The sequence below is a fragment of the Gopherus evgoodei genome, chromosome 8, assembly GCF_007399415.2.
Source record: "Gopherus evgoodei ecotype Sinaloan lineage chromosome 8, rGopEvg1_v1.p, whole genome shotgun sequence".
NCBI lineage: Eukaryota > Metazoa > Chordata > Testudines > Testudinidae > Gopherus > Gopherus evgoodei.
In genome coordinates, this window is record NC_044329.1 from 31862478 (window position 1) to 32941807 (window position 1079330).

General features: G+C 42.5%; 4 protein-coding genes across 8 annotated transcripts; 3 read left to right on the forward strand and 1 right to left on the reverse strand.

Annotated features, from left to right (window-relative positions):
- Nucleotides 1–92196: 92196 nt before the first annotated feature.
- On the forward strand, nt 92197–926011 carry KCNIP1 (potassium voltage-gated channel interacting protein 1). 5 transcript variants are annotated; one of them, XM_030572376.1, is made up of 9 exons: nt 92197–92234; nt 94999–95079; nt 877720–877844; nt 903205–903274; nt 905148–905218; nt 906617–906724; nt 913888–913992; nt 914205–914267; nt 921443–926011. In XM_030572376.1, the coding sequence occupies exons 2-9, from the start codon at nt 95025–95027 to the stop codon at nt 921488–921490; spliced, it is 645 nt and encodes a 214-aa protein (XP_030428236.1). In that variant the 5' UTR covers nt 92197–92234; nt 94999–95024; the 3' UTR covers nt 921491–926011. The 5 variants fall into 5 exon arrangements, with proteins under 5 accessions (XP_030428236.1, XP_030428233.1, XP_030428234.1 ...); XM_030572373.1 differs by lacking the exons at nt 92197–92234; nt 94999–95079 and adding exons at nt 348056–348475; nt 859866–859898; XM_030572374.1 differs by lacking the exons at nt 92197–92234; nt 94999–95079 and adding an exon at nt 348056–348475.
- KCNMB1 (potassium calcium-activated channel subfamily M regulatory beta subunit 1) lies at nt 131168–145694 on the reverse strand. Its single transcript, XM_030572378.1, has 4 exons — nt 145513–145694; nt 140106–140275; nt 137460–137655; nt 131168–132733 (listed from the first exon to the last, which is right to left on the reverse strand). The coding sequence occupies exons 2-4, from the start codon at nt 140240–140242 to the stop codon at nt 132449–132451; spliced, it is 618 nt and encodes a 205-aa protein (XP_030428238.1). The 5' UTR covers nt 140243–140275; nt 145513–145694; the 3' UTR covers nt 131168–132448.
- A 58768-nt stretch (nt 926012–984779) lies between the features above and the next one.
- GABRP (gamma-aminobutyric acid type A receptor pi subunit) lies at nt 984780–1011354 on the forward strand. The gene is made up of 9 exons (XM_030572895.1): nt 984780–984835; nt 993045–993157; nt 997203–997270; nt 1000478–1000695; nt 1001518–1001600; nt 1005135–1005272; nt 1009162–1009314; nt 1010040–1010233; nt 1011052–1011354. The coding sequence occupies exons 1-9, from the start codon at nt 984780–984782 to the stop codon at nt 1011352–1011354; spliced, it is 1326 nt and encodes a 441-aa protein (XP_030428755.1).
- Nucleotides 1011355–1049366: 38012 nt separating this feature from the next.
- Nucleotides 1049367–1066764, forward strand: LOC115656154 (kazal-type serine protease inhibitor domain-containing protein 1-like). Its single transcript, XM_030572492.1, has 4 exons — nt 1049367–1049826; nt 1058467–1058627; nt 1060539–1060683; nt 1066634–1066764. Exons 1-4 carry the CDS (start codon nt 1049367–1049369, stop codon nt 1066762–1066764), a joined length of 897 nt encoding a protein of 298 aa, XP_030428352.1.
- The last annotated feature ends 12566 nt before the right edge of the window (nt 1066765–1079330 follow it).

The following is a 1079330-nucleotide window of genomic DNA, read 5'->3' on the forward strand; positions in this document are numbered from 1 at the left end:
CTAGCAGCTTCAAACGTTTAACATTAAAAAAAGAGAACTTGACAAACTTTGTCCTCCCTCCCCCCAAAATTAACATGGAATTGACCTCCCGCCCCTGGAAATTATACTGATGGATAATATTCAGTTCTGGTTCAGAGACAAGGATAAAGTTTACTAGTTTGTGGACTTTCTAGGTTAGAAATAATAGTTCTATACCACTAGAAAGGGGAGTTTCCCATGTTTCCAATGTGATATACAGTCCCTGTAGATTTTAGTCCTGTTTTAGAGGTCATTAATATAGATACTGTATGGCACTGATTATTAATTATTCTTTATTTGTTTGATAGATCCCATGATCATGACAAAATATGGACCATGATGATGTCTCACACTAGAGTAAGGTGTTACTATAACTCCATAGTATGCAGAGACAAGGTGGGTGAGGTAATATCTTTTGTTGGACCAACTTCTGATGGGGAGAGAGAGAGTTTTCAAGCTTACACAGAGCTCTTCTTCAGGTCTGGAAAAGAAAGAAGGGGAGGCAGCTATGGGAAGTGTTGTTAGTGGTTTACAGCTGGTTGTAATAAACCATAAATCCAGAGTCTTTATTCAGATTTTTAGGCTTTGTCTACACTATCAATTTGTGTTGACAAAAGTGGTGTTGACACCCGAAATAATCACAATTTCACGTTCACCATCATCAACAGTGTGATCAATGCACTGTGGGTACCTGTTCCACAGTCCTTCTGTCACAAGGTGTTGTGGGAAGGCGGAGCGAATAGCAGCACATCTTGGGATCGGACTCAATGTCCCATAATGCATTGCTTTCTGTCCCAGCACTCCACAGGCTTCCGGCTTTCCTTCGTGGAATTTTTTAATGACCCTTCTTTGCTATGCACCCTGGCATCTTTGTGAGAAGGGATGTACCCCACCTTATGCTCTGTTAACTATAATGAAGACATCATGATTAATTGCACTGCCAGCTGCGAAGTTCCTAACTGAGGAAGACTTGCAGGTACCTGACATTCTGCGTGATATGGATAGGAGCAACTTTAGATTGGCATTCACAGAGCAGCTGCCTAGGGTATCCTGTCTCTTTTGGACTCGGGGAAACAAGCACTGAATGGTGGGATCATATCGTCATGCAGTTGTGGGATGACTAGCAGTGGCTACAAAACTTTCGGATGAGGAAAGCCACCTTTCTGGAACTGTGTGCAGTGCTCGCTCTAGACCTGCAGTGCAAAGATGCTAGAATGAGAGCTGCCCTCTTGGTAGAGAAACATGAGGCAATTGCTGTGTGGAAGCTAGCAACTCCAGACTACTACTGGTCGGACGTGAATCAGTATGGAGCAGGGATAGGCAACCTATGGCACATGTGCCGAAGGCAGCATGCGAGCTGATTTTCAGCAGCACTCACACTGCCCAGGTCCTGGCCACAGGTCCCGGGGGGCTCTGCATTTTAATTTAATTTTAAATGAAGCTTTTTAAACATTTTAAAAACCTTATTTACTTTACATACAACAATAGTTTAATTATATATTATAGACTTATAGAAAGAGACCTTTTAAAAATGTTAAAATTTATTATTGGCACACGAAACCTTCAATTAGAGTGAATAGATGAAGACTAGGCACACCACTTCTGAAAGATTGCCAACCTCTGGTATGGAGTGATGAAGTTAACCATTGGGACTGCATTAATGCAAGTGTGAAGGGCAATAAATCGCATCCTGCTATGAAGACCTGTGACTCTGGGAAATGTGCGTGAAATAGTGGATGGCTTTGCAGAAATGGGTTTCTCTTACTGTGGAGGGGTGATAGATGGCACACACATTCCAATTTTGGCACCAGACCCCCTTGCAACAGAATACATCAATAGGAAGGGATACTTCTCCATGCTGTTGCAGGTGCTTGTGGATCACCATGGGCATTTCACTGATATCAGCACAGAGTGGTCTGGGAACGTGCATGAATCTTCAGAAACACTGGCCTGTGCAGAAACCTGCAAGTGGGGACTTTCTTTCCTAACCAGAAGATTACAGTGGGGGATGATGGGGACCCTGCCTACCCCTTACAGCTGTGGCTCATGAAACCTGGACAGCAGTAAGGAGTGGTTCAACAACATGGTCAGTAGGTGCCAGATGACAGTTGAATGTGCCTTTGGCAGATTAAAGGCATGTTAGCGATGCCTTTATGGCTGGCTGGACCTCACTGAGGATAATATTCCTATGGTCATAGTCATGTGCTGTACATTGAATAATCTCTGTGAAGCTAAGGGTGGCAAGTTTGCTCAAGGGTGGAGTGCTGAGGAAGACCGGTTGGTCACTGATGTTGAGCAGACAGATACCAGGGCTGTCAGAGGAGCCAAGAGGGGAGGTATTTAAACCAGGGAGGCTTTGAGGCAACACTTTGACAATGAGCACCAGTAACATACATCTCCTTCCTAGTTGCTTCAATGTTCCATGACATAGTTTTCCTAGGAGGAAATTATGATGTTTGAGACCTTATATTCCTGTAATAAATGCCTGTGCATGTATTGGCAGTGCCTGCAATCTCACTTTGTAGAAAAAAAATGATTTACCATTGTAAAACTTGGCTCTTATTGCACAAGAAACAGCACACACAGACATACAGATGCTTGGCGGGAAAGGAGGAATCAGGGAAGGACAGACTTTCACAATGATAGCTGGACCTATATGCAGTTGTGAAAGTTGTCTGAGGGAGTGAGTGAAGGGTAAACCGAGAAATCCTGGAAAGTGAAGAGGAATGTGCAGGCAGAGCTTGGAGGGGCACAAAAAAGAGTTCTGAATGTGCTGCAGTGGAGGTTGAGTACTGATCTACTGAGTTTGCAATGTTATTAAGGACTTCAGCATCTGTGTTTGCTCCTCCATTACTTTAATGATCTGCTCAGTTATGTCCTTAACAAACATGTGATTCTCTTTTCTGTCCTGCCGTCCGGCTTCCCAGCACTCCTTGCATTCCCTTTTTTCTGCATTGGAGCACTGTAGGACCTCCAGGAATAATGTCATCTTTGCTGCATCTTGGGTGCTTTCTTATCTGGTGGAGATGCTCAGCCACTGTGCATGGGGTGTTCCTGAAGGCCACATCTGATGAAGCACAGGGGACAATGCACAGAAGCGGGATTGTTAAATTCACGCACCACATTGAAACATTTCTGTTAAATACACCTTTTGCAACGTTAACATGTTTTCACTGACTAGGCACTCATCTCTGCAAACACCCAAAGCCTGGTGAGTGTTGGCGGGGGTGGGGGGCGCTCCATATGAGGGAAAAGAGCACACATTCTTTGCAAGGGTCATGGTGCAGCATTCTAGGGGACAAATACTAAAATTCTCCCATACTTTTCCACAGGTGAGGGTAATTCTAGCAGACATCTCACTGCTAAGGGTAAGCAGGGAAACAAGGGTACATCTACTCCATGCTTGTGGCTTCCACCCTACTCCCTATGCTGCTCACCTATGTGCCGATTTGGTCCCATAACAAGTGATTGCGAAATGGCATGGGAAAATTTCCTTCAATGGGTGAAGGAACAAAGCTTTTCTGCCACGGAACCTTTGGCAGAGGATTAGCAAGTACCTCCGGGAAACTTTCCTGGAGATCTCTGGAGGATCGGCATGCATTAACACCCTGTTCCTCCGTACTGATTAGCTACACAGAAAAATGTCCAACTCACAGAAACACAGCCAGCCTCCCACATTTCTATGCCCTGAACCCACCGCCACACTACACAAGCCACAGCCACTTACCAGGTGTCTCATCTCCTGCTTCTTGCTCGCTGCTCAGACTGGCTAGACACCTCTGGGGTGGAGAACAGTTCTTGGCTGCCTGACCCACCAGGAGCTGCACATCATCTTCTAACTCCACCTCTTCATCAATAACTTGGTCCTCTTTCTGCCACCTCTGTACCCCCTGAACTATCCATGGGGCTCTTTGCAATGGAGATGGGGTCACCACTGAGGATAGCATCCAGCTAATAACCAGCAGGTCTTAGGTGAAGCACCTGAGCAATGGTTTGCCTCCCTTGCCTTACGGTACACCTGCCTCAGCTCCTTTATCTTCACTCTGCACTACAGAGTGTCCTGATCATCCCCTTTTCACATAAGCCTTGAGAAATCTTCCCATAGGTATCCCAGTTCCTACAGCTCAAGTGCAGCTGGGACTGCAAAGCCTCCTCTCCCCATATACTCATCAGATCCAACAGCTCTGCAGTGGTCCAAGTGGGAGAGTGTTTACTGTGATAACCCACCATGGTTAGCTGGGAAGATGGGATCAGACTGCTCCACGCCAAGCTAGCAGGAGATAGAATTTCAAAAATTCCTGGGCTTCTAAGAGGGAGGGGCAGATAGTTGTTTACCTGGCTGCAGGGCAGTGGAGTTCAAACTGCTGACCAGAAAGGTCAAGATGGACATTGTGGGACACCTGCTGGAGGCCAATTAAAGTGATGAAATCAAGCGTGGTGTCTACACTGGCACTTTGTTGACAAAGATGTAGAGGAAAAAGACGTAAATCTCTCATGAAGGTGGCTGTGTTTTGTCGCCAAAACCGGGCATTCCCCAACAAAAGTCACCTTGTAGTGTGTACAAACTCACTGTTACGATAACACAGGTACAACAACACTGTATACAGCTATAGCATGCTCACATGTACACTTCATGTTTTTTGCAGTATCCCTGCTGCGGTTAAAGACATCTGAAGTTTTCCTGTGATTAGGAGTGTTTGTGATAGGTGAATAGCAACTTGTAGCCAAGTAAAGGCAGCTGGACTGGAAAAACATAAGTCCTTCATTTGAATATTCATCCATATTTTTGTATCAATGCAACTGATTTGCATTTAATTTTCTTTCTCTGTGTGTGTGTGTGTGTGTGTGTGTGTGTTTTTGGTTTTGGTTTTTTTAAGAATCAGTGGAAAATGTTGATCACCCACTCCAATAGCATGCAGAGTACTGTCATCTGAAAGGTGGTCACATACACACATCTCTCATCTGTAATGTGGGAGAAAGCCCACGCTGCACAAGCCAAGGCCCCTGACATAAAGGGACATTATTTTTCCTTTATTACCACTCCTAGAATTCAACCACATTCTCCTTCAATTCTCCATTTTCAGTCACCTCGTTGCTTAATCTGTTCCCTTTTCTCCTTAGTCACTGTTACCTACAGTCAGTGGTGAAATAACCACTGGGCCAATGGGGCCCATGCCCAGGGGTCCGGGCCAATGGGCACACCCACACCCCGACCTGCTACCCGGTAGGTGCACCAGGTGGGTGGAGTGGGGCAAACCCCTGTGTCCTGACTCCTTTTCCCTGGCAGGAGTGCCGGGGTGGGCAGGGGAGAACTGCAGGCAGAAGGGGTCGGGAGAGGCCTCTACTTGCTCTGGCCCAGGCCCCACAAAACCATAATCCACCTCTGCCTACAGTAGTGACCCTTCTCTTCCAATCATTCCTCATCTTCCCAACCTGCCCCGTACCTTTCAGCATCCTTAGTGGAGAAGGGAGCAGACCAAGTCCAGTCCCAGTTAGCAGGAGAGAAGCGTTGAAGACCACTGGAAGGGGGAACTGAGTTGGTAAGACATGACCTCAAACCCCACCCAAATTGTGGGTGTCCCACAAAATGAAGTACACTGTGTATGCCTACTGCATTGGATTATGCTGCTAAAGGTACAGTCCGTGAAATCAGTGGAGCTATGTTTATCTGAATGTGTGGTGTTCCCCGTGCATGTAGTGTTGTGCCTGTTTTGTGTTACACAGATTAAAGGAACATTCTGCGAGGACCATGCTCAGAGTGAGTCTGTGAATTAGGTAGAATTTAGTTACATGTCTCACTAGATTTCTTCAAAAAAGTTGTGATGGGCTGGACAAGAAGTGTGCACTGAGATGCATCAGAAAAGGGTTCGTTGTCCAGCCTGGAGACAGAAGCTTATATCAGCCCTTCCCCACAACACCGGCCAGTCATGTTAAACCAGGAGGGAGGCATCTCCACCTGGCATTCTGCAATCAGGAGGGAACGGGTTATAAAAGGAAGGAGGCAGGACTCTAAAGTGGCTGTTTAGGAGCATCTGTTCCTCTTTCCAGGGCCATGGTTCCCCAGACTTGGTGACTACAGCTAGCTGGTGAGAGGAGGGCCTTACTTTGGGAAGGAAGGGCTCAATTTAACAGACTGTCTGATCACTATGTGAATGGGAGAGAAGAGCCAGATCTCCGTGAGCAAAGAAAGGCCTAGATGTGAACTAGATTTTGTTTTTATTCTTTCTGGAGCTTACCCCAGCCTATGCCCAGTTTGGGCAAGGATATTCTATTGACTGATTGTATCTTTTCAATAAAGGCAATACCACCTGGAAATGCATCCATTTTGGCTTCTCTGTGCCCAGTGGACATTTTAATGAGGGATAACTGCATACATGTCAAAGGTGCTAGGTCCTACTTAAGGCTGAGCACCTGGTATTATACTTTTCTATATGTGGGAGGAGCTATTGGACACTTTCAGATCTAAATAACCTCCATCTTAAACTATGAGAATAAAAAACAAAACAGTCTTCATGAGAGGGCAGCACCAGATACATCTCCTTCATAACACACAGTGTTGCATTAGCTCTGCCTCACAAAATGGCAGATGAAGACCAGCAGACCCTAGAAATGTGGTACACAGAAGATGGAATCATAACTGTTCTCAGATGTACACACCATGCTTTGTAACTTTTTTTTAAAGAACAGATTCTGGTGCAGCTGATATCTCTACTTCACATTAAAGTGTGACTCTTTACGCACTTGAAAATAAGGGCCAACAATAAAACTGTCTTCTCAATTTGTAACTTCGGTGTGGTCAATATTACTCGAGACTTACAGTTTGGGAGCTGACAGTTTAGAAAGGAAGCACATGCTGCCCACACACTCCAGGGTTAAAGGAGCAGCAACACCTTCCACCCTCTCTTAGCAGCAGACAATTCCATCCACTGTGCCACCTTCTGTGTGGGAGAAAGGAGTCATTTCTAACTGCTTTCAGCATGATTTTTTTTTCTCATAGTAGCTTGCTTTTCATTTCCACTTTCCTAGGTCCATGTGCATTACAGTGCAAAACAAAGTTTGTAGAATCGTGGAAACAATCTGAATTTTGTTTTGAAGCCTCTTCCCTTCTTCCATCACTCCTCCTGTGGAGTATTCTGATACTATTCCTTCTTAATTTCATCCTTTTACTCCTAGCTATCCAGCTGCATACCACATTAAAGAATCTTTGGTATTTACACCTTTCAAGTAGCTGTACACTGTTCTGATATACGTTTGCCCATCCCTTAATAATCATTAAGTCACTCTTTGTTCATATGCCACTGCATTCAACTTTCCTTATTTGTGAATCTGTTCAGCATTCCAGTCTCTTGTGTTGGTCCCTTCTGAGCTCTGCTGTTTCTTGATACTTTTCTGGTAATGTGAAACCCAGAGTTGAATACAAAATATCAAGGAGCCCAAACAAACCAGCAGTTGGGTCATGCAGTTCCCATTGACTTCAGTGTGCACAGATGACAGGCTAATTAAGTTCCAGGTGAGACATAGATGGTGAATGGGGGTCTACATTTTCTACATTGTATATGCTGACCTCTATCAAGCTTCACTGTAGATTGTGATTTTATATTTTGCTGCAGTTCCATACACAGCCTTCAGTAAAACAATAGAGATCTGCAGTGCAGATATCAGTGAGACTTTTGCTTGCTTTCCTTTTTGGGAAAAGGATTGTATCCTCCATTTACAGATGGGGAACTGGACAAAAAGAGACTATATGGCTTGCCTAAAGCTACACAGGAAATCTGTGGCAGAGCAAGGAACTGAAACCAGGTCTTCTGTGGCCAAAGATAATACTCTAACTACTGGACCATTCTTCACTTTAGCATCAACATTCAGTTTCATTTGAAATGTGAAAATTCCTCCTTTCACAAAACTTTGAAGGTAAAGTAGCCATGTCATTGAAATTGTAAATCAAACAACATTTTCAGCAACTGTGAGGTTGCACAAAATACTAGTCTGAGTCCCAGACAAGTCTAAAAACAGAGTTTCATAGAGCTTTACTGGAGGGGTAGGGAGTGGCTTACACTCCACCTGGTGGCCAAGGTAAGTAGCAGCCTGCCACGAAACAAGAAAACCGTTACTATTATTTTGAAGTGCATAGCTGCCACACTGGATTTTATTTGAGCATATGTAGGTTTTAACATGTGTAAGGTTGGTGTGTAGCACCTTCACAGATAATGTCAGTGCTATGCACAACAGAAAAAGCATAATCTCCACTGCACAAGAAGATAATGGTTAGAATTAATTTGGTATATTAGATATTGACTTCATAGTCTACTTTGCAAAGAATTCTGCAGCTTGTTTAGTGTTTAAATGCAACAGAAACAAAGATACACAGACCTCAAGAAGCAAATTTTTCATTGCCAGTGATTTAGATTAGAACCATTAATTTTAAAGCAATTTTAAATCTGAAGTTGCTAAAGAGTGATTTATAGTACACACTTCATGCTGGATGAAGACAAATTGGTGAAAGGATAAAAAAGATTACTTACAATTGATGATACTGTATGTACAGATAGAAAACAGCAAATACAACTGTGACACATGGCTAGAAAGGGTTAAACATCCTGCAAAATAAATAACCTTCAAAAGACATGTGGGGAGATAATTTTTGTGTATTTACATATGTGTGAGTAGGGTCGACAATGTAATCAACAGTCCCTGTTTATGCTGTATTCTCATAATTCAGAGATCAAAAGAACATCCTAGCATTTAAATGAATTGTAAACATGGGATATTTCTGTATTCATCTCTCTTTGAGATGTATAGAAAATAATCTGTGAATGGTGGAGGAATAAGCAAATTGCCTCTATAGCTAAATACTGGTGATGGACCTCCATCAAAGTCAAGCTAATTTCCTTTTGAACTCCAACTTGTCAAAAAGGATGTTAAATTGGATAAAAGATCCTTGAGTCCTGATTCTGTTATCTCAGATCTGCTTAGGCTTCATCGGGGGAAGTTTGAGTCGCAAGACTGAGGTCCCAGTTATGCTGGTACGCACTGAATATGATATTTGGACGTTGGACTATAACATATGAACTATTTCTAGAAGAACTCTTTACAAATACAAAGTTCACCATCTCTGCTATGAATCTGAATCTAAAGAATTGAACTCATGTCTGTATGTATAGTGACCCTTTAACCATACTTTCTTATTTTTTTAATAAATTTGAGTGTAGTTAATGAGAATAGGCTGTAGTGTGTATTTGGGTAAGATCTGGAATATTCAATAACTTGGGAGTTAATGTGTCCAATCCTTTGGGATTGGTAGAACCTTTTCTTTTATATGATGTAATAATATTTTCAGAAATCATCATATTTGACTTAGGTATCGGGATGACGACCTGAGGCTGGATCACTTTAAGGGAACTGTATCGTTTGGACTTTTGAGTAACCAGTAAGGTAATAAAGCAGCTGTTTTATGCTGGCTTGGTAAATCTAAATATTGGAATATCCATCAGCTTTTTGCGGGTTGTCTGCCCCATTCTTTGCAGTTCACCCTAACTGAGTGACCACAGCTAGCTCCCCACTAGGACCCCGGTCACAACAACTTACAGATCATATTGCTGAAAGAGTTAAAGGACTAGGCTTTCCCAATATGGGATGGGGTAGTGGTGGTTCTTAATGCCAATTTATAATATTCATTATTTATTTGTATTATGATAATTCCTAGGAGCTCTGGTCATGAACTGGGACCCCATTGTGCTAGGCACTGTACAAACAGAACAAAAAGAGGGTCTCTGCCCCAAAGAGTTTTTATTCTAACTATAACTAAGCGAACTTTCTGCTTTCAGCCACATGAGACACATTTTAGATGCAACATGGTATCTTTTCATCTTAATTGTAAAGATCTATTATTAATTGGAGCAGCTCTGCAAACCCATAGAGCAGTGGGACACAATAGGCACTAATACTAGTATTCTTGCACTGGGGTTGGAGGTGATTTAAGATGTAGTTTTTGATCCAAAATGTTGAAAATGAATGGTTGATTTTTGGCAGGATGTGACACAGGCCGTCCTCTGTAAGCAAATGTTCTGCCTAGGGTGACCAGACAGCAAGTGTGAAAAATCGGGACGGGAGTGGGAGGTAATAGGACCCTATATAAGAAAAAGACCCAAAAATCGAGACTATCCCTATAAAATCGGGACATCTGGTCACCCTAGTTCTGCCTCTTCCCAAATACAAGAAAGCCTAGCTCAAATGAAAGAATTGAGGGGTAGGAATCTGGGGTCTTAAAACAGAAATGCTAAAATATTCAGTTTATGACCACTAGAGGGCCCCTGAACTCTATTCGGTGAACAGTGGCCCAAATAACTATTTGAAATAGCAAATATTATGTCCCTCTCTCTCTCGCTCTCTTACTCTTTTTTACACACACACACACACACACACACACACACACACACACACACACACACACACACACACACACACACACACACACAAAATCAGTTGGAATACAAACATATAAGGAAAGATGCAGAGGAGAATAGAGGGCTCAGGAATAATCCCCCAGGAATTATTTCTCTGCCTGACAGTTCTGTTACTTACTCTTTTTTCTGTGGAAATATTTTAACTTTGAATACACTTACGGTCATAGAATACCTTGCCATTTCTTTGTATTTTATTATTAATTATTATGATGATTAGTTACAAAACTCCTATTACCTTCAGCACATTTTATTCCCTGAATTATGGCAGAATATGGCATATAGGGTTAATTTCTTTCTCTGTCTGAAATTTAAGATTTACAAATAGGAAGGAAAGAAACCCTCCTGCTTTTATGTGCATTATCAAAAAGGTTTGGTGTGCTCTTCCATGGACATTTTTCTCACACAATTACAGTAAGTGTTAGTAAAAATCAGGAGACAGTGCACACAAGAAACTAGGCCTGGTCTACACTATGATTTTAGGTTGAATTTAGCAGCATTACCTCAATTTAAGCCTGGACCTGTCCACATGACGAGGCCCTTTTCTTTTGACTTAAAGGGCTCTTAAAATCAATTTCTTTACTCTGCCTCCGATGAGAGGATTAGCGCTGAAATCGGCCTTGCCGGGTCTAATTGGGGTAGTGTGGACACAATTCAACAGTATTGGTCTCCTAGAGCTGTGCCAGAGTGCTCCATTGTGACAGCTCTGGACAGCCCTCTCAACTCAGATGCACTGGCCAGGTAGACAGGAAAAGGCCCGTGAACTTTTGAATTTAATTTTCTGTTTGGACAGCGTGGCGAGCTGATCATCACAGGTGACCATGCAGAGCTCATGCAGAGCTCATCAGCATGATGGGCACATTGCCGGGTCAATTTCTTGTTTTGATCCAGTCCATCTATCTTTTACATCTTAGGGCTGGCAGCAGATGGTGCAGTATGACTGCTAGCCATCGTCATCTCCTGGGTGCTCAGCAGAAGATGCTACATTATGATTGCTAGCCATTGTCATCTCCTGGGTGCTCGGCAGAAGATGGGAATGACCTGGCTGAGTCACTCCCATGCCCAGGTGCCCCTGATCAACCTCACCGAGGTGCTAAAAGAGAACCCAGGAGTACAACAATGATGGCTATCAATTGTAATGCACCATCTGCTGCCAAAAGGCATTGAGCTGCTGCTGTGTAGCAATGCAGTCCCATGTCTGCCAGCACCCAGGAGACGTACGGTGATGGTCAGCTGTGCGGGCTCCATGCTTGCCGTGGTATGGCATCTGCTCAGGTAACCCAGGAAAAAAGGTGCAAAACCATTGTCTGCCATTGCATTCACGGAGGGAGGGAGGGAGGGAGAGAGAGGGGGACCTGATGTCATGTACCCAGAGCCACCCGCAACACTGTTTTTGCCCCAACAGGCACTGAGATCTCAACCCAGAACTCCAATGGGCAGTGGAGACTGTGGGGAACTGTGGGATAGCTACCCACAGCTACTCACAGTGCAATACTCCGGAAGTTGACGCTAGCCTCGGTACCGTGGATGCAGTCCGCTGACTTAATGCACTTAGAACATTTTATGTGGGGACACACACAATCGACTGTACAAAAACGATTTCTAAATGACTTCTATAAATTCAACCTAATTTCATAGTGTAGACATACCCCTAGTTACACACTCAACTGGCCATTAGCTTACGCAGTTACCCAGTTAGTATGTGCAAGCACAATAAACTGCATGAACATATTAGGTCCACTTTTGCACTTTAAAAGCCTACTTAACTGTTGTGAAACTTAAACCCGCATGATTTCAACAGCTTCCACCCCACCATCAACCTCAGCCTGGACCAATCTACACGGGAGGTCCACTTCCTAGACACCACGGTGCAAATAAGTGATAGTCACATTAACACCACCCTATACCGAAAACCTACCGACCGCTATGCCTACCTTCATGCCTCCAGCTTCCATCCCGGGCACATCACACGATCCATTGTCTACAGCCAAGCACTGAGGTACAACCGCAACTGCTCTAACTCCTCAGACAGAGACCAACACCTACAAAATCTCCACCAAACATTCTCAAAACTACAATACCCGCACGAGGAAATAAGAAAACAGATCAACAGAGCCAGATGTGTACCCAGAAGCATCCTGCAAGACAAACCCAAGAAAGAAACCAACAGGACTCCACTGGCCATCACATACAGTCCCCAGCTAAAATCTCTCCAACGCATCATCAGGGACCTACAACCCATCCTGGACAATGATCCCACACTCTCACAGGCCTTGGGTGGCAGACCAGTCCTTGCCCACAGGCAACCTGCCAACCTGAAACATATTCTCACCAGTAACTGCACACCGCACCATAGTAACTCTAGCTCAGGAACCAATCCATGCAACAAACCTTGATGCCAACTCTGCCCACATATCTACACCAGTGACACCATCACAGAACCTAACCAGATCAGCCACACCATCCCTGGTTCATTCACCTGCACATCCACCAATGTAATATATGCCATCATATGCCAGCAATGCCCCTCTGCTATGTACATCGGCCAAACTGGACAGTTGCTACGGAAAAGGATAAACGGACACAAATCAGATATTAGGAATGGCAATATACAAAAACCTGTAGGAGAACACTTCAACCTCCCTGGCCACACTATAGCAGACCTTAAGGTGGCCATCCTGCAGCAAAAAAACTTCAGGACCAGACTTCAAAGAGAAACTGCTGAGCTTCAGTTCATCTGCAAATTTGACACCATCAGCTCAGGATTAAACAAAGACTGTGAATGGCTTGCCAATTACAGAACCAGTTTCTCCTCCCTTGGTTTTCACACCTCAACTGCTAGAACAGGGCCTCATCCTCCCTGTTTGAACTACCTCATTATCTCTAGCTTGCCTGCATATATATGCCTGCCTCTGGACATTTCCACTACATGCATCTGACGAAGTGGGTATTCACCCACGAAAGCTCATGTTCCAAAATGTCTGTTAGTCTATAAGGTGCCACAGGACTCTTTGCTGCTAATGCCAGATAAATTCCCCATACAGGCGAGCCCTATCCAGTCACAGCTACACACTCTAAATGCAAGCCAGTCTTCAAAATGGTGGGTACTGTGTCAAGGGAAGGTCACAATTTGTTACAGGTTTGTACAGACGTATACCAATCTATCACACCTCATTCTCTTAAAATGGAAGCAAATTAAAGCTTCTTCAATTGCTGAGCAATTTGACTACAAAAGAAAAATCGCTGAGCTGAATAAAACTGTCTTCTTGCTTGGATCATAAATACAGAGTTTTAAAAATAATTGTCACCCTTTCCTTGGGCTATGAAAACACCTTGTACAGCTACATGGAGTTGCCTTTTAATTATGTAAAACATTGTGCAGTGTTGGACTCTTTTCATTGCTCTCTTACTCCATAAACGCCTCCAGTTATTCCTACCTGACAGAATACTATGCATCACTATTCCTTTCTAAAGTTATTGCCATGCACTTGTGATCATTTGTGATGGGTTGTTCTGCTTTGTTGTATAACAATTTGTGACTTTCATCCTGGTGGAAAGAGCTAGATGGCCCTGAGGGATACTGTGCTATACCTGTTCTGTGGAGGGTGGAGAAGCAGTGGCAGCATAAGATTCTGAACACTGAACTGCCAGTATATATTAACCTTAATTGGGTTGGGAATCAGCCAGGGCCAGTGCAACCATTTAGGTGACCTAGGTGGTCGCCTTGGGCACTAGCACTTGGGGGGCACCATTTTCTTCGGCACTGACCATGGCGGCCGGATCTTCAGCTGCCTTGGTTGCCACCAGCATTTAGGTGGAGGGAGCTGGGTCAGGGGCAGCATTGGGAGGGCTGTCTGCAGCAAGTAAGGAGGGAGGCAGCACGCAGGGGAACTCCCCGCCCCAGCTCACCACTGCCCCCCCCTCCCCCAGCAACCGTGTCTGCTTCACTTCTCCCACCTCCCAGGCTTGCAGCGCCTAAGCTGATTGGCGCCGCAAGCCTGGGAGGCAGGAGAAATGAAGTGACGATGGTGTGCTTGGGGAGGAGGCAGGGCAGGGGTGAGCCACTTCACTTCTCCCGCCACCCAGGCTTGTGGTGCCAATCATCTTAGGTGCCGCAAGCCTGGGAGGTGGGAGAAGTGAAGCAGCAATGGCATGCTGGGGGTGAAGATGGAGCAGGGTGAGTTGGGTTGGGGGGGGTACCTCAGGGTGGGGGGTGGGGAGCTGCTGCAAGGGGGGCACCTCAGCGTGGTGGGTGGAGCGCCTCAGGGTGGGAGCGCAGGGGGGTGTGGAGTGCGCAAGATGGAAATTTTGCCTCAGGCGTGAAACATCCTTGCACTGGCCCTGGAATCAGCTATAAGGTGATGAGGTAGGTTAGTCTCCACACTGACTCCATCCTTAATTTCTCTTCTGCTACTGCCAGTTAGGATGGGATTTGTGGTATGGACACACTTGTCTCCTCTGGAAATTGACTGAAGCCACTAATCTCTTTAGAACTTGCAAGAAAGCAACACATTTTTTTTCATTTGTTTGAATTTGATTCTCCTCAAATTTCTGACCAATAGTTCCTCTGTCACAGAGCCTTTTAGACCCCCTCCCCCACTATTAGACCAAACCACAAAGATGCAGGGGCAAGCTAAACTGATGGATGTGAGGTGGGGATTTAGATTAGAAGGAGATGTTATGAGGCAGGCCTGGGGTACATTAGGAGATTTCTGTGTTTAGGGGAAAAGAGTCACCCAAAACTGCTGAAGGTCTGGTTAAAACCTTCTCTCCAACTTTCCCTTTTGCCCTCCATTTAACCCCCCTACTGCCAATGTCTTTTATAATAAAATTCTTACCCCAGTACCAACTTAACCTGCACAACTCTGCATAGAAATGCTGCATGCTGAAGGTGCAGATGCCCCTCTTCCCTCGTGCACATTAGAGAGTGGGAAAGCAGACCTCCTCACATCACAGTAACAGCTCTGTCACAGTTGTCCTCATATCACAAACACACCTGTACCAAGCAGGCCCAGCTACTACATCCACCAGTTAGTGTAGGCCCACCTAACACACTGATCACATCTGAAGTGTACCCAAATTACTCCTGTTGGCTACTGCCAACACTAGAGGAACAAAAGGAAGGTGTCATGAACAACCATTTGTTTTCTGTTTGTTTGGCTGAGTTTTTTTGCTTTGTGCCCTTTAACTGTGTTAGATAGAATCCTGTGGGAGAGAGTGGATGTGCTATAAAGGGAGGTGATGAGCTTGTACATGCCAACAATGGTGGGGTTCACAGAGAAGATGCGTGTTAATAGGCATAGGGCCATTGCTGAAATAAGGCAGAATTAAGGTTGCATGGGCAGCCTTTACTCTGCGTTTCCTGGTTTTCAGAACTTTGAGTTTTGCTCAACTCAGCATTCTGCAAGGGGACGACCTACCACCAAGCAACCTTAACTCTGCATTAACACAATTTTTTGCCAATGAATATATTATAGCAACTACCAGGAGCTAATGCTCAATCTTTGCCTTATGTGGAGCTCAGACTTCCTCCTTCCAGCTTTTTTTCCCTACCCTGTCCCCTGCTGGAATGGATAGGGATAGCTGATTAACTGGTGTCTAATGCAGGGGTCAGCAACCTTTCAGAAGTGGTGTGCCGAGTCTTCATTTATTCACTCTCTTTTAAGGTCTCACGTGCCAGTAATACATTTTAACATTTTAGAATGTCTCTTTCTGTAAGTCTATAATATATAACTAAACTATTGTTGTATGTAAAGTAAATAAGGTTTTTAAAATGTTTAAGAAGCTTCATTTAAAATTAAATTAAAATACAGAGCCTCTCAGACTGGTGGCCAGGACTCGGGTAGTATGAGTGCCACTGAAAATCAACTCGCGTGCTGCCTTCAGCACCCGTGCCATAGGTTGCCTACCCCTGGTCTAATGGCATGTATCCAATGAGTCCCCTCTCTTTGGTCCCAGCATTCCCCAGTAAATATCACGGTACTCAGTCCTACCCCAAAATTACCCATGTCTTAGTTACTCATCTACTAATTCCCCCACCTCCAAAATTAAGGTGTCTTCCTTCTCCAATAATGGGTTGTTTGTTCTAGTTTGGGCAAAAACAGAATGTTAATTCCAAAGCCCTCTGCACTGACAGCCAGAGTCTGGCCAGTGCTACTGCCCTAAACAAGTAGCTGAGGATTACCCTGGGATGGAGGAGCCACCTCCTCTGCAACTTCTCAATGTAGCGCACATGCTGGGTCATACTCATGGAGGGAATGGGGTCAGTCTGGAGCATATTATGCTCCAGTGATTGCCTAGGTGGTTTATGGCCCTGGAGGCTGTTACAAATTGGCATAAATCACAACAATCCTGGGGCTGCTGTAATATATACAAGGAGCTACCTCAATAGCACACAAATGGCTCACAGCCACTTTCCCCTTCCACACCACATCCTGCATTAAACAGAACTCAGCTGGCTTTGAAAAAAGAAGCCAGATTGGGGTGTTCCTTTGCTCTAAGGCTACATGTACAGCATGAGCTAGGAGTGTGTTTCTCCTGCTCATATACACATATTCACGCCATCTCTCATTGAGCTAGCTCAAGTAGAAATAGCAGCGTAGCTGTGGTAGCACGGGTAACAACAGCAACACCAGTTTCAGAAGGGTTTGTACATAACTTGGCTGGGCTGTAACTCAGCTGCTGCTACCCGTGTTACGCTGCTCTTTATCCTTGTGCTAGCATGAGCATGTGTATGCCAGCAGGCAGGGCCGGTGCAAGGATGTTTCGCGCCCTAGGCAAAATTTCCACCTTGTGCCCTCCTCCCCCCCACACCCCCGCCCTGAGGCGCTCCCGCCCTCTGCCCTGAGGCACCCCCCCCGCAGCAGCTCCCCCCTCCATCCTGAGGCGCCCCCCTTACGGCAGCTCCCCACCCTCTACCGAGGCACCCCTCCGCCCCAGCTCACCCCTGCTCCGTCTCCACCCCAAGCACACCGTCGCTGCTTCACTTCTCCCACCTCCTCCCCGAGCATGCCGTCCCTGCGTCACTTCTCCTGCCTCCCAGGCTTGCGGCACCAATCAGCGTAGGCGCCGCAAGCCTGGAAGGTGGGAGAAGTGAAGCAGCCATGGTGTGCTCGGGGAGGAGGCGGGGCAGGGGTGAGCTGGGGTGGGGAGTTCCCCTGCGTGCCGCCCTCCCCCCCTTACTTGCTGTAGGTGGCCCTCCCCACACTTCCCTGCCCCAGCTCCCTCTGCCTAAATGCCAGCAGTGACCGTGGCGGCTGAAGATCCAGCCACTGCGGTCGCTGCCAAAGAAAATGGCACCCCCCAGATCCTAGCGCGGTCACCTAAATGGTTGCACCGGCCCTGCTAGTAGGGGAATCACACTCTTAGCTCATAGCATAGACATAGTTTAAGTGAGGTAGATTAACATTAAACCTCCTATGAACAAATTAGGACCTGCCATGATAAAAAGACCTGGGACTGTCCCATGTAGGGCCACAGAGCCACTCTGGATCAGAGCAATTTGTTCACATTCTTCCATGGTATGAGGATAATTACTTGAGGAGAGTCTGGCTCAAAGAATTTGGAGATTTTATGCTTCTTTGCTGTTCAGTTAATTCTGAAACAAACATTTAAGATTCCATTTGGATACTTTAGAAACAAACAGGAGATTGACAGCTTCAGTTCATTACTTGTTCCTAGAAATAATGAAGAAAATACTTTATCACTGTAATTTGGAATGCAGCCATTATGGACCCGAGCAACCTATCCCTCGAAGGTCTTGGATTTTTTTCCATGTGCCTAAGTGCTTGGAAGAAAACAGGATGTAAAGATTATTTCAAGAGAACAGAATGGGGCAGATTCTGACCTCCGTCGCCCTAAAAAAGCATTCACTCTACAGGTACTCCTGATTTACACTGAAGTTACTGAGATCAGAATATGGCCCAATGTAAGCAAGTCATCATTACTGAGGTAAACAGGATGAAGTTCAATAAAGATAAATGCAAAGTGCTCCACCTAGGAACGAACAATCAGCTTCACACATACAGAATGGGAAGAGACTGTCTAGGAAGGAGTATGGCAGAAAGAGATCTAGGGGTCATAGTAGACCACAAGCTTAATATGAGTCAACAGTGTGATACTGTTGCAAAAAAAGCAAACGTGATTCTGGGATGCATTAACAGATGTGTTGTAAACAAGACACGAGAAGTCATTCTTCCGCTTTACTCTGCGCTGGTTAGGCCTCAACTGGAGTATTGTGTCCAGTTCTGGGCACCGCATTTCAAGAAAGATGTGGAGAAATTGGAGAGGGTCCAGAGAAGAGCAACAAGAATGATTAAAGGTCTTGAGAACATGACCTATGAAGGAAGGCTGAATGAATTGGGTTTGTTTAGTTTGGAAAAGAGAAGACTGAGAGGGAACATGATAGCAGTTTTCAGGAATCTAAAAGGGTGTCATCAGGAGGAGGGAGAAAACTTGTTCACCTTAGCCTCCAATGATAGAACAAGAAGCAATGGGCTTAAACTGCAGCAAGGGAGATTTAGGTTGGACATTAGGAAAAAGTTCCTAACCGTCAGGGTAGTTAAACACTGGAATAGATTGCCTAGGGAAGTTGTGGAATCTCCATCTCTGGAGATATTTAAGAATAGGTTAGATAAATGTCTACTAGGGATGGTCTAGACAGTATTTGGTCCTGCCATGAGGGCAGGGGACTGGACTCGATGACCTCTCGAGGTCCCTTCCAGTCCTAGAGTCTATGAGTCTATGAGTCTATTACTATGGAACTTCATTTTTATTTATTATCATCCCAGGATATCGTAAAAGGAACAACAGATCTCAGTTTTATATACAATATAGGTGACTGCAGGGGTCTGATTAAATCACACACCATGAGTGTGCTGCAAGAGTGTCTGTTTCCCAATGATTAAATTAGATTGATTATATTGGAGTGTTGGAGGTAGGTCGCGCATCAAAAATCCATTAGACATTGCTAACTGAGGCCATGATTCTGCAATTAGCCATGCAGGTGCACCCATGTACTCTCGTGGAATCCCCCCTCCATGGATAGAATAGCAGTGTCAGGCCCTGGAGCCAAAGCAAAGCAACCAATAATCATGAAACTCCTGGTTTAAGAGCTGGTTATGGAATCAAACTACTTTTACCAATAGCAAGAAAGCTTTCTAGTAAGTGCAGTTAACAAATTTGACCAATGTGTGGCTTCGGGTTAAAATCATGAAAAATTCAGTTTTGCTGTGAATTTTAGATTTTTCTAAAACTTCAAAATGAAAAGGGAAATGTGGGGTTTCAAATACAAGTGTAAAGAAAGTTAACAAATGTTTGCATGAACCACTGTGATGTTTCATATATCTGTAATGCTCACTTCCATTTGTAACAAGGAAAAGGTTTTGAGTGTGACTGCTTTAAGACCACTAGATGGGGCTAAACTCCAATGAATATTTCTATTTGTTTTATTTTTTTTTCCTCTTGGATGTCAGTACACAAAAGAAAAGTGCAAGGAATGTTAATATTCAGCTGAGCTGGCTGAATAATGAGAAACATATTTATGAAAAAAGTATTTGGATAGAATATTTTTATTTAATAAATAATATGCTTAATATTATCCAGCCATCTATATAGCTGAATTAATGAGGTCAAAACTATTTGCCAATAATTAATTTTTTAAAAATGCGAAAATGTGCCTAATGAATTCTTCATGCCAAAAAAATTGATCAGGTCTGGTGATGACTATTAGAGGGTTTCTTGTTTAATACCAATAGATGGAGAGGATTATTTTCTTATGTAAACAGCCTTCCATGATATTGTGGCACTGTTTAAGTTCTGTGCAGTTGACTGATGTCAGATGCTGAACATTCTACAATTGACATGAAGGAGTTTGTAACAGCCACTAACTCTCCACAGTTTTGCAGCTGTGGACAAGAAGGAAGAAAACAGTTTCAACTGCAGCCAAATTTGAAGTCTCTTCAGCTGTCTCAGTGCTTCAAATGCACACTAGCCTGTCTGTGCATTAGGGAACAGGGATTACTGTCCTAGCATAGTTTCAATTCTCTAACTCTTTAAAGAGCTTGCTCAGCAATACAAAAACTTTAATGATTTTGCAATGCTGCAAAAAAAATTACTCAACTAGCTTACAAAAAATACTTTGTATCTGACACCTGTGCATTCTGGAGTCTTATGGAAATCCCCTGTTACCAGCCTTAAAGTCTCCACCAGTCAACTGGCAATTCATCTCACTTGAAATGTGGTACCCACAAGAGTGCTTTGAGCAGAATAGTAATGTTTCAGCATCTTAGTTACTACATCAGAAGACACTGGCTTTAAGACGTCTGAAAGCAGCTAGAGTCCTTAGTGCAGCCCATTCCCGCAGCCTTCCCTACCTGGCACAGTCAGAGCTCACCCTTAGGGAGAAGAGGATAACTGGGATTAAGATGACTTGTCTCTCTCTCTCTTCTCTCCCCCACACTGCAACAAATTAATAGTTGAAATAAGTAGGATCCCCCATCATTTGGTGTCTTCGTTGACTGGGCTTCGGTTAAACAGGGTTATGGTGTCTGTAGAAAACAGCAATATTGTCTGTTGCCAAGTGCTACCATCAGACTACTTGTGGTTCTCCAGACACTCATGCAACCATGACACAAATAGCAGCAAGAGGAAACACAGCTCTTGGGGAAAGTTTTCAGTGCTGAAAGGGGTCTAGAAGGAGACCTTGTGGTGGCCTGGGAATAAGGAGTGCCCACTTCCTTGTTTTTATTTGGGGACCATTAAAGGAATAGTCCTCACAGTACTTGAACCCCAGCAGTTTGAGAGGTGGCCTGATAAAGCATAGCCACATCTTGCTTTTCAAGGGCTCCAAATCATCCTCTGCTACTCCAGAGGCACTTCAGGAACTCAGGTGATTCAGGGCAGAAAGGTAAGTAGCAAATGAGGTCCAGGAATCTAGGTGGAGAGGCTCCTGGTGAGAAGATGGGCTCCTGTGAATGTGGTGCCACCTCCTCACTTGTAGATCTGCTGATGGGTCCAAAATGCACAGATGTCCAGAAGAAACAAAGAACCACAGCTGACAAAGGGCCCACCAACGATGAGGCATAAAAAATTAGTTGGAGCCATTCATTGTATCTGTTTGATGAGTTTACTAGGTGGTAGCTACTCCTTGAGCTTACCAGAGTGGTGCAGGCCAACACGCTATTTAGGATGTTTTATTTTTCATGTTCTTCTCCTGTGATTAGCTAAGGCTTTCCAGAGAGGTGACTGAATAGATACTATTGCTTGTCAATATTGTCTGGTAACTTCCTTTGCTGATCTAGTGGCACCAAATAAGAAGTAGGAGTTTCTCCTTCTTAATGGGCTCTTTTCACTGATTTTGGACCTGTGTACATTTAATAGCATATTACTGTACATATAAATGACTCCTTTTAATCTTATGGCTAATTAGTTTTGACCTATGTGGTCACTTTCACTTAATTACCAGATTGGAATAGACATCATCAGGTGGTTGTCTCACTCCAAGCTATATTATAAGACAACAAAGAGGAACTCTTGTAGATTACTTCCCCTCTTCTCCCCCCAGCCTTCCAAGAACGACTTGACTTTGAGCCTGAAGCTACATGCTGCTGCTATCAGCTGGCATTTGGAGGCAAGCAAAATGCAGGATCAGCCCCTTTAAGAGGAAAGCCTTTACAACTGGAACTTCAGTTTTCCCACTGCAGTACAGTGAAGCAATTTGGGGCTTTCTTTTGCTTCCTTTCAAAAGCAGTTTCCATTGGGCCAAGCAGTTCTTCCTACAAACACGTGAATCCCTTTCATTTTAACAGTGGGGGTAGCCTCATTCTTATACTTCTAGCCCTCAACAAATCATTAACCCTCTTGTTTCAGCCAATGCAGTCTACCGATATGTCTCATTCATAATTTACATTTAACATGTTTTAAACAAGTGGGTAAAATTTTCAGAAGTGCCTGAGCGGCTTCAGCACTTAGGAGTCTGAGTGTTCCTGAAAAGTCTGTTAAGTGCTTTAGAAAATTTTACTCATTCTCTTTAACTTACAAGGGGCAGAACTTAAACCTCAGTTATTGGTAACCATTAAAGTCAATTTTATTATTAACAATGAAGAAGACTGAAGGCATATGCTCAAATTACTGAGCTGTGGCTGTTCCTTCTTACCCCAGCTCTGTCAGAGCTGAAAAGTTCCTACTTAATATCCATCTGATCTGCGTCTTTTCCACAGAGTCTCTAGTTGTTTCACATCCCCAAACATAGCCTTTTTATTCCTAATTTAATTTGCACACAAGACATCTGCCTCTACATTTCATCCTGGGCTGCTTGCACTGGTCCTGTAGGTATCCACTGCTAAAGGACCTCCCCTCAGCCTAAAGGAGTATCCACAGGTCCGTGATACGAAATAATTATGGGAGACAACTAATGAGATAACAGGAACAGGAGTGAGGTCACAGAGCTAAACAAAGGGAACCTGACGGTAACATCGAGCAGAGAACCCCGGACAGAGCCCATTGCTCCTCAAAGACATCAAGGGAGCCAGTGGACACCACCCAGAGGAACTCTGCCCGGATGCGTGAATGGACAGAGGAACGGAAATAGGCCCCACAGTCGCAGGAAACCCCATCGGCCAACCTCCTCTTCCTGGTTTTGTAGATGGCTATTTTGGCCATGGCTAGGAGGAGGTTGACAAGGAAGTCCCACGACTTTGTGGGGCCATGGATGGGGAGTGCGTAGATGAACAGGTGAGGGGAAAAGTGCAACCAAAAACATAATATATACAAGAGGATCCAAAATAGGGCTTGCAACCTGGCACATTCCAGATATGTGTGCCAGGATCTCCTTCACGCTGCAAAAGGGGCAGGCGTCCAGGAGGGGAATGAACCACGCCAAGTATATGCCCGTGCTCACAGCTCCATGAAGGATCCACCAGCTGATGTCCTCGGTGAGCCTTGGGACCAGGGTGGACTATAAGCTGGCTCAACGGGCTCCTTACCCTCCAGAGATAGCATAAGATCCCGCCACTTCGTGACAGAGTGGGACGTGAGGGTGAGGACATGAAGGGTGTGGAGCATGAGTGTGTACAAATGTTTTCATGGTGCAGCGTGGAACTGGACCAGCTGCAACTTGTTCAGCTGGCTCGGTAAAGGGGTGGGGTGACCTGATAGGTCCATGGGGAAGAGGCCCAATGAAAAGGTCAGGAGGGCCTGGGGTGGAGGGTGGGCGGGACATGCCCTCTTGCAGGACCCGGTCAAGGAAGACCTGAGCAGTGGGCAGTGAAGCAGTCCTCACCTCCTGAAGTACGTGCTGGGAAGTACGAGCGAGCATCAGGGGATTCAGCCAGTCTCCCCGGTCATCGTCTAGGAGGTCTCCAACTCTGGGGATGTCTGCCAGGACCAACCTCTGGCGCACCGAGAGGGACTCCGCCACCTTCATGTGGAGCTGGGGGTTGTGTAGCAGAGGCTCTGCCAGGAGATCCACCCCCTCGGCATCTGCCACAGACCTGGTAGAAGACCGGGACAGAACGGCAAACAACAGACCATCCCCTACATTCAAGCTCTAAGAGATCCCGGACCAAGTAGAGATTATCAAAGATGGTACAGCCCAGGATGGTGTCTGTCTGGTCTGGATGGACTGTGTCTGCCAGCACGGACTCCAGCCACAGTGAGATGGCCTTCGTTATGACTTTATAGTTCGCTCTGAGGAGTAAGACAGGATGCCAGTTATGAATGTTGTGGAGATCCCCCTTCTTTGGGAGCAAGGCAAGCCTGGCTCACCTGCATGACAGGGGGAGTACCCCGCTCTCCAAAGGCTTGGCCCAGATGGTGACAAGGTCTGGGCGTCCCAAACATGTGTTAGAACTTCATGGTCAACCCGTTCATGGAGATTCATTGGTGGGCATGCAGCAGAGGGCTTCCAAGAACTTAGCCAGAGTGAGAGGCAGCTCTAGCCAGTCTCGGTCACCCAGGCTGACTGTTGGGAGTCCGTTCCAGAGCACTTTGCAAGTGTCAGAATCAGTTGGATCCGGGGAGAAAAGGCCTGCATAGAAGGCCCTGGCCCTCCTGCACATCTCCGCTGGATCCGTGAAGGAGGTGCCGTCCTCTGCCAGCAGGCAGGTAACGTGCTTCATGGACCCCTCTTTTTCTCTAGGGTGTAGAAGTGGGAACCATGATCCATCTCCCAAAGGAGGTGGATGCGGATCGAACAAAGGCATCCCAGGCCTGATGGTCCTCAAGAGCCTGGAGCTCCTCCCACTTCCCCCGGCATGCTCCACTGAGGAATGGATCCTCGGGGCTGGCAGCCAGATGCCTTTCCAGCTCTAAGACCTCCCATTCCAACTGCTCTTGTCAAAACCTAGTCCCAGATTTGGACCTTAGCGTCCAAAATATGGGGGTTAGCATGAAAACCTCCAAGCTTAGTTACCAGCTTGGACCTGGTACTGCTGCCACCACCCAAAAAATTAGAGTATTTTGGGGCACTCTGGTCCCCCCAAACCTTCCCTGGGGACCCCAAGACCCAAACCCTTGAGTCTCACAACAAAGGGAAAGAAATTTTTTCCCTTCCCCCCTCCAGGTGCTCCTGGAGAGATACACAGAAGCAACCTCCGTGAATCTAAGCAGAGGGACTCCACCCTCCCTGTTTCCAGTCCTGGAGAACAGAATTACCTCCCTCTTCACCCAGAGGGAATGCAAAATCAAGCTAGTAAATTTAACACACACAGAGTTCCCTCTGACTTCTTCCTCCCACCAATTCCCTGGTGAGTACAGACTCAATTCCCTGGAATTTCCCACTAAAGAAAAACTCCAACAGGTCTTAAAAAGAAAGCTTTATATAAAAAGAAAGAAAAATACATAAAAATGGTCTCTCTGTATTAAGGTGACAAATACAGGGTCAATTGCTTAAAAGAATATTGAATAAACAGCCTTATTCAAAAAGAATACAATTCAAAGCACTCCAGCAACTATATTCATGTAAATCCAAAAAACCATATAAATCCTATCTGATCTTTTTGTACTTACAACTGGGAAACAGAAGATTAGAAAGCAGGAAATAGAAATCACTCCTCATCTGAGAGAGCATACAGGCAGACAGACAAAGAACTCAGACACACAATTCCCTCCACCCAGAGTTGAAAAAAATCCTGTTTCCTGACTGGTCCTTTGGTCAGGTGGTTCAGATTACTTCTTTCCAGATGAAAGAGATGTTAACCCTTAGCTATCTGTTTATGACACGCCCCTCAAATTGCAGACAGTGGGGAAGCTTACTGGTGGCGATTTTCTTCTAGAACTTTGAAAATAAACAGATTAATACAACACATGCACCTTTACATATACCACTAAGTATATAACTAACAGACTTTTACATTTTAAGAACACTTTTTAACTACTGAATTTTGGGAAACTCTCACGGGAGAGTGCATCAGCTACTTTGTTAGAAGCTTCTGAGATGTGCTGAATATTAAAATTAAAATTTTGGAGAGCTAAACTCCAACGAAGAAGTTTCTTGTTGTTCCCCTTGGCAGTATGAAGCCACTTTAGTGCAGCATGGTTAGTTTGTAGCTGGAACCGCCGTCCCCAAACATATGGGCGTAGCTTTCCCAGGGCGTACACAATGGCGTAGCATTCCTTTTCACTGACTGACCAGTGACTTTCCCTCTCAGTCAGTTTCTTGCTGAGAAACACGACAGGATGGAAGTTGTGATCTGTTGCTTTCTGCATGAGCACTGCTTCTATACCATGCTTAGATGCATCTGTGGTTACTAGGAATGGCTTGTCAAAGTCCGGGGCCCTGAGCACAGGGTCAGACATGAGCGTTGCCTTAAGTTGGGTAAAGGCCTTTTGACACTCATCAGTCCACTTAACTGCATTTGGCTGGGTCTTTTTGGTCAGGTCAGTCAGTGGGGCAGCGATTTGGCTGTAGTGTGGTACAAATCGCCTATAGTACCCAGCCAAGCCTAAGAAGGATTGGACCTGCTTCTTGGACCTTGGGACAGGCCACTTTTGGATAGCATCCACTTTGGCCTGTAGGGGGTTTATGGTTTCTCGACCCACCTGGTGCCCCAGGTAAGTCACTTTGTTTTGGCCTATTTGACACTTTTTGGCCTTAACAGTTAGTCCAGCCTGCCTGATGTGCTCAAAGACCTTTTCCAGGTGTAGTAGGTGTTTGGGCCAGGAGTCCGAAAAAATGGCCACATCATCGAGGTAGGCAACTGCATAATCTCCCAGTCCTGCTAGTAGACCATCTACCAGCCTCTGGAAGGTGGCGGGTGCATTTTGAAGGCCGAAAGGAAGGACATTAAATTCATACACCCCCGCATGGGTGACGAATGCTGACCTCTCCTTGGCAGGTTTATCTAGCGGTACTTGCCAGTACCCCTTGGTTAAGTCTATTGTAGAGATGAACTGGGCCTGTCCCAACTTTTCCAGTAGCTGATCGGTGCGTGGCATTGGATAGTTGTCCAGACGAGTTACCGCATTTAGCTTACAGTAGTCCACGCAAAAGCGTATTTTCCCATCTGGTTTGGGTACCAGAACCACTGGAGATGCCCATGCACTGGTAGATGTGCGGATTATACCCATCTGTAGCATGTTTTGGATCTCCCGTTTTATGGCAGCTTGGGCATGAGGAGACACCCGGTAGGGTGGGGTTCTGATTGGGTGAGCATTACCTGTGTCAATGGAGTGGTATGCCCGTTCAGTCCATCCTGGGGTGGCTGAGAACAATGGGGCGAAGCTAGTGCACAGCTCCTTGATTTGTTGCCGCTGCAGACGTTCCAGGGTGGTTGAGAGGTTCACCTCTTCCACGCCACCGTCTTTTTTCCCGTTGTAGTAGACACCGTCAGGCCACTTAGCATCATCTTCTTGGACTGTAAACTGACAAACCTGTAAGTCTCTGGAATAGAAAGGCTTGAGAGAATTAACATGGTACACTCTGGGCTTTAGAGAGGAATTGGGAAATGCTATGAGGTAGTTTACAGTTCCCAGGTGCTCTTGGACCGTGAATGGCCCTTCCCATGATGCTTCCATTTTATGGGCCTGTTGCGCTTTTAAGACCATAACTTGGTCTTCTACCTTGAAGGAACGTTCTCTGGCATATTTGTCATACCAGGCCTTTTGCTCTTTCTGAGCATTCTTTAGGTTTTCTTTAGCAAGGGCTAAAGAGTGTCGGAGGGTGCTTTGTAGGTTCCTTACAAAGTCCAGAATGTTAGTCCCTGGAGAAGGGGTAAACCCTTCCCATTGCTGCTTCACCAACTGTAATGGCCCCTTAACCTCGTGGCCATACAAAAGTTCAAATGGTGAAAACCCTAAACTGGGATGTGGTACAGCCCTGTAGGCAAAGAGCAACTGCTGCAACACTAGGTCCCAATTATTGGAGTATTCGTTGACGAATTTACGTATCATGGCCCCCAAAGTTTCATTAAACCTTTTCACCAGGCCATTGGTTTGATGGTGGTACGGGGTGGCAACCAAGTGGTTTACCCCATGCGTGTCCCAGAGTTTTTGCATGGTCCCTGCCAGGAAATTAGATCCTGAATCTGTAAGGATGTCGGAGGGCCAACCTACCCTGGCAAAAATGTCTGTTAGGGCCAGGCACACAGTGTTAGCCCTGGTGTTGCCTAGAGCTACTGCTTCCGGCCATCGGGCAGCAAAGTCCATGAAAGTCAATACGTACTGCTTTTCTTTGGGAGTCTTTTTTGGGAAAGGACCCAGAATATCCACAGCTACTTGCTGAAATGGGACCTCAATTATGGGGAGTGGCTGGAGAGGGGCCTTGACCTGGTCTTGAGGCTTACCTACTCTTTGGCACACCTCACAAGACCGAACATAATTGGCAACGTCCTTGCCCATCCCCTCCCAGTGGGAGGACTTTCCCAACCGGTCCTTGGTTCTGTTCACCCCAGCATCGCCACTGGGATGATCATGGGCTAAGCTTAAGAGCTTCCCCCGGTACTTAGTTGGAACCACCAACTGTTTTTGCGGCTGCCATTCTTCCCAGTGTCCACCAGAAAGAATCTCCTTGTATAAAAGTCCTTGGTCTATAACAAACCGGGATCGATTAGAAGAGCTGAGAGGCGGTGGGGTGCTTCGTGCCACCGCCCAAGCTTTCTGAAGGCTGTCATCTGCTTCCTGCTCAGTCTGGAACTGTTCCCTTGAGGCTGGGGTCACCAGTTCTTCCTCAGACTGTGGACTTGGGCTTGGTCCCTCTGGAAGCGATGTAGGTGATGGGGTTGTTTCCGTTGCTGGTGAACCGCTCTCCGCTGGTGCACCTGAGGTTATTTCAGGCTCTGGTTGAGCCTTTTGGGTATGGCTGTCTGTTGCTTTTACCAGTTCTGGCTTGCTGGCGCCCACTGGAGTTGAGTTTGAAGATGTGGTTGCAATTGCTGGTTCTGGTTGCTGTTCCAGTTCCGGGTCTGGGACTGGAGGTGCTGTGGCTGTTTCAGTGGTTGGCATGGAACCCGGGTTCACTACCTCTGTCTGGGTCTTTGGTAACACAGACGGGGCATCTGTGGATGGCTCAGGAACAGGAATGGGTCTGGAAGCCTGCCTGGTTTGGCTACGTGTAACCATTCCCACTCGCTTGGCCCGCTTTACCTGGTTGGCCAAGTCTTCCCCCAGTAGCATGGGGATAGGATAATTGTCATAGACTGCAAAAGTCCACATTCCTGACCAGCCTTTGTACTGGACAGGCAGTTTAGATGTAGGTAAGTCTACCGCTTGTGACATGAAGGGGTAAATTGTCACTTGGTCCTTTGGGTTGATGAATTTGGGGTCTACGAAGGATTGGTGGATAGCTGACACTTGTGCCCCCATGTTTCTTCACGCAGTAACCTTCTTTCCACCCACTCTCAAATTTTCCCTTCGCTTCAAGGGTATTTGAGAGGCATTTGGGCCTGGGGATTTTTGTTGTGATGGTGATGTAATGAATTGCACTCGCATGGTGTTTTTTGGACAGTTGGCCTTGATATGTCTCAGTTTATTACACTTAAAGCATTTTCCATCTGATGGATCACTGGGCCGAGGTGAGTTACTGGAGATTGGTGAGGTGGAAGAATAGAGTGTCTGTGGCTTTACTTGGGTTGTAGGTGGGGTTTTTGGCTGCCCTCGGTTGTAGGGTTTATGGTCGGTGTGCCCCCTGGGGTATTCGTTCCCCTTGACCGTAGCTTTTTTGCTTTCTGCCACTTCCATCCATTTGGCTCCAATCTCCCCCGCCTCAGCGAGATTTTGGGGTTTTCCATTTTGTATGTACCGTGTTATGTTCTTAGGAACACCATTCAAGAACTGCTCCAGTTGTATGAGGAGGTGCAGTTCTTCCAAGGTTTTAACATTGTGTCCTGATATCCAGGCCTCATAATTTTTCCCAGCGTAGTAGGCATGTTTGGGAAATGACACATTTGGTTTCCACTTTTGGGTTCTGAAATGCCGACGGGCATGATCCGGGGTTATCCCCATTCTGTATCTGGCCTTGGTTTGAAAAAGTTTATAGTCGTTCATGTTCTCCTTAGGCATTTCAGCTGCCACCTCTGCTAAAGGTCCACTGAGCTGTGGCCTCAATTCTACCATGTACTGGTCTTCAGGGATGCTGTACCCAAGACAGGCTCTTTCAAAATTTTCCAAGAAGGCCTCGGTGTCATCACCTGCCTTGTAGGTGGGAAATTTCCTGGGATGGGGAACTATAATTGGCGAAGGGTTGTTAGGATTGGCTGGCGCATGCAGCCCAGCTTGCGCTAAGTCCAGTTCATGTTTTTTTTGTTTTTCCTTCTCTTTACTTTTTTTTTGTTGTTTTTTCATTTCTCGGTGGTGGGTCATGTCTTCTTCTTCTTGTTTCCTTCGGTGTGCCACCTCTTCTTCTTCATGTTTCCTTCTGTGGGCCACCTCTTCTTCTTCGTGTTTCCTCCTGTGGGCCACCTCTTCTTCTTCTAGTTTTCTTTTGTGGGCTGCCTCTTTGGCTGCCTGTTCTCTTTTGTAGGTTGCCAGTTTGATGCTTTCTTCCTTTTCTTTTAGCTTCACCTTTTTTTGTCTTTTTTTTAGTTCCTGTTTGTTTTTTTTCATTTTTCGCCTGTGCTCGGCGTCTTTGATTTGTTTTTCGGCCTCCATTTTTGCCTTAGAAGTCATGGTTCCTGTTTTTTTGTGTTGGGGTGCCCTCCGGTGTTTATTGTCTGAACTGCAGGCTCTGTTGCCTCCTGGGGTCTGCCTAGCAACAGTGCCTTTTTCCCTTTCTTCCTAGCTAAATTTTTTTAATGTAAAGTAAACCTGAAAAACCACTTTATTTGCATGTATATAGTGCTGGTACTTGCCTCCTAATGGGAGGGCTATTGTCTGACAAAAGACCCGAAATAGTCTCTTTAATGGTTGCTTGCTTAATATGCAAGCGACAGCTGCCAGAGAGAGCAGAAAAAAAAATTCTCTCTGGTTCCCTTTTAAAACCAAACTGTTTCTCTCTGCTAAAAAGCCCCTAGCAGAGAAAAGAAAAATATAATATTCCTACTGGCTTCTGGATTCTATCTCACCACTGCCACTCATTTCAAAACCTAGTCCCAGATTTGGACCTTAGCGTCCAAAATATGGGGGTTAGCATGAAAACCTCCAAGCTTAGTTACCAGCTTGGACCTGGTACTGCTGCCACCACCCAAAAAATTAGAGTGTTTTGGGGCACTCTGGTCCCCCCAAACCTTCCCTGGGGACCCCAAGACCCAAACCCTTGAGTCTCACAACAAAGGGAAAGAAATTTTTTCCCTTCCCCCCTCCAGGTGCTCCTGGAGAGATACACAGAAGCAACCTCCGTGAATCTAAGCAGAGGGACTCCACCCTCCCTGTTTCCAGTCCTGGAGAACAGAATTACCTCCCTCTTCACCCAGAGGGAATGCAAAATCAAGCTAGTAAATTTAACACACACAGAGTTCCCTCTGACTTCTTCCTCCCACCAATTCCCTGGTGAGTACAGACTCAATTCCCTGGAATTTCCCACTAAAGAAAAACTCCAACAGGTCTTAAAAAGAAAGCTTTATATAAAAAGAAAGAAAAATACATAAAAATGGTCTCTCTGTATTAAGGTGACAAATACAGGGTCAATTGCTTAAAAGAATATTGAATAAACAGCCTTATTCAAAAAGAATACAATTCAAAGCACTCCAGCAACTATATTCATGTAAATCCAAAAAACCATATAAATCCTATCTGATCTTTTTGTACTTACAACTGGGAAACAGAAGATTAGAAAGCAGGAAATAGAAATCACTCCTCATCTGAGAGAGCATACAGGCAGACAGACAAAGAACTCAGACACACAATTCCCTCCACCCAGAGTTGAAAAAAATCCTGTTTCCTGACTGGTCCTCTGGTCAGGTGGTTCAGATTACTTCTTTCCAAGTGAAAGAAACGTTAACCCTTAGCTATCTGTTTATGACTGCTCTATTGTCACATCCCTCCGTTGGCTGGTGCCCCGAGTGTAGTTGTGGCAAAAGAGCCGGATGCACCCCTTCCTCACGTCCCACCACCACCGTGTTGAGGGAAAGGCGCTCCTCTGTCCTCGCCAGGCCAGCCAAAACTCTCAGAGGGACACCACAAAGCCCACATCCTCCAACAAGCTGATACTAAAGTGCCAATAGGCCAGCCCTGGCCTCTCCATGCAGAAAGAAGCCGTCACGGTCACAAGGTGGTGATCCGAGAAGGGGGCCAGCTGGATGCTGGAGGAGTAGGCCTGTGAAAGGTGACAGCGAGAGAGGTAAATGTGATCCAGCCAGGAGTGGTGCTACCGATGGGCCTTCACCTGGAAGAAGGTGAACGTCAAGACGTTGTCCAGGTGGTGGTCATGCCAGACGTCCACCAGAGAGTGATGGTCAACGATCTCCTGGAGAACGTCCGCAGTGGCCAGGCACTTCTCGGTTCCTCGAGGGTGATATTAAAGTCCCTGATGCTTGCACTGGTGAGGGGCTCTTCCTCTGGCTATGTGAAGTAATAGATCTGTTCCTGTTTGTACTTCTAGCTTCCTGCTGTAGCAAGAATCCACAGTTAGTGATTAAAGTCATTGCTGTGGATAATTGTTTCTTTTTTCACCTCATTACCAATCTTCTCCCTCCTTGCAAGTCTGTGGCTTGTTCTGATTAAATTGGGGCTTTTCCAGTATTTATCCTGAGAGCTTTAATTAAGAGAGACAATTAAAATCCCACTCCTCTATGTCTGTTGGCTCCCCCGGTGGCAGCACCATCTTATTGCATGCTCACTTTTCCCACAGTTCAGTCCTATACGTAAGAGCTCTGTGCTCTTTATTTCTCACAATATAGTGCTCTGTGTGATTATTTTCTCTCCCTGTTCTTTACATTCATGTTCAGAGCACACTAGTGGGTCCTTCAGTATACCCATGATGCTTTTTGCACAGTGGGAAATGCCTGAACTTGTCAAAAGGACCAAAAACCGTTCCATAGATGAGAATTTACTACCTCTACCGATATGTCTGCAGGGAAACTTGCTGACTGACAGTACTGAGAAGTTAACTTACCTGTTGTTTCCAGTTGGAGTGGGAGTATTTCTCTTGGTGTTAATCTCTCTGGCCAGATTGAGTTCCTTGGGGTTAAAGAGCTCTTATCTTTCAAAAGCACTTAACATGCAATAAATATTAGCAGCTCTACACCATCTCACTAGGCATCTCTGCTCTCCACAGCAGTTCATAATGAAACTGTGTTAGTCCCAAGTTCCTCAGTTGAACGTCATTAGTGGCGTTTGTCCTGTTCACTGTGGCATGCAGGCCTGAATTGGCTGATGTATCTTTCATTACTGGGTTTTTATTCTTTGTTTCAGCTCTCTCTGACTGTGATTTGGAGAAGCTGGCAGGGCCTGAAAATGTAGTTTTATTAGTTTGAGATTGACTTAACAGCAGCTGCTGGCCAACACTTCCTGTTCTGTTGGCAGATTCCTTCCTTTATTCTATTTTCACACTTTAACAATGCTGTTAGGCTAGTAGATTCACATCTTTTCTTGTAATATGCATCCCATCAACTCCTTTTCTAGATCACAGAAATTTAGGGCTGGAAGAGACGGACTTTGTCCAGTCCCCTATAAACCTAGACCATCCTGGACAGGTATTTGTCTAATCTTTTCTTAAAAGCCCTCAGTGTCGGGGATTCCACAACCTCCCTCGGAAGCCTATTCCAGTGCTTAAATATCTGTAGATTTAGAAAGTTTTATCCTAATGTCTAATCTAAATATTCCTTGCTGCAGATTAAGCCCATTACTATTTGTCCTACTTCAGTGGATATGGAGAACAACTGGTCAGTCTTCTTTATAACAGCCCTTCAACATATTTAAAAACTGTTGTCGGTATCAGTCGTCTTTTCTTAAGACTAACTATGCCCCGTTTTTTTTAACCTTTCCTCAGAGGTCAGGTTTTCCGAATTTTATGATTTTTCTTGCTCTCCCCTGACTCTCTAATTTGTCCACATCTTTCCAGAAGTTTGGCACTCAGAACTGGACACAGTAGTCCAGCTGATGTCTCCTCAGTGCCAAGTAGAGTGGGACAATTAACCTCCAGTGTCTTACATATGATATTCCTGTTAATACACTCCAGAATGGTATTAGCCTCTTTCACAGCTACATCACATTATTGACTTATGTTCAATTTGTGATCCATATAACCCCCAGCTCCTTTCAAGCAATATTATCACCTACCCAGTTATTCCTCAGTTTGTAGTTATGCATTTGATTTTTTCCTTCCTAAGTGTCAAAGTTAGTTTGAATTCTAATACTGTCCTCCAAGGTGCTAGTAACCCATCCCAGCTTGGTGTTCTGTGCAAATTTTATAAGCATACTCATCACTTCGTTATCCAAGTCATTAATTAAAATATTGAATAATATTGGAACTAGTACAGACCCCTCAGAAACTCCACTAAGTATGCCCTCCCAGTCTGACACTGCATCATTGATAACAACTCTGAGTAGGGTATTTCAAGCAGTTCTGCACTCACATTCTAGTAATTTCTTCTAGACTATATTTCTTAGTTTGTTTATTATGATGTCATGTGGGACTGTCAAAAGCCTGCTAAGATAAGAAATATCACACGTATTGTTTCTTCCCTATCCACTGGGCCAGAATTAGATTGGTCTGGTGTGATTTGTTCTTGATAAACGATGTTGGGTTATAACGATGTTGATGTTGATAACGATGTTATCATCGTATTATCTCCTAATCCCCTTGATTACTTAATAATTTGTTCCAGTATCTTTCCAGATAGCGAAGTTAGGATGATTCCTCAAGTCCTCTTTGTTTCCCTTCCTAAAGATGAGTAATGATGTCAACAGAAGAGATGTTTCCATAGCTGTAGTTAATTTATCTCTCCAACTGGTGGTAGCTGGGCATAACTAATTTTGTGCCTTAGCCATCTGATTTTGTCCTTACGCATTCTCGTAATAGAGATACTTGCTAGAATAACAAATTCCTTTGTAGACTTGAATGTAAAAATCTTGAAGATTGGGGAAAAAATTCTAAGATTTGCTCAGGATCTCCAACTCCAGTTCAAGGGTGGGGGAATTGCAGGTGCTCACGACATGTCAGCTTTTGGCCCTAAGAGGAGAATGATTTAAGAATCCCAGTGAGGTCAGAAATTGGGGTGTAAGATTAGCAAATGAACTTCCCTGTTATGAATTTCCCATCCCCACTTCAATTTTTCTGCTTCCTTTCTGTTTTTCTCTCACCTGTGATACATATTTAGAAACTCCTCCCAAGTTGGGGGCTGTTCATTTTTGCTTCTGCTACAATGTGCAGAGAATGAAGGAATAAGACATCTTTCTTTTTTAATTTTATTTTTGCCATGTATTAAATAGTGTGCATAGGAGTATAGTCTCCATTTGATTAGCATTACAATGGGAGTAACAAATAAAAATATTCAGAGGAGACTACACCTCTTCATGTTAGTTGAACTAAGTCCTTTATTTAGTACTTCTGCCCACTTTTTTCCACTCTCCATGGAAAGGGAATTCTGTTTCTCTGAGTGAAAAGCTCCCGGTGCCAGAACCATTTCATATCCCTTTCTCAAAGTCTCAAACAGACTTTGAGAAAGGGGTATGAAATGGTTCTGGCACCGGGAGCTTTTCACTCAGAGAAACAGAATTCCCTTTCCATGGAGATCTGTGCTATTAAACTTGTGACCAAGGTTCGATGTCGCTTTCTGTGCACTTCAAGGAACTGTACTTTTTCTCTTCACTTGTTGATAAAGTAATGGGACTGAACCTCAGCTGGGATAAAATACTGTGCGGAAGCAGATGGTGCTACATCAGCTGAGGATCTGGACTAATGAGTATCATTTGCCAGTTTATTAAGTGTCACTACCTCAGTTTCTAGTGGGATAAAGGTATATGGAGCATTGTTTGCCAGCACTTCTGTAGCATGTTTCCATTTCTTGTATAAATGAGGGCATGCAGTGTACATACACCATCATGCATGTTGCTTTTAGTGAATTTAGGAGGTGATTCTTCAAGCAAATGTTTGAACATTTGTAGCCTTCTCCTGCACACAAATTAATGCGCATATATTGTCTCTTGGCTGTTGAGCGCATTCCCATCTATAAGAATGGCTGCTTATAAACTGACATTATTCGCAGCCTAATGCATCAGGCCCCAGCAATAATGGATCTAGCTAAGCAGTTTGCTAATATTACAAATGTGCTTCCTTCTACCAGATGTCTTTCCCCTGTACCAATAATGAAGGATTAGCATCACGTCTCGCCTTAGACTTGATAATACTGTTCACACTTGCATGTCCCCAAAAGAGGAACTGAAACGTGGAAGATATTCCAGTTTACAGGTATTGTCAATGATTGGCCTAAGACTTGTCTGCATCTCGGAAACCCTATCCCAAGGTAAGAGGCACAAAGGCAAACCCACAGCAGACAAGGCAACCCAGAAAAAATCTATCTCCTAAAGGTGGTGAGGGAATGCCCAACAGACCCAAATCAGGATTGAGTTCCTGTTTTGTCCAAATACATAGGAAGACAGGAGCCCTTGGGTTTACAGTCTACAAAAGCAAGTGGTCAAGTTGATGATCAATAAGCCTTGGGTATTTGTGGGAGGACACTTTATGGGGAAAGTCACCCTCTCTTAGTTGTTTTGTGTGCATTTGCTACGCTTGGCTTCCTCTTCCTCAATCTTTTGTATGTGATTATTTTTGGTGGTGAGATAGGGCTCCTTTCAAGGGCTAAGGGATGTCTCCTGAGGCAAGTTCCCGTTTATTTGGGCAGGCTTGGTCCCAGTGACTAATTGAGAATGCTTGGGAGTTTTCTGAGTGAGAAGCCTTACTCATGAAATGAGACAACAATCCAAAAAGAGCAACCATTCTCTGGTCTGAGAACTACAGATCCTCAAATCCTCTCCTTTTTTATTTTATAAATAAGGCTTCACAGCTATAGAACTAGATGCTGCTCTGAGTACAGCTGTGAACCAAAGTCACTGTTGCATAGGTGTCATTCAGAGCAGAATTTGGCCCATTGTTTTTTGACCCTTAGCAATAGCTTGAATTATTTCTGTCAAAGACTGCACACTTTCAGTTCAAGTGAAACAAACTCTGACTTCTCTCTGTGTGTCTTCTCTCTTCTCACTCTGCATTTTAGAGTATGAATGCAGTCCCCTCAAAGTCAAATTGCTTGATGAGAATTTGGCTTCAGATGACTTGCTCTGCCCTAAGCCAACCAAGACTGTGTTGATTAACACAAGGAGAGTGGGCTCCTACCTTTTGGAGGCTGATTTGGTTAGGAATCTTGGATTCATTCGACCCCGTCCCCTAGAGATCTCATTCTAAGGCAAATTATTTCTGTTCAGGTGGGATGTGGGTACAAGTGGAAGGTCTTCCTTAGGTTCAGTTCAGGTTATGAGCCATTAAACTGCACAGCCACCTTAGCTGGGTACATATGTGCAGCAAAAGCAGAGAGGTGGAGGCAGCTGGCACATGCTGACTTAGCTGAGAACTTGTGTATCCTATACACACCAGCTAAGCTCCAAGCCTGTTCTTTTCATGGATATACACCATTGACTATTCATGATTGCTTTAGTATAGGTAACACATTTCTTATGCGTTTTGCTATCTTTACTAGCAAATGTTTTAGGCAGGAAAATTCATTTGCTCAAATGAACTCAAGTTTCCATTCACTCACACCACCAAGTCATGCCACATCAATACATCAATCCCTTTAAAAGTGAATATATAACCACACTTTCCCTCCATAAGAGACTGCATTAATTATACATTATAGTAATAATAATTTCAGTCTTCCCTGGGTCCTTCAGAGTTCAGGCTACAATTTTTTAACTAACAATTTATCAAAGTGCTTCTTCACAGGAGCTGCAGATTAGTAAAATAAAAGCAATCGACTCTAATTGTTTGGTAAGCATATTGCTGTGCACACTCAGGCGCTGGTATTAGAGCACAAATAAATGCTCCCTCTATCCATATGTGAAAGGAACCCTCTACGTGAAACTCTCCCAACCCTGTGCAGCAGAGAGATGGGGGACAGATATCAGCAGGCATGGCCGAGGAGTGGGTGAGCAGGCTGGGGGTGAACAACACACATCATCTTCTTGTCCAGCATTGTGGAGCCTAGAAAAAAGATAATACAGCGTGGACTATTGCTAAAGACAGCTATGGCCAGAGGGGGATCCTAGCAGTGCAGCTTCAATTAAGCTGTTTTGCCAGGGCTGGGGTGGGAGTAGACAAGCCTAGGTAGGAGTCACAGGTATTCTCCATAAATGAACCTTACCTGCCTATTATCCCTAGGCTTCCCTGGTGTTTGCAGACAGGCCTATGGGCTCTTTTGCTGTGGTGGGAGACAAATCCCTCCCTAAATGAATGTGAGTGAAGGAACTCTGTACGGGGGCAGAGGAGGTGGATGTGGGGGATGGGCTCTCAATGATTTCCCCTCCCATAAGCTATCAGAGGGATAAATACCAGGGAGGGGGGAAAGTTATTTAACTGGAGTTAACCAATGTTGGCACCAGAACAAAAGGATATAAACTGTCCCTCAACAAGTTTAGACTTGAAATTAGATTATGGTTTCTAAACTCTGGAAGAGTGAAATGCTGGAACAGCCTTCTAAGAGGAGCAGTGAGGGCAAAAAACCTAACTTGTTTTGAGAATGAGTTTGTTAAGTTTATGGAGGGGGTGGTATGATGAGACTGTTTATGCTGGCATGTAGCCTATCTGCGACTGATTGCAGCAAATATCTCCAATAGCCGGTGATGGAACACTAAATGGGGAGGGCTCTGAGTTACTACAGAGAATTCTTTCCCAGGTATCTGGCTGAGGGGTCTTGCCAAAATGATCAGGGTCTAACTGATCACCATATTTGGCGTCAGGAAGGAATTTTCCCCAGGGTCAGATTGGCAGAGACCCTTGGATTTTTTTGTCTTCCTCTGCAGTGTGGGGCAGGGGTTAGTTGCAGGTTTAAACTAGTATAAATGGTGGATTCTCTGTAAACTGAAATCTTTAAATCATGGTTTGAGGACTTCAGTAATTCAGCCAGAGGCTAGGGGTCTATTTCAGGAGTGGGTGGGTGAGGTTCTGTGGCCTGTAATGTGAAGGTCAGCCTAGATCAGGGATTGGCAACCTTTGGCACATGGCCCATCAGGGAAATCCACTGGTGGGCAGGGATGGTTTGTTAACCTGCAGTGTCCGCAGGTTCGGCTGATTGCAGGACCCACTGGCTGTGGTTCACTGTTCCAGGCTAATGGGAGCTGTGGAAAGCGGCGCAGGACGAGGGATGTGCTGGCTGCCGATTCCTGCAGCCCCCATTGTCCTGGAATGGCAAACCGCGGCCAGTGGGAGCTGCGATCGGCCAAACCTGCGGACGCTGCAGGTAAACAAACTGTCTTGGCCCGCCAGTGGATTTCCCTGATGGGCCATGTGCCAAAGGTTGCCAATCCCTGGACTAGATGATCATGATAGACTCATAGACTTTAAGGTCAGAAAAGACCATGAATCTGTGCTGCAGGCTCTACTACATGAGGAGATCATTCAGGGCAAAGCACAGGCTTTGACAAACTCCAGGGAAATGCAATTTGCTGGAAAACACTCACTAAGAAAGTGTTAGAAATAACAACTTTGTATGGAAAATAGAATGAACTTTATGCTATCCTCTGCCATCTAAGGCCTGCTTTAAATTATTGAGCTAGACAGGCCAAATGACAGCTCATAGAGCCAAGAGTACTAGAGCACTGTTGAGGCAGAGAGTCAAAGGGCTGCAGGTGGATGGGGTGGACAGATATGGTATGCAGTGCTGTACTGCTGTACCCAACTGATTTTTCAAAGCCCAGCTCTAGGTTTCAGCTTAATATTTTCACGACGACTCTGAAAACTACTTCCACATTGATTTTAGCAATTATACTTTCACCTTGCTTACCTGATTCCCTCATTTGTTGGTCTTTCCATGAAAGAGACTAAGGACCTGATCTAGAGCCGCTGGACTGAATAGAAACAGTCCTATTGAGTTAAATGGCCTTTGGAGCAGGCCCTGAGCAACTATTGTTTTCTCAAAAGGAATTAAAAAGCCTAACGGTCTGGAAGAAGGAGTAAATTGCCTCTCACTTTCATGTGTCCAGTGGTGGTTAAACTCCCTCTGCCAAACTGGTCTGGTGGAGGGATGTTTGCGGGAAGGACTTGCAAGGAGCTGATTGTAGGTGATAGACAGATGAGCAGCAAGGTGCCTCCCAAATCCATGAGTGAAGGGCATGTATTTAGTTGGAGAAGACAAAGGGACAAAGCCATTGACATTATTGTGCTGATGAGAATCAGCCACACCTACAGCAGGAATATAGAGAGAGTAAGGCAGGTTGTGAGATAAAGGAGCCTGCTAGTCTATTGGTTTCCCTTTCACTGAGCTCTTCCTGGAGAGGAAGAGATGGTTTTAAATGGTTCTTTAAGTTGTAAAGACACTGGCTGATGGAAAACAACATTACATTGTAGGCAGTGTAATATCATTGGCTAGGAAGTCTGACAGAAAGCTGTTAATCCTTGTGATTTATAGGGGAGCAATTTCATCCTAACTAGTAAATTTCAAAATAAATTTGTGAAAAAATAGTAAACAAGCTATAGATTTGTGAGGTGAACCAAAAACAAATCAAATTGTAATTTCAGGAAATGCTGCTGCATACACAGTTAGTTACATTCCTGTCTTCACACCTTCCAGCTTCTGGTTTTAGAAAGAGCTCAGAGACCCAAAGGGAAAAGCTGAATATTAAAGGGGGAAAAGATACCCATAATGAAGGGGAACAAATAGTGCAATTGCTCAGTTCCATTTCCCCTCAGGCTGCCCATTGTTCACTCAGTCCCAGTAGTTAATATTCATAAAGTACTTTGGAGATATAAATTGCTACACAAATTCTAAATTATATTGTCCATCTAACTAACTAATGGTAAATTACTTCCCTGATTTTCAAGCAATCAAAGTCTGAGAGGATCTGATCTACAATATTTTCTCGCTCTCATTTACAGACTCCTGTTTGTTAGGCCAATATTGTGCTTGAATTAAAACAGGTTTGATTAATGAGCTGGCTCAGTATATGTATACCTAGTTTCCATTAAACATACTGTACTCACCACAGCTTCAAAAAGCAAGTTGTTGAGAACAAGGCTTATATAATACAATGTGTATATAGTCCCTGAATTAGTTCTGAAATGCAGCATGTTGCATTTTCTCCAAGGATCCTACTTGCAGAGAAAGCAAATTGCTGAGATTATTGCTAGTCAAAGGTCAAGCTACACTAAACTTTACAGGGAGAGGGTGTATGCAGCTCAGTGCTCTCTTCACATAAACAATGTTCTTCATTACATTACTTCCGAGCTCTGCATTATGGATGGAGGATGTACATCTAAAGATAAGAGGAGTCTGTCTTGTTCCAGCTAGCACTGAAGAGGACTTCAAATTACTATTCTTACTATTTATGTTTCAATACTGCTTTGATGTCTCACCCAAGATCAAAGCTCATTCGGGTAGGTGCTGCACAAACAGTAAAAGCTAGCTCTTCCGGGCGAAAACTTAGTGTCTAAAAAGACTAGGCACCTGAAGGAAGGATATATTCTTACTCCCATTTTACAAATGAGGGACTGAGTTCTAGTCCCAGGCTATGGATTGAGCTTTCATAGGAATTAAGGACCATTGCAAACGTCACCACCTTCCACTTTCAGTGCAAGGTGCATTTCTTTGACCTCGCCCTTCTCTAATGTAAAGATGCAGCTGTGTGTGTGTATTTATTTAAAAAAAAAACCCAAACAAAACATTTTATTTTACACACTTCCCTTGCTCTGAGGACGCCTGATCAAGCACATGTTAAATATTCATCGCATTTCTTAATGTGCTACTGAAGGTGCTCAGATGCTACAATGATGAACACAGGACAAGAACCTATATAGAACAGAACTTGCCCAAGGTCTCACAAGAAGTATGTGGTGGAGCAAGTTTCCAGTTATCCTGAGTTGCCGTCCAGCACATTAACCATCAGGCCATCCTTTCTCTTTGGTTGTCTTTATTGCTGTCCTGTGAGTTCTATTTATTTGTCAATAAAAGTACGGCAAACCTCTTCTGTTCCTTGAACAGTGGTTCTTGTGGGGACCAGGACCACTATGATTTGCCAGTAGTTATCCAGGAGAGGGAAGAGGGTGATGAGCTGTGCCTGTTCTGTCTTTTGCCTCTTTCAGAAGAGAATTTGCTCAGTCACTTGCCCATGTGGATTCACAAAAGGATTAGACATTCATATGGAGAAAAAGACCATGCAAACCTCGTTAACAGGGATCCTAGAAATCTGTTTGCCATGGAAAAATGGGGAAAAAACACTGATTTTGTGTTTTTACAGAGAATCTTTAGTTTTTACATTGTGTGAAAAAATAAAAACATATTAACTATTCACTAAATTTTACTGAAAGCACCAGGGTCACTTATTCCCTCCTGTGCTTGATTTTAGAATGTGTTTTACATTTACAGTGGAACCCCCGTTTACCCAATCTGATTGGGACCAAGGCCAGATGGGATAATCAAAAATTTGGATAATCAGGAGAACTGGCAAAAGAGCTTTTGATCCCTTATTTTAAGATGGGGTGGAGGCTTGCGCAGTAAGTCCATGGCGGTGGGGGCTCAGGCAGCCAATCCCTGGTGGGGCTGACTGCTGGAGCCCCAGCCACTGTCAGCTGCAGGCGGCTGCTGGTTTGGTTGATACAGTGAGTTGGACAATGGCTAAACCTGGTTCTACTGTAGCTCAATAAAACATTGTGTTCAGCTGATACCTATATATGTTGTGGCTAGGGAAACTGAAGTTCAGCCTTTCATTTCAATTGTGGAAAATACAGATTTTAAATCATGAAAAACTAGGATCCCTGCTCATTAGAAAGAATGGAAAATTACAAGTGAGATACACCTAGTTCATAGAACTGGAAGGGACCCTGAAAGGTCATTGAGTCCAGCCCCTTGCCTTTACTAGAAGGACCAAGATTCCTAAGTTGCCCCCTTGAGAATTGAAGTTATAGCCCTGGATTTAGCAGGCCAATGTGCAAACCACTGAACTATCCCTCCCCTCAAAGTGCTAGAAATACTTTGTGCTTCAAAGTATAAATCAATGACTAGTTGGCTGGGATTAGGATGAAGCCTCCCACATTAGCAGTTTATTACATAATTCTCCTTTTTGGGAGTTTTACGAGTTCTTATGAAGAATCCACTGCTGGTACCCATCAGACAGGACCACAGCCTACATGGACTAATCCATTGCATTTGCTAAAGTGGCTTCTTTTGCAGCAGGACCCGAAAACCTCTTTGAAGTTCCATTCAAGCAAATGTAGAGGATTCTGGGGTGCACCCCTGGATCATCTGGAAATAACTCAGTGAGGGTATTACAGTATTAAAGCACAAAGAATCCTGGTCTGAGCACAAAGGACAAATTCATAGTCAAACATGATTTAGGCACCTGTGAGAGATAAAAATAAGCACATTAAAGTAAAAAAGTGATCCTGAGAATGCAAAGAGATGTAATGTGAAAGTTAGAGACAGAATAAGGTTGAATAATACTAGTATACAATAGCTATTTGTATTCTATCAGAAACCCACCCTAGGAAAATATAATAGTAAACACAGGAGCAGCAATTGATCTAGTTAACTAAACAAAAACACTAGCTATCTTCTTGTCATGGGACACTCTGTGCCAGTGGTGGGAACCAGCTGCTGGGGCGCTGCACGTGGCCCATCAGGATAATCTGCTGGCGGGTCGCGAGACAGTTTGTTTACATTGACCATCCGCAAGCACAGCTGCCTGCAGCACCCAATGGCTGCGGTTCACCATTCCAAGCCAAAGGGAGCTGCAGGAAGTGTTGGCCAGCACATCCCTGCGGCCCGCGCCACTTCCCGCAGCTCCCATTGTTTCAGGAACAGTGAACCGCGGACACTGGGACTGCGGGTGGCCGTGCCTGCAGATGGTCAGTTTAAACAAACTGTCTTGTGGCTCACCAGTGGGTTACCCTGAAGGACCGTGTGCGGTGCCGCGGGCCGCAGATTGCACACCACTGCTCTAAGCCCAGCTTCCTTGGGATAGTCTTAGCTCTCAGTGGTTTCTCTGAGGTCATGGTTAAGTCAAGTTTTTGTCCCAGTTTTGGTACATGAGGAATGGGCTGCAGTTGGGATCCTCTACTCTACTCTGGAGTGGGCAGGTCTAACAACTGTAGAGGTTAGGTCAGTAAACTGTGTGTGCATATTTTAGTCTGGTAACATTCAAATGAATTTTTAAGCTGTGGTTCATCCCAGGATGGAAATAAGGCTGAAGGGTGTATCTAATTATTTGAGTCCGAGCCGGGGAGGAGCTAAGCTGAAATCAATAAGAGGTAAGGGGACTCTGTGCATCCCAGCATGCTGCATGATAAGACCCCCAAGGTCCATGGAAGTTAAGGGTGCTCAGTACTTTGCAGGACCAGACCCTTGATAACCACCTTCCCCGCCTTCCACCCCAAAGGCCTTATGTATGTCTATGGTCTCTGGTTTTTGAAGAACATACTCTGCATTCAAATTGGTGGAGAAATGGCAGGTCTTCAGTCAGATTGCTAATACATGCTTTATTGTTTGCTGTGCTTCATTCTGGATTGCTGTTTAGTTTTCTTGTCCTTCCCACTTCCTCATCTTGGTGAAATGAAGGATCCATGCGCTACAGTACATTGAATAATGTATCTCCACTAATTAAATAGCTTTATTATTGAGCTTGTCATGACTGTTTATTTATTTCTGAAACACAAAGGGCCAGATCCTCATCCGGTGCACAGCTGTGTAATTCCATTGACATTACACCAGCAGGGGATATACACCATAGTTGGATTTTGAACATGGAAGTGTCTTCTGATAGGTCAGGTTTAAAAGGAGTTCAAATGACATATCATTCACCTACATTTAGCTTTCACCTTCACAAAAGAACAATTCTGTAAAGCAAAATATGCTAAGAAATTGAATTAGGTGTCCTGTTGCTGGAAGCTTATGAACTGCCGCCCTAATGTACTGTAAGCCTGCTAATGAGAATGGAGTGCAATACTAGTGAGGCCTTGACATTAAATGGGGAAAACAAATGATTCTGCAAGACGGCTGGTGTTGTGAACAAATGATCTATATTCAAAAGAAAGCATAGAGCAAACATTAAACTTTAATGGAATAATCTCACGGGGGAGGTTATTTTCATGCAGCCGAAAATTTTTCTTATTAACATAACACATGGTCACTTTTGCAACATACATAATATGCTGTTCATTATCCAGTTGTTTTCTGTAAAGGTTAAACCTGTTTGGAAGGGTAATCAAGTCAGTCAGGTGTACTGTTCACTTTAGGGTGAAATCTGCCCATGGGCAGAGGGCCGGCTTAAGGTCTATGAATCACTTAAATCCCATTTTAGGCCACAAATGATATTTCTAAAGATTCCGAAAATAAAAAGCAGCCTTAATGTTTTGCATTAGCAGCATGTGTTTGGGGATCTCAGAGTTCTTCATGTATATTCCAGAATTAAACACCATAATTCCCTATGAGCTAAGGAGGAATTCTCATTCCATTTTACACACCGGAAAACATGAGACAGAGAGAGGTTTAGGCCCAACATTCCAAACTTTGCTGCCTCAGGACAGGCACCTCAGTCCATCGATAGAAGTCCAGATGTTCTGAAGTCAGAGGGTGCTGTGCATGCTCAACTCCTCTGAAAATCAGATCATTGCTAGTAGTTGCCTCGCTGTAACTTGGGATGCCGCTTGTGTTTCCCAAACTTGGGATGCCGCTTGTGTAGGGAAATCCCCTGGTGGGCCGGGCCGGTTTGTTTACCTGCCGCCTCCGCAGGTTCGGCCGATCGCGGTTCCCACTGGCTGCGGTTCGCTGCTTCAGGCCGATGGGAGCTGCTGGAAGCTGTGCAGGCCGAGGGACGTACTGGCCGCCGCTTCCAGCAGCTCCCATCAGCCTGGAGCAGCGAACCGCGGCCAGTGAGAGCCGAGATCGGCCGAACCTGTGGACGTGGCAGGTAAACAAACCAGCCCAGCCCGCCAGGGGCTTTCCCTGCACAAGCGGCAGAAAAAGTTTGGGAAACACTGACCTAAGGGTTTGGCCATGTCAGACAGGGACAGACTATGATCCTACCATGAGCTACGAGCAAGGGTGTTTTGCTGTTCCAGAAGCAGATGAGGACCATTGTGACTGAATCACAACATGATCCCTTGGTTCTCCCTTTATTCCAGAGAGAAGTAATCTGACCCAGCCCCTTACTTAGTGCAGGTTACTGCCATCTCTGCACTGGGTTAGCCGTGCTTCTGGCACACTAGGGCAGAGTTGAGGCTCCACCTGCCCCTTGTCTCTGCCCATCTACGTGAGATGGCAAGTAGTGGCCTGTCATAAACAGATAGTTAAGGGTTAATGTCTCTTTTATCTGTAAAAGGTTAACAAGCTCAGTGAACCTGGCTGACACCTGACCAAAGGACCAATCGAGGGACAAGATACTTTCAAATCTTGGTGGAGGGAAGTCTTTGTTTGTGCTTTTTGGGTTGTTCTTTGTTCTCTCTTGGGATTAAGAGGAGCCAGTCATGCAACCAGTTGTTTCCAATCTTTCTGAAACAGTCTCTCGTGTTCAAAATAGTAAAAAATAGCTAGAAGGCGGAATAGTCTTTTTGTTAGTTTTCTTTATTTGCAAATGTGTGTTTTGCTGGAAGGATATTTTACCTCTGTTTGCTGTAACTTATGCTTAGGCTAGGGGGGAGGGAGTCCCTCTGGTCTATGTAAAGCTGAGACTCTGTAAACATTTTCCATCTTGATTTTACAGAGATAATTTTTATTTTTTCTTTCTTTAATTAAAAACTTTTCTTTTTAAGAATCTGACTGATTTTTTTTCCTTGTGTAAGACCCAAGGGGATTGGGTCTGAACTCAGCAGGGATAGGTGGGGGGGAAGGGGAGGGAAGTTTAATTCCTCTCTGTTTTAAGATTCAAGGAGTTGAATCACAGTGATCTCTCAGGGTAACCCAGGGAGGTGAAAATCTGGGAGAGGGGAAGGAGGGGGAATGGTTTATTCCTCTTTGTTTTAAGACCCAAGGGATTTGGGTCTTGGGTTCCCCAGGGAAGGTTTTTGGGGGACAGAAAGTGTACCAAAACACTATATTTTTGGCTGGTGGCAGCATTATCAGATCTAAGCTAGGAATTGAGCTTAGAGGGGTACATGCAGGTCCCCACTTTCTGGACACTAAAGTTCAAAGTGAGAATAAGACCTTGACATGGTGTGCAGCATTGGGAAGTCTAGGACCCAAGAGCCAGTGAGGTTTTTTTTTCTTCTCTTTTCTAACTGCTTGGAAAGCAGTCTGAGAGGGGGTTGAGTTTAAAAGCAATAGCCAGTAGGATTTTTTTTTCTCTCCCTGCTAGCTGCTTGAAAGCAGGCTGAGAGGAGTGGGTTTTAAAACTAAAGCCGGTGAATTTTTTTTCTTCTTCTCTCCTTTCTGGCTGAGGAAGGTAGCCTGAAGGCATAGGTGTTAAGTTCTTTAACAAAGGTCTTTGTTAAAAAGGCGGCAAGCTGGGAGCCAGCAGACACCAGCAAAGCGCATTTGCAAATGAATTGTTTTTTTTCTTTCTAACTCTTCGGGCATAGATAGTTAGGAAGGTTCTGTAATCAAGCAACCCTGAGCTGCAGCATTCCAGGCAATAAGCTGCAGAGGGCACAGCCAACACAAGAAAGCAGGAACAATGAGTTCCAAGGAATGGGCAAGACAGGATGCAGAAGAACAAGCCAAAGAAGCAGATCACAGGAGAGATATGGAGAGGAAACAAAAAGAGATAGAAATGAGCAAAAAAGAGATGGAGCTGAGAGAAAGAGAAGAAAAAGCCAAAGAGGCTGCCCACAGGAGAGAGATAGAGAGGCAACAAAAAGAGCTGGAGCTTCAAAGGGAGGCCCACCAGCAGGCCATGGAATTAGCAAAGACTAAGCCAGATGTTCCAGCCAACCCTAACAACCCTTCTCCAGGTACTGTTCCCCATCCCAGGAAATTTCCCACCTACAAGGCAGGTGATGACATTGAGGACTTCTTCGAAAATTTTGAAAGGACCTGCCATGGGTACAACATCTCTGAAGACCAGTACATGATAGAGCTGAGGCCACAGCTCAGTGGACCCTTAGCAGAGGTGGCGGCTGAAATGCCTAAGGAACACATGAACAACTATAAACTTTTTCAAACCAAGGCCAGAGTCAGAATGGGGCTAACTCCTGAGCATGCCCGTCGGTGGTTCAGAGCCCTAAGGTGGAAACCAGATGTGTCATTCACCTGACACGCCTACCAGATTGGAAAGAATTATGATGCCTGGATATCAGGAGCAAATGTTAAATCTCTGGACAAGCTGTCCCTCCGAATACAACTGGAGCAGTTCTTAGAGGATGTTCCTGAGGAAATAGAAAGGTACATCCTAGATGGGAAGCCCAAAACTGTAACCGAGGCGGGGGAGATTGGAGCCAGATGGGTGGAAGTGGCAGAAAAGAAAAAAGCTACTAGCAAGGGGAATGAATATCCCAGGGGGCACACAGACAATAAACTCTATCACCGAGGGCAACCCAAGACCCCACCTACAACCCAAAGAAAGCCCCAGACTCCCTATTCTCCCACCTCACCAGTCTCCAGCAACCCACCTTGGCCCAGTGACCAGTCAGCTGGGCGATGCTTTAAATGTAATGACCTGGGACATATAAAGGCCAACTGCCCCAAGAACCCCAGCCGAGTGCAGTTCATTACACCATCATCACACCAAAGATCCCCAGGCCCAGATGCCTCTCAAATACCCTTGGAGCGAACGGAAATTTTGAGAGTGGGTGGAAAGAAGGTTATCGCATGGAGAGACACGGGGGCACAAGTGTCAGCTATCCACCAATCCTTAGTGGACCCCAAATTCATCGACCCAGAGGCCCAAGTGACAATTTACCCCTTCATGTCAAAATCTGTAGTCTTGCCTAGAGCTGAACTGCCTGTCCAGTACAAAGGCTGGTCAGGAATGTGGACTTTTGCAGTCTATGACAATTATCCCATCCCTATGCTACTGGGGGAAGACTTGGCCAACCAGGTGAAGCAGGCCAAGAGAGTGGGAATGATTACACGCAGCCAAGCGAGGCAAGCTTCCAGACTCATCCCTGTTCCTGAGCCGTCCACAAGGGCCCTGTCTGTGTTACCAGAGACCAAGACAGAGGCGGTGGACCCGGATCCCCTGCCAACAACGGCAACAGCCAGAGTGCCTCCAGTCCCAGAACCGGAACTGGAAAAGCAACCAGCACCAGAACCGTTGCCAGAGGGCGCCAGCGAGCCTGAACTGGCAGAAGCAGCAGACAACCATACCCAAGAGGCTCAGCCAGAGCCTGAAATACCACCTGGTGCACCAACGGGGAGCAGTTCACCAGCAACGAAAATAACCCCATCACCTACATTGCTTCCAGAGGAACCAAGCCCAAGTCCATAGTCTAAGGAGGAACTGGTGTCTCCAGCCTCAAGGGAACAGTTCCAGACTGAGCAGGAAGCAGATGACAGCCTTCAAAAAGCTTGGGCGGCGGCATGAAGCACCCCGTCGCCTCTCAGCTCTTCTAACCGATCCCAGTTTGTTGTAGAACAAGGACTTTTATATAAGGAGACTCTTTCTGGTGGACACCAGGAAGACTGGCATCCTCAAAAACAGTTGATGGTTCCAACTAAGTACTGAGGGAAGCTCTTAAGCTTAGCCCATGATCATCCCAGTGGCCATGCTGGGGTGAACAGAACCAAAGACAGGTTGGGGAAGTCCTTCCACTGGGAGGGGATGGGCAAGGACATTGCCAATTATGTTCGGTCTTGTGAGGTGTGCCAAAGAGTAGGAAAACCCCAAGACCAGGTCAAGGCCCCTCTCCAGCCACTCCCCATAACTGAGGTCCCATTTCAGCGAGTAGCTGTGGATATTCTGGGTCCTTTCCCAAACAGACCCCCAGAGGAAAGCAGTACATACTGACTTTCGTGGACTTTGCTACTCGATGGCCGGAAGCAGTAGCTCTAAGCAACACCAGGGCTAAAACTGTGTGCTAGGCCTTAACAGACATTTTTGCCAGGGTAGGTTGGCCCTCCGACATCCTTACAGATTCAGGAACTAATTTTCTAGCAGGGACCATGAAAGATCTGTGGGAAGCTCATGGGGTGAATCACTTGGTTGCCACCCTTTACCATCATCAAACCAATGGCCTGGTGGAGAGGTTTAATGGAACTTTGGGGGCCATGATATGTAAATTCGTCAATGAACACTCCAATGATTGGGACCTAGTGTTACAGCAGTTGCTTTTTGCCTACAGGTCTGTACCACATCCCAGTTTAGGGTTTTCACTATTTGAACTTGTGTATGGCCACGAGGTTAAGGGGCCATTACAGTTGGTGAAGCAGCAATGGGAGGGGTTTATGCCTTCTCCAGAAACTAACATTCTAGACTTTATAAGCAACCTACAAAGCACCCTCCGACACTCTTTAGCCCTTGCTAAAGAAAACCTAAAGGATGCTCAGAAAGAGCAAAAGGCCTGGTATGATAGACATACCAGAGAACGTTCCATCAAGGTAGGAGACCAGGTTATGGTCTTGAAGGTGCAACAGGCCCATAAGATGGAAGGGTCATGGGAAAGGCCATTCACAGTCCAAGAGCACCTGGGAGCTATTAACTACCTCATAGCATTTCCCAGTTCCTCCCTAAAGTGTACCATGTTAATTCTCTCAAGCCCTTCTATTCCAGAGACTTAAAGGTTTGTCAGTTTAAAGCCCAGGGAGAAGATGATCTGAGTGCCTGAAGGTGTCTACTATGAAGGAAAGAGTGACAGTGGCATGGAAGATATGACCCTCTCCACCACCTTGGAACGTCTGCAGCGGCAACATATCAAGGAGCTGTGCACTAGCTTCGCCCCATTGTTCTCAGCCACCCCAGGATGGACTGAATTTGGGTCTTGGGTTCCCCAGGGAAGGTTTTTGGGGGACAGAAAGTGTACCAAAACACTATATTTTTGGCTGGTGATAGCGTTATCAGATCTAAGCTAGGAATTGAGCTTAGAAGGGTACATGCTGGTCACCACTTTCTGGACGCTAAAGTTCAAAGTGGGAATAAGACCTTGACATGGCCCCACAAGGCTGATTCCTTGTTACACTATGCCTTGCCACACAGGTGGTCCGTACAGAGGAATTCAGTTGGTCACAGGTAAGTAGCATATGGAATAAGAAATCAGCAGGTCTGCTGCTCTGACCACTAGGGGCTAGAAGTCAGCATACCTCCATTATACCAGTGTAAACAGGTGAATGGTCCTGCTACTGTGGAGAACTCTCCTGTCTTCTGCACTACCCCAATGAAATGGGCTAGCGGAAGGATCTGAGTCCTCACTGCCACTTCCTTTACCCAGAAGCCTCCCTGCCCTCGAGGACTCCCCTTCCACTCTCCACTGTCTGGCACAGTTCTCATAACCCCAACAAGGCTGGGCTCAGGATTCATGGAGGGCTCAACCCCCAACCTTGCTGTGGTCACTTAGGAGAGGGGCTAAGGTGTCCCACACCGGGGTGCTCTCTCTGCACTGGATAATTCCCTGACCCACTGATCATTACATACGATTTAAAGCAAATACAATTTATTTAATCAGCAATTAATTTAAAAAAGAATAAGGAAAAATGGGAAAGGTTAAAGGAAAGCACATGACCTTGCTCTGTGGCAGGGAACATTATAAACTGTGTCTCTGGAATGTCAGAGCTGTTCACAGTCTGTTCCTTGTAGGTCCCAGGCCTCCTTTTCAGGCCCTGGCTGTGCTGTAGGGATGCTGCGGGTTGGACACTTGCTCTGGTGGTGGCCACACACTTCCAGGCTTTGAGTGGTGGAACCCTTCTTCCCAGCCTCAGTCCCCATCAGGTTAAGATCCCCCTCTCAGCCTGGCCTGCAAGGACCCTTGGCTGGTGGTGTCTTTCTGTGCTGGGCCCTTTGCCCAGGGTCCCCCCTTGGTTGGCCTCAGTTGCTCACCACACGTGGCTCCAGACTGCTCCAGCCCCAGCTCCACTGTTGTAACTCCGGCTCACTCAGCCTCAGCAATGCTGCTGCTGCTCTGCCTCCAGTCCCCTGGGCTGCTTCTCTGGCCCCTCTAACTCTGTGGCTGTAGCCCTGCTCCCAGCACAGGATCTGCTCTCCCTGGGCTGTCTCTCTGGCTGCAGCCCTGCTCCAGCACAGGATCTGCTCTCCCTGGGCTGTGTCTCTGACTCTGTGGCTGCAGCCCTTCTCCCAGCACAGGATCTGCTCCCTGGGCTGTTTTTCTGGCCCTTCTGGCTCTGGCAGGGCTCTGCTTCCTGGTTCAGTTCAGGACCCTGCTTTATCCTTAGCTCAGCCCCACTCGGGGGCAATTCCAGCTCACATGGAGGATGGGACCCCCTGGCCTCCTGACTCCCTCATTAGACTGCCTGCCCTGTCAGTCAGGCTGACCTGGAGCATTGGTCTCTCCCCATTGTTCCTGGGGACCGTCAGTCTCAGGGTCCTGATTGCCCATTGACCCTTCCCCTTTCTTTTGCTGCTGGGAGCTAGCAACCAAAACACTCCCACTGAATTTTAGTAAGGGGACAACAGTCCCCCTTACACCAGCAGAGGATTGGTCCAAGATAATTGCCCTCTAAAAGCCAAATATTTGTGGCTGTCACGTTTTTTTTAAAAATATCCTTTTGCTCACCCCACTATTCTCAGCTATATGCTTCCAGATTTTAAAACATGTTTTATTAAAAGCTAGAATGTGTGAGCTGTTACTTTGCACATGATCAACAAACCCAGTCCTTCCATTTCCTTTCATTTTCCTCTCAATCACTCATCCCTGTGAGTGACAAAGCTCCTGACCTGTATTGAATCCACACATGACCTTGCCACCCTCTGTCTTCACTTCCTCCTGCAATCATAACTGCTTTTTCTTTATTAATATTAAAATAAACCTGACCACTCACACTGGGAATGCAGTTCGAATGCTAGATTTATGCTTCCTCCCTCTTTCTCTCCACAAGCACTTGCGGTTTTTAAATAGGTGTTTCAAAGTGCTGGTTTCAGTCTTTTAATGCTGATTTCATACTTCCCTTATTACTTCCTTCTCTGTCACTCATGCACGCACCTAGGGTGACCAGATATCCCAATAATATTGGGATTGTCCCAATATTAGGGACTTTGTCCAATGTATGTAACTATATCCTCCCCCTGCCCCCACTCCAAAAAGTCTGAATTTTTCACACTTGCTATCTGTCACCCTACATGCAGCACAGTTTGTCCTCAAAAGCCACAAATCAAACTTACACAGGATGGTCATCTGAGCACAGGAGTGATAGGGATATATTCTGCAAGGAGCTGAACATCACCAGCACCTGCTCAAGTCCAGTGGGGTCTCTGGTTTTGGAAGCTACTCAACCCCTCCCAGAAGGCCTGAGAACCTTGTAGGATCTGGGTTTTAATTAATGAAATGTGCTATATGAGTACACAACACTTCACTGTTGTTCATTATGCAATATAATATATTTTCATTGCTGAAATAGGCTGTCGCTAGCACATTTGTAGCTTTCCTGCTTTATGTCTGGAAATAACAGATGGTAAGTACATTTTTTGTCAAAACAGTTTTCTGTGAAAAATACTATTTCAGAGAAACTGAATTTTTTCAAAAAATTGTATCAATTTGATGAAATTTTGCTTCATAAAAACTGGAAGGATTGTTAATCTTGTTTTTATACTTTTGGTATGAAAAGTTTGAATCTTTTACTTTTAGATGACTTTGTGCTTACAAATTTATTTTATATTTTTTAAAAAATTAAAAAATAAAAAGGGTTGAGCTCAAAATGAAACATTTTGAATATAAGAAATGAAATTATTTGATTGACTTGAAGTGATTTTTTCTGAATTCCTTTTTGCAAAAAATTGAATTATTGTCTTTTTCATTATGAGGCAAGGATGAAAATAATTTCAAAACTCCATTATCTGATCAGCTCTACTGGTAATGCTATAGCAAGAGTTTAATTTTGTGCAATAAAAAGACCCACGGGATGGGATTTGCAAATGTGCATAAAGCTCCAGCTCCTGGAGTCCAGTGATTTCAATTTCAGCTTTCCTTATTTATTCAGGGGATTTAATTGATTTTTCATAAAGAAACAGGCAATGAAAAGTACAAAACCCCTCACTTCATGGGCTCACTAATAGAATTATGGAATTATGGAATTTTACATCTTATCAAAGCTTAAAGACCCGACAGTACAAAACCAGACAGTACTACATAGACATAACATGTTGGGATGGGGGTGACAGTAATAAAATAGGAGAAAACATAGCTGAATAAGGAGAGGAGAGGATTAAAGTTGTAACCCTCAAGGCTGAAGAGAAAAGCACAAAGTTAGCTTAGGCTCTAATTCGACAAATCACTTAAACACATGATTAAAATTAAGCACTTGGTTAATTACTTTGCTTAATAGTGGCCTCCTTAGCCACCTCTGAGGATTCATCTCAGTGTGTGTGATCTGAGTTTAGCCTTTACTTAAGTGCAGAGTGATTTCTTGCTGTCTGAGACAATGAGAGGTTTTCCTTCCAATCCTGTATGAGAAATGAGACTCTAAAAATTGAAAATGCCAAGCGACTGATTGTCTCCCCGTAGTTAGTATGGTATCTCTTTCTTTTAGCTATGTCATTAAATGAAACCATTACAAGCCGAGGAATGTTTTATAACATCATCATTCTTCTGATGGAGGTGCACATTCAGAACACTGTGAAAACAAACTGAACAGCAGCCGTAGATCTCGCCAAACCCCGATCCTGCAGCTATTCATTCACAGAGAAGTTACATGCACTTTGACTCAGTTTCTATTTTAGCTGCACAGAAAAATCAATTGTGTTGGGTCAGATTCTTGGCTAGAATAAATCTAAGTAGCTCTATCAATGACACTTAGGCTTTGTCTACCCATAAAATGTAATAACATAGTTAAATTGGTGAAACTTTTTGGGATAACTAACAAAACCTTAGTTGTTCCATCAGTGGTGCTAGGTTCATATACACCAGATGAGAATCTGGTCTATTGTATGGCCATCTGTTTAACCTGAATGAGAATGGAGTTTATAGCACACAATAGGAAACTCATGCTTGGAGGCATGTCACAAGGCAGGGTTCCCTCATCCTGGATTCTTACTGTAAACAGTCCTCTGCACACCAGTGGCAAGTGCAACACTAAGTCCTTTATTTACAGTGTGCTTTATAAATGTTCCCCCCCCCGCCACAGCATATGATTTTTCCCCAAGTCTTCACCTACTACCGAGGCACAAGGCAGATGGGAAAGTGAAGAGATCTCCTCTCTCTGAGATCAAGTGCTTCTCTGGTCCTTCCTTCCAGTCTTTCTCCTCTCCCATCTCTTCCTATCTCTCTTTTAACCATCCTCAGCTGAGGAGTTGAAGCCCTCTGTTGATTTGTCAGTCACCTGGTACATAATTATCTCATCACTTTGGCTCACGCGGGGACACTTATTAAACACACAGAATGGGGAGTCGGATGTAGGCTACTCACGCTCTGTCACAAGGCACAATGTTAAAAATAAGAGCAGAAAGGAAGCTCAGCTAGTCAGTGGTCTCTAAGCAAATGTTCTTTTAAAGATGAGACGCTTCATGAATATGTAAAGGTGAATTTCATGTGAGCTTTGAAACAAAGTTTAGATTTTTATGTTCTGTTCAGGTTAAATGAAACTAACAGAGAGGAACAGTTTGTGACATGTACTGGCTTTAAGTAGAGAATTAAAAATTTCCCTACCGTATTTAGAACACAGTCCTATAGAAAGGTTGGCATACTCTTGACTTTTAAAGCATGGATTATTTGCCAGTTTTAAAATGTGGTTTATTAGGGCTTGTCTACTGTATGTGGTGTTTAGCTGGGCTTGTGATTATTAGAACTAGGAGCAGTGGCTGTTGGGAGTCTGAAAGGACAGGAAACAGGAAGGAGGGGGAGGAGTTGAGGAGGCAGTGTGAGAGTTACAGAGGGTGCAGCAGCAGCTTGGTACAGAGGTTTCCACTGTAAAAATAAAGTCCTGTTGAAGTTGTTAGTAACTTGCCTGGTTGATACAACACTGTGATGCAGCTGCAAATGCAGCTGCTGTCGTCCTTGAATGTAGACACTACCTACGCCGACAGGAGGAATTCTCACATCCGCGTAGGTAATCCACCTCCTGAGAGTGGGAGCTAGGTTGATGGAAGACAGCTGAACACTGTCTACACTGGGGGACTAAGTTCTCTTGACTGTCACTCAGAGTTGTGGATTTTTCCACACCCGGAGTGACATAGCTGGGTTGACCTAAATTTTGAGTGAAGACCAGGCCTTAGTCTGTACAATAGTGGTACAAGCCACATTGCTAACAGTGTATAAAACTAGACTGGACAAACCATTTATCCAGTCCTGTTCTGTCCATCCTGCACTGGCAGTGTGATGAACTTTCCCATCTCTAATTTCTATGATCCTCCAAGATACTAAAAAGGACCTGATCCTCCAGGTCACTAGGTCAAATGTGGCCTATATCAGTGGTAGTAAAAAGTAATTACAGGAATGTGTCTGGTTTAATGGCCTACGTGAAATTTTCTGGATGGGTCTCCGTGAACTCATAGACTTTTAGGTCAGAAGGGACCATTATGATCATCTAGTCTGACCTCTTGCACAATGCAGGCCACAGAATCTCATCCATCCACTTCAGTAACAAACCTCTAACCCATGTCTGAGTTACTGAAGTCCTCAAATTGTGGTTTGAAGACCTCAAGGTGCAGAGAATCCTTCAGCAAGTGACCCGTGCCCCATGCTGCAGAGGAAGGCGAAAAATCTCCAGGGCCTCTGCCAATCTCCCCGGAGGAAAATTCCTTTCCAACCCCAAATATGGTGATCAGTTAACTCACTAGTTCTCTTACAGCTCTCTAATATCTTGTAACAAAGATAAAAATAACACACTGAATAACTGGCAAGTGCAAATTGCAAAATGAAATTAGATTTGCAAAAAATTAAAATGGGTAAATGAGTTTCCTCATCAAATTTACTGATTCCTAATTATACTCCCAGCAAGAGAGTAACAAGTTAGATCCAGCTGGCGTTTTTTAGCTAATGAAAATTACTAACCCAAGTTTCTGTGAAAGGAACTCAGAAAGTGGGATAGGTAAAATGACATCCTAAAATTTACTTCATACTTCAAATACAATATTGGAAGAAGAATGTTTGTCCTTAATATACACCTCTTCCTCTGAGTGACCTTACTATGACATTGAGTGAAGGCAACTTGGTGTGTTCTGTCAAGTCATCTTGAATGTCAGCGACTGTCCTCATCTGATCAGATTAGCATGGATTCAGTTTAGTCTTCTGAATTTCTTAAGCACATTTATTTATTTTATTGATAGCATACACTCTAAATCAGTGTTTCCCAAACTTGGACACCGTTTGTGTAGGGAAAGCCCCTGGCAGGCCTGGCCGGTTTGTTTACCTGCCACGTCTGCAGGTCTGGGTGATCGCGGCTCCCACTGGGCACCAGAGGGGTTTGTTGGAGAAAAGTTCACTGGTGCCGAAGACTACCAGGAGCCACCAAGACTCACCACTGGACTGGAACTTTGCTCAGGCCTCCTGAACTCTGTGTGCTAACACGTTGCTCAGTGTCTCCCCTTCCAGACTGTGCTACCACTGGGCCTGTGGGGCTTTGGTTTGAATGCAGCCCTGTTTTACTGCTCCCCCTAGATTTCCCCTTGTTGTTTTTCTCCTCTCATCCTTCTGTAAATATCCATTTGTTATATCCATTGTACTTTCCCTGCAGGTGTGTATGTTCACTCTGCGGGGTTTGGAACAGCTGCCCCTGGGGTGGAAGATATTTCTCCTGCTGCATTCCTGCGCATGCTTTCTCTTGGCCAGAGCTGCCCGCAGAGCAGACTCCATCTTGGCCATGAGGGCGCTAAAGTTACATCAGTATAACGACATTGCTCAGGAGTGTTTATTTTTCACACTCATGAGCAACGTAGTTATACCAATTAGACCTACCTAACAAAGTTAGGTTGGGAGCTGATTCAGACTCTGCCTTGCCCAGGATCAGGATAGCAAAAAGGTATCTTTAGACTCTCCTTTCCGCCTTGCCTCCTCACCACAGCTACAGGACAGTAAACTCTGTGCAGCTGGGGATTCAGCTCTGTGCTTCCTACAATAAAGCAGGATTGACTGTTGTGATGATGTGAGAGTTGTGTCTTGTAGGGAGACTATCAAGTATTTTTATTCATAGATTAACAGTTTCTGGTTTTTCACCTTCTCTTTCTTTGTAGCAACCCCTTAGATGATTGGAAGCAGCAATTTCGTTCGGGAGTTTCTCCTTTTCCATTGAACAAAAAAGAGATTGGGAGTCTGGACATCTGTGCTTTTATTTTGGCCTCTGTCACTGACCGTGTGCAATCTGGGTAAGTCTCTTTGCTTCCCTACCTCTGTTTACTCATCTATAACGTTTACCTTGGTTCAGTTAATCTTTGCAAAGCATTTTGCAATACTTGGACACATTATACTATTGATAGTGGTCTCAGTTGTGCATTTCTCACTTAGTCCTGCTCACAAAGGCAAAATTCCCCCTATGTCTCAATTGTAATACAGAAATAGGTTAATAACAATGTTATAACTAGAGCATTACAAAGGATAGAAATTTTGTTTCATGAAGGAATTTGAGATTGAGGAATTTGTTTTTGTTTTGATTCTGAATGACATCCAGAAAATATTTTTAAAAAATTGGTTTGGGATTGATCTAAACTGTCATTTTAAAATGAAAAATCAAAATATTTCATTTTGGAGGACATGCTTCTTGTCGTCTCATGTTCTCCCACTTCCACCCCATGAGTAACACAAAGCAAAATGAAAGCAGACAAAATGCAGAACACAGACTAACACTCTGTGTGACAAGCAGCCTGAAAGAGCCATCCTCTAATGGGGTCACTTTCAGGGCCAGCACTGTTAACCCTAGATCTGGGGCCATTTTTCAAAATCCTGCATTTTGCAAATATCAAAACAGGACATTTAAGCCTTGTTTGGACTTTGTTCCTGGTTTTGCTGCTAAACAAAACTTCAGTGAAATCAACATGCTTTCATGAAGCATTTCAGTTTCAAGGGAATGCATTTTCTGATAGGGAAAATACTTCTATCAAAGTTTTCCCAACCAGCTCTAGTTATAGGGGTTTGCAATAACCTCTTAGAACATTCAGAGTGTTAAAGCTAGCATTTCATATCCCTTCTAGTTTGTCCCCTTTCCATTTGACAAACATATCTTCACCGATGTATTTCTAACAAGCCCATGTGCTTTGACTGCCTTATTATTGTATCTATAAGTCATTAGGTCAGCTCAGTTCTGGGAAGTTGGACTTGTTGGTTAACATGCACTCTCTTTGCCAACTGGATAGCTCCTTCTGCATCAGCAGAACCACGGCTGGAGAGTAAGATATTAATAGCCAAATGCTAGAAGTGCGGATCACTCATTCCCCTACCCCCCGTCAGCTAATGCAGTGTTTCTCAAACTGGGGTCGCTGCTTGTGTAGGGAAAGCCCCTGGTGCGCCTGGCCGGTTTATTTACCTGCCCCGTCCACAGGTCTGGCCAATCGTGGCTTCCACTGACTGCGGTTCGCTGCCGGAAGTGGTGTGGGCTGAGGGACTTATTGGCTCCTACTTCCCGCAGCCCCCATTGGCCTGCAGTGGCGAACCACTGCCAGAGGGAGCCGCGATTGACCAGACCTGCAGATGGGGCAGGTAAACAAACTGGTCCGGCCTGCCAGGGCTTTCCCTACACAAGTGGCAACCCCAGTTTGAGAAACACTGAGCTAATGGTTAATGGGAGTTGCAAGTACTCAGGAGGTGCTCTGTAACTAAAATTTGACCCTAACAATGGCTATTAGGTTTTAAATTTTTCATTTCTTGGTGACCCTACAGCTTAACATGATCCATATTTATAATGAAATAAGGTACCACTTCAAAAATCTGTCATAGTGCCTTAACTATCGTCCCTTCAATGAGAAATTTCTGGTCACAGGACATGTGATAGACATCCAAAGTTCACCCATGCTGTTCTGTCACTCACAAGTAATGCAGTCATTTTAAACTCATGTCAAAACCACCCTTATAACTAGAGTTGGTGAATAACTAATTTTCAGTTTGGTGATAGTTCTGAAAATTTGAAAAAAAATGGTTTGGATAGAACTGAATCCAAAAATACCAAAAAAAATATGAGGAATTGAAAATGAAAATGAAATATTTTATTTGGGTATTTTTGAAGGCATTCTAGATTAACAAAATGGCTGGAGAAAGAGGAGTGGTGCCCAGCTTATAACTTTTGATCCAGTGGTTAGGGCATTCATCTGGGATGTGGGAGACCCAGGTTCAAATTCTTCCCCTCTCTAACCACTGGCCTATAGGATGTTCTGGGGTGGGACTTAGCTGTTCCACTTTGTATAAGTGACTAAATATTCACTGGAGTAGAGCCTTGAACTTCGGTGTCCCCTCCTTGCAGATGAGTGCCATAACCAAGATGCTAATGAGTCATTCTCTTTTTCTCCTCCTGGTCCCATGACTATTTAATTCTTATCTACAGGATGGGGTAAGATCTAGATGTGGGGATTTGATTTGGAGGGGATCGTATGGTAGTTGACATGTTAATTGTCAGAACTTTGTAGTGATCACTTTTTAAAATGTTGTCTAGTGCCAACAGTCTGAGATGGGTGCTATAACACTGAAATAAATAGACTTTTGGCTAACCCATCAATATTAGTAATCGTGGCTTCTGCTCTGCTCTCTCTCTTATACCTTCAGCTTTTTATCAGCATCAAGTATCCCATGAGATTTAATATTAGAACCATCAATCATAACATAACATTGTATTTCCCTCTATTGCTCTATGTCTAGAATGCTATATGCACATAAGATGCATAATGAATAAAATCTGGCTCCACTGAAGTCAGTGGGACTTGTGGAATGAGAATTCATTGTTAATTAACAAATAGGGAAGTCTCAACAACCAGGAATCCAAATAGCAATATGAGTGAATGTATATCTGGGCTGTTTTCCCTGCCGTGAATTTGGATCTAGTATTACACAGATATAATGTTGCATTTCATACTACCCAGCAAGTGGAATTATCTCAAGGTTTTACTGTATTTATAATTATAAAGATTTTATGCAGGATCAAGTGGTTTTCCACTGTCTTGTGTTAGGGTTACCTTCCATAATAGAGCTTTGTAGATGCATGTCATTAAACTCAGCCAATCACTTGTTTTATTGGCACTGGATGCAGTGAAAATATTTTAGCTACTGAAACACTGAAATTCAAGACAGAATGGAAGTGAATAATTGATGGGATGGCATGCTGGTGTACGTTCAGCCACAGAGACTGCATATTCCTAAACCCTCTTCAGCTCTGAAGAATGCAGTGTGTTTCTGAAAGTTTATGTCAAGTGCAATTTATATGTTGAAGGAACAGCACTCATCCGGAAGGACTGTAAAGTGCTTCACCAGCTAACGTACCTACTGTACACAAGAGATCACTCTGGAGCTGTAAATGGCCAACTAAAAGGGAAGAGGATCTGGTGTTCTCCCCAGAACATTTTCAAAGAGGAAGGATGATCTTAAGAGGACTGGACTGGGACTCAGGAGAACTGGTCTTAGGTCCTGGCTTGGCCACCAACTTATTAGGTGACCCTAGACAAGACACAAATGCCTGGTCTACACGTACACTTTTCCCAATATACCAATTTTGGTCACAGCCATGGGTGCTGGTTTTCTTTCAAGCCCCAGTGTGAATGCAGTTACACTGGTATAAAGATGTCTTATACCCACAGAGTTTATTCTCCTTCCTGAACGGAATAAGTTATACCCATATAAGCACCTTTTATAGTGGTACAACAGTGTCCAAATGGGGCGGGGGGGCGAGGGAATTGGTGCTTTTATATCAGTATAGTTAAAGCAGCAAAACTTTCTAGTGTAGACAAGACCTTGGTCTATTTTAGGGCAAACTCCCACTGAGCTGCATGTATGCTGCAATAGTTAATGCAGTGCAACTTTCTACTGCAGAGAGGCCCTTAAGGGTGAAATTCTTGTTCCATTGAAGTCAATGGAAATTTTACTATTGGTTTAAATGGAGGCAAGATTTCACCCTTAATCTCACTTTACTTCCGTTTCCCAATAATTCTTCCTTGTCTCGCCAATTTAGACTCCAATTCTGCAGGCTTATTCACACAGGTAGAGTCCTGTGGACTTCAGTGGGACTCTGTGTTGGCGCAAGGATCTGCCCCATGTAGGAGCCTGCAGGATTGGAGGCCTAGATGGTAAGCTCTTGGAGGCAAAGACGGTCTTTTACTGAGAATTTGTCCAGTACTAGGATGGTGCTTCTAGGTATAAACAGTGCTAATAATAATAATAATAATAATAATAATAATAAACAATTCTGAAATGGAAGATGCAGTTTCCTGCCTCTTAAATTATTTAAAATGGGAACAAAAAATGTTACACCAAGGAAAGGAAGACCATTCTGGGAATCCCTTCCTGTAGTCCATCGCTTCTCCACAACCAAATCTTCCAAGCCTTTTTAATACTGTGTCATGAAGTCATGTCGAGGTTCAGTCTTAGGATTTTGGAGGCCCAGTTTCAAGGAAAGAGTTTGAGGCTCATAACAAAGCATCAACATTATAAACATGCGGAGATCATATATTATCACAATGAGCTAGCAGCAGTGCAAAAATGCATCAAACACTCTTTACTAAGACAGGTTATTCCCTTTGCTCTCATCCACAGTGCTCATTCCATCACAAAGCAGTACAGAATAGAGCTAGGCAAAATTTTTTGACTGTATCTTTTTTTTTTGTGAAAAAATAAAATAAAATAAAATGCAGATTTGGGTCACTCAAACCATTTTATGAATTTGTGTCAATTTGGGCATTCTATCCAAGCTCATGCTGTAGCTCACAGCATCCTCCTGAAGCTTGCTTGTTTTGACAAAAATCAGTATTTAATTCAGCATCTTTCAACATAATTGAGTATGAAAGCTCATCAAATCATGGAATCATAGCATTAGAAGGGTCCACAAGAGTCATCTAGTCTAATTTCCTGCCAAAATGCAGGATTTGCATCTCTTGCCATGACCTTCATTCTATGCTATGATGTTACAGTTAACTGTGTGCAAGGTGGAGTCAATAAAAATCCCCCATGTAACCTGTCACACACACAAAAAAATATTGTTAATATGGTCAAATTAGGTTCAGCTGCAGCCAGGGCTATACTGAAGGGAGCAGTGCCCCAGGAATGCCCCAGCACTGTCTCCTTCTCAGACCGCACCACTCATTTTTAGCACTATTTTGATCAGCTCTAGGCTTCCTCCAGCTTGTAGTGGAATGGGAATAATAAGTGTCTTGAACCCACGAATATGTCCTCTCCACTTGCAAGAAGCATGTTTCTCTGTTCCCCTTCACCCTCTATTGTCACTTACACCAGAGTGTACCACATCATTACCAGTCTGATTTAATGGTGTTCTATGACCGCTTGGCAGTGGGGTAAGTGACTATACAAGGTGCAGTGCAAAATAGAATCCATCCCACATACTTTAGACTAACTTCTTGCCACTAGTGGGAGTAGAGTGTGGTCTTGGGTTATGCCAGCCAAAGCCCTCTGTAATATCATTGGCGGAATCACACCAGTAAAGTTCTTTTCAACAAGTCTCATTTGGAGCAACTACAATAACAATCTAGCTGAGAGTTCTCCAGTGTTTCTCACTGATTTGGTCCATGCAAGCTTAACGTTGCCTATTGAGCATCAATTCACGTTTACTTTTTTAAGCCCCAAACTATCACATGCTGCAGCGCTGAAAAAGGGCTGATGTAGAAGGGAACAGCCTACAGAGACTGAAAATCCAAATGGGATGGCACAATGTCAGTACTTTCATTAGGTTTCTCTCTACATTCTGTTAGGTTTGGGGATTTTTTTTTCTTTTCAGAGTCGATGACAGCTCTCATATTTTACCCCCAACTGATTCTTCCAGCTGGTCAGAAAGTCTTGACTCTTGTATTAGGAGTAACATGAAAAGAAACTTCCACAGTCTCTTTCTAATTGGATTTTACTGCCAAAACCCTGATGTTCAGGCATGTTTTCCAGACTACTTTTTACTGAGGAATAGCTGCAGTCCAGTAGATTGAACAACAGGGTAGAGGTTGGAAGACCCAATTCTATTCTTGTCTCAGTGTGTGATCTTCTCTGTGTCTTAGTTTTAAAAAGCTTAAAAAAGAACAGTGTTTATATACTTGGAAAGTATTACTAGTGAGTCTCTGTGTTCAGATGAGTTCCTGAAAGTGTGACGCTCAAGGTTTAGTATATGTACTGTGAAGCAATGAGGTCAGGGAAACTACTTGTCCTGGCATAGTTTTGTAATGTACAAATGCAATGCCTCATGGCTATTGATTGGCTCTGGACATTAAGAGGTTTCAAGGCTGATGTCTGCTAAAGGAAGGAGAAAACCAGTGGTCAACCTATGACTCATGGTTTGGGCAGAATTTCATGTTTGGATTTGGTATCTCACTGCCCAAAGCCATCCACAAGCCTGACTTTCTGGTTCTTAGATTTTGAGAAGTGAGGTTGTTCTTTCCAGTGATGGCTCCTAAACCCCAGCTGAGAGGGCTGGGGTGGGCCAACTGGGAAATCTTTTTCCTCTCTCATTCTATTAAGACAAGAAGAGGAAGCAGTCAGAACAGTGATTTGGTTCCTTCTGCCTCCCTATGTGGCTGGGAATGCAGCCTTGATATCCTGAAAGCAACTGCCAGTTGCTGAAGCAAACAATGGCCTTAGGGCCAGCTGTGAACACAAATTTAGAAGACATAAAAAAGCTGGAACAGAAGATGGACTCAGATGCGCTTCATCTGAATCATCAGAAGGGCATTTTGGGAAAACTGATGTATCTGTTAGGCAGCTGTCTGACAAACTGCAGGGTTTTCAGCTAGAATTAGAAAGCACTAAAAGCCATCATGCAGCACATGTGAAGGACACTGGATACCACCATAGGAAAATTGGGGAGACCAATCAAAAAATAGTAAGCAAATGCTACAAGATGATGAGGACACCAAGGAACTCAGCCTACTGAAGCATGGCCAGCCATTTTTTAACATAAAATAAATAAAGTGGATTTTCCTCCCTTCCTCCCTCCTCCCTGCTCACTCAATTTATATCAAAAGTTTTCTGAATCCCTCTGAAATTTTGCACTAATCTAATTAGTGCAAAATAGGGTGTAGCTCCCCCATCCCAAACAGTTGCTATTCTAACTGGTGCTGGAATTGACAATGAAACCATGGCACTGGTAGGTACTTTCACTGGCCTTTGACAATCTGTGTCATTTCTTGCCTCTCTGATAAATCTCAACAGCTATAATTCATTTTAAAAATAGAAATTTCAAAAATAGGATGAAAACAAAAATACAGCACCCCATGCTTCCTCTGTTAATCACTGACTTTCACTCAAAGAGCTGCCAGCAGCAGTGATTGCTATAACAATACACAGAGGAATGTATGTGGATTGAGTCCTATAATTTACCAAGGGAGGAGATGGATTATCTGTCACTCAAAATTTTAAATAAAAATGGGATGTCTTTATAAATTATGCTTCATCAAGTCCACAAATTATTTGACTGGATGGAGAAATCAGTGGATGAAATTCTGTGGTCTGTCTTAGGTAGATGATTGCTGGGATCCCATTTGGCCTTAAAAACCTATGCAAGTCTTTTCAGTGCCATCAATACAACTCCTCATATGAGCAAGGGCCATAGCATTAGATCCCTGACAGGAATGTTTTACTTCTCTTTGCCCAGTCTTTGCCACTTGCATGCTTCTTTGAGCACTACAGAGGGCCATAGGGATTCTCATACTGAATCACTCAGTGGTTCATCTGAGCCAGAATCCTGTCTCCAATAGAGGCCAATACTTCAGATGAGTCTGAGGAATGTGCAAGCTGCCTGCAGTAGGCATCTCTAGGATAATCTCCCCAACAGGGAAAGATTTAATCTGCCCTCTTTAGCTAGAAGTTGGTTTAGGCCTCCTGGCTTCTATCCCCCTTGAGGTCCATTGCTATCTCCTTTCCAGGTAAAGGCCAGTAAAAACAGCCATACGTGCTATACATAAGGAAAGACTTTATCCAAGGAGCCTTTGTAAATGAAAAAAGAAAGCTTTCAAAATTTCAGTTAGATCTGCTGAGCTTCCCCTACACAAGGAAGGAATTCAGCATGGTGGTTGTGGTCAGATGGGTCCAGATGGGATATTGCTATATGCTGTCATTTGTTTTGCAGGTCCTCCATACTTCCTAAGATGCAACTGGAGGAAGGAGATGTTGGAAAGAAAAGATGACCACTAGTGACTTGTGCAGAAGTGCATGGCATAGGCATGTGGATAAATTATTATATATTCAGAATTAGGAAGGCTACATATACACAATGAGCTAGTGGTGTGATTCACCTGCTCACGCTAGCTGGATGAGAGGTGGCATGATTATAGATAACAGTGTAGCCATGGTAGCATGGGTGGGACCCCCAGAGGTATGGCTGGTTTGCACTGAGTAGATATTGCAGCTACCCTGCTACTTATACTCACATTAGCCTGATGAGGCCTAGTGCAAGTTTGTATCCATGAGAAGGAGAATCACACCCCAAGGTCAATGTTTTGTCCCTTGGAACCATTATTTAAGGCTGTAAAGTGAAATTTCAGCAAAATTCAGATCTCAGATGCAAGAACTCTTTGGCCTTGCAAGAGCAGAGCTCCGTGACAGAAGACTGCCTTCCTAGACTTCTTTGAGCACACTACCCAGATTGTACGTGTATCAATGAGGCACTAATACTGATGGGGTTTGAGAATATGGGGGCACCATGCAATACAAGTGATTAGTTGAACAAATTGCAAAAAGCAAAGCTTGTCTAGCTGGGAGGACACCTCAATAGAGACAAAACAGATTACCTGTGTCACTTTTTAAATGTATAGTTAGGTTGTAGTGACTATGGATAGCACCTCAAGACACAAGAGGGTGTGTTTATTACTCCACTAATAGCTGCCTGGGGTGTGCTGTGAAGTAATTTGGACAATTACTTCTTCCCAGCAATTCATTAATCAGAAGAATCACTACAGATTGGATCTAATTCATCAGCCTTAGAAAGCCTTCAGCCTAACCCGATAGGTATGTGCACACAGTCTGCAGCAGCGAGCCTCTCAGCCCAGGTCTACCAACCCAGATTAGCAGGGCTCACACTAGCACTCTAAAAATAGCTGTGTAGACAGCGCTGTTAATGTGTAGCTTGGCTCTGAAGCCTATGGAGAGGGTGTCTATACAACTATTTTTCACATGCTAGCATGAGTCCCGCTAGCCCAACTCTGTTGACCCAGTCTGGAAGGTTCACTGCTGTGGGCTGTGCAGACATAGCCATAGGGACCTGAGGAGAGGGCTTGCTTGGTCGTGAGGCCATGTGGTCTAATGGTCCTGGACTGGGAGTTAGGAGGCCTTCATTTCCCTTCTTGCTACGTGACCTTGGACAAGTTGCTTTGGCCCAGATCTTCAAAGGTATCTAGGTGCCTAATTCTCATTGGTTTCAATAGGTGTTAGGACCCTAAATAGCTAACAATCTGAGCCTTCATTCTCAGTGCCTCCTGCTTCTCTCCTACAATGGATCTTTCTTATCAAGCATTGCCTATAACATCTAGGATGATGGGGCTCAATCTCATTTGGAACCTTCAGCGAACAATGCATAGTAAAAGTCTTTAGTAGTGATGAGTGAATAGCTGAGAATGATCAAAGCATATTTTCTATCAGTTAGGAGATGTAAATAATGTCCACTGATGTTCCTTTTGTTTTCCAAATCCACTTCTGGAGACTCTAAAAGAGCTAGTGACACCTGCCTGAAGGGTAAGCTCTCCCTGTTTCTCGCTCCAAACCTTTCACAAGCTTAAAAGAGTTTAAATAAAATCAGTGGAGAGATCTTGGAGGAACAAAGGAAGCTCTTAACAGTATTATTATTTTGGGCTCAGAGTCCCTTTCCTTGTCTGGTTACATTCACTCTGACCTGTGTAGTTCATGACAATGCTGATGAGCCTGCATGACACACTCCATTCATACTATACTTCAAATAGGCTTTATTCAGTTAGCCTAGAAACAAAACAAACAAACAAATCCCCCCAGTAATTTTCTGACCACAAACAGCATTCCCTCAGCATACCACCCTGACTGAGGTGGTTCTAAAACCAAACACTATCTTGCTTTGGGTTCAAATGTTTGTTATATTCTTTGTAAATGTTCTCGTGAGCAGAGTTGAGTGTATTCTCACACTGTGCTAATCTAATCATTCCGATGGGGAGGCAGAGTGATACATCTTTGGGCTGGTCCAGACTGGGGGGGGGGAAATCGATCTTAGATACTCAGCTTGTGGTACAAGGCTTTCGATCTTGCTCAACATCAGTGCAGGAGTACCACTGAAAAGGGTACTGTGTGAGTCTCTCACTCTTTGGGGTTACACTGTATTTGCATTAGCAAAGACAGCAGTGTGCAAAAATCTTCCTTATTATTGCTAAGTGAGTGCACTCTAAGAGAAAGCCAGTCAAGCTTCCTCCTAAAAGAAATAGAGCTTCATTCTTCTATCAAGCACCTCTCTGTTTCTTTCTCTGAGCATATTTATTGGTAGATCTGAGAACCCATTTGAGGTGAGATTTCCTTGCTCCAAAATCACATAGGCATTCTTGAAAATCTCACCCTTGCCCGAGAGGTGAGGTCAGAGTGTATTTAAAGTGTATGCAGGAAATTTAAATGATTACAAAACAAAATGTAAATGCACATTAGAAAAAGAAAATGCATAATGCTCTGGCCCAGCGCACATACCACATTGCTGCAGCGTTTAGAAGGGGACCATCAGCTTCACTAACCTGGAAAAGGGACATCTGCTTTTCTAAATTTATTAAATTAATTTTCCAGTGTTAATTTTAAGCAATTTAATGAAGTTTTATGTAGAATTCCAAAAAATCAGGGGAGTTTTGAGTCTTTCACTTTGTGTATATTGTAATAAGTATCACATATTATACACATTACTCATTACAGCAATAAATACTGTAATGAGAAATTTCTTTGTAAATGTTCCCTAGTGCACTTTAACGTAGTATTGTTTCAAAGAGTACTACATTAAAGTGCACTAGGAAACCCCTAGTGAGTAGCAGCAGGTTCTACATAGACCAATTAATGCGTAACACCTTAGTGCGCTTTGGAAATTACACTCCTATAGGCCGCATTACTACTCCACGGAGGCAAGCCTTTTGATACAAATAACCATTTCTGGTGTTTATTGGATAAACACTAATTTCATTTTTTTTTCTTACTAGGGATACTTTTCAGTTAAAACAGAAACTCAGAAGCCCTACCTGGAAATTACTAGCAAGCCATGTCCCAACATCTGATTCCCAGGAGCTGTGATTAAAGTGCCCACCATTAACAGTGAGGATGGTCAAATAAACCATGAAACAAGCTTCACACTAAAAAATTACATTACTTCTGAGGCTTTGATCATATACAATGAAGGTTCTCATAAACCAGTACTTTCACTACAAAGGGAGCAGGTCCAGCAGATAAAGCACATGACTGAGAGATTCAATAACATGCCTTTTAGTTCCATCTCTATCACTCAGTGGGTCCTGGGACAGGTGAATTTACTTCTTTGGGCCACAGCTTCCTCATCTATAGAATGGGAACAAAAATACCTACCTTAACGGAGCGTTGGCCGAGGCCTAACTTCTTAATGTTTGTGAAGGATGTACTTTGAGATACTTGGTGTATTTCCAGTGATTTCAGGGGGAGAGATGTGTTGATTTACACCAAAAGAGGAACTGGCTCAAATTTTCAAAAACAATAAATAATTTTGGGAGCCCAACTTGAAGCACCTGCAATGGGCCTGATTTTCAGAAAGTGCTGAACACCCAGGGCCAGATCATCAACACATTGTGGCACCGAACTCTTACAATTGGAGTTAAGTGACTAAATACCTTTGAAGATCTGGGTACCATCCTCTGACACCTTAAGCTGTCTCTAGTTTCCCACAAAATTCAAAAGCTGCTTTTGAAAATGCAGGTTACAATGCATAATGGATATATCATCACCCAATTATGCTGAGCCAGATGGGGTGCTCTTGAGCTTTCTGAGATGCACCAATAGCAGCTTGCTTGACAGAGACTGAAAGGCTGTATCAGAGATGACCACAGTGAACTGATTTGCCACTTTGGTTTGGGGGAAACAATACTGTTCTGAGGTTGGGCCTACACACAATTTTTACACTAATGCAAAACGGTAGACAAGTCGTGAGACACAATATATCTGTACAGAACTCCCAGTCAGGATTCAAGCTCATTGAAAAGACTTCTCAAAATGAACCAATTTTTCATTTTTCAAAATTTTCTGTGGAAATCAAAATTGCACAAGAGTTTCAGAATTTAGTTTGTGACTGAGGGAAAAAGAATTAATGGTGGGGGAAAAAAATAGTCAAGAAAGATGACTCATGCTGCCACATCCTGTTTTACTGCACTTCTGCAAGTCCTCTTGTCTTGACCAGAATTTATTTTCAGAAATAGAAGTACAAGTTATTGGAGCCTATTCAGATGAATAAGTGGATAGTTCTCTCACTGCGTTCAATGGAGCTTGATCTTTGTCTTGTAAATTAACACACTGCCACCTCACGAATGGATGAAATGCAAAATAGAGTGTGAAGATTAGTGAATATCAGCCAGAGGTGAGGAACATTGGTGCGGGACGTTCACTTAATCATAGTGCATATGACTAATATGAAAGTAGCTCACCATAGACTAGTCATATGCCAAATCATAATCCTGTTTTATTAGAGTAAATGGGTTCTAGGGATGCAAAAAAACCCACTGTAAAACAGTTACATGTTATTAACATGGATCCCACAGATCAATTTCATTTAGATAAAAACAGATGGAAAGAAAATATTCGACCAAGTTTGTTGATAATTATGGCAGTTTAAAAAAGAAATACTTTGTATAATCAAGACATATATCAGGCTCTCTAGACAGCCACATTATTGGATAATGTATAGAGCTACTGAAACACAACTGACATATTATCCATTCTCTCTTTCCTGCTTCACTCACGGGCAGCTAAAGCTACCAAACATACATCACTGTTATTAGTTGTAAGTAAAATATATATGTGTAGATGCAGATCTATCTATAAAAATAGGCAAATACAGGAAACAGGGTGGTGTCCTGGGGAAAAGTGTGTGCTTGGGGAAAATCTGTACTACTCTTCCTTTAAGGGCCTGGGATCTTCTGGAGAGGGCAGGACAAGGCTTCCCTCTCCCCTAGATAAGCAGGAACATCTCTGGGAACAGGGGCTATGTGAATTCTGCCTCCTCCCTTAGACCAGGGACTAGACACCAGCAGGGAAAGTTGTTGCCTGCTGAGATCTCCCAGCGTAGGGAGAAAAGTACTAAAGTAAAGATGGACCAACTGGGGAGAAGGTTGGAGGCCACAGCTAGCCTGAGTTAATGAGCACAAGAGGGAAAAGCCTGACAGGAAATTCCCTGAGCCCTACAAAGGAGAATTGGGAAGCCCCCTTCATCTAAAGGTGAACTATTTTGTGGGAGAAGCTGCTTAAACAAAACAAATTAGACCCCAGCATCAGGGGAGGAAATTGTTTAAATACTTTGGTGGCAAGTGGCTTATTTCTGAATCCCAGAAGAGGCAGCAGAGGTGAGTGGGCCTGCAGGGCCATATTGTGCTACAAGAGGGTGTGCTGGAGGGTGGTGCTTTGCCACAATATGTTATACTATGGATTGGAAACCTTTGGCATGCAGCCCGTCAGGGAAATCCGCTGGCGGGCCAGGACAGTTTGTTTACCTGTAGTGTCCGCAGGTTCAGCCCATCGCAGCTCTCACTGGCCATGGTTTGCCGCTCCAGGCCAATGGTGGTGGTGGGAAGTGGTGGCCAGCACGCCCCTCAGCCCATGCCACTTACCGCAGCCCCCATTGGCCTGGAATGGCGAACTGTGGCCAGGCGGAGCTGCGATTGGCCGAATCCGTGGACGCTGCAGGTAAACAAACTGGCCCGGCCTGCCAAGGGATTTCCCTGATGGGACGTGTGCCAAAGGTTGCTGATCCCTGTGCTATACACACACACACACCATGTTAAAACATTGTTAATGTTACACAGTCAAGCCTACAAAAGTTAGGGAATGCCAGAATTCAGGTTAAAGTGCAACATTAATTCACCCCCTTGTGCATACACATTATGATATAGTCTTTAATTACATGATCACATACTATTTTTTCCACAAGTGTCCTGCCTCTTTTGCTGCATAGGATGGATGGTACTCACTGAATGAGCAGCTATTCAGTATTTTTCTTCTCATTGTTTAATGTGTGGCCCCAGGCCTTATCTACTGCACATTATTCAAACCCTTTTATGAAGACAGAATTAATAATTTCCTTCTGGGTTTCTCTCTGGTGCTCATCACTATGGCATCGGAGTGTTTCACAAATATTAATGAACCTATTTTCACAAAACTCCTGTGAGAGGAAGGGGTGAAATTATTCCAATTTTACAAATGGGGATCTGAGTCACAGAAATTAAGGTAAATATCATAGAATCATAGGAGTGGAAGAGATCTTGACCTAATCTCAGTCCCCTGCACTCATGGCAGGACTCAGTATTATCTAGACCATCCCTGACAGGTGTTTATCTAACCTACTCTTAAAAATCTCCAATGATGGAGATTCCACAACCTCCCTAGGCAATTTATTCCAGTGTTTAATCACCATGACAGGAATTTTTTTCTAATGTCCAACCTAAACCTTCCTTGCTGCAATTTAAGCCCATAGCTTCTTGTCCTATCCTCAGAGGTTAAGAAGAACAATTTTTCTTCCTCCTCCTTATAACAACCTTTTATGTACTTGAAAACTGTTATCGTGTCCCCTCTCAGTCTTCTCTTTTCCAAACTAAACAAACCCAATTTTTTCAATCTTCCTCATAGGTCATGTTTTCTAGACCTTTAATAATTTTTGTTGCTCTTCTCTGGACTTTCTCCAATTTGTCCATGTTTCCTGAAATGTGGCACCCAGAAATGGACACAATACTCCAGTTGAGGCCTAATCAGTGCAGAGTAGAGTGGAAGAATTATTTCTCATGTCTTGCTTACAACACTCCTGCTAATACATCCCAGAATGATGTTTGCTTTTTTGGCAACAGTGTGTTACTGTTGACTCATTTAACTTGTGGTCCTCTATGACCTCCAGATCCCTTTCCACAGTACTCCTTCCTAGGCAGTCATTTCCCATGTGTCTACTAATTTTGCATGGACAATTGCAGATGCGTAGGCCCTGATTTTTCAGAGTTCTTAGCCTTTGGACTAGACCAGTTTGCCTCAAATAGAAGATTTTTTCTGGGGCAGACTCCCCCATTTCCCTCTGATTCTTCTGCAAGGTCAAGATCATCACCCCCAACTCTCCATTGCCAAGATGATCATGATCACTGTACTCAGAATGCTTTCCATCAACAAACTATCAACATTTTCAGTATGTGCAGCTTAATATATGTTTACCCAGTAGTGTCTCTGTCCTTGGTTGTGCTGAGGAGATGAGTGTTCTAGTTCCTCTCTCTCCTCTCTGCAGCACACCCACTGCCTCGGACAAGGGCTTATCATTGGCCAAGGGGGAATATTATTGTGTGAACATGTTAAAATATCTGCAGTACTACAGTGGTGCAAGTGTTAGTTGGGTTTGAATTTAATGTGCAGGTTGCTGAGTTGCCATATAGTGGATATATTTGCTTCCCTCTTGAACATTCCTTCAGAGACTCTGCGCTGCTCTGCTTATCCTGTTACTTTTAATCTCCTGCTGACACGTGTGTATGTGATTAGGATAGACATAATGGCAGTGAGGATATACCACCAGGGCATTGCCAGGCTCTCACAGCCAAGAGCTGTGAAGCTGAGACTGGTGTTTATTTGTATTTATGGTCTCATTCTTCAGGATAGGAGCTGAGCTATGAAACATTCAGGTTTTAGACCTCAGGTTGGTTCAATTCCATCCTGAGGTCGCAAGTCAGGAAGAGTCTGATGTTCTCATTCTAATCTGAATTACAAAATTGCCCGTATAGTTTGGCAAGACTTGCAAGTTTTTCTCAAGAGAAGCCCAGGATTGTGTGTCTGAACTTTGACCAAGTTGTGTGTGGGAAGCTTGCACGGTAAGTACCTCCAAATGCTATGCTTGCCTCAAGAAAAGAGAGAGACTATTTAGGCACTGATCCTTCATTCTGCTCCACGTGGACAAACACTTTGGTGGGAAGTTGAAGGGGTTCTGAAGAGGCATAGGTCTACCTGATAGAGGGATGTCCAGTGTTGGGATTTTGGTCAGTCATACAGAAATTTACTGCATTTGATGTACAACATTTATGTGTGTGTTTTAGATCTGGAGGCTTTGCTCACAAACCCTGGCTTCTCTTGATTTATCATCTCTGGTTTAAAATTCTATTTTTGGCTATTAATATAAATATTTCCCCATGTGCTCTTTCGTTCCCTAGACTTCTGTACAAACAACTGCAGTCATATATGACATACGTGACAGGCAGGTTATTACAAAAAGACCATCCAATGAATGCATACAGCTTGAACAAAAGACTGATAAATAGCAATCCACACATGCCTCTTAGCTGAGGAACATTGTCCAAGACCAAAGATAACTGTTGTGCTGTAAAAAACAAATGCAGTAATGCAAAGAAGGCTCTTCTTAATGTTCAGATGAGTCCAGCTGAACATTCTGAATAGAATGATAGATTGATTGATTGAAAATGCAGCATGTCCATTATTTATCTACCTGTCTAGGCTGCTTATACCATGTTCATGACACTATGCAGCACTGCCCTCTCCCCCAATCTCTGGCAGCATGGCTGCAATGGAGCTGCATTAGTAGTGCTTCCCCTGCCTCAGGGACTGTCCTTAAAGGGGGCATGAATTCCTTCACATGCAAAGGGGGCTGCAGAAAAGCATGCAAGTTCACAGCCTGGTTCACCCATCCCTAACTCTGAGCTTACTCTCTAAGGAATCTGCTCTGTAGTTTAAATTGCAGGGATCAAATTCTGTCCTGATATAAGCATGCTCAGCTATTCTAGAAATAAATAGCAAAGAATCCTGTGGCACCTTATAGACTAACAGACGTTTTGGAGCATGAGCTTTCGTGGGTGAATACCCACTTCCTCAGATGCATGGGAACGAAAGAGCACATGGGGAAATATTTATATTAATAGCCAAAAATAGAATTTTAAACCAGAGATGATAAATCAAGAGAAGCCAGGGTTTGTGAGCAAAGCCTCCAGATCTAAAACACACACATAAATGTTGTACATCAAATGCATCTGAGGAAGTGGGTATTCACCCACGAAAGCTCATGCTCCAAAACGTCTGTTAGTCTATAAGGTGCCACAGGATTCTTTGCTGCTTTTACAGATCCAGACTGACACGGCTACCCTCTGATACTAGAAATAAATAGAAATTGTAGCTGCTTAGGCCAAGGTTGAATTGAGCCTGAATTCAGTGAGTCTTTTATATATCCACAGAGCCCTTCCTTTCCTCCTGCGACCTCACCATGATCCTTATGAGCAGTTTGGGAATGTACAGTTTTCTACACATTACAACTGTTTTATGTTTCCTTGCAATTAACATTGATATAGGGCCCTGAGATTTTAAATGTAGAAAACTAAACTAAGCATGTTTGTGTGTTAAATAGTTATATCCAAGAATGCTGTGTCACTGTACTACATTCTGTTATTAAGCATGTGGAAAATCAATGTAAAGAAAGTAAAAGGATTTATTCTCAGTATTCCCTTGGTGGTTATTACATCAAAGCCATCAGGGAAAAATACCCTCTTTTATACCGTAAACTTGCCTTTAAATGTCCTTTCATCTCATACTGACCTCCTTAAGCCTCTGATCAAATAAGGAAATGTACAGTGTCCATATTTGGCTTATCAGTAATGGAGTATTGCAAAAAGTCCAGTAGGAAGATAAGGCCTTCGTTTCCTGGAGATATTGATAGCTGATTTTTGGAAGACTCTTATCCTCTATATTTGAATGGAGCACTGCACACAAGCAGCATGAGCCACCAGGAGCCGATGAAGTGCCTGCATCTGTACTGTACCATTCCTATTGTGGTGCTTCACCAGTAAAATCAGTGGAACAGCTGAGGAATTCAAGGCCCTACTCCCCCACCTCCCCGTACCTATCATTTCTCATTCACTACAATGACATTGACTCCTGCCCCCAACTGGCCATTGCTACCAGCCTTCATCATCCACTTGATACATTTTCAAACACGTAGCCTTTCTTCTTGCTCTCATGCTGCTCCTAGCACCTAGGAGGAACATCTGAAAAACTACCTCAAATCTTCAGCCTCCTTAAAAATCTCCTTTGCTGTGATGCCTACAAAACCACTGGACAACAGGACTGTTGAGAACACTGCTTACTATGCTGACCAATACTGTCAGATTGTTTCCTTGTGCTCCCCTGTCTGTCTCTGTATCCACTATTGTCTCTTGCTTTATGCTTAGATTGTAAGTGTTTTGAGGCAAGTGCTTTTTGTTCTGAGTTTGTACAGCATCTAGGGTCCTGACCTGGGACTAGAGTTCCTAGGTGCTGCGGCAATACAAATCATACTAATTCCCTTTGCAATGGGGAATGCTCAGTGGGAACAGAGCCTGTTTAGCAGCTCTGCACCACCTGCCTCTCAGCCCCATATGGAGGGAGCGTGCCTGGGGAAAAAGGGAGCCTGACTGGAGGAGCATTCTTATGTTCTGGATATTGCTACTATGTGCCCTTTGGCCCATGGGCAATGGGGCATATGTTTAGAGGACATCTAGGCTGCTGTACCTTGTGCTGGGAGCCTGTTTAGTCCCCACCTGGCCCCCAGAATTGTGGAGCTGCAAAGATGAAATAAAGCCACCCCTCTCACCCCATCCTAGGTCCTGAGACAAGGGCAGCTCTTGCATCCACAGGAGCCTACTGGTCATGGGGGACCCAGTGTTAGAATGTAATTGACTCCTTAGGATCCACTCTCCCTGCACAGTGTGGAGCATCAGATGCTCAATGCAGATATCTCTGAGATGATACTTTTTGCCCTCTAAGGAATTGGGACATCTCAGTGTCTATAATGGCTCTGGCTTGGGGCATGCTGCAGATTCCTTCCTCTTCAGGTTTCACGGGAAATTTCAATGCACTGTTCCCCTAGCCATGCACTCCAGTTCTGGGTATGCTCCATTATCCCAATCCCGCCTCTCAGCTGGCATGGCTTTGGAGATAGCAGTGGGATGGGGGAGCAAATTGCACATGAGTGTTTTGCCTGGTAGCTATAGTGGAATCCCAAATTAATGGCTTTCTAAGCAGACCCAGATTTGCTCAGCCCAGCCCTGAAGTTAACACTGGATGCACAATGACACACTTTGATTTGTTTTAAAAGTACATTGACATATTGGATGCACCATCACGATTAACATGATATCGTCTCTTGATGTAAGTGAAGGGCTGGTCTTTCACAGCAACTGGCTTTGGCCAAGATGCTAGCTCTGGTATCATAATACAGCACCTTCTTTTCGAAATTAAGCCTGAGAAATTGTATCACAATCTACATAAATGCAATTAAACATGCAATACAGCTGCGATACAGAAATAGGCTAATTAACGACCTGCTGATTCCTTGATTTCCCTGTTGTGGTTTTATTGCTTTATTACAGCTTTTCTCTTCTATTGTTTTTATTTTGATGAATTACAGGTTTGCTCTTCAGCCCTTCAAGCAGATTGCTGCTATGAAGCAATCGCTGGGTTATGGCAGGGAACAGGAGCCAGGAGATATGGCTTGTAATCCTGACTGCGTTAAAAACTCACTACGCCTCCTTCATATAATCCCTTAGGCCTATACTTTGAAAGGCTTCCACTAATTTTTGCTGCCTTGGTTTGTGGGTAGGGTAGAGGATGTTGTAGAGGATGGGGTCTAGCCTGGAGTTTGGGATATTGATTTTTGAATCTTGCTTTGCATGGACTTTCTGTGTGAATTTGGGCAAGTTATTTAATCTCTGTGCCTCAGTTTCCCATCTGTAAAATGTGGATAATAGCACTTCATTACCGCACAGTAGTGTAGTGAGGATAACTATATAATAGATTCTATGATGATGGGGGCCCTACAAGTATTCTAGATAGCTAGAGAGAACCTGATTTTGGGGGCTATGAGCTGCCACAGCTGCCATTAGAGATGATTTGTGCACGTGTGTTAGAGACCAGGTGAGGGCATAGAGAAACCTTTACCTCACCCCAATGCACCCAAAGAGTGAAGTCTGGCTAGCACTGTCAGTAGATCTTATTAGTCCAGGGGATATATCTGGGTAGTCTGAAGATGTTCTGTGTATTGGACAGCACTGGGCTGCTACTCAGCACACTACCTCCTGCCAATGCCTCCCTGCAATGAAAGAGCAATTTGCCTTTTGTGTACCTTGGGCCAGACTGCGCTAGGGTTAGGGTCACACCAGGAATAATCCCACTGAGGTCAGTGGAGCCACATGTGGAATCAAGTGCAAGTCATGTGATTAGGGTAGCTCAGTGGGGGTTTGGTAGGATTCCCTCCGGCACAGCTGAAACACTATAGGTGCTTCTCTCACTCAAGTACTCCAGGGGCACATATCTCCCTAAGTTGCCTGTCACTGAAATACAGCTGTTTCTGACATGGAATGCATCACTCACTAAACAGAACAGCATTCCAGGACTGGAAGTGAAGTGATCAAGTTGATCCTACAGATTAATTTTAAATAGAATGCAATTTCCCAAGTCAGAATATGAAGGGGAGGGACATGGGACTGAACAGCCCTACACAGGGGATAGAATAATGATGACATTGTGACTACTTATGGTGTTATTAAACAGTAGTATGCTTGGTTGTAAGTATTTGCAAGATTGGGCGCTTAGCCAATTGCAAGACTGTTGAGGCCATTGTGATCTCTGAATTAAAGACACTGTATAAATGTCAGTATCAATATTTCCTTGAGGGAAAATCCAGTCCATCTGCTAGACACTTCAGTTTAAATATATATATATATATATATATATATATATATTAAATATAGGCACTTATATTGAAGGGAGAGATTTTTTATGTGAGAGAAATTACTTTGCTGGCTTCATCTGTGTTGTGTAAAGTGTAATGGAGGAAAGAGCGGGTTCTTTGCTGAAATATTGTGTGGAATTTGTCTGAAATGTTGAATGTAAATTCTTACATAGTCATAGACGTGGATTTGTTTATTATTTGCAACATCAGAGGCAATGATCTCTAAAGAACATTCAAATGCAACTGAAATATGTGACATTAATAGGAAAGATCATCATTGTTTGGGGAAAGCAATCAGTACCTGGCAAATAGAAATAGAAAGGAGAATGGACTCTTTGAGCACTAATGGAAGAGCAAGTGTTTTACATAACATTAACTCCACTATCTAAAAAAGAGACAGTTTATTATTATTTTATTATCACTTATCAGATTTCCATTTCGAATGCACCTCCATCTTTTTGCATTTCCCTGAAACCTTGTTAGTGCTGCTAAAAGGAGCAAGCCTGACTGTGCTCAAGAAGTCTCATCAGACAAGTGCATCAGAAACACAGTCCCCCTGTCCATTTATTCTCCTCCTCCAGGAGCCCCACTTCTAGAACTAAGAGAAAAGCTCAGTTTCTATTCCTACACAGAACTTAGCCTCTCTGTTGACACTGCTAGCTAGGGCCATGATCCAGCAAGATACTCTGCACAGTTGTGTCCAGATCCACAAAGGGACTTAGGTACTTACCTCCAAAATGTAGGTGCAACTGAGATCCTCACAACCCCCATTCAGCTGCCACTTAATAAAAGTCCCATGGCTACTTAAATTTCTGCTGCTGGGCATGCATACGATGCCTAAAACTAGGCACCTGGGAGTCTAGCTTATGCATAAACCCCAGTAGGATCCTCAAACTAGGTTAATATAGATGTTCCCCTACCTATCTTACATGCAAGACATGAGCTGCTAGATAGTCTCAAAGCATAGACTCATAGACTTTAAGGTCAGAAGGGACCAATGTGATCATCTAGTCTGCTTGGCTTGGCTCCACACAAATTCAGGGGAGGAGATTTTCCTTTTGCTCCAGTGGTTAAGGAACTCACCCAACGTGGAGAAGACCCTGGTTCAATACCCCACTCTGCTTGACAAGGAGAGGGGATTTGAACAGGGTTTTTCTACCGCTCTCTCTGTCTCTACTGGGCTGTAGAGTCATTCTCTCTTTCTCTATGGCCCAATGCATATTTAATTATATATACAAAGTGGAATGGCTTTAACAGGAGAGTTGAGAGAGACCCATATCAGACTGTCCCAGGGGTCAGCAGTGAGGATCTACTGAAGGAGATCAGTGATTATGATGCAAGGATTACTTGGTGGGCTTGTGCTAAAATAATAACAGCAGTTTGTAAGACCCTAACTGCTCTGTTGTCTTTCTAACTAGGGTGTTTAAAATAGGGATTATTAAAAAAAAATCTCAGAATTTAAAAAAAACCACCTCTGATGCAGACCACTGAATAGCCATCAAATGGTAATAACTTGTAGTTCCTCGTAGTCAGGCATGTCTTTGAGCTAATGACCTAGAACTAAAAGTTTCTACTCTCCACTGTGAACCTAGCCTCAAACCTAATATACTTCCTATGTCCTTAATCATAGTGCTCCCTTCTGGTGGGGTAAACCTAGCTTGCATCTATTCAGGCAAGGAAGGGTTCAGTGCAATGGGTAGAGAGGAGAGACCGAGCTGCCAATCCTGGAGAGGGAGGACCCTTCAGCTGGACCTCAGTAAGGAGCAGGGACAAAGGAACAAGTCAGAGGGAGGCTGGAATTTCAAGTGAAGCAAGTACAGACTCTTGCTCTTTCCTGAAGCAAAGATGAACAAGTTGGTCATGTCCTGAATTCTACCGGAAAGGGAATTTCCACTACACTGCAAAGCCATTTAATGTTCCCTGAGTAAGAGGGATTATCTTTATTCCCTGCAGTGAGGAGCCATCTTTACATTTATTTCCTGGCGAGAATGTAAGAGTATGTTGTTTGATAGTTGCAGGCAAAGGTTTGCTTTCAGGTAGATTCCCTGAAAGAAAGGGATAATTTCATTATCCCAAGTGGAAGAAGCTGAGTGGGAGCAAGTGGCTAAGGCAGTACTCTGTATAACACCCACTCACCCACCCCTGGAGATAAGAAGACACTCTTAGTTTCTTAAGCTAGCAGGAGGGTTTAAGCATTAAATAAACCATAATGATGCTTGAGACTAAAGTGCCCTGGTGGGTTCTGAGCTGCTGAACTGTGCCACCTCTGGACACAAAACCTGTTTTTCCCTAAGTATTTCAGACATATCAGAAATAATTGGTTGATTCAAGGGAAGCAACCAAAGGAAGTGGCTCTTGCTGATGAATATACCTGCCATTCAGATAAGTAGGAGGCTTGCTAAGAAGGAGTGGAGTTATATGCTAAAGATAATACATAGCTCTAAAATGCCAATATCCTATGCAGAGTTCTAGCAGGGAGCAGTTTAATCTCTGGGAAGCTGGTGGTCACACCGTTGCATTTTGAATAGTTGGCAACCTGAGTAACGTTTAGATAGGCAGAAGAAAATCTGCCTAGAGACTTTCCTGGGTGCACTGTTGCTTTATTATTTATAGCAAGTTCAATAAGGTAATCTCCACTCTCCTGAAACTCATGCACAGCAGAGTCCAAACCTCTCAGCTTTGGTGTATGGGTGGGTTATCTGAAAGGAGCTGTACCTGGCTCTGACAAAAATAAAGTCAATAAACTTGCATGAGATTAACACAAGAAAGAGAGAGCAAGCAAAAAGAGATGCACTTTAAATAGCAGCCTTTTTGTGCAGCAGTCACCACCCTTATGACTCCAGTATTAATTGCTGCATTACCACTGCCCTGTAAGACAGGCAGCAAAGCCTAGTAAAGCAAACTCCTCCTCTCTCTTGCTCTTTAGTGAGGTTTGCTGGGTGCCTGTGCTTATCAAGTTCCAACAGGGTACACAGATTCACAGGGCATAAAGTATATGCACATGCAGGGAAGAAGCTGAAGGGAAGACCTATACCTTTAACAAAGGCAATACACTGCTTCCTCCTGTAATCATCCTTGAAAGCTTCATAGAAGCAAATCTCAATTCAGAGGCTGTGGTTCTGTGTCTGAGCCTAACACCAGAGTTTTGTGTATTGCACAACGTGCCATCTAAGTTATAAAGGATTCTGCATTTTTGTGTTCCTGGACTTTGCAAGAGATAAGATCCTTCCTCCACATTTGAACCATGAGTGGCTGTTCAAAAAGATGTAAGCATGGGATTGTTAAATTTGCCCAGACCATCTTTAAGATCATCACAGGCACTCTCAACAAAGGTAAGGAAAGCAATTTCCATTCACTTTGTTCTGCTTTGCTGTCAGCTGTGAAGGATGATTTCTTTTGCATATTAGGAGATTTGTTGTTGAGATTATTGGGATGTTCTGCTTCATTTCTGAGAGGCAATTGCTTTTAAGGAATTGTGTGCAGTGAGCAATGTAGTGATGCTGTGTAGCCTGATGTAATTGTTTCCAACTTCTGAAATTTAATTTATAGTCTGTTTCTGTATTGGTACTGCCAGACTACTGCATTCTAGTATGTTGTCAGTGTATCTTTTTCTAAAAGCAATTTTGTGCAGTTTCAAGAAGCTAATGGTAGACAGTATTTATAAATAACAGGCTTCATGGCTAGATGGGTCAGTCTCTCACATGTCTAGTCATTTTCTGCTTGGATGTTTATAATATGCTTGTCCCATAAGCATTTAAATAAGTTCTGTGGTTCAAAATCTAGGTCACTGCATATCTCACACTTTTTAACATCTTTAGCTTAAACATCTTTACTTATCTTCTTTACACACCTGATCATATGTAAGTGGAGCGCTAATAAAGCTATACTGTCATTTTTTTTAAAATGGCCAAATTCATCCCAGGTGTAACTCCAATAACTTCTAAGGTGTTGCATTGGTCAGAGTTATGATCTGGCCCCTATGGGGATATTTCTCCCACTGCTCCCCTTCACTTATTTAAATTAACCATAGTCGTAGGTTATTTATACTTTTTAACTATTCATATAGGATTTCTGCTTATGCTTTGCTTGCTATGTATATCTTCCGTAACTTGGACATACACCTTAAAAGCACAGTTCATGACTTCTCTAAAGCTTTTTTGCATTGGGATAGCAAGTTTAGACCCATTTTAAAATCAGGTATGCTTGTAATTTGGTGATTCTAGTATTAAGAATCTGTACAGTTATCTGTTTTTCTGTATAAATGTCTGAAGCTCTTTTTGATCTCTTAAATAGACATGGAACAGGGACATTATAAAAGAAGCACTCATTTAGTTTTCAGATAATTTTAGAAACCCTCAGAAGTGTCACATGGTTTTGGTTTTGTTTGGAAAAATGTGCTCCTGGATAAATATTTATATTTCAGTTTTTATTAGGAGAAAATGCACAGTATTAGATGTTTTTTTTAATTAGTGTGTGTCAAACTGAGCTACTGCCACAGCTTTGTTTAGTAGGGGCTAGGGAATTTAGTCATTCTGCTCTTTATGTCTATGACAAACAGATACAAAAATGTAATAACTTTATCAAATTAAATTACTGTCTTTAGAAAGCAATCTGCACAAAACAGTGCTCTGTTTCAACACCATAACATGCAGTGTATTGCTGTTTAGAATCCGTTCAGCTGAAGTTTACCTCTCTCCTTTGCCCTCCTGCCACTTACCTATTTTCCTAAGTCTGAAGATTGTTGAGCATCAAATTTCAGAGACAAGAGATTTAAAAAAAAGGAAGTCTGTCACAAATAGCTGTCAGACATCAGCTGTAACTCCTGATTGCTGTCAAGGTGCCCTTATAGAAAAGATTCTTGAAAAGTTTGTGGAAGAAGGGATGTGGTCAGAAAAGTCGCATGTTAACGTTCCTAATGCTGAGAGAGATGTGATTGTACAACACTTGAGTGAGCTTTCTCCAACTAATGAATTAAAACATCTGGGTTTACAGTTACTTTCTAATCTGTATTTCTGTTGAGGTAAAGGAGGTTTCCATATGGGTCTCAAAGTCTTGCAGCATAAGCCATTGACACTGGCCGGTTGTAGTCACCAAACTTTGTGTTATTCACCTTGAGCTGTCTTTCCTCAGGACAGCAGGGGTGAGAGATGATGAAACAGAAGCGTTGCTCTGATAGCATGTTTCCTAGCAGCTGATCTGGTGCAGCTTATCTAATGGGAACATCTCTAACAGCCCCTGTGCTTTTACTGCCTGCACAGTTTTGGCAAATGAGTGAATCAACATTAGTGAGCAAAACAACATGCCCCCTAAACAAATGGGACAAATAACAGTAGAAAAAGTAGGATTTTTTTTCTAAAAACCAGCAGCATTACTATAACTCTGCTTTTCTCTAGTGTAAAATGATGGTAATGCATGTTCTGTTTTACCCACTTCTTTCCTATAGCAATGGCTCATTTCAAAGCTTCTCAGACTAGATATTAATGATCCCTGAGTATTCAAAGAATTAAAAAACTTGAATCACATATTTTCTTTGCTGCTGCTGCTGCTGCATGAGTTTGTGATTGGAAGATGTAGGCTCAGGAAGGAATAAACAGCGTGAACAAGTTACTTTACATGGGTCTCAGAGATCTGGTATAATTAAAGCTGCACATTTCCATATCATAAGCTAGAAAACTCCAACTAAAAAGAAAATGATTATGAAACTGGTTCAAAAGTTTTGATTGTCTATGTCAGCACTTAAAAAGCAAAAAGAAATCTTGGAAGAAAAACACAGTATTCCTACCAACCGAATCCGGTCATGTAAGTAGAACCTAAAATGCATTTTCTCAGCTTCCTGATTTTAGTCCTGCATTTTCTCCTATTCAAGAAAAGCATCCTGTGTTCTTCCCTGCTTACCTTCACATTGTTTTAATATTTTATTTTTTCTCAACAGCTTGTACAAGGAAGTGCTCAGTGATGCTGTATAATCATTCTTTCCTTCCCACACATACTTGCCCCACAGGAGCATTCTCTAGGCAATTGAGAGGGCAGAGAACATTACAGGGCTCATAAGCTGCATCAGTGGGATTCAGCCCCTAGCTATCTGTCACTTCTGTTGTTGGTTTTGGTAGTAAGATTCTTTTCCTGACTGTCTGTGTTGAGAAATGCTGCCTGAACAGCCGCTATACAAGCTTGTAACCCTTCCCCTGGCAATACGACCCAATGGGATTGCAGCAACACCTGGGATTGTGGTTTTTTTTACATTCACAGTAAGGAAACAGGCATGTTTATTGCTGTTGTGTTCAGGTCTGATTAAAAAGGTAGTTCGTCAGCGTAGCCCAGCCCAACCTGCTTTGGTTTTGGTCCATGACTACGAACTTTTAAACTCCGAGCAGTCTCCAGTCAGTTGGAGCTGATAACTCTGAAGAGCAAGGGTAATGGGTCCTCTGTCTGTCACCTAGGTAGAGGGTTCTTGTAGGGAGGGGTACTACTGACACCAAGCTTCCCAGCAGATGGCTGTGTTGGCAGGGAGGGCCTTCTTGAACCTCAGCAGAGAGTTTTGGGTGTGGGGACCCATGGGTTCAAGTAAGGGGACTGTGTGTGTGTGTGTGTGGAAGGGGGGAGGGAAGCATGTCCCCTGCCCCGTTCATCATCTGAAAACAGAGGGAGAACTCCGTGTTCTCTCCCTGGCATGGTACCATAGCAACCTTTGTGGAATTGGTCTCACGATGGAAGAGGCACCAGGAAGCCAGTCTGCTTGCGTGTGGCTTGAATGCCAGAGTCACTTGTAGCACTTCTGTAAATAGTTGTATTGACAAAGAGCCACTTCAGTTTTAGAAACATGGAGTCCTCTCATGCTCTCACCCAGCACACTGTTCTTGAAATAGTGTGAGACCCCTCTCCATCTGCTTCAGTCCTTGATGGGCGTGAGGAGATTGCGTCATGGGGGCCCATTTCCACCAGCAGGTCTGGCTCTAGGCACCAGCAAAGCAAGCACGTGCTTGGGGCGGCACAATTCCAAGGGTGGCATTCTGGCCATTTTCCCCCCCCTGCTTGGGGCAGCAAAAAACCTAGAGCCGGCCCTGCCTACCAGAAACCCCTGCCTGGGTCATGATGTCACTGTCTCTTTCCCTTCTTCCCTAGAGCTGTTTGCTGGAGTGATCAGGAGCTCCCCTTTTGTCCCCTCTCCCAACTCTGCCCAAGCCCTCTTTTTTTTTTTTTTTTTACAGTAGCAGCAACCGTCACAATCTGCATGTAATCTGGAGGGAGAAGCCTGGGTTGCAGGAGGAAAGAGCATGAAGGAGGCACCAGGTGATCAGGCTGTGTGTACGTGGCTAGGAATGCTAAGCTCTATGCTTCTAGACCCCCTGGAAATTGTTTTGTTTTTAAATTATACAGTTTAATTCAATGAGAATTGAGTCATTACATGTTATTACCCAGCATGTCATGTGTGAAACAGTGGCCAGGACTCACCCTGTCTTGGGTCACTTGAGGATGGTGGTGTATGGTTCTTGTAGCCCAGCGTCCCTGCTGAGAGCAAGGACTGGATCCCTGAAGGGTTTCCTGTGGAGTGGAAGGCCTGTGCAACAAATGTCCCGCTCCATGTCTGTTCCACTGGCTGTACATGAAGACATCACTGACATCACTTGGCCCAGTCGCAGATGTGTGCTGTTGAGTGGCCTAAAATGAGGCTGAAGCCAAACTGGGGGCTCTGGGATTTCTATTAGAGTGCTCTAATTCTTCTCACACAAGATGTGAGATTGTTTTAATGCCTGACGCGTCCAAGATTTTCCTTTGTAAAAGTAGATGAACTACTGTATACTATCCCCCCTTCAACCCTCACTCCCTGATTTCTCTTGTTTGAGCCTTGCTAAAGGCTCTCATTTTTGTTTTCTTTTCCCATCTCCATTCTGCAGTGTAATTCATCTGGATCTGGTAATTTGTCCATTTTTCATAGTTTTAATTGGAGCAGATAATATGGCAGTGCGACAATAAAGTCTTCAAACATCTTGCTTTCCCTGCAGACTCCCCCCACCAAGCAAATGCATTCTGAGAAATTCACTATCACAGTGTATGCATGCACAGTAAACATTTTCATCATATGGTGTGTTTAGTTTCCCCTCTCATATCCAGGTAGTGGTGGTTCTTCTGAGAGGATGTGAGGTGGCAGGCAGGGCACAAGGTGCCCTACACCAATGGTGAGCAACTTGCCATCACTGCCCTACACACATGTACCCACCACAGGAGCCAGTCACAGTTATGGTGGGGGACACAGATATTTTGTAAGGTTAAGCCTTAGAAATTGTAAGCTGTCACTTTAAATACGCAGAGGGGTTTCCTGGTCCTGCTTTCAGGCAGGAGGCCCTGTAGGGAAACATGCAATCTAGGGCTAGCAGTAGTCAGTTTGCAGACAGACAGCCTAGAGTAAAGGGAGGAGGGCAACTTGAGCTTCTTTCTTTTAAAGAGCAGCCTGTTTTGTTCTCTCTATTTTTGGATTCTTGTGTGCTATCATTATGAATGCTAAGAAAGAAAGTAATATTACATTGCAACCTTCTAACATGAGTATTTTGTTTTTATCGAACTTCTATGTGTATGTGCTATAAAGATAACACTTCTGATCTCTGAAAAAGGGGGTTAGCTATCGTAGAGGCTTGGGATGGCATGCGGGAGATTGCACACTGCACCTGTTCAAAGTGTGACAGAGCTCCAGAACCACTGGAGGAATTCTGTCTGCCTCAGCAGAGTTCTCTGCACTGCTGTTGCTGACCCCACCCTCTGCCCCTCACTGTGGTTTAAAGCTGCAATCTGGCCCTTGAAATAAGGTTACACTATTTAATATGTGATATCCAAACTATGTCCAAGCCCAGTTAAATGCAGTCGCTTCAGAGCTTGCTTATCTACATAGTTCTATGGAAATCCTCTTCCTCCCTTATTCAGCATTTCTACATCTACAGAGAGGAGATCTTTCAGTTTATTGTTGGTTAGCTGTTTGTGATGGACTACCCAGTGTTTCTATGCTGCCCTGGAGCTGAGAGGGAGTGTGAATCCCATGGGTTAAGGAAATAAGTTTTTGAGAAAGATCAACAAAAAATGAGTGTGGGATAGGAAAGAAGGAAAAACAAATTGTTAGTGCCCCTGTCCCGTAGCAGAGCCAAAACACTTACGTAGAAGCAGCCTGTGCTTCAGAGAGCAATAGTAAACACTCTATTTTGTGTCTTCTCACTCACATTAATGCTGCACTTTTTAACCCCCTTTGTTCTTCAAAATCCTTACAGAAGGAAAGTGGATCCAGAGATCTTATGAATAAAACGCATCCCAGATGAATATTACTAGAAATGTATGGACAGGATTTAACAGTCCTGAGAAATAAACAATCTATTTCTAAAAAAGAATAGTTCAGTGATTCCTGTATGTGATCAGAAGGCAATGAATGCTAATATTTGAGAAGCGCTCTCAGTGAGAGGGAGAATGCATGCATGTAGTACTGTATGTTAAGGAGTTCAATACTTGTCCATGACTTGTGCAGGCTTCATTGCAGCTGTGACTGAGCCTAGGTCTACCCTAGAAAGCTCTTCATAAATAGATGGGGCTTGATTCCATCCATCCAGTTGGTAGAAAACCCTACTCAGCCTCTTTCATCTACTGAATGTGGGGACTGGGTGGAACACGTCTCCACCTACAATCAGTCAACAAATTGTTTGAAATGCCAAAATTTGATCATAAGCCTCACTGCAAAACAATATGAAAGCAGTGTCTCCTTCCTGTGGTTGACTAGTAGGCATGGTGACCACACAACGCTCCCACTCACTTGTTCCTCACCGTGTGACACGTATCCTGATAATCGGTTCTATTTGTTTCCTTGCAGTTTTTTCTTAGCATTTGGGAAGCTTGTGCCTTATGTCCACAGTGCAAATAACAGTTCAGCTTCCCCATATTCCTAATGTTGACAAACATGCTGAGCCTGGGACTAAGAGTTACAAATTAGGGCTGCAATTTAAATATGAAGCAAATGAACAGAGAAGAGTAGTGTGGTGGGAGTTTTAATTTCACCTTTGTCAGTTAAATTACTTACTCTGAAAAGATGCTATGGTATAAATAAAGTCTAGTTTAACTTGAAATTGTTTGCCAGTTAAGAAAAGGTGCTGATCTTTGTGTAACTGACAAGTTTATCCACAGATACTCTAATAGAAAACAAAAACTTGAATACAAACAATAAAACAGTTCTAACTGTCCTACGTTCTATAGTTTGGTGCCAATCTACTGTGAATATTCAATGTCCTAGAGACCTTTTTTAAACAGTGGGCTACAGTGCATAGCACACTGCTTCCATGTGGGCTTCGTGTTCTGCAAGGAATTTTTTTTTATTTGTTTACCCAAAAGCCATCTGTATTGATGTGTTAATTTTTCTTTTAATCTGTTTTACATCTGGTATGCTTAAAGTGGGGCATAGATGATATTGAACATGCTACAGTTTAAGTGGGGCTATGGTTACTAAAAGGAGGTACCCATCTGGTGAATGGCTGCAGGTACAAGTGGATGACATTTTAAAAAGTTACTTGCATTAACTGGGTAGTGTAGTGAATACACTTTAAAAATTAAAAGAAACCTACCAAAAAAAATTAAAACTACCCACTGTAATTTACCTGTAGAGAGAACTGTAGCTTTAGTTATAACACAATATTTAATTCTAAAACTCTATTGCAAACTTAAGGAAATTTACTTCTCCACTGATAGATGGCTTTTCCCAGTGGAAGGGCATGCCAAGAGAGCACCTGGGTAGAAGACTTTGCATGAAATAAGGTGACTGTAAAGTTGTGAGTCTCTAGAATTGCAATGCATTGCTACAGTAAAGCTACAGTAAAATGTGCAGCAGCCTCTCTCCTGTTCATAAAGATTGCAGAACAGAAAGTACATTTCTAAAACGTATTTGTTGTCTGAAACTGTACATGCCTTTCTTTAGTAAATTATCTTTGTGCTGCAAATTGTTTGCAGTTTGTTGCAAAATATAGTAGAACTTTGATTTTATGAATACCATTCTTATGAATGACCAATTATCCAAACCATTTTTCCCAATGACAAAGAAATCACACTACAAAAGTGATGTTGATGATGAAGAACAAAGCAACATCCCTTCATATTCCAATGCCTTCAATGCATTGGAAAACGCCTTTCCGTGGTCTGAAGGACAGGATGCAGTGCACCATGCTGCACTTATGCACTGTGCCAGCTGTAATTTTCAGTTGCTCAATTTTATGAAAGTTTCACTTTTTATTAACTCAGTCCCCAGTTAGTTCATAAAATAGGGGTTCTACTACATTCCCAGTGTATGGTGTTAGTTGCCAAAGTCATGTGGTGATGGTTCTGATCCATGATTGCATGACTTACATAATTAACCAATGTGGCGTGACCTGTGAATACTGTGGATATGCAACTGAAATTCTCTCTTGGTGCATATGTGAGTTTAAAGTTAACATTAACAGAGTTCACCCACCCTAATGATAGGAGAAAGTGGATGTAGAAGGATCACAAATACTGTGGAATCCAAACTCATGATCTAATTGGAATGAATATTCTTGTACAACTTCTTCCAGTATTTGTCCAGCATTAATAAAATCCAATAGCATGCATATAAAATTGTGGATAAGTCTCCAGAATTTGACTTTCATTCCTCAGTTGATTTTAACTTCTAATTTAATTCTGTGTAATGACTGTTTCCCAACATTTCCTTTTCAGGGCATGTGGGAGGAATACCTTTAATGCTGATAACTAGGAGTTAAGTAATCTGAAGTTTAAAATAAAAGTGATTAATAGGGCTTTTCTAAATGGGAGATACGGTATAATAGCCTTATTACAGAGAGAGAGAGAGAGAGAGAGAGAGAGAGAGAGAGAGAGAGAGAGAGAGAGAGAGAGAATCTGTACCACAGTCGTCTTGAGGTGCTAATCTTGTAAAGCCAAGCCAGAGATGCAAGAGCATAAAAATAAAACGTTATGTGATTTACATAATTGCAACTAGGAGAAGTTAATAACATTTTCAACTATTGCCATTTAAAATCTGTTGAGGAGTTATAGAACTTCCAATATGTTTGAAACTTTGAAGATCTCCTTCAGCTGCTGTGCAAAGTTGTTTGGCAAAAGTAGAAAAGTGGCGCCGTGTTGTCTAATACTTTCTCTCAGTGGTCTTTGTTTTCTCCTCCCTCATTCACACACAGTTATATTAATTTATACACTCACTTGATTCCACATATTTTCAGTAAGACTTCAGTTTAAATTAAATAATTCAACAAACAAAGAACAAATATAAAGTTTCCATGAAAAAGCACATTGTGTGTGACACTTATTGTATCAGCAACCTCTTTACAATGAGGCTGCTCTCTTTGAATGAGGGCATAACAGAAGAAAGACTGCTTAAAATTACTGTTTCCCCTTCGGTTGTGTTACATCACTACATACTCCATGACTTTTAGTTTTGGCTGGAATAATTTTACTCAGCCTTTCCAAGCTTCCTCTGTGGGAATTGGATTCTCCTGAATGATTCAAGAAGTTACTTTGCTCTTCTAATTGACTTCAGTAACCATGTAGTCCTGCCTTTGTTTGATCTATTGGCAGCACTGGATTCTATCTTTCTCAGTTTGGTTCACTTATTTCTTGTTTTCCTGACTGAATTTGATTTTTGTCATTGTAAAGGCTATAGAAAACAGATATGCCTTGAATGAGTAATAACTGTTAATTCCTCCTGACTCTCAAAAATTAGAAAAACTGTCCATCTCTGTGTATCTCAAACGGGATGTAAAGTCAATATGAACATGGTTCACATCCTGTGAAATGCCTTGTCTAAGCACGAATGTGGTCTTGTTTGAAGAGGACTGTTAGTGTGCACTAGGGCCTTTAAGTTTGCACCTGCAGCGTCCATGTAGGGGAGATACAGCGCAGCACCTTGGTGTATGCTGCAGTTCACAGCCCCATAGCCCACGTCCAGACTACCCCGCCGTATCGGCGGGTTAAAATCGATTGCTCGGGGATCAATATATCGCGTCTAGTCTAGACGCGATATATCGATCCCCGAGCGCACTTACATCGATTCCGGAACTCCATCAACCCGAACGGAGTTCCGGAATCGACACGGAGAGCCGCGGACATCGATCCCGCGCCGTCTGGACGGGTGAGTAATTCGATCTTAGATATTCGACTTCAGCTACGTTATTCACGTAGCTGAAGTTGCGTATCTAAGATCGATTTTCCTCCCCTAGTCTGGACGAGGCCATAGACTGAAACTTGATGCAGTGTAAATGTGCCCTAAAACTCAAATAGGGCAAATTCCCTGTTATCCCAAGAAATCCCACATGTTTTCACAACAAATTATAAGCTATACATTTGTTTGCCTTATAAATCAACTATATCATGAATAATCAGTATGTCCTTCCTCACGAATTAGAAGCTACACATTTGTTTGTCTTGTGAGTCAACTCTATATCTCTATATCTCTCAGTATGTGAATAGTGCCTTGTATAAGGTTGCAAGCCCTAAATAATATGAAATTCTCATGTACAATCAGAAAATGTATGAAGTATGGTCATTAGATTTGGAAGATTATCAGGGATTTTGTTGGTTTTTAATTATAAATAATTGCACTGTGGAAGTAATATAAATTGTATGGCACATGAAAAAAAATAAACCGGAGTATAAATTTGGATTATTAAAAGAAATTTCGTAAAAAGGGGTATCCCAATTAATAATATGGGCTAATATTGAAAGACAGTCCTTGAAATTAATCAGACATAAAAAGCTTCCGATAAGAAAAGGACTGAAGAAATCTGTTATACACTGGTGCCATCTACTGGATACCAATGGAAGCACCAGAGAAACAGTGATCTGAAATCTGAGCACTCTGGCATGTGTCGAGTAGAAATCAGCAAGTGGCCCGCTCCAACAAGTCCTCTAATCAGGATATATAAAACTGAGGTCACCAATTGGATGGCAGGAGAGAGATCACTTGATCATTACCTATTAGGTTCACTCCCTCTGGGGCACCTCCTGGTGTTGGCCACTGTTGGAATACAGGATTCTGGGCTGGATGGACCTTTGCTCTGACCCAGTATGGCCGTTCTTATATTTATATGTTCTTAATTTGGACCCCAGAGTTGACTGAACTCACAAGGAAGCTGCAGAATCCCCAGTGCATTTGATACCTGGACCAACTGTGGGAAGAGTACTCTCCCCACATCCCACAGTTAAAAGGATAAAACAAAGCTATAAGATTTAATTTCAAATATTATTTCTCCCTCTGTTCTTTAATAGCAAAATAACCTTCAGTTATTTACAAGTCTACATTCTAGCAATGCCTTGAGTAACCACAGTAGAGATTTTTAACTAATCATGCTCTCCTTTACATAAGTCATTTTATATTCATGCTCTCTTTTATATAAGTCGAAGTAAATTGGCGTAAGAGAGATTTGAACCATAATTTTAAGCAATTGCTTTTGATAGTCTAAACTTGTCCCTTTTGGACCAATCCACTCCAATAGCTATCACCAGACTCTTAAAAGGTCCTTAAAGACCAGTATATCCTTACCCCTTAGAGAAATACTGGATGGATGAACAACATGTTAGGTACTAAAGAACTGATGAGTATAAGAAAAGGCAATAAATCTTGGTGATTTGCATTGGTCATTGGTGTAAATCAATGGTGGGCAACCTGCAGGCCACATATGGCCCATCAAGGTAATCCACTGGCGGGCCGCAAGACAGTTTGTTTACATTGGCATGGCCATCTGCTGCTCCCAGTGGCTGTGGTTTGCTGTTCCTGGCCAATGGGAGCTGCGGGAAGCAGCTCAGGCAGCAGGGATGTACTGGCTGTCGCTTTCCACGGCTCCCAGTGGCCAGAAATGGCAAACCACAGCCACTGGGAGCTGTAGGTGGCCATACCAATGTAAACAAACTGTCTGGTGGCCCACCAGCAGATTACCTTGATGGGCGGCAGGTTGCCCACCAATGGTGTAACTGCTGAGCCTCAACCCTAGTCTTTCACAATTTCTGGTAAGACTATATTGATGTTTGCTGTACATACCTAGAACATTGGTTGTATCTACATTTGAATGGTGCACTATTGATTGTATATTGATGTGGTTCTGGATAAATTACAAAATTGATTGGTTAAGAATAATCAAGTCTCCTGATTTGAGAAATACCGTTCAAGTTAAAAGTAACCTGAAAATAACCTAGCGTTAAATTAGTAAACTAGTGCTCCCTGGACTAAATAAAAACAGGTAATCCTATAGATTTCATTCTAATATTGGCTATAACAGTAATCAAATTGCAGTTCTAATTTTAGATTTGAGCTCTAAAATCTAACTGGCACCTCAGCAACTTCACAAAATTGACCCCCTTTTATGCTTACATCACCACTGATGATCTTCTATGTTTAAAACAGATTGTTTTGACTATCTGAATGTATTCCATGTCTATCACCTGGTGTACAGTTAAAATATAAGAGTTGAAAGTAACCTCATATACCAGGATCCAAACTAAAAATAGAAATATGCATGTGATTTGCCGAGGATGCAATTTCTAGTATGCATGTGAGGACTGGAATGATCATTTGCTTGGCCTAATTTTTGTTGTTGTATATTGTCTGCATATTAAATCAAGATGTAATGATGGAAGATGTTGTTTGGGGTTATTATTGTTAGGTGTTAATCCTTAAATAGCTCTCCTGCTTCTATTGATTCCCCTACTGCAATTCTGAAAGATGCTGTCTGCTCCTGATCTGTGTGTGCAACTTGTCTTGACCTCAGCAGGACTTGGGCTTGAGGACTGAAGGTAGCATGTTCGTGTCATTATTGCTGATGTCAGATACTCTTGTAGCGTCACAAAATCTCTAAGCCTTATCTCTGGTCAAATAATAACCCCTTGCTTTTTAATTTCAGACATAATTATCCTCTGATCATAAGAAATGGAAGGCAGCAGGAAGGCACACTGTCGTTACCTCACTAGCAAGAAATTGGGTGGTAACGTGTATTTATTTTCTCTTCTCACTATATATTTAACTGAACATTGCTAGTTTTTTTACCCTTTTCTCTTTCAATCAAAACTCCAGGAGGTTATCCATGAAATCCCATTTTGCTATCACATGCTAGGCTAATGCGGTTATCCAGTGGCTGTCTTCCATATTCTACCTACAGTGGTCCAAGAGTGGCACTGGCTTCCAATCAAAGATAATTGAATTAAAATAACTTTTTTTGTTTGATTAGATATCGGTATTTACGTGGGGCCGTAAGTACACACAGGAATAGAGAGCTTAGCCTAATACATATAAAATATGGATCTAATCGTATAATTCTTTGTGTTGAAGGTATTGGGAATTGAGTTTGAATAAGGTCCATAGCCTTGTTTAGCCCATACTAAGGGAAAGAGAAGTGTTTTTATACTGACAAAACTGGAAGGAAAGAATTTATATGATACTATTCAGTAGGTTTCATCACTTCTTTTCTTGTGTCTTGTGAGTGTTCTTTGAGTACTCTTGTGATACTCTGGGTGGCTCTTCCATGATTTGCCATGTTCTTTACAAAACAGGAGGTGTCTCTTTCATTAGGATACAGCTATTGCTTAATTTGTACTAGGACTTGTCAGGTTGAGCCCTGTCTCTTCTAGGCTTGGCAGTTCATAGCCCTGGCACCTGTGGGTGACTTGTGAGTCCCTTTTGAAAGTAAAAACATTGCTTGAGCCTCGGCATCTAATTGTTTGTGCCCCGGGAACCTCTTTCATTACAAATTAAGCACTGGGTCCACGTCTCGAAGAAACTCTTGTGTGAATGGCAGGGAACTTGGAATTTCAGTTTTGAAAACCAAGTTAGAAAGAGCTGAATCTCGCTTTTTAACTCTTGGTTTGTCTGTCAGTGTCCATGCTCAAAAGGGGTTTTATTTGACGAGATTTATGTCAAAACCTTGAGAATCACTGCATGAAAGGCACTATAAACATAATCCACAATGCAGATCTGGTAATTCAGGATGCTGTGCTGATTCCAATCAGCAATATGGCGAGCTAAGATAACAAAAGTCGTTTTTATGTTCAAAAGGCCAGGTGCATGGAGTCGTGGTGATTCTAATCATCCCTGCAAAGGCGAGGGAAGAAATGCTGCTTGCATCGAGAACACACTCTTGCCTCCTGGTAAATGCTGTGCTTATCAGGCAGTTCCTGAATTCTTTTCCTGTTTTTATTTTTTACAAATAGAAACACTTGCAAAATTAATGCTGCCTCTGCAAAAGCCTCAGCCCAAAATTGTTGTAGCTTAGGCATTAAGTGGAGGAATAAACTTCAGGATCACGTGAAGTCACAATTATCTGCTTGTGCCATTATAATTAGAGAGATAGGCCCCACTGCTGATCAGAATTAGTTGCTGCAGAGATAACTGTGATTCCACACAAAAAAGTGCATCTAATGTCAGATGAGTAATAAATGGCACGAATGGCTGAACTTCAGTAGCAAAGAGCTTGTTTACTGAAATGTCCTTAGTGATGGCAATAAAAGAGGGTAGACCATAGAGAGAAAACCCTTTCTCCGAACCCCTCATCTCCCTCCCCCTCCACAGAACAATCATCAGATTGGTTTCTAAGTGTTTTTATTTTGATTGTCATTATAGCCTGTAAACACAACAGAACACAATTCACTTGTATGGATAATTGTCTATTCATGCTGTAAATATCACTGCAAGGAAACTGCCTTTAAATGTTAACCATTTTCTGCTTGCCTCCACAAGTAGCCTTATGAGAGGGAGTGCAGCAGATGAGGGTTAAAAAGCATGTGAATGGCTCCTGATATTGGTCTCCCGGAACACATTCTGTATGATCAGTGTGCTGTGATTAGGATGAGCCAGGGGGAGCAGGACCCAGGTGGAGTTGCTGTGGGCCAGATTTTCAGAGATGTTCAGCACTCTGCTCTTGTGATGAAATTTTTAGCCAGACTTTTCAAAGAGCTGAGCCCCCAATGTGCAGAACTCTTCTGAAAACCTGGCTCTTGTTGTAATGCTTTAATTGGAGCAGAGCTCATGAAAATCAAGCCCTGTGTGTAGTCTGCTATTCTGGCAACTTCTGCATTAGATTTGACTGAATTGGGCATATGATGGGTGGCTGCCCCCGAGCAGTTACAGTCTCTGTCTGTCTTATCCCCTAATGCATGAATGGACAGGGAAAGATAACGGGTGGCTGTACGAATGTAGAGCCATTTTGCTACACGGAGATATGGATATGGAAGGAATGTAATGCTTTCTCATGTAGAAGAGCTTGGGCTTTGTACACCTCTGCCCTGATATAATGCGACCCGATATAACATGAATTTGGATATAACGCGGTAAAGCAGTGCTCTGGGGGGCGGGGCTGCATGCTCCGGCTGATCAAAGCAGTTCGTTATAACGCAGTTTCACCTATAATGTGGTAAGGTGGTTTTTTTGGCTCCTGAGGACAGCGTTATATCAGAGTAGAGGTGTAGGTTCTCAGTGCATCTTCGCACGGTCCTGCAGTGTTGGTAACCCCACAAAGCTGCAAAAGTTTGGTTGTCAAGTTCTGCTGTTCCAGTAGGCTTATCTACAAGAAAAACGCATGGGACCTAGTTTATAACTGAGCATCTACAGTATAATACCACAAACTGAACTACCCAGTGTTCTCACTTTTGCTTGTATTTGATGTAGTTAATTTTGAAACTGCCTGTTCATGCATGGAGCTGTACAAGGTATTTTAGAACAGTCATTTCAGAAGCTCTTTGTTTTGACAATGACAGTGAGACTTCATTAAATCCTATCGAATGTTAAATATTGGGGAATAAATCCTTTATGCTGAATAGAACAGATTACTCTTTCTGCCATTTTCAAATTGACAATTTTTCCAATACCCAGAAATACAGTGCACTTACTGCTTGAGCAAGTTAAGGACAAAAAATCTGACCTGCAGCAAAAAATAAAAAAAACCATATGCATGATACTAGCATAAACACAAACATTCTGCTAGATAAAACCATCTCATAATCAACAGTGGTTCTCATTGCTTTGCATATATACATTGTTTCCATTTTTTGCTTCTTGTGCTTTATTTACAGTCCTATGAACTAAATTTCTAAGACTTTTATATTTTAGCATAGGTAAGTCAGGTGTACTTTAAAAAAAAAAAGGCGTATGTATTTTTTTATTGACAACTTAAACCTATGTGACCAATTCATCCCTAATGTAAGCCTTTTGACTTCAGAGGAGTTAAACCAGCAATGAATTTGGCCCATGGTATCTGTTTGTTTATTTCTATTACTTCTAGTATTTGCTTTATCTTAAAATATACACTGTGCAAAACCTCTTTGATATGTTTCACTTTGGTAGTAAATGGCATTAGAAAATCTTGCATAATGACTTGCCAATAGTCATGGCACGAGGAGTTGGAACTATTTTTTTGTCTCATCACAAAATGTATCAATACCACTAAAATGGACCTATTCCCCCACCAGAAAATATGAACCGTGACGTAACGTTTCTCTGACAATGACCTAATGAGCCATTTCTTTGTATGAAACACAATAATTTCTATAAAGACCACTTTTATAACGTACTGAGAGTTTCTATAGCCAGAGAGATAATTCTGCTTATTATGGCCCTTATGTAGTTTATTTAACTCCACTCCACTTAATGGTAACTGTGTATTGAAACAGTAGAAGTCAAAATGTAGAACAATGGTACAATCTAAGCTTCTCTTCCTCAATTCTTCAATCTTCTTCAGACACACTCAGGCAGCGTATTTTTTCTTTTGTCCCTCAGACGGCTGAACTTAGGGACTGGGTAACACATTACATTAAGTATCTATTCCAAAAAGGAATCAGGTTTTGAATAATTTGGCATTTTAGATCCAAGTACATTTCTTCTAGACAGTTATTGACTCTTCATTTCTTCTCATGTTTTCTGGAGCAAGCTGATTATTGGACCATCGATCCATCTGAGTTCTAAACTAATAACCTCTTACTCTGTAAACCCTCAAACAATTTTTGCTGCAAATGGGCTAGATCCTCAGCTGAAGTAAATTGGATAGACAGTGATAGACACACTCCCTCCTCAAATGGAGAATGTGGCCCAATTATTTTTTACACTCTTCTTTTGATGTGACTAGCATTCTTTCTGTCAATGTCATTGGAGTTGACTTCTTACAACCTTCATTAGCTCTTTTAGGATTGCTTTAGTCTAGCATCCAAAATCATGGGTTGTCTTTGAAAACCTTAGCCTAGAGGAGGCGGAAGGGGTAAAAAAAAAAATCTGAGACATGCCAGAGGAACTTCTAGGAGACCATGTGATTCAAACTTTTGTCATACAAAATATAATCATGAAGTGTATTCATTAAAGGTTTCATCAAATCTGGTGGGAACTTTTGATTCAGTCCAGTACATGAATTTATACAAAATTTTGTATGTTAATGTGAAAATCATTAGCATGTGTGATGTTATATCAAGAAATTCTAATGTTTCAGTGACTGTCTCTAAAGTATGTAAACAAAAGAAAAATCTTCTTCCTCGGTGTTCTGGTGCTCAAATATACTGTATGGATTTGTGTTCCATGCTGATCTCTGGAGTGTTCTGATTCCCAAGATAAATTAGACTGATGAGTTCTACTTGAAAATGATACGGCCAACTCAATTGTCCTACAGAGTTCATGACTCTCTGAATCTGCTCAAATGTTTCAAATTAAAAGCAGTTGAAAATAGTCCAGCTCACAAACAGAGTGGGAATCTGCAGAGTCGGATGCTTCTGAGTGATGCTCATCATGGGCAAGACAAATCTTATAAACAAAACAGTTAAATCTTCCCTTTCTGGTTTGAAAAAGTTCTTTTAGATAAAGCCGAAAGGATCCTGTCCCTCTAACCATCTGGCCCCAAGACCTACATGTGCTTCCCTTATTAGGGATCAGTTGATTCAAGTATAGTAAATGTCCCGTATGTAAAATAAATCCCTTGTGCTGAGAAACAAAAATGGCAAAGGGTCTGGAAAGTAAATTTAGTTGGTAAAATCTGCACTGTATAGGATCTTAGTAGATACATAGTCCCTCTTCCATCTATGTAGGAGGCATTCATAACTTGAGTGCTTTTGTTCTTAGAGTGAGAGACTGGGGAAGCCAATCAGAGTTGCTTACAACACACTACTCCAAGGGGCATGTCTGGCTGACGAGGGGGAACAACCAAGGCCCTGTTCTCCTGCACACCAGCCAGCATCAGCTAGTCTGCATGAGAGAAGAATTGGTCATGTTCCTCTCTGAAGGTATACCTAGCTGCTACTCTTCCTTCCCCAGTGCACAGTGTACTTTGTGTTCTCCATTATCATAATGCTTCCTTCCACAGTGCTCAGGTACTGAATGTGTACCAACACCTCCCTTCTATTCACCCCTTCCTCCCCCAAATATTACCCCATTCCTCCAGTTGTTGAGCAGTAATTTAGCCCCTGGAATTCTAACTTTGTCTATTCTCTAAATGAAACACAATCAGATGCTGAGAAATATACTTTTTTTTCTCCCCTGCATGTCTCACTCAAAAATGGCAGCATCCGTTCAGCTCAGATTTAAACTAAATGGTCTCTTCTGGGCCAAGACTAAATGTGGAAAGGTGTAGCCTGAAAGGAAATTGAATGAAACTATTAATAAGCAACTGGCAAAAAGCAGTTAGAATCAAAGCTGGAAATCCAGGCTGACTTTCAGTGTGTTCTACCTATAGATGCTATTATGACTCCATCTAATATTTTATTCCTAAGGTTTCTAGAGTGTGCTGCAGATTCTCTTTTCTTCCTATTAAAAAGTTGCATTAAATTCAGAAATATTAATTTAAAACTGTCAATTAAAATGGGCCCATTCATGAAATCCTTATTTACTCAAAACACCTTTTCATGTTATACAATCTAGTATTCATATGAGTTTGTCACGTGCAGTAGTACAAAACTGTTTGATTGTAGACCATTGACTACGAACCTGAGAGTTGTGTGTAATCAGGGAACTTGTGCAGTGTGCTGTTTGTGTGGTCTAGCTGCATTGTGGCATCTGATTGTAAGAAAAGCTCAGCATCCAACATGATCTCTCTTGAAAATCTGGCTACTTGGTGCCTAAGTGGAGCTGAATTTACTTGAAAATCTGGTGCACAGAACATAGCACTAGTGATAAAGGCCAATTTTTTGGAAGCTCAGAGTCCTGGGCTGTCTGTCCTTGTGTCTGTTTATGGGCTAAAGATGCATTAAGTTGATCCACAACTGTTGTATTTGGAGGCCTGGGAAATCAAAGGGCTCAGGACAAGTTTTATCTAGATGTGTGTGGATTCTCTCCATAGGATTTGTTTCTCTTGTTTTTTATCTTTTATGCTTGGGCAGACAGTGTTCATTATAGTCCCACTGATGTCTCTGATGTTACTGTAGTGCAGGACTGTTCTCTGCACTTCCATTTAGTATCCAGTAGGGAGCTCTAGGTGTCTTAGTCATTCCCTGTGCATTACCATGTGTGGATTTTTTTTTAAGTTAATGTGAAAAGGCTAAGTAAATCTGCATCATCTCTCTATTAAAAAACTTGAGAACAGCCAACGGACAAGGACCGGTAGTGTCAGGATTCCTGTACATGTTTTGAGTACTGTTGTATTATATCTGATTAGCTGGTACTCAAACAAACTGATTGTTTCAGAAACACCCACAACTCAAACTTTGGTCAATTAATTCTTCCTTCAGTATCAACACTTCTGATTGGAATTCAATACAGTAAAAAAAATCATGCACTATTTTGACATTGGTTAATGTCATCATAGGAATGCATGGTGCTGTGCAAATAGAACAGAAGAGGTCCCTTGGACAAAGAGCTTGAAAACTAAGTGAGCTACAACAGGCAACGTTAAAAGGAAGACACTGAACACAGGGGAAAGGAAAGGTATCTTTACTTCTGAAGCTTATCCAAGGCTACTCAGGACCTCAAATCCTGGACTATTCAGCCTTATTGCTGAATTCAAGACCTTAGGACAGGAAAATAGATTATAGGCTTGTGACTGACTCTGCTGGCCACCAGAAGAAATAAAATTAAGACTGAAGAACGTGACAGTAACACATTCTCTCATAAAGATGGCTTTGTGTTTGCAGCCAGAGAACAATTTGTACTAAAATCCCTTTTACCTATACAAGTGTTTGGCATTAGTGCATGGTTTGCATTCTCAGGGGATTAGGCTAAATCAAATTTCAGCCATCACAGTAACATAATGGAGACCATGCAGACATGGATCTCAGTGTAAATCTTAGGTACCATTGTTCAAAAGTGGCAAAGCCACTTGGGTGCCTAAGTCTCTATGAAAGTCAATAGGCCTTAGGAGCGTAAGTGCCTCTTTGGAAAATGGAGCTCAGGCTTGTTTACATGGTGTGCCAGAGGGGGGCAAATTCTCGTCTGCACTAGCATGTTGCACACTAACTGACACATGTGGCCCAGGCTAGCAGAAGCTCAAAGATCCCTAGTGTGCATAAAGTTGGTACTATTTGAAATGAGACTGCATTAACTAGGGAACTATAATGCACACTAGCACGGCCAGTCACATCCCTCTGGTGCTGACAAAGCACCATGTAAACAAGCCCTAAGTCACTTAAGGCATTTTTGAACATTGTACCCTTTATCAGAATAGTCATAAAGTGAGAGCCTTATTAGGCACAGTGTATCCAAGCTCACATGAGCTGCTCAGGCTGAGGAATCTGTCTGCATGAATTAGTAAATCTGCAAGCATTTTATTGAGTTAAAAACCCGATATAACCAAAAGAATAGTCACTCAATTTATTCCTCATTTTCAAACTCTTTTCAGACAAAGATAGTGATTCCCTAGCCATTTCCCTCATAGGTGAGTGTGGGCACAGTCATTCACTTTCTCATTACTATCCCTCCTTGGCATTTAAATTGCAAAACCTCATCTTTTATCTAAAACGAAGGACTCATATTAGCCTATTTGCATATTTTCTTTTCTAAATTCATTAGTTAGGTCTTTAATTTTGTTCTTGCTGAGTTTCCAGTAAAATAGCTTGAGAAAATAAGAAGTTGTGGGCTAGAGTCATTTGTTTAAATGAATTCGTATTAATGCCACCAGACCCATGCTTAGAATTTCCCTGGTGAGAAGCTTCTAGACTCAGAGGGAAACTTGCGCCATCCCATGAGGCAAGATTTACTTGTAATGAATATGAAGGGGGTTCGGGGGGGCTTATTGAGGCCACAGGATACAGACTGTAGTTCTCTCTGGCTCTCTAGGTCCCAGACTAAGGGTATGTCTGCATTACGGGATTATTCCGATTTTACAGAAACTGGTTTTTGGAAACAGATTGTATAAAATCAAGGGCACGCGGCCACACTAAGCACATTAATTCTGCGGCATGCGTCCATGTACTAAGGCTAGCGTCAACTTCCGGAGTGTTGCATTGTGAGTAGCTATCTCATAGTTCCTACAGTCTCCCCTACCCACTAGAATTCTGGGTTGACATCCCAGTGCTTGATGGGGCCAAAAATTTGTCACGGGTGGTTATGGGTAAATGTCATCAGTCAATCCTCCCTCCGTGAAAGCAATGGCAGACAATCATTTTGTGCCCTTTTCCCTGGATTGCCCGGGCAGACGCCATAGCATGGCAACCATGGAGTCCGTTCAGCCTTTTTTCACTGTCACCGTATGTCTACTGGATGCTGCTGACAGATGCGGTACTGCAGCGCTACGCAGCCGCATCCCCTTGCCTTTTGCAAGTTAGCAAAGACGGTTACCAGTCATACTGTACCGTCTGCTGCTGTCATGGGTGCTCCTGGCTGGCCTTTGCTGAGGTCGGTCGGGAGCGCCTGGACAAAAATGGGAATGACTCCCCAGGTCATTCTCTTCTTTAAGTTCTGATAGAACAGATTAATCTCCCCATACAGAGATCAGATTCAATATCTCCTGTGCGGTCCATGCCGGAGCTCTTTTTTGATTCTGGGACTACATGGTCACCTGTGCTCATCAGCTCTCCAAGCTGGGCAAACAGGAAATACAATTCAAAAGTTTGTGGGGCTTTTCTGCCTACCTGGCCAGTGCATCCGAATTCAGATTCCTGTCCAGAACGGTCACAATGGTGCACTATGGGATAGCTCTCGGAGGCCAATACTGTCAAATTGCGGCCACACTAACCCTAATTCGAAATGGCAATACTGATTTCAGCACTACTCCCCTCGTCGGAGAGGTGTACAGATATCGATATTAAGAGCCCTTTATATCGAAATAAAGGGCTTCGTTGTGTGGACGGGTGCAGGATTAATTCGGTTTAACGCAGATAAATTCGAGATAACTGAACAGCCTGTTCTATCTAGACTCACCACACAGGATATCCCTAAGTCCTGGTCTTGACTAAGCAGTACTGGAAGGACCTGCTCATTTATGCTAGACAGCCATGAGCAGAATGGCCATTGTTAGAAGTGTGCACAATTTAAGATGTCCCTAACCTATGAGCTTTCTTCCCTGCACATACCAGAATAAAATATCAAATGCCTATGACAACTGTTGGCCTTTGGCATTATTTTATGTTTATGTACCCAGCAGATGTGCTTGTGGAAGAGACATCAGTATCAGGTAGAGTCGATGTTCATTGTATATTCATTTTCTTTCGAGAAGTGGTATGTGGGTAAATGGCATCCAGTTCATGACTTCCCCCTACCCATTTGCAGTATCCCTGTGTTGTTATGCTAGCTGATGATATAATACATGAGCAGCCAGGTGATGTCACACTGGATACTGCTCTGTTTGTTTTGACATCGTTCTCTGGGTGAAATTCACCCCAGGGCAGAGGGCCTATTTTGAGGGCTTATGTGGATCTTTAAGTGGTGGGTTGGCTCTGTGCTGGTTCTCTGTGTAGAGAGTGAAATTCACCCTCTGCAGAGCTGGCGGTGAGTGAGGTCTCCACACTTGTCCTTCTGCATTAAGAATTCACTTCTGAGATTTCTACTCCAGTTCTGACCAGCGTATCAGACCAGCACTTCGCTGGGGATTAACATGACATGAGAAACAAATTTACAAGAAGGTCTTGACCCTATGTGTTGTGACTCCCTAGGCAAAGTCCAGCAACCTTCCAACTCCCTTCTCACCTATGATGACCAACTCTTTCCACCAACACATACTTGTGCCCTGTCTGTGACCTCTCTCTCCAGCTCTGGCAATTCCCTGCCAAGTTGCTTGCAAAACTCTGTGTGTGTCTGGTGAGCTGCAGTCCTCAAAGCTGGATCAGGAATCAGGCAATGCAGCCTTCCTAGTGCGGGGAGGGTCATTAGTGAATTCATCTTCATTTGGTCCTGGCCCACTGTCACTGGAATTGCACAGAGACTAAGGGATAGCTATCTGGCTAGAGGGTGAGGTATGTGCATACGATATGGGGTTTCTGAGAGTATGTGATCCTAAGGCCATCACTATAGGCACAGCGAAAGCCGACACATTGTAATGGGCTAGCCTTCCCCGTTAGCTGGGCTGCAGGTGGGAGTAGTTTGAGAGAGCAACTGACAGATAAGCATTGAAAGAGAGTCTTTTGTCACGGAGTGTCAGACCTCTGACTGCACTTGGATGTTTAGACAATGTGGTTGCGTCTCCTTCCTTCGGATATCCCTAATGTTACAATATGAAATGGGGTACCTATAATATAATTTACCTCCAATTTCTCTTTTTTCCTTGGCTGTTCCAAGCAGAAACATACACTCCACCGATGCATTATTATGTTCCTCATTATAATTTTGCTGCAGAGGTTGTGGTGATTTGTGGGGTTTGGCATCCCACTCAGTTTTATGCTTGTAGCATGCCTGGCTTCACTAAGGTGCATATTCATGCACCATGGAGTGTTCCATTTCCTACTGTGTTATGTTGCATGAGACGTTTATCCTTCTGTGGTGTTCTCTTTTCCATGAGGCCTTGAATGAGTTAAAGTAAAACTGCTTCTTTAGCCCAGCTCACTAATTGCTCAAACAACAAAAACGCTTCTTGGCAAAAACAAATTTTGTGCTGTATTTGAAGATTAAAGTTCAAAATGACAGGGAAGAAAAATAATGCTATCATCAACCCTTTTATTTTCTTCCTCTAAAGCTTTACCTTCAAATGTCTTTCACAGTCCGCTCAGGCTGAGAAGTGTTTCTTACATTTTGAACTCCGACTGTTGAGCTCAGGAAAAATTGTTCGCTTTTTCTTTAAATAATCTGAGAAATATTGGAGCGAATTTATACGTCACAGATGAAAATGCGATGTTTGTCTCTGCTGTAATCCATAAATTGGTTTATGGATCCAAAGTCCTTCAGGGAATGTCACAAATCCAAATGATGTGCTGGAGTGTTAGATTTTGCATTTAGATCTGAGTTAGCTCAATGATGTCTTTTGAAAAAAATTATATATATATGCATAGCCAGGCTGTTCAACACCGGCTATACATCTGAGGCAAATTAACAGTTGCAGTTATTCCATCTAGACTAGTGTATAGAATAAATTATACTCAGGACATTTGCTGCAGACATGCCTGTTTTAAATAGCAGAATAGAGATGTTGTGATGCAGCTACAGTCAACTTGACCCTGAAAAAGATTTAGGGGTTGTTGTGGATAATCAGCCAATCATGCACTCCCAGTATAGCATTTCGGCCCAAAGAGCTAATGTGATCCTGGGATGCATAAACAGGAGAATCGCAAGTACGAGTAGAAAAGTTATTGTACTTCTATATTTGGCACCGATTTACCTGCTGTTGAAATAACATGTCTAGTTCTGGTGCCCACAGTTAAAAAAGGATGTTGATAAATTGGAGAGGGTTCAGAGAAGAGCAATGAGAATGATTAAGGATTAGACAACATGCCTTATAGCAGGGATCAGCAACCTTTGGCACGTGGCCTTCCAGGGTAAGCCCCCTGGTTGGCCAGGCTGGTTTGTTTAGCTGCCGCGTCTGCAGGTTTGGCCGAACGTGGGTCCCACTGGCCGCGATTTGCCGCCCCAGGTCAATGGGGGCAGCAGGAAGTGGCAGCCAGAACATCCCTCAGTCCGCACCGCTTCCCGCAGCCCCCATTGGCCTGGGATAGCGAGCAGTGGCCAGTGGGAACTGCAATCAGCCGAACTTGCGGACATGGCAGGTAAACAAACCGGCTTGGCCCACCAGGGTGCTTCCCCCGGCGGGCTCCATGCCAAAGGTTGCCAATCCCTGCCTTATAGCGATAGACTAAAAGAGCTCAGTCAATGTACCTTAACAAAGAGAAGGTTAAGGGATGAACTGATTACAGTCTAAGTCTCTAGATTGGGAACAATTATATAATAATGAGCTCTTAAATGTTTGTTTGTTTAAAGAGCAAGGTATAACATGATCCAGCGGCTGAAAGTTGAAGCTAGACACATTCAGAACAGAAATAAGGTGAATATTTTTATCTGTGAGCGTAATAAATTGGAACAATTTTCCCAGGGTCATGGTGGATTCTCCATCACTGACCATTGTTAAATCACAATGGGATTTTTTTATAAAAGATATGCCATAGGAATTATTTTGGGGAAAGTTTTATGCCCCATGTTATACAGGAGTCAGAGTAGATGATCACAATTTTCCCTTCTGGTATTGGAATCTTCAAATCTTCTTGAATCTGTGGGCCAGATTCCTTACTACACTGCTCCAGTTTTACATTAGTGTGCCTCAGTTGATTTCAGGGGCATTATATCAGTATAAAACTGGAGTGTCACACCCATAGGATGCATGCATGTGGCGATGCACATTTTTTTTTGAGGACTGCAGAACTACAGGCATTAGAGGGGCTGACAACACCTGCTTGACTGAAATACGCAGTCACTATGTAATTCCGGATCAGATGTAGAATTGGGATGACAGGCACTGAGAACTTGCTATAATTACAATAGTTGTGAGATTCAAATATTTACTGTTGAAATAAATGTTTTTTTACTTAGATTGTAAGTTCTTTTGGGCAGGGACCATATTTATGTTCTGTTTGTACAGCACCTAGCACAATAGGGTCCTGGCACATGACTGGGGTTTCTAGGAACTACTGCATATAAATAAATAATAAGAATTACATTGAACCGCTAATACTCTTTGGGGCAACAACCAGATAATGCGTGATATGGTCATTCTCCATTTTAGGAATACACCTTTAAATAGCACCATACTGATACTGATACTGACTCTGACTCTGGGGGGGAGGGATAGCTCAGTGGTTTGAGTATTGGCCTGCTAAACCCAGGGTTGTGAGTTCAATCCTTGAGGGGGCCACTTAGGGATTTGGGGATTGGTCCTGCTTTGAGCAGGGGGTTGGACTAGATGATCTCTTGAGGTCCCTTCCAACCCTAATAATCTAAAAAAAAGAGAATGGCATGCAGATGAGTCTTTCAGAGATATTCTAACCTTTAAACATCAAGTCTAGCAACACTCTCCACAGCACAGACCACGCAGGCAGTCAGCTAGGGTTTTTTGTTTTTAATTGGCACCCCAAACCCAGCCACTCCCCTTCCCACTTCCCTGGCTGCCCCATATCATAGAGAATCATAGACTTTAAGGTCAGAAGGGACCAATATGATGATCTAGTCTGACCTCCTGCACAATGCAGGCCACAGAATCTCACCCACCCACTCCTGTATCAAACCTGTGTCTGGGCCACTGAAGTCCTCAAATCACGGTTTAAAGACTTCAAGGTGCAGAGAATCTTCCAGCAAGTGACCCGTGCCCCACGCTGCAGCTGCAGAGAAAGGAGACCACCCCCCCACCCCACCAGGCTTCTGCCAATCTGCCCTGGAGGAAAATTCCTTCCCGACCCTAAATATGGTGATCAGCTAAATCCTGAGCATGTGGGCAAGACTCACCAGCCAGACACCCAGGAAAGAATTCTCTGTGGTAACTCAGATCCCACCCCATCTAACATCCTATCACACACCATTGGGCATATTTACCACTAGTAGTCAAAGACGAATTAATTGCCAAAATTAGGCTATCCCATTATACCATCCGCTCCATAAACTTATCAAGCTTAGTCTTGAAGCCAGATATGTCTTTTGCCCCTACTGCTCGCCTTGGAAGGCTGTTCCAGAACTGCACTCCTTTGATGGTTAGAAACCTTCATCTAATTTCAAGTCTAAACTTCCTGATAGCCACTTTATATGCATTTGTTCTTGTGTCCACATTGGTAGTGAGCTTAAATAATTCCTCTCCCTGCCTGATATTTATCCCTCTGATATATTTATAAAGAGTAATCATATCCCCCCTCATCCTTCTTTTGGTTAGGCTAAACAAGCCATGGCTTTGGGGTGAGGGGAGGTTTGTTTATTTCTTCCAGTATTCCCCAAACCGAGGCCAGGTGCTGCTGCCAGGGTATAGCATTCCGGGGTCCTTCCCTTTTATAGCTTCCCATACTAATAGCAGAGGCTGAAAGCCAGTGCATCTCTGTCCACCTATTGATCTGCTCAAGCCCAATAACTGCTAGAGTAGGAAAACTTCTTGCACCAGTCCTGACTCTTGGATAGGATACATGTTCTCCTTGCTATTCTAACATCGTGCATTGAGTGCAAAAAGGAGGCAATAGCATTTATATTAAAAAAAAAATCCTTTTATGATTATACAAATAGTAAATATTTACATTATCCAGGTCAATGAATGTATCTTAATCTGCCCATTAAGCAGTATTTACTTTTTTTTGGTGTATTATACGTCTTTATGGGTTCTATTTTGGAAGACTCAAAGCCCTCTGGGGAAAAAAAACATGATTTTTCAGATCTCCAACTGACTTTAAGCCATTATGTTCACATCATGCCCACCCCCATATCAAGGCGAGCTTTCATTCAAATGTACAATTTTAATATATATTGTGCAGCAGCAGTGTTTTTATAAGGCTGGATTGTGTGTAGTTCATTGAACCTTTACAATATTGATGGTGAAATCTTGATGTGTAGGAGGCATTGAAGTACAATTGAGTGGTGCATGTGCTGTGCAGAGCACTCGTAAATACATGTCAAGACAGCTGATTACACACCACCTTTCCAAATAAATTAAAAAGTAAATTGTTGAGGATGCCAGACAGCAAGAATTGTCTAGATTAATGGCTGGGCTTTTTATTGTTTGGCTTTGTAAAGAATCAATGTGCTTATCTATTAGATGACATTGGGTTGGGATGCAGCTTTCAGTGAGGGAGACTGAGTACTGTCTGAATGATATCTCTGCTCCAGACCTCAGGAAGGGCCTGACTGATCAGCTTTGTTAGCCGTTTATTCGATTAACAATAAATGTCTTCTTCCAGTTTAAGGTAATTGTTTTTTTTTTGTTTTTTTTGCAATGCCTGTATGTGGATAGAGAGAGCTGCAGGCCCTTAACTTCCCTAATCAATCTAACTAAGAGTAAGAGTTGAAATCCTGTCTTTGGATGCAGAATAGATCAGGCTATGACCAGAATCTCTCTCCACTGGCAGCAGTAGGGTGACCACATGTTCCGAACTGGGCAAGACAGTTTTGAAAGGCAAAGTTCAACTCCTGGTCCCGGGCTGAATGATTCTGGGACAGTATATTTGTCTTGGATTCCCTGCGGCTCCGCTCCATCCCTGTCTGAGGCTCGGGTGGCACCAGCCTCTTCCCGGTGGGGGAGGGGAAAGGTGGGCCTTAGCCCCCTTTGCCATGAGATCCTCACCCCTGCTCCTTCTCCTCTGCCCTGAGGACACACTCCTGGCCTGACCAGGCCAGAAGCTGGACCCTGAACCTACCCTGGATGTATGGGCCAAAGGTTTTCTCTCAGGTACCCCAGCCCCACGCCCAGGGCAGGTGGAGGATCCAGGGTTCCACACAACAGCTGGGTTCCCTGGGTGGTTCTTACCAAAACCTGGTTTGGCTTTTGGTCTGGTTTGAGGGAGGTGGAGCTCCTGCATGTGACCCACTTTTGCCTTTTGAAAAGGATGGTCACCTTAGGCAGTAGAACAGTTAAAATCATATAAATAGCCAAGATTAAAATCTGGGATAAATTTGCAGGGACGCCACACTTAGATCAGGCATAACACAAACTGAATGTAGAACCAAGACATGCTCCAGATGGAAATGAAGGGTCCAGTCTTTCACCACTTGAGTAGTCCTTTTGACTAAGGGATTATCCAGGGGCTTCAAGTTAATCATGTTCTTAAACGCTTTGCTTGACTGGGATTCCAATCCTTTAGGCGCTCCAAGGACAGAACTGCCTTGGAAGTCAATGGAAGCTCTGCAGCTGGGCGCCTGAAGCATTCAAGTAGCATGTGTGTAGGGTGACCAGATGTCCAGCTTTTATAGGGACAGTCCTGATATTTGGGGCTTTTTCTTATATTTGCCTATTAACCCCTCCCCCATCCTGATTTTTCACACTTGCTGTCTGGTCACCCTACATGTATGATGCATATGATCTATGAACTTTAAAAAAACTTTAATAGTGCACATGCAGCACTGACTGCTATAGTTAAGGGTGCAGAAGAGTTTCCATTCTGGACTGCAGCTCAGCAAAATGTTATAGGCCTGCTGCAGGGATCACTTGGTGAAGTTTTCTGGCCCATGTTATGCAGGAGACCAGACTAGGTGATCACAGTGGTTCTATTTAGCCTTAATATCAATGAACTCCCTGTTCAGTCATGTGGTAACTTTTTGAAACTTTCAGGTTTTGAGGATGAACATTTTTATGATGCATCTGTGTCTGAATGTTTTGTTTTGTTTGTCTGTTCGTTTCAGTACAATGGTTCAGCAATCTTTGCCTATGAAGAGTGTGTGGATGTGCACGTATGTGTATCTGGGGAGGTACTTCACTAAATATTTAAATACACATACACACAACTTCATGTCACTTTGAATAGCTGTATAGCAGAAAAGGTCAGGGTTGGAAGTTGAATTTTAACATGAAAATAGCTCAGACAGAAAAGTGCCTATGCTTGTTCCAGTGAAAGTTGGTTTTCAGTTTGCCAGTTTTATGCGTCTTTGATGGTTATGTACTAAGCAGGGACAATAGGTTTTTTTTCCCCCTGCATTTACCAAAATTTAATAATCTTGTCAGATGATACGAGTTGGTATCCAGGCATTCTGGTAGCTGCTGCAACATGAATGGATGCATAAAGAACTGAAGAATTATGGAACTGTCTGGCAGTGACTCCATTGGTTTGCATCCTAAAATGGTCTTGAAATGGGGTGGGCTTTCTTGTCTTTCCCTCTTTTTGTTTTTTATTTGTTTTTTAAAATGTGACTAATGAGTGAAAAGTTTCATGACATTTAATTTTTATACCCTTTGAATTTACTGTTTAGGTTTTTTTTGTTTTTGTTTTTCTCTTTATAAATTTGCAAAAGGAAGTATTTGAATTTGGGCTGTTGCTGAAATTTTTCCACAGCAGCTTTACTTTCCATCATTGACTGGTACCTGTCCCATCATCTAGCTACACAAAACTTGGTAAGGAGGTGCATTCTGATTTGGTGCAACAGGTATGAGTTATTAAATTGGATGTAAGGTCATCTTTTGCTGTTATTCATCATAAGTGAAAGCTTATATACTTTGCCCCAAAATCTGATTGATTGGAACTGAATGCACATGAAATATTTTCCATCAGGAGCTACACTTTTGCATCAGATTTTATCCTAATATGGGAAAAGGTGCATGTGTAACACCTGATAGATGTAATCTTCTCTGACATCAGCTTCACTTCTAACTTCTGCCTTTCTCTAACACCCCCACATCTGCTTAAGCATTAATTTTTGGTTTTTTTGTGTGCAGCATTTGGCTTGCTACATGCACACCACATTTAACACATATTCCTCACATTCAAAAAAATAAAAGTTAAGTTATCTAACAACTTATCCCTTCTACTCCACCAGCCACAAGCACACAGCTACTTTTACCCCAACTATCGTACAACACAGATTTTGCGCCACAACCTTAACTTAACCTCTGTAGGGATACCAGCCTTCCACATTAGCCTCTTTAGCCGTTCTTCTGCACCTGCCTCTTCACTAAACTACGTCTTCTTACATGACCAACTAGTGTACCAAACATTCTCAAAATTACTAGTGCTATGAGTAAGATCTTGTGGATGGATGTGGGATGAAGGGGCAGAGTTAAGTATTCTATAGCTTTCTGGTGAGTGGAAAACAGCAAAGAAATTAGAAAGTGTGTGTGTGGGAAACAGCAAACTAACTCATAATAACTCCACAAAACCAAAAGTGAGAGAAAATAGAATAAATGGAAAGAGGAAAACATGCAGAAAGTGATTGTGCCCCTTATTTAGGAAAAGGAGAGACTCCATGCATGTTTCTGCCAGGGCTGCATTTAAACAGCAAAAATCCAAACAGTTTTATGACTCTGTCACTGTGCAGGACATGTTTTCCATTTCGAAGGAGAAATCAACATTAATTCTCGATCTCCTATACTGTGCCTAAGCCAAACAGCAATGAAAGCACTGGGGAGAAAATAAACTCAAATTAAAGCCAATCAAATACACATTACCACACATCTGGGTCTTCTGCTGGGAATGTAGATTATTTTTTCCCCATGTCTAGTTGCTGTGTTACCTTTCTGTGTTTGTATTCAATACCTGGTCTCACTTCACTATATGTCAGATATTTTCGCCAAGGGGAAAGATTACCATTCAAACAAAACCATTGACTTGTGTTATCTGCTGAATATACTCTAACAGTTGCTTAACCCACTTGGCTCTACAGCAGTACTTTCATGTGTAGTGTATGTATATTCTGTTGCAGGTGCTGATGAGAGTACCAATTTGCATATATAGAATGTCACAATAGCTGCCTACCAGTGTTAAGTGTGAGAATAACCATTAAGAACTGATAATTAAAGGTGAATTGTCAATGAAGAGTTAAACTTGTTGACTAGAAAATGTTTATGAGGATCTCTAATCAGTAAAAAGAACAGGAGTACTTGTGGCACCTTACAGACTAACACATTTATTTCAGCATAAGCTTTCGTGGGCTACAGCTCACTTCTTCAGATGCATAGAATGGAACAATGTGTTTTTGTGGATAAAGACTAACACAGCTGCTATTCTGAAATCTAATCAGTAACAAGCTCAGACTCAACAAGCAATTATTAAACATTTCTTTATCATGTAGAAATGTAGTGAAACTGTTTAATTTCTCATGGTAACCATGCCCCTCACATTCTGTTTTGCTGGATTGCAGAATCTATGGAATTTTTTAATGGTCTTCATTACATTCCTTCTAATTTATTCTTTTTGGCCATATGTCTTTGAGAACATCTGCTCCATTTGGCTTCAGCAAATGAAGCAAAGTTTTGGCTTGCGCATGACTGGATTTGTTTAAAAAAAATGTATGACTACTACTTACTCTTAGTGGAATGTGCAGGGTGGAAGGTCCTTGGATGTGCTGGATAATATTTCTAGTTATAGAGGTTATGAACAGGAGTGAAATGAATATCACTAGGTATTGCCAATTTGCATAATTACAAAACAGGACCAAGACTCTTGGAACAATGTTTTATAAAGTTTCATTTAACAAACATGTCAATTTCTAATGCCACATAGAAATGCCTGATTTATTCAGTGCTAAGACAGGGAATATATAAAGGCAAACATGAAGCAAAACTGTGGGCAGCATTTGATTAACTGATCGGTAAAATAAATACTATAAGGGATGAATTCTTTTCACAACAAACACAAATGAAATAATCCAGGAGAAAGCGCAACTAGGCTTTAGGTCTTTACCCTGAAATTGTATCTCAAAATGTGGAATATTGTGGAATATTAAGTGATCAAAATCAAAACTTGGTCCAGCTCTGATACTGGTGGTCATATCTAAAAGGTGGCAAAATGGCCTTCTCTTCTGCCTCTAGTAGGAGGTGGAAGTTACATTGGTGAGTTTTCCATTGAGTTTTTCTCAGGACTACTCTCCCTCTTTCCTTATTGTTTGTATTCTGATACCACTCGGAGGTGCCAGTCAGGCATCAGGACATCATCATTATATTAGGCTCTGTGTGTGTACACACATACACAGGGAAGTGAATGTGAATTGCTTTTCCTTATCAGACTATACCTGTTTTCTCTCTGCACTTCAAGGCACATTCCTCCTCAACCCCTGATTATTAATTGTGGATACATTTGCTATATCATGCTAGTGAAATTTTTGGTGGTTGTCATAGATTGTCTGTTACCAATACTTCAGCAGGGACTGAGTGCGGGGCTCGCTATAGGTCAGCCAGGCTAGTCTGGAGTTGATGGACATGCAGTATTTTGGCGTTGTAGCCAAAGGCTTGGTGTTCATGATGTGGAAAGTAAATTGGCAGGAGTTACCATAAGAGCACTTCACAGGAGCATAATTTTTCATTTGTTCTGCTATAGTTATACAAGAGTGCTTAGAGGGATGTCTGTTAGTCTATAAGGTACCACAGGACTCTTTGTTGCTTTCTAGAGGGATTAAAGGAAGAGCTCCAACATTACATCTGCACATTACTGACATACCTTTGTTTCTGTTTTGGTGCTTTACAGACACTTTATATATTGTTCAGCAGTGTCACAGTTCCATGCTTGTCGTGAATTTAACCCGTATGGTTTTTGATCTTCCTTGAAGACTCTATTTTCTCCATTCGCTGTTTGCTGCCAGCTAGATGGAGCATATGGTGGATTTTGTTTTAAACGGCACCACTGTCAGCCAAGTAAATTGTCAGGCTTTTGTTTTTAATGTTTGCCGGTTCTCTGCAAACCTTCCTCCTAAATGAGGCAAGAGCATGGCCTCCCTCCATGGGTGGATTCTAAGAGCCTTGTTTCTATCTGTAATGGTGAGAGAGGCTGTCATGGTCTCAAATTGAATTTGACACATCAGCCCTTAATTAGCCCTGTTTGTAAGGGGGAGGATGATTTAGTCCTGAAAGAGGCAGTTGGGAAACCAAGGAATCAGCAACCACGTTTTGTTGTTGTCAGCTTCATCCTTGGTAGCTGACTGGAATCTAAACCCACTAGTTCAGTATTGTGGCTGGTGCTGACAGATGCCATATCTCTCTCTAAGGGTATGTCTACACTTACCGTGCATGGAAGCTGCAGTGATCGATCCATGAGAGGTCGATATAGTGTAGGGGTAGGCAACCTATGGCACGGGTGCTGAAGGTGGCACGTGAGCTGATTTTCAGTGGTGCTCACACTGCCTGGGTCCTGGCCACCAGTGCGGGGGGCTCTGCATTTTAATTTAATTTTAAATGAAGCTTCTTAAACATTTAAAAAACCTTATTTACTTTACATACAACAATAGTTTAGTTTTATATTATAGACTTATAGAAAGAGACTTTCTAAAAATGTTAAAATGTATTACTGGCACGTGAGACCTTAAATTAGAGTGAATAAATGAAGACTCGGCACAGCACTTCTGAAAGGTTGCCGACACCTGATTTAGTGGATCTAAATCGACTACAGATTGCTCTCTCCTGACTCTGGCACTCCACCGGAAAAAGAAGTGTAAGATAAGCCGATGGGAGAGTTTCTCCTGTCGACCCAGCGCTATGTAGACACCGCAGTAAATTGACCTAAGCTATGTCGACTCCAGCTACATTATTCACATAGCTGGAGTTGCGTAACTTAGGTCGACTTAACGCCGTAGTGTGGACCTGCCCTTGGCAGAGTGAGGTGGTGTTGGAAAGAGAGGGTGACACAGACGTGTAAGGAAGTGCAGCAAACACAGGATTGCACCTCGCATCTATTTCTCTTGCCTTAAATTCATTTTGCTGCTGTCCCTGGACATACAGTTTTATCGGTGTATTCATAAGTCCATTACTGTAAATGAATACTTTGTTTTGATCTGAGATCAGGAAGTGCTATCAACTAGATGCTTTGAATTTAATTTCCTCTTGTCATGCTGCCTCCTTTTCTATTCTTAACATTTTAAAGCCACATAAAATATGTGCTACAGGCATTGAATGAGAAACTCAAATGTCTTGAGGGATGATTTGCTGCATTTCTACGTAGATACATTCTTCATGAGTGCAAAGATAATCTGTGCTGATTTTCAGAGTGTAAAATAACTGAAGAATCACATTGTTAATCATACCCTAGAACTGCACTTTTGGCATTTTACTTAAAATTTGGGGAGGAAAAAACTTCCTCTCAGCAAAATGAATGATCCATCCAGTGCATTGGACTTTGCTTTTTGGTATATGCAGCAAGCTTTCCAGAACAGCTGTTTGAGAGTTTAAAAGAACGCCTAACTCCTCAGGCCTAAACTTTCAGAAGTGACCAGCAGCTTTGAATACCTCATTTATTGGATACTTAGCTTTCAGGACACCTGATTTTTAGAGCGTGCTTTCTAAATATCAGACCCCTTAGATGTCTTCAACTGAGGACCCCAAACCATTAGTCACTATGAAAAATTTAAGCCCTGATTGCCTTTGTGATTTGTGTCTTATGCTTCTTGCCATCATGATTTATGTGTGCAGTAAGCCTTTTATACTGGGGCCAAGATGTTGACTTTATACTGAAGTCCATCAGTGAACGTGTTCCCTGGCAGAGTCACCAATCTCAACCAGTAGGCTAAGGATCTGAGCAGGCAGAGCTACTGAACTGCTTTCTTTAGTGGTGGGTTTTGACTGTGTACAACACACCTTCCGCTCAAGCTGAGTAAATAATTGATTTTTTTTCAGCTTGGTAGCTCAGCAAAAAAATAAAGACATATGCAGTTTCTTTTGAACTGAAACTGATTGTTTTTGAGCTTTCTTAACAAAACAAAAAAAATTGCTCTGACGAAATGTTTTATCATTTCCTAGGGTTTTTTCAGGGTTTTTTTGGATGTAATTGTTCACTGAATTCGATGGAATTTGCAAATAGATTTGGTACTCCAAAACTTTACTATTTGCTGAAAACAATTTACTCAACTAGAGCTGTGTACAGAGGAGGAGGGTACTGGTAAACTACAAGTCTCTGCCCCAGGGAACTTAGGCACAGTTCATGTAGCAAGTGAGCAAGAAAACAAAGGGTTAATGGAGTAAAATAAAGTAAAACAATTCTGTGTTTTCACTTTGCCTTTCCTTCACAACAGGAAGCACATGCAGGAGTGTTTTGAATGATGCAATTGAAATGGATAAGACCAAATGATTTTTTTATGTCCTGTTGTCCTGATTTAATCTGTCCTTCTTCTCATGCAGAAACTGATGTTGAGATATAGGTGGACACAGTGTCAGAAAAGGTCAGATATCACCTTCCCTGATTTGCCTGACTCGTCCATTACGTCTGTTTTGTAACACACAGTAACTTTGTGGTGTGCCTAGGATGAGACTGAACATCATACAGGAGGGCTTTAATTTTGGTGGTTTTGGCGCTTACAATGTGGTCTTAAATTTTAGTTGAATGTTAATACAGAAGTTACTGCTATTTATTATTTGTATTATGGTAGCACCGCTGTGTGCTAAGCACTGTCCACACATCAAAGAAGACCCATGTTCCTGCCCTGAAGAGCTCAGAAGCTATTACTAGAACTTGAATATAGCCTAACACAGTTACCCCTCTGATACTCATCTTCCAGGACTCTTCCTCAACTCTGATTTGGACGTGGGGGAGAGGGTGTGGTCAACCTTATGGGTACAAGGTGAGATCAGTCCTTGTCCTCTCTGCTAAGACTGCCAACAGGGTGACACTACCTTTTGGGATGTGTACGCAGAGAACACTAGCTCACTGCACCTTCTCTACTGAATAGCTGTGAGAGCCTTCCACCCAACCTTCCTTTTTTTGACATGCCCAATATCTCACACCATGAGTTAGACCAATATTATGCTGTGTCCATATCTAAAGGTTATCCTCTCATTTTTGGAAAAAAAAAACACATAAATGAGTTGCTCTTCATAATCTGAGGCTTGAAATGTGTGCTCATTAACTTTAAAGTTTGACCAGCTGGGGGAATATTTATTAACCCACAAGTTTTTGTTACATTTTGTCATCTTTTAAAAAATAAACAGTTTAATTGTTTTAAAGAAAACTTCTTAGGCCTAGAGATCCTATCATTTATCTGCTACTCTACAGCTTGCAAATGACAATAGCTGTTGCTTCCAAGCCCAAAGGCAACATAGACCATCATAGTGTATGTCCTTATATTTATGCTCATTCTTATATCCATTCTTATTATATAAGAATCCATAGGCAAAGCTTCATATCCCATGTGTCTCCTTATATCTGAATTATGAGAGAAGAACCAGGGAATTATCATTGGTATTCTTCAACTCTCCCGCCCCCTGTAAAATCCCATTCCATGAGGTGTTTCCCCCATACCAGCTCAGTACAGTCAGTACAGTCTCTCTTGTGTTTAGCTTTCAGTGGGCTACATATTTTTGTATTTCTAAGTAGATTGTGGGCGTGTTTGGGTACAGAGGAGCAGCAAGCCGAGTTTGACAGCTGGCCAGGAAACAATCGAGGTTTTGATAGCTAGGAAGCCCTGGAGGGTGGTTTTGTGTTTTGGAGCCCAAGAAACACGAGGATTTTGGCACTGAGTAGGTAGGTGCAATGGTGACTTTGAATTAGTGATGGAGGTGTTTTGAATCCCTTGACTCCCACCTCAGCAACCCTTGACAGAAATGAACTGCCCTCCAGCACCCCTGCCCTATATGTGCCACTTCATCTATCAACAGTAGGCAAATACAATAGACGATGTGATGCTGCTTCTGAAATTCAGCAATGGAACAGTTGACGGTGTTAATTTTTTTTTAAAGTGCTGTCACTGGGTTTCAGCATTAATACCATGCTGAAGAAAGTGGGGGTACTGATGCCTCTCAGCACTGTTTCAGGATGTTTGCAGACTGTGGCAGACAGCATTGCACCATTTTATATTTCATTCACTTCAGAACCATGAGGGCAGAGAATTAATTTCCCATCTGTCTCCAGTGACAGAACCACTCTCTAATATGCTTTGCTACAGTAGGACTTCAGCTCTCTCTACAGTGACGTTAAAATGGCCTGTAATTAAAATGCAGGCTTGAGTACACATCCTGAGCTGTATTTATGCAACAAATGCGCAAGTGCCCCTTGGACTAGCAGTTTTATGACTACAGAGCCAGCGTCTACAAATTGCTATTTTAATGCTAAGTGAGATTTTCCTGAGACTTGCTGGCAGCATGGTGCTGGGAGAGACTTCTTGGTGCAGAGTTAATCCAGCCACCAGTCTCCAACCCAATATTTCTGAATGTACTGTACAGAGGTCCTATCCCGTTTAGTTCTTCAGATCTTTGGTACACATTGATGACAATGGAAGTTCAGTCCCCTCCTTGAGGTACTCAGCACCTTGCAGGACTGGGCCTATAGTTTGTGAAGCACTTTGTGGTGGAAAGGTGTCATGTAACTGTGAAATTACAGTAGCATCCAGAGACCTCTTAACCAAAATCAAGACCCACTGTGCTAAGTACTGTACAGACTCCTAGTGCAGGACAGTCCCTGCCCTGACAATCATGAAATCTAAATAGACAAGACAAGTGAAGGGTGGGAGAGGGAACAAAGTTAGAGAGGGGAAGTTATTTGCCCGAAGGCACCCATCAGGTTAGGGACAGAGTCCTATACAGTGCTTTGTCCACTGGACCATGCTGCCTCACAAAGGATAATGCCAGCTAGCTCTTTGCTCAGGCTGGAGTGTATTTTGCTTTGCATTGTGCATTCCACTGTTCCTGGGAGGTGAAAACAAAGGCAGAGCCCACTTCATCAATTATTTATTCCTGAAAGCTCTGCTCAGGAGCAGCCTCTGAGTTCTCACTCTTTACTCAGTTTTTCAGCTAGGATGTCTGACTCGCCAGGAGGTCAAGTGCCTGAACTGAGGTTACAGTATGAGGATGAATCATCTAAGATTTGAACTGAAAATCCTTCCGACACTGTCTGACCTTTCCTCTGCCTTTGTAGACCTCCTGGCTCCCTTATTCTGTTTCTGTCAGCATTCACTTTGTGTTTCCTATGCTGAGATTCCATGTCTCAGCTTTATTAACTAATTATCTTGGCTTATTTTAATACTTTTATTCTGAAAGAACACACCATTTAATTTCATTAAACTGGCACCCACTGTCCCTCTTTGGCCTGCAAGAAATGACAGATGCTAAGGCGCATCTTCATCACTTTATTCAGCTGCTCTTTGATATTCAGCTGGCATCTATATTTCATGCTGGTGAAACGGTCTACAAATGTATCATAATAAGCTTTAAGTGTGGTTGAAGATGGACTGGAGGTTCAAACTTAGTTAAGGTGCCATGTTTGCCAGGGAAGGAATTGCAAGAGAGAAGGGGAGAAATCTAGAAAGTAAGAGGAGTGTGTGTAACAGCACTAGGGTATATTTTAGCTTTATATCCACTGCTATAGTTCAGATTCTGACAGCCTTTCCATTGTATGCCTCAATGCTGAGTGATTTATAATGGCCTTATAATTGTTCTGTGCTGTAACTTTATAAACAAGTTCACAACGTAGACGCATACACAACAGCAACAAGGAAAAAGAACAAAATACACCCTGGCTGATTCTTCCTTTGTTGCGTTAATATAATTAAGTTCTGCTGATAGATTATTTAGGCGCTTCTGTGGGTAACTCACAACCAACTTCGTTCTGCAAAATTACCCTTTGGTGGCAAAATATGCAGCATTCTTGGCCCATCTGGTATCTTTAAAATAGTGATAATCTTGATAGTTTTTGTATTACACCTGTTTTAAAAAGGCTTTTGAACATGTTTTTGGATCAGCGCGCTGTATTTTTAATGGTTCCCCTTAGTCCAGAGTTTCTCATTGTGGTTTCAATGGAGTTGTTACAATCTGTCTGGTAAATATACATCTGCATAATATTTAAAAAAAAACAGGCTATAAAGCTAAATCCTCTTCCCTACGCCAAGCCCAAGAAATCAGATCTGGCACAGTGGGGTAGAGTTATGCAGAGGCCGGGGGAAAGGAATCTTTATTCCCAGACTTTGTGCAACTGCTATCACAGTGGCCAGTGGATCCTCTTTCTCACCCTGGCTCATCTCTGCCCTGCATTCTGAGCATGGCTTTCCAAGGCACGCCGGGAATCTCTGAAGATCTTTGCTTTGCATATATGGCACCTGCAACTTCTGCAGAAGTGCACTGGTTCTGCTACCTTTGTGGTTCACATCAGGCCCACGTAGGGTTGCCAAGTTTTGTTGGAGGTATTCTGGGAGGTTTCATCACATAACATAATCTTTAATTAAAGATTATGTTTTTAATTCCTGGACACTCCAGGAGGATTGGCAACCCTATGCCTAGGGGAAGGAGAGAGGATTTGCCTGTGGTGTATGTGATGGGTTAGGAGGGCAGCTTTGAATACCAGGCTGCAAAATATTTCAAAATTACATAAAAGTCAAAAGTGAGAGAGGTTAGTTGCTGGGTTGCAGCTCCAGGAAAGACCCGTAATTTGTTTAATGCATGCTCACTCTGTGTGTATCCATCAAGCCAGCATGTTTATTTAGGAAAAAAAGCATACTATCTTTGTATAGTGCTATAAACCTTCTTAAGCACTGCTAAGTGCTGAGATCTTCTCTTTCTCTGCTGACAGCCTGAAATAGCATAGCTTCTTAACCCTGTCCCACCAATGTGCTTCAATCATGTCCCGAAGATGCCACCTATGGAGGAAGAGGGGAATTCATCCTCTGTGCCTGTTCAGTCATTGGGCGTTTTTGCTAAGGTTGCCATCATACATGCTAATTGTCAAGGAGCAATTGTCCACTAGAAATGGGACTGAGGCCACTGATTCACTTCATGCAGCTAGTAGATAGTAACTGCTGAACTAGGCATATTTGAACCAGTGACTAGAGAGGATATTAGTCATATCACTGCACCAATCTTCCAAGACTGGCAGTTCCCTTGATCCTGTGATGTTTACACAGGTACCAGTGATATCAAGAATGGATTTCAAATTTAAAGCAAGATTTTTGCAAACAGGCCCATTGATATTTGACCTACCTACACAGAGATCGCTCCAACAGAAGAATAAATTTTAACAATGGGATGCTTTAGCAAAACAGCCATGAAACAATGTACTCATCCAACATCTGTTTCTTTCCAAACATTTGCATTGCAACTGCTTTTGAGACATTCCTTTGGTACCTTGTGCAGTCTTATTGGGCTTCTAAAGTACTTGTATGAAATTATTTTTTAAAGACTAAGCAACACATTCAGAGCTGCCAAATAACTCTCATAAATTTGATTGCATTTAGCAGTTCTGATTATTCAATAACAACCTGTGTTTTAACATTATTTATGTGATATGATTCATATATAAAAGACTTGAACATTTACAAGCAAAAGTAATTTTTTAAGGATTTGTTACTGTGCTTATCTTGTCTTTCATTTGTTTGCTAACACTGAGATGCTTCCAGGCCACATTTTCAAGTCCTTACTCCCCACAGTTGGCACCAGGTTTCAGAATAGTACAGCACTCAACATGCTGAGCCCTTCTGAAAATCTAGGCTAGATTGTGGCTGCTGAATGCTTGAAAGTGTGGTCTTTTAATATTCAGTATCACAGATACAGCCATGGAAGAAAGTAATTTGGATTAAAAGTATTCCTGTTTCTTTACTTTTGTGCCCAAGATTCTGCGAATGTGCCAGTACATTGGCATTCCTGTTGAAGGGTTTATTTTTTTAAACCTGGTAAATGATATTTATCCAGAAAGATATAGATAAACAAAAAGAGCTGTACTTCTGGTCTTTGTCTGACAGCATAATGAATATCCTTACCCATAGAGTAACATGGTTTCTTTGACAGTTGTCTCAAGACATTTTCACAGGAAGAAAGTAACATTTGAAAAGTGGTACATTACCTTGTGTTGTCATTTAAGGAGTCTGGTTATTTGTATTTATTCACGAATATGTAAGACTTTTTCTTAGGAATGTGGGAAAGAGCAATTTGTCAATCACTTGACTTTCAATGATCCATTGTCTCAGATTGAACTCAAATTTTCTTAATTGAGGAATCTTCATGTAGAGCATAATAGAAAATGAAGTCTTTTCCCCTTCAGTCTGTGTTGTTTTTCTTGACCATTCCTCTTCAGGGAAATGAAATGCAGTCCCCCTTAAATATTATGATTCCTGCCTTTTTCCCTTTTGAACCCTTTTTGTGTGTTTGTTTTCAGAAATTCTAAAAAGGACACCTTTGTATGTTGTAACTACCCCTAACATGACTTCAGTACAACAAAAGTTAGCATAATTTAAGTATAGCCACATAATGCAAGACAACCCTGTGGTAGGCTGGGTCACAGGGACCCCCTTGAGACTGCCACCTGATGTGCTGAGACTACCTCTGAGCCTGTTTTCCCTGGCAGCTTGGGACTTCAGTACCCTGTCTCGTTGAACCAGACATGCTAGCCTGCTACAAACATAGATCCAGGTCTGAAACACATCCCCCACAAGCTGCAGCCTTAACTGAAAACGGCTTAGAAAGTGCTTCTGTCTGTAGCACCCATACATCCAGTTCCCAACGGGATCCAAACCCAAAAGAAATCTGTCTTGCTTTATATAAAATTGATACAGGATAAACTCATAAATTATCCACCCTCTATAACACTGATAGAGAGAGATGCACAGCTGTTTGCTCCCCCAGGTATTAATACTTGCTCTGGGTTAATTAATAAGCAAAAGGTGATTTTATTAAATATAAAAAGCAGGCTTTAAGTAGTTCCAAGTAATAACAGACAGAACAAAATAAATTACCAAACAAAATAAAACAAAAAACATGCAAGTCTAAGCCTAATACAGTAGGAAACTGATTACAGATGAAACCTCACCCTCAGAGATATTCCAAAAAGCTTCTTTCACAGACTAGACTGCCTTCTAGTCTGGGCCTAATCCTTTCCCGCTCAGGTGATAGCTAGGGGATTTCTCATGACTGCAGCCCCCTTTGTTCTATTCAACCCCCTTATATACCTTTGGCACAAGGCGTGAATCTGTTCTCTTTGGGTTCCCACCCTTCCTTCTAAATGGAAAAGCACCAGGTTTAAGATGGATTCCACTACCAAGTGACTGGTCACATGTCCTGTGAGACCCCAAGCCTTCATTCTTCCCGGCCTGAGTCACAGGAAGGCTTGCAAGTAAACAGAGCCATCTACAGTCAATTGTCCTAGTTGATGGGAGCCATCAAGATTCTAAACCACCATTAATGGCCCACACTTTGCACAACTACAACAGGACCTCAGAGTTATATTTTATATTCCTAGTTTCAGTTACAAGAATGATACATTCATACAAATAGGATGAACAAACTCAGTAAATTATAAGCTTTGTAATGATACCTTACAAGAGACCTTTTGAATGAAGCATATTCCAGTTACATTATATTCACACTCATTAGCATATTTTCATAAAATCATATGGAGTGCAACATCATGAAGCCGCTGCCAACAACCCAAGCAACTCAAAGGCCTCACATTCTTACAGTTCATCTCTGTTTATAAATGCTTCTCGGAGAGTACATGTGGGAGATAGATTTGTATTGCAGTGATCCCTGAAGGTCCTTGGATGCTCATCTTGTACCCTGGTCCTCAGCTTCTGGGTAACTTCCTCTGTGCCCTTCACCATGGGTTGCTACCCGAGAACAGCTGCTTCCCTTGTAGATCAATCTGTATTCCCCTGTGTGAATTCTGTGTCTAGTCTGTTTCACTCCAGCACACCACTACCCTACCCACCAAATTCCTATCCTTTAATACCACATGTGGTATTTTCTGTCCATCCCCTTTATCTCCTCCAGGCTGGCTGCTTTTAGTAGCTGGCCGTTAGATAACACCTACTGGTAAGATTTTTAAGTCTGTGGTAGAGGCAGTCACTGGCAGTGTGCTGGTCCCTTCATAGCTGGCTTCCTACTAGTATCGCCAAGTTTCCCACAAAGAAGGCAGCACTGTTGCTTTTTCCATATTGCAGGATGGTATGCTGAGTTAAAATGGAGCAGAGTACTAAATATTTTGTATCCAAAAAGCATTTGTCATGGTTACAGGATGAGCTGTGCTTTAGACCCCTTCTCAAATGCCCTTTTGTCCTGGATCTCTGGGCTGCAGCCCTCCCATTTTCCAACCATTTAACCACGACAGGCCCAACTGTATGTGGTACATGCCAGAGAACTTATCTTTGGGAATCTATGACAGTGGTTGATTTAATGTGACTCAAAAAAGTTTAAACAAACTTACTGTTTATTCCCGCAAAGGAACATTACAAGCTGAGAAAAGGGTTAAAACAACAAAGGCCTGTACACCAGGATCTTAGCTAAACCTTATCCTTTCTTTGCAAGTGTTTGGTAGGTTTCACTCAGTCCAGGATCCCTACTTCTGGACTGAGAGAAATAGATTGGGCTGCTTCTATTTATCAGAGTCTCTGGCAGCCTCACCCTCACTCTTCTTTGCCCCCTGTCTCTCTAGGCAGAGTTTTTGAGCAGTTTAGTGTCCCTTTGACCCAAAGCTCTGGGATTAGGAAAATAAATATGTTAACCTGGCTGGAGCCAGGCAGGTAGGCATTTTCCTGGTTAATATCCTCCATTATTCTTGGGATTTTCTCTTAGAGGTATGTTATTTCTCTTAGTTTTGTTTCCTGCTTGTTCTCCCTAACGGTTTCCTTTGATTTAACTCCATGCAGTCAGGCAGAGCAATATCACAGGTGTCAGCACATGATATTCATATGAATAATAGATGCCCATCTTACTCTCCACCACATTAATCAAGCTCATTTGAGATTTTCTTTTAACAATGAATGTGAATCAATACGTATCATGCAATTGGTTCAGGTTTTTGCCATTATGCTCCTGCTGTTTTGCTAAACAGCTTTTCTTTGCACTTACAGCATGTTGGTTTTTCTAGTTAGCACTTCCCACTTTGAATTCATTTTCCCAGCTGAACTGTGAATTATTCACTAGTCATTAAGAGACAGTGAGGAGAGGTGCCTTTGTAAGCAGGCTGCACATAGAAAATATCAATGCACAGCATCTTATTCACTGCTGGCTCTATCAGGGCTAGAACATTGATTGCTAAACAGATCTTTCTAGGGATTAATTCTGTGGGGCTGTCTTTTGCAGAAACCTTAAAACAGAGAGGTCCCATCTTCTCTATATGGAAAACTTCAGACTACATGTTCCCTTGGTCAAAGTGTTCCCTCTCCCCACTCTTATGCACTGTCCTGTGTCAGCTATTGAACTGTATCTCCCATTGTTGTGTGCAGTGTTGTTGTAGCGGTGTCCTTCCCAGGATATTAGTGAGACACGGTGGGTGAGGTAATTTCTTTTATTAGACCAACTTCTGTTGGTGAGAGAGAGAGAAAAGCTGTCTCTCCCAGACGATACAGCCTGGGAGTGGCTATGTTTCAGTGCTGCTATGTGTAGACAATAGAATTGGACAAAGTTTGTTCAAAAGCCTGCTGATATGCTCAGCCCAAATAAGCTGCTTTACCAGGCTCCTGGGGAAAAGTGGGGCCTGTTACATTAACACAGTTGGGAAACAAAGCGGCTGCCTCCCAAAGACCCAGTCCAAGAATGGTTGAACCACAGGAGAGCGCTCAAGAGGGACTGAAGCACAGTTCGCACTGTGAGCATGACAGTATTACTCACAACATTATCAGCCTTACTCCATGGCTTGTAGTTTTCTCATTACTATGCACATTCCTTGAGAGGTGCATAGATTATAAAGCCAGAAAGGACCATTCTGATCATCTAGTCTGACCTCCTGTGTGGCACAGGCCATAGCACTTGCCTGAGATCAAGGGGAAGGAATTTCTTCATTGTCATATCGGGGCTTGCTGCCACTCATCTCTTTTCTGTTTCAAAGCCCTGGTGTCTTTCAGAAATGTAACAAGCTATGAGAGACTTGTCTCCTTCCCAAATGCTAATCGTATAACAGCAATGCAAAACAATACCTGTTCATGTGAACTTGAAATGTGGAGTTTTGGTTACCGAATTGGTGACCGTGGCCCATATTTATACCAAAACCTCAAATCAGGCAGGTCTCAACTGGTGCTGGCTTCTGTTATGAAGTTTCTCCCGTCCCTGCTATGTAATCTATTTTCTGGATATACCGCCCATTGTGTTTCTGCTCCTGTCACGGAACGGTTTATCTTGCCGCATTAGCGTCCAGAAATACATACTTTAATAATGAAATGACAGATATATGATTAAACTAAAAAATATCCTTGATAGAGAATTTATCATCTGTAGTTTTAACTAGTGTATGACTGACTTATTCTTGCATAACTGCCTCCCAGGAACTAAAGATGAGATTATGTGCCTATTCCAAATTTTCCTCTTCCTTCTACTTCTATGCATTGTATATCTTCCCTGTGGTGTTTTGTTCTGCAATGATTGCCTCTGTATGTGGTTATCCTCTTTATGTCCTCTCTTCGCCAATCCTGTCACCTCATTTTTAGTCTTAACAGTTTCTTTTAACATGCAAAACAGATTGTTTCGTGCTCATTTATAAGTTGAATTCGCTCGCTTGTGCAGGGTGTCAGAGCCGTTGGCAAGCTCCACTGTGTGATGTAAAACACACTTACTTGTATTGATTTTGGGCTAATTCCTAATACCAGTCTGATGACATGAGAGCATTCTTGTTGTGAATACTTCCTTCCCTTTTTAGTGAGAGGTCTCAGTGTAATAGTAAATGCAGAATTATCATTCAAAGGCTCTGTCTCTAACAGGGTCCCGTGGGGATTACTTCTTGGCCTTATTCTATTTAATATTTTTATCAGTGACCTGGAAGAAAACATAAAATCACCACTGCTATCATTCGTAGAGGGAAAAAAAATGTAGGAGTGGCACATAATAAAGTGGAGAGATCAGTGATACAGAGTAGTGTGGACTACTTGGTAAGCTGAACACAAACAGACTCTATTTTAGAATGGCCAAATATAATGTTATACATCTAGGAACAAAGAATGTACACAATGCCAATAGGCTGGGGTCTCTGCAAAAGACTTGGGTGGATGATCAGCTGAACATGAGTTCACAGTGAGATGGTGTGGCCAAAAGGGTTAATGTAATCTTTGAATGTATACACAGAAATATTGCGTAGGAGTAGAAAGGCTTATTATCTCTGTATTTGGCACTGGTGTGACTGTTCCGAGAATATTGTGTCCAGATTTGGTTCCCACAATTCAAGAAGGATGTTGATAATTTAGGGTTCAGAGAATTTAGGGTTCAGAGAAGGGCCAAAAGAATGAGATAAAAACTGGAAAATATGCTCTCAAATGACTCAGGGAGCTCAATCAATTCAGTTAACAAAGAAAAGGCTAAGAAGTGACAAATTCAGAATGGAAATAAGGCACATTTTTAATAGTGAAGGTGATTGGAACAATTTACGAAGGTTTATGGTGGATTCTCCATCACTGGCAATTTTCAAATCAAGATTGGATGTTTTCCTAAAAGATATGCTGCAGGTCAAAGTGGAATTAATTCAGGGGAGTTCTATGGTCTGTGCATAGAATCATAGGGTTAGAAGGGACAGCAAGGGTCATCTAGTCTAGCCCCGTCCCAAGGATGCCAGCCAAGGGTGTTAATGGCAAAGGTGTCTTTTGTGAACACTTGTACACATGGACTTGAACTAAGATCCCAACTCATGGGATACATGAATAAAGAGTTGATGGTACTGACTTGTATTCAGCTGATCTGGTTTTGAAGCAGTGTCCTAGAGATTAAAGCAGGGGGTCGGCAACCTTTCAGAAGTGGTGTGAGGAGTCTTCATTTAATCACTCTAATTTAAGGTTTTGCGTGCCAGTAATACATTAGTGTTTTTAGAAGATCTCTTTCTGTAAGTGTATAATATATAACTAAACTATTGTTTTATATAAAATAAAGTTTTTAATTTTAAATAAAGCTTCTTAAATATTTTAAATTAAAATGCAGAGCCCCTCAGAAAGGTGGCCAGGACCTGGGCAGTGTGAGTGCCACTGAAAATCAGCTCGTGTGCTGCGTTTGGCACGCGTGCCATAGGTTGCATACCCCTAGATTAAAGTCTTGTATGTAGTCTTTGCTTCCTGACAGTGTACTTGTCACTGATCTACCAAGAACTTCAGAATAGACATTGACAGGCAATAATGTGTGGAGATTTTTTTTTATTGTTTCAGCATGCACCTTGTACAGCAAACAGTAAGGAACTTTACATTTGAGTGAGAGTGGGATTATTTTTTCCACTGGTGCTTGACGGTCTTAAAATCTGCAGCCTAGTTCTGATTTTTTTTTCTTTTCTTATGATGCTGATACATCTGTTCACAAAATACATGATGAAAGGACAGATGCTTAGGTTTGCCAGGCATCCAGTTTTTGACCGGAATGCCCGGTCAAAAAGGGACCCTGGCTGCTCCAGTTAGCACCACTGACTGGGCTGTTTAAAAGTCCGGTGCGCAGCAGGCCCTGGCTCCACACAGTTCCCCAGAAGCGGCTGGCATGTTGCCCCCTAGATGCAGGAGAGGTCAGGGAAGCTCCATATGCTACCCCTCCCCCCCAGTGCCACCTCCACAACTCCCATTGGCAGGGAACCAGAGCCAGTGGGAGCGGTGCCTGCAGACGCAGGCAGCGTGCATAGCACAGAGCAGCCTGGCTGCGCGTCCACCTAGGGGCCGGCCATTTCCGGGAGCAGTGCAGAGCCAGGGCATGCAGGGAGCCTGCCTTAGCCCTGCTGCGCCACAGACCGGGAGTCACCTGAGGTAAGCGGCTGCCTGGCGGGAGCCCGCACCCCAACCCCTTGCCCCAGGTCAGCACCCACTCCCACCCCGTAACTCCCTCCCAGAACCCCCACCTGCATCCAATCCCCACCCGCATCCAACCCCCTGTGGGAACCTTCTCCTGAACCTAAACTTCCTTCCAGAGCCTGCACCCCAGCCCTGAGCCCCATCCCGGAGCTCACGCCCCAAGCCCCCTGCCCCAGGTCAAAACCCCCTCCTGCACCGTAACTGCCTCCCAGACCCTCCACCGCACCTAGCCCCCTGCCCTAAGTCAGAACCCCTTCCCGCACACTAATTCCGTTCCAGAGCCTGCATCCCCTTTTGCACTCCAACCCCAGCTCTGAGCCCCCTCCTGGAGCTCACACCCCGCAACCTCTCCCAGTGCAACCCCCTTCCCCAGCCCCGAGCCCCCTCCTGTACCCTGAACTCCTTATTTCTGGCCTCACCCCAGAGCCCGCACCCCCAGCTGAAGCCCTCACCCCCTCCCTTACACCAACCCCCGCCCTAGCCAATGTAAGTGAGGGTGGGAGAGAACGAGTGACAGAGGGAGGGGGCTGGAGTGAGTGGGAGGCAGGGCCTTAGAGAAGGGGCAGAAGAAGAGCCTTGTGGAAGGGGTGGGGCAAGGGTGTTCGGTTTTGTGCAGTTAGAAAGTTGGCAATGCTACCTGTGCTATCCATATCAGGAGAGCTAGTCAAACACAATACACATGGAGTACTTTGGATTCCCATTGTATACTGCAGTGAATTGGAAACTGAGTGGAGAGCAACAGTCATTTTCAGAGAACAGACCATCAGTGTACGCATCAGAGCAGTCCCAAAAGCCTGGATTCTAGTTCCTAGACCTTTCTTTGCTGACGCAAATGTCTTTGCAAGATGTGCTCTCTCTCTCCCCACTCCCACAAATCTCTTAAGCTCACATGAATTCACTGAACTCCTTCTCTACAGCACCATGGGTCACACCACTTGCTGATTGTTTTAAGTACACAATCTTTACACATTTTTATCTTCTTTGGTGTGACTTTTTAATATTATATGTCAGATACAGGAGGAAAGAGAGCACTTTAAAAGGCAGACCTGGCATCTACTTCAAAAACTAAACCAAAGCAGAGACATAACTCCAAAAGCTAGTCTTTACAAAAATCCTGCACCTTTAAAAAGTACATATATTGTTTGTGGAGTGTTTAGAATCCTATAAAGTAAATGCTAATGGCTTGATTTTTCAGAAGGGTGACAGGGTTCATGCACATTTCTGCACATATCTTTGTGTACTGTGTGCAATCAGCTCTTCTTCAAACTCAAGTAAAGGATGCTGCCGTGTATGTACATAGTTCCAGTAATTATGTAGGTGAAGTTGTTACAGAAGGATGTATTTAGATGTCTGGCCTCGACTTTCTGAAAATCAAACCCCAAATGTGCAATGTGCTCTTTGTCAGAAATCTTGAATGCTGAATTTTTAACCTACTTTCTGTAAAACAAAAACCATTCAAACCCCTCAAGAAATTGACTGATGTATGAAAACAAACAAAACAAAAAAATACCACCAAAAAAGCTTTGAATAGTTCTCATGCAATCCCTGGGATCCCACAGACTTGTCTTATTTTATATCTAACTCATCGTAATCCATGGTATATAAACTCAGACAACATATCTCTTCTCTCGAACTCTGACCACTGATCATGGTACATTTTAAGAATTGCAAAGTACAGACTAAGAAGGCAGAGTGTGGGGAAAAGAAACTTCAGCTTGTTTTTTGTGGAGCATTTATATGTTTGTTTTGTATTGCCAAGCAGAAAGTACAGAAACATATTGACTGACTTTCACCATGATGATAATCAGAACTCCACCAGTCAACATAAGGGAAGGCCAGAGGAAAGCGAAGAAAAGGCCCTTTGGAGGATATAGCCTTATTAAAATGACACTTGTCTTTCTTCGTTCTGGGTCGTAATAACAAGGGAAAGTCTGATGCTTTCGGAAATTTTCTGCTGCAGTTTCTATTAGCATTTTAACTTCTTTGTCGTTCTTCAAGTTTCGTGGAATATAAGAGCACTAAAATGAGAAATCAAGATACTTGTTAGAGCAATTGTTCTACTGCAGGATGTGCAGTGATGTGAGACCTTTCTGAAAACATCACTTAACTAGTTCAAACAAAAGATTATATGCACATCTGAGAGTATCTCTAAATATTGTCTTATTACCTTGTCCATCCCCCACCTATTTGTTGTTGTTTCCTGTCATACACTGAGCCCCCAATCCTGCAAAGGGTTACACACATGTGTAAATTGATGCATGTGAATAGCGATTTGGAGTTGGGGTGGAATTTCCCCCAAAGTCAGATTGGCAGGAACCTTTTTTTGCTTTATTCTGAAGCATGGGATGTGGGTTGCCTGATAGGATCATCTGGACATATCTCACCTAATCAACTCTCTACCATTGCAGAAGCATCGGGCATTGGGAACACCTCAGTCCCTCCTGTTCTCTGCCTACGGCACACAAATAGTTCAGTGTCCTGAGGACTGAAATGCTTTCATCTAACTAAAGACAGTGGGTTCAATATGAGGGGTAGCTGGGTGAAATTTAGTGGCCTGTGGAGGTCAGACTAATGATCTGATCTAAAGGTATATTCTGGCCTCAAGCTCTATGAATCTCTGAAAAGGTTTTATTGGAGCCAATGGGACAGCTCCTGCTCTTGGAGTGAAGCCCATGCATAATTTTTTTACAACGCTCAGGGCCTTAGATTTTAAACATAGAGACAAGGGTATACTTTTTCTGTGTGTGTACAACACCTAGCTCTATGGGCCCTGATCCCTGACTGGGGCTTCTGGCACTACCACGGTACAGATACCTTAGTTATACAGAAATTCCTAAATAGGCTGGGCTGGAAGGGCAGAGACGGTGGAACAAAGGTATTTCACTGCTGATAGTGCTTTCACAGTCAAGAGTTAGGTGCTCCATGGCAGCAGTGGTAGACTATCTTGGGATGCTGGAGCAGGCTAAATTCCAATTATCCAAGAGTACACGGCCAGTATTTGAGTTACTTCAGTGTGAGCCTCTCTCTGTAATTAGCGAAAGACGATGACCTACTTTTCCACTGAGGGAGAGAGTATTTTTAATTGGTTACACTGTGAAACAACTTTGTAGCTCTCTAGTGCAAGAAATAGATAGTGATCAATGTTATTTTATTTGTATTAATGTAGCACCTATGGGTTCTAGCTTAATTAGTACCTTAGTACCCCATTATGATAGGTAATAAATGCACACACACCCAGTGAAGGATAATCCCTGTGTTGCAGAGCTTGCAGTCTAACTAGATGAGACAGAAAGGAGCGGAGAGGGGAAATGAAGTCAGAGAGGTGCATTTGCTTTCTTATTATAACACAGGAGTTCACTGGCAGAGTAGGGAGCAGAGCCCCATTCTTCTGAGTGTCTATCTATGTTCCTAATCATTGGGCTCACACTGCCTTTCAGAGTAAAGGTGTTGCTGGATTCTTAATTCAGCTGTCTGCTGATAGCCATTCTTTGCCTCTGTAACTGGCTAACTTAATGGACAAGGGGCGAAAGCAGAGATCTGCTATCCTGGTGTACCTTCCTCATGGACAAGCAACGGGCTTTCAAATGTAATTGAAAGTCTATTTAAAGAGGCATAAAATCCATTCATTGCTCTTAGAAGACAGGTTGGCAAAAACTGTGCTGACAGGCTTAATTTATTGAAGAAATTATACATTGGTTCAGGTTCACAATGTTTATTGCACCATTTCATTAGCACCCATTAAAGTGGGCTGGCTAAAATAAGAGCCCTTTACCCAAATCCCAGCTATGAGTTTTGAATGCTGACATTAAATTGCTGGAAATGCTAATTATTTTGGAGCATTAATCCACAGGCCATTTTGAGGTTCTCGCATTACTACTTTTTTCCATTTCTGTCATCTTGTTTTCACCTCTTGAGCTGTTAGTGTTTGTTGATCAGTTTAGTCTAACCTGGCAGTAATTTTAAAATTTCAGCTGTAGAAATGCAGAAGCTTTATCCCAAAACCAATAACCTAAACAAATATAAGGTAAACAAAATGAGATTTTCCTCAAGCCAACAGTGACTACAAGACATTGAAAACCTGAAAGAAAATCCTCTACGTGCAAAAGTAAAATTGGCCCCATAAAACAATAACATTTATCTCGCTGCAAATTAGATGTTTCAGGACTGCCCTTTAATAGAGCAAGGCCTGAAGAGGAATTCCAAGTTAGTGTAGACAGGCTGAAACTAACCCCTGTGCAGAAATTCACCTTAAAGTCTATGTACCATTAAAAGTCCAGGTAAGTCTCATAATAGGGCTTAACTGGGGTTTCTCTGGTGCATAAGGACTTGTTCTGGCCTCCTACAGAGGGATGAGTATAACCCACTATGCTGAATATTGGACCCTAAGAGTCAACCACTGCCCTTGAACTTGCTCTCACAGCCTGCCTTATGGAAAGGAGAGTATTGAGTGCACTGTCCCTAAACATCTGAGATTCTCTATAGCTGGAGTTTCACAAGGAGCAGAGAAATTTTTTCCCCAAAGCTAAAGGTTTTGTATGTTTACTTGATTTTAAATCTTGACATCTTAAATCCACCTCAAATCTGTGAGAAACATTTTAATATAAAAGCTAAATTGGCCACGTTTTCAAGGAAGCATTGGCCAAGCCTCTACATATAAACACATTTTTTTCTTGCTATCACTGGTGTGCGCAGCCCCTGTAATTGTGCCTGCAAGTAGCAATTCTGTACAACGAGATACTACATGTAGCTTTTCTACAACACTGATCTTAAAATTGCCATATGTTTGAACTACATAGGAATATAGACCTTGTATTTGCAAAGCTTGCAACAGCCTCTGAAGATTGACACTCTGCATTTCCAAACTCCAAACTCTCTGCATGTTTAAATCCCATCATGCTTCATATTGTTTAATTTATATTCTTCAGTCTTGAAGTGGACTTTGAAGTGATGATTGACCCAAGCTGCTAAATTAAGGTATAGAATCTCCCAGTCTTGGAAGGGTCAAGGGCACCTGGCATTTTGGTTTGGGTCCTTTTCTTATTTTGATGATATGCCAAGGAAATAAAAATCTCCTAAACTGATCCATTCTGTTTTTCTAATGTGCACTCTGTCGTAATTCTGTGCTTTTAACATTCAAAACTCACTCTACTCACAACACTCTTTTTCTTACTCAAAAGCAAGTACAAGACAGCATAATGGACTGAAGGCATATCTACAGCAATCCTACACTTTCTCCCCACATCTCACTTTAAACCATTCTGCAATGTATGAAATGTCAGTCTTTCCATGAAACTGGCAGCTCATTCACATACGGTACATTCAGACACAGGCATTCTCACGCACACACATTTTTTGCTTCCCATCTTATTCTCGGATGGAATTGTATATTCCCTCTTAAAGCTAGCTTGCTGAGTGAGATTATGAAATTTCACTTCACATACAAGAAATATTTCAGTGAATGTTCAGGAACTCGCTACAGGATGATATTTTGCTGTTTCTGTGGTTGAAAAGGTTTCCTCCCCCTTCACTGAAAATGGTGTAATTCTGGAGGTTTGGTTCAACTTGCTGTAAAGATGGGGACAAATTGCAGAATTCAGGCCTATATTCTGGTTTGGGTTTTGAACATCCTAAAGTTCAGGGGTGCTTGGATCTGAACATTTTGGTTTGCACCTGCCCTTGAGAGTTGAGAGCTTGTTTTTGTGAAAAAAAGCAGCCACCGAAATCTTCCCCTTGTTCAGGAACCAAATTCAACCCTCATCATCTTCGCTGTTCTGAAATGGTTTCTTCGCTTCCAGTGGCAGGCTGGGGGTCCAGACCTTGCCATGATAAAACACTACAAGAGAGTTGATTCCAGACGGGTGCACAAGTGGAGGTATTGGAAATAACATGAGGACATGTTTCTTTGACTGCCATCCCAGGTTTGACCTGCCAAGTTATTCAAGACTTTGGACACTCCCTTGAAGTGAAGCGGAACTCCCAGCTGTCGTGGTTCCCACCGTCCTTACTGGAATGGAGCTCCACCACAATATACGATGCAACCTCTGCACAGGTTTTGTTTCAGTAACACTCCCATCTATTCCAGGGTATTTCCAAGCTCAAGTTTCTGTTGTGACAGTGGGTAGAAACAGTTGCAGATTACACCAAGAACAAACCTAGCTGCTGGATTGGGTGACCACATTCCCAGTTTATTGGCTTCCACCTGATGTTTACCAAACCCACTGGTGGTTCACGTTCCCCAAAGCTCTGGGACTCCACCTTTTCCCCCTTCTACCTCCCACCTTATTTCCTGCAGTCCCCAAATGGGAGTGAACTTTGGGGCTCTGTGTTTTTAATCAGGGCCACATTTAACCTCAACCTACCCCAGGGTGGTTCAACAAATGCTTGGGCAAACCACACATGTTGATCTATTCTTCTGAATTGTTCTTCAGCTTGTAGAGATTTATGTATATTTTATGCTTATAAATGTTTAATAGTTATTTTTGGTTGATGTAATTTCTTCTCAAATATTACCTTAAATATGTCTGATACCGCATTTATAATACATGCCAGATAATGTCCTCACTCTGAATTTTTGAACATTTGCCTTGGTCTAATCATAAGCATTGCCATGAAGAAAGACTAAGAAGTCTGTGCTCTACTTTCAGTTAATTCACTAGTGCTTTGCATGGTTATAAAAATAACCTGCTGAACCATATGTGACAAATATGGACAGGGATTCTGATGAATACATTTAAATCCTAGTACCTTGGGATTTCTTTCCTGTGTTTCTTCATTATGATAGAGCATAACTTCTTGTCCTGAGAAGTTCAAATCAACCAACACCTCTAGACAAGGATACTGGAAAATGTTTTCGTCATCTGCACCGTTGTTGAACGAGCATTGGACTTTGTCCTTGATGTTGGTTTTGAGCAGTTTGCACGTAGTTTCTTTGGTCCAAACGCTATAAAACAAATCACACTGTTTTTAAATGCTTTGTTTACAGCTTTTTCACAGTGTGACTCTGTTCAACGCTGTAGATAAATTTTCCGCCATGGTGGTGTTTCATATGTCATTAAGTCGTCAGCAGTGTGGTGGGCTGGGGGTGTGGATGGAGCATGTATGCAAGTGCTCTGAGCCAAACCCAAACAGACAGACAGAGCATTGGTTGGGGTTAGAGGCACTGCAGGGAAGATATGGATTTTGACTCATGCATTAGCCATTCATTGGATGGATTTAGAGGTAGATTTTAACTCCCATGCTTGGATGTGTTGGAAGTTGCCGTCTCCCCCCCCCGCCCCCCCAAAAAACAACAACAGAAAAACTAGGGTGGGTTTGTGTGAATTCTAGTATTTGTTGGTAAATATTTTAAAAGTGGATGCATGTGTTTTTATCTATGCACTTCCAGAAACCTGAATGAAAATTTGACCTATGTTCTGAAATACAGTTTAGCGTATTAGAGCTTTAGATCAGAGATTGGCAAACTTTTTGGCCTGAGGACCACATCTGGATATGGAAATTGTATGGCGGGCCATGAATGCTCATGAAATTCGGGGTTGGAATGTGGTCAGGGGTGAGATCAGAAATGAGGAGTTCAGGGTAGGGGAGAGGGCTCCGGGCTAGGGAAAGGGGTTGGGGTGCAGGGGGGAGGGTGAGGGTTCCAGATAGGGGTGTGAGCTCTGGGATGGGGCTGGGGATGAGGGATTTGGAGTGCAGGAGGGTGGTCTGGGCTGGGACCAAGGGGTTCAGAGAGCCGAAGGGGGATCAGGGCTAGGGCAGGGGGTCCAGGTTCTGGGCGGTGCTTACCTCAAGCAGCTTACAGAAGCAGTGGTATGTTGCCTCTCCAGCTCCTATGCGGAGGCCCTCCCAGGTGGCTCTGCGTGCTGCTCCATCCGCAGGTGCCACCCCTGCAGCTCCCATTGGCCACCGTTCCTGGCCAATGGGAGCTGGACGGGGGCGCACTTGGGGTGGGGTTAGCATGTGGAGTCCCCTGGCAGCCCCTATGTGTAGGAGCCAGAATGAGGACATGCTGCTGCTTCCAGAAGCCGCGCAGAGCCATGTGCGGAGTAGGGCAAGCCCTGAACCCTGCTCCCCGGCAGGAGCTTGAGGGCCAGATTAAAACATCCAAAGGGCTGGATGTGGCCTTCGGGCCGTAGTTTGCCCACCCCTGCTTTAGATGCTTCAGAAAAATAAAAAAAACCTTTGACTAATGTTGTCTGGTAACTCTCAAATCCTATATTTACTGGGGGGGTTACTTCTTTGTCTTTCTATTATAAGGGTCATTTGCATGACTGAATACACAGGAACTTTGCACGAGGCTTTCAGCAGCTTTTTTACTAAGCATTATCACTGAATGTTGTTAACAGCTGTGGCAAGCTAGGAACTTCATGGCTATCATTATGCTGCACTTCATGGCCACTCAGATCTTCACGGTGACAGCAAGGATAAAACATTATCAGCCTGATCCAAAAGCCCAAGCCCCCTACACTGGGCACTAAAAGAGGATTCTAGCAACAAAGGACTTTGTGTGTGTGTGTGTGTGTGTGTGTGTGTGTGTGTGTGTGTATATAAATCCACTTACACAGAGAAGTCTGTCCACAAAAAAATCAAAAATACACATGCTTACTGGTATGACAGATATCAAATTAGGAATTGAACTGGGGACCTCTAGACCCTAGCAGGGACTGCAACAAACATGTATGCTTTGCAGATTGATTGGACATTTTCCCCTGGTATGTATGTGGGAACAGAACCTGTAATTAGTTCTGATGGGTGGGCTACACTAGTTTATTACAAAATGCTTCCAGTCATTAAAGAGTTAAAGCTCAGGGCTGTGGACCTGGCTTATTTGCCAAAGGTCATATATTCTTGCTAGGGCTGGTTTGAATATTTTCTTCTGAACTTTTTTTAAAAAAGGAAATATGGCTTTTGGATACCACACAACTATTGTATCTATTTTTGTTGAAGATTGGCAGTCTTTTTTGGTTAAACTGGAAAAAATATTTTGGAAAAAATGTTTGTTTTCAAAACCAAAAGCCAAAATGTTCTCAGTGAAAACCCTGAAAAATTCCATGAGAAACACTGACCAAAATAAGTTTTGTTTTTTTTTTTTTCATTTTTTTTTCTAAACTTTTCACAGAAAATTAAAATGCATTTCTGGACCCGCTGTGATTCTAATCCTGAAAGGATGTCTTGCTGTGTCAGGTGCTTCCCCATAATTCTATTAACTATTCATGATTAACAGTTTCCCTCTCCACTTCATGCTATCTAAAATCAGCTTGTAAGCTCTTTACGGCAGTATCCTTTGATTTGTTCTGTAAAGCACCTAAGCACGTTTGGGCTTCACAAAAATAATAACCGACAGCAGAAAAACACAGGCTGACATTTATAACAAAAAAAAGGAACTGATGTTACCTGTTCGTGTAGGATGGCATAACTGTGATCCCAATAAAAAAGTACATCATCACTGAGCATGCAACCATTCCTAGTCCCAGGCATAATGCCCTGGTCTCCCCTCGCTTCTGTGAGGTCACCAATTTTTTCCCCAACATGATTTAGTGTTACGGATTCTGAAATTTCTCGTTCTGGAGTGAAACATAAAAACAGGGGAAAATGCAACCAGATTCATCATAGAGTTAGTATTAGATTTAATATAAACTCTTAAGAGGCTTTGATTCAAGATATTGCAAATTGTGAGGAGTTTAGTGAAACCTGATCCATTACATTCTTACTCTCATTAAAATTTACAAGGCAGTTACGTAAGTCCAGTTGTCATGGTATAATTCCCCACTCTGAACCTTAGCATCCAAAAGATGGGGTACCATCATGAATTCATCTAAGCTTAATTACCAGCTTAGAACCTGTAGCGCTGCCACCAACCAGGAATTCCAGTGCCTGGTACACTCTGGTGCCCCCAAGACCTTGCCCGGGGAACCCGAAGACCCAGACCCTTTGGATCTTACCACAAGGAAAGTAAACCCTTTCCCCCACCGTTCCCCTCCCTGGGTTACCCTGGAAGATCACTGTTATTCAAACTCCTTGAATCTTAAACAGAGAGGAAAATTCACCTTCCCCCTCCTTCTCTCTCCCCCTCCCAGATTCTCCCTGAGAGAGACAGTAATCCTAACACAGAGAGAAAATAACCTTTCTCTCCCCCTTCCCTCCTTTCTCCCCACCAATTCCCTGGTGAATCTAGTTCTTAAACAAGAAACTTTTAATTAAAGAGAGAAAAACAGTAAAAATTATCTTTGTAAATTTAAAATGGAATAGGTACAGGGTCTTTCAGCTATAGACACTGGGAACACCCTCCCAGTCTAAGTATACAAGTACAAATTAGAATCTGTTCAGCAAAACACCAATTTGAACTCCTTTCAGCCAAATGCACATTTGAACTCCTTCCAACCAAATACACATTTGCAAATAAAGAAAACAACCATAAGCCTAACTCACTTTATCTACCTAGTACTCACTATTCTGAACTTATAAGAGTCTGTATCGGAGAGATTGGAGAGAAACCTGGTTGCACGTCTGGTCCCTCTGAGCCCCCAGAGTGAACAACAACCAAAAACTAACAGCGCACACACACAACTTCCTTCCCTCAAGATTTGAAAGTATCCTGTCCCCTGATAGGTCCTCTGGTCAGGTGACAGCCAGGCTCACTGATTTTGTTAACCCTTTACAGGCAAAAGAGATACGAAGTACTTCTGTTCTATTAACTCTTACTTATCTGTTTATGACACCAGTAAAAGAAAATACTGACTCCAAGTTTTTTTTAAAAAAGACTCCAGGGGTGATTCCGGCAATTACAAGCGAATAAGCCTAACTTTAGTACCAGGCAAATTGGTTGAGACTGTAGTAAAGAACAGAATTATCAGACTTATAGATGAACACAGTTTGTTGGAGACGAGTCAACATGGTTTTTGTACAGGGAAATCATGCCTCACAATCTACTAGAATGCTTTGAGGGGGTCAACAAGCATGTGGACAAGGATGATCCAGTGGCTATAGTGTATTTACATTTTGAGAGAGCGTTTCACAAGTTCCCTCACCAAAAGCTCTTACACAAAGTAAGCTGTCCTGGGATAAGAGGAAAGGTCCTCTCATGGATCAGTAATTGGTTAAAACATAGGAAACAAAGGGTAGGAATAAATGATCAGATTTCAGAAAGGAGAGAGGTAAATAGTTGTTTCTCCCAGGGGTCTCTATTGGCACCAGTACTGTTCAACATATTCATAAATGATTTGGGAAAATGGGGAAACAGTGAGGTGGCAAAATTTGCAGATGATACAAAACTATTCAAGATAGTTAAGTCCCCAAAACAAACAAATTATAAATTGTGCAAGGAATGTTAACAGGAAAGACTCACCTAAAAATATCAGACAGCACTGCTACAAACACCATGTGATGGGCCAGATCCCCAGGAGCATTAACCAGAGTAGCTCCATTGACTCTTGTGTTGCTTTCACCTGTTTATACCAGCTGAGAATCTGGTCCCTAAAACTGAAAATTCCTTTGCCCTTTTTTTATGCTTGTAAATTGAGTGAGAGGATGAAGCAGTGATGTAGCAAAAATTGTAAAACCACAGTTAGCATGTATATGACCCCTCCTGAAGAAAAGTTGGGAATGTAAGACAGGACAGTAAACTTCAGTGAAATTGACCTAATATACTTTTTTTTTTTAAACCCTTATGTATACAAATAATCATTCAGATGTTTTACTAGTTCTTGTTAATGATAAAAACCCTCCATTTTCTGGTTTGGAAGACAAATGAAGGTGCTCTCTTTGTACACAAGTGTGTATAACTGTGATATTACATAATATAAATTTTCCCCCAGTCTCCAAAGAGTTAACTATGGCACATCATAAACTCGGATTCATGTTTGTGTTCCTTATTTTATTCTGATCTGTTATATCAGGAGCAACATCAAAAAAGGCTCATTTCTAAGTGTTTCCTCTACCAAAGTTAGTAAATATTTGGCAAATGAAATATTATGAAAAATTTAATTGGCCTGGGAAGCGTTACTGTTTTAAATCTCGAGACACTGAAGTGGGGGGCACACGTGGATTTAAATCCTGCTTCAAATATTAATCTCAGTTTAGCCATAATTCTGAACCTGCTAGGGTGCCTCCATAACTAATAGGAAAATATAAACTACAAATCTTTTCATAATCCCCCCCCCAATCTTTTTGTTAAGTCTAGTTAAATTATACAGTAGGTTCACTGTACAATTTCAGTGTATAATCACCACATTGACAGCTGCTGCTGATAATACTAGGGATGGGTTTGGAGCTGAATACCCAAATTTGATTAGTAGACTTTTTATCCTTGATGGGGAGATTTCCACCCCCCGCTTCCCTTTTTCTTCAAGGACCTTTTGTTGCCGTGACCTTCGTTGGTTAAGGATGAAACTCCCTTCATGGTTAATCCATGGTGCTCCTAGATTTGATGGAGAAGCCACTAGTGATAAGAGTCCACAGCACTCACAGATGCCTGTCAGAGCAGAGAAGGAGAGATTGATCTCCCACTCCCATGGTGAAGCCTCTTTAGTGTGGAACTGAGGTTGGCAGTAAATATTAAGAGTTAATCATTAATAGAGGCAGATCCAGCTCCAGGCACCAGCCGAGCAGGCTCATGCTTGGGGCAGCAGATTCTAAAGGGCGGCATTCCCTTGAATCCTTTTTTATTTTTTTCCCTTTTTGCTTCGTCGTTTTGGCCGCTGCAGGTTTTTTCTTTTTTCTTTTTGGTTCACCACTCCAGCCGCCCTGTAGAGGGCGGCGGCGCTGAGAAGGGGAGCACCCTGCTGGGAGAGGACTGCACCCTCCATCTGCCCCAGCTGGTGCCAGGTCTGTAGCAAGCCCAGCAGGGCAGCTCACATCCTTTCCTCCCCACTGACAGGCACGGAGCCCTCCCGGCAGGCAGTGCGGCAGAAGCCCGGACTGCCCCCTTCTCTCTCCCATCCCCGCTCCTGCCCCCTCCCCCCTGCTGTCTGCAGTGCCAGGAATCCCCCTGCACCTGTGCTCTGGCCACCCTGCGTGGTTTTTTTTTGCTCTGCCGCTCCAGCCGCCCTGCAGGTTTTTGTTTGTTTGTTTGCTTGAAGGGGCAAAAAAGCCAGAGCCGGCCCTGAATAGAGGAACCCTATCCTGCACCATTCGGTGAATTTCCTATAAGCATTTAGCTTTCAAAGGAACAGCGGCAGTGGATGTTATGTTGCATTACACCAATGTGTGTAGTGGTCATTTGGATTATGATGATTAACTAATAATATTCTAAATAGGCCCTGACCAAATAGCCTCTAATTCCCCTGAATTACACAGCACTCTGTGAGTTTGAACTTAATCAAAAAGCCATTTTGAGAGCAGTTTGTAAATAGCCATCTATTTATTATCTAAAATGTTAACTCTTTAACAGCCATCTGGTTTTATAGCCCTTGGAGTACTCTATTCTGGCCTGCATTAAAAAGACAAGTGCCACTTTCCCTGGCCTCCTAGGAAGAGGGCTCCATTTAGTGACCTCAGAGAGATTATTGCCAGTTTATTAGTAATGCAGTTCATGCATAGAATAAATAACAGGTAAATAAGGAGAGACAATCTGTATAGAGTCAGAGCCATACTTTCAGGTAGTTCGGGGGGTGGGGGAGGGAGTTAACTCTTGACAGCAAAGCTACAGGAGCCTGTACAGTCACCAGCATCTTGAAATGGAATTATGGACCCATAATTCAAAATTTGCTGGCTTGTTTTTAGTTTATAGATTTTTAAACCAGTTTGGATCCTTTCTCTTCCAGGTACTCCTCTGACCTCCTACCCTGCTTTCCACCTCATGTCCTGTGCAGCTTCATGTGGTGTGTCCTGGCTTGGGTTTTTGGACTGATGTTCAAATTTTCCTTTCCCTATTTTTGCATCTCCAAGCCCTCTTTTGCTTACTAGTCACTGTTAGGCAGTTTTGCCCATAATATGAGAGTCACAACAATCCCCATTCCTGAGAGACCCAGTTATGACCCCTTGAAATCGAAAGTAAAAATATTACAAGAAAGAAAATGAAGTTTCTGATCTCATTCTGTGTATCTGGTATTTACAGTAAAGAGTGATGCTGAACCAAAGGAGAAAAAAGATAAAGTTTTACATCTCACCACCATATAGGGCTCCTATCCAGAGACCTGGGTAGCTATACCACTACTAGTTTATATCACGTTTGACATACATGGGGTGTAAATTTGATCATGTGATTAAAGCATTGTTTATATAACAAAACAAGATTGGAGGAAAAAGTGGGATATTTCTTATGTCAGAAACTGCAAAGAAGGAGTGAGATGTTGGAGTAGAAACTGGGTAGCTTTGGTTTCTAACGCTTTATATAATAATTGAACAACTGCTCTTATTCAGTCTGGTATCTCTAATATATTTCTACAGTACTTCTTCTGAACACTCCCTAATATGATACTGCACTCTATTTGGCCATTTGAGACTGGGATTTTTAAAAAGTCTGAGAGAGGTGCTCAGCTCCCTTTAAGGCACCCAGCTCCCTTAAACTCTTTGAAAAGCCCAGTCACAGTGCTCTTGAAGCTAAGGACGTTTGCTAATAAGTACTGGCCCTGAAAGAGCAGCAGTTTCCCCACATTTTGTTATTTATAAGCTATTAGCATCATGCATATTGAAATATTCAAGTATATCTGAGAGAAGAAAACTAGATAACGACTTCCCCCTACCTTAAAAGTTAGCTGTGTGTCTAGAAGTGTTCCTGTATATTTATAAAAGCTGTTTCTTCTCAAAAGACAAAACTGTCCCAGACATTCCTAAGGCAAAACTTTCTCACAGTGATACTTACAGTCACTGGTGAATGCTGCTCTTTCGGCGTCTTTAGCTCATGACATAGTTTCTGTTGTTTAACTGATCCTAGTAGGTGAAAACCTTTCCACACCAATGATAAAACAGCAAAACCCAGAGTTAAAAACTTTCCTTTCCAGAACTCCTCTGGGTTTGTTTTGCTGTGGCTGAACTCTGAGCTTATTTCCTTATTATGAAGATTCCTGTTGCCATAAATGGTAAGGTATGAACGGATGCAGTCCTCTTAAGATTAATTGCTGAAAAGTAGAAAGCCACAATATTCAGAGGCTTGACTCTCCTTTCCACTACAGCTCCTTTCTTGTGCTCTGGAACTGTAAAGGTAATTCAAAGTAGGTCTGCTTAAGTTCTCTTTACACTGCCAGGGCACTAGAAATTAACTTTAGTGTAAAAGAGAACCAGGCCCTTTCTGTTCAATCTAAAAGCAATGACTTGCTACCAACGACAGTTTAAAAAAAAAAAAAAAGATACATTACATCCGTGGGCAAGAAAAGTAAAGTAAAGTAACGACCATGAATTTAAAACCTTATCTGAACTTATATTCACTATTCTGAAGTTAGCTAACTGCATTTAAGTTTTACTTTTGGAGTTAAAGGAGCCTGACCTTTTCTAAAGATCAAAATTTCAGGGTGGTATATAAAAACTGAGCATGTGATTACCATTGCATATGCAATCTATGCTCCATAGGTAGATGTCTATCTGGATCTCTACATGCACATATGTAGATGTAGAATTGCAGTACGTGTGTGTTTAATATGCCACACAGTCATACTTAGCCTCCTGATATTTTGAAAATCAGGCCTTCAGAGAATTTAGACAAGTATTAAGTAACAAATTAATACAGAATGAAACTAGTTCTACACAGAACCAGCATAACGCAAACAGCAGTAAAACCAGCATTCCCTTCCAATGTGCCTGAGTCTTAACATTGAACAGTCATGCTGAGTTGAAATTTTTAGGAAAAGTGCTCTGGTGGCAATAGTGGAGGAAATATTCTTTTTTATGTTGATACCTTATTGCCAGTAGGTCTTGAGTTAAGTCTTACCGTTCCTTCCATATAGGCCACAGAAAAGCCACCAGATGTTAATTGTTTTTTGTTTCCATTGATTTTGGTCAGAGTTGAGCTAATGGACAATGGAATTGCAGCAGAGTAAATCAGAACAGAGTTCAGCAAAATCAATTTTTTCGTGTAATGATTTTATCTAGATCCCAGTGTGATGCTATAATTTAAAGGACGAAACTGAGCCTTGGAAATATAAGCAGGGGAATATTAAGTATATATAGCTTCACTGAGACGATTACTGGATTACTGTGTGTAGTTTAGGTGTCCAAAAAATGTTGAAAAAATTGGTTTAGCAAAAAGCTTTAAAGAATGAGGTCTGGAAAACATGCTTTCTAGTGAGAGACTAAAGAAGCTCAAACTATTTACTTTATCCAAGAGAAGCTTAAGAGGTGACTTGATGATGGTCTACAAGTATCTACATGGAGAGGAGATTTCTGATGGTAAACCACTCTTTAATATAGCAGGAAAAGTCATAACCTGCTTCATAAAGTAACAATCCAGTGGGTTGGAAACTGAAGTTATACAATTTGGACTATCAGTGAGGTGCAAATCTTTAATAGTGAGGATAAAACCATTAGGAGAAACTTACTTAGAAAGATAGTGGATTCTTTATTATTTACCTCTTCATATCAAGACTGGATATCTTTCTAAAATACATTGTATAGCTCAAATAGAAGTTAAGGGCTTGATGCAGAAAAACACTGGGTGAGTTTTTTTTTCCCAGTGTTATGCAGGAGGTCAGAGTAGATAATCACAATGGTCTCTACAGCCTTAAAATGGATGAATCTTCACTTCTTGCTGTCTTTTCTCCTCATTCCAATCTCATCATGTCCACAAACTAATGCACTCAGGTTGATTTTAGTTGAAGCATAGATTCACAGATTCCAAGGCCAGAAGGGCCCATAGAACAGAATATCAGGGCTGGAAGGGATGTCAGGAGGTCATCTAGTCCAGCCCCCTGCTCAGAGCAGGACCAATCCCCAGGCAGCTTTTTGCCCCAGATCGCTAGATGGCCCCTCAACGATTGGACTCACAACCCTGGGTTTAGCAGGCCAATGCTTAAACCACTGAGTTATCATGTAGTCTGATTTTTTGTATAACACAGACTGTAGAATTTCCCAAAAAATATTTCTAGCGCAGATCTTTTAAGGGGAAAAAATTCAACCTGTACATGAAGACGGTTCACTGCAAAAGCAATGGCAAAACTTGTGCACTTCCCAGGCAATATACTGCTAGAGTGAAAACCCAAGATTCCACTAAGTGTAGCTGGGAATAGATACTCTTAGCATTTGACCGTGTAGCATCAGACTGCTGTGGCCATGGTTAAAGTGAACACCTTAGACTTGGACTATGCTGATGCTCTAGTTCCAGTGTTAAAGGCTCCCTGTCTCCTCTTGCTCATATGTCTGTAGTTGTTACGCGCACATTCATGTATAGTACAGTCACACACATATACATACATTTTCCTATCTCGGTAGTACTGTATTTAAGTACAAGTAGGCATTGGAGACAGTATTGGAGAAGAGAAAATAAATCAATACAGGAGAGCTGGAAGATGTGACGGGATCAGAGATTCATGTCTGATAAACATTCCAAAGTTGGAATGCTTCTCTGAGACTTTATGGGGACTATGCACATGGGCAGACTTCTGTATCTGTGTGGAGCCCCATTGCCTTCAGTTGTGCTCCTGGCAGGCACAGCCAGATCAAGCTTTTATCAAATCTGATCTGAACCTTTTTGGGTCTCCAGAATTGGACTGGAAATCTTATGAGATTTTTGTAAACAACTGCCTCTGAGCTGGCTAGAAATACTGCATGAGGCCATTCCTGAGGCTTACTGACACTTTTACTTCTGGTCCTGGCTGTAACTTGGTAGTGTTGAGGCAGCAAAAATAACCAAACAATGGGAAGAAGAGTTGTCCAAACTTTCCTGAACTTCCAATGTTCATTTTGGGTTCAGCTCAAGACTCTTGCCAAGCTTCAGCTCAATTCTTGTTTTATCCCAGTTAATTTATCCCCTTCTAGCTGGAACAGAAAATGGGAGAAACTGGATGAGCTTTGATTGTTGTGAATTTTTCTAAAAAAAGATGACAACTCCAGCTGGAATGAGAAAACCATAAACCCTTAAGATGTTGAGGGATCTGAATTGAGAAGTCACCAGCTCCGGAACCTTAATTAGTTAACTGTCTAGTAAAAGAGCATTAGGTTAAAGATTGTATGGGGAATTATTTTCACTACACTGCCATGCTTGGAAGTTTAAAAGCTGTTCAAGGAGAAAAGCAGTAGAAGAGAGGAAGTGTGGGTGTTTGGATCAAAATTAGAGGAAGGAGGAAGCCCGTAAACATTAGCATGAAGGGATTTGTGACATGTAAATAATGATATGATGATTGGTTTTCTAAGTCTTTCCTGGCCAAAGGAGGAAGTGGCAGAGATAGGGAAAATAGTAATATAAAAACTTGCTTTGCCAATATTAACAGTTTTTTGCAGAGAGCAAACACACAAAGCCTTAAAGTTTACTGCCTTTGATCCAAATGCTGACTTCCCATTGTCACCAGTGGGAATTCCCTGTTCCTGTCAAAGGTGCTATGTGGCTCAGAAAACTATGCTAAGATAAGGTGGATGTGGCCTGATCTTGTGGGATGAGGCATGATCCTGTGGGATGCTGAGTGTATGAATCTTTACCTCTCTTTAGTGCCCATATATTACAGTTATAATTACATAAGCAATACAGGGGAGGTAGGCATTTTAGCTGACACTTATTTGCATTTTCTTTTGATCCCTTAATATCTAAATAAGCTAGTTGAACTATTCATTTTGGATTTTATGCATTAGGAATGGAGCTGCTCATATAGTGTGTCAGTCTATCTGAAGCTAATCTTTTCTTTTGATTTTTATTTGTGTTTGCTGAGCTGTTCTGTGGAATAACTTTCAGCTCAGTGGTTGCCTGCCAAGTGTTGCTTTCATTACTTGTGGTGTGTGATTGATCACTTGTCACATGGCATTGGTTCTGCTCACCTGCAGAATGACTGAAACTTTTAATGCAGAAAAATAATTAATATCTGGTTTAAATTTTCATATGAACAAAAATACTTGTGGTTAAAATGAATTAAACTTTTGTGATTCATTAATGTTTTGATGGAGAAAATTATTATGACTCCATTAGTCACAGTGAACCAGAGCTGGCACGGTTATCTGCAAATATATACACACGTTGGTATTCCTATTATATGGTCAGCTTTAGCATGTCTGTCATGCCAACCTCATCTCTTAACACTTTCCTCATTTTATTTTACATGTGATCATAATCACACACTTGTTGATGTATATATTGCACCATCACACGCACTATTTACATTTCACCTGGTTTAAAAGGAAGCATAAGAGGAAGTGCTGAGTAACTAATTTCTTTTTGTTTTTCTTTTGTCTACGATACCAAGGCCTGCATGGAATTTTTTTGCATGAGGGGGAGGGGTATAAGTGATGGCAAAATTTTTCAGTGTAGTGAGTCTTAGGGAAGAGTTCATTGCTGAGTGAAATATATTGTATGCCTTGTCTTGGGCCTCATCAAGTGACCTAGTATACTATACAAATACATTATCATAAATTAGTGTGCAGTGCCGGCTGTTAGTCCTGGTAGAAGTACATAACTAGGGTCTAAGGACCTACATAAATGAGATAGGTGTTCCATAAATAGTAAATGAAGTCAAGTATCTCTTGCCATACAATCAAGAGAATAGTACTCAGAAGTAAAGAAATGGCTCAAGTTGATAAGAACTGCCCATTCGTCCAAGCTGACCTTCCTAAAGAATTGTTTTTACACTAAACTGTAGGAACAGCTAATGTCTGTGTGGCAAAGACTTTTTAGTAAGTGTTGTAGTTTATTTATGGGAATTCTCCTAATGCCACTGAAGAGTCAGTGAGCTGTGAAATGAGAACAGTTGTTCAGAGCTTCATGAAGCCCTGTAAAGTTATTAGCTTTCCCCCTCCTAACTGAAACAGGTTAATAGACTGGATAAAGAAAAGGAAAAATCTATGGCAGTTGTCCAAGGAACATTCAGGCAACTTGAAAATGATCACTTAGTTGCTGGAGGGGGAAAGAGTTACCTTATGCACAGTCATATCTCGATCAACTGTAGTAGGCCAACATTTCTAACCCAGGCACGTCATGTTAAGCATCTAAATAAGTGAGTTGGCTTTCAGAGTTGTTGAGCACCCATAATTTCCCTGGGTTCTGTGTGGTGCTCTGCACTTCTGAAAATCAAGCCACATTTATGTGCATAAATATAGATTCAGGTGCTTATCACTTGGGGTCAAAGTTTGGAAATTTTGGCTCCAGTATTTTGATGATAATTCATGTAAAGGTAAGAAGATAACTTTGTAGTGATGATCTTACTCTGTGTAGATTTTGCACTTAGAAGAATGATATTCACTCACTAAGAAGTCACTTCTGTGTGAGAGGGGTGCTGGAACAATTTTTATAGTGGGGGTGCTGAGAGTCATTTAACTGAACTGTAAACCCTGCATATAATGGAAACCACTTCAAGCCAGGGATGTGGTAGCACTCCTAGCTCCAGAAACGCTGTGTGATCATCTAAAATTTGCTGTACTGAAACAGCTGGAGGTACTCACTTTCTTTCAGGATCCAGGCCCACCCTGAATGTACATCACACCTCAAATCACAAATAAAGTGCACACTAGAGCATATACTGGGGTCTGACTCCTCTCTTTGTTTGTACACCAATGTTATAGAATGTTATATTACCCGTGGACTTCAGTAGCATTACTCCTCATTACACTGGTATGAGTGCGAAGATAATCAGGCCCTCTACATACTACTTTTAATACCTAGCTTTTATAGTACTTCTCACCTGTAGATCTCAAAGCATTTTACAAAGAAAGTCAATATACCCCTATTACAGGTGGGAACCCAGGGGCAGGTACAGAGAGGTGAAGTGTCTTCCCCAAGGTCACTCAGCAAACCAGTGTCAGAATCCAGGAATAGAACCCAGGTTTCCCGAGTTTCTGTACTGCTTTGTCTACTTTGTGGGGAGGCAATTGCTCTTTGAGCTCATGGGTCTGTCTGGATTGATGCTTTGTGGCTTTCACCATTATACCTACTCGTACCTGGGCAAGGGTATTGCCACACCTTGGCACAATATGTCCTTTCTCATCCCCAAATGGCACAAATTTCATGCCTCTTTCGCTACCATATTCCCAGCTGCACTGACAGTAACACAGTCGGTCTTTGTAATAAATTCTTAACACAAAGACAGGAATAAAGATAATGTTGCTTTGGTTTGAAAGTTGCAGTGTATCTTAGGCATACAACATACATTTAGATATATCAGAATGCATCAAACTAAACTGAAGGGCATATGCTGAACTTTTACTGATGTTGGTGAGAATTTTGTACAAAGACTGAAAGCAGCAAAAGGCTCCAAATAAGCAAAAAGCTACAAAGAAACTACAGTGTTCATATGACTTCAGCTTTTCACACACAGAGCTACTGGGATATTACTTGCTGAATACAAAATTCAGCAAAACACTCTAAGGAATTTAGTGTGCGGCTGCAAGGTTCACGCAGACACTTAGCACATTGCAGGCTAGTGCTGGGTAAATTTAGACCCCAGTTTGCCGTGAACTAAGTGTTTGTGTAGACAAACCCTAAGACTGTGTTTGTTTCTGTGGTTTTTGGTTTGTTTTTGTGTTGGGATTATGACCAGTTTAATAAAGAGGAGAAGAACTTGTTATGGACTGATTCATTATAACTCGGCCTTCGGTGCAGAAACATTATGAATGTTTGGTTCTATTTTCTGCCTGCTAAAAAAAATTGTTGCACCTGACCTTTCAGAAAGGAAAGGGTTAGAACTGTTTGTGTTATGAGGCAAATAGGAATTCGTGATTTACCTTGTCTATCTCTTACTATATTACCAACAGGCAGTCTCCATGAAACTCCCCGGTACTGCAAGATGTGATGTGACTTTCCCCTCTGATTTCAAAGGAATAGTTGACCTTGTGTGATGTTGGAGGAGGTACTGCTGAAAGTGGCCTCTTTTGGATGAGAAATAAAACCATAGTCCTGACAATCAATAGTCATTAAAGACTTCATGGTGGGACTTGCAAGAGGACATAGGGCCCTATCGCCAATATTCTGTGTCAGCCATCGTCATATTGACAATTATATATTGACCCTACTGTTTCAAACTGGATGTAGCATTAATCTGCCCTTCCTGTTCTAAACTGTAGTGTATCTGGGGTAGGCCCAGCACAGCACATACATAATTTCTTTTCTTTATAAATAGCTTTAATTTTGAAATAAAATTAGAAACTGGGCAGGGAGGGGTTTGGGGTGAATGTATGCAGAAAGCTGTGTGCTGTTAAACAGCTGCGGTATTCAGTTCCAGAAGTGTCATAACATTATGTTGGTGGGTGAGTTATGGGGCCTCATTCATGCCTGTATGTGTTGATTCAGTAATCCTGGACCTGATTTTTCATTTTTTATTATTTTATGGGCCTCTCACCTTGTTGCCCACATTTTTGAAGACACTAATAAGGTGTATTTTTATGGCATCTTTTTTGTTGTGTTGGTATACTGCCCAGGGTCGGCTCTAGCCATTTCGCTGCCCCAAGCACGGCGGCACGCCGCAGGGGGCGCTCTGCTGCTCACTGGTCCTGCGACTCCAGTGGACTTCCCGCAGGCATCCCTGCGGAGGGTCCGCTGGTCCCGCGGCTCCGGTGGAGCATTCACAGGCATGCCTGCGGATGCTCCACCGGAGCCGCAGGACCAGCGGACCCTCTGCAAGCATGCCTGTGGGAGGTCCACTGGAGCTGCCTGCCGCCCTCCCGGCAACCGGCAGAGTGCCCCCCGCAGCATGCCGCCCCAACCGCGCGCTGGGGCCTGGAACCAGCCCTGATACTGCCTAGTTCTCATCAATGACTGGACCTTCCAGGCACTAACACAATACAAATAATAAATAATAGTAATGGAGCTTTTACTGCAGCGGTTTAGCTAGAGAGGAAGGATGGTCCTGCAGATGAAGCATTTTATCAGAAGGTCTGAGTTCTATTCCTGGCTCTTTCACAAACTTCCCAGGTAATCTTGTGCTCATAACTTAATTTCTCTATGGCTCAGTTCCACATCTGTAAAATGGAGGTGGTAAGTCTCCCTTTCCTCGTAGAGTATTTGTGAGGACAGATCCGTTAACCAAATGTAATATGTTAATGTGGGTTTCTCAGATGACTTGATGAACAGCTCCACAGCCCAGCCAATAAATAATGGCTTGCTTTCACATACTGGGCAGCTAAACAGGTAAGTGCTATAAAATGTATTTGCAAAAACACAAGCAGGAAACAGAGGCTAGTTTGAGATTTTTGGGGAAATCATTACTTCCAGAAGTAAGAGTATGATGTTAGTAATGTTATTTCTGATCAATGGAGCAGACTGCTTTCCTTTGAATTATGTAACAGAAAAGATTAGAGCGTTATAAATTAGCTTGATGCCTCTTTGGTTAAATACAAGTTCAATACCATGTTTCACAGTTGTGACAACAAAGTGTGTTACACACAGGGAGAAACATCATCTAATTCTCCAGGAAAATTCTACTCTGGGGTAGCATTTGTTCCTAGTCCAGTGCCAAGTTCCTCCAAGACGAGGGCTGAAAACGTTGACAAAAATATAGCATAGGGCACTCTTTGTTCTGCTTGTTCAGTAGATCAAAGGCCACAATGTTTTGTATTTCCTGTCTTTCATCAGCACTTAAATTGTTGAAAGAAATTCAAAGGATATCCTTTTAACAAAAAGGTTCCTTTTTCACACAAGTTAATGAAAATATATGATTGTCATTCATAAATAATAACATTGATCTTGCATTCCCTGAAGCAATAAAGTGACTTTCAATGTGAAACCTCATTGTACATGCTTTTTAACTGCCTTATTACACACGTCTCATAAAATTAATAAGCTTTCTTTGAGCTGTCTCTTCACCACTGGGAGTTGAAATCCACTACAAAGACAACTTTGCCCAAAAAGTTAACTGCTGAGTTCTTTTGGAGCTTATGATAACTTCCAATGTGACTGCAAACTGGAATGCTCTTGATGAAACAGTCAACGAAGGTGATTCATTTCACTCCTGTGTGGATGGCCAAATAAGGCCTAAGACAACAATTATACCATGTGTTGAGGCTGCAGGTGGGGCCCACCAGTAAGCAGTCATGTCTTTTACTCCTTCGCTCCCACATCCCATTGATTGGGTCCCTGTGTTAGTCCACATAGGGCAGTGCTGGGTGGCAGCCCAGGAAGAAGCCTTGTGCTCCACATTTATGCAGATACACTGGCCCTAAGTCACAGTGAAAAGGTTGCAGAGGGACAGTGGCTGCTTTTATTCAAGGTCATAAGATAGAGAAGTAACCATGTCTTAGGCTGCTGATAATAGAAAAGAGGGTCAGTCACCTATGAGACACTGATCCAAGTCCAGTCCCAGTTGGCACTGACCAAAGGTGGCTTTTTGGTTTAATTCCAAGGATGGTGTCTTTGTTACGTGATTGTACAGTACCTAGCACCATGAGGTCCTGATCTCTAGGTGTGGCTATAATACAAATAATAACTCCTGTTCCTAGTAGAAACCTGTTTTGTATTACAAGAACACAAAACAATTGTTAATAGCTGGCCACCCTTGTTGGTTGCCTTGGTGAAGAAGACAAGGATCAACAGTGGCTGGGCACAAACTTGAATCATCCTCTCACCATAGAGCTGGGTCCTCCAAGCAAGTTTTCAGCCTCTGTCCCCTGGAAGCATCAAGACAACACTCCATCCTTAGCACTCAAGCGAACACTATGGCAATGTCTGGGGAACCAGTTTACAGTACTGTCCAGTGGACTTGGATCATGGAGGAGGCATGGTCTGTTGTCTAGATGGCATATTCAAATTCCACACTTGGGGAGTACATTTGCTGTCAATATTAGCCCATGCTGCTACTTCTATGGCAAGAGAAAATTGAACCCAGCAAGTTGCCCCTATCCCACACCTGCAGCCTGCTTTGAGCCATCTTGCCTTCAAACTGCAGGATGGCTGTTGTCCCAGACATGTAAACAAAACTGCTCTGCTCCTCACTCCCGGGTTTTCCAATAAGACTACAACGTTCAACTATATTTAGTCCCTGTTGCAGAAGGAAGCGTGTCATCCTTGTGCAGAACTCTTATGGACATCGGTAGGAGTTGCGTGCCCATGCATGGAGAGAGTGCAGAATACTCCATAGAGAGTTGCCCTGTAGAGTGGAGACATTTTGTCATGTATTTAATTTCATTATCCCTGTATAATAATGTAAAACAATGGTGAAGGTGGGGTATTAGGGTTTTTGCTCAGTGTTTAAAGGAGTCTTTTGCTGGTAAGCAGAATGAAAAGATGCTTAATTCAGGAAAAATATTTTTGTCATTCTCCCAATTTAAAATGTGGAAGAATGAAAGATGTACCCAACTTTTGGTTTTACCACATCTTAAAAGTTTAGGCATGGTCCTTGTTTCATAAATGGATGTTTGTAAGCATAGAACTTCAGAGAGAATGTTTAAGGTGGATTGAATAGCTTTGCCCAGCTGTACTGTGCTTCTAACCATGGACGTGAGAATAAGCGTGGATAATATAAAGACATCCTGCTGTGTAAGACCAGACTGAACCTTAGTTCAGGTTCAGAAAGTTCTGGTAAACATTTGTATTCTTGTGAATCTTTTCTTTACCTGTGAAAACAGCAGCAAATACTCGGAAGAAAGATTTTTCATAGGTGTATTTCTACTTGATCAAAAGCAGGAAGTTACTAGAAATCTCATGAGTGTTTGAACTTGTGGATGGAGCTATTCAGAAAAATAAAGAAAAAAAATCATTTCAGGTTGACCTGAAATTAATTTTGTTTGAAATTTTTGGTGAAACAAAATAACAAATTTCATTTCATGTCAACCAAACTGCTTTAGCTGACTAGGAACAAAATCTTTCTTTTCAATTTTGAGGGTTTAAAGAGGTTTTTTTTTTAAAAAAAGATAATTGAATGAAATTGAGGGAAATTCCAAAAGAAACCATTTTGATATTTCAGAATATTTTTTACTGAAACACAAAATCAACTCAAATTTGTGAATTGTTTCAGCTGACACATATATGCATTTTTTTCAGTGAAAAAGAACTTTCATTAAAAGTTTTGCCAAGCTGTATTCATGAGATTTCTAGCCCAATTTGACCAATAAAGTCCCTGATTCTGCAAGCTGCTCCATAAGGGAGAGGACCAATGTGCCCATGCAGGGCCCATTTGAAATCAGTGAGACATCATAACATGAGTAAAGCCTGAGCTTTGCATAAGCCTTAGGAGAATCGGGGCATAAAAGCCTGTTCCTTCCATGGAGGTTTTTAGGAGTTTTGCCAACCTAAGGAGGGAGATAAGATCAGGGTGACCAGATAGCAAGTGTGAAAAATGTGGACACTTTTTTTGGGGGGTGGGGGGAAGGGGCGTATATAGATGTGTGTGTATAGAAAAAAGCCCCTAATATCAGGGCATCTCATACCCATAGATGAGGTGTTGAATATTTAATGTTATTTCTTCTTAACTGTCTTACTGTCTACTGGATCACATGTAGAGGATGCTTGGGAATGAGCTGTATTTCCAGCAGCTTTTTTAGAAGGTAACGTGTAAATTGTAAGTTTTCCTTTTTCTACAGAAGAGCTCTCAGTGCAAAGTTGTTCTTTTTAAAAGGAGCATGTGAAATATCCAACATTTAGTGCTGCATTTTTAGTGATCCCAGGACAGGCTCTATTCAAGATGAACTTAAAAATCCTTCCCTTAATTTTAATAGTTTTACTAATGGCATTTATGTATTTCACCAGAAGCTGGTATGAGATTGTTTTTTAAGTCTCCTGGTGAAACTCCATGGCTCACTATATTAGGGCATTTTAGTGGTGAGAAAACTATTTAATCTTCATCTCTCCTTGTACTTGTGTAGAGGTTCTGAACTCCTTCTTGAGTTCTTTATGTTCTCAGCAACATTATTTTATCCCCCTCGAGTTTCTTCAGTCCGCTGTTGTTTTTTTAAAATTTAATTTCTTCAATGAAAAGTTATTTTCCAACTGAATGGAAGAACACTGTGAAGGATGAAAAGCACTCTCTTAAACCCCTGAATAATGCATATACACGATGAATTATGGTGAATAGCAGTGGATAGAAAGCTGGCTAGATTGTCGGGCTCAATGGGTAGTGATCAATGGCTCCATGTCTAGTTGGCAGTCAATATCAAGTGGAGTGCCCCAAGGGTCGGTCCTGGGGCTGGTTTTGTTCAGTATCTTCATTAATGATCTGGAGGATGGCATGGACTGCACCCTCAGCAAGTTTGCAGATGACACAAAACTGGGAGGAGTGGTAGATACGCTGGAGGGTAGGGATAGGATACAGAGGGACCTAGACAAATTAGATGATTGAGCCAAAAGAAATCTGATGAGGTTCAACAAGGACAAGTGCTGAGTGCTGCACTTATGATGGAAGAATCCCATGCACTGCTACAGACTAGAGACTGAATGTCTAGGCAGCAGTTCTGCAGAAAAGGATCTAGGGCTTACAGTGGATGAGAAGCTGGATCTGAGCCAACAGTGTGCCCTTGCTGCCAAGAAGGCTAACAGCATTTTGGGCTGTATAAGTAGGGACATTGTCAGCAAACTGAGGGATGTAATCATTCCCCTCTATTTGGCATTGATGAGGCCTCATCTGGAGTAATGTGCCCAGTTTTGGGCCCCACACTACAAGAAGGATGTGGAAAAATTGGAAAGAGTCCAATGGAAGGCTACAAAAATGATTAGGGGCTGGAGCACATGACTTAGGAGTAAAGGCTGACTGGACTGTGATTATATAGTCTGCAGAAGGGAAGAATGAGGGGGGATTTGATAGCTGCTTTCAACTAACTGAAAGGGGGTTCCAAAGAGGATGGATCTAGACTGTTCTCAGTGGTACCAGATGGCAGAACAAGGAGTAATGGTCTCAAGTTGCAGTGGGGGAGGTTTACGCTGGATATTAGGAAAAAAAATTTCACTAGGAGAGTGGTGAAGCACTGGAATGGGTTACCTAGGGAGATGATGGAATCTTCTTCCTTAGAGGTTTTTAAGGTCAGGCTTGATGAAGCCCTGTCTGGGATGATTTAGTTGGGGACTGGTCCTGCTTTGAGCAGGGAGTTGACTAGATGACCTCCTGAGGTCCCTTCCAACTCTGATATTCTATGATTCACACAGGACTGGGAATTTTTGGAAGTTTTCAGTGAACTTTGGCTCAGGTCCTTGGGGAGCTATCTCAATTTTTAGAATTTCCTGTGATATTGAAGGACAGTTGGATTTCATGGTAGTTCTAGGGGACAGGTGAAGAGATGCAGGCAAAAGGCCAGATTCTGCTCCCACTGATCTCTCCAAGATAGGACTTTTGGCATTTACCGAACTGCGTACATTACTGATGTGATTAGTCCGGTTGCATGTGCTTATTTTGAGAAGGCAAGCAGGATTTGGCTCAAAAGAGGAATCTAAGAGTCCATCGCCTGTTACAGCACTGGTTTAACTGAAAGTTAAACAGAATGGGAAAGAAAATTCAGGCACTTACGTTACAAAGCCATAAAACAGGTCATACAGATCAATTACTATAGTAGCTCTTCTTTGACTGGCAGGTGTGTGAGTAGCTTTTGTCTGTGTGACAGTAACCAAAGGCAAAATTAGAGCAAATGGACCACATTCTGCTCATTTACACCAGTCTGACTCCACTGTATGTAAGCAGAACTTGTAACCGCTGACCCAATGCATACATATATGCCAATGTATAACGTGAGAGACAAGGTGAGTAAGGTAATATCTTTGGGCCAACTTCTGTTGGTGAAAGCAACAAGCTGTCGAGCTACACAGAGATCTTTTGTTATTTCCAATAACTAATGAGATTAACCTTGTATTTCTTCTGTCCTCTCTGGATAAGAAACACCCTCTGCAGATGGCATCCTATGACATGCTCTCACTGTTTTAACAAGAGCTATACATTTGCAATCTATTTCACAGAAAAAAATTACTTAAAATGCCATTTTCTGTGCTGCCATAGCATCTTTCTTTTGCATTCGTAACATCATAGTTTTTAAGGCCAAAGGGACCATTATGATTCTGTAGTCTGACCATATGCATATCACAGGCCACAGAACTTCACCTGGAGATCCCTGCATCAAGCCCATAGCTTCTGGTTGAGGTGGAATGTCTCTCTTAAAAAGACATTTAATCTAGATTTAAAGACGTCAAGTGACGAAGAATTTGCCACTTCTCTAGCTAAGTTGTTGTTTTCTTCTCCGATACCAGCTTGAGCCACCCAGCCTAAAGCTGCATCACTCTCTGATTCTTTTCCTGATTCTGAGAAGACAATGCAGCAATATGCATTGGTTCAAGAAATAAGTGGGTCATGTATTTAATAGAAAACTTGATGAAGGCAGCAGATTTCTGTAATTTCTGTAATCACTTGAAATTTGTCTCTTGTTGGGCTCCAATATTTTACCTGCAACTTAGGACTGGTCACAAGGACTGGACACACAAATTGCACCAATTTAACTAAAGTTATATAGTAAATCAGAAAAATTGATTTAGTTCAATAGTATGTCTGTGAGAATAGACTGCGCCTAAATTAGTATGAAATGCTTTCACTTTGAAGCAGGGTAGCTGAAGTGAGTGGAGTAAAAGGGAAATATGTGGATGATGCATAGATCTTGGAGGGAGGAACATAGGGTGCAGTACAGAAGAGTCTGGTGGAGACTCAAGGAAGCCTGTCTGTGTGCATGTGGCTAGAACATAAGATACAGCATCTCTGTAACTACTTCTCTTAATAAAGATTCAGTTTAGTTTTAGAAATATGGAGTCCTCTCATGTTATTACCCAGCACAAAGTACAGGAAACAGATGGGATTTAGGAGGAAAACAAGGAGGTTTTGGAGACAAGAGTGATGGATCAGTACCTATCTCTTTGCTCGTGAATAAGGGTCTCTGGAGGCAGATGTACTGGCAAAGTAATTTTGACACTTGCATCTTCTCTTTTTGTGGGCATGCTGCATGGCTTGTACCTTCTCATTATGGTAAGCTGTGTTACTGGGTTCTCGGTTTTCAGAATCCACTGTTTCTTTTATATATGTCATATTTTCTCCTTTCATTTATTTTAGTGCAGCTGATCCATTTGTGGCTGAAATTGACACCTTTTATGGGGATTCTTTTCATAGACACATAACTCTGGATTTAGTTCCTATCTTTAGGGAATAGAAACAAAGATGCATGTCATACTACGTGTCAAAACCCTACAAGTTATGGCGGCACACTGTTCATGACTGTAAATGATAATATTATAATGGGAGGGCAGCAGAGTTAGGGTTGCTTGTTGGTATATAATTCTCCTAAGAACATTGAGTTGAGCAAAACTCAAAACTTGTGAAAACCAACAAATGCAGAGATAGGGTTGGCCATGCAACCTTAACTCTGCCCTCTTCCAGAAATGCTCCAATATGCTCCATTAACGTACATACCTTTACTCTGCCAATTCCACACTTGGTGAAATATACAAGCACTTCACCTCCTCTTATAACCCATTCACACTCACCCACAGGATTCCATCTAACAGTGCTAGTAAAGGAGCCCCCCAAAAAAGGGGTTGCCCATGCCAAGTTCCTTTGAGGACATGAGACCTATTGCTGGTTCATTATTATATGTCATTAACTTTTGTCAGGCCTGACATACTAAGTGTGTCCCAGATTATACTCTGCTTCTAAAAGGTTTGTTTTAATATATCACTGGAAGACTAATAACTCTCTGATCATTAATATTCATGTGTGATGTGTGTATCTTTGCAGTGTTCTAGAACTGTGAGTTATGATATGAAGAGGTCTGTGTTTTGCACCCTCCAAAGTGTGTGAGCAATAGGCAGAGCAGCATCTCTGCCTTCAGGGTCTAGTACACATAATTTCAGTGCAGATCTATGCACGTTGTATAATTAGCAGGACACAGGAGTTTTATTACAAAGGGTATTATCAGTAGGAGCTGGAATATGAGAGCAGCCTAAGTATGTGTTATCTGCATGCACTCCAGGTACAGTGAGCGAGGGAAGTGTCAGGTGTAGTTGTACTGAATAGTGGAGGCAGGAGTTGGGCCTGCTAGGTAAAGGTGTGTTTGTGACATGACAATGTGTGTGGACTGCTTTGAGATGTGTGACAGAGCTGCTGTTGTGATGTGAAGAGATCCATTTCTGCCTCTCTAATGTGCATGAGGAAAGGGTGGAGGGGCATCCGTACCTTTAGAATGCCATTTCAGTGCAGAATTGGCTGGGTTATGTCAGTAGCAGAGCGTGGGGCTTTTATTACAAAGGATGTTGTCAGCAGTGAGGCGGAATATGAGCAGATTCTAATATTTTAATGATGTAGACATATAGCTTGAGTTGGTATCCTGTGAGTTAGTGTAGGGGAGTTCTAAAAGGCACTGAAGTGATTCTTAAATTGTATATGTTGTGGTGTTCCTCCTGGGGAGCAGGCTAACTGTGAGTGTACACATCAGGATCTTGAACTCCCTGAACCTTGCAGTGCTAGGGCTTCTGTGAGTATGTACTATGTGCCCATTGAGACATTGCTCAAAGAGTGGCATGGACAAACTTTTTGGGGGTCCTTTTATTAGTGTTGGAATCCTGTGGGTGAGTGTGAATGGGTTGTAAAAGGAGGTGAAGAGCTTGTACATGTCAGCAGCTGTAGGGTTGGCAAAGCAAAGGTGTGTGTATTAACATAGTATACTGGGGGCACTGCCTGGGCAACCTTAACTCTGCATTTCCTGACTTTCAGAAGTCTGAGTTTTGCTCAACTCTGCACTTGAAAGGGAATAAAATACCACCAAGCCAGCTTAACTCTGCATTAAAGTAGTTTTTTGCCATTGAATTTACCATGTACTGTGCATTGAGAATAAAAAGCTCATGGGTCAAGTCCATTCTCCATGTCTCATGTGACTACATTGAAACTGATTGGAGTCTTAATGGGTGAACTTAGCTCAGTGATGCATTTATATATCTGTTTTCAAACAGAAGAGTCCCAGACTCTTTACGGACCAGGCTGGTGTTATGGCAACATTCACTGAGATACTACTTACTATGTATCTTCTTGTAAGTTTTCATACTTACTATATTGCTAATTAACACTTCGCAAGAGCATTTCATACCAACTCTTAATTTTTGGCATGAAAATGTTTTTGCTGTTGATGTGTTTCCAGCAAAAACAACTATGGATGGTGATAGCAGTTGCATATGGGAACCTCTCCACAATTTATTCTGGGCAGTATGATGGGGGGTGGGAAATAGATAAAAACATGCTAATTCACTCCTCTAAGTATCCTTCAAAACCTGCACAGCTTGGCAGGCACTGTACCTTTAGGAATAGAGAAAACATTTTGGCAGGATTCTACAGACTTTGCAACCCCTTCCTGTACAATTGTGCAGAGATATAGGGGTGAGTGAGACTTGGAGGAGTGTGATGGGCTAGTGGATTGACATATGACCATTATGACTTAGCAGTGATGATCTGGGCATAAAATCCTGAATATACAGCAGTTGGCTGTACTTGGAGTTTGCCCCATAAGCCCCCTCTAGAATGCAGATAAGAAAATTACATGATTTCATGATGTCCTGTGGCTTCCTTTCACAACCCAACAAGGTAACATGTCTAGAGTTTTAAAAAAATCTGGACACAAATTGCAAGTGCTCATGGGAACAATATTAAAGAACCTGGATAGAATGAGGGACTGGAACTCTGGCTCTTTATATACTGATATTATGTGCTCTTATGGTATCAGCGCCAACTTCTTGAACATATTGCCTGAGATGCCAGAACTATGCTATCACTAGATGAAATATGGCCTTTTCCAGTCTCCTTATGCTCTGTTTATAACAGTGATGCTGAGACCATATTGTGTCCCCTCAGCAGGTGCTGCTAAAAGGGAGCGTTTGCCATACCTATTGAGCCCTCCTCTTTCTTCTGAGCATTAGTACGGAGACTCCTACTCGATGTAGTTACACATCTCATTCTCCACAATTGTGCCTCATTTTCTTTTGCCAAACTAATAATATGATAGTTACGACTATGAACTTGTCTACATAATCATTCAGTTTGCTGCAAGCTGGGGTGGAGAGATGGAAAGAAACTGCCATGTGTCACTCACAGCCTCATCCTCCTCTATCATCCCAGTGACTGTTCCAGAGGTCATCAGTTTGGGTCTTTGGTGACTCTCCACTAAGAGTGATTGATGATAGCTGCTAATGCTGGTCATAGGAAATTGGTGACAGCTGGGGTTCCAGGAAGCTTATGTCCAGCCCACATCTCTCTCTGTGCCTATTCTATTCACTGAACTTTTGAATTCCTTTCAGAAGTGGAAGCTTTCCAACTGGTTGTCCCTCCCAGTTGATAGGCATTACACTTAAATCACTCATCAGGATGTGAATAATTGTCATATCACAGTTTGCTTGAGTGAGGTCATGTGCTCCAGGACGTGGCTGATTTCCCAGGTCTTCTCCTGCCACCAATTTGCTGCAGCTCTAAAGCATATGGAGCATGTTGACACTGGATTGATCAACCCTTGGAATGCAAGTGAAGCATGTTTACTCTCTCCTCTGCAGTTGGATAGAATAGCTGTGGGAACTGTGTAGGTTCTGGAACTGTACTGCTTGCAGTTTAGCCCCTCTCACTTCTGTTGCTCTAAGGGACCCCTCCAAATAGAGATTCTGTGAAGTTGTGGCCTGTGGCTCCCTTATCTGCCTCAGAGGGACATGAGATTCTAGTGGGCACTGGCACTCTACTGATGTAGAAGTAAAAAGGTTCCATTTAAAGAGTGGTGGTCTGAGTAAGGTGAAAACCCAGTGGAAATGAGACCCACATCCTCTGCCTGTACCTGAAAAGTCAGTACATTTGTCATTGTGGAAGAGCTTCTCTTGTATGTATGCTGGTGACATGAGGGGCCTACTTGATTAACATGCCCCTAAAAGCAAATGGTTTATAAGACTTGGATCATTCTTAAAACACGGCAATGTTGCTGACTGCTAGTGCTCTCTGGGGCATCTCCGTGCATAGTGTAGTTACAAGGCTGCAGCAGGATGAAGAGGAGTCTTCCTCACTGATTTAGGAAGGGCATGTGCTATTGGGAAATGGATAAATTGAGTCTATCTTTCCTAGAAGATGCTCAGGGTTTAGGAGGAGGAGACCTAATGGCAGACCTCAAATGGGCAGTATAAGCCACACAGCTGACCCCAGAAGATGAGTGAGGAGAGAAATAAGAGCAGCACAGGGCCTTCTCCCACTCCAAAGACTGTTAAGTAAAGGACCTATAGGGGATAATTTCTGTGCTTCAAAGCTGCTCTTTTCCTTTGTTAGCAGAAATATGCAGCAGGGCTCTTTCAGATCAATTAACTCTTCAGTTAATCAGCAATGCTCACAAAATACTCCAATTAGCACCAACAGAACTAGCAGTCAGAACTAGAGTGGGTTGATTTTTGGGGGTGGAGGGGGAGGAGGGTGCTTTTATGTAGCAAATAGCATTCTTCAGAAACAAAAAATGCTGCAAAAAATGACCTGTTGAAACATTGCATTTTTTTTGCTAAATATTTATTTTTTATAAAATCCACTGTTCAGTAAATGAAGTTGTATAAGATTTTAATTTTTAAAAAGTAAATTGTTTGATACCTGCTTCAAACTCATCAAAATGGAAATTGCTTCAGAATTTTTAGATGAATGACTTCTTTTTTTTAAACCAGCTCTAACAAAAACTGTGTTGCTTACTGTGCAATGCATTGTATACACTATGATACGGATGAGGCCCCTGGATGGCAATGTTAATTATATGGGCCCTCATCATACCAGTCTACTCACATGGACTTCCATGATTTTTCTTCTTTATTGCCCATGACCTGTCTGACTTTTACTGAAAATATCCATGACAAAATTTAGCTTTAGTTATGCTGGGTAGATTAGATTTTACAGGAATGTTGCACCACAGAATAATATCACTTTCACCCAAGGTGCCTGATAATGTCTGACTGAGGCAGCACAGTGCTCCGGGGGGGGGGGGGGTAGGTGGCTATCCCCATTTTAGAGAATACTACTTGCCTGGGATCATAGAATGAGTAGGTGGCTGGGCTGGGAGTAGAACCCAGGAGTTCTGTTTCCTAGTAACCAGCTGCACCTCCTATCTCCCACCTGGTCCCCCCCACAAGTGCACTGCATATTTGTAGAAATACACAGGGACACTTTCAGAAAGAAACATGTTGGGCCTGTCTCAGCTCTGCAGTCAGCACCAAGTCAGAGCCCTTCCATGCCTATCTGCTGCTGTGCTGCACAGGGGTCACTTTCACTCTAGCCCCTGATTCCATGAGTGCAGGGGCTTCCCACAGCATAATGGACGGTGTGTCCTGGATGGGGCTCACACTGCATTAGCCCCATAGGATAGGAATGAGACCTGAGATCCACCATTGAATGATCTCCCATCCTCATTCCTGTGGTGAGACATGTTGGGAATCATTAGGCTGGGACAGATGGCACAGAAAAACTCCACGATCTTGGGTATAGATTCCTTTGCCTCCCTTCCTCACCTTTGTGCCCCTCTTTCCTCCTCCACCCCCCAACCCCAGCTTCTCAGGCCATTTGCTATTGTGACAAAGTTCCTCCTCTACCTTGATGGGTCCTGTGCTTATTGGCAGATTTGCTCACCTCAGTGATCTTCCCCTCTGGTGGGGCCCACAGTCTGGGTTAACTCCTCCTGTATCTGATCAGGAGTTGGGAGGTTTGGGGGGAACCCAGGCCCACCCTCTACTCCGGGTTCCAGCCCAGGGCCCTGTGGATTGCAGCTGTCTATAGTGCCTCCTGTAACAGCTGTGTGACAGTTACAACTCCCTGGGCTACTTCCCCATGGCCTCCTCCAAACACCTTCTTTATCCTCATCACAGGACCTTCCTCCTAGTGTCTGATAATGCTTGTACTCCTCAATCCTCCAGCAGTTCACTCTCAGTTCCTTGCACCTCTTGCTCTCAGCTTCTCACACGTGAATCTCACTGACTAACTGGGAGGCTTTTAACTAGTTCCAGCCAGCCCTTGATTGCCTTCAGGTGTCCCAATCAATGTAGCTATCTCCACTTCCTTCTAGAAAGATCTTAATTGGCCCCAGGTGTCTTGATTAACCTGGAGCAACTGCCATTTGGTTACCATGGTACTAGGGATTTGTTTAGCCTGGGGCTAACGTACCTGTTCCTCACTACTTTACTGTAGCCATCTGGCCTTGCCCCATCACACAATGTACAAGATTTTAATCATTTTGCAAACCAGTTTCCCAGTGCAAACCGCCTTCTCAGTGAGGGTAAAAGCCATTCTGATTATAGCCTGATGATTCATTTACTTACTGTTTCATTGTCTCAAATGTGGTAAAAAGTCACATTTTCCAGATTCATACAGACAAATGTACATACAGATTTAATGCTCTTCCTTGGAATCTACCTCTTTGCACTGGAGAGGACTGGGTAAACACAGAGAGGCTGGTAAAGTTCTGCAAGTTAAGCTTTTTAAAAACAACATCTGAAAAAATTCCAAAACAGAGCCTGCAGGGATTTGGCCCTTTAATCTATACTCATTTTCTTTAAACCTCAGCAGCCCTTTTAAGTAGTGTCATATATTTTTATGTTCGGAAGAAGAATCTGACTGCCAACTATGGGTCAAAAGCCTTGCTCATGAAAAATGCATGATTAAAATTAATCTGATTTTTTTCCCAATATTACACTGTCTGTCATGCATGTTGGAGCTTAACAGAGAAATTCTGGCAGCATTTTTACCTTAGTTGTTTTGTTTGCTTTTCCAGCTCCCAACTTCCACTGCCTTGGCTACATGTTAGTGAAATTTATTGGCAGTAATGGGTGGTTTCTGCCTCCATAATGCAGCATCTTTGGAGTTCAGCACTTCCCCCCACCCCCATCAGAATAGATTTCTGCCTCATTCTCAGAGATGCTGAACATCTGCAACACTCATTGACTCCCAGTGGGAGTGGTAGATACCACTGACAATTGGATTGCATCTTTCCTATTTATTCTCTGGTTTTCCATATTAGAATATTTTCACCTTTGCACAGGCTGAATATTTAACAAATTTTGGAGTTGGTGCATGGACACTCTCTAACTGGGTCACTCAATGTGATGTTTGTATGAGGGAATAGTTCATCCAGTTCCTCTCCTATTCACTCACCAGAGCTTGGGCTCATGTGATGCTGATATTTCAGGGTAACTGAGGATGAAGAAAGTTTACACTGCTGACATACCAGACCATATCAGGGACTAAATTGGCTCACTGATTACTGGCCTTGAAAAATCAAAGGCTCTATCTTTTTGGCAGCAGTTTAGGCTTTCAAAGAGAAATGTGGGCATCTTTATAAGGGCTATAACAAAATACTTGAAATGAGCTTATCATAAAAAGGGGGAAATTGCCATACTGAGTTCATTTACTTGGAGATTGGCTAACTAATTTGAAAATTTAAAAGGTTTAGGGTTTTTGAAATCTGAACCCAGTGCTGCACTTGTATTTTGCAAATGCATTTTTTATAATGGGGATTACTCAAAATACCAGATTTGCGGACTGTTGAATTTGAGTATTTCTAATTTGAAACTTGTAAATTTGGGCTTTATGTATAACTTTAATATGCTATTGGGAGATGAGGAAGAATACTCAAATGGTGGTGCAAAAACTCCAAATGCTCTTAATAGCTGGCACAATATTAATCTTAAAAATCTTTTTATGGTGTCCATAGGTTTGTGGGAAAAATGCAAACATTGATGAGGTTCTTGATAATATCAAATATACTGAAACTGCACTAGTAACCATGCAAATGATACCAACATTTTAAATCCCACTGCTGCATGGTATTGAAAATTGCTATTAACTTTTCTTCACCTTAGCTGGCATCTAAAAGAGACTTTCCAAGGAGATGCTATCCAATGGCTTTCAGAATTACAAGATTTAATTTGAGACACTTCCTGCTTCTAAGGAATATTTATTATCAATTGTTGATGAGCAAAAGAACTGGAATAAGCCCATTTGGATTTAGGTGTATTTGTTAATTTTCCTACAGTACATATGCTAAGCTGCACCTGCTGTCCAATGCTAGTATCTTCAAACAAGTGAAGAAGAAAGATCAGCTACAATTTGTAAAGAGAGATGTGGGTGTTAAATTCAATAGTGATAACAAAGGATCAAGCAGGAACTGGAAGAGTCCCAGCTGTATGGGGAAATGGAATAATCAGCTGTAATACATTGCATATAATGAATTGTATTCTAGTATCTTCAGGGCAAGTTCACAGAGTGCTTAGTGGTGGCCAATAGAGAGCTGTCTGGTCACATGATGCTGGCTCTACTGCCTTGCTTCCAGCTGCTATGTTACATTAAATACTGTTAAAAACATATTAATATTTTCTTAATATTACTTTGCCACCTGAGCAAGTGCTGTAGTTCTCACCAAGATGCCATGTGATTGTGAATGGATGGAGAGGCGTTAAGGGATTCTCACAGATGGGGCCTCTGTTAAAAACACTAGCACCTCCCATATGTGCCTATCCTATTCCTATCCCCATGCTAGTACAATGACACTTATTTCACCTGTTTTCAGATGCAGTGGTGCTTCTAATGAGAGAGACAGTTACTGTATAATTGTGGAAGAACATCTCTCAATCTCCTTATTTGGGGAATAGAGGGGAGTGTTGTGTACTAAGTCTACCAAGCATGTTTACAAACTGCCTCATTTTGTTAAGGGTTCAGCTAAATGCTCTTTCATAAACCCAGTTATCAACTGGAAGAATCTAAATCATACTGATGAGTTTTAAAAAACACAACAATCTGAACACTGCAAGCAGTGAAGGAGGACAATGAAATTTGTGTATGTATGTGCCTATCAAAAGGAAATAATACCAAGAGGATAAGCTTTGCTTTGAGAGCTCCCCAAGACTTGTTCAAGCAAGGATAACCTTCCACTGAGATATTCTTTGAGATGCTTTACTTGTTACTTGTTTGCTCTAATGCTGATAACTAGGATGCTTCTTCTATAGTATTGATTTCTTTTTTCAAATGTGTTCACTGTACGATTCTCAAATTCTAAGTGCACTGCAAAATTTAGCTGTCTTAATAAAATATTAAAATATGTGATGTTAGACATGAAAAGGTATTAAATAAGGCGGACAGAAATCCTGTGTCCAATTACCTTGACAAGTATGAAATGTGTGGGGGAAAAAAATGCCTTGGTATCATCTCTCTGATCCTTCTCCATCACTTTTTTGAAGTGCCACTAGGACCAATCAGGTATCTAAACCAACATCTTTTCGTCTTTGTTTTTCTGCCTGTCTTGTATTTCTGTGTATTCTCTATCCTGTTGCAATTTCTTTGCTCTGCTGCTTAGGCCTTAGCTGGAGTATTGTGTCCAGTTCTAGGTACTATATTTCAGGAAAGAAATGAACAACTTGGAGAAAGTCCACAGAAGCACAACAGAAATGATTAAACATGTAGAAAACATGACCTCTGAGGGAAGATTGAAAAAAAATGGGTTTGTTTAGTCTGGAGAAGAGAAGGCTGAGAGGGGACATAACAGTTTTCAAGTACATAAAAGGTTGTTACAAGGAGGAGGGAGAAATATTGTTCTCCTTAACCTCTAAGGATAGGATAAGCAGCAATGGGCTTAAATTGTAGCAGGGGATGTTTAGGTTGGACATTAGGAAAAGCTTTCTAACTGTCAGGGTAGTTAAGCACTGGAACAAATTGCCCAGTGAGATTGTGGAATCTCCATCATACTGGGTCAGATCAAAGGTCCGTCTAGCCCAATATCCTGTCTTCTGACAGTGGTCAATGTCAGGTACCCTAGAGGAAGGAAAAGAACAGCTAATCATTAGGTGATCCATCCCATTGCCCAAACCCAGCTTCTGGCAAACAGACTAGCCATTGATGGACCTATCCTCCATGAACTTATATAGTTCTTTTCTGAACCTGTTATAGTCAACCCTGTTATAGTCATCACTGGAGATTTTTAAGAACAGGTTAGACAAACACCTGTCAGGGATGGTCTAGTTAATACTTAGTCCTGCTACGAGTGCAGGGGACTGGACTGGACGAGATGATCTTTTGAGGTCCCTTCCAGTCTTGTGATCGTATGAATATCTTTGAATACCAAATAGCTGCCTTAATGTAATTTGACAAGAAAATCTTAGCAAGCTCCAGGCAATATTTTAAAAATTGTTTAAGACCAGTTACTTGAATTTTCTTCACATTATTCAGTCTAAGTTCTGAGTGCTGCATATAGATTGCAAAGAATCAGCGGGGAGAAAACCTCTTGCCAGGTCAAAAAGGATCTGTTGTTCCACAGGGTACTGTGCGTATCACTGTATGTCCATCTTACTGTTAGTATCATCTTACCATGTGTACTTCTTTTACACTGCTCTTTGGTGCCATTGAAGTACACTCTCCATAGAGAGAGAGAGTTTGTGGTGAACTCAGCACTAAACAGGCAAGCCTGAAAGCCACCATTCAGGAAAGTGTTCATCATGCACTTCTATCCAATGCTATTCAGCAAAACACTTAAAGATAAGAACATGCTTAAGGATGTGCTTAAGTTCCAATGACTTAAGGCCCTTCAAGCTAAGTATGTTTTTAAGTGTGTTTGCTGAACAGGGATTCTTTGCTGGACATCGGATTGACACTCTAGTCTTACCCACAGCTAGCAAATTTATTTCTATTTTCTCTTCCCTTTTATTTGGAGCAAAGGCGAATTATTCAGTCTTTAATTCACCAGATTTTTCCATGAAGCCAATACTGAGTTAAGAATCACAGGATTTGGCTTACAGGCTTTAGGGACATAGAGGAATCACACACTGATTATCACAAATGGCCCTTCTTGTATGTGATCTCAGCAGAGGCCAGGCATTCAGTGGAAAATGAAGGAAGTGTTCCCTTCTTCAATCCCATGCAGGTGATCCTTTCCAAAACAGGACTGATGCACACTACAGGAACAATGTGTGGGAAGACTGCTGTTGCCAGTGCTAGATAGAAGCAGAGAATGGCCGGTTTTCCACACACATGCAGCTATAGTAATTCAGTCAGAGACATGCACAACAAAGAGTGAGCAAGTCTGATGTGAGTATTCTTCCTGTGTAGCACGTGAGGCAGACTGAATTTTTTAGTCTGGTGGCAGTTCTGAAGAAAAGAATTGGAATCTGAAAATGTTTGGAATGTTCAGTGAATTGCATAAAGTCCATTTGAGGTTTGTTCCAGAGTAGAGTTTCAAACCTGTGACTCTGACATCCTGGTTGAGTGCCCTAACCACTGGCCTAAAGTTTAAAAGCATGTGGGAGATGGGGGAGCAGCAACAGCATGTACACCACACTTTCCTCCTCCTCTGGCCATTTTGTGACTGGCCAAAACTATTCATATCAACTTCACAGTCTCAAGTCAACTCAAAAGGCATTTGATTGTCAAATAAAATATTTCTAGTAGCAGGCTCTGTCTAATCACAAAGGGACAGGTGCCTCTGCACCCAAGACAGGGCTTCACCATGTAAGGGTGAAGTACCCAGAAAACAAGCCATAACCGATAACAGCTGTGGCAGTCGTAGGGTTGCTAACTGTCCATTTTTTGCCTGGAATGCCCGATGGAAAAGGGCGGCTCCGGTCAGCACCTCTGCCTGGGCTGTTAAAAGTCCGGTCAGCCATGCTGCAGCACAAAGGCAGGCTAGTACCTACCTGTCCTGTTGTGCCCTGGAAGCGGCCAGCAGGTCCAGCTCCTAGGTGGGAGGGTCAGGGGGCTTCATGCACTGTCCTCGCCGCAAGCACCAGCTCTGCACTCACAGTGGCCAGGAACTGCAGCCAATGGGAGATGTGGGGGCGGTGCCGGTGGGCGAGAGCAGTGCATGGAGCCTCCTGGAACCCCTGCCTACAAGCCAGATCTGCCCGCTGCTTCTGAGGCACAGTGCAGAGGGAAGACAGGTAGGGACTAGCCTGCCTTAGCCCTGTTGCGCCACTGACAGGGAGCTGCCTGGGATAAGCCCGTGCCTCAACCCTGAGCCCCAACTTTATGCCTGAGCCCCCTGCCCCTCCTGCACCTCAACCCACAGCCCCCTCCCATACTCTTAACCCCTTGGCCCACCCCTAGCCTGGAGCCCCCTCCTATACCCCATAACCCCTCATCCCTGAACCCACCAGAGAGCCCTCACCTCTCCCACATCTCAACCCCCACCTCAGTTCACAGTCCCCTCCCACAGTCTGAATGCCTCAGCCCCAGCCTAGAGCCCTTTCCAAACCGTCTCATCCCCAGCCCCACACCAGAGCCCGCACCCTCAGCCAGAGCCATTACCCCCTCCCACACTTTAACTCCCAGCCCAGAGCCCCTTTCTGCACCCTGAACCCATCATTTCTGCCCCCACCCCAGAGCCCAATACCCCAGTTAGAGCCCTCACCCCAACTCCCTGACACAGCCCAGTGAAAGTGAGTGAGGGGAAATGTAATGAGCAGGGGGTGGGGCCTTGGGGAAGGAGCAGGGCAGAGGGTAGGGGCAGGGCTAGGGTGTTCGGTTTTGTGTGAGTAGAAAGTGGGCAACCTTAGACAGTGGGATATATCTGCACCAACTCCAGTTTATATTGTGCCTTTCCTAGAAACATAGATTACAGTTAAACACCACTTGGTTTTAACCAGAACTTCAGAGTACAGAAATATACACGACTTAAGCAGCCAAACTTTTACTGAATTTTACAGCTGAACATTGCAGATATTCAGGCTCTGTCACTGGAACCAAAATAATGAACTAGAGTTATAAAGTCTCAAGAAATGACATTCTATTGAAATGAGAGTGGGAAGGGCCTCAAGAGGATTAAGTTAGAATTCACTGAAGTGTCTGCTGCACTACACGCTGTGCAATTTAAACACATAGGTGTGCTGCACAACTGCATTGCAGCAGGAGAGAGGCATTCTGATCCCTTTTAATCTCACTTTGAATATTGCCTCTGGGTTCCATGTCACATAAGAGAGGCAACAAATTCAATCATACCAATACTTTTGCTGATGGATATTATTTTATATGAATTCTGACCCCCTTGTGCCAGGCATGGCCTGAACATACTTTGTTCCCACAATTGAGGATGGACAAAGAGTGGGGGGCACCAAGGGATAAAGTCATCTCCCAAAGTTGACACAAGTTCAAGCAAAGCAGGGAATAGGTCCCCAGTCTTGTGGGTCTCTGTGCAGTGCCCTATCTGCTAGACCATGCCACTGCTTGGTTAATAGGCCTCCTCATCCCATGATCCAAAATTACAATTGAGGATGGACAAAGAGTGGGGGGCACCAAGGGATAAAGTCATCTCCCAAAGTTGACACAAGTTCAAGCAAAGCAGGGAATAGGTTCCCAGTCTTGTGGGTCTCTGTGCAGTGCTCTATCTGCTAGACCATGCCACTGCCTGGTTAATAGGCCTCCTCATCCCATGATCCAAAATTACAATCGTATTTGAGAGCCTCTTTTTCTCCCCACTCTCTTGCTACGTTGTTTCATTGTTAAATTAAGCCCGAAAATATAACCTCTGCCCCAATGTGATTTTCTCCCTTTATACATATCTATAACTCATAATAATTGTGGTTGTGGCCCAGCTCATTAGTGAAAAAATTCCCATAATGATGCTGGTTATCTGACCATGCAGTGAAGTCTTTACAAAGGCATGAGTCAGCTATAGATTCATTTGCAGAAACAGAAAAAATGTCTAATGTCACAAAATCCCTTTAGTGATCTGAGTTTTGTCATCCTGTGACTTCACCCATCTGCTCGGATGTGTTAATGTCTGAAATTCATTGCTTTGAAGTTATGAACATCTCTGAAAGTTTTCTTTAAACCACTCCCCCCCAAGCCATGAACTTTAAAATTATGCTTTTAAAAGATGCTGAAATAACAGTGCTGGTACTCAAATTGTTCTGTTTATCTGCAGAATAAATATGGCAGAAGCAGTGGCTGTGTTACTAAAAGTATAGCCAATTGATTTTGACTACACTTCCAGTTCAATACTGACAATGTTCAAAAGACCGAATTACCAAGTTCTGCCATATGTAATGTCTCTAGACAAAACAGGTTGGTACAGGAAAGACAAAGTAACACATCACGAATGTGTCTGGAAGTGAGCTGTTACAGCATGTTCAGTTCACCTTGCACCAAAGGAATGCCCCCTAAATACGACACCATACCCACTTGTGTCTATAGCAGGGGTTCTCAATCTGCAGTCTGCTTTCTGCATGTGTGACCCAATCAGCACACAGCTGCAGCCCATGTGATATCCTCAGGGCCATACTGGTAGTATATATATTGTGTGGATGTGGCCCACATGACACAGAGAGAGCTGCTTATGAGAACAACTGATTTCTAGCATAGTTGCTTACTAGTTAGACAGGACTTTATATGTAACCTCAGATGCAACATACCAGCTTGTACCAGTTCCTTAACTTCTTGTTCTAAACCTTTCCTTATCTCTAGTTTAGATACTATGTTTTAAATCAGTTGTGTGTGTTGGTGTTAGACATTAGGATATGAATGAATATCTTGCTTTTGACAGGCTTTATATTCACAAAGGCCAAAAGCTACATTTAGCTTTGCAGAATATTGAGGGATATATTTCCCTTGACATGAGTGAGCATAATCAATTTAAAGTTACGCTAATATAATGTATATAATGTTAATGTGATGTGTAATTCAGATTAATCTGGTGTGCAATATAACACACACATTGGCTGACAGCCAGACCATCCCCCAGCCTGCCAACATACATCAACCATGTTTTTGAAGGGCCATTTCTTAGCCTTTCTGCTGAGAATGACAATTTGTGTGGTGCCGACACCAGTCTGCCAGGAAATGGACTGAGACCATGAATTCACTTCACATAGTTCATCAGCTGGCTGTTAGATGGATGATGAATTTTGGTCACTACTGACTGAGGCCTCGATCCATGCTGGCAGATCATAAGACCCACATACACTCTCACTTAAGTTAGCAGTACTCCATGTGGGTTATGGATCTGTCTCTGCAGATTGGGGCCTAAGGCTTCATTTGAACTAGTTTCTTATAGATTAAAGACACCATCTACAACAGGCAATCCTGGGAGTCAGCGCCCTACCAGAACTTTGTCAAATGTGCAACTGATAGAACTGTCTCTTTGGCTTGACACACCATTCTGTTTAGTAAGCCAAAACCTTTCTTCGTGTGAAGACCAGCTTTGCTTTTGCAATTAACCATCTGTGAAGCCATTACGCTTAATCCATCATTAGTTCACAGATTTACGAAGGTTCTAAAATGATGCCACAGTTTCTAAATAGCACTAACTTCAGAGCTGAGTGGGAACATAGGCCCTCCCATATTAGAATAGATCCAGAGTCTGTCTAGACTGTACTTTAACAATGCTTTTCTAGGAGGAGCCATCCTCCACCCCACCCTGGGCAGAGAGCACCGACTAGTGAATGAGGCACTGGAGTAGGGGTTGTTAAACTTGTTTTCTATTCCTGGCTCTACTACTGACCTGCTGTCTGAGTTGTCATCACTTCCCCTCACTGTGCCTCCACTTCCCCATCTTAAAATGGGGATATTGCTACTTGTCTTCTTTTGTAAAGGGCTTTCAGCCCGATGGGTGAAAGGGGCTATATTAGAGCTGAGTGTTAGTGTTATTGCAGATTTTGGCAAAGCAAAGTGGATGTTGGGGATATAATGGTTTCTGTACAGTTAGTGTCTTCTTACATTTCAGAATGCATTTTAAAAAATAGTTTTGCAATGAAATTAAGAAAAAAATAGTGCTCGTCGAACTTCTCCAAAGGTTTCCCTACATTTACATTCTGATGTCAGGCTGAGCTTGGGATAAAAATCCAATCTCTACATTCCTCGTGGGTCTGCAAAACTGGGTCTTCTAAGAACAGACTCAACAATATAGCAAAGGCACAGCTGATCACTGGTCCACTTGTTAGAAGTTAGTTCAGTGTCCGTGCCCTATTTGCCTTTATGGAGGTATGGCCTATCTAGGCAAAAAAAAGAGAGGTGTGTTACCCAAATTTGTCCAAGCTTTTATCTAACATTTTACACACACAGATCTAGGGCACCAATGTGCTAAGTTACTGCTTTGGGAACAGAGAGGTATTTTTTTAAAGACGTGTAGGGAATAAAGTAAACTAGCTCCTCCATTTGCTGAATCTGTTTAGAAGTGTCTTTGCCATCTCTAAGTAATGCTTTTAGTAGAACTGGAAAAGAAAGAATTCCAAAGACATAGTAGTTAAGTGGTAGTTTGCAAGAGCTGCAGTGGAAACGACAACCTACTACCAAGTAAAGTTCTAAATTCAAAAAGCCCATGCGGTTCCCGCAGCTTCCTTAAAGCTATGTGTATACTAACCTTGGTACCTCACTAATCACCACCACTGTGTTACACCCCCCCGCCACACACACACACTGAGCAAATCTCCTGCCTAGCAGCATTACCTCTTCCTTAGTCAGGTTAAATCCAGTCACACCTTTTACATCCCCATAGTTATTTTTCTCAAGCTGTCCGACAATAATGATGCTGCCTGAATGCGACTTGAAGTCAGACCTCAGCATGTAAAGGCTTCAGTACGTAAAGATTTGTGCACTGACTGCTGGTGCTTCTCTCAGTTTCCCTTAGGGAGCCGCAGGCTCACCATGTGCTTTTTAAAAATTGCTATTATTATTCCTGGGCAACCTCTGCTGAAGTTACCTATTGATGCTCTGCAAGTTTCCTGGAGAGGGAGAGATGGAGAGAGAAGCACGGTGTGGCTGTGGCTGTGGCTGCTGTCTAGTGGTCTGCCCTTCGCTTTACTTTCCTTCCTTTTTGTTTGGCCAGAGCTACAAACTTCTCACACCCCAGGGAAATAGGGGAGCAACAGGCAGAGAAGACTTCCACTGTGGCCTACTTCTGCTCAATGGGTCTCTGCTTCTGGTCTGACTTCAGCCCATAACGTCTGATGCAGTGATGCCTGACATCAGTGACCTGAACTATATGTGGTGAAACACTTAATCTAATCAGAAAGCACTTCCCAATTAATTCTGAGCCCACAGGGAGTGCTTGTGAGTGACTAATTCATCTGAACATTGAATGGGGTGAACCTCTGTGTTGCTGGAGCTGTTTGTTCCTAGCCAGCCAGTAATACATAAAGTAATTAATAACTTTCTTCTTAGGACAGTTAAAAATCATTCCTCCGCCCATAGTTTCTTCAGCACTTCTTTGGAAGTACAACTTGACTGAGTAGTTTGAAAGCCTAACCCTAAGGCTTTTGGAAGCTAGGAAGGTATGAACAGAAGTTAGGTTCTTATTTTATACCTGAGAAACTGCTTGATTTTGCCTAAGTCCAGCTGAGCTTAGGTGCAGATTCATCTTGCAGCATAAGGGCTGGTCTACACTACAAGGGGGGTGATCTAAGTTATGCAACTTCAGCTACGTGAATAACGTAGCTGAAGTCGATGTACTTAGGTCTACTTACTGTGGTGTCTTCACTGCAGTGTGTCAGCAGGAGACGCTCTTCTGTCGATTCCCCTTGTGCTTCTTGAGGGGCTGATCCCTGACTGGGGCCTGCAATACAAGTAATTAATAGTTTTGCTTTATCTTTTTTCTCTGGCACAGATTCCCCAGTGAAATCGCAATCATGGCCCAGACTTGCTGGTGTGTCTTGGCTTCTTTGCACCACTTCTCCAATCCCATTCATCTATAAAAATGGTTTTGCCAGCCAATTAAGTCAGGTTTATGGCTGCTTTCTATTACCTTAGTGGCACACAGTAGCCAGAAGTGCACTGGTGAAATTAGCTTCACAGAAGCAGGAGACAGTAAGTCCAGCTGGGTGTTACTCAGCCTAATTGGTGAATTACTGATCAAGTATTGGTTTATTGGGTTGTGTAATATGCAGATTGTTCATGGATATAGAGCTTAGATGAAGGCATTTAAAAACGTATACAAATGACTAAAGCGAGCACTGGATAAAGGTCTTAAATTGTATCCACTCTGTAAAAAGCCCAATTTAAATAGATCAGACCCTACCTATTCGCATCCAATGAAGAACATTAGTCTTACAGTGACACTGGCTTATCTTTGTTTTGAGCAAAATCCAATTCTGGTGCCAGGAAGGTTTGTAGGATTAGATTATGATATAAGGGGTGTGCCCATGTGGCAAGGGTCAACTAGTGGTTGTGTGTCTCAGTATATTATCTGCAGGGTTGTTGTAGCCATGTTGGTCAAATGATATTAGAAAGACAAAATGGGTGAGGTAATATTTTACTGGACCAACTTCAAAAGCTTGGAGGTATATTATGGTCCCCATTCCATAATAGGGCTAGTTCAAAATGGGTTAAGGCCACAAATAGACAGCAAAGAATACTTCTCTGTGTACTAGGTGTTATTTTAAGCAAATCAGGTGCCCTCCCCCGACCCTTGGGTTCTTTTGCCCATTTTGAAGAACTGAAAAGGAGAACAAATGGGTTAAGATGCATCATCTACTAATCCTCTGCTGAGTGATTAGAAGTCTTGATATTTATGCTCTCATGCTTAATACCATTTTATAGCTATTGCTTTTTGTGTATGAATATTTTATATATCCAAATTGCATTCTGTATTGGTGTGTGGAAGCAGGAAGCCAAATGTCAAATAAATAGACTCTGTTCAGAGACGTTAATGCTGAGGTTCAAGTTAAAAAAAAAAGAGTGAGTTTGTGTTTTAAAATATTGTCTGTTGATCAGTCTTGTCCTGAATAACATAACTACTGGAGTGTGTGGCTGGTATGCCTTCAGTTGATAGGCACTATTGTCAGTTTGTAGGGTCAAACTCCCCTTAAACAAGGTTTAACTGCCAGATCTACACCCACATAAGACTAGCATGTCTTATAAATACCTTGCAATAAAGTGTACAACCATTTATATCCTAATTTTAACTGTCAACTTCATTCAAAATTTCATATTGGGCAATATCAGGTGAATATCTCGGATTCTCAAGCTGTGGCTGAAATTTCATATGCACAAGCTTTTGTGCACAAAGATTGGTGAGATGAATTTTTTTAGAGTGCCTAAATGTGTGTGTGTATATATATAGATAGATAGATATATTTGCTATCCACACAAATAAACTTGCACATAAAACTCCTGGGTTAAAACCCCACAAGTGTACAGAAGTATGTATGGGAAATTACAAATGCAATTTTAGAGGCTGCTTTTAAAATGTCTTTTTGTATTTAGTTTTTTTTGTGAGGGGGAAACCAGAGCGCCTTCTACTATCATGTGACCATTCTTATTACTGCACTGGAAGAGATAACAAAAATGATGTTCATGCAGTCTTGTGTGAAGAGAGCTCGATCAGCTTCCCAATTTAGCATGTATTAACACATGGAGTAGTAACTAAACTGCCGAATTTCAATTCAGCGAATCATTCTGAAGAGGATACCTGATTACTTAGCTTATTGCATAAACAAAAAGATACAGTAATGCTCAAATATTCCTTTGATTCCATCTCACAATGTGCTCTTCGCTGGTGTAATATAGGGGGGTTTGCTCATTTCATGGACATGCAAAACTGGCTCTTCTAAAACTTTCTTCCTGCGTTTGTTTATTTACATTTCTCTGAAAATGTTACTGGTGTCTGTAGTTTTACCATGCCAGCAGCACAGTAAAATTAAAAGCAAACAGATCAATGTCTAGGAACGAATAGATCAAAGGGAGTCACTTTAACGATCAACTGCATAATTTTGCAATAAGCCCAGATTTCAGTGCTGAATGGCCCTGCTCACCTGGCAGCAAGAAGCTTTCACTGTGGAAATAGCTCTGAACTATCATTACTTTGTTTCTGCTTCTATGAAATCCTCTTCATGCTTCCTGGTTCACCGTATGTGCTCTATATATTGAAACGAATAACTCAGGAGGTGCAGGGGTGGCACTTGGATATCTAATGCTTTAGACTAACAAAATGTTCAGAACTGTTTTCGGGTGCTAACTAACCCAAATTCTGTGCTCTCAATACACCTTTCTCTATAGCACAAACCAAGCCCAGAGACTGGTAGAATTGCTGGCCAGGTATCTCTCAGAAATGCTGAGGGATTACAGGCAAAGATTGAGATGCATTGGAAGAGGCACAGGGAGTGGGGCAGCTGAAATGGAATTTGCCAGTGAAGCTGACCATTTCATTTGCTAATAAAGCTGCCAATCAAAGCCTTCCCCTTTATTTAAAAAAAGAAAAGGGAGGGCAGGGAGTTCCAGATGGTGGCTGGCTTTTGTGAAGGTGCATGGAACGCAAGATGAGTAGTGCAAGGAGCCATCACCCCATGGGAGGGCTGGTTACAGTTGCTTTCCCAACACTCTTAAACACAACAACTTCACCCTGATAGAACCACAGCTCAGCTCCCACAGGGAGTGGGGAGGAGACAAAGCCACAGACCTCCACTTTCCTATCTTCACTACCAGCAAATATGATTGGACACCGGGGGGGATGCCCACACACCCTCCCTAGTAGCTGCGACATATGCCTGTGCCCAAATAGGCACATTCTTTCCTGTAACTCTCTGATTTGGCTTTGAGTGAAATTCTCCCACTGCAGCTCCACTGTGTGGGCAGAGGTAGGCTGTGGAGCAGGCATGAAAGAAGCTTCATTAATTTTATATATGGTGGCACCAGACTCTGCATCGGTTCTGCATATAGCCCAGCACAGTAGGGCAGGGGGCTTTGGGACAGGCCCAGGGAGGAGATGAGTGAGGTCAATAGGTCTGCAATTATAGTAATACCAAGCATTTATAAAGTGCTTTTCATCCATAGATCCCAAAGCTCTTTACAAAGGAGATAAATGCCATTAGCACCATTTTACAGATGAGGAAATAGAGGCACAAGGAGGTGAAGTGACTTGCCTAAGGTTACCCAGCAGGCCAGTGACAGAGCGGGGGATAGAATCTAGATCTCCTAAATCCCAGCCTTGTGCTCCTGTCTTGCTAGGCCATGCTGATTCCCCTAGTTATACACATTCAGGGCCACAAATCTATGGGCACAGGAGGGATAGAGGAGTGGCCCCAGAGAGACTGTGGAGCTGTCTTGTGGCTTGCTGGTGAATCTGAAGCTGGCTTGTGTCCTTCTGTGATTGTGTTAAGACAAGAGCTCCTTTATTAAAGTTTTGTGTAGGTGAACATGTGTGGATTTCATTCAGAATAAAAGTGCTCATTAAAAGCAATAACAATGACTTCCTCAATAACTCGCATCTGAACGAGAGACAGTTAGAAGGAAATAGACTATTACACTGTATAAGCACTTCCTGGTTTTAACATACCAGCAGGAATATCATGATCATAAAGTTAGATGCTGTAGTTAAAAAACATCCTCAACTAAATTTACTTCCTGCTCTTCTGCCATGACCCATCAATTATCCTTGCAAGGCTACAATAACAACAGATTTCAATTTTACAAACTGATCTCATATAGACGAACTCTGATTAAGCTATTGGGGAAACATCCAGAACATTCTACATACTGAGGGAGAGAAAGTAGCAGGGCAGCCTAGCTGAACTGTCCTGTGTGTTTCTCACTGGAAATTTACAGTACAGTTGGTTCTGTACTTCAAGGCTTGCTCCTTCTAGAGATCTAAATTCTCTCTTCAGTAAAACGTTTTTCAGCTCTTCATGCTGTTTTAGGCTGGGGAATTAAATAAACTTTTTGCTATTGTAATTTTCTCCTCCCCAAAACGAAAAACTTAGACACAATCAATAGCCAGTTATATTGTATCTCAGGAATTGGATTTGTGTTGCCCTAGGTACAAGGGACCAAACACAACAACATGCACTCTAAACATAAAAACAGCAAGCCTCAGCCCATTGCACCAGGGATGGTTTGATTGATTTTTGCAATGCAGTACACTGAATCATTTGCTATTGGGCTAAGAAAAAATAAATTTCCTGACTGTAGCAGACCTGTCAGAGAACCCAGTGGGCCACTGACCTCTGTAATGTGGTTAGGAAGTTAAGATGTATAGGATTTAGTATTATTAATGTGCTAATTCCTCACAGCCATTCTAAGGAATGTTATCCACAGTAAGATTTTTCTTTTTCTCTAAAGAACAGCTGAGTGATTTCAAGGTAGACGAGTTTGAAGGCCATTTCATTCTAATGTTATCTTTGGATTGAAAGTCTTTTACTGAAAATGTCAGGGAAAAACTCACTCTAGGTTTGATCCAGTTGGAGTTTGCTTCTGTTGCTGCTAGTCTCTGGGATCTATCTAGGCCTAGATGAGAGGGTCATCACAATCACAAAAGTGGAAACCCCTCCTCTAGAGGCTGCATTAGGTATTCTGTGCTGTTCACTTGTTAGAGGCTGAGAGCTTGACGGTAGCAAGCTCAGTTCTCCTTGAAAATGATAGGGGTTACAATGAATATGTTCAACCAGTGCTCTGCCATTCTAACAGAAATTAGCTGCAGAAAGCTATCCTTAACTGCAGACATGGAGTGAGACAGCCTCTAGCTATTCTCTCTATACCTCTATATTTTCAAGCTAATAGACGGTGGCTGTTGTTTGTTTGGCATTTTAAAAGCACTTAACAAATGTTCACAACTCCTCATGAGGATGGGTAAACTAAACCATAGTGGTCAAGTGAACTGTCCAAGGCTTCACAGTTGGCACCAGAGCTGGAAGTCAACTTCCTCAATGCCCTGTCCTGTGCTCTAATCACTAAACTATTTTGCAACCCTACTAATGTGAGGGCAGAAGGCATATATAAAGAGACAGGTTCTCTTCCTGATGTTACAAGGAACAACTGGTTTAGGTACTTCTTGTTGAGGACATCAGAAATGTGTAACATTGAACACTCAATTCAGGCAGGGTGTTTTCTGGGTAATATTGTTATGATCATCTAGAGTATTTGTTAGTTTCTAGTTTTTCCTTTGGGTAAGTAATCAATATATTAATGTTGCTGTAAGGAGCAGCCATATGAATAAATGTCATGTTCTTTCTATTTTTCCGTTAGTCCTGGAAACTATAGATCAGGGGTAGGCAAACGATGGCACGCGTGCCGAAGGCGGCATGCAAGCTAATTTTCAGTGGCACTCACACTACCCGGGTCCTGGCCATCCGTCCGGGGAGCTCTGCATTTTAATTTAATTTTAAATGAAGCTTCTTAAACATTTTAAAAACCTTATTTACTTTACATACAACAATAGTTTAGTTATATATTATAGACTTATAGAAAGAGACCTTCTAAAACATTAAAATGTATTACTGGCATGCGAAACCTTAAATTAGAGTGATTAAATGAAGACTTGGCACACCACTTCTGAAAGGTTGTCAACCCCTGCTATAGATTATATGAGGTATCGGCAACCTTTGGCAAGTGGGCCACCAGGGTAAGCACCCTGGTGGGCCGGGCCGGTTTGTTTACCTGCTGTGTCTACAGGTTGGTCTAATCATGGCTTCCACTGGCCACAGTTCACCACTCCAGGCCAATGGGGGCTGTGTGAATCAGCGGCCAGCACATCCTTTAGCCCGCACTGCTTCCCACAGCCCCCATTGGCCTAAAGCGGCGAACCATGGCCAGTGAGAACTGCGATTGAACGACCCTACAGACGCGGCATGTAAACAAACTTGCCCAGCCGCCAGGGTGCTTTCCCTGGCGGGCCGCATGCCAGAGGTTGCAGATCCCTGGATTATATTTATACAGGTATTTGCTCTCACCTTCAAAGTGAAAAATTTGTTTAAAATTAATACAATGTTTAATTCCCTGACTATTCAAGTAATATGTAATTGAGTTATTTTGTAGCAAAGTTCCTCAGTCTGTATTTCGTTAGAGTAATTTTTAAATATATTAGTAGAAAACAATTGCTTTTGCTAAATTTAAAAAAAAAAAACCTACAAACAAAAAGTACTTTCAGATGGGATTTTCCAAAGTGCTCAGTATTTGTCCAACTCTCTCAGTGGTAGAACTCCTATTAATTTCAGTGAGAATGGAATTAGGCTAATGCTGAATAAGTGTGAAAATCTCACACTTAGAGTATGACTTCTGTATCTGAAATATTTCTGTGAAGTCCTAAAGCTTATAGAAATGGAGTCTGTGCAAGAAATATAAATGTAAATATAAATCTGTGTCCATGAGGATATACACAAATGCACATGTAAATCTTGTTAGTGTACATAAAGAACTAGCTAGGGAAATGTGCAAATGATTATCACTTGAATCAGTTACTAAAATTCCCAGTAATGTGCCACAGCTGTCCATGTACATGTGTACAGTATATACAGTATATATTGATAAATTCATGGTGTTTAAGTCCATTAATGGCTGTTAGCCAGCATGGATAGGGAATGGTGTCCCTAGCCTCTGTTTGTCACAGGATGGAAGTGGATGGCAAGAGAGAGATCACTTGATCATTGCCTGTTAGATTCACTCTCTCTGGGGCACCTGGCATTGGCCACTGTTGGTAGACAGGATACTTGGCTAGATGGACCTTAGGTCTTACCCAGTACGGCTATTCTTAAGTTCTTATTCTTACTAACCCATGAGGATTCCACCAATGTCCTTGAGAGATTATCCCGTAGTTTGAGACTTCATCGGTAGAATATAATAAATTGTTCTCTCTACTTTCATCCAAATACTTCTGGTTATCCTCCAGTTAACACTGTAAAATAACCTCACCACAACCCAGAGAAACCTTCTTTCCTACTCTATCAGGTAGTAGAAATCTAGGATAGAAGGGTACTTTAGAGTGGTTAACACTCTTGAAATGTTGGCTATCATAGCCTTCCACAATGGTTGGTTGTACTAGATATTTAGTTCTTTATTTCCCTTCTAGTTATGATTAATATGATCCCAGGTTATAAAAGGCTTAAGGAAATGTAATTGATGACACACTTACAGGTTAAAATGTTTTATTTTTTGGTTTGGCAATGCTTGGAAATGAACTGACGGTAATAGGCAAGCACAGGGTTGGATTATGACATTCTGAGCTATGTCAAGTGTAAAAGGCCCCATACCACTAAAAAAAAGTATTTATTATTTTCACAGAAAGGGCATTGTAAACAACGCAATATAAACATACAAAATAAAAAACCCACAGTAAATAAAACAATTTCTTCTTTGAGCAGTGTCCCTGTGCGTGCTCAGTTGTAGGTGTACGTGCGCCCTGGTGCCTCTAATCGGAGATTTTTGGTTGCAGTGTCCCTTGAGCCTGCGCATGTGCTCTCCTTCATTTGTGGTCTGCCTCAAGGCTATCTAGCATTGTGCAGAACTACTCACTTTCTTCTCAAACGCCTTTCCTCTCTGTCATTTGCATAAGTGGTAGTTATTTTTGTTTCTTTTGTTCTCCGTAATAGTTAGTTTCCTTTTTTTTTTAAACTCCTTGGGATTAAAAAAAAAAGAGAGAGAGAGAAAGAAAATGAACTTTAGTTTCCTACCCTGTCTGGGGGCTTTCCCCCCTCCCCCAGGCATTGAGTAGACTCTCTAAGTGTTTTCAGTTTTTAAAGAAAAGGGAAAAGAGGAGTAAAGGTGTTTTTTTTTTCTGCATTCTTCACTGCTAAAGGTGTCGTTCCCCCCACATGCCTGGCTCTCCCTGCTCCAAGGGCTACCTGCCTGGCTCTCCCTCTCCTGCAAGGAGTAGATTCCTGTAAGAGCCAGACACACTCACTGTGCCTGGGGGAGCTTCATAGAAGTTCTTCACCTGCCCCAGCTAAAAGGGAGAGCTGAAGTTAAAATTCCTTATGGAGAAGACACTTCAGTCTCCAGGGGACTCAGGTGCTGACCCAGAGCCTTTAACTTCAAAAGGGGGGTAGAGTGGTGGAAAAACCCAGCAGACTCCCCCGAAAAGGCTCATAAAAAGGGCTCTGAGTAGTTGGCCAGCCAGAGGGGTTCCCCAGTGCAGCCATCTCAGTACCGAGGGCACCAGCAGCTCTGAAGCATGGTACCCAGAAGGTAGCCTCTGCTGTGAGTTCCACTCTGTGGCCTGGAGAAGCCAGGGGCTCCCTCAGTCAGGCTCTGAGACAAGACTGTCCCTATGGAGACAGACAATTACCATACCGTTTCTAAAAGAGCAGCACAGAGAACCCTTTGGTACCAGGTGCGACAAAACTCCCATCTAGGGAGTGTTCTGCGCCTTCCCAACCATGGGTTCTGACAAATACCACAGACACTCCTCTGCAGTACCAAATGAGCCCATGGTACCACATGAGCTCTGGGACCTTGGAGACCTCTGGCCCTGGTACCCAGGGAAAGACAATCACTGTACATCTCTAAAAACCAACAAAACTTCCTGTCCTGCAACTGGAATCACTCTTGGCACCGGACCATGTACCGCCAATAACTCAGTCAGTGCAGCCCTTACCCAGTGATGAGTTTGACAGTGGCCATGAGGAGGTCATTTCCCTGGTCCCTCAGCCTTTGCTCGCCTTCCCCGCCTCCATGGCTCTATTGCAATCCATGGGCAATGTAGACACACATGTCGCAGCTGTCCAGTGTCTCTCAGAGAGAGTTCACCAGACAGCCTCCTACAGCCTGGCTGTCCAGAGTCCCTGAACCGGGGTGGAGGAAACTTTTTCAGAACAGGAGGAAGGACTTGAAGGGGAAGCTACCCCTCCATGCACTTCTCCTTATCTTCAACAGATGAGACTGTACTGCCTCTCCTCGCATCATCACTAGGTGACGGTTTTAAGAACTTTCTGAATCTTTCCAAGATGGTGGCAGATGAGCTGCAAATTTCCCTACAGGAGGTGGCAGATACACATCACAGGTTGGTGGATATTCTGCACACTTCCTCCTCATCCAGAACTATCCTCCCAATTAATGAGGTGATTCTAGATCCTACCAAAGTCATCTGGCAGACAGCAGCCTTCATAGCACCAACCAGCAACAGAGCCAAAAATAAAAATAATTAAAAAAATACTACATCCCTCCCGAAGAAGCAGACTTTGTTTCAACATCTGCAGCCCAACTCCATCATAGTGGATGTGGTTAATGCATGGAGCAAGCAACATAATGCAAACTTGACCCCATACAATTGGGTTTAACAAGATGGCGTACTTGTTGGCAAAATTACTGTTTAGAATCACAAATTACCAAATGGTCATGACCAAATACAATTTATTAATTATGGGAAACTGAGTATATTTCTAGAATATTTATTGGAGACACAAAATGAGCAGTTTCAAACCATTTCTAGAGAGGGTCAGTTAATAGCCAGACTGGTGCTAGGGAGAGCACTGGATGTAGCTGATACAGCTGCCTGTCCAGTCTCCAGGACAGTGGTAACCGAGGCAGGCTTCTTGATTACACCTTTCTGGATTGCCCAAAGAGCTGCAGAAAACTTCCAGTTTGAAGGGCCCAAACTCTTCTCGAAGAAGACAGATTCTTCTCTCCACATCCTGAAGGATTCCCAGACCACATTACACTCCTTGGGAATCTACACTGTGGGACAGAAGAGAACATATACCTCTCAGCCACAGCACAGGTCACAATCTCCTCAATACCCACTATCTCAGTGCTGTTACAAGCCATGGCGTAAGAGAACCAGGGATCAAAAATGGAAGTAGTCCACACCGCAGTCTGCAACCTCTCAAACTGTCTCTTCTAAGCACTTTTGATGTGTTGGTCAAGGGCCTGAACAATTATACCTTGCAATATCAGCTGCCACCTACACACCTGTCACACCCCTTCAGAAATCACCTGGCCCTACTTCACAGCAGTTTGGAGACTATCACCTCTGACAGATGTGTCCTGGAGATAATTTTGAAGAGTTACACCACTTAATTGTACATGTATCTGACAAAGTGGGTATTCACCCACGAAAGCTCATGCTCCAATACTTTTGTTAGTCTATAAGGTGCCACAGAACTCTTTGCCACCATTCAATTAGTGTCCCTCCCCCATTTCAACCCTCCTTCTTTGCCCCCCTTCAGGGACCCTTCTCATGAGAACCTACTTCATCAGGAAATATCTCATTTGCTATTCCTAGGGGCCATTGAACCAGTCCCGGTGCAACTCAGGAGCAAGAGGTTTTACTCTCATTATTTTCTGATCCCCAAGGCAAAGGGAGGTTGGAGGCCCATTCTAGATCTAAGGGCATTAAACAAATATGGGAAGGTTCAGACATTCAAGATGGTCCCACTAGCAGCCATTATTCCAGCTCTAGAGCAAGGAGATTGATTTTCAGCCCTCAACCTGCAAGATGTCTACTTCCATAACTCAATACAACCATCATGCAGGAGATTTCCTATGGTTTACCTTTGCGGCAGGACCATTATCTGTACAGACTGCTCCACCCAGGGTATTCTCCAAGGTTCTCTTCATTGTAGCAGCATGCTAACCCCGGTACAGCAACTGGAGTTTATCAGTCCCAACCTTGATGCAGTACAAGTGAGAGCATTCCTCCCGCTACACAGACTCACCTCCCTAATAGGCTGGGGAGCTCACATACACAATCACAAGGTACAGGGCAAATAGCCTTCCACAGAGATGACCTTCCATATCACTGTTTGGGAGCTAGGGGATGTCAGGAATGCCTGTGCACACTTTCTTCCTTTCATCAAGATTACTCACACAAAATTCATGATGGACTTAATATGACCTCTATGTTCTACATAAATCATGAAGGGGGTGCCAGATCTGCCTCCCTCTGCAACGAAGCACTCAAACTTTGGAATTGGTGCATCTATCACAATGTGCTCATCTCAGCTGTCTATCTCCCAGGGATACAGCATGTGACAACCGACAGTCTGTTGGAATTTTTGTCACAACCATGCGTTGGTACTGAACTCAGCGGTGCTTCAAGATATATTCGCCTTTTGGGGAACCCTGACCATGGATCTCTTTGCTACTTAACGGAACAAGAAATGTCCTTGTTACTGCACCAGGGCCAGCCTGGGGAAACATTCACTGGAAAACACCCTTATCCTGCCATGTGAAGGGGCCCACTTATATGCCTTTTACCAGTTTCCTCTTATATCCACAGTCCTGTTGAAAATTCAGTGAGACAAAGCACAAGTTATTCTGATTGCCCTTCCTGGCCGTGAGAGGTCTGGCTCCCTTACCTGACACACATGGCAATATACTCTCCTCTTCCTCTTTGGTCCATTCCTAATGAATGACATAGTAGAAATGTTAGAATGACATCGTATATACATGACATAGTAAAACTATTAGTAGAATTATATATACATATGACATAGTAGAACATGATATAGTAGACTGTTAGAATGACATAGTATATACATTTCAGTATACTTGTCAGATGTAAGAGTGGTGCAGTCCAAGAACAGAAATCTGTCATCCCTGTGGTGTATCCTTTATTAGAAACCAGCAGACAGTTTACAGGAAGGGGAATAATAGATCATGGAGAGAGATTATGTGAAGTATACCACCAAATAAATGGTTCAATAAAGCACTAAAACGGTTTATCTGAGAGTACACCTCAAGTGTTGTCTGAATCCATTTGGGTATGGATACCAAGCTATTTGGATCCAATCCCATAACAATCTTGGCAGCCTATATGCACCAGAAGTTTCATGTTTTTCTAGACTTAGAATCACTTTGGGGATAAAACAGTCCTTTAACAAGTTTGAATTAATTTGAATTTAAATCTTGACACATATCATGTAATAGTTAAAAAACAAAAGGGCTGATTCTCAGCAGGTGTGTATTGGCACGGCTCCACTGGCTTCAATGGAGCTACAGTGATTTAGACCAGCGGATGGCCTGGCCCATCATTTGTAAATGGTGGATATTAAAAGACATTTGAACTGGAGATTGTCCATTGCTGTCAAACTCTCATCTGGAACTGGATTAAGAACATGCTAAACATGAACATGGGTGTGCTTTTGAATGCAGGCTTTTAGTTTAGGTCTCTACAAAATCTCAATAATTTTGGTCAATTTATGAAGCCTATTGTTCCTTGGTCAATATTTTTTTCAATGTAATGTCTTCTAATTTGCATATGGAATAAAATAACTCATGTTGCAGACTATTTCAGCTCTATATGTGGCTTAATTGTATATACTAATGAAAGTTGAAACATCTTGAAAGTTTTCTCTTTTTCTGTTCCCTTAAATGAGTGGAACCTCCTACTTCCCCTCCCATAATGTTATCTGGTATAGATTATGTCAGAAGTATGATAAATGCAGGATTTTCACACTAAATTTCTTAGTTGGTTTGTATTTTCTTTGGGGTCAATTCTAGATGCCTGAAAAACAAAAGCTTACATGGAATATGAAAGAAATTCAATTCAGAAGCTGGATTTTTTCCTCCTTTCACCCATTTCAAAACCAGTAATATTTGCAGAATTTTTGTCAGTGATTTACTGCAGGTTGAATGAAAATGTTCATAATGCTTTTAAAATGAACCTGTTTTATTGCTTCATTTCTCTGTAGGCATTCCCCCCACCTCTTGATCTCTCAAGGTCAAGTGTTTTTTTGTTTGAAAAGCAATAATGCTTTTTTATGCCAACCAGTTTAGCATAATTAACAATGCTACTTGTTTTCATTATGTATGAACAGGAGAAAATGTAACTGGATTAGATTGAAATCTATAGGATTACCCACATGAGCAAAATTACATGTCTGCCAAATTATCTGCTTAGCTACACCTATTCAATCCAGTACTTCAGATTATGCCCTCCATGACACCTGTGAAACTCCAATGTCTTCAGATTATGCCCCTGCTGACATCTGTGCAAAGCTATGTAAAACTCATTAGATTGCAGAGACTGCACTGAGGCAAAGAAATAAAGTTAGATTAGTATGCAGTCATGTTGCTGAGGTACTCCAGGGTGATGAGAATTCCTAGATGCCAACTACTGAACCAACCTTTGAAAGACAATCATAGTAAAAAGCTTCGAAGGCTGAAAAGCATAATGGTTTGAACCAACGATCTTCTTGCTTTCATGTTTTCAGTCTCTGAAGTAAGGGAGGAAAAATGAATAGGAGCACAGATAAATATCAAATAGAACTTTTAAAGAAATCTCTAATGAATTAAACACTCTCATCCAATCACATGGATTACTGGAAACAGGAAATAGTTTGGAAGAGATTGCTGAAGATTACCTTATTTGTAGAGTATTAAGTAGCTTTCCAGCAGAGAACGATGCTAAAAATATCACCAAAAAGTAGACTATGGGAGAACTGATTGATTTAGAAGATTGGTAAAAGGGGGCCCCAATTTAACAAATACATTAAGCATGTGCTTAGATTTAAGCATGAACTTAAACTGTTTAGATGAATCAAGGCCACAGTCTTTAAACTATAGGTCACCAGTTTGATTTACAGTTGCTTGGCTAGAGACTATGTATTAGAAATTGACATGCTAGTCATTAAAGCAAGCACATAAAATAGATCTGGAGGTAAGTGAGTAAATAACCTCCTGGGAGAGGCAGCAGGCACTTAGAAAAATATTCATTTGTAATTTGCAGGATGGAAGAGATGCTTTTGTAGGCAGTTGTCTGGATCTTTTTCATGAAACATTTCTGGGTGCCTTTTGGTAGCAGGGGTTTGCAGTAAAAGCCAGCTCCACAAATAGATTAAATTAAAGTGACAAATCCAAAATTGATGTCTCTGCTTTCTCTCTCTTTTTGCTGTTTTTCAATTTCTTAAGCACCTTCCTCTGTCTTTGTCTCCATTTCCCACCATCTCATCAAATTTTCTTCACTTCTCCCTATTTTTCCAATTATCCTCTTTCCTTTCTCTTCTTTCTCCAAAAAGCAGTATCTCCTTTCCCCTCTTTCATGTTCTATCCCCCTGTGACAGTGCACGACTCACTGCTGCGGCACCTCCTCCTGGTCGTCTCAGGGAATTAGCATTTCTAGCCTCCAGAGCACCCTCTGCAGACTAGCGTCCTGCTGCCGCTGGCTCCCCTGTCCCTCCCAGGACCCAGTGCTGCCCCCTGGCAATATCCCCACAGTCTCAGGATCTCCCTACCCAGGGGAACCTCCAGTCCTCTATCTCCACTTTGCCTCAGTCATGGGCTACTGCCAGTCACCATTTAGCCCCCGCTCACTGGGGCAGACTGTAGTGTAAAAGCCACTCATCATAGGCAAAGGGAGTTTGGACTTGCTGCCTTCCTCTGCCTCCCAGTACCTCGGACCAGGCCCTGCAGTCTGGCGAGTTGCCATCCTGGAGCGCTCCTGCTCCTCTGGCTCTCCCCAGCCCTGCTTCACTCCCAATACCCTTTCTACAGGCAGCCAGGCCCTGCTCTCTCCCAGCCTGAAGAGAGACTCCTCTTGGCTTCTGGCCCCAGTCCTTTTATAAGGGCCAGCTGGGCCTTCATTAAGCAGCTGTGGCTGCTTTCCAATCAGCCTTGCCTTTCCCTTGCCACAACCCTCTCCCAGGGCTGTTTTAAGCCCTTCAGGGCAGGAGCAGGGTAACCACTCCACTACACCACCATTTTTAACTGCCCATGCCCTTTGCTCTCGTGCTATCTATTGCATCTTCTGACTTGATCACCATCTACTCTTGCATCCTCAGAGCTCACCTCATTGTCACTTGCTTTGATCTCACCTTATCCTCTTCAGCCTCTCTTTTTCTTTGCCACTCCTGTGGGGCTCCCACCCCTCTTATCTGTTTTTTGCTGGGACTCCCAACTCCCCTTTTTTAATCTTCTTTGTGATGACCTGCTCCCCTCTTTCCCCTGCACATGCAACCTCTTGTGCATGCATGTTCTCCCACTTGTACACTCTCTCTATCTCGCGCATGCGCTCCTGTAGAGATTGTATGAGGATAGTGAGAGCAAGAGAGACAGGGCAGGACTCCGAAAAGGCGGAGAGGAGGTCAGAGCTGTGAGGTGTGCAATGGCTGAGGACAGGGAATGAATGAGGTAGAGGGGGAGGGAATGAGAGATACTGTTAGTAGGATATAAATTTGAGCTCAGAAGGAATTTGTTTCACACACAGATGAGGTGGCCCTCTGGTCTCCACCCTTTCACTTTTCCTCCCTGGGGCCCAAGAAAAGGGAGTCTTAGTTGTAATTAATGCAATGGTGGCCCCGTTCTTTTCATAATTTTTAACAAGTGCATTTCTTCTGCCCACAGAACACTTTCTTTTCAGTTCAGTGCTATCTATTGACCATGGCAAAGAATGGTAATAAGACAGGAGACCAGACCTTGTGGACAAAATAAGGTGTCCATTTACAGCTGGTGTCAAAGATGCAAGGTTCGGAGGGAAAAGTCTCAGCAGAATTTTTTCCAAGTGGGATTGGGCCATTTCAGCTTGGTCTCTCCCTTCTCCAGCTTCACAACTCCTCTCTGACAATGGATTCATCAGGAACCTATGTATTGACATCCAGGGACACAACAAGGTCTTTCTAGTCTAGTGTCCTTTATCAGAGAGTGCTGATATCAGGATTGATGACACTAGTGACTCCTAGAAGCCACAGATGATATTCTAATTGAGAGAAATCTCTTATTGTCCCCATCAAATTCAATAAGCTATTTGCTGGCGGGTTTTTTTCTGGCTCATAAGGACTGGATGGCTCAGGGAACAGAAGTAATAGCAGTATTCTCTCTTTTCACCATCTACCTGTACTCCAAGCCTCCTATTTGAGACTTGGGTCTGACAGAGGGCTAGATATCTTGACCATCTTCTGGATCATGGTTGAAATTTAGAATGGGAAATGGAGATTTATCTGCCATTAGCAATCAGCTGTGTGTGTTGCTCTGATGGACATCCTGCTACTAATTGCAACTTGTCTTGTTCTTCAGCTCAATTGTTTCCGCAGTTCACAATAATACAAGCTTGCTGGAAAGCAAATTCCACTCTCATTATAACCAATTAATCATTGCCTTTTTCCAAATAGATTCCTACTGGATTTTTCTCAAAGCACTAAATAGAGCTATTGTCCAGCTGCAGACCAAATGTCAAGCTATGAAAGAGAGCCATATGTGTAGGGCACAAATAATTCTGCAGATCCAAGCACTTTCCTCATATTTTACACTCATCAAGATTTCACGTTTTTCTCTCACTCTCATTCATAATAGCCAAATTTACTTCTAAGCCTCAGGGGGCTGCTTCTGCTACCATTGAAGGTATGGGAATTTGTCTTTGACTTCAATGAGAACACAAAACCATCATGGTTTTTAAACTGACTCATGAAGAATTTTCCAGGGATTTCTGTTCAGGACGTGTTTTATCCTAAGGTGATGTGACCCTCTGTTATCACATTTATCTGGATAGTTTGCTAGAATAGATGAATGAGGTGTAGGGGGTAATATCTTTTATTGGATCAATGTCTGTTGGTCAGAGAGATAAGCTTTCGATCTTACACAAAGCTCTTCTTCAGGTCTGGGAAACTCTGTGTACATTTTCTTGGTCTTACATTTGGTAAAAATATATGTTACTGTTCCCAAATTCTAGGCCATATTATATTTGCCAGTGTCACTTAAACAGATAATGTGATCATTGCATTGGAAGAATGGTTTCATAGGTACTCATGCTGTATATTTTTTCTCTTAATAATAATAAATAATAACAACAACACATTGACTGTGAGCTCAACGCTCTGAAAGACACAGACGGAAGACACAGTACTTGCCCCAAGGAGCTTCCAATCCATGTTGTAGTGTATGAGTTTGACCGTCAGTATTGACTGACACATTAAAACAAGTGAAAAATGATTGTGATGAGAAACCTTAATCATCTTGTTCCTTTTGCATATTGCTGCTGTTCATTTTAAGGGTCTTTCTGCCACCCTTACTCATGTTATGTAGAAATTTACTCTGTGTGTAGCTACTTTAAAATCAATTGGATTGTTGGGGATTAAGGTATTACTCCACTGTTCTCTGCTTTGTGTAATCATTTACACCAGTAGAAAGTGGGTGTAAAATGACAATAGTTTATACTAGTGTAAATGACTTTGCTACAGGGCAATGGAATACAAAACTCAGCATGAGAAAGGATGGCAGAAATTGGTTCTCTCCATCTTACAAAGTTACTGTGTTCTATATTCTCTAAACTTCTGAGATTGTGGGTCGTATTTAGCAGATTTAGAGTGCAGTATTGTGACAGCTGTCTAGAAGATGTAGTCCCTTCGCTTTCTGTACACAACAGTTGTATGCCTGGGTTTCCCCGTATCACATAAAAAGTTAATTATTTGATTCAAACACACTGTAATTGATGTGGGCTTAGCACAGAACTAGATTTTTAGTTCAGAGAAGGCTTCATGTTAAACTTCTAAAATGTAGTCTGTTATGAGCCGGGAGAGTTGGATGGGCAGTGAATATATGTTGATGGTTTGAATTCCCTGACTGTAGTGTATTTGCACTTCTTTCTTGCACCAAGTTCTTAGCAATTTAATATCTGCTGTTCTGCCATCCCTTCAGAAGTTTCACACTGTAACCATACTTCCTTTCTAAAGGGCATGGACAGACAGACAGCGCTGATATAGTTATTCTTGTCTTTTAATTCCTGGCACAAGAGGACATTTACTTTTGGAAGATTGCAATCTCGGACTCCACAGACAGCATTTTGTATGATTAATGGTTCTCTGGAAGAAGTACCAAATAGATGCTGGGAAGGGCAAAACCCAGTTAGTCTTTCTAATCTGGTGTCTGTTCTAAGCAGAGCCTTTCCTGTGCCTCTCTGAACTATCTTATCTTTGAATTTGTTCCCTGATTGTATTCTCTTAGGTTATTCTGTCATCTGAAGACAGGCATACTTTCTGTGGAGAGGGTTGAGGGGTGTTTTATGCATAAGTTAGGGAGCTGGTTGCCAAATTTACTGAAATATATTCTGGAGAAGAGCAGACTAGGTAAGCCAAAGGGGTAGTCATGATTGTTTATGGTGATGTAAATTCAGGGATGTACTTATGCTATTTGTCTCACAAAGGCTTTTACTATTCCTTAGGGGATGTTGTGACTTGTACAAGCACTAGAACTTAAAATTATTACTAAAAATAATATTACAAAGAAAATCACAACCAAAATCAGGCAATAAAAGAGAGTGAGCTCATCTACAATCTTGTCTGTTCTGTGCCTCTTGTACACAGTTCCCAACAGACCTTCTGCAGCAGTAGTGGAAATGCTATATAAGTGAGAACACTGTCTGGCCCAGTGGTAAAACTCCAAGCATCCATCAAGACACACATCACCAATGGTATCCCTATTGTAGAACTTAATCTAACATTGTTTGAAGTCAATTCCCAACCACTCTTCACCACACAGACACCATTATTGCTGTATGACTGATTCCAGAATGGGCATGTTTATCCAAAAAACATGGGTCATCTTCTTTATGGAGAAGTCATCTAGAATGTGATGGCTATCAAGCCAGTCATTTGTTAGAATAATTATAGATTTTTATAGAAGTTTTTCTATATACATGTATAATCAACAGAGGATGACGTTTTTAAAGCTTTTTTGAACCATGCTGTGTAATTCTATAGCAAGAATACAATCTCTAATAAATAGTATAGGAATTTTCAAAATGTCGGTGGAAAGGTTACAGAGACACGATGGGTCAGGTAATAGCTTCTATTGGACCAACTGCTGTTCGTGAAAGACACAAGCTTTTGAACTTACACAGCTCTTCTTCAGGACTGGGAAAGGTACTCAGAGTGTCACTGCTAAATACAAAATGGAACAGATTGTTTAGCATAAGTAGTTAATGCATATTGTAAGAGATCATTCTAGATGACGTGACCAGTTAACACCTCTGTTTTCATAGGACAAAAAGTGGGGATTAGTGGATTACAGATTGTTTTAATACACCATAAATCCAATGTCTTTATTAAGTTCCTGATTTTTAGTGTCTAGAAAAAACTATAACTTTAAGCTACGGGCTTGTCTTTTGAAGGTTGTGTGGAGTTTATATTGAGGATGAGGATTGAGACATCAGATTGGAAGCAATCACTTTGTGAAAAGCATTTGCCCTGGATGATATAGTGTTTTTGTCATTTATCAATTTTCTACATGAGTTCGTTCAAGAGCAAAGTGATTGTCTCATTTCACCCACATAGTTGTTTCTGGGGCATTCAGTGCACTGGATGAGGTACATCATGCGTTGTGATTGACATGTGGAGGATCCATAGATCTGGAAAGGTGAGTTGTGGGGGATGTTGATCATCATAGCAGTGGAGATATGTCTACAGAGTTTGCTTCTGAGCTTAGTAAGATGAGGGGTTGATTAAAGGCCAGAAGAGGAGATTTGAGAAAGCATTCTTTCAGGATGTGGTCCCCATTGAGTATGGGCAGTAATTGTGTAATAATACTCCATAAAGGATTCTAGTGCAGGGTGGTAGGTCTGTGTTTGGTTGGAGGGTTGTGTGTTGGTGGGATTTTTTTTTCTGTATTGAAGCAGGTTCTTTAGAGGATATTTAGATGGCTTGTTCCATGATGAAATCTACTTCTATGGTGGAGCCAGGGGCTCCAGAATGGGATCTGTGTGATGCCATCACTTAAAAAAGTGGGAGAGCTATGCCCTCTGACTTTTTACTGGCTGTAAGGGCGAGCAACAGGAGGAGAGGGGGTGGAGAGGAGCAAGCTGGGGACAGGTGGTGAGGGAGTGGGGCCTGGGGGAGAAGAGGTAGTGCAGGAGGCAGGGTCAAGGTTCAGGTGCCAGTGGCCTCCCCCACTTTGGGGTGCTTCTGCTGCTCCTGGGTGGAGCATCCTTGTTTGATTAAGGCAATTTTAAGTGCATAAAGGTGTGTATTCCAGACTTTCTTCTCAAAGCATTTTCTGTGGTATGTGAGTGCATGGCTGTAGATAACAGATTTTGGGGTGTGTTTGGGATGGTTACTAGATCAGTGACAGTAAGTGTGGTGATCCACGGTTTTCTTGTGTATATTTTTCTGTAGGGTTCCATTGTTGAATCTAATCATGGTGTCCTGGAAGCCGATGCTGGTGCATGAGTGTTTTAGAGAGAATTTTGTGGATGGATGATGATTTTGAAGTTGTGGTGGAAATCTCTGAGGGAGTTTAGGTCATCTGTCCAGATAATGAAAATATCATCTATGTATCTTATATGATTGGTTTCATAGTGCACTAGTCCAGAATGTTTCCTTAAGGTGGCCCATTGAAAGGTTATTATTTTCTGTTTAATTGTATGGAACTGTTAACTTGAGATCTTTGACCAGAATATCTAGTATTACAATTCATAAAAGTAGAGGGTAATTTAGAAGTTAGCAAAACTCCATAGTGAATTAAGCAGGGGGGTTGCTCATTTAGCTCTGCACTGCCTTTACACATTATCAAAAAGGTTGCTTGAGTTACAATTCTTTCTTTGGTGTCATGATAAACATCACTACTTCATCTTTGTCACATTTTACTGCAGTATTTTCCAAAATGAAACAAGAAAACATATAACATAATGATTGTGGGCTGGATTCTGGCAATTCTAGAAGCTACTCCAATAGCATATAGGGATCATAAAGGAGACAAAATGGGCTAAGGGAGAATCCCCTGGCATAGGTGCAGCATTAGTGGCTCATGTTACTGCTTTGCAGTCGGCAGTATAAGGGGAGTATTGGGATGGAGGGAGGTTGAGGAGATGTGGTGGTGTGCTTGTAGGCTAGCTCCTGGCGCTATGGGAGTTCTGGACTGCAGAACGGACCATATGTTACATGGAGGGGTGTTTCAGCTCCTACAGCAGCCCATAATCTGTATGACATACAGGTGACACAAGTCCTATGCCTCCTCTTCCTGGACTGCACCATCCTTGCTGGGTGTCTTAGAAGATGCAGCACAAGTATCTAGCCTTGGTTATAAAAATCTTCTGCCCATGAGTGAATGCTGCATGTGCAACTGATCAAAAGGGAGTAAAAAACACCATTGAGTTAATACAAATCTAGGCTTCTTGAAATGAAGCCCAATACTTTAATAATATTAGGTTGTTAAATAATCTTGGGTTCAAGTAGATCACTATTAACCAGCGATTAAAATTTTACAGGGCATTTTCAGTGCTAAGTAATCTATTGATTTTCTGTAGGATGAATGATACAGTCAGAGACCATCTTCAGTGCATTCCTCCACTTGCTGCTGTATATATGCACCTTATTTATAGCCCTTCTTGCAAGCAGAGATTCTTTCAGAGGCAAATAATATAATTAAAAGGCAATATACTAAAATCTGATGATGTGGTAGAGCGAGGGTGACCACATGTCCCGATTTTATAGGGACAGTCCCAATATTTGGGGCTTTTTTTTTAATGTGGGCTCCTATTACCCCCCACCCCATCCCGATTTTTCACATTTGCTATCTGGTCACTCTAGGAAGAGCTGAAAGTTAAGGTTGCTGGGCTTATTACAATTTAGGGTCAGTTTACCCCTAAACAGAGGCTGCAATAACTTGAGATTAAAAAAAAAATTACTGCAGTGGTTTTCAGTACAACAGCAAGATGTAACTACAGTTTTTCATAACATAACTGGAACTTATAAGAAAGTGGTTGCAAATATATTGGTCTCCAGAATGTGGCACTCATTTCACTCCTGTTGTTTTCAGTGAGAAAACTGTGAAATGCAGTGAGTAGTCATGTACAGCTTTACAGGAGAGAGGTCTATAAAATGCGCAGGATACTAGCATGAGAAGGGAGATTCACTGGTCCCATCTATGCTTTTCTTAGAACTGTTCCCTGAAGTGGTTATAAACATGGCATAGGGTATTTAACATGCTTATATAGGAAATCATTGGTTCTCCCCTCCCCTGGCTCATCCTTTATACCCCCTAGAGAGGCACCACTACACTTTGGGAAATGCTGTTCAGTAGGATTTGATAGAGATGAGTCTAATAATGTCCCATAGAGAGAGTTCTGAAAAGCTGTTAGATGATGTGAAGGTAAGATAGGAAGTGTAGTGGGGCAGTTACCCCGCTCCTGAAAGAAGAGGCTAGGCTGATTGGGGAAGCAGCCACAGATGGGGCATGGCCACAATCAGGCCACAGCGGCCCTTTAAAAAGGCTGTGAGCCAGGAGCTAAGTCAGTCTCTCTCTAGCAGTGGAGGGACAAGGACCTAGCTGTGTGGAAGCAAGGTACTAGAGGTAGAGAAGTGCTGGGGAAACGTAAGAGGATCTGGGGAGCTCCAGCATGGCAACTTCCCAGGCTGCAGGCCTTGTTCAAGGCCTAAAGAGGAGTACTGGATGCAGGGAAAGGCTGCAGGTCCAACCCCCACCCCCCTTGCCAGTGATGATTGTTTTGTAGACTACAGTCTGCCTCAGTGAGCGGGGGCTAGATGATAACTGGCAGTAGCCACTGAGGTAAGGTGGGAATAGAGGGTTGGGGGTTCCCCTGGGAGTGGAGACCCAGAAAGTGGGGGCACTGCCAGGGGCAGCACCCCATGGTAAAGGGGCACCAGGGTCCAGGAGGGACCTGGAGGCCAGTGGCAGTCGAGATGCCGGCCAGGAGGAAGCACTCCATATGCTGGAGAGCTAATTCCCAGGATGACTAGCAAGAGGTGCTGCACCAGTGAGTCATCACTTCGCTACAGGAAGCATAGCAAGAGGCCATCATGGTTCCATCAGGAGCTCTTTAGGTACCTGACAATCAAGAAGGAATCAAACAAAAAGTGGAAATATTGACAGATTTCTTAGGATGAATAAAAAAGAATAGCACATGCATATAGAGGCCAAATCAGAAAGCCCCTGGCACAAGATGAGCTAAATCTAGCAAGGGACATCAAAGGCAATAAGAGTGCCTATAAATACATGAGGAGCAAGAGAAAGATGAAGGAAAGTGTAGATCCACTACTTAGTGAGGAAGGAGAGCTAATAACAGATGACATCAAGGAGGCTGTGGTGTTTAATGTCTATTTTGTTTCAGTCTTCACTCAGGAAAACTATGCCCAGATACTTAACAATTAGTATTAACAACAAAGGGGAAGGTACACAAGCCAGAATAGGGAAAGCACAGGTTAAAGAATATTTAGATAAATTAGCTGTATTCAAGTAAACCAGGCCTGATGAAATTCATTCCAGGGTACTTAAGGCAGTAGCTGAAGCAATCTTGGAACCATTAGCAATTATCTGAGAGAACTCATGGAGGATGAGTGAGGTCTCAGAGGACTGGAGAAGGACAAAGATAGTACCTGTCTTTTAAAAGGGGAACAAAGAGAAGGTGGGGGTTTATATATGCCAGTCAGTCTAACTTTGATACCCAGAAAGATAATGGAACAAATCCATGTGTAAGTACCTAGAGGACAATAGGGTTCCTGGGTTGCAATGACCTCTCAGTGTGCCTTCCAGCCCTACATTTCAGTGATTATATGAGCGTGTGAAGGGGAGGAGGATTCTACAGGTTTTTTGAAACCATCACTTAGAATTTTGCTGTAACAATTTTAACAAGGGGCTCCCATAATTTTTTGTCCTTTAGCCTGTGACAAATCCAGTTCTCAAAGGGTTGGGCCAGCACTATACAGACAGGAGGCTGAAAGCAGAAGAGGTCTGCAAGGGAAGGAGTCTGAAGTCACTCCTTGGGAGAAGGGAGGCCTCTAGGAAGAAGAAGGAAGTCCAGATGAAGAGTATGCATTGGGATCCTGCCCTGGAGTCTGGCAAGAGGCTAGGAAGGGTGAAGTAGCCATGGGGTGTAGAGTGATCGCCAGTGGCAGACACAGGAACAGGCAACAGAAGACAGAAAGGCTGGATAAGAAATAGCCCAGGGAAACAACCATAGGGGCAAAGCCTCAACAGAACTGCACTGCTGGTTGTAGGATCCCTGGGCTGGAATCTGGAGTTGCAGGTAGGCCTGGGTTTCTCTGCAAACCACTGGTATATGAGCACAAAGCCCAGAGCAGGGGCTGAATATTGCCCAGAGAAGGCATTGGACAGTGATCCTGCAGTACTTGATAAGCCTGGAAGAGGTGGACCAGCTGGTGACCTGGCTGGAGGGTCAAGTTACCAAAAGGGAGGCTATCACAGAGTGAGCAGAGAGTAGAAGGGGGCACTAGATGCCACTCTTTTCCTAGATCTACAAATGAGGAGGCGCACTAGCGGTGAGAGGGAGCCCTGTTACAGTTCCATATTTTGGAAATGTTCATATTTTGCCTTTGAAATCTATAAGGAGAATATTAACAGCAGAGCACAGTGTTTGCTGTGTCATTGGATGGGAGCTGTGATAAGTGAGGTGAAGACTTTCCATGAGCTACAAGCATTTCGTTTTTTGGAAAATACCTGCCATTTGGTGCTGACTTCTCCACAGCACAGGTCAATGTGCGGGACAAGGGATACAATTTTCAAAAGTGATTTAGGGAGCCTAAATCTCATTGGAAATCAATGGGCGTTAGACTGCTAAGTATGTAAGGGTCAGAGATTTCCAGAGACAGGCATGAAAAGATGTATATAGACATGGAGTATGAACTGGAAAAGCACCTAAGCAAGTTAGGTGCCTGCCTTAGGTGCCTAACCGGCTAAGGTTCTTTTGGAAATCCCAGTAAGTATCTAGCTGAATCTTTAGGTGCCTAAATATATTTGAAAATCTGCCCCTACCCTACTTTTGAAAATGAGGTTTTAGGTTTGTAAGTCACCCTCAATTTTCAGCTGGTGTGAATTGGCATAGACCCTTTAGCATAAACAGGGATATGCCAATTTTCTCCAGCTGAAGATTTGACTCTGCAATAAGGAAGAGGTTGTCTCTGTAAGACATGGCTGAATTCAGAGAGGAGTAAATGCCTTCAAAGACTGGGAAGTTTTACCCCAACCTTTTTCAATTTAGTGATGAATCTTTAACAAGATGCTTTCAGAAATGCCAAATTCCTTCTTCGCATGCTTAGAGTAGCTACAACTCAAACTCCATTGGGGCTGACACCGATCTAGTAACTAAGAGGAGGTGCATTTACATTAATAACTATATCTGGGAAGAAAGGAAGGGACTCTCCTTTGAGATCTGAGGCTGCTGAGAAGAATGTCTCAGAAAGTTGCTATAGAAAATTACAGTACTGTACTTAAAAAAAGATGGGAAAGGAGCTTCTCCACATTCTCAGTGCTTAACAGAAACACAGCTTGATATTTCTGTGAACACTTTCCTATTGCAGTTTGCTATAAGAAGGATGTGCTATTACGACAAAGGATTTTTTGTCTAATGCAGCCTTGAGGATCTCTCTCCACCCCCGTCTGTATTTTCTAAGGCTTACAATAAGCTGAACAGTATATTGGGACAGAGAAAATAATGATTATAACCCTATTAAAATAACAAATCCCTTCAGCTTCCCAGTGGAGTTGACTAGTCAGTTTAAATATTGGTTTGGAAAAACTGAAAGAAGTGCTGAGGTAGCAAAGTTCCAGGCATGCTGCATGCTCTGTTAAGTGTCCCCCGCTCAGCCCCCAGATTAAGGAAAGTAAGTGAGACCTCTAGAAATGTGTAGTCAGAATGAATAGACTGTGGCTGTATTTTCACTGCGGCTGTTACTTTTTTAATTAACCTGCATGTTTGCTAATCACCAGACTGGAATGGAACTAGTAGGTGAAAATGTAATGTCCCCTTGGATGTCAGTGTCCCCATCTCAAGGCAGTCTTCATGTGGAGACATTCAACTTGATCAGAGTTTCAGTGCTCAGGATGTTGACGAAGAAACAACCTCCTAACACCCAGCCTCTCACTGCTGGAAACTTTCATGATGACGACTTGAACATTTTGCTTCATCAAATAACCATTGACTAGAGGTACAAGGAGCCATTTTGCACATTTAGGCTGAGATTTTCAAATACACCAATGGGATTTGGACACCCAGTGTGGGATTTTCAAAAGTGTCTAAGTGATTTGGAGATGAGTCCTAAGGTGAGATTTTCAAAGGCACAAATTGCAGTTAGATGCATAACCCCCATTGACAGTCAGTATGTGCTCTGTATGCCTTTGAAAATCTACCACTGACTTTCAATGGGACTTGTGTGCCAAAGTCACTTAGATGTTTTTGAAAATCTCAACCCCTAATTCCCATTGAAATTCTTGGGACCTGAGTATCCAAATACCCTACGTGGCTTTGAAAATATCAGCCCTAAAGCCTGATTCGGCTAAAGCTACATCCACAGAGAAATATTGGATTGATCCTGTCTCTACACCAGGCAAGACCCAAGTCAAACCTCTTTAACATTTAGGCCATTTGTGTTCTTTTGTCTTTCTGCAGCACATCTTTGTGATACTGGAGGTGAGTTCACACTATGCTGGGCTAAGAGATCCTGATCGTGCTAGATCCTGAATCCTTATTCCATTCCCATTTAGAAATGTTGGGTGTTGGGGGCTTCCTGTACCTCTGAAGAGCCTGATCCATCACTTGAAACTGATGCAGGTGTCAGCAGAAAGACCATTGTCAGGTCTAGGCAGTGGGCTTTGTGCCTTTTCCCTGTTCAGCTTTGAACCAGGCTGCCCTTGATTGTCTCTTTTCCAAACTGAAAAGTCCTAGTCTTTTTAATCTCTCCTCATACTGCAGCCGTTCCATATCCCTAATCATTTTTGTTGCCCTTTTCTGAAACTTTTCCGATTCCAATATATCTGTTTTAAGATGGGGTGACCACATCTGCATGCAGTGTTCAAGATGTGGGCATACCATGGATTTATATAGAAGCAATATGATATTTTCTGTCTTATTTATCCCTTTCTTAATGATTCCCAACATTTTGTTTGCTTTTTTGACTGACGTTGCACATTGTGTGGATGTTTTCAGAGAACTATCCACAATGGCTCCAAGATCTCTTTCTTGAGTTGTAATAGCTAATTTAGACCTCATCATTTTATATGTATAGCTGGGATTTTGTTTTCCAATGTGCATTACTTTGCATTTATCAATATTTAATCTGCCATTTTGTTTCCCTGTCACCCAGTTTTGAGAGATCCTTTTGTTGCTCTTCGCAGTCTGCCTATGACTTAACTATCTTGAGTAGTTTTGTATCATCTGCAAATGTTGCCACCTCACTGTTTACCCCTTTTTCCACAGGGATCTCTCTCCATTTTGAAAACTGACCATTTATTCCTGTCCTTTGTTTCCTATCTTTTAAACAATTACCAATCCATGAGAGAACCATCCTTCTCATCCCATGACTGCTTACTTTGCTTAAGAGCCTTTGGTGAGGGACGTTGCCAAAGGATTTCTGAAAATCTAAATACACTATATCCACTGGATCTAACTTGTTCACGTGCTTGTTGACCCCCTCAAAGAATTCTAGTAAATTGGTGAGGTATGGTTTCCCTTTACAAAAACCGTGTTGCCTATTCCCCAACAAATTATGTTCATCTATGTGTCTGACAATTTTGTTCTTTACTATAGTTTCAAGCAGTTTGCCCGGTACTGAAGTCAGGTTTACCAGCCTGTAATTGCCAGGATCTCCTCTGGAGCCCTTTCAAAAAATTGGCATCACATTAGCTATCATCCAATCATTTGATACAGAAGCTAATTTAAATGATTGGTTACAAATTACACTTAGTAGTTCTGCAATTTCACATTTGAGTTCCTTCAGAACTCTTAGGTGAATACTATCTGGTCCTGGTGACTTATTGCTATTTAGTTTATCAATTTGTTCCGAAACCTCCTTTAATGACACCTCAATCTGGAACAGTTCCTCAGATTTGTCACTTACCCAAACGTGAGCAATTCTTTTTATCTCCCTCATATCCTCAATCGTAAAGACCAATGCAAAGAATTCATTTAGTTTCTCCTCAATAGCCTTATCATCCTTGAGTGCGTCTTTATCATCTCGATCATCCAGTGGCCCCACTGGTTGTCTAGCAGGCTTCCTGCTTTTGATGTACTTAAAAAAATGTTTGCTATTACTTTTTGAGTCTTTGGCTAGCTGTTCTTCAAATTCTTTTTTGGCCTTCCCAATTATATTTTTACACTTCATTTGCCAGAGTTTATGCTCCTATTTTCCTCATTAGGATTTAACTTCTACTTCTTAAAGGATGTCAAGTGTCAGAGGGATAGCCGTGTTAGTCTGGATCTGTAAAAGTAACAAAGAGTACTATGGCACCTTATAGACTAACAGACGTTCTGGAGCATGAGCATGCATCCGATGAAGTGGGTATTCACCCATGAAAGCTCATGCTCCAAAACGTCTTGTTAGTCTATAAGGTGCCACAGGACTCTTTGCTTCTTAAAGGATGCCTTTTTGCCTCTCACTGCTTCTTTTACATTGTTGTTTAGCCACGATGGCTCTTTTTTGGTTCTCTTATATTTTTTTCTAATTTGGGATATACATTTAAGTTGAGCCCCTACTATGGGTCTTTAAAAAGTTTCCGTGCAGCTTGCAGGGATTTTACTTTTGGTGCTGTACCTTTTATTTTCTGTTGAACTAACCTCCTCATTTTTGTGGTGTTCCCGTTTCTGAAATTAATTGCAACAGTGTTGGGCCACTGTCATGTTTTTCCCACCACAGGGATGTTAAATTTAGTTAGTCACTATTACCAAGGGTTCTAACTATATTCGCCTCTTAGACCCGATCCTGTGCTCCACTTAGGACTAAATCAAGAATTGCCTCTCCTCTTGTGGGTTCCGGGACTAGCTGCTCCAAGAAGCAATCATTTAAGGTGTCAAGAAACTTTATCTCTGCATCTCATCCTGAGGTGTCATGTACCCAGTCAATATGGGGATAGTTGAAATCTCCCATTATTATTGAGTTTTTTATTTTAATAGCCTCTCTAATCTCCTTGAGCATTTCACAGTCACTATCACCATCCTGGTCAGGTGGTCGGTAATACATCCCTACTGCTATATTCTTATTATTTAAGCATGAAATTACTATCCTTAGAGATTTTGTGGTACAGTTTGGTTCATTTAAGATTTTTACTTCATTTGATTTTATGCTTTCTTTCACACAGAGTGTCACTCCACCACCAGTACGAGCTGTTCTGTCCTTCCAATGTGTTTTGTACCCTGGTATTACTGTGTCTTTGATTATCTTCATTCCACCAAGTTTCTGTGATGCCTATTATATCAATATCCCCATTTAATATGAGGTACTCTAGTTCACCCATCCTATTATTTATGTGTCTAGCATTGGTATATAAGCACTTTAAAACTTGTCACTTTTTAGCTGCCTGCCATTATATGATGTAATTGAATGGGACTTTTTTTCATTTGACTGTTTCTCATCAGATCTTACTTGCTTTTTATCATCTTCCATCCTCTCCTTCTTATTAGAACATAGGGAATCTCCATTTATAGATCCTCCTCTAAGGGATGTCCAAACCGCATGGTCCTCTGCACCTGTCAGCTTTCCCCCAGCCCTTAATTTAAAAACTGCTCTATGATCTTTTTAATTTTAAGCACCAGCAATCTGGTTCAATTTTGGTTTAGGTGGAGCCCATCCTTCCTGTATAGGCTCCCCCTTTCCCAAAAGTTTACTCAGTTCCTAATAAATTTAAACCCCTCCTCCGTACACCATCGTCTTATCCACACATTGAGACCCAGCAATTCTGCCTATCTAACTGGCCCTGCATGTGGAACTGGAATCATTTCAGAGACTGCTACCATGGAGGTCCTGGACTTCAATCTCTTACCTTTCAGCCTAATTTTGGCCTGCAGGACCTCTCTTCTGTCTTCCCCTATGTCATTGCTACCTACATGTACCATGACCACTGACTCCTTCCCAGCACTACACATAAGCCTATCTTGATGTCTCGCAAGAGATCTGCAACCTTTGCACCAGGCAGGCAAGTCACCATTCAGTTCTCCCAGTCATCACAAACCCAGCTATCTATGTTTCCAATGATTGACTCGTCCATTACTAATACTTGTCTCTTCCTAATAACTGGAGTTCCCTCCCCCGGAGAGGTATTCACAACATCATCTGGAAGGAGGGTCCCAACTATGGGATCATTTCTCTTTGCTCCAGTTGGATGTTCTCCTTCCCTGAGGCTTTCATCCTCCTCAACAGCACAGAGCCTGTCAGACTGGGGTGGGACCATTCTACTTTGTCCTGGAAAGTCTCATCTGTGTACCTCTCTGTCTCCGTTAGCTCCTCCAGCTCAGCCACCCTGCTCTTCAAAGCCCATACACAGTCTCTGAGGGACAGGAGCTCCTTGCACTGAATGTATACATATGCTACCTGCCCATAGGGCAGGTAATCATATATGCTGCATTGGGTTCAATAAACTGATGAACAGTCCCATTTACGTCTATGGGATTTCTTTCTTGCATAAAGTTAAACATGTGCTTAACCCCTGGCTGAATGGAGTTCCTGGACAGCACCTCCCATTAGGTGCTGCAGAGAGAATAAACCATGAAGGAACCAGAATCAACAGTACCAAGCTCTCATTGACCTCAAATAGTGTTCAGCATGAGCAGCATCTCTGAATTTGGTCCTGTGAGTTAAACCCTCAGCTGGTGTTAATCAGCACTGGCATACATTGAATCTCAGTGATTTACACCCGTGGAAGGACTGGCCCATGATTGTGGTGGAGCAGAACATTGTTAAAGTGCTTACGTCAGAACTGGCAACCACATTGATTCTTTTTTTCTCTAAAGAAGCAAAATTGAGATCTTTTCAGCAGTCACAGTAGGCTGTTGCTGTGCATTCTCTGTTTGTTAATTTAATGTATGGGTGGCTAATGAACAAAACAATAGTGAACAAGCAAGCAAAAAGCAAAATTCTCTGTTTCATGCTGAGATATCAGTATTGGCATCACAGCAGTTAGCAACTTTCTTAGGCTATGGGTACAGTAGAGAGCTTTCAGTGGGTGCACTCCTGCTGACATAGTGCTGTCCATGTGGCTGCTTAGGTTCATGTAACTTATGTTGCTCCAGGGAGTGGCTTATTCACACTCCTGAATGACATAAGTTATACTGAGATAAGTGTAGACATAGCCCTTCAAGGCTCTGTAAGTGAACATTGTAGACATCTGCCTGGGATCAGGCATGGGGCAGAGTTTGTTCTGAGACAAGGAGGATGGAGGAAGAAACATCTTCTTTGTTACCAAATGCAGATTTTTCCAGATAGATTCAGTGTATGTTTACATTGCAGTCAGAGGGGTGACTGCAGTATCTGTAGACATACCCACCTAGCTTCGATCTAGCTAGCTCATGTACCGATAGCAGTGAAGTCATGGCAGCACAGATTTTAGCATGGGCTAGCTTCTTGAGTACATACCCAGGCTCTCTGGCAGGCTTGTTTCAGGTGGCTATCTCACCCTGCCATGACTTCACTTGCATTGGTACCTCAGCTAGCTAGGTCAAAGCTAGCTTGGGTAGGCCTACATGTGCTGTAGTCACGTGTCCAGCTGCAATATAGGCATATACCAAGTGACTGATTTTTGTAAAGCATAAATGCTGTCATGGAAGTCACCAGGAAGAGAGGTTGCCGTGAATTGAACTATGCTTTACACTATCTGAATACATTAAAAGGTGATCGGAGCACTACCTCCAGCTCTGACAATCCATTAGCCAGTTGAAATTCATATAGCAAATAAGCAGCACACTCCAGTGGAGCAAGTATGCAGCTCTCCAGAGGCACAGTACACAAACTCCCACCAGAAAAAGGTGTCTTAGTTTCCTCTTCTCCTCCCGCCCCCCACCCTCACCCTACAACCCGCCCAGTAGCAGTTATTTGTCTGCCTTACAGAGAGATTTGCTTCTGTCTTTTTCAATATTATTTAAGTCTCAAATAAGATTAATGGAGTAAGATTCTCAGCTCTCTGTTCCCTTTGCCTTCCAATGACATTTGGCTTTCATGTACATCTAAACTTTTTTTCAGTTGTGGTTGCTGATGTTTATTCCTTTTTACTCACCTACACTATGAATGCAGAGACAAAGAGTTGGGATAGAGGAGGAAACATGAGACAAAGATCCTTTCCCATTTATTTCAAACTGTAGATGAGGCCACACTGCTAAAGTTCAAGCCTCACTCATTAATAATATTTTGAGCTGGTATTTTGACTTGGTCCATTACAAAGACATGGAGCTGCCACGATCTGCTGATCCCCAGACTCCTATGGTGTTGCTTATGGATCTTCTTTATGTTATGAGGGAGACCTTGATCTAAGGATAAACTATGCCTATTTTTCAGACACAGAGGTTTGAATGAGTTCAGCTGAACTTTAAATGGACTTTTAGATGCTTATCTGCAACGCACCAAGAATTCTGATGTCTGGCCATCAATAGTTCTCATTTGGAATGATATTCCCTCTAATATTTATTTCTAAAACAGGCATATTAACACTGTCTTCCAGGTCTTCAGTTATCAAAAGCCACAGGCAGCCTTCCATTTCTGTGATCTCTGCAGCTACTTGGCTTACTGAACTAGAAATATGTCTGGATTTTCTTTAAAAATTAAGTTGACCCCTGTAAATTGATCCCCTAACACCTCTCTAGCCACTCCTCTGAGCATAATGTGGACAATGCTGAAAAGCTCTATATAACCAACACACTGTGAAAGTGTAACTTGTCCCTATGTTGAGGTATATTATTATTATTTATATTATGGTACCCTTATGAGCCCCGGTCATGGACCAGGACCTCATCATGCCAGATGCTGTACATATGCGGAATAGTAAGATTGTCCCTGCCCCCCAAACTGCTTACAGACTAAGTCCTATGTTGATAAGATGCTTAAGAGTGGATAGGAGATGCTGCAGTTTGACATCAGCCTTCTGAGTGTGAGGTTTCTGAAATAAACTGCACAGCAAATTATGGGGGAAGAGGGTTCCAAAATATTAAATTCAGATTATTTGGAAGACTCAGAAGCACTTTAGCTCTTATTTTAAGGATTTGTAGTTTATAATTAGTAAGGCACAAAGGACAGGGCCCACAACAAAGATAGAGCCATAAGTTGATCCTTTGACCAGTAAAGTGGGGCTGGAAGTGTGGTGAGTTATATTCACTGCAATCCAGGCCTGGAACGGAAATGGTCCATCCTATACCCTCAACGCTTCTTGGTATCCTGCTCTGCCTGAAGCATTAGAGTGGGAAATGGACTCTCCAAACTGTGCCTCTCTGTATGCTGTGCCCATATGCCTGCACCTCAGGAAGGCCGAGGCATTGCTGCAGAAAGGGGGGACTGTGATGTGACAGCACAGTGAACATCACTCCACACTGTGTGGGAGGCTGGAGTGGGAGAAGAATCAGAGAGGTGGGGAATCAAGATCTTTCTTTAACTGTCTGAATACATAATACACCAGTCATTATGGAACCTAGGACCATTTCCCTCCTCTGAGGTTTTGTAACATACATATTCTGTGGAGACAGAGATCTTTGGAAGGAAGAAAACTCAAAACCCTGTATGCTTCTTGAGGGAGCTTACGTTGGGAAGAACAAAACCCTCAGCATCTTTTCCTGTGCTTTCAGCAAGGGGAGACATGAGCTCATCTCTTGAGCCAAGAAATGTCAGTTGACCACCTTATCCATAGCTCCCAAGAGCTTTTTCCTGGGTACTGCCAGTATATTGTCCCCATTAAAACAACGAGGAGTCCGGTGGCACCTTAAGTACTAACAGATTTATTTGGGCATAAGCTTTCATGGGTAAAAAAACTACTCCTTCAGATGCATGGAGTGAAAATTACAGATGCAGGCATAAATATACTGATACATGAAGAGAAGGGAGTTTCCTTACTAGTGGGGAATCAGTGTTGACAGGACCAATTCAATCAGGATGAATGTGGTCCACTCCCAATAATTGATGAGGAGGTGTGGGCCTTCAGGTAGTTTGGCTCTTGTCTGCTGACTGCTTAGATGAAGGGGACCAGTGTCTTAAACTTCATCTGGCATTCAGTGGGAAGCCAATGCAGTGAGCAGAGCACTGATGTGATCAGTTCTCTCTTCTACCCAGGAGATGGCCTGTTTTGCATTGAGCTAACTGGGGAAGTGGGAACCCTAAAGGAGGATAGACAGACCAAGGAGCATGGAAACAGCTGATAGACCATGAGGGAAATGGCCAGGAGGGAGGAATGGACAAGAGGAGATACTTAGCAAGGTGAAGGAGGTACCAAGGGAGACCTAAACTGAGGGAGAGAGGAGAAGAAGGAAGGATGAAGAGAGCAGACATGAGGGCAGAAAAGAGTAAAACCAAAGAGAAGAGAAATCAGACCAGATGTTATCACTGTAGAGATTGCTCTACATGTCTGCAGCTACCTCTCTTCCCCACATCCTATATCTGCCTATACTCAGAGCCTGATCCCTATATACTCTCAGTTCGCTTTACATCACCCTTGTTATATAAAGGGTCCTTAAAATAGAAGAAAACAGCCCTCTGAGAATAGCTCTTGTGCAGGTCCTGTCTTGGGCCGGCAAAAAATTGTGATTAGGTTTCTGTTCTGGCTCTGCTCCCAACCCCAGCATAAGGATCATAATGGGCTTTGGAAAGTAGACCATATGTTAGAGCAATCCTGATGCTGCTTTAAACTTACACTGGGAACCTGGCAGGCTAGTGGCTGCTCTGGAATACACAGCCACCTTCTCCCCACTATGGCCCCATCCCCTGCAGGGATGTAGTAACAGAGAATTGGGGCCTAAGCTTCTAATGGCTATGGAAATCCTATAAAAGCATGAGCTACTAGTAACTTTGCTCACTGACTGCTCAGCAAGATTTCACTGTCTTCCCCAGAATCCTTCGCCATGATTTGTGTTGGAAATGTCCTCAAAACCTGGCATATATATTTAATGGTAACCACAGTTTGTGATTTTGATGTATGTGATTTGCAAGAGATAATCTATTAAAGCTTGAACATCTGGATTTACACAGGACATAAGCCTTCACCCTAAAAGATACTGAAACCAGCCGTCGTCAAGATATGAGGGAAAGCTCCTGCATGTGGCTTCACTCTTCTCTTCTTGTCTAATGGTGATAGTGGAATTTGCATAGTTAAATAACCCTTTTAGTGGAGGGTAGGAGCCTCACTACGATGGACCAAGAGTAAATGTTGTCCCTGGGTTATTTAGTGTGAATTTAATTAGAAAGGACTGTATGTAAAATTGGCAAGGTGCCATGGAATATCATTTCCAATAGATGACACTGATTACTTAACTCAGCCATTTTTCATCATTAAAATTCAATGTACTCTAAGGGGATAGGTTTGTAGACAAATCATAATTGGTTCAAATGTGGATGTGGAGCTAGAACCCACATTCAGAACAGATGCAGCTTATTCCTGCTCTAGTGTGGAGTAGAAGCAAACGCACTTGGAGTGGGTATTAGCTTGGTAGGCCAAACTCTGGACAAAAATGGCTAGATTCTGGAAATGAGAATATGTAATAGCCTAAGGTTTTGTCTACACTAGCACTTTGGACATAAGTTTTACCAATGAAAGCACCAGTGTGGACAGTGCTATGTTGGTGGGAGAGCTTCTCTGCCGACATAGCTACGGCCGCACATTGGCGTGGTTTAATTATGCTGACAGGAGAACTCTCTCCTGCCGTATATAGCCACTGTATAGAGTGGCTACACAGGAGACCCTGCAGCAGTACAGCTATGCCTCTGTAAGGTCCATAGTGTAGACGTAGCCTAAGGCTAACTAGTAGGTTTAGCATTTGAGGGGGAGGAGTAAGAAACTACCAAAGAGATTTAAATTATACCTTTTTTGTTAGCCCAAATTTTGAAATATGGCCTCAATTTTACTCAGGCAAAACTTTCTCTCTGAGTCTGAGACAGTTTTGGCTGTGAAATGAGTGTGATTCAGGATCTGGCCTTCTATGAATTAAGTGAATTTAGTACTGGCTTGATGACGATAGTGACTGAAGTGCTCTTCTTGATCCAGAACAAGCAGAGCACAGGCAGCAGTAGCAACACATAAGCCTCCTATGTATTTCATCTCTACCCTCATCCGCTCCTTGGCCTCCATGTGAATATTGTCACTTAGTAACAACTGGGGATGTGGACCACCCGACGCCCTAGGAACTCACTCTCAAACTTGTTGTACAAAGGCCACTGAACCTCGGAGATCCCAATGGTTTTAACTCAGCAATCTGGAGGTGACAGGCTACCTTTCCCTTGTTGGTCCCTTGAGCCATCGCCTCCTCTACATATGTACGTTTTTTAAATAGCTGTTGTAAGTGCTCAGCCAAAATCCCATTCACAAGTGAAAAAATACACCCGCTCACTGGGGCCTCAGAATTTCTGTTTGTGTGCAGTGACTGTGGGATCATTACAGCCTTGTTTTAGCCCTCGGTTCTTGGTTGCAGAGAGCCCCCCAGAATATCACCTGGAAGTGAACCAATGCTAAAGCAAGGCTAGGCAGAGCTGTCATGGCAATGGCAAAATCATTTAAATATAAATCTTTCGAGATTCCTTATTGTGGAAAAGATTGGCCGTCCTAACAGACACCAGCACATTAGTACTGACTCTAATACTCATCTTAGTGAAATCCCATTAAAACTCCTCGTAGGCATTATTGTTGAAACCCCTTGGCTGCTTTTTATAGATTTATAGGTGGAAAGTTGCTCCAGCTGAGATCATCATCATAAACATTTCTAAAGCAACACCAGTCCACAAAGCACTTTACAAGCTGGTACATGTGCGATCACATTTACCCCGGTATGGGTGACTCTAGTCTATGATGGGGCTAACACCCTAATTCAGGAAAGCAGTTACATGTGAAGCATGCTCGCAAGCCCCACTGATATCCATGGGGCTTCACCTTGTATATTAAAAATTAAGCCCATGTTTGACTGCTTTCCTGAATCAGGGACACAATTTACGGTTGGGATTTTTATCCAAACATCAGCCATCATCTTTAGTAAATTGGCCTTTGGTCCTCTGAGCCATTAGTCTCCATTGCAAAGAATAATTTTAACACTTCCATTTGCCCTGTGCTGCAAACCACTAATTTGATTTAAGGCAAGGCAGCCATCTGTTGCATTTGAATGTGCGTGATGATTTGCGATAATCTTGCTGCAAGCATAGGTCCGTTCTCAACGGCAATTGAGCTCCACATTGTTGATTTATTAAGAGTTTACTCAGCTTGAATAGTCTTGATAAATAGAAGGTAAATTAAAAAGTGATTAATTTGTAACACTAACATCAGCCATGGTAAAAATAATTATTAAAGAAAAAAAAACACCCACTCATTTCTGGCAGCTTGGCGGTATCATTAATTGCAATAAATCAACATGGATGCTAAATCATGGATTTACTTTTGGGGGCTGGAAATAGGGCTAAAATGCTCTCTCTCTTTTTTTTTAAAGTAATATCTTTGGGAGTTACATGGAGCTAAAACATGATTTTGCAACATCATGGCTTAGAGACAAAGGGATTTTGCTGAAACTGTGTTGTTCAAATAAAAAAAATAGAGTATAATGACTAAAGTAATTAATAGTAATTAATTAAACTTTTGAAATCTAAATAATGTTGATTGGGAAATTCACATTCAACTCTTAAAAGTAATATGGGGAGCTTCTGGACACTGATTTAGTTGGAGTTGGTCCTGATTTAGTTGGCGTTGGTCTTGCTTTGAGCAGGGGTTGGACTAGATGACTTTCTGAGGTCTCTTCTAAATCTATGATTCTATGACTGGTGCATCCTGAAGGGCCTTATCTTGTACCCCAGTGAAATTAGGAGGGAGAGTAAAGATATCTGGGCTCTCCTTTCCCACAAGGAAGACCACACTTTCCATACTAGCTTCTTTACCCTCCCAGAAGGGGAGCCAGGATCTGGTGGAGCAATTTCCCTACTATGCTGGAGGAAGTAGATTTGAATCCCAGCTGTCAGGCAGGAGGGAAGTCATCTAATTCAGTCATCAAAAGAGGTAGGGAAGGAGAAGCTGCAGAGTTTGCTTGGGGGTACTTCCCTCTTGTACCCCCTTTATAGGGATATGTCCATCAGAGAGAGAGAGAGAGTATGTTGAGGGAGTGGATGGAAGTTTGCCACAAAACACTGTCACAAAACTCCAGCTATTCATGCCAGATAGTAGATAGTCACATGTTAGACCCCCTACAGGCAGGATTTGACTTTTACGGTCTCCAGAACTGTAACTTAGGGGGGGTCTGAAAAGGACACCTTGCCCTCTCACTATCCTCAAGGTTGCTCCAAGATCAGGTCTGTGGTCCCTGGTTCAGCACATAATATTCATAGTTCAGTGTGAGACACATATAGGGCCTTGTCTACACTGCTCTTTCCCCCCCTTGTGTTTCCCAATGCTGCTACCACTGGTGCTGCTCCTCTTGTAACAGTAGGCATGGAAGCACTAGAATAACAAGCCCCAGCAGCCGCTGCCACCCATGTTTTAACCTGCTCTGAACTGAGTTAGAAGACCCAGGGCTTAGGAACACCACTGAGGATCTAGACTCTGTCTCCCCTCGCATTCCCATGGGTGGAGGCACTGGATGTAGAACTGATGTGCTGCATTAGGGTGAAGAAACTAGATTATTCAGTTTGTAGTGTGTTCATTTCAGTATGCAACATGTGTGATACATGCATTTCTGTGCAGAAGGTTTTGAATAATGTTCCCAACTGCCCCTTGTCCTTTAATGTCTGCTACAATACAAGTCTCTACTCTTGTGGTAATGTAGCCTATCTATTTACCCTAATTGTGAGCGCAACTGTAAGAAGCGCATGTATATTTATAAGATGTCACGATAACCTATAACAGCAGATATTGATGGGAAAAGGTGCGAAAGGGAGGCAGACTGAATTAGTCCAAATAAAAAGTCCCCTGATATAACTCAAGACTGGGCTGAGATCATGACTGGTAATGTGAGACCAAAAGTCAATGAACTAAAATTGGTATGTCTGATATTAAGCCTAATTGGTGGACTCAGTAATGAGGGGGTGGGCTGTTCTGCACGTTGCTCCCTTTTGGAACCCTTAAAGAAAGAGATTTTGGGAGGAGGCTGCAGGAATGAGTTTTACCATCACTGCTGCAACCCTCACCATCTTCTGGCACCCTGCACCTTGTGTAACACTGTTTCATGTTTGACAGTGACTGGGTTATGTGAGCACTCTTAGACCACATATTCCATCTAACTTAATACAACCCTACTCACAAGGCGTGCCAAAATAAATTAAAATTCCTGAACCAAATTTTCTTCTCAGTGATGCCAGTGTACGTGCAAAGTAACTTGACTGTAGGGAATGGATTATTTCACGTATATACTATTGTCACTGAACACAATTTGGCTGGGCTCTCTATTTGCATTCATATATGGTTATGGTATTTTATACCAGGGATCAATTGTATGCTATTGTATGCATGCTAAAGGCGGCACACAAGCTGATTTTCAGTGGCACTCTGCTGCTGGTCTGGGGTCCCAGCTGCTGGCCCTCTGCCAGCCAGGGTCCTGGCCGCTGATGTGGGATACCAGCCACCAGCCTGGGACCCTGGGTGCATTCTGAGGTACAGTGAGTCACAACTGCATTAGCAAGAGACCTATTGGTGTTTTCTTTTCATGACTCCCTTCCTTGCAGTCTCAGTAGAAAAGCCAAAGGTAGCCAAAGGGGCTTCAAGGCTGGACTGTCCTCTCCCACTCTGCAGGCCAGCATCAAGGCCCAGGAGTGTGAAAAGCTTTCTCCAGGATGCTCTGCTGTACCTATTCTTTGGATTAAAAAAAAAAACACGAAGAGTCTGACCTCCAGATCTGTCAGTCTATCACTTTGCAAGAGCACAACCTTCTTTTCATAACATTTTTAAGACCAATAACTATAGTGATGTAAAGAAAATGCCAAAAAATTGATTGCATGTGCCGTTTAAACTGACATTAAAAGCTGATGGTTTGGTCTAGCCTAGTCAACTTACTTCCAAGCAACTTGCGCACATGGCTACAATCCGTGGTAACAGGTGAGTGGCAGACATCTGTGCTGTCTTGAGGGAAGTAAATCTAGGTGCACATGTTGAGAAGTAACATGGCATAGTCATGACATATTTTGGCCAATTTTCTGTCCTGTTGGGATCTATTTAGCTTTTTGATGTTTTTTGTCTGCCCAGAGGTTATAGATGATGGTGTTTAGTCTGTGACTTAACTATTGCTTCCTTCAACCATGCATGCAGATGGATGTATCCTGCTGTGCCAAGTTATATAAATTTTTAATTGTCACAGTAAAAATATTTGCTTTGAGTGGCTTTGAATGAGCTCCAGCCTCTGGGAAAGTGCCACTCTTCATTCTAATGAGGAAAGAAATCATCTGATTAAATCAAGCTCCCTATAGCGTGCGACCACTTCAATAAATGTTTCACGTTGACTGCATGATGCTTTTAAAATGTAACAGCTGCTTATGTAACCATTACTTGGGAAATAAATAACCTCGGTTATTTATGACCATCAACATATAATTATTTCTTGCATTTTTATTACGAAAGATTCCATAAAAGTCACTTCTCGTTCCCCATGTATATGTTTGGAAAGAGTTGGAGGCCATGTATGCAGTGGGAAATTTAGAGCAGTCTGAATCCATTCAGAACTATTTTATATCCAGAGATGTGCAGGCTGCTTGTGAATTTTTTATGGACAATTGTGAACAGACTCCTCCATGTGAATATTCCAACTCCTTTTTGGTTTTGATCCCAGATCATAAGTTCCTTCAATGTGGGGAATGCAGTTAATTACAAAGTAAAGGGATTTTTTTATACTTCAACCATGAGGCTGCATTAAAGGAAACAGTGCTGATATTATTGATACAAAAAAAAACAACACCACCTTAGATGAGAGAATTATAAAGCAGTAATAAAAATATATGTCGCTGATCCACTGATATGAATTGTGAAGTGATGTAATTTCTGGGGACTAGCAATTAAATGATAATTCCAACAGGAAACACAAATTAGCTAATGTCTCAAGAGATTTATACATTGCTCATTATAGTGCTATCTTAGCATGTTTCCCATGAGGAAGCCATACAGTACAGTGTAAATGTGGAGATCTAGGTTCTAGTCCCAGCTTTGCCACAGACTTGCTTTTTGACATTGGGCTGGTCACTTAACCTCTCTGTGCCTTTGATTCCCTATCTGTAAAATGGGGATAATGCGCCTCTTCCTTTGTAAAAAGCTTTGAGAGTTATAGATGCAAAGGGCTATGTAATACTTGTGGTGTTATTAGAGCTACTCAAAAATGCTCCCCTCCCCAATTTTTGCTGGAAATGTGGAGCACTTTTAGTTTTTTTTGTTTTAAACTATTTTTTCTGTTGTTCACCAAAAATTGAAACCAAACCAAATCGCAACCAACTGCAGTTTTTGAGAATAATTTCTAATCAAAGTTTTCAGTATAGATGCCTTATGCTTCATAAAGTCCCCTAATGGGCAAACATTTATGCATATATTCATCAGTGCGACTCCTCGTGGTAGTGAAGTTAAGCACATGCAGGATTAGGGCCAAAGGCATATCTGATTCCCAGTCCTTGGGCCCTCAGATCCCTTCTTTCCAAAGCGATGATGTGGGAACCCAAGCACTGAACTCTCCTATAAAGTGTTTCCCTTCTCTGGGTTTTTAAGGGAAGGATGGCTTAATGCTTACATCAGAACTTTTTTTCTAGAACACGGCCCGAGACCAGTTAGGCTAGTTGTGGTAGAATCGTCCAAGGCTGAGCGAGGAAGGGCTGAGCCTGCGTGCTGCTTAAACAACTCCTACCCTGGTAATTGAGTGGTTGGATTGTCATAGTGGTAGATTCACTGATGCCGCATTCATTCCGCCCCTCTGCAGGTACTAGCTGCATGCCATGAGTTCTGCAGCTTGCAAGAGGTTTGCACTACCTCTGTGGGCTCAACAGACCCCCCCCCTCTTTGCACAGCAGAACTGCACTACAAGAGCAATCTGAGTGGCTGCAGGAAAAGAATGGGATTTAGATCATAAAACTCTTTTTGGATAAGATTTTAAAGCTGCTGCTTAAATAAGTGGTAAAACTTCTCTTAACTTCAATAGGAGCAGTTAGACCAAAACACAGCACTTCAAAAATTCCATCTTCTGTTTCTCCCATTGCGGTTAACTTCTGTCTGCAACACTGTTGGTGTTTTATATCATTGCAATCAGCCTAGAAAAAAGAAACTAAGATTAGTGGATACAGTCACAATCCCACTCTTTCTTCAGACATCACCATCTCCTAGTGTGAATAGTACTGCTATCTGTAGAGGAAAGTAAATATTGTCCTGGAGTGATTTCAGTATGAAAGACTTAAAACTGTGCTAACAGCCAGTAACCCTACATGGCATGGATTCACCTGATGTGTTATGTTGCAGTTTTGTGAAAATCATTTGACATGCTGGCACAGAGTGCTAAAGCTATAAATGTTAGCAGACTTCACTAATAGAGTTTTTAGGATTTACCCTTTATTCTAGATAATATGCTGCCACCTATGAAAATTTTCAAGTACTCTTATAAAGCTGCTTAAGGCAGATAAAAAAAAAAGTCATAATTGCTTCTGGTTTTACAGGAACATTTTCCTCTGCAATGTCTCTGTTAGTCACTAAGTGATATGAGCATTTTCCCCTGAGCAAAACAGACTGACTATGTTGACTCAGGTTTTAAAAGTCTCAGAGCTAGTCAGTCACTGGCTAATCAGGTCAAAACATTTTATCTGAAGGCAGGTCACAAGAACACACTCTTAATTGTTAACTACAAGGGCTCTGACTAACTATAAATATAAGAAATCTTTAATATTAACCTTTGTAACATTTAATGTATTTTAGGGTTGTAAAAGGTACCAGATCTGACAGACGTCTAGCCACAGGACAGTCACAGAGGCCATACACGCCACCCAACCTGTGCATTCAGCACTCAGCTGATGCCCATGTTCATGATTAGGAGCCTCTGACCTTGCTGGAAGTTTTTCCATCTCTATTACCCAGCACAGTGAAATAATAACAACAGTACCACCTAGCTCTTTTTTTATCTGTAGCTGACAAGTAGTTCAGCATCATTTTACAGAAGGGGAAACAAGTCCAAGGTCATACACTGGTGGCAGAGTTAGAAATAGAACCCAGGGCCCATGACAGCCAGCATGTTGCCTAGTCCCCGGGTCATACTGTTTCCTGAATAACAAAAGACCCTGCTTTTGTTATTGGTCATACTGTTTCCTGAATAACAAAAGACCCTGCCAAAAGATGTCTGCTAGCCAGGGCTCATCACCCTCTTTATGGCCCAGCTATCATAGAATCATAGACTTTAAGGTCAGAAAGGACCCTTATGATCATCTAGTCTGACCTCCTGCACAACGCAGGCCACAGAATCTCACCCACCGACTCCTGTATCAAACCTGTATCTGAACCACTGAAGTCCTCAAATCATGGTTTAAAGACTTCAAGATGCAGAGAATCTTCCAGCAAATGACCCATGATGCAGAGGAAGGCGAAACCTCCCACCCCTACCCCCCGGCCCAGGGCCTTTGCCAATCTGCCCTGGAGGAAAATTCCTTCCCGACCCTAAACATGGCAGTCAGCTAAACCCTGACCATGTGGGCAAGACTCACCAGTCAGACATCCAGGAAAGAATTCTCTGTAGTAACTCAGATCCCACCCCATCTAACATCCCATCATAAGCCATTGGGCATATTTACCGCTAGTAGTCAAAGACGAATTAATTGCCAAAATTAGGCTATCCCATTATACCATCCCCTCCATAAACTTGTCAAGCTTAGTCTTGAAGCCAGATATGTCTTTTGCCCCACTACTCCCCTTTGAAGGCTGTTCCAGAACTTCACTCCTCTGATGGTTAGAAAACGTCATCTAATTTCAAGTCTAAACTTCCTGATGGTCAGTTTATATCCATTTGTTCTTGTGTCCACATTGGTAGTGAGCTTAAATAATTCCTCTCCCTCCCTGGTATTTATTTCTCTGATATATTTATAGAGGGCAATCATATCTCCCCTCAGCCTTCTTTTAGTTAGGCTAAACAAGCCAAGCTCTTTGAGTCTCCTTTCATAAGACAGGTTTTCCATTCATCGCATCATCCTAGTAGCCCTTCTCTGTACCTGTTCCAGTTTGAATTCATCCTTCTTAAACATGAGAGACCAGAACTGCACATGGTATTCCAGATGAGGTCTCACCAGTGCCTTGTATAATGGTACTAACACCTCCTTATATTTACTGAAAATACCTCGCTTGATGCATCCCACAAGCACATTAGCTTTTTTCAGGGCTATATCACATTGGCGGCTCATAGTCATCCTGTGATCAACCAATACTCTGAGGTCTGCTCTTCTGTTACTTCCAACTGATGCATCCCCATCTTATAACAAAAATTCTTGTTATTAATCTCTAAATGAATAACCTTGCACGTTTCACTATTAAATTTCATCCTATTACTATTATTCCAGTTTACAAGGTCATCCAGATCTTCCTCTATGATATCCAGGTCCTTCTCTGTATTGGCAATATATCCTAGCTTCATGTCACCTGCAAACTTTATTAGCACATTCCCACTTTTTGTGCCAAGGTCAGTAATAAAAAGATTAAATAAGTTTGGTCCCAAAACCGATCCCTGAGGAACTCCACTAGTAACCTAGCCTGACAGTTCACCTTTCAGTACAACCCATTGTAGTCTCCCCTTTAACCAGTTCCTTATCCACCTTTCAATTTTCATATTGATCCCCATCTTTTCCAGTTTAGCTAATAATTCCCCATGTGGAACCATATCAAATGCCTTATTGAAATCAAGGTAAATTTAGATCCACCGTGTTTCCTTTGTTTAAAAAATCTGTTACCTTCTCAAAGAAGATCAGGTTGGTTTGGCATGATCTACCTTTTGTAAAACGATGTTGTATTTTGTCCCAATTACCATTGACCTCAATGTCCTTAACTATTTTCTCCTTCAAAATTTTTTCTAAGACCTTGCATACTACAGATGTCAAACTAATAGGACTGTAGTTGCCCAGATCACCTTTTTCCCCCCTTTCTCAAAGATAGGAACTATGTTAGCAATTCTCCAGTCATACGGTAGAACACCTGAGTTTACAGATTCATTAAAAATTTTTGCTAATGGGGTTGCAATTTCATGTATCAGTTCCTTTAATATTCTTGGATGAAGATTATCTGGGCCCCCTGATTTAGTCCCATTAAGCGGTTCAAGTTTGGCTTCTACCTCGGATGTGGTAATATCTACCTGCATATCCTCATTCCCATTTGTCATCCTACCATTATCCCTAAGCTCCTCATTAGCTTAGACTGAGGCAAAGTATTGTTTAGATATTGAGCCATGCCTAGATTATCCTTAACCTCCACTCCATCCTCAGTGTTTAGTAGTTCCACTTCTTTCTTTGTTTTCTTCTTATTTATATGGCTATAGAACCTTTAACTATTGGTTTTAATTCCCTTTTCAAGGTCCAACTCTGCATGGCTTTTGGCCTTTCTCACTTTATCCCTACATGTTCTGACCTCAGTAAAGTAGCTTTCCTTGCTGATCACTCTCATCTTCCACTCCTTGTAGGCTTTCTGCTTTTTCTTAATCATCTCTCTGAGATGCTTGCTTACCCAGCTTGGTCTCCAACTCCTACGTATATTTTTTTCCCCCTTCCTTGGGATGCAGGCTTCTGATAGTTTCTACAACTTTGACTTGAAGTAATGCCAGACCTCCTCCACCTTTAGATCCCCAAGTTCTTCTGTCCAATCCACTTCCCTAATTAATTTCCTTAATTTTTTAAAGTTAGCCCTTCTGAAATCAAAAACCCTAGTCACAGATCAATTTTTGTTTAGCCTTCCATTTAGTTTAAACTGAATTAGCTCATGATCACTTGAACTAAGGTTGTCCCCTACAACCATTTCTTCTATGAGATCCTTACTACTCACCAAAACCAAATCTAAAATGGCATCCCCTCTTATTGGTTCAGCAACTACTTGGTGAAGGAATCCCATCAGCCATCGCATCTAGGAAAATCTGAGCCCTATTACTATTACAGACTGGAGGACAAGTGCTAGTATCTGGAAGTTAAAGTCTTGTATGATCATACAATTCCCATTAGTATTTGCTTCATTAAAAACATTTAAAATGTCTCTATCCATATCCAAATCAGATCCCGGAGGTCTATAGCACACCCCAAGCACTCTCTCAGGGGAGGCTCTAGTAGCTTTCTTCTCTAATGTGATTTTTGCCCAGACAGACTCTGTCTTATCCATTCCATCCCTTTTTATTTCTTTACAATCTACCTCATCATTGATATACAATGCTACTCCATCACCTTTGCCTTTATTTCTGTCTTTCCTAAACAGCACATACGCTTCAATACCTATACTCCAGTCATAACATCAACATGGTGGAATAGTAGTCATCCTTATAATATCCCATTTTACTTCCTGCACCATAACTCTAGTTCCTCCATTTTGTTACCTAGGCTCCTTGCATTGTTTTGCAAACATCTTAATTCTTGCTGTTTGGCTTCGCTCACATCCTTTACCCAATTAGGCCCAGACATTCTACCACCAGTATCACCTATTAGAATGGTATCTACACTATCCTTCCTCCATATATCCATTCTCCTGCCCATGGCTGTATCCTTACTTACTTCATTTTCTTCCCTCTCAGTGTTAAAATCCGGAGTGGAGATTACCTGGACATCTCCCAACCATCTCCCCCCAATTCCTAGTTTAAATCTCTCTTAATCAGTTGTACCAGCCTCCATCCTAGAAGTCTATTTCCCTCCCTACTCAGGTGAAGTCCATCCCAAGAGAACAGTCTTCAGTCTATGAATGCCTCCCAGTGGCCATACATCCCAAAGCCCTTCTTATAGCACCACTGCCCGAGCCATCTGTTGATTGTCATAATCTTGTCACACCTTTGTTGCGTTTCTCTAGGAACAGGCAGAATCCCACTGAAGATCACCTGGGCCTCGATTTCCTTAAGCGTCTTCCCCAGCAGGGCATAGTCTCCCTAGATACATTCCAGCGAGAATCTAGCTGTATCATTTGTTCCCACATGAAGGACAATCAGTGGATTCTTTCCCACTCCCATTAGGATCCTCTTCAGCCTCAGGTCCACATCCCGTACCTTAGCACCCGGCAGACAGCACACCCTTCTGTTCTCTGGATAAGCTCTGGTTACAGCCCTGTCTATTCGTCTCAGTAAGGAGTCCCCAATCACAGAGACCTGCCTTTTCCTGGTGACGGTGCGATTCTCCCTGCGCCCTCTGGCTGCAAGTCCTCTTGATTCCTATTCACCCTTGCAATCCTCCGCAACCCATCCCGTATCCTCCTGGGACTCATATTTGTTGTTATCTCCATTGACTCTTCCCCTCTTCCTATAGGACTAGCTGCTCTTCTCTTCGTCCTTGCCCTCTTACCTTCAGCAACCACCTGCTGTGCCCCTTCTTCATTTTCCAACTCTGTAAACCTGTTTCTGAGCTCTATTTCTCCTTCACTAGCCCATCTTTTCCTCTGCCTGCTTCTCTTAGTCACATGCTTCCTCCGTCCACTTTCCTCACCCAGCAGTTTTCCCTCAGAGTTCTTTGATCCTGCTTCCATCTGCAAGTCTGAGCTTTTCCATTCAGCCTCCTCATATCTTTGCTCCATCATCCACTTGAACCCCCTTCTAAACTCAACCAGAGTTTCCACCTGCATCTCCAGTCCTTGGATCTTTTCTTCCATCAGCTCTATCAGGCGGCACTTCATGCAGATGAAACTTATCAGGTACCCCCTTCAGGATCATGTACATGCCGCTGCTTCCACATCCAGTCATCTTCATTGTGTCTTCCACTGCTTGGGTCACTACAACTGCTGCCTCTGTGTCTGTCATAGGATTCCCACCTAAATCCTGTAAATCTGGGAAACAAGCCAAACCAAAACACTACCACCCACAGCAAAACAACCCCCCAACAAGCGCCAAAACACTGCTAGAACACCGCACACTCCCTGCAGTAGCCTGTCTGTTCCTCTGCCTGCCTCTCTTAGTCTTCTCCCAAACTCCCCCAGTAGACTTCCACTCAAACTCCGCTGTTTACAGCTCTGTTTACTGGCTCCTTTGCTGCTGCAGCTGTCTATGCTGCTGCTTGACTGAATGGCTACCTTTATAGGACCCCTAAGCAGAGAAGCCCTGACCCCTAATCAGGGCTCAGCTTCTCTCTCAGCACACTGCCTCTACCAGCCTCCACACACACAACTACAAATAGCTACAAATACCTTCTCCTCCAACACTCAAACTCCCCTGCACTAGGGGAAGACAAAGCACCAAAGTGAGTGAGTGTGGGTTAGACTAATAACAATGATGATAACCATAACAACAACAACACAGAAGTCAGATTTTAAACAGTAAGAGTTCTGGAGTTGAATATATTGCTTTGGAACTGAATTTGCCTTTGAGCAGTAGAACAGTTGAACATGGATGCTTATTATCTGCTTGGGTTTTGTTTATTATCCTTTTTCTGCTAACCTCCTCCCCCCACACACACACAAAGAAGAAGCTTGAAAGAAAAGCAATATAATTAATAATCACTCTCACCGTTAGGCATGGCAGTCATTCAAGAGTATTATTAATTTACTCCCTTCACATGAGCAGCAATGTAGCTGCGCTTGTGTGATGCCACATCTTTGAGTTAATTATTGGACCTCTAAATGGAAAGCTCAGGTTTGTTATTGGTAAGCCCAAGTGGTGGAATGTTCTGACACTGACCTTCTAGAGTTGTATAATTTTTACAGGCAATGGCTGAGACTATAAATGAGCATAAAAGTTTATAATGTGCTCAGCAATGCAGTTTTGATATTGCTTAAAAACAAAACACAAGAAAAGCCTGCAGTACATGATTATTTCCTTGTTTATTCTCTCTCCCTTTTATGCTGAAGAGCAGGTGTGCCACAAGTGCTAAGCAATAATGGTGGGGTCTTTTTATGCTCTCGTACTTATACAGAATATTGCTTTCTCAGGATGCTCATTGGTCAGCTTGGGGAGGCCAAGAATTAATAAAAAAATCCTTAGCCCACCCTGTCTGAGCCTGCAAAACTGAATAACATTTTCAAAGCTTTGGGGTTAGGATATTCATCTACTCTTTCACCTCTGACATTCAATAAATCTATCTATCTAAAGTATTTATATGCCCTCCATTACTATGTTATCTGAATGTCTCACTATCTTCAGTTATTTAACCTCACAACATCCCTGAGAGCTGGGAAAGTGAAGATCTAACCTTCCTCAAAGAAGAAAGGCAGGGGAGAAGAACAATAGCTCAGTGGTTTGAGCATTGACCTGCTAAACCCAGGGCTGTGAGTTCAATCCTTGAGGGGGCCACCTAGGGATCTGGGGCAAAATCAGTACTTGGTCCTGCTAGTGAAGGCAGGGGGCTGGACTCAATGACCTTTTGGGGTCCCTTCCAGTTCTATGAGATAGGTATATCTCCATATTAAAAAAAAACAACAACAAAAATTGAGCACTCATTCAGCAGAAATCTTGGTAGTGGGAGATTTCCTTCTCCATTTGAAGGTCAATTTTCAGAAGTGACCTGACATATATCTTTAAAGGTGTCATATAAACCTCGATACTGTCTCACATGACCTTCTCGTAAACAAACTAGGGAAATGCAACCTAGATGGAGCTATTATAACGGGTGTAAAAAAATGGTTGGAAAACCATTCCCAGGAAGGACATAATGAGTGGGGTCCTGCAGGGATCAGTTCTGGATCCACTTCTGTTCAATATCTTCATCAGTGATTTAGATAATGGCATGGAGAGTACACTTATAAAGTTTGTGGACAATACCAAGCTTGGAGGGGTTGCAAGTGCTTTGGAAGATAGGAGAAAAATTGTTTTACTTAACCTCTGAGGCGAGAACAAGAATCAATGGGATTAAATTGCAGCAAGGGAGGTTCAGGTTGGACAGTAGGAAAATCTTCCTAACTGTCAGGGTGGTTAAGTACTAGAATAAATTGCCCAGAGAGGTTGTAGAATCTCCATCTTTGGAGATTTTTAAGAGCAGGTTGGACAAATACCTGTCAGGGATGATCTAGATAATACTTAGTCCTGCCGTGAGTGCAGGGGAGTGGGCTAGACCAGTGGCTCTCAAACTTCTCAAACAGCCGCTGCTTGCTCAGGGAAAGCCCCTGGCAGACTGGGCTGGTTAGTTTAACTGCAGCATCTGCAGATTCAGCTGATCATGTCTCCCACTGCCTGCAGTTTGCCACTCCAGGCCAATGGGGGCTTCAGGAAGGGCGGCCAGCACATCCCTCAGCCCATGCCGCTTCCTGCAGCCCCCATTGGCTTTCCCTAAACAAGCGGCAGCCCAAGGTTGAGAACCACTGGGCTAGATGACCTCTCAAGGTCCCTTCCAGTCTTATGATTGCTATTGTATCAGTGCAGATCTCATGAAAGAAGAAATGCCAATTGCAGTGTCTAAGGAACAAGAACTCTGGCTCTTGGCAGATTTGCCGGGTATGACAGAAGGAACTCCCCTGAGCTAAAAGACTAAGGCTGGGATTTTCAGTGGGGCCTTATGGGAGTTAGAAATCATATAATCATAGCAACCACTGGTGAGAAAAAGCTGTTTTCTGTTTTGTTCCCCCCTCTGTCACTGCATGATTGCTCCCTGCAGTTTATTTTCAGGTGCTTTGTCTAGTCAACTTTTAGATGTCTCGAGTAACAGGCCTTCCATTGCTTCCCTGGGGAAACTTTTCCATAGTTTTAATAGATCTTTTTTCTTTTCATCTTGGTCTGTAGGGAATGTGCTCTTTGGAAAAAAAAGATCAGCAAAACAAAAATGTATCCTGGGCCTGGTCTCTCTCTGGGCTAAAGGCCATTTCTTCTGGTGGAGTTTTAAATAGTTGAGCTGTGGAAGAAATGCCACTTTGATCCTGGATGAGTTTGTGCTGGTATTCCCTTTGGATTCCATTGATGTGGGATCCACACCTATGTGATTTGAGTTCTGGCCTTGAATAGCTTGGACATCTCAAAATGATGCTCAGTTTGATCTGGTTTTGCAGTGATGCCATGCAGGGCTGCACATTTCAAATTATTTTGTGGCAGGGCAGCTGGGAAAGGAACTCAGGTTGTTAACTGTTGGTCAAGTTCTCTCACATTTCTTTTAGGGCATTCTTTACCTATTGTGAGCTGATAAGTCAACTTGTACCACCTAGCACCTGCTTAAGATTTTGGACATTAACAGAGCTCCAGTTCACTCTGACTTTTAACAGGTTCTCACTCCACAGGAGCAGACACCTGCTGAAAAATGGAGTAGCTTACTAAAGAACTAATTTTGACACCTCCAAAATGTGAACCCAGAAGAATGTTTGTGTTGCTCAGTTTAGGATTTTGGTGCTCTGCAGGGAAGCTCCATGTCCAATTTCTGTGCTGCCTAGATGATGGCAGCATTAGGAGAGGTTCTTTTACCAGAGGAATTGCACAGGTACTCCAAGTTTTATTGATGTAGCTAACTATTCCTTGATAAATCTAGAGTTAGGGCTATGTGGACATAAGAACCTCCCTGAGACTTTGTCCACTGATAGAACTGAACTAGCTAGAGCTGATCCCAACACTTAAACAAATATTTTGCCTCAGTTTTTAATGAGGCTTGAGAAGAGCTTTGGGGTAGTGAGGTAGAAATTACCACAGACGAGATGGAAGACAAACTCTAGCAGCTTAATGGGACTAAATCAAGTGGCCTGGAAAATCTCCGTTCAAGAATATTAAAGGAATTGGCACATAAAATTGCAAGCCCAATAGCAAGGATCTTTAATGAATCTGTAAACTCGGGGGTCATACTATATCACAGGAGACTTGCTAATATAGTTCCTATTTTTAAGAGAGGGGGAAAAAGTCATCCAGGAAACTACAGAGCAGTTAGTTTGATCTCAATTGCATGCAAGGTCTTGGAACAAATTTTGAAAGATTAAAAATAGTTAAGGATAGATGTGAATGGTAACTGGGATAAAATACAACATGGTTTTACGAAAGGTAGAGGGTGCTTGGCCAACCTGATCTCCTTCCTTGAGCAGATAATGGCTTTTTTAGGAAATTCAGTTGTTCGAATCTACCTGGATTTCAGTAAGGCATTTGACACAGTTCCACATGGGAAATTATTAGTTAAATTGGAGAAGATGGGGCTTAATATGAGAATTGAAAGGTGAATAAGGAACTGGTTAAAGGAGAGACTACAATGGGTCATACTGAAAGGTGAACTGTCGGCTGGAGGGAGGTTACTAGTGGAGTTCCTCAGGGATCAGTCTTTGGAACAATCTTATTTAACATTTTTGTTACTGACGTTGGCATGAAAAGTGAAAATGTGCTAATAAAATTTGCAGTTGACACAAAGCTGGGAGGTATTGCCAGTATGGAGAAGGACTGGAATATCATACAAATAGGGCTGGTGCAAGGATGTTTTGCACCCTAAGCAAAACTTCCACCTTGCGCCCTTTCCCCTCCCCCGTGCCCCTACCCTGAGGCGCCCCACGGCAGCACCCCCTCGCGGCAGCACCCCCCTCCACCCTGAGGTGCCCCCCCTTGTGGCAGCTCCCCACCCTAAAGCACCCCCCCACGCCAGCTCACCCCTGCTCCGCCTCTACCCCAAGCATGCCGTGGCTGCTTTACTTCTCCCACCTCCCAGGTTTGCGGTGCCTAAGCTGATTGGTGCCGCAAGCCTGGGAGGCGGGAGAAGTGAAGCAGCCATGGTGTGCTCAGGGAGGAGGTGAGGCAGGGGTGAGCTGCGGCGAGGAGTTCCCCTGCATGCCCCCCCTTACTTGCTGCAGGTGGCCCTCCATGCACTCCCCTGTCCTAGCTCCCTCCACCTAAATGCCGGCAGCGACCGGAGCGGCTCAAGATCCGGCTGCCACAGTCGCTGCCAAAGAAAATGGCGCCCCCCAAATCCTAGCGCCCTAGGCGATCGCCTAGGTCACCTAAATGGTTGCACTGGCCCTGCATACAAGAAGATCTGGATGACCTTGTAAACTGGAGTAATAGAAACAAGATGAAATTTTTAATAGTGCAAAGTGCAAGGTCATGCATTTAGGGACTAACAGCAAGAATTTTTGCTGTAAACTGGGGATTTATCAGTTAGAAGTGACAGAAAAGAAAGATCACAGGATGACTGAGCCGTCAATGTAATGTGGCTGTGAAAAAGGTTAACACAGTCCTATGGTGCATCAGGCAAGGTATTTCCAGTCTAGATAGGGAAGTGTTAGTACCATTAAACAAGGCACTGGTGAGACCTCATCTAGAATACTGTGGGCAGTTCTGTTCTACCATGTTTAAGAAAGATGAATTCAAACTGGAACAAGTGCAAAGAAGGGCTATTAGGATGATCTGAGGAATGGAAAACCTATCTTATGAGAGGAGACTCAAAGAGCTTGGCTTGTTTAGCCTAACCAAAAGAAGGTTGAGGGGAGATATGATTGCTCTCTATAAATACATCACAGGGATACATGCCAGGGAGAGAGATGTGTTTAAGTTAAAGGCCAATGTGGAGACAAGAACAAATGGATATAAAACTGGCCATCAACAAGTTTAGGCTTGAAATTAGGTGAAGGTTTCTAACCATCAGAGGAGTGAAGTTCTGGAACAGCCTTTCAAGGGGAGCAGTGGGGACAAAAATCCTAACTAGCTTCAAGACTGAGGCCATGTCTACATCTAAAATTTTGCAGCGCTGGTTGTTACAGCTGTATTAGTACAGCTGTATAGGGCCAGCGCTGCAGAGTGGCCACACTTACAGCAACCAGCGCTGCAAGTGGTGTTAGATGTGGCCACACTGCAGCGCTGTTGGGCGGCTTCAAGGGGGGTTCGGGGAACGCGAGAGCAAACCGGGAAAGGAGACCAGCTTCGCCGCGGTTTGCTCTCGCGTTCCCCGAACCACCCTGCAAACCGCAGGGAAGGAGACCTGCTTGCTCGGGGGTTCGGGGAACAAGAGAGCAAACCGGGAAAGGAGACCAGCTTCGCCGCGGTTTGCTCTCGCGTTCCCCGAACCACCCTGCAAACCGCAGGGAAGGAGACCTGCTTGCTCGGGGGTTCGGGGAACGAGAGAGCAAACCGGGAAAGGAGACCAGCTTCGCCGCGGTTTGCTCTCGCGTTCCCCGAACCACCCAGCAAACCTCAGGGAAGGAGACCTGCTTGCTCGGGGTTCGGGGAACGCGAGAGCAAGCCGGGGAAGGAGACCAGCTTGATTACCAGAGGCTTCCTCAGGTATGCTGGGATACCTGCTTATTCCACGGAGGTCAAGAAAAGCGCTGGTAAGTGTCTATACTTGATTACCAGCGCTGGATCACCAGCGCTGGATCCTCTACACCCGAGACAAAACGGGAGTACGGCCAGCGCTGCAAACAGGGAGTTGCAGCGCTGGTGGTGCCCTGCAGATGTGTACACCTCCTAAGTTGCAGCGCTGTAACTCCCTCACCAGCGCTGCAACTTTCTGATGTAGACAAGCCCTGAGATTGATAAACATATGGAGGGATGGTATGATGGGACTGCCTACGATGGCATGTGGGGTCCGTTGCTGACTGCCAGAAGCAAAAATCCCCAACTACTAGAGGAGAGACACTAGCTGGGGAGGGCTCTGAGTTACTACAGAGAATTCTTTCCCGACGTATGCCTGGTGGGTCTTGCTCACATGCTCAGGGTCTAACTGATCACCATATTTGGAGTTGGGAAGGAATTTTCCCCCATCAGATTTGCAGAGATCCTGGGTTTTTTTGCCTTCCTCTGCACATGGGGCAGGGGTCACTTACAGGTTTAAATTAATGTAAATGGTGGATTTTCTATAACTTGAAATCTTTACACTATGACTTCAGTAGCTCAGCCAGAAGTTAGGAGTCTAGCACAGGAGGGGTGGGTGAGGTTCTTTGTCCTGTGGTGTGCAGGAGGTCAGTCCTAGATGACAGCTGTGAGCCCTTCTCACCTTAAAGTCTATGAGACCTCTCTTTCACCTCTGGTTTCTAGTCAGCACAGAACTGCTGAAGTCCCCCAGGGAAGTCTATCTTTGAAGTATTTCCAAGAAGGATTGAAAACAGAAGTGTCAAGTCTTGCCTTAAAAAAAATTAAAAGGTTCCCCCTGGATTTCCAGCCGTACCTTGCACACTCTAAAGGGGCAGAGAGCTCATACAAGCTTTAGTGAGATAGCTGATTTTTTGGAGGATTATCTGAACCTTTTCAGGTTCACTCATCTCTTTTGGGCTCTACTGTGCCTTTCACAAACAAGGAGAAAGGAGACCAGGTGGATTATTGGACTAATAACCAGAGGCAGTGTATATGCTACTCTAAGGTGGGGAGAATGCCTGAAGGGAATGCTCTCTGAGGTGGCTTCCACACCTCTGATTTGGAGGTACAACCTGCACATTTCCCTCTCCTCCTTGCTCTCCCCATTCGCCATCCCTTTTCGGTATCTAGCGCTAAGACTCCTGGGATTCTTGCAGTGCAGGAGTCCTAAGGCTTGGATCAAGCCTGCCACTTGTGCAGATGGGCAAAGGAAGAAGGCTCTTTGTGTCTGAGCTTTAACCCTCACATGCAGTCGTGCAGGGCTAGACAGCACCTTGTTCTTGAAGGGGATTGCAGTCATTATTATCAGTTCCCTGTATGTTCGGTTTGATAACTGTAAGAAACTTTTAAAAAAAAAATCTATAGTTATAAGCCAGATAACACTGCACTCTGCTGTCCATACATTGCACTTGTAGGGTTATGATAAAAATCTGACATATGTCCAAAACGAAAGTGGTCTCTGCAGGTGAACAGGAAGGAAACTTGTGCAAAAATATGAGGCACCCAAAATTAGCAGACATGTGAAAGACAAGGTCAGAGGATGCACTTTAGCAGCTGTTACTTTATAGTCCTGTTAGGGCAAATCTTGAGCACCAGACTCAGTTTTTATTCAGTCCTCACCCAAACACACTCAATTTCTCCCTCAGAATCTTCTGAGAATTAAATACCTGGGCCAGCTCATTTTTTGAAGTGAATAGGAAGCTAAATGCAACACAGGAAAAACTTTAACAAAAGAAGAGTAAACATACAAGTGAAGCAAAATATGTCAGTATAGTGTAATAAATAAGCAAGCCATTTAAAATATTCAATCAGTAACCATGTAAAGAAGAACTCAAAACTTTTTAAAAAATATATAACTGCATTTCAATAAGGGAAAATACTAGTGTCTCAAAATCTAATAATCTCACAATTTGGTGAGTCAGTTTATCAGTAAAATATACAATGTAGCTCTGGCTACCCCAGAGCTACATTGTTGATACACTGCCCTTGATGGCCGCTTGAAATGTGACAACAGCAGCAAAGATGGAACTCAGAGCTGCTGCTCCAAAACCACAGGCTTCTGCCTCTTGAGCTAAAACAAAATCCCTAATTTTATGATATGAAAATGATATGAAAGCAAAGCAGTTTGGAATTCACCCAGTAGAGGGTAGTAGCATATATATTTGTACCCCTTTCATCAGTGTGTATTACAAGGCCCGGTCTGTGCCTGATTCACAGAGGATGCAAGTCTGTTACAGCACCTGCTAAAGAGCCTAACTTTTTAGCTCAAGCTCTAGAGATTTATGGTTTCAATTTTGGATGTTCGTGGTTCAATCCCTAGCATTTCAACCAAGAGGGCAACCATTACATATATGCATTAGCCATTCATTTTAATATCTTTTCCAGGCTTTGCGTAAACCCTGAGAAGGTCTCAGAGACTTCTCACATAATCCTCTGCTTTGATAACATGTTACTAAAAGTCTCAATTGTAGCACGTCACTCACAAAAGGCAAAGTTTCGGTTACTAAAACTAACTATGCAATTGAGCCTTCAGGGTGATTGAATTGGTGTGAAGAACTCCAATCTTTAGTAGGGTATCTGGACAAGATCTAAGCTGATATATAATGGACACCATCCTTTCTGCTCGAGAGAGTACCTTGTTGTATACTACAGTACAATAAGAACAGCAATTTGTAAAGGTTTTTTTTGTAACTTGTCAAACATGTTCCCCTCAAGTTACAAAGTAAACAGAAGGAAAAAAATGCGCCTGCTACTTCTGGCAAATCTTGTGAGTAATGATGTATTTCAAACCCAGTTGTAGAGGGCAAGAACTGTAGAACAAATATATTTGTATTCAGAGGAGAACCTGGGTGTGTTGTGTTGTTCGTTCATTCAGCCCCACAGCACCTTGTTCTCCCTCACTTTTGACTCTCCACAAAAGTCTGGAATCCATGCAGGGATGGTGGAGTGGAGACTGAGTGACCAGAAAGGAGGACTTGGTGGGGTGGAGGTGGGGCCCCGGACACACACATTCCCCATCTAGCTCTGTGGAAACTAGTGACAAAGACAATACAGCCCTAGAGTGTGTCCTCTTTTCTACATAGCCCTTTCCCTTAATCTCCTCCCGCAGGATTTAGGTTGCAGCTGCAGTCAGGGAAAAGCTCTGGGACTATGACTCCCATGGCAGCCATGCTATTGCCTCACTTTGGACCAAGCTGGCATTGAGGCATAGTTACCATGTGGATGATACTTGCTTCTCTGCAATCTGTCACATTTGGACGTTTTATAAGCTGGATGGCAAACTCCTCTCCATCTCACCCCCAAGCAGGGCTGCCCAGCAGGGAGGGAGGCAAGTGGGGCACTTTGCCTCAGGCCTTGGGCCCCACAGGGCCCCCCAGAAGAATATAGTATTCTATAGTATTGCAACTTTTTTTTTTATGGAAGAAGCCCCCAAAATTGCTTTGCCCCAGAACCCCTGAATCCTCTGGGCAGCCCTGCCCCCAAGGCAGGCTTAGTAGAGAAGAAATTTGTGGGTGATTCCTTAAAGGTCTCCTCAGAGTTCCCTTCCACTCTCTAGCCTCTGGGACAGGGTGACCTAGACTATTCAGGAAGGAAATTCCTTACTTTAGTACATATTTAAAACTGTTGTTCCTATGAATGAACAAAACCAGCCTCCTTCAGTCATCAGTGATGCCGTGAGGCAGCTTGAACTTCTTCAGCTTTCTCATCTCCACTAATATGCCTGGGTCTGTCCTGCAGTATCTTAGGGCTGCAGCAACCTCCACCGGCTCAGTGCAGGGAGAGGGGACTGGGATGTGTTAAAGGCTATGACGGGCATAGAGTGGTCATTTGCACAGGCTGAATGATTCTGCATCCTGCTCCTGTGGGGTGAAGGTGGATCCTCCCTGTTGTCAGTAAAAGCACGTTCAAATGTCCTCAGCATTGAGTGTATTGCCACATTTAAGCCCATTAGTGCTGCTTAAGCCAGGTTCAGGATTTACACCATCTTGGTCACTGCGGTCAGTTGACACAGGGGTGTGTTTTCCCCATATGCTCTGTGAGGTAGCTGGTGCAGCAGATGTCAGTAAAACTACCTAGAAACACCACAGACTTGGTTCAGTGGTGAAGGTACTAAGCATTGTTCTAACACCCCCTAGATTCTCCAGGTACACTAACGCATGCTTGTGACAGGGGAGTCAGTTCAGTCCACAGTGGGACTTTCTGCTGCCCCCTCCGCTGGACAGAGGTGCCCCTCCTATGATTTCTCATATACATTGAAACAAGCAAGTTATGTATCACGCTCCTGACGCGGTTAGTTGCCAAACCTGCACCTTGTGCCAGCTGTTTCAAACAAAACATCCCCATCCATTATTCTGTCCTCCCATCCTTGCTTTACTCAGGATCGGTGTGTTCCTGTACCATTTCCCAGGAATGTGTTTACATGCCTATCCAGTACCTAGTACTTAGAAGTGCCTGTGTTTTAGCAACGCTTGCCGTACCTTTGCCAAGTTCATGTACTGGACAGTGAACTTGTAAGCAAGCATCTGCTTTATGATAGGACCTGACTTTGCAGACTGTGGTTCAGACCACAGGCCTTGCACCAGGCCCAGTGCTTCTATCTGTCTCTCTCTCTCTACTACAGTCAGCAGTGCACTTTGCCTACATTTCAAACTTCCATGGACCTGTAAATTCTTGTAACATACGTGTTTTACACACCTTTGCCATTTCACTGAGCAATCATTCCAGGGTACAAAATATATTGGAAGGACAGAATCGGTCATGTGATGGGGAAGGATGGTGGGGGAGAAGAGAGGGAGTGCACTATATGTAAAAGAAAATGTAGAATCAAATGAAGTAAAAATCTTAAATGAATCCATAGATAGAGTTTCTATGGATAGTAATTCCATGCTCTAATAAGAATATAACAGTAGGGATATGTTATTGACCACCTGACCAGGACAGTGATAGTGACAATGAAATGCTAAGGGAAATTAGAGAGGCTATCAAAATAAAGAACTTAATAACAGTAGGGGATTTCAATTATCCCCATATTGACTGGGTACATGTCACCTCAGGACAAAATGCAGAGACAAAATTTCTCAATACTTTAAATGACTGCTTCTTGGAGCAGCTGGTACAGGAACCCACAAGGGGAGAGGCAATTCTTGATTTAGTCCTGAGTGGAGCACAGGATCTGGTCCAAGAGGTAACTATAACAGGACTGCTTGGAAATAGTAACCATAATATAATAACAATTAACATTCTTGTGGTGGGAAGAACACCTCAACAGTCCAACACTGTGGCATTTAATTTCAGAAAGGGGAACTATGCAAAAATGAGGAGGTTAGTTAAACAGAAATTAAAAGGTACAGAGACTAGAGCGAAATCCCGGCAAGCTGCATGGACACTTTTAAAAGACATCATAAATGAGGCCCAACTTAAATGTATACCTCAAATTAAAAAACACAGTAAAAGAACTAAAAAAGAGCCACCATGGTTAACAACCGTGTAAAGGAAGCAGTGAGGGATAAAAAGGCATATTTTAAAAAGTGGAAATCAAATCCTAGTGAGGTAAATGGAAAGGAGCATAAACACTGTCAAATTAAGTGTAAAAATGTAATAAGAAAAGCCAAAAAGGAGTCTGAAGAACAGCTAGCCAAAAACTCAAAAGGTAACAACAAAATGTTTAAGTACATCAGAAGCAGGAAGCCTACTAAACAACCAGTGGGGTTCCTGGATGATCAAGATATAAAAGGAGCACTAAAAGATGATAAAGTCATTGAGGAGAAACTAAATGAGTTCTTTGCTTTAGTTTTCACAGCTGAGAATGTTAGGGAGATTCCCAAACCTGAACTGTCCTTTGTAGGTGACAAATCTGAGGAATTGTCACAGATTGAAGTGTCACTAGAGGAGGTTTTGGAATTAATTGATAAACATAACATTAACAAGTCACCGGGACCAGATGGTATTCACCCAAGAGTTCTGAAAGAATTCAAATGGGAAATTGCGGAACTATAAATTGTGATTTATAACCTGTCCTTTAAATCAGCTTCTGTACGCAATGACTGGAAGATAGCTAATGCCAATATTTAAAAAGGATTCTAGAGGTGATCCCTGCACCAGGAAAATTAGTTGAAACAATAGTAAAGAATAAAATTGTCAGAGACATAGAAGATGATAAATTGTTGGGCAAAAGTCAGCATGGTTTCTGTAAAGGGAAATCATGTCTTACTAATCTATTAGAGTTTTTTGAAGGGGTCAAACAAGCATGTGGACAAGGGGGATCCGGTGGACATAGTGTACTTACATTTCCAGAAAGTCTTTGACAAGATCCCTCACCAAAGACTCTCATGTAAATTAAGTTGTCATGGGATAAGAGGGAAGATCCTTTCATGGATTGAGAACTAGTTAAAAGACCGGGAACAAAGGGTAGGAATAAATGGTAAATTCTCAGAATGGAGAGTGGTAACTAGTGGGGCTACCACTACCCAAAGGTCAGTCCTAGGACCAATCTTATTCAACTTATTCATAAATGATGTGGAGAAAGGGGTAGAGTGAGGTGGCAAAGTTTGCAGACAATACTAAACTGCACAAAATATTAAAACCAAAGCAGACTGTGAAGAACTTCAGAGAGATCTCACAAAACTAAGTGATTGGGCAACAAAATGACAAATGAAATTTAATGTGGATAAATGTAAGGATTGCACATTGGAAAAAATAACCCCAACTATACATATACAATGGAGGCTAATTTAACTACAACTAATCAGGAAAGAGATCTTGGAGTCATCGTGGATAGTTCTCTGAAGATATCAATGCAATGTGCAGTGGCAGTCAAAAAAGCAAACAGGATGTTAGGAATCATTAAAAAAGGGATGGAGAATATGATTGCCCTTATATAAATCGATGGTACACCCGCATCTTGAATACTGCATACAGATGTGGTCTTCTCATCTCAAAAAAGATATACTGGCACTAGAAAAGGTTCAAAGAAGGGCAACTAAAATGATTAGGGGTTTGGAATGGGTCCCATATGAGGAGAGATTAAAGAGGCTAGGACTTTTCAGCTTGGAAAAGAGGAGACTAAGGGGGGATATGATAGAGGTATATAAAAACATGAGTGGTGTGGAGAAAGTAGATAAGGGAAAGTTATTTACTTATTCCCATAATACAAGAACTAGGGGTCACCAAATGAAATTAATGGGCAGCAGGTTTAAAACAAATAAAAGGAAGTAGTTCTTCACACAGCACACAGTCAACTTGTGGAACTCCTTGCCTGAGGAGGTTGTGAAGGCTAGGTCTATAACAGTGTTTAAAAGAGAACTGGATAAATTCATGGAGATTAAGTCCATTAATGGCTGTTAGCCAGGATGGGTAAGGAATGGTGTCCCTAGCCTCTGTTTGTCAGAGGGTGGAGATGGATGGCAGGAGAGAGATCACTTGATCATTACTTGTTAGGTTAACTCCCTCTGGAGCACCTGGCATTGGCCACTGTCAGTAGACAGGATACTGGGTTGGATAGACCTTTGGTCTGACTCAGTATGGCCTTTCTTATGTCCTTATGTTCTCATACTTTTACTGTGAGACAGATATAACATGTTATCCTTTTAAATCACTACAACAGTACGGAGATGCCTTTCAATATAATACAGACCACACATTCACTGATAGAATCTCTGTGGCACCTATAATGAAACAATCTTCCCTATAATCAAATTTTGTTTTGTAAACAATTGGTTTATTCTTAGTTGAAAACATTCTACAAACAGCTTCACCTTAAATACACACAATCTCCTAGATGGACAAGATAAGATCTGCATGATCCATGGAGCAAAAACTAATTGAAATTAAACATGTAATTAATGTCTTCCATGATTTAGCCCTCTCTAGTGATTTGCTCTGAACAATACTATAGGCACACAGCAGAGTGCAGCAGAGTTTCATGTGTACAATGTGATTTCTGGCTCCTACCCAATAGAATGCAGTACAGCATTTATCTGCCAAGTCTCAGGATAGAATATACACAAAGAAGTCAGACGGGCAAAATAATAACACTTCTCAAGAGGCAAGGCTATTTATTGTAACTGGCAAAAGCATCCACATTGGCAATTGGCCTTTGGAGACCTGGTAATCACTTCCAGATGGTTAAAGTTCAGAGTCTCATGAACATCCTTCACTGACTTCCATGAGATAGACCCTTGCACCATAAGGATCAGAATTTGGTCCTTCATTTGATCACTAGAGGAAACTGACCTTGCCAAAGGCTTAGGGAAGTGGTATTATTGAAAGATGACACCTACATTTGCAGTTCATTTAAAAAAAGAAAATCCAACCAGTCTGATAATGTTTATAACTTAGGGACGGAGAGAGAACATTCTGCATATTGAAGCCTGCCTGAGTTTTCCTAGTTAATGTGTGAGCTTCAAAATGTTTTAACGGGTCAATGTGAATAAGGTGTCCAATGTGCCCATTCTCATCCTGTGTCTTTTCTCCATGCTCCATCCATACCTCTTCCTTCTCTGAACACAAATCCACTCTCTCCTTTTGTCTCAAATCCTTCTCTTTCCTGCCACTACTCTGTGCTGGATACAAACAGTCACTCCCTCACTCTCCACTTCCCTTCACCCACCTTTGGCCCCTTTTCTACATAGCCCTCACTTTATCCCCCCCTCACTCCACTCTGATCTAGTTTCAACTGAGGCCAGGAGAAAGCCCTGGTAGCATAACTCAGTTGAAGTGACCTCATTTGGTCACATTCTGTCAGAAGATGTGGGGTCAGCAAGGGATTTTCCACCCCAGTACCCCATGGTAGAACACTTATGCTTCACAATGTGCAGGGTTTTGTTTCTTTTTGCACCTTTCCTCTGAAACATCAGGCATTAGCCACTGCCTGAGGCAATATGTCTGACTAAACAGACACAATTTGATTCTGTGTGGCAAATCATATGTTTGACAAGGATTTGGCTTGGTTCTTAGTTTATCCAGACCACTTAACCCATCCCCATGTAAACTGCTCCTGTCTAATCTCCAAAGCTGCTAGTTTATTATCAGGGGGCACCCTAGCTATCAGCAAGCTAGACATCGGAGTATGGTGCCAGGTCGCAACTCACATTTGACTCAGCTACCCCCCAGTTATGCAGGCAGAGAAGGGACTTCGCTGTTATGCCACTTAGCTCCAATCAGAGATTAAGAAGGGGGAGTTGGCCCCTCTGCCCTCCCCCTATTTTGCCCCTGCCAAGTTCAGATTCTCAAAAATGAGGGGCCTGGCTCACCATTTAAAAAATGTTGGGGCCATTCCAAGGGAAATCCTTCTGAGCCCTCAAAGCTCTGGGTTGGAGCATGCTCAGGTACTTTATGGAAATGGGGCAAATGTAGGGAGACCAGATATCCTGATAATATCAGGATTGTCCTGATATTAGAGGTTTTGTCTTATATGCAACTATTCCCCCTGTGGTGGGGCGATGACTCACCTCCTGCTGGGTCGTCTCGGGAATTAGCTTTTTTCAGCCCAGAGCACCCTCTGCAGTCCAGTGGCTTGCCTGCCGCTGGCCCCCTTGCCTCCCAGACCCTGCTGCCCTTCTACTTCATGGTTCTGCCTCCAGCAGCAACCCACTGTCTCTAGGTCTCCCCTTCTGGGGGAACCCACAGCCCTCTATCTCCACCTTGCCTCAGAGGCTATTGCCAGTCATCATCTAGCCCTCACTCCCTCAGGTGGACAGCAGTCTTTAAACCACTCATCATTGGAAGGGGGTTAGGACCTGCTGCCTTTGCCAATCTGTGGGCTGCCTCTCTGCAGCCCCAGTACCCTTTTGTAGGCCTTTAACAAGGCCTGCAGCCTGGGGTTTTGCTAGGCTGGAGCTCCTCAGTTCCCTCTTCCCTTCCCCAGTACTGCTCCACCCTAGGTACCCTTCTCAGCTCCCAGGCAGTCAGGTACTTCTCTCTCAAAAAGTTAGAGAGAGAATCTCCTCCAGTCTCTGGCCCTCAGCCCTCTTATAGGGCCAGCTGTGGCCTGATTGGGGCGTGGCCCCACCTGTGGCTTCTTTCCCTCAATCAGCCTAGCTTCTCCCCTGCCCCATGCCTCTGCCAAGGCTGTTTTAAGCCCTTCAGGGCAGGAGTGGGGTGACCACTCTGCTACCACCCCCCAAAAAAACAGCTCTGCCCCAATGTGCCATGCTTGCTATCTGGTCACCCTAGCTATTTGCAGTCTTGTCACATATATGAGCTGTGAGGGGATGGAGCGTCCTCAATGAGGACAGAATCTTCAAAAATTTAAACTGAAGATCTAGCATGTCTGTACTGAGTATATGCAAACCGGCCAGATTTGGGCAGATTTTCCTGGGGCTGACACAAAGCATATCCCCATACACAAAGGCCAGCCCCTGCCAAATTTCATGTCCCTGCTCCAAAGTACACAGGCACTAGAGTTTTCCAAAAATGCCACCAGAAATTTTTAACATGGGCAAAACAATATATTTTTCCCTATCCTCATTCTTGGAAATGGCTGAACAGTTTTGCTGAATGTTTGCCTAAAGCTTCAGCCTGAGCCCACGTCCACACTACAGGGTAAAATCGATGTTATTAAAATCGATTTTATAAAGCAGGCTTTATAAAATCGATTTTGCGCGTCCACACTAGGGCTACTTACATCGATGTTGAGCGTCCATGTTCCCTGGCGTCCATGTTTTCCCTGAGCGTTGCACTCTGGGTACCTATCCCACAGTTCCTGCACGGGTCCCTGCCCTTTGGAATTATGGGTTACTAGCCCAGTGCATGATGGGATCAAAGTCCCCGTCCTGGGTGGTTCTGGGTACAGCCCCCCCCCCTTCCTGTAAACGGCACACAGTCAGTTCGCGCTGTTTTTACTGGCTGCAGTGAGGGAAACGCCATTTTGCAGCAAGCATGGATCCAGGTCTGCTCTTGTCCTTGATCGCGAATGCTGTAAATAATTCACGCATTCTCGTTCTATCACTGCTGACCCATGATGCAGAAGTGCAAGAGAGAATGCTTGAATGTGGGGACGACAGCGATGACGAACTGGAGAACGAGTTTTCTGACACCCCGGGCCCCTGCACGTTGGAGCTCCTGACGGTTATGGGTGAGGTTCTACCCGTTCCGCGCCACTTTTGGGCACGGGAAACAAGCACTGACTGGTGGGACCGCATAGTCCTGCAGGTGTGGGACGATTCGCAGTGGCTGCGGAACTTTCGCATGCGTAAGAGCACTTTCTTTGAACTTTGTGACTCGCTTTCTCCTGTCCTGAAGCGGCATAACACCAGGATGAGACCAGCCCTCACAGTGGAAAAGCGAGTGGCAATAGCCATATGGAAGCTTGCAACGCCAGACAGCTACCGGTCAGTCGGGAATCAATTTGGAGTGGGCAAATCTACTGTTGGGGCTGCTGTGCTGGAAGTATCCAAAGCAATCATTAAGCTGCTGCTTCGAAAGGTTGTGACTCTGGGAAACGTGCAGGCCATTGTGGATGGCTTTGCTGCAATGGGATTCCCTAACTGTGGGGGGGCCATAGATGGAACCCACATCCCTATTTTGGCACCGGAACACCAGGGTGCCCAGTACATTAACCGCAAGGGGTACTTTTCGATGGTTCTGCAAGCCCTGGTGGATCACAAGGGACGTTTCACCAACATCCACGTGGGATGGCCAGGAAGGGTTCACGACGCACGTGTCTTCAGGAGCACTACACTGTTTAAACGGCTGCAGCAAGGGACCTACTTCCCTGATCAGAGAATAACAGTTGGAGATGTCCAAATGCCTATAGTTATCCTTGGGGACCCAGCCTACCCCTTGATGCCCTGGCTAATGAAGCCATACACAGGCAGCCTTGACAGTGCTCAGGAGTTGTTTAATTACAGGCTGAGCAAGTGCAGAATGGTGGTAGAATGTGCATTTGGCAGGCTTAAGGCGAGATGGCGAACGCTTCTCACTCGCTCAGATCTTAGCCAAACCAATATCCCCTTTGTCATTGCTGCTTGCTGTGTGCTCCACAATCTCTGTGAGAGCAAGGGGGAGGCCTTTATAGCGGGGTGGGAGACTGAGGTAAACCACCTGGCCGCTGATTATGCGCAGCCGGACACCAGGGCAATTAGAAGATCTCACCAGGATGCTGTGCGCATCAGAGAAGCACTGAAAAGTAGCTTCCTCATGGGCCAGGGTACAGTTTGACTGCTGATTTTCCTTTCAATTGATTGCTGCCCTCCCCGTCTATGCGGTGTTGCTGCTGCAAGATACTTTGCCTGCAGCATTCCTCAATTGCTTGCTTAGTTTACTTGCGAGAGCTGTCCATTGGAAAACATATAATTCTGTATTTCCCAATTATTACCTACCTCCACCATTAGCTGCTTCCGTCTGCTGCTAGGCACAGGACCTGCAACCTTCCTTAACTGCTTTTTTATTGAAAATAAAGTTATTACTATGTGTTACAAGAATTGTGTTCTTTATTTAAAAACAGATCGTTTCATCAATCAAGCATCATGCTTGTTGTTACAATACTGTGCTTGAAATTTCATAACTCAGCGCTCTATGGGGGACGGAGCGAGGGAGGTTTGGAGGAAGGGGGAGGGAGGTTTGAAAGAAGAAAGTGCATCAGAGTAGACAGAACAAGAATTCTCATGGACCAGGGTACGGTATGGCTGCTTTCTTTGTTTTCCCTTTATTACCCATATCCCCAATTGTCAAATCCTGATGCTGATAACTAGCTTCCGTGCAGCTTTCCAAAGCTGCTTGCTTCAGTTCATTACCAAACTACAGTCACACTTCCTTAATAGCATGACCTGAGAGTAAAAATAGGCAAAGGTGCCATGGGAGAAGTTTGGATCATTAGAGGAGGGAAAAAACAGGACACAAAGGGCTTTTCAATCTAATGAAAGCCTTCTGGTTGGAGTGTCCGCAGCAGTGGAGGGGGCTGGTGTAGAGAGCCTTCCCCCACGCGTTCTTACATGCCTGGTTCTGGAAGGTGTGGGACAGGGTGAGTACTGAGGGAGGTTATACACGGGCTGTAGGGGCATTCTGAAACCACGGAGCTCTTGCAGCATATCACGGAGGATGTCAGTCTGATCACGAAGAAGATCCAGAGTTGCTGCTCGCCAGCGCTGATCTTCCTGCCACCTGACATCATTTTTGGCGTCCCTCCTGTCTTCGCGTTGGTCCCTCCTGTCTTCGCGTTGACTGGCAGCCTCCCTGTACTTTGCGACCAATTGCTTCCAGTCTCCCTGCTGAGCTCTCTCTGTACGGGTCACTGCCATAATTTCGGTGAACATGTCCTCACGCGTCCTCCTTTTCCTCAATCTTCTTATGATACCCCCCCCACGTGGATGAGAAGCGAGAGGGAGGCTGGAGAAATGTGCAGCTGTGTGGTGGGGGGTGGGGTTTGGAAAGAGTGATAAAAGAATCATGAGACACATTTCACACAACCATTCATACAGTCTTTCTCCTCACTGACCTGTGCCTGTTACCGAACCTTGAACATTTTACTTTACCACAAGGTCACCTTAGGATTCCTTTAATACTTATTGCTTGTGGCTGAGGACAGAGAGTTCTGCTCAGACGCAGGTCAGGGAAGCACACAGACCTTGTCCGGAGAAAATGGGAAGTTAATAATGGCTAGTAATCCCTGTAGTAGATTGTACTGGTAATCAAGCTGCTCTCCTTCCCTGCTTTGCTCTCGCCTTCCCTGAACAAGCAGGTCTCCTTGCCTGCGGTTTGCTGGGTGGTTCGTGGAACGGGAGAGCAAACCGCGGCAAGGCTGCTCTCCTTCCCTGCTTTGCTCTCGCCTTCCCCGAACAAGCAGGTCTCCTTGCCTTTCGGTTTGCTGGGTGGTTCGTGGAACGGGAGAGCAAACCGCGGCAAGGCTGCTCTCCTTCCCTGCTTTGCTCTCGCCTTCCCCGAACAAGCAGGTCTCCTTGCCTGCGGTTTGCTGGGTGGTTCGTGGAACGGGAGAGCAAACCGCGGCAAGGCTGCTCTCCTTCCCTGCTTTGCTCTCGCCTTCCCCGAACAAGCAGGTCTCCTTGCCTGCGGTTTGCTGGGTGGTTCGTGGAACGGGAGAGCAAACCGCGGCAAGGCTGCTCTCCTTCCCTGCTTTGCTCTCGCCTTCCCCGAACAAGCAGGTCTCCTTGCCTGCGGTTTGCTGGGTGGTTCGTGGAACGGGAGAGCAAACCGCGGCAAGGCTGCTCTCCTTCCCTGCTTTGCTCTCGCATTCCCCGAACAAGCAGGATGGAGACTTTTCTAAAAACCACCTCATGGGTCAGTGTTTTAGGAAACGTAAGAAAAATTACACTCACCAGAGGACGGTCCCTCAGCTTCATTTTCTGGAGTACTGCCTTGAGATGGCTGGCAGGGAACCTCAGTAAGGGTGAGGAAAAGATCCTGGCTGTTTGGGGGGATAAAATGCTCTGTGCTCTCTGCTGGAGCCTCCTCCTCTTGGTCCTCATCATCCTGATCATCGCCATCAAATAAATCTTCTGTAGTTGCAGGAATCACGACGCCCACCTCTGAATCAACAGACAAGGGGGGGTTCGTCGTTGCGCTGTTCCCCAATATTGCGTTAAGCTCGTCGTAGAACCGGCATGTTTTGGGGGCAGAGCCTGACCTGCCCTTTGCTGCTTTGGTCTTCTGATACGCCTGTCTGAGCTCTTTCACTTTCACTCGGCACTGTAACGAGTCCCTGGTATGTCCCCTCTCCCGCATGGCATTAGAAATTTTTTCAAAGGTTTTCTCATTTCTTCTGCTCGAGCGCAGTTCTGAAAGCACCGACTCTTCTCCCCATACAGCTATCAGATCCTGTAACTCCTGTGTGCTCCATGCTGGAGCTCTTTTCCTATTTTCAGGAGACTGCATTGTTCTCTCTGCTGCTGAGAGCTCCACGCTGTGCAAGCAGGAAATGGAATTTCAAAGTTCCCGGGGCTTTTCCTGTTTACCTGGCCAGCAGAAGAGTACCTTTACCTGTGTAGAGCGGCCACTAGAGCACTGTGGGATACGTCCCGGAGGCCATTAACTTCGATGGCCGTCCACACTATCATAAAATCGATTTTAAAAAATCGATTTTGGGGTTACTCCTCTCGTTTTGATGGAGTTCCAAAATCGATTTTAGGGACCCTTAAAATCGATTTTATGCACTCTGTAGTGTGGACGGTTACAGCTTAAAATCGATTTAAAGCTCTTAAAATCGATTTAAAGCTCTAGTCTGGACCTGGCCTGAGGCAGACCCCTGGCATGCATGATTTCAGTCCAAACAATTAAAGTGTGGCAAAGTTATAAGCAGCAGAAAACAAAGTCTTAAGATAGGAAGAGTCAAGTAACCTTAATAATAGTGCTAATAACCTCAGTAGAGGATGATTTAGTGCTATGTGGTAAATTGTAGCTGCGGGGTTTAAATTTACTACATGTCTGGTACACTACCCACGTGGAGGTGTTGGTGTTTATGTGGTAAATTGTGATACTATAAGTTGCAATTTTTATGCACCTTTGACTGCCTCACCCACCCTTTGCTCACTCCAACATCTCTTCTGGGAGTACTTTTAATATTCCAAGACTCTGAGCATCTTCAAACAACTGCCAGCTGAAAAAAAAATTGACCTGTTGGAAAAATGTTTCCATCTCTTTCCTCAAAGGTGGATTCATCCACCCCAAATTTCCCTTTGAACAATATTCAGTGCTCGACAAATAAGAGGTCTGGTACCACGGGTGCCATGGCACCCACGGGGGCATTTAAATGTCCCCGCATCCTGGCCGGCGGTCGAGCATCCGCCAAAATGCCACCGAAATTCAGTGGCATTTCGGTGGCGACGCCTCTGGATGAGGCGGCTTGCCACCGACAAGCATCATCATCCAGAGGCGTCGCCGCTGAAATGCTGCCAAATTTCAGCGGTATTTCGGCGGATGCTCGACTGCTGCCATGGTCCTTTCCAGACGAAAAAGGCTGGGGACCACTGTGGTAGACTGTAACTTAGCTGTGCTACAAACAGTAGGTTTGTGACATTAGAAAGTGGAAATTGACAAGGGGCTCTAAGTTCAGTAGCTGAAACGTGTCAAATTTCATGTTCTTATCTTTAAAGAAACTGAGATTTATTTTCTTTCAATATAAATTAGCATTTTACTATTATTAAAGAGTTTATTTATCATTTTGACTCATTACTATAGAAGGATTTGCTCCATAATAGAGCAAAAACTAGTGCCGGTCAACGCAGCAGCATCATACGCAACAGCCTGCACCTCTCTCACACTTACCTGTGTGTGTGTGTGTGTGTGTGTGTGTGTTTATATGTACACACCATAACAGTGTCAGTTTAACATCAACAGCCAAAGTTCCGTGTATGTGTCTGAAGTCTAATATCTCAAATTTATTAATGAATTGACAATGCCATGATTCTGAGTATAAAATTCCTTCCTGACAAAACTCCATAATCTGAAATCATCTCCAAATACCTTGTAATTTAGTAGGAAATGTATATATCAAAATGATGCTATATTTAGCAGCATGTGTCTCAGAAGATTAAAACACTAGGTTTTGATGTAACAAATTCATCTGTCATGAATTGAGTTCTGGAACTGAACTGGAATGAATTTCCATGAATACTCCTGCAAGTATGGGTTTGCAAATATGCTCATACTATAAACTTTGTTCATGAAATTTGTTTCTTCATCATCAGTTAGTGTCTTTGCTTATCGTCATATATTATTTAAAATCAATCCATGAAATTGTATTTAGATTCTTTGATCCATCAGGGGAACTATATTGCCTTAGAGTACCCATGTATTGGAGAGTTTTAAAATAATCTGTGGATGCTTTGCAAATCAAAAGAATTATTAATACCCCAGTGTCCAACTCAAGTGGAAATTCTACAAGGTGAGACTTTTTGAGAGCTTGGATTAATCTATTTAGGAAATGGTATTGCTAAAAGTAGAACTTTGTTTTTATCCATGAAAAATAATTGTGAAAAATTGATATGAAAAAGTTACCACATTGATTTAATCCGAGAGAGCATGATTTCCCCCTGTGCTGAGGATATGAAATAGCTGCAGTATCTCAGGTACCACAGATTTTTATTTGCTTAATTTACATCCCAATTGAGAGACAGGTGAATAAGCACCTTTTGTCTGACAGAAAACCTGTCAGACCTTAATAAAGACTCTAAGAACAAGTTTTCATTATGCATAACTTCTTACATAGTATCTCTACATGCATTTCACAATGACATTGCATACCGTTGTGACCCTGACTGACTTTCATTTAAGACCTCACATGGCATTCTTGGGTGAAACAGAATGTACATACTAGAATCAGGATATTCTGGTAACCCCTTTGCCAGATGGCATTAACGTGTTCTTGGGTAACATTCCCTCCCTTGATTTTCTGAGGCAGGATCAGTGGCATGAGCCTTATGCTTCTCAGTAGCCCTTTAGGAGCAGCATTATATTTTCTTTGAGTACTTTCTTCCCGATAAAAGAGAAAAAGATGGACAGACAGGGAAACAGAGTGTGACGGGTTGGATCACAGGATGCCCCTTGGGAGCTGCCACCTGATGTGCCAAGACTACTACTACCCTTGCTTTCCCTCCCAGCTTAGGACTCCAGACACTCCCATCTGCTCCAACAAAGACCTAGGGTCTGACTTACTTGCCCCAAAACTACAGGTTTACCTGAAAGCAGCTAACAGAAGTGTTCCTGTCTTTAACTCCCAGATGTCCAACTCCCAATGGAGTCTAAACCCAAATAAATCCATTTTACCCTGTATAAAGCTTGTGCAGGGTAAACTCATAAATTGGTTGCCCTCTATAACACTGATAGAGAGAGATGCATGGCTGTTTGCTCCCCCAGGTATTAATGCATACTCTGGGTCAATTAAAAGTAAAAAGTGATTTTATTAAATACAGAAAGTAGGATTTAAGTGGTTCCAAGTAGTAACAGACAGAACAAAGTAAGTCACCAAGCAGAATAAAATAAAATGCACAAATCTATGTCTAATCAAACTGAATACTGATAATCTCACCCTTAGAGATGCTTCAGTACACTTTTACCTCAGACTGGAAACCTTCCAGGCCTAGGCACAATTCTTTCCCATGGTACAGCTCTTGTTCCAGCTCAGGTGGTAGCTAGGGGACTCTTCATGATGGCTCCTCATTCCTCTTTGTTCTGTTCCACCCACTTATCTGTCTTTTGCATAAGGCAGGAATCCTTTGTCTCTCTGGGTTTCCACCCCCTCCTTCTCAATTTGAAAGCACCAGGTTAAAGATGGATTCCAGTTCAGATGACATGATCACGTTTCACTGCAAGACTTCATTGCCCACTTGCTAGCACACATGTATACAGGGAGACTTACAGGTAAAACACACCCATCTGCAGACAATTGTACTGGTTAATGGGAGTCATCAGGATTCCAAACCACCATTAATGGCCCACACTTTGCATAATTACAATAGGCCCTCAGAGTTATATATCATATTTCTAGTTTCAGATACAAGAGTGGTACATTTATACAAATAGGATGATCACACTCAATAGATTATAAGCTTTAATGGTACCTTACAAGAGACCTTTTGCATGGAGCATATTCCAGTTACATTATATTCACTCATTATCAATTTTTTATAAAATCATATAGACTGCAACATCAAACAGAGCTACCTGCCCTCTGCCTCTCAAAGAAAATATATTCATTGTAGCAGAGAAGGGAAGTTCTATTCTGTGACTGACATCTTCTCTGTTATGGGTATGGCACCTGACAGTGACATTTTATATTCATTGCCATATAGGCTCATGTATATGATTACTGTATGTATAAGAATTGCTTGAAAAAAAAATTCTCTAGCAGCTTGCAGAGATCTCATATACAGGTTAGTGAATTATGCATTGGTCTCTCTCTCTGTTCCACCCAGGCACTGGCCTATTGGGCAGCAAGTGCCATTACCATCTTCTTGCCCACTGACAGACCAAAACAGAAACCATGAGACCCACCTGAGGGACAGGAAAGACCTTGCTCAGAGGGAGCAGATTGTTTGTGTCAGCTGTCATGAGTACTGGGATAATCAAAGTGTGAAGAACAAACTATGAACTGCAAGCAGTATATAAGATTTTACTCTTTAGATTTCTTATATTCTTTGAGAGAGACCATGTCTTTTTATTTGTCCATAAAGCACATGGTATGCAGTAATCTACTGGTCATTAAAGATCCCAAGCCACTTTTTCTAAGATTTAGGGTGATAGTCCAGTGTCCAGGTCAAGTTCCAACTTGGCTGATCTATTTTGCCCCTCTAAATTCCTGCTGCATTTCAATTGGATATGGAATTCTTCAGTTCTGCTTGTGTACTTCTTTTGGAGAATTGCTGTGTGCTGTTAAACAGTTATTGCATTGCACAACAGATGTTGGGTGCATTTCAGTGCCGGATGGAGAGATTAAAATGTAGTTTCTATTTAAATTCCCAGATATATTGTGGTCTGTTTTTTCTTTTCCCCCAGAGGGTCAAAAAGCCAATGAGAGCAGCAAATGCTCAACAAGTCTAAAAAATAAGGCCACTTGTTTGTTAATTTTGGTGTGAACTCTAGGTACTTTCAACTGAAAGTCTGTACCTAGGTTAACGCATGCTAAAGTTGCACTTAAAATAACAGCATTAGAAAACATCAGCAGCAGTATTAACTTGGGTTGACTGCGTGCACCTATATTTTATGGTGTATTTTTTATGCCAATTGAAGAACACAATTCAATAAATGCCATTGGAAGAGAGAGAGAATATTATTGTATATGGGTCACTGAACCCAGCAGTGGGATTGTTCCTAAAATGCTGGCAAGAATTGGTACTAATAAAGTTTATGAAATGTAATGAAGAAAGATATGGGCTCTCTTCACAGCAAGGTCTGCACAACCCCCCTAGGTAGTTAAATGCAGATTAACCTTCTCCACCCACTTGGGCCTTGGAGAAAGGAGCCAGCCAGAGGGCAGGGGCAGAAGCAGCCAAAGGAGGGAATTCTGGATATTCAGAGAACTTGCTATAGTTTTGACTGGACTTTCTATGCCCTGTGCTGATGGGCTGTTTACTTCCCCTTCCTTTTCTTTCCATTTAACTGATCCCTTCTTAAACAAACCCAAAAAACATTGTGGAACTAACATGACTACTGACTGGCCTTTAGACACTACTGTAATAAGCATGTGGGGGGAAAGAGAGATTAGGAGGTGCAGCATTCAGTGGGCAACAGGAATGCAATTCAGTGGTGGACATCCCCCATTTAAGATATCACTTCCAGTGCTACCACCTCACTCGGAGAATGTGTGTAACCTTAAAGAACTTCAATTTCACAATTATATTCTCCAAAGGGCCTGATCCAGCTCCCGCTGAAATGAATGGGCAGAGTCCCATTGACTTCAGGGGAAGCTCAGTCAGGTTCTAAATCCAGAACATTTAGAAATGTCTTTTCAAAAAGTTCTTTTTCTCTGCTCTTCTGAGTGGTAAAAGCCAGAAAGATCATTAACCAAGTCAGCCACGGTCACCTCTGAGCATGAAGCAATTTACATAGCTGTGTCTCTGGGGATTTACCAGTAATATAAGTGCATGGTCTCAGCTTAAAGATGAAAGGAAAATCTGTGAAGAGGCTGCAGGTGGAAGTACAATAGAAATTTGCAAGTTCTGGATGACCTCATTGCATGAGATTTTGATTAATGTAATAGTTCTGCACTATTCTCAATAAGTAGTTGCATAAAATAACTCTGCTGTTCTTTGAGATGTGAGATTGGGCTAGAAAATATTTCCAGTTAACTTCTTTTGACAGTTCAATTTCTACTGTATTTACCTTTGGGTACACTGAAAAATTATTTTTTATTTGCCTTTGTCAAGTATCCTTTTAGGATTTGATTTTTAACCTATTTACAAGTGCAGTTGCACCCTAGGAAGATATATGCCAGGCAGCTGTGTGCTTTGTTTGCATGTGAAATATATCACCATTATATGTAAAAATATGCTAAGTTCATGTGCAGTTGAAGTTATTGTGCACATGAATGAGCCTGACATGCATTGCTTGATAATCATTGTACTTGTTCGATAACTAAGCCCTTGAAGTGGATTTTCTTGCATGTAGTTATAGATGTAGCTCTGCATATAGTTAGATTTGCTGCACAGAATAGACATTCTCTTAATAAGTGAACTGTTATAACAAGTATTCAGCAGTCATGATTAAGCCTTTCATTGTTTTAGGACCATATGATGTTGTTGACAAAATGCCAGCTGCATCTTGTGTTGGGATGATATCTTACAGAACAAAAAGCCTTGTTTCGAAAGTACTTGAATAGCTTTCCAAACCATTAAGTGCATAAGAGCATATGGAAATATAAAATTAATTAATTTTAATGAGTCCCTATTGAGCATGTACAAGATGAGATTTTTTAGAAGCTTATAACTTAGTGAAATTTCTGTGTGTTTTCATGGGAACAGCAAAAGTCACATCTCTGACACAAAACACTCCCTGACAAATTTCAAAGATGCTGCTATGAAGTATGGAGGTTCTGGAGCTTCTCAATGAAATGGTTGAGAAGACTATTTTTTTAACATGGCCAAAACAATATATTTTTCTTCAGCCTCATTCTTAGAAACAGCTAGACCATTTTGGCTGGAAAATTCTAAATAAATTAGTAAATGAATCAGACTGAGTCAGACACCTGGTATGGAAAATTCTAGGTCAAATGGTTAAAGTTTGGAAAAGTTTATAAGCAACAGAAAACAGAGTCTTATAATAAGAGATGATTGGCAACCATAAGTACAGGTGGCACTACCAGTTTTGCCAATAATGGCATACATCAGCTGTCCCCAACCTTTTCATCTGGCGGGTGCCAGATGAAGGACTGTGGCAGAAGTCGAGCATCTGCTGAAATGCCATTGAATTTTGGTGGCATTTCGGCGGCGGCGTCTCTCGATGATGTCGCTTGGCGGCAAGCGGTGTCATCGAGAGGCGTCGCCGCCGAATTTTGGCAGCATTTCGGCAGATGCTCGACCACCGGCCAGGATGCAGGCAGCGCCCGCGGGCACTGCATTGGGGACCCCTGGCATACATAGAAAACAGATAATTTATTATAATATATGTAATATTATAAGATGCTATTTGTAATATATGTAATATTATAAGATGCTATTCGTAATATAAGTATATTTGTTGGAGGGAGGGGAACCACCAACTCCCTACCCCATCTATGTTCCTTTAATGTTTAGTTTTTGACATTACACTGGGATTTTTCAAATAAACCTAATGCCATACCCTGAGCGAGGGAATTTTGTTCCCTAGGGCATGCCTACACTACAATCTTACACTACAAATTTGATCTATGTTAGGTTAACTTAGAGTCACTGTAGTAATTAGTACTAGCTCCTTCTGTTGGTGGTGTGTATCCTCACTCAGAGCGCTTCCACTGACTTAAGAGGGCAGGGGGGAGGGGGCTGAGAGCCAGGGCACTCAGCTCCATGCAGCTCCCCACTGAGAGCCCAGCGGCCCCCTAACTCCCTGCTCCCAGATGGGATACCAGAGGGCAGCAGGGCTTCCAGTGGGGAGCCCAGGTGACAGCCTGGCTTTGAGCGGAGACCAGACAGCAGCCTGGCTGGGGAGCTGGGAACCACTTTCTTGTCAATTTGACAGCTCTAGCAGAGCCATGAAATTGACAATACAGCCAAAAACCAATGTAAGGTACACAGCCAATGTCTGTGTAGACACTGTCACCCTACCTACACCTTCGTAAGCCCTATGCCTCTCATGGAGGTGGAGTAGTTATGTCTGTGTAGTAGGGCACTTACATCGGCGGGGGCAAGGCTGTAGTATAGACACTGACATAGTTAGGTCAACAATTTCCATTCACGTCCGCTAAAACCTCATCATTGTCCTTCTCTTAAGATATTTCCTGTTCATGTAGCTTTTGCCTCTGCGCCATACCATCAATTACATACAGCGGTATCACACTGTATAATGCCATACCATGATGTAGTCAGATGTGCTGTGATAAAACTAGGAAGGATTCGCTCTGAAGAGTGACTCATGCCAAATAATAAAATGGCATCACTACTGGGTTGTATATCCTGAGGAAATTCCCTTTCCCTTTTAGTAGCTGTGTGTAAAAGGAATAAAGTGTGTTTTTTGAAGAGTATTTACTATAGTGGTAACTGATGCTGCAGTTGTTAGGCAAAATCCCAGAGAAGTAGAATGCCAAAATTCCCTTATTTATGTTCCCTTCAGTAATTAAAAATAATTTGATTTTTTTAAAAAATCTGTTTACTATTTCCTTATTTGTTCTGTAAACAGCTGGTTTAGTTTTTCTTTTCTCTCAGTTTGGACAGTGAAAACAGACTACTCAGTTTCACTGAAAAAGCTAGCATGAGGCCATATTGTTGAGTTGCAAACACTGCAGAGGAATGGTTGCTGAAAATAAATTCCCACTGGAATTTTAATAGAAACAGCATCAAGACACTTCTGTTAGATTTAGGTTTTATAAATGTTTATTTTCACACCATCTTAAATGTTGCCCTTTTTTGACCTGACAGGTCCATTAGCTGTATAACTGCAAGGCAGCTATTCTATGTACTGTATCTTCCTCTGTCTAGTGAGCATTTTAGCCTATCTTTAAGGGCTGTCCCTGTGAGTTCAAGAAGGCTTAAGCAGAAGAACGAATCTCACATCCTATGCTCTCTTTTGGGCGCTGTCTACACTATGAAAAGTTGCTAAAAAATTCCCATTGGATCTAATCCACTTTGAACTCAACCGGCATTAGCAACATTGAAAACTCTCACATAGATAGACTGCCCTGGCCATTTTTAACAGAGTATTGATTAGACCTGCTCTGCGCAGAGCTGTATGACATGGTGTTCAGAACACCTGGTAGAGCTGAGTGATGGGAAGAAGGTGGTGGTAACAAAAATAGGAAATTTCCCAATTCAAAGAGACAAAGTCTTGAAGACTTTATATTTGTTGTTGTTTTTTTTCTTGTTTCCTTTACTATAAAAGCCTTTTAGACTGAATTACCTTTATTCTTTATCCATAGGAAAATATAATAGTAAGTCTGGGTGGCCCTGATTCAGCAAAGCCCTTAAACTGGAGCTTTGTTGACTTGGTATAGGTAACTCAAATGCTGAATGTTGATGAGATGAAATGTTTTGCTCAAGCAGGGCCTGTGGGTTTACATAAGTCTCTAAGACACAGAACTGTGCAAGAAGGTGGAGGAAGGAGAAGTAATGCTATAGTGAAGGTGAATGGAGACATATCTCTCCAGGCAACCTGGAGGAAATGCAGTGAAATTTGTAACCAGTAGTCTCTGCTTGCCACAAAAAGGAATTTGTGGATGGAGGGGGACAGGGAAGTGCAGCCAAGCATGTGCTGTCTGCTTCCTGCTAAGATGAGGAGATCCTGGCAATTACAGACCAGTGAGCCTAACTTCAGCACCGGGCAAATTGGTAGAAACAATAGTAAAGGACAAAATTATCAGGCTCATAGAGAAAAACAATTTGTTGGGGAAGAGTCAACATGGCTTTTGTAAAGGAAATTCATTCTTCAACAACCAGTTAAAATTCTCTGAGGGAGTCAACAAGCTTGTGGAGAAGCGTGATCCAGCTGATATAGTGTATTTGGCTTTTCAGAAAGTCTTTAGACACTGTGGTCCGCCACCACAAGGTCTTAAGGAAACTCAGCAGCTATAGGATAAGAGGTAAGGTTCTCTCATGGATCAGTAACTGGTTGAAAGACAGGAAACAAAGGTAGCAATAAATAATCAGTTTTCATAATGAAGAAAGGTGAACAGTGGGGTCCGCTCAGGATCAGTACTGGGAGCTTGGCTATTCAATATATTCATAAATGATCTGGAAAAGGAAGCGAGCAGTGAAGTGGCAAAGTTTGCAGACAAACAAAATTATTCAAGTGAGTTAACTCCAAAGCAGACTGTAAGGAGTTAGAGAGAGATCTCACAAAACTGGGTGATTGGGCAACAAAATGTCCGATGAAATTCAATGCTGATAAATTCCAAGTAAGGCACTGTGGAAAAAATAATGTGGAACCCATTATTGTATATGTATAATTGTGATTAGTTGTTATCACCCAAGAAAGAGATCTTGACTTCACCATGGTTAGTTCTCTGAAAACTTCCACTCAGTCCAGAGCAATGGTTAAAAAGGCAAAGAGTATGTTAGGAACTATAAGGGAAGGAATAGAAAATAAGACAGAAAATGTCATAAAGCGACTATATAATTCCCTGATCCACCCATATCTTGAATACCATGTCCACTTCTTGTCACTCCATCTCAGAAAGGATGTAGTGGAACTGGAAAAGGGCAACAAGGATGATCAAGGCCTTGTCCTAGTGGAGTTCCAGCAGCCAGCCACACACCATACACTCTCCTCCACTTCAGGCAAGTACTGGATAAGTTCCTGGAGGATAGGTCCATCAATGGCTGTTAGCTAAGATGGTCAAGGACGCCACCCCATGCTTGGGGTGACCCTATACTGAGTGGCAGCTAGGCCAAATCTGCCACCTAGGCCTGTGAGGAGTGGGGTGTCATGCTGAAGTTTTGACTAGGGCGGCAGATTGCCTTGAGTTGACTCTGGAGATAATTTACAGCATCAGGGAGGGTCTGACCCTATAACTGCAAGCCCTAATCAAGCCATAAATGGCCACATTTATTCGTGGAGTTTAATTGACACTTGGCTTGTTGCAGGAGACAATAGATATATTTTAAAACTGAGAGTAGGACAGATAAAAATGGCAATACCCCTTCACGTTCTTTTCAGCATTCCAGCCATATCCAAAGAGAACTCAAGGGACTGACACTTTGAGATAGGGGATAGATATAAAACAATGTCAGTCTTCCTCGTTTATTTTTAAGCATTTTTTAATTTTTATCAATTTAAATGTTCATAGTTGTGCAAAATTTTACGAGTCAAACAGTTATTTAATGATAGTAGACAGTGAGATTCAAAAATTTCAAACTTTGTAAACGGTTAAATCACAAATTGTCAACATCACTTCAAAATATACAAAGTAAATATTCTTGAATCAACAAAGCATGCTTGTTCTTACTATTCATTCACTGGTCCATTTGTAGCAGGCCTAATTCAAAAGTCTAAATCACTGGATTTTGACATTAATAAATTCTCAAGCAGCATTTTTCTTCCTTTGTCTATCTGTACATTTTTATTATTATCAATGGAAATACTCTGTGTGTGTATATGTATATGTATGTATACAGTGAAATCTACATTTACCAATTTATAAAAAACCTTAATACTTCCAAGGCTACCTACAAAGGGCCAAACCAAAGCCCAAAATTCAAACTTCACTGAATGTCTTGGATGTGGTTTTGTGTCTCTTTTTTCCAAGTGGGAGATAGGGAAGGATGTCAAATTTTGAATCAATTTTTTGTGGTTCTGGCCCCTTTCTAGTTACTATATCAGTTGCAATGTTTGATGTGCAGACTGTACAGGCAACAGAGTTCAGACTCTAGAATGTAGGTAAGCATTTTGAATTGCACTTTATTACAGAGGATTAAAATGCTTCCCTTCTTCTACACCAGACCTGACGCTTTCTCCCTGGGTTTTCACCAGTTCATTTTGAATGATTATTACACACAGGAGAATGTCCATATTCATGACATTATGAATGAATGAACAATGTCTCGCAAAGAAGCATGAGAACCACTGTACTGACACTTTGGTGTAGAAATGCACACTTAGGAAAGATTCCCTGCTTGGACTAGTGGCCTAATTGCAAGACTATAGGAAATGAGAGTTTCTAGTTCTAGTCCTACTTCTTTGACTGACTAGCTTTAAGAATATGTTGCACTCATATAGCACTTGTTAGAAATGTTGTCATTAGAGCTGAGTGAAAATCCATTGGGAAATCCCAATATTTCAAGAGTTTTCATCCCAAATTGGGATGGAAAATTGAAATATTACATTTTTTCCTGGATTGAAATATTTAAAAAAATTGATTAGGAAATGACACATTTATTTTTTGCTATATCTGACCAAAACAAAACATTTCAGTATTTCCACTTTGAAATGTTTTGTTTTGTCTTGTTGAATAGACACAAAGTGCTTCATTTTAAGTTATCAAGTTTAACTGCATTTCCCTATGGCTGCACATTGCCTCATGACATTTGTAGCTGGGGAGCCTGAGGCCCCTGTTATGCTCCCTGGCTGGGCTTCATCTCCAAGGATGCACCTGCAATCATGCAATTTCCATGATGCATCACACACCTCGGTCAGAGAGGAGTCTGTGTTGCATCATAGGAGAGACAGGGGTACTGAGAGGTAATGAGCCATAGTTTAGTGGAAAGGCAGTTTAATGGGTGCTGCTCAACTACCTGTTCCGACACCACGCTGCGTCCCGGAAGCAGCCAGCAGCGGGTCCAGCTTCTAGGCAAGGGGTCACAGGGCTCCAGGTGCTGCTCCTGCCCCAAGCACTGGCTCTGCATGGCCAATGGGAGCTGGGGCGGTACCTGCGGGTGAGAGCCATGCAGAGCCGCTTGTGTGCCTCCACCTAGGAGCTGGACCTGCTGCTGGCTGCTTCAGGCATAGTGCAGTCCATGGTGCCAGGACAGGCGGGAAGCTTGCCTCTGCATCCTGGCTGCACCGCTGAATGGCAGCCGCCGGAAGTAAGTCTGCACCCCAACCCTTCACCCCAATCCCTTGCCCCAGCCCAGAGCGTCCCCCAAAGCTGGAACCCCTTCCTGCACCCTCAGACCTCATTACTGGTCCAACTCCAGAGCCTGCACCCCCCAGCCAAAAGCCCTGAACCCCTTCACACCCCAACCCCCTGACCCAGCCCTGAGCCCCCTCCAAACCCAGATCCCGTCCTGCACCTGAAACCCCTCACCCTACCCCCACCCAAGAGCGTGCACCCCAAGCCCAGAGCCTTGACCTTCTCCTGCACCCCAACCCTCTGCCCCAGCCCTGAACCCCCTCCCACACCCTGATCTCCTCATTCCCAGCCCCACCCCACAGCCCTCAGCCCCACATCCCATACCTCTGCTCCAGCCCTGAGTCCCTCGCAGACCCCAACCCCCTGACCCAGCCCTGAGCCCCCTCCAAACCCAGATCCCTTCCTGCACCCCAAACCCCTCATCCTACCCCCACCCCAGAGCTTGCAACTCCAGCCTCGAGCCCTGACCCACTTCTGCACCCCAACCCCCTGCCCCAGCCCTGAACCCCTCACCTCCAGCCCCACCCCACAGCCCTCACCCCCACACTCCAACCCTCTGCCCCAGCCCTGAGTCCCTCCCACACCCCAAACCCCTCATTCCCAGCTCCGTTGGGTCACAGGCATCAACAGTTTTTTTCAAAAGTTTTAAAACCCCTGCACTAGACTGTACCATCCCTTAAGACAAGAGAGGGGTGCAATGTTTCTGGGCCTCACTTTCCAAATCTTTAAATTGGGATGCATGGTAACAGTAGGTGAAATCCCAAAGCATAAGGGGTGAGAGCCTGTACTGTGACTCTTGGAGGTGCAGCCTGGAACTCACTGCCACCCTTGCACCCTCTCTGTTCTGGGCTCTTGGGAGCTGAAATGACACCTCCAAGAATCCCTGGAGCATTATAGAGCCACCCGTGGCATGTCCCAAAGTGGCTCCTATCCTAGGGTCTGAGTGGGCCTATGTTGGGCTGTATATGGCTGTGGTGCAGAATGCTGCACCAGAGGTATTCTCCCCAGCCTAACTACAGGGCTTTTATGTTCCCATATGTTTGCACTGGAGACAGGAGACATTCCCCTGCTATCCAGCTTTCCTGACCCTTGTCTCTGTTGTCATTGCCTGGTCCCTGAATTAGTCTGGCACTCCTGCAGTGGTCTGTCTGTGCCTGGCTTAGGAAATGCTATCCTAGTAACAGAACTGTGAGCTGTATTGCTTTTGACCATTATTGCATAATGGTATGACACAGCATGCCAATGGTATGACAATACAAGTATGTATTGTCAAAAGCAATGCATACTTTATGCCATGATCCTTAAGCTAGGGAATGATCCAAGCAGCCCTTTACAACATTCACTTTCATTTCCCTATCCTTTCCCTTTAGTCCTTATCTGCAGGGAATAAAGTATCTGGGAGTAACAAATAATGTCCTTCCCAGCTAGCTGAAAGCTTACTACCTCCTCGTCAGCGGAGGTTGTCATAGTTACGCTTGGACAGCGAGTGAGAGTGTCTGACTGGAAAAGGGGGGAAAGATTAGCCATCCATCCATAACAAATGCTGGGGTCGGGGGAGATCAAAGAAATAAAGAGGATCATAAGGGGACAGCAGGCCTTAGTGGAGAGACAGCTGTCTCCTGTATTAACTGCTGGAGGAAGTCTACCAGCTGCATATGAAGAGTGACTTGACTTACTGCAGACTCGTACCTCTGTTGTGATTAAACACGGGGTTTTAGAACCAAGTACTACTCAAAGGGGACAGCTCAGGACTGTGTGGGGGCTGGGTATTGTTGGAAGAATAGTACATGCCATGTATACAAGCCTTAGAGTTGTGTCACAATGGATGGATGTCCACTGTATATATTTCTTTTGCACCAAATCAGTATAATATATAATTAATTAAAAAGTTCCTCTGCTGTCATCTCCTTGTGTATTTTCTGCACTGTCCTTTTGTCATAAACAGATAGTTAAGGGTTAATGCCTCTTTTACCTGTACAGGGTTAAGAAGTTCACCTATCCTAGCTGACACCTGACCAGAGGAACCAATGGCGGAACAAGATGTTTCAAAAGGAAGGAGGGAAGTTTTCCTTTGTTTAGTCAGTTTCAGTTTCAGCCGGAGTGAAAAAGATCAAGGAACCAGCCTCTTATCAGAATAGTAAGTTTTAGAAAGGGATAAATAGTTTATGTTTATTTTCTTTGTAACTTGTCTTGGTACCATTAAGGGAATTATCAAATTTGGGTATTCTTGTGTGTATTAAGATTTTTGCCCAGGGGAACATCCTCTGTGTTTGGAATCTGTTGTCTGTGAGAGTAGCTGGTATGCTAATCTCTCCCAGAGTTTTCTTTTACCTTTCTTTTCTTTAATTAAAAGCTTTTTTCTTAATACCTGATTGATTTTTTTCTTTGTTTTTTAGATCCAAGGGGGTTGGATCTGGATCCACCAGGAGTTGGTGGGAGAAAGGAGGGGAGATGGTTAATTTCTCCTTGTTTCAAGATCCAAGGTGTTTGGATCTGTGTTCACCAGGAAATTGATGAAGTCTCTCAAGGCTACCCAGGGAAGAATAGTAGTGTATGGGGGTGGTGGCAGCGATACCAGATCTAAACTGGTAATTAAGCTTAGAAGTGTCCATGCAGGTCCCCACATCTGTACCCTAAAGTTCAGAGTGGGGAAGGACCTTGACACCTTCCTTCTTGGGGTAGGACTGAGTGAATTGTTCTTCAAGGGCAGGTTCAAAATATGAGTATGGTAGTTGTTTAAAAATGTAGCCTGTGTGGCCATGGAGTAATGTGGCTGGATGTAAACAAGGCCATATTTTGAAAAGGAAATCTGCCCCCCCAGAATTAGTGTGGTGCAAACATGTAATTGCATGTGCAAAACACGTTTGTGTATACAAACAGGCACTGAAGCTGTGGCACTGCTGGGACAGACGTAGCATGAGGAGAAATAAGAGACAAGGTCTGATTGCTAGATAGGTGTGGAGTCATTAAGGTCCTTATAGGTGAGGATAAATAATTTAAACAGGATACAGTGAGAAACACAAAGCCAATGTAGAACTCCCAATGGAGGGGTGGTGGAGACATGGTCAGATAGGGCAGGGAAGATAGTTTTAGCAGCTGTGGTTTGGTGGACCAGGAGTGTGTGTTTGTCTGTGTGGGAGATGATACAGTCATCAGGTAAACCAGAAAGGACAGGCTGTAGTATCAAGACAATATATGACTAGGGAATAGACAAGTATTGAAGCCACTTGAATAGGGAAGGAGGGTTGGATTTTCCAATACATTGTGGATGAAGTGGCAAGGAGGAGGAAGAGTATTTGCCATATTCCATGAAAAAATTTGTATTATTTCCTCTATTTGATGTCAAGGAGGTAAGGGAATGAGCGTTCAGATTCAGTTGAGTATTCTAGGGATCCTGCAGTTTGGGACACAATTGAAAATAATCTGTCTGTAACCGATAGGTGAAGCATTTATTAGTTTGAACAGGTAACAGACTGAAGTGTCTTGTGTACTGATTGCACTGTTTGTCACTGACCATCCCACCCCTGCTGAGGAGATTTAGCATTCGGATCTGTGAACAAGTTGTTGCAAGGCAATACCTGCACTATTCTGGTTGATTGGCTGAGAGCAGAAGTCCGAAGAAACCAAACAAACCAGTCAGAAACAGCTGGGGTAGCTTACGAGGGAAAAAGAGGTGAACCATGAATAGTTGTTGATGGTTTGGAGTTTTGCCAGATTTTGTGTGTGGAAGCAGTTTTGGGAGAGTAGGAACTGTGTGAGCCAGGGCCGGCTCTACCACTTTTGCCATGCCAAGGGAAAAAAAACCCCACCCAGACTGTGCTGCCCCAAGAATGGACAGAATGCCGCCCCTTAGCATGTGCCGCCCCAGGCACATGCTTCCTTCGCTGGGGCCTGGAGCCAGCTCTGGTCTGAATGGCAGGCGAGATAGTGCTCTGCCTTGTGCTCCCTGGGAACTTGGCATACATAGGCTGAGATTCTTGTGCATGCTCTTTGACAACCTCATTTCAGAACTGGCGTATATATGTAAATAAAGTACATTACAATTTGAATATGCCCAGAATCTGCAGTACTAATTTCTCCTCTGTTGAGAAGCCGTCTTGAAAGACCCTGAATATTGGCTGCCCCATGGCAGAGTAGCAAAACTGGTGTAAGAATGGGACGCAGGTGCTATAGGAAGGGACATCAACATTATCTAAGGTACTAGTATGGCTCCCACTACTCTGATATTTGTGCACCTCAAGTTCTATAATGTATTTATCCTCACAACAAGCCTGGGAGGTAAGGCAATGCTATTACCCCCATTTTACAAATGAGGAACTGAGGTATAAACAAATCAAGCTTATGTCTAATCTGGGGTGCTACAACAGCACAGACACAGTGGTATACTGCTGTAGTGCTCTAGTGTAGACACTTCCTATAACAACAAAGGGTTTTTTTCTGTAGCTGCAGGAACTCCACCTCCTGAGTGACAGTAACTAGGTCAACGAAAGCATTCTTCTATCCACCTGGCTAGTGCCTATGCTATGTGCCTTACGTCTCTGAGCTCCATAATTATTTTGACCTAACTTTTAAGTATAGACCAAGCCTTAGTGCCCAAGGTCACACAGGAAGTCTGTGGCTGGACCGGGCTTTTGTCCTAACCCCTGGACCAACCTTCTCCTTTAGGATGGATGGTCCCTCTGACTATCTATTGCCCTTGTTGAATGTGGTTGGTGTCATTGCTATTTGCCATTTGGCTCTCCTTAATTACTTACTAGCATGATAATTCCATTATCGCGGTAATGGATCCTTTACCTTGGGTATGAATTGCTATTCCCATCCCTTCATCAGTACAGTATTTATCTCTTACCCTTGAAAATGTTTTCCTCCTAAAGATGGTGCTATATTAAAGGTGAAAAGTTGGCACAATAATGGTGAAGACTAAGTGAGTATTTCTCACAGGTTACTGAAGAATGCATTTACTTAGTCACATGATTATTTTGGGGGCACTGCATTTCTTCAGGATTTCCCTAATAAGAATAAACAATAAGCTAATGAAAAAAGAACCACACAGTTTATTTCCATTAAGCCAGACATTACCCATGAGCTAAAAGAGAAAATGGGTTAATTCTCCCCCCACCCTCCCGGTAAACCACTTTGCTTTTCAGGTCTCTATTTTGAAAAAAAAAAAGTTACCCCACCAACAAGTACGGTATTTAAATATTCTCCTCTTTCTTTGATTAGGTTCACATTTTAAACTTTTCAATATAGGAACAATCTCCTAATGTTCCCATTCTGTGCTGTGATGCTGATTTGTGGGTGTGAGATTTGTTATAGCAATTTAATATATAATCTGCTATTTGCAGTATTTGGACCTTAAATGGCAAACTTACAATGTAAATAAGACTACGTGGTAATAGGGAACTCAAAGAGAATTGCCTTGAATATATTAGGTAACTATCCAGCAAAGGCACTTACTTTTTTCCTTTTAGTTGTGGGATTACTTTTTTATAATTAAAATGTAGACCTTAGCCAGATATGAGACCTTACCCATGGTACCTTGCACTATGCACTTTTGGGACTGGAATTCTATAGAGTTTTCACCTAGAATTCACTGGCTTGTGCATAACCTATACACACACACATATGCATCTGCTCATGGCACTTTTTGCACAATACCTAGGAAGGCTGTTGCTAGTACCTAAGACCTTCACATACAGGAGTTGCTGCAGGAACTATACATGTTAGTACAACTGTGCATAGCTTATGTGGAGCTGATGGTCTGAAAATCAGTCCCTTTGGGTGTAACAGTTGGGCACAGAATAAACATTCCCATCAATTTTGTAGAGGAACTGTACCAAATGTGGAAGGTGGTGCCTACTATTGTGGTTTCTTTTATAATTAATTATATTTTTAAATATATACACTGCAGTTTCTGACTAAGAAATTAAAAATGAGTCATATCCACAGATGATTTTATCTTGTCCTCTGTCACACAAGACCCAGGTTTGTAATGGGAGCATCTTGATAGGATGTTCATATCTCTCATGTGGATGTTAACGCTGGCATTCAGACATGTAAAATGGACATTTAGCAGCCATTTAGCTGGCTTCTGTAGTTGGATGTTTGGATTCTGTATTTGAAGCCCAGGTTTAAAAATGAGACTCTCAACATGTGTTACTTCAGATCTGGAGGTTCTCTGGTAAATTAAATGAGCAAGATGTTTAAATTATCACAGGCACATAAGATTATTCCTCCCTCTCTCAGGGAGTTAAATGTGCATTACGACTCTCTCCAGAAGAAGGCTTAGTCTTATGCTGAGTAAACTCTACCAAATATGAGCAAAATGTGGATAAATAAAACCAATGGGAAATAGATGGAATGCTTCTCTTCTTCACCCTTCTTGGGGGGAAAAATATCCAGCTGCATGGCCAGCAGCTTTAATGTTCAATGCTAAATAATAAGACTATGTCATTGCCATCTATATCATATCCCTTATATATACAGTATTGTAAACAGTATTATGTTTTCCCTGTCTTTTTCACTCTAGTCTAGACATTCTTAGTTCCATTAAGTTCTCATACACACAGTTAATGTCATATTCCAAATCATTTTTTTGCTCTCCTATGAACTCAGCTAACTTCTGTTCTCAAGTTTTTCCAAGATCAGGGCATCATCAGCCAGTCATTTTAATTCCCACCTGCTCTGTTGGAGGTTTGAGCAGTGCAAAGCTTTAGCTACAAATTCCCAGAAGCCATGGGAAGCTCACCTGGTTTGGGATTTTGTTCGACTCCAAATTCAGATTTGTTTAAAGACTGAGAACTGTACCTATTCATTGCATCCATGGGAAACTTGATAGCTGAATCAATTTAAAACTAAGTTTTGCTCTGACTTTTTGGAATGTGTTTTCTAACCCCAACTGAATTAAAACCAGAGCAAAATTAGAACAAACACCTTTAAATTATTGTTATTATTCAATTGCACTTACAATAATATGCATGCATGCATTTTAAAGACCATCAAAATCTCTAAGGAGAGCAATTAAAATCTCCTCCTCTTGATTTTAAAGATAATCGCCCTACAGAAATTCAAAGTGGGTGGCTTCTGACAGGTACAACATTGCTTCAATGCTTCTGCTGTTAAAAGCCTTGGATTTACATATAGCTCATGGTCTTCCCCATTGTCAACAAGCATAGAATGTCCTTTGGTGGTGAGCCATTGGGATTCTAGACTGCTGTTCCCACAAATGAGTAGAGTGTTGAATTAGTGGCAGCAAGACTTGACCTATCCTGGGAATACCATTGAAGGAAAATGATTTAATTATGGATCAAATTCAGCACTAAACTGCACTGGTGAAAATCTAGATGGTGTGGTATCAGTGGATTTATTACATAGTTACACATACATAACTGAAACCAGGATTTGACCTTATAACTTTAGACCAAATATTCAAAATTGGTTCATGCTTGGCATTGCATTTGAGCATCCAGTTTCCAGCATGTTGGCCCCAATTCAGGAAAGCACTTCATTATATACCTAACATAAAACTTGGGTGGGATTTCTATTGATTTTAAAGTTAAGCAGATGCTTAAGTACTTTCCTGAATTAATAGGAGTCCTAACAGCCTGTCACCTAGTTTTCAGGGTACCAAATTTTCTGGGAATCCAAATATTTGACGTGTGTGCAGCAACTGTATTTGCATGCTCTGATCAAGCTGAAAGACTCACCCATTTTTTAATGCACAAATGTGATTTGGGGGCAGCTCCAGAAAGTGAAGAAACTAAAACTGAGGCCCCAAAATTACAGATTGCTTTCAAAATTGTAATGGCAGATAACACATTTCAGACTCATACTCTCAGTCAAGCAAGGCCAAAAGTTTCCTGCTTGAAGAGAATATGCCCTTTGGTTTAGGATTAGATTTACAGAATTGAATTTTTTCAATAATTTTATGGGAGAATCTAGTGTTTGGTTCTGTTTCTCTTCTGAACACAATGCATTCATGGCCTGATACTGCGAAGTGTCAAGGAACCTCAAATTTTGCTAAAGTCAATATGGTGATATGTGCATTGGAAATGCCTCAAGACTGTTACATAGAAGCAGCTTTATTTGTGCTGCATTTCTACTTCCGTGGTTTTTTATTTCCCTCGTTTTTCAGTATTTCTGGCAGCAACTGAACAAGAATACAAAAGCTGATACAATGCTGATCCCGTCTCATGATCACTCTTGCAAAAGCATCTATGTCTGTGTCCCAGCGGAAAGGATTCGATTTTGTAGCTATCACCACATGGCAAACACAAAACTATACTGAATAGTGTTTGCCATCTCTTAATATGCTATTGGGTAAATTTGACTTCTTACAATGCATTCCATATTTTGCTGTAACTTTTTTATTATTTTGTTTCATTTTCAGAAAATAGAGGGACCATTATGTTGTCAGTTATTTATATGAGCAATTTGGTGATGAAATTGTGAATATAATTGAATTTCTTGGAAACCAATTCAATTCAAATGAGGGAACAATAGAAGGAGCAGAGTGATTAAGGAATTGGGATTCATTTGTTGTACATCATTACAGCAGAGGCTTTGTTGCTGGATTCCATGCAGATGGAGTCACTGAACTATGCTTATATTTCAGAAAATGAAAGGGGACAAATATTAAAAAGCAATAATACAAATTAGGAGATTTCTTGAGGGACAGGATTATTACAGACTTGACTATATTTTGTATTGTATATGTTCCAAAACTCTTGCAGTTTAGATTGCACATCCATGCAGACAGTTTTTACTGGTATCAAAATCTTTATTATTTCACTGTTGTTATCACATTCCCTTTCAACTTCCAAATTGGCAATTTAGAAGATGGTGATTTCTCATTTTATTTTAATAAGGAGTTTTAAAAAAACCTTACTGTGATAAGGTAGTCCTACCTGGAGTGCCCTCCTGCGGTACGGTGTGGCAGGCCATGTGCACCTGCCTCAGTTTCCCCTTTCAGATATCCCATGGCTCCATGACAGACTCTCCTGCCTCAGTAGTACCCATTCTAAGGACGTTTATTACAAGAACATCATAGAAATACAGATACAAATCATGGAGACTGGGGCAAGTTGCTGTGGATGGTAGGAGTGGGAAGTGAGTGGATGAGGAGCCTAGGAAGGGATACCAGTACCGGGAGCTAGGGAATGGCCAGGGAGAGAGAGATTGAACAAAAAGCTTAATAATATTGTTCTAACAAAGTTAAACATATATCAGTCAAGGGCTGGCCTTTTCTGTTCCATAGTGGATGATTTGAAGGTCAGGTTGCCTTTTTTTGGTGAGAGGGTGGGAAATCCTATTTGCATATCTGGAGCCATTCCATTCTTAAAGGGAAGGCTATATTAGAATGAGTGGAGCACAGAAGTGAGGAGTCACTGCTTTTCAACAGAGTTACATTAGTGTTAATCCATAGCAATCTGACTTGGTTTATAAAACCGTCTCAAGGCTCCATGGTGCTGTTGGTAAAGAAATGCCAATCTTTGCAACCTTCTTGGAATTACCATTCCCCTACCCTGTGGCAAAGAGAATATTGGACTGCATGTTTGGGATCTCAATACATTAGCCTCTCTGTCAGTGGTATGAAAACACTGGCTGAACCGTAGCAGGAAAGGAACTGGCCAGTGGAGCACAGGAGTTTATGGAAATGCTCTTTGTTATATGTCTGAATGACTCCAGAGCGCAAGAAACCTGAGTACATGTGAAGCACAGGCAAACAAAGGAGCACCAGTCACTGAATTCTGATAACCATCTTCCACTCATTTGAAGTGGTCATTTGGAAAGTCATTGTTGTCGCACATCTAAACATAAAATGAGTTCTGCTCCTCTGATATGAGAGCCTCCTGTCTGAACCATTGGAAAACGCATTAGAAAGCAGAAAAAAATGCTGGCTCAGGGTTGAATCAAATGACACAGGAAAATAAGAACATTTAAAAAAATATTTTGTAAAAGTATGTGTGAGAGGGAGTGTGAGAGATTTTGCTAGCAGAATGCAAATGATAATGCCATCTTTGGGCCAAATTAATCTCTGACCTTACTCTTTAAGTCAGGGGAGGTACAATAGGCTTCAAGTTAGCCCAATGTATGATACTGGCCTATTTTGCCAATCTATCTCAGTAAACACATTGCCGGAGTGAGACCCAATTGTCGCATCCAAAACTAAGGCAAAATGATTGCAGCCAAACTTTGTCAAATTTATTACAGGTATTTCATTTTTAAACTTCATGTGAATATTGCGCTGGTGAAAGGTGCTGGCTGGCTGGTTTTAGAGACAGAGGTGGTCTCCTCTTTAGCACAGTGTGCTGGTAGCATGGTAAATGCAGGGAATTCTCCCTGTGGCAGACAGAGCTGGACAATTTTTTAAAAATCTTTTTCTTCCCCCAAAATGCCCCTTTTTTCAACGCTGAAAAATTTTGCAGAAGAAAGTCTTTTGAAATTTTCCCTTTTTTCCCCAATAAAAAACAAATATTAGAAAATGAATGTCGTTTTGGTTTTCCTTTCCCCCTTTTCTTCCCTTATTTCCCCTTGTCAGTGGTAAAGAGGAAAAAAAGAAAAAGAAGCAGGGAAAAGGGAGAAAAAGGGTCAAACATGATTTTTAATGAAAATGTTGACAGAAGTGTTCAGTCATGGAAAATAATTTCATTCTGCAGATTTTAAAAAGGAAAACAACTTCTAAATTTTTCTTAGAAACCTCTTATTTATTTTTAAACCTGTTCCAATGGACAGAGCTGTAGCTTATACACCGTGGCTACTCCCAAAGCCCTCTGATCTAGCAAGTAATCTGGAGGGAATGAGCAAAACTCCCAGAAGCCTGAGATCAGACATGTCCATTGCTGGCTGGTCCAGCCAGGAAATGGTTAGGAGTGGTGATCAGCACTCGTCTCCACTTACCAGCATTACAATAATTGCATGAGCGTGTTGTTGCCACAAAAATACCTGTGAGGAAGTTCTTTATTTTATTCATGTTTATAGCATCCAAAATGTGCATGGTGTTTTAAGGCGACGCACAAAGATTTAGTCCCTGCCCCAAAGAACTTACTCTTAAGGGTTATAAGGGCTCAAGATGCTAATTACAAAGGAGAGAATAAACTCTTTTAAAATCAACAAATAGGTAAGAAAAGGCTTAACTGAACAGCAAATTTTTTTCTTTGACTTTTTCAGGTACATTTTACATACTTTAAATGTACAATTAGCTGAAAACCATGATTCATTGTTTTTTGTTTTTTAATGAACAAAGCACGTTGGTTACATTTTGAGTTCATGGTTTTAATGAACAAAGAGACCATAGTTAGAATAGCCTAGCAGCATCCCCATTAGTACTCTGTGGTACCCTGAAAATGACCTGGCCTCAGTTCTCACTCATGACCTAAGAGCAGCATTTAACAGGTCTCCTGGGTGCCAGGACATGGTTAGGAGCTACTGTAGGTTTGGATGTGGTGCTCTGCACTATGAGGGAGTTCAGGACTTTTATCCCCAGCATTGTCACCACAGGATCACCATAGTCCCACAGGACTTTTGTCCCCAACATTGTCCCCTTTTGTACTATCAGGTGAATGCTCTGATTAAAGGTATACGTGTGTCAGCTCCTCAGCTGGTGTAAATTAGTGTTGCTCCATTGTCACCAAGTCAGACTTTGAAGTGAACAGAGCTGTGCTAATTTACACTAGCTGAGGATCTGACCCAACATGTTCTGTGAAAACAGTTTCTGGATTTGAAGCGATCAGTGGCATTATTGAGGGAACATTCTCAAAAAATGTTGCTCTTCAAACGATTTTTAACTCCTGCCCGCAAGCAATGATGTAATAAGAACGTTAATACAGCTTGGCTATCAGGTGGAATTTTGAGAGTACTGCACTGTGACAGTGCAATTAATATTTGATTGCGTACAGCTCCTAGAACCCAGAAGGGAATCATTATTTTGAAAAGTGGCAAAGTGATCACAGCCACAATTATAGCATATTAAGCAGCAAAGGGGCTCCAAAGGATGTAGCTATCTAGATTCAGAAAGTTTAAAGGGAGCTTTAGCTCATATCTGACAATTCTTAGTGGACTGGCTGATAGCGCCTGGCTGACAAAAGCTAATTAAATAGGAGTTGTATGTAGCTTCTGTATATTAAGCTTGTGCTTAAACAAAGCAGCTGATTACAATTAGGGATCTGTTGTCCTTCTGATGTCTTGACTCTTAAACTTAATGGGATTCAGTGGTTAATTGTATCGAAGATAATGTGTTGGAACAGAGGACTTGCTGTGCAAGATCAGGCTATTGGTCCATTTAATGCTGCATCCTACAGCATGCAGTGGCCAATACCTGATGCCTCAGCGAAAGAGGAAAATATAGCTAGTTTTGCAGAGCTGTACACAGTGGGTATAATTCCTTCCTGACCCCCACAAGTCTCCCCCCTACAATTTATCCCTTGAAGCCTGACATTTCATTAACCTTATTACTTCAGCATGAGTAGCTAGCTATGGCAGCAGCCATACAATTATCCAGCCCTTTTAAAAATCCATGTCTGATTATTTTACTCAATAGACCTTACAATGAACTTTATAATCCTTTGGGGAATAGCAAGGTTAAGAGATTAAAGCAGAATTTGCTGGTGAACTATTTTAAATAGCTAGGTATGTTAGCTTGACAAAGAAGTAGATTAAATACCAGCTAGCTTGCTTGACTGTTTCTGTGATGATGGTGATGGTTTTCTGAGGTCTGGACCTATACCATCCTGATTATTATTTTGTAAGGTTTCTATAGCTGCAAGCTTGTTAGCTAATTGGCCCCTTTTATCTTCTAGTATTTAGATATATCTGATGTTTGCACAGTGTCCTTGCTACAGTTGAGATACAAAACAAGCATGTCTTGTCTTTCTTCCCCGGGAGGTACTAACTTCATGTAGGAAGTGTGTATGCTTGAAACAGTACACAGCTCAGATTTAGACAGAGATGCCACGAAAATGGATGTCTCATCTGCAAGATAAAATAAGGTGGATCCTCTAAAAGAACAAATTATGCAGTATATCAAACCATAAACTCTTATGTAAAAGTTTGAGAGAACCACATTTCTAATCAGCAAGACATAAAAGGGACAAAGTTTATGATAGCAATTGACATAGCTATTAATGGTGATTATCTAAGGGAAGCACTACCATTGTCAGCTAACTACAATATAATGTTAAATAATTATACATTTTGCACTGCTTGTTTCTAAACACTGAACACTGGGGGAAAAAAGGCATCTGGTGCTCAAATGGCTCTTGGTGATGCCAGTGGGAGTTAGACAGCCATTGCTTACTGCACATGTTCCATTTTTAAATGCATGGAGTTTTGATGTCCTTGTGAAATGAGTTGGGTGGTCTCTGTCAATTTCCCAGCAGGGAGTTATCCTTGTCATAAATCATCATCTTCATTGTTGTTATCAGTCTTAGCCTGGAGGTCAGGAGCTTATTGCTCCATGAAGACTGAACTGCACGCTCACACTTAGATATGGTCCATTTTGATCACAGTTGAAGAAGTATGGGGACATGGTGACTCTTCTTCTGGGTAGAAATACACCCCAGAAGTCTCTAGGGCTGTCACCAAGGAATCAGAGAGAGGATAATCTGAGGAAAAGAAGAAAAAATGTGACTGGCTAAATGGGTCCGATTTGTTCCTGGTGCAAAATATCAGTATTTTCAGTTCGTTTACAGGTAGAAGTGACAACACTTTGAGCAAACACAGAATCATAAGTCATAGGGACAGATTCTCAGCTGGAGTAAATCAGCATTGAAATCAATGGAGCTACGTCAATTCCCAACAGTCCAAAGACCTGGCCAGTAGAAATTCACCAAATTAAAAATGAATGTTTTTCCTGGCTTCTTTTCTAATGTCAAATCCCTAACTACTGATACAACAGCATTTCAACCTACTGTACATGCTACGCATAGAGAGCTAATATAAAAAACCCTGAGGCAATCATCTCTAGGCAACTGATCTTCTGCATTCAAGCTAGATGTAGTGATGTGTTCTGTACATGTGATTTCTTAATTCATATTCTTTGATTCTCTGAGGATTCCTCTGGTTGCCAAATGGGACTAACACACCCAGCGTGCCTCAGACATGGCAGAAGTTTTCTTTAGACATCTCCAACCTCCCCTCATCACAGTCCCTCCCTTCAGAACCTTGATGGATGATCAACATCCTGCAGATCCTCAAGGAACACCCTCTCTACTCACCTCTCTCACTGAGGTGGGGATTAACTGGCCTGCCGGGCTTTGTCTTGTGCAGCTGCGATGGGTTGTTTTCTGAACAAGGGCTGTGTTATAATATGTTGTTACCGTTTCACAGAGGAAAGTTGCACTGTTTCAAGTCAATAGAATTACCGTGGAGAATCTTGTTCTCTCCTGCAGTTTTTCTCTGTTGATGAGTCATTGTGGAGAGGACCACCCTACTGGGTGGAATTGAAGAAATAAGATAGCTGTAAATAGCATATGGATGCCTGTGTAGCCTGGTGACATCTGAGAGTGGGTAGGCAAAATTGACAAGTGAATGTGATGCTCAGAGGCATTGCACAGCAGCAGTTAAAGATCAGACTTCATCTGATTCACAAGAGGCTGCAATGCTTTCACCAAGGAGCCTCCACTCATGGCTGGAAGATGTCTGCATCTCTTCCATTTTACTCAGCACAACTCTGGACAGAAGCGCACAAAACAGAACTGCTGCTTCATTGTTCTTCATTGTATCTAGGCACTACAGTGGGGGAGGTGGGTGGGGTGAGTGGGAGGAGCAATTAAATTAACTTCCCTTCTGCTGCAAAGGAAACAGACTAAATTGGAAATATTGGGTTTGCATGGAGGGCTTAAAATTGTTGCAAAAAAGCAATGAAATGGTAGCACCCAGCTCCAGTTACCACCAAAAGTGTCAGATTCCCCATTGCATCTGGCATAGTCATTTACACCCGTGGGTGTAAAATGCTACCAAATGAGAGAGCATTTTACACCCTTTTGTGTCAGTATAAATGGCTATACAAGATGAAAAGCAGTAGAGCATCAGGCCCAAAGAGCCTAACTTTAGCTTAGTCCAGTCTTTTACACTGCAGAGATCCACTGCACATGAGCAGCAAGGAGGTGACGTTTGCTTGCAGATTGTGTGAAGGGTGTTGCATCCTCTAGCCTTATGACACAGCTGTGAACTTTTCAGTGATCTCACAAGATAACTAGCCCCTGCCCTGGTCAGCACTCTGGGAGGAGATCTCTAGGGAATAACTGAAGTGCTGGAGGGATGGCTCAATAGCTATCACTCTTTCATTTCAGTCACTACTCAGTTGGTTCCACATCCTAGCATTAAGCGAGACCTTGCGGCTGGAGGTGCCAGCTTTCGGATGGAATGAAGCATTGAGGTCCATGGCAATTTTGGCAAAAGTGATAGGTGTGATTTTTTTGTCCTAGCCATACTCTAATTCAGGCAATTCAAATCTGCTTTTCTAAATGCCCCCCTTCAGTTTCCGCTGGCTGCAGTATCCTTCACTTCATGCACCTAAACTGCTGGGAATCACCAGCAGCAGATTGACTGCTGCTGTCCAGCGTGATCTATGATGCGGTTACTCCTTCTGAGATTAGTCACTGTGTAGATGTTGAGGCACAAAGGCTGAGTCATAAAGAGTGGCAGATTCAGTAGGCACACACTGTAATCATTTCCTCAATATTAAACTACATATGGACTCGATGCAGAAAAGACTGCCATTTGAGCATCATCATCTTTAGTCACAATCCTACTCACAAGGCATAATATTGTCTTTGGCGTTGTCTTCATTGATGAAGGACAACCACAACTTTATGCACCTTACCTGCTGTGTCATGTTACTATGCATTGTTAAACAGCCACCCCAGAGGTAGCTGCACTTCAGGACTCATGGCTGTGCAGAGTAAGTTTACCTGTTTACTAGTGCCTAGATAGTTACCAGCCTCTGGAAAAGGCAGAGGAGTAAGAAGCCAGGCTCCCATGGGATTCAGCAGCATTAGCACCATTGTCAGCACCCCTCCCTAGAGCTCCAAGGACTTGTCTATGCTTGAGATTTTGTGTATGCAGTAATTTGAGCTCACTGACTTCTAGTTTACTCACATGCTAATGCAGACACACTCACCAAGTTTGAAAATACTAATGTGGACATTCACAAACCTTTGCCCCTGGTCCTGGTTCACCCTAGAACTCTGCCTAGGTGAATCCATGACCAGAAACAAGCATTTCATTCCTGAACCAAAGATTTGTGGACTGTTTATGGCCTACACTTACAGGCTTTGCTGATATATCTATGCCGGCAAAGCCAACCTAACCTAGACGCAGCTTATACCATTGTACTACACCAGCAAAACCCCATCTAGCATAGATGCAGCTCATACGAGTGTAGCTACACCAAGAAATCCCCTCCTAGTGTAGCAGCAAAGAGTCATGTGGCACCTTATAGACTAACAGTAGTTTTGGAGCATGAGTTTTCGTGGGTGAATACCCACTTCGTTGGATGCATACTCCTCCTAGTGTAGACGCAGCTATACCCATAAAGTGCTCCTACTGATCTACACTGGGAGTGCTTGACCAATATAGCTGTGCCAGTATATGATACTGACAAAGTGTGGTTGGAGCTTATACTGGTAAAACGGTGCTAGTGCCACTATACTTATTCCAACCCCTCTGCTCCTCAGAGAAACTAGATATACTGATAAAAGTGAAGTTTTGCTGACATACCTGCTTCTACACTAGGGGCTTTTCCTGGCAGTTAGGTATCACATCTCTTCATAGCCCTGACCAACATAGTTATACTGGCAGAAATTTTAGTACACATATGGTCCTAGTATAGACATGGCACATGCCAGTATAGCTATAGCAGCAAAGCCCTCCTAGTGTACATGCAGCTTATAATGGCAAAAGACTACTTTGCCAGTACAGTTTATACCAATTTGGCAAGAAAAATAAGCTATACTGACAAAAGCACTTTTACGTCAGTGTAACTGGGGGCTACACTGGGGCTTTTGCTAGCATAGAAATGTTATTAAAAAAACTCAACATCTACGTGATGTTACTATACTGGCAAGAGTTTCTACTGTAGACCTGACCAGTGCTAGAATTCACAGTCATGTTAGTTAGCTCAAGTTAACAGGCAATCACTGAGCTCGAGTTACAGCACAACCAAAATCTCTGAAATAGGTACACTATTTTAAACCATGTCTCTCAGAACTCCTGCCTGACCAGCTTGCCTCGGCCTAGGGTGACCAGATGACAAGAACAAAATATTGGGACATCACCGCTGAAGCAAAAAAAGGAGCGCCGCCAAAGCCAGATATCGAGACAAACAGCATCCCGACCACACATCCGTCGGGACACGGGACAGATAGCTGAATATCGGGACAGACCCGATTTTATCGGGATGTCTGGTCACCCTACCTTGGCCTCAGCTCCAAAGCAGAGCTACAGTTACACAGCTCAGCCCCAAGTCCCTATTATAGTTAGGCCTTGTTCACACATCATGGTGTTACTGCTTTAACTATACCAGTGTAGTCAAAGCAGCAAAATGCCCCTAGTGTGGCAGCAGTTATGTCAGTATAAAGGTCCTTTATATTGAGATATCTGTTCCCATTTGGAAATGGGAATAAGCTGTACTGGTATAGAACACACACACCCTCCCAGAAAAACTATAATTTTAAAACTTCTCAGTATAGGTCAGGCCTTAGTGATCCTTAGGGGTGAGATGTGTTAGCAACATAATCTGCTATAGAGCCTGTTTAAAAGCTCGTATGGAAAATGAGGTGCAAATTATCAATTGCTGCGTCTGGTTCTGAGGTCTGTCTTGGTTTGTTGTCTTTCTGCTGTTGCTGCTCAAGGCTCTATTTAGTCTCTGTTGCATCCTCCTCTTCCCTCTTCCTGTCTCCTCACTCTGTCCTTGTTTCATTTACCTGGCAGGTTTAGCAATTTCCGGTCCATCAGGACATTATCTATCAGGGATTCAATTGAGAAGGGAAACCATTTCCTTATCCTCTTCAGGTCACTTTTCTGTCAGCTAGTCTTAGCTATGATTTACAGAGGAAGAGCTCATGCACAAGACCTCATGGATGCAATGAAGAAGATGATGATAAGTGTCAGAAATGATTAGTGTCAAAACATCTTGGAAGCCAGGATGCAATAAAAATATCAGCAAACACAAGACACCTTGGATCTGTGCCAAAACCCAGCCGCTTTTATTGCTATGGGAATTACCCAAACATTAATTAGTTTTGATCTGCCTGGTTTTCAACGCCGGAGATTTGCTTTTGAATGAACCAAAACCTCAAAACGGAGCTCAAGTGAAACTACTAAATCTGATAATGTGGAACTGCAAATTCTATGTGGCTTCTGTATAAAATCATACTTGATCTCAGGGTTGTTCAAAACTTTGCCCAGGTGTGTGAACTTCAGCAAACCTTTCTGACAAAGATTATATGAGTTTTGGGTCTGTAATGAAACCTGAGTTTCACATGGCATTGAGTTTTGCTGTGACTATTTCAGCACAACTGTACTCTCAGGGCTTCTTATGCCAGGGGAAAATATTTTATCCATTGTAGTTTGACCTGATATATCTCAAGAAAGATAGCTCTGGACTGAATGTAGTTCAAATGCTTATTCACATCTCTATATGGTTGAATTTTAAAAACAAGTTCATGAACAGAAGCACCACGAAAGCTCAGATCACTGTTGTTAGAGAGGCCAAATGATCACTTTCTCCATTTTCAGGTAATTACTTGTGTAAAGTTTAATAAACTGTCAAAAGTTTCATGAATTCATATGAAAATTTACATTAAAATACATTTGTTAATAGTTTTTAATCTCAATTTCTCAATTCTTTTTCTCTAGTTCTAAAAGTTTGATTGTCCAATCAGGCAACAGAAAAAATATGGCAGGGTTTCTCAAATGGGTCGCCGCTTGGGAAAGCCCCTGGCGGGCCAGGCTGGTGTGTTTACCTGCCCCGTCAACAGGTCCGGCCGATCGTGGCTCCCACTGGCTTCAGATCACTGCTCTGGGCCAATGGAAGATGCTGAAGGCGGCACGGGCTGAGGGACTTGCTGACTGCCGCTTCCAGCAGCTCCCATTGGCCTGGAGCAGTGATCCATGGCCAGTGAGAGCCACAATCAGGTGGACCTGTGGACAGGGCAGATAAACACACTGGTCCGGCCCACCAGGAGTTTTCCCTACACAAGCGGCAATCCCTGTTTGAGAAACTCTGAAATATGGTCACATTATTAAATGACCAATCACATCCCAGAAATGACGAATAACAGATCTCAATAGTTTGCCAACAGCAACCCATTGGGTAGAAATTGTTCACTCAAAGTATTCAGCAAAACTTGTGAACAAGTAGAAATCACATTTGACTTTACGAGCAGAAAACATGCACTGTGACTATTATTCCACTGAATCAACTAACTAGCTCTCTTTACCTTACTCAGACCTCCTCCATCTGGGTTGCAGCAGGTTGCACAAGAATGGTGTTTCTTGGCAGTATGTTTGTGATCAGGACAGAAATGTGATAGCAGCCTGTAATTCAGCATTTCGGCTTCAAACTTTTAGTGGCTAGGTTTTCACAAGATTTTCTCTCTTGGACTTGACTTATTGGGAGAAGTGTTCCTCAATGGACTGTGTCACCCCACAGCAATTCTTCCACAGTGGCAGGGGTGGTGGGGAGAGTAACTGACAAACAGGATTATGCTTGGTGCAGAAACAATGGTATATGCATAGCTACTATGGCACAGGTCGGTGCTACCGTTAACTGACAACTAGTGGTAAATTAGGACTCAGAGGCTTGGAGGTGAAATGCACTCTGAATTACCAGTGTGACTCAGACAGCAAGCTGACAGCAGTGAAGAGACAGCTACCTTGCTCCTATAGCAAGTTGACAGCAGTGAGTCACCCCTTATAACCTTTGATAAACCCAATGCTCCCTGAGTGCTTCATACCGAAGAGCTGTTCCAATCCCTCAGGATGGAATATTGATCTGTGTGCTGGGACTGACAATCTTCTTCCCTGCCATTGTACACATGTCCGGGGTGGTATGACCATATCCAACCACTTCTCTGTTTGCTTCTTTTGGATGAGAAGCAAAACTAATCTTCTGGCACTGAGAGGCACTAACAATCCAATGCTACTTTCACCTTATTAAAAGTAGGAGTGTTAATCCTGTGTCCCGGTCAGATTTAGACCTGGCTTATTACATTCTACCCATTTATTGTTTTATTGGGTATTTGGGGAAAATGGAGTTGTTAGAGGGTAGGGCGAGAGGTGGAAAATGGTATTGGTTAGCCACTCTGACTGAATTACAACTTGACTTTGCGGTTCTAAGGTTGTGTATGATTGTTATATTGGTATGTAATGGCAGGGCAATCTTTTGCATGGGCACCTTTTCATCATTGTATAGAGTCAAATAAAGAATTAAATTATCTCGTGTCTTTCCCTCCTTTAAAAAGGAAATACAATCAGATATATTTCCCTCCAGAAGAGGCCATGTTTCAGGGGTGGGTTATTCTATGTAGGTTTATGTATTTTAGCATTCACCATAATATTATAGCTCAGGCTGCAAGTATACATGTCCACGTAGCATCAGGGTTTTCAGAATATTTTTTGAATATTTCTATACCTAACTGACACTTGCAATTATACCATGTCCATTCATTTGCATGTGTGATTACCATGACTGCGAAGGTAATAATGATGATGTACTCAGAAACTAGTTGCGCAAATGCTCATGCTGTTTTGCATGAATGTTTAACGTTGAGTAGAGAAACATCTTCTCTTACTTCAGTCAGTAAAGTTACTTTGCTTCAGGATTATATAAATCTGAGCTCTACTATTACAATCGTTGGTGCACAGCTTCAGTAAAACTGGAAATGCTTGTTTCAAAAATAACTTGAAAGGAGGAATGTAGTAATTGAGGTCAGATGCAGCCGCATAGTTGATGAATCATATGCTAGGAACTGCATTAAATGGACAACATCCATCTGGAGATGAGTTTTGTAATGTTTTTATCTCAAGCCTTTGTTGCTTAGTGATTAACTGTGCACACTATTTCAGGGAGTACCTCTTGCCTTCTGAGAAGATGCAAGCAATTTTCTTCCAAAAGAAAGATTCTGGTGAGGCTATTTTTTGTTTCATAAAGACATTTTTTCACTCTTTTAGGCTGCAAGTTAGTTAGGGAGAGGGTGGCATTTTGATAAAAACTCAGACAATGCACATCTCAGTAGGGGTCCCAGATTCTCACTAGCCTATTGCCTCTAATCAACCAATTGGTGTGGCTAACTAAGAGGATACACTACATGATTTTTCATCATCTTCTATGGAGAAAACAGGTTTGTGGGCCAAGATTAATTCACTCTTTTGAATGCAGGCAGAAGACATAAGACACTTGCTTGAATGTGTCTTTAGATGACCTGTCGTGTGTGTGTTTTCTTCTGAATTGCACCCAATTAGAAGGCTTTTTGTAAACAAATCCCATGTTGTGTAGTTTTTATCTAACAGGTATGTTTCTAATTGGTCCACAGCACCTCATAATCTCATTTTAAATACATCTACCCACAGCTGTCTTTCGTGTAGTGCTTGTTGGTGTCTCAAAGAAAAATCCATCACTTTGTTCAACTCCCCTTTGGAAATTCTGGTTGCCTTTTTTCTGCACATATGCAAAGCCAAAAAAATGCTTGTCGTCTTTGTTGATTTATCATCAGTGTGTGGGTGGAGGGACTGAAAGAAGAGAAATGGGTTTTACTAAAGAAGAATGCTATGTGATAGGCTTTCCCTTTGTTGATGGGTACCAAAGCATATCTGGCCAACCTGGTACATTGATATAACTAAATGTATGTTGTTGGGTACAGTAACAGGACAGGACTCACCAGCGCAGCACCTCCTGCTGGCCATCCGGGGAATTAGCTCTAATTTCATGGAAGCACACTCGTCTAGTGTCAAGGAAGCACCTTTTTTGGTGTTCAAGATGACAGCGGAAGTGAATTCATTGGGAGTCAGCATAAATATGAGTGCCCTCTGGCAGTGGGATTCACTAGATAACTGAGGATAATACTTTCCATATTATCTAGGAATCTAATGTCAATTGCAAATGAATTCAAAACAAGAAACACACATGTTATGATTGTCTTCTAATCCTGAGAATGCTAAACTGTGGTATCTCAGCATCTTACTTTTGCAGTCTCATTTCAAGGTGAAACCATATTTTAAATTGAGGGATTATTTTTGGTTTCATTGCACCATGGTGAACAGGACCCTAACTGTCTCATGTAGGTGAAAAATTCTTACAAACCACGGGCTAATGTTCCCATTAAAAAAAACACCAAGGAAGGAATTAAGGGGTATATTTTTTTTTACTATGCAAAGCTCCAGACCCTCAGTTTTGTTTAGAGCCTCTTGTCACCATTCGTTGTTTGAAATTGCTAGAAGTTCTAGAAAACCTAAGTATGAAAAGCAAATAGGCAAAGGCTATGGGTCTGATTATTTTTGCATCACAACTAAGTTGAAGTTTAGCCTGAATTCAGGATGCATCCGACAAAGTGGGTATTCACCCACGAAAGTTCATGCTCCAATACGTCTGTTAGTCTATAAGGTGCCACAGGACTCTTTGCAAGTTATATTTGGTTTGTTCCATCAATTCCCTTCTGAGGCAAGGTTAAATAACTACTTTTATTTGTGTGCAAAATGCTGGCAGATCAGAGAGAAAGCATATCTCACGGTACCAACAGGAACTCTTAAAGTACCAACTCCTCCTGTGGCTGCCATCTTTCTAGAACAAGGCTTGGAATTTGAGACAGGGGCTCAGGCTTTAGGAGGGACGTAGATTTGTAAGGGCCCCAGAGGCTCAGGAATGCAACACTGGCAGTGGTTGATGGGAGAGACAGAGCATAGTCTCAGCCAGTAACACTGGCCTTTCCACATGTTTACTGAAACTTGGTTGTTTACAGTTGTGTCTTCATTTGCAGCATGAGGCGATGGTTCTGATTCTAAATCAGATCCTGGATCTGTTCTGTAGTATAGCCAGTGTGTATATGTGACCCTTTCATGTGTTCCAGCTTACAGTAACATACATTTTCCTTCCTATATGCGGTATAAATCCAGAATATTTGTGTTTTAACATCTGAATTATACAATGATACTATGAACACTTCAGCAGCTGTTTATGTGATGAGTCCATAGAACTGTGCCTAGAATACTAGTTCTTTTAGCTGTCATAGACTCATAGACTTTAGGGTCAGAAGGGACCAATATGATCATCTAGTCTGACCTCCTGCACAAAGCAGGCCACTGAACCCTACCCATCCACTTCTATAACAAACCCCTAACCTATGTCTGAGTTATTGAAGTCTTCAAATTGTGGTTTGAATACCTCAAGCTGCAGAGAAACCACCAGCAAGTGACCTATGCCCCATGCTGCAAAGGAAGGCGAAAAACCTCCAGGGCCTCTGCCAATCTGCCCCGGAGGAAAATTCCTTCCCGAACCCAGATATGGCGATCAGCTAAACCCTGAGCATGTGGGCAAGACTCACCAGCCAGCACTCAGGAAAGAATTCTCTGCAGTAACTCAGATCCCATCCCATCTAACATCCCATCACAGACCACTGGGCATACTTACCTGCTGATAATCAAAGATCAATTGCCAAAATTAAGCTATCCCATCATACCATTCCTTCCATAAACTTATCAAGCTTAGTCTTAAAGCCAGATATGTCTTTTGCCCCCACTACTCCCCTTGGAAGGCTGTTCCAGAACTTCACTCCTCTAATGGTTAGAAACCTTCATCTAATTTCAAGTCTAAACTTCCTAGTGTCCAGTTTATACCCATTTGTTCTTGTGTCTACATTGGTACAAAGCTTAAATAATTCCTCTCCCTCCCTAATATTAATCCCTCTGATATATATAAAGAGCAAGCATATCCCCCCTCAACCTTCTTTTGGTTAGGCTAAACAAGCCAAGCTCTTTGAGTCTCCTTTCATAAGACAGGTTTTCCATTCCCTGGATCATCCTAGTAGCCCGTCTCTGAACCTGTTCCAGTTTGAATTCATCCTTCTTAAACATGGGAGACCAGAACTGCACACAGTATTCCAGATGAGGTCTCACTACTGCCTTATATAACAGTTCTAACACCTCCTTATCTTTCCTGGAAATACCTCGCCTGATGCATCCTAAAACTGCATTAGCTTTTTTAGCGGCCATATCACATTGGCGGCTCATAGTCATCCTGTGGTCAAACAATACTCCAAGGTCCTTCTCCTCCTCTGTTGCTTCCAACTGATGTGTCCCCAATTTATAACTAAAATTCTTATTATTAATCCCTAAATGCATGACCTTGCACTTTTCACTATTAAATTTCATCCTATTACTATTACTCCAGTTTACAAGGTCATCCAGATCTTCCTGTATGATATCCCGGTCCTTCTCTGTGTTGGCAATACCTCCCAGCTTTGTGTCATCTGCAAACTTTATTAGCACATTCCCGCTTTTTGTGCCAAGGTCAGTAATAAAAAGGTTAAATAAGATTGGTCCCAAAACTGATCCTTGAGGAACTCCACTAGTAACCTCCTTCCAGCCTGACAGTTCACCCTTCAGTATGAAGCGTTGGAGTCTCCCCTTTAACCAGTTCCTTATCCACCTTTCAATTTTCATATTAATCCCCATCTTTTCTAATTTAACTAATAATTCCCCATGTGGAACTGTGTCAAATGCCTTACTGAAATCGAGGTAAATTAGATCTTCCTTTGTCTAAATAATCTGTCACCTTCTCAAAGAATGAGATCAGGTTGGTTTGGCACGATCTACCTTTAGTAAAACCATGTTGTAATTTGTCCCAATTACCATTGACCTCAATGTCCTTAACTACTTTCTCCTTCAAAATTTTTTCCAAGACCTTACATACTACAGATGTCAAACTAACAGGCCTATAGTTACTTGGATCACTTTTTTTCCCTTTCTTAAAAATAGGAACTACGTTAGCAATTCTCCAGTCGTATGGTACAACCCCTGAGTTTACCGATTCATTAAAAATTCTTGCTAATGGGCTTGAAATTTCATGTGCCAGTTCCTTTAATATTCTTGGATGAAAATTATCTGGGCCCTCCGATTTTGTCCCATTAAGCTGTTCAAGTTTGGCTTCTACCTCAGATGTGGTAATATCCACCTCCATATCCTCATTCCCATTTGTCATCCTTCCATTATCCCTAAGCTCCTCATTAGCCTTATTAAAGACTGAGGCAAAGTATTTATTTAGATATTGGGCCATGCCTAGGTTCTCCTTAACCTCCATTCCATCCTCAGTGTTTAGCGGTCCCATTTCTTCTCTCTTTGTTTTCTTCTTATTTATATGACTATAGAACCTTTTACTATTGGTTTTAATTCCCTTTGCAAGGTCCAATTCTATATGACTTTTAGCCTTTCTCACTTTATCCCTACATGTTCTGACCTCACTAAGGTAGCTTTCCTTGCTAATCCCACCCTTCTTCCACTCCTTGTAGGCGTTCTGCTTTTTCTTAATACCTCTCTGAGATGGTTGCTCATCCAGCTTGGTCTACAACTCCTGCCTATGGTTTTTTTCCCCTTTCTTGGGATGCAGGCTTCTGATAGTTTCTGCAGCTTCGACCTAAAGTAATTCCAGGCCTCCTCCGCGTTTAGATCCACAAGTTCTTCAGTCCAATCCACTTCCCTAACTAATTTCCTTAATTCTTTAAAGTTAGCCCTTGAGAAGTCAAAAACTCTCATCCCAGATCTATTTTTGTTTATCCTTCCATCTAGTTTGAACTGAATTAGCTCATGATCACTCAAACCAAGGTTGTCCCCTACAACTATTTATTCTTTGAGGTCCTCACTACTCACTAAAACCAAATCTAAAATGGCATCCCCTCTTGTTAGTTCTTCAACTACTTGGTGAAGAAATCCATCAGCTATCACATCCAGAAAAATCTGAGCCCTATTATTCTTACTAGCACTTGTCTTCCAGTCTATATCTGGGAAGTTAAAGTCTCCCATGATCACACAATTCCCATTAGTGTTTACTTCATTAAAGATATTAAAGAGGTCTCTATCCATATCCAAATCAGATCCCGGCGGTCTGTAGCACACCCCAAGCACTATCTCAGGGGAGGCTCTAGTAGCTTTCTTTCCCAGTGTGATTTTTGCCCAAACAGACTCTGTCTTATCCATTCCATCACTTTTTATTTCTTTACAGTTAACCTCATCATTGATATCTAATGCTACTCCACCATCTTTGCCTTTATTTCTGTCTTTGCTAAACAGCACATAGCCTTCAATACCTGTACTCCAGTCATGACTACTATTCCATGTTTCTGTTATCCCTATAATATCCGGTTTCACTTCCTGCACCAGTAGCTCTAGTTCCTCCATTTTGTTCCCTAGACTTCTTGCATTAGTGTACAGACATCTTAATTTTTGCCGTTTGGCTTCACTGACATTCTTTACCCAGTTAGGCACAGACATTCTACCACCAGCATCACCTGTTAGACTGGTTATCTACACTACCCTTCCTCCTTATGTCAATTCTTCTGTCCACAGCTGTATCCCCTCTTACTTCGTTTTCTTCACTCTCAAGGTTAAATTCTGGCGTGGAGAACACCTGAACATCTCCCGACCATCTCCTGTCATCATTGTACACACCGAATCCATAGGCCTTGGCTAGTTTGAGATTGTGCAGAAGATGACAATCTGACGTCATGAATCTTTAGAATCATTTGAAGCCAATTAATTTTTGTTACGGCAAGAACTGCATTCTATAGCTTTCAGTTCCAAATGAAATCCCTGACATGGCTAAAAGGGGCACCTCAAAGTGTATAATCAATGTAATCTTCACAGTGCTATAAAATATCTAATAAATTTTTAATAGGACTGACTCTCCAGGCCCAATTCTCCTCTGTTAGCCCAGGTTTTACACCAGTGTCACTCCACTGATGTCAGTAGAGTTAATCTCACTTTAAAGCAGTTAATATAGGGGAAGTCAGACCTAAAGATGTTAAAGAGAAGAGTTTAACCTGTGTACACTGAATGGCAAACCCAACTGCCAAACTGCAGCTGAACTCACTTTGGAGCATCTGAGCTGACCCAGTCTTATGCATAAACCTTATTGGAGTTTTAGTGGACTCTGCTCATGCTACTGTTCTTTGTCTTCAGCTGTTATATAACACTGAAAAAGACAGAGGTTCCTATGGACTTTAGATGTTCTCTGAGATAGAAACAATTAAAGGCCTCCAGGCTGAATCCCAGGAGATGCGCAAAATCGGAATCTGGCCTGTGATACATTTCTCTTTACTCTTCTTACAGTTGTAAGATCTGTGGATGTTTTACTTTTCTTTTGTGGTGGCAAAGGAATTAACTGACTCAATAGTAATGATGCTTTGTTTTACTGTCTTTTTGTATGGCAATAGCAGTATACAGAGTTAGTTCTATATAATTGATTCTGCTTGTCTAGTACTTGTTTGCAGTTCAGAGGCTGTACCCAGAAATCACTGGCTGGCAGCTGGTTACCCAGACAAGAACTTATACAAGCTTGTAATTTGAACCCAGATCTCTGATATGGCAGACATAACTCTCCACCACTTAGCTACTGTGGATGTGTATATACTGCAATTAAAAGCCTGCAGCTGGTCCAGGCTCATGGGGTTGGGGCTAAGGGGCTGCTTAATTGTGGTGTAGACATTCAGGCTGGGCCTGGAGCCTAAGGTCTTGTGAGGTGGGAGGATCCCAGAGCCTGAACATCTACACTGCAACTAAACAGCCCCTTAGCCCAAACTCCACAAACTCAAGTCAGCTGGCATGGGCCAGCCGCAGGCTTTTAATTGCAATGTGGACATATGCTGTCTCTTTGAGAAATCTGCCAAGTCCTAGCTACTCAGCTATGCTGCATATAAAATGGAGCTACTGAAACATATTGAACCCATTGTGATCTACTCCTCCGAGTGGTTGGTCTGCAAAGGATAACAGCCCATTTCTCCTGTAGTTAGTGTTTCAGCTCAAATGGTATGGAGGTATGCTGCAGTGCTGAAGTTTTAGGATTGAAACCCTCATAATATTGCGGGGGTGAAGTGATTTTGTTGAACTATTTTTTCTTCTATAAAAAGACTTAGGAAATTGCGCACAATAAATTTATTCAAAGAATGTTTTTGAGATTGAAAAGGCAAGTGCTCAAAGGCCAGAATTAAGGATGTTTGTGCTATTTTAATTGTGTCCCCTTGTGCATATACATTATGATACTGTCTCCAGTTACATGATTCCACACGATTTTTTCGCACAGGATGCTATTTAGTGAACAAGGAATGAGGCAGCTGTTCAATATGTCTGTTTACCTTCTTTATATAATGTGTGGTCCTGACCTTATCTACTGCATGTGATCCAAACCATGCACTGAATACAGAGCTATTAGTTTCCTCATGAGCTTTCCTATGGTGTTTTGTATGGGCATACATGAATACATGGGCACATGCAGACTTTGTGTGTTAGCTTGTTAGAAGAAGTCAGGAAGAGAATGCAAGAATGAGAGAGTCAGTGATTTTCTGCCATAGACTCAATAAAATCTGGTTTACATCCTTCTCTCTGTTCAGGCAATTTGCAAGCAGACTAAAAGGGCTAAATCCAAGGAATGCATTGTTTGCAGTAGATCAAGACAACTCTATTTGCTGTCTTGATGTAAAAGGCTTATGTGTCTAGACAAGAGTTAAAATAGTTATTAGACATAAAGGAACTGATTTGGAGCTTAGTGACCAGGAGTAAGTTCAGCAAAATATCTCAAAAAGCCTTTTTAACGTCCCAATAACTAGTGGTGATCAGTCGAGTGCAAAAGGAAACCCTTTCTGTACCAAATGTACTTGGATCTCTGCCACTGGTCCTGTTTCAGGGCAAGGGGCAGTCATTTCTGTGGCTCTCATTGAGTAGAGGGGACATACCCCAATCAGGAACATAGTCCGTGTTAGATATTCCTCCCCAGCTGTTATGACTATGGTGGCAATTATGATTTATGGAGTCCCAGGCAAGATTTCAGCTTGGACAGTTAGTTATCTACACTCAGAGGCATGGGATAGTAGCTAGAGAAGCTAACACTTTGAGAGATTTTGACAGTGAGGGAGTAGGACCTAAAGTTTTTATTTTTGTATATTTAAGTGGGAAGATTGAAGGTTACTTATCTTTACTTCTAACCTCGATGCCAAAATGGGAGGGCAGGGTAACTCTTCCAGTCCCTCTCTGTTCCTTCTGCCCCAGCAGTGATGCCAACCTTGATGCCTGATTCATTGTCTCTTCCCATTGCAACTCCATGCTGCCCTCACACATGGAACCCCCTCTCCTTAGTTAACCAAGCTACCAATATGTCTGAATTAAAATTCCTCCTATGAATCCTCCTCTCTTCCAGCAGGAGTTAGAAGAGAGATATCACCATTCCTCTTGGCTTCCCAGTAGGTTCAATCTCCTTCTTGGGTTGGACTATAAATTCTTTGGGTCAGGGACAGTCTGCATTTGACAAATCATTAATAAAAAAAATAATGGGGTCACATGCTGCTGAATCTGTAACTTCTTTTTAGGTTGTTTGACTTAATTTTTGACTGTGACACCCCCTAAAAGCACTCAGTCCCAGGCAGCTAATTGTCGTTAAGGCTAGTCCTGGTTTGATTGCCACCTTTATTTTTTAATTGCTAACCAAAGTGCAATGCCATGTCTCCACTTAGAAAGAAAACCATAAATCAGGTTGGCACGGGGAGAGTGGTTCTTGGTTTTTTTTATTTTGTTGCCTTAGCAAAGAGTTAACTGAGAAAATTGGCAAGGGGGGAATGCCGTGGAGGGGAGAGGTTAATTAAGATCATTTTTTGTGCACTCTGGATTTGGCAGGCTAATTGAAGGGAGATGCACATTGGATGCAACTGCATGAGTATGCACCTCCACAAAAGTCAGCTGCTGTTGCTGAGAACACTCTGCCTGCCAGCCCTGGCTTCTCAGAGAGGTTGCTTTTAATGGTATCTCCTGCAACGACAACAATTAAGACAACATCTAGTGAATACCTCTCATAGTTTTCTCTTTTCCCACTTGCTACATATTTAATTTTCTTCTCAGGAAATGTCACAGAATTAGAATTACATGTGGAAGTGAAAGCTTCTGCCACAGGACCTTTGGACTTGAAGGAACCATATGTAGGGCTAAGAAGACAAACGTCTACACACACCTGGGCTTCTCATGCTGCTTAAAAGACAGAATGTGAACAAGTGGCGAACAGAAATTGGAGAGTAGCTGTGATGGTCCCTGCATATACACAGAGAAGGTATGCTGGTCCCTTCATGGTTTGGAAGTTATGCTACTGCCATCTCTGCCATCCCAGCCCTGATACACAGCTCTCAAATATATCAGATCATATGAGACATTCTGCAGGTCAGCTGGATAAGGTATCTTGTGGCTTCACAATCAAGCAACGCAATCTTCCATTGGTGAAGGGCGAGAGGTCCTCCCTCACAGAATACTCTGTAGCAAAGGGAAGAATGCACTCAGCTCTGCTGCATATTGTTTACACTTCTGTGCACAGCACAGCTTTTGTTATCGAATAAAGCTTCCCATCCTGCTCTAGAGGACTGCTCTGATAGTAATCCCCCATTTTACAAATCAGTTAACTACAAGATTGCACAGTGCAACTTCTGGCAGAGCTGGGAATAAAACCAGGTCTTTATGGATACAGACCCAAGTCACAACTTGTGACTGCATAAAATAGTTAAGAAGAAAATGCTGACCCTGGAAGCCACTGTGCAGGACGTGGGTGTAGCAGAGGCTGAGTCATGGCTCCAGCCTCCTACATGCTGGCAGAATAGCTTGCTGGCCATACTGGGGTAGAGGGCAGGGCGAGGTAAGGTACTGAACCCATCAAAAGGGTGGTTCCCCTCTCTTCCAGTGGAGAAGGGATCTCTGGGGGTATTGCACCTCTCTGAGAAATTTCCCTATTTTAAAGGTTAAAGGGCAAGTGAAATATTTATACAGAGGAACAATTGAAATAACCAAAGATGGACACATGCCTCTTTAATTAAATTCTGACAATGAGTCAAAACTCTTTCATCATGAAATTTAAACTGTTTACTGTTCTCAAAGGAGGGAGGAGAGATTTTTTTTTAATTATTCCAGAAATGTTCTTGCATCAGACGCTTGGAGTAAAATGCCTGATTCCCCAGCATAATGCATTTTAATTTCAACAAGTTGAACTCAGCTTTTTTGTGCTGATTTGTGAAAATTCATATTTTTTTCTCATTTAGAACATCTCCTCTGTACCGCCCTAGCATGGTCCAGAAATGTATTGACTTGGTTAATAATGTGGTTTTTTTTCTCAGTCTCAGTAAAACCAAGCCCTCCCTCACCTCCAGTCATTGAGAAATCATCAACATCTTTAAATCTCGTTTTTCAACAGGTGGTCAGCCACTACCAGTCATTAAAAAAAATTAGATTTTTTTCTTGCCCAATGTCTTTGAAATGTCCCAGTGATCATTCAGAGTCATCTATGGACTAAACCCTGGTTAGATCAATAAATAAAACTTGACTGAGTCCTGTGTAACCTTCACAAAAAGGTTCACTGAAGCATGGTCTTGTGATTAAAGCACAGGACTAGGAGCCAGAGCGTCTAGATTCACCAAAAGATCACTTGGGATGTGACTTCAGCCATTCTGGCTCATTGACTTGGCAGCACAAAGCAAAAGGAGATACAGCTGAATCCCTTGGTTTGGGAGTCCCCAGCTTAGAGGAAGTTGTGACTTTTCCTGGTGGGGGCATCTAGCTAGCACCTGCCTTCAGCATGTGAAGAAGCCTTGTCTGCTGCTTTGGTCAGCTCCCCATCCCCACAGGCCATGAGCAACACAAGCCACTCCCCTCTAGGCCTGCACAGGCCTTGCTGTCTTTTTGCAGGTTAGCTATAGGCATGTTCCAACCCCACCTTTCAAGCATCTCCCTGGAGTGTCCGGCTCATCTCCAATGGATCCATCTCCATGCATCTGACGAAGTGGGTATTCACCCACAAAAGCTCATGCTCCAAAACGTCTGTTAGTCTATAAGGTGCCACAGGATTCTTTGCTGTTAACACGGCTACCCCTCTGATACTGTCTCCAACAGACATTCACAGTATTCCTAGATTCACTGCCCCCAAAGGAACAGTACACCTCAGTTTACCAGTTCCACCTTAGATCTCTGTTCCAATTAACACACAGCTCTTAGATATGTTTATAAAAAAAACAAGCATGGATTTATTTAACAAGGGATAGAGATTCTAGCAAAAGCGAGCAGGAAACGAATGGTTATGTGTAAAATAAAATCATAACACATCAAGCTGACAGTTAATTAACAAAATGCTCTCCTGTCTTGTGGAGCATTGCTCACCCAAAGATCCTTGCAGTAATTTACAGCCGTTTTGCCTGTGGCCTTCCATTCATGAAAACAAACTGTCAGCTTGCATCCTTAATGAAGGACCCAGTGTCCCTGGTTGTATTCTTAGATAACCTCTTTGTGGAGCGTCACCTCCTGGTAACCTGTCTCAGCTCCAAGGTTTTAAGAACATAATTTCCAGTATAGATACATAACTCCTTAAATATTATCTGTGCATACATTTTGAAAAGATTATGATGACCAGTGGGCAACTGGGTCTCGGTAAAGACCGTACAGATCACCCTTTGGAGAACTAAGGGTATATGCACATATCTGACCCAGAGGATCACTGTAAAACTCTGTGCCTCCCCTATGCCCTCTGCCAGTTGGCACCAAGTGGTTTCTGGGTCACAGAAGTCCCAACTGGCTTTCTCGCTCCCACTCCTGTCATGGGGATGTTACTTGTTGTGTCTGTGCTCAAGTTGCACTGGGGCAAATTGGCCTGTGGAGGGCTCCAGAATGGGTGAAAGTGGGAGGGAAGAGTGCATAAAGATGGTGCATAAAGCCACCTGTGCTGCTTCCTCTCATTGCACAAAGCAGAACTTGACCACAACTGACGATGTGACCCCTAGTATGCAACCTTGAGTAAATTACGTAATTGCGCCCTCGTGTTCCAATCTGTAAAATGGGGATAATACGTTTCCCTCTCTCATGGGCATATTGTGAGATTTATCTTACTGATGTTTGTGAAGCGCTCTTTCAAGCTTGGCTGGAAGCTTTTCCAGAGATCACATTCTCTTAATGCTCACACTTTATATTGTCAGTTGTGAGAGCAGAGAGCAAGAAGAACTACATGCTACACCCACCAACACCTAGGCACTATGGGATTTAAGCCATTAAAGTAGGGTCATGTTTCAGTTCTTCCCCAGTCAGATGCCAGGACTAATGACACGAGAGAGGGCCCAATCTGGCAAAATTGTCACAAAAATTTACTACCACCTGTTCAAAATCTGTTCACATGCCCTTTACCAAAATACTTCCTGATAATGGAAAAAGCTTGGTGTTTTCCCTTATCATTGTAAAAGGTTCCTTATAGTGGGCGAGTGGTTGAACAAGAGTTTTTGTTGTTTGACTGGGCCCACAGTATGCTACACCAGTCCTTCCTTTGGGGAGGTAGGTGTCTTCCATCTCCCAGCATCACTTAGTAAAGCTCATGTTGAGATTACTGTGTGATCTCCTGCTGTGGGAAAATCCATGATGGTCTGAATGGGAAGAAATCTGCATGGGTTCATATTTGCAAAGGTTTATTCCTGGTTCATATGTAATGGTGGGGGCTTCAGGAGTCAGCCCACAAAGCTAACAGATCTGTAGGACCAAAGAGGACAGGACAAACTTGCAGTGGTTCTCAACCTATTTATCATTGTGGGCCACATATGTATTATGCAGGCCGCATCCAATACTCCCTGTGTGGCCCTGAGGATGTCACATGGGCTGCAGCTGTGTGCTGATTGGCCTACAAGAGGCCTGCAGGTTTAGAACTACAGGTTGTGGAGACTCTGTGCCCCTGGAGGCTCACCCTATAGGATCCTTAAAGTGGGATTTTTACCACAGATGTGGCCTAGTTGAAAGATAATGCTTTGTCCTGTGATCTTCTTGGTACTGCTCATTCCATGATTTGCTTCTATCAGGCCTTTCCCACCCATCTCACTCCCCATCCCTGCTTGGTTAAAGTTCTCCAGACTCATTCAGAGTCCTCTTCAAGATCCAAAGGAAGGAGAGAGATGCAGGGACACTCAAATCCCCATTCTGTATAGAAGGGGACTGTTGCAGCTCATAGATCTGTGCATGGCTCAGGGTGCATAGCTCAGCGTGCATAGCAAGTCCTATTAAATTACTGTACATCCTGGGCTTATTTTCTGGCCTGGGAACCACATGCTTTTCCCATTTACTTTAGTGGGGGCCAAGTGTGTTTGCATTGGAGAGGCCTAGGTTAGAGAGGGACAAAGTCTGCCCTCAGATGCAGAGTTTAGAGAAAAAAGCTTCAATTATTCAGGAAAATATTGCTAACGGTGAATGTGTTTTTCAGCATCCAGAGATGCTTGGGATGAGTCAGGCAGCAAGATGGCACAAAAATCAATAAGGGATTGACTGTCAATCCCTTAGTCTCAATTTCTTAAGGTCTCAAGAACATTCACACCTGTTCTTTCTCAAGTTCTCTTGTCTGAGTCACTGTTTCTGTATGCCAGTGTAGATATGGGTACTGCATAGTTTGATCAGCAAACTTCCAAACAGGAAAGGAGAAAACAAGCCTAGAGCATCGATTTATTTTCCTACCCCTCATGCATGTGACTTCCATTAGTGTGAGTGACAGTAGCATATGCATGGGGAGAGAATGGACTGCTGTGTTGTTTTAGTCTCTGCAGGAACCTGAGTTTCCATGGTTTCACGTGATTGGCTTAATATGCTTAGTGGAGGGCTTAAAGAAAAATTCAGAAGATGCCCACTTATTTCTTTGGTTTTTTTTTGTTTAAACCATGGTAATGCAGTTCCTCTAGAAAAAAGAAGCACACTTCATAAGCAAAAAGAACTTTCAGAGCTTTTAGGTATTGCTTTGGTTTCAAGGTGGAATCTCTTTTCTACCCTGGCAAGTACGAGGTGGTGGTTGTCCCCTTCTGGAATCCTAAATCTGCACAGAACTTGTGTCCGTGTCCCAAGAGATCTTGCTGTTTCTCAGCTGATACCATCTTTCTTGAAAGTGGCATGGTCCTGATCTGACTTACGAAATGCAAATTTGACCCATGGTGCTCTTTACTGCCCCTTATAAAGGTTAAAATTACATATATAATACAGTCCTAGCACTGTTAGAAAGATCGTCACCCTAGAAACACAGTAGGTTACAATTCTACTGCATTGAGTTCCTTTCTCAGTGTTAGAGCTAATTAAATATATTGAGTTTGACTCCAGAACTGAATTTTGTTTGCGTCTTGGATATTGTTTTTGGTTGTGTTGCCACCATTTCTGAGAGCCCTTCAGCTTATGGACACGGTGTCTGAACTGAGAAAATCAGTAATATAGTTTGTCTCAGGCATCTCAAAAGGAACATGCAGTTACAGTATTGAAGTCTGGCTGACTTTTGCCCCCAAATCATGAAACTTCTGCCTCACAAGCTGTTGACGAGTCCCCTTTAAAGTTAGTGGACAGTTACCTCCCATGCTTATAAACTGTTGTTGTTGGGTTTTTCCCTTTACAAATAGAGAATTGTGTTCACATTAGAGACAAATTCAACAACCCACAAGGAGAAACGAATTAAATACAATAATACATTTGCTAGGCCCATCCTGTTTTGAGACCAGAAGAAACATGAGGAGACATATTATTAGTGGAAGCCAGGGGGTTGGGTGCTTCACAGAAAGGTTGTTTTCCTATTTCTCTCTCTTGCCTCATTCCCAAATCCCCTCAGTCTCCTCTCACTGACTTAAAAAAAGAACTAGATAAGTTCATGGAGGATAGGTCCATCAATGGCAGTTAGCCAGGATGGGTAGAGATAGTGTCCCTAGCCTCTGTTTGCCAGAAGCTGAGAATTAGTGACAGGGAATGGATCACTCAATGATTACTGTTCATTCCTTATGGGGCATCTGGCATTGGCCACTGTCGGAAGACAGGATACTGGGCTAGATGGACCTTTGGTCTGATCCAGTATGGCCATTCTTATGGTCTCACTTCCCCTTGGTCTTTTCAGTACTTACTGAATGCTAACAATAAGAATAAACAAAAATAAAGACTCTGTGATAGAACTTTGTGCTCATGTCCTCTATAGCGGTTTCCAACCAGTCATTCTGATGGTTGCAATATCTGCAGATGGTTCATAGATGTGCCAAAAAAAAAGGGCATCTCACCTTGCAGCCATGTTCACAACCTCACAGCATTAAAAATGAATTCTCCCAATTGTCCTGTGAGGTAAGTAAGTAAATGTAAGAACTGGTCAAAACAATCAAGTATAGAAGTTTGTAAATGAAAATCAAATGATTTTTTTTTTTTTAAAACTCTTTCCATTTTTCAACTAGTTCCAGTAAGTGCAGATTTTATAGCCTGTCAAACTACGAGCTAGCCAGATGAAACAATTTGTCCAGGGTCACTAAGAAAATCATTGACAGGAAAGAAGAGGACTGAACAGTCTTTAATTCTCAGGGTATAGCTCCAGGCACTGCACCATGCTAGTGCTACAACATAAACATTTATTGTGATCAGTCCAAGGAAATTCCCACTCCCTCGTGCTGGTTTGTTCTGTTTCACAATATCCAAGGGAGCAGATGGCATGATGGACTAAAATCCATGTCTACGGCACCATCCTTTTGCCATGGAAGTCAATGATAAAAATTCCCATGGATTCTGTTGAGAACAGGATTAGACATTTATATATATAAACCCAAAGACTACCAGTGAAGGCGAGCAATGGGTAATTAATGATTTCAAGGATCAGGGCTTTTTCCTTTTGTGATTGGAACTGATTTTCTTCATCTTGGCACAGAATACCCCAGAAGCTGCCCCATTTAGCTAGAGTGCACAACGCAACATACAGGACATAGCGATCACTAATTCTTCAGTGTTGAATGAGGAAGCTAAATCAGCACAGTCTAATGAATGTGGAGGCAGCTTCTCTCGTAGTGTATGGAGAGATTATGACAGAGAATAGGAAAATAAAAGCCTCAGAAAGTAAATGCTTGCTCAGGGCATCAGTACATTTGGTGTGTGAAATCCTTTAGCAAGACTGGCTCAGAAAATCTAGGATTTAATGACACCGGAGGAAAATATTCCTTCTCTCCTTGTGTGATTCTTTCTTGTGATATTTCCTGGTAAAGAATATTACATCTTGCACAGAGGAGTTAATAGTCACTTTTCAAAATCCTTGCAGATAAGAGGTGTGAGCTTGAAACCCGCAGGGGAGGGGTTCTTTCAACCTCTGCTTCTTTGTTGATTGTTTAATCAGAAACTCTCTTCTGTCATTGGTTACCGTAGGCGTGCGCAGCACATTTCATTAGGGTGTGCACCCAGGGAATTTTTTTTTAAGGCAAAAATCGTAAAAGGTGAGGTGTGGGAGGGAGTGCTGTGTGCAGGAGGGTGCTCAGGGCAATGGATTGGGGCAGAGGAAGGGTGCAGAGTGCAGCAGGGGGCTCAGGGAAGGGGTTTGAAGTGCAGGAGGGATGCAGAGTGCAGGAGGTGGCTCAGGGCAGGGGGTTGGGGTGCAGGACGGGTGCAGGGTGTGGCAGGGGGCTCAAGGCAGGGAGTTGGGGTGCAGGGTGAAGCAGGGAGCTCAGGACAGTGGGGTGGGGTGCAGGAGGGGTGCACCAGGGGGCTCAGGGCAGTGTGTTGGGGGGCAGGGGGCAGTAGGGGTTCGGGCTCCAGCCTAGTGCTGCTTACTCGCAGCGGTGCGCTCCCTGCCTGCCTGCCCTGGCCCCATACTGCGCCACTTACCCCATTCCTGCACGGCCCCAGCTCTGTGCGCTGCCCTTGACATGTCTCCAGGTACCTCCCCCGAAGCTCTCATTGGCCACGGTTCCCCGTTCCCGGCCAATGGAAGCTGCGGGGGGTGATGCCTGGAGCAACACATGGAGTCTTCTGCCCCACCCCACCCCACCCCAGGCCCCAGGGAAGTGGTGCCGTTCTGGCTGCTTCTGAGAGTGGCGCAGGGCCTGCGGCATCACAGGGGGCACTTCAGGGCTTTGGATCCAGCCTGTGGGCATTACGCTGTGCCTGGACACACCCCGTGCACACACCTATGTTAATTAATCACTTATCTCTTGGGGAAAACCTGCCAAAACAACCAGGGACAAAGAAGTCTGCGGGAGGGGGGCGGGGGGAGAAAAAGCAAGGTTTCGGGACACTTGCAATGGAGAGGCGCTCTGAGAAGCCTAAAGATCAACCTGGAATTGTGTGCGGGAGCTGGTCAAGAGATAGTTCTCAATACACTTGCCTATGCAGATCCATCAGCCATTCCTCTCTGCAGAGAAGGGACACAACATTCAGCTGCACTATCAGAGCCTCCGTGTCTAGGGCCCCACCAAATTTACAGTTGCGAAAAACACAGCACGGACTGTGAAATCTGGTATCGCCCATGAAATCTGGCTAATCTAGGGGTAGGAACAAGGCTGGGGAATCTTACCATATGCCAGGCTCCAGATGCTATTCCCAGCCAGGCTAGGGACAGGATGAGACTTTCTCTTCCCCTTCAGGAGCTGCTCCTGGGGCCGGGTCAGACCCATCCCCGGGAGCTGCTCAGGACAGCAGGAAGCTTCGCAGTTGCTGTCGGGGAGCCCACTCTGAAGGTAGCACCGCCAGCAGCAGCAGCTCAGAATACTGGGACCCTCTACAATAGCATTGCGATCCCCTCCCCATGGCCTCTCTTGGGTCAGGACTCCCTTTGTTACACCACCATGAAATTTCAGATTTAAATATTTAGAACTGTGAAATTTATGACTTTTAAAATCCCATGACCATGAAATTGACTGAAATGGACCGTGAATTTGGTAGGACCCTATTCATGACAGAGTGTTGAAAAATATCATTGCCCACTCCCAGCCCCAAATAGGAAATTCTGACTTTCTCGGCCAAAAATCAAAAACTGAAACATTTGTCAAAAAATGAAAACTTTAATATGAAAACTGAAAACTTGGACTCAGAAATGCTGCTGTGATACCTCATGGGAGCTGCAGGTTGGGTCCTTCATGCCTCCATTCTTTTGTCTGGGTTTGGCTGTCAGTCCAGGTGGCTAGTGAAGGACCAGTTTTCCCTCTGGTAAAACTGCTGCCATGCGTCATAGGAATCCTGTGCCTGCCATGCATCATGGGACATGTAGTTTGGCCAAAGAGTCTGGTTATGGTTTTTGAGTGTTCATTTTTTGGCAAAAAGTCAAAATTTTCCATAGAGAGGAGACTATTTCCATGCAAATATTCATTTAATCGAAAAACTGATTGTCTGTTGAAAAACAATTTTGTGAAAACATTTTCAACCAGCCCTTTTCTCCATGATCTGCAGTGGGAAGTTCCTCTGCCCAGCCCATGGAGCTCCCCTCTGCATTTAGCCCACAAACTGAAGCATGGCCCAGGGAACAGGATTTTCCCCAGTGTTCAGATTCTGATTTTAAATGCTGTGGAGACTGCTGGAAAGTGGTGCTGTTAATTTCCCAATGTCTCTTCCTCATAAGCATCCCGCAGCAGCAATGTGTATGTTTTTGGGAAGAGAAAATGCCATCTACATACTGTTCATTTCAACTTCCAGACACTACTTAAAGCAGATGCTTTAAGGCACCTTTGAAATGGCTGTTCAGAAACATGCAATATTTGCTCATGTTGTGTGTTATATTTGGATTCAGATGTGCTTTGAATTCAGTCTCTTCATCCCTGGACTTGTGTGAAGAGCAGGGCCTTGCTGGATCCCAGGGCATGGTTAATATGAACTGGGGCTGTTAAGAGATTAAAAAAAATAATTGTGATTAATTGCGCAATTAAAAAATGAATCACAATTAATTGCATGATTAATCACATTGTTAAACAATAGAATACATTTTATTTAAATATTTTGGGACATTTTCTACGTTTTCAAATATATAGGCTTCAGTTGCAACACAGAATACAAAGTGTACTGTGCTCACTTTATATTTATTGTTGATTACAAATATTTGTACTGTAAAAAGCAAAAGAAATATATTTTTCAAGTCACCTAACACAAATACTGTAGTACAATCTATTTATCATGAAAGTTGAACATACAAATGTAGAATTATGAGAACAAGCATTCTCATGGCACTGCTGTAGATGTTTATGTGCCAGTTGTGCTAAAGATTCATATGTCCCTTTCTGCTTCAACCACCATTTCAGAGAACATGCATCCATCCTGATGATGGGTTCGGCTTGATAACAATCCAATCCAGTGCCAACTAACTCATGTTCATTTTCATCATCTGAGTCAGATGCCATCAGCAGAAGGTTCATTTTCTTTTTTGATGGTTCAGGTTCTTAGTTTCCGCATCAGAGTGTTGCTCTTCTAAGACTTCTGAAAGCATGCTCCATACCTTTTCCCTCTCAGATTTTGGAAGGCACTTCAGGTTCTTAAACCTTGGGTCGAGTGCTGTAGCTATTTTTAGATATCTCACATCAGTACCGTCTTTGCATTTTGTCAAATATGCAGTGAAAGTGTTCTTAAAATGAGCAACATGCTGAGTCATCATCTGAGACTGCTATAACAGAATGTGGGTAAAGCAAAGCAGGAAACATACAAATCTCCTCCAAGGAGTTCAGTCACAAATTTTATTAACGCATTATTTTTGTAATGAGCATCATCAGCATGGAAGCATGTCCTCTGGAATGGTGGCCGAAGCAGTATCGTTTTGGTTTTGAGTGCAGTTATGGAACGAACAAAAAAAGTCTACATATGTAAGTTGCACTTTCACGATAAAGAGATTGCACTACAGTACTTGTATGAGATGAATTGAAAAATAGTATTTATTTTATCATTTTTACAGTGCAAATATTTGTAATAAAAATAATAAAATAAAGTGAGCGCTATATACTTTGTATTCTGTGTTGTAATTGAAATCAATATATTTGAAAATGTAGAAAAACATCCAAAAATATTTATAAATTTTAATTGGTATTCTATTGTTTAACAGTGCAATTAAAACTGTGATTAATCATGATTAATTTTTTGAGTTAATCTCATGAGTTAACTGTGATTAATTGACAGCCCTAGTATGAACTAAAGTAGGCCTGGCCTTGGCAGATTAGTAACGTACCAGGTATTAATTAATCAAGTACGCACATTCCTGACTGAACAGGGTGGTACAAGAACACACTGACCTTTCCAGTAACTATGAAAACAAATTCCTGAGAGATGGTGCAGGGTGTGACAAAGTTCCTCCTCTGCCCTGGTGGGTCCTGCACTTTTTGGCAGATTTGCTCACTTCAGAGATTCATGACAGCCCTCAGTTTGGCCACTTTTGCTACTGGCTCAAACCTGCTGTTCACTCAGCTAACCTCATCACTAGCCAGCATGGGGAAAAGGAGGAGAACAATCCCCACAGTCCCTGCTGACCCACCTAGTGGGTCAGGGGATAGGCCACAGTCCAGGTCAACTCCTCCTGTATCAAAAAGGGAGTTGGAGGGATGGGAAGAACCCAGGCCTGCCCTCTACTCCGGATTCCAGCCCAAGGCCCTGTGGACTGCAGCTGTCTACAGGGTTTTCTGTAATGGCTGCATGACAGCTACAACTCCCTGGGCTACTTCCCCATGGCCTCCTCCTAACACCTTCTTTATGCTCACTTCAGAATCTTCTTCCTGATGACGCTTGAACTCCTCAGTCCTCCAGTAGTACGCCTTCCCACTCTCAGCTCCTTGCACGCCTCTTGCTCCCAGCTCCTTGCACATCCCTCACTAACTGAAGTGAGGTCCTTTTTAAACCAGGTGCCCTAATTAGCCTGCCTGTCCTAATTGAGTCTAGCAGCTTCTTAATCGGCTCCAGGTGTCCTAATTAGCCTGCCTATCATCATTGGTTCCAGCAACTTCCTGATTGTTCTGGAACAGCCCATTATCTTGCTCAGGGAAAAGGGACCTGCTTAATCTGGGGCTAATGTATCTACCTTTGATCACCCTCCTGTAGCCATCTGGCCTGACCCTGTCACAAGGGATATACAGACCTCTTGTAAGATAAGGATGATGGGATAACATATGAGGATGGCTTGTGCAGATTAGCAGGTACAAGGTACAGGATAATAAGAAAAAGCATTGTAATATATAACTTGTTTTTATCAGTGTATAAAAGGAGAAGTCATAGGAGGGGCATCTTTGTATCATGGGGCACTGGAATGGGGGACACTTTTTACCAGCTGTAAGGGTGAGTGATGGGGCAGAGGGAGCAGAAAAGAGTGAGCAGGAGGTGGGCTCTTGTGCGAAAGAGGGGGTGTGGGAACAGAACTTGGAGGGAAGAGGTAGCACGGGGGCAGGGCCTTTGGGGAAGGGGCCTTGGATCAGTGAGAAGGGAGAATGTGGGGGCAGGGCCCAGTTTGGGCACCAATGGCTTCCCCACTTTTAGAGAGATTCTGCCACTCCTACAGCATCTTGGTACTGTATGTTGACTGAACCTTTATCTTGTCCTGTTCATGCATGTTTTAGCATCCCTATGACCCGCTGCACAGGATGCTAGTATCCTGGTTTGCTGTGGTCTGTTCAGTCAGCAAGCTGCGCTCTCTGCTGGGGGTGAGCACGCAGGAGCTCCCAGAACCAGCAGCAATAGCAACACTCTGCAGCAGAACAGCTCAGCAATGCCTGCCTACTTCGATTTTGTGTTTCAATTCTATTTAAACAAACTGAAACCAACAAACAGGCACAGAGGGTATCCCAGCCTATGAGGTTAAAAAGCAGTGTTCAAATGACACACTTAACGTTAACATTTAGGAAGCTCATGATTAAAAGAGAAAAAGTGATTTCCAGTTAACTAGCTCTCAATTGGTTTTAGAAATAGATCTTCAAGTTCAGTGACATTGTCCATCTCTCTCTGTAAGTTACAGATAGCTTGATGTTCTAAGGTACTTGAATCTTCTTTGGTTACTCGGGACTAAATTAGAAGTACCCGCTACCCTGATATAACGCTGTCCTCGGGAGCCAAAATATCTTACCACATTATAGGTGAAACCGTGTTATATTGAACTTGCTTTGATCCTCCAGAGCACACAGCCCCATCCCTCCGGAGTGCTGCTTTACCACGTTATATCCAAATTCATGTTATATCGGGTCGCATTATGTCGGGGCAGAGGTGTATAATTTTCTTACACATTATATAAGAGAAAACCACACATCACAGATGCAAATCATGTCCCTTAATGCACTGTTGAAAAGCACTTACATAACAGGGTGCTGGGCACTATATAAGAACCTGAATAAAACATTCAATATGTAACCTTAATAATAATATTAATAAACAGTCCACTGTTAGGTTCCTAGATGGTGAGCTATTGAATTACAGGGGAAGTTAATCAGATGAAATGCTCATTAGGCAAGCAGAGAGGCCTGTAAGGGTTGCACTACAAAGACAGACATGGTAGAGTTAAATTATTTCCATCTGTCTTTATTTTATTAGTCTGCAGTATTCAGCAGAACACCACCAATAAGAGGATTAATGGGGAGGAGTTGGTGGTCAGACTTCAAGGTTCACATCTGAAGGCTATGAGTTTAAGCTAAAGAAGCCGACACAGCAGTTAGACATAATTTTACCCATAATTATGTATATTATCTGTTTGATACCTAGACCAACATAAACATTTATATTCCTATCAGGTCAGTTATTCGCTGCAGGTCTTTTTTTCAAGCTAGTGTAAAAATGAATAATTGTAGTTCTTTCTCAAAATCTGTAAGTATCTCCACTAATGGCTGATTAATTTTATCTATAACGTGTACCATGAGTGTAGGAAAGAATAATGTTACTTATGGCTTTAGTTACCTGACTCAGTCTTATGAGAGAATCATCTGAGAGTATTTTTGAGCATTTAATTAGCATAGCTTGCAGTGTGGTCCTGTGTTCAGAAGATGAGGATTAGGAACCAGTAGGATCCTGGATTCTGAGCCAAACTGACACTTTGGGCCAAATTTTCAAAAATTACCACCTAAGCTGCATCTCTGCTTTTTTGCATAACTCTGCACAGAATATGCATTAATGTGGGGTTAATCAAAAAATGGTGCTTTTGTGTGTGTGAGTGTGAGATTTGCTGGTGTAATTTGAGCCCTGAACTTCACTAGAAAGTGACCTTTGTGTTGGTTACATGGGGAAGTGTTCAGTAAACCTAAAGCTATTTGTGAAGCATGAGATCTTATGGCTGATCAATACAGGGGAAGGGGACAATATGGAGGAGGGAGAATGAGTGACTTCGGGGCACAACATGGGGAGTCATGGAGGGGCGGAAAGGGTGAGAACCTTGAGGTGATAGAGGTAGCAATAGAGAGCTAGAAGAGATGCCTCTGAGTAAGTAACATTGATTTGTGGTTGGAGATGGTTAGAGGACCCAAGATAACAGGAACTGGGAGCCTGGATTGGGTATGGGCAGAGTACGCCATGAAGAAGTGTAGAAAAACATCTGAAGGAGATATGAAACCATAGAGAAGGGTTACTGGGGTGCCAGAGGAGCCAGGCTCGGGATCTGAAAGGCACTAAGAAGAAACTACAGACACTTCTGGGGGTGGTAGTGGGGAGGGGGGGCTTGGAAGAGCAATGAAGGGATCAAAGTCTGCAACATGAAGAGAGATAGAAAGAAAGAGCAGAGCTTGTTGGTTAGGGGTAGAGATACGGACAGGTGGATGAAGAGAGAGCAGGAGATGCCAGCAAAACTGAGGGTAGAGGAGTCTAGCATTCCATGGTGACAAAAGCAATATAAATGCACAGACAGAAGGTATGTGGGGATGGAAAACACCAGGTCAGAGAAAGAGGGCGGGGGGTTAAAGTCTGTGGGTGAGGGTGGAACCTGGAGTGGGGAGGGAGAGGCTTGTGGAAGCAGAGAATGGGACAGAGCTGGGGCAATAGACATGGAGAAGGGAAGGGGAAAAGGACAGAAGAGGGATAGCTAGGAGAAGAGATTTCAAAGAAGGAGGGGCAGAGAAAAGGCTATTTGGGTAAACAAAAGTATTGAGTGGAAAATAGGCAGGCAGGGAGAGAAGGAAAGAAGAAATAGGCAAAGAAAGAGAACAGAGCAAAAAGTGTGAGAGTCATAGTAAATAATCTCCTTAGTGATTTTGCAGAGAGGTGGGTGCCAAAGCACATGTTATAAATTAAAAACCCTGTTTGATGTCATAGTTCAAGGGAAGAAGATTCTGCGGGGTGAATAGATTGATAAGAAGACATAGGACCTGCCACATATGGGGGAGGGCCAACCCCACTTTGCTTCTGTGCATTCCCACTGTAGATGCTAGTGTGTGCATGCCCATGTGTGCCCCACTCCCATTTCTACATGGCACTCTGGCCCTCTCTGTTGGTGACTGGGTCATACAGAAGTTGATGAGTCTGCTACTGCTCTAGCTAAAAGACCCAGTCCTGAATAAATTACGGGACAGGGAGGTCTGGGAAATAGGTGTAAGGAGCTTGGGGGCCATTGTTGTTTGGATATATGTTTATTGGTATGGTCAGAAAAACATAATCTACCCAACTGGGTAAAATGTGCCCCACTGAAGAAGCCCCAAAGAAGGACCTGTGCGCCATTTCTGCCTGCATCATGGGTTTAAGTGGCACAAATGATTCAGTGCAGCATCTCTGCACTAGGCATGATTTTCACCCATACAGAGTTCCAGGAAAATACCAGGTAGCCAAATTAGCATTTTTCAGAGTTGATTTGCAATAGGTTAAAATCATCTACAGTGTAGGACGTTGCACCTGGTGTCTGAAATAATCCAAGAGGACCAATGGACACCTCCATTTAACCTGTGCCTCTCCATAGTGCTTCACAGTTTCTGTGCTTTTGCCTGTCTGGCTCTGGGGCCATGACTACTTAGGCCACACTGCCAAAGTTGAAACCAGCAGGGGAACTGAGCTGGAGCCCCACTCATGAGAGAAGGAGCCGCTGGCAGTGAGAGGAGCCCTTTGCCTTTGGAACTTGCTCCCTCCCCAGTCTTAGAGTCCTAGTTTATCAACCTGCAGGGCACACTTTGAAGCCCATTTGCTTTCCCCAATTGCATGTGATTGGGAGGGTTCCAGTAGCAGATTGTAGAGACTGGTAAAGCTGCTTGGTTCAGATGTGTTAATTATTGGGTATTGTAGGGCTTCTGGAATAGTCTATTTGTACAACTGCATTTTTAAAACGTGTCAAGGAGCACCTAGAGCCAAGGGCAGAGGGGTATTTTTATGGAAAAACCTTTCGTAAAGTTAAAGCTTGGACTCTGTGTTTCATCAGTGTCACTTATTCCCATGATGACGTGAGGGGAAAACACGCAGCTTTGCTTGCCTCATTTAAAAACCTAGGGCCAAAATTGTACAAGTTATGTGAGAGGGAAAAGTGCCATTGCTAGCATGGCAATACAGTTGTGATGTGATCATTCTGCAGGTTCCTTGAACTCTCAGCACATTGCATAATAGATACTTGTATTTTTAGTTTGCATCTGGTCAGCAGGACGTGTCTCTTGGCTAGCAGGCAGTATTGAAAAGCTGTCTGTACCAAAGCACCACACTTCAAATCTAAACCCTTGTTCACATAATCATATTCCCATCATCTTTTCAGCACTGCAAAGCATGATGTGTCAAGAAATTTAATATTCTTAATCTAAATAGAATTCTTAATTATTAGGACAGCTAGTCAAGTCAAAATAGATTTAATGGCCCATTTTTAATATTCCTGTTAGAGTCCTTATGAGGCAGGTGGAACCATTAGGAAAGTGTAAAGTAAGCATATGTCAGCAGCCTGGATTGCACCCAAGTCAGGTCCAAAATGATTAATACAAGAAATCTTCTGCAAGTCGCCTCTAATGTCTAATGGCTGTAAGATTCTTTACATAAATATGTATTCCACCAACCTAAGGATCAATGCATTTGCAAAAAGCCAGGGCCAACACTGAGTTAACAGATGCTATGGGCAATATTTCAGTATTGTTGGACAAAACCACTAGTGGCATCCAGTTGAGAACTAGCCTTGCTTTGGGATGTGTATTCTTTCATGGTTTATACTGAAGGCTTATACTGCTTTCGTACCTTATGGGCTCTTGAGTGAGGACAGAGCTGGGTAGGCTGATTTGAGATTTACAAATGCTATAGAATAAGGGCTGAGGTGACAGATAAGAATGTTTATTAAGCACCCACAGCATGATTGATTTAGAACTGAGAGGGATTCAAGGTTCCTGCCCCAAGGACAAACTGCAGAGGACAAACTGAACACCCTCATGTTTTGCCCTCATAAGTGTCTATTGTCTGTGCACTTTTCAAATAAGGACTAAGCCCTGCGTCAGATCATTCTACCAATGGGTAAACTGAGGCCTAAGGAGGTTAACTGAGGTGTCAACGATCAAACAGCATCCCTGCCAGACAGTGAAAATTGCAGAACTTGGGCATCCTGGCTCCCTGTTCCTTGCTGTAACCACTAGAGAGGAGAAGAACATTGGACCTGAATACCTGTTAATCTGCTTGCTGGTGCTCCAGCATCAGCCATACTGTGTCCCTGGATTGTCTGCTTTCCTCTTCCCTCCGTGCAGTGCTGACCATTGCTTTCAGTGGTCAGATGGCACCTCTGATCCCCTCCCTTTTGTTGTCCACATCCTTTTCGTCTCACCATATCTTCTGTGTGGTGACAGTAGTGAGACATTCAGAAACTTCTTCCTTTGGGTGGTTTCTCTGTGGTTGCAAATGGGCCCTCACCCTGGACTTTTGCCTTTTAGAACCTGATTCAGCTCAGGAGCTTTGATGTCACCTTTGCTTTCCCCCATTCCTGAGGCTGCCAGTCTGGTCCCGCTGTGTAATGCAGAGCAGCCCCAAGGGATTGTTACAGCAGCTTGATGAGGCTGGGGCTGGGAAACGCCCCTGCTAAACACTTGCTTCCCAGTCACTCCTCTTTTACAGGGGTTGGGAGATGAGTGATGGAAGACCTGCTACTTGAGTATTTTAGAACTAGATAGGACAATACACTGAAATAGATGGTAAAGAATGACCCTGCGTTATCAGGATGATGTAAATAATTATTTCATAGGTGTTTTATGTCTCTAACTACTATGACTAATAATTGTAGTAGGTTGTATCTTCCACCTGAAGATCTAAAATACCAATCGATTAACTTTCCTCTGCTTTATTTTCCCCATCTGTAAAATGGGGTTTATGATGCTTAGTTCAGTTCCAAGGGTGCTGTGTGAGGCTTAAGTGATTTGCTCAAGACCGCACAGTCTGTTGCAGAGCCAGGAATGAAATCCAAATTTCCTCATTCTGTCTGGTTTCCTGACCCCATCACAAGAATTGGTTGAATAGTTTATTGAAAAGAGCATTTGCAAATATTGGCAATTTCTTCATTAGGAAATTAATTGTGATTAAATGTTTTCCTTTCTACTAGCCATGCACAAATTTGATCCTTCATCCCCAAGGGGAAAAGGAAAATTCAAATTTAATTTGTGTTAAGATCTAAATATAAGCACAATAAAAACTAGGATATTCAGTTAAGGCTGTTAAATTGCAGCACATCAGCTCGTGTGTGAAGTTTTGCATTCAGATAGCAGCATCTGATAATACTTCTAGAAATAAGGTCTGTGCTCAGAATGGCCTTATTATGGGCATATAAACAACTTAAGGCTCTCAAGTGCAATTTCTATATTTCCTTTCCCTTCCCCCCCCCATATGGTGCCAACTTCCATTCATTTGAATAGCATCATAAGTTTTAAGGCATAGGACCTGAGATGATTACACAGTAGCTAGGTTTACAAGGGCATTCATGCATTTTATTTAAATAACCAGTGGTACAATATTTCAGATAACTACAATCCTGTGAGGTACTGAGAACTCTTAACTGCAATTGATGTCAATCGGAATCGAGCCCTAAATCGGATACTACTTTTCAATTATCCATTTTGGAACCATTCTCTAATATGTTTTCTAGTCAGCACATGGACTTAATTCACTTAAATGCCAGTGGGGGCCAACAGACCCAATTCTGATGTCGCATACTCTAATGCAAATTGGGAGTTATTGATTAAGTTATGGTAGTGTGACATCACAGTCAGGCTACAGTGAAATATTTGTATTAAAAAAACTTATTCTAGATTAGAACCTTCCAAAGCTTAACCTAATTAACCTTGGTTGTTGTTTTTTTCATATTGATAAACGGCAAGTTGTAAGAGCATGGTTGCACTTAAAATAAAACTGCTCAGCAATGAAACACACAAACATAAAACTTCTTATTCTCAGTCATAAAGAACTGACTCAGTTCCAAACTGTTTCTTTCTTTGTAGGTTTTATTAAAACATTAATGATACAGATTAATGTAAAAAGCCAATTATTTCGGCTGAATGGCCTTCAGAGATTGCAGTTTAGTGTTCACTCCCTTAAAGAGCTAACTAGATCAAAATCCTCTTTATAAAAAATTGAAATGGTGAGCATGTGGAACACTTCATCATAAAGTCTGGAAGAATTTTTAATTTTTCCTGCCACTACTTATGCAATTTGTTATTTCTATATGAATTATATTTTTTACACCTTGCACAGTGAAATAATTAGTTGTTTTCCTTGAGGAGATTAAAAAAAAGGGGCAGGGGGAAGAATATGGCTGGTTACAGCCCTTGACTAAGGCCATGTCTACACTACGGCTTCTGGCACAGCATATACTGGCCAAATGAGTTCTTCTGCCATCATAGTAACACCATCTCCCCAAACTACGTTAGCTATGCCGACAGAAGCAGGGAAGGAGGTTTTGTCTGCATAGCTACATCAGGTAGGGGATGCGATTTTTTTCACACTTGGGCCAGACATAGCTGTGCCAGTATAATTTTGTAGCGTAGCCCAAGCCTGGCTAGTGACTCTGGTATGTGTGGCAAACTCCAAAGTCTCTCTTTTAGGGGAGGAACCTTCAAGTTCTTTAAACATGAATAGAGGTCCCTGTAAAGAGCTGCATGGAGGAAGCCATTTGCAGTTCACAACAAGAAGGGTTTGGGACCTACAAAACCCAGGAACAGTGCTACATATTCTTGTGCACTATCCATTGGCACTTTATTAACTAACTATGTACAGAAACAAGTACCTTTATTTCAGTCTGTCTGCAAATTCAGTTATGCAGTAATACAGTTCACATGAAGTATGATGTTGAAAACCAGAAAGTCTAGAAACTTCTCTGTTTAACCACAAAAGCTTAGACTATAGAAAATTCTGTAGAAATTGTTAAGGAGATTTTAGAAGTTAAGAATGCACTACCCCTATAGATTTTTAGTGTCCAACATTGAACAGATGGTGTTGTCCGAGCACTGAAGGCACTAAGGAAAGCCTGAGGAATACAAACAAGATCAAAGAAATATGTGATAGTACTTGCTAGGAGCTATTTTGCTGTTTTCCTGATGACTCCGGAGATGATATTTGTTGTTTCCTGCACAGACTGGGGATGATTAAACTTTTAATCAACGGCACCATTCCTGGAAGATATTAATGCAATGTGCTCTTTCTAGGCTATTTTGATATCAAGTGAACTTTTTAATAAGCAACAATTATCTACAGAACTGAACACGAATTGAAATTATGCCATGCAGTTTTGAGCTGACATTTTTATAATTACACACAAGAAGCTGCATGAAAATACTATTCAAGCTGAGTCGTGAAGCCCCCAGCTATGGAGATTCTCTAAGTTGAATCCTTTGCACTTGATATTACTACAGATGACCCCTGTGACAAGGCTGACCATGGGCAAAAATAAAGGTGCAGTCACTGTGTAGATGCCATAGTTGCAGCTGCCTCTGCAAATATTACTGCTTGTTGTTTATTTTTGAGAGCCCTAAAATGTACTAGGCACCTGACAAAGAAACAATTAAAGGCCTGGTCACCTGCCCCAAAGAACTTCCAGTATCAGTTCAACATGACCCAGTAAGTGAGGATCACAAAGAGCCTGAGAATGATTCTGCTGTGAGGGGAGAACTTGACATTGCTATGATCATGTGGTTATTCAGTGAAGCAAGCACACATGTTGGATGGTTTCATATTGCTTCCATCATCTCACGTCGGTGATGTACACTACTGTATACACCATAAACATACACTTGAGGGGCAAGTTTTGCTAATGGACAGCAGAACAATGGAAGCTTGATCACTTGGTTTGTTCGTCTTCCATCAAAACCTACCTTATTTTTGTTCATACCTTCTGCTTCTCTGGTGATGTCCCCAGATCTCAAGTTGCCTGCCGTTTGCCTGCCAGAAGCATTTGCATGTACAGTAATTAACATAGATTTTCTCATTGATCATCTCATTAGCCAAAATAATCCTACCAAATCACTGGTGCATAATGCAACAGGGTTCCATAAGTTCTGTTGTTCTAATTGTTATTTTGTATCAAGATAGCCTTCATTAGAAGAACAGAACTTATTGACAGTACTTCCAATGACGAGTGCAACAGGTATGTCTGAAATACACCAGCATCTGTTGCACCCTCTCATACCAGAATTTTCACACACAAAGCAGATAGCTGTGCTAGCAAACCAGTAAGTGCCAAAAATGGTATAGGAAAGTTACGTTCGCAGATGCCTGGCGTGTTGACAACTGAAAATTTGCAAATTAAGGTACTGCAGCCTCCTTTGAAAATTCAGTCCTTGAAATGCAATTGTCCTCTTACAAGTGAGTATGCAGAAGTTGGAACCCTTTTACTCAAGAACGCTACTTCTAAGAACATAAGAATGGCTGTACTGGGTCAGACCAAAAGTCCAGCTAGCCCCTATCCTGTCTACCGACAGTGGCCAATGTCAGATGCCCCAGAAGGAGTGAACCTAACAGATAATGATCAAGTGATCTCTCTCCTGACATCCATCTCCACCCTCTGACAAACAGAGGCTAGGGACACCATTCCTTACCCATCCTGCCTAACAGCCATTAATGGACTTAATCTCCATGAATTTATCCAGTTCTCTTTTAAACACCGTTATAGTCTAGCTTTCACAACCTCCTCAGGCAAGGAGTTCCACAAGTTGACTGTGCACTGTGTGTAGAACTTCCTTTTATTTGTTTTAAACCTGCTGCCCATTAATTTAATTTGGTGGCCCCTAGTTCTTGTATTATGGGGATAAGTAAATAACTTTTCCTTGTCTACTTTCTCCACATCACTCATGGTTTTTATATACCTCTATCATATCCCCCCTTAGTCTCCTCTTTTCCAAGCTGAAAAGTCCTAGCCTCTTTAATCTCTCCTCATATGGGACCTGTTCCAAACCCCTAATCATTTTAGTTGCCCTTTTCTAGTGCCATTATATCTTTTTTGAGATGAGGAGACCACATCTGTATGCAGTATTCAAGATGTGGGTGTACCATCGATTTATATAAGGGCAATAAGATATTCTCTGTCTTATTCTCTATCCTTTTTTTTAATGATTCCTAACATCCTGTTTGCTTTTTTGAATGCCACTGCACATTGCATTGATGTCTTCAGAGAACTATCCACGATGACGCCAAGAGCTCTTTCCTGATTAGTTGTAGCTAAATTAGCCCCCATAGTATATGTATAGTTGGAGTTGTTTTTTCCAATGTGCAATCCTTACATTTATCCACATTAAATTTCATTTGTCATTTTGTTGCCCGATCACTTAGTTTTGTGAGATCTCACAGTCTGCTTTCGTCTTAATATCTTGTGCAGTTTAGTATCATCTGCAAATTTTGCCACCTCTCTCTTTACTCCTTTCTCCAGATCATTTATGAATAAGTTGAATAAGATTGGTCCTAGGACTGACTCTTGGGGAACCCCACTAGTTACTCCTCTCCATTCTGAGAAATTATCATTTATTCCTACCCTTTGTTCCCAGTCTTCTAACCGGTTCTCAATCCATGAAAGGACCCTCCCTTTTATCCCATGACAACTTAATTTACGTAAGAGCCTTTGGTGAGAGACCTTGTCAAAGGCTTTCTGGAAATCTAAGTACACTATGTCCACTGGATCCCCCTTGTCCACATGTTTGTTGACCCCTTCAAAGAACTCTAATAGATTTGTAAGACATGATTTCCCTTTACAGAAACCATGTTGACTTTTGCCCAGCAATTTATATTCTTCTATGTGTCTGACAATTTTATTCTTTACTATTGTTTCAACTAATTTGCCCGGTACTGACATTAGACTTACTGGTCTGTAATTGCCGGGATCACCTCTAGAGCCCTTTTCAAATATTGATGTTACATTAGCTATCTTCCAGTCATTGGGTACAGAAGCCAATTTAAAGGACAGGTTATAAACCATAGTTAATAGTTCTGCAATTTCACATCTCAGTTCTTTCAGAACTCTTGGGTGGATGCCATCTGGTCCCGGTGACTTGTTAATGTTAAGTTTATCAATTAATTCCAAAACCTCCTCTACTAACACTTCAGTCTGTGACAGTTCCTCAGATTAGTCACCTACAAAAGCCGGCTCAGGTTTGAGAATCTCCCTAACATTCTCAGCGGTGAAGACTGAAGCAAAGAATCTATTTAGTTTCTCCTCAATGACTGTATCGTCTTAAAGCGCTCCTTTTATATCTTGAGCATACAGGGGCCCCACTGGTTGTTTAGCAGGCTTCCTGCTTCTGATGTACTTAAAAAACATTTTGTTATTACCGTTTGAGTTTTTGGCTAGCCATTCTTCAAACTCCCCTTTGGCTTTTCTTCTTACATTTTTACACTTAATTTGACAGTGTTTATGCTCCTTTCCATTTACCTCAGTAGGATTTGACTTCCACTTTTTAAAAGATGCCTTTTTATCTCTGTCATAAACAGATAGTTAAGGGTTAATGTCTTTTTTACCTGTAAAGGGTTAACAAACAGAGGACCAATCAGGAGACAAGATACTTTCAAATCTCGGTGGACGGAAGCCTTTGTTTATGTTTTTTGGATTTTACTTTGTTCTCTCTGGGTCCTGAAAGGGACTAGACGTGCAACCAGGTTTCTTGCCAATCTTCCTGCTACAGTCTCCTATATATTCAGAATAGTGAGTATTAAGTAGAACAGGCGGTTATAGTCTTTTGATTGTTTTCTGTATTTGCAAATGTGTATTTTCCTGGAAGTATTTTAAATTGTTTTTTTGCTGGGGGGAGGGTTCTCTCTAGTGTCTATAAGCTGAAAGACCCTGTAATATTTACCATCTAAATTACAGAGACTTTTACTTTTTTTCTTTCTTTTTATTAAAAGTTTTGCTTTTTAAGACCTGTTTGATTTTTTCCCCTTGTTGAGGCTCAAGGGAATTGAGTCTGTACTTACCAGGGAATTGGTGGGAGACAGGGAGAAAGAAGGGAGGGGGGGAAAGGTGGAATCCCTTTGTTTAGATTCACGGAGCTTGAATCTGTCTATCTCTCCAGGATAGCCCAGGGAGGGAACACCTGGGAAGGGGAGAGAAGGGGGAGAAAAAAACCTGATTTCTCTGTGTTATGATTCAAGGAGTTTGAATCACGGTGATCTCCTAATGTACCCGGGGCAGGAAAGATCTGGGAGAAAGAAAGGAGGGGGAAGGGAAATGGTTTATTCCCCTTTGTTGTGAGACTCAAGGAATTTGGGTCTTGGGGTCTCCAGGGAAGGTTTTTGGGGGGACCAGAGTGCCCCAAAACACTATATTTTTGGGTGGCGGCAGCTTATCAGATCTAAGCTGGTAATTAAGCTTAGAGGAATTCATGCTAGTACCCCATCTTTTGGAATCTAAGGTTCAGATTGGGGAATTATACTATGATAATCTCTCACTGCCTCCTTTACATGGTTGTTAAGCCACGGTGGCTCTTTTTTAGTTCTTTTGCTGTGTTTCTTAATTTGGGGTATACATTTAAGTTGGGCCTGTATTATGGTGTCTTTAAAAAGTGCCCATGCAGCTTCCAGGGATTTCACTCTAGTCACTGTACCTTTTAATTTCTGTTTAACTAGCTTCCTCATTTTTTGCATAGTTCCCCTTTCTGAAATTAAATGCCACAGTGTTAGGCTGTGGATATGTTCTTCCTATCACAGGGATGTTAAATGTTATTATATTATGGTCACTATTTTCAAGCACTCCTGTTATAGTTACCTCTTGAACCAGCTCCTGCGCTTCACTCAGGACTAAATCGAGAATTGCCTCTCCCCTTCTGGGTTCCTATACCAGCTGATCCGTGAAACGGTCATTTAAAGTATCGAGAAATTTTGTCTCTGCATTTTGTCCTGAGGTGACATGTTCCCAGTCAATATGAGGATAATTGAAATCCCCCACTATTACTGAGTTCTTAACTTTGATAGCCTCTCTAATTTCCCTTAACATTTCATCACCACTATCACTGTCCTGATCAGGGTTAGATCCCTAATGTTATATTCTTATTAGAGCATGAAACTACTATCCATAGAATTTCTATGGAACATGTGGATTCACTTAAGATTTTTACTTCATTTGATTCTACATTTTCTTTAACATATAGTTCAACTTACTCCCCCACCCCCCACCTGCATGACCTGTTCTGTCTTTCTGATATATTTTGTACCCTGGAATGATTGTGTCCCACTGATTGTCCTCAGTCCACCAGGTTTCTGTGATGCCTATTATATCAATATGCTCCTTTATCACAAGGCACTCTAGTTCACCCTTCTTGTTATTCAGACTTCTAGCATTTGTGTACAAGCGCTTTAAAAGCTTGTCACTATTTATTTGTCTGCCCTTTTCTGATGTGTCCGATTCTTTATGTGAATGTTTCTCGGCTGATCTTGTCCTTACATTATCCTCTTCCATTCTCTGCTCCTGACTATAACCTAGAGAATCTCTGTCAATAGACTCTCCCCTAAGAGCAGTCTCTGTCCGATCCACATGCTCCTCTGCAGCAGTCGACTGTTGACTTGAATGCCAAAGATATAGTGCTTTTTACTCTTATTAGCTTTGCAGAGATTATACCTAAAACCAGAGGTGCTGACTTTCTAATTTCTCCGGGGGTGCTCAACCCCCGCTCCACCCCAGGCATTGCCCCCACTCCACCCCTTCCCCCAAGGCCCCACCCCTACCTCACCTCTTTCCGCCCCATTCCTCCTCCTCCCATGAGTGTGCCCGCACTCCCGCTGCCCCCTCCCCCCAGCGCCTCCTGCATGCCACTGAACAGCTGATCTGCGAGAGGTGGGAGGTGCTGGAATGGAGGAGGAGGAGCTGATAGGTGGGTGGGAGATGCTGGGAGGGCCAGAGCACCCACGGAGTCGGCACCTATGCCTAAGACCATAAGAACTGGATTCTATTGCTGCCAATGCATCATCTACAGAGCTGTTTACAAAGTTCCAGTCAGTTACACCAATGCAAAGCCACTGATCACAGCGGAGGTTACATAGGTATAACTCAGGGTAAAATCTGGGCTGCAGACACTTTATTGCTGCTGATAGTCTCTGAGAATGAATACTTTTAGTGTTTCTGTGCTTGAGAAAACACTGGCTATTACCTGCCCTGACATTTCCCCTTACCCTTGTTAGTCATCCTTGTTGGTGCTGGGCAGTTCGCTCCCAATTTTTATTTAACGAACCCTAAGCGACTCTCATTACCACTGCAGTAGTCAAATGCTTTCCTGTAGGTCTGATTGTTTAATTAAAAGCTAACATTGACTTGGCACATGTGCAGTAAAGTTGGTGTTTAAGGCTGTTAAAATGCCAAAATAATATTCCATCAGTGTTACTCTTGTTTGAGTCTCATTATCAGCAAAGTTGCAAATAAATATTTGTGAAAAGAATGCCACAGCTTTATAGAAAAATGAAGGTTCCCAGATTTGCTGTTAAAAGAATTTCAAATAGATTTAAGGATTAAACCTCCAGCTGGTTAATGGCAGCATTATGGCATGCTAATTCCAAAATGTGAGTCCAAGCTGCTATCTAATAAAGCATAATAAGTTGTCACTGTGATCTAATGAAGCCCAGAGCAGCTGCGCAATGTGCTCTTAGAACATATTTGCATTCCAAACTTACATTAACAGCACAACATTTCTCTGTTTATTGCATGTATCAGCTTCCTGGGTTTTTTTTTTCATGTTAATTTCTTCCCCCTTCATATAGTTTAGTACTTACGGAATGTCCTTCAGTGACAGATCCAGTGAGAGAGTTTTCCATTGTCCTCTGAAGAGGTAGAATGTATGCCTGCTAAAGGTAGATTTCATTATACCCAAAGTTACCTTATCATTATCCCACATTGATAAGTCATTTCCAAAACTCATCTCTAAACAGGATTGGCTATAGATAGGGCCCTACCAAATTCATGGTCCATTTTGGTCAATTTCACTGTCATAGAATTTTAAAAGTACTAAATGTCATGATTTCAGATATTTAAATCTGATATTTCACAGTGTTGTAACTGTGGGGGTCCTGACCCAAAAGGCGGGTTTGAAGGGGTCACAAAGTTATTGCAAGGAGATCATGGTATTGCCACCTTTATTTCTGCACTGCTGCTGGCGGTGGCGCTACCTACAGAGTTGGGCTGCCGGAAAGTGGCAGCTGCTGGCCAGGAGCCCAGCTCTCTAGGAAGAACCACTGCCAGCAGCAATGCAGAAGTAAGGATGGGACGGGATGGGATGGTATTGCCACCCTTACTTCTACACTTCTGCTGGCGGGACACTGCCTTCAGAGCTGGGCACCTGGCCAGCAGCCACCGCCCTTTAGCCATGCAACACTGAAGGTAGTGCAGAAGTAAGGGTGGCAATACCACAATCCCACTACAATAACCTTGTGACCCCCTGCGACTCTCTTTTGGGTTGGGATTCTCAGTTTGAGAAATGCTGGTCTCCCCCTGAAATCTGTATAGTAGAGGGTAAAAGTACACAGAGACCAGATTTCACGGTCGTGACGCATTTTTCACAGCTGTGAACTTGGTAGGACTGTAGCTATGGAGTAAATACAGCAGGGATGGGGAACTTACGGCCCACTGCTTCATTTCATCTGGCCTGTGGCAAGTTTCCATGCTGTGAGCTGGAAGCTCTGAGTCTCTGCACCCTTTCCTCCCCCCGCCTGCGGGGTTGAATCTGCGAGCACTGGCTCACCTGCTGCGTGAGGAAGCTAGGGTTGGCTCCAGTTCCTGGAAGCGACCAGCATGTCCTTGTGGCCCCTAGGAGCAGGGGTGATCAGGGAAGCTCTGCACACTGCCCTGCCCCCAGCGCCGGCTCCACAGTTTCCATTGGCTGGGAACCACCTCCAATGGGAGCTGCGGGTGCAGTGCCAGCGGGCACAGGCGACGTGTGCTGTGCAGACCTCCTGGGCCCCCTGCCTCGAGGCCGGACATGGGGCCGCTTCCAGGACCAGTGCGGATCCAGGGCAAGCAAGTAGCCTGCCTTAGCCCCACTGTGATGTTGACAAGGAGCCACCTGAGGTAAGCACTGTCCGTCTGGAGCCCGCATTCTGAACCCTCACCCCAGACTGGAATCCCCTCCTGCACTCAAATTCCCTCCTAGATCCTGCACCTCTACCTGCACCCGAACCTCCTGCCCAAGCCATGAACCCTCTCTCACACCCAAACTCCCTCCCAGAGCCCACACCCCAAACTCCCTCCTGTACCCCAACGCCCTGTCCCAGCCCTGAGCGTGCTCCTGCAGTCCAAACCCCTTGGCCCCAGCCCAGAGTCCCCTCCGACACCTTAAACCCATCATCCTCAGCCTCACCCCAGAGCCCGCAACCCCAGCCAGAACCCTTATACCCTTCCATACCCTAAGACCCTACCCCAGCCCAGATCCCCATCCCGCAACCTGAATCCCTCATTATTGCCCCCCCCCAGAGTCTAGTGGAAGCCCCAAGCCTCCACCCTCCCCACCCCCCCAAGCAGAGCTGTGTGTGGCCCGCAACTGATTTTTTCTGTGGGTCACTGGCCACTGATAGAAAAAAGGTTCCCCACCTCTGAAGTACAGGGAGGTCCATGCACAACTATTTCAGAATTACAGTAAACAAAGGGGCTTCGGGCCTTATTTCATTAGGGGAAAGCTGCTGATCATGTTATTTGTTAAACATTCTCCTTCATCCTTGCCCTGTCAGGCACCCTGCAACTCTAATAAAAATATATCAGAAAAAACTGTATTGAACTATACAGATTTTTTCCTCTAATGTTATTTGAATAAATAGGCCAGCAAGTAATGTCATCCATTTAAAACGAATGTCATTAGGAGAAGGGATCTGCTCACTCTGCATTGGAAAGCTACCCTGTCTAAATTAGCAAAGCACTTTCTTATCCTCTTTAATCTTTCCTTCAAGCCTATTTTTGGTGTGACACTGACAAATCACTACTCTGGCGCGGTTAGGTTGGTGATCACCTCTGCACTTTTCTTTGCCATTACCTTGTCCTTCCAATCACCTGCCCTATTTGTTTGCTTATTCACCTGTTGCATATTGTGAAAATCTAAGTTTGTTAGCTCTCTGGGACAGGGATTATTTATGTTACTTGTTTGTAAACTGCCTGGTACACTCAGAGACTCTGATACCTGTCTAGGATCCTCAGGTGTATTGCAAAAGTAATAATAGTATCTTGATTATTGAGGAAAATGAGATCAGACCCATCATCTTTCATTCTTCCTGTCATAAACAGATAGCTAAGGGTTAATGTCTCTTTCACCTGAAGCACCTGACCAGAGGACCAATCAGGAAACCGGATTTTTTCAACTTTGGGTGGAGGGAATTGTGTGTCTGAGGTCTTTGTTTTCTGGCTGCCTGCTTTCTCTGAGCTTTGGAGAAGTAGTTCTGTTTTCTAATCTTTTGTTTCTAAGTGTAAGGACCAAGAGATCAGATAGTAAGTTATATGGTTTCTTTTCTTTGGTATTTGCATGAATATAAGTGCTGGAGTGCTTTGATTTGTATTCTTTTTGAATAAGGCTGTTTATTCAATATTCTTTTAAGAAATTAACCCTGTATTGTATCACCTTAATACAGAGAGAACATTTGTATTTTTTCTTTCTTTTTTATATAAAGCTTTCTTTTAAGACCTGTTGGAGTTTTTCTTTACTTCAGGGAAATTGAGTCTGTACTCACCAGGGAATTGGTGGGAGGAAGAAATCAGGGGGGAGATCGGTGTGTGTGTTGAATTGGCTAGCCTGATTTTGCATTCCCTCTGGGGGAATAGGAAAGTCCTTTTTGTTCCAGGACCGGGAACGGAGAGGGGGAGTCACTCTGTTTGGATTCACAGAGCTTGTGTCTGTGTATCTCTCCAGGAGCACCTGGAGGGGGGGAGGGAAAAAGGATTATTTCCCTTTGTTGTGAGACTCAAGGGATTTGGGTCTTGGGGTCCCCAGGGAAGGTTTTTCAGTGGGACCAGAGTGCCCCAAAACACTCTAAATTTTTGGGTGGTGGCAGCAGGTACTAGGTCCAAGCTGGTAGCTAAGCTTGGAGGTTTTCATGCTAACCCCCATATTTTGGACGCTAAGGTCCAGATCTGGGACTAAGGTTATAACACTTCCTTTCAACCTGGTGTGGTTAAATGGCAAAGGAATTAATCTCAGGAGTGTATGTTACATTGAAGTTCAAGAGGGAGAGAGAAAGAATGGGATATTTATACTCTGGAAAGCAAATTAACAAAGCATGAGCCTTTTATTTTCATGTAGTTGTAAGTGTTCCCTTTCCAATGATTCATTCCAAACATGTCTGGGCTCAGAGTTACCTGTAATAACTCAAAATCAATATCACTGGAGATTTTGCAATGAAATCTGAAGTTTTAAAATTACAGACAAGAAAATATTATAGCTACTTTTTGTGAGTTTGTTCTGTCAATGAAGCCATGATGCTACATGTGGGAAGTCTTCCTGCCTCTCATGGGAAATGATTAGAAAAATGTTGTAATATGAGTAATTCTTTAATCCTTTTGAGTAACCATCAGGAAATACATCATGATATTAAACAGTTGATGACATGAGCAATCAAAAGGAAATAGGACTAGTCACAGCATTAATAATAGCAAAAACAATGAACTACCAAAAATGAAGTATCCAATGAGATGGGTTTCCTCCATTAGTGACCTGGCACTCTTCAAAGAAAGATCTCTCAAGTTAAATGACAGCATGGAAATGTTTGAAGTGTGCAGTCTCTTTTCCCTAATAGAAAGAGCGAGTGTCCAAAGAGGTGAGATGAATATAACAGCAAAGACAGGCACCCTCAGGAGTTCTCATTTGTATGTGCAACACAAGTGGCAATTTGCATAGGTGTTCATTTGCATATGCTGTAAGCAATTAAAGAATAGGCTCTGTGCAAGTGCACTGATTTAATGGCTATGTGACCTCACACTAGACTTGTTGGTGGGTCAACACAAGCAGGCCCAGTCCTAGGAATCAAAACACAGGCATGAGTTCAGCATTCAGCTGCTTATTAGCTGAATGCCAGTCTCCACTTGCTAAAACTGAACATTCCCCTGTCTTCCACAAGGAAGAGCAAGATGCCTCCTTGAACTTCCTCTCAGCATTTCCTGCCAGGGTTAAGGCATCCTTCCCCTATGAAAGAGCCACACGCTTTCAGGGCTATATGTGCATATGCCATGGAACACTCACTTACCCAGGCAGCACAACTTTTGCACATTTCATTTCTGAAGGCACAGTCATTACTCCCTCCCTTAGGCTATGTTTTCAATACAGAGTTAGCTTGAGTTATCCACACTCAGGTTAAAGCCTCTCAGGTTAGTCTAGTTGAGGAAGAGCAGCTACACCAGGGTTTCTCAAACAGGGGTTGCCGCTTGTGTAGGGAAAGCCCCTGGCGTGCTGGGCCGGTGTGTTTACCTGCCCCATTTGCAGGTCCAGCCAATTGTGGCTCCCACTGGCCGCAGATCACTGCTCCAGCCCAACGGGAACTGCTGGAAGTGGCAGCTAGTAAGTCCCTCGGCCTGCGCTGTTTTCAGCAGCTCCCATTGGCCCAGAGCAGCGATTCACGATCAGTGCGAGCCGCAATTGGCCAGCTCTGCGGACGGAGCAGGTAAACACACTGGCTCGGCCCGCCAGGAGTTTACTCTACACACGTAGCGACCCCTGTTTGAGAAACCCTGAGCTACACTGAGAAATTACACTCAAACTACAGAATTAATTAGCTGCACTATATATGTGTTAGCAGCTGACGAGTTGTGCTAACTTGAGATGTACCCTATCTCCCCTAACAGGCCGGCTAGCATGAGTTAAAAGCACCACCTCACTCTCACTTGTGTGTGAACAGGACTCTAATTAGGAGCAAAGCATGAGTTATAACCAAAGTTAACTCTACGGTAGGGCTGTCAATTAATCTCAGTTAACTCACGTGATTAACTCAAAAATACATACATTTTCAATATTGATTTCAATTATAACACAGAATACAAAGTGCACAGTGCTCACTTTACATTATTATTTTTGTTACAAATATATGCACTGTAAAAATGATAAACAAAAGAAATAATATTTTTCAATTCACCTCATACAAGTATTGAAGTACAATCTGTTTATTGTGAAAGTGTAACTTAAAAATGCTGATTTTTTTTTAAGTATCAAAGGGGTAGCCGTGTTAGCCTGGATCTGTAAAAGCAGTAAAGAGTCCTGTGGCACCTTATAGACTAACAGACGTTTTGGAGCATGAGCTTTCATGGGTGAATACATCATGTGACATGCATCTGACGAAGTGGGTATTCACCCACAAAAGCTCATGCTCCAATACGTCTATTAGTCTATAAGGTGTCACAGGACTCTTTGCTGCTTTTTTTTTAATTACATAACTGCACTCAGAAACAAAACAATGTAAAACTTTAGAGCCTAAAAGTCCACTCAGTCCTTCTTCTTATTCTGCCAGTCACTGAGACAAACAAGTTTGTTTACATTGATGGGAGGTACTGCTGTCTGCTTCTTATTTACAGTGTCACCTGAAAGTGAGAGCAAGTGTTTGCATGGCACTTTTGTAGCTGGCGTTGCAAGTTATTTACATGCCAGGTATGCTAAACATTCATATGCCCCTTCCATGCTTCGGCCACCATTCCAGAGGACATACTTCCATGGCGATGATGCTTATTAAAAAAAAAATGCATCAATTAAATGTGTTACTGTACTTCCTGGGGGGAGAATTGTGTGTCTCCTGCTCTGTTTTACCTGCATTCTCCATATATTTCATGTTATAGCAGTCTCGGATGATGACTCAGCACATGCTCATTTTAAGAACACTTTCACAGCGGATTTGACAAAACGCAAAGAAGGTACCGATGTGAGATTTCTAAAAATAGCTACAGCACTCGACCCATGGTTTTAAGAATCTGAAGTGCTGTCCAAAATCTCAGAGGGACAAGGTGTGGAGCATGCTTTTAGAAGTCTTAAAAGAGCAACACTCGGATGCGGAAACTACAGAATGCAAACCACCAAAAAAGAAAATGAATCTTCTGCTGGTGGCATCTGACTCAGATGATGAAAATTAACATGCGTCAGTCCGCACTGCTTTGGATCGTTATCAAGCAGAACCCATCATCAGCATGGAATCATGTCCTCTGGAATTATGGTTGAAGCATGAAGGGACATATGAATCTTTAGCACATTGGGCACATAAATATCTTGCAACACCAGCTACAACAGTGCCATGCAAACACCTGTTTTCACTTTCAGGTGTCATTGTAAACAAGAAGCAGGCAGCATTATCTCCTGCACATTGTAACCAGCCTTGTTTGTCTGACTGGTTGGCTGAACAAGAAATAGGACTAATTGGACTAAAGTTTTACAGTGTTTTATTTTTGAATGCAGCTTTTTTTTGTAGATAATTCTACATTTGTAAGTTCAACTTTCATGCTAAAGAGATTGCACTACAGTACTTGTAGGAGGTGAATTGAAAAATATTTTTTGTTTTGTTTTTTACAGTGCAAATATTTGTAATCAAAAATAAATATTGTGACGACTGTACACTTTGTATTCTGTGTTGTAATTGAAAGTATTATATTTGAAAATGTGGTAAAGAGCCAAAAATATTTAAAATAATGGTATTCTATTGTTGTTTAATAGTGCAATTAATCACAATTAATTTTTTAATCACTTGACAGCCCTACTCTACAGTGAAACCAAGCCCTGAGACAGCTTAATCTTAAACGTCAAAGGGACAGATTCCAAAAGCACATGTGCATTTTTATACATATCTGATACACACATGGATGCATTCAGATGCCCAGGAGTTATCTTAACACTGAGCAAAGGAAGTAGACATTTTCCACTATACACTGTCAAGTAGAGATGTATTTCTTTAAAAAAACCTGTATTACTAGAAACTTAGATTGTTTAGAAAGAATGAATTTTTTTTAAAAATTCACTTCCTTATCACTCTTTATAGGGATTGTTTATGTATTTTCCACTTTGCTCAGCCTGGCCAGTCAGTTCAGTATTAATTAAAAAACATAGTGTTTGGAGGGTTGGGTCACATCAATTTAACTCAAATTTCTAACAGACACGTGGGAGGTCTCTGTTAAAAATTCAGCAGTCTTGTCCCATGAACTGATCCTAGCAAAATCAAGAAATTTCCAATTTGATATTTCTACAATAAAAATAAATCAGAAAAAATATCTTTGTGATGGGTGTAGGAGAAAGGATGGAAATTTTGCCCCTCCAAAACAAATCAGCAAAAAGGGTCACCAAATCCAAGTTAAAAAAAAAAATCCTTTCAGCTTACTTCTAGAGGAAGCCCATTTGACCTTCATTGGAAGCTGCTGGCATCCAAGGACCAAGTTTGCCCCTTAAACTCTCTGTTTAATTTCTCACCGGCTGTCACATGCTGGCATCCATTCCATTTCCCTCCAAGGAGCCTACTGTAATTTAAATATGAATCAGAATGGAAATGGACGAAGTTCAATTCCCACTCCCATGGTTTAATGTGAGCTATTAGGAGTGTTGTGCCATTCCTCTCTCTTTCAAACAATTCCTTACTCAAAGCAACCCTGAATGCTCCATATACCAAAGAAGCTCATACATGTTAAGCAGACCTAAGTGAAGGAGAACACCCTTCATTCCCTTAGTGCAAATATCTTCTTGCAATTCAACACAAATGAATAAGATCAGTGAAGCGGTACTGTCAGATCATTCTCCTAAACATTCCATTATTTTCAATAAGTAGAGCTGGCCAGAAAAAAAGAATTCCAATCTCTCTCTCTCTCTCTCTCTCTCTCACACACACACACACACACACACACACACACACACACACACACACACACACACACACACACACACACACACACACACACACACACACACACACACACACAAAATTTTATGTTGGACCTGAGAACTCTTCCTGATAAAAGTTTAACCAAAACAGATACACTTCCACAAAAGCTTCTGATTTAAATAAATAAGCATTTTCTGATGGAAAAAATTAGTCCAAAAGTTCCCAGCCAGCTCTGATGATAAGATCTTAGAAGCCTAACATTAAATTCTTCCACCTTCTGTGTATATCTTGTCATTTGACAGATTCTGATTTTTCTTTTCTTCCTTGGCATTCTAGTGTGTACCGATGTTGGCTTGGCAGCACAGGAAAATGTTCATTGCTTCTGCCAATGTGTAGTGCCTATTCTGTGGGCTTCAGAGTCTGGGCACTTTTTAAAAGCACTAGTTTTATGGAAATGTAATAAAGCATGAATAGTAAAAAGCAACTGGACATGGGAAATACTAAGGGTTGAATGAGAGACTGCGGTGTGCCCATGAGTTAGATGGCAAAAAACGCATTCAAATTTCTTAAAAAGTTTCTGAGAAAAGTCAGAATGTAAAGGCAGGCTTACAGAGGTCTAGCTGAGTGGAGGCATTAGATGTAATTATACAGGAAGACTAGGAAGACTAAAGACTAACATTGAGCAGAGTAAAAGAAAAACTGCAAAGCAAAGCAGGAGTAATGAAAAGAAGATTGTGCAAGAAGTTACGATAAATAAGTAGAAATTCTGTAAGTACAAAAGGAACTGGAGGTAAGGGAAGAATTTCAGCAGGGTTTCAGAACCAATTTATTGACAAAAGAAGCAGATAGTACTGAAAAGAATGGAGTCATTCTTAACTTCAGTGAACACCAGGGAAAGTGGAGGACAGATGCCAGATATAGATAGAAATTTCTCATGAAGAAGAGAAGAAATGCTAAAGGAAATCAAGGCCACTCAGTGATAAAAGAAATGGGACTATCTGAAGCCTGGCAAAATTCTAGGAAGACAGGCTACTGTTTGAGCAGGTCAAAAGATCCCGGAGATTCAATCATTTCAAAGTAGAAATGATTTATTATTAATCCTTTTTCCCCATTCTCTTCTTTCCCTTCCTCTCCTCCTCATACTTATTCAACACAGTCTCCATAAATGTGTTGTTTTTTTTATTTAGCATTTGGACCACATCTGTTTGTATCCTCTGATCAGATAGTTTGCACGCTTGTCTATGTACGTGTGCCATTTTTTTCAGTGTGCACACTTGTCATAGCATTCTTTCTCAGATCTGAACTTTAGAGTTCAGAAAATGAGATACTAGCATGAATTTCCCTAAGCTTAATTACCAGCTTAGATTTGATAGGCTGCCACCACCCAAAAATATAGTGTTTTGGGGCACTCTGACCTCCCCAACCTTCCCTGGGGACCCCAAGAACCCAGACACCTTGGGTTCTTAAAACAAGGAGAAATAAACCATTCCCCCACCTTCCCCCTCTCAGAACTTCCCTCCCTGGGCTATCCTGAGATACTGATCTAACCTCTTAAATCACCATACAGAGAAGCATCTCCCTTCCCTTCCACAAAGAGGCAAACAGATTCAAGGAAAACAGAGAGAGATTTTATCTCTCACCCTCCCGTCTCCCCACTCGTCCTGGTGAGTTATCCCTATCCCCTGGGATAAAACAAGGGAAACAGAGAAAAAACAATCAATCAGGTTCTCTAAAAAGAAATCTTTTAATAAAAGAAAGGAAAAAGTAAAGAATTATATCTGTAACTTCAAGATGTCAATATACAGGGTCCTATAGCTTACAGATACCAGAAAGAGACTTTCCCCCCAGTACCAATACAAATCAAAATATTCCCAGCAACTACACATATAAAAGTTAACCAGCCAGATCCACAAATGCAAATAGTGTAAAACAATTAAAAAGCCTAAACCGCCTGTTTTTTACTCACTAGTTGAAAAGAGACTTAGAGAGCCTGTAGTAATGTCTGGTCTCTCTCAGACCCTCCGAGAGAAGAACAAAGAACAAAGAACTCACACCCAAACTTCCCTTCACCCGAATTTAAAAGTATCTTGTCTTCTGATTGGTCTTCTGGTCAGGTGTCCAGTTTCCTGCTTGTAACCCTTTACAGGTATAAGAGACATTAACCCTTAACACTCTGTTTATGACAACACTGAGGTGCCCACAAATGTTGTAGAAGACAGAACTAGAAGAAGTGTGACTGTAACCAATCTGTTGTGTTATCTTGTGCACCCAAATCCTCAACTCAGATGCTGCAGCTCAGTCCTGTTCCTGTCCCCATCCCCATCCAGATGCCCTTTGCTACTTCTTAGCTATTCCAGGCTATATCACTACATCTGTCCTGAGTATACAGTATGTTTGCAGCCCCCTAAGTAGGATAAGTACCAAGTATGGGCTCAAGGCAACAGTAGACTGATCGGTAACTGTCACTCTGAGCAGATGGGATTGTTCAAAAGGAAAATGAGGAGAGGATGAGAGAAGGTAGATTGATAGATAGGTAGATGCCAGGTAAGATAGGGGTTAGAGGTTCTAGACTGATATGGGGAAAAACAGATGAGTCATTAATTTGGGAGCCTCTTGAGGTTTACAGTTTGCAATTGCCCACCAACTCTGTTACCCTGCAAGAGTTTGTGTGCTGGAACTGACTCCATTCTTCCTCTAACCGCTGCGCTGTGTTGCTGCTGGGCATCTTGCAGTGATAAAAGATGTTAACTGTTCTCTCTGTGTCACAGCTTCTGAAGGCAGCTTTCCTCAGCAATATACAGTAATCTTGCCATCAATTTAAGATGCAGACTGCCTTTGTCAATGAATCTTCAGTAACGCAATAAAATGGACAGTTGTCCACCCTCCTCCACCTGCCTCCACGCAATGAGTCCTTCCCTTCATTGATATTAATAGCATGGGCTTCAGCACACTCTGCTTCTGACACCCCTTTCTAAACAGTATTAATGTCAAACAGATTGTACCAAGGAGATAATTTCAGATGCATATACTGATCTGTTTTGCATCTTCTGTCTAGAGCAATTGTAGTGAATATATGAATACTTATATAGTATGCAAATTCAAGCCTAGTTAATATTTTTGGAATATCAATGAAAGTAAAAAAGAATGTTGAATGCTAAAGCCCAGATTTCGGAATGTTTTGTGCCTATCACAGGAAGGTACCAAAAATAGGGGAAATTTTTCTGGCAAATAACTGTTATCAAGGCACAACAGAGAAATTGCTTTTGAATGGCAACAAAACAAATAGAACACAAGACCTATGTTTCAGTCTTGCAATATGTCTCTTCCCCAGACAGAACGGATTTCCAGCAGAAAAGGTTTGCAGATTTACCAGTATCAAAGGAAATAAATTTGTAGTGAAAGGTTTTTATTATGTTGGGGTTTTTTTTTTCTGCCATAAGAATGTGTAATGGTTAGGTTGCATAACTTGTCCTGTTTAGCTGACATACAACCCAAAATGGAAAGGATTTTTCATAATGAAATGCTCCTGAGTTTAAGTCTCATTTAAGATTGACATCTTAAATAATCAATCACATTCTGCCCTGAGGTAATGGATGGGAAGACTAGGTTTGAATTTGGGTACCATATATCACTGAAGAGTCTCCAAAGGGTAGTAAGCAGTCCAGGCAACACTAGATCCATTAATACTTTTAGAACCAAAATCATTTGGGGCTTGTGGTTTCCAGGAGAAGTTCTTTTTGAGATTTAAGAGTCATTCAGACTTGAACCGCAAACTGAAACTTGGGTGTGTGAAATACACAAGGAGTGAAACCAACATAAATATTCATATGAATCCTTGCAAAAGAAAAAGCAAAATTAGACAGAGGAGCATCCCATGCTGGCATCCAACCAGAATTGTGGGCTTATACTCCACAGCAGTCCAGGAATAGCTGGTAAAGGGAGGGTGTATGGCCAGAGTCTCCTGCAATCCTCAGCTGCCAGATGGTCTCTTAGGGGCTGTGACCAGCTGACAAAGTTTACAGTAATCCCCAGGCCATTCTATTCTTTGCTACATCTGGCACATATCCAACTAGAGAATCAGGGTGTTTTAACTAAATCCTTGGCAACTCCCCTGTCCCTATGATTCACTAAGTGGAAACTAGTGTGAGCAGAAAAACTGCATCCAAGTTAGCACAGATCTAATATATGCATACTCCAAGCATCATAGCAGATAGGCGAAGATATAAATAGTGCAATGATGAGAGAGAAATTGTAGTTGGCATGTATGATACAGATTGCAATGGAAAAGTCAAAATATTCAATGGTTGGGACTATTGGTGAGCAGGTGGATGAATGCTGAGGCTTGTAAGAGAACACCCCATAGGTCTGGATGTTGTTAAAGAGCCAGGCTCTGAAGCATCACTGCAAGGACACACTGGGCAGGCTGGGGGGAACTCAGCAAGTGTCCCTTGCAAGCATGAGATCACCAGGGCCATAAAGCAAAGCTAGAAAAGGGAAACAAAGACATCAAGGCACCACTTTAGCATTTCACTGCAATGTTTGTGACAAAAATAGAAAACAAACTGTCTACGTAGAAATAACAGCTTTCTTATGCTGACACAAGGGACTTGAGAAACCTGTGTTCGATTCCTGATTCTGCCACCAACTTCCTCGAGCAAGCCACTTTATGCCTGTGTTTCCCATCTGTAAATAAAGATAATACTTCCTATGCCACCCACTGTCTATTGTTTCTGTTTAGGGCCAGCTTATGAACCCTGTCTATCCTGCCATGCAAGGGAGTAGGGGGGCATGAGGAGTTTAGAGCAGCTGCTGCAGGGTTGCTAATCCACTTTCTGTGCAAGGTGGGAGTGTGAGGGTGATGGGAAGTAATCTGTACCAGGTGTATAGCTGACACAGACTACTTCCTCTGTCCTCCCTAGGAGCAAGAGGGGAAACCATCCATCTCTGGGTCTGCTCCTGAGGCACTGAAGCTGCACTCTGCCCCTTACTCAGGACTTGTGGCATGGCCACAACTGAGTCCTTAGATTGCAATCTGTCCAGGACAGGGACTGTCTAACTATGTACAGTGCCTTGAACATGGGGATCCTGGGACCTCTAGCACTACTGTAATGCAAATAATTATGGGGGGGGAAGCAACTAAGATGCCTATGAGTCATGTAGTACCGCTAAAATATATTAAAAATAAAAACTGAGGTTTGATTCTACTAAGACACCATGGTTATTATGGAACACATCTAACTTCTTCATAATTCTTGAACTAATTTCCATGTTTTATGAAACTATCATGACTTTCCCCCAAATTTACTATGACAGATTTACAGCCCTCATTCTGAGAGCTCAATCCTGGGACTATATGCTTCTCTCTAGTTCATGAACCTTCTTTTTTTCATGTCACTGGAATGGATCCTGTTTAGAACATGACACTTCTCTGTTCAAATTATCAGCCATATCTTAGATGGATGGGAAAGATCAGTGAATCCTGCTATCTGTTTTATGGTAAGCAGTCAGGTGAGTCTCCAATTTATGTTCTCTGTGTGCTGTGATACCCACAAGAGGGACAAAGAATGGCGTTCTTTAAATCTTTACTGCCATTGCAGCTTACAGCACCCTCGGCAGGTGACAAAATCAAGATTTAAGGTCTAGAACACTGTATCCAGAGGCCCTAGAAGTTTACTTGATGTTCCAGTTTCTTTCTGGATGCTGAGAGATGAATTTGGAAACCTTAGGCTTTCTAGCTGAGAGGACAGAAAATGTTAGGTTGCTGGAATCCTTTTAGCCACATTCCTCAGATAGATAAGAGAGAATGTATTTTAAAATGTTTTGCTCTGAAAATTATGGGAGGGTGGTATCTTCACATGCAGCAACATTTTCCCTTGTGTTTATTCAATTAGAGCTGCTTATTTCATAAAAGCCAGATGCTGCCTCTGCCCTCCCTCCTATGCAAACCCCCTGGTTTTATTTGCACTCTGGAGCACCATGCTGCACAAGCAGGCACATTCATTTCAATGGGATTACTTTAGGAGTAAGTTACTACTCTGTGAGGAAGAATGGCAGAGTCTGGCAATGTGTTACTAGTGATGTTTATTCAATTACCAAGACAAAGCCAGCACAGCCAAGAAAGACAGAGTTTGATTCCACTCTGGCTGGTACATCAGCAATAAAATTACTAACAATCCATGAAATCAGCAGGGAGTTCTGATTTTTTTTTTTAAATCAGTGTCATGATAGGGCCCTTTGTTCTAAATACAGATATGCTGTATGCTGTGCTGAGTCACACCTGTGCAATCTCAGCTCGATTGGGTTGTAACCAAGAACATGACATACATAAGAAAGCACCGCAAAAAAAGCAAGGAATTATCCTTGACTAATAGTATCCTTCATATTTAACTGCTTGTGATAGTTACGGGGCTGTGAACATTTTTGTGAGCAAATAGAGTCTTGAATTCAAAGGCTGCATTTGTTATATTCATTATGTCTATTTGATAGTAGGGCCTTTTCTGCTGGGTTAATGAAATCATCATAGCTTGAAAGGGAGTATTGCAAAAGCCCTGCCTCCTGTGATTTTGATAGTCTGTTCTTTTATTTTCATTTCTTTGACAAGAATTACATTTGAAATAAAAAATTACTCTTCTGTGTAAGTCGTATTGAGGGAATCAGAAAGGAAAACAAAGAACAGTCTGGAGCTTTGTGATCTACATCTGCCAATGATTCAGTTGTTAAACCAGAAAATTAGCAATGTCAAAGGAAGGACAAGTGTGGTCAGGTATGCTCTGGACATTACTGGAAATAAAAATAAATAAAGACATTTCAATGTTGTGCACACCATTATGAGAACTGCACTCCCAGCAGGAGAGTGGGTATCTGTTTTAGGAATGTTAGTTTCTGAGCTAATCTACTCACACAATTCTAGAACAAATTAGACACTGCCCACTATACACAAATTTCTTTACCTTTAATGGGAAACCTTTCTTTTCTCCATGTTTGTTTGCTTAGGGGTAAGCATTAGATTTGAAACATTCAGAGCCAGATCCTCAGCAGCTGTACAATCAGCATAGCTCTATGGACTGCAATGGGACTACAAGCATGTACATCAGCGTTGGCTCTGGCCTGCGACAGCAGGATTAAATCTTGGCAAGGATGACTCTGTCCTTCTGCCTTCTGGGGCAGATAAACCATGTTGCATGCAATGTGGGTTTCAGATTACACCTTATAAAAGAAACTGAGTCCCAAAACAGCCAAATGGCAGAGATTCTTGGATTTGTGCTCCTCTGTCTTAGTGACCAAACATAAACTCCAGTCTCAACATCCTCAAACTTTGGTTTCATTTGGGCCCATCTTTTTTTAAAAGTCAAGATTCTGCTTCTTTGCAGGAATATTAAAGACATCTTTGCAATGATAGCCTGACTTCTGCCCCCTTTTTGGCAGTGTGCTGTTCCCCAGCTATATGCCTGGCTGTTCCTCAACCTAGAGCTGGCTGCATTTTAAATTGTTCTTTGATTTGCTTATGAGCCCAGAGACAATCTTGATGGCTACGTTTAACACAATTTGAAAATAACTGTCAGTGATGATGCACATACATGATCCATCAAGCAATTCAGAGTCCTTCAAGATGAATTACTATACAATTGTAGTAATAATTCAGTCCACCAGCCAATGTTGTATTTACAGCACATATCTCTTTTATTGGAGTCATTCTTCATCTTCGATTGTCTTTAATGGCATTCTCTTTTATAAACTCTGCTAAAGTTGAGTGACAGTTGAGAGGGTATATTTTTGACTTAAGGTGAAACACATTATAGGTATCTTGTAATTACTCCAAAACCAAGTAAAACTAATTCAGGAAATTAACAACTCCCTATTTAAGATTTTCTGGTGTCTCAACTGTGCATTTTCCATACATAAACTCCATCTCATAGTGCCACCATGCGATAAGCAGTCCCAATTTAGATTAAACTGTTTTTTAAAGACATTGGATTTTTTTCATATTCTTTACTTTTTGATTTCTTTTTCTTTTGGTTTATTTGTTCCTGTTATTTTCATAACTTGATAGTTAGCTGTCAGAAAAGTCTGGTGAATAAAAGCTCCTCCAGAGACGATCACAAAACAACCCCCTCTTTCAAAGTGGCTGCCATCTACTCTTCTGAATAGAACTGAGCAGACAGCCTGTTCCCGGATACATGCCCTCTTGCAAAATGACAGCTATCTCCCTCTTGCTGTTATAAACGGGACTGAAGGAATAAGATGTCCTTTCAAAATGGTCACCACCTCTAATAACTCCCAACAGGAGCAAACCCAAACTATTCTCAAGGAAAATGTCCTCCCACTGTGCTGTCAGCAGGTGGAGAGGAGAAAATGAAGAGTAGATGGGCATCTTTGGTAAGATCTAGATCCCCTTTCAAATGGCCACCTAATTGAAGGTAGTCTGTGGCCTCAGTACCATTGAGAATAGGAGATGGCAGCCATTTTGAAAATGAACGGTTCTTCATGAAATTATCTGACTATTATTCTTCAGCTGCTGCTGAAGAAACTTTCAGCTGTAAAGAACAAAGGCAAAAATGACCATTAATCCTTCAAACATTTCTTCAAATGTAGCCTATGGATAAATTCTCAGTGAGTTTTAACTCTGTGGGAAGAATGATAGGTCTGTGTTCTTCTATTAAGATTGTTAGAGACAGATACACACAGGGACAAAGGTCTGAGACCGGGTGCTAAATTTCTTAACTTGTGTGGTGGCAGGCATGGACCCTATGTAAGGAAATTCCAATTTAAGGATCATACCATTCTGCCACCTTCTCAGGCCTCACTCTGTATCTCTCTTGCATTTGGAAATTTAAAATGGAATCTAGCTCCTCTGGTGTCATTTACCTTCCATTCTTATTTGTTAGGCAGTTCAGCTGTTTGTTGTTGCAGGTGGCAGTCCCTGCATACCTGAGAACGCTTGGGGGAACCCCAGGGGTATTGTGTGTGACTTTCCATGATTGCTGCCTGCTCCTACACCACTCTAGAGGGTTGCAGCTTAGATCTGCTGTTCTGATGACTGTGGGTTGGCATGGCAGGATGCAGAGACATGGCCTTAGCCCTGCCCCTTCCCACCCCCTTTTGGACACCAGGGAGAGAGCACGGGGTCTGCAATTGTGCCTATCTCTTGTGGACCTGTAAGCAGGGAAAGAGGCTGCTTCCCTCAGCCCATTGTGCAGCAGAATAACCTGCCTTTAGTATTAAAATAATTCTATATCTTTTATTTGAAAATTGTTCATGACTGGATCACAGCAGAGGATCATATTCTCTGACTCCCATTTAACTAAGCCATGCATCTGTGTATGGCCTTATTTATTATAACAATCAAGCAAGCACCGCATTCCTGCACAGTATCTATCCCACATAGATACTAACTTTGTCACAGGGACCTGTGTGTCTTCAAAGCCAAATTATTATTTATCCCAAACAGGCCATAAGGCAGAGCTTCTGCAAGTGTGTGCAGAAAGGATGGACTTCTCACTGGCTCTTTTAGTGTGCAGAACATCCTGACACTAATAGGTTCTGATGTTGATCTCAGTTTTAGAAAATTGTTATATCCAGCCTGATCATCGCAACAAGCCTGTTGCTGGAACATTTTTCTCTCTGGATTTTTTTTTCAAATGGGAAAGATTAAGATGCTGTGAATCAGTTTCATAATCTGCAGTCTTCATTAGTAATTCCATATTGAAGGTTGCATTCAGCTTCAGGTAAAGCAGAGTTATATTAGTAATTAGAATATAAGAAAATGTGACCTTCCTGAGACTCGGACTTAGTCAGACGTATGTTTAAATTCTTGGTCTTGCTTGCATCCTTAACAAATTCACCACAAAACCAGACAAATATACAAATACAGCCTCTCTTATTTTTTCATCTAACACTGATTTACCCTGACACTAGGTGAAGCTAACTAAGCGTGAATAATGGCCATTCTAGTCTCTTTAACAAGACCCTGTGGTGAGAGGTGAAATGTTGTTATTATGAAGCAAAAATAGAAAGTTAACTCTTCACAGTACTTACAAACATCTATTCAAGGACCTGAATTCATGCGGTTAGTTTGGCACTTCTCTTTCAAGGGCATTGAGGCAGGAATACATGCCAGAAAGAGACCACTTGAAAGTGTTCCCCTCCCTCTCTGCCTGTAATCTCATCCCGAACAAGCAAACATAAAATAGTTACAGTATTTCCAGTTATCCAAGAAAGCAAACATTGTCTTTTCCCCCCCTAACTAGACTTCTTGGCCTTTAGCTTACAGTGTAGGCAAGACTGAATTATTAACCCCGATCAACATTTAATGCTCATATTTCTTATATTGTTTTGACATACCTTTAGAACTCTTCAGCTGCTTGTGTCTTCTGTTGACGGCTGAAACCCCCCCCTGCAAAACATGGATTCTTGCCTGTCAGTCATGTGCATAGTATGTAAAAGTTCAAATGGTGCAGAGATTCAGGTTATTCTCAGCGAGTGTGTGTTTGCATGTGCGTGCACACACATATTTTATCTCTAACTCACGTGAGATGACTCAGGTGATTGATAATGTAATCTTGTGGCTGAAGTGCAGGACTGGAATTTGATTGATCAGAATTTTTCTGGCTTTGACATAAAAATCATATCACTTTGGGCTATTCATTTTAATTCTCTGCCTTGGTTTCCTCAACTGCAAAACAGCAGTATTTCTTCCCTACATTGCAACTGTGTTGTGAGGATAAATCCATAAATATTTAGGGAAGACTCAGAGAATCAGTGAAGACCGGCATAAAAATGCTTATAAATAAATAAAGTTACATCATTTGTTGCAGTCTAGTTTAGGGCTGTCATAACATTTTTTCCCAGATCTGGACCTTAGTGTCCAAAATATGAGTGTTAGCATGAAAACCTCCAAGCTTAGTTACCAGCTTGGACCTGATAACGCTGCCACCAGCCAGGGATTTATACAGTGCCTAGCTCACTGTGGTCTCCCCAAACCTTCCCTGGGGGACCCCCAGACTCAGATGCCTTGAGTCCTACAACAAAGGGAAATAATCGCCTCCCCTTGTTTCCTGGTTACTTCCTCTCTGGCTCCCCTCCCTAGACGACCCTAGGAGATTCCCTGCTTCCAGTCCTGGAAACACAAGTACCGAGAGAGCTAATCTCTCTACCCCCTTACCCAGAGGGTATGCAAAGACAGGCTTAGTAAATCTAACACAAAGAGATTTTCCCCCTGACTTCTTCCTACCACCAATTCCCTGGTGAGCTGCAGACTCAATTCCCTGGAGTCCCCACTAAAGAAAAACTCCAACAGGTCTTAAAAAGAAAGCTTTATAAAAAGAAAGAAAAATACATTAAAAATAGTCTCTGTATAAGGTGAAAATATACAGGGTCAATTGCTTAAGAAAAAAGTGAATAAACAGCCTTATCCAAAAAGAATACAATTCAAAACACTCCAGCACCTACACACATGTAAATACAAAAGAAAACAATATAAACCTATTGTCTTACTATCTTTGTACTTACAACTTGGAAACAGAAGATTAGAAAGGCAGGAGATAGAAAAATCACTCTCAGAGCCGAGAGGGTCAGACCCAAGACAAAGAACAAAGAACTCACACCCAAAACTTCCCTCCACCCAGATTTGAAATAGTCTTGTTTCCTGATTGGTCCTCTGGTCAGGTGTTTCAGGTTACTCCTTTCCAGGTGAAAGAGACATTAACCCTTAGCTATCTGTTTATGACAAGGGCTTTCCTGTCCAATTACTACTACTGTTTGATACATGCCAGGTGATGTTTGGGCAGCTTCTAGCAGACAAGTGGCTACCTCACAGAAACCACCATCACCGTTGGCAGTTTCAGCAGACACACTCAGGACTGAACAGGTACACAGAGACTGAACTGCTATCTTTCCCCTAGAGATGGCTGGTCCTGAGGCATGCTGTGTGTGGCACAGTTTACACTATTGCTGCCCCATATCTATTCTTGGTAAATAAGGGGTTTTAGGATCCACTGTTGTACCAATCCCCCCAAATCCTCTTAAACATTCCTCCATTACTCTCTTAGGAATCTCCAAGAGTTCTCTATTGCCTGTGAGTGGTATTACCTGGCAATAGCTTCTTGGTGCTACTAGCACCTGATCATGTGGTGGCAGTCACACTTCTCCAGCATCCTGTGCTTTATCCCGAGCAAAGCCATTATTTCAGATTGTTTCCTAGTTTAAAATCACAAGCCTCTTAAAAAGTAAAGGAGGCAGAATTTGTTAAAAGGCTTTGTACGGTGCTCAGGCAGATTTCCGGGGGTAATAGAAAAAGCAGGTTTCACTACTGAAATGTGAGCCCTTTCCTTCCGATGCATTGCTTTAATGGCACTCTAGGAACAGCGGTGGGATGAAAAAGTTGCAGTTCTCACCTAAAACTGATCATCAAGACAGAACTCCCACTTTCCCCCATTGCTGCCAGATGGTACCCTCTGCTCAGATATACCAAAGCCCTGGTATCAGGATTGACTCCTCTGTCTTCTTTCCCCACCCATATCCACATTCTCCTGAAACCGTAAGGAAAGGTTTCCCATAGTCAGGGATGATGTCCTGGGCCCCAGCCCTGTCTGTGTGCACAAACACCCACCATCCCTCCTAATAAGTCAGAATCCACCTCTGGATCAAGCACCCCGCTTAGTCAGATTCATGTGCCTTCTCCCTGGGTGTCCCAACCTCCTCACTAGGCATTTCCTCTCACCCAGGGCCAGGATCAAGGTCAACTGTTTCTGGTGGGGATCCCTCCAGTGGGAACCACCCCATTCATGGGAGCTCAGTGACTCCTTCTGGCCCTGTCTCCTGGTGACTAGGCCTAGGTTGAACTCCTCCTTGAGCTGAAAGGGGCAAGGCCTGAGCTTGTTTCAGTGAACTAAAGTCTCCAGCCTATCCACAGACGGTGCTCAGATCTTGTATACCCACCATTTGGGATACGGATCCCACAGACCATGTACAGTGTCCGCTTTTCCTTTACCACATCACTACAGTCCATCCTTCACTTTCAGTTTCCACTGCAGAAGCCTTGTCTCATTTGAATGCTACAGCCTGCTCCTTTCTGGCCTCCACACAACTTTCATGCACCTCATCAGATCTGTAAATCTCTGCTAGAAAAGTAATCTTCTGGCACCCAACACAAGTCATTCTTTCTGATCGCTCCTTTGGCTCTCTCTCCCCTTCTCTGTCAAGTTCAAACCTCTTGTTTTCCTCTCTACAAGATTCTGCACAATCTAACCCTGCCCATCTGTCTGCTTTGATTTTCTCCTACTCCCTCTCCTGTGGAAGCATCACCAATACTGCCCTTCTTAATGCCACATTTGCACTTTCCTCCCACTCTCGTCTTCATTGCTCCTTGCACACCGCCTATACACTCGGAGCTTTCTCTCTCTTCTTGTGCACTGAACCTCCTACTACTTCTTTTTCAAAGCTAGCCTGAAAACACATTCCTGCTGCAAAAGTCATAATCCAGCCCAGCAGAAGTACATAGGGGAAAACCACCACTAGAAAGCTGAGGTTTTACATTTCTGAATTGTATCCATTGTCTAATTTAGAGTGTAAAGTAAGCAGAGCAGGGACTAGGTCTGTTTTATGTACTGTTTATTGGTTCTAGTAATAGAACACAATACTTCAGATTTTTAAAATCTCAATTATGCTGCCTCAAACAACCAAACCTGGACACCCCTACTCATTCAAACAACCAAACCTGGACACCTCTGCCCATTCTCTCTCTCTCTCTCTTCAGCTTCTTTTAAAAAACTTAAGGTGAGAGAGGACAGATGAGATTTGAACCCAGGGTTCCAGGGTTCTTTAACAGTTTTTTGTAACTAACACAAAGTATTATGCTAGTGCTAGTCATCAGGTGTCCTTTCAGAATATTAATAAATAGCAATGCCCTTCATTTGCTGAAAACTAAAGTTATCTGTTTGTTTTCCATGTCCCACTGAGTGGCATTAAATGCATGCTGCAGGTTATCATGTTTTTGACTCATTTACTACAAACTGCATCAAGTCAATGGAATTCTGATACTTTGAATAATAGCATCAGTCCCTTATTTACATACAGCTTCACATGGATCCTCTAGCTTCACATCATGTCTATTTCATCTGATTTTTCAGCATTATTAATTACTGACTTCAAAGTTACGAAAAATATATTACGGTCGTAGCAGAAACAGAGAATGGATGGCTTTTGAGATCTGGTAACTATAATTGTGTTAGCAATGAGAGGGCATCTTCAAATGATCCCAAATTGGAGGTAGGAGGCACAGCATGTTCTTTATTTGCTGGGAGTTGTAGGGCTAGATTCTGCTCACATTCATATCAGTGAAATTCCAGAGTAACTCTGCGGAATTACTGTGGAGTTTCACAGTTTTAACAGTGACTGGAATTCAGCCTGTAACATTTTCAGTGAATGGCAAACAGAAGGTGAGACTCAACCACCTGTTTGTTTCAGACCCATTGAAATCAATGGGGCAGCTTGTGAATAAATTCGCTACTCACCCTGAGAGAAAGTGGCACTGTGGGTCCATTCAGTAATTCATTATCACACCTACATAGGTCCAAAGCAAAAGTCTCACTCCTGGTTTATTGCTATTGAGTTTGCTGGCTACTGATCCAATTATCTATCATAGGGATGGGTGCAATGTAAGAACCCAAATAGAATGGAATTAAGTGTTGAAAATTTGATATCTGGAACAATCAGATTGTGACATAGCTGCTTTATGCGACCCTGTAAACTCATTTGTGTTACCCTCAGAACCATTTGTCTACAGTTCCAATCCTATGTTTGATGGCATACCAGCTGCACCTGTGTGGAACCTCACTGAAGTTAATGGGGCTCCACACAGGCACATTGCTACAAAAAGAAACTGTCTGGCAGAGATTTGCCTCTTTCATTCTGTAGGTTTCCCAATAGCAGGCAAGGCATTCTCTAGCTTGAATACTACCCACAACTTAGATCTATGGATGTGGAGGCCCAGTGTGAGGATTTTTCATTTGTGTCTGGTATGTTTTAGAGAGGGAGAATTGAAAGAAGCTTAGAAATATTTATAAGTGCAAAAGCAAATCATATTTACAGATTGGGTGGAAGACTCGGAAGAGCTGGCATATGGGAACAACGAAGCAAGATTAGCTTTGAGACCAAGAGCCTTCGGTGACACAATGAAATGCAACAAACAAATGGAAATGTGATTGTGAGCAGTGTGGAAGCTATGCATGGACTGGAAAGCAAGTTCTGCTTCTTTTGCAGGTTTCAGTAAATACAAAAAGAGGTTGGAGGGAGGATCACATTTTGGGTGTGAAGTGTTGCTCTTTTTCACAACATATAAAGTTGTAAAGGGTTTTCTCTGTGTCACCTTATCTATAGTTATGCGTTACTTGAATCAATTACCCATCCCACGGTGAGGGTTTACACCTACTTTAATCTCTGAGAGTAGAGCACCCCCAAGATGGACTACAGTAGAGAGGTTATCAATAGAACAGGGATTCCATGATGCACAACAGAGACTCAATAGTGCTCTATCAATAATAATTACTTCTATTAGCCAACCAAACAATACACATACTGCAGTCTGGTAAAGGAGAGCAAGAGCCCCGTACAGAATGCATAGTATTTGCATGACTCATACCATTCCTCGTGGAAAAATCAAAAGTGCTAGTCCTCGCTCTCATCCTCGCCACCATCATCACCCCCACCCCGGGTCATCATCCTGGTGTCTCTCTGACCCAGGCATGCAGGCTGGGATACAGCTTTTATAATGTGTTACTGTCACACCCACTGGAGTTCATATGTTTTTATGAAGGCCTTAACCCCTCCTTTTCCTTTTTTGAACTTCCACACCCCACTACTTTTGGGGTGCCCCATTTTTCATAGGCTAACTCATTAGCTCCCCTTATAGTCATTAACATTTATGACATCTTATCAAAATAGTCACAGGCAGTTACCTTAAGGAAGTCTCTCACATTTCACTCCGACTACCAATGGTCATCTTGTGGTGTCTATTGACATAGACATTATTATCCAAATGCAGCAATTATTTTTGAACCATTAGCATAGACACAGACATAGACACAAGCTCAGCAGATTTATTATTAACTTACTCATGCAAACGTATCTTTGTAATATAGCTAACATCTCCTAAGTCCCAAGGCCTAATTTGGCTCATCTAAATACCCCTGAGACCTGTATTACAACTTTAATTAATCCTTGTATTTCACCTCTATACCCTAAATATACCTGATGCTTTTTATCCTTGGTTCCTTGGATAATCTGTTTAGCATTACCAAATGTGTGTGTGTCATGGTAGAGCTGTGGATTCAAATTCTCCGATCCTGAATTGCTTGGATTCCTCCTCTCCAACGGCACCCTCATTCTGAGAAAGGAACCCAGGTAGCAGCAAAGGGTCTGCAATCAGCTGTCTCTTCTCTGAGCTCTGAGGATCACCTCCAGAGTGAGGGCTATTCTTGAGCAGCTGCTTTTGCCTGTAGATGTCCGTCTGCAGCCACTTGCTCTCGAGATCTAAGCTCCTGGATTGCGTGATCCTCGAGGGTAGAGCAGCAACACAGCACTGTTACAGGTCAAATCAACACATAAGGTTTGAACTTAGGGCTAGATCATGCCATTGATTTCTTATCTGCATTAAAGCAAGTAGTGAGTTCTGGTTCAATAGCAATGGAATCCATATGGCTTATAGTTCACAAGGCCTTCTGCTAGCCTCTTGGCGCAGCCCTGGCTCAGACTCATACATGGGGGGAAGGAACTAGCTCAGGGAGTTTAAGACAATAATCAGTTAAACATTTGCTAAGCAACAAAATCTCTCATTTCCTGTTCTTAAAAAAAAAAGGCAGCAGGTTGTTTTCCTCATTCTTAATTTTTAAAGGAAGTCAGTTCTCCCTATGGACTATTTTAAAAATCAAAAGGGAAAGGGGTGTAGGAGCAGCCATAGTGACTCATGAGCAGCATCTGCATCTCTGTGCCAGTCATCTCAGGCAGTGTGTTAGTAACTGTACCAGAGGATATAGAATTAATGCTCTCCACCCCTCCAATATCTTTAGTGAAGGAAGTTGTGCCTGAATAATACCAGAAGCAGCCACAGCTATGCATTCCAGAGCAGTTCATACCCAGGGGCTTGTTCCCCAGAACAGAGTGGTATTTCTACTAAGATGGCAGATTTCTGTTTGTGAGCATCTGCCAAAGATGCAGTTCAAGGACACAACTGAAATCATGGGCACTCGCATTTTTATCTTGATGCCAATGGTGGCAGCTCAATTCACTGCCTATTTCTTACTATGCTCCCAACTTCCCATCAGTGGAGGTGCTACCATCATATGTGCAGAGAGAGGACAGGCAGCCACAGGTCACTTAGCCTTGAAAGAAACAAGTTGCCTCGGGATCCGGCCTAGAGTGTGCATTGGGTATGGAATGCCCTCCTGAAACAGTCACAATATAAAGAAATAACGTCCTTCCAAATATCATGATTTGTGAATGGAAGCAAAACCCAGCAGCACTCTGCGCTTCGCCCCTCCAATGTTCCAGATATCCAACAGGCAAAAATTAAATTTGTCGTCTAAATCTGTATGTAGGTACCTTCTTTAATCAACCAAGAGTGACAATTCTGGCCTGAATGACAAGGAGCAAATAAGGAAGTTTTGTTTGTGTTCCTTTTATGCAAGTTTATATTACTATACCTTGGATGAAATTAATAAGTAAAAAAAAAAAAATTATGTGTCAGTGATTTTAGGATCCTGACATTTTCCAGCAGGTCCTTTGCTTGCCCTTAGCCAGCAATGAAGGTTACAGATATCCGCTTTGGTTTATAGGAATAGGTGAATGTTTTGCCAGAACTCTAGTTGGCTGTTCCAGTTTTAGACCCTGAGAATGACAAAGGTCTGGAACCATGTGAGGCAATGGTAACAATCCCCCCCAGCAAAAATACTGCAGACCAGTTGCTAGAGCAATGACAATAAGGGCCTGGTCTCTCACCCTTTGAAACCAATAGTAAAACACCAATTGTCTTCAAGGGAGCAAGATCTCATCCTCTGACAGGGAGTGGGCAGTAAGGATCCCAGTCACCCCGTTTCTGCAATTTCTGTGATGATTGAACTTTTCCCACAGTTGGAGGACAGCATATTAACCCCATCAGTGTGCTCGGATCAGATCAATATTAATTTAATTCTGTAACTGCTGCCACTATATTTACATGTACTCAACTGTAATTAACTTTTACACTGTGGCCAAACCTACTGGCTATGTTCAACAAACGAGCATCTACTGTTCTGTGAAATGCAGTAGCCTTGTTGCATCCGATGAAGTGGGTATTCACCCACGAAAACTCATGCTCCAAAACGTCTATTAGTCTATAAGGTGCCACAGGATTCTTTGCTGCTTTTACAGATCCAGACTAACATGGCTACCCCTCTGATACTAGTAGCCTTGTGGTAGCACAGAAGTAGGCAGCCATGTTAAATGTGGTAAAGGGATTAATATCATGAATACTGTTTCACAGTGTGTAAGAATAATATTGTTGGTGCCTCATTAGCTGGTAGGATAGTCATGCAACTGGTCAGTACCGACCACTGAAGAAACCAGCAATAGTTACTGGGGCCTGGGACAATGCTAGCCAATTAGACCACTGTATGCAAATAAGAGTTTCCCAGTTGGCTGCAGCCGGGATCAGCAAGGTATTTTTCTGAACTTCTCACTGCATCTGCCATATAGGGTGTTAACTTAAAAAAAACTACTGCTATACTTTTCAAGTGCAGTGCCATGTCAGAGATTTACACTTATCTTTTTTGGAGATGTTCTGAACATATGCAACAATACATATGTAGAATGGTGAGGTGAACATCAGCATTTATCAAATCACAAACAAATATTTACCTCTTGAGTGCGTAAATGTCCAAACTCATCTTGGTAGAAATAAATGTTCTGCCTATTACGTCTGAATGCCATACATAGAAGTTCATTAGAGACTGGCGTGTCCTTGTTCTTCAAGGTCCTGCTTTTACGAGACTTATGCTGTGGGTTCATGTGTGTCAGAGGAGTCTTCTGACATAATGATCTGGGAACCTATTCTCTTATACATTGCACATGACACACTCAAAGGCTGCAATTATCAGCTATATACAGAACCTGGTTTCCCCATTTCAATGGAAAGGCTTTATTTCACTAAAAGCTATCAGTGTTCATTTCTTAGCCAAGAGAAAAACGTAGTCTCAAAGAATAATGAATATGGGGAATATAGGAAACACTGTCTCCCCCCTTCTGCCTAGCACCCAATTGCTATTTCCCACCAGCGTACAGCAACAGGAGCTGTCTCCCAACATCCCCTTCTCCCACACATTTTCTCCACATGGGCAGGCTGATGTGTTATGCTTTCCTCTTGGACAGGGTCCAATATGTGTCAAGAGGAATTCTGAAGTGAGTTAATTTCCATCTGGCTTTTCTTGTGGCATCTCTTTATAATTAGTTTAGCTGTTTGTGACGATTCACTTTAGAGCACTTACATTTGTAATGTTGCTTTTCATAACGGGTGACTCACTGTGTAGACTCGTGTGTGGTTTAGTGTTTGAACGATGTGACAGGAGCAATTGCTCATTGATTTTGGAAAGCAACAACTTTATCTAGATCAAGAATTCTCCTAGTATTTTCATTGTGTAAACCACACCTTGAAGAGATTGTTTCCTCCTACCCCGTCACAGAGCATCTCTGTGGAAACACCAGTAGCTGCTTTTGAGGGTAAATAATGTTAGTAAATTATTTATTTATTTTTTATTTGAATGTCGTAGTTTCACCTCTCTGGAGAATGTGATCTCTTAATCTTTTAATCTCACTCATTTTGCTCTTCATTTCTTCTCCCACTCCAATCTGTTCACTTCCTCTCTCTTGCTGCCCATGTTTCTTTGCTGCTTGGTCTCCTCCTTGTCTGAATCTGTTCCTCAGTTTGGTTGTCATCTCTCCCTATTCCTCTGAACACTCTGTGGTTTTATTTTGTGGATTTTGGCTGGCAGCGCCAGTCCATGCTAACAGCTCGTTTCCTTCTCTGGTGTAGGATTAGCTCCCAGTAAAGGCAGTTAGTTTGGCTCCTCCTTGTTTCCATTGAAGAGCCTGGAAGCTTGTAGAGGAAGCTGGAAATAAGGTGGAGAACCAGAACCACATGAGCAACTAGCTCTTCATAGGTAGCAGCACCAGATTCTTGGCACCAGTTACTCATGACTACAGTAACTGCCCTGTAATTATTGGTGTGTGTGTTACTCCTTCCCTGGTGGATGTGGGAGCATGTTTCTGATCAGGGATGCCTGATAATGTTTGCATAGAGCAGTGCATCTCCTATGCAAGAAAAGTTGATGCAAATACATCGACCTCTGCCAGAATTAAAAATCCCAGTATACGTAAAGCTCTGAATAGACTGAGATTGTGTTACCTCAGAGACACCTGTGTGAAGCAGTTGTTGTTCTGCAAAGAGGTGGCCACGGTGACCTACCATCAACCTCCCTGCCCTGGAGTCCTGGGAGATGCAGTGAACACCAGATTTTGTTTGCTGTTCTTAGAGTTAGGTAATATTTAAATAAAAATGGTTTAAATGTGTAATACAAACTCTGTGTACCTTAAGGAGAACTGTACAGCTCCCATGTTCTCTCTGGCCCTCTGAGACAGGTACGGTCCTCCAGGACAATGCAGCTTGGAGAAATCCAGAGTTAGACTATCAGATGGTAGGATCTATCAGTACCAGGATCTCAGCTATGAGACAATGTGCCAGAAGAGCCCAAATGTGAATTATAATAGATGCAAATAAAAAACACCTTTGTGAACTCACAAACATACTACTACACATCCCAGCCACTTGACACACCCTTATGGAAGGGGAAACAGTGCAGTAACCCGATTTCTGTTGTCAGTTCGGATGTGCCTTCAGTTAGGGTTGGTGCTTAGAAATCAAGGTCCTATTTCTGAAAAAGATGCTTCACTAAAAAGCAAGCACAAGTGCTCCTATTGTAAGGGTTTGGCTGCACTTGCAGCTGTACAGCACTGGGAGTTAAAACTGTTTTCGTACAGCTGTATAGGGAAAGCGCGGCAGTGTGGCCACACTGACAGCTACCAGCGCTGCAGTGTGGCCACATTTGCAGCATTTGCAGCGGTGTTGGGAGTGGTGCATTATGGGCAGCTATCCCAGCGTTCAAGTGGCTGCAATGTGCTTTTCAGAAGAGGAGGATGGGGTGGGGGAGAGAGAGAGAGTGGATTTTTGGAGCCGGACACTGTGTCAGCTCCCTGCCTTGCAAATTCTGACCACTTCCTCCACCCCTCTCTCATTCACTCTTAAATGCAAATAGCCTTCAGACCAAATAAGCAGCTGCTCCGAGGGACTCCCTCCCCCCCACCCTTGTGTTGTTTCTCTCCTCAAGCAAATACTAGCTGTGGACATTCCCTGCCTGCCTCTGCTCCAGGAAACAATTGCTGTGTTTGTTTTTTAGATAAGCAGCTCTGGGAGCCCAGAGATCACAACAAAACAAAGAGAGTTCTTTAGTTAAAAGCATTATGGGAAAATTCCAGAGGTCAGTTACAGCGTAGTAAGATTAATCACTGTTTACACTCGCACCCCAGCACTGCAGCACCAGCGCTGTTCTCTTTATTCCTCTCGTCCATGTGGAGTACAACCAGCGCTGTAGCCAGGGAGATACAGCGCTGTATGTGCCTTGCCAGTGTGGACAGGGAGTAAGTTACAGCACTGTAAAGCCACCACCAGTGCTGTAACTCTCAAGTGTAGCCAAGCCCTTAGCTGTAAAACAAACAAACAAACAAAATTCTCTATTGTCCATGAATGTTTTGTGATCAAGCACTAAAATGAGAGCTGTTTACTGATGCACACAAGGAATGTACATATATATGTGCATGCAAGAAATGCAGGGTAGGAAGTATTTGAATATTAACTCTCCAAATGCTTTATCCCCGGTAAAAATGGCTTTTTAGTACTTCTAATTTTCAGATCCACTGAGATTTGAATTTAATGAAATCTTCATTCAGAAGTTACAGGAAAGCAAAGGAAACCTCTTGGGACAATATTCTTTAGTCTGTAATGTAAGAATGAATATCTTCAAACAAATGCAATATTTGCACAGATGCTGCCTTACTCTAAGACACCATCTGTGAATACCAAATAAATTCTTCTTCTGACAGGTACCTGATGAGGCATTAACTCTTTCTCTACCTCCCTTTCCCCATGTTCAATGCAAACCTACCAATATATAGCAAATCTTATGTCCTGGATCAAATTTTTGGAAAAAAAAAATCCCACCAAGAAAAATCTGACACTCACAGGCGTTTGCTTCAATAATATGCTGTTTTTAATATCTGAAGAGTATGTGTGTCTCTCTCACACATATGCACACTTTGAGTTGTACAGAATTAGGTTATCAGCAACTGCATTTCCCACGCATCTGACATGTCAGAAAGTGTACAGAGAGTGGCCGTGTTGAAATTTACTCTCTGCTCCCCCCCCACCATTCCACACTTGTTTCCTTTCCCTGGATCCTGTGCCTCAGAAGAGTTTAGGAGAATGTTATTTTCTACCTTTGTCTATGACAATATTAATCAGCAGGAGTGTGCATTCCACACAGCTGCGACTTTGACAGCTAGTTCACGATCATTTTCCACTGAGTAGATTTTCATTCATTCATGATTGGTACAGAACCCAGGTCCGTAGCATCCTCCCGAGACCCTTACTATGCCTACAGAACTGTAGTTTAGTATGCACTGGAAGAGATGCATTGATGCTTTCTCTGTAGACCTACAGGCTGCTGGTTGGAGCCATAAGGGAAAGAGAGGAAGAATTAGCCTGTGTGTTTATGAGGCTGTGCTCCAGTAAATATTTTGATGCATCTGCTGTCAGCTCTGGTCTGAGGGAATCTATCTAGCATTTAAATTTTGATGGGGAGCTGTTTTGAATAATAACAGTGCAGCTGGCTGTGAGTCAGTGCATGTGTGTTGACTGGAAAAAAAAAATCTCAAATCTTAACGCTTGCTGAACGCTGAGCTGCAGTGCTTTGTTTTTACTCTCCTCCTTTCTTTTTTCCTTTTCCCCCCAATAGATTGTGGTTCATTGGGGGTGGGGGAAGGAACAAAAAAAACAACCCCTCACAAGTAGCTGTTGCAATGGGTGCAGTAATGGGTACATTCTCTTCTCTACAAACCAGACAAAGAAGACCCTCAAAAGGTAAGAATTTCCTTTCTGCTTTTTCTGCCTCTTTTGTGTATTTGTTAACATTGGGTTTGACAGCGGAGGGGGGAAAACACGAACATGTGCCACTTGAAACTAGCCCATCACTATTTATGTGAGGTGTAATTTACAGAGGAGGAGGGGAGTGGGCTGTTAAGGGGCTTGCAGGGGGTTACATGGGAAGATAGTATTTGCTCTAGGTATTTTTTGGGGGAAGGGGGGTGCCTGATACACCTTCTGAAATGTTGTAATCCTTCACACAGATGTGTGTAAGGAGGAGAAGTCAGTGGTTTCACATGCTGAGCGCTTGCAGAAGAGACCTGTTTACTCCCAAATTCCATGCTTTGTAAATCCACTAGGCAGGGAATCAGTTATATACATATGGCAAATTCTTCTAGCTTCCTTGTACTTTCTAAAAAAGTATCATCAGAAGGGCTGTTGTATTTTTAATAATCCGACTATGAAACATTGCCACAGCATGTTTTATGTTAACTATCTTGAGAAAAATATAGAGAATTTCTTCACAAGAAGGGGAAGGAGAAGAGGCTCAGAGCAGAGAAGAAAGCAAGCAGTAATCCAGGGATTTTTAATCCTTAAATCCACATGTCCGAAATCTAACGTGCTGATTTTTCAGGAAATCAGTAATGTTGAAAGGATTCTCATTTGCTCAGTGTGTGCTCCATTCTCTTCATGGGGTTATTTCAAAAATTCCAGGGTTCTGCTAAACAGAAAGTTGAAAGCACTGTACGGGGCGGGACTGAAAAATATACAATGTGTATTGTAAAAAGCCCCAAACTTTAGGGAGTCTTTTTGCCATTGGAAAATAGTTCAGAGCAGAAGCACTGCAATTAACAGTCCATCAGCATTTCTGGGATAAATCTTTACTTCCACTGGATTTGTAGCTCAGCCCTGATGTATGCTTGGAGTGGAAGTTGGCATAGAATTTCCTAGCTTTGATCATGAGGCAAAATAAAAAATACTTACATCAGAACATATCAAATGGGTTTTCTCAAGCTATTACTGTAAAGAGGAGAGATGGGGTGTGGGAGTGGATTGGAGTTAGAAGTGATCATTTTAAATTTTCAAACAAATGTAAAATTGTCGAACCGTTTCTTGTAGGAGACAGCCAAATGGACTTTGGCGCTATTGACTAGACAGGGCCAATCATCACTTTTACAAAGCACCTAGGGATGCATTGCATCTCCTTTGTCTTTGCTATTTGTAATGAGGCCATAATTGCATAGCATCTAGGTGTTGAGTCACACACCTAAACCTTCAGAGTCAATATATGTTTAAGTGCAGCAAGATACAGATGTACTAAATGTGCTGTGTTGAGTATACCAACATCTATGACAACATGGCCTTCTTAGCCATTTTCCAGGTATCTGAAAGCTGCACCTAGTTTGCGTCTGAATCTTTCCTGCAGTGTCCAATAGCGCTTAGGGCACGAACAAGGCTCCGCCACCCCTGTATCAGGCTGTTTACCAGAATGGTTACCTTGTTGTGGTTCTATAACTTAAATATATCCCAAGGAAAGGTGCTTGGTGTATTGCTCAGCCCCTAACCAGTGTGCTGCTTTTCATCTGGTCCATGCCTTTTGACCTGTCCAGCTTGGGTAGCCCTACCAGGAGTTAAAATTCCTGCTTGCATAGCTCTCTGGTCACTAGGACACAAAAGCCTTCCCACCACATCAAGGTGCAGTCTCCAGGGAAGGAATTTTCATCTAAACATAGGTAATTTGTTGCTGAATCTATATGTTCCTTATGACAGCTTGTGGTTGGCTTTTCTCTAGTGGGTGGCTAGAAATTGCTTGTTGTTTGAGTTCATCAGCAATAAAAATCCAGCATCTCGTCACATACAGTAACATTTACAGTGGAACTCAGTCTTACTAATATCTGCTGGAAGTGATCTTTCAGTGATATGTACCAAAACCTGTTTTCACAGAGCCATTTCTGATTGGTGCCAATGTTTTCTCCTCTTGCTTTCACTGGTTAGCATGGCACCCAGTTGTAAGGATCAGCTCAGAAGTAATTCCTTATAATTTCCTTCTCTATTTTCAAAGCCAGCGTAGAATTTCACACCTGTAAGTTTCTGGGTACCACTCAGCTGCAGGTAGAGAATATTGCAGCTGTGGGAATGCTAACTGCAGCTGATTATAATAACCTGATGGACAGAGCCCATTTAGACAGTCCTGCCAAACCTGCAGCTGGAGGATGCCCCAGCTCATTGAGGAGTATGTTAGGGACAAGTAGAACTGGTAGTGGGATGTTTACAATTCCCACATCTGTTCTAGCTGGTGGTGTAGGCTGACTGAGAACTCTGCTGAACACTTTGAGCTCCTCCTGGTGAAAAGATACATATGCCAGATTTGGATATGTTTCCTACTCACTCCCTGTCTGCCAGATTCTTAGCTGGTGTCAATCCCCATGGCTCTATTAGCATCAATGAAGCTATACTGATCTAGAGGACCTGACCCAGTGAATGTAACATCTTCCCTAATCTGGAATGGAAGAACTTTTTCAAACATTGATCAGGGAGAAGGTCATACACTGAATCTTGGGCTTTACTGAAAATAGCCCAATTTTATAGGTTTTCGGGGAACCACAGATTTATTAGAACCATCCACAATGATGGACCAGCCTTGGCATTAAAATGCATGGGAGAATTCTCTTTGCCATCACTTTTGTGCATAAGTCTGGTCAGGAATGCTCTTTAAAAAAGAAAAGAAAAGAAAGATCTGGAAGCAGGGAGAAGTCATATATATCAAAAACGAGGGGCTGTCCAAATAGCTCAGTGTAGCAGGATGGCCTCGCTCCTACTGATTGGTATGTATTGATACTGGTACACGTGTGTGTTTCAAAATGAAGAGTCTGACGACCAATTCAATTATCTTTCTGTCTAAAACTAGCTTATGTGTTTTAGCTAAATGAATCCTGTGTTGTTATAATCCGCAGGAATTTTATTTTTTAAATCCCTGGCAAAATAAACAAAACTACACTTAATGTTAAACATCTTACTTAAAATTATCAAGATCAGAAAATGTGTAGATAATGCTGGTACCCTGGGCTAAACTGATCTTTCATGTAACTGCACTGGCTGCACAGCAGGGATGAATTTTCACCATGTGTTCCTTACCTCCCATTGTGATTCGTCTGCCACACATACATTGGCATATTTGACAGAGTACAGAGCCCATGTGATCTGTGAATTAACTGGGGTTTTCCTGTAAGTGTTCACAATAGTGTTTACAAATAGCAGATTTAATTCCTTTCTTTAATGAAAATGTAGAGCCTGAATTTATTTAAAAATATGTAGTGGCATAAGAATTGAATTAAAGAAAATATAAGCGGCAAATTGTGTGTGTTACCTAGCCTCTGGGAGTGGCCAGTATTGCTTTTCTTTAAGAGGAAGGCATAATTCTTGTTACTTTTGTTCCCCTATCTCAAACACACACACCCTTAATGCACCATCCTCAGACATTTCTTCCTGACCCCAGCAGGTGATCAGCTATTGCCACGAAGCATAAAGATTAGTAATTCTTAGGCATGGTCTACACTTAGAAGTTAAATCAACATAGCTATGTTGGTTGAGGGAAGGAGGGTGGTGAAAAAACCACACCCCTGAGCACCTAGCTGTGTTGACCTAATGCCCAATGTACACACAGCTATGTCAATGGAAGAATGCTTTAGTCAGCATAGATACTGCTGCTTGGGGAGGTAGTGTTTCAACAGAACCCCACACACACACTTCTATTGGTGTAGGTTGTGTTTACACTATCTGGTTATGGTATAGAGAGATAGCTGTAATAGTAGAGTCTCCATGGACATACCCTTAGATTTCTGTCCATATTAGTATAGCAGCAGAAGTTTTTTTCTGTTCACATAAGCAGAGAAACTTATGGCTATTGCCTCAGTAACATCGTGTGGTAGTGTGTTTGTACATTTCATTAGACATTGTTTCCTTGGATCACCACAATTTCCTGCCTTTTAACTTACTGGCCTGTCAGGATTCTGCATCATGAATGTATGCATGAAGCTTTGGAAACTGAAGTGATTTTTATGGGCCTTCCCATCACATTGCACAGGTTCTGTTGCACAGAAGCAAGCAGAAAATAATAGAGGTACAGTTGCAGATTGATTTTTGTTTATGTGATTTTTGTTGTATTTTTTTAAAAATAATTGACTGATTTAAAAAATTGAGCAGTTGACAATGTAATTAAAAAATCTTTAAAAACCCTATAGATGTAGGAGTTTTTCTGCTGTGTGATACTTAGGATCTTTTGGGTGGGTCTGCAAACAGTATTACACTTCTTTCTCCCCCATTCCTCACTTCTGTGCATATCCCTGCCTGGCTGCCTGCTGCCTCTTCAGTTTCAGTTGAGAAGCTGCTGCCATTGGTGGTAAAATCTCTTGCAAAGCCCAAGGAAGTGTACAGGTGAGCTGCCCCCAAATTAGCGAGAGGATTTGGTAGTATGCTAGTGAATGAGACAGGAAGTGCAACTCTTGACCAACTCATTATACACAAAGTGGCTGAGTTTGCTGAGAGCTAGACATGTTGCATGCTGTGCTCTTTTGAAATTCTTGCTTCAAGTGACACAGTGGGAGCTAGCGTGGGAATGCTGAACCCTTCTGACACTAGAATGCCAGGAGTAAAGAGTCTAAAAGAAGAGGGGAATAGTGTAATCTTCCAGTTAATTACCTGAAGTGTTACTTGAAACAATAGTATGTACGTTATGAGATGTACCTATGACTGTCAAATTGATGGTGTGCCTTTATATCAATTTCGGATGGTTGTATTTCTTGGTATGTCTACATTGCAATCAAATCATGTGCTAAACAAGCAGTCAAGTTTTTTCCCCACTATAAGTAGGGCTAGTAGAAATATCCCTCTGCTCAAAAAATAAATACATACTTGATTTAGCTATGCCACCATGGTGCTATTTGGGAGCTGTAATTCAAGTGCCTTATGAACCCATTTTCCTCTGTGAGCAGGGTTTCTCAACCAGACTACATGTTCCCATAGGCAGTGAGGCCATGGGATCCCTATGATGCACTGCCTCCCTATCCCAAGAGACAAGACCAAGGTCACTGTAGGAGACGCAATCCAACCAGAGAGGCCAACCAACAGAAGAGAATGGAAACATGAGGCTGTTGAACTACAACTCTCATAAAGCACTCCAGTGGCATTTCTGAATTGAAATCTTGTGCATGTTTTACCAAATTATTTCAATTCTTGATTTTTTTGGCTAAGGAGTCAAACATTTTCCTGGAGGTGGGGTGGGTGGAACATTTTCCAACTCTAATTATAAGCCTGATTTTAAAATAACTGCCCACCTGCTCCAACACCTAAACTATGCCAAGTTTTCAGAATAGAGAGATCAGCCAAAAATCTAGGTAGATTGATCCAGGAATTCTAAATTTGTGGTATTCTGTTGGCACTGATCAGGAGTTGTGTATTTTGGGTTGTGCTAGCTGGTGTATTGAAAATCTCACCATGTATTTTATATCAATAAAACAATCAAACTGTTACATAAGATGTGGTGGCATGATCATTCACAATATAAATGATCAGATTATGAGTGTCTGTCAAAGCTGCTGTGAAAATTTAAATGAAAACAAAATTGACAACAGTGAAAAATTTCAAAAAATGTCACTTTTGTTCCTGCAATTTTCTCAGCAACTTGGGGCAGATAAAAAAACGGTAGCAAAGGGGGAAAGGAAAATGAAGGCATGAAGGTTGGTGCAAGGATCTGAGGGAGAAATGTGGGTTTTTTTGTGCAGATTAAATTGAGAGCTTCAGTTTGTTGGGTTGGCAGTGAGTGAAGAAAGCTTATGTGAGAGTGGGTAAATATACTACTGTGTTAGTATTACAGGCCAGCAGTGTTCTTCTGTGAACCAACCTGTGTAAGCAGTTGTTGATCCTGCTGGAAAACCTTAACTGTGTTCTCAGAGACAGGTAGCTCGTTACAGATGTAAGTTAGGTGGGAGTGACTCTAAACAATGAGTAGATGGGGGGTGGGGCTGAGCAGTCCTAAAGGAAGAACCGTAGGAGCAGTCAGGCCTAGGTAGTAGGTTTGAACTGAACGTTGTTAACAAAGATATTAACAAGATTAATGAGGCCAAACCCCAGACAGTGGAGTGGACCTCTGTTCAATCTACCAGGACTAGATATCTACTAAATTTAGCTCTTTAGGGCTATATGTAACCTGTTTGGTGTAATTCTGCTAGTTTTCATACACTCACTTTCACCAGTACTTGTTTTTGTTCATTTTGTTGTTTTCAGATATGACTTGCTAAAGCTTCATATCTCAGTAACTAATTCGAAATTGCACAGAGTTTCTATAGACCAGGGGTGGGCAAACTTTTTGGCCTGAGGGCCACATCTGGATATGGAAATTATGTGGCGGGCCATGAATGCTTACAAAATTGGTGATTGGGGTTTGGGGGGTGTGGTGAGGTCTCCAGCTGGGGCTGTGTGCCCTGGGGTGGGGCTGGGGATGAAAGGTGGAGGGTACAGGGGGTTGGGGCACGGGAGGGAGTCGGGAGTGCAGGCTCTGGGGAGCGCTTACCTCAAGCAACTCCCAGAAGCAGCGACATGTCCCATCTCCAGCTCCTACACAGAGACGCAGCCAGGCAGTTCTGCGAGCTGCCCTGTCTGCAAGAGCCCCCCCTGCAGTTTTCATTGACCGTGGTTCCTGGAAATGGGAGCTGTGGGGGCGGCACTTGGGGCGGGAGCAGCAGGCGGAGTCCCTTGGCTGCCCCATGCGTAGGAGCCGGACGGGAGACACGCTGTTTCTTCTAGGAGCCATGTGGACCGGGGCAAACCCCTGATCCCGCTTGCCGGCGGGAGCTCAAGGGCCAGATTAAAATTTCTGGAGAGCCGGATGCGGCCCTTTGGCCATAGTTTGCCCACACCTGCTATAGATGGACACATGAACAGACTGTGCTCCATAAAGGTCAAAATATAGCCAAAGGGCATTTTATTTTATGGTTGAAACCAGCTAATGGAGGAGATGATTATAATGATACACTTGGTACTATTAAAGGTAGGTTTCCAGGAAACCTGAAAGATGTCTGCATAACGCTAATGAAAGGTACTTAGTGGAAATAAAAGATTAGGTCACCTTTCATAAGAGTAGAAAAAAACAGGGGGGAAAAAGATTGGAAGTGACTGTCAGTTGCTTTTAGTGCTCTGATAGAATACATTTCCAGCCTATCAACTTTACATGCACAAAAATATGGATGTAATAAACAGCATGCACAAAATTTGGGCATTTAGGTTTTGCAACAAGAGTTTGAGAAGTCCTACGCACTGTGGGCCACATTTTGCCTTCAGTCCTGCGCAACTGCAGAGTCTATATATCAGTTGGAATAGCATATAACCTACAACTCAGCACCAAATTTGGACCTATATGTTCAAAAGCAGTTTTTTCTCTCATTCTAATGAGATATACAGTGTATATCACTAAACCCAGTGCCCTGAGATTTTGATCACCCAGAAATCTAGATAAAACTCCTGACTTATATTATTCAGCCTGATATGCTGTAGTTAGTCCTCTTTATGATCTGTACAAAGTGCTTCTAGGGATGACAGCTGTTAACTGACTGAAAAATGTAGTGAACCAGTGTGGGAGCGGAAGAGGATGGCAATTTTCCCACAGAGAATGTGACAGCCTCTTTCTTGCTGTGCAGGTGAGGGTCCTGGAGCAGTAGAGAGCACTGGCCTTTGTATGCATTCTTGATCTGTTCAGTTAAAAGGTGTCATAAACAGATAAGAAAAGTTAATAGCACTAAGTACTTTATATCTCTTTGACTGTAAAGGGTTAACAAGTTCAGTGAGCCTGGCTGTCACCTGACCAGAGGACCAATCAGAGGACAGGATACTTTCAAATCTTGAGGGAGGGAAGTTTTGTGTTGTGCTGTTAAGTGTTTGGTTTTTTTTCACTCTGGGGGCTCAGAGGGAGCAGATGTGCAACCAGGTTTCTCTCCAATCTCTCCAATACAGGCTCTTATAAGTTCAGACTAGTGAATACTAGGTAGATAAAGCGAGTTAGGCTTATGGTTGTTTTCTTTATTTGCAAATGTGTATTTGGTTGGAAGGAGTTCAAATGTGCATTTGGCTGAAAGGAGTTCAAATTGGTGTTTTGCTGAACAGATTCTAATTTGTACTTGTATACTTAGACTGGGAGGGTGTTCCCAGTGTCTATAGCTGAAAGACCCTGTACCTATTCCATTTTAAATTTACAAAGATAATTTTTACTGTTTTTTCCTTCTTTAATTAAAAGTTTTTCTTGTTTAAGAACCTGATTGTTTTTTTTATTCTGGTGAGACCCCAGGGGACTGGGTCTGGATCCACCAGGGAATTGGTGGGGAGAAAGGAGTGAAGTGGGAGATAGAGGCTAAATTCTCTCTGTGTTAGGATTACTGTCTCTCTCAGGGAGAATCTAGGAGGGGAAGAGAGAAGGAAGGGGGAAGGTACATTTTCCTCTCTGTTTCAGCATTCAAGGAGTTTGAATCACAGTGATCTTCCAGGGTAACCCAGGGAGGGGAAGGCTGGGAGAGGCAACGGTGAGGGAAAAGGTTTACTTTCCTTGTGTTGAGATCCAGAGGGTCTGGGTTTTGGGGGTCCCCGGGCAAGGTTTTGGGAGGGACCAGAGTGTACTAGGCACTGGAATTCCTGGTTGGTGGCAGCGCTACAGGTTCTAAACTGGGATTGAGCTTAGAGGAATTCATGCTGGTACCCCATCTTTTGGACGCTAAGGTTCAGAGTGGGGAATTATACCATGACAAAAGGACTTGTATATTATCATGTGACTTAGAAGCAGCACACGAAACAGAAAAATTAAGCAAGAACCTTCAGTGTTAAGACAGAAAAAGTTGATGTCTGCTAATATTAAAGAATGGCTGGAATTGAATCTACACCTAATTTACATACTTTCACCATTAGCTCTGACTAACTTGTGCGTACCAGAGCCCCTAGGATTTAGGGCTGTACACGTAGAGCTTAATTTTTTTTAACACTGGGTCCTTCTCTATATAGTATTTTCACTATTTTATTGACTTTATTTCCAGCGTTGTGCATGTGGAAATACTGTGACTGCTTGATGGTGAACTGGCCATTTGTGAGTGGGAATAAACAGTTTGCATACATAACTGCAAAAAATAGTACACATGCATTTTTGTAAAAGAAAATCAACCATCAAATGTTCAATTACTGTTTGCACTGCAAGCAATCTAACCTGTGCACACAGCAATTCCATTGCCTGGATGAGAAGCTAAGCAGAAACCAACCTTAGAGGGAAGTGCTTTTCATTTCCATAGCTTTGGGACATGGAAGGGGCTATTTTCAGTAAGGGGTTAACCAGTTTGGAATGACTGAAGAAATTATAACTGAACTGCTGCACTATCATTTCTAATCATTTCTACCAGGGATCAGTGCACTGCACATGGCTCACCAAGAAAGGAAGTTGGCAAACAAAGGGATTTTTTCTGATCAGGACATCACATCTAGGAGATGCCTTCAGCTATAATACTTAACAGTACTTCATTTGGATCTTTTTAAACTGTGGCTGTCTCTCCACTCTCTCTGTCCTGACTATAGATGTATTTAATAAATCTGCAGTTCAAAAGTTCATACCCTGTAGGGAATCCTCTAGGCATAGAGTCACTTTCCTTCCTAGACTGTTTTATTTTTTTTGTTTTATTTTATTTTATTTTATTCTGAGATGAGCAAAGGAAAAACCCTACGGTGGTTTTAGATGTCATGCATGCCTTAGTTCACATCTAGACTTTAAGTCAGCACTGCTGTAGTATCTCTTGGTCTGCCTGAGTTCTAATGCTAATGTACTAGACTTTCAGTAAACCTAAAACCCACACACAATTTGCCTGTTTTAAGTTTACTGCAAACTTGAAACTGCCCCTCAACTTCAAAGTTCATTTCAGTCTAGTACATTTGTGAATAAAGAAGGTGCCAGACTGACATGATGCCTCTGAACTCTTCAGAAACTATAGGGAAGCACTGAACTTTATGATTTGATCCATGACTGGATACATTTAGAATTTTTTCATGTACACTAGCAGTGTTGAGGATTTTAATATAAATCAAGGTCTCTCACATAACTCCATGTTGACTAAAACTAAAGAAAAGGTTCCCAAAGCCATTGTGATTTAAAACTGCAAATTTAACATGGCTGTGGACACCAAACCCAATGCTTGTATCTAGTGGCCCTGATCGCTTGAAATGCCCACCACAGCATATGATCAGCCCCCTGTGTTCAGTTTATAAACCTGAATTATATATAAAAACAGCCAAGCATGCATGCAAACGGGAGTGCAGGTACCTCTGCATATCTGGTAATATGTTCTATAGGAGAACTTTACATTTCAAATCATATTTAATTCCTATAGGAAAGAAGAAAATAAACCAAGAGCAGGCCTTTGATCATGTTCCTACATTTAAGTGCATCTGTGCAAAAAATGCAAAAATTGAGCTCATTTATTTAATGGCTGCAGTTCTATAGTATGATGTGTGAATGCAAAGCAATCTGTTTTGAAGTCCTCAATTTTCCTATAAATCAAATGAGAAGAAGGATGAGTTTACAGTTAAGGCACTGAATGGGACTGAAGAGAACTGGATTCGTTTTGTGGCTTTGCCAAAGACTTCCTGTGAGACTATGGGCAAGTCCCTAAATCTTTCTGTATCTTAGTTCCATCCTGAAAAATAATATTAACATTCTTCCAGTCTTTGTCCTTTCCATTCAGCTTGTAAGCGTTTCAGGACACAGTAGTCTTGCTGTTGGTTTGTACAGCACCCAGCACAAAGTGTCTCTGATATTAACTGGGGCTTGCAGGCCCTACTTGATGCCGAGCATCATGTATGTGAACTTTTGTTTGGGAAATGCCAATATTTTTTAAATGACCTTTTGGCCTAAAGTTTAACATGCTTCAAAGTCTAAAGCCTATCACTAGCTGTGATGTAAAGTGAGAAGCAACTAACCACTGAGAAAACATAAGAATGATCATACCGGGTCAGACCACAGGTCCATCTAGCCCAGTATCCTGTCTTCCAACAGTGGTCAATGCCAGGTGCCCCAGAGGGAATGAACAGAACAAGTAATCATCAAGCGATCCATTCATAAAACAATTTAGTGTAGTGTAAATCGCATCTAAACCCAAAGTTAATATAAAAATCTCTTTCCAGGTCTGATTCTCTGCGAATAACACATTTGTTAGCTGAATATATATGTGTCAGTGAGAGTGCCTCACATTTGATTTGTATTTCACGGTCCATGTAAATCTGAAAAGGCTGCCAAATATGCCTCTCTCAGTCCCATGATGCATGCTTTCATCCTAGCCATTCTGGAAAATTGAGCAAAATGTTTTTACCCTGTGTTTTTATTTTCATGTAAATACATTTGTGTGGCACATACAGAGGGTGCCAGCATAGAGCTAGTGTTTGGATTCTTTGGCAGGATCAGGTAATTTAAAAGGATGGATCCTAAAAACTAATTAGGATCTATGAGGAATTAAAGGGAATTTAGAAGAACAATTACTCAGATTTTAAGTTGCTGTAAGTAAGTGTGGTCTCAGCATCATTAAAAGATAAGCTTTCACCTGCTTCTCAATTACAAAGATGTTTGTTGGAATGAAGGAGAAAATGGAGCTGTTTACAGAATGCAAATACAACTGGGGGTGTTCCAAATATTTCCACAGAGAATAAGGCCAACAGGGACCATTAGATCATCCAGTCTCCCCTCTTGTACTGCACAGACCCTTAAATTTCACCCAGTTGCCCCTATGTTGAGGCCAGTAATGTGTGTTTAACTGAAGCATAACGTCCAGAAAGACACCCAGTCTTAATCTGAAGGCATGAATACATGGAGAATCCATGACTTTCCTTAGAAGTTTGTTCAAATGGTTAATTACCTTAACTGTTAAAAACGTGTGCCTTATTTCCAGTTTGAATTTCTGTATGTTAAAAAGTCTTAGCTATTATTATCTATCAGCTCTGTGTTCTTGAGGAACCAGGATGCAGTATCCAGCCTGTCTGACTCTTGAAAGACCTTCCCTGCCCCATCCCCAGCCTCTTTGAACCAAAGCCGATCAGAAGAAAGACTTACAAAAATCAGTCAAAAGGCAGTAGGAGACACACCTAAACCGCTCCAGAAAATGATGATAGGAATAAGGACACTCCCTTAGCCTCATCTGCATCAAAGACGGGACAGGAAGGCATCTCCATTAGCATACAGAATGGAGAACAGAGATTCCAAGGCAAGAACCGCTCAGAACTCTGGAACCAGAAAAGCAGGAAAGCACTGCATGATGGGGGATCTCTGCTCCAGATGTTAATGAACCCACACCTGCACACACCGAGCTTAGGGTAGTTATCAGACCAATTCTAGTAATAAACACTTTATTGGTATCCAAAATACTGAAGCTGCCTAATTTCATTGTGAGCTCTTTTGAAGGAACACCACCCATAGCCAGGAATTATCAGTTTTTATTGTCTAGCCTGAACAAAACAACATTGGAATACTCCTGTGAGCCATCAGTTTACCCATAAACAAATCTTGTGTTCTCCCTTGAACCATTGCTTTTTCCCTACAACCCCCCACCTATTCATATTCAAGTAAGTGCTCTGATACTTGGATCCAAAATCTGCATCAGTTCCATTGCAACTTCATCTTCTCCTGACTGTCTCTAGCACTCTAGACCCTCAGCTACCACCACCACCTGGGACCTCTGATTGATTCAAACTTCACAGAGTGGTGAGACTCTAACTCTCTCTCTCTCTCTAGGTATAGGCTTATGATCTTGACTTGTGTGATCAGTTATAATTTTCTAAACCTGACTTTTGTAATCAAATTCAAATTAGATTAAATATTATAACTGTTTTGTTTGTTTGGCTCCCCTTGTATGGTTATTACCTGGCAATAAATAACTTTCATGGTTAAGCTGGTTGCTTCTCTCTCTCTCTCTCTCTCTGTCCAGCACACTCCTTGTACCTAAGCTAAAGATCCCTGCAGCACCCAAAAATCCTGTGAGGTTTGCTTATCAAGTGGGATACTACCAGAGCAATTGTAACGTGGAAGTGGGGATAGGGACGTGCTAAACCTGGGGCATATGAGGGTGGCAGCTTGGAGGGTCATATGACGGTCAGCTTGGGAGTACTGATTAACTCTCAGACGCGTCCTGTTAACATGTGCATGTGTTTGTCTGATTCTGGGGCTGGAAGAACCCAGCCCTAGAGAACCTAGGTCCTGCAGGATAGCTCCATTGTGAGGGGACTTGTGGAAGGAAGAAGTAGCTTTCCATATGAGAACACAAATGACACAAGTAGTACACTGATAGGCTTACAGACCCCACCCCCCAAGAAGAGTAACCCTAATATATGAGCCTACCCCAAAGTAACAGGCAAATCTGGTAACACTATGAACCATATAATGGTGTGTAGATTACTGTGGGGATTGTCACATCAGAAGTGGAGAGGTATCTGTACACAATTTTGACTGCACTATTGGCCAAAGCACTGCAGTGAGGAGACTTGTATAAATAAGCACTTAGTTTGGTTGCACATGGATATTGAAGACACAAGTATTTATGAACAAACATGCGCATAAGGAAATTGAACTGCAGTATTTTCAGGGGTACTGGGTGCTTAGGCTGAATGTCAACATGAATTGGTTCCTTTGCTTTTGCAATGCTCTAGTTCAGGGGTCGGCAACTTTTCAGAAGTGGTGTGCTGAGTCTTCATTTATTCACTCCAATTTAAGGTTTCGTGTGCTAGTAATATATGTTAATGTTTTTAGAAGGTCTCTTTCTATAAGTCTATAATATATAACTAAACTATTGTTGTATGCAAAGTAAATAAGGCTTTTAAAATGTTTAAGAAGCTTCATTTAAAATTAAATTAAAATGCAGAACCCCCCGAACCGGTGGCCAGGACCCAGGCAGTGTGAATGCCACTGAAAATTAGCTCACATGCCACCTTCGGCATGCGTGCCATAGGTTGCTTACCCCTGCTCTAGTTCATTGTCCCTCCCTCAACATGGACAAAAATGCAACATTTGACAATCCAACCCAGAAAATCTCCTTGCTTTGTAACTGAAGCACATGCAGTTTTGCCAACTCGAGGTTGTCTCTTAAGCCTCACAAGATTTTATTTTTTTCTTTAAGCCCCAGCTCTGGAGTCATGCAAATACAGGAAAATCTCAGCTTTCATTTACATAATAATTAATTATCCAGCCCTTGTGTTTGTGGAGAACATTTTCAAAACATGAACCCTAAAGATTCAAAACCTAGTAGGAATAATAACAGAAATAATTACAGGAATCCACATTTGGTACAGTTTAAAGATCTCATATTTCAGGAAGGCCTGACTCTCAATCTTTGAATGCTAGAGGACAGCAGCACTGCTTATGCAGCTCTCTGCCATGATTTTCTTTCTGACGGTTCTATTTATTCTAATAATCTTACACGGCTATGTCCCAGCGAGAGAAGACAGGTTAATTTACTAATTTAAGGTATTTTGCTCCCCTAGGTGGCAATAACCTACTTAGTTTCAACTCATCTAAGCGGATTTGCACTCCTGCAGCTTCCCCCTCATCTTTCTGTTGGGGTGTGGAGAAGATGTCATCTCCTCTATGTGACAGAATATTTATCCTCAATGTCCTGCATATCCACCAGAAGTCAAGTGCTTCCACTTAGCAGTTACTTGCTTGTTCATTCACCTCCCTGAAGCTTTTATCAGCGTATATCTGGGTAGAGCTGCTCCACCAGACACTTTGTCCTAGAACTCCCCCCAAAGTGGACCCGCTCTGTAACACAGAATGGGAAAGCCACGTAAGTAGTAACCGTGGGCACAGGGGCTTTTCTGGAGCAAAGTAGACTTGTCCCCGAGCAGTTCTGCATCACTTCCATGGCTATGAAAGAGGATATGCATTTTAGAACAGGCCTCAGAACTGTTTTAGCCTGCACTGGGGATCACACCAGCCCTATGAGCCCCTGAAATGGGGAGCCAGAGACTCCTTGCCTTGTAATTTGAAAAAAAAATGTCTCTTTATTTAGTTAGAGAAGCCACTGTAGCATGGTCAGCTGCTTCCCCCACAGTCCTCCTTCCTTTACCCACCCTGGGTTTTGGAAGTTTGCAGAGCCCCAAAGAAGGGGACTCAGGGGAAAACTGTAAGGAACCAATAGAACCTGCAGTGGTGGAACAATGACAATCAGTGGGACACAGTAATACCAGGATACAAAATATACAGGAATGACAGAGTGGGCTGTGCAGGTGGTGGAGCGTCACTATATGTGAAAGGAAGCATAGAGTCCAGTATAGTACAAATCTTAAATGAATCAAACTGTACCATAGAATCTCTATGGATAGAAATTCCATTCTTAAATAATAAGAGTGTAGCAGTAGAAATATACTATCAACCCCCCTGATCTGGATGATGGTGATGATGATGATGATGAAATGCCCAGGGAGATTAGAGAGGGTATCAAAATAGAAAGCTCAGTAATAATGGGGGATTTCAGCTTATTCTCATATTGACTGGGTACATGTCAGCTCAGGATGGGATGCAGGGAGAACATTTCTAGACACCGTCAATGTTTCGTGGAGCAGCTAGTCTTGGAATCCACCACAGGAGAGGAATTTCTTGAGTTAGTCCTAAGTGGTGCACAGGATTTGGTTCAAGAGATGAATATAACTGAACTGCTTGGTAATAGTGACCATAATGTAATTAGATTGAATATCCTTGGAGTGGAAGAAGGGGATGCCAAAGAAGACTAGTAGAATATCATTTAAATTCAAAATGGGGAATTACACAAAAATGACGAAGCTAATTAAATAGAAATTAAAAGGAACAATCACAAGAGTGAAATGCCTGCAATTTGCATGGAAACTTTAAAAAAAACACCATAAGAGATGCTCAAATTAAATATATATCCCAAATACAAACAATATTAAGAGGACCAAAAACATGCCACCATGACTAAACAACAGACCTAAAAGAGTCAGTCAGAGGCAAAAAGGCATCCTTTAAAAATTGGAAATCAAATCCTACTGAGAAAAATAGAAAGGTGCATAAACTCTGGCAAGTCAGGTGTAAAAGTATAAGTAGACAGGCCAAAAAAAGAATTTGAAGAGCAAGTAGCAAAAGACACAAACACTAATAGAAGAAAAAAAAAGTACATGAGAAGTAAAAAGCCTACCAAATAATCAGTTGGGCCACTGAATGACTGAGGTGCTAAAGGAGCACTCAAGGAAGACAAGGCTGTTGTGGAGAAGGAAAATGAATTCCTTGTATCTGTCTTCACTGCAGAGGATGTGAAGAGGATCCCCACACCTGAGTCATTCTTTTTAGGTGACAGATCTGAAGAATTGTCCCAGATTGAGGTGTCACTAGAGGAGTTTTTGGAACAAATTGATAAACTAAACAGTAATAAGTCACCAGGACCAGATGGTATTCACCCAACAGTTCTGAAGAAACTCAGCTATGAAATTGCAGAACTACTAACAGTGATATGTAACCTATCACATAAATCAGCTTCTGTTACAAATGACTGGAGGATAGCTAATGTAACGCCAATTTTTAAAAAATGCTCCAGAAGTGTTCCTGGAAATTACATGTGATATGCCTAACTTTAATACCAAGCAAATTGATTGAAACTATAGTAAATAATAGAATAAGCAGACACATAGAGGAACACAATGTTTTGGGGAAGAGTCAACATGGATTTTGTAATGGGAAATCATGCCTCACCAGTCTACTATAATGTTTTGATGGGGTCAACAAGAATGTGGACAAGGGTGATCCAGTGGATATAATGTACTTGGACTTTTAGAAAGTCTTTAACAAGATCCCTCACCGAAGGCTCTTAAGCAAAGTAAGCAGTCATGGGATAAGAGGGAAGGTCCTCCCAGGGATCCATAATTGATTCGGAGAGGAAACAAAAGGTTGGAATAAATGGTCAGTTTTCAGAATGGTGAGAGGTAAATAACAGGTTTCCCCAAGAATCTGTACTGGGGCCATTATAAACCAGTAAATAATCTGGAAAAATGAGAACAGTGAGGTTGCAAAGTTTGCAGATGATACAAAATTACTCAAGATTGTTAAACTGAAGACAGCCTGTGAGGAATAACAAAGGGATCTCACAAAACTGAGTGACGGGGCAACAAAATGACAGATGAAATTCAGAGCTGATAAATGCAAAGTAATGCATATTGAAAAACATAATCCCAACTATTCATACAAAATGATGGGGTCTAAATTAGCTGTTACCACTCAAAAAAGATCTTGGAGTCATTGTAAATAGTTTTCTGAAAACATCCTCTCAATATGCAGCGGCAGTCAAAAATACTGTCAATGTTAGGAACTGTTAGGAAAGGGATAGATACTAAGACAGAAAATATCATAATGCCACTATATAAAGCCATGGTACGCCCACACCTTGAATACTGTGTACAGTTCTGGTTGACTTGTCTGTCTGTCTGTCTCTCTCTCTCTATATATATATAAGAATTGGAAAATGTACAAAGAAGGGCAATAAAAATAATTAGGGGTATGGAACAGCTTCCATATGAAGAAACATTAAAAAGACTGGGACCATTCAGCTTGGAAATGAGACAACAAAGGGGAGATATGATAGAGATATATACAATCATGACTGGTGTGGAGAAAATGAATAGGTAAATGATATTTACCCTTCACATAACACAAGAACCAGGGGTCAACCAATGAAATTAACTGCAGCAGGTTTAAAACAAACAAAAGGAAGTATTACACACAATGCACAGTCAACCCATGGAACTCACTGCTGGGCATGTTGTGATAGCCAAAATTATAACTGGGTTCAAAAAAGAATTAGATAAGTTCATGGAAGATAGGCCAATCAATAGCTATCAGTCAGGATGGGCAGGGATGCAAAACCATGTTCTGGGTGTCTAAACCTTTGAATGCCTGTAATTAGGACTGGATAACAAGACAGATCACTTGCAAATTGTCCTGTTCTGTTCATTCTCTTTGAAACATCTGGCACTGGCCTCTGTAGAGAGACAGGATACTGAACTAGATGGACCATTGCTCTGACCCAGTATTGCCGTTCTTATGTTCTTAACCTTATTTAGCAGAAGATTAGAATTAATATTGCACCTTGCTAGGAATTTTATCATTGTCTCCTTGAGTCACAATAAGACTATCCAAGGAATGGTTCTCTGAGTGGATTGGAAGTGGGATATAAAGCAGCTCAGCCTAAGTCATTGTTCCTTCAAGTATGTGGTTGAACCATTGGCTGGACATTGAGGGAGGACCTTGTACAGCCAGCTGCTGAGAGTGCTGTCCTAGTTCTGTGGCTGGAACTGTAGATGTCTGGTGCCTGAGCTGCCCATCTAACAGCCTTCACAAGCATTATTGTGCAAGAATAGCAGTCCCAATCCGACTCACAGGTTTAGTATTTTTAACTATTAGGGCTGGTCAAAGAGTAAGAATTTTCTGGAAAAAATCAACACACATGGGAAATTCTGAAAGTAAAAAAATCATGAAATTTGATTTTTCATTAAAAGTGCATTTTGTGTAAAATCAAAAAATAGAGATTTGGTTTCTTTCCTCCATTCCTTTCCCATTTTTCTTACCCTTGTGTTTTCCTTGGAAAAAAGAGAGATGAAAGATAAAGAAAGACCCACCAAAATGTCTCATTTCAAATAGAATCCAAATATGGTGATGAAAAAATGCAAATGATAGAAGCCTTTTCCTTAAAAGTTCCTATGTTGTTCAAAAAGACATTCTTCATCCATAAAGACTGACACAGAACTTTGACCAGCCCTGTTGAACATACTGATATGGTAAATAACATTGTGTTCTGTAGGATTATCAGCAAGCCTATTCGGTGATCCAAAATCCCATGAGACCTAAACACAGCTGGCTGGGAGATGAATATAGTTCCATCTTTAAACATAATTTTTCGGCAGCTGCAGGCATAAATCAGATCCCCGGTTGTTTTAACAGAGTTTCTGCGTCTGCAATGTACATATGCTGTACAGAGTCATTTCAATGACTGTAGGGACCAGCTCTCAACAGAGTTCCATATCTGCTGTGACTCTCATTTTCTATAGGAGGTTTATGGGTAATAGTGTCTTCTCTTCTGGAAAACAACCACAAAACATAGTATTTTAAATTAATTACTGAAAATATTGTAGCAGTTCTATTGTCAGATGCAGTGTTTTGGATCTTTGCTGCAGAGTACTGGAAGGGAGCCAACCTGGCAAGTAATTAATATATAATTGAAAGCCAAGCACAGAATCAAAGCCATCAAATCCAATCAGAGTAAATATTTAGGACCAGGTTACCTGTTGAGGGATTAATGGGTAAAAATTCTACCTTTCCTTTGATGAGTGGCTTATATTGCAGTCTGCCCCAGGGAGCGGGGGTGAGTTGGTGACTGGCAGTAGCCTATGACTGAGGTGAGGTGGGGCTACGGGGTTGGGTTCCCTGGGGAGGGGAGACCCTGAGACTGAGGGGTGTACTGCCAGGGTGCTGCATCCCAGATAACGGGGCACTGGAGTCCTGGGAGGGATGTGGGGGGCCAAGTGACAGAGGGACACCAGCCTGCAGAGGGTGCTCCAGAGGCTGGAAATGCCAGTTCCTGGAAGAGACCAGCAGGAGGCGCAGTAGGGGAAAGTCCACACCCTTACAGCGTGTCTAGCTTATGCAGTGTCTAACCATCCATCTAGTACATAGGGACCCTGGTAGCACATCAGAACCTTCCTGTGCCTCTTGGAGTTTGTCCACAAGCCATTTTTTTTTATCATCCCTTTCCCAGAAGTCAGTCGCTTTTTAACTCTAACTCTTTGATCTGGTAACTCCCAGCTTAGGCAGCATGAAACTTGCAACTTGTTGGAGACAGGAGATAGGATCCTCAAAGTAAATAGTTTTACCCCCATTGTCTTTCAAGCATGCAGCATGATGTCCTTATCAGTAACCATTATGTTGCTTTCCTGATCATTCCACTAACCTCAGCATACACTATATCATCTATCTCAATAACTAGCTTACAGTACTGCATATCAGCAATCACAGATTGTTTCATAGCTCCTGTATGACCATCACAATATAGAAAAAGATTTAATATTGCCCAGGATGTATGGACACAAGTTCCCCCACATCCTTTGTCCAGCTACAGTGTATTACCATAGTTGAGTTCTCACCAGTAAAAATGGGCCACCTTTGCTTTAGGCTGTAACATTCCTGTACTTACTATGGGGTATACACAGAATACTGTGGTGAGATTAGTTCTCAAAAGCAATTGGCAAGGATTTTTTTTGGCAAGACTATGTATGTGCCATACACCTGAGCCATCTAGTTACATACTTAGTACAAGTACGTAAAATGTGCTTAATTCAATTAACTTAAAGTCATAAATTATAGATTATCATTTACTGAACTAGCCATGCTAATCGGTCTGTAAATCATCACTGTTTAAGATCTGAAGATCTTAAAGAATTATGGACATTAATTAATTGAATGTCTGCACTGCTGGGTGACCCTGCCAGCAGGTAGGGGATCTTGGGGGACAACTACTGCACTGGTGGGGTGCAAAATAAACTTTATTAAGAAAATGCAAAAACGGAAAATTCAATAGTGAGGGGTATGGGGTTTGTAAAGGTAGACAATTGGGGAGGGGTTTCTTTTAGTAAATAGTATAGGGAGTTTCAATAGTGGGGTACAATACAGTGGGGTACAATACAGTTGGTAACCAATTAACACTGAAGTATAAATGTAACAGTTAGCTAACAATTTCTATGTAAAGGGTGTGTCACAGCAGCATATAACCAACTAACAGTTATGGGTAAAATGTGTTAAATAACCAACAACTTTAGGTAAAAATGTGTCACAGTGGTGTAAATGTAAAATGTGAGGTGTGTCAGAGAGAAAAAGGATAACCAATGGGGTTTTATGCTAGACTTCAGTAATACAATTGAGGTTTGGCAGCAGTAGGAGCGGGGTGAACACATAGGGGAAAGGATTAAAAGAGAGAGAGAGAGAGAAGGCAGTGGTAAAGGAATGAGGTTGGAGGATGGGGGAAGAGGAGCACATGGTGGAGCACAGACCAAAGGCAGAGGCGCTGCGGAGGGAGATTTAAACTCAGGGAGACACAGAGAGCAGACAGGCTGCAAGTTTAAACAGCAGAGAGACTGCAACGAGTGACTGGGGAGCTCGGGGGGAGACACGGGCAAGCTTGGGGGGGAGTTAGGGCAGCGGGAAGACAGACTTAACCACAATTATACAGAACACAGCAAAATCTTATTTATGATCTAACTTAACCAAGACTACACAAATTAGCAAGTAACAGAACACAATGCAACAATTCGTTTTTAAACCTAACTTACAGAGCACAATACAAACAATTCTTTAAACCTAACTTAACCGCAGCTATGCAAAATGAAATTACAACTTATCTAGACTAAGAACCTGATTCTAACAGGTGCACCTTACACTTATGCCGATTCTTTGATCGGGAGGGGGAGCAGTTCCAGAGGGCAGAGTGGTGTGTGCCCAGGGTACAACCCCTGGGGTGGGGGTGGCTGCAGCAGTGGGGCGGCTGCAAGCCGGCGGACCAGGATATAGTCCAGGAAGGCACAGCTTAGCAGTGGCATAGGCTTATTTTTAGCAGCAAAGGTGCAATCCCAAGGACAGCAGCAAGCACAGAGGCAGGAACAGCAGTAGCATCGGAGGATGGAGAGAGGACTCGATTCGCTTACCATATTCAGGAGATCTCCAGGCACAAATTCGTTGTTCGTGGGAGGGGAATTTAAAAACGAGAGTATGCTAAAAAACAAACGAGAGCAGGGAGAGGGTCCCCCAAAGACCCCTAGCTGATCAGACCAGGTGGCAAAGCAAAGACCTTCTCTGAGGTCTGAAAATGTCCGGCTTTAAAGGCAAACTCAGGCAGTTTCCCACCAGTACTTTTGATTGGCTCCTCTTGATACAGGGGAAGAGAGAAGGCAGGGAAAGGCTGCAGGTAAGCATAGGCATGCCTGGGCATGTTCTGAGCCACAGGTATGACTCATATGCTTAATTAGTTGGCCACTTCAGGTCTTGCATTTCTGGGCAGCGCCCCCCACACCGAGCCCGGGTCTGAACAAAGGAGCCAAACAAAGAAGCAAGAAGCCCCCTCCCTAGGCAGAGCAATGGCTCCAGTTAGTCTGTACAAGCCATTCCTATGAATAGGGCTGTGATTTTAGTTAGCACAATGGCCGGGAGGGGCGGCCACAAAGGACAAACAGAAAGGAGAGGGGAAAAAGGAATGCAGCAGGGGACAGCTGTAACAGACACTAGGTATTGCTGTATATGCTTTATGAAAGGGTAAATGTGAGAGGTTATGATGTTTGTTCCAATTCATAAGTCACAATAATAACAAAAATTGGAGTGAAGTAGTATTGAAGAAAATCCTTACATGCCTATTTGAAAGGCCACTGTAAAACCTGGCTGGGATGGAGACATCCTGGCTGGTCAGTGAAGTGTGGAATCTAAGTTAAGTCACTAAAGCCTTGGGAAAACAGCTATTTAATCTTCCCCTTTGCATTCTCAGTTGGCCAGGTCATAGAAGAAGCAGCAAGTCCATAACTTACTGGGTATGTAATAACTGGGACAAAACTGTTACAAAGTGGGAGTGGCTGTCCTAGTTCAAGAGCAGCATACAACACTTGTTGAGGGAGAGAGACTTGCATCTCATTAAGTGCAGCTGCAGGAGCAGTCCGATAAAAGAGTGCCAGAACAAAGACTGCTTTTTTAGACACATGAGATTTCTCTTCTTTCCCCCACCCCCACTAACATAGTTAAGAATGCCTTATCTAGATTTACATTTCTCTCAAGGTTGACTGGATATGGTAATCTTGGTTTTAATAAAACTTGTTTGTTAACATTGCTGTTATGTGGGTAATTTCATGTAGACATCCCCAGAGAAAGATGTGATAGAGTTTACTGTAAGAGAGGTGCTGAAGGGTGAAAAGTTTCTGGAAACTATGTTCTCCTCCCCCAGTCTTGGTTGAAGGGACTTGGACAGAGGACATTGTGTTGCCATCAAGCTGTAGTGGGCCAACAGAAAGGGAGAAGCTGAAAGACCAAGCTGGGATCAAGAGTTAGTGAGGTTATTGATCAGAGTAAGTGTAGGAACTGGGTGGTTACTTGACTTATCTAAGGTCACAGCTGGGAACAAAAGTGCAGAGTTCTGGCACCTACTCCTTTCTAAATGTATTAAGCAAAAGAGACAATCTTTCAAGAATCACAGCTGATAATTCAAGCAGTGTGATCTGCATGACACAGAACTAGAAACATGTTGCCATATGTTAGAGTGGGGGAAATTGGACAAGACACTGAACCAGCCTCTAGGTTAACAAGCAGTGGGGATGGGAGAGGAGTTTTGAAACCCATTCCTTTGCAGATCTGAGCGCTACTAGTATTGCAGGGAAAATGTAAAGCCGCCTTGGAACAAGGCACATCTGAACTTTGCATTGATCTGGTTTGATCCAGTTATGAGTACAATCTCCAGCAAGGTGTATGAATCTCAATCTTGCATTACTTCTCCACCCAAATGTAAGTCAGTGGGAGCTCCAGGTGAACAAACATTCAAGATCAGGCCATTTCATGCAATAAGGCTTCCATTCAGCAGAACACTTGCTTTACATTAAGCATGTGCTTATGTGTTTCCATTGTACTCAAAGGACTCTTTCCATGTGCTTCAGTGAGCTTTGGATAAGCCCTAACATAGAATATCAGAGTTGGAAGGGACCTCAGGAGGTCATCTAGTCCAACACCCTGCTCAAAGCAGGACCAATCCCCAGACAGATTTTTACCCCAGTTCCCTAAATGGCCCCCTCAAGATTGAACTCACAACCCTGGCTTTAGCAGGCCAGTGCTAAAGGTATTAACTCAATAGAGGTGGAAAGCGATCCCTGTATTGTGTATTTTCTTTGTCTTTTCCTTGCCCTTCATATTTAGTTCTACTTAGAAGAGCCTTATGTTATGTGTGAAGGAGAGAAATTCTGTAATCTATAAGGCTATGTCTGCACTGCACACCATACAGCTGTGCCATCGTAATGTGCAGTGTAGCCATTCTTTGTCAGCAGGAGAGAGCTCTTCCGCCAACAAAAATAAAACCACGACCCAACAAAGGATGATAGCTTTGTTGTGGGGAGAGCATCTCCCGCCAACAAAACACTGCCCACACTGGCACTTTTCGTCGGTAAGACTTTTGTCAGTCAGGAGGAGGGTGTGGGTTTTTTACACCCTTCATCGACAAAAGTTTTACAGACAAAAGTGCAGCACAGACACAGCCTTAGTGAATGGAAAAGCAGCTACAAGTGCAGATTGAACTATTCTATCTGAGCTTCCTTATGCATCCTCATTGGAACCCTTTCCCATTAATTCTTTGTATCAGAGTAGTCACTAGGGGCCCCAGTCAAGGATCAAGGCTTCATCATACTTTGCAAAGTTCGCACATAATAGATTGGCAGGTCTTCAGGACAGACTATCTGTTACATGATGAGATCCAACAAATGGTTGTAGGGAGCAGTGGGAAACTCTTGCTAGTGTAATAAGCAGTTGTCTTCTGCTGTAGCTCACTCCATTTTTCATGGCTTCATGATTAACTGCAGCAATTAGAAATGGAAAAGAGCCATTAAAACAGGTCACCTAGTCAATCCCCAGCCCAGTGCTGCATTATTCCCTACAGCTTAAACGCTTCAGCTACGGGTCATTGGTAGTCTGTGGAGCATGGGCTAGTCACATGGTGCTGGTGCCCCTTATGTTTATCAGTTACATTGACTTAAAAGGCGTCTAAATAGACGTTAATTGCTGTTGTTGCTGCTGGGCTATTTCCTCACCTTGGGGAGAGGAGGTGGTCAGGGCAAGCAGTTGTCCATAGTATGAATCTCTGCCCTTCCACAGAACGTGACTGTTTTATGCAGTCCCACTTGAAATGACTCAAGCAATAAGGCTTCCCTTAGGAGTTAGTTCAGCTCTCTAGTCTCCCTCCCTTGGAAATGGCTCCTGATAAAATATTCCCTTGCTTGGTTACATAACCACATTTCTACAGTCTAGTTATGCAACCCTAAACCCTATGTTTTTGTTTTTCTTTTTTTGTTTTTTTTTCCAGGCTATTTAAGGGACAGTCAGTGTCTTAGATGCTGCCTGCCTGGACTGGCAACCCAAATTAGTTTTTCCTAGGGTTTCCATGAAGACCTACAGCTCAGTTCCCTCTTCCCAAAGAGCCTCTTCCCTCCCCTAAAAGCAGAGTGGAGTTAAGAAGCCACCCTTACATTGCGCTTGCTAAGGCAGTCAGGCTGCTGAGAGAATCTCCCCTTCTTTGAATGTGCTGCAGCCTCTGTACTTTAGGAATCCAGAGTGAGACCAGGGATATAAAGTTTAAACTACAACTCTCTTTATTAGTTAAATGACAGGATGGCTCCTGCAGACTGTGAGTATGCAGACCCTTAGTGCCTGCATCAGGTGGGAGACCCCCTCACTAGGGAGCCATTCATCTGGTTTTAACTGGACAGTTCTGCTTTTGTAATGTTTGTCCACTATCCAAGACTGAGAAAAAACTGGATATGGTTTTGTCCAGTATCAAACATGGGGATGCCATAATGGAGAGCTCACTGCTCCCCCCTACCAGTGTGACCTCACACACACCATGTATGCAAGCTCATACAGGCAGGGGCAGGGCAGCACTCTCTTCAAAATGGTGCTCCTCCCATGCAGTACAACTTCACACTTCACATGCCAGTGGCAGTGAGGTCACACCATTCCCAGAAGTACCAGCATGTCCAGTATTCCAGGAACATGCCAGTGGCCACCCTAGCGTCACTCTGCAACTCCCCGTAGGGATGCCACATGACTCATTTTAAAGAAATTGTACCACAGTATCCTGCACCTACCATAACAAGTCAGCGAGAATCAGTTAGGGGCTCCCTGCAGGGTTCCAAAACCTGCTAAGAGAGTGGGACGACACAAGAGCCCTGCCACCACACGCCATTTCTTACTCGTGTAACCCTTCTGCCCCTCTGAGTTGGCAGCAACAAGGGCCGGGTTCAGTATCCAGGGGTTCCGTTTCAGTAACATAACTGGGTGGTTCAGTAACATAACCACCCAGTGCATAACTGGCTCGAGCCCCCACCCAGTGACCTGGGACACTCACATACCACACCCCCTTGGGCGCCTCTAGGAGGCAATACTTCCCCTCTCGCAAGCACGGAGTCTGAGTGTAGCAAAATCTTTTTAATAAAGGAAGGAATCAATGTGGCATCCCATTGGAGAAACACCACAAACAGGGTTATAACACAAACCATAAACAAAAACCCACCTCCAAGTACGTTTGGCACTGTCCTTTTTCCCCTTAGGGTTTTAAGTCCAATCACCCCGAAGTCCAACAACCCAAAAGTCTCTGGTCAATGCCACCCCAGAGTTCAAGAGTTTATCTGTAGAAGTCCCTCTCCCCAGCCTAGGTAGAAAGGGGCACCTTACGTGGTCCAGGGCCAACGGCCCTGCCTCTCTGTGGGTTCTGCTTCCGCCTTCTCCACGAACTGCTCCGCTTTACCAGTCGCTCCACTCTGCTCCTCCAGCCGTCCTCAGAAACTGCTCCGCTCCACCAGCTGCTCTGCTCCATGAGCTGCTCTAGTTCTCCCTGCAAACTGCTCAGCTCCGTTCGCTCTGTGGGCCGCTCCACCTGTCCCACAGCTACTCCGCTCTGCCAGCCGCTCCGCTGCCACCAGCTGTCCCGTGATCCGCTCCAGCCGTCCCCACAACTGCTCCACTCCGCCAGCTGCTCGGTTCCACAGTATAGCTTCAGGCTCCCCTACTAGTTAGCACAGTACTCAGTGCTCTCAGCTCAGTAATTTCAGCTCTTTAGTGATTTCAACTCTCAGTGATCTCAGCTCTTAGTAGGGGAGCCCCAGTGCTAATGCACCATTAGCCCAAAGTGAGTTCAGCTCAGTAACCTGTATTTAGATTCTTGAGGGAATAAAGAAAATCAACTCCGGCATTCTACAGTGGAGAGGGTGGAAATGGTGCTTCTAGCTCCACAAGGAGACTGCACCACCAGGCACAGATACCTATCCCCAGCCTCTCTCAATTCACTGGATTTTGGAACCCATGTCCCTTGTCTAGCAAGTACCACCCAACTGAGGGTGAGTCATTTGTCACCAAGCAGTCCCACAGCTCGGCAGTCTGGGATAGGGTAGGCGTGCCTATGCAAATACATTCTCTGAAATTCTTTCCACCAGATGTCAGGGTAGAGCTTATCCTGACTCTTCTTACACTCGCTTGTTTTGTCCTTTTACTGGGCGAACACCATTGCCCTTGTGTGCCCTGCACTCGCTGCATGGCAGTGCGTGTATTTAAACTATTCTGGTTCTCAGGTCCCTGATCTGAAACGTTGCTCACACAGCTGGACATAAGAGCATCTGCAGCCTCACTCCCTCCCCCTTGCCCCAAGCCGTTAATGGAACAGACACTAACACTTGTTGAGGGAGGGATGCTTCCCAACTGCTGGAGCCTGGATAATACTTGAGTCATTAATGTCACATATTTCCCTGTAACACTAAAAACAACCCAAGGAGATTGCAGAGACAGATCTTGCTGCTGCCTGAGGCAAAAAGAAGAGATGCACTGGGCAGGGGTCACTAAGCGACAAAAGCAGCACCCCAAGTAGTTTAATCCTGCCTCTGCTGTGGTGAATGCCCAGGGCTGCATCTCATGAAAGCTAGGTTTTTACTCAGCAGGGAGTAGTCCCAGGGTTAATAAACGTGTATCTGCTCAGAACATTAATACATTGCTCATGGACCAGCTCCAGAGTGCCTGTGCTTTGGCCAGGGCCGGGAAAGGCGTTGGAACAGCAGTGACTCCTGATCCAGATTCCCCTATATGTCAGTGTGCTGTCCTGCTGCCAAGCCACGGGCTGACCTCCAGCATTTTAGCACCACTCCTTTTAATTGCCTTTTCATTTTAACTCTCCTACCTTTCCAAACTTCATTTCTCTTCCTTTCTACCTGTACTGCGTGTGTTTCCACCCCATCTCTGCCCTTACCCCTTGCTTTGACCTTCTCTTTCCCCTTTCAGTCTCTTCGCTCTTTGTGCGGTAGACTTTTTTGGCCTCTTCCAGCTGCACAGACTCCTTGGTGCCTATGGGAGGATAGAGATTTTCCAGGGGGTATTTGGTTGAATTCTAAAAAGGTAACGGCAAACCTCAGAATTCCTCTCCTCAGCTCCCGTCATCCTCTTCCTTGTGGCCTTCCTGCTTCACAACTCACATTTAAAGTGCTCCTGCAAAACTTGTCTTCCTGGCTGTGTCTTTCTGTGTAGAAGTTCCTTCATGGGCTAATATTTATTAGCTAGTATTCATGAAGCACTTGAACTTGGGAAGTGTTGTATAAAGGCCAAGTATTATACAGTTGCCTTCCATATCAAGTGCAGGCTTCTCATCTCCAAACAAGGCTCTGTACAGCTCTGCTCCTACCTATGTCTCAGCCCTTGTTTCTTCCTCCTCTCTCCTCCTGCCTATTTCCTATTCCCTGGGCTCTTCCCAATACTCACAACTAAATCTCCCTGTGTTGTATCTTTCTCCTGTTCTCATCTTCATGCCGCCTTCTATGCTGCCTCTGATGCTTGGAATAGTCTTCCTTTTCTTGTGCAAGAGATACCCCCAGGCCATTCAGCTTTGCAGTCTACCACACAGAAGGAAGAATGCAATAAAGGCAATAAAGCCAGTAATAAATTCAGATCTCTCATGAAAACTCATTTTTTTCATAAAGCCTCTCTGTGGCTACCATCCAAAGAAGGGTTTGTCCTTAAAATTAAAACATACAAAAAAATTGATATCTGCACTGCTTGAATGTTTAACATAATTTGGTCAATCAGGATAGAATTCACCCCTGCACAGAGTGCACCACTTAGACATTAAAATAGGGCTTCTGGGGACTTAAGTGGTATATAAATATAAGCTTTGTGCTGTGACCCTCTGCTTAGGGGGTGAATTACACCTCCATTGTACTGTGTCTGGACTGTTTTGTCTTTTTAATGTTTTCTAAACATATCAGGGCAGGAACCATGTGCTCTTGTTTTGTATAGCACTAAAGTGTAAACACACAATCAGTTCGCAATAAATACAGTTTAACTACTTTGCTCCTTGGCACTTTCCATTCTGATGATTTTCCCCTTAAATTTTCAACTTTTTGATGCCCAATGGAGCATTCTGAATACCACATTAGGCTTTTTATTGTTATTAAATGGACTTGTGATGCTGAAAGATGAGGATTAGACTAAGAATCATGTGCTGCCTGTGTCCAATTCAAACGACGGGCAGACACCGATGAGTGAGCACACGAGAGCTTCAAGGACACTACAGTACACTGCACATCTCACTGCTCTCACTGTGAAACATCAGCTGCTACTTCCGGTGAAGATCTGCTATGACAAAATGAAACTCCATGCACGCTGCTATGTAAAAGGATAGCTTTTCTGCAGCGCTAGAGTTCAGTGTATTCTATAAGAGCAACCCTTCATGTTTAATTATATTGGTGTGGCTTACATATTAGTGAGGGGCAAACTTCAACCTGTTTTGGGAGCAGCTTTGGAGAAGCTCTATTGAGTTTCCAAACCTGGGCTGTATATCTTTTAGGAACAGCCTAGGAATTCTGCATTTCTGGCACTATGACACATAGAAGGGCTCTCATTTCTCCAGGGTCACCTTACACTTGCTATGCAAGCTTCCTAACCCATTGCTAGTAAATGGGCAATTGTTATTTGTATTGCAGTAGCACCTAGAATCTGCAGTCGTGGCCCAGGATCCCATTGTGCTAAGCATAGGCGACGTATGTATGTGTGTGAGGGGGTAGTGCATGGAGTCACATGCTTTCCCCCCTTCCACTCCCCCCTCTCCAATTTCTGCCAGGGTTGGGGAGTAGTGCTGAGCACGGCTGAAGGGCCGTGCCTGGGAAAGGCACCAGCAGCGAGTGCTCCTGCTGAGCCCCATTAGGTGGTGCCCAGAGCAGGGAAGCAAGACCGTGTTGGCGGCACAACACTCTGCCAGAAGGGGTGCAGGGAAGCCTGTGAGTCACATCCCTTCCTCACCAGCTGGCAGTTACCTGCTTGAGAACGTGTCTGGACTAGCCTGCCTGGAGCTCGGGGAGTCAGTCAAGGCAATGGGAGAAAGGCAGAGGGGTCTGAGAGAACTGGGGGGTCAGGTGGAGGTCTGGGAGAGGCAGTGGGGCCAGAGCACCATTTTCCCTAAGGTCGACCTGTCATAACCTAGTCCCAGATTTGGACCTTAGCGTCCAAAATATGGGGGTTAGCATGAAAACCTCCAAGCTTAGTTACCAGCTTGGACCTGGTAAAGCTGCCACCACTCAAAAAATTAGAGTGTTTTGGGGCACTCTGGTCCCCCCAAAAACCTTCCCTGGGGACCCCAAGACCCAAATCCCTTGAGTCTCACAACAAAGGGAAATAAACCTTTTCCCTTCCCCCCTCCAGGTGTTCCTGGAGAGATACACAGAAGCAAGCTCCGTGAATCTAAACAGAGGGATTCCACCCTCTCTATTTCCAGTCCTGGAAACAGAAGTACTTCTCTCTTCACCCAGAGGGTATGCAAAGTCAGGCTAGTAAATCTAACACACACAGATTCCCCCCTGACTCCTTCCTGCCACCAATTCCCTGGTGAGCACAGACTCAATTCCCTGGAGTTCCCCACTAAAGAAAAACTCCAACAGGTCTTAAAGAGAAAGCTTTATGTAAAAAGAAAAAAAATACATAATAATGGTCTCTGTATATTAAGGTGACAAATACAGGGTCAATTGCTTAAAAGAAATATGAATAAACAGCCTTATTCAAAAAGAATACAATTCAAAGCACTCCAGCAACTACACACATGTAAATACAAAAAAAACAAACCTATCTTTGTACTCACAACTTGGAAACATAAGATTAGAAAGCCAAGAAACAGAAATCCTCTCTTAGCCGAGAGAGAGACAGGCACAAGACCAAGAATAAAGGACTCAGACACAAACTTCCCTCCACCCAGATTTGAAAAAGTCTTGTTTCCTGATTGGTCCTCTGGTCAGGTGTTTCAGGTTACTTCTTTCCAGGTGAAAGAGACATTAACCCTTAGCTATCTGTTTATGACATGACCCCAGCAGGGATGGCCTTAAGTGTGGGCAACATGGGTGATCGCCCCGGGTGCTGTTGTCAGGGGAGCACAGTGGTCAGGCGGGTACCTGAGCTATCACCAGGAAGTTGACCATGGATTTGGTGGTGGGGAGGGCCTGCTATTGTGTCCCCCCCTATTATCAGCAGTTACCAGTCACCTATGGCACAAGGTGCTGTACAAACATAATACAATGATTGTCACTACCCCAGAGAGCTTGCAATCTACATGATGATGAGCTTGGAGCAAAATACCCAGCTGACTCATCCAAAAGAGTACAGAATGGATCAAATGCTGTACGGTTGCTTCACATAAGCAACTTCCAGTAAGTGCATACATAGCAGGAAAGCAAGGGGAGAAGCTATGGAGAAGTTACTGCCTGGGTCATCTGCATTAGAAACCATTGAGTGATTCTGTCCAGGGCCTTGGAGTGAACAGGCTACATGTGTGCATACACATGGCAATGTTGTCTGTGCACAAAACCATATATGTATGCTTCTATGCAGAGGGACTGCAGGGCTGTTAAAGCCATTGCAGAAGTACAGGCTCTCCAAGGTTATCGGTTAGATTTAGGGTTCAATTCTACAGCCTTCTCCTGGGGGTGGTCAACCTGCCTCTCAAATTGACATTATGGGCATAGCTCAGAACTGGCAATGGGTTAGGGTGCTCAGATATTGCGGGGAATTTCTTCCTTCTGAGTCCTGTTCTGTGGGTTGGAAAGTTGGAGAATTGGCGTGGGGTATAGAGCGCGGCCTTGCAATATATTTCATTCTTCTCTATGCCAATAATTTAAATAAACTGGAAACTGTGACATCAACAAAGTTTAGAGCCATCAGAACCAAGAAAGAGGGTCGCGGCCGCATCCTTCTAGCTGCAGGCATTTTCAAACGCCATTTTTTATTAGTGTTATTCCTGTCACACGATTACACCAAATTTCCTACTGCCCCTTTGAGTCCCCCCAAGAACAAAATTAGTTCTCATAGCATTTTTTTCCAATGCTGCTTTTATAAAAGAATTGTAATTATTCTCTTTTCAAGAGAGTTAGAGGTTGGAACAAATCTATGCAACTTTAACTGCTGGGAACACAATGGAAAGTTACAATCATAATATAAATGGAAATTGGAATTTGTAGGAGGTATAGCTGAGAAAGAAATAAGCTACCTAAAAAACTTTGAATATGTACAGCAATCAGTCTATTGGCCATGAATTTCCTTGCAATCATATTTTAAGGCACTTTTTCAAAGTCAAAGCTTTTGCCTTAATAAATATATGATCTGACATTTCTTTGATGTAGGAACTTTGATGGCTCAAGCTTGTAGAGTTTTCCCGTGTTTTTTTTTTCTTTCCTGCAAGCTTTCAAAGTGCATGGGTTACAAAAGTAACAGATTCAAAATGGCTTTACATACCCAGGCAACAGAAAACCCTTAGCCTTGGTTACAACCCGCCCTGTAACAACTGCTAGGCCTGAGCCAAACTTCATTGAAATGACTCTTGTTGATTTCTCTGTGCTTTGGAGCTAGCTCTGGGTGTGAAATTGTTCCAGCTGAAACCTTTTCCCCTTCTGGCTACTAAGCAACTATCTACATAGGATTTCCTTTATTCCTTTGTGAGCCTGACTAGGCCACGAGTCCTCAGACCTGCCTCGTTTTTCTGTCCTCTACACCAGCATGGGATTTAAGCATGGATTTAACAGTGTGCTTGCTATAAAACCATCAGGGACTCTCTATCCCATCACAAGAACTTTTTGTCCCAGAGGAAACTCAAGAGTGTTGGAACTATGCATCAAATTTCTACTTTTTATACTCTTCTCTTATCCAGGCTGCAGGATTTGGCCTTCCAAAAACAAATTGCTTCATCCACTACTGAAGCCACCTTTGGAGGTGGAACATCACAGTTCTTCAGCCATATACTATCAGAAGATAGCATATCCAGCTGACATAGAGGAAGTGTTGGTAGGAAGAATGTAATTCTGCTTATTGGAGCCTGGCCACAACACTAGAATTAATCTCCCTAGTCTATTAAGAATTGTCATGAGGAAGGAGTCCATGATAAAATTGCCAGTACTTCGGATTAATATAATCTTTCAAACAGCACTATCCTTCCTAGCACTATGCTAGAGTACCAGCTCTGTACAAACTTCAGAGGATGATTAGCCAGTGACCAATACTGCCCTGATTCAGATCTAATATAACTAATGGGCGTGTGAAGAAGAGACTCAAGTAGGGCCAGGTTCTGCCCCATGTCCTAGTGGTGCAAAGTAGCAATCAAGATGATGAATTTGGTCCCTGTGGTATTCTCCCTACATCAAGGAATTTGTAGGTGGCCTAGAAGCTTAATCAACATTGATACGCCAAAGAGAGATAAGGAAGGAGGAGACCAAGGTGGAAGGATACTCAGAGATAAGAAACTGGAGTCACAAACAGAGACATGCTTTGCAGCTCTTTTGTATCAGATGGCACAGGCACCTGCTATGAAATGGATGCTTCAGATAGGGAAAAGGATTCTGAAGTGCGAGTTGGAAAAAATGGGGGAGAGGTGCCAACTACATCTTCACTTAATGGTGCTGGAGGTCGTTTGAGCAGGCCCTGTTTAATCTGCTGTGTGTTTCTAGTTCTGTGTTTGGTCCTCTTGTCTTTTCATCCTTTTATTTGTGCCAGTGGCCAGAGATAGCCCAGAAACTACCATACTGATGCTAACACACTGGCAGAAAAGGCAGGGTTAATGCACTCAGCCAGCCTGCTGCATTGTCTTACTCAAATTTCCTAAGAAAGGGACATGATAGATTGAAATGATTTTTTGGCTTATTGCTGCATGTTTCTTAGCTAGTATCTGGGAAAGTGAAATTCTTGTTCAAAAAAATATATAGTAAGTACATTGCACTTCCACTATTATGTAACAGCCTTTAATCGTGCTATCTGAAAGAGCCTGGGTTTCTGATATGCACTGTAGCCAAGAACTACTCAGGGAAAAGCAGAGGATCCAGAATCCAATCAGTAGTTCTTTGTTTGTGGGTGGACTCCTGGACATTAGATGGTGGACAGAGTTGCACTATCTGGTGAGCTGTGCTCAAGAGGCATCCTGTTGTCACTGCCTTTTAACTTCCCCCCACCTTATACCTGCTCTGTAGTCTCTATATATGAAGTCTTTAATCTGTACAGAGTGCTAAGGTTGCTTCCAAATACTAATCAATTGCATGCCAGTCCCAGGGTGTTGCTTCCACTCTAAGAGGGTGGCATAGAACAAGGGATTATTTCCATCTCTAACATGTGAACTATTCGCATCTGTTTAAAGTAGCCCTATGTAGCCTGTAAAAACCAAATTGCTTTATGCCTTTATGACATGTTTAAACTAAGAGTTGAGAATTTCTTTAACATTTATGATACTGAAGCTATTATAACATTAATATTCAAATTCCATTGAGAGGACATGGCAGCTGTGCAGTCCTATGTGTCGATCGTGGCTTTGTTAAATTAAATGGTACAGAGAAAATGAGAGAGACAGAGAATTTTAACCCTATGTGAGAGGGGGAAAGACATTCCTTCCTTCAGAATCTGGAAGGGAAACAAAAACTCTACATCTACAATTGACTTCTGAAAAAAAACATTGCTGAGGGACTGACATGTCATCTCAAAGCCTTCAGACACTGCAATACAAAAATCTAGATAGATGTTTCCCCCATATATGCAAGTGGTTTAGTGTATGTAAAAAAAGGCCAGAGTTCTACAATATTTAAAGAAAATGACTGAAAAATGTTGCAGGGACACATTTACAACTTGGCAGAACAAAGCTGTATTGGCACAAAGTGTCTAACCTGCATTTCGTACCCTCATGTCGGTTCTCTCATCTGCTGATACCTTTCTTGGCTTTTATGAAGCATGGCAATCTTGCTCTCTGCAAATTCTTTCCACAGGAAGCTGAGGATGGGGGAGTATTCCCACAAGAATGAGATGATAGAGAGTGAATGAGTGGTATGAATTTTAAGTGGATTCCCTGTGAAGGTTTGTTTTTAGTCATTAACTCTCATTGTACAGTCTTGGTTTTCCATAACCCGGTGTAGTGCTGGATTTCAATCAGTCTATTTGTATCATAGAAATGTAGGACTGGAAGGGATCTCGATAGGTCACTTAGTCCAGTCTCATGCATGGAGACAGGATTAACTATTATCTAAACCAATGGTTCCCACACTTGTTCTACCGCTTGTGCAGGGAAAGCCCCTGGTTGGCCTGGCCGGTTTGTGTACCTGCCGCGTCTGCAGGTTCGGCCAATCGCGGCTCCCAGTGGCCGCGGTTTGCTGCTCCAGGGCAATGGGAGCTGCTGGAAGCAGTGTGGGCCAAGGTACATCCTGGCCGCCGCTTCCAGCAGCTCCCATTGGCTTGGAGCAGCGAACCGCTGCCACTGGGAACCGCGATCAGCCGAACCTGCGGACACGGCAGGTATACAAACTGGCCCGGCCCGCCAGGGGCTTTCCCTGCACAAGCGGCGGAACAAGTTTAGGAACCACTGATCTAAACTATCTCTGACAGGGGTTTGTCTAACCTGCTCTTAAAAACCTCCAATGACCGAGATTCTACAACCTCCCTAGGTAATTTTTTCCAGTGCTTAACTACCCTTACTGTTAGGTTAGACATTAGAAAAATAACTTCCTAAATCTCCCTTGTTGCAATTTAAGCACATTATTTCTTGTCCTGTTCTCTGTGTTTAAGGAGAACAATTTATCACCCTCTTTATAATAGCCTTTTATGTATTTGAAGATTGTATTCATTACACACACACACACCAGTCCTCTCTTCTCCAGATTAAACAAACCCATTTTTTTCAGCCTTTCTTCATAAGTGATGTTTTCCAGACCTTTAATCATTCTTGTTATTCTCCTCAGGACTTTCTCGAATTTGTCCACATCTTTCCCAAAGTGTGCTGCCCAGAATTAGGCACAGTATTCCAGCTGAGGCCCTATCAGTGCCGAGTAGAGTGTCTTGCTTACAGCACTTCTCCTAATACATCCCAGAATTAAGTTTGCTTTTTTCCTTTTTGCAACAGTATTACATTGTTGACTCATTTAGTTTGTGATCCACTATAACTCTCAGATTCCTTTCTGCAGTACACCTTACTTGGCAATCATTTCCCATTTTGTATTTATGCAATTGATTATTCCTATTTGTACTTTGCATTTACCGTTATCGACTTTCATCCTATTTATTTCAGACCATTTCTCCAGTTTATCAAGACCAGTTTGATTCTAATTCTGTTTTACAAATCACTTGCTACCATAGGCGTGGGAACTAGGAGTACAGGGGTGCTGCAGCACTTCTGGCTGCCAGCTCTGTATCCGAGGTCTTGGCTGCCAGCTCCATGCCTGGGTCCCAGCTGCTGGTCCCTGCCCCGCAGCTAGGGCTTTGCTCTCGGCCTCAACTCAGGGTTGGGTTGCGGGATAGACAGGGGTAAGGAGGCTGGTTTTCAGCACCCCCGCTACTAAAAATATTCCAGTGTCACTGCTTGCTGCTCCTCCCAGCTTGGTATCATCCACAAACTTTATAAGTGTAGTCTCTCTATGCCATTATCCAAATCGCTTATGAAGATATAGAATAGAATAGACCTAAGACAGATCCCTTTGGAACTCCACTCTATATGCCCTTCCAATTTGATTGAGAACCATTGATAACTACTTTCTTGATTGTTTTCCAACCATTGTGCACCCACCATACAGTATGTTCGTCTAGGCCATATTTTCCTAGTTTGTTTATCAGAAGTTCCTGTGAGACTGTATCAAAAGCATTACTAAAGTCAAGGAATATCACATCTACTGCTTCTCCCCCCACACACATCCACAAGGCTTGTTACCCTGTCAAAGAAGGGTATTAGGTTGTTTTCACATGGTTTGCCCTTGACAAATCCATGTTGACTCTTACTTATCAACTTATTATATTCTCAGTGCTTACAAATGGATTGATTGATTGCTGCATTATCTTTCCAGGGACCAAAATGAAGCTGACTGGCCTATAATTCCCAGGGTTGTCCTTATTCCCCTTTTTGTAGACAGATACTATATTTTATAGATGGGTACTGTATCATCTAAAATTATGTACCATATTTTAAATCTCTGTCTAATATGACTGGTAGTCCACATGCAGAGCGGGGCAGGGATTGGCATACTGTTCTGGTACAATACTACAGTGCTGGATGTCATGTATGTTCTTTATGCCCAGACCAGGGTTCTGTACTTAATTAGATATGCCTAAGTAACTCAGCTGTGTACTATTATAAGATGAGAAGGGTAGAGGGGTTCTTTACAGGCTTCCTGCTTGAGAAAGGGTCTCTTCCCCTGAGTAACTCAATCCTGAAGTTGAGGGTGTCCAGCAGTTCAAAGCTAGACCTCAGTTAGATAGTTATTGCAGTGAATATTTATAGACCATGTTTGCTGTTTAATTACTAGATTTAGTTAAAAAGAGGAAAAACTCAAGTATTTCAAATTCCTTGCTCCCCACCACCTTTTTAAATTTGAAAAATTTCTACCAGCTCTCTAGAAGAAAACTTGAAATAGAATTTGACAATATTTTCCTCTTCTTTTTAATTTTCACATTTCATATTTTGAATTTTTTATTCATGTTTTTGAAAATTTGCCTTCTGCTCCATTTCTGGTAGAGCCCACAATATGCAGATAGTAGTGGGAGGAGGAAAGGCATATGATATGTAAGCAGACTGGACAAAGTGATGGTTAGCTGTATCTTGGCAATAAGTTCTTATGGTCAGGCAGACTCCTGGGCCCATGCATAGCCACCTGACTGAATCATACAAGATTAGGCTGGAAGAGACCTTGGGAGTCATCTAGTCCAACCCCCTGCTCAAAGCAGGACCAACCCCAACTAAATCATCCCAGCCAAGGCTTTGTCAAGCTGGGCCTTAAAAACCTGTAAGGATGGGGATTCCACAGCTTCCCTAGGTAACCCATTCCAGTGCTTCACCACCCTCCTAGTGAAATAGTGTTTCCTAATATCCAACCTAGACCTCCCACAACAAGTGCAGCAGCCCATTCATATGTATGTAGTTGTGGGATCCTGAGTCTGAGGGTACGTCTTCACTACCGGCTGTATCGGCGGGTAACAATCGATTTCTCGGGGATCGATATATCGTGTCTCATCTAGACGTGATATATCGATCCCTGAACGCGCTCCTGTCAACTCCGGAACTCCCCAACACGAACAGCGGTAGCGGAGTCGACAGGGGGAGCCGCAGATGTCGATCCCGTGCCATGAGGACGGTAGGTAACTCGATCTAAGATACTTCGACTTTAGCTACATTATTCACGTAGCTGAAGTTGCGTATCTTAGATCGATCCCCTCCCCTAGTGTAGACCAGCCCTAAGTTAGCAAAGAGTCCCCCCCCTCCTACACCCTTCTCCATAGAGGATATATAAATGTATCTCCATTAGTGTCAGAACATGTCAGCTACTTGCTCCATAGGGATCACCCAAGAAAGTATAATAGACCAAGGTACAGGAACTATGACTTTGACTTTGGGAAAAAGAACAGGAGTACTTGTGGCACTTTAGAGACTAACAAATTTATTTGAGCATAAGCTTTCGTGGACTAAAACCCACTTCATCGGATGCATGCAGTGGAAAATACAGTAGGAAGATTATATATATTGTGAGTGTGTGTGTATATATATACACACATAATATATTATATTATTTTTCCCCCCCAGCATGTTCTCTCTCTATGTGTATGTGTGTGTGTATATACATATTATATATATATATTGTGTGTCTATATATGTATATATAGACACACAATATAATCTTCCTACTGTATTTTCCACTGCATGTATCCGATGAAGTGAGTTTTAGCCCACAAAAGCTTATGCTCAAATAAATTTGTTAGCCTCTAAGGTGCCACAAGTACTCCTGGTCTTTTTGCAGATACAGATGAACATGGCTGCTACTCTGAAACCTGACTTTGGGAAAGGGCTGAATTTCCAAACAAATTAGAATGAATACATAGGGGTGTTTTATTTGTTTTTGTTTACACCTGTAATATTTATTATCACTCCTCTTTACTGGTTATGGACCAAACAGGGAGAAGATAGCTCCAGAATAGAGATGGGTGGTAGGTGGCAAAGCCTCTGAAGATAAATTTGAAGGGATTAGTACTCTTGCATTCACAGTTCAGATTTAAGCACCTATATTTATATTATGGGATCTGGGAATGCAGTAAATGAAGATTAGTAATTCACTTATGGGGCCATCTTTTCATAGAGTGTAACAACACTTGAATGTACAAGTAGGTGATTGTGAACATTTCAGCATTTGCACCTGCTCACAGCAGAGGATTTTTAAACATATTGTGCTTTGCATGTGCAGTTAACCCATTTGCTTATATAATGCAGTCTGCTTTCCCACTCAGACTTCTCTAGTTCTATTTATTTCTTATACCCAGATGGACAATGGGGGGTAAAACTTGCTCCTTCTCAGAGCTGAAGACTCTGCCTGCCTCAAAAGCTGGTACAGTGACCAGCAAACCTGGAGCCTGCTCAGGAGATATTCTCTCTGTGTGCCACAAAACTCATCTCTACAGAGGTGCAGTGAGGAGATTGGGGAGATGGTGGCCATAGTCTCAGGGCAGAATAGCATCAGCCCCAGTGGATCCACAGAATCCCAGCAGTCATTGCCTAGGACAGTGGTTCTTAATCTGGGATGCATGCACCCCCTTGGGGTGTGAGATGCCCTTTCTGCACCCCCTTGGGGATGTGAAACATGCCAGATTTTTTTTGAAGGTAAATCATTGAAAACACAAATTAAGCACAGGCATGTTAGTACAACTACTTTGTTTCATCAAACCTATGTATGTATTAACATTATACATTTTTTAATGATTACTGTAATATACAAACAAAAAACAGTTTAAAGAACTGACCTGCAATGATTTTTGATAAGGGGTGCAAGAACATATTTTGAGAACCGAAGGGGTGCAGGCTGCAGTACAGGTTAAGAACCACTGGCCTAGGAGGTGCAAATCTGCAGTAGCAGCTATGGAGTGGCTTTGCTGGCGTGAGAGGCAAGATAGATTGCCTGTACCCTTCACATCCACCCTCCACCCACCTATACCCCTATGCATAGTCCAGTTAATCAGGGTTGGGCCTTGGAGACAGAACATGTCCCTGAGTGATCACCATGAGTCAGAAATCACTTATGCACAGCTGCCTGTCTTCTAAAGCATCTCTAATTCTAGCTGGTCTCTTCACAGGTTCTCAAATCCAGTAATCCCTAATATTCCTCATAGACTCATAGACTCATAGACTAATAGGTCAGAAGGGACCAATCTGATCATCTAGTCTGACCTCCTGCACAAGGCAGGCCACAGAACCCCACCCATCCAATTTTATAACAACCCCTATCCCAGGATCGAGTTATTGAAATCTTCAAAACTGGTTTGAAGACCTCAAGCTGCAGAGAAACCACCAGCAAGCGACCCGTGCCCCACGCTGCAGGGGAAGGCGAAAAACCTCCAGGGCCCCTGCCAATCCGCCCTGGAGGAAAATTCCTTCCCGACCCCAAATATGGCGATCAGCTAAACCCTGAGCATGTGGGCAAGACTCACCAGCCAGCGCCCAAGAAGGAATTCTCTGCAGTAACTCAGTTCCCATGTCATCCAACATCTCCTCGCAGACCATTGAGCAGACCTATCTGGTGGTAATCCAAGATCAATTGCCCAAATTAACAATCCTATCATAACATCCCCTCCATATACTTATCAAGCTTTGTCTTAAAGCCAGGAAAGTCTTTTGCCCCCACTACTTCCCTCGGAAGGCTGTTCCAGAACTTCACTCCCCTAATGGTTAGAAACCTTCGTCTAATTTCAAGTCTAAACTTCCTAATGTCCAGTTTATACCCATTCGTCCTCGTGCCTACATTAGTACTAAACTTAAATAATTCCTCTCCCTCCCTAACGTTAACCCCCCTGATATATTTATATAGAGCAAGCATATCCCCCCGCAGCCTTCTTTTGGCCAGGCTAAACAAGCCAAGCTCTTTGAGTCTCCTTTCATAAGGCAGTTTTTCCATTCCTCGGATCATCCTTGTAGCCCGTCTCTGAACCTGTTCCAGTTTGAATTCATCCTTCTTGTACATGGGACACCAGAACTGCACACAGTATTCCAGATGGGGTCTCACCAACGCCTTGTATAACGGTACTAACACCTCCTTATCCTTGCAGGAAATACCCCGCCTGATGCATCCCAAAATCGCATTCGCTTTTTTAACAGCCGTATCACATTGGCGACTCATAGTCATCCTGCTATCAACCAGCACCCCAAGGTCCTTCTCCTCCTCCGTCGCTTCCAACTGATGCGCCCCCAACGTATATCCAAAATTCTTATTATTAGTTCCTAAATGCATAACCTTGCACTTTTCACTATTGTATTTCATCCTGTTCCTATTACTCCAGTTAACAAGGTGGTTCAGATCTTCCTGAATAGTATCCCTGTCCTTCTCCGTGTTAGCAATACCCCCCAGCTTCGTGTCATCCGCAAACTTTATTAGCACATTCCCGCTCTTTGTGCCAAGGTCAGTAATAAAAAGGTTAAATAAGATCGGTCCCAAAACCGATCCTTGAGGGACTCCACTAGTGACCTCCTTCCAGCCTGACAATTCACCTTTCAATACGACCCTCTGGAGTCTCCCCTTTAACCAGTTCCTTATCCAACTAACAACTTTCGTATTCATTCCCATCTTTTGCAATTTGACTAACAGTTCCCCGTGCGGAACCGTGTCGAAGCCTTACTGAAATCTAGGTAAATTATATCTACCGCATTTCCTTTATCTAAGTAATCCGTCACCTTCTCAAAGAAGGAGATCAGATTGGTTTGGCACGATCTACCTTTAGTAAATCCGTGTTGCAATTCGTCCCAATTACCATTGACCTCTATGTCCTTGACTACTTTCTCCCTTAAAATTTTTTCCAAGACCTTGCATACTACAGACGTCAAGCTAACAGGCCTATAATTACCCGGATCACTTTTATTCCCTTTCTTAAAAATAGGAACTACATTAGCAATCCTCCAATCATACGGCACAACCCCCGAGTTTACCGACTGCTTAAAAATTTTCGCTAACGGGCTCGCAATTTCACGCGCCAGTTCCTTTAATATCCTCGGATGGAGATTGTCCGGGCCCTCCGACTTCGTCCCATCGAGCTGTTCAAGTACGGCCTCTACCTCAGTTGCGGTAATATCCACTTCCATATCCACATTCCCGTTTATCATCCCTCCATCATCCCAAGGTTCACTAGAATGTCATGATTCAAGAACATACTGTACAACCAGGAAGAAACTGAGGCTAATTCTGGTGTATTTATCCATGCTTAATATTTTACTGATTGTAGCGCTGTGTGCTTATTTTATGCAATAGAGTGAAAATTAGACTTCATAAAACCAATTGTTATAGCAGTAAATGCAGTTATTTATTCTGAAAATCCTACCATGGCTAAACATTGCTTCCTGAGCATCATATTAACATATTAGTCAGTTAAATAAATAGACCAAAAGCTTATTATGTGTTAAAAATATGGGTAACCCTTTTGGTTCAGTTCCTCTGTCTCACAATTTCCTCTGAATCTTTTATAATTACATCCAAGATTTAATCTCAGGCTAGTATTCATTAATTTCTTTGTCATATTGGGCTCACATTATAATGCAGAAAAAGACAATGTTGATAGTGAAATACGCAAGAGTGCTGCTATTTGAAAGTACACAGTCTCTAGTCTCAATTTTTAACTGTGCAAGTGTTGGGATGGGGAAGGAAGGATATTAGATGTATACTGTGTGTACAGAATTATAATCATTCTTCTCCCTATTTCAATAATCTATTCATGTTTTCTGCACATTAAGTCACAGGAATTGGCAGACAATCCGTTTGTAGTCTCACAATTTTGCGTTAAATCAAAATAGTCCTATCTTTTGCAGTTAGTTGCAAGGCTGTAGCACCACACTGGTCAATTGAAGGTTAAAACTTTGTTCTAGCGGTTGCATTCCAATTAGTCATTAAATAGTCACCATATTATTAACGGCAAACAGTGCAAGGTTGTGTGTACAGTTTCTTTCCAGCTATAGGAGGAAGCCAAGCAGGAGTGAAAGTGGAACATGCTCAAGACGGAAGCTCTTTAACACTGATTTATTTATTCCAGCAAAATTCATTGTACATGGAGTAATGTGATGGATTCTTCACCATTATCATTTGAAATATAGTTATGTAGGAATATGTTTGTAAGATAAAAACCCAGGGCATATGTAATGTATATATTTACAGCCCAGGGATAGCATAACCATTACTGCAGATGCATCTTGTCTGTACTGGGGCTCTCACATACCATTGTAAAATATGTTAGACATAGAATCATAAAATGTAGGGCTGGAAGAGACCTCCAAAGGTCATCTAGTCCAGCCTCGTGTACTGAGGCAGGACCAAGTAAACCAAGACCAGCACTAACAGGTGTTTGTTTAACCTGTTCTTAAAAACTTGCAATGACAGGGATTCCACAACCTCTCTTGGAAACCTATTCCACCAGCTAACTATGCTTATTGTTAGAAAGTTTTTCCTAATAGCTAACCTAAATCTCCCTTGCTACAGATTTAGCTGTTTACTTCTTGTCCTACTTTCAGTGGCCATGGAGAACTGACCTCTTTATTAAAAAACAAGAAGTCCTTGTGGCACTTTAGAGACTGACAAATTTATTTGGGCATAAGCTTTCGTGGGCTAGAACCCACTTTAACAGATGCATGGCGTGGAAAATACAGGGGAAGGTATAAAAACATGAAAAGATGTGAGTTGCCTTATTAATTGTGAGGTCAGTCTAACGAGACAATTCAATTGACAACAAGATAGCAAGGGAGGAAAAATAACTTTTGAAATGGTAATGAGAGTGGCCCATTTCAGACGGTTGACAAGAAGGTGTGAGTAACAGTAGGGGAAAATTAGGTTTTGTAATGACCCAACCACTCCCAGTCTTTATTCAGGCCTAATTTGATGATGTCCAATTTGCAAATTAATTCCTAAGCCTAGACTGTAAGATGCCACATGGACTCCTCATTGTTTTTGCTGATATAGACTAACACGGCTACTGCTCTGAAACCTGACCTCTTTATAACATCCCTTAACGTATTTGAAGGCTTTTTTTGCAGTGTTGTTTTATCCATTTTGGTCCAGGATCTGAGACAGACAAGGTAGGTGAGAAAATATATATTTATTGGACGAACTTCTGCTGGTGAAAGGTACAAGCTTTCAAGCTACACAGGGCACTTCTTCAGGTCTGGGGAAGGAAGCAGACTGAGCTAAATACAAGTTGGGACAGGTTGTTAAACAGAAGGGATAAGGCATGTTGGAGGCAGTCACTTGAAATGAAGTGGGCAATTGGGCATTAGACCGTTATGCATAAAAGGTGCAAAGTGAGCCAGGGTAGCAGGTAGTGTGGTGTGTGACAAATTGTTTTAATGAGCCATAAAACCAGTGTTTCTGTTAAGTGCATGTGTTTTGGTGTCTAGCAGAGTTAGGAATTTTAATTCCCAGATTTGCTTTTGAAGGTGTTTGTCTGGTTTTCCCCACCTAGTTGTTGTTGGGGCATTTGATGCATTGGATGAGGTATACCACATGTTATGATAAGCATGTGTAGGACTCATGAATCTTGAAAGGTGCTTTGTAGGGGATATATATCATAACAGTGGAAATATGACTGCAGGTTTTGCATCTGTTCTGGTAGGGTCTGGTCCTACTTTGAGTTGGTCTGCCCTAGTCTGTGGGGAACTGCTACTTCTGATGAGCTTGGAGAGGTCTTGGGGTTGTTTGAGATAGAACAGGGGCTATAGAAAAGATTTTTTTCAGGATATGGTCTCCACCAAATATTGGTTGTAATAATTTCATGATACCTCACAGGGGTTCCCGTGTGAGGTAGTAGTTGACAATTAGGAATGTGTAGTCAGTGAGTTCCCCCTCCCCCTCATATTAAAGCAGGTTCTGATGGGCATTTGGGTGGCCCTTTCCATGTTACTATCTACTTCTCTGGTGGAGTGTCCCTGAAGGTGGTGGTGAAGGCAGTTTAGGTGTGTTTAGCTGAGTATCCTGGGCTTTCGCCCTCACCATGGCAACATGCATTACATGCAGACACCCACAAATTCCTAGTCCCAGACTTTCCCCCAGAAATATGCATCTTGTACTGTTCAGTATGCTTCAGAATGGCAGCTTAAGATGGTGATAACTCTTTAACACCTGGCAGGGGTACTTTTGTGTCTTTGTCTCTGAAAAACTGGTTTGGGCCTGTTTTTCTTAAACTTGGAGCATGTTATAGCAATGAAACACAGTAGAATCTTATAACTTCACATCCAATGTTGATACATATATTTTACCAAGACAATAATGTTCAGTAGATTATGCCATTTCAAATGATACCTCACCAAGTATACTTTGTACAAAATGTATCATAGTCTTGTAAAAGCAGTGAACATAATAGTATAGACTCTGGTGGTAGAGTTTCTCTTGGAGTACCTTATTTGGGGTATCCTGTATGAATCGTAGAGTGGGGTCATCTTTGAGCTCTTGATACTAGGCTGTGATAGAGGGTTGTCTGTGGGCTTCATTGAGATAGTTATCTCAAGTAAGGACTATGATAGCAGCCCCTTTGACTTCTGGTTTGATCATTATATGGTGGTTGGATTTCCTGGACTGCAATTCTTATCTGTAATTTCCTCTTTGTGGTAGAGAGATTGTGGTGAGTGTAATGTTTGTTGAAGATTTCACAAGATTTTTGTTTTTCTGCAGCAAGCAATGTAATGATCCAATGGAGTGTCCAGTCAGTTGATTCTATTTTCTTATGATTGTCAGTGGGGATGTGTTGGCTGTGAATGGTATTGTCTTTGTTATGAAAGGATTCCTAGAAGTGGAATCAGCGGAACAATTTTTCTACTTCTCCATATGTTAATATGGTATCTGGTTCTGTAGTGGGACAGAACTTCTGTCCCTTGGAGAGTATGCATACTTTAGTTCCGGTAAGGGGTAGTCTCAACAGGTTGATGATGGTGGAGTGTTGTGTAGGGTCCATGTGGTGGATCATGGTGTCTTGGTTTCTCCCAGGAACTGTTATCAGATGTAGCCACCTGGGCTATTGGTGGTCTTGCCTAGTAGTTAAAACAAGAGTTCAGCCTACTGATTAGAGCAGGGTCCACTGTGGACAGAGTCCAAGAATGAGCCATGGGTGAGTAATGGAGGGACAGAAGCTGAATGGCAGAGCCAGAGGGTAAACCCTAGTTGTAAGCCAGAAGTAGAGCCAGGGATCAAAACCAGAAGTCTGAAGCTGTAGGTCAGGGGTCGGCAGCCTTTCAGCAGGGGTGTGCCGAGTCTTCATGTATACACTCTAATTTAAGGTTTTTCATGCCGGTAATACATTTTAACGTTTTTTAGAAAGTCTCTCTATAAGTCTATAATATATAATCAAACTACTGTTATATGTAAAGTAAACAAGGTTTTCAAAATGTTTCAGAAGCTTTATTTAAAATTAAATTAAAATGCAGATCATATTAGTTTTATGTGATCCTTGCCCTTCCTTTTCCTTGCTGAGTTTTTCAATGTCTGGTGGCACGTATTTGGATACTTTAAGCTGCACACAGGCTTCTGAGTTATAAGCTGATAACTGGCTGGCAGGAGGTCAGTGGCTGGAACCCCTGATCCGCAGCTGAGGTGAGTGGAGCTGGTGGCTGGTAGGGCTGAGCAGGGCCGGAAGCCTGGACCCTGTCTGGCAGGGGCCCTGCGCTGGAAGCAAGGTGAGTGGGGCTGCGGCGGGGACCCTGGCTGGTAAGGGGCCAGCAGCTGGAACCCCAGAGCGGTAGCGGGCTGAGCAGGTCAGCCTACACAGCTCTGGGGCTTCAGGGGTGGGCTTAGCGTCTCCGCCAGCCCCCCTCTGGGGTTTCAGCCGCCGGCTCCTTCCAGCTGGGGTCTCAGTCCACTGACAGCCTGGGGTTCCTTCACCCAGGCCAGAAGCAGGCGCTGAGTGGGACCGGCGGCGGGACCCCAGCTGGCAAGGAGCCAGCAGTGGGAACCCCAGAGCAGGGACAGGCTGAGCAGCTCAGCCCGCCGCCACTCTGGGGTTTCCACCACCGGCTCCTGTCAGCTGGGCTTGCAGCCCGCTGGCAGTCTGCGGTTCCTTCCCCCAGGCCAGCAGCGGGCACTGAGTGGGAACCGCAGTGGGAGCCCGGCTGGCAGGAGCCGATGGTGGAAACCCTAGAGCGGCAGCAGGTTGAACGGCTCAGCCCGCTGCTGCTCTGGGGTTTCGACTGCCGGCTCCTGTCAGCTGGGGTCACAGCCCGCTGCCAGCCTGGGGTTCCTTCCCCCAGGCCAGCAGCAGTCGCTTAGTGGGACCGGCGGCGGGACCCTGGCTGGCAAGGGGCCAGCAGCAGGAACTCCACAGCGGCGGTAGGCTGAGCAGCTCAGCCCGCCCCGTCTGCCATCAAAAATCAGCTCACATGCCACCTTTGGCATCCGTGCCATAGGTTGCCGACCCCTGCTGTTGGGTAACAAGGACAGAAATGGGGCTGGGACAAGGGCAAGCACAGCTTCCCACATGGTACATGCTACTGATCTTCTGTGGAGGCCAGGCTTATAAGCAGGGTTGCTAAACCAGCAAGCAGCCAATCAGGGGCTGTGACTATGTCAATTCTAAGGCAGTGCAGCTAGGCTCTTTGGTTAGCAGTCTAGTTAGCTAGGAGCAGGTCAGCAGCTGGTTCTAGCTGGTCTGATCCCTGACATCAGGTTCCTCTTTGGTTGTCTTTTCTCAAGACTAAACATGCTCTTCTTTTTAACCTTTCCTCATAGGTCAGGATTTCTAAAACTTTCCTCATTTCTGTTGCTGTCTCCTGGACTCTCTCTAATTTGTTCACATCTTTCATAAACTGTGGCACCCAGAACTATACAGAGTACTGCAGCTGTGGCCTCAGCAGTGCCGAGTAGAGCAGGACAATTACCTCATGTGTCTTACATATAATATTCCAGTTATACACCACAGAATATTACCCTTTTTCACAACCGCATCACATTGCAGACTCATTCACTATCACCCCTAGATCCTTTTCAGCAGTATTACCACCTAGCCAGTTATTCCCATTTTGTAGTTAAACATTTGACTTATTTTCCCTTCCTAAGCAAAGTGCTTTCCACTTGTCTACTGAATTTCATCTTGTTGATTTCAGACCAATTCTCTAATTTGTCATGGTTGTTTTGAATTCTAATCCTGTCCTTCAAAGTTGCAACCCTTCCCTGCTTGGTATCTCCCACAGATTTTATAACCGTGCCCTCCACTTCCGTTATCCAATTCATTAATGAAAATATTGAAGAGCACCAGACCCTGAGGGAACCCCACTAGATACACCCTCCCAGTTTGACAGCAAACCATTGATAATTATTCTTTGAATACTGTCTTTCAACCACTTGGGCACACACTTTCCAGTAATTTACTACAATAACCACATTTCCCTAGTTTGCTTATAAGAATGTCAGGTGGAACAGTATCAAAGTCAATATACAGCATGTCTGCTATCCACTAGGACAGTACCCTCGCAAAGAACTACAAATAAGGCTATTTATCAAATAGGTCTTAGAATCCTGGTAGGCTTTTCTATGGTGCTCATGACTGTAGCATCTTAGTGCTTCATAAACATTAATACGTTTGTTTTCACATCACCCTTGTGAGGAAAAGGAATAACAGTTTCTCATTGTTCAGATGGAGAACCGAGGCACAGAGAGGTTAGTACCAAAAATATACAGTAATTTGGGGTGCAATTTTTTTTAACATGGACAAAACAGCATATTCTTTCCCTGACCTCATTCTGAGATAGATCTGTACAGTTTTTGCTCATTTTAATTAGGAAAATGCCACCCCAAATTGTTGACATTTGGCCAGATAGGTTATAAGCAACTGAGAACAGGGTCTTATAGTGGAAAATGTCAGGCAACCTTAACTGTGGGCGTGAGTACCAGCGCTACCTACTGAATTATCTTGTCAGTAGTTCTTCCTGCAGCCCGTAAGTGTTTGCTCACAAAGACCCAATGTGCTTAGGGATGTGAACAGTGGAATAAGTACAACATGCAGTGATGTAGTTGCACTTTCTAAACTGCAAACTATTGTATAGCTGATGCTTTTGTTAAACACATTTGCGTCACTACCAGGAATACAGTGCCTCATCTGAAAGCTAAAACCTAATTCTACTCTATGATTCTTTAATAATGAAATTCAGTCTTTAATAAAAAGTGCATTTGAAGGTACTGCTGTTTATAATTCTGTGGTATGAACACACTGTAAGTGGCTTATGAGTTATTTTAAACAGTATTCTAATTAATATTAAAACATAATATTTTTTTGGTCAAGCAAGAGGAAGACAAGCAAGAAGTCTTCCTCTTGCTTGACCACTGGTCAAGCAAGAGGAAGACTAAGGACAGGGTAGGCCCACTGCTCAATGAGGAGGGGGTAACAGTAACGGGAGACTTGGAAATGGCAGAGATGCTTAATGACTTCTTTGTTTCGGTCTTCACTGAGAAGTCTGAAGGAATGTCTAGTATAGTGAATGCTTACGGGAAGAGGGTAGGTTTAGAAGAGAAAATATGGAAAGAGCAAGTTAAAAATCACTTAGAAAAGTTAGATGCCTGCAAGTCACCAGGGCCTGATGAAATGCATCCTAGAATACTCAAGGAGTTAATAGAGGAGGTATCTGAGCCTCTAGCTATTATCTTTGGGAAATCATGGGAGACGGGGGAGATTCCAGAAGACTGGAAGGGGGCAAATATAGTGCCCATCTATAAAAAGGGAAATAAAAACAACCCAGGAAACTACAGACCAGTTAGTTTAACTTCTGTGCCAGGGAAGATAATGGAGCAGGTAATCAAAGAAATCATCTGCAAACACTTGGAAGGTGGTAAGGTGATAGGGAATAGCCAGCATGGATTTGTAAAGAACAAATCGTGTCAAACTAATCTGATAGCGTTCTTTGATAGGATAACGAGCCTTGTGGATAAGGGAGAAGCGGTGGATGTGATATACCTAGACTTTAGTAAGGCATTTGATACAGTTTCGCATGATATTCTTATAGATAAGCTAGGAAAGTACAATTTAAATGGGGCTACTATAAGGTGGGTGCATAACTGGCTGGATAACCGTACTCAGAGAGTAGTTGTTAATGGCTCCCAATCCTGCTGGAAAGGTATAACAAGTGGGGTTCCGCAGGGGTCTGTTTTGGGACCGGTTCTGTTCAATATCTTCATCAACGATTTAGATGTTGGCATAGAAAGTACGCTTATTAAGTTTGCGGACGATACCAAACTGGGAGGGATTGCAACTGCTCTGGAGGAAAGGGTCAAAATTCAAAATGATCTGGACAAATTGGAGAAATGGTCTGAGGTAAACAGGATGAAGTTCAATAAAGATAAATGCAAAGTGCTCCACTTAGGAAGGAACAATCAGTTTCACACATACAGAATGGGAAGAGACTGTCTAGGAAGGAGTATGGCAGAAAGAGATCTAGGGGTCATAGTAGACCACAAGCTTAATATGAGTGAACAGTGTGATACTGTTGCAAAAAAAGCAAACATGATTCTGGGATGCATTAACAGGTGTGTTGTGAACAAGACACGAGAAGTCATTCTTCCGCTTTACTCTGCTCTGGTTAGGCCTCAACTGGAGTATTGTGTCCAGTTCTGGGCACCGCATTTCAAGAAAGATGTGGAGAAATTGGAGAGGGTCCAGAGAAGAGCAACGAGAATGATTAAAGGTCTTGAGAACATGACCTATGAAGGAAGGCTGAAGGAATTGGGTTTGTTTAGTTTGGAAAAGAGAAGACTGAGAGGGGACCTGATAGCAGTTTTCAGGTATCTAAAAGGGTGTCATCAGGAGGAGGGAGAAAACTTGTTCACCTTGGCCTCCAATGGTAGAACAAGAAGCAATGGACTTAAACTGCAGCAAGGGAGATTTAGGTTGGACATTAGGAAAAAGTTCCTAACTGTCCGGGTAGTTAAACACTGGAATAGATTGCCTAGGGAAGTTGTGGAATCTCCATCGCTGGAGATATTTAAGAGTAGGTTAGATAAATGTCTATCAGGGATGGTCTAGACAGTATTTGGTCCTGCCATGAGGGCAGGGGACTGGACTCGATGACCTCTCGAGGTCCCTTCCAGTCCTAGAGTCTATGAGTCTATGAGTCTATAACACATTAACCTCTTCTATGTCAGGTTCTGCCTGCATGCTTCACCTCCTCCATAGGTCATGGAGGAAACCCTATGAAGAGATTTATGGTCCCATCTGTCACATAAAATTGTGTGGTCGCATTTTCTGCTGTCAGTTGTTAGGGATTCTAACACACCTATGCTTTGCTGCAAGGGTGAAAATGTCTTAAAGTAAGCTTGATCATATGCTAAATCACAAACTGAAAGGTCTGAGTTTGCAAGGCAACAATAAATCCTCAGTATAATGTGAGATGTGGCCTTGCACTCAAGTAACCATTTGCTCTTTATGTATCATTTTTTTAAAAAAAGGCTCCAACTCTTCCCCTCCCCCCTTTTGTAGGTCACCTCTCTTGTTACAATGAGTGAGAAAAGGTACAATAATTAGCCGTGCAACCCTGGTTGATGTCACTAAACAAAGTTTTATGTATTCTGTTTAATTCAATTAAAATCAGTGCAATTGTTTTCGGTTCATACCTGTGTATCAGAGACCACAGTTTGCACTATTGTTTTGACTGGTACTCATGATGTTTCTGTGAATTTTCATCTCCACAAAGTTACCATTGTAACAGGACAAGTATTTGGCTGTTAGGAAGAGTTGCTGTTGCAACACTATGAACAGCAGATAGTGATTTGTACTGGAACTGCTGTAATCAGGCAACCATTTTAATTAATTCAGAGTGTCTAGGAAATTTCACCTATTTGAATAGAGTGCATGTTACTTCACTCAAAGGAGCTTAAATGAGCCTCTTAGTGACTTACTGTGAGGCAGACAAAATGGACTCTTCTCTTAGGGGGATTTATAATGCTCTATCTTCATTCATTATCGAATTTGCTACATTATTAAATATTACTCATGCTACCTTAAAAGAATATTATGAAGGTTGCAAAAGCAAGCTTTCAAAAGCTAGAAAACTGCAGAATTAAAGTGGACTGAGCAATATTAATGTCCCCTTTGTACACAAGCATTAATATAATCTTTATTTACATTATCACGTACTAGTTTTCTTCTCATCAGATCTGTCCCCCTTTATCCCACACCCCCATGCTCCCACCCACTGGTTCCTAGTCCCAGTCTTCTTGTCCAGCAACACAGTTTCTCTCCCACTCCAAAATCAGTCTCACCAGATTCTTTTTCTTCCACTCTCCTCCTTCTTTCCTATTCTCCACGTTCCTTAACGGGGGGGGGGGGGGGAGGGAGTATCTGGGAGTTGGCATTGCAGGGAAAGTCCGCCTTTGCCCCAGTAGCCCTGGGCTGAAGCATGCTCAGTCACTCTCTCGGGATGGTGCACATGTAGTCCTGTTACACACACAAGCTGTGAGGAAATGAAGCATGAACAGTTGCTCTGTGGGGATGACACATGCACAGTCCGATCAGCACTAAGAAATGTGAGGTATGGAGCATGCTCTGTAAAGATGGAATCTTAAGGGATTTTAGCTGCTAAAATCGAAGAAGTTTGAGCATGTGCAAACTGATTTTTTTCAAAGGCTTATAACTTGGCCAAAAGTGGATGGATTTTCATGGGGATATAATAAGGCACATCCCTGCAACAAAGGCCAACCCCTTTCAAATTTCATGTCCCTGCTCCAGAGTATGTGGGCATTAAAGCTTTCCAAAATAGGTCATCAGCATTTTTAACATAGGCAAAACAATATATTTTCCCCTAGTCTCATTTTTGGAAATGGCTGACATTTTCAGCCTGAGGCAGACACCAAGCATGATGAATTTGAGTGCTAAAAGTTAAAGTTTGGCAAATCTATAAAAGAGAGTCTTATAATGGATAATGTCAGGTCACCATAATAGGTTACCAGCCCTGCCTATATTATAGACAGAAGTTAAGAACACCTACTTGAGACTATTAGCATCTTGCAAGACGTGTCTGCCACGCTGACTGGAGTGGCTCATGGCTGTGAGTGACTATTTCATGGCAGACTGTCAAAAAGAGGGCAGACACCTAAAACTGGTGGTATGTTCTATAATTAGATTTCACTAACCTAGTAACAAATGTAATCTCCTGTATCACTATAACAGTTTTGCCCTGGAATCATAGACAGTCCCCTTAGGCTCTCTGGTTTATCTTGCCACCCAGGAAGGCTGGACTGTGTAATGCCAAAAAATCATAAAATATTCTCATTTCTCCCAATCCTCAAAGACCACTCACCAATCCTGTAATAAACTAAGTAAAGGTTTATTTACTAGGAAATAGAAATGAGAGAGTTATTTACAAGTTAAAGCAAGGAAGCATGTACACACAAATGAGTTTCCCTCCATGGTTCCTAAATATGACAGATGTCATAATCTGTCAATTCAAAATGTCTGTCAGGGTGGATCCAGGGGTCCGCCTAGGGATCTCTGCCTTAGGTTAGTGTCTCTGACCCTGTGAGAGTTCAAAGAGCAAGGAGATGAAAAATGTTCTTGTGACCCTGTTCTATCTTGTACATTTAGGGTTTGTCTACATTACACAGCTTTTAGCCACACGGCCCTGTCGCCAAAAGTCAGGCAGCGTAAACGCTGTTGGTCAGCACTTTTGCTGACAAAACATTTCGACCCCCTACGAGCAGGGTTCACGTTGTTGACAGGAGAGCGCTCCTGCTGACAACGAGCTGTTTACAATGCCACTTGCCGCGTCAAAACTTTTGTCCGGGGTGTGGGGGGGAGGATGTGCTTTTTTAAGCACCTGTGAATGACATGGAATACAGAAGTAAGTTGTTGAATATATTATTCTCACTTGTAACAAGCATTTCATACAGTCTAAGGACTAAATACATTTTTATAAGACTAAAACATCTTTTGAACAAAACTCACATAAGATGAGCTGGTTTGGTTTCCAGTTATGAATATGTTCATTCCTAGCTAATGCCAACAGCCTTCGCCAGAGTTTGCATTTCATTTACCAGTGTCACCGTGTCTTTAACTTCTGCTGAGCTCAGTAGGCGCTAAGGATCATCAGCAGTTGGCAGGTTTAGTAAGGGGAGGAGTAAGGGCCAGCTCTGTGCAAATGGGTAAGTTTGTAAGAAGGAGATTTTCTGCCCTCCATCCATGGGGCCAGGTACAATCATAGGAAAAATTCTGATGTAACTGAACAATCAAATTCTGTAGAACACTAATAGGGTTTTGTACAGAAATGGCTCCCATAATCTCTGAAACTGAACAGAGAATAAGATCTCTTCTACAGAAACTATCAGGGAATTGGGTTGCAGCAAGTCAGTTTTCCAGCATAGCTAAGGGGGTATGTAGAAAGGGCTTTAAACCACCTTTATGTTCTCATGACTCTGAGGTACTGAGTTGTCTCTTGGTGCAAATTAGAGCACCATAAAGACTATTGCAATTTATAACAGATATCAGTAGACTGAATAGTCTTTTCAGCATCTGACTATCACCAGGGTATAATGGAGAATCAGTCAGATCTGCTTGACTGGCTGCCAGTAGAGGGTGGGACCTATGCCATGTGAGGATCACAGCTGTAGAATAATCCTGGAGGCTGTTAGAATGTCTCTTACAAGATTGCTACTCTTATATGTTATAGAAATGTCCTTGAGAGCTCCAGAAATGCTCCCTACTGTGGCAGGGGGAAGGACTCCCTTTGGGTAACCATTCTTTGAATCAACAGGAGAACAGAGCACATACTGAAGCCCCTTAAGGTGTCATGTACCCACTGCACACTTTGTGGCATATGGGAGGTGTTGCCCCTCCAAACCAGTCCAATACAAGACTGGCTTAATGCCACAGTTTAGCCCTTAATACATGTATTATACAAGTAAAGCTATGTATGAAGGTAATTACAAAAGATTTCCAAGTTCGAGTTCATCCTTCTTAATTATCTTCACATATAGCCCTATCTGTGAGGGTGCAGTGTGTCTATACTAGTTCAAGATTGGTCTATTAACATTCAGGTCTGGTACAATAATTCAGATTCCCTTGAACTTTCTATAGACCAAAGAATATACGGAGACCCTTTTGAATTCTCTTTGCTCTACGAACCACAATCTGGTTTGCCGTAATCATAACGAGTTAATACAGAAGGAATACAATGATTGCTATAATCATTGCTCTATCCCACTCTGGGGAAATTTTACAATCTCACTACAGTGCAGAAAACTCTCTAAATGAAGTGGACAACCATGGGAAATAGCAAGTAGGCTCTAAAAAGTGAAGTAATCCTCACAATAATCAGAAATGAACTCAGTCCTCTCCACTCTTACATAAAAGCCATTCTGATAGTCTTGTGTGCCAAATCACTGTTATATTCAAAACATCCTGCCTCGCGCTTCTGTGTATTTCTATGGGTATTCTCGATTTCCACCACCATTAAACAGAGATGTTCCATAAATGTACTAGGGGCTTGCTCCAAAGCCCTTTAAGTCAATGGGAGTATTTTCGTCAATTTACCCACCAACTAAGCAATTCTGTTCCTCATTATTGTAGTTTCCAGAGTCTGAAGCCTGTCACCAAGAGGTGTAACAGTTATGAGAACACAGCCATTTAATGAACAGTCACCTAGGATCTTCAAAATATAAAAAAAATAAAAATAAACACATTTTGATGTGCTAATCCTGATCCTGTTTAATTCAAAGACAATTTTTCATTGACTTGAATAGGAGCAGGATTGAACTCCTGTTTTATTAGGCTATAAAGCAGTATGTAACAGGACCACCCATGTTTCTGTCTACTGCTGGTCTGTCATTAATCCTGCTCCACTAAACTTTGTGTTGCCTGGCAATTAAATGGGGTTATATAGAAACTTAATTTATTTAAATGTGGGCTCCCATTGCATTATTGCTTAGTTCGTGGTTTGTTCTGTGCCTTGGAAAGTGGCCTGAGGGTTGGAGATGTGCTTTCTTTCACATGGTCCATGCCTCTTCCCTGTAATATTTTCAGTGGTGTAGTTCTCCTAAGAGCAATACCATGTTAGCATCCACATTTTTAAATTGCTGCACTTACAGGGCCATGTTCAAGCCTAGTGCAAGTGTACTGAATTCACTAGATTTCCATTTGGGATTAATGTGCTCCACGGTGTCTAGAAATAGATGCAATAATCTCTGGTAGCTACCTCTACCGGGTTATGAGATTTTATTCAGGGTTGCATTATGTGCATTTTCCTTTTTCCATTCTTAAATATTTAAATAGTCTTAAATATTTATCAAAGATTAAAAAAGGAAAACATATGGTCTTGGCACATTTATATAGCTGTAATAACATTTGTATGTACAGAATAAACCATCTCACATGGTTATATATTATATACATGCATGACCCATTCTCCAATGCGTCCAGTTCCATGCACATGTAAGTGACAGTGCTGGCCACAGGGAGCTAGCTGCAGCTTTCCCATTCCCTACTGCTTGGCTCTAATGGAAGCTAGTGCAGCAGGAAGCCTACTCTAAATTCCATTGCTGGCATAAATGAGTTTATGACAGGAGGGATCAGCTCAGTGAAGCTTTGTTCCAGCATGCTTCCTCCTTCCCTTGCTTTGGCGATGGAGGAGTGGCTAATATGGGAGGTGGCTACATCACTTCCTACACCTTTAACCCTGTAGGGAATCTCTCTATTTGGAGAGAATTCTCCAGGGAAAATATCTAGCCAGTTCAAGTTTGTACTTTGCACTGTGGATCCCGCCCACAGTGTTTTGTCAACACTTCACACTGGCTGTTGATACTTCATGGAGTTAGTCCTAGATCTATCCCTGACTTGCTGTAGTATATTGTGCAGAAAATTCTCAATCTACCCAGTTGTGAAGTGGGTATAATTCTTTTGTAACATCTTACTGAAATTAACTAAATGTGTTTAAAGAAACTTGAGGTGTTTGAATAATAAACCTAGCATGTGGGTTTTTTTAATATACAGAAATATTACACATACATACAATCTCAGTGCTTTCATTTGAAATCAACAGCCTCATGGTTTCCGAGAATTGAGGGGGGAAGGGGAAATCATGCCCCTTCTATTTTTTTAGTCCATATTTTTCATTGCATTTAATATTGCTCCTGTTCCATCTTAAAGAATATCACTCCGATGTTGAAATGAGTTTTCCACTGGCCATAGCTTTGGGAGTAATTATAATTACATTTGAATACCCAGGGCTACCAAATAACTTGATTAGCATGGGCACTGCATGCTTCAAGTTGATAATTTCTTCCTGGGATTATAAATAGGCATGTGAGAGCTTGAGAAACATATCGTGCAAACATGTGATCTTTAATTTGTTTGGTTTTGTTTAATCTTGAACATTTGCCAAGCTTGCAAACCTGGCAAAAGAGATTGATTAGTATCTACAAAGGTTCCAGAGTGAGGAATAAATAATTTGGCAGGAAGCAATAATAGTTGTTAATAAATTAAATCAGTTAGACTGTCTCTCATTTCCTGATGGGCATTGTAACTGAAAGGAATGCAGGACAGCATGCCAAGGGTAAGGAAAATGTCACCTGGGAAATGCAGTGAGACAGTGTAGTGGCAGCAGGGGGCAGTTTGCTAACAGCACAATATAGTGCTGAGAGAAATAGGGGATTGTCTGTCATTTGCTACAGCTTGATCTCACTGTTGGGAGTTGCTGAAGTGTTCCACCATCCCCACCCAGCTCTGTGCTTAACTGCTGCTGAATATTCCAGAAGCACCTATTCTTCTGCTCAGTGTTTCAGTTACACTTTGGAAATATGCATCTCCTGAGTTCTAATATGCTCAGTATAAACAAGTTAGACACACCTGTTTACTGCTAACATTTAAAGTATGGCCCAAGTAAAATATGCTGCTAAACTTCAGATACATCCACCTGGAATGCACCAGCTGTGCTGCTGAGAGTACCAGGTATGGTCAGATAGAATGCCTCCACTGCACTGCCTAACTCCTGGATACTCTGAAAGTTTCTCCTTCCTGGTATTGTAAGGTAGAATGTTCACAAGTACAGGAGATACATCCTCATGGAATGCCCTTGCTTTTCAGTTTGAATTCTGGGTACCTCTGGTTGGTGCATATGCTTTGCTGCTAGATGTTCATAGTCATGGAAGGTGCATTGTTGGAAAGTGGACAGAGAGACATCCTGGTGGATCCATGTTCCACAGTTGTCCTAACATTCTATTCAATAAATGGAATGTCAATGGAGGAGGCAAACTAGATATGATAGAGGTTACAGGACCCGTGTGGACAGAAGTAAAAAATGGCTGGGGAATGTAGATCTCTTGTTTTGTCAAAGTTAATTCATCCTAGAGGAAGAGAGGAAAATGAGAAAAGCTTCATGAGTCCTTACAAAAGAACAGCTGTAGATGTACTGCTGCATTCTCTCAGCCTAGCATCACCTTTCCATTCTTTCATACATTGTCAGATGCCTCTGTTTCCCCACAACCAGGGAAGATGTGATTATGGCTTTGAGTTACATAGACACTGCTGGCCACTGTACATTAAAGCTGAGTGGTTTGTCTTCTTTTGAGATCTTTGAGTTTCGGACAAAGGGACAGAGGAGGCTTCTGCTAATGAATGCTTCTAACTGTCTACTTTAGATGGTGCCTTTTCTACTAGGATTGTGCAAAACACACTTACAATTTCATTATAAGATGAGCAGAATTGTAGTCACCTTCCTTGTTCCATTCTTCTTGACTCTTAACTCTTGATCAGAAGACCTTTTCCATCACCACAATCCTTTTCTCAATAAAAACTAGCTATGGTTCAATTTTACCCTTGGAAATCTGACCATTTATGTTTACTTAAGAGCATGACTGTCATTTTCTGTAGCATTTCCTGAAATGTACAAAACTCTAGTTACAATCAGAATGCTAGGTATGTACCACTCACTCCTAATAGATGGAGCCTTGGCACAGAGAATTAAAGTAAATAAAAACTACTCTCCACTATTTCCACTGTCCTCCCTCTCCCCAAAGTGTATTTCCAGAAAATGACTCAAGAAAAGAAAAGGCTAGAGTGTCTCAAAATAACCTTATCCTGCTATGAAACTCTACTCTGAAAATATTATAGAGCAGGACTTACAGCTCTTGTCCATTCATTACTTCTCCTCTCTCCCTTTTAGTGTATTTATGGCATTTCAGTTAAAGATAGCTGAATGCTTCCAATATTCTGAGGCTATCAGTTTAACAAGTAGACTTATGGGCATCCCTTCAATGTACTTAAGTTCATGACCAGTGTAACACAGCAGCCTGCCTTTAAGATCTGCCAATCCTGTTCAGTTAGTCCTGCTCCATTATACCTGAGTCAGGTTTGAAACTTAAAAGGAGGACAGCCCACAGTTGAGGGCTCCCTGAGTTGGGGGTTTAAGGGGCAGAGGAGACCTGCTCCAAATTTCTGACTCCAGGTGGGTGGCCCTGGGAGTTGCTGCTGGACAGAGTAGAAGGCAGCTGCAGAGAGTTGCAGGCTTCAAGAGAGTGGCAGTGGGGGCTGGATTAGTGCAGGAGATATCAGTGGAGGCAAAGACACTGGCCAGGTGGGGCTGGGAGGGGCCTACCAATGCAGGAAAGATTCCAGGCAGGAAGGCCTGGGAGTGGGTTGAAGAAGAGCTCAAGCAGGATGGAAGAACTTTTGTTTGTGTGGACGTTTGTTGGATTTTAATTACTCCTGAAATGGAACTGAACTCCGAGAATGACCCAACTGTGATACAGCTTCCATTGTCATCATCTGACAGTGCCTCACAATCTTTCATATATTTATCCTTACAACACCTGAGGTAAGCAAGAACCATTATTCTCATTTTACAGACAGGGAAATGAGGGACAGAGGGACTGCAATCTTGTCTACACTGCACCTCACTGCACTGGGGATTACAGAGGAGTGAAATGCAGAGTGCACCAAAGCTTTGTGATCTAACTGTACCCATGTGGCTGCTGCTGCCACAAACTAAAAGATACCTAGTTTACATTAATGTAGTCCTGTTTGAAAGAGCACTATGTTACTGTGAACAAGATACTTTCTAGTATGCGCCAGCAACATCTACCCAGGGCAGTTAGATTGCAACTCAACTCTGCAATTCAGTTCCACCGGTCTGTGCGGCAGCACTGTGTAGTCATAGCCTCGATGACTGACCTACTGTCACACAGTCTCTGTCACAGCAGGAAAGTGAGGAGGTTAGTTGGGGATAATGCAGGAAACGGATGTGGGAGTGCACTAGGCCATGACCAATGGATCCAAAACATCACAAGTCCACCAGTTAATCCTCTTCCCTCTCTGCCCGTCTCTCTTAGGACTGGAGGCAGGAACTGTGGAATCTCTACAGTGCCAGAATATCATAGCTACAGAGCAATCTAGTGTAAAGCCTGGTTATCACATAAGTGGAGGAGCTGCACCTTGGTGATACAGTCTGCTTAGAGGCCACCATCCATTTATTAAAAATGGTTATGCCGGCAAGTCCATATGTTTCACTGTATTTATTATATAATGCCCCCAACCAAGATACGTTCCCCATATACTAGGTACTGACCATACATAGAGCATAAGACTGTTAGAAGAGCTCATAATGCAAGTGTACGAGTCAGAGAAAAGAGGTATTGCCCAACTTTAAAATTGGGAAATTGAGGCACAGAGCTTGTGATTTACCTGAGATCACACAGGAAAGTCTGTGGCAGAGGATAGGTATTGAACTCAGATCTCCCAAGCCCCATTGCTTTACCATAAAACCATCTTTTCTCTCATTCTGCAACCTGAAAAAAATTACATGCTTCATCAACTTGAAAAAGAAAAAGAAAGGAAGACCAAGCAGTCCATTTTGAAAAAAATATATATATTGGAATAATTCAAGATCTAGATTGTGTACTAAAAACATACTTTGTTCCATGGCTGCATTAAGGAAAAATAAGCACAGGAAGCTTACTCCCAGATGGAATATTACTCATGGAGTCATATTATCCTTTGGGAGTGTAAAAGATCTACTGTGACTAGCATTTCCAGGCTAACACAGTACGATGAGCTTACTCTGCTGCCAGTTTTACATTTACAATTTATTACTGGAATGCCTTGCTGCAACTACATTGAGATACTTCCTAGGAAAAGTGTAACTCCGCTCCTGTACTAATTCCCACAGAAATTCCCACTATCTGTGGTCAGGCAAAGGTATCTCAAACAACTAGTTCACTTCCTGACACACAGAGCCACCATCCTAATATCAGATGTTTGGATTTGCTTGTAACTCAGTAAATTTATCATAAGGAGTGTGAAATGCAATAATACATGTGATAGCCTCCATCTCAGCCAACTGGCCGGGAGGTGCAGGGGGGCACACTATAGGCAGCCAGGGCAGTAGTATGGGTTGAGGTCAAAGGCAGGAGTCAAGTAGTTATCAAGCCACATCAGGAAACAGAGTTAAGCCACACCAAGGTTGAAGAGAGAAGTCCGAAGCAAGACCAGACAAAAGATGGAGTCTATAGCAGTAGCAAGCCAAAGTCCACATTGTTGCTCAGACAACTCTCTGGCATGAATTCCTGGTCTAAATAGTTGGTGTAAACCAGCCAGGGATCTTCAGGGTTCTGTTGCTTTGTCATCTTTGGGCAGTACTTCCTGTGGTGCCTAATACTCTAGTAGCTATTTGAGACAGCTCCAGTGGGGATATGGAGATGTCAGTCACGCAGGGCTCCACAACCCCAGGCTCTAGACCTGTGGATCCTTATGCAGACTTTCTAGCTTAGAGCTGAGAGACCTAGATCCTCAGGATGTGGAGATGGGTAACACACTCAAGAGTAGATTACACCTGGATTTTGGAAAAGGACTTTCTGTACTGTGGCCTGCCCAACTGGAGACTATTGACTTCAGTGGGCTTCAGATCAGGCCTGAAGAGAGGATCTTTTTTCTTTCAGTGACCCTGCTGAGTGTGCTTTTTTTGTTTGTTTGGTTGGTTTTGTTTTAAGAGGTAACAAATGGCTCACCGCCTCTCATTTTATACAAATTCTGGGATGTTTTTCAGCAGAAATGGTTTTACTAGCCTGATGTGTCATAAGTCATTCTGCTTGTAGAAATCTTACTCTCTCTCATGAATAGCCTTAAAATACAAGTATGGTAGTCGATATTTTGGATTCTTGTAAGAATTATCATTTTGTTCACTTGTATTGCAAACAGCATTCTTTTTAAAAAAAATTCTTACACTCTCTCTTCAACAGGTGCACATCTTATACATATAAATAAAGCTGTATCAAACCACTCCTTTTGTTTTGAATTAATAATAGTGCTGCTGACAAGAGACAGATTGACACTCAGGACATTCACATGCTGTGTTAATCCACTGAACATCATCTGTAGGAAGAATAAAAGTTTTTCCATTCTGTCCCACTGCTATGTTTGAGTTCTGACCTGGAGGAACCCCTTCTTGTGGTTGAAAGGGAATCCATCTGCTTCTATTGAGATACTATAGATGTCAATGAAAACTTTCCTACTATACCTGTTTGTCATTGAAGGACTTGTAGTGTTTGTAGTGTTCAGACTTGTGAATCTTACTTTTCAAAGTCATGTGAAAACATTAAAAATAAACAGTGGAATGCTGAACAATTCCCAGGGGGTGGTGAATAATTCCCTCTTAGATATTTATGAATTTCTCCAAAAGAATGAGCAGCTTTCTTAAGCCTCCTATATGTGCTCTTAAATTTTGGAGAAGTGTTTGATTTACAGTATTGAACATTATGGCAGTAGTACCCAGAGACATAAGTGATAGTTCAACTTCTTAAAATTATATATAATTATTAGCTGTGTTAGAGGATTAGTCATCTAAATGATCAAATTGTATCAGACACATATAGGCTAATTGGATACTCCCTTGGCAGTATGGTGTGGCCTGCCTGGTGTGGGGTTTTTGAACCATAGGAAAAATTAATCTTTATTGTATTTTGTTTAACTTAGCAATTTAAATAGCCATCCCTTTTCTAGTAGGGCTGTTTTTTCAGCCTTCACTTTTTTATGTGGCTCAAGTTTTTCCTCTAGCTTATGAACTATTTTTAATATATAGTGAACTCCAACTGGAGTTAAGCCTCAAAACTTACACTGGAATAAGAAAAAATAAAACACAACGATTTGACAGTTGAAATAAAAGGGAGTAATAATTCTAAATAGTGCTATAATGCCCAGCATTTGAACTCAATATTTTTTGAACAACAAGGCAGAGTTTTTATCCATTCTTCTACAAAGCTTTTGGTTAGCACCAAAGCATCTGCCTATCTTTTCAAAGCTATTGAGTTCAAATCAGCTTGGGGTTAGGATCATTATTAACAAATCTTCATACTTTTATTGTTAGTGTCAAATGAATCACTACATTCCCCATGCTTAATTATCTTTTCCCTTTATCTCCAACACCTTTGCAGTTGACTGAAGCATTTGCACAACTTGCTTTGTGGAGAAATTAAGTATAGAATTTCACTCTTCTCTTACTGGTTTTACCCCATTAACTTCAGGTGAGTTGCTCCAGTCTTATTCTGCCTTAAACAAGATTGGAATTAGGGCTTCAGTTTGAAGTCTTTAATAGATATGGGCATTAAAATCTGCATTGGCATTTGGGCAAGATGCAGGGATGGGGCTGAAGGCAAAATCAGGACTACAGCTTGGATTTAAAGGCAGCGAGGACTCTGAGATTTCAGCCACATATGGCAGATATCTTACATATAGCAAATGAGCTTATCAAACTTAAGTCACTTAATGGTAGATATCTCCAAAGACCTTAATATAAATTAATATGCAAATGTTGGCATGATAAAAGAAGAGTTCAATTCATTGTGTAGTTTGTGACAAAAGTTTATAGAACAAACAGCTAAAATTTGAGGTTATGAAACTCAACTTTCATTCACTTTGTTCTTTGATCCACAGTAGCCTTCCCCCATTCCATTTCTGTTCACCTGCCACACCATCACCTAGTTAAGTTCCTTGGCTCCCGCAACAGCCAATTCTTCTCTTGTTGATTTAATTCTTTACAATACACCATTACTCAAAGCCTCTTCTCTTTTGGCACACTCTGATTTTACCTTCTCCTGTAACCTGCATGTCTTCAACATTCGCTGCACCTTTAATTTTGGTTGAGAGAGCATTTGGCTACAACAGATATAGTTTAAAAAACTGACAGGAAGAAATTTCCTGTATACGGTTGCAGACTATATTTTTTTTATTGTGGGCAGCAGAGTTGGCGGTGCTTTAGAGCTACCCTCACAGACAAGAAATTAGATGAGATGGGCAGATGGTCTGATCTAATCTGGCAAATCCACTGTTCTATTGCACTCTAGGCTATCTCACCTGGACTAAAGTAATGACTATATTTGGATCATCATTGGATGAAAAATGCAGGACGTGTGTTTAGAATTCTCTTTCAAGACAGCATGCTCTCCCTTAAGAGACTATTAACACCTTCTAATAGCCTAAGCAGTTTATCATTATGTATTAGAGATTGTACTCCAGTTTTTCTAATCTGGATACACCAAGGGCTACACTATCTCCCCCTTCCAGGATGCAATAGTGAACAGGAAAATATGAAAGCAAGTACTTCTTTCCACTAGTGTACCCATGGAGAGGAAGCCATTATCTGGTAAGCAGTGTGTGTTCAGGAAGTGTGGCTCAGGCTGTGACCTCATGCACTAGAATGCCTGCAAGAGGATGTGGGTGCAGACTACGGGGATAGCAAGGCATATTTTTCAGCTCATTCCCACAACTGTCTAGGAGGCATTATGTTTTCCAGTAAACTCCAAACACCTGTGCTGAGGTAGTGTGTGTCTTCTCTCTCCCCAGTGTGACTCAGCCTTGCAGGAGGCATAATTGGGCCCTGATTCAAAGCCTTAACAAAGGTAACATTATTAAATAGTTTTAGTACTTGAGTAGTTTTGAGAAATAAAGTTCAAAGGCCATATTCTCAGAGAGGGGTGCCCAAGCTGTGCCTGTGATTCTGGAGTTTGTGCCAGCAGGGAGGCCATTTGATTTTCTACACATCATTGCTCTTCTGTGTGTGCAACACCTGTTTCCATGTGCCTCGGCAAGATTTGACACAATGTGTATGTGCAGATTTTGCAGACAAAATGTAGAGGCTCAGCTTTAAAAAAAAAAAAAAAGACATCCCAAAGGATATGGCAGCTTTCAAGAGAAATGAATGTGTTTGGCCAAGTGTCCGCTGCTTGATTTATTACAAGCTAATCTGGATATGATAACTGCAACTGAGTATGGTCCCAGCAGAATGCAATGGGATGTCACAAAGAGGGCAGACGTTGTTAGAATTTGCTGGTGAAGGGTGCAGTGTGTCTTTTGGAGCTAGAAATTGAAAGAAGCAGGTAAAAGCCCATGTTAGAATTGACTATCTAATTTCTCTGTATAGAAGTTCCCTCTGGCTCTATGCCTAGGCTCCGGCTACATGCCTCATGTTTCTCATGGGATTTGCACAAATAGTTTTACCTAGTTTAGTTTCTCTTTCTTCTACATATTTACTGTGAAGACTAAACCTCAGTTATACTCTGGAGCATACCTGAAGTACCTTCTGGAGCCAGTGTCGTGTAGACTATGACAGCATCTTGAAGCTGCTCTGGGGAGTGGTATGTTTGTCTATGCTGGAGAGCTCAGCTGAGGATTGTGAATCATCTACCAACAATTACAATGCACTTATACTTTATCTGCCCCACTGAGACAGAGGACTATCAAAGCATCCAAAAGCATACAAAATCAGCTGCACCTGAAGTCAATGGTATTCCACCAGGATGAATATTGTTCATTTGGCCTTGATCTGAGATATTCAGAGACGTTGAATTAAACTGTGTTCCTGTGGATAGTATGGCTGGGTTCAATTCCTTGCTCAGCCACAGATCTGGGGCAAATCACATAGGACCAGATTTACAAAGATATTTAGGCACCTAAAGAGACAGATAGGTGCCTAGGGGGATTTTTCAAAAATATCTAAGCAGGTCAGGTGGCTAACTTCCATTGGAACTAAGTGCCTAATCTAGTTAGGAAATGCATAAATTGCACTAGGCACACATTTTACTCTTTAGGTGCCTAAATTCCTTTGAAAATCTGGCTCTTACAGATCCCCATCTGTAAAGTAGAGATAGCACTACCTTCCAGGGGTGCTTTGAGGATAAAATCTATTCAGAATTATGAGGCGCTGATACAGTGCTGTGATGAGGACAAGGTACAAAAATCTTCTACATTAAAAACATTCACATGTTCACTACGTGGGTAAGAGTTGAGTAATCCCCATTGAAGTCAATGGACATCAGATCAGACCTCATGTGGCAATCAGCTGGGTACAGTGCTACTGCTTGAAGTTAAATATTCTCAGATAAATATTATTCTTGGAGCTAAAATAGAAACAGGCTGGGACTAGTGGATGTTGGGAGGACTGAGAAAGAGATGAATCTAAGTCAGAGAATGTCTATGCCATGCTAGTCTAAAAGGAAGTAGAAGATCTTCACTGATTAGTAGGATGGGAAAGAAGTTGCTCCACATGAATATCATTCAGTGATCCTCAGAATGAAACCATGGAGAATTGCTGTTCACTTTCCGATGGTGGCATTCAATAGCAAATCAACTCCATATCCCTTTGCAAAAATCTTCATTTAGCATCTGGAAGCTATTCAGATACTCCATCACACGTACCTTTTCAAGAAAATACATGAGTTCTGTCTTAGTTCAGCTTTAACTCTCACTCGATTTGCCAGACCTATTCATTTTGTAAAACACTCTCGGCATTAGCTTTATCTTAATGAAAAAGGAAGGGCACAGTAGAATTATTCAAATTCTGCTACCCACAATCGATATTAATAAATCTTTTGACTGCAAAAGCAATCTCCAGTCATTCAGGAATAGCCTGGAACCATTAAAAAGTGATGCATAGCCAACGAAATAAGTCATATATATTTTAAAAGTACTTTAACCTGCAGTGCGGCAAAATAAAAAAGATGACCTTGGTGAACAACTTTATTTATTGTCTAGCAAAAGGGGAAGAAAGCCATCAAAGATAGAAACATGATCTGGAAGTTGATGCAAGTGGAAATGGAGGGCTTAAGAATGTACACTATTGATATATGCCATTGGGATGTTGTCACAGGGTAACTCTTTAAGAGGGAGCTGGGCCAGTGCACCTGTGACTTCTCAGCTGACTCCGATTGGGCTTTTAGAGAGCAGCTGGGCCTGAGAGGAGGAAAAGAAACCAGGTGAGTCAGAGCTGACCGAGTCAGACAGGAGAGGGGCATGTGAGAACTGCCTCAGATTAAGAGACTGAATGAGGTCCCTGGAGGAAGCTGTAGCTGGAGGAAGGCTGAAGGCAGGGGAGCAACAATTGGAGTTTGTTGGCTGTCCTCCTCAAGCCACAGAGCCAGGGCTGGAGTGGGCGGAAGGCCAGAGACCAGCACAGTGCCTGATGACTGCTAAGCTAGAGAGACAAAGCTGAGGCTGGAGAGGGCTAAAGATAGAGGAGCAGTAGATGGGCTTACCTTCTGATGTCTCTGTGCTGGCTTGCTGGACCAAGGGGAACAGTGAGAGGGGCAGGAGCAGTGACAGATGCTTCCTGGTAAGGATGATCTCCCAGCAGCGAGGCTGTGCGGGATCTTGCTGGAGAGAGTGGGTTTTACTCCAGCTAGAAGGCTGGGCTGGCTGTCCTGGTGGACAGACAGGAAAAGAATGAAAAAGAGCCCAGATATGGCAAAAGACACCAGAGTATGGTATGTGGAGCATTGAGGGACTAAGATGACCTGGCATATTAAGGACTATATGAACTAGGGGTGATAAATAGACTGTGTTGGGACTTATATTTGGGACATTTTGCACTGTCTTTATAATAACAAGCCCCAAGGAGGGATATTATTGAGGGAAGAAAGCCTACTATGGAGTTACTGGTGACTCTGAAGAAGAGGTAGGCATACGTGATGTGTTGTGGCCTGTTGCATGAGGATGAATCAGGAACGGGCTGCCTTTTCCCAGGTGTCTCAATAGGATGTTGAGCGTGGGTCTCAATGGTGCTGAGACCTTGGGTATATAGCACCTTGTTGGAGTTGCTCAACGTTTTATAGCCCCATTTTTATGCATCATGAAAAGGTATTGTAGCTTCCTCTGGAAACCCATTGCATATAGATAATATTCACAAAAAATGTGAATCAATTATTTAAAGTGAGACATGGGATTTTTTGCCATCTAACCTGTGACAAAGTTCCACCTTCATAGAGAGTGGAGATGGAACACTCCTATTCGGCCATCTAGCCCACTCCAAGACCCACCAAAGTAGCACTGATACCTCCCATATATTTGTGAGTGCCTTCTCCAGTCTCATTTTCAATGGTTCTTCTAACAGGGTGTCCACTGCTTCCCTTGGAGAAACTCTCGTAGGCTCATATACTTGTGATTAGAAAATCTTCCTGATCTCTGTGAAAATATGTATTCCATGAATATTTACTGCTAGCTTGGTGATTGGCGTGGAGTAATCAGAGTAGAAAGCTGGCTGAGCCTCTTAATGGATTCATCTAATACTTTCTCTTTTACAAAGCCCTGAGTTCAGACCCTGGGGTAGGTCAAAAGTCACCAGGACATCAGTGATTGCACTTTCCTTCCTCTCTGTATTGCTAGGATTATAGGTACTGTACCTAGCCACAATATGCTGAGATAATTCAGTCCCTTTAACCATAGCCTTTAGTGGGTATTAAAATTCAACTGACCTTCAGACTTAATGCAGATACTTAGTGTTTGTTAGTTTTAGGTCCAAATTGCCCTGGTTTTTACCTGATGACTCATGAAGTCAGAAGGACAGCGTGGACTAATTCAGGGTAGAGTTTGCCATCTAATTTTTAAGTAGTATCATGTCAACATTTCTTTTAATTGATTCCAAGATCTTTGGAAGCCCTGACCTGTGCCTCTTCCCATGGCTATGTTACAATTTCAAGTGTGTTTTCTACTGTTCAGTCTGAACATATTCATCAGAACCTAACATTCTCTCTTGCTCTCATTAGAGTGTTTTTAAAGAATTCACATTTAAAAGACTAAAAATCATTAAACAGGGGCCCTCATGACTCTGATGACTGGCAGCATGTGTGTAAATATTAAGCAACAATGCTTTGTGGTAAGATTGAAATGATAATGAAATATGTAGGACTCTGGGATCAGGCATAGCTTGTAATGTATTAAATCTTGGACCCAATGTGACAAAGTTCCTCCTCTACCTTGGTGGTTTCTGTGCTTACTGGCAGATTTGCTCACCTCAGTGATCTTCCCCACAGTCTGGGTCAACTCCTCCTGTGTCTGATCAGGAGTTGGGAGGTTTGGGGGGAACCTGGGCTTGCCCTCTACTCCGGGTTCCAGCCCAGGGCCCTGTGGATTGCAGCTGTCTATAGTGCCTCCTGTAACAGCTGCATGACAACTACAACTCCCTGGGCTAGTTCCCCATGGCCTCCTCCAAACACCTTCTTTCTCATCACCACAGGACCTTCCTCCTGGTGTCTGATAACTCTTGTACTCCTTAGTCCTCCAGCAGCACACCCTTTCACTCTCAGCTCCTTGTGCCTCTTGCTCCCAGCTCCTCACACACACTTCCTCTCCTCTGGCTCCCCCCTCCCTGACTGGAGTGGGCTCCTTTTTAAACCCAGGTGCCCTGATTAGCCTGCCTTCTTTTGCTGCATGTGTTCTAAGTAGCCTGTCTGCCTGAATTGGTTCTAGCAGGTTCCTGATTACTCTAGTGCAGTCCCTGCTCTGGTCACTCAGGGAACAGAAAACTACTCATCCAGTGACCAGTATATTTGCCCTCTACCAGATTCCTGTGCCACACTGGTCTGGGTATGTCACACCCAGATTCAGCAAAGCACTTAAGGATGGGCATAAGAGCATTGCTGAATAAGAGCCCAAGTGAACACAGCCCATATCTTTGGGTCCTGAATACTTTCACTACAACCTGTTGATACTCAGTAAACGGTCTTCATGTTTCTTTCATGACTGTATGGTACTAACACTATTCTAGCCTCTTCTATCCAAGGATCTCAAAGCACTTCCCAAGTATTTATGAGTTAAGCTTCACAACATGTGGGTTTTCATGATATTGCAATACAGACAGTCTAGCTCCTGTCTACAGCACCACTTACACTGTTGTTCACTGTTTCTGGAAAAGCAGACACAACATTTTCCATTTTTCAGTAAGTAAGTTTCAACAGGTTTGATCAAGTGTAAGCATCGTGGCAGCACTGATATAGAGATGGAAAACAAGCTAGCAGAGAAGTTGGTTCTGGCTAAATTATGCTACTTGTCTTTTATACATTAACTCAGAGGCGGGCAAACTATGGCCCGCGGGACCATCTTGCCTGGCCCTTGAGCTCCTGGCCTGGTAGGCTAACCCCCAGCCCCTCCCCTGCTTTTCCCCCTCCTCCACAGCCTCAGCTCACTGTGGCACCGACACCGGTGCAATGCTCTGAGCGGCCGGGCAGCGCAGCTGCAGACTTGCGGCCTGAGGGCTTGTCTACATCACAAAGTTGCAGCGCTGGTGAGGGGGTTACAGCGCTGCAACTTAGGAGGTGTACACATCTGCAGGGCATCACCAGCGCTGCAACTCCCTGTTTGCAGTGCTGGCCGTACTCCCGTTTTGTCTCGGGTGTAGAGGATCCAGCGCTGGTGATCCAGCGCTGGTAATCAAGTGTAGACACTTACCAGTGCTTTTCTTGACCTCCGTGGAATAAGCAGGTATCCCAGCATACCTGAGGAAGCCTCTGGTAATCAAGCAGGTCTCCTTCCCCGGTTTGCTCTCGTGTTCCCCGAACCCCCGAGCAAGCAGGTCTCCTTCCCTGCGGTTTTCTCTCGCGTTCCCTGAATCCCCGAGCAAGGAGGTCTCCTTCCCTGTGGTTTGCAGGGGGGTTCGGGGAACGCGAGAGCAAACCGCGGCGAAGCTGGTCTCCTTCCCCGGTTTGCTCTCGCGTTCCCCGAACCCCCGTGCAAGCAGGTCTCCTTCCCTGTGGTTTGCAGGGGGGTTAGGGGAACGCAAGAGCAAACCGCGGCGAAGCTGGTCTCCTTCCCCGGTTTGCTCTCGCGTTCCCCGAACCCCCGAGCAAGCAGGTCTCCTTCCCTGCGGTTTGCTCTCGCGTTCCCCAAATCCCCGAGCAAGCAGGTCTCCTTCCCTGCGGTTTGCTCTCGCGTTCCCCGAATCCCTGAGCAAGCAGGTCTCCTTCCCTGCGGTTTGCAGGGGGGTTCGGGGAACGCGAGAGCAAACCGCGGTGAAGCTGGTCTCCTTCCCCAGTTTGCTCTTGCGTTCCCCGAACCCCCGAGCAAGCAGGTCTCCTTCCCTGCGGTTTGCTCTCGCGTTCCCCAAATCCCCGAGCAAGCATGTCTCCTTCCCTGCGGTTTGCAGGGGGGTTCGGGGAACGCGAGAGCAAACCGCGGCGAAGCTGGTCTCCTTCCCCGGTTTGCTCTCGCGTTCCCCGAACCCCCTTGAAGCCGCCCAACAGTGCTGCAGTGTGGCCACATCTAACACCACTTGCAGCGCTGGTTGCTGTAAGTGTGGCCACTCTGCAGCGCTGGCCCTATACAGCTGTACTAATACAGCTGTAACAACCAGCGCTGCAAAATTGTAGATGTAGACATACCCTGAGCTTGTGCTCTGGGCAGCACAGCTGTAGCACCGCCAGCCACCAGTGCTCCAGGCAGTGCGGTAAGGAGGCAGGGAGCGGGGGGCAGGAGAGGTTGGATAGAGGGCAGGAAGTTCAGGGTGGTGGTCAGAGGGCGGGAGTGTGGATAGGGGTTGGGGTGATCAGACAGCAGGGAACAGGGGTGGTTGAATGGAGTCAGGAAGGAAAGGGGGGGTTGGATTGGGTGGCGGGGGCCAGGCATGGGTGGGAGGTCCGAGAGCGGTCAGGGGACAGGGAGCAGAGGGTGATGGATGGGGCAGGAGTCCCGGGGGGGCGAGAAGCAGGGGGGGTTGGACAGGGGTTGGGACCCGGGCCACGCTTGGCTGTTTGGGGAGGCACAGCCTCCCCTAACCAGCCCTCAATTCAATTTTGGAAACCCAATGTGGCCTTCAGGCCAAAAAGTTTGCCTGCCCCTGCATTAACTGTTGCCTTCCACTTCATCCCTGCTCTATAAGGCAAAGTTCCAAAAGTTTATGATCAGACACAATGGCATCTAAACAGATGGTCCACAAGAGAGGCAGGCTATGAGCTGAAGATTTGTGGTGTTTCCAAATGGCAAGCTGCCTGGGGGTTATGTACCTGTGCTTTAAGAAATATGACCATGGTCCTAGCAGGTTTTCAAGACCTAGTTCAAGCCCTGAGCCACTGCTAACCTAACTGAAGCTGTACCATAGCTGTAGAATGGATACAAAGATTTCTAATGTGGACAAGTCTAAAAAAGAAGAATCCTTGACCATGCTTGGGAAACCCAGCCTGTTAAGGGTATCAAATGTATACTCTGTGAATGCAGTCCCATGAATGGCACCAGCAAAAGACACGGGTATGTTCCTCTAACTAAATGTAATGCAAAGTCAACGCAACTACTACGTGCACTGTCAAGTTAAACATTTGAAAGCACAGTCACTGTTCACATCCCTTTTATGCTTGCTTTCCCCAAATCTAGTATAAGAGTTTCCCCACCAGAATTTTTAAATAAAACAAAAAATTAAACAAATATTGCAAAATTTTCACGGGAGGAATACTTTAAATTCACAAATTCAAGTATCCCACTTGAAACCTTATTCTAACAGCTATGTCCAAGCAATAAAGAAAAGAATGGGGCATGTGACTTGTTCCTCTACTCAAACAACTTGTATTTTTGATATTGAATACTCTCACAAACTGCTAAGGATCAAGAATCATTTAAAAACAAATGATGAACTGAACTTCTTGAGCTGAGAAATTTGAAATCTGTCTGTGCATAGTTTGTGAACAAAGAAACAAAAAAGGAAAAATAAAAACCCACAAAACTTCACAAAATAAATATTTAATTTATTCACCCAGGTCTGTGACAGATAAAGATTGATTTGTAAAGACAGCCTGTTAGAATAGCTTAACTCACACTAGTGAGCAAGAACAGTGTGTGGGACTCTCAGAGAGTAAAAGCTAAATAAATACTGTCTACAGGTTGTCCCAGGTGATTGGGTGCCTTATTTTTGAGATTCCTACCTATTTTGGTAGCTAAACATTGAGGCATCCAAAATTACTGGACACTTGGCAATGTTGTCCTTAATTTCTCTCAACCCTCAGTTATCCAGTATGTAAAATGGGCACATGCTATAGAGCATTTTGAGATCTGTACACAGCATGTTAGTGTTAAGTGTTTATTGTTATTTATACATGGGGCGACTGTTTTGAAATCCCCTGCTTTTTCATCTGCTTGCTTGGAGTAGATTGTGCGTTCCTTAGTACTCAGAAATCAGTGATGTTACTCATAGTTAAAGATCGGGGTTTTTGTTGCTGTTTTTTTTTGACAAATAGTTTATTTGATGGAAAATGCAGTTTCAGTTAACCCAAAACCATTTGGGAATTTGGTCATTCACAAAATAGCCTGAGGTGGAGGTAGTGATGGTGCTTTCCCCTCCATATCAAATTTAGTTCAGTAATTAGGGTACTCACCTGGGAGGTGGGAGACCACGTTTGAACCCCCTCTGTAGAACAGACCCAAAACAGACTTTTTCAATTCACCAAAAATTAGGGGAAATTTCAGTTTCAGTTTGATCTTAACCCTTCTCCCCTCCTCCTCCCTCCAGTTTTTCAGACCTGCAACTGAACTGAAAAATCAATTATTTGCCCATCTGTACTTACAATGTCTACAAACTGGGCTTTACTCAGTACCAGTGAGGAAACCACAGATAGGCCCTTGGGTAGCTAGTAAGCTGCTTTCTTTAAATGACTAGCTCTTATGTTTTGTCAAGGAGCTATAGGTAAACCCTGCCCCACTTTGTCGTCATCTAATAATGCACTATCCCACCCTTTTCTGATTCTGTCTTTCTCTCATTAGCATGTTGGGGTGAAAAAAAGGTCAGGTAGTAATAAAGAGCTAATCCCTTTGGAATTGCTATGTCAACAAGGAGAATGAGGTTAGTTCTGAGTCTTCGATATTTTATATGCTGTCAGTCAGTAAAGTACCTTGGGAATGATGGAGTGAGCTTTGCATGAGCACAGAGCAGGCATGTGAATCCTGTTTAATGCTGTGACATGTCATTTTAATGATGTAGGATTAGGGGTGATCCTGCTGAAGGCGGCATGGGAGCTGATTTTCAGTGGCACTCACAGTGCCCGGGTCCTGGCCACCAGTCTGGAGGGCTCTGCATTTTAATTTAATTTTAAATACCCAAATCAATGGGTGTCAAAGTTAAAAAGCTTCTGTATGGCATTACAATTTTAACTGTAGGCATCAAGGTTTGACAAATTTTGGCTGCTATTAGAACACTGGAAACTATGTACTTTGCGTTCTAAAACATACAGAGACAATTCTAACTCCATAGATCTGGTGTTAGCAGAGAGGGTGATGTCCCTAGCCTCTGTTGCCAGAAGCTGAGAATAGGAGACAGGGGATGGATCACTTGATGATTGCATGTTCTATTAATTCTCTCTGAAGCACCTGGTATTGGCCATTGTCAGAAAACAGGATACTGGGCTAGATGGACCTTTGGTCTGACACAATATGGCCGTTTTTATGACTAACTCTTTGAGCCTATGATAACTCTAGAATAAGTAGAATATGAATTACAGTAACTCCTTACTTAAAGTCATCCTAGTTAACGTTGTTTCGTTGTTATGTTGCTGATCAATCAGAGAACATGCTCGTTTAAAGTTGCATAATGCTCCCTTATAATGGTCGTTTGGCAGCTGCCTGCTTTGTCCACTGCTTGCAGGAAGAGCAGCCTATTTGAGCTAGTGGTGGGGACTTGAAACCAGGGTGGACCGGCAGCCTCCCTATCAGCTCCCCATTCCCCTAAGTTCCCTGTGCAGCAGCCACCCAACAGGCTATCAATTGCCAGGCAGTTCAGCTGTCCCTCCCCCCACTGCTGTATGCTGCTCCTGCCCTCTGCCTTGGACTGCTCCCGGAGCCTCCTGCTTGCTGTGCGGGGGGAGGGGGGGGAAAGAGAGGGGGGCTAATGTCAGGGTGTTCCCCTTCCCCCTACTCCTGCACCCCACTTACCCCATTTCCATAGAGCTGTGGGGAGGGGACACAACAGGTCTCAGGACAGAGGAAGCTTCCTGGAAGCAGCTTTTGTCTCAACTTTCTGATCTATTTAAAAAGGCAATGTACTTAGAGTGGGGTCAGCGTACTGAAAGGTGCCATGTGCATCCCTCTCTCTCTCTCTCACACACGCAGAGTGTTTGTCTCTGTCTGCTATGCTGTCTCCTATCCCTCCATTCGTGCAGCCGTGTAGAGTGTGAGGCTACATTAACAACAATGGGTTATCCCGTGAGGGCTCAGCTGATTGCTAGTTCATCATTTAGCAGTAAGGCATTCCCTGGGAAATTTCCCACTGTCTGACTCCTCCACCTCAACCAAGCATCACAATCATCATTACTCTGCATCAGCATTAAATTCTTTGTTTAAAACTTTTACTGTTTGTGTGTTTTTTATATATGTTATATATATATTTATATATATATATAAAAAACACACAAACAGACTATATATATATATAGTCTTTGTCTGGTGAAAAAAAAATTCCCTGGAACCTAACCCCCCATTTACATTAATTCTTATGGGGAAATTGGATTCGCTTAACATCATTTCGCTTAAAGTCGCATTTTTCAGGAGCATAACTGCAACATTAAGTGAGGAGTTACTGTACTTGCTCAGCTGCTGATTGTGTTCTAATTCATTCTCTTAGGCTCAGAGAATTTAAGGCTAGAAAAGACCATCATAATAATCTAATCTGACCTCCTGCACAACTCAGACTACAGAACCTCACCCACATAGTCCTTCAATAGGCCATAACCTCTTGCCAAGTTACTTATACCTTCTAAATTTGGCAATACTTAATTGCATTATGTAGTCAAAATATAACTTGGGTACATGCAATTTATTTTCAAGGCAAACTAGTTTGTGTGCTAATGTGAAAATACACACCAGAACTGAGATGTTTTCAAAAACGATTTCAGCAAACCCTGTCATAAGTGTTTTCTGAAGAGATTACCTAAATTGGTTTCTTAATTGAGATGAGTTTTTAATGAATGCAGAGTAGAATTTTTCTCTGCACACTCGAGAATTCTTTGAGGGGCATATTCTTAAGGGAAGACTTAATCAGGCTATTTTTTTGGCAGTTTTCACTCAGCATTATGTCTAGTTATATTGTTATGCAAGTGTTTATATATTGGGATTCTCATGCATGCGCTTGCTTTTCTTATTCACTCCACAGTTTTATCAGTGTGAAAACAAATGTTGAGTTACTAAAATAGTCAATACAGTGGTGCAGCAGGAACACTCGCTTCTAAGAGGAGATGTTCTGGATGCCTGAAATGAGAGGGAGGAGGAATGAACTTCTCCTGTGGTTTAAGTGAATACTAATGTTTAGTAGAAGTGTTATGAATTCTCAGAGCCTTCAAAAATTGAGATTTTCATATTTCATTTTCAATTTCCAAAAATGGTGGATTTTAGGTGAAGGATTTCAGAAATATGTACCAAGAGATTTACAAAGTATATCCTGCCTCAAAATCAGTTTTACTTGCAGCAAATTCATTTCTTCAAGTTTGAGGGTAGAGAGTAGGAAAGTCCAATGAAATGTTTGTACCAGTAATAAAAACTCAAGACAGCTGAACAGCTAAGGAGGAATGTGCTACTTACCTAAGGAGACTTGCCATAACCACAGTCCTTTGCATTCCTCAACTTATCCTCAGTTTTGCTTCAGTTGTAAAAAAGAGGCATTAAAGAACTGGCATATATCACTGGAAGGTAGCTCCTCTTTTTAAAAAAAAATCCCAGGCTCTACTCTAGGGGAGTTATAAACAAAGTACCCCTGCCTTTCAGCCAATGCCTTATCAGAGAGCATCCCAGCATCATTTGAGTGTAACTGTAAGCTGTGTAAGCCACTTACAGACTGTGGCTTTCTTAGAGAATACCCATGCTGGCTATCTGTGCTCTGAAGTTAGGTTTATAAATTTTCACAGAAAGAAAACAGAAACAAGCACTTCCACTGGGCATAGAGTAACTCTGCAGCACATTCTCATACTTCCTGGTTTTGTCTTCTGTTTGTTTCCACCATCTATAACCTTGTTATCCTTGGTGCTGAATTCTTCATCCATGCCTTCGTCTCCTATCACTGTGACTGTGACATCATTCTACCTGGCCTCTAAGTCCCAGATCCCCAGACTTCAACATAGGCAGAATGCTGCTGCTCATCCATTCACATGTACAAAGACATACAGTCATATCTCCCTTACCCTCAAATACTTCTACTGGCAGCATATCCATTTCAGGATCCAATCCAAAACTGACAGCCTTGTTTCTAAAATCCTCCCTAGCCTTGCTTCAGGCTCTTTTGTCCTTGGCTCATCTATGCTTTCCTCAACTAGCACTGGCATCCTCCCTTTAGCTTCTCACTATTATTGGCACAAAAGCAATCTCCTTTGCACTTCCTGCCATTTGGACAGCCGTGTCCCTATGGCCTTCTGCCTCTCTTACTATCCATCTCATTTCAAATCCTCTGGCTTATATCTCCGCATTCTTTCTCCCTTTGCTATTTATTCTTGATACTGGGTCTTTTAATTAAATCATTCAGGGATATAGGGTTTTGTTTTGTTGCAAGACACTAACAAAATAAAGTTGCATTGAGTTTAGTGAGAAAGCACACATCATGATCACAGACCAGTGACCAGTCAAATGTATGCACAAGCCATTGTCTGAAGTATCTTCACATGCAGTTTTTGACCAGCTTCAGGTAACAAACAAACAAAAATCATACCCACATCTCTTTGTATATAGTTATTTTTCTCTTGGTGAATTAACGTATCAAATCAATCAATAATTTTCCCAGTTCTATTAAAGACTAAAGACACAAGAATCAGCCAGTATCAATAAATCACAGATGATTAAGGATATACTAGTTCCCTGTGGTAGTGGACATTACTACTCATACTGCATCCGAGTAAGGGATAAACCCAGGACCGCCGCCAGGGTTTCTTGCGCCCTAGGCGCACGGACATTTCTTCGCCCCCTGTGCTGATCCCTCGGCTCTGGTGGAGCTGCCGCAGGCATGCCTGCGGGAGGTCCACCGGAGCCACGGGAGCAGCCAACCGTCCGCAGGCATGACTGCGGCAGTTCCACCGGAGCCGCGGACCAATGGACCCTCTGCAGGCATGCCTGCGGCAGGTCAACCAGAGCCGCCTGCGGCAGGTCAACCAGAGCCACCTGCCAACCCCCCGGCAAAATGCCGCCCCCTCAATAATCCTGGCGCCCTAGGCTATTGTCTAGGCTGCCTAAATAGTAGCGCCGGCCCTGGATAAACCACATTTGAGGGAGCATTCTCACAAGGAAAAAGCCTGACAATTGCTTTTACTTATATCACATTGTTTCCTCTTCTCTTTACTTTTGTGGCTTTAAAATTGTATGTAGGCAACTGATAGAAATGTACCAGTTGGAAGTAGTTAATCATCAAAAGGACAGTATTCCAGCTGATATCAGAAGGAGACATTGAATTTCACCTCAGGAACTAAGGGTAGAAAAAATATTTTCAGGTTAGATTCATTTAAAGAGTTCATTAAGAAGAAAGCTGGACACAAAATATTGAAATCTGTATGATGACATAAGCAGGAAACATGCAAAATCTTTGAGGCAGGTGTCTTTGAATCTCATAATGGAGGCAGATTTATTGGATCAAATCTGGAAGTACTTGTTTATTCAGCCAAAAAAAAAATAGTGGCAAATTGGGACTCCTGAAAGTCAAAGTGATGGAGCCAGCAGTGTTCTGCTGTCCACCGTCTACTAATAATCTCAGTATAAGCACTTGGTGAATCTTTAAACTTAAAGTCAGTGACCTAGAATAAGACTGTCTTGCAGTTACACCTTGAAGAAAAACTATCAATCACTCTTCAATGAAAGTGAGGACCCCTCATCTCAATCACAGTTCTCTGTGGAACAGGTTCATTACAGTGCAGGAGGAGGTCATCTTGCTGAAAAGCTATGAGAGCTCTTCAGAAGAGACTGCAATCGTGTTCAGTAATAGTTAATCATAAATAACATTCTAACGCATCAGAAAGAGGAAAGACTGCCATGCTATGTCCAGCCACCATGGGCCATGCCAGCTGCTTGTCATTCCTTGACACCCCTAGCTGGCTTTGAAAATATCAACCTAAATATTTTTCTCTAATTGTTAAACCAAAAATTGTATTGGGTTGAAAACTAGTTTGCAATTTCTTCTAGATTATTTGAATGTTAGTCCATGCACCAGCAAAAAAAAGCAATCCAACAAAGCAACCAATCCAACAAAGCAGTGAAGCATGCGTTTAATTTTATTCACATGAGTAGTTCCATGGACAATAAGTATGCACTTAACTGCACTCTGTAGGATCAAGGCCTTATCTGAGACCTTAGCATGGAGATTGAGATTCACAGTAAGTGGTGAATAGGCCCTCTCTTTTTTAGGCCTTCTTCCACTGGGTGAATTTCATCCCAAAGAATATCTGCTGCCTGTCTCGTTAAATCCTGCCTTTGGAATCAGGACTCCAATTCATAGCTTATTCTTGGTATCAAGTGAACCTCCCCTTGATGGCTATTGGATTTTAAAATTGATTGTGTTACTTAGTAGTAGTAAATGAGGTCTGGGTTTTTTTTGGTTTTTTGGGGTTTTTTTTGAAGGGATAGAGCTCTGCATGCAAGGAAATTGCTAACAGTTATTCTTTTTTAGAACAGAAAATGCTCTTTTGTAACCATATCATTCATGAACTGTGAATCATCATGGATTTTCCATGAGCAGAATAATATTGAAACACAAAAAACACAGGAACCTGAACTGAGTTTTCAGATTGTCCGAGATAGCAGGTTATTTTGTATTTGTCAAGTACAGAAGCATTAAACATTTCTGTTTAAATTATTTTTTTCTCTCATTATTTAATTTTGTCAGAAACATAATAGACCACATTCATGCCTGATGTAATTCTAGGGAAATTAATGGAATTACACTACAGATTAATTTACCCTTTGATTTTGAACCTATTTTACAGTGAATACATGTTTGGTGTCAGAGTCTTTGCCACATTCGTCTGGCACTAGAGGGATAAGGATATAGTCGAGATAGAAATAAATATAGCACATTTATGCTTTCTTTTTAATTTTCACTGAAATTCATCAACAACTAAACTTTTTTTTTAGCAATATCTTACATTAGTCTCTTCTTGGTCAGTGGTTACATTAAGCTTTATAGTATCTGCAACAGCAGACCATGACAACATGTTGATTCCTTGAGGCAGTGGATTGATTTTTTTTTCTTTTTAAACCACAGCACAATATAAGTTTATGAGAAGAGAAACCCTGAGACACTTTACCAAATGTCATCCTTCTCAGGGCCTGTGTGGTTTCAGTATTCATCTGCTGAAGGGTAATTCCCAATCACAATGAAGAGAAGTGTGAGTGTAATACATGTACCGGTATATGTCTCTGGAGGACTATTTGACTGGACACAGGGCCTGAACCAAAGCACTGGATCCAAGCGCAGCCAGGCATGGGAATGAGAAGATCCTTTTCAAATCTGAATACATCAAAATGGGAAGGTTGGGCTCTGTCACTTCAATGGGACAAATCGAGACCCTGGATCTTAATGTCACTGAAATTTGAAGGTTGGCTGACTCTTAGGGTAGATTTTTTTCTAATCCCATGTGGAGGCATGAGGCATAATCTAGGCCCTTGTACTCCTGGCATTTAAGAAGCAGCAGAGATTATCAATCATTGAATTATTCCCCCCAAAAGCATTGTGAAGGGGCAGGGTGCTGGCTCGAATTGCCCACTCTGGGCTGATGCACGGAGGAGTGCACCCTGCAAAAGGAACCTTTCAGTTGTGCATACACCTGATGCTGTTGAGACACCAGACCTCCCTTAGAGTTTAACATGGTGTAAAACTAACCTGCCATACGGGGATGCTGCTCTCTACATATATACCTGCAATGAGTGAATCTAGTACACTGCATCCAAGAGATTCGTGAATTTTTCAGCATTCTGGATTTACAAAGCATCTTCCTCTGAAGTTCATTCCACATTTATTTTTCTGTAAACTAACAAAAATCTGCTTCAGAAGGGAAACCAGAGTACAGAGTAAAGAAATTTATGAAAGGGCGCCTTTAATGTATGCCACGTGTTCTTCTCAATGAGACTATGACTAAGACCTGGCCAATGACTGGATGGGCCAGCTACCAGAGAGTCAGTTACTGCAAAGTTATGTACCACACAAAAATAGAAAGAACAGTGCACTATGTTCAGTCTTCAGGACTATGAAAACCACTTACACTATTAAAGGGAAGACTAGCAAATACCATCCTAGATGGTATTTACTGTTGCCAACCATGAGCCTCCTTGATATGTGAGGTTATCTGAAGCTGTTGCATTTTTCTGATCCAAAACTGTGCTTTCAGTTTTTCTCTGGAGAAGTCTAAGTTTGTAACTGATTTGTGCTGATGTGGTTCATCAGAGTAGTAGCTCCCCACTGTAGGAACTGATCAGTTGGCCTGTGCGTGGAGTTGTGGAGAAGTAATCCAAATGAGATTTCTCCAAATGCTGATGTCTCTGAGATCTCAGCCAGAACAGCTGCTATTAAGAATCATATAGACTGGCCTGAGAAGCAGCCACTGTCTGTTCTGTGCCCAGTTACACAGGAGATTCTTCTCTGCCAGTTGCTTTTCTGTCCTCCCTGAATGGTCAAAGCTGTCAGTGTATGAAATCCTGTTAGTGTATGAAATCTTGTTAGTGTATGAAATTTTCCAAGCCATGTTGGAGCTGTGATTCTTTGAACTATCTCATTTTTTTCATCCTGCCTAACTGCGTTATCTTGCATTAATTCATTTCCTCAAGCAGTGTGCTCACACAGTGGTCTGTGCATCATATACGCTTACCGATCAAAATATTACTTTATCAGTGTACTTTATTTTCCAGATGTCTGGAGAGGTAATACTTCAACCAGGTGCACAAACTAACCAGAATCCACAGCTGAACTCAGGGTCTATTCTTCTAATTACTCTACAAATATATAGCAAGAGATTAAACTCATTGGGACATAGAGTGGGAGGGAAAATGGGCATAAAGAAGTGAACAGACTTGTCTAAAGACATGAACCAGATCACTAGCTGAGCTGGGAATAGAATCCTGTTTTCTGCCTCCTGATCCTGTGACGGCCATACTGAGTCAGACCAAAGGTCCATCTAGCTCAGTATCTTGTCTTATGACAGTGGCCAATGCCAGGTGCCCCTGAGGGAATGAATAGAACAGGTAATCAAGTGATCCATCCCTATGTTGCCCATTCTCTGCTTTTGGCAAACAGAGGCTAGGGACACCATTCCTACCCATCCTGCTAATAGCCATTGATGGACCTATCTTCCATGAATGTATCCAGTTCTTTTTAAAACCCTGTTATAGTCTTGGTCTTCACAGCATCCTCTGGCAAAGAGTTCCACAGGTTTACTGTGTGTTGTGTGAAGAAATAATTCCTTTTGTTTGTTTTAAACTTGCTGCCTATTAATTTAATTTGGTGACCCCTAGTTCTGGTGTTATGAGAAGGAATAAATAACATTTTCTAATTTACTTTCTCAACACCAGACATGATTCTATAGATCTCTATCATATCCCCCCTTAGTCTTCTCTTTTCCAAGCTGAAATAGTCCCAGTCTTCTCTGATTCTCTGAACCTTTTCCAATTCCTATCTAGATAGATAGATAGATAGATAGATGTGGCGACCACATTTGTACATAGTATTCAAGATGTGGGCATACAATGGATTTATATAGAATCAGTATGATATTTTCTGTGTTATTATCAATACTTTTCTTAATGATTCCCAACGTTTTGTTAGCTTTTTTGACTACCGCTGCATATTGAGTGGATATTTTCAGAGAACTATCCACAGTGACTCCAAGATCTCTCTTGAGTCATAATTGCTAATTTAGACCCCATCATTTTATATGTATAGTTGGGATTATGTGTATTACTTTGCATTTATCAACATTGAATTTCATCTGCCATTTTGTTGCCCAGTCACCCAGTTTTGTGAGATCCCTTTGTAGTTCTTCGTAGTCTGCTTTGGACTTAACTATCTTGAGTAGTTTTGTATCATCTGCAAAATTTGACACCTCACTGTTTACACCTTTTCCCAGATCATTTATGAATATGTTGAATAGAACTGGGCCCAATAGAGAACCCTGGGGGACACCACTATTTACCTCTCTCCATTCTGAAAACCGACCATTTATTCCTACCCTTTGTTTCCTATCTTTTAACCAATTACCAATCCATGAGAGGACCTTCTCTCTTATCACACCTTACTTTACTTAAGAGCCTTTAGTGGGGGACCTTATAAAAGGTTTTCTGAAAATCTAAGTACACTATATCCATTGGATCTCCCTTGTCCACATGCTTATTGACCCCTCAAAGAATTCTAGTAGATTGGTGAGGCATGATTTTCCTTTACAAAAATTATGTTGACTCTTCCCCAACAAATTATGTTCATCTATGTGTCTGACAATTCTGTTCTTTACTATAGTTTCAACCAGTTTTCCCAGTACTGAAATCAGGCTTACTGGCCTGTAATTGCCAGGATCACCTCTGGAGTCCTTTTTAAAAATTGGCATCACATTAGTTATCCTCCTGTTATTTGGTACTGAAGCTGATTTAATGTTAGCGATTGGTAGTTCTGCAATTTCACCTTTGAGTTCCCTCAGAACTCTTCGGTGAATATCATCTGGTCCTTGTGACCTATTACTGTTTAATTTATCAATTTGTTCCCAAACGTCCTCTAATGACACCTCAATCTGGGTCAGTTCCTCAGATTTGTCATCTAAAAAGAATGGCTCAGGCCTGGGAGTCTCCCTCACATTGTCAGCCATGAAGACCAATGCAAAGAATTCATTTAGTTTCTCTGCAAAGGCCTTATTGTCCTTGAGTGCTCCTTTAGCATCTCGATTGTCCAGTGGCCCAACTGGTTGTTTATCAGGCTTCCTGCTTCTGATATACTTAAAACAAAAATTTGCTATTACTTTTTGCCTTTATTTCTTTTATTTTGTTGTTTAGCCACAGTGGCTATTTTTTTGGTTCTCTTACTATGTTTTTTTGATTTGGGATATACATTTAAATTGAGCGTCTATTATTGTGTCTTGAAAAAGTTTTCATGCAGCTTGCAGGGATTTCACTTTTGGTGCTGTACCCTTTAATTTGTTTAATTAACTTGTTCATTTTTGTGTAGTTCCTCTTTCTGGAATAAAATGCTACAGTGTTGGGCTCCTGTGATGTTTTCCCCACCACAGGGATGTTAAATTTAATTATATTATGCTCATGATTACCAAGCAGTGCAGCTGTATTCACCCCTTGGACTAGATCCTGTGATCCACTTAGGACTAAATCAAGAATTGCCTCTCCTCTTGTGGGTTCCAGGACTAGCTGCTCCAAGAAGCAGTCATCTAAGGTGTCAAGAAACTTTATCTCTGCATCCTGTCCTGAGGTGACATGTACCCAGTTACTATGGGGAGCTGAAATTCCCCATTATTATTATTTAGTTTTTTTTTAAATTTTTATAGCCTCTCTCCCTGAGCATTTAGCAGTCACTATCACCATCCTGGTCAGGTGGTCAGTAATATAGCCCTACTGCTATATTCTTATTATTCAAGCATGGAATTGCTAGCCATAGAGATTCTATGGTACAGTTTGGTTCATTTAAGATTTTTGCTTCATTTGATTCTACGCTTTCTTTCAAATACAGTGCCACTCCCTCACCAGCAGGTAGACAGATAGGATAACACTGAGGGCTTGTCTTCACTATGGGGGTAAGTCGACCTAAGTTACACTATTCCAGTTACAAGAATAACATAGCTGGAGTTGACGTAACTTAGGTCGACTTACCCCAGTGTCCTCACTGCGCTGGGTTGACAGGAGACACTGGTTGACTTGCCTTACTCTTCTTGGAGTTCTGGTGTCAACTGGAGAGCGCTCTGCAATCGATTTAGCGGGTCTTCACTAGACCCGCTAAATCAATCCCTGCTGCATCGATTGAAGTAGTGTCAATCTTCCCAGTAGTGGAGACCAGCCCTCAGATTCATAGAAAATTTTTAGGCTCCAGAAATAGGAAGAAGAGGTAGTGGTTGAGTTCCAAAAGACACATAGTCTAGCAGATTATGTACAAGAGCCAAGAAGTTTGATTCTTTTGCCATTAACTGACCTCAAAACTTTGTACTTATATGTCAATATCATTATCCTCATTTTTGCACACACTGAGACACAAAGGTGAAGTGGCACTAAATCACACAGGAGTTCATGTTGTAATTAGGATTAGAACACCAGTTGCTCACTTTGTCAGAATAATCCTGGAGTGCGTTTTATGGTGGTGTCCCTGAGGTAGGGGAGAAATGTTTTGATCCACAAATATTTGGCAGGGCAGGAGGGGGGGAATGAAAAAAAAATAACTCTGTTTACAGGGTAACAATTTTCATCTGCAGTCTCAATTACATCAGATATTCTGTGGAGTTAATCACATTTGAGAAGAGCAGCTAGGCACAAGTTGCTATTTCCTAACCTGTAATCAGCAGGCAAGAAATAATTATCATGTAAAAACAGCTTCATTATACAATGGGTCTGATTTACTGCTACTCGTTCTAAGTTTGCCTTTAAAATAAATAACACAAATAACAGGTTGTCAGCGGCAGAGTTCCATGGATTTTAGTGTTTGGAAGATTCAGAATGCACAGTAACAGTGTGTCACCATACATGCTACATATATGAATCTACATCTAAGCTACACGTAGGAATGTCTACATTCCGCACTCCTTATGGCAGAGTGGAATGTATACACTTCATGACTGTTTGAGATGGGTATAAATAGAAGCTGTAGACGGTGAGGCACTGCTCCAGCACGAAGAGTAAAGAGATGCCTGAACCCTGTCGATAAGTTCCGTACCCGGCTTTCTACATGCTCAAGCAGTGCCTCCCCCATCTACGTTGCTATTTTCTGATAGCACCGCACCATTTTGGAAAAGATATTTTGGAAAAAAAATAGGATGCAGAAAGAGGAAGAAGAGGTGGTGGTGAGTTCCAAAAGACATATAGTCTAGTGGATTATGCTCAAGAGCCAAGAAGTTTGGTTCCCACCTCTCTGACTTCAGGAAAGGAGTGGGACACTACTCTAGTAAAAATAGCAGTGTTGTGTTCCTCTGCTTTCCTGCTGGTGGAGCTTTTCCCCACTGCAGGGAAAGGCTCCAACAGTGGGGAAAGGCTGTGTCAGAGAGGAAGCAGCAGGGAAAGGCTCTGGAAGCTATCCATTGCTGGAGCCTTTCCCAGGGGTGGCTCCAGGCCCCAGCACGCCAAGCGCGTGCTTGGGGTAGCAAGCCACTGGGGGCGCTCTGCGGGAGGTCCTCCGAAGCCACAGGACCAGCTGACTCTCCACACGCAAGCCGCCAAAGGCAGCCAGCCTGCCTGCCGTGCTTGGGGCAGCAAAGTGCCTAGAGCTGCCCCTAGCCTTTCCCCACTGCAGTGAAAGACTCTGGCAGGGAGAGGTAGATTTACACAGATTTAAGGGCCAGATTGTGCCACCTTCATTCACATCAAAGGGTATTTTACTTCGTTAATCTTTACTTATATCGCCTCTTCAGGGATTTGTATATCCCATCTTGCCTTCTCCTCCTCCACACGACATCCCTTTTCTTGTAATTAATTATTAGGCTGTGTTGCTGGGGCCAATAAAAGCCCAGTTTCTACTGATCAGAGAATCACTCTCACTTGTATTTTTGTGGTTTTTCTACTGAGCCCTTCTCAACACCCTTTTGTGTTTTATTGTGATTTCTTAGAGACAGAAACCTGTTTCAATCCAGCTTTGATATGAGGTTTTACTCCTTGCTTTACTGAAATGTAGGCAAACATATCAAATAGTGTTACAATATCCCAACAGATTTCATTAGGAGTTATAAAGGATTGCTTCATCAGCAGAGAAGTTTAGAAATATTAATTGCTTTGTTCAGAATAATTTCAAAGTTAGTAAAACACAAACCATTGATCAATAAAGGTGAGAGGAGGCTTTGGCCTGAAGGGAAGAAATAATACATTCATTACAGTGAACAAATTCAATACAAGGAATGAATCAATGTCATATCTTAGTGGGAAATGTATTACGTGCTGTCCTAAATAATCGAGTGAAGGCTAGAATGGAATTTATTTTGTGTGGTGTTTGAAAAATGACTCTGCCTCCTTGAATGCACAATTGTTTGATATTTTCCATAGAAGAAAACATAAAATAATGCTATAAGAATCAAATTCTACCCTTTGAAGTACACTGTAACACTCACTGAAGTCAATAGGCCATATCCTACCATCACCCTGTTTACACAACTCATATGCATATAGAATTTAATAGAGAATTAGAGTTCAGGGTCACGAATCACAGCAGCAAGTCAAGATGTGATGCCCATCACAGAGTGAGATAAAAAAATAAAGCACTTCTTTAAAAGGAAAGGGGATAGTTTTGCTCAGTAAACAGAAGAATACACAAACCATTTCTCCTCCAAGACCACACAATGATACAATTTCTTAAAAAAAAAAAACTGACAATAACGAGGAGTTCTTGTGGCACCGTAGAGACTAACAAATTTATTTGGGCATAAGCTTTCAGGGGCTAGTTCTTCTGCATGCAGTTAGTTTTTCAAGTATCTGGGTTAACTTTCTCCAGTGTGCATCTCCTAGAACAGTCTTCTCTTCAGCATCAATTTCCCCCATATTCACAGAATGCCAGCTGGGCGAGCATTTTATAGGCTTTCTGGCTCCTCTGCTTCCTAGCATGCGTTGCTAAAAAGGAGCTTGACAGGCTGGTTTTTTATCTTCAGCACAAGAAGTCTGCAGTAGATCAGAGCTTTGAGTCTATTCTCTAGGTACAAACAATTTTTTCAGGGCCTGCTTTCAGGTCTGTTTTCTTGAAAGCTACTGGCCTAATTTAGTAACACTAGGGGGAAGTGGGAATCTTGGCCCACCTTTTTCTCAAGGCAAACAAGGACAGTTTGTTAAAAGGCAGTGAGTGGTTCTTTCTTTCTGGAGGCTCTTTAATCGTCGAAAGCTGCTTTTTCCATCATACCTTGCTTTAGACTTCTATATCCTTGAGAAAGGATTTCCTTTTCCAGGCCATTCTATATACTGTTTTAGAGTAATTTCTCCGGAACTGTTACATGCCTTAAAACAAGTGTCTGGGCTTCATCAATATTGTATACTGTAAGACTCTTCCATAATGGCAGAGAAGCCAATGAAAGTTTGTTGCAAACCAATATCCATGAGAGTTATTTGTATGCATTCTGGGGCAATATTTGAGTGATAGAATACCCATCTCTTATACAGCACTCTGCATCCATAGATCTCAACGCACTTCGCAATCTTTAATGTCTTTATCCTACAGCACCCTTATGAGGTAGGGGAGTATTATTGTCTCCATTTCTCAGATTGGGAACTGAGGCACTAAGCATGTAAGGGCCTTGCTTGAGGTCACACAGGAGATCTATGCCAGAGCAAGGAACTGAATCCAGATCTCAGGCTAGTGCCCGGATCATTGGACCATCCTTGAATTCAAATTGGGCATGTGTAATATTAAATACCATCGAGTAAAAATAACACAACTCAAAAATCAGAGAAAAATTCTCTCTCTTCACTGTGATTTGAAACCCTGTCAATGCGGAGAAGACAGAAATTCATATCGCATTTCCTATCGTTCTTGTCTGTTCTTTTTATTAGTAGTAGTGTCTTGCGTGGTATTGTCTGCTCCCTGACTGAATTATTGAATCTTTGTATGCCAGGGAATAACAAATAGCAGCAAAAAGTGAATCCTCTTGTTGCTGAAGAAGAACATCTGTTCCCTAAAGTCTTGTGCGTACAAAAGGGGCATGAACATGTAGCTGAAGTAAAAAGTGTCTTTGTGAGGATACTTCTGGAGTATTCAAGCTGGCTCTAATAGAAATCCCCTTTCCAAAAGAATGAAGTGAGAAAATGATATATTGGCAGAATTACCACCCAGCTGATGGTTGCTTTCGTGGGTGCTCACTCAGTCTGTAAACCCATTGATTTCAGTGGGTGTCTCCCTGACTTAAGGACTGAACATGAATTGAGGCTTATTTCCAAAGTGACGTTCAGTGTGTATTGTTATACCTGCTGGTTGTTCAGCAGAGGCATAGTTCTGGTCTGTACTGATCTTGGAGCTTATGCTGTGACTCAGTGGGATCAATCCTGCAAGGTGCTGAGTGCTTAGAACAACTGAGCACCATTAACACCCAGTTTTTTCAATGGGAGTTAAGAGCACCCAGCAAAACTACTCTTTGTCTCCCTAGATCCAATCCATTCTGACAAGTAGCTCCTATGGTGTTAACAGCTGTAATTGGTGCATAGACAAATGCACATTTTTTTTGCATTGTTTTGAGGTTGGGGCTATACCATCACTGATGCTAATCTGCATTTCCTGCCTGGAAAATTTGATGTGTGCAGGAGTGATGATGGTGGCTAATTAGAAAACCTACAGATCTAATCAGTAGATGTGGTTAAAATGATTCAGTAGGGGACAGTGGATGAAAATACAAAAAAAAACCCTAATTTGTTATCTGTAAACAGAGTAAGACACTCAGATTAGTAAATATATTGTGCATATTTTATGTTTTTCCACTGATTTTTTCCATGGCTTGTTTGCGTTTAGAACATAATACATGTGTTAAACTCCTTTGTCAGCTAGCAAGCTGAGTGTTTACTGTGTTGACTATTCAGTATTATGACTGATTTATTAACACTCTGACTACAAATAAAAAGCTGAGCAAACATAGAAATATGAAAGCATAACATGGGACTTGTGATACATTTTACATGAACTTGGCTGTCATTCATCTTCTGGAAAGTATATCTTAGTTTGATTTTTTTCTGCACATCTTGGGAACTACAGAAATTGTTTTTAGCCATTTTGCACTTCTGCCACCCATTTTACCAAAAAGGGGACACCGTTACAAGTTGGCATTTCCCCTTGGAGAAGTTCATTCATGAACTGGGTGAAAGAGGAACTTTGCCCTGTTTGGCATAGTGGAAGTTAGAAGCAGCACGGCTCCTGGATCCTAAATTAGCTTGCAGGGGTTACCTGGTTGTTCTTTGGGATAAAAGGGGGCTGAAAAAAATAGTATATTTTGCATTGCTTTAGCGCCTAGATGCCTCAGTCAAGGCTTGGATCCCCATTGTGCTCAGTGCTACTCAGATGTACCAAAAAATGACCTCTGCCCCAAAGAGATCACAATCTACATGTGTGAGAGACGAGGAGTTGATACAAAAAAAAAACAATATGGGGAGCACAAGATAATAGTCAGTTACTTATGGTTAGTATAAAATGCAGTGGCAGCAGCACATTAGCTGCCCAGCCACTGTTAGGAGTTTTATAGATATCATGGCAGAGGTACCTTGCAGGAGTTTAACATGTAATGGCTCTGAATTTGTACAGGGAACTCTTGCCATTCCCAAGGGGCAGTATGAGGGGGCAGGTGTCTGTGGGAAAATTTGACTAGTGGACACTGGAAGCTGACTTTGGGTTCCTGGCTCAATACTGTATAAGAGATTTGAGTTATCTGAGACTTGCCAATCTCTAAATCTGGTGGGTTGAAAATGGGTCCTGCAAACCCCAGCACCTCCACTCAGCTGTCTCAGCAGTCATAGGTGCAATGATTGCAGAGAATAGAGGAAATTGAGATTAAAATTTGCATATTGAAATATCTGTAGATAAAACTAGTTCCTAAGATCAGCGGTTCACAGGAGTTCAGCTGCAGCATTTGGGTGGCACGGCCAGCAGATGCAACCATTCCATAAATCATACACAAACTGAAGAGCTGGGATTAGGATTTTGCTGCTTCAGCTGCCACTCAGAGCTATGAGACCTGTAATAGGTCCATTATACTCTCTGTGGTTCAGTCACAAGAGGGCAATCTCTCTCTCATATACACAAAGTCAATAGGTACTTACTCCTATTTAAAATCAGTGTCTCATGAGCCTTCATTGAATTGAACAGAAGACAATGAACTCAATTAAATCAATGGTAATTCTATTACAAAAGAGACGAGACGAGACGAAGGGAGGGTTTAATAATTTGCATGTTGCTAGTAGAAAGGTGATGTGCTTGGAGAAGCTTTGCAGTGGCCAGACTGTGCATTTATCCATCACTGCTGTGCTAGTGGGGAGTGAAGAAGGCTATGCCTTGGCAATAATTCCATAGCTTCCCTTCCTGCAGAGAACACAGATAGGCACAGTGCTTCTAGGGACATGGAGAGAGCACATACAGGAGCAAGCATTGTTTCTCCCTATTAGAGAGAGCATGTTTCTCCCTCAGCACTGGCCATGGGCCAATGGAAAAGGGGTTAGAGCCAGGGGTTCAGCCTTGCTCTACCCTGTTTCAGGTAATTGGCATCATTAGCAGTTCTATGACTCCTTCCTAGTTTCTGCAGACATGCACAGTGAGTGGGGCTTCATTGGTCAGATCTTAAAATCCTAATGGTGCAGGACCTTTGACAAGAGAAACTTGTATACGATTCCATCATTTACTTGGTGATACTCCCCAGAAATCCATACCATGCACACGTGTTGCTTTTCTACCCCATCTTAGTGAGTGGGACAGTGTTCTGGCAGTGGTTGGGAGTGTCCATTGGTGATGCGGCTATGGTATCCATTATAGCCATGTTCTCAATAGGAGCAGCACCTCTGAAAATTGAGACTTACAAAATGGGCATGGTGAGACCAGAGAAGTAGGTTTGGGATATAGCCACAGGGGAACACCCCCACCATGAACATTAAAGCCAAGTTCTGCCTTCAGCTTAGACTTGCTGGTGTTTTTAGAGTTGTTTTTATGGCAATGGAATCACTTCAATCCCACATGGGACTCAGGCAATGTCATGGTGTTGCATAGTAGTGATGATTGATGCTACATGATTACCCAGTCATCCTCATGATTTTGTAAGATATGCATTTGTCCCATTAGATTTTAGCCCAACCTTAGCTGTGTGTATACATAACTCCCATTAACTTCATTAGGTGATGAGGCTGCATATCTGGATCTCTGGAGCTAGTTCCCTCACTTGTGAGAAGTGCCACAATCTCAGTGGGTATAAACTTGGTAGAAAACTTTGATTTGCCTGCTCTATGCCCAACTCATGCTGCTCAAGGGCATGTCAGAAGCCCCCTTCATCACACAGGGGACCTATCCTTTATCCCTTTATCAGTTTAGCTGCAGTTAAGGCCTTCCATGGCCACAAAGGGAGGGTAAGATTTGATCCTAGGAATTTTAGAATCTGGCTTTTAAGATGTGTCCTACATTGATGATGTTGATTTGCACCAGTTCTCACAAAGTCCAGGGTTCTAAAGAAAGGACAGAAACCATTTACAAAACTTTCACACACTGCCTTTAATCACCCAAGCCCTATAAAAGCTGCAAGATATATTAAGAAAATGGTATCAAAAGGTTTTCAAAGAAATGGTTGGCAATTTGCATAATTGTGCCTTCTACCATTTTAAGTTTCCTCTATGAAATGCTAAAGATCTTTTTGTTTCATATCTTGGAGAGAATGAGCTATTAAAAATCAACCAGGTTCGTAAGCCACGGTCTGGAAAACTCAGGGAATCTCACTGGGTAACTCACTTGGCCACATTTAACAGTACCATCCTGAGCCAGCGCTCCGATGGGAATACATGGGACCTCCTGAGAAATAAGGTACCATTCAATGTAGGTCAGGGTGGCGGGCTCAGGCTTTTGGAGAGGAATTTAAACTAATGTTCAAAAGTGCTTGTGTGGTGAGCCCTGAGCCACTTACAGGCTCAGGGAAGAACTTTAAAGTGCGGTAAAATGTTAAGGCAGCACAGGAAAAGGAACATTTAAAAAAACGTAAAGTTGTGAACTAGAGTAGTCACCATTTATTTGCCCACCGCTGCCACACACAGTGGTATGAGTCAACACCGGATTTCTCTATGCTTAGAATAGAGAAGAAAAGTAGAATCTTGGACTCCCTTGGGTAGTAAATGTTATAATGAAGTTCACTATAGTGCAGCAGTTCTCAAACTGTGGGTTGGGACCCCAGAATGGGTCTCGACTCATTTTAAAGAGGTCGCCAGGGCTGGCTTAGACTTGCTGGGGCCCAGAGCCAAAGCCTGAACCCCACCACCCAAGGCTGAAGTCTGAGGGTTTCAGCCCTGCATGTTGGGATTCAGGTTACAGGCCCCCTGCCTGGGGCTGAAGCCCTTGGGCTTCAAATTTCCCTCCCCCCACCCCCCCCCTCCTCACCCCGGATCAGTGTGGCTTGGGCGGGCTCAGGCTTTGGTCCTGTCTCCTGTGGTCATGTAGTAATTTTTATTGGCAGAAAGGGGCAATGAAGTTTGAGAACCTCTGCTATAGTGAATAAATTTCCCTGGCAACGCAGCTTGGGCTTGCAGAAAGATTTTCTAAAGTTATCTTTCAAACTAACCTAAACCCTGTGGACTTGACCCAGTTGATTTGTGGATTTCATGATAAAGACCATACACGTTCATAGTTAAAGACTTATTGTTTTGAGCTAAAGCCAGCAGAAACTCAACAGTTTCAACAGAGATTCACTTTGCATTGCAGGGTTAACTTCTGCCGCTGAGCAAGCTCCTGGAGGCATTATGCCTGCTTCTGGCCTCCAGCTATCCCCAGTTCAACAGCACATTTCTTCCTCTCCCCAGAGAACAGCTCTGCCTTTTTAGAGCCAAGTGTGGGTGGTTTCTAGCATTGGCCACAAAGGTGGAATGCTTGGCTCTTGTGCTAGTTATTCAATGCTGCAGCACAGGCAGGCAACAGATTAGTGACCATAGCAAATAGCAGCAAAAAAAAAGGATTAAATGAACAATGAACCTCGACACTGAGATGGCTATTAATTGTCACTTTTTATTTTTCCTAGCCTTATTTAGACACATGGGGGAAAATATGTTTGATTGCATTAGAATTAACAAACAGTGGTATGGTCTCTGTGAGAATAAGTGATGAGCTATTGTATCTGGATTAGATCCAAGAATATCTGAATAATGCCAGACTGGGCTTCCTGCCCTTTGCACTTAGACCTCTAGCTAGCATTGAATTCCATGCTAGGATCCCAGTTGTAAATATTGCATAACAATCACTCAAGTTGGCAGAAGATATTTCTACTTGGCAAATGATCCAGAAACGTTCCCCTATCCTCAGGTTTATTGGTCTCTAAGAAATGCATTCTTAAGATGTTCAAGCATTTCATTATAGTATATGCATGCAGGCTCAGACGATAGCTTTAAGCAAATGCTTCCTTTATCATCAAAATCTTTTCCCCATACTTCACTCCTAATCAATACACTCTTATTAAATGCTTTAGTTTGGCATTTGCCAGAATTTGTTGTATCGTGATATAAAAGACCACAATCCAATTAAACAAGAGGATCATATTGTGGATGGATAGATTAGATTGGAGAGAGAGAAAAAGAGCTCAACATTGTATGAAAATGCAAAGCTCAACCAAGAATGAAATTATGATGTTGCTCAAAAAGTACACAACTTCTTTCATATCTAAGTTATTAAGCATAAGCTCCTTAATTATTTAATATTTGGCATAGAGGAATGATGTTATGGTGTAAGTATCATCTTTGAAATACGTTCATTCCCTGAAAACAAATGCTCATCCCCCAGCAGAGCTGATTCAGTCCTTCATCCTGCAGAAGTCAACAGTGAGGTTATTCCTGGCAGTGGAGAGCTGAATGATACCTTATAAGTCAAGGTCATGCATGCCCTGTCTGGCTGTGCTTCCAGTCGAGAAGATCTAGAGCTGCTTAAGTCCCAGGGTATGTGCTCTGACGACTTAGAGTAGTGACCTAAGCTTCTTTTCCCCGGCTCCCTCCTAAATCCTGAATGATCTTTTAGCATTTCAGATGACCCAATGGAAATGTCATTAGTGAAGCAGCAGTGTCACTGCTCTGTGACTTAGTTTCACTGCTATGTGACTTAGAGAGAACTGAGATTTTTCTAAAGATCTTTTTCTACCAGTTCCTCTCCTTTGGGGCTTGTATTAAGAGCAACAATAAGAGAAATAGGAACACAAGATGTGAATTAATTCCATTATTCTCTTCCAGGGTGCTATAATATGATTGTGGGTCAGAGCAGCTCTATTTTCTACCCTAGATTTGTTTAACGGGTAATCATCACTCAGAAGACTCTCCAATACCATGGATTCCTCAAGCTCCCCATTTTTTCTTACATCGTATATATCTGAAAACAAATACTGTACTCAACGATGTGTATTTAGAGCACTGAGTGCTACCATTTGGGTGGTAGTTTTCATGCTGGTTGCTGCGCTGCAGTTGGGGTTTCAATATTCAGCACACACACAGAAAAGAGAAAAAAAGTAATAATTCTAGCCTCTGCGTGTTCTTTGACTGGTCAGTCTGATGTGATGAATTTAATCTTTTGACATGTTCTTCCCCATTATATTAATAGCAGCGATTACTTCAAATGACAGCAAATTAGATAAAGCAGGATCCCCCAATGCTTACTGCCTGCCACTGAATTAGTTTTGGCTTTAATATTTCATTTGATTGAAGAGTGGTGCTTCGAATCCATATTGTGCTCAATATTTTTAACTTTCTCTGGGAAGCAGAAAAATTAGGCTTTTCAGCCCTGCAGTACATGGGTTCTCAGGACTGTGCTGTGATGGCTTCAGGATGAATTGACAGATTTTGAACTATGTAGGAGAAAATAAGTTTTGTTTACCAGGACAAGAAAATCTTATGAGTGTTGGGATAAGCAAACCTCTTGGGATTTATAATCCTAGGCCTAATCATGCCCACTGTAATCAACTAGTTCAATGGGACACTGTAGAAGGGCAGGGTCTGCTTAAGCAGAACAGCTCAACCGAGGCCCAAATCTGAGTGTGCCAAGTCACTCTAAAATGTAACCCCATATTCTGTTCCCCTCCCCACACTTACACCCAGGTATATTCAGATTAGGATTATTTCCCCTGGCCCCACACTGTGAAGCCTGTGTTACAACAGAACTGCTCCCCTAAAATCTAGGCTGGTAAATAATCTGTAGACTGGTCAGTTTAAATTAGCATAATTGTTTTGGTTGTTCATCTACCAACAGATGTTGTCATAAACGGATAGTTAAGGGTTAATAGAACAGAAGTACTTTATATCTCTTTTGCCTATAAAGGGTTAACAAGTCCAGTGAGCCTGGCTGTCACCTGACCAGAAGACCAGTCAGGGGACAGGATACTTTCAAATCTTGAGGGAGGGAAGTTTGTGTGTGTGCTGTTAGTGTTTGGTGGTTGTTCACTCTGGGGGCTCAAAGGGACCGGACGTGCAACCAGGTTTCTCTCCAATACAGGCTCTTATAAGTTTAAAATAGTGAGTACTGGGTAGATAAGGCGAGCTAAGCTTATGTTTGTTTTCTTTATTTGCAAATGTGTATTTGGCTGGAAGGAGTTCAAATTTGTATTTTGCTGAAAGGATTTTAATTTGTACTTGAATACTTAGGCTGGGAGGGTATTCCCAGTGTCTATAGCTGAAAGACCCTGTACCTATTCCATTTTAAATTTACAAAGATAATTTTTACTGTTTTTCTCTCTTTAATTAAAAGTTTCTTGTTTAAGAACCTGATTGTTTTTTCATTCTGGTGTGAGACCCCAGGGGACGGGGTCTGGATTCACCAGGGAATTGGTGGGAAGAAAGGAGGGAAGGGGGAGAGAGAGGCTAATTTCTCTCTATGTTAGGATTACTTTCTCTCTCAGGGAGAGTCTGGGAGGGAGAGAGAAGGAGGATGGGAGGTAAATTTTCCTCTCTGGTTAAAGATTCAAGGAGTTTGAATCACAGTGATCTTCCAGGGTAACCCAGGGAGGGGAAGTCTGGGAGAGGCAATGGTGAGGGAAAGGATTTACTTTCCTTGTGTTAAGATCCAGAGGCTCTGGGTCTTGGGGGTCCCCGGGCAAGGTTTTGGGGGGATCAGAGTGTACCAGGCACTGTAATTCCTGGTTGGTGGCAGCGCTACGGGTTCTAGGCTGGTGATTGAGCTTAGAGGAATTCATGCTGGTATCTCATCTTTTGAATGCTAAGGTTCAGAGTGGGAAATTATACCATGACAGATGTCTTTCTAAAAAGTATGCTCTAGCTCAACCACAAGATATGGGCTTGATGCTAGCAGTTACTGAGTGAAATTCTTGGGCTGTTCTATGCAGGAAGCCAGTGTAGATGATCACAATGGTCTCTTCTGGCCTTAGTCTATGGAAAAAATGGGTGTCTTTATACAGATATGCAGAGAAGTTGTAAGTTTTCTCTCTACTCCTCTCTTCACAGTCTTCACTAAATACATCACAAAACCAATAATATTTAAATTTCAAGTCAAACTTCCTAATTTACAATGATCCAAGTGGGTTCCAGTTTAGGTAAACTCTGTTAACTTTCCTTACCAACCCTTAGCTATTCACTATGCCTTGACAATGACTGGCTGGATGTCTGGGACTGGGGGAGAGTGATTAAAGCAGGAGACAGGGGATGCCAGAGCTGAGGTCAGAGTAGAAGTCAAAAGTCAGAGCTGAGGGTCAGAACTGTAGTAAGAGGTCAGATGCTAGAGCCAAGCATCAGAGCAGAAGTCAGGAATGAGGCAGGACTGAGAACACATGGACACAGGAGCTATCACAGCCATAGGCCAGTGCTTTGAGCAGCTGGCAAACTGCTTCTGCTGGGTTTAAGAGTAAGTCAGCTAACTTCCTCAGCCAATCAGGTGGGGCGTTCCATCAGGCTGTCTGACTGGTGCAGCCCAGCTTTGCTCATTAAACTGCCAGAAGACTGGGCAGGTGCATCTTCAAGGCCTTATTCCTACACTGCATAAACTATACTTTAAGCTCCTGGCCTCTCCCTGCAGCTTGTGTTCCAAAGAAATAAAGAGAAACTGGATTAAAGGATAATTGTCCATTCCTTCCCAAATATGCCCTCCTATATGTTGCATTTATTGAAGATAGAGTGGATTTCCAGAAGCTTTAGACTAGGGCATCACAGCTCAGATCACATAAGAATTCACCCAGAGCCCAAACCGACCATGAATCGAACCTTGATCCAGCTCTAAAAGATCATCAGCCAAAGGGCATGAGCATAGACCCTGCTTCAGCAAAGCACATAGGCATGTGCTTGGGTTTTATTGAAGTCAGTGAGATTTGAGGTATATGCCTAAGGGCTTTGCTGCATTGGGGACATAAACTCTATACCAAAAGCTGGACTAAAGACAGGTTGAAATGGAAGAATTTTTCAGAGGATTCCAGATGATACCTGACCTGCCTTGGTAAAAGCATTGCAGTAACCGTTCCCAGAAAGGGACTGATTACACTGCTCTACAGCCAAAATGCTTCTGAAATAAATGTAGTCCAACTTTACTAATTCTGGGTCACTGAGAACGAAAATGATGCTTAAAATTGTTGTTCGGCTCTAGTTTTCAAGATATGCTATTGGGTCAGTATATACGACCCTTGACTTGGGAATGGCGGAGGATAAATGAGTTATAAAGGGAAGAGATCTCAATTTAAACCAGAAATGACTAAAATACATCTTTGACTGGCTCTATGAATAAATCTATGACTGGGTTTGGACAGTACTTGCTTTTTAGGCAAAACAATGAATGATGCAATCTGAAGCTGGTATTGCATCATACATGATATGAATTGCATCATGTTATTCCTAGAAGTCATGGATGATGCAATCATAATGAAGCTTACATCACTCTGCTGAACAAATTGCCCTATATCAGCTCTAGAAATCATACAGTGTCCTATTCTCTTATTTGTCAGTGTTTGATTTTGCAAAGGGACACATTTCTGTTTAGCCAAAGTGAGCAGAGATGCCCCGTACTTGTGTGAAGAGTGAAGATAACTTCTGCTATGTTTGTGGTGAAGTGACGTTTGCATCACAAAAGCGCAGTATAACCACTATGGTTAAGAAAGCCTATCACCTTTATTTTGGCTGCAAAATTGGAGATCAGGACAAGAGGTGGGCCCCACACATATGCTGCAACACTTGTGCAACAAATCTTGGCCAGTGGTTGAAAAGGAAAAGGAAATCTATGCCTTTTGCAGTGCCAATGATTTGGAGAGAGCCAACAGATCATACCAGCAATTGTTACTTCTGCATGGTGCCTCCAGTTGGGAAAGGTGTGTCAAAGAAGAAAAAGTGGACTATGCATTATCCAAACATTCCATCAGCTATACGCCCAGTACCCCACGGAGAAAGACTGCCGGTTCCTAATGCACCAGAATCATTCTCACTTGAGTGAGATGAGGAAGAGGAAGAGGATAAAACTTCTGATCCTGAACCATCAATGTCACAGGACCCACATTTTCTCCCATCCTCCTCCTCTGAACCACACCTCATAACACAAGGTGAACTGAATGACCTTGTCAGGGATTTGGAACTACCCAAGAGTAAGGCAGAGCTGTTGGGCTCCAGACTACAGCAGTGGAATCTCCTGGCAAGTGATGTTAGGGTTTCCATGTTCCGTGACCGTTAAAAGGATCTTGTCCCATTCTTCTTCATGGAAGGTGATCTTGTAGCCTGCAACAACATTGATGGTGTGATGGCAGCCCTCAACATCGTTCATGATCCAGATGAGTGGAGACTGTTCATTGATTCATCAAAGACGAGTCTTAAAGCTGTTTTGCTGCATAATGGCAATGTTTTGCCATCAATTCCAGTTGGTCATGCAGTCCATATGAAGGAAACCTATGACAACATGAAACAACTTTTGAGGTGCATAAACTATGACCAACATCAGTGGCAGATTTGTGGTGATTTGAAGGTTGTTGCTCTCATGCTTGGTCTATAGACTGGATACACAAAGTTCTGCTGTTTTCTCTGCGAATGGGATAGTCGTGCAAGAGATTCCCACTACATCAGGAAAGATTGGCCACTCCGATAGTCTTTGGAGCCTGGGAGGAAAAGTGTTCAGCATCCACCACTTGTTGAATCAAGGAAGATTTTGTTACCACCCTTACAGATCAAGCTGGATCTGATGAAGAACTTTGTCAAGGCCATTGACAAAACACAAGCAGTTTTCAAGTACCTCCGTGGAAAATTTCCAAGGTTAAGTGAAGCTAAGATAAAGGAAGGTGTCTTTGTTGGTCCTCAGATTTGTGAACTTCTTCGAGGTGATGCATTTGACCATGCACTGCGTGGCAAGGAAAAGACTGCATGGAAAGCCTACCAGTTAGTGGCAATAAATTTTCTCAGAAACAACAAGGCAGACAACTACAGGTTGTTGGTGGAAAACGTCCTCAAGGCATACAAAAGCCTTGGTTGCAACATGTCACTAAAGATACATTTTTTGCACTCTCATCTAGATTTTTTTCCACCGAACTGCGGAGCAGTGAGCAACAAGCACGGGGAGCAATTTCACCAGGATATTGCAACAATGGAGAAACGCTATCAGGGCAAATGGAGCCCATCAATGCTTGCAGACTATTGCTGGACAGTGACAAGAGATGCTCCATTTAATGAATATAAGAGACAAGCCAAGAAGTGCCGAGTAGACACTGAATAGGACTAAACTAAGTACGTAATAGTTTTTTGCCTTTTGTTCCATAATAAATTTTATTTATATAACTCTTTTGCTGATTTTTAAAGTGTTACATAAACAGGACAGGTGAAATATTATCATGTAAAGCAACCATAAACACATGAAAAGACCTAGGTTTACAATTTATGATTAAAACTCTACTATCTACACAATATACATAGACATAAAATGTAAAAACTTAAATATCTTAGAAATAGTAGCCAATCAGTTGTTTTAATTGTCATATTTGAATTCAGCACGTCAAAATACATAATAAATAGCACATTTTATCTCTGAAGCAGACGACTTCTCAAAAATTGTAGACCAGTGTTACACAAAGGCAGACATATCTTGCCCTCAGTTATAGAATCCCCCTTTGATTTAACGAGATTTCAGGGCCCCACAACATGACCCAGAATATTTTATTTAAATGTGTATGTATATTAAGTAGCTTATTTAGCAATGGGGAATCCTTGCTGCAGATGGAAAGGAAGGAACAAATGGAGGGGGCACAGGTAGTTCTGCAGAGGAGCTCAGCTATTAGTGACTGAAGGCAGAAAAAAGCTGACACTTTGTTGTTAAGCAAACACTTCTTTGCTGAAGCTTTCCATGTTGATGGATATAAATAATTGATCCCTGTGTGAATGCACAGGAGTCCGTGCTATTTAGCTACAAATGAGAGAGACACGATGTTAGTCCAGAACAGACTTGGGCTTAGCACATTATATATAACCATGTTGCCTACATTTCACTGATCCTATCATCACAGACACCCGCTTTCCATTTTGCTTATCGTTCCTGGATAAAATGCAGAGAGATCCAGATAAAGGATGAACATTGGTTTTCTTCTAACTGAGATTTTAAAAATACCTTTACATTCAGTCCTAGGGCCAAACTCTAAAGCCCTGAAGGTGTGTGGATAAGGATACTAGTACAAGAAAAGGTTCCTTTTATTTGTCTCAGTGGTTTTATCGTCAACTTCACCAAATATCAGGTTGTTACAAATTGCCATGAATTCACAGTAACTCCTTATAGGTGTGGGGAAATTAACCATTACTCTTCCACATCCCAGGACAGTAGCTCTGGTGTTATGCCAAATGTGGAAATAGCATGATCTCTGTTGCTTTTTGCTAATCCTCACTGGACTGGTAGCTAAAAGGCAGTAGTCAATTTAATAAGAATTATTTGGTCAAAATATGATCTGTCCCTTCATTTTACTGGCTTCCCAGAACCATTTAAAGAGGAATCAGTATCGATAGAACTGGTTAAATTACATCTGTGAGTAGTTTATTCTGAAACTTTTTTTTGTTAATTTTTGAATAATTTATTCACACATGCACTTCCCCCATTCAATTAGCTCTATAGATATCAACTACTAGCACACACGAAGAAGTGCTCTGTGGAGCTCAAAAGCTTATCTTTTTCACCAACAGAAGTTGGTCCAATAAAATACAATACCTCACCCACTTTGTCTCTCTCAACCAGTAAAAAAAGACTTTTCTAGATCCTTGATTTTTGATGGATTCACCCCCATGCCTAATTTTATAATTTTTAAAAAGTTAACGTTGACCAATGACTTTCACTCACTTAACGTGTGGCAATAGCTGTAGACAATATGACTGGTCTGTGCTTGACAGATCTAAAATTGGGTTATTTATGCAGTGTCTTTAAATATTTTCTTTCTGGGTTCTGCTGCCCATTCAGCAGACTTGAATCCAGGACTTGATCTCACATAGAGTTATTTTGGTATGTTGTTAAAAATGCAGTACATATCATGAAATGTTTTCTGGTGCCATCCCACCATTCTTAAAGCATTTTGTGAAAGAAAACTTATTTCTGAATTCGTTAATAACAGTTCACCTCCCAACATCCAGGATCTCATCCATCCACGCTAAGGTCTTGGCTTATTAAAGCATAGTTTTTGTACCAATTAAACTAAGAAGGTAGAAAAACTGATTAATTAAATCTGTGCTGTTTATTGAAACAAGCTATACCAGTGGTTCCCTAACTTGTTCAGCTGCTTATGCAGGGAAAGTCCCTGGCACGCCGGGCCAGTTTGTTTACCTGCCCTATCTGCAGGTTCGGCCTATCGTGGCTTCCAGTGACCGTGGTTCGCTGCTCCAGGCCAACGGGAGCTGCTGGAAGTGGCGGCCAGTATGTCCCTAGGCCTGCACCACTTCCAGCAGCTCCCATTGGCCTGGAGCAGCAAACCGTGGCCACTGGGAACCTCAATCTGATGAACCTGCAGATGCGGCAAGTAAATAAACCAGCCCGGCCCACCAGGGGCCTTCCCTACACAAGCAGTGGAACAAGTTTGGGAACCACTGAGCTATACCAATATAAACACCACTTATGCTGGTATTACAGTATCAACACAATACTGATTTAATAACCTCTGTTTTTCTACCAAGTTAGTTAAATTGGTGTAAAAACTGTGCATAGACAAGGCATAAACACTTTATTTTACCTACCCACCTCCAACAATAAAAATATAATCTAGTTTATTTCAATCAAATTGATTCCCCTTCAAGAAAGAAATCAAGAAAAAATGGTAAAAATATAAGGACTTCTAACAAAAGCCCTCTGATTTAGGTAAACAATTTAGGCCAGTTTTATCCCTGCTGTAGATTCATGAGATTCAGTAGTTACACAGGGAATTAATTTGGCTGATTGTTTTTGCCTTTCCTAGGATGATGAAACATTGACCAGCTATGTCAGTCACAATAATAATCCATGACTAAAAACAGCTGTGATGCAGCCTGTTAATGGCACATGTAGCCAGGAAATACCAAAAATAAAAATAAATAAATAAAAGACTAGTTTACTAAGGTCTGCAAAACTGTTAGAATCAAGTATTAAGAAGGTGATGAAGAGCAAAAATGTGCAAAAGCTGAAGGCAGCCCCTGAGACCAGTAGACAACTTGACACAATTTTCAATAGATGCCACATAAAAGAGGACACCATTCTTAGGACATCTCTGTCTAATGGTCAAAATTCAGAGATGTAGTTTCTCCATGAAGGGGCCAGTTTTCAAAGGAAGAAAGGGTTTCAGAGAACCTAAATCCATCTACTACAGTGATAGGTGACCCACCTACCACATACAGTCTAGAAACTAACTAGACTGGATCAGGGACAACCACTCATATTTTACCCTTCCCATGCTTTCTCATCCACTGTCATTATATGTTGGAGAGTCTAATTTACTTTTGTCCACCTTCATGGCATGGAGTGGAAACTCCAATGTATGGACACCATTCCCCTTCCCAGAAGTGTCAGAGATCCTGCTTTCCAGAGATGGGCTAAAGAGCAATCCATAGCCTTCTGGGAAGGTCCTGTACAATTCATTAGAATATGATAACCTTTCCAGTCCTTTTACCCATCTTATGGCATTTAATAAAGAATCATGTCCCTCTATAGGTATGTAACTTATGTTTTATATTAAAATTTCAGGTCTGGAAGCCTCTATGGAAAGCTGGTAGGTTTAAGACAACATGGATACCATGTTGCGAGAGGAAGGAAAGGGATTTTTTAAAACCCTCTTGTTTAGATCCTTGGTTGCAGCCATGGAATGCACAGGGGAAGGGGTGCAGTGACTTCTTGCAATTAAGTTGGAGCACTCCTAGTCCTGGCCCTGCTGTCCACTTCCCCAATTCCCCAGCATACGGTGGAGCAGACTTCTCTCACTTACCTCATCTGCCATTGCAGCAGTTGAGTATCATCAATGTGCAAGGAAGTCCCACCATACCAGCCTCTGGGAAGAGGAAGGGAGAGGCTGGCATAAAATCATTAGGCTGCCTCTTCCTCTCTGGAGGATTTCCAGCTTCAAGGTTTGTGCTAGCTGTGTGAATAGGGGCCTCTGCTTTTTGTTAATTTATTTAACTCCATCACTGAAATACGAAAGGAAAGGAAAGCTTGTTTATTAAAGATTCACCACCCAAACCCCTTCTAGTAAAGGACAAGAAAGATTCTGGTCCTTAGCACTGGATCCTTTAAGAAACTTCTCCAGGAAAACAGGACTTGTTACTGCTGATGTTTCTTAAATATCAGGACTACTGTATTCATAATGAAGAAGCAAATGGGGTGGGGTGAGGAGGGACACTGGCCCATACTATTCCTCTTACAGTCACCTTTAATTTCTTTCATCTAATGGCTCCTTTATTTCTCCCTTCTTCCTGCACCCTAATAAGTACAACATAATGTTACCTGTGACATGCTTCCCTGTTTATCAAATGCCGTTCATGTTCACTAGTGCAATTCACTTATTGCAGTGATTACTACTCACCAAAAGTATTACTGTTCTGAATAAGAACATTGACTATGGTGGTGGTGATGATATGTTCTGAACCAGATAATGTGAGTTGCTGAGTTCCAAGTGGTGAAATGCAACCAACATAAATAGGTACCAAATAACCTTGGCAGTAGCAGCTTCTACGGAGCTCCAAAGCCCATGGGAACTCTCCATAGCCCTGCAAGAATGGCAGGGATGGGACTCACATCCATGTTCACTGATTTTTTTTTTTTGCCTGAATCTGAACCATTCATGAGGCACAGTCCCTCTCTGCAAGGCCCACTGACAGTTAGCATCTGTGACACGGGCTCTATCTGAGGAGATAACATGGTCATTACTGAATGCTGATAAATCAGACAGTTACATCTCTTGTGATTGCAAGTCAGTTTGTCTCCTCTCACTTAAGGTAAGGGAAAATCCACATGAAGGGTAGTTAATATTTTACCCTGAAGCTTTTTTTTAAGGGAGTGGTTTTACCTTGTGTCACCCATACTGGGCTGCGAAAATGTGTGTTAGGTGAACAGGTTATTTTTAAAGAATATACTGGTTACACAGGCTTGTCGTGCCTGGTGTGGCTAGGGCAAGCATAATCAAACCATTTCAGAAACCTTTGGCCCCATCTTACCTGAACCTCTTTATAAAATTGTTTCAGCTAATGTTTCATTCCACACTGAGCTATACAAGCACAACTCCTATTGGCTTCAATGGCAACTACATGGCTGCATCTGAGAGTTGAATTGGATCTGTAGGCCCTAACCTATGGACTGAGGGGAAACGTTTGAATTTCTTTGACAACTTTTTTTTTTCTGCAACTCTTTACTCTCACTGATGTCACACTAGCATAATGAACACTGTTATTAAACTTTCCACCCAGAATGGATCGCTGAAGCAAAGGCCCCAATCTTGTTAATCTATGTGGGCAAATCCATGCAGTGTGGAGTCCCATTGTCTTCAGAAACTTTTGTCCTTGTGAGTTGTTTTGCAGGTTCAGGACTAAAAGAGAGTTCCTCATCTTCATTTTTTCACTTTTTATCACCTCTTCAGGGGCATGAGAACCTCAACTGCTTAAAGAGCTGTAAAGTGTAATGAAAACATGGCTCATATGCGTGTAGAATAGGGGTAGGCAACCTATGGCACGTGTGCCAAAGGCGGCACACAAGCTGATTTTCAGTGGCACTCACACTGCCTAGGTCCTGGCCACCGGTCCGAGGGGCTCTGTGTTTTAATTTAATTTTAAATGAAGTTTCTTAAACATTTAAAAACCGTATTCACTTTACATACAACAATTGTTTAGTTATATATTATAGACATAGAGAGAGAGAGAGACCTTCTAAAAACTTTAAAATGTATTACTGGCATGCAAAACCTTAAATTTGAGTGAATAAATGAAGACTCGACACACCACTTCTGAAAGGTTGCTGACCCCCGATGTAGAAGATATTTTATTGCCTCTTCATGCCTGGGTCCATGTTTTTCAATCATAGGACAAGTATTACTCATGAATGAACTATCTTTGGCCCTTAGAGCTAACATTAATAAAAATTCACAGCAATGATTAGTGATTCTTTTCAAGACATGCAGACTAGCACAACCAGATTGTGCCATGTCTTCATTCAAGAGAGGGGTTAAAATCTTTAGGAATGTATCTTCTTCAAAACCCAGGGAACATGTAGTAGGTTGTTGATGTTGTTTTTTAATCCTTATTGCAATAAATCATATCTGGTAGTAAATAGGCCAAGCGGTTCAGAAGAATACAGGATTTTAGGATGGGGATTCTCCCAAAACATCATTTAGAAACACTTTGTTCTCACACAGGTGACTTTCAGTTGCACCATTTTTCAGGTACACTGAAGCATTAAAAAAAAAAAAAATCTTCTGATCTGTCCAAGTATTAGTGGCCATTTTTCACCTGCTTCTAGAGTTCACAGAAATGCAAGGAAGATGTTTTCCAAAAACCTCACTCATAAAATGCCTGCAGCATAAATATTTGTAAGTTTTTGGAGCAATACCTAAGTGTGAAAATACACAGCTGAATCTTCAGTAGCAGGTGGTCTTAAGAAGAATTGGGAGATGGAGCACGTTCCACAAAAAGGCAGTGATGGTATTGAGGGTTGAGTGCAGAGGCGGCTCTATGTTTTTTGCTGCCTGAAGCATGGCAGTCAGGTGGCCTTTGGTGGCATTTCTGCAGGAGGTCTGCCGATAACAGATTCGGTGGCAGTTCTATGGGTGATCTGCCGGTCCCGCGCCTTTGGCGTATCCGCCGCTGAATTGCCGCCAAAGCCATGGGACTGGCAGAAACACTGCCGAAGGCTCCCTGACTGCTGCCCATGATGACCGGCACCCCCCTCTCCGGCTTGCCCCCCAAGTTGGGTGGGAGGGAGGGAATGCTGGTAACAGTGGGGAAAGGGATGGAGTTCAGGGTCCGCACTGAAGGGAAGAAGGTTGTGGATGCTTCACAGATTCAGAGGTTCAATTATTAAAAAATTGTTTTATGCTAGTGTCTAAAGAACCTATCCAAGTACCAGCCCCTTTGTGCTAGGTGCTATATAGACACACAGAGACCTGGGCCCAGGTCATCAAAGGTGTTGGAAGTTAGGCACCTAAATACCTTTGAGAATCTGGGCCATAGTGATTACTCAAGAGCTTACACTTTAAAATAGACTGTACAGAGTGAGAGAAGAAACAAAGTCAAAAAGGTGAAATGACTTCCCTAAAATCACCCATCTGGTGAGTAGCAGTGGTCGGAACAGAACCTAGTTCCAACAAAGCTTTGTGTAGTCATCCAATCTCAATTTTTTGAGATTTGTCACTATTATATATCCTGCTGCACTCGGTCGTTCCCTAACAGAATAGCTCCAGCAACCCTGGCCTGGGATATCAGAACCTGGAAACTTGCTGTCATAGTAAATGTAACACTTGAATTGATTAGGGGCACTTCAGCCATCAAGCTAATTTCTTAGTCCGGGAGCATTGCATATTTGCTATGTTTATCATACTACATTAGGTGTTTAATTAAAAAGAAGTTCCCAAAGGATTAGCCAGCTTCATGTTGACAGCAGAATCTGATTTGTAGCAGATTTTGTCAGGTAATTATAACATGGAGCTGAGGGGCTTGAATTGAATATCTCATGATAGCAACTTAACAAAAAAAATCACCCTTTTTGTTAGGAGAAAAAAATCAAACTTACAAAAAAAAAGTTTTCTTCTGCTGTAAATTAGTTAGCAAATTAGTATAGATATTATCCAGATAACTATAGATGTGCTTCTCTGCATGAAATATGCGAGGCAGATAATCAGTGTCACTCACTATTTGCAGCTATTTTGGAAATACCTGCTTCTCATATGCTTATTAGGAAACAGTGTGTGGGTTTTTAATTTGTATTGTCTCATGTTATGTTGCATTAAGCAGGATCAGCTGGAGACAATGTAAACCTTCATGCTGATGCTGTGAACAGAAGCTAGCAAGAGCCTGGGTTGAACATACCAACTGGCGTTATAATGCATAGTTGGTTACTGACCAGAAATGACTCAAGACCTTTATTGAAATGAAAGAAGAGATTCTTACAAAAGAGAGGGAGAGATTCAGCCCAGTACAGCCAAAAGTAGCCTCCATAAAATGGATCCAGCTATATCCCCACCTGAAGCTGATCAGGGCAGTTGTCTGTACCTCTAAAGCAGGATTAATAGTTGTTGGCTTCATGGCCCAGGATGATGGTAGCAGGTAGGATGGGGGCAGAGAAGGGGAGAGATTGAGATTTGGATGAGAGCAGAGCTGGCATGGAACAAGCTCATTTACATGAGCGTCTCCTACCGAAAAGTTTTACATCTTCCCACCACAAAGCTGTTTCTTGTTTGGGGAGTTCTGTGGTGGGCCATTCAGACAGGTTGGCATCTTGCATATTCAGCATCCATTGCCTGTCATAGTTTGTGCTGCTCGAAAGGCTGCAATTGCAAATGAATAGGAACAGAGAATTTGCCATGCAAGATCAATTCATTTGGTTCTTTTAGACTGGCATCCTTCCTTTGCTGATGCCCCATATCTGATGTTTCACTGGGAAACAAAAAAACAGACATTCCTAACACACCTTGCCAACTGTCCAGTGCTGTCAAGGGACTCATGGAGAGTGCTTTATACATTACAAATCTTCAAAATAATTCATTATATCAAATGACTCTCTCAGTACAGTGTGGTCCTATAAGCCACTGATGATTGAGACGCTTACTGAGTTCTGCTTATTCTAATCACTTTCTCTTCCAATTGAAATCAATAAGAATTCTAAAGAGCAAAGTGAGCAGTAGTTTATGGCCCTTTAGTGACAAATTTTCATTGGCTCCAGGCTCTGTACTAAGTTAGGTTCTTTCTTAATAATGATCATGGTGTTAAACAGGCATCTGTATTACTAGAACTCTGTGTGTGTGTTTTCGGAGTACTCACAGTTGATTATCAGCAGTAGACACTGATTGATGCTGTCACTAACCTTTCACATGCAGCCATGGATTGAACATGGACAAAGGAATTTAGAGAAGCTTTGAAACATCAGTGTCAGCATTTTATGGGTATTAGACTAAAGGAGATGATATAAGGGCAAGGAGAAAACAGACAGTGTGGGGGAGCATTTACAAAGCAGCTGTCTGTTAACTAACGATTTGGTACATTTCCTTTTTCATTAAGCCACATGGATGTCTCATTTTATGTGAGATGCATGAGATGTTCAAAATGCTTAGCTATAATTATACGAATGCTGTAAGGGAAAGGCGTTTTCAATGAAGGGAATATTTCTCCATCCACATTTTGGAGTGCAGCTTCCAGACTTGGGATCCAGGGGCCTTTTAAATCCATTTCTTATTTCTCAAGCTCATTAAACAGTTATCAGGGTAACAGGGTGTAACGGATCATTTACAACGGAAGTAGTTAAAAGTCAACCTTTGTCAATCACAACCGTTTCTCTCTCAGCAACAGAAGTTGGTCGAATAAAAGACATTACCTCGCCCACCTTATCTCCCTTGTCTGTCACAACAGAGAAAGGGTCCAGATTCTGATCTGAGTTACACCAATGTAAATTTAGTAGAACTACTCTATATTTACACAGATTTGTCTCTCTTCTTTGCGAATGTGGGGAAATCTGAGATACTGCAGCATGGTAACAGCTAGAGATAATCATTTTTTAATAGCATGTATATAAGCCCTATTAGCCCTAATATCAAATAGAAGCTGAAAAACTCCCAAACAGAACATTTAATTTAAGAGAGAGATTTCTTCATTAGTTTGTTGTCTGCCCTCTTGTTTCAGCTGTTTGCTAGTCATGTCATTACAGGCTCAAATATTCACTGCTGGCTGCCAGCCTGTTTGCAAAAGAATGGCCATCACCACAATAGCTGCTCAAAAGTTCCATTCTCACACTGAAGGTATCCCAAGATGACAGGTTTCAAAGTAGCAGCTGTGTTAGTCTGTATCCGCAAAAGAACAGGAGTACTTGGGGCACCTTAGAGACTAACAAATTTATTTGAGTATAAGCTTTCGTGGGCTACAGCCCCACTTCATCCTTGGGGCTGTCCATGAAAGCTTATGCTCAGATAAATTTGTTGATCTCTAAAGTGCCACAAGTACTCTTGTTCTTTATCCCAAGATGTTTCCATAGGCTTAGAGGCAAGGATAGGAATGCTGCATAGCTGCTACTCTCTATTTCTTTGCATCTATCTTCCTGGTGGTATATTTGTCTCCATTCAGACAAAGCAGAGGGGAGCATCTGATCCAGTGTTTGCAGTTGGTATAACCTGTTCTCTGAGCAAACTTCCTTACAGAGAAGTCAGATGGTGTAGAATGCCAGTTTACGTGGGAAGGAGAGAAATGGTTTGAGTGCACTATTAAACTGACCTAAAATTACACTGGCTTCCAGTCAAAAAGCTGCCCTGTGCACCCAATAGCTGATATAACAAGAAGCTCACTAAACTGTCTTTTAATAATTGGCTGTGTCAACCAATCAGACCTTAATGCTAACATTTGCCTCAAAGCAAAATCTGCAAACTGAAAACTCAAATACTTTAAAATTAAAGTTAAAATGAAACCAAAAGCTTTCTAATGTGTTTTTATGCTATGTAATGTAACTACTGCTCTTAACTAAATAGCTGATTGGGGTTTATATTTGTAATCTGTTTCCATTTGCTATTAAATATTCTTTCAAGTGAAGTTAAGTGCATTTCAATTCCCATTCAGTGGGTGTTTCATGGTTGTTATTGGATTAGGAGAGCAGGGGGCAGATCCTTTGCTGGTATCAATTGTCAGAGTTCTGATGGTGTCACTGGATTCTCATGGAGCTATGACAATGTACATCAGTTGAGGATCTTTCCCTTAGGCTACTAGGATTTCTATGCTGATGATTTCCCAAATGTTCTACAACTTGTCCGTTAATCATGATGTCTGCTCGAATCCTGTTTTTGTTAGTTGTTTCAAACCTATATGCATGTAACTGATTTCTCAGTTACAAATAACATAAATCTTCACAATATGATAGTCTCTCTCCTTTTTACATGCTGTGATCAGCTTTGATCATCTGTCAAATAATAAATCATATTGATGTTTTAAATTGCTGTTCTTGGATAACTGAGTTAACACTCCCGTCAAGATGAATGCGGAAGTTTGCACCTCTCAGAGCTATTGTGTCAGGCTCCCTGAAGACTCAGGCAAGTTTTACTGCACCAAATATATATGGTTCACATTTGCAAGGTGTTTTTCACAGCTGTAAGGGGGGCAAAAAATATTTTTTTTCAGTTGAAGACCTAGGCAGGAAGTGTGACCTAGTGGAGAGGACGCTGGATTAGGATTCAGGATTCCTGGGTTTTACTGTTTCCTCCTCCACTGCTTCAATGGATGAACTTGAGCAAGTCATTTCCCCTTCCTGTGCCTCAGATTCCCCATCTTTAAAATGGGGATAATTAGACTGAGCCTCCTTTGTACATTGCATTGAGATTTACAATATAATTATTCTGATGTCATCATGACTCTGGGATCCAAGGTGCTGTGCGACATGCCTATGCCTTAATCCAACTCTGCGCAAGGATGTATTCAAACTCCATTGAAGGGAATCCCAGAGAACCCAAGTGGTTACATGTTGAACATCAGCATATTCTGCTGCAAGACATGTGTCGAGGGCAGAGCTTGGATTCTTGGGAAGCTTGGAAGAGTACCAGGACTACTGCTTCAATTTGAGAGCTGCCTGTTACAACTATAAAACCACTGAGAAGTGGAAGTCAGCAGTTTGGCACAGCTCTGTTCACCATTTTTGACTACTTGATATGGTGATTGTTCAGTACTAAGTATTACTACAGTGTGTGTGATTGTTCCTGTGAGCCACCTACCCATTAGCTCTCACATACTCTGTGGGGCGGATTTAGGATTGTTCGTCTTTCCAGTCAAACATTGATTAGAATCTTTGATTGGCAGCTTTGGCACATTTCCTATTTTATAATCTTTTAGTTTCATTAAACATGTTTTGGCAGCTTTGAAGGCTTATCTTAGGACTTCCCAGTGTCTGGCTTGTTCTATTTAAGTATTTGTCAGATCGCAGTTAGTTTGGTTTAAAGTGGTGATTACTACCCACTGTGTGTTTAATTCAGAGCAGGTGTTTGCAATCATCCTAGTTAAATACAGGATATAAATGAACTAGCAAAACATGTACCATTCTGGGCATCCTCATATTTATTCAACTCAGGACATGTGTTCAGCTACAGATCGTGGGATTTTCAAAAGTGCACAGTGTTGGTCCAACTCGCTCCCCACTTAAGTCAATGAAATGTCTTCCATTGACTGCAGTGGTCAAGGCTGAGTTCTGTTTAAAATTGTGTGGTTTATGTTTATCATTTATTACTAAAACTTCTAGGGCCGCCCAGAGAATTCAGGGGGCCTGGAGTCTTCGGCGGCGGGGGCCCCCCGAATTGCCGCCAAAGACCCGGCACTTTGGCGGTGGGTCCCTGGGTGGAAGGACCCCCTGCTGCTGAAATGCTGATGACAACCTGGAGCGGAAGAAGCTCCAGGGGCCCAGGCCCCGTGAGAGTTTTCCGGGGCCCCCGGAGCGAGTGAAGGACCCCGCTCCCGGGGCCCTGAAAAACTCTTGTGGGGGCTCCTGCGGGGCCCGGGGTCTGGGGCAAATTGCCCCTCTTGCCCCCTGCTCTGGGCGGCCCCGACAACTTCCATATCTGGAATCAGCAAGATCAAGCCCTTTACTACTTCTGTTTAATTAACAGTAAATGGAAAAGGGGATTCTGAAGACCAAATCTAACTTAGATTCACTTAGGTGAGTTCATACTGTCTTGGTGCAACTCACCAAAACTTAAAATAAGTAAAACAAATTATTTGTTAGATGAAGATAACATACACCACCCTCCCTCATGACAATACCTGGAGGTGATTACACCAAAACTCCAGAAGATTTAAATGTTCAGTTGGTTGATCACCTGGACTTCATTTGTACTGCAGGGATAAATTACAGGCAGATGACTGGGCTCCAGTAAGAAGTGGAGACCAACAATATATATATAATATGGAAAATTCTAACCACAATCCTATAGACTCCTGTTCAGTGGTGTAGATGTTAATGCCTCTGCATATCCCACTGAGATCCCCTCACCCTATCTGGAGCAGCATTGCCGGGTTGCCATTCTCCCACCAGCTTACTGCCCTGCTTTTGCTCTTTGGGACCCCTCTGACAGAGGGAAGGGGGTCACACTGGCAAGTGAAATTAATGTGCCGCCAAGCCATGTTATTGTTTGATACAGAACTTGCCTTGTGTAGCAGGGGGCAAATGCCACTTACAGTTCTTCTGCAGCTTCTCCCCTCTTCCTGAGCCATGAGAGTGGATGGGATGCAGATGGCTTTGGGGCACCATGAGAACATCCTAAACAGCCATTTTTCCTTTCACACAATCTTCTCCAGCCTTTTCTTGTGCTGCGGAAACTCCAGCAAGCCGCGTCAATGGGAGTCTTTCCATTGACTTCAGTGAGCTTTGGATCAGGCTTATTGTGGGTGGGGCACAAACGGTTTGTCTATACTGCATACTAAGCCCAGGTCTGGGGGACCCAGGTTTGTGGACTCAAGAGTTTGCACGCCCATGCTGAGTGTCCACATTGCATTTTAACCCTGGGTGTACAGTTGCTAGACCTGGGTCTCACAGCAATATGAACAGGTCCATACTGCACTACAAAGACCCTCTGACTCAGGTCTGCCACCTGACATATATCCACATTGCAGAATGACAGGGCTTGGACCCACCTTCCTAACAGGATCCTAGGACCTGGGTCCTGAGTGCTTGCTGACCCGAGTCAGACTGATTCGTGTGTACATGGAAGGGGGTTCAGGCTCAAACCTGAATCAGAGTAGACATACCCCGGTGGTCCAAGATAACTTGGAGAATAGAAATCTTTTTTTTTTTTAAATGGACGATTATTTAGGTGGCCACATTTGGGGTAGGGAGTGAGTTTGCATCCCCGCCATTGTATTGGCCAGGCATCAGAGAAGCCTTGTCAAAATGTGTCATCTGCAGTTGTTTTTTCCAGATAACAAAGCCCATCAGTAATTAACATGTCCAGTTATTAAGGAGCTTGTGGTCATGTTTCTCCTGGGCTGAGCAATGAAGCACCTGTGACATTTAACATAGTAACCTGACATTTAAATGTCAATTGAAAAGTGTTTGCTAGAGTTGGTAGAGATTTCCAGAGAGACATGCTTCTTTTTGCTGTCAGAATGGCTTCACAAATGCTTAGATATTTCAGCTGAAACATCAGGTTTTTACCACAGTTCTCTTCCCACAAATATTGAGTGCCCAGGGTCTACATTGCTTAGGGAGCTGATAGTGGTATGTGAAGCACTTCATCTCCTGAGCATTGTTTCAGTGACAGAAGGCTGCCATGTGCTCTCTCTCATAAAAAAAAGAGTCTGCTCATTGCAGTCCAATTCCTGCTGGGCAGCTATCTCCATCAGATACACCCTCATAGCTAGTGCTGCCTGGCACCCTCATTGGCAGTTTCAACAGAGAAGCTAAGGTTTGAATGGACCATGGAGATGGACATTCTAGAGATTATCCCTCCAAGGCAGGGATGTGGAATGCTGGAGGGATGATATGGGGAAATATGCCCTTGTGGGTGCTCTCACCTTCTCCTGGCCACCTGTGAATGGGTCAATTTTGCCCTCCATGATTAAAGAGTTCTAAGTTCTTGTGATCTGTATCCAGCGCTTTTTATGAACATGACACATAGTTTTAAAAATTGAGATTGCCTTAGGAAGGCCAGAAAAAAAAACCTCCTTGGCATATCTTCCATGGCAAGAGTTGTGGCTAGTAGCTTGTTGATGCTGCCTGAAAGACAGACTGATTGAAGACACTTGGATATCAAAGGAGCCCTACATTAATGCTCTGATTTGCTCTTGCAAAACTGATCACAGGGGAAACATGGCTGGGCACTGGGGAAATACAAGGGAAAAAAGCCTCCCCTGCAAGCCACGGGTCAATGTGAGACTGCTACTGTAACCTTAAGGCTACAGACCCTATGACAGCCCTAACTCATGAGTCCAGGAGGACTGGCATAGCAGCAGATCTTTCAGCCCCCCCGTAGCCCACCCCTTTCTCCCCTAACTTCTCCCTGCATATAGGAGTTGGGAATTACCAGAGAGCTATCCCCATCCATGCAGAGAGTTGACACCCCTTGCCTAGTCCTCCAAAGCCTGTGCCTCTTTCCTGTGCAGTGGAATAACACCAGTCCCACTGCAGGGAGACACTGGCTAGCAATAGAGCCAAGGCTCAGATTTGCCCTTCTAGGCATACAATAGCTACAGCAGCTTTCTGTTTATTTTTTGCTGATTGCAAATCATCCTATTCATGAGACTACTGAATAATCTACATTGTGCAAAAGCTTAGCAGGTCCAAATAATGTTGTCTTTCCTGCACCCACTCGCGAATCAGCGAGGGGAGGGGAATTGGAGTCATAGCTGGCATTTCAGAAAGAGGCAGTTACAAGTGCTTTGAAATCCTACTTAATGAACTAATTGCTTTGTTACATCCCTAAAAATTCATCTGCGTCCTACCAGTAATTGTGCTTAGTTTAAAAGCAATTAAAGGTTTACAGACTAGTTTTCCCAGACTCTGAAATCACATTTAGGAAGGGGAAAAACCTGAATGTAACAATGAATTGCTACGAATGCCTCTCATAACTGCTTTATCTCAAGGAGGCTTGGGTTCCCTTTCCTTAGGAGAGCGGTTGTATTTAACACTGACAACAAAGCTGATATGGTACCAAGTGCATAACTGGGAATTTCTTAAACATAAAGTCATCTCTTTAGCTACAATTCAGGCTAAAGAGGTCAAAACCAAGGAAACAAGTCCACTAGACTTCCTTAAAATCACACTGAGTTATAATTAAAAATGTATCAGCACATTCACTGTTATATTAATACTTAGATTACCACTGTGTATATATTCCTTGTGCTCTTGTAGCTTGGCTGACGTATCATTTTAATTATACTTTGGTTTTATATTTTCAAGACCTGTGAGAGGTTGCAAAACAAATCAGTCATACAACTAGAACAGAACCCAGGAGTCCTCAACATTCCACTCAGCTACACAGAGCTCAATACAAGAGAACTCACATATTAAAAACATGTTTCTAGGGTTTTTTTCTTTGCTGACATTTATTTACTGAAAAGGTCACTTAAAGAACTGAGTGGAAATATGTTCACTTATCATTTAAATGAGTCTTTATGTAAGCACAAATAACATTACATTCTCCTGACCATAATTCAAAATCACCTTTCAAATGATGTAGGATTTCTGTCTGTCTTACAGGGATTCCTGAACGTGTTTGGAGATGTCTTGTTTAAAGGAATCTGTGCCCGGACATATAATAACTACCAGCATATGGTGGAAGAAATAAGGGAGTCAACATTTCAGCAACTCCTGGACAAAAGTCCTAAATGCCTGTTTTTGTTATTATGCAATGTTGTAGCTGTGTTGGTCCCAGAATACTAGAGAGACAAGATGAGTGAGGTAATGTTTTTTATTGGACCAATTCCTGTTGTCAATAGAGAGAAGCCTTCAAGCTGAAGAAGAGCTCTGTGTAAACTCAAAAATGTGTGTCTCTCACCAACAGAAGTTGGTCCAATAAAAGATATTACCTCACCCACCTTGTCTCTCTATTCATGGTAGTAGCATAAATATACTAAGGATTTAAAAAAAAACCAAACCAAAACCTCCAAATGTTCAGTGTCTCAGAGAAATTATAGCCAAAATGTAAAGAAGAAAATGATGGGATTAGAGAATAAGAGCAGATTTTATTGTTGTTCACTTGTTATAAATATATAAGATTTCACTGTTGAAGACCCTCTGTAATAGTCAGACTGAAATATGCCTGTAGTGCGGCTGTGTGTTGTTACATTTGCTCCACGCCATAGCAGGGGTTGCTGCCTTTCAGTTGCTGGTAATTCCTGAATCCTCAATTAATAGACTCTGGTGTTCAAGTTTTCAACACCCACAAGAGGGCCAAATTCAGAAGAGCTTAGCTCCCATTTATGCACCTAATTAAGGGCCTGATTTTGCCTGTGCAACTTTAATTTGGGCTGTTACATCTATGATACAGTTTTTAATTACGACTATGTAACTATTTTTTTCCCACAGGTCCTACCTCATTCAGTGTGCACAATTGGATGATGCCCACTTAATAAGCAGCTATTGAATATTTTTTTCCTCATTGTTCAATGTGTGGCTGTAGGCTTTATTTATCACACACTATTAAAACCCTGCTCCGAAGACAGAATTATTAATTACCTTTCTGGGCTTTTCCACAACACTTGTAGTATCTGAGTGCTTCACAAACATGAATGCATTTATTTTCACAACACCTCTGTGTGATGAGGGAGTGATATTATCCCCATTTTACATATGGTGAACTGAGGCACAGGAGATTAAGATCAAAAGTATTCACTATTTTGAATGGCCAATTTGATGTGTCTAGGACATGATTTTTTTCATAATACTGGGCATTACAGAGCATTATAGAACTCTAAATATTCAAAACACAGCTCTCATTGACTTCAGGTGCAGCTGTGGGTTCTTAGGACTTGTGCAAATCAGACCCAAGAGTCTCATGTCAGGCACCCAGAAAATGAGGAACACATAGTGACCACCTGTAAAAAGTCTGGTTTAAGTGACTTGCCCGTCATCACAGATAGGCTCTTTGAGGCGGAGGCAGGGATATAATTCCCTTATCCAGAGCAGCATTCAACTGCTTTAATCATGAGCCCGTGCTGTCTCTTCCTGCACTCCCCTGCCTCATTGACTACCCACCATTGTATCATAATGCGTATTCACAAGAAGGCTGGATTAAAGTTGCACAGGCCATTTTAATTCTACCATTTCCTAACTTTGAGGGCTTGACTTTGCAACCTTCATAACATTCTTTTAACATCTTTTTTTGTGATTAATATCAGTGTAGTTTGCAGAAGTGAGAATGTTTGTCTGCCTTTTTGCCTAAACACGATGGGTATGATCCATAGCCTACTATGGATGAGTGGTTAGACCTCTAATCTGAAAGGAAGTCATTCATCTCAGCTACCCATCAAAGAGAGTTTCATTGTGCCACAGCATTTTTGGCAACCCAAACTTGTGGTCTGCCAGATATTGAAAAAATCAGGATGCTGGATTCTTGCACTGATCTCAACAATGGGATGATAGAAAAATATGCAATAGTCAGTCTGATTCTTAGTCAGCCTGTTCCAATTAGTGGCTTTTGTGCTATTATTCAAGCTATATGCAATGTGAAAATGATTCCTTATTTTATTTCACCTCATTCTTAGGGACTCAGAGTAAATATGTTATGTATATGTGTAACCCTTCTGCCCCTTTGAGTTGGCAGCAACAAGGGCCGGGTTCAGTATCCAGGTGTTCCGTTTCAGTAACACAATGCATAACCGGCTCGAGCCCCCACCCAGTGACCTGGGACATTTACATACCACGCCCCCCTGTGCACCTCTAGGAGGCAATACTTCCCCTCTCGCAAGCACAGAGTCTGAGTGTATCAAAATCTTTTTTTAATAAAGGAAGGAATCAATGTGGCATCCCATTGAAGAAACACCACAAACGGTTATAACAAACCATAAACAAAACCCCACCTCCAAGTACGTTTGGCAATGTCCTTTTTCCCCTTAGGGTTTTAAGTCCAATCACCCCAAAGTCCAACAACCCAAAAGTCTCTGGTCAGTGCCACCCCAGAGTTCGAGAGTTTATCTGTAGAGGTCCCTCCCCCCAGCCTGGGTAGAAAGGGGCACCTTACGTGGTCCGGGCCAACTGCCCTGCCTCTCCGTGGGTTCTGCTTCCGCCTTCTCCACAAACTGCTCCGCTTTACCAGCCGCTCCACTCTGCTCCTCCAGCCGTCCTCACAAACTGCTCTGCTCCACCAGCTGCTCTGTTCCATGAGCTGCTCCAGTTCTCCCTGCAAACTGCTCGGCTCCGCTCGCTCTGTGGGCCGCTCCACCCGTCCCCCAGCTACTCCGCTCTGCCAGCCGCTCCTCTCCACCAGCTGTCCCGTGATCCACTCCAGCCATCCCCACAAACTGCTCCACTCCGCCAGCTGCTCTGTTCCACAGTATAGCTTCAGGCTCCCCCACTAGTTAGTACAGTACTCAGTGCTCTCAGCTCAGTAATTTCAGCTCTTTAGTGATTTCAACTCTTAGTGATCTCAGCTCTTAGTAGGGGAGCCCCAGTGCTAGTTCACCATTAGCCCAAAGTGAGTTCAGCTCAGCAACCTGTATCGTATCTAGATTCTTGAGGGAATAAAAAAAACAACTCTGACATTCCACAGTGGAGAGAGGAGGGGGTGGAACTGGTGTTTCTGGCTCTACAAGGAGACTGCACCACCAGGCACAGATACCTGTCCCTAGCCTCTCTCAATTCACTGGGTTTTGGAACCCATGTCTAGCAAGTACCACCCAACTGAGGTTGAGTCATTTCTGTCACAAAGCAGTCCCACAGCTCGGCAGCCTGGGATGGGATAGGCGTGCCTATGCAAATACACTCTCTGAAATTCTTTCCACCAGATGTCAGGGTAGAGCTCATCCTGACTCTGCTTACATATGTTTGTGATATGCACACCGATTTCACAAACCCAGAGATTAACATTTGTTTCTGTTTCTATTTAGTCTGTGCAAATTTTCTATGGTATTTCACATTTCAAATGTGTTTTATTTGAAAAAAATTCAGCAGTCTTCTCATCCCACTATTAGCATTGACTTGAAACTTATCTCAGCTATGTATCAAGTTTAGTGACATGTTTCCCACAGGAGAGCTGAAATTACAAAACCAGTTTTCCAGATTTCTCGCCTGATTTGTGTTGTACCATGAAAGATGTAACAGCATTCCTACATTTCCCTCTTTTTTTCAGAGACAAATTGTTCTTTCCCACACATATAGTATGCCTCATTCTGTACAAATAGAAATTAAACTACAGGCTTTGGTTTTTTGTGGCAGAGTCTTACCCAAATGTAATTTGTGTATATATTTCCTTTTGTGATGGGGTGTTCATTGCCCTGAAGGGGTTAATGTAGGCTAAGAAGGGGAGCAATTAACCAGACAGGCCACAGCTGAGGGGATTCAGGTAGTTTATGTAAAGTAGTGGGAGATAGTGATATTAGCCACAGGCTAAAGAAATCCCAGTTACCAGGATCAGCAAATGGCAGCTGCTTCAGGTCAGTTAAGAAACCTGGGGACAATTAAGATCTTTCCAGAAGGCAGGGAGGACAGCTAGGTTGATTGGGACACCTGAAGCCAATCAGGGGCTGGCTGAAACCAGTTAGTCAGGTGGGGGCACGTGTCAGGAGTTATAGGAGGAAGCTACGCTATTGGAGAGACTGAGCAGTACAAACCATATCAGGCACAAGGAAGGAGGCCCTGAGGTAAGGGTGAAGTGTATATTGAGGAAGTGGGGGCTGCTGTGGGGAAGTGGTTCAGGGAATTGTATATGTCCTATTTCTAAAAAGTCAGCTACCATAGCTGATACTATTAGGGTCCCTGTGCTGGAGCCCGGAGTAGAGGGTGGGCCCAGGCTCTCCCTTTTGCCTGCCGATGATCACTGAGACCGAGAGACAACAGAGACTGTACAAGGGAAGGTTGCTTCTCCTCACCTCCCTTGCTGGCTTATGGTGAAAATGGCTCAATAGGCTGTGACCCTTGCCTCTAGAAAGTGAAGGGCTATGTGGAGGGTCATAGTGAGCCTCTGAGGCTAGCAAAATCCACCAGGAAACGCAGGACCCATGGAGATAAGGACAGAGCTTTGCCATAGATGGTGGTATAGCTTTTTCATGGAGAACAGTTTGTTACTTGCCCTTACATGCTGGATAGCTGTGTGATCACCAGAACAGTCATAGCAGAGATAGTCCTGATTCATGCACTGAAGAGAACTGTGGAAGTTTGGATACATACCCAGCATTTCTAGCTCTTCTCTCTCTTTCTCAAAACAAACAAATTACCCTTTCCCCCAACTTTGTACTTAAATAGTACCTTTTCTCTGAGAATCAGAAACTCTTTAGAAATAGTAGGTCACCCAATACCTTCTGAAAAGTAGGTGAGTATATTATACGAAATATTTACTGAGAAGTGAGCAGTGGTGCAAAGAGGTTAAATCACCGTCCCAAAGTCACATACTGAGTCAGTCGTAGGGTTGGAGGGGGACCCAACACTTCCGAATCCAAGTCTTGTGCAGTATTCACTAGACCACACACCCCGGGACATGGCAGTGGTTAGAAGCTAGAGTGATTCAAACTACAAAAAGTGTTACATAGAAGAATCTCACAGTTCCTCTGAAAACTCCCAAGTGGATAAGGCCCTACAGAGGCTGTGGCTATATTACACCCTTTGCAGGGATGATTTCTGCTTTGAGAGTGTCCCAGGGGAGCCATCCATTGACACCCCTATCCAAGAGCAGATCCTACAGAGGCATGATTCTGTGAGCAGAAGGACTTCCTACTTATTCGCTGGGATATGTGGAATTTATGGAAAATCTTGTCATCTGTTGCAGTATGTGGGTACGATTTTTGTCCCCTTACTTAGCCTTCTTGCACAAGGCTTCCTTTAGGAGGTGGCAATCAGGTAGTGTATCATGTTCGTTGTCTAGTAGCTATCATTTTTTAAGGATGTTGTACATTGCAGTTATCACATGGTTACTGTAAATACAAGGGCACTCCATAAATATCCTATATCAGCACTATAATTTCTTCTAGGGAAGTGTTAAAGTTGCAGCAAAGCTAAGCAAACACAAAGTTCAAATGAGTGTTTTGTCTAATGGCTCAGAGGGCAAAATCCTATTAGTCAGCACCTACATCTAAATTGGTCAGTTGTTGGCATTATCAATTCTACAACTCCTGTGTCAACAGCAAACAGAGGCCACAGTCAGCAAACTCTCCTAAATCCTCTTAAATCACCCTCAAATCCTATTAAATCTCAACGCACCCTCTTAAATCCTATTGCTGTTAATGGTATAGTAACTATCTGATTGTGAGAATTTCCTGGACTGCCTCTCTGTTCACTGTTTATGTCTGAAACCAGGAATGTTAGGGATGGGTAGAAGGGCCATGTATAAGAGCTTCACTGGACTGAAGCCAGAATTATGTTTCTGCTGTGATCTTCAGCATTGAAATCTCAGACCTGCTAGCACCAAAGACAATCAGACAGATAACATACTGTTACTGTTTACTGTCATTTATGGTTCTGCCCAACTTTTTGTGTTCTCTCTGGTACAGCAAAAACTGCCCTCATGTGCTAGTTCTGCTACAGTGCTACTCACTCAATACTTTCTAATTACAGGTAAGAGAATTGCTGCTCTTACAGCCCACCCACTCCTTAAAGCTCTAAAGAGTAGTAGTTAAGAGAGTTGAAGGACTAGTCCAGCCTTGAAAAAATGAGAAGATTGTATTGCACTGCTGCTAATATTAATTTGTCAGCCCTCCTGTACAAGCATTTCTGGAAGAGATATTGTTCGCTAGTTAGCGTAAACTGAGTGGCTACGATACATATCGATGAGTATCTCAACGTCTTTTTATACCTTACATGTAGGATCATTACCTAAAAATCACAAAGAGAAAATAATATATTCACTAACAGCTTTGTAACTTGATAAGTAAATTGGCATTTACAGTGGATTCTGGCACATTCTGTGTTTGTCGCCCATGCACATTCCATTCCTTTTTCTACATTTAGTTGTATAGCAGTCATCATTGAAATTGAATGGCTATCAGTGGATTGAAAGAGCCCTGGACAACTTCTAATCTGAACACAACAGACTAAGAGTCTGGAGGTGAATTGGGAAAATAGCAAGCATAAGAGATTAATTCAAGCTTCATGGTCAAGTGTCCTCTAAGCTTTACAAAGAACTTCATTAAGAGATTACTGAGTGATAACACATTCAGTAGAGCTGCTCGGGAACTTTCCATCTGAATGATTTGCTAATGGAAAATGCAGTTTCTGCAGGAAAATGTCAATTTTGCCAGAAAGTTTTGATTTTTTTGCCTTTTTTTCCCATGAGGAAAATCACAACAAAATATTTTGTTTGGGGGTCAGTTCAAATCAAATCGGAATATTCTGTTTGTTGAACTGACTCAAAACATTTTGTTTCAGTTCAGCACTAGATTGCATTTCCTTATTAGGGCTCATTGCCTCAGGGGAGCTGTGATTTGGGATCTCATTATCTCCTATGGCCTGGGATTACTGGAGGACTATGTTGCATGGTGCAACACAGATACCCCTCTGACTTAGCTGTCTGGTGCATCATGGGAGTCATATAACTGACACAAGAGATGTCACCTGGCCAGGGAGCCTGGACCAGAGGGGAGAATGAGGACCTCAGGCTCCCAAACTAGGACTCCCCTGAGGCAAAGGGAAATAACATTTATTTTGAGTCAGTTCCACAAAACAAAATGAAACATTTTGATTTTGGAATGTCAATGTTTTGATTTAAAAAATCTCGAAACAAAACACTAAAACATTTTGGTGTGCAAAATATTTTGATATTTCAACTTTTTGTCCTGATCTTGGACAAAACCCAATGTTGAAATAGTGACATTTTCCTACAGGGAAGATGTTCTGAATTTTGCCCAACTCTAATACTCAGCTAGTGAGACAGAAGATATAAAGACAAATTCATTCTTTTCTCTAAGTCTAGACTGTGTGTTTGGCTGAGATCTTCTGGTGGTTTGGCTTAGGGAAATATCAGAAACCTAATGTTTTCTCTACCACAATACCGTTTCTGCTTTTAAATGTAAAAACACATGCTTGCGTATGTACTTTTAATAGATCCCAGGAGATGTCAAACATTGTAAGTCTAAAATGCAGTGCAGGATGCTCTCCCTTCCATCTTTACCATTGGTTCATTTAAGCAGGTAATAAATACTATCAAATAGCCCTTTCACCCAGAAAAAATCACTTTACTAACATTTTCTTTAGCCTGTTGCTCAAAGTGTTATGTTTGGACTCAGTAATTACTGCTGCAGTACTTGATTAGCACTAGATTTCTGGTAGTATCGTTTCAGCAGAATGTAGCCTTGCAAGAGAACTTCTTTTGCTGGTGGGGGAGGGAGGGAAGAAAGCTATCTACAATACCTGGGAAAACAAACTAATTCATTTCAGCTTGTAAAAAAAAAAAAAAAAAAAAAGACTTCCAATTCCTGAGGTGCTTTGCCTATTTATTCTGGACTCCACTGAAGCAAGTTTGCCCCTTCATTCCAGTTTATGATTAGCTGTGTGTGATCTGTCAAACTGATTGCATCGATGTACATCAGTGCAACTCAAGTCCACTTTATCTCCCTTATGACCAAGGGGGCAATTCTCTTTTGATGTTGAGAGTTTTTATGAGTAGTAGTGATCCAGGAACTGTAACTGTGGTACAGGATGTACTGTTCTCATCTCTCTGAAAAAGGAATCAGGCCACGCTTCTGGCTTCAAATTGCTCTTTAAACAACACTTTCAAATCTCTACTCTAGGCATGTATGCAGCAATGCTCCTGAAGCCGTGGTATTATTGACTTCATTTCTGTCTTTGAAATTTTTTCCCCACCAAATGAATAGCTTTTGCAGAGGGAAAACATGAAGAAGAAAGCATCTTTTATATTGTGATGCATCAATTCAGGACATTGACTCCAGTGTTGTAATGCTGAAGAAGCTGTTTCTAACTAAGTAAACTTTTAAAATGTTTAATCTCAGCAGCATGTTAAACACACCCAATAAACCACGCTGTTTCCAACCTATGTAGATGAAATTACTCTGGTGTTATCATCAATAATTCTTTCTGTTTCTACTAAGAGCTCTTCAGCATTACTCACAAGGATTGAAAAATAGATCCAGAGGCTGCATAAACTACTGTGAATGAAAACAGACATGACAAATGGAGGCTATATCCCTTCATCACCCTGAGTATCCTGCCATCTAACTTCCTAATGGGTGAAAGCAGCCTTTGAGGAAGCTGGGCCAGAGAAAGATGGTTTTCTGGGCTGTATTGATTCCAGCAAGGGATATGTGGGGCAGGGATAGGACAGGGTCTGTAGAATTCAGGAATGTGGACATGCATATCTTCCTTCTCTCACAACTCAGTATAGCAATGCAGCATCCTGGCATGCTACTTTGCTTTTTTCTGAATAGGTCAGTCTGCTTCAAAGACATTATTATGGTCTTCCATAGCCTGCACAATGTGGAAAACCACAATTAAGTGACAAGGCATGCGAGATAAAATTTTCAAAAGGGCACAAAGTCACTTAGACATTATGGGCCAGATTTTAAAGATATTTAGGCACCTAAAGATGCAGATAGGTGCCTAGTGGGATTTTCAAAAGTGCCTAGGTGCCTAACTCCCATTAAAAACAGTTGTAGTTAGGGGCTTAGGCACTTCTGCCCATCCTGTGAGGCACCCATGTGTCTTTAAGAATCTGACCCAAGTCCCATTTTGAAAAGGCAGTTAGGCCCTTAGGAACCCAAGTCCTCTTGATTTTTCAGTGACACTAAGTCCTGTTTGAAAATGATTTAAGAAACGAAATCCCATTTAGTTAGAGTAAAATGTTTTAAAGTATATGCCCCCAACTTTCTTCCTGATTCTCTCTTGTGCATGGGTGTAGCACAAAGTTTTTCTCCATGTGTATAGTGCTAAGAGAATGTAACAGGTGGCATAGCACTAGGCTCTGCAAACATTTGGGCATCCAGGTAGTTTTCAAGTACTCTGATACCATGGTGAATTAATACAGTGGTATAAATACCTTGATAGGAAATAGCTAATTACACTGTATTCTATGTCTCTCCTTCCAAAGGGTTCAATCTTGAACCAGAATGTGCAATGGAGTATGGAGTAAAGGGTTGTAAGGAGCCCCGTTCTCCCCTATGTCAGCTACGTGCATTGCCAGACCTAGCACCAGCTGCCACTGAACTGCTACTTCCCCTTCTGCATGGTGGCCAGGGCTGGAGGCTTGGATCAACACCCCATGGACTGGCCCATACAGTTGAGCCACTATGAAGATGGTAACAAACTGCACCAGAAAGTGTGGTGCAGCTGAATTCCTGCATGGAGCAAAGGGGAAGCAGGATTATTCTGTGTCGCTATCTGGTTCCTGTTCTACTCTCAGGGCAACACACTGCACCTAATCTGGACTGCATTGCGAAGTGCCAACCTAGCCCCTAGCCCCTGTTTATATGCACAGAATGTTATGGCCCTGCACACCCTCCACAGGCAGAGCTCCCATTGGTACCCGTGTCCCATGAAAGTATTCCTAGATGTTAGGTTGCTGTTTTTCTTGCTTTTGCTATTTGAACTGCCTGTTCCATTTCCAGACAAACTGGCAGCCCTTCCTCCTTGTTGGCAGTTTCTTGATCATATTTAAAAGCAAAGAACTGCAGGCAGTTGGTCATAGCATATAGCCTTCTCACCCTTCCATCAGTCTCAGTGCTCCGCCCAGAGGTTTATGGCTATTGTGAGTCTCCCTTGGGTGAGCTTGCTCATTGTGGGTGTGCGAAGATGGAGACGCAGAGCAGCTCTTAGGAAGGCACTAGTGAATAAATCATTATAAGTTACTGGGAGGAAAATATTGAAACCAATGTATAATTTACAAGCTCTGGTGTAATTTATAGGCCAGAAACATGTTGAAAATAAATACATTTACTTATGTAGTACCACACGATTGGCATGCATGACTCTGCAGACATTTTTTAATTCTAAAAAAGAGCTTAAAACAAGATTCAGGTTGCAAACCAAAGTGTTAAAAACTTAGGATGTGCTAGAATTAAGGTGGTTCCCTCTGTGTATATATGATTCCATCTGTAATTATATGTTCCCATACTATTTTTCCCTGCCTCCACATACCACACATGGGTAAAGTCCATCCCAAAGTAGATTTGGTTTGGATTGGTTTTGAACCTTTGCCTATTTTTTCCTTACTTTAAATCCTTTTCTACACGCATACTCCATCTGTGTTTGTACCTGAATACAGAGAACCTCAAGACCTGTTGTAAGGCCTTTTTAGTCAGCTATGACATTAAATAGTGGCAGTTCACCAAAAAGGCCCATTGAGAGCATCTTGAAGGAACCCCAACTTTTTTATCTGAAAGGTAGATCCTGGAGCTTGCACGGTTAATGGGTTTATGCACAGCTGACTTTCTTCCTTCCAGGTGGCTACATAGCCCTAAAGCCCTGCCCACACTCTGCTGTCTCCCCCCAGTGCCTCTCACCCAGTGCCAAACAGCTGATCAGCAAGGCCACTGGCCTATCAGATAAGTGGCAGTGGGTGGGAGGTGCTGGAGGGATGGAGTGGAAGGGGGCCTGCCAAGCAGCTGATCAGCGGTGGCTGATGGGTGCTGAGCATTTTTTTTCTGTGAATGCTCCAGCCCCAGACCACGTATAAAATCAGCATGTATGGGTTTAGGTCGATTTTAAAAGTGAGGCTTACATTTATTTTAATTATTGAGCAACATCCAGACAATGAGCACCCTGTAAAAAAATCATAATTGCTAAATGCCAAGATACCACTATGAAACTAAGTAGCATCTTATTCAGCAAGTACCTTCCCCAGAGGAAGGTATTATGTGACCCACACACCTCCAAGGTGTGGTGTTCTGTCCCCTCCAGTGGCACTTGGAGAGATTAATGAGTCTGCTTTACAGCCTTAGCTAAGGGCCATGTGGCTTTTAGCTCATGTATTTAGCTCCAAAGGTTCCAGGTTTGATTCCACCCCCCAACAACTGGGGTCCGTCGGTGTTACAAGTGGAGGCTTGTGGGATTTCAGTTGGGAAGTCTCTGAAGCTCAGGATGCACTTCATCAGCTAGGAGGAAGTATGTACTGAGACAACTTAGAGAGAGAGATTAATGAGTCTGCTCTACAGCTTTAGCTAAGGGCCATGTGGACTTTAGCTCATGCAGCAGAGGCTCATGCATTTAGGTCCCAGGTTCGATCCTGCCCGCCAACAGCCAGTGTCTGTTGGTGTTACAGTTACTCAGTATGAATAAGCATGACAGAATCTGGCCTGCAAAACATAACTTTTTAAAACCTTACGCTTTTTACTGATAGATTTTTACCTAATTTTATTTGCTTTCAAAATATATTGACAAAGTAACATCATGAGTAAAATCAAATGACATTCACTATAATTACTCAAGCCATGAAAATGTTAGCAATTTTTTTAACTTTCCATTTTTAATAATTTCCTGCCTTTTCTTATTTTGCTACTGAAAAATGGATCACAAGGCAAAGGAAGGAAAACAAAATTTTAAAACTCACAAACAAAAATAACTTCTTTGGTATTTGGAAAAGTGGAAAATAGAGAGAAACAAATTATTGGGAATTTTTTTTAAAAAGGCCATTTTTTCTGATATTTTTTGTTTGAAATATTTTAATCTTCTCTAATTGCCTCCTGATGATAAACCTATATTAGCAGGACAGTGCTTCCTGTAACTTATGCCTTTCATTATTCAAATGTATTGTCAGACTGTATAATCTAGATTAAGCCTGTTTAGTCTAAAAACTTCTATATTGCCTCATAACTACCTATTATATTTGTACTACTGGAGCAAAGTATTCAGACAGATGCTCAAGAGCTGCAAGTTGCTCTTTAATGTGTCTCCTGCAGCTCTTTGCATATTAAAACACCAAGTGATTTAATTATTAAGCCATCTAAGTTATTGATCAATCAAGATGTTTTTACTATGTTGTTAACCAATTGTGCCTGATAAAATCATACTTGTTCAGTCATGTTGCTGTGAGAATATCTATCTATCTATCTATCTATCTATCTATATACACACACTTCCCCTGTAATACTGTTAAATATGAACATATAGTACTATAATGAATGAATGAACTGTGTCTCTTTTGGGTAATGTTGATGGGTAATTTGGCTCCTGAAGCACTGAGGTCTGAGCATCGCTGAGCATCAAGGGGCCCTAACCATTGATCAGGACCCAATTGTGGTAACTGCTGTGTGAACAGCACAAAAAGATGACAGTCTTTTGCCCTAAGAGCTCACAATCTAAGTAGCACATGAGACAACATATGGATACAGACAAGACAGGAAAGTATATAGAAACAATGATACCGGTCAGCAGGAAAGACAGTGATCTCAGTACACCAGTAGCCGAACTGTTGTCAAGCGTTTTGTAGGCTCTGTGGCACAGGAGAGTTTTTAGGTCGATAATGAAGTAGCGCTGCAGATGTTTGCAAAGAGCACCTTCCAAGCATGTGTGGAAGCATGGGAGAAAACATGAAGTTGTTTATTTGAAAATTCAAACATAGGCAGTGAAGGCAGGCATCAGGGGCCGCTCAGAAGCGAGTGTTGACAGCTCAACAGAGAATGAGAGAAGATAGTTAAGGTGTGTGTGCCGGGATTCCCTGGCTGCAACCTAGGCTGTGGGACCACTGAGCCCTCTGTCCCATCAACATGGGGTGTCCCCCTCACACTGTGATGCTGTGTCAAGCCACAAACCTCTGGCAGGTATGGCACTTACACAGACATCCACAAGCAGAAACAATCCCAACTGATTTCAGAGTAGCAGTCGTGTTAGTCTGTATCTGCAAAAAGAACAGGAGTACTTGTGGCACCTTAGAGACTAACAAATTTATTTGAGCATAAGCTTTCATGGACTGCAGCCCACTTCATCGGATGCATGTAGTAGAAAATACAGTAGGAAGATTTATATATATATATAAATCTTCCTACTGTATTTTCCACTACATGCATCCGATGAAGTGGGCTGCAGTCCATGAAAGCTTATGCTTTCATATATATATATATGCTTTCATATATATATATATATATATATATATATGCTTTCATATATATATACACACACACACATACACACACACACAGAACATGAAACAATGGGTTTACCATACACATATAAGGAGAGTGATCAGTTAAGGTGAGCTATTATCAGCAGGAGAGAAAAAGAACTGTTTGTAGTGGTAATGAAAATGGCCCATTTCCAGCAATTGACAAGGAACTGTGTGTGGGGTGGAGGGGGGCGGGGGGGAATAAGCATGGAGAAATAGTTTTACTTTGTGTAGTGGCCCATCCACTCCCAGTCTTTATTCAACCTAGTTTGATGGTGTCCAATTTGCAAATTAATTCCAATTCAGCAGTCTCTTGTTGGAGTCTGTTTTTGAAGTTTTTTGTTGTTGTAATATTGTGACTTTTAGGTCTGTAATCGAGTGGCCAGGGAGATTGAAGTGTTCTCTAACTGATTTTTGAATGTTATAATTCTTGACATCTGATTTGTGTCCATTTATTCTTTTACATGCAGACTGTCCGGTTTGGCCAATGTACGTGGCAGAGGGGCATTGCTGGCACATGATGGCATATATCACATTTGTAGATGTGCAGGTGAACGAGCCCCTGATGATGTGACTGATGTGATTAGGTCCTATGATGGTATCCCCTGAATAGATATGTGGACGGAGTTGGCAATGGGCTTTGTTGCAAGGATAGGTTAGTGTTTTTGTTGGGTGGTGTGTGGTTGCTGGTGAGTATTTGCTTCAGGTTTGGGGGTTGTAAGCAATGACTGGCCTATCTCCCAAGATCTGTGAGAATGATGGACCGTCCTTCAGGATAGGTTGTAGATCCTTGATGATGCACTGGAGAGGTTTCAGTTGGGGGCTGAAGGTGATGGCTAGTGGCATTCTGTTACTTTCTTTGTTGGGCCTGTCCTGTAGTAGGTGACTTCTGGGTGCTCTTTTGGCTCTGTCAGTCTGTTTCTTCACTTCAGCAGGTGGGTATTGTAGTTGTAAGAATACTTGACAGAGATCTTGTAGGTGTTTGTCTCTGTCTGAGGGATTGGAGCAAATGCAATTGTATCGTAGAGCTTGGCTGTACACACCCAACTGAGTTACACTAATGATCTCCCAGACACTCATAAATCATCAATAGAGAGGCTCCAGCCAATTCCCTCCCAGCTCCCCTGCTTTGCATCCCAGAACTCTACCGTCTTGATCAGAAGCCTGGCCAGTATAAATTTGTTACCTAGTTCACCCTTCCCTCGATGAGAGAACACACACTAGCCTTTGTAAACTGAGCTGAGATTTCCCAAGCACTTTCACCAGAATACACTGTTTAGGTAAAATATAAAACAGATTTATTAATTACAGAAAGATTTTAAGTGATTATAAGTAGCAAGCATAGAGATCAAAGTTAGTTACCTAAGAAATAAAAATAATTTTACAGACTAAATTCTGTTAACTAAACAGGATTTGAATCAAGTAGTTGTGACAGGTTCAGTCACAGAGACACCTCTGGGGACTGTTACCTGATGTGCTGAAACTACCTCTGAGCCTGTTTTCCCTGCCAGCTTGGGACTCCAGAACCTGTTGGTAATGTTAGCTACGCCATCAGTAGAGCTAGCACAATCCAGGCTAAATTTCTGGTTCTGAGGTTATCATTTAGACCTATTCACTAATCTAAAATAATGATAATTGCCCATACATACAGAAACTTTCTGTACATTCCATTTATTCTTGCTGATTGCTTTCTCTTGGAAACTGAGTGTTAGCACGGCCCATTTCTTTCCAATCAGCCTGACTTATAACACAGGTGCTTCAGATGTCATGAATTATATATTTTTTTAATCTGAAGGGAAATGTGAGCATATGGAAAATAACCACTTCAAAACTTCTAAAGCTGCTGTGCTTTTCCTGATTGCTGCTTGAGCACACAGGCTGCAATATGTTCTAATTAGATATAGGATGGTTAAGTATACTTAAATATGGAAGTGGTTCCATTGAGATGGTATCTATATAACACCTGTGAATTGAAATAACCAAACAAAACAATACTGTATCTAAAACAGTTTTCCACATACTAATGAATAGTTCATCCATCATAAATTTTTAGGCTCCTCTGCTATATTGGAGTCTACTATCATGGATCCCTGCGTGGTTAAATTCACTGGGACTTCACAAGTTCAGGGATCTGTGCTAGTAAACCTTGATGTATTGGTAAGCTGAATGACAGGCTCAAAGAGCTCAATTTATTTGGCTTAACAAAGAGAAGACAAGGGGTGACTTGAGTACAGTCTATAAGTACCTATGTGGGAACAAATGTTTAATAATGGCTCTTCAATCTAACAGAGCAACATCTAACAAGAGCCAGTGGCTGGAAGCTGAAGCTAGACAAATTCAGACTGGAAATAAAGTGTAAAATTTTAATTGTGAGAGTAATTAATCATTGGAGCAATTTACCAAGGATCATGATGGATTTTCGCTCACTGACAAGTTTTAAATTGATTAGATGTTTTTCTAAGATCAGCTCTAGGAGGTGTTTTGAGGAAGTTCTACGGTCTGTGTTATATGGGAGGTCAGATTAGATGATCATAATCGTCCCTTCTGACCTTGGAATCTATGAAGCTATGTAAAACAAAAAAAGGGTTAATTATACATATGAAATCAATGGGAATTCTGCATGTGGGGGCCAGGCTGGGCCATGACTCTTCTTCCACAAGTGAGTTAAGGAAGAATTCTCAAGCATCCCTTGAAGTTATTTTGAGAAGCCCGGCAAACTATTATCACAATATAAGATCATACGCTGTGCAGAAATATGTAAACATGGAACAGATTTTTCATGATCAATGAACCTAAACATACCAAGTTTGCAGATGCCAAAGTGAATCAGTGTGTCTTTTGGTGAATGTACAAATGAACAGAAATGTAATGTAAAGTAAACAGTGCCTGTCCTGGCTTATATAGTACTGTGTTAGTCTCTTCTGATTTCCGTGGGTATTGCTAAATTGTGGTCTGAACATCTGTTATTGAATTCAAAGAGTTCAGTTGCCTGGATACATACAGTCAAATGTTGGATCAGATGAGAGAAATCCTTTTATTTGTATGCTGACGGTGACTGTCAGACCTCCTCTCGTTAGTTTGTCTTCATTCTAACTTTGTCCTTCAGGGACCAAGTCTTGACTTTTGATCCTGATGTTCAAGATGACAGACATTTACTGACATCTCATTTGAAGGGAACTGGCTAAAGCAAAGAAACCTTTTCTTATGAGGCCATTCAATTGAATGCTCTATAGATAGGATTCTCTGCTCTCTCGCATTTTCTTTTTGAAGTCAGGGTAACTTCCCTTCTCCCCACCTTTAAACTCTACCATGTATTTGAAATAAAAGGCTTTTGATTTAAATGTCCCAGTCTCCTGCTGGAGGGTGCAGATGAGTGTGGGTCACATATGATGCTATCTATAACTCAAATAACCATCTGAAGTCACTGGTTCCAATCCTCTTCTAATACTTTCCCAACAAACGGATGATTAAAAATATACAAAGTAATATTGAAACAAAAGTTTAATATATTAAATAACATATACTCCATATACCCTGAACATGCCTTCAAAAATGGAAGGAGATAATAGGAAACAGTGATAAATGCTTTATTCTTCTTCTATAGTTCATATGTTTTTAATATTTCCTCAAGGTGATTCTGTTACTGTACTGAGGTGGTGGATACCCCCCAAAGTTTCCAGATATGATCCTAGCCCAGGATGTAGAGTATATTTCAATTCCTGAATAAGAACAGTAAGGTTTCCTAAAAACATTGGAACTTGGTTGTGGCTTTGCCAAAAGCCCTAAGAAAGAGGAAGTGTGAAGTGGTACTGTCCTCTGAGCAGATCAGGAACCAGATTACAAATCTAATGATCTAATCCCTTGATCCCCTCACAAAGGGAGAAAAAACTACCAAGTCCCTGCCCACTCTCCTCTCCCATGCTGCTACTCATAGTAGCAAGTGCAGAGATGAAGCCAAGATCGTATTTTTACCCTTGTTTGGTTTGTGTTCCACTCATCCCTGGCTTTACTACCTCTGTAATATTGCACATTTTATATCAAATTAGACAGCTGGATGAATTTATACTTTGCATTAGCAAGGCTGCTAGTTACAGTTGCTAGTGAAAAGAGCTCTGACTATTTTTTTTTTTTTTGAAGGAAAGATAAATCCTGAACTTAACAGACCAAACTGTAGTAGCATAAGTGGGCACAAATCAATGGACATTAGTGGGCTTGTGCCCACTTTCCCCAGTAGTGATTCTGGTCTGAGCTCTCTAAATAGCATTCCTATAGTTGTTGAATTTTAAATGAACATAGACAATTGAACACAACATCCCTTATTTAATGTGACTGGGCAAATTAATACACAAGTAATGATCATGCCGCAGTTCCTGCATGTTTTCAAAACCTTCCCGCAAATATAGCAGATTGGAACCAATTCAATTAAATGTCTTTCGTGGAATTACAAAACAACAAGGACAAGTCACAGATTTTTAGGGTTAGTTGAATCATGTATTACAAATAAATGAACTGACAAGGGCGGCCTTTTTTCTTTTGCAAATGGTTCTTGGATAATCTCTAATTCACACGGATGTATTTGCAATGCACAATTTTAGAATGGGTTAGGGGGATCAATCTTGCATGGTACTAAGGTATGTGCTGGAATGGGGTCACTTAGTGCAAGATAGACCCCTATGAACCATATGAGACACCACAATAGTCATCTTCACTTATGGAAAAATATTAATAACCTTTCTCTAGGGGTTTATATCCATAAAATAAAATAGACAAATGTCCCTAGTGTACAATTCTAAAGGGATGATTCAGAAACTCAAAGGACTGGAGGTTTTGGTCTGGCTGATCTCTATTTGGCACTAAAACCAAAAGGGTGAGGTTAGGGGTTATGGACTGTCTTATACCGCTTTTACATCCCCAATCCTAGCACCAGCAGAAACCCAGTTTGGCCCCCAGTGAAAGTTACAGCAGCCTCAGGGTTTCTCTAACTTGATTCAGCTGCTAACAGTCCCCAAGGGGGTCATGACTATGCGAGAGGGATCTCTGGAGTGCAGCAGTACTTTAACAGCACTATGCATCCCTCACCACACCCCTGATGCTCCCTACAGCAGGGTCTGTGAAATGGGATGGCCTAGAAGTTGTTATGCCAGCTCTAGACATTGGGGAATCCTGTGGTGCTCCCGTGACAGGGTCTTAGAATAACTTCTATAGGACCCTATTGTTACATTCATCTTAAATTCAATAGGGAGACAATAAATAAACATACCAATAAGAAATGTAGCAAGTGTAAAGCCCAGACAGGAACTCTGTGGCATACAATGAAGATACAAAGAAGTAAAATTACTGTGGAGAAAGGAGACTATCGGTCATAGGTAGTGAAGACTGACAGTTATTATCACTCATAATGACATCTCCATAGCAGGTATGAACAAGTCCCAAAGGCAATTCATCAATGCTGCGCTCTCTTGCATAATGATACACTGGTACATAGAAATGCTGCCATCTGAAAGTGATTGGCTTAGATCCATCCATCCCTTAGTGGGAAAAAAACCATTAAGTGAAGGGCTTATCAGGATTTTGATAGTGTCTACATTTCATGAGATGAGATAAGGTTGCTTAACTAAGTATGTATCTCTATCCACAACAGCTGCGTTCAACTGAGCCAGGGCAAATCTTTCTGGAGAAGGGGACAGAATAATCACAGCTGATGGTCCATGACTATGGAATTTCCTAACAGTGGAGAACAGAATGTACTCAACTTTAACCCTTTGCAGAACACAATGAAATGACTACTATAATGTTTTATGGTAGCGTTCCCACACAACCCCTGAATGAAGAGGGCTGAAGAACTATGCATCTCTATTCATAGATCTTAGAGACATACCAAGGAACAGCTGAACAGTAAGATGAGAAGGGTTCCTTGCAGATATTAGTGCTTATTCATGGTATCTTCTGCTAGATACCGTGGTGATGGGAATAGATAATAGAAATTCCTCAACACAAACTCAGGGTATCGTTAGCCTAATTTCATAAGTGTGACATTTATGTAATCCTTTTGTCCCCTCAATAATTGGCTTGCATTGTGGAATTAATCTGTACTCCCTAACTATGCCTAAATCTGAGTCCTGGCATGTGTATAATCCACTATTCCATGTGTACTTTAATGTCACGGGGGTTGTCTTCATTTTTTAAAATGTTGTCTGTATTCATGAGTTCCAGTTAATTTTAGATTGAAGTTTAGATGAAAAGTATTTGGTTACTCTTTGTGTGGAAGGGGGAAAACTGCTAAAAAGGCATGTGCTTAATTTTTAATCCATCTTTATTCAGCAAAATGCAAATCCAATGTATGTCAATGGGATTTAAGCACATACTTAAGGGAGAGACTTTCAGTATTTGGGATCTGGGTGCCCAGCTGCCTTTGGAAAATCTCCTCCTGTGTGGTTTGCTAAACAGCTGGATTGAAGCATGCTGACTTGAGGTCCTGATCTTCTTGTTTATATATGAAATGCCTAACAGATTTTGGGCTCTATATAAAAAAAAATTAAACAATCAAATTTGCAGCCATTACACCTGCAAACATAAAATATAAATTTGGCAAGCTACTGTTCTTCATAATTGGTGTGTATGTGTATGTGTGCTGGGGATGTTGATGGGGAGGCTACCTGAATTTGGTACCTTATTTTATGATTATGAAAAATAGATACTGACAAAGTATCTGGAGCAAAAGCTGCAACCATTTGAAATGAGATACCTGTGTCATATCCTAGGGACGATAAGGTTAGATAGACTAAGAAATGACATCCACAGAAGGCTGAAATCACAGAACATGACTATAATAATCAAAAGGCATCAACTACAATGGCTTGGCCATGTTGCTACAATCATCCCATATCAACTGCCTAAAATTGTTCCCTATGGAAGAGTGCATGAAGAAAGTAGCCGTGGACATCCAAAGAGACAGCTGTATAACGTGATATATAAAACCATCCAGGCAACGCCCAAATAGATTTAAGTGGCAGCTCAAAAGAGACATGGATGGAATCTGCACATACCCTCCACTGTGTCCAAACTTGGCATTGGTGGTGGTAGTGGAGATGTTACCTAAATTTGCTATCTGTCTGCTACCAAAATTCTTAAGCATTAAATTCAAGTCAGATGTGTCTTTTTGCTAACAGAAATGGAAATGCTGGCAAAAAGTTCTTCACTTGTAAATGGACGTTGAAATTTCATTATAATGTCCAAGAGACTGACATCTTTCTCCTGTTCTGCACAATAAACTGAGCGCCTTCAAATGTGTTTTCCTTTTGGACATCAGTCTCTTTTTCTTTTATTTTTTTTCTGACACTGGTTTCTGTAGCAGTGCAAACATTCAGTCACAATGCTTCTGAATGAGAAAACTTCCACCCCTGCAGCTATAAAGCAAAACAACCCCCCTCTCTAGATGACAATTTTCCTCAAAGATTTCTCAATGTAAAATTAATTTGAAAAGGCTTTTCTTGATGCTGGAATCTAACTGCTCTGAAAGGGTGTGAAGTCATCTTAGAAAAACTCTGAAGTTTTAACTGAATCTCTACATGGGTGAAGGTTTATCTTTCGCTAATATTGCTATAGAATGGGTTGTACTGTTGGATAAATTGAGTAAAGACTATCAATCAATAATAGCATTTTAATGCAAACTCCTAATACAAGTTAAAAATATTTTGCAGCTATGTCAAAATTTCATGAGTAGGAGGAAAATATGAGAAGAGCAATTGCTTATAAATATGTAGCAGTTACAGGGAATTGCTTGAGCATTCTGTATTTTGCTGATGTAACTCATTATTAGGCTAAGAGAAGTGGGATAAAGATTAAGAACTGAATATTGCCAGTGGAGCACTCCATATTTATAGCTGCAAAATGGCTTTTATTCTAGCACCTTATTTTCACTTGTTCATAACTATTAAAAATGTTCTAGGGGTGCCAACCTCATTCTGGGGAGAGAGCTGAATTCCATATTTTAAATATGGTCTGAGGTCTGGGATCTAAATAATACTCTTTATCCACAGCACAAGTCTCTCTCCCCTCAATGAGAGGTTTGTATAAAGAGAAAGTGCCGCTGAGTACAATATCATCTTTATGCAATAACTCACCTCGTAGTAAAGTATTCGGTGACTTGATATCAGCCCCAAAAGCTAGAGTTATTAATCAGTAATTTCAGTGAATTTGCCTTGTCATCAACTCAGCAAGCTGGAGCTGCCAAGCTAGACATCATAGCAACAAGTATGAATGAGGGTTCCATAGCTGGGCCCTGAACAAGGGATTTTTCTATTTAAATGTGATTTCTGCCCAGAGTTGCATTGAATTCAATCTGGGATTCATGCTCAGAATAAGGATAGACATTATACACATCAGTAAGTTTTAGACATTATACACAGCTGAACAAAAGTTAGATGGAGAGGAGGGAAATGAACTAGATGACTCAAGGGACTGCTAATGGTTTATGTGGAGTCTGTCCCATCTAGGTTACTGATCTGAGTCTGGCTGAGGTCAGCCATTACCCAAAGTCTTCCCCATTCGACTGCTTTTGGTGGCCTATCTATATAATAAGATTCCAGGAATGTCACTTGTGTGTCACTTTGAAGTCTAAACTGTCTGAGTCAGTATGAAGCAATGAAAGCAGCTACACGCAAAAGTGAGAGCTCTTTTTGTTCAGATTATCAGCACATTGAATCATCACTAAGTTTAGCAATTTGCTATGACCAATTCTTTAGTTCTCAGAAATTTTAACTTTACAAATTACACCTGTCTGCCAGCACAGGCTTTCAGCCACAATAAGGCATGTATCTATACCAAGCCAAGTATCCTAGACCATGTGATATCAGAGGTAACTCAACCAATCACCATCCTTCCTCAGCAACTAATTTGTATGCGACAGTTTCATTGGTTGTAGGAGAAAGACTGCATAGATGGTAGATTAAATGGGCCAGCTGCCACACCCCTGTGACAGCACAAGCTTTCAGCTACTAATTTGAAATTAATGGTTTCAGCTCTCTTTGCAGTGAACAGGGGTCCAGTTACAAAACTCATCACCACAGCTGTATCAGAGAAGCCAAGATGTGAAAGGGTTTAGAGACTGACCCTCTTTGTTAGGGGCAGAGGCACATCAGTAGAGAATAATGTAAGAGAAACATTCACGGTTCTTTTCCAGTGTGTCGATGCTATGGACCAAGAGTCAACAGGGCTGTTCAAACTATTAGAAATAAGAGAGAGAGATGTTACAAATGGGAAAAGATTGTAGCTAACGCAGATTAATCTGTGGTGTTCACGTTTTCTTTCCTTTATAAATCACTTTAGATTATGAATAGTATTTTAGTGATGAAAACTTATTGTTGCACTGAAATATGAAATCACTGTCACACCTGCAGCAATTTGGTTGGAAAATTTTACATATATGCTACATGTAACTGAAGTATAATGAGAAAAATAAAATAAAAAGGGGGGAGGAATTATTATGTCATATCTTGAAATATATAGACTACACTATTTAGAAGACTTCTGGGAAGATTTCAGTTGGATTGTGATTGCTCAACACCTCTGAAAATCAGGCCCAAGGTGTCTTAAGTTGTCCACTCAACCCAGAGGCTACTTGTGAAATAGTTCTGAACAGTTCATTAACTAAAGTTTTTCATGTAATTAATTAAAATATTTGTCTAGTTTTTTTCATGTATTTACAGATGTAGAAAGATAGTTTCCGGCTCAAAGTTCTATTGAAGTGTTAATGTAGTTGGTGAAATACAACGGGGGGAAATTTTGGTAGTAATCTTTAGTTTAACAATTCAATAGCAATAAACAGTTTGAGATCTCATGTGTAATAATTGCTCCTCTTCCCCCATTGTTCCTGAAATTGGAAGTAATTTGGAATTGGTGAATTGGGTAATTCTTTAATGCCATTTGACTAGTACTGGAAAGGAAAGCAGAGGAGTGGAACTGTCACTTCATTGAGTTTTTACTTTTTGGAGCACAAAAAGATTGTGCTTGATTCTCATAATAAAGAAATAGATAATGTGTCTCCAAGATGGTAGTGTATGGCATGAACGTCTACATTATTCATCTTATTACCCTCTGAAAGGTGACTAAGGGGAAGGGAAGGGAAAGAGAAAAGAGAAACAAATCATATGTTGTTTGTCATGGTATAACTCCCACTCTGAACCTTAGCGTCCAAAAGATGGGGTACCAGCATGAATCCCCCTAAGCTTAATTACCAGCTTAGATCTTGTAGTGCTGCCACCAACCAGGACTTGCAGTGCCTGGTACACTCTGGTCCCCCCAAAACCTTCCCAGAGGACCCCGAAACCCAGACCCCCTGGATCTTACACCAGGAAAGTAAACCCTTTCCCCCACCGTTGCCTCTCCCAGGCTTTCCCTCCCTGGGTTACCCTGGAAGATCACTGTGATTCAAACTCCTTGAATCTTAAAACAAAGGGAAATGCACCTTCCCCCCTCCTCTTTTCTCTCCCAGTCTCCCACCAATTCCCTGGTGAGTACAGACTCAATTCCCTTGAGCCTCAACAAGGGGAAGAAATCAATCAAGTCTTAAAAAAGAAAAGTTTTTAATAAAAGAAAGAAAAAAAGTAAAAGTTGTCTCTGTAATTAAGATGGTAAAGGTTACAGGGTCTTTCAGTTTATAGACACTAGAGAGAAGCCTTCCCCCCAGCACAAATACAAATTAAAATCCTTCCAGCAAAATACACATTTGCAAATAAAGAAAACAATCAAAAAGACTAAACCGCCTTTGTACTTGTACTTACTATTTGAACAGAAGATTAGAGAGCCTGTAGGTACGTCTGGTTACTCTCAGAACCCATAGAGAACAACAGACAAAGAAAACACACAAACAAAGACTTCCCACCACCGAGATTTGAAAGTATCTTGTCTCCTGATTGGTCCTCTGATCAGGTGTTCCAGGTTCACTGTTTGTAACCCTTTACAAGTAAAAGAGACATTAACCCTCATCATATTACCCTCTGAAAGGTGACTATGGGGAAGGGAAGGGAAAGAGAAAAGAGAAACAAATCATATGTTGTCTGAAACTTACAAAAAGTCATTCAAAATAAACGTCAGGTCATCTTATCTAGACTTTCTCCCTACTGTGTTTGTATTTAATTCTCCTACAGAAGGATTCATTTTATATTCTTTTACACTGGCATGTTAGGATCATATGAAGTTTTTTAAATGTTCAGCTACCTCTCTCAAAAGAGGCATGTTCTTTTTATAGCATCCGGACAGACTGACACCTTGTAATATACTCAAATCTTAAGGTACATTTATTCAGTTAATTTAAATCTTACTGAATGAGGGTTAATGCTTTTGGGATACATTGTATTAAAAATCCAGTTGGGTATGTGCTTTTGTGGCATTGTATGTACCTTCTCTAGCAAGGATAGGGGATACTAATGAACTTCTTTAGCTATCAGTCTTTGAAGCCACCCAAGGCAATATTATACATCTGTTAATTCAAACAGGATTTTCCAGAGACCCACAGACAAAGAAAAGACTTTTGCATAAAATCTCTGAGTTTAGGCTGATCTAAGCCCTCTTCCCTGATCCAGCAAATGGATGGGACCCCTGGTCCATGGAGGCCCACCATCCTTACGGGAGGACTTGGCCTGCTGAGGACTCATATGACTGTGTGCTTGTTCTGAGTTGAAGCTCTGATGAACTTGTAACCAGAAGGATGCCCCTAGGGCAAGGTATTAAAAGACTGCATCTGCCAGAGCCCATGTGAGAGTTGGGATGAACTCTGGTTAGCTTATTAGCGTGTGTATAGATTCTTTTATTAGTTTTAATGTTTCTCTGTAATGCTTTTTACCTTAGAAAACCAGTGCGGTAAAAGGTATATCTGTAGCAATTACACTGTTATCTGCTTCTGAAGAGAAAGCCAGCAGGTGGCCTAGGGCAACCTGTCTGTGCTGGGAATTACACAGTGAAGGTAATGGAACTGTCCAGCCTGGAAATATCCTTGTAAGAAGGGAGAGAGACAAATGTCTCCCTCCAGGAGAGCCAACAGCTGGGGAGCAGAAAAGCAAGAATGGGTGCCCTTGTTGAGGAGAAGTAGAGATGCCATTGCTGTGAACTGTGACAGTCCCATCTATTGTATCTGGTATGTGTCAGTCACGCCTACCACAGCATGCCTGGGCCAGTCAGACTGGAAAACTGGCACATCTGAAGCCATGATGGACTCAGACGTAGTTCTGATAAGCACATTTTGATAAGCCCCTTCAAACTCTCTGAACCTGCTGGATCTCCTAAATTGAGCTGGAACACCTGTGAGAACAGGCTTTAATATAAGATGTCCGTTGTTTCCAGTTTATCACAAGAACAGCCTCATTCATGACTAGCAGCCCTGCATGGGCATGCGTGACTTTCCCCTGTTGTTATCTGGACCAGTGATCTGCTAGATCACTCCAATCCTCGACTCTAAGAACCAGCCTTACCCTGCTCTGCTATGAGAACCCCCACTCCCGGGTTGTTCCTGCACAGCTCTAGCATGTAAGCTACTCCCAGCTACATGAGTGAGCACTTTTGGCCAGCTGCTGCTTGGATTGTACAACCAAATGACACTAGCCAATATCTCTGGTCCCAAACAGAACCCTAGGAACCTCCATCTTGCAGTGTCCAGTTATGCCCGCTGGATGCTGCAAGCTTATAAACTTTTATCAGTAGTGGCTGATTGACTACATTAGACAGCACTGCAACTCTGATGAAAAATTATCTGACACTTTAAATCTCTGTAAGTTTAATATAACAGGTAAAGAGTGTCTCAAGGGGGTGTTACGTCTGTGGAATCTCAGTTTTATGAGGTGATTATAATGCAAGCAATTGACTGCCATGTGGAATATATGCTAAATGATATCTTGAATGATAATGATGGTTCACACTTGGCAGTTTGACAGTGTTACAATCAATTTATAATTCCACAGAAACTGGAATGCGTTTGTTACATCCAGATGGCACTGGCAATACAATGTGATGAAATGGCAGAAGTCAGCACTGCCTAGCAACTTACCAAGGACTTAGTAACAAAAGGGTTTAGCAGCTTTGTCATCAACATAGCCAGAAATCTGAGTTCCTATTCCCAACTTCCCCATATGACCTAGCACAATTATTGTATCACTAACAAAGCATTTAGACCAAGGTTTTCAAAAGGGACACATGATCTTGGGTGCCCAACTTGACACGTTGAAAGGGTCTAATGTCAGAGGATAACTGCTTAATATTTTCTGTTAATCATGTCCCCTTAAAGTGCCTTGAATTAGGGTGACACATAGAAATCTTGGCTTTCATTTTAAACAATATATAACTGATATGCTTTGGTCAACAAAGAAAGCCAGCATTTGTCAGCAGTCATGCTACAGCATTAGAGGGTAATAACCATGGCTTCTCTGTTACCGCTGTTAACAGTTGGTATAAGCTGACTTTAATGGGGACCAGTTCATCACAGGTGCATGAGAGGGACCAGAGTTCTTGAAACAACTGTGTGCTGAGAACTTGGCACCAAAACAAGACATACGAATCCTGCATACAGTTATGAAGATTACATTGGTGCCAAACACTCAGCTAACGGATTTGGATGTCCTAGCTAAGTACTCACATTTGAAACCTGCTCCTTGTAACCTAATTTATCCTGGCTTCTACATTATTTTGATAGGTTTGTATATAACAGATTTGTTTTTGGAAGATCTAAATTATTATTTTGTTTGTTTGTCCAGTGTAACTTGTCAATGGAAAGTCATTTGTACTTGGATGGAGTATAATGCATTGCTGAATGCATTGCTCCTGCTTATGTGAATGAGGGCCCTCTGAATACCTTAAAGGCCAAATCCTGCCTTATAAGTATAAGCAAGTCCCTTCTGAATGTTAGTGACTGGCCCATACAGTTAAACTGGTAACACATCACAGCACAATTATGACCATTTCACCTTATTTTGGAAGTTCAGCCTGGGAAAACAATATTTTCGTGAATTATTCTTCATTATTTGAAATGCTGGTTGTTTAGTCCTGGGAGTTGATGTTATTTCTGAAGGTGCAATATCTGGGTGATGTAACTTCATGCAACTGCTGTCTACTATCCAGAAACCTCTTCATCCATGTAAGCTTCAGAGCTTGAAGGCTTAGAGGGAATGGAATCATCTGCTTCCTCCTTATAGGAGAAAAGGGAAACTAGCTTCTCAGGCTTAATTTAAAGTCCTTATAATTTGTTTACACATAATTCTAGACAGTGTGTGTGCTGCATTATTTGAAGTTGATGTTTTGATTTTAGAAATGATAGTAGCTTGTTAATGTGACTGTATTTTTGAAAGAGCGTATCACTTATGAAAGATATACCCTGAAAAAAGTTGGTGTCTCTGAGTTCACAGAGAGTGGACTCTGGCTAATTTGGGAACCGTAATTCAACTAAGGGACTTGAGTGATATTGTCCATGGATCCAGCTTTGCTCTGGGTTTATCAACCATAGATTTGGAACCCTGTGTAGAATTAGTGTTTCATGATGAGACTGCCCTTGTGGTACAAGAGTGGACTGGTGTGACAAATTGATGTGGGAGTGCTCTTTGGAGATCACTAATACTGGATCCAGATCTGACACTCGTATGGTGGATCTATACCATAAATACAGGTGGGCATTTCACCCTGGGAAAGAAGGAGAAGGCCCTTTCTAATATTCACCTAACTGCTTACTTCAAAGAATTTTTAAGATACCATGCTGAAGTGATTAGCCTTAATGGCTCTAACTCTTTCTGGCAGGAAGTTCCCCAACTAGTTTTGAACAAGAAGGACAAAGGAGCATCTGAGCTGGCTAAGAGGGTGTAAATGGATTCATTTCTATTCTGCTGATTTATGAGGAAGAGCCTATCTAATTTTTTTCCTAATGCTTTATTCCAACTACTATTTTAAAATATTTGTTGTAAGAAGGCTGTAAGTCAATCTCATTGGTCACAGATTTCCAAAAGGAGAAAATGCAGGTGTCCAAAACCTAGCTGAGCCTGAAGAGGGATTAGTAGTTGGTATACAAGGAGCAGTGTACTTGGGTCATGGTGTGAGAATGGAAGCAATCTGAAAATCCATACTAAGACAGGTCCTGGCAAGAGGCAAGAGGCAAGAGGATGAACACCTAGGCTGGTGTGCTCTCAGAGATCAGAAAGAGCGCACAGAACGCTAACCCTGTAATAGTGATTGGATTAGGCTGGCAGTGGCAGAGCTGATGTATGGAACTAGGTAGCAGCAGATCAGAAGTGGACTTGATGGTACTTCCTTCACTGGACTGAAACAGTCAGGCAGAAGTGAGTCACCATTGGAAGTCCACTCAGCTACCACCGAATCAGTCTGTATAAGTGTTAGCCATCTGTTTTTTATTTTAGAAAAGGTCCCTTAGACATATTATTGAACCTAGCCTTTGTTACTGCCACTGACACCTGCAGAAGGATCATACCTAACTCACCCACCATTGAATTGTAGTCAGGCACCAATGTCTGATATTACACGTCAACACTACCCCATCACGTTGGGACACGAAGTGAAGAAGGCCACTGTAACCAAGTGAAATTACAGGAAAGAATTTAGGTAGCAAGAGTGCAACTAACCCCACAAAAAATTAATGAGGACAGTGGTAGCAACAGCCTATTTTGTGTGAAAAGTGAGATGGTTCATTGATGAAGACAAGTGGCTGATAGGATGACATGATATGAAGTCTCTTGCAAAGGATGGCACTCCCTTTAGATACATGGCAAGCCACTGTTTCAGTAATATGGGCAGAGAGTGTCCCAAGATAAAACACTAACTCCAATTCCTGAAGCAGCCTGTGTTTCTTTTGGAGATCTCCTTTTCAAGTACTGACTCAGCCCCAAACCTATATAACTTACAACACTGAACAATGTCCTAAAAAGAAGTGATATAGCTGGAGACACACTCATCCCTCAGAGATATGAAAAGTGCAATAACAGTGACTAGCAGGTTGTAAATATCTAAGGAAAAAAATATCATAGTTGTCAAGATACTCACTATTTTAAAAAGTAGCTCAGCTATTTAAATTGTGATATCTGCCTATTCCAGAGTATAAATTTGTAAATTCTCCTTTAGTGTGTTAGGTAAAAGACATAGTTACAACAAAGAAACATTTCTTTAATAACTCCTGTTAGAGCTAAGCACATAGATCTGCTCTGGCCAGTGAACAGAGAGTCCCTGAAGATTTTTCAAGTCAACAGGAAGTTATTTTTCTGACTGAAGGTTAATTTAGGCAGTAAGTTCTTCAAGGCAGTTTAGAGACAGTTTAATGGTCAATTAGAACACACACTGAAAGATTTGGTGGTGATGGGGGACTTCAACTATCCAGATATTTGTTGGGAAAATAACACCGCGGGGCACAGACTATCCAATAAGTTCCTGGACTGCATTGCAGACAACTTTTTATTTCAGAAAGTTGAAAAAGCTACTGGGGGGAAGCTGTTCTAGACTTGATTTTAACCAATAGGGAGGAACTTGTTAAGAATTTAAAAGTAGAAGGAAGCTTGGGTGAAAGTGATCATGAAATCATAGAATTTGCAATTCTAAGGAAGGGTAGAAAGGAGTACAGCAGAATAGAGACAATGGATTTCAGGAAGGCAGATTTTGGTAAGCTCAGAGAGCTGATAGGCAAGGTCCCATGGGAATTAAGACTGAGGGGAAAAACAACTGAGGAAAGTTGGCAGTTTTTCAAAGGGACGCTATTAAGGGCCCAAAAGCAAGTTATTCCGATGGTTAGGAAAGATAGAAAATGTGGCAAAAGACCACCTTGGCTTACCCTTGAGATCTTGCGTGACCTACAAAATAAAAAGGCGGCATATAAAAAATGGAAACTAGGTCAGATCACGAAGGATGAATATAGGCAAATAACACAGGAATGCAGAGGCAAGATTAGAAAAGCAAAGGCACAAAATGAACTCAAACTAGCTATGAGAATAAAGGGAAACAAGAAGACTTTTTATCAATACATTAGAAGCAAGAGGAAGACTAAGGACAGGGTAGGCCCACTGCTCAATGAGGAGGGGGTAACAGTAACGGGAGACTTGGAAATGGCAGAGATGCTTAATGACTTCTTTGTTTCTGTCTTCACTGAGAAGTCTGAAGGAATGTCTAGTATAGTGAATGCTTACGGGAAGAGGGTAGGTTTAGAAGAGAAAATAAGGAAAGAGCAAGTAAAAAATCACTTAGAAAAGTTAGATGCCTGCAAGTCACCAGGGCCTGATGAAATGCATCCTAGAATACTCAAGGAGTTAATAGAGGAGATATCTGAGCCTCTAGCTATTATCTTTGGGAAATCATGGGAGACGGGGGAGATTCCAGAAGACTGGAAGGGGGCAAATATAGTGCCCATCTATAAAAAGGGAAATAAAAACAACCCAGGAAACTACAGACCAGTTAGTTTAACTTCTGTGCCAGGGAAGATAATGGAGCAGGTAATTAAAGAAATCATCTGCAAACACTTGGAAGGTGGTAAGGTGATAGGGAATAGCCAGCATGGATTTGTAAAGAACAAATCATGTCAGACTAATCTGATAGCGTTCTTTGATAGGATAACGAGCCTTGTGGATAAGGGAGAAGCGGTGGATGTGATATACCTAGACTTTAGTAAGGCATTTGATACAGTTTCACATGATATTCTTATAGATAAGCTAGGAAAGTACAATTTAGATGGGGCTACTATAAGGTGGGTGCATAACTGGCTGGATAACCGTACTCAGAGAGTAGTTGTTAATGGCTCCCAATCCTGGTGGAAAGGTATAACAAGTGGGGTTCCGCAGGGGTCTGTTTTGGGACCGGTTCTGTTCAATATCTTCATCAACGATTTAGATGTTGGCATAGAAAGTACGCTTATTAAGTTTGCGGACGATACCAAACTGGGAGGGATTGCAAATGCTCTGGAGGAAAGGGTCAAAATTCAAAATGATCTGGACAAATTGGAGAAATGGTCTGAGGTAAACAGGATGAAGTTCAATAAAGATAAATGCAAAGTGCTCCACTTAGGAAGGAACAATCAGTTTCACACATACAGAATGGGAAGAGACTGTCTAGGAAGGAGTATGGCAGAAAGAGATCTAGGGGTCATAGTGGACCACAAGCTTAATATGAGTCAACAGTGTGATACTGTTGCAAAAAAAAGCAAACATGATTCTGGGATGCATTAACAGGTGTGTTGTAAACAAGACACGAGAAGTCATTCTTCCGCTTTACTCTGCGCTGGTTAGGCCTCAACTGGAGTATTGTGTCCAGTTCTGGGCACCGCATTTCAAGAAAGATGTGGAGAAATTGGAGAGGGTCCAGAGAAGAGCAACAAGAATGATTAAAGGTCTTGAGAACATGACCTATGAAGGAAGGCTGAAGGAATTGGGTTTGTTTAGTTTGGAAAAGAGAAGACTGAGAGGGGACCTGATAGCAGTTTTCAGGTATCTAAAAAGGTGTCACCAGGAGGAGGGAGAAAACTTGTTCACCTTAGCCTCCAATGATAGAACAAGAAGCAATGGGCTTAAACTGCAGCAAGGGAGATTTAGGTTGGACATTAGGAAAAAGTTCCTAACTGTCAGGGTAGTTAAACACTGGAATAGATTGCCTAGGGAAGTTGTGGAATCTCCATCGCTGGAGATATTTAAGAGTAGGTTAGATAAATGTCTATCAGGGATGGTCTAGACAGTATTTGGTCCTGCCATGAGGGCAGGGGACTGGACTCGATGACCTCTCGAGGTCCCTTCCAGTCCTAGAGTCTATGAGTCTATGAGTCTATGTATATTATTCATTTATAAAAAAACAGAAGCATTGTTTGTCTGTATGTTTACTGTGGATGAACCTGAGCTGTGAAACTTAATTCTGGATCCAGGTTTCAAAAAGGACAGAGTTCAAGATGTTTGGATCCAGGATTTTTGTTCAGCCCATTCTATAGAGAGAGGCAGGGCTTTAGAGCTGTGCACCGGCTCTGTTCCAGCTCCAGGCAAAAACCTGCAGCTCCGCTGCTCCGGGCTCCCCTCCAAAGCCCTGTAGAGAGGACTATGTATGAAATTCAAATTTGGAACTGTGTTCGGATTTCTAACTGGGGGGATGTTCAGATAGATGGTTTCGGTTCTGACCAGTCTCTAATATTTACCCAGAAAGTATCTAGGTTACTGAAGCTGTGTTGTACAGACAAAACTACATAGGATCGTTTTAGGGGTCAAGGCAAAGATGCCACATTTATTATGATCTATAACTACTAGCAAATACCTTAATACTTATACACATACACCATACACTCACACACACACACACACACACCCCAAATGTTCTGCAGCTGCTGGATAGTTACCAGTACCGATTGTAGCTTGAGTTTGTGGCTTGAGTTTGCAGCTGGGGATCATAGCTCGTGGCAGCTAACTGGCCAGGAAAGCTGCGCACGAGGAGGAGCCGGGTCTCTGTCGGGCGCGCACTGATGCCCCTCAGTGTTGATAGCAGAACGTTACCCAAAGTCTCTCATCTCACCCTTCTTTTTTTTAGATTTTTGGTTTGGATTCAAAGTCTATAGGTTTTGCTGAGTCACGCTGCCTCTGGGTTTGGTGACTGATCACCCGTCAATTGCAGGTGTGACTTTCAGTCTGGAACCTGGCTTTGATCTTCCTTCTGTTGTTTCTTTTGTCCTTTTCTTTTTAGGGTGGATGCATCTTACTTTGTTTAGGGCTGTTGTCTAGGTCTTCAGCCATTGGTATTTGAACTTTTATCTCACCAGGACAGGCTGGTGCTGGAGGTTAATTCTATCACCCATACATACCTCATTCACACATCTAAACTAAACTAATAACATTACAGCATGGCTCGCAAAAATGAAGGCTGCAGCACAAGCCTTGCACAAAATGGAGTAAGCATTTTAAAATGGGTTTTGAATTACAATAGTGCACAGAAGTTACAATGCAGGCAAAATGGCAAGTGTAATGAAATGATGAACAGAAGTTACAATGATGCTGTGAATAACTAAAAACAATTTCATTCACATCAGTTCTACAGCTGTTCGGAATATGGGACAAGTACCAAAAGTAATAAATAGTCATCCTGTAACGTTATAATTTATTTAATTTCTCACAAAAAATAGCTGTATCAGTCTTGCTAATATAATAAATTCCACCAACCTGTTTGTTAAAACCAATAGCTTTGTGATAAGGCATATGGTTTTTTTAATCCTCTCCATCACAGAGTGTGGGTTTGGCCACTCCTACAGTAAGTAGCATACATGTCAACTTTGTAACATTGTCAGTGATGCAACATAAATAAGAAAACAAACTCCCTTGAATTATATACATCTGAAGCAGCAGTGATTTTGATTGATTGTTTCTTTGTTTGTTTGCAAAGCAATTCCATTTGTGAGAGTCAAAGACATATGTCACAACAACTAAGCTACTTAATTTATGCAGGAGAGTGTTCATCAAATACATTTTTGACATTGAGCTGTTTTATGAATTCTTTTTTAATATTCAGAAAATGAGATGCCTCACCAGATTGGGCAGCTAGACAGCTCAGTTAGATGGTGAAAATTAAAGAGCAGGGAAAGTTTGATGTATTGAATATAAGTTTTATTCATGAAAAGTTAGAGACAATTGGGGGGAAAGTGGCTGTGCAAATGAGTGCAGTTTCAGGGCAGTTTGAGCTTCATCCATCAAATTGGTTTGTTCCAGTAGCCCGTGGGATATATTGTCTGGAAGATGTGGAGCCTCTTATTACATATATACATGCATGTGTCAGTACATCACAAGCATGCTTCTTATGCTCACAAAATAATGTTATGTGGTTATATAAAATATGCACTGTTCCTTTCTATCAATTAGCTTTAATATTCTGTTACCACCACTTTTATTTCCCCCGGTATTCTGGCCGATCACTGGGGATTAAAAGAGCTAAATCATCCAATAATTTCACAACTGTAGTGCAGCTATGTGCTACATGTTGATATACTGCTTGCTGCCACTAGGGGATGGCTGTTGGGACTGAACTGTTCCAGCCCCTGACTACAGGGTACCCCACCATCAATGGAGCACTGTTGGTCCTGCCATGCATTCTCAGCTGCCTGCAGTCTGAGGAGGTCCAAAGTAGGAATACAGCATTTTGATGGGGCTAGCTTCACAGAAGCAGCATACAGGGATATCTGTGTCTGCTCTTGCTTTTCTAGAACAGCTGCAAGAATGGGCGTGTTCTAAGCCTAGCTGTGTGCGTCATGTGCAAGAGGATGAGTTCAAGGACTTGTGTGTATGGGGATAGAGTGTTCAGGAAAGAGAGCTGCTAAGGGTTCTCGTTTTGGAGGATAGGTGAGTGCTGGGGATCAGACAAGGTTCTGGCAGCAAAAAGCTCTCAGTATAAATACCCTCATGACACTTAGGATTTCGTTACCATCAACGGTCAAGAAAGGGAGATTCTTTCTTTAAAACTTGTGGCCAGCAATGGTGTATCCCATGTGTCTGTGTCCTGGTTTGGACCATGCTGAGTTTTTCCTAACAGCGCTGGCACTCTGGGGGCAAACACACTTCTCTGTGCTGCCCAATTTAGCTGGTGTTGGAACATGACTATTGACATGGAGTCAAACCATCTCAGTGCCTTAATGAATCCTGCTGCCATGCAGAATTCATAGCCAGCATTCTGTAGTGAACAAGTTAATACTTCATTCTGGGCAGTGAATACCATAGAGCCAGTGTGCTCAGCTGTCTCCCTGAGGACTCTGCTAAAAACAATGTCCCAGCTCAAATCAAATCCTGATGAATTAGAGCCCTTGATGTCTTGAACGTTACTGGATTTCATGATAAGAATAAAAAGAGCAAAATATTATTTCAGAATCTTTTATGGTGGTTCATCTGGGAAATTATCTGGGAGCAGATAATTTAATGCTCTCACTTTAACCAGCAGCAGAGGCTGCAATATGACATGCCAACCTCTTTTTTCCCATGAGAAGTGGGTTCTACTTTTTACTTGAAATTTATAAGCCTGGTTGCCAAAGTGACTTACAATTACTAATGACAGAGGTCAACAACTTATTTCTTAGTGGTGAGGCATACCCAAAAAGTTTGAATTTTAGACAAAATCTGTTTAAGGCACATGGGATAAACTGTATGCATAGTATGGTTTGATTATCTATATCCCAGGGGGCAGGTCTTCAGCTGGGGTAAGTTGGAATAGCACCACAGACTTCAAGGAATAGAACCTAACAATGATGACAGGTTCTAGTAACAAAGTGACACTTACGGAAGAGCTATTCAGGAAAGGGTGCAGCAACAGGAGAGTGACAGAGTATGCATTTGCAGGTGTTGCAAACAGGAGAGAAGAGAACAAAGTGAAGTTAGGCCAAGAAATCTAAACAAGAGAGTTCCCATGGACTTTAAGGATAGGAAGAATGTGTCTTAAATCTGTAGTAAATGGGAATAATTCATGATTTTAGATATCTGGACCAATCCTTCAGCAGCGGTAAAGCAGAAAAGATCAATTGAAGTCAATGCTTATTCTGATTTGCCTTCTCTAATGTTAGGCCCCATTTACTCTAATCACCTCTTCTATGGCCCTTCTACCTTCTAGGGACCTGATCCTTCCATCAGTTGTACAAGAGAAACTCCTATTGACCTCAATGGCTGGGAAGTACACTATCTCTCTTCTTTTCACCAGCACTACTTCTGTACAAAGAGTATTCCATCATCCACTGGCCATCTTCACAAATTCTCTGCTTCTCCTGCTCCCATCACTGTCACTCAGCCATGCTATTTCCAACCCACACAAGCACTAAAGAGTTGTGTTTTATGAAGTGCAAACTAACAAAAAGTGCATTTCAATGTGGAAATTGCAAATGGAACATGTTCCATTTTAATTACAAAATTCTCCATCAATTCTCCTTCAATTTATGGTTGTTATCCAGACCATAATTGAGCCCAATGGTATTCTAAGATGCAGCTAGTAACAAAAGACTGAATGGAGTGAATTAGAACTAAATACAGTTTGTGATCAAAATTACCCCTAGGCTTAATATGTACTATTTTCCTCATGTCTCATGACAAATAGTAGTGTGAAGTACATTGCCAGAGAAGTTTCAAAACCTGAGCTAACTCCATTTTCTTCATGTCAGAAAGTAGTGCTAAATCATTGCCATTACCTTCATGCAGGCAGGCCCCTGGTGTGGAAACTATACCTATATTATAGAGATATAATTGAAATTGTAAGGCTAAATGCAGATTGTACAGCATCAAGTCTTCTAACTGTAAGTGGGAGGTAAAGGAAATGAAACAAGTGACTTTAATACACCTGCAGATCTTTTATTTCTGTCTAAAGCTTTTTTGGTCATAAAATAGTTCATAATAGAGAACATTTTAATTTACTGGCTTTTTTTGTAGTTTTGACGTAATGTGCTGTGTTCCGAGAAAATCTTTGATATAAATATTCTCTTCTCCATCCTTAACATCCTGTGGCACAAAAGCAAAGTCAAGAAGATCATTTCATAGCAGAGAAGTAATTTCATTTTGACAATGAAATGCAGGAAAGCCTGTTCTGGCTTTCCGTGAATTTTATTGACAAGGTTTAAACATCAGCTAAGACAGGAGGGAAACAGGAAGGTACATTGGACATAGTGTTTAACCTAGACCTCACTACTTTACCAGTGTTCAAGACAGCATATAGAATCTGTTCCTTTGGAAAGCTTTTTAATAATTCAGACAGTACTGAGTATAAATCAAATGCAATATACAGATGCAGGAGTTTTGCAAAACTACTATATTAGCGTAAAGGCTTGGCAAATGGATTTTTTGCCTGGGCTGGTGCATTTTTAGGGCAATTTTCAAAATTGAAATAAACCCTGAAGATATCTCATATTCTGATGTGGCTTGGTATTTGACAAGGCCTCATGGCTATGCATTGATCCTGTTGAATAATCATTGCTTGAGAGGAAAAGTATTTTCCCCCACCCACTCTTAGGGTACATCCAGACTACCTGCCGTATCGGCGGGTAGCGATCGATTTTTTGGGGATCGATATATCGCTTCTCATCTAGATGCGATATATCGATCCCCAAACATGCTCCTGTAGACTCCGGAACTCCACTGGAGTGAGCGGCGGTAGCAGAGTCGACATGGGGAGCCACAGACGTCGATCCCGCTCTGTGAGGACCTGAGGTAAATCGATCTAAGATGCTTCGACTTCAGCTACGCTATTCACCCCCCCCCCCAGTGTAGTTCAGCCCTTCCTCGAGGATATAATTCACCCCAGTGCAGAGGGGTGATTTCTGTCTTTCTGTCTGTCTGTCTGTCTTTCCACAAATAAGATGCTGACACTCTGCACAGGGTTGAATTTCACCCTTGGACATAAGCAACTGGATCCTTTTTGTCTTCTCCCAGCTTGTTTTTTTTTAAATCTTCATGTGTCAATTTTGGCAGGTGAGAACAAAGAAACAACCCACTACTATGGAAAGCAGGAGACGGGGAGAAAAGATTGCTAGTTTCTATTGTTAGCCATGTCACTGCCTCACTATGTGAGGTTGGACAAGCTCACTGTGCCTGAGTCTGCCCGTGTGTATACTGGGGTTAATATGTATCTTGCTCAGAGGAATGTCCTGAGGCTAATGATTGTTTGTAGAATCTCAGCTGAAAAGTGCTAGGTGAGTGAGAAATGCAATAAATCCCAGACACACTTGTGTTCATTGACAGCTTAATGGCCCACCCTTTCCAATTTTTCAAAGTTTAGTTACTTTTAGTGTTTCCACTTTTAGATTTACATTGTAATACGTTTCCTAAGTTGTGTCGCCCTCTAAAACAATGAAGTTTGGTATCTGCGATGTAAGGGCTGTAATAGGAGTAATGGAGACACAAATGTTCCAGCACTAGCGAGTGTTAAACAGAACAATGCATTTGGAAGTCACAAAGTATTCTTGGACAGACCAAGGAAGAAAAGGCAGGAAACATAATTGATTCAGGTGACCATCCAGTATTCCTATACTCATTTGCTTTTAATATCATCTAATTAGGATGCAGCTAAAGGCCATTCTCAATTTTAATTGCAATATAACTTGAGATACTCAGAAGTGGTTTGAGATGTTATATGAATGGAAATAATTATGCTCTGGTTTGACCACAAGTTGTTGGGCTCAGTAAAAGAGTTATTAGATAAATATGAATTGCCTGTGTCATAAAGAGGTCAAACTAAATGATCATAATGGTTAAAATCAATGACCTTAGTGTTATAATATTTAATTGTGATGTAAAAGTCAGGATTTGGTGAGATTATTAAATTAAAGAGCAGTAAATTTAGGCTTCATTTAGGCACAATTCCATGGCACTTATCTGAATACCCGCTTCTTTGTGCAGCATACAGCAAGACACCTGTGTGGCTGGATGTAGACAAGAACTGCCTTCATCAGATACACTGCTACATTTATTCGGAGCAGCAATGACAATTGACAGACACAAAAGACATTGGAGAGCTTCTCTGGCAGGGGTTTGAAGGTTCCTGGAGAATAATCTAATATGTCTGAAAGAGGAAACAGATAGAGCAATGCTGGTATGTCCTGCTCTTTCAGTCACAGGGCCTTTACAGGAATCAGCAGTCAGGTCATTCGCTGACCCTAAATGTGATCAAATGGAGCTTCCCGCTGCTGTCTTGCAGCTTGCAGGGAGGCCATGTCTGTGACTCACTTAGGCCTCGTCTACACTATAGGGATAAGTCGACCTACGTAATGCAACTCCGGCTATGTTAATGACGTAGCTCAAGTCGACATAGCTTAGGTCAACTTACTGCCGTGTTTTACCTTATGCTTCTCATTCTGGTGGAGTACCGGAGTCGACGGCAGAGTGATCTGCTATCGATTTAGTGGGTCTTCACTAGACCCGCTAAGTTGACCCCCGGTGCATCAAACACAGCAGCATCAGGTAAGCGTAGACATGCCTTCAGATACTGGAGGTAGCATCCCAAGAGTTCTCATGGAAAAGAGCTGTGTGCAACTTCAGCAGTGAAACACTGAACCAGCTGCCTTTTATCTACTTTTAGGTATCACAACTCAAAATTAGGAGCTAAAAGTGAACAAAACTTCCCAGTGAACATGAGAATGGTTTAGACTTTTCTTGGCTTGGAATTAATGGCTTCTTCAAACTCTGTGATGGACAAGTTTCCCTATGGTTTTGACCCTATCTTTATTTTTTAGTTTTGGGGTTTTAAACTGGATACTCTACAAAATCAGGGAGTGTGAAATGAAAACTAAAATATGTTTAAATGAACATCAACCCTCTTGCCTGAGTTATGGAAACCCATAGGGAATTCCCTGTGTTTTAAGGAAGCAGCATGGTCCTACTGACTCCTCAGTGGCTGTGGATGAAACAAAACTGAGTCCTTCAAGCACCAGTGTTAAATGTGTCTTGAAGAACAACTGAATCAGTGACCCTCAGAAACACGTGGACTTGAGCTGTGGAAATTCTGCTGGGATCAGACAGTGGAGAAAGACCGAGGAGGTTCTTACAGCTGGTTCTCTTGCTGTATCAGCAAATTAGGCTTTGAAAGTAAACATTCAGGAGGAGAGCTCATCTACAGCTATTCTGTGATAGTTTCAGAATCTAGAGAGAGATTGTTCTCCACCATGCATATACAAGGCTTCCTGGTCTGTAATAATCATCCAGTTAAGTAGTGAACCCTTAAACTTTGTGGGTTTTTTTCAGAAACTTTAAACTACTTCCCTCCATTTGACAACAAATTCATTTTTCAGTATAATTAAAGTGTCATTTTGATAAATAATTCAATCAGCCTCCTCCCACCTATGAATAGTTTTTCCCTGTAATTGTTCTTATTATGCTGAATTAAAACTATTCAAGAGAGAATAAGAGGTATTTAAGCAACAAAGATGAATAGGCCTTATTTACAATTCTCTTGCAATCCATTAACTGAGATATCAGCGTAATACGAATTTCACTCCTCCGCTCTCAGTTCCTGTTTACTAACTAAATGCTTTGAGTATGTTACATGAGATTTCTGCATACAAATGCTTAATCGGAATTCTACCTACAAAAGACAACTCCATGACACTTCCTCAAGTAGAAGAAAAGAAAATGCTCATGTCCTCTCCATCATTCATTCAATAAAAAATAAAATTCTCAGGTGCAAAGTTTTGAGTTATTTCTGAATGGACTGTGAATCATGAGCTAAATCATTTAATTTTTATGTATCAATTTATTTATTTAAAACAGTGACCTGGATAGAGTAGTATTTATGAAAATATGCCTCAGCTAGTTCATAAGAATGGCCATCTTGGGTCAGACCTTCTAGTCCAGTAGCCTCTCTTCCAACAGCGGCCAGTGCCAGATGCTTCAGAGGGAATGAACAGAATAAGGCAATTTTGAGTAATCCAGCCCGCCATCCATTCCCACTATCCACTTCCTACTCCTATTATAGGAGAGTAACTGTGGTATCTCAGAGCCACAGGGTGATGACTGCTGGTGAATATTGACCTTTTATGTACTTCATTGCTTTGAAAAGCATGTTGGAATTCTTTGAGTGACACCAGTAATAGTTAGCACTGTGCATTGTCCTAGTCTTGATGAACAATTATCTCAACATACCCCAATGAAGTAAGGAAGTAATATTCCTATTTTATAGACAAAGAATTGGAGGCAGAGATGCTAAAACCAGCACCTAAAGTTTGGTGCCTGTGGAAGCGACCTGCTTTTTGCATAGGTGCCTAAAAGTTGTTTGGACAAATTTGACTCAGGTGACTTGATCAGGGCCACTGTGGAAGTCAGTGGCCAAGTCAGAACTAGAACTGGGAAGGATTTGGTGCCCTAGATCAATAGAACTACAGCTGGCAGTCAAGCTCTTGGTACAGCACCTCAACTGATTTCCTTTGGCTGTCAGTCATGCAACCATCCACACCAATCCACACCTTGAGTTTGTATTGAAAACTTTTTCTCCTGTATCCTGCTTACTGGTCACACATTTTGCCATTAGCTGAAATAGTGAAATGACTCTGTAGAAATACAGCAATGCAAAATAACTCATAAATGAAAGGAGCAATGCAAAATAACTCATAAATGAAAGGAGGAATGAACTTGCCACCTTCTTTGCTGCATTAAGCTGCTGTTACAGGCAAACCTTGATGGATGTACGTCAGAACTGCTTTCCTACAAAGAATGTTCTCAGAATTCAAATAACCCTGTAATAGAAAATGTTTTCACTGGCAAGTGTTGGTGATTGGACTTTAAAATACTGTAAAACTGATCATGATCAGAGCCAAGTGAATATTTCATTATGAATATTTTTCTAAAAAATATAGCGCCTTTTTTGGTTTATAGAATATCTGTGATCAGATTGTAATTTCCACTGATGTACTCAGTATTCTAGGTTTATTTTTTTCCCATTTACTTTAACACTGAATTGGTCACAAGTAGCTCTGAGTTAGCTAATATTCAGTAGAGCCTGGATTGGCACCTTGCAGTTCACAGAGGGAGCAGTGTGTCTTTGCACTGCTGTAGTAGCTAGGTAGGACCAAATTATGACTCAGCCACACTTTGGTCCCTGCTTCTACCTTGCTGTCTGAGAGGAGTAAACTGTGCCTGCCCTTTTCCGGTGTGAGCTCTGATCCGTCCAATAAAGCATAAAGCATGATTTCTGTCCCCTCCCTGGATAAGCATGCAAACCCTTTCAGCATGGACATAACTGCAAAGCTAATCTTATATTATACGCATATACACAAATATGCCCTGTGTTAAAGACCTTCATTAAGGTTGCACATTCTGAGATTCAGAAGCTGGGAAAAGTCAGAATGAAGGTTGACTCTTCAACTTTGATTCAGCCACCTTGTGTGTATGCATTGTGAAACAGTCTTTAATTACATGATCACACACTATTATTTCCACAGGACCCCTGCCTCTCTCAATGCATAGGATGGATTATACTCACTAAATGAGCAGCTCCTGTATATTTTCTTTCCTCCTCATTGTTTTGTTGTCTGACTCCAGGCCTTATTTACTGCAAACTATACAAACACTGCTCTGTAGAAGGAAGTGTTCATTTTCTCCATAGGCTTTTCTGTGGTGCTCATCACTACAATATCTGAATGCTTTAGACATTAATGAATATATTTTCACAATACCTAGATGAGGTAAGGTATAATATACCCTGTTTACAGATGGGGAAGTGAAGCATGGAGAGATTAGAGTCAAAAGTATCTACCAATTTTGGGTGACCAAATAGAGACACCTAGGACCTGATTTTTAAGACTATATAGCATGTGATAGCACTTTATATAATCAGAGCACAGTTCCTATTGAGTTTATTTTCAGCAGCAAGTGCTCAGCATTTCTGCAAATCAGATCCCAGGGCAGAGGAGAAAGTAACAATTTCTTACTGGTACAGGGGTCGGCTCCAGCCCCTGGAAGGGGAGAGACCTCAGGTGGAAGGGGTGGGGCTGCGGGGCTCAGTCTCCCCCAGCCAGCCCACCTGCACTGCCTGGATCCTGCTTCCCAGGGCTCTGGGAGTGATTTAAAAGGCCCTGGGGCTCTGCCCTCTGCTGCGGTAGTGGCGGCCGGGAGCCTCGGGCCCTTTTAAATTGCTGGCCCCAGGGCAGCTGCCCTTTTGCCACCCCTGTCAGCGGCCTGCCGGTAGGGTCCTTACCAGTAGGGCCGCCGACAGGGTGGGGGAAGGGGCAGGGATGTTAAAGCACTGCTGCTGCAGCACTTTAACATGGGCTGCGTATGGACTGCTGCTGGCTTCTTAGTAGTACCCCGTACCGGCCTGTACCAGCCCACTTTCGCCCCTGCCCCAGGGTCAAGTCAGGCACCCAGAAAGTGAGGAACACACGAGTGACCATTTGGGAAAAGTTTGCTTTACGTGACTTGACTGGCTTCACACAGGAACTCTGTAGCAGAGACAGAGAGATCAAATTCCCCCAGGTAACATTCAACTGTCTTAACCATGAGACCATCCTTTCTCTTCAATCATCTCGCTGCATCATTCACTACACACCTCCCAACTTCTGCAACAAATGGGGCAGTGCTCCTATAGACAATACCCTCTGTCACTACACAACCCTGATTGATTCCCTTAGTACCAACCATCCTGTGCACTGAGTGAGGCAGAGGCCCTGGGGTAAAAATAATATGTAATAATATAATTAAAGATCTTATCATAATGCATATGTACAAGAGACACAGGATACTTGAATTCTGTTTTTTCCTAACTTTTAAGTGCTTGAGTTTGCAAACTTAATCATGTTCTTTTACCATAGTTTTTTTTAATGTAATTTCCTGATCTTTTTAAAATCAGTATGAAAAAGAAAAACCCAAAATTTGATCAAAGGGCAACATATGGTTCAGCATGATTCATCAGCAGGATTGGAACCTTTAGCTCCCCTGCCACTTGAGCTAATGGAGTAACTGATGCAATACTAGATTGTCATTGTCATAAACAGATAGTCAAGGGTTAACAGAACAGAAGTACTTCATGTCTCTTTTGCCTGTAAAGGGTTAAGTTCAGTGAGCCTGGCTGTCACCTGACCAGAGGACCAGTCAGGGGACAGGATACTTTCAAATCTTGAAGGAGGGAAGTTTTTGTGTTAGAGTTTGGTTGTTGTTCACTCTGGGGGCTCAGAGGGACCAGACGTGCAACCAGGTTTCTCTCCAGTCTCTTTGATACAGTCTCTTATATGTCCAGAATAGTGAGTACCAGGTAGATAAGGTGAGTTAGGCTTATGTTTGTTTTCTTTATTTGCAAATGTGTATTTGGCTGGAAGGAGTTCAAATGTGTATTTGGCTGGAAGGATTTTAATTTGTGTTGTATACTTAGGCTGGGAGAGTATTCCCAGTGTCTATAGCTGAAAGACCCTGTAACATACTCCATCTTAAATTTACAAAGAAAATTTTTAGTGTTTTTTCTTTCTTTAATTAAAAGCTTTTCTTGTTTAAGAACCTGATTGTTTTTTTATTCTGGTGAGACCCCAGGGGACTGGGTCTGGATCCACCAGGGAATTGGTGGGGAGAAAAGAGGGAAGGGGGAGGTTAATTTTCTCTCTGTGTTAGGATTACTTTCTCTCTCAGGGAGAGTCTGGGAGGGGAAGAGAGAAGGAGGGGGGAAGGTGAATTTTCCTCTCTGTTTTAAGATTCAAGGAGTTTGAATCACAGTAATCTTCCAGGGTAACCCAGGGAGGGGAAGCCTGGGAGAGGCAACGGTGAGGGAAAGGGTTTACTTTCCTTGTGTTAAGATCCAGAGGGTCTGGGTCTTGGGGGTCCCCGGGCAAGGTTTTGGGGGGACCAGAGTGTACCAGGCACAGGAATTCCTGGTTGGTGGCAGCGCTACAAGTACTAAGCTGGTAATTGAGCTTAGAGGAATTCATGCTGGTACCCCATCTTTTGGATGCTGAGGTTCAGAGTGGGGAATTGTACCATGACAATCATCCTCTATGTGGAGGAGGTTGGGATACTTTGCCAGGGAGTTTACAGGTATTTTCTGACAGAAGAGGAAGGATGAGGCTTAGGTATCTTGAATGGCCCTTTCCCCGTACTGTCTCTTCCACACACCTGACTTCTCACCCACCCCATTGTCCTCATCTAGCCTTCCACAGCTCAGGCTTCTCATTCCAGTTCCAGATTCCATGTCCAGCAAGTCATAGTCTCACCACTCTGGCCTCTCCTTTCCAGTCCCCCAGTCCCCTTTCAGACTCTTTGCCCACCCATTCACAGCCCTATATCATCCCTTTGCTGCTTGCTCAGCCATTCCATTTTCTTGCTCTCACCACCTCTGTCTCCCTTCCACCCACTGTCTCCCTGTCCCCCACTCCCCGTTTTCCTCACCAGTTTCCAGTCCCAGTTTTCTTGCCCAGCAAGTCCTAGTTTCTTCTTCTGCCCACTTGGCAGCCTCCAGTCCAGTTTCCCCTACTCCAGGCTCCTTGTTCAAATCAACTCGCCTCCTCTACTTCCTTCCCTGTGCTCCCTGGGACAGGAAGGAGAGACATTAAGAGCACAGGAGAGGCAGGCCCCCTGCTCTTACTTCCTATGGCTGGCCCCAGCCCACAGCAACCCAGAGCTGCAATTGCAGGGAAATTTCTGCTCAGCCCTGGGCTTGGAGCATGGCTAGCATGAACTGACTCTTTGGGGAATTTTGCTGCAAAGCTCCAGCAAGTCTCTAATGAGGGTGTGCAAACTGCAGGGTTTTTTCCCACAGACATATAACTTGAGCAGATTTGGGTGGAGTTTCACAGGGATGGCAAAAGGTGCATTCTCAACACAAAAGCCACCCCATACCAAATTTCAAGACAACATGGGGGCAGTAGAGCCTCTCAAAGAGCTTGTCCAAATCTTTAAATATAGGGGAAACATCATATTTTTCCTAGCCCCACTCTTGGAAATAGATGAAGCATTTTGGCTCAGATTAAAAAAAAAAACCACCCCAAAACAAAATCATTCTGAAATAGACATACAGCGTGTAAAATTTTAGCCCAAATGGTTTAAGTCTGACAAAGTTATAAGAAAGTGAAAAGAGGGTCTTATAATAGGAAGTATCAGGCACCCTTAATAATAAATGATGCTGCCAACCCACCTATAAGTTAAACAAGCATTTATCAACTGTATTTACACACAGTGGAGCAGATATAATGGAGTGTCTTGTCTGATGTAGTCCCATATTTATATGTACATAGTATATATAATTCTGTAATTACTGTTTTCATTCTTATTGATTCTTATCTAGCTGTTTCTGGGAAGTTATGCTGAAGATTGGTTGAAAAAATAAAGTAGCTACAATCAGTTTGCTCTGATCAGAAAGACTGTTCAAAATTGCTCTTCTGGGGGAAAATTTAACTTAAGTAATAGAATGACAGTATGAACCCATAAAAAAAGAAGCCATGCAGTTTCCTCCTGCCAACATCCTCAACTGAATTTGCAAAGCTGATGATATGTTTAAAGGATGGGATATCAATCTTGTACCTGTAACTGTCTCATAAACTGAGTACACTTTTGACAATTTGAATTAATGCAGATGGATTGCAAAAACATACAGTCTCTGAATCTGGTGAGGCAAGAACTGAAGTGAAGAATTTTCTTCACTAGTTTCACTTGGATTGATTTCAGACTGCTCAAAGTTTATCTGCTGAGGAAAAAATGAATAGATGAATAAGTGGATGTCAGTTAAAACCATATTGAAACTGTTTTCAGTATTGCGGGAACAATTTGTACAGTGAGGGTGCTGAGAGCCATTGAATCAAACTGTAAACTCTGTCTACGATGGAAACCACTTCAAGGTAGGGGGTGCAGTAGCACCCCCAGCACCCGTAATACCAGCACCTATGTAAATAATTGATTTAAATAGTATTTGATTTGAATAAACATAGACACTTAAGTACCCTGGCCAGTATTTCAACAATCCACAAAAAAGCAAACCAGAGACCAGTCTTGACACGAGAGCTGGTAGACATTTTTTGTTCAGCATTTTTTTAAATTAAATATTGCTTCTTTCAACACTCAAACTTCTGTGTATACCCTCCTTTTTTTCTTTTCTGTCTTTTAATTTAAACTAAATTTAGAAATTTTGGGGTTTTCTCATTTCTCTGCTAGAATTAATTTCTGTTTTTCCCTTTTTCCTCTTTTAAACCATTTTTCTTTTGTTAAGCTATGCTTTTCAAAACTTGCTCCAACTTTCAAAAAGTTAATAGAAAAGGTAAAAGTGAAATGAACAAAATTAAAGATGTAAAGAAAACCCTGGATACTATTGATTGCACTCGGTGGCAAAAAGGAAAAGAAATTTCTACATTTTAAAAAAAAAATATTTAATGAAAAATATACAAAATTTGTTCTATTCAAGGCCTGAAAATAGAAACAACACCAATATTTTGAATATTTTTATGAATTATTTTGCTTTTTTGGCCACTTGTACTTGGCAGAAAAAATTAGCTAGTCAAGAAAAAATAAATATTCATGCTCAGTTCCTATATATACCCTAAACAAATTTTGTATTTGACTGCCTACATAGCTTTTGTCAAGTGTTGGGCTTGGTAGGAAATGGTTTACTCATCCTATTAGAATTTTTGAGATTTCAATTTTTTTTTAAATCATCTGATGATGAAAATTGCAATGAAAAGTAAAAATCTCAAAACATTTTGTGATCTGACAAACTGAAAAAAATGTTGGTTTGGGTCAATCAGAGCATTTATTTCATTAATATTGAACCATTTCTTTCTTATTTCAACCTTTTTTTAGTGTAAATCATTAGTTTTTTAAATGAAAGTTCATTCTGAAAAGAAAAACTGAAACTTTTCATTTCAAAAATGTCAAAATGGGACCTTCTGAACATTTCAAAACTTTTTTCATCTTTTTTTGAGTTGGGAAGTTAATCAAAATGAAGCCATCCTGCATGTAGCTTCCGTTTTGACAAATCTGCATTTTTCTGAAAGAAAATAAAAAGGTTTATTGAAAAGTTCCCAATCAGCTCTACTCAGGTGCCAGCTCAACTAGATTCTAGAACACTAGTGCCATTCTTGCAGCAAGATATGGTGCGTAATAAGTTGCAATCAGTTCTTGTTATAGTTGCTAAGTTAACTTGAAGCATAACCTAGTGCAGAGCACATTACAATAACCAAATCCTGAAATAAGACACATGAGCAATAGTAGCGACATATTCCCCTATGAAGAGAATACAGCCTCCTGAGCAGTTGTACATGTCTGAAAAAAGCCGTTCTGGTCAGCACTGCTGTATGAGTGTCTAACACCTCTGAATCTAAAAGGTTCTCTAACTCATGACTCAGCTTACAGCCTGCAGCGGGGCTGATAAAGGCTTCTGCTTCCCCCAATCTACCAATGTCGCCTTTGTCTTCCCTAGCTTGGGCTTCAGCAGCCATGTGAGAGCAGCCTCCCCAATCACTAACAGGCTGTGAGACACATTTAGCTGCACCCTCTGAGGGCTTGTCTACATCAGAAAGTTGCAGCGCTGGTGAGGGAGTTACTGCGCTGCAACTTTGAAGGTGTACACATCTGCAGGGCATCACCAGCGCTGCAACTCCCTGTTTGCAGCGCTGGCCGTACTCCCGTTTTGTCTCGGGTGTAGAGGATCTAGCGCTGGTAATCCAATGTAGACACTTACCAGCGCTTTTCTTGACCTCCGTGGAAGGAGGAAGCCTCTGGTAATCAAGCTGATCTCCTTTCCCGGTTTGCTCTCTCGTTCCCGGAACCCCGAGCAAGCAGGTCTCCTTCCCTGCGGTTTGCTGAGTGGCTCCGGGAACGTGAGAGCAAACCGCGGCGAAGCTGGTCTCCTTTCCCGGTTTGCTCTCGCGTTCCCGGAACCCCCCTTGAAGCCGCCCAACAGCGCTGCAGTGTGGCCACATCTAACACCACTTGCAGCGCTGGTTGCTATAAGTGTGGCCACTCTGCAGCACTGGCCCTATACAGCTGTACTAATACAGCTGTAACAACCAGCGCTGCAAAATTTTAGATGTAGACATGGCCTCATGAGATGGAGCAAAAGGAACAGCAAAGCTGGGTGTCATTAGCACACAGAAAATCTTCCTCACTTCCTCTCCCAAAGGGCTTCTCTGTGCATTGAATAGAAGGGGCAACCCACCTGGGGAAGCTCCCCCAAAATATTCTCTGCACTCCCTCCAGGAACAGAAATGATAAATCATGGATTACCCCCTTCATTTGTATGGTTCAAGTATATTTTGTGCAGATATCTAGATCATCTGGCATATGGGCCTTTCAATCATTATGACTAGATAAATATTTCCTTTTTAGAAAAGAATGCATGAAGCTGGGTTGACAGCAGGGTCCTTTCTCCCCAATGTAGGAATATCATTGCCAATTAAGTCTTCTCTCAAAAGAATCCACTGAGAAGATTTCATATCTGATTTCATCTCTATGTCTTGAGGTGAAAGGATACTTCGGTCTCCATATCCTTTTATACTTTGTTGTGTCTGCTGGGATGGCCTGTTGAGCTGAGGATCCCTAGGAACTGGACTAAATATCACAATTTAATATAGTACATGACTCAACTAACATGTAATACTGACTTTTGGACTCATTGACTTGGGCTGGTTTGAAACCAGTGATTTAGAAGTTAAGGGCACTAATCCCACTGAGGAAATTCATCTTCCCTTCTTATAATATATGTGCCTACACTTATTTTACTCGTACAACAGAGGGGTGAGCTGAGCTAATGTGTTAGCATATTGTACATGACTAGTGTGCATTTTAGAGGTTTGCTAGTGGAATATACTTTCAACAATTCTATTACAGCTATACTTGGCTTAAGTCTTCTCCTTTCTCTCCATGACAGCCCAAATACAGTCCGCCATTTAAACCAGGTGAATTTCATAAGAGACCTGTACAGAAAGTTCATCTCAAAGCCTTATTCCTAATAGAATTATAAAAACCTATGAATAGCAATGAGGGGATTGGAGAAGCTAAGCTGCTTGTTCAGAATGTGCATCCATTGTAATGACAGGCAAGCTTATTAGGGGTCAGTGAGCTGAGGGAGAGAGATGACAAATGGGAAAACATTTGTCACTCAGTTCCATGGGAATTTGTGAAAGGGCAGATTTTTCCATATATTTTGCTAGATTTACCCAGTCATTTAGAAACCCACATAACTGAAAAATAGTTTTTATTGAGGATTCCATTTGCTCACTGGAGAAAGTATTGGTAAACATATATTGATTATTGCATGGTGTAATCAGGTGCCCACCCCACACAAGTCCTGGTGGAGTTAAAGGGCTAGGCAGGCCGATTAACTGTCCAACTGCACCTGAAGAATGAGACAGGGAGCAGGTCACTAATTGTAAATGGGCTTAGCTGGGCAGGAACAGGAGGGGTCTGTATAAAGCCCAGGAGCTGTGAGCAGCAAGGGGTTGGAAGGAAATAGTCTACAGTCACGCTCTGAGAGGAGGAAGCTTGGGCTGGCAAACCCAGGAAGAGGGGTAAGCTAGATAAGTAGGAAAAAGCTCAAAGAAACAGCAGCCAGGGGCAGGATGGTACAGACCTTGGCTGCTTGTTATAGAGTTTCTGGGCTGGAACCCAGTGTAGAGGGTGGGCCTGGGTTTCCCTACCAGCCACTGGGAAGTGGCACAAAGTATTGGAGATGCCAGCCAGACAGCTGGTCCAGAAGGACTCTGACTTCCTCAGAAGGACAGGACCTTAGTGACTGGCCAGATGGCCAATCCGCAAACACGAAGCTTCAGCTTCAGGAGTGAGAGGAGCTGCAGTATGAAAGAGACAATGGGCAGAGACACCCCCAGAGGAGGGAGGTGCCTAGCAAGAGCTAATCCCCATAGCTGTCAAGAGGACACACCACCAGTGATGAATGAATTCTGTGACACACAGTGTATTAGAAGTGGATTTATTTTTTCTTCTGGAGTAATAGTTCTAGTTTAGTTTAGTTTAGTAATAGTTCTAGTCATTTACCAGACAGAGGTTAATTTAGTTCAGCGCTTGGGGAGTTAAGTTTGAAACTGTGCATTTTTTGGATTTGAAAGCAATTATTGTAAGTTACTTTGCTTTATCCAGATAGTTTAATTTTAAAATTAAATTGGGCACTATCAGAAAGGTCAGCATCATGCAAATACAGGACAGAATTCTACAAACCTTGCTACACAAGCATTGTGCTTACTCACGCAAACAGTCTGACTGAAGTCAATGAGATTCTTCACAGAGCATGGCCTACACAAATTAAGATTTGCAAAATCAGTCCCTATGGACTAAAGCCAGAGAGATGGTAAGCAATAGTCGTTGGAACTTGTAAAGATAACAGGAATTTAGGGGGCATTCAGCCACTTGAAGGACTAAGCACACTGACTTTGTAACAACTTGTTCAGCCCCTCTGAGGACAGACAACATAGTTCAACCACATACTATGTGAGACATACTATAGGTTAGAGGTCTGATTTTGAAGCATTTTTCCTTAGTATAGTATAATGAACAGCAATACTATATGCTTTGAAACTACAAATTGAGGTTGATCTGGGTTAACAGAAGACTAAAGTTCTCCTAAAGCAAGAAGCATCTAAATGGAACACTAGTATTTATCCATTTTATTACTATACCATTAAAGGAGATGCTTTCCCTACGGAACATTGAAGATTAAATAATACCATGGGTTCTAGACACTCTGGTGAAAGACATTATACAAAGAGATACAGAGATGGATAGAGTAGGTAAAAGTTTTCATTGCAAAACAGTCAGAGGAATGACATAGTTTTATCAGAATGACTTGATTTACTAGGAAGAAACTTACAATACCTGTTTCAAGTGGCTTTTCCTGAACATAGAAATAACTTGAATATAAGATGTGACTAGGTGTCACCTACATTAAAATCTTCCAAGTAATTAAATACAGTGCATGGGGAATTCTCTGTTACATGACTATTGGTCCAGAATAGGAAAATAAAACATTTCACTAAGTTTTACTGGGAATATGTGAACTGGACTTGATTCTCCATTTTCCTGCATACTTTTCACCTAGGCAAAGTAGGCGTACAATGCAACCAGTAAAGAAAGGTAGCACTTTATGTCCATTCTGCCTGGGTATAAAAAGCCACCCAAGATTCAAGGCTGTGATTGAAGCCCCATAACTTGAAATACATCAGATTAGCAGAACAGTGCCTGGGTTTGTGAAAGATAGCTGGACTACTGATCACAATTATGCAGTCCATACTGTAACTAACTGCATATGTAGCAGTAAATTCAATATATTTTGTTCTATCTCCCCTGCCCAGTGCTAATCCCACCCTTTGAGATAAAAACTAAGTAAATAAAACTAGGAATCCTTTAGTGTTTCTTTATAGCTATTCCAAATTTTGAGACCTTTGTTTTCCCTCCTACTCCACTCGAGCCCCAAGGATCTCCCAGATCTCTGTGTATATGGGCACTCCATGAGGAGTTGGAGAGTAAACACCGCATAAACCTCTCAACACATAAACCCTCAAACACAGAATGAATGTAAATTTGGAAAGTTCTCCCAAGTACCTTAAGCTCTACAGTGGGTTTCTCTCTGGGAGGCCATGATCTGGCCCATCATCAGGAAGTAAAAGAATGGATTCCTATACTGCTTTTCTGTACTGTTGCCAAGTGTCACAAGGTGATATGGCCCCATACTGAGGCCTTGAATGCTGATTCTCAAGAATTACTGAAATCTTGACTGTTAGTTAACTGAATTGCTTTACTTTTCTCTACGTTGGATAGGCCCGTGAGTAAAAGGTTCCTTACTAATTAATTCATTAAGAAAGTAGAGACTCCATTGTAAAAATGTAGGTTACATGGGCAGACTGTGATCACTTTCTTCATATGAACAGTGCTGTAAATATCGAACATAGCTTGGGAGACAGAGGGGAGGAGTAACAGACACAGAGGAGTAATTCTGTGAGCAAATTAATATCCAAGATGTAAGGGGGTTATAACAAGGTGATCAGATGTCTCAATTTTATTGGGACCATCTCAATATTAGGGGCTTTGTCTTATATAGATAACTTATTAACTCCCAGCCCTGTCCCGACTTTTCACACTTGCTGTCTGGTCACCTGAGTTATAACTCATGTGAAACTTTACAGTGGGCATTTCATGTTGTGACATGCCAGCTATTGATAGAGATTATAGTTGTAAAACTCTGACTCCCTTGTAAAACTCTGACTTAAATCCAGCCAAAAGGAAAAAAAAAAAACATTTCCCAACTATTGTGTATATTAAGGAGAATGAGATTCAGTGACACTTGATGGAAACAAGAACTAACATGCACAGTAGCTATTAAAAATCAATTTTCCCATAATGGGCAGGCCCTCCCCAGAGGCCAAAACCAGTCTGAAGTCACTGGAAAATTAGCTCTAATAGAAACTGAGATTTGAGAAGCCACATTAGGCAAAGGCTGAATCTACTGTTTTTCTGCTAAATATCAGCAGAAACAGAATGTGATACTAATATGTGTAGTTAGAGCTCAGATGTAAGGTTTGGCATGGAAAAATGTCTGTAGTGGGGCTCAGTTATTAATTTCCAAATGGCAGGTTTGAAACTGCTGGCTGGACTGGGTGTTACTGTGAATTGTGGTGAGGAATACATTAGGGATAAAATGAAAAGTTAAGACAATATACCTAAAGACTTTGCCTTGCCTTAGATTTCATCTTTTTTTATTTTAATATCTTTTTTAAAATAGGCAGGGTGTGCTGAATTAAAACATATTGCTAAACAAAGATCATGTAGCTCAAAGTAAAATGAGAAAAGTGTCCTAAAAGACACATTCAACTCCCTTAAATGATAGTACTTTATTTTCTGCATGACTAACACTAAATACACTTATCTATGAATATTCTGGTCATGTTTTCTATTATGGTTACATTTCCCTGCTCAGTCACTGGATTTCATTTCACCATGAATAAGTAAATATCTAGGGACTGTTGGCAGCTGCCTGCTGTTCTAACCCATTGGTCCTGTAATTAACTCCAAATGTTATTTTCATGGAGCCATATTCTTCTTGATGTATCCTAAAATCCCCAGCTATTTTCCACACTTGGCCTAATATCTTAATTCCAGGGAACCTTAATATTTAAATGACAGCAATATTGAAACAAACTGCTAACTGAATAACTTCAATAAATCCTTAATGATGGAAGTTTTGGATGCTCTTCCTACTCAACTTGCTCTCCTTTCTTCACAGCAAAGAATTGTAATTTTTCATGTGATAGGCCTTGCTCTTCAGATCTTCACAGGAAGGGCAGAGGTGGTCAATATGAGAGAGTTTAAGGGATATGGAATCTAGGATATTAAGAAAGGTTCTAGGACAAGAGTGTTGGAGAGGGGAACAGGATGTCCTCTCCTTGATCCTTAAATTTCCCCCTCAAGAAACAGAAGCCATTTGAGACCCCACACTTCTGAAGTGGCCCTCAAAGTCTCTCAAGAGGTCCTCAAATATGTGTAACTTCACCTTATTTTAGAAACATTTGAGTTGGTTTTAGGAGACAATATTTTTAATTGATCTGGATCACATTTATCCTGAGAAGCTGTCTAATCCAATGGTGAGAACTCAAAACGAGGACTAAGGAGATCTCAGTTTAATCTTTGGTTTTCTTGCCAACTTGCTGTCTGATAGCAAACAAGCCTTTTAACCTCTGTGCTTTGCTTTATCTATCTGTAAAATGAGGCTAAGGAAACATACTGACCAGAGCTGGGATAAGGTAAAGATACTCTAGGCCCATGCCAAGAGCTCCAGATCCTGCAGTCACATTAATACAGCAGAATCTCAATTTATCATTATAATTATTTTGTCTCTAGCCCTCATGGTTGCAGAGAGAGACTCAGAAAATGATGGCTGGGTAACTAATACAATGTTGTCTGCAGAGAGCCTGAATCACTAGTTCTGAGAGAGGAGAACTGCCCCTTGTATCACAATGTGGTGTTAACCCCAAGAACCTATTGCTCTGGGCACCTCTGCCAACACCACCCCAGCAGAGAACTCTGTGTGTGGTTAGAGAAGAGTACAGAACACAGACTATTCACCGGATGCTGGAATGAGTACTGAAGGGGCTCTACTGCCATTCCTGCACCTTTGGGAGTGGGGAGGGGAGAGGACCTCTGCTACCCTGGGGGTGGAGGAGATGCAATTGCCACTCCTGGTGAGGAGAAGAGGGTTCCATGGAAGGGAGCCCTCTGGTACTGACACTCCAAGGGCGGAGGGGTGGGGGGTGGCATCATACTGTTGGCCTTAATCCAGTCCAGTCCACCTCTGAGATCTAAGTAAGAAAGTTTATGTATGTGCTAAGTATGATTATTGTACTATAAATTCATCGGTGGACACTAGCACTTGCTAATCAGTATTGGTAAGTACTGGATATCTTAAATGCAGTACCCCCCTAGCCCCCAGTGGATAAGACTTCTGAAAATGGTATTGTTCTAGGTTGTGGCACACAGTGATTGGGAGGGAGGTCATATAGTGAGTGACACATTACACATATGCCTCTTAGGCATCTCCTTTGTTTAAAGGTACCACTCTTGACTCCACTCCAGCTTGATTACCATTGTGGAGTGACAGAACGGTGTCATGTATGTTCTGAAATGTAAGTTGTAAAAAGGTGATTTCACTCTATTGAACCAGGAATCAAGAGAAGAAATGCAGCAGCTGTACTATCTGCTTGAATGTTATGAGTTGCATTTGGGTTTATCTTTTCTCTTTCAAAAAAGATTCAACGATAGAACTAGATGAGCGGATTCATTCTATCATTGTAAGAAGCCTAACAGACCTTGGAGGCGATCACTGATCAACAGCAAGTGCATTGAGCCAATAAAGAATTTAATACCTTCTCTGCTTCTGCAGTACGAAACCACTCTCTCATTCTAAGTTGACTGCACTGTTTGGTATTTGCCTTTTGTTGAGGTCACTGGAGAGTTGTTAGAATGCTTACATTTGTAAACCTACTAATGAGACTGTAACGTTAATGAAGTTTGACTACAGACCAATTCTGGCAAACACAACCTAGTGAATTTATTCTGCATCTAATGTATTTTGTCTTAAACGTTTCCCCATATTTTCTTTAGACTGAGAAATCAGATCCATATTAAAACTTTACATCTCAAGAAAATAAGCACAATTGTCCAGAGAATGGTCCTGTTTATGTATACATGAGATAATGTTCAATTTTGTCCTCACATTGTGCACTTAACAGAAAAGTCTTCTATGAATAATATATGTTATGAAGATGGTAGTTGAAGATATAGACTCATGTATAAAGACTACACAATTACTGTAATGAGCAGGCTAGTGCATATCTGTACCACTCCCTTTTACTGGATGGACTTGGAAATGTACAATTGTCATAGATCCGACACTCTTAAACAGCTAATGAAGAGCCTGCCTCTTCACCTCAAGTGTTATGACCGAAATCCTTCTACTCCACCAACACAGGCATCTATCGTCACTGCAGCTGAGGAGTTCTGAGAATGCACACTCTGCAGCAGCTAGAGACAATCAGAGAAATTCCGATTACACAGTTTTGTTTTGAAATGTGCTGATTCACCAAAATCAAAACACTTCGTGGAGGCTCATCCATTTTCATGGAGTTCTGATGGAACCTTGCCTGCCAGCCTGCTTCCTGCCAGCTTGCCTGGCAGGCTGATGGGGATCAAGAGCTTGGAAGCCCTGGAGTCCCGGTTTCCAAGATCCCAGGACCTCAGTAGCTCAGACTTCCAGGGTCCAGGTGGACTGCTCTGGAACTGTGGCTTCATTCCCTTTTCTGGAGAATTTTGAAATGCTGGAGGAGTTGTTCCAAATTGGAATGAAATCACATTGTGAAAAATCCTGTCAAAAGGATTGACCTTTCTCCGTCTAACTCTAGTGACAACCACGGCGTTCTAGTTGGCCAGGGATTTATTACATTAGACACAGGACTTGAAGCACAGCAATCTTCAGAAGCTTGAAGACAGACTTAGTCTATGTACGGCACATATAATGTTTCGTCTTCATGAAGTTCACAGTAGTCGTGGTCTGTAGCATAATGACAAGCGTGATACCTTAGGTGGTTATGGATTAGCTATATCTTTCATGCACGCAGGGATACATTAGGTCTGACTCTCCTTTCTCTTACACAGATGTAAATGGCTAAACTAGAACTAAATTAACCTCTGTCTGGTAAATGACAACTGTTGTTTTGTTCTCTTGGAGAGCAATTCCTCCCCATCTACCTCCTGCAAACCTTGCTATTTCAATTGCCTGATAGACGTGATTCTTTTTTTTTTTTTTTTTGCCAGCACTAGGCTGCCACAAATGTACTAGGTTCATGGTCTTGTTCTACTAGTAAGTGGAGACTGTCTACATTCCAGGAAACCTCTCACCCTTTGATTGCACAAACATCACAATCACTTCTAGTGAATAAGTAGCTCTTTGTTCCTATTCCAAAGGAAATGTAGACAGCCCCTCAGAGCAGCTCTGCTTTCTCTCCTTTGCACTTCTCTGAGGTATATTTCATGTAATTTCAGTCCCTTAAAAACCAAAATACTTCTGTACTTCCACTCAGGTTGAGAAAGTTAAAATGTTTGATTAGGAAACATAGGATGAGATGGCCAAGGATTTGCTGAAATACAAGAATGTACCACACTCAAAAAAAAAAAAGTGGGAAAGGTCAAAAGTGGAGCTGCTTCATTTATTCATTGCCAATTTAGCCCATTTTTTTTAGTTCACAAGTTAGTCATGAACCAATCCCAGTTTCCACAAATGTATTTGTTACCCCTTAATTTTCATAGAGTTGACATTCTCAGGCTATGGATGGTTCACCCTAAGTATTTGTGTATGATTGATCAAAGATCAAAAGATAAGAAAGATAGGAAGTATGGCAAGAGACCACCCTGGCTTAACCAGGAAATCTTCAATGATCTAAAACTCAGAAAAGAGCCCTACAAAAAGTGGAAATTCAGTCAAATTACAAAGGATGAATATAAACAAATGACACAAGGGACAAAATTAGAAAAGCCAAGCCACAAAATGAGATCAAACTAGCTAGGGACATAAAAGGAAACAAGATAACATTCTACAAATACATTAGAAGCAAAAGGAAGACCAAGGACAGAGTAGGTCCATTACTCAGTGAGGGGGGAAAGACAATAAAAGAAAATGAAGAAATGGTAGAGGTGCTTAATGCCTTCTTTGTTTCGGTTTTCACCAAGAAAGTTGGTGGCGATTGGACGTCTAACATAGTGAATGCCAATGAAAATGAGGTAGGATCAGAGACTAAAATAGGGAAAGAACAAGTAAAAAATTACTTAGACAAGTTAGATGTCTTCAAATTACCAGGGCCTGATCAAATGCATCCTAGAATACTCAAGAGCTGACTGAGGAGATATCTGAGTCATTAGCAATTGTCTTTGAAAAGCCATGGAAGATGGGAGACATTACAGAAGAATGAAAAGGGGCAAATATACTGCCCATCTATAAAAAGGGAAATAAGGACAACCTGGGGAATTACAGACAAGTCAGCTTAATTTCTGTACCTGGAAAGATAATGGAGCAAATAATTAGAAGATAATAAGGTGATAAATAACAGTCAGCATGGATTTGTCAAAAACAAATCGTGTCAAACCAATCTGATAGCTTTCTTTGACAGGGTAACAAACCTTGTGGATACGGGGAAAGCGGTAGATGTGATATATCTTGACTTTAGTAAAGCTTTTGATACCGTCTCACATGATCTTCTCAAAAACAAACTAGGGAAATACAACCTAGATGAAACTACTATAAGGTGGGTGGATAAGTGGTTGGAAAATCATTCCAAGAGAGTAATTATCAGTGGTTCACAGCCATGCTGGAAGGGCATACTGAGTGGGGTCCCGCAAGGATTGGTTCTGGGTCCGGTTCTGTTCAATAACTTCATCAATGATTTAGATAATGGCATAGAGAGTTTCCAGATGATACCAACCTGGGAGAGGTTGCAAGTGTTTTGAAGGGTAGGATTAAAATTTAAAATGATCTGGACAAACTGGAGAAATGGTCTGAAGTAAATAGGATGAAATTCAATAAGAACAAATGCAAAGCACTTCACAATCAATTGCACACATACAAAATGGGAAATGACTGCCTAGCAAGGAGTACTGTGGAAAGAGATCTGGGGGTTATAGTGGATCATAAGAAGAATATGAGTCAAAAGTTTAATGCTGTTGCAAAAAAGCAAACATAATTCTGAGATGTATTAGCAGGAGTACTGTAAGCAAGACACAAGAAGTATTTATTCCACTGTACTCCATGCTGATTAGGCCTAAACTGGAGTATTGTGTCCAGTTCTGGTGGCCACATTTCAGGAAGGATGTGGACAAATTGGAGAGAGTCCAGAGAAGAGTGACAAAAAAGATTAAAAGTCTAGAAAACATAATCTATGAGGGAAGATTGAAAAAATTGAGATTGTTTAGTCTGGAGAAGAGAAGACTGAGAGGGGACATGATAACAGTTTTCAAGTACATAAAAGGTTGTTACAAGGAGGAGGAAGAAAAATTATTCTTCTTAACCTCTGAGGTTAGGACAAGAAGCAATGGGCTTAAATTGCAGCAAGGGAGATTTAGGTTGGACATTAGGAAAAGCTTCCTAACTGTCAGAGAGGTTAAGCACTGGAATAAATTGCATAGGGAGGTTATGGAATGTCCATCATTGGTGATTTTTAAGAGCAAGTTGGACAAACACCTGTAAGGGATGGTCTAGATAATACTTAGTCCTGCCTTGAGTGCAGGGGACTGGACTAGATGACCTCTCGAGGTCCCTTCCAGTTCTGTGATTCTGTGAAATAATTACATGATATTGTTTCTATTCAGTGACTGGATCACTGAAATTTTAAAGTAGACCAATGAATAAGTAATGATAAAACACATTTCAGTATGAAATTTGGGATGAGTTTTCATTTGTACAAGACTGTGTAGGAATAATGAACGTTCTCTCAAATATTCATCAGAATACTCAGTGAATAATATGAGCCTGTGAATAAAAACACTTCTATTTAATGTATTCGTGAACCACTTTCATATCATTTGATCAGCTCTGCAGTAATTAAAATCTTGAACTGTTTAATTTAGAATCATAGAATTGCAGAAGTTAGTGATTATCTCATCCTCCCATCATCACAGCACTGTTTTCTACTGTACACGGTCCAGCACCTTAGCTGATCTAGTTTTAAATGTATCAAAGACACTTCCACCAGCTCCCTAGGGGAGACAACACATATTCAGATTAAATGGTCCTCTTCTTAATTACATCTAATTAATTCTTAAATTGTTATTCTTAGTTATAACGTGTGTAACCACCCTGAACAATTCTTCCCACTACTTGATGTTCAAACCTTCAAAAACTGTACTTGAAGGTGGCTGTATGTCCAGTACAGAATGTTACGTAACTCTTATCTAATGTTTTTTATCAGTATAGATTGTATATTGTACAAAGGTGGTTGGTATCATTAGCCCTATTTTACAGATGGGGAAATTGAGGCACTGAGTGGTGTTGTGGCCAGGGACACACAGCAGATCAGTGGCAGAGCTGGAAATAGAACCCTGGTCTCCTGATTCCCAGGCCAGTGCTCTATCCACTAGACAAGACTACCACCCTACATGCAATACTTAAGGCTTGAATTTGCAAAAGGGAGTTAGATGCCCATATTCCATTGAAATTAAATGAATTCAGGGTCTTAGCTCTTCAAGGCTTCTTTGCAAATTCCAGCCTAGTTCCTGAAAGCTTCCATTTATCTGTCCCTTCAGCCCCTTCACTGTAATTCTTCTCAGAAAATAAAATATATATATTATTATTAGCCAAAGGTGTACGCATTTAGTGTAACTCAGCATTTGGGGGAAAGCTCACTGTGCTAGGTTTCTCTGTAACTTGTGTGAAAACATTTCTGGAAAGAGTCTTTTAAAATTGAACAACAAAGCTCTTGCTTTCACTCTGAAGTGGCATTTCTGCTGTAGTTATTGCTACGATATATATTTCACAATACATCTAAATCCAAATTCCTGGCTCTTTGTTTCTGCACTTTGATTCTTTCACCCAACGTACAGAAGTATTTCAATAACATAGCTTCTGCACTGATCATAAAAATGCTTGAATTCTTCAAATTAACTGTAAGATAAGCATCATGGAGACCTAGTGAGAGTGACTGAACAGAAGATGTTTTCTCTCTTGCTTCTATAAGTCATTTATGGGTCAGAGAAGCATTCAGGACTTTGGACAGTTAAGCAAACTAAACTGAAACGTCTCTGCTTTGCCTGTTACTAATTCTGATCCTTTGAATGCAATTGTGTAACTGTACTGAGCACCCCAAAACTCTTTACCAGACTAGTGCTAACAAAACAGCCAGGGAAGAGTTCCTGGGGAAAAGTTATAGCCCAATTAAAAAATCTGTCCAAGTTTTATTTTACAAGTCATTTTTAATTGTGACTTGAATACAAATCAGATTATATAAATGATTAACTTTGGTTTGAATCCGCACCATTGTTTATCAAAAGAGTGAGTCTATTGTGATGTCCACTAGGAACTGAACTGTGACAAGTAACTCATTTCATATGATCCACAGCATACTTGCTGGACAAGAAGTGGCATTCTCAGAAATTCAATCAGTGGCTTCAAATATGTGAAGTAAATACAGGGCTGGGAGAAGAACACGTTTTGGAGATTTTTTTTTTTATTAACAAAATCTGTGTGCACAATACTTCATGTAAAAGGTTAATCCATATGTTTGACTAGTGCTAATGTGCCATTCAGAGCTATGCTACAATTATTGTCAATGAGGTAATTAGCATTCAATTTGAAAGCATTTTAAAATTGTTAAATAGTTAAAAGTTATGGCAAGCCAGACTGGATCACTGGCGCACCTCTTTCCCAAAAGTCTCTAAGGTTGTATCTACACTGCAGCTGGGAACATGCTTCCCAGCACCAGGAGACAAACATGGGTTTGCTCTGTTCTAGTTAGTGCATTAAAATTAGCCGAGGGTAGTGGAGGCAGAAGGTGTACATACCCAGGGGGTCCAGGCAGGTTTGTGCTCAAGCGACTAGCCCAAGCTGCCACCCATGCTACTTACTTGACTTTAGTGAGAGCAGGATTAGGCCAACAGTGAGCACTTTTGAAAATCCATCTTGTTCTTCCCTCACTGATATTTCTTTGGGCCTTTTGAAGAGGGATAATCATACTTTGGGCTCTGTTTCTTTCTGTGCATAGAAGCCTGCTTTATACTGCTTTCATCTCCTTCACACATACCAGAGGGATGGTGAGACCCTGAAGGATCTTATCCTACTGATGTAATTAGATCTGTCAGTGAACTCCCTTGAGAAAAGGCTGCAGAATCAGGCCCCGAGCACATGAGATACTGTCTAGTTTGTTGCTGTAGTTGTCAAAACCAGATGAGAGATTTGACTTCATACTGACAAGTCAGAAAAATGTGACTTAAGTCTGCACACAATTCTGATCAATGCTAGTGAAACATCATGAAGACGCTGCAGAAGAATATCTGTAAGGAGCTTCCATACCCACTGTGTTAGAGCTGGATAAATAATGTCAGCCTTTGTTCACGATCAAAAAGAAACAAATGCAAAAAGCCCAGCAATATTTCACAATGGATCTATTAGCCAGCTCTACCTTGTCTACAGTTTCTCTCTTTACTCTGTGTAAGGAACTGGTCATATAGCTCAGTGATGTTATTGTGGTAACTGGCAGCTGTCTTCTATGCCCATGTAACAGGCTGGAGAAGGAATTCTGTACCAGATTTACCAACTATACATTGAAGACAGCTGGAAATTTCCTGACTGTCCCTATGGGATAAATTGTGTTACTCCATTGACTCGACCAAGGAAAAATTTGCCTCCCCTCCCCACATTTGAGAAACCCAGTGAGAAATTAAGGAACATCTGTAGGACAGTAATAGTGTTCCCTTCAGTGAGGGCCCAATATGCATCAGAAATGGATGGAGTTCTGCATTGCACCTGATTGTTACCCTGAAGATAATAGGGTATATTCTTTCCCAATGTGATCATTACATTGTGTGGAAGCATAGTGTCCTGCACATTCAGATCTTTAGAAAAATGTGTTGATGATCTTTAGTTCCAGTGAAAGGTGCCAGGCTGACAGTCATGAAGAATGAAGACTTTCTCATATGGGAAAGACATAAAGCTTGGGCAAAGGTAGTCCAGATTTGTTCAGCATCTGTGTGCCTCAACACTATGCATAAGAGGATAGGACATGAATTTATAATTCATTCAGTCCTTGTCTTTTCTGCTGAGATTGCTAATTACCATTAACAATGCTGGTGGTTTATGTTGGAGACACTTTTCCACAAGGAACTGCTCTGAAGCCACCAGGTCATTTCACTTAGACCCATAAAAGGCCATCAGATAGCAATTTTGTTGCTACCAATCTTGGATGTATTTGAAATGGTGACCTGTTACTCAAAGGGAAAGGTCCATGACCTCCTACCCCTTTACATGCATTTATGTACCCTAAATGGACTTAAAAATATAAAGGATAAACATGTTTTTTTTCTTATAATAAGAATTATTTTAACACCCTGGGTGAATCACAACACAAAAGAAATATATCAGTTTTCCCGTAGTCACATTGCATTTGAGTGATGTAAATTAAAATGTTTTGACTGAACAGCGTTAAGAAGAAGATTGCATAACTATCACCATATTAAAACAACAAAAAATGCAATTTTCAAAGTACAAACTTTTAAAAAGAATTTCTTCCTACATGCCACAAAAAATCATCTCTTTTCCTTGCTTGAATTTTTGTACCTAAATAGAAATAATTACCCTCAAGAAATGGGTATTTTCACACAGGTAGTGGACAAATCAAATATGCTTGATCTACTGTATGAACATTTAACACCTAAGAGTTCACAACTGAAGAATCAGTTACTGTCACATCCATGAGTAAGATGTGAGAGTTTCTGAGTGTCTCTTTATTAAATTCATAGACAATTTCAATTACAATTTCAAAACCACATTTGGTCTTCCAATGGTAACATTCATTTTTAATAGTAAATACACTTACTGGGGATGATGTCTTCCAAGAGGTTTTTTTCTGTTTGAGATTCTTCTTTTCATTTATCAGTTTTCGATAGTAGCTAACTTCATTTTTCTGGGATTGCATCTGTAATACTTTTCCTTTACCTTGACTCTTCCGACCCTTCCTCAGGCTACACCTCCTTTATGGAATTTGCAGATGTTTTCTACATCTCTGGAGCATGGTCATTTTTACAATGCATGTTCACATGAAACCAAACCAGAAAGGAATTTGTTGGTTGTATGTAGGATTTGGAAGTAGACTATGTAGCAAATAGCTACAACTTTTGACACAGAAGGCCCAACAGCATAAAGCTTTAGGTCTCTGGGGTTTTAATAAAAAGTTTAGGTTTGGTCAAGGGCTCCTACCTAAAATAAAACAATATATAGGAAACCAATTTTAAAATATTTTAATGAATTTCCAAGTTTTTGTTTTAATTAATTGACATTCACTGCCATGAGTTGGTGTGACAAAGCAATGCCATATCAATTCCTTAAGAGTTTTCTGATGATCTGAAAACTCTGCAGGTGTACAGTGTATGCACATTGTATTTGTATGTATTTTGAAGGAAATAACTTTACTATTGGTCTTTAAACCCTATCTCATGCATTAAATTTTCTATCTTGGTCATATGGTAGGTAGGCATTATATTGAGCAATCTTAACCTTTTGCTTGTACTGATAAAAAACTTGCAGCATATGCACAGCTCTAGGGGCTAGGTCAGCAGGACTGGTGCAACCATTTAGGCAAACTAGGCAGTTGCCTAGGGCACTAGGATTTGGGGAGCGGCATTTTCTTTGGCAGTGACCACAGCGGCCGAATCTTCAGCCACCCCGGTCGCCACCAGCATTTAGCCAGAGGGAGCTGGGGCAGGGGAGCGTGGAGAGGGCTGCCTGCAGCAAGTAAGGGGGGGGAGCGGCACGCAGGGGAACTCCCAACCCCAGCTCACCCCTGCCCCGCCTCCTTCCTGAGCACATCGTCACTGCTTCACTTCTCCCGCCTCCCAGACTTGCGGCGCCTAAGCTGATTGTCGCCGCAAGCCTGGGAGGTGGGAGAAGTGAAGCAGCGACGCCAAGCTCGGGGAGAAGGCAGGGCAGGGGTGAGCTGTTTCACTTCTCCCACCTCTCAGGCTTGCAGTGCCGATCAGCTTAGGTGCCGCAAGCCTAGGAGGCGGGAGACGTGAAGTAGCAACAGCGTGCTCAGGGTGGAGGCGGAGCGGGGGGAGCTGGGATGGGGGGGTGCCTCAGAGAGGAGGGGGGGTGGGGAGCTGCCGCGGAAGGGGCGCATCTGGGGGTTGGGGTGCTCAGGGACGGGAGAGGGTGCAAGGTGGAAGTTTTGCCTAAGGCTCAAAACATCCTTGCACCGGCCCTGTAGGTCAGCCCCACTAGTTCCATACGCAGATCTTCTAATATGCAAGATGCCAAGCAAGCCTTAAGCTGTTTGGGGTTGCTGCAGCAATTCAGCAATTGGAGCTGGTGCTGCAGCAAGTCAAAGTTTCTTGGCTGTACTTTTTCCAGCTCTGACTGGAGTAAAATATGATGTCCAGGAATGTCTCCAAGAGGCTAGTAAGTCAGAGGAACAGGAAAATATGTGGTGTAGGGCTGGCCTCCCTCCCCTCAAATCGATCACCCCTTTCAGCCTGCCACAGTAACCAGACATTTTCCCCTGGTGTTCCAGGATGAGCCTTGGACAGTCCTGGTTGTGGTAATTATGTTGAACCCATTGTCTCCAATATGGTTCAGACACACACCCCTTCTCTGAGGGCAGCTCTGACTCCCAAAGATCTGAAACTGTCAGGGTTATCTTTATTCCAGACTTTTCAGGTTCGTTGTCTGACCGCAAGAGAGACAGGCAACCCAGCAAAGTCTGAAACCAAGTTCTTTATTGATGCATGCACACAAGCAACAAAGGACAAGCCCGTTCTCCACAGAGAACCAGAACCAGCCTCCCTCCCTTTCTTCAATACAGCACAAATTTATATAAGCAAGTTTACATCACAGTTAAAGCATTTAATTGCCTGCGGTTAATTAACAGCACCTGGTGAAGCATTTAATTACAAATTCATGGCCTTGAGCAGTTCCTGGCACACAAGCATCTTTCTTATCAGTACTGAGAATTTTTTTATCAGCACTTCCCAAGCTTGAGTGCAAGGTGCGGTTTATCCACCCAGCTCCTGCTTGCTGACTTCATTCACCCACCTTCTGAGCCCTCCTTGTTCATGCATCAAGTGTGTGATCACCTGCTCAGCCTATCTTGTGGGCCTCTGGGCCCACTTTAAAGCATCCTATCTATCAAAACTAAACCAAAAAACCCGCAAACAAATCACACCAAGAAAGTAAAACAACCCTCTCAGAATCTCTGTGCTTCTTCCATCAGTTGTAGGCACTGATCCTGTTCTCCTGGCAGCTCCCTTCGATAGGTGGACTTGTGCAGTAAGACCTTGCTGGCCATTTTCCCCACTCCTTCCACTGTTTTTTCCCCCACAACTCAGTGAGCCAGCAGACCAGTATGGCCCATAGTGCCAGCCTAGTGGGGCCAGTTAATTCTCTATTCGCCTAGAGGGACCAGGTTTCTGAGGTCCAGGATGGAATTATTTCTGATCAAAACCAGAGAAAAACCACCCCCCAGAACAGTGAGTGGGAGAGGGAAAGAGAGAGTGTGTGTGTAAAACCCCATAATATCCAACAGCTCGTGGTCAAGGAAAAGACTTTGGATGTTTGAGTTCTGGATTCCGGCCCTTTCTCTGAGGCAGTGACTTGAACTAAAGTATCCAACAGCCCAGCTGAGCTGAGTGCCCTAACTACCAGGCTATTGGCTATTTTGTGGGGGCAGGGAGGTTCTCTTTCTTTTCATTGAAGATCTTTGAAAAGTCTCAGTTTCATCCTGAGGTGGAACAGGAAACATTTCTGAACACCCAAACACAGGATGGGAAAACCATTTACTGTCAAGCTCTACCTATGACTGCCACTGACTTCTATGATCTGATTGATTATAAAGGGAGCCACGTGAGTGGATCCCAGGGCAGAATTTGTCCCTTTCTCTGTATGCAATTATAAATGTTTGTAATAACTTTGCAGCTCTCAAAATTCCCAGTAAAGTTTAGCTGTGGCTGACTGAGCTGGAGTTTCTTACAACACTGCAGTGGAGCTGGGTACAAGACCTGTAGGCCTAGTGGTGACTTTAGCTTTCCAAGTGGACTTTAATTCTTCTTTCTGCTCCATGTCTTGACCAGGGTAAAACATAACAAATCAGAGTCTCAGCTGGTGTGAGCTGAAGAATCTCCACTGGGGTCAGAGCTGCACCTAGATACAATATTCTCACTCTGTTTGTTACATAAAAAATCAGCCAGGGAACTGAAAGAATACTGCATGGATGTCTAGGATGAAATATTTGCAATGAACTATTCATGAAAGTTAGTCAAACAACAATTTGTAAACAAGCTAGGAAATAGTTTTGCATGCCTCTGACAATTTAGCTATCTGCTTGAAAATGTTTTATGAACAAAAGATGTGGCTAATATCTTATTTGTTATTAATAATGCAGTCATCTCTGTTTTCTAGTTTACAGTGTTAAGGAGAGGCAAAATCAATAAACTCAATGCAACAGCTTTGCTGGTAAACCACCTGTAGGGTTGAGAAGCAGCATAGTTTAGTAAAGGGGGCACTGGGTTGTGAGTTAGATCTGGGTTCTATTCTCAACTCTGCCACTGATCTGCTGTGTGACCTGGGTCAAGTCACTTTATCTCTTTGTGCTTCTGTTTCCCCTCCAACCCACAGTCCATCTAGTCCATTTAGATTGTGAGCTCTTTGGGGCAGGAGAGTGTGATTGTCTCTTACTATGTGTTTATGCTGTGCCTAGCATAACAAGTTTTGGTTGGGGCCTGTAGGTGCTACCATAGTGAATGTCAGCCTTAGAGAGGCCACCAGAAATCAAGCAAGTTAATTGTTAACAGTGACTTGCTATTCTCTGTTGCAATTATGATAACATTAAACTCCATCTTATGTTCTTATGTCCATCGTATTCTACCAAAATCAATAAGTGGAATGCTGTAATCAACAGATATGTCCATGCGTTATTAGTTATATTTTTCCTTATACACTCAGCAATCACATACTTTCAGTCAGTATGTCTTTTAGTTAGCATTGAGAATGCTACAAGAGTAAAGTCTTAGAACATGGTATTTTGGCTCCTCTCTGGAAGGCTGGCACTGAACACATACAGGAAGCTGCCTCCATAGACTCAGTAGATTTCTCTCTATGTAAAGGTGCAGTGCATATAAATATAAGATACTTATCATGTATCCCACACTATTAATCACTTGATGGTGCCATGCACTATTTGTAGATTCTCCAAGGAAACCTATAGGGGTAAATTGGATAAAGTAAACAACCTTCCCAATAAGAAACCTGTATGACCTGTGTGTCATGGCAATTGGTCAGCAGTGGCCATATCGGAGAAATCAGAGCCACCTTTGTCTTCTACAGATCATGAACATGTGCTTGACACATCAATCAGCAAATCAAGAAAGAATGTGGGATACATGAACTGTGAGCCATATGCTCAAATACCGTAAAGGAGAAAGAGCCAGAGAGACTCAGGAGCATTAAAAATATACTTCCCTTAATGTAAGATCCCACAGAAAGTGACATAACTTCAGTTATAGAAATTCCTGTAGCATCTTCACAACATTTCAGCTCCCAGCTAAAGTAAAAAGTCCCAGATTTAGAACAGACCTTTCAAGTTGAGCTGATCTGAGTCTAGCATTAACATGACAAACACTGCAGCTTCCCTCTGGAGCAGAGCAACTCCATCTGCAGCGCAGTTTTCCTGAGGTAAAATTACCTCACAGTAAGAGACTAACCAACCCTGCAGAGCACATGGTGCAGCGGGTTCTACTTTTGGAACTAAAAGGAAATTCATAATGTATAGATTTACACCAACCAACCCACTCATTCATCCCCAGGATTTCCCCACTGCTAGAGATGGACCACTCTGTCACAGAGAAATAGCCTTGATGGATGGATTCATTTCTTTAACATAATTGATTTTCTACCACTAGGCATGTTGATGTTGACCCATGATGATAAGTGTTAAAACACCCACTCTCTGGGTGTAAAATGTGGGAAAGCAGAGAGCTATGATTCGGTCCTTCAGGGAAAACCTTCCCTTTTAAATTTAAATTGATGCACTGTAGGTCAAATATGAAGATTCACCAGAAGATTACCTTGAAGGGAGATTCATCACTTCGAGGAAGTGTATTTTATTACCACCACAAATTTCATAAGGGACTCATTTTAAAATTAGTACTTTCTCTTAAATTACGTTGTTGCTCAGAAACTTCTGTCTGGCTAGAAGGGTTTTCTGTTTTATGAACACATCTGCTGTGAACCACACTGCACCCTCCAGCTATACAGAATGATGCTGATGATTAGAGGAACTCTCAGGCCCTTAATGATAAGAATTTTAAACTGACACCTCTAAGACATGCCATGAATAGAAATCACATGGTCCTATTACTTCAGCAGAAATGTTAATTGTAAGTGACACTTCAGTAACTGATTGACAGAAGAATTTGTTTAGATGTTCCAGATACAGAGTTACTAGTCAGACTATGTACGGGTATCCAGCCGTTTCCCTATTTGCCATATCCTCCTATCCATTTATTTTATGCTAAACAGTAACTGGTTTCTTGGAAGGCTGACTGTCAGGAAAATTGCAGAAGAGGACCTATTTTGGGAGGAAGCTGTGGAGAATGAGCCATTCTGCCCAAAGGAAGGGGTAATGTGTTTCTAATAGTGGCATAATTTAAGCAGCATGCAGAGAGCTGAAGTTGGATGTCAATACTAAAAATGCTCCTTTTTGGAGTCCTACCATCAGAAATGCAGGATTTCTGGAACTGGCCATATTTTAGAGCAGGGGTCGGTAACCTTTCAGCAGTAGTGTGCTGAATCTTCATGTATACACTCTAATTTAAGGCTTTGTGTGCCGGTAATACATGTTAACATTTGTTAGAAGGTCTCGCTATAAGTCTATAATATATAACCAAACTACTGTTATATATAAAGTAAACAAGGTTTTCAAAATGTTTCAGAAGCTTTATTTAAAATTAAACTAAAATGCAGATCTTATTAGTTTAGTGTGATCCTGGCCCTTCCTTTTCCTTGCTGAGTTTTCCAATGTCTGGTGGTACGTATTTGGATACTTCAAGCTGCACACAGGCTTCTGAGTGATCAGTTGATAACTGGCTGGCAGGAGGTCTGTGGCTGGAACCCCAGCTCAGCAGCTGAGGTGAGTGGAGCTGGAAGGGCTGAGCAGGGCCAGAAACCTGGTCCCTGTCTGGCAGGGGGCCTGTGCTGGAAACAAGGTGAGTGGGGCTGTGGCGGGGACCCTGGCTGGCAAGGGGCCAGCAGCCGGAACACTGAGCAGCAGTGGGCTGAGCGGCTCAGCCCGCCTAGCTCTGGGGTTTCAGCCACTGGCTGCTGCCAGCCAGGATCTCAGCCCACTGCCAGCCTGGGGTTCCTTCCCCCAGGCCAGCAGCAGGCGCTGAGTGAGACCGGTGGTGGGACCCTGGCTGACAAGGGGCCAGTAGCAGGAACCCCAGAGCTGCTCTCAGCCCACCCCAATCAGGGGTTTTGGCTGCCAGCTCCTGCCAGCTGGGATCTCAGCCCACTGCCAGCCTGAGGTTCCTTCCCTCAGGCCAGCAGTGAGTGCTGAGTGGGACCCCAGCTGGCAAGGGGCCAGCAGTGGGAACCCCAGAGCAGCGGTGGGCTAAGCAGCTCAGCCCACTCTGTGTGCCTTCAAAAATCGGCTCACGTGCCACTTTTGGCACGCATGCCGTAAGTTGCCGACCCCTGTTTTAGAGTAACACAGAAGCACATATATCCTAACCTGAATATTGTAGCTCACAGGAATTCATGCTTGCTGTAACTGAGCCACTTTGGGATTGATGAAAACAACAAGGAGTCCAGTGGAACCTTAAAGACTAACAGATTTATTTGGGCATAAGCTTTCATGAGTAAAAAAACCACTTCTGCAAATGCATCGAGTGAAAATGACATATGCAGGCATTATATAGTGACACATGAAGAGAAGAGAGTTACCTCACAAGTGGAGAACCAGTGTTGACAGGGCCAATTCAATCAGGGTGGATGTAGTCCACTGCCAATAATAGATGAGGAGGTGTTAATTCCAGGAGAGGCAAAGCTGCTTTTGTAATGAGCCAGCTACTCCCAGTCTCTATTCAGTCCCAAGTTAATGGTGTTAAATTTGCAAATGAGTTTTAGTTCTTCTGTTTCTCTTTGATGTCTGTTTCTGAAGTTTTTTTGTTCAAATATTGCTACTTTCAAATCTGTTATTGAATGTCCAGGGAGATTGAAGTGTTCTCCTACTGGCTTTTGTATGTTACCATTCCTGATGTCTGATTTGTGTCCATTTATTCTTTTAAGTAGGGACTGTCCGGTTTGCCAATGTACATGGTAGAGGGGCATTGCTGGCACATGATGGCATATACAACATTAGTAGACCTGCAGGTGAATGAGCCCCTGATGGTGCGGTTGATGTGGTTGGGTCCTCTGAGGGTGTCGCTAGAGTAGATATGGCAACAGAGTAGGCAACGAGGTTTGGTTTCTTGGTTAGTGTTTCTGTAATTGCTTCAGATTGGGGGGCTGTCTGTAAGCGAGGTCTGGCCTGCTTCCAGAGGTCTGTGAGAGTGTGGGATCGTTTTCCAGGATAGGTTGTAGATCGTTGATAATATACTGGAGAGGTTTTAGGTGGGGATTGTATGTGATGGCCAGTGGGATTGGCAGAACTTTAAGTATTTCAGTAACCCCTCACTATATTAGGCTGTGTCTACACTGACACTTTCAGTGCTAACACTTTAGCGGTTCAGGGGTGTGAAAAAACATCCCCTGAGGGACAAAAGTTTTAGTGCTGAAAAGCACCAGTATAGACAGCACTAAATCTACCACCTCTTGTTCGTTTTTTGTTTTTTTTTTAATCACCAGAAGAGCTCTCTCTCAGCAATAAAGCATGTCTACACTGCCCACATTACAGCTGCTGTGGCCACGCTGTAACATGGGCAGTGTAGACATACCCTTAGACTTGGTTGTCGAGATGGGAGCCAAGGATTGGAATGCCTAAAAGGAACTGTGTTTGGCTTCTGGTTAACGAGCATGGTACAACAGAAGCTCTTTTGTTACTGGCTTGGTGAATTTAATTATAGAACAAACCACCAGTTTTGGTGATTGCCTGCCCTATTTCTTGCAGTCTGTCCTGAATGTGGCTCATGCAGGCACCTATGCACAGCTCTTATTTTAGAACTTTATGATTCTTCATCCTAACTGTTTTAACTGTGCAGCCACGTACTGAGAAATGGAGTCTCTTATAAGGACCACCATTTTTTTCATTGTACACTTGGATAAAAAAAACTCAGTTTGTTGCTAGGACTGCAAGGTATTCTATTTTAGTAATTACAATACATATTTTTAATACATGTCCAGCACTGACATCAACACTGATTTATTTAAGAGTCTGGTGTGGATTTTCATATGTGCTGTAAGTTGGTGTTGACACCCCTTTCATTGTGAGATAGTTTTACTCACTTAGGGGAAAAAAATGACATTTTCTCTTTAAAAAGAAATTTGTTTTGAAATGACTTTTCAAGCAGCAACCTATTTCAAGAGATTTATTTGCATTTGGCTGAAGGCTTTCCCGTTCTGTCAACAAAGTTGATTCCATGAACCAGCAGTGATTCGTTCTGCCCCCTCTGGCTATTACAATTAATCTGGTGAGCATTCTGGCTTCCAATAATTATTGTGCATTGAATGTGAATTTGGAATGATCCTTTAATGTGGGTTACGTGCATCAGATACACATGAGGCTTGCTCTCAGAACTCTTTTTTCCTTAGTCCATTTGGTGTCCCAGCTTAGCAAATCAGACAGCTGATTTGTGTAAATAATTCAGATGCCTCAGTTTTCATCCTTGGATTTGCAACCCTCTTTAGTGGCATAGGCCTAGATTCCAAAAGGTATTGAGGTACCTAAATACCTTTGAGGATCTGGTGTACAGGTCCTACTGGCTACCATCATCCTTAAATTATTATAGCTGCAAGGTGATTCAATTTGCTTTATCCTCTGTTGAGTTTCCCTTATCTAGAGAGGGTTATAGACTTCCATGCCAGAGGACTAGTATTGAGATAGGGAGCCTTTAGTCCTTTAGTACCTCATATAATTGTGGTCCGGGCCTAAAGTCACTTCCATCTGTTCTCTGATTGACACTTGATGAAATTAGTTGGTTAAATCAGTCCTGTTTCAAGTGGGGAAAGGGTTTTCATACCACAGCTGGCACCCTTGTTGTCAGGGTCCGTAGAGAAGCCAACAGTAGTAGAATGAATTGCACTCTGACCTTTTGTCTCCAGCTTGGGATTCAGACATCTAGGTAGAATAACGTGCAGGAGGCTGGCCATGTGGCTTGCTGTACTGTGGCTCTGCAGTGAATAAATGCAGTAGGACACCACTAATCTCCAGAGCAATCAAACCAACAGCTTTCTGTAGTGTTAAATTGACTTTACTTTTCAACTTCTTGTTCCAAATACACCACACACATTCCAGACAGTTTTGGCACTCTTCTGCCAAAAGAGCCCTGTTAGAGAATAGTGTTTAAAAAAGCAGCTAACTGTACAGTGGTATAAATGAAACATGCTCCTGGAATCCTTAGAGTATTAGGCCAGGCTGTGGAAGGTCCTGAGCAGACATGTCAAAGGAAGGAAGAGGATTTCTATGCCTTGACACCTTATACGGGGGCCAACAGAATGTGACTGGGGAGTACAGTGCATGCTGGAGCAGGCCAGGTGTGATGGGAAACATATATATCACCTTCTCCAGTGATGGCAAAGCATGTTTTGGAGACTTAAGAATTTTGGCTGAGCCAGTCTGAATTCTTCCTGAGAGTTCCTGCTGCAGCATGGCCCTTCACACAGCTGGAGCTATGAACAGCATCTATCCCCTAAAGAGATGGCTGTAATGCAGTTTGGTGATGTGTGAGAAACTGTTTGGTCCTGTCCATTGAGTCTAGGCCTTTTATCAGTCTTAGCTTCAGTAAGTGATAATGCAATCTCTGAATATAGTCAGTTGCTTTTGTAGATGGGCCCATAAAAACTGCTATTTGAAATTGTGTCTTGCACTGGGGAGTTAGACATTAATGCACTGTAGACCTCCTGCATGCTACTGACTTATTTCTTCAGCCATCCAAAATTTTTCATTGCTGCCACAAGCTACCTGTCTAGTTCCATCACACTGACTGATGATCCTACCTCAGGTCAGGCCCCTTGTGCATAGACCGCTTTCATTTTGGACTACTGGAAAGAGGAAAGGGAACATGCACTGTGGAGCAAGGAGTGTTCAGTTCTCAGACATCACAGCATTGATTTCAAAGTTTGATTTGTCAGCATTAAGGATACTAGTTTTCCTGTCAATGATAACTTTACTTGTTCACCCATCCTGAAAGATGGAGAAAACTGGCTCAAACCACCATCTTTGCAGCTCTTAGCTTCCTTTGGAAGTTAAGACTCTTGTGAGGTTTCTTACCCCTAGCTCACAGGAGGACTGACCCCATATCAGAGCCTAATGGGACAGAAACCCAACATAATGCAGAGCCAACCGCTGCTGCTAATTTCCGTAACTAAAGCTAAGCTTTTAATGGCTGCATATTAAATTAAATAGTGACTGCTATTAAAGATGCAGCAACAGTCTGCCTGCTGCCATTGTGGGTCTGACGGAGATCAGTGCAGATGCTGTAGTTAATGAGGGGGAAAAACAAACATTCCACGTGAAGTTACTTTTCAGATGCAGTACATTAATACTTGCTGGGGAACTTCAGCAGGTTCAGTTCTCACCCTGCTCCTACATACACAGTCCAGACATAACCCAGTCCCTGGGTTTGACTTTATCAATAACTAGCTTCTAGATAGATCTTAGTCTCAGCTTTCTCCCATGTCTTAATTGTTCCGAGGATTTTGTTTCATAATCTAGACCAGGGATCGGCAACCTTTGGCATGCAGCCCATCAGGGAAATCTGCTGGCAGGCTGGGATGGTTTGTTTACCTGCAGCATCTGCAACTTCAGCCAATCGCAGCTCCCGCTGGCCGTGGTTTGCTGTTCCAGGCCCATGGGGGCTGCAGGAAGCAGATGCCAGCACATCCCTCTGCCCCAACGGCCTGGAACGATGAACCACGGCCAGTGGGAGCTGTAGTCGACCAAAGCTGCAGACACTGCAGGTAAACAAACTGTCCCGGCCCACCAGCAGATTTCCCTGACAGGCCCCGTGCCAAAGGTTGCTGATCCCTGATCTAGACCTTAGTTACTTCTGCTTCTTAGGGATGCTCCAACCTCTCTAGTATCCTGGGAGCTAAAGTAGTCCTGCTATAATATGCCTGTATTCCACTGCAGAATTTATGTGCCTGAACACAGGATACCTAACAACAGGGTAACATCTATCAGTCTTTGCAAGGTTATGTTTGTTATGAATTTGATGCAGAGGCTATGTAAGATGAGCACTAGTTGCCTAGATGAAACAAGGAGGCCACATTATTTCTGCTGAGCTTAGCTCTGGTGCTATAATTTGTATGCAAGTTAAATTAAGTGCTTCAAACCAATATCTATTTTGCTGTTTGTATTACAGAAGTACCCAGAGGCCCTTACTAAGAGTAGGGTTTGTAGAAGGGTGGTCTGCCCCTGTAAGGGCCACAGGGCATGGGGCAAACCAGCCCTGTTCAATTATCAGATCCATCTGGGAAGGTGTCAGGTGATGCCTGCTGCAGTTTGACAGGTAACTGGACCATTAACCCCCCTCTGTGGTCCACTCCAGGAATGGAGACCTTTCTCCTTCATTTCTCTCTGGGCAAGAACCACATCCTACTCCCTTCTGATCGGTTTTAGTCTTCAGTCCCCTGCTGTTCACTATGATATCCCCAGCAAGGGTTTAAGAGCTATGAAATAGTGTATTGCCAGCTGTTACAATTACTACCTAGCTCCTTCAAAGCAACACATTTTTTTAAAGGCAAAAGCATACAGAGAAAACATCTAAAACAAAAAATGGATCTACACACACAATAAAGACACCAGATATCGCCCATCTTACACATGGGGCCCTGGCAGGCTAAAGTCCTCTAACCCTTCAGCAAAGGTTGTCCTCCCCCATTTCCTTTTACACAAATGGTTATGTCCATTTGCTGTACCAAAAATAAGTCTGTTGAAATTAAATCTTTCTTACCAAAATTCTTGCTTTGTCTCTCATTCTTCAAAATAGTTAAATCCACCCCCTCCACATTCACCAAGTGGGTGAATGTCAAAGCCTGGGAATCTACTTAGCCAGCCTTGGCATTTTGCATTAATCACTCCCTAGTTCTTCCAAATTCTGCATGAGCCACCCTACTCCAAACACACACCACCTATATTGATACAAAGGGCTGTGACTATTGTAAAGCTTACACTGGCTGGCCCAACTCAGTCATGGCTTTTTGAGGTTTTCATGCTTCCAACATAAACTACCCTGTGGCCCTCATAGATACTGCAACCACATGCAGTATCTGTCACAATGGCTATTGAAGGCAGAGAGGGCTCAGCTGGAAGGAGAGCTGGAGAAGGGAGGTTGGTGCCTGCTCTAGGAAAAGGAAGAGTTAAAAATGGAAAGGCTGCTGGGCCCCTGGAGCTTGTGTTGGTAAGGGGCATAGCTTTGTTTTGTGTTATTTTGAGAGTTTTTGTGTCTGCATTAATAAACCATGCTCTGAGAGAAGGGCCTGAAAGAGACTTGGATGGGGGAAACAGGCCAGCAGCATTACAGAATCCCATTGCTTAGGCACAGCACAAATGGCTTACACTCCAAATAAACTGGACAAGACAAATGGGGAGAAAAGTATTGTCAACCCCATTTTAGAGATGGGGAGAACTGAGGCAGAGATTAAATCATTTGCCCCAAGGTCACATAAATATGTGGAGGAAGAGCCAGAAATTGAACCCACAACAGCTAGGTTCCCATCCAGGGCTTCAACCACCTGACTGTCCTTTTCATTTTTAGTATTAATGGGAATCACTGAAACATGAGTATTTGTAGAGATCAAAGAATAGTTTAAGGTTACTTATGCAAACTTGCTACACAGTGGGTAGGGAGGAGGGAAGAGTATTTTAAATCAATATTATTTAGAAACAGCACAGTCTAAACTAAAGCATTAGCATGGTATATTCCAGCCATTTTTTTTAAATGGCCCTAAGATTTAAAGGGGTCTCTCATTTTGAGAAATATTTAAATGTAGTAGTTTTGGAGCAATATCTTCCTTCATGCATGAATCAATCAGCTATAGGCACAGAATCAACTATTTAAATAATAAAGTATTGTTTAGGAACAAATTGGATATGTAATAATTTAGTGATCTGATCAAAAATGCAAACTGCTGTCACAAAATGGAGCATTGCCTTTTAAAATGAATATAGGATTATTTGTAAGTGTTAACCTGTGGATCCAGGACAGTCTCCCTTTCTCATTATTCAAATCCCTTCTGAACACCCATATCTTCTACAGGACTCACAAGTACTAAACGATATGCATTACCTTTCCAATTTACAAGAGAGGAGATTTATACCCATCTTCAAAATCTCCCACTGTGTGGGCATTTTGCCTGCTATATTTTACTCTTAGCTTGTAAATTCTTTAGAGGCAGAGACTGTGCCTATGCTTACGGAGCATATTGTTGGCACATAAAAAAAAATAAATGTCAGAACAGAAGAAATCTTCCTGTTTTATGAGTCAGGTGCTAGTCCAGTTGTTTTAGCAGCTGTCAGCAGGTGACTGGCCTTAACTACTTACTGGGTATAACCTCCTCCTGTGGCACACTTAGCTTGCCTTCCAGATAGGTAGATCACTGTTTAAATCTGGCCTCCTTGAGGTATTGAGAAGATTGAAGCCTATGGAGATTTAGAGGGGGGAAAGAGGATTCCAGGTATGTGGTGTCTGTAGGTGTTTGTTAGTAAATGACCCAAAGTGGCTCAATAGTGGTTGTGAGTATAGGCTGAGTAGAACTGAAAACTGGCTTGGAGTTTGGGCTGAAAATTCCTGAAACTTGAAGGTAGACTGGTTTTTAGGAAGGAGAGGCTGTGCGTAGCTTGAGACCAGGGTGGAAAGGCTGGAAGGTTGGGGAATACAACCTGAATATGGGGATATTGAAATAATAGTTCACCTAAAACTGGCAAAGGTACTTTTTCCCCATTCAGTTTTCAATAATCTGCTCTACTTTGTGATTAATTCTCCATTTGATGTTTAGAGGGGGAAACAAAAATCTGCCTTCTAGTGGAAACAGCAATTTGGCATTCCATGCTTGATGTTGAGTTTCCTTCAGGCATATGTATGTTGATATTCCCTGTGTCATTTTGTATGAACAAAGCTTCCCCAGCAGAAAAATGTATCCTTCAAAAGCAGTTAGTTGCCTGTAACGAGGTTAAATTTATTGCTTTGAGCAGAGTATAAGACCCAGCCCAGAACATGTAGCTTTTATTATTGGCATGAGCCACAAATCGCAGTGAAGCCTCTGCCTGTTTGAAGAGCTGTGATCTAATTACTAAAGCAATGAGTTTCTGAGTGATGCATCAGAGAGGAGCAGCCTGTGGAGTGTGAAGTGAGACTCATCAAGAGATTAATGTGGAGAACTATCCCTGTTAGTGAAGGGATTCTCCTTGTGAGTCCCATGTTTCCCTGGTGTTGCTCCTTTTGAGCAAAACCATCAGCAAAACACTTCAGTGCATTGATAAGGCAGTAAAATATGGAAGAAAACAGCAGAGAAGTGCTAACAATGGATATTAAGCCAGGTGGAAAGCTTTGTGTTTCTTCTGCTTTCTAAACTGTGCCATCTGGACTCTTGAATTAATGCTTTACAGCTAAGATTCGAAGACTAGAAGTAGCACTTGGAAAAGCATTTCCGAGCCCAAGTCCTATTTTTAGAAATTGGGGGGGAGGGGGCTCAGATCCTCAAAAGAGTATTTAGGCACTTAACTTCCATCTATTTCAATGGCAGTTAATGTGGTGTATTGACTTTAAAATCTCAATAGTTTCTTGGTCCTGCTTGCAGGCAGGGCTCTGTAGGGAAATGTGGGTCTGGATGTAGTGGCAGTCAGTCTGCAGATGCTCAGCATAGAGTAAGGTGGGTTGAATTGTGCATCTTGGTTTTAGGGAGCAGCCTTCCAGCACAAAAGTATTTAACTTCTCAATGTGTATCATGGAACATAACAGGTAGGAACCTAAATATCTTTGAGGATCTGAGCTCCAACTCATTTAAATGCTTCTCAGAATTTTACCTCGGCCATCTAAATTGAGGCCTCTAAAATTGTATAGAAGCACCCGAATAAGTAACCTGACTCTTTTTCAGAAGCAGCCAGCAGCTCCAGTTGTAATCAATAGTCACTGTTGTGTACCTGGCACTTTTACTGTGTACAAGGCCAGTTATTCCGGTGGCTAAATATGGATTTAGGAGTCCAAATTTAAGTACCCAGTTTAGGAAGGCTTGACTTACAAGTGGAAAATCAAATCTGCCTTTCAAGGAAGGAAGATAGCAGGACTCAGAAGGCTGTACATAGAGCTGAATGGTTATTTTGCTGTGCCTAAGTATTAATTTTGCTCTTTTCATCAGTGGTTTGGACTGCATATATATATACACTCATGAAAAGAAAATATCAGTTTCCTCAGTGAGTAGTTGAGGCTGCAGATTGCTTTTAATTGTGTGCACACATTTTGTATCAACTTTTCAAACAGAGTTAAGGCTACATGAAAATTTTCATTTATTTAACAACTCAACAGGTAACTCCTTCAGAGACCATGCCTCACAGACTTCAACTTTAGTGGTAACAGCAGCAAAGGGATGTTCAGCTTGCACTGCATTGCATATATTTTGTGTCCTTTAAAAAAGCCAAGTATGCAGGGCTAGGTTCTCAGCGGTGTCCAGTGTCTGCCAAGAACAGCTGGGATGAGGGGTAATCTGCAAAGGAACCACTTGCTCCTTCCAGATTCTTGGGCTAGAGCTCCATTTAGAGCAACATCAGGGCTGTGTTAACTATTCTTTCCCAAGCTTAGGGCTGAATGGGGTGGTGCGGCAATTGGGTCTTTCATAAGAACGGCCGTACCGGCTCAGACCAAAGGTCCATCAAGCCCAGTATCCTGTCTACCAACAGTGGCTAATGCCAGGTGCCCCAGAGGGAGTGAACCTAACAGGCAATGATCAAGTGATCTCTCTCCTGCCATCCATCTCCATCCTCTGACAAACAGAGGTTAGGGACACCATTCCTTACCCATCCTGGCTAATAGCCATTTATGGACTTAACCACCAAAAATTATCTAGTTCTCTTTTAAACGCTATTATAGTCCTAGCCTTCACAACCTCCTCAGGTAAGGAGTTCCACAAGTTGACTGTGCACTGTGTGAAGGACTTTCTTTTATTTGTTTTAAACCTGCTGCCCATTAATTTCTTTTGGTGGCCCCTAGTTCTTGTACTATAGGAATAAGTAAATAACTTTTCCGTATCCACTTTCTCCACATCACTCATGATCTCTATGGCAGATGAGGAGATGCAGCAGCTTTGGTGCAGCGGGGCCTGAGCAAAGAGAAGAATGTGGCCCATATAGTAAATTAGTTAACTTCTCCTTTTGTGTTGTTCAGAGACATCAAGATGGTGGATGAGCTATTAATGTAGGTGATTGCAGAGAGATTAAAGGTTCAGTTATGTTTGTGTCATAGACAGTACTCAGATGATAACAGTTATGGTAATAATTTTGTAAATAAACTCTTGAGTGGGTGTTTCCAAGTCAAGCCACAAAATGTAAATATCAAAAGACTGCTTAAAAGGGTAAACTGTGGGTGATAAATGGGAAGGCTTGTAAAACCATACCAAATTCGTGTTGGAAACCTAAGAGCTTGACTCTGGTTTGACTACAATGTGTGCATAGAGTATACACAATAGGGCCCTGCATGAACTACACTTTAAAAGCATTAAATTGCTGAGATACAAACACACCATAGGAATAGCTATTACGTCAGTACTAAACTGTATTCTTGCTGACAGCCATGCAATTGCCATTAATGTTAATGAGAGAGCAGGGAAGGGAACAATGATGTATTTTGTGGAGGCTGAGACATCCGAATGAATTTCAAATGAGATTAACAGCATCACTTTTGAAGTGGTCTTAAATGCCTGAGAATTATTACAGTCATGCATAATCTGTCCCAGTGGGCAGTGTTTACCCGGCTAGCCTTTAATAATCCTTGAAAACATTTTTGATGTGCACTTTCTGAATGCATGGCATGTGGCAAGACTAGGTAACTGACCATGGGCTAAAGGGTGTAAAGGTGTGCTAGCAGAGAAGTTCTGCATTTGGTTAGCTGTAACTATGCCACTACACGCTCCTGTCTGTTCTAAACATCAAAATGTTGATGGGGCACCATTGGCTCAGAGTAGCAAAGCACTGAGCAACTCCCTGCAGTGGCAAGTACCTTCTACCCACTGGCTTTAGTACAATAGCAGTGTCTCACTGGTGAAAGTACCAGCTCAGATTCATAAGAACAGAAGAATGGCTATATTGGGTCAAACCAAAGGTCCATCTAGTTCAGTATCCTGTCTTCCAACAATGGCCAATGCCAGGTGCCCCAGATGGAATGAACAGAACAGGTAATCATCAAGTGATCCATTCCCAGCTTCTGGCAAACAGAGGCCAGGGACATCATCCCTGTCCATCCTGGCTAATAGCCATTGATGGACCTATCCTCCATGAACTTATCTAGTTCTTTTTTGAACCCTGTTATAGTCTTGGCCTTCACAACATCTTCTAGCAAGGAGTTCAACAGATTGATTGCATTGTATGGGAAAAAAAAAAACCTTCCATTTCTTTGTTTTAAACCTGATGCCTATTAATTTCATTTGGTGATCCCTAGTTTTTGTGTTATGAGACAGAGTAAATAACATTTCCTTGTTTACTTTCTCCACACCAGTCATGATTTTACAGATCTTGGTCATATCCTCCCTTAGTCATCTCTTTTCCAAGCTGAAAAGTCTCAATCGTATTAATCTCTCCTCATATGGCAGCCATTTCATACCCCTAATCATTTTTGTTACCCTTTTCTGATCCTTTTCCAGTTCCAATATTTTTTTTTGAGATGGGGTGAGCACATCTACATGTGGGCTACATCTACATTCAAGATGTGGGCGCCCCATCTTATTTATGGATTTATATAGAGGCAATATGGTATTTTGTCTTGTTATCTATCCATTTCTTAATGATCCCCAACATTCTGTTTGCTTTTTGACTGCCACTGCACATTGAGTGGAAGTTTTCAGAGAGCTATCCACAATGACTCCAATATTTCTTTCTTGAATGGTAAAAGCTCATTTAGACCCCAATCATTTTATATGTAGAGTTGGGATTATATTTTCCAATGTGCATCACTTTGCATTTTGTTGCCCAGTCACCCAGTTTTGTGAGATCCTTTTGTAGCTCTTCGCAGTCTGTCTGGGTCTTAACTATCCTGAGTAGTTTTGTATCATCTGCAAATTTTGCCACCTCATTGTTTACCCCTTTTTCCTGATCATTCATGAATATGTTGAATAGGCAAGTCTCAGTACAGACCGCTGGGGGACACCACTATTTACCCACCTCCATTCTGAAAACTAACCATTTATTCCTACCCTTTGTTTCCCCTATCTTTTGACCAGTTACTGATCCATGAGAGGACCTTTCTTCTTATCCCATGACAGCTTACTTTGCTTAAGAGCCTTTGGTAAGGGACTTTGTCAAAGGCATTCTGAAAATCTAAGTACACTATATCCACTCAATCCCTCTCGTCCACAAGCTTGTTGACCCCCTCAAAGAATTCTAGTAGATTGGTGAGGCATGATTTCCCTTTAAAAAAACCATCTTGACTTTTCCCCAACAAATTATGTTCATCTATATGTCTGACAATTTTGTTCTTTACTATAGTTTCAACCAGTTTGCCTGGTATTGAAGTCAGACTTACTGGCCTATAATTGCCAGGATCACCTCAGGAGCCCTTTTTAAAAGTGGAGGATAGCTAATGTGACTCCAAGTCATTTGGTACAGAAACTAATTTAAATGATAGGTTACAAACTACAGTTAGTAGTTCTGTAATTTCACATTTGTGTTCCTGCAGAACTCTTGGGTGAATACCATCTGGTCCTGGTGACTTATTACTATTTAGTTTATCAATTTGTTCCAAAACCTCTTCTAATTACACCTCAATCTGGGACAGTTCTTCAGATTTTCCATTGGGGCCTCATATAATTAATGTGCTTAAATTACTTATAGGTCTTTGTATAGCAGAAAGATCACTTGCATATGCCTATCACAAGCTTGTGCTTTTTCATGAACACTATTTGAGACACGATTAGGCACTTGCAAATTTTTATGCAATAGTTTTAAAGTTGGGTGACTCCATTTTGCATACCCCAAATCTTCAGGAAATAGTAATTTGACAAATACCAGTTGTCCCAGTTTAAGCATAAAAGGCCAGGGAGGTAAACTTGTAATTTAACGTGAAAGTGCTAATACTGAGCATTTTATATTCTTTAACCTTCTGCAAATCTCTAATGTGCATATATATGATTTTGTACACGAGTCTGTACATAAACTAAGCATTGCATCTTGAGAACTTAGTCCATTTATATCTTATGAATTTTGTTTACTATAACTTGCATGACAAACTTATAAAGAGGAGAAACTAAGGAACAAAGAGACACCCAATTCCCTTGGAAGCTCAGTAGAAACTGGGAGCCTAATTCCCTTGTTGATTGAGGACCTCCCAGCCTAAATGAAATCGATAATAAAAACATGAAGCACACTTGTTACAAAACCTGTCGAATACTAGTTCTAGGGGTAACTTTGTTCTGGAGTTTAGGCTAATAATCAGCAAATAAAAATGGAACTTCCAATAGTATAATTGAGGAACTACAGTTGTAATTAATTTCTGTTCTTAACAAATAGTTCCATTGGAATTTCTAGTTCTTTACTGCAAGCATATAGTACTCCAACATCAGTAAATCTGTATTTATATTTTAATGGCTCAAATTCATTTCCTGCCTCTCTCCTCTTCATTTTTTTCCCCAGTAATGGAGTCAGTATCTTCATATTCAGAATGGATGACCTTCTATCTCACTGGCAATGACTCTAAAATAACACAAATGTAACAATGGGGTCAGAAGGGGTAAAATACAAGAACCAGTAAAAGCACTGGTGTAAAACAGACGTGGTTTCAACATCATGCAATCTAACACTGTAAGAGGACATGGGTAAAAAAGGCTTTCTCCACAAGGTCTATGTAAGCACTCTTCCTACCACAGATGGAACTGCCCTCGGGCTAGTCCAAAGGTGAGATGTGCTTGTGTTGCCTGAGGCAGGCCTGCATGTGGAGTGGAAGGAAGTGTATTGTCTGAATCATGGTATAAGGCCTTATGCTTCAGGAATACTGGGGCCAGTCTGGTGCAACTCTGTAGGGGACACTGGGACCATTACCTTACCCTTCTCTGGGGCTATAGCACTGTGTTCTGTTGCTAGATTAGACTGTAAACTGAAGTCAGGGACAGACTTGTTTGTACAGCACCTAATACAGACTAATCTAGCAACAGCAGAGGCTTTGTTGTCCAATTTCAAATGCAACTTTGGTATGATGCAAAAAATAAATAATGGAGAAACTAAGACCTAGCTTGCACTTGGTTCATTCAAACACTACTGCTACTTGTACCTCCTACTAGTACATACAAAAGTATATTTACCTGTGAAAGGCATGCTTGAAGTCTTCTAAATATTTAGTGCTAGCAATCTAACTTCATCTCAATATGATCAGTTAGATCTCTTTATGTATCTTTCATTCAAAGTAACACATGATCTAAGCTGGTTTATAGAAATAGTTCGAGGGAAAACTCTATTGAACACAGTCATATGCATGTGAAATTTCTTCCCTTGGAATCAGAGCATAGCTAGCCTTAGGGATGATGGAAAGTAAAGGCAACCATGACAGTGCAGTGGGGTTGGGGGGCCTGATAGCCATAGTGATCACTTTCTCTAGGGGAAGATCCTTTTGGGCACCAGGGAAGCATGAGATTGATGCCAGGGAGCCAATGTGTCTATGGATTGTGGTATTTATTATTTGTATTGCATCAGGGGCCCCAGTGTATAATCAGGCCATGAATTAATGAAAAGTAATAAATAGACCGAGAATAGATATCACAACTCGAAGGTGTTCCTCTCCATTAGGGTGACCAGATGTCTTGATTTTATAGGGACAGTTCTGATATTTGGGGCTTTTTCTTATATAGGCTCCTATTACCCCCACCCCCATCCTGATTTTTCACACTTGCTGTCTGGTCATCCTACTCTCCATTCCCCTGTCTTTTACACTAGTGCAGAGTGACTGTGAAGCACTAGCATTATGATGTAATGTGTTTCCATCTCCTCATGCTACTGTGAATGGCTATGCAAGAGGTAGATCCTGCATAAGTAGGTATAAGTATAACTCTGTTAAGCAACGTTTAACGTGTCATCGTACAGTTCAAATGCTACAAGTGGCTTTTAGGTTAGTAGTGTTTACTTATCTCTCATCACAATAATATTCCAAAAACGGACCTTTTCATATTTCAATCTCAGTTACCAAAACACTCTTGCCAGGCAGCAGAAAACCAATTTGTCTTATTACAAACAATGCAAATGTCAGTCAGAATCACTAACACAATAGAACAGTTTCCATGCCTTCTGCTTAAGAAACATTTTGCCAATGATGTCTTCACTCAGTCTGTGCTATTTTCTAGATGTGTGATGCATTCTAAGTTGGTCCACTGGAAATTGGTATGACAGTTTGCCAAGTTCTTCTGAAATTATGTGGTGGGAGGGTTAAATTTATTCATTTAACACACACTGAGAGAGATGCACAAAATATTGAATAGTCGTTCTATTGTGTTAGCCTGTTTAAAGATTTACACAGAAAATGAGTTGTGTTCATGAAAGTCTGACTGCACCTGCTGTTCCTAGGAGAGAGAGAGAGAGACTGCATTTGCACACAAATAGGTTGCCATGCCTCCCATCATCTTCCTCCCTGCCTCCCCCCCCCCACTGTTACTGAAATTTTTAGTGCAAATTGACCCTGCCAGCAGGTAGGGGATCTTGGGGGACAACTACTGCACTGGTGGGGTGCAAAATAAACTTTATTAAGAAAATGCAAAAACAGGGAAAATTCAATAGTGAGGAGTATGGGGTTTGTTAAGGTAGACAATTGGGGAGGGGTTTCTTTTAGTAAATAGTATAGGGGGGTTCAATAGTGGGGTACAATACAGTGGGGTACAATACAGTTGGTAACCAATTAACACTGAAGTATAAATGTAACAGGTAGCTAACAATTTCTATGTAAAGGGTGTGTCACAGCAGCATATAACCAACTAACAGTTATGGGTAAAATGTGTTAAATAACCAACAACTCTAGGTAAAAATGTGTCACAGTGGTGTAAATGTAAAATGTGAGGTGTGTCAGAGAGAAAAAGGGGAACCAATGGGGTTTTATGCTAGACTTCAGTAATACAATTGAGGTTTGGCAGCAGTAGGAGTGGGGTGAACACGTGGGGGAAGGGATTAAAAGAGAGAGAGAGAAAAGCAATGGTAGAGGAATGAGGTTGGGGGATGGGGGAAGAGGAGCACATGGTGGAGCAGAGACCAAAGGCAGAGGTGCTGCGGAGGGAGATTTAAACTCAGGGAGACACAGAGAGCAGACAGGCTGCAAGTTTAAACAGCAGAAAGACTGCAACGAGTGACTGGGGAGCTCGGGGGGAGACACGGGCAAGCTTGAGGGGGTGAGTTAGGGCAGCGGGAAGACAGACTTAACCACAATTATACAGAACACAGCAAAATCTTATTTATGATCTAACTTAACCAAGACTACACAAATTAGCAAGTAACAGAACACAATGCAACAATTCGTTTTTAAACCTAACTTACAGAGCACAATACAAACAATTCTTTAAACCTAACTTAACCACAGCTATGCAAAATGAAATTACAACTTATCTAGACTAAGAACCTGATTCTAATAGGTGCACCTTACACTATGCCGATTCTTTGATCGGGAGGGGGAGCAGTTCCAGAGGGCAAAGTGGTGTGTGCCTAGGGTACAGCCCCCGGGGGGGGAGGGTGGCTGCAGCAGTGGGGCGGCTGCAAGCCGGCGGCCCAGGATACAGTCCAAGAAGGCACAGCTTAGCAGCGGCACAGGCTTATTTTTAGCAGCAAAGGCGGTGCGGAGCAAGAAACAGATTACAGATACAGACCAAGGAGTTAGCTTGGGTCTGTCTGCTGGGGAAACAAGGCCAGCAGCTAGGACAGGGGGAGTCTGCAAGAGGGAGTTCTTACCAATCCCCAGGACAGCAGCAAGCACAGAGGCAGGAAGAGCAGTAGCATTGGAGGATGGAGAGAGGACTCGATTCACTTACAATAATCAGGAGATCTCCAGGCACAAATTCATTGTTCGTGGGAGGGGAGTTTAAAAATGGGGGTATGCTCAAAAACAAATGAGAGCGGGGAGAGGGTCCCCCAAACACTGCTAGCTGATCAGACCAGGTGGCAAAGCAAGGACCTTCTCTGAGGTCTGATCAGAAAATGTCTGGCTTTAAAGGCAAACTCAGGCAGTTTCCCACCAGTACTTTTGATTGGCTCCTCTTGATACAGGGGAGGAGAGAAGGCAGGGAAAGGCTGCAGGTAAGCATAGGCATGCCTGGGCATGTTCTGAGCCACCGGTATGACTCATATGCTTAATTAGTTGGGCACTTCAGGTCTTGCATTTCTGAGCAGCGCCCCCCACACCGAGCCTGGGTCTGAACAAAGGAGCCGAACAAAGAAGCAAGAAGCCCCCTCCCTTGGCAGAGCAATGGCTCCATTTAGTCTGTACCAGCCATTCCTATGAATAGGGCTGTGACTTTAGTTAGCACAATGGCCGGGAGGGGCGACCACACAGGACAAACAGAAAGGAGAGGGGAAAAAGGAATGCAGCAGGGGGACAGCTGTAACAGACACAAATAATAGTTGGTGTGCACAAAGATGAGTATTTGTTAGCAAGTGGGTATGTACGTATTTATGTAGCTGCCTTTCTTTTACCCAGATGTACAAAATTGGTGACTGAAACTTCAAGTCCCTCAGTTAAGTGACAATTGAAGAGGCCCACTTCTGAGACTGTTTAAAGCACAGCAAGTCAGAACGTCAGCACATTTTTGCTATCAGGATAACTCTACATGTAAGAGCTGTAAAAGCTTTTTGAGAAACACAGCTCAATAGCCACACAACACTCAGATACTGTACATGTGACTGTCCAGGAATCTTCTTATGAAGTTTTTAGGTGAGGTTTTAGTTTTGCGCCATTGCTTGTTCATGGAAGATCTCTAACATTGCACTACTTTGGTACCAGAGCTGTATGTATTGTACTAGGTACCATTCCATGTCACTGACTGATACATCTTTAGTGTAATCACTCTTAAGAGTCCCTTGTATCTGTAATAGTAGGTAGATAATAGGGCTCCAAAAGCATATAGGCCTATTCTATGGGCGCTAAGTTTGCAATGTGCTTTCTAGCTTTGTATTTAAAATTCACAGAAGTGTGGCCTGTGGACAATAGACATTTCTATTCTCTGTGGGGTAGGGTGAAATTGGCAGGCTTTCTGTACTGTAAAGAGAACAAGTAACAAAAAGCAAATACATCCTCAGTTTAACATTTGTGAGCCTTTGATACTTTTAGAGGACATAATGCCATGACATGTTCTGAAAAGATATGTAAACTTCTTTGCAACAGACAGATTAATTTAATAGTTACAGAGTGGATAGTAGGAGCATAGCTTTTGGATTTTTGTGATACTTGGAGCTAGTTAAAGTTACTACATTTGCAGTTGTGCCCAACTTTCAATTAAATTGTCTGGTTTGACAAGCTTACATTTTAATGCCCATTGGATAGTTGTGAATTTGATTGCTAAGTTTTGTATTTATCGAGTATTCATCTGTGCAGTGTACATGTCAGTACAAATAAAAAGCTCAGTGATTCAGAGTTAAGGTTGAAATGCATTTTCCTGTAAATCATCACTAAAAATCTTGGAAGTCACTAGTCAAGGAAATAGCATCTAAGCCACACATCCATAATTCCATTTAGTGTGCATCCACACATGCAGTTCCTGAGACTATTTCTACGCTGCCCTGCAGTTCAGACTATCGGGGTGTGAATAGTGGTGTGCACGAGGCTGCGCTGAAATTCTCGCATGTAGACACTACTGTCATGGTTCCTAGTTCACATTAACATAGTCCTGCTTGAAGAGGACTATATGAAATGTGAACTAGGAACCTTTTAGTTCATGCCCACAGTGTCCACATCAGGGAGTTACAGCACAACCTTCCAGTGTGCACGTCTTTGCACCCCCACTGTCTGAACTGTGGCTCAGTGTAGGCCCTCTAGTATCTGCAGCAGATGCACAACTTTAACTCTGACCTTGAATTCGAACAATCAGAACTAGCTTGTGGCTTCAGTATGATGGATGTAAAAAATTCAGTTTTATGGAAACAGTGCTTCCTTGAAACATATTTTCCAGATTGCAAACCTGATAGGCTCAGAGAAGGCTATTGTTGCTATGTGGCAGAGCAGCAGAGAGAGAAGGCTGGAGGCTTGTAGCAAATCTTCTTTGAGAAGTGCAACTTCTAGCTCCTAGTGTGGCCCCTTCTCTGGCTGATGAACCTCCAATTCTTTGCCAGAAAGGAGCCCCCATCTAACAATGACAATTAGCCATTCAGTTCTTCTTTACATAACTATGTCAGGCATCATTAGGTGTCACTGACAGATTCTTTTTTTTAGTGTGTGAGCAAGCATTTGGTCTTAAAGATTTGCTGAATTGGTGCTAGTTTTTTCTTTTTTGTGGAAGTAGTGGTCCTTGGAGAGGTTGCTGTGTGAGCAGTAGAAGAGTTGTCTCTTTGCTTAGCTTTCCTGGGAACTGGGCATTGGTGTTGGGCTGAGATTGATGGAAGAAGGGATTCCCCAGCATGTTGGATGACCATCTCAGTTCGACGGTGGCATACGTGTACGTAAATGAAGTTGCATTTGGAGTTAGGCAGACTCCACATCGCCAGCTTGGAAAGTCCTGAAATCTGTTACCACACAGCAGAGGGGTGACACTATTGTTAGAATGGAGACTGAGTTTTGCAAGAATGGGCAGCAATAGAATAATTTAAGCTACCCTGTATCTGAGATTGTCAACAGTTAAATGCACCTAAACTTTGTCTTTCTCTAGCCAACAATTGGCTAGACTATTATAAAGTTCTAAGAGTATGAATTTAGAATGGGACACAGTCAGTTAACTGCATCTCCTACCTTTCTGATTGCAATATGGATTCCCTCCCACTCCCACTAATTTAGCTTCCTACCCTGGAAGTAAGTGGTCTAGGTTTGTTGGTGTAGTTTCATAGACGACAAATGGATTTAATTGCAGCTAAAACAGTGTCTCAGTTCTGCATTGGCTATGGAGACACTGGCAGCATCACCATAATAGGTAAATGAAGACAATACTCTATTGGATTGACATTTGTGGCTGAGAACGAATGTATTTATGACTTCTGTGGCTTTGGTGAATGGAGTTGGAGGTCTTATTCAAATTCCTAGCAGACAGATACCCACATCATTCACCCGTTTAAGTTGTTACTGCTTAGTGTCTTTCTGGCCATTGTAATAGAAACCAGGGGTTCCATGATTATAAAGGCTATTCAGATAGTGTCAATGGCACACGCACAATTGTAGAAAATCAGTTACTACAGCTTGAACTGAACAACTTAATATGTATTCCTATTTATGTTCAGAGTTTGTCACTGAGAGGGTCCATTCTTAAAGCCAGTTATCAAAATCAGTTGAATACACATAGTAAGATTTATCCATTGTTCCAGTAATTGTGACAGCTCGTTTGCAGTAGGGCGCTTTGATTATTAACGAGGGAATGATGCCACATCACTAATGTGACTGGATTATTAATCACTCTGCACTGAGAATTCACATCAGAAGAAAGATCTGTCACCTGGAAAGAGGCCATTGTGCCAAAGGAATAGTAGTCTCCTCCCTTCCTATGACTTGCCTCCCACCTGCTAATTTGTTACACTGGAGAGTGTGCAGGTCAGTTTCATGGAGGGGCCCCTTCCCCTTTATAAGTGGCTTCTGCGGTGGCAGCACCACCGTACTCTGCCTGACTTTATACACTCCTTGATACACAAGCTGTTCCCCCAGGATTGTCACCTTTGATCCAGTCAAGGAAAGGTTTTGACCTGCACCTGACTGAGGCATCCCCAGTAATCTTCCCTGATGCTGGATCATGCTGGCAATTCTGCTTTAATGAAAGCTTCATCATCTGCCTCTTCCAGTCCCAGGAGGACTTTCTTGTGCAGGTGTTAGGTCCCAAGATGGTAAACCACTCCCCAGAGAGATGTGAGCTCACAAGGTCGCTCAGCCTGACTCACTGAAGGTCAGTCAAAATAAGAGGTCTTGTAAATTACACATTACTCAGGATGTGACATTTGACAGGGAGAAGAGCAGACTTGTAGTGGAAAGGGCAACCTAGAGGAGGGTATCAGATAAGTAGGCTGCCTGCTGTAGTCTCCTGCTCAAGCCTTGTCATGCTGCAAGGCCCCTTATCATAGGGTGGCTTGTCCTCTAAGGAAAGCTGGGCCCAGCCCCACTTGTGAATGATCAGCTGCCTCCTAACTTTGAGCGGGTTAGAGCCCTATGAATGGGGGAATTCCTGGCAAGCCAGATCTCCATTAAAGAGGGGGAGAGGGGAAAGGGACTCCTACTTTTTGGTAGGAGTGCCTCTGTGGTGGCAAGAACTCTGTTTTGGGGTCCTAGGCCTCTGATTCCCTGCCCCTCCCCCAAAGATTTTATGCAGAAGTGGCTTTTGCAAACAAGAGGTTGCTTTGTGAATGGCATCTTGGAGTGGCAGCTCCAATGTGGTAGATGACCGAGGTGGCTGTGCTACCTGTGGTGGTGAATGATGTGAAAGGGCACTCGGGCAGCTTTGGCTGAAGCTGCCATGGGCAACAGCATAGCTGAGAAACTCCTACCCAGCAATCATAGCCATAATCACTAATGCTGGGATAAGTGATAGATCCCCAGGAGCAGACTAGGCAGCACTTCTGTTAGGTGTCGGAGATGCACCTGCTCAATCTCTGGACTCCTCCAGTCCTGAACAAGAGTGAATGGGGATGCAGCGAAGAGGGAAGTGACTACTGCAGGAATACGTTGCCTTATTGTGCACTCGCAAAGGGGAAGCGGAAGTCTTAGGGCTTGTCTACACTTGGTACAGCTGCGCTGCTGTAGAGTTTCAGCGTAGACACTTGCTACATCAATGGGAGGGATTCTCCTGTCAGTGTAGGTAATCCACTGACCTAGCACTGTCTGAAGAGGGACTTATGTTGGCTTAACGCTGCTGGTCAGCAGTATAGATTTTTCACATGCCTGACCGATGTAGTTAAACCAACCTAATTTTCTGATGTAGACCAGGCCTTAATATATATTTCATTAGTGGCTTTCCCAAGTTTTGTGTCCCACTTCTTCAAATAAATTCTCTTTATTTCATACAATGGAGTGCTTCCTATCAAGGGCACCTGAGTGTTACGTAGTTTACCCAGGTTTTGGCAGAAGGTGGGTATCTTGAGATGGCATTAAGTTTTCAGAAGGAATCACTAACCATTTGAGCCTAGTCCTAGCCTAGACAACACCTGGCAAAAGGGTTACATTTTTATGGCTGCTCCAGGACGAATTCATTGCTCTTCTTTAGTATTGAATGCTCTTCTATGTCTGACCTTTAATTGCTGTTAAAGCAATGATTTTTTTGCTCACGCATTAAACTCCCAACATTAAATTTGTCAAACTCCCAACATTAAAATTTTAAATTATAATTAAAATGAAATAAAAAAATCACACACTGCCTCCAACAGCCTCATTATTCCAGTCAGATTGATGTTGCTGCAAACTACTATGCCAAAATTGAAGCTGGTGAGTGAGAGCATCTGATCTTAGGTATTAAAACCTTAACCTTTAAAAGCCCTATAGAAAGGTTATTTCTCCTGATTAAATTCTATGGGATTTTTATACTGATTTGTATTATTCCAGTAGCAGGATGTAATTCTCTATTTAATTACAATGGATGGTTTAAAGAGTCTGCATAAAAGTGGCTTTCCATTAAAGTCTGTAGGCTTGTAGTCATTTCTTTAAAATCCTATATATGTACAAATTTATTGGTGTCATTCCTATTATAATATAGATTAGTTTTCCATAAAGGCATACCACCTATCCAGCACTAAACATACAGGAACCAATGGGCTCTGGATAAAGGTGAGAATGTTATCCAATCATACATTTCATGTTCTTTATGACATTCAAGTCACAGAATATCATAGGTGATGTTGCATCCTGAGTCATTCATGTTATTCCAAGTTTTAATAATGCAACTCCTTGGGTAACAAATGGGAGGAAGATCAATCATGAATAGATGAAGATGATATATTTTTAGAGCAACAATCCTAGTAGCTGAACACTTTGAATATATTCAGGCCTCTTCAGTTCAATTTCCACAAGTGTTCTACAAATAAGGCTGCAGATAGCATTGTTTTAAAGGAATAGTACAGAAAGTTGGAACCTGGGCTTTAAGAATTATGCCCATAAATGAGGGTACAGAACCAAACCCCGTGATCTAGTTATCCCATCCAATGAGGTCCAGTTTTCACTTTCAGAAGCTTGCAATAAACTGCTCAAATAACTGAGGCCAAAAGAACTGTAGGAATTCAGCAAATAACTTTCAATAATTTAAATGTGATTGCGATCCACTCACAGAAGAGTCATCAGAATCTATCACATTCTTTAATTATTCAAGTATCAGAGGGTAGCCGTGTTAGTCTGGATCTGTAAAAGCAGCAAAGAATCCTGTGGCACCTTATAGACTAACAGACGTTTTGGAGCATGAGCTTTCGTGGGTGAATACCCACTTCCTCAGATGCATGCATCTGAGGAAGTGGGTATTCACCCACGAAAGCTCATGCTCCAAAACGTCTGTTAGTCTATAAGGTGCCACAGGATTCTTTGCTGCTTTAATTATTCACCCACTTTCACTTACAAGAAGTAGCTTAGTGATGAGTGTCGGCATCTGGGAATTAAGATTTGTTGGAGTTGTTCCTAATTTTGCTGTTGGCTCAGCTTGTGATGTTGGGCAAGCCACGTAGCTTCTGCGTCAGCTACAGTGTCTGGCCAAAGGTGATAGTGTTTGTGGTACATAATTGCAGTAGCATGAGGATTGTTTGTCAAATCTCTTGACAGCCTCAAATTAAAGGCATGAGGAAAGCACAACTTACAGTTTTACTCACTACTGCATATACTGGCTCTGAGCTGGTTTTGATCTTGTGTTGGCTGAATCAACAGCAGCCAGTGGCCGGTCTACATTAAAGCTTCTCTCATTGCTAACACCAGTGGATCTGACCCTGTTTTACTGATGGGAATTCTATGAGCTTTCCCTAATTTAGACAAGATGAAAGACTAGTTACCCTAGTAATATGATCTTAGAAATTAATGTTTGACTTATTTTGATTTTCCAATAAAGGTTAGCAGTATCAAGTTATACCCTGTCTAAAGGTTGGTTAACAGCCTCTTTGGGTAGCATGGGACCTGGCAGTAAAAGTTGAGTTATTCTTCAAAATCCTTTTTTCAGTCAGTGTCTCATCACTGCAGCCTGAGTAACAATCTCCTGTCAATAAAGCTCCTCAATACTGCTGTTGAGACACTGATGTTTAGGCATAAACATCCTGCATTAGTATTTGTCATGAAGCAGCAAATGGGCAGCATTACCACAACGTCACTATCCTCAAATATAACTTTGGACTATTCTCTGATTGTATTTATATGAAGCTTGATTCTGTCACTGCTGTGCTTAAACTGTGTAAATCAGAAGTAACTATTAAAGTGACAGAATCAGGCCATTCATAATTGTAATGAAATTATAAACCCCCAAATCTAGATTCTGACAATTGGACCACACCACTGGCTAATTCCAAATATGCAAAAGTGAGTATGTAAAATGCCCTTGGGTGCCAGCCAGTTGATTGCCCCCTGCACATGCACATACTAGCTTCTCTAGTGAAGGGCTAACACTTGTATAGCTTTGTGTCTGATTGCTGGTTTAATCAAATACCCTTGGCAGGACAGGAGGTTGGAAGCTTAGTTTGAAATAACTAATAGACAGCAAGGATATGGCACAACCAGGCACCAGAAGAGCCCTTTATTTATATATGCATCAGATATGCATGGAGTAATTCAGATAATAGAGAAGGTGATCTCATTCCATTTAATAAAAGCATAGAGTTTACATATTTTAGGGGTTGGAAGAATATTGATCAGTAATCAGCTTTCAAGATGGAGCTTTGAGAAAAGATATCTGTACATGCTCAAAACCAGAAAAACACCTTTTTTACCCCCTTAAAATTGCCTTTTCCCTGTAGCAAAAAGCCTGAGTCTTCAGCAGACTTTCAAAAAGATTGCCAAACACATTGGTATTTGTATTAGCATTGTAGCACAAATGTCAACCAGCAAAAATTGCTACTTACTTTTCAGGAACCCTGTGGGAAAACAGGCAATTTTCCCTACCTGTTACACTTTAAAAAGGTAGTACAAACCTGACAGAGATGGTTCTAGAATAGAGCATTTTTATCTTCCAAAACTATTTTATATTCAGAACTAGTGATTATTTCATACTTCATTTAAGGAAGCATCTAAACTGACTGTTTCTTTACCTTGTGAATTGATTTTTTTTTTCTGAGGTTAAGGTAACAGAGTAGGTTGTAACTTCTAAAAGTTTCAACAAGGTATAGCCATTTAAGGCTTTACCAAACATGTTGCTTCTAATCACATTTTGTAATAAGGAAGAATGAACTGTTGAGGACGAACTAGTGCATATCACTAAAATGTTTTATTACAACTGGAAATATAGAGAGACCTGGTACCTGTTGGACCACATGGAAGAGCCATCATCATGTAGGGTAGGCATATGACTTTCTTCTGAAGCACTAACAGAGGTGGAATCATTCCAATTCATATATCATATTGACTGGCAGACTTTAAGATAATGCAATGCTCATGCCTACAGCTGCAGAATTAAGGCTGATTTTATGAATTTACCTTTTTTTTTCTTTTTTTTTTTTTCTAATTTCAGTTCTTCACTTCTCCATCTGAATGCTAGCTGTTTGTCTGCTTTCATGGAATGTCCGTGGTCTAAGTAACTCTTAATCTATTTTGTATTCAGAGTTGAAGTCTATTTGAGCTCTTTACAAGGCCTGTGGAACCTGAACCACTTTTCTGAAATGCATCTCCCACTACCTTTGGGTACCAACTATCTCTCTAGTTTTTCTTTGAGAATGTTAGTGATTTCCACGATTAGAGGCTTTTTTTAATGGGTTCTAATAAAAGAATGTGTCCTTCCCATGGGGTCAACTTGTATATTGTGACATATCCCCATCTGGCAGATTATTCACACTTTTACAGTGCAGTGAGTTAAGTATGCAAACTTTCAACAGGTAACAGTCTCCCAGTGGCTATTCCTGGGTCCCTTAAATGATCAATGCAGCAATCTAATAGGCTTCCCCATTTTCTTGGCTAGTAGGAAGCAACATCTTTCAAACCATTTCCTTTTAAATTCTTTGCAAACATTGTCGTGCCTTCAGAGAAATGTGCACAGCTGAGACAGATACTATGATAAGAATTCAGCTTGTCTGTGCGGCATCAGCCTGCATTTCCTTTATCTCTGTGTTGTGCAAGTTTAAAAAACAACTTGTACAAGATGCTGCTTAAATGTAGTCTTCATCTTTGGCAAGCCAAGATGACAGCAGACTTTAATCCATACCAGTCAGACAAGTGTTTCCTTTCAACTGTTGTGCAGAGGATAAACCCTTTTCATTTTAAGGCGTACCCTCTAACAGACATAATTAATCTTTACCAAATGCTTGATCCTCTTTTCAGAGCAGTAGTGGCTTTAGGGGAAAAGGAGTGTTATGCAACTTTAGTGCAAAGGTTCAGAGCTGGGTTTTGTTCAGATGAGTGTATCCTACTTTTGGTGATAATCTCTGTCTGCATTTGAATGGAGTCCCACCCCCGACCCGCCACCTGTAGCTATCCAACTCTCCCTCCCTCAGGCCAAAGAATTCCCTTCTCTCAACACAATAGATCATGTTCTTCCTATCTGAGCCACCTACTACTGTTCACCTAATGCTGCAGATTTCTGTTTGGGCAACCACCAGGTCTGCACACCAGTTTAGAGTTCATTGAATAGTCATGACTTGCCACTGGACTTCTAAGACATTCTCTCTCGTATCTAGACAGCTGCTTATAAACTCTTGGGCATAATATCAGTTACAGTGAGATTGGAGGTTAGGCCACGTTGAAAATCCAAGACACCTTTTTTCAGAAAGATGCCTGTTACTTGAATTCAGGTATCTCTGTGTTCCTGTACCAGTTTATTTAGAGTTTAAAAACAATATTTTCTCCAAAATTTAAAAAAAGTGGTGTTTGCTGATAAACAATACCTGTGATCCTATCAGTTCTTTATACCGTGAGCTTTGTACTACTTTTTGAAGTATCAGGCTTTAAACAGCCATTGTGTGTTCTTGATCCATTTCATGTTTACTAGTTAGGTTGGGGGCACTTGAAAAAAGCTACTTTGTCACTATTAATGATTCCTTAGACATTTGAGACACTGTCTGGGGCGAGATCCACCAAGAGATTTAGGTACCTAATGCCACTTTAGGCAACTAAACCTACAATTTAGATCCTTAAACCCTCTCCGCTCAGTTGCTGCCTAGCTCTGAAGTGCTTAACCTCACTAGGCACCTACAGTTTTGCTTGTAAAGTCCCCTAGGCCTCTAAAATCCTACCAGTGAGCATGTACACAGCTGTCTGAGTCTAGGTTCCCAGCTTGTGCCTAAGTGCCAATGCAATCCTCAAACTAGGTGTTCCCCTGCCTATCTCACCTGCAGTACCTGATCTGGTATCCATGCTCAGAAGCTGTCTACTGGGTCAGGCCCTGCACAAAACACAGCCGGTGGTGCTGCTGCCAGGGAGAATTGAACTGAATTACTAGGTAGAAAGCCTTGATTTAAACAAATGATTTTATTCAACTTTTCCATGTGTACTTTCTTATTTTCTAAAGAAAAGTGCATTCTCATTGGTTGATATTACCATTCAAATATATTGCTTTACAATTAGAGCTTTTATGCTAGACTTGGTACATGTTTTTGCTATCTAGGAAGCTACACTATGACTCTATGTTTAAGCAAATAGGTACCTAATATTTTCAGATTAACTATACACTTCTAGTATGTTAGAAAATGAATGATATTGCTTATTTACTCAACAATTACATTTGCGCTCATAATTTGTGTAAAGTTACAATAAGATGGTAACTGGAATTTAATGTAACACAAACATACAAATTTTTATCAAACTAAACTTTAAATGTTTTGGATACATAAACTTCTCATCAAAAATTTCATATTTACAACTAAATGATTTATTACTAGAACAGAGGGATTAACTGTAGTCAGTGAATTAAACTCATTTCAGGTCAGCTTCAGAAAATTTTCAAATAGGCCTAAGTGAAAGTGACTGGAGCTTAAGTTCTATTTGTCTAAGTCTTTCAAAAATGAAACAACAGTTTCTTAAATTACTTAGTCTGTCTTTCAAACTTTTAAAACTAGTAGATCCCATCAACTCCTTCCTAATTTTTATTCATAGACAGGAAGAGAGACAACCCAGTGGATTTTTCTCCACTTTGAATGAATTAGTACAAATGAAGAAAATACTCATTGTGCTTGGAATAGAGACTATTGCTGTCAAAAGCTGGTTTCGTACTTCTCCCTTCTTACATAACTCCCCATTCTATCCCCCCCCCACGGAAAACAAAAGAACTAACAATCCACTTCTGCTCATGTAACCCCCATGCCTTTTGCCCTGCAGTATCTTATTTGTTTAGCAACAGAGGGGAGGCAGTTGAGAAACTAATGGATTTCTTTTTGTATCTCTATGTAGCCATGTCAGGAGACAGAGCATGGTCATTCATTTAAAGGGCCAGAACCATCCAGAAGCAAGGGCTGGTAGTCAGTGGTCAGATCAGTGTTGGTTTTTTTTCAATGAGCTGGAGAGTAAGTTTCCTTGGTGGATAGAGTCTTAAATATCATAACTTGAGAACTGAGCCAACCAGTGCTCAGATAGGAAGAAGCTATAAAATAGAAGTATGAGACCACCCAGGTGAGCTCAGTGGAAAAGGTGTGCATTAAAAGCTTTGTTAGTGATAGGTGCACCATGAGTCATCTTGGATATCTAGGCTCTATCATCTACCCTGGCATCTCTCAAAACACAGCTGCTTTATAGCACAGCACAAAAGCCACATGAGATTTTTAACATGCTCATGGTGTGATTTCTTAACCTAGTGTTTTCTTCCCTTTACCCATTGGTTAGTTATTGGCTAGGGTAGAGGTATATAGTAGGACAGCCATTCATCTTAAGTCAGCATTGATTTGCACTGGGACAGAATAATCTTATAAAGATGCTAGAATGAGCTGAAGAGGCAGTAATAAGTGTGTAGTAAGATGGTGTCTGACCATCTTCACTATGTGACAACTGTTCAGTAACTCAGACTCTAAGGTTAAAAGGGATCATCATGATCATCTAGTCTGACCTCTTGCATGTTGTAGACCACAGAACCTCACCCACTCCTGTAACAGACTTATATCCTCTGGCTGAGTTACTAAACTCCTCAAATCATGATTTTTAAAGACTTCAAGTTACAGAGAATCCACCATTTATTCTAGTTCAAACTACTCATTTCCCATGCTGTAGACAACATGGCTTTACGCATGCTCTCCTGAGGAAAGTGGAAACCACCCCCCCTTCCAAATACAGTATGACCTGAGGGAAAAATCCTTCCCAGCCCCAAATATATTTATCAGTTAGATGCTGAGCATGTAGGCAAGACCTAACAGGCAGAGTCCTGGGAAAGAAAACTCTGTATGAACTCAGAGGCCTTCCTCTCTAGTGTCCCATCTCTGGCTGCTGGAGATATTTATTAATAGCAGTCACAGATGGGCCAAATGCCACTGTAGGCAATTTCATCATATCATCCCCTCCATAAACTTACCAAGCTCAGCCTTAAAACAAGTTTGGTCTTTTTGTCCCCACCACACCCCTTGAAAGGCTGTTCCAGTACTTCACTCCCAATTATTAGAAACCTTCATCTAATTTCAAGCCTAAACATATTGATGGCCAGTTTATATCCATTTGTTCTTGTGCCAGCACTGACCCTTAACTTAAATACCTCCTCTCTCTCTCCTTGGTGTTTATCTCTCTGATGTGTTTATAATGAGCAATCATATCTCCCCTTATCAGTGGTTGGCTTGTTTCCCGGAAAGCCATCCTCATCCTAAGTTACTATCCCAACTGGCACTTTTGCAATAATGATGTGCCAGGTTAAAAGTGAAGCAAGTGAAAATTAGTTTATGGGAGAACACACAGTAGTGCAGTAACATAAAAACATACAAGTAATATTTAAAATCCCCATGGCATGACAAAATTAGCATCTGTGAATAGTTATGTACTCTGCATTTCCCTTTCCTTCCTTCATCTAAATTGAACTTATTTCCATCTGTCTTCCAGCCCCGTTGGTGCCATTTTCCCCTTGTTATGGGCAAACCCTGATGAAACACAGATGGGGTATCTATAGTTCCTTCTCTTGTCAGTCTCAGTGAAAAGGGTGGAGAAGGCAACCTTCCTATCCTTTAGAAGTTAGCCTAGCCAGTTTCTATAGCGTTGCAACAGAGGCTTTGCAATCTGCCTTCCATCTAGAGCTAACTCATTTTCAAAGAGAAGCCAGTTGCAGTGAGCATGGAGTAAAATAACTTTTCCAGATGTATTTAAACATTTTTAAAGGCTGCCTGTCTCCTCTGGGCAGCTATTATTGGTAATAAAGGGGGTTTGCTACAGACAGCCTGAAATCCAGAGCTAGCAACAGTGTCTCATTTTAGGCAACAACGCTGTCAATGTGTCATAGTCTGTCTTGTGTCTGCATCCTGTCAGAAGCTAATGGTTGAATGACCATGGAAACTGAATTACTTCTATTCCTTGTAGAGGTCTCTTCAGTCCTTAGTGGAGGCATAGCCTCAAAGCTGTGTGAAGCTTGCTCTGCTGCTGTCCAATATACCTGCTCATAAGCAAGGGACTTTATTCTCCAGTTCTGGTAAGCCAAATTTACCACTCAGCATAGTTCTTTGCAGTGATTGATTGATTGCATTTTTCAATATACTGGCAAATACATAGGATATTCAGTTTGTAACAGCAGTAAGTTTCTTCAGGAATCCAATTTCACTCAACTTCTGCTCTGCAAGTGGGTATTGCTTTTTTTATATCCAGTCTGGAGATTGGAAAACCCGTCAACCTGCTGATACAAAGACCTTCAGTAAATTGCTAAATAACCTTGTCAGAGCAGGACATTTTAAAACGAGAGCTATGCTGATCCCTGAGCCTTATTGTTTGAGTAGCCAATACTGTTCACGTCAATACTAAGAGAGGTTCGGTGATATATTCAGAACCTGCATCGATCTGGAAGATGCTGAGCCCTTGTTAGAGCTCTGTATTGATGCAGCTGCTGCTCTGAAAGACAGTAATGTCTCAAAGGTCATGTTTGCTTAAATTGCTCTATAAATGTGAAATTAATACAAAGGTCACCGAGTTGATTGTGAAAGCTAAGCCACTTACTAATTTATTCATGTCTTTCCCTAAATGAGATTGTGACTCTAGAGATCACCCAGCTAATGCCCTAGCTGCCTATTTGCCAGCTAGAAGGTTGGGTTGGGTTTTGTTTTTTTTACACTGCAGTTGTGCTGGATCCTGTGGGATAAGCACTTGCTCCCAGTTGGAGCAGAGAGCTTTGTTAAGATCAGTGGGAACTGTACATTCAGGTTCAGAAGAGGCTGTGTATGAAAACCCTCAACTTTCCAGATGTGGTAACTGTTTCCCTGTCTTGTTCTTTCTATCCCAAAAAGATGAATTGTGGATGGGCTACTTCAAAGTCTATGGGGCTACTTACAGTTCTGCTGTGACTGTTATGTCCCTCTTCCTAGTTACTTCTTTCCTACAGAGCCCAGACCACAAGCTACTACTATTAGCACTGACAATTTAACTTTCCCTGTGCTATAAAGGCATTCTTGCCAGTGCCATAGAGACCATGCATCATCAAATGATGTGGGACACCCCCCCCCAGACTCCTCCCACCCATGAGTGGAGAATACCACTGTCTTCTGCAGTAATAGACCTATGCCAGTAACACGTTTCCAATAATAAAAGCCATTTTGTAAGGGCTTCATCTGATTATTTGTCTGAACATCTTCTCTCAATGCAATTTTGATTGCAGGTGATAAAGGCAATTTGATTTTTTTCCAATTTCCCTGGAAGATTCACTTACTGACAAGTAATATCACAAGCTCTTCAGATAGCAACACGAGGAGGACATGGTCTGACAACATTTCATAAAGGAGTGTTGGGAAATGTAATGTTATTTCCCACACAAAAAGTTCTTTTGTAAAGCCAACAGTGTGTGAGTGAAGTGATCCTTGTTATTGCTTTCCTATTTAAGACACAAATAAGATAAGCACAGACAATAAGAGCTCAGTTAATACTGCAAGATGGTATTCACCAACTTGTCTAAATCAACTCACTTTTGGTCTTTACCTGCTGTGTGTTCACTTTTTGCCAGTATTTTAGTAAAAGTAGGACCTGGCAGCAGGAGCGGCGCCAGGGTTTCTGACGCCCTAGGCGGACGGCCATTTCGCCACCTCCCACAGCCCCGGTGGACCTACCGCAGTCATGCCGGCAGAGGGTCCGCTGCTGGAAAGGCTCCGGTGGAGCTGCCGCAGTGATGCCGGCGGGCGGTCCGCTGGTCTAAAGGCTCCGGTGGACCTGCCGCAGGCATGACTGCGGTAGGTCCGTCAGAGCCGTTAGACCAGTGCACTGTCCGCCGAAATGACTGCGGCAGCTCCCCCGGAGCCTTTCCAGCAGCGGACCATCCGCCGGCATGACTGTGGTAGGTCCACCAGACCCGCGTGCCGCCTCCCCGCTGGCAAAATAGCGCCCCCCCAAAATTCTGGCACCCTAGGCCATTGCCTAGGTTGCTTAAATGGTAGCGCCAGCCCTGCTTGGCAGCATAGTCTGAATAATGGTTGGGGTATTTGCTATTCATAATTTGTTGATGTGGTAGCGTAATTCATGTGTCCCTATAACACACCAAATATCATCCTGTAGCAGGATGACATACTCATTACTCCTTAAGTATGCTGGGATTCTCTACTAAGTCATTGTGACATCACCTGCTTTGACTATCCATAAGGCTTTAAGGTAGCGAATAGGGATTCAGTAGTAGGACCAACGAGGATATGTAAATATAGAGCAGGCCAACCTGTGGCTTCGGAGCCACACGTGGCTCTTTAGAGGTTAATATACGGCTCCTTGCATAGGCGCTGACTCCAGGGCTGGAGCTACAGCCACCAATGTTTCAATGTGCTGGGGAGTGCTCACTGCTCAATCTCTGGCTGTGCCCCAGGCTCTGCCCCCACTCCACCCCATCTCCCAATGCCCCCACCCCTTCCCCAGAAGGTGCTATGCCCTCCCTCCTCTCCCCATCCCCTCCCCCTGAGCCTCCTGTGCATGCAAAACAGCTAATCACGGCAGGCGGGAGGCAGGGGATAGAGGGGGAGCTGACTTATTACTATGGCTCTTGGGCAATGTGTATTGGTAAATTCTGGCTCCTTCTCAGGCTCAGGTTGGCCACTCCTGGTTTAGAGCCTAGGGCAACAGGAATTATAATCTGGCATTGAGAGAGCCTGCTGGGAAATACTAGGAATAGCCACGCATGGGGAGAAAGGTATAAGGTTGAAGTTTAAATTTGGTAAAAGTTGTATCAATTACCAATTAAGCCAAATGCCAAGAAAGGGGATCCTGGATTGCCTACTGTGTGTGTGTGTGTGTGTGTGTGTGTACACTGTTCTCCATTTGGAGTTTGGTAAGAACTACATCTGCTTGTAGGTTTTTTGTCTGCATCAGCTTGCTGTGACTCAAGTCTCCAGAGGACGTGTATGTAGAAACTCCATGATGCAAATCCTAGTGTAGTCACGTTAGATTTTTATGGCTAATGTAGAAAGTGTAATTTTACACTGCAGTCTGTCTGAGATGCTGCATCCTTGCAGTTAATTAAGATTGTGATAGAATTGCCTGCCAAGTCAAGTAGTTCAGTAGAAGAACAGAGGTTAATAGGCAGTTGACAGCAGCACAATCAGCTGTTCTCATCGCCCACGTAGAAGTGTTTGTCCAATTTAAGAGGACTGTGTTCTCAACTGTAATACAGAAAACAACATAGCATTAAGACACAGATATAATGGCAGGTACTTTGTAAAGCATTTTGAGATCTACTGATGAAAAGTGCTGTCTAAGAGTTGGGTATTATGACTGTGCCATTTGGGGGGATCAAAGAGATTGCTAAGGGATTCTGTCGCTGCCTGCCCTGTAAACTTGGGGCTTTCATGCTGTGCAGCTATGGCTCAGATCCCCGACACCAGCAACCAGCCCACAAGCATAAAGTGTCACCTGGGCTCTCACCAGCCTAGTTCCTCCTTGCAGGGTGACACCAACAGTTCCTCCAGTCCCAAATCTCCCCAAATTCATCTACTCTAAGTACTAGACCCTAGGACAATTCTCCTCCGGTTTGTCACCCTCAAAAGTGTGCAGCCAGCCCCTGCCAGCTACCCACTTGCTTTGACTGGCGCACACACTCTGCACAGCTTGGGATAAAAATAACCAAAGTGGGTTTTTTTAAATAGAAAAGCCTCAGGTTCAAAGATGGAATAGAAAGGGAGAGAAAACATACAAGTTATGTAGAAAATGAACAGATGCAAACGCAGGCTTTACACTTAGATATTCAATAAAATCCCTCTTCTACTGCAACTTAAGTGTTGCCTTTGAATAGTTTTGTAGCATACCCTTTTTCTATAGGGGGGATCCAGCAGCTACTGGCAGCCTCCAACCTTGAAACTGGCCCTCAGCTTCTGGATGAAAAAGCCTCAGCCGCAAGCCTGTTTTTAATTTTTTTTTAAAAAAAATTCTCTCCCTCCCTCCTGGCATGGTGATTCATGGTTTTTCAGAGTGGGGAAATTCCCTCTTGACTTGAGAGCTGGGATGTCTCCATGTCTTTCCATTCACTCTTGCTGGGCTGGGTAAGACCAGTGGTTCATCTGACCCAATATCCTGTTTTTCTGGCAGGGGTAATGCCAGATAATTTAAAGTGAATAAACAGAACAGGACAAGTCCAGCTGATCCATCCCAGGTCATCTACTCCCAGCTCCTGCCAGTTTGGAGATTTAGGGACACTCAGAGCCTGACGTTGCATCCCTGACCATCTTGGCTAATAGCCATTGACTGGAACTAACCTCCGTGAACTTATCCAATTCTTTTTTGAGCCCAGTTATAATTTTGGCCTTCACAACATCCTCTAGTAACAAGTTCCACAGGTTGACTGTGTTGTGTGGAAAAAGTACTTCTGTTAGTTTTAAAATCTGTTACCTATTAATTTCACGGGGTTCTTGTGTTTATGGACAAGAGATGACTAAGGGGGGGGATGGGCGGTATGACAAAGGCCTATAAAATCATGAACATTGTGGAGAGAAAAAGTGTCAGTTAGCCCTTCACATAAATAGTCCTAGTCTTTTTAATGTAACCCTTCTGCCCCTGTGAGTTGGCAGCAACAAGGGCTGGTTTCAGTATCCAGGGGTTCCGTTTCAATAACACAATGTCAAACCAGCTTGATCCCCCACCCAGTGACCTGGGAAAATCTTACACACACTCCTAGGTGCCTCAAAGAGGCAATGCTTCCCCTCTCACAAGCACAGAGTCTTGGTGTAGCAGAAAAGGTTTAATTACATGAGATAAACAACAAGCACTAAACTGGGAAAACACCTCAACTAGAGTTCCTAGACCAAACCGTGAGTAAAGACCCACCCCAGGAAATTGGGCTGTGTCCTTTTCCCTGGGCTCTTGAGTCCAGCAACCCCCAAATCACCCACAGTCCCAAAAGTCCCACAATCCAAAACTCTCTGTCCTGGGTCAATGCAGCCCCAAAGTTCGAGAGTCTATCTGCAGAGGTCCCTCCCCCCAGCCTAGGTAGAAAGGGGCACCTTACGTGATCTGGGGCCAACTGCCCTGCCTCTCCGTGGGTTCTGCTTCCGCCTTCTCCACGAACTTTTCTGATTTACCAGCTGCTCCACTCCACCTGCTGCTCTGTTCTGCAGTATAGCTTCAGGCTCCCCCACTAGTTAGCACAGTACTCAGTGCTCTCATCTCAGTAATTTCAGCTCTTCAGTGATTTCAGCTCATAGTTGGGGAGCCCCAGTGCTAGTGCACCATTAGCCCAAAGTGAGTTCAGCTCAGTAACCTGTGTCTAGATTCTTAAGGGAATAAAAAATTAACTCTGACATTCCACAGTGGAGAGAGGAGGGGGTGGAACTGGTGCTTCTGGCTCCACAAGGAGACTGCACCATCAGGCACAGATACCTGTCCCCAGCCTCTCTCAATTCACTGGGTTTTGGAACCCATGTTCCTTGTCTAGCAAGTACCACCCAACTGAGGTTGAGTCATTTCTATCACAAAGCAGTCCCACAGCTCGGCAGCCTGGGATGGGGTAGGCGTGCCTATGCAAATACACTCTCTGAAATTCTTTCCACCAGATGTCAGGGTAGAGCTCATCCTGACTCTGCTTACATTAATAATTCCTCATATGGAAGCTGTTCCATCCCTAATAATTTTTTGCCCTTCTCTGAACTTTTTCCAGTTCTAATATCTTTTAAATGAGGTAATCAGAACTGGACACAATATCCAAGGTGTGGGAGTATCCTAGATTTATCAAGTGGCATTTCTGTCTTATCTATCCCTTTCCTCATGGTTCCTAACATTCTCAGTTAGCTTTTTACTGCTGCTGCACATTGAGTGGATGTTTTCAGAGAATTGTCCACAGCATCTCCAAGATCTTTCTTGAGTGGTAACAGTTAAGTTAGACCCCATCATTTTGTTTGTATAGTTCAGATTATTTTTTTCCAGTGTGCATTACTTTGTATATATCAACATCAAATTTGTCTGCCATTTTGTCACCCAGTTTAATGAGTAACTTTTCAGTCAGCTTTGGACTTACCTAGCCTGAGCTATTTACAATCATCTACAAATTTTGCCACCTTACTGTGTACCTCTTTTCTCCAGATCATTTATGAATATGCTGAACAGCACTGGTCCCAGTACAGATCCTTGGGGGATCCTGTTATTTACTTCTTTCCATTGTGAAAACTGATCATTTATTCCTACTTTTTGTTTTCTGTCTTTTAACCATTTACTGATCCATGAGAGGACTTTTCCTCTTATTCCATGAGTGCTTACTTTGCTTAAGAGCCTTTGGTGAGGGACCTTGTTGAAGGTTTTCTGGAAGACCAACTACCCTATTTCCATTGGATCGCACTTGTCTATATGTTTGTTGACATCCTCCAAAGGATTCTAATTGGTAAGGCACGTTTCCCTATTAACAGCCATGTTGACCTTTCCCCAAACACGTTGTGTTCATCTATGTGTCTGATAATTGTGTTCTTTACTACAATTTCAACCCATTTGTCTGGTACTGAGGTTCGGCTTACCAGCATGTAATTGTCAAGATCGCCTCTGAAGCATTTTTAAAAATAAGGCATTACATTAGCTACCCTCCAGTCATCTTGTATGGAGGCTGATTTAAGTGATAGATTATGTGCCACAGTTCTGCGATTTCATATTTGAGTTCCTTTAGAACTCATGGGTTGAATGGTTACTTAGAACCGGTTTTGTGTAAACACCTGGCTAGGAGGTGCCCCTGCCTGCTCTGAGTTGTAACTGACGTGGTAGTGCAGGTTGTGAGCACAGCTTTCTATGTACATAAATACAAAGCTTCAGAACCCTATACATATCTCATAATCATCAAATTCAGAACATTATGAGCTTTCATACTAGATCTTACTCATGTGCTTTTATGGTAAAAAATACAATGTGCAATCAGTTGGCTGAACTGCTGATTTTGAGGGGTTAAACCTTCCATTCTCCCCTTGGGTGTCCAGACCCTGATTGTCACAATGATCTTGAAAGGTAACATGCACTCAAACTTCCCTTTAGTGCAAACTTATCCTGAATGTATCTTGAGTTCATTCTGGCACTGTGTAACAAGGGTTTGATGTCTTTCCTCCACAAAAAGTGAAAGTCTATGACATATTAAAGAATAGCATCTAGAGACTGATGGCAACTCTGGTGGTGGTGGTTAATGCAGTGATGATGGTCTCCTGTCCATTGACCAAAAAAGAAGAAAAATATCAGTAACTTTACTCAGAGGGAACCCAGTAGGGAAAGACAATGTGTGGTCTGAGTAGCTCATTGGTCTGTTTAACAAATAGGTTACACTGTGGATCCAAACAAACAACTTTCAACCCAACAGGCCAATTTAATCAGTTTCAGTGGAGTTACACCAGGCTGAATCTGGTTCAATAGAGTGTGTATAATATACACTGTCTTATAGCCTGTATCACTCTCAGCTCAGAGTCATTGAATTAATCTAGTTTCCCCTTGCAGCTGACACCTCAAGGCTGTAGTTCATGTGAGGTGGAAGAAGTTAATGGAGTTCTAGAACAGTGCTGAGCAGAAGGTTCATGCCTAACCAACTAAACTGATCACTTTCAAAAAGGTAACAAAGTGGGCCACCGATTGTAGTAGGTGGAAGCGGTGCTCCTGTGCACCCTCTCTAATAGCAGAACTTGCTTCGTATCTCCCAATAGAGTTAGCAACTGCGTGAGTCACTGCTGCAAGAGATTTCACTCTGCCCTAGATATAAGGGAGATGAGAGAAATTTGGGGTTGAGCTATGCTAAGGAAGGTTCCCTAGAAACAGGAACCTGGGGCACATTTGTGCAGTAGGCTGTGTATTTGATATTAACTTGTAAATGGAACCAGACCTAAGGAGGAGTGAGTTTGTACCTTGAACAGCCTGTGCTGCTGACTGATCTGATTGAGGAAATTGAGTGCTTGCAACTACATAGCAAGTCACAATATTAATACTCAAAATATTGAAAGTTACTTTTACAGGAGTGGGAGGGGTTCAGAAGAATACGCTGATGGCCCAACTCTCTGCATCTCCTGAAGTCAGTGGGAATTTACCATCAACTGTAGAGGGAGTGGAGTTAAGCCAACACTGACTACTGTTTGAATATCTCAGCCTTAATATGAAGTGACAGTTTAAAGATGTAATTTTTCATCAGCAGTGCTGGATATACCAATCTTATCCCCAAGGAGAGGTGGTATTATAGGCTTAGGGATCTGGACACATTTATATTTAGTCCTGGTTGTTTTTACTATATTTAACTTTCAAATTCCAACATCTTTATTTATATAAAAGCTATTTCAGATATTTTAGTAGCATTTAAAATTTCTCATGTTTGGTCCTTCTAAAGCCTCTGCATAGTAATTAAGGCAATCTGGCTTAATAGACAGAGGGATATAAATGCATGCCAATAAAAAACTATTCTTAGTTATCCTACAGAAATTCTCTAAAGTATAATCTATGGTTATTCCACTTGTGAGTAATGACATGATTCCAAACCCCAGCCAATAAAATCTTTATGCCCTTTGTCCTCTCTCTCTCTCTCTCTGCATGTAAAGGTGTACATGCATACCAATGAATACCTAGCAATATATGCCCCAGTTTAGTAAATAAAGATTTATGCAGCCTTACACACAGAGCAAAAGGTGCTTTCAGTCTATTACTTTCTTTAACTTAAAAGGACAGGAAAGTCAGAGCTGTGTTTCTCTCCTTTGCACATGCTGCAGCAATCTTGAGAACAGAGGCCCAGATCTGCAAAGGCATTTAGGTGCCTAACTCCAGCGTTCAGGTGCTATCATGATCCAGATAACCCTTCTCAGCTGCTGCTAACCCTATAGGCACCTAGACACATTCATGCCTAAATCTTTGCTGTATAAGTTCCATAGATGCCTGTGTTTCTACCCCGGGAATGCATGCTGCTTCAGGCAAGTATCTGGATATCTATCTGATGCCTAAGACCCAACATGATTTCAAACTGGGGGAATATAGGCATTGTCCCATCTCTCTTGGCTGTGCGGCCTGATGTGGCAGCTGTGCTCTCAGCCTACCTTGTAACCTTTAGCCTAGTGGTTAAGGAACTCACCTGGATGAGGGAGACCTAGGTTCAATTCATCCCTCTGCCTGATGAGGAGATGGGATTTGAACAGGAATGTCTTAACTGCTGGACTATGGATATTCTGATGTATGTGTGTGGGGGGGAGGTCTCAGTCTCTCTTTAAAGCCATTCCCCTTTGTATTAAATAACGTGCCAGAGAGAATGAGTGACTATAGTTCACAGGGCTAGAGCATTCAGCTGGGAGACTCTTGTTCAAATCCCTTCTCATCAGGCAGAGGGAGGAGTTGTACTGCAGTCTCCCACCTCCTGGAGCAGTAATCTAACATGGTTGTATTTGTGGATGCAAAATTCTCATGTGCCTGTCCCTCCCCAGGAAATGTATAGGGAGCCTAGGGACCTTCCCCAGAGTTTGTGGATTTCATTGTTTTTTTTTCTGCCCAATGTGTTTAAGTCCCTTTGTAGCTCTAGGCCAAAATGCCAGCGTCTCTATACACAGGCAATACTTATAGTTAAACTTCCAGGCAAAGAAAAAAAGCCTAACATTTTTCCAGTTACTTGCACAACACAGACCTTGCCTTTGCAGACTAGTACCTGCTGGCTCTCCCTTAATTGCATGCAGTTTGGGCTGCTCTCATTCTGTACCCCAGGCCTATTGCTGGATCACCCCTCCCCCACCATGGGCATAGCAGAGGGTGGGAAGCAGAGGGTCATCTGGGTATTTCCTGAAGTTGTTGTTAAGACTTAGGGCACGTCTATATAATGGTGGGTAGTGTTCGATGCATCAGGGATCCATTCATTGTGTCTCGTCTGGACGCAATAAATCGATCCGCTAATCGACACCCGTACTCCACCTCAGCAGGAGCAGTAAGCGCAGTTGAAGGGGGTGCCATGGCAGTCGACTCGCTGCCGTGAGGACGGCCATGTAAGTCGAACTAATATACTTCGACTCCAGCTACCCAAATAGCATAGTTGAAGTTGTGTATCTTAGTTTGAACCCCACCACCTCCCCCAGTGTAGACCAGCCCTCAGAGGGAATCTAGAGGAACCATTCCAAAAGCAAAGCCACCACTCCCAGTAGACATACCAGGGGATGGGAGCTACTATTCTAAGTATCATTGGGGGAAAACAACCCATGTGAAAGTAGAAACTAGATCGGGGTAGGCAACCTTTCAGAAGTGGTGTGCCAAGTTCACTGTAATTTAAGGTTTCATGTGCAGGTAATACATTAACATTTTTAGAAGGTCTCTCTATAAATCTATATTATATAAACTGTTGTATTTAAAGTAAATAAGGTTTTAAAAATATCTGATCTTATCAGTTTAGTGTGATCTTTGCCCTCGTTTTTCTTTGCTGAGTTTTCCAATGTGGGCTACAGTAGGGGGTGACTGAAGAGCATTGGGTCAAGGCCAGGAGCAGAGCCCTGGGCAGGCTGGCAGTGGGATGAGCAGGGCTGGCGGCTGGAACCCCAAGCCAGCAGCAGGATGAGCCGCTCAGCCCACCGCTGGCTCTGCTCAGTCCACTGCTGGTCTGGGGTTCCAGCAGGGGTGAAAGTAACTTAAATTTCTTACAGGTACTGTCATATTGTAACCCTCCTCAGGAGGAGGAGCTGGGGATGTGTGAGGAGGGTGGGGGGAGAGCACTCAGGACAGGGGGTTGGGGTGTGGGGGGATCAGGGCAGGGGTGGGGATGCAGGAGTCAGGGTTGGGTGGAATGAGGGGCTCAGGGCAGGGGGTTGGTGTGGAGGGGGGGATGTCCTGGGGAGGCAGGGGCTTGAGGCTGGCCTGGGACAGTCCTGGTTGCAGCTGGGTTACCTGGATGGGTCCCTGCCCCACACTGTTCCTGCCAAGAGAGTTGTAGGCCAGCTGTGTGGGGGCACTGCACCTGCAGGCAAATGGGAGGTAGCAGCAGAAGATGCTCTGGCCTGCCACTCCCTTCCTCTTCCTCCGAAGGGGCCACAGCTGTGCTCACCGCAGGGACGGCCCATGCCTGTAATGCCCTGGTATTCAGCCACAGTGGCGAGCGAGGGGCAGCAGGACAGGCTGGAATATGGACACCTCTATCGTGCCTCCAGCCACCCCCTTTCACTTGCCTGACTGGCTGCTGCTTAGTCTGGTGCATGAGGCCACCAGTTCCAGCCTGCCAGAGAGTTCTGGCAGCCAGCAGGACCCCAGCTGGGAGCGCATCACAGGCCGTGCCTCCAGTCGCAGCAGAGTGCCCCAGCATCGGCTGGCTCCGAGCGTGCATGCTCCACCTTACTTTCACTTCTAGATTCCGGCTGCCGACCCTTTGCCAGCCGGGGTTCCAGCCACTGGCCCCGCTCAGCCCACTGCCAGTCTGGGGTTCCAGCTGCCGGCTCCGCTCAGCCTGCTACTGGCCTCGGGTTCCCTTCACCCAGGCTGGGAGCAGGCTGAGCGGCGCCGGTGGCCGGGACCTCAGCATGCCATTAAAGCTCACCTCGTGTGCCATAGGTTGTCGACTCCTGAACTAGATCAGTTTGGAAGAAACATGAAGGTTCCAGCCTGAACTACATTAGGCATAAGATTTATTGAGCTCACTACTGACAACAGTGTCTATAAGCAAAGAGAAAAGCATTGGATAGTATTCTACTGGCCCTAAAGTATTTGTATTCTAGGAAAAGAATGACCCTCTGGACAGGCACTGGACTGGGAATCAAGACATCTGGACTCTATTCCCAGTTCTGTCACAGGCTTTCCATGTGATCTTGGACACTTAATCTTTGCACCTCAATCATCTGTCTATAATATGGTGAAGTTTTCCTACCTTGTAGGGGTGCAATAAGGACAAATCCATTGACGTTCATGAGGTACTCCAGTACTGGAGTGATGAGACAGAGAATGAGATTCTATGGGGAAGCAAAATCCTGAAGCAATGAAATGTGATAATGTCCCCCTAATTTGCCATATTTATTTTCAAATTAGTGTGGAATCATCAGATTCTTTTAAAAAAATGAATAGCTTGGATCCTGTGAATGCTTGAATTCCTCTAAATGCTTCAGCAAGCTGTACAGGGCAAAAAAAATGGAATACAAATGAAAAGCATCAGTAATAGATGAAGTACCTGCACAGGCAGCAATTATGCATCATTTTCTTTCACTCTGCACCAGCAGTAACACCTGCTCCTACAGAGGTTTTTGTAATGTTGTTTTGCACTATTCAACTTAACTAGCTTTGCATTTTCTATTAAGGGAATGCACCATTTTAGGCTGTCTCCATTTACTGAGTAATGCTCACAAATCTAGCAATGCATAATTGAGAGATGGGGTCTCATCTTTTAGTGTAGGTTCTCTCAAATATTGCTGTTCAGATGCTTCCTGATGTATCAAACTTTTAAACTGAATTCTCTCTTAAGGCATAGCCTCCAGGACCCCTCTGCCCACCTGTCAAGGTTCCTTCCCCACTCTGAACTTTAGGGTACAGATGTGGGGACCTGCATGGACACTTCTAAGCTTAATTACTAGCTTAGATCTGGTATCGCTGCCACTATCCAGAATTTTCAGTATCTGGATCACTCCCTTTCCCCCCCAAAACCTTCCCCTCCCTGAGTAGCCTTGAGAGACTCCTTCACCAATTCCCTGGTGAGTCCAGATCCAATCCCTTGGATCTTAAAACAAGGAGAAATTAACCATCCCCCCTCCTTTCTCCCACCAACTCCTGGTGGATCCAGATCCAACCCCCTTGGATCTAAAAACAAGGAAAAAAATCAATCAGGTATTAAGAAAAAGGCTTTTAACTAAAGAAAAGAAAGGTAAAATAAAACCCTCTGGGAGAGATTAGCATACCAGCTACTCTCACAGACAACAGATTCAAAACAGAGGATGTTCCCCTGGGCACAAATTTAGTTACACAAAAAATACCCACATACCCAATTTGATTCTAACTCTAATTGCATAAGACAGGTTACAAAGAAATAAACAAACTTATTTATTCCTTTCTAAAACTTACTACTCTGATAAGAGGCTGGTTCATTGATCTTTTTCACTCCAGCTGAAACTGAAACTCTAAACAAAGGAAAAACTTCCCTCCTTCCTTTTGAAACATCTTGTTCCCCATTGGTTCCTCTGGTCAGGTGTTAGCTAGGTGAACTTTTTAACCCTTTACAGGTAAAAGGGTCATTAACCCTTAACCATCTGTTTATGACACCACCCCATTACACGAACTTAGTAATGAGTTTCAAATAGCAGGGTTCATGTGGTGTCCTTGATTCTAAAGCATCTGGGAAATTGTGAATGGTCCCTCAACTCCACCCATTCCTCTTATCAGTGTAGTTGGCTTGCTGAAGTAGTCCTTGATATTTACAGTTTAATTCTCCATGGCATCATTCTGTAGGGATATGTGACGGTTTTCTGTCAAGGTCATATTTAACTGCTACATTATAGTCCCTTTCGTCCCAAAGAATTGTAAAATGTTTTTCTATATATAGTATGTGTTCACCCACCACTGAGGTCCATCAGCCTCTGGCAGGAATGAATTATCTTAATTTCACAACAGCTTACAATGATGGGAGTACTGGATCTGATTGCAATTGCAGAGAGAGCAAGTTCACTCTCATATGCTTGACAGCCAGGAGGTTTTCTTTATCCCAATCACAAAGGGTCACTATTTTAAATCTTGCCCTAATGAGGCCATTCCAGCAAAATAGTACTGTCGAACGTGAAACTGGGATGTCAGTGATATACTGGAGGGAAGAGACTGCCACCTAGCACATCTACAATGTTATTTCCTACATCACTGGGTTCTAATTACTGACCCAGCCTAACCTTGCTCAGAGATCAGATCATAATACAAAGTGATATAGCTGCAGGTACTAATGTGGCACTAGGCTTTAAAGAGAAGTATTAGAAAGGGGATAGGTTCTTTTATTTTAACTATTCTCACAAGGTTACGAAGGGATAATTTCTCATGAACTCCTAAGCAGAACTTGTTTAGCACTGTACGGTGTGAAAAGCAGAGTTTCTGCAATTATGCCTAGTCACACAGGACATGAATCTATTCCACCAGAAACCTGATTCTGATGGACAATTACCTAATTAGGGAAAACTGGGCACACAGGTAATGTGGTGATTATCACAATTAAGAGCTCACATTTAAATATTTCACAATGAAATAACTATTGATCAACAAAAATTGGGCAATATTTCTAGGTACTAATACATTCAAGGAAATCATAAGCCATGTTACCAAACAATTCACCAACAGAAAACAGGAGAGATTTATTGAATATATCTTTCCCTCTGAGCTACTCACTCAGAACTGGATGGATACCCTGCACAGAATGTAATCTCCCACTATACCTAAAAATAAATATTGAGCAATTGATAAAATAGAAATGAAAATACCCCTGTTTCTGGGGCATATCATTCTCCAGAGTCTTGGACTCAAAATAAGACAATCTAAAAGCATGACATGTGTAAGTGTGCAGGACTCACGCCTATGGCACCTCCTGCTGGTTGTGTCCAGGAATTAGCTCTCCAGCCATCATACTGCCCTCTGCAGGCCAGTGTCCCACCTGTCATTTGGCCCTCATGGACCCCAGTGCCCTTGTCTTGGATGCTGCCCCCCTCTGGGTCTTCCCACCCAAGGGAACCCCTACCCACTATCCCCACATCACCTCAGTCATGGCTAATGCCAGTCACCATCTAGCCCCCGTGCCATATGGCGGACTGCAGTCTATAAGCCAGTCATCACAGGCCACAAGGGGTTTGGACTAGCTGCCTTAACCCACCCTCAGGCTGCCCCTCTGCAACCCCAATATCTATGTGGGCCTAGGACCAGGCCCTGCAGCTTAGGGAGTTGATGGCCTAGAGCTTCCCAAAGGCCTTTCCCCAGCCCTGCCTCACTCTGCCCCCCGTGAGTTCCCCAGCAGCCAGATCTGTCTCTCTCACCAATCAGAGTGAGACTGTTCAGATTCTGGCTGCCCTGGCCTTCTTATACGGCTGAGTTGCTCTGGTTGGAGCTTTGCCCCAGCTGCAGCCACTTTGCCAATCAGCTTGGGTTTTGGTCCGTGCCCCAGCCCCAGTCCTCTACAGGGTTTTTCCAACCCTTTCAGGGCTGGAACAGGTGCTCACCCCACTACTTAGAGTGCGCCAGGTTGCAGCCCCTACACCGGCTCCTCACAGCCATCCTCTTACGTTTTTGGTTACACTTTTCCCCTCACCTCCTTTTGTATGCACTCCCTATCCGTGGCCCCACGAAGTCCCGGGACCTCCTGGTCAACCTCCTCCTCGCCCTTGCGAAAAAGGCCATCCACGCAACCAGGGAGGGGAGGTTGGCCGACGGAGACTCCGGTGACTGTGGGGCTTGCTTCCGCTCCATGGTCCGATCATGAATCCGGGCGGAGTACCTCTGGGCGGCGTCCACTGGCTCCCTTGACGCCTTCGAGGAGCAGTGGGCGCTGTCCGGGGTTCTCTGCTCGGTGTCCCCGTTAGGTTCCCTCCTTCTGACCCTTTGACCTCACTCCTGTCCCTGTTCTTTTATTAGTTGTCCCCCGCACTCAGTGGGTTCTGTGGCCCTGTGGTTCCTCCCCTTAGGCTGGGGGAGGATCCTTTGGCAGTGGGCGGGCTTTGCCCGCCCCCTTCCCAGACACCCAATAGGTACACATGTAACATACCGCGCCGAGGAAACAGCTCTACACGCTCGTGCTCCACACCCTTCACTTCCTCACCCTCATGTCCAGCCCTGATACGAAGTGGCGGGACCTCCTGCCACCTCTGGAGGGTGAGGAGCCCCGGTGGGCCAGCCTCTACTCCACCCTGGTCCCAAGGCTCACTGGGGATATCAGTTGGTGGCTCCTCCATGGGGCCGTGAGCACGGGCGTGTACTTGGCGCGGTTTACCCCTGTCCCGGACACCTACCCCTTCTGCGGCGTGAGGGAGACCCTGGCGCACGTGTACTTAAAGTGCGCCAGGTTGCAGCCCCTACACTGGCTCCTCACAGCCATCCTCTTACGTTTTTGGTTACACTTTTCCCCTCACCTCCTTTTGTATGCACTCCCTATCCGTGGCCCCACGAAGTCCCGGGACCTCCTGGTCAACCTCCTCCTCGCCCTGGCGAAAAAGGCCATCCACGCGACCAGGGAGGGGAGGTTGGCCGATGGAGACTCCGGTGACTGTGGGGCTTGCTTCCGCTCCATGGTCCGATCACGCATCCGGGCGGAGTTCCTCTGGGCGGCGTCCACTGGCTCCCTTGACGCCTTCGAGGAGCAGTGGGCGCTGTCCGGGGTTCTCTGCTCGGTGTCCCCGTTAGGTTCCCTCCTTCTGACCCTTTGACCTCACTCCTGTCCCTGTTCTTTTATTAGTTGTCCCCTGCACTCAGTGGGTTCTGTGGCCCTGTGGTTCCTCCCCTTAGGCTGGGGGAGGATCCTTTAGCAGTGGGCAGGCTTCGCCCGCCCACTTCCCAGACACCCAATAGATACACATGTAACAACTCAGGTGCAGTAGCAGTGACCCCAGCATCTCTCCCTTTGACAAAACACCATTCCCAAACAGATAATATTAATACTACAGAAGAAATAGGTATTGCTTTTTCATCAGTAGATCTCAATGTGCTGCACAGTGTTCATGTCCCTTTCAGTCTAAACCTACAGAGAAAGCCCAACTCCTTGCCTTTTAGGAGATTGTGTATGTCTACAGCAGTTCTCAGACTTCATTGCACCACAAGCCCCTTCTGACACCATAAATTACTACATGACCCCAGGAGGGGGGACCAAAGCCCAAGCCCGGCTAAGCCACACCTCCCTGGGGCAGTGGAGGAGAGCAAAGCCAAAGCCCAAGCCCAGGGCAGTGGGGCTCGTGCACTGGCTTCAGCCCCAGCAAGTCTAACGCCAGCCCCCACTAAAACAGGGTTGTGACCCAGTTTGGGATCCTGACCCACAGTTTGAGAACTACAGGGCAAGAGCATTCTAGAATCCCAGCCAGCTACTGTGGAAGCCCAGCATCCAGCCTTCACAAGGAATGAGTCATTAGTGCTAACCTCTGCTGTTAAGGGTCTGCCAGACTGCTCATCACTGTGGCATCAGCTCCCGTTCAAGTGAATAAATGCTAGCAGACTCAGGGCTTTAGGACGCATTCTCCTCAGAGCAGGGCCTCCCTCTTAATCTTGTAAGGGTCTCCCATCAATCTGCCAAAGCCATCTCAAAATGCTATGTTTATAGTGCCATCAATGTGCTTGGCCAAAACATTTCCTTTAGTCTTTAATGTTAAATACAGAAGTCAAAATGAAATTAATTGAAATGTTGACATTGTCAAGACTCAAAATGTCAGGCCTGCCAACAGCAATTCCAGGCCTCAGAGCAGAACAGTCAATGAGCTCTCTTTCAGCAAGGCCAGGGCTTCCACATGCCAGCCCGGCTGCCTTCGCCACTGCCGGTACCACCCCATGTGCTCCTAGGAGCCTTGCAGCCCCCTAGGCCCTTTTAAATCACCCAGGCCCCTGGGCAATTGCCGCCTTTCCGTGCCCCCCCCTTTGGTGGGCCTGCAAAATGTTATAACTCCCACCCCCCTAAATCTATAGTTCCCACAAAATGTTTTGATGAAACAGTATTTTTGGACATAACTGTTCCATTTAACAAAAAATAACTAGCCCTAGTCAGAATGTTTGTCTGAGCTATCCAGGTCTCTAGGGTCTGACACACTGGATTGGAACTCCTACAGGAACTGGATTTCCCTTTGAGGTTTTGGATAACACACAGGAAGAGTTAAAAGGCAGTCTCAGTTATTATTTACTGCAATATAATTATATAAACATTAGCACCCAGTGATCTCAGTCAGATCAAGCCTCTGTTATGCTAGGCTCTCTACAAACATAGTAAATAGTAGTTCCTACCACAAAAAGTTATTATCTAAAGTACAAGATATAATTAGTAGATGGAAGTACCAAACGTGTGGGGGGGGGGGGAGAATGAGAAGATTAAATAGAAAGCTTTTGCACAAATTAGTTGTACCGCAGTTTTTAACCCATCAGTTGCACTAGTCATGTTACGGTACTTTAGTGCCTCTGCACTTACTCTCATCTAAAGACTAGAAATGAAAGACCTTAGTCAACAAGATAGGATGCTAAGAAAAACAGATTAAAAATGGGATAGTTTTTGGGGGGAGGAGAATAGGTGCTCTTGTATAATTAAATAGTAACATTAGGTTGTTTTGTGTGAATCCTTTGAAGTATTCTAATTAAAGTGTTCCTGAGATGAAATTAATTTGTTAAATACATGTACCTATTAATGGCTCTGAAAGCTGACACAAGATCTTCAGAACAAAAGCTGAGGTTTCTTGTAGAAAGAGTAGGTACAGTATCACCAAAACAAACAAAAAAAAACCCATGCACCACACAAAAAGAGCACCTCTTTTCAACACTTCTCGAGCTGATCTAATTCTCTCTGTGTTGCCATTTCCCACCCAGCATGTTTTTCTGATCTGGTCCAATTTAGCAGATCCAAACAGCTATAGCCTTGAAGGATGCCCTTGTCAGTAATTGCTGCTTGCTGTATCTTTTTCTCTTAGTTTGTAAATATTTTCAAATTCTAATATATTTTTCTTATTATTATTCTGCCAGAGGTAACATGATCTCCTAGCATTTTATTATTATTTTTGGAAGAAGAAGCAGTTACTTTAATTCTTGTGTTTTTCTTAAAGAAGAACAAAAATAGTTAGTTTGATACCCAAAGAATGCTTCTTATCCTCGAGAGTTTTTCTTTAATTCAACTGAGTAATGTGTTGCCAAATTCTGCAATTTTATTGCAAGTTTTGTGATATTTGGTATCTTTCTTAAAGTCCTAACTTCTGGGATCAGGTGACTGTGGAAACCTTAGCTTTTGGGCTTGGGGTTTTTGTTTTAAATAAGTTTCTAGTCCTTGAGGCTGCAGAGCAAACCCTGGCAATATGAACCAGAAGGGAAATGAAAATAGCAAATTTATTACTTTTTAAAATATTATGATTTTAATCCAGTCTCATTACTTGTGGAGATCTTATTCATTATTTTTAATACTCCCTTCCTTATAAGAGAGACAATAGCTTGGATATTACAGTTTTAGTTCTTCTTCGAGTGATTGCTCATATCCATTCCAGTTAGGTGTACGCGCCGCGCGTGCACATTCGTCGGAAAACTTTTACCCTAGCAACTCAGTGGGCCGGCAGGTCGCCCCCTAGAGTGGCGCCACCATGGCGCTCCATATATACTCCTGCCGGCCCACCCGCTCCTCAGTTCCTTCTTACCGCCCGTGTCGGTCGTTGGAACAGTGGAGCGCGGCTTGGCTGACCTCCACTTCCCTAGCTACTCGTTTTCTCGTATATAATTATGCAGTTATAACACTTTTATGTATATATTTGTATGGTTATACGTGTTTTCTTTGCTAAAATGGTTAGTTTAGTTAGCGGGGTTCAGGAAGTAGCCCCTTCCATGAGCCCAGTGCCGGAGCCATGCATGGCTCACCGGGTTTTAAAAGGGGCCCGGCTTGCCAGAAGCCGCGGCCGAAGAGAGATCTACATGACTCCTGTTTGAAGTGCCTCAGGGAATCACACTTGACAGATAAGTGCCCCATTTGCAAGGCTTTTAAGCCGAGAACAAAAGGTGCGGGACTTTCACTTACCCCTCCACCTTGGGCGCCGAGCGATGTTCAAGCGGCGGGCAGAAGCGCCTCCTCGGCACCGGACCCCGCCGGTACCACCAAGGCCTTTCGGCACCGACCGTCGCCGGCACCGATGTCGACTCGGCACCGCTCCCTTCTTCCGAGGTCGAGAGAGTCTACGATTCCTGCTGGTGCCTGGCGGCTCCCCGGCACGCGCCGTGGTTGAGCCCCCTGCTCCCGCTGCTTCCGTGCCACCTGCATCGCAGCCAGAGAGCTCGCCTAAGTTGCGTTATCCGGCACCGTCACCTGCAGAGGCACCGATGACTTCGGCTCCGTCGATTCCAGTCCCCCAGGACCATGGAATCCTGTGCCTGGCAGCTCCCCGGCTCGCGCCGTGGTAGAGCTTACTGCTCCTGCTGCTTCTGTGCCAGCTGCACCACAGCTAGACAGCTCGTCTAAGATGGCTCGCCCGGCACCGACGACGTCGGCACCGTCGATCCCGGTCCCACGAGGGCCGTAGAATCCGGTGCCTGACGGCTCCCCGGCACGCGCCGTGGTTGAGCGTATTGCTCCTGCTGCTTCCGTGCCAGCGGCACCGCAGCCAGAGGGCTCGTCTACGTCGGATCGCCCGGCACCGACACCTGCTGCGGCACCGATGTCGTCGGCACCGTCGATCCCGGTCCCACAAGGGCCGTAGAATCCGGTGCCTGACGGCTCCCCGGCACGCGCCGTGGTTGAGCGTATTGCTCCTGCTGCTTCCGTGCCAGCGGCACCGCAGCCAGAGGGCTCGTCTACGTCGGATCGCCCGGCACCGACACCTGCTGCGGCACCGATGTCGTCGGCACCGTCGATCCCGGTCCCACAAGGGCCGTAGAATCCGGTGCCTGACGGCTCCCCGGCACGCGCCGTGGTTGAGCGTATTGCTCCTGCTGCTCCGTGCCAGCGGCACCGCAGCCAGAGGCCTCGTCTACGTCGGATCACCCGGCACCGACACCTGCTGCGGCACCGATGGCGTCGGCACCGTCGATCCCAGTCCCACAAGGGCCGTAGAATCCGGTGCCTGACGGCTCCCCGGCACGCGCCGTGGTTGAGCGTATTGCTCCTGCTGCTTCCGTGCCAACGGCACCGCAGCCAGAGAGCTCGTCTACGTCGGATCGCCCGGCACCGACACCTGCTACGGCACCGATGACGTCGGCACCGTCGATCCCGGTCCCACAAGGGCCGTAGTATCCGGTGCCTGACGGCTCCCCGGCACGCGCCGTGGTCGAGCTAATGCTCCGGCTGCTTCCGTGCCAACGGCACCGCGGCCAGAGGGCTGGTCTAAGTCGGATCGCCCGGCACCGACACCTGCTGCGGCACCGATGACGTCGGCACCGTCGATCCCGGTCCCGCAAGGGCCGTAGAATCCGGTGCCTGACGGCTCCCCGGCACGCGCCGTGGTTGAGCTCCTGCTCCGGCTGCTTCCATGCCAACCGAAGCCTCTGAGGCACCGACAACATCGGCACCGTCGATCCCGGTCCCGCAAGGGCCATAGAATCCGGTGCCCGACGGCTCCCCGGCACGCGCCGTGGTTGAGCGTATTACTCCCGCTGCTTCAGTGCTGACGGCACCGCAGCCAGACAGCTTATCTAGCTCGGTTCGACCGGCACCGGCACCTACCGAAGCTCTGATGACCTCGGTACCGTGGATCCCGGCCCCACGAGGGCCGTCGAATCCGGTGCCTGACAGCTCCCCAGTACGCTCTGTGGTTGAGCCTGCTGTTCCCTGCACGCCGGAGATGTTACCAACGGCAAGGGCTCTCAGTGCCATGACAGAGTCAGTGCTGCCTGACCCGGGCACCGCCGGTACGGGTAATACAGTCTCTTCAAGGGACTGTCCCCTGTCAGTACAGCAGAGCGGCACCGTTCATGATCACGGTCCCGCAGACACTCCAAGTCCTGTCGGCACGCCGGACACCACTGGCAGTCCCGGTGCTGTTTTCCTCGGTACTGGTCACACTCGCTGCACCGGTCGGTATCCCGTTCGCCGACCCGCTATCGGCACCGTTCCGACATCTGGCACCGGGGCAGGTACCTTGACTCCTGTAGCTCTTCTCCGAGCCTCGAGATCTCGGTCGACCTCCCGACACCGTTCTGGTTGCGGGTCTGGATCTCGTTCCAGGTACCGATATGCCTCCCGATGCCGGTCCCCGGTGCCGAGTTGGGCAAGGTCCGAGTGAGTCAGAGACTCGGCCCGTGCCTTCTTTCGTACCTCCATGGCCGTCCGGACACGCATCCGTGTCATCTCATATGCGCAGATTTTATGCTCAGGACCACGATCCTGATATGATGGCCAGCGGGCGCCAGCCCCGAAGCAGAAAGAGCCTTGGCGAATGCAAGGTGTACTCTGCAGGGGCCCTGCACCTCTGGGTAGCAAAGCAACAAGCCTTGCTTAGCTGCGATAATTATAGCACCTGGGTGGAGGAGTTTCTCCCTCGAACCTCCCACCTGGAGTTCGCTGCCGTCTTGGAGGACGGGGGAAAGAATTTACCCTTTGTTGGTAAAGGCATCTTCGCGGCAGAGACAGCCCCAGACTGCGAAGCCTGCTGGACAATAGGGTCCTAATGCGTCTCAGCATGTATACGCCAGCGACCAAACGCAGGCCTTTATGGCCCCAGCCGCCATACTCTGTGCCTAGCCAGAGGCAGAACTCTGGAGAACGGCAAGGCCAAGGTGGTCGCAGACAAAAGTCAGGCCCCCTAAAAAGCCAAAGTCAAGGTCCCTCGCAATTACCACTGGGACAAAAGACGGACCTTCCAAGGTTCGCCGGAGGGCGGTGTATCAGTCGCAGGACGGGATCCTGATCCCGCTTTCTCCTGGCATGGCCCCAGTTGCTTTCAGATCGCTGGGTCCTGCGCACGATGGAGCATAGGTACCACCTTTAAATTGCTCCAGCCCTGTCCCCCTTCAGCGGACGAAAGGGGCTAGGGGTTTTACTCCCGTTATGCCCTAGTCCCCCACTCGAACACAGGTCTCAGACCTCCCTGGTCCTGCATGGACTCAACCGGTTTGGGATAAGGTTGAAGTTCTGCATGGTTTCCCTGGGAACCATTATTCCATCCTTGGCCTCCTGGGGGCTACTATGCCGCCCTGGATAGGAAGAACGCGTACTTTCGCAATGCCATCTTCCCTCTGCACGGAAGATGCCTCCGCTTTATAGCCAGCGGTGAATACTCCCGGTTTACGGCCATAGTCGCCGCCTACCGTAGCTATGTCGGATATGCGTTTTTCCGTATTGGGACGATTCGCTTATCCGAGGAGACTCTGAGACACAAACCACTCAGCCCGTGGGCATCGTCACGGTCTTAGTCACAGCTCAAGGCCTGATGATTACTATAGAGCAATCCACTCTGGTTCCCACGCAGAGGTTGGGCTTCCTAGGGGCGATCTTGGTCTCCTACCTAGCCGGAGCCTGCTTATCACAACTGCGGTTTTAGGCGATGGCAACAATCATCTGAGGTCTGAAGGCTTTCCCAACGACCTCAGCTCGTTCTTGTCTCAGTCTCCTGGGTCCATGGTTGCCTGCAAGTTTGTAACCAAACACGCCAAGCTCCGCCTCCGTCCTCTCCAAGTCCGGCCCACCTCGGCGTACCGCTTGGACAGGGAGCCAGTGGTCATGGTAGTCACCGTTCCCTCGAACGCCTTAGGCTCCCTAGAGTGGTGGCTAACTCCCTCCTTGGTGTGGACAGGGATGCGGTTTCATCCGCCCCAGCCCTCACTGCCCCTGACGGCGGACGCATCATCTCTCTGCTCGAGTGCTCATGGTCACCTCCGAGCTTAAGGCCTTCGGTCTTCTAGGGAGCTGGCATTCCTCATTAATGGCCCAAAAATGAGAGTAGTCCGCCTGGCATGCCAGGGGTTCCAGCGGCAGCTGCGAGGCCGTTGTATCTCGGTGTTTACAGCCAACACAATGGCCAGGTGCTTCATAAGTATTCAGGGGGGACATAGTCCTTCCCCCTTTTTTGTCAGGAGGCCATCCATTTCCGGGTCTTTTGCATGGCCCACTCGATGGAGCTGGCGACGTCCTTTCTCCCAGGCGTTCGGAACGTCTTAACTCTTTGACTCAGCAGGTTTTCCTGTCTTACGAGTGATCACTCTGCCCCATGTGAGGCGTCCCGCTTTCCGGAAGTGGAGATGGTTCCTCACACAGACCTGTTCGCTCACCGCGAGAGCAGGAAATGCCAGGTGTTCTGCTCCTTCCAAGGTCTCTCCTCGGAATCGATCTTGGACGCATTCCTGATGCCGTGGAACGGCCAACTGCATTATGCTTTCCCACTGTTCCCACTGGTTCGCTACGTCCTGCTCAAACTCCGCAGGGGCAGAGCGTGCATCATCATGATCACTCCAGAGTGGTCCAGGTAGCACTGACATACCACGTTGCTCGGCCTGTCAGCCCAGACCTCATCACTCAGGGCAATGACAGGCTTCGTCACTCGGACCTGCAGCCTCTTCGCCTCACGGTGGCTCCTGCGTACCTGAGTCGGGGTGACAGGCAGCCTTCCACCTGGTCAACGTACCGAGCCAGGTGGAAGCGTTTCCTTTACAGCTGCAGTACGCTCGATCTTGCTCCTGCTGAGGTCTAGATCCCCTCTATTTGGCCTGCCTCTGGCCTTCAGCGGCAGGATCTGGCGGTATCATCGCTGAGGATACTCTCAGCAGCCATCCCTACCTTCCAGCAGGCTAAGATGGACGTTCAGTGTCCCACGCTCTATGGGTTCGAGGTCCCTCAAGGGCTTGGAGCGCTTGCACCCTCGGGTGCGCCGCCCAGCCCCGCCCTGGGACCTCAACCTAGTCTTGGCCAGACGGGTCTCTGAGATCAGAGCTCTTACGAAGGTTCCACAAAGACAAGGTGCAGTTATGACCGCACCCGGCTTTCCTCCCTAAAGTGTTTTGGCCTTTCATGTTACCCACAGCTCAACGCAATGGGCATAACCGTTGCACTCCTTGGACATCTGTGGAGTGCTCGCATTATATTGTGCTGACAGAATCATTGCCTAAGGCGCCCCAGCTCTGCCCCGGTAGCGGGCCAAAGGGAGGGCTTGCTTGTTTTCCTCTCAGAGGATCTCATCTTGGGTGATGGCGGACATCCCCACTTGTTATGATTTGGCTCATAGTTCCCCAAGCCACATCACCGTGCATTCTACCAGGGCTCAGGCTTCATCTGCCGCCTTGCTGGCTCGTGTTTCTACCCACGAGACCTGTCGCGAAGCTCCATTGGTCCTCGGTCCTTACCTTTGCTTCGCAGTATGCCCTGGTTCAGCAGTCAAGAGAGGCTGTAGCCTCTGGCTCGGCAGTTTTATTCTGCCACATTTCACTCCGACCCCACCGCCTTTGTAAGGCTTGGGATTCACCTAACTGGAATGGATATGAGCAATCACTCGAAGAAGAAAAGACGGTTACTCACCTTTGTAACTGTTGTTCTTCGAGATGTGTTGCTCATATCCATTCCACACCCGCCCTCCTTCCCCACTGTCGGAGTAGCCGGCAAGAAGGAACTGAGGAGCGGGTGGGCCGGCAGGAGTATATATGGAGCGCCATGGTGGCGCCACTCTAGGGGGCGACCTGCCGGCCCACTGAGTTGCTAGGGTAAAAGTTTTCCGACGAATGTGCACGCGCGGCGCGTACACCTAACTGGAATGGATATGAGCAACACATCTCGAAGAACAACAGTTACAAAGGTGAGTAACCGTCTTTTCAATGGGTGTTGTCACGTTGACACAAACTTTCACTACAAGAACAGCTTTTTGTTGTGTTGTAATGGGCTGGTAGGAAAGATTTCATTACCTTTTTTTGTTGTACTAATTGTCACTTTAATAATTTGACTTGAGTTTGGCATGAGCTAAAATTCCTAATACAAGGGAAAGAGTCATCTGGCTTCAAACTTGTAACAGAACTTAAGTGAAAAAGCTCCGGAACAGCTGTTGCAATAGTTCAGCTACTGGACAGCTTCTTTTCCATCAGCATTTGCCTGCCACTCTGGCTTTGAGGCTTTTTTCTGCAGCAATCAGTAGTGCTAGTCTGCTAGCCCCCTAGCACTAATATGTCACTTTGTGAAGCAGAGAGTAGTTGTTTCATACTTCTCCATTTCTGGTGATTATTTTGCTAATGGTATTCAGCTGTCTGCAAAGTTGTGTGAACCACTTAAATCAAAAGGACAGTGCTATATTTCCACCCACTGGCATAATGATACTGAGGCTATGTCTACACTACCAAGGTAAGTCAACCTAAGTTATGCAACTCCAGCTACATGAATAACGTTATTCATGTAGCTGGAGTCGACAAGCTTAGGTCGACTTATTGCCGTGTCTACGCTGCTCTGGGTAAATGGGAGACGCTCTCCTTTAGATATAACTTCCTCTTCTCATTCAGGGTGGAGTACCAGGATCGACTGGAGAGAGATCTGCAGTCAATTTGGCAGTATGACATTCCCCTAGTGTTATCTGGACTGGTGATCTGCTAAGTCACTCCAATCCTTAACTCTGGGAGCCAGCTTTACCCTGTTCTGCTGTGAGAACCCCCACTCCTGGGCTGTTCACACACAGCCTCTAGCATATAAGCTGCTCCTTGTATTGTGCAACCAAATGACACTAGCCAATATCTCCATCCCCAGACATCAGCCTAGGAGCCTCTGTCTTGCAGTGTCCAGTTATGCCTGCTGGACCCTGCAAGCTTATATGAGTTCATCAATTTAACAAAAAAATCGATGTATACCAGGCTTCTTTTCCCAACAGGAGTCTCTGACATGCTTCAAACCAAACACGCTGCTACAGGTAGAATAAACAAACACATATATTAACTACAAAGATAGACTTAAGTGATTATAAGTCAAAGCACAACAAGTCAGATATGGTCAAATGAAATAAAAGCAAAACACATTCTAAGCTGATCTTAACACTTTCAGTGCCCTTACCCACTTAGATGCTTCTCACCACAGGATGGCTGGTTGCCCTTCAGCCAGGAGCTCCCCTTGATCAGCGCTTCAGTCACTTGGTGGTAATGTCTGTAGATGGAGGTAGAAGAGAGAGAGAGAGCATGGCAAATGTCTCTCCCTTTAATCATATGCTTTCTTCCCTCTTGGCTTTGCCCCCCTCTTCAGGGTCAGGTGAACATTACCTCATCGTAGTCCCAAACTGACCAGGGGTGGGGTGGGGGACTCACTTGAGAGTCCACGAGATCCTTTGTTGTTGCCTAGGCCAGTGTCCTTTGTTCCTGTGAGGCTGCGCTGGATTTCTCCTATACCTGCCCTGATGAGGTGTGAACTGCCCCTCTGCTCTTGGAGAGTTTTTGCCTGGGCTTGTTTTAAACCATGAGGACACATTTTCAGCCTATAAACATGAAATTACAACCTATAACATGCCTATAACAACAATTGCTATAACATTACTATCACAACAATGCTCAGTGCATCATGAGCCTTCCGAAGACACCTGACATGACAAACTTTGCATTGGATACCACACAATCGTTTTATAAGGATGAACATAAGGTTGTAGGGTATTCCCCCAAGGTACAGAGTGTCATAGGCAGGTCTTCACTAGATCCACTAAATTGACCCCCAGTGCATTGATCTGGCAGTAGTGTATACATAGCCTGAAGAACAGTAACAGGAAAAGCCTAGTAACCCCTTTTTCTAAAGGAGTTAACTAGGGGTGCTCAACCCCTATTACTAGAAAAAAGCATTTTATGTCTTGCTGGCAGAATCTTTTCTTCTACTGTGGCCAGTTGAGGTTAATGTGATTTATTAGTGTTTAGAATTCCTTTGCTTTCTGTTTTGGAAACACACACCTATGAGCAGGAGCTTTATAATGCAAGTTTCTTCCACTGTTCCACATAGAGAGGTACCAGTTCTGTCCCACTCTGATGCATAACCCCAGTGATACATCCCATTAATCAAAATAAGCCCAATGCTCCAGCTCAATATTGCAAAATAACTTTATCTTCCTTTTATTTTCAATGTCCCAAGGTTCTGCTGCTCTAAACTACATCTGCTCTCTCCCACTGACAAAGGTATTGATCCCTTAGTGGAGAGAGATGGTTCTGAACACCTGACTACTTTAATTAGCTGTGGTGTAAATCAAAGAGCCCGTCATGTGCAATGGGTCTAGCGACGGAAGTACTGATACTTATCGATTATCAGTATTATCACTGATCGATTACAACTATTATTAATTGAGCACTGATTTGTGTGTTTGCTATGCGAACAAGGAAGTAAAGGCCCGACTGAGGGATTCCTCGAAAAGACTACTTGTGATCAATTTAATGCAGTAGGGGAACCTATCTATTTATAGGTACTTGTATTAATTTTGTTTCTAAATAAATTAAAATATCCAGTAGCTATGCAAATACATTATTATTTCTGTACTCAGTTAATCCTATACTACCACCTAAACTTGCAATAAGTGCCCTCTTGCAAAGTACTATCAATTCTTAAAACATTATTGTACAATGCTAGAAGCAGAACTAATGTTACTCACCAGACAGAAACCTACACAGGACACAGTAGATATGAGGGGGAAATGTAGTGTAAAGGGACAACAAAATCAGCAACAGAGGATTAGATCTCCAGCAGGCTTAATTAGGCAGGGGATTTGACTATTCAGGGACAGAGCAGCTAACCAGCACTGGGGAAGATAAGTAGTTGTTACTGAGACTGGAAAAGGAGGAGGGAAACTGGGACTAAGAGAGGTTAGTGAACATGGGTGGGGGGAGGGAAGACTGGCGGCCAGGAGGGGGGAAGAGACAGATCAGATGACAATCCAGGAGGGGCAGGAACTGGGACTAGCTGGTCAAGAAGAACCAGGGTAGGGGGTTGAAACTGGAAGTGTCTGAGGAATGAGACTGGGAGCTGGAAGGGGTGTGTGGAACTGGAAGTAGGAGGGGACCTGGGGCAGTGACTCTTGAAGAGTGAGACTAAAACATGCTGAGCAACTTGGGATTCCAGTGAGAAGACGGTGGAGTGGAAGCTGGGACTGGCTAGATGAGCAAAATGGGACTGTGATGAGGACCCAGAGACAGGTTGTAGGGATGGAGAAAATGGGTCAAGCATAGGTGCAAATACACAGAAATCTTTGCCTACTACATAACACTCCCCTCCAGAGCTTGGAACCCAAGATCCTTAAGTCTGATCATTCCTCTGCTGTCAGCTAATATGTGTGGAACTCACGGTCTCCTATCCCTCCTCTAGTGCTAGTACACAGAGAGGATGACAATCTATCAGTTACTCCTTTAGACCTCTGACAATTGAGCTGTGAAGTGGCTCTAAACATTGTAGCCTTGCTTATGCCCAGTACTGGTTTCAATGTGATGCCACATGTTGGATTTTTTTTTCAGTTTGCTTTTTCAAAAACCTGAGAAATTATACACAAAAATGTTCTTTTAATGCATTGTTGTGCATAGTATGGACTTAGAGTAAAATAGTATGGATCTAGGGATAGAGAGTTCTTTTAGAACATTTGACAGGCTTAATCTGGAAATGTGCCAGACAAGAGCAGCATGCTAGAAAATGTAAAAAAATATACAGTAATATAAAATGTATGAAATACAAGCGATGATAGAACTATTTGTTTCCTAGCAATCGATAGCTTGTATGCTCCCAGGACCACTATTACATTGATTAAACAAACATTTACTGAAGGCACATTTTATAACACAAAGCATGTATGCACTTGAGTACAAATATTCTGTGTGCATAAGAAAAGGACTCTTTAGTTCCCACCTGTTCCAATGATCTATCAGAGTGGTTTTCAAACTGAGTCACAACCCAGTACTGGGTTGTGAAATGTAAGGCACAGGATCCCAGCGGCTCTGGTCAGCACTGCCGACTGGGCCATTGAAGTCCTGTCAGTGGTGCTGCCCAGCTAAGGTAGGCTAGTCCCTACCTGTTCTGACACTGTGCTGCACCCCAGATGCAGCCAGCAGCAGTTCTGGCTCCTAGGCAGGAGGGCCATGGGGCTCCGTGCACTGCCCCCACCTTGAGCACCGGCTCCACACTCCCATTGGCCAGTTCCTGGCCAATGGGAGCGGGGGCAGGCAGTGCCTGAAGGCGAGAGCTGTGCTAAGTTGTTTGCACACATCAACCTAGGAGCCAGACAGGCAGAAAGCCTGCCTTAGGACCCCCGCTGTGCCATTGACAGGGAGCTGCCTGACGTAAGCGCACACTCCAACCCTGTGCCCCAATCCCCTGCTCCAGCCCTGAGCCCCCTCAAACCCGGAGCCCCTTCCTGCACCCCAAACCCTTCATCCGTGGCCCCAGCCCAGAGTCCTGCCCCCCTCCCACATCCCAGCCCCCTGCCCCAGCCCAGAGCCCCCTTCCACACCCAAGCCCTTTATCCCCAGCTCTGTTGGGTTACAGGCATCAACAATTTTCTTAAACTGGGTTACCAGAAAAAAAGTTTGAAAACTACTGATCTAGATTCCCTAGGCAACACAAGGAGGTGTGCCATGTGACGTCATGTGTCCTGGCAGATTTGCTGCTTGGCTTGGACTGAGCATGCTCAGTAACACTGCTGAAGCCAACTGCCCTCACTCTGCTTCCCCACTAGCAGCGGGCATGGGTCATCTCTGCCACATTACTTCAATACTAAGCTATACTCTGTACCGTGCCTAATTATTGCAATATAAATAGTAACAATTCATTGAACATGACACATTCTTGGGTTTCCATCACAACTTAAATGCGTGCGTTCTCTCTCTGCTGGGAAAAGGTTGTCCCACCACACAGCTATACATATAAGAGAAAGAAAAGGCAAACAAACCTAATCTGGGACAAGAAAGAAACAGGTGCTGTTCTCCTTTGACAGCTACATAACAAGGGTGCATACTGCAGTGCTTCGATGAACTAGAAAGAAGGAAAGCAAAAACATTTCAATCACAGAATAAATTGTCCTATCCCTGACCTGACACTGTTCTAGAAACCAGTGCTACTGCTAACTTCCTGGCCCGTAGAAATGTCATGGAATCATCTGGATTGTGGAACATGTACAACTGTGCACTGCATTCATCAGATACTTCCCGCAGCTCCCATTGACTGGGAATGGCGAACTGGGGCATCTGGGAGCTGTGGGCGGCTGTGAGAATGTAAACAAACAGTCTGGTGGCCCGGCAGCAGATTAATCCAATCAGGGCCGGCTCCAGGCACCAGCTAAAGAAGCATGTGCTTGGGGTGGCCAATACTAAGGGGCATCACTCTGGCCGCTATAGAGGCAGCATGTCCAGCACATCTAGGTCTTTGGTGGCAATTCGGCAGCAGGTCCCTCAGTCCCTCTCGGAGCAAAGGACCTGCTGCCGAAGAGGGAAGCGGTGCAATCATGCTGCCGTGGTTGTTTTTTCTCTGCTGCTTGGGGCTGCAGAAAACCTGGAGCCGGCCCTGACTCTGATGGGCCGCGTGCAGCCCGTGGGCCACAGGTTTCTGAACACTGAACCAAATGCAGCTTAGAGTAAGCGAAACAACTTTCATTGAGATCTATGCCTCCATGGGAAGCACATAATGGAGGCTGGGGCCGGGGCAGTGGTGGATTACTACACAGGCCTATGGGGCCCAAGTCCAGGGATCCTGGCCGATTTAGAGGCCCTGGAAAAATCTCCCCCCACCATGGCTCTGGGGCTGGAGGAGCTCCTGTGGCTGTGGCTGGAGTCCAGAGCTTTTCCAGTCTTGGACCTGCAGTGGGGTTGGGGGGGGGGAGAAAGGAGTGAGTGGGGGCAGAATGGCGCAGAGCCACAGGCAGAAGGGGTGGAATGGGGAAGGGGCTCTGGGCTCAACTCCAGCCAAGGCTAAGAGCTCTCAGCATCCTCCTCACCCCACAACTTCGCTCTCAGTGCCCCCCTCGCCTTCCCTGGCTAGGGCGATGGGGCGGGGGGCTGAGAGCAGTGAACGAGGGCAGGGCCTTGGCCAGAAGAAGCTTCACCTGCTGCTCATTTGAGTCATTCATCAAAGATGCAAAAGAGCAGAAAAAGTTGCATATCAGGTGACAGTGACAAAACTCATACCAATCTGACAATTCCATGGGTGTGCAAAATGAGTGTGATTTGCTTGATGATGGGGATTGCAGTGGGGGGTGCAGCAAGCAAAGCTGCAAGACCATGTAAGACAATGCAGCGCATGCTACTGTCATTAGCATTGCTGGGGTTAAACTGCACACACTGCACAACTCTCATTGATATGCTTAATCCAGGGTTGGATTCTGCCAACACGGTACCACACAGGTATAAATTCACTTGTTTTACAAACCTTCTGAGCACCAGATAAATACAATTTCAGTTGCTTTGTCAGTTACAATCTTTCAGATACCACTGAATTTAGCCCTAAAGCTGCATACATCTCTGGTTGTGTGACAAGAGTTTATCTAGTGGAAGTTATGAGCTATAAGGTTCTCTCTGCTTCTCTGCACTGAAAGCTCCTGACTTCATACAAGACAGGTATGCATGTGCAGCTCTGAGGGGAAAGTTGGCTTCACAACATACTAACTCCCCCAGTGCTGCTTCCTTCCCCTCTGTGGCTGCTGTGGTGCATCCTGGTAGTTCTTGATTCTTTGGCCACACTCCTGCCATAGCTTTGGTGGCAACATAGCAGCATGCCCATGAATACAGCACCAGGTTCCCTTGTACTCCCTGACCTGCTCATCACGATGTACCTTGCGCTTATAAGTGCTGTCCTCCGTACAAGTGCCAGTGCGAAAAAGGGGTGAAAACCCCAAATATCAAAATGAAAAAAATAAAATGAAAAGTGAGTGACAAGGCACTCTGCTAAACTTGTAAATCAGTCGCCCATCACCTGGCCTGAAACTGACCACATCAGTTGACCTTTAGGCTTAGCTGTTTTTCAGATATTTGGAAGCACAAAAGAATAGGTGATATGAAGGGGAATGGGTTTCTTATTTCAAGCTTGATTTTGTTGTGGGAATGAGACTGACTAGGGTTTGTGTAATTTGTGCTTTTCAGTAACAGCAGGACACCCAGAGCATTTAGATGGTGCCTTTTTGTTATTTTACAAATCTAAATAAATCAATGCTCCCTATCCACGTGTCTATGATTATGTGTTTAGCATAGGTAGGGACCAGACATTTACATACTGAACTACACTGTGCTCATGCATCGAGTTCACTGTTTCTGCACATTAGGCTGATGAAGAATGAGAACTATCATAGTCTGACACTCACAGAATACTATAGACACTGCTTTGTTCAGTTTGAATTGCTCCTCTGCTGGAAGAGAATGGCTCACTCAGGTACACAACTAGCTTCCCAGAAAATATAGGTTCAAATCTTGAGTTTGCCAACTCCACCTTTCAGCCTTCCAAGGTGGATGTTCAATACAATACAATTTACTTTAAGGGTGGTTTTTGGAGGCTATTCTAAAAATGAAGCCAATTTCCTATGGAGCCCACAGCAAGTTACGTCAGAGAAGGATTTTACCATAGTGTGCTTGGCCAACATTTCTTTTTCCTACTGTTGTGTCCTACTGGTGTGCCAAGTGGCTGATGTGGTCCACTCCAGCAGTGATTCCCTTTCACTTGTGTCCTACAAAACATATTATTTAGACAAAGTGCTTTCTGATCCTTTAGGCTGCATGATGCTACGTAAATAAAAGTTATTCTCTCACAATTTCGCAGACAGTGCTGTGAAAACAACGCCGCTTTCTTATTGAAAGACAAAATGGTTTTCAAGGTGTGTTATTGGGAAATTCTTCTGTAAGAGCAATTATTTAAGATACAAACAGTGTATGAGACTGGATAAACAGCTATCTACAGGCACAATACACTTGTGACTCCCATTAGTGCAGGGTTACAAACCATGATTGTGGCCAGGTTTTGATAGATAGATACAAAGATCTTGGCAACTCTGATGTCAGTGAATCTGGCAGGCTCTGCTCCCTGCTTGATTGTTTTGGCTTCTTAAAAAACATCTGTAACATTCAAACACGTTGATCAGTAAGAACGGAATTCCAGGGTTATTGAAAAGAGCAAGCAATGGGAGAAGGGCATAAATCCTGGATGAATACAAGGAACTCTGCCCCTATCGGTCCAACAGTCTGGCCAGTCCCACCAGCTGTAGCTCCTTATTCCTGGATTAAAGTGCCTCTGTTTCTCTGGCCTGTGACAGATTCTTGTGTGTGGTGCAAGCTCGCATTCCCAGGCTGCTGGTTCCTGAGCCTGCCTCCCAGCCCTGAGCTCAGACTCAAAGCTTGCAGTGTCCTTACAGCCTGCGTTGCAATCCCTCCTGGAGTGGCAATCCCATTCTCCAGTCAGAGGAACACTGGCAGCAGAATGTAGGGGTGGCATTTCCTGCCAGATCTCTTTAGCCAATCAGGACTGAAGGGGCGTGTGGTGGAGTAGCCAACTTCTTTAGTCTGCCTCTCCCGGGCTCCAGAGGCAGAGTCAGACCTCCCAGTACTGCCTCTTGTAAAGTACTTGCTTAACAGACACCTTACCTTGCTGGCAAGGAGGGAACAAGCATTACCATTTCACAGGTCTGGCTTATAATTGTTTATACAGATATCACTGAAGCTGGGTGTTTAAAACCAAACGTACTGCAGTGTAGAGATGATAAAACTCAATATGACCACTGTCATGATATAATTCCCCAATCTGAACCTTAGAGTCCAAAAGATGGGATACCGCATGAATTCCTCTAAGCTTAATTACCAGCTTAGATCTGATAGGCTGCCACCACCCAAAAATATAGTGTTTTGGGGCACTCTGGTCCCCAAAAACCTTCCCTGGGGACCCCAAGACCCAAATTCCTTGAGTCTCACAACAAAGGGAAATAAACCATTTCCCCTCTCCCTCCTTTCTTCCTCCCAGATCTTTCCCGCCCCGGGTACACTAGGAGATCACCATGATTCAAACTCCTTGAAACACAACATAGAGAAATCAGGTTTTTTCTCCCCTTTCTCTCCCCCTCCCAGGCTTTCCCTCCCTGGGCTATCTGGGAGAGATAGACAGATTCAAGCTCCGTGAATCTAAAACACAGAGGAAATTCACCTTTCCTCCCCCACTCCTCCTTCCCTTCTCCCACCAATTCCCTGGTGAGTACAGATTCAGTTCCTTTGAGCCTTAACAAGGGGAAAAAAATTAAACAGGTCTTTTAAAAAGAAAAGCTTTTAATAAAAGAAAGAAAAAAAAATCTCTGTAAAATCAAGATGGAATATTACAGGGTCTTTCAGCTTACAAACATAGAAAGAAGTTTCCCCCCAGCACAAATACCAATCAAAATCAGTCCAGCAAAATACACATTTGCAATTACAGAAAACAATCAAAAGACTATAACCGCCTTTTCTACTTAATACTCACTATTCTGAATATATAAGAGACTGTAGCAGGGAGATTGGCAAGAAACCTGGTTGCACATCTAGTCCCTTTCAGGACCCAGAGAGAACAAAGCAAAACCCAAAAAACACAAACAAAGGCTTCCCTCCACCGAGATTTGAAAGTATCTTGTTTTCTGATTGGTCCTCTGGTCAGGTGTTTCAGGTTCACTGTTTATTAACCCTTTACAGGTAAAAGAGACATTAACCCTTAACTATCTGTTTATAACAACCACACAGCAAGTGTAGGTGTGATAGTAAGGTGGATAGGCATACTTGTGCTAGCTTTAATCTAGTAGTGAAGATGTGGCAGTACATTCAACCTGGGCTAATGACCCAAATAAGTTCCTGGAGTCCCTGACAGGCTTGTACTAGGGCAGCTAGACCATGCCGAAGCCCATGCTGCCATGTCTCCACTCCTAGCTAGATTAAAGCTAGGGCAGGTATGCCTACCTGCAAGGCAATGTCACCTTCCTGTGCTGCATGGACATATCCTCAGTGACCCAAGCAAGTGGTCCTCATAGGTGGAGAAGGAACAAGAATTACTGCAACAATGCTCATAGGACATCAACTCCATGCATCTCCCAGTTCTGCAGCCACAGCAGCCTTTCTGCACTTCTCCCCCTATGTGTAGCAAAACACAAGAGTAATGTATAAAGCTTCATAATTCTCAGTGGACTTTAACATATGATTTACAGTAGCTATTCTCCTGGCTTATCCCCCTTTTCCCATCCCTGAATCAATACTCCAGAGCTCCTCATTAGCATCTTGATGGCCACATTTACTTACACCAATGTGTCCTAGGAACTCCACGTGCACCCCAGGCCTTTTTACCTTGCACTTGAGTGTAAAAGCTGACACATGAGGGGCTGTTCACTGCCATTAAATGTAGAGGGCTCGACCTAGGGCCTGATTCTTCACTACCGTGAGCCTTGTGTGGTGACACTTCGAGAAACACTTTCAGACCCTACCATATGAATACCTACTTTGCACTAATGTAAATGACAAAACATGGTGCAAGCCAGTGGATAATCCATCCCCTTTGTGTCTCCCCTAACATTTACACTGAAGTGCAATCATCTTTTGCTGAATGCAGCCAAACACACAATCTTGCATGAGTACGGCCTACAAGCTAAGAGAATTGTGGTTTCCTCTATTACTTTGAGAATCCCAGCAAACAAATTCCCCTACCTATACAACTGGAGCTGCACCTGAACTCCAAAGGTCAGTCTGTATGTACTTGCTCAAAGTTCAGAATATGGGAGTGTGGTTTGGACCAATCTCTATAGTAGATTACATAGATCTTTATCTAGGTGTTTGTAATGCACTCAGCCCAATAGCATCAGGGCACCCAGACACTTTAGACTACTATTTGATGTGTATGTAGAACAATACACCTGTCTAAAATCTTCAGCAGGTAGATGTAAAAGTGCCAGTAGCTTGGTGCTGAAGGGATAAAATTAGAAGAATGGTTAATAAGCCTGTTCACCAAGTGATAATATGTGGGAAAAACACTGATTCTATATTCAGGTGAAAGAACAAGTAGCATTTTGTTAATTATTTGCACTACTGTACTGCCTAGGAACCATAGTCACGGACCAAGAGGCCATGGTGCCAAGTGCTGAACAAGCCCAGAACAAGATTGTAAGCACTATCTACTACGTATTTGAACACCACATCATCATTATTCACTTACACTAGGTGTTTTTGCTTTCAAAGAAGTTACTGATCCCAGATTTCCCATGTGAAAAGACTAGATCAAAATTTTCTCATAGTTGCCAGATGCTTTTTCCACTCAGAATTGTGGTGGTTTCTTGTAATATTTGTGAAGATAGTGTGAAAAACTGAGGACAGACAGCTGCAAGGAAAGGGTAGGAATCAGTACCAGAGGGTTAAAAGGCCCTCCTCCTTATCAACTGAGAGGCAACCACAGGTCAATCAGGTTCAACTGTGAAAGGGTTACCAAGGTAGCAAATTAGAATCAGCTGAGGGAGGGAGCGACCTGAGGTTAATTGGGATCAGCTGATTCCAACTTGGGGCTGCCTGAGACCTTTTTTAAGGGGGGAGAGGGGGAGAAGCAGAGAGAGAAGGAGCCCTGCTGCTAGGAGTAGCAAAACAGGGAGACTCACCACGAGGGGAGACAGTACTTTCTCCCACAAGGGGGTAAGAATTTGCTCACCAGGACTGGTGGAAATATGGGGAGCAGACTTCCCCTGTGTCCCAAGGAGGATTGCATTACCTGAGCCTGTCTCATCAAGGCTAAAAGCAGCAGAGACTGAGGAGACTGAGAAGGTGCCTTGCCACAATAGATAAATAAGATCAATGTGTGTTTTTTGCTTTGGGGGGTGAGTAGAGAACTCTGGAAGTATAATATTGTTTTTTCTTCTAACAAATACTTTTTTCCTCAAAGCATCATGTATGAGAGTTAAATAAATCCTTTACAACTTTGCTCAGTTTTGTTTTCCAACCCTCTTATTGCTGTAGAGAAAATATTTTTAAGACTGTGATTACAAACAGTTTTGTATTGGTGAGCTAGCTAATCCAAGCCAATTGTTTTCTGCCCTTGAGAAAGACCTATCTCTGTAGGGTGTGCTAATTTTAGTATAAACTTAATGCCTCCTGTTTGAATATTTAGACTAAGGAGTGAATGAGAAATGGATTCCAAGGGGGAAAATATTTGAGCTGTTCCTAAGCTGCTTGTGTAAAACTATTTCCCAAGACAATCCAGTATTGCTCATTGATCCCACCATCAAATACCCAACTACAATGTGGGTCACCTGGCCATAACTTTGTAAGGACTCAGCTATGTTTCTGCATTGTTCCTTTCCTATTGCTCAGATTTTCTTTTCAGTCTTTTCAACTTGCTCATATTTTTGACTTCTTCTTTGATCCTTTTTTTCTGGATTAATATTTCATAGAGGTATTTCCATATTTGTACAACATGGTGCCATAATGTAGGACCAAATTCCTGCTGAAGCTCACCATATAGGTAAGAGAACCCTTTGTCAGCCACAGAAAAAGAGCATTAGGAACTAGGACAAAGGTGGTCATGCCTAGCTGTTGGAGCAGGAGTCAGAAAATGGAACAGAGGATCAGAACCAGAGTCAGAAGCCAGAGCCAAGGATCAAACCAGAGTCAGTAGCCCACAAGCCGGGGGTCAGAGTCCAATTTGGTACCCAATTGCCAAGAGTGAGGTGTAGGGGCAGGAACCAGAGACTAGGTGAGGATCAGGCATGGAACAGAAGCAAGGCAGGAAGTGGGAGTAAAGGGTAGGAGCAAGGCTGGAACCAGAAACAGGGTTGGATGCAGATCATACAAGACAGGCAAAGAGCAGGGTCAGATGCATCAGTAACAGGGAGTCTGTGCAATTGCTTAGACAGCCTGTCTGGGTTACTCCCTGGCTTAAGTAATAGGTGCAAGCCAACCAAGTGCCCAAGGCTTTGGGTGTCTAGCTAGGACTTCCTGTGAAGCCTGACCTTCTAAGACTAGTGAGGTGCTGCTTTGTTGCTTCACTTGGTGGTGATGAGGAAGTGTTGGAAACCCAGCGCCTATAGTGCTCTGGGTTCAAGATTCTTTGAAACCCTCTGTAACCTCTAATCCCCACACAGTTAGCTTCTCCTATTTTGTCATCTCTGGAACATTACAAAGGAGCTGTTCTGCAAGCCCACAATCATAGGAACCTAGGAAAAGTCTGATGGGGCAAGTCCTACCTGTTTGTTTGCCTTCTGTTCCTGGACTACCTAAGGGCTCTGTGCATAGCTTTCCATGCAGATGATTTGGTTTCTGTGCATTAATTAATGGGTGTTTGATTGGAGGGTTCAGTTATTCTAGGTACTAGTCCTTATGTGGCTCATAATATTCATAGTTCATCATCCTGTTCTGATGCTTTTGAATACTTTGGAAGGTCTTTGTCCTGCAAGTGCTTGAACTGTGCACAGCTGGGAACACAGTTTTGCTCTCCAGCATAAGGCAATTACAGGTGAGGTTTCCCTGCATATCTGCTCTTACTTTCAAAGGAACACCAGACAAGAGGGCGAGGTCTGAGTACAGAATGGGAGCTAGTTAGTGACAGATTGTACAGGATGAATGCTTAGTGTGGGGTTTCAAAGATGCCTATTGGACGCCCAGTTCCCTTTGAAATGCCTCAACTAATGCAGCAGCTGACTTTCTGTGGGAGTTGGGTGTTTGATTTCTTAGCACTCTTTTGAAAATCCCAGCCTCAGTGCCAAAGAAATGGCCTCAGACTGCCACGTCATCTCTTCTGTTCCTTTCTACTTATGGTGAAGAATCAAATTACTTTTTGGCCACAATGGAACAGCACAAACTTTGTATCTAAAGGTAAACAGTTCTGTGTATTATCTGAGCCATTTGGTTTGTTTTAAAACCTCCTTTAAAATGAAGGTGAGAATGCTTTATCCACAACAAAATAAAAACATCTTTTTTGTGGCAGAACGCTTGCTGTATCAGCCATGATCATATGGCTATCATAGTAGACATCAAGTACAACTGAATGCTTAAAAGGTTCTGACTGTGTTGCATGAATATTGAACAAAGGCTTTTTGTGCCTTTCTTTTTATCCTTCAGTGAATGCACCATTAAACAGAAGTTGGTTTTCTTTCCAAAACACTTCTCTAAGCACCAATGTGATGATTCAGGAATCTATCTGTAATTCTGTGGGAGCGTATGGACTCTTTTTTTTGTATGTATCTTTACCAAACCCCAAACTCCATTTTGAATTTGAGGTTTAGTTGCTTTCTCTGTGGTCTCTTTACCTCCATATTGGATTGACATTCAAAGGGGGAATGATACAGGGCTGATGACAGACAATCATTAAATTGGTATGGTCTTCTATTCATTTATTCTAGACAACAAGATAGCTCCTGCCCAGGAGAACAGGTTAGTCAGGGGAGAAGCCACCTGGCAATGAAGTCTTATGGTAGAGGTCTCTGGTCACCTGAGGAGTAGATCCAGGAGTTACCTTTCAAAGGGACTGAACAGTTATAAATGTCAAGCACTGGCCTGTTTGGAGCTCCTCAATCACTTTGACTAGTGCAAGTTGAGAGAAGGTGGTTGACACGGTCATGCAGATCTTCTCTATATGTATCCCGGACTTTCTCCTTGGAGCATATTCTGCAGTATCTGAATGCCTGGTTATAGGGTGACCAGACAGCAAGTGTGAAAAATCAGGACATTTTTTTTTTTTCTTTTTGGTGGGGGGAGGAATAGCTGAAAATTCCTCTTATTGGAACAGTCCAAATAATACCAGAGTGTCTAGTCACCCTAGCTGTAGATAACAGATTTCTTGGTGTGTTTGAGGTGGTTTCTGGGCCTATGAAGGTAGGTGTGGTGATTGGTGGATTTCTTGCATATGATTGTCTGTAAGGTTCTATTGTTGAAGCTCATTGTGTTGTCCATTAAGTTTGATGCTAGTGTGGGAGTGTTCCAGATTTAGGGTTTATTGCAACAATCTGTAACCCCCCGCTTCTCCTATGACTACAGGAGAGTTTATGGGCCACTTCACCCAGAGGTGAAAGTGAGTCAGTACAGGCCAGCACAGTGTACTGGTAAGAACCTGGTGCCAGCCCATATGCAGCCCACATTAAAGCACTGCTACAGCAGCAATTTAGCATCCCTGCCCCTTTTGCCTCCCCTGCCAGCAGCCCTCATGGTAGGGTCCATACCGGCAGGGCCACTGATGGGGAAGGGGCAGTGAACATTAAAGCGCTACCATGGCAGCGCTTTGAGGGCCCTTAAAGCACTACCATGGCAAAGGACCATCCTTAAAACATTGCTGCAGCAGTGCTTTAACGTCACTGCCCCTTCCCCTTCATCGGCTCTGCCAGTACAGACCCTATCGGCCGGGCCACCAAGAGGGGAGGCAAAAGGGGCAGGGATATTAAAGCGCTGCTGTGGCAGCGCTTAATACAGGGTCCTTTGCTGTGGCAGTGCTTTAATGTCGCTGCCCCCTGTGTTGGCAGTGGCCCTGCTGGAATAGTCCCCACGGGCAGGACCGCTGACAGGGGCAGGCAAAAGGAGCAGCTGCCCCTGGGCCAATGATTTAAAAGGGTCCAGGGCTCCAGCCACTGCAGCTGGTACTGTGGCAGTGGTAGCTGGAGCCCTGGGCAGTGCAGGCCAGGGAGCGTGGATGGGCTGGCTGGGGTATGTTGACCCCCCCGCCCTGCCCCTTCTACCCAAGGCCCCACCCCTTCTGAAGCTGACCCCAAAGAGTTGCTTTCACCCCTGGCTTCACTTTGAATGGACCTCTAAAATATGTGCTAACTACTTATGCTAAACTATCTGTTTGACCTTGTATTTGGCTGTGATACTTGGAATGCCTTTCCCAGACCTGTGGAAGAGCTCTGTGTAGCTCAAAAGCATGTCTCTCTCACCAACACAGGTGGGTCCAATAGAAGATATTGCCTCACCCATCTTGTCTCCAGAGAAATATCAAATGTTATCTGTTATATTTTGGGCCCCAGTCCTGCAAAGACTTAGGGCACGGCTCCACTAGAGAGTCTACAGCAGCACAGCTGTGCCAATGCAGCCTATTCCAGCCCCAGCAAGCGGTAGAACCTATGTCAGTGGGAGAAGCTTCCACACCATCGCTTATGTTGGTGTAACTTATGTCACTCAGTTGGGTGACTTTATTCATCATCCTGAGTGATATATGTTATGTCGACATAAGCTGTAGTGTAGGCTTAGCCTTACACATGCTCAATTTTATGCAGGAGACTGGACTAGATAACCTCTCAAGGTCCCTTCCAGTCCTATGATTCTATGCATGAATAGATGCAGTGAGGCCAAATGCAAGTCAATCGGATTAAACTATATCTTTGCAGGATGGCGCCTTAGAGTAGTGCATAGGGATTTACTGTTGGGTTTTGCATTGATTAACATGGGGAGTTGCATGTTTGAGTTCACAGGCGAGGGTCCAAGTTCTACTGTTATATTGCTGTAAATCTTATTGAATCCAGATCTTCAGTGTCCTCGTTCAGTGGCTTCACCTGGAAATCATCTGCCCTCTTTAATAAATGTGTACAAGAATGGGGTAGTCATTAAATCTGGATCTGAGCTTTGGTTCCAAATTTTCAGAGTATTCAGGACTTGGGTTTGGGTCCAGGTTTTACTCCAAAAAAAAAAGGGGGGGGAGGGGGAGTGACCTCTCAGAAGGTGCGAGAGGGGCAAATGTAGTACCTGCCTTTAAAAAGGGGAACAAATCAAATCTGGGGAATTATAGACTGGTCAGCATAACTTCAATAGCAGAAAAGATACCAGAACAAATTACTGAACAATTGATGTAGCAATGCAGTGTGGTTCCCCGCTGTCCTTGGGAGGGATGAGCCTCTCCAGACACCAAAGTGGGTGCAGCCAGTGAACCCTGTGCCTGCTCCCCAGAGATCAAAGTGCAGGATAGGAAGTATAAAAGCCCAACCCCAGAGCTCATTAGAGGCATGGCAGCCAGAGATGCCAGACACCTGTAGCCTAGCTCCTGGGTAGGAGACCCTGGCAACTGGCAGCTGACCAGAGCCCAGAGAAGGAGTCAAGTCTGCCCCTCGCAAGTTACCCAGAGGAGCTGTCAAGCCTACCACTCGCCAGTTACTCTGAGGAACCCATGGTGCTTGACTCCTTGGAGGACACTGTCCGGACACAGGTACCTCTAGATGGGGAGTCAGGAAGTAGCCTGGGGGCAGCCGACCCTAGTCTGGCTGCAGTGCTGCCAGAGCCTATGTCAGTGTGTTGTGGCCAGGATCCCCACTGAGGCAGCAGCAGGGCCTCTGCTGCTGCTAAGGCCCCGGGATAGGATGCAGTGGAGTGAGTGAGTGGCACAGGGGAGGCAGGCAGGCCCAATGTGTGGGTGGCAGTCTCTCCCTCTCCCAGGCCCTTCGGAACCAGGGCCTGGGCCTATTGCTTAACTGTTTGCTCAGCCTCTGCCTGAGGGCCTGAGCCACTGACTCTTTACAGCCCTGCCCTGATCCTGGGCCTGCTCAGTAAATAGCAATTGCTCAGCTCCTGTCTGAGGACTGGAGCAAGAGACTCGCTACTGCCTGCCAACCGGGCATGAGTAACCGTTTGTGCTTCTATCACTGCCATGGCGTGAGACCTCATGGCCAGACCAGTTCCCCAACCCAACTGAATGGACGTAGTGAGGCAATGTGGTTCCCCGCCACCCCGGGGAGGGACGAGACCCAGCTGAACCCTTCGACAGATTTGTAAGCACCTAGAGGATAATAAGGTTATAAATACCCAACATGGATTTGTCAAGAACAAGTCATGGCAAACCAACCTAATTTCCTTCTTTGACAGGGTTACTGACCTAGTGCACAGGGAAAAGCAGTGGGTATGATGTATCTGGACTTTGGTAAGGCTTTTTACACAGTCCCATACGATAGCCTCATGAGGAAACTAGGGAAGTACGGTCTAGATGAAATTACTCTAATGGTGCATGCCTGATTGAAAAAATATACTCCAAGAATAATCAGTGGTTTACTGTCAAACTGTGAGGCCTACCCAGTGGGGCCCAGCAGGGGTCTGTCCTGGGACCAGTACTATTTAATATTTTCTTTAATGATTTATATAATGGAGTGGAGAGTTTGCTTCTAAAATTTGCAGATGACATCAAGCAAGGAATATTGCAAGCATTTTGGACAGTATTAGAATTCAAAACCACCTTGACCAGTTGGAGAATTGGTCTGATGTTAAGATTAAATTCAATTAAGACAAGTGCAAAATGCACAAACACAAAATGGGAAATAACTGGCAAGGCAGTAGTACTGCTGAAAAGGAAATGGTGGATATAGAGGATCACAAATTGAATATGAGCCAACAGTGTGGTGCAGCTGAGAAAAAAGTCAATATCATTCTGGGGTGGTTTAACAAGAGTGTCATCTGTAAGGCACAGGAGGTAATTGTCCTGCTCTGCTCTGCACTGGCAAGTCCTCTGCTGGAGTATCATGCTCAGTTTTGAGCACCACATTATAAGAAAGGTGTGGACAAATTGGAGAGACTCCAGAGGAGCTACAAAAATGTTAAAAGGTTTAGAAAACCTGACCAATGGAAAAAATGTTAACTGTTCATGTTTAGTCTTGGGAAGAAAGAAAGACCGAGGGGAGACCTGATAACAGTTTTCAAATATTCTAAGTGGCTATAAAGAGCATAGTCATCAGTTGTTCTCTATATCCACTGTAGGTGGGACAAGAACTAATGTGCTTAATCTGCAACAAGAGAGATTTGATTAGATGTTAGAAAGATTTTCCTAACTCTAAGGCCAGTTAAGCTCTGCAATAGGTTTCCAAGGAAGGTTGTGGAATCCCCATCTATTAAATACATGTCAGAGATGGGCTTAATTTACTTGGTCCTGCCTTAGTGCAGGGGGCTGGACTAGATGACCTCTTCATGTCCTGTCCAACGCTGTGTTTGTGATTTAACAGTTCTCTGATACCAGACAAAAGCTTTTATAGCTTCTAGGACAAAGGACACAGATGAGCTAGAAGAAGACCAATAATAAACATGGACAGAAACAGGGAATATCCCTAAATGTGTACACAGGCTACTCCTATTCCAACTAACATCACTGAATCCCATTGAGCTCAGTAGGAGCAGGATCAATCCATGCATCTATCCGTATAAGGAATTTACGGATGCACTACTGAGCTGATGCAACCATTTTATTGTGGCCAGGAGAAAAGGGACACCAGAAATCCTTGGCTGCTGGAACAACCACTTCCAGCCATTGGCAAACAGTGCATTTTAGAGTAGATGTCTTGCTGCTTTGAGGTGTGCCCTGGAATTTCTCCCAGGCACATCTGCTCAGGATTAGAGGAATGCTAAGTAGCTTAAGGGCATCTCTTGCATACCACTCTTAGCTAATTCCCTTGGTGCCAAGGGTTTTATGTTGTCAAATTGTAATATTTAACCTAATGTGCATGAAAATGCATATTCAAATATACTTCAATAGCTTTGCACCACCATAAACCTGCTGAAGTCCCACTACGCTCCACAGCAGCCCTAACAGCTATACACACACATGCTGTTTGGCATAATTATCCAAGAGTTTTTCAAAAATTTCCAGATCTAATGTTTTTCCCCTCTGTAGAGGCAGCAAGACCAGTGCAGGGGAAATTAGCATTTTACAGCTAGAGCTAACATTTCTATACATGTCACAAGAATGACAAACGTGGCATATAAACATTTTCCCCCAGAAGTACAAGAAGTATGAGAATAGCAGGGATGCACAGCTCCATTTCTGTTAAGTGGCTTGTTACCCATCACCTGGTAACTTGCTGACAGTGGGGAAATATTCATTCATTTCACTTGTTTCCTCTGCAAAGTTCTGGGGAAAGTTACGGAGGAAAGACACTTTGTGATTTGTGACACCCACTCTCTCTGCCTCTTTTTTGGCAGCTCAGCTCTCCATGCAGCCCAAAACATTATGAAGCCTCATCAGCTTTCTGTATGTCAGTTTCACAGTCGGTGTCAGTATGGTACCTACCCAGACTTCGATGTGTCAAGAATTGGCTAAACAATATATTCATATTTTGATACCACACATTAAACCTGATCCTGGGAGGCACGGATGACCAACACTGAGTGAAGTCAGCAGCAGGTGCTCTGCGTCTGTCTTGCAAGGCAGCATAATTCAGCTACTTCCTTTTAAGATCTTTCCCACAATTAAACCAGAATCACTGAATACATTTTTTGCTCTGAAACCATCCTTATTGCCCTACTTTTTTCCACTCCAGAAAGCAAATGACTTATCTAGGATCTCCAAGAAGCTCTGCCCTGGGACTTGTCCTACCATTGGTTTAATGAGATTTTTCCAGTTGGTACATGCTGCTTTGGACATCTGTTCACCCTTCAGTCTAAGCACCCTCCACCTTTTTATCCTTTTTAAACCGTGCCACATTAGCTGCTTCAGTCTACAATGTGTTCCTCTTGGTTTGCCCTCTTCTTCATTTAATCTTCTGTGTCTCCATGTGATATAAACTATGCTCTGTTCTTGTAACCTTCATCTTCTTACTAAGGGGCCAGATTTCTGCTCTGACTGGGTCTGGCACAACAGCATCTTCCATAACCGGGTGGACAGCTCTCAAAAGGTAGTATGGAGTCTCTCAAATGTTCTTTATCTAGCCTTGATTTCTCTCTCCACCTGATGTGCGATAGCATGTCAGTCACCAGGCAGACATACCACTCACTGTCTTCTAATTCATCCCTTTTCCCCCTGAGTGCTTCCATCCAAACTGCCTCAAAGATCCAAGTGGCTTGTTTCAAGCTCTTTTCTACTTGTCAACCATGTCAAGTTCCTCTTAGTTTTCAGCTCGCTGGTCATTATTTTTGAAATTCTAAGGTGCCCAGGTGTTCTGTGCTGTCATGGGGATGATCTTTTCCTCCTGAGTAAGTGTATTTGCCTGAAACATCAACCAAATCAATATTTCACCTCCCTAGATAGCTTTCAGAGCACTTGCACAGAAGCAGTTCAGCTTCAGTTTTCTTTGAAGTAAGTGACATATGCCCCGGAGCACGCTCCTGTCCCTGCATTCCACAGCTATCCTACCCTGCATGGCTCAGAGGCCCTTTGTTCAGCTCACGACCCCCCCATTGCAAGAGCAATATTTTGACCAATGTGCTTTACCATGGCCTTGATTTAGTCTTTATATACAATATTAATATGTAAAGAAACCCATAAGCTTGTGAATGAAAAATAGCCAGTATGAAAGTTTTTGGTTGCCATCTAGTGTTCAGACAAGATTTAAACATGCCTCAGCAGAAGCTGTGGAAATAACACCAAACCAAGTACACTGAGCTATCAGCATGATGTGTCTTTCCTTGGGGAGCGAGGCTCTCCCAGCCTCTCCCAAACACAAGCCTGTGCCTTAACAGCACAGTCTGACCTTCAATAATTAGCAGGAAGAAAGAGAATTTAGAATAGAGGAAAGAATGAAGCAGAGAGACAGGAGATGAGCATAATAGGAGTACCTGCCAGGCTACACTTGCGGCTAGGGGTCATGGAGACAGGGGAAGGATATAGCTGTGTTCTGGAGGGATACATAAGGTTATTGAGTAATATTGTAGAAGGTTCCATGAAGAACAGAGCTGGTTACTGTTTTGTCCCAGGACTTTTTCTTGACTTCCTTGGTTGGCTGAATGTGAGCCTGATTCTTCACTGCTGTGCCCCTTGTGTTGTCATGGTCGCCTGAGCAAGGTGCGGGTACGACTCTCTAATGAGTGTGAATAAAGAATTCAGTTGGGTGGTGTTGCATCTAGTTCTCACACAACTGCCCAAGGTTATGGAGTTCTCAGTCAGGGCCCTGCATCAAGGGGACTCAGAAGAAGCTGTTTCTCTTTGGGAAAGAGGGAGGAGCTATACCCGACTTGGGTGGGTCCTCCATCCAATATGGTTATCAATCACTGGCAACTCCCATCCCACTCCAAGAAAGAAACACAGACAGAGAATTATAATGTAGATGGGTGGACTTGCTGAAGGAGAGAGGAGTAGGTGGGGGAGAGGAAAGAGGTGAAGTGGTTTCTAAGAGTTCTGGTGTATTGGATAAAGCAGCCATTCTTCTGTACTCTCTTCTGAACCTTTTGAAGTCCCTCCCCATCTCTAGTTTTCAAGTTATCTTTAAGGTGACAATATGATTTTTATTCCCTAGTATTGGAATAGGGAGGTCTTTTACAGAATGCTTTTTATATGTACATGGAGGCTGGATTAGTCGTTAGCATTGGAAAATTTGCCTTTAAATGGTAATGTTGCTATAACATAGCCATTGTTCTGCTGGCTTTGTTTATAACCAGGGCAAAATATCTTAAATGAGCAAAGGGAGTTTTATTGCAATTTGAGTGACAAATTCACAGAAAAACATGGATAGCTGGAATCTCTTCTCCTTTCACTTGTAGCTACTATAGTCCATATACTAACTCATGACAAACCACTGACTAAGCAGCAAATATTGTAGCTCTGTACCTGGTGATTTTTTTTAAAAACATGCTCCAATCTCTTGCACTTTGAACTTCTTCTTTGTGTTGAAGCAGAGGTTTAATACTTTCTCATTTAGATGCTCTTGCTACAGAACAATTTTCACATCCTCTGAGGTGCACAGGACTGTGAAATGAAGATGGCCTTTGAGACCAGAGAAAACTGGAAGTGTAAATGAATTCACTGGAGATAAGTTAGTTCCACAAATCGCCTCAGAAGATCTTTTCCCTTGGTCTCTTAAGATTATCAGCTGCTATGCCAACTGCCCCTGATAACACAGGAAACTGAAAATCCTTTCTAGGGAACCACTGGCTGTTTAAGCCCTTTGTCAGAAATCAAAGGAGCAATCTATACCCCTGGTAAAGTTGCCTAATCTCTTAGACGCACAAGCTTCTAGCTCTGCTCTGCAGAATGTGTAGCCTTCTATGTCACTCTGATTACAAGATGCACCTGGCAACTGAGTAATAAAAAATAGTTTTCAGGGTTCCTCTTTAAATAGATTTTTCAGAAGCCATGTGCGGAATGCTGTTTCTCATGCCTTCTTCCCTGACTGAAGCAGCTTTATGCCATCTCATCTGAGCATGGCCAGAGATACTCTGAGAACAACTTAATAAAATTAACTTCTTTGCAAGTTAGCAGAAGGGTTAAAAAATACCATAGAGGAAACACTCCTTTCTTCTGTCTCCCAACAGGGATCCAGTTTGTGTCCCTTGTGGCCATGAATAAATATACAGGCTAATAATGAAAAGAATTAAACTCTGTGCTGGGTTAAAGCATAAAGAAAAACAAATGTTAAGGAGAATTTGTAATGCCATAAAACTGAGGACTGTATGTCTTCATTCAACATGTGCTAACTTATGGGAACAGATAGACACTGATGTTCTTTGACCTTACCAGTTGCAGCAGGGTTAGCCAATTCAAGTTAGCAGCAGGCTTTTTAAAAGAATCATGCTGTCCTTTTGGTTTTGGTAGAGTGTCCATCACTGTGGTATTCATGACTCCATTTCAATAAAGCACTTACACACATGCTTAAGTGACTGTAACATGAAGCACGTGCTTGAACGCTTTGCTGAGTAGAGAAGGGATTGCTCACATGCTTACGTGCTTTCATGGGTTGGAGCCCTAAGTTCTCATCACCACAGAATCTATGTCCAAAAGAAACTGTGTCTGAGGTGTGATGGACTATACACAATGCTAATAAGTACATTTTTATAGTACTATCTGCATTATTTAAATCAGACAGTATATGTGCTATAACATTGGGAGAAAAATCTTTTTCTCTGCACTGCAGGTGATTAAATATTCTGCACTTCTGCTCCGCATGGAATGCCCATTATAGTCAGTGAAGTTCTGTGCATGGGATGCAGTAGAAGTCCACTGTAAAGGACGCATTCTGCTATCAGATTTCCTTGGAGTTTTGTATTGTTCAGACAGAGATGAAACTTTGGAAGAAGGGGAAAAGGCCTCCTGTGAACATCTGGGCTAAAGCTAGAAAGAACTGCATTTGGGAACAAATTCCCAAAAATCTCCTCTCTCTGGCTCAAGGTTCCATTTCCAAACTCGCACTATCTCTACTGATCCAGTCATCCATCCTGGAGGAAGAACATTGCAGTGGAGCTTGGCAATGGAAGTGCCCTCCCTAAAAGGGGACACGAGGCCAGACACTGCCATGGGGGCTGCAGGAAGGACGGTCAGCACATCCCTCAGCCCTCGCAGCTTCCCACTGACCCCATTGGCCTGGAGCGGCGAACTGCAGCCAGTGGGAGCCACGATCGGCTGAACCTGTGGACACAGCAGGTAAAAACCGACCTGGACCACCAGCGGCTTTCCCTGAACAAGCAGTGGCTTTGAGAAGCACTGGTCTTTGACTTTGAGAAGCACTGGTCCAAATAGTACTTAGCCCTCAGTGCAGAAGACTGGACTAGATGACCCATTGAGGTCCCTTTCAGTCCTACATTTCTAGGATTCTATAATCAACTTGATCTTCTATGGTGTGCTAACCACCACTCCTCTCCCATTTGTTCCCCTAAAGGAGCATTAGCAATTCCTAGAACTATTCATCACTATCACAAGAGGTGCAGAGAACTGGGAAGAGACAAGCTTGGCTAGAGGGATTCTCCCTGGGGAACTGGATTCTTGTGGCAATTCAAGAGGGAAAGGTCAGACTTCAGTGGCTGAGTGGGATCCATACACATGTGTAACATCTGACTTATTATCTATGCCTCAGGGGTATTATTCAATGAAGAATGGGAGAAGAATTTGAACATGTTAAGATATGATCCTCCTTATGAAAGCCTGAGAATTCTAAAACTATGTATGGCAAATGCACATCTCAAAATTCCATGTGGAAAGAGGCACTAACAGTCCATATAACAAGACCCCTTCTTTTTTTTTGCCTTTTTGTAATTTCATTGTTCAAGTGAACTGAAGACTAGAGTATGTATTCAAGTGCCAAATTGAAAACTTGGTAGTGAGCACTTGTTTGAGTTACTTTTCTGACCATGGATATAAATACAAAGGGGAAAAAAGTCTTCAGCATTAAAGGTGCAATTTTGCAAAATGGTGGCATTAAGCCATGCATAGTCTATAATTTTTGGCAGTGATTAGAGAATGCCTGCTGACTGTAAGTATAGGCTTTGCACTTCCTTAAGAAACCCAGTTTAAGACATCTGCAGTTCTTGCTGGTTTTAGCCAGCACACAATACAATACAATACCATTCATTAACTTCAATTCTATACTTTCTCCAGCAATCAATCACCAGGTAAATGTGGTGGTTAAGGACTTTGTCTCACTCTGACCTCACATTATCTCTATCCCACAAGGAATAATGCCCTGAGCTCTACTTAACACCATTCTTAGGAAGGGACTAATGACTAGTTTGAATATCCCTAGCTTGAATTTCATTCAAGTGACAAATCTCAAATATTACAGCAGGCAAGCAATGTGAGGAATGGAATCTCTGAAGCACCTTTGTGATTAAGGACTATGGTGCTACTCTCACCTGAGTCCTCTTACTTGGTGCATTTTTTTCCCCTTTCAGTTTGGTTTTCTTATATTCTGTCTAATTAAATATCCCCCTTCTCTGTTAAAGATTTTTCCTGCTTCTCCTCTTCACAGACCTGATCCTGTACTGGTTGATCCATCAATGGGAGAAGGATCAGAACTATAATCTCTTCCTTCAGGTCTCCTCATCACACTCTTCCTCCATTACATACCCTTTCCCTCTCTCCCTATAGCTTGTCTTCTTCCATTACCCCTCAATAACCATCCTGAAGAGCAACTCCTCGGGCCCTACTCTCCCTGTTACCACCAGTGCCAAACTTAGGCCAAAGAAAGATTTACTGTGGCAGGGACGGGCATAGGTCCTTTGAGATTCTTATTACTTTTCAGCCAATTGTTACTTGTTCTATACTTTTTAAGGCAGAAGGTCCAGTAACCTAGAACCTTAATGCTGTGATTTGCCTAGTTGATGATTGGTATGGGCTTTGCTGGATGACAACCGCCAACATTGATCACTTCCCCCCACCCCCGCCCCCCGGAGGTACACCGTCACCTAATCACTTGTGCATAGTTTTACACCCCATGATGAAACACAAAAAGCATTTCGTTTTCTCACTTTGTGCCTGTTGCTGTGCACCGTGGTCTATTTTGCCATTGTGCACAATTTCTGAACCAATCCCTGTGTTGGCATTGGTGATAAATACAAATTACTGTAGGTAGGAAGGGTCACACTTTCAAAGGATTGCGACATGCAGGCACCAAAGCGATGTGCACAGATGCAAGGAGCCATTTCTCTTAGCAGATGTGGATTTTGCATGTACAAAAGAAGCAAAGTGCACGTCTTGTGGTCACACAAAATATAGTCCCTTTTATAGTGCACATCAAGGCTTTGATTTTCAAAGATGACAAATCAATGAAGTATAGAGAGATGAAGTGGAGCCACTTTCCTTCAGGAAAATGGAAGGATTTTTTTTAGGTGAATGAATGAACCCAAATCTACATTATTGCTATTTTCTATGTCCTCTTGCACTAGCTATCATTTGTATGTCTCTGGAAAAAAAATCAGTACAGGGAAATGTGTGTTTAAATTGTTGGGTTTATGCTGATGTGAAATAGAGGCAGCAGAGGGCAGCAGTATACACATTATCTCACCCAGAGTTAAGTTGTTTCCATGAATATATTTGAATGAACCTACTTAAAAGCTCTTATATGATGTGTGGGTGTTAGTTACATATTGATGATGGTAACAAAGTCCTGCTATTAGATATTGTAATGCTGCAGAAATCTTAATAGTTTGGGATGGCAGCTGTGTTCAGTATTTATCAAACTCTAGTCAATTATATTAAGGTTTCAGTACAGTCTAAAATGTATAGTAATTGAAGGTTTAGGGTGACAATTGGACCTGATCTCTTGTTATGGAAAAAATATGCCAGCTCTGTCAGTAAGTAACACATTTATCTTTGAGTGTTAACTTTAGAATTGCTCATCAGTTGCCAGTTAGATTTGGGTTTCAGGTTCCATGGCAGTGTTAAATACTGCTTGGAATTTGTTGTTTTTTATTTTTCTGTCCTCACACTGAAATAGAATATATAGATCATATATGCAGTGGTCTGAAGGGCTTATTTAGAACTGCTTAGCTCCTGCCTCCAATAAGCACATCATCTTCTGTCTACATATCGTAGGCAGTTACGTGGCCCCCATCTCTGTAGTATGAGAGCACCTGCCAATTTTTCATGTATTTTTCCTCACAGCTCCTTTGGAAGTGCTATTATCTCCTTTTCTCAGATGGGAAACTGAGGCACAGGAGGACTTAGGGTTTGTCTGAGGCAAGTTACTGCACAGCAAGGCAGGATATGAATCTACAGCACAGCAGCTTGCTGCCCAGTCACATCCCATGTGGGCTCTCCTACTGGCAACTGAATGTTCTGAATGCATTCTGGGGCTTTAAGTACACTGTAGTAGTGTCCCCACAGGATTACTGAGGCATGCTGGTGTGCTATAGATCCTGGCTTGCCATGCAGTAACTGTTTGCGTAGACAAGCCCTAAGCACATCTTCACACAAGAAGCATGTGGTAGAGCAGAGAATTGAACAAGGTCTTTGATGCACAGGCTAGTGCCCTACCCACTGGACCATCCTTCCTCTGACCTGAAAGAGCTGAGAGATACCTAGGAAGCCAGAGTTACCTGTTTTTCCCTGCTGAACTGCATCTATACTACTACACTCCCTGAGGTCTGAAGGAAAAGAGCTGTTACTTACAGAGACTTCCAAGACAGTAACTTTTTGCTTTGAGGCTACATACCTTCCCTTCTAGCCTGAGGCTGACCATGGGTTTATCACCATTTGAAAGCAGACTTAAAATAACCTTTTTCCCGAGAAGCTCTTGGATGCAGCAAATGGCTTTTATTTAGGGTAACATGGTGTTTCATTGCTTTAATTTCTCATGTTCTGGAACAGGCTTCCAAGGGGAGCAGTCAAGGCAAAAAACCTAACTGGCTTCAATACTGAGCTTGATACACTTATGGAGAGGATGTTATGAGACAGCCTACAATGGCAGGTAGCTCATCTGTGACTGCTGGCAACAAATGTCTCCAATGGTCAGAAATGGGATACTAGCTGGGGTGGATCTGAGTTACTACAGAGAAATCGTTCCCTGGTATCTGCATGGTGGGTCTTGTCCAAATGCACAGGGTCAAACTCATCATCATATTTGGGGTCAGGAGGGAATTTTCTCTCAGGTCAGATTGGCAGAGACCCTGGATTTTTTTTGCCTGCCTTTGCAGCATGGGGCAGGGGTCACTTGCAGGTCTAAACTAGTGTAAATGGTGGATTCTCTGTAATATGAAGTTTTTTAAATCATGATTCAAGGACTTCAGTAACTCAGCCAGGGGTTGTGGGTCTATTACACGAGTGGGTGGGTGAGGTTCTGTGGCCTGCAATGTGCAGGCAGTCAGGCTAGATGATGATGTTGGTACTCCCTTCTGACCTTAAAGTCTATGATTGAAATGAGTAGGGCCAGGTGGTGACAGTGCTATAAGCAGCACCCTGATCACTGACATTGCTGCAGGCCCAGCTGAGGGCAGTTATACACTTTCTGGCAGGGGATTGTGAGCACCTGGGTGACAATCACTGGGATACAAAGGTAAGGGGAACAGGAGAGACAGGAGACAGTAAGGGGAGGAAACAGAAAGGAAGGGGGTAGCTCAGAAGGATGCTCGGAGGGTGAGTGTGGATTGAGGGCTGCAAGGAAGCCTGTCCTTGCTATAAACCTGTGTTGCATTGTATTATGTAAAGGAGATAAATGCATATGTTGGAGAAAGATAAATGGCCTGGTGTGCATTTGTGACTATGAAAGTCTCTGAATTGGCCAGACAGTGAGGTTCACCAGATAATGATAGAGGTACCCTGTGGCACATGCTTGTCTCCTAGAGAAGCCATTGGCAAAACTTCATCTTATTAACAAGGGTAGGCTTTAAGGTCCAATCCTGCAGCCCTCAGACCGTGCTGATGGGTGCAGTATTAATTCCTAAACAGACACTTATATGCATAATCCCATTGGAGAGATAGGGCTAGTTATATTTGCAAAGGATGCAGGAGTCGGAGTACTGTCTTTCTTTTACTGTGAAGTACTAAGAATACCTCTGTATAACCAGTATAAAAAGGCATCATTTTTATTTAAGTAATTGAGTGTTTCTAGAACCCGTAACACTCTGATGTCTTTTTATTTTTAATATAAGAACATCCAGCCCTTATGCCAAGAGACTGAGAACTTAGATTCTCACTACAGTTGGGCCATGAAAGACTTCACTCTTTCTTACCTTAGGTATACCAGTTGCCACTGTTGTTGCTCAATATTTATATTGTGCTTAAGTTTTGGAGGCCAACAAGGTCAGAACCTCATTATGAAGTGTGCTGTGCAAACATAGGGTAAGTTAGTTGTCTTAAAAATCTTCTTTTCCCATCTTCATTATGTGGACATGTCAACCCTTATGTGAAAAGGCTTTGGGGGAAAAAGTGGATCATTACAGTGGAGATCTCAGGCTGACTTCTGGCTTTCTGGGGAGCCTAGTAGAAGGCCCTCCAGTCAAATATGCTCTGCTCTGCTGTGTCCGAAAGTTTCATACTGGGTTCCATCAACTAAAACACCTTCATTGAGCTTATCTGTCTCTGAATGGCTGCATATTGTTATGCACTCTTGATCCAGGAATAGCCCCTCTGAATATTTCCCTGCACAGGTTTTGCTCCTTACGTTAATATTTCAGCAAAGGGGTGGAATGGTAGAAGTGAAAACCGTGTGCTTGATGCCAGCCATATCCTTAGGGTTGCACACATTCTGCACAAGCAGTGTTAATGTGCCAGTTTGCCCAGTTATTGTATTTTCCACGAGTTGGCCCACAGATATGGAAGGAAGCTGGAGAGAAATAAGATGCTAGGGTGCTAAATGCTTATTGAAGATATATTAACTCTCACTGTCAACTGGTAATGTAAAATTTAGAAGAGAGATTTTCTTATTACTGTCTTAGCCAGCAGTAACTACTACAGATTTCCCCAACTAGATTTTTTTTTTCCTCCTGGAACTCTCAAAATCCAATCATAAATGCCTCACAAGATAAAATCTTTCCTCTGTATGCTGTAGCTTATCAGTCTTGTGCAGTTCACCAAGGAAAACATGGCATCTTAAATGTATACCTGAGTAATGCAGCCCATTGGAATCAATCTAAGCTGAGCAAACCAACACTGGAAATCAGGAGCTTGTACAGACTTATTAAGTCTTTCAAATGCTACCAAGCTACTACCAATATGATCAATCAAGAGGCCCAAATTATATGCTCTTGTTTGCTGTTTCTATAAATGCACCAGGAATGAGAGGGGATAATCTGGTGTTATCTCAAACTTGCACAAACTCTACAGGCCTTGTTCTAATGTTCACTAAGTCTTTTTCTGAGTGTCTGTTTCATAGATGTGTCACCTTTTTATCCAGATACTTAATAGCCCTGGTCATAGTAGTATCTCAGCAATTCACAGTCCTTAATAGCTTTATCCTCCCAAGGCCTACTGAAGAACAAGTAGAAGAAGAGACTTGTTCAAGATCACACAGGGACTCTGCACCTGAACTGGGAATTACAGCCAGGTCTGTTCAATCACAATCTAGTATCTTGCCCACAAAACTAGCCTCCTTTATCTTACTTTGAAGCACTAGCTCCTTCAAAGTTCATCAGAGCTACATGCTGAATGAAGTTATCCAAAGTGCTGAGTGAAATTCCGTTAGGAGGGTTAGGTGAAGAGCAGCACTTTAAAGGGTGTAATTAGGGGAGCAGAGAGCCTGGGTGAAGAGAGTGCATGACTTTGAAATTAGAAAGTGATTAAGGTGCAGAATCTTTATGAAAGATTGATTTTGTTTCATGTAACCCATGCTGGATAATAACAAACAGATTCTGTGCTTGTAAAACTAAACTGATTTGTTGTTAAGAGAATTATTGACAGAAGAGATGCTGCAGCTAGCATTCTAGCCATGTGTACATAGACTGACTTCTTGGTTCCTCCTTCAAACTCTTCCCTCCTGTATCCTCTGCTCCTTCAAACTTCCATGCTACACGTGATGTTACATGATGCTTCTGCTCATTTTCTGAGGTAAAAGGGAACCAAAATAGTAAACACCTGAGATAAAATCGCTGCCAACACATCAACAGTCACACCAAATGAAGTATACCGATCTCTAACAGGCACTAAATATGGCAGCCATTTTGTCTCATGTATTTACTATTTTGGTTCCCCTTCATCTTTATTTCTCTCTCTCTCTCTCTGCAGGCAGAGTTTTCTCCCTCTGTGCTGAAGTCTTAGGGTATGTCTACACAGAAAAGAAAAATCTGTGCCAGCTGGCTTGGCCTTGTGGGGCTATTTCATTTCTGTGTAGACTCTGGGCTTGGGCTGGAGTCCGAGGGTCCTAGAGCCCAGGCTCCAGCCCTAACCTGAAAATCTACACACAATGAAAGAGCCTTGCATTCCAAGTCCCATGAGTCCGAGTCATCTGGCACAGGCCAGCCACAGGTTTTTCTTTGCTATGTAGACATACCCTGAAAGCCATTACCAGAGGAGGGATTTATTCAGGGTATCTGACTGCTCTCTCCTTGCTCCTCTTTCCCATAGCTTCTTTCAGGCAGCCACCTCTTTCCTCTTTTTCTGTTTTCTCTGCTTTCTCCTTGGGACCAAGGAGAGTCTGTGCTTTAGGGTCCCAAACTCCTCTCCTTTCCTTAGCATGTTCAGTTAGTTATAAGGAGTGGTAGGCAGACTTTTCCCTTTCCCACTACTCCTGATACTTTGGTCTATCATAGGTACTTATTGTGAAGTGTTCAGATACTATTGCCAATCTAGTTATCCTCAACATCCCTGTGAGATAAGGAAATACCCCCTTTTTCAGATGCTGGGCATTGATGCACAGATTATGAAATTCTGGTACAGAGCAGGGAGCTAAGCCCAGGTTTCCAAGCCCCAGGCTACCACCTAACCACTGCACTATCCTTCTTCTCTAGCAGCTTATCTAAATTCTAAATAGTTTAGACAAATTGTTTTTTCATCCACTCTCCTGAAGAGCTTGTCTACAGAGTTCCATGATCCCTAAGTGCTGTTATTAGACAAATTCCAGAAGGTAAGCTTACATTGGAGCCTGCTTTTCTGTGTCTCCTCTAAATCTGGGACTGCTGAAGTCTCCTAATATTGGGATTACCTAATTTAGTATTTTGCTAATACTCTATCCCTATCTTCTCTGAGCTCCCAGCTTGGTTCCTAGAGAGTACATAGCAGGAGAAATAACAGACCTGGTCTCCCATGGCAAAGGCCTCCAAAAAAGGGATGGAGAGTGGAGATTCTGGAGGCATGTTGAGCAGAATGATACTGGTACATGGAAGCCTAGAGGAGGCAGCTTGTGAAAGTGGCAGATGAAGCATGGAAGTGAGGGAGTCTGAGATATGGGCTGGGATGAAGACTAATTCTGCTATTGGGTTAACTAGGAATTTGCCCTACTCAGGAAAAAAGAAAAAGTAAAATCAGTGTTTTAAAAATTGCTGCTTTTTTTTTTAAATTAAATCAGCTGTTAACGGCCTTGGGCTTCCATTGTCTGGGTGGAAGACCCGTGTGAGCGGTTCCTCCAGTGCCCAGACTGTGGTGTGCATTCCATAATGGGGCTGCTAGCAGCAGCAGCATTTCAAAGAGAGTATCCTCAGACAACCCAGCAGCTTCCTGTGGGCTGTTTTTCACTGTCTCCACATATGCAGCAAAGGGAGGGTATAGCCACTGCCTCACCTAAAACTGTGACTTTGAGCTGCTACTGGATGGGAAAAGAAATCTTGAAGAGACATGCATTCCTAGAAGTGAGGAGAGAAACAGGAGTCTGAAAGCAAACAGAAGAGGTGGCACTGGAAGGAAGTTGATATAAGGTTGACGAAGCCTTGAGAGGTGTAATGAGTAGCAGAGGAATATAAAGAATGTGGAATACGGCAGGGGTGGGGAAGAGGCTAGGTTCGTTAGTAGCAGAGCAATAGGTTGAGGCCTTTATGCAAAGACCTACCAGTCCAGGTATGAGTCTGAGATTCTCTTATTTGGCTTTCTTCATGTGGAAAATATTGGGGATGGAGGTGGGGAGGCAGTCATCCCTTCCAATGGCCCCTTGGCAATGATCATGCTGGTGCAAAGGGGCTATCAAGTCCTTCTTGAGGAATATCCTCCTCCCCAGGCCAAGAGCACTTGCTCTAATGTAAAGTTTTGCCTGAAGTTTGTCTCCTAGGACTAGACATTCAAGTCAAGTAAAAATACCCTTCCCCTGGGTGTTGAGTCCTAATTAGCTGCTGTTTCTAAAGTGCTTCAAATATGTATGTCTCTATATAGATAGTGTTTTTACTGCCGTACGTGTAAGAGGATCCCTATATGCAGATGTAACACTGGAAATCCAACATTTAAGGCCAATAGTTGTGAACACTCTCTAGGTGATGAAACTCACATTTTACAGCATGTTTGGGTTATAAATTATCCAAATGTCATTAGAGGGCTTTGAGTAAGATACTCAGCCCGATATCAGAGAGAGTGTATAGCATGCATTTTGGAAATGACTGACTTCACCTCTTGGATTACATGACTATTCAGAGTGACACTTTTTTGCCAAGTAGACTAGACTCTATTCTCTTAGTATGAAACTCCACTTCAGGAAAAGATACCTTGAGCCTTATCCTGGTCCCTTTGACTCAATGGGAGTTTTGCCATTGACTTAACTGGGAGCAGGACTAGGCAGTGTGATGGAAAATGCTTTGTAAGAGGTTTCCAATGCACAAATGTAGGTATCAGTGTGTGATGAAAGATGTGCTCTTCTCTCGGTGCCTTAGCTGCAGTGAGTGTGTGGTCTCGAAAGAAGTGGTTCTGGAAGGTCATATTTTCACTCTTAGTAGGGGGTAGCTGTAGCAAAACCATGAATCAGGGCTTATTCCTTAGCAGCTTCTATATGGGCTGCAGTGACACTTTATTATTTTCCCCCAGCTCAGCTAAAGCAGACTAATAGGAAGTGAAAATCCCTTTGGAATGCACGATTTAACACCTAGAGTAGCCCATAATTGCTGCTTTCCAAAGTAATTAAGCATGTGCACGCTGTCTTCAGCAGACTGGAACTTCATATGACAGTGTACCAAATGCTAGGGTCCTGTTCAGAGCTATGCTGCCATTTTACTTTGGCTGTAAGTGGCGTCTTTTCAGCTCCACATTTGCAGTATAAATGGCTTGAGTCCCTGGACCAAGTTATTTGCAGGCATAATTTTATTCACAGCAGTAGAGCCATGGAGGGTTACTAACATTTGAAATATTGTCATGATTTTGGACCAATTTTGGGAGCTCTAGAGTTAAGATAAGAGACAGCTCAGGAATTTTGCCTTAGCTGCCCATAGCTTCCCACTTCAATCAGAAGAGGCTGCAGGTAGCTGCAAAGATACCCTCACCCTAAACTCTGTCATCAACAGCAATGGACTCGCTTCACCCTCAGAGTGTCGGAGGAAGGAATTACCAGGAGTAGGAGCCCAGGCCCTGCAGGCTGGGGACTCAGGACAACTACCAGAGTCTGCCAGGAGCATGGGGACAAACTGGGCAGTGGGGTCCTTCAGAAGTCTGTTTTGGAGGCATGGGAGCACCTGGTGGAGTCAGCTAAAGGAGTCTGGTAATGGGTAGCCAGGGAGGCTTGGAGGGGATGAGGAGAAGAGAACAGTCCCGCATTCTTTGTATGTGCTTTTTTGTATGTGTGCCTTTAAGGTTGAACTTTCACCTCATGGTCACTGAACACACATGGGCACAGGCAGGGGATCAATTCTTCTTAAAATTTCATGGTGTTTGGTCATTCATGGGAAGTCTTGGGGTAGTGGGGTTCTGATGCCTAATTTCTGAACTTGTGGGGTTGGTGATGCTGGCTGTGCCAGCAGAGAATTTGGCCCCATTGCTAATCACAGCATATTAGGATAAAGGAACAGGTGGGACCAGCAGGGAGAAACCCTAGGGACAAGCTAATGAGGAAGTTCAGGCTGACGCTTGCTTGCTACTGTTACTTGTTTGTGGTAGGATGAATCCCAAGGAGAAGCGGTGAGTTTGCTCAGATCTTGTGTGAGGCGGTGTGTGTGTGCAGGGGGGTATGTTACCATCTGGTAATGCATGTGTTATGGAGTCCATTCTGTGCCAATCCACAGAAGAAATGAGTTAGTACAGTCTCTAGCTCCAGTGTCTTCACTCTTTAGCTCAAGCGGTGGTAGCTCTGCATGCAGTCAAGAGCAGCCATCACTTGTGCGCTGTTAGGAACATGGTGGAAATAACTCCTTCTTTTGTTTCCAGGAAAAGCAGATTAAACCTTTGCTGCAAATGTATCAAATTCCATTGAAATCACAGATGGGACAAGGAAGCCAATTTGTGGGTTTACAAAAACCTCAGCAGTGAGCTTTTACTTTGCAAAGCCCAGATAGGTCTGGTTTGAATCTGGTTCAGTTTATCAATCTTACAAAATTCTGGTTATTTGGATAAAAGATTCAGGTTTGCTTACTCTCTGACAAACTCAGTAAAACAATTTGACATCTAAACTCCTGTTTTAAAATGATCATGGTAGGGTGAACTCCCTTGTTTAGTTAGTGGGAGTTCACCTCCCATTGCACAATCTGTTATGATGCAATTAAATAAAGCTGTAAATTCCCAGCCTGCAGTCTTGTGAGTAGATTTAGGTTTGTTGCACTGAATGGTCCTTTTAATAAAACCTGTGTAACTGGAGAATCTTCATAAGTGGATTCCTGCATGTATGTGTTTATACTCTTACGAAGAAAAAGAGACAGAAGGGGGAAGTAGGAGAGTGAGTTTGAAAGTTTTGTCAGCGTAAATTGGAATACAATTACTCAGATTATCCCCCTCTTAGAGTATGTAAATTCATACCCAATGTTTTTTACATGCATTCTTCAAAGCACTTGGGGATAGTTTAAAATGTCAGACACTATACAAATGGATACTCAGGTTTTAGTTATTGCTACTCATAAATTGAATAGATATAGTAAACTAAATAATAAACAGGCTTGGCCTTGATATCCATACTGCTAGTAGTGGGCAGCGTGATGTTCCTTATTTCTCTAATGATTTATTTTAAACTGTGCAAACAAACCAAACATATAGACCAATATTTCAAATGTTTGGGCCTTCTGGACAGTGTTCCCTCTAACTTCAACACATGTGCAGAACAAATTTTTTATGTGCACCAATGGGGAGGTGATGTTTGACCTATCACCTCCCCATTGGTGCACATAACAATTCATGTGGTGGTGCTGGGGCTGCAGGGTTCAGAGTGTGGGAGGGAGCTCAGGACTGGGGCAGAGGGTTGGGGTGTGTGAGGGGTGAGGGTTCTGGGTGGGGATTGGGATGAGGGGTTTGGGGAGCAGGCTGTCCTGGGGCTACAGTGGGGAGAGAGGACTCTTCCCTAGCGCTCTCTCCCCACAGAAGCACCTGTGCTGAGAGGGAGAGGTGCCTTTCCCCTCTGTAGCAGTTCTGGGGCTGAGACCTCTTCTTGAGCTGTAGCAGGTCTGGGCTGGGGCTGGGTTGGGGCCATGGCAGGTCTGGGCCTGGGGGAGAGGCATCATTTTCCTGCCACAGCCCTGAGCACCTATGCAGCAGTTAATAGACCACTGCATGGCCATGCAGCTCAGAGGGAACTTAGCAATTCAGGAGTCTCCAGAAGCTAATAATGAGGTCCCAGGAAAGTTATACTGTTAACTTCTCTCTGATCTTAGGGTATAGTTCTGTAACCTGTTATGCTGTGGGTTTTTTAACTCCAAGTCGTGCCATTGAAATCAGTGGGACTATTTGAATAAGCGCTACTTGATATTTCAGTATTTTCAACCCTGAACATTCAAATATCATGGGACTGTCTTAAAATCATTTTTAATGGGGTTCTTATTGATCTACTGGTTCTGAGTCTTTGGTTGGGTTTTCAAGCTTTTTTTCCCCCTCTGCAACTTCTTTTTAGAACGAAAGCTGAGATTCTCATGTGATTTCAGGAGGTGAGGCTTTTAGAACAGCAGCACATTTTAAGAATCTCACCATAAAATTGTGAGTTGACTGGTAGGCCCCAATCTTGCAGACACTTAGGCCCATGTTTAAGCCTGGGAATAGTGCCACTGAATTCAGGGAAGTGATACCATTTTAAAATGGGTGTGGGTGGAGAATCAGGCCCTACTTCCAGAGATTTTGCCTGAGTGATGTTGCCTTCTTGGCTGGTTCATAGAGAAGATAAGGGTCTGCTATAAGCAAAAGAGTTCTTGAGCCCTAGTTGTAGCACCCTGTGTTCTGGGAGCTGAAGAATTACTGTAGAACCCCTGTTCCTGACGGGCTCAGGGTATACATGATTTATCTAGTAATTATGGCTGGGATTTCAAAGAGGTGTAATGGAGTTTGGTGCCCAATTCACGTTGAAAATAAATGGTAGTTGAGCACCCAGCTCCATAAGACCCCCTGAAAACCACAACCTGTGTCCTCTGTAGGCGACACCTTCAGATGCAAGTGGGAGCATGAAGATGATCACAGAAGAAAGATACAGAAGTGCTGGTCAAATCCTAACTGCAGTAATGTTAATTCATTGCACTGTGCCTAGAGAACCATTAATATATTGTGCTTTTGCAAAAACAGCATGTTTGTCAATTTTTCCCCCCTCTACTCTCATTCTTTAATGTAAAGTGCTGGAGGGTTGATATGGGAATGCTACTATTAAAGTTGACTCCTCCTGATAAGTTGATAGTGCATGATCAAAACATCTGTGTTCAGTTTGAGTTCACGAGGTGTCAGGTCATTACCTTTCCTCCCTTAAAAAAATCAATTAAAAGTGATCAGAAAGGAGCCTTGCCATCATGCCTGTCTGTTCTTTGACATACTTGCCTGTGCACTGTCACATTGATTAAAAAAAAAAATGTTAAGCACACTGTATTGACTTAATAAAGGAGAAAAATCAAAGGCAAGACAGACTGGCATAAACAGAGTAGACTACACTTCAGAGTAGGAGAAATCTGAAAATCAATAGGTATACATTTTTGTCCTTTGGCTATGCAACCTTTTATGATTTAAAATGCTATTTCAGTTATTTAAGTCATGGGGGGGAAAAACACAGTCAAATAATTTATTTATACTATTGAAAGTTATTTGAGCTCTTACTAGTGTGAAATTTCTTAAGGATGCATTATTTATTTTCAGTTCTCTCTGACATGTTTCTCTTAAATTGGAGCTGTAATCCAATATTTGTATTCTCTTTTCTTGCAGGTAAGTCCGGATTGGGCTATTTGATGAAATTTGCGGTTTGGGGATATAAGCAGACAAAGTAAGCCTTCCTCAAGCTGTCTCAGCCTGTTAACAAGGTCAGATTGTTGTCTGAATGTTCAAACTACAGCATTCCAATTAAAAATGTAGTGACTGAAATAGATGGCGTAGTTTTGCAAACTGGTGGTAACTGTATAAACTCAGTGTTTTTAATCTGGTAGGTTAGAAATCTTTACCATCAGTAATTAGCATTTACAATACTTATTTTAGACTTAAACTATTAAATCTGCAGTAGCTGGAGATAATATGCAATTGTATATTGTTACATATATATCAGAGGTGGTATAACTTTTTCCCCACCATCTTTAAGATAATCACTTTATTGGATTCTCTAATTCTGGCTCTTTGCCATGTGGAGAGATTAAAACCTTTAGAACTGGAGCAACAGCTGGTTAACAGGTCATACACTGAAAAGTTTACTTTGTGGATCATTCAAAACTGATTACCTTTGAGTAACCATCTGGCAAAAGGGCACTGCTATAAACCATTAAAATACTGCTACCAAACTGGCATGCTTTGCTTCCTACATGACCCTCGCTGCTCATAGTGACTCCTGTAATACCAGGCAAGTCCTCATGCTCTTTCAAGCTTTCTTGCATCAGATTCAGCCAGTTTGAATCATTGACATAAATGTCATGTTTATTGCTTCAGTGATCTAACTTGATTCTGTTTCAGTGTTTTCTTCTGTTCTCCTCTCTCCATCACCTCCAGAACAGTTAACCTCTTGTTGAATCTTTTTGTTTTTGTTTTTTTTGTTTTGCTTTTAACTATTACTGCAGATAATCAAATGGCAGCTTCTTGAGAAGTCAGCAGTAGTTGGCAGGTGTCCATACCACAAGGAATGTTTCTGATGCACTGAACTTTAATGCTGTTTTATCTCTCTACAAAACTTCTTCGTACAATATTTATATACAGAAATTTTTTAATGTCTGATCAGATCAGTGATATTGTGATTTTAATAGTTATCATAGACTATCGATATTCAATTTACAAAAAATGATATAAAAGATACCTTCCTGTAATCATCCGTGGAGTTTAGAGTTGGTGGCTCTAAAAATGAAGAGCTTTATGCTTTGTCTGTGGTAAAGACTGCTCATTATGTTAATATTTGTGTGGTAGTTCCACCACACTTGAGATTTTGTGTTGTAAGTAAACTTGTCTCAAACACCATTCAGATCAGCCAGTGATATTTTATGCAAATACTTGACTAAAATACTTTTACTCTTGGTGGTTCTTTTACTTTGCTTTCCTTTCTGCTTCTATTGTTATGGTAATGCACATCAACCAAGAAAAGGGGCCATATGTTCCTATGCCAGTTTGAAAATGAGATAATGAATGCCCTCAGTATGAATGACTGGGTCATGGCAAGAGCGGGGCTGACTTTTGAGGTGAAGAGAAGCCTGGGGAAAGTGAGCCATATGGTACTGTACATACATATATTACATCCACCATTTGGGATGATCCATAGATTTCAGTGGAAGGAAGATTAACATTACAGAGAAATGCAAGTGATGGTTTTCTGTGTCCTTTGAATTAGAAGTTACCTGATCAATACCACCAAGATCCATCTCTGGAACAAATAAGGGGAGATATGATTTGAGGTGTATAATAACATCATGACTGTGGAGAAAGTAAATTTTATTAACGTAAATTTTTTACTTTCTCCACATCAGTCATGATTTTATACACCTCAATCATATCTTCCCTTAATCGTTCCGGAGATGGATCTTGGTGTGTATTGAGCCAGTAACTTCAATTCATCAGGACACCGAAAACCATAACTTCCATTTACTCCTTCTCATAACACAAGAACTGGGGTCACCAAATAAAATTAATAGGCAGCAGGTTTAAAATAAAGAAAAGGAAGTATTTCTTCACAGAACATAGTCAACCTGTGGTATTCTTTGCCAGAGGATGTTGTGAAGGCCAACACTATATCAGGTTTCAAAAAAGAGCTAGATAAATTCATGGAGGATAGGTCCATCAATAGCTATTAGCCAAGATGGTCAGGGATGGTGTCCCTAGCCTCTGTTTGCCAGAGGCTGGGAGCAGGTGGCAGGGGATGGATCACTTGGTGATTTACCTGTTCTGTTCATTCCTTTTGAAGCACCTGGCATTGGCCACTGTCGAAAGACAGAATAATGGGCTAGATGGACCTTTGGCCTGACCCAGTTAGGGCCAGTGCAACCATTTAGGCGACCTAGGCAGTCACCTAGGGTGCTGGCATTTGGGGGGGCGGTGCCATTTTCTTTGGTGGCTGCCAGATCTTCAGCCGCCCTGGTCGTCATTGGTATTTAGGTGGAGGGAGCTGGGGCAGGGGAGTGTGGGGAGGGCTGCCTGCAGCAAGTAATGGGGGGAGGGGGGACAGCACACAGGGGAACTCCCCGCCCTAGCTCACCACTGCCCCGCCTCCTCCCCGAGCATGCCGTGGCTGCTTCGCTTCTCCTGCCTCCCAGGCTTGTGGTGCCTAAGCTGATTGGCACTGCAAGCCTGGGAGGCAGGAGAAGTGAAGCAGCCATGGTGTGCTCATGGGCGGAGCAGGGGTGAGCCGGGGCAGGGGGGTGTCTCGGGCGGAGACTGGGTAGCTGCCTCAAGGGGGGCGGCTCAGGATGGGGACATGGGGGGGAGGAGGGCGCAAGGTGGAAATTTTGCCTAGGGTGCGAAACATCCTTGCACCGGCCCTGGACCTAGTATAGCCGTTCTTGTGTTCTTATATCCATTCGACACATGCTTTAGCTTTTACTCTGCTCATAAATTTTGTCCTCAGAAGAATTAAATCTTAAATTCCCACTAGAAAAGTTGCCAGACTGATTTATTCTAGTTTTTTACAATTAAATTTATTTAGTTTATAAAATTCTAGTTCACTCTTTCCCTTTTCCTACTAGTCATAAGTTTTCTTCCTCCACCATTACCCTTCAGTGTATGCGCAATACCCCAGAGACTTCATGCTAAAGACAATGTTACAGAGAAGTATTTCCATGTATTTAACATTTTCTAGGAATATATTACATTAAGTCACGTATTTATCTAGATGCACTACTAGACTCTGATTCTATATTCTTTATACACTGAAATGCCTACTAACATCAACAGAGGATTTTGGCATGAGGCTCTGTTTCTAAACACTGATTCTAAACATTGATAGCCCTGTTGTGTTGATTTTGATGGAATGAATTGGCCCCAAGAGTCAAGGTGACCACATCACTGTACAATACTAAAGAGTTAAACATGATTTGGGGTTTCAAATACAGAGACTTCACACTTAGTTCCCTGGCAAACCTACTATTAAAATGTGCATACCCTTTTATTAAAGATACAGAAAAAGAGAGAAACATTTTAAAGCATTTGAAATGTAAAGTATTGAGAGGCTTTTATTTTAACAATATCCCTTTCCCTATACAGCGATTTTTATAGAGAACCTCCTGTCTGACAATCTTTTAGATGGTAGTAACTGTCCTTTTTGGTGAGAAAAAGAGAAACAATTAGTTGAGATGAGCTGTTGCTATTGAAGTCTGATCCTGCTTCTCGTTAAAGCAAGACAAACCCAAAAGAAAGGGGAGAAGAAGAAAAAAGATAGCAAATGGACTACACGGACTCTCTGTCTCACTGCTAGAGAAACATAGGCCTAACGTGCTTTTTTTTTTTTATTAGCTACTTTGAGACCTGGCAAACTTGTACCAGCATCTGGTTCTTCAAGGCATTGTTTTTAATTGCGTAACTGGTCACGGACTCACAGCAATGTTGCAAAAGGTTCAGTCTTGGCCAGCTAATTCAGACTCTCTTTAAACAGAAAGCGAAGAGAAAGGAAAGAGGAAAAAATATAATGTAGAAGGAAAAGGACACATAAGGGAGGGAGGCGACAGCAGGACCACAAGACTTGCATTCCTGAGGGTGTTGATGACAGTGGTTCTCTCTCTCGGTCAGGGCACCTTTCAGGATCAGGAGGATGGAGGCTCAGTGGTGTCATGGCGGAACCCAAACCAACAGCAGATGGTGGGGACAATAGCCATGATGGTAGAGCTTGCTCCTTCCAATCTATCTGGCCTCCAATCCTCATGATTCCCCTCCACAAAGTCTCTCTCTTTTTAAGGACACCAAAAAAAGAGTGATAGTGGAACAGACTATCCCCTCATTATTTTGTTCACCAATTAGGCCTAACTTTTGACACCAATTTTGGTCCATTAATTGCTGACTTCATTTTCCTTTATTTACTAATTACAGTCTTAACACAGCCCTTGAGTTGATTAATTCAGTCTGTCTTCTATCTTTTGCTGACTTCTGTGTAACAGACTGAGTTGGATTTTTATTACCTTGCACAGCTTAGTATAGGCATCTTCAAAACAACCCCTGAGGGAAATAAGTTAGGCTAGCGTTGCCTTCATGGCTAGCTCCAGGGGTTTTGCCGCCCCAAGCAGACAAAAAAAAAAAAGCTGTGATCGTGATCTGTGGCAATTCAGTGGGAGGTCCTTCGCTCCGAGCAGGAGCGAGGGACCCTCTGCCGAATTGCCACGGAATACCTAAAAGTGCTGCCCTGCTCCCGAGTTACTGCCCAAGCACCTGCTTGATAAGCTGGTGCCTGGAGCCAGCTCTGATTGCCTTGAACAACCACATGAAACATCCACGGAAAAATATATGCTGTAGCATAACAGGGCTCTATACTCTCTCTCTCATATTTTAATTAATGTGAATGCACAGCTTTTTGTTTTCATCACTGTGGACCTATTAATAGCAGAGTCTGTCTGTCTGTCTGAAAGATTTTGAACAGCAGTGCCATTCCTCATTTCAAGCAGCAATAAAAGGCTTGTTCTTCAGCTTTTTTGTTTGGAATGTATAAATGCCTCTTTCAAGGCGCTTCAGACATGAGACGATAAAAAGCGGTTAGATAGGAATAAGAATTGTTAGACACCTAAAATAAAGCTTCAAAGAACTAAGCACTTCTGGCTGTAGTGTAGGGTTATAAATGACATCTTTGGGGAGAATCAGGACAAGGATTCTGGGACTTCAGGCTCAAGTTTAAACAAACAATCATAAGACTGGAAGGGACCTCAAGAGGTCATCTTGTCCAGTCCTCTGGACTCGTGGCAGGACTGAGTAATATCTAGACATACAAAGCAACTGTGGAAATGCACTTAAATCAGAATTTATAATAATATACATGGCAGGATTTTTAGAAGTAATCAGTAGTGAGCTAATTTCACTTACATTGAAGTCAACTGCAGCTTTACCACTGACTTTGGAGAGTGCAGATTTATATCAGTGCTTAGAGCTTTTGAAAATTGTACCCAGTACTTGCTTTACTTAATCCAGTAAGAAATCAAGGCTGAAGTAGATTTTGTTCATACTTCAGAGAAATTACCATATGTTTGCTTTTTGTATGTTAAAGCCATATCTCTCAAATGTTTTGAAGGACCTAATTCCTCCAAGTCCCCAGGTTGCCTTCACTTCTCACACACACACACACACACTTGTTTCCTCCCTTTGACTGTAGAAACTTTATCTCAGAAATAGAATAATGGAACTGAGTTTGTAGAAAATGTTTGAATCAGTGGAGGGAATCTCACAGCATTTAATGTTTCTTGTATGAATGACTTGTGTGCTCCCTCATTTTGGCCCTCTCACATGCTGCATCCCAAGTTTTGAGCCTTGGCAGGTTGAGAGGAATAAATAAAACCCTGACTGAAGGGTGGAGTGCACTGTAGCACAAGCGCAGCCCCTCCTGGAGCTCACTGGTGCACAAAGGAATGGGTATGCATAGTGCCATCACCACCTCCATTGGGTGGCTTGCATCACTGGGGCAGTAGCACATTGTAATGGCTATTTTGGGGCATAGGGGTGTATATACATACCTTTAAATGGATGGTCCAATCTCCTTATTTACATCTGGCCTTCACCCTTATTCTAGTAGAAAACAGGCATTGAGTTATAACTATGTGGAGATATACCTATTTCATAGAACTGGAAGGAACCCTGAAAGGTCATTGAGTCCAGCTCCCTGTCTTCGCGAGGAGGACCAAGTATTGATTTTGCCCTAGATCCCTAAGTGACCCCCTCAAAGACTGAACTCACAACCCTGGGTTTAGCAGGCTAATGCTCAAACCACTGAGCTATTCCTCCCCACAAGCTTGTGTCCTATTGATGGAGTAGAGGGAGGATCATGCCAATCATCTAGGATTATTTGGGACGTTGAAATGCCATGAGGGAACACAATGAGGGAATTTAAGGTGGAGGGAAATGATTGGAGACAGATCCATCTTTTGTGATACATGTCAGAGTAGAATCCAACCCAAGTAAGAGTATGGCTTGTGTCTGAATATAAATCTAAATAACTATCTGCATGATACAGGCCATGTTTAATCATAAAGGGCGTTATTGTTGACTGGGGAGCTGGGTAGTTTTGGAAGGGAAGTCCCACTATAAAATGCAAAGCCATAATCCATTTTTTTTTAAATTGGCTGATGGATTTTGTGGGTTGTTTTGAGGAGTGTGGCAGGGAGTGGGGAGCAACTTGGATCTGGTATTGGATTTCAGTCTCTCAGCATTTAATGCAGCAAACAACTGGTCTGCCTCCCAAGCCCAGGAAAGAGTCTAGTCAGTCCCTTTCTTCATGGCACCATCTATCTGTAGCACTGGCAAGCTTTAGCAAACCCAAGAATGAGGCCGTCCCCCTGATGCAGGGCATTTCTTGAGGGAACTCCCAGCTCCTGGCAGCTGTTCTCTAATCCTTCTATAGCAGGGCAGGCAAACTTTTTGGTCTGAGGACCACATCGGGATTGTGAAACTGTATGGAGGGCTATGGTAGGCTGTGCCTCCCCAAACAGCCTGGCCCCTGCCCCCCTATTCACCTGCCCCTGACTGCCCCCCTCAGAACCATTGACCCATCCAACTCCCCCTGTTGCTTGTCCCCTGACTGCCCCGACCCCTATCCACACCCCTGCCTCTTGACAGCTCCCCCTCCCGGGATTCCCACACCTATCCAATTGCCCCTATTCCTCGTCCCTGACAGACTCGCCCCCCACGAACCTCCACTCTACGCAACCACTCCCTATCCCCTGACTGCCCCCCCCCCGGGACTCCCTGCCCACTATCCAGCTAAACCTAGTTGCTAGTTTGAACCAACTGAAAATTTCCCTCTGGAATTTCCAGTAAAGATGTACATTACTTTAAACATTGAACTGATGTACACTTGCTGTTTAACCTAGATGGAGCTACCATAAGGTGGGTGCATAACTGGTTGGAAAACTGTTTCCAGAGAGTCGTTTATCAGTGGTTAACATTCTTTCTGGAAGGGCATTAAAAAGTGGGATACCTCAGGGGTCAGCTCTGGGTCAGGTTCTGTTCAATATCTTCATCAGTGATTTAGATAATGGCATAGAGAGTACATTTATAAAGTTTGCGGACAATACCAAGCTGGGAGGGCTTGCAAGTGCTTTGGAAGATAGTATTAACATTCAAAGTAAATCTGGAGAAATGGTCTGAAGTACTAGGATAAAATTCAGTAAGGACACATGCAAAGTACTTCGGAAGGAATGATCACTTGCACACGTAAAAAATGGGAAATGCTGCCTAGGAAGGAGTACTGCGGAAAGGGATCCAGGGGTCCCACAAGCTAAATATGAGTCAACAGCGTACTGCTGTTGCAAAAACAGCATTCTGGGATGTATTAGCAGGAGTATTGTAAGCAAGACATGAGAAGTAATTCTTCCGCTCTACTCCACACTGATTTAGGCCTCAGCTGGAGTATTGAGTCCAGTTCTGGGCACCATATTTCAGGAAAGATGTGGACAAACTGGAGAAAGTCCAGAGAAGACAGACAAAAATTATTGAAGGTCTAAAAAACATGATCTGTGAGGGAAGAATGAAAACATTGGGTTTGTTTAATCTGGAAAAGAGAAGACTGAGAGGGGACATGATAACAGTTTTCAATTACGTAAAAGGAGGAGGGAGAAGAATTGTTCTTCTTAACCTTTGAGGATAAGACAAGAAGCAATGGGCTTAAATTGCAGCAAGAGATGTTTAGTTTGGACATTAGAAAAAACCTTCCTAACTGTCGGGGTGGTAAAACTCTGGAAGAAATTGCCTAGGAAGGTTGTGGAATCTCCATCATTGGAGATTTTTAAGAGCAGGTTGGACAAACACTTATCAGGGATGGTCTAGATCAGTGGTTCCCAAACTTGTTCTGCCGCTTGTGCAGGGAAAGCCCCCAGCAGGCCAGGCCGGTTTGTGTACCTTCCGAGTCCACAGGTTCAGCCAATCGTGGCTCCCAATAGCAAGCCACGACTTCCAGCAGCTCCCATTGGCCTGGAGCAGCAAACCACGGCCACTGGGAGCTGCGATCAGCAGAACCTGCGGACGCAGGTACACAAACCAGCCCGGCCCTCTGGGGACTTTCCCTGCACAAGCAGCAGAACAAGTTTGGGAACCACTGGTATAGATAATACTTAGTCTTACCATTACAGGGGACTGGACTAGATGACCTCTCGAGGTCCTTTCCACTCATATGAGTTTGATTCTATGACTCTATTTGTGAAGATGAGAAAACAATTCTTTATCTTGCATTGTTTTGATTAATTTCTCAATGTTACTTTCCTCTCCATAATGCCTCCCTTGTGTCAGATGAAAAGCTTTGAGAGAATTTTTCCTTCTATAACTTCTTATTGGCAATAAAAAGTGACAAATACATCAGGATGTCTGCAGACAATTATCTTCCTCTGCTGCCATAACTTTAAGACTTAAATATCAGTTTGAGTTCCAGTAGGTATTTCTGGTCAAAGGAAATGTTATTTGACAGAAATTAAACAAGTTGTATATTTCCTTGTGACTCCAGACTTCTAGGGAGCTGTGTAGGCAGAAACTGGGATCTTAATCACACTGTGCCACCACCAGAGTTTCATTTCAGGACTATCTGAAGTGACTAACATCTGCAAAAGCTATTAAAGTGCAGCAAAAATGTGGGTTTTATTTGTATTTTTCATCTTCTAGGCTAGAGCTTGCCAATAAATGACGTTAAGGGACTGATCAAAATCCACTGAAGTCAGTCCCCTTGGAGGAAGTATAGCAGCAATGCTGGTGGGGAAGAGTTTTGTGTGTGTGCAGTATATGAAATTAGTGACAAATAACACTAATCACTAGAATGACAATAGAACAGTTCACAAGTGAAAACACACTAAGGCCATGTCTACATCTAAAATTTTGCAGCGCTGGTTGTTACAGCTGTATTAGTACAGCTGTATAGGGCCAGCGCTGCAGAGTGGCCACACTTACAGCAACCAGCGCTGCAAGTGGTGTTAGATGTGGCCACACTGCAGCGCTGTTGGGCGGCTTCAAGGGGGGTTCGGGGAACGCGAGAGCAAACCGGGAAAGGAGACCAGCTTTGCCGCGGTTTGCTCTCGCGTTCCCCGAACCACCCTGCAAACCGCAGGGAAGGAGACCTGCTTGCTCAGGGTTCGGGGAACGCGAGAGCAAACCGGGGAAGGAGACCTGCTTTGCCGCGGTTTGCTCTCGCGTTCCCCAAACCACCCTGCAAAACGCAGGGAAGGAGACCTGCTTGCTCGGGGTTCGGGGAACGTGAGAGCAAGCTGGGGAAGGAGACCAGTTTGATTACCAGAGGCTTCCTCAGGTATGCTGGGATACCTGCTTATTCCACGGAGGTCAAGAAAAGCGCTGGTAAGTGTCTATACTTGATTACCAGCGCTGGATCACCAGCGCTGGATCCTCTACACCCGAGACAAAACGGGAGAATGGCCAGCGCTGCAAACAGGGAGTTGCAGCGCTGGTGGTGCCCTGCAGATGTGTACACCTCCTAAGTTGCAGCGCTGTAACTCCCTCACCAGCGCTGCAACTTTCTGATGTAGACAAGCCCTAAACCTCTTATTCTGTTAGCTCTAAATGAAAGCTACACTGAAAGCTTTGGTAATTAAGGAATTTGGATCTGACACTCCAATACTCCCCTTAGTGCTTGATTTATTGGTGAAAATTTGGAGTTAGCCAAGTGAAATTTGTCAACATATTTACAGTTAATCAATCTTCAATGTACTGGCCTGAATCTATGTGGCACTCCATACTAAAGAGGACTGGGTCCAGTGATAGACTCAGTTGTAAACCTCTGTGTCATTTGGGATTTCTTTTTCTTTCATGATCATGGAAGGAAGAGAAGTTATGCTCAGACTCTGAGCCCACTGAAGTGAATGGGTTGTCATCAGGCAAATTGTCATTAAGTTATCTATGTATGTTGCAGATTTCCAAAGGAGGGCTAAAGACTGAAATAGGTGACTGATTTGTTCCTGATGGATGCAACTTGAACATCCAGTAGTTTTGCTTCCACTTGAAAAATTATATCTTTTGTTGAAGCACAAGTATATTAAAGCTGGTAAACAGTGAGTATAGACTGAGGCTAGCCTTTTCCAAACAAAGAAGACCATGAGTCTGTTTTATCCTGAAGTATATTTGCTGATATTTGTTGCAATATAAACCTCAGAATGCTGAGTATGGATGTGCCCAGAGAGGATTGTCAAGCTGCAGATGAAACCCTGGCATGCAGCAGTGTCAAAAATACCGAGAGAGACAGCTGTGTATGCATATCTTCAAGCAGGGCCATCCCATAGAGTAATTGCAGGAGCTGAGGAGAGAGACATAGGAGAGCAAGAGAAGAAAGATTATTAAAGGCCTATGCTCGAATTACAGTTTTACTAGACATGGTAAGAATAATAAAACTAATTAGCTGTGCAGGTAAAGCTACGTAAGTGAGCTAAGTAATTCACTGACACATTTAAGATATCGTACTCATAAATAGATGATCAGGAGTGCTTGATAGAGGCCAGCTCAGAGTGACTGAGATGGCAAGTTGGAAGCATGAGATCAGAGCTAGAGGTCAACTCGTGAAGCTCAGAGGACAGAAATTGGGGTCACTCTGTTCATGAATATGGAAATAGCTGTTTGGGATAAGGGATGTAAAAGACTTTTTCAGACTAACAGAGTTCTGTGCGCAGCACTTGCTTGGGCAAACAGGAATTACACAAATGTAATGCTGAGGTAATTAGAATGAAATCACACAAATTGTTTAATTTAAGGGAAGACACTGAATTAATAAATTTAAATGTGTTTGCGTTGTTTCCAACCAGCTCTTACATGTTCCTCATTGCGTCCTGAACTTATACCCCATATAAAATACTATTGAGCAGTAGGGGGCAACCTGTGGCCCATAGGCCACATGCAGCTTGTCAAGGTAAGGGGTTAGAGGGCCGCCAGACCATTTGTTTGCATTTGCATGGCTGCTGCAGCTCCTAGTGGCTGTGGTTCACTGTTCCCAGACAATGGGAGCTCCAGCGCAGGAAGCGTGTGGTGGGGGCGGCCCGCTGGTCACTGTGAGGGCATCAGTCAGGCAGCGGGAGGTCCAGGGGCTGCTCCAGGTACCAGCACGCCAAGTGCGTGCCTGGGGCAGCAGGCCACGGGGGGCGCTCTGCCGGTCGCCATGAGGGCGGCAGTCGGGCTGCCTTCGGCGGTTTGCCTGCGGAGGGTCCGTTGGTCCCATGGCTTCAGCGGACCTCTCGCAGGCGTGCTGCCAAATCTGCAGGGCCGGGGACCTCCCTCAGGGAAGCCACCGAAGGCAGCCTGCCTGCAGTGCTTCGAGTGGCAAAATATCTAGCGCCGCCCCTGGGGAAGTCTGCCGGTCCCGCGGCTTTGGTGGCAATTCAGCGGCGGGTATGCTGAAGGCATGGGATTGGCAGATCACCCTCAGAAATGCCGTGGGATCTGCATGACCAGCAGACCACCCACAGGTGTGCTGCCGAAGGCTGCCTGACTGCCGTGCTTGGGGCGGCAAAAAACATAGAGCCGCCACTGAATGGGAGCTGCGGAAAGCAGTGGCTAGGCCCGCGCTGCTTCCCGCATCTCCCATTGGCTGGGAACGGTGAACTGCAGCCACTGGGAGCTGCGGATAGCCATGCAAATGTAAACAAATGGTCTGGTGGCCCTCCAGCAGCTTGCTCTGATGGGCCATAGGTTGCCCACCATTACTATAGAGTATCTAGTGCTAAGGAGTCTCTGCTGCTGAATGTTCCAACAATGACAGATGGTTCCACCCCATAAAATCCAGATCCCAACCTTCCTCAGAAATTCAGGGGTGTTTGGATCTAGAGATCTTGTTTGGGCCAAAGGGAAATGTACAACAAATAGCAATTATCCTGTGTGTATAATGATGGCAGCTTTTAAATGGAAGGCTTAAGGACTTAATAATGAGCTATGGAGGATTTCACGTCTAAATTCCCGTTGAGGAATTTATCAACAGTAACAAATCACCAGTGGATGTCTGGGGACTTTCAGAGAATGAATTGGTGATATTAACTCAGTACCCAATTGTGCTTTTTATATATAAAGAACAACTTCCACCCTTCATTCTGATTTAGTTTTGATCTCTGGCTGGCATTGTGGTATACGCTCATCGGCTACAGAAAACTACCATTCTTCTTAGCAAAGAAGGCTAGGATTTTAAGAAGACAAGAAATACGAGCACATGAACCATGTGATAAAACTATCTTAACTAAAGCATTATTGAAATAGGACAGGAGTAGTGGTGACACCTTAGAGACTAACAAATTTATTTGAGCATAAGCTTTTGTGGGCTACAGCCTACTTCATCGCATGTAGGGTTATTGAAATTGTGTATCATTTCAATGTGCTATGTAGTCTGTTTATGTACTGGCATGCGCATAGAAAATATCAGCCATGGTTTTCATTGTAACTGATAGATATGGGCTGGACTGAAATAAGAAGGTATCAGTCTCAATCCTTTAGAATTTTTTTTAATTGGAAAATAGGAGAGAGGGAAAGGGGGAGAACAGATTTTCATCTGGTGTGAATCTGCTAAAGCCCAGGGTAGTCAATGGAGCTATATGAGATTACACCACCTGGGAATCTGGTCCAATGTGTGCTATTAATTTGCTGTTATGGATTCAGATGATAAAAGAATCAGTGATGTGCATCTGAGTGTGTCCACTGGCAGACAACACAACAATAAATAATAGTCTGCACCTTTCCAAGTAACGCTCTGTGTGCTCTAAATGAAAGGCTTTCTTAACATACCCCTGAACAACATCAAGCCTGGTCATAATCCAGAGAGCATTCTTAATCATAGACATTTTGAAAGGTACAAGTGGAATTAGACTCCCAGCTCCCATTAACTTTCAGTAGGAGTTGGGCACTTAACTTCTCTGAAAATCCTAGTCACTATATTTTGAATATGTTCTGACTTCCTAAATAGTCTGCATTTTTGTTTTAAAAAAAAAAACCAAAACCTATGTATACTGTGATATCTGGAGTAAATTTCTGTCCAAACATTTCAAGAATTCAGTGCACCATCCCCTTCTGCCACCCCCTTCTCCCCAGAAAACCCACAAAACAAAACAAAAGTAACAACCACTAACACACAGTTGTACTCCAGGTTGGTCAAGGCTCTTTATTTTCCAGATTGAGTCCTCAGGCAATAAGAATAAATGTAATAATCCTGCCTCTCATCTCCCTTTTGAGATTTAATGACAGGAATATTTTTAACAGGAAGAAAGAAGGGTAAGGGGTCAGACATAGTACAGATCCCTGGAGACAGAAAATGAAATTTTTGCTTTTCCTCCTTTTTACGTCTGTCTTGTGGTTCTATGAGCCAAGTATCCACATGTCAGATTAGGACTGGACAGCAACTAGAAAATTTAATGATTGCTTGTCAAAAGAGAATTATTTCTGGAGTAGGCGAGAGAGAGAGATTTGCCATATATTAACAAACACAACCAATACATGTGTATCACAGCAGAGATCCATACTTCTCATAGTGCCACGCCTTTCTTAGGAGATAAACTGCTGCATGAGCCTGAGGTTTATTAATCTTTTTCGTGGTGAACACAAGTATAGCACTTTGCACTAATCTAGCTTGAAGATGACAAGACCTTACTAATACGTTGTTCAAAAGCCTGCTAAAATCTCCTATCAATCTTCTTTCATCTTAACTAGTTCACGGTAGCTATTGATGATTTTTCTTTAATAATGGGGAATGATCAAATTTTTAAAGTCTCCTTTAAAGTTTGAGTACAGTTACAAAAGTGACTATGTGAAATCAACACCTTCTTCCACCCTTTGTTCGTCATAGAGTATGTCTGCACTGCAAAAAAAACGACCTGCAGCAGTGAGTCTCCGAGCCTCGGTCAGCTGATGCAGGCTCAAACAATGGGGCTAAAAACATATGTAGACATTCAGACCCAAACTGGAGCCTGGGTTCTGTGATCCACCCGCCTCGTTGGGGTTTTGGAGCTTGGGCTCCAGCCCAACTAGGAATGTTTACATTCTTAGCCCCATAGCACAAACCTGTGAATCTGACTCAGTAGATCTGCTGCGAGTCTCTCCTTGCAGTGCAGCCATGCCCTTAGTCAGATCTACCTGTTTGATTGCCAGACCCAAGTTTTAACTTCTATCCTTCACGCTGATACAGCTATGGGACAGTGAGCTGGTATCTTGTCTACCTTGTTTATCAGTACAGTTTGTCAGTTAACTCTGAAGTCCTCAACTCAGTAAAGCACCGAAGCATGATCTTAAATTTAAGCATGAGCTTAGATGTTTCACTAGCCAGGAATAAATTTAAATCACATGGTAAAGTATATGGCTGAGTTTGGCTTTTCCTCTCTAAGCTGATGGATGCAAAGAAAGCAACTCGATTCCATGTTCCAGCATAAATTTATAGAACAGACAGAAAACTGTTAGCATCTTTTGTGTTCTCTAGCTGTTCATGCCCTTTGTTTGCCTTTCCCTGTTTGTTATGCAATGTTAGTTAACTTGAAAAAACAAATAAACTGTTTAAATATGCAGTAAGGAAAAACATTCTTTTGACTTGTAAGATGAGCACACGTGATTGGGTGGAATGGAAAGAGAACAATTACAGAGTCTTACAATATTGTTTTCCCAAAATCACTTTTCTGACTACAGCCTTGAACATGCGGGTTTCGCTGATATCGCTTTCTGAGTCAATAATTGGATTTCCATCCAAGTAAAACCAATTCAACATGACATGTGAATAAAGAAATAAGGCTTATGAATATTCCTGATGTAAAGAAACCAATAAAATATCCTGCTATGCATAGTTAAATTGAAAATAAACTTTTCATCCTAAAAGCCACTCTCCAAATTATAACAATTTCAAATAGATCTCTTAAAAATACAAAGGCTAAGCATCAATATGATTTTAGTCTCAACTGTTGTAGCCTCATAATATAAATTTGCAAAGAAAAATCTACACCAATTCTTGAGGACTATAAGTATTTCAGTCTCCAGTTCTTACACAAGCTTACAGTTTATTTCACATAAAGGGATGTGATTCCTGCAAGTGTAATATCAAAGTCTGTGAAGACCAAAAGTCTTCACAAATTGCAAGAATATGATGTGGTGTGCAGCATCTGAAATTACACTTCTAAACTTGTGAAGAGAATGAAACTAGCATATTGTGTTCCTGTTACTGTACAGTTAAATGGTGATAGAGATAATATAAGAATGCAAACATAGCCAGGCCTCTTCAGATAATCCATCCTTTGTGATGGAGAATATAATATTGGCCCTAAAAAGTTATTCTTGTGATAATTATAATAATGGGTGATATTCACCCATAGTTCTTCCAGTTCCAGGTAACCTATTGGCCCTTTACACTTTCTAATGCTGCCAGCTCTGTTGATCTCATTGTAGGTTCCTGAATTTCTGATCTTTTTCAGTATTTCTTTCCCATTCACCTTTTGTGTTTAAAAACAGCACTGTCAAGGGAGGGTGGGGGGGAATATACAAAAATGGCAGGGTTTTTTGTACATGTCTCCTGTATGCCAGCATAATGGCAATATCCTTACAAACAGCTGATACTTATCAACGGTGTTTGGAAACTGTCTGATATCATCCATCTGCTTTACAGTTCAGTCACAATGTTGTTTGCTATAAAATGGAAAACACTGAGAATAGAAGCACATTTGCTCATGCCAATCAAGCTGTTCTGAGTGTCTAGCTTGCCAACAGATTGCTGATAATAGATGCAACATTCTGCTGTTGAAAAAGTTTAGTGAATTTAGGAAGCAAGTTCCCTGTACAATTCCTGGGGCTAGAATGGATAGCCCCAAGGCAGGCCCTGTGTACAGCTTTTGGCAAGAGGCAAATTCTCAAATTCAAGTTGGTCTCATATATATAAAATATCAGGCAATTCCTCTTAGCAGCCTGATTGTAATCAGTATGCTTTGTTTGATACATCTTAAATTAGTTCTTTTTTATGCAGAGGATGGTGTCATGGGTCTTTTATTCCTTGAGGATCTAAGACTGGATGCTACTATTCTGATGATTTGATCTTCTGTTTCAAACATCTAATTAGCCACTATTTTCCCCCCCTAACCATGCTTTAATGTAACCCTTTTTTATGCTTTTGTCATCTCAGCTCACTATAAGAGTGCACGATCTCCCAAGGCATTACAGCCACACACTGCTTTACAGGTGCATTCTGCTATCACCACAACAAAATGTGTTATTTCAATTTGTTTAGTTTTCTCTTTATAATGTACATCACAGTGAAGTCTCAAATCCCCATGCTCACTCCTGTAGGCTACTGCACAGGAACAAGTCTTAATCTAAAAAAATAATAAAAAGAGCAACACAAACCCATCTTTTCTGTTCCAATTTTGCAGGTCTTGAAAGTGACAGTAGTTCAAAAGCTACATAATGTCTGGAATAGAGATTTGTCATCCTTTTCATGCACTCCAATACCAGGCAATACTGTTTGGTGATGGGAAGCCCCTGCAAGCTTCTGCCCTAATCCCCTCTATTTTGAATAAAGTTCATGTAAACTTAATTTTTGTATTTTCATGTGTGTAAACTCTTGTAGTTTCTGGTGATAATGCAGAAAACGCTTGAGTAAGAGGCAGTTCTTTATAAACTTCTGAGCTAAGATGGAAGTATAAAAATGTTGGGAAAGACCTGTTTTTGTGAGATATTGAATCCAGTTTTTGTAGATCCAAAGAAGTGCAAATAATGTGAATAAATGCATGCATTGGGTGATTCCCAAACCAAATGCATTAGTCAACAGTGAATCATATTTTGTTAATATCCAAGACTAACCAAGTGAATAGGAATTAAAGTATAGACAATTTTTACGTAGAAAATACAGAAATATGGCCTGTTAGACAAAGTCATTTGTAAGACTTAACATTATTTGGTTCACTAAGTAGTTAGCATTAGGCTTAATTTCTTCAGTCCTTGCACCCTGGGACCATGAAGACATAAAACATTGAGTCATAACAGCCGAAAAGTCAGTAGGTTAATATTAAAGGCTACTGTCAATGTATTCACAGTCTCCTTTGATCAAACTTGTGCTTAGTGCTGGGAAAAAAATAGACACTAATATTCTAATTCTCCATTATTACCCAGCGTAACCAAGTAGTCTTCACTAATAAGGATCAAAACATAACATCAGACTTCTTGTACATTACATAAATGGGATATGTGTTTTCTGTGTGTATTTGTATATGTATCAGTATCTATTGTAGACAGTGGTACCACATGACAATTTTCTGTTCAGATTTCTGGCCAGGATCCTAGAAAAAATGAAAGGTGATACCACACTGCACCCGGGACTCCATTTCAAATATCACAGTTAAGTCCAGCACAAACTGGGGCAGTACTTAAGGAGCTGACTCAATTCTTCACAAATGTGCATAGTTGACAGACATGATCAATAAAACTCATCATTGATATACTTCACTAACGAGTGCCAAGCTTGTTGAACACTTCAAAAGAACTTCCATTCACTCAGCTGGGAGTAGATCAAAACGCACTGCAGCACATTTAATGCACAGTAGCAGGGTCTGCATGGCCAGTTAGCAGCAAGCTAGTGCACTTATACCCCAGCTTACAGAGAAAGAACTCCCTGCCAGTGGAATGCCATGGATTTTAATGGGAGTCTTGCCTGAGTAAGAAAACCAGGATCAATCCCTGAATTTTCCTATGGATCGATTCCTCTTATTATTTCTGGTTATATGCTTTAAATCTTTCTAAACAATTCCCTTTCCTCCTGATGTTTACACCCTTCAGGGAGCTATGTAGACAGTTATCACCTTCTCCTTAGCCAAGCTATAAATATTTTTCCTTTAATCTTTCCCATAAGTCATTCCCTCTAGCATCTCTGAATGTGATCTTGTCATGACTGTTAATATACAGGATCAGCAGCTCAGCTTCCTCCTGTGCTTGGAGCAGTTTGAAACTGCCCTATATCATGGCGCTGCCAGTATTGTGTAGATGGAGAGCCAATATGTGATCATCCAAGACTTTGTGAGCTGGAGGGGGCATGTTTGTTTGCCAGCATCGAATGTTTCTGCTGCACCGCTCAATTTTTGAATGGGAGGGGCGCGGGACAAAATATACTCCTTGGTAACCTTGAAAATGCTTTTCAGTGGTCAAGTCTAACAGAAAGTACTACAAAAGCAATGAGCTTTTTGGCACAAAAGACAGGCTATTAACCTCCTGTCAAGTCTGGCTTGTCAGGCAGCCTGCTGAATCTTCATTTATTTGTACAATGCTGGCTTTTTTTGAGCTATAAGAAAGGGAACATGTCTCCATATATACCTTGGGAGATTTTAGTTGTGAGATGTGATTTCGCTTGGATTTCATTTTCAAAAGCAAAAGAGATCTGAGTTTTATTTCCTCCATTAACAGATGAGAATGGGAGCAATGGTAGTAAATTTCCATTGTTTGCTATTTCAGAGTGACACTTAAGTTTGCTACTAGAGACTTCCCTTGATGAGTCTGTGATAAAATTAAACAAACAGGGATCTTATAGGCGCTTCTGAATGTTCTGTATATTTCTTTTCTGAGTTAAAATTTAGTCCCTGTCTAGACTATTTGAAGTAGTGATGTAAGCAATTGAAATAAACACATCAGTAATTCATGGATAAAGTACTATTTTCACTTCGGAACCTGTTCCCTTTGATCTGCTTCAGAGACAGCCCTATTGAAAATGGGACTATTACGTTGTTATTACTGTGCAGTACTTTAGTTCTTCTTTGAGTGATCCATTCCAGTTAGGTGTGCGCGCCGCGCGTGCACGTTCGTCGGAAACTTTTTTACCCTAGCAACTCCAGTGGGCCGGCAGGTCGCCCCCTAGAGTGGCGCCGCCATGGCGCTCTATATATACCCCTGCCGGCCCGCCCGCTCCTCAGTTCCTTCTTACCGCCGTGTCGGTCGTTGGAACTGTGGAGCGCGGCTTAGCTGTCCTCCACGTCCCTAGCTCTCCTAGTTTTCAATCGCTTATCTCTAGTTCTATATAGTGTTAATTAGTGTTGTTAAGTAAATAGTTTAGTCAATAGTTGTTAAATAGTTCTTGGCCGGGGGCTTAGCCCTTCCCGGCACCCGGCGCCAGGCTCATGCCTGTTTCGCCGGGCTTCAAGCAGTGTGCGGCCTGCAAGAAGCCCATGCCCACCAGCGATCCCCACGAAGCGTGCCTGAAGTGCCTCGGGGAATCGCACAGGTCTGACAAGTGCCGCATCTGTAAGGCTTTCAAGCCGAGGACAAAAAAGGAGAGAGATCAGAGGCTCCGAACTCTCCTCATGGAGGCGGCACTTGACCCGTCGACTTCGCGGACCGTGGTCTCGGCACCGGCACCGGATCGCTCCGGCACCGAGAAGACTCCTCGGCACCGACCTTCTCCGGCACCGGAATCACAGCCTAGGCCGTCGAAGTCTGCTACTCCGGCCAGGCAGACCCGGCTTGAGCGCCCGGCCTCGACATCGGCCGCGGCACCGCCGGCACCGTCAGCACCGTTGACTCCGGGCCTGGCGGGTCCGTTGAGTCCGGTGCCGCCGAGCTCCCCCATGAGATCTGGGGTTGAGATAGTGGTCCCGTCAACACCGGAGACCTTCGCCTCGGCTCGGGACCTTATTGCCCTGACGGAGCCCACTCGGCTGCCACCCCCGGTACCTCCGGTGCGGGTCGTGTCCAGGGGCAAGCCCATGATGTCGGCGCCGCCCAGAGACAGTCCTTCGCCATCTAGGTCCCGACGTCTTGGGCGCTCCAGATCCCGACGCCGCTCGCAGTCCCGGCACCGCTCCCCTCAGCGGCACCGGTCGCACTCGCGGCAACGGTCGACCTCCGGACGGTCGCGGTCAAGCTCCAGTCGGCGTCACCGGCACCGCGACTCCAGGAGCAGGTCCCATCGCTACTCGCCGCACCGGTCGACCTCCCGGCACCGAGCTGGTGGCAGGTCCCGGTCTCGGTCGACCTCCCGGCGCCGAGCCGGTGGTAGGTCCCGGTCGACCTCCCGGCACCGAGATGGTGGCAGGTCCCGGTCCCGGTCGACCTCCCGGCGCCGAGCCGGTGGTAGGTCCCGGTCGACCTCCCGGCACCGAGCCGGTGGCAGGTCCCGCTACCGAAGCGACACCCGGTACCGATCAGGATCCCGGCACCGTGACAGATCCAGGTCCCGGTCCCGATCCCGGCACCGATACGACTCCCGGCACCGGTCCCCGGCACCGAGACGATCCTCCGTGCCGACCCGCGCCGGCCCGTACCATCCGGGGTCGGCCCCGCCGTGGCCCTCGAGACAGCCGTCCGTATCTTCGCAGGCGGACAGTGCGTATGCGCTCGGCACCGACCGGCAGGCGGCGCTCTTCGGGGATCCGCCGCTGGAAGACCAAGGCCCACCACAGTGGGGATTCTGGACACCCTGGGCATACCATCAGGCCCAGGGCCCCCAGCAGCTCCCTCCCACACCGGCGAATGCGGAGCGTAGGGCCCCTGAAGCCTCCTTGTCTCGCCCCCCTCCCTCCCCGGAGGCGGAGGAAGGGTCCAAACAGCAGGACTCCGCTGTGGCTCCGGAGGTAGAGGCGAGGGCTGAGGAAGACCCTCAGTTGGACACTATCGTGCCTGGGGTCTCCTCATCCTCCTCCCTGGATGAGGCGGTGGCGGGTACCTCCTCCAACAGTCCCCCCCCGCTGGATCTCAGGGCGCACCAGGACCTCCTCAGGCGGTTGGCCCAAAACCTGAGTCTGCAGGCAGAGGAGGTCTCGGAGATAGAGGACCCGATTGTTACCATCCTCTCTTCGGATGCTCCCACCAGGGTCGCCCTGCCCTTGTACGGACCATTCAGGCCAATGCCAATACTATCTGGCAGTCCCCGGCCTCCATCCCTCCGACAGCGAAAGGAGTCGAGAGAAAGTACATGGCCCCTTCCAAGGGGTATGAATACTTGCACGTTCACCCGACTCCCGGTTCACTGGTGGTGCAGTCGGTGAACGATAGGGAGCGTCACGGCCAGGAGGCTCCGGCCCCCAAATCCAGAGAGGCCAGGCGGATGGACCTCCTTGGCCGTAAGGTATATTCGGCTGGGGCCCTGCAGCTCAGGGTCTCTAATCAGCAGGCCCTGCTGAGCAGGTACGCTTTTAACTCCTGGGTGGCAGTGGACAAATTTAAAGAGCTGCTGCCACAGGATGCTCGCCAGGAGTTTACGGCCATCCTGGACGAGGGCAAAAAGGTCGCGCGCACGGCCTTACAAGCATCCTTGGACGCTGCGGACTCGGCTGCCCGTACCCTCGCGTCGGGAGTTACGATGCGTCGCATCTCCTGGCTGCAGGTTTCCGGCCTTCCGCCAGAGCTCCAGCACACGATACAGGACCTTCCTTTCGAAGGCCAGGGCCTGTTTTCGGAAAAGACAGACCCCAGACTCAAGAGTCTGAAGGACAACCGGGTCATTGCGTGGTCCCTCGGGATGCACACCCCCGTGACGCAGCGTAGACCCTTTAGGCCACAGCAGCAGCCGTACCGTAGGCCGTTTTCCCAGTTCCGCCAGCGGCAGGACCCTTACAGGCGCCGCGGCAGGAACGGCAGGCGCAGGCAGTCTGGGAACCAAGGGGGGCAGAACCAAGGCTCCTCGAAACCCCCGCCTGGTCCTAAGCCTTCATTTTGAAGGTGCGCCCGAGGGCGCTGTAGCAGTTTCCCCTATGGATCCTTTCCCCCCGTTTTCAAACCGCCTTTCGTTTTTCCTCCCGGCGTGGTCCCAAATAACATCGGACCGCTGGGTCTTAAACCTGGTGCAGACGGGATACCGCCTGCAGTTTGTTTCGTTTCCTCCTTCCCGCCCTCCTTCCTCGTCCCTCTTCAGGGACCCCTCTCACGAGCAATTCCTTCGACAGGAGGTGCAGACGCTCCTCAGCAAAGGAGCCATAGAGGCGGTTCCGGAAAACGAGAAAGGCAAGGGGTTTTATTCCCGCTACTTTCTGATCCCCAAGGCCAAGGGGGGCCTCAGGCCTATCCTCGACCTGCGAGAACTCAACAAATACCTCGTGAAGTTGAAGTTCCGCATGGTATCCCTGGGGACCATTATTCCATCCCTGGATCCGGGAGACTGGTACGCCGCCCTCGACATGCAGGACGCGTATTTTCATATTGCCATTTGGCCGCGCCACAGACGCTTTCTCCGCTTCGTTGTGGGGGCTCTTCATTATCAGTTTGCAGTCCTCCCTTTCGGCCTGTCCACGGCCCCAAGGGTGTTTACAAAATGCATGGCAGTTGTCGTGGCGCATCTTCGACGCAACCGTGTCCACGTGTTCCCTTATCTGGACGACTGGTTGATTCGGGGCACGTCGGAGCAGCAGGTCAGCAGCCATGTCCGCCTGATCACCGCCGTATTTGCAAGTCTGGGCCTCCTGATAAACACAGACAAATCCACTCTGAGGCCCACGCAAAAGGTGGAATTTATCGGGGCGGTCTTGGACGCCACGATGGGCAGGGCCTCGCTGCCTCTGCAACGGTTCCAGACCATGGCGGCGATCGTTCAGCGTTTGCGGTCAGCCCCGTTGACGTCAGTAAGGACATGTCTAACCCTGTTAGGCCACATGGCAGCGTGCACTTTTGTGACCGGCTACGCTCGGCTCCACATGAGGCCTCTCCAGCTGTGGCTTATCAGCCGTTACAGGCCGCAAAGGCAACCTTTAGACATGTTAGTCACAATCCCCCAGAAGGTCTTGGACTCTCTCGGCTGGTGGTTGGACCAGTCCGTGTTATGTGCGGGTCTTCCCTTTCACCCCTCTCAGCCATCGGTATCCCTGACAACGGATGCCTCAGATCTGGGCTGGGGGGCCCACCTGGGGACCCTGCGGACACAGGGCCTGTGGTCCCAGGAGGAGGTGGGGCTCCACATCAACATACGGGAGTTGAGAGCGGTCCGCCTTGCTTGTCAAGCGTTTTGTCATCAGCTTCAGGGTCGTTGTGTCGCCGTGTTTACGGACAACACGACGACGATGTACTATATCAACAAGCAGGGCGGCACCAGGTCCTCCTCCCTGTGCCACGAGGCGATACGTCTCTGGGACTTTTGCGTAGCCCACTCCGTTCACCTCAGGGCTTCCTTCCTCCCTGGAGTACGGAACACTCTGGCAGATCGACTGAGCAGATCCTTCCTGTCGCACGAGTGGTCCCTTCGCCCGGATGTCGCTCTCTCCATTTTCCGGAGGTGGGGTTATCCCCGGGTGGACCTCTTTGCGTCCAGGGGGAACAGGAAGTGCCCAGCATTCTGCTCCTTTCAGGGCAGGGAACCGGGGTCGATAGGGGACGCCTTCCTCATCCGGTGGTCGACCCACCTGTACTATGCATTTCCCCCGTTCCCTCTAGTCCACAAGGTCCTCCTGAAGGTGCGCAGGGACAAGGCGCTCGTGATCATGGTAGCCCCGGCGTGGCCCAGGCAGCACTGGTACACCATGCTGCTGGACTTGGCCATAGCCGACCCAGTTCCCCTGCCCCTTCATCCGGACCTGATTACCCAGGACCACGGGACCCTGTGTCACCCAGACCTGCAGTCGCTGCACCTAGCGGCGTGGCTCCTGCGTGGCTGACTGGCCCAGAGCTGCGATGCTCCACGCCTGTGAGAGAGGTGCTCTTGAGCAGCAGAAAACCGTCCACAAGAGCCACGTATTCAGCGAAATGGAAGCGCTTCTCCTGTTGGTGCGTAGAGAGAAATCTCCGCCCTATGGAAGTTTCGGTTTCCGAAATATTAGACTACGTTTTGTCCCTCAAAGGGCAAGGTCTGGCCTTATCGTCGTTGCGAGTCCACCTAGCTGCTATCTCCACCTTTCACCCGGGTGCGGACGGTCGCTCCGTTTTTTCTCACCCGACGGTGTCGAGATTCCTTAAAGGGCTGGAACGTTTATTCCCTAACGTCCGTCCCCCTGCTCCCACCTGGGATCTTAACCTGGTGTTGTCCCGACTCATGGGGCCCCCCTTTGAGCCGTTAGCTACTTGCTCCCTGCTCTACCTCTCTTGGAAAACTGCCTTTCTAGTGGCTGTCACCTCAGCTAGACGGGTGTCGGAGCTCCGAGCTCTTGTGGTAGACCCCCCATATACGGTCTTCCACAAGGACAAGGTGCAGCTGAGACCACACCCTGCTTTTCTGCCCAAGGTGGTCTCAGCCTTCCATGTCAACCAAGAGATTTTCCTTCCGGTTTTTTTCCCAAAACCTCACTCCTCAGGCAGGGAGCAGCAGCTCCACTCGCTGGATGTCCGTAGGGCTCTCGCGTTCTACATAGACAGGACTAAGCCCTTCCGAAAATCCCCCCAGCTTTTCGTGGCGGTAGCAGATCGTATGAAAGGTCTTCCTATCTCCTCCCAGAGGATATCCTCTTGGGTTACGTCCTGTATCAGGACTTGTTATGACTTGGCCCATGTCCCTGCGGGCCGTGTGACTGCGCATTCTACCAGGGCGCAGGCGTCATCGCTGGCTTTCCTAGCCCGTGTGCCCATCCAGGAAATCTGTCGGGCAGCGACCTGGTCATCGGTCCACACTTTTGCTTCCCACTACGCCCTGGTCCAGCAGTCGAGGGAGGATGCGGCCTTCGGAACTGCGGTGCTCCGGGCCGCGACTTCTCACTCCGACCCCACCGCCTAGGTATGGCTTGGGAGTCACCTAACTGGAATGGATGTGAGCAATCACTCGAAGAAGAAAAGACGGTTACTCACCTTTGTAACTGTTGTTCTTCGAGATGTGTTGCTCACATCCATTCCACACCCGCCCTCCTTCCCCACTGTCGGAGTAGCCGGCAAGAAGGAACTGAGGAGCGGGCGGGCCGGCAGGGGTATATATAGAGCGCCATGGCGGCGCCACTCTAGGGGGCGACCTGCCGGCCCACTGGAGTTGCTAGGGTAAAAAAGTTTCCGACGAACGTGCACGCGCGGCGCGCACACCTAACTGGAATGGATGTGAGCAACACATCTCGAAGAACAACAGTTACAAAGGTGAGTAACCGTCTTTTCCTGAGAGAGTCTTGTGCTGTGATATAAAGATTTTAATAAGTGGTTTGAAATTCTGAATAAGCTGAACTATAATTCCAGCACAAGGTTAAAAGTTGATTGGGCAGCTGCAGAATGCTTTCAATTATATCACTGGTTGTACCATATGCCACCAGCAATGTTGCTAGCTATTTAGATTTGATACCTTTGAATGTGATATGAAAAATTATAAAAACTAAGTGAAATTAATGATTTATCAGGAGATAGAAGATACTTTTAATGAATGTCCCTGCCCAAAATGCTTTCAAAGTGACTCATGGGAATTTAGATATGACTCTTCCTACAGTTAAGGAACTCCAGTGGCAACCAGGACAATGCATCAGTGTGCCCATGTCTTCCAAAATGCATATACCTGTGCCAGAATGATAACATGACAGAATGAGAGCCCTTTTCTGTAGGTAATAGCTGCACGTTAAGCACAAGAATTGTAGTAGACATATTGTTACCAACAGTGTAAACTTCCCCATCATGTGGAAATGTGGAGTTTTCAGATTCCATATACAGCACTTAGATCTCCCTTTTCTGTAGGAGCGTGGTTTTCTTTTCTCTGCTTTAGTTAAGGTTCAGAAAGTGAAGGCAACTGCCCTATGCATTCCAATCTCTTCTAGTATATTCTAGACTATTGCAGTTCCTGGTGTCTTTAGACTTTTAAAAGGGCATAAATGAGTCTACAGCTTCCAAGGTAAGCTGCTTGTGTATCTCCTCCCTTGCTTTCCCGGTCAGGTTTGCTGCTCTTGTACCAAATGAGCCTTTAGTTGCTTGCATCAGTGTTGCAGCCTTCATGTTACAATTTAAAAAATAAATAAATAAAAAAAAATCGGGCCCATTTTTTCGGGCAATGCAAGTATAAAGATGCTTGTACATGTTGCCTGCAGCCAGCAGTCTCTCAGCTGAGGACATTGTGTTGTGTACTTAATCATTTGATACTTCATTTAGGAACTGCCTAACATGTTTCCTTCCACCTTCTTCAAATTTGCCAGGTACTCAGTATTTCTTTCTAGCTCATTCCATCAGTAAGGCTCAATATATTGAATAAAGTTTGTACTGAGAAATAATATCCCCCTTAAATTTTCAACTAAATCCTGAAACCTGTTTGTTTTTTTTCAGTTTCAATATACAAGTCATCTGCCCCATTCTGGCTAAAATATGCAGCCTTATGGCTTTCGTTAGCAGTAATTTCATCTACACGGAAGGACTAATCAAGATATTTAGTATGCTGTACCTGTGGGGAAACTCTTCACTGTCACTACATTTAAACAGCCATCTTAACCTTATGGATCCAATCTGAGGTAATTGTTCAGGGAGCAAATAGGAATGTTTTAGCCAGTGGTTTTCAGATTAGTTCATGCTGTTGACCGCTAAGCAGCCCTCGTGTGGTTACCTTCTCTCCAAACCCCAACTCCACACCTTCCCTGCAACAAATTAAAGCTCAGTTTCCAAAATAGGAGACAAGATAAAAATCTACTTGTTTTAATGTGATGGGTGCTGCTTCTTGCTTATCACCCCCCTTTTTGTATCTCTGTTGCTTGCCTCCCCTTGCAAGATGTAGGACTTCACATCATATGTTAATACTGAATCCTCCTTCCCCACTTGCACTTTATATTGCCATCTTGTTTGTTTTGTTTCCCTTCTAATTGTCTGCAAGCAAATCAGATTACAGTTGGAAAAACACCATCAAAACACTTGCTTAAAGCATTCATCAGGAAGGAACAAGGGAGCAGCTGCAGCTGCTTTTTTTTCCTGTTTCCCTGAAAATCATCTTTAAAGAAATGTAGTTGGTAGGGCTATAATTAAGAACCATCACTGCCTGGATACTGCTAGCTACTTGGCTATCTTCAAAGAAGTAACTCTGGGCCACATAAGTGCTCTGCAGGCCACCAGTGATCTCTGGATCTCAACTGGAGAGTCACTGGCTTAACCTATCCAAACAGGATCCCGATCATTCGCTGTTGTCTACTGAAGAAGAAAAACCTTCACCTGGGTTTTCTTAATTAACATTTAACTTTTATCTAAACAGAGAAAATCCCAAAGGGCTAGCAAACTCAGAACAGTCCTCCTAAGCAGTTTGTAAAAACCAAAACAAAAAAAGTTCTCTTCTCAGCTGCCTAAGCATGCTTTGCAGACCTAGAGAAGGGTGCAACCTGTGACATTAGCTATAACAACATATCATATTATCCTGTTTACAGGCCGAATTAGCAAATAGTAACCTATTTCAATGTTTATGATTGACTGACTGTTCCTAGCTTAAAATTTTGGGTAAAGCATACTTAATATTCAGGGGAGGTTTGTCAGTCCAGGCACAGACTAACCAAGAATCCCCAAAAGCTACAACACACGTTTTATGTCGTCTTTATTTAATTGATAAATTCAATACAGATTTAAGGATAAATTGTGTGTGTGGGGGGTCATTTAAATGACCCCTGTCTGTCTTCAGTAGCAAAACAACAGCATGAAGTTGACAGAATGTAGTGCTGCGTGAGGCTCAACTCTCAGTATAGCTAATAGCACCTCAAGAAGCTGCCTTGTTTCCATGGCAATGGACCATGCCCAGAAGTCACTTTATAAGAGCATTGCTGTGGTAACCACTGCTTGGTAGTGCCATGGCAGGATGGTAGCAGTTAAGCCTAGGCTTCAGGGGGCAGGGATGCGGTTGGTAGGCCCCATGTGTGTGCTTGAGGCGCTGAGGCCAAGCAAAGGGCCTGTGTCATGCGCTGCAGGCCCAGGTAGGAGTTGTGGGAGTGTCGGCTCCCACTTCTGGATCCAACTGCTGTTGCTTCACCTGTAACAAAGGTGAGCTTTTAATAGCTATGAAATTATAGATTGAGAGGAGGTGGAAGTAACTGTTTTGAGATTTGTTCCTCCCCTGTTGGAAAAATCACAGGCCACCAGTGCTAATGTTACTGATATTATTTATATCAAAGTATAGTCTTAAAGTAAAATGGGGTTAGGCATCTGAAAAGGAGAGAGGCAATAATCTTTGGTTATGAAATACTGAACAGCAATGATGCTGCCTTGGCCACTTACCTATTATCACAATGGCTTTTCATTATACACCACACAAAATATGAAAATGATGGCTGTTCTCTTCTGCCCAGGCTTAATTCATATTTGCATTAAATTCTCACTGCATCTTATTGTACCACTGTGATATAAAAGACATTGGTATTACTGGGTGTGGATTTTATTCACTGAATAAATTGTCCTTGAATTTAACACTTATTGGCATTTGAGAAAATACTGGAAGCATTTTAGGAAATGTTGAAAAAGCAGGAGCTGACATACTTGGCATGATAACTTTAACAAAGCTGTATTAAAAAGATATGCATGCAGAGATACAGTGGCATAATGAAGTCTCCCACACATCACAGAATGAAATATTTATACTATAGTCATAATGATGGATCACCCAACTCCTACTGTAATAAGACTCGGCTGAAAGATTGGGTCCTGCCTTGGGGAACTAAGTTCACATCCAGACAACTGAGAACTGGAAATAGGCACTCTGGACTAGCTAGGGAATTCCTGCATCTGAATTTACCACAATATAGTGCTATACATGGGCTTTGTGAATATGACTGTTTCCCTCCGGTATCTAGTCACAGTGACCATAACAGCCTTATTTCATGAGAAGCAGAGGAAAGCCTGTGCTTCTAGTGCTGATTGTCCTCCTGGAGTCCATCTCTACTGAATGCTCAGGTCGTTCTGCCATGGCCTGTCATGTTTGACCTATAGTTCAAACATTATTAAGGAAGGTTGGTCTTGTGGGTAAAGCACTAGACTGGACCTCAGGAGGCTTGGGTTCAAGTTCCTATTTAATGCTCTGTTTAGACTTCCATTGTGCCTTTAGGAAAGTCACTCATGCCCTTTGCACCTACCTTTGTTCTCCATTTGTAAAATGAGGTCATACCCTTTTCTCTCATCTGTTGTCTATGTATTTGGACTGCAAACTCTTCTGGGCAGGGAGTGTCTGTCACAGTGCTTTGTACAGCGCATAACACGGTTGGGACCTGGTTTCATTTGGGGCTTGGAGGTGCTATTGTAATACAAAATATAAATAATAAATAAATAATGGTCGTCTTCTCATTTCTTTCTTGATTCCAAAATCCATCTTTCTGTCATTTGGTGTATGTGAAATTAGCCTAGTGATCTTATTTCAGTTCCCAGTGAATGAGTGTCAGCACTCCCAAAAATACACCACCACAGCACAGAGGGGCAGAATTTTTGGTGATACAAGCAGAGGATCCAAGAATGGAATAGGGCCTAAATATGAACTATCATGTCTTCCTCATCAAAGTTAGGCATACTGGCTTACGTTGCTGCACATGCTATACCTATTCTGTAAACAGAGGACTTTGAACTCCACCACTGACTATCTGGCCACCTTAGAGTCTTAAATGCATACTGAAATTTCCACCTACCAAAAAGGGCTTGTCTAAACACACAAGTTGACTGGAATAGCAATTGTGGAATAAACTATTCTGGAATAGCTCCTCTGTGATAGCTTCCCATATGGGCTTTACTCTGGAATAATTTAGTGCCCTTTGTGAGCTTCATGGGGAAGGGACTGTCTTTGTTGTACAGGGGCTCACATGGTGGAGCCCCAGTCTGTGATGAAGTATTTTAGGCACAGCAGCAACACAAATAATAAATTGTCCCTCTACAGAGCTGCGGCAGGTTTTGGGGCCTCCCAGGTCAGTTTCCTGCGTAGAGCAGAAATGGATGACTCAGGATGTTTTCTTTGTGTAGTTTATTGACAAAATGTACAGAAATCCTGAAGAATGGGTGGAAACGAATAGTACATAGGCAACCCCCTATGGCAGAATCCTCAGGCCCACTACCTCTGCCTTGTCTTAAGAGGCAGTTCTCTTCCTTGGCCCCTCCCAGGTACTCACACAGACTCACAAGGCAAAACTCTTTGCTGCTGCTTCTCTCCAGCTTCTGCTGACTCACTCCCACTGCTTACACATGGGGAAGCAACCCCTCACTCTCCAGTGGCCGCATGGGTTGGTCAGGTGAGCCTGGATGTCATGATACCCCCTTTTGATGGCAACCTTTTGGCTGGTTACATGCTTGTATTCACCTTTTCCAGTACAGAACATTGGTCTTACAGCAGTGACTCTTAATGGCAGCCCATTACAATAATATGTTGGTGTAACATTCCTGGCAAGGAGTAGGAGGGAGAGGTCAGATAAAATAAGAATGAGGATACATTGTTTTCTGTCTCCTCAGAGTGTTGTTCTAATTTAGACACCCTTCTACATCAGTACAGCATTTGCAAATAGTTGAGGGAGGCCGACTGTAGGGAAGCTTAAGTATCATCTGTGCCTATGACCCAATGTATGTATTCTCCCTGTTCTAATTTTCTTTTTTGTTCTCGCATGTCCTCCATTATGCTGTGAAAACAGTTTGCCAAAGTGTTAGCACTTGATGCTAATAAAGCAGAAATTGGGGTCTGATTTCTATGCATATTGCACATCCAGGATTTTTTATTATGATTTGTATTTTGGTGGTAAAGATAGAGAACTTGATTTCTCATTGTCTTATGACTCTTTATGCTACTAGGCAACCTAAAGGGGGTATAAAGCCAAATGATTTGCCCACTGGTGCAAACCTACTTTGGAGGACAGAAAAGCCCCAAATATTGCCCAAATATGGGGAGGCATAAAGCCACCTTTATCCACTCCCTTCGATCTTGTACAGAATGTAGCTGGGCCAGAATGGACAATCTGGCCGAGGAATCTGAGTAAACTGGATATTTTGCTCCCAGAACACACTTCTATTTGCCTGGAATCTTTTTCCCTAGTATTAAATGGCTGACTCTCAAAGAGCAGCTGACATTTAGATTAGGGGTTTGATACATATATTGCTGTAAGGAAATAGCTGGCACATAAATGCACAGACTACAGTCATAAAAACCTGTTTTGTCACATCTTATAAGCTAAGCAGGGTCAGATTGTTTCATTGATAGATCTCCAAGGAAAACATAGCCATTGCTAGGAATGGCATTGGGACATCTAATTTCCCTCTGAGTCTGTAATGAACCAGTGCCCCAGCACAGGCAAAGTATGCTGCTGGAAATGCCATCTTTCTAGTGAGAAATGAAATTGAGGTTCTGACCATTTGTGTTCATGTATGATCTAGCTGATCTTACTGTTTGAAAGAAAAGAGGCTTTAACCTTATGATGATGGCCAAATGCTAACTTCAGGCATTTTATTCCAGCTAATTTCTGCCATGAGTTTCCATCAAATATGGCATTCTTCTTTGCTTCTTGTCCTAAAATATTGTAGAATGTGGATGTGCAGTTGTGACAGAATGTACCCTGTATTCACACCCTACACAGTTGTCATAATCTTTGTATAATTTACACCTTGTAAGGTCTGATTTGAAAACTCATAATTTGCTGAGCAGAATCATCCTGACAAAATCTCTCTCTGTAGTTAATAAACTTGTTATATTATTTTATCTAATCCAATGTGTTTAAGTTGAAGTGTCTATGAAACTCCATTTGGGGTGGCAAGTTGTGTGCATATTATTTCTACTAAAGAAATAACAAACTTTATGTAACTGGAGAAGGCTGGGCAGTACAGGGCATACATCTCTGGGGGAAAATATTGAGGTCACCCTACAGTATAACCAAGGCTGGTGAGAGCCAGAGTGTAACCCAATGGCGGCTGGCAGTGTCCAGTTACACACAGATACCCAGGGTATGATTTTCATTCTGGAAGGTGGTTTGTGAGCAGCCCAGATGGAAGCCACTTCAGCAAGGCATTGTAAGGCACCTAAGGTTTTAGGCAGGGGTGACACAACTGCTCATCAGTATGGATTGCACCCTGGTATGTCACAGCAATGTTAAACACCTGTGTCCTGCCCAGAAGCCACATCACTTCCATGGTAGGAAAGTGAAACTGGTGGGGGGGGGGTTACCTACCCTTACAGGGATGTTGAACTTCATATGACAGATGTTGATAAAGAGCTTTGATACCCTTAGAGTTTTGTTTTGATGTGAAAGCAGTTAGCATTAATATGGAAAGCTGATATATTGTTACAGGGATATGGAAGTTGTAGATACTTAGGATGTTTCTCATATTTATAGCAAAATAATGGCTCTGAAATATTACTGATTGTTCAGTGTATCAGAGTAACCATATAAGAAAGTGCACTTCATTCAAACTGATAACAAAAAGTGCCATTCACCACCCTTCCCATCAGCCCAATACAAACACTATGAAAACTAAATAAAAAGAACAATCACCAGCTTTTCTAAATGCCCCCTCCGCCTGCTTCTGCTCCCATCAGTCAGTGGCAAAAGTCTCACTTAAATGGTAACAGGATTGGTTCCCTTATATAATCCTAGAAAGATGAAAGTCCTCCCTCTACAGAGAGCCTTTCCAAGACCCTACAACACTATTTAAAGCCTTAATGTAACTTTGTTACAAAACACAGGGTTTCTCAAACAGGGGTCACTGCTTGTGTAGGGAAAGCCCCTGGCGGGCCGGGCCAGTGTGTTTACCTGCCTCGTCCGCAGGTCCGGCTGATCGCTTCCAGCAGCTGTCATTGGCCCGGAGCAGTGATCTGCGGCCAGTGGGAGCCGCAATCGGCCGGACCTGCGGACAGGACAGGTAAACACACCAGCTTTCCCTACACAAGCGGCGACCCGTGTTTGAGAAACCCTGCATTAACATAAAATGTTAAGAAATTGCATGCTAATGATCTGTGTGCTGCTGTTACAGCCTGAAAATAATTAATCAGATTTCAATCATTCAGATGAATACAATACAATAATATTCTAAATATAAATTACAGCTTGTTGGCGTTTTTTGTATAGCTCTTTCTTATGGTCAAGTTATCCCAAAGTGAGTTAAAATAATGAGTTGGGAAGTGGTAATGCAGTGAGTGACCTTGTCAGCAAATGCAGCAGTCATTGTGGATCATATTTTCAAAGAGCTCCATTTGCATTTAGTCACAAAATAAGTGGCCAGATTTTCAAAAGCACTTTGCATGTGGAGTGCACATGGAGTGCTGCATATTCCTGAAAATCTGGCCGTATGTGTCTCAAGGGGGGATGCTGGAGGGTCTTTTGAAAATCTGGCCCTTATATAGGTGTCCAAATGGGAGCAGAGCTCTTCTGAAAGTCTGATCTGAATGGTGGGTGCTGCGCATTTGAAAAGCCAGTCATGAGCACTTTTCATAAGCGCTTCCCTTGTGTTGAACAATAGGTTGCACACAGCCTTGGCAATGAGGGAATGTTGTCCTTGACACCATTGTTTGCCCTTCCTCACTTGGAACCTGCCATGAAACAGGAGCAGAGATAAACTAAGTGCAATTATCCCACCATCTGCATATACAATATGCTGCAATATCCTATGCTATTTTGCTATTTTGTTAATCCTCAAACTTTAACACTTCATTTCTAAATCACTCAGCACTGACTGTAATATTTGGTAGATTCTTATATTCAACAAAAAAAATATGCCTACACTGGGGAGGATGACTGGGTCAATATGTTGATAAACACTTATAATTAAAAGCAGATGGGTTTCTGTCCATGTGGCAAAGCTGTGATGGCTTGTGTTGTTTGCACGTTCTTGCTTTGTGTTTCTTAAAGTTTCATTTTGGCATCAAACAAATCATGTTTGGTTGTTACTAGGCACTACAGTGTGAGAGCAGTTTGTATCTGTAACTTATTTTTTGGGGAGTAGGGGGGAAGCATCAGATTTAGCCATATATCAAAAATGATTTGGCGAATTTTGGCTTACACTGAGGGGAAATGCTAAACAAAGTGGCTACTATATATTCTGTTGCCTTAGAGACTGAAACATCTGTATCCATGCAGGCAAGTGATGCAGACATGGTAAGATATGACTTCCTTGCATTCCTTGTGTTCATTTTGCTGTCAACAGAAATGTTTTATGGTGGCAATATGCTGGAGTTCTTTTGCACTGTATTTCTGTGGTTCTGTGGCATATCTTGGACTACAAGGGCTTTTTAATTAAAGTCTAACTCTCAAGTCAGGACGCTCCCTGAGAAAAGATGCTTTCACGTGAATAATTTTTCAAGATGAACTTGGAAGGACTTGAAATGATTGTGGTACTGGTGATAATTGTTGCATTTGTGAAAGCACTTGAGCATCTGGGTCTCCTAGAAGGCAATTATGAAGGTAGGACATTAAGAAATAGAAAATATTTGGTTCGGAAAACCATTTGCTGCAGAGCATTCTACTTTAATCTGTGTGTATGCAGTGTTTGGGTAATAGATGAACTGAACAGAAGCTAAAATAACTTAAGATGCTTTCTTTAGATAAATGAAATATGTAAGGTGTTTTATATATCTCCATACAGTAATGCAGCTCTGATTTTAAGGAGAGTTTGACACACAGGTAATCTTAAACAATTATCTGTCTCTAATTAAGCTGGTTTCAAGAACTTCCATGCAGATCTGTATGGTTTTGGTAAACTGTACATTGTATGCTGGAGCTCTGATCAAGATGAAGCTTTTCATGTTAGTAAGTTTATTGTTATAACTTCTCATTTGTTCTAATTGTTTGAAGCACTATTTATTATGAGGTATTGGCTAAAGTTGCCGGTACAATAGAAAACACTAAGGTTATTTGCAAGTATTTTTCTATGATAAACAATTCCTTTGTCAGACCTTTGCTGTTTTTTAAGAATGTTTATCGTTAACATCTCTTCTTAGCGTTGATATCTAGCCTCATGAATGTTTCAGGAGAATACTGATTGCAATGTAAATATCCTTTATTGAAGATACTTGCAAAGGATTGACTGTGAAAGATGCTCTACTTCTAGTTTCTTCAGTCAGTTTTACAAACAGTGTCATTCATGCAGAAACATGGAAACATTAAATAGATAAAGGCATGAAGCTGAATTTTGTACAATGATCTTTTAAATCAAAATATGGCTGTGGCGACTGCTTCATTGTTTAAAGCAAGGAGTAGATTTACAGTGAAGTCTAAATATCCCTGAATTTGATATACCTTGGAACAGCTGTTTTTAATGAGAACTTTAGGGCCATTTTTCATGGTGAACTACAAGTTCGCAGGTATTTAAATAACCTTCAGCTAACCACTGATACTCAGCAATTACTCTTCCCTGTTTCAGAGCTTATGACAATCTACAAAAGATAAAGTTGGTAGCCCCATATGAACAACTTGACAAAGTTTAGTACAAGGTTTCCAGGAAACTAGCAGCAAGTACTTAATTGGGAGAACAGTTGTAAACCTTTGTCAGTGATTGTGTGCTTTACTTACTAATTCTAGTATGCATTCTTGCTGTCTTTTGAATGTCTTTTCCCTAACCTCCTAGTTGCTTAGAAAAATGAGAGGTAAGCGGAGATAACATTTTGAAGCTATATCTATGTCCTTGAGCAGCTGCTTTATTTATTGGCTTTAGCATTGCAACTTACGTTAAAATAAGATGCTGCAAATGAGACTTACTGCTTACAGAGAAACGCAATTATTTTGGCTTTCATCAGCCTTTCAAAGACTTTGCACTCTTTATCATAGGATACATCTTCCCTGATATATGGTTAATACTGTCCAGCTTCAGCAAAGTCCATTTGTTCAAATGCAACAATTCACATATTTTCTGAATTCCTTTGTCTGAATAAATATAAAAAGGAAATGCTATTTTGCATCTTGGTAAGCAATGAGAACTGAAGGAAATTTAAGAAGAAAATGCTACTGATTTGTTACCATTAGGTGGGTACATGGTCCCCGTGTCTGACTGCCTCAGATAGTTTCAAAGAATGCTAAATCAGCGGGGAATTGCACATTTGGTACCATTTACTTTTAAGGGGTGATTGCTTTGCATATTTGCATTTCTTAGAGGAAAATATAGTTGGATATTATTTGTTTTCTGAAGCAAGTTAGTTTAAGATGTTTATTTGACAGTAGGTCAGAGTTATTTTTTGTATTATGCTGAAAATAGCATATGGCAAATTTTGTTTGATGCTATAACATCAAAGCACCTCCCAGAATAATAATTAGTTTGAATCAGAGTCAGTATTTATCTTAATTTCATGACATAAACAGTTATTTTATGTACTTAAACAGATACTGTTTCTCCAGATGGATGTGGAAGTACATAAACACCTCCCCCCCCATGCACACACGTGTATGTGTACCCTATTTTTCTGTGTTTTTAATATGCCTTTTATCACTGTGGTATCTTAGAGATAACATGGAGAAACACCAAATCTGCTTAAATGAGTTGTTTCATAGCATTTTCATGTTGCACAACAGAGGATATTGAAATCTCCATTAGAATGCATTGACTCTCAATGTACTGTGTTGGTACAGAAAAGCATTACATTTCATAGAGATCCTGTGATTGCTGTTCTATTGGACAAGATGCTGATACCTCTCTTACTAGTTCCATTCAAGTCAATGGGATTTCTGTAGAATAAACTGCTACTCACCATGTGTAAAGGTACAGTAATCTAGCCCCATATATTTAAATTTTTGGAGCTATGACGTACTAAAATTTATGAAGTGCTTGAAACCCAGGTATGTTGGTAGCACTTCATCAAGGGAAGAATAGAGAAAAAACAAACTTCTGTAGATACCCTTAATTAGGCAAGAACAAAATGTATGTCTAATACACCAGGCAGCAGAAATGTGTGCACTAAAACTCAACTGTGCATACGGTTTGCTTGGTAAATTAGATGCTTAACTAGCAAATAGACAAAAAGGTAATTTACACTGAAAACACTTATTAGACTATGCTGTATGCAGACAAAGACTTCTTGTTAATATTTTTTTCTTATTAGCACCATACACTGAAATGGGCAGGGGCGGCTCCAGGCACCAGCATGCCAAGCGCGTGCCTGGGGCAGCAAGCCATGGGGGGCACTCTGCCAGGCACAGCGAGGGCGGCAGGCAGATTGCCTTCGGCGGCATACCTGCAGAGCGTCTGCTGGTCCCGCAGCTTCAGCGGACCTCTCACAGGCGTGCCGCCGAATCCATGGGACCCGGGACCTCCACAAGCAAGCCGCCGAAAGCAGCCTGCCTGCCGTGCTTGGGGCAGCAAAATACGTAGAGCCACCCCTGGAAGTGGGTAAGTATTATACCCAATGTGTGTACATATTAATAAATTTGAGGCAGAAGCTCAGATTTGCCATTGATATAAGCAGGCAAAGAGCTCTATGGAACTCCCACTTTTGGGAGAAATGATATTGCCTTTCAGAAATTAAGGTAAACTTTTCCAAAAGCGGCCACTGACTTAGTGTGCCTTTTGTGGGTTCTCAGTTCCAGCTGCCCTTCCACATCTGAGGTTCAGAACAACTGGATGTTCCCCACTGTAGTTGAAGCCCAGGGTAGCTGTGGGTTCTCTGTGCTTCTATGAAATTGTGTCCTTAGTAGTATTAAGTGGAGTTCCCAAAGTTAGAGGCAACTTTGGACACTTAGTCTAAGCCATTTAGGTTATGTCTACATTGCAATTAAACTTCCACTGTTGGGCCAGGTCAGCTGACTCAGGATCAGGGGCTGTTTAATTGCAGTGTAGATGTTCAGGCTCAGGCCCCTCCCCCATCATGAGGTCCCCCAGAGCCACGGTTTCTTGCTGAGCCTGTATGTCTACACTGCAATTAAACAGCTCTTTAGCCTGAGCTCCTTAACCTATGTCAGCTGACAAGGGCCAGGTTTTTAACTGCAATATAGACATACCCACAGTTTTTCATTGGCAGAGCTGATAAGAATTTGAGTTCCTGTTTCCCAGTCCTATATTAATTCTACTTGTCCATGCTGTCTCTGTGTATTCAAAGGGCATGACTTTGTGCATTTTGTTGAGAAAGAACCAGCAGCTGTAACTCACTAGACTTTGTGCCCCATCTTGAGGTCCTTACTCAGGGAAATTACCCTTGAGTCAGGGTTTCATTTATTTGACATAGACCAGAGCATAATGAGCATAGTGTGTTTAAAAAAAAAAATCCCTGAAGGTTTAAAACCTGTTCAGAAAACCCAGAAAACATTTATAGCAAATAAAACCCTCAAAGCTCTTCCCTGACTGCTCATGCATATTAAAAAGTACTGGTGGTGAAAGTTTGTCATCAGTTTACTAAACAAGTTGACATTCTAATCATAGAATCATAGAAAATCAGGGTTGGAAGAGACCTGAGGAGGTCATCTAGTCCAACCCCCTGCTCAGAGCATGATCAAAACCAACTAAATCATCCCAATCAGGGCTTTGTCAAGCCAGGCCTTAAAAACCTCTAAGGACAGAGATTCCACCACCTCCTTAGGTAACCCATTCCAGCGCTTTACCACCCTCCTAATGAAGTAGTTTTTCCTAATATTCAACCTAGACCTCTCCCACTGTAACTTGAGACCATTGCTCCTTGTTCAGTCATCTGCCACCACTGAGAACAGCCTAGCTCCATCCTCTCTGGAAGTCCGCCTTCAGGTAGTTGAAGGCTATCAAATCCCCCCTCACTCTCCTCTTCTGCAGACTAAATAAGCCCAGTTCCCTCAGCCTCTCCTCATAAATTGGGTTCCCCAGCTTCCTAATCATTTCTGTTGCCTTCTGATGGGCTCCCTTCAATTTGTCCACATCCTTTCTGTAGTGGGGGACCCAAAACTGAATGCAATACTCCACATATAGCCTCACCAGTGCTGAATAGAGGGGAATAATCACTTCCCTTGATACGCTGGCAATGCTCCTACTAATACAGCCCCATATGCCTTTATCCTTTTTGGCAACAAGGGCACACTGTTGACTCAGATCCAGCTTCTCGTCCACTGTAATCCCCAGGTCCTTTTCTGCAGAACTGTTGCTTAGCCAGCCAGTCCCCAGCCTGCAGCAGTGAATGGGATTCTTCTGTCCTAAGTGCAGGACTCTGCACTTGTCCTTGCTGAAACCTCATCAGATTTCTTTTGGCCCAATCCTCCAGTTTGTCTAGGTCACTCTGGACCCTTTTCCTACCCTCCAGCTTATCTACTTATCCCCTCACTTTAGTGTCATCTTCAAACTTGCTGAGAGTGCAATCCATCCCATAATCCAGATAATTAATTAAGATGCTGAACAAAACCAGCACCAGGATCAGCCCCTGGGGCACTCCACTTGATACTGGCTGCCAACTAAACATTGAGCTGTTGATCATTAACCATTGAGCCCAATGATCTAGCCAGCTAATAGAGCTCAGCACTTTGAAAATTTCCCCTGGATGAAACTGCCTTCTCTACAGGGCTGGCTCCAGCATTTTTGCCGCCCCAAGCAGTGAAGCCAAAAAAAAAAAAAAAAGCCGCGATTGGCGGCACTTCGGCAGCAGCTCTGCCAAGAGGCACTGAGGGACTTGCTGCCGAATTGCCGCTGAAGACCCAGATGTGCCACTCCTTTCCATTGGCCACCCCAAGCACCTGCTTTCTTCACTGGTGCCTGGAGCCGGCCCTGCTTCTCTAGCTTCAGTGAATGGGTTCTGTGAGGCAGAACTAGATGGACAATGGAGGACTTGGAATCTCCCACAGGCAGGCCCTATGGCAGCCACCCAGCTTCTCTGTGACTGATGTGGAAAATAGGTAACTTTTCCTGTCATAACCTATTCCCAGATTTGGACCTTAGCATCCAAAATATGGGGGTTAGCATGAAAACCTCCAAGCTTAGTTACCAGCTTGAACCTGGTAAAGCTGCCACCACCCAAAAAATTAGTGTTTTGGGGCACTCTGGTCCTCCCAAAAACCTTCCCTGGGGACCCCAAGACCCAAATTCCTTGAGTCTCACAACAAAGGGGAATAAACCATTTCCCTTCCCCCCCTCCAGGTGTTCCCTCCCTGGGTTCCTGGAGAGAGATACAGAAGCAAGCTCCGTGAATCTAAACAGAGGAACTCCACCCTCCCTATTTCCAGTCCTGGAAACAGAAGTACTTCCCTCTTCACCCAGAAGGAATGCAAAGTCAGGCTAGTAAATCTAACACACACAGATTTCCCTCTGACTTCTTCCTCCCACCAATTCCCTGGTGAGCTACAGACTCAATTCCTTGGAGTTCCCCACCAAAGGAAAACTCCAACAGGTCTTAAAAAGAAAGCTTTATATAAAAAGAAAGGAAAAATACATAAAAACGGTCTCTCTGTATTAAGGTATCAAATACAGGGTCAATTGCTTAAAAGAAATATGAATAAACAGCCTTATTCAAAAAGAATACAATTCAAAACACTCCAGCAACTACACACATGTAAATACAAAAGGAAAAAAAAACAATAACCCCTATTGTTTTATGATCTTTGTACTCACAAACAGAAGATTAGAAAGCAGGAGACAGAAAAATCCTTCCCATAGCCAAGAGGGACAGACACCAGACAAAGAACAAGGAACTCACGCACAAATTTTCCCTCCACCCAGATTTGAAAAAGTCTTGTTTCCTGATTGGTCCTCTGGTCAGGTGTTTCAGGTTACTCCTTTCCAGGTGAAAGAGACATTAACCCTTAGCTATCTGTTTATGACAATCCCTGCACAAAGGGTTATATGCATTGGATTTGCATTATTATGGACCCTTCTCCCCAAACTCTAAACTTGCAGTCTGTGCTGGCCTAAGCAGAGCTGGATCACACTTTGCTGTAAGCGGGAGGGGGGAAGTATTAACAACTGTACAGTGGAACCACAAAGGTTCCAGTTGAATGGGTGTTGAGTAGTGAACAAACTGTTTAAAACAAAGTAAGATCAATCTGGGGCACTCTAAAATCTGGACTACTGGCTCCAAAAATCTGTGTGCACTGTTAAATGGCAGGTCTAAAATACCATGTTCCACTTTCCTTTAACTTGCCCTCTGCCTCCTAGCTTGAGATTACCACCCTAATCACTATTTCCATACCATTTTTCATAATTACTTCAAATATGAAATCTTAGCCCCTCACAGGGTTTCTGCCTGGCTGACAGCCATCCTGTCATGCTGATTTCAAGTAACTGCTTCAATGTGGAGCCAGATTCATGCTCGGTACTGAGAGTGCTCATTGGTGAGCAGGAGCAGCTGCCACAGTTTCTCAGTCAGACAGGAATCTAATGGGACAGCAGCAGTAACTCAATGAGCTTGGAAGAACTTTGTTGCTAGAGTCTAAATATCTCACAAACTGCTCCCTGTGGGTTGTAACATTGTATCAAATATATATTTATACTGTATAATGAGTTGTCTGTAGCTGCTAGCTTCCCTGCGTGATTCTAGATGGCTGTAAAGCACATTAATGCTAGAGAAATAGACAGCACCCTAGCAAACTCCAGAAAAAGAGAGCTACTATGCAGATCCTGCTATTTAGCCACAAGCACAAAAACCTGTCCAGTATTGGGCAGAGGTACATCAAGTGAACAGACACAAAATTACATTATACATGGCCACACACACACACTATGTGCCAATTAGAACTGAATGACAATTTTGGGACAAATGGTTTATTTGCCAAAACCATGTGTCCATTTGACAGAAATTTATCCAAAACAGTTCTGGAGGAGGACTCCCTGACCATCTTTATTCCAGTGGTTAGGACATTCTACTGGACTGTGGGAGACCTGCCTTGAATTCCCCACTCTGCTTGAATTAGAGAAGGGCTTTGAACTTGGGCCCCTGATGAGTTATGGGGTCTTCTGTGGCCAATCTCTCAATCCCTGCTGTTTGAAGCTGTTCTACTCTATAAATAAACTGTCATTACAGAGTGGTACTCAAATTTGCGTCTCCAACTCCTAGGTGAGTGCCCCAACCACCATGCTATAAAGACAGTCTCATTCTTTGTCCCTGGCCCAATGACTCATCATTGTCATCACAAATGCCTGTGTATTGCCATTATGAAGAGTAATCTTTCATTTGACCCAAAATAGATTTTTTCAGTTCACCAAAATATTTTGCTATTATTCGATTTGATCAACCTGAACAGCTTTTTTTTTTTTAATTCATTCATTTTTCAGAACTGCCAATTCTGGTGGCAATAGACTGAGGTTAGTACAGTGTAAATTTGCATATTTAAATGGGTCAGATTCTGCTTTGTTACATCAGTGTAAATGGAGAGTGATGCCACAGAGCCCAGAGCACTTGCTGGCAATCTAATAGGAGAAAGGACTCCCATGGCTCCAAGAGGAGTGGTTCCCTTGGAATACCTAAGCACTTTACAAGTAAATTCAGGAGAGGAGCTGTTGAGGGAACCTGAAGGAGGGGAGGCTGGAGAGTTGTTCCTCATGGCAGCTGGATTTCATAAAATTCAAATTGCCATTGGAACACGCAGGGCCACTAAAGATGTATCCTTTCTGGTTAGTCCCTGTCTTCCACTGTGACATAAATTGAGAGCACTTTTTTTTTTAAATTACTGAAATTCTATGTTTCTTTTAAAATGCATTTTTAGTTTCTTCGCATTCCATATGGACTGAATGGAATTGATTTCACTCCCTGCCACTGTGCTGTCATCCCATTCTTCCTTCATATCAAGGAGAAAGTTAATTTTTACTCTGGCAGGCAGCCTATTAAATTGAAAAAGCAGCTGATATAAGCATAAACATCCTAGACCTGGGATATCAACAAGGACAACAAGAAGGTCAGATAAGTTTTGATAGGAATGTGATTGATTTCTTTATTCTTTTGACAAGAGAAGTTTCCTCCTTAAGCATAGTCTAGACACGTACTTCACAGTATGTGGCAGCTCCTAGTACATAAGGAGGAAAGATGTGAATGGGTCTAAACTGTTTCAAATATCACAAGGGAGATCTAGGGGGAAGTGCATTTAAATGGAAGACTAAATGCAGTAGATGAGACAGAGTAATATAGACCCTTGGCAGTACAAAGGGATAGGTAGACATTTAAATAGGAAGCATAAATGCCGTTTTCAAAAGGGTAACACGTGCAAACATTTTGCACTTGAAAATACATGTGCACTGTGTTGGCATGCCAAGGTCATGCCCATTGCTAGTTCTGTCATGCAGACTTGTGTGGAAAATTAATTCTCCAATTGTGAGTCTCCAGAATGCTGACTTCCTAGAAAGAAGATGTCATGTCAAAATATTGGCATTTTTCTTCTAACAGGTCACTGATTATTATTTCTGATTCTGGTCCAAACCAAGATCAGTGTTCCACTGTGCTAGATAGTGCACATGGAGACAGTTCATGCCCCAGAGAGATTACCATTGAAACAGACAAGACAAGCAAATGCAAAAAAAGGAAGTAACGTTATCACCCTCAGAGGAGGAACAGAGGCACAGAGATTAAATAACTTACCCAGAGTCATGCGGAAAGGCTGTGGCAGAGTCAGAAATCAAACCCAGGTTTCTTTGAGTCTATGTCCAGTACCTTAATTACAATACCAAACTTAATTGCTTACATATAATTTTCGTAAGCTTTTAGGCATATGAACAATAGTAGAATTCATCGTGCCTTGATGTGAAGATATTTGCACATGCATCCCATAACCTGGGTTTTCTTCTGTGATCTGTAGCTTAATTTCTCACTGTCAGCAAGAACATTTTATAATGGACCTGCTTTACTGTGAATGTGCCCTTGATAAAAGCAGCAAAGAATCCTGTGGCACCTTATAGACTAACAGACGTTTTGGAGCATGAGCTTTCGTGGGTGAATACCCACTTCCTCAGATGCATGTAATCACATTACATGCATCTGAGGAAGTGGGTATTCACCCACGAAAGCTCATGCTCCAAAATGTCTGTTAGTCTATAAGGTGCCACAGGATTCTTTGCTGCTTTTACAGATCCAGACTAACACGGCTACCCTCTGATACGTGCCTTTGATACAGGTTCCAGAGATGGTGTGTGCACAGGAGCTGCTTGTTTCCTCACTTTGATTCAACCGATCAGCCGTGGTATAAAATTAGTCATACAGTACTTGGAAATCAGCTCAGCCCTTATGTATGGAGGTATTTGTATGGTTTCAGAAGTATAGCTCCATCTTCTTAAAGGACAAAGAAATAGTCATTGAGGAGGGTTTATTGAGCAGTTTAATAAATGTTTAACTCAGTGATGGGTTATAAATTTAGGAAAACGAATGTAAAAAATATTGTGTGACAACAACCCCCTAGAAATACTTGAAATACAGATTAAACCACTGCTTATCACCTTCCTCACAGGAAGATGAACTAGCTTGAATTTTACTGTACCATGGCTTCATGTAGGCCTACTTGCAGGTGGACTGCAGAAGTGTCTGTCTATCCCAGGTAATGTTTTGTTGGAAGAAATTTTAACAGTTCATGTGTAAGTTCCAAAGCCTTGATCTTTAGTGTGGACATTCCACTGTCACTAGACTGTGCTTGAGGGCTTGTGCAAATGTACTGTTGTCATGGTTTAGTTATGTTTATGATCTGGGACTTCTATATGATTATTACAGCTGGCCAATTATTTTCATCCAAACTTTGCAATGAAAAATGGCTTTTGACTGAACCAAATTTTTGTGAGAATTTTTCATTTAAGTATTCCACTGGCTCTTTTTTTCTTCTCCAATTTTTGTTGTTAATTCAGATTTTAATTAAGATGGAATTTTTGTATGTGGAAAATTCAATTTCAACCTGCTGTGATGGTGGTTAACTTTTTAAATTCTTTAATTTCTTTTTCACTCTAGCCTGTGGGGGAGTAGTTGAAAACTGAGTGCAAGTTAAAGGAACCCTAAGGGTATTTGAACTTATACTGGGTGCCTAGCCATCCTTTCTTCTGCACAGACTAGGGGTGGCACAAAGGTGCCTAAAGCATCCATAAATCCTCAGTTTTTGCACTGAGTAGAGCTCTGGTAGAACTGAGCAGTGGGCCAGAGATCATAAATGTTTGGGGTTTGGTGCTAAGAGCTACAGTGAGGAGTCAGATCCTGACCAATTCTAGGCCTAACAGATTATAACTCAGAGAGGGGAGGTGAGGAAACTCTGGCAAAGCCAGGAAGTGGAACAGCATGGGCTGTGTTGTGCTGATTTGTCTTCAAATGTGGAACTCTTTGATTTGAACTGATTATTGACCTCCAAATATTTTTCCCGACATTACAATTCAAGTTTAAGGTGCATTGTTACTTGTGGACAGTTGATTTCATGGATAAAGTATACATGTGAATTGTTGGAAAATTCCTGACCTCAGACAATTCAACTATACATTTGTGATGGTGAGGTCCAAAATGTGATGAGATGCTATATAGGACTATCACTTCTTCACAACTGACTGACTGTTGTTAGTCTAGAGGATATTTAAGAAAGGGTAAATTGATTTTCATGACTTTATTCTTCATCCTTAAAGCGTGGGGCCAGACTTACCAGTTGTGCAATTTCATTGTCTTTAATAGCATTATACCAAGTACAGTGTGAATCTGGCCCACGAAGCATGTAATGAGAACAGTGATCGTTTTGTACTGAACATCTTTCAGGTGGAGACCTCATAGGGACAGAGCTCACTATTACTGACTTCATACCAGCAGAATCTCAATTATTTTGATCTCCTGAAATCTCTGGCATTGGGCTGGTTATTTACCCGAGGTTTGCTGTTCTGCAAAGCGGAAAAAACTTTTTTTTTTTTTTTTGCACTTCACTGAGTGCTTTTCCATTAAACATCTGACCCACTTTTGTCCAAAGCTGATGCTGCTGTGCTTAAAATTGTTTCATAGTTCAGTCCTCTGGATTCAAAGGATTTTACTAGTAGTCCAAATTGTCCCTTTTTTTCCTTTGTCCTGCCATTCAAATTGTTACTATTCTTGATGAATTTCTTCTGCTGTCTCATGCAGTGAGGTAGGGAAAAAATGAACTGAACATATATCTTGGCAAAAACAGACTGTGTTTTTGACCCAATTGTAAATATCTTCAAAAGATCCCCCAGCCCAGTCCATGCTTCTGTTAGTTTTAAGTAGTGAAAACAGACAAATTATGCAACATACAAATCTAAAGAAAGAGGGGAGGGGAATAAATATTCCAAGAGGCTATGATGCATATTATTCTTCATTTGTTCACATAGCTCACGGAAGTGATGCTTTACAGAATATATATTCTAATCATAGAATCATAGACTTTAAGGTCAGAAGGGACCATTATGATCATCTAGTCCAGGGGTAAGCAACCTATGGCACGTGTGCCAAAGGTGGCACACGAGCAGATTTTCAGTGGCACTCACACTGCCCGGGTCCTGGCCACCAGTCTGGGGGGCTCTGCATTTTAATTTTAATTTTAAATGAAGCTTCTTAAACATTTTAAAAACCTTATTTACTTTACATATAAGAATAGTTTAGTTATATATTATAAACTTATAGAAAGAGACCTTCTAAAAACGTTAAAATGTATTACCGGCACGCAGAACCTTAAATTAGGGTGAATAAATGAAGACTCAGCACACCACTTCTGAAAGGTTGCTGACCCCTGATCTAGTCTGACCTCCTGCACAATGCAGGCCACAGAATCTCATTCACCCACTTCACTGAAGTCCTCATATCATGGTTTAAAGACTTCAAGGTACAGAGAACTTTCCAGCAAATGACCCGTGCCCCACGCTGCAGAGGAAGGCAAAAAACCTCCAGGGCTTCTGTAGTGAGTCCTGCTCATACATAGGACTGTGTGAGCTCAATGAAGTGGAACCTGTCTAGACCAGGAAGGTAATTGTGACCATTAGCAATTAGTTGTGTTCTAATTTTGTTACTAGGAAATTTTAAAAAACAATTTCCCATAAACGTGTCATTAAAAATTCCATTGTTGAAATTGACAATATTTGAAAAAAAAAACCTGTCTATTTTATAATTTTTTCACCCAATTCTTCACTATCTTTCTTGTATTTCTTATCTTCCCCACCTTTCTTGCATGAAGCCCTCAAGTGTTAGATGCCCACATGGCCTATAGGTAGAGTGTGACACAAATGTTCTTTGTTTTGATAGTGTGGTTGCCACCAAATTTTGGGGTTTCACAGTTCATGAGAGATCAGGAGCAGACCTAAGAGAGCAGTCAACTGGTTTGATGCAATGTTACAAATGTTTTCTAGGATAAAGATGCAGATCCCAAAGTAGGGTGGTCTTGTCTTAATCACAGGACTGGAACTCAGGAGACCTGGGTTCTGTTTCCAGTTCTGCTCCAGACTTCCTCTCTGAGCTTGGGCAAGTAATTTAACTCTATGCATTAGTTCCCTTTACCTTAAAACAGGCACAGCCCTTCACAGGGCTGTTGGGAAGTTACTCTAATTAAGTGTTTTTCAGATGGAAGATGCTGTATGTTGCAATTTGAATATCATTATTTCCAAAATTAATTATAATTGGGTTAGTTTACAAGTCTTTTGTATGGGCATCATGCTTTGTTTAACCATACTGAATTGGTAGCCCCAGCATGTTCTCTTTCCCAGCCCCATCTTGAGATTCCTCCTACTAAATCCCAGCACCAGGTGTCTACCTTCTTTTAGTTGCTCCCCTAATTCTCTCTCATACCCCCCACTCCCTCCCCAAGGGGAACTGACATTCTGACAATGCTTTCTAAGGGATGGGAGGAAATATCCATGGACTTGGGAACACTGGCCCAGGAGAGGGGAAGGTGAGAGCAATGGAGAATACAGGAAATGCAGGAGCTGCAATTATAGCAGTCCCACTTGGCAACCTCTAGGGCTGAAATGTGACTTGAACCCATTTTCTTCTGTCCCATTTGCCCAGAACAGATTGACCTATAATACAGTGCAGAAACCAACCACTGTTGGCTAGTATGCAGTCTTGTATGAATAAATTATTTGGTGGGGAATCCTTGAAAGCTGATATTTCTGCCCATCGTCCAACGGTTTCAGTAGCACTCCCTGAAGCTATTTGCACTTTTGCTTTTTAATTCCAAAAGCTTCATTTTGGGCTCAGCTGTTTAAAACTCCCAAATGAGCTTTTTAAATGCAAAATGAAAAGGTTGAAAGCTGCTGCCACTAGCTCTGAGCACTGCCAACAGCCCCAGAAATAATGTACTTATGGGGAAAAAAGAGAGGAAACAAATGAGAGACGAGAGGAGTTCATAGCCAGCACTTGTTCAATGTCAGACAACATAAGGTTTGTATGCAAAAATTTAAAAAGAACACGCTGTGGCTTTCTGCACTGAGCCACATACTTTAAACAATAAATACCCTTTCTTTGCTCTTAATCCCTCTGGGTCTGATTTTGCAATTCATGTTGAGTAGGGATTGAGACTACTCATTGTTAGTAAGAGTGGCAGAATGTTTCTTCATTTAGCAACATGTTCACAATGCACCTGATCCAAAGCCCACAGAAGCCAGAGAGAACCTTTCCATTAACTTCAGAAGGCTTGATATCAGGTGCAGTGTGCTAACAATACTGCCTTCTTCTCCCCCCATTCCCTCTTCACAGTAATCATACTTACTTTGCAAACTACAATTGAATCTTCACAAATGTGAGGAAGGATAGTCCTATAGTTAGGGCATCAAGTTGGAATTCAGAAACCCTGGGTCCAATTTGCTGCTCTCTCACTGACTTCCTGTATGACCTTGATCAAGTCACTTAGTCCAGTGTTTCTCAAACTGGGGTCGCTGCTTGTGTGAGGAAAGCCCCTGGCGGGCTGGGCTGGTTTGTTTACCTGCCCCATCTACAGATCTGTCTGATCATGGCTCTGACTGGCCATGGTTCACCGCTCCAGGCCAATGGGAACTGCTGGAAGTGGCGTGGGCCGAGGGACTTAATGTGTCTTCTATAATACCTACAGTGGTCACTCTTAAATTTTCCAGTCAGATAATGGCATGTCAGTATTCCCTGAACCACGTCTAAGTAAGTAAATGTAATGGAAAATCGGTTTCACAGCTAACTTTAATTTGACTTTTTTGTTTGGATGTGGACAGGATGTAAAATTTTCAAAAGTTCTTAAGTGCCATTTTCTGAAGTGGCTTAAGCGTTGAGCCTATTTCTCATTGAAAGTCAATAAAACTTATGTGCAAAGTCATCTAGAGGCTTTTGGAAGTGTTATCCAGGGAAATATTGTTTCTTTGGAATGAACTGAAATTCCTTGGGTGCCTGTCAGAATAAGGGCCAAATGCCTTGCTCATTATCTTGTTGGTTAAGCAGAGCTGTTCCAAAAGGACTTCACTCCTGCCTGTGCTCTATGGAGGAAGGACTGGCATGTGGAAAGGAGGATGTTGAGGCTGATGCCACTGGATTTGCCTGCAGTGGGCCAAATCCCACTTTGAAGAAGAGCAGTGAACTGTCTCAGCTGATCCTTCACATCGCCTTCTGTTACCAGCCAGAGACCAGTTTCCTGGGCTTGATGTACCTGAGGCATGGATGCTATCATTGTAGGGAAGATTTGAGCATCTCCCTAACTCTGTACTCTTCAGTCCTTGAACCTCTGAATGGGTTGTAGGTTTAATGCATTCTCATTATCTCTGCCTCCCATTTTGTATTAATGGGTTGCACTTTTGCCATTGAATCAAATGTTAGTATTAAGGATTCCTTCCCTCAGCCCTGCTACGCTTCAGACTATTTTCCTTGAAGCAAAGCCCTCTAATTTGTGCTTGGCTTGGCTTCTTAGGGTTGGCCCATAGCTAAATTTGAGGTTCTATAGTACCTCAATAGACTTAAATTGCATGCTCATGGCACCCTCTCTAACTTTGTTCCAATACAGGTGGAGGTGCTTTTACCCAGTGCTGCATATAGGCTATATTAAGGTGTGTGTTAGAGGACTTAGAGTTGACTAAAAAGTAACAGTATTGCAGCTATCAGCAAATGCTTAACCAGCCCTCAGCTAGAAAAGCATGGATTTACCACAGGTCATAGAAGGAAACACAAATGCAGCAAAACCAATTACTGTGGAAAATCAAACATCCAAGTGAGAGATGAAGGAAGTCGTACATGAATGCCTGACAAGAAATCTATTGAACATATTAAATTATACACGTCTCCCAGAATAGCTAGAGCTTTAAAAGAAACACCGTGCAGCAGTGCTCAATCAAGAGCAAAACCACAACCCTGCTGCATATCAGACTTGGGACAACTTGCACGCAAAAACTACTCTATGAAAGCAAGAAAACATCTTTGAACTCTGCATCACTCCATTAGCCAGATGCACACACATGCAAATTATAAAGGAATTTCAGGGTAAAGCGAACTATGATGATAAACTCACCATATAAAACAGGACACTGAATATGCAAATAGAGTAAAATAAAACAGCCTCTAATCAAAATCTGTCCCCTACCCAGGCTCCAAGAATAGCCATTTGTTGTCCACAAAATAAATTAGTTTTGAACTGATGCATGAAAAAATATTAATAATTATCCAAGCAGCCAAGAAAATATGGACCTGAGTTTCTGGTCTATTGAGAGAGATTAATGAATGTTGTACTACAATGCCCAAATACTTTATGGGGAGAGAGTAATCAAGAAGTTAGAGTAAGGGAATGGAGATCAAATTAAATGGATTACATTCCTTGCTCTGTCCCTAACCTACTGTACGACCTGTGCTACATTTTTTCCTATCCATAAAATGAGAGAGATAATAATTAACCAGCTCACAGGAGGTTGTGGTATTTAAGGGTTTAAGTGCTTTGAGACGCTTAGAGGATATGGACTATAGAAGTACAAAGTATCCTAACTTGTGTGTATAGCATCACTCTTTGCAGGATGGAAATTCTTATCCAAATGTAGAACAATTCTGTCCTCCATTACTGGGGTATTGACCCCACTGAAGTCAACAGAGCCCTACAACCAAGGGCAGATTCATTCTGTAATGGCAGAAGCCAGGAAAGTCTAAGGTCAGTTGTGTTTGACATCTGGCTATTTGCATTTTCTAAGATTTTCTTTTGCCTCCTATCATCTAATCTTATTTTCCAATTATCTTCTGCCCCTGCTCCAGATGTGGGGCTGGATTGTGGGCATCAGTCTACAGCCTTGTGGCAGGGTGGCTATGGAGACATTCGACCACAGTAGCAGCTCCAAGAGGCATTATGGCTAAGGTTCAGGATTATGGGAAACATAGGTCAGAGCAGCCCCTGCAGCTCCCTTTGAACAGGTGCAGCAAGCTCCATGTTGGCCTAGCTATAATAGTATGCACAGGGACCATGATCCTATCTTGTTCTTCCCCTCCTCACTGAAGAGCACTGTTGTTGGTATGAGACTTAACAGGTGCTCAGTGACCCAGCAACTACTACTTTGACATGCTCCTGCAAATGGATTGGGGGAAAAGCTGCTTGATCCCTCTGGGTGTCATAAGGGGCTAGTCACAACAGCCTAATGTTGCCCTTGGTTGGTATGTCTGTAGGGACAAAACGTACAACCTCTGCATCTAAAAATATGAGGTTGAACTGCTTGAACTTAGTCACCAGAGCTGTTAATGTGGAGAGAGTAGCAGATTCTTAAACTTAATCTTAAAACCTTAGTCCGGTTTTAACCTTAGAGGAGGAGAAAACTACCATGGTTGATTATATGTTACAATAGCATATATGTTGGGGTGGTCTAGTCCCAATAAAATAATGGGATATAGGTCAGCCTGGGTGGTCCCTTATGTGGACTGATCCTGTGTTACTCACGGATGCATATGCAAAAATTAAAATTTTGATGGCAGCCTCTGGAATGATTGTTTGTTTTTTAAAAACCACTATAAATTGGAATGAGTAAAAGGGAAAGGAAAACCCACAGCTTTCTGAAGTGCCAGAGTAGTCCATGAATTTTCCTTTAAAAACAAACTTTAAAAGTTTCAGAAATCAGAATAAACATGATACTAAGCATAGTCTCAGCTGCCATAACCCACTGTGCTACTGACACATGAGGCAACAAAAATGGAGATAAACTAGACACTTGCCCTCCAGTAAACCTTCCACCCACCCCTGTTCTTTAGTGGGATTGTTGTTGTTATACATAGACACAGCAATTGGACATTATATTTTATCTCTCTGGCTGACAATGAGATTCTCGGATCCCTACTCAGCCTAGAAGTCTGTTTAGCCTTTGTCACTGTTGAATGACTTCCACACCGTCCTCTGATCTGCTGAACTCAGGCAGAGAAGTCTGGGAAGATTTTTTTTTTCTGCTCATTTTCTTCACTGCTTAAGGTTCTTTTGATTGTAACGTTGCTACCTGAAGCTGACGGATGGCCACATAGCTATAGGCTAAACAGCAGATTTCTGTACAGCCAGTGACATTCCTGAGCATATTTTTCTCTATAATTCAGGGGCATCATACAGGTTGGCACCAAAAGCTCTTTCCTCTTTCTTGACAGCCACCCAAAAAGTATTTTGCTGCAACTACTTGAACTTCCCTGCTGTATGTGCCAGCCCTATGCTGGTGGCTTTCTGTTCTACCTTCTTTGTTAGCTATTGGGCAGTCCCCCCTACCATCTGCTTCAGAGCATGCAGTAAAATCCCCCTGGACAACTGTGCAACAATATTCCCATGAGGAAATCAGCTTCCTAACCCTGTGCACTTAGTTGTTGACTTATGTTCTAGAGTAAAAGAGAGGAGATGATCCTTTTATTTTAATCCTTTGTAGTGTAATTATGGATTTTCATATTATTTATCTCTTATGAATCCTGCTAAACACTAGGCCCCCATGAGACCCTGTGTCAATGAGCATGCCACAGGTTGAGCATGCCTTATGTAAAACTGTATCCATTTTTCATTTTAAAAATTCCCTGCATTTTAATTTTAACAGGTGTTCTCTTGTTTTTTTATGATAAAGAGAAAATAGGCACTGGCAAGAGACTTCTATAACTTGGTCACCTGTCATGCCTCTCATTCATGTCCTCTCAATCTTTCCATATATCATCTTTCCATCTCTGATCCTTTACATTGGCCTTGTTTGGACCTTTTCAATTTCCTTTGTGAGCCTGGTAAAGTCAGGTAACCTCACTGTGCATCATTTTATCCACCTGTAAAATGGGGAAGGATAATATATACCTCAAAGAAGTGTTTAGGGTTAATGAATTAATATTTGTAAATCACTTTTTATCATGTTTATTACAGTAGTGGCTAAGGGCCAATCAAGAATGAGGCATCATGGTGGTAGGTGCTGTATGAATACAGCATAGTAGATGTTCTCTACCCTGAAGATTTTACAGTCTGAACAGATGAGACAGACTCAGGGTGGGGGAAGAGGTAGAACACACCAGCACGGTGACCAATGGGATGACAGCAAACATCATAGACTTTATGGCCAGAGGAGACCACCATGATCATCTAGTCTGACCTCCTGCATACAACAAGGCACAGAACCTCACCCACCCACTCCTGTAATAGACCCCAAACCTCTGGCTGAGTTATTGAAGTCCTCAAACTATGTTTTAAAGACTTCAAGTTACAGGTAATCCATCATTTACATGGGATTAAACCTGAAAGTGACCAGTGTCCCCTGCTGCAGAGGAAGGAGAAAACTCGCCAGGGTCTCTGCCAATCTGACCCAAGGGGAAATTCCTTCCTGACCCCGAATATGGCAATCAGTGAGACCCTGAGCATTTTGGCAAGAACCTTCAGCCAGACACCTGGGAAAGAATTCTCTATAGTGTTGTGTTTTTGGTTGTCATGGTTTTTGTTCCTGTGGCAACTGAGTTAGATTATTAGGGGATAGCCCAACCAGCTTCGGCTGGTTAGGCGAGCTCTGTGTCTGTAAATAAATGGTAGTTTTGTTAGCTGTGTGCTGTCTGGCCTCAAGTGATTTCTTCCTAAACTGGCTGTCCCCAAGGATATAACATATACTAAATCAGAGCCCTCCCCATCTAGTGTCCCATCACCAGCCATTGGAAATATTTGCTGCTAGCAATTGCAGATTGGCTACATGCCATCGTAGGCAGTCTCATCATACCATCCCCTACATAAACTTATCAAGCTCAGTCTTGAAGCCAGTTAGGTTTTTTACATGTTAGTTCCAAGATTCTTTTTGGAGTGGGTTATTTAGGAGGGAATCAGCTAAATGGAAAGAAAAGGGAGGGGAAAGTTGGGGATGGGGTACAGGGCAGAAGAGGCAGAGGGGCAGGTGTGGAGTAAAGCTGGAAGAAGAAGAGGGTGGGTTAGGATTGCACAAAGAGCCAATCAGCACAGGGCAGAGAAAGTCCTGTCAAAACTATAGCAAATTCTTTGCCTTTCTAGAGGTCCCTGCTTTGGCTGCCTCTATCCCTACAAGTTGGACTCACTGGCTGGCTTCTCTTTGCAGTTATCACTCCAAGGATATGTGGAGGGAGAGGAAGGCCCGAACTGGGTCCTAGTGCCTCCAAAGAGTGTGTGCAAGGTCTCCCCTACACAGGAGCCTGCTGAGGGAAGTGGTGGTCCTGACTGGTCCCTATTTTACTCCCTCCCCAGTGCAGCAGCCCTGTTGTGGCTGAAGCTGCTTCTACTGGAAGGAATCTTGAAAGCCTCTTGCTACATGGAAGGTTTTAAAGATGTACAAATTATTTTCTATTATTTGAAGGAATAAATAACAAAGCCCAATGCTAGGACAGTGAATATTAATTGTGTATGCAGATAAAATAGATTTCAGCACAAGCATCTAATGCTAGATCTGCACCACATCAGCTGTAACAACACACTCCCACTTAAAGTGAACGGAAACATAAGTATCACAATTAAATTCCCATGATTTAATTGGCAGATTCTCTTTTCATTTGTTTTGCAATAACATCCTATGAGCCACCACCATCCAAATCCTATATCCAGCAGCTTTGCCGTCTGGTACAAAAGTGCTTCTGATGAAACTTTCTGCTCTGAAATTTATGTTGAACTTTGTGTGAAAGAATGCTCACCAGCTGATTTGTTCCATCATCACCATTTCTCCATGTCGTTAATCCTAAAAATGGCTGACACTAATGTCTAATGCAAAGACTGAAGCACTATCTTTCACTCAGATTCAGTGCAATGTGTGTATCTTTGGAAACAGACAAATCTCTTGCCTGGAGATGAACAAAGAGGTTGGTGTCAAAAATCTGATTTCCATGGAAGAGAAATGTTGATAACGCAGGTTCCAGGTTTGGTTTTGTATTTTTCCAGCTTGAAGATTGTCTCCTCCAAAAAACTGGAACATATAATGTTAACCCTTGCTGTGTTCACTTCACTTGCTCTGCAGCTATTTGACAGGCACAATAAACCCAGCTGCAAAGAATTCTGGTCTTGGAGTATGATCGATCTCTTAGATCCAACCCAGTAGATCTCTTTACTACTTGAGGCATAAGAATGGGGCCTCCACCCCTGCAGGATATATGCAGAAGTGAGCCTTTCAATAGTCCCCTTTACACACTGATGTCAGTGGTGGCCTGTTGTTATCTAGAGGGTGTAACATTGCTTTGGCCTGGGATGCATGCACATCCCACTATGCCCATTCCAAGACTGGCTGTATAAGGGAGTTGTTTTCCAGGTGACGGAAATGAGAAACTAGGTGGCCAAGTGACAGGATAAGGTACAAGGACAAACCAATAATTGAGTTAGGAAGGGACTCTGAAGAAGAGGCCAAGCTGGAGATTATTTGCCACAATTCCTAGGCAGAAGACTTAAGGAAAGAGAGCTAGTGGGAATGGCACTAGGGAGGCCTCAGTAGAGACCTGTAGGGATGAGGGGGGTCAGAGAGGAAGACTGCTCAGCTGAGAGAGACTATGTAGGATAGGGAAGCCCTGGAAGTAGGGGGAAGCTCTCATAAGAACTGAGAGCACTATTGGGGATACCAGTGAAGTAGCGGTAAGGACTGTTGAGCTAGGGAAAGGCTTAAGGAATTGGGAAGCTGGAAGATTTTGGCTTGGGGTTACACTGTTCTTCTATCAAACAGAATCCCCAAGAGGTGGATCCACTGAAGTGAAGAGAACTTGAGGGCACTCTACACCATACAGATTTGGGCCCTAACAATTTGATCTTATCTTCCTATGGAAAGTTTGTTGTTTTGTTTTTTTTTAAAGTCTTCAATACCATTTGCAGCACACTGACTTAGTGCACGTGAGTGTCTCCCTCTCCTGGCCTAGTGAGAGTTAGATTGGATCTGTTTGAGCTGAGAGGTATGTTTCCCAGCCATTTAGATCCAAGTACCTGTGTTAGCTCTGCTCAAACTAGTGTGCTGAGAATAGCAATATAGCTGGGGAAGCACAGTGGTGACTATGTACCCAGGGGATCTGTCAAGGTTTTTTCCTCGCTTTGAATTTTAGAGTTCAAGAAGTGGAGACCTGCATGATTACTTTTAAGCTTAATTACTAGCTTAAATTTAGTACGCTGCCACCAGCCAGAAGTTAGTGTCTGGCACACTTTCTGTTCCCCCAAAACCTTCCCTGGAGAACCCAAGACCCAAACCCCTTGGGTCTTAAAACAAGGAGAAATTAACCATCCACCTCCTTTTTCCCCCAGACTCTCCCCTCCCTAGATTGCCTTGAGAGGCTTACACAGATCCAAACTCCTTGGATTTTAAAATAAAGAGGAATTAACCATCCCCGCTCCTTTTCCCCCACTTAATCCCTTGGATTTTAAAACAAGGAAAAATCAATCAGGTTCTTAAAAAGAAAGCTTTTAATTAAAGAAAGAAAAGGTAAAAATTATCTCTGTAAAATCAGGATGGAAAATGCTTTACAGGGTATTCAGATTCATAGAGGGACCCCAGCCTCAGATTCAAAGTTACAGCAAACAGAGGTAAAAAAACCTTCCAGCAAAAACACCCATTTGCAAGTTGAGGAAACAAACATAAGACTAATCCGCCTTGCCTGGCTATTACTTACTATTTTGAAACATGAAAGACTGATTCAGAAAGATTGGGAAAGCCTGGGTGTACGTCTGGGTGTACGTCTGGTCAAGAGCGAACATCGAACAAACAAAAAAAGCACAAACAAAGACTTCCCTCCACCAAGATTTGAAAGTATCTTGTCCCTCTATTGGTCCTCTGGTCAGTTGTCAGCCAGGTTCACTGAGCTTCTTAATCCTTTACAGACATTATCCTTCAACTATCTGTTTATGACAGGATCCATGTGGGCACATGCTCGGGCAGATAGACTGAGCTGCTACCTGTGCCACCCTGACCATGCTGCCATTTTTTGGTGCTAGTTCAGGCAACACTAGTACAGATATGTCTATGTGAGCTGGGAATCCCACCTCCCAGCTCAAGTGTAGAGTTGCCTAAGGGTACATCTACACTGTTACAACAGACCCATGGCACATCTGTAGCTGGTGTATGTCAGCTGACTCTGAGTGGGGGGGGGGAAGGGTCTTGGAGCCTGGGCTCCAGCTCAAGTCCATATGTCTATATGGCAATTTTTAGCGCCACAGCTCAAGTCTCACAAGGTCGAGTTAGCTGACCTGGGCTCACAGACTTGGTGCCATGATTTTTTATTGCAGTGTAGACATACCCTAAGAGTCTGCTGCTTACGGACAGCTGGGGAGGTTAATCTTTAGCTCAAGTAGTTGGGGCTTTTGGTGCTCACGGTCACACATTTTATCCCTGCTGATTACAATGGTGTCATTTGGCCATGGGTTCATTAGACATTGGGTTTAGAGAGCTGCTGTTTTTGCAGCTAACTCTGTCATAGTGTGATGTTGATATCTGCTCATGCACTGGAAACAGCAAAACCTGACTTTCACAGAGGGAAGGGATTGTTGGCTAATGGATAAAGCACTGGGATGGGACTCAGTAGACTTAGCTGCAATAGCTGGTTCTGCCCCTGGCCTGCTGGATGACCTTGGGCAAGTCACTTCACTGCTCTGTGCCTCAGTTTTCCCACCTGTAAAATGGGGATAATGATACTGAACCCCCCCTTTGTAAAACACTTTGAGCTCTACTGATAAAATATGCTATGTAATAGCTAGTTGTTATTTGCTTTTTATTATTAGATAATTGTTACTTTCTTTTTTGTTTCAGCAGCCTACAGTATTTAAGGCTTTTGCAATCCTATTAATTTTGCAAGAAGGATGAGATGCAGGCTGTCTATAAATTTGTGACAGCGCTTCATTTTTAATTTCCTATTAGGCAACCCAGCAAAAATAAATATAAGCAGAAACAGTATCTTGAATGATTTCAATCTCCATGTTATTTCCATCATTCTTATGCTTTTTTGTTTGTTTGTTTTACATTGCAAGCTGAAAATACGCTTTGGGATAATTTGTTTTCTCGAGTATATTAAAGTGTAATTACCTTGTTCTAACCATTGGAAAAACAGTATTTCAGAACTAGAATTCTTTGTAAGACCAATCACTCACTTCATTCACTGAATAATGCGATGCCTTGGGGTAGGAAATTAGAAATGAAGTCAGGTAGCAAAAAGGGGTTGAAATCCTTATACTGCTTTCTACTTTGTACGTTATCAGCCACATTTTCAGAAGTAGCCACTGACTTTGGATGCCTCATTTTTGGGGTGCCCAACTTCAGACATTCAGGACTTGCTTTTTAGAGAGGCTGAGGACTCATACAGGTCCTTTGGGAACCACAAAACTGACCCACGGGGAAAATGTGACAATTGTGAAAAGCTTTAGTCCGTATTCTTTTTTGTTACGAAGCACGCTGTGGGAGGAAGGGAAGCCTGGTGTGGTGCAAAGAGGAAGAAGCATTTTGCAAGCTTGATTTGATGGGGGGTGTGTGTGTGTGGTGGGAAAGGGTTACAAAGGCCTAGATAGTGTGGAAAAGAAAGGGGTCACCTTAGGGAAGCAGAAGGAAAGCAAACAAAAATTACTTAAGATCACGTAACAAAAAATGTAGGCATATTTGCAAGAGGGCAGAGTTAAGCTTTCACAGGCAACTGAAATTCAGGCATTTCGTAACCTTTGAGTGCTTGACTGTGTAACCTTAATAATCATTTCCGTCTCTGTGTGAGTTATATCTGTATTATACACAATTTTTTAACTTTAACCTTGTTCCCCTTGTGCATATGCATTACAATACAGGCTTTAATTACCTGATCAGAGCCCAGAGTAAACCATGCTCACTCAGTGAGCAGCAATTCAATATCTTGTTTTATCCTCATTTAACAACGGGTGGCCCTAGGCCTTACTTACTGCCCACTATTCAAACCCAGCTCTGAAGACAGAATTATTAACTACCTTATGGGCGTTTCCATGGCACTCACTGGTATAGTATCTGACAGCTTCACAAACATGAATTGATTTATCTTCACAACACTCATGCGAGTCTTTCACAGGAACAACCAAACGCATATCCCTGATACAAAGGCCAGCCCTTGCACAATATCGAGTCCCTCATTCAAAGAATGGGAGTCTCTAGAGCTTCTCAGAAAAAATGTCACTGGAATTTTTTAGCATGGCAAAAGCCTTTCTCCTAACTTCATTCTCAGAAACAGCCGAACTGTTTAATCTGAAACATTTTCCAAACAAAAATCAGTCAGAGGCAGGCATCCACCACGGAAAAGTTCAGCCAGAACAGTTAAAGTTTGACAAAGTTATAAACCACTGAAAACAGATGTATTGGACAACTTAAATAGATGGTGTTGCTAGCTCCATCTATAATATGTATGTAGCAATGGCGATATATCCTAAGAAATTAGCAGTTAGCACTTGTTAGGGGACTGGATACCACTGACAGTTGCTAATGAACTTCAATCTGTCACCAGTTTAAAAACAGTTCAGACCAGTAGAGATTAAAAACTATTCCATTTACTGGGTGTTTGGTGTTGTGGGATGAGTTTGAGCTTTCATTCTAACCATCACATCACAAATTTTGTACTTTTCATCAGTATTATATCTACACATTTTTTGAAAGCAGGAATGTATGGTTATATGCAAATTATTTGCAAATATGCAAATTATCTCATAAATTAATTTCTATTTATTGTCAGTCATAGAGCTGCACAAAACTTGGCAGATATGTCATGACACTTCCTTTTGTTCTCTAGTCTTATTTCTTTAATTTAAATATCATTTAGAATAATTTTAGGCTTGAAAGTATGACTTGCTCTTTGTGCATGGAAAAACAGCACTGAACTTTGAGATCAAACATTTAAGATCATGCCAGTGATCTAACATGAAATCAAGGGCAGACTCGGTATTGGGTACTGCTCAAAACAAATAAAACAAAAATCAGCCTCACATAATACACATAGATGCTCAAGATTTTATTAAGTCCCTAGCCTGACCTTGCAGTGCCAGGAAAATAGGAAATCAGGCATAGCAATAAGACAGAAGGAAGGAAGGAGAGGGGAGGGGGGAATCCCAAAATTCTAAATCCCAGCATATGTTTAGCAGATGAGAGCTCCTAAAAATTAAGTTGGCAACTTCTGAAATGAGATAATTAGGCCTGGTTACACATGATTTAAACTTGGGCAGGATACTAGTATTTCTACTGATGCTGCTAGATCTTTCAGATTATATCTCTTGGACAGCCATGCTTTAGGTGCTATTAAATGTAATGCCCTTTATCTAATTAATTATCTATGTAAGTCATTTGGCATTTAATTGTGGCGTAATGAAATGTCTAAGCCTCCATGAAATAAATACGCTGGATATAATTTACTAGTGGATGTTTCATTATTCTAATCGGACACAATTTTCCAGTGCTGGTAGCTATGCCTATAGTTCAAGTTGCCTAACACATCTCATTATGAGACCATTTTCAGTTGCTTATAAGTTTGGCAAACTTTTAACCATGTAGGCTGAAGTTTCCCATGCTGAGTGCCTGCCTCGGTCTGAACACTTCTGGAAAATGTCAGCAAAAAATGGTCAGTCATTTTTCAGTATAAGGTAAGGAGAAAATATGTTTTGCCCATGTTAAAAATTTCTTACAAGCACCTTGTTTAGAAACTCTAGTGCCTCCATGCTAGGAACAGGGTTTTGAAATTTGGCAGGGCATTCACCCTGTGGCCTGAATTTATAGAACACTGGATTGGGACTCGATTGGGTTCTATTCCCAGATCTGCCATTGGCCTGCTAAAAGACATTCGGTAAGTCACTTCATTGCTCTGTGTCTCAGTCTTCCCACCTGTAAAATGAGGATAATCATACATAGCACTCTTAGGAAAATACTTTATATGTACTAATGAAGAGCACTAAGTAAGTGCTAGGTATTATTATATTGACACCCTGAGAAAAAATACCCAAATTTGGCCAATTTATGAGCCTCTGAATATCAGTTTACACATGCTCAGTAGAGGTTGATTAGAATTGGGTTGCTAAACTTTCCCAAGATTCTGTCTGCACTGAGTATGCCCCATTCCAGGGCTGCAAGTATTAAGCAGGACTTCCGCTGCAATTACTCCTGGCTGCTGTGGGCTGTTGTGATGCCAGGCAAAGGAACTGAAAGCATGGAGACTGTCTCAGTTGCTTCTGCTGCTGATGCCAGGCAGCAAGGAGATGGGAAGCTATCTGACTGGAAGGCAGAAGGGTGAGGATCCAGGCCTGGAAAGGTAGCAAGACAGGACACTGAGACAATGAGGGAAGAAGTGAGATTAAGGGTTGGGGGGGGGTATTGGGACATGGAACAGTGGGCGGAAACTGGGAGTGTGATTAAACAGTCTGGTGGTGAGAAGGAGGGAGGCTGGGAGAAGAGCAAGTTGGACATGGCAGGGGCAGAAGAGTTCAGGCTTCGGGTCAGGGGCAGAAGAGTCTCTTACCACTAGAGTGTACACCCATCTCAGAACACAGAATAGAATCCAGGAGGTCTGAGTCTCTGTATTCCTCTGCTGTCAGCATATAACTGAAATTCTGCTGGCTAAATGTGTGTGTCATCCCCTATTGGCTGGCTCACATAGAGAATGACAAACTACTACTGCTTTCAGTTATTCCATTAGCTCAAATGGCAGAGGTTTGTGTGGTGGATCTAAAGGTTCCAACCCTGTTAATCAAGTGTGTGGGAATCAATATGGGTCCATGTGATGGGATTTCTGGTTTTGTTTTTTCCTTTTTTCAGTTTTGCTTTTTCAAAAACAAACTTTGGAAATTATACACACACAGTATTTAAAAACATTTAAGTTGCAAAGTCAAGCAGTCAAAAACTAGGTTGCAACCGATTTGTCTTGTACTAAAGTTAGGCTTACCAGCCTGTAAGTGCTAGAATCACCTCTGGATCCTTTTCCAAAAAAAAAAAAAAAAAGTCACATTAGCTATCCTCTAGCCATCTGGTACAGAAACTGATTTAAGTAATAGGTTATGTAACACCGTTGTTAGTTCTGCAATTTCATATTTGAGTTCTTTCAGAACTCTTGGATGAATTCCATCCAGTTCTGGTGACTCATTCCTGTTTTATTTTACAGTTTGTTCCAAAACTGCTTCTATTGACAGCTCAGTCTGGGACATTTCCTCTGATCTGTCACCTAAAAAGAGAAGCTTAGGTGGGAACCTCCGTCACATCCTCTATAGTGAATGCAAAACACTCCTTTAGCTTTTCCTCAATGACCTTGTCTTCCTTGAGTGCTCCTTTAGTACCTTGATCATTGAGTTGCCCAACTGGTTAATTTTTTTAGTTAGTTTTTGAGTCTTTGTCTAGTTGCTCTTCCAATTTTTTTTGACGGCCTAATTATACTTTGACTTGCCAGCGTTTATGTTCCTTTCTATTTTCCTCAATAGGATTTAATTTCCAATTTTTATAAGTTGCCTTTTTGCCTCTAACCACTTCTTTTACTTTGTTATTTAGCTATGACGGCACTTTTTTGGTCCTCTTACTGTCTTTTTAAATTTAGGATGTACATTGTTTTTAGGGTCTAGGTGCCCAGCACCACTCTCAGGGTTGATGGAGTCCCTGGCAAGCTGACTCGACAAGCTTTAGGAGTCAGGTAGCTCTGGGAGCAGCTGGCCTGGGAGTTTGGAAGCACTAGGGACCCTGGCTCCAGGGCAGTCCATGTGGAAATCTGAATTTCAGCCAGCTCCAATCCTGATGTTTCTATTTTCCTTTGATGTGCAGTGCTGTGCATAGAATACCTTCATCTGAAGGTCAACTAAGTGCATTTAAAATAGGAATGAAATGAATTAAGCTTTACAACATACTTGTAAAGCCGGCAAATGTAATGCCCATTTTTACCATTTCTGTCTGGGAAAGGCAACTTAAGTTCCACAGTTACATTCACTGCACCTATAGATGGGGAACTGAGGTACAGAGATGGTAAGGGAGTAAAGCCAATGCAATAACCCAAATATGCACCAGAAAAATCCCCTTTTGAAATTTTCCAACAAAACTTTGTGTTTCCAGGAATTTTCATTTAGCTTTGTTTAGAAAGAACACTTCAAAATGAATTTTTACTTGGTCTTGTTTGAAAATGTTAAAACAAAACAAATTTTGAAATGACTTTTGTTTAGAAATTTCTTTAATTTTATTTTTTAAAATTTAAAATGAAACCTTTTGGCAACCAGAAACTATTTTTTTTAAACTTTCAGTTAACATTACCGAAAATGACAAATTCACTTAACACAATTTTATTTCAGTTTTTCACAATTGCCAGTGAACCAAAAAATGTGTTATTTGCCCAGCTCAAGCTGTGAGAACTTTTCAACAAATTGCTCTACTTTAACTACATTGACCAAATTTGACTCTCAGATATGTTAGCTTACATTTATAGGAAGCTGTATATGCATTTGAGCGTAATTTGCCCCATGTCTGCCTGGGGCCTCCTTCACTTAAGCTGCAGCTTGTTTCCTCTGTGAAACGAGATGAAACCGATGACAAACATCTAATGTTGATTTGACAATGAATTCCAGACTGTAATGATCTAAGAACTGCAACTGTTGACCAAGCAGAAACTTTATCTCATCCCTGCCAGCTGATCTGAAGCGGGGTAGGGGAGGAGAGACAGGAGAGATGTCTCAAGTGAAGACTGCGGTTTGTCTTTAGACAAGAACACGTTTATTTTTTGTAATAATTGTCACAAAAGTAGTCTGTGCCATTCTATATTTTTGCTACAGGCTTTGGCTCAAAAATGTAGCTTTCAAATCCCACACATGGTCTATTTAAGGTAGGACTATGGACTACTTTGACCTTTTCAATGTTCTTTAATTTGGTTGGTTGGCATTTCATGCTCTTCCTTTTTACACTCATTGCAAAGTGTGTGCAGGAGAGATGAGCCAGCTTATTAAAGGTAGAACGTTTAAAAGGTTAAAGTAGGATAGTAGGCTGCTGTCAATCACGGGCTACTATCCCTGGCTTAGACAGTGCATTGTCAATCTCTCAGTTTCATAACAAAGTCTTCAACAAGAACAGAAGGAATCACCAGCATGACAATGTTGTGCCAAACAGACAGGAAAAGTGGAAGCTTAACTCATTCTTGTCTGCATGGATTAAAAAAAAAAGCACCAAAAACACAGCCACCGCCTTGAAATGGGAGACTTAAGGCACATCTACACTTCTCCACCGTTTGGACTGCTGGGGTGTGAATAGCAGTTTGCACCAAAGGGCTGCATTGTAATTTCCCCGTGTGGACTTTGCAGCCATGCACTAAAAGGCTCTTGCTTTTCATTAATGTAGTTCTGTTTGAAGCGGATTACAGTAATGTGAAGTGGGAACCATTTAGTTCACACCCGCAGCATCCACACAGAGGAGTTACAGCGCAACACTTTGGTGTGTTTTCACACACCTGTAGTCCAAACTGCGTGGCAGTGTAGACAGCACTTGAGGGAACAGACGCAGCCTAATGGGTGTCAAATGTTAAGAAAAGACAGTCTTTAAGTGCATGTCCAAGTCTTTTTGTTCATTGTCCCAGGGGAAATGGACCAGCCTCATAAAAAACCTCTGATTTAAAACATCTTATTCCAATATGTTCACAAAGATTATTCTCCCTGGCGTTCACTCTGGTACCCCAAAATATGCCAACATCTTTGGCCTTGTTAAAAATTGAGGAAGCTGAATAAAAATACAGGTAACTCACCTACAAGATGCTCAAACAATTCTAGGCTGGAGTCTGGCAGGCTTCTTGGACAATAATCAGTTGACCAATCTGTTTTGAGTGGAGTTTTGCTTGAGTAAGGACTGCAGGTTTTGGCCCCCAGAGGCAAATCCAGTTTCCTGGTGCACAGCTCAAGAATCTTAGGTGGTCCCTGGATCTGTAAGTGGGTGGGGATGAGGAATCCAAACTGAGCCACTCAAGGAAGAGCCACAACAACCCTAATACAGAATGTCCATGAGGAGGGAAGGATGGGAGGATCCATGCAGACCTCAATGCCTCAGTCCTTGAACCAATTCAGATATTTCATATAGCATTCCTGCTGTTAGAGTGCCTTTAAGTCCTATGGAAGTAAGGACTAGAGTTGGTTCCTAGCACATGAGATCAATTGCCTAGTAGTTCTCTTTAAATGAGCAAATTATAGCTAAGTTTAAGTAACCATGTGTTCCTTTATTTTTCGTGAAAAAGGTAACCTAACAATTTGGAGTTGCTCATATTATACCCAAAGGGGATGGGCTTAGTTTGGAGGAAAACTGCTAGAAATCTATTTAAAAACAAAGAATGAATACTTAGGCCATTAGGAGATTATTGCTCAACATCAGCTACCTGCCATTTTTCTCACTAATCAGCAATTTAAATGCAATGTTTTGCCCTTTTAATACAGCATAAACTAACAAGCCAGCGCTGTCCATTATTTTTCTTTTTCAAAATTTACATACAGTTTTTCCAAAGCAGTTTGATATAGTAGTTCTTAATCTCTGCATATAGGCTCTGATTCAAGGTATTTATTCATGTACCTAAGTTTTAAGCAGGTGCATAGTCCCATAAAAGTCAGTGGCACAACTCACATACTTGAGTACCTTGCTGAACCAGAGCCTTAAAGAATGCACACTGGACTCGAATTGTCTTCCATAACTCAGGAAAACACCTGTTGTCTTTACAGATGTTTCATCTGAGCCAGTTCTGGAGGATCTTGTCCATCATATTGGTAACACAATTATGTAAATTAACCATTACTCCAGAAATTAGTGCAAATGAGATTCCCAGTATGTACAACAAAATTGATTGCAATTACTCAGTTTGTCAGAACATAAAATATACATGGCATTGGCAACAAAATCTGATGTTCAGTGTTAAAAAATGTAAGAAAAAGCTTTGGGGCTGCTAAATGCTTGTTGAGACATGAGGAACAATAGCTTAGTGTAGACGCAATGGTTGAAATTTGCAAAGCAGACAAAGAGATTTAGCCTCATAATTTCCATTAATTTTAATGAGATGTGAGGCTAAATCTGCTGATTGGTTGAGATTTGCAAAGCCAATGTTGGTACATCATCCAAAGCCCTGGATGGGTGCTTCTATAAATATAAGAACTGATGGTCTGTTCCTTATTTGGATTTCCATTATTTCTTACAGTTAATGCATGGCATCAGTCATTTGATTTTTAGTTTTTTAGGCTTCATTTTTTTTCTGTGCTACAATACTAAGTATCCAAAAAATGTTAGTACTGCTCACAGAGCAGTGGTGGCGTTTCTTGGATTGGAAACGAGCCAGTATTTGAACATATAGTTTGAACATCTGTGTAGATAATGGGGGGAGGGTCACATTTAAGTTCAGTGCAGGACTGATCAGGATAAGGCTATGCATCATCAATTCCTTACTATGTTTTGCTCTAGCTTTACTCAAGAGGGAGTACTGCCTGAGTGAAAATGTGGCAAGAGCTTCCGTTGTAACGCAGTGATATTCACTGCACATTTCAGGAACAGAATAAGCCAGTTCATCTAAATGGCTAGCCTTTTTCTTTTTTAGTTAAAAGAATTTTTAAAAACTCATTATGTATTAATATCACCCCAGCATCCAAGGAGGAGAATAGTTTTAGCCTATACAACATGAGTATTTGTAATTGAGAGAACACAGATGCCTCTCTTTGGGTCCAAGCAGCATAACAACCTAATTTGTAAATGAGATTTCTGTGTCTTCATAACACTCCCAGTAATTTGGATCAGAACACCTAGGGAAATGCAGTCATCAAAACGTGAATTGCTTCTAGTTCTTTCCTTCTTCATCTCCAGAGGGGAGAACATGTTTGATTTCAGGGGGGAAGAGCTGGTGAGCAATATCAACTTCTCTAACAAGCATTGCTACTCGGAAAATGGCCAGTTACTCAGGGAAATTCCAAAGTAAGCAGTGCGGTTCTGTGGAGAAAAAAACACTACAGCTATGTCGGTCATACAAAAGGTCCTTTTGTGGTGTGCAGCAAGGAGTACAAGGTGGGTTGTATAACAATGCCACTGAAGGCTTCAAATGGGCACAAATATGGTCAAGTAAGGTTACTTGTGTAAAGGCCAATCTGTGCATCCAGTATTGGATCTGCTTACTCTCTAATATGTCAGCATTTGAAAATTGTGCTGTCTGAATCCAGCTGTGAGTTTTTCAGACTAGATATTTTGAGCCAGGTTTAACTAATCCTACTTTTTGCAGCCTGGTGTATCGCTGGATATCTGCTAAACCATTAATGCTGTGGTGCATCATCCTTTTGCATCCTCCATGCAGATCATTTCAGTTCACAGATGACCTGTGTTGAAGGGAGAGGAGGTGAATGGTGCATCAGTGGTGGCAGTCTAGTGATGACTTTTACCGTAAAGGGTTTGTGGTCCTAGAGTATAGTGTATCTGTGTAGTGGAGATGCAGGCTCCTTTAGTCCTACTACACTGCACCTGTGAAGTCCTATTCAGTTGAGTTACTCTGGGTGTGATGGGATCATCTGTTTATCCATATTATCGCCAACTGGCATGAGTCTACTCTTGCTGTGTGTGGGGTTTTCAAACTACACGGCAGAGAAGACCCATTGGATATGGCTTTGTCTCCCTGAAACTGTTTGGTGCGATTATTCCTTCTTGCCTTTATACCACTACATCTTCCCTGACCTGACTGGGTTTCACAAATGTTTTCAACCAGAGGTCCTAGATGCAATGCAGAACTTCACCCAGCTACATGCCAACTGGATCCATGTCCTTTGTGGATGAGAACAGAAGGTCTAGAGCTATTATGGGCAGAGAGCGCACAATAAGGCACTGCCTCTCTCTGTGATGATTTGGAATGCTTAAGAATAACCCCAAAGGTATAGCCTGAATGTCAGATCATTTTCAATAGTGGATGATCTTCTCTAGAATTTACTACCAGGGAAACACCTATGTTTGAGTGTGGTCACACTCAGAAAGCATTACAAGATACCTCTTTGCGCAGGTTTTGGTAACTCCATCTCTCTTTCCTCTGTCACTTAATCTACTGCCGAGGTCCTCCTTGTCTCAGTCCTTTTACAAGTCATTGTGCTGAGAAGGCTCTTGCAGTATTATCTCCCTATATATGGGAAGCATGCCTTAATCTAAGAAGTGGACTTTATGACCAGCTAATTTGGTTACCTATTTTAAGGTTTTGTATGTGTTCCTATCACCATAACACCATGCCACTGCTTTTAATAGTCAACTGCTTGTGTATGCTTATAATTTAAACGTTTCTTTATAAATCACACAGGTTTTCACATGTCCTCCTTCAAATAGTCTATTTTTCTGATAATTAGGACAGATTAAGTTCTCGTTTTACATGACCACGTTTGAAGTTTTAAATTGTAATAACAAAAAAAAATGCTAATGGAAATAACTTTGTAAACCGTACAAGCATTTAGGTATCAGAAAGCTATAAGACTTTTACATTGCACTTATATTGTCCAATATGTTACATGTCTAATAAATGATGGTAGGCTGATGTTTTAAAAAGGTGTTTACATTGAGTCTGTGCTGCCATTTCAATTGCTCAGTACTGTATGAAGGCTGTGATTATGGAATATTAATGTTTTGACACACTGACAGAAGCCAGGCAATTCACCGTTACTGCTGGTATTCCTCTTTCACTTGCTTCTAATGTGTGACAGCTTTAGTGTAGGCAGTAATTGACTAGAAATGACAATAGCAATTAACATGTAACCTTCTGTTTTAGTACACTTTTTACTATTCCTTATGAGAGCAAATATTTCTGCACGAGTGTGTGACCTTGTGATTAAAAACTCACACTGGTCTGACGATCTGCTTTGAATATCAATGCTTATGTTTTAAATATAGTCGGATTTTTAATTTCTTTACTATGAAAAACAGTGTATCATGCATCTAGTCACTTTTTCCTGATCTAATTTTGTGCCTCCATGGTTGCGGCAGCTGGTTATTTTTTAAAATGCCAATTTTTTTAAATGACAATGATTTCATTACAAGACATTGCCAGCATTGATTTTAAGAACACATTAAAAACTTGTGCCCTGGCTCATTATTGTTTGTAGTTATTTAGGAGGCAGAACTGGGAAAATAGAACTGGCTTGCATGTGCCTTTATGGGTTATCAAATAGACTATGATTTATGTGTCCTGACCAACAGCTCCATACTTTTGCTTGTTCTCCATCTGCATTACTTAGAACCTTGCTTATAAATGAATAGGTAGGATTTCTGTGCCACTTCAAGGCCATTTATTAATCAATGATGTTATAGGACAGAATATTGAATATTTTAATGTTTCCAGTTAACCTCCTGTACATGTGCTGTATCAGAAATCAGAGCCGTGATTTACAGTGATACAAACACAACATGATATAAACTTGATGTCTTTTTTCTTTTCTTTTCAATTTTGGGTGAACGTTATGCTCATGAAAATAAGGGACCTTAACATTGCTTTGAATCAGACATAATGCAGAGATGCACCCTCAAGCTTTCCCCAAAATGTCTGCTAGGGCATCTCAGCCAATATTTTGTTTTAAAGTTGGTTCCTAGACCCCTAAATTTAAGTGACCTGATTCTGAAAAGTGCTGAACTGTGGCGCCCATTGATTTCACTGGGAAAACTTCATGGTGTTCAAAATGTCTGAAAATCAGGTTCTTTAATTAAAAGCCTAATGTTAGTGTTCCCCATTTTTTTTTTAATCTTGACCCTCAAGTCCAGCCAAGACCTGTTAACTAGCATGCAATTACATATTAATCCACTTTTGATGTGCAGAGCTTGCCACTGGTAAGTTAGCATTTTCCAACAGTTGCCATGTGGTAGTATCTGCAGTTGCATTATTTTTTTCTTAGTTTTAGAGTAAAAAGAATCTGTGTAACTGTGCAGTAACAGATGGCCACTGTTAACTTTTTAATGCCTTTTATTGTATGCAACAGAAACTTCGCAAGTGTAATCCACGCAACTGCTAAGCTTTCAAGCAGATTTTCCCTTCGATGCACTACTGCTAGTCCCACTGTAATGAAAGGGGGTTGTGCATGCATCACATTTCCAGTTTGAGAGATAAATGACTGGTCAGAGAGTTAACAAATGATTCTACTTTGCCGCTGTCTACTATATGTACACATGCACAGAATTTTGCTCTGCAGGACGAGGTGAAAGATTTGAGTTTTATAAAAACGAAATTAATGGTCTTCACCTACTTTTGCTTCCCAGTTATTTATTCATTCTTCATGAACTTACTGCATGCATAAATTGGGGTTGTGTGTACATTATGGTATGTAGTGAGGACAAAATTCAGTCAATTAAGCTATTAGAGATTTATATTGGTGTAAATTAAAAAAAACACTCAAAGTGCAAGATCCCCAATTTTTATGTGCATTAAAATCACAAGGGAATCTCTGCTCTCTACAAAATAAGGCCCAAAATAGCACAGTTTAGCCATATACACCTGCCAGGTCTTTAAAAAGCCAATCAGCCAATTACATATTTTAATTTAGCAGCAGCAGCAAACTTAATTGGATCAGAATACAAAGAAAAATAAAACTTAGAACTCGGATGATTCCCAGTGGCTACGAAACTTTCGCATGCGTAAGGGCACTTTCATGGAACTTTGTGACTTGCTTTCCCCTACCCTGAAATGCCAGAATGCCAAGATGAGAGCAGCCCTCACAGTTGAGAAGTGAGTGGCAATAGCCCTCTGAAAGCTTGCAATGCCAGACAGCTACCAGTCAGTCAGGAATCAATTTGGAGTGGGCAAATCTACTGTGGGGGCTGCTGTGATGCAAGTAGCCAAAGCAATCACTAAGCTGCTGCTACGAAAGGTTGTGACTCTGGGAAATGTGCAGGTCATAGTGGATGGCTTTGCTGCAATGGGATTCCCTAGCTGTGGTGGGGCGATAGATGGAACCCATATCCCTATCTTGGCATCGGAGCAGCAGGGCATCCAGTACATAAACTGCAAGGGGTACTTTTTCAATGGTGCTGCAAGCACTGGTAGATCACAAGGGACGTTTCACTAACATCCACGTGGGATGGCAGGGAAGGGTTCATGACGTTCGCATCTTCAGGAACACTACTCTGTTTAAATGGCTGCAGCAAGGGAATTACTTCCTAGACCAGAAAATAACAGTTGGGGATGTTGAAATGCCTATAGTTATCCTGGGAGACCCAGCCTACCCCTTGATGCCATGGCTCTTGAAGCCATACACAGGCAGCCTGGACAGTAGTCAGAAGCTGTTCAACTACAGGATGAGCAAGTGCAGAATGGTGGTAGAATATGCATTTGGCCATTTAAAGGCGCGCTGGCGCACATTACTGACTTGCTCAGACCTCAGCCAAACCAATGTCCCCATTGTTATTGCTGCTTGCTTTTTGCTCCACAATCTCTGTGAGAGTAAGAGGGAGAACTTTATGTCGGGGTGGGAGGCTGAAGCAAAACACCTGGCCGCTGATTACGCGCAGCCAGACACCAGGGCGATTAGAAGAGCACACCAGGAAGCGGTGCGCATTTGAGAAGCTTTGAAAACCAATTTCATCACTGGCCAGGGTACAGTGTGACAGGTGTTTGTTTCTCCTTGATGAAATCCACCACCCCTTGATTGACTCATGCCCTGTAAGCCACCCCCCCCTTCGAACACAGCTTGCTTTCTAAGGAAATAGTCACACGCATTTAAAAATCATGCATTCTTTATTTCATTAATTATAAACAGAGGGAGAGACAAGACAAGGTAGCCTGGGTGGAGTTTGGGAGGAGGATAGGAGGGAAGGAAAAGGCCACTAAAAAAATTTCATAATAATGACAGCCTTTTGGTTGGGCTGTCCACTAGGGTGGGGTGGGCAGGTGCACGGATCCACCCTCCACGCATTCTTACTCATCTGGTGGGTGAGGAGGCTAAGGAACATGGTGAGGGGAGAGGGTGGTTATACAGGGGCTGCAGCTGCACTCTAAGATCCTGCTGCCGTTCCTGAAGCTCCACCGTATGCCGGAGCATGTCAGTTTGATCACGCAGCAGCCTCAGTGTTGCATCCTGCCATGGCTGATCTTCCTGCCACCACCTCTCATCTCGAGTGTCTCTCCTGTCCTCACGGTCACTGGCATCTTTCCTGTACCACATCCTTCCACTCATTCAGATGAGCTCTTTCATTGCGGGTCACTTCCATGATTTCCAAGAACATTTCGTCTCGCGTCTTTTTTTTCCCACCTCCTTATCTGAGATAGCCTTCGGGATGGAGTAGGGAGGCTTGAAAAATTTGTAGCTGCATAAGGGAGGGGAAAAAAGGGAGAGAAGTATTTAAAAAGATACATTTTACAGAACAATGCTTATACTCTTTCATGGTGAACAACACTATTCACCTTACATAGCACATGTGATTTCACTACAAGGTCACATTTTGCATCTTAATATTGAGTGCCTGCGGCTCTGGTGTTAGAGAACTCACAGACGCAGGTCCGGGCAGCAGAATTCAGCTTGCACGCGGCCATGGTAAGCCATTGTCTTTCATCTTCTGCAGCCTTCATATATCCAGCGCCCTCCTTTCCCAAATAGCAAGCAAAGCCCGTTGAGTGCTGCTTCTTTCCTGCTAACTTGCAGCAGCAGAAACCACCCCCCCATCCAATTATCTGGGATGATCGCTTTACCTCTACCCCCACCGCGTGGCTGGTAGCGGGGAAGATCCCTACTAGCCAAATGCGAAAAAGCTTAGCTCCAATCACCCCCACCCTCTTCCCCCTGCTTGGCTACTTGCAGGGAAGGATTTCTTTTAAGCCATAGGCAAACAGCCCAGTAGGAATGGCCATCTCTGTCACCTTAATTAAATTCCTGAATTTCAACCAGGTTACCATGGACGATATCACTCTCCTGAGGATAACACAGCGAGATAAAGAATGGATGTTGCTTGAATGCCAGCAAACACCGGGACCATACGCAGCTAGGCTTTGTCATGCAATTATACCAGATGACTTGCTACATGCATGGCGTGGTCAAGTGTCCTACCATGGAGGATGGGATAAGGCTGCCCTGCCCAGAAACCTTCTGCAAAGGCTTTTGGAGTACTTCCAGGAGAGCTTCATGGAGATGTCCCTGGAGGATTTCCGCTCCATCCCCAGACACATTAACAGACTTCTCCAGTAACTGTACTGGCCGTGAATGCATCCCAAGTCCTCAGGGCAAATTAATCATTAAAAACGCTTACTTTTAAACCATGTTTTATATTTACAAAGGTACACTCACCAGAGGTCCCTTCCACGGCTTCATTGTCTGGGATAGTGGCTTGTGAGGGCTGCGAGGGTAATTCCGTCAGGGTGAGAAAAAGCTCCTGGCTGTTGGGGAGAACGGAGTGCTGTGTAGTCTCTGCAAGCTCATCCTCCTCTTCCTCCTCCTCATCTTCCCCGTCCGCAAAATCCTCAGGCATGGCTGAGATTACCACCCCACCTCTGAATCCACAGACAGGGGTGCAGTAGTGGTGGCGGACCTCCCTAGAATTGCATGCAGCTCAGCGTAGAAGTGGCATGTTTTCGACGCTGCCCTGGACCTTCCATTTGCTTCTTTGGTTTTCTGGTAGGCTTGTCTGAGTACAGTGCCGTGTGAAAGTTAAGGAGCTGAGTCCCTGGTGTGGCCTCTCTGCATCATGGCCTTGGAAATGTTTTTTCATTTCGTCTTTTGGAACGGAGTTCTGTTAGCACGGAATCCTCTTCCCATACAGCGATCAGATCCAGTACCTCCCATGCAGTCTATGCTGGAGCTCTCTTTTGATTCTCAGGAGATTGCATTGTTACCTGTGCTGATGAGCTGTGTGTGGTCATCTGTGCTGGTGAGCTCTCCACGCTGACCAAACAGGAAATGAAATTCAAAAATTCGCGGGGCTTTTCCTGTCTACCTGGCCAGTGCATCAGAGTTCAGATGGCTTTCCAGAGTGGTCACAAAGTTGCACTGTGAGATAGCTCCCGGAGGCCAATACCATTAAATTGCGGCCACACTAACCCTAATCCGACATGGCAATACTGATTTCAGCGCTACTCCCCTCATCGGGGAGGAGTACAGAAATTGGTTTTAAGAGACTTTTATATCGACAAAAAGGGCTTCTTTGTGTGGACGGGTGCAGGGTAAATCGATTTAACGCTGCTAAATACTGTATAAATGCGTAGTGTAGACCAGGCCAGAGGCACAAATCCATGCTGTTCAGTAACCAGGAGGTGGCAATTTGTTTGCATACACATTGATTATAAAAAAACAAGCAAACAAAACTTTGTTTGCATGCTTTTGTCACAGTAGATCCAGTTGCAGTATGCCAAAGGTGCAGATTGTGCTTTTGAGATGCTGATTTGCTGTGGGGTACCACAGTTTAGCTTGGAACTCCTCGGAGGATGGTGCACTCTATTCCATCCCCCACAGCTCATGAGAGTGGTACAAGCTGCTCCCTCAGCAAATCCAGCCAGTCCTAGTGATGTGCTGATATGGGGAGTTGGGGGGGTAGGGGAGGAAGGCATGGCCCCTAAGTATCACCTAGCAACTCCCATCCTTAGTCAGTTCCTCCCTTCCTTCCACTGGTCCTGAAGAGTGCTGGAGGATAGAGAGATGATTCCTGCCAATGTGAAGATGCCCTATACGGGAAAGATTTCTTGTCCCAAATTAAGTCTCCATCTGTCTGGCCTTGGTGCAGGATTTGGCCTTCAGTGCATGTTGTAACCAATGGAGAGATATATAGTTCTTTGTCTTGTAAAGTGCCTCAGGTGTCCAAACTTGGTCCAAAGTTTTGAAATTGTCTAGATGGGAGTAGCTCATCGTCCGTGTCTTATGTAGGTAACTACAAGCCCAAAGCAGGATCACAGACTAGTAAGAGTAGGTTGTAGTGACAGTCTAGTAGATCTTCAGGAGAGGTCCTAGCTTCTATTACTGATATGAAACATCAAGGGGAGAACTGATACATCCCTAAGAAAAAACAGGTAAAGTGGGAGTTTTTTGCAGTTGTTGCCTGAGCAAGGTTAGGTGAAATGATCAGTCATTATCTTCTTTCAAAACACTGTATAAGAGGGATCCTGCTGTATTTTTTTTAAAAATGTCCAGAATATCCTATAACTCACTTTTAAGAAAACAACAATTCAGTTTAAATGCATTATGATGCTCTCCATAAACAGTCCCCTTCTGGCTGTAATATGCTTCATTGACAGCAATTAACAAAGGTCAGCAAGCTAATTTACCACTGTTTAAATTACAGTGTGAAAACGTGACACTGAAGGGCATAGAAAATTGAGCAAGATTTAATGGGGACCTGGGAACTTGATCATTAAGCACACAGGGGATATAGTCTATATTCTCTGACTGCATTTCCCATTAACGCTAATAGTGTGTTGAGAAGCAAATATACTCAAACTTTCATTACTCAGTTTCTCTCTTCCACTTTGACAAATGAGGTGCTGGCTTAGACTTGGAGCTGAGTAATGCATCTACTTCACTCTTTGACACTGTTGTAACAGAACTGGAAACTTTTGTGAATAAACGCATCCTTTTACCTCTGACTAGTTTTGTTTGTTAAATAAGTTTGGATCTGCTCAGTATTTAGATGGGAGACCTTCAAGGTAAACAGATGAAGTGGCTCTCTTCCTTCAAGCTGGTATTGCACCAATCAGCCCCAGTGCCGACTGGCTAAGCGGCAGTTCTGCAGAAAAGGACCTGGGGTTTACATTGGATGAGAAGCTGGATATGAGTCAGCAGTGTGCCATTGTTGCCAAGAAGACCAACGGCATATTGGGCTGTATTAGTAGGAGCATTGCCAGCAGATCGAGGGAAGTGATTATTCCCCTCTATTTGGCACTGGTGAGGCCACATCTGTGTCCAGTTTTGGTCCCCCCACTACAGAAGAGATGTGGACAAATTGGAGAGAGTCCAGTGGAGGGCAGTGAAAATGATTAGAGGGCTGGGGCATGTGACTTACGAGGAGAGGCTGAGGGAACTGGGATTATTTTGTCTGCAGAAGAGAAAACGGAGTGGGGTGTTGATAGCAGCCTTCAACTACTTGAAGGGGAATTCCAAAGAGGCTGGAGCTAAGCTGTTCTCAGTGGTGGCAGATGACCAAACAAGAAGCAATGGTCTCAAGTTGAAGTGGGGAAGGTCTAGGTTGGATATTAGGAAACACTATCTCACTAGGAGGGTGGTTAAGCACTGGAATGGGATACCTAGGGTGGTGGTGGAATCGCCATCCTTAGAGGTTTATAAGGCCTGGCTTGACAAAGCCCTAGCTGGGACGATTTAGTTGATGTTGGTCCTGCTTTGAGCAGGGGGTTGGGCTAGATGATGTCCCGAGGTCTCTTCCAATCTTAATATTCTGTGATTCTATATTACTAGGGGGCACTGTGCTGTGCGTTCAAGGAGACATGAACTAGGGGACACCTGCCCATTTCTGGATATTAAGATTGCTATATTTTACAAGGGTGGTAGCACTGGAATCTTGGCCACATTCCAATTCTGTAATTTCTTTCTCCCCCATCTAATTTTCCCATGCATTTTTCAGCTGGATACAGCACTGTTCTTCCTTTCTTGCTCTAAACTGTGGTATTGCATTGCTGTACACTGTAAAACACCTTCCAAGTTTCCCCATGAAGGTAGCTGCAAGCTACCGGTCAATAACCGTTTGTAATGAGTTACTGGTATGGGATTCTTAGGAACGAAAGCTTCAGTACATTATATACCTGTCAAGTATAATTACATGACTTCTGCCAAGAGCAGTATGAACCTTTTCACTCAGTTTTGTATGGCTGTGCAAATCTGTCCTTATTAATTAAATTATGCCAACATTTTAACCAGGAACACTCAAACTGTAGTGTAAAAAGAAAGAATAGAGAGTTGGAGGATGGGCACATGGTAGCACCGAATGCATCATTCAGGAACTGAGGGGTTATACATTTATTTTAATTGCTGAACTTTTGATGCTGTGTCACATATATTGCATGCCACTTCCAGCCCAGGAGCATTCTGCTCTCTAGGACTCCATGTCCAGGTGCAGTACAAGAGGGAAAGGGTGGACCCAGGCCAACCCACTACCCTGGATCCCAATTCAGGGACCCTCTAGCAGCATCCTCTCTGCCCTCCTTCTCTCCCCTTGTCTGACTGTCTTCCCTGGACCGCTTCCTCTTTGGCCCCTTGCACCTTCTCAGCCTTTCTAGTCAAGGGCTGCACAGCCTGGCAGGTAATGGGCTGGAGTTCTCCTCTGCTCCCCAGAGCCTGCCCAGCACTGCTTTGTGCAAGGTGCAACATCCTTACCTCAGGAGCCAGTCTTCCTCCCTTGCTAGTCAGGGAAAAACTGCCTTCTCCTTTGCTAGGCAGCCTTTATGTAGGGCCAGGCTCGGCCCTGATTGGGTGCCTCTTTCTTTGCCCTGATTGGCTCTCCACGGGCCTTTGCTGATTGGCAGCTGGTCTGCGCAGCCTTGCTGGCCTGTTCCAGCCCTTTTTCTCATGGAGTGGGGCAGCCACCTCACTACAGGGAGGAAGGCCAGTGGTCAGCGTATTAACCTCCTAAAGCGCTTTCTTTTTCTCTTCTCTTCTCTTCTCTATTTTTTTAATCTGTGGAAGCCACAGGACCTTCACAGCTGAACGCAAATGTCTGTCAATCCCCTTTTGTTCTCATTAAAGACTCATAATGGATGAAACTGAAAGGGTGGGACCAGTCCTGGGATCTATGAATGGCCTATAGAGGGAGAATTCCTCCCCCTTCCACCCTCGGTGCAAGCCCCATTTACTCAGGATTTATTCAGGAGCAGGATTTGGCCATCAGTAAATGTTGTAATTGAGAATTTGTGTATCTCAGATAAACATCTCACACTTCAAAGGAAACGTGGGGAAGAGGGTCTTTAACTATACTCTCCTGTAGAGAGAGATTCCAGTTCACTGACAGAGATGGGGAAAAAACTGAGTTTTGGGTACAGGGACATTTAGAGCAGTATCGCTATATCCAAGTCAACAAACATATTGTTGGGGTAGTATATACAGACTGGGGTCCTTACAATCTAACCTAGCCTGTTCAGAGGATTTCCTGTTCAGCTGGAAAAATTCTGCTGAACAACATTCAAAACATCTAACCAAGCTATGATTTGAAAGCTCCAGCACTTCATATGGGTCTTCGGGGCATTGCTGTCTGTGGACTAGAAGCACAAGCAGATGTAGAAATTGTGTGTGTCATTGCATGCGGAACACTTCTGTCTTTAGCTATAAAGACAGGAAGCCAACTCGTCGTATGAGAGAAAGTGAAGCTTGACGTTTATGTGCTTCTCAGAGAATATAAGCACTCCATGCCACATCCACTACCCTCATGAATACTGAATGGACTCATTATTACATTGTAGGACATACTAAATGAATTAGTAATGATTAGAAATAAATGTTAAAATTGATGTAGTAGAGATTTATAAAAAAATATAATTACCTTTCATACTTAAATCAGCTGCAGTAATGTACAAGCTTATTTTATCCCCATTGGGTAGAGAGAGAGAGGTCTGCAATATTCAAGTCCTCAGCAGGCCTGAACTATCACAATAAAAATGGTATATTCCACAAGAGAGCTGTCAGAGCACTATAATTCCCATATTATAGGGGAAATGCAAGCAGATCTGTAAGACTGGCTAGGCCAGATGGTACCGGACTAGGAGGCATAAGCTATAATAAAAATTGTCTATAATATACAATAGACTCCTCTCTACTGGAACACCCAGTTCACATCCAACTGTTTTGATTTAGCAGCTGTCCTGTTTAAGGGGCGAATCTTGGCCACTCCTTCCATCCAAGGCAGGATTTGGGATCCTAGGTAAGGGTGTATGTTACTCCTCAAACACTACAGAACACAGATCCATGAATGGAAAAAAAAATTAGAGTGGATAGAATACCAGGGGAGGATTTAACACAAATTCTCAAACCACATCTGAGTCTTGAAACTGCACTAAAATTTCAAAATTTAGAAAATTAGACCAGCTGTACCTTAAATGACATAATACAATATTGTTATGAACAAAAATCTAAGAACCAGAGTTCATCCTTATGCATTTATTTCTTCTACCTCTAGCCATCTTTGAACAATTTTTTACTAAAATAACTGAGCATGGAGATTTATACTTATTCTTTCTACCCTTAGGTAAACATGACCTGCACACACATTAAATGGTTTAAAAACTGGCTAACGGGTTTCAAAATGTAATTGTAAGCAGGGAATCACCTCTGAGCAACTGTGTTTCTAGGGAGTCCCTGCAGTTTTGGCCCTACACTATTTAATATTTTTATCAGTGACTTGGAAGAAAATGTGAAATTGTCACTGATAAAGTTTGCAGATGACACAGAGATTGGGGAAGTGGTAAAGAATAAAGAGTAAAAAGCCACTGATGCAGATCAGTCTGGGTTGGTGTACTGGGTGCAAGCAAACAATGTGTATTTGAATTTGGCTAAACATAAAGTTATACATCTAGGTACAAAGAATGACATGAGCTGCTAGTGCGACACTGTGGCCTAAGCTAACTGTTTTGATTGGGGGCGGATGAGGGGGTACCCAAACAATTTTGTGAATTGTACATGAATTTGTGAAATGTTTCAGTCAACCCAAATCTGCTTTCTCTGGTGAAAAAAAGTTGTGTGTGGAAAATGTTGCCCAGTTCTACTCCCCTTATCTATGGAGAATGAAAGGGAGCTGTTGGGATTGCTGATTACCTGAACCAGGAAGAAGGGAAGGAACTGTCCTTCTGCTAAAAGCAGATGGGGATCCATGCTCCCCTTCTTCTACTGTCTTCTTTTACCCCTGGTGTCAGCTTACTATCAGATGCAACTGTATACGGAAGCTATCAGCACCACCACTGCTTACTTCTGGTCACAGCAGAATGAAGGTCTCCACAACTTGCTATTGAGCATCCCTGTCATAGACCCAAAGGGACCACTTGGGAGGGTTGGGCAGATAACTATAGAGATAACTGTCCTAGCTCCTAGGAAGGAAGATGCCTTGTTTAACTAACCCTTGTCTTGGTCAAAAGTAGGGGTTGAACCTGGACCTTCAGTTCTGAAATAGTGAGCATATGCTGCCTGAGCTAAAGGATTTAAAATTCTGATTCAGTCCTTGGGAAACTTTCCATTAACTACAATAGACATTAGTTCAGACCATATGTCTCCGATCTGGCAGCTGAAGTAGCATCATTAATCTGTATATATGGACCAGCCCCAGAGGGTGAACACAGCATGAGATTACATTTGCAGTTGTTGTTATAGCAAATCAGATCCTACGGTCTGAAGTCAGCCACTCAGAAAATTAAGAACACACAAATAGTCACCATCTGCCAATGCTTTCTTTAAATGATTTGACTAGCATCACATAGGAACTCTGTGGTAGAGGGAGGAACAGAATCCAGTTCTCCAGGATGGCATTCAACTGTCTTACCCAAGAGACTATCTGTTCTCTTCCTGCAACCCGCTGCCTTATTCACTACACACGTTCCAGCTTCTGCAGCAAATGAAAGTGTCCACTGTGCAACCCTGATTCATTCCCATAGCATGGTCAATGGCACGCACTGACTGAAGCAGGGATGCTGTGAGAGAAAGTAGTATGTGGTCACTTCATTGACTTGGCAACCTTCTTTTAAGTTTGTTTTTTGTGGGTAATTTTGTGTATATCACACAGATATATCCTTGTGCATCCAATGCATAGTTTCATACTTGGACACCTTCCTGTGACAATAAATTGATCACACTGCTAGATATTAACTCTAAGTATGCTGATCAGGTACCCAACCTAGGGATCACTTTTGACTCATAGGTGAAAGTGGAGACCAAGGTTTTAGTGATGATCAGGAGTGGCCCCTTTTTTTTCCAGTCTCTCAAACGCTCAGAAGTTGCACTTGTTCTTGCCAGTGTAGACCATGGGTTTGTGTCCTGGAGACTGCATTATCATAGTGAGTTCTATCTGAGACTTTCCTTGAAAAATACATGCAGATTGGAGCTATCCAACAACGTGGAAGTATGGCTCCTCAATGGCTTTCAAGCCTATGATTCAGCAGTGCACAGTCTTCAGATCTGCAGTGCTTCACTATCTTACCATTGGTATTTAATACCTTACTATCAGTTTGGCTATTTGAGGGACCATCTCTCACTATAGCAGCTAAGAATGGTGCAAGTGGAAACGCTGATTTTCCTAAGGCACAATGTGGGATGATAGGAAGCAGTGCCATCTCCACTGTGGGCCCATGAGTCTGCAACTGTTCTATTATCATTTTTGATGTATGAAAAAATATATTGATAACTATTGCATCGAGGAAATAACAATAGTCATTGTAGCATACATTTTGCTTGTCTCAAATGCTTATCACATTTTCCTAAAATTTCATATATAAGCTACATAGTAAAATGTATTGATCCAGAATAGTATAATGCCAGTTACTATAATGTTGATTTTCTTTCTTATATCTAATTTATACTTCCTTATTGATTCACGATTACTTGTAAACAAATGTTCTACTTCTGGTTTTTAATATATTGAGGAAGGATCTTCATGCACATTTATAACTTTCTAAGTTATCCTGTGTTTTATCAATTGATCTTTCTTATAGATTCTTAGATTCCAAGGGCAGGAAAGGACCATTGTGACAATCTAGTCTGACCTTCAGTATAACACAGGCCATAGAACTTCCCCAAAATAATACCTAGAGCAGATCTATCAGGAAAACATCCAATCTTGATTTCAAACTGCCAGTGATGGAGAATCAATCCAACTCTTCGTACATTTTTCTATGGTTAATTACTCTTACTGTTAAAAATGTATGCCTTATTTCCAGACTGAATTTGTCTAGCTTTAATTTCCAGCCATGGGATTGTGTTACACCTTTCTCTGCTAGATTGAGGAACCCATTATTAAATATTTCCTCCCATGTAGGTATTTAGAGACTGTAATCAAGTTACTCCTTAACCTTCTCTTTGTTAAGCTACATAGATTAAGGTTTCTGAATCTATCACTATATGGCAGGTTTTCTTAGCCTTTAATCACTCTCATGGCTCTGGTCTGAACCCTCGTCAGTTTTTCAGTGAGGTAATATCTGCTATTGCCAGTCATTCATTTCCTCTTTGTCCTTCAACTGTTATTTTTAACCTCTAGCAATGCTGATCTCACATACAATTTGTATGTTCAGCCTTTTAAATATTATGATGTCATTGCAAGGCTCTGGTGGCACCATCTGTGGAGCTGGGTGAAAATGTTCGTATGAATAATTAATTGGCCGAAAAAAGCAGCTTTGGTCAACCTGAAACTGGTCACTTTTTTGTCAAATTCACCCAGTAGTTTCAGCCATGTTTCCTCTAGATAAATTTGCAATAGGTGCTATTCACAAAAATAAGAAAGGGAAGCACCACCACTCCCCCTTTATGTCCAATAGTGAAGCCGCTCACCTGGGATATGAGAATTTGAGGTTCAGATCCCTGGTCCAGAGCAGGGACTTGAACTTGAGTCTCCTCCATGGCAAGTGAGTGACCTAACTTCAAGGTTACTGGGTATTCTGCAGTTGGATTTTGGGCTGGCCTTGTGTTCTGGAACAAACAATATCCCAGAAGAAATAAGAATCGCATATTTGCCATCCTCTGGGCTTACTGTAAGTCCCACTTTTGTCATAGTTGTCTCCAAAGAATCTGAGAAGAAAAAAATAACAACAACCCTGGTTAGACTGGGAACCTAGTAAAAAAAAAACCATCTTCAGAAGCTTTTATAACCTTTGGATGGGTGCTTGAGAAATGCTGATGATCTCAGTAGATAGAAATAAAAGATCAGGGTCCTTGGAACATTTAACTGCTGTAAGAACCAAATGTAAAACTATGAAGGTGGCTTTTTTTTTTGTTTGTTTGGGGTGTTTTTTTGGTTCTTTTGTATTCACATCTGCACCTGCAGAATTCCTAAGGGCAAAGCTCAAGACTGTGTTTCTTAAGTTTTGTGTATGTTTTCTTTATTGAAGGCTTGTTTGGTTTTGATCTTGATCTGGGATGTATGCCATTTATACACATGTATTTCTTTGATTGTTCAAATGAATATGTAAATAATTTGCTAACTTGCTACTTCATGTTTTACACTATACTGTTCAAGATGATTTAGGATGGCTAAGTATCCTTCATTCCTGCTAAATGAATAGAAGTTGAATACATTCAGTCTTGCATCTTTAAAGATATTTAGGCATTTCTCCACTTCTTGTCACAAGGCCTAAGTGACCTAGATTTTCAAATGGGACATAGGCACTTAGGATATGTCTACACTGTAGCTGGAAGATGTTATTCCTAGTGTGGCAAGACAGATTAATGATAGCTTGGCTCAAATCCTGATCTGGTTTAAATGAAACATGAAGATAGGATTAGTTAGCACTCCTCTTCTTCGAAGTGCTTTACAAACACTAACTATTATTCCTCCTATCATGTTTCTGAACTCCAGAAGGACCTCGCCAACTTGTCTAGATTACATTTCACCTGTCACCCAGTGCCAAGTGGTGCACATTGCAAGGAACTACTTGAATTACTCATGTGTTCATGATTTCTTAATTAACTGTAACCAAAACACTAGGTGTCACTCTGGACAGCTTAATAAAAACCTTTGCTCAGTGCAGCAGCATTAAAAGTTAAGCTACATCAGAGACTGAGAAAATGGCAGAAAATTCCATTATATAAATCAATAGTACACTCTCGCCTTGAACATTCTATTTTACTTTGGTTACTATCCAAAATGGATTCTGAAAGGACTAGAGAAAGGCAATGAAAATATAATGGCATGGAGAGACTTCTGTATGAAGAGTAAGTGAAAATGTGAGTGCTGCTTGGTTTAGAAAAGAGATTAGTTAAAAGGGAACATGAGGGACTTGTTAAAAATAACAAATGGTTTCGAGAAAGTCTGTCAGGCACTCCTGCTGCCCTTTCCATTAATGCCAGAACAGGAGGATATCCAATTAAACTGAATATTCCAAATTTAAAACTGATAAAAGGATATATTTGACTTGTGGAACTTATTGTCCCAGTATATTATTGAGGAAAATAACTTTTTGCTGTTTTCTTAAAAATGTATAGGAAAAATAACAATATATAGTTATGATAAAAAAAAAGTATAGAAGACATAAGCACTTATAAGCCAACTGTCTAGGGTTAGCAGAAACCCTTTCCAATGGCCTTTCTATTGCCTAAGTATCCAGTATGAGTATTCTACCCCTTCCTCTGAAGCAACTAGAACCAGTGAGTTTTGGGGGCAAGATACAGAACCACAGAGACCAATCTTAGCTTCATTTGATGAATAGCCAGTCTTTAGATATATGGATTTCTAGAAGCAATAAGTCTATTAAAGCTGCCATGTAAAGTGATATAAGCACCAGCTGATGTGACGCAGAGTAATAAGTCAACACATGAGTAGGTCTACAGTTTCTATATCAATGTTTTGGCTGAAACTGCAGCACTCAGTTTTAGCCAATGTGGGTATGACCAAGAAATGCAAGATAACTCCTGCATCTTACTCTTAATCTTTGAGTAACTTGAATTTAGAATATTATAATACCAATTTATCAAAAAGCACCTGGTGGCTCTTATATATAATCATGTACAGAATGAAAATCTGATCAGTAGTGACCAAAATAATTTCCTGGCATACTTCCAACCCATTCAGACCAAATCTGATCCTTCTCCACCTTAGCCCACAGATAAGAAGTCTTCCATCGTAACTTGGAAATCAAGAAATCTGACTGTTGGACACTTAGTGTGACTTGGCCCCAGTCTTTTCCATTTAAATATGGAGTTGTTAGCTTGAGTGTTTCAGGTAATCACAGTTGTTTCTGTACAGCATGCAGGGAGTGAGATGGACTCTCTGGTAACTGTAATGTAAACAAATGTAAGTAATCACAGTAGGATACTTTTCTCTAAGACTGAATAAGAAATGTTATTAGAATAAGAAAAATCTCTAACACTACTTCCTCTGTTTCCCTCTAGAGTTTTTCCTCAGACCTTCCCCAGCCCCTCCTTTCTAGCATATACCCAATTTATATGTATCATATATGGGATGAGGTGTACTCAAGAACCATCATGCAATGTGTTTCCCACTCTCTTGTGTTCTCTTCTGTGTTCAGAAGCAATTAACAGCAAACTGTGCAAATTTTTTTCCCAGTCCAGCAGCCTGGAGCTTCAAAAGATAGGCACTTCTCAGCATGAATCAACTGTGAAATTTACTTGAGAATGAAGCTTTTGATGAGAATTTACATTAAAAAGCCAAACTTCCCTTTCAAATATCTGTTTATTCCTGCTTCTTATCTCTTGAATTTTCAAACTACTGAACTGAACAAAGTTTTTAAAGAAGTTTTTTAAACAACAATTGGTACATAAAACAAAAGTTTATTCTTAGTTTTCCCTGCTGGAGCTGCGTCACCAGGGACTTTGGTCCCTGGACTGCTGGGCTGAGCAAAATGGGTGGAGCTGGCCTTTATATGATATGTCAAACATTGGTGCAGAATTATCATTACATCTCCAAGTAAACTTCTTTCTTGACTGAGGGATCTAAAATTCTTCCAGTGGTGCAACAAATCCCCGTTATGTGGAAAGGTGAATTTTGCATTGGGATCACTCAACTGACTGAGCTCCTGAAAGCTAGTTATTCCAGCCAGAATGTAGCATAAATTACAATACAACAAAGTGGGCTGCTTTGGTATTAGAAGAAGCAACACAGACTGGAATTGTCTTGATACACTTATTTACTGGTCTAAGATAGGAATTGTAGTTCTCAAAGATCCAGATTCTGAGTAGTACCACTCGTATAAATATGAAGCAACTGTATTAAAATCCAGGGTTGTCAGTCTAATGCCTTTCACGAGCACTAACTTCACTTTAAATGGAAGGGAGAGAAATTATATAATCTCTTATTTACATTGTCATCACTTTCTATTTAATCTAATGGAGTAAACTGTAAGAAATTATTATAATTCATTTTCAGGAACACAACTGTGTATTATGGATCAGACTGTCTCTTCATGAGTGTGCAAGGAGGGCAGTATTCAGGGACCCTTCCTCACTACAATCTTTACTACAGGACAGGTGCCAGATGCAGTCACAGCCCCTGTGCTTCCATATGCTACTGCATGGAGAGGGTGGGTTTAGGGCAGGCCATGGACCCACTTCTGCTCTGGACTAGTCAGAGGAGCTGAGCTGACATTAGGAGGGAGTGCATGCAGCAATCAGTAAATGGGTAGCAGTGCTCCCACTCCAACATACTCCTCCGTAGTGCCCTCAGGAATTCTGTCTGAGACAAAATTCCTCTGGAGATTCCTAACAGCTGCTCCATAGCACCATCACGCCTTCCCACTCTCTTCCCCTCCTCACTCATCACAGCCTCCCAATGTCATCAGGGGCTTAAAACCACAGGCCCACATTCTCTCCTGTTCAGAGCCATGCTTGGTACAGGAGATGAAAGACACTTCCCTGATTCCCATGATGAATTCATGCCAGCTCTGGGCACCGGCTTGAGTTAGAGCAATGCTGGGTTGCTTTAAATTATGCCACTGTTTATAGTCTCTGTGGGACTACCCTCCATTTGTGAATTGGCACAGTGAATGGTCCCCATGTTTAACATCCCTTCTGCTTCAAGCCGTGGGTGGACAGTTAATATAGGACCTGGCTATGCCACTTTATGAATGCTGAGAGATGCTTTATATCAGGAGACTTCTCAGCCAGATTCTGCCACTTAGTGAAAAATTGCCAGAAAATAAAGTTAAAAGCTGGGCCTTGGTTAGGCCCTGTTTAAGGCCTCAGACATCTGAAATATCTGTTGAACTAGGTTTAAAAGCACCATTGTTCCCAAATGAACATGCGTCCAAAACGACTGCCTAGCTGGGACCGTACATCTTGCATATTTTTATTCATCTCTCAGCATCCTGGCATGTTCATTGCACACAGCACATGGAAGTTCAGGCTGAACGAGATGATTCATATTTGTAACTGTGTTTTAAATTAAAAGACTGTGTAAGAAATATACCCATAAAATGAAGAACTAAAGAAGTTAGTGATTTCTTTAGGGATTCAGAGAGAGTCTGAAAGACTAATGAAGTCTATTAGTGGAGTGAGGTGATGAGTTCCTCTGGAAGTTTCTCTAAGCAGAGCAATTTAATTGAATGTATATATGTGTATGTATATTATGTATTATATATATAATATACATACAAACACTTCACTGAATGACAAGATGATAGGAAGAAAAAGTGAGAGGATAAAAAGGCAGAGCAGTTTTGGGAGTGGGAAAGTGTCTAGAGCAGGAGTTCTCAAACTTCATTGCACCGCGACACCCTTTTGAGAACAAAAATTATTACACGACCCCAGGTGAGGGCACGGAAGCCTGAGACTTCCCAAGCCCTGCTGCCCTGGGCAGGGTGGTCAAAGCCAAAACCCAAGGGCTTCAGCCCCAGACAAGGGGCCTGTAACCTGAGCCCAGGTACCCAGGGCTGAAGCTCTCAGGCATCAGCTTTGGCCCCGAGTGATGGAGTTCAGGCTTCGGCCCTGGGCCTCAGCAAGTCTAAGCCAACCCTGGTGACCCCATTAAAATGGTGTCACCACCCACAGTTTGGTAACCCCTGGTCTAGAAGGTTCCCCAAAAACATTTAAGGAAACAAGCACACCAGTCAATCAGTGCATATGAAGAGAAAGCTTTTCCCTTCTAGTACATAACCATTTGAATGAGTCTCACTGAGGAGTCTGAGTACCTGGTAAGCAAAGCCAATTTGGGAGGAAATGAATTGCAATAGTAGACAGGAGAAATTTGATCCAGTCAGATGAGTAACCAGGAGAAATAACTTCAAACAGATGGTAACATAGGAGAGAGGTAGAGAAGACTGTATCTGTCACAATTCTCAATCTGATCCTTATTCATTCCAGCAACAAACCATCCCTCCCTCTCCTGCCACCCCGAGATTCATATCAGTGCCCTGTATCACTATGACAGAATAGGAGGCATTTTGCACAATTAGAGAAGATCAGTGCCTCTACTGGATTAACTTTAGGCACTCTGATAACTGTGGCATAAAGAAGATTGATCAGATGTCTCTCAGTTCTTAGTACCACGTACTCACTAGAGTCCCTATAACAAAGATGGGGAAGTAGAAAGCAGAAGCCAGAAAATGACAAGAAGAGGGGAATTTAAGGATATAATTTTAAAAGTCATAGAGCTAGAATAGGCAGGTTTGATGTGCCATACATTTGACCCCATCCATTTGGCTTGATCTGGCAGTCAAATCTCTGCTGATATCAGAGAAGAGTTTTGTGTGTAGAGGAGGAACAGAAAACATAGCTCTTCATGCTGAAATGTTGGCTTCAGTATTGCCCTGTTTATGCCAGTAAAAATCCAGTTGACTTCAGCAGGAGTTTTATGGGGAGTAAGAATGGCAGAGAATGAGCCCCTTTTACTCAGCTGATGGAAAAGTGTACTTTTTATTGCATGGTGGATCCTTCCTCACTCTCTGTGTCTTTCTGATCCTTTCTCCCTCATCCTCTCTCTCTGTGCTCAGACTTCTTGCCTTGGACACGAAAGTCTTCACTTTATGGATAAGATGATGCAATCATCTGATTCTCTTTATTTCAGTTACCAAAATAAGCAAAGTTAACTCTGTAGACAGTAGTCACTTTTCATGGTGCACCGACAGTAAACAGTAATCATGACTATGCTGCAGTTTTTGATTTAGTGCAATACAAAACTAAAATCTGTAAGAAGAAATAAAGTAGAGATGTAGAGATGTTGCCGCTGCTACTCAGTGAATACTGTTTATGCTCTGTGGAGGATATACATCATTTTTAATGGTTGATAGCTGAGCAATAGTTAACCCATTGCATAGAATAAAAACTGGCTCTTATATCGCACTTTTCATCTTATCACAAGATGCTTTACAAAAGAGTCAGTAGCATTGTCCCCATTTTACAGATGAGGAAACTGAGATACACAGAGTAAACAATAAATCTGATTGACTAATATTTAGCAGTGGATAAGACAGAGGTACAATACCCAGCAGTAGTTTCAGTAGGAAGCAAGGTCTTGGTCATGGAAGAGAAAAAGCTTACTTTACTTGTTAAAATGTGATCGTATACAACAATGTGTTTACTGTACTTTTTGAACTGGAAAGTAAACACTGCTCAATAATAGAACAGAGCTGGTAAGTGCGATCATGTATTTCTTGTTTTCTAATTTTTTATTTGGAACTGCTGAAGCTCTGAGTCAGGGAATAGAGTTGATATTGATTTATGTATATCTGTAGATATGTTTAGTAAATACTGTTTTTAAAATGTACTGTAATTGATAAAAACAATGAGGAGTCCTTGTGGGACCTTAGAGACTAACACATTTATTTGGGCATAAGCTTTCATGGGCTAGAACCCACTTCATCAGATGTACGGACTGGACTAACACGGCTACCACTCTGAAACCTATAATTGATAGGCAGTGATAAATTCTGGTTCATAAGTTGCAAAGAACTATCCCATGGCTGTTCAGTAGCTTGTGTCAATTTATTGTGTCAGACTAGTTAATAGTGGAAAGACATCTGTGAATATAGTGTGAGGGGAGAAGGGAACTCAGGGCTCATCACTTAGGCAGTGACTTGGAACAAACAGAGTGATGGAAGGAAGGAGTCCAACTGCTGTAACCCATTGCTCCTCATGAGAAGAGACAGATTTCAGAGATCTGACTGAAGTTTGAATACACTTTAATACATTTACTCCATACGTCACTCTAATACTCCCACTTTTAATTTGTTAGTTCCGTTAACACAGAAGTAGCTAAAGCCTCTTCCCTCAATCACATAATAATTTTCCGACAGTAGCATCAGGACTGAGGCATGTTGGTGCAGTGAAAGGAAGCATGTTCTGCTGAACTAGGAAAAAAAGAAGCCCTTCAGTCTCTAGGGCTTTTGATCAGGTTCCATTCATTTGCTTTCCCTGTCACTTCAAAGGGTAGAAGTATCAGTTCCTTTGGTTCAGAAGAAGCATTCTATGAAAAAATTGAGTTTCCTAGGTTGGGATAAGCTTAGCCAGTACTTAAGGGAAAGGATCTAAATCAGAAATTGCAATTTATCTGTCACCAAAATATTATTGAACTGTCTAATTTTCAATGCTATCAGATTGTACTATATTCCTACTATTCATAGTCCTCAGCATAATCAATAATACGATTATGCATGAAATAAAACGGCGTTACTTTTTTATAGTGCAGCTTCTCAGTTACCACTGCACTTCCAGTATACCCTGATTTGGCAATTTTTAATATGCAGGAAGGCTGCCTATGGGACTTGGTATTTATTTATTTTCATTCAGTGGGAACAGATAACTCAGGAGCCTAGTAATGGCTTTCTGTGCCTTTCATTTCCAAATCCCTAGTTCAAATATGGTCCAGATTCTTCAGTCTCATCTCACAGCTGTATGATCTTAGTTCAATTCCCGAAGACGGATGCATGCCTAGCTCTTCATGCTTCCGTATGAGGAAACTGCAACTTTTCTCCCTGTTGAAAAGGCAGGTGCAGATGTCTCTACATCGTAGCAGACCAATTTATAAGGCTGTGAGCCTCTCTTTTTTCTATATCAGACTTTCTTTTGAAGGCATGGCATATAATGAAGGATAATACCTTATGCTCCCTTTTTATATTTCTTTTCCCCTACTCTTTCTCCTTTACAATGTAAGTTTAATAAATTAGTTACAACACTTCTGCAGATAGTTCAGTGATTCATAAATGACATAAGTGTATAATCTTTCCCATCACACACTGAAATTGATCTGGTCTTGTTAATCTTGTAGGCTTTTTAGTTCTACTGTGTGGGTGATAAAAAACCAAGGTAAGAAAATATTTTCTTGAGAAAAGACAGAATGAGGAATATATCTCTATACTTACTTTTTTTCTATAAGGGCCTAAAGCCCTGAAAGAGAGATGAGTGGTTAAAATGTAATTGAGAGACAATGGGTGCTTCAGAATCAGCTGTCTGAGAGGAAAACAGAAACAAACACAGGGTCAACTGCCTCTCTGCATTTAGCTGGACCAGTGTTTAATCTGTGCCAGGGTTTGCCAGGCTGAACACGTTTAGGCTTGCTGCATCCTTTATGAAAGTAAAACAATTGCTTGAGCCCCGGCAGCTTTTTCATTACAAAGCAAGTACTGATCTGGACTCATGAACAGCAGCCATGTGATACTCAGAAGCTCTGCTTACAGTTTAATCAAGGACCTCAGGCAGGTCAATGGAGAGGCTGCTGAAATTTCAGAAAGGGAAACTACACAAAAATGAGGAGGTTAGTTAAACAGAAATTAAAAGGTACATCACCGAAAGTAAAATCCCTGCAGGGTGCATGGAAACTTTTTAAAGACACCATAATAGAGGCTCAACTTACATATATACCCCAAATTAAAAAACATAGTAAGAGAACCAAAAAAAGAGCCACTATGTCAAAACAACAAAGTAAAAGAAGCAGTCAGAGGCAAAAAGGCATCCTTTAAAAAGTGGAAATTAAATCCCAATGAGGAAAATAGAAAGGAGCATAAACTCTGGCAAATGAAGTGTGAAAATATAATTAGGAAGGACAAAAAAGAATTTGAAGAACAGTTAGCCAAAGACTCAAAAAATAATAGCAAAAAAGTGTTTAAGTACATCAGAAGCAGGAAGCCTGCTAGACAAACAGTGTGGCCGCTGGACAAATGAGATGCTAAAGGAGCACTCAAAGATGATAAGGCCATTGCAGAGAAACTAAATGAATTCTTTACATCAGTCTTCACGGTTGAGGATGTGAGGGAGAATCCCAAACCTGAGCCATTCTTTTTAGGTGACAAATCTGAGGAACTGTCCCAGATTAAGGTATCATTAGAAGAGGTTTTGGAACAAATTGATAAACTAAACAATAGTGAGTCACCAGGACCAGATAATATTCACCCAAGAGTTCTGAAGGAACTCAAATGTGAAATTGCAGGACTACTAACTGTGGTTTGTAACCTAACATTAAAATTAATTTCTGTACCAAATGACTGGAAGATAGCTAGTGTGACACCAATTTTTAAAAAGGGCTCCAGAGGTGATCCTGGCAATTTCAGGCTGATAAGCCTAACTTTAGTACAGGGTAAACTGGTTGAATCTATAGCAAAGAACAAAATTATCAGAAACATAGAATTTATTAGGGTTGGAAGAGACCTCAGCAGGTCATCCAATCCAATCCTCTCCTCAAAGCAGGACCAACACCAACTAAATCATCCTAACTGAAGCTTTGTCAAGCAGGGCCTTAAAAACCTCTAAGGATGGAGATTACATCGCCTCCCTAGGTAACTCACAGATGAACATAATTTGTTGGGGAATAGTCAACACGGTTTTTGTAAAGGAAAATCATGCCTCACCAATCTATTAGAATTATCTGAGGGGGTCAACAAGCATGTGGACAAAGGAGATTGAGTGGATAGAGTGTATTTAGATTTTAAGAAAGCCTTTGACAAAGTCCATCACCAAAGGATCTTAAGCAAAGAAAGCAGTCATGGGATAAGAGGGAAGGTCCTCTCATGGTTTGATAACTGGTTAAAAGATAGGAAACAAAGGGTAGGAATAAATGGTCATTTTTCAGAATGGAGAGGGGTAAATAGTGGTGTCCTCCAGGGGTCTGTACTGGGCCCAGTCCTATTCAACGTATTCATAAATGACCTGGAAAAAGGGGTAAACAGTGAGGTGGCAAAATTTGCAGATGATACAAAACTACTCAGGGTAGTTAAGTCCAGACATACTTCAAAGAGCTACAAAAGAATCTCTCAAAACTGGGTGACTAGGCAATAAAATAACAGATGAAATTCAATGTTGATAAATACAAAGTAATGCACATTGGAAAACATAATCCCAACTGTACACATAAAATTATGTGATCTAAATTAGCTGTTAACACTCAAAGAGATTTTGGAGTCATTGTGGATAGTTCTCTGAAAACATCCACTCAATGTGCAGCAGCAGTCAAAATAGTGAACATAATGTTGGGAATCATTAAGAAAGGGCTAGATAATAAGACAGAAAATATCATATTGCCTCTATGTAAATCCATAGTATGCCCATATCTTGAATACTGTACACAGATGTGGTCATGCCATCTAAAAAAGATATATTGGATTTGGAAAAGGTTCAGAAAAGGACAACAAAAAATATTAGGGGTATGGAATGGCTGCCATATGAGGAGAGATTAAGAAGACTAGGACTTTTCATCTTGAAAAGAGACTATGGTGGGATAAATAAGGTAGTGTTATTTAGTCTTCCTCATAACACAACAACTAGGGGTCGCCCAATGAAATTAATAGGGAGCAGGTTTGCAACAAACAAAAATAAGTGTTTTTTCACACAATGCACAGTCAACCTGTGGAACTCCTTGCCAGAGGATGTTGTGAAGGCCAAGACTATAACATGGTTCAAAAAAGAACTAGATAAATTCATGGAAGATAGGTCCATCAATGGCTATTAGCCAGAATGGGTGGGGATGGTGTCCCTAGCCTCTGTTTGCCAGAAGCTGGGAATGGGTGACAGGGGATGGATCACTTGATGATTACCTGTTCTGTTCATTCCCTTTGGGGCACCTGTCATTGGCCACAGTCAGAAGACAGGATACTGGGCTAGATGGACCTTTGGTCTGACCTAGTATGGCCATTCTTATGTTCTTATGTCTATCACTCATAATGACAGGGAAGAAACCGCAGGCAGTTCTGTTAGCAAACTAAATCTAGCTCTACCCAAAATTTCTCCTCCTTCCCCTAAACCAACAAGATAAAAGGAATTGTCTAAAATATATTTCTGCTACTCTACATAACACGTTTAACTGAAGTACAAAATACCCTAATAGAGACAATGAGTTTCTTATGGTTGCAAATGCCTATGAAAAAGGCAATAAATGGAGCTGAGCATTATTTGGAATTATTTCACTTAAGGTTAAAAACAAACAATAGAAGCCAATAAGTCAGTATAATACAAGTGTATTAATTTGAATGAGGTACTGGGAAGCTTGAAAAATGCAGACTGTCATCAGATGGTCTGACTCATGTGGTATTTTCTGGACCTACTGTTTATAGATTAGTGTCTTATAGTTCTGACTATTATGGCATACAACCTCCAAGTAGCAAAACTTTTAGACTTTAGGGCAGCGAATTTGGAGAGGAAGAATCCTTCTCAACATACCAGACAAGCTAAAGGCTAGATTCTGGTTTCACACTAATGTAAACCAGCAGTAACATATGCCATTGAGGTTAAGAAAGTTACGCCAGTGTCAGACCAACATGCTATCAGACCCATGACCAACAGGTCTAACACAAAATCCTCTCAATAAGGTTCCCTTACAGATACTGTTCTGTGATAAGTATGGGTAAAAGATTCTATTTTAATGGTGACCACTATAGTTGGGACAATTTTATAACAGCAAAACATTTTAAAATAATACAGTGATATATTGTGACTGTGTGTGGCCAAGACAAGTAAGGAAAGGTTTAGGTAAAAATACTCAGCTAAATGGTCTTGAGCAATTTGACGGCCTCTGAGTCAACAATGTTCAGCATGAGAAGACCTCCAGAGAGACCAACACAAAAAGAGCAAGTAACCATCATGTGTGCCATGTGCTCCATCTCACCACAGATACACAGTGGGATGTCCTGGATGCCTCAGACATGGTCAGTTTTGGCACAGCAATCCATGTTGCACCTGAACCTGTTAAACTAGCTCCAGAGGCAACATAGGAGCCCAAAGCCAAGTATGCAGGACACAGACTGTGTACTGGAATTGTCCAAGTCTGTCTTTCTCTAGTTTCAGCATAGATTTGGGCTAGTAGTAACAAAAGGTATGGTAATCCTTATCTGGATGAGGATGGGGCAATTCAGGCTGTGTAGGAAATTTCCAAAGACCCTACAGGTGGCTAGAAGATGGTGATCTCCAACACAAGTGGTCCAGCTGAGGTCAAGGAAGTAGCCCTGGTTCCAGCAGACAGAGTGAAAAGTTGCTGGTTTCCTAGGGTCATGAAGAAGGTTTAGTTGATTGAGAGAGGCCTATTTTGCAAGGGCCCACATTGATCAGACTTTCTATAGCCCCAGGTGCTGTGGTACATATTAAAGTCTCCAGAATAAATAGCAGGACTCAAGTGGTGGTAGAGCAGAAGCATGGCTTAATTAGTTAGAGAGCTTTTAGAAATTAGCCATTTTAATCTCACGTATCCTTATGATGTCACAGGAGTCTGACACAATGGGAGACTCTCCACATCAGCTAACTTGGATCTTATCTAAAAGGCTTGGACATATTTTTCATGTAGGCAGTAGTTTGAGGTCAAAAGCAGAGATTGTGAACTGACTGCTAATAGGGGAATTAATGGAGCATTTTGTGGATAATAGGCTCTCAACATTCAACTGCAGTACCATAGGGGAAGGGCCAACACTTACAACATTGCCTTGTCCTTGTCAAGTAACACGGTAAATTCAGTTCACTGGTTACAGCTTTGGTTTCACTCCAGGCTAACCACAGAGTGCACGATGACTGTAACTGCATGGTACCTCATACAGTGATTGGTCAGATTAAACTCAGTTTTCATCATAACAATACTTTGTAACTATAGCATCTTGCATTGCGGATCCTTGCATTGGGCATCTCCTGAACAGCCCCTGATGGCCTGAGGTCACTCTGCAGCAGAGATGTGCCTCAGTTTCCCTTCTCTTCTGGGCTTTCTCAATCAGACTATCAAAACAACTCTTCTTTGGTTCAGCTACACTCCATCCAGAGCTGGATTTATTAACATAATGAAGTCATTCCAAAGTAAAGTTCTCAAATCTCCATCCCATTTGTATTCCCAATCTTTCCTTGCTAGGGGTCTCCCAGGCTTTCCCTGCATGGAGACTATTAGCTCCCAGAAGTCTCTCATAACCACTTCATTCTGATTGTCCCATCCCCCTCTTTGCAGCTTCCTGCTGCCCTTAATAGGGGAATCAGCTCCTTCACACCCAGCTGGTTCTATTAATTCAATCACTTGCCCCATCTCATTTGTGGTAGGCAGAGTGTATTGGATGTGATTGGCCAGCTCCGGGCCTGTCGCCTTTAAAGGCCACCTTGTTACAGATCCAAAGATTCTTCCTCATAATATCATGCTTTTACCGAGCGGTAAACCTATAAAATAAAGAAACATTTTCAGAAGTGGCCTCTAACTTTGGGTTTTAATTCTTGGTTATGCAATTTAACAGTTAGGTCCTGGATTTCAGAAGTGATGATTGCCTGCAGCACCCTCTGACTTCGAACTGGAGTTGTAGGCATTTTTTTCTGAAGAGAAGGTCCTGTATCAGCTCTTTCAAGTTAGGTACCAAAAGAGGTACCCCCTCAACTTATCTGCCTTTAGATTTTTGTACTGACACCCATCATTGTAGTGTCTGAGTAAACTATTGGCTTAGATGTGCATATCCTGGTGCTTAGTGAACATCATGGTATCTTTTTCTTTCCTCTTTGGTAATGGGAAGCTCTGCCTGGATTAGGGTGAGTTTGGTTTTTGAGTGGCCATGGACGGTTGTTGTATTTTAAAATATATTCTGGTTATAGTGGAAATGCTTTGTTAAAGAGTAAGGTCTTGCAGTATGACCTAATACTGATCAGAATCTAGATTTGTTTAATCACCTCTGGAAGTCAGAAGCCGCTCTTGGATATTTGGCTTCGGTAACTTGTCCAGTGTCACACATTAGATCAGTGACCAAAATGGGACTAGAACCTGTGAAGCTCGAGTTCCTGTCTCCCATTCTAATTTCTAGGCTGCACTGCCTTCCCTATATGTATTAATCCTGCTCCTCGGCCATCTTGTCCTCTCTCTTCCCTGCCCCCCCAGGCCTCAGCTAATCAGATTAGAAATTTATCATCCACCCGTAATCAATCCAATTAAACAGTACAATGTGCAGGGCTCTGTTGTCATGTTGACTTTTAATTATGCGACTACCAGAATGTTTTCCTCAGAACCCTGACTGTTACTGAGTAATTAGGTGGAACATACTGGGATAGAACACTTTTTAGAAAAAGGCTTAAAATACTGAGTGTATTTATTAGAAGTATTTACAAACGATTAGGAAGACAGCACAATGAAATAGTCATCTCCACTGGAAAGAAAAGTTTATTGTTGTCCTCTCTAATTTTCATAATTGCTGAGTGAAATACTTTGCCTTGTTGAAGGATATAAATTGACAAACTGCAGTAATAAAATTTTGCTGAGAGACTCCAAGCGCAGGTGCCTTCTGGCCACATAGATTTACCACACTTTTCATCTGCCTTTTGCAGGGCTCGGTGCAATTGCGTCATCTTTCCATTGCATCTTGGTTATGAAGTGTTTTACTTTAATTAAAAGTATCAGCACTCTGTTAGATTCCGCTTTCATTCAGTCTGTAATTAAGAACAAAAATAATGTATTGAGCTGTTTGGCACATGCAGTAAGCAAAACAAATCATAGAGAACTCTACAAATCGACTGGTGGAGCCTTGCTGGTTGTGTTTACCTTTTTTCTTCATTATTCCATAAAAGTTGCACAAACTTGGTAGTTTTCTTGATGAGGTGTATCAATCAGTGTGATGGAAGAGATTTTTTCATTCCCACTTTCTCTCTTTATTACATCTTCTTAAAGAAAGAGAGTGAATATAGTGTGTTTGAAAGGATATATCTGGAGAATGCCCTTTCTTTCTTCATGCACATACTTACTTAACTTGCTGAACTGAGGCCATACAAGCAAGGAGAGCACAGAAAGCAGTAGTACACATTTCCCCTGTAGCTGTGAATGCTGTCTTCCAGTGGTAATTGCTAAGGACAAAAGGGATCTCTGTTAGATCCTTGGTCATTTTACTGATGCTGCCAACAAGGGAATCAAGTGGTGTTGGCTTTTGATTTTTCTCCAATAGCGAATAGTCAGAGACTTACCAAATCATTTTATCTTTGGTAATATTACTTATTTTTTCCCCATTTTTCGAGACATTACCAGTTATCCCCCACATTAAGTGTAAGGAATATCCTTCAAACAACAGAATATTTTCAAAATGCAAAACACTTCAAGCATAACCACTGTAGATCATCCGCCATCAGCTGGAAATGATTATGGGCTGCTTTTGACCCATGCTTGATTTGAATTCATCAGCATGGGTGAAAGAACGAGTAAACAAGAGCCTATGCCTTCCTTTTGTAACTTCTTAAATATTTTTATCACCCCTTTCTATAAAATGGTGGCTTCCTGCTGTCGACATCCATTTTAGGCTTCTATTTCAACTAATGAAAAATGTGCATCGGTTTTTAAAGAGTTAGCTGTTCCAATTTTTTGCTTACATAGGGGGATGTTATTTAATTGTAGACGTGGATCTTCTGCTAAGCCATTCTTTTTGTCTAGCACAATTTGAGTCGGTCAGCTAATGCCCATGGTATATGAAATCTCTTTATACTGTTGTTACTTCAAAGAAGGAATATGTTAAGTGCAAGATGTTTTTAATTGAAATCATTGTGTCCTAAAAGCAAAGGCAACTAGACAAATTGTGAACTAAGGCAAGGAATGAGCTCCTCATTCTTTAAACTGCAGATTAATAGAGTATATTGGGGAGATTTACATTGCATTTGATCTTCAAATGAAAAACAAAGAATTAATAGATAAGCAGATTTTGAGCAATAACCCAAGTATTTGAAGCCCCTTTGTGCTGAATGATTAATACACTGTGTATATACCACTGAGCCAAACTGGTTTGTAGAGAAATAGGTGAGTACCTCTGAAGCAAAGACCAAGATGAATTAATTACAGACAGACTCCAAGCTCTTTCTATAGTATTTGTGAGTGCAAGTAGGGCCTGACTCAACACTAATTTAAGTCAATGGATGAACTCCCCCGACTTCAATGGGCTTTGGGTCAGGGCCATAGACCATTGTCACCCAACCTTTGTCATACCCCTTTCTAAACTTCTCCTTTCACAGTGTGTTAATCGGGGATGCTGACTTGTGTAAATGTTTTTAAAGATACATGAAAGCAGATAAAAATCTAGATCTATAACAGATGCAAAAACACACCTCAGGGTGAATATATAATGGATTCAAAGCAACCTCCACAAGCATTTCAATACTATTTCCACATGCTCAGGAGAAGTACACCTGTGCTTTGCTAGCAGATCATTTTATTATAGTATGGCATGCTCCCAAATTCAAAGCTAGCCATGTTTTTATACCCTCATTGAAGTTTGGCTTCAGATCTTTACATGGCTTCTGTTGCCTCATAAAACATCCCAGAAATCCTTGTTTGCCCTCTTTTTAAATGTTCAGCAAAATAAAACTGCATTTAAACTCAGATATATACATTACATACATACAGGACTCTCTTCAATAAGTAACTTACAAATACTCAACTTCCGAAGAGTTTGTCGCAGTCTGGCTGCGTATTAAGGATATACTATATATAGGTATTTTAGGGTGCCAAAAATATTTTTCTCTTTGTACAGTAAATAGGGCATGAAATGTCTCTCTTTTGTGTGCTGTATCTAAGGCCCTTTATTTTCAGTTTTAACTGTTTGTTTGTTTTTACTAAAAAATAAAAAATCCTGTTCTACAAAAGCTTTTTGTTTTTAATGACTGATTTTCGTATGAACTTTGGACCACTTGAGTATAAGAAATTACTAATTTGGTTAAGAAAATAAAATATATTACATTAAGTAGATGTGTTAATTATAAATTAGTCTATCTTCCACTACATTGCCTTACTCTAACACACACATGCATACGCATACCTGTATGTACTGTTAAAATACAGTTTATGAAATAAACCACAGAATTAACCTATTTTTACTTTCAGTACTCTTATTTTCTCTATTTCTTCTTTCTGTCCTCCTGTGTCCCAATATTAGCCCTGATATTTACCCAGTTAATTTTTGTACTGATTTTTAACCCGTTTTTAAATTTTTGTAACAAACACTGCTAAATTCCTGGAGGTTCAGTAGTATTAAGATAATTTGATTGAAAAAATCAGGTTTTTCCCCTATAAACAGTACCATTGGTATGTCTATACTAGTTTGTGGTCCTGTTTTAACTTAAGTTAATGGATTGCCAAATAACCGAAGCTAGTTGACATGATTGTAAATACTAATCTAGACGTTCCATAAACATTTATTACCCATTCTGAGTCCTAGGATAAGTCACAAAATGCTTGTGAGGTATCTAGACTGGCATTTACAATCATGTCAACTCAAATTAATTGACAAATGACTTGAATTGTAACAGGTCTATACACGTATCTAGACAAACTTTACATAAATAATGTAACAGTGGCTATTTTCTGGCTGACTTACCTTGTGACAGGCTACAGATTTATACTCCTTTTTTCGGGCGGGGGAGAGAGAGAAGCATTTTCTTAAATATTCAGTAAAATAACTTATTAAAAGATTTTTCAAATTCAGCAGCTGATATTCAAGGCAATTTAACTGAATGCTAATGAACCCTTCCTCAAAGCTAGTATTCCCATTCTAGGTTGACATTTTTGACTCTTCTTATGAAGTCTCACATAATGCCAATTTAGTATTCTGAGGGGATGCTTCATCCTGAGAGTGTGCTTTATGTAAGTGAAAAAACAAGTGCTAGATATTGTACTGGGATCTCATGCTAGAAGAATGACGAGATGAATCACTGCAAAATTTCCTTTTTAATAAAGGAAAGGAAAGAACTTGGAGCTTTTAAAATCAATGCTATATTCACTCAGGAATGAATTAGTTCTGCTTGTTTGTCTTATTCCCATGAAATGAACATTAATGAAAAGTATAAAGCATATGTAAGCATTCTTCCAATATTGGGGAGAGACAATTTGCAAACTTCTGCTGCATGTGATGCTACAGGTAATAAACAACATCCCTCCTCCCCCACATAATCTCGTAGCTGTTATTGTAAGTACAGTACAATTACACATCCAGATTTTGTTAACTGAGCATTTTATCATAGGTCACATATTAAATGTTGGTCATTAGTGAGTAAAAGGCAATACCATCTATGACTGTTTGGTTTACTGTGTATGAATGTGACAGAGTGGCCCAAATCTTTGTGGAATTGTGTACATAAAGGGAGGATTTTTTTCCTCCTTTCTTTCATAAGTTTCTGCAGTCTATAAAACTCTTACACTGGATGTGATATGAATGGAGTATGAAAGATCATCTTGTCTTCATTTACTTCCCTCTCTACTTTATATCTGTCTATGCTGCAGCACTTCTGTTTCAGTAACTTTTTCAATTTATTTTGGGATTCAAATGAGCACCAGGGAGTGTGCTGACACCTGGGAACCTGTTGGGTTGCTTTACCGACAATTAGCCAGGAAAAAAAAATGGGCTAATTGCCCTGATTTAATCCTGAAAGGCCAGGTCAGGTGGTTGAAGAAACCAGTCTAGAGACAATCAGGAGAGAAAAACAGCCATATAAAAACAGCTTTCTTGAGTTTGGGGGTGGCCAATTTAACAACTACAAGCATCCTGACCCTGAATACTGGGGTAGTTCAGCATCATGTGCTGGGGCTACTATGCCTTGGGGACTGCAGGCTGGAAACCTGAATTTTGATTCTGGGTGTGAGCATTTGGAATGTGATGTACATGTCCTTTCCCAGCTTGAGAAAGGATGAATAAAACTTTAATTAAACTTGAGAGAGGGAAGCAACTGTTATTTGCTTTTATTAAAGCAAGACCCACCACTTGAGGCAGGGACATAAGGTGGTCTGACTCCATTTTACCAGTCTGTACTCATCTTAGTGTGACCAGATAGCAAGTGTGAAAATCGGGATGGGATGGGGAATAATAGGTACCTACATAAGACAAAGCCCCAAATATTGGGATCTGGTCAAACTAACTCATCTCTGTCTACTCCCATCATCATTGTCATGTTCCTATTACGTCTCTGGTGTTTAGGGCAGTGACGAAGCTCCTCCACTCCTATCTGTTTCTTGCAAGTCTTGCAATGGTTCCCTAGCTGTGCCCCAGGGTTTTCAGCTTGGCTTCCACAGCTCTTCACCATTTTGTTTTTGGGTGACCTCGTTTTTGCTTGCCTTTAGGTGTCCATATTATTGCTACTCTGGTGATGGAATCAGTTTCCATCCGAAGCACATGACCGATCCATCTCCAACACCTTCTGGCAATGATGGTGCTCAAATCCTCTTTGCTGCACTGTGTCAACAGGTCTTGGTTTGAGATTGTTCTGGGCCAAAACAAATGGAAGATTTTTCTGAGGCAGATTGTATGGAATGAAGACAGTTTGGACATGACATATACTTTCTCATTCCCCAGCATTCTGCTCTATAAAGTAGTGTTGAAAGTACGCAGCTCTGATAAATCTTGAGTTTGGTTTTCGTGTTGTATTTTGATGATTTCCAGACTATGTTTAAGATATTCCTGGCTTTTTGTTCTGGGTGTCCTGTCTTTTTCACCATTCTGGCTGATGGTGCTGCCCAAGTATGTGAATGTTTTTAAATTGTTGAAAACATAATCCTCTATCCGTACTGGTGATGGTGAGGCAATATTAAAGGTTATGATATCTGTCTTATTGTGGTTGATTTTCAGTTCAATTTGTTGGCTGAATGCATTGAGTCAAGTTGTTTTTTCTTGTATATGTTGTTGGGTATGTGATAGGAGAGCAACATCATCTGTGAACTCCAGGTCTTCAAGGGATGACAAGAGTGGCATGTCTTCTATTGTATGCTGCATTACCCAGTCGATGGCAATTGCTGAACAGGGAGCCACCTAAAGAGGAAGCAAGCATCCAGGAGGCAGAAGATGATCTTAATATCAACACGGACACCCCAGCTAAGGAAGAGATCATTCAAACCATCAAATCCTTAAAAAATGGGAGAGCTACTGGCAAAGATAACTTGAATGCAGAATTGTTCAAGGTAAATCCTAAATTAGCAGCATCTATCCTAGCCCCTCTATGTACATCAGTCTGGGAAAGGGAAAAAGTGCCAGATGAGTGGACCGATGGGTCTATAGTGAAGATACCAAAGAAAGGAATTTTCAGTGATTGTAATAACTGGCATGGTATCCCACTTTTATCTGTGCCAAGCAAAGTATTGTGTGAGATCATAGTCCAGCATATATCAGAGGCAGTTGATAGTGTTCTCAGAAAAGAGCAAGCTGGTTTTCAGAAAGGGCATGGATGCACAGACCAGATCGTCACTCTACAGAACATAATAGAACAGTGTTTAGAATGGCAACAGCAAATCTACATAAATTTCATAGACTTTGAGAAGGCTTTTGATAGCATTCATAGGACCAGCCTATGGTGCATTCTGCCGGCATATGAAATTCCTTTCCGTATAATCAACATCATCAAAAGCCTCTATTTCAACTTTACATGCAGTGTTGATCACAGTGAGCTCAGTACTGAAGTCAAAACAGGAGTATGTCATGGGGGTGTCATGCCTGCCATCCTCTTCAACATTGCCATTGACTGAATAATGCGGCGTACAACAGAAGTCTGCTCCCACAGCTGGAGCTAATTCACATCACTGTTGAAAGTCTCAGCAAAGAGGCTAAGGACTGAAATAGCCATACACAGACTTTGCTAAACATTTAATCTAGGATTTTTAAAAGCCTAACAGTGTCATGATAGGAAGTAAGAAAGATGTCTGATCATTGTAATCTGCCTAGTAAAATTTGAATTAAAGCTCAAGTATTGGTGTGATTTATAGTCCCCTCCAGATTTCCTGGATGAGAAGTTCAAAGAAACATTGTTACTAAAAAATGTATGCCTAGTTCAAAGGCTAATTGGCCTCAGACAACAGCCATTTATAAGTAGACATGATGGCTTGTGGTTTTGATGCAGCAGTGGAGGATGATCTCTGATGGGACAGGAAATCAGTCCTGTAAGGGTAAGTAATCATTATTTGTCTGGGGAGGTGGAATCACTTGGACGATGATCTGAAGAATCTATTTACAGTTTGTGAATTCTGTTTGATATTAGAGGCTCTTTAAGTATGTTTTGTGTCAGGCTTCAAATTCCATATTGAATGTGGGACTTGCAGACTTTTTTGTTGTCCTTCTACCTCCCTCCTGTACTGAAATTCCAAAGGCAGAGGAAGAATAGTAGTTCTCTCTTCACATAGAAGCATGCTTGGACAAAGAGTTGACTGACACCCAGAGGAATCAGTCTGCCCAGGTGGGCTGATAACATGGTGAAGGACTCTGATAACCTGATGAGACTGAACAGAAGACACCTTGCAAAGGGGCTAGGAGGTTATAAAGGAGAATGTCCCTCACCAGGTATTTGGAGGACAGCAGAAGGAGAAACAGAGAAAGGTTAGACAGGCGAGCAAAAGGGCACTGACTGTAGAGATCTTAGTCATGATTCTGAAGAGAAACCATGTGCAAGAGGGGGAACTAGAGTGGTGAGGAAACTGAGGCTAGACATGCAAATAGGTATGTTTACTGTTTTGTGTAGATGTATATCTTTCTTGTGCTAGCTAAGTTCAGTACTTACATTTAAAATCCTATGCAAAGCCTGTGTCTGTTTGCTTTCACAGTCATGTGTCCCTGAAGAGGTAAACTGTAAACCGAGAGAACCCACAATGTACAATTCTAGGAAAGATTGTGCTTAAACTACAATGGAGTCTGGGAGTGGGTGAACAGCACTGGTCCCAGGGACTAGTCAGTTGGACCACCGTTCTCAGCTCTCAGGATGGGCTTCTAGACACAGGATCTTTGCCCAGAGAGCATCCTCTAGAGACCTAAAACTGAGGCAAACCCTGGGATCTGTTCATACTAAGGAGGCATAGATTACACAGGCCTAGCGAAGTGGACCTCAAACACAACAGCCTAGTGAATGTTCAGCCAGGAACAACTCTGTGGGCTGTGAGGGGGAGAGAGAGAGACAACTTATTTATCTAATTTCTGGAATTTTCAAATGTCCCTGTGAATGATTTGTCTGTCCACTCCATAATGCAACTTTCTTAACCTTCTTGCTTTTATTTATACCCCTAACAATCTCTGAGAAGCACTAGTGAGATTGTGGGGGAAGATAGCACTAAACTCTTCTAAAGAGGTCTACTGAGGTTCAGAGAAGCTCTTCAGAATTTCTTCATCAAATGGAAGACCTCACCCACTAAATGAATGAAGAGCACAGTCTAATAAATAAGATTTTAGCACTCAAATTCAAGAAACTTGAGTTCTATTTTCTGGATCTGCCAGTTAGAATTGATCAGCAACCATGGGCAAATAAGATAGGTCTCAAATTTTAAAGGTATTCACTAATTACGGGTTCTTCAATTTTGGGGTGATCATCTTAAATTTATTCCTAAACTGCTGCTAGTGCAGAATTTGGTGCCTTGCCTGCTAAATGGTGTAACAAATATTGCAGCTGAATGCAGTATCTTTTGAGAAACATATTATATTAAGTCTATGCATCACTGTGGGTCAGGGATTGTATGCACCTCCAGGGGAAAGTTACCACAGCTCCAGGAACTAGAAACAGGGGGAGATGATTAAGGTGAATCACTCAGATAATAAACACCTCCAGAGAGGTGGTTCACACTGGGTTTTCCAGAGACCAACAGACAAAGAAAGGGGTTTTGATATAAAAAAAGCTTTGTTTAAACTGAATCAGGGCCATCTTTCTAATCCAGCAAATGGACAAGACCTGTCCAAGGGGGAACTTAACCCTTAAAGAAGGGTCCATCCCTACAGAAGAATTGGAAAGACTTTGGCCTACTCAGCCCCTGTGATGTGACATGCCCCTATCCCACTGACAGCAAGCCTAATTGGCATGCCTCCACGCAGGGACCAATTAGGCACACCTGCGGAGCATGTTGTACCTGGAGAAGGGGAGCTTCAAAAGGTGAAGCTGGCCACAGAGTAGGGGCAAAGGGGGTGTATTCCCAACAGGAGAGAGTGCTAGAGAGCCCAGTAGCCAGAGGAGCCCAGTCCAAAGCAGTGACTAGCCTTCCCTCCCTCTGACCCCATTGTTTGGGGCAGACAGACACTGCAGCTCTGAGTGGGGCTCTGGACATCTGCTATACATCATTGCCTTGTAGTTGGAGCTGAGGAGCTGCACCAGGGACTGGAGCTAATTAGACTCAGAAAGGACCCCAGGAATGCGCTAGACTCTCGCACAGGAGTGGAATGGGGGTTCTGGAGGAGACCTAGGGCAAGAGATGTAAAGAGATGATGGGTGAGCACAACCTGAGAGCCAGTAAGACTGATGGGTGACTTCTGTTATGTTTAGTGTATGTTTAAATCTGTTTATTGATTTTATATGTCTATAATGCTTTTACCTGAGGACCAAATGTGCTTGCTTAGAAAGAGCTGGGTGGTAACTTGTGACTGCTGGCAACATGCTGTTCTTCTTCAAGTGATTGCTCATATCCATTCCAGTTAGGTGGGTGTGCCGCGCGTGCACATTCGTCGGAAAACTTTTACCCTAGCAACTCAGTGGGCCGGCAGGTCGCCCCCTAGAGTGGCGCCATCATGGTGCTCGATATATACCCCTGCCGGCCCACCCGCTCCTCAGTTCCTTCTTACCGCCCGTGTCGGTCGTTGGAACAGTGGAGCGCGGCTTAGCAGACCTCCACTTCCCTAGCTACTCGTAGTTCTCATATATAGTTATGTTATAATCCTTGCTTAGCTGCTATAATTATAGCACCTGGGTGACGGTAGTTTAGTTTATGGAGTTTCTCCCTCAAAACTCCCACCAAGAGTTCGCTGCCGTCTTGGAGGACGGGGGAAAAAGGTACCCAGAGCGTCCCTCCAGGCCTCGTTGGTCGCAGCAGACTCAGCAGCCAGGACTCTGGCCTTTGGTGTCGCCATGAGGTGCATCTCATGGCTTCAGGTTTCAAACCTCCGGCCGGAGCTGCAGTACACCATTCAGGACTTACCCTTTGTTGGTAAAGGCCTCTTTGCGGCAAAGACAGCCCCAGGCTGCGAAGCCTGATGGACAATAGGGTCCTAATGCGCTCTCTCAGCATGCATATGCCAGCGACCAAACGCAGGCCTTTCTGTCCCCAGCCACCATACTCTGTGCCTAGCCAGAGACAGGACTTTGGCAAACGGTGAGGCCAAGGTGGTCGCAGACAAATGTCAGGACCCCTAAAGAGCCAAGGTCAAGGTCCCTCGCAATTACCACTGGGACCAAAGACGAACCTTCCAAGGTGCGCCTGAGGGCGGTGTACCAGTCACAGGCCGGGATCCCAATCCCGCTTTCTCCTGGCGTGGCCCTAGTTAATTTCAGATCGCTGGGTCCTGCGCACGGTGGAGCATGGGTACCACCTCTAATTTGTTCCAACCCTGTCCCCCTTCAGGGACCCCTCTCACAAGCAATTCCTCGTACAAGAGGTGCAGACGCCGACGGACAAAAGGGGCAAGGGGGTTTACTCCTGTTATGCCCTAGTCCCCCACTCGAACGAAGGTCTCAGACCTTCCTAGTCCTACGCGGACTCAACTAGTTTAGGATAAGGTTGAAGTTCCGCATGGTATCCCTGGGAACCATTATCCCATCCTTGCCTCCTGGGGACTGCTATGCCGCCCTTGATAAGAAGAACGCGTACTTTCACGACACCATCTTCCCTCCGCACAGGAGATACCTCCGCTTTCTAGCCAACCATCAGTACTTCTGGTTTACGGTCCTACTGTTTGGCCTTTCTGCAGCCCCACAGGTATTGGCCAAGTATATGGCCATAGTCGCCGCCTACCTTCGCTGATGTCGGATATGCGTTATTTCCATATCTGGATGATTCGCTTATCCGAGGAGACTCCGAGACGCAAACCACTCAGCACACGGGCATCGTCACGGTCTTATTCACAGGTCTAGGCCTGATGATTACTATACAGCAATCCACTCTGGTTCCCACACAGAGGTTGGACTTCCTAGGAGCTATCCTGGTCTCCGACCTAGCCGGAGTCTGCTTATCACAGCCGTGGTTTTAGGCGATGGCAACAATCATCCGAGGTCTGCAGACTTTCCCAACGACCTCGGCCCGCACTTGTCTCAGTCTCCTGGGTCCATGGCTGCCAGCAAGTTTGTAACCAAACACGCCAAGCTCCGCCTCCGTCCTCTCCAAGTCCGGCTCACCTCGGCGTACCGCCCGGACAGGGAGTCAATGGTCATGGTAGTCACCGTTCCCTCGAGCACCTTAGGCTCCCTAGAGTGGTGGCTAACTCCCTCCCTGGTGTGGGCAGGGATGCGGTTCCATCCGCCCCAGCCCTCACTGCCCCTGATGACGGATGCGTCATCTCTCTGCTCGAGTGCTCATGGTCACCTCCGAGCTTAAGGCCTTTGGTCTTCTCGGGAGCTGGCATTCCACATCAATGCCCCAAAAATGAGAGTAGTCCACCTGGCGTGCCAGGGGTTCCAGTGGCAGCTGTGAGGCTGTGGTATCTCGGTGTTTACAGCCAACACAACGGCCATGTGCTTCATAAATAACCAGGGAGGGACATGGTCCTCCCCCCTTTTTGTCAGGAGGCCATCCATTTCTGGGACTTTTGCATGGCCCACTTGATGGAGCTGGTGACGTCCTTTCTCCCAGGCGTTCGGAACGCCTTGGCGCTTTGACTCAGCAGGTCTTTCCTGTCTTACGAGTGGTCACTCTGCCCCATGTGAGGCGTTCTGCTTTCCAGAAGTGGAGATTTTTCCTCACATAGACCTGTTCGCTCACCGCGAGAGCAGAAAATGCCAGATGTTCTGCTCCTTCCAAGGTCTCTCCTCGGGATCGATCTTGGACGCATTCCTGATGCCGTGGAAAGGCCAACTCCTTTATGCCTTCCCACTGTTCCCACTGGTTCATTAGGTCCTACTCAAACTCCGCAGGGGCAGAGTGCACATTATCATAATCACTCCAGCGTGGTCCAGGCAGCACTGATATACCACGTTGCTCGGCCTGTCAATAACCAACCCAATTACCCTGCCACCCCACCCAGACCTCATCACTCAGGGCCACGACAGGCTTCGTCACCCGGACCTGCAGCCTCTTCGCCTCACGGTGTGGCTGCTGCGTAACTGAGCCGGGGTGGCAGGAAGCCTTCCACCTGGTCAACGTACCTGGCCGAGTGGAAGCATTTCTTCTACAGGTGCAATACACTCGATCTTGCTCCTACTGAGGTCTCGATCCCCTCTATTTGGCCTTCCTCTGGCCTTCAGCGGCAGGACCTGGCGGTATCATCGCTGAAGGTACACTTGGCAGCCATCTTTACCTTCCAGTCAGGCTAAGGTGGACGTTCCGTGTTCTCACACTCTATGGGTTCGAGGTCCCTCAAGGGCTTGGAGCGCTTGCACCCTCGGGTGCGCAGCCCAGCCCCAACCTGGGACCTCAGCCTAGTTTTAACCAGACTTATGTCTCCCCCATTCGAGCCGTTCGCGACCGGCCCTCTGCTATACCTGTCTTGGATGACAACTTTCCTCGTAGCTGTTACATCGGCCAGACGAGTCTCCGAGCTCAGAGCTCTCACGGTGGTTCCGCCGTACACTAGGTTTCACAAAGACAAGGTGCAGTTATGACCACACCCGGCTTTCCTCCCTAAGGTGGTTTTGGCCTTTCATGTTACCCACAGCTCAATGCAATGGGCGCAACAATTGCACTCCCTGGACATCTGTAGAGTGCTCGCATTTATATTGCGCTGACAGAACCATTTCGTAAGCTGCCCCAGCTCTGTCACGATAGCAGACCAAAGGGAAGGCTTGCTTGTTTTCCTTTCAAAGGATCTCATCTTGGGTGATGGCGTGCATCCACACTTGTTATGATTTGGCTCATATTTCCCCAAGCCACATCACCGTGCATTCTACCAGGGCTCAGGCTTCATCTGCCGCCTTGCTGGCTCGTGTTCCTACCCACGAGATCTGTCACGCAGCTCCATTGGTCCTCGGTCCATACCTTTGCTTCGCAGTATGCCCTGGTTCAACAGTCAAGTGCTGCTGTAGCCTCTGGCTCAGCAGTGTTCATTCTGCCACATTTCACTCCGACCCCACCGCCTACGTAAGGCTTGGGATTCACCTAACTGGAATGGATATGAGCAATCACTCGAAGAAGAAAAGACGGTTACTCACCTTTGTAACTGTTGTTCTTCGAGATGTGTTGCTCATATCCATTCCACACCCACCCTCCTTCCCCACTGTCGGAGTAGCCGGCAAGAAGGAACTGAGGAGCGGGTGGGCCGGCAGGGGTATATATCGAGCACCATGACGGCGCCACTCTAGGGGGTGACCTGCCGGCCCACTGAGTTGCTAGGGTAAAAGTTTTCCGACGAATGTGCACGCGCGGCGCACACACCTAACTGGAATGGATATGAGCAACACATCTCGAAGAATAACAGTTACAAAGGTGAGTAACCGTCTTTTTGTGGCTCTTGAAGAGAAAGCAAACTACAAGCTCTGGCCTTTTGGTAGACTGGCTTGCTGGGAATGTCTCAGTGTAAGGCAGTGAGCTGTGTAGCCTTAAACAAACACTGTCATAAAGGAGTGAGAAAAGGATACCTGCCCAGAGACAGGAGATTGCTGCACACCTGGGATCTGACTAGGAACTCCTGGAGTGGATCGCAGAGGTGGGGAAAGAGGTGCAATTACACTGAAACTGTAATGAGTGGTATTTTGTTTTTGTGAGCATATCATACTTAAGCAATATGACTCAGACTGGCTGCCTGCTGGCTTCTGGATAGATTTTAAGATGGTGTCTTCGATCTATAAAGCCCTAACTGACCTCACACTTACCTACAAAACTGCCTCTTTCCCCAGGATATACTGCTGTAGCTGTGGTCAGCAGAGACCCATGAACAGAAGTTCTGTTTGAGAGAAGGGGTGACTGGCAGAGCATGCTCTGTTAGGGCCCCAGATCTCTGGCACTCTCTTGCTCCTCAGCTTGTAACAGCCAGAGTTTGTCAGTTGTCAGGGCACATTTATAAGATGCTTCTTTTCCCCCTTCATCATGAGGAAACAGGGTCTGAGTAGAGCTATGTAGTGGTGGTCGGCGACAGGGCTGTGTTGGAGGTTGATCGATTCAGTTATATTTATCCTGTCACTGGGCTATTTGTTCTATTTTGGGAGAACTCATAGGTCTGTTTATTAGTGGGTTTTTAAAAGATGTCTAAAGGTGTCCAGAGCATGGCATGGGTGTTGTGGTTTGTAAAAATCCCGACAAATCAAATAAATGTAAGAACGCTGCCTAAATTTAGATTGAGGTGCCTAACTTTAGACACCATAGTACTAAATTAAGAGTAATTGTGTTTAGACCAACACAGCCCCCTTCTAGAACTATCACTGCCTGTGAAACACCTGAGATGTTCCAGTATAGTACACCCAGCTGAGGCCCTGTCTAGCCAATAACAGAAAACCAAAGGGGAAGTTAAGATACCAACACTCTACAGATATGAAATTATGAGGACACTGATGTTGACTATTATTATTCAGGCCTGGCCTATGGGGACTATTAGACCTTTCTTTTTTTAGGTCAGGAGTAGAGAAGAAAGAAGTTTCAGGCCAGAAGTTTCACAAATACTTTACTTCTACAGAGCAAAAGTGCAGAATTTCACCCTGCCATAGCACAAGTCTTTAGTCTAACAACTCACCTGAAGTTTGATTACTCAGGTTGTCAAAATTCCCTTACATTGATTGCAGCATCAAGGCTATGTTAGTTTTAATATAGGATTCAAACCCACCTAAAAGTATTGTTATCATAGTCCATTAGCTAATAAAAATTGGCTTGAGTCAGTACACTTCTACCCCGATATAATGCTACCTGATATAACACAAATTTGGATATAATGCGGTAAAACAGTGCTCCGGGGGGGCAGTGCTGTGCACTCCGGTGGATCAAAGCAAGTTCGATATAACGTGGTTTCACCTATAACGCAGTAATGTTTTTTGGCTCCTGAGGACAGCATTATATCGGGGTAGTGGTGTGCTTGGATAGGAAATAACCGAGAGAAAAATGAATCCATGCAACACACATATGCAGTTTTCTGGCTCTGTGGCCTGACTGCTCTTAGCTGAGCCATGTTAAAAGCATCACAAGGAGGGTCTTTTTGAGGGTTTCTTGCCATTTATTGAGTGAATGTCTGCTACTTATGTGTCAAAAGAAGTTAATATAATATAATTACCTTTTCCCACCTTCAGAGGTGTGTGTGTAAAGAATGCTGATTAGATATGTATGTTAAATCCAATGTGAGATTAAATCTAAAGTGGATATATGGGCTCTGTATTACCCTGACACTCACTTCATTTCAGTCCCAGAAGAATATTAATTTACAGACGTCTAAATACTCTCATTAAGTGAGAAATTAAAATGTAGAGTTGACCTCACATGTACTTCTTTCAAGAAGCAAAGTGGCTTTCTCCTCCTTTTTTTAGAAACCTGGGCCTCAAGTGCTATTCTCCCATCTGTCTCCATCTACCTTTTTCGGATTGCAGGAAAAGGATAAATGGAGACAAATCAGATATTAGGAATGGCAATATACAAAAACCTGTAGGACAACACTTCAACCTCCCTGGCCACACAATAGCAGATCTTAAGTTGGCCATATTGCAGCAAAAAAACTTCAGGACCAGACTACAAAGAGAAACTGCTGAGCTTCAGTTCATCTGCAAATTTGACACCATCAGCTCAGGATTAAACAAAGACTATGAATGGCTTGCCAACTACAAAACCAGTTTCTCCTCCCTTGGTTGTCACACCTCAACTTCTAGAACAGGGCCCCATCCTCCCTGATTGAACTAACCTCGTTATCACTAGCTTGCTTCTTGCTTGCATATATATACCTGCCCCTGGAAATTTCCACTACATGCATCAGATGAAGTGGGTATTCACCCACGAAAGCTCATGCTCCAAAATGTCTGATAGTCTATTAGTCTATAAGGTGCCACAGGATTCTTTGCTGCTTTTACAGTATATTTTATAATCTTCTGTAATTCCCCCATTGTTTCATTATCATTTTATAATTTGGCTCAAATGGTGATTATATCCCCATTACACATGGAGAAATTTGGGATCCAGGTATTTTGTCTTTATGTCACACCTGAAGTCTGTGACCCTCTTCAGGTTCTAGCAGATGTGAATGGTCATGTACCTCTGGGGCACGAACAGAAGATTAGGTTTGTATTAAGATTTCAGTCAAGGGGAGATCAGGTTTCTTCAATGCACGTTTCTGAACTCAATTTTTTGTGCCAAGTTTGAGCTCACAAATCCTGATCTACCTTTTCCATACCAAACTTGGAAGACTTCTTGGAGTTCTGAAAAACTAAAAGTTTAAAATCTCAGTGAAATAATAGGTAGATTGTGCCCTGTTTGCAAAATTCAAATTTGTATCCAAACTTCCTCCAAGAGTAAGAGTGGTCAGAACCAGTGTTTAGTTTCTGGCCTGGCACTGAGAGAGTCACACAGCACCAGTGTTTTCCCCAGGAATTAAAATGGGGTGGGATGTTTGAATTTACGGGGGGGGGGGGGAGGAAGCGTGTCTGGGCTGACGATGGGTGAGACCGTGAGGTGAAAGTGGGCCATATGGCACCATAGTAAAAACTGAAGAATGTTTCATGACCATTTTATTAGATTTAATTCATGTTTTAAAATCATCACGCAAATTAAAGTTGGCTATTCAAGCCTTCTATGAAGCTCAACATCTACATCCTTCTTGGTTTCTTGTTATAATTTTGCACAACTCTGTTAATGAACTTCTTGAATGCAATGTGTTCATCTTTGGTGACTTCTCCTGTGTCCAGTATTTCCATTCCTTCAATTGATATGCTCATTAGTTCATTCACATGATCAGACAGAAGACGACTTCTTTGAGACACAAAATTCTATTCAATGATGAAAAGGAACGCTCAGCTGTAGCTGTTGTGACTGGGAGTAGCAAAAGATGAATTCCTACTTCGTTCATCCCAAGAAACGTAGCACAAAGATCGGCTCAAGCCACTAGTGATGATAAAAAAAAGAAATTGAAGTCAAGTCTTCATTCATTCATCATATGATATTCCATTCTGTGTTCAAATTCTCTAGTCTGTCCTGAGCACATGGCAGCCCCCTTGCTGGTAGTATCTCACTCCACTCAACTGTCAGTGTTTTATAGGACAGGGATCTGTAAAAGCTATTTAGAGGTTGAATAGAATCTAGAAGTCACTTTTGTAGATTTTTAAGAATCAAATCTGTATTTTTTTCAGCTGTCTTAACAAACACTTCTTGTCCTCTTCACTTAAGGATTTAATATAAATACCTTCATTAGTCGACTTCTGGACTGAAGTATTTGCTTCTTCAAGTACTTTTTCAATGGGTAGCACTCTGATTGCTCCAAATGTAGCTTCTGTTGCTGGACAAAGATCTACTACTGTTGTAGCAGATGTTTGGATGGCATTTTTTAATGACCCAAGTGGTTTCAACTATACACTTACAAGAGAGAGAATGACAATAATCTTCTCTGAATGTAATAGCAAAAGTAATCCACCAGCCTCGCTACTTAGATCCATCCATCTTGGTAGATACTTTCCAAAGCCAGTAATAATGGCTGGAGTAATTTTAAGACAACGGCCAAGGATCGCTCATGAGAAAGCCAGAGGGTTTTCCCAGGTTGGACTAATTTGAACTTCAGTCCCAGTGCATCTTCTATATTTTCCAATATATTTAGTCTTTTTGGACACTTGCTGAAAAAATAATATAATGAAGACATTAAATTTATAGCTTTTTTAATGTCTTTTGAAGAGTCTAGCACTAGCGCTAGTTGGAGTAGATGACCTCTGCAGTGTGTATAGGAGAGATAAGGGTTACACTTTTCTCTCTTGTACGCCACCATATCTTCCAGATAAGTTTGCAGCTCCATCAAATGCACAAGCAGCCATCTATCTGGGTCCAATTGACAAGCATTTAACTTTTCTAAGATGTGGGTTGTCACAGATGCAGCTGATGTGTTTCTGTAACTTGAACATCTAGAAGTGCATCGACTGGCCTACCACTGACATCAAGGTAATATACACAGTGACTTAATACTTGATGTCCCTTTGCATCACTGCATTCATCAGTCATGTATGCACATTTTCTGAATGCGCTGAGCGGGTTTTTCACTTTTCAGCTGTTGAGTCTTTCACTGTTGGACCACATGCTTCTAGTCCATCAGTTGAGTTTCTTGCAGAAAGATAGTGAGCATTTGCTGGTCTTGTTTGGAACCAATGTTCAACTTCAGGATTAACAAGTGACAATACCCTTAACATTGGCCTCCAGTTTGTAGTGTATGGTATCTCTTGCTTAAATAGAAAGTAGGATGCCACAGCCATGTTTGTTCGCATGAACTGCGTTGTCTCTCCAGCATTCTTAACAGCCTCATTAACACTCACTGGTGTTATCCTTGGTCAGTGGAGACTCAGAGTTCAAAGGTGCTTTCACATGAGTTCACCTGCCAGGTAGGGGGCAAGAAGGCACCTTGCTCGTTCCTCCAGCTGCTCACTGTTCACTCTGGCCACTCTTGTTCATTGTGCCACCATTTACTCCATCACTCTGTTGCCAGTGGCCCTGCGCTGTCACCTTCTGCTGCCACCTGCCACTGTGATCTCTGCTAGTTGGCCTCTTGAGGTTCCACCAGCTCTCAGTGATTTCAGCTGAGCTCTCAGTGGGGGAACCTAGCTGACTGGGCTGTCTCTTCCACAGAAACACTGTCCCACAGCAGGTCTAAGCACTTAGACCTGATTATCAGTGATTTCAGCTGTAGTGATAACTTAACAAAACAAAAGACTATCTATGGAGCCTAATCAGCTCTGTCTTTAAACAGTGGAGAGGGGCAGGTCAAATAGCACTCATGACTCAGGCAGACCGTCAAGCAAAGCACCTGTCCCCACCCTCTCTCTTGATGCCCTCAATCAGCACAGACTAAGTACAGTTCTACTGCCCTTTACTCATATAATAAGAATTAACATTTCATTACCACCCACATTCAAGTGGTTTGTAACCCAACCCCAGCCAAAATCTATCACTTGGGCAACACAGCTCTGTTTGCTCAATACCTAGGTAGATTAGGTGTGAATGTAAATAAATTTGGTCCTGAAGCCTTTCTCCCCAGCCCCCAGTTCATCACTAGCTGTCAGGGAGAGCTCATTTACACTTTGCTTATGAATCATAATTTGAAATTATTAGGTTGACCAACATCACCAAAATGAATGCACTGACATTGTTATAAAAAACAACAGTTATCTAAGGAAGCTAGTCTGTTAATACTTTTCAAATCTATTATACTTTTTCAGATACACGTATTTTATCATACACTTTATATGTTTTTAAATTGTGTATTAATGTTTCAATTTCAATTCAAATGTTCAAACAGTCACTAAATTAGCAACACTGCATGTACCTAGTTCACAAAACTGGGGGGGAGATTTGTGGGGGGTTAGGAAATTCCTGCACTGCCCAGTCTCTCTTGAATTTGAGCACTCTATTTCGATCATGATCCTGTAAAGACTTAGATGTGTACTTAACTCTATGCACTCTGAATATTCCTGTTGGTCGGTGGTACTGCTTGCAGTAACTGAAGTTAAGTATGTGCTTACATCTGGGCAGGACCAGGGTGTTGCAAATTTTGGGCAGCAGAGGGCCTCTGATTAGATGTTTGTACTGTGGCGGGCCTTGGGGGACCCTGATCTTGACTGGGAACTCTAGCACCTAGAATGCAGTAGTGTCTATTGTATAATAACTCTAACTCTGCACACTGTTCATTGGTGTCAGTGAGGAAATTGGAGTGCAGGTTGAAGAACAGAATTTCACCCAGTAGTTGCTGCTCTTTTTTTCCCTTCATTTTCTTTCCCACCCCTATAGGTAATGACTGGGCTCATATGAAAATAGCCAGCAGTGTAACCACCTCTCTGCCAAGCAGTACATTGTCTCCATATTTGTATACAGTTCCAGTTTATTCTACAAGCTCATTTACAGCTATAGCACTAATAATGTACAAATGACATTGTCTTACTGGCTTCTCAATTTTTTATTCATCAAAAGCAACCAGTGTATTTCTCAGAACAAGCCTAGAATTACCCCCACCCCCTCCAAAGAAAAATGGGCATTAAAGGTAATATTCATTTTCCCTGGAGTTCACACTGGCTTGTAGAGATTAGATAACTAATAGGAATTAAGTGGACAAGCAGCCTATTTAACACACAGTCCCAATTTATTTTTTCTTTCCTTAGAGCATTGATTATTTTTTTAAAGAGGGTTTTTTTCGTGTTCACACGGCACAGGCAAATTAGTTCTTCTGCGAATATTGCTGAAAAGGGAGCTAATATGTGACAAAAATGTGCAAAGTGAAATGTGCAACACTTCTGTTTTCTGTTAATTAGAAACTTGAGATGTCTCATTACTAAGAGAGCTTCAGGTTTCTGTTCTTTGAAGCAGGCAATTTTCCAATCAGACATAATTACTGAGGAAAAGCTCTTTGGCTGGATCCATTAAGCTTCTCCCTTTCCCCCACTCCCCAATATCTTGGTCTGGGAGGCAGTAAAAGATATGGCAAAACTCCAATAATTACCTGAATGGAAGGCATTTAATAGTTTTATAATGTACCTTATTGAAAGTTATTCAATCTGCCATGCTGGGCTTTCCAATTTACAGCTTTTTCAAGCACAGGAGAACTTCAAAAACTCTCAGTACAGCAGGGACAGCGTTGCTTTCCAAATACATGTTAGTTAATTATCCATTTATGTTGACATCAGACATTATTCATGAATCTTGCCTATAAAGCACTTGCCTTTGAATGGTATTCTGGAAAGACTGTTGAAAGTAGCCCCCCTCCCTCTTTTTTAAAATACAGATTGTCTGGTTCAGTATCAGTTTTGTATCATCACTTGCTCTAGTCGTTTAATGATTTTAAACAAGTTTTCTGGTGGTTGGTTACTTCCGATCCATTAGCCCTTTGTCTAGTGGTGGTCTGCTCCGGTAATGCTCCTGCTGTTATAACTCAACGGTCTGGAGAGGATTCTCAGCTCATGTTATCTGGTGTAGCTCCACTGAAGTCCATCATTGAGTTATGCTGATTTACAGAAGCAGCTGAGAATCTGGCCCAGGGTGCTTTTGATGAAATAAGAGCTGTTGGGGGGTAAGAGTGAATCTTTCCAGGCCAGGATCTGCACTCACTCATTTATGGATTCAAATGTATTTAAAATGAACTCATTCAAGTCATGTGCCAATGTTGTCACCCGAAAAGTGCAAAAATCATAGTCAGACCTTCCCCCACCCTCAATTCACAGGTTGATAAACCTCACTATTTTTAAGTCAAAGCAAAAATTGTTGGATTCTTTGTTTTTTTTCTTCTGGTTTCTGAGCAGTTTGGTTTCCTGGAATTTTTAAACTTTTCTCTACAGCCATGAGGGCTAGAAATGTAGATCTTTTTTCTTTTTAAATGGAAGCTGAAATGCACATGCAATCCCTTGATTCCATCAGCTGGGAGTTTATGAAGAGCACCGCATACCCTGTGACTTGCAGTAAAGTCACAAGTTAGCAGCAGTGCATGCACAACTCTCATTTCTTTTAGAGTCTACCATTCACTGCTGACCAAAAGACCTATGCACACTTAAGTCCTATTGTGAAGGTTTCACTGATTTGTGCTGACTCTCAGAATAATTTCTGTTGGCCAAAATATATCTAGGGTTCTATATGTATTGGCAATATCTGTTAATTATGTCATGCACAATTTTTCCAGGGCTTTGATTTGGAATAGTGCCTAAAAAAATTTTCAACCATTAAAGGTTGATTCTTTTGTCATAAGTGACACTTATTCTGTCTGGAATCAATTGCTGAACTTTTTGGCATTGCAGAGGCATACTCAATCTGAGAGTGAAAATAATGTTATGAGCTGGATGAAACCTTGTTATGGGATTGAGACTGATAAATCTCAACTCACCTTACATTTGATATAGGTAGCATTTATGCTTACAGTTCAGACAAAAGGAATGTGTAAAATCTACCCAGCAGCTTTTGCTGAATATTGTTTTGGTGTGGGTATTTGGGGGAGGCAATGCACACACAAACTGAGAACAGACAATACTGAAGAGAAAGACAGCCACTAGCAGCAGCTGAAGGCACTGTGGCTGACCTTGGAAGAAAGCTGGGGAGGGTTTTTGGGGGTTGGAGTATAGGCTGAAAAAAGGTTTCTTGGTGCTGTGAGCAAAATAAGCTGTTTACTGTTATCTGGGTCCTTCTGTGGTCAGAGATGCAGGACTTTGTATGTTTGTGTAAATAAAAGAAACTGCATTAAAGAAATCTCTGACTACCACCAATTTCTGCTCCTAACTGTAATGCTCCCAGGGCAACTCACATCTGCTCACATCAAACGGGGTAACAATAATTGTTGAATCCCAGGCCGTGTTGACAGGCTGGGAAGCAGGGCACTCTGAAGCAATGCAAACAAAATGAGCCACTTTTGGTTGACACAGTATAGTAGATTAGATTGTTCTTACCTGTAAATTTAATATTAAATTCTAACTGATCCCTCTAACACTCTAAAACCACAAATGGTATGCACAGGAAGCACTCTTTTGCTGTTAGTCTTTGCACTTGCATACTCTAGTTGAACCTGTTTTTCTCTAATCCCTTTAGGCCTCAACCCTACTGTTGTAAGCCCTACCGTAAAATCACCACAGAAGGGGTCCCATCTGGTATATTGTGGTGAAAATGTACAAACTTGGAAACTGAAAGTTGGTCAGGGAAATTGGCTATGCTGATTGGGAGCTGTGTTGGGGGAGTAAGGCTCTGGGAAATATTCTGTGAGAATTTAAGCCCTGGCCTGGAGTTGACGAGATTTGGGTTCAATTCCCTCATTTACCACAGACTACCCACATGACACTGGGCAGGTCACTCAGTTTCTCTGGGCCTCCATTCCCTCTCTGCTAAATGGATGTACTTCCCTACCTCACAGGGGTTTTGTGCGGATAAATAATTTAACAGATTGTGAGTCACTAAAAGATTCAGATGGTGTTTGAAGGACAGCTGAGTTTATAAGATAAGCCACTTTCTTAAATAAGTGGCAGAAAGTGAAATTCAGACCACACCTTCCATGCAGGCAGCTGGGGAGCTGCCATTTTGATGTTCCCAAAAGAAAATTTTAAACAAAATTGAATTTTTCCTGTGAAATTTTGATTTTGTGAAAAGGACACTTTCCATCAGGAAATCGTGATGGAAAATTCCTGACCACCTCTACTTGGCACCCAGTGTGGCTCCTACCCAGCAGTCCTCAGTGGGAAGTGAGGGGTGCTGGATACTTTTGAAAATGAGCTTGCTTATTTTGGTGCTTAAACATGGATTGAGGTACCTAACTTGCAGGACCCAAGTCAACAACATTGGCTTCTGAATAATATAACTGCCAGAACTCCAGTAAATGGCTGTGTGTGCAGGTTCCTATTCAGGTCATTTCTCCCACACACCAGCCAATGTGCTGTCTCTGTCAGGGAATTGTACATAAACAATCCCATTGGTACCACTGTAGTTACAATTATCTCACCACCTTTCTTGTCTGTGAAAACTGCCCCTTCAGACTGGGGCTGAAAAGGCTGAGTTCGACACTGGGAGAGTGGGTCTTAGTTGCTTGACATGCTAAAGGAAGCTTATTTGAAAATATTGACCCTGTCTCATAAAAACAAGGGGACAATTCTTCCAAATGAGTTAATGGAGTCATGCTGATTTATGCCAGCTCAGAGTGCTGGCCCACATGCTTAAATGACTGTGTTAACAGTCCATGAAGTTCGCAGGCGTTTCTTGATCTTCCTAACTAACCCAACTTGATACTAAGCTAAGTGTAACTTCAGGGACTGACTATTAACCCCCTTCAGCATGTTCCCATCTCAGATATTTATTTCAGTATGGATATTGATTCTGGATCATTACCATTTTGAGTACAGTGGTATAGGAGAGAACAGAAAGCAAACAATATAGATTTAGGATGCCACAGAGTTCATACAAAGCCATGTTTCCTTTAGACAACCTCTCTCACCTACTGAGTCCTAACTATCACAGGATGGACTCTTAGCTATTAGTCTTAAGGTGGCATCGAGTGAGAATTCTTTCCTCTCTCTAGGTGGTATATGTTGGTAAAATCCTTTAATAGGAATACAGTATTTGTTTGTCCTTATAGCTAAATGCATCTTTTCTGTTAATCTAGTTATTTTGTGAGTTTTCTGTATTATGCCAGTTATCTCCAAAAGGGTCTTTAAAGGGATAGTAGAATTTGCAAACACAATTTAATTTTCCATTCAAACTAGCTGCTTTCAAACACAGTTAAACCCTTTTATTGTTTGGAAAGAAATTTGTGTATATTGCATTAGCTCCTCAAACAAAGCATTCAGCCCTGATACACAAGTAATACCACTTTCTGCTCCATAGTCTTTATTATAAGAGTGTCAGCACTCTTTGGCATCAGTGCCTCTACTTTTCTTCTCTATTTTTGCTCTGCTGCAGGAGTTCTAATGGCTTCAGAGGGTTTTGTCCTGTGTATGAGCTCAGGGCCTCTGGAGTTGACTTTAATGAGCTCCTGTGCTAGAAGCTCTGAGTCCAAGAGAAATCTCAGTTCAAAAGAATTTCAAATATGGTTATAAAACAGATGCAATTGTATGAATTAATTTCATAACAGGAGTGCCAGATAATGGTTTAAGTTTACAGCAGTGTGATGCCAGTGAACTTAACAGACTTGAGGTCAATGGATTTACTTTGGATTTAAACCAGTGTAACTGACATCAGAATTTGGCTTCCTAATCAAGAATGCACTTGTATGCGGATGGGTGCTAATAGGATAGATTAATTTTTGAGCTGTGATTTGAAGCAGGGACAAGCAATCAATCTCATTTTGTCTAATGTTGAACTTCTTCCCATGTGGTTTTTTTAAACGCATTGTTTTTCTTACTGTAGAGAAATCTATGCCATGCATTTAGTGTTAGAAGAATAATCAAAATAAGCAAGGGTGGCACTTGGGGCACAAATTGTCTTTCCTTAGATTTTTCTCTTCCTCCATTGTTTGCTTCAGGCTTTGTTTATCTATTTTTCACCCTGATTTCTTCTTTTTCTTTTGAGTCTTTCCATAGGGGAAATCAAATCCAACAGCATTCAAATTGTAGTAAGACTTGTAACTCCACAATATTGGAATACATTCAGAAACTAAGGAGAAACCTCCTTTAATGAACATGAGCCATTCAGAAACATCCACAGTAGCACAAAAATAACATCTAGGGGTTGAACCAAATGTTTGAAAGATCAGCCTCTAAATCTCAGTCCACTGACTTTTATTTAAAGGTTCAGAACTTAGGCACAATAGGTAATTTTCAGTCCTGTTCAGGGATCCAGCAGAATGTACTTAAGGGCATAGAGAGGAGGCAGTGTTGTCTAGTAAACAGAATACTGGACTGGGCCTCCAGGGACCTGAGTTCTGGTCCTAGCTCTGCCATTAGTTTCCTGGGTGACCTTGGGCAAGTTATTTCACTTCCCTGTGCCTCAGTTTCCCCATCTGTAAAACAGGAATAATTATCCTTTAGTCCATTGTGAAGCAATTTGAGTTTTATAGAAGAAAATTACTATGCAAGAGCTAGGTATTACTATAGTAATCATAATTAATAAGCCTTGTGCTTTTCAGACTTTTCAACAGATGTGAATTTCACTCAGTTTGCCCATTCGCAGTTTGAAACATACTAAAGCATCACCAGTGGCCTCCCAGGCATATAGGACAATTTTCTCTTGTTTCTTTACACCACGGTAAGTTATAACACCACGTAGTAGAATTAAAGCCATTTATGCCATATTTTCTATAAATCACATTAGATCTCAGAAAACCAAATCCACTGATTCACCGTGAAAAAGAGGAGTTCTCAGGACTCCTTTTTAATTCAGTATAGCTGTGAAGAAGTGGAGAGCTTTGTGTCAGCTTCATTTCTTGCAAAATAATCCCAAAACTGGGGAAAAAAATCATAATTGTGGTGTCTGGAATAAATCCATTCAGTGTTTTCCCTGGTTAAGAGGGTGAGGGTCAGACAGATTTTGCTGAGGTTGAGTTACAAGCAGAGAGATTGACACAATAACCGCTAACATATCTTTTGAGAAGGAAGGAGAAGGAGGCAGAAAGCTGCATTGATAACAGAGAGTGAGAAGATATGAAAGAGAGCTAGGTGCCTGCCTCCCATTGACTTTAAATGGAAGTCAGTCTAAATTAGACTGTAAGCCCCTTGGGGCAGGGACGGTCTTTTTGTTCTGTTTGTATAGCACCTAGCACAGTGGAGTCCTGATACATGACTACAGCTCCTAGGTGCTACTGCAATATAACTAGCAACTCCCATAAACCCCTGCTAAAAGCTTATCCTTTAATAGCTGGCTCCAGATTCAGTGTGAATCTCACACCTGGGCACCAGCCTTGTCTCCCACCCCATCCCCCCAGGCAGTTAGCATGAGGCAGGGCTGATGGTGGTGTTGACAGGGCTTTTTGCTGGGAGAGGTATAAGTTACAGCTAGTGCTTCTTATGAACCCTTGCAATAGAGACTTGTGGGAGAATGTGCTGAATCAGCACATTTCCTTGCTGCCTTGTGGTCATTGTGGTCCTGAATAGTGCCACTCCAGTGGAGGAGAGAGTGCAGTCAACCACCTCCTTCCGAGTGGACTCTCCTTTACCAGGGGTCTCTGCCACCATGGGCTGGACCCATGTTCATCAGTATTCTAAAGCATCTCTGTACTAACATCATGCGCAGTCCTAGTGCAGTGGCAGTCACTCTTTGGAGTATTTGATAGCCAACTAAAGAGTTCTAAAATTCCACTCTGTCTTTAGCAGGGCATATTTTTCACTCATAGAAGGAGGCTGAACCGGAGGGGATTCACCCCTGGGTGTTCCAACACAGAAGAGCAGCTTTAAGGTATAGCTGGCATTTCATAGCAGTGTCACATATGGAACTTGCTTAGAGGATTGTTTCAGAGCATTATCTGAATGCTCTGACCAGACCCCTTTCCCTAACAGCCCCGCCTATTTCCTGACTTCTGTTAGTCTGCTCTCTGTATTGTGGATATCTGCTTTAAATCCCAGTCTGAGCAAATCTTCTGCCCCAGGAGACCTGGATCCTTGGGTCATGGTGGTGTAAGGTTGTTTAACTGGTGGGAAAATGTTGAATGTGGACACATACAGACTAATTTCTTTGTGTGGAACCATATTCTGAAAACCAGATTTCTTTGTCAATATGCATACCTAAAAAGAGAAATTTCCAGATTAGCATATTTCACATGCACTTAGCAATGTATATTGGGCTAAGATTTAGTTGCAAATATACACAGAAATTGGCAAGGGCGCCAAATGAGTTATAATATATTTATTTACCAAATGTTGAAGGTGAGAACGATTCATACACAGGGAATTAAATGATTATACCTAATATGCACTGATAGGTTAACTTTTAGCACGTGACTAGTCACATTGACTTCAGTGCGACAACTTGCAGGCTTAAAGTTAAGCATATGCTTCAGTGTCTTGTTGGATCAGGATTGCAGTACTCTTCACCTTTATAGGTCTGAGCTGTGGATGAAAAGCAAGTGACAACCTTACAGTTTGGTCTGAGGATATTAGTTCCATATGCAGAGAACATTAGATGTGCAAAACATTCACACCAGGCCACAAACCCTATCAAACTGGTCAGAAGGAATCTGTTCCTGTGAAACTAGGAAAGGATGATCGCACAGCAGGAAAAATCTGTCAGTTGTGCTCAAAGTCCTTAGCCATTCTCACCTAATAATCATCCTTTCTTTCTAAACAATCCCCATGACCCAGCTCCTGACCTGACTTTGTGTTTCTCAGTGAACCTGTGGCAGAGAAAAAAATATGGACATAGATCCAAATACTGAGGTCTCCAGGTTAATTTACTGAACGCACAGCACAAATATCAAATAATCAGTACTGGAGTAAAATTAATTAGAATTATCACCTGTTTCTGCAGTGCTTACTTATCCAAGCATTGTCATATGTCACTGGACCTAATTGTGGGAGTAAGGACAGCTGTTGTGAGCTAAAGGTTGCAAGAATAGACCCTTCATTTGTACTTTTTGCTTGTGAGTTGAAATTGGGGATGGCTGTTGATATAGCATTCACTGATTTTAAATTAAGGTTTCCTTATGTATTGCATGTATCAGAGGGGTAGCCGTGTTAGTCTGGATCTGTAAAAGCAGCAAAGAATCCTATGGCACCTTATAGACTAACAGACGTTTTGGAGCATGAGCTTTCGTGGGTGAATACCCACTTCATCAGATGTATTGCAATGATTGAGAGCATCATGGTGGTTCTTTCAGTGGCTGTGTACTGCACTGCAGCTGGTTGGGAAATGCTTTTTTCCTCCATTTCAAATTTTGATGACAATGAAAAAAATGTTAATGTTTGTCAAAACTTTTCATAATGATTTGGGATTGTTTCACTGATAACTGCAATATTTACATTTTGGTTTTTGATACCCCCCTCAAAACAGAAAAAAAAATCATGTCAAGCGGACACTTCTAGCAGAAATGTCCATTTTGACAGAAAAAAAACAATTTCCATAAAAAGTTTTGAGCAAAACTTTTGAGCAGCTCTACGTCGTGCCCAGTGGAAATGAAGACATGCCTAGTTATAACTGAAGCAGATGCTACTTTGCTAAGTATTCTTTATAGTATAAACTTAGCAAAATGGGAAAATACTAGAGCTGTCAATTAATTGTGGTTAACTCATGATTAACTCAATTAATTGTGATTAAAAAATTAATCACTATTAATTGCACTTTTAATCACACTGTTAAACAATAGATTACTCATTGAAATTTATTAAATATTTTTGGATGTTTTTCTACATTTTCAAATGTATTTATTTCAATTACAACACAGAATACAAAATGTACAGTGCTCACTTTATATTATTATTTTTATTACAAATATTTGCACTGCAAAAATAACCAAAAGAAATAGTATTTTTCAATTCACATCATACAAGTGTTGTAATGCAATCTCTTTATAGTGAAAGTGTAATTTACAAATGTAGATTTTTTTGGTTACATAACTGCACTCAAAAAAACAAAACAATGTAAAACTTTAGAGCCTACAAGTCCACTCGCTAAGACAAACAAGTTTGTTTACATTTATGGGATATAATGTTGCCTATTTCTTATTTACAATGTCACCTGAAGGTGAGAACAGGTGTTTGCATGGCACTCTTGTAGCTAGCATTGCAAGGTATTTATGTGTCAGATATGATAAACATTCATGCACCCCTTCCTGCTTCAGCCACCATTCTAGAAGACATGCTTCCATGCTGATGATGCTTGTTAAAAAAAAAAGTGTTAATTAAATTTGAGACTGAACTTTTTGAGGGAGAATTATGTCTCCTGCTCTGTTTTTTACTCACATTCTGCCATACATTTCATGTTATACCAGCCCTCAGATAATGACCCAGCACATATGATATTCGTTTTAAGAACACTTTCACTGCAGATTTGACAAACCGCAAAGGAGGTACCAATGTGAGATTTCTAAAGATAGCTACAACACTCGACCCAAGCTTTAAGAATCTGAAGTGCTGTCCAAAATCTGACAGGAATGAGGTGTGGCACATGCTTTCAGAAGCCTTAAAAGACCAACACACTGATGCGGAAACTACAGAACCCAAACCACCAAAAAATAGAATGAACCTTCTGCTGGTGGCATCTGACTCAGATGATGAAAATGACCATGCGTCAGTCCACACTGCTTTGGATTGTTATTGAGCAGAACCCGTCATCGGCATGAATGCGTGTCCTCTGGAATGGTAGTTGAAGCATGAAGGGACATATGAATCTTTAGCGCATATGGCATGTAAATATTTTGTGACGCCGGCTACAGCAGTGCCATGAAAACAGCTGTTGTCACTTTCAGGTGACACTGTAAACAAGAAGCAGGCAACATCATCTCCTGCAAATGTAAACAAACTTGTTTGTCTGAGCGAATGGCTGAACAAGAAGTAGGATTGAGTGGACTTGTAGGCTCTAAAGTTTTACATTGTTTTATTTTTGAATGCAGTATTTTTTACATAACTCTACATTTGTAAGTTCAACTTTCATGATAAAGAGATTTCACTGCATTATTTGTATTAGGTGAATTGAAAAATACTATTCCTTTTGTTTTTTACCATGCAAATATTTGTAATAAAAAATAAAATAAAGTGAGCCCTGTACACTTTGTATTCTGTGTGGTAATTGAAATCAATATATTTGAAAATGTAGAAAACATTCAAAAATATTTAAATTCTATTCTATTATTCTTTACTAGTGCGATTAATTTTTTTAATTGCTTGACAGCACTAGAAAATACCCTTAAACTCATCCGTGTTCTTCTAATGGCAGTGGGCCTGATCCTGCAAGGTGTTGAGCGCTTCAGCTCCCAATGCAGTGTCTGCAAATGTGAATACACTCAGGATAAGTCCCAGACTCAATTCAGGCAGACAGCTCTATTGCTGAACCTTACCCTTTTCTGGCCCGCACTATGAAACCCCGGTCATGCCAAAGCAGGTGGTAATCTCTCTAATTACACTGCAATTAGAATTAGCCAGAAGGAAAAAAATAGGAAACAAGAATACACAATTTCCTAATTAATTAAATCCAAGATAATTAATTAGTTCATTATGGTAGCTCTTGTTAGTTAATTGGTTATTAGTAGTGCTATGCTCCCCTTGATAGCTTTATTTTAAAGAGAAATATTTGTATATTCCTCCCCTAAAGTCACAATAATTCCTATTACGACAGGCCAGCTGACTGATGTCTTATTTGATAATAGGCCATTGCACAAATTTAAGCGGGCCCAGTTCAGGCAATGTCTGGAATTGAAGGTATGGGGAAAAGCAGAAAATATAACTGTATTGCAGAGAGGTTTAGTGCTAATGGTTTAAAGCATTCCTCAAGGCAGCATCTGTCTCCAAAGATCTGCTGGGGAGATCTAGTCAGTCCAAACTGGTATGTAGACATCCAGGCATACGTGTCTTGTAGTGCAGGAGTTGACTGGTAATCCTCCCCACTTAGAGACTGTTTAAATGTATTTTGTAAATAGCTGCTTGCCTTGTGTGAACTGTAGGAACTTGTTCAAATTTAGTGACTATGGTTACAGCAATGTATGTTAGGTTATTTTTTTATAAATATTTTTTTGTCTGTTTTGGCTTTTTGTTTGGCAACACACCACTTGTATGCTCACCTCAGATAATGATACTGACTTCTTTTGTAAAATGCTTTTGAGATCTATAGATGAAAAGGACTAGATAAGAAGTAAGTATTATTATTATTATTTTATTACATTGCTAATGCAGGTGATGTGGTTAGACTTAGAACTATCTATCTTAACTATGCATATGGCCAATATTACCATGATATCTGAGTACCTCACAATTTTTAACAAAAAGAACAGGAGTACTTGTGGCACCTTAGAGACTAACAAATTTATTTGAGCATAAGCTTTCGTGGTCTACAGCCCACTTCATCGGATGCATAGAATGGAACTTATAGTAAGGAGATATATATACACATACAGAGAACATGAAAAGGTGGGAGTTGCCCTACCAACTCGAAGAGGCTAATTAATTAATTAATTATTTAATAATTAACTCCCACCTTTTCATGTTCTCTGTATGTGTATATATATCTCCTTACTATACATTCCATTCTATGTATCCAGTGAAGTGGGCTGTAGACCACGAAAGCTTATGCTCAGGTAAATTTGTTAGTCTCTAAGGTGCCACAAGTACTCTTGTTCTTTTTGCAGATACAGACTAACACGGCTGCTACTCTGAAACCAAACAAGTTTTAACGTATTTGTCCTCACAGCACCCTGTGATTTAGGGAAATGCTAGTACCCCATCTGACAGAGAAAGTAAGTGACTTTCCCAAGGTCACAGAGGAATTCAGTAGTAGAGCAGGAAATTGCACCCAGATCTTGCAAGGCCCAGGCGAGTACCTGAACCAGTAGACTATTCTTCCCTTCTCTTCTGACTGCCAGCCTGTGACTCCTTTTTCTCTTGAAGGAGCTGAACATGCAAATTTAGCATGCAGCAAGTGAGTGGATCAGACGCAGACTGATGCTTTTCAGGAAAACTAGAAGTGTATACTTGGAGGATCCAGAAATAACCGATGGGGAACAGAATGGAGCATGACTAAGAGTACGTCTACACAGCAAAACAAAACAAAAAACACAGCAGCAAGTCTCAGCGCCCAGGTTAACTGAGTTGGGTTTGCACTATGGGGCTAAAACTATCAGTGCAATATGCAAGCTTGGGTTGATGCCCTGGTTCCAAACGCTTCTCCCTCACAGTGCTTCAGAGCCTGGGCTCTAGCCTGAGTCAAAACATTTTCTATGTGTTTTTTAGCCCCTTATCATGAGCCCAAGTCAGTTAACCCAGGTTCTGAGACTCACAGCCACAGGGTGGTTTTTTTTCAAGGGAAGATGTATCCTTAAGAGGGAGTTTCAGGCAACTATGACTTATGCAAAGGGGAGAATACCTGCTTCATTACCACAGTGGTTGTGCCTCAGAAATACCTCAGAGAGAGAGAGGAGCAGTAGATATATGGTACTGTAGTAAAGTAAAGCTAATACAAGTTTAGCGTTTACTATTTAATGCAAAGGAGAGGTGCTCCAAAACAGCCCTTTGCACAACCATTCCCAACACATGATACCAAACCCAAGCTACATGCAATTAGCAACTGCCCAGCTATGGCCCCATGGTGTACTGATGAGTGTAATACATTGGCATGAAGGGTAAATTTTAGCTTCCATAATTCAGTACCATCCAACTGAAACCATCTTTCACCTGAGCTTAGCCAGGCTTTCCATTCAAATAAATCCACTCTGAGATTACCACACTGGTATTAATACCCAGAGCTCTGCTAATGTACATGCTTCTGAAGTCTCACAGTGACAAAATATGCTGTTCTGTATAGGTTCTTATACATTTTTACATAGGTTCCCTCACTGTAGTATTGAAGCGTCCAATCAAAGCCAGATCCTCTGCTGGTATAAACTTCATTATAGTCAATAGTGTCCAAGCAATGGGCACTGCCATAAGCAAATAATAAGCAAAATCCTCAGCTTTACAATAAAGATTAACATATTGCATTTCCAACTCCATGAGCTGTCTAGTACTCCCTCAGTGTTCAACTCCATAAACTCATTGAATAAATATTCGAACTTCCTCTTCACATTTACTTTCTGAAGTTGCTTAGGTGTATGGGATGTTTGGGGGATCATCCAGACCAGTAAGGGGTTCTGTCCAGGGACAGATCAACCTTTTATGGGCCCCAGTGCCCAAACCGAGTCCCCCACCTGTGCCAGGGCTCCTTCTGAGTGTGGGGTTGGTGCCACTGTAAACCCAGTACTGGTTCTGTCACCACCTGCCTTGTGACTTTGGATGCCTTAGCACTACTGACAGCAGTAGCCAGCCCACAAGCATAAAGGTCTCACCCTGACTTCCACCAGCCCAGTTCCTCCTTGCAGGGTAACCTCAACAATGCTTTCAGTCCAGAGTCTCCCCACATCTGTGTGCCCTGAGTTCTTAACTACCAGAGTCTTGGATTTTTTCCCCTTTGGTTTGTCAGCTCTGAAGGAGTGAAACTTTTACGCCAGCTATCAGTTCACTTTAGCGCACACACTCCACAAAATTTGCACACCTGCTTGGGGTAAAAATAAACAAGAAGTCTATTTAATAAAAAAGCACAGTTTCAGAAATAACCTAAGTAAAAGCAAACACATACAAGTGACGCAGAAAATAAACATAAAGATGCATCTTCAGGTTTCTGTATTAGGTAACTGATATTAGGAAAGGGAATTCATCTGTCTCCTCTGAACACTTTACACATGTATTCTCTGTCAAAGAGGGGATGCAGCATTTCATTTTGTTGCCAGTCACCCAGTTTTGTGAGATCCTTTTGTAGCTCTTCCCAGTCTGCCTGGGACTTAACTATCCTGAGTAGTTTTGTATCATCTGCAAATTTTGCCACCTCACTGTTTACCCCCTTTTCCAGGTCATTTATGAATAGAACTTGGCCCTGCACGGATCCCTGGGGGACACCACTATTTACTTCTCTCCATTCTGAAAACTGACCATTTATTCCTACCCTTTGTTTCCTCTTTTAACCAGTTACCAATCCATGAGAGGACCTTCCCTCTTATCTTAACTTCAGTTGTCTGTCATTTATTTTTTCCTGGTTTGTACAATCCTAGGTGCTTGGAGCTCCACTCATCTGGTTGGGGAGGCAGCACCTCCTTGCCTGACTGGCCACTGCCCTGTTGTGAGGTTGGAGCTGAATGTTGCAACAAAATTATGAGCACAGTTTTATATCTACATAAATACATGGATTCATAACCACAGTCTATGCACATAGCTTATAATGACCATCTAGTTCAAAACATTACAAGGTTTCATAACAGATCTTATTAGACATATTTTTGTACACAACATTGTGTAAACCAGTTGTAATTAATGCTTATTCTTTGGAGGTGCAGACTCCTTCTTTTGTGCCTTGGTCTGTCTGGACCCTGATTGTCACAGTGTGTGTTTGAATGGTAGATCCAAGATGATGTACTGAATAGATGCTGTTTCTCTCCTAACTAGTATTCTAGATGACATTGTATTGTACAGTAGGATATATAGATATATATTTTAGTTTATACTATGGTCTATACAATTCTAAATATTAATGGTTATTCATGCTTGGATGTGTGTATGTTCATATCCTAACTGCTAAGGACTGCGTGTTTGACATTCAGAGGAAGATATGTTAGCACAAATGATTTTATTTTTGAAATCTGGACAACTAGACTCTTGAAAATATCCTTCCTGCTTAGACCAGTTATGTAGTAGAATCCATGCCAATTTGCCCATGTGCAGAATCAAATGTGTTTCCACAGTTCCTTGTTTGATGATATTGAAGCTGACAATTGCCTAGGGAATGGCATCCTTTATGGAATTTGATGTTTTGTGAATCTTGCAAATTATTTTTGGTTCCTAAAACTGGTTCAGATTAAAATGTTAAAAAATATAATTGTGTATTTCTTCCAGAATAATTCCTTTAAAAGTTTACTTAAAGAATTCTTTCTAATAGCAATCTGTGCTATGCATCCATATAGATGGAGGAATGCTGAAAGGTGCTCAATATTTTGGATATTGGCTAATCATGAGGACAGAAGGAATAACAGTATAAAAGAACCCTCAGACAAGTTGGAACAAGTGGTTGATCTCACATGCATTGATAGACACTGTATATTTTTCTTTGGAATTCTTCTTTCTCCTCTTCATTTCACTGTTTCCAGCCTAAACTGTTTTTGACATAACCGTTTGCAGAGCAACTTGGGAAGACATACATTTCAAAAAGTGAAAAACTCTCAAGTTGATCAATTTCTATATTAAAAAATACCATGTCTAAATCACTCCAATTTTGCCAAAATATTCTCATCTCACTGGAGATTGCACTTGAGAACCCTCTGAGGGACTGGTTTAGTTGTACAGGTTAGGTGGTTAAATCTGGCTTACATTGGAAATCTAGTTATGGACTGCTTATTTTTAAAGCCCACTTAAAACTTTCCTTGGTACTTTAGAAATTCTGGCAGTTTAGAAATCTTAGAATTCTGGCAGAATGGGGTTTTATAAACCTGCAGAGTTTGATACCCCTTTTATTAATGTTCTTTGTTACATCAGATTTGGTGGTAAGAGAACTCTCTGATCTATTTTAGAAGCTAATATATTGCATTTATATTTTGAAGAAATAAACCATGGTACTGTGCAATATCAGTGGCCAAAATCTAATCAATAGGCCTAGTTTGACATTTATTGGCCTTCTCATTATGGAGTTATAATGTGCCAAAAAGGTGGTAATTAGGGATTTAATTTAATCTGGGGAAATTTATTTTTCCCCTCGTATGTCTACATTGATTTGCCTAATGCACCCTAAATTTGGTCCCAACATCCCTCATCACTTTCACTTTGTGTATTTATAGAGTAAACAACTTTTCCTGAGCATGTTAGAGAGGTGGAAAAACTTTATAATAGTAAGACTGATACAACCTTCACCATAGTGAGGTTATTGCCTCTCCATGATCCTCATGGTCATACCAGTCTCGATTTCTGATCCTGAGCATAGGAGCAGCTCTAGTTTACACTTCAAGCAGGAGGTTCCTGAGTTACCTTATGCCAGTGGTTGGTTGGTTGTAGCTCCGTTTTGCAATGGCCCTCCTTTCCACAGAATGTCTCCAACACATTCCTTCCCTCCCTCTTATGCCAGGGAGAAAGGGACTGGCTGGCACAGCAGGTGGTTGTGAGTCGCAAAGCAGCCTTAGAGGATGACAGAATCTGGCACTAGGAATTATTCACTCAGCTCTAATATCAATTGAGAAGCTAAGGCAAGGCTTGCATGGCTAGTAACCATTTCATGGACAAAATAATAGGCTTAAATTTGCAGAGCCAGGTGCAAATCTAGCACCTTTGCCCAACATTAAATTGACTTGAAAAGTTACTTTTTCAGTAAATAAAACTAGGCAATTAGTTGTGGGAGCTGGGAGAGCTAATTTGATCAACTTTCTTCTCTTTGGAAGCTGAGGAAAAGTAGTAAATGGTTGCTAGAATTCAGATGAACTTTTTGTGAAGATCTGACTGGGGATAAATCTCATATCAAATGAATTCACTGTAGCGCATGTTTTATCAGTCATTTAACAAAGGAGCTAATCATAATTAGCTACTCATGAATATAAAGTGCTTAAGGATCAAGAAAGTGCTAGCCAAGAACTTTTCACTGTGTTTGCAGAGTGTTTTGTATTTTTGATTAACTAAATTATCATCTCCAATGCCTCCGGACATAATTTGGCACCACCACTGTGGGTTCTTTTTCTTGTGCCTTGCAAAGCTCAGAACTGCATCAGTACTGACAACTCAAATAGTCTTTCATTTCATCAAAGCACATTCCGTCCGGGGCTGAGCTGTGATCCATTGGTACATCAGTAAAGCATACTCTGGCTTACCCAAACCGATATTTAGTTTAATAATGGAAATTAAGCGATGTTCTATTTTCACAAGAACATGTCTTTGCAATTAATAAGCTTCTGTTTTATCAAACAAGGAGAAAAATGACTGTCCTTAAATGTAAGTTTTTCTTAATGTAGTACATTTTTCTAGCACCAGATTTTTAGAACATTTTAAATGGAGTCAGAGATATTACTAAAATCAGTGGCAACAACATAAAATTAATAACTTTTAGTGATAGATATAGAAAACTTCTATATCATAAATCATTCTTCTTACAAGAAAGGCATTGGATACTGTCAGGAATGGCCTTCTCTAATATATCCATTTATAAAAGGTGTCAATTACATAGGAACCTCAGATCTAGAGGAAGCACCCTCTGAATAGGAGGACAAGAGCTTTGGCACAGCTGTCTGTGCTGCTGCTCCTTGTGCTGCCCCTGCTCTGTGGATAAATGAAGGGTTTCACCAACAGTCATGGAGCAGAATGCACTGCAGCAAAGATTACTCAGGCAGCTCTAAAGAGCACAGGCTCATGGAAATCACACTCAAAAAAAGCATTCAAAATGCTAAGTGCTAAATACATCCTTTGGGGAAAAAAAAAACAGCTTGTGATTTTTTTTGTCCAGGGGTAAAAGCAGGACAAGTAGGGATGCAATATGTAACCTACGAGTGGTCCTGTACATGCAGAAGCACAATTGCTTTTTATTTATTTATTTATTTATTTATTTATTTAATTTATTTATTATCTATATTCTGGAAGGGCCAAACATGATCAGTTCCACATAGTGTTGGGGGAGTGTTAAAACAGTCCCTGCCTCAAATAACTATCCCAGCTGTGTCTTGTCATAGAGGGTCGAAGAGTTGGATGGAACAGCAAAAGGCAGACGAGTATGAGTAGTAGTAGGAAACGTGGTATGATATGTGAACTGTGAGCACAGCACAAGATGGTTTAATCAATTTTATTTCTTCGATTGATTTTTTGAACCTACAAGAGAGAAACAAGTGGCTAAAATATATAAGTTCCTAGTGGTCATTTACTTAAGAATTTTCAGATAGAAACTATTAACGGCTTTTAGAAAGGTAGGGTACCTGTAAATAACAAAGTACTTCTGTATCCATCTTTATCATGTCCTAGAACTGATACTGAGAAAGCATTTTATGAATGACAATCTTGTATCAGTCTTCATTTGTTAGAAAGAAAATCCCAGAATATCTTTTAAAGTGTGCTGCAAACTCCCCCAAAGCACCATGTTCATTATCACCCTCAAGCACCGAATTCAATGTGTCTTAAGGTTGTGAAAGCACATCCTGTTAAAGAGATGTCTGGGAGCAGGGGGGTTACATGTTACTAAGCACCACTTAGTAAAACCACAGATGGAAAAGGTGACATCACTGAGCAACAACTCCATCATCCTCTGTCCTCTGGTGAGTTCCACTTTGTACCAGCTGCTTTTGGCTCCTGCTTACTGCATCCACTTGTACTTCTTTAAAAATCACAATCAAAGAATTGTTCTTATCTCAAGTGGAAGTTCTAATAGAAAATGCTCATCTGGTTTCTGTTGACCTCTAAGATTTGGAGCCAAAGAACCGGTCATCTAGATAGAACGTTGCAGTGGAATATTTTTTTTATTATTATTTTTCTTTTTTTTGCCTGTGGACCGAATAACCACCTGAGCTAAAGTTTAAAAACTATGCCCACAGCCGCTCCAAACTCCCATTCTCTCCTTACACCTTATCCCCGCTCTCATTCAGCATACTCCTTTCTCGCTCCTTATTCATTCCTTACCTCCCATTTCTTACTTTCTCTCCATCACACACACTCCTCTTCACTTTCCAATCCCTCTTTCCACTCTTTCTTTCCCCGTCTCATCAAATATCTGTGTGTGCATGTGCTAGAATGGAGGAAGAGAGGACAACAGAGCCTAGGAGGCCTCCCTCCCTCCCCCATTTCACTCTTCCTGAGTAATGAGAATGACCTGGAAAATGAAGAATCCTGGAGTTCTTCCTCCTCATACCAACAGTGCTGGAAGTGGAGAATGGAACTCTGGATTGCTCCCCATGGTTGTGTCTGAAAACAGCTTCCCTGTACAACAGGTATTCAGGTACCTAGGGTGTGTCAGCAAGTTCACAGCCACGGCTTAGGGGAACTCTGGATTACTGGTTCTTGGGACAATACTGCTCTACCAGTAGAGGTCAGGAGTAACCAAAGAGAGCTAGTGACCAGTAGACAAATTCTAAGTGGATTTTCCACTATGGCTACTTGATTATTGGCACAGAATCCAAGTTTTGCAATATGCAATTTTCATTGCTTAACATTTTAATTATATATCTCCTTTGATCCAGTTTCCAGCAGTTAGTTAACTACTTCATGTCCATGGAACACTCATGCTGTGCATCACAAGTGAGCAAGAGGAAGACCAAGAACAGGGCAGGCCCGTTACTCAATGGAGGGGGGTGGGCGATGATAATAATAGAAAATGTGGAAATGGCAGAGGTGCTTAATGACTTCTTTGCTTCGGTCTTCACCAAGAAGGTTGGTGGTGATTGGACATCTAACATAGTGCATACCAGTGAAAATGAGGTTGGATCAGAAGAGGCTAAAATAGGGAAAAAACAAGTTAAAAATATTTAGACAAATTAGATGTCTTCAAGTCACTAGGGCCTGATGAAATGCATCCTAGAATACTCAAGTTGCTAACTGAGGAGATACCTGAGCCATTAGCGATTATCTTTGAAAAGTCATGGAGACGGGAGAGATTCCCGAAGACTGTAAAAGGGAAATAATGACAACCCTGGGAATTACAGACCAGTCAGCTTAACTTCTGTACCTGGAAAGATAAAGGAGCAAATAATTAAGCAGTTTTCAAACATCTAGAAGATAAAGAGATGATAGGTAACAGTCAGCTTGGAGTTGTCAAAAACAAATTGTGTCAGACCAACTAGATAGCTTTCTTTGACAGGGTAACAAGCCTTGTGGATAGGGGCGAAGTGCTACACATGGTATATCTTGACTTTAGTAAAGTTTTTGATACTGTCTCGCATGATCTTCTCATAAAAAAACTAGGGAAATGCAACCTATATGGAGCTACTACAAGGTGGGTGCAAAACTGTTTGGAAAACCACTCCCATAGAGCAGTTATCAGTGGTTCACAGTCATGCTGGAAGGGCGTAACGAATGGGGTCCCACATGGATCAATTCTAGGTCCGGTTCTGCTCAATATCTTCATCAATGATTTAGCTAATAGCATAGAGAGTACATTTATAAAGTTTGCAGACAATACCAAGCTGGGAGAGGTTGCAAGTGCTTTGAAAGATAGGATTAACATTCAAAGTAATCTGGATAAACTGGAGAAATGGTCTGAAGTAAACAAGATAAAATTAAATAAGGACAAATGCAAAATACTCCATTTAGGAAGGGACAATCAGTTGCAAACATACAAAATGGGAAATGATTACCTTGGAAGGAGTACTGTGGAATGGGATCTGTGAGGTCATAGTGGACCACAAGCTAAATATGAGTCAACAGTGTAATGCTGTTGCAAAAAAAGAAAACACATTCTGTGATGTCTTGCAAATACATGAGAAGTAATTCTTCCACTCTACTCCATGCTGATTAGGCCTCAGCTGGAGTATTGTGTCCAGTTCTGGATGCCACATTTCAGGAAGAATGTGGACAAATTGGAGAGAGTCCAGAGAAGAGTGACAAAAAAGATTAAAAGTCTAGAAAACATGACCTATGAGGGAAGATCGAAAAAATTGGATTTGTTCAGTCTGGAAAAGGGAAGTCTGAGGTGGGACATAATAGTATTCAAGTACATAAAAGGTTGTTACAAGGAGGAGGGAGAAAATTTGTTTTTCTTAACCTTTGAGGATAGGACAAGAAGCAATCAGATTAAATTGCAGCAAGGGAAGTTTAGGTTGGACATTAGGAAAAACTTCCTGTCAGGGTGATTAAGCATTGGAATAAATTGCCTAGGGAGGTTGTGGAATCTCCATCATTGAAGATTTTTAAGAGCAGGTTAGACAAACACCTGTCAGGAATGGTCTAAATAATACTTAGTCCTGCCATGAGGCATGGGACTGGACTAGCTCAGTGGTTCTCAAAGCCGGTCCGCCGCTTGTTCAGGGAAAGCCCCTGGTGGGCCGGGCTGGGCCTGTTTGTTTACCTGCCGTGTCTGCAGGTTCGGCCGATTACAGCTCCCACTGGCTGCAGTTTACAGCTCCAGGCCAATGGGGGCTGCAGGAAGCGGGGCGGGCCTAGGGATTTGTGATCGGCCGAACCTGTGGACACTGTAGGTAAACAAACTGACCTGGCCCACCAGGGGCTTTCCCTGAACAAGCAGCAGACCAACTTTGACCTCTAAAGGTTCCTTCCAGTGCTATGATTCTATGTCATACACTATGCTTTTATGATGCTGTCTTTGGTTAGCTGTTGGATTTGCACCTTTTGTTTTGTGTGCACCCCAAATGAGTGAAATTTGTGTATGATGACGTGCTCGGTATTTAAGGTGAAGAGAAATTAGGGTCTTTCTAGGAATGAAGGCAAGACTCAAGATGAAATCTTACTGAATCTGAATTGTTGCAGGAAGAGGATATGATGCAGAGAGTTTGGACAGAATTATAGCATAGGCTGTGGTTGAAATACTAAGAGATGGGGAAAAAGACAATAGAATATAGCTGAAGATGGAAGAAAGATAAAAGGAAAATAAACACTTACAAATTGTATGAAGCTGGCAATTGTGCAGAAAGAACTTGAGAAGTTTATTCTCAATGTTTTGTAATCAGAATTCTCCTCTGGGCCTCTGCTGCTTACTGTGATCTCTCCTTTTAGTTGTGGAGTATATCGATATGGAAGAAAAATGTTCACTATGGATCAGAGATAAGAAAGCTCCCTTAGAAAAAGGGTACTTTAATAAACGATGGCTAATGGATTGCCCTTGAAACACCTTGTTTAGTCCAAACATATATCAAGACTTCATTTCAGCCTTGGGTAGTATATCTAATATTGCTCAAGGAGTTTTTTCTAGCGACTACAAGACAGGACTCCTTGGTTCTGTTCCTGGCTCAGGCTGCCTAGTTCTGGGGCTTGGAACAAGTCACTAATAGCTTGAATTTATTATAGCACCTTTCCTCCAAAGCTCTTCAAGCACTTTGTAAAGATGGAAAAGTATTAGTAATCCTATTTTATAGATAAGGAGGCAAGCACAGAGATGCCTGAGGGCGGCAAGCACTGTTACTACCCTCTGCTTTCCTGCAAGGCCTGTCTACATCTTGCCTCAGGCATGTTGGCTGAGCAGGGAAGCAAGTGTGTGTGGAGTAGACAGAGCCTTGATTGGCCTCTCCAGCTCATGGACGAGGGAGTGCTATACCTGGCAAAGGGATGTTGCAAGTTATTCACCTGGCAGTAATGGGGCAGCAAGGAAAGTAGTGACTAATTCACAGGTTTTTATAGTTTCATAGATTCCAAGGTCGGAAGGGACCATAGTGATCATCTAGTCTGACCTCCTGTACAGCACTGGCCATAGAACTTCACCAAAATAATTCCTAGAGCAGATCTTTTAGAAAAACATTCTATCTAGATTTAAAAATTGCCAGTGATGGAGAATCCACCATGAACCTTAATAAATTGTTCCAGTGATTAAGTACCCTCATTGTTATAAATGTACACCTTATTTCTGATCTGAACTTGTTTAGCTTTAACTTTCAGCCATTGGATCCTATTATACCTTTGTCTGCTTGACTGAAGAGACCATTATAAAGTTATTTTATCTGTGACTGTTGCTGGAATTCTCTATTAGGTTCTGGTGTCCACAATTCAAGGAGAACATAGATAAATTGGAGAGTGTTCAAAGAAGAGGCACGCAAATGATTAAAGGATTAGAAAACATGCCTTACAGAGATACTCTAAAAAGATTGAGTTCCTGGATCCTAACAAAGAGGATGTCAAGGGGTGACTTGACTACAATCTATAAATAGCTACAGGGGGAACAAATAGTTTTCTACTCCAACTTGAGATTTCTCTATATATTTATACAAGGGCTGCATTTGCCCTTTTGGCCACAGCCTTGCATTCAGAGCTCATGTTCAGCTGATTATCCACTATGACCCCCAAATCATTATCAAAGTCACTGCTTCCCAAGATAGAGTCCCTCGTCCTGTAAGTATGATCTAAATCCTTTGTTTCTAGATGGATACATTAACATGTAGCTGTATTAAAACACATATTGTTTGCTCGCACCAAACTTCCAGGTCATTGATAAAAGTGTTAAATAGCAAAAGTTCAAGAATCAATTCCTGTGGGACGCCACTAGAAATACACCTTCCCACTTACAATTACATTTTGAGACCTGACAGCTAGCCAGCTTTTAATCCATTTAATGTGTGCCCTCTTAATTATATGTATGCAATGTTCTTATTGTTGCCGTATTGCTCCCAAAATATTAGAGACAAAGTGGGTGAATAATATCTTTTTTATTGGACCATGTTGTTTTTATATCATTCTAGTTTTTTAATCAAAATGTGGTGCGGTACCAAGTCAAACACCTTACAGAAATCTAAGTACACCTCTTCCTCAATATAACGCTGTCCTCGAGAGCCAAAAAAATCTTACCGTGTTATAGTTGAAACCGCATTATATTGAACTTGATTTGATCCGTCAGAGCGCGCAGCCTCGCCCCCCTGGAGCGCTGCTTTACCGCATTATATCCAAATTCATGTTATATTGGGTGACGTTATAATGGGGTAGAGGTGTATATTACATCAGCCCTTTTACCTGTATCAACTAAACTTTTAATCCCATCAAAAGAAGGTAGTTGGACAGGATCTCTTTTCCATAAACCCATATTGATTGGTATTAATTATACTATCCTCCTTTAATTCCTTATTAATCAAAACCTATATCAACTGTTCCCTTATCGTGTCCAAGATTGATGTCAGACTGACAGGCCTATAATTACCCGGGTCATCCAGTTTACCTTTTGAAAATATTGGCACAGCATCCATTTCTTCCAGTCGTCTGAAAATTCCCCAATGTCCTAAGACTTATTGAAAATCAACATTAATGGTTCAGCAAGCTCCTCATATAGCATTTTTTAAAACTCTTGAATACAAAGTATCCCAACCTGCTAATTTTAGAAATATCTAACTTCAGTAGCTGCTGTTTTACATCCTCCTGAGATACCAGTAGAATGGAAAGAGTGTTCTTATATGATACAACTACATAATTTGTTTTCTCCCAAATACAAAACAGAGATATTTATTGCACGTCTGCCTTTTCTGCATTGTTATTGGTAGTTCTACAATTTCCATCTGATAATGGACCAATACCATTGTCAGCATTTTTCTTTGTTCCTAGTATATTTAAAAACTCTTTCTTGCTCTTAACTCTGCTGACCATAGATTTCTCCTTATTTCCCTTTGCTTCCCTTATCTATTTTCTACAGTTCCTAGCTTCCTGTTTTATATTTATCAACTTTCCCTTTCTTACATTTGCTATTTTAATTTTCTGTAGCTACCTTCACTTCCCCTCTAAACCAGGTTTGGTTTTTTAATCAATATGGCATTCTTCCTAGATTGTGATTTTGGGTCTTAAATGTTTACCAATTATCATTCACCTTTCTCTGATTAAATTCTTCCTTCCAGCTCAGTTGCCTTATAATTGTTTTGCAGGAGTTCTCCCTGGGGCAGGACAACTATGCAGTTCAAGACACTATCTAGCTGTTGCTGATTTGCCCATGATCACACGTGGAAGCAGTGGTACAATAAGGAGCGTATGTCATAACATTTTTCCCAGATCTGGACCTTAGCGTCCAAAATATGGGTGTTAGCATGAAAACCTCTAAGCTTAGGTACCAGCTTGGACCTGGTAAAGCTGCCACCAGCCAGGAATCTATACAGTGCCTGGCACACTGTGGTCTCCCCAAAACCTTCCCTGGGGGACCTCCAGACTCAGATTCCTTGAGTCTCACAACAAAGGGGAATAAACCATTTCCCTTCCCCCCTCTGGGTGTTCCCTCCCTGGGTTCCTGGAGAGATATACAGAAGCAAGCTCCGTGAATCTAAACAGAGGGACTCCACCCTCCCTATTTCCAGTCCTGGAAAACACAAGTACCGAGAGAGAGCTAATCTCTCCTCTTCCTCCCTCACCCAGAGGGTATGCAAAGTCAGGTTAGTAAATCTAACACAAAAAGATTTTCCCCCCTGACTTCTTCCTCCCACCAATTCCCTGGTGAGCTGCAGACTCAATTGCCTGGAGTCTCCACTAAAGAAAAACTCGAACAGGTCTTAAAAAGAAAGCTTTATATAAAAAAGAAAGGAAAGGACATAAAAATGGTCTCTCTTTATTAAGCTGACAAATACAGGGTCATTTGCTTAAAAGAAAAAAATGAATAAACAGCCTTATCCAAAAAGAATACAATTTAACACATTCCAGCAACTACACACATGTAAATACAAAAGAAAACAATTTAAACCTATGGTCTTCCTATCTTTGTACTTACAACTTGGAAACAGAAGATTAGAAAGCTGGAGATAGAAAAATCACTCTCATAGCCGAGAGGGTCAGACCCAAGACAAAGGACAAAAAACTCACACCCAAAACTTCCCTCCACCCAGATTTGAAAAAGTCTTGTTTCCTGATTGGTCCTCTGGTCAGGTGTTTCAGGTTACTGGTGTTACCCCTCTACAGGTAAAAGAACATTAACCCGTAGCTATCTGTTTATGACAGCGTAAGAAAGAACTCCTGATTCCTAGCTCTCTGCACAACACAACCGGAGAAGCACCCAAACTTCTGTGTTTTATTTGACCCAAACCAATGAAACAATTGTGGTTCACTTATCGCTATGCAGAATGTATTCTCAAGTGATGAGAATAACTTGTAATTAGGCATTACTTCCAAAAACACTGAAGACTCTATAAGTGCCAGAAAACAAAAATGTGATAGTCCTGCCTAATTGGTGCTCAGCTTTTAAACCAAATTAATTTGTATCTGTGGAGTTGCTGTGGAGTTGCACTGGCGCAAATGAAAACGAAACATGGCCCATTGTCCCTAAATAGCTAGTGATTGCTAATACGTTAAGCTAGTACCCTAAAACATCAGTTCCCAATGCACCAGATCTGCTAAAAATCTTTGTAATTTTGCAGCTGTCAGCAGGCATCAGTCAATAGCTTTTTATCCTCAAACTTTGCAGATGGTGGCACAAAATTATTTAGAATTATTTAGCGGGAATAAAGAAACTCTAAAAGGACCTAACCAAGCTAGATGAATAGGTAGCATGATGTCAAATGAAATCCATTGCTGAGAAATGCAGGGTGATGCATATTAAAAGAAAAAAAAACTATTGATACACACATCTAGGTTCTAGATGGATTATAATCACTCATGCAAAAGATCTGGGCATCATTTTGGCTAGCTCCTTGAAATCCTCTGCTTCTTGCACAATGGCAGTGAAAAAAGCAAAACAATGTTAGGCTGGATAAACTATATGGAAAATAATATTGTTGTATTTTCGGTATTTTATATAATCTGATGTTATGTCCCTACCTGGAATACTGCAAATGATCTCATCACCCCCATCTCAAAAAGTACAGGAGAAATAGGGTGTCAGGGAGTGGGCTGGGGGGTGGGGTAGTTAGTGAAAATGATTAGAGCTATAGAAAGATTTCCATCTGAAGAAATGAAATGATTTGGACAGTACAGTCATCTCAGCATATGTGGAATGTGTCTAAGGTGACATATTACCAGAATTCATCACTGAATTTGGAGCATGACATGAATGCTGATCCATGCTCCCAACTGTATAGTGTAGAAAGGAGATTAACAAGGGGGGATGTGCTAGAGGTATATGAAACAATGAATCTTATAGAAAAAATCATTCAGATGATCCTGTTTGTCCATTGTCATAATGCAAGAACAGGGGAACATTTAATCAAACCTAAGAGTTTATTAAAAAAAATACTTTTCTACACCACACATAATTAACCTGTGAAACTTAGTGCCACAAGATTCAGTGAAGTTTTTTAAAAAATATATATGGATAATAAGAGGATCCACAATATTTGATACATTTAAAACAAAATAAGGAATGTAAACCTACCATTCTTCAGAGCATAAATCAATTACTGACCGCCTGGGCACAGAAAGAAACTTCCTCTGTGAGAAGGTTGTTCTGTGTTTGTCCATTGCAGGTGTTCTTGAACTTTATGATGCATTTCGACTTGGCTGATTTTAAGGACTAAATAGACCATTCTTCTGATCCACTATAGCAATTCCTTTTTTCCTACAAACTCCTTTTCATTGTACATTATTTTGAATGATCTTTATATAATACCAACATATGTTCCCAAGAGATACATGTTTCTCACACACAGCAGAAACCTTTATTGCAATTAATTGCAATATTCTAAATGTTTATTGCCTGCAGGAGCTATTATATGCCAGGCACCAGCGAGTGTATTTATCATCAAGAGATCTATCATTTTTGAATGTGTTCTTGATTTTTTATTTATTTTTTTTTACTCGCAGTATTTTTGTTTTCATTTTAAGTTGCTGGCAGACATACAGCTTTTTCTATTGATTCATCAGGGAGTTTAACACTTTCATATATAATTAAAAATATCTGTGTAGTTTTTGAATGCTGTTCTGCAGGAAGCGTGATGCTCTGGTTAGAACACAGGACCAGTAATTGCTGCTCATAGATCCTAATCCCTGCTCTGCTGCTTATTTTCTGCGTCAACTTGGATAAATTGCTTATGTGTTCTCTTCCTCAGTTTAACTGTCTGTAAAATGAGAATATTAGTACATATCTCACAGGCATAGTTACTGAATATTTGTGAAGTGCAGACTCTCTAACTGAAAGCTGTTATAGAACTTCAGAAAGTCTTATTGTTACGGAATGTAATTAATGCCAGAGAGCTCCAAAAGTTTGAAATCCAAGTCAAGTTTGAAGCTCATTGAATGTTGGTGTAACCCTTCTGCCCCTCTGAGTTGGCAGCAACAAGGGCCGGGTTCAGTATCCAGGGGTTCCGTTTCAATAACCCAATGCCAAACCAGCTCGAGCCCCCACCCAGTGACCTGGGAAAATCTTACACACACCCCTAGGCGCCTCAAAGAGGCAATGCTTCCCCTCTCGCAAGCACAGAGTCTCGGTGTAGCAGAAAAGATTTAATACGTGAGATAAACAACAAACACTAAATTGGGAAAAACACCTCAACTAGAGTTCATAGACCAAACCGTGAGCAAAGACCCACCCCAGGAAATTGGGCTGTGTCCTCTTTCCTGGGCTCTTGAGTCCAGCAACCCCCAAATCACCCACAGTCCCAAAAGTCTCTGTCCTGGGTCAGTGCAGCCCCAAAGTTCGAGAGTCTATCTGCAGAGGTCTCCCCCCCCAGCCTGGTAGAAAGGGACGCCTTACGTGGTCCGGGGCCAACTGCCCTGCCTCTCCGTGGGTTCTGCTCCCGCCTTCTCCATGAACTGCTCCGCTTTACCAGCCGCTCCACTCTGCTCCTCCAGCCGTCCTCAGAAACTGCTCCGCTCCGCCAGCTGCTCTGCTCCACCAGCAGTCCTGTGAGCTGCTCCAGTTGTCCCTGCGAACTGCTCGGCTCTGCTCACTCTGTGGGCCGCTCCACCCGTCTCACAGCTACTCCGCTCTGCCAGCCGCTCCGCTGCCACCAGCTGTCCCGTGATCCGCTCCAGCTGTCCCCACAACTGCTCCACTCCGCCAGCAGCTCTGTTCCACAGTATAGTTTTGGGCTCCCCACTAGTTAGCACAGTACTCAGTGCTCTCAACTCAGTGTTTTTAGCTTTTTAGTGATTTTCAGCTCTTAGTGATTCCAGCTCATAGTAGGGGAGCCCCAGTGCTAGTGCACCATTAGCCCAAAGTGATTTCAGCTCAGTAACCTGTATTTAAATTCTTAAGGGAATAAAAAAAATCAACTCTGACATTCCACAGTGGAGAGAGGAGGGGCTAGAACTGGTGCTTCTGGCTCCACAAGGAGATTGCACCACCAGACACAGATACCTGTCCCCAGCCTCTCTCAATTCTCTGGGTTTTGGAACCCATGTCCCTTGTCTAGCAAGTACCACCCAACTGAGGGTGAGCAATTTGTCACCAACCAGTCCCACAGGTTGGCAGTCTGGGATAGGGTAGGCGTGCCTATGCAAATACAATCTCTGAAATTCTTTCCACCAGATGTCAGTGTAGAGCTTATCCTGACTCTGCTTACATTGGGTTTTACTTGAGGCCCCATGAGAAGCTCTTATAAAACATCCAGGTGTAGATAAGCTATATGTTCCTCACCTCTACATCTGATCAATATTTTTTCATCTTCTGAAGAAGATCTGACAATGTGCTTCTGCACAAGATCCTACGGGGAGCTAAGCTGAGCAGCACCTCTTCAGCTTGTTTAAGTCCCATCACAAGTATATCTCAGTAAAAATGCAGCCAACTTCCTGCTCAATTATTCCTGACAATGTAAATGTTAAAGTAGAACCAGAGAGCTCATCTTTTCAGTTAGTTACACACCAGAGGGCCTGGATTCTGTGTGAGGAGCTGCATGCTGTCAGCTGTCCGTGCAGAGTGGTGATCGCAGGGGAAGCTGCTTCCCCATACCTCTCTACCCCAGTAACCTCCAGTGGAAAGTTCATTGAGGGTTGGATAGGACAGTTGCATGGTGCATATTTTCTCCCTTAGCAACCAGCAGGGAATTCAGCTTGAGGCTATACCAAACTGAGTGGAGCCCCTCAGCACTGTGAAACCCACATTGTAGGAGCTAAGATGCTGTGGTGACTGTGTGAATCCCAGGCAGCATGGCCGAAACTGGGCCAGTGACAGTGACATGGCTAAAAACTTACTCTTAACAAAATGAAATCCGAGATTCTCTTGTCATCACTCATCTTGTGGGGATGGGGCTTTAAGAAAAGCATCAAAATTCATGAAATTCATGACAAAATTTGGTAGATGGAAATTCTGGGAACCTCAGAGTTTCCTACTCCTTTCCCTGGTGGTCTGTCCTGTATCCCAATTATCCATGTTCCAGATCCAGGTGTAAGTGAAGCTGATTCAAGTTGTGATCAGAAGCAATAAAGATACTGACTAGAAGAAAGAGAAAATAAAGATTAAATAATGATCCCAGAGAACTGCATGTGGACAGTACATAATATTTAGAGAAAGGAGAATAAATTGTAAGGAGCAATTTATACAACAAATTTCACCTCTCTTTGCATGTTGTCTTTAAAAAGATGGCACTTTTCTTGACTGTATTGTGCAGAATTACTCACCAAGCCCTTACTGTGAGTAATTCTTGGGTAGTAGTTCATTCAGCATCATTTTGTTTTGTGTATTTGATATTCAAAAGTGGAGTTGTTTTGATTGGATGTGTTGATCCCATGGTATGGTTTAGCTCCCTGAAGGGATGCTAAACCATGGAACAACTCTTAAAATCAGGTTGCAGTTTTAAGTAGTACTCATGGTTGCATTTAGTGGAAACTGTAATTTAGAGGTAGGTGGAAAACTGTTTTCTGTCACCCAAAACTTGTTGAGATTTTGAAATTTTTCCTGTTCTGCCTAGAGTAGAGGCAGGGGGAGAGACGCATACACTCACAGCAACCCACCCACCTCAGGGTAGCTGATAGACTGTTTAGGGCACTCACTGGGGATGAGAGAGACCTGGATTTAAATCTCTGCTCCAAATCAGGCAAGGACTTCAGTGTGGGTTTCCCACCACATCCAAACTGAGAGTACTCTAACCTCCGGATTATTCTGTGAATGTTAGCAGGATTAGCTTTTGTTTGTATGATAGAGAAGAATCTTTTTTTGTGCTAATACAGGTATTTCTTTGTGGATAAATGTATTTGTGGACAAACTAATACATTTGTTGTCAGTGTACACATTCATACCAGAAGGGCTCCCTTGACTGCTGTATACAATGTACATTCAATTGCTTGATAGGAAGTGACATGAGACAATTGAGTGTAAAGTCTACTAGACTGCCAGTAAATCTGCCCTATATCTTTCTCCTTTCCTCTGGCAGAAAGGAACCCAGCTATTTTAAATTCTGTGGTTCACATTCATAATCAAATATAATGATATTTTTGTGCAAAACAGGACAGAATAAAATTTTAAATTCACTAAGAATATCTAGTCTTGTTTATTGTGTATTTCTCCTTAAAATGCTCCCACTTCTTTCTGAGAGACTTAGTAGCTTATTGATTTCTCCAGGTGTTGCTCCTCTTTTGGTCACTCAGTCAGGGAACAGAAACTATAGCATGTGACTTAATGACCAGTCATTCAGCCAGAATATTGACTATCTAGTGAGGTGGATGCTACAAACAGTGCACAGAACCTCTTTAGAGTAACTACATTCTTAAATAGGAATGGCTCGTATATCATGCTGATGAGCACTGTGTAAGAACCTGGATAGATGAATGCTACTGACTGAACACTTATGAATACTAATAAATTTGCAAAAACCTGATCTATTCATGGGCCATCTGTGTATGGGAAAAGATAAATTGTTCACAACTAATAGCATGGCCACCTATAATATTTGATAATATTACTTTTAAAATGGCTTCTTTTGAAGGATCTCAAAGTTCTTTAAACACCAACCCTCCCAACATCCCTTTGGGGTTCTGGTAGCGCACATTTTTCCTGTTGCACCAAAGGAAAACTGAGGTCCAGAGAGTTCACGTGAAGAAGAAGAAAGTCTTTATCTGAGCTGTGAATAGACCCAGAACTCCCAAAACACAGGTCAGTGCTTTGACCCCCCAGACCATTCTTCATGGAGAGAAAAGCCACCTGCTTTTCTCTTCTATAACATAGTTAGCATCAGAGGTCTCTCTTGTCACAAAGATACTATTTCGAGCTGAAACCAGGTAATGGGTATGTTTACCCTGCAATCGGAGGTGTGACAACACCATGTGTAGACATAGCCAAACTAGGCTACATGAGTACTGTACCAGTAGCAACGAAGATGCAGCAGCACTAGTTTCAGCATGGGTTGTACAATTCTGACAAGGACCCTGGGTATTTGCTCAGGTGGCTAGTCTGCACAGAAGTACATTCTGCCACACCTTCACTGATATTGGCACCTGAACTAATTAAATTAAAGTTAGTTCAGGTATGATTGTACACGCAGCAATCATACCTCTGATTGCAGCACAGACATACTGTCAAGGTTCCTTCCCCACTCAGAACTTTAGGGTACAGATGTGGGGACCTGCATGGACACTTCTAAGCTTAATTATTAGCTTAGATCTGGTACACTGCCACCATCCAGAATTCCAGTGTCTGGAGCACTCTCTGTCCCCCTAAAACTTTCCCCTCCCTGGATTGCCTCGAGGGACTTCACCAATTCCCTGGAGAATACAGATCCAAATCCCTTGGATCTTAAAACAAGGAGAAATTAACCATCCCCCCCTTCTTTCCCCCCACCAATCCCTGGTGAGTCCAGATCCAATCCCCTTGGACCTTAAAACAAGGAAAAATCAATCAGGTTCTTAAAAAGAAAGCTTTTAATAAAAGAAAGAAAAGTAAACAATCATCTCTGTAAAATCAGGATGGAAAATACTTTACAGGGTAATCAGAGTCATATAGCCCAGAGGAACCCCCTCTAGCCTTAGCTTCAAAGTTACAGCAAACAGAGGTAAAATCCTCTCAGCAAAAAGGAACATTTACAAGTTGAGAAAACAAAAATAAGACTAACCCGCCTTGCCTGGCTATTACTTACAAGTTTGAAACATGAAAGACTAATTCAGAAAGATTTGGAGAGCCTGGATTGACGTCTGGTCCCTCTTAGTCCCAAGAGCGAACAACCCCCAAAACAAAGAGCACAAACAAAAGACTTCCCTCCACCAAGATTTGAAAGTATCTTGTCCCCCTATTGGTCCTCTGGTCAGGTGTCAGCCAGGTTTACTGAGCTTCTTAACCCTTTACAGGTAAAAGACATTAACCCTTAACTATCTGTTTATGACACATACCCTTTGTTCTGTTTCTGCTCAGGTGCTTTAATTAAAAACTCCTTTGGCCTTACTGAATATTCATTGGTCCAGACTATTACATCTGGAGAAATACTGTCTTGCTCTGTTCTACAATTTTTCCAGTGTTACTAAGTAACCTTGTTATCTTTACAAATAATCATAAAGAAGGTAGAAGCCCTGCAGTCAAGCACCATAGTAACACTGTGAGGCTCTATTAGCTGAGCATGAACATGCTTCTTTGGACCCTTGACATGTCAGCTGTGTCCCTGAAAGTGTTTTTAAACAGAGACAAGAGGATTTTTGGAGAAGCAACGAATGAGCAAAAGTAGCAGAGGTGAGGGATATGATTAGAGAAAAGTATGAGGTAATTCCCTGAGCATAAATATGGGACCCAATGTTCTAATTCTGCTCCTGACTCATTCTTTGAGTCTCAACTCCTGTATTATGGGGATAATAAAATCTATCCATATGTTGTGAGACTCACTTGATGTTTATAAAGTGCTTTAAAGATGAAAAACATTCAGTGTTATTGGAACCCTGAAACAATAGTCCCGAAAATTACCAGCCGAGGCCCAAAATTTATTTCCCCAGGTGGCGATGGAAAAAATACATGACATCTTTACTCTTTAGTGGGGGAAAAGTAGCCAGGCCAGTAAAATGTTGCAAGAATAAGCTATAACAAACTGCAACATTATTAGTCTTGTTTGCCTGCCTGCAATTGGTGCCCATGTTAGGCCAGATTTTGGTCCACTGAAACTTCCGTGCATATGTTACAGAATGGCTAAGTGCACTGTGTTCTCTCTAATAGGTAATCCAAAGAATATCAGAGCCTACTACAGCTACCAACAAATGGAGTTGTTCCTTTAGCTCAAGTGGTAGTGGTGTTTTGAAGTCCTGGTTCCTATGCTGATTTACCAGTGTGTGTGTTGGAGGGGCTCATTGAATATATCCTGACCTGTCACTGTTATACTTGGAATTCTTCCTGCTGAATGTCTTAAAATGTTTCCCTCCAAGCTTTGTGTTTACTTTCCATGCAGTACCGCAGAAGCATTTGCAAAAAGCATCTACATTAGTAAGGTTACAAACAAAACAAAGCAAAACAGAAGATCATTGTTTACGCAGATTTAAAAATCATGCGTAACGTTGCCGAAGTAGGCAACATAATGCTAAGCTGTTCAGGAGCAGAGTAAACTCATGGGAGGATTGCCTGATGGGGGAGAGAAAATAAAACCATAGATTACTGTTAAATGCAGAAATTGCTTGCATGTGAGAGAGAGAGAAGAAATGGAAATAGGGGGAGAGGATGAGAAATGCAGAGAGAGAGAGACACGCACGCACACACACACACACACACACACACGAAGAGAGAAAATGAGCCAGATACTTACTGAGCAGCAGGAAGAAAAGCTTCAAACAGACGATTTCCCAGCATTAGATGTCTGCCAGTTGTTTGGCTAGCACACCAGTGGGTATCTGTGTGGTGCCTTAAAGGATGTGGAATAAAGGAGAGTCAGAGGGACTCCAGACTTTAGGGATTGTGGTGGTGGTGTGTTCTTCTCTGAAACTTTTGCACTATCTCGGGCTAATTGACTTGTCAGATGGTAAGAACCTCCAAGCTTTCCAGCACCTATTTACCTTTATTTAAGTGTATTTCAAAAAATCACTGTGAATAGCAGGTTGAGGGAAATAAAGCATCAGCTTTTCAGTGCACTTATTTCTCATCCTCATCTTCATGCCTTGTAAGTCATATGGAGTTTAGTGCTGGAGTTAGGCTTTGTGCTTTATTTCAAGGGCTTGTGTTAGCTTTTGGAATTTTACTATAGCTGAGGGGCATTTTATGTTGTGATTTTTGCCACACATGCTACTTTTCTTTTATCTAAGTATTATTTTTGTTTTACCCTCTCTTTGGGGTCAAAAGTCTCTTTTCGGGTAGTGGAAGCACTACTAATAATTAATTCATTAGTTTGGTATGGTTCACTAGACACAGTACCCCTGTGACTCTTGTGACCTGAAGAAAATAAAAACTGCTTGAATGTATGTAGTACAAAAGGAACTTTTTTTGTGAGTATTTCTTATTCTAGATGCTTCAGAGACTAATAAGAGAAACCAGAGACAAAATAAATTAAGTAGAAAAATGTTTCTCATTTGAAGAACTATCCTGAGGGGACTGGTCTCTCTCTGTCAGATTTAGTAAAGAAATATTTTTTTCTATGATATTTGATAGGAACAGGCAAAGCATACGTATTTGAATTATTTAAGTAAATGTAGGCAATAGCAGAATGTTTTCTAATCACACAGTGACACTCACCCCAATGGTGAAGTTCATTAAAAAAAAAACAACCACCATTGGTATGAGACAAATAAAAATTTAAAAGAAAAAAAAAAGAGGGAAGCCAGTAGTCCCTGGCAGATCTCTTGGAGTTCACTCATGCATAGATGATTAACGCTGCCAAGTTTTCCTAACAGAGGAGCAGAATTGTCTGAAATCATAATAAAGACAGCAATTTCTTGACAGAGGTTTCCTTTGAAATATGGGTTATGTAAAATTGTCAGAATATTTAGTGAGAAATTAAAGAAAGAAATACATCAATTAGTATTCTCCTCAAGTACAAGTTTTATCTTTTACTGAATGAAGTTGGGAGGAAAGGCAGCATATTAATTTTAACCCAGTCATTGTAAAAATCTATAAGATACCAGATGGGTAGAAAGTTTTCATTGATGGTTAACAAAATATAAAAATAAATTGTGACCTGTAGGAAAGATTTTTTTTATTTAGAATATTAGAGTAGAAGATTTAAGTTGCATGTATTCTCAATACATACATGTTTGCATTTTCCCTATAACAGGAGTGAAACACAACAGCTTTAGTCTACCCTTACATGAATTGAACTCCAATAAGATCTGTTCCCCACCTCCCTCACCAAAAAAAAAAGACCTAACATTAACTATCGATTTCAAAAGATACATTCACCTTCATAAAATGTGTTGGGAAGAAACATAAAATGAAATGCAGAGGCAGTTGCACTGCTACCTGTTTAAGTGCAAGGACATTTCTATATATTTTTTCCAGAGCTTCTGATGGTAAATCCACTTTTAAAACAGATTACTTACCCAGACCAGTCTCCGCAATGTTTCCCCAGGAAATTCAAATAAGGGACAAAGGAGAAAGATGTCCATTCAAAGGTAAAGGGAAGTAATAAATGTTAAAAGTAGCCCTGTTGTAGAGCAGTGCCGTTCCTCTAGTCCAGCTGTATCCTATAGTATATTGGTATTTTAGTGAGCAATTAATCCTTAATGAATTGCTTTCACTAAACAGCCCTGGATGCAGGTTTCTAACCAATGTGTAACAGCATCAGTCAGCCCATTCAGGTGCAGAACATGGCATTGTTGTGCCTCATAAATCTTTGCAGTGAGCACCCTAGTTAGAACATCTCACAGTACTAATGAACTATCTGACAAAGTATAGGTTCACCATAAAATAAACCTCTTTGATTGCTGCTTTTTTTTCCCCTTCCTGACTTCAGAATTGTCCACTTAGGATTCTGCAGGAGTCTGAGAAATGTACAGTTATTGTTCACAAGTTATAGGAGCTTTCCCTCCTTTTGGGGCCTGAATTCTTTGATCTCTTACTTATGCTGAGGAACACTTACACTTGCAGGTAGTTGTACAGATGTCATGTGAGTAAGTATTGCAGACATCAAGCCCTTGGAAATCTTTAAGTTCAGCATGAAACTTTTTATGTGATCTGTTAGGTAACAGTGGGTAAGTGTGGTACATTATTATTATGATTTGTATTCCCATAACACATTGGAGCCCTGGTCATGGGGTTTCAGCATAAATATTTCTAGCTTGCCTTTACATTCAGTGTAGATGATCACTGCTTTTGTTTATCTAGAGGCAAGTGATTCCACATGCAGTTTCATGACTGTGTGTAATAGCCCTAAAATTAAACACTGCACTATTTAAGCAGACTGGCTCCCAATTGCCTAAAATTGACCATGCTGTTATTTCCTTTTAGAATTTGTATGATGTCAACTCTTGCAGGTAAAACATGCTTATTTATAAACTACTCATTTATGTTGCTTTTTCACAAGAAGTGATTGGATACCAATTCTGCATTAGGGTACTATGAAAAGCTGGATTTATGGAATAGTAACTACTTTGTGATTGGCAATTCAGTAAGTATAAGACACTTTGCAGAATTTCCTGCAGTTCAATATACATAATGCTCAGTATCTTGACTCTCAGCTTCTGTTTCCTAGTTATATTTCATAAGTAAAGTCTGGATCTTGCAATGAATGTCGTGCAGGTGAGTCCAATGGCCTTTGGCACAAGTGCAGAGGTCTACCCATCCTGAGCCTTGTTACGGGATTGCAGCCTAAGAATCCAATTGGAAATCTGAGAAAAACTTAGACTTGCATAAAACTCTCTTAACAAAACCGTAAACTAGGGGGAACGGAACAGTTTCATCGGCGATTGGCTTTGGGATTCTGCATTCCTTCCAACTGAAACAGAAGCGATGTGAGATCCACATAACCTGAACACAGTAAACTTCTCTGTAAAGAGCAACCCCTTGCATGATCAGCGCTGTGCCAAATACATGATGTTCACTTCACAGAATTTCACATTACAGGTTTCACTGTTTCCTGTTGTGCAGCCTCTCCCATGCTTCCACCTCATTCATAATTTCACAGTTTCATATTGGTAATACCAAACTTGCTTGCAGGCGACAACCAAATTAAAAAACAATGAGGTAAGAGTCAATGATTAGTTTCCTAGCAAGTGGTGGGGATGTTGTCATAATTTAATGATTCGCATTAAATGGCATTCAAGAAAACATTTTGTGAATTTTATGGTAATCCTTGGTTGTCAAAGGACTAAGAACTCTCCTGTAAGAGCAAATGCTGGCTATTCTAGAACTGCTTTATGAGTTTGGCTCTAACTCTTCTTGCTTTGTTCCATCCATCAATCATTTGGATATCCTTGTAGTGCCGATAAATTTTATTTCTTCTGAATAGAGAGAGATCCAGACCAAATATGATGTGTGTTTTTGGACAGCTATCAATATTGATTAAATAATACCATCACCAGGGTTTAAAACCCTGAGAACTAAGTACTGTTTAAAGGTACCACTTGAATATTGTGAGTTAGAAGTTTAACTTTTAATGCAGAAAAATTTGTTGTGCGCCCCACAATATGTATGTTTCTGTCTGGTAGGACTGCCTTCTTGACTGTTCTCAGTTATTTCACAGGAGAAAACTACACTGGTGATGGATTTCTTCCCAGTTGAATGGGTTGTGGGTTTTGCTCTCTCAGTGTAAAAGGATAGCAACTACTCTACCCTGGTGCATGATTCAGCAATTTGTAAAGAATGTATAATCAACTGGTGGAATTTCATTGTTTCATGATGTTGCTGAGACAAATAGTTTAGTAGAACCCTGAAAAGAGTTAGACACCTGAAGTATGTGACTAGGAATAGCACATTCGGTTACACTAGAATAGGGCAACAATATGACCATCCACTAGGGCTGTCCAAAAGTTCATTTGGAACTTTGAAGTCACCACAGATCAGGAGGCATTTTGGTCTGGGCTTCGGTCCATGAACTGTTGCAGACCAGTACTGTTGTGGTTTGTACAGTCTTCATTCCCAGCCTGCTCCCCCACTCAGTGACCTGCTTCACCAAACCTGGGACCCAGCCATCCTTAACATTACTAGATATTGGCCACCATTCCTGCCATCTCTGTTGGCCCTGGTACCAGAACCTAAGGGTCTCTAGAGAGCACTAGAAAACTTTTCTGCCACTTTATCTCATCAAGGGATTACCAAGCCCCATGACCACATCCCAGAGGCAGCAGAGGCAAGAGTTGGTAGGGTGCCAGTACCTGGACATAAAGTGGGGTAGTAGAGAACAGTATAAGGAACTCTGGGAGGTGAGGGGATGTGGGTGTGCCCCTGCATATTTGAGTTCTGTATAACCTGAACCTCCTAGTGAAATCTGAAAGATTTTCCTCATTGACCCTGTGGCATCTGGCTTGTGTGTATCCCCAGTTAAGGAACTTTGCCAGATTTGCTGACCTCCATCATCAATTCTTAGATTTCAGGTTGCAAATCTTTAATCAGTTATATTATAGGGGGCTTAATCCTTCCTTTGAAGCATGTGGTATTAGCCATTCCTAAATTTCTTTTGCAACAACTATAAAGTATTTTCCAAATAAGGCAGTAGGAATCGGCAGTTACAGGCTTGGTTTCCAGTGTGATGATGCACACCTCGCTGTCCACCCATGGCATATTGTAGTGTTCTCCGCTCTATGCCTTGCATTAAATGCAAAAATCTTTTTCACTCCTATTGCCAACTAGCAAATTCCCTCAGATCTTATGGTCTGAGGACAAAGGCAACTTGCTCTTCAGATAGCATATGGATGTGCCTTTTTTTGTGTTGGAAAGAGTCTAAAACAAAAAACACGAGCAGGAATTATCCCATGGCCCTTCCTGCAAATTCAAACATCCCCACAGTTGGGATCCAGAGGAACCATGGGGATGTCACAATTCATAATCAGATTGTTGGCTCCTGCAGTCCTTCCAAACTCAGTTTATTTTTTCTGGGTTTGTTGATTAGACACAAGCTTCAGGTGGGAGTGGGGGTTGTCAGAGAATGTCTGTTTTTGACTTGATGTGTGGGGAATTTTTATGCATGCAACTCGGAATGCATAAGATAAGAGCTACAAGAGGGGAAATGGGAGCCTAGACTGAACTTCAAACCCCACTTTTGCATGTGTTATTTCAAAGAGCTTTAGAGAGACCAAAGAGAAAAGAGGGAAGAACGGAAGTGTAATCTGGTGAACTGGAGCTTTGTGTTATTGTGACCCCATTTAAAAAAAAACAAAAAACACTGAGGAGGAAAAATAAAGTGAGACATGGGGGAACCATTTGTATCACACCTAACAGACTCTGAGCTAGTGCTGGTTTGTGCAAACTGCACCATGGGAAACCCCTCATTAGGGCTTCCTGTGCTGCATAGGGAAGTGCAGTTTCTGCTGCTGCCCTCCTTCTGGGGATTCTGCCCAGGGACAGCAGTGTCTGAGGCTGCACAGCAGCCTGCTGGAAGAGGCTATATCATAGATCAGTGGTGGGCAACCTGCGGGCCGCACACAGCACATCGGGGTAATCCGCTGGCAGACCACCAGACGGTTTGTTTACATTTGCACAGCCGCCCAGAGCTCCCAGTGGCCTCAGTTCGCCAATGGGAGCTGCTGCAACCACTTTCCACAACTCCCATTGGACACGAACAGCGATCCACAGCCACTGGGAGCTGCGGGCGGCCATGCAAATATAAAACAAATTGTCTGGTGGTCCGCCAGCAGATTACCCTGGTGGGCCACAGATTGCCCAGCACTGTCATTGATGCACTGAATCAGCCCATCCCCCAACTGCTCTGACCACGTGCCCTCCCCAACAGCCCACTTTTCCAGCTTTGTTGGTCTACTGTAAGCCCACCCCTCAATGTGAAAAAATGAACAATGCCTCCACTTTCTGTTATCCTAGCAGACTGAGAACCCAGGTGGGCCCTTGCAAGAAACTGGGGACGAATTTAGGTTTACCACATTCATACAAAGAAGGCTATTTTAGGTTCCTTTTAAGGTACCAATCACCGTAATACCAAAGTACCATCTAGTGCTGGTAGTGGTCTGAGCAGCACATGGAGACAGGACTCTGGGTTTAGAGCTGCACAAAATTTTGGGAGGAATAGTAAATTTGCCAGAAACTGCAGTTTCAGAGTGACTGAAGCTATTTAAAAAATTCAGATCAAATTCAGCAAATAGTTTTGACTGAATAAAAAAGAAAAAAAAATTAAAAAGTCCAAACCAGTTCATATTGTTTTCTAAATGAACCATTTGAACATCTTGTTTAGATAAAACCATTTTCAAATATCAGAGGGATAATCGTGTTAGTCTGGATCTGTAAAAGCAGCAAAGAATCCTGTGGCACTTTATAGACTAACAGACTTTTTGGAGCATGAGCTTCCGTGGGTGAATACCTACTTCATCAGATGCATGTAGTGGAAATTTCAAGGGGCAGTTATATGTAAGCAAGCAAGCTAGAGATAATGAGGTTAGTTCAATCAGGGAGGATGAGGCCCTGTTCTAGCAGTTGAGGTGTGACAACCAAGGGAGGAGAAACTGGTTTTGTAGTTGGCAAGCTATTCACAGTCTCTGTTTAATCCTGAGCTGATGGTGTCAAAATTGCAGATGAACTGAAGCTCAGCAGTTTCTCTTTGAAGTCTGGTCCTGAAGTTTTTTTGCTGCAGGATGGCCACCTTAAGGTCTGCTACAGTGTGGCCAGGGAGGTTGTATATATACAGGTTTTTGTATATTGCCATTCCTAATATCTGATTTGTGTCCATTTATCCTTTTCCGTAGAGACTGTCCAGTTTGGCCGATGTACATACCAGAGGGGAATTGCTGGCATATGATGGCGTATATTACATCGGTGGAGGTGCAGGTGAATGAACCGGTGATGGTGTGGCTGATCTGGTTAGGTCCTGTGATGGTGTCACTGGTGTAGATATGTGGGCAGAGTTGGCATCGAGGTTTGTTGCATGGATTGGTTCCTGAGCTAGAGTTACTATGGTGCAGTGTGCAGTTACTGGCGAGAATATGTTTCAGGTTGGCAGGTTGTCTGTGGGCAAGGACTGGCCTGTCACCCAAGACCTGTGAAAGTGTGGGATCATTGTCCAGGATGGGTTGTAGATCCCTGATGATGCGTTGGAGGGGTTTTAGCTGGAGACTGTATGTGATGGCCAGTGGAGTCCTGTTGGTTTCTTTCTTGGGTTTGTCTTGCAGTAGGAGGCTTCTGGGTACACGTCTGGCTCTGTTGATCTGTTTCCTTATTTCCTCATGCGGGTATTGTAGTTTTGAGAATGCTTGGTGGAGATTTTGTAGATGTTGGTCTCTGTCTGAGGGGTTAGAGCAGATGCGGTTGTACCTCAGTGCTTGGCTGTAGACAATGGATCGTGTGATGTGCCCGGGATGGAAGCTGGAGGCATGAAGGTAGGCATAGCGGTCGGTAGGTTTTCGATATAGGGTGGTGTTAATGTGACCATCACTTATTTGCATCGTGGTGTCTAGGAAGTGGACTTCCCATGTAGATTGGTCCAGGCTGAGGTTGATGGTGGGTTGGAAGCTGTTGAAATCATGGTGGATTTTTTCCAGAGTCTCCTTCCCATGGGTCCAGATGATGAAGATGTCACCAATGTAGCGTAGGTAGAGAAGGGGTGTGAGTGGACGAGAGCTGAGGAAGCGTTGTTCCAGGTCGGCCATAAAAATATTGGCATATTGTGGGGCCATGCGGGTGCCCATAGCGGTGCCACTGATCTGGAGATACATATTGTCATCAAATTTGAAATAGTTGTGTGTGAGGATAAAGGCACAGAGCTCAGCAGCCAGTTGTGCTGTGGCATCATCAGGGATACTATTCCTGACAGTTGATATTCCATCTGTGTGTGGGATGTTTGTGTAGAGAGCCTCTACATCCATGGTGGCTAGGATGGTGTTTTCTGGAAGGTCACCAATGCATTGTAGTTTCCTCAGGAAATCAGTGGTGTCACGGAGATAGCTGGGAGTGCTGGTGGCATAGAGTCTGAGTAGAGAGTCCACATATCCAGACAGTCCTTCAGTGAGAGTGCCAATGCCCAAGATGATGGGGCGTCCAGGATTTCCGGATTTGTGGATCTTGGGTAGTAGATAGAATAACCCTGGTCAGGGCTCTAAGGGTATGTTGATTTTTTCTGGTGTTAGTGTAGGGAGTGTTCTGAGTAGATGGTGCAGTTTCTCAGTGTATTCCTCAGCGGGATCAGAGGGAAGTGGCCTGTAGAATCTGGTATTGGAGAGTTGTCTGGCAGCCTCCTTTTGGTAGTCAGACCTGTTCATGATGACAGCACCTCCTTTATCAGCCTCTTTGATGATAATGTCAGGGTGGTTTCTGAGGCTGTGGATGGCATTGCGTTCTGCACAGCTTAGGTTATGAGGCAAGCGATGTTGTTTTTCCACAATTTCTGCCTGTGCACGTCTGTGGAAGCATTCAATGTATAGGTCCAGGCTGTCATTTTGACCTTCAGGAGGAGTCCATGTGGAGTTCTTCTTCTTGTGCTGTTGGTGGGAAGGTACCTGTGTCAGTGCGCTGTTCAGTGTTGTCCTGAAAGTATTCTTTGAGTCGGAGATGGCGAAAGTAGGCTTCCAGATCGCCGCAGAACTGTATCATGTTGGTGGGGGTGGCAAGGCAGAAAGAGAGTCCCTGAAATAGGACAGACTTTTCTTCTGGGCTGAGTGTGTAATTGGATAGATTGACGATATTGCTGGGTGAGTTAGGGGCACCATGGTTGTGGCCCCATGTGGCAGGTAGGAGTTTAGACAGCTTACAGTCCTTTTTCCTTTGCAGAGAGATGAAGTGAGTAATGTAGATCTCCTGTCTTATTTTAGTGATGTCTGTTTGTATGGAAGTTTGGTTATTAATGAGAGTCTCCAGGTTGGAGAGCTCTTTTTTGATGTTTTCCTGTTTGCTGAATAGGATTCTGATCAGGTGGTTCCTCAGTTTCTTTGATAGAGTATGGCATAATCTCTCACTGTGGTCTGTGTAGTATGTAGCTAGCAGTGGATTTTTCACCTTTAGTCCATTTGGTATGATGTCCATCCATTTGCATTTGGAAAGGAAGATATCTGTCTGTATTTGTGCAAGTTTCTTCATCAGGTTGATGGATTTCCACTCCATACGGCTAAATGCAGTGCCTTGCGTGGTGTCAAGTATCAGAAGGGTTGATGTTAGTCTGGATCTATAAAAGCAGCAAAGAATCCAGTGGCACCTTATAGACTAACACGTTTTGGAGCATCTGACGAAGTGGGTATTCACCCACGAAAGCTCATGCTCCAAAACGTCTGTTAGTCTATAAGGTGTCACAGGATTCTTTGTTGCATTTTCAAAAATGTCATCTCTAAGTGACATTTCCTTTAGAAAGTCATTTCAAACTGAACCAATGAAATCTTTCTGGTTTTTCATTTTGGTGAAACAAACTGAAAAATTTCAGTTAGAAACTAAGGGCTTGTCTACATCAGAAAGTTGCAGCGCTGGTGAGGGAGTTACAGCGCTGCAACTTTGAAGGTGTACACATCTGCAGGGCACCACCAGCGCTGCAACTCCCTGTTTGCAGCGCTGGCCGTACTCCCGTTTTGTCTCGGGTGTAGAGGATCCAGCGCTGGTGATCCAGCGCTGGTAATCCAATGTAGACAGTTACCAGCGCTTTTCTTGACCTCCGTGGAAGGAGGAAGCCTCTGGTAATCAAGCTGGTTTCCTTTCCCGGTTTGCTCTCTCGGTCCCGGAGCCAGCCAGCAAACCGCAGGGAAGGAGACCTGCTTGCTCGGGGTTCCGGGACCGAGAGAGCAAACCGGGAAAGGAAACCAGCTTCGCCGCGGTTTGCTCTCTCGGTCCCGGAACCCCGAGCAAGCAGGTCTCCTTCCCTGCGGTTTGCTGGCTGGCTCCGGGACCGAGAGAGCAAACCGCGGCGTTCCCGGTTTGCTCTCTCGGTCCCGGAACCCCGAGCAAGCAGGTCTCCTTCCCTGCGGTTTGCTGGCTGGCTCCGGGACCGAGAGAGCAAACCGCGGCGTTCCCGGTTTGCTCTCTCGGTCCCGGAACCCCGAGCAAGCAGGTCTCCTTCCCTGCGGTTTGCTGGGTGGCTCCGGGACCGAGAGAGCAAACCGCGGCGAAGCTGGTTTCCTTTCCCGGTTTGCTCTCTCGTCCCGGAACCCCCCTTGAAGCCGCCCAACAGCGCTGCAGTGTGGCCACATCTAACACCACTTGCAGCGCTGGTTGCTGTAAGTGTGGCCACTCTGCAGCGCTGGCCCTATACAGCTGTACTAATACAGCTGTAACAACCAGCGCTGCAAAATTTTAGATGTAGACATGGCCTAAGTGAATTATTCTGTTCAGCCACCAACCAAAAAATCAGTTCTTCATTTAGTTCTATTCTGGTTCTGGTCCCACTGCGTCAGTTTCCCTGTCTCTTAAATCAGGGCAATGCTGTTTACTTCAAATAGAAGTTAAGAAGCTTAATTAATGTTCATAAAGCTCTTTGAGCATCTGAAATGAAAGATGCTGCAAAAGTGCAATGTATTATTACAATAAATCTTCTCTGAGGTTGAGGGTGATGGTGATCAGTGATAGCTGCTTAGATGACCTGGTGCAGAGTGTAATCTGGTTCTCAGTTGCTTTTACTACAGAATTATGTTTATGCTTTATGATTGCTTGCTATAGTCTGTCCCCCTCACCCCCATAGTTGTTTAGTTAGTCGGATGTAGAAATAAACTTTGGTGTACCTGGTGACATTCTCTTGCTGGCTAATGCTTCTTATAATGCTTTGTGTTTCTTAGGTACTTCTCCATCTTGTTTTTCTTGAACTTCATTTTTCTATCTGGAGCTTCTTTTTTGTGAACCTGCTTCAACAGGTGAAAGGAAAACTACAATTAATTATAAAAAAAATATCCTTCTAGTCTGTCATTGAGAACAAAGGGGAGTAAATGAATAAAAAGTTTTGAGGGGTTAAGTGAAAAATAGCGTTCATTCATGTAGGAACCTGCTATCGTGGCAGTCTGACACACAGTGATGCACATGGAATGCAGCACAGTATTTCACTATATAAGAAAGTCTAAAACTTTGTAAGGTAAAAATTCACTTATTTCTTGGGGCGGGGGGGGAGTTAATTGAAGTATAAACACTGACAAACCACCCATTTGAGAACTTAACCAATCGTAAAATATGGAAACTTTATTGTAAAATAACTTTGAAATGAGAATTTAAAAACGCGGGTCTATTTAGCTACATAACTGTCCTACCTTTATTTTCCGTGTACTAAACCTCTATATTTTTAAGGACTCTACTGTCCACCATGATGGGCAACCATTTTGTATTCAGTGCAAAGTATTGCCAAAGAGATTCAAACTGTGCTATCTGATGGAGATTTTAATTTTTGTTGGTTTTGATGATTATATTGCTCTACAATGTATCATTCTTGGTGAATTGATACGGTTCTCTCCCTGCTTATGGGGGGAAATACATAAATTCAGTCCATAAGAAACATAGTCTAAAACTCTTATTCTGATTATTACATCCCTGCAACTCTGCTGGACCTTGATGTTTTATGGAATGCCAGAGTGGGGTGAGGTAATCTAAGTGTTTTAAAGTTAAATTAGCCAGGGGGCTTTTCTAAAAAATAAAGCCACATATCTTACAATAGTTATGAAGATCTTCTTTCTCATGCTTTCAGATCCTGTGTCTCTAGCTTCAGCAGCAGCCTGGACTTCCTTCAGGAAAGTATCAGTGAAACAGTGACTGTAATTGAGATGTGCCAGTGACAAGTATCTTAGAAAATAATATTTGACAATGCATCTAAGTATGCTGGAAATGTCAGTGTAAGTGGGTCTGTGTGTGTGTACACATACGTATACACATAATTAATATTCAGTTGTGATGGAGGCTTCTTAACTGTCAGAAAAAAAAACGTACATTAAAATAAGTGATGCACTCATGTCAGGAAACACCAGAATTAGGGCCGCTTGTACAATCTTAACTCTTTGTTCATTTTGTCCTCATTATTGTACTCGTGATTAAATACAATATTGTAAAGTATACAAATCAGGGAGAAGAGCTAAGGTTGTGCAGGCAACCTTAATTTTGGCATTTCCTAATTTTTGATTGCTCATATGTTCAATATTGACATTCTTTTTACATAGATAGGTGTTCTGTATGAGTAACTGGCGTGTGCATATATGCACTTATGAATTATGTTCTATTATTTAGCTATCTGTGATTCTAACTTTTAATCACTGCTGGGTTCCTTTGATGAAATCACTGGATTTCTCTCAGTGTTCTCAACTTTCAGTATTTTATTTCTCACATAATTCTCTGGCTGCTAGACTTCATTAGACAGTCTATTGCAGAAACTGCCAAGGATTGGTTGGCTTATACCCAGCCTTGGCTGTTGCTTGCTGATCAGTGAATGGAGGGGAATTCTATGTGTTGCACATCATTTCCTGATTTTCCAGTCCTGGTGGCATTTGTTAGCACTTGAGAATTATCTCCAGATTAGCTTTTGACAGTTTCTTCCGGTGTTTAATGACTTTTCTCTCCGTTTCAGCTATGCCAAAGATATAAGGAGTGGTCTGACTTTGTGGATTAACTGCAGAGTCACAGACTACATTTTGGGAACTTCATTTGAATTATTCATACCTTTTATTTTGTGTTTTGTTTAACACTGAGGCGTTCAGCACTCTTTCAGGAAAGCAAGTCCAGCCTTTTTACTCTCGAGTTTCGTAGAGGAATCGGGTTCTGCTTCTACTGAATGAGTCTGTATTGATTCAGTTAAGTGTAGCAGTAACTCATTAGTATTTGCTTACAAAATGATGCATGCAGAGCTACAGTCGTGATTATACTTCAATCTATCTCATAATTCCGCTGCTTTCTATTAAACCTTTCTATTAAAACAGTAATTTTCTGTTAATTTACAGTGTTACTACACCAGAACTGCCTTTTCAGCACGTGTGTGTGTATGAACACATCCTATGGTTTCAAATCTGCTAGTCAAAGCAATCTTACTGTTTTCCTTCTCATACAGCCACTTGCTATTTTGCCTCCATTCTAGCTTGCAAATCACCTGCTGCTTCTTCCCCCCACCCCAATAAAATCAGGGATCTATAGCTCTTTTACACCTGATGCCCAACTAACAAGATATTATTTCCATCTGAGCTCATTGGCATGAGCTAAGTTGGTTTGCTCCATCTTCTAGAAATGTGACATTGCCTTACCAATTCTCATCCTTTGTGCCAGTTCATGATTGTATGTCTCTTCCTTCTATCAAACATATGGAAATCAGAGCTCTTAACTGCAGAGGTTTCAATGCCTTTGAAAATCTTACAGTCAGATTTCCAGTTTCTCTTCCTTGATTATTCTCTCTCCCCAAGCACAGCTTTGCCTTTCTCACTTTGTGTTTTGAATTCTTATTCTTAGGCAGCACTAATGCAAACTAAATAGACAAATCTGGTAATTTTTAAATTGCAGCCATTTCAGTTACTTGGGACATATAGTGCATTGATCTTCCTGATCCATTTTAGGTCATACTTTAGCCCAATTTATCTTTATGGGGTTAGTAGCTTCTGGTTTGAACACTCAAACTTAATAATTCCGATGACATTTTTTATTACTACAAGGTGTAACTCCTGTTTAACTTAAAATGTATTTGCTATTTCTCTAGATGTAAATCCTGTTTTGTTGGCTTTGTGCCATGTTCTCCTCCCATGTTTTGGCTTTCTCTTTGTTCCCTGGTTTTTAGTAAACCCATCTGTAGTGAATGATATTGTGAAACTATGTAACACAGTTTTAACTGATATTATTCCCAGCACTGCAGCAAGAATGCACTGTGGGCCATGTACCACCTTTGATTCATTCGTGTATGACATCAAATTTAGCTTTTGTGTTCCACCATCTGTCAAAGGCAACATGTAGCCCAGGATGTGCCGCAGTCACATTGTTCTTTGATTCACTGACCTGCTCAGAGCCATCAGTTCATAGGCTCGAATATCACCACAGGTTGACAGATCATCATACTGCCGAAAAGGAAACTTCTAAAAGTCAATTTGCTGCCTGTAAATAGTATCATACATATAGCACTAGAAACTGTATTTCTGTTTATCCCCAGGAAGGACAAATGTGTATAGCATAAGCAATCACAGAGCAAACTTCCTTGACAACATTGTTTCATCTCTATCTTGAAGCGACCATCTCTAGAAACTCTCCTCTGTTGTGATGCCTGTAAAATACTCCACAGTGACAAGGGAGCTGGCCTACGGTGATTGCTGCTTTCTCGTGCTTACAGCATTGACTCATTGTTTCCTTATAATCCTCTATCTGTCTGCGTCCACAGTTGTGTCTTGATTTATACTTAGTTTGTAAGCTCCTTTGAGCAGAGAGTGGGTCTTTATGTTTTGTACATTGCTTAGCAAAATAGGGTCCCAAGTGCTACCATAATGAAAATAGCAGTAGTGACAATTAGTTAACAAATAGCTTGTATCTATAAGTCCTTGTTTTAAAGAGGGATTTGAAGGAAGACAATGAGATTGGCAGATCATTGTACCTCTATATGGAGCCAAAGGAACGATACTAATTTTCCCTAGCGGAGGTTGTGGTCTTGTATCTTTTGCAACCATTCTTTGTCCATCTGACTTGGAAGTCTATTCTGACTATATGCAGAAGCAACTTTTTCTTAACATCTAGCCTAAGCTTTTTCCTTCTTTAGCTGCATGCTGTAGTACCTTGTTCTGCCATCATCTGAGTAACTCTTTCTTCACTGATATTGTTAAATTAAAGATATTTATTGGCTGTGCATATGCCACCCCTGAATTCTTTTTAGACTACATAAACATAGCTTCTTCAATAACTCCGTGTGTCTCTTAACCATCCAGTCTTCTATCTGTTCCATTGTCCTCTAGATTTTCTATATCCTTTCTAAACTACAATCTCCACATTTGCACACCATTTACCAAGGTTATGGTAGGTAGCACATTAACCTGTGATTCTCCTGTATGTACATTCAAGAACAGCTTTGGATTTCCTTGTTAACTGCATTGCCTTAGAAGCAAGTGGAGAGTTCTCCATTCCCACTGAAACTTTGGTTTCTCTCTCTAACTGCCCAGATAGCTGCATTGTGTAATTTTAGTTTCAGTCCATCAGATCTCAACCTGGAGGTTGCAATTGCTCAGCCCATCCATATTGCTAAGTGGGAGGGGACTCTGAGGATGGTTCTGTTACGGAAAAGGTTGAGAACCACTGTTCTAGTTTATTATGAGAAGAAAAAATGTTCCCTGTTTATTCTAAGATTCTTATCTGAGAAACAAGCTATGCTTGTATGCGGTCCTGTAAGTCAGATTTTCATGCAATTTAATGAGTAAGGTAGAGGTACATGTTTGTAACGCATCCATTGATGCTGCAGAATATTTTCTCTCAATACAGAGCTGGCATTCAGTAAACCTGGATTCTGTTCCCAACTGTACTTCACACTGACGGGGACCTTGGGGAAGTCAGATGATCACCCTCTGCCTCAATTGCTTCATCTGTAAAATGAAAAGTGTCTTGAGACCTACACATTAAGATATCACTGTTTGTTTATAGTTATACCATTTAAATAAAAGCACTACTGGAACAAAATGGTAGTTATTTTAATATTTATATTGTGGTAGAACCTATGGACCATATTATACTTTGATTTTTCCCTGTTTTTAGACAGAAGTAATCACCAGTATGCAGTCGAGAAAGATGTTTAAGTCAAACAGGGCTACCTGGAAATTACAGATGAGGAATAATTTATTTTTGAAAGAGCAAATTACTCATTAACAAATGTAACATGGGCCATCAACATAAAGGCCGAGTACAACAGACTCAACATAACATTTCAGGGGACTTGCCATGCCCCGAAGTCTTTAAGGGACCTCCCTGGATCTTCTGGATATTGACCAGAAAAATAAATGGACCTATTTCCAGAGTGACTAATAAAGTGCTAAAGGAGAAGGTGAAAGACTAATTGCTCTGTTAATTAGAAGTGCTTATTGTGCCATTAGCATGTGCTGTTTGAAAAATTTAAGTTTTGAGCTGACTCAGAAGTTTGTTAATGGTTAGAATAATGCGGTGGGTTACATATGAGATATTGATGAGTCAGCTGACATAAGTGTCTTAGTTATTTCACTGAACATAGCTTGGAACAAGATGCTTGTCCTTAGATGTTCATTTTCAAATTATATCCAGAAAGAACAGATACTATTGTATGCAGGAAGTATTAAATATCTCACACAATTCCCAGATTTATATCCATAGTTGTGGTAAATGCAAATTAAAATAAGGCCTGTAATTGCAAATGGATTTTGCCCATATTTGCATATCTACATTTAAAACAAACATCCGGCCCCCTGTTTCTGTTAGGTGGTAAGACTTGAAAAGAGATTTGTAACTTTAATAAAGAAACTCGGTTCTGATTTAGTGGCATATGGACCCAAGCAAAACTTGGTGGAGTCAGTTTCTGTATTAATACAACCAGCAATCAGAAATAACTAATAAGAAGGAAATTCACTAAATAAAAAATAAATATTAACTGTCATTAATTCAAAAACTAAAATGAGCACAACCTTGCTGAAAAGTTATGTTCTTGTATTCAATTTAAAAATCCATATATCAAAGCAAGGTTATTTTTTTCCTTAATTTCCTGTGATCATTTAGGGATTTATTTTCTTCGAGTGATCTGCAAAAGATTATTTAGTTGTAACCTCTCATAGTAAGAGGAATATTTAGGGCTTTATTCTGGCTTATTACAGACAGATGCTTTATGGAGGATAGGGGCAGTGGGTATGGTCAAAATGTTTGATAAAAAATGTTTTTGTCAAATAGCCTCTTTAGAAAATGAAGTGTCTCGTAAAAATTGTTCAAATTTTAATTGAAATAATGTTATTGACATTTTTTAATTACTGAATGCTAGGATTTTGTTAAACAAAACATTGGTAATCTTTTTTATGTTCATAAGAGTTGAGAAAAAATGAAAGGCCAAAAAAGGGTCAGTTTTTTGAATCCTTCAAAATGAAAATGATGTTGGAGAAAAATGTAATTTAACAAGTTAGACTGGTTTTCAGTCAGCGGTTAGCCAGAGTAAGAGCTGTGGCATCTTTTTATAGGGTGCTTTCACCTTGTCCTTGTCTTTGTCCTTTGGCTTGTGCGCTGTGTACATTGCAGAATATCTAGCACCAGTGTTAACAATCTAGATACTTCCAGTCCTTGCATACTGGGGAGTAAGGGACTGAGTCTGCGGGCACCCTTTGCTCAAACGGGGACAGAAGGCTTTGCAGGTATGTCTACACTAAAAAAAAAACCTAAAAATTTGTCAGCAAGTCTCAGAGCCCAGGTCCACTGACTCATGCTCTCAGGGCTTGTGCTATGGGGATAAAAATAGCAGCATAGATGTTTTAGGCTCAGACTGGAGCCTAGGCTCTGAGACACTCTCTCCCCCCAACACACACTGGGTATTAGGCCCAAGAGGGAACATCTACGCTGCTATTTTTAGCCCCATAGAGTTAGCCCCACACTGCTATTTTTAGCCCCATAGAGTTAGCCCCACAAACCCAACTCACTTGACCCAGACTCTGAGACTCTCTGCAGTGTTTTTTTTCCATTGTACATGTACCCGGAGTCTTCTCCTCATGTTCCCTCTACTTGCACACCCATGCGGGGCTAGCCACAATCCATCCCTAATCTTTGTTGGGTTTTTCAGCAGAAGTTTCAACAATAAGATAAAAAATAAGACAAGTTGTCATAACTCGATATAGATGAGAACCACTGTCAGTATATCAAAACACTCAAGTAAATTATTGGGCCTAAGATGAGTATGTGCTGCTGCCTAATGTGGTAGTCACTTAAAAAGTGTTGGTTCTTGGTGTGTCACTGAAACAAAACATTGGAAAAATTCAGTGTTGTTCAAAATAAACAGTTTTGTTTTTCAGTTTGTCCACTAAACTGAAAAATCAATTATTCACTTGTTCGTATTGTTTAAGTAAAATGCAAGCCTACACCTGAAAAGCTGCCAAAATCAGTCTGCATATATCAGCTTTAGAAGAACTAGATGACTAAGTTAAACATTCCTTAATGCAACTGAAGTGGGAACTGAACTTTTTTGTAGGATGTTCTAAATTTGTGCTGTGGTCAATCAACCTCAAACTTCTTGTTTATTGCTCAGCCCTCCGACCCATGTCATTTACTGCCCCCCTTTTGAGACTTTCATCCCAACATGTATTTTGGCCAACTGTCCTATTTCATGGTGAGTGAGTCAGACTCTACAGTACATCGATTTCATGAGAATTACTTTGAGTTCCAGTAGGAGTTGTTTCTGAACAACTTAACCAAAAAATTGCTCCCCACAGTTAAAAAGGATTGTAAATATAACCTGAAGTGTTTCAAGAAATTTTATTATTTTTTTCAGTAAGTTTTTCTTTCAGATAGTTTGGAGAAGCACAATTGCATGGCGTCAACAGAGGTGAGAGACTGGACTTCACATTCTTGTTTTTATCTATTAATCCTCATGGGTTATGTACAATACTCTGTGCAACATATCTTCACCAACAAATTTAATCCTAATTAATTAGCAGGTGAGGAACACGAATTTTAAAAATTGCTAAACACAAACTAAGATGAATGGGACGTTCTCTGACTTAGTATCTGCTGGTGTTGCTGTTTGTTGTTTACTATTATTTGTATTGTGGTAGCAGGACTCATTTTTGAGAGCTGGAACAGTGGGGAAATGTGAGCTACTATACTTGAGTGAGATTCATGCCTCACTTAGCTGTTGACAGTCAGCAGGAAGGTTTGGGGCCATTAGCGGAGTCAATTGTCCATGGCTATAGGGGAGGGCAAGATGTCAGTGTTTTAAGGAAGTGACTGTTAGACCCTTGGCACTTAAAGTATTTCCAAATATCACTCTGCCTCAAACCCTTTTTTATGTGCAAAAGACTGGTGAGAAGACTGTCATAAACAAATAGCTAAGGGTTAATGTCTCTTTCACCTGGAAAGGAGTAACCTGAAACACCTGACCAGAGGACCAATCAGGAAACAAGACTTTTTCAAATCTGGGTGGAGGGAAGTTTTGGGTGTGAGGTCTTTGTCCTTTGTCTTGTGTCTGACCCTCTCGGCTACGAGAGTGATCTTTCTGTTTCCTGGCTTTCTAATCTTCTGTTTCCAAGTTGTAAGTACAAAAATAGTAAGACAATAAGGTTTATATTGTTTTGTTTTGTATTTACATGTGTGTAGTTGCTGGAATGTTTTGAATTGTATTCTTTTTGAATAAGGCTGTTTATTCATTTTTTTCTTTTAAGCAATTGACCCTGTATTTGTCACCTTAATACAGAGAGACCATTTTTATGTCTTTTTCTTTTTTTTTATATATAGCCTTTTTTTTTAAGACTTGGAGTTTTTTCTTTAGTGGAGACTCCAGGGAATTGAGTCTGCAGCTCACCAGGGAATTGGTGGGAGGAAGAAGTCGGGGGGAAAATCTCTTTGTGTTAGATTTACTAACCTGACTTTGCATACCCTCTGGGTGAGGGGCGGAAGTACTTGTGTTTCCAGGACTGGAAACAGGGAGGGTGGAGTCCCTCTGTTTAGATTTACAGAGCTTGCTTCTGTATATCTCGCCAGGAACCCAGGGAGGGAACACCCGGAGGGGGGAAGGGAAATGGTTTATTCCCCTTTGTTGTGAGACTCAAGGAATCTGAGTCTGGGGGTCCCCCAGGGAAGGTTTTGGGGAGACCACAGTGCGCCAGGCACTGTATAGATTCCTGGCTGGTGGCAGCTTTACCAGGTCCAAGCTGGTAACTAAGCTTGGAGGTTTTCATGCTAACACCCATATTTTGGATGCTAAGGTCCAGATCTGGAAAAAATGTTATGACATGGTGGCACAGCGGTGTGGATAGATAGAAGAATCCAGAAGCCAGTAGAAATATATTTTTCTTTTCTCTGCTAGGGGCTTTTAAGCAGAGAGGGTTTGGTTTTAAAAGGAACCAGACAGAAAAAAATTTTTCTGCTCTCTTGCAGTTTTGGCTTGCATATTAAGCAAGGAACCATTAAGGAACTATTAAGGGTCTTTTGTGAGACAATAGCACTCCCATTGAGAGTCAAGTATCCAGCAATACACATGCAAATAAAGTGGTTTTTCTGGTTTACTTTACATTTAAAAGATTAGCTAGAGGAAGAAAGGGAAAAAGGCACTGTTGCTAGGCAGACCCCAGGAGGCAACAGAGAACCTGCAGTTCAGAAGATAAACACAGGAGGGCACCCCAACACAAGAAAACAGGAACCAGAATGTCACAAAACATCACTCTGCCTCAAACCCTTTTTTATGTGCAAAAGACTGGTGACAAGACTGTTTGTTCTAGCAGTGTCTGGAGCCATCAGATCTCTGATGCCCTGTTAGCTTGGTTTAAGGCCTAGTACAATATGGAGACTATATGGGGTATAGGAAGGACATGGAATGTCCTTGCTGATTCTTTTAGCTCTGTCAGCTACCTTGGATACCTTTTAACCATGTGATGTTGACATTCATGTGGACTCTCAAAGAGGTAGATGGGGCCAGCTTGAGTGGCTCTGTTCTTTTTCCCTGTAGACTAATAGATGGGACCACTATGATCATTTGGTCTGATCCCTTGGATAATACAGGCCGTAGAACTTCCCTGAAGAAGTCAGTGGCAGAACTAGGAATAGAGTTCAGATTTCCTGGCTTCCAGTCTTGTGTTTTAGCCACACAACAGTCCCTCCTTCTGGAAGGTCAAGATCCCAAAGGGTATAGTGGTATCCTGAGGACTCTTGTTTGGGTTCCCTTATGTTTAACTACTCAACAAGATTATTCAGTGAGTTAGTGTGGAGGTATAGGGTGCAGTGTTATTGTGTGCTGATGACATGACAGCATTTAGCTCTGTGCTTTTATCTGTTCCGATCCATCTGGAGCAATGGAATAATTTACCCCATCCAAAGGAGACTGGGGTATGGATGAGAGCTCGCTTGGCTGAGGGAATACTGAAGTAATGATGGTCAAGGGAGCAGGCTGACAAAATGTCAGATTATCTATGGACCTCTACTTTGTTGCTCTGGTTTGAAACCTACGGCAGGTCTACACTACTGGCTAAGTTGATCTAACTTATGTCAATCAAGGGTGTGGAAAAGACCTGAGCAATGCAAATTACAGTGACCTAAGTGCTGTCTATACTGGTCTACTTCCATCTCGCATGAGATGGAATAATTATCCCAATGGGAGAGCACTCTCCCATCAATATAAAGTGTCTTCATGGATGCACTACAGCTGCACCAATGTAGCTCTTCTAGTATAGACCTCTCCCTTGGCAGTGTGGCCAAGTGGACAGCACGCTGGACCTAGCCTCCAGAGAGCTGTGTTCTATTTCCAGCACTGCAATTGGCCTGCTAGTTGATCTTAGGCTAGGTGCTTCATCTCTGTGTGCTTCATTTTACTCATCGGTAAAATGGGAATAATGATACTGACCTTTTTGATAAATCGCTTTGAGATGTACTGATGTGAAGAGCAAAGTATTATTTTTTATGATGAAGCTCCTTTTAACTGCCTAAGCAATTCATGAGAGAAGTTGTTTCTGGGGCAAAGCTAGAATGAAGCATGGTTTTAATTTCTTTTACTGTACACTGTCACTAATACTCAGATAACAGCTGTCAGATTTTGATATTCTTACCCATCAATGATTAAGTCTTTGTCCTCCCCCAAATACTATTTACATGGCTGTCTCTTTGCCTTTTATTAACAGCCTACAGAACCAACAGTACAGAGAGAAATGTGTCTTACCTGTGGAATGAGTATCCTTCAATTTGTAATGTGTTCGTTCAGAAGTTCTTACATTCTTCTGGTCTCAGTTGAATCTTTCTTTTATACAGAAACTGCAAGTCACTAATCTAATCTTTATTCCTGATAATGGACTTTCTGGGTAGGTGTAAATGATGTGCAGATTAGGCACATAATACAACAGAGAACTAGAAATGTGTTGTCAGTTAGTACACCCATAATAAAAAATCTTGGCATGACATCCTGTAGGAAATGTCAGAGACAGGTTATCATTTTAAGTTTAACATGTCCACAACTGCATTCAGTGTCTTCCCTTCTGAACCCACTCCATTCTTTCTTTCTCCATCATGGTTGAAAACTCAGCCCTAATCCCCATCACTCAGGCCTGAAACATGGTTATCCTCTTTGATTATGCCCTGTCTAAAACTTCCCATCCAAGCCATGTCCAGCTCTTGCCATTTTCTTCATCCATAAGATTTCTATGACAGGCCTTTTCTCTCTGTCTGCACCCCTAGAATCCAAGTCCTCATCACTTCCTGCCTTGACTGCTCCAACCAATTTTTCCCTGGGATTCTCCTCTATTCCATCAGGTATGTTCCAAATGCTGTTGCCAAGGTCATGTTTCTTGCCTGGCCTTCTTAGAACTGGCTGGAAAAGAATTCCATCTTGCGAAAAATTTTAAGGTTTCCAAATTTGTATTCCTTCCAATATGGAATGAAAAAGAGACCTGAGATTTGTCATGCCAGGAAGAGGCAGAGAGAGACTGAGCCCAACTCCAGAATAGCCCAGTGGTTAGGGCATGCACCTGGTATTTGGGAAATGCAGGTTCAAGTCCCTGCTCTGAATCAGAGTGGAAACTTGAACCATCTCCCCATACTGTAGGTGAATAAATGCCCTAACTCCTGGGCTTTTAACTACTGTGGGGTGTGTCTCTTTCTTTATGACAAAGTTTGTCAAAATGGATATGTTTCTGCCAGAAGTTTTGGTTTTCCTGTATCTACATTCTCCAGTGAAAAAACATTTTTAGTTAAAAATGTCTTGGCTAGCTCTAGTAATTCTAGCCATGTCACTCCATACATATGCCCCTTTAAATCCGTCCACTGACTCATTTCCACAACGCAACATGAGCTTCTTGTTCTTTCCTTTTGAGGCCTTTTATAGCTGAATCCCTCCCTACTAATCCGTTCCTGCATTGCACCCCTATCCCCTCAATGATGCCAGCCTCCATCACCTATTTTGCTATGCAGGGCCGGCCTTAGGATTTATGGTGCCCTAGGCGAGATTATTAAACTGGTGCCTCTGTGCCTGATCTGCTCTTAGCAACACAAACATAAGCTTACAGTATTGGAAAACTTGCCACATTCACGTTATTAAAACCAGTTTAACTTAATTAAGCACACTGTAATGCTGATGGACTAGCACTAAAGAAGCAGCACCATAGAAAAAATTCTGATATGACAGAATGATGCAAATAATATATTTTTTTTAATTTATCAAAATTTTATTGGAAATTTATATGAAGAGGTATTGAAACAAAGATTTGTTTTTAATTAAAATCAATCTTTCTGGCTTGTTTGGCTGCAAAATCAGTAATAATGTCATTGTATGACAAAGACAAAGTCGTGTCTTGTTCGATTGCAAGAATAGCAAGACCAGTTAAGCGTTCCTAACTCATTGTAGAGCGGAGATAGTTTTTAATGAGCTTTAGTTTTGAGAAACTCCGTTCTCCTGATGCTACTGTTACAGGAATTGTCAGTAGAATACGAGTGGCAATGTACACATTAGGATCTACGTCAACAAGTTTGCGGGTATGAATAAACTGTACAATGTCCATCACCGATTTTGCATGTGGCAACATTGATGACAGTGTACTCAATTCTTCGTACAGTTCAAGTCCATTTAAATCAAAACTATCACCGTGCTTCAGGAGGCTCTCTAGGTTCTTGCACTTTGTCATTAGTTGCTCTTGAATTCCTTGAATTTCTGTTGAATTTAATTATGTCATACAAAAATCCAAGCTGTTCATGGTGTACTTGCAAGGTATTAAACCTTTCATCAACAGCAGATACTGCTTTATCCATCACAACATTAAAAAATTCAACCTCAAATTTCTTTTCTGGATTGTCTATGGGCATGATCTGCTGTACAGATTCTTCACAAAGAAGTGTCCCTGGCCTTTTTAACTCATATTAACTATGTATTTACTTTATGAAAGTTGGAGAAAACATTGTGAAAATGTAAAACATTGGCTGCCCAACTTCTGGGCTGGCAAAAGTTTTAGACTGACTCACAGGGGAAAAAAAAAAAGCAGGAGAATGTTAGTACAACATATGGTCACTCTATACCAGGGGTCGGCAACCTTTCAGAAGTGGTGTGCCAAGTTCACTGTAATTTAAGGTTTCTCATGCCAGTAATACATTTTAATGTTTGTAGAAGGTTTCTCTCTATGTCTGTATTATATAAATAAACTATTGTTATTATCTGAGGTCTTGGCCACCGGTCCTGCCCAGGCGACTGCCAGCTGAGTAAATGAAACCCCAAACCGGCAGCGGGCTGGTGGCTGGAACCCTAGACAAGGATCCCAGGCCCTGCTCAGCCTACTGCTGGTCTGGGGTTCTGACCACCAACTCCTGCCAGCCAGGATCCCGGCCGCCAACCCCCCCTCAGCCCGCTACCAGCCTGGGATTCTGCTCACCCAGGCTGGCAGGAGGCAGAGTGGGGCTGGCGTCTGAGCTTCTGACTGGCAAGGGGCCAGCAGCCGGAACCCTGGAGTAGCAGTAGGCTGAGTGCTGCTGGCACCCCAGACTGGCAGCAGACTGAGCCACTCAACCCCTCACCGGCCCTGCTCAGCCCGCCACCAGCCCACTCAGCCCACTGCCGGCTGAGTGAATGGAACCCCAGGCTGACAGCAGGTTGAGTGGTTCAGCTGGCCTGCTCAGCCCACTGCCAGCCTGGGGTCCCTTGGGGGTCCCCAGGCCAGCAGCAGGTGCTGAGTGGGGCCGATGGCTGGTATCCCAGCTGGCAATAGGGCAGCAGCCGGAACCCCAGAGCAGTGATGGGCTGAGCCGCTCAGCCTGCTGCTGCATACCATCAAAAATCAGCTCACCTGCCACCTTTGACACATGTGCCGTAGGTTGCCGACCCCTGCTTTATACACTAGTAAGGCGATGAGTATATTGCAGTTGTTGGAGGGCTCTTATCAGGAGTAACAGGCTATAGGAAAGTCAGTCAACATTTTTTGTTTCTCTGATGAAAACTGGCCCACTCCCTGCCTCAAACCAAACCTGTCACTAATAATTGTCAACAACTTAATTTTCCATTTTTGGCTAAGATATTGATTTTTAAAAAAAAAAATATTGAAATTGGGTTCAGGATTGTTAGCAAGAATTTTTGGCAAACAAAGTTGTTAAATGACAATCTAAATGGCAACACAGTACTGCTTTCATGCTTGGCTCACCCCCAAGCCTGCTGGTCCAACAGCTGCAGTAGAGCAGGAGATAGGTGGAAAACTGCAGGACTCCAAAATCCACCTCTTGGGGTGCAGAGTAGCAACAGCAGCAGCAAACCCTCAGGTCCAATCACATGCCAATGGGCACCACCACCAGCTTTACGGACCATGGTGAAGTTAGCACATCATCTGATTTCAGGGACGGGGCACCCATGGAGCCACAGTAGCTCATCCTGCCCTGTGCAGCTCCCCCTGGATGAGATGGATCGCTGGCAGCTGCCAGCCTGGGGAGAGGCGCTCCCCAGCTAGGTTGCCAGATCCAGATGTCCTGATTTTATAGAGCCAGTCCCGATATTTGGGGCTTTGTCTTATATAGGCACCAATTACCCCCACCTAGAGTGACCAGACAGAAAGTGTGAAAAATCAGGACAGGGATGGGGGGGTAAAAGGAGCCTATATAAGAAAAAGACCCCAAAATTGGGACTGTCCCTATAAAATAGGGATATCTGATCACTGTACCCCAATCCCCTATCCTGATTTTTCACACATCTGGCTAACCCCAGTCAAGCCCTGTGTGACATTCCAATTCTGGCTGCCTGCCAAGGAAGTGAGTTACTTTCACTTTCATTCCTCAGCAGGCAGCCAGCCAGCCCTCCCCCCCAGCACCTCACCCTACCCAGCCCTGACAGAGGGGAGGGAGGAGAGAGAGAGGGGTGCTCCTGGGGAGGAGGGAGAAAGGAGGGGGTGCTCCGTGGGGCGGAGGGAGAAGAATGGATGTTATGGGGGACAACAAAGGATACTGGTTCCAGAGCCACAGAGCCTGCCTCACCTCACCTCAGCCAGAGGGAAAGAGTCACACTCACAGGTGAGCTCCTTTCCCAACCCCTACCTCCTCCCCTTCCCAGAGACCCCAGCAGCCAATCCCATTCCTCAGACTGTGCTGCATTCGGCTCTCTTTAGGACCCAGCAGCCCTGCTTCTACACTGTCTGGGCTGCCTGCAGAGTGGTGCCCCCAGGCAGAATGAGGCCCTATGCGGCTGCCAATTCTGCCTATGGCCATGTCTACATCTAAAATTTTGCAGCACTGGTTGTTACAGCTGTATTAGTACAGCTGTATAGGGCCAGCGCTGCAGAGTGGCCACACTTACAGCAACCAGCGCTGCAAGTGTTGTTAGATGTGGCCACACTGCAGCGCTGTTGGGCGGCTTCAAGGGGGGTTCGGGGAACGCGAGAGCAAACCGGGAAAGGAGACCAGCTTCGCCGCGGTTTGCTCTCGTGTTCCCCGAACCACCCTGCAAAACGCAGGGAAGGAGACCTGCTTGCTCGGGGTTCCGGGAACGAGAGAGCAAACCGGGAAAGGAGACCAGCTTCGCCGCGGTTTGCTCTCGCGTTCCCCGAACCACCCTGCAAACCGCAGGGAAGGAGACCTGCTTGCTCGGGGTTCCGGGAACGAGAGAGCAAACCGGGAAAGGAGACCAGCTTCGCCGCGGTTTGCTCTCGCGTTCCCCGAACCACCCTGCAAACCGCAGGGAAGGAGACCTGCTTGCTCGGGGTTCCGGGAACGCGAGAGCAAGCCGGGGAAGGAGACCAGCTTGATTACCAGAGGCTTCCTCCTTCCACGGAGGTCAAGAAAAGCGCTGGTAAGTGTCTACATTGGATTACCAGCGCTGGATCACCAGCGCTGGATCCTCTACACCCGAGACAAAACGGGAGTACGGCCAGCGCTGCAAACAGGGAGTTGCAGCGCTGGTGATGCCCTGCAGATGTGTACACCTTCAAAGTTGCAGCGCTGTAACTCCCTCACCAGCGCTGCAACTTTCTGATGTAGACAAGCCCTATGCCTGAGGACGGCCCTGTTGCTATGGTTTCCATGAACACTTTTATCCTTACTTCAGTTTTGCCTCTTATACGTGGAACACAATTCTTGCACAATGCAGCAAATCCTGACCTGCTTTAATCCCTCTCAAGAGCCATAAGCACTGTGTTGCCTACAAGGAACTGCTAATAACAGCTAGGTAAATGCCCAGTAGGGACTCCTGATGTGTTACTTGTTGGGTCAGTGTAAACATGTTCTCAGCACAGTTTCCTCATTCTTCCCCTCATTCCTTCAGTTTGTTTGCTACACATGTTTTTTTGTCTTGTCTCGACTTTATTCTGCAAGCTTTTGGAGCTAGTTCCTTTTTTCACTCCATTCAGTATCTAGAACACTTGGGACTTTGGACACTATCATGATGCAAATATTTTTTTAATATATTTATCTGCCTGAAAGATACCAAAGTATTTTGTAAGCATCGTTACATTTCACCTACCTCTCACATGTATCCACCTCTGGATGAAGATCAAAGCACACAACAATAGGTTTATGGAAAAGCTCTATAGAATTCAATGAAAAAATCTATTTCTGCTATAGAATTCTACAGGATGGCTTTAAAAACAGTAGGAGAGTTATCATTCTGTAAGCATGTGACTGAATGCATCCTTGTATTCACACCCTGCACACTGTTGTAATAATCTTTGTACAAAATATACCTTGTAAAGCATCATTTGAAAATGAATAACTCACTGGTCAATAATATCATGGTGAAATGTAGGTAGCAATGTTGTATGCAAAATTATGAAATCCCACACCCTCCGTATAATGTTAAAGGGACCTGTTCAAATTCACATAGCCCCAGTTAGGCACACCCAATCAAGCAGGTCTTAAATAAAGGGATATATGGTTACCTCCATTTCCATATAAGCTTTAAAGAGTCCTCAGACAGCATGAGAGAAAGGAATGGAGACAAAGAAAATCTGCATCTCAGCACACCCAGGTGAAAGAAAACAGCATGAAGCATTTTTCCTACTAGACACCAGGTCTCCTTCTGCTCAACTGGATAGAACTTTATGGGGAGGACTGAACTATAAAAGTGAGGGGCAAATACCCAAAGGGAACTCTCTCCCTGTCTATCCCCTCATTGCATCTAAGAAGACAAAGAAACAGCATTGGATTGTGGTGGAGAGCTCCTGACCTGAAATGATTGGTCAGTAATGTTAGAAGGATGTCATAAGGACTTTGAATCAAGTATAGTTTAAGTTAGGCACTAGGAAGCATTTTATCTTTATTTTTCATATAGCCATTTCTAATACTTATGCCTCATTACTTCTACTCACTTAAAATCTGTATCTTTATAGCTAAACTGGTTTCATTCTTTAATTGAAACTAATCTGTGTATTGGTAGGTTAAATTGCCCGGGTAACTCCATTTAAGGTGGCAAGTTGTTCTGAATTGTTCCCTTTAAAGGAACAACTGGCTTAATATTTCTGGACTGCTCAGGAAAGGGTTGGACAGTACAGAAAACACATTTTGGGGGGGGGGACCCAGGACTGGGAGTGTGTTGAGGTCACCCTGCAGCAGTAATCGAGGCTGGCAAAAGCTGGAGTATGACCCACATGTGGCTGGCAGCCTGCAGTTATACACAGTCACTCACTGAGGGTGTGGCTTGCATGCTAGAAGGCTGTTTGCGAGCAACCCAGATGGGAGCTACTGCTGCAAAGCATTGTAAGGAACCCAATGTTTCAGGGATGACACAGCCCTCCACTGGTCTGGAATCCATGGGAATGTCACAATGCAATATTGTATGTTTTAGAATACCTACTCTAGAACTGTTTTCAATTCTACAAACACTGTGGAATTTAAGGTGCATTTCATTTACACTGGTTTCCCACTTGTTTAACTCCACTGTCGTCAATGGAGTTATTCCTAATTTACACTAGGGTAACTAAGAGGAGAATCAGGCCCTTAGCATCCATTTGTCTATTGCATAAATCAGCATAATTCCCATTTCCCATTCACATTTCGTAATTCCCATTTCCTATCTGAATCATCTGGGCTTTTGCTGATCAAGACAGGCCACATCTATGCAGTGATGTTACAGTGAGGAAAGATGACATGGATGCACAATGTCCCTGTAGGGAAAAATTCAGGCAACATTTATTTTTGATTATATATGTATTATATATTTGTAACATCTATGATATCAGGCTCTTGGAGGAGAATTGCATACTTGTTTGAGCCCATCATAGCACTCCCTGTCTTTTGCCAAAGAAGAGCAGAGCTGAGGGGCTTAGTCTCCTCCTTGAAAGGGCAGGAATGAAAGCTTGATATATTAAACACGATACATAACAGCTAAGTCTTGATGGTGCCTCTGCATCCCTTTCCATTGCAGCCCATGGAAATGTTACCACAAAGAGGAAGGGTTGCATTTGAATGGTCATTACACAAAGTGCATACTCAACCAACACCAGTTAAATAAGCATTTAAATTGAGATGTTTGATGCCAAAGGCATTCCAAGGTTGTGTTCTTGCCAGCAGCTACCCTGGAGGGAAGCAACAAGAACACCCAGACATTTTCTAGGGCTGCCTTTGGCATCAAACATCTCAATTTAAGTGCTTATTTAACTGATGTTGGTAGAGTATGAAACCTCTTCCTGCAATAACCTGAGAAGCGCAATGCAGATCTTTCCAGGTAGTCAGCAGCCAGATGATGCCATACTAGGCCACAAGAAAACTTTTACCTGGATCTTCTTGTATGAGTTCTTTTTATATATGAAAGATGTGTAGAAAGAATAGTAAATATGGCAGGCAACCAGCTTGGCTTAACTGTGAAATCCTTGCTGATCTTAAACACAAAAAAGAATCTTACAACAAGTGGAAGATTGGACAAATCACCAGGGAGGAGTATAAAAATATTGCTTAGGCATGCAGGAGTGAAATCAGGAAGGCCAAATCACACTTGGAGTTGCAGCTAGCAAGAGATCTTAAGAGTAAGAAGAAGGGTTTCTTCAAGTACGTTAGCAACAAGAATCAAGTCAGGGAAAGTGTGGGCCCCTTACTGAATGAGGGAGGCAACCTAGTGACAGAGGATGTGGAAAAAGCTTATGTACTCAATGCTTTTTTTGCCTCTGTCTTCACGAACAAAGTCAGCTCCCAGGCTGCTGCACTGGGCAGCACAGCATGCGGAGGAGGTGACCAGCCCTCTGTGGAGAAAGAAGTGGTTTGGAACTATTTAGAAAAGCTGGATGAGCACAAATCCATGAGGCCGGATGCGCTGCATGCGAGGGTGCTAAAGGAGTTGACGGATGTGATTGCACAGCCATTGGCCATTATCTTTGAAAACTCATGGTGATCAGAGGACGTCCCGGATGACTGAAAAAAGGCTAATGTAGTGCCCATCTTTAAAAAAGGGAAAGGAGGATCCAGGGAACTACAGGTCAGTCAGCCTCACTTCAGTCCCTGGAAAAATCATGGAGCAGGTCCTCAAGGAATCAATTCTGAAGCACTTAGAGGAGAGGAAAGTGATCAGGAAGAGTCAGCATGAATTCACCAAGGGCAAATCATGCCTGACTAACCTAATTGCCTTCTATGAGGAGATAACTGGCTCTGTGGATGAGGGGAAAGCAGTGGATGTGTTATTCCTTGACATTAGCAAAGCTTTTAATACTTTCTTCCACAGTATTCTTGCCAGCAAGTTAAAGAAGTATGGGCTGGATGAATGGACTTTAAGGTGGATAGAAAGCTGGCTAGATCATCAGGCTCAACGGGTAGTGATCAATGACTCCATGTCTAGTTGGCAGCCGGTATCAAGCAGAGTGCCCCAAAGGTTGGTCCTGGAGTCGGTTTTGTTCAATATCTTCATTAATGATCTGGAGGATGTCGTGGACTGCACCCTCAGCAAGTTTGCAGATGACACTAAACTGGGAGGAGTAGTAGATACTCTGGAGGGTAAGGATAGGATACAGAGGGACCTAGACAAATTAGAGGATTGGACCAAAAGAAACCTGATGAGGTTCAACAAGGACAAGTGCAGAGTGCTGCACTTAGGACGGAAGAATCCCATTCACTGCTACAGACTAGGGACCAAGTGGCTAGACCACAGTTCTGCAGAAAAGGACCTAGGGATTACAGTGGACGAGAAGCTGGATATGAGTCGACAGTGTGCCCTTGTTGCCAAGAAGGCTAAGAGCATTTTGGGCTGTATAAGTAGGGGCATTGCCAGCAGATCGAGGAACATGATCATTTCCCTCTCTTCGGCATTGGTGAGGCCTCATCTGGAGTACTGCGTCCAATTTTGAGACCGACACTACAAGAGGGATGTGGAAAAATTGGAAAGAGTCCAGTGGAGGGCAACAAAAATTATTAGGGGGCTGGAACATATGATTTATGAGAAGAGGCTGAGGGAACTGGGATTGTTTAGTCTGCAGAAGAGAAGAATGAAGCGGGATTTGATAGATGCTTTCAGCTACCTGAAAGGGGGTTCCAAAGAGGATGAATCTAGACCATTGTCAGTGGTAGCAGATGACAGAACAAGGAGTAATGGTCTCAAGTTGCAGGGGAGGAGGTTTAGGTTGGATATTAGGAAAAACTTTTTCACTAGGAGAGTGGTAAAGCACTGGAATGGGTTACCTAGGGAGGTGGTGGAATCTCCTTCCTTAGAGGTTTTTAAGGTCAGGCTTGACAAAGCCCTGGCTGGGATGATTTAGTTGGGGATTGGTCCTGCTTTGAGCAGGGGGTTGGACTAGATGACCTCCTGAGATCCCTTCCAACCCTGATAGTCTATGATTCTATGATACATAGTTTAATAGGTAAGGTGCGCATGCTTGGTGCTGGGGAATATGCAGCATATTTCCTGGGATTTGTAGATCCAACAGTAGGGGTTGTTCACAGCAAATATCTTCTTGTGTGCAGCTTCTTACATGGAGCTCTTAACATCTCCAGCTACAAAGAAGAAACTGAGGAAGCAATTTTGCAATGCACTGCACATGCCATAGCAGTTGAAGCAAATCTGACCTTAGGCTGGCAAGGCTGTTCTAAACCAGCAAGGGATTTTGACCTAAGACCAGCAAAAGTGCCAGAACCATAGCTGGATGGTACAAAGCATGTGAGAATCAATTTAGTCAATTTAGATGTTGCAAAGAGAATGTTAAATTAAAACACGCTGTCATGGCATTTCAAACCACACATTTTGCCAAAGTGGCTTTGAATCTGTACAAAAAGATCTATGCAAGTCTCAGTCTTAATAATAGTACCACCGTCTATATATAGTAGTTGGTATTATTATTCATCTGAAGTAGGCCTTAAGAACATAGGAACGGCCATACTGGGTCAGACCAAAGGTCCATCTAGCCCAGTATCCTGTCCTCCAACAGTGGCCAATGTCAGGTGCCCCAGAGGGAATCAACGGAATAGGTAATCATCAAGTGATCCATCCCCTGTTGCCCATTCCCAGCTTTTGGCAAAGTGCAAGGTTACAGGCCCACATGTGGGGAAAAAAATATCTATCCAGAACTTCCACAGATGACTTCCCCTTAAATCTTAACTTGCATCTCTATACTGGCAAAAGTGCCACAGTCATGCATAGTAACATACTACAATCTTGTGGTAGTTCTGGTCATTCCTGTGTGTCTCATATAAACGTCTTAGCTGCATTCTGAAATAGAGTTGTCCACTGAACCATCATAAAAACAAGTCCAACTCTGCACCAAGCACATTAGGACCCACACACTAACCACCATATTGTCTTTCATAAAAAATAGATGACATTTGCAGCACTAATCTAAGCACAATCTTGCAGGTAATATACTGTATTGTACTATAGGCTGGTATTATTGTTGCAAAGCGAAGGCGTATCATGAAATGACTATTTTTCAAGCCCAGCAATCCATCACCAAGGTTGGTTTTATCACCTGTATGATATGAGCTTGTTGAGATGGATGTTTAGGAGCTAAACCCAAGCTTTATTTTCAGTTTATTTGTCATAACCTGAGAAGCCTGAAGTGGGAGAGTAAAGGAGAAAGGCTGTTTGGGAAGTAAAATGTAAAAATAGAGATTCTTTTCTGTGCCTCTTTATAGTAATTCATAACTCATCTGCACAAATTTACTCAGGTCTGAAGTTTGGCAGTTTAGATTTCATTCTCAGAGGGCATATCTCTGATGAAAGTTTAATACAGCAAACTCTGTTTAGCCAAACTGGAGTGGCCGAAGTAGAAATTAGCATTTTTCAGATGCTTATCACAATCGCATCACATTTAAATCTTTTAAAAGAGTACTTTGTGCACGGTTACATTGGATCATTGTTTCTTGTTGTCATACGATTGTGTAACTTGGTTTTTGTACACCAAAATGGCTAAGGTAAAGATTGTATTTTAGATTGTCTTCTGTTTATGATGAATACATTTCTGATGACATTTCACAAGTTATGAAAGGCTTCTTTTTTACACCATAGGTGCAAAAGATATTTTTCATGTATTACGTTTCTATGGATTTGAATTATATAGTAGATCTTAATTCTTCCATTTAATCTAATTGCATGTCCATTAAAGAGGTGTTGAGTTCTATCCCGTGTATTTAAAATGATTACAACAAAACATGAAACCAGACCACTGAAAGTAGGCCAACAGGTAACTACAATTCATATAAAAATGGATTAAAGCATGAAAAGTCAAAGTTAGAGGGACATGTGAATCTTGCAAGTACAATGAAATGGCACATTAATGATTTCCATAATGAGCTGCATTATGTCAAAACAATGGGAGACATACAGTGACATGTCTGTCTTGGAGGCTGTATGGTCCAATCACTGTGCCATTAAGCACCATAGTATAGGCGCCTGTTAACTGTGAATTTCTTCACTTTAATAGATTTAAAGAGCTCAATCTGTGTAGCTTATGAAAACAAAAGATTGAGAGAAGACTTGATGGATATGTATAAGTACTTTGCAAGGAGAAAGTACTGAAGGGCTCTTTACTCTAGGGGAGAAAGGAATAAAGGGCCAATGGCTGGAAGCTGGAGCCAGACAAATTCAAATTAGAAACTAGGCACAAATGTTTAACAGCAAGTGTGATTAACCATTGCAAAAAATTACCAAGAGAAATGATGGATTCTCCATCTCTTGATGTGTTTAGATCAAGACTGTGTGTCTTTCATGAAGATATGTTTTAGCCAAACAGAGTTATGTTTTAGTCAGACCAGTTATTAGGCTAAGTACAGGTAATCATTAGATCATTTAGTCTGACTGTGTATATCACAGGCCATTAGCTTTCACCCAGTCAGACTGGATGATCTAATGATCCCTTCTGGCCTTAAATATTTATTGACTCATATAATTTGTTTCTCAGAGTTAGGGCCTGGCCCCCATCACATAATTCTTACTGAAAGCTAATGGAGTTATTCTCATGAGTGAGACTTTGCAGGTTTAGGTCTTTTGTGTTGGAAAGGAGTGGGACTTTGGATTGCTCACACAACTAGCTACTTCATATTATAGCCAATGATTTTAGTTGATCATTTATTGTGTGATGTTATGATTAACTAACACGTTACATCTTATATAATCATTGTATGCTAAATAGAGTTAAGTTGTAGAGTTATAGAAGTATAAGATTGATCAGGAGTTAGCAGGGGAAAATTGAGCTCCCTACAGGAAACTCCAGCAGGAACCATCCCTCTACTGATGATCAATCTATGAGAGACTCGTCTGACCCTAATACTGTTGTTAAGGATGCAAGTAAAACTATATTTGAAACTTGTGAATAGCTCTTTATAGAATATATGCTTAGGTAATCATAACTTTAATTGTAACTTTAATACAACATGTAAAACAAACCAGACCTTGTACTTGTGAATGTATGTGTAGTCTCTATCCTTGATCTGTATGTGTTCCTAGAGACTTTAAATTAAAAGCAAGTAGCAGATGGGACTTTCACCCTGTTAAGCGTGAAACTGTAGCCACTGTATAGCGGAGCGCGCAGTAGTGTAATACCACATTACTAAATTCACTTTAAATAAAAAGGCTATATTGTATATTCATATTTTATGGGCCATCCCTTATCTAATTGCAATTAACAATATTAGAATCATTTATAGTGCTGTTGTAGCCCTCTTAGTCCCAGGATATGAGCAAGACAAGGCAGGTGAAGTACTGTCTTACATTGGCCCAACTTCTGTTGGTGAAAGAGACAAGCTTTGGAGCTACACAGAGCTCTTCAAGTCTGGAAAAGGTACTTAGTGTCACAGGTAAATACAGAGAGGAACAGATTGTTTAGCATTATGGGGAAAACATGTTGCAAGAGACCATCTGCAATCTTAGGACAAAGGAGGGTTAGTGGGTTACAGAATGTTGTAAAACCAGTATCTCTGAGTTCATGACTTTTAGAGTTAATAAGCAGAGTTATGAATTTAAGCTCTCAGGCTTATCTTTTGAAGGTGTTGTACAGGTTTCCTGTGGGGACAAGAGATCCCATATGGAGTAACTGCTTTGTGAAAAACACTAACTCATGGATGATAGGGTGTCTTTGTCTTTTATAAATTTTCTGTGTGAGTTCATTTGAGAGCATAATGATTTGTCTGGTTTCACCCATTTAGTTGTTGTGGGGCATTTGATACACTGGATGAAGTACATCACATATTGTGATAGACATGCAGGGCTCTGGGATCTTGAAATGTGTGTTGTGGGGGTATTGATCATTGTACCAGTGGAGATATGTCTGCAGATTTTGCAGTTGTTGTTATGGCACTGTCTGGTGCAGAGGTGTTAATTGCCCACTTCATCTTAAATGGTCTCTTGTGACATATTTCCCCTTTATGCTAAACAATCTGTCCCACCTTGTATTTAGCTGTGACACTGAGTACCTTTTCCAGACCTGAAGAGCTCTGTGTAGCTCTAAAGCTTGTTTCTTTCACCACTAGATATTACCTCACCCACCTTCTCTCTCTCTCAGGCCATGGCTACACTGGCGCTTTACAGCACTGCAACTTTCTCACTCAGGGGCATGAAAAAAACACCCCCCTGAGCGCTGCAAGATACAGCGCTGTAAAGCATCAGTGTAAACAATGCCACAGCGCTGGGAGCGCGGCTCCTAGCACTGCAAGCGACACCCCATGAGGATGTGGAGTACATGCAGCACTGGGAGACCTCTCCCAGCGCTGGTGCTGCGACCACACACACTTCAAAGTGCTGCCGCGGCAGTGCTTTGAAGTTTCGAGTGTAGCCATACCCTCTGTATTGGGATTGGGTAGCTAAAGCCCTGAGCTCTGCCATCCTGTGGGGCAGAAGCCTTGAGCTTCTTGCCCTACTGGGCTAAAACCCAGCAGCCTGAGCCCTGGCACCCAGCAGGGTAGAAGCCCGGACCCCCCCCCACACACACACACTTTGGGGGCTAAAGCCCAGAGTCGTGGTGCCCTGTAGGGCAGGAGTCCATGCCCTGCAGAGGAGAAACCCAGAGCCCTGAGTCCCAGCACCCAGCGGCTGGAGCCCCCCCCCGTTGGGCCCTGGAGTTTTTATAGCATGTTGGGTGGGCCAAAGAGAGAAGGAAAGAGGTTGAGAACCCCTGATTTGAATGGTACCTTGGCTTTGTGGGGGTCTTTAAAGATGAAAAAGAAACAGTACCTGTCCTGAATAGTTTACGATCTAAAGCCCTGATTCCGTGATATAAGTAGTAGAGACTGAATGAGTAAGGGATGTAAAATCCAATCTTAAGCAACATGACATGAGTGAGTATGAAAATCACAGTGGAAGCAGACGACAAATGGAGAAGGGTTATAAAAGAGCACATGGCTGAATGTACCTAATTGGTTTGTTTTCCACTTCCCCATCCTATTTAAAAAGAAAAGCATTGTGTTATTTAAAATGGTTGGAATTAAGACCATTACATATCTTTGCTGTTAGTTCATCAGTTCTGTAGAACTATGACCTGTTCATCTCTGCTTCACAAGTAATCACCAGTTCAGAATGGCAAAAAATCTCTTCACTGGGAACAATAGAACTACCAAGCTGAGAAAAACATCGCTGCTTTAAAAAAAGGAAGAAAAGACAAAACGTGTAGTATTTGTTAAAGCTGCCAGATTAACATCTCTCTGTCATAGGGCAGATACTGCAAAAGCTTTCCTCAACACCCATTAGTGAAGGGTGTTCTCTACAGACTGTAAATGTGAGAAAATGAAAATCTGCCTTTAGTTTTTCCACAAAAGTTGGAGCAAAGAAGAGAAATACATTTGTGTGGATCTGACAAATTATCTGCCTCTGTCCTGTTCCCTCTCCCTCCTTCCTTTTGGCATTTTGAAGGTGCCTGTCATGATATTCAAACATGAATTTCACTACTACCAGGATTTTTCCCCCTCCCCATACAACTATAGCTTCAGATAGCAAATTCCAATTCCAACCAGATGTTCTCTGTCTTCTTATAAATAATGGTGATAGATTTAATTTATGAAATAAATGTGCCCTGTCTTTGCAGCAGAGAGGAATATAATGTTGAATGTTTGGTTTGTTTTTTTAATCTGTCTTTGTATGACAGGACAGAAACTCTTACTTTAATACAGAGAAGTGTAGGTGAGTTTTAAAGGTTAAAAACCATTGTTTTAAAAAATCTTGTGCCATCGGTAACATCTTAGATTATTATAGCTGAAAGGATTTTTAAGATCTCATTTGCATTTCATCTGTTAGGCACTTCATTTTTTGTTCCAATATAGACCATAGAAATATAGACTCATTTATGTTTGGAGCCACATTCTGACAGTAGGGTCTCATGCACTAACCCTGTATTGCAATGTTGCTGAAATGTTGAAATCTGCACTTTTTTTTCCCACTCACTTTTTGATATGTCATGGAAATATGTCTCTGTGTGAGCCTTTGGAAAAATCTCTTACAAAATCTGAAACCACAATTACATACCCAAGAGGGGTCCCTTTGTTTCCAAAAGAGAAGAATGGATGTGCAGATCAGGCTCTTTCTGAAGCCCTTGACTTCCTCAAATTCTCATGCAGGCCAACTAGTATTTTGTAAGAATGGCCATACTGGGTCAGACCAAAGGTTCATCTAGCCCAGTGTCCTGTCTTTGGACAGTGGCCAATGCCAGGTGCCCTAGAGGGAATGAACAGAACAGGTAATCATTAAGTGATCCATTTCTTGTCATCCATTCCCAGCTTCTGGCAAACAGAGGCTAGGGGCACCGTCCCTGCCCATCCTGGCTAATAGCCATTGATGAACCTATCCTCCATGAATTTATGTAGTTCTTTTTTGAACCCTGTTATAGTCTTGACCTTCACAATAACCTCTGGCAAGGAGTTCCACAGATTTACTGTGCATTGTGTGAAAAATACTTCTTTTTGTTTGTTTTAAACCTGCTGCCTAATTTTATTTGGTGACCCCTGGTTCTTGAGTTATGAAAAGGAGCATATAACTCTTCCTTATTTATTTTCTTCTCTCCAGTCATGATTTTATAGACCTCAGTTATATCCCCCCTTAGTCGTCTTTTTTCCAAACTGAAAAGCCTGTCTTATTAATCTCTCCTCATATGGCAGCCATTCCATGCCCTTAGTCATTTTTGTTGCCCTGTTCTGAACCCTTTCCAATTACAATATATCTTTTTTGAGATGTGGCGACCACATCTTTGCAGCTTGTGTGGTATTTTCCTCCTAACTTGATAGCTTCAGATCTGCTTCAATTAATACAATTAACCAAGATGAAAAATTGTGTTGTAACAAACCTCATTGCTCACAAAGGACGGGAAAGGCAGAGTAGTATAGGCTCAGATCCTCTATTTAAGTTACTGTTAACATAATTGGAACCATCTTCTGGAAGCTACACACTCTCTGTATGAAATACCTTTATAGAAAATAAGTTTGTCCATTTCTGCTTCAGTTTTCAGTATAATCACTAAGTGATCTTACAGGTGGGTATTCCCAGATAAAAGACTGTAGTGTGGGTAGGCGTTAGGCAAGGGAATGGGTCTGAAGGGATTGCACCTGCTAAGACTAAGTGCATGATCTCTGGCACTGAAAGAGTTGCACCTGATGGGGAGCAGTGGGGTTGCCACTCTACTCCAGCACTGAAAGGGTAACACTTCCAGAAGAGTGAATAGAGGAGCTAGTGAATTGATCTAGCGCATGGCTTCTCAAACTGGAGGTAGTGAACGGCTCCTCCAACAATGACCATTCCTTCCTTTAGGGCTAGATGGGGACGGAAGTGGCATGCAACCTTTTCCTGTTGTAACATGGGATTATGCTATGGAAAAAAATGAGAAATACAGCTCTGGAACAGAAAAGGGGGATACCTGGTGTGGAATGACTAGGAAGGAAGGGAGACATCCAGAACCATGGCTGGCTAACAAGAGGCTACTCTCCCTCATTTGGCCTTTAACTGTCTCTTCTCACAATCCTCCTAGTGGTTCTGTCTCCTTATGCTCCATTCCACTCTGTCTCCTTTTCCCCTTTCCTGTTCATCTGCTGATTTTCAAGACTTTCCCATGCCTTTGATTGCTCTCTTAATGGAAGCTGGGGCCCAGCTTCTTCTGTTAGGATCTAGTGAGATCCTCAATCTCCTTTCAGTTGTACAGTGGTGAGGCTTCAAAGTCTGACTCAACCTGCCTGCAGAGTCAGGAGAGTAAAAAGCTTATCTATTTTTTCTAAACTGCTGGAGTCTCAAGGCCACAGGGCCAAAACAGTTCTACTATAACTTGACATATCCAGTATGTGTAAGATCTGACATATCCAGTATGTGTAGTCCAAATGTCTTTAACCTGAGAGGGCAGGGAGTGGGATGGGAAGGGCTTTATAGCAAAGGGAAACTTCAGCATAAAACAGCTTTTATTAAGGAAATTGAGATAAGGAGGTTCAAAACTGGATCACTGAAATTGTCTATTTAAATTGAATTGAATTAGCACTACCTTAATCCCTCTCCTACAGTTTTTAAATCCACACATAGGAGCTCTGAACAGAGGAGGCAGGTCCAAGTTTGTTTTAATTGGCTTTATATAATTTGATCATTTTTACAGCAAATACCCTTTCTTCTTTTAATTGAACAGAGAGAAGTACAGTTTGCCTATTTTATACAGCAGTACACATTACCTAGATACGACTGCACTAACTCTCCGTGATCCCACTTTACTGGATTATACAGCCAGTGGTCTTTTTTCACTTGTCTTCTAAGATTGAGAGGCTCAGCATGAGAATTAGAAATGAGAGAGAGAATGGAAAATACCAAAGGGCCATGAGGCACTGAATGGCAAAACACAATAAAATTATCTTTGACAGCAGTAATTGTCCCATTAAGTCGTCTTAGTAAAAATGGGTGAACCTTAGGAAGTAGAATTCAGGTTCACTCTCACTAGCTGAAGCTGAAGGAGAGAGAAACTCTTGATTTTTAATATTTTTTGGGGGATGAGGGGATTTAAAAAAAAAGTCTCATTTTGAGTGCTTCAGATTTAATTTATGGATACTTTTAATCAGACTTCTCCAGATAAATATTAAATATCACCTTATCACTAGCACTGTGGATTGTGGATCTGGGTTCTCTCCAATTTTTAAATCTGATAACATGACAGATATATGTCAGAGCTCAGTGTGAAATGAAAGACTGCCAAAGGGCTCATGTACTCAAAGAGTTCTGTGTTTGAGGGTGTCTCAGGAATAGCATACCGAAGAGTTTGTCCTTAGCATGTCACCATGATCTCTCTCTTATCCATCAATAACCCCCATTTCTTCAGTCATTAATCTGTTACAGAGTATTGCTGTTGTGCATGACAAAAATATAGATGAGAACAGCGGGGTGTATAATACTATTGGCACATCAGACCTTGAGACAATATTTTAGTTTAAACATGAATGTTTTTTTCTTTGCCTAACTTTTGTTATTGTTCTTTGCAATTATTACATTCTTATCCTTTCCTATCTCTTCACTTCTTTAACTGCTCACCTTTTTTCACTTTTTAAAAGGATATCCCATCTTAGTTTGTGGCTGAATATGTAGTTCCCTTAAAATAAGGGTTGAGAATGGGGAATTACAAAACCTAATGTGAAAGAAATGTTTCCATGGCTCTTTTAATCAAACATGCTATTCAAACATCTAAACAAGTTCCTTTACTGTTGTGAACTTAGAGATCTGTAGCAGCAACATGTATTGGTTTCCAAACTCATTCACATTCTCAATCCCTTGTGGGTCCTTTTGCGCCTAAATCTGAATTCCACACCTTTCCTGCGAAGTGCTTGATTACATGAAAAGTAACAGGAGTTAGTATGAAAATAAACTGTATTTAATGTCATGGGTTATCTGGTCATGTCCCAATCATAAATGCTGTTATTGCTTTGCCCAGGCCAGATCCTCAGGTAGTGTAAACTGGTGTAGATTTACTGATTGTAAAATTTGACATTTAGACTATCAATCAGAGTTGGAAGGGACCTCAGGAGATCATCTAGTCAACTCCCTGCTCAAAGCAGGACCATTCCCCGGACAGATTTTTACCCCAGTTCCTTAAATGGTCCTCTTAAGGATTGAACTCACAACCCTGGGTTTAGCAGGCCAATGCTCAAACCACTGAGTTATTCCTCCCCCCAATTTGTCCAATCTGGTTTGGAATTTATTGATGAAATGTTTTTACTTGGAAAACCGAAACTTTTTTTGGAAATGTACTGGTTTCAAGGAAAATTTCATTGGGAAGGGTTCTCAGGTTCAGGATGGAATCACTGATCAAAACAAGGGAGAGTGCAACAAACACTGATTGCTCTGGGATGTGGGAGATCCAGGTTCACGTTCCTGCACCGAATCTGGCACAGCAGGCCTATAGAGTCTCTCTCTTCATCTATGTGGAAATTTTTGAAAGATGTAGTTTGCCTTCTAATGTAGAATGAAAACCAGTGTTGAAACCTCAAAATTTTTCATGAAACAGAATTCTTATTTTCAGGCCAAACAAGAATTTAGCAGTTTAGAAGTGCCTGGAGTGTTCGTATTCCTCCACTGATCTATACTCCTTAGGTCAATTTGCAGTTTAATTTGATTTCCTTGTGTGTCTGCTGCTGCTGTTCCAGGTTTGTCATCGGCAAGTTTTTGGTTTTTTTTAGTCAAGGTTGAATTTAAACCATAGGATACCTGAGAAAAATATGAAGCAGCTGCTCAGGATGCACAGGGGCTGCTTAGTTTAGCTGGTGAAAAAATGGTCTGAACACCCTAACTAACGTTCCTATACTGAACTATGGTTAAGAGGTATCCATGCTCAAAGACTGACAAGTGCTAATCATTATAATAGAAGTGTCTCTGTGGATGACCTATCCATGGATCGAAGTTTGAAAGCCTGTGCTTGTTCATGATATGCTAAATATGAAACTGATTAGAACAAAAGTGAAACTAGCCTGTCTATATTCATTGCCTGAGCTGTGATATTTTAAAGCAACAGTACAAATGGCGATTTCAGTGTTTTATTTTCAAAGCAGTGCAAAATGAGTCTGAGAGTTTGCAGTTTGAATAATTTAAGATATATTCGTAGTTGAGGGCAGGAAACAATATTTCTCCATGAGTTTTATGCTGACAGTGTTCCTTTAAGATTTCTATACATTTTCCTCTTCCAAGTTCTCCCTGTGTGCCCTGTCTTTCCATCCTCACTGGTTACTTCCAAAGCTCTCTGAATGTTGCCCTCCGATAATTAGACAGGCCTCCTTTTTTCCATTGCAGGATAGCAGTGGAATCTTAAGGAACTTTAAGTCTGAGAGCTAGAGCAAAGCCAGGATGCATAGTACAAAGAAACCTACCTAAGCATATAACTAGAAAGAAGGAAAAGAAGTTCACTTATTGTGCAGAGAGCCTCCCGTAAGTCACTGAGCGGTAGAAAGGGCCATGCAAGAGGTATGAATAGGCTATGCATAAGGGACTTGGCGTGGGGGGTTAGCTGGAGCCAGGATTACAGAAGTTCGGGTGCAGACCCTTCCAGAGGGATTGCAGAGTATCATTGGCTGTTATTCCAGCTTCAGGAGAGCTGAACTGCAGATTCACAGCCTGCCTACAGTTCTAGAGAGGTAAATTTAATCTTCCCACCACAGCTCCATGGAAATCCCAACAGAAACACTGATATCTTACTTTATATGAATGACTGCAATGTTGTTTTCACCTTCTTGGTCAGAGGGTATTAGAGAGAGACAGTGGTGAGGTAATATCTTTAATTAGACCAACTTCTGTAAGTGAGAGAGGGACAGTTTACACAAAGCTCTTCTTCAAGTCTTTGTGTGAATGGGGCATACCTGACATTTACTGAGGATATAATTAATTACTAGTACTGGTTGAAAATTGGAGAAAGTGTCATGACAAATTTTTTAAGTTGTCTATTTCACAGGATTTGAAACAGAGCAATTTTTAATTTTGTGATTTGTTTTTCTAAAAAAATGTTGAACTTTCAAAATGTCATGGGTCTTCCCCTTTTTGCTACCTAGGCTTTTCACTTTCAGTTCTAATTTTTCAAACTTCCTCAACTTTTGACATAGTGTGGCAAAGTTACAAAGTGCAATTTAACTTTTCCAAAGTTAAAGGAGTTTTTAAGTTAGTTGACAAAGGAAAAATGAGAAAAAGTGTGGTGGAGAGGAGATATCCTTCTATTTTAATTACACCTATGGCAATAAAGGAGAAGAAATGAGAGGAAAAATCATAAATTTCATTTCTTGAAAACAAAAAAGATTTCATTTTAAAACTAAAGAAAATTTTCAGTTTCATTTCATTTAGAAATCTCATTTTCCCACAAAAAATTCCTTTTTCACAAAACTCCAGTTTTTTGGCAGGAATTTTTTTCAGTTGACACATTTGATCGGCTCTGCTAATTAAAAAGCTATTTTCTTTAGTTATTTGTGAGACTGTCACAAGTATAAATAAATTACTGCTAATTTAATAGAACACACTCTCTAGAAAATTTTAATAAATCTTGATATTTGCTGTACGTTTTGGAACCTAGTTTTACAATTGGATTCATACAGTCAGACCTCCGCAGCTAAATGGACTCCCATTCACTTGCACTGGGGTCATCTCAAAGGACTGGGTGCTGAGCTGGATGCAAAATGTCATCAATAGAAGCTAAATCACAATTCATTCAGAGACACCAAAAACACGTGGTGGTTTGCTTCAGTGACCTCATCCTTTCCATAAAGCATCTTAAACTGTCCAGACCTCACATTGCCATTACTTCAAACAGATTCAGATTATTAAGCTTTGACACCAGAGGCCAAGCTCCACACTGGGAAGTCACATCAGCAGTTTAGCAGCTCAGTAAACCCTGCAAACACAATCTACCTCCTGCTCATCTCAAGATTAATAGGTTTCAGAGACTCGAAGGCTCTCTAATGTGTTCCCCAACTATTTGGACTAATTCTGGCCTCATTTAATCTAATAACTTAAAAAAAAATCATTCACTTAGTCCCATTGTGATTCATCAAACCGAATGGTTAGTTATGTTCACATCTCAGCATGGCTTTTGCCATAAAGCACTCACCACTAAGCTGGTGTCTTAGCTGTTACCTGTGTGATTTCTCCCTAAGCAAAATCTCAGCTGGGCAAATGGGATCAAATTCTGTGCTGACCCTGGATGTTCTTTGCTGAAGGTGTAGAGCAGCACATGAGGCCAGGTTTCCAAGTGCTTACTGTCCACCACTAGGGCAAGTTTTCAAGAGCTCTTCTCTTAGTGAGAGAAAAAAGCACAATGCCCAACCTACTGAGCCTTTATGGTAATCTGGCCATTGGTTTTGGAGCCTAAATGGGAGCTGTGCAATTAGAAAAGCTGACACCAAGTGTGGGAGATAGGGTCTTCTGAATACTGTGACCATGGTGTGAGTCAGGGCAGAATTTGGCCCATGATTTCCAAAGCCCTAGTGACACCATAGGGAAATAAAATCACACTTCAGATCTGATTCTGATGATTGAAGTCTGTGGGAGTTTTGCCATTGACTTCAGTGATCTTAGGATCAGACTCGTCATCCTGCTTCTTCCATTACTATATATACTGGATGATTTTTGTCACTTTTGTTTTAAACATTGCCTTTCCGTTCAGTAGAAAATGAATCTTGTCCAGCAAGAAGAGGTTAATCGTTATCAGCACATTCAAACGGAAGTAATTCTTGCTTTCAAATCGCCATAATATTTCCTAGATTTTGGGGGCAAACAGCTCCGTGGGGTACTGAAAACCTGGCAAAAAGTTTCCGTTCTTCTCAATAATGTAACTTATTTTTTTTGTTTAAGACAGAAGAAAGCTTTTAAGGGCACCTTCATAAATGCATAGTGTTTGCATTTGCCTTATGCTTTCAACCATACAACACATCACTCCGGGGTTCTGACTGAACACTTGAGCTTTGCAAGACAAGCCGTCCCAAGTGATGGAAATGTGAAATCTTCAATCTGTGAAAAAGAGCATAGCTGCAAGCTGTTAGCTCCCTGGGACCTTATTTGTACCGAACACTGTTTAGTAACTCTTAGTAAAACCCAGCTTAATTCTTAAGGGATCTGTCTAATCCTCTTTCAGTCACTCTTCAGAACTCTTAGAACTAGATGGAAAAGCTCCTGTGAGATTCATTCTTGCCTCCATATGAAATTTCAAAATACATTCAGCTGCTTATTGACTAGCACAACTTCTAGGTTCTTTTCATAACATTACATTATTTGTTGTTGAGCTTTAGAGGAACTTTTGTATTACATTTGTCTGAAAATTGTTGCATTCTTTGTACAGAGGAGCATTAGGAAGCAGAATAAAAAGAGAGTAATCACATAAGCCAGGTTTCCTTCACTGCCTGAGATCTTGTCTCTTTTATCACTGTTCATAGGTACAACCACTTTGGAAATAAGGGGACATGTTCCCCATAATATTGTTAAAATACTGTTTATCCTCATCCATGTGAGTGGAGAAGCAAAGCATTCTCACCCACCATTGGTCCGTCCCAGCCCAAATTTTTTTAAAATGTGATTGCTCTGCTGTTGTGTTCAGAGCAGGCTGCTGTTTTGCATGCGTCTGGCTAGATAAGGTCGGAAAGCCATTGTCAGTGGGCATATCTGAACTGTGAAATATTAAATATTAAACAAACAACTGCAACTGAAATGACTAACTCTAGGAATGTTACAATGGGCAAGGTATGGACCTGGTGAAAGGATAAAAGTAATTCATTGTGTAGTAAATACAATTCCAATTGAGTGCATTGCAATGTGTTGTTTCTTTCAAGCTGTAGCCTTGCCAATCAACAAAGACTCTAGAATGATTTTTTGTAATTAATAATAGAAAATGACATTATTTGGACTGAGAATTTTAAAGTTTTTTACCAGAACAGTTAAATGCTTGTTAAATGTCTCTGTATTTCATGTGAATGATACAATATTGCATGTGATAATACAAATCATTTGCTGAATTAATGCAGGTTATGAAATACATGTTAAATATCACAATTGATATAAGACTGTGAATGAAGCTGATTTGTTAATTTATGGGAGGACAAGGTTGGTGAGGAAATATCTTTTATTGGACCAACTTCCATTGATGAGAGAGACAAGCTTTCGAACCACACAGAGCTCTTCTTCAGGTCCTGGTCCAATAAAAGATATTACCTCACCCACCTTGTCTCTAATTGCCTTGGACCAACACAGCTACAAATACGCTACATATGTTAATTTATGGGGTTGCTCTGCAGGTTTTGCCACCAAACCTCCTTTGTGGTGATTTGCTTCTTGAGTCAGAGTAGGGCATTCCTATCTGGTACAAGCAACAGCGCCTTCCTTACCTACTACTGACCAGTGTTTACTGCCGCCATCGGCTGGCTGGGATCCAACTGCTCTAATGCACATGATACTGCCCCGTAGTGACTGGTTTACAGACAGTGCGCCCTACTGCTGTTCCAGTTGTTGACAGTTCTTTTGTGCCAAGGGGCAGATCCTCAGCAGGTCTAAATTGTCACAGCTTCACTGACGTTAATGAAGTTGACATTACTGAAGTCAATGGAGTTATGATGTTCTCTCCCTGAACCAATACAGTTCAGCTGGTGACTGTGTTGTCTGTATGTGTACAGCATATAGCTGTATTGTGTATGCATATATCTCTCTGTCAGAATTCTTCATGGCCCTTCATAAGAACCTGGCAGGAGTTGCATGTTAGGACAGTATTTTCCAAGCAGTTTCTCTGTGTGTGAATAGAGCTTAATTGGTACTTATGCTCCATTTAATTATACTCCACATTTTGGAACAGCTTTGGTGCAATCTGCTTAACTTAAACACCAGCTTTGCTGAATGGAAGGAAATAATCTTTTGGAGGATATTGTCTCATTTTTATGTGGTAAATGTTGTATTATTTGATTTGCAGTGTTTATCCTGCGCTCACTTCACTCTCTCGCATGGATTGAGGCTGGCAGGGTATGCAAGGGGAGTGCCACATCAGCAATACGTTGCCCTCTTGTCCCTGACTACACAGAAACACTGAGCTGAGACCTCATGGAAGGGCAAGGGACTCATCAAGGCCTGTCAGATTCCCTTTCCCAAACCTATGAGTCACAGCAGAGTAAAGTATCAAAGGGGTAGCCATGTTAGTCTGGATCTGTTAAAGCAGCAAAGAGTCCTGTGGCACCTTATAGACTAACAGACGTTTTGGAGCATGAGCTTTCATGGGTGAATACCCACTTTGTCGGATGCATATAGTAGAAATTTCCAGGGGCAGGTATATATATGCAAGCAAGAAGCAGGCTAGAGATAACAAGGTTAGTTCAATCAGGGAGGATGAGGCCCTCTTCTAGCAGCTGAGGTGTGAAAACCAAGGGAGGAGAAACTGGTTTTGTAGTGGGCAAGCCATTCACAGTCTTTGTTTAATCTTGAGCTGATGGTGTCAAATTTGCAGATGAACTGAAGCTCAGCAGTTTCTCTTTCAAGTCTGGTCCTAATGTTTTTTTGTTGCAGGATGGCCACCTTAAGATCTGCAGAGTAAGTTACTGCAGATGCAGTTCCTTCCCACCAAGGCATTAGCCATCATAGAGAAGCTACAGGTATCCTAACTCTTCAAAGAGCTTATGATTCAGTAGCAGATCGGACCAAGCAGTAGTGCAGAGGACCCTTACCCACAGAGTTTCCATGAAAATCTGAGTTTGGGGTGTGATATAGAGGGATAAGTGCAGATTTCACAGGACCTGCAAGTTAAAACTTGTTTATTCCATTCTCCAACGTGGGTTATTTCCAGAGAGAGGAGAATGGTTCCCTCTCTTCTCTTCCCTCTAGTAGACAATGGCTGAGGTTTTCAGAGCTATGTAAGGGACTTAGCTGCACAGTTCCCATTGAAATTCATGAGTTGTTCATTTAAACCCTCTGGGCACCTTTGAAATTCTCAGCCAACATACTGCTTGGACTGGAATAGGCTCTAGGTTATCTTCTATGTTTTATTCAGAACTCTTAATACACTAGGTGCTCAAAAAATAACAAAAAAGAACCATGTTTTAGCAGAATAATTTTCCTTTTCTGCTTTCCTGTGGTTGATACTCACTGGTGTTATTCCAGTTAATGTAAGCAGAGGGTAATCTATACCATCTCCTTACAGAGCAAGTGCACAGGGTTTGATCCAAACTTATCCCGTCTGGGGTTTTGCTTAAAGAAACAACAAAACACTAATCTTTTTCTGGGATTTGGCTGTCCATAAATTGACAACTCTATCCCTTTCATTAGTCTCTTCTGCCTCAGAGATATCTAAACACTTTTATGATTTGGGGTTGGAGTTCACAGGACCCTCATGCTCTGGTTCCAGGGTGAGCCAGCAATTCTCTCTCTGTGTGCATGGTCCTAAAACCCAAACCCTGTTACAATTATTTTGAAAATCACATGTTAAGCCCTTACTTTCATATGCTCAGGACCTTCTGGGGGGAAAAATTCCTTATTGACTGAAATTTTTCATCCTAGTCCTCAATCCAAAGATGATTTTGTAAGTTTGAGCAATCTAGTTTACGGAGTTGTGGGGAAAAAATCTTGTTTCTGTTGTGAAGATTAAGATATTTTTTCACTCATACAATTCAAAAAAGCTAAACTTTACAAGGTGAAAATTCCTAGATAGTGAGTAGTACAAGTGATTGCAAAAATAGTTTTCTACACATGCAGTATTAATCTCCACTAAGAGCAGTTATGTTATTTTACATGACTGTGGGATAATGTAAATACATGATACCGCTGCTTAAAGTTGTTTATCACTTTTAATAAAAAGAGTGTGTCTGCTGATTTCACTGCCTACTTCCACTTTTGCAAAATCAAAAAATCATGCAACTGGGGAACTCCAGAGTCTACTAGCAGCGAGAACTGTTGCTCTGTAAACAGCTTCCCATGGCATTTGCTCATGTACGTGTGTAATTACTTACTTTGGATGCACAATTGCATATTTTGTGTGCAGAAGTATCTGTTTTGTTTCAGTCAGTCAATATCATGTAGGTACGCCTGCAGTACAAATAATTCAAAATTTAGTCCAAAAAATTCTTCTCTCACTGTCCCCTCTAGCCACTGAAGGTGGTGGGAACATGACCCCCATCTTTGATGCACCTTCCAAAAATGCAGGTGATGATGAAGGCATTTGCGGGAGGGAGTGGTCCTGTAATTGTCTGGCCCTGTCTTGGGGTCAAAGCACGTAAGGGTACTTCGATGAATCCTCTTTTCACACACAGTCAAAGGCTAATTACAAACTCATCCTACGTTTCTACCTTGGTTTTGGAACTCCTGAACTATTTTATAGATACATACTGAGCAACTGAAGGTTTTTAAATAGAGATGGATCTGAGCTTCAAAGACTGGATTCCAGATCAGTCCAGGACTTCCCTACAATTGACTGATGTTCAGATTCAAGGTGCCAGTCCTTTAAAGAGATGGGCCCATCTATGAAGTTTACATATAAACTTCACCAAAGTCCTGGCTGGGAAGGGCCACATTCACCATTGTCCTCCACCTTGTGTCATCACTTTATACAAGGTGAGTGTTACCATTCTGACTTGGCAGTGTTTTACACATCTATGCACATGACACAGGGCTATGGTGAATTGGACCTCAAAACTGAGATTTTCAAAGGGGCCTAAGGGAATTAGGTGCTCAGAAACCAGTGACTTTCCATTGCTGGCTCAGTGTCTAGCCCTCAAGCTGTGCTCCTTCAGTTTTCCTTCTACCTCTGTTATAGTGCAACAAAATGTATGAAAGCACCAAGGTCTGAGGTGAAGTGACTTACATTTAAAACTCAAGTTAAAGCCTTTCTGAGTGCATGTATCAATTTTTATGTATTTTTTCTTCCATTCCAGGAGCACTGATAACCCAAGGGCTATGTGTCCTTGAATTATGCAAGGCTTTAATTATCACTTCTAATTGCTTGATTCATCCTACATTTTATTTACCATCCATTGATTGTCCCCCCCCCAGCTCTCTGTCTGAAAGCTTAAAACATGCTGACATTTATAGAAATCAATGCATTAATAAATCAGGAAACTCAGAATGTCTGATTTGCTTTTCAATGAAGTAGAACTATTATCACTGCCAAAGTTCTGCGGAGAGAGAGAGGGAAGGTCCATTTGTAATACATTGTCTAGGCTCATCATAGGTAGCTGATGAATAACCTTTCCAAGAGAGCGGAAAAAAACAATTAAAGTTGAATTACTTCATTTATAATTCAGAGTGCTTCTGCGAGGGTTTCATTTAATAAGTGCATTGTGAAGAGTTTCCCAGACTTCCTCAAAAGCGAGCAGAGTTTGGTAGCTTGACATATTATTTCTAATCTCACTTTTTGGTGCTATTTTAAAATTGGAATTGCAAGTGGTGGTGGTGGTTGTTTTTTTACTCATGGTCCCAGCTTAACTCTGCATCAGTTACTTGAAAGCTCCTCTAGCAGAAGATCCCTTCGAAGGCTGGCTGTTTATTGAGTAACAAGTGCCAGCTCAGTGGAGAAATTGGCTTCCTTCCTTCATTTTTTTTTCTACATTAAGAAAGTGCCTGCCTTACAGGCAGCAGGAGGAGACTCATGAGGGCTGGTCTCCACTATGGGGAGAGCCACACTACTGCGATCATTTTAGCGGATCTAGTGAAGACCAACTAATTGATGGCAGAGTACTCTCCCGTCAACCCTGGGACTCTAGCTCTCCAAGAGCTTGTCTCCACTTACTGGGGGATTGACATGTGGTGATCAGTCCCCCAGGGGTCGATTTAGGGGTCATGCGAAGACTCACTAAATTGACCGTTGATCGCTCTCCCGTAGACTCTGGTAATCCACCAGAATGAGAAGCATAAGGTAAGTCGATGAGAGAGTTTCTCCCATTGACCCAGTGCGGTGGAGACACCACAATAAGTCAACCAAAAGTATGTCAGCTCCAGCTACATTATTCATGTAGTTGGAGTTGCATAACTTAGGTTGACATAGCCCTGTAGTGTGAACCTGCCCCAAGAAGAGTAAGGGAAGTCCATCAGAGAGTGTCTCCCATCGACTTAGTGCTGTGAAGACACGGGTAAGTCAACCTAAGCTATGTCTGTGACGGGTTAGATCACAGAACCCTCCTTGGGAGCTCCACCCAATGTGCCAAGACTACTTCTACCTCTCCCTTCCCTGCCAGTCGGGGCTCCAGCACCCAGTTCTGCTAAGCCAGACACTCCCATCTGCTCCAACAGATACCTGAGCTCAGAATTACTTGCCCCAAAGCTGCAGATTTACCTGAAAGCAGCTAACAGAAGTGTTCTTGTCTTTAACACTCAGATGCCCAACTCCCAAGGGGGTCTAACCCCAAATAAACCTGTTTTACCCTGTATAACGCTTATACAGCTTTATAGAAGGTAAACTCACAAATTGTTCCCCCTCTATAACACTGATAGAGAGAGATGCATGGCTGTTTGCTCCCTTAGGTATTAATACATACTTTGGGTCAATTAATAAGTAAAAAGTGGTTTTATTAAATACAGAAAGTAGGATTTAAGTGGTTCCAAGTAGTAACAGACAGAACAAAGTAAGTCACCAAGCAAAATCAAATAAAACGCACAAATCTATGTCTAATCAAATTGAATACAGATAATCTCACCCTTAGAGATGCTTCAGTAAGTTTTTCTCAGATTGGACACTTTCCAGGCCTGGGCACAATTCTTTCAGCTCTTCTTCCAGCTGAGGTGGTAGCTAGGGGATTCTTCATGATGGCTCCTCCTCTTTGTTCTGTTCCACCCCTTTATATGTCTTTTGCATAAGGTGGGAATCCTTTGTCCCTCTCTGGGTTTATTGCCCACTTGCCAGCACACACATATACAGAAAGACTTAGAGGTAAAACACAGCCATCTGCAGACAGTTGTCCTGGTTAATGAGTCATCAAGATTCCAAACCACCATTAATAGCCCACACTTTGCATAATTACAATAGGCCCTCAGAGTTATATTTCATATTTCTAGTTTCAGATACAAGAGTGGTACATTTATGCAAATAGAATGATCACACTCAGTAGATTATAAGCTTTGTAATGATATCTTACAAGAGCCCTTTTGCATGAAGCATATTCCAGTTACATTATATTCACTCATTAGCATATTTTCATAAAACCATATAGACTTCAATGTCACAATGTCAACTTTAGATACATTATTCACATAGCTGGAGTAGTGTAATTTAGGTTGACTTACCCCCTTAGTGAAGACAAGTCCTATCAAATCTGTTCTTTAAGGCATGAATCCCAGTCTAAGATTTATCCTAGCAGCAAGATGGTCATGTGCTTAAAGCTCTGGATCAGGATCCAGGACACCTGGATTCAGTTCCTAGCTCTGCTACAGGCTCCCTGTGTGTCCGTGGGCAAGTCACACAGCGCATGTTGACATTGCAATAAAACCCACAACTGGCCAGGTCAGTTGGCTCAGATTGACTATAAAACAGCAGTGTAGATGTTCAGGCTCAGGGTGAAGCCTGGGCACTAAGACCCCACGAGAGGGGAAAGTCTCAAAGCCCAGGCTCCAGCTTGAGCCCAAATGTCTACACTGCTAGTTTAGAGTCCTGCAGCCCAAGCCTGTGAGCCTCAGTCATCTCACCAGGGCTCTGAGACTCAGTGCAATGTAGATGTTGTAGACGTTGTAGGATTGTCCCTTAGTGTGTATTTGTGTATTTGTACGGCATGCAGCACAGTGAGGCCCTGATCTCTGTATAAGGGCCTGTAAGTACTACTGTAATATAAATGTAACATACCTATCCACCCGGTTACCTCCTTTAATGCCAGTCTCCTTATGGATTTGGATGGATGGGCCTGAGTTCATTGGGATTCCAGCACAGCAGGGTGTAACTTACTTATTCTCTTCCCAGATGTATTTACTTGGCACTACCTCCATCCTTTCCTCTTCCTAGGAAGATCACCAGGGCAACTTGGAAGGAAAATTCTAAGCACAGGATGGCCCTGAGTTTCTTGCCAGATAGTTGAAGACCTCCAGTGAATAACACAAATATACACAATATATTCACAGGAGTAATTTTATTAAAAAAGAAGTAAATATATCATAATAGGGTAAAGGATCACTGGTGCCCTCTCTCTTCTGATAATACCCATGAATTTCCCCACTCACGTGACCTGATATAGCACGAGTAAAATTTAGTGTCCAGTTGATACCGGTATTTTGTAGGTGTCCTTGATGACCTATGATGACAGTATCTTGTGTAGCAGCAATAAGCAACTTAGCCGACTGGGTTCAATGCAGCTCAAAGGACTGTCAGTGGGGCTAAGACGGAAAGTCACTCCACAGATTTCATAGGACAGTAGGTGATGAAATCCCCATGTCTTGAGGATACAGTTCAGGGAGTAGGGGGTCTCTCAAACAATTTCCCTGACTGTCTGTCTAAAAGATGGTGCGCTCACAACTCTGTGAATGATCCCCAGGTTCAGAACTGAATCTTGACTGCTCAGCTGTTGCAGAGAGGCAGACAGTGTCATTTGTCAAGTGTCTTCTTCATACAGGAGTCAGGCTTCTTCTGCTCCCAAGACAGCCCCTCCCCATAAAGGGATGCAGGAATGGGGTGTAGATTATAATAATGTATACTAAAAATCCTAACTCCTAATCTCCAGCCCTGGAGCTCTGATATAGTCACAGCAAGTGAGCAGCCCTTAACTAGCAGCCAGAGCAGTATACTTACCACATGGTGACTGTCATGGTATAATTCCCCACTCTGAACCTTAGCGTCCAAAAGATGGGGTACCAGCATGAATTCCTCTAAGCTCAATTACCAGCTTAGTTCTTGTAGCGCTGCCACCAACCAGGAATTCCAGTGCCAGGTACACTCTGGTCCCCACAAAACCTTGCCCGGAGACCCCCAAGACCCAGACCCTCTGAATCTTAACACAAGGAAAGTAAACCCTTTCCCTCACTGTTGCCTCTCCCAGGCTTCCCCTCCCTGGGTTACCCTGGAAGATCACTGTGATTCAAAACTCCTTGAATCTTTAAACAGAGAGGACAATTCACCTTCCTCCCTCCTTCTCCTTCCCCCTCCCAGACTCTCCCTGAGAGAGAAAGTAATCCTGACACAGAGAGAGATTAGCCTCTCTCTCCCCCTTCCCTCCTTTCTCCCCACCAATCCCCCAGTGAATCCAGACCCAGTTCCCTAGGGTCTCACCAGAATACAAAAACAATCAGGTTCTTGAACAAGAAAAAACTTTTAATTAAAGAGAGAAAAACAGTAATAATTATCTTTGTAAATTAAAATGGAATAGGTACAGGGTCTTTCAGCTGTAGACACTGGGAACACCCTCCCAGCCTAAGTATACAAATTAAAATCTTTTCAGCAAAATACCAATTTGAACTCCTTTCAGCCAAATACACATTTGCAAATAAAGAAAACAACCATAAGCCTAACTCGCTTTATCTACCTCGTACTTACTAGTCTGAACTTATAAGAGCCTGTGTGGGAGAGATTGGAGAGAAACCTGGTTGCACGTCTGATCCCTCTGAGCCCCCAGAGTGAACAACAACCAAAACTAACAGCACACACAGAAAACTTCCCTCCCTCAAGATTTGAAAGTATCCTGTCCCCTGATTGGTCCTTGGGTCAGGTGACAGCCAGGCTCACTGTTCTTGTTAACCCTTTCCACGCAAAAGAGATATGAAGCAGTTTTGTTCTATTAATTCTTACTTATCTGTTTATGACAGTGACAGATTTACCTAGGGAGCTGAAGGACTAGCATAACCTAATGGGATAGGGAGTTTTCCTAACACAATTGTATAACTGGGAGTCACCTTGACCAGGAAACAACCAAGTTTAGGGATATTGCTTCCAGGTGCCCAAAGGCCAGTTTAGCATTTTTCTAATCTCACAGTGTTCCTGGGCACGGGCATCTCACTGAGGACCTTCCTTATTGGTCAAGCAAGCTTTACATTCCTGGGCTTTTTTTTTTTTCCCAATCATTTGAACTCTCCTCTTTCTCTCAGACACTGCTCCTCCTCTGATCAAACATGCTGGTGGCCATACAGGAATGCCTCCTATCACTTCCCTGAGCTGCAGGAATGCCCATCCGTAGAACCAGCAGACTTTCCTTGCGTTACTAGCACACAGAAACCCAGGAACCCTGATAAATTCCATAGGGGTTACACAGATGAAATCTATGCATCTTCCAAACCAGCCTCATTATGAGAATCGTGTCAAGTTTCATATGTTCATTTCTCTCCAAGCAGCACAAACCTTGTGTGTCCTCACATTAGTGGATTTCATTATTCCTATCACTTTATTTATAAAGCACGTAGGGATGCAACTCGCTTTATATGTAGGCCTCCACATAAAGGCACGTATGTTCATTATTACTGTAAATAATGTATAGATGACTGTCCTGCCCAATCCTGCAGCCAGTAAGAATTTGGGTGGGGGCACTGCTATTCCACTGAGGTGCCGAGCACTTTGCAGGAGCCGGCCCTAGTATGGTGCTGGTATGTCAAACCCCATCCATCAGTCTAACTGTGATCTATCATCTTCACTTTTACTCTCCTGTTTTTACCCCACCGGGAAAGATGTTTATTAGCCCATTTATTGACCTCATAGAATCATAGAATTTAGACTTATAAAGCCCAATTCGTGTAACTACACTACATTGGCACTTGCATGGAAATACTGAAGTGGTTCCATGCACTCGCTTACTCTTTTCATCTTAAATCAATATGTTAACAGAAGATCTTGCTCCTGAATCAATTTTCTGATAAGCAGAATAAACGCACATCAGTAGTCTGGAACAAGGTCACTTTGGTGCAATTGCTAGCAATGTGTGTCAGGTTATTTCATTTGATAAGCAGTCCAGCTAAACAGTGATACAGGATGTGTCCTCACACAGGGTAAGCAGAAGCTTTCTGATATGCATCTGGTAACTCAAGGTATGTGAGTGGCACCAATAGTGTGTACACAACACCTGTTCCATTTTCTATTTGCATTGTGTAAACATGTGGCAGCTGTTTGTTGCAAACAGAGTATATAGCATTCTGTGGGGTATCCCATGGTCTTTTGCTTAGCTACTGAGAAGCATACATCCTGGGATTGTTTTCACTGTGAATTGTGGGAAGCCAAGCAAGTTTAATTTTTCAAAAAAGGCATGTTTCTGCTGTCTCCACCCTATATTTCTTTTCTGGGCTGGCTCATACCATTTTCAAACAGCTGTGGGCCAGCATGGACCCAACAATGCTCCAGGCCACTATGGTGACAAGAACAACTATGCACAGGCTGTTTGGCCTATACTGCAGCACTCCGAGCTGACTGGACCTTGCAGTGGGCCTTGCTCATCACACCACTGAGAAGATGATGTGGGAAGAGGAGACTATTCTATGGCAGCAACAGGAGGATACACTGCAGAGGTGGCAGCAGGATAAGGCAGAAGAACAAGAGGACCCCGAGCTGTGGGAACAAGAGGACCGGTTCCTGGATTAGCTAAAAAGTGTTCAATGCCATTTCTGCATCTGGGAAACCAGTATGGACTGAGGTGCTGCGGAGCTGGGATGACCAGGAGCGTCCAGAGAACTTCAGGACGGGGAGGGCTACCTTTCTTATGATGTATGCAGAACTGATCTAGCATTCTCTGGAGGTATCCCAGAGCTTGAGCAACACCATACCAATTTGCAGTGTTCCATACTCATGGAGAAATGGGTTGCCATTGTCATCTGGAAGCTGGTCACCCCAGAATGTTACCAGTCTGCAGCCAAACAATTTGGCGTGGGGTGATCAACTGTTGGGGCCATTTTCATGCAGGCATATCAGGGCATTGATAAGGTGCTGTCTAACCAGACCATGAAGCTGGGTAATGCTCAGGAGATTATTGATGGCTTTGCATGCATGGGTTTCTCAGAATCTAATGGGGCAATTAATGGAACACATGCCATCATTTTCACACATACACACACACCCCAACAGGGTGCAGAATTTATTTCTCCATGGTGCTCCAAGGACTGGTGGACCAATGCAGCAGGTTTACAGACCTGCAGGATGGTCAGGAGGGCCCACGAGGCTAGGGACTTTCAGAATTTGGTAATATTTAAATTAATGGAGACAGGACTTTTTGCCCCCAGGAGCACTGTGGACATTAATAGTGTGAAGGTTGGTCCAGTTATTCTGGGGGACCTGGCTTATCCCCAGTGCTGTAGCTAGTGAAACCATATACAAGCCACATTCATAGAAGGAACATTTTAACTGTTGACTGAGTAGTTGCAGAATAGTAGTCCAGTGTGTATTTGGCCATTTGAAAGGCAGGTGATGCTCTTTATGGAAGAGGTTGGAAGCCACAGAAAAAGCATTCCTAACCATTATAACTGCACATCGTGTTTTGTGCAATATTTGTGAGAGCAAGGGGGGAAAGGCTAACTGAGGTGCAGAGACTTGATCGGAGGTTCGAGCAGCTAGCAAGGCATGCCAGAGAGAACACAAACACCAATGAGAATGTTGTCAGGGGTGCCTGCTGTTTGTGTTTTGAGTCACATGCTTGAGCATTTTAGCCCATCAGGATGATGGGGGGCTGCGATGGAGATATTGCCAGCACTGGGACATTGAGTGTGAGTGGCTGAAATTTAACATTCTCTATGTGCTTTGGTAAAACCTATGGATTATTGCAGCTTTATTTAAAAGATTTTCTGTGTTAAATACAAAGATGACTCATAATGGATGTATTTTAATGGCTTTATTATGAAAGAAGAATACCCAATAACAGAGTTTAAATGAAACCAATGGGAAAAAAATTCCATTCTTCTTAAGTAATGAACTTTACAAAAACCTTTAATTACTGCAACTGTGCAAACAAAACTCAAAGTGCAACGGTAAGAACATTTCAAATATAACAATTTGGAGAGCATGCAAAAAGTTAAAGGGAAGTATATGTCTCGGCTCTATCTCTTCTTGTCCACATGGGTTCTGGGGTTGAGTGCCTTGCTTCAAAATTCTCAGGGGCATTGCCGGACTCCAAAGAGCTGATTCTTGGCACCCAGAAGTTGGAACTGAGCAGTAAATGGAAGCCTCTTGGAGCACTGCTGCTGGGAGGCGGAAGTTAGGATTTCCTCCTGGTCCCAGTAGGCAGCTCTGTCAAAGGCTGTAGAACATGGCTGGGTCCCAAATAATGGGCCTGTAGGGACTGATGGCCTCTCAGAGGCATGTTTTGTAGGAGGACATTCTAGCTCAGGGTAGCATCCCCATGCATTGCCTCTGCAGCTCTGTCTTTTTCCATGATCTTCTTCACCATGATTCTGCTGTCCTTGGCCAAAGCCATGCTTTCCCTGGGCTCTATGATGTGGCCTTTGGTCACTGCCATGATCTCCTGGACAGCTCTATTTCTTTCTTCATCTGGATGCTCATGTTTGGCCTCCGCTTCTCAGCCAACTTGCTTTTCCTCTATTATCTACCATGAATTCTGAAAACATTTTGTCCCAAGTCTTCCTTTTTCTCCTTCTCAGCTTAGCCAGCCTATCAGCATTACGCAGAAGCCCTGTCTTTGACAGTCCAGCTATTCAAGGTGCTGTGGCTGTGCAAGTAGGGGGGGGGGAAACAGTGATTTATTGTTCATACTCTAGGTAAGTCATGATAGATTTCTTTAGTAGTATATGTGACCTTACCTCCCCGAAATTCATTCTCATTCTTGGGGGAACCTCAGAGATAGTACATGGTCTTCATTTGCAGAGCATGTTGGGTACATTTGACTTTGTTTGCTGTAAATGCTTTTGTACTGCTGGAGGGAGGTGGAGTGGTCAGAGCTATGATCCAGGTTTGGTTCTGCAGTTTTGTTTGTGCCCTGAACATTCTCTTGTGGTGCCAGAAGTGTAAAGGGGGGATTATGGAGGGTGAGCTGGATAGTAATCCCATCTACCTCCCTGTCATAAACAGATAGTTAAGGGTTAATGTCTCTTTTACCTGTAAAGGGGTAAGAAGCTCAGTAAACCTGGCTGACACCTGACCAGAGGACCAACAGGGGAACAAGATACTTTCAAATCTTGATGGAGGGAAGTCTTTTGTTTGTGCTGTTGGTGGTGGTGGTGTTCACTTCTGGGACTAAGAGGGACCAGATGTACATTCAGGCTCTCCAAATCTTTCTCAATCAGTCTCTCATGTTTCAAACCAGTAAGTAATTAGCCAGGCAAGGCGTGTTAGTCTTATTTTTGTTTCCTTAACTTGTAAATGTTTCTTTTTGCTGGAAGGATTTTACTTCTGTTTGCTGTAACTTTGAACCTAAGGCTAGGGGGGCCCCCTCTGGTCTATAGAAATCTGATTACCCTGTAAAGCATTTTCCATCCTGATTTTACAAAGATAATTTTTACCTTTTCTTTCTTTAATTAAAAGCTTTCTTTTTAAGAACCTGATTGATTTTCCCTTGTTTTAAGATCTAAGGGGATTGGATCTGGACTCACCAGGGATTGGTGGAGGAAAGGAGGCGGGATAGTTAATTTCCCCTTGTGTTAAGATCCAAGGGGATTGGATCTGGACTCATCAGGGATTGGTGGGGGGGGGAGAGGAGGGGGATGGTAAATTTCTCCTTGTTTTAAGATCCAAGGGGTTTGGATCTGTGTTCACTAGGGAATTTATGAAGTCCCTCAAGGCAACCCATGGAGGGGACGAAGTTTTGGGGGAACAGAGTGCCCCAGACACTGGAATTCTGGGTAGTGGCAGTATACCAGAGCTAAGCTAGTAATTAGGCTTAGAAGTGTCCATGCAGGTCCCCATATCTGAACCCTAAAGTTCAAAGTGGGGAAAGAAACCTTTACACTCCCCTTTATACTATTCTCACTGTTGATGACCATACATTGAGTTAGGTGAATAGGAGGCTAGAGCAGCGGCTCTCAAACTGTGGGTCAGGACCCCAAAGTGGGACTTGCTGGGGCCCAGGGCCAAAGCCAAAGACTGAACCCCACTGCCCAGGTACGAAGCCCAAGGGCTTCAGCCCTGGGTGACAGGGCTCAGGTTATAGTGTCCCCTCCCCCAGGGCTGAAGCCCTTGGGATTCAGCTTTGGCCCCCAACCTTGGGCAGAAGGGCTCAGTCTTCGGCTTGGTCCACTGCCTCAGGGTATCAGGGCTTGTGTGGGCTTAGACTTCGGTCCCGCATCCTGGGGTCTTGCAGTAATTTTTGTTGTCGGAAGGGAGTGGAAGAGGCTTGCAAGCTATACTGGAACCAGAAGCGTGTAACTGTTAGCTATAATGCGTGAAACAGAACTGAGCTATTTCTCAGTATTACTTTCTGTTATATCTCTCACACAGACATCAAGAAGTGCAGAAAAAAATAGATAAACTCCTACAATAATTGTCAACTACAATGCATGTCACAGGGCATTTGTACCTCCGCCGGGACCGGCATTGTTTGTGCCTTGACCAGGCATGCTCTGTGCACTCATACCTCATGTAAATGAGGAAAACTAACCACATACCTGTAAGCATGGTCTCAATAAATGTTCAGTGTTGCATGTTTTCAGATGAGCAGGACACAGATCTGAACATCATTTGTCATATATGCCTAGGCACAGTGTTTAGATACCAACTCCTAGGGGAATTCTGCACTGAAAATTTTTGTCAAAATAACACTATATAATCATGCCAGTTTAAAATATTTTGGTAATTTATTTCAGAATACTTGCCAGCAATTATTTCCATAACAATACAGACACACATACTAATTCCCCCGGGTAGAGAGTTAAATAAAGCCCTAGGACAACCCAGTTTCTGTTTCTGCTCTCACCTCCCTAGAGCCCAGCTAGGGGGGCCAGACACTCACACCCATTCCTAACCCTAGAGCCCAGCTGCAGACCCTTCCCTGCCCCCCCAGCCCAGACACTCACACCCTCCTAGAGTCCAGGGATCCAGAGGGAGAAACAACCTGATGCTGGGTCCCAGGCTTGCATGGAGTTTCCTGCACACCACCCGCCCCCTGGCAGTGTCTTCTACTTGCAAGCTGGTATCTGTCAGGTCCAGCGACCCCTAGTGGTGGCCAACATCTCTGCAGCTCATTTCGGGGGGTGGGTGGGGAAGGAAATTCTGTGCATATAACATTTAATTTCTGCAAAATTCTGAGTTGTGCAGTGCTGCAGAATTCTCCCACGAGTAGATACCAGGCTGCTGGGCACACTGGAAATGTCTAGATAAGTGAATCGATACATGTGAGTATTCCTACTACGTTTACATGGAAATAGAGGGTGATATATCTCAAAATAACCTAAGTAAGCCTGATCAAAAGTTTGTTATGCTAATATTAGAGTCAAAAGAGATTTCTTTCAAAGAACAATAACAGCCAGTGTACTATGACTCCTAAGCAATGGATTCTGAAATGTGAAAAAAGAATCTACTACAGCTCTTCAAACTGAGTCACCATGGTTATTTTAGTTTAATCAAATCCATACTTAGCTTTAGCACTATTTATTAGTCATCTGATTGCTACCTCATTAATTAGTATTATTAGATCAATTCCTAAATATACAGCAAACAGCAATCCAAGAGCTGAGTTGGAGAAACTATCAAGTGTTTTAAGCACTGAATTGATTTCTACTTTCCAATTTAGGTTTTGAAAAAATGCATATCACAGGAACTCTTGGTGCTCTGTCCTACAAAGTGGTAACTAAGGTACAGATTACCCATTTAAAATGAGGGAAGATTTATTTGCACAGGTTATGTGAGTGCCAGTAAAGCTGTAGGGGATTTCTGTGGGACAGCTCTGAACATACACATGAGGTTTGATAATGCTGGTAAAAGCTCTGATGCACCTCAAAGTGTGTAAGCATTATTATTTTCATTAAACCAATAAAGATTTACAAAATGTCCGTTGATCAATTCCTGATCTGCTGAAGGGCTATGGAGATAGTTCATTCACAGCTGTGTTGAAAGGGACTCCAATGGACTTTTGATATCTTGAAATAGCTCTATTTAGACTTAACATTACTGTGAGAAATCAATCAGGTCTGGTGTTATGTTTTTGGGGTGCAACTTAGACCAGTGAGAGGTAATATCATGGCTTGTCCTGTAACTCCGAGTGCCCTAAAATACTCTGCTGCTGTAGTTGCCTGTCTGGATGCTCCCAGCCATCATACAATCATGCACTGAATGTCTGTGTGTTAAGCAACTTTGGTTCAACAACTCTGACTTCACTTATTACATGACAACCACTCTCTGGTCTTCACCAGCCTTGGTTACTACTAGTCAAGTGACCCCAACATACACCTCAGGCCTGAATTTCCTTCAAATAATCTGCCCTGAAATGTGCAGCCTCCTCGTGGAACATTTCGAGGTCCGTGGTTCCTTTAAAGAGACAAAAACACAGCAGCTTGTTGCTTTAACTGGAGCTAAAAACCCTTCAATTCAAACACAGCACAAGTTAGTTTAAATTAAAAGTATAACAAGTTTATTAACAAGAGAGAGGTTTTAAGTGAGTTGAAGTATAAGGGATAAAGTCAGAAATTGTTACAAGCCAATAAAAGTGAAAAGGGTTTCTAGAGACTGACTTAACAAAACTACAAAATGAAGGCCAGTTCTTTGAGTAGAAGGGTGACTTAAAAAGCAGCAACTTCAGTTTGGAAAATAAACATCTGCAGATAAATGTAAGATTCGTACCCACCTCCTTCCAGCATGACAGCTGGCCACACCCTTGGTCAGGATCTCCCACGAAGTCCAAAGTGCTTGGTTTCTTTGTCTTTTTGGGTGAAGGATGATTTTGCGCCCTTGCCCCTCTCTTTTATAGTCCAGTGAACTTTTCAAATGTATTCTTCTGAATGGTACCCCCAGATAAATTTCATTAGTTCCTGCTGAATAAAAGAGCCATGAGGTCTGGAAGATTAGGCTCCCTGCTGGTTCTTTACCCTCTAGTGTTTGTTACTATGCCAATTATCTCTGTCTGCTGCAATCTGTGATACAAATGAATAGCCCATTGAACTTGGACATACCTGCTTTGAAGTATCTGCCTCTTTCCTTTGTTTGGAGAAAACCTGTTTATCAATGTGCCTTGACATGCCTGGCTTAAACATCTTTTAGTCACAGACATTAAAGCATAATATTAGTGAGTATCCATAATTTCACTTGTAGCATTGTCACTCAGGGCTGTGAAAAATTTTGTGAACTGAGCATTATAGTTAGATCAACCTAACATCCAATGTAGACATGGCTAGGTTGAGTGAATAACACATTTGTTGACCTGGAATCCGCCCCTCAGAGAGATGGATTAACTATATAAAAAGAAAACTCCCTTCTGTCAATATAAGAAGCGTCTACATTACTGTGCTACATCAGCCCATCTGCAATGCCATGACTATGCCACTTTAGCCTAGACATGGCCTGTCATGGTACAATTCCCCACTCTGAACCTTAGCGTCCAAAAGATGGGGTACCAGCATGAATTCCTCTAAGCTCAGTTACCAGCTTAGGACCTGTAGCGCTGCCACCAACCAGGAATTCCAGTGCCTGGTACACTCTAGTTCCCACAAAACCTTGCCCGGGGAACCCCAAGACCCAGACCCTCTGGATCTTAACACAAGGAAAGAAAACCCTTTCCCCCACCGTTACCTCTCCCAGACTTCCCCTCCCTGGGTTACCCTGGAAGATCACTGTGTGATTCAAACTCCTTGAATCACAAAACAGAGAGGACAATTCACCTTCCTCCCTCCTTCTCTTTCCCCCTCCCAGACTCTTCCTGAGAGAAAGTAATCCTGGCACAGAGAGAAATCAGCCTCTCTCTCCCTCTTCCCTCCTTTCTCCCCACCAGTTCCCTGGTGAATCCAGACCCAGTCCCCTAGGGTCTCACCAGAATAAAAAAACAATTAGGTTCTTAAACAAGAAACTTTTAATTAAAGAAAGAAAAAACAGTAAAAATTATCTTTGTAAATTTAAAAAAAATGGAATAGGTACAGGGTCTTTCAGCTGTAGACACTGGGAACACCCTCCCAGCCTAAGTATACAAGTACAAATTAAAATCTTTTCAGCAAAATACCAATTTGAACTCCTTTCAGCCAAATACACATTTGCAAATAAAGAAAACAAACGTAAGCCTAACTCGCTTTATCTACTAGTACTCACTAGTCTGAACTTATAAGAGCCTGTATTGGAGAGATTGGAGAGAAACCTGGTTGCACATCTGCTCCCTCTGAGCCCCCAGAGTGAACAACAACCAAACGCTAACAGCACACACAGAAACTTCCCTCCCTCAAGATTTGAAAGTATCTTGTCCTCTGATTGGTCCTCTGTTCAGGTGACAGCCAGGCTCACTGTTCTTGTTAACCCTTTCCAGGCAAAGAGATATGAAGCACTTCTGTTCTATTAACTCTTACTTATCTGTTTATGACATGGCCCTAGGATAATATTGCTGTAGTGACTAGAGGCATGGAAGAAGCTATCAGTGCTATCAAACATGGCCATTGTAGGGTATTCTGTTGTAGTGCAAGGGGTAGCCTGCCTTCTTTTGGATTTTGAGATTTCTGGTTCATGTCTTGCTAAATGGATTCTCCTTTGCGTATTGCAAAGATGCTTTTTCACCTCTAAAGGACTGATTTACATAAAATGTTTTGTGTTTCCTGTGAGATTCTGCAGGTTCTGCAAAACTTTTAGTGGAGAACAGTATATTCTATTGTTAGTTTCTTTGATTTCACTGTAGGAAAATTTACTTTTGGTGAATGCTTCTGTTTACACCGATAGTGTGGTGCAAATATTTTCTTATAGTGCCTGAGGTCTGCCCCTGGAGCACCTACTGAAGAGAGGAAGCATGAAGTTAGATGAACCTTTCCAGGAGATTTTACTTACACACACACACACACACACACACACACACACACACACACACACACACACACACACACACACACACACACACACACACACACACACACACACACACACAGGCTCCTGCCTTTGGATTGCTATTTCAGACTGGGACTTTTTCAGAGCCGCAGGGAGAATTAAGTTGCATTGCTGCCCAGCTGAGACACTCATTTGAGATGAAGTTCATTACTGAAGGCCCAGTACAGGCAGTACAAAATGAGTACAGTTCTTTTATTTTTTTAGGGGGGGAGGGCAGAGAGAATTACTTAAAAAAGAAGCAGCTTTAGTTTGAAAAATATATAGCAAATATTCATCATAATACACACAGAACTCCTAAAATCAAGCTGTAAAACATTAATGCCACCAAACATGATTATAATTGCCAAATATCCATTGTCGACCCAGAAAAACACTGTCACATAAAAATGTGGTTAGTTAAAACTAAGCTTTCAGATAAATATCACAAGAGGTTTATTTAAAACTTAACATGGTTACTAAAAAGGCACATTGATGCATAATATTTTAGGAGTGAATGATATAGCAATTTTACATTGATTTTACCAAGAAAGCTGATTTTGATAAAGATGAATTCATCAAGATTACTTTTTGGGTTAATGTTCAGCTTCAATTAAATGCTAATATACATTCCCAAGTATTGTATTTCAAATATAAATAACATGCTGCAGGATTTTATTAGAGGTAGATCAACACATCTAGAATTTCCTTAGTGAAAATGTTTCCCCGTTTACAAAACAGAGTATTTTAAATCTCACTCTGAAGCTATGTCAGTACCTAATCACAGTGGCCTGTACTGGGATAAAGATAATATAGACACAATCCACTGAGACTGGTTTGACAGAGACTATATGAAACCACTCCTTATCCTATTTCCTCCCTGACATTCTCAGCAGCCTATCTGGAACAAAAGGGTTTTCAGCAATATAAGTCATGTTCTGAATTTGGAAGGTGTCACGGTTCAGACTAGTGAACATCAGTATGGTCTGGACAGAAATGTAGCCATTGGGGAGATAGCCACCTTCACAATAGTATAGAAAAGGTTGCTATGGCCCAGCTGGATTAATAGACTGAATACCCATCAAATACTGTAAAGTGGGCACCCCTGAATGGATGAAATGTGTCTCTGTTTCTTCACCCACATCCTGAACTGGGTACACCATCCCTCACACCAACCCTGTAGAAATTATTGAGCTTGAGAGCAAGATTTTCAAACTAGTGAATTTGGGTGCCCAACTTGTGAAGACTTTAAAGGGCTTTGATTTTCAGAAAGCATTGAGCCACCTACCCTCTAAAGATCAGGCCCCTTTAAGGTATTGCAAGTTGGAGACTCACAATCACTAGTGGTTTTGGCAAATGTGCACCAGGGATCTGTATATTGCTTTTCCACAGATCCACCTTTAAAAGGAAGCTTAAGGCTGCTGAGGTTACTCTTCTTCCAGGGAGTGGGGCTCATGGAGTTGATATGGAAGCACAAAACCTCTGATCAGATGCCCTTTGAATGATCTGAGGATAGGCAATAAGGGGCTGTAAGTGTTATTTACTCCATGATGGTTCTGGAAGGATGCTGCTCCTTCTCACATGTTAGAGGATCCTATAGAAAGAACAACACTCATAAAGTCTACAGCTGAGACAAAAGGACCCACTCTCACATTGCTTACTGAAATGGACCACCCAATGAGCATCAGGTGTTGGATCTAGCCCAAAATGGAGTGTGTTCTTCAGAGTCACAGATAGCTCTTTCTGTTGATCTCCGTAGAGCATCCAGCTTAGTGATTGATTAACATGTAGAGGAGAGAAATAGGTTAGCCCATCAATATCAGGGAGAAGAGAGAACCATCTCAGAATGTTAGTGAATCCACACAAGAATCCTCACCACAAATATTAGCCATCAGACAAATAATTTGAAGTCTTCCTAGACACTAGTCAGTCTCTTCATTTTGAGAAAGTTTGAAGCTCTCCATTTAACCCATTAGAATTCGGTGTCTTTATTTTATTTTCTTCCCCTTTCATGGTCTAAATTACAAAATTTTAGTAATCAAATATACTTTGTGCTTCAATATCTAAGAGCAGAGATTGACTGTCCTGCTGGGTAAAAATGGGGATCAACAGCAGGATATTGTAACTGCCTTCTTTCTTACTGCTCTTTGATGTTCATTTATTCTTTGCTTCATTTGCCTAATTGTCTTTCTAAGCCACAGGGATATTGCTAAAAGTAAACCATGGGTGGGTAGATGAACAAATAATCAAACCTTTTGGTTCAAAAAATGACTTGCAATGATAAACAGACCCCCAGAGGCACTCATTGGGGGTAATTTTTACACTCCATTGCTGTAATCAAGAAAGGATTCAGACTACATATGCAGAAATTTTCCTACAATGGTCAGTTATGCTAGGTTGCAATACATGATGCACCCAGGGATCTGAACTTCTCTTGAGTTTATCTTAGCCAGAAAACCCATTGAAAGTATCTGCAAAACTATTAGTAATGTTTCTGAATGACAATGACAATTAAGTCCCATAGGAAAATAGTGATTAATATTAATCTTAAATTTTTGTGTTTGTTACTCTATTAGCTACCTTTTTGAAGGAGGTCTTACTACTCAGTCATACCAACAGTTATGCCAAAGGCCATGGCAACCACTGGAATGAAGTTAGAGCAACTGCAGAGGTTGCTGTAATTTAAAGCAGTTTGGTATGGCCATCAACGGACTAATCCACAGCACAGAATAGTTGGAAACATAAAGCACTTTGTCTGCTTCCCCCAGCATACCTCCACCTCCTCCTTGACCACTTTCTCAGCATGTCCATAGACTGTGGATTATGCAGGGCTGCCTTATGCTGTTCTTGCACTGGGAGAGTTCCCAGTACCCAAAGCCAAGCACACTAGCTCTGTGGCCAATTTTGGATGGCGGAGCCACTGTAAAAGGACCACAGAGATTCCAGAACCAGGCCCAATAGGTTTGATTATTGATATCACTTACATTGGCGTAAGTCTGCTGGAGTCACTGGGGCTACACCAATGTGAAACTGGTGGGAATGTTAAATCAGACCTAATGTTCTATTAAGTTGTGGATACCATAACTCTCTTTAAAAAGAACTGTTAGATTCTCTTGTTTTTTCACCCATTATTTCATCAGATCACTGAGACTTTGTGGTTTCTATCAGGTAGAAATAACATGTGAAATGGTGTTCTTGAAAGTCAGACCCCATTTCACATCACCCAGTAATAGTTGGCTTACAGGCATTACCTAGCTGGGCTGGGCTTATTAAATTAGAGATGAATTGCAGCCTCCCAGAACCAGCAAGTACCCCAGTTGTAAAACGGTATCTACTTACACCAATCTACATCCTAATAAGAATATTGTCTTGTAGATGGCAGTGCTCGAGAGCTTTATATTATTATGCAGATTTTTATTTTTACTAGGCATGCCATGTGGAGCCCTAAGGTATAAACTTGTACCATGCTAAAACAAAATAAACTTGTGGAAATTATCCTTTAAGATTTCAGTAAAAAGCACAACATTGAATTGTTTTCTTAACGCTGTTCTGTATCAATCTGACTACCTTCGATGCAGAGAGATGCATAAAATTGAATTGAAGATGTGATGCAGAATGTATTCAACTTTTCACTTTAACAGACTGAAACTAAAGGTGCAGCTAGATTCTGCATTCTGTGAAATATGGATATTGTAGGAAATACATTAGCTTAATAAACCATGCAAAAATTATTCAACTGCGTAGAGAACTGCCATGTAAATGTTCATTTTTATTTCATTTTTACTGAGACTGGTGTAGTGCCAAATGGCATTGCATCATCTTGTTTCAATATACAAAGTGTGCTGTCCCTCTTTGAAAGATAGGGACACAATCAAAAGAGTTTTTGGGGCTTCTAGTATCATTGGTAGTGTAAACTGAAACTTTATTTGTGCCATAAAACACAGTGTTGTGACTCTGCAGGCAAACTCAAACGTATTTAAACAATACTGGGAAACACTGAAAAATGGGACATTTTCATTCTACCCCATTCTTAAGATACTTCAAAACTAAATAGAACTGGAAAGGCGGGAGCACTTGAAAAGAATTGTTCACCCACAGATATGTTTCTAGTGCAGGATGGGATGGGGAAGTGGCTTAGAGATTGTGATTGCCCCACGTAAGGTGAGCACCTCATATAATTGCATATCTCCAACCAGTTGTGTCCTCTCAATAGATCTAAATTAATCAAGTTAAAATCCTGTCTTATTTTGTTCGAGAGTATGTAGGTTCCCTTTAATCACGTATGCAAGCAACAGGGCAGGAACTTTCCATAGCATATAAGAAAGGGGGCTGCTAAGTGAGGGTTTGTCCAGCCCCCACTAGATAAGCTAGTGTTCATCCCCAGAAAATCAGCTAGTGCTGGTAGGCAAATGGTGTATGTATGCAAGTATTATTTCTGCTCAGAGAAGCAGCAAGATGCATCACATGGCGAGGTTTTCAACTATCTTTGAAAGCTATTGTATCACAAGTAATGAAGATGTCTGATATTTTAACTGCTTTCTTTCCCCAACCAAACCAGACTAGTCTGAGAAAGGAGAGTATGTTGTGTTGTAACTTCCACAGCATAGCTGGGGCCTGAAGGTTTTTGTATGGGGGTTCCACGGGTTTGGATCTCTAAAGTGCTGCTATACAAAATGAGCAAAGATAAATTTAAAATCTTTGCAGTTATTCAGGAAATGCATAGAGGCATCCTCCACAGGAGCTGAAGTAAGTACATGTATTAGCTAGTCTTTCAGTGGCACTTTGTTACTGTTAGGATGAACTGCTGTAGCTCACAGGTGGTGTTGCAGAATGGAAGTTCAGGATTGGGGATAGTAATGTAGCAATATAGCCAGTGAAATTCAAAATGCAGAAAGTAAATTAAATACATTGCTGATCAGTGCAGACCAATTACTAATAATGCTGTGTTTATATTTTTTATAATAATAATACTTCTAATAAAAATAATTATGTAAAAAGTTAAAATATCTTGGTATGTAGGTCAACAATTTTAATGGTGCATACTTTGTATGTTGTATATGATTAGTAGACCTCTATAAATAACTGGTGTTTTTTTTTTTCCTGGTTTGCTGGCAATTCCAAAAACTTTGGGGAAAAAATGTATTTTGGGTTGACCTGAAACAAATTTTTCACCTTTTAGCTAATCCAAAATTATATTTTTGTTTTGAGCCTCTTTAAAAACACATTTTAATACAATTTAAGGAAATACCTAAATTAAAAGTCATTTTGAATCAAAGTCAAAATGTTTTTTTTTGGTAAATGTCAAAACTAAACTTTTTGACTTTCAAAAAAAATTTCCAGCATGAACAATTCAGTGAAATGAGCATGAATCTGCAAAATGTTTGTGTGGCTGAATCTGCGTTTTTCACCAAAAAAGCTTTCAGATGAAAAACTTCTCCCAGCTCAGTCTAATCTTTATGATTAGAGCAGTCTCACCTTATGTTCTTATGTTATGTTGTAGGGGATGCTTGTAGGCAGAGACTTTGAAAGCAGTCAAAGAGATTTGGATGCCCAGTTCTATGATATAATGGGAATTGGGCAACCACATTTCCAAGGAAAAATCTCCCCACTGAATGTCAGATATTTCTGTGTGATGCCATTGTCTATATAGGTTAGCATCTGTCCCATCCGTTGACAGTAGCACTGTGTGATCCTGGTAGTTGTCATTTGGAGATTGTGCATGATTGTAGTGCACATACTGTAACAGCATTTGTTCTCTTCTGGAATGAGAGAACACATCACAGGAAAGAGCTGTTTGTCATTCTCAGCTGTCACTTGAGTTTTCATTGATTGCAAGCTGTTCCATTGACCAATGGCCTATGGCTACCATGTGGAGGTCTGGCATGGAAAGTCAACCATGCTGCATTTTCCCTGACAAAGACAAGGTTGTCTCTTCTCATAGCTACTTTAACTTGCTAGATGAGTCCTACTAAAGAAAGTTCTGTACGCATTTTCTTTTTTCAGGTCATATGCTCAAATGAGAAGGGCCAGTCTGCAATACCAACGACAGAAATAAAAGTTTAGGGATCTACAGTCTAGAGTACAGCAGAGGGAGATGAAAGCATAGTCAGACGAACATATTTGCTTAGCTTAGGGCTATAACCACACTAATATTGTGGCTTACTTCTTACAAGCCAATCAAATTATGTTGTTCCCTTGTATATTAGCTCTGTAGTACCCCCAAGTGAATCATATGAACTTAGTAGGATAGTTTGTTCTCTTGGACAACAGGAACATGGGAACAGCTGCTCGCCACTTCAGCATTTTTCAGTGCACAACACCCCGAAGGCCCTGAGGAGTGGCATATGCAGCAGGATATGGAGTTCCAGTGTTGTCACCCTGTCATAAACAGATAGGTAAGGGTTAATGTCTCTTTCACCTGAAACACCTGACCAGAGAACCAATCAGGAAACCGGATTTTTTCAACTTTGGGTGGAGGGAATTGGGTGTCTGAGTCTTTTGTTTCTGTCTGCCTGCTGTCTCTGAGCTTTGGAGAAGTAGTTCTATTTTCTAATCTTCTGTTTCTAAGTGTAAGGACAAAGAGATCAGATAGTAAGTTATATGGTTTCTTTTCTTTGGTATTTGCATGAATATAAGTGCTGGAGTGCTTTGATTTGTATTCTTTTTGAATAAGGCTGTTTATTCACTATTCTTTTAAGCAATTGACCCTGTTTGTATCATCTTAATACAGAGAGATCATTTGTATGTATTTTTCTTTCTTTTTTATATAAAGCTTTCTTTTAAGACCTGTTGGAGTTTTCTTTACTTCAGGGAAATTAAGTCTGTACTCACCAGGGAATTGGTGGGAGGAAGAAATCAAGGGGAGATCTGTGTGTTGGATTGCTAGCCTGATTTTGCATTTCCTCTGGGTGAAGAGGAAAGTGCTTTTGTTCCAGGATTGGAAACGGAGAGGGCAAGTCCCTCGGTTTGGATTCACAGAGCTTGTGTCTGTGTATCTCTCCAGGAGCACCTGGAGGGGGGAAGGGAAAAAGGATTATTTCCCTTGGTTGTGAGACTCAAGGGATTTGGGTCTTGGGGTCCCCAGGGAAGGTTTTTCAGAGGGACCAGAGTGCCCCAAAACACTCTAATTTTTTGGGTGGTGGCAGGAGGTACCAGGTCCAAGCTGGTAACTAAGCTTGGAGGTTTTCATGCTAACCCCCATATTTTGGACGCTAAGGTCCAAATCTGGGACTAAGGTTATGACACACCCACACAGTGTTTGTGCCTTTAAGAGGAATACATGTGAGAGTGAATACAAATGCAGTAAATGTGGATTTTGAGGGGAAAATGTAACAATCTTATTAGCAAGTCTGCAGAAATAAGTTTGTGGCAGTAAACACTTAAAAAATGTATCAGCTCATTTCTATACCTGGCAGCTTTTCTTCCGCTAACTCCCAGTATACTGTAAAAGCCCCCAAAACAATTTTATAATCAAACTACAATGAAAGCTGCATTGGATTTTTAAAGTTTTGGGACATACTTTTTTGCTGGCTTAGATATTACTTGTTGTCCTTAATAGCCCGGTCATTTATAAAAGGAGAGTTAAGTTTAGTGTGCATGGATAGGATGGTTTGAATTTGTGAAGGAAGAAGATTATTGCTAAAATTATGGAGATTTTGTTTATAAATAATCAAACTATTAGTGTATTTTTTTATAAACTGTTTTGTTCCTCTTCACTGATTTTATATTTACCGTGGGCTGATGATAATAGCATGACTTCTGTCAACTGAGTATTCCTTATTCATCCATGTTGTCTTATTGAAGAGAACGGGGCGATTCTTGGGAGGACAGTTTACCTGAGTAGTAAAATAACATTAAACAGCATTAGATCCCAATACTACTATGACACTTTGTATCTCAAAGTAGCACCATGCAATCCCATATAATTTATATGCTTTGTATAAGTTATGCCTCGTGAGGTATCATTTTAAAACTTAGTCTGTTGAACATTAATATCCTGTTAGATTTTATGTGTTATCATTATATGACAAGTTATGAAGTATTGCTAGATGTGTTACTGAAATATGTTCTGACGTTGGGAAAACCCCCAATCAACCTTTCAGTTACAACAAAGGAGTAGCCATCAATAGCCTGATGGGTGATTAATGACTTAACCCCAAGCCACTATCCCAGAGACTTCTCAGAGAAGTCATGTATCAGAGGGGTAGGCGTGTTAGTCTGGATCTGTAAAAGCAGCAAAGAATCCTGTGGCACCTTATAGACTAACAGACGTTTTGGAGCATGAGCTTTCGTGGGTGAATACCCACTTCCTCAGATGCACGTAGTGGAAATTTCCAGGGGCAGGTATATATATGCAGGCAAGCTAGAGATAATGAGGTTAGTTCAATCAGGGAGGATGAGGCCCTGTTCTAGCAGTTGAGGTGTGAAAACCAAGGGAGGAGAAACTGGTTTTGTAGTTGACAAGCCATTCACAGTCTTTGTTTAATCCTGAGCTGATGGTGTTAAATTTGCAGATGAACTGAAGCGCAGCAGTTTCTCTTTGAAGTCTGGTCCTGAAGTTTTTTTGCTGCAGGATGGCCACCTTAATGTCTGCTATAGTGTGGCCAGGGAGGTTGAAGTGTTCTTCTACAGGTTTTTGTATATTTCCATTCCTAATATCTGATTTGTGTCCATTTATCCTTTTCCGTAGCGACTGTCCAGTTTGGCCGATGTACATAGCAGAGAGGCATTGTTGGCATATGATGGCATATATTACATTGGTGGACATGCAGGTGAATGAACCGGTGATGGTATGGCTGATCTAGTTAGGTCCTGTGATGGTGTCGGTGGTGTAGATATGTGGGCAGAGTTGGCATCGAGGTTTGTTGCATGGATTGGTTCCTGAGCTAGAGTTACTATGGTGCGGTGTGCAGTTACTGGTGAGAATATGTTTCGGTTGGCAGGTTGCCTGTGGGTGAGGACTGGCCTGCCACCCAAGGCCTGTGAAAGTGTGGGATTGTTGTCCAGGATGGGTTGTAGATCCCTGATGATGCGTTGGAGGGGTTTTAGCTGGGGACTGTATGTGATGGCCAGTGGAGTCCTGTTGGTTTCTTCCTTGGGTTTGTCTTGCAGTAGGAGGCTTCTGGGTACACGTACAGAGAAGTCATGTACACCATGGGGGTGGACTAACACGTGTCACAGCAAAGATCTTTCTAGTAAGCTGGAAGAAGGCATAAAAAGAGAGAGTGATATCATAACATGGCCTCTCCCCCAACTCAACACTGGGAAGAATGTCTGGAGGACAGACACTGAACTGGAGAAGTTTGGTCCCAGACTGAAAGGTAGTCCCAGCCTGTGTATTGAGGAACTGTAACCTACCTGCTTGTATCATCTGTCAGGGTGAGAAAAGCTGTTTGATTCAACTCTTGCTTAGACTAAAAGTTTAGGATTTAGAATGAATGTTTACTTTTATTTTCTTAAGGTAACTATCCTGGCCTTTATGCCTACCACTTATAATCACTTAAAATTGATATTTCTATAGTTAATAAACTTATTTTAATGTTTTATCCTTACTAGTGAGTTTGTCTAAAATGTTTAGCAAATCTCTGTTCAGGTTACAAAGGCTTAGAATCATAGAATATCAGGGTTAGAAGGGACCTCAGGAGGTCATCTAGTCCAACCCCCTGCTCAAAGCAGGACCAATCCCCAGCAAGATTTTTGCCCCAGATCCCTAAATGGCCCCCTCAATGATTGAGCTCACAACTCTGGCTTTAGCAGGCCAATTCTCAAACCACTGAGCTATCCCTCCCCGCCATGTCTACTTTCCTATGAAGAAGTGGTGAACTAGGTAATGAGCTAACACTGGCCAGGCTTCTGACTAGTGCAAGGCGGTGCAGTTCCAGCATGCAAGATAGAGGAGTTGAGGGAATTGGTTGGAGCATCTCTATTGTAGGTGCATGAGTGGCTGGAAGAAGCATTCATGTAACTCAGTTGTGTGTGTCCCAAGGAATAAGAAATGGATTCTGATATTTCATATTCAGCTATTTGTATTTAGGTTTCTGAGGAACCTTCGCCGCCTTGAGTGACATATTGTCTTTGTCTCTGGGTTTTAGGGTTGTTACTTTACACCACTTTTCATGTTCTTTTCATGTTCTTATGAAAACTTTCATGGACATTGTCTGCAGCTCTGCTGTTTTTCTGAGGGTCCATTTCAAAATTGTATGTGTTTTTACATCTGTTCCCAGAACTTGGTTCAGTGCCTATGTATGCTACAAGATGAAATATATATTGGGGGTGGGGGAGGGGGAAATGTGTGACATTACAGACTGAACTAGCGTCAGATTCATTTTCATCTTGGTTGGTTTGTTCAGCAGCCCTCACTTTATTTCTTGAGGGGTAAAGGACAGAGAATAATTGAGAATGAGCTGGACTTTGGCAGTTTTGTCTGAAAAGAAAGCTATGATACAATTGCAGAAAAAGATGTAAAAGTATTAAAAATAATAATTTGTGTTTAAATTAATCAATTAGGTCCAGGGCCAGATTCTAAATTATTTCCGTCTCTGCAATCGTTAAATATGCAATCACAGCTATAATTCTAAAGGCTTTGTCATCTAATCATGTTGTCTGCACCCCAGTCTAGAATTAGCTGAAACCCCATCTATCAAGCTGGGCTCAGGGGAGAGAGAAATAGGAAAGCTTGTGATGATTGCCTAGCTCCCAGCCACTTTCCTGTAACAGTTCCACAACTAAATAATATATTTCGGCAATATGAAAAAAATGTAAGCTCTCCTTTGCCTCATCCTGAGTCCTTATAATTCCATTTGTCCTGTTGGACGGGAGGGGATGTATGCTTGTGTTTTTTACAAGTATTCAATGTTACTCCATGATATTCAGCCTGGCCTAAGAATTTTAGGGGGCAGATCTTCAGCTTGTGTAAATTCATCAGTGGAGCTATGAGAACAGTAAGGGCAGGCACAGATGTGCCATAGCAGCATCGGCTTCCTTCACACACACTTCCTTGCCTATACAGCTGACCTGCAGGACTGCTCCCATAGGGATGAGCATGTGTGATTTGGTGTCTATGGCCCATTTGATCTTTGGCCTCAAACTGGCAAGGGAATTCCTACCTAACGCAGATATAACACAGATGGTGACACATTCACGTATCAGCAGTAACTGAGCAAGTTGTGCTCGTTCGTGTGTTCCGTTAGTCCACAAGAGATCCTTCTGGTGGTGCACAGTGATTGGTCAGGGAGAGATCAGGTGTTTGGAACTGGAGAATGTGATGCAATTTTGGTATTTTTGTGTGGTACTAACTAAATGGAAGTAAGAAAACAAATGCAAGCTGAACTTACCAAGAGGTAGGAGCGTCACAGCATGGAATGCAGGCCAGGAAACTTGTGTACTTAGAAATGCTCTAAAGATCCTTGTGACTCTTCCTAAACAGTTGCAGACCAAATCTCAGAGCATAGCCTAAGGTAGAAACTGAGACAAAGTGCAACTAAATACAGTTCTAAAACAAACAAAAAAAGCCAACCTACTTCTTTTTTTTAAAACCTAGTTTACTAATAACACTTCCTCCCAAGGTGCATGAGAATTGCATCAAATTACTGTGCTGCAAGTGTGATGATTCTGAACAGGCCACCAGCCCCACGGACGTTGTTATTCCTCCACTAACCGATTTTCATTTCTACAGCCAAAGAAGTATTCTGACCAGGATGAGGAAGAAGATGTGAGGCTCCCACCACTGGAAAAAGGGAGCCCTTCTGTTCAACTTTTAAGATTGCATGAGGGAGAGGATTTGCTTTCAGAGGCGCTCAGTATCAGAGTGTATTGCTCCTTCAGTGTCATGTTGCATCCCCGCCTCATTGATCTCTGCCACTGATTGCATGGTTGCATGACCATTGCACATCTTCCTTCATGCAATGTCCTGTGTTTCATTGTCATACAGGGGAGAGGGAGCCTTGACTTCCTTAACTGCCCTTCTGCATAAGAGAGAGACGCAATGGAGTGAGATACGGCACATCCAAATAAGAACCAGAAGATCCTGGATCTGTTTAAGAGCCCATCCAGCTTCACTTTAAAAAAAAATAAACAAGGCAATAGTGTATATGGTTTTAATTTTATTTTTGTTAAATTTTTTTCTTACTTTTTCCTAGACTTCGCCCGATGGTCTTACCTGTCTCAGAGAGGTAAAATTTAAACCAATTTGACTATCTTGGTCACGTAACTTTTAAAGGAAGCCGTTTCCTAAGCAAGAGCAAGGTACTACTTGATCAGCTCTGCTCCCCCTTCACATGTTCGTTAGCAAATAAGATAAAGGTGGTTGAAGATTACCTACCTCCCAGGGTATTTTTTCAGGTTGTGCAATGCCCCATACCCGGGTAAGAAGTGTCCTGTGTATAGCCAGAATCTGCAGTTATCTAACATTCTTCTTTCTATGCCATGATTTATTCTGTGATGTGCTGTGCAGCTTTAGCTGCAGCAGGTTAGTTCGTTTATTTAATGCTTTGTTTGGTATGAGTGGAAACAACCTAAAAATGTGTAGAGTAATACTTCTCCCTGCCCCCATTCATTCAGACTTACCCTGACTTTCACTTATAATTCACCCTGTGGAAAGAAGCTGGAAATGTAGATGGAAGACAGAGAAGAACATAAGGTCCTGATCCAAAGCCCACTGGAATGAATGGAAGGACTCATACTGATCTTGGGAATGGGCCCTACACGCATAGAGTGAATACGGAAAATCTATAAAATAATTTCAGAGCACCTTCCACAGTTCAAAGTGCGGAAAGAACAAGTGTCTGAATCATTCCAGCTCTCCTGCATATAAAAGAATGAAATGTACCAAAAGGAAATAGAAGGCAAAGTGTTTGTGAATAAGATAAGTTTACATGCAAATATTAGCAAAGGGATCCCCAGACTGTATTTCTCTATGTTCTGTGTCACATTTTAATACAACTTTTCTCCATAGTTGCTTTTCACCAAGGCTCTTACAGGCACAATGTGCTCATTAAGCTTAACTGTTTGTGTAATTAATTTCAGTGTTGTTGATTTAGTGGGGAAAATGGAACTGAAATGATCTTTCATGTTTCCAAGAAACAGGGTGGATATTGAGAGGCCAGTTAGGCCAGTGTAGAAATGAAAAGGAATTAGAGTCTCTTTGATATGGAAATTAATCTCTCCAACCAGGCAATAATAATAATGATTTATTAATAAATTACAGTTCAACTTTAATCAAACATGTGTTATATTAAATGTATATTTCAGTGGGTACATGATGCAATATTTTTATTAACATTTACCATGAAGAAATTCTGCTTAACCCTTTCCAGGCTGTGTGATATATCAATATGACTTCCTAAGACATCTCCTTAGCTGGAAGTCTGGAAAACATCACAGTTTGTTGACTTCCATGGGAGCAGGATTGAACCCATAGTTGACTCCCAGTCTAGTTCTGCAAGCATACCCAATTTTACATGTTTGCAGGATCACGCCTTTCAAAAACTGAGAGTTGACCACACAAGAAGTTAGTGTGTAGCAAGCAAGGGTGTGACTCTACAGTGTACTGGCTTGTCATGCGGTCCCTGCTACTGTATACTGAAAGTTCTGTAGTGCACTTTGATGTACTGCTCTTTGAAATGGGAGTAACTCAAAGTGGACTACAGAACTTTTAGTGCACCTGAAGCAGGGTCCACAGAGTGTTACTGTGCAGCAAGCTAGTGTGCTGTAGACTCTCACCCTAGTTTGCTATGACTAACTTGCCATGTAGACAAGCCCTAAGGCTCACTTCTTCTATTTATGCAAACACTTACTATTGGGTGTAGAGCTTATTAATGTTGGAACCTCACTTAACTTCAGTGAGACCACTCATTGGGGTTCTGAAACCATTCATTTCAAAATTCTTTACAAAGGAACATATCATTATCACCATTTTTCTGATGGAGGAAACTAAAGGGACATGTCTTGACCTAGGGTATGTACCCGGATCAGCAGTAGAGCTAGAGTCATAACTCCAGACTCCCCAGCCTTATCCACAGAACCATGTTGCCTAGTAAATGTTTTCAAGTTCAAGTCCTGAGTGATTTCTTTATGAAACTTTCATACATTTAAGATATTTTACACAGGCAAAATTTAGCTTACTTTCCAACTAGGATGTAGATCTAGAAATTCTGGTGAAAATCACATCTTGGTATCATTAATTTTAAGCCACAATTAATTAGCTAATTCTCCTTGAGGTTCTTGTTCCTAAGTATGGGTAATCTTTTTTTTTTTTTAAATAAAATTAAGGTACACTGACCCATAATTTAAACCTTTCTGCTGTAGCTGTAAAACTACCCATTTCATCTAATACATGGTATTTTACTATTAATGGTGGTAGTGATGTATATTTTACATCACTAATTTTTGTACAAGGGAAATAAATTTATTATCAAAATTTGTTAAAAATTCCAAAGTTAATTTGTCCAGTGGCACAGTGGCATAGAATATTATCTCTGGAATCTCAGCAGTTGGGTGGGAAGAAGGCCTTGTATTGTAACCCAGTCTGGAAAAAGATTCTGGATTCTACCAAACTCAGAATTGTTGTTTAGTTTTTGTTCAAGTCAGGGAATGGTCTCACCTGGCCCACAGGAAAAATGGCCCTTTGGTCACTCTTAATATTAAGGGTACATTTAAACACTAGTATTAATAGATATTTTAATGATTAATTGATGGTCATAGAGTCCAATGTGTCAGTAAGTTGCTTATAACCATGTACAACACCTATGACTGATATGTTCATAAACATCTTTAACACATAGTACACGTCTGTAACATGTTTTGGGCAGGTATTAATCATTTATTAACATTTTATAAATTTATTATAAATGTAACTTTAAAGGAACAGTCACATGTTATATTAAGAACTCAGTGTTACTCAGTAGAATTCACGAGCAGGGCCAGAAGTCCCCTGAGGGGCATATGAAATGTTCAGCTTCCAGGGCTATATATAGTCAGAGGTTCAGACATGTGACCTGTTCATGTTTAAGTGGTTAATAGCATCATTTGCCTTCTATGTGTGTCTCTGTTGTCTCCCATAAGACCAAACTCTGTTTACCTTACTTCTTTGAGTAGTTTTAATAGACCACATTTGTTCCTGGTGTCACTCCATTGGCTTCAATAGAGTTGCACCAGAAGATATTTTTGGCCCATTGACTTCAGTGCAAGTACTGGTGAGAGTAAGGCAAGCATAATATGGCCCAATGATGAAGCCACAGGTGACCTCTTACTAAATGTGTCAATATGGTATTTTAGTAAGGCAATACTTAAGGTGGAATGATAACCAATGCTTAAGTTGTGGATAGTTTTAAGGTTGAGTTTTAACATATGGAATGTCCTGATGAAAACCCTTTCTGTATCATCATGACACTGTCACAGAAGGGCTACACTACTAGTTGGTAAGTCCTGCATGCGTAGTTATGTTGTTACACAAGGGACGAATCTGGCCCAGTTTAATTAAGAAATGTAAGAGTGGCAGCAAACGAGCTGAGTGTGATTTCGCTAATGTTGATGCAGTAGCTTCCACGATCACACTTGTACTTCAGTTATTTTTTCCCCTTAGTGCTTCTTTCTGATAGATTTCAGAGAGAGGTGGAGGTGTCAAGTGCTCAGTCACCCCGATGAATTCATGTAGGGTCTTGCATGGTTCCTGTCTATCACTCCCTACTCCGCCATTTCATCATGTTTTTTTAGTCTACTAGAGGAGACAAATATGTTGGGCTGAAGTCCCACCACTATTTTGATGACACTCAGCCGTGTGTCTCCTGGCCAAGATAGAAAGAGCCAGCTAAGTTTCTGCCATTAAACGAGTAAAGCAACTTGAACAGTCGATGTGCTTTGTGATTGCATCATCTTTCGGTGAAATGTGTCCACTGCTTCCCAAATTGGTTCTCATTCATGGAGTTCTTTTGGACTCTTAAGTGCTGTTGGATTCCCAAGGAGCAGCAAAGTTTCAAACCGCTTTTTATCATCTGTGACGAGCTAAGCCTTACGTCACCAATTCAGGCCTTTCCAGAGTCACCTCCAGATTAGACTGTAACAATAAACTCTACTTGGAGTTATCCCTGAGGTATTCTGAGACTTCAGTTAGTGCACAATGCAGTGGGCTATGTACCCAGTGGAATGGGTTGTTCTCAGAACATTACAGCTAGGTTCTGTTAACTCTACTGGCTCCCCATCTGTTTCCTAGTGCACTGCAATTTATGATGCAGGTTCCGATCTATAAAGCTCTCTATGGTATGAAACATGGCTAGCCTGGGGTATTGCCTTTGTGTCATGGTGCATAGGAATACTAAGATATTTCTGCTGCCAGTCCCTAGATGTGCCATCTTTGAGGATTGGAAGATGAGGTGTTTTCAGTAGCGGTGTTTGATCCTCAAGGGTGCACTGATTCACAAGAGTTCACTGACTGTGGCATGGCTTGAAATATTTTTATTCAAGATTTTGCACTATTAGGGACAACCACTCAGTCACTTATTTTAGTTGGTTACAGTGACCATGGCAGGGGGCTGTTTATGCAACCTGTTGTGGCACTGTATCTGAGTCTAACATCTGCCACATATCCAAGTGATGTTGAAACTGATGGGTCTATTTATTTATTGAGTGTATCTTTACCCAGAACATTGGTTAGGCATTCTTTCATAGTTTGCAAAATAAGTAAATAAACATACTTTAATATTTAATCCCAACAGGATTTTTGAAAGCAGTGGTATCTTATTTTCAGACTTAGTGGTATATTATCTGCCCTCTAGTGCTAGAAGTAGTGTATTACTGAATGTTTTTCTATTTCATGGATACTGCCTGTCATGGTAACTGATTGTTCTGTTTGACCTGGATATATGTAGGCAAGTGTCTGATGTGCATTACATTTTTAAGAAATTAAAATTAATTGAAAACAAAAATTCAAGAAATGGCTTTTTGTCTAATATGACAGTTGAACATTTTTCTTTTCTTGTAGGACAGAATATAGAACCCTTAATTCCAGTGGCACTGAAAGATTTGTGGGGAGAGATGAAATATTGGACCCACTCCTACTCACTTGGAAATCAGTGGAATTTATTTTCCTTTGATGTCAGTGGGAGCAGAATTGTGCCCTTCTGTCATTTCTTGTGTATAAATAGCGAGTTCCATTTGTGCTTGAAAAAATCTCTTTTCTCCCACGATGAAATGATATATTTTATCAGGATGTCTATGGATGTGTACACAGGTTGACAATTTGATGTTATCTTGGCTCTTGCAGAAAGAGGCTTGTCAAAGTTTTTTCCCCACTTTGAACTTTAGAGTACAAGAAGTGGGGACCTGCATGAACACTTCTAAGCCTAATTACTAGCTTAGGGCTGGTACGCTGCCACCAGCCAGAATTTAGTGTCTGGCACACTTTCTGTTCCCCCAAAACCTTTCCTGGGGAACCCAGACCCAAACCTCTTGGGCCTTAAAACAAGGAGAAATTAACCATCCCCCTCCTTTTCCCTCCAGACTTTCCCCTCCCTGGGTTGCCTTGAGAGGCTTCACACCAATCCAAACTCCTTGGATCTTAAAACAAGGAAAAAATCAATCAGGTTCTTAAAAAGAAAGCTTTTAATTAAAGAAAGAAAAGGTAAAAATTATCTCTGTAAAATCAGGATGGAATATGCTTTACAGGGTACTCAGATTCATATAGACCAGAGAGATCGCTCCTCAGCCTTAGATTCAAAGTTACAGCAAACAGAGGTAAAAATCCTTCCAGCAAAAGACCCATTTACAAGTTGAGAAAACAAACATAAGCCTAATCCGCCTTGCCTGGCTATTACTTACAATTTTGAAACAAGAAAGACTGATTCAGAAAGATTAGGAAAGCCTGGAATGATGTCCTGTCCCTCTCAGTCCCAAGCGCGAACAATGAACAAAAACAAAAAACACAAACAAAGACTTCCCTCCACCAAGATTTGAAAGTACCTTGTCCCCCTATTGGTCTTCTGGTCAGGTGTCAGCCAGGTTTACTGAGCTTCCTAACCCTTTACAGGTAAGAGACATTAACCTTTAACCATCTGTTTATGACAAGGCTTAAATCACTCTCTTCTGATACTGGAGGTTTACAAAAATGTAAATTCCACCAGTGTCGTTTACAATGGTAAAATTCACTTTGAGGGACTCATTTTCAAGGGGATCTAGGTAAGGAAATGCTCAAATTTTAAAGATAATAAAGATATAATTAGAATAAATATAAGGGATTATAAATCAGATCTGAAAAACCCACCCTATTAAATAATTTCTAAACTGTGTATTTAGTTAAAATATCATGCTTGAGCTATTTTAAGGAAAACTCCGTCTCCCTTCTCAAGCAAACAGCAAAAGCAAATAGAATGCAATAATTTTCACTAGCAGTAATCCATAAAACATTCATGCTTATCTAACAGTGTTAGGGTTTTTATTCTTTGTAAAGTAAAGCCACTATTTATTCAGTTTGAGTTATGAAAAAATACATATACCAAAAATTACAGTCTTGACCAGAAAGAAAGTCTCTCCTTACCCCATCCACCAGGTTAATAATGCCGTTTCCTGTCTCTTACAGACAAAGGCCTGTAAAAACCAATAAGCTTCCCAATATGTCCTGATGGTTAGTAGGCTCTAGGTCCTTTCCATTAAGAGGAAAAGCAAATTCCAGAGTGGAAGGTACTGCTGCCAATCCCACCTGTTTAAACCAGTTTGCTCTTAGCAGCTGAAATTAGTTAAGGTGCTGAAGCTATGGCATGGCATAAGGATCTTTCAGGGTGACAGGACTCAGTTACGTCTCTGGATGTAATTTGTTAGTGGTTTTGTTGACTACAGATCAAATTGGTCTAAGAAAATAAAACCTAGATAGAGCTACTATAATACAGGTGTATAACAGGTTGGAAAACTACTCCTAGAGAGTAGTTATCAGTGGTTCAGTCAAGCTGGAAGAGCAGAACGAGAGGGGTCCCACAGGGATCAGTTTTGGGTCCTGTTCTGCTCAATATCTTCATCAATGATTTAGATAATGGCATAAAGTTTGCGGATGATACCACCCTGGGAGAGGTTGCAAGTGCTTTGGAGGATAGGATTATAATTCAAAATGAATGGACAAACTGGAGAAATGGTCTGAAGTAAATAGGATGAAATTCAGTACGGACAAATGCAAAGTACTCCATTTAGGGGAGGGATAGCTCAGTGGTTTGAGCATTGGCCAGCTCAACCCAGGGTTGTGAGTTCAATTGTTGAGGGGGCCATTTAGAGATCTAGGGCAAATATCTGGCTGGTGATTGGTCCTGGAGTGTTGTGTCCACTTCTGGATGCTACATTTCAGGAAAGATGTGGACAAATTGGAGACAGTCCAGAGGAGAACAATACATTCAATAAAAGATCTAAAAAATATGACCTATGAGGAAAGATAGACAAAATTGGATTTGCTCAGTCTGGAGAAGAGAAAACTGCAGGGGGAGAGATACTTTTTCAAGTACATAAAAGGTTGTTACAAGGAGAGGGGAGAAAATTGTTCACTTCAATCTCTGAGGATAAGACAAAAAGCAATGGGCTTAAATTGCAGCAAAGTCAGTTTAGATTGGACATTAGGAAAAACTTCCTAACTGTAAGGGTGGTTAAGCATTAGAACAAATTGCCTAGAATCTCCATTATTGGGAGTTTTTAAGAACAGGCTAGACAAACACCTGTCAGGAATAGTCTAGTTATTACTTAGTCCTGCCTTGAGTGCCAGGGACTTGAATAGATAACCTCTCGAGGTCCCTTCCAGTCCTACAATTCCAGAGCTGGCTCTAGGCACCAGCAAACCAAGCATGTGCTTGGGGTGGCACAATTTCAGGAGTGGCATTCCAGCCATCTTTTTTTTCTTTTTTTCTTTGCTTGGAGTGGCAAAAAACCTAGAGCCAGCCGTGTACACCTCTATGATTCTATAAAGGAACAAATGCAGATCAGAGAGAACAGTTGTAATGGGTGTTCTCTGCAAGAAAAACTGCTAATCAAATGGACAATCACATTCTACACTTAGTGGAGTTTCCAGCTTCTCTGTAGAAATAGCTCCATATAGAATTCATTGTAGTAGTCCAATATAGAAGTGTCAAAGGCACAGATCACTGCTCCAAGATCTAGATCCAAAAGAAAAAGCTAGCAACATTAATCACTAAGCACAAGTGGGCGAAACATACTGCTTAGTTACTATGGTTGTCTGCCTCTCCAGCAGCTGCTGAGGGCCCCAACAGGAACTCCAGGTTGAGAAATTAAATAAAACTGTCTGTTCAAGGACAATTTTCAAACAGAATAAGAGGCAGATTTCTCTAAATTAAGAATTATTCACCCTGTTGTATTAGTTAGTGTTCACTTAAGTAAGTGAGAGACCTAGCTTCCAGACTAAAAACTGGCGGGTTGTGTTAGGTAGGCTTCAAACTAGGTAGCAAGGGAGGGAGAGCTTTAATCTCACACCAAATATCTGGCTTCTATTTCCAATTATAATTAACAAGATGATCTACAAATAAGATGTCTACAATGAACAGAGAACTATTTTATCGAAGAGCTATAGCTAAACACACATGTAAAGAGCATGATTAAAAGTTATGAATTACAGTGCTTCTGAATTATGATCCATATCTAGCTAGTTTTATTTAAAATTCTAGAATGATTCTTACTGGTGGAATGTTCATAATGGTGAATGCAGTAAGTTTGCATGGGCAAAACATAAAAGGAAAGAGGTGATAACGAAGGCAGTAGGAAATGGTAGCAATGGAAAGCAAAGAAAAAGCGCCAAGTTTCAGTTTCAAATAGCCTAGAGTGTCATCAGAATTCCTGGACCAGCTACTATGACATTCAGAGTCATGGGGAACAGTACTTTGAGTATTTCTACTTTGTGGTGACACATACAGCTAAATATGGATTCTCAAATACATCAGGTACAGGAAGTAGAAGAGAACTATGAGCCAGGAAATAGAAAATCCACCCAGAGAAGAACCATCCAGGATGTATTCTTACCCATAATGAGGAACTGGCTGAGAATTTGAGAGAACACAGTGACCACAAATTCCTGTCAAGAGACAGTATTAAGAAATGGATTCAATGAACACTTTAAAGAGTAAGAATTCAGTAGACTATTCTACAGACAGGGCCAGTGCAAAGATGTTTTGCACCCTAGGCAAAACTTCCACCTTGCGCCCTTCTCCCCACCCCACTCACCTGCCTTGAGGCACCCCAACCCCTGCAGCAGCTCCCCCACTCCACCCTGAGATGCTCCCCTTGCGGCAGCTCCCCACCCTCTGCCCTGAGGCACCCCCCCACCCCAGCTCACCCCTGCTCTGCACAAGAGCACCCCACTTCATTTCTTCCACCTCCCAGGCTTGCGGTACCTAAGCTGATTGGCGTCGCAAGCCTGGGAGGCAGGAGAAGTGAAGCAGCTCACCCCTGCCCCGCCTCCTTCCCGAGCACGCCATGGCTGCTTCACTTCTCCTGCCTCCCAGGCTTGTGGTGCCAATCAGCTTAGGTACCGCAAGCCTGGGAGGCGGGGAAGTGAAGCAGCCACGGCGTGCTCGGGGAGGAGGCGGGGCAGGGGTGAGCTGCTTCACTTCTCCTGCCTCCCAGGCTTGCAACGCCTATCAGCTTAGGTACTGCAAGCCTGGGAGGCGGGAGAAGTGAAGTGGCCACGACGTGCTCAGGGAGGAGGTGGGGCAGGGGTGAGCTGGAGAGGGGAGTTCCCCTGCATGCCCCCCCCCCATTACTTGCTGTAGGAGGCCCTCCCTGTGCTCCCCTGCCGCAGCTCCCTCCACCTAAATGCTGGTGGCGACTGGGGCAGCCAAAGATTCGCTGCTAAAGAGAATGGCGCCCCCCCACCCCAAATCCCAGTGCCCTAGGCGACCGCTTAGGCCACCTAAATGGTTGTACTGGCCCTGTCTAGGCCCCCAACAAATACTTGTGTGTGTGTGTATCCCTGAAGCTAAGTATCTGTGTAGGTACAAAAGTGAAGTGGTCAGGTGCTATAAGAGGACATATTAAATTCCATGAGTGTGGTAGATGACTGGAGCATGTTCAAACAAACATGAGAATTAAATTGCAAGAAATTATGTTACCACTGAAAAACATGAAACCAAAAGTGGCCAGTATGGCTTCATGAGCAATTTATTGAAGACCTGGAAGTTTGAAAAAAGCTGTACTGCAAAGGGAAAAAGTTGGAAAGAACCAGACTAGGTTAGTTAGTTAATCAAGACTTGTATGGAAAACATAAGGACTAAAAAAGAAGCACATTTAGTTAATGCTAACCTAATGAAATAAGGAGAACAAGTAAGGCTTTTACAACTCCATTTGGAGAGAAGGTAGGCCCAATGAGGAGAGGGACCCACACCAGTGACACGTCCAAAATGGATGAACTACTTGCTTGTTAAACTCTTATTTTAACCAGAAAAAATAAAAAAAAAATATATGGGCAATTAGGAAGGAAGAAAAACTGTCGATATAGCTGCAGTTCTAAAAATAAGATATGAGAATGAATGGGAAAGATGAATAAATCATCAGCTCTGCATGATAGATATCTCTGGGCTAACAAAATAATTAGTTAATGACATTATTAAACCACTGGCAATTATTTATTTATTTAAAAGTCCTGAATAACCAGTGATACGCTAGAGGATTGGAAAAGAGCAACTGCGTTACTGAACTTTTTTATTTTTAAAAAAATCACTCCTGGCATTTAGTCTCCAGTAGCACGATGGAATAAATATTGAGAGAACCTTGTGAGACACTCTTATGTTCACACATCGCTAAAAAGTGAGATTCAGCGTAAAAAAAATGCAGCTTTGTACATCTGAGGGTCGAAAAAAAACCATTTCTATACACAGAGATGTACTTGAAAAGCTGTGAGTTTGGAAAAGACTGAGCTGATGTGTAATAGTGGATAGCAAATTGGAGGAGATTGCAATATACTTAATAAAGACAATGTGATTTTTAGACTATGTGCAGGAGCATTGTATCACAAATAAGGATATTGAGATTACCGTGACCAGATTCAGGAAAATATCGATTAACCTGGAATAAAATGAAGGAATAGAGGCCTGGAGAAACTGACAGAAATGACTGAAAGGAACTAAGTGATGACTAAAAAAAGCTGTGAAAACACTCCAAGAATTTTGGAATATAAACAATGAAGGCCAAATTCTGTCCTTGAATACTCATTTTGCAGCTTGTTAGGGCACCGTTGCCCTCCCTGGGTTCTTGTCACGTTGTCAGCAGACATAAAACAGATGGTCAGAGTCCAAAGTGTGGGCAATGCAATGTCTATTGGACTTAACAAGGAAGCATAACCACAGCTCTGTACACCAATAGAGCTTTTCCTTTTCCCCTCCTCCTTCTTAGCAGACTTAATTATACTGATAGTGCCCGCCCCTGGTACCACCTCTTACAATTTATGGTCATGTTCCATTTTGGAGGGTCTCAAGTCCAGAGGTTTCAGTACCACCTCTTTTGTACCCCATGGGAGGGGTAGGGAGTTAGGTTGTGTCCTGGCCAAGGCTACTTTTCTTTTGGCTTTTAGTGTTTCTTAAACCTCGCCCCTCCCAACTGGTTGTTTGACCTTGTCTTGGGAAATGAGTCGATGCAGTTGTATATTAAACTCCCACCATATATCCAGCAACATTTTAGCTCTATTTCTTTATTTTTTTTAGTACTAAAAAACCCATCTGGTTGTAGGCAGAAGCAACACACAGTGTCCTTGTTCCTTGTTCACATATGTTGATAAGGATATTGATAAGGCACAAACAATTGTATTTGAAAAACCTCAAAATTCTATCTCGGGCAAATAAACAGGCCTAAATACTATACTACAATCACTAACACGGCTTTTATGGGATGGCTGCATAGAAGTGCACAGCACCCTACAGATCTTTAAAAGCTACAGGTAGAAATAGCTATGAAAAATGGGATCCAACTGAGAAGAGTTCAAATGTAAATATCAGATGTATATCAGAAAAAAATTCCTAATTGTGAGATCCATTGGAGTGGGGAATAGTTACTCACACGGGGAGTGTTTGGAGACTACATCATTTGGTCCTTTAAAAACCAGACCAGACAACAGTTTTGAAGTGACAAAAGGAAAATAACGCAGTAGGTCTTTTCTATCTCTGCTGTATACAGTGTGATTCTGTGAAATGACGTTTGTTGTCCTGTCGGAATGACACCTTGTTGGTGTGTAGTAGGTTGAACCCAAATGTTCAAATCCTCACCAAAGGAGAAGTGGACTATTATATTATTAGGAAATAGAACATACTTTGGATGGATTTTACTATGAGAATTATTGTCTGCCATTTTCAGAATGTATGTATTTGAAAATAGTTGATTCTATTTCTTTGTGGCCATCTTCTTGGTCACATTTGTTTTGGTTAAGTTTCTAAATGCTTCCTGAAGGAAAGGATCATAGAAATTATAGAAATACAGGGCTGAAATGGATCTCAAGAGGTCATCTAATACAGGATGAGTAAGTAGAATGTGAAAGGGATAGCTTATCCTGTCTTCATCATAGACTTGAGTGAAAGATCCTGATTCCTGAATGTAGAAAATAATGTGTTTTTAAAAGGATAGATTCTTATTTTCCCTAACCTTAGTCCTGGAATTTGTTTAAAAAAAAAAAGTTTAGAGAAGTTAAGCAACAGAAATGCAGGGGACTGGACTAGATGACCTCTTGAGGTCCCTTCCAGTTCTATCATTTCTTAGCATAGGGATTGGAGAAAGTTGTTATATACACAGGGCCAGCTCCAGGCACCAGTGAAGGAAGCAGGTGCTTGGGGTGGCCAATGGAAAGGGGTCCCTCAGTCCATCTCTTCCTGTTTGAGCTGCTGCTGAAGTACCACCAAAGAGGAAGAAAGGGAGCGAAGGACCCACTGCCGAATTGCTGCTGAAGAATGAAGTGGCGCGATTAAGCTGCCACTGAAGTGCTGCCTATTGACTTTCTTTCTTTCTTTCGTTTCATCACTTGGAGCGGCAAAAAAGCTGGAGTTGGCCCTGTATATACAACAAAAGTCTGCCTGACTTTTAATAAGAAAAAATCTGTCCTCTGGGGCCAAAGGTTGTGAATTGGAAAGAATCTGTGCATGCAGGACAGGCTGAAATAGATGAATGACACTCTGATATTCCCATTGAATGAGGCTCGGGTTTATCAAAATCTAGCATTCCACTACTGAAATATTGTGTTTACCAAGTATTCTTTGATATGGGAACATTTTTAATAGCTGGGCTGTTGGTATTCATTCTTCAGTTCATACAAAATATAGCTGCATAAGCAAAATAAATATGTTTAATACCCAGGCCTTGAGACCTTATTCGTTTAAAACAAACATGCGACTGCAAATGTACTTTTGCATAAGTAAAGTCTGCCAGATCTTTCCCTTTAATTGTTGTTTGTTATTTTTAGAATATTAATACCAAATGCTCATTTAGGAATCTGATTGTTTAACAATGGAAAAACCAGTGATACTGTGAATAGGTAATTTTACAAATAGAATCAGTTTTCCAAAAAGAATAAATCAACCTGAAAATTGCTTTCCAATGAGCCTGCCTTAAATCTTGCTGAAGTCATTTACAGCTGTGCCAACGGGTTGTAAAAAGATACCATATTGACTTCATAGCATTTTTTCACTTTTGCAAAAATGTAAATGACAACACAAGGTGTGAAACAACAGGGAATTGGATCCATTGAGACTAACTTCTATTGCCAGTAAATTTATCATTCCTTTGACTTTCAATATTTGTTTTATTATTTCATTGGGAATCAAAATGAGATTTGCAAATGATATTAACTGTAGGATTTTTTAGTTTTATTCTTGAGGAAGATTGGCACTAGATTTAGTTTTCATAATTTTCTGGCACATTCCTAGTTCTCCATTAGTTCTGAAAAATAATTCAGGGTATGGTAATTGTATTTATACAGTTCTCTAATATCCTAGGATGCACATCATCTAATTTGCATATTTTCAAATAATGTTCATAAAGTACTGTTTATAGAACTGTTTTACTGTCTATATTGTATACAGAGCTGCTCATCCTGTTCCTTTGTCTGATATAGTAGTCTATAGCACACCCCTGCTGGTACCCCATCTTGTGATTTAACAGTTAGCACTTTGATCCATAAACATTCCAGGTTCTGTCCTTCTGAATTGTCAGTTACCCTAAAGCAGAGTCTGGAGAACCAATGTGGGAGAAGCGTATTCCACAAGCGAGAGCCCTTGTGGAAAATACCTACAGCCTCTCATTTAAATCAAAGGGCCTGAGTTCAAACACTTCATTGGATTGTAGCACAGCCTGTCATGGAGTAAGACGTGCAAGATCTCGGAGATGCAAGAAAAAAATATTTTTCAAAGTCAAGTTGAATTAGTCAAATCCTCATTGGGCAAAAGTAGAGTCAAATTAATTGTTTGTACTTATCTTTCACCTGCATTTTTCACCTAGATTCTACATTGATCGACACTATAAATACCTTAGATTAGATCAAGCCAATAGGCAATACTACCAAAATGTTGACCCATGAGAGGTCACAGAAGAGTGTGTGGAAGGTGAGCAATGCTAAGGGAGATAAGTTCAGAGAATGTGAATTCAGTAAGGGAGAGAGTGAGCAATGCTTAATCCTAAATATTGTCTTTGTGCTGCACAGTTTATTAAAACATGGGAGGGGGGACACATCTGATGGTGACAGGTACAAGCTGGGTGATTGTACTGAGCAGGAGAGGACCTGGAAATGTTTGGGCAGATTGAAAATGTAAAGTTTTCAATTTAATTTATTTCAAGTCAAATTATATTTTTATTAATTTTATATTAATTATTATTTTACTTATGAGAAATCATGTTTAGACTAGAGGTGGGTCTCCCTAGTTTGGATCCATTGATGACTGATATTCTCTTTCTTTCTGTTTCCCATTTATCTTCTCCTTCCCTCTGTAAGACCTTTTTCTCTACCACACTCTTTTTTTCCCTCCCTCCTTCCTCCCCCATATTCCACCCTTTCATCTTGGGACATCTTCTTCCCCACCCATCCTTTTTTCAAAGATCCCTGTCTTTCTCCTCATCTCACAGTCCTTCTTTTTTACTTTCTTCTCCAGCCCCCTACTCTTCCTTCTAACAGTATCTCTTTCTTCCAGACTCTCTCCTCTCCGTCGTCTTTAGTGGTGTTTCTTCGTTCTTCTCCTTTCCAGGACTCTGTCTCCCTTTGCTGATGGTCCCAACTTCTTTCCCCTTCACTATTTCATCCACTTCTGCAGACCGTTGCTCTCTGCTCACAGTTTCCTTTCTGCTACTGCCTCTCGTTTTTCTAGTTCTCTAATCAAATATGCTGTTCTCGATCTAACTAACCTTATAACTGATTCCCTTTGCCTTTACTCCCTGTCAGTCACTGAGGATCCCTTTGACAAGATGTTTCCCTCTGCTGTAGCGTTACAATTAAAATTATCTGAAGCTGAGTGCTAAAAATCCCCGTTAGACAAATTTTGTCACTATATGCAGTGGCATTCATCTTAATTAATCTACACAATCCCCAAAACTGGTAATCATATCTGGAAGCATACTGGTGACCAGCCTGAAATTTCTTCTGCTGAACAAACATTGTGGAGGCGCTGTGTGTGTTTGGGGATGGGGGAGAAGTACTTGGCTATTGATTATACATATTTCATAACGACACGGACTGGTGATGTGATTGTCAGCCTTCAGATTGGGATTGATTACTAGATCCATGCAGTGTGAATACTCAGTTAATGGAAAAAGAAGGAAAGAGGAAAACACCGTAGAGATATTCAAATTCCTTTTTTCCAGTCAGGAATAAGAATATTCTACTTTGTGGCATCTAGTGACCTGTAGAAATAACTAATGAGAGGGAGAGTCTTGTAGTGCTTCCTGTATCAAAATGCACAGTCTCTTTGATATAGCTTTTCAAAGTTCATTCAAGTCCATGCCCCCTCATTTTGGCAGGACTGATTTTATTATTGCTGATGCATGAGTAAGTGTCAAGTCTGATGGCATTTAAAAACTCCCCATATCAGTTTGTTCCACTACTGAGCTGTTTGAAGAGTTATACATATACCAATGTTTAGGCTAAATTTTCTCTGCTGTACCTTAAGCCTATTTCTTATTACCCAGTTTTTATTGACTAGGAGTATGTGTATGTCTCGACTAGAATCACAGGGTGTTATTGCAGCTCAGGTATACATACCTGAGCTAGCTTTAATCTTGCTAGTTTGGGTCCCAGAGCAGTGAAGCTGTGGCAGCATGCATTTAGCGCAGGCTACACAAGCCTCTGCAGAACCTTGGGTAATTACCCATGGGGCTAGCTCACACTGAAGTGTGTGCCACTGTAGCTTCTCTATTACATGACATGAGCTTGCTAGATTAAAGCTAGTTTGGGTATGTCTACGCAAATTGCTATCACGCCCGATAATTCCACTATAGATGTACGCTAAGACTCGTGGTCCAAGAGAAGAGTAGGTTAAAAACAAATAGTCAAAGCTTACTTGATCTTTTCCGTAGATGCCATTAACCCAGCCATTAAAACTATGTGTACGTACTATTATAGTGGGAAAGCTATGAAAAGCACAGTTAAAAGCGTTGGATCACCCCTACTGTGCATTTTCTGTAGTGATCTGCTGTTGATAGCTTAGACTGGAGACGGGCCCACACTCCAAAATTTGGACCTGGATTTGATACTTTAAAATTCAGCACCCACAGATTCTGACTTCTGAAGAACACAGACATAGAGGGTGAAAAGATTCCCCCATGCTCTGAGGCCAGTTTAAATTCACAAGGAATCTAATGCATAGGATAAATGTCCAGCAAGGTTTAAAGGGCCGATCTCTCCTCGAAGCTCCAATGTAGACCAGGAGAATTTTCCTTCTCAGACTCATATTTGACAATTAGTTTATCATTTCCCTGTGCATTTGGGCAGGAATCAACTATAATTCACATAGTAACCCAACTGATTTTTACAGGTTGTGAACTGAGTAGTTTTGCCATAAGTGTGTATGACAGTCATTGAAGGTCTAGTATATATGACATTTTTCTGAAGGTGAGTTCATACTGGAAGTGCTCACTGACCTTTATCCCATAGAGGAGGTGTGGGTTCATGGCTTAGGGAGGATTAAGGCTTTTGGGACAGCTGTGATGAATAGTCACATCTGACTTCAGGAGTATCTTTGATAATCTCAGACTGGCATACAGTAACTATCTGTTCATATCTATGCTTTTTTGGCACTGCTAGTGAAATGAGATTTCTATAATTTACAAGTCACATGGGAGGGTTTGGGTGGAAGGATGTATGTATGTGTCCAAATCCATGTACTTTCACAAAAAAGAACTTTTATACCAAATACACATGGGCACTTCACGGCTTACCTATTTCCCCCAAAAGGCCATGTAAGCTTAGGGCCAAATTCCTCCTGGACATAGCCCCATTGGACTTAACCTGAATTACACCTGGAATGAATGTGATCCATAATGTCCTTAACACTCCAATCTCTTTTGATAATGTACAAAAGAGAGAGAGAGGGTTTCTTTCTGTTTCCACTCAGTGTAATGTCATGTCTTTGTATTATACATTTAAGCATGTCTGCCCTGTCACTTACCACTGATGCTTGCATGCTCTTCTTTAAGACTAGCACCCTAGAAGGATTACTCTTTTGCATCGTGCAGGTATTTAAACAGATAACTTCCACCATTCTTTAGTGGAACTGTGATTAGCTACTTGTCCTCCTAGTCATGTCATCAATTTCTGCCCTGGGAGCAGGATACTAAATATTTACCTCTTAATAAGGAATTTGGGGTATTGCTGTACTCTTTAGTTTTAATTTTACTTTTAAAGGATTGAAACCAGTTGTATAGAGAAACTCCATGTTAGTTTTTCTCTCTTCTTTTTGTTCTTGAGATACATCAATATTCCAGTTATTTGACCTGTCCATCGCTTTAATATAGCAAAGGTAGCAATCAAAGTAAATATTTCCATGTCTTTTCTTTTAGATAAAATTGAAGATGAATTAGAAATGACCACGGTGTGCTATCGTCCAGAAGGACTGGACCAGCTTGAAGCACAAACCAATTTCACAAAGAGGGAACTTCAAGTGCTTTACAGAGGATTTAAAAATGTAAGAACCAAAGCATTGCAATGAATTGGCTAGTGTATATTTCACCACCACCCCTCTGCTGTACAATATCCAAACTACTCACCTGTGTTTCATAGCTTTTATCCTGGTAACAATGATACAGAGATTCATTTTGGAGGCTTGGCATTTTGAAGCAGGAGGATCTGAGTTCTAACCCTCTTATTGCCATAGCGAAATATACATGAGTAAAGCCTTATAAATATTTTTTCGTGGCATCATAATCTGCTTTAAACTAGAGTTGAATGAATATTCATCACCTGACTTACTCAGCAAATTTAGTTGGTTTGTCCTGATTCACATAGCAATTTCCTCAAATGCACTTGTAGGTTGAAATTACCTCACAATATTTTTTTCTCACATTTTTTTAACTCTTTGGATTGATCACAAAGATTTTGCTTTAATAAGTTCCTGATATTGAAAACAGCTCTCTTGGTTAGTTGTTACATATGCTTGAATGCCATTTATAGGCCCCCAACCAAATTCAGAGTCCATTTTGATCAATTTCATGGTCATGAGATTTTAAAAAATTGTAAATTTCCAGATTTCGGCTATTTAAATGTAAAATTTCACAGTGTTGTAATTGTAGGGATCCTGACCCAAAAAGGAATTGTGGAATAGTCACAAGGTTATTGTAGGGAGGGTTGTGGTCCTGCTTTCCTTACTTCTGCACTGCTGATGGTGGCAACCCTGCCTTCAGAGCTGGGCAGCTGGAAAGCGGTGGCTGGTGGCCAGGAGCCCAGCTCTGAAGGCAGAGCCACCACCAGCAGCAGTGCAGAAGTAAGGATGGCATGGTATGGTATTGCCACCCTTACTTCTGCGCTGCTGCCTGCAGAGCTGGGCCCTCAGTCAGCAGCCACCATTCTCTGGCCACCCAACTCTGAAGGCAGTGCAGAAGTAAGGGTGGCAGTACTGTGAACCTTCTAAAATAACCTTGCAACCCTCCTCCCCGCAACTCCCTTTTGGTTCAGGACCCCCAATTTGAGAAATGCTAATCTACCTTGTGAAATCTGTATAGTATAAGGTAAAAGAACACAAAGGACCAAATTTCATGGGGGGAGACCAGATTTCACAGTCCATGATGCATTTTTCATGGTCATTAATTTGGCAGGCCCTACCCATATACTAACACAGTATTAACTATTTGAATATATATCAACATTTCTCTTGTATAGGCAGGGCCGCCCGGGGGGGTGGGGGATGAAGTGGGGGAGGGGCCCCGCGAGTCACTCCAGGTTTTCGGTGGCACTTCAGCAGTGGGCCCTTCATTTGCTCCAGGTCTTCGGCGGCGGGTCCTTCAGTGCAGCAGAAGACTCGGAGTGAGAGAAGGACCTGCCGCTGAAGTGCTGCCAAAGCCTCGGAGTGCCACCTGGTGAGTACAAGCGCCGCAAGCAGCGGGAAAAAAAAAGCCGCTATTGGCGGCACTTAGGCTGCTCTACCGCCGCCGCTTCATTCTTCGGCAGCAATTCGGCGGTGGGTCCTTCTCTCCGAGAGGGACTCACCACTGAATTGCCGCCAAAGACCTGACCATGCCCCAGGCCCCCTAAATCCTCTGGGCAGTCCTGTGTATAGGTCATAACTGTGACGGTGGAGCCAGGCAGCTCTCCCACCCCTTGCTGTGTCAAATACTGCCCTATCTTATTACAAATATCCTGTCCAGTGCTAAGAGATCACACAAGCAAGCTTGATAATCTCTTTCATCAAGTATTAACTAGAGCAGTGGTTCCCAAACTTGTTCCTCTACTTCTGCAGGGAAAGCCCCTGGCGGGCTGGGCTGGTTTGTGTACCTGCCGCATCCGCAGGTTTGGCCAATCACAGCTCCCAGTGGCCGCGATTCGCTGCTCCAGGCCAATGGGAGCTGCTGGAAGCGGTGAGGGCCAAGGGACTTACTGGCCGCCACTTCCGGCAGCTCCCGTTGGCCCGGAGCAGCGAACCGTGGCCAATGGGAGCCGTAATGGGCCAAACCTGCGGACGCGGCAGGTACACAAACTGGCCCAGCCCGCCAGGGCTTTTCCCTGCACAAGCAGCAGAACAAGTTTGGGAACCACTGAATTAGAGTAACACTTTGTTAGTGGAGTACTCGCAGACAGTAAAAACAAGATGTGCAGGCCTAGGAGAAAATACATTTTTAAATTCAAATGAATACTCTGAGCTTTTTTTGACATAATGCCACCACAGCTCTGTGAAGAAAACTTTGTCTACACATAGATCCCTGATTCCAGCCATCTGCATAGCTACGCTGGTACACCCCCTTCATGTGGCTTAGTGTTATTTGCACTGTTGATATTTACACCAGGGTTTGGCAGAGGTGAGATCCACTAGTGCAAATCACAGCTTTACCATTGTAAACCCATAGTGTTGATGGGTAAAGTTGCATTAGTGGCTGGTGCTGGAGCAGATCCCCAGAAATCTGAAGTACAGCAATCATACTCATACTAAGATTCTACATATGCAAGGTTAATCAATGGTAGATGTTGTTAGCACGTTACATACATTAGTAAGTTGTTTTAATGACCATTATAAGCATATGAGTAGAAGGTATTGTAGATGGTTATAAGCCATGGCTGGTAAGCAAAGTTTTGGACTCTCTAATAATTATTCAATTATGCACTAACACATCTATTAATAATTTATTAACTGTAAGTAGGACTTTCACCTTAATATAAAAGATAACTGTTCTGTCTCTCTCTCTGCCCCATTCATGTTGTCTCTGCTCTCCTCTACCCACATACATGCCCACGAAGTCTCACACTTTCTCTGCTCATTTGATTCAGGATGCAATCAGATTCACTTATGATAAAGTACATCAAATGTCTTCACCAAACAGATATGTTCTTTATATTATAAAGTAAATTTCACTCTATACTGATCATATATTTTCATTAAAATTTCTCCTTTCATAGAGTGTTTTGCCATATATTTGCCACAGGAAGTAAATGTCTTTTGCATGTGTATTTCCCTCTTCTCTATCCATGCGTGTTTACTTTTTTTAATATATAGCATACCTTCGTAATATGTTGATTTTCTGGGACAGAGTTGGCTGAATTATTAGTTGTCTCATTTAGTTGAGTTTTCAAAGAAAAAATATAGCTCTTCATAAATTTCACATGCAGCATATACGCAATGGGCCATATGCTGTGGTAACTTACACCCTACCCATTCTAATTGATTTAAGTGGAAAATCTGTCAGTAGTATCTCCTAACCTGCCTATCCCATGGAAATTCCAGTTTGCAAGTCCTGGCTGCTGGCCCATGAAAGCTCTGTGAGACTGACCCCAATCTCGTAGATCAGTGATGCTCAGATTACAGTGGTTCAGGAGCTAAATTACTGATCAACATTACCCCAAAAAGCCACGGTAGTGTGAATTCATTGTTTCATTTACTGTAGTATTATATATTCATATTTAGGCAGTATAATGGGAAATATTTAGTGTGTTGGTGTGTGTGTGTATATAGATAGATAGATATAGATATATATTATTCTCACAGCAAAATGACTGACCAAGTATTATTTTATGAGCTACAACTGGTTAATAACATAGTAAAAGCATTCTCATTGGTTGTTAACTTAGGCTGGTTAATCATTTAAATCACACAGTATTTTAATTTCGTGTTGAAAAGAGCTGCAGGAGACACATTAAAGAGCCGCTTGCACCTCACAAACCTCAATCTGAGTTCCACCATGTTAGATTCTTGTTTCCAAAGGTAATCCCATAGAAGTCAAGCACTACTCCACTGCTAAGTATTACTCTCAGGAGCAAAGGTTTGTGGAATCAGGCCCTGAGTCTGCCTAGCTACAGAGGCAGCCCCCATTTTGAGGAAGAACCTAACCCCAACCTACAATTGCAGAATTCTGCTTGTGGGTGGAATCTGTCTGTCCACAGCCCACTGGCTGCATTCTAACTTGTGAATTCTGTTGAAATCAAACCTGGGCTGGATGGTGCTCTGAGCAAGCAGCAGGGCCGACCCACAATATTTTGGCATTTGACGTGGGGAGCTCAAATGATGCCCCCCAAACCCTCTCACTTGGGCCAAAACTTTGAAAGGTGTCAATTCTGCCTTCTTCCTGTTCTACTTCTCTCATGGTACTGCTCAGCTACCTACCACAATAAAGAAAAACTAATAACTTAAATGCCTTGTTCAAAAAGTTTAAGTAACACAACTTTCAAATGCCTGAACAGTAAATGTAACTTTTCTTGTGTGCATAGTAAACACTGGCATTTTTATCTGTTTGAATAATCAAAGTGGTGTTTTCCATGCTTTCTTGGTTGCAAAGATTTGAACTGCTTCCTGAAGGTTCACAGTCTGGGCTAGCTCATGCTCTGTTGAGATGGTTGCAAGGCTATCCAGCCTGTCCTGTGTCATTGTGGAGTGTAGATGTGTTTTTATTAACTTCAGCTTGGAAAAGCTGCGTTCTCCACTGGCAACTGTTATAGGAAGTGTTAGAAGTATGCACAGAACAACAAAAGCATTTGGAAAGAGAGTGGTCATCTTATTTGTGCACATATATTCCAGAACAGCCTTTGGAGTTGATCCTGCTGAAATGTATCTTGAATAGATTTCAGTTCATCACCTAAATCACTCGCATCAATATCATGCATGTTATCATGTGTCATCACTGTCTCTAGTGCCCTGCACTGCTGGTGTAGGTCTTCAAGTGTAGTGAGGAGTTTTGGAATATCATACAACATCTCAAATATACTGCTGTATTCCTTGAGCTGCATGAAACATTCTTCAACTGACTGTATTGCACAATCTAGCACCTGGTTAAAGAATTCAACTTTGAATTGTTGTTTGGGGTCTCTTATGGGATTATCCCATGCCTCGTAATCAAAATGTTGTCTTCTTTGATGACACTTGTATTCCTGAATGTGTGAAGTTCCTCTGCCAACTTCTATGCACTCTTCAGAACATTTTGAAATCCCTCATCTGACCAATAAAACTGTAGGTATGACTTTGCTTTGTCCAGTTGTTCCATTGCTCCAGATATATCAAGGTCAATGCCTTGGAGTCTCTTGCTTACAACATTTATTTCAAACGATATGTCATGCCACAACACTAAGCCACATAGAAATTTGAAGTTATGTATGTTTCTGGTGATTCCATTTTCCTCTGCCACTGTTCTCCCATGAACAGTTCCTGTCATAGCATTATCCTCCATAATGGAAACTATGGCATCATCTATCTTCCCCATTTGGTGTTTGATAGGCTTTATTGCCTCCACTCGACTTTTCCATCATGGGGCACTCAGTGGTTTCAGTGTCAGAGAGGATGTTCCCAGATGTTGCTTCAAAATTTGCCATTGATGAGTTGATGCAGAGAAAACATACATAGATGCTTTGAATTACATTAAAAAATTCAGCAGCCTCACTAGAAGCTGATGCTGCATCACTGACCACCAAGTTCAATGAATGAGAACTGCATGGGACTAAAAAAGCTCGAGGGTTTAACTCTCGGATCCGTGTCTGTACTCCTCTGTTCTTTCCTCTCATGTTGGCACCATTATCGTAGCTCTGACCTCTCATGTCAGCTATCGCAATTCCCGTATCTTCCAGCCTTTTAAGAAGCACATTTGTCATACCAGCTCCTGTAGTATCATCCGTGTCAATACATTCTAGAAAATGCTCTCCGACAGTCACCATTGCAGGGACGTTTTCACTAGGTTCTGTTGTTGTTACAAAATGCACCATTAAAGTTATTTGTTCCATATGGCTGATGTCAGGTGTGCAGTCCAGAATAAGAGTAATATCTTGCTGACTTTAGATCTGCCCCAGTCTTCTGTTTGACTTTGGTTGCCAATAACTGTATAATCTCATTTTGAATTGTTTTTCCAAGGTAGTGGTGTGTGTACATTTCTTGGGTGGTGACTTTTCTTAGATGATCCTGGAGTACAGCATCAAACTCAGCCATCAGCTCCACAATTTTAAGGAAGTTTCCATTGTTTGGCACATACAGCTGATCTGAAGTGCCATGTAGTCCTAGGTTTTTGGGTAGCAAGCATTCTCACAATGGCAATGAGCCTTTTCAGAACATTTTGCCAGTAAAGAGACTGATGCAATCTTTTCTTGATTCTGATCATCTATGGTGGCCTTTAACCTTAGTTTCATCGCAAGCTCTTTCCACCTATGGAATGCTCTCTGGTGATTTGCTGCCTTCTCATGACATGCCAGATTTCTAGCCAGATTTTTCCGAGTCCTTTGTTCCTGTAGAACCCAGTGTGGCTGGAACATTAGACTGGAAGAGTTTGCAACAAAAGCAGTATGCAGCATTGTGGGGTTTTGAGTATATAAGCCATGGCATCTCCACTTTGTCATCATTGGGGATTTCATGCTAGTAATGTGTTGGATGGAAACTTCTATTTTCATTGTCTTTGGGGAACATGAAGTTTTTCACTTGCTGTGGCCCATGCAGTACAAGAAATTCCCTCAGGCTACTGCTCAAGTGGAACCACAGTCCTGGATCATCTAGACTTAAGGAACTAAACTCAGCAGCAGCCGTTTCTTGCACCTCCACCACACTTTTCTCTGATCTACACTTTTCTTCAAGAATGTGCATGATTACATCCATTTGAGATGGAGATATGGATGCTGCAGTAGCTGCCAAGTCACCTGCACTCTGACTAACTGGAAGATCGGGCATCTCCTCACCACTCACATTCTCACTGAGGTCGGAAGCCTCACCATGAACATTTGTGTCTATGTATCTCAGGAGAGCTCCTTCCTGCTTAGATAGAAAAGCTTTCTTTGCTTTCTTTCTTTTTCTGAATGCTGCCCCAGAAGGGCGTTTTCTTCATTCGCTCATGATTGCTGTTCTGTTCCAGCTATAGTGGCTCTCAACACTCAGTTGAAGGGAAAAAACAAGCAGGCTGGTAGCAGGGCCTGAGTGAGGGAAGATATCCATGTCTTAAGGGCCTAACTGGCTCCTACTACTTCAGTTGACTGCCTGTTCTCTTCAAGTGGGTTCAAGAAAGCAGCAGGAAACAGGATGCTCCCTGAGAAGCTGGTGTTAATCAGTCCAGGCTCTTGGGGGTGCTAGACAGGTACATAAGAGGCTCCTCCTCCTCTCTGTCCCTGCAGCTCCTGCTGCTTTCTGTTATTCCCTCTCACCTTTTCTCCTGCCTGCCTTTTATGTCTCTTGTGCCATCCCTCCTCCAGCACAGCACTTCACCATCTCTGCGCATCTAGAGCAGAGAGAATACATATGCACCAGCAGCAGACACAATTTTCTACACTCTGGGTCCTAGTGGTGCCCCCCCACAGTCTGGCACCTGAGGCGGCCTCCTCAGTTTGCTTCATGATAAGGCCAACCCTGCCAAGGGGTGCTGTGCAAGCTGCCTCACCCCAGCACTTGCCCTAAGAGGCACATGTACCTGACAAACCAGTATGAACCACAGTTGCTCCAGAGGGTGGGGAAGCAAGTTACTGAACTGTTACTTGAAAAGATGCAGTTCACTTCCTCCACCCCAGCTGGACAGCATGTGTAGGGTTTGTTGGGCCAAAATGACATCAGTTCCTGCCTATTTGAATGCAGGGAGAATATTAAAGGTTGGAGAGGGGAGGTGTACTCTACAACAGACCCAAGATCTGAGTGATAAGATGTAAAGTAAACCCATATTTCCCTGCTCAGCTGAGTAAGCCAAAGACAGAACCTAGCCTTCAATTTCTCTGTGTAATTTTTTCCCTATTAAATGTATGTTTTACTTCGTTCTAAATACATTACAAAACACTTTTTCCTGTATCACAGGAGATCAGGGATTGCTGTATACCTCTAAGGTCTCTGAAATACCTTGTTATATTGGCTGCAAAATCTGTGTGTGTTCAATTTCACTGAATTTCATTGCTTATCAGTGTAAGCTATTGGGCCACGTGCACTGTAAAATGGACAGGTACTGCAAATTTCAGCATGGCAGCGCTGTCAATGCATCTGATTCTTGGCCCTGACACTTCTGTGTTCAGAGACTAATTGTGCTATTGTTCTGCAATATGGAGAAATTACCACTCTGGGCAAAAATAATGATTAGCAAGTTCATTTAATCAGTGACTTAGCCCATTTTCTAAGTTCAGCATCATTGAAGCTCTTGCTATTAATTCACATTGCCAACACAATCATGTTTTGCTCCAGGACAAAGCAGTATTAGGACAAAGCAATATTAATGGTATGGTTTTCTTCTGCTAAGCACTCAGTGTGCGTGAAGTATTAATATGTTGTTTCAGACAAAACAAAAGGGCAGCTTTAGAGATTTCAATAGATCATCACTGCAATGGGATGGGTAATTATACACGGCAGGCGCACTGACTCAGCTGTTCCCCTATTTCCTGTAGCTTTTAGCCATCTGTTTTTTGTGATGGTGTTATAGTGCCATCTGGAGATTCAAATCCCCGGTGGACATATGGTCACTTTTCTATATCTTGCTTATGCTTATTCCCTTTTCTTGGATGATTGTGGTGGTCCTGCTTAATTTACATGATGGCACCTAGGTGTTATGATGATGGACGCTTTACAAGTGCATATAATGGGCCAGATTGTCTGCTACATCCAATTTAAACTGGGTGAAGTAAATGGATGTAGAGGACTATCAAGAAGTTACTCACGGATACCCTGCTTGACCATAAATCCATTTTAGAGCATCCTGAAGGCTGCTCTAACCTGAGCCACTTTATTACCCTCGACCTCTCCAAGCTCATCATCAGAAGCAAAATCTCCACAGGCAAGGACCCAACAACTTAAAGTAGCACCAGACACTGCCAGAAGAACAGATACAAAGCCCCCTGCAGCCATATCTCCACTCCTATGATTTCTTTCTTTTTTTGTTCAAAAATGTACATACCATTATTTTCATCCTACAAATATAATTTTAAAACAGCTTTAAAAGGTAGGAACTGATCAGTTGTCATTCTACCTTTTATAATTGTAAATGCTTCTCTGAAGACTCTTCTCTGACCTCTTCTTTTTCCACAATAGATTAACAATCCTGGCTTGATAAAAGCCCCAGCCTGCCACTAGCCCCCTTTGTGATCGACATGCTGCTGTGAAAGACTGTAAAGACTAGAAACTGCTGCTTTTGGTGCTTACTATGTCACTGCTTCTATAAGAAGCAGCTTGTGCTGTGACAGCAGTTCTGGCCTGCGTGCATGATTACACTTTCTGAATTCCCACATGATTATTTTTTGCTTCTGAAACTCCATCTGGAAGCTGTGTAAGGCTTTGAATCAAACCTTGAGGAATGCTTCAGAAAGGCATTGTTGCCATTGATCATCCTGTTTCAGCTTTCTGTAACTGGATTGTGTTCAGATGCGTAGGCTAGTGCCAATTCATTTGCACTTAATTGATCACAATTTTGTTTTCTAAGAGCCAAATAATGCTCAAGAGTCTTCATTAGTGCTTCAACGTGACTTTATCAAGCTGACTCAAAGATGTAGCTCTTGTGAAACAAAGCAGGTATACCCCATGCTCAGTTTAAATTCCATGGTAGGCAGCAAAAGTTTACCTACTCAAGAATAATTTCAGCACTTTGGTTCTTGCTGAAAGGAATTAGTGTTCCAGATATTCTATCAGGTGCAGGATATTTACACTGGTATGGGTATGAAAGTACAGGTGGGTTTGTTGGGGGGAGGGATAGCTCAGTGGTTTGACCGCTGGCCTGCTAAACCCAGGGTTGTGAGTTCAGTGCTTGAGAGGGCCACTTAGGGATCTGGGGCAAAATCAGTACTTGGTCCTGCTAGTGAAGGCAGAGGGGCTGGACTCAATGACCTCTTGGGGTCCCTTCCAGTTCTAGGAGATAGGATATCTCCACAATTATTTTTTTTCATACTTTTGCCACATTTCTACACAACCTGTGGTGTGCAGCAAGGATACATTCTCTGTCAACCATCAACTAGATATTAAGACTTGCCTCTCCACACATCGGAATCAGGATTGGTCAAGAAGCATTCACTGACCAAGAATATGCAAATGATGCTGCTTTGCTGTGGAGAAGTCAGATAACTTCAGCCCCACCATCCAAGGTCTGCAGGACACCACCTACATTATGGGTTGAACGTCTCACGGCAGTAGACCAAGGTACAGAACTTTGGAGCTGGGCCACCAGAAGCCCTACTGCAGGTGAGGTCGAGTACCATGGAGAGCACTGATGAGTTAATCTGCCTAGGCTGCAAGCAAAGTTCAAACGGTCACAGCAAACTGGACTTTCTTTGACAAATAGGTCTCAACGCCTTCTGCACAAAGTTCACGTCTCACTTATGGATACAGCAACGTCTTTGCAATGAGACAAAGCTCAGGATTGGTCAATCCTGTGTACCACATGTATTGCTGTATGGGTCAGAAACTTGGACCCACTTACACACACAGTTGTAAATTTCATATGTGCTGTCAGCGCCAAATAGGGTGACCAGATTGCAAGAGTGAAAAATCAGGATGGGGTGCAGGGGGGTAATAGGCGTCTATATAAGAAAAAGCCATGAATATCAGGACTGCCCCTATAAAATTGGGACATCTGGTCACCCTAATGCCAAATCCTGAGCATGAAGTGGGTTGACTTTGTAAGAAATGTCATAATATTGCAGCGATTTGGCCTTCCTTCAGTCACTCATTATATTCAAAAGTGACATTGCAGGCTCTTCGGCCTTGTCTCCAGGATGGATAAAAACACACCAGTACACTGTGCTCTTCAACTCCCCATTGATACACAAAGAAGTGCATGCCCTGACCCTTCCTGGTGCCACCCAGAGGGCGGCCCCAGAGATTCACTGATTTGCAGGATTCAGCCAGATTTGGGAACTTCACTGCACAATTCCTGGTGTGATGCCATCAGCAGTTGTCATTGTTACTGGTACAATAGTTCTCCGGACATTGTGTGTTTGATGTTTGCAAGGCTAAGATTTTATCAGAGCTATTTTTAGTAAAAAGTTATGGACGTGTCACGAGCAATAAACCAAAATTCACGGAGCCGGTGACTCATCTGTGACTTTACTAAAAATAACCTGGGGGCAGGACTAGGTGGTGGGGAGGAATGGAGTCCCATGCGGGGGGATTGACAGGACAAGCACCCCACCAGCAGCTGCAGTGGCAGGGGTGGGAGCACTGCCATAGGGGGCACACAGTCCCCGCTCCAGAGCTGGCCGCAGCTGCAGGAAACAGGTGCATGGCCTTGGCTGCAGCCTCCAGCAAGCCTAGCACAGCCAGGGAGCTAAGGGGCACTTGGCTCTGGGAAGCTGTGAGGGGGGCACACAGCCCCTGGTGCAGCCCCTGGGGAAAGCTGAGGGGCTGGGGTTCACGGCCCTGGCTGCAGCCCCTGCCAAGCCTGGGATGCCATGGGGCTGGGGTGTGCGGCCCCAGCTGCAGACTCCCACCAAGCCCAAGGACACTGCAAGACTAAGGTGTGTGACCCCAGCTGCAGCCCCTGCCAACCCTGCAACACCACCGGGCTGGGATGCACAGCCCCGGCTGCAGCCCCTGGCAAAAGCCACAGGGCTGGGGCTGCAGGGTCCTAGTTTCAGACAGCCCCAGTTTCAGAGCAGGGGTGCACAGTCCCACCTCTGTTTCCTGAGGCCCTAGATGTCACAGAGGTCCGGTAAAGTCACAGAATCTGTGACTGCCATGACCTCCGTGACTAAATCGTCACCTTAATGATTTGATCATTTGGATAGTTTCTTGCCAGTATTAATGCACAGTCTTTTTCAGTCTAGTAAGGAGTTACAATACTATTTGCAGGGCTAAATGCTGCTCTATTTACAGCAGTGGGAATGTTACCCTTGACTTGAATGGCAATGGATTAACTTCTAGCTGAACATTACTTCTTTTTTATTTGCACTCTTACATATCTAACAAGGTGTCTGAATCCATGGAAGAATGAAAAAAGTGACCACTAGTGGCTTTGTTTTTTAAGGCGCTGAAACCAAATGCACTTTTTCAAGAAGACCACTAACTACTGAACATAAAAAATACCACAGGGCAGGTGTGCAAATCCAGCATCTTGTATTGCTTTTGAAATGTTAAACCACTAAAGAGCTGAGTCCACATAAACAGAACCACTACAGCAGTTGCAATTCTTTTTGCGGTTTGAATAAGAAATTAACTTTGCTTATTACTTTCAAGGACAATCAAGTGATGTCAAATGATGACTAGCAAGTGCTTAGAATGGATGAAAAGAAAAAAAAACCTAGCAATGTTCAAAAGTAAATATACACTGGGACTGTGTATATACCAAGGAGCACTAAGAAGTCAATATTTATCTCCACCGAAATAGAAGACAGTCATTGCTATCATCTCAGTTATCTCATCATGGGTAACAACAGCTCTGGATTGTATTGGCGTTGTCTCTTTCCGTACAGCTTTGGAATTTAAATTAGAATTTGTAAGCCCTCAGATTTTGTTACCTTCGCTTCTGTTTCCAGGAGCTAAAATTTATTGTCAGGATTATATTCTGTTGGAACACCAGATTGTCATATGGTTCTTGGTTTCAGTCTTCAAAGATGTGATTTTGCAGCTGACACTAAAGCATTGCTTTATACCAGATCTATTAGCCATCACCACTACAACTGACCTGACATTTTCACTGCAAGGAAGACCAGAACATTTGGAATAGGAGCTGATGGTTCTATAATTTTGTTTTTTTCGTTATTTAACATTAAAGAAAATATTTTTTGCAGTCAGCAACTGATTTCCTTAACTACCCAGAACCCTTCATAAATCAGTAGATCAACTACAAAAGGCCCAGCCATTTTAGATTCATACAATCAATCCCAAAAGAAATAAGACTTTAAAAGTGTTTCTGAATGGCTTGTTTCCTTTAGGAGAGCATCCCACTACCCTGGGTCCTACCTTTCTTTTTATGTAGGCTGCTGACTGCAAATTCAACATAACTGGAATAAGACCAGTTGACTACAGTTTAATCTTGCCCCTTGTTTATACCCACTATGAAAGCTGGCTCACTCGAGGAGTGTAAATAGGCTACTCTGAACTTGAGAAGGACAAGGTGGGTGAGGTAATACCTTTTATTGGATCAACTTCTGTTGGTGAAAGAGACAAGGTTTCAAGCTAGACAGAGCTCTTCTTCAAGTCTGGGAAATGTACTCAGAGGGTACGCACACACTGCAATTAAAAACCCATAGCTGGCCTGTGCCAGCTGTCTCGGACTGGAACTGCAGGACTGTTTAATTGCAGCCAGGCTGTTTCAGTACAATGTAGACTTCGGGGCTGGGCTGTGGCCTGAGCTCTGAAACCCTCCCACCTCACAGGTTCCTAGAGCCCAGGCTCCAGCCTGAGCCGGGAAGCCTACACTGCAATTAAGCAGCCCTTTACCCCGTGCCCTGCAAGCCCAAGTCAGCCAGCACAGGCCAGCCTCGGGTATCAAATTGCAGTGTAGACATATCCAGAGTGTCACAGCTAAATAAAAGGTGGAACAGATTGTTCAGCATAAATAGTGAACAAATTTCAAGGGACCATTCAAGGTGAAGTGGCCCATTAACACTTCTCCAGTCACGGGGGGGGCGGGGACGGGGGGAGGAGGAGAGGAAGAATAAAGGAGAAAAAAAGCAGGGTGGAAGGGGTAAGTGATTGTCGTACTAAATCATAAATCTGATGTCTCTATTCAGTCCATGATTTTTAGTACCTTTCAGAATTATGAATTTAAGCTCCTAGACTTGTTTTGTGACAGTGTTGTGCAAGTTTCCTTTCAAGATGAGGACCGGGGTCAGATACAGAGTGAGTGTTTTGTGAAAAAAGTGTTCACCCACAGATGATATGGCGTTTTGGCTTTTATCATTCTTCTATGTGTGTTCATTCGCAAGCATAGGGATTGTCTGGTTCACCCACATAGTTGTTGTTGGAGCATTTATTGTTGTGATAGCATGTGAAGGACCCCTGGATCTTGAAAGGTGTGTTGTGGGGGTGCTGAATATCATAGGAGTGGAGATATGGCTGCAAGGGGGGTTGTATCTGTTCTTCTGGCAGTGTCTTGTGCTACTTTAAGTTGTTGGGTCCTAGCCTGTGGAGATTTTGCTTCTGACGATGAGCTTGGAGAGGTCGGGGTAATAAAGTGGCTCAGGTTAGAGCAGCCTTCAGGATGCTCTAAAATGGATTTAGGACCAAGTAGGGTAAGCATGAGTCACTTCTTGATAGTCCTCTACTCTAATTTACTTCAACCAGTTTAAATTGGATGTAGCAGACAATCCGGTCCATTATATGCACTTCTTAATTTATCATGGAAAAGGAAGCATTAGAGGAGAGACTTCAGAGAAGCATTTACAATTATAAAAGGTAGAGTGACAACTGATCAGTTCCTACATTTTTAAGCTGTTTTAAAATTATATTTGCTGGATGAAAATAATGACAGGTAAGTTTTTGAACAAAACAAAAAAAATAAATCTTCACATAATGTAGCCAACCTGCAGAACTCAGTGCTGTAGGACAGTGGTTCTCAGTCGGTCTGCCACTTGTTCAGGGACAGCCCTTGGCTGGCCAGACCTGTTTGTTTATCTGCCACGTCCACAGGTTCAGCTGATCGTGCCTCCCACTGACCACGGTTCACTGCTCCAGGCCAATGGGGGCTGCAGAAAGGGAGGCCAGCACATCCCTCAGCCCACGCCGCTTCTCGCAGCCCCCATTGGCCTGGAGCAGCGAACTGCGGCCAGTGGGAGCTGAGATCAGCCAAATCTGTGGATGGGGCAGGTAAACAAACCAGCCCGGCCAGCCAGGGGCTTTCCCTGAACAAGCAACGGACTGACTTTGAGAACCACTGGTGTAGGAGGCTTAGTCACATACTGGAAGGTGATTGAAGTTGAGAAAGAATGGTTAATTTAATGATCAATATGTTTGACGATATGTTTACTGCCTACTATAAAGGCAATTAGGTCCTTCAGGGCATAAATTTATCAATTTAGAGGGCAGGAAGGAATTTATTTCCCTGGAATAACTATTGGTGGAAACAAATCTCAAAAAACACAAGTTACAAAAAAAGGTAACTGTCTTTTCTTCTTTGAATGATTGCTTATGTCCATTCCAGTGTAGGTGTCTCCGAAGCAGGACCATAAGAGGCAGGTAGGAGTTCATGGACATGTCGATTGCAATGCAGCTCTGCCAAAGCCAGCATCATCTCTTGCTTGCTGGGTGATGGCATAATGGATCATGAACGTGTGTATCAAAAACCATGTCATGGCCCTGCAGATGTCCTGAATAAGGACATACACAAAGAAGGCCGCCGAGGACACTTGAGCCCTGGTCAAGCGGGCCTTCGCTATAGGCAGTGGCTCAGCCTGAGCCAGATCATAACAGGTCCGAATGCAGGTGGTGATCCTCTGCCAGGACACCATGAGGCCCTTCAACCTGTTCACTGTTGTGATAAAGAGATGGGCCTTCAGAAAAGGGCAAGAAAAATGATATGGGGCATGGAGAGTCTGCCATATGAGGAGAGATTAATGAGACTGGCACTTTTCAGCTTGGAAAAAAAATAACTAAGGGGGGATATGACAGAGGTCTATAAAATCATGACTGGTGTGGAGAAAGTAAATAAGGAAGTGTTATTTACTCCTCTCATAACACAAGAATTAGGGGTCACCAAATGAAATTAATAGGCAGCAGGTTTAAAAGAAACAAAAGGAAGTATTTTTTCACATAACACACAGTCAACCTATGGAACTCCTTGCCAGAGGATGTTGTGAAGGCCAAGACTATAACAGGGTTCAATAAAGAACTAGATAAATTAATCGAGGATAGATCTATCAATGGCTATTAGCCAAGATGGGCAAGGATGGTGTCCCTATCTCTGTTTGCCAGAAGCCAGGAATGGGTGACAGGGGATGGATCACTTGATGATACCTGTTCTGTTCCTTCCTCCTGGGGCACCTGGCATTGGCCACTGTTGGAAGATGGGATATTGGGCTAGATGGACCTTTGATCTGACCCAGTATGGCCGTTCTTATGTTCCTCTTATGTTCATACTTGGAAACAAAGTCAAAATGACCTGAGTTTTCCGGATTAGCCTTTAAATACCAAAGGGCTAAAAGCTTTTCAATCAGGCCATATGTGGGCAAGTGCTAGATGTGTTGCGGGGAGGGTTTGAGTGTGCCAGTGGATGTGTGTGTAAAATAAGGTGCAGGTTTAGAAGTCATGTTTTAAGACTTTTGCCTTCATTGTCATAAGGCGCCCACTGGTAAATTTCTCTTTTGAATCATTGCTTAACAATAGAGATGGACTGGTTTACAAATCTTGTTTTGCAGTGTAGATGGGTGTTTGGATTTGGGGCTTAGAATAAGACCCCTATTTTTTTTTGTTGCAGAGCAGGAAAATATGAGAGAGGTGGAAAATTTTTGCTGTAACTAAATATTTAGGCCACTTCAAGTGGCTTCTAGAGTTCTGAAAGACACAAAAATGGGAGAAAGAAACATAAAACAGCCCATTTCAAAAGAAATCACCAGCAGCTGTTTTATTAGGAGCTTCTCACTTAGAAGATGCTCGTCTAACTGAGAAGTTTGCCATACAGTTGCTATATTTAGCAATCATTCAGTCTCTGCAAAAATGAAAAAACAAGGCCCTGATCTTGCTGCCAATGAAGTGAGATACAAGATGGGCTTTTATTCTTTGCTGGAAGCCTAATTCTGTAAGGTGCTGAACACTCCTGTGGGGGCATTCAGCACCTGAAAGATGAGATCTCATGCTGAGTTTGAGGGCTGATTTTTGTGGCACTCGAGCTAGAGTATGGATAGGATAAATGTCATGACATTCAGACAAAGTTAAATATGAATTCAGGTCATTGAAAGGCTGGTTTCTTTTTATTTCATCTAAATCTGCCCTAAATTACTGACATCTAGATAGTGGGTGGATCAGTTTTAGATTTCTTTACATACAGCAGGAAGATGGTCTAAGAGACTGGGATCTGGTTGCACCAGTTTCAGTTGTCGAGGGATATGAACTTGTCTGCGATTCGTATCTGTCCATTGACAACATCCAATACAAATCTCCTCCTTTCTCCCCATTGACATTATCTTCAGTGGTTTGCACAAAGCAAGGTGGTTTAAGTTGATTAATTCAGTCCGTTTGTTCAGATGCCCTTTTCTCTTTGGTTTATACATGCACATTGTCAGCATGTGGTGTCAGCAAATGAGAGCTTTTAAAATTCTCCCTTTCCTGCATTTTCTTTCCTTCATATTCTGTGCTTTGTGTGGGAATCTTATGTCAAAGAACTTTCTGTTCTTTGAAGATAGCTAAAGAACTCAAAGATAAGTAAAACACGACTTGACTATCCCACCCAGCTTTTTGTGGTTGCAATTAAAATGGATTTGATCCCAGATCTCTAAATATTATCCATCCCTAATTAGGCACTCTTATGCTACTTGTGAATGCATCTGGCTGTCTTTGAGAATTAACCTTTCTGGATGCACTGACATGTAGGAATGCATTCATAAATAAATAATGTCTTTCCTTTTGGGTCAAAAACAAGTGTAGGATGAAAGCACTATGGATTTTTTTCCCGCTGTGGGGAACCAGACAAGCTTTGTGCATAGAAGGGCTGGCCTAAACATTTTTGGGAGGGACTGTGAAACAATTTTCATAACTCCAAACATAACTGACTCTTTTAAGGTTGGCTTAGCCAGGATATGAAGTCCCTCGCTAGCAGCCTAGAGCCCTGCTGCTGTTCCTTACAGTCTTGGCAACTGATTTTCCCTGGCTGTCATCATGCAAAAAAGGGCTGGACTTTTTTTAAATTGAAAATTGAGGGGCATTTCCAGCTCCCCCAAATCAGAAAACTTGTAGCCTTGAGCTTTGCAGGGTCTGCAGCCTGGCTCTCTGCAGAATCAAACTTTTCAATCAAAACCAGGTGTTATCCTTCACTGACTACAGTGGTGGGGTTGGGTATGCAAGGATTTCAGAAAAGGGCCCTTTGTTAGGACAGTACACAGGTGGGATGTTGTCATCATAACCCTAGATCTTCCACTCATAGCCACATTCTGAACTGGTCTATCTGTGCCTCAGTTTTCCATTTGTAAAATGGGGATTGGTATTTCCTTTCTCCCACCCTTTATATGGTTTATTTAGACTGACAATTCTTTCATTTTCTAACTATGGATTTACAGCACTTGCCTGATCTTGGTGGTTGTAGCCTCTAGGCACAACTGTAAAATAAAAATAAGCAGTGCTGTTTGGATGGGGAGCAGGCTATCTATTCATCCAGGTGGAAAGATCTAGTATACATTGTACCATAATCAACGTGGAGTGCTTCACTGTTATTGAGTTGACTAATGTGGAATCAGGCCGTAAATGGTTCACAGCTTCATGATGGATATTGCTAACTTCAGCATGGTAAGGCTATCTTATCTTATCTTATCTATCAAAGGGACTTATTGTCATTATATCTGAGGACGACACAATATGTATTGTATTTAGCCTCACAACACTCCTGTGATGTAAGAAAGTATTAAACCCATTGAAGAGATGGGGAGCTGAAGCAGAGAGAGGTTGAATGGGCTTGCCTAAGGTCACCCAGGTTGCCTCTGGCAGAGCCTTGAACCCAGGTTCTTATAATATGTAATTATTGTTTCCACATGCTCTGAATTTGATAAACACGTGCCAATAGCAGCTTTTATGTTACCTAGAAGTCTGTACAGTGCGTGGACATCATAGACTCATAGACTCTAGGACTGGAAGGGACCTCGAGAGGTCATCGAGTCCAGTCCCCTGCCCTCATGGCAGGACCAAATACTGTCTAGACTATCCCTAATAGATATTTATCTAACCTACTCTTAAATATCTCCAGAGATGGAGATTCCACAACTTCCCTAGGCAATCTATTCCAGTGTTTAACTACCCTGACAGTTAGGAACTTTTTCCTAATGTCCAACCTGAATCTCCCTTGCTGCAGTTTAAGTCCATTGCTTCTTGTTCTGTCATTGGAGGCTAAGGTGAACAAGTTTTCTCCCTCCTCCTGATGACATTCTTTTAGATACCTGAAAACTGCTATCATGTCCCCTCTCAGTCTTCTCTTTTCCAAACTGAACAAACCCAATTCCTTCAGCCTTCCTTCATAGGTCATGTTCTCAAGACCTTTAATCATTCTTGTTGCTCTTCTCTGGACCCTCTCCAGTTTTTCCACATCTTTCTTGAAATGCGGTGCCCAGAACTGGACACAATACTCCAGCTGAGGCCTAACCAGTGCAGAGTAAAGCGGAAGAATGACTTCTCGTGTCTTGTTTACAACACACCTGTTAATGCATCCCAGAATCACGTTTGCTTTTTTTTGCAACAGTATCACACTGTTGACTCATATTAAGCTTGTGGTCTACTATGACCCTTAGATCTCTTTCTGCCATACTCCTTCCTAGACAGTCTCTTCCCATTCTGTATGTGTGAAACTGATTGTTCCTTCCTAAGTGGAGGACTTTGCATTTATCTTTATTGAACTTCATCCTGTTTACCTCAGACCATTTCTCCAATTTGTCCAGATCATTTTGAATTTTGACCCTGTCCTCCAAAGCAGTTGCAATCCCTCCCAGTTTGGTATCGTCCGCAAACTTAATAAGCGTACTTTCTATGCCAACATCTAAATCGTTGATGAAGATATTGAACAGAGCCGGTCCCAAAACAGACCCCTGCGGAACCCCACTTGTTATACCTTTCCACCAGGATTGGGAGCCATTAATAACTACTCTCTGAGTACGGTTATCCAGCCAGTTATGCACCCACCTTATAGTAGCCCCATCTAAATTGTACTTTCCTAGTTTATCTATAAGAATATCATGCGAAACTGTATCAAATGCCTTACTAAAGTCTAGGTATATCACATCCACCGCTTCTCCCTTATCCACAAGGCTCGTTATCCTATCAAAGAATGTTATCAGATTAGTTTGACATGATTTGTTCTTTACAAATCCATGCTGGCTATTCCCTATCACCTTACCACCTTCCAAGTGTTTGCAGATGATTTCTTTGATTACCTGCTCCATTATCTTCCCTGGCACAGAAGTTAAACTAACTGGTCTGTAGTTTCCTGGGTTGTTTTTATTTCCCTTTTTATAGATGGGCACTATATTTGCCCCCTTCCAGTCTTCTGGAATCTCCCCCGTCTCCCATGATTTCCCAAAGATAATAGCTAGAGGCTCAGATACCTCCTCTATTAACTCCTTGAGTATTCTAGGATGCATTTCATCAGGCTCTGGTGACTTGCAGGCATCTAACTTTTCTAAGTGATTTTTTACTTGCTCTTTTTTTATTTTATCTTCTAATCTTACCCTTTTCCCGTAAGCATTCACTATACTAGACATTCCTTCAGACTTCTCAGTGAAGACAGAAACAAAGAAGTCATTAAGCATCTCTGCCATTTCCAAGTCTCCCGTTACTGTTTCCCCCTCCTCACTGAGCAGTGGGCCTACCCTGTCCTTGGTCTTCCTCTTGCTTCTAATGTATTGATAAAAAGTTTTCTTGTTTCCCTTTATTCCCATAGCTAGTTTGAGCTCATTTTGTGCCTTTGCCTTTCTAATCTTGCCTCTACATCAATATCTTATACATGATTTGAGTCAATTCCCATCTTCAGATATATGTGTGAGGTGCTCATGGAAGTCAAAATCTCTGCTGATTTCCATTGGATTGTATGTCACATGTAGGTCAGCATAGAATTTGGTCTTCTGAGATTTGTGTGTGCATGTCCAAAGACGGATCTGCACTGAGACATGAGCAATTGTTTATTTTGGCTTTTCCATATCTAAAATGTTACCCTCTGCCTCCTGAAAATGGGTTAATGCCACAGATATTTGCATTATTGATATCCAATATTTTCAGATGAACCATTTCAAAAATTGTTAAGCTGCCAGAATTGTGGGAAGGAACATGAATCAGGAAACATTTGAAATGTCTGGGAATTTTGGATTACTAAATCATGGTGCAAAATGCCAATGAATCTCACTGAAGTACTTAGGCAGTAATTTGACTGGCTAAAAATGCAATACATTTCACTTCAAAATGCAAAGAATTGCTAACTGTATTGGATGTTAACATAAAAAGTATTATAATTGAATTCCAGAACATTTTATTGTGCCACAAGCTGGGTGACCTTTTTTTAAACAAACTTCTTTAAAAAGGTTTGACTATAATGGCCGGAAGTAGACTTTGAAGATCACAATCCATTAAGATGAAAGGGGAAGATTTTTCTGCAGAGGAGGCAGAATAGCAGTGCATTGACTTAAAGGAGACTGAAGTAGGAGTGAAAAGTGCCTTCACAACCCAAAAAACTAGAAACTTTTCTCTTGTTTTCTTTAACAGGGCACCCAAAAAATCCCTGTAGCCTATACATTACCTCAAAGCTCAGTGCAGGTTTGCAAATCTATAGCAAGTCGGAGTGTGCATTCAATCCCTGAACTAAGAAAAACCTACATATTTTCAGGGTTCATTTTGAAAGTTTGCATTACCCAAATCCAAACCAGTGTGTGATACTGGAATGTAAACAAAATCTTACTAGGACATAGATCAGGCAAGTGATTTGTATCTTTTTTTTCTTGATTTCATACAATTTAACTGTGGTTTATTGGGTAAGTAGGACAAATAATTCTGTCTACAATTCAGTTGTTGTAAAACCTAGGAAACACCATCAATTTGTAGTTTATCAGTCCGCAGAGCACTGGGACCCATATTGGAAAACAGCAACCCTAACTGCAGAAGTTAGAGGGGTTGCGGCCTTAATGCAGACTAGAAGTTAGAACCAGTTGTGTTTTCATCCTAGCTCTGGCAATATCTTTCTGTGGGTGTGACCCAGTTCTCACAGAAGTCAACGGAAAGATTCTCAATGAAGTAGCCTTGGGTGAATGTTACTTAACCTTTCTAGGTCTAATAGTGGTTTCTATTTATCACCACCAATGATGGTCATTGGGGCATCATCATTGATGAGCAATCAACCAATTGTCTCCACCCATTATGATTGTGTGTCCATGCTTGAGTCGCCACAAAGTCCATTCCTGTCCACTCTTTAATGTCATCAGTCCATCTCTTCATCTGTCTACCTCTTCTTTTCTTCTCCTGTACTGTCCCTTGGAGGATGATCTTGGATAAGCCACAGCATCTTGTTACATGGCTGTACCACTTCAGCTTGTGCTTCTTTACGGTCATCAGGAGGTCTTCATATGACCCAGCGCATTGGGTGTTGATATTGCAGACCTCTTCATTAGTCACGTGGTCAAAGTATGAGATGCCCAGGATTTTACGGAAGTATCTCATCTCTACTACCTCTGTTTTCCATTCAAGTTCTGCCATAAGGGTCCATGTCTTGCACACATACAGAAAAATGCATACAACAGTTTAAGTTTGGATTCCAGGGAGATGTTCTTGTTCTACCAAACAGCTTTGCCACTGCTGCTGTTGTTTGTGCTGTTCTTGCCCAAATTTCTGCCTTGGATCCTTCATCAGTGATGATTGCCCCCAAATACTTGAACTGTTTCCCTGTCTCCAGCTCTTGTCCACTGACAGTGATAAGTGAGCTGATCCCATCATGTTTGTTTGTCATCAGCTTGGTTTTCTCTGCACTGATTTCCGTGCCATATTTTGCAGAAGTTTCATCCAGTCATTTCACAAAGTTGGCAAATTCATCTTCGCTGCCTGCCAGACCATCAGTGTCATCAGCGAACTGAAGATTTGAGATTGTTCGCCCCCCAATGCTGACTGTGCATATGTGATCTTCTAGGGCATCAGTCATCATGCACTCAAAGTAGTAAATGTTGAACAGTGTGGGTGAAAGAAGGCAATCTTGCCAGACTCAAACAGTGGTGAGAAACTCTCCTGTTGTGCCATTGACAAGAACTGCACTGCTGGCCTTGGAATACAGTTGTTTAATGGTAAGAATAAGCTTATGACCAACATTGTACTTCTTCATGGTTGCCCAGAGAGCTTCATGGCATACTCTGTCAAACACCTTCTTGAAGTCAGCAAAGACGTGGTAGATGTCCTGATGGTATTGTAAATACTTCTCACATAGAACACAAAGGTTGAAAATCTGTTCAGTGGTATTTCTTCCAGCACGGAAGCCAGCCTGTTCTTCAGTGATGATATTCTCTGCTTATGGCTTCAATCTTTTCCCTATGACTTTCAACGTCACTTTAATGGGATGGCTAATTAAGCTTATGGTCTGGTAATTTTGACACAATTGGCAGAATGATGATTAGTGACTGTGTCCACATAGATGGCCACTCACTGGTCTGCCAGATCTTGTTGCAGATCTTGGTAAGTACATCTATTAGTATTTCTCCTCTGAATTTCATCAGTTCAGCTGGGATGTTGTCAATACCTGTAGCCTTTCCGTTATTGAGTGATTTCACAGATATGTCCTCTTCTTCACACAGTATTGGAAAGTCATCCTCCTCTGTTGAATCTGAGCTGTCTAAGACAGTAGGGTCTCCATTTGTCTGATGGTTGTATAGATCAGAGCAGTAGTTTGTCCACCTTTGGATGATGTTCCTTTCTTCTGTAAGACTGTTCCCTTGTTTATCTTGAACTGTGTGAGCTTTGATCCATCTTTCCTTCATCAGATCTTTTACAGCCTGGAAGGCTCATTTGCTATTTTTATGATTGATACACTCTTCAATATTAGAGCATTGTTTTTCAATCTATATCTCCTTGGCCACCTTCATTCCTTTCTTGATCTTTCTGCCAATCGCACTGTATTTGTCAGCTCCCTTAGTGCTGTTCTTGTCTCTCTTAAGTTCTCTTCTAATGTCACACATTTGTAGTATTTCATTTGTGACCCATGGTTTTGTCTTCTTACGATGTTTCCCAACAATGTCCAGTGCTGCCTCATTCATTACAGCATTGAAATTGTTGGTCATTGTTTTTACGTCTTTCTCTAGAGCAAGCAGCAGGGCAAATTTTCCACTGATCATTGTGTGGAATGACTCTGCAATGTTTTGGTCTCTGAGTCTTTCTAAGTCAAACTTGGTTCTGGTGAACTTTGGCCTGAGGATTTTCCTTATCCGCAGCCAAAAATTTAGCGTCATAAGGTTGTGCTCACTTCCAATATCAGCACCAGGGAAGTTCCTTGTTTTAGCTCAGTTAATCCCAGAAAGAAATTGGTTTTGCACCATGATGTAGTCAATTTGGCTGTGATGTAGACCATTAGGTGTGTGCCATGTTGATCGTCTGGATGCTTTTTGTGCTCCTAATGTGTTTGCAAGAACCAGACTGTTATAGCTGGCAAACTCCAAAAATCTCAATCCCCTCTCATTGGTTACTGCATTACAGAAAGGCCACAATAATCTCGCCAATCTGCATGTGCCTCAGTATCCACTTTAGCATTCTAATCTCCTTGTACAATCAGAATATCTTTCTTGTGTACTTTACTGATGATGTCTTGGAGCTGATTGTAAAAATCTTCAGTTTGCTCATCATCATAGTCTGTTGTAGGGGCATAGACTTGTACCACTGTCATATTAAATGGCCCTGATTTTAGATGGATGGAAATAAGCCTGCTGGACATTGGGAAGGATCCTAATACTGAATTCTTGATATCTTTATGCACAAGAAATCCTACACCATGGACATGTTTGTCTTCTCCACTGTAATAGAGTGCATGGCCTTCTTCCATTATTACTTCTCCAAAGTTCTTCCATCTGACCTCAGAGATTCCTAGGAGGTGCCCTGTTTGTCTCGGTGTCCTTACATTCCATGTGACTATGGTGATGTTATCTCTTCCAGGGATCCTCTTTGTTGGGGTTACACCAGTAGTATACTTGGTGCATCTGCCCTGATAGGAGATGGATGGTGCTGTCATTATTAACCTGGGCTGTGACCAATCCGGCATGGACAGAGTTGACTTGCTCATCATATGGTGTGTCTTGGGCAAATTTCTAACCTGGCGGAATGCATCCCTCTCCGGGCAGCCTCTTATGACATGCAGGAGGAGCCGTGGGCCTATTCTGTCCCTGGACCCACAGGGGGCGTTACTATTTATAATGACTTAGTAATACTTACTATTAACCCCATACGAGGCTAACATCACTCACTTACCACTAGGGTTCCATTGAAGGTTAATGAGTTAATGTTTCTGTAGGACATCGAAGATGAAATATTACTTGGTATTAATCTTGTTCGTTATCATTATGTGAAGGTCGTACATGGAAAAAGGCATGAATCAACTTCCCAGGTTGTCCTACAAAATGGGGATTGAACTGTGGAGGATTTTGTTGGTTTTCTTTTAAATTGTGAGCCAAGCTTATGGGAGCTAGAGAGTTCTAGTCTTAAGTTTTTTAATTTCTTCAGATGCACAAATCATGCATACAGTATGCTGCAGGAACAGGAATGTAATTGTGTAAATGCTGTCTTTGAGTATGTAGTGCTTTGCAAATGAATCTTGACAAGGTTTTTCTTGGTTTTCCAACAGGAATGTCCTAGTGGGGTTGTTAATGAAGAGACATTCAAACAGATCTATGCACAGTTTTTCCCACATGGAGGTGAGTAGAGTGCTTTGTGACTGTCAGACTTATTGAAGCATGTCTTAAAATTCATGTCTGCCAGCTAGCAGCAAAACTATGTCATACTGTAACTTTGAATTGATTTTTTGAGTTTTACTGAGGGTTTTTAAATATAAAAATACAAATGAGTAAGAAAATAAATATAGACCCCTTAGAATACCTATTGCACAGAAATACAAGTAAGTCTGCACTAAAGATCATTATTGGGGTCACCCCCCTTTTTTTAAGATGAACATTGGTACAGTGCTTAGGGCATTTGACTGAGAGTCAGGAAACCCGGGTTTCATCCCGGCTCTGCCTCCCAGCCGCTGCATCACCTCGAACAAGGTATTTCCATTTTCTGTGCCTCTTTCCTGTTCCACACACAATCTCTCCAGTCTGTATAGAATATCAACCCTTTGGGGCACAGACTTCTCTTACAATTGTCTTTACAGCACCTATCACAGTGGGGTCTCTGTGATGGGTTTGGTCACAGAGACCCCCCCTTGGGACTGTCACCTGCCATGCTTAGACTACCTCTGAGCCTGTTTTCCCTGTCAGCTTGGGACTCCAGAACCTGTCTTGTTGAGCCAGACATGAAACCTGCTGCAACACAGACCCAGGGTCTGAACCACGTCCCCAAAGCTGCAGACCTTAACTGAAAACCACTCAGCACCCAGACACCCAGCTCCTAATGGGATCCAAATCCCAAATAAATTTGTTTTACTCTGCATAAAGCTTATACAGGGTAAACTTATAAATTGCTTGCCCTCTATAACACTGATAGAGAGATATGCACAGCTATTTGCTCCTTCAGGTATTAATCACTTACTCTGGGTTCGATAATAAATGAAAGTGATTTTATTAAGAAAATAAAGTAGGATTTAAGTGGTTCCAAGTAATAGCAGACAGAACAAAGTAAGTTACCAAGCAAAATAAAACACAATATGCATGTGTTTCATCTTTCTTCATATTGTTATGGTTTCTGCTATTAAAAGCTGCCCTTCATCTGGCCTTAGAATCTGTTCTTGCTTTAGATGTAAAGACTTTTAAAACCATCTTTAACAATGTTTAATGTTCAGTGCAGGCTCTGTAGAAGTCCTCTGGGACTTCTCATCGAAGTATCATAAAATATGTTCAGCTTTTCAGCCTTTATCTTATTGTTTTAAACGGAACTCAAGTGATGTGTCAAAACACTCAGTTAACAGGACAAATCCAGAGTTCAGATGGCCCTATTATTTCTCCTTTCTAACTAATCGTCTGTTCTGTTGTATGGCAGAATGGGCTTCCATTAGAGATGAGACTTGCTGCTTTAGTGAACAACTGGATTAGACAGTGAGGCTTTTAAAAAGGAGCTGTGGGTCAGTTGATTATATGGACTGCCCAGCAATCTGTGAATTAGTTGAATATTCTTGTTTTCATAATTCCTTTCTAGCCACATCCCAGTGAAGGCTAGCACCAAAACTTGCTACCAGTATACAGCCTTATAGAGTATTGCAACTCTAGAATTCAGTGCATTTTATATGTAGAAAAAAGATGGATGTGAAGGGAACATATGGGCTGAATAATTTGTTGCCATACTTGAATTGCCCCATGGGCTTAAGTTTCCTTTCCCTCGTTATTTTCCGAGCCTTAAAATCCAGGTCATTGCCATGTTGATAAATTCTTGTTTATTTCATGGGTCTTTTCCAAGTACTCTTAATGATCCCTGAGTTGTAATTCTTCACTTCTTTATACCAGTTTTCAGAAACAATTTCCAAAGAAGCCACATTGGTTACTGGAGGAAAATGAGGCCATGAATGTTGCTAATAGTCATTAGTGAAAGTGTGTGCATAATAAGCTTCAAGGTAATCTATGTCTTTGTGTTTTTCAGATGCTAGTATGTATGCCCATTATCTTTTCAATGCGTTTGACACTGCACAGACTGGATCAGTGAAGTTTGAGGTAATTAACTTGCATCATAGTTTGGTCATCTTTCTCAGACAAACTTAGTGATTTCTACATCCGCTCTTCACTCTGAACTATTAGTATTTTCAGGATAAATTGTTGGACTCTTTAGACAAAAATCAACCAGATATTTTCTGCAGGTGGCATTGCATTTTCTCTTTATCTAAGGACCTCATGTTTAATGTTATCAGCATCACAGGAAAAGTTAGTTGTCAAAGGTAGAGAAAAGAGAGAAGTGGAGAGATTTGACAGCAGAATCCGTGGGAGAGGGACGAGAGTGGGGGAGCAGGATGCAGACTGGTAGAGGTGTCAGTGACATGGATAGAACAGAAGGGCCTGTGATGCTTATGTCTTCTATAGTGGTTGAGGTTACTGATGAGCATGCAGATGTATTGTCTTTTGAATTAGATGTATTGTCTTTTGAATTCCTTTTTTAAAAATAAGCTTATTTGTATAACTAATTGAGCAGCCATCTTCAGGCCTCTGGCTGCCGAAGGAGAAAACATCCATTCATTAACCAAAAGTTGGTCTGGTGCTCCAGCTACAAAAATCTAATTCACCTTTTTATGTGTACAAGGATTTGTGGTACATAGGCATGAAGTAATAGATCTAAGCAGGAAGGACTAAGGAGTTTGGAACAAGGTTCATTGTGTGTCCCAGAATAAAGCCATACTCTTCTACCATATGACTAAGAATATTACTATGTTCTAGAAGGGGCAGAAATGTTTTTGTTCCATTTGTTGTGTGTGTGGTGGAAAAGGTACCACATGAGTAGAGTGGTTCTCTGTGACAACACCTGTACAGATGTGAGGTGGACTATATAACATGAGCTATCAAGTTATTCATATGGCAAAAATTATACTAATATCTGAGTTATCCTCTAAGCATGTCCATTATGAATTAGATGTTTCTAGCAAACTAGACTCAGACCAAACTAATGCATAGATAGGGAAGGTGTATCATTAACTATCTTTAATATTTATTAGTTTGTCCCCATTATTGAGCTTTTCCTAAAGCTCAACAAATCCTAATTCCTCCCTGAGCCCTAGCAGTGAAGTTTCTTATGGGCTGTTGCTGTAATGCCAAGCCCTTTTTTGGGGGGTGTGGGGGGTCATTGCCAGCAGGCATTGATCTTAAAGCATGAGCATGTGGTGCCTGAACTAAAAAGAAGTTTTCTGTTAGTCAAGGCTGTAGCAATCTGATCAACCTCTTTATGTGGCCCAGCGGCTACTATAGGGTCGGAAGGAGGGAGAACAGAACCTTTATACATTTGGTGGAAGGAGGGGCCAAAGAGTTTTATGGTGACAATATTCTCCGAACAGGAAAGTAAAGATGTTTTAAGATGTTACTTTTTTTAAAGACTTAAAATAACTTATTTCTTCTTCACTGAACCAGGGTTTTGTGATGGCACTATCAACTTTGTTGAGAGGAACAGTTCATGAAAAGCTAAGATGGACATTTAATCTTTATGACATAAATAAAGATGGATATATAAACAAGGAGGTAAGGCATTTTATGGCATTGACATCTGTTTAATTTCTAAAAGGACTGACTGGCTCATGTTGCACAGGGTAATTCATGTTTCATGCAGCTAATTAAATGCCAGTCAGCATTGGGTTTGAGCATTTCCTTTTATTAGTATTCAAGGAAAAGTGCACTGTCACTGTGTATTGCGTAATTGTGGAGCCTATATTTTTCCTGTGTTGTGATGTGTCTTAAAAAAAATTACTTAGCAAGGAGCAAATTCTGCATTCATAAAGGTATCTATTGATTCACAAAGGTAACTCTTGGGATAGGTATTAAATTACTGGCAGGAGAGTGACTATGCTAATGCCTGTAAGTCCCTGAACATGCCTTGATATACTCAGACAAAGCCGAGTGTTTGCCCATTTTATAAAAAGCACAGTGTCTTCTCTCCCCACAAGCTTGACCTCCGAATTATTTACTAGATCTGCAACAAAATATTCTCTGGAGAATGTGCATTGAACAGTGATGCTGAATTCTTCCATCTGATGCATGTATACTGTTTATAATGGCAGTCATATACATGTAGAATTGAAGAAAGGTGGTTTAATGGCTAAAGCATACAAGTGGGAGTCAATAGACCAGGGTTTCATTCTTGGCTCTTCTTGAAGCTTCCTGAATAACTTTAGGCAAATCAAGGTAGATTGCAGTTTTTAAAAGGGTCTGAATGGATTTTTTTTATACCTAGAAAATATAGACAGAAATAATGTCATTTAGATGTTTATTGACCTGAATGTGTAGGCACAATCAAATGATTAGTCATATCCAGGTCACATTAATTTATACAACCTCTTGCAGGTACAAAACCAGAAAGCAGGTTGGTAATTTTTCTCTTCTTCAATTTCCTTATTTAAATATTGAGGCTGAGACTGTTGTCGCAGCTGGCGATGTTACACAACGTCTTTCACATTTTTCTTTGTGCAAGTAAGATTTTAATCTTGGTCTTGAGGTTTCTTTCTTCTGGTAAAGTATCTCTGGGGGAGCTGTGGGAAGCAGCAGGGGTGTTTGCTCTTGCCTTAATCTCCTTAACTAGTCAATTTCTGGAAGTCAGGCATTGAGGTTTGGCTGATGTCCCTGAAAGAGGTATTCGCCTGCATGCTGTTTGTGGGAGCACCTGTGATGTCTATAGTGTATAAATAAAATAAGATACACTAAAAATAAACCCAGAGTCCATGTTACCAATTCCTCCTCCTATTGAAAGGTGACATACAGGGCCTAGACATCTGCTGTCACTCACAGAGGCATGGCAATGCTTACTTCTCCAGAGTTTTGTGGGGCTTAATCAAATAAAACCAGATTATGCCACATTAACCCAGACTGAGTTGCACATTACTGCACCAAACTGATTTCAATAGGACAGCCCACAGAATATAGTACTACTCAATGTAAGAGTGGCAAATTCTAGCTCTTACTATCTAACAGAACACTTTGACATCCTTGGATTTCAAATCTTTGGCACTAGGGAACTGCAAAGGGGAGATACAAACCTGGCTCGTAGACTGTATCGGAGGGAAGAGGTTAGTGATGTGAGATAGTCGTTGGGAGTAATCAAAGAACCCGCCAGTGACACCAGCATGTTTTCAAATAGTTCTAGCATGATACAAGTGTCATGTAATGGGATGGAGTTAGTCAGTAGTGTAGTTAAGAGTAGCGCAGTTCTTGGGAGCCCAAGTGAGAACAAACCCCCACAATCCCCGTCCTCCGTTGGCCAAGGAAACAGTGCCAGTAACAACTGTGTTGGAAAACTTGTCCAGTGTGGTGCAGGCAGACTGAGTGCATAGATTAACATTACAGTATATTTAGTCTGGGATTTTCAAAGGAGCCAATAGGCACCCAACCCCCATTGACTCTCAATGAGGACTTGAGCATTTAACTACTTTAAGGACTAATGCCATTTAGCCAGGATCTTGAGAATCTGAGATTTAAAAAAAAATACTATAAGCCCCCTTTTCTCCAACCTCTCCCTTGTTGTCAACCCTACCTGTGTTACATTTACATATGGAAAAGATCTTGTTGAAAGTTTGATCTCTCCTTTTATTAAGTTATTCAGTAAACAGGGCCATGTGATTAAAACACAGGGAGAAAAAGCAATACTTTGGTGGGTACAAGGAACATCAGCTGACAGCTCCATAGCAGAATTATCCAGTTATTAAAGTGCCAATGATAATTTCTGTGTTTTCTAATTTCTTCCTAATACTAATGACAAAAGCTAGAAAATGAACTAGTTATTCATGTCTGTTCACACCAAGGTGAGGGCCCTTGTCAAATTATTCTTTGTTTCCCCATCACCAAAATAAGACAGTTTAAATTATATCTACACATCTTTGTCAATGAAAGTTAAGCAAGCAAATAACATAATGGCTTTACTGCAGCATGGTTGGATTTATAGATACGAAGACCAAAACAAATGGGATGGCATGGCATGCGTCTACACGCTGTTTGCACAATCTCATTTTCAGAGTAGAATGATCAAACACAGAGTAGAATGATTGAGACCAAACTAGTTGGAAGTGGTTGCATCTACTTCAAAACAAAAGTCCTCCTTCCAGCCCTTTTCTTCTTTCCAAGTGTTAGTTTGGTTTGGAAGGTTTTGTAGTCGAGTAGCAACCCAACACTCTCCTCATTTTTTGACTACTTTTGCCTTTGCACATCCATGTTATAGATAAAGAAGATTATCCTGAGCTTAATCTTGATCATTTTCTTCATAGTAACCTGTACTTTCCCTTTAATCAAGTCTTTATTACAGAAAATTTGTCACATTTGATAGTGGTACAGAAACAAAGAAAAATCCTTTCTCCAGCCCAAAAGAGCTTCATCCAAATACTTTATTCTCAGGCTTTGGGAATGTGGGCTGTAACAGAAAGATACTATGATGGGTTAGATCACAGAAACCCTCTTGGGAGCTGCCAACTGATATGCCAAGACTACTTCTGCCCCTGCCTTCCCTGCCCTGTCAGCTTAGGACTTCAGTGCCCTGCCTGGTTTGAGCCAGACTCACTAGCCTGCTGTAAACCCAGATCCAGGTCTGAACAACATCCCCTAACAGCTATAGGCTAAACTAAAAGCAACTAACAGAATTATTCTTATCTTTAACACTCAGATGCCCAACTCCCAGTGGGGTCTAAACCCAAATAAATCCGTTTTATCCTGTAAAACACCCATACAGGTTAAACTCACAAATTGTTCACCCTCTATAACACTGATAGAGAGATATTCACAGCTGTCCGTCCCGTCCCCCCCCCCGTCGCCTCCAGTATTAATACATACTCTGGGTTAATTAACAAGTAAAAAGTGATTTTATTAAATACAGAAAGTAGGATTTAAGTGATTCAAAATAGTAACAGACAGAATAAAGTGAATTACCAAGTAAAATAAACTAGAACTTGCAAGTCTATGTCTAAGAAATGCAATACAAATAACACCTCAATAGTTCCAGTAAGATTCCTTTTACAGACTAGTCTCCTGCTAGTCTGGGTCCAGCAATCACTCACACCCTCTGTAGGTATTGTCCTTTGTTTCAGTTTCATTCAGGTATCTTTGGGGGTGGAGAGGCTCTCTCTTTAACCAGCTGGAGATAAATTGGAGGGGTATCCCACAGGTTTAAATAGACTTTCTTTTGTAAGTGGAGACCTTCTCCTCTCTCCTGTGCAAAGTCCAGCTCCAAGATGGAGTTTTGCAGTCACATGGGCAAGCCACATGTCCATGCATGACTCAGAACTACAGGTAGCAATCATTGTTCACATGTTACCTTGAATGTCCTCAAGTAGACTTCTTATGTGGATTGGAGCATTCCAGGATCCATTGTTCCTTAAGTGCTTCTTGACTGGGCACTTAACTTTGCAGATTCCTTTCTAAAGAAGCTGACCAAATGCCTTACAATGCTTACTTAGAAATCAAGCAAGTATACAGCCAACATTCATAATTTCAAGTACAAAAATGATATATGTGTACAAATAGGATGATAGATTCAGTAGACCATAATGTTTACAGAGATATGTTACATGGCACATGTAGCATAAAACATATTCCAGTTATGTCATATTCCCATAAAGCATTATGAGATACATCGTCACAGATACAAGAATTCAAACAGAAAAGCAAAAAAACAAGGGCCTAGCTCAGATTCTACCATCGCCAGTTCTTCAGCTGCCAGTTGCAGCAAATTGCCTCATTTAAAGCTGTCCCCTCTCTGACTGCCAAAGTACTGTTTATATAAAATGCTCTAATTTAACTCTGAGCTTCCCGTTGCGCGTTCAGCCACTTGGCCCCCTCATTAACCCCAGCTTCAACCTGCAGAACAGATGAGCAATTAGTTAATTCATTTGGTACCAGTCCTAAGAGAAGGCCTGTGCACCTGCCCAGTGTCCTCCTGATGGCATGTTAATCTTCCCTTCCTTATGTATGGCTCTGGCAGCTAAATGCAAGTTAATGATCATGCCACTGAAAAACTGTGGTTTAACACAGGTATCCTGACAAAATTGCCACTGTCAGATACCAGATCTGCTGTCCAAGAGTGTATAAGATTGCTGAACATGTAGTCTCTGCTCCTTTTGCCTACTGGAAGCCCTACTTTGAAATATGTTCACATTAATGTGTCTAAATGTTGTATAAAAGCGTATATGCAAGTAAGACCAAATCCGAGCATCCAAAAGATTTCAGGAAGGCCCATATTTGACACTAGGTTCTGAAAGTCTTCCAGTAACTAATTTCTTACTCTTTGTAGTGTCCTCACTGACAGTCTCTGCCCACCCTCCTTTTAGTGTGCTGTCGTCAAGTGTTTTGGCTGATCTGTGATCAGTTTTAGCTCTTCGCGATAGGAATTATGTCTTCGTCTATATTCTCTAACACTAACACACTGTGTTCATCTGTGGTTTAACACAAATGCTTAGCAATAATAAGTGCATTGAGACAACTGAGAAAGATGGAGTAAGACTGTAAGATTTTTGGGACAGGGCTGACTACTATTTTGTGTCTGTACAGTTCCTAGCACAATGGAGCACCATTCTTGGTTGGTCCTTAGTCACCACTGTAATAGACATGATTAATAAGTCAGGAGACCACAAGTTCTATTGTGGGGCCAATTCTGATCAGTCTCTGTGGATAATGCCAGAATTGAATCTTCCCAATCACTGGATGAAATTGGGGAAATTATAGTGGCCTCACAGGAGCTTTTGCAGCATGATTGACAAGTGATAGCAGAGCAAGAGAGACCCATTTGTAGACTAGCATGTGTATGATGACATCTGTGTGTATACCAATAGAGGCTTGTGGTATCTGGAACTATGGTACAAATGCCGAGAATGAGACCTAGGTCTAGGCCTGTCATAAACAGATAGCTAAGGGTTAATGTTCTTTTACCTGTAAAGGATTAACACAAGGAACCAAACACCTGATCAGAGGACCAATCAGGAAACAAGACTTTTTCAAATCTGGGTGGAGGGAAGTTTTGGGTGTAAGTTCTTTGTTCTTTGTCTTGGTTCGGTGACCTTCTTGGCTCTGAGAGTGATTTTTCTATCTCCAGGCTTTCTAAGCTTCTGTTTCCAAGTTGTAAGTACAAGGATAGTAAGACAATAGCTTTATATTGTTTTTTTTTTTGTATTTACATGTGTGTAGTTGCTGGAATGTGTTAAATTGTATTCTTTTTGGATAAGGCTGTTTATTTTTTTTTTGTCCATGGCTTGTTGCCGTGCTCGCTTGTGTCTCAGGCTTTCCTTGGAACTCATGGTTCCCGCTTTCTTGTGCTGAGGCGCCCTCTGGTGTTTACTGCCTGAAATGCAGGTTCTCTGTTGCCTCCTGGGGTCTGCCTAGCAACAGTGCCTTTTTTTTTTCCTCTAGCTAATCTTTTAAATGTAAAGTAAACCAGAAAAACCACTTTATTTGCATGCGTATTGTGCTGGGTACTTGACTTTTAATCGGAGTGCTATTGTCTAACACCCTTTGTCAATCCTTAATGGTTCTTTGCTTAATATGCAAGCCAAAAACTGCAAGAGAGAGCAGAAAAAAAATTCTCTCTGGCTCTGTTTAAAACCACCCTTTCTCTCTGCATAAAAGCCCTAGCAGAGAAAAAGAAAATAATATTCCTACTGGCTTCTGGATTCTTGTCTATCCCACCTCTGCCACCATGTCAAGTATAATTCCCAAATCTGGACCATAGTGTCCAAAATATGGGTACTAGCATGAATTCCCCTAAGCTTAATTACCATCTTAGATCTGATAGCGCTGCCACCAGCCAGGAATTATACAGTGCCTAGCTCACTGTGGTCTCCCCAAAACCTTCCCTGGGGGACCCCCAGACTCAGATGCCTTCAGTCTTACAACAAAGGGAAATAACTCCCTCCCCTTGTTTCCTTGTTACTTCCTCCCCTCCCTGGACGACCCTAGGAGATTCCCTGCTTCAAGTCCTTGAAACACAAGTACCGAGAGATCAAATCTCTCTCTCCCCTCACCCAAAGAATGTGCAAAGTCAGGCTTAGTAAATCTAACACAAAGAGATTTTTCCCCCTGACTTCTTCCTCCCACCAATCCCCTGGTGAGCACAGACTCAATTCCCTGGAGTCCCCACTAAAGAAAAACTCCAACAGGTCTTAAAAAGAAAGCTTTATATAAAAAAGAAAGAAAAAGACATTAAAAAAGTCTCTGTATTAAGGTGACAATATACAGGGTCAGTTGCTTAAAGGAAAAAAATAAACAAACAGCCTTATCCAAAAAGAATACAATTTAACACATTCCAGCAACTACACACATGTAAATACAAAGAAAACAATATAAAGCTATTGTCTTACTATCCTTGTACTTACAACTTGGAAACAGAAGCTTAGAAAGCCTGGAGATAGAAAAATCACTCTCAGAGCCAAGAGGGTCACCGAACCAAGACAAAGAACAAAGAACTTACACCCAAAACTTCCCTCCACCCAGATTGGAAAATGTCTTGTTTCCTGATTGGTCCTCTGGTCAGGTGTTTGGTTCCCTGTGTTAACCTTTTACAGGTAAAAGAACATTAACCCTTAGCTATCTGTTTATGACAAGGCCTTCCTTAACATTAGGAAGAGAGCGAAGAACTGGGCCTTATTCAGTAAAAGAAAATAATGTATGGCTTGTTTGTATTAATTTACCTGTTGTATGTTTGCATGTCACTACTCCAGGAAATGATGGATATAGTAAAGGCAATTTATGATATGATGGGCAAGTACACATATCCTGTTCTCAAGCAAGATGCTCCAAGACTGCACGTAGAAGTTTTCTTCCAGGTACTTAGTTGATTTCTAATGCATTTCTCTTGACACTTAGCTACCAGCAAAACCTGAGCAATGACACTCAATCATTCCGAATTTCAGTGGTAGCCTCTGTCTAAGTTTGGAAGATACTGTAGTTTTATTCAAGTTACAAAACGACATGCTACATATGCAAAAATATATGAGAGTTATGAGAACTAAACATATTTCTTTGTTTTGTTTTGCAGAAAATGGATAAAAACAAAGATGGTGTTGTAACTCTAGATGAGTTTATTGAATCATGTCAGGAGGTAAGGACATTCTTATTGCTGCCATGAAAGCAGAGAAGATGGTCTCATGCTACAATGTTCATATCGGCTCTGGATTTCAATCCACTCCAAGTCTCTGGGTGCTCAGGATCCCAGGTTTCATTCTATTAGATGTTCAAGCCAGCTGCAAAATTCAGCTCTGGGTTCTGATCTGTGAATCTCCCTAAAGATAAGAGTGCTTGCTACCTACATGGATTTGGTGCAAACTGGTCACTGAATACAGTCTGTTCATTTCCAGTGCTGATGGCCAGTGCTTTTATTTTCCCAAGTTAATTCCTGATTCGCTGTTACTGTACACAATTCTTAGGGAAGCTCCCAGAGCCTTTAACTTACGTAGAGAGACACTGTCAGCCTCTCAAATACAGAAAAATACGCAAATGTTTTTTTTTTCTGGATAACATTAACAGGGACTACCACAATGTCTGAGCTGTCCAAAATCATAAAATCTGCCTAGGAACCTTTCAGTTACAACACTGACTCATAAAACTCATTGATGTTTAAGGTCAAATGTTAAAAACAAGTGCTGTAATCAAAATGATGATTTTTCCAAAATGAACATCTTTGGCAAATTCCATAAATTAAACTGGCTGTGGTAATTATTTACTGTTATTTTTAGCGCCTACACAAAGACCAGCATCAGTATGAACATGTAATTAGCCCAGCGTCTGTTTTCTTGGACTCCAATTAACTGTCTGACTGTTTGGTCAGGGATGTTTCCAGTACTTAAGCAGTGCAAAAAAAGCTTTTGCCTTTTATAGAGTTTAGAACAGCACTAATTATCATTTACCAACCATCAAGCTTTCCCTAGAAACTAATTCTTGTTCTCTAATCAAAACGTTTCCGTTTTTTTCAGGTATTTTTTGTGGAGGGCAGGGTAAGGAGGGGAAAGGGAGTTTTCAACCAAAGCAGTTGAGCAGTTTCGGTCACCCAAATCTGCATTTTTTTTGGTGAAAAAAGTTTCCCATGAAAAATTTCATCCAGCTCTGCTCAGGAGTGTGCAACTCATCCCTCATTATTAGATGACTAATGCAATGTCTTGTCAGTTTGGTTGCTTTATTCTTGACATCTTCGGTTTTGGTCCTGTCATAAACAGATAGCTAAGGGTTAATGTCTCTTTCACCTGAAACACCTGACCAGAGAACCAATCAGGAGACCGGATTTTTTCAACTTTGGGTGGAGGGAATTGTGTGTCTGGCCTCTTTGTTTTCTGGCTGCCTGCTTTCTCTGAGCTTTGGAGAAGTAGTTCTGTTTTCTAATCTTCTGTTTCTAAGTGTAAGGACAAAGAGATCAGATAGTAAGTTATATGGTTTCTTTTCTTTGGTATTTGCATGAATATAAGTGCTGGAGTGCTTTGATTTGTATTCTTTTTGAATAAGGCTGTTTATTCAATATTCTTTTAAGCAATTGACCCTGTGTTGTATCATCTTAATACAGAGAGAACATTTGTATGTATTTTTCTTTCTTTTTATATAAAGCTTTCTTTTAAGACCTGTTGGAGTTTTTCTTTACTTCAGGGAAATTGAGTCTGTACTCACCAGGGAACTGGTGGGAGGAAGAAATCGGGGAGATCTGTGTGTTGGATTTGCTAGCCTGATTTTGCATTCCCTCTGGGGGAATAGGAAAGTACTATTTGTTTCCAGGATTGGAAACAGAGAGGGGGAGTCCCTCTGTGTAGTTTCACAGAGCTTGTGTCTGTGGATCTCTTCAGGAGCACCTGGAGGGGGGAAGGGAAAAAGGATTATTTCCCTTTGTTGTGAGACTCAAGGGATTTGGGTCTTGGGGTCCCAGGGAAGGTTTTTCAGGGGGACCAGAGTGCCCCAAAACACTCTAAATTTTTGGGTGGTGGCAGCAGGTACCAGGTCCAAGCTGGTAACTAAGCTTGGAGGTTTTTCATGCTAACCCCCATATTTTGGACGCTAAGGTCCAAATCTGGGACTAAGGTTATTATAGGTCCCTTCCTTAATTTTTTTTATCTGTTGTTTTGTTCCCCATTTTTGGTACCAGTGGAATATTAATTTTTTTTACTAGTTATGTTGTGTTGTCTTGTGGTTACTAGGTTTGCCTTGAGGCTGAATGTGTATAATCATGATATAAGACATTTAAACTGTTTCACTTTCCTCTGAGATATTTTTTAAATGCTCTGAATCTGAACTGTGGTTTCTGTTCAGTGCTTGAATACCTTGCTGTCAGAATGCGTCCCATGCCATGTACTGCACTGCATCATCCCCTACTACATTGAGTCACATCAGTAGCTGGAGTTTACTCCTATGCTCATTTTGGGCTGGTGCAGAAGTATAAATGTGTGTGGTAGGGAAAGAGTGGGATTATGTTGGCGTCTAATCTGCTACCTGTGGAAGACTGGGTTTGAGATAGCTCTTTGTTTCATCCAGTCAGTGTTTGGGATTGTTGGAGGCTTCCATAAAATTGATCTGCAGCTGATGGGAAATGGATCCAGCAGAGACAATCCAAAAATGGGGTGGCAAAAAACTGGATTGTATTAGACCTCAAACAGTTCCTCTGGTGACTGTGGGGGGAAATCTAAATGAACCTGTGAGCATGCGATGACAACAAGAGATTCTTTGAGTACATCAGAAGCAGGAAGCCTGTGGTAAAAATCTAAGGGTCCCCTGGATTGCAAAGAGTTAAAGAGAGCAATTAGGGACATTGCTGAGAAAAAACATTAATGGGAACCTAAATGATTTCTCTGCATCAGTTTTCAACACCCAGAATGACGTTGAGAGTCCTGCACTGGACCTGGTCTTTCCTGGTAACAAAGATGAGGTACATTCAGAGATAGAGGTGACAGCTGAATTTGTGCTGGAGCAAATTGTTAATTGATTTAAAATATGGTAAGCTGCCAGGCCCAGATGGTAGACACCCACGAGTTCTGAAGGAGTTGAAGTATGAAGCACCTGAGCTGCTAACAAAAAAATATAATCGCTCATTAATAATAGCTACTGTTTCTGAGTATTGGGAGGTAGCAAATGTTTTTGCATATTTAAAAAAAGGTTCATGGGATGATCTGGGGAATTATAGACTTGTAAATTATACATCTGTATTGGGCATACTGGCTGAATCAAACATTGCAAATAGAGTAACAACACATTTGATAGTTCATGATTGGATATGGTCTAACCAGCGTGGATTCAGCACAGGAAAATCATGTTTCAGTAATTTCTTAGAATTCTTTGAATGTGTCATTAACATGGATGCAGAAAGGACAACCAGATAACATAATTTATTTAGACTTCAAAAAGCCTTTGAAAAGGTGTAAGAAGTGAAATATTTTCTTGGATTAAAAACTGAGTAGGAGTCAGAAAGCAAGGATTAGAATTAAATGGTCAGTTTTTATCATAACAAAACAGTTAACAGCAGGGTGCCTCAAGATTCGTACTAGGGCCCATGTAGCTTAGTATTTATTAATTAACTGGGGGGGGGTGGGGCTTGAGTACTGAGGTAGCAAAATTTGCAGATGATACAAATTTATTTGGGTTAATCAGGACCAGAGAAGACTATGAAGAATTTTAGAGACCTAAACAGGCTAGTCAGTGGACAGCATGATGGTAGATGAAATTTAATGCTGACAAATGTAAAATAAGGCACATTGGAAGGGGAAAAAATAAACTACTCTTGTAGTTAATTTATTATAAGGTGTAACAACTCAGGAAAGGGACCTGGGCTCAGTGAAGAAAGTTCAGTTAAATCCTGTGTTCAGTGTCAGCTGTGGTCAAAATCCCAAAATGATGTTAGGATGCATAATGAATGGGCTAGAGAATAATACCAAAATGGATGCCTTTTATATAAACCAATGTGCAGCGTCCCCTGGAATCCTGTGCGCTGTACGGGTCACCCATCTCAAAAAGGACACTTCAGAATTGCAGAAGGTTCAGAAAAGAGCATCAAGAATGGTCATAAGCCTGGAAAAACTCTCCATGCGAGAGATTGAAAGGATTGGAGTTGCTTACCTTAAAAAGGAGACAAATAAGAGAGGGCCCAATAAAGGTGTATAAAATGATGACTAGTCTAGAGAAGATACATTGGGAGCTTCTGTTGTCCCTGACTCATCAGATATGAGCAAGGAACATTAAAATAAATTAAAAGGTGGGAAATTCAAAACCAATAAAAGGAAATACATTTTCACATGACTTGTAATTGAACTGTGGAACTCAATGCCACAGGAAGTCATTAACACAAGGAATTTAATAAGATTCAAAAGGGGATTAGATATTTATATGGCTATCAAGAATATTCAGAGTTAAAATCAGTGTTAATAGAAATTTTGGCAGGGCTATGAAGCATTGTTCTTCAAGCTTTAAACCCATCTCTAACTATTAGAGGTCACGTATGTGGAGGGAGAGATTATCCCAGATTATATGCCTGCTTGTGGGGTTCTTACGCCTTCCTATGAATCATATGGGTCTATCCACTGTTGGAGACTGGATGGACTAGATCCTGAACTAGGTGGACCTTAGGCCTGATCCAGTCTGGCAATGTTTATGTTCCTATGATAGGCTCTGTTTTGGGGAATTAGAGCAGCGGTTGCCCTAAAAACAGGGGCCCTGATTCTCCACTGAATTGTACCTTGTGTAGCCATTTATACCTGTGCAAAGTGAGGGCAAATCGCTACCAAACCAGACTGCACAGATGTAAATGATGGATAAAAATTGGAACAAGAATGTTTGGCATCTGCTGGACCTTTAGATATTGGGTTTGAAGACTGTCACCCCTTGCACACTTGATTTTGAAATGCTGTAAATGGAAAAGTGATAAGCCATCATCCTCTGGTTGGGTAACACTGAGTGACTGCTCTCTCTGGCTGTGCTGAGTCCAGTGAAGATGCATACATGGATGTTTGCTGGTGAGAAATCAGATGGGAGAAACAAAGTTAGCCTTTACATGGGACTAAAGCAGGGGTGGCCAACCTGAGCCTGAGAAGGAGCCAGAATTTACCAATGAACATTGCCAAAAAAACACAGTAATATGTCAGCAGCCCTCCATTAGCTCCCACCCTCCAGCCCCCAGCACCTCCTGCCTGCTGCAATCAGCTGTTTTGCATGTGCAGAGGCTCTGTGGGGGAGGGGGAGGAGTGAGGGCATGGCAGGCTTGGGGGAAGGGGCAGGGGCCTTGGGGGAAGGGGTGGAGTGGGGGCAGGGTCTGGGGGCAGAGCAGGGGGTTGAGCAGTGAGCACCCCCGAGCACATTGGAAAGTTAGCATCTGTAGGTCCAGCCCCAGAGTCAGCACCTATGCAAGGACCTGTATATTAACTTCTGAAGAGCCGCTCTGGAGCCACAGGTTGGCCATACCTGGACTACTGGAACTGCTTGGACCAGATTCAATAGGAATTCTATTCTGCGGATGCAAAGAGTCATGCTACAGAGACCATGTGGAATTTTTATTGAGTCTGTCCCGTGTTCATTAACAGTGGGTGATTTCTCTAGGTTTTATATTGCAATATCTGTATAGGCATGAATGATTCCATGAGTGTTTGTGACTGTGCCCATTGCAGCAATTGCCCAGTCTCAGGCATCATATCATTCAAAGAGGAAAGATGTTTTTGTGGGCAAATCGCTGAACTAGGATTTGGGAGATCTGCACTCAGTTCCCACCTCAGCCACAGATTTCCTTTGTGACTGTGGACAAGTCATTTAATTGGAGTGTGTCTGTTCCCCATCTGTAAAATGAGGAAGATATTTCCTTCCACCCATCCTGTGTGGATGTTGCCTGTTTAGATTTTAGGCTCTTTGAGGCAGGGACTGTCTTCTACTTTGTGTCTGTACAGCACCTCTCACATTGAGACCCCGATCTTGGTGTGTCTAGGCGTTACACAGTGATAACATCAGTCATTCAAATTGCATAGTGTTATAACTATTTTTAATTTAACAGCAAAATATGGTTTTCTTTTTTCAAAATATACAGCCTCTCTTTTGTAAATCTGGCCTAATCTGAAAGAAGAACAAATGAAGAACATGCCTTCTAAAGGCAGCAGAGAGAAAACTAGACTCTTCTGCTTTATCATGGCAATTCAATTGAAGACTAAATATATGTCACATTACCATTGACTAGTAAAACCCGCTTCCCTTGTCTAAACATTGATAATCTGATAGTATGATAGTATTTGACTTAGAGTGCAGGGGCTATTCCTTGGTCCACGGAGAACAAAGTGTCAGCTTCTGTTCAGCCTGCCCCCTTCCCCTGCCATTCAAGGAAAGGACTTGGTGATGAGGTGGCAGAGAAAGGAGTCTGTTTGAGAAGCAAAAATTCCTCTGTTGCAGAAGAGAGGAAAGAGGGAAGTGACTGAGTCTGCTCTACTACCTCCTCACAGACCTTTCCCTGGTCATTGATAATAGCCTTCTTAAATGGCTGCCAACCAAGGCTAAGATCACTGATATCTTGCACTGCAACTCAGCTAGTTCACAGTGCATCATAGATCAGACCAAAGTCACAGATTTAAAGAGACAGGTGGGTGGAAATAAAAAGCTCTATAAATTGACTCAGCTTTGGGTACATCAAACGTCAATTTCCATAGTAAATTTGCCTGATGAGAAATGTTTTAAATCAGGTTTGCCCCATGTATAACCCTAATTTTGTCATTTGGATTCAGGAGGTGGAAATCAATGGCGCTTGAGATTTCATGTATTTCAGTCAGGAAGTGGCTGCATTTTAGTGGTGAATCAAGTAATCCCTGGGTACAGTTTGCACATCAGTTTAAGGCCTATGACTTCAATTGGACAGTTCAGGTGTGTAAAGTTAAGCACACGTGTAAGTGTTCAAAGTCAATGGGGCTCCATGTAGGCTGCAAAGTCTGCCCACATGATGCTAAGAACAGGCCCCACTTCAGTAAAGAACTGAAGCGTATGCTTCAGGCTCTCATTATTCAGCAAAGAATTTAAACCTGTGTTTAACTTCAAGCATATGCATAAGTCCTACAGACACCCACTGTATGCTGCCTGATGTGCCCAAGTACTGTGCTGAATCAGGGCCTAAGCTTGTAAGCATTTCAGGATCACTTAGGATGAGTGGTGCTACAAAAATGTAGCCACCACATCTTGCAGCAATGAATATTTGGTACTGGCTGTGCTGCAAAGTGCCATAGAAAGCTTTAAGAATACAGCTTTTCTGTACCACTCATAAGCGTATGTTTTTGTCATTGCTTCCAGGATGACAATATTATGAGATCCTTACAGCTCTTTGAGAATGTGATGTAACAGCATCTGGAATGCAGCATAGGAACCAGAGACTTTGTATGTAATGAAAACCTTCTTTCTGGACGAAGGCTTTTTACAACTCAGCTATGTTGCGTGAACAAGGATTGTGTAAGGCATCTCCAACCGAGCTTCGTTTCCGAATGCAACAAACTCCCATCTCGCCTCCCCAAGAGACACTAACTGGAAGTTATTTCATTTTGGAAGCATGCTAATATTTTAATAAAACCTGATGAGTAAGACCTGCTGCTTGAAGTTTAATGAATAATATACAACTTTCTGTTTGCTAGTCACAAATTCTGCTGCTTTTAATCTAGCAAATTTGATTACATCTGGTAGCACCATGTCAATAGCTTGCTAAGCCATCTATTGTGAGTGGAAGCTCAGTCCATTCCGTCATAGAACAATGTGTTGTATAAATGTCCTCTTTATTTTGCTTTGGCAGAAACCTAATGTAGCGAGTCATCTATGTTTAGATTTTGAAAACTAACACCAGATTTATTTACTATGTTAAATGGATGGTCCAGTTCTTTTAAAAACCATATATCCCACTTTACTCAGCATTCCTGATTTTTCTCTCACATACACTGGTGTTACTCCATTGAATGTCATGGAGTTGCTTCTAATATACACCAGCCAGAGGAGCATCAAGCCAATATACATTAGAAGAGCAGAATACACTTTTCCATATACAGTTTCTACACTATAGAATGAATCCCATTGAGTAACATTGAGTTCCTGTAGGATAAGATGGTTTTAATGGGCTGGAACTGTGGGGGGCATGCTTTTACCATTAAATGCCCACCAGTGTTCCTAGCTACAAAGTGGGCCTCTAGCATACAGTATGCATCTCCCACCAGAACAGCTTCAATGGACCATGGTCCTTTCTGTATGGTTTGAAACACCCTTAATAAATACATCATTTGTAGTTTTACATTGTTTTAAAGCAAGGTATTTCCCAATGTTTGGATTTATTTGAACTTTTACATTTTTCTTCTGAGACCCTTCTTGGCTGTGAAAGTAAGGGAATATGTTTGGCCAAATGCAGACAGGCAAATTAGATCTTAGTACTCAGCAGTTCAGAATAAGGCCCAGATCAAGTAACTGTCTCCACACAGGTTCACAGAGGGCACCAGAAAGGCTGATTGCACTTGTACAGCAGAAAGCAGTTGTGACAGGCAGGCAGCTAACGGCAAAGGAACCAAGAAGGAAAAAGAGAACAACTTAACATAGTCCAGAATTGCCATAGGCCTCCTATATAGGAAACACCTATATTTTTATTATATGAGAGACTATATTACAAATATACTGCCAGCACTGAAAATATATTTTAAATATTAGGTAAGTAGAAACTTTTTATAATATGCAAAATATATGGTATCAATTGTTTCTATAGCCCTATATTTTATAAAGCCTATTGATCCACAGACATATTGCTGATGTAGACATAGATCTGATTGATACCTGTGCGATGCTGTGCTTGCACCACCGTTGAGGACACCCCTGTAACATGTCCTGGCATACGCTTACACAAGTGCTGGGCTTGATTTATGTGAGTAGCCCCATTGAAGTCAGCAGTGCTTGTCAAGTGAGGAAAGTTTTAGTGCAGGCAGGACTGGAGGCTTGCTCAGCTTTTCTGACTACCTTACACCAAACACCACCAATGAGTTTGTTCCTACAAAAGATGTAGGACATGGCAACTCCCACCTGTGTGCTGTGCCTTGCAACGGGGGTGAGATGCTGTGAGGGTAGCACAGTCCAGTTGTACTATGTCTCCTCCATCTAGCTATTATCTTGATAAGTACGTAGTAAATCAAAGGTGGAATAAGTCAGAAATTGTATCTTATTGCCTCTTCATTTTTCTTGCAATCCTAGTTTAGGTACAGAAGCTTAGATTTAATGCAAGGACAATTTATTTACACAAAGTGCAACTACAAATTCTCAGTCTGAATTAGTAATTTCATTTTAAGAGAAAACAGCCAAATAAAAAAGGAAAAAGTGACTTAGAGTGACAGACAGTGTCTATTTTCTGTAACATGCTGTATCAACTCTGCTCACAAAATGGCAGATGCAGCCTGTGGACTCCTAGAAATTTAAAGTTGCAGTACACAAATAAGATTACTAGAGAGACAAGATAGGTGAGTAATGTCTTTTATTGAACCATCTTCTGTTGGTGAGAGAGACAAGTTTACACAGAGCTCTCCTTCATTTCAGCCTCACCCATCGTGTCTCTAATATTCTGGGACCAATGCGGCTACAAGACTACATACAAAAATAAGATTATTTATGAAAATTGTCAGTTACGTACATCCGGAGTGTGTGTGTTTGTGGGAGGAGCAGGAGGTGTCACAAGGGCCCATAGACAGGGAAAAAACACTAAATCAAGCCAGTTCACGGGGGAGGGGGGTGCATTTTAGGCAATGTCTTCTCATAATCTTAGACCAATAGCTTTGATAACCACCCACTGTTTTCAGACTACTGTAAGCACAGTACCTGAGGCCACACCACAATACCTAAAGACAATTAATTTCTTGGGTAACGCCATTGAGTTAAGAAGAATTACATCAGTGATGAGTTTGACCCTTGATGTTTTTGTTGGTATAAACTTTCAGAACTGCTATAATAATGATGCAAGTTATCTTCTTGTTAGCTGGAGACAAAACTATAGTGTGTTGATTTGTTAATCCGTGTACAGAGTCACTGCTGTACTAGGGTGTACTATTGTCCAGACTGTTCTAATGTTTATAAGTACCTTCTGCTGAGTTTGGCCTCAATTCAGCAACACACACAACTTTAAGCACCTAAGCGTGTGAGAGGTCCCGTTGACTTCCACTGGGATCATTCATGATTGCATGTTGCTGAATTGGATCCTGAGTTAATGGCAATGATGCTTTAGCTTCTCTTTTTGGGAGCCAAATGCCCTGGGTTCTGCTACTGCCATTAACCATGGATTCTGTTTGTGTAGGGTGGCCACAGAACATTATGGCCCTAATTTTGCTCCCACTGAAGTCAATGGTAAAATTTGATTTTAGTGGTGCAGGATTGGGCCCTATGACAGCATGATAATGTTTCCACCCTGGGTGATACTTCAGTTCCAATTACTGTTACTGATACCTAAAATAGCAGGATTAGCTCATCTGGCAGCTGTATCTTCACATATACTGTAGAAAGTATCTGAAGCCATTCCCTCTTATTGAACAGTTCTAGTTGTAAATTCAAATGGTGACAGAGTAACTTTCTTTAAGAAATCATGTATTGTCCATTGTATCTTGTATCTCATCCCACAATTTATCTGGCAATGTCTCATCGATCGGCTGGTATGCATCGATGCACAGTAAGCCTTCTCTTTATGAACTGCGTGCAAAGCATGCGTGGGCGAAAAAGAGCCAGTAACTGTGAGAGAATTTTATTCTGCTTGGAAAAGTCTTTTGGTTTTAAATTCTCTATGAATGTTAGTTTGTAAATTTGCAAACCCTCTCATGATTCATAAATGGGGTTTGCAATATGTATGGCAAATACTTACTACTACAGCTTATTGAATAAAACATATTGTGATAGTCTGATCTCATCCCATCATGAAACCTACTACCTGTATTTGGAAGGCAGTTACTGTGCTGGCTTCTAAGTTGCAATTAAAATATCCATCAGTGCTATCAGCTGTACACATTTTCTCAAAATTGTGAATGTTTAAATAATGGCCAGATGATTTGTCTGACTTAATTCATTAGTTAATCTACATAACCGTGCCAGCAGTTTTAAAGCACATCAACATGCATATTAGGCAACAAATCTATTGAAAATAAGAATGTCAATAATGATGCAACAAATGTAATGTGTCTGCTACTTTTGATGTTAGTTTTCCTGTTACTTTGAAAGCATTGCAATGTTGTGAGTAATCATGAATAATGTGACCCATGATGATACTGATATCATAAGAGAAAATGGCAATGTTCAAATGCTTTAAGCAGAATATTGGTATCCCTGGATTGTGACACGTGCTGAACAACAAACCACCATTGTGTCAGCCTAATAACTCTGTTGATGCGCATGCAGCAGTGTAACTTTTTTCTTCATCATGGAAGTCCCATGATTGACTTAAGGAACTATGGGCAAATTGTGCTAACTGAAGCCATTTTACTGGAGCAGCAATGCATCGCTTCACAAATGCTATTATCCAATGGCAATTTGTATAACATTTTGTTGAACAGTTTTAAAGAGTTTGAGTTTAATAATAAAAATAAAAGATGTACAGGAGGGTGTCTTTTTGTAGCCCGGGGGTGCTCAGGTCTTGAAGGGACACTGTCAGGTTAAAAATCCTGGACCAGATTTTTAAAAAAACAGGCCTCTGTTCCAAACACACATACCTGTGTATGTGCCAGTTGGTATTGCTGAACTGGCACTGTGAGCATAACATTTACCTGCACATGGGTTATGTCTAACTTAGGGTTACATCAATGTATGGGTGCAAGGGCATACAGCTAACTCTGAAATTCTTCTCTCCAAACATAGATACTAATCAATGCCTTTACCTGTATCACTCATAATGCCTTGGATTAGTAAAACTGCGTCTTATTTCTTGTGACTATTTTGGCTGTTTTCATTGCAATAATGTCAAGAAAATATCTAAGCAAGCTATTTCTTGGGCTAAAAAGAAGGCCTATCCATGTCCATTTAGCCACAGTCTGGTGACAATAGCTATTCTGACACTTAGATAAATGCAGACAACATTTTGCATTATACATATTTGCTAAGCTACATATTGTAGGGCCTAAAATATAGACAGACATGCAAAGGAGAAAGGGTTCTTGTGCATACATGCTGAAATGTGACAGTTAGCTGTGTGAAGTATGCTATTGGTCTGATTACACTTCCTAATGGATCGGTGTCTGCACTTCCTTGGTTGGTACTCTCTTTTGGCCAGTTCTTAGCAGACTAGGCAGGCATTGGGTGGACATGAAGAATGAAGCATGCTCTCATCTGCAATAGGCGGGGTGAGGTACATTGGCCAGTCACTGTGGAGAAATTTGCACTTGTGGTGCCTGACTTCTACCTGTCCTTGGGTTTAAAAGGGCTTGGGGCTAATCCAGCCCTTTTCATTAGCACTGAAGTCACTTTTACCAGGAGGCTGCCTGTAGGAATGGCAAGGCACAATGGAGTTTGCACCATCTAGTCACATGCCCATGCTGTTTTCCTAATTTTGTTCCTCAGCTCCTCCCACTCAGACCCGAAGATCAGGCTCATTCTGCTGTCTAGCTGCCCCTCTCTGCATCCAAACTAAGACCACATGTTTACATACACCTCTGCAAAGCATGTTTTGAGGCAATTCTATATGAAACTTGTGCTGCTGCAAAAGGAGCAATAGCTTGAAGCTGAGGCAGATTCAGTCACAGCAGCAGATGTGAGCAGTTAGCCTTGGAATAAACAGCGACTCTGCTTAAGTGTGAGACTGTTTGGCAGTCCATTTTCATATAGTGCAGTTGCACTGAAGTCAAAGTGTGTGTGTGGGGATAGAGAGGTTGAATAACAGGAGCAGGCCCAGCAGGGTTTCTGTACGCACAATTCCACTTCAAGAAGCAAACAAAAATCATCACCTGCCCTTGTCCTGAACTGTATGTGTAAATCACAGAGTAGTCTACAATACATTCATCCCTATTGAGTCTGGCAAGGAAAGAGAGAATTAGGCACACAGAGAGAAAAAGAGCAATTGCATCTATATAGACAATCAAATCAAACACGTTAGTCTGTCTTCAGCAGCTGTGGGAAAAGCATTGTGTTGTAAGACCATGAAGGAGCCAGGCAGTCCTTGCCAGATGGGTGCAGTCTGCAAATATGTGGCCTACTTCTTCTAACTGGCCACAACAGCAAAGGAGGAATTACCAAAGCCCCACTTACTGTCATTAGCAGCACAGCTGATCGCCCCAAATCAGCAGTGATGGGATTTACCCAAAGGTGGCTGGATTGCTGGATGTGTCAGGAGATAGACCAGGGTGCTGTTGGAAGCTTGTTCTTAACACCCACTACACCACCTGGAGGCGAGATTGAGGTTCTGTCTGGGTACTGTCCAAGGAGCGTACTTTCGCACTAAGATGGTGGCCCTGTAGATTAAGCACTGCTACAATGGGGAACTTGAGCTGGGCAGTGAGCTAGTAGGTACAGAGTCTGAGCTCCTAGATAGATTCTGCCACTGATGCGCTCTGGTAGAAATCCTTGAGCCAAAGCTCAGACAACCTATGTGCAGGGCTGTTTAATCATTGCACTAAGGGTTTATATGGGGTGCCACTGGTGTGGTTTCACTCTCTGGGACCTGGGGCAATTTACTTTACCTTTCCATACCTCTTACTGCCCTGATGTGAAATGGGGAGAATAACGGCAGACACGCAGGGGTAGGGGTGAGGGACTGAGTTTGTTTACAAAGTGTTATATTAGTAATGATTACACGTGTTGATGAGGCAAGCATAGCATAATAATAGCTGGACTCTCTACAAAAAAGAGGCTATGTTCTCCCTCTGCTCTCCATATTCAGCCATCAGACCAATCAGAGCCAGGGATAATTCCAGCCAGGAGCCATAGGCCCTGATTTTTCCCTGCATCAGCCATAGGGTCAGCGCCAGCAGAGCAAGGAAGTTGCTGCCAGAGTGCTGGAACAATTTTTATAGTGGGGATGCTGAGAGCCATTGAACCAAACTGTGAAGCCTGTCTGTAATGGAAACCACTTCAAGCCAGGGTTGAGGCAGCATCCTCTAGTTCCAGCACCTATACTTGCAGCTCCCTGATTCTGGAGATGTGGAGGATCACTCCATCATGCAGAACATGTAAGAGCAGCTGAAGTTGCAGCCCAGCTGAAATAGCTGTAATTGGAGAAAAGGAGTCATGGAGTTCCTGAGTGCAGCTAAGCATTCAAAACGCCCATCAGCAAGAGTGACATTGTGATCTTCTTCTTTATGAAGCTAATACTGTCCCCTGGAGACCACTGTCATCTTAAATTAACTTAATTCCTCAGTTTTAGTCTTTTGCCAGCTTCAGTCAGTATCTTATGAGCCAGGTTCTGCATCATTCAGCTTCTTTGTGCCACTCTGATGTTGCAAAGCAAAACTAAACCGAGTGGAGCCAGACACATCCTGCATGGGGTGATCCTTGTGTGAACATCATAGGGTTAATTTAAAGACACTAACTAGACTCCTAGGTTACTCAGCTGCTATGTACAAGATTTTCAATGGCTCTGACCTGGATTGCTAGTGGAAAGAAAAATGACTCCTTGATATAAATGTTATTAAAAATAAAATCAGTAAATCCTATCCCTAAGACAAAAACCACTGTAGGCAGAGTCTGAATGAGTTCTTCCTTGACATCTAGTGGTGAGCTATGGAAAAAGATTTCAGAAGCTGATCTCATTTGCATGGACACCTGCCTAGGTGCTCAGCATGGGGGGAGGGATAGCTCAGTGGCTTGAGCATTGGCCTGCTAAACCCAGGGTTGTGGGTTCAGTCCTTGAGGGGGCCATTTAGGGATCTGGGGCAAAAATCTGTCTGGGGATTGGTCCTGCTTTGAGCAGGGGGTTGGACTAGATGACCTCCTGAGGTCCCTTCCAACTCTGACATTCTATGATGGGATTGTTTGCCCAAATGATCACTTGTGGCTGGTGTTGGATCCCCAGTCTCCTTGTTATTGTGGCAGGAGTAATAAAGGGTGGTTGCCCTTGTTGTGTGAACCAAGGGCAGCAGAACTGTACCTGGCATACCTTGATGGAGGGACTCACCCTCAATTGAACAGCCTGCACTAGGCAGGGGACATGGGTTCCAAAGCCCAATGAGTTGAGGGTGGGGGCAGGTAGATGTGAGTGAGTGAGTCTGTCTGTCCGTCCTGGACATCATTTGATCTGTCCTCTCTCGGTGGTATACTGAAAGAGCTAATTTAGATTCAATTAAAAGTCTTGTTACATGCTGCAGAGCTGAAATCACTAGTACCTAGGTCTAAGTACTAGACCTACTTTAGGACAGTGTCTCTAGTGCAAGAGATATCCCAGTGTGCACCAGCAGTGAGGCTCCCCCACTAAGAGCTGAAATCACTGAGAGCTGTGTTAAGTTTGGGGGGCCCTGAAGACATTTTGGTGAGTGGGTGGCTGGCAGAGAGTGCCAGAGCAGATCCCCACAGAGGCATGGCAATCGGCTGTTGTGGCAACAAGCAAGTGCCTGAGCAGTGGAGTGTATAAGGTGCCTCCTTACCCCTCTCAAACATGGGATGAGAGGTGAACTCTGTGGATGAACCTCTGAACTCTGGGGCTGCACTGGCCAAGGACAGCAACTATGAGTGGGGCAAAGAGAAGGGACGGGCACATTAAAGGGACTTTTGGGTTGCTGGACTTTTCTTAAGGACACTGCCCAACTTACTTGGGCACGGGTCTTTTGCTCATGGGTTATGTTTATGAACCCTAGTTGCAGTGTTTTCCCAAATTAATGTTGACTTATTTCCCTCCTTTTATTAAATGTTTTTGCTGCACTCAGACTCTGTGCTTGTGAGAGGGGAAGTACTGCCTCTTAGAGGTGCCCGGGGGTGGTGTGTAATTGTCCCAGGTCACTGGGTGGGGGCTCGAGCCAGTTTTGTGTTGTATTGTTGAAAAGGAACCCCTATATACTGAACTCAGCCCTTGTTGCTGCTGGCTCCATCTGGCAGAAGGATTACGCCACTAAAAACACTTCTTTAACTGAAGGTTAAACTATAATCAAATTGAGGTCAAAGTCACGTCTAACAAATTAGCACCCATACTGCAATTAAGGGCTTGTCTACATGAGGGGTTAAACCAAATTAAGTCAAGTTAAACTGATTTGAAAACACTTGCATGCACACAGGCTCCATAGCAAACTTCGGAATCCTCTTTCCAGAAACACAGGATCTTCTCAGAGCCATGATGCTGGCCAGATAGAAAGCAAGTCCAATTCTTGCTCTGCAGCAACCAAGCTGAATTCCCAGCAAGAAAACCAGGCTGGAATTATGGAGGCAGATCCTCTTGAGAAACTCTCAGCAGGTAAGTCTGTCCTTACAACTTAAAGTAATCAATTTAGGCAAAGTATGAGATTAACACAGCAAATCCATATAAATCCTAAAACAGGACGTTCAAGGAGGTAGCTGTTTGTTTAGTTACAAACCACCAGTGGAGAATTTTTATCCATGGCAGTGACATCAACTCTTAGGTGGGTAAATATCGTAGGATTGATACCAAATTATTGTTTACATCTAGATCACAGTCTCAAGGGCAATGGAGGTTTCCTACTTATATTTCATTCAGTGGTGGCCAATCTGTTTCCATCCGCTGTCACCCCCAACACAGATACAAATATCATTTAGAGGCTTTGAAAAGCAGAAGTTTTGCAACTTTCACTCAGTTCACAACTGGCAGTTTAGTTTCTTTGGACACTCACAAAACACACACGTTCAACCACCTTAAGGCAGAGTCTGGGGCAATTTAAACTTAGCAGATTATGCTTTTGTGCCTCCCCATGTAGATTCTTACAGAGGCTAATGCCCTCAACCACATAATCACATCCTAAAATAATAAACACTGGGGTGTCTTCCAGTTAATAGAAACAAAAGGTAAAAATAGAACAAGGAAAAATAAGGCACTTCAGATAAAAATGGGTTTGAACTCTTCTATTCCCTTAGTCTTTGGACTCATGCTGTAGTCAAAGGCCTGGTGGTGGCTGCTGGTAGTATGGTTCTTGGCTACAAAGAGATTGGGCAAAGCTGGTAGCTGGTATGGATGTCATGACTCCCTTCCCCCGTGGTAATCAATCTCAGGCTCCTGGAACTTCAGTCTCCCTTAGCTGGCTTGGTGACCTGAAAGGTAAGGTCTTCTGCCTTTCCTTTTCTCTGATTCTAGCGTATTTCTCCTTGCAACCCCTCCCTTGGAGCTCTTGGGCAAATCAGCTGTGAAATATGCTTTGCAGCCAAACAATGTGGTCCAGTCACATTGAAGTGGGTACATCTTAAAATATGTGCTGTTAAAATGAACACCAAAAATAGAAAAACATGGGGCCATTTTTGAGGAAGTTACAGTAGCCTCCCCACTCCAGGGTAATATAACCAGAGGATGCCTCATGGTATCTGTATCTGGCAGAGGTCTCAGCAGGTCTATACAAATAATTGATCACCTAACAAAAAACAACCTGTCACCTGCACTTCCAATGCATTCTAAGCATTTCTTAAAATAAATTTGAAGATGTGATGGCAACTGCCATATCTTTCCTTTGCAAGAAGAAAAATAGGTAGCTAACGTGCTCGAACTACGTAAAAGGACACAACTGAGACTTGCTTTTAAGCTCACTAATATGAATTCCATTTGAGCCAGAAATAATTATAGGTTTATACCAAGGCTGTATTCTCATATATGTTAGTTCTCTCACGCTTGGACAGTGTGGAGCAAATACAATCTCTCCTACACCACCCTCTCCCATCTACCAATGCAGAGGGGATGGTTGTGGGCGTCTCTGACTGTCAAAATGGCTCCTTGGGACTATTGCTTTCTGGTATAAATTATAACATATATATGGATACTGCTCTAATTTATGCTGTGGACCAGTCCAGCTGCCAGGGAGCTCCATGACCAGGGCAGGCCAAAGGTGTCCATAAGCTTCCTCTGCCTTCCTCCCTCAGAGCTGTGCTGACTACTCCTTCGCTGAAGATCTGTCCCTGGATTACTAGATTCTGGTGAGTTTCTGAGAATATTTCTTTTGCCAGCATCAGCCTTTGGACAATCCTTCCAAGGAGCAGGGAACTTGTTTGCAATAAATTAAGCCTCGCTTGACCATCATGAGTACAATCATTTGATTCTGACTAAAACTCTATTGGCTGCATGTTCTGCTTAGGAGAGTCAGTGAAAAGGAGCTAGGATAACTAGATTCATAGGCTTTTATGTCTAGAAGAGACCACCATGATCTTCTAGTCTGACCTTTTCCAAAACACAGGTCAAAGAACCTCACCCAGTAATTTCTGCATCCAACCCATAAGTATAGCTATAGCATAGCATCTAGAAAGACATCCAGTTCTGATTCACAGACTTCATTTTCATTGCTCTCTGCTGAATTCTCTCCAATATCCTTTCTGTAGTGGGGGACCCAAAGCTGGATGCAATACTCTCCAGTGCTGAATAGAGGGGACCCTGGTCAAGTCATCTCTTTACTTGCTCTCGAATAAACTAAATAAATTGAGCTGCTTTAGTCTCTCACCATATTCCAAACCTCAAATCGCTCTTATACCTCGTTTCTGAACCCCCTCCTATTTTTCAATATCCTTTAGGAAATGTGGGCCTAGCACTGGATACAGTAGTTTATTAATAGTCTCACCAGTGTCCCATTCACCTTCCTATTCCTGCTTTATAGTCCCATATTTATATCTCTGAGGACACATTCTCCTGCTTAACCACAGCATTACACTGGGCGCTCATGTTCAATTGATGATCTGCCAAGAATCCTAAGGCCTTTTCGGAGTCGCCGCTTTCCAGGATACAGTCTTCCCACAACCCTCAAGCTTATAAGTGGGCTCTACATTCTATGTTCCTAGATGTATGACCTTGCATTTGGCTGTGTTCAAATGCATGTTGTTCAAATGAGCCCACCTTCCCAAGCAAACCAAGTCAGTCTGTATAACTGATCTTTCCCCATTATTTATCACTGCACTGATGTTTTTGTCATCAACAAATTCTACCAGCCAGGATTGTATATTTTCTTACAGATTATTGATAGTTATTGAATAGCATTGGACTAAAAACAGATCCCTGTGGGAGCCCCACAGAAACACACCCATTCAATGTCAATTCCCCACTTACAGTTACTTTTTGCGAGCTATCGGTTAACCAGGTTTCACCCACTTAATGTGGGCTACATTGACTTTGTATACTACTCATTTTTTAAAAAGCAAAAAAAAAAATCAAGTTTGGTTGCCAAGTCATATTTGTCTTAAAATCATGTTGCTTGGCATTAATCATTCTACCATCTTTTAATCCTTTACCGATTTTTTCCCCATATCAGCCTTTTCATGATTTTGCCCAGGACTGATCTCTGGCTGACCAACCCATAGTTTCCCAGGACATCACGTTTATCCTTTCAAATACTGACACAATATTAATTACTACTGCTAAGAGCTTCTTGTATCCTTAGTTCAAAGCTCAGGCTTCCTCATAGCAAACTCCCCTTTAGTTACACGAACAGATTTGGTTTCTGTAAAATGAACTTCCTGTGGCGGGAGAAAAACATGAGAATACAAACTAATCTTGTGAACCCAGAGAATTCATATTTATATTGCTCAATCCATGTTTGTTCAAGCAGTGAATAATAGTATGAATATATACGGGGTTATTCGATAGCACCAATATTAGCACTTTAAACTTGCATATACTGCGATGTGCACAGTTTTCATTTGTAACACTAGATGTCACTGGAACCTCATTGAATAGCCAACAAACAGCTTACACTGCTGGAGTTGATCTGATTGAGGGCTAGTGCCAAGTATCATGTGGAGCTAAGTCAAACTGTGGCTAACAAACATCTATTTAAACAAATTTTGCATGTCTGGATTTGAGAAGTAATTTAAAAAAAATCATCACACCATATAATTTGTGCTAGCATGTCCATTAAATAATTATTGAATGTGTCTAAAATGCAGAAAAATCCAGACTTGGAGCAGGTAAAATTTGGAGAACAGGAATTGCATTGTTTTACGTGCATAGTTTTGAAGCTGAAGCAAAAATCTGCTTCCTCGTTCACCTCTAGTGCCATGCGCAGGGCTAGCTGAACTCTGCAGCAGTCAGTGTATGGAAGCTGCACAAGCTGAATCTGGAGTGCCGGTTCTGGTGGCAAAATCTGGAATGAATCAACTCCTACAGCTTTACTTGGCTGTTCTTCACAAATACAAATCTCAGAAAACCCTCAAATTTCAAATCCAGCCACAATATATGAGTGCATGGCCAGCTTTAAATCTCGGTTACACATGTGTACTTCCAGGTAAGACCACTGAGGTCAATGGAGTCATTCTGGATTTACACTGGTGTTGCTGAGTATCTGGCACCCTACATTCTGCAGCTAAAGTACTTTAGATGGTGCATTGGTGGAGAGGGAAAGACAGAGGCCTGTGAAATAGCAGCAACCGCCTGAATCTATCCAGGGGTTAGGATAGATTCCTAACTAAGGGTACGTCTACACTACCAATTTATATAGATTTTATTTAAGTTGAGATGGAGCCTCTGATTTAAGCAAGTGAATTGTGCATGTCCCCACTATGCTCATAGTGTCAGCAGAGTGCATCCTCACTAGCAGGGCTTGCATCGATGCACAGAGCACTGTGCGGTGGGTAGCTATCCCACGGTGCATGGAGCCAAGTGGATTTTTGGGTTGGGCTTGCAATGCCCTATGGGACCAAAATATTTGCACGGGTGATTATGGGAACATGGTGTTAGCCTCCCATGATGCATTTACCTCTCTCCCTCCCTGAAATGAATGGCAGAGAAACCAAGCCTTTTTCATGCCTTTTTTTCCTAAGCCTGGGTTATGCACGCAGACGCCATAGCACGGCAAGCATGGACCCCTCTCAGCTGTACATTGTTGCTGTGAGCATTACAAATCCCTTGAGCCTTATCCTGCAGCATTTTCTCAGCCAAAGCAGGAGCCGCCACGCAGAACAGTGTGATGCCACTCAAGTAGCCGTGCTGGAAGCTATGAAGCAGAGCAATTTGCAGATGCTGGCAACAGTTGCGCATCATCTTGACACAGTGGAGCATTGCTTCTGGGCCCGGGAAACAAGTACTGACTTGTGGAAACGCATAGTTATGCAGCTACGGGATGACGAGCAGTGGCTATAGAACTTGAAGCCACTTTCATGGAACTGTGAAGAGCTTTCCCCAGCCCTGAAGCACAGCAATACTAAAATGAGAGCTACTCTGACAGTTGAGAAGTAAGTGGTGATAGCTCTGTGGAAGCTTGCAACACCAGACAGCTTCCCAGTGGGGAGTCATTTCGGAGTGCGTACATCTACTATGGTGTCTGTTGTGATCCAAGTTGCCAGGGCAATCAATAGACTTCTACTGAGAAGGGTAGTGACTCTGGGCAATGTGCAGGATGTAGTGGATGGGTTCGCCATGATGGGGTTCCCTAACTGCAGTGGGGCGATAAACGGAACACATATCCCTATCTTGGCACCAGACTGCCTTGCTAAAAAGTACATAAACCGAAAGGGATACTTCTCCATGGTGTTGCAAGTGCTGGTGGATCACAGGGGCTGTTTCATTGACATCAGCGTGGGATAGTCAGGAAAGATGCATGACTCACACATCTTTAGGAACTCCAGGCTGTTCAGAAAGCTGCAAGCAGGGACTTTCTTTCCAGACTGCAAAATAACCATTGGTGATGTTGAAATGCCAATCATGATCTTGGGAGACCCAGCCTACCCCTTGCTCCCATGGCTCATGGGAGCCATGGACAGCAGTAATGAGCGGTTCAGCCATAGGCTGAGCAAGTGCAGAATGGTGGTGGAATGTGCCTTTGGATGTTTAAAAACCCACTGGCAAAGTCTGCTTACTAGGTTATGTCCCTGCTTGCAGGTATATGGGATCTTGGGGAGCAATTACCACACAGGTAGGGTGCCAATTAATTTCTTTATTAAAAGGAAAAGGAAGTGGTGGGACTTTAACGATGATATGCGATAGGATGGGGTGTATAGGGTGTTTACAGTAGACAATGATGGGGGGGTTCTTATTGAACAGTGTAGGGAGTTTTAACAATGGGGTACAGTAAGTGGGGTTCAGCACAATGGGATACAGTACAGTCAATAAGTATCAGAGGGTAGCCGTGTTAGTCTGGATCTGTAAAAGCAGCAAAGAATCCTGTGGCACCTTATAGACTAACAGACGTTTTGGAGCATGAGCTTTCGTGGGTGAATACCCACTTCCTCAGATGCATGTAATGGAAATATCCAGGGGCAGGTATATATATGTGTGCTAGCAAGCAAGCTAGAGATAACGAGGTCAGTTCAATCAGGGAGGATGAGGCCCTGTTCTAGCAGTTGAGGTGTGAAAACCAAGAGAGGAGAAACTGGTTCTGTAATTGGCAAGCCATTCACAGTCTTTGTTCAATCCTGAGCTGATGGTGTCAAATTGAACAAAGACTGTGAATGGCTTGCCAATTACAGAACCAGTTTCTCCTCTCTTGGTTTTCACACCTCAACTGCTAGAACAGGGCCTCATCCTCCCTGATTGAACTGACCTCGTTATCTCTAGCTTGCTTGCTAGCACACATATATATACCTGCCCCTGGATATTTCCATTACATGCATCTGAGGAAGTGGGTATTCACCCACGAAAGCTCATGCTCCAAAACGTCTGTTAGTCTATAAGGTGCCACAGGATTCTTTGCTGCTTTTACAGTCAATAAGCAACTCAACTTTATATAGGAACAACTCTAGATACAGTGTGGAATGCAAAACGTACCCAAAAGAAAATGCAAAATAAAATGGTAGCTTCTATATAAAAATGGTATACAAAGTATATTAGAAAAATGGAGGCAACTAATGGGGTGTTATAACCACAAGTAAAATGTGAGTCACAGTGCAATAATACAATATGGGTTATATGTGAAATTATGCAATGTAGAAAATTACTGACTTAATTTGTGAGGCTGTGATAGCAAGAGTGTACCTGAAAGCTGGGTCAAGAAACAGGAGCGGGGAGAGGAGTGAGTGATTAGTGGTATCTGATGAGAGTAGAGTGCAGCTGCAAGCAGCGAGAGACTCTGAAGCCCTGTGGGATGAAGCCCAGAGCAGCAGTCTTCAGGAGCCTGCGGGCTGGAGGTACGGGAGACAAGAGCAGCTGGAGCACACTTAAGGGGAGTCTGGGAGCAGCAAGAGGGGAGGGCGCTGAACGTGTAAGCGATGGGAAGGCACGTGGAGAATGAGGGAGACGGCTGAGGGAAGAAACAGGCTGCAGCAGCGGAGAGCACTTCAGGGACGTTGCGGAGCAGCGGGATGAAGACAAACGGAGCAGTGTGATGGTGATCTTCGGTAGGGGAGGGGCAGCGGAGGAGCGGGGGCACGAACACAGGGGATACAGGGAGAGGCAGCAGAGAGGTATAAAGAAGGGCTAGAGGGACACCCCCCCCATAAAAAAGGAAAGAAGCGGCAAAGGATTTGGGAAGTTACATGCGGGGGGGAAGCAGCAAGGGGTTACAACAGGGAGACACGGAGAAGTACACAGAGGGGGAGATTGGAGCGGGGGAAAAACAGACACGGGAAAGTTCAGGGAGAGATTGGGACAGAGGGAAGATTAATTCAAGCAGTAAAAACCTTATCTATCCTCTGACTTAATCAAACTTATATAAATTACAAGCAGCTTATACAAAGTAATAGAACAGGTACAGGATACAACCAGGCAATGGCTTTTTTAAATCTATCTTAATCAACAACTAGGCAAAACAAATATCACAATTCTAAGCAAACTATAACAAGCAACTATACAGAGCAACAAAACAGCAAACTATAACAAGGCAGGTGAAACTTACAAGCTCTACAATCTTAGCAAACGATGACTTATTAAACTAAAAAGCAAAACCTACGGTGCACCTTATGCTATGGGGAAGTTACAGAGGGCAGAGTGGTATGTGCCCAGGATACAGCTCCCAAGGCAGCCCCCCAAGGAAGCCACCAGCTAAAAGCAGGGAGCAGAGCTTAGCATCGGCACAAGCTTATTTTTAGCAGCAAAGCGCCAGCGGAGTTTGAGAGGTTTTAAGACACAGACCAAGGTTTAGCTTGAGTCTGTGTGCTAGGAAAACAGAGCCAGCAGCTAAAGTAATAAAATAAAAGTATGGAAAGTTTCACAGAGGGATTCTTACCAGTCCCCAAGGCAGCAGCAAAGGCAGAAGCAGCAGCAACATCAGAAGAAGCAAGAAGGGCTCCGTATGGTCTTGATAATCAGGAGATCTCTCAAGCAGCAATTCGTTCTTCGTGGGGAGGGGGTTTAAAAACCGGGGGTACGCTCAGAAATAAAACGAGAGCGGAGAAAGGACCCCCCCAAAACCCCTGGCTGATCAGACCAGGCAGCAATGCAGGAACCTTTCTGATGTTTGTTTCAAAAATGTCTGTTTTTAAAGGCAAACTTAGGCAGTTTCCTGCCAGTAATCCTGATAGGCTCCCTCTGTCACAGGGGAGGAGGCACAGGGAAAAAACTGCAGGTGAGCACAGAGACATGCCTGGGCAGAGTCCTGTGCAATAGGTGACTCAAAAGCACATGAGGCCTATGACTCATGCCCAGGATCTTAAAAACACAATAGGTCTTGCAGCTCTGGACATTGCCTGCCCTACACCAAGCCCAGGTTCAACAAGGTGATAACAGGACTAACCCTTTGAACAGGGCAGTGGTCCCACTTAGCATGCAGCACAAGTGGCCATCCCTTTGAGAAGGGCAATGGCTCTTGTTAAACAACTTAACAGCCAGGGAAGGGCAGCCACAGGAGGAGAACAAAAACAAAATGGAGTATGGGGACAGCTGTAAGAAACAAAATGGAATACGGGGATAGCTGTAACAGACAGGTTAGACCTCAGTGAAAGCAATATCCCCCTTGTTGTTGCTGTGTGCTCCATAATATCTGTGAAACAAAGGAAGAAAAGTTTCCCGTGGGGCAGGGGATTGAGGCAAATCGCCTGGCAGCCAGTTTTGAGCAGCCAGACACTAGGGCAATATGAAGAGTACATGGAAGGGTACTGTGTCTCTGTGAGGCTTTGAAAATTAGTTTCATTGATGACCCACAGTGATATTACACTTATGTGTTGTTCCTTATCAAGCTGTCCCCTTAATTGCATGTACTGCCCTGTAAATGACACCCCCACTGACCACAATGTGCTGAATGAATAAAGAGCCTTTTCTCCTCAATCCATTAAGTTTTATTATGCTCACAAACAATGAGAGACAGCAAAGAAAAGTAAGATAAGCTGGGGCAAAAGGGCTGATAGCATGGGGCAGGGGGGAAGAAGGATAGATTGCTTACAATTGCACTGCAATAACAATCACAGGTGTGGGAATGGGCACATTCTGGTCCTTGTACCTCCCCTGGTGTTGAATGCAAGGGATACTGAAAGACCCCCCCCCTTCCCACATCCTAGGACGTTTGAGGGAAGAGGATGTGGAACTTGGTGATGATGGCAGCAGGTTCAGCATAGACTGCAGTGGGACTCTAGCCACCAGCTGCCTTTCTTGAACCTCAACCAGATACCTCAAAACATCTGTTTGCTCCCTCATCTCATCCTGCGTGTCACACTCGTGCTCCCTGCACGCGCTCCTCTCCTCACTGTCCTTGTGCAGGTTGTCGGACAATGTAATCCTCCATGCGCTGAGCTCCGTCTTGTCACTCTCAGAGGCGCGCATTAACTCACTGTAAATGTCCTCCCTAGTCTTCTTTTCCCTTCTTTTAATCTGGGAAAGTCTCTATCCTGGTGTGGAGGATGCACTGAGGGACAAGGTTTCAGTTGCAAGGAATACAAAGCACAAAGGTAGCATTAAGAACAGGAGTACTTGTGGCAATTTAGAGTCTAATAAATTCATTTGAGCATAAGCTTTCATGGGCTACAGCCCATTTCATCAGATACATAGAATGGAACATATATTAAGAAAAATATATACCTACCGAGAACATGAAACGGTGGAAGTTCCATACCAACTGTAAGAGGTTAATTAATTAAGATGTGGTATTATCAGCAGGAGAAAAAAAAACTTTTGTAGTGATAATCAAGATAGCCCATTTCAGACAGTTGACAAGAAGGCATGAGGATATTTCACAGGGGAAAATAGATTCAATATGTTTAATGACCCAGCCACTCCCAGTCTCTATTCAAACCCAGGTTAATGGTACCTAGTTTGCATATTAATTCAGACTCAGCAGTTTGTCATTGGAGTCTGTTTTTCAAGCTTTTCTGTTGCAAAATTGCCACCTTTAAGCCTGTTACTGAGTGCCCAGAGAAGCTGGAGTATTCTCCTACTGGTTTTTGAATGTTATGATTCCTGATATCAGATTTTTGTCCATTTATTCTTCTGCGTAGAGACGGTCCAATTTGGCCAATGTACATGGCAGAGGGGCATTGCTGGCGCATGATGGCATATATAACATTGGTAGATGTGCAGGTGAATGAGCCCCTGATGGCGTGGCTAGGTCCTATGATGGTTTATTTGAATAAATATGTGGACAGAGTTGGCATCAGGCTTTGTTGCAAGGATAGGTTCCTGGATTAGTGTTTTTATTGTGTGGTGTGTGGTTGCTGGTGAGTATTTGCTTCAGGTTGAGGGGCTGTCTGTAAGCAAGGATTGTCTGTCTCCTAAGATCTGTGAGAGTGAGGGATCATCTTTCAGGATAAGTTGTAGATTTTTGATGATGCACTGGAGCATTGACAGTGCATACATTGTTTCTGGTGCAAGATTAATTCTTTTTGCAAAGGAAACACCCTTCAATGCACTCCCCTGCAAGCCACAATATAAACAGAACCTCTAGCTACTGCCAGAGTTGGTTTGCTGCTCCAGCCATGGTAAGTAAGGCCATGAGGCATGGCGAGAGATCTTGTGCTGCAGCTTTTGTTAAGACAACAGGGATCAATGGTTCCAACCTCAGAATAGCCCCCTTTCCTATAGCAACCAGGATGGTGCTTGAGGACAGGCACCAGCGTAAAGCTCCACAACTTATTTGATTGTTACAAAAGCGGCACCAGGTTTTTTTAAATGCTGGCTGCAATACGCAGTGATCCCTTCTCAGCCAACCAGGGCACTCTTGGGAAAACGTGGTTGTGTGACTCAGAATTCACTGAACAGGGGCAGATTACTTGTCGAATTGCTTGCGGTGTAACGGCTAGTATTTAAAACTTCCCCCATTTCCCCTAGGTGACCATATGCAATATCACTCTCCTGAGAGTAACAGAGGCAGAAAGGGAGCAGATACTGCAAGTCTGAGTACAGACCCAGTCCTTATGTTGCAATGCTGTGTGCCGCAATGATACCAGAAAAGTTAATACTGGAGTGGCATGCGCCCATGGTGGACAAAATAAGGCAGCCCTTCCAGGGCCGGCTCTAGCAATTTCGCCGCCCCAGGCATGGCGGCACGCCGTGGGAAGCGCTCTGCCGCTTGCTGGTCCCGTAGCTCTGGTGGACCCTATGCCTGCGGGAGGTCCACCAGAGCCGCCTGCCACCCTCCCGGCAACCGGCAGAGCGCCCCCCATGGCATGCCGCCCCAAGCACGCACTTGGCACGCTGGGGCCTGGAGCCGGCCCTGGCCCTTCCCAGAAACCTTCTGCAAAGGATTGTAGAGTACCTCCATGAAAGCTTCCTAGAAATCTCTAGGGAGGATTCCAGGGCCATCCCCGTGCACATAAAGAGTCTTTTTGGCGAGCACCTCGGCGTAGCTGGAGTGGCCAATGATAACCGCTATCCCAATTTTTTGTGTTCAAATTCAACATTAAAAATAATGGCATACAATCCCTACAGTTTGATTGAAAATGTGTACTCACCAGAGGTGCCTTCCCCAGCATCACGTTCCGCCAACAGTTGGTCCTGTGAGGTGATGGGCTCCAGAGTTTAAAAAAAGTTCTTGGCTGTTGGGGAGAATGGATCATCCCCTTGCCTGCCTCACATTCTCTTCCTCCTCCTCCTATTCATTATCAACAATGTCCTTCTTGTTGTTGCCTGAGGTTGCCCAAGGCTCCTGGGAGGTATCCACGGAGCATTTTGGGGAAGTGGTGGGGTCACCACCAGGAATCACATGCAGATCCTCATAGAAGCAGCACGTCTGTGGCTCAGAACCAGAGTGACTGTTCGCCTCCCTTGTCTTCTGGTATGCTTGGCGAAGAGCCTTTATTTTCAAATGGCACTGCTGCCTGTCCCTTGTGTAGCCCTTCTTCTCCATGCCCTGCACTATTTTGGCATAGATGTCAGCGTTTCTTCTGTTGGATCAGAGTTCTGCCTGCACAGACTCTTCTCCCCACACAGTCATCAGATCCGCCACCTCCTATGTGCTCCATGATGGAGCACATTTGCAGCCTTGAGCATCCATGGTCAGATGTGCTGACGAGCTCTCCACGCCGATAAAACAGGAAATGAAAATTCAAAAGTTCCCAGGGCTTTAACAGGGTGGAGGCTGTTTCCTGTGTACTTGGCCGATGTGCTGTGGAGTTGAAAGTGCTCTCCAGAACAGTCACAGCGGAGAACTGTGGGACACCTCCTGGAGGCCAATTCATTCAAATTACACAACGGAGTGTTTACACTATCCCCATGTCAACATGTGAATGTTGAGTCACGTGCTACGCCTCGCACGGAGGGGGAGTACAGAAGTCAACTTTACAAGCCCTTTAGGTCAGTGGAAGGGACTCGGTAGTGTAGACATATACATTATTAACTCGACCCTAATATGGCATATTTGGACTGAAAATCAACCGCAATAAGATGGATATCATGACCTTTAACATTGCCTCACCGTCACCAGTCCGGATAGAGGATTATGTTCTCACCAATGTAGAAACATTCACATACTTAGGCAGCACCATCAGCCAAGACAGTGGAACAAGTCAGGACATCTCAAACAAAATCAGTAAAGCCAGGAACACCTTCAGCAGCTTACAGTCTGGAAATCATCAAAATATAACACCAAAACCAAACTCAAGATTTATCAGAGCTGCGTACTTTCAACACAACTTTATAGTGCAGAATGCTGGGGAATGAGAAAATATGACATATCCAAACTGTCTTCATTCCATACAACAGAAACGAGGCCACCCAAAAACAACATGGCGAAGAGCTGTGGAAGCCGAGCTGAAAAACCTGGGGCACAGCTGGGGAACCGTTGAAAGACTTGCCAGAAACAGACAGGAGTGGAGGAGCTTCATCACTGCCCTAAATGCCAGAGGCATAATAGGAACATGATGATGATGAATGTGTCATATGTCAACCTAACTTTGTAGTGCAGACCAAGCCTAAGACATTATGGTCCATTAAACTTGCAGTTCAGATACTTCAACAGCCAATGTGAAATCCTGACCCTTTCAAAGTCAATGGCAAAATTTCCATGGACCCAGAAATTTACCCCTAAGTGGTGGAATTTGGACCTTCAACCAGATGTAATGAATGGAGAGCATAAAACTGGGTTGTAGTAGGGCCACCCTAAGAAACTAGCCATGTTGTCAAGTTTTATTGGATTAGCAAATCCATCCAGGTACAGACAAAACTGGTTCTGGGTCATGAATCCAGGTAAAAAGTTACTGGGGGAATAAGATCATTCTGGTCAGCCCAGCTCCTCATCACAAAATCCTTTGACCTCCCTTCTTCCCTGCAGACCTTCTCTCCCCATGCAGAATCTCCTTCGCTCAGCAGCTGCTTCCTGGCAAAGCCAAACCTTGGGCTCCTCAGGCTTAGGGCAGGTGATCTAGAAAAGTAAAACAGAATCTCTGGTCTACTTTTCTGAAAGCATGTTTCCAGCCTCTTGCCTTGCGACAACAGCCTTCAAATTGATATGAAGACCCCCTCCTCACTAGCCATGAAAGCAATAAGCAGTGGGGGGGTGAGGAAAACCTAACAGTGCTATACACCCATTTTTAATGTTAAATTGAGTCCATTTAAAGCAGATCTAGTTGAAATGTTTAGATCAAGGGAACAGTTTTCTGTCAGAAAAAGCTGATTTGATTAAATTGAAACGTTTTGTGGGAATTTATCAATGTCGTCAACATTTTTGATGGGACCTTATTTATTTTGACTAATGTCATAAAACAATGTAAAAATCAACATGGGCATTTGTTATATTATAAGCCATAATAGAATATAAAAGTAATAACAATGATGTCACAATGAAATAGTTCAGAATATGTCATTTCACAAAAAAAAACGTGCAGCTTGCAGCTTTTCAGCCTGATTTGGGACAAAACCAAATTTTGAAATCTCAGAATTTCCCATTGGACAGATATTCCATTTTCCAGCCAGCTCTAATGAAAAGAATTATTTTGGTGACATGGCTGTAATGGATACTCATCCCTTCCATGTGGCAGGATGATTGATCTTTTTTATCCCTGACCCATGACAGGGGGCTGGTGTAGGAAATCAAGTTCAGTGTCTTGGTGACTGTTTGTTGCACCTTTACTACATGGCATCTGAAAAAAGCTGTCATCCAAAAAAAAGATCAAATTAATTTACTCACCTGGAAAGGAACGTGGCGATGATCTCATGAAGGTGGTTGCTACACTTCCCATTTTCTCTGGAAGTAAGCAGTACTGAGGAGGTATGTGTATGTATGTACATGTGTCAGGACCAGAGGAGAGCTGAGTAACTAACAGGGTTTTTTTTGGTTTGCTGGCAATTCCAAATTCAGCTGTCTGGTAACACCCTGGATCATTATATTAAAGACTTAGGTAATAAAGCTTAGTTACATGGACTTGAAGAGCTAAGAGTTGCACTAATTAGAGAGCAAGTTAGTGGATAACCAGATGAAAACAAAGCTATGGCTTTGACTTTGTAAAAATCAGTGGATAGATGTGGTGCTAGTGGAAACTGTGCTTGCCCAATTAACAAGCAGTGAGAAATGGGATAATGATCTACCTACGGTACTTATGTAGCCCCCATCACCACAGCACCTCACAGTCTCCAGTGTATTTATCTTCAGAACATCCCCGTGAGGTAAGGCAGTGCTGTTGGCCCTATTTTACAGGTGGGAAACTGAGGCACAGAGTGACTACGTGACTTGCCCATGGTCACACAGAAGTTCATAGAAGAGGAGGGCTCTCCAGTGTTCTAGGCCAGCACCCTAACTGCTGGATCATCCTGCCTTTCAATGCCCACTTTACAGAGGTGTGGCAAGAGTTAATTGATTAATGCCTGGAACGTGTTTTAAGATGCTCAATAAAAGTGAAATGTAGTTTATCCTAGAGAAAGAGAAGGAAATCAAGTCAGAACCCTCTTCCCCCACACCTGGGCTCAGCCAGAGTGTTTACACCGACCCACTAAGCAAACCCACTCCCTGTGCCGCTGTTGGGACTTGTCACCTTCGATTTTATTTAGCACTTAGGAGAGAAAAAGCCTTGTAAATGTTATCTGTCTTGTCTTTTTTTTATGTTCCCCTTTTCTCAGTATCTATAATGCACCCATCGTGGTGGTATCTGGGTACTAGGTACCCAGAGATTAGTAGAAGGTCAGGCTATGTCTATGCTAGAGAGCTTAACCCTTGGTAACTGAGCTGGTGGGAATGCAATGGGGTGAAACAGGGTATTCACACAAGATACACTCTTCCAAGTACAGCTCTACCCTGTGCCTACAAATGGCAATCAAATCCATAGTAGTAGCTGCACTGCTTTCTGGGTATCGATCTTACATTCTTTGGCAGAACTTCTTGAAGAAATGGCTTAAGGGGAATCTCGTAACACCTCGTGGGAGTCCCCGGGAATTATGGCAGAAGGGGTCAAAATCCCACAATTCCTTTGGAAACTCAGCCATTTCTGAGGCATATCCTGAAATTGAGGGTTAGGAAAGGATGAGGTTTGATTAGAGAGACAATTTTGTGTTGGAGACTCTCTCTCATAAGTTTGGTGAGAGCCCCTCGGGTTTGCCAAGTCCCAAGTCACATGCTTAAGAGAACCCTGTTGCCTCCCAAGAGGCCCAAACATCCTGCTTCCCTTCCACAGTCATTGAAGAGGCAAGGATTAGCCCTAGAAACAAATGCTGAACTCAGGTACAAACCAGAACCTGTGTCAGGGTGGAGAGAAACCCTCAGTTAGAACAAGGGACCATTGGGGGATGCTATGGGGAGTCGCACATATCTCCCCGCAGCAACAGTCCCCAGCACCCAGATGGACAGAGGGATGCTCTGTGACCCAGTCCATGCAGCCCCCAACCCCAGACTGTTAGTCCCAACCAGGGGCCACTCCGCCCCTTACGGGTCATGGGTGCTTGGGTGCAGTGTGGGCTCCAAGGGTGAATCCTAGTCTCTGTGATGTCCATCACCGTGCTGGTCAGGACTCCTGTCCAGAGTCTAGGCTGTTCCTGTCACTTAGCTGCGTCCATGCCCCGGGCCTGCTCCCTGGCCCAATCCCCTCGTGTCAGGTTCCAGCTATGTTTGGGCCTGCTCCCTCCAGCAGCTCCAGCCAACATGTATGTCTCTCCAGTACTGAACTAGTGATGCACTGATGGTAAAATAGAGTATGTTGATAGATTCTTGACACAGAGCTAAACTGTGATATCAGCTTTATCGAATGCACCAATGTGCAGGCTAGCTGTAACCTATGCACTAGAAGAAAACTCAGCAAAAGTATGACTTGCAGACTATATGGGCATGAAATGCATGTCCTGGAGATTTCTGTTTTCAGTACCTGCTATCAGGTACGGGTAGAGTTTCCTGAGAATGCACAGGAAGGAGCAGGTGAGGATGAGATAATATATCATAGATTCTTTGCTGCCTGCTGAAATCTGTCATTCAGAAACCCTGAGTCCCTTTCTGTGTCCCTCTGCTTTAGAAGGAACACAGCTCCTCTTCCTTTCCTCAGGATTGGTCATATGCTTGAGCATTTGTCATCCAGACACCTGGCTCTGCTCCAGGTCTATGATATCCTTAGCTGCAAGGAGTCTCTTTTCCTAGACAGCTAGGCATTGACTGGGTAGCTGATTTTTGGTGGCTTGAAGAAGAGGCTTGTATTTCAAGGCAGGTGGTTTTTGGAGCTAATTTTTCTTGAATGCTGACTCAGCATGTGTATCGCACAGTGACAAGATTTTCAGACTGGTGCTTGACTGGTGCTACATGAATAATTGATTTTTTAGTTTGCTGGCAGTTCTGAAAAATTAAAAAGAATTCATTTTGTATTAACCCAAAAATGAAAATTTTCAGAATTCCTGGCAAAATCAAAAAGTCAAAAAAATCATTTTTTGGTTGAACACATTAAAATGAAGCCATTTTGAGGTTTTTTTCTTTTATCAAAAAATAAAATTAAAAGTATTTTTAAAACAAAAAGTTGAAATGTTTCGTTTTTAAAATATTGAAACAAAACATTTTGACTTGTTTAGATTTTTTCCTCAAGTGAAACAATTTTCTGAAATCTATAAAAATTTGCAAAATAGTTCAATCAAAACATTTTTGCAATTTGCAGTTTTTGCCACAAGAAAAAGATAGTCGGAAAATTGGATGGATGGCGTGGATTGCACCCTCAGCAAGTTTGCAGATGACACTAAACTGGGAGGAGTGGTAGATATGCTGGAGGGTAGGGATAGGATACAGAGGGACCTAGACAAATCAGAGGATTGGGCCAAAAGAAATCTGATAAGTTTCAACAAGGACAAGTGCAGAATCCTGCACTTAGGACGGAAGAATCCCATGCACTGCTACAGACTAGGGACCAAGTGGCTAGGCAGCAGTTCTGCAAAAAAGGATCTAGGGGTTACATTGGACGAGAAGCTGGATATGAGTCGACGATGTGCCCTTGTTGCCAAGAAGGCTAAGAGCATTTTGGGCTTTATAAGTAAGGGCATTGCCAGGGACGTGATCATTCCCCTCTATTTGGCATTGGTGAAGCCTCATTTGGATTACTGTGTCCTGTTTTGGGCCCCACACTACAAGAAGGATGTGGAAAACCTGGAAAGAATCCAGTGGAGAGTAACAAAAATTATTAGGTAGCTGGGACACATGATTTATGAGGAGAAGCTGAGGGAACTGGGATTATTTAGTCTGCAGAAGAGAAGAATGAGGGGGGATTTGACAGTGGCTTTCAACTACCTGAAAGGGGGTTCCAAAGAGGATGCGTCTAGACTGTTCTCAGTGGTACCAGATGACAGAACAAGGAGTAATGGCCTGAAGTTGCAGTGGGGGAGGTTTAGGTTGGATATTAGGAAAAACTTTTTTCACTAGGAGGGTGGTGAAGCACTGGAATGGGTTACCTAGGGAGGTGATGGAAGCTCATTCCTTAGAGGTTTTTAAGGTGAGGCTTGACAAAGCCCTGGCTGGGATGACTTAGTTGGGAATTGGTCCTGCTTTGAGCAGGGGGTTGGACTAAATGACCTCCTGAGGTTCCTTCCAACCCTGATATTCTATGATTCTATGATTCAACCCAGCTCTGCTTGTAATAAATAATGACAGCAATTGCTGGTCTGTTAATTGGCAGTGCACATCTAAATCCATGGGAATTTTGCCATTTAATTCAACGAAGCCAGGATTTCATCCAAGCTTTTCATTCCTTACAAAGCAGCCTCCCCTCCAATCCCCCCCACTCCTCAGTATCAGCTCTACTCTTCTTTTATTTTTCAGCTACGCCTCCAAAGCTCATTTATGACAAGCAGCATCCACCCAAGGAAGTCATTCAGGTCATTTTCAGTAGGAACTCCAGCTTGCAAAAAGCATGACTCATCATGGCTAGCTTTAGTGACTGAGTTGGCTGTTAGTGGATTCAGGCAGTGCCAAGTATCTGGTAGTAAGGTGAGTACCAGTGCAAAGCGAAAAGTGGAAGGGAAAATATTTTGCTAGTGGCTGCATGATTGTGCTATTGTTCTGTAGAAGAATCTGCAGAATAAAACACTAGGTGGTGGAGGATATAGTCCATGGCTGCATGTAGCTGTGAACTAGTTCAACATATTTCTTTTCAAGGATGGCCCTGTGGCCATGCTCCTCAGAATTCCCACAGACATTGAATCTTCTTCATGTGCAATGCCTTCCTGAGCTACTGCTCATGCAAGCATCTCTGCACCGCTCCCAGCACCAGGCTGTCCCTCAGCGGTGCAATAGATCTCTTAATTGGTTCATTTGGATGTTAGGTTTTGGTTGCTGTTATAGAGGGCTGGAATAACACAGGGTCCTGAGGCCCATAGGCACTGACTCTGTGGGTGCTCTAGGGTTGGAGCACCCATGGGGAAAAATTAGTGGGTGCTCTGCACCCACCGGCAGCCAAACTCCCCGCCCCCAGCCTTCCCTCCTCCTCCTTCCCTCCAGAGCATGCCACATCCCCACTCCTCCACCTACCTCCCAATGCTTCCCACCAGGCCACCGGCAAACAGCTGTTTGGCAGCATTAGCAAGCTGGGAGCAGGGGCGGGGAGGAGTGAGAACATGGTGCATCAGGGGAAGAGGCGGGGCTGGGGCGGGGATTTGGGGAAGGCGTTGGAATAGGGGCAGGGAGGGGGGAAAGTTGGGGTGGGGACTTTGGGGAAGGTGTTGGAATGGGGGCAGGGAAGGGGCGGGAAGAGAAGGCCTGGCACAGGGCATCATGGAAGGGGTGGAGTGGGGGGCGGGGCCAGGGGCAGAGGTAGGGGTCGAGCACCCATGGCAAAGAGAAGTCGGCGCCTATGCTGAGGCCTAAAAGAAAATGCAAATACACATCGTAAAACCATATCACTGATGTGTATCCTGGGCTTATGGAGGCAGGGTGAATATTAAATAAGTCATTGAAGTACTTGACACTGCTGTCACCTGAATCCAATACTTAGTCCACTAAATCAGTGGTTCTCAAACTTTATTTTTTTTTTTGTGAACCACTTGAAAATTCCTGAGGCTCTCTGTGGACCACTTAATGATCTTTCCAAATGTCATTTGTACCATTAACTAACTATTGGGTCTGGGAAGGAGGGAGGTGTCATGGTATAAACCCCCACTCTAAACGTTAGCGTCCAAAAGATGGAGTACCAGCATGAATTCCTCTAAGCTCAATTACCAGCTTAGAACCTGTAGCGCTGCCACCAACCAGGAATTCCAGTGCCTGGTACACTCTGGTCCCCCCAAGACCTTGCCCGGGGAACCCCAAGACCCAGACCCTCTGGATCTTACCACAAGGAAAGTAAACCCTTTCCCCCACCGTTGCCTCTCCCAGGCTTCCCCTCCCTGGGTTACCCTGGAAGATCACTGTGATTCAAACTCCTTGAATCTTAAACAGAGAGGAAAATGCACCTTCCCCCCTCCTTCTCTCTCCCCCTCTGAGACTCTCGCTGAGAGAGAAAGTAATCCTAACATAGAGAAAGAAAATTAACCTTTTTCTCCCCCTTCCCTCCTTTCTCCCCACCAATTCCCTGGTGAATCCAGACTCCGTCCCCTGGGGTCTCACACCAGAATAAAAAAAAATCAGGTTCTTAAACAAGAAAAACTTTTAATTAAAGAAAGGAAAAAGTAAAAATTATCTTTGTAAATTTAAGATGGAATATGTTACAGGGTCTTTCAGCTATAGACACTGGGAATATCCTCCCAGCCTAAGTATACAAGTACAAATAAAAATCCTTTCAGCAAAATACAAATTTGAACTCCTTCCAGCCAAATGCACATTTGCAAATAAAGAAAACAAACATAAGCCTAACTCTCCTTATCACCTAGTACTCACTATTTGGAATCTATAAGAACCTGTAGGTTGGAGATAAACCTGATTGCACATCTGGTCACTCTCAGAACCCAGAGAGAACAACAACCAAAAACTAATACACACACAAAAACTTCCCTCCCTCAAGATTTGAAAGTATCCTGTCCCCTGATTGGTCCTCTGGTCAGGTGACAGCCAGGCTCACTGAACTTGTTAACCCTTTACAGTCAAAAGAGACATGAAGTACTCCTGTTCTATTAACTCTTAACTATCTGTTTATGACAGGGGGTCCAGGTAGCCACAGCCCTGGAGCTGGGGAAAGTCACCTCTTTCTCTGGCCTCTGCAGCCCTGCACATCACAAATTCCCTCCATCCCCTCTTCTCACCCCACTGCCCCCTTCCATCTACTCCCTATTTCCCCCTATGGCAACCACCTCACCTTACGTGTATGTCTTCTCCAGGGTCCAGGCACCTAATTAGTGGAGCCACGCCTGCACGGTTCCACTAATTAGGTGAGTGACCCTTCATTTTCTTGTGTTTGGCGACCCAGGTGTGCACCTTAGAGGGAACTATCCGCGGACCACCTGAATGGAGCTCGCAGACCACTGGTGGTCTGCGGACCACAGTTAGAGAAGCTCTGTAGTAGATCATGCTCAGTTCAATAGCTGTCAAGCACTGTAATCCAGCACTGCTATCAGTAAGAAAGCAAGTTGTCTTTGTCCATGTTTCAAGTGGCTTGATCAGAGGAATGGTCATGGGGATTTCTCATCACTGACAATTTTTAAATCAAGTCTTGATGTTTTTTTCTAAAAGATCTGCTCCAGGAATTTTTTGGGGAAGTTCTATGACATGTGTTATACAGGTGGTGAGATAGCTGATCATAATGGTTCCTTCTGCCCTTGGAATCTATGAATCAAGGAAAGGGCTACAATGGAACTGGGCATGGCTAACTGTTCCAGACTGGTGATCAGGCCCATCCAAGTGCACTCCCACATGCTGGAAATGCCTGAATTTTAAAGTGTGTTTCCACCCCCCTACACACAATGTCGGTTTCTGAGCATCTGTGGGTGGAATCCGTGACGGCTTTAGTGGTTTGCTCTGTAGAACTGCTAAATGGTTGAGTTGATTTGGGTGATTGATGATGGGAACCCTACTGTCATGATCATATATCCAAATCCTATGACATCTTAAATCACTTTACAGAATGAAATGAGTCTCACTTCCTCATGTGATTTATCACTTTGAGGCTAAGCCAGGTACCTACTTAGCATGAGCCAGCTGATCCCCTATAGTGTCAGCCAATATAACCTCAGGAGCAGTGTGCACATTGCTGGATTTATTATTATTGGCCCAGTGGGTAGAACTCTGGATTGGAAGTCAAAGGCCTTGGGTTCTCGTCCCAGCTTGGTCACTGACTTGCTGTGTGACCTGAGGCAAACGTCTGGTTCTTCTCCCACCTTTGTTTGTCGTGTCTGTTTAAATTGTAAGTGCTTCGAGCCAGGCGCTGTCTCTTAATATCTGCTTTAGCATAGCCTAATGGGACCATGATCCCAACTGGGGCCTGTAGAAACAATAAAGCAGTGTAATGGTAGGACACATTGTTTGAGGCATGGTTCTCACATGAGGCTTTAATCAAGTGAGCTCCACAATTATTTATGTCCCATGTAACCACTTTCACACTGCTGCTGTTTTGGATAGAGGCCTACTGACAAAAGAACACAGCAAGAATTTGTCTAATGTGGGGGAGGGGGGTTGGTTTTTTTTTCCCCCCCTCACCCCCCACTCACAAACAGCTGACTAGTTTTTGTTCAAACTTTGCACAAAAAAAACTCACTTTGGGGCATAGGCTAAGCATTGGAAATTTTAGACCCCCACCCCAAGCAGAAGGGACCTGAGTGCTAGGAGTACAGTGGAATCTCAGTGGTTATGAACACAAATCTTACAAACATCAAGTTGTGCAAACTGTATTTCCTGATGAAAAAGAAACCACACAACCACATTGATGTTGATGAAGAACAAGTCCACATTGCTTTACATTTTGATGCTATCAGTGCATTGGAAATAGCTTTGCAGCAGTCAGGGCTGGTGCAACCATTTAGGCAACTTAGGCAGTCACCTAGGGCACGAGGATTTGAGGGGCGGCATTTTCTTCAGCAGCGACCGGGACGGCCAGATCTTCGGCTGCCCCGGTCACCACCAGCATTTAGGTGGAGGGAGTTGGGGCAGGGGAGCGCGAGGAGGTCTGCCTGCAGCAAGTATGGGGATGGGGGGTGGCACGCAGGGGGAACTTTCCGCCCCAGGTCACCCCTGCCCTGCCTCCTCCCCGAGCATGCCGTGGCTGCTTCACTTCTCCTGCCTACCAGGCTTGTGGCACCTAAGCTGATTGCAGGGGGGGTGCCTCAGGGCACAGTAGGGGAGCTGCCGTGGGGGGGGCACCTCAGAGTGGGGGGCTCAGGGACAGGGGAGGGCGCAAGGTCGAAGTTTCGCCAAGGGCGCAAAACATCCTTGCACCGGCCCTGTCAGCAGTATGACGGACAAGAAAAAGTGATGCAGTGCACCATACTGCAACTTATGCACCTCACCACCTGTAATTTTGAGATGTTCAATGTTAAGAACTTCTTGATTTTATGAACTCATCAATTCTCTCATTAGTTTGTAAAACAGGGGTTCTGTTGTATTTGAAAACAGGGTTTTATCAGTGAAAATGTTTTGAAACCTCAGCTATAGCAAGTACTAGCAAACACCTGCTTTAATACCCATTTTGTAGTTAGGATACAGAGGCACAGGAAGGGTAAGTGAGAGGTCCATGGTTACAAAGAAAGTCAGTGGCAAGGTCAGTAATATAACCCAGAAATCCTGATTGCCAGTCTACTGCATTGACCATTATGAGAATAAACTTTCTCATGTAACAAATAACATGAAATAGTGAACAATGTTCCCACAGCAGGTATCAATGATATGCCTAACCCAAGCCTCTGCAGCATCTCAGCAGCTCAAATGAGTGATCGGAGACACTCCTGTTTTCAACGTGTTGTTCCTACACTTTAATGAAATCTAAGAGCTGTGAAATAAGGCTTTCAGTCACCCAAAGGTGTCAAGCTGGAATAAAAGCTACAAAGCCATTTTTGTGATAATGCTAATAAGTCACATAGATGTGCACGTGCATATTTGTGCCTGTTGCACTTACCACAGTTAATGTCCATGATTTGCCAAGGTGTAGGGGGCAGGCTGCCTTTGTGTTAACAGACACTTTGGGGAGGTTGAAGAGGGCTTATCTGGCAGCAGCGGCTACATAATGGGGGCCAGATCCTCAGCTGGTCTCAATTGTCCTAGCACCATTGATTTCACTAGAGCTAGGCCTGATTCCTTATATGCAATTTCAATAGAGCTCTGACAATTGACACCAGCTGAGGGTCAGGCCGCCGGTCACTGGCCCAGATGTCCTTGAGATTAAGAGTGATGCACCAGTGTAGATACCAGTGGGCCTGGCATCTTAAGAAGCACTGAAGCTACTGTGCACATCATCAGCTTCTGCAAAGCCCTTTCACAAGGTGCAGTGACATTCCCCCTGCTGGCCCAGTGTGGAAGGGGGAGAACATGGCCTCACCCTGGTCCTTGTACTCTCTGCACCCTATGGCATTTCTGCCACTGAAGTGCCCAGGTCTTTGCAAGCTGGGAGCATACGAATCAAAATCCCCCTTGCACTTTCCTCAAGGGGAATGCGATGAGTCTCCCTGGGTCATCTCTCCTCTCTTCACACTCTCACAGCAGAGCAGACTTGTTCTTCTTTTATTTTTTAACACTAAGATCCTGAGCCTGCAAGTTGTTTCATGCGGGTGAATGGCTGAGTGGCACAAGTTGCAGGATCGAGGCTGAAGTAGCAGAAAAGGAAAAATAAAAGGAAAGCACAGATGTTGGCCCAATGACTAGAAATAAAATGTGTGTATTATTATTTGTATTATAGTGGAGGTTAGAGGCCGCATCTGAGATCCAGGTGCCATTGACTAGATTCCATCATCCCTTCATTTTCTTCTCAGTAGCACTAGACCCATACAGTAAGGGGTAGCTGATTTGAAACTTCTTGTTAGAATATTGCCAACATATCTCTGCTAAACTGTGGAGTGTTTTTTGTGATCTAGGAAAAAACTACACCAGTGCGTAGGGATCCTTCTCCACCAAAGCCACTATTATTTGTGACAGGTCAACATTTGAATGTGGGTGGAGCCCCAGAGGTTAAATGCCGTGTCATCCAGAATGAATGGTCTCTGCTTGATGACATTTGTTCATACTCAATTGGGAATGCTGTTCACTTAGAAAACATGAAGTTAGTGGTTGAATCGCACAGCTCAAAGTCAGGAAAGCTGGGTTCTATTTCCTCTGCCACTGCCCCCCTGACCTTGAGCAAATCATTTCATCTCTCTGAGCCGCTGTATTCTGAGCTGCCAAATATGGGATTTTAATACCAACCTACATCACAAGGTGGTTGTGAAGCTAACTTCATTAATTAGTGATAGGCTGAAGGTGATCTTGATGTCAACTGTCCTGAAGTTTGGATCTGGAATTTCTATTTCACCCATGATTAGATAGAGGCCACATGGAAAATTCAGATCCAGGCCCCGTTTTGGATTCACTTTCATAAGGGTTAGAATGTTTGTCTGTAGAGTGAAGGTTTTGGCATATTTCTATTAGTAATGCTAATAATAGTAGATATCAGTGATGCAGTAGTAGTTATTAATAATGTCCTTTCATATACTCAGGTTACGTCTACACTGCAATCTGGAGGTGTGATTGCAGCATGTGTATGCATACCTGAGCTAGCTGCAGTCTAACTCAATGTTAGCTTGAGTAGCAATAGCAGTGAAGCTGTGGCTGAACACAGCAGCACAGCCTGCCCCCACTCACCTGGGACCTTGGATACCTTCTCCAGTTGCTACCATGGCTTCACAGCTATTGTTACTTGTGTTAACTTTAATCTATCTATATATAATTACAACATATATAGAAATATCCAATCTAGCTAGATCAAATGGGTCATTTATCCATGAGGTTGGTTCTAGCCTGCCATCCAGGCTCTATCAGCAAAGTGAACTTTTGAGTTCCAATCATGATTTGGAGATGTTGACTGCACTGTTGTCAAATTGTCTTCAGGGTTTGCTGACCTATCTGTTTAAGCCCAACACCTGTTAGTATTTGCTCACTCTTAATTTTCCTGCTTACTTTCATAAATTCAAGAGTATTCCCTTTAATGAAAGATGACACCCTATACAATTTGTTTCATTTTTTCAAACTCAAATACTATGGCTGGATTTTGTTTTTGTTTTTTTAAGGGATTGGGTAGTTTTATGGCAACTAATAATATTAGAGCTCATAAACCTAAGATAATGATAGGGGCAGTCAAATGGCATCTTCTTGTGGCATAGCCTGCAGGAATCAGGATGGATTTTTGCCCCTATGTACAGCACTACATAGTCAATAGGATAAATTATGATGGTTTGTCTTACTTGGAGCTATCAGGTATCAACCATTACCAGATGGAACCATAGCATGCTCTGATACTTCAAAACAGTCAAACACCAGTTACAACCATCAGAAAGATTATTTTCTTCACAGCAAGTTTTCCTTCCAGATACATATTTAATCACAGCCTTCTATATATTTAGCATTTTGCCAAATTTGGCAAAGGGCCCAGAATCTACTTTTCAAGCACATGTTTAAGAACAAAACTTTGTGTTCATGAACATTGAAATGAAAATTGTTTCAAACATAATGGAAATAAAATTTTATTAAAAGAAGGTGCCTGAATATGGTTGCAAATAATTTTTCCCACTCTTCACTCAATGCTAGTGTAACCCACACACCTTCTGGGTGTGGTGTTCTGTCTCATCTACTGGCACCGAGACCACTTAGAGAGAGGAGATTAATGATTCTGCTCTACAGCCTTAGGCGGCTACTTCACTACCCGCCATATCGGAGGGTAGCAATCGATTTCTCGGGGACTGATATATCGCGTCTCATCTAGAAGCGATACAGCGATCCCCGAACGCGCTCCTGTCGACTCCGGAACTCCACCAACGCGAACGGCGGTAGCGGAGTCAACAGGGGGAGTCACGGACGTCGATCCCGTGCTGTGAGGACAGTAGGTAAATCGATCTGAGATACTTCTACTTCAGCTACATTAATCACGTAGCTGAAGTTGCGTATCTTAGATGGATCCCCTCCCCTAGTGTAGACCAGCCCTTAGCTAACAACTATGCGGCTTTTAGCCCATGCAGTAGAGGCTCATGCATTAAGCTCCAGAGACCTCAGTTTGATTCCACCTGCCGGCAACCAGAGATTGCCAGTGTTACAAGTGGGGGCATGTCTGAGATTTCTACTGGGAAGTCTCGGGACATGCTTCCTCAGTTAGGGTAAGTAGGTAACCCACATACCTTCTGGATGTGGTGTTCTGGCCCATCTAGTGTCACTGAGACCACTTAGAGCAAGATTAATGAGTCTGATCCACAGGCTTAGCTAACAGCTATATGGCTTTTAGCTCCTGCAGTACAGGCTCATGCACTATGTGCCAGAGGCCCCAGATTCAATGCCCCCACCGCCGACGAGGGTTTGTTGGTGTTACACTAGGACAGTGCTATTCCTTCTGTCTTGGAACATGATGTTCAGCATTAATCACCAGTGTTTTCACAATTAAGTTTCTTTTACAACTTTCCTTTGCAAGGGTTCCGTTTGGTGGCTGATGGTTTCCATTGTACTTACTTTGTGGTATATTTTGAGACCTCACACATAATTTCCTTCAGGATTTAGGTTCCTATTTGGTGATCTGACCTGTCTCCAGGTTCAACAGTAAACAGGCCACAGTTCCTGTAGGATAATCTGCCCCCGGGAGGTTTCCTCTTGCTCCTTAATCATTAGAGATTGGCTTAAATTCTGAAAGATGAGGTGCTTTTTCCCTTCCACAGTGTTTGTTAGGAGTAGCCCCAAGAGACATAGTGCCTCAGAGAAACCCCACTCAATTAGAATTCCTCCCATTTTGTCTCCTAACACCCCTGGGGTGGGGATAAATGAACCATCACAGTATGCAATTTTACCACAGTATTTCCTGTTCTTATATATAAGCTATACCATAACTACAGCAATAAAATAAAAAACCTTGCCATGATACATATTTAGTGACAAATGTAGTATCTGAACTCAACCTTCAAACTCTTTGGGGTTCACCCATCTCTAAAACCCATTGTACATTTTAGCCAAACTATTTTACATCCTGTCATCTTTCAAAACTAAGGTAACGTTTTACCTTGGAGTGCAGTAAATTAGATATAGCAATATTTCCTCATTCATATTGTGACAATAGACTAATCCTTTGCATGTTATCCTTACCACTCTGCTATGTGGAGAAGGGCAAATGTATTGCTTAATGTCTCTTAACAACAGTTGGAACTATATTTAAACACAAAGCATGTTTCTCTATTGCACTTCATAGTGACAAGGCATTTTTGAGATTATTAAACTTCACCTATTCTAGTTAATAAGGTAGTCTCCTTTTTGCATGCCACATCTACTACAGCTACTTAATAATTTAAATGCAAAAACAAACCTATGTGATCTCCTAGCGCCAATGTTTCACCTAATTTCGTTTCTCTTGGAAATAAAAAAATGTTAGTTCATGGGAAAGACCCATAATTCCTCCCAGTAACTATTTAAAATACTCTACAATTAAAGTTTTGCAAGATCTGTAGTAAACCCTTTAACCTCCTCACACCCAGCCCCTCAAGCTTTTTTAATTACTAGAGCCATGTATTTACTACCACTGCTAACCATAATACTATGCAAGGTCAGAGACAAATTCAGTGGCAGAGCCAAGAGTAAAATCCAGGAATGCTCTGACCAGCAGACAACACTTAAATAGAATTTATAACATACAAAAAGAACCTACCACATATGGCCAGATTCTCAGCTGAAGTAAATCAGTGTAGCTCCAGTTCAAGTCAATGGGACTACTCTGATTTACTCAGCTGAGGATCTGGCCCTAAAGCTCTGAACACAAAGAGCAACTCCTAAATAACTAGAGATGGCTTAAAGCTGATGTTTGAATTATAACTACATCCGTAAAGGCTGCCTCTGGTAAAATAGCCAGAAGATCAATCCACTGTGGAGTATGGCTAGGGTGACCAGACAGCAAGTGTGAAAAAGCAGGACAAGGGGTGAGGGATAATAGGAGCTATATAAGGAAAAAAAAACCCAAATCAGGACTGTCCCTATAAAATCAGGATATCTGGTCACTCTAAGTATGGCTTATATTTTTAAAAGTGCATGCACAATGTGTGTGCATCCACTTCGCCTATGCTTAAGTTGTGCATGAGCAAAAATGCATGCTCAAGTCAAGGATTTTAGGCCAAAATCATTTTAGCAATTACCTTATAGAATGGCAAAGTATCAGAGGGGTAGCCGTGTTAGACTGGATCTGTAAAAGCAGCAAAGAATCCTGTGGCACCTTATAGACTAACAGAAGTTTTGGAGCAAGAGCTTTCGTGGGTGAATACCCACTTCGTCAGATGCAACCCACGAAAACTCATGCTCCAAAAAAAGTCTGTTAGTCTATAAGGTGCCACAGGATTCTTTGCTGCTTTTACAGAATGGAAAAGATGTTTGGGACGAGGACTGAATGGGCATCTTTTATGGATAACAAGCTGTCACAGCATAACTTTTGTGAGACAAACTCATTCCTCAGGTGCTCCTTGAGGCACAAGACCTAAGCTCTACTGCCGATACCAGCCAAGAAGTGCAGCTATTCCTGTCTTCAGCTGAGCCTTTCCTCCAAAGAATATAAAGAGCTTTATACGGGTAACAGATGTACGAATTTGCATTCTGATTCTGAAAACAATTATGTACATGAGTAACTTTAAACATGTAAGTAGTTTCATTAATTCCACCAGAACTATCCACATGCATAAATGTTTGCAGAACTCAGGCCTATTATATGACCCACTAAATAGCCTTTGGCAAGACATTGAACATCTCAGTCCCTTGCTTTACTCATCTGTAAATGTGCTATAATACTATTTTCACACTCCACAGAGTGTTTTGAGATTTACTTTTATAATGCATTTTGAGCTCTTCAGATGAAAGGTGCTGCAGCAGTACAATGTATTACAGTTTCGTAGCTGCAATAGAGATAACAAAAATATACATAGGGAGCTTTTTACCCACCACCAAAATGCAGCAGCCTCAGGAGCAAAACATTACAGCTAGAGCAGTGCAACTCCATACAAAAATTCAGGGCAAGAAATGAAATTTACCTTTTCAAGTTGAAATTAAGAACCTGTCATGTAGGTAGATTGTAGTTAATTACAGAAAATAGACTGTGAACTAGACATCAACAAGCCTGCTCTTGCTAGAAGTGCTATGGGATTTTTAATGCATGCACAAGTCATCAGGACCTTAGGTTCTATTTTTTCCAAAATATATTATCCACATGCAGTAAGAACAATATACATTTTCAGTCTAGATCACCTTTAACAAAAACACTCTGTTCCTACCTTTCCATCTGAGAGAATGAGACAGACCAGGATTCATTCTGTAGCATTCTACACCAAACCAAAATGCACAATGGCAGCTGTCTATGCTGATTAGAGACAGATTCTTATGCGTTTAAAAGCTCAGTACACAGAAAACAAATTACAACGGTACCTTTTATTTATTACATAGTGACAGGTCAGTGAGGTGGCAACATTTACTGAGGACACAAAATGATTTATATTAGTGTGTTAGGGAAGATTCTGTGGGGCTTCAGAAAGATCTAACAAAACTAGGAACATGCGCAAGGTGATGACCAAAGCAAATTCATCATAAACAAAGGCAAAACCAAGCACATAGGGAGGAGCAATTTAAACTACTTGTACACATGAAGTGCTCTGAATTATCTATAATCACTCAGAGAAAAGATATAGGCATCACCAGATAGAGCTCAGTGAAGATAACGTCATGTGCAAAGTGGGTGCAGCATAGTAACATAAGCTATATTAGAAAGGCAATTGACAAGAATACATGGCGAAGCCATGAATCCCCCTAATAGGGCTGATTTTAAAAAAAAATGTCTAACTTGTTTTTTTGGAAGAAAAATAGGTTTTTGACTATATGAATTTGTTCACAAAAAGTGTCTACTTTCCACAGAAAACTTGGGGGGGTTTTAGTGAAAAACCAAATGCTCCAAAACCGTAACATTTTGTTTTGTATATGCTGCCTCTAGTGCCTCCCAGGAGTTGTAGTTTAGTTGCCTTTGGTCCTCATTCTCCTATATGGGTCAGGCTTCCATCTGGACCACACCTCCCATGACACATGACAGCCAGGGACTCCTATGAAGCACTGCCTCCCAGTGCTATCATTGTGCTTCATGGAAGATGTCATCCAACTAGTCAATGTGGATGATAAAGGACAGCAGGCGCATGAGGCACCCAAACTCCATCCCATAAAGCACATTGGCAGCATTCTAACTTAATAATTTCAGTATTTGCATTTCTCCTCCAAAATCATAATTTTTCATGGGAAAAAAACCCACATTTTCCATCTGGCTATAGTCCCTACTCTGTTTAATTTAAAAAAAAAAAAAAAAAGAGAGAGAGAGGGGAGAAAACATGAAGATGTGTTACAATTCATCTTCTCTTATGCTGGTCTTCTGGGTGGATCCTAAAGAAGTCCAACACCAGTAGATTTTACCTCCCTCTCATTCCAGATGAGATTCATCCCAGTGAAGAGAGCCAGCACAAAACAGATGCACAATATACATCCCACTTAACCCTGTAAACCAGCTTATGTGGTGTATAGGCCTTGATCTGGCCTTCTGCATGGGGTGAATTCTACCTTTTAGGAATAAGGACATGTAAAGATTTCCAATGAATAATGGCCCACATCCTCATCTGGTGCAAATCAGCATAGCTCCATTGATTTCAATAACAATATGTAATATAATTTAAGGAGCTCTAATGGAAATAGCTCACATCTTTCAAGATTTGGAGCTAAGATTGAGTAACTATTGTGTATTGATTTGAGATGGAAAAAGAGTATTATGCTCCTAATACTGATTAACCAATTCATTGTCTATGTTCTGTGCCTTATTCTTATGTCTAGCAACAGGTTGTACTGACCCATTGTTGTTGTTTTCTTTATTAACAAAAATTTAATTAGAAAATCCCACATGCATATGGGCATGAACATTCAGTGCTGATGTGCAGACAGATAAACTAATCCCTTCAGGTTGTAATTATTAAGGTCACCAGTGAAATAATTAAATGACGTTTCAAGTGGAGGAGTTAAACCATACCTGACATAAATCAAGCATTTTTGTTCCTACTTATGGTGTTTATTGAGCCTGTAGGAGTATAGTCAAGCAACATAAATGTTAAAGCATTAGACTGTTTAGGTCAACAGAATACCTGTAATGTGCATTTCCCATTATCGTTATCACTGATTATTTATAGAACAATCAGAATGTGCAATGTGCTTTACAGACACATAGAACAGACATAGTCCATGTCCTAGATAGTTTACTATCTGGGCTGGGATTTTCAAAAGTGCTCAGCAATGAACTAGCTCTGCTTTCATTGTATTCAGTGAGAGCAGACTTAGGCCACCCTGAGTAACCCTGTTCTCCGTGCTCCATTTGTTTCACCAGTTCATAAAGTATAAATGCATGTGATAGTTTTAAACAAATACAAGACAAACCATACAGGCTTCATATTATGAATGGATCTCAGGTATCACTTTTGTGATGAATAACTCAAACCTTCATGTAGTGTCCATAAATACTGCCTAACAGTAGTACATTTCATCTGGAGATCTTAATGCAATTTACAAAGGTGGAGGGGAGCCCTTTAGCTATCAGAGAAAGGCACAGCAAGATTCAATGGCTGGAAGTTGAAGTTAATTTTTTCTAAATAAGATGTGAGTTCTTGACAGGAATGGCATTTACCAAGGGTGGTGGCAAATTTATCATCACTTCATCTCTAAAGACCATGGGGATGCAGAGAATAGTTATTTTGCCTGATGCCCATGGAAATTAAGTAACTTTCTCAAAGTCACTCAGGGAGTCTGTAGCAGAATTGGTAACACACACAGACTAACGTCTTAACCACAGGCCTATTGTTCCTCTCTGATATACCACAACATGAGTAGTCAGGAGATCTGAGTCTGATTACGTCTTTCCATAAATTCCCTGTGTGACCTTGGGACACATTTGAAGGGCTGCAAACATTTGGTAGCCATTTTTCTCTGAATGGTTGTGATTGCTCACATGGTCTTGGTTCTAGCGCCTTAATAGGCTACTGCATATGCTCACGAAGTGCTAGCAGAAGATATTTTGTCCGCTCATTTCCATAGAGAAAGTGTCTGGACTTTGTGAGCTCTCTCTGAACCAGCCATGAGCAGCTCTGTGCTGCTTGCTCCTGCAGTATACAGGGAGGTAGTTGTACTATCTGATGGCTCCCTCTGATGAAACCATAGAGAAGACTGGTTCATTTACTAAAGACACTGGATGGGGATAAGGGTAGGAAGTCATCGGCCTTCCAGACCAGAAAGCAACAGAAGGGGGATTGTGTGGGCACAGGGCTGTGTAGCCTAATGCTGGTTGGGTGAATTGGGGGTTGAATGGGGATGGAGGACTGTGTAGCCTAGTGGTTGTTGGGTGAACAGGGGTTGCATGGGGAAAAACCCAGAATTCAAGTGATTTGAAGACGGGAACCAGACCATGTAAGAACCAGACCGTCACCAGATCTGTTGAGACCATATGGTGGCTGCAGCAAAGGAAATTGTGGAGGGAATGGTGCTCACTTGGGTTTATTCAAGCCTGAAAAAATCTTTCAGCTTGTTTATTTATTCATTCCTAGGAACTCCAAACATTGTTCTAGTTGTTGTACACACAGAACAGAAAGACAGTCCTTGACCCAAACATTTTACAATCTGGCTTCAGGGGTCTGGTCTGAGATTCAGATATGTTCTTATTTTATCAGTTTGCCCATGAGCCTAGGTTACACAATGTAATGGTTATCTAAGTCAATACAATTCAGTGATTATTTTGGTTGTAGCTTTAGAGACATTTTCTTGGCTCTGGAGTTTGCCTTAGCTGGACCTTACTGTAAAGAATGATTTTCCTTTCAGCAAATTATAAAAGACTGGAACTTACATTTTCAGTCTCTCAGTGGAAAAACCTACTGTTGGTAATTCAACTATTTTCTAGAAAAACAACCTGGAAAGATAAATTATTCAGTGGGACTGGTTTGACAGTTGCCTTTGAAAATGCAAAAACTGGGCAGCAATATCTTGGGTTTGAAAAGAGCTCTGAAGGATTCAGAAATGCCACTGTGATTATCTGAGTCTCCCCTGTAGGTGTTAAGCTGTCTGGACTGAGATTTACCTGTATATTCTCCCAGGCTAAACAAAAGAATCAAACAAGATTTCTATAGGTGTATTTTGGCAATCGTCTGAGTTTCGCTGCTGTTTATGGCAAGAAAGAGTGGAAGCTGTTGCCCTTCTGTAGCTGCTAGGAGCAGAGTGTTTGCCTGGCACAAAGTGTACTTACGAAAAATAAATGCGATAGAAGCCAACTGATATTATCTGCACGGTCTGGCCTGGCAATTAATTTTCTATTTGTGAGCAGAGCTGAAACTGCAAAGATGCTGTAATGCTAGATCGGAACTGATAACACATGCCTCCATTTTTAAATCCTTTGCCACCATAAAAATCCAAATCAGTCTATTGTACATAGGCGATAATCTCCTAAACACATTTTTCAGAATACCTTTTTTCCCATTATTCTTTATAATAACTATGAGTAAAGCCATCTGTTCAATTAATGGAGATCTTTTCTGACCCCAAATATAACTTAGTGCTTCCCCTTCCTACACATACCACCTGCCCCCCCAACAATAGTACCCTAGAATAGCCTCAGAGGCTATACTTCCACTGGCAGTTCTGGGTCCCCAAGGAGCAGAAGTCTACAAGGGAAGGAACAGAACTGGACAGGGGAGGAAAGAGGGAGCAGGCTGGGCAGCTACCATGGTGGGGGCCTAGGGAAGTAAATGAAGAGGGAACCCAGCAGCTCTGCTCCCACTAGAGCTCACTCTCCTCTTGTAAAAACAGTGTCTTACCAACCTGCAGGTCTCCCCTATCCAGCATTTCCTGGACAGGGCCGGCTCCAGGCACCAGTGGAGGAAGCATGTGCCTGGGGCAGCACATGTTAAGGGGGCAGCATTCTGTCCTTGGGGTGGCACAGTCCGAACTGTTATTTTTTGTGTGTTTGTTTGTTTTGCTTCGCCATTTCGGGCGGCTTTTTTTTTTGCTTGAGCAGCAAAAACAGTAGAGCTGCTCGGCTCCTGGAAAGCTTTTTCTTTCCTCTCAGACCTCTCTTTCACTTGAAGGGGAGAGGAGGGGACCCAGAGCTGCCCAGGGAGTGTGCCAGATCCTTCCCTCGCCCCTGCCAACTGCTCCTCATCCCTGATTACCACCCAGTGGATTAGGATGGAAGCAAAATAAGGTCCAGTGCCAGGTATAATAATGCCATGTGGGAGAGAGCGCTCTGTCTGCTACAGAGAGGATGGATGGCCTGGGAGGTATAGCACTGCACTAGGCCTTGAGAGATCTGGCTTCACCTGCTGGCTCTGCTGCAGAGAGCCTGTGTGCCCTTGGGGGCATTTCCCCTTTCCGTGCCTCTGTTCCCTCTCTGTAAAGGAGGATATTAATATGTCCATGTCTCACAAGGCTGCTGCAAAAGCACACCCATTATTTCCCTGTGAAGTGCCCAGACACCACGAAGATGAGCATCACAGAAAAGCATACAAGGCAGCAGCACTCCTGTCACTGCAGGAGCAGGTTCTCCTGATCATCGCTTATTCCCACAGCACTCAGCAGCGACACAGTGGATCAATGCCTGTTTTGCTATTTGTGCAAAACAGCCCCAAGGAAGACTCCTTCACTGTTGTCCTTTTAAGAATTTGTCTTGGGACCAGTCTTGAACAGAACTTCTTTCCGTCTGAGACAAAACAGTGAAAGTGATCCCCTGGATGGATCTCCTTCATAAACATTCCTAATACTATCAGGTGGAATAAATGGGATGGTGTGGTTATTTCTCTACCCTGACTTTTATCTTCGCAAGATAGCTTGCATTTTGGAAATCAATATTTCAATACATAAAAAAAATAGGATTTGAAATGTGAAGACCCTTTTGAAAGAGTCTCTGTGGTCTTTAACTCTAAAAGTGATCATCACTTCACGCAGATTTCTCTTTAATCTTTAATGGAGAAAACAACACTGCTTTGGTTATCAAAAATCAAGATTTCATCCATCCATCATCTGGAGGAAGAAAGAAGCCAGAGAACTGAATTATTTTCCTGATATTCCCAATTAGATCTTGTCTGCATACAAATTGCATTGATTTAACAAAAGGAGTTTAGAAACTGGTTTAAGACTGTCCACAACAGGGAGTTGTATCAACTTAATTGAATCAGCAGCAAAGAGTCCTGTCGCACCTTAGAGACTAAAAGACCTATTGGAGCACGAGCTTTCGTGGGTGAATACCCACCTTGTCGGATGCAACGAAAGCTCATGCTCCAATATGTCTGTTAGTCTATAAGGTGCCACAGAACTCTCTGCTGCTTTTACAGATCCAGACTAATACTGCTACCCCCTGATACTTAATTGAATCAGTTTCTAAACTTCTTTTGTTAAATCAGCACAACTTCTGTGCATAGGCATGGTCTTACCCTAGAAATGTAATGGGTAAACCAACTTCCCTGCAAATTCGGAGCCAAAAACCCAAGTGATGGGAATCAGTCTCCTAAACAAAAGCCCACATATTGACATACCATTGTTCAATAATCATTTCTGCCCCATGTTTAGCATTAGTAACCCATAAAGGACAAACGCAACGACAAAACTGCATATGAGATGACATCAGGGCTCCTTGGTGTGAAATACAGCTCTAATGGAACACAGCAGCATCTGCTTTCACGTTGCTGAAGTCAATTCATCAATATGATGAGGGCAAATGTTTTGACAGGAAGCTTGAAATGATTAACGAGCAGGCACACATTTTATGTGTAGTTAAAATTGCAAACACCTGCTAAGCCTGAAACTTTATTAAATATAAAGGTTGAAGCAACCAGCACGTGGACTATGCTTTTTTTAAGGTGTAAATCTAGGCTGAGGCTTATGGGGCTGTTCCAACACTGAACTCCTAGTGACTTTAGATCAGGCCCTCTATTATTTACATTCTGTGGTCTTCTGGGCCAAACTTAGACAATGCGAGGCCAGGTTATTTAATAGTGTCACTAAAGGGTGAGATTGTAGACTACCCCAAATATTTCTGTTCCATGACATGCCTTTAACACTGAGAACAAACATGTTAAATGATTGTCAGTAGAACTATCCAGTGCTGAACTAGTAATGGCCAACTAGATTAATGACCTTGAAACACACAGGCAGGATGGGGGAAAATGCCAATGCATGATGATGTGCCTCAGTGTAATGCTATGTAGGACAACTTCATGGATGTTTAAAAGCAGCAAAAAGTCCTGTGGCACCTTATAGACTAACAGATGTTTTGGAGCATGAGCTTTCGTGGGTGAATACCCACTTTGTCAGATGCATGTAGTGGAAATTTCCAGGGGCAGGTATATATAAGCAGGCAAGTTAGAGATAATGGATGTTGTTAAACGTGAACCTAACATCAGTTGAGGCAGTGTAAGGGTGTGACTAGATTAGATGGCTAGATTCCAGTCTTCTTTCTCTGTTTATTATTGATAGATTTCTTTTTTCTCTTGTCTTAAAATAGTAGTTTTGTTGATATGTTCATCCATAGCTGTGTCTCGTGTAATATCCACTTATAATTACATTTGTGCTGTAAGAAGGTGGGGCTAAATTCATTACAATTACATAAGCATCACAAGGACTGTCTTTGCATTTGTATAGGGTCTCACTGTTCTATATTTGGGGCTCCCAGGAGCTCCCACAATACTGATAGTAAATAATAATGATCATACATCCCTTCTATGTGTAGTGGAATTGTGCTGGTCTAAGAGAGAGCAGGACTGGACCAATTCCTTAACTTTTCCACAGAATCAATACTACTAGGACAGAGGTAGTGCAAGCTTCTCCTGGACTACAAGTCAACTTGTCAATCAGAGCTAGACTGAGGCCACCTCTGAGCACTGCCAGGCACATGACAGACACTCCAGCATGGAAACTCTGGATGCCTTTCTGAAAGTTATGTTTTAGCAAACACACGTTACTGGACACAGTTCAGGGATATGTGGGTGAAATTCTTTGGCATCTAGTCTGCAGGAAGTCAGACTAGATGATCTAATTGTTCTTTCTAGCCTTAAAATTCACGAATGACCAATTCACAACACAAGGTCAGTGCCCAGCCATCTGATTGTAATGACTTGGGGGTTTTGGTAACTTGAGATGGAGTTGAACCAGTGATTTTCTGATGAAAAGGTCTCTATCTAGTTATTAGCTCCCTGAACCATCTAATCTCTCTAGCAGGTACTACTACAGCAAAGCACGTAAGAGCTTGCTTGAACTCCATTGACTTCTGTTAAAGCTAAGCTTACGCTTAAATGCTTTGCTGATCTGGGATCATACCATATGCATTGAGAAAATGCAATCACTCTATTACTTCTTCCTAAGCCCTTAAAAAAAAAGAATTCATTTATTAAACAATAAAGAAGTACCTGCTTAAAACAAGAGGCCCATGAATACGGTAGACCTCCCCATTTTTTGCAAGTTGAAGCATCTCATCTTTCTTAGAGAACAGATGTAAGTCACTTTGGTTGCAAGCCCCGAGCAGTAATTTGTATTCATAGTAAGTCATTTATTGAGTTAATTTATTTAAGGCTAGGGCATAATTTCTAATAATGGAAGAGACTCTAGGCCCAGTGAAATCTTCCCTCTGATAGGACATTAATATTTTAAGGGATTATAATCCTCTGTCAATTGATCTATGTTTTTTAGGGAGTGAGTTAGAAGTTATTGATGATCAGTCTTATGAAAGATCACCTTCAATGTGACTAGTACTCTGCAGTCTGAAGTCTGCTTCATGATCTTGAGCAGTGGGTCTCAAACTTTTTTACAGGCCACCCCTTTCACATCGCAAGCTGCTGAGTGCAACCCCCCCAATAAGTTAAACATACTGTTTAATATATTTAACACCATTATAAATGCTGGAGGCGAGCGGGGTTTGGAGTGGAGGCTGATAGCTTGTGACCCCCCATGTAATGACCTTGCAACCCCCTGTGGGGTCCCGACCTCCAGTTTGAGAACCTCTGATCTTGAGTGATGGTAGGAAGGTATTTTACTGAGGGAATGGGTGCAAGTGAAATGGGACAGCTTTCATATGTTGTGGGTTTGCAAGGTAGCTAATTGTCTCATATCTCTACACGTGGAATGCAACGAAGGGATAACTTAATTCAGAAACATTCACCAACTATCTTGAAGGTTTATTTGATAATCTTGTTGTTGATCTCAATTGCCAAAGACTTTAGACATGACAAATGAGATAGTGATTTGGGCATGGAGATGTTGTCACATGCTTTGAAGGAGACCCTGTGGCACCTTAGAGACTAACAAATGTGTTTGGGCATAAGCTTTTGTGGGCTATAACACACTTTATCAGATGCATGGAGTGAAAAATACAGTCGACAGCTATAAGTATACAGCATATGAAAAGATGGGAGTTGCCTTACCAAGTGGAGGGGGTCAGTGCTAACGAGCCAAGTTCAATCAGGGTGGATGTGGCCCATTCCCCACAGTTGACAAGAAGGTGTAAGTGTCTACAGAGGGAAAATTACTTTTAGTAGTGACCCAGCCACTCCCAGTCTTTATTCAGGCCTAATTTGATGGTGTCGAGTTTTCAAATTAATTCCAGTTCTGCAGTTTCTCATTGAAGTCTGTTTTTGAAGTTTTTTTGTTGAAGAATGGCCACTTTTAAGTCTGTTATTACATGTCCAGGGAGATTGAAGTGTTCTCCTACTAGTTTTTGAATGTTACTCTTGATGTCTGATTTTTGTCCATTTATTCTTTTGTGTAGAGACTGTCTGGTTTGGCCAGTGTACATGGCAGAGGGGCATTGCTGGCACGTATATCACATTGGTAGATGTGCAGGTGAATGAGCCCCTTATGGTGTGGCTGGTGTGATTAGGTCCTATGATGGTGTCCTTTGAAAAGATATGCGGACAGAGTTGGCAACAGGGTTTGTTGTAGGGATTGGTTCCTGGGTTAGTGTTTCTGTTGTATGGTTGCTGGTGAGTATTTGCTTCAGGTTGGGGGGCTGTCTGTAAGCAAGGATTGGTCTGTTTCCCAATATCTGTGAGAGTAAGGGATCATCTTTCAGGATAAGTTGTAGATTTTTGATGATATGCTGGAGAGGTTTTAGTTGGGGGCTGTAGGTGATGGCTAGTGGTGTTCTGTTACTTTCTTTGTTGGGCCTGTCTTATAGTAGGTGACTTCTGGGTACCCTTCTGGCTCTGTCAATCTGTTTCTTCACTTCCCCAGGTGGGTACTGTAGTTTTAAGAATGCCACAGAGATCTTGTAGGTGTTTGTCTCTGTCTATTCTAAGTGCAATGATAGTAATATGGGACTCATACTAATCGAAAGGGGAAATCCCATGATAGTGACTTGTACTGCAAGATAATAGGGAGGTTATCTTGACATACAAAATGTCATACACAGGAACCCTGCTGAAGTTACAAATGTTAAAGTTCTTCAGCCAGGCTTGCTTTTGACACTGCCTGTGATAGTTTTTGATACTCTGATGTCCTGCAAATAGGACAGCTTGATCGCTCCTGTGTAAAGATATAGTTCCCTTTAATTTAACTCCCACTCACTTCAGCAAGATGCTGCATACAATAGTGAAGTGACCTGGGGAAACAGAGACCCCAATCCTGCCTTAGGGTCTGATGCTGTGAGCACTTGCTACTGGATGCAGTGTTTGCCATCACAAGTAGTATCATTGGCTTCAAGTATATATAATTAGTTATGCCCCTTAATGCATTCTGTGTGTGTGTTTAAAAAGGTATATTTATTAAGAGCTGAATTCTGCTCTTGACAGATTCCAACTCCACCACTTTGCGATCAATACCGCTACACGTATGATATCCCACTGGCATTAATTATCATGATTATTTTATCCTTATTGAGCAAAATGACTGCTGGCCTGGAAGAGCGTGCAGCCATAATGCACTGCATTTCCAACGATTGTTTGGATAAGATTGCATAAATAATGTTATTTATAAGGAGGAGCCCATGGAGGCTTTAAGGGCACTACTTAGTCATATAAAGGCCTACTTCTGCCAACACTTACTACCAGATATGGTGATTCACTGCAGAATTGAGCTTGCTGTCCATATAGAATGAATGCTTGTGTCTGAACTATGCTCCTTGGACACCATCTGACTTTTCCTATGTTTGTGCATTGCTGTGTACACTATCAGTGCTAGAGCCATCACTTAACAATCTCATCTTTCCTATGTTCTACTTTATCTCCGTCTTCAGAAAGACTAAACTCCAGTTCCACTTTTCACCAGTCCTTCCGTGCTGTGCCAGGCAGGCACCTATTCAGTGATGGACCGTGCTCCATAACAGCAGAAGCAAAGAGAAGCCAGTCAAACCCGTGCACCATCTCATTGTCCCAAACCCCAGGGAGCTCTTTCTGCATTTGCTGTCAATGAAGGGCCTTTGCAAGGTCCCAGGAAATGAGGAAGGGCACCACAGCAGAAATAGACTGGATCATGCCAATGGCTTGTGTTTGTGATGGAGTGTCCACCACACACAGGCTGAAGGGGTTAAAGTGGCTAGGTGGCCAAATAACCACCTAGGCAGCACCTAGAGAAGGAGCCAGGGAACAAGAACTAATTAGAGATGATGCTCAGATGGCCAGGAACAGGAGAGGCCTGTATGAAGCCCAGTAACTGAAAGTAGAAAGGGGCTGCAGAGAGTGAGGCTGCAGCCGCTTTCAGGGTGAGAGAAGGCAACTAGGAAATAGCTCAGAGATACAGCAGTATGGTTCAGGACTCTGCAGCCCTTGACTGCTTGTTGTAGGGTCTCTGGGCTGGAATCTAGTGTAGAGCGCAGTTCTGGGTTCCCTTACCAGCCACTGAGGAAGCAGCACCATTAAGGGACAGGGAATGAGAAGACTGCCTGGGACTGTGGGTGCCAAGAGACTTTGAGAACACAACACACACACACACACGTCCCACCCCAGAAGAGGAAAACTAAAGAGGGAGCAACTGAGTCCTGAGAGGGAGAGAAGACCTGTAGGAAGGGGTGTCAGATTGGCAAAGCTAATCCCTAGACATGACTAAGAGGAGATGCTCCAGCAGTGAGTAGACCACCCCATGACAGTGCTCCAGTATTCTGCCTCTGAGAGTTGCCAGTAATGGATACTTCAGAGTCAGGGACCAGAAAACCTATAATGAGCAAGTCTGGAATAACCTGCGCATAAGGAAAGTTGTGTCCTTATCCCCTGCCAGGCAGAGGTTGGTGTATACCCAGCAGCAGAAGGGCTTAAGTTCCATCTTTCAAAAAATAATTCTATCTAATGTAACTTTGGGTGTTCTCATGATCCATATAAATCTCTCACCCTTTTTTGAATCCTGTTTAGCTCTTAGCGTCAATGATATATTGTGGCAGTGAGTTCCACAGGGTAATGGTGTTCTGTGTGGTTTTATAAAAGTATCTCCTTCTATTTGCTTTGAAATGGTTGTCATTCAATGTCATAGACTGTCCCTTTGTCCTTGTATCATAAGAAAAGAAACACAAGTGCCTGACTTACTTTCTCTATACTGTTCATTACTGTGTATGTATCATGCCCCTTTTATTATTCCTTTCTTCCCTAAGCTAAACAATCCCAATCTTCTCAACCTCTTCTTCTATGGAAATCTTTCCCTGGTACTGATCAATTTTATTTTCCATTTCTGAACCCCCTCCTATGTCTGCTGTGCTTATTCTAAGATGGTATGGCCAGAACTGAACAAAGTACTATAAGTAAGGCTGTCCTTTGGGTTACTTTTACGTTATAATTTCTTTTCCAATTTTTATGGAGTATAGATGACATTGGAGCAGCCCTATTTCACGCCATGAGGGCGAGTTAAACTTGTATATGGTTGTCATAAACAAATAGCTAAGGGTTAATGTCTCTTTCACCTATAAAGGGTTAACAAACAGTGACCTGCAAACACCTGACCAGAGGACCAATCAGCAGACAAGATATTTTCAAATCTTGCGGAGGGAAGCCTTTGTTTGTGGGTTTGGGGTTTGGCTTTGTTCTCTCTGGGTCCTGGATGGGGCTAGAGGTGCAACCAGGTTTCTGCCAATCTCCCTGCTACAGTCTCTTATCTATTCAGAATTGTAAGTAAGAAAAGGCGATCATAGTCTTTTAATTTGTTTTTTTCCATTTGCATATGTGTACTTGCTGGAAGTAGCTTAAATTGTGTTTCTGCTGGAGAAAGTTTCTTTCTATTATTTATAAGTTGAAAGACCCTGTAACTGTTTACCATCTAAAGTGCAGAGATAAACCTTTTACTTTTTTTCTTTCTTTTCTGTTAAAAGTTTTGCTTTTAAGACCTGTTGATTTTTCTCTCATAATTAAGGCTCAAAGAAATTAAGTCTGTATATACCAGGGAATTGGTGGGAAGCAAGGAGGGAAAGGTAAATTTCCTCTTTGTGTTAGATTCAGGCAGCTTGAATCTGTATTGCCTCTGGGTGAGGGGGAGAGAGAAACTTGATCTCTCTGTGTTGTATTTCAAGGAATTGATTCACAGTATCTCCTCGTGTACCCAGGCAGGAAAGATCTGGGAGGAGGTAAAGAGGTGAGAGGGAATGGTTTATTTCCCTTTGTTGTGAGACTCAAGGAATCTGGGTCTTGGGGTCCCCTGGGAAGGTTTTGGGGGGGACCAGAGGGTATCAGGCCCTAAAAATTTTTGATTGGTGGCAGCGCTACAGAATCTAAGCTGGTAATTAAGCTTAGAGGACTTTAGGCTAGTACCCATATTCTGGATGCTAAGGTCCAGATTTGGGAATTATATTATGACAATGGTAAAGGAATCATTTGACTGATATGAGCAGAATAACATTTTCCCACACCTGTGCACAAACAATGGAGAGGAATCTGATGGGAGAACTGCTGAGGTAGGAGGTACCATGAGTATAGAATTACAGGTAGAGCTCTGAAGAGGGAATACAAAGCTTTGCCTGCAATCTGAGTGCCTGCTAGGGAAGGCAAGGTGAGCTATCTGCACCTGCTGCTGGATACCTGCCTGCAGTGGATTGGTGAGGGTACAGGTTTAGTGAATGAATGAAATCTCTGTTCTGTAACAGTCACACAATGTGACTGAGTTCAGACAGCAGGGAGCCGACTAGATCCCCTGTTGCAACAGACGACTCTACACAAGTTTATATTAGAAGTTGAGTTCAGAAATCTAGTATCTAGAGAGAGAATGGAAAACTAGTTGGTTTGAGTGATATATATTTTTATAAACAACCTTATTTATATACATACACACACATATTTTGCTCAAACAGCATAAATGAACTGCCTGACCAGGAGCAAAGCTTGGCATTTTGGAGGAAGACTTTATTGCATGTAAGTAAATCTTGGAAATCCTCATTTTATTTTTTCTTTGTCTTGCTGCATGTATTTAAGAATTCAATCCTAAAGCTCCAGGCAGGTCCATATGCCATTTGAAGTCCCTTTTAACTTCAGTGGGGTCTATGCAGGCTCAGTTTTCCACTTCTACCAAGCAGTGTGAAGAATCAGGGCTTATGTCCTGGAATCTTACGCTATTTGGGGTGAAAGGGTTTCTTCTCTTCTACATGAAAGGCTTGTTTCTAATTTCATTTGCATTGATCTTAATCCAGTGTAAAATCATCAGATTTCTCCGGACTCTTTGACTGGTGTAACTGGCGGCAGAGTTCTATTGTATTGAAACTGGCATGATTCTCCTCTTTCTTATGCTGTTGAAGGGAGTGGTGTGAGTGTGTGTACCATTCACTACACTAGTGTAAATGAAATCAGAATTAGGCCCCATATTTTAAGATATTAAGTGTGGATTTCGGGAGATAGTTAAAATTGGGCGATGGAATGTGTGAATGCCTTCGATTGATTGTTCATATTTGTTTTAAGCATGCAGTCCTTGGACTTTCTGTACGCCCACTGAGCTCAATGGGAGTTTGGGCTGCGCAAAGAATGTAGATGCAGGCCCCAAAGTTTAAGACATTGGTAGCCTTGGCTAGAGCTCAGTGTGGCTATTTGCTGTGAAACTTCCCCATGCAACTGCCACAATTCACCTCAATGGTGCCAATTATTTCTGGAATTTAAAGGTCATTTTTTATATGATGTAATGACAGTCGCTTCAACCGAAACTGTCTATTTTGAGCAAGAACAAAGTTCACATGAGTTTCTATAGGACTCCTGAGAGTGCCAGGAAGTCACTCACTTGTTGTTCATGATTTCAGCAAATCTTTTTCAGCCTAATGAAAACTAAACACACAGGAAAACATCAGTGTCTAGCATTGCGAAGATAGTTCTCAGTGCTAGCGTAACAATCCTACCCCAGGCATGCATGCACCTTTGCCAGCAGAGTCCAGGTGACAATACTGCTTCTGCTTATCAAGGGCAGTGTCAGGCCTGCCCTACCTAACTGTCTCAGTGCATAGGGACACAGCTCCCAGCTCTCGCGACTCTGTACATGGGTGAAGAGGACATGAGTATACAAAAGAAAACTCTTCAGAACTTTCAGATTATCTCCTTACTATGTCAAGTGGGGAACAAAAAGAAGACATAATGGTGGGGGGAACTATTAGGTCTTTTAATCCATCCCTCTGTTGGAATAGGATTGTTGCTCAAAGAAAAGTATCTACAGTAGGAGTTACCAAACTGTGATGAACAGAGCACTGGCTGCTGGTGTGCAGAAAGTTGGCTGGTCAGAGGGTGTTGGCTGCTCATTTCCAGTTGCAAAATCACATTAAAAGAAGCTAAATATATACAAAAACTTTCCTAATATCACTTCTCCATTTAATAATTGCAGTAGTTGTTATAGGGATGCTGTGCGATCACTAGTGGGAGACGAGGTGTCCATGGGACAATCTATTAATTTATGGGTCAAACTATGTACAAGTTTGAGACCCTCTGACTTAGAGACTGTTTCCTTTTTAAAGGGATGTTTCCAGCCGTAGTGCCCACCCCAACCCCACACAAAGTTTTGTCATTCATTCCAATTTAATGTTTAAAATATATTTTCATTGTCAAATTCACTCTTGTGCAGAGAGCCAGCAGAAGTTCTGTGCACCAAGCCAGTCCCATTTAAATTGCTCACTAGATGGACTTCCATTGTGGCAGCAGCTCCCTCATGTGTTGACAGGCTGGCAGAGTCCTTTTAACTCCTCAGGTCCATAGCAACATGTCCATGTCCATTCTAAGTAATTGTAAAGTTAGCTGATGAAAAGTTCTGGGAGGATTAGCCTGAATATCATTCAGTTTTATACATAAACTAGCTGCCTAATTTTCCTCCTGTGTAAGTAATAAACCATTGTAATTCCATTGCTTTCAAAAGAGTTGCTCCTAATTGACACTTGTGAAGAGAATCAGCCGACTTGTTTTTCAAGTCCACAACTACAAGAGGATGTGCCAAATTTGTCCAAAAATTCAGAACTCCATTCCTGCGGGCTATAAACTTTGTTTTTTCCATCCAGTATATAAAAAAGGCTTTAACAGTTATTTGGATTTTAAAATTGTAGCCTTGTACCTCAATAATAATTAGAAAATGGGTCCTTTCCAGAAATCTCTCTTGCATAATATAATTTTTATATGACTGACTCCTCTCCTGTCATCGCAGCAGGGCCCATGTGTCAAAATGGATTTCCATACTCAAGTATATCCTAATAACACCTGGTTCTTTCCCGATTGGCTGGCAGAGAAAATGATGCATTTTAGGAGCCCTTGCTGACAGTCCTCTGCCTACCCACATTCCAAAGATGGTTTCTTTCAAGATCAGTTCAGAGATACCTACTTAAAATCCAGGCTTTGGGCAAAAAAGAATGACAATCTCAGGTTTGAATCTCTTCATTTCCTCTTCTAGATGGAAAACTACTGAAACATACTTGATGTCTAGAATACTCCAAAGCCAATTAAATCTGATCCCAGAGTGTCTGATGGCACGGAATGATTAGGAAAGCAAGCAGCAATCATTCTAGTCTTACCAAGGACCATTGTCACAGGGCAGTGTGATTACAGCCATGGGATGCTCACTCTGAGGGAGGACAGGGGACATTCCCAGAAACACCCTTTTTAGTGTTCTCTGTTGGAGGAGCAATGCTAATAAATGGGGACACTCTAAATCTCTGGCTGTCAGCCTTTCCCTGCCACTAGTTTCTGGGGGGTTGCACTGACTCCCAGATAACGTCTAATGTCACTGCACCAGCTCCACTTGAGAACTATGCTGTGCTGCACAGAAGCTGACATGCGCTCAACGTGAACCCAAATTTCTTCACATTCAGGATGGAACTATCACTGAGTTATCACTTCCTTGCGAGACTTCCAGCAATTCTAGTCATGGTCAGGGCAGCACCCAGCAGAGGCAACATGGAAATGAAAAAGGCTGTCCTAACACTTCCGGAAAAAGCCATTCAAATTTGGTTCTAAAAATGGCTGAAGGCTAAGAGGAGAGAGAGATCTCAGGAGCTGCGGAGCCTGCACGAGACACCCAGGACTCCAGATAGCCATTTGTGCCTAAGGGCTAGATTTGAACCTTTTGCAAATTATAGGGTAAACACTAATGCTGAAAGCAACCTGGTTGCAACAGTACCTTGCCAAGTTTTCACTTGGGCAATAGAATGGATCAGGTTGTGCCTGAGTCGGTAATGAGACTCTTCATTTTCTGCAGGAAATAGAGACAGCTCTGAAATGAGCAAACAAAATGCTAACTGTTCTCGGGTCAGCATTTATTTTAGCTGTGCCAATGCTGGATGGCAAAGTAATCTACTTTCTTGCAGTGCTTGTCTCTGTTCAACTCCAGCCAAATTCTCCTCTGTTACATACATGCAACTGGCATGGCACCAATGTAAGTAACAGATGTATGGTTCAAATTCTGTCTTAGAACAAGGCAGTCTGACAATCCCAGTTCAAATTCCCACTGACTTCATGGATATTATAGGTGCGTAAAGGCTGCAGGATCAGGTTCTAGATTATGTCTTAAATTAAAACATTAGACTGGTATGTGTTGTTGCATAGTGTTATTCCCAGCATTCATGTGGCAGAGTCATTACTGAGAAGGTAGCGTTGTATAATTTTGCTGTACTCACTGGGTAGTGTTTGGGTCGCCTTATCTACCCCTTTTCTTCAATCACAGAGAGAAAATAATCATTTTCACTGAGACCTCTGTGCACTGGTTTGGCAAAGAGGCCTGAACGTGGGAGTCCTTTACATTTACTGTCATGTAAAGCAGCCTTGATTTAAGTGAGAAGCAGGCCCCAGAGACATACAATGTATACTTTTAGAGAGATGAGGCAAGTGAGGTAATATCTTTTCTTGGACTAACTTCTCTTGGTGGAAGGGTCCATCTCTAGAGCTTCCAGAAACTCTTTTTCAGCTCTGGGGAAGGTAACTAGAGAGTCTGAGCTAAAAAGTTGGAACCAATTGTTAGGCATAAGGGGTTCACCCATGCTGTAGGAGACAACTTAAAATGAAGTGGGCAGGTAAGACATAGCACGCAGGGAGGGCTGGCATTGGGGGTGGCAACCAGGGCAATTGCCCAGGGCCCCATGCCACAAGCAGTTGCTCAGACTTCAGCTTTAGGCCCAGGCGCTGGGGCTCGGGCTTCGGCTTTCTGCTTTGGGCCCCAGCAAATCTAATACTGGCCCTGCAGGCAGAGGGAGTGTGTTACAAATTGTTGCAATAAGCCAGTTGTAATAAAACTAGTGTCTGTTTAGTCCATGTTTTTAGTGTCTAGCAGAGTTATGAATTATACCTCAAAGGATGTTTATTTTTCTTACTAACACTTTATTACAGATAAACAGGATTGATGACATTACAAATTATTTTGTGTGTGTGCGTGCGTGTGTGTTTATCATCCTCTTGAACTAACGCTCCTGTGTTCCTTACCTTTGGAGAGGCACCATAGGCTGAGTTACAGTAGATATACATATTGGACCAGATCCTCAGATGGTATAAATTAGCTTAATTGCATTAACTACAGTGGAGCTACATGGATTAACACCACCTGGGATTCTGGCCCCAGGTGTTTTTTCACAATACTTACAATTTGTATAACCTTAAAAATCCACAGTATTATTTTTAAACAAGTGAATTATTAAATTCTCAGCATCTTCAATATAACTGTGAAAGACTAAGCAATATATAACTGTGCTGCATATCTTCTGGGGTTGGAAATAATTTCCCCATCAGTGAATTTATGTACTAATCTTGCATTTGTTGTATTTTTACTGACAGTATAAGAAAAAACTCAAATTAAACAGAGCCTAACATTGTTTCTGCAATCATCTAAAATTCTTGACTAGTTAATTAGAAAAACAAAAATACATTGTACCAGATACAATCTTTTTCCAATCTGCTTAACTGCAGTAATTTGTAATCTTTGATTACAGCTCTTGGAATATATAAGTGAAAGAGTATGTGCATTTATTGGCCTGTTGGGATTCTTGTGCTGAAATAGTACCACACAAAGCAATAGTTTTGGCACTCCCCTCTCCCTATATATTTGGGATCAAGAGTAAATCATAGATAAAGGGAATCATTCTCATTTTAATCAGGCTGGTGCCAATCAAGAATAACTCCAATGAAATCAATGAAGTTATACTGTAAAAATTCTTTGACATCAGAAGTAGGCACATATTTAAGTGTATAGAATGGTAATGCACTTGGTTTTGTGAGTTTATTCTTTTCCTTGATACACTTTCATTACAGACTTTGTGTCTAATCCCCTTAGTTTTTCATTAACATCAAGGTAATTTAGGATTTGGCACTGTTCAATCCTTTTTATGTCATGGGAGAGTTGCAATGAAATCATTTTGCCCTGGTAATTCTATAGTAATCAGTTACCTAGATGCTGCACTGACATTACATTGTTCTTTCTTTGTAAACTCAAATCACAACAGCATTTCAATGATAGATTTTGCTCTGATGTAAACTGGTGCAACTTCATGGAATTCAGTTAGGGTCCCTCACACCAATACATTTTGGCCCAATGTCTCCAGGTCCACTGAAATCCATTTTGCCATTACAGCCTACATTCTAACAAATGTATAATGGCATCACATATGGAACTCAATAGACTTCCAGTGAAATTGTTTCCTTTACTGTTTTAACCTTGTTTGGAAACTCAGTCTCTGTAGTAGTGCACTGGAACCATCGTGAGGATGTTGTGACAGGAATGAACAGGGACTTAACATCACTAAAAAAAGAAGCCTGTAAGAAAGAAATATTGTATATGTTCTCTGTCATTTTTCAAATTTAAATACCTCCTTTTTCTGAAAGAAGTTGAACTTGAGGAGAGAGGATGTTTACACTCTGACTGTGTTTGGTTCTAGGAAGTGCTATCTTTCATACAAGTACAGTACTATCTAGCTATCTTTGGTACTTATTTAGTGCCCATTACCATTACACCTGAGTGCTTCACAATCTTTAATGTATTTCCCCTCACTACTGCCCTTTGAAATAGGGAAACACTATTAAACCCATTTTACAGATGGGGACAAAGCAACAGAAATGCTGAGGCCTAGATCCTTAAAGGAATGTAGGCTTTTCACTGCCATTGAAATCAAGGTCATATCAACTTTCAAGCAAAAAGCCTTCAAGTAATTTAACAAGATATCAAAATTCATGAAGCCACAGGGAGGAATAAATAATCCATTCTTTTAAATCTACAATGTAACATATTCTCTTTTGAAAATTTATATTTTTGCCATTTTACAAAACAGACTAACTGAAACCATTTTAGGAGTATGCATTGAGACAGACATAGTAGTTTGGAATGGCCTGATTCTCCATAGCCCTGCACCTTATTTTGTGATTTCCACTGAGCAGAGTGAGTGTAAAGTGTTATCACATCCAAATGTTCATTGGTGTAAATGATGACACAAGTGTAGGGCAATGGAGCTTAGGTCTTATGCTTTGACTCCCATCTAGTTGCAGAGGAATGAGCGACTGAATCCTCAGAACGAAAATGTCTCAATGAACTAGTTCCTTATTCTGTTTTCAAGTATTAAAAATGAATTGGGTATCTTTTTTTATAGTAAGCTCTTCTAAGTTTGATGTTAGGAAGAGAATGTAAGGAACCCAAGATGCTAAAATTCAGTGACCTCCCAACCATGTGTGTAAAGCAAAGGCTCTGTAACTTGGTGAACTTGCTAGCTTGTTTTTCACTTGTGGGGAAAAAAAACAAAACAAGAACTGGCTTATCCACAGGGCAAAATGAATCAGGTATTACTTCATGCCCACAATAGTCTTTAGATTTTAATTAGTATTCAAGCTGCAACACTGTCAGCTTTTTGTCTGCTAAGCAGAGTGAGGGTGGGTCACAATCTGGATGGGACACTACTAAAGGGAATATGTTCATTGCATTGGTAATCCAGCAGGTGATGTGCCCATCATGGCATTTATGAGCACTGCTCTTCTGAAGAGGCCATTTTTCACATGAAATGAGAATACGAGGCCTCGACTGCAGCACTCGATGCTATTTAACATCTCACGGCACTTTTCAGAAGAGGAGCTGTGTTAATCCTAGTGCGCTGGCCCAATGCCAATTTGAATAATTGAATTCTGCCTTCATAAGAACCCTCCCACCAGTAATTTCAACTGGATACAATATTCTCCACTTTCCATCCTAAACTGTTGTGTAGTGTTGCTGTGAGCTGTTAAAACAATTCCAGTTGTGTTTCAGTGGTGGGCAGGTAGGAAATCAAGTGCATGCCAAATTGGATGAAAAGTGATAGATATGCAAGAGCCTTATCAGAACATCAGAATTTACACAGAGAACTGGCGATGTCAGAATATATTTCATTTTGGGGAAACATTCCATTCACATCTCATTTTTGCCCCCACTTGATTCTCCTTATATGATTCCTTTGGGTTCATTGTGGTGCCTAACTGAAACTGCTTGCCATATTGTTTCATGGAGCTGCTGCCAGGAATGTCATGAGAAAAGACCAGCAAGCCTCTTCCCTCGGTTCCCATATGCTGATCCCATCCATTACATACAGCAGGTAGGTTAGGACTTGAGAAATTCAAGCTCAGATCTGCCCTTAAGAGCACCTGAAACAAACAGCGGAGTGAGGCACTAAGGTGATAGGTCACTGAACCCCAGGCTTGAGGACTCATTTCTCTCCCATCAAAACTCATTTCTCTCCTCTTACATTTAAAATCAGCCACTGGCAATACAGGTAGCCAATGTTTTTAATTATTCTTTAATCTAGTTATTGCAAGGCTTGCTTTTTAATGATGTGTGCAACCACCTCTGCCTAGCAATAGGGTGGCAGGATGGCTACTGCTGGCATCACTTCCTTAAAGAGAAGTGGCATCCACTCTAGCATTGAGTGGTTTGCAATCCCTGCTGAAAACTTACAGAGCCTACCCCATCCAGGGCAAACTCTCAGCCTTGCCCAAGCTAGTCCCAGGTCAGGACTTCTGGGTGCTAACAGTGGGCTAGATTCTCCCTTGCATCCGAGCTCAGCTCAGCACAGGAGCAGGGAAGAGCCATCAGGGAACTGGTTATAGCTCTCTCATTTTCACAGCCTGGGCTCCACATGAGTTAGGCCACTGGAATATGGTCCCATAGAGAGACTACACCAGTGAAGCCTGGGCATATAAAACGGAACTTGATGATGCTTGCGCTCTGCCCTAATGTGTCTTTTCTCTCTCTGGGAATGCTCTTTGTATGATGGATCGAGCAGCTGGTGCAGTAATCAGCTCTGCTGGCTTTGCATCAGCATGGAATACCCCTTTACCCAGGAAGTTCTCCACTGGCAAGTTACAGTCTGAATCCAGCCCCTTTGTACCACTAGAGCAATGCAAGTGGGCAGGATTGTAATGCACATTTGGGCCACAGTGTGCTAACTGAGATGGCTTTAACTGCAAAATAGGAAATGTTCAAAGTTTGGAGGCTTTTTATTTGGGGCATTATGGAATAAGGGCCAGCTCTGAAGTTTGAATATAAGTTTCAGGCCATAATGAGAAAACACGTTGGGTTAAATTCTGTTCTCAGTTGCTTTCACTGGCCTACATCCAGAGTAACTGCACTGACTTGCATAGAGTTATTCCAGACTTACATAAACATAACTCAGTGCAGAACATGGTCCATCAAAGCTGAATATTTCCTTGCCAATATCTGCATGAAATCACTCGTACTCAGGTGTATTTACATGCTCATTTGGAGTGGTTTAATGGGTTTGATGGTACAACATCATGTTCCCAACTTGATTTTAGCATGGCCAGTAATGAGAATGTCTTAGCAATCACAGTGTGTGAAGATCAGCTAACTCCTAGTTTGTTCTTGTTAGAAAGGACATTTGTTTGGGAGTGTGACATAGCCATCCATATGCTTCAGGGAAGCTTTTTAACTGACCCACTCTTTTGTTCAGAGAACTAAATACTGGAGAGGGGCTGCAGGTACATTGTAATCAGATGAAGGCTAGTTGATCATCATGTTGTTCCTTTCAGAAAAGCACAGACCTGAGGAACTCTAGGGCTGAAAGCCAAGATTCAGTTCCACTCCCAGAAAAGTCAACAAAACTATTTTAAATAGAATGATTTCATCCTATAGTGAACCCTGAGTTACCTGCCAGTGGTACTATTAATAACCATATGTTTATCACAGGCATGACCTAATGGAGTACAGAGACTACAACATTTTAAAGCAATATTTGGGGCCCAGTTGTGTTAGAAGCTAAAACCCTGCTGTGAGGAAAGGAGATCAGATGAATTCAGAGTTGGATCGCTGTTAGGAAATGCTGAAAAGCCTTCCTACTTAATAAAGTTTTTCCACCATAGCCAGAAAGCCATTCACATCAATCCTTTTCTCTGCCCTTCTTAAACTAAAAACTCAACCCTAAGCCACATTTTCTGTGGGAGAAATGATATCAAATCCAGAGCCTCCATGAAGTACACTGAGCATTGCCAGCCTATTTTATGTGGAAGGCATTGCTGAGAGACCATGGTGATGGGCATCATTACAGAACCAAAAGAGAGAACAGATTCTGGAGTCCATATGTGTTGAGAGTGCTGGATCAGGCCCTGATGTTCAGGTTATAGAAGAAAGGTTTAACTCTTGCCCCCATCCACTCCCCAGGGATCATATTTCTGTGTGTGCTCGTGCACATTCAGGGCCTGCTCCAGGCACCAGCTGACCAAGCACGTGCTTGGGGTGTCACCTTATAAGGGGCAGCCAATCTTGGTTTGGTGGGGCGGTGCTCAGGGATTTTTTGTTTTTTGGTTCAGCAGGGTGGCACTCCGGGCAGGGGAGGGGGTTGATTTTCTTTTTGGTTTGGCGGGGTGGCGCTTGGGAGTGGGTTGTTTTTGGTTTGGCAGGGCGGTGCTTGGGGGGGTTGTTTTTGGTTTGGCGGGGCAGCGCTTGGGTCTTTTTGTTGTTGTTTTTGGTTCGGTGGGGCGGCTCTCGGTGGGGGGGTTGGTTCGGTGGGGCGGCGCTCATGGGCGGGTGGTTTTGGTTCGGCGGGGCAACTCTGGGTTTTTGTTGTTGTTGTTGTTGTTTTTGGTTCGGTGGGATGGAACTCCGGGGGGGGGTTGATTTTCTCTTGGGTTCAGCAGGGTGGCTCTCGGGGGGGGGTTCGGTGGGGAGGCACTTTTTTTTTTGGCTTGGGGCAGCACAAAAGTTAGAGCTGGCCTTGTGCACATTACATGCTGTAAATTACATGCCATTCCTTTCTGCTTCGCAGATGATCAGTAGAAGCATCACAGCCAGCACTGAAACAAACTCCAGAAATGTACTGCAGATATTTTGTCCTCATCTGTGCGTGGCTTTTTCTTCCAACTCAAAGGTAAGGTTCCTGACAAGAATACCATCTGAAGTGTAGTTGCTATAAATGCTGGGAGCAGGAAGGAAAATAGCCATGGTCCAGACTCCAATCCTCCTATCCCTTCCTAAGAGGGCTGGATGCATCAGGAGAGAGCTGATTATACCATAACAAAGGATAGTGCAATGGGAACAACTCCCTGAGTCACAATCCCTCACTAGGGAGGTGCTGCCCCCTTTCTACAGCTCAGTCAGGCTCTTGAAAGATTGCAGCTTTGTGTAACTTCCATTAGAGAATCTGGAACCACATGACCCTCCCCTAGTTTTGAGTTTAATTAAAGTGTAAAAGTCTGCATTTTTCAAGTGACCCGATGCCCAGTTCCAAGGGAGGCTAAAACCATTCATGCCTCAGTCCTGAAACAACTTTTACATAGAAGATTTTCAGATACCACCCTGGTGGGTGGAAGTATAAAGCCCTTATATAGGTAGAAGACAATATTGAAGAAGAGTCAAGCAATCTGAGCAGTTCTGATCAAGAAGCTGAACAGTTCTGATCATTGCTTTGGAATTTGCGGGTTCTTTCAGATCCAAAACGTACAGTGAAATTCTAGGGCTATGAAACCCACAGAAGTGAGAACTGAAGAAAAAAATTTCATAGACACCTCCAGAACCCAACCTACTGCATTTCACACTGCATAGCCCTCGCTGCCATTAGGTACTGGCAGTGGGATGATGATGCGCTGCCTTGGACCTTGTTTTGCCATTTACACCAGAATAAACACCATAAGACCAGAATTATCCATTTATTTACACCATTGGCAATTTTTTTGTGCCCACTTTATACGGGGTGTAAGTGAGTACACAGGGCCTGGCTCCGCTGGGAAATTACACCATGTTAGAACACGACCCCTCTCTGTCTTTCTAGCTAGGTACTTTAGCTTGCACTCAGTGTCTAAGTGCCTTCACACACATTAATGATTTCTCTTCAAAACACCCCTGGGTCAGGTTTATCATCTAACTATGGAATGCTAATTTTTACATAACTAGCAGAGATAGGTCTGAACGAAAACTCTGCATCTGATCACCCCGGGAGTGACTTTGCACATTGGAGCTCAGACCCACTTCTGATCATTAGCCATGCAAGCACAGAGCCGAACACAGCAGCTTGATTGTGCTCAGTTTGAAAAGCTTTGGCTAAGGCTATGAATGTTTAGTACTGGCTGCCACCTGCACCTCCCAACCCAATTCACCCAGACACTGAAGATAGGATTCCTCCCTCTCCTGATGGCATTAGCTGCGCAGGTACACTCTGACACTAGAGGATTGTCCATAAACAATAACAAGCGAGGTGCAAAGCATTTCCTGGATATCAGTGACCACCAAGGAGGAGCTGATGGCCTGAGGTACAGCTTGTGGCTATCAAAAGGTGATGACCAGGGAGGGAGGAGGAATGGATGTATTCACATATGGGTTTTATAATGAGGGGATGCAGTTTTAGATCTTGTAACCAATCGGCTTTGTAATGAGGGATGCCATTTCATGTGTTCCATACTGGATAGTTTTGGAGACTTCTAAATCTCCTCCATTTCTAGGCTTTCAAACCCCATGTTCCAAATGATCGCGAAGGACATCGTTTACACCCTATACTTATACATCAGATGGGGATAGTGGGGGCAGCTCTGCAAGGGCAGTAGGCTGCTGACAAAATCTCAGTCACCTAATTAGCCCAGTCTTCATTGGGCTGCTAAAATAGCTGTGGAGGGCCCTATTCTGTGATGGACAGACCTGTAGATGACACAGAGATTGCTTGACTCTTCTTCAATATTGTCTTCTACCTATATAAGGGCTTTATACTTCTACCCACCAGGGTAGTATCTGAAAATCTTCTATGTAAAATCAATAGCAACAGCAAATCCCTAATGACTTCATGGAATGAGTCTCTGGCACTTTTCTCTTCCTGGGGGCAACACACTACTTGTAGCTGGGTCATGTGCTATATTTTTAGGGGGGAGCAGGGTAATTGGGTGTATGAACCCCATTCTGTCACACCCACTAAGGGATTAAGAGACAGAGTCGCTACCTCTCCAGCTGCAGCTGATTGGCAGATCAGCAACACTTGGAATAAGAGGCTGCAGCAAGGTTGGGAGCTATCATCAGGAAACTGTGAAAAAGCCACCAAAGGAGCAGGACCAGGATGAGAAACATCCAAGGACTAGAGTGAGATGACTGGGGCGAAACCCACCAGCCTAAGTGGGTATTCCTTCTCCTGCACTCCATGAACTAGAAGAAGACTGGACTGGGGTGCTGCTTCTAGGCTCAGGAGAAAGACAACATAAGGATTTGAGGATTGTGGGAACTGAACTGAAAGACTAGGAGAGCAAGGTCTGAAAGGGCCAGCCAGAGTCGGCCCACAACGTTTTGGCACCTGAGGTGGGGAGCACAAATGACATCCCCATGCCCCCTCACTTAGGCCAAAATTTGAAAGGTCTCAATTCTGCCTTCTTCCTGTTCTGCTCTTCTCATGGTACTGCTCTGTTACCTACCCCAATAAAAAAGAACTAACAACTTAAAATACCTTGTTAAAAAATTTTAAGTAACACTTAACTTTCAAACACCTGAACAGCAAATGTAACTTTTCTTGTCTGCATAGTAAACACTGGCATTTTTATCTGTTTGAATAATCAAAGTGGTGTTTTCCGTGCCTTCTTGGTTGCAGGATTTGAACTGCTTCCTGAAGGTCCATAGTCTGGGCCAGCTCATGTTCTACTGAGATGGTTGCAAGGCCGACTCGCCTCTCCTGTGTCATTGTGGAGCGTAGATATGTTTTTATTGACTTCAACTTGGAGAAGCTGCGTTCTCCACTGGCAGCTGTTACGGGAAGTGTTAGAAGTATGCGCAGAGCAACAAAAGCATTTGGAAAGAGGGTGGTCATCTTATTAGTGCACATATATTCCAGAACAGCCTTTGGAGTTGATCCTGCTGAAATGTATCTTGAAAGGGCTTTCAGTTCATCACCTAAATCACTCGCATCAATATTGCGCATGTCATCATGTGTCAACACTGTCTCTAGTGCCCTGCATTGCTGGTGTTGGTCTTCTTCAGGTATAGTCAGGAGTTTTGGAATATCATATAACATCCTAAACATACTGCTGTGTTCCCTGAGCTACATGAAACAATCTTCAACTGACTATATTGCACAATCTAGCACCTGGTTAAAGAATTCAACTTTGAATTGTTGTTTGGGGTCTCTTATGGGATTACCCTGTGCCTCATAATCAAAATGCCTTCTACTTCGGTGATGCTTGTATTCTTGAATGGGTAGGAAAATAGCTTCAGTGTGAAGTTTCTCTGCCAACTTCTGTGCACTTTTCCGAACGTTTTGAAATCCCTCATCTGACCAATAAGACTGTAGGTATGACTTTGCTTTGTCCAGTTGTTCCATTGCTCCAGATATATCAAGGTCAACACCTTGGAGTCTCTTGCTTACAACATTTATTTCAAACAGTATGTCAAGCCACAACACCAAGCCACACAGAAATTTAAAGTTATGTATATTTCTGGTGATTCCATTTTTCTCTGCCACTGTTCTCCCACGAACAGTTCCTGTCATAGCATTATCCTCAATAATGGCAATTATGGCATCATCTATCTTCCCAATTTGGTGTTTGATAGGCTTTATCGCCTCTACTCAACTTTCCCATCATGTGGCACTCAGTGGTTTCAGTGTCAGAGAGGATGTTCCCAGATGTTGCTTCAAAATTTGCCATCAATGAGTTGATGCATAGAAAAATATATTGATGCTTTGAATTACATTAAAAAATTCAGCAGTCTTGCTAGAAGCTGATGCTGCATCACTGTTCACCGAGTGCAATGAATGAGAACTGCATGGGACAAAAAAAGCTTGAGGGTTTAACTCTCAGATCCGTGTCTGCTCTCCTCTGTTCTTTCCTCTTGGTAGGAGAATCTAAATCTAAATACCCTGAACACTAGGGAGGCTGTGATCCAGAATTCCAAGCCGAGTTTGGATCCAGAGCCGGAGACCAGACCTGTGATGTTGGTTCTGACCTATCTTTACCTACTGCCAAAGATAGCCAGAGGCATTAAAAATGAACCAAAAATCTCAGATGCCTAGTCTAGCCACTGCTTCTCTTCTGTTTAAGAAGCAATGGTGCCTCAGCAGCATTACCATGGTGCAGACACATGTAGCCAGAGATCATGGCTTTATTTGCCAAGGCTCATGAATACAGCTACAGAATTTCACTGAGATCCTCCATTCATCTCTGCAGGTGACAGGCCCACGCTTAGCAGCACAAGTCACTGGAAAAATATTACTTCAATACTGCATACTCTGCACTGGTATCCCACTGAGTCCTATAGCATCACCTACTGGCCAAGAGTAGCTCTGCAGCACCCTGCCTCAGTTTCCTTTTATGTTTGGGGCCCCTTAAAAGTCCACATACTTAAAACATTCGCCATCACACCGTCTTTTTAATAGACTTCAAAACCTATAACTTTCACCCCAGTTTCAGCTGGGCTTAAGCCATACTCCCCGAAGATCTGTTCTCTCTCTCAAGTTTACTTCTTTCATCCTAGTGCCAAGCTGGGCACATCCCCTCTGCTCCGGGCGTCTGTCTTCCTGCTTTCCCACCACCTTTTGTCTGAGGCTTGGCCTTCTCCACTGGCCTTCCTCACCCCTACTCATTCAGAGCTCTCCAGGAACCTTATCGCTCTCTGACAGCATCTCCCAATCACCTGCAACTCTGTCCACCTTTATAAGGCTCAGGTGCCTTCCCTTAAGTCCACTTGGGCAGCAGGTTATGGGTCCAAGAGCACTGGACCCCACTGCCTCTTAAAGGGGCCAGTTCAGTTCAGGGTCTCTGACCTGGTTTTCAAAGTCTCCCATTGGATTAGTCCCGGCTACTGGAGAGATTGTCTCTCTCCATCCAGCCATGCCCTATTTAGAAGGCTGTATTGCACTTGAATGAGGAAACTATCAGCCAGCATGGTGAGACTGACAATTGGGGCTGGAAGATGCTTCCCAAGACCAAGACACTGGATCTCCCTCTCAGATGAGAGAAGAACAGCTACTAACTGCACTGCATTCAGAGTTAAGTGCAACTATCACTAACAGTACTCTGCTCATGCTGGCAGGGGCATTTTCATATTCAGAGTAAGAAAGGAGGAGACAGAAGCCCGTCTGTTGCTGAAAGGGGCTTGTTACCGTTATTTTTGTTGGATTGTAAATTCTTTGGGACAGTGGCCATTGCTGTGTTCTGTGTACAGGACAATGGGGTCCCGGGGCATGGTTGGAGATTCTAGCTCTTTCTTTAGTTAGTCCATCCCATACTTTGCTTCATATTGGGCTACCCACATTTGCCATCCTTGCCTGTTAACTGCCCATCTCTCCAAAACTTCCGATTTTATGTTGGTTGAGGTGCTTGATGTCATTCAGAACTGTTCATTTCCATGTTATTCACAGTCTCTCTCTTTCTTCTTGCGTTTTCTGGCTTCCATTCAAGGGCAGTATTTGGTAAGCATTCTTTTTCCATTCTCAGCACGTCCCAGCCATTGATGTCGTCTTTTGTAGATTATTTGTGAGAAGGTACCTTGTCCAGTAATTTTTCTGACTTCTTCATTAGTCCTCCTATCTCTATATGTTATTCCCATTATTCTTCTCAGACATTTGTGATGAAATGCATCCAGCTTTTGCATATCTTTCTTGGTAAGTTGCCATGTCTCACTGCTATACGTTGTGATGGCGATAACAATTGCCTTGTACACATTCAGTTTTGTCTTGAGGGAGATGTTTTTGAGTTGCCAGATGTTTTTGAGTCTTCCAAATGCAGTGTTTGCCTTTCCAATTCTTCTTCTTATTTCCTCGGAACTAGTACCATCTTGATGGTACTTCCAAGATACGTAAAATTGTCCACCTTCTCCAGTTTCTCTTCTTCAGTTTTGATTTCTGTCCCTATAGTCCCCATTAACATGACTTTACATTTCTTTGCATTGTATCTCAAACCTATCTTCTCCATTACTTCTTTTACTTGGTTTGTGCACTTTTGTAGTCCATTGGCTTATCTTCACTGATAAGAGCGATGTCATCAGCAAAGTCTAGATCAAATAGCCTTGAATTGTTCCATTTTAGGCCATGTGTATCACCGTTGCATTGTTTTAATTCCTAGTCGATGACTAGCATAAACAAAAAAGGAGACAGGATGCACCCTTGCCTTACACCTGTCTTGATGCTGAATGGCTTACTCAATCCATTTTAATGCAGCACTTTGAGATGGCGTAGAACAGGAGTCAGCAACCTTTCAGAAGTGCTGTGCCAAGTCTTCATTTATTCACTCTCATTTAAGGTTTCACGTGCCAGTAATACATGTTAACATTTTTAGAAGTTCTCTTTCTATAAAAGTCTATAATCTATAACTAAACTATTGTTGTATGTAAATAAATAAGGCTTTAAAAATGTTTAAGAATCTTCATTTAAAATTAAATTAAAATGCAGAGCCCCCCAGATCGGTGGCCAGGACCCGGGCAGTGTGAGTGCCACTGAAAATCAGCTCGTGTGCTGCCTTCGGCCTGCGTGCCATAGGTTGCCTACCCCTAGCGTAGAATGTCTTCATAATGTTAATTAATTTTGTTGGAATTCCATATTGTTCCACAATTTTCCACATTGTTTCTCTATTTACACTATTGAATGCCTTTTGAAGGTCCACAAAATTGATGACAAGACTGCCTTGGAATTCAATTGTGTTCTCAATAATCCCTCTTAGAGTGAAAATAGCATCTGTGCATGATCTCCCTTGTCTAAATCCAGATTATTGTTCACATAGGTATTACCGCAATACAGATAATAACTGTGGGAAGCATTCAGCTACTATGGTGTGTGACAAAGTTCCTCCTCTACCTTGGTGGGTCCTGCGCTTATTTGGCAGATTTGCTCACCTCAGTGATCTTTCCCACAGTCTGGGTAACTTCTCCTGTGTCTGATCAGGAGTTGGGAAGTTTGCGGGGAACCCGGGCCTGCTCTCTACTCCGGGTCCAGCCCAGGGCCCTGTGGATTGCAGCTGTCTATAGAGCCTCCTGTAATAGCTACATGACAGCTACAACTACCTGGGCTACTTCCCCATGGCCTCCTCCAAACACCTTCTTTATCCTCACCACAGGACCTTCCTCCTGGTGTCTGATAACACTTGTCCTCCTCAATCCTCCAGCAACACACCCTCTCACTCTCAGCTCCTTGTGCCTCTTGCTCCCAGCTCCTCACATGCACTTCCTCTCCTCTGGCTCCCCCTCGCCTGACTGGAGTGAGCGCCTTTTTAAACTCAGGTGCCCTTATTAGCCTGCCTTGATTGGCTGCAGGTGTTCTAATCAGCCTGTCTGCCTTAATTGGTTCTAGCAGGTTTCTGATTACTCTAGTGCAGCCCCTGCTCTGGTCACGCAGGGAACAGAAAACTACTCATCCAGTGACAGTATATTTGCCCTCTTCTAGACTCCTGTACCCACTGGCTTGGGTCTGTCACAGGTGATAGGCATGAATACAAGAACCCACATGAGTAAACATTAAGGAAGTCATAAGCAAATTCCAACTGTCACCATTCCAACTATTTTTGGACATAAGCAGCCTCCTCAGACAATCATATCCCTCCTACACCGCTGTAAAACACCCCAAACTTTGGATTGTCTGTTTAATTAAGTCACATTCTGATTGCCCACGGTCCCTGTCCCGCCCACAAATTAAACAGCAGAATCAAGTGCTGCTGGCTTTGATGAAGTGTTTTACGCAGTTTCTGTTGGACTGCTATATACATGCAGGCAGTGTTTCCCAAACTTGGGACGCCGCTTGATTAGGGAAAGCCCCTGGTGGGCCGGGCCTCTTTGTTTACCTGCCGCGTCCGCAGATACAGCCAATCACTGCTCCCACTGGCTGCGATTTGCTGCTCCAGGCCAATGGGAGCTGCTGAAAGCGGCGGCCAGCACATCCCTCATCCCATGCTGCTTCCTCCAGCCCCCACTGGCCTGGAGAAGCTAACCGCAGCCAGTGGGAACTGTGATTGGCTGGACCTGTGATGCGGCAGGTAAACAAAGAGGCCCGGCCCACCAGGGGCTTTCCCTAAACAAGCGGCATCCCAAGTTTGAAAAACTGCCTGCAGGGAACACAGCTACAGCTGCACAACAGATGCTCCCAACATGACCTACCACGCCTAACAATATGTATTTGTATATTTTAGAAAGTGCACCCTGGGCCATAAATCGGACACACACAGCAGTGACATGGTATCACTCCCTGGATTTGAGAACCTCACAGAGGGCTACAACAAATATCTCAGGCCCTACTTTGGTGGTACGTCAACAGAACATTTCAGTATCTGATAAAAGAATTATATAATCAGTAATGTTTGCATGGAGAGAATAATGTTTTATGGGTTTTCTTTAGCAAGCACTAGTTTCTGTCCCTGTTAAATTAGCTGGGACTGGAACTATGTGCCCAAAGTCCATCCTCACTTACCCTCTCCAATTCTGTTTGCTCAATGGACTCCAAGTGTATGATTGAAGGCAAAATTTATTCCCTTGGAACATATTTGTCTGTGGAATAAAGAACAGGAAGCTTAGAGAGTTTTGACACCTGTCAGATTAGTTACCTTGGGCTAAATTCTGCTCTGTTACAACCATGCAGCCCCTTTGTTTCAGTTTGTCCCCCTGGTGTGGCTGTGTATTTGTTAATGGACATCCATTTTGCAAGTGTCATTGTGGCTACAAATGAAAGAAGCCTGCCTCCTTGAACTGCAGAGTTGCTCACTTATCACTTACTTCCTGTTTACTCCCAGTCTCTGGGGATTTGTTTCCACTGTGAAACCATATACACTAAATTCTAAACAGCCTATGCCCAGGCTTTGCCTTAAATTTTGTGAAGGGGCAGCCTCCTCAGTGCACAGAGCATATCTGGATGTTCTGTGAAGTGCAGATGACCAAGCATTATGCAGTCTGATTACAACCCCTATGCCATGTAATGGAGCTTGTGTACATTGGCATTGTCTTACACCTTTTAGCTTCTCTCTCTTTATCTTCCTTGTGTGGTGATAAATCTCTACAATAGTGGAGTTACACAGAGTAATGACCACTACGTCTGGTATTGTGGAATAATACCAGCTCTTCATTGAAATTTGTCCCATAGGACAACAGATGGTTATAAAATAGAAGAGAGAAGTTTAATTGCATGCAAGTCAATATCAGCACAAGTTTAATGTGTCCATATCACATTGGGTAAAAATTGTCAGCACTCTGGCACCTAAATAACTATCACTTTGGAAAATGGGATCTAGCTCCTAAATCACTTAGGCACTTTTGAAAATTGTCCTTTTTGCAACTTGAAATCTTATTAGGTAAATGAAAAATATGAATTCTAGATACATTTAAAAAATCTTGTTAAACCTAACTGACTTTTAGAAAGTGGGTGGCTTCAATTCTAACTGGCAAGATATATAGGATTGAGCAAGTTATATAGGCAAAAAAAGTACACGTGTTGACTAGATAGATATATATGGCCTGCTCCTGAAACATGGTGACCACCTGCAAATCCTGTTGACTTCAGAAGAATTTTTGGGTGCTCAGCACCAATCAGGATCAGGTCCCTGTGGCCCTAGGGCTTAATTCTGCCTTCCTTATTCACGCAAATCTCCCACTGAAACCAATGGGAATGGAGTATTGGGCCCAGTGCATATGAATGTTTGTGATCTGTGGGTTATGAAGAAAATGTTCTAATATGTTACTGTGCCATATATTTGCTACTGTGCTGATGGGATTTGATCTTCCTCAAGTTCACCCTTATTACAATAAAAAGAGGCAAAATATAAACTGACTTACACTAACCTCTTCTGACATTTCCTAGGGTGGAGCTGCCCTCTTGTGGTGAATCCTAGCTTCAGCACTTGAAAAGAGGCAGCCACACTACCAAGTTATGTGGTTCCTTCAATGTAAAATTGTGTGTGTATCTACCCAGTGAAAGGGGATGTTTTGTCTCCATTTTGTCATGTGTTTTAGTCACTGACAAACTACCTCTTTTCTAGCTAACGGCTGTTCTTTAAGAGTTTCACTTTACGGGCACTGAAGTGAACTCCACAGAGGGCTCACCCAAGCCCATAAGCACCAATGAGGCCTGCTTTGTCACCTTGTGTGGGTCTTGTGTGCTAAGGAGAATTTCACCCCATATGTACTGAAATCTGCTAACTAAATTTCTAGTAGGGCCCATTTCCTGACTTGGGAAACACCTGCCCAGGGGATAGGAAACCCCACAAGTTCGGACTTCATTGTTCTACCAAGTGGACTGAGTTTTCTTCCACCTCTACAGAAGTGGCAGGAGTTTGGCCTCCTAAGTTCACAAATCTTCCTGACCTCAATGCATCACAATTCATGCTCCCCATAGAGTAGTGATGCCCACAGACTGCTGTCCCACCCACGTCACCCCTGGGGGGGACGGGGAGAGAGACAGGGTATTCACTGTACACTACCTCTGAAGGAACAACGCATGAAAATAACGTTGTTTTACACAACAATTTCTTGTGGGTAAGGAAGCTGGGGGCAGGGAGGGAAGATGGGGAACAGTGGCACAGACAGCAGCAGTCTCTATCTGGCCCTGCACCTGGCCCGTACCCTCCTAAAGCACATCTACTGAGAGGCTTTTATGAGATCAGGCAAATAAGGAACAATGGCAGAGACCGGGCAATTCCTCTTCCATCCTCTCAGATAGGCTTCTGCCATCTGAGTTCTCTGTGTTCTCTTTCTGTGAGACAGAAAGCAGATTTCCAAAGCTGGGTGTGCAAAGGAGAACATGTATCTTTTCTCCATAAAGCAAATCTCTCTTCTCATATGCTTCCAGTGTACCTTACAGCACTCTGTCCTCTGTTCAACTCCAATTACAGGGCAGGACGGAGGTGGCCACATTAAAACAAATCTAACACGCTGTTTGTTGCCAAACAATGGTTCACTGGGGCACAATGCTCACTCCCTGTAAAAGATTTCCTTAGATCCCATTTGGCAGGTTCCCAAGGTGCCGGGCTCAGCACTCTGGGACGGGGGAGGTCAGACTCTGTGCACGGACAGCTGGGAGAGTCCCTAGATCAGGTCTCCACTATGAGCGTGTGTGTACACTGCAGTTGAGAGGTGTAACTGCAGCACATGGAGATGTACCTGAGATAGCTTTGATTTGAACCCAGTGATCACTTTCAGCGAGTGGTGCTGCTCACATGAGAGGCCATGGCAGTTGATTAGATTCACAAAAGGTGACACCTGAATCACTTATAAATCCGTGAATAACCAGAATTGTAGGGAACAAAATCTCACCCTCCCAAACTCAGGGACAGGCTGCAGGACTGTAGAGGAAGAGTGAGGTTGGGGAGTCCGACTTGCTTTGCATCAGGAAAAGGCTGTGTGGTTCAGTGGACAGGACATGACTAGAAGTCAGGGGGCTCAGTTCTATTCCTGCTTTTGGTTCTGACTCACTGGGCAAGTCACTTAATTGCTCCAGGACTCAGTTTTCTCATCTGAGAAATGAGGATAACACTTCTTACGCACCTCTCTAGAGCACTCTGAGATCGAGCCGTGGAAAGTGTTATATAACACCTCAAGATTGTTATCATTACATATGCTGAGCCATGTGTGGCTCTTGATTTCTGTGGCTGATTGTAATGGAAATATTACCTACTTGGATTGCCTGGGTGTATGGCCACTGGTGCTGCACATGATCATTTCAGTCTGCTGAAAAGTTTTTGAGCATGAGATTTCACAACCCAAACTGCTCATGTTTAACTCTCTGAAATTTAGTCTAGTTCTTTGGTTGCTGGCAGCCATAGGAACAGCCCTATATGTAGGCTTGGAAGGATTAGATTTGTATAGGTAAATGCTGATTACATCATATGTGTGCAAACTGATGAAAAAGTATTACCATCAGTAATTATCAAAATAGACAGTTAGGCAAAGTAAGACAAATGCTTCTTGAGAACTTATTAGAGTTTGATTTTAAGGCTGTTTACTTTGTATATTTTGATGTTGACAATTTGGTTTAATGATTACAAGACTTTTTAACTTTTTTAAACTGTGTCTACTATCATTAAATAATTGTCTGACCTCCCTATAGTTTCCCACAACTGTGAAAATTTAAATAGCTAGATAAAAATCTTTAAAAAACTTTAAAATAAACGTTGATATTATGCATCAAAATTATAAAAAAAATCTAATTCTTGCAAGACTACCTATGTGTGCTGCTTGATTGAGTGCAGAACTGAATTCCATACTGAATTCTAAGTGTCCATTTCTTTTGTTTAGTACACAACAACATAGTATTACCTTCACCCTTTTTTCGCTCTAATCTAAGCCTTTCTATCCCTCCCCAGGGAAACCTGTTCAAATAGCATTGAGCCTGGATGTTGCAAGTATTTCAAGTATATCTGAGAGTGACATGGTAAGTGACTCAGTCTCGATTACATACTGAGGAAAAAGGGGCCAGTTTGGCTCTGTGCTCTGGAGGGGATCCAGGTTTGAGACACCAGAGTTGGAGACCAAGATTGACTGATGGTATTGGGTGCCTCTGTTCTTGGGAGCCCAGTGTGGCAATTCCCAGCTAAGCCACAGACATCCTGTGACCTTGGGACCAGATAGCCACTTGGGACGAAATCCTCAAAGATATTTAGGCATCTAACTCCCTTTCAATGGGAATTGGGTGCCTAAAAACCTTTGACAATCTTGGCCATGGTCTCCCTGTGCCTCAGCTGCTCATCTGCAAAATGAGGATAATAGCACTTTCCTCACTCACAGGGCTGCTGTGAGGATCAAATCCATTTGCAATTATGAAGCACTCGGGTGCTACAGCCGAGAGGATATAAGGACTGAGTTTGAGACAAAGACAGGGGGCTGACTGTCAAAAGGCAGGAGCTCAGCATGTCCTGAAAGTCAGTCCCATTTGAGGGGTCTGAAGCTGGGCACCAAAAATGGAGGCACACAAAGTTATTATTCACAATGGAAGATTTAGCCGTGAGCTGCAGCTGTTGTAGCTTTTCATCTCCCATTCTGTTCCCTGCAGAGTCTACTCTTGCAGGCTTAGGCATGAGACTGGGTGTTGCTCCAGAAGTCACCCCCAGTCCTCCTCTTTAGCCTTCAGATTGTGGAAGACTAAAGTGGATTAAAGCTGAGGAGAAGCCCTAATGTTCAGAGGGCTAGAAGGGCCATCACCCCAAGGGGAAATATAAAGAGAAACCTTCACCAAATACAGGGTATTTTCATGAGTCCAGTCACCCATTCCTTGTAAAATTACCCCTTTCTACAAAATATATTCCCTCCCCATCCCACCTAAATTCCCCTTGTGTCAAGGAGAACATTATAGAGACATATTCTATGGCTAGATAAATAATTGAAATGACCCAGAGGCTTTCCCCTTCATCACCAGTATTAATAATTCACTATACTGAAACTCTTAACAGTGTATCATTTCAATCACTTAAGTCATGGAGTAGAACTTACTCCCCTACCTCCTCCTCCCCCCACACACAACAGTCTGAGAATCAAATCTGAAGAGTGAGAATAACATAATTTATTTAGCACCTTTCATACCAAAGGATTTTACAAACCATCTATTGCCATAAGGGAATCAGTTCATCTGCCACTGAAATGCAGCCATGTCTGGGCAGGAACATGGTAGCTGTATAACGATGCGCAACAACACTACACAATCATGAAAGCTGCATTTAGTTCATTTTCAAACTAGAGAGCCAAGGGTTGCCACAAAGTCCTGTCATGTACTCAGGAGGTTCAGTAAAGAACTGTCTTTGTATCCATTACAACTGAGCCCTGATTTTCTCTTTATCACGGGGGCACTATAAAACTACTTCATCCACTTGAAACTGCTGGGGCTATTTTAGACAGGCTGGATATTGCAACCAAGCTGGAATTTGACCAGGACACTGGACCAGGACAACAGTTGGTCAAGATCTTGTTTTTTGACTCTCCTACCTAAAACTTCAATCCCATCGCACCCCTAGTCCCTGGCTTGGGCTCAGTTTAGTACAGACCTGACAGAAGAGTAACACTACAAGCTTTGACTGCACTTCCTACTTTATTTGGCTTAAATAGCATGTTATTTTCTTACATTTCTTCAACATATCACCCTCTTCTCTAAGCGCAACCCACCTGCCCCGTCTGAGTGATCTGAATATAGCTCCCAATAATGAATAAAGGGAACAAATATTGTACAGGACCAGTGGCATGACTCATTCGTGGTCCTGCTTATCTCCATTACTCCAAACTGTGTTATTCTTCTCATCATCACTGGATTATTCTTCTCATCATCTACTATGCATAGTCTTTCCTTCCCTTACACAATTGCCTTCCATGGCTTAAACAAATGAACTTTCAATAGGGTGAATAGGTAAAATGCAAGTGGTGTTTGCGCTTGGACTTTTAGCTCTGGTGAAAGGCCAATGCAGCTGTATTTGCATTCCTACTCTCCCTCTATGTGGCTATTATATATAAAATTATATAACACACGAATGCAGTATATGTATATAAGAACAGGAGTACTTGTGGCACTTTAGAGACTAACAAATTTATTTGAGCATAAGCTTTCATGGGCTACAGCTCACTTCTTCGGATGCATAGAATGGAACATACAGACAGAAGATATTTATACATACAGAGAACCTGAAAAGGTGGAAGTACGCATACCAACTGTAAGAGTCCAATCAATTGAGATGAGCTATCATCAGCAGGAGAGAAAAAACCTTTGAAGTGATAATTGAGATGACCCATAGAAGGTGTGAGGAGAACTTTACATAGTTAAGCAGAGAGGTTGACTCTCTTACTTATATATATATATATATATATATATATATATATATATATATATATATATATATATATATATACTTACTGCATTCGTGTGTAGGTTACTTATATAATTTTCCCACACTGGAAGCTATTTTATATGTAATTGATGTAGGGTCTTGAGTAAGAGAGTCAACCTCTCTGCTTAACTATGTAAAGTTCTCCTCATACCTTCTATGGGTCATCTCAATTATCACTTCAAAGGTTTTTTCTCTCCTGCTGATGATAGCTCATCTCAATTGATTGGACTCTTACAGTTGGTATGCGTACTTCCACCTTTTCATGTTCTCTGTATGTATAAATATCTTCTGTCTGTATGTTCCATTCTATGCATCCGAAGAAGTGAGCTGTAGCCCGTGAAAGCTTATGCTCAAATAAATTTGTTAGTCTCTAAAGTGCCACAAGTACTCCTGTTCTTTTTGCAGATACAGACTAACACAGCGGCTACTCTGAAACCTGTTATTATGATTATGATTGTTTATTGGGTATGAATACATGAAAAACCTCAAGCAAATAGAGGGACTAAGTTTAGAATTCAAGTCTACCAGCTTTGTCCTGTGTGTTTTAAGCTGAGTTTGGTGTGTTACATGCCCTACATTTAATGCTATGGCTGTATCCTTCAGGAAAGACAGCCAGATGTTGTAGCAAAGGAGGGTGAAACAAACACACACACACACAGTTTTTGAAGACTATGCCTCAGCCTCCTTAGTATGTTTTGGACATAGGAGGTGGACACCAATGCCTCAGAAACATTCTTGCTGCGTGTCTTCTCATGCCTGCCTTTCTCCTTCAGGACTACACTGCTACAATATACCTGCGGCAGCGCTGGACGGACCCCCGCCTGGTTTTTCATGGCAACAAGAGCTTCACTTTGGATGCTCGTCTAGTAGAATTGCTCTGGGTGCCAGACACATATATTGTGGAGTCTAAACGGTCTTTCCTGCATGACGTTACCGTGGGGAATCGTCTTATAAGATTATTCTCCAATGGCACTGTCTTGTATGCATTAAGGTAAGTCATGTACTGGTGGTGAAGAGCAAATTATTAAAACCACACAGGATCAGAATGTGTATATGCTGGTGTGGCCATCATGGTTAACAAGAGCTATGGAATCAACAGGCCCCTGGTTTTGACATTATTTTCTGGATCTTAGCGTAATTTAATTGCCTTCGCTGCAGTTGCACATTCCTCCCAGTCAGTGCAGTTGTTATCTCGTATTATTTCTATAGCATTAGTCCCTAGGAGCTCCAGTCAAGGATCACTGTCATGTCCCGTCCTCCCCCTCACCCCCATCTCCTCCTGTACAGAGCAGTAACACAGAAGACTGTCCCTGGCCAGAGAGCTTACAATTTCAGTGACAGACAAAAGATGGCAGGTGAATAAAACAGAATGAGCTGGAAGAATATGAGAGGCGGAGGTAACAAAATGAACAAACTTTAGCAGAAAACTGGACGTCTTGGCTTGCTGCTAGCTTAACCAATACCAGCCAATGGTGATCTTTAGGTATCACATTAATATTCAGTTAAAGCCATTTGTGTCATTTCCCCATTAATGTCCCATGCTCACAAAGCCAAACTGTGCTCTCTCTTACACCAGTGTTAATCCTGAGTCACTCTGTCTCCGCTGACTTAGACTACACTGGTATAACTAAGCTCAGAATTTATACCTTAGGATGCAACTTCTCTGGTGTTATTAGTGCATTGATTTCAAAAGTCAGAACTATCCAAAAGCCTGATCAGATTCTTTGGGGTCTGGAGTTTGCTATGAAAAATAGAGACATCCTGCGGTATGTTTTTATTGCACAGCTTCTGAACTTTCTCTCTCCCCATGTAGAATCACTACTACTGTTGCATGTAACATGGACCTGTCAAAATATCCCATGGACACACAGATGTGTAAACTGCAGCTGGAAAGCTGTAAGTATAGCATTCTACAGATGCCTGAGAATATTTGTCTGGCCTATTTTGAATCTGTTTATTCGTATGTAGGTGTCCATTCAAATATTTGGTTTTAGCCAGAACAGCCTCTGAAAATGTGCCTTTATTTCTGCAAATACAGAAACTTTTCAAGAAGAAAACAGTTCAACTTAATTCTTCAAATATAAATTATTGTTATTCTAGGGTTTATAAAGTTCCTGTCCTCATGGTCCCCATGTGCACTTTATAGATGTCAGAATGGTAATAAACACTACCTTCCCCCAAACAGTCAGCCGGTATTTCAGTCTTTCACATAGAAGTAAATTATACTGTCTTTCTCTAAAATCACCTCTTTCATTAGGGCTAGCTTTTGTTACAATAGGTGGATAATAGGACCCAAATTTTCAAAAGAGTGCCCTCAGTTATCATCCATTTTGCACCCCATTCACCCATGCAGTTCATGTTTGTGTATGCAGAAATCTCTGTCTTGAACACATGCATTGGACAGTAAACTTGCATAAGTCAGACATGCCCACTCATGAAAATTAGAAACTAAGTAGAATACCTAGATTGTGGCTAAGGAAGAATTTGGCTTTACAGGTTTCATTGCGGGACTGATGGCTTCCCCTCTGAATAGGTCTGTCAGTTACTGATGAAACAAGCAAATGCAATGAGTTGGTGATAATCTCACTCTGGGTGCTAATGGACACATGTCCATATTATACAAAAAAAGGTACCAAATCTGCAATTAACCAGTGCCTTTGATGGTATGGTTTGAACTGTTGCTTTCACTGATTCCCTGGGAATGAACGGTGCATGCTAGTCTCTAGAGTCCTCAGTCCAGCAGCTTTCACCTGTGCTAAATCACCTACATTCAAGGCAGAGAATGTTTTTTACCGGGGGAAGAGCTGAATTCAGGAAATGTGTATTGCCTGTGAAATTAGTGAGCTCAAGCTAGAGCAGGTCCTAGCACAGGAAGGCACAATGAAAGCTTTCCCATCTACGCCCTTTGTTACAGTAACATAAATGTTGGTGAGAATGGAAACCCGCTCCTGCAAGCCCTTTGTGCACAGAACCCCACAGTGGTCCTCTCTGGGACTCTTGGCTGCAGGGCACTTGCAGGAGCAGTGAAAGTCAGTGAGAAAAATGCTCTTGGTTACTTAAACTCGAAGGCTTGGATATTGCAATGCTGACCATTTATTGACAGCAGACAATGCATAGATAACCCAACAGTAGTCGCCAGAGAGAAAGAACCATGGGACTTGCACCAATACACTGTGGCTTTCAGGAGAGGGGATCTCTGCTCCTGATGCTGAGCAGAGGTCAGCTGACTCCCCCACCATTCCATCCATCTGTAGGCAGGCTTCGTTCTCAGCAGTCTGCATGTCCAGACACTGCTGCTCCCCAGAGAAAGAGTCTGCTCAGATGTGGCGCACTCAAAATCTCAATGAAAAGAAAGAAATTCTTCACCTCCTGCTGGGACAAAAGGGAGGGAAGCTCCCACCTAGCCTCTAATGGAATCTCCATTTTCAGGCATTCTTAAGCTGGGGCACCCACACAGGGCTCCCAATTCCCTGCCTCAAACTGAGCACCCAGAGAACTCATCTCCTCCTTCCTCCCTGTCTGCTTCTTAAATTCAGCTGTGCAGGAAGGTCGCTGCCCAGTGCTCCAGGTGAAGTGAGACACTCTCCCCATCACACAATAGTTCATCAGTGAAGATGGAGCTTTTCTTAGCTCCATCCTTGAGAATCCCCAGAGCAAAGCAGGAGCCAATCTCCTGTTTCAAGCCACAAAAAATAAATGCCTGAAATCTCATTATTTAAAAAACAGGTTTGACTTGCCAGCTTCTAGAATGGAGCTCCTATGGAAGCGCATATTATTTTCACATTAAAATCCTATTAGTTCACCATGATTAACTTTATTACAAAGAATAGCACCTGAAATAATAATGATTGGCCTCTTCTTTTAAAGTGTAACTGGCTTCAGACTTTTTTTTTTTTTAAGTAATTGGGTCTTACGTCATGCTCAGTTGCTGTCTAATTCCAGTGAAATTACATGCATATTGCCAGCTGGAGATTTCATTAGGATAAATGCCTGGAATTAATGCTATTTAAATATATGCTTGATAAATTAACAACCTGTCATTTATTAAAAAGTTTCCCTAAGTAACTGCAATTGCTATTATTACAAAACTGTCCAGAAACTTTGAAAAGTCACATGGTTAGGGTTTGCACGCAGGGATTCAGAACCTGTGCATGGAATTTATGAATACGTCAGAGGCATGTTCCAGTAATTTGTGTTTAATAGAAAACACAATTAGATAAACAATACAGTAGGAAGCGTGGTAGTTTTTCTACAAGGTGTGAACTGGTGACTATTGGCCAACCAGTGTCACTAGTAATTTTTCACACAGACATTTAATTAAAATAATCAAACTAATGAGATTAATGGGCTTATTCACTAAATTAATATGACTTTTTTGAGCTGGATGGCTATTCGGTGAGTGAGTAGGAATGTCATGTTATCAAAAAGATCACTCACGTTAATTTGGGGTCATGTTATGCTGTCACTTAAACTTCCAGAGCCAGATCCTCAGCTGGAGTAGTTTGAGGTAGCTTTGCAGAAGCCAATGGAACTATGCTGACTTACAGAGCTGAAGATCCGGTCTGGGCCCATTGTTTTCAGTGGGGACTTCTATTTCAAAATCAATGGCGGCCCTAATAAATGAGCCTCACAATATTTGAATAGTCCAGTTCAGGGTTGATAAGGTCCCAGATGTTTAGATGCTTGGCCAAAGCATCTTTGAAGTGTGCGTAAATGGGTGGGCTGTTTGGTTAGGAAAGCCACACATACTCATAAGATTTCTGACTCTTCTGCTTCCAGTCATGAGAATTTGTAACAGTTTACAGAATTGATTCTAGAAGAGGGCGAAGGATTGGAGATGATGATTGTACCTCTTTCATAATTTTCATCCCTAGTAAACCCATATGGCTGATGTAATTATGCATGGGGATTGTTGTTATTGACCAAGATCACCACTTGCAATCAAATTAGAGCTGAGTGGGATTTCCGCCTTTTAAAAAATGTTAGAATATTTAAAAAATAAAATAAAATTCTGTATGCAGATGATATGAAATAGGAGCTGACTCTCCACTGCTTGCACGTTGTTATCTGCTGCTGGGCAACGTGGATGCAGATCAGACTTCGCCACTCATTTACAACGCTGGCAGAGACTTACACCCACATGAGCAGGGGTAACTGACTGCAACAGGCACTGAAGAATAAAGCCCATACAGCCTAATTTCAATTTAAATTTGATCCAGCAGAATAAAAATATGGCTAATATAAGAGCAGCTACTTTCATCAACCTTGTAAAGTAATTATACCTATAAAACAAAATCTGTAGCCACCTAGTAATCTCGTTGCTTGTGGCTCCATAGCTGAGTATTTCTGATTCTCTCCAGTAGAGGGCAGTATGCCACACATGGACTAGTTGGTTCATTACAGTAATATGGTGCTTTATGTTGTCTGTAGGGGGATATGATGGAAACGACATAGTGTTCACTTGGTTTAGGGGAAACGATTCAGTCCATGGCCTGGAAAAACTGCGTCTGTCGCAGTACACTGTGGAACGTTATTACACTCTGGTCACGAGATCGCAGCAGGAAACAGGTAAAGCAGGGAGGTGGGACTGAAGGAAGAGCATGTGTATCTCGCAAGCATGTATAATTTTTCTCTTTCCATTCTATGCAGTGATGTCTTGCAAGCCAAGAGGACATAAGTAGTGAGATCATTAATAGTTCCTAGTCCCACTGGAAACAAGGCAGCAAAATTGCTTCTATAGGAATAGGTGATATGTTCCTTAGGTGTTAAATAAAAATATTAACAATAATACCTAGCTCTTGTATTACACTTTTCAATGGTAGATCTCAAGGTACTTTACAAAGGGAGGTATATATCATTATTCCCATTCAAGTCATGGAAAATATGGATTTCACACGTGCCTGAAATCCACTTGACATTTTTATTACATCAGAAAAACCTAGATTGTGCTTTCTGCATCTGCACACTATGAATATTGCATTAAGCATTCTAGGAAACACTTAAAGTAACTGGGATCAAAACTAACTTGTTGAGTATTTGTTTCCAAAGATTACTTCTGTCTTGATGCAATGGGAATGTATTTCTCATTACCAGCTGGTTTAAACTTCCTTCCCTAGTGTCAGAGATAATATGAGTAGCGAAGCAACCTTCCTCAGGGTGACCAGATTTTCAAAATGAACCAGAACCCAGGGTGGGGGCCTAGCAGCGAAGGATCAAAGGTTTTAAATATCCAGGACATACTGGCCTTGTCAAGATACTGGCCGTCCTTAAGCATAGGAAGCATACGCAGCTGCGTAAGGCACCAGAAAATTTAAGGCACCCCGGGTCTTAGTGTCCACCCTTCTGCCTCTTCCTATCCGTGTTCTGACACTTCCTGCAGGCTCCCAACACAGCTGGCTGCTGCAGCCTGGTGAGTCTTACTATGGAGCGGATCTAGTAACTTAAATGTGAAAAAGCCTTCCAGCCTACCAGATCTATTAGCACAACATTGAAACTCTTAAAGAGCCATTTAACAGGCATTTGCCACTCCCCAGGTATATACTGTCAGTTTCTGAATTTACTGACAAAAAATGTTGTGCATTATTGTAATATTTACTCAGAACATGTTAGTCTTCAGGACCTTAGTTTAAAATTCACTTTAAAAATATTTCATTAGTGTGTTGCTGAAGATTATAAAATCACATCTCTAAAACATCCTTGCATAGATTTTTAGATGTACAATCTGAGTATTCATCTTTAGCCTTAAAATAGGGATCAGCAACCTTTGGCACACGGTCCGTCAGAGAAATCCGCTGGTGGGCTGGGATGGTTTGTTTACCTGCAGTGTCCGCAGGTTTGGCCGATCGCAGCTTCCACTGGCCACGGTTCGCCACTCCAGGCCAATGGGGGCTGCAGAAAGCGGCAGCCAGCACATCCCTTGGCCTGTGCTGCTTTCTACAGCCCCTATTGGCCTGGAACGGTGAACTGCAGCCAGTTGGACCTGCAATCAGCCGAACCTGTGGACACTGCAGGTAAACAAACCGTCCCGGTCCACCAGCGGATTTCCCTGACAGGCCATGTGCCAATCCCTGCCTTATATGCTTGGATCTTCAGACATATAGTTTTTTAAATAAATCCTTCAGAAGACCACCCTTATCTAAAATATACATTTTAATTTTAATTACTATAGTACAAAAAACTTGCTTCCAAAGTCTTCCTGTCCTTTCTGTCCATCCCTTTCTCCCTTCACCCACCTGTTGAAGAGAGCCCCTAATGGGACAACACCACTTCCTTCCGGATAGCTGAACAAATGAGTTTCCTCTTCTTTACTTCTGACTATTTGATGAACTAGTTTTAAGAGAAACCTCCAGCAAAATCAGTACCTTAGTAAGACATAAAATCCTTTGTTATGCCTAAAATCTTTGGAAACATATTTTTTAAAGTTGGTGAAATTTCATAAACATGTCTATTGTTATGGACATCACACAAAGTAAATTTAATGTTCTCTTTTTCTAAAAGCAAAGAATATTGTTATGAACACACTAATTCTCTGTGACTGATTAATTTAAAAGAATGTCTTTGTTTCAGTTAAATATGTAGTGATGTGGAATGATTACTTTATGAAGGCTTAAGAGTACATTTAAAATATAAAATAGTCTTAGAAATACTGATTAATAAAATGTAAAACAGAAGAGCTGCATCATGTTTTCCATAATATTTAATGCTGTATTCAGCAAGACAGGTGACTTGCCCTTACTACAAAGTTTTTTACAAATAAATCTCTGACAAACTTCAGGGTATATCAAAAAACCTGTGACTGATATTTTTTATTCCCAAGTTTAATGCTTTTAATTAGGTACCTTCTGCATGTCCAGTCTTCACCATCCGGCATGCAGTGGAAAAAATGCTCCATTTTCTTTAGAAAGAAATTGCAGACAAATATTTTTTTCAAATGGCATTTGCTTCATTTGGGTTCAGGGATTTGGCTGAAAGGGGGTGAGCGAGGAAGGAAGAAAGGAAGGAGAAGTGGGGAGAGGGCAGGGCCTGGGCAGAGTGGGGCGGGGCCTGGGACAGAGCAAGAGTGGAGTATGCGTGGGACCACAGGCAGAAGAGGTGGGCTAGGGAGCTAGCCTACTCAAGCAGCAGCTTCACCCACTGCCCACGACAGCAGGTAAGAGCAGGTCGGCTCCTGCACACCCAGTGCGTGGTGCAGTGTCCTTAGACAGAGGCGTATTCAGAGAGTTGAATGCACCAGCGCGGCGCATTCTGCATGAGGAAGAGGGTACGGGGCTCTCTGCAGGGATCTGTGACTCTCCGCCACCGCGAGGTTCGCCGGGCAGCTCGATATCCTTTGCTGCCTCATCCCTCCCCCCAGGCTATGAGCCTGGGCTGCCATCAGACATAGGGGCACCAATTTAATAATAATAATGCACAGGGTCCCATAAATCCTAAGGACAGCCCTGACAAGAGGTGTTTTTTTTTTTTAAGAAAACAGATAGAGGCAAACAGATGAGCTTCCACACAGCTTGGTTCCAGTTTTGGTATCCCTTGTTTACTAGAGATCACATCCTGCCTGGAACTCTATACAGCACACAGACACCATTAGTGGCTATATCATATATTGTATTTAACCAAATCATTACAGATGTGCTACAGCTGTTCTACGGTACAAAGCAGAGAGCTGAAGTTAGAACACAATGTTGCATCCAATTGTAACGGCACAAACATTCCCGCTTTCCCGTTGGCCTTCCATGGTTGAGAACTTCAATTCTGTGGTGATATTCCCACTTCCTACCAGCCTATGAAGCAGAAACCTGAGATCACCTGGGCTGCTATTAAGCTACAAGGCCATCCAGCTACCACCCTTGCTGTTTGCTGTAGGAAACTTAAGAGGCGCACATTGATGTAGGAAGTATTGTAACAGGTTAACCGAACTTAAAGACATTATGGGACAGACGTTAACAGAGTGGGGTGCTATTTCTGGGCCTGATCCATAGCCCACTGGGCTCAATGGAAAGACTCCCATTTTCTTCAGTGGGTACTGGATCAGAATTTTAATCTGACAAGGTCCTTTCAAAATGCTTCCTTGAGAAAAATACTCTGTGCTGCTTGTTAGAGAAGAACTGAAGGCATCAACCTGTCTTCAGGCTTTGTTAGGGTAATAGTATGGAATATTGCCTGTAAATAATAAGTTGGGGAGTCCTTAGTGAGCTGCCTATTTGTTTTAAATATCTCTTGGTTACAATACATTGTTAATTAACGTACATTGTGCATTGGTTTGTTTAGGAAATATGACATGAATAAAAAGACAAAATGGGTCAGTCTCTCTACTGATGTAACTTGATATCACTCCAGTGATCTCAGTGGAGCTGTGCTGGTTCACATCAGCTAAGGAGCTGGCCTATGATATGCTTGAATCCTAATCAAAGTCTCTCTGGAAACCTTGCTTTTGTGGCATGTGTCCTTGCTTTCCGAACAGGCAACTATCCGAGACTGATACTGCACTTTGAGCTGCGAAGAAATATCCTGTACTTCATTTTGGAGACCTATGTTCCTTCCACGCTGCTCGTTATCTTGTCCTGGGTTTCTTTTTGGATCACCCTGGATTCAGTTCCTGCAAGAACCTGCATTGGTGAGCTGCTGCTGGGGGAAGGGTGCTTGAGGCATGTGCAAGTGATGGGGCAGTGTGCAGTACAGTCAAATGCCAGCTTTTCTCAGATGAGCATGGAAATGGAGAATGACAAATACAAAGGGCCTTGTTGCACTTCAGCTTTGGCAAATGGAGGAGAGCCAGATTAGGAGCAAGGAGGCTGGAGAAGTACATTCTAGTTGGAACACTGCCTCCATCACAGCCCTTCATTGCCAGGGCTCCAATGCGATGCAGGACCTGAGGCATGCCTGCTGTCCGTTTCAGGCTGCCCTCCATCTACCAGGGTATCTGCATCTGAGTTAATACTGCAGAAAGTGACATCACTTAGGTTCTGCACCTCCCCCAGAGAGGGACTTTTTGCACTAGCTGAGGATAAGAAAACAGCCTAGGGAAGGGAAGAAGAGCAGCATAGAGTGGCTGAGCTTTTACACTGGTGCACTTCAGTATCCATGGGGCAGGAACTTCTCTTCCCACTGGATTCCCTGAGTGGAGAAGCTGAATTCTCTGCTTCCCCCATCTGTACAAAGTGGTATGAAGTGCTTACCATTGTAAATCAGTGGAGGATTTGGATTTGGTAGTGTTATACCCACTAGGCTTTGGTATAAAGGACTATCCAAAAGGTAAGAGAACCAGGCTTTTTGTTTCCTGAAGTACGGGTGCAATGCTTTCCCGTTGGACCTGAAAATATGTCCTTCTCCGCCTTACAGGAGTAACAACTGTGCTGTCGATGACAACTCTGATGATTGGCTCCCGGACCTCGCTATCTAAAACCAACTGCTTCATAAAGGCCATTGACGTTTATCTTGGCATCTGCTTCAGTTTCATTTTTGGTGCCCTGCTGGAATATGCAATTGCTCACTACAGCTCATCACAGAAACATGCAGCTAAAGAGCCTCAAAAGGTACATACAGAGGTGCCTTAATGAGCAAGGTGATATTGAGTCAGCCGTAGTTGGTCCTTGTTAATGGCATATCCAGTGAAGAGTGAACTAGAGAAATAGTATTCCTATTGGGGGACGAGTAAGAGGTACATGAGTCTCTCTTGTTCCTGTACCCATTAAGCAATGGTATATACAACTCCCACAGTCTCATGCAACACTGGCCCATAGCCATGATGCTAGTGTTTGGCAACTCTTGAGTGCTACTAGCTCCAGAATCCTAACAAATCTGACTGTGTTCATGGATTGTCTAGATGCATGTTAATAGCCAGAAGAACCTTTCTTGCTGGCAAAATTTGATGAGTAACTGTGCCAAGCCAAAGCGTTACACCAGTGGGGAAGACTGCCATGACCATGGGGAGAACTGCATGTTGCAACATGAAGCCTGCAGGGGCTTTTCTTTCCTATTGACATGCAGCCTTATACTGTACACCCAGCTGATTTTATAAGCTAAGAGGATTGGGCTGGTTCAGGGCTTGGAATAGAGACCTCTAAGGAGTACCTCCATCCTTCAGGAAATGTTGCTGTGATCCATAAGATGGCACTTACCGAATGTTTAAATTTTGCATGTAACAACCCTAGCATTATGGGTCTTCAGGTCTAAAGCATAGGACTCTACCACTTACGCTAAAGGAGTAACTCCCTTAGTTGAGACCTGTGTGTAGTCTCTTATCTTCTGTACAGAGCAGCCAATAGAGAAGGATATGACACACTTAGCCAGTGCATTACATATGTATTCAAATCACATCACCGAACATTAATTGCGTTCTATCATCTCCTAGGGGCCTACCAAAGAAACTGAAGATGTCAACATCACGAACATCCTCAATAGCTCCATCACCAGTTATACGCAGAAAATAAGTTTAGCTAGCGCTGAGATTTCCAGTGATAACGTCAGCTATTGTGACCTGACCATGAAAACCCATGACAAAATTAAGTTTGTGTTGAGAAACAAAATGCACAGCATCATAAGCTATTTCACAATTCAGAATCCCAGCAATGTTGACCATTACTCAAAGTTACTTTTTCCTTTGTTTTTCATGCTAGTCAATGTATTTTACTGGGCTTACTATCTGTATTTTTAGAAAATGACACCTCTTCATTCTCACACTTCAGAGGAGCTTGAAACCAGGTGGGACCAACCCACCTTTATTCCTTGATACCCCTTACTGGACAGAAAACTCACTGAGCTAATCCTACCACATTACAATTGTCCTGGAAAGAAAGGTAGATCTTCCACAGCTCATAGAAAGAGCTACAATTCTCAGAACTTTGGGGACCAGGAATACAGCCAGTGAACCCTTATTATTGCTCTGTAACCAGCATTTTTATCCTGCTCCTTGTCTTGAGTTTCTTTTAATATATGTGGGTCAGAGTGTAGTTGTGATTCAGCCACTTTTCTCTCCATAGAATGCTATTAATCTACGATGGCAACTGTGATGCACTGTAACTTGGGGGAACACCCTGCACCCCCACGTTCATCCTTATAATATGATTGTGTGGTATCCAATGCAAAGTTTGTCATGTTAGGTGTCTTCGGAAGGCTCGTGATGCACTGACCATTGTTGTTATAGTAATGTTACAGGTTGTAATTTCATGTATATAGTTATGAGGCTGAAAATGTGTCCTCATGGCTTAAAACAAGCCTAGGCAAAAACTCTTCAGGAGCAGAGGGGGCAGTTCACACCTCCTCAGGGCATATATGGAACAAACCCAGTCCAGCCTCACAGGAACAAAGGACACTGGCCTAGGCAACAACAAAGGTTCTGTTGGACTCTCAAATGAGTCACCCCCACCCCCCTTGGTCAGTTTGGGACTACAATGAGGTAATGCTCACCTGACTCTGAAGAGGGGGGCAAAGTTAAGGAGGAAGAAAGAACATGATAAAAGGGACAGATGTCTTCCACCTCCATCTACAGACACCACCACCAAGCAACTGAAGTGCTGATCAAAGGGGAGAGCCTGGCTGAAGGGCAACCAGCCAGCCTGTGATGAGAAGCATCTAAGTTTGTAAGGGCAATGAAAGTGTTAAGATCAGCTTAAAATGTATTTTGCTTTTATTTCATTTGACCAAATCTGACTTTTTGTGCTTTGACTTATAATCACTTAAAATCTATTTTTGTAGTTAATAAATTTGTTTATTCTACCTAATGCACTGTATTTGGTCTGAAGCGTGTCAGAGACTCCTCTTGGGATAACAAGCCTGGTACATATCAATTTCTTTGTTAAATTGACGAACTCATATACGCTTGCAGTGTCCAGTGGGCATAACTGGACACTACAAGATGGAGGTTCCTAGGGTTGTGTTTGGGACAGGAGATATTGGTTAGTGTAATTTGCTTGCACAATCCAAGCAGCAGCTGGCCAAAAGTGCTCATTCGCATAGCTGGGGCAGCTTACATGCTAAAGGCTGTTCGTGAACAGCCCGGAAGTGGGGGTTCTCACGGCAGAGCAGGGTAAGGTTGGCTCCCAGAGTCGAGGATTGGAGTGACCTAGCAGCAAACTGGTCCAGATAACACTGGGGAATGTCACAGCAACCCTGCTGCAACTTTTGTTACCTCTGACAATTCTTCTAACATTGCACTCCAAATATTGTTTGTGCCAGCTTCCGGGCAAGTGTTTTTCTGATGTCTGTTGTATCATATGGAAAAATGCAGAGTTGCACACACACACACGCACACTGGATTTGCAGACGCAGGAAGGGTCATAATGGTGCAGTTTGAAAATGCTGATCCCATTCATGTGCACAAAAATGGGTTCTTCATACAACACCAGGTCCATGTGAAAAATATATTGACAATACAAGATTGGGGAGGGTCGTTTTAAAGGCCAGCTTCCACCCCCTTTGAAAATCATTTCTTATCTTTCATTTTTAAAATTAGTCAATTTCTAGCCTTCGTAGTTGCAGAGAAAAGCTTGAAAACATGTTTAAAATCTCGTGATCTTTAAGCCAATCTCATGATTTTTGTGGGACTCAGTCCATGATTTTGACCACTTGAGGTTGGCAATAGGTCACTTGTTTCTGTTTGTGAATAAAAGTCCAAGAGCACAAACAGTACATCATGCAGGTGTTTAATTTCAGTAGAGTTCTCTCGTCCTGCTTTTAAAAAAAAAGTTCCCCTAACTTTCTCTGTGCCTGGAGATTTATTGAGATCCCTCTTGAACTCCTATACTCCTGGATTCGAGTGCCTAAAAACTCAGCATCTTCCTGTCTCATTCTTTTTCTACAGTGTGACACATGACTGACTCTATAGATAATTCTTTGTATGACTCTTTGTAATAAAATCAGAAATCTAAATAGTGGAATAATAATAATGGGACAAATTCCACTTTGTTATGCTGGCATAAATGCTGAGTAGATCAACAGATGTCAGTGGCATAACCCTGGAATAACACTGGTGTATTGGAGAACAGAATCAGGCCCCTGTGGTTGCAGAGTGCATATGCTGGAAACTTCAAGTCAAGTGAAGTAAAATTCTTAATCCCATAAATTTTCCATCCATATATCTCATCAATGGCCAAAGACTGTGAAATAAATACAGAACTGCAGATTAAAACTTTGTACAGGAAAATTGCTCCAGATATGCAGAAGCTGAATGTTAACCATGCATTATTACTGAGCTGGGTCCCTCTTGAATATTCCACTCAAAAACCCAGACATATTTTACAGGCAATTTGGTTTGGAAATTGGACTAGAGAACTCTATAAATCAGACCATTGTGCACAATGGCCAGAGCTACCTAGTCTCTGCCATTATCAACATATCTTGAGAATAGCTCATCTTTGATAATATTTTTGTGCTTGCTTTTCTAGTCCTGGCAGGAAGTGAGAAGGAATGTGATTTATTTTTAAAGTTACCTGAATATTTTTAATCCTCTGGTTCTGGCTGTCTTTGTTGTTTTTTAAAAGCGGTCTCTGTTAATTCCATACTGTCCGTGCCCAATCATCGATCTCTGATTAGAGGGTCAGTCATGCCCCAAGATCTGGGGTATAGAGGGAATCTTCCAGTGCCAGACTTCACCGTTCCAGTGTGTCAGAAGGGGATCAGCTGGCTCTGTGGCAGCATCCCCACCCCAATGACCACACTGATGGTTCTCTGCAGGGTCAGGGCCTGCATGGCGGGAGAAGCAGGACCTAGCTGGGCTGGAGGTAGGGAGTTGTCAGTCTCACACTGGGTAGGGCCAGGAAGAGCACAGCTTGTACTCCCTTCAGCCCCATGGAATTTACCTGGAAAAATAAATATTTCCTAGGGTTGTATTATGTTTCCTATGTTTGTGGTAGGGATTCTCCTTAAAGGGGCCAGCTGTGGCCTGGGTGTCCCTGGTTGCATGGGTCTCTAATACCCATGTTGCCAAGGTCTTCTCAGTTCTGTGGCTCACCCTGTGTGGCCCTCAATGGGCTGATTGAAGAGAAACTCTGCGAAGTGGTCCTTGGAGACAGCCTTTTTCTCAGCTCCCTCCCTCAGGTCTCATCACAGAAAGGGCTGATCCAGCCCCCCAACACCAACTCCCTAAATCCTTTGTGTTGGGTGTGAGGGCACCTGTTTTTAGACTGCTGGCTATTTGACCTCGATTGGACGAGAGAGCCCTTGAGGGTATGTCCACAGAGCAGCTGGGAGTGAGCCTTCCAGCCCTGGGAGACAGACTCCTGCTAGCTTTGCTTGAGCTAGCATGCTAAAAATAATGCTGTGGATGTTGTGGCACAGGCGATAGCTTGGGCTGGCCACTGAAGCGTGGACCCAGGGCTTGGGGGACTTGGACTCAGGTGGCTAGCCGGAGCTACCATCCATGCCATAATGTCCACACTGCTTTTTTTAGCGTGCTAGCTTGAGCAGAGCTAGTGCAAATCTTTCTGCCTAGGCTGGGAGGCACGCTTCTAGCTGCAGTGTAGCATAGACATACTCTGAAAGGCCTACCTACAAAGAACCACTTTGGACTGCTCCCTCAGAAGAGGGGAGGGGCTAAAAAAGAACCTGGGGTCAACTGATTGCTTGTGACAAATCAAACAAGGGCAGGGATGGGAGTAGGATCAGAGGTTCAATAAAAGGGAAGCAGAGAAGTTCAGACAGCTCCCATTGCTTCAAGACGATGGCAAAAGCTGCCAGAACTGAAAGCCCTCTAGCCCAGTCCTCTTTACAGATAACAGCAGCTGTGCAAGCTGCCCTGCCAAGTTGACGCGACTCTGTGAATGTCTACGTGGCCTGGGACTAGTACAGTCTCTGTGGTCTATACCAGCCTTGGCCCTTCTGCTCAGACACGGGAATAAAGGGAGATGATGGGTTTTATAATGCAATCAGCTGCCTGCTAGGAACTGGATTGAGTTCACATTTCACACAAACCACCAAACAGCCCTGACTGGATCTTTAATCAAACACAGATAGATTAAAAACTGCATCGTCTCTCAAGTTCCATGTTCTATTATTAAGCCTTTTGCCTCTTGCCCCTAGACTTACTGAGCAGGTGAGATTGTGAGACATGACATTTATCAGGGCGCTGGACACCACAGAACTCCAGAAGCAACATCCCAAGTCGCCAAAGCTGTGTAAAGCATATTCTGAGCATGGGGAAGGAGTAGCACTGTGCAGATCAAAGGGTTGTTTAACAGTGAAATGCCATCATTAATGCCTCCTTCCTCAGCAATAATATATTCTTAATGGTCTTTATCCATGCAACTTGGTAAGGGACAAAGCTGCCTTTGCAGATGAAGGCAGAGATGGAGTAGCATGTTGTTGATTAAGTGTACAACACTGTTACACTTCTCCAGAAAGTCAAATTCAAAGCAGTGCTCGGGAGGTAATCCTGTTTGTTGGTTCTATTTTGCTCACTCCAAAATCAGCATGACTGACTGCTTTGTTCTAGAAATGAGTTAAATGTGTGTCGTGTCCCCCCCCCCACACACATACTTCAAAGCACTGACCATTTGGGAACCAAATTCCATTTGGTATTGTGTATCTTTAGGCTAGAGAGGATGGTTTAATTTCCTGATTTTAAAGTAAGTCTCTTAGATTATATATGGCTGATTTTGTTTCCTTTTGGTATATGCAACTTTCATTTCATGCCTTCACTAAAGGCATAATCTAGAAGTTCTTACTCAGGCAAAACCACTGTTGATTGCAATGTCTGTCTTCAGTTGGAGTTCTGCCTGAGAAAGGACATATCCGCATGCATATTTGTATCAGAGTGGTGCAAGCATGAGTGTTTGCTTGATATGTGACTGACTAAAGTGAGCTAAATCTCTTACTAGGGTTTGTTATAGAAGGTGGGCAAAGCGTGTGAAAATTTATGGATTTCTTACTTTAATAACTTTTTATTGATCCATTTTGCTACAGTACATTGTGAAGGATCAAAACCACATATTCATAAATCATACCTTGTATTAAGTGCAGCACCAGAGAAAAAAATGGGAACTGAATGACAATGGCAAGTGAATAAACAAAATTCCAATAATGAAATGTAGGCTTGTACATAGTGGCATTTAAACTCTATTCCATAAAATGTAATAAAGTGAACGTTTGAAATATAAAATCAAAGCCCTGGAGAGGTCATCTGTTTTTTTAAAAATCACCTCTTTCTTTTTGCGTCAATTTCTTCCTTTAATCCCAACTAAAATGCTGTTATTTGTTCTATGCTGAGCTTCACACACAAATACTTAACAAAGGGAACTTTCTCTATTAGAGTGGACGTGGTTAGCAGCTCCCAGCGTTGAGGCTGAACACACTATTTGACAACACTCCCTTTTTAAGAGGGGCTCATAACTTGTTCAAAGAAGTTCTCTTGTGAGCTGAAATTCTTCACCCAACGCCCCTGCCCCAACTCAGCAAAAAAAACTAATATTTTTAAAAGTTTCAACACAATTCATTGTATGTGTTACTGGTTTGGGGTCTACGTTATATAGCATACACACTATATGTATAAAATAGTACAATACATACATATCCCACAAAGAAAAATCATTATTTAAAAATCAGTTATGTTCAGGGGAACATCCACGTACACAATCCCTTACAAGCAAGGAAATGCCCAAAAATGTTTTCATTCCCATTGCGTTGGCTTTCTGCAAACATTCCAGCAAAAGAGGTTACTGGCCAGATTATTCCTGGAGGCCCCAATTCAACAAAGCACTTAAGCACTTGCTTCACTTTAAGTGCAGGATCCTTCTTTAAGTCCCTTAACCTCCACAATCACTTTCAGTGACAGACTCTAACCCTTTATAAATAAGTTCCATACACCACCAGCATGTACAATAACACAATGCGCACACCCAACTCCTCACAAATACACAGTAACACAAAATCTTAAATCGGACCTCAGCTGGGTGCAACTGGAGTGGCCAAAAGGTTGTTCTGTTGGACTGAGCTCAAACCAGCCTCCAGTTAGGTCCAAGATTTTGGAGAAAGGGAGATAAAGGTGACATAAAGCCACCTCTGCCTCACCCTACCACACCTGCACCAGCACTGCTCCAAACAATGGAGGATTTGTCTCTGCTAGTGTAAATCAGTATAGCTCCATTAATTTCAGTGGAGTTGCACCAGTTTACACCAGCTATGGATCTGGCCCCAAGGGTGCAGACTGATTCTTGTAGATCACTTACCTTTGACACTAATGACCATAATGTGTGGTTCACAGTCATCATGAGGCATAGATAGAGGCACTCTTGAGATGCTCTCTTCTTTTCTCTCTCAGGCCGGTCTACAGCTAAAACTGAGGCTGACCAAGCCATGTTGCTCAGGGCTCTGAAAAAGCTCACACCCAGTGTGACATAGTTAGGTTGACCTAACCCAGTAGTTCTCAATCTATTTATCATTATGGGCCGCAGATTGAGAACCACAGTACCCCCGCAGTCCCTTATGCCCAGCATCCCCCAACCAGAGACCCCGCCACCAAATGGGACCATGAGCAAAAACAGGGCTTGGGGGTGGGCAGCTGGCAGCCTGAACTCTGCTGAGTGGGGCCGGGCAATCGGGACCCGGACCCTTCCGTGACCTGCCAGGAGCACGGGCTGGCAGCCAGGACCCAAGGCACAGGCCAGGAACCTGGGGGTTCTGTAGCACCCCTGAAACCCCTAGTTCCCAAGGCCTCCCACTTCCTCAATGCTTTCCTGAATCAGGACTCCAATCAGGGAATAATACCAGCTGACCAGTTGACTTGGATGACCGACCAACCACAGTGAAAATTTCAAATTTTGGCAGCCAACTATTCATGAATAATCAGAGGGATTAGTCAGTGAAGAAATGTACAAATAATGTTCAATTTTTCTCTGTACATCTCATGTGATATTGCTTCTGGGCACTGCCACATTTCATGGGAAGCACTGAATGTGCTCTTCCAGTGTGACATGCTACTTAGCAACCTGGTGAAGAAAAACTGCATTCTTTGCTTCTGCTGTGCTAAGCACAACAGACGGAACCACCAAATCTAGCATGGGTTCTGAAGATCTTTCTCTTATTGGGTTGTGCCAAAGTCCTGCCCTTGGAATTTCTGTGGACAATTTTGTTTCATTTATTTTCATTGATTTTATAATTCTCATAATTTGTAAATGCTATCACAGTGGGAAGGGGGAACTTGCAACCAACCATTTAATTTCTGTTTCGTTCTGTGAACTGTCTGCAAGCAGGGTGTAATTTTCTATCACTTATGCAGTATTCAATATTGTTTGCTTAATAATATCGGTGAATAACTCTTGATCTATAGCTTGTTTGCGAGCACTTAGTTATGAATATTTGATAGTCAAAATTTAATCTGCTTTAATTGGACACAGGTCCCATGGTGTGGTTCTTTTGCCTTAATTGGGACAAACAAACAGATAGAATCAGGTTTCCTTGTGAATGCTTGTGTAGCTACTCTGCTGAATCTGCTTAAATCTTGCTGTTTCACACCCTGACTTAGCAAAGCAACTAAGCACATGCCTAAGTGCTTTGCTGAATCGGGGCCTCCATAAACTTTCTGGCCAGTAAATTCATTTGCTAGAATGCTTGTTTGCAGAAACAACAAAGAAAATGCAAACTCAATCAAAACTAAATTATGAAAACAAAGTGTGAACTAATATTCACCAAAGCTTTGGGTAGTAAATTCCCCACTCTAGTAAACATACATATTTCTGAAAGCAACAGTAGATTAAGGGAGTGGAAACACCTTAAAGTAAATTTACGTATTTAAGCAAATCTACTGACAAGGAGGGAATAAGGAGTGCAGAGATAGAATGAATTAAAGGGATTTGAAAGTAACAAGCATGAGGAGCAGTCAGGCTATTCTAACCAATCTCGTTCACACATATGAACATGTGCCCACACATATACATACATAGGAGGAACTTTCTTAATATTACTGACATATCATCTGTGATTATCCACTTTCATATTAAAGCCCATTATGATTGGGTGTCCTCTCCACACTTGCTCTGAAGGGGTGAAGGTAGACCAGAGGGGTCAATTAACCTATTAGGCAGCAATCTGGAGGGAATTGTGGCTGAGAGGACAGCCCTAATTAGAAGAAACTCACATGTGCAGGAACAGGCTGGGCTTTCCTAAAGCCAGGGGGCAGACAGCAGAAAGCTGCAATTCCTCTCTGGACGGAAAAGGAGGTGTGTTGGGGCTACAAAGGCAACTAGTTTACTACAGTTACTCCATGGGAGGAAGGTGTTTTGAGGCTGGCAAACCCAGAGAAGAAGGGGAAAGCCAGAAGGTTAGGAAGGGGCTCAGGGAAATGCAGCAAGTTTCAGAATGGAATAGACCTGGCCTGCTGACTAGAGTGCCTCTGAGCTGGAACCCAGAGTGAGCCCAGATTCTCCTGCCAGCCACTGGGAAAGTGGTTCCAGCAAGCCAGTGAATAGGAAGACTGCCTTAGCCTTTTGGTGGAAACAGACTTGGGAAACCACTTGGTGACCGGGCTGGATGGCTGTCACGGAGAGGACACTGGTTCTTGGAGTAAGCATGGTGCCCAGGCTGAGACAGTGATGGCAGGCAACCACAGGAAGGGGCATCAGCCACACACAGCTGTTTCCCAGGATGACCAGGAGGAAGCGCTACCAGTGGTGAGTACAGCACCCCATCACATGATCCTGTGCTGATCTCCATGCAGGTTGAGCCCTTTGTCCTGAAGGAGCCTCATTGAGTTCAGCAACTGCAGAGCTCATTGTTGGATTTGGAGCTGTAATAAAAAGTAATCCTGTTTTATTTTGTGAGTGTCCATTGCCCAAAAGCCTCTTCAGGTCTGCAATGAAACACCTGGGTCTGGCCCATGTCAGCTGACTCAGGCGTACGGGGCTCACACCAGAGGGCTGAGTCAGCTGACATGGGCCAGCCCCGGGTGCTTCATTGCAGCGTAGACTGATCCTGAAGTCAGAGTTCACTCAGGTTACCTACACATGAGTTACTCCTCTCAAGTTAGCCTAGTGTCAGTGAGCGCAGCCAGGCTGTGAAATAGTTGAGTTAGGGTTTGAGGGTTTTTTTTTAATTTTCATATGGGTTTATTTCTGTAACCACTATCAGCTTCCAGGAGGTATGGCCCAGTTGGGGATTCCTCTTCACCTCTTGTTCAGAAATCTAAGGGGCTACAAATGGCAATAAGGAGATGCCAACATTTCTTACAAACTCCATTCAACGCCACACAACTCTGCCTAGCAAAGCAATGTTACTATTGCCACCCTAGTACATGTCCGGCTCCTTCAGGCACCACATGGCAGCCATGTACTTGATGATCTCGCTGTTTCAGCATGGGAAGTACAGTCTGCGGTTGGCGCAGTCCATGCTAACCAGGGATGTGGTGTTCCAACCAATTTCCTGTCTCCCTGTGTCTGTGGCTCGGTGTATTTCTTGGTTGGCTCTAGTGCAGTATGGTGAATAAGATTTAGAAACTTGATATGCTAACATAGAAGATGCCAAGACATTGGCTTCCTGGTGATCATGTGAACCCGTTTGAGGAAGTTGACTCTGTACTCCATGTGCAGTTTTTAGCACTGAAACTCCTTCTGAACCATCTCACAGAAAATCTGATTCTGATCCATCAGGTCAGGTGACTCCTCCTTGCGGCCCCACACAGCAGTGAAGTTACTGCATTCACAATGACACTACACTCACTCATTTGTGGCCATAGGAATTCTGTGGGCACATCTCATGATTCTTAGCAGTAAGCTGCATTGCACTATGAATTCCCTCTGTGTATTGTGGGAGAGCTACTCTGTCCTTTCTGGGCAGATGGCAAGGAGAAGGGGGGAATTACGGAAAGGCATTCGAGGACTAGTAACACTTGAGTGCAGCCAGCCTCCATCCATACTGCAGAATGGTCATTTTAGCAGCTGACATGTTGTGCTTGCTTATGTTTTAGCCCATAACCCCCGACTGGCTGATCAACGTGAGTTAAAAGCACCATTACATGCGGGTTGTTGACCTGAATTTGATGGGTGAATTTTTATGGCTTGCCACTGATTGCATCTGACCAGAAGATTTTGAGGTTCTTATCCAATTCAGATTACAGAGTTTAAGAACTCGGAGTTCTATATTGGGAGAGGATTCTTGGGGTGCTTGGCAAGAATACATACACTGAGGACAATACCAAATTGATAAATCTTTATTGCCATTAACATAAAAATAAGGAATGCAATGAAACTTATAACTGCAAACCGGTAAAAGAATTCCAAAACTCCTGCTGGTAACATTTCTATTATAAGTACCTTAACCTAACATACTCGCACTCTTCCTTGGGAGCCCGGTAATAGGAGGTGAAGGACCAGCCTCACTCCTGGCATGCCCGATTATGCGATGGTGCTGGCTTCCCCGATGGTTAGGAATGTTGAGTAGTTATACTATACTGCATAAACTGAGCTGATAGTCTCTAGAGTAAAGTACTCCAAGAAACCAAAGCTTCAGGAGTTAGATTATAGAGCTTAGAACCAGAACATAGAATTTAGAGGAGTGAGACCCTATCCCTAAAACTCTCCTAAAAGACTAACTAACCAACCCTTACAGGGTAATTCATAGGATCCTGATCTATGTAATTCAGGCTAACCTACTATACCCAAATCTTGTTTCTGTATCCTAACAAATTTATGGATACCCTTCTCCTATAGGTTAGTGGATTATGACATTTACTTTCTAAATATATTAATAAGAATTATCTCACTCCAAAACTGCCATCCTAGGCTCTCTTGATGACCTTGAGTTGTGCTGTACCCTGTGGTTACCAACAGGTTGTAGGAGCCGGATAAACCTGCGATGTGATGTGGATAGTTCCTCCCTTTGGCTCCCCAAAGTTCAGGGACCATTCTTAAGGGTGCCAAAGGTTGCCAGCTTTTATGCTAACATTTATAACGGATTATACTTTTTGCTATATAGCAGATTTTACAAGGCAGGCTTCTTGCATTTCAGCAAAACTACTTATTAGGAAATACATGTCTCAACACATCCTAAATTTCAAGGAATTAATACTGATAAAATATAAGAATAAAATGGCTTAATATTAGAAAAAGAAACATATTAATTAATACCGCTGGCTGAATTAGTAGGATATAATAGCTAGCAGAATAATCCAATGGGCTACAGAGTAAAGGGTTTTTGTGTGTGGATGGGACTCAAGTTAGGGGCAACCCTCTAGTTACAACTTGAGTTAACTTTGCAGTGAAGACAAGCCCTGAGTGTATTAACAGGAGATAACTAAGAACTTCCTCTTCCATGGAAAAGCAACATAGAATATCAGGGTTGGAAGGGACCTCAGGAGGTCATCTAATCCAACCCTCTGCTCAAAGCAGGACCAATCCCCAACTAAATCATCCAATGTTTTGCCCCAGATCCCTAAATGCCCCCCTCAAGGATTGAGCTCATAACCCTGGCTTTAGCAGGCCAATGCTCAAACTACTGAGCTAGCCCAAAGAAACTGTGGATGGGAGCTAAACAACAGGCACCAGCTGGTTTAATGGGCAGGAAGCTTGATTAGATCTGTAAGGTGCCTGCCAGCTTTAGAACAAAAGGGGGAGTGTATGCACTGGCAAGCCCCTCCTCCCCCTAGGAACTCCACTACCCATTGGCCAGCCAGAGAGAGATGGAAGCTGATTGGCTCATTGCTCCCCACAATCATTAATTTAAACCCAGGCCTGGGATTTCTTGAGTCTTACCCCTTTTAGGGGGCCCTCTGCCCCTCCACCATAATTATATAGTAAGGAACTATGGTTTTAGGTGCTGTGGGTCTGACTGATCACTGGTTTAGGGGTCAGGAACGAATTTTTCCCATTGGAGCCAAATTGACTAAAGCTGATAGGTGTGGGAGGGGATGTGGGAAGTGTTTTTTTTAGAAAAAATCGTAGTATTATGGAGACACAGGTTAAACTGAAATAGGATTTAGAAATTTAGTATTAGGAATTGTATGAATGTCTGGTTCATAAGATGTGGCCAGTAGGGATAAAAGGCCAAGAGGGCCATTACCCAGAAATAAGAGTGATGAAGTTTCCCTGGGAACTGCAATCCTAAAGGAAAAGGGGAGACCCTGTAGTCTTCAAGGGCTGGGGTCCCTCTTTAGTATCTTCTGCCCCCTTTGCAGGGGGGAAGGTGAGAGGATTCACCAGAAGAAAGTCAGTCCTCAATTATGGGCTGTATGATAGGAGCCCTGTGAATCCTGCATGGGACCCACTCTAATGCCTGGAATGGGGCAATGGGGTAGATGGCACCTCTCCCCAGTGTGAAGTTAATAAAACCACAGCCTGCCGCTTAAATACACCCTTCTATCTGGCCTTGTTCATTGGCACATCCTGATAGAAAAACAAGTAATGTACACAAAGGAAACAAAACAGTCTGTGCTTTACCTTGAAGGATCATCTTTGACATAGGTGGAGGCAGGCAGGCCCGCTGTTGGGGGGGGGGCAATTGCCCAGTGGCCCAGGTGATATAAAAGGGCCCAGGGACCTCCGGCTGCTGCCGCCACAGTAGCCATGACCAGAAGCCCTGGGCCCTTTTAAATCGCTTGAGCGGGTAGCCGTGCTACTAGGCAAGTGTGGGGTGGTACTGGCAGTGACAAAGGCAGTTGGGCGGGCATGTGGAAGTCCTGGCCATGCTGGAAAAGCGCACCCAGCCCAAACATCAGGCGGACCTTTCTAGGGAGCCTATTGACTGTTCTGCCCTGGGCACAGAGCCATCCCTAGGGTACAGTGAATCAGGGTGATCACTTCAGGCCCTGCATCAATGTGGCTGGTCCTCAGAGTGACAGATTGTCACTTCTGCCCAGGGCCCCGCATCCCTTTAGGGACGGCTCTGGCCCTGGGGCCCGAAATTGCTGTCAGCAGGCCTAGGAGCAGGAGAGAGTTTCTGAGTAATAAATCCCGGCTGGAAAGGGCCAGCCTCTGTCCAGGTTATCCTTGGGGTTCGTAACCAATCAAACCCCACTGATCTCTTCTGCCCAAAGAGAAGAGAGGGAATAAGTAACATTCTGTGTGGAATGTAGAGCTTTGAGGGACCACTACTTACCTACAAATCACATGGAACTCCTGTACCTCCTATTGTTCTGAGTAACCCTAATGCTGCTCTTTACTGTTCCTTTATATTTTCAGATTGCATTTTGACAATGCTGCAAGTATGTAGGGGGAAAGAGTGACATTTACCATACACAATTAGTTAGGATTTATGAGAGTCTTTTTCACACAGCATCAGAGAGATGAAAGTGTATTAAACATAGGAAAATAAGATGGTAAGCCATAAGAAGGGAGATTGAGGGACAAGGGACAACCTGGTTAGATTTTTAAGTTAATGCTGTCTGTTGTGTGACCTTATTGACATGAACTGTGACTGTCTAGATTGTTGCAACCACTGTTATATATTTGCAGCAAATATTGTACAAAGATTGTCAAGTGAGGTGTCTATGAAAAGATCATGATTATGCTATCTGTATGCATGTATCAATTTTGTAGTTGAAATTATGAATATTGGCTATGTACTTGTATCTCAATGTTTTTTATTCTAAGTAGCATTAGTAAGACATTTGGTCAGCTTAATCTGCAAATTTTTTTTCTGAAGAAGTGCTCAATCAAGAAACACTTAACTAACAATGGACCTTGGGAGACTCCAATACACATGGGAAGCCTTCCTGGGAACATTCAAGGTAGTATGTGAGCAATGGCTGCTCTCCCTGTAAAGAACTGAGTCATGTATGGACATGTGACTTGCCCATGTGACTCTAAACTCCATCTTGCTGCTCTGATTTTTTTTTTCCACAGTAGGAACAAAGGGGTGTCCTTCCACATGGCAGAGAATATAAAAGGCCTTGGAAACCCCTCCATTTTGTCTTCAGTCCTGCTTCTTACTTCTGGAGGAAACTTGCTACAAACTGAAGCTCTGAACAGAGGACTGAATGACCTATCCAAGCTGTGGATGTTCTCCAGACACTTGATTTGAACCTGCAGTTTATTCCATCACTGCTACAAGCCTGAACCAAGAACGTTGCCATTACTGTATGTAATTGATTCCATTTAACCAATTCTAGCTCTCATCCATATGTCTTTCTTTTTTATGAATAAACCTTTAGATTTTAGATTCTGAAGGATTGGCAACAGCGTGATTTGTTGGTAAGGTCTGACGTGTATATTGACCTGGGTCTGGGGCTTGGTCCTTCGGGATCGGGAGAACCTTTTTTTTTTTACTGGGGTAGTGGTTTTCATAACCATTCATCCTCCATAAGGAGGTGCCCTAGTGGTGATACTGAGAAACTGGAGTGTCTGAGGGAATTGCTTGTAAGACTTCTGGTTAGCCAGTGAGGTAAAAAACGATGTCCTCTCGGTTTAGCTGCTTTGATTTGCCTTAATGGTAAAGGAACTCCAGTTTTGGGAGTAACTGCACTGCTCTAAGCAATTTGCCCTAAATTGATACTCTCTGTAGTGTCCCGCCAGAGGCAGCTTTGTTACAAAGTGTAAATGATTGCATAAGGTAAAATACAGAGGAGAATCAAGCCAAAGTTATCCCTGGGAGTTTTCCCTACACCCCTTTAACCTGTGGGCAATCCTTGATTTTTATTTATTTATTTATTTATTTATTTGGAGGGAGGAAAGGGGGGGTTCTTCTCATTTGTTTCATTTCTTCTTAAACTTTTTCTGCCCTGAGCCAGCATAAGCAATTCTTCGGTGATGCAGTATCAGGCACTCCTGGTACAGCTTGAACTCTGCAGTTTGAACTCAGAAGCAATTTTTTCACCAAGATGAAAGATCCCAGATGATTAATCTTATTGCCATACATGTGGCTTATATTACCTCAAAAATAAACTTGTATATGTAAACATTACCATCTGTGGCAAGGAATCTTATGCATTTTTAAAAGGCGAACAACATGCTCAGATATATGCCTACTGAACTGGTGGCAGAAATCTTATTTGATTACTGTACAAAACATGGAAGCATGTAGAAAGCCATAAAGCCAAGGAAATGTGCTTTGGGAAGCACCCAATTATCACGGTGCTGTTTGACCGGCCAAAGTTGTTGGGTGTGTTTTGTTTTGTTTGTTTGGTTTTTTTCCCCTCCAAATTCTCACATGGAAATAACTTCTCTGTTTGGTGGAAGTCAATAACAGTAACCACTGTGGTGCACAGCCTATCGTGGAGCTGAGATTAGCCAATGGGCATGTTAACTAGAGTTGGGTGCTCAGTTTTCTTGAACTGTTTAACAAATCTTGCTTTTTTTTCTCTTTGTAGCAGTATATTGGTTTTTTAAAAATCACATCCCCCAACTGATGTAATTTATATTCATACAAACTCTGTGTAGACCGAGCATTAGAGTAAGAGCTCATACTTTTTAGAAATATTAGCTTCAGTTGTCTTCTGTACTGTGTGCAGTCTGGTATCTTATGTAAAAGCCCCATTGCTTTTATTGCCTAGAAAATGATTGTGGTGCAGTATCTCTCTCTCTCTGATCTTGCTGCAGATGGAACTGATTGGAAGATTTTCATTTTAAAATGTTTCATCAGCCTGGGCAAAAAAAAAATCAATCTGAAGTACTCCCTGTTGGACAGAGACAAAGGCCATTTGTCCTGCCAACTTAAACAGGAAACTAACTAAGCTAAAAGCACTAGGGGTGAAATCCTGGCCCCATTGATTTCAATACAGCCAGGGTTTCACCCTGGGCAATTCTCTCTCACACATTTTTATTTTATTCATATTCACTTTATCTGAGGTTTTGGATTCCAGCTTTTATTTCTTTTATCAATCTTTTTATTAGGTACCTGTAAAACATACAGATCCAAGGAGAATAACAAACTACCTGCCACTCAGCAATCATAAGAAACTGGGATATCATAGTAAAGTGGATATAATAATGCAAACGAAATGGCTCTCAGTTTTTTGATAAGTAAATACCTAAATCAGGAGTGGCCAAATTGTGGCTCTAGAGCCACATGCTGCTCTTCAGAAGTTAATATATGACTCCTTGTGTAGGCACCGACTTCAGGGCTGGAGCTACAGGTGCCAATTTTCCAGTGTGCCAGCGAGTGCTCACTGCTCAACCCCTGGCTCTGCCACAGGCCCTGCCCCCATACCACCCCTTCTTGCCCCCTCTCCTGAGTCTCCCATGCCCTCGCTCCTCCCCCTCCCTCTCAGAGCCTCCTGCATGCCATGAAACAGCTGATTGGGAGGCATGGGGAGGGAGAAGGAGACACTGATTGGCAGGGCTGCCGGTGGGTGGGAAGCACTGGGAGTGGAGGGGGGCTGCTGATGTATTACTGTGGCTCTTTGGCAGTGTACATTGGTAAATTTTGGCTCTCTCTCAGGCTCACCCCTGATCTAAATAATGATCAACAGGTCAAAAACCAAGCCATATAGGAATTGTTACCCTGCAGGGAGCTGTATGTCTTGGCTTAAACTAAACTACATCTATTATTACTTAAAAGGCCTTTCTTATCTGATATGCCTGTATATATTATCCATCCAGTTACATGAGCTCTTTGGTGCAAGGACTGTCATTTGCTAAATGTTTGTACAGTGCCTAGCACGGGCACGGCTAACCTGGTTGACCTCTAAGTGCTGCCACAATGTAAATGTTGTTGAAGTCCCCAGGGCAGTTGGGACAGGGTTGTCCCGGTGAAGCCAAGGCCCAACCCTCAATGTCAAATCTGTGTGGTGTGGAAACAGACAAGGAGGGGTTAACTGGATGTGGAGCACATACATCTGGGATTTATTAACCTACCAAGTCCTATTGCCAGGAAAATGAGGAAGAAGTAAGGAGTGGCTAGTCTGGGAGGGGTGAGATCAAACTCCACCCAGCTAGATACTGCTTCCCTTCTTGGACCTGAGAGAGTAGGGTGGGGCTGATTCTTGGCTGTGATTAGGCCCTGGAGAGAGAAGGCATTTCATTGAACTATTTACACCCTGAAAGTTAGTGGATTTCTTTGTCTGTCTCTACAACTCTGGGATCTATGGCTCAGTTGTTCTTGGATTCCCATTAGCTCCCACTTTATAGGAATTGACTAAATAACAATTCATCATAGCAACAGGCTGAAAAATGATCTCTTAGAGCCAAGGCCAGGTCCACACTAGAGCATTAAATCGATTTAAACAGCGTTAAATTGATTTAACGCTGTAACTGTCCACACTACAAGGCACTTAAAATCGATTTTAAGGGGTCTTAAAATCGATTTCTGTACTCCAACTAAACGAAAGGAATAACCCTAAAATCGATTTTACAAAATTGATTTTGGGCTAGTGTGGACGGAAATCGAAGTTAATGGCCACCGGGAGGTATCCCACAGTGCACCAGTGGCCGCTCTGGACAGGTAAAGGAACTCTACTGCTGGCCAGGTACACAGCAAAAGCCCCGGGAACTTTTGAATTGCATTTCCTGTTTGGCCAGCGTGGAGCTCTCAGCAGCACAGGTAACACTGCAGTCTCCTGAAAATAGGAAAAGAGCTCCAGCGTGGAACACACAGGAGTTATTGGATCTGATAGCTGTATGGGGAGAAGATTCTATGCTATCAGAACTGCGTTCCAGTAGACAAAATGAGAAATTTTTTGAAAAGATTTCTAATGCCATGATGCAGAGAGGCCATAGCAGAGACTCGGTGCAGTGCAGAGTTAAAGTGAAGGAGCTCAGACAAGCGTACCAGAAGACCAAAGCAGCAAATGGCAGATCCGGATCTGGCCCAAAAACATGCCGCTTCTACACGGAGCTTCACGCAATTTTAGGTAATTGCGCCACGACAAGCCCCCCCCTTGTCTGTGGATTCAGAGGTGGGGGTAGTAATCTCTGCCACTGCTGATGATTCTGCGGACGGCGAAGATGTGGAGGAGGAACAGGAGGAGGACGAGATGGCAGATACCACACAGCACTCCATTTTCCCCAACAGCCAGGAGCTTTTCCTCACCCTGACAGAAGTACCCTCCCATCCCTCTCAAGCCAGTAGCACAGACAATGAAGCCGTGGAAGCGACCTCTGGTGAGTGTACTTTTTTAAATAAAAACCATAGTTTAAAAGTAACCGTTTTTTAATGATTGATTTGCCATGAGGGCTTGCTTGCAGTAGCTGGCATTAAAGTTACTGGAACAGTCTGTTAACATGTCTGGGGATGGAGCGGAAATCCTCCAGGGACATCTCTATGAAGCACTCCTGGAGGTACCCCAATAGCCTTTGCAGAAGGTTTCTGGGCAGGGCAGCCTTATTCTGTCCACCATGGTACAAAACTTTACCATGCCATGCCTGGAGCACGTAATCGGGTATCATTGCATGACAAAGACTAGCTGCGTATGGCCCCGGGGATTGCTGGCATTCAAGAAGCATAATTTCTTTTTCTCTTTCTGTTATCCTCAGGAGAGTGATATCATTCGTGGTCACCTGTTGAAAAGTAATGTACTTTATTAAGGGGACAGAGATGACCATTCCTTCGTTTCTGCTTTCCCGCTCCATTAATAAAAAATCTTTCCTAGCAGTTAGCCATGTGGGGGATGGTAAAAACCTGCACATTCCTACGGGGAGGTGTCTCTAATGGTGCTGACCTTTTTAGCATTTGGGCAGCAGGAATTATCGCTGCTAATTGCCAAGGCAGAGGGTGGAGGGCAGAGGCGGTAAAGTGACCTGCCATTACAGCAGACATGCAGAGTAGGGGAGGGAAACCATTCACAATTTTCCTATAGTGCTGAACCTTTGTGATGGCATAAGAAAAGAAGCAAAAGTTTTGCTTTTTAGCAGTTTGGCTACCAAGCATGAATGTTACCTGTTAATAGCCAGGGGTACAGGGTAATAAAAGAGGTTGCACGGTTCACTGCCATCAGACTTACCACGTCCGCCAGCAAGCTTTTTTGTAATCCCCTGACCTGCGTCTGTGTTGATCTCTGACACCACAGCCGCAAGCACTAAATACTAAAGGATTCCAAAGGCGACCTTGTAGTGAAGTGACATGTGCTACGTACGGTGAATAGTGAAGTTCATTGTGAAAGAGTATAACTATTGTTCTGTGAAGTGTATCTCTTATGATGCTTCTATCACTCTTTTCCCCCACACATGCAGCTGCACATTTTTCTAGCCTCCCTACTACAGTCCGAAGGATAGGTCAGATAAGGAGGCTGAGGAAGAAGAGGACACGGGAGGAGATGTTCACAGAAATAATGGCAGTAACCCGCAGTGAAAGAGCTCATCTGGGGGAGCGGAAACACGTGGTCGCAAAGTACAGGGACGCTGCCAGTGAACGTGAGGACAGGAGGGACGCTCGAGATGAGATGTGGCGGCAGGAAGATCAGAGGTGTAGGCAGGAAGATCAGCGGTGGCGTGCTGCAACGCTGGAGCTGCTTCGTGATCAGACTGACCTCCTCCAAAGTCTGGTGGAAGAGCTGTGGGGTCACAGAGTGCCACTCCAGCCCATGTTTAACGACCAGTACTCATCATGTCCCATATCTTCCACACCCAGACGTGTAAGAATGCGTGGGGGAAGGCTTTCTGCACCTGCTCACTCCACCCCCGTGGACAGTCCAACCAAAAGGCTGTCATTACATTGAAATGCCCTTAATGGCATTTTTCTTCCCTCCTATACTCCTCCCAAACCACTCCCAGGGTACCTTTTCATTTCTTTTACTCTTAGGACATGCTATTCAAAGGCAGTGGGAGGGTGGGTTGGTTACAGATAGTAACTGATAGTAAGCAAGCTGTTATGGAAGGGTGGAGGGAAGCTTGCTTGCAGCAGCAGGAGTCAATACATGGGGGGGGTTTCATGAAGGGGAAAGAAACACAGCAGTCACACCGTACCCTGGCCCATGATGAAACTCGTTTTCAGGGCTTCCTTAATTGCCTTTGTCTTCCCTCCCTCCCTCCCATCCTCCTCCAAAAACCCCTACTTATGTATTTTTAATCACATGCTTGTAAAAGCAAGAGGGAGGGTGGGTTGCTTACAGGGACTGACTTTTAATAAAGAATACAAGGTTTTCTACAGATAGTAACTTTATTTCCATAAGCAAGCTGTTATGGAAGGGTGGAGGGAAGCTTGCTTGCAGCAGCAGGAGTCAATCCAGGGGGTGGGGAGGTTCATGAAGGGGAAAGAAACACAGCAGTCACACCGTACCCTGGCCCATGATGAAACTCGTTTTCAAGGCTTCTCTGATGCGCACCGCTTCCTGGTGTGATCTTCTAATTGCCCTGGTGTCTGGCTGCGCATAATCAGCGGCCAGGTGATTTGCCTCAGCCTCCCACCCCGCCATAAAGGTCTCCCCCTTACTCTCACAGAGATTGTGGAGCACACAGCAAGCAGCAATAACAAAGGGGATATTGGTTTGGCTGAGGTCTGAGCGAGTAAGTAAGCTTCTCCAGCGCCCTTTGAGACGACCAAATGCACATTCTACCACCATTCTGCACTTGCTCAGCCTGTAGTTAAACAACTCCTGGGTCCCCCAGGATAACTACAGGCATTTCAACATCTCCAACTGTAATTTTCTGGTCTGGGAAGTAAGTCCCTTGCTGCAGCCGTTTAAACAAAGTAGTGCTTCTGAAGACACGAGCGTCATGAACCCTTCCTGGTCATCCCACGTGGATGTTGGTGAAATGTCCCTTGTGATCCACCAGTGCTTGCAGCACCATTGAAAAGTACCCCTTGCGGTTTATGTACTGGGTGCCCTGGTGCTCTGGTGCCAAGATAGGGATATGGGTTCCATCTATGGCCCCCCCACATTTAGGGAATCCCATTGCAGCAAAGCCATCCACTATGACCTGCACGTTTCCCAGACTCACAACCTTTCGTAGCAGCAGCTTAATGATTGCTTTGGCTACTTCCAGCACAGCAGCCCCCACAGTAGATTTGCCCACTCCAAATTGATTCCCGACTGACCGGTAGCTATCTGGCGTTGCAAGCTTCCAGAGGGCTATTGCCACTCGCTTCTCCACTGTGAGGGCTGCTCTCATCCTGGTATTATGGCGTTTCAGGACAGGGGAAAGCAAGTCACAAAGTTCAAAGACAGTGCTCTTACGCATGCGAAAGTTCCGCAGCCACTGCAAATCGTCCCACACCTGCAAAACTATGCGGTCCCACCAGTCTGTGCTTGTTTCCCGGGCCCAAAATTGGCGAGGAACAGTTAGAACCTCCCCCATTACCATCAGGAGCTCCAAAGCGCAGGGGCCCGCGGTTTTGGATAACTCATTCTCCAAGTCCTCATCAGTCTCGTCGCCGCGCTGCAGCATCCTCTCCTGCATTTCCTGCTCATGGTTCAGCATAGACAGCACGAGAATGCGTGAACTGTTTACAACGTCCACGATCAAGGTACTGATCAGACCAGGATCCATGCTTGCTGCAAAATGGCGTTTGCTCACTTCACCCAGTAAAAAACGCGCGAAATGACTGTCTGCTGCTTTCAGGAAGGGAGGGGGTGAGGCTGTACCCAGAATCATCCACGACAGTGATTTTTGCCCCATCAGGCACTGAGGTAGTAACCCATAATTCCAAGGGTCAGGGAACACTGCAGGAACTGTGGGATAGGTACCCACAGTGCAACGCTCTTGAAATCGATGGACGCCAGGGACCATGGAAGCACACCACCGACGTAAGGTGCCCTAGTGTGGACGCGTAAAATCGATTTTATAAACCCTGTATTATAAAATCGATTTTAATAATATCGATTTTGAGCTGTAGTGTGGACGTGGGCCAAGTTATGCCTGGTTCTTGAAGGTGTACTAGATGAGGAAGGAGAGAAGGGTAAAGTACTTTGACAGCCTATTCATCCTCCTAAATCCCTTATCTCTATTGCACTTTCATAGTAGGTGCCAGTATTTGGCTGCTGGTGTTAGGGAGTGGTGTCTATTATTGCTACCTGCAATGCTAATAATGACCCAACATGCAGCACCTGTGTGGACTCTCTCCACCCCTCCTCCTACCCCTAACCCAACGCTACAGAGCAGCAAGCACTGACAAGAGCACTACCAGACTTTCTCATGGTGTAGCAAGTCCTGCTTTTTATGGAGCTCTGGAGGCAGCATGCCTGGTGGAGTTACCCCAGCGCTACAGCTCTCCTAGCCCAGGACCGTTCTGCTTCACCAGAGGCATAATGAAGCCTTTGGTGTTTGTGATTCCACCTTTTGATTTTTAATTTTACGCATTAGGATGAATGGACAACTCATGGATCATCTTGTCTGGGTAGTGCTCAACACAGGCAAAATTCTGCACTCTTCTCTTCAGTATACGGGGGGAACACTCGAGCATCACCACATCAACGTCTCATAAGATTGGCCATACTGTCCATCTAGCCCACTATCCTGTCTTCTGTCCATTCCCTCTGAAGCATTGGCCACTGTCAGAACAAGCAATCATTGAGTGATCCATCCCCTGTCATCCACTCAGAGCTTCTGGCAAATGAATGTTCCTCACAAGAGCCCAGCAAGATCTATAGTGCGCATCCAAATACCCTTGAAAACTCACTGCCTTAAACAATGACAGTATGTAGACTGTACTCTCATTTAACTTCTGTAGCTAGTGTACATGTTCCTAAAGAGTGAGTGTATGATATAGGTTTGGGCTGTGATATTGTCATATCACTGCACTGGATCCTATTAAGAAAGACATGTGGTGCTAAAACCTGACACATCCATAATCCTCAGAATAGAGATGGGCAAACTTTTTGGCCCGAGGACCACATCTGGCAATAGAAATTGTATGGTGGGCCATGAATGCTCACAAAATTAGGGGTGAGGGTGAGGGCTCTGGTTTGGGGGAGTCTCCAGGGTGGGGCCAGAAATGAGGAATTTAGGGTGTAGGAGGGTGCTCTGGGCTGGGACCAAGGGGTTCAGAGGGCAGGAGGGGGGATCAGGGCTGGTGCAACGGGTTGGGTGTGGGAAGGGTTGCAGGCTCTTGTTCCGGGTGTGGGCTTTGAGGTGGGTCTGGGGATGAGTGGTTTGGGGTGCAGAAGGGTGCTCTGGGCTGGGTCCATGGGTTTGGAGGGTGGGAGGGAAATGGGGTTGGGATGTGAGAAGAGGCTCAGGGGTGCAGGCTCTGGGCGATGCTTACTTCAAGTGGCTCTGGGAAGCAGCGACATGTCTCTTCTCTGGCCCCTATGTGGAGGCACGGCCAGGCTACTCTACGTGCTGCCCCATCTGCAGACACTGCCCCTGCAGCTCCCATGGGAGCACCAGAGGGGGCCCTTGGAGTGGGGCCATGCCGCTGCTTCTGGGAGCTGCATGGAGAGGCCCCCAACCCTGCTCCCCGGCTGGAGTGGTGGAGCAGGGCAAACCCCATGCCCCAGCGGGAGCTCAAGGGCCAGCTTAAAACGGCTGGTGGCCCGAATGCAGACCGTGGGCCATAGTTTGCCCATCCCACCTCAGAAGCATCAATGGGGATCTATTAGTGAAGACTAATAATAAATACTTTTCTTTCTATAGATCTCAAAGCACTGCAGGACTGGATATAGGCTCTCCTGCACTGAGACAAATGGTCATTCCACCCGCAGAATGAGCACATTGTACAGTGGGGATAAGCAAGGAAAGCTTTGCCTTAAACCAGTACTGGCTTCCAGTTTTTGCTTCAGTACGGAATCTCTGCAGCATCTTTTGTGCCCTCCCTGTAACAGAAAGCAGTGCTTACTTGAATTGCCTTGTGGGATAGCAGCTGAGGCTAAAAGAAAGTCCTCAAAGTTCTCCTTTTTAATGCCTTGCCTGCTGATTGCATGTTTTTAGGGACAGGTAGCTTTTGCTAATGAGACTTTCAATAATAAAGTTTTCATTACTTTGGAAAATGTTAACTTTGCTGGGTAGATCAAACAAGCCCTGCAGTTATAGTTACAATATCCTAAAGATTTAGCTTCCCAGTAATAATAGGTCTAAGCCTTCGCACTGCCAGAGGCTATAACTATTTTATTTGAAATGAAACCTCTCATAAATATCCAACTATGAAGTCACTTTATATCAGTTGCTGTTATATAAACTGGACAGGGCTAAATATCCGATCAGCCAATATCAGGGTTGCCAGAAAGAAAGGCTGCATGCACAATTCTTGCAAATTGACAGAGCTCCTTCTCTTTATTAAGCCATCCTAGGAAGCATTTTGTTTTGCACATTATAGCAACTTCTCTAACGATCGCAGCCATAGGCCAGTGGTCATAGCAGAGTTATCTTCTCTAAGCCTCAGAGGGTATGTCTATACTTTAAAAAAACAACAACAACAACCCCATAGCAGTAGGTTGTGGAGCCCGAATCAGCTGATGGGCTTGTGGAGCTTCTGCTATGTGGCTAAAAATAGAAGTGTAGACATTGCTGCTCAGAGTGGAGCCCAGGCTCTGACATCCCCCTTTGCCAGCCTCCAGCCTGAGCGGACATGTCTGTATTGCTATTTGTAGCCCCATAGCACCAGCCAGTCAGTTGATCTGGGCTTTTACTGCTGTGAGAATGGAGGAGGGGCAGTTTCAGTGTAGATGTATTCAGAGATCTAATCTCCTCTTGATGTCTGTCCTATCAGCCCCACAATGGGCAGAGATACTAAAAGGAATCTGTGCTTAAGTTTTAGGAATATGCACACTGCATCCTGTTCCGTCAGACTAAAGTTCCTCATGCTCTTGCCAAGAACCAGCACTCTATTCTTTGGTGCCCAGGGGCTGGAGTCAAATAACAGATGTTGATTATTGCTTTAATCTTAGTTTTGTCCCATGCTTAAATTTGCCCATTTTTGGTAGAGTGAGATAAACATGTGTCTGTTCCAAGCTCCAATATCTTCTTTCTTAATTCAATCGCTAAATTTCTGGGTGGCTAAACTGCCTGTTATCTTTTCCCCCTGCACATGAAGCTCTGAGAATAGGTACTGCATTTTTCATGACAAGTGAGCTGAAAGGACCATGGGCCAGATTTTAAAGTGGTGAGGCAGATTTTTAAAGGTACGGAAATAGGAGTATTAGATGCCTAGGCACCATTGAAAATCTGTCTAGCCACCAATCTGCATCTTTAGATGCCTATATAGCTTTAAAATCTGGCCCTATATGACAATAGCTTGATTAAGCATGTCCAGGTTCCAAACACTTGCCTTCAATAACATTGGAATATTGAGAAGGGTGAGGGACTCTGACATATGAGTACGAGCTAGAACACGGCAAAGTGATTTGGACACTAGCCCAAAATATTGCAAATTTCCAAATTCAAACCTTTTTAAAAGATTCGACTCTGTTGTGCAAGAGTACGTCTACATTGCAGTGAAAAGCTCGTGGCTGGCCCATGCCAGCTGCCTCGTGCTGGTGGGGCTCTGACTGCGTGGCAGTTTCATTGTAGTGTAAACCTCTGGCCTAGGGCTGGATCTTGGGCTCCAGGATCTTGCAAGGTGGGAGGATCTGAGAGTCTGGGCTCCAGTATCAGCCTGGAAGTCTGCCCAGCAATCAAACAGCCCAAGCCCTGCAAGCCTGAGTTACGGGTATCCAGTTGCTGTGTAGGCATTTCCTTAGAGTCCTGCCCTACCCCCGACTTCCAGCTTGACATCATCCTGGCATTAGAATAGCTACCCATCAGCCCATCTGTCTCTCCTCTTCCTCCCCTGGCCCATTGCTATAAGCCTACTCACACACAACTTACCACTTTTCTTTCCAGGAGGGCAGATCAGTTGGGTCTGTGCTATCCCTGGCAGCTCCTTACTGAATCTTCGCAAGTGCTGATGCATTCCAGAGTCACCTGTGCCCCACATTTTAATATGCATGTATGTGGCAGCTCTCATATCAAAGACCTTTGAAAACTATCCATAAAGAATCATTTCCCCCATCACTGACGCCCTGCCTGGGGTGAAGCAAGGCAATTGTTCCACAGCCACGCTGTGCAACAGTTTAGAACAAGAACTGACTATTTGTGCATGGTAGAGAACAAAAAGGAGAGCTCCCTCTCATCTCTCTGCCCCTCTCTTGGGAAGTGAGAGCTCATAGGCCAGTGGTCATAGCGGAGTTATTCTTCCTCTTGGGAGCAGGAATAACAGCCAAATTGTAGATGTAGCACATGGGCCCTAGCATCTCTACTTTGAATGTTCATAGGCTATGTTATGCACCAATCCAATGTCAGTGATCAAAAATCTAAGGGGACAAGTCTGTCTAAGTGACAGACAACTGTCATCCTCAGTACATAGGCATTGAGTGTTTCTAAGCATAGCATTACTGTGGGCTAGCTATCAGGCAAATGAGCAAACTGATGGTACCTCCTTTTAACCTTTTTAAGAAAACAATTAAAATATATAGGCTGTATTATTAAAATATGTAAAATTTATAATTTAATTTTAAGGTTGGAGCTTTATAGTCTAATGGCCCGACTGTTTTTTGCGTATTAGTGAACAATTGCTTCCTTAAAGCACGCAGTAGAATCATTTACTTGATACTGGAGAATAAGTTAATTATGGATCCCCTGCCTTTGACTAATGGATTTAATAATCACGTTACTGTAGAATTAACTTCTACTTCTCTGTCTTACAGCACTAATGAGGAGATTCGTAAGTTATGTTTCCTAAAAGTAAGATTGGCGTGTGTGCATGCGCACAAAGCTACCCATACAACTCTGGCTTCCAGCCTGCAGTTCCTCCAAGAGCGTAATAGTATCCATCACTTTTGCCTCCATCTATCCTTAATCTCCCCCCACCCCCTCAGCAGCTTGTCATCCTTTCCACTGGCTTTGCCAGAAAACTGAGGTTCCAGTATGAAAGGATAATTTCCAATTTAAGGGCCAGGTTGTAAGAGAGGATGTGAGGAGCTCTCCCGTCAACACACTTTTGCTCACTTATGCAGGGGCAACCCACAATCTGAGCCAAATTCTGCTCCCCATAACACCAGTGCAAATTCAGAGTAACTCCATAGATCTCAATGGAGTTCTACTAATATAAAACTATCCAGAGCTCAGATTCATCCCCTTACTGCTTGGGCTCCTCATGCAGAGGGACTAACAGGCTCCCACCCTGGAGGTACCAAACTGTGTTAGTGAAGAAATCTCTGTAAATTTCAAAGAATATGATCAAAGAAAAGCCCTGGCACACTGGAACGATTCATATGTAGCACTGTGAAAATATTACAGCACACCTCACCATGCTTGATTAGGATCCCCAGCCTGGAGACTTGTGAGCAGAAGGACAAAAATCTTAGTGCCAACAGCTAACAAGCTTCGAGTGCCAGGGACAATTAATGCTCCACCCAAAGAGCTATAAGGCAGGAAAGTGGAGAAGTAGTACAATGACAAGGATGCCCAGCCGCACTGCCTGTGGGAAATAACTACATTTCAAAGAGAACTTGCCTGAGAAGTGGTAATAGCTATTCCATCAGGACCAAGGTCATATATCACCACCACCTGCAAGTGTCAGACCTACAAGAGGAACAGAAGATTTCTAAACAAACTCAAGTACAGTGGCTCTCTTGAAGACATTCATAATGCTGCCAACAGAGGTAATACAAACCCAGCCAGTCACTGACAATGAAAATCAGCAGGAGCAGCAAACACAAGCTCAAGGTAGAAGATCAACCTTAGCCACCAAAAAAAACTTCTACAGAAGAAATTGTTTTGACTTCAGTAGGACTTTGCCTGAGGGAGGATTGAAGGTCTGGCCCACAGACCAGATGGAGTACGACATTGTCTTGGGTATGGTCTCCTAAACTCAATGCCTCTTTCACTCAAATAGCCTCTTCCTTAAACCAAAATTAATCAAGGCATGTAATGTTTACAGTGGATAGTAATATAACCATGCATTTGTGTTGGGATACTAGGCGTGACATCTTAAATGCACATAAATAACAGCCTCTGTACAGAGCCCTTTCTATGATGATTACAAATCTGACAAGGAGCTGGGATGCAGTGGGAGTACTGGGACTATGTGGTGTACAAAGAAATGGGAACAAGGAACTAGGGTAATGGGGGAAACTGAGATTGGATTTGCAGTCCAATAAGGGGCACTGGGACTGGAAGCCAGTTTTGGGGGGAGGAGTAGACTTGAATTCTAGCCCTCCCTCTGCCACAGAGTTCCTATGTGATGCTGGGCAAGTCACTTAAAGCAAACTTTTTACAAAGGGGTCACTAATTGTGTTTCTCACTTTCTGGGTGCCTGACTTGAGACACTGGCATCTAATTTGCAGAAGAACACAGCTACAACTGAAGTCGAAGACCTTGTCTACAGTAACAACGTAAGTCAATCTAAGTTACGCTAGTTAAATTATATAAGTAACGTAACTTACGTCGACATAGCTTAGATCGACTTACAGCGGTATCTACACTGTGCTATGTAGATGGGACCGCACTCTCTCATTGACTTATTGTGTTTTCACCAGACCCACTGCATTGATTTAGCGCTGTAGTGAAGAAAATCCCTAAGGGAGCTGGGCTTTGAACATGAAATGCAAAGTACTCTGAAAAAGCTTGTCCTGGGCATCTCAAATTAAGTGCCCAAATTTAGGGTAAACTTTTGACCTTAATCTCTGTGTCTCAATTTCCCATCTGTAAAATGGAGATAATAGCCTCTTACCTCCCAGGGGTTTTGTGAAAATAAATGTTTATGCAATCAGCTCCTTCAGCAATGAGTGCCATGGAAAAGCCTGTAATGTGGTTAATAATTCTGTCTTCAGAGCAGGGTTCGGACAGAGTGCGGTAAATAAGGCCTAAGGCCACACAGTGAACAATGAGGATACAACAAAATATTGAGTAGATCACTGAATGAAGGCAAGGGCCCTGTGGGGGGTTAAAAATAGTATGTGCTCATGTAAATAAAGACTGTATCATAATCCATGCATGCAAGGGGGTTGAATTATAGCTGCATAAGCAACCTGGTTTCTGACATTGCCTAATTTTTGAATCCTTGACTTTGCAACCTTAATATTTTTTTAACATTGAGGAAAGAGTAGTGCATGCAGTGTAAATATAGAATTAACATGAATATAAACTACAGTTTCATGGCCATTCTTTCAGATTCCTTGTGAGACCACAAATGAAGATTTGTGCAGGGCTCTCAACCCTCCCTAGGGTTCTGCAGGGGAAAACACTGGAGGAGAGACCTGGTCAACGGTTACCTTTGGAACTCTAGTGTAGCCCCATTCAGGTCTAGGGGAGCTGCTGTACATGTGTATATCCGAAGGAAGAATTTGGTCTTTGTTTTTTTTTTACAGAGATCTATCCACTGAGTGCTTACAGAGATAAGGGGCCAGGCTCTGAGGACCATACTCAAGCAAACCTGAGTAAATATTTCTGGATCTGGCCCACAGACTAGAGCACCTGACTCCAATGTTTTCTTCAAAAGAAATAACTTATTAGGGTTGTCAAGACACAGTTTCAGGTTGCATCCACCATATACCATGTATTACCATGTAAAGCCAAATAATACAGTGTAACCCTGCAATTTAACATAATACTGCAACATGATGAGAAGGCAGGAAATGAATAAAAATGTAATTTCCTAAACAATTCTCTTAAAGGAATTGCTGTGCAGGGGATTATGGTTTTGCCATTTATCCTGCTGGAAGAAGCATTGCTACTACTCGTAGCAGGATATAATGTTCTACTGGAGGAGTTCATGATTTTTCCTGTTATCAATAAGTGCCTGTTCTGTGGGCTCCAGTTATCAGCCTGACAGCATTCTTGCCCTGTGCCCTGTGCCAGTGAGACCAACTGGTTTTAAGTGAGCTGCACTGGTGGAACAGCTACTCCCAGCAGGGATAAGGAGCCAGTTTTTTCAGCTCCACAGTGGCACATAAAGACCTTAAAGCCATAAAGGGAATGCTGAAAGTTGCAGTAGGATGTGTTCAATGGGTGGCCCAAGCTTGTGAAATCTGCTCTCTCTGGAGCACCCACTGCTCTGGAAGTTCTTCCTTCAAGATAGCACATCCATCTGGAATCTGGTCCCTCCGGCACATGCCTGATTCTGGAACTTTCTCCCTTACATGGTTCTCCAGAGCCCAAGCCTGGTGTGTCTCAGGAAAAACCTACTTGTGAGGCTAGGATTTTGCTTGACTTTATGGCAGGAAATGATGGGGCTTTAACGGGCTATAGTTTGTGGATCTCTAATTGGTTTCATTGCGATAGCATGTACAGGTGCCTAGGCAGTGGGAGTAAGTATACGTTTCTATAGCAATAAAATATAAAAATGAATAAGAATGTGATTTATTTATTCAGGGATCCCATTCCACCGATGTCTCTCCAATCCCAAGCAATTTAAAATGGCTTTTCAAATTGTTGTGAGACAGCACCAGCCCGATGCATGGGATGAGGCTGCCTGCCATGAATCTGGGCAATAAGAAAATACTAATGATCTTTCACTTTAAAAAAAATAAAAAACAATCACTCATTGGGGCAGTTTGATTCTACAAACTGACTACATGAGAACTGCAACTTGCTCTTCAAATCCATTACCTCCATGTTCACATTTCAGCAACACAAATATCTCACTTCTTTCTCTCCTGTTAGCCCTAAAGAGCCAACACAACTTAGAGACAGTCAGCTGGAGTGTGTTCCTTCCTGCTTGTCATCAACATAATTGTCAGTTATACATGAGCAAGCACATGGAAGGCATTAGGGTTGTAGGAGCCAGTGAGGTGACCATCTGAGGACTGTGAGTTGCACAGGTTTGGCCTGCAGTCATTGTAGCATCCATGGTAGAGATGGACATATCTTAGGCTTAACTTTCAGAACCCAGGCTGAGTTTGCAGGCCTAGGCACTCAGACCTCTCTGTACATGTAAAGTGAACACTTTTAATATAAATAATTGAGGCACAATAAATAAGGACCCCTTGATACCATTTTTAGAGTTGCCTTTGCAGCACAGAATTGCCCTTGAAAGAAATTAAGATGAGGATCTTGAGCATGCCGATGATATTGACCATCATGGACTATGGACTCCTGACCAACTACAGATAATGGTGGAAGAGCTGCAAAAACTGTAGAATCTGTGGGACTTAAGATCAATGGTGAGAGAACCAAAGTTATCCAAGCTTCCTGTAAAATGGTAAGGAATGACCTGCTGATGCTGCATGTGGATGGCAATGACACTGAATGGGTGAGTAGCTTATCTGGGTAGTCAATTGACAGAAGTCAGTTCTATAGCTGCAGAAGTCATATGTCATAACAATCTTGCATCTATGGCATTTCAGCTTCTTCAAAGGTCTCTGTTTAGGCCATGGGATGTCTGTGTGACAACTAAGATAGGAGTGTTCAATGTAGTAGTGATGATGATTCTGTTACATGGAGCAGAAACATAGCCATTATAAACTGCTGAGGAGAGGTGTTTTGGGTTTTATTCCCAGCGACAAAAGTTATGGGGTGCTACAGTGGCTTGATTTTTGTCACAAACAAGGAGATATTTACATGATACGAGCAAGCTGCAGTCTTGCACAAATTGAGAAAAAGACAACTGCAGTGGTGGCATCCTGTCCGACCTGAAGAAGATGGCATGCTTTTACAGAAGGTTTATAGAACTGAGGTCAAAGGATGGAGAGCAAGAAACTGATCACAAATGATGTTGGAAGGTGTCATTTTGGGGGATTTAAGAAGCCTAAACCCTCCCATACTGACTCTTGCTGAAGGAAGATTTGCAAGGGACTGTTCGAGATGGAAGGCCATTCTATGCACCACGACATCTACATCACATTCGTGTGAATCTACTGCTGCTGGGTGAATATAGCATTTAAAAACCATTTAGAACCGTGTTAGAGAGCTGCTTTGGAGGCCCAGTAGAGCAGTCTTTGGAGGACAGCTGAACACAGATCAGGGTTCACTGGTTTAGTCATAGAGTGGTTAGGATTTTATATGGTTTTTCACAGATACAGTTTGATAGTTTTCCAAGGCAATCCCACAATACACAAAACAATGGCAACAAAGCAAGTGCATGGTAATTTCTTTCTTTTTTGGTTAGTATTTAGATTGTAAGCTATTGGGGGCAGGAACTGTTTTTGTACTGTTTGTACAGCACCTAGCACAATACGCTGTGACTGGGGTTCCTATGTGCTACTGCAATACAAATAATAATAACTGCTAATCTAGCAGGTCAATGTAAACTAGACTTGCTGACTAGTGCTTTATCTTGTCTCATGGATCCATGCACTACCAGCACTTTGGAAATGGTTCCTGAAGGATCATGGTGATGACCATTTAACAAAATACTGTTACACACTGTAAGTCACGTTTCAATTTAAGTCATTAACCCCTTATTAAAAATGGCATAATTGGATGTCTTGCTTGGGGTTGCTACCTGAATAGAGGATCAGAAGGAGACTGGTTAGTGAGAGGGAAAAGAAGGAGTATGGTCAAAGAAGGGGTGTAGTTCAATGGTGAAGAAAAACTGTGGAAAGCAGGGTTGCAGAGTGCAGTCTTGGAGATTGAAGAACAAGGAGAGTGGGGTTGAGTCAGGCAGTTCTTTGCCCTGGAAGGGTATTTCAGAGGGTTGGGCATTTCAGTCTGAATGGGCAATACATATTGTAACAAGATGTATGCAGAACAACCAAGTCACCAATGTGACCCGATTTTTGTAAACCACCTCCATTACCCTCTCTTCTCCTCCCTCCGCCCCTACTTCTTCAACCATGTTTACCATTAGATAAGTTCTTTAGAGCAGGAAGCATATCTTCCTATAAGTCTGCAGCAACAATAATACTAACCTTACTGATAAAGCCACAAGCATTTCCTGTTACATCTGTGTCATTTTTTATTTTGTGGGGAACAACAGAATGTTAATGAAAGGAAGATATTTAGACTATGAAGTTGTCTAGGCTTCTGCAAAAGACAATCACTACATTTGTCCCTTCCCCTATCCCCCACATGCATTGAAACAAGCTTCAAAGCTTATACACATATTTAGGTAATACTATTTTTATATTAAACCATATAGAAATGTCCCTTTAAATGCTATGTGTGAAAGATCATATTTCCACTCTGTGATTCTTCTTTTCTTCTGTATTTATTTAACACAACATTGGTTATGAAAATTTGAGCAAATTTGTCTTACTAGAGTCATAATAATCATCGTTATCAACTTTAACGTAGCTGCTACTTGTGATAATTACTTTTGGCAAAGCTATTGCCAGTGAAAGATGGTTCACGGAGTGTTAGGCAGACGTTAATATGGTCATCTGTTCATGTTTCAGTCTTGATCACTTTTATATTACAGTAAGAAAGGAGGCTCAAATACACATTGGATCAGCCCAAGACCATGTTAACACTCTATTGTGTTTGACTGCAAAAAGCTATCCAAAATGACCCAAGAAATTCTTATCTGGGATCTTCTTCAATTTTATGAAGCAGCAGCTTTTTAACAGCTTGTTGAATTTCCATTGTGCACACCATAGGTAGTGAGAAACTCAATGTTTTAAAAACTCATTTGATGTGGCTTTAGAGACAACCAATCTGATTTTCCTCTCACGTGCATTCATTTATTTTCATTGACTTCAGTAGAGTTAATCCTGAGTTACACCAGTTTAATTGAGAGCAGAATCAGGCCTAATTTTTAATTACCTTATTTACAGTCTTAAATCTTCAAGAAATATCTGAGTTAAAGTGACATTGTGTTTAACATTGGCTATTGGTGAAAACCTCAGGCAACTGCCTGGCTATATTAAGGAGTCCTTCCTAGCATATTTTTGTTTCACAGTTTTTTATAGCTTTGAACTCATGTGTTACCTATAGAAAGAGAAGGGCAAAGTTCTTTCCTACTTATTAACATCCTGAATGTCTGAACCGGGATCTTCCCCAGTCTAACTTCTCTCTGCAAACATGGATCCCTACAACAAGGTCCATTCATTTTTCACTGCATACAAACCTCTGAAAACTTCTGTGCTTTACTGTAGATTTTCATCCAGTGCATTTCCAAGTAATGAAGATGACATTAGCATTTAGAATCTGTAATGCGAAACAATATGTACAATTATATTTCACACTTCTACATCAAATTCTAAAATATATTAAATGGATCAAGAAGGTGGGATAAGAATCTGTTTCCATTAATTCATTAGTCACATATTTGCTGATTCTTAAAATTCAGAACATCATTTACCTACTTATTTTACTATTTTATAGTGTGACCCTACAGTCAGAGGCAGTGCACAGTACAGAATATGAATTAGCCCGGTCATGATGTAGACAATATGAAGTGTATCACAGGTCTCTTCCAAGCAGGCTTTAAATGTGGGCCTTCAGAAGTTAGGAAACAAATGAACCATTTTAGCTGACATTCCACAAAAAATTCAGTCTGAGGCAAGCATCCAACATAGAAAATTTGACCCCAAATGGTTAAAGTTTGGCAAAATTATAAGGAACTGAGAACATGGTTTTAAAAGGGAACGGGTCAGGGAACCTTAATAACAGGCAACACTTTTATAGTACATCAATTACAGAAAATAAATAATCTAATAACAAAAAAAAATCACAAGATCAAGAGTACAGCTCCATTATTTATCAGTCATGCATTTGCATTTCACTGAAGGCAACAGTCTGTGGGAGACTGAGGTGGGAACATCACTTTCGGGGCTGGTGCTGGAAGGCGGAAGCTCCTGCACCTGCACGAGGCCCTGAGCTTGAGTGGTCCCCACAGGGTTAGAAATGTATTTTTTAAGCACACACAGAGTCAGCTCTTCACACAGCAGTGAAGCACTGGGCCTCATTCTGAGAGCTCCACCTCAAACATGCTCTGGTAAGACATGAAGGGCAAGATATTCTGAGGTGGGTGATGTGTCCCAGTGCAGGGGTGGGGGAAGGAGGGAGCTCCAAGGGTAAATTTTCTCCAGCTTCTAACCCACTGACAATGGTGTTTTAGCTTGAAGGCCTTCCAATAGGCTTCCCTGTGGTGAGTGAATGGCCTTAGTGTTGGGCTTTTCTGTTACATGAGAGGCCCTAGCAAGTAGGTCCAACAGGGAGGTCCCCAGTGTTCTTGAACTTATCCTGATCACTATGTTGAATGCCAGAAAGAGCATTAGCAGAAGGTCAAAAGATGCAAAATTCATTGCTAAATTACTAAAGCATTATATTTTTGAATTCTAATCCTGTCCTCCAACATGCTTGCAACACTACCCAGTTTGTTGCCATCTGCAAATTTTGTGAGCATACTCACCACTCCATTGTCCAAGTCATTAAGTAAAATATTGAACAGTATCAATGCAGGACAGAACCCTGCAGGACTGCACTAGATACACTCCCAGTTTAACAATGAATCATTGATAATGACTCTGAGTATAGTCTTTCAACTACTTATGCACCCACCTTATAATAATGTTATCTAGCCCAGATTTCCCTAGTTTGCTTATGAGAACGTCATGTGGGACTGTGCCAAAAACTTTACTAAAATCCAGCTACATCATGTCTACTGCTCCCGCTGCCCCGATCCAATAGGCCAGTAACCCTGTCGAAGAAGGAACTTGAGTTGGTTTGGCATGATTTGTTCTTGACAAATCCATGCTGGCTATTTCTTATACCTATTATCTACAAGTTGCTTACAAATTGATTGTTTAATAAATTGTTCCAGTATATTTTCTTCCAGGTATCAAAGTTCGGCTGATCACTCTATAATTCCCAAGGTCCTCTTTGTTCCCGCTCTTAAAGGTACTCTGTTGCCCTTCTCCGATCTTCCAGGATCTCACCAGTCCACCATGAGTTCTCAAAGATAATTGCTAACTGTTCCAAGACTGTGTCAGCCAGTTCCTTAAGTAACCCAGGGTGGATTTCGTCAGGCCAGTTTGATTACATCTAACTTATCTAAATATTCTTTAATGTTTTCTTTCCCTATTTTGGTTTGTGTTCCTTCCCCCTTGCTGTTGATATTACTTGTGTTGAGTATCTGGTCACCATGAGCCTTTCTAATGAAGACTAAAGCAAAATAGGCATTAAACACCTCAGCCTTCTTGATGTCATCAGTTATTAGCTCTCCTTCCCCTCTAAGCAGAGGACCTACACTTTCCTTCATCTGTCTCTCGCTATGAATATAGTTAAAGAACCCCTTCTTGTTGCCTTTTATGTTCCTGGCTAGGTAGAACTCATTTTGTGCCTTAGCCCTTCTGATTTTCTCTCTATATATTTGTATTATTCTTTTGTAGTCCTCCTTCATAATTTGTCTGTGTTTCTGGTTTTTGCTTTTAAGGCCATTAAAGAGCTCCTGATGGAGCCATGTTGGCCTCTTCCTGCCTTGCCTTTGCACTGGGAAGGTTTGCAATTGTGCCTTAAATATTGTCTCCTTGGGAAACTGCCAGCTCTCCTAAATGTCTATATCCCTTAGATTTTTATCTCACGGGACCTTATCTACCAGTTCTCTCAGTTTGTTAACTCTGCTTTTTTTTTTAAGTCCACTGACCTTATTCTGCTATTTTTACTCCCTCCTCTCCTTAGAATCATGAATCTATTGCTTCATTGTCACCGTCACCCAATTTGCCTTCCACTTTCAGATTTGCTGCCAATTCCTCCCTGTTGGACAGCATCAGCACGCTAAACTGGCTGTCCTCTGGTTACTTCTGGAATACAAAGCTGTCTCCAATATATTTCAAGTATTTATTGGAAATTTTGCTTTTTGCTATGTTACTTTTCCAAAAGATGTCTGGGGAGCTGAAATCCTTCCCTTAGTGGGGCATGCTCCATTCCTGTCCACTTGCACCGCAAAAAACAGCTTAGACTCTACTGGTTAGGTAACCATGTTGTGCAGTTTATTTAAATTCCCTCCACCACCTTCCAATTTCCACACAGAAGTACAATTTACAGTGTTCCTAGTATCATCAGCCCTCTTCCCAGGACCTGAGAGAAGATGAGGTCTTTCTTCCTTGGGAGCTCTGAATCTGGGCTCAGCTAGCCCAGCTCCTCTCCCCTGTCACTTTCTTCCTGTGTCTTTTTATCTGTCCTCTGTTTATGAACTAATTAATCCTGGAGCACCACCCAACCTGCCAGCCTGATTAGATAATTACATTCCAATGACAAATCAGACCACTCTGGGGGAACCTAATTAGTGCTACAGTGATCAGAGTGCTGTCTGACTTGCCAGCTCCCAGCAGTGTGTCACCCCTGTTACTACTATTTTCACAAAGGCAGGAGGACAGAGCCAGAACAATGAATCCAGAGACCCACCTCCATGTTTGAAGTTCAGATCTGGGTCCAAGTGTGATGGCTTGGGGCCATCTCTATAAGGATCCATAATGGAATTATTAATCCAAACACACAGAGACTAGGGAGATATTTGGACCTAAATCTTGATCCAAATGCCCTGTCTCTGGCTCAGCTCTAGAGTAAGTTCCCTGCTGTTTTGGGCATTGATTTCCATCCATGTTTAGTTCTTTGTGACTAACACTATTAAGGGAGTGAGAAAAAAGAGGGAAATAGAAAAAAGCATGTACTTCTCTGCTCTTTCATCAGTTCATTCTGTACCTCTTCCTACAGTGGCTACAATATAATGTTTTTCAATAGAACAACTCTGCAAATTTGGCTCAAGGAGACCCTGAGCAAACAGCATTTCACAAATCTTCAACTTGGCTATCAGAAGGGAAGTGTGTTTCATATGTATGCAAGACTTGCTTTCCAAACTACATTAGAGAAAAGCTTCTAGGTTTGTATGCATTTTTATTTATTAGTTCCAGATCAGGAACCTGATGCTAATTTCTCTTTAAATCCTCCACAGTACATTTATATTCCAAAAACATAAAAGGAGTGTGATGTTTTTTCTAGCTCACTCACTCTTGCTGTGGGGGGTTCCCCCCTCCTTGGTTTTACTCCAAAGACCTTTGCATTTCATTACATTCTCAAGATGAAGATTCTAGAAGTTACAGTAGTGTTGGTAGCCCTGGTACAAGTTTCTCAAAGTTTCCCCACCTTGTACTACAGGAGTTGGTTGAGATTGTTAAGGGAAGGAGATAGCTGTGGAAAATGCAATTTAGAACTTTGCTCCAAGCCTACACACTGTCCAGCTGGGACTGTATTAGATCAGTGTGGCTGCTGTCCTGAATGTGGGAACGTGGAAGGGCAGATCTGTGACTTGGATAAGGTCAATCATTTCTACGGGCAGTGTGGGGAGAACTTGGAGTGCAGGCTGGATGCCGACGAAACCAAGTTTGGGGAAATCCCTGAACCACAATGTGTCTGTAAATCCCAGGAAAGTGTTTGTGGACCCGAAGGCAAGACCTATGCGAACATCTGCCAATTCAAAGAGGCTTACTCTGAGAAGAGAAGAAATATCAACATGAAGCACAAAGGACCATGTGAATCAGGTAACATATATAGACATGTGTACCAAGGAGACTGTTCTCTAAAGCAGATGTTAATTTCTAGAAATATCTTTTACTGTTTCAGCCCACTTACAGCAAAATAATGCTTCAGCGTCATTGTAATTACTGTACTACTTCTTTGAGATTTAAACAAGTAGTTCATCAGCTGGTGTTTAATCTTGCATGTTGTAAGCTTGTATATTACCATAGTGGATTTTATATCACATCGTCCTCCGAATATGTGGAATGTGAACTTGTATATTACACAAGTTATATGTAAAGTTATATATGACCATAAGGGAATTAATATCACAAAGTCACTAATAAGTGAAAGATGTTCAGAATAGCTGAACAGAAAGTGAAATGTGGTGAGGGTCAACCACAGAGATAAAAAATCTTTAGAATTATTATTATTTAATGCCTGAACTGATATTGCAGAGGCGGGTAGCAAGGCAGGTCTTAGTTAAAAAGGTGATGGAACCGGAATGAAATAGAATATAATAGGGTTTGGAAATCACTTAAATAAAGTTCCATTCTTGGTAGAAAGAGTTAAAAATAATGTAACAATGATTATTAAAAGATCTAAACATCCACTGATGATTACAAATCCATACATAATTTCCCTAAAGCCATTTGCATTCATGTTGATTAGATAAAATTATGAACCTCATTTTTGTTTGTTGAGGCTTTAAATTAAATACACCTTTGGCTATATTTTATTTGCCTAGGTAAGAAACAAGCATTCAAATGCAGCTACACTACATGGCAGGGTGGTGGGAGAGAGAATGAAGTGACTAGGGTAGTTACTTGAACACTGGCTGTTTTTACAGTCTGATTTTAATGTGATTCATCCTTCAGGAATTAGTATCACCATCTCACGTAGCAGATTTCTGAGTGACCTAATACACAATATGGAGAGAGGTCCAAATTACACATAGCTAGACACAAATAAGGACTCAGAATTCACACATAGAGGGACTTTCTATACAAAATCTCGAAGTGTATATATGTTTGCAGCTTATGTGAGATTATATGTAGAGTTCTCACACAAATCTGTACACATGCATATGAATATTCCTGTTTAAAAATGTAATGATGCATCATCTCCTATCAATTGTTTTATATAGTACAAAATGTTGCTTGGAAATAGCCTCATTTCTCTGCAGAGAATTTTAAGCTTCTTGTCTCTCCATGACTTTCTCTCCTGCAAGTTTATTTAAATTGTTTGCTTGTTTCACTAAGCTGGAATAGTAAGTGCTGAGTGCAAGCACAACCAAATGTACAGGATCGTCAGGTTTGCACATCAGCAGACATGCCAAAGAAAATTCTCCAAATGTTACAGCCCCACTGCCCCTTGGAACAGAGAGGATATTGCAGAAGACTAAAGTTGCACCGAAAAAATGTGCTTGAAACAAGAGAATACCAAACTGTTCAACAGATAACTTCTTGCGGGGCCAGATTCAGAGGTGATAGACATGATAGCTTATACGTTGGTTACTGGTACAGCATTTGGCACAACAGCCTATAGTACTCAAGGGCCATGTCGTATTCCCGCTGGGTTCTTCCTATTCTTGGCTGTGAACAGACAACTCTGGGCCAAATTCAGAAGTGATATAAATGGTGGGTTTTGTGACACTCTGGTCCACATATATTTGCTCCCTGGACCCAGAGGGCCAGTTGCATGAGGGTGGAGGTTCATTGTCAGGGGAGGGAATGCAGCAATCCCCCGCTCCTGTAGGGGGTTTGCCAAGCATCTTTAATTTGTGGCCTTGGCTCCACAGGAGTGTGGCTGGCCAAGGAGCTCAGAATGTGCACATACATTGATTGTCCTGCTCCCACCCTCCCTCCAGCCATCTCAGTGCCAGGCAGTTCCAGTTCCCCAACAGAGTGGGGGTCGTTGTCTGCCAGCCCAGTACCCACTTCAGACTTTGTCATGAGGATCCTACATGCTGGCAGTAGGGAATCCAGCTACAGGGACTCCAGCTACATGAACTTACATTCATGCTGGAATGGAAGAATTGTTTCAGGAAAAGCAACCAACTAGAGGATGCAAGATAAAGTCGCTCCCCCTGTCTCCATCTTACCTTGTCCTCTCCAACCCTACCAGAGTCCTTGTTGGGTAGCACTGCTGTTCTAGCCCATCTGTTCATTCTCCTCTCGTGGCATTAGGGTGACCAGATGTCCCAATTTTATATGGACAGTCCCGATATTTAGGGCTTTGTCTTATATAAGCACCTATTACCCCCGACCCTTATCTCAATTTTGCACAGTTGCTATCTAGTCACCCTACCTGGAATGCCAGAGCTCCATGGGGAAAGGTTGATACTGACTCTCCTAATGTTCCTCTGCACATGGTATTGCATACATAGAACTAGTCATTTTAAAGAGAACCTGGGTGGCTTTAGTTTATATTCTCCTTACAATTTACCAGTCAAACATTGGAGTGGGGAGCATGCAGTGTGTCCTCCTCTGGCCACACCTTCTGTTCCTTAGCAATCCCATTTTCTGCTGCCTACACACTGATGTGAACAAAGGCAGCATATCAGCACTCCAGTATATTTACAAGTGCTCTTGCAGGTGGTAGGCAGCTCAAGCTCTGATTCTGATCCACTTTGTAACTGTGTAAATCAGTAACTCCTGAATCCTGGGAGTTAGACTACATGACCCTTGCTGTCCTTTCTAACCCTATGATTCTAATACTGATTCTGCCTCTGTCTATCTGGCTGGCCTTGGATAAGTTATTTAGCCTCTGTGTGCCTCAGTTTCTCCAAGTGTAAAATGGGCATAATAGTTCTTGCTCACTTTTGTAAAGCACTTTGCAATCTAAGGATGAAATTCACAGTATTGATATAGCAGCAGGCGCAGAATATACACCTTATTTTATACTTGTGCACCGTGCAATGGACAGGATGATGGGACTTTATAAGAACTTCAGCATGTTTTACTTTACGGCAATAAAACTATATGTGATCTTCGGGGAAAACTTTAAGAAGTTACCAGAGGCTGCCAAGCTGTCATGCAAAGCTCTTTGAATTGTCTTCCAACACGTGAAAGAATAGATAGGATTTCAAAGAGGAATATTTGCTTAAAAGCCAAATTCCAAAGGGTAAAAAAGGCATTTTAGCTCTAAAGTGGCAGAAAAAAGTAAAAGGTTAAAAGATATTTTAAATCTTATGTCACTAGCACAAATGCCTAGATCTAGATCTAGATGAGGATAGTACATTGAATGTGCTATTCATCATTGCTCTGTGCCTTGTGAGCTTGTTTACAGTGCTGCAAAGTGTGTGTAAAAGGCCACCATTATGTTGTGGCAGTGCTTTATACCACTTTCACACAGCTACAAGTAACTCCAAAAGGTGTAAGGCAATAGAAAGTCTAGGCCCTGAGATTGGAAATTTATCTGTTCCTAGGCATTCTGCTGGTTGTCCTTTAAATGAGAAACAGATGCTGGGCACTGATCTGTATCTTTTGGTAGCATTCTGTAAATATATACATCATTAATCTCAATGTACATTGTTTTCATACTTTTCCTTCAAAGCATCTCCTGTCCTGGGGATGCCGAATAGATTAATTGTATACAGCAACTGATGAATAAATAAATAAGAATAAACTCCTTTCATCACAAGAGCCGACTTTTATCTTCTGTCTGCCACAAAACCACACAAAGTCAAAGTCACACATGAAAAAAGGCCCTTTTTCCTTCCCCAGAAGGTTGGTTTGATCAATTTCTAGCTTACAAATACTGTAATGGCTTACAAAGATTAACTATATTGATGACATGCAGATTCTCCACACTTAATCCATCCTCTTTCAAACCTTTGCTGTTGTTGATTTCACAAAGCAATAGACCCACCCCAGAGCATTTCTCTTTACAGTCAGCAGCACAAAATACCAGATTATTTTAATGGAAATGTTATACTGAAGGAGCAAAGGAATAGCTTACCACTTTGTGTGCATTGTGTTACAAATCAGACAAATAACAGTAAACATAAATATCATATAGTTGGAGAAATATACCATTTTGTTGTTACCAAATCAACATTCTTTAGTTTGATGTTGGATTGAAAAAAATACAATATCACTTAGAAAATAATTTCTGCACCTTTTTCAATCGTTTTGGGGCTAATGGCTATTTTTCTCACATCTGTGGCAGCAGCGATGTGACAAATACATAATAGGGTAAAATTCATGGCCAATATTTTCAAAAGCAACTAGTGATTTTGAATACTCGCTCTCCCTCTAAATCAGGCCCCCTTAAAGCATCTCATGTTGAGCACCCACAAATGGAGGCACCTCAAATCATTAGTCACTGTTGTAAATCCTGGACCATACTGCTATCTCAGAGTGCAAGTCCATTATCTGGTCCATGGAAAATTTGGGGTCGTCTATAGCTTATCTTCCCCACCCCTTCGCACAGGTGCTCAGGAGAGAGGTTATAAGGGAAGCAGCTGGGGGAAAATGTTGTTTGGTAGATAATGCTTCAAAGCCAGAAGTCTGGGAGCTTTGCTGTTTCTTCTCTGATTGTGTTAAATGATCTTCCTGTCCTGTCATAAGCATTTACCTTTGCTGAAGGGTAACTGTGTCCTCTTCTCGTGAAATAATTCTACAAGTAAATAGGCTTTCTGAGGTGAACTATGTGGGGATTTGAGGGGGAACATACTCCCTTGCAACCCAGACTGAGAGCCCTGGTCACTAGTCTTTGGCTACTACTCTAATCCAAATATGGTTTGAAGCAAGTGGATTTATCCACTTTGGTAGACTCATTGGGTGTGTCTATACTGCATTGTATACCCAGGTCTGTGGGTATACAGGTCCGTGCTTGAGCATCCAAATTGCATTGTAAAAATTGCTGGGCTCAGGTCTCACAGGCATGCTGATGTATCCAAACTGCACTGTGCAGACCTTCTGACCTGGGTCTGTGGCTTGAGCTGATTCCACACTCCAGAATGACAGGGCTTGGTCCTGAGTCTCAATGGGACTCCAGTTGTTACTCAGCACCACTAGCAGAGTCCGGGGGTCTGAGTCCAGAGGGGCTCCAGGCCCCAATCAAACTGATTTCTGTTTGGCTGGAAGAGGGGCTTGGGCTCAAATTTCTGTCTGAACTCGGGTTTATAGTGCATGATAGATATACCCACTGTGGCCGTTCCCCCAGCCTGTTCAAGAACTCCCCACCCTTTCTCCCACAGAATGCCACTCTGTGACATGGAAGGGGTTGCAAATCCCAACCTCCCTATCTCTGTTGCCTCTTCAAAACTTGTCCTCATTGACTCCCCTACAGAAGCACAACTGGGATGTTTCAGGCCTTACGCTGTTGGTGGAAGGGGAGGCTGGATTTCAGTCATAAAGACTGTGCCAACCTAGAATGAAGTGGAACAGATACACTGCATGTGAGATACTCCCCTCAGGAAATTCTAGAGTAAGGTATGTATATTAAGGGTAAAGGCACAGTTATGTGAACACAGACACACATGCAAGGCCAGAGCTGGAGGTATGCAAGATAGGGATAATGAGAGGGGAGGGAAGCCAGTACAAATTACCAGGGCCTGGCAGTCCGGAAGGGGGCCCGGGACCTGGCTTCTCCGGCTTCGTCGGCCCTGTTTAGCCGGTTTGCCCTTGCTTGGAGCCCCCAAAATTTTTTTTTCACTAGGGCCCGAACCCGCTCTCAGCTGCCCCGATGCAAGATCAGAAACACATGCAAGGGGAACTTTTAAAAATCTGGCCTTCAATATATATTCTTCTTAAAGTGCTGGATTACTTGAGTTCACTTTGCCCCTGCAACAGGCAGCAAGATGTTTTGTAAAACCAGATTCTTAAATCATTCTGGGTTATTTTTAATCTGTTAGCACCTCACTTTTGATTGGAATTGTTAAATACTGCAAATAATTTGTGAATATTCACTCAACTTACAAAGACCTGCTTGGTTTGATCAAGTCCATATACCTTTCTGTTTGCTACGGGTGTGTGAGCTTGCACAGTGCTGAGTGTTCTGGCCCCAATCCAGCAACATTCTTAAGCACATGCTTCACATCAGTCAATCAGATTGCTCACGTGCTTACAGTTAAATCTATGTTTAAGTGGTAGATGGGGGCTAGAGTGTTCAATACCTTGCAGCACTGAGTCCTGTTTGCAGGGGCAACTCCAGGCACCAGCATGCCAAGCACGTGCCTCAGGCGGCAAGCCACAGGGGGCACTCTGCCGGTTGCCACGAGGGCGGCAGGCAGGCTGCCTTCAGCGGCATGCCTGCGGAGGGTCCGCTGGTCCCACAGCTTTGGCAGACCTCCCACAGGCGTGCTGCCGAATCCACAGGACCGGGGACCTCCCGCAGGCAAGCTGCCAAAGGCAGCCACACAGGCAGGGTTGTGTTCACAGGAATATCTGGAAAAATTGAGTTCTTCAGATGAATACTTGGATCAGCATCTGAGAACAGGTATCCAGAAGTAAGATTTACCTGTTTAAAAAGTTTCTCATCCAATCTGTGAGCAGAAATAACTATTCTACATAATGACTAGTGACAAGTCAAGGTAAACCTTTTGGCTTCCTAGGCTTACCTGTACTCCCATGTGGAGTCCCATTAAAGTCAATTGAACTACCAGGAGGAAAGTTAAGCAAACATGAAAATTTCTCATTCCAACTATTCAATGTATCCTTATGAATTCTGAGTACATTAGGCAACTCTGAAAATCTCAGCCCTAAAGGGTTTGAATGCCTAATTCTTATTAAAGCTCATATGAATTAGTTGTTCAAATACTGTAGTCAGTTTTGAAAATCTGAGTTTAGATGAAAACCAGGATTGTTTAATGATCAATACATAAACAGCAAATGAGATAAATTTCCTGCATATTTTCTCTGCAATGTATAATTTGATCTGGTCTGTATTTGATGTTGTCAGCACCTAACTAGCTCAATTATATATGATTTCATGTATTGAAACTGTTGTTTAGAAATCTGGAGCATTGCTGTGACAATTTCAGCTGCTGAAACATTCATTCTGCAGAGACTCAAATATTACAGGCAAAAATGTATTTATTTACCAACGCTCCCATCTCCAAGCACCTGGGACTCAGGACAAAAACACAACAATTAAACCCAAACTGCACCTAGTGTCCCAGAAAATACAGACAACTTTAAGAAAAGATAGGAAACATATGTTCAACTGAAAAACATGTGTTAGTTGTGGACAAACATACTTGGGGGAAAATGCAAATACAGTGCCAAAAACTAGGCTATAACAATGATCATGTTGTTTTTTTCTCTGATTGTTGATGTAACAAATCATATAGTACGTTTGATACATGCATAGCACATGCTGCATATGTACATTCAGTAGATGCATTCATGTACATTCAGCCTGACCCTTATACTTTGTTTATTTTCTTGTGTTCAAAGCACTGGATGGGCTCCCTCTTGTGGTTAATGTAAACCTTTTCTTCTTACAGCCAAACGTGAAAAGCTAGTGAATAAATTAAGGTAACTTTGAACTATAGCTGCTTACTTTTTATTGGGTAAAATGGTTCAGATAACTGGTCGTTCATAAGACTGTATTGGCATTTTATTACCTTTATGTAACATACAAAAATGCATTCTTTGCTTTTTCAAAACACAGCACTGATATGTGCTCAAAAATATTAACAATTTTTAAACATAAGTTACATTAAGCTGTGATCAAATTAGGCAAGATAGAAAAGGCTTAAGCCCAGGTATTTTAAGAATTGCTCCACTCAACCTTGCAATTCTTCATTCTGCATGTATTGATCTCATTTATAACCTCTGTAGCCTGGTATACGGTTATATTGCGTGTTTGCATTGTAAACTTCTGTAACTGTGTAACTCACCAAACAGGAAAGAAGCATTAATTAGTGTAAAGTGCCCGTCTTGTGGACAACGGGGCCTTTGGAAGCAAATGAGCCGTTGTGATATCTCAGAAGGAAAAAGACTTTGATTACCTTCCCACTGGCACAAAGAGGAGTCAAGCACTGACACTTGTTCTATCAGTTTGGAGTCTGGGGATAAAAATCTCTGACAAGGAGAAACTTGGTTCTTTTTGCTGCTTGGACTCTAAAGGGGCAAGAATCACTAAGCAAAAGCCTTCCAGCTGTTTTGGCTGGGTTAGCCCCAAAGAACATATAAAGTCAGCTTATGACAGCAATTTCTATTATCTTTTGAAATTCAAGACTGATACTCATTTGTTTATGTATGTTACCTACTTTAACCTCATAACTCCCTTTTTTTTCTTTTCTTATTTATTAAACTTGTAGTTAGTTTATTATGGGATTTGCTATAGGCAGCATCTTCAGGTTGCGTTCTGAGTAAGTGACTGGAAGGAACCTGAATATTGTTGGGATATTTGGTGTAAGTGACCATCTGTGATGCCTGGGTGGCAGGATAGACCGGAATGCCCAAGGGGACTGTCTGTGCCTCCATGGTAAGAGTATTCTAATGCATTTGGAGTTCACACTTGTTATTGGGTGGGTGAAACATAATTATAGAACATGCCACCAGTTTGGGGTGTTTGCCAGCCTCAGGACAGACTGTGAGCTGCTCCAGACTGCATGACAATATTGTTTGACATTTTCTTGCTGTGTATAGGCAGTTGCATTTTACCATGTCCATCTATCAGGCTCTTTTCATATTGGTTCCTTGCAGCTCCTGTTATTTCTTTGCCACCTCAGGATGCTCAGAATTTCACAGGTAACGACATCATCTTTGGCTGTGAGGTGTCCGCCTATCCTATGCCACACCTTGAGTGGAAGAAAAAAGGGAATAAAATGTTTCTGCCAGGAGATGATGCCCACATCTCAATCCAGGTAGATTATGCGTATTCCACGGATCATATTTTTTACTATTGAGTTGCGGGGAGGAGATGGAGGTTTAAAGAGGCTATCTCATTTTTACTGCCTTTCTCCTGTTGCAGAGACAAGTTGGGTGAGGTAATATCTTTTACTGGACCAACTTCTATTGCTGAGAGAGACTGGGTCCTGTTGCTTCACTACATAGCCCAGTTTATCTGCATATGATAAAAAGTTTAGAAAACCTGACTTATGAGGAAAGATTAAAAAAACTGGGCATGTTGAGTCTTGAGAAAAGAAAACTGAGTGAGAACCTGATAAGTCTTCAAATATATTAAGGGCTGTTATTAAAAGGATGGTATCAATTGTTCTTCATATACACTGGTGGTAGAACAAGAAGTAATAGGCTTAATCTGCAGCAAGGGAGATTTAGGTTAGATAGTTGAGAAAACTTTCTATTACAAATATAGTTAAGCCCTGGAACAGGCTTCTATGGGAGGTTGTGGAATCCTCATCACTGGAGGTTAAGAACAAGTTGGATAAACACCTGTCAGGGATCGTCTAGGTTTATTTGGTCCTGCCTCAGTGCAGGGGCATGGGTTCAATGACTTCTCAAAGTCCCTTCCAGCTCCACATTTTTATGATTCTATGAACGTCAGTAACAGGATATTACACTATTACGAAGCCTGTTGTTATGATAAATAGCTTGCTAGCAGGGGATGCTACGGTATAATCCTGCCTGGGGAATTAAGAGAATTCTGCTTTCAGAAATACTTGATGAGAGAGGACAGCATATGTAGAGGAAGAAGTAAGCCCTGAATGTCGCACTGTTTTGGCTCTCTCTAATGGATCTGATCAGGATCCAGAAGTCTTTACCAGGCAAAACTCCCATTAACTTCATTGTGATTTTTGCCTGCATAAAGACAAAGAGGATCTGGCTCTCTGATCATTGGCAGTTAAGTAGCTGCTGTCAAGAATAAAAGTGTGTATTAAATCTAATCCAAGAGTGTATGCAAGGGTGGTGTACCCCATGCTGAGGAAGAAGTTCCTCCACTTCCTTGTATGGCAGGAAAAATAAGAGCTTCCTGGCCCGGAAGGTGAAGTGACTGCAGGCCTCGGTAGGGGCAACAGCCTTTAAAAGGAAATGTTTGGGTTGTAGGAGTAGCCCTGGATACCAGAGGTGAGAAGACCTCTGCCAGGACCTGGGCTGAGAGGCCTTTTGTCACCTTTTATGCTGTTCAGGCCTAGGCACTGTAGGCAAAGTGAAACAAGTTTGCTTTGAACTCCTGGCCATATTTGGGATTCACCACCCTTCTGGAGCCAGAGCTTCCATAGTCCCCTGCCTGGAAAACATGAAGCCTAGCACTCAGCCAAATCAGTGCAGGAGCCAGCTGGTCCTGCCCAGCAGGAATGGCAGGGTCTTCTCCCCTAAAGACAATACACCACCTATGATTAGAGGGGAGTAATATCCCTTGGAGAATGAAGGTGGGGCTGGGCCAGCTGGTCACACGAGAAGAAAATAGAGGGACAGAGATCTAAAAGCCACCATTTCCACCCACCTGTACTCTCACCCCCAAAAGACTTATAAGGATGAGAGGTAGGGCCCAGGAGGCCTATGGAGAAGCTGACCTATGGAGCAGAATTGGAGTCAGGTGGGGGGCTGGGGATGCAGAGCAGGGAGAGGGTCAGGGCTGAGTGTTGGAGAAGTTTAGGGAAGTGGGCAAGGGCAGCATGAGTTGAGGGGGCCCAGGGCAGCACAGGGGAGGGGCACACAGGAGTAGATAAAGCTTGGAGGCAAGGGGTAGTGGCAATGTACAGTAATGGAGAGCAGAGTTTGGCCCCAAACATAATCCAGGTAATTACCCTTATGAAAAGCATCCTCTTCTCTGGTGTCTGCTAACTCTTGACAGTGTATCTGCCTTCTCTCAGGCAAGAGGTGGGCCTAAGAAATATGGTGTGACAGGGTGGCTTCAAATTCAAGGCATCAAGAAATCGGACGAAGGCATCTACATCTGCCACACAAAAAACAAGTATGGCATTGCATATGCATCTGCAAGACTGAAAGTCATTGATGGTAAAGTGTTTTTCTTTTAGACTCATAGACTCATAGACTCATAGGTCAGAAGGGACCAATCTGATCATCTAGTCTGACCTCCTGCACAAGGCAGGCCACAGAACCCCACCCATCCAATTTTATAACAACCCCTATCCCAGGACCGAGTTATTGAAATCCTCAAAATTGGTTTGAAGACCTCAAGCTGCAGAGAAACCACCAGCAAGCGACCCATGCCCCACGCTGCAGGGGAAGGCGAAAAACCTCCAGGGCCCCTGCCAATCTGCCCCAGAGGAAAATTCCTTCCCGACCCCAAATATGGCGATCAGCTAAATCCTGAGCATGTGGGCAAGAGTCACCAGCCAGCACCCAAGAAGGAATTCTCTGCAGTAACTCAGTTCCCATTCCATCCAACATCTCCCCGCAGACCATTGAGCAGACCTATCTGGTGGTAATCCAAGATCAATTGCCCAAATTAACAATCCTATCATGTCCCATGTTCAAGAAGGATGAATTCAAACTGGAACAGGTTCAGAGACGGGCTACAAGTCCCCTCCATATACTTATCAAGCTTTGTCTTAAAGCCAGGAAAGTCTTTTGTCCCCACTACTTCCCTCGGAAGGCTGTTCCAGAACTTCACTCCCCTAATGGTTAGAAACCTTCGTCTAATTTCAAGTCTAAACTTCCTAATATCCAGTTTATACCCATTCGTCCTCGTGCCTACATTAGTACTAAACTTAAATAATTCCTCTCCCTCCCTAACGTTAACCCCCCTGATATATTTATATAGAGCAAGCATATCCCCCCGCAGCCTTCTTTTGGCCAGGCTAAACAAGCCAAGCTCTTTGAGTCTCCTTTCATAAGGCAGTTTTTCCATTCCTCGGATCATCCTTGTAGCCCGTCTCTGAACCTGTTCCAGTTTGAATTCATCCTTCTTGAACATGGGACACCAGAACTGCACACAGTATTCCAGATGGGGTCTCACCAACACCTTGTATAACGGTACTAACACCTCCTTATCCTTGCAGGAAATACCCTGCCTGATGCATCCCAAAATCGCATTTCCTTTTTTAACAGCCGTATCACATTGGTGACTCATAGTCATCCTGCTATCAACCAGTACCCCAAGGTCCTTCTCCTCCTCCGTCGCTTCCAACTGATGCGCCCCCAACGTATATCCAAAATTCTTATTATTAATTCCTAAATGCATAACCTTGCACTTTTCACTATTGTATTTCATCCTATTACTCTTACTCCAGTTTACAAGGTGGTTCAGATCTTCCTGAATGGTATCCCTGTCCTTCTCCGTGTTAGCAATACTCCCCAGCTTCGTGTCATCCGCAAACTTTATTAGCACATTCCCGCTCTTTGTGCCAAGGTCAGTAATAAAAAGGTTAAATAAGATCGGTCCCAAACCCGATCCTTGAGGGACTCCACTAGTGACCTCCTTCCAGCCTGACAATTCACCTTTCAGTACGACCCTCTGGAGTCTCCCCTTTAACCAGTTCCTTATCCACCTTACAACTTTCATATTCATTCCCATCTTTTCCAATTTGACTAACAGTTCCCCGTGCGGAACCGTGTCGAACGCCTTACTGAAATCTAGGTAAATTATATCTACCGCATTTCCTTTATCTAAGTAATCCGTCATCTTCTCAAAGAAGGAGATCAGATTGGTTTGACACGATCTACCTTTACTAAATCCGTGTTGCAATTCGTCCCAATTACCATTGACCTCTATGTCCTTAACTACTTTCTCCCTTAAAATTTTTTCCAAGACCTTGCATACTACAGACGTCAAGCTAACAGGCCTATAATTACCCGGATCACTTTTATTCCCTTTCTTAAAAATAGGAACTACATTAGCAATCCTCCAGTCATACGGCACAACCCCCGAGTTTATTGATTGCTTAAAAATTCTCGCTAACGGGCTCGCAATTTCACGCGCCAGTTCCTTTAATATCCTCGGATGGAGATTGTCCGGGCCCTCCGACTTCGTCCCATCGAGCTGTTCAAGTACGGCCTCTACCTCAGTTGCGGTAATATCCACTTCCATATCCACATTCCCGTTTATCATCCCTCCATCATCGCAAGGTTCCTCACTAGTCTTATTAAAAACTGAAGCAAAGTACTTGTTTAGATGTTGGGCCATGCCTAGGTTATCCTTAACCTCCATTCCATCCTCAGTGTATAGCAGCCCCACTTCTTCTTTCTTTGTTTTCTTCTTATTTATATGGCTGTAGAACCTTTTACTATTGGTTTTGATTCCCTTTGCAAGGTCCAGTTCAATGCGGCTTTTAGCCTTCCTCACTTTATCCCTACATGTTCTGACCTCACCAAGGTAGCTTTCCTTACTGATCCTGCCTTTCTTCCACTCCCTGTAAGCTTTCTGCTTTTGTCTAATCCCCTCTCTGAGTTGCTTGATCACCAGTTTGGCCTGCAACTCCTGCCCATGTTTTTTTTCCCCTTTCTTGGGATGCAGGCTTCCGACAGTCTCCGCAGCTGCGACTTAAAGTAATTCCAGGCCTCCTCCGCATTTAAATCCACTAATTCCTCCGTCCAATCCACTTCCCTAACTAATTTCCTTAACTCTTTAAAATTAGCCCTCGAGAGGTCAAAAACCCTAATCCCAGATCTACATTTGTTTATCCTTCCATCTAGTTTGAACTGAATCAGCTCATGATCACTCGAACCAAGGTTGTCCCCTACCACCATTTCTTCTACGAGGTCCTCACTGCTCACCAACACCAAATCTAAAATGGCATCTCCTCTCGTAGGTACTTCAACTACTTGATGAAGAAATCCATCCGCTATCACATCCAGAAAAATCTGACCCCTATTATTCTTGCAAGTACTCGTCCTCCAGTCTATATCTGGGAAGTTGAAGTCCCCCATAATCACACATTTCCCCTTTGTGTTTACTTCATTAAAGACATTAAAGAGGTCTCTATCCATATCCCAATCAGATCCCGGCGGTCTGTAGCACACGCCAAGCACTATCTCAGGGGAAGCTCTAGTTGCTTTTTTACTCAGTGTGATTTTTGCCCAGACAGACTCTGTCTTATCCATTCCATCGCTTCTTATTTCGCTACAGTTAATTTCATCATTGATGTACAAGGCTACTCCACCACCTTTGCCTTTCTTCCTGTCTTTTCTAAACAGCACATAGCCTTCAATAACCGTGCTCCAGTCATGAGTACTATTCCACCAGGTTTCAGTTATCCCTACAATATCCGGTTTCACTTCCTGCACCAGTAACTCCAGTTCCTCCATCTTGTTACCTAGCCTCCTCGCATTAGCGTACAGACCTTTTAATTTTCGGCGTTTGGCGTCAGTGACATTCTTTCCCCCGTCGTGCAGAGACCTTTTACCACCAGCATCACCCGTTACTCTGGTTTCTACTCCACTATTCCTCCTTGGATCAAATCTTGGGTCCGCAAGGGTATCCCCTCTCACTTTGTTTACTTTCCTCTCCAGGTTATATTCCGGCGTGGAGATCTCCCGAACATCTCCCAACCATCTCCCCCAACTTCCTAGTTTAAAGCTCTCTTGATGAGGTCGGCGAGCCTCCATCCTAGAATTCTATTTCCCTCCTTGCTTAGATGAAGTCCATCCTGAGCGAACAGTCGTCTATCCGTAAACGCTTCCCAGTGACCGTACATCCCAAAGCCCTCCTTATAACACCACTCCCTAAGCCATCTGTTGATCGCCATAATCTTGTCACTCCTTCGTCGCCCCGCTCTAGGAATCGGCAGAATCCCACTGAAGAACACCTGAGCCTCGATGTCTTTGAGCCTCTTCCCCAGTCTGGCATAGTCCTCCTTGATACAGTCCAGCGAGTAACTAACCGTATCATTCGTTCCCACATGAAGGATAATCAACGGATTCTTTCCCGCTCCCGCTAAGATCGTATTCAGCCTCAGGTCCACATCCTGTATCTTAGCCCCTGGCAGACAGCACACCCTTCTGTTCTCCCGATCAGGTCTAGTTACAGGCCTATCTACTCTTCTCAGTAAAGAGTCTCCAATCACGTAGACTTGCCTTTTCCTGGCGACAGTGCGATTCTGCAGTCTATCCCCCACAGCAGGTGGTCGCAATTCCTTTCGATTTGTATTCGCCCTTACAGTCCTCCTAGGGCTCATACTTGGTGTCGCCTCCATTGACTCCTCCCCTCCTTCTGCAGGACTAGCTGCTCACCTCTTCTTCCTCGCCCTTTGTCCTTCAGCAGCCTGCTGTGCTCCATCTTCATTTCCCAACTCAGCAAACCTGTTCCTGAGTTCTATTTCTCCATTGCTGGCCCGTCTTTTCCTCTGCCTGGTTCTCCTAGTCACATGCTTCCACCGTCCACTTTCCTCACCCAGCAGCCCCTCCTCAGAGTCCTTTGGTCCTGCTTCTATCCGCTCGTCTGAGCTTGTCCCCTGTGCCTCATCATGTCTGTGTTCCATCATCTGCTCAAACCCCCTTCTAAACTCAGCCAGAGTATCCACCTGCATCTCCAGTCCTCTTATCTTTTCTTCCAGCAGCTCTATCAGGCGGCACTTCATGCAGATGAAACTCCTTTCAGGTGCTCCCTCTAGGACCATGTACATGCCGCAGCTACCGCATCCGGTCATCCTCAGTGTGTCTGCACCTGCTACCTCCGCCTCCATCGTAGCGCTCCAACTCTGTGCCTGGCAATCCACGCCTCACACCGCACCGCAGGCCACCAACAAGGGTTGGGCTGCTGGCAGACCCCTGCCTCTTCCCTAGTCTGCCTTCCTGGTTCCTCTGCCTTGGTCTCCCCTGTAACCTCCCCCTGGAAACTCCCACTGAAACTCCCCTGTTAGCCGCTCTGTTGGCCACCTCCTGTGCTGCTGCAGCTGACTTTTGAGGTGAACAATTTTCAGCATTTGGTTTCAACATTTAGAGTCCTGGTTTCAAATGCATCTGCCTCACCTGGTAATGCAAATCCTCTGTGCTGGCACTTGAACTGATGCTCAGGTGCATAAAGCAGGCAATTGCCCATCAGACTGTGTGGATCTGTCAGGGGCTGAGCACCCTTAGTTCCCACAAACTTCACCTCACAGGGATTGGCCCGTATGTGCTAAGGTGAGTGTCCAAATGTGAATATCCTGTTAAGAGATCCACATTTGAAAACTGTGTTCTGTCATTCTATCCTTATCCCTTATCTCTTAGGTATTTTTAGTCAAAAATGTGTATGAAGTGCAATAAACAAAAATAGATAAACTGGTTAATATCATGGGGGGGTTGCTACAATTTTTACCTTTTTCCACCTGAAAGACACTGTGGATCACAGCTGTAAAGTTGTGCCATCGCTTTTTACACAACCCCCCTTTGATGACAGGTAGAGTTCCATACCAGAACCATAGCTGCACATGGCTCTGAGCAATTCTTAGAACTTCAATAATTCTGTTTAATCATTTACTTTTTGAAAAATTAGGAAGGAATTTGGAATTGCTTTTAATAAGGGTGCTTAGAGAAACATATGATGTAACTTTTACTATTTCTTTTTGATTGGGTCCAGTCCTGGAGGCTAAACTCCTTTTGACTCCAAAGAGAATTGTGTTTGTATTGCATGGGCAGAAGCAAGCTACAGCGTTCATATTTCCCTCTTCATATGGGCCTCTTCTCTTTGCCAAACAATGGGCTTGACCCTACAATGGTAATTTCATGTGCAGAGCACTTGCACGATCAATTCATGGTTTACTTGTGTTTGGAACACAGTTAAAATACATGTATTTTGCACACCTGAGAGTGGAAGAGAGAGATAAATATGGTAAAGCTCCCATTGACATCAATGATACAGAAACAAACCATCAGATATTGCCTTTCTCTCCAAAAGAGAACTTGCTAACCCATTAACGCACTTGTAACATGACTTTAGAATTCTACAGTGAGCTTATCTTCCTCTTAGTTCTTGCTTTGTGTATGTTCCTTTTAATGTGGAGATAATTTATGTCTTGCTGTGCAGGTTCATCCTCTACATTTCAGATTTCTGCTGGCAGCAGAATCACAAGCTACATTACAGATTATGGAGACTATTATGATCATACTGAAGAGGATGAGGAGGAAGAATATGAATCTGGGGACGATGAAAATTGAAATAAGTTCCTATGATAGTCTAGATATATTAAGGGTCCAATATCCTTCCCTTTCAGCTGTATTTACCAGTGTGATCTGTTCTGTGAAGAGTCCCTTCCTTCCCACAATTTATATTGCACTCTTCTGGAATTTTCAGGATGTGCTCAGTCATTTGGCCAAAGAGTAGTGTACTACATACCGGTAATAATAATCAGATAGACCATTGGCTGATATTGTCAGATGATTGAACACAACTCTTAAACATGGACCTGGCTATTAAGTATTCTGAAAAGATCATCTTCTCTGTTTTAATTTTTTTCAGTGTAGAAGACTGGATTAACAAAATCAGTTCTGAAACTAAAGGAACGCTTTACCTCCCATCCATTATCTTCTTTCTGCATTGCCATGTAGCTATCAAGAGAGCAGTCACAAACACAAGTAGTTACAATTGCAAAATAGTTTCAAATTACACTCCTTTTACACTTTCAGAAAGACTTTCCTTTTCTGGTTTGATAGCTTCCAGCGTTAGTCTCAGCCAAAAATGAATTGTCTGTCTTTTTTTTTTTTAATTTTTTTTTTTTTAGCTGAGTGCATGAAACAATTACACTTTTCCCACTGTATAAAAACAGTAGGTTTCCTAAGTCGTCATTCTAGTCAGGGGCAGAAATTTACTCTCTGGGACCCAAGGAGCAGTGAGGGAAATCTAGGGCTGCCTGTGTAACCGACAGATATAGTGTATGCAGGGGCGGCTCCAGGCATCAGCACGCCAAGCGCATGCCTGGGGCGGCAAGCCATGGGGGGCGCTCTGCCGGTTGCCGTGAGGGCGGCAGGCAGGTTGCCTTCGGTAGCATGCCTGCGGAGGGTCTGCTGGTCCCGCGGCTTCGGCAGACCTCCCACAGGCGTGCCGCCGAATCCACGGGACCTCCCGCAGGCAAGCCGCTGAAGACAGCCTGCCTGCAGTGCTTGGGGTGGCAAAATACCTAGAGCTACCCCTGACTGTATGGCTCCACCCAGAATAATTTATTTACCTCCTATTCTTTCCCTCGATCGTCACTTATGCTTTAAGCAGCATTGTGTAAGGTGGGGATTTCTACGAATTAATGTGGAGTCAGCAGGGGTAGCATGGTCTCTGTCCATGCCCTTCAGACACATGGAATTCCAACTGTATTATGGTCACATGGACAAAATTCTGTGGCCTCCAACACTCACCTTTTCTGGGATGCTTCCAACTAGCAGTGTGTTTTAGCTGCACACACTTCTGATCCCTCAAGATATTGCATTTATGGAAATGCCAAAGGCATTTTTAAAAGCACAAAATTATTACTTTTTTAAAATATTCTGGGAAAATTCACATACATTTTCCAAGCAATCTAAATAATTGGCCATGTTCCATATGGTCAATCTAATGTGACTCTAGGTGCCTTCACTCATGTTTCTCCACACATTTAAAACTTTAACATTTGGAATGTAAAATGATAGCCTTTAAAAACTTGCCAATAAGATTTAGATACCCGAAGCTAAGATATTCAATAATTGGTTCCTGTAAATCAACTCTTAAAGCCAAATTTTGGGCACTAAATAAGTGTCCTGGGTTTCAGATATGTTGAGCACTCTGCAAATCAAGCCATTTATTTAGGTGCCCAAATATGGACTTAAGACTTAAACTCTAGGCACTCAGTGTTTAAAGTCTTGGCCTCAGTACTTGCAATCTTCCTTCAATATTTCCTATACTAAATACAGTGATGGATAATAAATGCTGAAAATAGTGTGCTAATATTCTCTATTTATCCAGCTTAAAGTTAGGAAAGTTTTAAGTGCATCCACTGAAAATCGTGCATTGACTTTAGATTAATTTAGTTTTTTGCATTTACTGCGTATATAATGTGGGTGTTCTGAATATATGTACAGTGAAGTTTGAACATCTCCTTTACTCTTAAGGTGTTGATTTTTCTGCCATATGCCATTGGAAAATTAAATTTTCCTTAGATTTGCAATAAAGTCACAGGCTGGATATGAACCCTGTTCTTAGGTGCTGGAACTAGGATGCAGGGGTGCTGCAGCACCCCCTGACTTGAAGTGGTTTCCATTCTATACTGGGTTTACAGTTTGGTTCAGTGGCTCTGAGCACCTGTAGCATGGTGGACCCCTGCTCCTGCCCTGAAGGGGGTAAAACATCCCTGGGAAGAGGCTGTGGCTGGAGAAGGCAGCCTTTAGGCTGGGCTGATTGGGGAAGTGGCTGCAGCTGGGGCCATGCCCCAAACTGAGCAACAGGTCCTCATAAGAAGGCCAGGGGAGCTAGAAGTAAACAGTCTCTCTCTGACTGGAGAGGGAGACAGCCTGGCTGCTTGGGAACTCACTCAGGGGACCTAGAGACAAAGTACCTGAAGGGAGCAGTGCTGAGGACAGGCTGAGGTGTGGGGGAGCTCTAGCCTAGAAAGCCCCAGGCTGCAGGGCCTGGTTCTAGGCCTCTAGGTACTGGGCTTGCAGAGAGGCAGCTGGAGGGTGGGTAAAGGCAACCAGTCCAAAACCCCTTTGCCTATGATGAGTGGCTGAAACTGCAGTCTGCCCCAGGATGTGGGGGCTAGACAATGACTGGGCAGTAGCCAATACTGAGGGAAAGTGGGGTGGGGGCTCCCCTGGGAGGGGGAAGACCCAGTTAAAGGGGTACTGGGGTCCAGCAGAGGACAGGGGGATCACTGGCCTGCAGAGGGCGTTCTGGGCTGGGACTGAGCTAATTCCCTGAAGTCACCAGGAGGAGGTGCTGCAGGGGTGAGTCCGCTCATAGACAGCACCCCACTATAAAAATTGTTCCAGCACCCCTGCCCCTGTTTGCTATGAGGTATTAATGAACTTCATGCAGATAATAAAGAAATATTTGGGGTTGTTGGGTTTTGTTGTTTTTGTAGATTTCCTAGCATGATAATTTAGGAATGAAGTTCATGCCATGAGGTCATTGACAGATCATTTGACTTAGGTTTAAAAGATGGCTTTGGGTTTAACCAGTGGCCTTAGTGTTATAAGATATTACCAATCTCTCTACAGATAGGCCAAACAACTTACATTTTTGTATATTAGCTAAATGTTTATTTTAAAAAAAAATTGGTGAGTAGATTTTATTAATTTCTAAAATGTAAAATCTATTTTTATTGAAAATACCCAATCCATAGACATGGAGTTCCAGGGGATTTTATTTGTTTATTTGTTCATTACTACAAACAAGAGATTACCAAAGCAAATCATTTAATTGTGGTAAAGTACATATCAACACAGGGAGCCAAAATTTATTATCTTCAAAACATTATCCATGGAGACAAACTAGAATTCTTTATGGTCTCCTGCTGCTAATGCAAAATGAAAAACAGAAAGAGAATGACAGCTGGAGGAGAAAAACATACATCATACTAGAGATGTGTCAAAAACTGTACTGTTGTATGCAAACTAGATAATTAGGTTGGATTCTTTTTGACCACCCTCAGAGAGCATAGTTTTCACAATTAAATGTATTTTGTTTGCAGATGTGTGTATTTGGGGTAGTTTAACCACTACATTGCTGTGTTATTTATTGCCATGAAATTCTTATTCCTTTCAGTGGACGTATGGTGCAAAAAAAAAAAAAAAGGGAAGTCATACAAGAAAGAGGGCATGCAACAAGCTGATCTTTTCTTGGCTGCTTTCTCTCTTTTTTTTTTTTTTTTTTTTTTTTTTTTTTTTTTTTTTTGTAAAACAGACCTTTCTAAATTAAATAAAAAGGATACAACAGATTCAGCCTTTTTCAGGTGGGATAACACTATGCATAAACACAAACAAATAGATCCAATTTACAGTTTCTCTTTAGCAAAAGGTGTAGTCAAATAACCCAGTAACAACAAATTCAGTAGGATGGTGCCATTCCACACAGGAGATAATGAGACACACACCTGAGCTGGAAATAGAACATTAAAACCACAGAGAAGTCCAAGTGAGCCCTCTTATTAGGAGCACATGCATTCTTAGCTTTTAGTCCTGCTCCCATGGAAGCCAATAAGAGTTTAGTTATTGATTTCAATGGAAGCAAGATTAGCTATGATGCCAAAACCATGCAGCACCTTCAGAACGGTGTCTCTAAAGTATCCTACTGTCCAGCTTCCAGTGTAAAGGTGGGCAAAAGACATAAAAACTCTTTACTAAATTGTTATTGTTAAGAAACTGAAAAAGGGTTTTATTCTTTATATTCTATTTTCAGTGGTAGAACCTCTCCCCAAAAAGCATCTGAGTCTTGGTTTACATTTGCCCTACTATCCTCTGGGTCTCTAATGGGGTTAGGCGGTGGTTTCACTGAGGGTTTAGAAACAGACACACACTCTCCCTCTGGTTATGTTTGATTTTAAATCCCTGGAGTTTCCCACTTTTTCTGCCCTTAAAATGATTGTGTGCTTGCTCTCTATGAAGACTGGATCCTCAATGCAACCAAGACAGGCAGCCATTTTAATTGATACAGCCATACACTAGAGAGTGCACAAAATTGGCATGAGTTCCACATTCCCACAGGTGAACAATGGTGTCACTCTCTAATACTCCCAGTTCCGCCCAGCTAAAGAAACAAGAGCTTTAAGTTTGCTCCAGCATTGCATGTTGGCTGTCTTTTGAGCAAGGCATTCACTCAGAAAAAGGTTGCTTATCTTAACACTATGTCTATGAATCTCAGTGCAGCTGCAGTTATTTTTTTAATCATTCTATTATCACAGTATTGCTGCCTCATTATGCAAATATCCTAAGCTGCTAATATGAATGAAGGAGTATTGTAATATACAAGCAATTGTGTATAACACAAAACTGAATAAAACCAAAGGCTTAATAATTTACTGTGAAATACATAATATATTTAAATAATCCAACACTAACACATTTGATTAAGAGGGGCCCTTAATATTACATATCTTAAAACGGTAAAGGTGTTTATAAGTTTTTGTGTAGCTAAACATTACCTAGTCACTGTAGTCGGTGGACCAAGCTCAGAGTTGAGATACAGACACTTCTGAGCTCTAATCCTCTCTCCCTGTGTAGGCTTTTGGCAATTCATTTCACATTTCTCATTGTCTTGTCTACAAAATGGGATGTTGTGAGGTTTAATTTGTTGCTATCTATGCAGTGTACGTATACAGCACTGGACAGGAGCTAGTTCTGCTAGTTTCTGAGGTGACTTCCACGTGGATTACCACATCATACAAGATCCCAGGAAGAGATGACACAATCTTTGGCCAACTCACAGCTTGATCAAAATGTTTTACCACTACAGGTGTTGGTGTTACTAGTGGCAGGGAGCTAGAGTATTGTTCAGTTCTCAGAGAAGTGGATGCTGACAGTGAGGTGTGTGTTCTAGTTACTTGCAGAAAATGCTAGGCATTATCCACTGATACAATGGCTTCCTGCAGTGTCTGGGGCAAGCGGTAGAGAGTGTCAAGAGACACTTGCCAAGAAAGCTTGCTGAAAGGTGAGGCACTATATCATGGGCTAGAGCTGGGACAGCCCTCTGAACTGATGCAGTTACAATGTGTGACCTATCCACAGTGAGGAAAAAGCATTTGTCTACCCAGACCAGAGTCTTGCTCCTAAGTAGTACAATCATCAAGCAAAGGTACCAATGCCTGTAAAGCTCCTGGAGCTGCATTTGTATGTGGATACAGGACACTTTACTGGTGTTGCAAGTTCTGGGCATTACACTTTGTTGTTTGTAATGCTGTTCTGCCTAGGGTAGAAAAGGCTTAAGAAACTGTATTTGGAAGCTTGCATTGGTTCCTCATTCAGCTTCTTAAGTAAAATTCAAATGGAAAGGAGCTCATCCATTTCTCAGCTGCTACCAAGCATTGATGGAACAGAAGCTTCCTTTGGAAGGCAGGGGAGGGCAGACAGAAGAAAGAGGACAAGGAGAGGTGGTGACCATTGTTGTTATAGTTACCCCATTAACATTTCCCCATTGGCCAGAGGGATATTTAATGATATTTTGATGATGAGGTCCCAGCCGTGAACTGTTGAGCGTTTGTACATGGCTGTGACAACCTCAGGAAGGCCCAATTGTGACGTTATATGGAATATGTGGAACATTTGGTGATATTATTGATACCAATATTATAAAATTGCAAATAATCTGACCAGATATGCCCTGTAGGGTAGCTGCAAAAATGTTATTTGCCAAGTATGCTAATCTTGTTTATATGTTTATTACCTTTGTATTGTGAGTCATAGATATGTATGGTATATCTGTATTTCCAAATGTGTGCTGTGTTTCTGTGTGACACACCCCAGACAAGTTGGCATCAGTTGCTCTGCATCCTATGCCAGCTCCTCTCTGCCCTTGGCCTAGCCTATTTGATGGCCCATTAAGGGTCATGAGCTATACAATGAACCCATTGAAAGGAGCCAGGGAATATGCTTATGAGCCAGCAAGGCATTTAAGGGCAGTAGACAGCTTTTCCATACCGTGTTCTGTGAAGCTTGTGTTTGGGACACAGAAAGTACAGGCCGCGTGGCAAAGAGAATATAAAGGGCAGTGGCATCTTCTTCATTTTGTCTTCATTTCTCCTTCTTACCTCTGGAGTAACTTTTTTCTACAAACTGAAGCACTGAACAAAGGACTGAATGAACCATGTGGATGTGTTCCAGAGGGACTTTCAAGCCAGTAAACTTGCCAAGTGCTAAGAACCTGATATATGGACTTTGAAGTCCTGTGTATGTATCTGAGTGCTTTACCATTTAACAATTCTCTTCTTGTTCTTTCTTTTTTTTATAATAAACCTTTAGTTTTAGATGCTAAAGGACTGGCTGGCAGCATGGTATTTTGGGTAAGATCCAAACTAATATTGACCCGTTTGGGGTCAGAAGAACATTTTGTATAGTGAACAGAGTGTTTTTAAATAACTTCCTACTGTACTGGACCTATGTGCTGATTGGGAAACAGAGTGCTGGAATACAATACAGTAAAGGGGGCTGTATGATTTCTCTTTTAGCTTCTTGATAACAAGTGTAGGGGATCAGGAGCACAGTTTGTGACTGGTTGGTGAGTCTAACTTCAGCGTTAACCACCAGTTTTGGGAGCATCTGCTTTCCTTTTTGCAATCTGCCTTGACCTTGGCATTTTCAGTGACAGCTACCCTAGGCACCCAAGGTCACACCAACCAAACTGAATGTGATTTTGGATAATCACAGCCCATACTTCTGCAATAGAATGTTAGATTATCCAGTTAATATCCACCAGGCTTTATATTGATACAAACACCAAGCAAAGGTGGACAATAGTCACCCAACCAGCATAATAGGTGTGTGCAGCTCAGAAAGAGTCTACACTGTCATATTAACTGTGACCCAAGTGGATCCTTGCCTTACCATACACATTTGATGATGAGTGATGCCATGAATGACAAAGCCATTAAGAACCCTTCATAAATATATGCATCTGTGGGCTGCTACATCTTCATCTGGGAATCCATGAACTCGCTAACCTGAGCTGCTGCCCTGCCCACAGTACTCAAGATACAGACCTCAGGCTTCTGCATCAGAAAATCTGTTCCAAAGACCCAATATCTTGGCTCTGTATGGTAACTATGGCAGGTAAGATGAGGAAATTGTTAAGGCAGGTATATAACCCCGACAGGCAGATGATTGCATAATGCTCCCTGCCCATCTCCTGCTGCCAAGCATCTCTGCCTAAAGTTGCTCTGCATCTTGTGCCAGCTCCTCTCTGCCCTCCTAATGCACACTGCTTTTCTCCTTTGTGCTTACTCTAATGGAGGAGATAGCAATACACATGGGGGAAAACAGCTCAGAACGAAAGGGCAAGGCAGGAAGCAGTAGATGTTTTGGCAGACTAGACATAGGGCTAGTTTAGACTTATTTTAGACGAGAGTCCTGACCTGGCCTTGTCTTCCTGAGGCTGCCAACGCTCTTCCAGCTTGTTTGCTCACCTGATCCCTTACCAAATGCTCAGTTCTTAAATGATCATCTCATTGGCTTTGTTCTTTAAAAAGCTTTGCACAGCAGGAAGCACGGTTTAGTAGCACAACATACAAGCCTGAGGAGAGCCTATGCAGGAGGCACGTGTGGTTAAGAACCAGTGATCCAAAACCCTCTATGCATCTGGTTCCTAACCCACAAGTGCACAGTACAACAAAAAGGCAGGGCTTATGCAGAGAATGGATGTATCTAAGGAGGCGTGGGCTGACGTGTGTGGGTTATGGCATATGAGCGCTCTTACAGCTTACTCTTGATACTAGGCAGAAGTAACCTGTTTTCTGTACAGCAGTGCTCAATTTATGCGTGGTCATGATTCCCTGCATTTCCAGTCTTGTTCGTTGCTTTTTAAGCTTATACATACCACACTTTGCAGTTGTCTGAGCAGGCCCAAGAGCTTTCGGTAAAATGAAAAAGTTTGTAATCTTATAGTTACTACTTGTACTGACAAGTTTCTTTTAGCAGTTAGTCCAATTCATTGCTACCCTGCATCAGACCCATAGCCAGAAGAAACGCATATACAATCTCCACACTATAATTAAGCAATTGGCCATTATTTTTATTATCCCTGAGACATTCTTTTCAGTTTCCATTCATGGTAATTCGCTCTATTTTGGGAATATTTGTTGGGCTCCTGACCCATTTTCCCTCTAAGGTTTATTATTATTACTATGACTATTTTTATGATTTGTATCACTGTACCATCTAGGAGCCCTGGTAAAGGACCAGCTCCCCCACTGTGCCAGGTGTTGTACAAACAGACTAAAAAGACAGGCCCTCCCCCGTCCCCCTTTCCTTGTGTATATCTCTGTACCCTTCTTCTGTGCCATTTTGCATATTTTGTGACTTTCTCTTTCCCCATTGTTTATGATCATTCAGGTACTACTACTGCTCTTTCATGCGATAAAGAAGGGGTGGTGATTTTGGTAAGGTGTGTTGTCAGAGGTGTTGTCAGAAGCTACCAGTGTGGTGCTCTGCTCTCTCCTTGTTGGTATCACTTGGCTGCGTGCGTGTGTTCCCTCTATGTGCTGCCCCAGCTCTGCGCAGATAGCTGACACAGCAGACCCGAAGAGAACCCCCAATGACCACAGAGTCTAGTAAGGTACGAAGGCACGTCGGCCAGGTTTATTGCCGTATTGGACACAACGATAGTTCCCCTAGATTGTTACTCTAGTAAAAGGCATACTACTAATATGTGCCCACGGTCAATGGACTCGGCTCAGTCAATGGCGGGACTTTCCACTGCCCCCTCGGCTGGACAAAGACATCGCCCCAAGGATGCATTCTTATACACAGGTACAAACAAGTTACACATCACTCCTGATGTATTGAGGTACAGCCCTTCTACGTAGCAAGGTACAACCCCTCTACATAGTAAGGTGCTGCCTCTCACCTTGTACACGTTGGTTCGATCAAAACAACTCTATCCATCATATTACCCTTTTGCCCCTGTCATTGGGATGGGTCAGTCTGTTCCTTGTCATCTGTGTGGAATGTGCAAGTATGTGAATGTTCTGATCTCTAGTGTTCAGTACCTTTTAGGTACGTATCTTCTTGCAGCATCAGCCCTTTCCTTGCCAGCTTCTGTGAGCAGGGCCTGCCTCTGGCTCACAGCTTCACTTTGCTTCATGTTAGCAAAGTCTTGGCCATTATTTTAGTTCAGGCCTCAGGCCTCATACCAGGCCTCTGATACCAAGGTTTACATCTTAGGGCCTCCTCTTACTACAAGGTGCATGCATGGGAGTCAGGGATCTGGGCTGAGGCCAAAAATTTTTAACATGGCCTTTGATTTTTGAGGGCCCAATTTCAGACACTCTAGCCTGATTTTTGGAGGTGCTAAGCATTGACTTCAGTTGGGACTCAACAAGAAACTCTGTAGCATTTTTTCCCTTGTTTTCCCTCCATTCTCAGGCAGCTGGGCCAATTCACACCCTTATTGGGAGCTGTTTGATAAAGATAATATTCAAATACAGTAATTCCTCACTTAACATTGTAGTTATGTTCCTGAAAAATGGGACTTTAAGAGAAACAATGTTAAGTGACTCCAATTTCCCCATAAGAATTAATGTAAATGATAGGGTTAGTTCCAGGGAAATTTTTATTGCCAGACAAAAGACTATATTATATGTGTGTGTGTGTATATATATGTATAAAAACACTGACATGCAGTATAAGTTTTAAACAAACAATTTAATACTGGTACACAGTGATGATGATGACTGAAGCTTATTTGAGGTGGAGAAGTCAGAGGGTGGGATATTTCCCAGAGAATGCCTTACTGCTAAATGAACTAGCAATTGACTGAGCCCTCAAGGGTTAACTCTCCCAACATTCTACAAGGCAGCAGGAAAGAAGGGCAGACAGAGACACACACCCTGTGCTTGAGAGAAAAAATGTGCATATCCCCTTTAAGTAATTGACCCTAGGCTTAAGTACACTGCCTTGTTAATTAAATCAGCTTGCTGAGACCTGAGAGAAGCTCCCTCTCTCCCTTGTGTGTCCCCCCTGCTCTATGGAAGATGGGGTAAATGGGGTGCAGGAGCATGGGGCAGTGGCAGATTAACAAATCTGCAGCCCCTAGACCCTCAAAAAATTGCTGCTCTCCGCTCCGGTGCCAGCTCACCTCTGCTCCCCCGCGGCAAGCCTGGGAGGGAGGGGGGAGAAGGGGAGTTGTGGCACACTCGGGGGATGGCGGAGGTGGAGAGATGGTGAGCTGGGGCAGGGAGCGGTTCCCTGCCCCGCCCCCAAAGAGTTACTCCCTGCGCCTGCCAGCCCCAGTTCACCTCTGCTATCCCCCGGGCACGCTGCTACTCGCTTCTCCCTCCCTCCCAGCGCTTTTGCGTGGCAAGCCTGGGAGAGATAGGGGAGAAGGGGAATTGTGCACACCTGGGAGTTGGCAGCGGTGTAGCGGAGGTGAGATGGGGCGGGGAGCGGTTCCTGGCCCCCCCCCCCCCGGTTACTCCCTGTGCCCGCAGGCCCCGGCTCACCTCTGCTCCACCTCCTCTGAGTGCCGCTACTCGCTTCTCCCTCCTTCCCGGCGCTTTCGTCCGGCAAGCCTGGGAGGGAGGTGGAAGGAGGGAAGCGCGACGCGCCTGGGGGAGGAGGTGGGCCTGGGATTTGGGGAAGGGGTGGAGTTGGGGAGGGGGTGTGAGCAAATTTGTTGGCCTAGGCGATAATAAGCTGCTGGCAGGGGGGAGGGGGAGATACTCTGACATTAGCCTCCTTCTTCCCTGCTCCCCCCCTACAGCAAGCAGGAGTCTCTGGGAGCAGCTCCAAGGCAGAGGGCAGGAGCAGCACAGGGAATTTAGGGGAGGAGGGAGATGATGGGGGGCTGCTGGTCCACCCTAGTTCCAACTACCCAAAAGCTAGCTGCAATGGGCTGCTCTTCCCGCAAGCAGCGGCCAAACAACATTATAAGGGAGCATTTCGCAACTTTAAACGAGCATGTTCCCTAATTGATCAGCAACTAACATCGAAACAACGTTAACCGGGATGATTTTAAGTGATGAGTTACTGTATTTATAAACAGGTGACAGCAAATTGCACACAACCATATAAGTCAGGCTCTGTGTCTCAAGCTCTCTTAACATCATTTCCAGCACTTTTAGGTTATCATTATTACGTCTCAGAACCCATTGTCAAAAGCAGCAGCAACACTAAGAGGACTGACTAGGAAAATGTCAGTTTCACTCTCCATTCCAGGTCTTTGGACACATCTCTTCAGGGAAGCAATAGTGCCAGTTCAGGCCTTCCTGTGGCATCTTCATGTGCATGAGACTTTTTAAAATTTAAGATCCTGGAGTACCTGATAATATGGTAACTTGGATAAAAATGACAAGGGACATCAACCCTTTGGTTTAGAGCCGAAACTGATTAACACAGGGCAAAGGAGGAAATTCTTCCCACCATGCTGTAATATTGCACAGCAAGGTGCATTAAGTGTTTGTGAGGAGTGACTAGTGGATACACGATGCTGAACCAGGTGCCCTACTGCTCTGTTTTAGGCTGTTGGCATTTCCTATACTTCACCAGCGGCAAAATAACTCGAGTGACACCGGGGCTCCATGTAGGAAGTAAAGCAGATGGATTTTTCTGATTACTATATTTGGATTTTGAACTAAAATGAGCCCTCAAGTAAACCCATTCTACATGGATTTAAGCAGAGGATCATTTTTCTAAACCAAGCAGGGGATTTTGGAGTCACTGAGGCACCCGCTAGCAGTAATGTACTCCTCTGCCAGCCACTAATACCATAGCAGCAAAAGGACCATTTATTGGATAAAGGTCCTGATCCACTTGATTTAATAGAGTCCCATCTTGACTCACAGTGATGTCACCATTGATGGCAACAGTGGCACATACAAGGAGTTAGTCTCATGGCTTTTGTCCAATTACCAGATCCCTCCAGCCTAGCATGCCATCACCCCCAGCATCCCCTCCATCGTATGCAGCAGAAATGGGACCATGCACCACACTGAATAGCAGAAACGAGGCAACAGTCCATCTCCACCAACCCTCTTGTCCCCATTTATCCTAAAGCAGACTGGACTGCGTGCTCCATCTTATCAGCACTGGCTGCTCCTTGCCTCTCGTGGCTCCAGCAT

Coding starts and splice junctions, on each gene's coding strand:
- KCNMB1 (XM_030572378.1), bottom strand. CDS start 140,242: ATGTTGGGGAAAAAATTGGTGACCTCACAGAAGCGAGGGGAGACCAGG. Junction 137,656..140,105: donor ATGCCATCCTACACGAACAG/GTAACATCAGTT, acceptor TTTGTTTTATAG/CGTTTGGACCAAAGAAACTA. Junction 132,734..137,459: donor CACAGGAAAGAAATCCCAAG/GTACTAGGATTT, acceptor TTCTCATTTTAG/TGCTCTTATATTCCACGAAA.
- KCNIP1 (XM_030572372.1), top strand. CDS start 782,348: ATGTGGAATAAAGGAGAGTCAGAGGGACTCCAGACTTTAGGGATTGTG. Junction 877,845..903,204: donor TTTACAGAGGATTTAAAAAT/GTAAGAACCAAA, acceptor GTTTTCCAACAG/GAATGTCCTAGTGGGGTTGT. Junction 914,268..921,442: donor TTATTGAATCATGTCAGGAG/GTAAGGACATTC, acceptor CATTGCTTCCAG/GATGACAATATTATGAGATC.
- GABRP (XM_030572895.1), top strand. CDS start 984,780: ATGTACTGCAGATATTTTGTCCTCATCTGTGCGTGGCTTTTTCTTCCA. Junction 1,000,696..1,001,517: donor ACTGTCTTGTATGCATTAAG/GTAAGTCATGTA, acceptor CTCCCCATGTAG/AATCACTACTACTGTTGCAT. Junction 1,010,234..1,011,051: donor CAGCTAAAGAGCCTCAAAAG/GTACATACAGAG, acceptor ATCATCTCCTAG/GGGCCTACCAAAGAAACTGA.
- LOC115656154 (XM_030572492.1), top strand. CDS start 1,049,367: ATGAAGATTCTAGAAGTTACAGTAGTGTTGGTAGCCCTGGTACAAGTT. Junction 1,049,827..1,058,466: donor CAAAGGACCATGTGAATCAG/GTAACATATATA, acceptor GGTTCCTTGCAG/CTCCTGTTATTTCTTTGCCA. Junction 1,060,684..1,066,633: donor AAGACTGAAAGTCATTGATG/GTAAAGTGTTTT, acceptor CTTGCTGTGCAG/GTTCATCCTCTACATTTCAG.